We start from the raw sequence: 1,125,915 nt of genomic DNA on the forward strand, positions 1-1,125,915 counted from the left end.
GAAAGAAATAAGCAGGATGCATGCCTGTGATCCTACCACTTTGGGAGGCTGAGGTGGCAGGATCACTTGAGGCCAGGAGTTCTGAGACCAGCCTGGGCAACACAGAAACCAGTCTCCATTAAAAAAAAAAAGAAAAAGAAAAAGGGGAATATTCCTTTCTGATTCCACACACACCCTATGCCCGTTTGTTTACAGGTACCTAAGGCAGTAAACCCCCAACTCCCTGGAAGGGCCCGCTGGGCGCTCACTTCGCTCCAGAGCCCCGCCTGGTTTCTGCTTCGGGATCCCGTCACCCAACCCAGCTCTCCAGTTGCTGCTGTTTCTCGCGAGACTGTCAGAGTGAAGGGGTCCAAAGCTCCGACTTCCAGCCTCAGAAATCCCAACTCAGGCAGGATCAGTGAAGCGTCCCTCGCAGCGGCTGGAGGGAGAGCCAGGCGGGGCCCAGGCTGCCACTTATCAGGGCTGTAAATGCCACCCTGAGGCCAATGCCTGCCAACACTGCTCCCCACAAGACTAAGTCCTGCAGCCTCAGCACAGAAGGACCCCCGCCTACCCCCACACGGAGGTCATGTTCAGCCACACCCCAGTGAACCCTGGCGACCCACCCCACAGTGCCCTGCCCTCCCGTGCTCCTCCCTCCTGACCTCTGTGCACGCTGCTCCCTTGACAGAAGCGTCTCCCCTCCCTTGCTATTCAGGATTCAGAGGCCAGCGTCTGTCCCCAGCTGCAGCACGGTAACGGGCACACACATTAAGATAGTAAGAGATGTCCGCGGATGGCCACCAGCTTCCCAGCAGGCTCAGAGAAGTTACTGGAGTTGGAGCTGGGTGACAGCGTGCACAGGCCCAAGCATGGGATCCACCCAGTCCCTGGGAACTACGTCCCTCTGCGTTTCTGCCCAACAAGCTTCCCTTCATGAAGCCCATGAAACTGAACTCATGCTGTGCGGCTGCAATGTCTCGCTACTGTTAAGGAGGACAGTGAAGTATTTTGGGATACACATTTGCTTTTAATAAAAAAGAAATTTCCTCCTACAATTGATCCTGCACATGGGGGGGCCATGAGCCACGCCTGCTGACTCATTCCTCCAATTCTCAAACACAAGCAACGATTCAGGTCCTGGTGAGAACCATTCACGACTCCTCCGGGACCCGTTCCACCCTCCCCGTCATGCACAGATGATCTTAGTAACCAGAGTAAGAGTCTGCCTGAGACACGAGTATTTTTTCCTGGCTCCAAGGGCTAGTGCCAAAGTTCCTCCCTCCACCGGGGAGGGAGGCGAGACTTGAGTCCCTGAGTGGGTGTCTGGGTGTTCACATGTCCTGCTGAGCAGCGCGGGGCGGCTGCCTCCAGGTCACCACACCTGGCACACCCGGATCACCTCCCTCAGCGCCTTCAGCCCCTCCATGCTTTTGTCCTTCACGGCCACGGCGAGGAGGACTGCTCTGTTGCCAGCTTCTTGAGACACAAATGCTACCAGGTTCTTTGCAAAGACATGGATGAGAGGCTGGTGAAAGGAAGGAGAAGAAACCATTTTAACTGCAAGAAACCTGGTTTTTTCCTCAATGCTTTCATGAAGTATCCCTTAGGAACCCAGGCAGGCTTCCCACACCACCATTAACCGCCACATAAGTCCATGCAACTGTGACTCAGAGTTCTGGCAGCACTCAGAACACTCCAGTCACGGGCACACTGCTAAAGACCATCACTCCATTCATTTTCCCAGCGCCTTCCGCAGTCCCACCTCTTCTGGCTCTCTCTCATCTAAAAGAACCCAGGAAAGAGAAGCCTGCAGAGGCGAGTGCTGTCGAATCTCACGTGTGATCTCCACAGAGCACAGCACAGCCAGCCGCCTGCTCACGTAATGTACCATGGCAGGGGAGGCGGCTCGAATGACAAAACTGCTGCTTCTGCTTGTCTGCTGGATAAAATGCCTGCGGGCTGGACAAAGCATCCACTGAGGGCAAGCAGGGCGCCTTGAGACCCACAAATGCCCGCAAAATGCTATCGCTGTAGGGGTATTTGTCCGCCAGATGCCCCATGTCCTTACTGACAAATCACAGCCACTGGAGAGGTTTATGCTCCTCCCTGGGGGTCCCTTCCTGACCACTTTATTATTATTATTGTTATTATTATTATTATTATTATTATTATTAAAGACAGAGTCTTGCTCTCTCACCCAGGCTGGAGCGCAGTGGCACAATCATGGCTCACTGCAGCCTCAACCTCCAGGGCTCAAGCCATCCTCCCACCTCAGCCTCCTAAGTAGCTGGGAGCACAGGCACACACCACTAGGCCCAGCTAATTTTTTGTTTCCTTTTCTTTTTCTTTTTTTTTTAAGACCAAGTCTGTATCTGTTACCCAGGCTGGAGTGCTGTGGCACGATCTTAGCTCACTGCAACCTCCGCCTCTCGGGTTCAAGCGATTCTTCTGCCTCAGCCTCCCGAGTAGCTGAGATTACAGGCATGTGCCACCACACCCAGCTAGTTTTTATATTTTTAGTAGAAATGGGGTTTCCCCATGTTGGCCAGGCTGGTCTGGAACTTCTGACCTTAAGTGATCTGCCCGCCTCAGCCTCCCAAAGTGCTGGGATTACAGGTGTGAGCCACTGCACCCAGCCTCTCTCTCTATATATTTTTTTTGTAGGCACTTGTTTTTTTGTAGTGACTTGTGTGTGTGTTGTTGTGTTGCCCAGGCTGGTTTCAAACTCCTGGCCTCAAGCGATCTGCCCACCTAGGCCTCTGAAAGTGCTAGGGTTACAGGCGTGAGCCACGGTTCCCAGCCAATCCACTTTACCTCATCCTGCCCCAGAAGGACTTTTGTGGTGAGCACAGGCTTGCTGACGTCACTGGCCACGCTGCTGGGCTCCAGGGAGACCAGGGTGCCCATCTTCCCAAACTGGGTCACCACCACCAGGATGTGACTGCTGAAGGCCGTGCACACCACCTGGGTGGGGACCCCGCACACCACCTCCGTCTTCTGTTTCGATATCACCAACGGCGTGTCTTCCATGGCGGGGCTCTGCAGTGGCAGCTTTAATTTAGGTTAAAAAGAAAGGGGAAAAAAAGGAGTCAATCAAACAGTACAGCCTTGGGGCTCCCAAAAAAGTAGCACGGGGCATTGAAACGGAAACGCAAGGAGGCCCATTCAAAAGAAGGGGCCCGGCGCGGTGCCTCATGCCTGTCATCCCAGCACTTTGGGAGGCCGAGACAGGACGATCGTTGAGGCCAGGAGTTCGAGACCAGCCTGGCCAACATAGCGAGACACCCATCTCTACCAAAAATAAAAATAAAAAAATCAGCAGGGCGCGCCTGTGGTCCCAGTTACTCAGGAGGCTGAGGCGGGAAGATCGCTTCAGCCCGGGAGGTCGAGGCTGCGGTGAGCCGTGATCACACCATTGCATTACAACCCGGGCGGTAGAGCGAGACCCTGTCCGTAAAAAAATAAAACAGAAGCAGGAGCGGGGCCGCCCATAGCGACCGCGCCTGGGGCTTTCTGGGTTAGGGGATCGACTTGCACGTTCACACTGCCAGGCCGGGCAGTGGCTTCTCGCCCCTCGGCCTCGCCGCCGCCCCGGCCCTGCAGCCGCGGCCCGGCACCCCCACGACACGCGGTGCCGAGGCCGGCCGGGCTACTGGGGACGCAGCCGCCCGGGGAAGCCCGCGGGTACCCGCGCTCACCAAGCCGGCGCCGCGCCCGGAAGTGGCTCTGCGTGCGCCACGCGGGCCCGCCCCGTCCGCAGATTCCGTCCAACTTCCGGAAGTCAGGGCCGCGGCGCTTCTGGTCCCGGAGACTTGGGGCTCCCGGGCTTCTGAGCGGCTCGGGTTCCGCGCTGCCGGCAGGGCTTGGGGGCGCCTTAGAGCCGGACCCCGTTTTTTCAGGAAAGGGCGCTGCGACCACCCCCGTCCCGGGCCTCAGCCCCTCTGCTGCAGACCCTCGGGATCGTCGCTGGTAGGAGCTCTGTCCCCCGTGTCTGTGTCCAGGACTCCCGAAGCGCCGCGCCTAGGAACCCCCTAGCGCTGGGAGCCCGGCCCTGCTCGACCACGGGCTTTGGGCTGGAGGCGTCATCGTCGCCACAGCGAACGCTTATTTGGCACCGAGTGTCCGCCAGGCATCGCTCTAAGCGCTTTATACCCATAACTCATTTCATCTCAGCCACCCGGTTCAGTAGAAGCGTTTCATCCGCGTTTTACAGACGTGTGCAGGTGCAGAGAGCTCGGCCAGGCTCAGGCGGCGGGCGGGCTGGGGTGGGCTCCGACAGTCCCTCGGGCGCTCCGTGACACGAAGCCCCGGCCAAGGCCAAGAAGGGGGCCAGCCCCATCTTGAAGCGGGATGAGTTCTGGTTCCTCCCAGGGACCCCCTCACTCCCTACTACTCACTCTCAGTTTCTCCAAGCTGGAAGGTTTTTTGTTTGAGACGGAGTCTTGCTGTGTCACCCAGGCTGGAGTGCAGTGGCGCGATCTCGGCTCACTGCAACCTCCGCCTCCTGGGTTCAAGCAGTTCTCCTGCCTCAGCCTCCTGTGTAGCTGGGATTACAGGCGTGCGCCACCAGGCCCGGCTAACTTTTTAAATTTTTAGTAGAGATGGGGTTTCACCATGTCGGTCAGGCTGGTCTTGAACTCCTGACCTCAGGTGATCTGCCTTCCTCGGCCTCCCAAAGTGCTGGGATTACAGGCGTGAGCCACCACGCCCCGCTGCTGGAAGTTTTATTGGTAGGGTCGGACATCTTTAGCAGAGGCTGAAAGCGATTGGAGGAGCCTCCAGAGCCTTCCTCGGGGTGGGGCGTTTAACATCCCTTCAGAACCCCACCCTCGGAGGCCTTACTGTCGTTTCCTGACAACCATGTCAAGGCCGTATTTTCTGTCTATATTATCCGAAAGGGGTCCCGATCCAGACCCCGAGAGAGAATTGAGGGCGAGTCCACAAAGTGAAAGCAAGTTTATTAGAAAAGTAAAGGAATTGAGGCAGGAAAACAGGGTCTGGAGGCAGGGAACACTTCAGCTATGACAGGAAATACCCTCTCCATAGGGTGTACACTGAGTAAATGATGTTGTAACTTTACTTCATCCTCTTTATTTACATAGGGCGTACACCAAGTAACCAGTAGAAACCCCTAGAGGGTATTTAAGCCCCCACACGTTCTGTAATGGGGCCCTGAGCCCCTATGCTTTGGCCGCCCCCACGCCATGGAATGTACTTTCATTTTCAAAAAATCTCTGCTTTTGTTGCTTCATTCTTTTCTTGCTTTGTGCATTTTTTTTTTTTTTTTTGAGACGGAGTCTCTGTTGTCCAGGCTGGAGTGCAGTGGCGTGATCCTCACTGCAACCTCTGCCTCCCGGGTTCAAGCAGTTCTCCTGCCTCAGCCTCCTGAGTAGCTGAGATTACAGACGTGCGTCACCATGCCCGGCTAACTTTTGTGTTTTTAGTAGAGACGAGGTTTTGCCACGTTGGCCAGGCTGGTCTTGAACTCCTGACCTCAGGTGATCTGCCCGCCTCGGCCTCCCAAAGTGCTGGGATTATAGGTGTGAGCCACCGCGCCCGGTGGCTTTGTGCATTTTGTCCAATTCTTTGTTCAAGATGCCAAGAACCTGGACACCCTCCACCAGTAACAGAATAAAGAATGGCTACTCCATAGGCAGAGCAGCATGGGCTGCTGGTTGCCCATTTTTGTGGTTATTTCTTGATGATATGCTAAACAAGGGGTGGATTATTCGTGCCTTACCTTTTTAAACCCTTTAGGGTAACGTCCTAGCGTTGCTATGGCATTTGTAAACTTACGGCGCTGGTGGGAGTGTAGCAGCTGGGACGACCAGAGGTCACACTCATCGCCATGTTGGTTTTGGTGGGTTTTGGTCAGCTTCTTTACTGCAAACTGTTTTATCAGTAAGGTCTTTATGACCTGTAGCTTGTGCCGACCTCTTACCTCATCCTGTGACGTAGAATACCTTAACTGTCTGGGAATGCAGCCCAGCAGATCTCAGCCTCATTTTACCCAGCCCCTATTCAAGATGGAGTTGCTCTGGTTCAAACACCTCTGACATTTACACCACTGAAGCTCCAAGGAAGATCTTGACTCCCTCTTCTCACCATTTGATGACTTCGTATCCAATCCAAGTCAAGTCAAATGAAGCATGCTCCTTCCAATGATGATTTCTGGAGGCCTAAAATAAAAAGCATGCATACAGAAAATGATCAAAATAGACAGAAATCAAGGGGAAATTCATTTTTGAGCATTCTTGGCAGCCAGTACACAAAAGGAGAGATGATGAGTTTCATGGTTCTAACACTCAAAAAACAGGAAGCATATCAACTTCCCAGGAAAGTCTAAGTTTCTGTCGGCTCTAAATTTAAACACACATCCACCCACACATACCCCACAAGCAAATTGCCAGTGGATTGCTTTGCCATCTGAAATCTTCAAAAGGTTCACTCGCTTTTATTCACCTGTTTGTGTATTCTCCCTCTCTGTAGGCAAATAGATATAAGAAATCTGATCCTGTCCTCTCAAAGAAAACCCTCTGAAATAAACTTATCACCTTTAAAAAAGGGATGTTGAAGAACAAGATGGATTTTTGTTGTTGTTGTCGTTTTTTGAGACGGAGTCTCGCTCTTGTCGTCCAGGCCGGAATGCGGTGGTGCGATCTCGGCTCACTGCAACCTCCGCCTCCCAGGTTTAAGTGATTCCCCTGCCTCAGCCTCATGAGTAGCTAGGATTATAGGCACCTGCCACCACGCCCGGCTAATTTTTGTATTTTTAGTAGAGACTGGGTTTCGCCATGTTTTTGCTCACAGACGTGAGCACCCAGCCTGGATGTTGTTTTTGATGACACTGCTAAGTACTTATGTGAGGGATTGTTTGGGTGGTTTGGGTCTAGATCTAAGATAAAGACAGTAGGAAAGAAATGAGAGATGGAAGGTTGTCCTAGGCTGAGGTGGTGGTCCAGGGACTTTCTGGCAGCCTGGATGGATGCCTGGGCAGAATTTATATATCTAGAAGAATGGAAGAGGACCTCATTGCATGCATGCCATTGACTGTTCTCCAGTACCCAAGGGTAAAGGAACTGGAAAGAGACTCACTCAAGTGCATTCACATAAAATGGGAATCTAATAGTAATGGTGCCAATTGTGGGGCAAAGAGTTCGAGGAGTTATTTTGAAAAATGAAAAAAAAAGCAAAGTATCTTAAATTTGTCTTATATTCAATAAATTGTCGGTGATAATGCTATGGTGTGTGCATTTGTAGAACCAACAAAAACTTAGTCAAGTGCCGATTTGGTAGGATTGTAATTTTTCCTACAAATTGTATGATCGCTACACACGTTATCCTTCCCATTGTGTGTGATTTTCCCAGCTCCAGGATGAAGAGGATTGGTTTTACAAAAATGGGCAAGGACACCGTCAATTTCCCCACAAGTCTCTCTCTTTTTTTTTTTTTTTTTTTTTTTTTGAGACAGAATTTCACTGTGTCGCTAGGCTGGAGTGCAGTGGCGAGATCTTGGCTCACTGCAATCTCCACCCTCCAGGTTCAAGCGATTCTCCTGCCTCAGCCTCCTGAGTAGCTGGGATTACAGGCACCCACCACCACGCCTGGCTAATTTTTGCATTTTTAGTAGCGACGAGGTTTCACCATGTTGGCCAGGATGGTCTTGATCTCTTGACCTTGCGACCCGCCCGCCTTGGCCTCCCAAAGTGCTGGGATTACAGGCGTGAGCCACCGCACCTGGCCACGTCTCTCTTCATCATTTAATAGTCAACACCCTTTCTTGTTGAAGGGCCATCCGGCCATTAACCATGGGCGTGGCCTCACTCTCAGCCGCCTGCCTGTGTGGCTTTGCCAGGGCCTCCCACACTGACCCACGGCTTTGGTCTCCATCTGAGCGTCCCTGGCATCCCATTTGTGGGCTTCCTGAAGCCGTTTTTTTTTTTTTTTGAGATGGCGTTTTGCTCCTGTTGCCCAAGCTGGAGTGTAATGGTGCAATCTCTGCTCACTACAACCTCCGCCTCCCAGGTTCAAACAATTCTCCTGCCTCAGCCTCCCAAGTAGCTGGGATTACAGGCATGCACCACCACGCCTGGCTAATTTTGTGTTTTTAGTAGAGATGGAGTCTCTCTATGTTGGTCAGGCTGGTCACGAACTCCCGACAGGTGATCCGCCCACCTTGACCTCCCAAAGTGTTGGGATTACAGGCGTGAGGCACCGTGCCTGGCCTAGATTCCTGAAACCTTACGTCTCTTGGAAGATAGACGGTTTGGCTTTGCAGCTGATGTGCTTTGTATTTCCACAGCCTCACGACACGCTCTCCCATCCTTTCAACAGGAAAGATTCTGAAGCTCGGCGGAGAGGGGTGTGTGAGTGGACACCAGTGAAGTAACGGTTTTTGTGTTAACGATGATTTCTGTTTTCCTCTGCTGCCCTGTAATGGCAGGAACTCGGATAGTCTGGTCTTCAGACCAGGAGGACTCCCAGGTACGGCAAATCTTAGATTAGGTAAAACTTTAGGCATCAGAATCAACCTCCTTGGCTGTTAATTTTGAGCAACTTGCCTCAGTTTCTCAGCTTAAAAATGAAGATGAAAAATGAGGGTGCCTGTCTTGTGGGGTTTAGAGGGGCAGCCAACACACAGCAGCAATTCGTTGGAACGTTATATGTTCATTATTTTATCTTTTTTTTTTTTGAGATGGAGTTTCGCTCTTGTTGCCCAGGCTGGAGTGCAGTGGCGCTATTTCCGGCTTATTGCAACCTCCACTTCCTGGGTTCAAGCGATTCTCCTGCCTCAGCCTCCCAAGTAGCTGGGACTACAGGCATGTGCCACCACACGTGGCTAATTTTGTGTTTTTCATAGAGACGGGGTTTCTTCATGTTGGTCAGGCTGGTCTTGAACTCCCATTCTCACGTGATCCATCCACCTCAGCCTCCCAAAGTGCTGGGATTACAGGCGTGAGCCACCGCATCTGGCCTATTTTATCTATTAATTTATTTATTTTGGAGACAGGGTCTCACTCTGTTACCCAGGCTGGAGTGCAGTGGCGTGATCATGGCTCACGGCAGCTTCAGCCTCCCAGGCTCAAGGAATCCCCCCTGCCTCAGTCTCCCGAGTAGCTGAGACTACAGGCACACACTACCACGCCCAGCTAATTTTTGTGTTTTTAGTAGATATGAGGTTTTGCCATATTGCCCAGGCTCGGAATATCGTAAATTTAGCTGTTACATTTATGATTAACCAGCTGTTCTCCCGATCCTTAGATAAACAGACCTTGCTGCTCTAGACCTGACAAGGAGCAGCTTGAGTGCAAATGGACCGTATAGCTGGGACGTCCTGGGCCTGGCAGGGCTCTCTACACGCTGCTGGAATGGTGACTATCAGGACCTGCACAGGGCCCCCAGGGGCTGCCTGAATGGCTGTTTTTGTTGTTGTTGTTGTTGTTTTTGAGACAGAGTCTTGCTGTGTCGCCCAGGCTGGAGTGCAGTGGCATGATCTCAGCTCACTGCAACCTCCACCCTCCTGGGTTCAAGCAATTCTCCCGCCTCAGCCTTCTGAGTAGCTGGGACTACAGGTGTGCATCACCATGCCCAGCTAATTTATTTTTATTTTTATTTTTAGTAGAGATGGGGTTTCACCATGTTGGCTAGGATGATCTTGATCTCCTGACCTCGTGATCTGCCCTCCTCGGCCTCCCAAAGTGCTGGGATTACAGGCGTAAGCCACTGCGCCCGGCTTTCTTTCTTTTTTTTTTTTCAGACAGAGTCTTGCTCTGTCGCCCAGGCTGGAGTGCAGTGATGTGATCTCAGCTCACAGCAACCTCCATCCTCCCAGGTTCAAGCAATTCTCCTGCCTCAGCCTTCTGAGTAGCTAGGATTACAGGTGTGCGTCACCATGCCCAGCTAATTTTTGTATTTTTAGTAGAGATGGAGTTTCACCATGTTGGCCAGGATGGTCTTGATCTCCTGACCTCGTGACCTGCCCAGCTCAACCTCCCAAAGTGCTGGGATTACAGGCGTGAGCCATTGTGCCTGGCTGTGGCTGTCTTGTCAACGCAACATCCCCTCGAAGTTTTTGTGTGGTGCAGTCATGGGTAGAATCATCTTTCTATAGAAATGATCATTATTCTCACTTCTCTCAGCCAGCCTTTTAAGAGGAGCTGGTTAGCAGACAGTTGGAGAAGACATTTGTGATACAGGCCAGTGACACAGACATTAGACATAGATATTTTATTCTATTTAGGCTATAGAGGTTTTGGAATGAATGAGGGAAGGGTAGGAGACAGAAACCCATGTCCAGTTGTCTTCTGCTCCTGCAGGGGGACCGATGGGTTCATACAAGTGGAAGGAGCCTGGGCTGAAAGGATTTCTCTTTCTGGCTCGTTTTTCTTTTTCTTTTTTTTTTTTTGTTTGAGACAGGGTCTTGCTCTGTTGCCCAGGCTGGAGTGCAGTGGTACGATCTGGGCTCACTGCAACCTCCGCCTCCAGGGTTCAAGTGATTCTCCTGCCTCAGCCTCCTGAGTAGCTGGGATTACAGGTGTGTGCCACCACACCCAGCTAATTTTTGTATTTTTAGTAGAGACAGGGTTTCACTATGTTGGCCAGGCTGGTCTCAAACTCCTGACCTCAAGTGATCCACCTGCCTCGGCCTCCCAAGGTGCTGGGATTACAGGCGTGAGGCACCCTGCCTGGCCTCTTTATTCTGTAATTGTTCCGGCCTCATTCTCAGATGGGCTGTCTCTGGGTTATGGTGAAATTGTCTCCCCTGGCCTAGTTACCTCTCCGTAGCTTCTCTTGCTCAATAATTCTAGAAGTCCCAGGATTGACTCTCCTTAGACCATTCTGGGTCACATGCTGGTCCCTGAACCAATCACTATTCAAAAACTAAATTAATGTAGAGCTGGGCTCAGTGTCTCATGCCTGTAATCCCAGTGCTTTGGGAGGCCAAGGCAAGAGAATCGCTTGAACCCAGGAGTTTGGGACCAGCCTGGGCATCACAGGTAATTCCCATCTCTACAAAAAATTTAGAAATTAGGCGTGGCGGTGTGTGTCTGTGGCCCCAGCTACTTGGGAGGCCGAGGTGGGAGGATCGCTTGAGGTCAGGAGGTCAAGTCTGTGGTGAGCTGAGATCGTGCCACTGCACTCCAGCCTGGGCGACAGAGAGAGACCCTGTCTCAAAAAAAATAAAATAAAAGATAATAAATGAATGAATGTAAAAGCAACTCCCATGCATTTGGGAGTTAAAAAAATACTTCAATTACATAATATAATGAGGGGTTCTAAATATTCTAATATTCTTCCCTCCCCCATCTCCTGGAAACCATGATTCTAATTTTTTTTTTTTTTTTTTTGAGATGGAGTCTGGCTCTGCTGCCCAGGCTGGAGTGCAGTGGCACCATCTCGGCTCACTGCAAGCTCCGCCTCCTGGGTTCACGCCATTCTCCTGCCTCAGCCTCCTGAGTAGCTGGGACTACAGGCACCCGCCACCATGCCCGGCTAAAGTTTCTTTTGTATTTTTAGTAGAGACAGGGTTGCACTGTGTTAGCCAGGATGGTCTTGATCTCCTGACCTTGTGATCCGCCCGCCTCGGCCTCTCAAAGTGCTGAGATTACAGGCGTGAGCCACCGCGCCCGGCCAATTCTTTTTTTTTTTGAGACGTAGTCTCTGTCGCCCAGGCTGGAGTGCAGTGGTGTGATCTCAGCTCAATGCAACCTCCGCCTCCTGGGTTCAAGCGATTCTCCTGCCGCAGTCTCCTGTGTAGCTGGGACTACAGGCGCCCGCCACCATGCCTGGCTAATTTTTGTATTTTTGTAGAGACGGGGTTTCACCATCTTGACCAGGCTGGTCTTGAACTCCTGACTTCAGGTGATCCACTCTCCTCGGCCTCCCAAAGGCTGGGATGACAGGTGTGAGCCACCGCGCCTGGCCACGATTCTACTTCTTGACCCTGTGGGTTTGTCTGTTCTGGAAATTGTCTATAAATGGAACCGTACACTGTGTGTCTGTTTGTGTCTGGCTCTCTTCACTGAGCGCAATGTCGAGGTTTGTTCCTGCTGTGGCCTGTGTCGAGTGCTTTATTCCTTTTGGAGAAACTGATTCCTGCTTGCTGAATAGTTGGGAGGAGTCGATGACATCCCCTTTCCAGAAGGGCCCAGTGCAGAACATGCATGTTAGAGATGCTCAGTGAAGCTTCCTTCCCTTCATGGGGCACAGGGACCCACTGGTCGTAACAGATGAATAGACACCCACTGTGGTCAATGGTTCTGAGCTCTCTGTACTCCCAGGCTTTTGCAAGAAGCGGAAAGACTAGACATAGCAATGAAGCCAACCTACACTTCCTGAATTCCCCTTGACGGGCCTGGCAAATGTCAAAACAGCCTCAGTGCCACAGTTCTGGCTACCGAGGTGGGCTGTGATGGTGTAGAGGCTGGACACTTCCGGGCGTGGTGGTTCACACTTAATCCCAGAGCTTCGGGAGGCCGAGGCGAGAGGATCGCTTGAGGTCAGGAGTTCGAGACCAGCCTGGGCAACACAGCAAGATCCCGTCTCTATCAAACATAAAAATAAAATCAGTGGGCATGGTAGTGGGCATCTGTGGTCCCAGCTACTTGGGAGGCTGAGGTGGGAGGATCTCTTGAGCCCAGGAGGTCAAGGCTGCAGTGAGCTGTGATTGCACCATTGCACTCCAGCCTGGGTGACACAGCTGGACTCTATCTCAAACAAACAAACAAACAAAAAAAGAAAAAGAAGCTGGATATTGACTCGGAGAAGCAGACACACAATGTCCCTGCAGAGGAGGTGAAGTCAGGGCCAGGAGGGGTGACAGTGGGCAGGCTTCACTGCTGGGCTATAAATCTTTTTCTTTTTCTTTTCTTTTCTTTTCTTTCTTTCTTTTATTTTTTTGAGATGGAGTTTCACTGTTGTTGCCCAGGCTGGAGTGCAATGGCGCGATCTCGGCTCACACAATCTCCACCTCCCAGGTTCAAGTGATTCTCCTGCCTCAGCCTCCTGAGTAGCTGGGATTACAGGCACCCGCCACCACGCCTGGCTAATTTTTGTATTTTTATTAGAGACGATGTTTTGCCATGTTGGCCAGGCTGGTCTCGAACTCCTGAGCTCAGGTGATCTGCCCGCCTCGGCCTCTGAAAGCGCTGAGATTACAGGCATGAGCCACCATGCTCGGCCTTTTTCTTTTCTTTCTTTCTTTTTTTTTTTTTTGAGACAGGGTCTTGCTCTGTCACCCAGGCTGGAGTACAGTGACACGATCATAGCTCACTGCAGCCTCAACCTCCCAGGCTCAAGCAACCCTCCCACCTCAGCCCCCTGGGTAGCAGAGACTACAGGTGCATGCCACCACATCCATCTCATTTAAAGAATATTTTTGTAGAGGTAAGGTCTCGCTATGTCACCCAGGCTGCCCTCAAATTCCTGGGCTCAAGCAATCCCCCCACCTCAGCCTCCCAAATGGCTGGGATTACAGGCACGGGCCATTGTGGCCGGCCAAGATCTTCCTCCACACTGGCAGACCTGCAGCCGGGGCCTGGGAGACTCTGTGCCCCTGGGAGTCCGGCTTTTCCACCGGCCTCATCACTGCCTTCGCTGTGCCTCCAGCTGGGTGTGACAATCTTGTGGTCTTGCTGTGTGCCTGTAGAGTTGCTGTTGGCCGTGACCTGCAAGCTACGGTTGCAAAGACACTTGAATAAGTAGCAGCACAGAAATATAAATGATTCAGTGAGAGCGCTCCACAAGGCAGAGATGACCTTTAGTACCCAGGTATCTGGAAAGACATAATGAACCCTTATTTTTTTTTTTCTAAACTTTGATAGTCCGAGTTGAGGGTAGGGGGAGGCACGATTTAAGAAGCATCTGCTGCTGTGGTTTTTGGAGGAAAAAAAAAGATTCAATCTGCAATTGAAAATTACAGATATTTTATCAAAAGACCAAAACCCAGGGTCGTCTATGTAAAATTCAAATTTTTCCCAAAGGAAATTAAAGAATCCTATTAAAAAACAAATCCAGTTTATAAGGATCCAGGGAGAGACTCATCTAGAAAGGAAATAAAAGCTCTCCTCGGGGAGTATTTAAAGACGGCTTGGAGCCAGGTGCGGTGACTCTTACCTGTCGTCCCAGCACTTTGGGAGGCTGAGCTGGGAGGATCACTTGAGCCCAGGAGTTTGAGACCAGTCTGGGCAACATAGCGAGACCCCCATCTTTACAAAAAGATTTAAAAATTAGCCGAGGGTGGTGGCACACACCTATAGTTCCAGCTACTCAGAAGGCTGAGGCAGGAGGATGGCTTGAACCCAGGAGGTCAAGGCTGCAGTGAGCTGTGATGGTGCCACTGCCCTCCAGCCTGAGCGACAGGTGAGACCCTGTCTCCAAAAAAAAAAATTAAAACAGAGACCAGTGGCGTTTCTTGCTGGGCGTAGCCTCAGCTCCGCCAGGGCTGTGAGTACTGTGTGGCCCAGGGATACCCCGAGCTTTGGAGTTTTGTTTTTGTTGTTTTTGTTTTTGGTTTTGGTTTTTGAGACGGAATCTCACTCTGTTGCCAGGCTGGAGGGCAGTGGTGCGATCTCGGCTCACTGCAACCTCCGCCTCCCGGGTTCAAGTGATTCTCCTGCCTCAGCCTCCTGAGTAGCTGGGATTACAGGTGCCCGCCACCGCGCCCGGCTAATTTTTGTATCTTTAATAGAGACGAGGTGTCGCCTTGTTGTCCAGGATGGTCTCGACCTCTTGACCTCAGGTGATCCACTTGCCTCGGCCTCCCAAAGTGCTGGGATGACAGGCGTGAGCCCCGGAGCCCAGCCAAGCTTTGGAGTTTTATGTGAACTGAAGTATTTCGTTTAACACCACACAGTAGACACAAAGGAAACCCACCATTGCTGGGCCGCCTTCCATCGTGGCGCAGAATTGAGTCGAGCACGTCGCTTTGTTTTCTGCCAAACTTAGCCAAGCTCCGGTCTTAAAATCTTTTCGTTTCTAGCGTGACGCTTTCTGTCTTTGTTGCAAATATTGAAACCTGCCACGTCACCTCTTGCACTATTTGTTTAGTTCTTTAAGAAATGAAACCTTAATCCATGTACAATTTCTAAAAGCCTTTATTTCAATATTTTAAGAAGTTATTTCCCCGGGCAAAGAAGCCGCCCCGTTGCCTGGTGTGGAGCTTGATGACAAAGCTCATCAGCCTGAGTGGAAGCTCATTCATTATTGCTGCGTTTTCGCTCTTCCAGGAGAGAACGGAGAGCCAGCGTGCTGTGTGTCACGGTCCCTGGATGAACGTTTGTGGAACTGGATTGAATTAAACAAGACGTGCAAAGCAAGTGGTTCACGAGGTAGTGTGGGGGTGTAGGGATGGGGACTGACCCGGGAGGCAGGACACAGCCCAAGCCCTGCCTCGGCCTCACCTCTAACTTGCTGATGACCTTGGATGATTCCCTTCCCATCCTGGGCCTCTGTTTTCTCATCTGTAAAATGGGCAGATTGGCAATGTGGCCTCCAGGTCTGTACTTCTGTGATTGCTGTGTTTCCTGGGGGGTTACTATCTACTCTCAAGACTCTTGAACTGCGGTGGGGAATGCGGGATCAAGGAGGAAGGGGTAGCCCGGTGGTCCTGCCTCTGGAAGGTAGGGAGTGTGGTGGGGTGGGAAGGTGGGAAGGGCCTCACTGCCCGAAGGTCCTGTCTGTGTCTGTGGGTGAGTCTAGAGGCCTGACTGCATGGCGGGCTGGAGCAGGCAGACTGGACACAGCACGAGCACTTTCTGAATGCCGGAACTTTCCGAGGCCTTCCATGGCAGGTGGGGATAGCCCTGCCCCATAGGAACCGAGCCCTGGGCCTGTGGGGCTTTGCATCAGAGATTTCTGCATTTGGGAGGCTGCACTCAGACTGTGAAAGGCCTTTGCAAACCCAAACAGCTGTCATTCTGTAAGTCAAGGTACAACTGATAGCCACAGGGGATACTGCTCAATGCAACTCTGACAGCTAACAAAAAACAACACAAATTCAAGCTAAAGATAAGGCTGGGTGTGGTGGCCCATGCCTGCAGACCTAGCTACTTGGGAGGCTGAGTTGGGAGGATCACTTGAAGCCAGGAGTTTGAGGCCACCCTGGGCAACATAGCAAGACCCTGTCTCTACAAAAAATAAATAAATCAGCTGGGCGTGGTGAGATGCACCTGTAATTCCAGCTACTTGGGAGGCTGAGGTAAGAGGATCGCTTAAGCCCAGGGGTCCGAGGCTGCAGCGAGCTATGATCATGCCACTGCACTCCAGCCTGGATGACAGGAAAGTAAAGGAATAAAAGGGTGGCTACTCCCATAGGCAGAGCTTCCCTGGGTGCTGCTGACTGGCTATTGTTAGGGTTATTTCTTGATCATGTGCTATACAAAGGGCTGAATTATTCATGCATTTTCTGGGAAAGAGGTGAGGAATTCCAAGAACTGAGGCTTCCTCACCTTTTTAGACCATGTTGGGTAACTTTTCGACGTTGCCATGGCATTTGTAAACGGTCATGGCACTGGTGGAAGTGTCTTTTCACATGTTAATGGATTATAATTAGCATGTAATGAGCAGTGAGGACGACCAGAGGTCGCTTTCCTCGCCATCTTGGATTTGGTGGGTTTCGGCTGGCTTCTCTACCACACTCTGTTTTATCAGTGGGGTCTTTGTGACCTGTGTCTTCTGAAACCCGTCCTGCTGCCTCCTATCTCAGAGTCATGTGGTGTGTAGCCTTTCCTGATTGGCTTCTATTGAAGATACTAATTCAACCAGGTTGTTGCCCACATCAGTAATTAATCTCTTTTTTTTTTTTTTTTTTTTTGCTGGGTAGTATAGTCTATTGTCTGGATGCACCATCGTTTATTTATCCATTCTTCTATTGAAGACATTTGGGTTATATCCAGCTTGGTCCACTATGAATAAAGCCACCATTGACCTTCATGTACAGGTGTTTGCGAGAACATAAATGTTCACTTCTCTTGGGAAATACTTGGGAGTGGGATTGCTAAGTAGCATGGCAGATACGTGCTTAATTCTAGAAGCTTCCAAGCTGCTCTCCAAAGTGTCTGCACCACTGTGCATTCCCTCCAGCAGTGCAGGCACGTCTCAGTTGCTCTGTACAGACATCTGTCCATCCGAACAGACATCTGTCCATCCATCCACCCATCCATCCATCCACCCACCCATCCACTCATCCATCCATCCACCCACCCATCCATCCGCTCATCCATCCATCCATCCGTCCATTCATCCATCCACTCACCCATGCATTCAGTCATCTATCCATCCATTCACCCATCTATCCATCCACCCACCCATCCATCTGCTCATCCATCCACCCATCCATCCATCCACCCACCCATCCACTCATCCATCCATCCACCCACCCATCCATCCGCTCATCCATCCATCCATCCGTCCATTCATCCATCCACTCACCCATGCATTCAGTCATCTATCCATCCATTCACCCATCTATCCATCCACCCACCCATCCATCCGCTCATCCATCCACCCATCCATCCATCCACCCAACCATCCATCTGCTCACCCACCCATCCATCCATCCATCCATCTACCCACCCATCCATCCATTCATCCACCCATCCATCCACTCATCCATCCACCTACCCATCTGTCCACTCATCCATCCGTCCACCCACCCATCCATCCACCCACCCATCCGTCTGCTCATCCATCCACCCACCCATCCATCCGCTCATCCATCCATCCACTTATCCACCCACCCGTCCATCTGCTTATCCATCCATCCATCCATCCACCCGTCCATTCATCCATCCACTCACCCATGCATTCACTCATCTATCCATCCATTCACCCATCTATCCATCCACCCACCCATCCATCCATCCACTCATCCATCCAGCCATCCATCCATCCACCCATCCACCCACCCATCCATCCACCCACCCACCCATCCATCCACCCATCCATCCATCCATCCATCCATCCATCCATCCATCCATCCCCCCACCCATCTCCCCACCCATCTACCCATCCATCCACCCATCCATCTGCTCATCCATCCATCCATCCACCCACCCATCCATCCATTCATCCATCCATCCATCCATCCACCCACCCATCCATCCATCCATCCACCCACTCATCCATCCACCCACCCATCCATCCACTTGTCCATCCATCTGCTCATCCATCCATCCACTCATCCACCCACCCATCCATCTGCTCATCCATCCATCCATCCACCCGTCCATTCATCCATCCACTCACCCATGCATTCACTCATCTATCCATCCATTCACCCATCTATCCATCCACCCACCCATCCATCTGCTCATCCATCCATCCATCCACCCGTCAATTCATCCATCCATCCACTCACCCATCCATCCGCTCATCCATTCATGTATTCACTCATCCACTCATTCATCCATCCGATCATCCATTCATGTATTCACTCATCCACTCATTCATCCATTTACTCACCCATGCATTCACTCATCCATCCATCCACCCACACATCCATCCACTCATCCATCCATCCACTCACCCATCCATCCATTCATCCATCCATCCATCCGTAAGAGAAGTGTTTGCTTGGTCATTCACTCGATGAGCATTTTCTGCTGGAAGCTGATCCAAGGCCCCCCGCTACCACCCCCATGAAGATATAAGACAGACAATAAACAAATGCCTGCAGGTCAAAGCAGAGCCAGGAAAAGCAGAAATGACCCTACTGCCAACAAGTAGAACAGGAAGTAATTTCAAAGAGATTTGAAAGGAAGGAGAAAATGCTCCCCTACAAAGACAGCTGAAAAAAAGAATGAGATGGGCCCGTAAGCAAAGACCTCCTGGAAATACAGGACCTCCTGCCTGGTGGAGAAGGCCAGCAGTGATGCCGTGTCACCAAGGTCGACTGGGGTGGTGGGGCAGAATTAGGTGGGACTTCCAGCTTTCAACGTCCATACATATTCTATATGAATTTTTTATAGTTGACATTTTTGTTGTTTGTTGTTTTGTTTTCCACAGGGTCTTGCTCCGTCGCCCAGTCTGGAGTGCAGTGTTAAGATCTCTGCTCAGTGCAGCCTTGAACTCTCAGGCTCAAGAAATCTTCCCGCCTCAGCTTCCCAAAGTGCTGGGATTACAGGTGTGAGCCACTGTGCCCGGCTATAGCTAACATTTTATTTTTACAACCAAAAAAGAAATAAAAAGGGAAAATAAGGAAAAATACTTGCAGTAGTTGTAGCCAGGGAGGTTAGCGTTGGACAGACACACCCGTGAGCCACAGGTGCACCCCAGGAGGGGATTTGAGCGGGGTCCTGGCAGGAATGAGGGCAGGAAGGAGGAGCGACTGGACTGTCTCCAGCCACTGGGAAGCCGCGTCAGGAGGGCATATTTCCAGTGAACGCCTCTGGGGGGCAGCAGAGGCCACAGAACGCTCCTGTGCAGCGCTGGGGCTGGGCTGGGGCTGGGTCCAGGGTTGGGGAGGGGCTGGGGCTGGGGCTGGGTCCAGAGTTGGGGAGGGGCTGGGCTGGGGCTGGGTCCAGGGTTGGGGAGGGGCTGGGGCTGGGGCTGGGTCCAGAGTTGGGGAGGGAGGGAGGTGTCTTATTCTCCTCACTCTCTGGTTGGGGGAGGGAGGTCCTCCCCCTCCCTCCTCTCAGAAATTATGCATCTTCCTAGGAGGCCAGGAGCCTGTTCATCCCTCTGTCTCTCTCTGTCTCTTTCTCTCTGTCTCTGTCCCTCTCAGTCTGTCTCTGTTTCCATCTCTCTCAGTCTGTTTCTCTTTGTCTGACGGTTTCTCTTTCTCTGTCTGTTTCTGTCTGTCTGGGTCTTTCTCTTCTCTTTCTCTGCCCACCTCTCTGTCTGTCTGTCTGTCTGTCTGTGTGCCACTCTCTGTCTCTTTCCTCTCTCTTGGTCTCTTTTTCTTTGTCTGTCCGTCTGCCTGTCTGTCTGTCTCCATGTGTCTATTTGTCTGTCTGTCTCTGCATCTCTGTCTGTGTCTGTCTCTGTCTCTCTCATTTCTGTCTCTCTTGGTCTGTCTCTTTCTCTTTCTCAGTCTGTCTGTCTGTCTGTCTGTCTCTGCATCTCTGTCTGTGTCTGTCTCTCTCTCTTTCTCCATGTGTCTGTCTGCCTGTCTCCTTCTGTCTCCCATGGCCTGCCTGTCTCTGTCTCTCTGTCTGTCTCTGTCTCTCTGGTTTCTGTCTCTCTTGGTCTGTCTCTTTCTCTGCCAGCCTGCCTGTCTGTGTGTGTCTCTCTGTCTCTTTCTCTCACGGTCTGTCTCTATTGGTTTCTCCGTTTGTCTGTCTACCTATTTCTTTCTGTCTCCTTTGGTCTGTCTGCTGTGCATCTGTCTCTGTCTCTGTCTCCTTTTCTCTCTCTCTCTCTGTCTTTCTCTTATCTGGGTCCCTCTCTCCCCATCCAGTCACCTAATGACAAAGCACTTTGTCTTTGGAAGGTGTTGGCATCTGTAATTGACGTCACAGGCACCTGCTGAGCCTGACCCCGTGCTGGCTCTGCAGAGGTAGCCAGGACACAGGCCCAGCCCGCAGTCCTCTGGGGAGACGGGCCAGGCGCACGCAGGTAGAGGATTATAAATCAGACAAGGACGTGACTGTTCAGAATCGGGCCCTGGGAGACAGAAGCTGGAATAGACTGTCAAGGCCATAACAGAAGCGCAGGGCCTGTGTGTGCCGGTGCCGGGTCCTCTGCAGTTGCTGTTATTGGGCCTCAGCCTCAGCTCTGACCTTCCTGGTAGCCCTAGAGAAAAGGGAAACGAGACCGGGCAGCCAGGTTCCTGACTCCCTGTCCTGGGCAAGGAGCCTCCCGGCTGCTCCGCGAAAGCGCTGCGTTCTGAGCTGCTCACAGCCCTGCGGCTCTCTCTGGGGCTTTCTGAGGGTCTCTCTGGTGTCAGGGCAGTGCATGGGCACTCTCTGTCCAGCACATGTGTGGCAGGCTCACGCTCTTCTCCTGGGACATAGCTCCAAAGGACAGGGCGTTAGGATCGGGGGTGGCCCAGGGACCCCGCCTCCCCCAGGGCCAGGTCTGGGGGCTCCTGGCTGGGATGGTGTTTTATTTTCTTCTATTTTTAACTTAAAAAATGACGATATAAGCACTGCATGTGGTGGCTCACACTTGGAATCTCAACACTTGGGGAGGCCAAGGTGGACAAATTGCTTGAGCCTAGGAGATCAATACCAGCCTGGGCAACACTGCAAGACCCTGTCTCTACAAAAAATTTAAAAATTAGCCTGGTGTGGTGTCGTGCTCCTGTGGTCCCAGCTACTAGGGAGGCTGAGGCATGAGAATCGCTTGGGCCCAGGAGGTCGAGGCTGCAGCGAGCTATGATTGCACCGCTGCACTCCAGCCTGGGTGACAGAGCCAGACAGACTGTGTCTCAAAAAAAAAAAAAAAAAAAAGTTTTACTTGGCATACAGTAAAATGCACTCCTTTCGTGTTTTGTTCTGTGAGTTTTGACAAATGCAGACCATCTTACAGCCATGACCATGATTGAGACCAGCCTGGCTAACACAGTGAAACCTCATCTCTACTAAAATACAAAAATTAGCTGGGCGTAGTGGCGGGCACCTGTAATCCCAGCTACTCGGGAGGCTGAGTCAGGAGAATCGCTTGAACCTGGGAGGCGGAGGTTGCAGTGAGCCAAGATCGTGCCACCGCACTCCAGCCTGGGCGACAGGGTGAGACTCTGATGCAAAACAAAAACAAACAAACAAACAAGGACCCCAAACCAACAACGTCCTCCCCCAATCCCCTCACCGTCTTTTGCCGTCAGCCCTCTGCCCGCTGAAGCCCTGACCCACTCCCTGCCTTGTCTCCAGAATGTCGCCCATGTGAGATTGTACATCAAGTGCCAGCTTGACTTTGGGGGGGGTGAGCTGTACACGTGTGTTACCAGCACATATGTGTAAGTGTGTGCGGATGTGAGCATGGAAACCTGTGCATATGTGGTGTGTTCGTGGAGGGGCCGTGGGACCTGAGGACTCACCACTGTGTGGCTGGGACCAGCTCTGTCCCTGCCTCTCCGGTCCCTCTGGCCCCTCTGTGCCCACCTGGTCACTGCGTTCACCTACACATGCAGCCTCAGCTCCTCCCGTGGTCTCCCTGCTCCTGCCTTTGTTCCTGAGGGAAGCCTGTGGACCCCGTGCCCAACCCATTGTCCATCTTCCTGACTGTCTCTCCTGGTCCATGAGCCGAACACTTTTTATCTTCTTTTTTTTTTTTAAAGACAGAGTCTCATTCTGTCGCCCAGGGTGTGGTACACTGACGCGATCTCACCTCACTGCAACCTCCACCTCCCAGGTTCAAGCGATTCTTCTGCCTCACCCTCCCAAGTAGCAGGGATTACAGGCGTACACCACCACGCCTGGCTAATTTTTGTATTTTTAGTGGAGACAGGGTTTTGCCATGTTGGTCAGGCTGGTCTCAAACTCCTGACCTCGAGTGATCCACCCGCCTCGACCTCTCAAAGTGCTGGGATTATAGGCGTGAGCCACCACGCCCATCCTATTTTAATTTTTCTTTTTCTTTCTTTTTTTTTTTTTTTGACAAAGTCTTGCTCTGTCACCCAGGCTGGAGTGCAGTGGCGCGATCTCAGCTCACTGCAACCTCTGCCTGTCGGGTTCAAGCGATTCTCCTGCCTCAGCCTTCCGAGTAGCTGGGACTATAGGCGCGCACCACCACGCCTGGGTAATTTTTTGTATTTTTAGTAGAGACAGGGTTTCACCGTGTTAACCAGGATGGTCTCGATCTCCTTACCTCATGGTCTGCCCGTCTTGGTCTCCCAAAGTGCTGGGATTACAGGCAAGAGCCACTGCGCCCAGCCTTTAATTTTTGATCACAGTAAAATGCACATCACAGAAAATCAGCATCGTGACCACGTCCCACTGCAGAGGTCAGTGGCACTCAACACATTTACATTGCTGTGCAACCCTCAGCACCTGTCTCCAGAGCTCTTTCATCTCCCCAAACTGAAACTCTGCCCCATGAAACCCTCACTCTCCATCCCCCCTGCGCCCCCCGGCACCCACCGTTCTGTTTTCTGTCTCTGCAGATTTGATTGCTGTAGGGACCCCGTGGGTGTGGAATCAGACGGTATTGGTCCTTTCATGACTGGCTTATTTCACAGAACCCGATGCCGTCGAGGTCCATCCATGCTGAGGCAGGTGTCTGACTCCCTTCACTCTGTTCGGCTGAGCAGTATCCCATGGTGTGGATTCCCGTGGTGTGGATTCCCGCGGTGTGGATTCCCGCGGTGTGGATTTCCGCGGTGTGGATTCCTGCGGTGTGGATTCCCGCGGTGTGGATTCCCGTGGTGTGGATGGAGCACACTGTGCTCATTCACTTGCCTGTCGGTGGACACGGGCAGCTCCCATCTCTCAGCTCCTGTGAATAACGTCTGTGGGAACGTGGGTGAGCACCTGCCTCTCAGATCCTGCTTTCAATCCTTTTGGGTGGGGGCTGGGCGCGGTGGTTCACGCCCATCATCCCAGCACTTTGGGAGGCCAAGGAGGGTGGATCACCTGAGGTCAGGAGTTTGAGACCAGCCTGACCAACATGGTGAAACCTTGTCTCTACTAAAAACAAAACAAAAAAAATTAGCCAGACATGGTGGCAGGCGCCTGTCACCCCAGCTACTCGGGAGGCTGAGGCAGGAGGATCTCTTGAACCTGGGAGGCGGAGGCTGCAGTGAGCTGAGATCTCGCCATTGCACTTCAGCCTGGGAGACAGAGTGAGCCACCATCTTAACAACAACAAATTAATCCTTTTGGTTTTTTTTTTTTTTTTTTTGAGACTGAGTTTCGCTCTTGTTGCCCAGGCTGGAGTGCAATGGCACGATCTCGACTCACTGCAACCTCCACCTCCCGGGTTCAAGCGATTCTCCTGCCTCAGCCTCCTGAGTAGCTGGGACTACAGGTGCGGACCACCATGCCCAGCTAATTTTCTTTTCTTTTTTTTTTTTTGAGTCAGAGTTTCGCTCTTGTTGCCCAGCTGGAGTGCAATGGTGCCATCTCGGCTCACCTCAACCTCCACCTCCTTGGTTCAAACGATTGTCCTGCTTCAGCCTCCCAAGTAGCTGGGATTACAGGCATGTGCCACCACGCCTGGCTAATTTTTAAAATATTTTTAGTAGAGATGGGGTTTCTCCATGTTGGTCAGGCTGGTCTCGAACTCCTGACCTCAGGTGATCTGCCAGCCTCGGCCTCCCAAAGTGCTGGGATTACAGGCGTGAGTCACCACGCCTGACAGGGCCACACTCTTCAACTACAGAGCCCCCACCTCATTGGCACTGGTCCACTCATTGTCCAAATTCATTCGGTCCACAGATATTTATGGAGCATCCCCAGCTGCTGGATGCTGGGACCCACCAGTGGGCAAGAGGGCCGTGCCCACCCCTTCCTGGAAGAGACACTCACTCAGTAAATGCAGAGATTCAGTGTTGGGGTAACCCCCGCACACAGCCCTGAGGGAGGAAGCCCGGTGATTTGATCGGATTTGCTTTTCTCTTCCGCCTCGGATTCCATCCAAGCCCTGGAAGGACCTCTGACCTGCTCCGTGGCTGGTTCTAGGCCCCATTCAAGCCTCCTCCTCCAGGAAGCCTTCCCAGTCCTGGGCATCTGTAGCCACCTCGGTGTTTCTCACCTGGGGCCTGGGACGTCTCCCATTCTGAACTGCCGTGTTTTGGGTTTACTGTTCTCTGGCTTTTGGTCCCAGCCGGACGGTGGCCTCTTGTGTTCAGGGACAAGGCGAGGAGCATCCATGCACCCCCACAGTACCCAGGCTGGGTCTGTGCCCGCCAGGCCCCCGGCAAAGCTTGGATGATCCGGGCTGGGCTGTTCTGCTGCTGCTCTCCTGCTGCTGGCCTCGCTGTATCAGCTGGTGGCCATCGCACCTCCTGCACCCGTCATCCCGCCCTGCACGCCCCCACCACGCGGATGAGCTCCCTGGGGAGTTAATGGCTAATGGAGTCTCCTCTCTTGTCAAATGCAGCCATCATCCGCTGGTGCTTTAAGGGACCCTCTCCTGTCCCCACCCTATTCTCAGGTGGCTCCTACCGACACCACCTAATGGTGAACCCCAACACGAGGACACAGGCAGTGCCCTCCCAGGACCACTGTGGGTGCCACCGGGCACGACTTCCTAAACACCCACAGAGCAAAAACCTGGAAATTCAGCCGAGGCACTGGGACCCCAACCTCTCCCAGAGCGGCCCCAGCTCCACGGCGTCTGCATGGCTCTGGCCGTGAGCAGAGCAGCCCCGACCACCATCCTGACCCAGGGGCCGGAGCGCCACTGCGGATCTCACCACCACACAAGCCAGACCTGCTAGGAAGCCCTTCCCGGCCACCAGCTCTCGGGCCGATGCACACAACAGGGCCTTTTGAATTCCCTGAGGTTAAGGTTCCCCTTGAGTCTCCTGGGCTACAAGCAAATCCCCCGAGGGGAGGAGTCCAGGCTGACACAGCCTCCTGCACCCCTGCCTTGGGAGGCCACACCTCGTTTGCCTCTAGAACCGACGACTGGGGAGCACCGTTTGCAGAGTTCTCTCTCTCTGGGTAAGTTCCGGAGCCACATCTCACTGGATCCGCCACGGCCTGGGTGGACGGCTCTCGTGTGTTTATAGCTGGGTCCCTCGCTTGGGAGCTGCCCCTGGGTGGGCGGCCTCTCCAGCCTGTTTGAGTGCTCCACCCGGAGCAGGAAGAGGGCCGTGTGCTCTGGGCAGTGGTTCCTTGGGCACTGCATGGTCCTTGCTTCCCTCCAGGGCCCACCTTCCCTGGCCACTGCATCCCAGGCGAGGGTAGGCCCCTTTTGCCAGCTGAAGGCAGAAAGGCCGGCAGCCCTGGGGTGGGGGCGGGCAGAGAAGCCCCCCGGAGTGGTCTCCGTTCTTCTAAAAGTGATGTTGACCCCCATGTCGCAGGCAGCTGGCAGGGTGGCAGTTCGATCTGTCGTTACGGGCTTGCACCACTGCGGTCTCCCACCCAGGGAGCATCTCTGTCCAACCACAGCGAGCCTCCAGCTCCTACCCTCTGCCTGGGCTGGGGCAGAGCCTGGGGTCTGGGTGGGAGAAGCGTGACTCTGGGATTAGACCTTACAAAGCAGGTTCCTCCTGGGAGTCAGCCTGGGTCTAAACGCAGCTGGGCATGAAGGGGTGCCATCGGATGTCGAGTTAGGAGGACGAGAGACCTCCAGCCCCGGCACCCGCATGTCTCTTTGGAAACCAGCTTTGGCTGCGCCCCTGGGGACACCATCTGCCGTGGCCTCCCGCTCTCCTCCCCGGCACAGGCAGGGGGTCTCCCTCCTCCACCGCCACTCCCTCGGCCTCGCCCTCCCCACCAGGCACCTGGCTTTTCCCCACCGACCCCCCCCGGGGGGCTGTGGCCCCCAGAAAGGCTGCACTCTGGGAGCAAAGTGGCCTGAAACCAGAGAAAAGAACGCCGGGGGATTTGGCTTAAACTCGTTAAACCCAATGAACCCTCTCGCCGAACGATCGCAGTCTGCGCCCGGTCTTTTAATCTCGTTCGGGCCTCGGGGTAATTTGTTTAGCTGTGCTGATCAGCTGAAGGTTAATTCAATTGGACTTGGGTTATTTATTTGTGCCCGGATTTGCTAAGTGTCATTGGAGGTACATGAGGTCTTTATTATGGCGGCAAGATGGCTTCATTAGGGTGAGGGCCACTCCCTCCGGATCCGCCCCCTCCCGCCAGCTCCAGGCTGGGGCAGTCTTGGGAGGCTGGAGCCCTGGGAGGCTGGAGCCCCAGGTGCAGTGGCTCTTGTTCCTGGATGCAGGGGATATCTGAGCACTATGCTGGGAGTCCAGCCTCGCCCAGCTCTGGTGTTGACACTGGACGGTTCTGTCACGTGACCTATCCTAACCGAGGTTGAAGGACCTGCTTCCCAGGACCCGTCCCCTCCCTCAGGGGGACCTAAAGGCGTTTTCCCCACCCTGCCTCAGTGTTCCCATTCACACATTGGGAACAGCACCCTGTCCTCCTGCGGCCTCCCAGGCTGGGCTTTGTAGCTGCAGCCCCCACCCCGCCCGGTGACCGGGGCAGAAGGACGCTGAGGTCGCAGAGCGGGCAGACGGGTTGGCCGGGCGGGCAGACCTCCTTCACGGAGCCGGGATCCTTCTCAGGCAGCGGCAGATGATGGATTGCACGTGGACACTGCCTGGGATGCGTGCGACTTGGCAGCCTGCCCCTTTCCTGCCCGGGGATCAGACGCCCTGGCGGGTGTCCTTTTCCTGGTCCCCTGTCCTCCTAGCCTGGGGCGGCGTCTGGAGGGGGGAGGCTCACCCCTGTGCCCATGTCCTCGGGCCACCTGCCAGTCCCTGCCCACCCCGGCCGCGGAGGGGCTGTGGAGACTCAGTTCTGGGATGGCACAGAGGGCCCAGGCTGGTAGCAACCAAAGCCGTGGGAAATGTGGGAGGGATGGCAGGTGTCCCCCAAGGAGTAGCCCAGGTGCCCCGGAGGCTGCTGAGAGGGTTGAGAGTGCAGAGACGAGGGGCACAGGGAAGGCTTGGATTCTCTCGCCATCTTCAATGTCGGAGCCCAGACGGGGCAAGGCGAGGAGGGGTCTGGGGTGAAGATGCCACCCACATTCCTCCTTCCCGCAGGCTTCTTCTCCTTCTAGCCCTTCCAGGAGAGAAACCATCCCACAAGTCCAGAGTAGTGGCGTCCCCGGGGTCATGTCTCCTGAGCAAACACTGTTTTCTAGGAGTCCGAGGGGCCTCAGCCATCTAGGTCAATCCCTTTGCAGAACGGTGAAGGAATCTGAAGCCCAGAGAGGGAAAGCAATGCCTCCTGGGTCACACAGCCCATCAGGGGCAGGGCAGGGACGAACGGCGAGAAAAGGACCAGCGCGAGAGGAGATCCCCAGCAGTGATTCCTCAGCCAAGCCCAGCGTCTACCCACATCCACACCTCACAGCCACCCGACGGGGAGGGCACCACTGCCCCTTTTCAAAGGTGAGAAAACGGAGGCTCAGAGAGGTTCAGCAACTTCTCCCACAGCTACTTCGTTGTAGAACTGCAGTTCCAGGTGTCCCCGAGCTCTCCCCTCCTGAGCCATCTGCTCCTGCCCTCCTATCCGAGCCCCGGCCCTCCCAGTCAAAGGCGGGTAGTGGCTGTTCAGAAGCCTTGGGGCTAGTCAATCCCAGCTGTTTCGGACCAGGGCCCCCCCAGGAGGAGACCCTGAAGGATGCAGTTGAGAATATGTGCTTTCTTTGGTAGGTGATCTCAGGAATTGCAGGGAAAAGAGGGGGAGCGTGTTAGTGTGGGCTCTCCGGAGAAGCAGAACCAACGCACAGAGGAGATTTAGGATGAGGAATCTGGTTTATGTGACTCTGGGGGCTGAGAAGTCCCACCATCTGTGTTGCAAGCTGGAAACCCAGGGAAGCCTGAGGTGTGATTCAAACTCAGCTCAGGTCCGGAGGCCTGAGAACCAGGGCAGCCGATGGTGGACATCCAGTCCAGGAGCAAGAGATGATGAGATGTCCCGGCTCCAGTGGCGAGGCAGGAAATGAGGGGTGAACTCCTCCTCCCTCTGCTGTCTGTTCTATTCAAGTTCTTGAGGGATTGGATTATGCCCAGCCACTTAGGGAGGGCAGTCCACCTTCCTGAGTCCACAATTCAAATGCTGATTTAATCCAGAAACACTCTCACAGACACAGTGTGTAGTCTGGGCACCCCACAGTGCACTTAAGTGGACACATAAAATTAACCATCCCAGGGAGTGAGATGGGTAAGGGAAGATGGGCCACAGTGGGTGTGTCTCCATGCCTACCACCACTGTGGGCAGCTGCTGGAGCACACGCCTCAAAGTCTTCCCTTAGGGAGAGGGAGCTGAGGTGTTTATATCCCAGCTCTGTCAGGCATTGGCTGAATGTCCACACTCCTGGATCACCGCCTCTCATCCTCATGATGTCCCCTGGTCCTCATTTCACAAGTGAGCTCTGGGTACATGGGGAGCATCAGTCACACCCTGGGTCAGCACCTCAGCTGTCTCTCACATGACATCCTCATTATCCACACTGCAAAGCCAACCATGCCTACGATGGGTTCATTGTGGATCATGACTTAGTGGGTCAAGAGTTTGGAAGTGGCTCAGCTGGGCGGTTCTTCTGCTCCATGTGGCTGCCAGATGGTACCCTGCTGGTGGGCAGTCTGGTCTAGAGGGTCCATGATGGCTTTACTCACATGCCTGGCATCTTGACAGGGACAGCTGGAAGGCAAGGTTCAGCTGGGACTGTCCACAGAGCTCCTCCCTGTGGCCTTTCCAGCATGGTGGTCTCAGGGTAGCTGGACTTCTTGCATGACAGCTCAGGGCTCGCAGAGCTACTGTCCCAAGAGACAGAAGGTGGAAACTGCCAGTCTCTTAGGCTAGGACCAGAAACCAGCACCCCTGCACCCACAGCCTTTTTTGGTAGTGATGAAATAAACATAACATTTATCATTTTAATCATTCGTAAGTGGGATTAAATACATTTACAATATTGTGTAACCATCGGCACTGTCTATATCTAAAACTTTTCCATCATCTGCAATAAAAACTCTGTATGCATTAAACCATAACTCTCCATCCTTCTGCCCCTCTTGCCCCTGGTACCCACCATTTTGCTCTACCTCTATGAATAAGGCCATTTCAGAGACTTCACATAAGCAGAATCATACAGTATCAGTTTTTTGGCGATTGGCTTATTTCACTTTACATAATGTCCTCGAGTTTCATCCACATTGCAGCACATGACGGCACTTCATTCCCTTTTAAAAAATTTTTATTTATTTATTTTTTATTTATTTATTTTTGAGAAGGAGTTTTGCTCTTGTCACCCACCTGGAGTGCAATGGAGCAGTCTCAGCTCACTGCAACCTCCACCTCCTGGGTTCAAGTGATTCTCCTCCTTCAGCCTCCTGAGTAGCTGGGATCACAGGCATCCACCAGCACGTTCAGCTAATTTTTGTATTTTTAGTAGAGGCGGGTTTCACCATGTTGGCCAGGCTGGTCTTGAACTCCTGACCTCAGGCAGGTGACCCACCTGCCTTGGCCTCCCAAAGTGCTGGGATTATAGGCATGAGCCACTGCGCCCAGCCTTCATTCCTTTTGAAGGCTGAGTAATGCTCCACTGTGTGGAAGGACCACGTTTTGTGTATCCATTCATCGGTCCACGACACTTGGGCTGCTTTCCCCTTTTGGCTGTTGGGGACGGTGCTGCTGTGAACACGGGTGAACAAATGACTGAGTCCCCACATGCTCCTGATGGAGCCCGGAGCCCACAGATTCAACGGGAGGGGGAACAGCTTCCTCTCAATGGGAGGGCGGCAAAGAATTTGCAGTCTTTTTTCTGTTCGTTTGTTTGTAGACAGGGTCTTGCTCTGTCACCCAGGCTGGAGTGCAGTGGCACCATCAAAGCTCACTGCAGCCTCAACCATCTGGGCTTAAGCGATCCTCCCACTTCAGCCTCCAGAGTAGTTGGGACTACAGGTGCATGCCACCAAGCCTGGCTAATTTTAATGTTTTTGTAGCAAAGGGATCTGGAGATGCTGCCTAGGCTGATCTCAAACTCCTGGACTCAAGGGATTTTCCCACCCCGGCCTCTCAAAGTTGTTGGGATTACAGGCGTGAGTCACCTTTAATTCCCTGCACCGTGCTAGACAGAGATTGCTGAAGACTGTGTTCCCGGGGCCACATAGCAAATCTGCCAAATGGCAGAGGAAAGGGGAGATAGGGGCCCGGGGTCTGGAGAAATGAGGCTGGGTCTGGGGAAGACAGGTCAGAGGCAGCGTGGCTGGGAGATGCAGCTGGGAGAAGTGGAAGGAGAGGGTGGGCGTGGAGGCTTCCGGAGAGGGGTGGGCATGTATCATCCCTCAGGAGTGGAGAGACTTGGGTTGGGTTCAGAGAAAACCAGGCTGGGGAGAACTTGAGAGCCCAGGCGTGAAGGCTGATGTGTGTCTGGGCTTCACCGCCCTGAGCTGTGTGGTCAGGAGCCATCACTGAAACTCTCAAACATCCTCTTTTATAAGACGGGAATAATAATAGGACCCCTTCAGAGGGCGTCGAGGGAATTCAGAGGGAAAGTCTGTGCATACCTCTGACCTGGCTGTGATGTTCATTTTAGGAGTCAACTTGACTGGGGTAAGTGGCACCTAGAGAGCTGGTAAAAAACATCATTTCTGGGCGTGTCTGTGAGGCTGTAATGGCCAGCCGGGTGGGTCCAAGCTCTCTTCAGCGGTCCCCGGGGCTGGCATCTAGGAGGTCTTGTGGTCTCTGAGGCCTTGGGGGGCACCTCCCGTTGTTTGCCCCCACCTACATCTGCTCAGAATACGCTTCCCACCTCCACCGCCCCTTCTCCCTGCAGGACCACCTGCCTCTTCCTGCCTCCCCGCCCAGACTGCCTTTCCCTTGCACGACCGCCAAAATCCCACTCCCCCGAGTTTCCAGAAGGGATCAGCACTTGAATCAGCAGACCAAGTAGACAAGTCCACCCTCCCCAATGTGGGCAGGTGTCACCCAAACCACTGAGGCCCCCCCCCCCCGGGACAAAGGCAGGGGAGGGGAGAATTCTCTCTCTTCCTGTGCTGGGACATCCATCTCCTCCTGACTTTGGACATCGAGCTCCTGTTCTCAGGCCTTCAAACTTGGACTGAATTGCTCCACTGGCTTCCCTGGGCCTCCAGCTTGCAGACAGCAGATGGTGGGGCTTCTCAGCCTCTGTGATTCTGTGAGCCGATTCCCATGTAGATCTCTCTCTGTCTCTCTCTATCTCTCTCTGTCTCTCTCTGTCTCTGTGTCTCTGTACACACATGCACACACAGACACACACATATATCCTTTGGTTCTGTGTCTCTGGAGAACCCTGGCTAATCTATGTGCACTTCCCAGCCGCCCAGCCTGAGCCAGAGCTGTCTGGGAGGCTGCAGCCTCCCCCGCCGGGAGCCCACATCAGTCGGATGGCTGTGGGTTGGCGGGGGGTGGGGAGTTCCCCTCCCCGCAGCATCCGGCTGGTGGTCCGAGGCGCCGGGGCCCCTCGCTTTCGCCGAGGCGCCGGGGCCCCTCACAGGGCTCTCCCTGCGGGAGGCTGGACTGGTTTCCTTCTTGGGCATCTCAGGATCTCAGCAGAAACTGGGGACTTCCTGAGGTCATGCTTCCGAAGGTGGGACGTCCTCACTGCATGCCACTGGCCGACAGGAAGCATGGCTGGCCCAGCCCTCCGGGGATGGAAATCCACTCTACTCATGACTGGGCAGGAAAAATGGGGCGCGAAGGATGGGAAGAGCCGTGGCGGCCCACCCAGAGACCGGCCAGCTGGCGTCTAGCTACAAGAGGCCATGCAACAGTGGGAGTGGGTGGTGGGGCCGAGCGGGCAGGAGCAGCCCACTCTGCGGGGGTGTGGGGACAGACACGCACTCTATGGAAGTACCTCGGTGGCACCAGGAGTCACTGGGGGCACCCAGCAGGTGCATGCTTAATGCATGATGGGTGAGACGTAAACAGCCAGCCAGGCGGGTCCAAGCTCTCTTCAGTGGTCCCCAGGGCTGGCAGCTGGCAGTGCAGGAAATGGGGTCCCCGAGGCCTTGGGGGGCACCTCCCGTTGTTCGCCCCCACCCACATCCGCTCAGGACGCGCTTCCCACCTCCACCGCCCCCTTTCCCTGCAGGGACACCTGCCTCTTCCTGCCTCCCCGCCCAGCCTGCCTTTTCCTTGCACGTCAGCCAAAATCCGATTCCCCCAAGACTCTGCCTCATCAAAGATCCTCTTTCTCATCACCATAATTTTCCATTTGTAGGTTAAGCTGCACCTGGGGTTCTCAGAAATCTGCTAACTCTCTTCCAACTCCCTGAACTCCTCAAACGCCTCGTCCTCCCCTGCTTCTGTTGTTCAGAGGACAGGACGTAGCAGGTGGGGGTGTGGAGAGGGGGCGGCTGGGGAGTGCCTTGTCCGGGAACATCTTCGGAGACCATGTATGGGTAGGGGGGGGAGCCAGGCTCCTCCATTGAGTCCATAGAACTGTTTACCTGGAAACAGCAAGACCGAGGCAGCTGTGGTCTCACCTTTTTGTCCGTCCTTTCCAGGGGTCTGGAATCTGAGGCTCAGAGCCCTTTCCCAGGAAGAAGAGGGCAACCAGCCCCTTTCAGCATGTCCCGTGCTCCGTGCACCTCTGTGACACCTGGTTACTGTACTCTGAAGCTTCGCACACCCCCGCAGTCTCCATCGTAACCCCAGAAAACCAAGGCTCAGAAGGCAATGGGCCCCAGGGCACCCGGACGGTGACGACGGTGGCTGTGAGATGACAATCTGGGTCTCTGGGATTTCAATTAGGTTTGGAGGATAAAAGGTGCGAATAGGAAGCTATCACACAAGCCAGAACATGCCCGGTCCCAGATCAGGCTTTATTCCTGCGATTTGCTATGGGTACAGAGGAGAGACTCTCCCTGGGGGTCCAAGTGGACAGTAGCATTGGGGAGGGCATCCCTGGCAGGGGGCATGGCATGGGACAAAGGCTGGGGGGAGGGAGGCTTGGGGCAGATTGAGTGCAGGATGCCTGTGTGTGACCAGGCCGGGCGGCCCCCAGGCCTCGGGGCAGCCAGACCCACCTTGCCTCAGGGCGGTGCTCACAGAGGCTGGGCAGGGAGTTAGCAGGACGCCTGCAGGACCTCCTTGTGAGCCCCCTGCTGGCCAAGGGGAAGGAAGGAGGCCTCTGGACATGGGGAGAGAAGCCAGAGCCCAGCCCTGGCACCTTGGGCCCTTGGGAAGCTGCTATCCAGGCAGGGTGGACTGGAGCCCCCGCAGGAGACCCCCAAGCCCAGAAGCACCTCTGCTGATAGTGCCCCAGGTTCTCTGCCTTTCTGAGATGGTCCCAAGGTCACCACCCCAGAGGGGCACAGCCCCAGGCCAAGGGCGCTAGTCTGCCCTCCTTCCTCCCTCGTTCCATGCTTCCTGCCCCTTTTCTTCCCCCTTCTTCCCCCCTTTTTTCTCCCTCCCCCTTCTTCTTTCCCTCCTCCCTCCATCCCTCTCTCCTCTATGCCTCCCTCCCTCCATCTATCCTCCCTCTTTCCATCTCTCCCTCCCTCCCTCCTCCATCCATCCTCCTATCCATCCACCCTCCCATCTATCCATCCATCCATCCATCCATCCATGCATCCACCTTCCCATTCATCCATTTATCTATTCATCCATCCATCCATGCATCCACCTTCCCATTCATCCATTTATCTATTCATCCATCCATGCATCCATCCATCCACTGTCCCTTCTATCCCTCCATCCTCCCATTCATCCATCCTCCCATTCGTCCACCCTCCTATCCACCCACTCTCCCATTTATCCATCCTCCCATCCGCCCTCCCATCCATCCACCCTCCCATCCATCCATGCATCCATCCATCCATCCATGCATCTATCCATCCATCCATTTATCCATCCACCCTCCCATCCATCCACCCTCCCATCCATCCATGCATCCATTCATCCATCCATCCATCCATCCTCCCATTTGTCTGCCCTCCTATCCATCCACTCTCCCATTGATCCATCCTCCCATCTGCCCTCCCATCCATCCACCCTCCCATCCATCCACTCTCCCATCCATCCATCCATCCATCCATGCATGCATCCATCCATCCATCCATGCATCCATCCATGCATCCATCCATCCATCCATCCATCCATCCATCCATCCACCCTCCCATCCATCCACCCTCCCATCCATTCGCCCTCCCATTCATCCATCCATTCTCCCATCCATCCACTCTCCCATCCATCCATCCATCCATCCTCCCTACATCCAACCTCCCATCCATCCATGCATCCATCCATGCATCCATCCATCCATCCATTCATCCTCCTATCTATCCACCCTCCCTTCTATCCATCCATCCTCCCATCCATCCATCCATTCTCCCATCCATCCATCCACCCTCCCACCCATCCATCCTCCCATCGATCCATCTATCCGTCTTGCCATCCATCCACCCTCCCGTCCATCCATCTATCCATCCTCCCGTCCATCCTTCCATCCATCCTCCCGTCCATCCCTCCATCCATCCTCCTATCCATCCACCTTCCCATCCGTCCATCTATCCATCCTCCTATCCATCCACCCTCCCGTCCATCCATGCATCCATCCATGCATCCATCCATGCATCCATCCATCCATCCATCCATCCATCCATCCATCCACCCTCCCATCCATCCACCCTCCCATCCATTCGCCCTCCCATTCATCCATCCATTCTCCCATCCATCCACTCTCCCATCCATCCATCCATCCATCCATCCTCCCTACATCCAACCTCCCATCCATCCATGCATCCATCCATGCATCCATCCATCCATCCATTCATCCTCCTATCTATCCACCCTCCCTTCTATCCATCCATCCTCCCATCCATCCATCCATTCTCCCATCCATCCATCCACCCTCCCACCCATCCATCCTCCCATCGATCCATCTATCCGTCTTGCCATCCATCCACCCTCCCGTCCATCCATCTATCCATCCTCCCGTCCATCCTTCCATCCATCCTCCCGTCCATCCCTCCATCCATCCTCCTATCCATCCACCTTCCCATCCATCCATCTATCCATCCTCCTATCCATCCACCCTCCCGTCCATCCATCTATCCATCCTCCCATCCATCCACCCTCCCATCCATCTGTCTATTCATCCTCCCATCCATCCCTCCCATACACTCATGCATCCATCCATCTATGCATCCATCCATCCATCCATCCATCCATCCATCCATCCATCCATTTATCCTCCCATCTATCCACCCTCCCTTCTATCCATCCATCCTCCTATCCATCCATCCATCCGCCCATCCCTTCTCCCACCCATCCACCCTCCCATCCATCCATCTATCCATCCTCCCATCCATTCACCCTCACATCCATCCTCCCTCCATCCATCCTCCCAGCCATCCACCCTCCCACCCATCCAAGCAGTCCTTGCTTGTCTAGGACAGTAGGAGCTCTGTCAGCTCTGGAGATATGGCAGTGAACAGGACTAGAAAGGCCACTGCCTCCACGGAGCTCCCTGTTTAGTAGGAGAGAAAGAAAACAAGAAACGAACACGCCTGTATTTCTGTATACATGAATGCTGAGAATCTGGAGAGACCAGCTGGGATGAATTGGGATCCGGGGGCCTGGGTGGTTTCTGATGAAGAGATGTTTGGGCTGGGGCTGCAGCAGGGGCCAAGCTGGCCATGGGATGGAGAAGAGGCCAGTCCTGCCCATGTCAAGTCTGGAGAGGGTGGGGTAGGAGTGAGGGTGAGATAGGGACCTGAACGTTCATTCTGGAGCTGTTTCACAAGCACCTCCAGTGCACCAGAGTCCTGGGACTGGCTGTGGCACGGGCATGGGGTGGGGTGGGATCGTGAGCACCCCTCACCTCACGATCCCCTCGTCCCTTCCCTCACCCGCCGCTGCCCACACCCCCGGCTCCTTCCAGGATAGAGCCCGGAAAACAAGTTGGGGGAGGGAGGGTGCAGAGATCAAGATAAACCCCTCTCCCCAAATCATATTCCAATTCCTCAATTTCACCTCCTCACTCAACAGGGAGCCATCTCTCTAGTTTTCCAGGCCAACCCTTAGGAGCTGGGGATTTATTTGTGCATTTTTAACCCATTGTACAGATTCTGACTCCATTAGTGAAGCCACACCTTGGGGGCCACAGTGCCTTTTGTCTGCAAAGGGGCCCTGCAAAGACTGGTCAGGAAAAATTAATTAAACATTTTAACCTCTCAACGCCTCATGGCTGCGACATTGCCCTCCCGTGTCAGCCAAGAGAGAAACAGTCGTGTTTATCTACGTGCTCCTGGAGGAGCAGAGGCCACTCAGCCCCTGATACAATCTTGGGTGCCGTGTGCGTGGGGACAGTTTACAGCCCCGCATGACAGAAATCAGATATTTAGGGAGATGGAGTGATGGCCTGGCGTTAGTGGGGTCCGACGTGTTCCAGGCTCCGTGCCCTATCCCCAGGGCTCTAATGGCTGTGTGTGGGTGGGGGTGTACTCCACCTACGAGGCGCTGGGAGTCAAATGCATTTATCAGCTTCCTGGAGATTTAAAACCCAATAGCCTCTCTCCTGCCATTGCAGAGAGTGGCAACAGCGTACGCAGGCGAAACACGTGGTTCCCAGGGTCCACGCTGCTTTTTCTTCCCCCAGGCCTGCAAATTATTCTCCCCGTGGTCTTTCTGCTTGAGTCACTGACTCTATGCTCGTTTACCAACCATGTACCCTGTGCCAGGTGCCGTGTCCACGCTGGGTCACCTCGGGGGCCAAGAGAGCTGATGGCCGCATCCGGGGGTGTGGACAGATGGGAAGAGGAGCGCACCAGTCAATGCATGAGCCCATTTCTGGCAATCAGCGCCACAAAGGTACCAACGTGGAGGGGCGCAATCGTGCCTGGGGGGGTGGTTCGAGGAGGAGCATCTGAGGAGGTGATGTTTCGGTTGAGGCTTGAATGCCGAGCAGAAGGCAGGCAGGTGGAGGTCGAGGGAAAAGCATTCTGGGCGGAGGGAACAGCGTATGTAAAGGCTCGGAGGCAGAAAAGGACTCAAATGTTTTGGGGACTCAAAGAGAGGCAGCTTCCTTCAACTGCCAACTGCCATGATGAGTTATTGCAAACTGTGGGACTTAAAACCACAGAAAGGTACCGTCCCACAGGTCAGGAGGGAACCAAGGAGTCGGAGTCAGCAGGGCTGGTTCCTTCTTGAGGGTCCTGGCGGCAGAGAATTTATTCCAGGCCCTTCTCCTGCTTCTGGCAGCTGCCAACAGCTCATGGCTGACACACTGCTCCAACCTCTGTCGCTGTCATCCCACGGCCCTCGTCACATGGCCTCTGCGTCTCTGTGTCCTTCTCTGTTCTTACAAGGACGTCTGTCATTGGATTTGGGGCCCATCCTGAATCCAGGATGGCCTCACCTTGATATCTTTAATCAATTCCATTCCCTAAGACCAGTTCACAGGGTGAAAGGTCCCATTCACAGGTCCCAGGGGTCGGCGCTTGGGTAGATCTTTTTGGGGTCCCCGTTCACCCCATGGCAGGCAGCACGTGATCTCAGTGGTGACCCAGGAGGCTCACGGTGTGAGATGAAGGAGCCAAGGTGGTGGGGCCAGGCTCCGTAAGGCCTCTGGCCCCTGGCACGGGGTTGGCTGTGTTCAGGGTGCAGCTGGCAGATGCTGTGGGGTTTGCAGGGGCCTGGATGTGGGCACAGGGAAGAGAGGATGATTCTCAGAGCTTTCAGGGGGTCTGTGGGGGGCAGGGCCTCTCACACTTCATTGAGAGGAAAATGGAGAAACCAGAACTCCTGGGGCCTTTGGGAAAATGGAGCAGTGATGGAGGAAGGAGGGGAGATGCCGCGGGAGGCCATGGGACGTGTGGAGGGGATCGAGTGTGGGTCGTGACAGTCCCCGGCTCACGGGTGGGATCCCAGGCTCAGCTGGGCAGAAGGGCCAGCAGGAGGGTTAAGTGTATCCTGAGGCCCGTGGCTGGATAGGATGTCACATTGAGTTTTTAAATTACACTTGTCAAAAACATAAAAGTATTCACCAACCTTGAGGGGCTGCACCGGCTGAGTTCTGATGCCTCCTTGCGGGGGTCATTAAGGAGATGGAGGCTGGTGCAGAGGCCAGTGCGGGGCATGCGCTGTGTGACCCTGAGCCAGCCCCTGCTCCCTCTGGGCCGCCCTTCTGCATCAATTACGAGGTCTCCAGGCCTCCGGCGCATCTTCGTGCCTGTAATTTTCCCCAAAATCTGAGAGAAGCTTCCCACCCACGATTGCCTTCCAGGCCTGCTCTCTGGTGTAAACACGGCCTCAGCTAAAAGGTTGAACTAATGATGAAGCTTCTCTGGATTCATTATGTTCGCCGGGTTTCTCTCCCCTGTGGGAGCTGTGATGTCAGATAAGCAGCTTTTGGAAAGTGGGTAGCCGGGCTGCTGGCCTTCTGCAGGACTGGCCAGGGCAGGCTCAGTGGGTGTCGGCTGCAGAGGGAAGATGTGTCAGAGGGAGGCAGCAGGTGCACAGGTGTGTGGACAAATATGTGGACAGACGTGTGCACAGGGGTGTGGACAGGTGTGTGTGTGTGGACAGGCGTGTGCACAGGTGTGTGTGGACAGGTGTATTAGTTTGTTCTCATGCTGCTGATAAAGACATACCCAATACTGGGTCATTTATAAAGGAAAGAAGTTTAACTGGCTCACAGTTCAGCATGGCTGGGGAGGCCTCAGAAAACTACAGTCATGGCGGAAGGGGAAGCAAACACGTCCTTCTTCACATGGCGGCAGCAAGGAGAAGTGCAGAAGTGCAGCGTGAAGCAGGGAAAACTATCAGACTATCAGATCACATGAGAACTCACTCACTATCACGAGAATAGCATGCAGGTAATCGCCCCCATGATTCAATTACCTCCCACTGGGTCCCTCCCATGGTACGTAGGGATTATGGGAACTACAGCTCAAACTGAGATTTGGGTGGGGAACTACAGCTCAAAATGAGATTTGGGTGGGGACACAGCGAATAGACGTGTGTGCGCACAGGTGTGTGGACGGGGTGTGCAGCCTCGAGAGACTCAGAAGGCCAGTGGTGCGCAGGCCCCCGGGGGCGTGACTGGGCCAGGTTGGAACCCTCCAGGCTGAGCCTGACCTGGCAGGTATGCAGGGGGTGGGCTCCCCTGCCAGGTGGGTCAGACTTCTGGTTGGCAGCAAGACAGGAGTGTCCTGGGCTGAGTGGAATTCCCAGGCCAAGGGTCTTGCACAGGAGAAAGGGTGGGGGGTGGGACTGTGCTGATGTAGAACCCCAGAGAGGGGCTCTGGTGGACACCACCCCACCTGTGATGGCCACAGTTTGTGGTGGGAGCAGGGTCTGTGGGGTTCCATGGGTGGGCGGGGTGGTGGGAGGCAGCATCTGTGGGCGTGGGCTTCTGAAAATGCTGATCAGGCGGGTAGGAGGGGTGGCTGTTGTGAGGCCCAGCCCATCCCTGGAGCGACAGTGGGAGGGTTTTGGAGAACCAGACTTGGTGGGGAGGTCACTCTGGAACTGGGATTCAGAGGCTCAGCTGCGGTGGTGCTCAAGGCTGTGTGGGGTCCGAGGAGAGGTGGCTCCCAGCAGGCGAGGCCTCGAAGGGGCTGTGTAGCCATGCGGAAGTCACTTGGCCTCTCTGGGCTGCGTCCTTGTCAACGACTTCAGCTCCCATTTAGCTTCCCCAGGGCCAGGCCCGGGTGACAACACCCCAGATGTGTGGGACTTGTGACCAGTGTGGACCCGAGAGAACTGGGAGGAGGTACAGGAGCGGGGAGCCCGGTCCTGGTGGCTGGGACTATCAGCAGGGAGTTACGGGGCAGGAACGGGAGTATCAGCAGGGAGTTACGGGGCAGGAACAGGGAGAGGCCAGAGCTTCCCGCACCTTCGGGGCTGTGGTCCGAGGGGCTGGGTGCTGGGACGCCTGTGACTGGGGAGAACAGGGCCTGGCAGGGCCTCCCTGGTGAGGCGGGGGAGAGTGGAGGCCCTGGGCGATGCCCGCCTGTTTGCGACATGAGGGTCTCTGGCAGGAAGCCAGGAAGACAAGCCCCTCAGGGTCCTGGGTGTTCAGGGTGTTTGGAAGCCCGGAGAGCTCAAATGGAGGACAGAATCCCCCTGAATGCTGGCGGAGAAGGTCGAAGAGGCCGCAGCTGGGGACATTGTGACCAGAGTGGACGGCCTTGAGCGAGGGCAGCAGGAGCCGTCCCCGTGCATAGGGCAGCGGGGTGGCCGCCGAGTCCTCCGTGGCTCACGTCCCCGCAGAACCTGATCTGCTCGTGAGCTTGGCAAGCATCTCCTGGATTTTTAATTTGTGGGAGAAGCGACCTTTTATATTTCAGATCACATGAAGTTAATTTGCACTCCAAGTTCAAGAGAGCTCCTGAAAAGGTACAAATGTGATTTCTTAACAGCTGTTACTGTCGGGCGCAACATGACAGAAATGATGAGAAGCAAGAGTTCATTTTTAGACAGAGAGGACTGCACGCTCTCTCCCTAGAGCCAGCCCAGGGTGGCAGCAATCAGAGAAGAACCCGAGGGAGCCTGAAGGCCAAACACTCACCTTGTGCGATGTCCCTGACCCATAGCTGTCCTGTCTCTGTTTGAATACCTCCAGTGACGGAGAGCTCACTACCTCTAGGAGTGGCCAAGTCTAATGTTGGTTGGGTTTGACTGTGAGAAGGTCTTTCCAGGGTTTGGTCAAATCTGCTTTTGCTGATTCTGTTCTGCCCTCTGAAGACACACAAAATAATGCCCGTTCCTTGTCCTCAAGGAAGTGCCTCTCTCATCTGCTGCTGACCACCTCTGATTCCTTAAGCACGCATATGTGTGCTGATGTCTGGGTCCAGCCCACCTTGGTCCCTGAGAATGGTCTGGTTTTCCAGTGTCTCTAAAGCGGAGGCCTTGGGACCAACACGATGTTCCTTTTCCTGGTGGACCAGCCAAGATTCCTATCACTTTTCCACTTCTGGGTGCTGTACCCAGCAAGGCGGAGAAGGTCACATTCATGCAGAGCTTCTGAGGTACCTGTCATCCCGCCTGGGTGTCGGGGAGCAGGCTTTGTTTGTGGGGTGCTGTGGCCAGCGCTGTGGGGGACAGGGCGGGAGAAGCAGCCAGCAGGAGGTTAAATCCGGTGGGTGCAATGGAGTTGACGGTGTTGGGAGCTGGCAGTTTTAGGATGAACCTGCCAGTCCAGGGTGGGGCTCAGCTGCTACCCAGGGGAAACTTGCCCCGTACACCAGGGCTGAAGCTGAAACAGTCAGATCCTCTTTCTCAGTTATTTGGGGGAATTGGGGACAGTGGGTTTGTCCCTGCTGGTGGCCATGGGGTAGCTTTATTTCCCACCGGATTTGGGAAATCTAAAGTCTGGTTTTCAGAGAAAGGAGAGAAGGGCCGGGTGTGGTGGCTCATGCCTGTAATCCCACCACTTTGGGAGGCCAAGGCGGGCAGACCACCTGAGGTCAGCAGTTTGAGAACAGCCTAGCCAATATAGTGAAATCGTGTCTCTACTAAAAATACAAAACTTAGCCAGGCGTGGTGGTGGGCACCTGTAATCCTAGCTACTTGGGAGGCTGAGACAGGAGAATCGCTTAAACCCGGGAGGCAGAGGCTGCAGTGAACTGAGATTGCGCCACTGCACTCCAGACTGGGTGACAGAGCCGCTGTGACCAGTGTTTCTTTGGTTTTTTCTTCTCTTGTAGAGATGGGGTCTTGCTCTGTTCAGCCCAGGCTGGTCTCGAACTCCTGGGCTCAAGTGATCCTCTCGCCTTGGCCTCCCAAAGTATCTGGATCACAGGCGTGAGTTGCCACACCCGGTCTCCTCATTTGACAGAGCAAGACAGAGGGAGACTCCGTCTTAAAAAAAAAAAAAAAAAAAAAAAAGTGGAGAAGGAGCGAAGGGGTCAGGGAGGCAGCCGGGAGGGAAGAGTGAAGTAAGAAGCAGATGAAGAGAAGCAGGGTGGGCATACACCCAGAGCCCCCCTGTGTCACCCGCCTGCTACCAGACCCAGGAGGGTCCCGTCGGGGTGGGGGTCCTGGGACTTAGCTCCTCCTCCAGCCTCAGCCCTCCCGGCGCCAAGATTCTTCAACGTCCTCGGGATGCACCTCCGCACTGTGGGGCCATCTGGGTCAGCCCGGACGCGCCGGCCTCTGTCTGGGTCCCAGTCTTCTCACCGCCAGGCGGGCAGGTCAGCAGACCAGGCAGGACCGAGCCTGTTGCCCGGGGCTCTTGTTGTCTGTGCCGTTTCGGTGCCTTTTGTCCTTGCTTCCCGCCGCTCCTTGAGGATGTTTACTGGCTGCTGGGGCCGTGCCTTCCAGGTGAGGCCTCGGTCATTCCAGGTGCAGCCTCGGATCAGGGATGACGGCCCAGGCTGAAGTATCATGATGAAGAGCTTGGACCGAGGGCAGTTAAGGTGTGTGAGTATTCAGATCCCCCACATGCCCTTCTCTGGAAAGTGCCAGCGACCTGTCCTCTCTGGGCCTCTGTCTTCTCCTCTGTGGAATGGGGATGATGGCGTCCACACCTCATAGGGCTGCTGGAAAATGGGTCTGGGTCTCGGCTGGAATTTCAGCCAGCGCCGAGGACCGGAGGCCCTGGTTCCTGTCCACGTGGCCTGGGATCCCCGCGGCCCCACACCTGGGCTCCGGGGGCAAGAGTGTTGGCTTTGAGGACCCAGCCTTGGAGGTCAGATGGCATCCGTTATGGGTTAAATTTTGTCACCCTAAATTCATATGTTGAAGTCTTAACCCACGGGGCCTCAGAATGGGATGGTATTTGGAGCCCGGGCCTTGAAAGAGAGGGTGACAGTAAAATGAGGAGACTGGGTGTGGCAGCTCACGCCTGTGATCCAGACATTTTGGGGAGGCTGAGGCGAGAGGATCACTTGAGCCCAGGAGTTCGAGACCAGCCTGGGCTGGACAGAGCAAGACCCCATCTCTACAAGGAAAGAAAAAAACACAAAAACAGTGGTCACAGTGGCTGATGCCTGTAATCCCAGCCCTTTGGGAGGCCATGGTGGGAAAATCGCTGGAGCCCAGGAGTTTGAGACCAGCCTGGGCAGCATAGCAAGACCCCATCTCTACGGGAAAAAAAAAATTAGCTGGGCATGTTGTTGCACCTGTGGTCCCAGTTGCTTGGGAGGCTGAGGTGGGAGGATGGCTTGAGCCTAGGAGTTCAAGACTGCAGTAAGCCGTGATGGTGCCACTGCACTCCAGCCTGGGTGACAGAGCAAGACCCTGTCTCAAAAACAAAAGTCCAGTGAAGTTATAGGGGTGGGCCCTAATCCAATCTGACAGGTGTTCTTATATGAAGAGGAGATCAGGACACACACACAGAGGCACGACCCTGTGAGGACCCAGGAGGAAGACAGCGTCTGCAAACCAAGGAGACAGGCCTCAGTAGGAACCAGCCCTGCCCACGCCTTGGTCTCGGACTTCAGCCTCCAGGACTGTGAGGGATGAATGCCCATGGCCGGCGTCGCCTGGTGTGTGGCGTTTGTTCCGGCAACCCTGGGAGGCTGGTGCGATGTCTCTTTGGTCTTACTCTCTCCATCGAGACCCTCTCGAAGGCCTGTCTGGGTTGAGGAGGGGGCGTGGAAGATCCTGCCTCCTGGTGGGGAAGGTGTTGGGAGAGTGGTGGTACAGGGGGCGTTGTGGCAGTGGTTTGTGGGCCCTGCCTGCCACACAGCCCCCACAGAGACTGAGAGTCCCCCCAGCCGGTCTGAGGAGAGGGTGAGCTCTTGGGTGGGATTCAGGCCGGGAGAGGGGTGGGGAGCAGGGCTGGGGGCTTTAGGCAGGCCCAGGTCCTCAGGACACAGGCAAGGGAGGCCAGAGAGGCAGCTGGGCCTCTGCGGTGGGCCGAGGAGTTCAGGAAGCCCGGCCTGGGCTGGAGAGAGTCCCAGGCTTGACCGGGGCCATTTCTGTAACACTTCAGGGCAGGTGCACGGGGCTCAGAACCCCAGAGTGCAAAAATGCAGCCCGGGAGGCTACCAGGAGGCTCCCGCCGCTCAGAGACGGAAGACGGCCCCCGTCACGGCTGCAGCAGGTGCTGCCAGGGGCGCTGCTCGGAGCTCCAGGCTGCAGGGACAGGGCCACCCCCGGCCGCCCGCTCGCCCGGCCTGATGTCTCCCACCCGGCACTTTGATCCTCTGAAAGCCTGTAGACCGCGGGCTCTATAACCTCAAGATTTGTGTGCCGGGTGGGTCTGGAGGTCCCGCGTCTCAGCGGATTTTATTCCTCTCATTATTTTGCTTAACGGGCTGTTACTGCCGTGTCAGACAGCATGGAGCGAAAAATCACACTTTTTGAGAGATGTTGTTCAAGAGAGAGACTGGAAAAGCATGACTTAGTGGCGAAGGCTGCAGTGCTGAGCTACCACCTCCCGGGGCAGAGCCGAGGCCCTGAGGTGGGTGAGAGGGAGGTCCAGGCCCAGGGGCCAGGGGGAGCCCACGGCCACTCCTGGGGGGCTCCTCTGGAAGCCCTCCTGGGCAGGCAGGTCTCAGGGTCCCAGTCCAAGCCAGCGCTCAGCTTCAAGACTGGAAAAAACTGAACTTCTCCTTTCTCTTTTCTGTTTCTGCTTCTCTCAAGTCCCTCAGATCCCTTCATTCATTCATTCATTCATTCATCCTTCCTTGAATGAAAGGTCTCTTCAGTGTCAGAGGACACAGAAATAAATGAGAAAAAAAATCTCTCTTTTCCTGGGACCAATAGATGTGGACTTTGCCCTCGAGTACTGCTCTTTAATTCCCTTTCTTTTATCTTTAAAATAAACTCCTTTAAAAACAGGCAGTTCAAGCCTGGGCAACGTGGCAAGACCCCATCTGTATAAAATACAAAAAAATTAGCCAGGTGTGGTGGTATGCTCCTGCAGTCCAAGGTACTTGGGAAGCTGAGGCAGGAGGATCGCTTGAGCCCAGGAGATCAAGGCAGCAGTGAGCCGAGATCGTGCCACTGCACTTCTGCCTGGGTGACAGAGTGAGACCCTGTCTCAAAACAAAACAAAAAACCAGGCAACTCAGATGGTTAAATACAGACATACCATGTGACCCAGTCATTCCACCCCTGGGAATATACCCGAGAGAAATGGCTACATATATCCACACAAGAACTTAGATGTGAGTGATCACAGCGGCTTTGTTCATAATAGCCAAAAAGTGGAAATTGCGCCAACACCCCTCAGCTGAAGGATGGGTGAACAGGAGCTGGTGTGGCCACGATGGAATATTATCCGACAATAGAAAGGAATGAAGTCCCACACAGGCTGCAGCATGGATGAACACTGAAAATATTAGAGGCTTAGTTTATTATTTTATTTATTTATTTATTTATTTGAGACGGAGTCTCGCTCTGTCACCCAGGCTGGAGTGCAGTGGTGTCATCTCGGCTCACTGCAACCTCCACCTCCTGGGTTCAAATGATTCTCCTGTCTCAGCCTCCCGAGTAGCTGGGATTACAGGCATGTGCCACCACGCACGGCTAATTTTTGTAATTTTAGTAGAGACGGGGTTTCCACCATGTTGGCCAGGCTGGTCTCAAACTCCTGACCTCAAGTGATCCGCCTGCCTCGGCCTCCCAAAGTGCTGGGATTACAGGCGTGAGCCACTGTGCCTAGCCCAGATGCTAAGTTTAAAAAGCCAGACACAAAATACCACATCTGTAGAATTCCACTAATGTGAAATGCCCAGAATAGGCAATTCCATGGAGACAGAAAACAGAGGCGTGGCTGTCAGGGGCTGGGAGGAAGGGTAGTGGGGAGTGATGGCTTAAGGTGTGTGGGGTTTGTTTTTGGGGGTGATGAAAACGGTCTACAGTTGGTTATGGTGATGGTTGTACGACGCTGTGAATACTCTAAAAAGCATCGAATTGTGTGCTTTACGTGGGTGAGTTGCATGGCATATGAATTATATCTTAGTAAAGCTGTTCGAAAAATCACAGTGCCTAGGTAGATTGTTAAAAGTATCCGTTATTTTCTGTAGAATATTTAAAATAGTGCCTGAGACATGCTGGATGTTCAATAAATGTTAGCTATTAAAAATAATACATTCCTTTTAAGCACCAGCAGCCCTGCCTCCTCCAGGAAGCCACTGGGCCCCGACAGGAAAGGCCTCTGCGGGGGCTTCCTCAAGACCCCTGCCACCCCCGGTTGGCCACAGCCACTCTCTCCTGCCTTATTTCTGTTTAACTCTGGTGAGTTTCAGGCAGACATCTCTGTCCGTGGCTTTGTTTTGTTTTGTTTTTCTGGGGAGAGGGTCTCACTCTGTTGCCCAGGCTGGAGCGTAGTGGTGGGATCACAGCTCACTGCAGCCTTGAACTTCTGGGCTCAAGTGTCTTCCCGCCTCAGCCTCCAGAGTAGCTGGGACCACAGGTACCCACCACCCCCATGCCCAGCCCTGATTTTAATAGTCACCCTGGAGGGTGACCCTTTCTCTTTTCTGTTTCTGCTTCTCCCAAGTTCCTCAGATCCCCTAATTCGTTAATTCATTCATTCTTTCATTTATCCATCCATGAAAGGTCTCTTCAGTGTCAAAGGATACAGAAATGAATCAGTGTCAGAGGATGCAGAAATGAATCAGTGTCAGAGGATGCAGCAGCGGCCTCCTCCTCTTCTCCCCTTCCCTCCTCCTCCCACTCCTCCTCCCCTCCTCCCACTCCTCCTCCCCTTCCCCCTCCCGCCTCCCCTCCCCCCTCTTCTTCCCCCTCCCGCCTCCCCTCCCCTTCCCCCTCTTCTTCCCCCTCCCTCCTCCCCTCCCCTTCCCCCTCCTCCCCCTCTTCTTCCCCCTCCCTCCTCCCCTCCCCTTCCCCCTCTTCTTCCCCCCCTCCTCCCCTCCCCTTCCCCCTCTTCTTCCCCCTCCCTCCTCCCCTCCCCTTCCCCCTCTTCTTCCCCCTCCCTCCTCCCCTCCCCTTCCCCCTCTTCTTCCCCCTCCCTCCTCCCCTCCCCTTCCCCCTCCTCCTCCTCTTCTTCCCCCTCCCTCCTCCTCTCCCCGTCCCTCCTCCCCCTCTTCTTCCCCTTCCCTCCTCCCCTCCTCCTCCTCTCCCTCCTCCCCCTGTTCTTCCCCCTCCCTCCTCCCCTCCCCTTCCCCCTCCTCCTCCTCTTCTTCCCCCTCCCTCCTCCTCTCCCCGTCCCTCCTCCCCCTCTTCTTCCCCTTCCCTCCTCCCCTCCTCCTCCTCCTCCTCTTCTCCCTCCTCCCCCTGTTCTTCCCCCTCCCTCCCCCTCCTCCTACCCCTCCTCCTCCTCCTCTTCCTGCCGGGCACCTTGTGGTTCCCTGCCTCTTTGGAGGTCGCCCCCTTCTTGTCCTCCCTCCACTCACTTATCTGTGACCCCCAAGCTCCCCTGTTGCCCCCTGCCCCTCTAATACAGGTGAGGTCAGCAGCCAGACTCTCCCTCCTCTTTCCTCTTTCTCTCCTCTCTCTCTTTCCTCTCTCTCTCCCCCACCCCGTCTTTCCTCTCTCTCCCCGCTCTCTGTTTCCTCTCTCTTCTCTCTCCCCTCTCCTTTCTCTCTCTCCTTTCTCTCGTTTCTCTTTCTTCTTTCTCTTTCTTTCTTCTGTGTGTGTCTCTCTCTCTCCGTCCCCATCACACACACACACACACGCACATATACACTGTTGTTTGCTCCCTGCCACAGGTAACGTGGGTGACAGGCATAAATGGTGGCGTTCAGCCCCTTGCAGCTGGAACTGGAATGGGCTCCCGGGCCCCTGGCTGGGGCTGCCCCCATAAAGCATGTTGATTTCTGATCCAGAGGACAGAATGGCAAATCCATTGACCAAAATTTGCAGTTAACATTAAACCGACAGAACGGCTAATAATTCAGATGATATTAAAACTATCCAACTTTGAGTAAATTAGAAGAATAAAATGAGATTTATTAAGGGCAAAGTCAGCGCAATCTCACAAAAGAGAAGGAATCAGAAATAGAAAAGGAGGAAATTTGGAACAATGGCGGCATAGAGACAGCTGGGTGGTCACCCTGATGAGAAATTAAATCTTAATCATGATAACAAGGCCTCCAATTGCACCTGGGGAGCTCAAAGCACCTCATAGCTTCCGCCGAGACATCCTGTCTCAGGGACTCCAGGCAACAGTGTGGGGGCAGGGGGCTCTTGGCCTTGTGTGGCCGCTGGTGGTGCTGGCCAGGGCCTGAGCTGGGCTGGGGCTGGGCAAGGGTTGGGCTGGGCAGGGGTTGGGCAGGGTTTGGACTGGGGCTGGGCGGGGCCTGGAGGAGCTCAACGATTTGCTCAAGGCCGCAGAGCCGGGAAGTGGCAGAACCAAGGCTTGGACCTGGAGCTGCTGAATTCTGGAGCCCCAACTTCTTCCAACTGTTCAGCAACTTTCTGTGAGCCCCTGTGTGTGCGAGGCGTGGAGGGTGCCGCGATCAAGGCGGTTCCTGCCCCCAAGAGGTGTAGCCCAGGGGAGAGATCGAGAAGCCAGCATGCATTTATCCTGCAGCGATGAGTCCTCCCACAGGCCATCCGTGTGGCTCTGGGGGTGCAGAGTCCTACCACAGGCGATCCCGGGGGCTCCGGGGGTGCAGAGTCCTCCCACGGGGGATCCTGGGGGCCCCGGGGGTGCAGAGTCCTCCCATGGGGGATCCCGGGGGCTCCAGAGGTGCAGAGTCCTCCCACGGGGGATCCAGGGGGCTCTGGGGGTGCATAGGAGTCCTCATAATCTCCCCATCCTGGGGGCCCAGGGCAGGCTGGACAGGAGTGGCCAGGAGGGAGCTGGGCCTCGCAGGTGTGATGTGGTGGAAATGTTCCCAGCTGATGGAGCAGCATGTTCAAAGGCCAGCACCCCTGGGGAGCTGCAGGTCTTTCCGTCCAACAGGAACCTGTGTTCAGCTCAAGGGGGACAGTGGGCACCAATGCGACTGGAGAGCTGGAGACAGATGGGGCTTGGAAGTCACGCCAAGGGATCTGGATCTCACCTTGTGGGCACTGGGGAGCCTTGGAGAGGGGGATTACAGGCCGGGCCAGAGGGCAGACTTGGCCTTTAGACAATCTCAGTGACCACCCAATTCAGGGGCTGGATTGAAGGGGCTAATTCCTGCAGCGGGGAGGCTGATGTTTAGAGCATGTCCCTCAGGGCTTGTAGATGAGCGGAAAGAGCCCAACTCCAATAAGATGAAGTAAATAGCAGGGAATTTGGCGGCTCACAGAACTGGGAAACGCAGGCCTTCAGGTTTGGCTGGTCAAGGGTACCACTGAGATCTCCTCTCTGGGTCCCTCTCTTTCTGGGGATGGATTTCCTCCTTGCTGCTGGGGACAGTGGCCACCAGATGTTCTAAACGCCCACCCTCCCAGCATTGTGACCCAAAGGGTGACAGCAATCATTCTGTCTGGGAGAGACGTTCCAGGAAAGACTGAGTCATGTGCCCGAGCTGCTCGGCATGGCCCGGGGGTCAGCTGGTCTCGTGCTGGGGAGGGGTCGGCTCCATGACTGGCAGCTCGGCTCTGGCCACAGTGCGCCAGGGATGCTGGGGCAGGTGATGGGCTGGCGTGCTTTGTGCAGCCACTGGTCCAGGCAGTGCATCGGGGATAGGCTTGGGCCTGCATAGGGGGCAGTGGGGAGACAGCTTGGTGAAGAACTTCCAGAGACATCTAGAAGGTCAAATAGACAGGATTTGGTGATTGACCAGATGTAGAAAGAAGGTGGGATCAGGAAATGCTTTCCAGGGCCGGGCGCGGTGGCTCACGCCTGTAATCCCAGCACTTTGAGAGGCCGAGACGGGCGGATCACCTGAGGTCAGGAGTTCGAGACCAGCCTGACCAACATGGTGAAATCCTGTCTCTACTAAAAATACAAAACTTAGCCGGGTGTGGTGGCATGCACCTGTAATCCCAGCTATTCTGGAGGTTGAGGCAGGAGAACTGCTTGAGGTTTCAGTGAGCTGAGATTGTGCCACTGCACTCCAGGCAGGGCAACACAGAGAGACTCCATCTCAAAAAAAAAAAAAAAAAAAAAAAGGAAAGAAAGAAAGAAAAAAAAGAAATGATTTCCAGGGTTCTGCTTTGATCAGCTGGTTAGACAGTTGGTGTCATTCGCTGTGGTAGAGACTGAGTAAGGGGAGCAGTTCCTGCAGGGCGTCTGGAGGTGCTGGCCTCCAAAGAGAGACATTTAGGGACCATCCATGGGGGTGGTTATTCGAGGTAAGGTCACAGGTGAGCTCCCCTAGGGAGGGGGAGTGAGTGAGAGGGCAAGAGAGCCTCAAAGTGAACCTCTAGGAGCCCCACAGCTGCGGGCTGGCTCAATCGGGGCTGAGAGAGAAGTCAAGGAGGCAGGAGGAGAAGCGGGGGGCTGGGGAGCTCCAGGAAGAGAGCTTCAAGGGGGAGAAGGCGGGCACCTGTGTCTCAGGTGCCATAGCGCAGCAGGCTTGGCTGGACCTTGGCTGAGTCTGCAGCCTGGCACTGTCTGCCTTCCCCGGCTCCCAGCATGACTTGCAGCTCCTCTTCCCACCACGCCGGCCTGGCACTGGGTCTCCCTTGTGGACCCCACGCACTGGGCCGTCACTGGACTCAGGTTGCCCTGGCTGGTCGTACAGAGCTTGCTGTGCCCAGCCTGGACACCCCCGGAGGAGGCGAGCAGCGGGCATCACACCTCTCCCGCACCCTTCCGTCTTCCCATGAGTCGGACCACACAGTGCGGGCTGCCCACTCGTGAGCCCCCGGGGGAAGGGCTAACGTTATGTGCATTTTGCACGTGGGGAAAATGAGGCTGAGAAAGGGGTCAGGAGCTGAGGATGGAAAGAGCTAAGATGGGTCTCCAGGAAAGCAGGTTCCCATGCACCGGTCAGCACCCCCCTCCTGCTTCCTGCACCATTCATGAGACCCCTCCATAGGGCCGAGGCCCACCCAGGGAGGGAAACGCCGATGATGAGGGAGGGAGGGACCTCTCAGCGCCCAAGAATGCGACCAGCCTCCCAGGGCGGGGTATCTGCATGGGGACAGGCCTGGGGCCCCCTGCAGGCCAGAAAGAAGGAGCCACTGAGGGCTCAGCTGGCAGACCATAGCCTGGGGGGTGGGGGCGGCGGGGCGGCGGGGGCAATGGCTCTGAGGGTGGGCGAGGACCAGGTGCCGCCGAGGAGCGATAATGATGGCTTGAGTCAAAGCCGCCCCGCGTCTCGCCCGCGCTGGCATCTCCAGCAGCACCGTGCCAATTAAAGATGAGTTGAGCATATCGTTAGTTTCCAAATCGTCAAGAATCTCATTAGGGGAGTCTTAGATCCACCTGAGCAGCTCTGCCGATTGTCCACACTGGAGCTGCCGAGCTGGGGGCAGGGGGAGTTGCTGCGTGTTGATGAGCCGTAGCAGGGTTTTGCCAGGCAGGGCGCTGGATTGAACCGGCCCAGCAGTGCCCAGGGCCTCGGTCTCCTGGCTGACTGGTCAGTGGTCCTCAGCCTGTGTCTCTCTCCTCCAGTGGGGTGATGGGCTAGACTGGTCAGAAATCTACTGGGAGTCAGTTCGGATGCCACATTTCGACCAGACTTGGCTCAGGGGCCATCTCGTCTACCCCATCATTTTATAATGGGAGAAACAGAGGCCCACAGAGGTGGGGGAGCCCCTGGGATACACAGGGGCTGGAAGAGACCCATAGAGCTTGGTCTAATCCAACCCTAAAGCAGATCTGACTCCCATCTCTGTTGTCTCAGCTGAGTGACCATTTCACTTGTGCCTTTTTTTTATTTTGAGACCGAGTCTTGCTCTATTGCCAGGCTGGAGAGCAGTGGTGTGATCTCGGCTCACTGCAACCTCCGCCTCCTGGGTTCAAGCGATTCTCCTGCCTCAGCCTCCCGAGTATCCCAAGTAGCTGGGATTATTGGCATCCGCCACCATGCCTGGCTAATTTTTGTATTTGTAGCAGAGGTGGGGTTTTGCCATGTTGGCCAGGCTGGTCTTGAACTGCTGACCTCAAGCGATCCGCCTACCTCGGCCTCCCAAAGTGCTGGGATTCCAGGCGTGAGCCACAATGCCCAGCTGCACCTCGTTTATAACAAAGAGGCCCCACCCTTCCCTTGGCCCCTTGTTCCATCTGTGCCCATCAGGGTCCTTTACTAATGAGTCACAGAGACCTGGCTCAAATTTGCTGAGGCAAGAAAGGAATTTCCTAGAAGTCAGGACTCTGTGGTTTTGCAACAGAAGGAAGGCTCAGAGATCCCAGGACGTCTCCAGCCTCATCCCTGCTGCTCTCAGCACATCTACCTCTGGCCGGGCAGCCTCTTCCTCCTGGGGGGTGGGGATGGGGTTACTGGGGGACAGAGAGCTCCAGAGCCACATGCCATGCCATCTGCCACCGGGCGGGATCTGCGCGTCTTTCTTTAGCCTCAGCTGGGAAAACCCCACGGAAGGACTGTGCATGGCCTGGCTTGGTCAGTTGCTCACCCTGAGTCCATACGGTAGCTTCCATTAGAACTGCGTGGCTGGGGTTTATTCATTCATCTCATGTTCACTAAGACTGGGCTGTGTGTCAGACATTGTTCTGTATCTATCTGGGAGAGGCAGACCATAAACAAGGGAACCAGTAATAAAGATAATTCAGATAGTGATAGGTGCTCTAAAGATGACGAGCAGGCATGCCTGTAATCCCAGCACTTTGGGAGGCTGAGGCGGGTGGATCACGAGGTCAAGAGTTCAAGACCAGTCTGGCCAAAATGGTGAAACCCCATCTCTACTAAGAATACAAAAATTAGCTGGGCATGGTGGCATGTGCCTGTAATCCCAGCTACTCAGGAGGATGAGGCAGGAGAATCTCTTGAATCCGGGAGGCGGAGGTTGCAGTGAGCCGAGATGGTGCACCTGCACTCCAGCCTGAGCAACAGAGCAAGACTCTGTCTCGAAAAAGAAAAAAGAAAAGATTATGAGCGGGGTGCTTGAGGGGTGATATTAGCTAGGACGGTCAGTGAGGCCACAGGTAGTTGTGGAGGAAGAGCGCTCCGGGCAGAGGGAACAGAGAGTGCAAAGGCCCTGGAGCAGGAACAGGTTTAGTGTGTATCAGAAAGGGGGCCAATGTGGGCTGGGTGCGGCAGCTCACACCTGTAATCCCAGAACTTTGGGAGTCCAAGGCGGTGGATTGCCTGAGCTCAGGAGTTCAACACCAGCCTGGGCTACGTGGTGAAACCCCATCTCTACTAAAATACAACACATTAGCCGGGCTTGGTGACACATGCCTGTAGTCCCAGCTACTCGGGAGGCTGAGGCACAAGAATTGCTTGAATTTGGGAGGCGGATGTTGCAGTGAGCTGAGATCAGGCCACTGCACTCCAGCCTGGGCCACAGAGCAGCAAAACTCTGTCTCCAAAAAAAAAAAAAAGAAAGAAAGGTTGGCCCATGTGGCTGTTGGTGCATGATACATTTGAAGCCATCTCTATAAACTTTGTGTGTGTGTGTGACAGGGTCTTGCTTGTCACACACACACTCCAGTGTGGAGTGCAGTGGCGTGCTTGTAGATCACTGCAGCCTCAACCTCCTGGGCTGAAGTGATCCTCCTGCCTCAGCTTCCTGAGTAGCTGGGACCACAGGTGCGTAACACCACACCCTGCTATTTTTTTTTTTTTTTTTTTTTTGTAGAAATGGGGTCTCACAGTTGCCCGGGCTGGTCTTGAACTCCTGGGCTTAAGCGATCCTCCCTCCTTGGCCTCCCAAAGTGCTGGGATTATAGGTGTGAGCCACTGTGCTTGGCCATCCTTATAAACTTTATACAGTTAATCAGAGGCTGGGCACGGTGGCTCACGTCTGTAATCCCAGCACTTAGGGAGGCCAAAGTGAGTGGATCACTTGAGGTCAGGAGTCCAAGACCAGCCTGTCCAACATGGTGAAACCCCATCTCTACTAAAAATGCAAAATTAGCTGTGCATGGTGGTAGGTGCCTGTAATCCCCGCTACTAGGGAGGCCCAGGCAGGAGAATTGTTTGAACCTGGGAGGTGGAGGTTGCAGTGAGCCGAAATAGCGCCATTGCACTCCAGCCTGGGCAACAAGACTGAAACTCTGTCTCAAAATAATAATAATAATAATAATAATAATAATAATAATAATAATAATAAAATAAATCAGGGAAGAAGAGGGGGAGAAATGAAAATACACCATGCTTGTGGCAAATTCAGCGTCCATCACTGGGTCCGTTTGCTCTCGGATCCACTTCCTCATAGCTGTTGGGTGCGTATTGTCTTAGAATCATGTAGAATCTAGATTATAGCTCCCTTTAACTACTCTACAGATAACAACTTGAACATCACCAAATGTTTTCGCTTTGAGATATTCCTTCAGGGTCTGCCCACAAATGAAACAACTGATGCCAGCTGACCCGAAGGACCCCACAAGGAACTGACTCACCAAAGAATGTCGTTTCTACACTCCTCTCACCCCAACCCATCAATGACCCCAGTTACCCAGCCCCTCACCCTCCATGATCCCCTTAAAAACCCCAGTTCAGGGCCAGGCGCGGTGGCTCACGCCTGTAATCCCAGCACTTTGGGAGGCCTGGGGCGGGGGGCTGGACCACCTGAGGTCAGGAGTTCGAGACCAGCCTGGCCAACATGGCGAAACCCCGTCTCTACTAAAAATACAAAAATTAGCCTGGCATGGTGGCACGCACCTGAAATCCCAGCTACTCGGGAGGCTGAGGCAGGAGAATCCCTTGAGTCTGGGAGGTGGAGGTTGCAGTGAGCCGAGATCGCGCCACTGCACTCCAGCCTGAATGACATAGTGCCTCGCGAGTGGCAGGCATGATAACAAACTCCGGAGGGTCGCAGGCAGGTTCGTGTTGCCATTGCTGGGGTGGTTCTGTCGTGCCAGGAGGCTCTCCGAGACTGGGGCCTGGTCACTGCCTGGTCCGCTGGTGCGATGGTGTTTCTCCGAAGCACGTGGGGCGTGCTGAGGGCCCTGGGAAGGTCCTGGCGGAGCTGTGTACCAGCTGTGGAAGTCGACCCCGCTTCCCCTTCAGTTTTGTGTATTTATGGAAATGGTTTTCGCCTGCCTTGGCAAGTTATCCAAAGAAACCTGTAACTTCTTACCTTTGATTTTCTAAAGAACAACTACCCATATTTAAAGCTCAGAACCCAGATGCAAAAAATACAGAACTAATTAGAAGAATCACTGAGCATTGGACGGAACTTCCCAATTCAGAGAAAAAAAATATATGAAGATGCTTATAGGGTGGACTGGCAGGCATACAAAGAAGAGATAAGCAGAATTCAAGAACAGCTAACTCCAAGTCAGATTATGTCTTTGGAAAAAGAAATCATGCAGGAACATTTAAAAAGGAAAGCTTTAATAAAAAAAAGAGTTAATAGTGCTTGGAAAACCAAAATGATCTCGTTCAGCTTATAACATTTATGTAGCTGAAAGCTTCCAAGAAGCTAAGGATGGTTCACCGCAGGCAAAGCTGAAGACTGTAAATGAAAACTGGAAAAATCTGTCTGGTTCTCAAAAGAAAGTATATATTCAACTTGCTAAAGATGATAAAATTCATTATTATAATGAAATGAAGTCTTGGGAAGAACAAATGATTGAAGTTGGACGAAAGGATCTTCTACGTCGCAAAATAAAGCAACCACCAAAAGATGGCACTGAGAAGTGTTAGAAGTTCACAATGGATAGGCACAAGAAACCAGCTGGGTCTCAACGCCTGAAGCTATCGTAAAATTAGAAAGGATAAAGTCGGTAAACCTTTTATATTCAATTTCTTTTTCTTCAGCTCATGGACTTCTGCCAGTGTAATACTTGATTTGGAAAACCCAGATAAAGGTTTATGCAAAATGTATTTTGTGTTTAGGAACTACTGAGGATCAGAGTAATCCATGCAAATGTGAATCATTTTACCTTTGATAAAGGTAAATCAGACTATGAGGTTTTTTTTTACACAGGATAATGACTGTGGAAAGAGTGTTCTTGTTCCCTTATATTATGGAAGCAGGAGTTTCCTTTTCAAAATTGTTACAAATTGTAGAAGCCACAGTGTTCTGTGATACAATTGTGCGTTTTTCAAAAAGCAGCCAGAACTCGTCTAGGTAAATTCCAGTTCCTAGGTATAATTAATATCATATTCAGAGTTGATGGTTATACACGTAAGTGATGGCTGGTTTTACTTGCAACTTTTTATAAAAGGGACTGAGAAATTTATAAACCTTTTTCTCACTGTCTTTTTTTCTGAAGTAAAAACTAATAAATTATGTACCAGATCTATGCATATTATTTTATGTTGCATAGGATAAACATTTTAATCATTAACTTTACATTGCCTAATTATATATTTTAAGATGAAACATTTGTTTTACAGCTTTCCCCCTACCCTTTTTTTTTTTTTTTTTTTTTCTGGAGACAGAGTCTCGCCCTGTCGCCCAGGCTGGAGTGCAGTGGTGTGATCTGGGCTCACTGCAACCTCTGCCTCCCAGGTTCCAGCCATTCTCCTGCCTCAGCCTGCCGGGTAGCTGGGACTAAGGCGTGCACCACCGTGCCTGGCTAATTTTTGTATTTTTTAGTAGAGACGGGGTTTCACCATATTGGCCAGGCTGGTCTCAAACTCCTGACCTCGTGATCCTCCTGCCTTGGCCTCCCAAAGTGCTGGGATTACAGGCATGAGCCACCATGCCTGGTGCCTTTCCCTTTTTTTTAAGTAAGGAAATATATTTTTTTCTGAATTATTTTCTCTCATGCGAGTATATTGATCCAGAAAGAAAACTTGCATTGTATATATTTTAAAATGAGAAATCTAAAAAAAAAGAGAAGTATCCAAAGTCTCTGGAATTTGAAACACTTTGCATAACGTATTAAAGCCTGTATAAGAGACAGCCAACTATGGCCTGTGGACCAAATCCAGCCTGCTGCCTGCTTTCTGTGTCCTGTGAGCTAGGAATTGTGTTTATAATTTTAAATGCTTTGTTTTTAAAGACTTTTATGATACATGAAAATTAACATGAATATTTAGTGTTCATAAATAAAGTTTATTGGAACACAACCAAAAAAAAAAAAAAAAAACCCAAAACACCCCAGTTCAGAACTCCTTGGGGAGATGGATTTGAGGGTCTCCTCCCATCTCCCTGCTTGGCTCCCAGCGATCCTGAAACTCTTTCTCTGCTGCAAACCCTGCTGCCTCCGCGCATTGGTCTGTGACTGCATAACAGGTACACAAACCTGTGGGCCCACATGCAGCTCCTCCCTCCTGAGTGTGACCTCGGGTGAGCCCTGCGTCCTTGAGGAGCCTCTGTTTCCTCATCTGTGAACTGGGGTCACACCTCCTGCCCTGCAGAGTTGCTGTGACAGTGATGACGTGTGGAGCACCAGCATGGTCTGCCAGCGTGTGGGGCCAGGACGGAACCCTTCCCCATTGCTGCTCCCTTGGTGTTTGGGTTCCTGGTCCAGGGCACCTTCCTCCTCCCCCAGCGTGGACCAAGCCCACTCCTGTGTGTGCTTTCGAGTGGACAGGAGGCCCAGGGCAGGGAGGGCAGCCCACGTTTACTTTAAGAATTTCTCACCTCCAGAGACAAGGATGCCAGGACCGCCACTGGGGGCCACCACGGCAAACTTTCCCGCTTTCAGGACACCCCACATGGCCCCCGGGATCTGGCTTTGGGAAGGAAGATGGTGCCTGGATTGCGAAGGCCTTTCAATCTCATTCCCTGCGTCGTGGGGTAAATTGTGTCTCCCTCAAATTCATATGCCAAAGTTCTCACCCTCAGGACCTCAGAATATGGCTGTATTTGGAGACAGAATCTTTTTATTTTTATTTTTATTTTTATTTTATTTTATTTTATTTTTTGGAGACAGGCTCTCACCCTGTCACCCAGGCTGGAGTGCAATGGCCCTATCAGGACTCACTGTAGCCTCCACCTCCTGGGCTCAAGCAATGCTCCTGCCTCAGCCTCCTAAGTAGCTGGGACCACAGGCATGCACCACCACGCCTGGCTAATTTTTAAAAATTCTTATGTAGAGATGGGGTCTTACTATGTTGCCCAGGCTGGTTTTGAACTCCTGCCCTCAAGCAATCCTCCTGCCTCAGTCTCCCAAAGTGCTGGGATTACAGGCACGAGCCACGGTGTCTGGCCAGAGACACGGTCTTTAAAGAGATAATGGAGGGAAAATGAGGTCACTAGGGTGGGCTCTGATCCAATCTGACTGGAGTCCTTCTAAGAAGAGGAGATTAGGACACAGATGCTCACGGAAGGACAATCACGTGAGGACATGGGGAGAAGATGCTGTCTGGAAGCTGAGGAGGAGGCCTCAGGGGATCCAGCCCCACCCACACCTTGATGTTGGACTTCCAGCCTCCGGGATCGTGGGAAATAAACGTCTGTTGTTTCAGCCGCCTGGTCTGTGAGAGTTTGTTATGGCGGCCCAAGCAAACTGACCCACCGAGGAATTTCGCTTTTGATCTTATGGGTGGTGGGGTCAGTGGGGGCTTTGAAGCCTTGGTCCGACACAGGGCTGGGGGCTCCTCGGCTGCAGGGTGGAGGGGGCACTCCACGGGGAGAGGCCCAGGCTGGGAGACCAGTGTGTAGGAGTGTGTCTGTGTAGGGGTGTGTGTTTGTATGTAGGGATGTGTGTATGTAGGGGGGTGTGTGTGCGCCTGTGTAGATGTGTGTGTGTAGGGGTGTGTGTGTGTCTGTGTAGGTGTGTATGTAGGTGTGTGTGTATGTGGGGGGTGTGTGTGTGTGCCTGTGTAGATGTATGTGTGTGTAGGGGTGTGTGTGTCTCTGTGTAGGTGTATATAGGTGTGTATGTAGGAGTGTGTGTGCCTCTGCAGGTGTGTGTGTGCCTGTGTGTCTGTGTAGGGGTGTGTGTGTATGTAGGGGGTATGTGTGTAGGGGTGTGTGTGTAGGTGTGTGTGTATGTAGGGGGTGTGTGTGTATGTAGGGGTGTGTGTGTAGGGGTGTGTGTATGTAGGGGTGTATGTGTGTAGGTGTGTGCGTGTGTAGGTGTGTGTAGGGGTGTGTACATGTAGGTGTGCATAGGTGTGTGTGTAGGGTTGTGTGTGTATGTAGGGGGTGTAGGTGTGTATGTAGGGGTGTGTGTTATGTAGGGGTGTGTGTAGGTGTATGTGTGTATAGGGGTGTGTGTAGGGGTGTGTGTAGGGGTGTGTAGGGTGTGTGTACATGTAGGTGTGCATAGGTGTGTGTAGGTGTGCATAGGGTTGTGTGTGTATGTAGGGGGTGTAGGTGTGTGTAGGGGTGTGTGTGTAGGTGTATGTGTGTGTGTAGGGGTGTGTGTGTAGGGGTGTGTGTAGGTGTATGTGTGTGTGTACATGTAGGGGTGTGTGTGTGAGTGTGGGTGGCGCGAGGGTTCTCCAGCCCCAAGTGCGTTGATAAGAACGCGAGGAGGGGAGGGGGACAGCTGGAACCGTCTGAGCGGCTGGGGAGCCCGTGTGTGAAGCCGGCACCACGTTAGCAGAACCGAGTTACTGAAGGGCCCCACCTGGGTGGAGCCGTGAGTGTGAACAGTTTCCGCTTCCCCCGGAAGCTGGCGTCGTGCAGAAACCCTCAGCCGCCCGAGCGGGGCCCTGGGCCTCCGGGTCACTCTCTGTGGCGGGGTCTGGCTCCGTGTCAAACGTCCTCATCCAATGCCCGCAGTTGCTCTCGCCCCCAGGCCTGGACCGGGGAGTGAGGGGTGGGCCTGACCGGCCCCTGTGCTCCCGTCAGCCCCCCACGCGAGCCCGTCCTGTGCTGGGGGCAGGGAGATGGGCTGGTGGGAGAGGAGACCGCATCCAGCCCTCCCTGGCCACCTGCAGGGTCCCCACCGTGGCGGCTGCTTTGCTGCTAACTCCTCCCAGGGACCCCAAGTCCCCATCGCTCTCGGGGGGCCCCCCTCATCTGAACTGCCTCGGAGGAGGGACGTATCTCACGCGGAGCACCCCTCCACGCCTGTGACCCTGGACTTGCTCTCCCGCCCCCGCCCGGGCCTCAGGGCTCAGGAGGCCGTGATGAAGCAAGCAGGTGAACTGCACCCTGGAGCCTCCGACGGGGCGGCCACAGGCAGCGAAGACCCCGGAAAAACAGGTTCGAGGCAGACACAAGATCCAGGCCCCGGCAGGCTCCGTGTCTGCCGAAGGCTTCCTGGGTCATAGGCGACACCTTCCCGCCGTGCCCTCTTGTGGGAAAGGGGTGAGGGAGCCCTCTGGGGCTCCTTTTATTTATTTTTAATTTTTTAATTTTTTGAAATGGAGTTTTGCTCCTGTTGCCCAGGCTGGAGTGCAGTGGCGCAAGGTCGGCTCACCGCAAGCTCCGCCTCCCGGGTTCAAGGGATTCTCCTGCCTCAGCCTCCCGGTAGCTGGGATTACAGGTGCCTGCAACTACACCCAGCTAATTTTTTGTATTTTTAGTAGAGATGGGGTTTCACCATGTTGACCAGGCTGGTCTCAAACTCCTGACCTCAGGTGATCCACTTGCCTTGGCCTCCCAAAATGCTGGGGGTCACAGGCGTGAGTCACCTCACCCGGCCGTGAAATTTGTATTTTTAAACTTTGTATAAATGGTATTTTGCTGTCCGTGACATTCAGCAACTTGCTCTTCTCACCCCACAGTACCCTTCTGAGGTTAATCCGCGTTGATAGACGCAGGTGTGGTTCATCTGGAATCTGCTGGTGTGAACTGCGCGGCGGCGTCCCCCACCAGGCACCGCAGGTGATTCATTCGTTTCCCTGAAAAGGCGCGTGGATGCTGTTTCTAGCTCCTTTTATCCCCAGCGATGCTGCACCTGCCCCAGGACACACGCTAGGGTGGAACCGCCGGGCATGGAGCAGGTGTGGTCTCAACCGCAGGAGAAACAGCCGGGTAGCCTCCAAAGGGACGTGCCACTTGGCGCTCCTGCAAGGGGAGAGGCACTGAGGCTCTCGGTCCTCACCAACACGTCCTTGTGCCACACTCAGGCCCGGCGGGTGGTGTGGGGGCCGCATCTCATGGAGGTCTCCGTCCACGTTGCCCCCATTGTGACCGCAGCGGGTGCCTCTTGGTAGCAGCCACCAGCCTCTTCTGGGACTCGCCGGAGGGTTTCCACGTCGCCCGCTCCGACGGGGCTGTTCATCTCCCCTTGATCTGTGGGACTCCCCGTCCGTCTCAGGTATGACCCCTTTGTTGGTGATCTGGGTTGCAGATATCACCTCTGTGTCTGTGGCTTGTCTCGCTGCGTTGTTTATGGTGCGCTTTTGTCATGCAGACGTTTCTAATTTTGCTCTGTCTGGACTTGGCAATCTTTCTGTTCGTGATTTGTGCTTTTGGTGTTTATGTACAAACTCTTTCCCGGTCCAGAAAGCATAAAAAAGTTTGCTTTGTGCGCTGAGGTCTCTAATCCATCTCACAGGAATTTGTGGCGGGTTGGGGCAGAGGCTTCACTTAGCGTTTTCCATCAGGTGAGCCCATTTCCCCAGATTGACTGCACAGCCCGTGCTCCGCAGGGTCCCACACTGGCCTCTCTGAGAGGCTGTGTTGCTAGACCTCCATCTACTCAAAGCTTCCGGGTGATGAATGGGGCGATTTGAGTTTCTGGAAGCCAAGGGGAGGGGCCCAGGATTGCAGGACCAGAGAGAGGTGAGGAGGGCCTGGGGTGACAGGTGGCTGCCCCACGCATAGGTGGCCAGATCCCGGGGAAGGGGTGGCAGGTGGGGAACTCCTGGGGGGTGCAGTGGGAATAATACAACAAACCAAGACTCAAGACCAGCCTGGGCAGCACGGCGAGGCCTGTCTCTACTAAAAATACAAGCATTAGCCCGGTGTGGTGATGCAAGCCTGTCATCCCAGCACTTTGGGAGGCCGAGGTGGGAGAGGGGGGTCACCTGAGGTCAGCCTGGGCAACAGGGCGGAACTCCGTCTTTACTAAAAATTCAAAAATTAACCGGGCGTGGTGGCAGGTGCCTGTAATCCCAGCACTTGGGGAGGCTGAAGTGGGCGGATCACTTCAGGTCAGGAATTCAAGACCAGCCTGGCCAACACGGTGGAACCCCGTCTCTACTAAAAATACAAGAATTAGCAGGGTGCAGTGGCTGACGCCTGTAATCCCAGCACCTTGGGAGGCTGAGGTGGGCTGATCACCTGAGCTCAGGAGTTAGAGACCAGCCTGGCCAACATGGTGAGACCCTGTCTCTACTGAAAATACAAAATTAGCTGGGCGTGGTAGCAGGCACCTGTAGTCTCAGCTACTCAGGAGGCTGAGGCATGAGAATCATTTGAACCCAGGAGGCAGAGGTTACAGTGAGCCAAGATCCCACCACTGCACTCTAGCCGGGGTGACAGAGCAAGATTCTGTATCAAAACAAAAACAAATGAAGAAAGGAGACATTCCAAAGGGAAGGACAGCATTCAGGTTCTATTTTTGGGGTTCTGTGATGATATAAGCATCCTTCATTTCCTCAGAAGCTTCCTGTAGGTCTACTGCGTACACAAAGGCCTTGTTTGAGGGTTGGTCTTCAAGGCGGGCGAGCACAGGGCCTCACGTTGGGGCACCCAGCTCCCTGCCAGCCCAGCCTATCCGACCCGTGAGACCTCTCTGCCCTCAGGTCCCCCCGCCCCAGGAAGTGAGGCGTGTGAAGTAAGGTAGGGGAGGTGGGGGAGTGGGGTGGAGGCAGTGGGCTTGTGTCGTCAAAGTCAGCCCAGGCTCACCATCTACCTGCTATGCCAGCGAGGGTCCCAGAGGGGCCCAGGCTCACTCAAGGCCACGTGGCAAGTTAGAAGAGTGAGAAGCAGGGCTGGTGAGGCTACTCACACCTATAATCTCACTGCTTTGGGGGTCCAAGGCAAGAGGATCCCATGATCCCAGGAGGTTGAGACCAGCCTGGGCAACATAGCAAGACTCTATCTCTGTAAAATTTGTTTAAAAAATTAGCTGGGGGGGGCGTCAGGCGTGGTGGCTCACACCTGTAATCCCAGCACTTTGGGAAGCCGACGTGGGCGGATCACAAGGTCAGGAGATCGAGACCATCCTGGCTAACACGGTGAAACCCTGTCTCTACTAAAAAAAAAAAAATACAAAAAAATTAGCTGGGTGTGGTGGCGGGCACCTGTAGTCCCAGCTGCTCGGGAGGCTGAGGCAGGAGAATGGCGTGAACCTGGGAGGCGGAGCTTGCAGTTAGCCGAGGTCATGCCACTGCACTCCAGCCTGGGTGACAGAGCGAGACTCTGTCTCCAGAAAAAAAAAAAAAAAAAAAAAAAATTAGCTGGGGATTGGCAGCCCCAGCACTCTGGGAGGCCAAAGCAGGAGGATCACTTGTGGTCAGGATTTCAAGACCAGCCTGGCCACGATGGTGAAACCCACATCTCTACTAAAAATACAAAAATTAGCCAGGTGTGATGGTGTGTGCCTATAATCCCAGCTACTGGAGGCAGGACAATCACTTGAACCCAGGAGGCAGATGCAGTGAGCTGAGATCATGCCATTGCACTCCAGTCTGGGTGACAAAGCCAGACCCTGTCTTTAAAAAAAAAAAAAAAAAAAGCCGGGCATGGTGGCGCACACATGTGATCTCAGTTACTCGGGAGACTGAGGCAGGAGAATTGCTTGAACCTGGGAGGTAGTGGGTGCAGTGAGTCAAGATCATGCCACTGCACTCCAGCCTGGGCGACAGAGCCAGACTCCATCTCAAAAAAAAAAAAAAAAAAAAAAAATATATATATATATATATATATATATATATGGCTGCATATGCTGGCATGCACCTGTAGTCCCAGCTACTCAGGAGGCTGAGATGAGAGGATCACTTGAGCCCAGGAGGTCGATGCTGCAGTAAGCTATGATCACACCACTGCACTCCTGGTGTGACAGGAGTGTCTCTGCCTGGGTGACAGAGAGAAACACTCAGAAAAAAGAAGCTAGGGGCCGACCCCAGACTGTGCTCCCAGAGGCAGCCCTGCCTGTGCAGGACAGCGGCCACGGCCGAGGGTGGGGACGCCTGGAGATGCCCAGTGATGCTGCCCCGGTGTCTTCTCCTCCACCCGGCCCTCCTCCTCACTCAGTCCCCAGGCTCCGGGTCCTCACACCACGGGGACATGGGGTCCAATGCGGATGCTCAGGTAGGAGTTAGAGGCTCGGGCCCCAGGGAAATGGAAGCACTGGAGCCATCGTCAGAAAAGCAGGGGTAGCCGGGCATCCAGGGGCCTGGGTGGGCTGGGAGGTATATTCGTTTGCGAGCAGGGCTGTAGCAGGTGTCACAGAGCAGAGGGTTCAACAACAGGCAATTACTTCTCACTGTGCTGTAGGCTGGAGTCCAAGATGAAGGTGTCCTCAGGGCAGATTCCTCCTGAGGCCTCGCTCCTGGGCTGGCAGACGCCGTCTCCCCCATGTCCTCATGGGATCAGCCCTGTGTGTCCTGATCTCCTCCTCTTAGAAGGACACCAGTTGGGATTGGATTAAGGCCCACCCCTATGACCTCATCTCATCTTAATCACCTCTTTTCATTTGTTTTTTGTTTTTGAGACGGAGTCTCGCTCTGTCACCCAGGCTGGAGTGCAGTGGCGTGATCTTGGCTCACCGCAACCTCTGCCTCCCAGGTTCAAGCTATTCTCCTGCCTCAGCCTCCCTAGTAGCTAGGATTACAGGCACGTACCACCATGGCTGGCTAATTTTTGTATTTTTAGTAGAGATAGGGTTTCACCATGTTGGCCAGGCTGGTCTTGAACTCCTGACCTCGTGATCTGCCCACCTCAGCCCCCCAAAGTGCTGGAATTATAGGCGTGAGCCACCGCGCCCGGCCTTAATCGCCTCTTTAAAGGCTGTGTCTCCAAACAGAGTCTCATTCTGAGGTTCTGGGGTGAAGTCTTCAGGGTATGAAGCTGGGGGAACACAACAGAGCCCCTAAAAGGGGGCACAGGGACGGAGGAATGTGAGGGGTGGTGGGACCTGGAGCCATTGGCCCAGCCCTTTCCACCTGCAAGGGGCCTGCGGGAGGTCCCATGAATGGGGGTGTGGGTATCACTGAAGATGGGTGTGTGCAGGGTGTGACAACATGTGGGACATGGGACTGCCAGGACAGAGACACCTTGGGGGCCTTTTAAGGGTCAGGGACCACACCCTGCCATCAGCAGGAAGCCTCAGGGACAGGTGGCATTGAGAACCCAGTCCCCTGCCTTCTACACGTTAGGAGCCCAGACCCAGCACTGCAGGGAGAAGGGAGGGGAGCTGAGATGGTCAGAGGCTGTTTCCATCACCCTAGAGAGGCAGAGGCAGCCCACAGCTTGGTTACAGATAATCACGAATCGCCCCTTCCCCAGCACCCCTCAGTTTGGGGCCTGAGCTGGCCCTGCAACGTGCCTGTGTCTTGTTGCTTCTCTTGGGGTCCACACATCCACCCAGAGTCTGGGGCAAAGTCACCAAGAAAGACCAGTTCCCTCCAAGCCAGAAACAGGAATTCTTGAAGCCACAGTAGTTAAGAGTTCCCTCGTCCAGGGACACCACCAGCTCAGAGCTAACGGCTGTACCTGTAGGAAGAAGAGGGGTCCGGGGAAGAGGAGGGATCCCTGACAGGCCAGCTCCCCACTGCTCTCTCCCCCATGCCTTGTCATTGGATCTGAAGCCTGAAAGCTGTGGGCTGGGAGGTGGCGTTGGCGGGGTCTTAGGCTTGAAGGCTCAGCTGTGGGTGTGGAGGGGGAACAGCAGCCCCAGTGTCCAGCCCTTGGGTCCCTTCTCCTCCAGCTCCCTCCGGGAACGGGAGTCCTCCCACGGCGGGATTAGGTGTGGGAGATGGGACCGGCAGCCCCTCTGAGGCCGGCTGAGCCCCGGGGCGTGAGGCATCTGCTTCAGACTGTGAGAGGGTTCCACCCAGGTGTGTGGGGAAAGGAAGGGGCCACTGATTGGGGTGAGCGTGGTGGGGCGTCCACCTTACACCTCCCCCTCCCTCCATTCGGGACTTCACTTGGACATTACCTTCTCTGTGTTTTAAGTTTGTATTTATTTTCATTACTTTTAAAAGTAAAAAACAATTTTGTTTTCTGAGACAAGGTCTCTCTCGCTCTGTCACTCAGGCTGGAAGTACGGTGGCACGATCACAGCTCACTGCGGCCTCAACCGCCTGGGCTCATGTGATCCTCCTGCCTCAGCCTTCCAAGTAGCCGAGTAGGTGTGTGGCTGGCTGATTTTTAAATCTTTTGTAGAGATGTGATGTGGCCGGGCCTGGTGGCTGATGCCTGTAATCCCAGCACTTTGGGAGACCGAGGCAGATGGATCACTTGAGGCCAGGAGTTCAAGACCAGCCTGGCCAATATGGTGAAACCCCATCTCTACTAAAAATACAAAGATTAGCTGGGCATGGTGGCAAGTGCCTGTAATCCCAGCTACTAGGGAGGTTGAGGTGGGGAGAATTGCGTGAACCCGGGAAGTGGAGGTTGCAGTGAGCCGAGATCTCACCATTGCACTCCAGCCTGGGCAGGAGAGCGAGACTCCATCTCAAAACAAACAAACCCAGAGACATGGTCTTAGGCTGGTCTCAAACTGCTGGGCTCAAGCGATCTTTCCACCTTGGCCTCCTAAACTGCTGGGATTACAGGCATGAACCACCGGCACCTGACCCTTTTGTTTTTTTTTTTTTTTTTGGTTGTAAAATTCACATAATGTAAAATTTACTGTTTTAGTCACTTCAAACTGACAATACAGTGGAATCAATTTCACTCACAATGTTGCACGACTACCACCCCCAGGCTCTCCCTGGTTCCCAAACATTTTCCCCACTTCCAAAGAAACCCCATTAAACAGTCACTCCTAAGCCCCTGGCCCTCGGGCCCTGGCAACCACCAATCAACTTTTGGTCTCTATGAATTTGCTTCTTCCAGAGATGACGTATTAATGGAACCCTATAATATGTGCTTTCTTTGTGTCTGGCTTCTTTCACTTACATCCTAATGTCTTCAGAGTTGATCCATGTTGCAGTGTGTATCAATACTTTATTCCTTTTCATGGCTGCATAATATTCCATGGTATTGAGAGACCACATTTTGTTTATCTATTCATCCATTAATGGATATTTGGGTTGTTTCCACTTTTTGACAAGTGCAAATAATGCTCCTATGAACATTTGTGTACAAGTTTTTGTGTGACACCTGCTTTCAGTTCTTTGAGGTCTGCACATAAGAGTGGAATTGTTGGGTTGTGTTGTAAAGTTCTGCTGAGGAACTGCAAAACCGTTTTCCACAGCGGCTGTACAATGTTGCATTGGCACCAGCTTGCGTGAGGATTCCACTTTCTTCACACTGTCACCAGCACCTGTTGCTTCCTTTTTTTTTTTTTTTTTTTTTTTTTTTTTTTTTGAGACGGAGTCTTGCTCTTTTGCCCAGGCTGGAGTGCAGTGGTGCTATCTCGGCTCACTGCAATCTCCGCCTCCTGGGTTCACGCCATTCTCCTGCCTCAGCCTCCCGAGTAGCTGGGACTACAGGCGCCCACCACCGCGCCCAGCTAATTTTTTGTATTTTTAGTAGAGGCGGAGTTTCACCATGTTATCAAGGATGGTCTCAATCTCCTGACCTCGTGATCTGCCTGCCTCGGCCTCCCAAAGTGCTGGGATTACAGGCGTGAGCCACTGTGCCCAGCCTGCTTTCCTTTTTTTAAAAAAAGATTATGACAAACCCAATGAGTGTGGCTTGGTCTCTCCCTGTGGTTTTGATTTGCATTTCCCTAATGATTAGCTATGAGCAGCTTTTCATGGGCTTGTTGGCCAGTTGTATGTCTTCTTTGAGGAAATGTCTTTTGAGATACTTTGCTCTTTTTTTTTTTTCTTTGAGACAGAGTCTTTCTCTGTCATCTAGGCTGGAGTGTAGTGGTGTGATCTTGGCTCACTGCAACCTCCACCTCCCGGGTTCAAGCAATTCTCCTGCCTCAGCCTTTTGAGTAGCTAGGATTACAGGTGCTCACCACCATGCCTGGATAAGTTTTGTATTTTTAGTAGAAATGGGGTTTCACCATATTGGCCAGGCTGGTCTCAAACTCCTGACCTTGTGATCTGCCCTCATTGGCCTCCCAAAGTGTTGAGATTACAGGCGTGAGCCACCGCCCCCGGCCTCTTTGCTCATTTTTAAGTTGAGTGGTTTGTCTTTTTGTTCTTGAGTTAAAAGAGTTTTTTATATTACACTATACTATATAGTTCTTTATACAATATTTTGGAGAGTAGACCTCTTATCAGATATATGACCTATATGATTTGCAAATATTTTCTTCTATAAATGTTTGTGTGAGGCAGGGGTCCAGCTTCATTCTTTAAAATGTGGCTCTCCAGCTGTCCCAGCGTCATTTGTTGAAAAGACAATTCTTTCACCACTGAATGGCCTTGGCATCCTTGTAAAAAACCAGTTGTTCATAGATGTATGAATTTACTTATGGATTCTTACTGATCAATACGTTTTTCCTTTTTTTTTTTTTTTGAGATGGAGTCTCACTCTATTGCCCAGACTGGAGTGCAGTGGTGCGATCTTGGCTCACTGCAACCTCTGCCTCCTGGGTTCAAGTGATTCTCCTGCCTCAGCCTCCCAAGTAGCTGGGACTACAGGCATGTGCTACCATGCCTGGCTAATTTTTGTATTTTTAGTAGAGAAGAAAGAAACTTTCAAACTATTTTCCAAAGTGGTTGTACAATTTTGTATTTCCATTAGCAGTGTCTAAAGAGTCCTGGTTTCTCCAGTCTTTACCAGTACTTAATATGGTCAGTCTTTTTAACTTTAGGCATTCTAATAGGTGTTCAGAGCTATCTTGTGGTTTTAATTTGAATTTTCCTAACGACTAATGACATTGTATATCTTTTCAGGTGCTTACTTGCCATCTATGTGTCTTTTTGGTGAAGTATCTCTTCAAATCTTTGGCCCATTTTAAAATTCAGTTGTTTGTTTTCAGATCTATGGTTTGCAAATATTTTCTCACAGCCTGTGAGCTGTCCTTTCATTCTCCTTACAGTGAGTTTTAAAGAGCAGAAGGGGCTTGGCGTGGTGGCTCATGCCTGTAATCCCAGCACTTTGGGAGGCTGAGGTGGGCAGATCACTTGAGGTCAGGAGTTTGAGACCAGCTTGGCCAACATAGTGAAACCCCATCTCTACCAAAAAAATTAGCTGGGCATGTTGGCAGGCATCTGTAGTCCCAGCTACTCAGGAGGCTAAGGTAGGAGAATCGCTTGAACCCAGGAGGTGGAGGTTGCAGCGAGTGGAGATTGTGCCACTGCCCCCAGCCTCGGCAATAGAGTGAGGCTCTGTCTCAAAAAAATAAAATAAAAGAAAGAGCAGAAGGTCTTTAATTTTGATGATGTCCAGTTTATTAAGTTTTATTTGGATCACACTTGATGCCATGTCTAAAAAATCTTTACCTGTAAGAAAAGAGCGCAGAGATGTTCTTCTATGTTTTCTTATGGAAGCTTTATAATTCTAGGTTTCACATTTAGGTCTATGATCCATTTTGAGTTTACTTTTGTATATAGTGTGAACTATGGACCAAAACTCCTTTTTTGCATGAACAGATATCCAAATGTTGCAACCCATTTGATGAGAAGGCTCTCTTTTCTCCACTAAGTTGCCTTTGCATCTATGTCAAAATTAGTTGTCCATGTATATGGGCATCTATTTCCAGACTCTTATTCTGTTTTATTGATCTATTTGTCTGTATTTATAGCAATGCCACACTGTTTTGATCACAATAGTTTTGTCATATGTCTTGAAATCAGGGAGTGCCAGTGCTCCAACATCGCTCTTTTCAATGTTGTTTTGGGTCTTCTAGGTCCTTTGCATTCCATATGAATTTCACACTTGGCTTGTCAATTTCTGGAACACAAATAAGAAAAGAAAAACCGGCTGGGGATGGTGGCTTAGGCCTGTAATCCCAGCACTTTGAGGGGCTGAGGTGGTTAGATCACCTGAGATCAGGAGTTGAAGATCAGCCTGGCCAACATGGTGAAACCCCGTTTCTACTAAAAATACGAAAAATTAGCTGGGTATGGTGTCATGCACCTGTAATCCCAGTTACTTTGGGAGGCTGAGGCAGGAGAATTGCTTGAACCCAGTAGGTGGAGGTTGCAGTGAGTAGATATCGTGCCACTGCACTCCAGCCTGGGCGACAGAGCAAGACTCCATCTGAAAGAAAAAAAGAATAGAAAAACCTGTCCCAGGCTTGCACTCAGCCCCTGACAACTGGCAGGTGTCATGGTTTATATTATTTTCTCTGCAGCAGGGTGGTCTTTCCAGGAGCTTGCCTGCTTCTCCCTGGCATGGCTCCTCTGCCAGCCTGTCTGTCCACTCCCATCTGTCTCCCTACACAGAGACACACGGCCTTTCCCATTACTCACGGAGTTTCTTGGGGCTGGAAATCATCACATTTTCTCTGCAGTACACAAAGAGCCCAGCAGTGTTGGGTACATGGAAGGTTTTTCCTAAGGTTTTGATAATATTTCCAGACTAATTCTTTATATAATGGAATAAAATCAGTATGCTAGTGGGGATGTCTAGTGCTGTGAGTTCCCACTCACCCCATCCACCTATCATTCACCCATCCATTCACTCATCCATTCATCTACTTGTCTACCCACCCATCCATCTATCCATCCACCCATCTACTCATCCACACATCCACCCTTCCATCCATCCACCTGTCTATCCATTCATCCATCTATCCATACACTCATCCATCTCTCCATCCATTCATCCACCATATACCCATCCATCCCTCTACACTGTGTCCATTTAACCATCCACCATCCATCCATTTATCCCATCCACCCACCCATTCATCTATCCATCATCCACCCACTCACCCACCCACCCATTCATCCATCCATCCATCATCCACCCACCCATTCATCCATCCATCATCCACCCACCCATTCATCCATCCATCATCCACCCACCCATTCATCCATCCATCCATCCATCATCCACCCACCCATTCATCCATCCATCATCCACCCATCTACCCACCCATTCATCCATCCACCTACTCATCCACTCACCCATTCATCCGTCCACCTACTCATCCACCCACCCATTCATCCATCCATCATCCACCCATCTACCCACCTATTCATCTATCCATTTACCCATTCACCCACCCATTCCTCCATCCATCATTCACTCATCCACCCACCCATTCATCCATCCACCTACTCATCCACTCACCCATTCATCCATCCACCTACTCATCCACCCATCCATTCACCTACTCATCCACCCATTCATTCATCCATCCATCATTCACCCATACCTCCTTCTATCTTCTTCCACATACTCATCCCAATTTCTGATCAACAACTGTTTTGGACACTGGGCCACAGATGTGCCTTCCAAGACCTAAGTTTCCTTATCTTTAAATGAAAGAGTCGAATGAACCCATTTCCCAGGGCCCTTCACACTCTGGCATTCTTTGACTTCTATGCAGGCACAACCTTCCGTAAGAAGGGTGAGGAGCTGGGCCATGTCAGATAGAAGGCGTGATGTCCACTGACGTGGGGCACATACCGAGATTTCGCCACCATTTCCCTTGCCCCTATTTGAACCAAGGCCACAGGAACTGAGATCCCATCATAGGGGCAAGCATAGCAAACGTCCCAGAAATGGCTCCTATTGTTTGCAGGTGGCTTAACTGGGCATCCAGAGGGTGTCCCTTACTGTCCCGTTCCAGTGGGAGCCACCTGATGACCTCTGCAGCCACGGAATCCACAGTATGCTGAAGAAGTAGTCGTTGGGCACAGAGGGCTGAGAGCCAGTCTAAAGGCAGGGCAGGGGCCTCCTCAGGGAAGCCTCAGGCTTGTCTTCCCCCAGGGAAGTGTCCAGGTCCATGATGTCACCGCTGCAGCTGCAAGCCACAGACATGGTCTTTGAGCTGACATCATCATCAGACCTAGGATCCCTGCCCCTATGTCCCCCACCTGACCTGTGCACACTCTGCCTCACCTGTGCACATTCTTTTTTTTTTTGAGACAAAAAGTCTCGGTCTGTCACCCAGGCTGGAGTGTAGTGGCATGATCGCGGCTCACTGCAACCTCTGCCTTCCAGATTCAAGTGATTCTCCTGCCTCAGCCTCCCAAGTAGCTGGGATCACAGGTGCACGCCACCACATCTGGTTAATTTTTTTTTGTATTTTTAGTAGAGACAGGGTTTCACCATCTTGGCCAGGCTGGTCTTGAACTCCTGTCCTCATGATCCACCCACCTCGGCCTCCCAAAGTGCTGGGATTACAGGCGTGAGCCACTGTGCCCGGCCACCTGTGTACATTCTATAGCACCTGTGCACCCCCCCATCTCATCTGGGCACACTCTACCTCACCTGGGCATATAGTTTATCCTCACCTGTGCACATCCTACCTTACCTGGGCATCTCACTTGTGGGCAACTTCACCTGTGCACACCCTCATCTCACCTGGGCACACCCTTGCCTCACACTCTTACCTCACCTGTAAGTGCCTCCACCTTACCTGTGCATACGCCTACCTCATCTGGGCATACCCCACCTACCCTGTGCACACCCTAACCTCACCTGTACACACCAAGGCTGCTTACAGTCCACACCTGTGTCCCCAGCCAGGCCTGAATATCAGTAGGGCTGCCGAGCAGTGAAGCCGACATCCACGGATGGCCTTCCAGGGTCAGGAGAGGCAGGACCCTGCAGGGAGGGCGTTGACCCCTTGCCTCTTCTGCCTCCCCCCACCGTGGGGACCCTGGGCAGTCCTTGACTCCCTGGCAGTGCAGGGCCAGGTGAGACGGCACTGGCTAGGCCCCGGTGGAGGTTTTCACCTCCACACTTCTCTCTGTTCTTCTGCTCTGTGGCTTCTGCCTCAGTGGGGAGGTGGACAGAGCTGAGTACAAAGAAATCAATGGACTTTCAGGATGAATTTTTAAAGACCAGCAGCAGTGGCACTATTCTAAAGCACAGAGGATTTCTTTTGCAAGAGCAGGGCTTTTTGAGAAAGGAAAAGGTTTTAAGTGAGAACATGGACTTTACTGGCTTAAGCCGTAGAGTGGGGGAGGCTGCAGGGAGCCTCTTTCCTGTCTGAGAGAAGGCAAGGGTTGGACCATGGAGGGGCAGGGAAAGGGCGCCCCAGTCCCTCACATGGCCACTGCCTGGGTGAAGCCACATGGGGGTGGCTGCTGGGAGACCCAGGGGAGCGGGGGGGATGTCAACGTAGACCTGTGCTTGATACACTCCTTAGAAGTCTGGAGAAATCCTCACACCAGCACAGGGGTGTCCCCCAGGGGAGAGGAGCCCCAGCCATGGCTCCGGCAAGCCTGTTGGGGCTGGGGGCAGTTCACGTCCTGGTGGTCCCTGAGAGGTGGGCCGGGCTCCAGCAAGCAGAGGGTCTCGAAGTTAGCACAAAGAGTTCCCAAGGGGTGTTAGTGGACACGGAGGGCAGGGCTCCTGGATAGCTGGGCCAGACTGGCCACAGAACCTGTGGGAGCCTTACCTGGGCCCCATGTGGAGGCACAGGCAGGCAGATGGGGGAGAGGGGGAGGGCGGAGGAATCAGGACAGAGTGAGTGCTGGCCCTGAGGCTGAGACAGCTGGAAGGGGTGGGTGACCCTGAGTGGGCTGGCGACAAGGGTGATTCCTGGGGCAGCAGAGAGTTCCTGCAGAAGGGACTTGGTTCTGCAAACTCACTGCTCAGCTTCCACATGGCCCTTAAGCCCTGCTCCTCTGCGGTAATCTTCCTTCTGTGGGGTTTTTGGGTACCCTCCACCACACTGACTCAGGACAGCCCTTTCCCATGAAGGTCACTGTGGTGGGGAGAACAGACAGCCCCGTTGCCCTGGGAGGCCACAGGTGAGTCCTTGTCACTGCGCTCTGAGGCTGGCTGGGAGGCCCTGAGCTCCCTGACATGCAGCCCCTGGTGGGGGACTTGGGGGTGCTGACGTTCATGCAGAGAGAGGGGCTGGGGTCTCACCATGCATCCCCTAATGCTGCCTGGTGCTGTAGCATTTTCTGGACAAGAAAACAAGCCCTCCCAAACCTGGGCTTCTCCTGGGGGAGCCACCTTTCACTGACAGTGGCACAGGTGCCTGGGTGGGTGCTCAGGCTCTCCCCTCATTCCTGCAATGATCTAGGCAGGCGGAAACCCCCAACCGTGCAGGGTGTCAGAGACCAGAACCCAGAGGCCCTTCTGTCTCCACCTTCCCCTGCAACTGTGGCCTGCTTGGTCTGAAACCACTCTCATAGCTCTGTATGTGTCTCTCCTCATTGTCTCTCTGCCCAACTCCCGGATCTCCCTCTCCATCCCCGTGTCTCCCTCCAGGCTAGCCTTGTAGTGGGGCTGCTGGGTAGGTGTGGCCAAGGCAGGATTTGGGAAGAATGGGTTGGGGTCAGCTGCCCCGGGTACCTTCTGCAGGTGCTCAAGGCTCTGCAGGAGCTTGTAGAAGTCCCTCCTTCCCAACTCTGTGGCTGTCCCTCTCTCCGGAGCACCCTAGATTCCTGCCCCTCTATGTCTTCCCTGTGTGCTTCAGCTGAGTGAGTGACGCCCCCTTGACTCACTCCTCTCTCAGGCTCTGTCATGACTGATCTTCTCTGAACACCATTGTGGGTCAGGTCATGGGAGCACAGGGATGGATGTGGGGCTGGGAGTCCACTTTCAAGAGTGTGCATCCCATGGCTGGCAGGTGGGCACCAGCTGTCACTGAGAGCTCAGGCTGGGCTATGGGCCACTGTCCTCAGTTCCTCTCCATGTGTCCTCTCCATGGGCTGTTGGGCTTCCTCACATCATGGCAGCTGGGTTCTAAGAACGAACACCCCCAATAAAGCAAGGTGGAGTGCAGGGCACTTAGAAGTCAAGTAGCATCACCTTTGCCAAGCTCTATGGGATGAGGGTCTGCCCAGAGTCAAGGGGAAGGGATGGAGACCCCAACACTTGAGGAGAGAAAGGTCAAGGTCACATTGTGAGAAGAGACTGTTGAATGGGAGATATCATTGCAGCTATCTTTGGAAAAGACAATCTGCCACACATCCCCAGAGTGGGTTGGGTTATGCCAGCTCTCTGGGCTCTGCTGTGTGAGTGATGCACCCAGCCAGGGGCCCTCACACCCATCTGGCAACCCCATATGTGAGAACAGGGCCTACAGTGGCCCCAGCAGTCATGGGGATCCTCCAGCCAAGTCCTGTTGCTTCCTAAGCAATCTCCTACCCAAAGCCTCCATGGCCCCTGTTTTCCACATGGAGGAATGAATTTAGCTTTGCCCTGAGTTGGCAAAATCTGGCAATGGTTTAAGAAAAGCTTTAAGTTTGACAAAGTGCTCTCTTACTTACAAATTTAGTTTATTTATTGTTATTTTATTTTGGTTCACAAAGCAAATGAGTATTAGTTATTTATTGCTGCACAACAAATTACTCAGATTACCTCAAAATCTAGCAAATTAAAATAATAAACATGTATCATCTCCCATAATTTCTGGGGTAAATAATTAGGTAGTGGCTTAGCTGGGTGGTTCTGGCCCAAGGACTCTTATGAGGTTGCAGTCAGGAGCAGCTAGACAAGGCTGCATTTATCTGAAGGCTTGACTGGGGCAGGAGGCTCCCTTCCAAGATGGCACCTGCACAGGGCTGTTGGCTGGAGGCCTCAGCTCTTCACCCTGTGGCCCTCTCCATAGGCTGCTTAGGTTTCCTTGGGCCCTGATGACTGGTTTCCCCAGTGTGAGAAATCCGTAGAGCAAGAAAGAAGTGCATTGTTTTTGTGGCCTAGTCTCAGAAGCCACACACTGTTTCTCCCAGGATATCCTATTATTGCATAGGTCTGCCCTATTCAAAATGGGAAGAGACTGTACAAGGGCATAAACACCAGGAGGGGAGGATCCATCATTGGAGGCCCTCTTAGAGGCTGGCTGTCCCAGTTTATGAAATGTTTTCTGGATTTTGAAGTACTTGGGAGTTTGCACAGAACTTTATTATCTACAACTGATTTTTTACATGAATTATCTCACTAACCCCTGAAATATTCCCTTATTTCCTTTGAAGGGACTGGGATGGGGCTTTGCGAGTCATCGTGCCCTTTGTTGTGCCTTTAGCTGGGTTTCCAGACTTTGTGGGGCCCAGGAAGTCACCCTGGAGGGGAGGCCCAGCCCCAGGCCCCAGAGATGAGGCCAGAGTGAAGAACGAAAGGGTCCGTGAGTCAGCGCTGGGTCAGAGAGAAACAGAGCAGGCTGAGGGCCTGAAAACACAGCAGAGTTCATATGGAGGGTTGGGCCCAGGCTGAGGCATCCACCTGGGAGGCCAGGTCTCTGTGTGTCCCCTCAGAGTGTTTGTTTGCCAGACTCACGGTCACTAAGATTTTCTCCATGAAAATGCAAGCTACGGCTGGGCACGGTGGCTCACGCCTGTAATCCCAGCCCTTTGGGAGGCCGGGGTGGGTGGATCACGAGGTCAGGAGGTCGAGACCATCCTGGCTAACACGGTGAAACCCCATCTCTACTAAAAATACGAAAAATTAGCCGGGCGTGGTGGCAGGCACCTGTAGTCCCAGCTACTCGGGAGGCTGAGGCAGGAGAATGGCATGAACCCGGGAGGTAGAGCTTGCAGTGAGCCGAGATCATGCCACTGCACTCCAGTCTGGGTGACAGAGTGAGACTCCATCTAAAAAAAAAAAAAAAAAGAAAAGAAAAGAAAATGCAAGCTACAGACTGGGAGAAAATATTTGAAAACATTTACCTGACAAAGGACTTGTATTTAAAATACAAAGATGTTTTAAACTTAATAATGAGAGGCTAACAACCAATTTTTAAAATGGGTTAAAGAGGGCCAGGCAAGGTGGCTCATGCCTGTAATTCCAGCACTTTAGGAGGCTGAGGTGGGAGGATCACTTGAGCCCAGGAGTTTGAGACCAGCCTGGCCAATATAGTGAGACCGTATCTCTACAAAAAATTAGCTGGGCATGGTGGCATGTGCCTGTAGTCCCAGCTGCTTAGGAGGCTGAGGCAGGAGGATTGCTTGAGCCCAGGGGTTCCAGACTGCAGTGAGCTGTGATTGCACCACTGTGCTCCAGCCTGGGTCACAGAGGATGACCCTGTCTCAATAAAATAAAATAAAATAAAATAAAATGGAGCCAAATATTTAAACAGACACTTCTGTAAAGAAGATACACAGGTTTTCAAATAAGTCAGTTTAAGTGGGGAAAAAAAAGACATGTAAGCACATGAAAAGACACTGAACATTATTAATCATTCAGGAATGAAAAATAAAACCACAATGAGATACCACTTCACACCTACTAGAGCGGCTGAAATGAAGAAGACTGACCTCAGCAAGTGTTGATGAGGACATGGAGCACCTGGAACTCTATGCTGAGTGCTGATGCTGAGAATGCAAGATGGTGCGGCCACGCTGGGGAAGTTTGGCAATTATTAGAGAGTTAAATGTGCACCTACCATAAGAAGCAGCCACTCCACTCCCAGGCACTCACCCAAGAGAGATGAAATCATCTGTTCATACAGAGACAGATATAAGCATACCTGGCAGCTCTATTTGCATATGGCTAGAACACAAGTACCCACTTCTCTGGAGTGTTGGGAGGATTTATTAATTTTTTGAATTTGAAAATAGAAGGTCAGGCATGGTGACTCACACCTGTAATCCCAGCACTTTGGGAGGCCAAGGTGGGTGGATCACTTGAGCCCAGAAGTTTGAGACCAGCCTAGGAAAATAACATGGTGAAACCCCATCTCTATAAAAAATACAAAAATTTAGTGCTGAGTGAGGTGGTGCACATGTGTAGTCCCAGCTCTTGGGTGGCTGAGGCAGGAGGATCGCTTGAACTCAGGAGGCGGAGGTTGCAGTGAGCCGACATCACGCCACTGCCCTCCAGTCTGGGCAACAGAGCAAGACCCTGTCTAAAATGCCCAGGCTGGTCTCGAACTCCTGGACTCAAGCAGTCCTCCCGCCTCAGACCCCCAAAGTGCTGGGACTACAAGCATAAGCCCCCATGCCCAGCTGGGAGGATAAATTTAGTTGGTGGATGTCAATTCTGTGGCACAGCATGGCAGGCAGGAAGGACTAAGTAACTGCACCATTATTTTTATGCCTTCCCGTGTTGCTTTCATCCCACTCAACGGATTCAGCTTGCAGATGGGGAAACTGAGGCCAGGAGAGAGGCAGGGTATTTGCAGGATTTGGTCACCAGGTCAGAGTCCAAGCTGGACCCAGCAGCCAGGCCCTGGCCTGTGGACAGCATGTTCCCATTCCTCCCTCCACACTAGCAGAGCCAACACCCTGCTACTGAACCTCCCTCTCCGTTATGGGGGTGGCTGTCTCCAAGCTTCCCTCTTAGCTGGCTTAGGGCAGCATTAATTGGGCAGAACCGGGAGTGAATACTCCTCCTGGAACCACCCAGCTAATAAGCTCACCATTGAAGTGTGATGGGAGTACCGCCGGGGAGCCCACGCTGGGCTGGACTAATTTAATCCGAGAAGAGAGAGTCATGAGATGCCAGGCCCATCAGCCCTGACGGCGCTGAGAGGAGGGAGGGAGGGAGGAGGCAGGGCTTTGAGCTTCTGCTTTGAAAACCTGAGCCCTGAATTTCCGAGTGAGGACAGGAAGCCAACAGCCTCGCTCCAGTTGTGGATAAAGGAGCCAGAGAGAGTCCTGGTCTTGCCTCATCCCAGAGCCACTGGGGCTGCGGGGTGGGGGAGGGTGATGGGCAGGGCTGGTGTCCAGGTGTGGGTGTCTCTTCACACAGGCTTCCTTGTTTTCTCATTTTTATTTTATATATGTTTTTAAGAAACAGGCCTTATTCTGTTGCCCAGGCAGGAGTGCAGTGGCCAATTCTAGCTCACTGCAGCCTCACCCTCGGGCTCAAGAGATCCTCCCGCTTCAGCTTCCGCAGTAGCTGGAACTACAGGTGCCAGCACACCCAGCTAATTTTCATGTTTTTTTGTAAAGATAGGGTCTCCCTATGTTGCCCAGGCTGGTCTCAAACTCCTGGGCCCAAGCAATCCTCCCACCTTGGCCTCCCAAAGTGCTGGGACGACAGGTGTGAGCCACCGCCACCACCCCCCACATCCGGTGCTTTGGATTATCTGTTGCTGTTTAACAAACCTTCCCAAACTCAGTTTCATAAAACAACAGTTCTTGATTCTGCTCAGGAATCCTCCATCTGTGCAGGGCCGGGCAGGGAGGCCTCGTCTTCTCCTCAACACGGTGCAGGGCAGCTCAACGGGGACTAAAGGACCCTTATTCAAGATGGAGCACCTGCTAGACTGACAGTTTGGTGCCATCTGTGGGTCCCTCCCTGGGGCCCTGGCATCCTCAGAACAGGCTATGTGGGTGCCCAGAGCAGGTGTCCCAAGACAGCCACCCAGGTGGGAATGGTATTACCTTTTGTGACCTCGCTAGGGGATGTCGGTGGGGTCCCCAGGCTTTCTTCTGGGGGATCCAAGAGGCGCCCCTGTATCCCTCAGCTGAGCCCTTCAGCATCAGACCAGCCTAGCCCCGGACAAATTCTCCAAGTTAACAAGTTCAGGGCCTCATGATTAAGTAGACTCACAAAGTTGATGAAAAAATCGGGATATAAATAAATATTCCTGGAGATATTCCACCCCCTGCAGGCATGAACTTTGAATAATTGGAGAGAATTATGCTGAGGACTAATCAAAACTTTTTTTTTTTCCTTTTGCTAATTACCTCTGGGTTTCATCAGTGTCAGAGTCTAATCAACTCCAGACATCTTAATTGACCCTCGGGAAATGTTAGAAATGGTGAGGGCTTTGGTGTCGTAGGGAAGGGGGGCTGGGAGCTGAGAGGAGCCGGGGGTCCTGGGTCCAGAGCCACCCTGGTCTGGGGTGGGGACTGGTACATGGGTGAGGGGGGGCCTGGTTCTCGGGAGGCCTCTGATCAAGACGGATGACGCCCTTGCCTGGGCCGCAGCTCAGCTTCCTCCCGCACTCCCCGGCCCTTTGGCTTCACTCTCATCATCGCCTGGTCTGGAGTTTATCCGGTGAGATGGATGAGGCCAGGAAGGGGTCTGGCACCCAGCAGGGCCCGGGGGAAGCTCCAGATTCTCAGCCAGGAGATTCTTTTTTTTTTTTTTTTCTGAGACAGGGTCTCCAGTGCAGTGGTGGCATCACAGCTCACTGCAACCTCACCCTCCAGGGCTCGAGCGATCCTCCCACCTCAGCCTCCCGAGTGGCTGGGACTTCAGGTGCGCCACCACACCCAGCTAAGTTTTGCACTTTTGGGGTAGAGAAAGGGTTTCTCCATGACGTCCAGGCTGGTCTCTAACTCCTGGGCTGCAGTGATCTGCCTGCCTCGGCCTGCCAAAGTGCTGGAATTACTGGTTTGATCAGCCAGGGGCCTCTTGGTGTCTCCAAGTAGAAGGAGAGTTTGGTTTCTTCTCCTGATGGGAATCATTTGCATATGATACAAAATTCCTCTTCCAAAATGTAACTCCAGCAAAGACAGGCCCTGCCTTGGAGCCACTGGTGTTGGAAGCACCATTTCCTGCAGTGTCTCGGAAGGGGGCGCTGTGGCACATGGCAGCAGAGCCAGCGTGCTCCAGCCCTCTCTGAGCCCCTGGTGGCCCACCCCTCGGCCCCTTGCTGGGGTGGATCCCCCACCCCTGTTCTTGGGCATTTTGAAGGCTCAGGAAAGCCTTTGACCAAATTCAGAGGCAAAACTCATTTGCCTGGAAATCCGCCCCAATAACCTCTGCTCAGGAAGCCAAATGCCCAAACTAGACCCCTCAGCTTCAAACATCCCCAACCCCAGCCCCCACGCCCAGCAGCCCCAGACCCCACGATGCCAGGAGCCACCACCAGCAGGCCCAGGCTGCCCCCCTCAGTGGGGAGCTGCACCCCCGACTGGGTCAGCCTCCCACCCCTGCAGCTCGGAGCTCCCTGGTCCCCCCAGCCTTGCCCCACGCCTGTGCTGGCCCGTGCACGTGCACTCTGCAGCTTCAGCGGGCCCAGCCTCCCCTCCACCTCCTCTCTTCCCAGCTGAGCTACTCTAGCCCTTCTCCAAGCTGGCTACCACCTCGCCTTTCTCCCCCAGCCCACCTCTCCCCTCCATGCCCCACCTGCCCACTGGTCCCTCTCCACTCTCAGCCGAGCTCCTGACGGTGCCCACAAACCCCACCCAGACCTACACCTTCCCCAGTCTTCCCCTAAGGTCATCAGACACAGAGCTGGGAGCCCTCCCTGCACCCCCTTTGGCCCCACAGAGGGTCCCCAGCTCCGTCCTCTCCCTGCCCCGTCTGTCCTCACACTCAGGTACCCTTCCTGGCTCAGAACAGCCGGCTGTTCCCCGGGGTCCCGAGCCCTCACCCTGCCTGCCCCCTGCCCCACGTGTGGCCTTCCATCTGTCCACCCAGCCAGCTCGCCCGGCTGCAGGGTGTTGGCACTTGGTGTCCTTCGGCTGGGGTTCCTCACAGCATCGCTCCTTCTCACCACCCAGGTCTCGGCTCAAAATCCCCCTCCTGGGAGAGGCCATTCCGGAACCCCAGGTTCAAGCACAGTGCTGCCCCCTTCTCCCGCCCCCCAGCTCTTTCCATCACATTGCCATGGTTGACTTACTTCACTGTCTGAAATCCGTTCTTCCCTCCCCCTCTCTCTCCCTAATTTGCTAAAATGTCGGTTCCACGAGGCCAGGGTTCTGTGCCCTTTCCTGTTGATCCTGGTACAAGAGCCCCGGCCACACGGCAGGCTCACGGCAAGGCTGTCAGACAGAAGAAGCCGATTTCACCAGCTTCCCGGAGGGGCCAGGGGATGGTCCTGCCTGAGCCTGGGTTCCGTTCTTTGGTCCTCTGTGAGTGGCCTCACCAACTCTCTCCCAGCCTCTGTTTTCTCATCTGTGAAAGGGGGACAGCTTCCCATGGTGGAGGGAGGTGATGTGCTTTGTCAAACCCCAAGCCCCCCAGGAGCCTGGATTTGGCGTGCTACCCTGTCCCCCTGCTGTTCTCCCCACATAGACCCCCTGCCCCAGCCGGAATGGCACCCGGAGCTCCAGCGTCAGCCATGGACATGGTGGGGGTCCCGCTTCCTGCCGAGACCCAGCCCTTACTGCCCTTCTCAAGTCAGGCAGGAACAAGGGGGTGAGGGGACTTTCCTGGGCCATGCAGGAGTGAGAGGCCCCAGGTGGATCCCCACCCCCCACCCTGGAAGAACAGGCATGGTGAGAGGGAACCCTAGACAGTAACACCCCCTCCTCTCCGCAGAAGCCCCTATGGGATGGGCCCTGGGTGCAGCGTCTGCCCTAGCAGACCTGCCCCTGCTCCCACGCGGATACGGGCTTGCTGTGTGACTGTGGGTGTGGCCTTCTCTCTGGGCCTCAGTTTCCCTTCTCTCATCCCAAGGTTGCATTCCATGGGCCCGGGAGTCTTTTTGGGACAGATGCCGTGATGTGACTCCAGCTGAGCTGCCCCCTCGACCAGGGCCACCAGAGGCAGCCCCCTGCCTCCAGATCAAGAGCCCACCCACCCTCGCGGGTGCCCAGGCGCTGGCCCCTGGCCTGTGGGCCGGCCTGGCTGCCTTGGTCATGGCAGGAAGGATCCATCACTGCTGCCTGATGGATGATCTGAGCCTCCTCCTGCCCGCGCCCCGTGCTGTTTCAGCTGCAGAAAAATGTTTATCACTCGGCACAGCAGCGACCCTCCCTGCCTGCCTGCCTGCCTGCCTGCCTCCCTCCCTGCCTCCCTCCCTCCCTCCCATGCTACGGACTCCCGGCAGACATCAGGAGGCTTTCCGGGGCTATTTTCATGATTTTAATTTTCTATTCCCCATCTCCTTTCTTCCCCCTTATTACATTTTGGGCTTTTTTGGGCTTCTGGAATGAGCATACGTTTTCCTGGTGATATTTTTTAATAAAAACCATCATTTATGATTATTTTTCTTCCCCACTCGCTGTCAGCCTCCCCATTGGATTTCATATGAACACGGCTTCCCGCCTGCTTTGTCTCCAACGGCCTCCCTCTGGCCCCAGGACCCTCCTGTGTCCCTGCCCCAGCCAGCACTGCTGCCTTCTGCTGACCACGGCCACCGGTCTTCTGGGCTTTTCTGTTCTGTCCTTCAGATGGGTCTCACCTGCACACTTTTCCTTTCTCCCTCCCTCCCTCCCTCCCTCCCTCCCTCCCTCCCTCCCTCCCTCCTTCCTTCCCTCCTTCCCTCCCTCCCTCCCTCCCTCCTTCCTTCCTTCCCTCCCTCCTTCCTTCCTTTCATGAGAGTCTCACTCTGTCATCCAGGCTGGGGTACAGTGGCACAATCACAGCTCACTGCAGCCTTGATCTCCCAGGCTCAAGTGATCCTCCCACCTCAGCCTCCTGAGTAGCTGGACTACAGGTGTGCGCCACCACACCTGGCTAACTTTTTGAAGAATTTTTTGTAGAGATGGGGTCTTGCTACATTGCCCAGGCTGGTCTTAAATTCCTGGGCTCAAGCAATCCACCCTCCTCACCTCCCAAAGCATGGGGACTATAGGCGTGTACCACTGTACCCTGCACACCTTTCTTGGTTGCAGTGCACAGAAGGGGCTGGGGACTCAGAGGGAATGGGGCTGCCCTGCAGGCCACGGGGTTCAGCACCCTGTGCCCCCCACCCCAGGCCTGTGGGTTCTGCAAAGCTCCTCACGAGCCAACGGGCTGCCAAGATCATCAAGGAGAGAGGTTTCCAAAAAGACCCCCGTCCTCAAACGCTACCTAAACTGTCGACATTACTCAATGAAACAGAAGCTGGCCCACCACCGTCTACAGCGAGACTTGGGCAGGTCCTTTCTTCTAGGTTTCCCTGTCTTATTTGTTTATTGGAGGCGGGGTCTCACTCTGTTGCCCAGGCTGGAGTGCAGTGTTGCAATCACGGCTCACTGCAGCGTTGACCTCCTGGGCTCAAGCGATCCTCCCACCCCAGCCGCTCAAAGTGCTGGAACTGCAGGTGTGAGCCACCACATCGGGCATCCCCATCTTTAAATGGAAGCTAACTTCAGGTTATGATCCTTCCTTCATTCAGCAAACACTGAGGGCCTACTGTGTGCCACACACCTGTCCCAGGGCAGGAACACACTGGTCCCAGGGCAGGAACCAGCTCAGATGTAACTCTACCTACCTGCATGTCAGAATCCGTCCACACAGGCTGGGCATGGTGGCCCACACCTGTAATCCCAGCACTTTGGGAGGCCGAGGCAGGCAGATCACCTGAGGTCAGGAGTTCCAAACCAACCTGGCCAACATGGTGAAACTCCGTCTCTACTAAAAATACAAAAATTACCCAGACGTGGTGGCGCACACCTGTAATCCCAGCTACTTGGGAGGCTGAGTCAGGAGAATTGCTTGAACCTGGAAGGCGGAGATGGCAGTGAGCCGAGATCATGCCACTGCACTTCAGCTTGGGCAACAGAGTAAAACTCTGTCCAAAAAAAAAAAAAAAAAAAAATCCGTCCCCACGCTTACAGATGACAGAATGGAGCACTGGGCTTCTCCATGAAGTTCCTGTGTGACCTAGGGCAAGGCACTGCCGTCTCTGAGCCGTCCTTGCTTTCCATCTCTGTGAAAGGAAAAGGCTTGGACACGGAGCTGCCCCGCCTCTGACTGGACATCCCTTCCCCACCCAGCCCCAGAGGATCTTGTGATCCAAGCAGTTGCAACCTCGCCGGGCTCCTGCGGCTCCCCCCAGCGGACCCAAGAAAAGCCAGGCCTGTCTGAGGTCCAGGCATGGTGACCCCAGGTTACCCAGGGTGCTGGAGCCCTCTTCCATGGCAGGGAGAGGCCACGTGCTCCTTCCTGCTCTGGTCCCACCCTCACTGGCCCCTGGTCCCCGCCTGTTTAAGGAGATCCTGAGGGGGCTGCCGGGAGGACTGGTTCCAACGCTCAGGGCCTCCGCCTGGACTCTGGCCTGCAGGCTTGAGGAGGGAGAGGCCTGTCTTCCCTCACTGCCGCTTCTCCCTTATCAGTAGTAGGAGAGGTTACTATGAATATTCATATGGCTCACATGAATATTTATGAGAACACTGCGCCGGGTCTATCTTCTCGCCCTTGGGTACCTCCATAGCTTGCTAACTCGCCGCACCCATGGGTCTCTGTTGACCCTTGTACTCGAGCCAGCGAGGCGGCTTTCCCTCCACCGACAGAGGTCTGCCCGGCAGCCCCAGGGCTCCCTCATCCCAGGACACCCCTGGGTGGGAATCGTCCCTGGCCCAGGGCTTGGCATGTGTAGGCCCTGTCTCAGGTCTGACCCCACCTCCTGTGTAAGGGGGAGCCCCTCTCCCGGCCTCAGTTTCCCTTCTGACCTCCACAGGTCCTTTTGGCCCTGGAAGGGTTTGGCCAGGCTGATGGGCTCCGGGAACAGCACGTTCTCTCTGATTCCTCTTTCCAATGCTCCATTGTGCGGGGACAAAGCCGAGAGGCTCCGGTTCCCGAGGGGTGTGCCAGGCCAAGACTTCGGGTTACCTAGGACAGGGAACCAGAGAGGCCTCTGGTCAGTTGTCCCCGCTGGCCTCCGGGCCCACAGCCAGGGGCTGCTTGGTCAGCCGTTCCCTGGCACAGGCCAAACCGAGGTGAGCTGGGAGCACTCGGGGCAGGCAGGGGCTGCAGGGGTGGCAGGGGAAGCGTTCAGACCCCAAAGCTCAAGGGTGGAGGGTGAGTGGGACCTCCGTGCCCCAGGACGTGCTGTCCGGAGGAAGTCACGCTCCACTGCTCCTGGTGGTGCGATCTTGGACAGGTCACGCTTCTCTGTGCCTTGGTGTTGCTCTCTGCCGTGCCTTCCCCAGGTGTGTTCAAGGTGGGGCCACCCTTGGCAAATGTGGATGCTCTGTGTGGGGGACCCCCCACTCTGAGGGCATTTGGCCATTTGTCCAGAGTGGACCCAGCTGGGGGAGCAGTGACACCACCATGGAACCCAAAGCTTTGAGACTGCAGGGAGGCCAGGCCCTGCCTCTGCCCCAGAACGGCTCCAGGTTATGCAGACCACGCGGGGCCTTCCTCCCCCCGGGGGAGTGAGACGTCCCTCCTGCCCTCTGCTGATTTTTTTTTTTCTTTTGAGACAGAGTCTCACTCTGTTGCCCAGGCTGGAGTGCAGTGGCACCATCTGAGCTCACTGCAGCCTCTGCCTCCCAGGTTCAAGCGATTCCCCTGCCTCAGCCTCCCGAGTAGCTGGGACCACAGGCGCCTGCTACCACACCAGGCTAATTTGTGTATTTTTTAGTAGAGATGGGGTTTCACCAGGTTGGCCAGGCTGGTCTCGAACTCCTGACCTCAGGTGATCCATCTACCTCGGCCGCTCAAAGTGCTGGGATTTCAGGCATGAGCCACTGCGCCCAGCCCTTTTTTTTTTTTTTTTTTTTTTAAACTGGGACTACAGGTGCATGCCACCATGCCCAGTTAATTTTATATCTTTTTGTAGAGGCAGTGTCTCGCCGTGTGCCCAGGCTGCTCTCAAACTCCTAGGCTCAAGTGATGGCCTCCTAAAGCACTGGATGACAGGCGTGAGCCACCACGCCGGGCCTCTCTGCATATCCGATTCTCACTGGGCCTGTGAGCCGTGGGCATGCTGGGTCCCCCTCCCTTCCTGGGTGCCCAGCCTCCCCTCCCCAGGGGATGGACCCTCCTCCAGGGACGCCAGGGGCCCTTCCTCAGGGATGAATAGACTGGCTGCAATTTTCAAGGAGCGTAAGCCGTGCCCAGCGCCTTCCAGAGAGTTCCAAGACCCTGGGACCCCTGGGGTCATCTTCTCCCGAGGTCTCCTCTCCACTGAAGCATGACTATGATCTGGGAGCCTTACTGAGTCTCTGGATTCTGGGGGCCACAGTGTGAGATCTGATTCCTCCCTTGCAAGTTAGCAAATTAGAGGCTCTGGGAAGTCCTGATCTCTCCACCCGAGCTTCCCAAACAGACGCTGGCCCCTCTCCTTTGGTGCTTGGCTCTGACCTCAGCGGTGGAGGTTCAGAGTGCTCCAGCGCTCGCCCAAGGTCACAGAGCCAGCGAGTGGGGCTCCAGCTGGGGTCTGGGCCCACCTCACAGCCTGAGCTTACAGCCACCATCCGGGGTGGAGGACACATGGAGGTCCCTCGCACCGGGGCTTTCTGCACGGGCCGACCCCAGCGAGCTTCGTAGCTCGGGCCCAGCCTGCTGGTGTCGTTTGCCTAAATGTGTTCAACCTCGTCTTCCCATGAGACCGACACGGCCACCGCCAACATCTGCGGGGACAATGACAGAGGAATGCCTAATGAGGGCCCGGCGTGGCCCCGCCACGGAGCGCAGGCTGGGACAGATGGTCTATCATTACCCATTTTTATTAATTACTGCTCCCCGTGCTGCGATTGGCTCCAACGGCTCAGGCACGTTGGACGCGCCGTGGCCGCAGCTATTCTGGAAGGAAGAAACGGCCCTTCATTTAGCACAGCGTGCCTTTCCTCCCAGCTTCCTCAGAGGCCACAGGCATTTTTGGCTCAGCGAGGTCCCTGGGGAACTAGGCTGTGCGGAGGGAGGAGTGTGCAGCTGCCACCTGACTGAGGAGAAGGGGCGGAGGGGCTGGTGCGGGGAGAGGCAGAGAGCCCCTGTGACTCCAGCCTGGAGCGAGGCCCTGCGGGGAGACCCCGGACCCCTGCAGACCTGGCCCAGGACCGCATCTGCATCCCACAGGCTTGGGCCGTTGGCCTCAGGGAAACTTGGGGCCCGCGGACCCCGCTGCTGCCACGGAGTTTGTGCCTTACCTGGGTTTGTGCTCGTGGGCGTTGATCTGGGTTGAGGGCCGCAGCCTCGCTCCTGTTTATAGACACTCAGGGTCCCAGCCCAATCTGCCCCAGGGGCTCCCTGAGGCTCTGGGGTCCTATAGACCTGGGTCAGAAGCCCCACACGGGCTCCAGCTTGCAGGGATGCTGGGTGAGTCCCTCCCTGCCTGTGGGCTTTGCACTCCTGCCTGCAGAATGGGGGTGCAGAAGCACCTCCTCATCAAATGCTCAGGTGGCTTGAGTGAGCCGATGCCCAGGGCCTGCCCGCCTTGGGGGATGCCCAGGACACCCACACTGCCATCCAAGTTTGGCTTTGGGCGAGTTCCCAGCTGCCTGCAGCTCTGTCTCCTTTCCGAGAGGCGGTCATGTTCTGCCTGCCCTCCAAAACAAAGGGGATGGAAATGCGTTGGGGTGAGAAGGAACTACCTGGTCAGACCGTCCTGGCTGGGCGAGGACCAGGGCAGAGGGCTGGGGCGCCCTGCGAGGTGCTGTGTCTCCCTGCCTGCCAGGACGCCGAGTTCCCCACTGACCGGCCTTCGTATGGGCCCGTTAGCCTGGGAGATAATGGGACGTGAAGCACGAGGTTTCTAGTCAATACAGAGGAGCTGGGAGGCTTTTTATATCTTGTTCTGTCACCCTGGCCAGGCGTTTTATCTGCTGCCTGCTTGACAGCCTGTCACAGAGCCAGGCCCTGCCAGAGTCCTGGCCCAGCCTGTCCCGGGGAGGGGGGTGGCGGGGAGGCTGCCTGCGGAGCGGAGCCGGCAGAGCCCTGAGCAGCGCCCGCAAGAGGAGCCCCCGTTGTGGGACCAAGCGAGCCCTCGGCCCAGCTCCACAGCAGGCTGCGCCCCCGGAGCCCCCAGCGTGGAGTCAGGAAGGCCCCATCTGTGTGAGTCTGCTCTGACCACAGTAATACACCCCACAGACCGGGCAGCTTACACTACAGGAATTTATCGTCTCCCATTCTGGAGGCTGGAAGTCCGAGATCAAGGTATGGGCAGGGCCGCCTTCTCCTGAATCCTCAGCCTGTGGCTTGCAGATGGCAGCATCTCCCCGTGTCCTCACGGGGCCGTCCCTCTGTGCGTGTCTGTGTCCTGGTCTCCTCTTCTTCAAGGACACCCGTCTGATTGGATTAGGACCCACTCGTATGACCTCATCTCGTCTCAGTCACATCTTCAAAGGCCCTGTCTCCAAACACAGCCCCATTCTGAGGTCCTGGGGCTCCAGGCTTCAGCATTTGAGCTTCGGGGGCACCAAGCAGCCCGTAATACCCCCCTCTTCCTGGGAAGTCCTCTTCCTGGCACCCCCTGACCCTTCCCGAGTGACTCAGGGCAGACCCCTTCCGCTCCCAGCCTCCATGACCTGCAACGATGGTGTGAAGATGGGCCAGGATCATCAGGGTCATTTATGTGCCAGCTTGAAATGCTGCACTTATGGGAGCCTCCGGGTGACGGGAAGGGTGGAGGAGGGGCCGGGCCCCGCAGAATGTCTGCGGCATGGACGCTGGAGCCCAACGCCTGTGCCTGGACCCCAGCCGTGCCACATACGGGCCATGTGACCATCAGCAAGTTATATGACCTCCCTGGATCTCACGTCCTCATTTGGCAAACAGGGATAGTCGTGATCCCTCCCTTAGGGCCGGTGCTTGGAAAGAATGAACGAACATGGGTAAGGTGTGCCTGGTGAGCGCTGTCTGGGCTAAAAGAGGAGTTTGAGAAGGTGGCTTTACGAAGGGAGGTGGCCGGGCGCGGTGGCTCACGCCTGTAATCCCAGCACTCTGGGAGGCCAAGGCGGGTGGACCACTCGAGGTCAGGAGTTCGAGACCATCCTGGCCAAAATGACGAAACCCTGTCTGTACTAAAAATACAAAAATTAGCCGGGCATGGTGGTGCATGCCTATAATCCCAGCTATTCAGGAGGCTGAGGCATGAAAAGTGGAGGTTGTAGTGAGCCGAGATCACAACACTGCACTCCAGCCTGGGCGAGAGAGTGAGACACCATCTCACAAAAAAAAAAGGAGGGAGGTTATTTGGGGTGGAGTGGGCCTCAAACCCTGGGGAAACATTTGTGCTTAGTTCCATGGGCAGCTTTGGGGATTTGCTCCACAAAGACTCCCGAGAGATCAGTGTCCGCAGGGTGACACTGGTGGCTGGGTGACCAGGAGAGGTAGAGGGGAGATGGGGCCTTTGCTGAGACCCTGTGGAGGTGATGAGGTTGGAGGAGGGGCCTTGTGGAGGAGACCAGCTAACAGCAAGGAGGGGACGGCCTCAGGGACCACACGGTCTGGTGCAGTGAGGGGCGCTCATCCCTCCCCGGCACACAGCCCGGTGAGTAAATTTTGGTGCACAAAGCCAGCAGCTGCCACAGCTGGGCAGTAGTGAGCTCCCTGGCGTTGGAGGAAATCAAGCACATCCTGATGCTCACTGAGTGGGGAGACTTGATGGGAGAAGCAGGAAGACCAGCATCATGGAGGGGTGGATTTTATTCTTATCAAAAGCAGTGGGGGGAGTTTCGAGTCCTGGGAAGAAGCACTGGAGGAGATGGCTTTTGGAGTCCAGGGATGGATCCCCAGTAGCTGCCCCATTTTCTGCATGAATTCGTGCTTTCACGGAGGCCCAGGGGCCGGGCAGCACAAGTCAGGCTGTGGGCTCAGGGTCCACACACCAGCAGCCCTGGAGGAAGTGATTTCTCTGGAGTCAGCTTCTGGTGGGATCTGAGGTTTGCAGCCGTCGATCTGGCCTCAGAGCTGAACCTCTGCCCTGCAGAGGGACCAAATGCCCACCGAGGGGCGGTTTTCAGGGCCAGCGTGCCCCGAGCCAGGCAGATGAGGCTGGTTATGAATGGAGGCCACTGTCATTTACTGCCTCTGACCCTAGGGATCAGGCCAGAACCAGGGAGCTCCTGCCAAGGAGACGGACATGGAGGTGCCGGCTCCCCTCCCAGAGGAAGCCTGATCGATCCTCGCTGCCGCAGAGCCCCACAGAGCTCCTACTTAGGCCTGGTTGTCCATCACGATGGGGGCTTGGAGCGAGTGGCCTTCCCATGGGAGACGCAGGGGAAGGCCCGCTGCAGGAGAAGAAGAACTGAAGTAGGGGCCGGGGCTGGGCCAGTCCATTTGGCAAGGACGTGGCTTGCAGGGGGTGCTGAGACCTTGGCCTTTTGCCAAAGCACCCTGCTCCCTGGAGCCACCTGCCCACCCCTCCCCCAGGCTGGTTTGGCCCCAGCCAGGTAGGTCCAAAGTCCTGTGCTGCTGGAGTGGAGTCCAATAAGCCCCTCCTGGCAAGGGGCTCCCCACCAAGGCACCCCACGACGACGGCTCAGGCAGTGGGCCCACGGACGGGCACCTGAACAAGCCCAGGACCCCTAAGCTGAGGCTGAAGGACAGAGGCGTGGGAGAAGCTAGCCAAGGCTCGGGAGGGCACCCCAGGCGGAGGCACCAGCATGAGTCAAGGCCCGGAGGGGAGCGCTAGATACAGCCCTGGGTCCTCAGGCCAAGGATGGGGACTTTTTCTGAGAACATGAGGGTTTCCAGATTGGAATGTTGGAAGGCTGGGCTCCAGTCACAGCCTGAGGGAGGCTTGATTGGAGCGGGCAGGAATGGAGGCCCAGAGAATCTTGCACGGTGAAGCGGGCAGAGCCAGGCAGCTGCCACCCCAGGCACACACGGGCACACACCTCCTCCTCCCCCTCCCATGTTCTCTAGACCTGCCCCAGGCTTCTCCGAGCGGTGACCAGGCCCCTGGGGAGGGGCCGAAATCTGGAGGCGGGCATGGTGTTCCCAGAGAACATGGTGGGGTAGGGACTTAGCTCAGTGAACCCACGTTTCTAGATGCCAAATCTACTCTAAACTCCAAAGGGGGTTGGAGTTCTTGTCTCTGCAGAACGGCAGATCAGGGAACTATTCAGGGGGAGGGGGGGCAGAACCTAGAGGCCAATTCATTGTCCAGGTTGAGTCAGGAACCCTGGGGTAGGCCCAGCTTTGGGAGGACAGAGGACCTTGGGGTGGCAGGAGAAGGGAGGGTCAAAAGTGCATCAAGGGGTAAGGCCAACCCATGTAGCCTCAGAGAACTGAGAGGGGGACTCGGAACCTGAGGTCTGCCCCGAGCAGGAGGTCCTGGGCAACTGCAGTCTTGCCCTTGTGTGGGGGAGGCCCTGCCCAAAAGATGGGGTGGAGAGAGTGAGGGGAGCGCCCCCATCAGGGGTCGGACTTTTCCTTGAAACTTGACTCTCGATGCTTTTCTAAGTGATTAAAAGTCCCCCTAACCAACAATACCCATGTCAAACAACGCCTCCTCCAGGAAGCCACCCTGGGTTGCCTGGGATGGAGATCAGCTCCCTCTTGGTATTTGTGGCACCAGCTTGCTGTGGGGAATATTAGTGCCCAGGCTGGGTGATCTTAGGCAAAGGACTTGACATCTCTGAGCCTCAATACCACCTGACTATCAAAGGACTAATAAAGTCAAGCTCCAGGGCTGGTGAAGGAATTGAGACGGGGATTATCATGAGCTAGACTGTGTCCCCCAAAGGACACGCTGATGTCCTGTCCCCAGTATGTGACTTTATTTGGAGACATGGTCTTTACAGAGGTGATTAAGTTAAAATGTTCTGGGTGGGGGGCCCTGATCCAGTGTGCCTGGTGTTCTTATGAAGAGGGAACATTTCAGCCGGCTGTGGTGGCACATGCCTGTGGTCCCAGCTACTGAGGAGGCTGAGAGGCAGGAGGATCCCTTGAGCCCAGGAGGGGGAGGCTGCAGTGAGCTGTGATCGCACCACTGCACTCCAGCCTGGATAACAGAGCAAGACCTTGTTCCCCCAACCCCCAATTTTTTTTTTTTTTTGAGGCAGAATCCCTCTGTCGCCCAGGCTGGACCGCAGTGTCGTGATTTTGCCTCACTGCAACTTCTGTCTCCTGGGTTCAAGCGATTCTTCTGCCTCAGCCTCCCGAGCAGCTGGGATTACAGGCACCCGCCACCGCACGCAGCTAATTTTTGTATTTTTAGTAGAGATGGGGTTTCACCATGTTGGCCAGGCTGGTCTCTAAATCCTTACCTCAGGTGATCTGCCCGCTTCGGCCTCCCAAAGTGCTGGGATTACAGGCGTGAGCCATTACGCCTGGCCTCGATTATTTTTTTAAAGGAGGAAATTTGTGCACAGACAGACGTGTACAGAGGAAAGACATCCCTGTGACTGAGTGACGTGTCTTCCAGCCACGGAGCACCAAGGCTTGCTCAGGGAAGCTGGAAGAGGCAGGAAGGATCCTCCCCAAGAGCTATGAGAGGGAGCGCAGCCCTGCCAACCCCTTGATTTTGGACTTTGGGCCTCCAGAGCTGTGAAAGAGCAGACACCTGTTGTCTTAAGCCCCCCAACGTGTGGCAATGTGTTATGGTGGCCCCAGGACGCAGATACAGGGACAGTTGTGGGCTCCCTGCAGAAATGCTATGAGCTCCTTGTGGTTTTACCCCAGCAGCCCCTGTCACCTGCCCCTGTCTGTGTGCCCTGAAGTCAGACTCACGGCACCTTGTTGGCCCTTCCAGCCTCAGGTGCTCCATGTAGATGCTGATAGGTGATGGAGGAAAGAAATAGGGTGATCACGCATGCACGCATATACATGTGTGGACAAGCATGCAGGCATGCACACAGGCACACGTGCACATACGTGCAGGCACATGCACACAAGGGCACGTACATGTGTACACACATGCAGGAATTCACACGCACAGGAACACAGGCACATGCATGTGCACAAGCATGCAGGCATGTTCACATAGGCACACACACATACGTACATGCAGGCACACACACAAGGGCACATGCATGTGTGCACACATAGACATGCTCACATATACACATGCGCAGGTGCACAAGACACGTGTACACAGGCAGACATGCTCACATATACGCACATGCACAGGTGCACACAGGTACATACTGTGCACACGCAGATATGCTCACATATACACACGCCCAGGTGCACAAGACACATACGTGTGAACACACATGCAGACATGCTCACATACTCATACACACATGCACAGGCACACACAGGTACATACGTGTGCACACAGAGATGTTCACACACATGCATGCACACAGGCACACACACACTTGCAGTATGTGCTTGGACACAGGCCCAGATTAGCACCTTGCTAGAGATGGAGACCAGCTCCCATGCAGACCCCGCCCTGCCTGCCCATCCAGCTCCTGGAGCCAGCGGGCGTCTGCGCCCCAGTGTTTGGCTGCAGTGAGTCAGGCCTTGGGGAGCAATGCGCCATGCTCAGCTCTGGGAGCGGGCCAGGGCACTGGTCCTGGGGCTAATGGCCCAGCGTGTACAGGCTGTTTGCTGAGGGTGTGCTTTGAGGAAGAGCATACCCGGGTTCCAAAGCGCCTACAGTGAACATCTACTGTGTACAAAAGTGACAGTGATGATGAGACCAGCCTGATCCCCGAGGGCCTCACAGAGGGAAGCCGGAGAGGAGGGAAGACAAGTCCTGAGGCCCCCCTTCATCATAACAGCAGGAGGGGTGCACCGAGCTCAAGGCCACGTTCACAGGTGGCTGCTGACAGCGCCTCCATCTCCACCCAGGGACCCCACAGCGTGGAGGCTGAGGCCCCTCTACCATTTCCTTACCACTCCTAGACATCACGGGTCTCTCCCTCCAAGTGAAACATCCTGGCGGTTGAAACTTGTTTTAAGAAATAAGATACCTCCGGGCGCAGTCCACGTAGGAGCCTGCAAAATGTCACTCCTGTTATCTTCTCATTTAGCCCTATTTCAGTCTGAATAAAGCAGAATGAATCACAGGGGACCAGGTGAGCAGAGCCCGAGGCCTGGGCCATTTGCCTTCATCACTGAGGAGGCCGTCTGCACCCCAGCCTTCAGCATGCAGGGGGAGCGAAGGAGGTGCCCAGCCTCGCCCCGCCCAGCGCACCCCTGCAGCAGCCCGGGAGGGCAGGCCCTGGCTCCTGGGAACACGGCGCCCAGCTGCAATCCACATTGCTGCTAGTGAATATGGACAATTCAGGGACATGAAATAAGGCAGACAGAGAAAAAGCATCGGTGACTCTGCCAGGCTACATATGTGTGTGCGTGTCTGCATATATGTACACACACGTGTCTACGCACACACAGAGCCACACATCACTCAACGACAGGGACACGTTCTGAGAAATACATGGTTCCGTGATTTTGTCATCGCGCGTACATCCTAGAGTGACTCACACGAACGCAGATGGCGGAGCCTACCCCACGCCTGGGCTGCGCGGTACAGCCTGTGTCTCCGGGGCTACACACCCGCACGGCAGGTGACTGTGCTGAACACTGTAGGCAGCTGCTACACAAGGACAAGTCTTTGTGTTTCTAAACACATCTGAACTCAGAGGAGGTGCGGTAAAAATAGGGTATTATACTCTTCTGGGACCACCATTGCATATGTGGTCCATTGGTTACCAAAGTGTCTGTGTGTTGTGTGTATACATACAAAACTTTTCTTTTTCTTTCTCTCCCTCCTTCCCTCCCTCCCTCTTTTCCTTTGTTTTTAAATTTTTTAAAATAAATTTGGAATTCTTCTTACTAGGCTCCCCAATTTGCAATGTATTTGTTTTTAGGGTTTTTTTTTTTTTTGAGACAGAGTCTCTCTCTGTTGCCTAGGCTGGAGTGCAGTGGTGCAATCTCAGTTCACTGCAACCTCCACCTTCTGGGTTCAAGCGATTCTCCTGCCTCAGCCTCCCAAGTGGCTGAGGTAACCAGCCCAGTAACCAGGTGCTCGCCACCACGCCTGGTTAATTTTTGTATATTTAGTAGAGATGGGATTTCACCATTTTGGCCAGGCTGGTCTTGAACTCCTGACCTCAAGTGATCCGCCTGCCTCGGCCTCCCAAAGTGCTGGGATTACAAAGTACTGGGATCACAGGCGTGAGCCATCGCATCCAGCCCCAGTTTGCAATTTATAATCTGCTGTCTCCTCACCTAATGTTAGATCCCATGGCTTATCCCTGACACAAGACACCAACGAAGATCGGCATTTCTGCAACCTCTGGCTTCCAGGAAGGCTGCCTCCCTCCCCAGCTTCCTCTGATCATCGTGCGGCTGAGGAACAGATGGGGAACCAGGTGCACAGAGAGGTATGGCCAGCTTCACGGGGTCACACAGGTGAGCAGCTGCGGAGGCCAGAGCTGAGGCCACCAGGGAGCTCCTTGGGTGTCCAAAGGCTTAAAAAATGCTGGTTGCCTTCCTCAGGCTGAGAAATGATATGGTGGGTGATGCAGATGAGGGTCCAGGGTGCCTGCCCTGGGGAGCATGATGAGCAGATGGCGGTGCAGTCACACGTGGAGGACTCAGCTCCCGGAGCAATAAAGGGACACCTATGCCATGCATGAGGCTGGGAGACTGTGCAGGGGGAAGAAGTCACTCGCCAGGAGCCCAGGTGTGTGGAATTCTGGAACAGACTAGATCTACCCTGGACTAACCTGGACTAGAACTAACAGACTAGAACTAACTAGAACAAATTCTAGAACTAACCTACGGTGGAAAACATCAGAATGGCAGTGGCCTCTGGGGGCCAGAGGTAGGAAGGCACTGGGCAGGGGTATGCAGCAACCTTTTGGGGCATTGTCTTTTTTATTTTTCAGAGGAAGGGTCTTGCTCTGTTGCCCAGGCTGGAGTGCAGTGGCTCAATCATGGCTCACTGCAGTCTTGACCTCCTGGGTTCAAGGCATCCTCCCACCCCAGCCTCCCGAGTAGCTGGGACCACAGGCATGTGCTGCTACACCTGGCTCATTTTTTAATTTTTGTAGAGATGGGGCCTCCCTGCATTGCCCAGGCTGGTCTTCAACTCCTGGGCTCCAGTGATCCTCCCACCTCTGCCTCCCAAAGTGTTGGAATTATAGGCGTGAGCCACCGCGCCCGGCCTGATGTCTGTCTCTTGATAAGGGTTTGGGCTGCAGAAGTGGTCCATTAGTCAGAGCATTCAGTGGCTCCTTCAGAGTTATACATTTCATGGTATGTGAATTTTACTCAAAGCAATAAAAAATCTGAAACGAATATTGAACTCTAGTTCACGACATGCAGTCGGCCGGTTAAGGGGGAGAGAGTACTGGTGCCTGCAACTTGGAAAGAGATTGATTATGGGTGGGCAGAGGGACAGAGAAACAAGATGAAGCGGGTCTAGCGAAACGTCAGTTGTGGAATAACAGGTGATAGCATCTGGGTGCTTACTGTGAAATCATCTCAACTGTTCCAGATGTTTGAAACATTTCAAAGTTCAATATGAAAAGCAATGAAAAAGAATCTGGGCTTTGCAGACAAACTGCTGGGAGGTGGCCACGGCCCAGTATCTGTGTGGTCCTGGGTGGGTTTCTCAGCCTCACGGTGCCTCAGGGTCCTCACTGTTAAGTGTGGGTGGTAATAGCACCACTGCCCACGGTGTGAGTGAATTAACACAGGCAGGGCACTTAGACAGTGCCTGGCACACAGCAGGTGCTTAATAAATGTGCCCTTTGTTGATGTTATTCCTCAGCCCTGAAGGTATCAGCCACGTGTCCTCCAGGTACTCAGAGATGCTGAGGAACAGCTGGGATTTGCACTGGGTTCACGTGCAGGGGACCCCAAAGAGCCAAAACAAGCTTGAAAAGGAAAGAACAAAGTGGGAAGACTCAGCTGGGTGCAGTGGCTCATGCTTGTAATCTCAGCATTTTGGGAAGCCAAGGCAGGAGGATCACTTAAGTCCAGGAGTTCGAGACCAACCTGGGCAACATAGCAAGACTCCATCTCTACAAAAAAAAATTTTTAATTAGCTGGATGTGGTGGCATATGCCTGTAGTCCCAGCTACTAGGAGACTGGGGTGGGAGGATCGCTTGAGCCTAGGAGTTCAAGGCTGCAGTGAGCTATGATTGCACCACTGCATTCTAGCCTGGGCAACAGAACAAGACTCTGTTTCTAGAAAAAAAAAAAGTGGGAAGACTCACACTTCCTATTGTGAAAACTTCCTACGGTAATGAGGACAGTGTGGTACTGTGGTAAGGACAGATATGAACAGCAATGGGCTAGAACTGAGAGTCCAGAAATAAACCCTTGTATTTTTACTCTATTTATTTCCAATAAGGGAGCCAAGACAATTTGATGGGGCTAGGGGGAGAGGAGACCTTTGACACATAGTGCTGGGTCAAGTAGCCACATGCAAGGGAATGAAGATGGACCCTTACCTCACACCATATACAAACATCAACTCAAGATGCATCCAAGGCTAGGTGTGGTGGCTCACACCTGTAATCCCAGCACTTTGGGAGGCCAAGGCAGGTGGATTACCTGAGGTCAGGAGTTCAAGACCAGCCTGGCCAACATGGTGAAACCCTGCCTCTACTAAAAACACACACACAAAAAAAATTAGCTGGGCATGGTGGTGAATGCCTGTAGTCCCAGCTACTCAGGAGGCTGAGGCAGAAGAATTGCTTGAACCTGGGAGGTGGAGGTTGCAGTGAGCCGAGATCACACCACTGCACTCTAGCCAGGGGAACAAGAGCGCAACTCCATTAAAAAAAAAAAAAATGCATCCGAGACCTCAACAGAAGAGCTAAAACCATGAAACTCTTAGAAGAAAATACAGAACTAAATCTTCGTCATAGGCAAAATTTAGTCAGATGTGACATCCAAAGCCCAAACAACAAATGAAAAAATTGGACTTCATCAAAATCTAAAACTTGTGTGCTACAAATAACAGCAACAGGAAAGTGAAAAAACAACCCACAGAAAGGGAGAAAAATATTTGCAAATTATACATCTAATTAGGGACTGTGTCTAAAATATATTTTACAACTCGATAATAAAATGATAACCCAATTTAAATATGAACAAAAGATTCAAATGGACATTTCTCCAAAAGATACGTAGAAGTTCAATCACACAAGAAAAGATGCTCGACATCATTAGTCACCAGGGAAATGCAGATCAAAGCCACTAGGAGATACAACTTCACACCATCTAGGATGGCCATAATAAAAAAGACAGATAATAGTAAGTGTTGAGGCCGGGTGTGGTGGCTCATGCCTGAAATCCCAGCACTTTTGGGAGGCTGAGACAGGTGGATCGCTTCAGCCCAGGAGTCCGAGACCAGCCTGGGCAATATGGTGAAACCCCATCTCTACTGAAAATACAAAAATTTTCCAGGCGTGGTGGTTCATGGCTGTAGTCCCAGCTACTCTGGAGGCCAAGGTGGGAGGATTGCTTGAGCCTAGGAGGTGGAGGTTGCAGTGAGTCAAGATCGTGCCACTGCACTTCAGCCTGACAGTGACAGAGTGTCACCCTTCAGGTGACAGAGTGAGGCCCTGTCTCAAATGATAATAATAATAGTAAAAGTGTTGGCCGGTCACGGTGGCTCATGCCTGTAATCCCAGCACTTTGGGAGGCCGAGGTGGGTGGATCACCTGAGGTCAGGAGTTCAAGACCAGCCTGACCAACATGGAGAAACCGCATCTCTACTAAAAATACAAAATTAGCTGAGTGTGGTGGCTCATGCCTATAATCCCAGCTACTGTGGAGGCTGAGGCAGGAGAATCCCTTGAACCCAGGAGGTGGAGGTTGTGGTGAGCCAAGATCGTGTCATTGCGTTCCAGCCTGGGCAACAAGAGTGAAATTCCATCTCAGAAAAAAAAAAGAAAAACAATAATAATAATAATAATAATAATAATAATAATAATAACAACAATAATGAAAGTGTTGACGAGGATGCAGAGAAATAGGAACTCTCCTACGTTGCTGCTGGGAACATAACATGTGGCATCAAAATTTTGGCAGAGTTTGTGAACTCTTCAAAATGTGAAAGATAGGCTTACCATATGACCCAACACGTCCGTTCCTAGGTGTTTACCCAAAAGAAATGGAAACACATGTGCGCGTGAGAACTAGTACATGAATGTATCTAGCTGTGTGACTCACATTTCCAACGCGTAAACAGCCCAAATGACCATCAGCTGATGAATGGGTAATAAAATGTGCTCCAGGCACTCAGTGGAGTGCTATTTGGCAATAAAAAGGAATAAAATACTGAAATGCTACAACATGGATGAATCTCAAAAACAATGCTCAGTGAAACTAGCCAGTCACAGAAGACCACATATTGTCTGATTCCATTTATAAGAAATAGCTACAATAGGCCGGGCACAGTGGCTCACACCTGTAATCCCAGCACTTTGGGAGGCCGAGGTGGGCGGATCACTTGAGGTCAGAAGTTCGAGACCAGCCTGGCCAACATGGTGAAACCCGTCTCTACTAAAAATACAAAAATTAGCTGGGCATGGTGGTGTGTGCCTGTAATCCCAGCTACTTGGGAGGCTGAGGTGGGAGAATTGCTGGAACCCGGGAGGCGGAGGTTGCAGTGAGCCAAAATCACACCACAGCACTCCAGCCTGGGCAACAGAGTGAGACTCCATCTCAAAATAAATAAATAAATAAATAAATAAATAAATAAATAAATAAATAAATAAATCTAGAATAGTCAAGTCCACAGAGACAGAGCAGATGAGTGGTTGCTTTCCATTGTTGGGGGATGGTGGGGAATGAGAAGTGGTTGATAGTGGATATAGGGTTTCATTCTGGGGTGATGAAACATCCTAAAATTAGATGGTGGTGATGGTTGCACACCCTCTGAACATACTAAAAACCATCGAGTTGTACACTTGAAACGGGTGAATTGTATGCTGTGTGCATTATCATCAAGAAAGTCTTTTTAAAAAGGGAGCCTTGGTGCCGGGCGCGGTGGCTCACGCCTGTAATCCCAGCACTTTGGGAGGCCGAGGCGGGCAGATCACGAGGTCAGGAGATCGAGACCATCCTGGCTAATACAGTGAAACCCCGTCTCTACTAAAAATACAAAAAATTAGCCAGGCGTGGTGGCGGGCACCTGTAGTCACAGCTACTTGGGAGGCTGAGGCAGGAGAATGGTGGGAACTCGGGAGGCGGAGCTTGCAGTGAGCCAAGATCGTGCCACTGCACTCCAGCCTGGGCGACAGAGCAAGACTCTGTCTTAAAAAAAAAAGAAAAGCCTTGGGTTCCCATCCCAACCTGCTCCTGCAGGATTTCCTTAGGCAAGTCACCCCCTAAAATTCAGTTTTGTCACCTGTAAAAGGGGGAAGGAAGGATTCACCTCCCTGGGTTACAGTGGGAACCAGATGAGATGATAGAAAACAATTTTCCATTTTCATTTTCACATTGAAATTTATTATAAAGGAACATGTCTGCACATTGCACAGAATTCAAATGGCATTACAGGGGCATATGGGGAAAAGTCTCATTTTCTGGGGTGATGGGAATGTTCAGTATTTTGATGGAGATAGTGATGGCAACCAGTGTCCACATTTGTCCGATTTCAGAACTGTAGTTCTGAACAGTATAAAACTGAAGAATTATGAATTTCACTGTCTGTAAATAAATAATACGTTAAAAATATTTTTTTATATTGAGTCCCCGGCCGGGTACAGTGGCTCACTCCTGTAGTCCCAGCACTTTGGGAGGCTGAGGCGGGTGGATCACCTGAGATCAGGAGTTCGAGACCAGCCTGGCCAACATGGTGAAACCCCGTCTCTACTAAAAATACAAAAATTAGCCAGGTGTGGTGGCACGTGCCTATAATCCTAGCTACTCAGGAGGCCGAGGCAGGAGAATCACTTGAATCCAGGAGGTGGAGGTTGCAGTGAGCCGAGATCGCACCACTGCACTCCAGCCTGGGGGACAAGAGTGAGACTTCCTCTCAAAAAAAAAAAAAAAAAGTCCCCTTCTACCCTCTCCCCAAGACTTGCAGCCCCCAGGTTCCTACAGGAGGCACCCACTATTTCTAGTTTCTTGGGTCTCCTTCCAGAAATCAGTGTGTGCAGGCAACTAAAATGTCATTTCATTAACTCCTTTTTGACACAGTGTAAAAAAAAAAAAAAAAAAAAAGGTGCCATATACACTGTCCGGCCCCTTTTGCTTTTTCACACTAAAGAACATCTGCAGATGGACTCCAATCAGTCCACCTTTATCCGGCTGGATGTGCCATGATGATTTAAGCACTGCACTGTCAGCGGGCACTTAGGATCCTTCCAATCTGCTGCTATTACAAAGAGTGCTTCGGCGAATAACCTTGTACAAAGCAATATATCATTTTTCACATTTGGGAGGAGTATCTGGAGGAGATTCCTAGAAGCAAATGCTGGGCCAAAGGGTGTGTACATTTGGAATTTTGACATTGCTTCAGAGGTTCCAAGGGTGTCTGCTTCCCCACACTATTGCAACAGGGTGTGTCCTTAGACTGTTTAATCTGTACCCATCTGATGAGTGAAAAATCACATCAGTACAGTTTCAGCATGCTCTTTTGTCACTAGGAGTGAGCATAGGCACTTTCTCATTTGTTTAAACATCCTTTTGATTTCCTTTTCTGTTCATTACCTCTGTCTATTTTTTTTTTTTTTTTGGCCTCTTGGCTATTTTTCTTATTGATTTGTAAGAGCTCTTTATATAGGCGGAACTGGCTCTTTGCCTGAGATAGAAATTGGACACATCATTTAATCTATGGCTTCGGGGTTTTATGGGCATTTGTTGTTCTTGCTGTGAAGTTCTGGGGACAGGAAGAGATTGTCACCATTCTTCTCTGGTTACCATTTCCTTAGGATGGGTCCGGGGGTCGGGGGGAATTCTCTCCCCGCTCCTTCGCGATTAATCCCAGCTGCTCTATCCCTCCCCTGCTTCCCCCAAACACACTCAGGCAACTGGGTCATTCGCTTCCAGCCAGGCCATCCTCAGCAGAGAGAGGGCGCAGGAACCACCTGCAGGGGGGCAAAGGTATCAAAGCCACCAGATGAGTCCTCACTTATCCTGGAAGTGGGTGTGGTCATGGGGGGCTGGAGTGGGGCACTGAGGCCTGGAGGTGAGTCAGTCTGTCCTGCTCTCTCAAGCTCACACTCTGTTGGATGAAACTGACACATCAAGTCAATACAGTGAGAACTTGCCCAGGGAATCCCAGGGCGTCCAGGGACACAGGCTTGGGGCAGTGGCAGGGTGCGGGGGAGGGGGTGTGCTTCCAACCACCTAAGAAAAGCCCTGAGGCCCCACAGCCCCAGGCCCCTACGGCTCTTACTGACCAGCCTCTTCCCCAAAGGGTAGCTGGATGGGTCATGAGATGGTGGTTGATTTGTTTCCATAAAAATGAGAATCTTACTGGCAGTTTAGCTCTTTTTTTGTTTTTGAGACAGAGCCTTGCTCTGTTGCCCATGCTGGAGTGCAGTGGTGCGATCATAGCTCACTGCAACCTCCACTTCCTGGGCTCAAGTGATCCTCCTACCTCAGCCTCCGGAATAGCTGGGACCATAGGCGCACACCACCACACCCAGCTAATTTTTTATTTTTTGTAGACAGGGTCTCACTATGTTGCCCAGGCAGGTCTTAAACTGGGCCGTTTTACTCTGAACGAGGACCTTGTGTACATCAGAAGGGCCTGCTGAGCCCTGGATCTGGCAACGGTGCCCAGGTGGGTGGCGGTGCACCCACCATCCCCAGCTCTGTCCTAGGTCCTGGCCCAGCCGACTCGACTCTGGAAAGACAGGCTGTCTGATGGACCGGGCCATCACTGCTGCGTCTGGGCTGCTGCCGGGCAGTGGCAGCACCTCAGAAAGGAGGCCTGAGCGAGCACGTATGTGTGGAGCGACTGTGCGTGAACGCATGTGCATATGGAGATGGGAACATGCTTAGTACAGCTGCCTTCAAGTTTGACCATCTGGATTCAAACCCTGGCTTGGCCATTTCCAGTTTATGGTGACCCTGGCCAAGGTACTTGATCTCTGGACCCCTCGATGTTACCCTCTGGGAACTGGAGATCTTCACAGCTGGTTCACTTCTAGGGTTGCTGTGAGGACTAAATGACTTCATGCCAGCCACCAGCCACTAGGAACCTCCATCCCAGGAAGGATCGTCATAGTGCCACACCAGTGTGCGTGCGTGTGTGAGGGTTACACTGGGTGGGGCGGGGTGTGTGCGATTCGGGGGTGTGTGAAGCAGGATGCCTTTGCAACTCTCTGCACAACCACAGTGTGAGCTGTGAGGTGGGGAGGGTTCCAGTCTTCCTGTCCCAGTGAGGCTGCGGCATCTTCATGTGGGACACCGGCTTGCGGCGGGGAGCTGGGGTGGGTATCCACACGCATCTTCCCTGGATGTGCTGTAAGGTGTCTACACCACACAGGCTGCCTCTGGGTACCTCTGTCTGCTGGGGGAGGGGGATCAGGAGGAGATGAATGTCAGAAAGAAAGAGACTAAGACGGAGAAAGAAAAGGAGAGAGGAGTGGCGGAGAGGGGAGAAGAGGAGGAAGAGGAAGAGGGCAAGAGACAGAAAAGGAGGGGGGAGGGAGAGAGAGAGAGAGGAAGAGGGAGAGAGAGAACAAACATATTCTCTGACAGAGGCAAACAGAGGCGGGGAGAGAGAGCTCCAGAAGAGGCCAGAGACAGACAGCCTCCCTCCCACCTCCTCTCTTCGGGTCTGTCCTGGGGTGGCCCATTCCCAGCCTGAGGGGGGACAGCAGCCCGAGGCCAGCCAGGCCCCGCGGGGGCCCTGCCTTCTCACGGGACAGGAGGGCATATTTCAGCATTGGAAGGCGCTGCAGAGGGAGTCAGTTAGGGCTGAAATTCCTCAGCGCCCTGGAAGGTCCGCAGGACAGCTCCCTTCTTCCAGCTTCCTCCAAGGAGCCAGGTCCGGGACTCTCCAGGCCCCGCGAGTAAGGGAGGGGGGAAGTGAGAGAAAGGGGCTGTGTGCCCACCTAGGCCACTGCGCGCTTCAGAGCAGCCGGGACTCTCCCTGAGGGACCAGGAAGAGACCCCCCCAGGCCGGGCTCTGCCCGCTCTGTCTCCCTGTTCCCTGGAGGTCTGGGCGCCCCCGCGCAAGGACTAAGGGCTGGACAGCCGCAGGCAGGGGCTCCGTCCTTGGCCTCCACCCTTCGTGTCCAGCAATCCCGGGAGCAGGCGGCGGCACTTCCTCCATGCCCCGGCCTCAATCACCGTCTCAGTCCCCCCAACCCCGTCCTGCAGGAACAAGTGTGGGAGGCTCGGGGTCGGAGGGCGGGCGGCCGTCCCGCGGGCTGGACGGAGTTTCTGGGCTGCGGAGAGGCCGTTGGACCCACGTCCGGACGGGAGCCCCGCGCGCCCATCCCCGGCCCGGCCATCCTCGGGGCGCGCTGTCTGCGGCCTCCCGCGCCACCCCCACCCCTGTCCCGGGACCTCCTCCGGGAAAGACACCCGGGGAGCAGCCCCCTCCCCTCCAGCAGTCCCCTCCCCTCCCCTCTCCCTGCCCTCTTGATGGTGTGGGGCTCCCCGGCCGGAGGGGCGCGGCGCTGGCAGCGGGGTCCAGAGTGTCGCGCCCAGCGCGTGCTGGGGGTCCCGGGCTCCGCAGCTCCGCACGCGGCCGGTTTGTGAAGCGGCGCGCGGGGGCTTAGCCGGGCGAGGGCGCTCTTGGGCCTGGTTTGGAATTTTTAGCCCACGCGAAAGCCGCAGGCTGGGGAAGGGGCGGGTGGGAGTGGGAGACGCCCTGGGAAGCCGTGAGACCGCTCGGCGAGGGCTCGGGACCACCAGGGAGCGACGGGGGACCCCTCGGCTCAGAGCCCGAGGGAGCGATTTCGGATCCGCTGGGATTCCGGAGGCGCATGAAGGGAGAGGGAAATCCGCTAAACCGAACCTTCCGGGAATCGGAAGGCGCCGGGCCGCTCCCACGCCTCCCCCTCCTCCCGGCCGAAAGGCGGGGGGCGACGCGCAACGGGGAGGGAAGGGAGGGAGGGGTCGGCGACCTTAGGGGAGGGCGAGTCCCTGGGGACGCGGGGCCGCCAGGGGCCCGACCACCCTCTCGCTCCACCTCCCCGCCCCCAAGTGCCCCGCTCTCCCCCCGCCCCGCAAACGCGCGTCCTGCGGGCTGTGCTTTGGCCCTCGCGGACGCGCGCGCTCACAGAGGGTCTGACTTGGGGTCAACTTCCACGAGGTTGCCGGGCGCCTGTGAGCACAGCCGTGTCCGCACCCAGGTGCCCACCTCCCAGCGCCACCAGGGTCCCGACCCCCCAGACCTTCGGACGCTTCTCTTCCAAACCAAAGCCTGGGAGCCTCTGGGTGGCCTGGGGCGGGGGCAGGGGGCGAGCAGGGCGGGCCAGGAGGAGCGGGCGAGGCCGCCACTCGGCTTCCCACGCCGCCCCCGCGGCTGGCTCCAACTTCCCCTACGGAGCCCCCCTCCGGCCACCCCCTAGCCCACCGACGTGCGGGCAGCGACCCCGCCCCCCGCCCCCCGCCCCTCCAGTCGCCCCCGCCGCGGCCCCCGCCCCCTCCCCATCCCTCCCCGCGCGCTCTCCCACATGAAACCTTCCATCACGCTCAGAAAGAATGTGCTACAACCTCGGCGCTGCCGCGGCCGCCACCACTGCGCCCGCGCCCGCGCCCGAGCCCGAGCCGGAGCCGGAGCCGCCGCTCCCCCGCCTGCCCGGCCAGCCCCGGGCTCCGAGCGCGCGGTCCCCGCCGCCGCCGCCGCCGCCGCCCCGCGCTCGCCCCGCGCTTGACGCAGTGAGCGCCGCAGCCTGGCTCCCGCCGGCTCCGCTGGGCTCCGGGTCGCAGGCCGAGTCCAGCCGGGCGGGCTCCGGGAGGGGCCGGCAGGGCGGGAGTGGGAGGAGGCCTGTCTGGAGCCAGCGAGCCCGGAGGAGGAAGAGGAGGAGGAAGGAGGGGAAGCCGCCGCCGCCGCCGCCGCCGCGCTCGGGGAACCGGGGTGCGCGCGCTCTGCTCGCCCGCGACAGTGCCTCCAGCCCGGGGCCCGCACCCCGGCCCAGGTAAGAAGGGGCCTGAGGGGCAGGGGGCTGTCCGGGGCCGGGGGACCCCTCTGTCGCCGCTGCGGGATCGGAGGGTCCCCGCCCCTAGAGGAGGCAGGGAAGAAGATGCTCTCTGGGGGGGGGGGCGGCGGGGGGCAGCGCAGGGTCCCCAGCGGCTCTCGCAGCCCGGGCCACCCCATCCCTGGTGCCCTGACCTCGGCGTCCGCGCCAGGGCCGAGTCTCCCCGCCCGCGGGGCTCTGGATGCGGCGCTCGGGGCCCGCGGCTCCCGGGCGTCCCCATCCACCCACCCAGATTCGGAGGCGGGCGCACCCGAAGTTAGCGGCCGCCGAGCCTGGGCCGGACAAACTTCCCTCCCCGACGCCGCGGCTGGAAGGGCCAGGACTCCGGACCCCTAGGGCTAGGGAGGCGCCGCGGGGACCCCGAAACTTTCCGGAGCGCGCTGAGAGCAAAAAGCCGGCTGGGCAGAAAGAGGGGGAGGGGGCTGGGCACGCCTTCGAGTGCGCTGGGGTAGCCGCGGCGCCCCAAGTTGAACCACAGACGAACCCCTCTTCATCTGAAACCTGGTCTCGGAGTCGGAGGTGGGGAGGGAGTGGGCTGTGGGTGCCTCGACTTCGCAAAGCCGGCGTGGGGGGGCGCAGCGCCCCGCCCCGCGCCGCTTGAACCTCCGGAGGGGGTGTTACGGGACCCCCGCCCCCACCCCAGCCGGTGGCTGGGCTCTGCCGGCCGCTGCGGAGCTCCCGGGAAGGACCTGCTCGCGGCTATTAATAGGCGTCGGTGACCCTAGCCTCTCCCGGTCCGGGAAGCTGGCGCGGCGGGGCTGGGCTGGGCTGGGCTGCCGAGTGGGGCGGGGCCCCGGGGCCCAGAGCGGACCCCCAGCTCTCCTGGTCCCTCTTCCGCCGCTCTTCCCTCCCTGCCGCCTGCTTTCCTCCCATTTTCCCTCTTCGATCTCGGGGTGTCGGCTCCCCCTCCGAACTTTTTCTCTTCCCAAACTGCACGGTGGCCACCCGGTCACGGCCCTGGGCCGTACCCGCGCAATCTCAGCACCATTCCCGACCGAGTCCTCCGCCGCGGGCTGAGCGCGAGTCCCCGGGGCCAGACTGCCCAGGGAGGAGCAGGGACTTCCTACAATCCGCGCCCTTCCTCCCAACCCACGGCGAGCGCAACACATTCGCCCGCCCCTGCGGCCCCATCTGAGGGCGGGGAGAGGTCGCTGGGGGCAGCTTCGGGGGTTGTGGAGGGCAAGGGGGACTCGCGAAGCTCCCTAAACAAGCGTTTAGGGATGCAGCTCGGGCGGCGTGTGCAGGGAGGAAGCAGCGTCCCGGCGTCCCCCCTTCAGCGTCGCCTTCGCGCGCCTCGAGGGCCCAGGAGGGTTCGGTCTCCCCCACCCCACCTGGACACTCAGGTCTGAGCCTGAATGGATTTGAGGATCTGGGGGACGGGGAATACGGAGTCCTTCTTCCTGCCTCGGTGTCTGCAGAGCCCAGCCCGCAGGCAGCGTGGGGATCTTTGTCCCCAGGGCCAGCGCCGGCCCCGCCCCCCTCCCCGTTAACTCCGGGACTCCGCCGCCCTCCAGGTTCCAACCTCCCAGCTTCACCGCCGCGTCCTCTCCCCGGTTCTGGGTCTGGGGGAGGGGCAGGGGGCGTGGAGCGCGGCGTTGGGCCCCGGACAGATGTCCTCGCGGCGGCGGCGCCGGCGTCCGGGTAACAGCAGGCCGCCAATCGGCGCGGCCACGGGGGAGGGGCGACCCGGCCGGGACTCCGGGGACTCGGTCGCAGCCGGACGGCGCAGCCTCCGCTCGGGGTGGGGGGGGGCGGCCGCGAGGACTCGACCCCTGCCGTGCAACCCGGCTTCCAGTCCTCTGCCGTCCCCTCCCCCAGCTCCAGGTTTCGCTCTCTGCTGGGGTCCTGGCTCCTCAGGTTGCGGGATCTCGCCTCCCACGGCCCCGCGCGCGTACCCCTACCCGCCCCTCAAGTTGACCTCTGAGGTTCTCCGTGGATCTCAGACCCCGAGTGACCGCAGAACTGACCTCTGGGGTCAGGCAGTACCGGTCAAGGGCGCTCTGAAGAGGCCCTCGGCCTCAGTTTGCACCCCGAGGAAATGGACTCATCATGCCTGCTCCTGGGAAGTAGCAGGACGTCCTGGCGCGGCTCCTCCGGGCAGGCGCCCAGCACAGCGCAGGGCGCACGGGGGACACCTGCGAAGGCAAAGGAGGCTCCTTCCAGAGCTTCGGCTGCACTTGGCCAGCACAGGCCTGGGGGAACCTGCTGGAAATGGGGAGCCAGTACCTCTCTTGGGGTTTATATTTGGCAGGCGGAATGGAGAGGCTGGGGCCCGGAGCCCGGTGGTCATCTTCTGCACAAGGCTGGCCAGGCCAGAAGCTGGAGGGTAGCTTACTGGGACCTTCCAAGCGTGACCAAGGAAGCTCTGGGGGCCGACCAGCTTCTCCCTAGTGGAGCTGCAGCTGGGGAGACCTCACAGACAGGCAGGGAGGAGAGGGTGCCCCTCTCACCGCCGGCCTCGTTCCACAGGCCCAGGCCTGGCACATCCTAGGCTTGCAGTATCTATCTGGTGGGTAAACAAGGACCTGCTCTTGGCCTGCGGCCTGGCTCTGACCGTGGTCCAGGTCGGGGCAGAGGGAGAAAGGCCACAGCTTAGGTGTTCCAAACCACCGGTGCCCTTCCTGCCGGCCCCTGGGGCTGTGCTGGGTTTCCAGGGCCCCTGCCCCCCAGTATTTGCATGAAATCGTGGGGGCGCACTGGCTTTCGTCCTAGCACTCCCCTTCAAGGCTCTGCACCCCTATCACGGGAGCCCCACCCAGCCAGCCGAAGGAGGCCACAAGCTCTAAATTACTAAATTCGGGCCAGTGCTGGGGGCCTGGGAGCCAAGGCAGCTCAGAGCCCACTCTCCGATTCTGGCTCCTGGAGAACCCTAGGACCCGGGCGTGTCAGGCCCTGCAGCCGGGCTAGGCCGGTCCATACAGGACTGAACGGCGTCGTGGGCGTTCATTCACATTCCCTCTCCGGTCCCCACACACTATAGGATTTATCTTGATTTGCTGCCTTTGAATTGAGTCAACTCTTTTGTATGCTCGTTGAATTGCCCAGCTGCTGGCGGCGAGCGGAGAGCGTGCCGGGGGTACTGAGGCCGGGAACCAGAGGCGGGCGGGGGACAGGAAGCGGGGAGGGGGCGCCGGCGGGGACGCGCGGGCTGCGCGGGGACTGGAGAGGGTCCCCAGGCGCCGGCCGTTCTGCGAACGCGGGCTTGTCCAGGCACCGCCGGGGCCTGCCCGGCCCGAGCGTGGAGTCCCGAGGCTCCTGCCGGGGGTCCAGGCTGCCCCTGGGGCTCTGCCTTCGACGCGCTGTGTAGGGCCAGATTCTGGGCCTCTCTTGACTCAGTTTCCCTTCCTGTAACATGCGGACGGGGGCTTCCGCACAGGCAGGTTGTCAGGGTGAAACTGAGCCGAAGAGTGCTCGAGAACCCCCTGAAGTCCTCCTAGAGGGTGGGGTGAATGAAGGAAGGAAGCGGGGCCAGGGCTGGGCAGAGGGGGCCCGGCCTGCGCCCTGCGTTCTCCGCCCCTAGGTCCCTGCCCTCCCGGATAAGGGGGCGGACCGACGGGAGGACCTGAGAACGCCTTGGCTTTGCTTGAGGTGGTGGGAGTCGCGGGTAGCTTGTTCAGCCAACAGCTGTCGCCCCCACTCCCCCCACCCACCCACCCCCTCCACCTTTTAGATGTCGGCGGGGAGGGCCGGGGACGGACCGCGAGGACGCCCCCTGCGCTTTCTAGGACCTCCCCTCCTCCCCCAGCCCCTGCGCGTCGCCGGGAGAGGGAAGGAGCGGGTTGGCGCGGGGAGCCGAGGAGAGCAGGGGGCTCGGGAGGCCAGGGAGAGAAGGGGAGGGCCAGAGGCTCCGAGCCGGACTCGCGGCGGAGGAAGAGGGGGTGGAAGGGAGCGCGCAGGCGGGCGAGGGAGCGAGGGAGCGAGGGAGGGAGAGAAGGAGGGAGGGAGGGAGGGAAGGGGGGCGGGAGGGGGCAGGGCGAGCTTGAATTCCCCACCGGCCGCGCGGCGAGGGGCGGGGCCGCGCGCGCAGATCGATGGGCGAAGCTGGGGAGGAATTTCAATCCCGGGAGCGAAGTTAGAGCTTGAAGGACGGCGGCGGCTGCGGGCGCAGCCCCGGAACCGAGGCCGGGCCGGCAGGTAAGCGGCGAGCGCGGCCGGGCGCTGAACCTGGGGGACTTGGGACCCGGACCACCCCCGGGGAGCGGCGCGGCCAAGCCCCCCGCCACCTCGAACCCCGGGCGTCCCCGAGTGCGCAGCGTGCGCCCCCAGCCCCTGCTGCGCCCCCAGGCCTGGCGCGCGATCCGAGCGCAGCGGGCAAAGTTGGAGGAACTTGGCGGCGGCGGAGCGGGCGCAGGCTCAGCCCGACAAAGCCCGGGGGCCCGGGTCGGGGTCGCTGCCGCAGCCCGCACGCTGCCCCGTCCCTCCGAGAGGTCCCTTCCCCAGCGCCTCTCTCCCTTCCGTCCCCCTTCGCCGTCCGCACCCTGCCCGGCGCCCCCCAGACGCGGCCCCCTGCCCTTCCCTTCCCGGAAATTAGGGGGCTGTCCTCACCTCCTGGCCGAGTCGCTGACCCCTCCCCAGGCTCGCATCGCCCTCCCTGCTGGGCCGCCCTCCCCCCGACGCTGCGAACCTCCTCGCTCCGCGCGGGGACCGTCCAGTCACGCACGGGGAGGGGTCACATTCCTCGGTCCCAGCCCCTGAGTCCAACCTCTGGCTGGGGAGGTGGGGGGCTTCGCTCCGAACTGAACTTACTGGGTGCTCTCCACCCCTCGCCCCGCCTGGAGTCCATCCTCGTCCTCGTCCCTCTGGGGGCTGGGAGGAGGCTGCCAAGCCTCCGTGCCCCAACCTGCCTCTAAAGACAAGCGCCCCCATTTCCATCCTTTGAAACCTGCAGGTCACCTGCTTGATGCTGAGGGTGGGGCGGGGGGCACTGCCTGCCGTACCGCACACCGCCCCCCCCCCATAAAAACGACACCCTCTGAGATGAAAATCCGGCTTTTCCAGGTCTCAGCTGTGTGACCTTGGGGCAGGTGAATCTCAGAGCCTCAGTTTCCACACCTGTGAAATGGGGCTAGGATGATCATGCCTTCTGAAAAAAACGAAGGCTTAGCAGAAAGGGTCGAGGCCGGCCGAGCCAGGTGTGCACGTCCTCAAAAAGCCTCCGTGCCAGCACTTTCCCTTCCTGCACACCCGGAGTGGGGCCTCTTTGGACCCTGGCTTGGGCTGGCTGCCTCTGCCGCTCATTGCCTCGATTGGGCTAAGGGCTGTGCGGAGAGCCTGGGGACAGAAGCTGTGGAGGGACTGGGAGCCAGGAGCAGATGTAAATGGCAAATCTCCCCATATTGCCTCTCTCAGGGGCTGCCCCCTAGAGAGGCCCCCGGCCTCCAAAGAGGTCCAGCTTGCACCCAGCCTTGGGGGAAACCCCATTGGGTTGGGCATAGGTTGCTTGAAAAGCATCAACATGCTCCTCTTCTCTGCCTGGCTGGCCCCCTGGCCTCCTGCCCCCTGGGTCCCTGCCCCTGCCACCTTTTAATTGAACAAGCATTGAGAAGACTGGCTTACAGGTCCCAGCCCAGGTTTGCGCCCCACTCCACCAAAGCAGGGGGACAAACTCCAGGGGGCCGTGCGTGGGAGGGGGTCACCCCCTCACCTGGATTTGAGGGGGTTTGGAGCCCAGCCAGGACCCCAGCACTTGGGTCCCTCATTTTCCTGGGCATACGGTGGTCAGGGAGTTCTGATCCCCACCTCTGCTGGGCAGAAGACCTGGAGGTCTCCAAGTCAGAGATTGGGGGCCATGCCCCTCCCCCTGTCCTACAGCCAGCTGTGCAGCCCCCTCCTCCTCGGCTGCAGCAGGACTGCTGTGTGCATATAATTCAGGATGATACAGCAGGCTGGGCAGGCAGCTCCCGACTCCCAGAAAAGCCAGTGGGCACCTGAACCAGAGCCACACTTCTGAGGCCTGGTAAGTCCGGGGTAAGGGTGCAGGGATGTGGTGGGCACCTGCACCCAGGACCAGAGGAGGGGAGGGAGGGCGGTGTCCCTTCCCCACCGTGCCCCAGGACTGCCACTGGAAAGCACTGATTTTTCAAAGTGTCTTTGGAGGCAGGCTCCCCACACCTGGGCCAGGGAGAGGCTGCTGCTCCTCCACCTCCCTACCACGGTCCCCACCAAGAAACAGGTGTCCGGGTCCCCAACAAGCGCCCAGGGCCAGAGCCTGGAGTAGTTGCCTGTCTCGGACCCCGGCATTTGAATATTTTCACCATAAATGTATACTTGTAGGCTTCACCTGCTCTCCAGGAGAGAAAAATTAATGGGACTAAAATATGACCACAGTGCCTGAGATCAATGGGGTAAAATCGGAGTGGCTGCCTGGGTCCCATGTTGGTGACTTTCTCTATCTGTTTCCAACACACACGCATCAGCTCTAGATTTTGATAGAATTTTCTAAGCACTCAGGAAAGCCTCCTTCTAAGGTCCCCCTGAGGTCAGAGCCCCCACCCCAGGATCCCTTCCCCCCCGACAAGCCAATTCCCCATTTTGGTAGGGGACTGTGTTTCTCCGTGCCAGACTCAGACGCCATCGCATTGGAGGAAATTTATGAGCAGAGGTGCGTGGACTTGGGGTGTTCATATATCTTCACAAGAAAGAAACAGGCAGGCCCTCGAGATGCCCGGGTGGGTGGTGCATAAATACACGAGGGGGCCGGTGGCGGGCGGGGGGGCAGGATTAAAAATGCAAGTGAGTGACAGGCGAGAGATAGATCTCCAGGGCTGGGTGATGAGGCCATAAATTTCCGGGCGTGAACCTGGAGCGGATGGTGGCACCGCCGCGGACATTGGATACATTTGTCATCTCTCCAGCGCCCCCCCTCGCTCTTTCCTTTTTGTTTTTCTCGTGGATTTGGTTTCTTCCAGCACAAGCTCGGGTGTCAAGTGGCCTTGGGTGGGTGTTTGTGGGGGTGGCTGGTGGTGGAGCCACTGCAGTGGACGATGGTGCCATCCATTCCAGCACCAGCTGTGCAGATGGGGAGACTGAGGCCTGGATTGGGGTGGGGCCGGAGAGGGTGGTGGAGGGGTCCTATGTCTGGCGTCTGTGTCCTGTTGTGTTGGTTCAGGTCAGGGGATTCCAGCAGGGTGCGAGGCCTTGGTCGTTGGGGGCTGCTGCCTCCCTTCACCCCTGTGCACCCTGAGCCAGTCAGTGGCACCGACAGTGAACAGGAAGCAGGGCAGCAGCTATGGGCACTCGAGCCTAGCACCGTGCCCCCCCCTCCCCGCCCCCTGCCCCGGATGTCCCCTTCCCAAGGCTGGTGGATTGAGACCTGGTTCTGTCCCACCTCTTCCAGCCTCCTGGGGAGGGAGGGCAGGAGGTGAGAGACCACCCTGGGAGCGCTGATGGCAGACGAGGGCCAACTGTGTGCCCTACCTGGAGCCTGGGACAAAGCCCGGAGGAGCTTGGCTGCCTTGGAGCTGGCATCCCCAGATGGAAAGACAATGGTCTCACAAATAAATGTGCCTCCTTTCCCTCGGAGATCAGCCGGTCCAGCCCCTGAAGATGGTCCAGCCGGTCCATTTTCCAGAAGGGTCCAGCATCGCCCGAGGTCACACAGCAAGTAAGCTGGAGCTGTGGCTGGACCAGGCCTCCACACCTGTAGGGCTGTCCTGGGGCAGCCGGGGTCTTGGTCTTGGAGAAGAGCTGGAACCCAGGCTGAGGCAGGAGGGGGTCCAGCAGGGCTTGAGGGACCTTCAGAGGGGAGGCAGAGAGGACGACTACTCCACTCCCTGCTCCAGGCCACGGGGGTACACAGGAGCTGGTGGGGAAACTGAGTCAGGCGGCGAGGACCACTGCTCTGCTCCCTGCTCCGGGCCGTGAGGGGTGCACAGGAGCCAGTGGGGAAACTGAGTCAGGCAGAGAGGACCACTCCTCTGCTCCCTGCTCTGGGCCATAAGGGGTGCCCAGGAGCCGGTGGGGAAACTGAGGCAGAGAGGACCACTCCTCCGCTCCCCGCTCCGGGCCATGGGGGTGCACAGGAGCCAGTGGGGAAACTGAGTCATGGAGGCTGGTCCACACAGCTCTTCCCCACCCACATGGCTAGGACTCCTGGGGCTGTTCTGTAGTGGGAGACCCTGGAGTCTCAGGATCTCGGTTACTCAGCCCCGGTTGCCTCCCTTCTGCCCAGCAGTTAGTTCCTCAGGACTCACGGCTTCCAGGCTCCCCTCCCCTGTGAGCCGGACCCAAGCTCCTCTTTGGGGCTGAGGAGGAGGGGTCTAGCTGGCCCCTATAGGGTGGGCAGAGTTTAGATAACCCCACAGGAAGAGGCAGGCATCCAGGCAGGAGAGGCAGCGGAAGGGAAGGTGTGAGGCCCCCAGAGCAGTGAGGGGGGTGGGGAGAGGGGCCATGACAGTGGACGGTGACCCCCCCTGCCCTCGACGTCTGCCCTAATGTCTTCCTCTGCCAGTTCCAGGACAGACTCGGGCAGCCACAGTGGGAGAGACTGGTGGAAGGGACAGGGCCTTGCCTCCCTGTGTGTTGTGCCCAGTGCCCCCACATGAGGCTGGGGTATATTGGAAAACTGCACTCTGGGCTTCTGAGGGAGGGATGGGGACAGAGGAGGCACAGCCGGGCGGGAAACATCCTTCGGCCCGGGCCAGCCCAGCCATCACCAGGTCCACTGTGTTTGCTAGAGCCCCCAATTCAATCTCTGAATTTTAAAGATAGGGACACTGAGGCCCAGACAGGGCAGTGGCCGCAAGCCACTGAGGCTTGCAGGCAGTGGTATCTGGGCTCAGCCCTGCTCCCATGCTGGGCTCCCCACACCTCATATCCGGCCTCAGCTGGGAGAGTGCCCCAGCCTTACCGACGGGGACCTGGCAGCCCACGGCGTGGAGGTGAACCAGCTTGTCTGGGAAGCCACATTCCACCCCTGTGCGCCCCCAGGCCCTCTGTGGCCCACTACCCCCTCTAGGACCCCACCCCACAGAAGCGCATCTCTCTGCCGTCCGCCCCCTCCAGTGGTAACTTCTGTCAGAGGGCTTGTCACAGAGTGCTGACCGCGCTGAGAGCTTCTCACCAGCGCTGGACATGTGGCCAGGTGGCGGCCGAGGGCTCGGGGGGGGGTCTGTCCACGTGACAGGTGCACACCCCGGCATTGCTGCCCTGACATTTGGAGGCTGTTGGGTTGGGTCCAGGCGGAATCCTTCCTGGGATGGAAACCCCGGGAGATGATTGACAGCCTGGAGGCTCCCCCGTGTTTACCGACAGATCCGAGTCTTATTTTCAGCAGGATCAAACTCAGGCACCTCTTAGTCATTAACTCCCTCTAGTTTAATAAACACAGATACAAACACAGCCAGCCATGTGCCCGCCCCACATGGATGAGAATCCCGCCCGGCTTCCTGGGGCCGAGGAGCGGGGTCTGGAAATGGGGGGGCCGTCGGGGGGCTCCCCAGACCCTCGGCCGGTACGCAGGAGGCCCTGCAGGGAGAGGGCTTTGCAGAGCACACAGTGAGGCGGCGCTGGCCCGGAGGGACGAGTCAAGGACAGCTGTGTGCCTTCACAGTCCCGCGCTGTCCAGACACAGCCCGAAGTAGTGGCTGGGAAGGTGTCCCGGAGATACCCACAGCACAGCTGCCCCGCCAGGGCTGCATGAAGGGGGGGCCAGCGCTTGGCTCCCTCACTGCCATCTCGACCTCCACGGCCTCCCTAGAAGCCCAAGGGGCTGGGGACCCTCAGGATGTGTCTCCTGGGCGTGGACTCTGGGCTGTGCTGTGGCTCCTGCCTGGCCCCCACACTGGTCAGAGTGCTGACCGAGGGAGGCTGCCTGGGAGGGGGACTGGGATGCTTCCCGGACATGTCTGGAAAGGTGGCAGCTGGTTCCTAGACCAGATCCCAAGGGAGATGGCATTAGCCAAGTGCCTACCTCTGCCTGAAGGGTGCTGGTAGTGGCTCTAGGGCACCCTGGAGAGGAACCCCCAGTCTGTTGTCTCCCTGCCTGAGGGGAGCCTGCACTGAGGCCTCTGCCCTCCTCACTAGCAGACTGCCCCTGTGTCTGTTTGCCCCGTGGAAGCTGTGGAAGGGCCCGGCGTCTGCCCTCTTCACCGAGGGACCACCCCTGCATCTATCTGTGCTGTGGAATGGTGGAAGGGCTTGGCTGCAGATCATGGGGTGGCCCGGGCTGGGGAGCCTCTGGTGTCCGGCGTGACCTAAGGTGGGTCCCTTCCCTTCCCGGAGCCTCGGCCTCCGCTCCGTCATGTGGGGACGGGGATGGATGGATGGCTGTGGGGAGTGTAAATGGCTGACACCAGTTCTGGAAAGGGCAGAGCCGCCACTGCTGGCAGAATCCCCCGCCCTTCTGATTTGCCCTGCATGGCCCTCAGACCTGCAGCCCTGGAACCTGGATGGGGCGCAGGTTCGGTCCCTGCGTCCCTCTGTGCCCTGCTGTGCAAAGAGACAGGGAAGGAGGATGCTGGGGAAGGGAGAGCAGGTGTAATGGCCCCGCAGCTGAGACACGCTTCGTGTGGGTGAAGGGCAAGGCCAGTGCAGCTGGCCGTGGGGGCTGAGAGGTGAGCAGGAGAGGCCCCAGGGTCCGGGCTGCTCCTGTGTCGGAGCTCTTGGGAAGAGTTGGATGGTACTCGGATTGCTTCGGGAAGTCTCTGGGGAGTTTGCAGCAGCTGAGAGACAAGGCTGGCTTTAAAGCATCCCTCTGATGTCGGCGGAGAAAGGGTTTTTAAGGGCACACGAGGGAATGAGCCACCCAGGGGACTGCCGACGTCTGAGAGCCATGAGGGTAGCCCGTACTGGGTGACGACGCTGGCAACGGAGAGACAGAGAGGATGTAACTTCTGTTTTGACAGTGCTTAGAAATTGGAGCTACATTCCTATAGAGAAAAATATTCTGTAAGGCAAAACCCATTTTCCTATTTATATTCATTAGGAAATTAGGGAGGCGGTCCTGTGGAGAGGAGGGTTGTGTGAAGCAAGTCCTGCTTCCCTTTGACAGCCATTAGCGTTTCAGAGCTGTGTTCTTGGGGAGATGAACCCCCTAGAATGGACTGGTATGAAACAGCGGGGTCATCTTGGCACAGAACCCCTCGGGGTGCCCACAGAAGTGGGGCTCAGGGCCCATTCCTCAGGTATCCGGCACCCTGGCTTCCTCCAGGAGACGGGATTCTCAGATCTTCATTTGCGTGTGGCTCTGGGTGCAGATGGGTGTCCAAGTGAATACGGGAGCAGGCACGCGTGTTCACGTGTGTGCGTGTAGATTACCACTTGTGTGAACAGAGGACTGTGCAGGGGTGTGTGTAGGTTCACGGGTGTGTGCATGTAGATTTGTGTCTGAATATAGGAGTGTGCACACACATGCATGAACTCACGTGTGTGTAGATTAGCGTCTGCGTGAATAGAGGAGTGTGCACACCCTCCTGGCCCCCCCACCCCTTTCCCCTCTCGGACACCACAGTGGGCAGCCGATGTGGGTTCATGAATGATCGTGGCTCTGATGTGAAATTCCTTCCGTCTGAGGGTTAGGTTCTGTAAAATGAATTTGTTGTCTGCTTTTTCTCTTTTTTTGCAAATTCAGTCGAGCGGATGGAGGCTCTGAGATGCAGGGAGCGTGTGGAGCTCCCACGGGTTCCTAGTGGGTCTGGGAGCGGCCGGCTCCCCTGTCCTTGGGGTAGGCAGGGAGGGACGTCAGGAAGAGAGTCAGGCCCCTGAGGTGTTTGCTGTCTGACAGACATCCGGGCTTATTTTTGTTCCTTCATTACATTGTCCCCACAGAGCAAGAGCATGCTACATCTGAGGGCTGTGAGTCCCCAGAGACAGCTTTTCAGAGAAACAACTCACCAGAAATCCAGTGTTCCCGCACCCGAATCCACACCAGTCAGGGACCAAGGGGACTTAGCTGAATGGGCAGCTCCCAGCCCTGGGCGCCTGTGCCCTCACCATGCACAGTGTGTGTGCCACCGTGCTCCCACACACACTGGGGAGGCATGCACAGGGGTGCACAGGCACAGGTGCACGCACACACACACCATGGGGTCCTGGAGTGCAGCCTGTGCCAACATGGTACTTCAGCTCCCATCCTGCCATGACCACCCAGGGCACCTGAGCCTCACACCCCATACCTGGGCTCAGAGCAGCTCTCCCGCCCCACCCTGCGGCCCTGCATGTCAGTTGTGGGTAAGGCCCACGCCACTGGGAATCTTCACACAGCCCGGAGGGAGGTGCTGTGTGCCCATTTCACAGACCAGAAGGCCGAGGCATGGAGTGGGGAAGTAACATGGTCCAGGCTCAGGGCTCACATGTGCCAGAACCCAGCATAGCCTGTCTCAGACACCCTTGGGCCCCCACCCCACATTTTACAGAAAGGTCTGTAAACAGCCTCAGCACCTCCCATGGTGCCCAGACTTCCCCCAAGCCTCCTCTGGCGTCCTCTTCCTGCACCCACCACCAGCCTCAGCCCTGCTGCCCTTGCCTGGCCCCAGCGGTCGTGGGTGTGGACCCTGAGCCTCGGCTCTCACTGTGCCCTCTGTCTGCCCACGTGGGTACCAGAGCATCCCCCATCTCTGCGACAGTCTTGGTGACTACCCGGCTTAGCGAGTGAGGGAATATTTGGCACAGCAGCGAAATTGGGAGTGTGGGGTGCGGGCATCGCGTGGACACGCTGTGAACTGGGATTTGGAGCACGGGTGATGCCAGAGTGGGTGATGTCAGGGGCTGGCCTGTGCTCCCAGGAGTGCTCACCCCGAGGAACTGGCCTTGGGTGGCAGAGGAGAGGAGAGGCCTGGGGACCCTGACCCTCATCTCCCATCACCTCCGCTGGGCTGCGTGACCCTGAGTTACACACTAATGATTATGTCCGTCTTGCAGGGATGTTGGCACCTACTCAGCTAGAGCCCACCCCCCACATACACACACATGCGTGTGCACACACGCACGTGCACACACACGCGCGCACACACATGCACACACACACAACTGCGCATCGCTCCCATTTGACAAAAGAGCAGCCAGGGCTCTGTACCCTGCCAGGGTCTAGCTGGTGACCAGGGCTGGGCGGGAGGGCCATAGCTACAGCCCAGGCCTGGGTCCATTGTGCTGGCATTATCACGGCTGCACAACCCCCTCCCTGCAGGAGGCTCTGGGACCTCCCCAAGCCTGGGGGTGCCTGGCCTGACCATCTGGGCCGTGGGCAGGGAACTCTGGGCCTGGGGCCAGGAGGACAGTCCCGGGGCCTGCTCTGGGGTCCCCTGCAGGTTGCTGGCTGAGGGAACCCACAGGAACGTTCCCTGGAGGTTCAGGCAGGAGGGGAAACTGAGGCCCAGGCTGCCGCCTCAGCCCCATCCCTACCGAGCTCTCCCGGGGAGGATGTGGGGAGGGGAACCGAGGGTTCCTGCAAGCCTCATGTTCGCACCTGTGCACTGGAGCTGCTAACTCCTGTCTGCTGGGGTGAGTCCCACCAAGCGGGGTGGCATTTGTGGGGCGTTGGCACAGCCTGGATGCCATGGTGCTCAGAATGAGGGTCCCTTCCCCCTGCCCGCTGGCCACACTCCAACATTGGCTCCCTCCTGTGACTCTGCCCCTGTCCTTGGCCATTGCGGGCGTGGTGTCCCCAGTCCTCTGAAAGCCCCATTGTGCAGGGTCACCTTTGCCTTGTCCTGTCCACCACAGGGCCCTGGCACCCAGATCACCATCCTCGAGGAAAGGAGAGGGCAGGGACAGAGATGGAACGGGGAGCAGAAGGGGGCGCGTGTGCCCCTGAGCGCACCTGTGTGCAGGTGCACAGTTCATTAAACATGACCATGAAGTCGGGACATGGGAGTTACGCATTAGAAGTGTTCATTCACTGATTCATTCATTCATTCACCTACCCAGTGGACATTCTCCGATGCTGGGCTCCGTGGTCTGGATACGAAAGCAAAGCAGGTGTTATCCTGGGAGTAGCCTGGGCTTGCCTTGGGCACTCTGGCTCATTCTGACCCGGTCCGTGGGCCCAGGGCAGTGCTGGAACACCCCTTGGAGGAGTGCCCAAGGCAGATCACGTAGGGGAACAAATTGTGCGTTTGATTTTTGGGAAGGTACCCCAAGGTCATGGGGAGATCCTCCTGTTTTGAGTGGAAACCAAGTGTGGCAGGATGGTCAAGACGCGGATGGTCTGGGGGCTGGTAAAGTCATTCTGGTTCTCACCACCCTCGGGACAAGAATCTGATCACCTGTGGGACGATGCTGAAAGGGGCAGCGGCTGTGCTGCGCTTGTTTTCCTTGTGTGAGCTTGCTTCATTTTTCTTCCTGAGCAGCTTTACAGAGGCATCCTGTGCACCGACACCGTCAGCGTGCCTTCCACTCTCCATCTGCAAGCCCATTGCAAGGGCACCAGGCAGTGGTTTTCATGCATTCATAGAGTTGCACAACCATAACTACATACCAGCTATAAAACATTTTCGTGCCCAACTGTAGTCAGCACCCCCTACCCCACCCCCAGGCACTGATCTGCACCCTGTCTCTGTGGATTTACAATTTTTTTTTTTTTTTTTTTTTTTTTTTTTGAGACTGAATCTCACTCTATCGCCTAGGCTGGAGTGCAGTGGTGCGTTCTCGGCTCACAGCAGCCTCCGCCTCCTGGATTCAAACGATTCTTCTGCCTCAGCCTCCTGAGTAGCTGGGATTACAGGCGCCCACCACCATGCCTGGATAGTTTTTGTATTTTTAGTAAAGACAGGGTTTCACCATGTTGACCAGGCTGGTCTCGAACTCCTGACCTCAGGTGATCCACACCCCTCAGCCTCCCAAAGTGCTAGGATTACAGGCGTGAGCCACTGCGCCCAGCCTGTGGATTTACATTTAATGGACATTTCACATCAATGGGATCCTGCATCCTGCAATATGCAGTCTTCTGTGGCTGGATTCTAACACTTAGTGTCATATTTTTGAGGTTCAATCATCTTATAGACTGTGTCAGTAGTTTTTGGTTTTTATTGCTGAATAGTATTCTGTTGTATTGCTAGACCGTTTTACTTATCCATTATCCAAAACACATGCAGAGCATGTGTGTCCAGCGTGGGGCCATTATGAATCATGCTGCTGTGAACATTCGTGCACAAACTGGGCAGCTTCCTGGAAGGAGAGTTCATCTGGTCAGTTCATATTGTAAAATTCTTTTTTTTCTTGAGATGGAGTCTCACTCTGTCACCCAGGCTGGAGTGCACTGGCTTAATCTTGGCTCACTGCAACCTCTGCCTCCGAGGCTCAAGTGATTCTCCTGCCTCAGCCTCCCGAGTAGCTGGGATTACAGGCACGCACCACCATGCCCAGCTGATTTTTGTATTTTTTAGTAGAGACTGGGTCTCGCCATGTTGGCCAGGTTGGTCTTGAACTCCTGACCTCAAGTGATCCACCCGCCTTGGCCTCCCAAAGTGCTGGGATTACAGGTGTGTGCCACTGTGCCCGGCCATATTTAAATTCTTAACAAGCTGCCAAACAGTTTTCCAAACTGGCCGGACCATGTTACATTCCCACCAGCAACACGTGAGGGTTCCAGCCCCTGCGTGTCTCTCACCACCTGCTATTGTCGGTCTTTTTATTACAGATCTTCAGGCGGATGTGTAATGGTGTCCCATGTGGTATAAATTTGCAGTTTCCGAATGACCGATGAAGTTGAACATCTTTTCATGTGCTCATTAGGCATTCATATTTCTTCTTTGATAAAATGTCTATTCAAATCTCTTGCCCATATTTAATGGATTTGTCTTATTATTGAGTTTCAAAATTATTCAGAATTATTGTGAGTTCTGTATATGTTCTGGATACAAGTCCTTTTTCAGAAATGTAATTTCTGATCTCTTATCCCACTCTGGAGCTTGTCTTTCATTTTCTTAATGGTATCTTTTTGGAGCACAGACATTTTTTAACTTATTATAAAGTCCAATTTATCATTTTTTTTCTTTTATGGAGCATGTTTTGGGTGTCATATTTAGGAATCGTTTGCCTAACCCAAGGTCACAAAGATTTCATCTGTTTTCTTCTAGGACGTTTATAGCCTTAGCTCTTGCACTTAGGCCTATTGTCCAATTTTAGCTAATGTCTGTATGGTGTGTGAGGGTCAGAGCTTGTTTTGCTGTATACATGTTTTTGAAAAAGACTATCTTTTCTGCACTACATCTTATTGGAATCATAAATGGAAAAGTTTATTTCTGGACTCTCAATTCTATTCCATTGAAGTATATGCCTATTTTTATTTTATTTTATTTTTTTTATTTTCAGAGACAGGGTCTTACTCTGTTGCCCAGGCTGGAGTGCAGTGGTATGATCACAGCTCACTGAAGCCTCGAATTTCTGGGCTCAAGTGATCTCCTCACCACAGCCTCCCAAGTGTTTGGGACTACAGGCGTGTGCCATCATGCCAGGATAAATTTTTTTTTTTTTTTTTTTTTTTTTTTGTAGAGACAAGGTTTTCTGTGTTACTGAGGCTGGTCTTGAACTCCTCTCCTCAAATGATCTTCCCATCTTGGCCTCTTGGAGCACTTTTATTTCTTTTTCTTGCCTTATTGCACTAACTGGAACTTTCAGAATAATCTTGAATAGCAGAGGTGCTTTGTTCTTGGCCTTAGAGGAAAAGCATTCAGTCTTTCACCATATGATGTTAGCTGTGGGGTTTCATAGATGGTCTTTATCAGGTTGAGAAGTTCTCTGCCATTTTTAGTTTTTTGAGAGTTTTTATGTGAATGGGTGTTGGATTTTGTCAAATTATTTTTCTGTATCTATTAAGGGGATCAAAATTAGTGATTTTCAGATGTTAAACCAACCTTGCATTCCTGGGGAAAATTCTACCTATATTTATATGTTGTTGGTTTTGGTTTGCTGATATTTTAAGGATTTTTGAATCTTCTGCTTATGAGGTATAAAGGTCTGTTATTTTCTGTGATGTTTTTGGTTTTGGTATCAGGGAAAATATTGCTCTCACAGAATAAGTGGAGAAGTTTTTCTCCTTTTTTTTTGAATGAGTTTGTGAAGTTTTGATATTATTTCTTTAAATATTTGACAAAACTTACCACTAAAGACATAGGGGCCTGGGCTTTTCTTCGTGGGAAGATTTCAAATTAATCAGTTTGTTTGTTTTTTAATTTGTTATGTCTTAGTTTAGTTTTTTTTGTTTTTGTTTTACTGGTTACAAGTCTGTTCAGATTTTCTATTCTCACTAAACCAGTTTTGATAATTTGTGTCTTTTTAGGAATTTGTTCACTTCATCTAAATTAGGTCTAATCTGTTGGTGTAAAGTTGTTCATAATATTCCTTTATATTTCCACATACATTTGAAAACACTGTGTGGTCTTTTGGGTGGAATGTTCTATAAATGTCAGTTAGGACAAGTTGGCGGTAATATTCAAGTCTTCTCTGTCCTTGCTGGTTTTCTGTCTAGTTGTTCTATCAGTTATTGAGAGGGAGTGGAGTATTGAAATCCCCAACCATTTTTGTTGATTTGTCTATTTCTCCTTTTAATTCTGCCAATTTTTGCTTCATGTATTTTGGGACTTTGTTGTTATGAGGATATTTATTTATAAGTGTTACATATTCCTGAGATACTGACATATTTATCATTATGAAACCTTCCTCTTTGTCTTTGACAATATTTCTTGTCTTAAAGTCTATTTTATCTGACATTAATTTACCTACTCCAGGTTGGGTGTGGTGGCTCATGCCTGTAATCCCAGCACTTTGGGAGGCCAAGGCAGGAGGATTGCTTGTGCCCAGGAGTTTGAGACCACCCTGGGAAGCATAGGGAGACCCTGTCTCTACAAAAAAAAATTTAAATTAGCTGGGCATGGTTGTGCACACCTGTAGTCCTAGCTGCTTGAGAGGCTGAGGAGGGAGGGTCACTTGAGTGTGGGAGGTTGAGGCTGCAGAAAGCTAAGATTACACCACTGTACTCCAGCCTGGGTGACAGAATGAGACCCTGTCTCCCCCCAAAAATTTTTTACCTACTCCAGTTCTGTTATGGTTAATATTTGCATGTATATATTTTTCTAGCTTTGTTATGGTTACTGTTTGCATGTATATCTTTTTCTATCCTTTTATTTTCAACATATTTGTATATTTGAACTAAAATGTACCCCTTCTAGACAGTATATATTCGGGTTGTTTCCACACTTTGAATATGTCATTCCACCACCTTCTTCCCCCCATAATTTTTGATGAGAAATCAGCCATTGATCATATTGCTGTCCAGTCTGACAATCTCTGCTTTTTATTTGGTCTGTTTAGTCCATTCACACTTAATGCAATTTTTTTATTTCTTATGGTTGCTGTTTTCTTCATTGTTTTCCATGTCTCATGTCTTTACCCATTCTTTTCTCCTGTGCTGCCTTCTTTTGAGCTAGGTAAATACTTTTCATGTGCCATTTTAATTCCTCTGTTAATTTTTAAACTAATTTTTAGAGTTATTTTCTTATTGGTTGCCCTAGGGACTACAGTATGCATACCAACTTATTACCATCTATTTTTCATTAATACTAACAATTATGGTAAAATATAGAAACTTTACTCCAACATAGCTCAATTTTCTTCTCCCTGTTTTGTACTATTATTATCATATATTTCATTAATATATGTTGACATATGTTATAACATATAACAATATAGTGTTAAAAATATTGCTTTATACAATCTTATGTTTTTAAAAGAAGTTAAGGGAAGGAAAGAGAAAGTAATACATTTATAGAGCTTTTTATATTCGTCTACGTATTTACCATTTCTGGTACTCTTCATTTCTTTCTGTGAATTTGAATTACCATCTGACATTTCCTTTCAGCCTAAAGGACTTCTCTTGGTATTTCTTCTAAATAAGCTGTACTAGCCCCAGATTCTTTCAGTTTCTCTTGATCTGTAATGTTTTTAGTTTGCCTTCATTCTTGGCTAACAAATTTTTTTTTGTTTTCATATTTTGAATATGCCATTCCACCACCTTCTTTCCTCCATAGTTTCTGATGAGAAATCAGTCATTTATCATACTGCTGTTACTCTGGACACTGTGAATCAATTTTCTCCTGCTCCTTTATTTGTCTTTCAACAGTTTGGCTATGATGTGTCCAGGTTTGGATTTTTCTTGTGTTCATCCTATTTGGTGTTTGTTGATCTTCTTGAATCTGTAGATTAATGCTTTTCATCAAATTTGGGAAATTTTCAGCTATTATTTCTTCAAATCTTATTCCTGTCTCTTTCTCTCTCTCCTGTTCTCTTGAGACTCCCATCACCACATATGCTAGTGCACTTGATGTCTCATGTATGTCAGAGGCACAGTTTATTTTTCTGTTCAGTTTTTTCTCTGTGTTCTTTAGATTGAATACTTCTATTGATTGATCTTCAAGCACACTAATTTTTTTTTGCCATCTTGCAAGCCCTCACGTAATGAATTTTTCATTTCCGCAGTCATACTTTTTAATTCTAAATTTTCCATTTTTTAAATAATTTCTGTCTCTTCATTGAGGTTTTGTGTTTGGAGTCACTATTATTATCCTTTTCTTCATTTCTTTACACATAGTTGTCTTTATTTCTTTGACTGCATTTATATTATATAATATATAAACCGTTGAAAGATTTATATTATATAATATATAAACTGTTGAAAGATAATATATAAACCATCTTTATGTCTTTGAATGTATTTATATTATATAATATATAAACCATTGAAAGATATTTATATTATAGTTTTTCTTTATCTTTCAACAGTTTATATAATATATATTAAAATATATATATTAAATTATATATATAATTATATTATACAAATATATAATATAAATATATATTTATATTATAAAAAGCTTTGAAGTCTTTGTTATATCTAACATCTGGGGACACTCAGTGACGGTTTCCATTGACTTTTTTTTTCTGAGTATGGGTCACCCTTTCCTGTTTCATTGGATGTCTTGTAAGTTTGTGTTGAAAACAAACACTTCAGGTAATATATTGCAGCAGTTCTGGATGCTGATTTGTATCCCCAAGAGTTGCTAGTATTGCTGGGTTTTGTTGTTGTTGTTGTTTGTGTAGTAATTGACCTGGACTGAAGCTGTGAAATTCATTTTCCCCTGATGTGTGAATGTGAGATCATTGTCTCTGTTAGTTTGTCCTTGTTCTTTTTTTTTTTTTTTTTTTTGAGATGGGATCTCACTCTGTTGCCCAGGCTGGAGTACAGTGGTGTGATCATAGCTCACTGCAGCCTGGAACTCCTGGGCTTGAGTTATACTCCCACCTCAGCCTCCTAAGTAGCAGGGACTACAGGTACATGTCACCATTCCTGGCTTTCTTCTCTTTTCTTAAATCCCTACTTGTTTTAATTCTGGCCTCCTAGATTACCTCTGTGTTTGCATAGCTCTGTGGTCAGTCAGTGATTGGTTTGGGGTTGTTTGCAAATACCTTGAGCCAGTCAGGCCTACACATGCTGCTGATAGATCTGCATGTGGGTCTGTAAGCACATCCAAAGATCGGGTAGTTTTCAGGCCTGACCTGGTTTCTACTTTTTTCCAGACCCTCTTTTGTCTCCTCTGCATATGCCTACAGGCTCTCAGCAGGCCAGAAATTTGTGAATTGCTTGGGCCCTCTCTGCTGTCCCCTGTGTATGTGTGCTACCCATCCACTGGGCACATGTGGAAGGCTTATCAGGTATCTCTATGACTGTCATATTTCATGCAACTCTCTGTCAGATTCCCAGCTAGTCTACTGGTGTATTGCTGCCCCAGTCAGGATCACAGCTTAAGCCTGGTAGAACCACTGGCTTTCCCCATTCACTTGCCACCGAGATTGCTGCTTCTTACTGACAGCACTTCTGCCAGATGAGAGTCTGTGCCTTCTGCTTCAAATAAAATCAGCCCCTGACAGCAAAGCTGCTAGTTTTTATGATTTGCCTTGCCCTGCCCTGCCCTGTGGGAATGACTGCATTAACTGAGTTGGGGGGAGGGGCGGGGGGAGATGGGAGAGCTTCAGGTAAGAACTCCACAGATTCCCCCTGTCTTAGCCTAAGTTAAGCAGTTTTTCATGAATGAAGGCCTTTGCTTAGTTTCAAGGATGTGGAAATGATTGTTTTTGAGAATTTGGACTAGCTTTATAGTTGTTTTTTGGAGAGAAGATTTGGTGACCTTTTCACTATTCTATGCCAGAATTCCCACCCTGTGGTATTTTTTTTTTTTAAACAAAACTTAAGAAAAGGTAGCATATGCAATTCCATGAAGTACTACAAAGTGAAATTTATGTAGGAACCATCTAGCTCAAGAAATAAAAATGATACTTGTATCTCAGAAGCCCCCCACCCCATCTCCTCCTGATCACTACCCTTCTCTCCTCCAGAGGAATCTCACAACTGCATAGGACTGTACAGTTGTCTCAAAATAGAAAATTTAATTCTAAGGAAATAAAATAATGCCATTGAAAATGGATGGTATATTTCAATAAAAGGGGTAAGATCAACTGGATTAGTATACCTGGAAAAAACTGAAACTTGATGCCTACCTCACACCATAGATTAAAAAATTAATTCTGGAAGAATTAAAGGTCTAAATGTTAAATCTAAAACAATCTTTTAAAAGCCTTTGATATTGTCAGTCCTTTTAAATTTTAGCATTACTAGTGAACATCTTTTCATAAGTTTATTGGCCATTTGGATATTTGTATGTCATTTTTTTGTGACCTATCTGTTTAAAAGTCATATTTGTCTTTTTTCTTTTATTTGTTTTTTTTTTTATAGAGACAGGGTCTTACTATGTTGCCCAGACTGGTGTCAGACTTCCTGCTCAAGTAATCCTCCCACCTCAGCATCCCACATAGCTGGGACTACAGGCACATGCCACCATGCCTGGCTAAGTTTTTTTTTTTTTTTTTTTTGTAGAGACAGAGTCTCCCTGTGTTGCCCAGATGGGTCTCAAATTCCTGGACTTAAGCGATTCTTCTACCTTGGTCTCCCAAAGTGCTGGGATTACAGGTGTGAGCCACTGCACCTGGCCCCATTTTTCTATTGAGTTGCATTCTTTATCTTATACGTTTGTAGGAATTCTTTATATATCTAGTAATTCTTAATTTTTTGATTACATATGTTGAAAATATCTTCTCTCATTCCATGGCTTGCCATTTCACTCTTTCAGTCATGTATTTTAATGAGAAGAAGTTCTTCATTTTAATGTTACTCAAGTTCTCCTCCATGGTTAGCACTTTCTGTTAGCTTATAAAGAAATCTTTTCTCACCTTAAGTTCTTGAAGATGCTCTTCTATGTAATCTTCTAGGAGCTTTATTGTTTTACACTTGACATTTAGACTTTTAATCCACCTGTAATTTTTTATCTATGGCGTGAGATGTAAGGATCAAGTGTCAGTTCTTCCTAGGTATACTAATCCAGTTGATTTTACCCCTTTTATTGAAAAATACCATCCATTTTCAATGACATTATTTTATTTCCTTAAAATTAAATTTTCTATTTTAAGACAATTGTACAGTCCCTTGCAATTGTGAGAATAATACAGAGAGATCTCATGTACCCTTTATCCAGTTCCCCCCAGTGGCAACATCTTACAAAACTATAGTACAGTGTCACAACCAGGATATTGACAGTGATACAGTCCAGATACAGAAAAGTCCCATCCCACAAATATTTCTCTTGTTACCCTTTTATAGCCACGCCCCCTTCCCTCACCCCATCCCATCTCTGACCTCTGGTCACTGCTAATCCATTCTCCATTTCTATAATTTTGTCTTTTCAAGTACAAATGCTCCTCAATTTATGATAGAGTTACATCCTGATAAACACATCATAAGTCAACAATATGTCAAAAATGCATTTAATACCCCAATAAACCCATTATAAAGTAAAAAAATTATAAATCAAAGCATCGTTAAGTCAGGGACTGTCAGTCTGCTGTGTAAATGGAATCACACAGTATGTAACATTTTGGGATTACATTTGTTTTCCCCCACAAGATTCCCTGGTGATTCATTCAAGTTGTGATGCTTATCAATAGTTTGTTCTTTTCTGTAATTGAGTAGTGACATTATTTCTTAACCTGGGCCTCTCTACTCAGCATACTGTATGTAGTGTGTATACATGTGTGCATGCTCACGCATGTGTGTGCTTCCGTGAGTGTGGAAATATAATTTCAGCATTGCACAGGCTTGTAGTCACCATTCCAGTCATCTAATGTGTCTGAGGGCTGAGAGCTCAGATGGATAAGTGAGGGGAACAAAAGATGAGGTGAGACGCTGAGAGGAACACAGATTCCCGGCTCAGTCCCCAAGCCACTGGTTGCTAAGGAACCATGAATACATTTCTGGGATTGCAGACTGACCCTGTTCCCCTGGGATCTGCAGAGGGCTCAGCTGGGCAGGCCTGGTTCCACCTTTGCTGGGGGCTGGGCCTGGTGCACTACAGACCCTTGAGATGCTGTGGAATTGGTGACAAGGGAAAAGCATATCCTGTCTCCTTATTTTTAATCATGTTGAATCTCCTAACAACATTTTCCATTTACAGCGCCTTGAGCCAGCCAACTTCCCTGGCATGGCCCAGTTTGAAGCCTTTGCAATCACGTGCCCATTACAGGTGGCGAGTGCTACACTGAGATGAGTGTCTTGCCCAGATTCACACCTTCCTGAAGCAGAGCCAATGGGGAGTCCTCTGGTTCTTTAGCTTTTGGTTGTCTCCATGAGACCTAGAGTGGTAACAGGAGCTCTTCCCCAAGCGGTCAGGGATCTGAGCCAATGCAGTCACAGAATGGGAACCCCTTGAGCCCTCTGGACACCTGGCCTCTAGAGAGGGCATTAGGTTAGGAATTGGGGATTGGGACTCTAGCCCTAGCACAGAACTGGCACATTGCCTTCTTGACATATGCATCATCAGATGGAGGGGTGGATGAATGTATACATGGATGGACTGATGGATGGGTGGATGGATGCATGGGTTGATGGATGGGCGGGTGGATGGATGAGCAAGTGGATGGATGGATGGATAGGTGAGTGGATGGATGGGTGGGTAAATGGATGAATGGATGAATAAGTGAATGGATGGATAGATGATGGGTGAATGGATGGAAGAAAGATGAATGGGTGGATGAGTAGGTGGGTGAGTGGGTAGGTGGATAGGTGGATGGATGGATGGGTGGATTGGTGGGTGGGTGGATGCTAGAAGGATATATGGATGATGGATGGATGGATGGGTGGGTGGGTGAATGGATGAATGGATAGGTGGGTGGATGGATGGATGAATGGATAAATGGATGGATGAAGGATGAATGGATGAATGGGTGGGTGGAGAGGTGGGTGGATGGGTGGATGCTAGAAGGATATATGGATGATGAATGGATGGATGGATGGGTGGGTGTGTGAATTGATGAATGGATAGGTGGGTGGGTGGATGGATGGATGGGTGGATGAATGGGTGAATGGATGGATGAAGGATGAGTGGGTGGAGAGGTGGATGGATGGATGAATTGGTGGGTAAGTGGGTGGATGCTAGAAGGATATATGGATGATGAATGGATGAATGGATGCCTGAATGAGGGAGGATGTAGATTAATGATGATGGAAGTAGATAATGAATGAGTGGATGATACATACAGAGACCTACAGGGACTGGAAAAAGACAATGTCAGTATGGACAGGAGCTTGGAAGAAATGGGAGTGTAGAAGTCCCCCAGGTAAAGAGGCTAATGTCACCAAATGGCAAATGGAGATAATGAGGCCCCCAGAAGTGGCTTGTCCAAGCCCAAGGAGTCAGAGAGTGACAGAGTTGGGACCCAAACTTGACCCTGCCTAAGTCCAGATCCAGGCTTCCCTCTCCGCTGCTTCACATCTGCAGACAGCAGGGTCTAAACCAGGAGCCAGGGGCCCCCGGGATGCCGACACTGATCCCAGCAGACAGGAGGTCTGTTTGCACCCTCGGAGATTGATGCAGGGAGTCTGGGAGTCAGGGCTCTGCGGTCTCCACCCAAGGCTGCCACCTTCTGCTCTGCAGCCTTGGGTGCTTACTCCTGGCAACAAGCATTGATTGAGCACCAGCTGTTTTTGGCGCTAAACGTTAGGCCCTGGGCTGGACCCTGAGATATTCGGTTGGGTAAGCGCTGTGGTCACTGATGTTAGGGGACTTATGGCCCTCCCTCAGCTTCCTCATCTGTAAAATGGGCAGGGGGTTAGAATCGACACCTCTGAAGGCTGTGTTAGGCTGGAATTCCCAGCTTCAGGGGCCCAGGCCCGACCCACTGCTCCCACAGCCCAGGCCTGACCCACTGCCAGCTCTGCATCCCACAAGCTGGCCACCGGGTAGGTCTCTGTTGGCATCAGTGGCCGGTGAGAGCCGAGGGCGTCATGGAGATCCATGTGAACCATGGCCTCCCTGTGCAGCTGTCTCAACCCCACACCTGGGACATTGCCAGGCTGTGTCTAAAGGCTGGGCCAGGGAGCCCAGGAAATGTTTAACTTTGAAAAATGGACCTTCACAGCTCATTAAGCCTCAGCGGCGCCTCGGGCGATGTGGGGAAGAAGGAGATGCCAGGGCATGAAATTGCTGAGGTATTTAAAGGCCGATTCTGCATTCCTGACCAGCAATGTCTGCCTGCCAAGGCCGGCAGTACCAGGCTCCAGGCTGGGCTGGCGCAGTGGTGCTCACGTGCCCAGGATGGCCACGATGGCTGGTGAGCGGGGGAGTGCCGGCACGAGGGACTCCTTTCATCTCTGAATGCCATGACCCTTCTGGCATCTGCTATTTCCTGCCTTCGTGACCTTCGACGAGACACTTTTTGCCGCGGGGCCTCAGTTTCTCCACTTTCACTGTGGTCTGTGTGCCAAGTAGCACTCCTATTTTTAGAAGCAGAAGCTGGTTGTAAACTGCACAGATCTGTCTGGCCTGCCCTGCCAAGGCCAGATTGCCAGAGGGTTCTGTGAGTACCGATCGTGGCTGCAGGGACGGGCTGGGCTGCGCTGTGGAGTCTGGGCTGAGGGCTGCTCCCTCTGGCCGTCTGGGTCCACTCGGGGCTCACGGCAGTGTAGGGCACACCTCTCTCCCAAGCCTGGGCCGGGAGGGGCTTGCAACAGGCAGAGTAGAGAGGAGTGGGGCCGGGAGCTTAGGGATCTTGAATTGGGGGTGCATCTGCATGGAGCTGGGGAAGAGACAGCCAAGAAAGATCGGGGCTGATCAGCAGAGGCAGGCAATACCGTGGCACTTGAAACATGGAAAATTGCCTTCGTCATGTACGCTAGATGCAGAGGCATAAACAGGGCATACCCGGGGCCAGCGGCCCACCTGCCGGCTGCACCTGCCCCTGGCTGGGTGGAGTGGGGAGGGAGGTTTTTGAGGCCCTCCTGGGGCTCCCTCCCCTCAACCTCACCAGCTCCCTGACTCTGCTGTGTGACCTAGGGTCAGTTACCTTACGTCTCTGAGCTTCTATTAATATTTCCTTCATCGGAAACTACGGACGTTTCTTTAATTCCTAGGTCTGAGGACTGTGGAATCAAAGGAGAGAAAGTGAAAGAACGCCCAGTGGGGGCCACATCAGCTTCCGCCTCTATGTACCCTGCAGGGAACGGCAGGGACCTCACAAGGCAGGCCTGGGCCTGCGCCACGCTCTGCCATGTGCTGGCCGGGCTGTTACTCTCTCAGCCTCAGTTTTGTTGTCTGTAAAATGGGCGCAGGTCAGCCTCTCCCTGTGAACAAGGCTGTGAGGATTCAGCCCCAGCTGGGCTGGCCCATCCTTCACCCTCCTTAAGGGGTGCAGGCCCCCAGGAAGTGACTGCCCATGCAGACCCCTAGTGACCAGATGCTGGGTTCCGCTGGGGTCCTGGTGGTGGGCAGTGCAGGCCCTGGAGATGTTCATGGCTGCGTGAACACCTTCAGAGTCCAGCAGACGTGGGGTTAGGAAGAGAGGATGTACTGACTGGGGAAGGGAACGCCCATCGGGGCAGACTCAGAAAGTGCCCGATTCCAAGAGTCTGGGCAGGCGTGGGCTTGGACTGCCCAGTGTGCCTGGACAGCCGTGTACACACACTGGTGTGCCTGAGTAGGTCTGTGCACATATGTGTACACATAGGTGACATGGGCTTAGACTGCCTGGTGCACCCAGACAGGTGCGTGCCGCAGGGACAGAGTATACGGTGTGTGGTGTGGGGCGTGACCCACTTCCTGGTGCAAGAACACATACTCGCCTGTGGATGTAGCCTTGCTGGGTGTGTGCACATCTGCAGAGGGGTCGGTGTACACCGCTGTGTGAACACCTCCGGCGGTGCCCAGTCCGTGTGAACACATGCAGGTGAGCACAGACACATGCGTGCATGCCCTCTGTGTGTCCACAGACAGCTGTGTGCGCCACACTCACCCTCCCGCTCGTCCCCATGGCAACCCCAGAGCTGGTGTCTGGGAGACCCTGATCAGTGCTGACAGACATGGGGTGCGGGACACGTGGGATGGGCCTCCCCAGGTACGGCTGGGCCACTCGGGGTTCCTGGGCAGAGGCTCCAGCAGGAGTGAGAGTGCTTCCTCCTCCCCAGTCCATGCCACCTCCTCCTGCGTGCCGGCAAGGTGGGCAGCACTTGGGAAGCCCCCGTCTGGCTGTGATTCCTGCAGGGCGATTGGAGCAATACAGCCCTGTCTGGCCTGTCCGTGCACCGATGCTTAGAGCTGAACAGCCCTCAGGGCCACAGACTCAGCAGGGAGCGCCCAGTCTGTGGTCCTGGTCTCACTTCCTAGAAAGAGAAACCGAGGCTTGAAGCAGCTCCAGCCAGGGGTCCCCAGCCAGCCCCGGCAGACCCAGGCCCCTCACACTCCACCATGCCCACCTCCATCTGGAAGGAGGCAGGGAGCCCCCAGGTCCCAGGCTTGGGAGGCCGGTGCCGGGCAGGGCTGGGGAATGCCATCACCTTAAACCCACGCTGGCCTCCCTGCGGGTGGTTTTCCTGCCTCCCTTTGCCATTTTGCTGGTTATCAAAGACCTTTGCTGCAAGACCCAGGCCGGCCCAGCCCAGCGCCTCCCATCCTCCTGTGAAGTCATCCGCTCAGTTGGCAGGGTTCCCATGGCAACGGCAGTGATGTCACAAAGAGCTGGAGGAGGATGGCTGGAGGGAGGAGTGGGGTGAGGCTCCGGGAGGGGATTCCTGGCTTCTCCCAGGCCTTCTAGAAAGATAGAGCTCTGGTCCATCAGTCACTCGATAGGCCGGAGCTTATGCCCCTAGAAGCAGATCCCAGGGGTACCCCCCACCTCCCTGAGACAGGAAACCATCTCCTTGAAGGAGTCAGCTCCCCCAGCACCCAGACGCCCACCTGCCCAGGTGCAGAGGCCCTTGCAGGAGCGAGGGTATGAGACAGGAGGCCCTGACACCAAGACGTCACTGTCACCATGCCTGGCCCGCACAGCGGTCCTTTGCCAAACTTAGACTGGCTCTGAGGGCTGCTGGCTGCACACCCCCCAGGGTGCATTCGAGACCACCTGTCAGCTGCCCTGCACTTGAGTTTCTTGATCTCCACTGCTATTAATAGTTTAATTCCAGAACCAAAGAAACTGTCTGTTCCACAGAAGTGGGGGACTCTGAGAGTCTCCCTGACCCTGGCTGCCAACAGCAGCCTGTGCCCAGCTGGGACAAATTCCAGCTCCCTGCCCTCCCTGTTGAGTGCTGCAGAGGGGCGTCGGGTGTCGTGCACATGTGCCCATCCCCCTCACTTTGAGTTACGCTGCAGACGGCTCCGGATGCACGTGGCTGTGCCAGGCAGCAGACGTGGCCGACAGGCACATGGTGGGACCTGCTCTGAGGCTGCAGAGCTCACGCGCAGCCCGCTGGGGCTGTGAGGGTTCTGTCCCTCCACCAGGAAAGCCACCAGGACCCTGCTCCTGCCTGAGAGCCCCAGGAAGTAGTAGCGTGCCAGGTGCATGGCCGGCCTCCCAGCCCTTCCCAGCACCAGCTGCGTCCTCCTCCTCCAGGGCTGCAGCTCAGGGCTCAGGTGTCCGCGTCGAGGGCACTCCCTAAAGGGCAAGAGCAGGACCATTGGCACAAGCCTGGGTGAGTCTCGCTGGGAGGCAGGAGCAGACTCAGCCCCCTAAGCCCATGAACCCCGCTTTGAAAGCTGTGCAGCCAGGCATGGTCGCTCACACCTGTAATCCCAGCACTTTGGGAGGCTGAGGCGGGCAGATCACCTGAGGTCAGGAGTTCAAGACAAGCCTGGCCAACATGGAGAAACCCCGTCTCTACTAAAAAATACAAAAATTAGCCGGGCGTTGTGGCGGACACCTGTAATCCCAGTTACTTGGGAGTCTGAGGCAGGGAGAATTGTTTGAACCCAGGAGGTGGAGGTTGCAGTGAGCCGAGATCGCGCCACTGCACTCCAGCCTAGGTGACAGAGCGAGACTCCGTGTCAAAAAAAAAAAAAAAAAAAACCGTGCTGGTTTGGTTTCACTGACTCCCATTCATTTATTCACAAACATTTACTCAGCAAATCTTGTTGGGCCCGCCAGGCCCTAGGGTTACCAGACAAAGTCTGTTTCCTCCTGGAGTGTGCATTTATTAAATACCTACTGTATGCCGAGCCCCAGGCTGGTTTAGATGTGGGGGCACAGCAGTGAGCAGGGCAGACATGACTCCTGCCTGCCTTTGTCGGCCCCGGCTCTCATAACAAAAGCGGGACACTGGAGTCTAGACAGCAGCACACATTGTCTCCCCGCCCTGAGACTGGAAGTCTGGGATCGGGTGCCAGCGGGGTTGGTTCTAGGAGGGCCAGTGTCCTGGTTTGCAGATGGCTACCTTCTCACCGTGTCCTCCCAAGACAGAGAGAGAGAGAGAGAGAGTGTGTGTGTGTGTGTGTATGTGAGAGAGAGAGGGAGAAAGAAAGAGACAGAAGGAGAGAGAGAGAAAGAGGGTGAGAGGGAGAGAAAGAGATGGAGAGAGAGAGAGAGGGAGAGAGAAAGAGGGAGGGAGAGATGGAGACAGAGAGGGAAAGAGAGACAGGGAGAGAGAGGGCATGCAGATGCCCTGGTGTCTTTCTTTCTTTCTTTTTTTTTTTTTTTTCCAGAGATGGTCTCCCTCTGTCACCTGGGCTGGAGTGCAGTGACACAATCACAGATCACTGAAGCCTCCACCTCCTGGGCTCAAGCCATCCTCCCACCTCAGGTTCCATAGTAGCTGGGACCACAGGTGCGTGCCACCACACCCATGCACTAATTATTGTTTGAAACTTTTTTCTGTGGAGATGGAGTTTCGCTATGTTGCCCAGGCTAGTCTTGAACTCCTGGCTCAATCAGTCCTCCTGCCTCAGCCTCCCAAAGTGTTGAGATTACAGGTGTGAGCCACGGTGCCCAGCCTGGCATCCTTCCTTGTAAAGGCTGTAATCCCATCATGGGCCCCACCCTCATGACCTCAGCTAACCCCGATCACCTCCCAGAGACCCCGCTGCCTCCTCTCATCAGCCGGGGGCCAGGGCTTCATCCCAGGGATGCGGGCACACTTCAGCCCACGGCACTGCCCTTAAGGAGCTGAGGGTCCGGTGGGGTGACTCGAGCAAAGGAAGGCATTAGGAAAACAACGGGGGCCACAGGAAATGACCACGAGCAATGCACTAGCAGGGACTGCTCGTCCCCTTTCAGTGGGGCAGGCTGGGAGGCTTCTCAGAGGAGGTGACTCGCCCAGGCTGGGGTCCAAGGCCCAGCGCCCCTCACTGGCTTTGTGACCTTGGAGAAGCAGCTACCCTGTTTGATCTGGGCTTCGCGGCAGGGGTGAGATAGCCTGGAGGCAGTCAGTGCTGGAGATGAGGATGGCAAGTTGTGCCTCCCCAGGCAGGGCAGAGAGGAGCCCCCCCACCCCTCCAGGCAGGAGAGAGGCCAGGTCTAGAGGGGAAGGGGGAGGGTCTCACGCCCATATTCCCATCCATGGACACGCACAGGGCCTGAGACCCCTGCTCGGCTGCCGCAGAGTGTGGGACTCAGAGAGGAACAATCGCGCCCCTGCCCCCTCCTCCACGGGGATATCTGGGCTGCTGGAGGGGCCTGTGCAGGGAGGAGCCGGTGCTGGGAGCACCCTGGGGCCTGCACTCCCCCCTCTATGGGTAGGACTGAGCACCGCTGGGTTGACCCTGCCTGCCAGGTCCCGGCACAGCCGAGGCCAGCCCGGTGTATAGCACGTGTTTAGGGTCTGGGTTCCCAGCTTCCCACTGGCCTTGTCTGAGCCTGTCCTCTCGTCCACGCACCCAGGGGTACAATTGGGAAAATCGGTATTTGCCAAATTTGCAACAAATGCTGTGTGATCTGAGACCCTTCTCTAGGGCGGTGTCCACTTCCTGCCCCCACCCCTCCTCCTTCCGGGACTTTATCTCTGTTTTTCACCCTGATCAGGGCTGCCTGCCTGTGAACACATCAAGGCATGTGTCACCTGAACAGATTTTTAAAAATTGTTTAATTGTAATTTATTTGAGAGACAGGGTCTTTCTCTTTCGCCCAGGCTGGAGTGCAGTGGTGCAATCATGGCTCACTGCAGCCTTGAACTCCTGACTTCAAGTGATCCTCCTGCCTCAGCCTCCAGGTGTGTGGGAAGAAAGGAGAGACAGGGCAGTGGGGCTGGGGCCAGGCCTGGGCTTCCCGCAGAGCCGGCCGGCGGGCGGGCGCTGACTAAGGCAGCAGGCTTGGAGAAGACATCAGACTTTCTTTTCTCTTTCTAATAAATATTTCCAAATGTGCCTGACACAACAGTTACCATCTCTCCTGGCCTTCCTCATCTCTCTAGGTATCCTTTTTTTCATAGGATGCCTACATTTGAACATCTAGCCAAAATTTTAGCCGATTAGATTCCGAGGGAACCTCAGCCTTCATTTCAGGCAAACAAGCAAATTTCAAGTCTCATTTTCTACTTCTAATAAGCACTTATCAAATTTACAGCTCTCATATACAATTCATCAGGTTAATGCCTTCGGAATATTCCTGCCTCCCTTTTGTGGCAATTTTCTTTTCCTGCCTTGCACCCTTGGCGCTCCCTCTGACTTTGCTAAGCAAATTAGCACGTCAGCTTCCTGTCGGGTGAGGAATGGTTGGGCCACAGCAGTGAGAAGATGGGGCGAGGGGGCCTGGCCACCCTTGGCAGCCGCAATGAGATTTTTTTTACAACATATAAAACATTGTGCCATCCTGAATCACAAAGTCCTAATTAAACACGAATCCTTTTCTGGGGGCCTGGCATTTGAATATATGTAATAGCATATTATTTCTCTCTTTAATTTCAAAAGCAATATACATGTGTATACACTAAAGAAAACTAGGAAAATGCTGAAAACAGGAGATGTAAACCGTGGCTCCACCATGCAAGAGAAGCTTGTCAGCATTTTAGAGCTTCTCCTTCTGGTCTTTTTTCTTCTTTTGAGGATCGGCGTTTGTTTCAGGGTTGATATCACTCTTAAAAGAAACTTAAACATTTGAGATGTAAGTTACATACAGAAAAGTTCACAAATCCTCACTGTGCACAGCTTAATGAATTTTCACAAGCACCCCAGTGAAGAAACAGAACAAAACCAGCCCCCGGTGCCACCAGCCCCAGAAGTCTCCTGATGGTCTCTCCAGGTCACCTCTCCCCCACCTCAGGATAAACACTACCCTGGCTCCTTCCAGCATAGCTGAATTTTGCCTGTGTTTTCATGTTGTATAAGTGGAAGCATCCATTATATACACATTCTGTCTGGGTGCTTCTGCACATTGCACCTGCAAAATTCATTCATCCTTGTTAGATGTGATGGCGGTTCGTTCCTCTTCATTGCCGTATAGTATTCCCATGTAAGGCTGTACCTCAGTTGATGTATCCCTTCTCTGCTGATGGCCTTTCAGGTTGTTTCTAGTCTGGGCTATCATGGGTACTGTGAGCAGTGATGCACTTCCCCGCACATGTGTTTTGTAGAGACATGTTGATATCTCTGTCCATCTTGAGAATGGACTTGTTGAGTCTGATCATTCACTGACCTCCAGCAGTTTCCAAGTTGCAGCCAGGTGCGGTGGCTCACACCTGTAATCCCAGCACTTTGGGAGGCCGAGGTGGGCAGATCGCTTGAGCCCAGGAGTTTGAAACAAGCCTGGGCAACATAGTGAGACCCTGTCTCTAAAAATTATTATTTTTTAATTAGCTGGGTAGAGTGACACATACCTGTGGGCACAGCTACTCAGGAGGCTGAGCTGGGAGGATCACCTGAGCCCTAGGAGGTCCAGGTTGCAGTGAGCCGTGATTGCATCGCTGCACTCCAGCCTGGTCCACAAAGCAAGACTCCATCATAAATAAATAAATAAATAAATTGCCACAGTCAATAATAAGAATAATAAGGGTGTGCTTTAATTGATTTAGTCATTCTCCTACTTTTTTTTTTTTTTTTTTTGGAGATGGAGTCTCAATCTGTTGACCAGGCTGGAGTGCAATGGCATGATCTCTGCTCACTGCAACCTCCGCCTCCCAGGTTCAAGCGATTCTCCTGCCTCAGCCTCCCGGGTAGCTGGGATTACAGGCACGTGCCACCATGCCTGGCTAATTTTTGTATTTTCAGTAGAGATGGGCACCATGTTGGCCAGGCTGGTCTCGAATTCCTGACCTCAGGTGACCCGCCCGCCTCAGCCTCCCAAAGTGCTGGGATTACAGGCGTGAGCCCCCGTGCCCAGCCTCATCATTGTCTTCTTACTGAAAACTTTGGTGGTTTCCATTTTTTTCCTTCTCTATCAAGCAGCAATGGAAATCTTTGGCTGTACATGGTTTTCTCTCTGGGATTCTCTCCTTCTGGTAGGTTCTCAGAAGTGGGGCTGCTGGGTGAAAGGCCCGACATCCTCTCACAGCCCTGTGGAGGTGTAGACTGTGAGTTGGAACAAGCCATCTATACAGCAGGGTGCGAAAGTCCCATCTGAGCCAGGGAAAGAATAACCACCGTGTGAACTTTGTGTGAATGCATCTGCGTGACCACAGTCGGGGTGAAGACCTAGAATGTTGGCGGCCCTCAGAGGCTTCTGGCACTTTCTTTCCCAGTCCCAGAGCTCTCTCATTCCTGATCGTAGCAACCAGCATTCCTGGACAATTGATTCTGGATTTGCCTGTTTCTGAACTTCCCATAAATGAAATCTTTGCATACTTCTTCCGTTCTGACCTTGTTCTTCTGGTCAACACTATCCGGGGGAGACATACCCATTCATTGTGCTTGGTGCTGGTTCATTCTCATCACTGAAGCGTGTACTGTCCTAAGAGGTCGGTTCCATTTTGGGGCTGTGGTGAGCTCCCTTGCCTATCTCCTGCTTCACACGTGTGGGACCCTCCCTGAGGTTTACACCCCAGAGAACAGTCGCCGGCTCTTTCCCAAAGCGATGGTGAGGCTTTGCACCCTCAGGACAGCGGACGAGAGTTCCCGTTGCCCCACATCCTCCTTCCCCAGCGCCAGATCCGATGAGATGCTTGAAGCCTCGCCGGTCTGGCGGGTGTGTCCTGGTATCTTACCAAGCTCTCATTTGAATTTCCCTGGCGAGTAATACAGTTGAGCACGGGGTTTTTGGCCGTGTGGATGTCCTCATTTGTGAAATGCCTTTTCAAGATCTCTGCTCATTTTATGACTGAGGTGTCAGTTTTCCTTATTAATTCATAAGAGGTGTTTATAGATTCTGAATGAGATCACATTCTCTCAGAAGGTAGCTGTCGTGTAGCTTGTGTTTTAATACTTTGCATGATGTATGTATGCGTGTGTGTGCGTGTGTATGTGCGTGTGTGTGCGCGTGTGCATGTGTGTGCGTATGTGAGCCTGTGTGCATGTGTGTGTGGTGCACGCGTGTGTGTGGTGCACGCGTGTGTGTGTATGCGTGTGTGTATGTGTGCATGTGTGTGTGCATATTTTAGAGACAGAGTCTTGATCTGTTGGCCAGGCTGGAGTGCAGTGGTGGGATCATGGCTCACTGCACCCTTGACCTCCCTGGCTCAAATCATCCTCCCACCTCAGCCTCCAGGGTAGCTGGGACTACAGGCACACTCCATCATGCCTGGCTAATTTTTTACACAAATTTTATAGACACGGTGTCTTCTTATGTTGCCCAGGCTAGCTTTTCATAGTATATTTTTACGAGTAGAAATTCTTTATTTTTATGTAGTAATATTTATCAATATATTCTTGCATGAGTGGGAAGAAATTCTTCCCTGTCTCTCAGTCATCAATATATTTTTCTGGCTGGGTGCAGTGGCTCATGCTTGTAATCCCAGCACTTTGGGAGGCTGAGGTGGGAGGACTGCTTGAGCCCAGGAGTTCAAGACCAGCCTAGGCAACATGGCAAGACCCCTTCTCTTAAAAAAAATTAATGGAGCAAGGATGTGCATGCCTGTAGTTCTAGCTACTTGGGAGGCCGGGGTGAGAGGATCGCCTGAGGCTGAGAAGTTCGAGGCTGCAGTGAGCTGTGATTATGCCACTGCATTCCAGCCTGTGAAACAGAGTGAGACCCTATCTCAATCCACAAATATATATTTGTATTATATATACATATTTTATTTTTTTATCTACTTTATCTTTCAAAATGTATAGTTCTTCTTTTTGCATTTAGCTCTGTAATCAGCCTGGAGTTGACTTTATACGTGATGGGAAGCAGGTATTCAGTTTCATTTTTTCCCATATATATTCAATTTATTGAAAAGTTATGCCTCCTCTCTCTATTAAGGGCTGCCTCTTGGGTCAGTTTCTGGATTTTTCTGTTTGTTCCATGGGCTTGTGTGTCTAATCTTATAATAATATCTGAGTCACCATAGCTTTATAGTCAACTGTCATTATCTGATGGAAGAAGAGCCATCCTCGGCCGGGTGCAGTGGCTCGCGCTTGTAATCCCAGCACTTTGGGAGGCCACGGTGGGCAGATAATGAGGTCAGGAGATTGAGACCATCCTGGCTAACATGGTGAAACCCCGTCTCTACTAAAAATACAAAAAAATTAGCCAGCGTGATGGCGGGTGCCTGTAGTCCCAGCTACTTGGGAGGCTGAGGCAGGAGAATGGTGTGAACTGGGAGGCAGAGGTTGCAGTGAGCTGAGATCACACCACTGCACTCCATCCTGGGCAACAGAGCAAGACTCCGTCTGGGGGAAAAAAAAAAAAAGAAGAAGACTGTCCCTCACTCCACCTTGTTCTTTTTATTTAGTGACATTCCTGGCCTTTTTTTCTTCCATATACATTTTAGAATTAGCTTGTCAAGTTCCACAAAAAGAAAAAAAATGGACTGTGATTTTGATTGAGATTGCCTTGAATGTATAAAATAATTTGAAGAGTGTTGATGTTTCATAAATATTCATTTTCTATTCATTACTGATATATAGAAATTCAATATATATTTGTATATGAATTTTATGCTAATATTTTATTAATTTTGGTAACATATACATTCTTTTGGACTTTTTATGTACATAATCACATCGTCTGTGAATAGCGAGAGCTTCGTTTCTTTCTTTCTGAATCTTATAATTTTTGTTTCTTTTTCTTGCCTTATTGCAATGGCTGCAGCTACTAGCACCGTGCTGAATCAGAGTGGTGGCAGCAAGTATCCTTGTGTTGCTCTTGATTGCAAAAAGTTTTAGCTGCACCGTGGTGTGATATGCTGTAAGTTATGCACATGTGAAGAGTTTAGATCTGTATTGCCAAATGACTTTCCAAAAGAATTGTGCCAATTTCACCACAACCGTGCCAGCACTCTAATTAATGCACTGGGATTTATTTTTAGTTTGGTATTTTTGTTTTTTTAGATCATGTCTACTTTGATGGGCCCATGGCATCTCACTGTATTTTCTAAAAATTTGCATTTCCCTGCTTATACGGGAGGTTGAGCATTGGGCCCTATGTTTCGTAACCACCTGTATTTTCTGTTTTGTGTTTGTTCCTTTACAAATTTGTTTATATGCTGTTGATGTCTCCCTAATCAATTTGAACGAGTTCTTTACATAATGAAGATAGTTATCATTTATCTGTCACATTCGCCACAAATATCTTTCCCTCTCTGCTATACAGCTTTTAATTTGGGTTACTTTTTGTGTTCCTTTTTCTTATTTTTATTTGGTCAAATCTGCCTCCTTTTTCTTTTAAAATTTATTCTCTTCCTTCTGAGCTTGGAAAGCCTGTTTCCCTCCTGAGAACTGATAAGTATTGAATTCTGTTTTCTTCCAGCTTTTTTATGGCTTAATATTTCATATTTAACTGCTTACCCCGTCTGGAATTTGTGGGGCTGTGGGGTGTGAAGTGAGGAGTTAATTGCCGCTTGCAGTTTACCAGGGGATGGGGCCTCATTTGCACTTCCAAGTCTCTGGGCTCAGCTTCCTCTGTCGGTGCTGAGCGGGGGAGATTAAAGGAAGCAGGGAGGTGGCATCTTGCACGCTGGGATTGATTGTGGAGCCCTAATTACCACGGGGACAATCCTACTGGCAGCCTCTGCCTGAGTTTCAGTCCAAAGTGAAGAACTCTCGGCCGAGTTTAGCTACATCCAGTGTAACCTTGGGGAGGTCTCTGTGTATGTTTGAGACTTGGTTTCCCGGTCTGTGAAATGGGGGTACTGATGACACCTGTCCTGTAAGGGCTGTCGCCGGACTGTGTGCCGGGGGGTTTGTCCTGCAAAAAGCAAGGGGCCGGGAGGGCTCAGTACAAATCCCGGCTCTTCTGTGTGACCTTCAGCAAGAGGCGTCACAGGGGTGAGCCTCAGTTTCTCCATCTGAAAACAGGGATAATAAAGCTGGAGTTTCCACCTCCTTGTGGGGCTGGAGGATGGTTCTGCAAGTCAGCCCATGGGAGGGCCTGGCATTTGCGACAGGTGCACAACCGCTGTTGTTCTTGTTACGGCTGCCGCTCAGGAGAAGGGAGCCTGCAGCCAGACATGGTGGCCTCTGGGTGAGGGACCCTGCCAGCTGTGAGTGGGCTGGTGGGTGGGGCCACCTCCTTTTCCCAGCACCAATGGAGGCCATACTCTCCCCCTCCTCACCCCAAAACTGGGCTGTGGGGAATGGGCACCCAGAGACCCAGTCTCTTGGTCCTGATCCGGACAAAAGGACCAGCGTTGTCGAGAACCTACAGTACACACACACAAGCACACACACACTCACACATGCACACACAAGCACACATGTATGCACACACAAGCACACATGCATGCACACACACGCGCACACACACTCGTGCATACAGTCGTGCACACACACGCACACATGCATGTGCACACGTGCTCACGCACAGCCAGACCCTCCGTAAACACATGGTGATACACACAAAGCCATGTGGGTCACTGGGTCTCGACTCCTCCCCACCCCAGGAGGCTCCTCCTACAGCAGTACTAGGTGGGGGTCAGCTTGGGGTCCTGAGTGTTACCTGGGGTACGCAGTCAGATCACCCACTGCCCTTGCCTGTGAGTCCCGTCTCCCTCACTCTGAGACGCCACATCACGTCACCCCTGCGAGGTCAGTGCCAGGTCTGGGCACCCTTCCCCAGCCAGGTGCCCGGGCCCCCAGTAGGGGGCAGGGACTTGAGTGGCAACGTCACCTGTCTGCTGAGGGCCTGCCTGCTGTATGCTGGGCTGTGGGCTGGGCAGGCCCCACACCAAGGGTCGGCCCTGTCCACCAGGGCTCGAGGTCAGCTTAGAGCCTCATGGAGCTCCCGGCTGGAGAGAAGGCAGCCGTGCGTGTCCCCATCAGAATGTGGAGACGGGGACAGTGAGGATGGGCCCTGAATGGAGGAGCCAGCCTGGGTGGGTCTGCGAGAGGCTCCCAGGCAGGGGGCACAGCAAGTGCAGAGGGCGGAGGTGGAGACCTGCTGTTGGGGGGCGGGGCGCGTATTGGAGAACAGAGGGACACCCAGTGGCCAAAGGGCAGGGCCCGCAGGAGGCAACAGCCTGAGGGCTGCACGCCACACCCACAGGGTCAAGGGGTGGGCAGCATGGAGGTGCGGGGTGGCAGGGACCCTGGGCAGGGCGGCACAGCTGCGAGGGAGGCTGGGCTGCTGGCATCAGCAGGCGCCCCTCCTCCCCACCTCGCTAAACAATCATCGCACAAAATATGCAAATGGTATAATTACTGTTATTTGTTTTGCTGATATAAGTGTTTGAAATGCAAATGTCAAGTTTGGGCGCCTTCATTTTTCCAACCCTCTCACCCGGACATTTGCAAGTTGATGAGTTGTTCTTCATCCTGGAAGGAGGAGGAGGAGCCCCCCCCAACCGCCAGGGTGCCAGGGGAGTGAGTCCAGCATGGCAGCCGCCACTGCCTGCCCGAGGGCACTGCTGGGCCCCCCTTCCGACGGCACACAGTGGGCACCTCAGACGGCAGGCCTCACAGCCTCACCGTGCACCTGTGTGATCAGCCACTCGGAGCCTTAGTTTACCCTCGCCTCTGGGGGCTGCTGTCCCTCTGGGCCCCTGCCCTTTCTGGCCCTGCCCTTTCTGGCTCATGGCAATTCAGTGGATGGCTTTGGGCCTCGGTTTCCTGTCCACAACATCCTGCACAGATTCGTTGCCCTTCTGTAAAGTAGAGTCTTAGTGTCCCGGGATGGTCCTCAGGGAGGTCTGATGAGCCCCCGAATATCACAGACAAAACTGCCTGTGTATTTTCCAGGGTGGGTTCTTAGCTTTGACCCCTCCAGCCCAGTGGTCTCTGAGGTTCCCCAGCCTGCGGTTCCAGACGAGATTGAACTGTGAGCCTTCACCCCGACAAAGGGATGACCACGATCGTCCTTGTTCTACAGGGAGGGAAAGTGAGGCACAGCATTCCAGGGGCTTGTCCAGGTCACGGCAGTGGTGGTGTCGCTGAGCTGCCAGCCTAGCCTCCCTCTGGGTTCCTCCTCCGAGCCACCGCGGACCACATACAAGGGCAGGAGCCACCACTTCTTCAAAACCCAGCAGCTGGCTGGGCACCGTGGCTCACGCCTGTAATCCCAGTACTTTGAGAGGCCGAGGTGGGTGGATCACGAGGTCAGGAGTTCAAGACTAGCCTGGCCAAGATGGTGAAACCTCATCTCTACTAAAAATAAAAAAGTAGCCAGGCATGGTGGTGGGTGCCTGTGATCCCAGCTACTGGGGAGGCTGAGGCAGAGAATTGCTTGAACCCAGGAGGCAGAGGTTGCAGTGAGCCGAGATGGTACCACTGCACTCCAGCCTGGGCAACAGAGTGAGACTCTGTCTCAAAAAAACAAAACAAAACAAAACAAAACAAAAACCCCAGCAGTTCCACATCCTTCAAGTCCCACCATGCACTGCTGCCACCCACACCACCCTCCATGACATGCAAATCTGGGCGTGCCCCCGGCCTTCCCAGTGCAGCCCCTGGGCCAGCAGCTGCTGTGTGTTAGCTCACCAGTGACCCCACGAATGCCTGATCGATGCTGGCTGTTCCGAAGCGTGGGTTTCTAGCAGCAATGCAAGGGCCACTGTGAGGTTGTCTAATCACCTTCACCCCTATAAAGTGCACAGCCCCAGAGAGACCACCCTCCAGGCCTGGCTGGCTTCTACAGAGTGGATGAGTGGGCCCCTGCACCCCACCTTGTGTCCAGCCCCTCGGGTGCCATGCGTTGGCAGATGCTAGGCAGGATGTTGGGTTAAATCTCAGGCTGTGTCCGAGGTGGTGCGTTGGATGCCTGGGCCTGGATGTGTGAGTGAGCCTTTGTGGAGAGCAGTGGGTGTGCCTGTGTCATTGAGTGTGCATGCCTCTGTGTGCGCATGCATGAGTTCATGTGCATGTGCACACATGTGCAACACACATACACGTGTACATATGTGTGCACGCACATACATGTCTGTGTACACTCACAGTCTGCTTGCGACGCTAATGGAGAGTGAAAAGCTCCAGGGCAGGTGCCCTGACGTGCACACCGTGCCCAGCACACGCATGTGAGAACATGCAGAGCCCGCTCCCAAGCGGTCTGGGCCTCTGCTCACAGTGACACGGTGGTTCCGTGATGTCTGGCTGTTCTGCTTTTGGATGGCTTTGCTGGAAAGTCCGAGAGCAGCTGGAAATCTGCGTCCTGGCCCGACCCCTCCACGTGACTGCAGGCTGGCCGCACACGCCTGTCTCCTAGTCTATAACATGGAGTGCTTTGCAGAGCTGGGCTGGGTATACAGTAGGCACTCCACAAGCATGCATTCCTGCCTCTCCCTGGGGCTGTGCGGGAGGCTGGTGGGCAAACGCCCTGCATCGCAGCATCTGCCCTCCCAGCGCAGGAAGCAGGGGCAACCCTGGGGCTGATGGGTGCCCTGGGAGGGGCCTTGGGCAGGACCAAGCAAAGGAAGCAGGCACGGGCTGGGTAGACGGCAGGGCGGCTCACGGGGCAAAGGCCTGGGGCAGAGCGGGTGTGGGCCTGGAAGCCTCCTCTTATTTTATTTCAGTTACCTTTTCCAACACAGGTTCAGCCTCATTAGCATATTCAAATACACACCATTATTATTTCAATTAGTGGTTAAGTAATTATCTCTAACTGATGAGCATCCCCCCACTTCCCCACGTATTTTTTGGTTATTTACATCCGCTTCTAACCCACAATTTTAGGTAATTACATGCCACTCACTCATCTATTTGCACACACACACTTCCTCCAGCTACAGGTTCCTGTTCGCCTTCTAGCACTTACTCCGGCCCTGGAGCTGTGGGTGTGGGGCACAGGCAGACAGACAGACCGGGGGGCCCCTCCTGGCCCCCACTAGGGCCTCCTGAGGCTCCCTCAGCCTCCAGGGGCACAGATGCGGCAGAGCCCAGCACCAACCCCCCGCCTCCGCACCAACCTCGCAAAGCCCTTTGCACCTAGAACCCCCCTTTGTCTTGCAGACATTACCTCCTCTGGTCCCTGCACCCCACCAGCACCCCACAGCACTTCCCCTCCTGCCCTCCAGATGCAAAAGCATCATTCATGGGGCTGGGCTCTGCACCACACCCCAGCTGTGCGACCCTGGCAGGACGACTTCCCTTCTCAGCCTCAGTTTCCCTATCTGCAAAATGGGGATCAGGTGCCGCCTCGTGGTGAAGGAAGCAAGTATGCTGGTGAAATGAGATGAGGCCTGGAGAATCCTCAGCACCAGGGCTGGGTGAGCAAAGCTTCCTGGGATTGATCCAGTGGGTGGACAAATGACCTGACCTGTGGGCGGCATAGTTCACTGACCAGCCCAAGGTCTGTCACTCAGCAGACCAGCACAGAGCTGCGCTTGGGCCTGAGGCTTCTGCCTCCTGACTTAGTTTCCTTCTCAGTCATTGGCCTGGCCTGGCATTTGGCATCCTCTGCTCCCAGGCAGTTGGGGTGGGAGGTGCCAGGGAGAGGGCCCTGCCAGGGGTGGAGCAGTTCTGGTGAGCATGCCCAGGGTCTCTACCTAATCAGTCCAGCTGTTGTTTCATCTGCCTTCACCTCCTGGAGGGATGTTGGATGTGATGTGCCTGGAAGGTTCCCATGGACCAACAGCCCCAGAGGCTCTGGGGCTGTGGCCCCAGAGGTGAGCCCCACCTTTACCCCAAACACCTGGGCCACCGCCAAGTGACTAGAGCTGGAATTGGTTGCAGTGGCCCCAGGTCTGGCAACTCCCTGGGTCTGCAGTTCAGTTCATATCTTGCATCTGCTGTTGGCTCCTCTCCCCTCTATCCCGGCTGGCACATGGCTCTGTGTGTCAGGAAGTCCCCAGCCTCTCTGATTTGTTCTTGAGGTGTGACGTACCTGCAGTCCGACACGTGTGACTGACAGCTGGTGGCTCCGGCAGATGGGGTCTTCCAGCAGCTGAGACAGCTGCAGGAGGCGATGCTCCATCTCTCCTCACCCTCCTCCCCTCTGTCTCTGTGCAGGTGCAGCTGCCTTGGTGACCATTTGTCCTACAGTTCGTCCAGACCCAGGCTGTCCTTCTGTGTGCTGGAATGAGGCGAACATGTCTTTGAGCCCAGCAGGGAGGAATCCTCCAGCCTATTCCTCGCTGGCGCATCAGGTCGTTGGCGGGCCCTGACACGCAAGTAAGGCATGCTCTTGTTCCTCATGCTCTCCGCAGGGGGTTGCAGAGAAGGGGGACAGGAACAATTCCTAATGACCTGTGAGTACGTGTGCCTGGAAGGAGATGGAGACAGAGCCAGGTGTCCTGCAGAAATAAGCGTTTCTTAGGGATTGACTCTTGTTCGATGGTGCTGCCCTCAGATGAAGGGAGTGGACAGAGGCCGCAGGGGTGGCCTCGGAATTGGACAAAAGGAGCCTGGGGCTGCCGGGGGACCCAGAAATAGTCTAAGTAGGTGGTGGCCATACTCAGGGTATGACCATTATCCTTCCCTGACAAGCCAGGATCAGCCCTGAGGATTAGAGGAGACTTCATCTTCCACCACTTTTGTGATCAGATATGGTCCAGTGTTTGAGCGTAAAACCACTATGTGAATAACACGGCATAGGTCATGTAGGTTAATATTGACTTGCAGTATGTATTTGAAACAGGTTCTTGTCTGGAAAAATATATACAAATGTTGAATTGAATGCCTAGGTGAATAGGCAGGTGGAGGTCTCCATCCCAATGGCTTGCCAGATCTTTTGGTGACCCAGTTATGCTGTGTCTTTTCTGAGTTTCATTCTGCATTGGGAAGGTAGCTGGACAAGTTCTTTTTCTGCAGCATTTTTCAGAAATAGCAGATATGTCCTCTCTGGGCAACTGTACTTTGGATTTGGGAAACTGTACTTCACCCAGTTCTGGGACTCCAACTCAGCAGTTTTCAAATTTAGCAGGTCCTGTTACGTAGTTTCTTTGTCTAATAGAGCTCGGTTGTAATATCTAACTTGACCAGAAGGAGGCGCTATTGTTAAGCAACACAGTACACTGAAAAGTCTGGATTTTAGACTGTGGGTTTCCTCAATAAATAGCTTGTCTTCCATATTGAAGAGTTCTATACATTGAATTTATTTAAAGTGGTTGTATTCCTTATGTTCTGCCAATTCCAATGGACCACAAGAGGAAGGCATCTGGGAATTTTCGGGTTCTCTCCTTCATTACATGGGGGGACAGACAATCTGTCTAGAACCTCCCAAGGCTTGCCTTTTTCTGCTCATGGTCAGATGGTTCCCCAGACCTCTCCACAGCTTTTAGAGGGAGGTATCTCAGGAAGACAAGTTGAACTGAACTCTGGGGAGGGATCCCAAAGGACCTCATTTCCCAGGCTCTATCCTGCCCCCTCACCCCTGCCACTATGGCATTATTTGAAAGCCTCACCAGGACTTGGTAGGGAGGGGTTCCACGCACAGCATTGGCCCTGCCAACAGCTTGTAGCATCTCCAATTTGGGAGGCCCTCAAGTCTTATCCATTGCAGCTGTCTCATGTTACAGGTGGGGAAACTGAGGCCCGGGGGGCCACATAGTGATTCAGAGTCAGATCGGGGCCATAGGTCTCCTCTAACTCACAGGCCAGTGTTCGTTTCTCCACGTCTTTCTCCTTCCTTCCCACAAAGGCTGGCAGGTGATGGGGTCCCCAGGGCAGGCTGCTCCCTGCCCAGGCCCCAGCCCCTGGTCCACTGCTGCTGTTAGCTCTGTCCTGCTCTGCTGCCTTGAATATTGCCTAGAATATTAGGGCTGGAAGGCACCTTTGGGATCATGAACCCAACTTTCTCATTTATAGATAAGGAACTTGAAGCCCAGAGAAGGGAAAGGACTCACTCCTGAGACCACCCAGCAAAATCTTCACAAAGTGAGGGCAAGGTCCCGGGTGTTCCAGGCCCCCAGCCTGGAGTTCCCTGCGGCACAGTGGGCTGCCCCGCCTGAGCCAGGATCAGCAGGGACTCAGACGCCAGCCCCTACCTGGCCCCATCTGAGGTCTTCCACCTCCCCAGTGGGATAGTCCCTCCTTCCCATCTGGGATCCCTCCAAGCCCTGCTGACCTCAATACCACATTTGTATTTCAGGAAAGATACCCTTGCCCCGGGAATATGTGAACCAGTCTCCGAGGGGCTGCGTCTCCAGAGTGGAGTGACGTCCTCCCTGTGTGCAGACTGTGTTCCATGTGGGTCTGTCGGTTGGCCTAGAAAGTGGAAATGAGGGAATGAACCCAGGGTGGGTCTGCTGTGCAGGGGTGGGTGGTAGCAGCTGCCACTGAGGCCCGCCTGTGGGACCCCTACTCAGCCTATGCCCCAAACATCCAGAGGCCAGAGGAGGGGAGGGGAGGGAAGGGCAGGGAGTGTGGGAAGAGGAGGAGATGAGAGAGGAACAGAGAGACCCAGAAAATATAGACACTTCCAGAAAGAGGAGGAGACAGCCAGAGGCTCAGAGAGACATGGGAAGGAAAAACCTTGAAGAGAGAGCGAGAGAGTGAGAGAGTGAGAGAGAGAGAATGAGACAAGGGAGAAAGCGCACTCAGAAACGGACATCCCAGTTTTCAGTTCTTCGTGTATTCATCCAGTCTGTGCTGATCCCCTACCGGAGCAAAGCCCTGTGACAGTGACCTGCACCTGCCCCTCTGTGGGTGACAGTGTCCCCACCTGAAATGTGAGGGCGTCCCCACAGACCCTCTCTCAATGAGGCTTCCCTGGGCGGGGAGCTCTTGGGAAGACAGGGCAGTCTGGGGGAGGGGGCGGCAGCTCGGACCGTGCCAGGAGCCCAGGAACCCCCTGGCCTCCAGACTGAGACCCACGTTGCCGCAGACAGAACACAGAGGCCCACAGGGCTGCGGCAGAGTGCGGACAGTTAGGGCGAGGACAGCAGACTGGGCTGTGTGGACCCCAGGCCATTGCACAGCCGTTGGGGATGGGACAGTGGTTGGGAGGCGTGAGCTGGGCTTTGCTTGAGATGCCCAGCAGCAGCTACGGGCCTTCCCTCTCTGTGTCTTTTCATGTGGGGGTCCCTTTGCCTGAAACACCCTGTCCCCCAAGTTTGTCTGTTTCTTTTCTTTGAGAAGGAGTCTCGCTCTGTCGCCCAGGCTGGAGTGCAGTGGCCTGAGTAGCTGGGACTACAGGCACCCGCCACCACGCCCAGCTAGTTTTTTGTATTTTTAGTAGAGACGGGGTTTCACCCTGTTACCCAGGATGGTCTCGATCTCCTGACCTCGTGATCTGCCCGCCTCGGCCTCCCAAAGTGCTGGGATTACAGGCATGAGCCACGGCGCCCAGCCTTCTTTCCTTTTTTTTTTTTTTCTTTTTTTTTTTTGAGACGGAGTGTCGCCCTGTCACCCAGGCTGGAGTGCAATGGTGCAATCTCGGCTCACTGCAACCTCCACCTCCGATTTTCAAGTGATTCTCCTGCCTCAGTCTCCCAAGTGGCTGGGATTACAGGCACCTTCTGCCATGCCCAGCTAATTTTTGTATTTTCAGTAGAGACGGGGTTTCGCCATGTTGGCCAGGCTGGTCTCAAACTCCTGACCTCAAGTGATCCGCCCACCTCAGCCTCCCAAAGTGCTGGGATTACAGGTGTGAGCCACCACACCCAGGCTTTCTTTCCTTTTTAAAAGTCAGACCACCTCTGCCCTGCTGGGTTTTGGATGTGAAATGCTGGGCAAGTCATATTCTACCTCTGACGTCCCTCTTTTATCTCTTATCTTTTATCAGGACGGCTTCAAGTCCCTGCCCACATTTTATTTATAAAATGGGGAAAATAAGGCCCCTTGGGAGGGAAGCGTTCAGTGGGATGTGTAGACCGCCTGGCATCAAGTAGATACTCATTCGACCACCCTGGGTACTGCCCTGAGCATGGAGTGGGAACTCAGCAGTCTCCGGAACACCGATGCTGCATCCATGTTAGTTCTTTCCTTCCTCCCACAGATACCTGTCCTTCCATCCCAGCCCAAGTTCAGGCTCCTCCAGGCTCACCGCAGCCTGGTGGGATCACCCCAGCCCCATAGCCTCTGGAGTCCTCGCCAGGCATGAAATCTCTGTCTTCTCTCTCGCTTCAGCCCCAGGCTGCAGGCTCTGTGCTGTGAGCCTCAGAGCCCGGCAGGTGGGAGACAGTGCATAAATGTTTGTTGAATGAGTATATGGGATGCTTCCCAGCCCGGCCCACCTCAGAAGGCAGGTGGCAAGACAGATGGGTCCTGGCTCCTGCGCGGTCTGACGGTGGAGGCAGCCGCTCCGCTGAGTCTTCCTCAGGAACTTGGGGTGGGACGCATTGTTTCCGAGATCCCTTCTAGGGACATCCTTCTGTCACTCAGCGAGTTGAAGTTTCCCAGCTTCTAAAGCCCCTGCCCCTCCCCTCCACTTCCTGTGTTCAAGGCCTGGTCCCTAGAAGTTGCTTTTATCCAGGCAGTGATTGAGAGTTTAGAAGGGGCTCTCTGGTATCCTGTGACCCTGGGTGACCTTGGCTGGACTCGTTCAGCACCAGGGAGAGAGGCCGGTGGCTGTGATAGGAGGCAGAGGCCTGTTCAAGACAGCAGGGCCTGGGAGCCCATGGAGGTGAGCCCAGACCCTCTCTGCAAGCCCCTTCCCCTCCGTAGGTCTCGGTTTCCCTCTCTGGGGAGGGGGGCGATGTCCTTGCCAGCAGAGGTGCTGCTCAAGTGCAGGGCTGGCATCCCAGCGACTCGCCCAAGGCCACCTTGCCAATCCCCTCACCCCGCATGCCACTCCCCCAGCACTGCCGCACGCCCGGCTCCCCTCCCCCACCTCTCCAGGAGCAATTATTTATCTGCCAGAGGGTGACAGGCGGCTGTGGCTGGCATGTTGAGCCGCTGTCCAGAGATCAGCTGGCGGCTGCTGAGCAAACAGCGCGAGCTAATCAGCAAAAGGTCACGCCGGCTCCCGGAGCCCCCGCATTTGAAGTCATGCCTCACACGGGCGGGCTGGAAGGAACCTGGGACGTTGAGTTAGTGGCTCAGTGACCAGGTCAGCTTCAAGTCACTGCCCACAGCTCATCGCCCAGTTGACCAGCCTACGCCTCTGAGGTTGCATCTTCTAGAGATTCCCCAGCCCCAAGGGAAACCCATCGCCTGTCTCCAGGTGGAACAAACCCTCTCACGACAGAGGCTCAGCCCCCAGCATGCGGAGGGGCCAGGCTTAACCACCCCAGCCCTGCCTGCTCCCCCTGCCCGGGACAGACTGTCCTTCAAAGCAGCAGTGCAGGGCTGGGCAGCATCCCCACCAGAGCTGTCCGTTCACCACCCCCCACACCACCTCCGACTTCAAGCCTACCGCCTTCCTCTAAATCCATTCAGTTTTTAAAAACTTAAATACATTTATTTAAAAGGGAAGCTTTATAGCACTACTACAAATGGAAAACAAGCCTCTCTTGCCATAAATAGAATTCATAATCATAAAAATAAATTCAGTGGAAACAAAACAATGTTATTAAATTCTAGTTGGATGCTGTAGCCCCGGGGGAGGCTCAGAGCCCAAGGCCTACTATTGCTTTATTAAAAAGGGAGAGCAGTAAGTGTGCAGAGGTGTTCAAGACTCACCAACCCTGATCTGAGACTTTCTTCTTGTTGTAATCAAGAGTTTTAAAGTGAGAGTAACTTTCTCATAAAATGATTCAGTAGTATTTTATGCTGTGTCAGCTAGGGACTGAATTTGGCTGCGCAAGACAAACCTAAACACTGCATGGTTGAACCCCATGTGGGGGTCATTTTTCTTATGCAAAGACGGCAGCAGTGGAGCTGGTACACAGCCTAAGGGGGTTGTCAATGGCCCAGGTTCCTTGTAGCTTCCTGCTCTGCCACTGCGGACGTTTGTCCTCATGGCCTCAGGATGGCTGCCACACCTCTGGCCATTGTATCTGCATCCCAGGCAGGAAACTGGGAAGTGGGGTAGAGGTGAAGGAGAAGGGAATACACCAGCTAAGTCTGTTCCTTGTCATTAGGAAGGTAGCAGCCAACAGCCTGAGAAGGAAGCTTCTCAGCCAACGGCAGAGAAGAGCCATTCTCTTGCCCACGGCAGTCACTGCTGCCTTTGGGTTGGTGCTTACTATATGTCTTATTCATTTGCCAAGTAGTTGTTTGGCACCTACTAGTTGCCAGGCAATAGACCTTGCCCTGGTGGTATTCACGAGGCTGCATGCTGGCATTTGTGAGATGAGCCACGGCCCACTGTGGGGCATCCCCCAGCCTGGGTTCTCCCTGCTTCCGCCTCCACCCCACACCTGGCTGCTTCTCCTCATAGGAGCCCAGCACAAGGGCACCCCCTGCCTCCATCCTGTCTCCCCTCTGCACACACCTGGGACTGCCCAAGCCCAGCCTGGATGGAGTCGCCCCGTGGGCCACCCTGGATGAGAAGGGAGCTATTCCTTTCCCCTCCCCAGCACCTGGGTCTCCTGCCCACTTCTGCCTCCCAGAAAGCCCCTTCCCCGCTGCAATCAGCCTCCTCCTGCAGGCAGGCCAGGCTGCAGGGATCCAGCTTCTGCTCCTAGATCTTCATTTGTCTTTTAATTTCCTCCTGTAATTTACATCCTGTGACTCCTGTAATTTACATCCTGTGACTCCTGTAACTTAATTAGCAGACAGAAGGCGTGGCTGCAGATGCCCAGCCCCCTGCCTCTGGCCTCTCCCGCTGGGCAGGACCTGGAGATTCCCTCCTCCCCCTGGGTCAGGGCTCCTGAAGGCTGCCTCCGGCCCCAGTTTGCCCATCCCTGCCGCAGAGTTTGTCTTTCAGCCTGAGCTCTGGCCTCCTCCCTTCATAGACCCTACCCCCGACTTTGAACTCTGGCCTCTGACCCCTGGTCTCTGACCTGCTCTTTGGCACCCAGCAGGAGGGATCTGTCCCAGGCCCAGGTTTAGCTGTGGGCGCCATTGCTCACCAGCTGTGCACACAGAGGCAAGTCATGTAACCTCTCTGTGCTCTTCCTCAGTGAGTTGGGGGTGAGGGTCTGTGAGTAAGTGAATGAGAAGCCAGGAGCCCTCTCAGCTCTGCCTGCTCCTGCTCCACGTGTTCCCATCCCCTGCTCACCCCAAGGTCCTGCCCACCCCAAGGTCCTGCTCACCCCAAGGTCCTGCCCACCCCAAGGTCCTGCCCACCCCTAGGTCCTGCCCACCCCTAGGTCCTGCCCACCCCAAGGTCCTGCCCACCCCGAGGTTCTGCCCACCCCGAGGTCCTGCCCACCCCTAGGTCCTGCCCACCCCGAGGTCCTGCCCACCCCAAGGTCCTGCCCACCCCTAGGTCCTGCCCACCCCTAGGTCCTGCCCACCCCAAGGTCCTGCCTACCCTGAGGTCCTACTACCCTGCAATCCAGCCTTGGCTTGAGCTAATTCCAGGTTTCCCTGCTGGTCCCACAGCCAGAGGGTCTAGGGTCATCGTGCTGTGTGCTGTGGAGGCCCAGGCCCCAGGGGCTCACACAGCATCTGGTGAGGTGATGGCCTGGGTAAATTCTGAGGCCCTCTTGGGGCCCTGGCATGTGCCCGGCGAGCCATCTGGGCAGGTGCCACTGAGTCTTTCTCCCCCATCCTCCCTCCAGAGCCTTAGCTGCCTTCCTTCCTGCCGCTGGACGTGGGCGTATGTCTGTGTGTGCATGCGTGTTTGTGTGCCCCCCGGGCTGGCCCAGCTACATGCCTGCACAGGTGTGATCCCCAGGTCCCCTGCATGTGCAAGGATATCCACATTCTGCACACACAGGTGTAGGCATCCCTGTGCATACGTGTCACGTGATGACCCCTGGGGGCTGCATGCGTGTCATAGCTGTCCCCTCCCCCTGCAAACTCAGCCCCAGTGACTCACAGCCAGGACTGCAGCCGCACTCCCCCAGCCTCACCCGGGAAACTGTGATTCCAGCAGCTAAAGTGGGTCAGAGAGCGTGCAGGGGAACTGGAGGGCCTGGGGAGGAGGCCAGCGCCAAGGCCTGGCTTGACGGCAGCCATGGAGTGGGAGGGGAGAGGAAGGAGGTCGGGAGAAGAGGAGGATCTGCAGGGGCCAGGGCGCAGGCAGCCGGCAAGGGGCATGGGAGCCAGAGGGAAATTAGTAGACAGGGCTGCTGTTTTTTCATAGAAATGATTTGATCTGGAGAGACATGGCCCAGAGCTCAAGGAGCTGCTTCTCTGCCAGAGCGTGCAGGAGGGAGGAGGGGGAAAGGCGTGGAAGGAGAAGGACACATTTACTGAGCACCTTCTAGACGCAGCCTCTCCGTAACACCACAGCCCTGAGCGATGGGCGTCAGTGGTGCCGCCGCACGCAGGAAATAGAGGCAGACAGGGGCCGTGCATCTGCCCAGAGCCGGAGCCCGGGAGAGCCGCCCACACTCCAGTATCACAGCCTTGCTGTTCTCTGCATGGAGATCACAGGTACCTGGAGCAGCCCGTGGGACTCTCTGCCTGCCCTAGCTTAGGCTGCTCAGGACATTGGAGTATCCTGGCCTGGCCGCTTGCAGCATGGCCCTGAGATGCCATGAGCACCTCAGTGGGCCGCAGTTCCAGGCTTGCTCAGCTGACACGCTGAGACTCTGGGACACCCAGGAAGGGGCAGGTGGAGGTAGGCAGTGTGTCCAGTCTGCAAGCACATGCTACGGTCCTACTGTGTGCTCCACTCAGAGGAAGGTGCCGGGGGAGCTGGAGCCTTAGCTGTGTCCCTGGGAGCCCAGGCCTGGCTGGGGATGTGGTTCATGGGGGGGCCTGACCCTCCCAGAGAGGAACAGTGCATGCATGCAGACCTCAGAGAATCAGACAGATCAGAGTGCCTTCTAGGAAGGAAGAGTGTGTGGAACTTAGAGGGGCACAGGGTGCTTTCGGGTGTGAGAGATGGCAGAAACAGTGGCGTCTCCAACACACGTGGCATGTGCAGCATATAGGGATGGCCAGGGTGGGGCTGTGGTGCCAGGGTGGGCATGTCAGGGACAGGTCGCAGGGGAGGAGGAAGTTGTAGTCCTGCTTCTCTTCCCTTCCCCCTATGCGCAGAGTACCTCCAGATTGTGCCAGGCCCCCTCCCTTGTAATCTGCTCCTGTGAGCGAGAAGCCTCTCATCTGTATTAGGTAGGACAAGCTGTTGAAGAACGGTAGTTTAAATAAGATAGAAGTTTATTTCTCTTTCACAAACAGCCAGAAGTCAGTGGCCCAGGGCTGGTAGGGTGGCTCTGTCACCGTCACCTGCAGTTTCCATGTCTGGAACCAAAGTGGCTGCTCCCGCTCCCACCATCACATCTGCATCCCAGCTGTCAAGGGGCATGCATGCCCATTCCTTTTAAGGGAGTCGTTCACCAGTGGAACACTTCAACTCCACTCACGTCCCGTTGGCTAGAATGTGGTCCTACGTGCAAGGGAAGCTAGAAATGTAGTATTTAGGTGGGTCCAGCTTAAATTTGGAGTTCAATTAGTAAAGCAGGAAGAGGAAAATAGGGACCAACAAAAGGTCTTGGCCACTCATTCCTCTGGACACCCTGGGGCCGCAGTACCTTGTGGGAAGAAGGGAGAGTGGGTCACCCTCAGCGGGCCTGACTGGAGAATGGGAAGTAGCATCGGGGGTGACTGACCTATCCACAGGCCCTCTCCTTGGTCCTGGCCGAAAGCCTTTCTTGCTAAAAGTTGAAATATGAGGAAATCATTAGCATGCTTTGAATGCAAAGGGTGCCCAGAGAGACACCGACCATGTAACTTAGTGTCCAAACCAGAGCACTTCTGAGAGTACAAAGAGGTGGCGTTTGCAGTGACATCGGGACAGTAGGGCGGACCAGGATGTGCGGTCACCCCACCTGGAAACTGTTCCATCTGTGTTCTGGCTGGGGAAGCTGAGGTCCTCGGTCACACTCAAGTTAATGATGGAGCCACTCTAGGACTCCAGAAGGGCCCCCTCCCTGGCCGTGTTGGTTCAGATTGTTCAGATTCCCTCTCGCCCATTGATTGGTTTGTGGACCTCAGCTGTGACCTCTCTGGCATCCTATCCTGGACAGAAGGGTCTTGGACCTCTGCCCTCATTTCTCTTCCTGAGAATCTCATCTCCGCGGAACAACACTCCAGGGGTTCTTAGGATGGGATGCACAGGAGGCTGGAATGCACAGGAGGCTGGAAACGTGAGCTTCCTCTTTTTTTGCCCCCAAGAGTGTCTGGGACCAGCCCGGAGCTGTCCAGGGTCCTGAGCGCCTGAATCACATCCGGGGTTGAATGAGTGCCTCCATCTCCACCCCCAGGGGTTACCAACAGGGCCCCGCCCACCAACAGGGCCCCGCCCACCAACAGGGCCCCGCCCACCAACAGGACCCAAGCCACCAACAGGGCCCCGCCCACCAACAGGGCCCCGCCCACCAACAGGACCCAAGCCACCAACAGGACCCAAGCCACCAACAGGACCGGCTCTGGGCTAGGCAGCCTCGTCTAATTCCCGCTTCCGCAGACAGGGCCCTCTGGACACACCCACCCCTGGAGACCCCTGTGTCTTAGACATGGCCCTGTTGTTCCCCAAGCCTCCCAGCCCCCGCAGTGCCCTCCCTCCCTACCTCAACCGACAGAAGGAGGAGCCGAGTTTGGATGGGGCCACAGACTCTGATTCTGTGAGGACAGTGCCCTTTCCAGATCTGTTGGCAGACCTTTGGCATCTTCTTGAAAACCAAAGACACAACAGGGCCCAGAGGAATCTCCCCAAATGGTGGGGTTCGAAGCACTGGGATCAGGCCAGGAGCAAATGGCTAGGAGGTGGGGGGCCTCCCCTACCATCACCTCTGCAAACCCTTCCCCACCATCACCTCTGCAAACCCTCCCCCACTACCGCCTCTGCAAACCCTAGCCCCAGCCACCAGCACTCAGGCAGGGGCCTCCCCCGCCATCACCTCTGCAAACCCTCCCCCACCATCACCTCTGCAAGCCCCAGCCACTGGCACTCAGGTGGGGGCCTCCCCCACCATCTCCTCTGCAAACCCCAGCCCCAGCCACCCGGCATTCCATGTCCTGGGTTCCCCTTTCTCAGCCCAGAAATAAGACTCAGCTGACAGCATTCTGGCACAGTGTCCTTTGCGAGCCTGATGCTGCCTGGAGATGTCCCAGCCAGACACCTCTCCTTTTAAACCCCACCCTCTGCCCATTTCCCCGTCCCAGGGAAGCCACTATCCTTGCACTCAGGCCCAGGCTGGATGGAGTCCACGGCCTCTGCCCTTACTCCAGTGGGAAGACGAAGATGGGAACAGCTGGTGGGCAGACGTCTCCACAGTGGGCCCCAGGCTTCCTCTGCCTGCCCTTGATTTTCCCAGAGGCCTGCTGGCTCATGCCTGCCAGGAGGCCCATACAGCTGCAGGAAAGGGGCAGCCAGCTATGCCCCAACAAGCCTCAGGAATGGGTCCCCAGCCTCCACCCAGGCACAGCAGAGAACACCGAGGCCATGAGCCAGGGAACCAGCGTGCAGGTTTGTGGCATGAATGAATGGAAAACCGCCTTCAATAACCGGGCCCCATCTAACCAGGCAGGTGGTAGACCAGATGGCTCTTTGCGCCAGCTTGTGTGCCAAGAACCTCAGCAGGTTGTGATGCCTTTCTGAGCTCCTTAAAAGCTCCTTCCTATTCCAGTGCATCTCAGGCCCTGGAGACCACCTCTCTCCCCTTCCGGTGGTGGGATCCCTTCCGCTCCCCAGCACCCCCAACCCCCCGCACCTAGTACTTGGATTTCTCTTCCACAGTGTAAGCTCTTACTTTTATTATGTAACATAGAACGTCATTGTATTATCGTCTGAAGTAACGATTACTAAATAGTAAGCATTAACTCAAACTCAGACCTTGCATGCTCCGCTGGTACAGAGGCAGCCCCACACCCATCCTGCCTGGGCCCAGGTCCCAGCTGTGTCCCTTACCAGCGTGTCCCTTGCACTCGCTCTGTGCCTCAGTTTCCTCTTCTGGAAAATGAGAATGATCAGAAGACTTTCCACGTCATAGTATTTCTATGTGTTTAATAACATGTTTAAATAAACACGTGTCAGCACTTGCAAAATTAAACATTGGATAAAACCTGTCTGGCATTACTGTAATGAGCTCTCTCATCCCTGTGAGGTAGCTGAGAGGCACAGAGAGATTTAGCAACTTGCACTGGGGGAGGGAGAGCCGGTGGGAGGCAGTTACATGGCTGATCACTCACTCACCCTCCTCCTGGCTGCCCAACCAGGCCTGATGTTTTCAGGGAGCTACAGGGGTGTCACCTTGGAGAGGGATGACCTCACTGTGTAACTCAGGGAAAATCCCTTTCCCTCTCAGGGCCTAAGTGTGTGAGTGCAAGCTCTCAGGGGGCAGAGGCCAATATTGGGAGCGTCTCTTGATGTGACTCCAGGCACGCTGGAAGGCACACACAAGGCAGCGAACTTGCTGGACGGTGCATCTGCCCTGTGCCATGCCCTAGCATGGCGTCTGGCACATAGTAGGTGCTTTAAACGCCTTGTCAGCTGGAAGAAGAACAGCTGGGGCCTTAAAGCCATCAGCCTGTGAGATGAAGGTTCAGCTTCTCACAGGCACCATTTGCATGCAGGGCATCGAGTTACGCACCTGCCAAGCCCACCACACTCAGTCCATCGGGTGTTTCCTCAGTGCCCAGAGGAAGCCGGGCCTGTCAGGGTCGAGGAGGGTGTTCTGAGGGAGGGACTGCACCCAAAACCATCGCTCACCATCTGCTGTCCAGGAGTTTTTGAAGCCAATCAGTACCCCTGCCCATGGCAGAGGGAGGTCCTGGAAGGGAACAAGAAGGCCCAAGCTCAAGTCTCCCTCGGTCCCCTGTGATTCTGTGACACTCCCTTCCCCTCTCTGGTCTTCAGTGATTGTATCTGTGCCATGGGAGCTTTTGTGTGACTCACTGCCAGAGGCCCCTGGCTTACGGCTCCCAGAACATTCTGGGGTGTGTACATCCCATCCTTTACTACAACAGGTGCGAAGTGGACGGTCTTCTGCGCAGCCCTGGGAATGGCTGACCTGGTCAGGGGCCCGGGTGGCCCAGGCCTGGTCCTTGGGACTAGAGAAACAGTGCTTAGACCAGACAGGTTGTCTAGCTGGAGAAGTGGGCACATTAACAAGTACAGGTGCTTGGCCCTACCTAGACTTACCAAATCAGGACCCCAGAGTTACGTCTTGGAAGCCTCTTTTTCTAAAGTTCATGAGTCATCCTCACAGCTAGCCCAATTTAGGAGCCACTTTTTTTTTTTTTTTGAGATGGAGTCTCGCTCTGTCACCCAGGCTGGGGTGCAGTGGCGCGATCTCGGCTCACTGCAACCTCCGCCTCCTGGATTCAAGCGATTCTCCTGCCTCAGCCTCTCAAGTAGTTGGGATTACAGGTGCCTGCCACCACGCCTGGCTAATTTTTTTATATTTTTAGTAGAGACAGGATTTCACCATATGGGTCAGGCTGGTCTCGAACTCCTGACCTCTGGTGATCCACCCCCCCCCCCAGCCTCCCAAACTGCTGGGATTACAGGTGTGAGCCACCGCGCCTGGGCAGGAGCCACTTTTTCAGTCCAACTTCCACTCCAGTACTTTAATACCGTCTCTGGTGTCCTGCCTCTCCTTGTATACCTCCACTAATGGGGAGCTCAGTTTTATATGGCAGCCCATTGCTTTCTAAAACATTTTAAAATTGATTATAAAATATTTAAGATGTCTCAAATATTTAAGAAATCCCTTATAAATATTTTAAAGTTATAAAATATTTAATACAATCAATGACCTAAGGAGTAATACAATGAATACCTAAATACCCACCCCTTCCCAGCTTAGTCCCTGTGCACTGAAAGCTTCCCCTTCTAGATCCTATATCCCTCTTTCTCTTTAAAAATTTTTTTGGCTGGGTGCGGTGGCTCACGCCTGTAATCCCAGCACTCTGGGAGGCCAAGGTGGGCAGATCACATGAGGTCAGGAGTTCAAAACCAGCCTGGCCAACATGGTGAAACCCCATCTCTACTAAAAATACAAAATTAGCCAGGTGTGGTGGCGGGTGCCTATAATCCCAGCTACTTGGGAGGCTGAGGCAGGAGAATCACTTGAACCCAGGAGTTGGAAGTTGCAGTGAGCCAAGATCGCACCACTGCACTCCAGCCTGGGTGACAAGAGTGAAACTCCATCTCAAAAAAAAATTTTTTTCATAGTGGTCAAATATACATAAAATTCACCATCTTACGCATTTCAGCACACGGTTCAGTGGTGTTCAGTGGATTTGCGGTGTTGTGCAACAGACCTCCACAACGTTATTGTGACACATTTTGTATAGTTTGACCATATTTGTACAAACGCCTATGTAATACGCTTTTGCAGGCTCTGACGCTTTGGATATGGCGTGTGGTACAGCAGGTATCTTGGAGAGCTTGCTTGTTGGCTGGGAGGCATATTTGTGAGTGGGATCCACTCTGTGCACATGGCTCTGTGGTTCCTTCTTTTTCACTGCTGCATAGTACTCCATCGGACCCACGCCTCACAAGGTTCTGGTCCACTCTCTCATGGACATCTGGTGTCTGCCCTGTCACCGTTATAAACAATGCTGTTATGAACATCTTTGGGCAGCTCTCCCAGCTTCTCCAGGGCTGTGCCCCGGCCTGGGGCTTGGGCTCGTGGGCCACGAGCATCTTTGCCTTGGTGAGATGTTGCCTAGTTGTTTTCCAGCACTGTGTACTGGGTCCCACTGTCATTGTCAGGCATGGAGAAGTCTCTGGGAGGATGAGGAGTGGCCACGTGCAGTGCCTGCGCGGGGTTGGGGAGCCTTCTGCTATAGGCAGCTCTGCAAGTTGCAGTGCACCTGACGCCCCTGCCCTCAGCCAGACACCCCATCTCCTCCCACTTTTTTTTGGATGAGTTGACGTTGTGTCCCCTCCCATTGAGGCCACTCATTCACCCGGAAACATGCCCACGCTGACCTGCGAGCCACGTGGGATGTGGTTAGTCACAGGGGCTATGGGGCCAGGCTTCTTGGCTTGGGCTCCGGCCCCACCGCTTAGTTGCCGTGGGAACTCAGGCAAGTTCACGAACATGTCTGCGCCTCGTCTGTAAAATGGAAATAACAGCACAGACGTCACAGGGTTACCATAAGTATCCAACATGTTATTATATGCAGAGTTTCTAGCACGGTGCCTGGCGCGTGGTGGGTGCAATGTCAGCATGAGCTTTTGTGATCTCCCTGGAGGTCTGAAACCAAACCCTTCATCGTGGCTAAGCAGTGCTGGGCAGAACCAGATCACCTCCTCTATTCTACCTAACAGATCTCTATTAAGTCAGCCCACGTCACCTTCTCAGGTGGCCGTGTTTACCCTTGAACTTGCTCTTGGTCTTCCTGTTCCCTGAGGTGCCATGCGGCCCCACCTCCCTGCTGGCTGGCTACGTGGGTGTGAGTTTTGCCCTGTGTGACTTGTGGAGATGAATTTGACCCTCAATCAGTGCAGCAGGAGGGAAGGCTTGGGTCTTGGTCCTGACCCACCTGCAGACTCTCAAATTTCGTCCAAACTGCTGCTCCCAGGTAGAACCAGGGGAGGACAGAGCTTGTGACCCCCACCCGGACCCCCTTTGGGGAACCCCCGCCCTTTGAGGGACTCAAGCATAAGTGATCACTGACCACAGCCTTGCCAGAGCCCAGGGCCCCATGAACGCGACTCCCCCCAGGGCCCGTCACAGAGGCCGGGTGTGTCTCACCTGATTCTTCTCCATGGATTCGCAGGTTCACGGCCACCACTGCCCCTTCCTCAAGGTCAGGGTTACCTGTGCCTCACACCCACCTCCCCTCCTGCATCCCTGGCACCCCTTTTGGCCTGTGTCAGCCTCTTTGCCAACTTCTGAGGGCATCATCATCTTCATCGCCTTACCTCACAGTGGACACTGGCCCTGCCCTGATGTCAGGTGCCAGCCCCCTCCCCACCATGCCGGGCATGGCCCTGGCGAGGCCCCTGTGGGGAGGGGCACAGCCCAGCCCTGCACCCCAGAGGGTGGTTCTGTCCCTGAGCAAGGTTGGGCTGGGGATCAAAAAGGGGTCTCCCAGAAGTGGGGCAGAGGCCAGGATTAGGGAGGGGAAGCAGGTGACCCTGAGACCCCAAAACCTGGTGGGTGCAGGCAGTTTGGCCCACAGCAGGGGCCAGGCACTGTCTTTAGGGAAGAAGGAACCCAGGGAATAGGCCGATGATTCCCAGAGGGAGGCTGCCCGGCCAGAATCCCGCCCACAGCTGGTGCTGGGGCTCCTGGCAGCTGGCGGGGGCCCTGGTGGTGTGGAGAGGAGAGGAGACAGTGGGACAGGACAGGGCGCGGGTGAGGCCGGTGACAGGTGCGTTTGTCTGCCAGGTCGGTGCAGCCTTAGAGAGGCGGGAACGAGACAGACGGGAGGGAGGGAGGGCAGCAGGTGTGAGGTGGAGCGGGGGTGGGGTGGGAGCAGAACACAGGCCTCCCTCCCGGGCCGGCTGCCTCTCATTGACTAAGTCACTCCTGAGAGGGTGCACTCACACCCCAGTTGGGTGGTTTCCAGTGTTGTCGGCTTCACCGAAAATGGAATGTCCTCTGGCTGCCCCAGCTGTCGGACGCCCGCCTGCTGTGAGGCAGTAATTAGACGCTCGTGTAACACATGTGTGCATGTCTGTGTGTGCATGTCGGGAAAGGGTGGGGCGGGGCAAGTGGTAGACCCATGGCTGGAGGGGCCAGAGAACATGCCCACACATGCGCACACACACAGTACACATTCACACAAAAGTCACACTCAGACACACATAATACACACTCAAAATAACACACACAGTACACACTCGCACAAAAATCACACACACACACAATACACCCACACCCAAAAATCACAAATACACCCTCGCCCAAAAATCACACACAAATACACTCACACAAAAATCACACACACACAATACACCCTCGCACTCCCAAATACACACGCACAAAAATCACACTCACAATACACAAAAATCACACACACATAGTACACTCTTACCCCAAATCACACTCACACGCAAATACAAAACTTGCGCAAAAATCACACTCACACACAATACACACACACACACACAATACACACACAAAAATCACAGTCATACACACGCACTGTTCTCTCCCAGGGCCTAGGGGGTCTTCGGCTGGAGAACGCAGGGCTCCAAGGTCCGCACCCGCCACGGTCCTGACCCCGCCTTGCCCTGTGGCCACCACACCCAAGCTCTGTCCCGGCCACTGTGCTGGGATGGGGACATGAGCCACTGTGGGTCTCTGGGTGGTGCTCCCACCCCAAGCCGAGAGCCGCAGCCCTGCCTGCACCGTGCCTCTACAAACCCTGTCAGTTCTTCCTCACCTTGGCCCTTTGAAGCCTAAATGAGAAGATCTATTTATAGCAGTCAGCATATGGACCCTGCCAAATGTGCCCGCTCAGACATATGCTGGCGGCACGCTCAGCCCGACACCACGCCAAGTCCCTCCCCAAGGCCAAGCCGGCCCAGCTCCCCCGAGGCCTCACGCCCACCAGAGTGTGCTCCCCGGGGTCCCTGGATCCCCTGGGGTGTGGCAGCTGCTGCAGAGGGGACCCAGGCCTCCAGGGAGAGCTAGCCAGCCACTCGCTTCTAGCCCAGGCTCTGTCCAGGGAGGGCCCCCAAGTCCCTTCTCCCCCTCCCTCCTGGATACAGACAGGTGAGCAGGTGGGAGGTGACAGCCAGAGGCACGGCAAGGGTGTCACCCTGAGAAGAGGGGAGGGGCCGTCATCCCAGCCTCAGGTGGGACGTGAGCCCAGCTGTTACCAGTAGGGCCCACAGGCGGGCTGGGATGCCTCCTCCACCAGAACTCGCCCCTGCACGTCCCGATTCTTCCATAGGGGACCCATGTCTGCTGAGACAGGAGCCGGGCTGGGTTCTTCCCATCATTTGTCCTTTTATTTAGTCCTCTGAGGGTCATTTTACAGGCACAAAGATTGAAGCCCAGGGTGGGTGGGCTACTTGCTCAGGGGCACACAGCAGCAAGCAACAGGATCGGTGTCCAGCATCGGGGTCGGGCTGTGGGATTCCATCACTCATGTTCTCTTCAGCGCTCAGGGCCTCTGTGATCCATGAAGACAGCAACCCTGTTCCGTCCATCTTGGTTCCTTCTCTGCCCACACCCAAGCACTCAATAAATACCAAGTGAATGAATGATTGTGAGAATGAAGAATGAATGAGCACACGAGGAGGGTGGAGATGGTGAGTGTGAGTCCCCAAGCTTCAGCCAGGCCTCTCCACCATGCAGTCTTGCTCTTCTCCCTGGGGTAGCTAGAAATGATGAGACAAGGTCTTTTATTCTGATGGGGTTATCTCCTGAGGCTTTTATTCTGGTGGGGGTATCTCTTGAAGCTCAGCTGTTTCCAGAGGCCAAGAAACTAGGGCTGAATCCTCCCTTTTCTCTTTTCCATGAGAGGGGCAGGGAAAGGAACTAAGTCTTGGGACCTTCAGTAGTGGGATGCCCCTGTGGTCAGTCCTGGGCTGCCCTAGAAGGGTAGCCCCAAGCTGTCTCCCCAGCCCCACTCAAGGGGCCTCCCTTCATTTCCTCATTCAACTCGAGGACTCCACTCCCTTCCAATATTCTGTCTGCCTGGATGCTTTGGCCTTATCCAGTAGTCTTTTTTGGGTCACCCAGGGTGGCATGCAATGGTGTGATCATGGCTCACTGTAGCCTCCACCTCCTGGGCTCAAGGAATCCTCCTGCCTCAGCCTCCCAAGCAGCTGAGACTACAGGCATGTGTCACCATGCCCAGCTGATTTCTTATTTTTTGCAGAGATGGGGTCTTGCTTTGTTGCCCAGTCCGATCTTGAACTCCTGGATTCAAGCAATCCTCCCACCTTGCCCTCCCAAAGCTCCAGGATTACAGGGGTGAGCCACTGTGCCTCACCTCCCCTAGTCCTTATTTGCAGCCCGTTGGACTTTTGAATGCCCAGGGAATGGGCCTTCTCTCCACCCTGTGTGCAGGGGAGCGGTTTGAGAGAGGCCGAGAGGTCCAAGCACCGCCCCTTTGCATGGGCGGTTTTCTGTCCAGAGCCATCGAGAGGCAGGGCTGGACTTGGATCCCAGACCTTCCTGCTCCATCCAGGGGCCTCTCTTTCTGCCTCTCCTACTCCAGGTTGTGAGGACAGGCTTTCCCTTAGGGCGCCAAACAGGGGTGAGAACAGAAGGTCTCCCCCAGGACCTGTGGTCTGCACTGTAGCCCTGGGAGTGACTCCTGCTCCCCATCCCCCTGCCACCGCAGTAGCCCCTGTGGAGGGAGCCCAGCCCCGGCCTGCACCCTTCCCAGAGGCTCACTGACTAACAAGGGGCAGCCTCTTTCAGACCAACCGCATTCTGCAGCCTTTCAGCTGTAATTAATGTTTGCTGTGTTATTAGAGAGATTCTTGATAGGCTCTGAGACGCGGAGGGTTTGCAGAGCTGGCTGGGCGAGCAGAAGCCAGCTGCTGCCAACAGGCACCCAGTCCTCTTCACTCAGGGTCCTGGCCACCTTCCCTCACAGAAAGCCGCTGCCCCAGCGCTCAGGGTCCCCTGGTTTGGAGGCACCTCCTGGGCTTTGCTCAGACCCCCCATCTTTCCTTCTGTCCATGCAAATCCCACCGATGGCTTTTGGACCACTTCACGCCCCAGGCAGCACACAGCACATGCGTTTTCTCACGTTCCCCCCCTCCAGGAACCCCAGGGTGATGTTAGTATTTTCAGTTTTCAGAGGAGAGAAAACAGAGGCTGGGAAAGACCTAGAGTTTTGTGAGTATCAGGAACTGAGTGGGAGGATCCAGCTCCACCCGGGTCCCAGCTTCTGTCAGGGAAGGGGAGTTTCACACCAGCTCCTCCGTGTGTCCAGCATGTTCACAAACACCATCGCATCTCACTGTCGTGATGGTCCTGTCCATCATCTCATGATGGCTATCAGTGGCCCCATTTGTCAGAAAGGTAAACTGAGGCTCAAAGAACTTAAGGACATTCTGCAAATCACCTAGCTGGGGAGCAGCCGGCTGCTCAGGAGGCAAACTCAGCTTAAAGCCCAGCTCCTCCTGCCCCGCGGAGCTGCCACTGCCAGCTTCCTCTGGCCCTCACACCACACAGGGCCCCTCTGCTCAACTCACTGCCAGGAGCCCTCCAATTCTCTAGTGGATTCTTAGAGCCAGAGCTTGGCCCCCTGTGGTGGATGGGGAACGTGAGCTTGGAGGAGGCCTGGGGCTCCCCACCCACTCCCTCTTACTTGAGGACTTGGGTTTGGTGTGAGTCAGTGATCCTCCACTGTCCCACAAAGTCCTGCACCCCGGAGCTCAGGGCCGGCTTCTTTTGCTCAGGGTTCTTGGATCAGGCACTGGGAAGGGCTCAGCAGGGCGGTTCACCTCTGCTCAGCAGCGGCTCCTTCACTCCCAAGCCAGTGCCATGGCCCTAGCCTCTCAGTCTCGATGGGACCACACCCCCCACCACCCAGGCCTCACAGCAGGGTGCTGGGAAAGTCGCTTTTCTCACCTGGTGGCTGCTTCCAGGACACAGGAGGCAGGGCAGCCGGCCTAGCTAGGGGCTGTGCCCAGGACGGACACGGCTTCGCTTCTACCAGCGCCTTGGTTAAGGCTATCTCAGGCCAGCCCAGATTCAGGGGTGCTGAGCTAGACCCTGTGTCTCAGCAGGGGGTGTCAAGGTCTCTGCAGACTCCAGGTGGGAGGTAGAGACGCAGCTGTCTTTTGCAGACAGGGTCAGCCCTAGCAGTCCTGCCTTGAGCCCCTATTTACTTCCTGCGTCTGTTCTTTTTCTCCTATGTTAGAACGGCCGTCCCGAAGGGGCTGAGATTGCAGTTTATTCATTTTGTATTGTCTGTGCCCTCCCCTCTCAAATGCCTATTGGGATGTCCATCTGTCAGCACGGATGCCGCGGCACGTAGACCAGCAGGCCCCAGGAGGTGGGCGGGGGTGGTCTCACAGGCCTAGCCTCAAGGGCAGGGAGCTGGGGTCACCCTCCAAGGCCCTCGGCAGCCCCACCCGGGGACCAGCCCCTCCCAGATGCCATCTCCGAATCCGCCACGTCGGATGCCTTCCAGGCGGTCGTGAGCTCTCCCAGAGGAGGCTTCTCTGTCGTTCACCCTGCTTTGAGCTGACCCTGAATCGTGAAAATCTGGAAAGCACAGAAGACAAATGAGGCGTGACATTTCACTTGAGAAAATGATCATTCACTTTACAAAGCAGTGTGTGGTGTTTGCCTGCAGGACTTTCCAGAACACATCCACTGGGGAGGGGGGCCAAGCCTACAGAGCCAGGGGCTTCCAGCAGCAACACTGTTTGATGAGCTGGAGGAGGAAGCCAGGACAGCCTCAAACCCCAAACCAGCCAAGACCCTGCAGGAAATGAAACCCCACCCTGATCTCACCCGTGAATATTGGATCAAAAAGCCTCAAAGACACTCAAGGAAATCCAATTCCACAGAATATCGCAGAGATAAGAATCGGCCATGATTATGTAGAAGTTATACAAAAAATTCAAAGTTGGCTTAATATTAGATAAATCTATTAATAAACTACACAGTGTCCGCAGGTCAGCTGGAATGCACATTCATAATGACGAAAGGCATTTGATAAAATCCAGTGCCAATTTCGGATTTTAAAGTAACTGCTAGAAATAGAACCAGAAACACACGTGTTTATCGAAGTCAAGAATCTGCCTCAGTTCAACAGCCAGAATCATTCTAGGTGATGAGATTTTTTAATGATTCCCATTCAGAAACTTATATTAAAAAACAGCAATGCTTTCATCATTGTCCAGAAATTCTGGACATAGCAATAAGACACGAAACAGAATTAAATGGGATGTCTACAGGGAAGAATTGTAATTATTTGCTGACAAAATGATTCAACATCTTAGAAACCCAAGAGAAGCAACTGAGAAAAAAAATGACTTAATATAAAAATTTAATACGAAGGTGCTGGGCTGGAAATCAAACCAACATATACAAATCAATAACTTTTCTCTGAACTAACAACAGCTAGTCGAGACACATAATTAAATAAACGGTCCCCACTTACAACGGCACCAATAAAACAACAAAACCCTCCCAATTCCCAGGAATGAATCGACAAGAGAAATTTAGGATCATTATGAAAAACTCTCTAAAGTTATCCTGAGAGATATCAAAGAAAACAAGAGTGGTGAGATGTGCCGTGTTGGAATATTACCCGAAAGTCTTTCCAGAATTAATTCACAGGTTTAACACCATCCATCAACAGGCTCGCGGCGAGTTTTACAAAGCGAGATAAAATCATTCTAAAAGTTCATCTGAATGAATATTCAAATGGCAAGAGTAAAGAAACGCAGAAAAGGGAGAATGATGAAGGATGTCTTTCCTGCCAGGTATGGAAGCTTCTTATAGAGTTATGGTGATTGATATTGTGCTGAAATTGGTAAAAGAAGAGAGGGGAGGTGTTATCAATAGAAATAGGAGGAATGGTCCCACAGAGAGGCCTCGTGAGAGGGTGACCAGATGACAATTTATTGCCCCAAATGGGATACTTTTAGAGTGACAAGAGGATGTATTCACCATTATACGGGGAAATAGACATGCACAGGGCCCATCCCAGGAAAACCATGACATATGCCGATTTCGGATTGCCTTCTTTTATTTATTTATATATTTTTTGAGACGGAGTCTCGCTCTGTCGCCCAGGCTGGGGTGCAGTGGTGCGATCTCAGCTCACTGCAATCTCCGCAGGAGAATCAAACGATTCTCCTGTCTCAGCCTCCCGAGTAGCTGGGATTACAGGCCCCCACCACCACGCCTGGCTAATTTTTGTATTTTTAGTAGAGACGGGGTTTTGCCATGTTGGCCAGGCTGGTCTGGAACTCCTGAGCTCAGGTGATCCGTCCGCCTCGGCGTCCCAAAGTGCTGGGATTATAAGCATGAGCCAGGTGCCTGGCCTGGTTGCCTTCCGTTATAGGCAGCTATGGAGTTAATATTTCCCTGAATTCATTCAGCATGCATTGCCTACTCAGTGCCTGGAAAGGAAACCCCAGCTCCAGCCCTACCTGCCCCGAGCTTTCGGTGCAGAAGGTGGACTCTAGGTGGAGATAGATGGGAATCAGAGCCTGGCAGCGTGGGGTCACAGCGGAGCAAGCACAGGCAGCCCCGGTTACAGAGGGGAGGTTCCAGCCCCAATCTGGGGGCTGAACAGAGAAGCCCACTGAGTAGGGGAACACTGGGGTGGTGGGAGGGGTTCACGTCCCAGGCAGAGGAAACAGCATGTCAGCAAAAATGCAAGAAGTCCAGGCGAATCACAGCCTCATATGGCAAAATGAGAGCTGAGAGACAGCAAGGACCCTCACTGATGCCCGGTCAGCCCCTTTAAGAAGTGGGGACTCTCTCCAGGGTACTGGGGAGCCACGTAAGGTTGCAGGGGGTAGGAGGAGAGGCAGGAGACGCTCCAGCCTGGGTGGAGATGGAGCACCAGAAATCAGCCCGAGGGAATAGATTACTCAATATAGTGTCAGGGCAATTTGTTGCCTATTTGAGGGAAGGGAGAAAATCAATTTTGATCCTTCTTTACACCAGAAAAATAGTCTGCAGGTGGATTGACAGTTAAATGTAAGAATTCAAACAGTAAAGAGGTTGGTAGACAGAGGCGGGTGTCCTGTCTCAGGATGGCATGGAGTTCCCCGAGCCGCAAAGCAGTGGAAGGCCATGTCGGTGGGGAGAAATATGCCCCACGGAGCTGATGACAAGCAAGTCAAAAGCAAGCGTCTCCAGGCTGTGGCATTGGCTTTGTCTGCAGAAACCTGTTTCCTGGGAAGTGAGCTCAAGCCACAGTGGGGACAGCACTGAACAAGCTTCGGGGAAAGGCTGTGTGATGAGGTCAAGAGACATCTCATTTTTCTTTTCTTTTTTCTTTTCTTTTCTTTTTTTTTTTTTTGAGACAGAATCTCACTCTGTCACCCAGGCTGGAGTGCAGTGGCACAATGTCAGTTCACTGCAAGCTCTGCCTCCTGGGTTCAAGCGATTCTCCTGCCTCAGCCTTCCGAGTAGCTGGGATTACAGGCACCTGCCACCACGCCCGGCTAATTTTTGTATTTTTAGTAGAGATGGGGTTTCACCATGTTGGCCAGGCTGTTCTAGAATTCCTGGCCACAAGTGATCCACCCACCTCGGCTTCCCAAAATGCTGAGATTATAGGTGTGAGCCACTGCACCCAGCCCACATTTTTATTTTCACAGCTCAGCCAGATCCAGCTGAGGTTCCTTGGCAGCCGGGACACCAGTCCCCGGGACACGCAGTGCCCGACAGGTGGCCTTGGGGAGTGGAAATGGTGTGACCGTGTGAGCGAGGGCTGGTGGCCGGGGAAGCCTCCAGAGGGAGTGACAGGCCTCTCGGGTGCTGATGGGCGTGGGGACAGCAAATCCCTTCCCTGTCCTCTCGAGGCAGGAGGAGCCCTGGGCGGTAGGACAGTAATTGTCTCGTGGTGTTGTGTCAGCATCCCTGGGGTCATGATAGAACTTTCTAGTAACAGACAGGAGATAGCACCCCTTCCGACTGTGGAAACATCCTGGTCATGGAACAAACCGGGCTGGGCCACTCCCTGCCTGGGGCGGCCGCATCCCAGCCCCGTCCCAGCCCATCTTCCGTTGCTGAAACCTCCTAGGCTAGACTTTGCTTGATCATTTATTTCCCTTATTAGTTTAACATTTGAGGGCTAATTGCTCATTTCTAACCTTCACCCCAAAACCATGCCCCAAATCTCTAGCACAATTAACAGCAGCCAGGAAACACAGATTCAGTCATTGTGGTAACGGAGCTATGAGGCAGGATCTGTGCTTGCAGACAGCCCACACGCCTGTGCACCTGCGCCTGGGGAGAGGGGAGCCAGGCCTCAGCTCCCCCAAAGGGTCCTTCCAGCATCTTAGCAGGAGGTCCTGTTCTACCACCAGGCTGTGACCCCCGGTCAGAACAGGGACAGAATCTGCAAGCTTGAGATCATCAGAAAGGCTTTCCCAGAGCTCAGGGGCTCCTGGAGGTCAGGGTACTACTAGGAAGAGAAGAACCAGCACCTGTCTGCCTTCATTCTCAAACCAGCCATCCCTGAAAGCAACTGGAGAGATTCAGGTAAGACTAAAGATAGAACTTCCAGCTGCCAGGGTTATGAGGGCGTGATGAGGAAAGTGCCAGGCATCCTTGGACACCTAGACCCTTCCCTGGCATAAGTGATGCGCTTTCTGACGGTGGTGGGAGGGGGACCAGTGTTCCTGGAGAGGGTCATTCCTTCTCTCCCGGGGCCCGCCAGCTACCCGCACCCCACATCCCTGCCAGCGCCGGAGCAGGGAACCATTGCAAAGTGATTTCTCCCTCCAACGGCGCCATACATCATGTTTTTTAATTTAAAAGATGCCCCGTGGAAGCATAACAGACCATTAAATGTTTGAGTCTCTAATTAACTCCAGAGCAGCCCGGGGCTGCGGGCCCAGAGGTAGGATGGCAGAATAAGCCTGGTGTATCCCAGGAGGCAGCACTCAGGGCCCCAGCCCCAGCCCTGATCCCTCCCCGCTCTGGTCGGGAGGAGGCAGAGGGGACCAGGCACCCCCTTCCCGACCTTCCAGGGCCAGGGCCTTGGGGAGGGTCTGTCTCACCCAGCCCTGGGCTCCCACTCCGGGGCCTGCCTCTGCATATTCTGGGGTGAGGCAGGAATCTGCATTTTCACTTTTTTTTTTCTTTTTTTTTTGAGACAGGATCTCTGTCACCCAGGCTGGAACACAGTGGCACAATCATGGCTCACTGCAGCCTCAACCTCCTGAGCCGGTGGGATCCTCGTGCCTCAGCCTCCCAAATAGCTGGGATCACAGGCGCACACCACCACACCCGGCAAATTTTTTTATTTTTTGTAAAGATGGGGTCTCACATTGCCCAGGCTGGGTTCGAACTCCTGGGCTTAAGCCGTCCTCCTGCCTCCGCCTCCCAAAGTGCTGGGATGACAGGTGTGAGCCACTGCGCCCACTCCGGGAATCTGCATTTTTAAGTAGCAGTGGAGTGCTGTTGCCCCCTTCCTGGGCCTTGCCGTGGGGGAGTCTCAACTTCCTGGCTAGACTTTCCCGTGCTGAGCCTCTGTTTCCCCATCTGTCCAATTGAGGTAACACTAACCTTTGCCTCCCTGAACCCTGGGGAGGGGCTTTGCGTGCGGGAGGTGCTGCACACCGGCGGACCGTCGAGGAAACAGGAGCTTTTCTCTGTTGCACACTTGTAGGGTGTTCCTGCTCTTGGGGGCAGGGCAGGGGGAGCCCTGCAGCTTCCATGAGTCGTGTGGATGGCCCAAGGTCACATGGTAAGGTCGTCAGGCACTCGGCACCGTTCCCACAGCCCCTTGACCTTCCCCAGCACTCACCGAGTCCTCACACAGTGGGAACGTGGTGCAGGCAGCAGTCCCCTCCGTTCTACTCCCCAGCCCGGCCTCCTGGAGGGCAAGGCCGAGGTCAGGGGCCTGCTAGACCCAACCCTGCAGCCATGTCCCCAGGAGCCAGCCCCGCCGAGTCAGCCCTCCCAGCCCTGGCCTTGCCTGCAACCCCCGCCAGCCTCCCCTGGACAATAGGATGGGAGCAGGGAGCGGAAGAGAGGGCTGGGCCTGGGGGAGCCATGAGGGAGCCCCCAGAGCTGGTGAGATCCCTCTATGGGCCCCCCTCTGTGGGCACCAGGTCCGGCAACTGTGCTGAAGGAAAACCCACATATGTCCAGCGTGCGGCTCCGTCTCCCATACTGCCTTGCACTGACCTTCCCTCCCCTATCGAGGAGGAAATGAGTGTCTACTGGGCACCCCCTTGTGCCCAGAATCATGCCAGGAGCCTTCAGTAACTGGTGATGCATCCCCCACCACAACCCTGGGAGGCAGACACCATGATGATCTCTGTTTGACAGATGAGGGGACTGAGGCTAAGAGAGGTTAAGTGACATGCCCAAGGTCACACAGCAGGCGCACGGCACAGCCAACACCATCTCCTGGCCCACGATGGTTCTGTGTCCCCTGACGCAGCAGGTGCACAGGCGGGCCCCCCACCTGCTCCTAGCTGGTCCAGGTCACCGTGGCAGGCCTTGCGGCTCGAGGCCCAACTGCCCTGATATGCCTATCACAGCCTCATGGGCTCTGCGGCAGAGCCCAGGGAGACAGACAGGGCGAGAGCCAAGCTGCAGAGGCAGGCAGACGTTAGCAGTAAACATGATCTGTCGGCAAAACATTGGAACGATGAAAAGTTATCGATCTATAGCTTTCCAACCATCTCCCCGCCTCCCCCACACGTCTGGCCCTCCGCCCACCTTTCCCCCTGGAGCTGGAAACTTCGCTCCATCAGCAGAATCCTCAGTCCAGCCCCGGCCCCGGCCCCACACCAGCCCTGGCCTCTTGTCTGGTTTAAATGATCGAGACGAGGAACAATATTTTTAGACAGATGCACGCCCGTCCCAGCACGGCTGTTGTGATTATGCAAATTCAGCCGTAAGAAGTTTAAAAGCCTGGAACCACCATATTTCTTGATTTCATTAGTGATGACACAGGCCGCGGAAGGAACTTGGTGCCCACCTCACACGCACTGTCCCCATCGTCCCCTGGGGGACAGCGGGGTGCTCTCTGCAGGGGGCAGTGTGTGTGAGGGTGATCACGAGATGTCATAAGGGCTCCAGCTGGGGAGACACCAGGCGCCGCACACAATCCCAAGAGTCCTTGGAGGCATCTGGTTCAACAATTTCATGTTAGGATGGGGGAAACTGAGGCCTGGAGGTGGGAATTGGAGACCTGGGACTCTGGCTCTGGCCCGGATGCCTGGCCTCTCCTGCTGTGGCCAGCTCTCCCAGCAACTCCAGTATTCAGAGGGGAGAGGGTCTCCCAGGAGAGGGTTCTCAGGGAGCAATGCTGCACTCTCTCCTCCCACCCCTTCTGAGCAGAGAAGCCCAGGGAGGGGAGATGATCCGGTTAAAGAACAGGCTCCTCTCCCAGCACTCAAGCCCTTCCACCTGCCCCCAGCTACCCCTGCAGCCCCACCTCCCGCCCAGCATTGCCCGCCACTGCCTGTGCCCTGGACACCCCACACTCCCTGGAGGGGCCTCCTGCCTTCATGGCTGGAACACACCCCCTCTCCCTGGGATGCCTGTTACCCTCCTTCCCTAACTCCTACTCTTCTGCTGGGGCCCTTCGAGCAGCAGCTCCTGCCAAAGCCCTGCCTGGTTACACCCCGTCTCGCACACCTCCTTAGCTCCAGCCAGGCCTCCTCCTTCCCTGCAGGCCCCACTGTGGTCTGGTTACCCCCCCCCCGCATCTCGCACACCTCCCTAGCCCCGGCCGGACCTCCTCTTTCCCTGCAGGCCCCACGGTGGTCTGTAAGTCCTTCAGGGGCCCCGTGGTTCCTAGATGTCCAGTCCCCGGCAACCCACCTTCAGTGGACAGAGCAAGGCCAGGAGATGAACACGGACCCTCCTGCTCCGGGTCTCGGGGGCACAGCAGGCGGTAGACTGGCTGGCCCCTGGCTCTGAATCCCAGCAGATTCCAGCTGGAGTCGGGGTCTTTTCTGCTGTCCGAGGCGGGTGGGTCCCACTCTCAGATGCTAAGCCACTCGCCTTCCACCCATCCAGGAGAGAGAGCTTCTTCGGGAAGGTCAAATATGCTTCAGACTCCGTCCTTTTGAGTGTTCCCTCCACCTTCAACGTTCCCTGAAGTGGCCACAGCTCATTCCATCGGGGGCATTCCCGCTCACACCACCTCCCCGCAGCCCTGTCCTCTGCGCCAGCTCCTGCTTGAACACCCCTGCTGATGGGGGGCTCACTACCTGCCACAGCTTGTTGGACAGAGCTGGGTCCCAGGAGTGCACCTGTTTCCAGAGGCCACTGGTGGTTCCTGCCCCTTCTCCACCCTCCAGACAGGCCCAGAGCTAAGCACATTTCCAGGGTCACCTGGCCTAAAGTCTGACCCCGTTCTCTGTTCTCCCGGCTTCCGTGTCTGTCCCCCTGATCAGCACTCTCTGTGAATAGGGTATGCCGGCCACCCCTTCCAGCTCCCTCCAGGCCCTGCCTGTGGGAGGCAGAGCTGTCTCAAGGTGGAAGCCTGGTAGGCTCAGGCCTGGGACAGGCAGATGCCCCCAGGACAGCCGAGGTCCCCGTGCGACGAGCAGACCTCGCCAGCGGCTGTGAGTGAACGCAGCGGTTCTGGGAGCCCATTTCCCCGGCTAGCCCAGGCGACCCTGGCCAGTCCCTTCACTCGAGGGGCTTCCCACCCAGACCACGGAGGGCGCGTGGTCCCATGTCCCATGGCATGGCCTGTGGTGCTCTTGTGGCTGCCCAGGGCCGGGCACGTGGAGGCCTCTCTCCATCTGGGTGAGGGGCGTCAGACACTGAAGCTGGTACGGACGTGCACAGACCAGATGAGACCTGGCGGGGTATGGCCCAAAGCTGAGATGCAGGACCCCCTGTGGGTTAGGGTTAGGACCCCCTAACCCCTTGCGGGCATGTCATATCTTTCCTGAGGGGGTAACAGCTCCTATGGGCTTGATCAAACATGAAGTGGATGGCCGCGTGTGGTGACACACACCTGTAATCCCAGTGCTTTGGGAAGCTGAGGCAGGAGGATGGCTTGAGCCCAGGAGGCCAGGGCTGCAGTGAGCTATGATTGCACCACTGCACTCCAGTCTGGGCAACAGAGTGAGACCCACCTCTTTAAAAAAGTACAAAAGGAAGTTAATGTTTGTGAGAAACCACAAGCTCCCTGGGAGGAGTGGTCTTTACTCCCATTCAACGGAAGAGGAAGCAGAGCCGGCGCATCCCAGCCTGTGCGCAGCGTGGCCCGAGTCTGTCCAGTCCTGGCTGCTGGGCACCGCGCCGGCCCTGGGATGCCACAGCAGTGACCAGGACACACAGCTCCTGCTCTTGCAGTGGCAGGAGGAGCTCCAACATGAATTAAAAGTAAATAACCAAGCAGAACATCAGGGAGAGAGAAGGGCCAGGATTTAAACTAGGTGGGGGCTGAGAGTGAATTCGGGGTGCAGAGAGTGAATTTGGGGTGCAGAGCAGGGAGGGCTCTTGGGGCAACGCTGCTGCGTCTCGGAGTGAATGACGGGAGGGAGCTGGAGCTTCCCAGGCGGAGGGGCGGCTGGTGCAGGTTCTTCAGCCAGGAAGGGGGCGTGCACCAGGGGACTGGGAGTGAGAAGGAGGGGAGGCCGATCCGGTGGGCCCTGGAGATTGTGTTTGGAGGCCGGATTCTCCTCCACGCGTGGAGGACTGGACACCCTCAGGGCTGCGCGGGGCCGCAGGACCGCCTTGGTGGTTAGCGAGGCTCCCTCTGGCCGTGGAGGGAGAATGGATTGTGGGTGCCAGGAGACCAGGTGCAACCTTGGGCGTCGTCCCTGCCGGAGGTGGGTTTGGGCGGTCGTGGTGGGAGTGGAGTGATTCCAGATGCTTCTGCAGGTGGATTAGATGCTGCTGGAGTTGGACCAGGTGTGGGGGGAGGAAAGAGAGGAGTCCAGAATGCGGCGTCAACTTTTGGTGGAGGAAGGCGGCGGATGGTGAGGCAGGGAGATGCCAGCGGGGACGGGAGCTTGGAGCAGCCACTTAGACGCAACGGGGGAGAATCTTCAAGTCGGGGGCAGCCGAGGGCCTCAAGATAGACCGAGAGTCAGCTGCACAGAGACAAGAGCACGGGGCACAAGACCCCCTGGGAGAGCTGGGGAGAGGAGGCGGTGAGGACCGAGCCTGGCCTGGAACATGTGGAGTCGGGGGGAAGGTGAAGGAGGCTGGACAGAGAGGGCGGCGGCTAGGATGCTGGAGTGGAGAGGGCGGCAGGAGGGAGCCGGCAGCTTCCTGGGCCAAGGGCTGCCAAGAGGCTGAGCAAGACAACAATGGGCCCTGGCAGGGCAGAGGTCACCGGTGGCCTTGGTGAGAGCGGCTCAGAGGGCCCGAGGGGGGACGCCCGGTGGGGCGGGGCTGAGGATGGAAGAGGAGGTGAGGGAGGGGGATGGAAACCGCTGGCGATCCTTCCAAGAAAACCTGCTGCAATGAGGCAGAGGCTGGAAGTTACACAGGTCAAGTTGGTTTGTTTTATGGACGGTTCTAGAACTACGAGTTCCAATACGGCAGCTACTAGCCACGTTTCTGGCACTCCAGAGCCACAGGGGACCCGTGGCCACCCTGTTGGACAGCGCAAGTACAGAACCTCCGTGCATCCAAGAAAGCGGTGTGGGCAGGATGGCATTGCAGAGGGCTGGAGGTATCAGACCCAAGGGGTGCCCATTCCAGAGGGGCCACGGCCTCTGTGTCTCCCTGAGGCAGGAGGCCAGGCCCTGGGAGCAGGTGCAGATGGGCTGAGAGGAAGGGAGCTCCTTTCAGGCAGTGGGGAGCCACCCTCCTGAGGGATGCCTGTTGCCCTCCCTGGGGCCTTGTGGTCCACGCCCATGCGAGCCTCTGGGTCTGAGGCGGCAAGTGTGCTGAGGAGGGGACCAGGGCTGGGGCTGGGGCTGTGAAGGACAGTAACGCCCATGCGGGGTCTCCGCACCTGCCCTCCGTGCCAGCCAGCACTCCTTTCTAGAAATGTTGTTTAATGATCGGATCGCTGGACGTGGGGTGCAGCGGCAGGTGTGAATGTGGATCAGCGAGGGCACAGGCTGGCGGGGCATCGAGAGTGACGAGTGAGCGAGCCCAGCTGGAAAGGGCTTTGGGGGGGCCTGTGGTCTGTCCAGAACCTTCCTAGGTGATTCGGCCTTTCCCTGTTTCCTGTGCCAGGTCCGCAGCCTCTGCCCTTGGGGACTCCTGGACCCGGGGCACCCCCCGAACCCCTCCTAGCACAGCACCTGTCCAGCCTCTCCCCCCGGCCCCTGACAGGAGGCTGCACAGGGCTGACTCACAGTGTGACTTCAGACAAGTCCTTCGGTCTCTGTGCCTCAGTTTCCCCGCTGTAAAGTGAGCTGCAGAATGAAAACTTCGGGGCCCCTTGGGTGGGCATGGTGGCTCATGCCTGTAATCCCAGCACTTTGGGAGGCCAAGGCAGGTGGATCACCTGAGGTCAGGAGTTCGAAACCAGCCTGACCAATATGGTGAAACCCTGTCTCTACTAAAAGTACAAAAATTAGCCGGGCATGGTGGTGTGTGCCTATAATCCCAGCTACTTGAGAGGCTGAGGCAGGAGAATCACTTGAACCCAGGAGGCAGAGGTTGCAGTGAGCTGAGATTGCACCACTGCACTCCAGCCTGGGTGACAGAGCAAGACTCCATCTCAAAAAAAAAAAAAAGAAAACTTTGGGGTCCCTCCAAAGCTGGGGGCCATAGAGGGGGCAAAATCTGTGCCTCCTAAGGGGCTGCGGGCCCACCCTTCCGCCCTGGCAGGGCGCTGGCCACACTGGGGAGTCATGCCCACACGCCCTGAAGATCTCCCTGCCCAGGAGACTTGGCAGCGAGGCCAGGCTGGGGGTGGGGGGAGGACTCCCTGAGCCCCTGCAGGCCAGGCTGCTGCTCACCTGTACTCTGGGGTGAGAGAGGGGCCAAGCAGGAAGGTGAGGGCTGGACTCTGGGCTGGGGACGGCCTGCCTCCCTCATCACACAGGCTCCCCAGCCTGATGGAGGAGGGCTCAGAGCTGGGTGGGGAGGTGAGGCTGTGTTCCCAGCACCACTCCCAAGGAGTCTGATGCACAGATTCTTATACTCACAATGGGGGGAGTGGGGCATGGTGGTAAGGAAAGGGCTGGCAGGGGATGAACCAGGTGAGCCAGGAAGGGGGAGAGAGTGTGGCACCCAGCTGGGCCCTGGAGATGTCAGCCACCGGTGCACACTTAGAGCGTGTTTCCTGCATGCATGCAACATGCCAGACATACAGACCCCCGTGCACGTGTGAACATGAGGAGGAAATCTGGGGGGCTCCGAGCTGCACCACCAAGGTGCCACCCACACCTGCCTCCACCTAGCCCCAGACGCACCAGAGCCCCAGGCCTCGCTGCCCAGACAGGGCGTCCTCAGTGACACCTGCTCTGCCCAGTGCCCCAGTGAGCATGGCCTGTGCACTCATGTACACAATCACCCGCCCTGTGTACACACCTGTGCACACACATCTGTACACACACACAGACAACCTGGCACACACATACGAGGGCTCACGTGTACAAACACGTGTGTGGGTGGACGCAGGTATACATGTGTCCACAAACACACATGCACACACACACATGCACACACACACGTGAACCCCATGTGCATGCAGCCCTCCAGCCCTCAGCTGCGGGCCCAGGAGAGCCGGGGCAGCCCCAGGCCCCCAAGCCTCCTCCCTGTGCCTGTGGTGAGGGCTCTTAGGCCCTGTAATCCTCCTTACCTTGACTTTGGGTTATTTTGAGCAAGAGATTAAAGGTGATTACGATTGTGGCTGAGGCGCCACGCTTCCTATACGCTTCCTGTGCGGCCGCTGGCCAGACCTGCCCTTCCGGAGGCCGGGCACAGCCGGACGCCATCCGCCCCATGCCCTTGGCCCGCCCCCGGCCAGCACGCGCCTCTGCCTGAGACCTGGGCCCCCAGGAGGCTTGGGAAAGCTAAATCCCAGCATTGGCACAGGTTGTCTGGGCACGGTGCAGGGATGGTGGGGAGGGACGGAGGGGCTGGCGTGGGTGCGGGCTGGCAGGTGCACACGGCATGATGGTGACCAAGACAGCGCTGACTCCCGTGATGGTGGATTTCACATCCAACCGGACCACATGGGGACCCCATTTTTCCCTACCCAAGCAGCCCCCTGAGCCATTTTTGAGTGGGCCTAGCCAGGTCCTGCCCGGCTGGGCTTGGCGTCCCCTGGCGACTCCAGGCCAAGCCCTGGGTTAGCTCCCTGAGGCCCGCTAGGACCTCGTTGTAGCCCCCATGCCGTCTGACTTCTCCCTCTCTTTAAATCAGAAATAGACTCTTCTCCAGGAGCCGGAACAAAATTGTTCTTTATGAAGTTTCCAAAGGGAGGAAAAAACCCATTTTACATCATTATATTTTTTTTCTCTAATTTAAACCGCTTCAGTGCAGACTAGTTGCAAACGTCAATATCAGTGAAATACACCCAGCTGGCTGCCCGCCAGGCCACAGCTCAGTGACAGGGGCCGACTGTAAATCCACATATTAACAAGCAAACACACCCATTTCTCTATCCTGCAGGGAAAACACAGGCGGCCGGGAGGTGAGGTCGCACACCAGGGGCCCCCTTATCTCGAGGGTGGTGGGGGGGGGTCCATGGGGGAGCAGGAGCCCAGCGGGATGCCTCGCTCCCCGGACGTACCTCCAGCCCCGTCTGCAGGGTCCTTCCTGCCTGGGGCTTCCCCGCCTACAGCTCAGTCGCCACATCCTCTGTGTCCAGGCTCAGCAGACACTAGGGAGATGGAGGAGGCACCGTCCTGCCTGGACACCCTCAGGGTCCAGTGGAGGCTGAGGAATAGAGCAGAGGAGCCCGTATGGTGGTGGGGAGGATGGTGGGAGAGGCATCCAGCTCCCCCAGGGACCTCGGAGCTGTCCCTCTCCCAGCCTGAGGAGGATGTGTGGAGCCTGGAAATCCTCCACAGAGCAAGCAGTTCCCTTCCTTCCAGAAGGGAGGTGGCCCCTCTCCACCAAGGTGAGGTGCAGACAGTGCCAAGTCCCAGTGCCGGGTAGACACCCTCAGAGACCATCCAGCTGGCTCATTTGGGGAAACTGAGGCCCAGAGGGGGCACAGCGTGCCAGGGACACAGGGCGGGCGAGCTCAGACCGAGACCTGGCAGACACGAGTCCCTGGACAGGCCAGAATACCTCCCGGTGCCTCCCTCCCAGAGGGCTGGACAGGAGCCCGTGCCCCGGAAGGATTCTGTGTTGAGGGCTGCGGACCCTGCGGCGAGTGCGCAGGGTAGCTCCTACAGGCGGCTCCAGGGGCGTTGTGGCCGGGCCTCCTGGGAGCAGAAGCCCCAGGTGACAGGCACCGTGCCCAGTGAGGGCCTTCACACGTACATCCCTGGCCGCAGCCAGCTGGTGGAAGCCCGGTCACTCCTCAGCCAAGCGACTTTAGGTCCCAGTCCCCTGCCTCAGTTTCCTTATCCGACCGGGGTTGCGCCGAGAGTGAAATGGGCTTCAGGGACCTCGGTTCTGGGCTGTCAGTACCTTGAAACATGGCCAAGCAGGCAGTGCCCCGTCTATTTTGCTGATGAGGAAACTGAGGCCGAGAGCCAAGGAGACCCCTCCACGGGAGGGTGAAGCATTTCCTCCGCTATCCTGACCTGTCTCAGGACCCCCCAGGGGCTTCTGAGGAAGGAGCTTCTGTTTTCTTCTGTGTTTTACAGAAGAGATTCAGGGGGCTCAGCGGAGCAGGGACTCAGGCCACATTCGGATGCCGCCGCTGTGAGATGCCGGCCGTCCCCTGACCGCTGTCTTCTCTCTTGTCCCCTGACCGCTGTCTTCTCTCTTGTCTTGCAGCAGGAACGTCGGAGCAGGAGGAGTCAGTGGAGCCATCAGGACACCCAGGCCCATGGGGCAGGAGGCCTCGGTCACCACAGGACTGGGGCGGAAGACGAGAGGCGGCCGGCCGTGAGGGAGGCACCCTCCCTCCCCGCGCTTACGTCGCGCGGCCATGCGGTTTGGGACAGGACACCCCTGAGAGTGCAGGCACCTCCCCCTCCCGCCCCTCCATCCCTCTGGGGGCTGCCGCCCGGCCCCCCACCTGGTCTCCCTGGGCAGGCTGAATTGGGGCTCCCTGCAGGGCGGTCCCGATGGCCGGGCGTGGGTGGGGCGCGCTGTGGGTGTGCGTGGCGGCCGCCACCCTGCTGCACGCGGGCGGCCTGGCCCGCGCGGACTGCTGGCTGATCGAGGGCGACAAGGGCTTCGTGTGGCTGGCCATCTGCAGCCAGAACCAACCCCCCTACGAGGCCATCCCACAGCAGATCAACAGCACCATCGTGGACCTGCGGCTCAACGAGAACCGTATCCGCAGCGTGCAGTACGCCTCGCTCAGCCGCTTTGGCAACCTCACGTACCTCAACCTCACCAAGAACGAGATTGGCTACATCGAGGATGGCGCCTTCTCGGGCCAGTTCAACCTGCAGGTGCTGCAGCTGGGCTACAACCGGCTGCGCAACCTCACGGAGGGCATGCTGCGCGGCCTGGGCAAGCTGGAGTACCTGTACCTGCAGGCCAACCTCATCGAGGTGGTCATGGCCAGCAGCTTCTGGGAGTGTCCCAACATCGTCAACATCGACCTGTCCATGAACCGCATCCAGCAGCTCAACAGCGGCACCTTCGCCGGCCTGGCCAAGCTGTCGGTGTGCGAGCTCTACAGCAACCCCTTCTACTGCTCCTGCGAGCTGCTGGGCTTCCTGCGCTGGCTGGCCGCCTTCACCAACGCCACACAGACGTACGACCGCATGCAGTGCGAGTCGCCGCCCGTCTACTCCGGCTACTACCTCCTGGGCCAGGGCCGCCGCGGCCACCGCAGCATCCTCAGCAAACTGCAGTCAGTCTGCACCGAGGACTCGTACGCGGCTGAGGTGGTCGGGCCCCCACGTCCAGCATCCGGGCGCTCACAGCCGGGCCGTTCCCCGCCGCCCCCGCCTCCGCCGGAGCCCAGTGACATGCCCTGTGCCGATGATGAGTGCTTCTCCGGGGACGGCACCACGCCACTGGTGGCCCTGCCCACGCTGGCCACGCAGGCCGAGGCCCGCCCCCTCATCAAGGTCAAGCAGCTCACTCAGAACTCGGCCACCATCACCGTCCAGCTGCCCAGCCCGTTCCACCGGATGTACACCCTGGAGCATTTCAACAACAGCAAGGCCTCCACCGTGTCCAGGCTGACCAAGGCCCAGGAGGAGATCCGTCTGACCAACCTGTTCACGCTCACCAACTACACCTACTGCGTGGTGTCCACCAGCGCCGGGCTGCGCCACAACCACACCTGCCTCACCATCTGCTTGCCCCGGCTGCCCAACCCGCCCGGCCCGGTGCCCAGCCCCTCCACGGCCACCCACTACATCATGACCATCCTGGGCTGCCTCTTCGGCATGGTGCTGGTGCTGGGCGCCGTCTACTACTGCCTGCGCAGGCGGCGGCGCCAGGAGGAGAAGCACAAGAAGGCCGCCTCGGCAGCCGCAGCTGGCAGCCTCAAGAAGACCATCATCGAGCTCAAGTACGGGCCAGAGCTGGAGGCGCCTGGCCTGGCCCCGCTGTCCCAGGGCCCGCTGCTGGGCCCCGAGGCCGTGACGCGCATCCCTTACCTGCCTGCGGCCGGCGAGGTGGAGCAGTACAAGCTGGTGGAGAGCGCAGACACCCCCAAGGCCAGCAAGGGCAGCTACATGGAGGTTCGAACCGGGGACCCTCCGGAACGCAGGGACTGTGAGCTGGGCCGGCCGGGCCCCGACAGCCAGAGTTCGGTGGCCGAGATCTCCACCATCGCCAAGGAGGTGGACAAGGTCAACCAGATCATCAACAACTGCATCGACGCGCTCAAGTCCGAGTCCACCTCCTTCCAGGGCGTCAAGTCGGGGCCCGTGTCCGCCGCGGAGCCGCCGCTGGTGCTGCTGTCCGAGCCGCTGGCCGCCAAGCACGGCTTCCTGGCGCCCGGGTACAAGGACGCCTTCGGCCACAGCCTGCAGCGGCACCACAGCGTGGAGGCCGCCGGGCCCCCTCGTGCCAGCACCTCGTCCAGCGGCTCCGTGCGCAGCCCCCGCGCCTTCCGAGCCGAGGCCGTCGGGGTGCACAAGGCCGTGGCCGCCGAGGCCAAGTACATCGAGAAGGGCTCCCCCGCGGCCGACGCCATCCTCACTGTGACACCCGCGGCCGCCGTGCTGCGGGCCGAGGCCGAGAAGGGTCGCCAGTACAGCGAGCACCGGCACTCGTACCCCGGCTCCCACCCGGCCGAGCCACCTGCGCCCCCCGGGCCACCGCCGCCGCCTCCGCACGAGGGTCTGGGGCGCAAGGCGTCCATCCTGGAGCCACTCACCCGGCCGCGGCCCCGCGACCTCACTTACTCGCAGCTGTCCCCGCAGTACCACAGCCTGAGCTACTCCTCCAGCCCCGAGTACACCTGCCGGGCCTCCCAGAGCATCTGGGAGCGCTTCAGACTGAGCCGCCGGCGGCACAAGGAGGAAGAGGAGTTCATGGCCGCGGGCCATGCGCTGCGCAAGAAGGTTCAGTTCGCCAAAGACGAGGATCTGCACGACATCCTGGACTACTGGAAGGGCGTGTCGGCCCAGCACAAGTCCTGAGCCCCCCAAGACCGGCGACGCCCACTGGACCAAAAAGGATGCAGGATCCACCCAGAGACTCAGCACCAAACCCAACACACGCACACCACCACAGCAACTGTGACAGCGGGGGGCCCTGCAGAGGCGAGGGGGGAGCGAGTGGGGACAGACAAGGGGGACACGTCCCGAGCTCCTGTGGCCAGTCCTGGGATGCGCTTGTCGCCCCGGGTGGCACGTGTCCACACACACACACACACACACACACACACACACACACACACGAGGGACTTCGGAAAACTGTGTCTTAGGGATGGGGGGTGGGGGTGGGGATTTTTTTTCATTATCTTTCCTCTTTTGAGTCTTCTCTGCCTTTTCTTTTCCTCTCTATCTCTTTACTTTCTTCCTTTTTTAAAAAAATATAATAAAAGACAAGTTATTTTAAAAAGACATAAAATGCCATCCGTGGGGGGTGTGGCCGGTGTGGCCACCTCGGGGCCCCTCACGTGATCTCCTCGGTCCGTGGTTTTCTGTGGATTCTCTGTCCAGTCCGTCTCTTCATTGCCGCCTCCGGAGTCCACTGCAGAGGGGCAGAGTGAATGCCGGCGGCCAAGTGGCCTCCGGGACAGGTCCTGGAGCCCTGCTGGACTCAGGGTGGGTGGAGGCTGTGCCTGTGGACGGCCGGGGTGGCCGGGACGGCCAAGGGCTGGGAGGCACGTCCCCTAGCCCAGCCCCCATGTACACTGTAGTCGTTCTATTGTACAGAAAAAAATATTTCTATATTTGCAATGTTTGCTGTAAAATGAGAAAGAAAAAAAAGACTATGTCTACTAAAAAAAAAAAAAAAAGACTATGTCTACTTAAAAAAAAATCTGCAAAGGAAAAAAAATCAAATGCTTGTTTGTCCTGGGTTTTTACTGTGGGTTTCAGGGAAAGAGTTGAGGTTCCTTTTATGTCCCGTTTAGGGGGTGGTTTTATTGATTTTGGCCTTGGGGTGGGGACACGCTGTGCTCTCTTGGCTAGAGCGTGGTGTGACCAGGGGGGTGCACGTGGGAACCCTTGGGAGGTGGGCGGCCCGCACTGGGCTGGAGTGTGTCTGAGAGCCGGTGTGGACAGGGTAGGCGGGAGCCAAGCTCAGGTGGCGGCGGGAGGACGGGCGGGAGCAGGGTCTTGGTGTGGTGGATCCACGGTGCGGGGCTGCTTCTGTGTGTGTCTGGCTGTGCGTGCCAGCGGGGTGTGTGCAGAACCCAGCAGCCGAGGGGGTGTGAACGGGCCTGGGACGCCCAGAGGCTCTTGAGTGAGGTTCCGGGTGAGTTGATGGTGTGGGTTTGCATGTGATTGAGCGTGAGCGTGAGGTGGTTGGAGGGTGTGTCTCTGTGAGGGCGGGTTCCCCTGCTGTCGCCAGAGCCCCGCCTACAGGAAGTGCCCAGAGACCCCTAATTCTTCGGCGGTCTCTCAGGACGCCGAGCCCAAAGCCAGACCCTGCACTGTAGCCCCCTCCATATGCATCTCACCCACCACCCCTCCAGACAGCACGCCCTGGTGTGGGCCCCCGTTCTGAGTGAATAAGAGGCTGGGGTCCATGTGGGACCAGCACCAGGTTGTTTAGCATCCCCAGGGGAGGATGGAGAGAGTCCCTGGCTTCCTGCTGCCCAGAGCACAGGGTGCCCCTCATCCCACATACAGGAGCCAGAGTGAGACGCTGAGGACGAGACTGGACTCCCAGGCCCTCGAATCCACCTGCCAGCTGAGTGGGGGTTTTGTACCCACCCCAGGGAAACAGCCCCCAGCCCTGCATCCCACGCAGAGCTGCCTTTGCTCAGGGGGAGGGCCCTGTGAGGAAGGGGAACACCTCGCCCTGGGCCCCTCCCTCCCACGTGGCCCCGGGGTCCGGACACCTGCCTGATGCCGGGACTGCCGAGTCAAAGCTCCCTGTCACCCCTGGATGGCCCCTCCCCTGTCCTTCCTATAGTCCCGGCTGCTGAGCCCCCACCCCACCCCTCCATCGACAGCAGACCCACCCCACTCTGAACTCTGGCACAGACCCAGGGAGGGAGGAGGCTGCGACTGGAGCCGGGTCCCAGAGGCAACAGGAACCCGGGAGACTCCAGGGCAGGAACCGGAGGGATGAAGCCAGTTTTGAGGCTCTGATGGGTCCCCCAAGAAAGGACCCAGTCTCAGTCTGACCCAGTGGGGGACAAGGAGGGATGGAGGAAGGGCCAGTGCAGGTAGGAGCAGAGGCAGCCTCTGCTTGCATGCCCTGGGTGACGGGAAGCTCACCCCTCTCCTCTGTAGCTGTCTCCAGCTTTCGGGACCTCCCTTACAGCACAAGCCCAGGGGGCTGTCCCCCAGGGGTCACAGAACTGAGGGCCCACCTGTCCCCTCCAGGTCAGCCAGCCCGATCCTGCCACCTGCACCCCGGTCACCCCACCAGGGACCTGAGAGTGTGAGGCCTGCTCCAGGGGTGCACGCCCAGGTGGGCTCCACGGGCACCCTGTGACTCAGCCCTCCAAAGGGGGCCATTTCTGAGGACGCTGCATCACCAGCTCTTCCCCGTTTGACTCAAGGTTTCCGGCCAGCCCGGGACTCTCAGCCCTGGGCAGCTCCCTGTCCTCCATGAGGGGTCCCGGGAGGGCATGAGAGACCACTGGAGACCACAACGCCAGGCCCAGGGGAGAGGAGCGGGGACCAGGAGCGGGTTCCAGGGCTGACGGGTGGAGGCCCAGAGAGGGCCCCAACCTGCCCAAGGTCACACGGCAACTCGATGACAGTCTGGTCATGGGACAGAGAGGTGGCCAGGCCTTCTCAGCCCGCTGCTCCCTTTCACTGAGGAGCAAAGATGGGCTATTTATAGGAAATGCGGGAGAAGGGCAGACACAGAAGAGAGGCGCCTGCCTTGGGAACACCCGGCAGCTGGCCAGGAGTCAACGGCCCACAGAGGAACAAGGGAAAATGGCAGGCAGCGAGGTGCGGGGTCCTCAACAGCCAGGACACCCCGCCCGGGAGCTCAGCCCTCCTGGAAGCCGCGGGGCTTGGCTGCGAGTGTCTGCGAACACCCAGCCAGTCCTGGGACAAAGAGGCCCGAGTTCCCGTGCCCTTGCTTGAAGGTGTCATGGTGGGGGTGACAGGACATAAGCAGGAGGAGACACACACTTAGGAAGCGGCTACTGTGTGCAGGGCTCTGTGCCAAGCTCTGTGTGGGCGCAGGGAGGAGCCCAGCCCAGCCCCGGCCCCTGGGGAGCTCACAGGCTGGCAGACAACTCAGTGCAGAGGTGGGTGACCCGGCTCAGGGCAGCAGGGGAGGCGCTGGAGGTCTGGGAAGGATGGGAACTCCTGACTGGGAAGAGCCGGGAAGGCTTCCTGGAAGGGGTGGTATTTGGTTTGGGCGAGGAAGGAGGTGGAGGTTGCCAAGGTGAGAGGGGTTGGTGCCCTGTGGGCTCAGAGCTGGGCTCAGGAGCAGGAGAAAAACCTCCCAGACCCAGCCTTGCCCTGCAGCTGGGATGGGTGCCCAGCTTCCGAGGGGCAGCCCTGGAGAGCAGGTCTTGCTCGTTTGTGAGACCAGGGCTAAGCCACAGCGAGGCCTCAGGCCCAGGCTGTACCCCTACGACCGTGTGACCATAGCAAGCCACTGGCCCTCTCTGCCTCAGTCTCCTCGTTTGTCCAGTGGGGGGGATGCGGACGCCTGTCCCTCCTGCAGTGCACTGGTTATCCATTGCCGTGATCATGCTGCCTAACCCACAACCACAGCGCGGTATGGCCCCTCGGGGGGCGGCTGGCAAGAGGGCACACTCTCATGTCACGGGGCACAGGGAGGACCGGGTTCTTCCCCACAGTCTCCCATCCTCCATCGAGCCAGCACGGGCTGGTTCTTGCGGCGACAGCCGAGGGAGCAAACCCCAGGGTCACATCTGCTGGCATCCCACAGGCCAGGGTGAGCCACGGGGCCGAGCTCAGAGGAAAAGGGTGGACAGGGCGCCCCAGCCCAGGGGCCTGTGGCCAAGGCTGCAGACACGGAGGGCAAAGACAGGGGGGCCTCTGTGCCCCGAGGCCTAAGGCATGGCTGAGTCCAGGTGTCCCCTCCCGGGGCAGAGGGCAGAGCAAGAAGAGCAGGAAATCCAAGGCCCCAGGTCTCTGCCACCCACGCATTCACTCAGCACGCAAACGCAAAGAGCCTACTGTGTACCAGACACGCTGCCTGCCACTCCCCACCAAGAACACCTCAGCTGTGGTGGCCTACCCTGTACCAGACACGCTCCCCACCAAGAATGTGTCAGCCACGGTCCCAACAGGAAAGAGCAGACACCCCAAAGTAGAATCCTTCAAGGGGTTGCCTACAAAGGGGCCATTTCCAGAGACACCAAGCTGACGGCACACCTTGGCCCCCTGGGAGAGGGGGAGGAGGAGAGCCCCCGAACCCGGAGGGAGAGAGAGAGGTGCAGAGAGGCCCACGGGGCCCTGGAGAGGGACCTCAGGGGAAGTTCCCAGTGGGCCTCAGCAGCCTCGCAGGAGGACTGGGGACACATGCCCACCCCCGCTTCTCCCCCGATCTCCCTCACATCTCCTGCTGGGCTCCCTGCTGGCTGCATGGCCAGGACATCAGGGAGCCCGTGATGGGGCCCACAGGGCTCAGTCCACAGACAGCAGGGGTGAGAAGGTTCAGAGACAACCTGGACTGGGTGATGGGGGATGCTGGCCTGGGGGCAGCCACAGAGGAGGGGGCCGTCATCTCCACTGGGGACAGGGAGGCTTTTAGAGGAGGTGATCGCTCAAGACTGAAGGTGGCCAGGCACGGTGGCTCATGCCTGTAATCCCAACACTTTGGGAGGCCGAGGTGGGTGGATCACCTGAGGTCAGGAGTTCAAGACCAGCCTGACTAACATGGTGAAACCCCATCTCTACCAAAAATATAAAAATTAGCCTGGTGTGGTGGTGGGCGCCTGTATTTCTAGTTACTTGGGAGGTTGAGGCAGGAGAATTGCTTGAACCCAGGAGGCGGAGGTTGCAGTGAGCCGAGATGGCGCCACTGCACTCCAGCCTGGGCGACAGAGCGAGACTCCGTCTCACAAAAAAAAAAAAAAAAAAAAAAGTAAACAAAGCAACAACAGCAACAACAAAAAACAGACAAAAAGACCCTGAAGGACAATCAGGAGCTGGCTTGGCAGAGACAAGGCGGCAGGGACAGGGAGCGGACTTCCACCCAGAAAGGATGGCGGGGGCCAAGGTGCAGAGAGCACAGACCCCTGAGCCCACCCAGAGGGGCCACCATGGGGCAGTGAGGGGGCCTGGCCTGCTGAGACCAGGGATGGGGCGGAGCCAGGCTCGGAGGCCTGCTTTGCAAGTGTGAAGAAATGACAGTCGGCCTCTGTGCATAGGAAGCCATTGAAGTCTTCTATTCTATTCTATCCTAATTTTATTGAGACAAGGTCTTGCTCTGTCACCCAGGCTGGAGTGCAGTGGCACAATCATGGCTCACTGCAGCCTCAAATTCCTGGGTTCAGGTGATCCTCCTGCCTCAGCCTCCCAAGTAGCTGGGACCACAGGTTCGTGCCACCACACCTGGCTATTTTGTTTGTTTGTTTGTTTGTTTGTTTGTTTTATAGACACGGTGTTTTGCTATGCTGCCCAGGCTGGTCTTGAACTCCTAGACTCAAGTAATCCACCCGCCTTGACCTCCCAAACTATTGGGATTACAGGTGTGAGCTGCCTCACCCAGCCAGTATGTTAAATAATAATAACTTTTATTGATTTTTGTCTTATCTCAAAAGTAATCCTTTTGCTACATAAACTTCAGAAAACAGTTAAAGAAGGAAACAGAAATCATTTACTCTCCCCACCCTGAGCTAACCATGGGAATATATTGGTATCTGCCTTTCTAGCCCTTTCTCTCTAAAAATGCAGCAGGCTTGAAATCTCTACCCTGCAGGTGGATATGCAAAGAGGTATCTCTTTATTTTCTGTAACAACAGGTGTTTGTAGCCTCTGTTTCCCCCAGATGGGGTGTAGGGCGTGGTGCATGAAGATGGGGAAATAACGTGTGTTTTAGGATCCAGTGGAGAAGAAAACATTGATGGCGAACGGAAGAGGGAAAGAATTGCTGGAGCAATGTTTGAGTAAGACGGGACGAGACGCTGTGCTCCATGGAAGGGCCGGGCTTGGCCAGACAGGTCTTGGACTTGGCCGTTGCTCCTCCTTAGCGGGAGAGAAGGTGGGGATGTGGGCTCTGGCGTGGGAGCTGGGGGCACACGCGGGGCGTAGGGACAGTCTCTTTGGGTGACTGCGATTTTCTCAGCATCTCTTCTCACCCCATTGCATTGCCCTTTTGTTCTACTTTCTAGGAGTCTTTAAAATTTTTACTTTAAACTTGAGGTAATTATAGAGTCACAGGAAGTTGTAAAAATAGAGTCACCCAGCTTCCCCCAGCGGTGACACCTTACGTAACTGGCGTACAGTATCAAAACCAGGAAGTCGGCTTGCACCTGGGTGTAATTTTGTTAACTAGACTAAGATCTGATTCAGTTCCTAGCAGCCTGTACACGCATTCACCTGCGTGGACGTGTGTGTAGTTCTTTGCAAACTTACCCCACGTATATAGATTTCAGTAACCACCGCCCCAGTCGAGATTCAGAACTCTTCCGTTACCACAGGGATCTTGTCGCCCCCTGCTCCACCCCAACGCTACCCCTGCCTGGCAGCCACACATCTCTTCTCCGTTTCTGTCATTTTGAGAACGTTATATGAATGGAATCATGCCCTATGTAACCTTTGAGGTGTTTTTCGCCCACTCAGCATAAGGCCCTTAAGATCCACCCAAATTCTTTTTTTTTTTTTAAATGGAGTTTTGCTCGTTGACCAGGATGCAGTGCAATGGCACGATCTCGGCTCACTGCAACATCTGCCTTTCGGGTTCAAGCAATTGTCCTGCCTCAGCCTCCCAAGTAGCTGGGATTACAGGCACCTGCCACCACGCCCGGCTAAGTTTTGTATTTTTAGCAGAGACAGGGTTTCACCATTTTGGTCAGGCTGGTCTCGAACTCCTGACCTCAGGTGATCTGTCCGCCTTGGTCTCTTAAAGTGCTGGGATTACAGGCGTGAGCCACCACCGCACCTGGTCTACCCAAGTTCTTTTATGGGATCAACAGTTTAGTTTGTTCCTTTTCATCGCTGAGTAGTATTCCTTTGTATAGATGGCACACCCAGGTTTATTTAACCATATTCACCTGTGGAAAAACATTTGGGTGGTTTTGCACTTTGGAGCCATTACAAATAAACTGCTATGAACATTCACGTGCAGGCCTTGGTGTGAACTTAAGTTTTCATTTTTCCGGGGTTAATGCACAGACATGCAGTTGCTGGGGTGCATAGTAAGTGCATGCTGGCTGCTCAAATGTTTTTCAGGGTGGCTGCGCCATTTTTTATCACCACCACCAATGTATGCGAGATGCAGTTTCTCCACAACCTCACTGGCATTGGGTCGTATCACTATTTTCTGTTTCAGTCGTTCTAATAGGGTGTAGTGATCTCATTGTGGTTTAATTTCTATTTGCTGGTATCTACTGATGGTGAACACCTATTCATGTGAAACCTATTCATGTGCTTATTTGCCCTCTGTAGCTCTTCTTTGATGAAATGTCTCCTTACATCTTTTTTCCTTTTCGCTTCCTTCCTTCTTTCCTTCCTTTCTTTCTTTTTTTTCTTTCTTTCTTTCCTTCTTTCTCTTTTTTGACAGATTCTCACTCTGTCACCCGGGCTGGAGTGCTGTGGCATGATCTCAGCTCACTGCAACCTCTGCCTTCCTGGTTCAAGCAAGTCTCCTGCCCCAGGCTCCCGAGTAGATGGGATTATAGGCACCCGCCACCACAACCGGCTAAGTTTTGTATTTTTAGTAGAGACAGGGTTTCACCATATTGGTCAGGCTGGTCTCGAACTCCTGACCTCAGGTGATCCACCCACCTCAACCTCCCAAAGTGCTGGGATTACGGGCGTGAGCTGCCGTGCCCAGCCTTTTTTCCCATTTTCTAAATGTTTCGTTTGTTTCTACTGTGGGGTCTTAAGTGTTCTTTGCATTTTTCTAGAAACGACACCGTTGTCAGGTGTGTGCTTTGCAAGCATTTTCTCCCTGCCTGTGGCTTGTCTTTTCATCCTTTGAATGCAAGCATTTTTTTTTTAACTTTTTGAGGTCTAATTGATCCATATTTTCATTTCGTAGATCATGCTTTTGGTACCACATTGCCTAGCCAGTGGTCCTGAAGATGTTCTAGTATTTCTGCTATATTTTATTTTAGAAGATTACAGTTTACTTTTTGCGTTTAAATTCATGGCCTATTTCGAATTAATGTTCGAAAGCGCCGGCATGGTGGGCGTGAGCCAATATGCCCAGCCAATCCCTCTGCTTTTAATAAGTGCCGTCACCTTCAGCTGTGCCCGGTATCCTTAAGTCCAAAGTGTTCGTGATTCTTCCTTTCCTGGGACTAAATTTCTAAACAAGGACAGCGACCCATTGTGATTGGTGTTGCCTTTTAAACTAATATAATCAGTGAATCTTCTGGACTTTAGCCCTAAGATTTGGACCATCTATAATCAGCTATGTTCTCTCCCACGCATCGAGTATGGTACTATCTATCAACCATCCTTGGCAGGCTTGAGAAAACAGTCACTCAAATCATTTTTCTGAAGGACTTAATTCCTTCCTGGAACTTCAGCTGGGGAAGGCTGTCATGATGCCTGTCCTGCTGCAAGACGGTGAGGCTTTTGTGCCCTGCTGTGAGGTGGTCACTGACAACAAGCTGCCCCAGGGTGAGGGAGCAGGATCCCTGGGCACCTGCGAGAGGGGTGGTGCAAACCGCCCGAGGAAAACCCTCCAGAGGGGAAGCAGGTGTGAACCTCAGCAGAGACGCCAGGCAGCAGCTGGAGCATGGGTACCCCAGAGGGGTTGGGGGAATCCCACAGCATGTGGGTAGGTCACCAACAGCATCTGCTGCCGACTCACTTTGCACTATTGAAATGCATTTGATTCTCGCATTAGATGGCTTCTATCCGACACAGCTTGCCTGCATTTTAGTTGGTTCACCTGCTGAGACATTTGGAGAGGGGTAGAGGGGTGAACACAAGTACCCACAGGTGCAGTATGCCCAGGCCCAAGACTGAAACCTAACTATAACCATAACCATACCATAACCCTAACCATAAGCCTAACTCTAACCCCAAACTAACCCTAACCCTAACCCACAGGTGCAGTACGCCCAGGCTGACCACTGAAACCTAACCATGACCCAAACCTAACCATAAGCCTAAACCTAACCCTAACTTAACCCTAACCCAACCCTAACCCTAACCCCAACCATAAGCGCTCATCACAGGCAGCCTTGCTTTCTCATGCTGATCACGGTCCATTACACTTGCCAGCTGGTGACTGCTTTCTTTTTTTCTTGTCTTCTTTTTTTTTTTTTTTCCTGAGATGGAGTTTCACTCTTGTTGCCCAGGCTGCAGTGCAATGGCACGATCTCGGCTCACAGCAACCTCCACCTCCCTGGTTCAAGCGGTTCTCCTGCCTCAGCCTCCCGAGTAGGTGGGACTACAGGCACCCGCCACCACGCCCGGCTAACTTTTGTATTTTTAGTGGAGATGGGGTTTCACCATGTTGGTCAGGCTGGTCTTGAACTCCTGACCTCAGGTGGTCCACCCGCCTTGGCCTCCGAAAGTGCTGGGTTTACAGGTGTGAGCCACCGCATCCGGCCACAGGTGAGTGCTTTCTTTGCTTGTTTCTATCTTGGTAAAAGGAGCTCAGGGTAAACAGGTAGCATCCACCACGTAATCAAACCCAGGTTCACCTGCTTGCTGTTATTATAGGAGGCAAAACTTGAGAGACGGGTGCTGGTGGGAGGAAAAGCAGGCGTATTCGGAGGGCCGACCGACCGGAAGGACGGTGGACTAGCGCCCTAAACACCATCTTTAGTCAGCACAAGTTTCAGCCTTGGTTTATGTTACATGTGGGGGAGGGTGGTTTGGACCAAGAGGTGACTGATGACCACGGACATCTGGGAGCCAGGGAGGGTCCAAGGATGCTGGACACTTCTTAGGCCTTGACCAGGTCACAGTGCTCCTGTAAATCTTTAACAAAACCTAGTTATCTGTTTATACAGCTCCCTTTAATCCCAGAGTTAGTTTTAAAACTCACATGATTGCTGTTTTTGCATTTTTGCCTCAGTGCTCTAAAACTATCCTAGCCTAGGAGCAGAAGGAAAAGTCCCCTTAGAAAACATGGAGTGAGTTGGCTGTTTCGCTGTTGCAATCGTTTTAAATGTAGTGGGATGTTTAAAATAGAGACACAGAGACGGTGTTTTGTTATGTTGCCCAGGCTGGTCTTGAACTCCTGGACTCAAGTGATCCGCCCGCCTTGATATCCCAAAGTACTGGGATTACAGGTGTGAGCTGCCTCGCCCAGCCAGTATGTGAAAGAATAATAACTTTTATTGATTTTTTTCTTATCTCAAAAGTAATCCTTTTGCTTGTGTCCCCTGGTGGAAGCCTCTTGCCTCTGGGAGCCAGGATCCTGGGAGCCGCGGAGCCTAAAGTTGTGGGATGGAAAGCAGACATTCCCCAGGTGGGTCACCAGTGGTGACGGACCGTGGGGTCACCCCCGCCTCCTCCCCTCTGGCTCTCGGGAACCTGTCTTCTATTCATTGGGAAACAGCCCTGTATAAATAGCACCACCGTGTCAACGTGTAAGCCACATGCCGAAGCACGTGTCCCTGTCTTCACAGCGTCATCTCCAAGCAGGTCCCCTTGCTGTCATTACAATTCCACCCACCACTCTATCCAGCTGGCAGTTTTGGGGTGCTGTACTGTGTGGTGGGATCAGAGAATCCCGGGGTCCTGCGCTGGCTGACTCACCTTCTCCTCCATAAAGCGGGTCCCTTAAGCCAAAGTGAGGTTAGGTGGGTCCTCGTGCCAGCGCATGAGACACTCCATGGGCCTCGGGGTTGGTCCTGGCTGAATCTCAGGTAGCACGAGTCCAGGCCGGAAGGAGTCCAGTGAAATCCACTTGCCACCACCACCAAGAGACGGCCTCATAGCGAGGTTCAGACATTTGGCAGTGGCAGAAGCTAGATGAGCCCTGGTGAGGGGAAGTTCTTGCTATTGGGCCCTGCAGAACCTCCCTCCCTGCTACCATGGCTGTGCCAAATAAGAGCCACTGCACCAGCACTGAGTGGTCAAGGGCGATGCTGGGGTGGCCAAGGGTGGAGACTGGGATGGCCGAGGATGGAGGCTGCTGGCTGAGGATAGAAACTGGGGTGGCCAAGGATGGAGGCTGGCTGGCTGAGGATGGAGGCTGGGCTGAGGGTGGAGACTAGCTGGCTGAGGGTGGAGGCTGGGGTGGCTGAGGGTGGAGGCTGGCTGGCTGAGGGTGGAGGCTGTGCTGAGGGTGGAGGCTGGCTGGCTGAGGGTGGAGGCTGTGCTGAGGGTGGAGGCTGGCTGGCTGAGGGTGGAGGCTGGGCTGAGGGTGGAGGCTGGCTGGCTGAGGGTGGAGGCTGGGGTGGCTGAAGATGGAGCCTGGTTGGCCAAGGATGGAGGCTGGCTAGCTGAGGGTGGAGGCTGGCTGGTCCAGAACAGAGGCTGGCTGGCCGAGGATGGAGTCTGGGGTGGCTGAGGATGGAGGCTGGCTGGTTGAGGATGGAGGCTGGAGTAGCTGAGGGTGGGGGCTGGGGCGGCTGAGGATGGAGGCTCAGGTGGCTGAGGATGGAGGCTGGCTAGCTGAGGATGGAGGCTGCAATGGCTGAGGATGGAGGCTGGAGTGGCTGAGGGTGGAGGCTGGCTGGCTGAGGATGCAGGCTGGGGTGGCTGAAGATGAAGGCTGGCTGGCTGTGGGTGGAGGCTGGGGTGGCTGAGGATGGAGGCTGGCTGGCTGTGGATGGAGGCTGGGGTTGCTGAGGATGGAGCCTGGTTGGCCAAGGATGGAGGCTGGCTTGCTGAGGGTGGAGGCTGGCTGGTCAAGGACAGAGGCTGGCTGGCTGAGGATGGAGTCTGGGGTGGTTGAGGATGGAGGCTGGCTGGTTGAGGGTGGAGGCTGGGGTAGCTGAGGGTAGAGGCTGGCCGGCTGAGGGTGGAGGCTACGGTGGCTGAGGATGTGAGGATGGAGGCTGGCTGAGGGTGGAGGCTGGCTGAGGGTGGAGGCTGGCTGGCGTCCTGGCATGAGCCATCCTTTCCACCTGGTTTCTCAGAGCCTCGTCTGCCGTGGGCTCCCTCTGGTGGGTGCCACAGTGAGCTGCAAAGATTCTCGTACTTTGAGCCCACTCCTGCAGGTTCCCCATGTCTCTTCCAAAATTATTTGTCCCCAGTATTCCAATCTTGCTCCTTCCGCCTCCCCAGCCCAGCAGCCACGCCATTTGCCGCTGCTCATGAGTCCGTGTGGATCCCTACCCTGCGTCCCTTCTCTCTGCACAGGGGAGCGTGGCCTGGTGGGCTGCCTGCTCTCAGCTCCCACAAGCCCAGCCTTCTGTCTCTCATCAGCCCATCTCTGAACCCACAGGCGTGAGCTGATACAGAATCATGGGAGCAACAATCAGGAGATGCTGGCGTCCGGGCCATCTTTCTGTGTAGCTGGCCAAGCCCAGTCCTGCTGATGGGCCAGTGTGTGCCCGTGGCTTGTTGGGTTTCTCAGGCCCTGGCTCAGGGTGGGCAGCCTGCAGGCGGCACGGTCACTGGACACCCCGTGGTTAGTTGCCCGGCCAGGACCAGGCCCCCCAGCAGGCCAGGAGCTGCTGTTTTGGAATTGGATGTGGTTCCCCGCTGCGGCGTGGCCCTGCTCGGGGACTCCGGTCTTGCCCTGTGCTACGGAACTGCACTGTGGCTGGCCTGACATCCTACCCAGCACACTCACCCACCGTGGGTGCCTGGAGCGCCACGGGATCTGCTGGCCAAACGGCCCACGTGGCAGGATTCCTTGTACCTGAGCCTCGAGCTGTGGCAGAGTCCTTGCATCAAGGCGCCACTTGAACCTGGCATTTTCCATGCCTGTTGATGAGTGTGGCAGAGCCATTTTACCTAATGCAGAATAATCTGCTCCTGCATCTAACACAGCCTACGGAACCCGGTGCTCCTGTCTTCGTGGTAGAAGGTACTAGGCACCGTCGCTTGTCTTTTACCTTTAAGGAAACATCCCAGCCTGCCAAAGACTGTTACCAGGGGCCCCCTGGCCACCTGCCCAGTGGGTGGGGGCAGGATCAAGAGGTCATTCTTCAGGTCTGCAGGGCCACGTCTGGTACTAACTGTTTTAGGCTGAGCTTCCTCGAGGCAGAGCCTGAGACAGGAATTCTTTGCAAGTGATTAGGGGGTTCTGTCAGGGGGAAGAGGAGAGTTGTTTGTTTTTGTTTTTGAGACAGAGTTTCGCTCTTGTTGCCCAGGCTGGAGTGCAGTGGTGCGATCTCGGCTTGCTGCAACCTCTGCCTCCTGAGTTCAAGTGATTCTCCTGCCACAGCCTCCTGAGTAGTTGATGACAGGCGCCTGCCACCATGCCCAGCTAATTTTTGTATTTTTAGCAGAGATGGAGTTTCATCATGTTGGCCAGGCTGGTCTCGAACTCCTGACCTCAGGTGATCCTCCCGCCTCGGCCCCCCAAAGTGCTGGGATTACAGGCGTGAGCCACCACTCCCGGCCGGAAGAGGAGATTTGAACACAGACCACAGAGGGCCGGTGCTGTGAGGCTCCAGGGAGGAGACGGCCATCCACAAGCCAAAGAGAGAGGCCTCAGGAGGAATCAGCCTTGCCACACCTTGACCGAGGACTTCCGGCCTCCAGAGCTGTGAGCAATAAATGTCAGTGGCTTAAATCAGCCAGCCTGGGGTGTTCGTTATGGCAGCCCTCACAGACCAGCACAGCCAGGACGCTGCCAGTTCCCGGCTCCACCTGCCCTTCCTCTGACAGGGAAGGAGAGTGGAGAAGTTGAGCTGCTTGGATGCCATATGCCCTATGAGGCCTCTGCCTGATCCCACAGAGGACTCTGCAACACAGAAGGAATCACAGAATCTGCCCTGCCCTGGGTCCGTCGGGAACTTAATGCAGGCAACCAGGGGTGGGGACCGAACTTCCTGACACATCTTCGCATTAGGGTGGGCAGCTCCAGGGGCCAAGTCTCCAGGGAGGGCTGCAGTGCCGCCACCTGCAGCTATGGGACCCGGGGGGCCAGACAGGCGGACAGACCCTGCCCACCAAAAAGTCACACCGAGGGCCGGGCGCGGTGGCTCACGCCTGTAATCTCAGCACTTTGGGAGGCCGAGGTGGGCGGATCATAAGGTCAGGAGTTCAAGACCGGCCTGGCCAATATGGTGAAACCCCATCTCCACTAAAACTACAAAAAAAAAAAATTAGCTGGGCATGGTGGTGGTGGGCGCCTGTAATCCCTGCTACTCGGGAGGCTGAGGCAGGAGAATCGCTTGAACCTGGGAGGTGGAGGTTGCAGTGAGCCAAGATTGTGCCACTGCACTCCAGCCTAGGGGACAGAGTGAGACTCCATCTCAAAAAAAAAAAAGCCGCACCGAGGCATGTGCCCATGGGCCCATGTTTATTTTGATGTGAAGATGTTTTGAACGCTTATTTAACAAAATTTATCCATCTCTTGTCTTTACAGATTGTTTTGTTTCAGAATTTCATAATAGTCCCATTCACAACAGCCAAAAATAGAAACGACTGAAGCGTCCACCAACAGGGGAAGGACCGAATTACAATATGACCAGAGACTAAACGCCGGCAGCGGTGAAGACGGATGGATCGCTGGCATTCGGCACAGCGCCGGTGAGCTGCACCACGCCATGCCGTGCCACAGAGGCCTCACCTGGAAGATTTCCACAGGCCCTATTTTTAATCACTAAGAAACCCAGACCGCTCCTAATAGAAAATAATATATAATTTGCTTTTTGTTTTTCGATATCTTTTTTTTTCTTTTGGAGACAGAGTCTTGTGCTGTCGCCCAGGCTGGAGTGCAGTGGTGCGATCTCGGCTCGCTGCAACCTCCGTTTCCCGGGTTCAAGAGGTTCTCCTGCCTCACCCTCCTGAGTATCTGGGATTACAGGTGCCCACTACCATGCTCGGCTAATCTTTGTATTTTTAGTAGAGATGGGGTTTCACCATGTTGGCCAGGCTGGTCTCGAACTCCTCAACTCAAGTGATCCGCCCGCTGTGGTCTCCCAAAGTGCTGGGATTACAGGCATGAGCCACCGCGCCCGGCCCAATATCCTTTTATCTTAAACATTTACTACTCTGGGATTTATTTCAGTTTGGCATACAAAGTAGGGAGCTTTGGCATTTTCTTTCAAATGATTGACCAGGTGTTCGGCACGGTTATCGAGCAATCCATTGTACCCCCACTGACGCGAGACGCCACTCCCACCTCTCACTAAATCCTCGTCTAGGTCCTGTCTGTTCCCGGCTCCTGCGTTCTCACTCATTGATCTGTCTCTTCCTCCGCAGATTCAGGTTGCTTTAGCTGGTTTAGCTAGTGATGCATTTTAATGTCTGATAGGGTAAGCCCTCTTCATTATTCCTTTCTATTCCCACATTTTTCTCCGCTGTTCTCATGAGAGCATTCTTCAGATGAGCCTTAGAATCACGATCCCACATTGCAGAACGCTTGCTGGGCTTTTGTGTGGGATTGCTTTAAATTTATAGACTAACTTGGAGGGAAATTACATCTTTATAATATTGTCTTCAATGCAGCAACATCGTAACTCTCCTTTTATGCAAAGTGGGTTTTTATATGCCCCAGTGGAGAAGACATTTCTTTTTCTTTTTTCTTTTTTTTCTGTGTGTGCGTGCGTTTGCGTGTGTGTTTGTGTGCGTGCGTGTTTGTGTGCACGTGTGTGTGCATGTGTATACGTGTGTGTGCACGTGTGCGTGTGCATATGTGTGTGCAAGTGTGCATACGTGTGTGCTGTGTGTCCGTGTGTGCACGCGTGTGTGTGCGTGTGTGCATGTGTGTGCATGTGTGCGTGTGCCTGTGTGTGCCTGTGTATGCGCATGTGTGCATATGTGTGCGCATGTGTGCGCGTGTGCGTGTGTGCATATATGTGTGCATGTGTGCATGTGTGTGCCTGTGTGTGTACGTGTGTGCATGTGTGTGTTAGTATCTACCCAGCAACCACTACCCCGGCCTCAGAGCCTCTTTCCTTCGCACTCCCAGGGATGCCGTCCCCACCAAAGGGGTGGAGCCATGAACCAATCGGAGCCAATCAGAGAACTCCATCTCCCCAACCACAGCAATAGATCACAGCCCGGCCGTCGGTCCCTCCGTGAGATTTGATATATGGGTGTTGGGAAATGAAAGCATTTTCTTTCTCTGGAATTACCATCTGTAAGGATGGGATGGGTCTGGGGAGAGTCCGCCTGCCTGAGAAACGCAACAATAAAAACATTCGCGGAGCCCTTGCTGTGTGCCAGGCCCTGCTCTCCAAAGTTTACAAGAATGGACTCCTGTTGTCCTCACAATAACCGCATGGGGACAGATAGGAGTGATGTTCAAAACATTTAATAACTGGGCTGGGCACGGTGGCTCACGCCTGTAATCCCAACACTATGGGAAACTGAGGCAGGAGGAATGCTTGAGGCCAGGAATTCAAGACCAGCCTGGGCAACATAGTGAGACCCTGTCTCTAAAAAAATTAATAAATTAGCCGAGCGTGGTGGTGAGCACCTGTAGTTCCAACTACTCAGGAAGCTGAGGCGGGAGAATTGCTTGAGCCCAAGAGGTCGAGGCTGCAGTGAGCTAGGATTGCACCACTGCATTCCAGCCTGGGCCACAGAGTGAGATCCCGTCTCAATAATAACAATGATGATGATGACTGGCAGGACCCCAGCACTGCCTGGTTGAAACGGACCCCACACCCGTATGTGCCAGCCGCATCTCAGCTCCGACAGAATCATCGTCATCCTATTTACGAGTGTGGAAACGGGGCACAGAGAAGTTTCATAACTTGCCCAAGGCCAGGAAGCTGGTCAGTGGTAGAGCCTGGGCTCCTTCCTCAACCTGGAAAGTGGTCCAGGAGTGAATGCTGCAGGCGACAGACCCTCACAGTGGCTGGTCTGAAGGGGACAGGTCCAGGGAGAGGTGGGGACCCTCACCCCCAGCTGGAAGGACAGTGGCCCTCGTCTGAGGGTAGCACATTGGTTTAGGGGCCTTGCTGCTGGGATGCATCCCCTGCCTGCAGAGCCTGGAGCCCCAGCGTGGGAAATGCCCCCAGCGTGGAGTGCCCCTAGCGTGGGAAATGCCCCCAGCGTGGGAAATGCCCCCAGCGTGGGAAATGCCCCCAGCGTGGAGTGCCCCCAGCGTGGGAAATGCCCCCAGCGTGGGAAATGCCCCCAGCGTGGGAAATGCCCCCAGCGTGGAGTGCCCCCAGCGTGGGAAACGCCCCCAGCATGGGAAATGCCCCCAGCGTGGAGTGCCCCCAGAGTGGGAAATGCCCCCAGCATGGTAAATGCCCCCAGCATGGAGTGCTCCCACCGTGGAGTGCTCCCACCGTGGAGTGCTCCCAGCGTGGAGTGCTCATGGCGGTTCCTTGTGCCTTTTGATACAATCGCATAAGAAGGCTGTGTGGTGGTTCACACCTGTAACCCCAGCACTTTGGGAGGCCAAGGAAGGAGGACTGCTTGAGCCCAGGTGTTTGAGACCAGCCTGTGCAACATGATGAAACCCCGTCTCTACTACAAATACAAAAATTAAGCAGGCATGGCCAGGCGTGGTGGCTCACGCCTGTAATCCCAGCACTTTGGGAGGCTGAGGCAGGCAGATCACGAGGTCAAGAGTTCGAGACCAGCTTCACCAACATGGTGAAACCCTGTTTCTACTAAAAATACAAAAATTAGCCGGGCATGGTGGCACACGCCTGTAATCCCAGCTACTTGGGAGGCTGAGGCAGGAGAATCACTTTAACCCAGGAGGCGGAGGTTGTGGTGAGCTGAGATCGCACCACTGCACTCCAGCCTGGGCAACAGAGCGAGACTCTGCCTCAAAAAAAAAAAAAAAAAAATAGGCAGGCATGGTGGCACAAACCTGTGGTCCCAGCTTTGTGGGAGGCTGAGGTGGAAGGATCCCCTGACCCTGGGGGTAAGTCAAGGCTGCAGTGAGCCATGATTGTGCCACTGCACTCCAGCCTGGATGACAGAGCAAGACCCTGTCTCAAGAAAATAATAATAATAATGCAAGGACAGGAATGCAGCTGTGAACATTTTATTTTATTGCATTTCATGTATACGATCATTCCAGTCAAAAAATAAGTGACTTTTATAAAACCAAAATATCTTCAAAGCTACAATTTAGGCAACATCTTTATTTTCTTGAGTCATTCTTTAGTTTTAAAATAAAATTGGCTGGGTGCGGTGGCTCATGCCTGTAATCACAGCACTTTGGAAGGCCGAGGTGGGTGGATCACCTGAGGTCAGGAGTACGAGACCAGCCTGGGCAACATGCTGAAACCCCGTCTCTACTAAAAATACAAAAATTAGCTGGGCATGGTGGCACATGCCTGTAATCCCAGCTACTCGGGAGGCTGAGGCAGGAGAACTGCTTGAACCCGGGAGGCGGAGGTTGCAGTGAGCCGAGATCACACCACTGCACTCCAGCCTGGGTGGCAGAGCAAGAGTCTGTCAAAAAAAAAAAAAAAAAACTAAGAGTAAATTTCAATTAAAAATATATTAGCCAATTTTAGTAAAATATCTCACATATGAAATAAAATTTGCATTCACCAAATCAAAATATGACACTTTGCAATTCATACTCTGTGTCACTCTTGAATTTTAAACCCAGATACAATCTCCAAGTGGCCACAGAGAATAAAGGGCTGGCGGAAGTGGGGTTCCGTGTCTGTGCTTTTACGTTGCTATGTGCGGTGGGCACAGCGATGGCCCTGAAGATGCCCAGGTCTGGACCCCCAGGACCCGTGACCCTCGTGCTTTGTGTGACAATGGGGACTTTGCAGACATGACTCAGGCAGGGCTCTGCAGAAAGCGAGTTTCCTGTGTTCTCCAGGTGGGCCTGAGGTCATCACAAAGGTCCTTATAAGAGGGGGGCCTGGGACATCTGGGCACAGAAGATGCTACTCTGCGGGCTCTGCAGATGGAGGAAGGGCCCCTTGCCAGGGAATGTGGGCGCCTCCAGGAGCTGGAAAAGCCAGGAAACAGATTCTCCCCGAGCCTCCAGAAGGAATCAGCCATTTGGACGCCTTGATTTTAGCCCAGGGAGACCCGATTTGGACTTTACACCTAACCTATAGAACTGTATGAATAAGTTTGTATTATTTTAAGCCACCTAAATGTGTGGCAGTTCATTGCAGCAGCCATAGAAAACTAAGGCACTGGGTTAAATTTTGTTTTGCTTTTTGTTTTGTTTTATTTTGTTTTTTGAGATGGAGTCTCACTCTGTCACCCAGGCTGGAATACAATGGTGCAATTTCAGCTCATTGCAACCTTCTCCTCCTGGGTTCAAGTGATTCTCCTGCCTCAGGATCCCAAGTAGCTGGGACTACAGGCGTGCACCACTACACCTGGCTAATTTTTGTGTTTTTAGTGGAGGCAGGGTTTTACCATGTTGGCCAGGCTGGTCTTGAACTCCTGACCTCAGATGATCCACCCGCCTCGGCTTCCCTACGTGCTGGGATTACAGGCATGAGCCGCCATGCCCAGCCTGGGCTACAATTTTTTTTTTTAAGCCAGGGTCTTGCTCTGTCACCCAGGCTGCGGTGCAGTGGCAAGATCATGGCTCACTGCACCCTCCAACTCCTGGGCTCAAGCGATCCTTCCACCCAGTCTTCCTGAGTAGCTGGGATTACAAGCATGCACCACCATGCTGGCTAATTTTTAAATTTTTTTGTAGGGACCAGGGTCTCACTATGTTGCCCAGGTTGGTTTTTTTTTTTTTTTTTTGAGACAGAGTCTTGCTCTGTTACCCAGGCTAGAGTGGCACAATCTCGGCTCACTGCAAGCTCCGCCTCCTGGGTTCACGCCATTCTCCTGCCTCAGCCTCCCAAGTAGCTGGGACTGCAGGCACCTGCCACCATGCCAGGCTAATATTTTGTATTTTTAGTATACACAGGGTTTTACTGTGTTAGCCAGGATGGTCTCGACCTCCTGACTTCATGATCCGCCTGCCTCGGACTCCCAAAGTGCTGGGATTACAGGCATGAGCCACTGTGCCCGGCCAACCCAGGCTGGTCTTAAACTCTTGGACTCAAGCAATCCTCCGGCCTCAACCTCCCAAGGTGTTGGGATTACAGACGTGAGCCACTGTGCCTGGCCAGTTGTTTACTTTGAACCTATTACTCAAACCTAGGAAAATATAAGACCACAAGGTGAAAACCCAAAACAAACTGTGAGCCCAAATCATTCCAAACCTTTGTGAACTTATATTCAGAATAAGCATGTGTCACTGTGTGTGTGTGTGTGTGTGTGTGTGTGTGTGTGTGTGTGTGTGCTGGGGCCGGGCATGTAACTGGGAATTCTCTGAATTAACTTCACGTCTTCTATGGTGTTTATTAAGGGCTAAGTAGTGCAAACCCACTAAGTAACAGCGTACACACTGCCTCACTTTGCTAGAGCTGCCTTTACAAAGTGCCACACACTAGGAAGCTCCAACAACAGAGACATATTGTCCCACAGCTCAGGAGGCCGGACCCCCAAAAACAAGGCATGGGCAGGGCTGGTTCCTTCCCAAGGCTGTGAGGGAGAGTCCGTCCCTGGCTCTCTCATTTAGCTTACGATCGTTGGAGAGCAGCCTTGGGTGATCCCTTGGCTTCTAGAAGATTCACCCGATCTCTGCCTTCATCTTCGCATGTGCATCTCTGTCTCTGTGCCCAAATTTCCCCCTTGTAATGGGGTCGCTGGTCATATTAGATTAGGGGCCACCCTAATGATTTCATCTTACCTTGATCATCTGCAAAGACCCTGTTTCCAAACAAGTTCCCGTTCACACGCACTGGCGGTTAGGACTTGAACACTCAACCCATGACACCCACGCACACACGCAACCCATGTCACGTAACCACCGCCCAGCCATTTAACTCTGTGTGTGTATGTGCCTGTGCATGTACAACACACACAAACACACACAGACACACAGACACACAGAGAGAGAGAGTTAAAATTCACCAGGGAGAGCAGCAGTTGTTTAGAGCAAAGACACCACAGCGCCCACACGTGCCTCGTTTGAGGTCCTGCAACCAGCTGGCCTGGGGAGCCGGTGACACCACCCACCCCCCATCTGCTCATGCAGCTTCCAGTGGGCTCTGTCACTTCCATCAAGAACAACACCCCAGGGCTACAGGAGCAACACCCCAGGGCTACAGGAATAACACCCCAGTGCCCATTGATGTTCACTCTAAGGTCATGGCATTTTTTCCGAGACCTAAAGCATTTTTAATTTCATGTTATTATTATTTTGAATGGGCTCTTTCCCCCATGTTATTCTGATGGCTATTGCTAATAGGCAGAAAAAAAAGTCTTTAGCTGGGTGCAGTGGCTCATGCCTGTAATTCCAGCACTTTGGGAGGCTGAGGTGGGTGGATTACTTGAGATTAGGAGTTCAAGACTAGCCCGGCCAACATGGTGAAACCCCGTCTCTAGTAAAAATACAAAAATTAGTCGGGTGTGGTGTGGTGGCGGGCACCTGTAATCCAAGCTACTTGGGAGGCTGAGGCAGAAGAATCACTTGAACCTGGGAGGCAGAGGTTGTAGTGAGCCAAGATCGTGCCACCGCACTCCAGCCTGGGCAACAGAGCAAGACTCCTTCCCCAAAAATAAAAGTTATTTTGAAATACATCTTTCTTTTAAAAGTTTGTTTGAATTTACATAGAGTAAAAGTCAGCTTTTCTGGTGTGCAATTCTAAGAATCGGACAAATGTACAGAGTCACGCAACCACTGCCAAAATCAAGGTGCAGCTCCTCAAAGATAGCTCTCAGGTGCCGAGCCTCTGCAACCAGCCTTCCTTGAACCCCTTAGCCCGCCCTGTGCCCCTCCCAGTGCTGTTGGCTGCCCGGTCCAGCCACCCTGCGGCATCGCCCAGACCCGGGACTCCTCCAGCGGGAACCTTCAGAGGTTCCTTCAGCTGGCGTCTGATTGATCCCAGTAGGTATGTGTGTCATTTTAATTGCTGAGTGGTATTCCTCGGTATGAAGGCATCACGGTTTCCTTATGCACCAGTTGAAGGCTGAGTTCCGTCTTCAGTAAATATGAACAAAACTATGAACTTGCAGGCATCGGTTTTTGGGTGAGCACAATTTTTCAGTTTTCTGGATAGATATCCATGATATTGAGGCAGGAGAATAGAGAATGAAGGTAACCAGGGGTTAAGGGATAAACAAAAGACCAGCAGGTGCAGCCAGTTCTAGGCAAGGTGAGGCAGCACACAGGCCGCCTTTAACCTGTGATAACAAGACAGACGCCTCCACTTCAGCCTCTGATTGACTGCGGGCCGAGCCTCCACTTCAGACTCTGATTGGTCAAAGGCCAATCCTTCATAGGTGGGTAATCAATCGGAGACCTCTAAAGGGCACCGAGGGGGTGGTGCCAAGTTTTCTTGGCCGTATAAAAAGCCCTGGGAGCATTGCAATCAGGAGACTCTTGAGCCACCTGCTGGGGCGTCTCTTGCTCCGTGAATTGTGCCTTTTCTCCTCTGTCCTTTTTCTTGTCTTTCTTTGCTTCATTCTCTTGTTGCTTTGTGCATGCATTTTGTTCCATTCTTTCTTCAACACGCCAAGACCCTGGACAACTCGCAGCCGAGACCTTCCATCCGGCAACACGTGTTGGCAAGCAGGCCAGGAGGTAAGCCCGAATTTGGGGATGTGTTTTTTTCTTCTTTCTTTGTCAAAGCTGTCATCTGTGGGCGCGGGTTGAGCAGTGAAAAGCCACCAGGGCACCCGCCGCTTGAAGTCTCCGGTGACACGATAACTTGGTCATGGAACGGGTCATTCAGGTCCTGCCGAGCACAAGACACGTCCACGCAACAGCCTGGGCGATGTTTGTGCTGCAGAATGTCTTTGCGGAGGTGAGAGCCCCCGTTCCGGTCGGTGTCTGTGTCCCTGTGCTGGAGGCGGTGGTGTGGAGTTACGTTTTTAGGGTCCTCTTCTTAGAGCGGGACAGGGGCCCCTCATTTTATGTGTGAGTCTTTTTGCGTGAGAACCTGGAATTCTTCATTGTTCCGAGGGACGGATCCCTGACTTTGCTGTTAATAGTGTTAAGGTCTGTGGTAAGGTCCCGTGTCTCACGAGGGTTACCGGCTGAAGCTCATTTCACTTGGGACGCAAATAGCTAAGCATTGCATCCCGGGACCAGGGGAATCACAGTAAATCAATCCATCGCCTACGGGGGACGCCTCCAAACCAGCACCAGGGCCCACCCTGGGGTTCGGGATGTCTGACACCCTAAGGCTGGGGACGTCGCCTGACACCCTGAGGTCAGAAACATCTGCAATATGCAGGCCCTCCCTAGGCCAGACCACTATGGGAAACACCTTCCAGAATCCTGCAATCTGTAAAGCTTCTAAGACGGGCCCTCAAAAAAAAGTCCTGAGGCTGGGCGCGATGGCTCACGCCTGTAATCCCAACACTTTGGGAGGCCGAGGCAGGTGATCACTTGAGGTCAGGGATTCAAGACCATCCTGGCCAACATGGTGAAACCCCGTCTCTACTAAAAATACAAAAATTTAGCCAGGTGTTTGATGGCTCAAGCCTGTAATCCCGGCTACTCAGGAGGCTGAGGCAAGACAATCACTTGAATTCGGGAGGTGGAGCTGCAGTGAGCCGAGATCGCGCCACTGCACTCCAGCCTGGGCAACTCGGTCTAAAGAGACTGAGTTTTAGACCTGAGACTTGTTCTTAAAAAAAAAAAAAAAAAAAAATCCTAAGACTGAGCTGGATGTTGTGGATGACCCCCTCTTACAAGGGCCACTTGTCTCTTGTCAAATCCTCCTCAGCCCCCCACATCCCCAGACCGGATCACCCTCTTCCGCAGCTCCCATGGCACCGTCCCTCTCGGGAGGAGTGGGGTCCAGTCCAGTGCAAGTCTCATTTCCCACAACTGATACCCAACAATGTCAGGGAAAGCGGGGAAGGTACTCTGAGGACCCTGGCAGGTTTGTGGACAGGTTCCAAACCTTGGCTCACAGCTAACACCTTCCAGCCAGTAACAATGGGATTGCTAGCTCAGAAGGTCACTGTAGGTCTGAGAAACTGTGAAACTGTTTTCCAGAGTGGCTGTGCATGGGACGTTTCCTCCCGCCACCGAAAATGATTCTGTTTGCTCTAAATACTCACCAGCATTTCATCTTGCCCAAATTCTTTATGTCACCATTCTTTATTATCATTATTATTTTTAGAAACAGGGTACTCTGTGGCCCAGACTGGAGTGTGGTGGTTCAATCCCAGCTCACTACAGCCTCCAACAGCTGTTTGTTGCTAGTCTATAGACATATATATTTTTTTCACTTTTTACTTATTTTTTTTGAGACAGACTCTCACTCTGTTGCCCAGGCTGGAGTGCAGTGGTGAGATCTTGGCTCACTGCAACCTCCGCCTCCCAGGTTCAAGTGATTCTCATGCCTCAGCCTCCCAAGTAGCTGGGACTACAGCGCCACCACCACGCCTGTATAATTTTTGTATTTTTAGTAGAGATGGGGTTTTATCATATTGGTCAGGCTGATCTCAAACTCCTGACCTCAGGTGATCTACCTGCCTCGGCCTTTCAAAGTGCTGGGATTACAGGCCTGAGCTACCGTGCCCGGCCAATTTTTGTATATTGACCTTATTTCCCATGACCTTGCTAAACTCATTTATTAGCTGGAGGAACATTTTTGGAGATTCTATGGGATTTTGTTTGTTTTAATTCAATTTGACAATCACTCTCTTTCAACTGGTGTACTTAAACTATTTACATTTGCTTTTTCTTTAGTTTTAAATTTTAAAAATAATTTTATTAAAAAAATTTTAGGCCAGCCACGGTGGCTCACACTTATAATCCCAGCACTTTGGGAGGCTGAGGCAGGCAGATCACTTGGGGTCAGGAGTTTGAGACCAGCCTGGCCAACGTAGCAAAACCCCGTATCTACTAAAAATACAAAAATGAGCTGGGTGTGGTGGTGGGTGCCTGTAATCCCAGCTTCTCAGAAGGCTGAGGCAGGAGAATCATTTGAACCCAGGAGGCAGAGGTCACAGTGAACCAAGATCGTGCCACTGCACTCCAGCCTGGGTGACAGAGCGAGACTCCATCTCAAAAAATAAAAAAATTAAAAAAATTTATATTGACAAATTATAATTATTTATGGGGTGCAAAGTGATGTCATGATATACATATACAGAGTGGAATGATTGAATCAAACACTTACCATGTATTCATCCTAACTGAAACTTTGTCCCCTTTTACCAATATCTCCCTATTTTCCCCACCTCCCCACCTGCGACAACCACCATTTTACTCTGCTTCTGAGTTTCGTTGTTTTAGATTCCACGTGGGAGCAAGAACATGCAGGGCGGGCGCGGTGGCTCACGCCTGTAATCCCAGCACTTTGGGAGGCTGAGGCGGGCGGATCACAAGGTCAGGAGATCGAGACCATCCTGGCTAACATGGTGAAACCCCATCTCTACTAAAAATACAGAAAATTAGCTGGGTGTGGTGGCGGGAGCCTGTAGTCCCAGCTACTCGGGAGGCTGGCGGAGAATGGCATGAACCCAGGAGGCGGAGCTTGCAGTGAGCCAAGATTGGGCCACTGTACTCCAGCCTGGGTGACCGAGCGAGACTCCGTCTCAAAAAAAGGAGTGAGAACATGCAATATTTGTCTTTCTGTGCACAGCTTATTTCACTTGGCAAAATGTCCTCTGGGTTCATCCATGTTGTTACAAATGACAAAATTTCATGCTTTTTCAAGGCTGAACAGTATTCTATTGTAGTATACCATGTTTTATTTATTCATTCACCCACTGATGCACACCCAGTTTGATTCCATAACTTGAGTATTGTAAACAATGTTCCAGTGGACACGAGAGGGCAGATATCTCTTCAACATACTGATTTCAAATCCTTAGGAGAGATATCCAGAAGTGGGATTGCTGGATCACATGCGCATTCTGTTTTTAGTTTTTTGAGGAAGCTGCATCATGTTTTCTATAATGGGTGTAGTAGTTTACATTCCCATGCAAGTATACAAGGGTTTCTTTTGCCCCACATTCTCACCAACCCTTGCCATCTTTCATCAATTTTTTTTTTTTTTTTTTTTTGTGATAGTCTCACTGTGTCACCCAGGCTGGAGTGCAGTGGCACAATCTTGGCTCATGGCAACCTCCGCCTCCCAGGTTCAAGCAATTCTCCTGCCTCAGCCTCCTGAGTAGCTGGGATGACAGGTATGCGCCACCACACCCAGCTAATTTTTTGTATTTTTAGTAGAGATGGGGTTTTGCCATGTTGGCCAGGCTGGTCTCGAACTCCTGGCCTCAAGTGATCCAACCGCCTCAGCCTCCCCAGGTGCTGGGATTACAGGCGTGAGCCGCCGCACCTGGCCTCTTTCATCTTTTTGATATTAGCCATCCTAACAGACATGAGGTGGTATCTCATTGTAGTTTTGATTTGTACATTTCCCTAATGGCTTGTGATGATGAGCACGTTTTCATTACCTGTTGGTCATTTGCATGTGTTCTTTAGAGAAATGTCTATTCAGGGCCTTTGCCGAGTTGTTTGCTTGCTGTTGAGTTGTTTGAGTTCCTTCTGTATTTTGGATATTAAGCCCTTATTAGATGTGTGGCTTGCAGATATTTTTTCTCAATCTGTAAGATGTCTCTTCACTCTGTTAATTATTTCCTGTGCTGTGCAGAAGCTTTCCAGTTTGACATAATCCCTCCTGTTATTTTTGCTTTTGTTGCCTGAGCTTTTGGAGTCAAATCCAAAATATCATTGCCCAGACCAATTGCCTGTGGTTTTCCCTGGTTTTCTTCTAGTAGCTTTACAGTTTGAGGTCTTACGTTAAGTCTCTAATCCATTTTGAGTTTTTTTTTTAATGTGGTATGAGATAAGGGTCCAATTTCATTCTTCTGTCTGTGAATACCCAGTTTCCTAAACTCTTTGTTACAGACACTGTCCTTTTCCCACTGTGTGTTCTTGGTAACTCTGCTGCAAATCAATTGAGCATCAATGCATGGGTTCATTTCTGGGCTCTGTACTCTGTTTCATTGGCTGATGCGTCCATTTTTAGGCTGGTAACATGCTGTTTTTATTTATTTATTTAGAGATGGAATCTTGCTCTACCGCCTAGGCTGGAGTGCAGTGGTGCGATCTCGGCTCCCTGTAACCTCCGCCTCCGGGGTTCAAGCAATTCTCCTGCTTCAGCCTCAGAAGTAGCTGGGATTACAGACATGTGCCACCACACCCAGCTAAGTTTTGCATTTTGAGTAGAGACGGGGTTTCACCATGTTGGCCAGGCTGGTCTGGAGCTCCTGACCTCAGGTAATCCACCCACCTCAGCCTCCCTTTGGGATTACAGGCATGAACCACCCCACCCGGACCAACATACTGTTTTAATTACTTTAGCTTTTGTAATATAGTTTGAAGTCAGGTAGTGTGATGCCTCCAGCTTTGTTCTTTTAGCTCAAGATGGCCTTGGCTCTGTGTGTGTGTGTGTGTGTGTGTGTGTGTGTGTGTGTGTGTGTGTGGTTTCATATGAATTTTAGGATTTTTTTTTTCTATTTCTGTGAAATAGGACATTGGAATTTTGATAGGGATTGCACTGTATCTGTATACAGCTTTGGGTAGTATGAACATTTTAACAATATTTATTCTTCCAGTCCATGAACATGAAATCTCTCTCCATTTATTTGTGTTTTAATTTCTTTTATCAATGTCTTATAGTTTTCAGTATACAGATCTTTCTCCTGCTTGGTTAAATTTATTCCTAAGTATTTTCTTGTTTTGTGGCTATTGTAAATGGGGGACAGTTTTCTTGATAGTTTGTTGTTAGTGTGTAGGAATGCTACTGACTTTTGTGTGTTGATTTCGTATTCTGCAACTTTACCATAATCATTTATTATAAAAGTTTTTAAAGAATCATTTATGGCCAGGCGTGGTGGCTCACACCTGTAATCCCAGCACTTTTGGAGGCCAAGGCGGGTGGATCACGAGGTCAGGAGTTCGAGACCAGCCTGCCCAACATGGTGAAACCGCGTCTCTACTAAAAATACAAAAATTAGCCAGACATGGTGGCGGGCGCCTGTAGTCCCAGGTACTCTGGAGACTAAGACAGGAGAATCACTTGAACACAGGAGGCAGAGGTTGCAGTGAGCCAAGATCATGCCACTGCGCTCCTGCCTGGGTGACTGAGTAAGACTCTGTCTCAAAAAAAAAATTATATTTAATGTGATTATGAATATGGCTGAATTTAGAGCCTCCATTTTGTTTTTGTCATATCTGTTTTAAATTCATCTGTTGGGTTATTTGAGTATTTTTTGTTTTCCACTGTATATATCTATTGGCTTTTTTGCTATATCTTCTTGTATTTTTTAATGGTTGCATTAAAGATTATAGTGTATATGGTGCAACTTTTCACGGTCTACATAGAGTAAATATTTTACCACTTCAGCTACATTTCGTAAGTGGAGAATTCTCTCCACCTTTATGTTAAGACTGTCATACATATTTATGTCTGCATACATTGAAAACCACCCAGATAAATGTTACATTTTTTGCTATCAATAGTTATATGCATTCTAAAGAACTTAAGAGGAAACACTCTGTTATATTTACCCTGATATTTGTGTTTCTACTGGTTTTCCTTTATTCCTAAGTTCCAGTTTCCCTCTAGCATTACTTCCTTTCAGTCTGAAGAATTTCCTTTAGAATTTCATTAAAAGAAGGTCCACTGATAACAAATTCTCTTAATTTTCCTTCCTCTGAAAATATCTTCATTTCCCCTTCATTCCTGAAAGATACTTTTGCTGGACATAGAATTGTAGGTTGACAGTTCTTTAGGCACCTTAAGTATGTTGATTTTCTGTGTTTTCTGAGGATAAACCCAAAGTTACATGAGGTATTGTTTTTCCCACGGTTATCACGTCCTCCAGCTGCCCTCAAGGCTTCTTTATCTTTGTTTTTCAGCATTTTGATAATGATGTGCCTGGGCATTGTTTTCTTTGTGTTTATCCTATTTGGAATTTGCCGAGCTCTTGAATTGGCAAATTTATGTTTTCTACCAAATTTGGAAAAGTGTGGCCACAATGTCTTCAAATATAATTTCCCACTCCAATTACTTCTCTCCTTTTGGGATTTCAATGACAGGAACGATCGAGCTTATCTTTCCACAGGTTCCTGAGATTCTATTCCTTTTCCACCCAATCTTTTATACTCTCTGTTCTTCAGAGTGGACCGTTTATAGTGACCTGTCTTCAAGTTTCCCAAAGCCTCCTCTCATCTCCATTCTAATATTGAGCCCATCCTATGAATTTTTTATTTCAGATAGTGTGGGTTTTTTTCAATTCTAAAATTTCCATTTAGTTCTAGTTTCTCTCTCTCTGCAGAGAAATTCTATCCTTCCATTCACTTCCAGATTGTTCATCTTAACCTCATGAATTAAAAAAAGTTACCTGGGTTATTCTGGGACTGCTGTCTGTTGATTGTCTTTTTTCCTTGAGTATTGAAAAACTTTCCTTTTCCTTTTTTCTTTTCTTTCTTTCTTTCTTTTTTTTTTTTTTTTGAGACAGGGTCTCACTCTTAATTTTTTTGTATTTTTAGTAGAGATGGGGTTTCACCATGTTAGCCAGGATGGTCTCGATCTCATGACCTCGTGATCCGCCCGCCTTGGCCTCCCAAAGTGCTGGGATTACAGGTGTGATGCACCGCACCCAGCCCAGAATACACATTTTTAAGCTGACTGCTTTATTGGGCTCTTATGAATTCCAATACTTTTTTTTTTAAAGAAAGCTATTTGACATACAATAACATATAAAAATAGATATAAAAATCAGGGAGTTTAGGAACAGAACAAATACCTGGGAACCTGTTATGCGCCTTGTACCATTCTTTTATCCCATGCTCTGGACCCCAGAGGTGACCACTAGTCTGAATTAATTTTTATTATCATGATATTGCTTTTCCTTATAATTATACTAATGATACTACTTTTAGGTACATCCATAAATAGTGTTTACTTGTTAATTTTAATTATACATAAAAATGGTGTCAGTGTATGTATTCTGTTTTTTTGCACCTTGCTTTTTTTTTTTTTTTTTTTTTAAATAAGCTGGGTCTTTGCTGCCCAGGCTAGAGTGCAGTGGTGCAGTCATGGCTCACTGCAGCCTCAAACTCCTGGGCTCAAGTCATCATCCTGCCTCAGCCATCCAAATAACTGAGATTACAGATGCACGCACCACCATGCTCAGCTAATTCTTTTTATTTTTGTTGAGATGTGGTCTTGTTATGTTGCCCAGGCTGATCTTGAACTCCTGGACTCAAGCCATCTTCCCATCTCAGCCTCCCAAAGCACTGGGATTACAGACGTGAGCCACTGTGCCTGGCCCCTATGACTTGTTTTTTATTCAAAATTATTCGAAGATTCATCTACTGGTGGGCATGGCTGTAGTTCTTTAATCTCCAGTTCTGTGTTGTGGTTCATTGTATGAATATACATCCATATATTTATTCATCTGTTACATGGAAATCGAGTTTTTTCTGGTGGTTTGATCTTGTGAACCATGATGTAGTGGTCTGTCCTGTCCTGGAGCTCTGGTGCAGAAGTTTGTCTCGGGCCTGTACCTAGGAGCGGAATTGCTGGGCCAAAGGGTATCACATCATCGGCATGGCTAGATCATTTGAAATTCATTTTCAGAACAGCCATCAGTGCACGAGAGTCTCTGCCAAGCAGCATCCTTGCTAACACTGGACATCATTAGACGTGATCATTGTTGTCAGTCTAGTCTATACAAAATGGTGCCCTGTTAAAGTTTTCATTTCCATTTCTTGGAATACTTTTTTTTTTTTTGAGATGGAGTCTCACTCTATTGCCCAGGCTGGAGTGCAATGGTACGATATCAGCTCACTGCAATCTCTGCCTCCCAGGTTCAAGCAATTCTCCTGCCTCAGCCTCCTGAGTAACTGGGATTACAGGCGTGCACCACCACGCCTGGCTAATTTTTCTATTTTTAGTAGAGACGGGGTTTCACCATGTTGGCCAGGCTGGTCTTGAACTCCCAACCTCCTAATCCGCCTGCCTCAGCCTCCCAAAGTGCTAGGGTAACAGGCGTGAGCCATCACGCCTGGCCATTTGTTGGAATACTTTGAGATGGACCATCGTTGGCCATTTGTGTGTTGTTTCCAGTGAAAGCCTATTCATGCCTTTATCCATCTTTCCATCAGGTTGTCATTTTTCTGTTTTGGATTTTAGGAAGTCTTCATTCTAGACACTAACCCTTTGTCAGTTACGTGCATGCTGGAATTATCTTCTCTGAGTGTGTGTCCTCTGTTTTCACCTTCTTTGTGTTGACTTTTGATAAACAGACATGCTCATTGTGATTATAGTTGCAGATAGTACTTTCTCTCTTTGTGGTGTGAGTCTTCAGCGTCACAGTGTGCTTTTTGTATCTTGTGCTCTTTGTATCTCATGTTTGTACCTTGATTTCTGTTTTTTGATATGAAGTGATGGTTGAATACCATTCCTGCTCCCCTCCCCACCGGGATAACCAGTTGCCCAAGCACCATTTATCGAATGTCCGTTTCCTCCTGCTGATTTATGGCACCCCCTTTGCCATGCATCGAGTTTATATAGGCACACGTGCCTCTCTGAGCTCTCAGTCTATCCTGTCCCTTTGACTAGAATGACATAACTCCTTTAGTTACTACAGATTTACAATATGCCCTATGACCTGGGAGGCAAAGTCCCTCCTAGCTTCTTCAAGAGCGTTTTGACTGTTCTTGACTCTGCTCTAAATTCTAGAATCAGTTCATCAAGCTTCATGAAAATCCTGTGTGTTCTTCCAGGAGTCATCACTGCTATACCATGTGGCTGAGGTTTGGGGTTAAGGAAGTTGTCTTCCCTTTGCTATGCATTTTTATTATGGATACATAGATATTATGCTTTTTTAAATGTTTTTCCTGGCCAGGTGCAGTGCCTCACGCCTATAATTGTAGCACTTTGGGAAGCCGAGGCAGGAGGATCACTTTAGTTCAGGAGTTTGAGACCAGCCTGAGCAACACTGTCTGACCAGTCAGACGTTGGAGACCCTGTCTCCAGTGAAAGTTTAAAAAATACTAGTCAAGCATGGTGGTTGCACACCTGTGATTCCAGATACTTGGCAAGCTGAGGAGGGAGGATCGCTTGAGCCTGGGAAGTCAAGCCTGCAGTGAGCTGTGATTGCACCAGTGCACTCCAGCCTGGGTGATACAGAGAGCCCTTGTCTCAAAAAATGAAAACAAAATTAAAAAAGCATTTTTCTTGTGCTAGCGAGATGACCAGAGATGTTCCTTCCTTATTCTGTTACTATGGAGAATGTATAAATGTATTTCCTAATGTTAAGGCACCGTTTCAATCCAGGGATAAACTTGATTTGGCCATAATGTGTTACAGATACAGGCACACACACACAAAGAGATCATGCTATCACATTATAACCAAATTATATAGATAAAGCACATTATGGGCCAGGCACAGTGGCTCACACCTATAATCCCAGCACTTTGGGAGGCCAAGGCGGGAGGATCGCTTGAGGCCAGGAGTTTGAAACCAGCCTGGGGGCAACATAGCAAGATCCCATCTCTACAAAAAATAAAAAAAAATTAGCCAGGTGTGGTGGCATGCGCTTGTAGTCTCAGCTACTTGGAAGGCTGAGGTGGGAGGATCACTTGAGCCCAGGAGTTCAAGGCTGCAGTGAGCTATGATTGTGTCACTGCACTCCAGCCTGGGCAACAGAGTGAGACACTGTTTTTTAGAAAAGCATTATGACCAAATGTATACACAGTCGTGCGCCGCGTAGAAACATTTTGGTCAGTGACTAACTGCACATCCGACAGGGGTCTCATGAGAGATTATAGTGGATCTGAAGATTCCCTGTCGCCTGGTGCTGTGGTGGCCACTGTCACGTCACCGTGCAGTACGTTACTCGTGTGTGTATGCACGCGTGATGCTGGGGTAAACAAGCCCTCTGCACCACCAGTCATAGGAAAGTCTAGCACATACAATTACGTCCAGTGCACAGTACTTGCAAATGATGATAAACCACTATGTCACTAGTTCATGTATATGCTATCCTATACTTTTTTTTTTTTTTTTTGAGATGGAGTCTCACTCTGTCGCCCAGGCTGGAGTGCAGTGGCACGATCTCGGCTCACTGCAAGCTCTGCCTCCCGGGTTCACGCCATTCTCCCGCCTCAGCCTCCTGAGTAGCTGGGACTACAGGCGCCTGCCACCGCGCCCTGCTAATCTTTTGTGTTTTTAGTAGAGATGGGGTTTCACTGTGTTAGCCAGGATGGTATCGATCTCCTGACCTCATGATCCGCCCGCCTCGGCCTCCCAAAGTGCTGGGATTACAAGCGTGAGCCACCACACCCGGCCAACTTTTTTATCATGATCTTAGAGTATACTACTACTGATTAAAAACAAAAACAAAGTAACTATAAAGCAGCCTCAGGCAGGTCCTTCAGGAGGGATTGCTGAAGCCCTCCATTGGGACAGGATATGGAGGGGAAGTCAGTGATATTGGCGATCCTGACCCCGTGTAGGCCTAGGCTAATACTGGGCTAATATGTGTGTTTCTGTTTGTAACAAAAAAATTTTTAAGTAGAAAAAAGGGTACAGTGGGTCATGCCTGTAATCCCAGCACTTTGGGAGGCCGAGGCAGGAGGATAACCTGAGGTCAGGAGTTCAAGACCAGCCTGGACAACATGGTGAAACCCCGTCTCTACTAAAAATACAAAAATTAGCCAGGCATGGTGGCATGTGCCTGTAATCCTAGCTTCCCAGGAGGCTGAGGCAGGAGAATTGCTTGAACCTGGGAGGCGGAGGTTGCAGTGAGCTGAGATCGTGCCACTGCACTCCAGCCTGGATGACGCAGCGAGACTCCATCAAAAAAAAAAAAAAAAAGGTAGAAAAAAGTTTCAAAAATACTAGGTTGGTGCAAAAGTAATTGCAGTTTTTGCCATTAAAAGTAATGGGATTAAAAAGTAATGGTATTACTTTTGCACCAACCTTAATAGAAAAAACCTTACTTACAAAATAAAGAAAGAAAATATTTTTGTACAGCTGTACAACGTGTTTGTGTTTTAAGCTAAGTATTACCAAAAAGTAAAATTTTTTTTAAAGTTTACAAAGTAACAGTAAGCTAAGGTTACTTTATTATTGAAGAAAAAATATTTTTAATAAACAGAGTATAGCTTAAGTATACAGTGTTTATAAAGTCTTCAGTAGGCCAGGAAGGGTGGCTCACACCTATAATCCCAGCATTTTGGGAGGCCAAGGCAGTTGGATCACCAGAAGTCAGGAGTTCGAGACAAGCTTGGCCAACATGGCAAAACCCCATCTCTACTAAAAATACAAAAATTAGCAGGGTTTGACGGTGCACGCCTGTAGTCCCAGCTACTCAGGAGGCTGAGGCAGAAGAATCGCTTGAACCTGGGAAATGGAGGTTGCAGTGAGCCGAGATGGTGCCACTACACTCCAGCCTAGGCGACAGAGCGAGACCCTGTCTCAAAAAAAATAGTCTCCAGTGGTGCACAGTAACGTCCCAGGCCTTCACACTCACTCACCCTCTCTCACCGACTCACCCAGAGCAACTTCCACTCCCGCAAGCTCCGTTCGTGCTAAGTGCCATATCAGGTACGCCACTTTAAAGTCACTGATCCTGTGTTTTCACGGCACCTTCTCTGTGTTTAGATGTGTTGAGACACACAGACATACAGTATTGTGCTGCAGTTGCCTGCAGCGTTCAGTGCTGTCACCTGCTGTGCACATTTGGAGCCCTGGAGCCCAGGAGCCACAGGCCACACCGTACAGCCTGGCCGTGGGGTAGGCTCTGCCATCTTAGAGTACACTACTGGATCTGTGGAAGTTCACTTACACGTGACGAAATTGTCCAACAACATGCGTGCAGACAAACAGATACGGTGCTATAACATTATAGCAATATGTGTATAATATTCTATGCATGTCTCAGAATGTATCCCCAGGGTTGAGCATTGCTTGACGGTACATATAACACTATTGAGGTAGGAGGTGGGAGTCAACTCCAGACCAGATTGAAGACTGGTTAAAACACAGAAGAGGCACTAAAAGCTCTTCTCCATAGGACAGGCCCACCAGGGCCTGACAGTTTAGTATTGCCATGGCAACACCCGAAAGTTACCGCCCCTTTTCATGGCAGTGACCTGGAAGTTACCACTCCTTTTCTAGAAATTTCTAAATAATCTGCCCTTTAACTTACATATATTTGAAAGTGAAGTTTGGGCGTAGTGGCTCACAGCTGTAATCCCAGCACTTTGGGAGGCCAAGGAGGGCAGATCACTTGAGGTCAGGAGTTTGGCACCAGCCTGGCCAACATGGTGAAACCCTGTCTCCACTAAAAATACAAAAATTAGCCGGGTGTGGTGGCAGGCACCTGTAATCCTGGCTACTCGGGAGGGTGAGGCAGGAGAATCGCTTGAACCCGGGAGGCGGAGGTTGCAGTGAGCCAAGATGGCACCACTGCACTCCAGCCTGGATGACAGAGCGAGACTCTGTCTCAAAAAAAAAAAAAAAGAAAAAAAGAAAGTGGGTATAGGTATGATTGCAGAACTCCTCCCAAGTTGTTACTCTGGACAGACTGCCTGTGGGGTGGCCTGCCCTGTGGGAGCAGCCATGGGGCTGTAACCCCGCCACCTCAGTAAAGCTGCCTTATTCTGCCCCACTGCCAGCTTTCCCTTGTAGTCTGTCCTAGGCGAAGCTAAGAACCCTCGCCAGCTAAGCCCTACTCTGGGGCTTGCCTGTCCCACATCACTGCTAGATGGTTTGATTTTTTTTGTTGTTGTTTCAGAGATTTTGTGTATATGCTTATTAAAGAGAGTGTCATTAACTTCCCTTCTGTTACCACCCTTGTCTATCGGGCACAAGGATTTTCTAATCATGACAGAATCTGCTCGGGAGCACTCCCTTTGGCTGTCTTTCCTGGAAGACTTTGAATAAGATGGAAATCATCTGTGCCTGGAATGCTTTGCTAGAACTTGCTCACAAAACAAGCTGAGCCTCCTTTTTGTATTGTGGGAAGATTTCTAAAATACTGATTAAATCTTTGTTGTTGTTTATAGTACAATTCAGGATGTCTCTTCTGAGTCTGTTTTGGGAATTTGTATTTTCCTGGGAATGTGTCCATTTCATCTAATTATCAAATTTATTTGCAAAAAGATGTTCATAATATTCCCTTTTTTTTTTTTTTTTTTGAGATGGAGTCTCACTGTGTCACCCAGGCTGGAGTGCAGTGGTACAATCTCGGCTCACTGCAACCTCCACCTCCCAGATTCAAGTGATTCTCCTGTCTCAGCCTCTCAAGTAGCTGGGGTTACAGGCAAGTGCCACCAAGCCCAGCTAATTTTTTTTTTTTTTTTTTGAGACAGAGTCTCGCTCTGTTGCCCAGGCTGGAGTGCAGTGGCGGGATCTCGGCTCACTGCAAGCTCCGCCTCCCGGGTTCACGCCATTCTCCTGCCTCAGCCTCCTGAGTGGCTGGGACTATAGGCGCCCGCCACCACGCCCAGCTGATTTTTTATATTTTTAGTAGAGACGGGGTTTCACCATATGGGTCAGGCTGGTCTTGAACTCCTGACCTCTGGTGATCTGCCCCCCCCTCAGCCTCCCAAAGTGCTGGGATTACAGGCGTGAGCCACTGCGCCCAGCCCATAATATTCCCTTATTAACTTTTCAGCCTCTACTCTCCTGTGTAGTAATGTTCATTTTCTCTATCCCAATAGTTCTTGTGTTTTCTATTTTTTAAAAAAATGGATTAGTCTTGCTAGAGGTTTACTTCAGCTATATTAGTTCTTCCAAAAAATCAACTCTATAATTCCTCCCCATTGTATTTTTATTTTCTATTTTATTAATTTCTGGTTGCCTTTATTATCTTCCTTGCATTTTCTTTGGAATTATTTTCCTGTTCTAACTTTTTAAGTTGGGTACTTATTAATTTTTAGGGGATTTTCTTCTAATATATGCGTTTATGATTACCAAGTACTCATCACCATATGGTGTTATAATTCATTATCATTTTTGGTATTTTCACTATTTAGTCTTAAGTATTTCTGAATTTCCATTATGAGACTTTTTTACCCGTGGGTAATTAGAAATATGTTTTTAAATTTCTAGATTTATTAAGATTTTTAGGCTTTAGGTTTCTTTCATTGTTATTGACTTCTAAACTACTTGGCGTTGTGCTCAGAGAATGCTGTTACTATGGTACCAGTCCTTCCAGGTCTATTTAGGTTTGATTGATGGCCGAATATGTAGTCAGTTCTATAATGTTTCTTGGGCCCTGGAGAAGAAAGCATATTCTCCGGTTATTGTATACAGAATCCTATAAATATCTTGCGGATCAAGTTTGTTACTTTGTCGCTCAGATCTTCTAAATCCTTACTGATTTTTATTTGCTTGTTCTATCAATTACTGAAGGAGGCGTGTTAAAATCTCCCTGTGTGCTGCTGGATTGATCAGTTTCTTCTTGTAGCCATTTCTTGTGTAATTTGCTTTCTTTATAAAATTTAAAGTTACCCTAATAGGTACATACACGTTCAGAATTCTTCTGTAGTTCTCCTGAGTCAGCGTCATATTGTGACCTCTTTATCCCTAGCAATGCTTTTTGCATTTTGATTAGAATATTATTTTCCTGGCTGGGCACAGTGACTCACGCCTGTAATCCCAGCACTTTGGGAGGCCGAGGTGGGTGGATCACCTGATGAGGTTGGGAGTTCGAGACCAGCCTGACCAACATGGAGAAACCCCGTCTCTACTAAAAATACAAAATTAGCCGGGCTTGGTGGTGCATGCCGGTAATCCTAGTGACTCGGGAGGCTGAGGCAGGAGAATCACTTGAACCCGGGGGTGGAGGTTGCAGTGAGCTGAGATTGCGTCACTGCACTACAGACTAGGCAACAAGAGCAAAACTCCATCTCCAAAAAAAAAAAAAAAAAAGAATATTTTTCATTCTTTTTTCAACCAATCCCTGTACTGTATTTTTTCATTCAACCAATCCCTGTACTGTATTTTTCAACCAATCCCTGTACTGTGTTTTTCAACCAATCCTGTACTGTATTTCAGTCTCCCAAAAAAAAAAGAATATTTTCATTCTTTTTTCAACCAATCCCTGTACGATATTTTTTCATTCAACCAATCTCTGTACTGTATTTTTCAACCAATCTCTGTACTGTATTTTTTCGTTCTTTTTTCAACCAATCCCTGTACTAACATTTTAGGACTGTCTTTTTTGTTTTTTATTTTTATTATTTATTATTTTATTTTTATTTTTTTGAGACAGAGTCTTGCTCTGTCACCCAGGCTAGAGGGCAGTGGTGCAGTCGCGGCTCACTGCAACCTCCACCTCCCGGGTTCAAGCAATTCTCCTGCGTCAGCCTCCTGAGTAGCTGGGACTACAGGCACCTGCCACTACACCCAACTAATATTTTGTATTTTTAGTAGAGATGGGGTTTCGCCATGTTGGCCAGGCTGGTCTTAAACTCCTGACCTCAGGTGATCCACCTGCCTCGGCTGGGATTATAGGCATGAGCCACCACGCCTGGCCATGGGCATACAATTTTAGAGCTTTTCTTTAACAGTTATTTTCTGTCTAAACTTGGAAGATAGTTGTTCCTGTTCCTTTTTTGCTTCTTTTCTGTGTGATAGGAAGTCGGAGGTGGTCTGTTTGTTGTAGTGTATGGGTGACCTGTATGTTCTCTGGTGCAGCTTTTAAGACCTGTGTGTCATGTTCTGCAGTTCCACTATGAGGCAACTCTGAATGGATTTCTACTCTTCCTGCTTGGATTCATCTGGGTTTCCTTATCTGAAAGACTATGTCTTTCATTCATTCTAGGAAATCCTTTGCCATTATCCCTCCTGACAGTGCTTCTCTCCTATTCTGTGCAGAATTTCTTTCTGCAGCACCAATTAGCCCTGTGCCAGACCTTCTCCCCTGACCTTCTGTGTCTCAGAGCCTGTCTTTTCACCTCTGATTTTCTTGGTGCTACATTCCCTGTAATATCAACTTCCAGTCTACTAATTCTCCGTTCAGCTGTGTCAGTCTGTTCAGCCCTTGTGCTGCAGTCTGTGGATTTTCCGCAGGTCTACCTTCTAGTCTGCCAATTTTTTCTTTTTCTTTTTCTTTTTCTTTTTTTTTTTTTTTTCGAGACAGAGTCTCACTCTGTTGCCCAGGCTGGAGTGCAGTGGCTCAATCTCAGCTCACTGCAACCTCCATCTCCCGGGTTCAAGTGATTCTCCTGCCTCAACCTTCGAAGTAGCTGGGATTACAGGTATGTGCCACCATGTCTGGCTAATTTTTATATTTTTAGTAGTGACAAGGTTTTGCCATGTTGGCCAGGCTGATCTCGACCTCCTGATCTCAGGTGATCCGCCTGCCTTGACTTCCCAAAGTGCTGGGATTACAGGTGTGAGCCACTGTACCCAGCCCCAATTTTCTAATTCTCTGTTTAGCTGTATTTATCTGCTGTCTAATCTTCCCAGTGATTTAAGATTTATTCATGACTATATTTGTTTTACTTTGTTTCTTTCCTAGTTTTTAAATTCTCTTACTGTGTTTTCATTTCCCTATTTCAGGTCTTTAAAAATATTAAACGTTGTGTTTTATATGCTGTTTTCATTAAGACCAATATCCCAGGTCTTTCTGGGCCAAGTTTTATTTGTTATTTGGGCTGATCTTTTACATGGTGTCTTGCTTTCTGGTAGTTTTTTTATTAAAATCATATTATTGTACATATTATATGTAAATATATATTTGAACTTGACCTTGGATATTCTCTAAGGCCTGGGTTGAGGCATATTCCTCCAGAGGAAAATGTGTTTGTTTTGGGCAGGTTCCTGAGGCACTACAAATCCACATTAAATTACAATTCTCAGCTGGGCACGGTGGCTCACACCTGTAATCCCAACATTTTGGGAGGCCGAGGCAGGCAGATCACCTGAGGTCAGGCGTTCAAGACGAGCCCGGCCAACGTGGTGAAACCCCCTCTCTACTAAAAATATAAAAATTAGCTGGGTATGGCGGCGGGCACCTGTAATCCCAGCTACTCAGGAGGCTGAGGCAAGAGAATTGCTTGAACCTGGGAGGCAGAGGTTGCAGTGAGCCAAGATTGCACCACTGCACTCCAGCCAGGGTGATAAAGCGAGACTCCATCTCCAAAAAATAAATAAGTAAAATTAATTACAATTCTCACCTTGTCATTTTGGGGTCATGCAAAGAGCAGAAGATTTAGGAGCCAAGCCCGTGGCAGGGCTGGTCAGTGCTGCACATTCTCTCGGGATTTAAGAAATAAACTTTCCTGGTACTAAGGTTAAGACAGTTTCCCTGCCGACTAAGGCTCAGGATGTTTCCTAGTTCGCCTTTTCCTGAAGGGGGCAGCCATTCCAGAATGCTGGCTTCAGGCTGGGTGCTTTCTGACCCCTTCCCAGTGTGGTCCCCAGGCTTGGTGCCCCGTCCCTCTTAGGACAGAGTCGCTGTATCAGAGCCACCTTCGCTCCCCGAGTATCTGCCGGCTTCAGCCCCTCTCCTGCCTCTTGGACTCTGGCTGTCATTTTGTCCATGGACTCCCAGAATTTCTTTTGGTTGCTTGCAGGTTCATTCTGGCAATGTAATTTAGGTGTTTTGCAGGGAGTCATTGCAGGGTCTCTAGTCCAGAGCTCTCAACCTTAGCTTACATCTGAGTCCTTGTTAGCAGAGCTTGTTAGCAGAGGTTCCCAGCACCCCCTCCAGAGTTTTGGACCAAGACAGGCTGGGGCAGGCCTGAGAATCTGCATGTCTCAGGAGCTCTCGGGTGATGCTGGTACTGCCGGTGCATGGGCCACACGTGGGGGGCATCTGCCCCTTTTTCCTCTACAGCACCTGGCGGGCACAGGCGCTCTCATCAGGCACGGAGGAGCGCCACATCGGGGTGTTCAATTAATCTGGTGTATCTGCCTCGAAAGCCACCTTCACAGTGACTCAGATTTTAGCATGTATGAGCATCACCTGGACGGCTTCTTAAAACACACAGTGGCCGGGCGCAGTGGCTCGCATCTATAATCCCGGCACGTTGGGAAGCCAAGGTGGGCGGATCATTTGAGGTCAGGAGTTCGAGACCAGCCTTGCCAAAATAGTGAAACCCCGTCTCTACTGAAAATAGAAAAATTCACTGGATGAGATGGCTCATGCCTGTAATCCCAGCCACTTGGGAGGCTGAGGCAGGAGAATTGCTTGAACCCAGGAGGCGGAGTTTGCAGCGAGTGGAGTTTGTATCACTGCACTCCAGCCTGGGTGACTCTGTCTCAAAAAATAAAATAAAATAAAAACACATAGCGTACTTGCCATCAGAGTGTTAATATTAGTTACAAAGAATCAACTTAGAGTTTCTACGTGTCACTAATAAACTATTATTCACATAAATTCTGTTTTTATGTATTGCTTCCTCCTGCTTTCTTGACGTGTGTCTTGATGTCTTTAACCCACTAGCTTCATTTCTGCTTGTTAAATAATGAAAACATTTAATCCTATGTATTTTTTTTTCATAGTCTTAGCTGGATCTAAGTTTAAACAGCGATTATTTTCTCCATCGTTACAGAGTTTAAGTGCAGTTTTTATTTCCTCTTTGATCCAAGACTCATTTAGCAGAATGCTTTACACGTCCAACTGAATCATAAAATGCTTCTTAATTTCAAGTTATAATGCATTGTGGTTTGAGAAAATGCTCCACTCATTTTTTTTTTTTTTTTTTTTTTTTTTGCATCTCAATGTATTGTCAGTCTTTCTGTCACATAGACACTCAAAAGTTATATTCTCTGCTTGAATAAAAAATAATTTGAACATATATTTATCTCTTAAGTATATCTCTTTTACAACATTTAGATTTTCTCCGATTTTTCCCTCCTTGAGCGAGCCTTATGATTCTCCAGAATCCTGCCTGGAGAGTTCACAGACCGTGACACAGGGAGGGGGACCCCGGCTGAGCTGCTGGACTCACAGAGCTGAGGAAATGGAGCTGAGGGTCCAGGGAGATAAGGACAGATGGAGAGAACAAAGCAGAATCGTGGGGAGGAGGGAGCTGCAGAGAGCTGGAGCTTTGTAGAGGCTCCTCCTCACCCACTCCGGAAAGCGATTCATGGACGTTAATGCACCTAACAGCAGAGTTTCAAAATACACTAAGCTGGCCGGGCGTGGTGGCTCACGCCTGTCATCCCAGCACTTTGGGAGGCCAAGGTGGGTGGACCACCTGAGGTCAGGAGTTTGAGACCAGCCAGGCCAACATGGCAAAACCCTGTCTCTACTAAAAATACAAAAAATTAGCCGAGCATCGTGGTGCTTGTCTATAGTCCCAGCTACTCAGGAGGCTGAGGCATGAGAGATCCTTGTACCCAGGAGGTGGAGGTTGCAGTGAGCCAAGATTGAGTCACTGCACGCCAGCCTGGGTGACAGCGAGACTCTGTCTCAAAAAGCAAAAACAAAACAAAATCCCCCCAAAAAAATACACGAAGCAAAACCCAACAGAATGGTAAAGAGACATAGAGAAATCGATGACAGTGATTTCAACACTGCCCTCTCAATGACCAATCAAACAGGCACACAGAAAACCACTAAGAACTCACAAGATCGGGACATCACCACTGGCCACCTCGATGGACTTGATATTTACAGAATGTTCAACCCAGCAACAGGAGAATGAGTTGTTTTAAGTTGCACGTGGAAGATTCACCAAGGTAGACCCTATTTAGGGCCATAAACAAGTCTCAATCAACTTGAAAAGATTCAAATCATACAAAGTGTGTTCTCTCACCTCAATCGAATTAAGTTAAAACCAGTAACAGAGGCTGGGCATGGTGGCTCACGCCTGTAATCCCAGCACTTTGGGAGGCCAAGGCGGGTGGATCACCTGAGGTCAGGAGTTCGAGACCAGCCTGATCAACATGGTGAAACCCTGTCTCTACTAAAAGTACAAAAATCAGCTGGGCGTGGTGGTGGGGCACCTGTAATCCCAGCTACTCAGGAGGCTGAGGCACGAGAATCACTTTCAACCCGGGAGGCAGAGGTTGCAGTGAGCCAAGATTGCGTCACTGCCCTCCAGCCTGGGTGACAAGAGCAAAACTCCATCTCAAAAACAAACAAGCAGTAACAAAGATTTCTAGAGAATACCCAAATATTTGGGGACAAAAATAAACACTTCTAAGTAATCCACAGGTCAAAGAAGAAATCAAAAAGGGAAATTAGTAAGGCGTTTGAAGTGAATGATGATAGAAACACAACATAGCAGAATTTTTGAAATGCTGCCAAAGTGGTACACAGGAGGGAATTTAGAACACTGAATACTGGCCGGGCGCAGTGGCTCACACCTATAATCGCAGCACTTTGGGAGGCCAAGGTGGGGGGATCACTTGAGAGGCCAGGAGTTCGAGACTGGCCTGGGCAACATAGTGAGGCCCTGTTTCTACAAAAAACAACCAAAAAAAAAAAAGACTCCCCCAAAAATGAGCTGGGCGTGGTAGTGCACACCTGTAGTCCAAGCTACTCACAAGGCTGAGCTGGGAGGATCACCTTAGCTTGGGGAGGTTGAAGCTGCAGTGACCTGTGACTGTGTCCCTGCAATCCAGCCTGGGTGACAGAGTGAGACCCTGTCTCAAAAACAAAAAAAAATGCTAATGAGATGGAATAAGCAAATTAATATAAATAAGTGATGAATATAGAAAAGGAAAGAAGTAAAAATGGAACATAGAACATTTCAGACAAGGCCAGACAAGGTGGCTCACACCTGTAATCCCAGCACTTTGGGAGGCCGAGGCGTGCAGATCACTTGAGGTCAGGAGTTTGAGACCAGCCTGGCCAACACGGTGAAACCCCATCTCTACTAAAAATACAAAAATTAGCTGGACATGGTGGCACGTGCCTGTAATTCCAGCTACTCGGGAGGCTGAGGCAGGAGAATCACTTGAACCCGGGAGGCAGAGGTTGCAGTGGGCCGAGATCACGCCACTGCACTCTAGCCTGGGTGACAGAGCGAGACTCTGTCTCAAAAAAAAAAAAAAAAGTATCAGAAAAATATAAAATATATAAATACATAATGTGATGTATTTAAACTTATCTATAGTAATTATATTAAATATAAACTGACTAAACACTTCAAATAGAAGGTAAAAATTGGATGAAAAAGACTGAAGTATAAGCTATTTAAAAGAAACATTTAAATATACACTGAACTCAAAACTTTGGAAAAGGAATAGCAAATTTCATTGATTTTTGAAATCATCATTTTTTTTTTAAGATGGAGTTTCATTCTTGTTGCCCAGGCTGGAGTGCAATGGCACGATCTTGGCGCACTGCAACCTCTGCCTCCCGGGTTCAAGCAATCCTCCTGCCTCAGCCTCCCAAGCAGCTGGAATTACAGGTGCATGCCACCACCATGCCCAGCTAATTTTGTATTTTTAGTAGAGATGGGGTTTCTCCATGTTGGTCAGGCTGGTCTCGAACTCCTGACCTTGGGTGATCCATCCGCCTCAGCCTCCCAAAGTGCTGGGATTACAGGCATGAGCCACTGTGCCTGGCTGAAATAATCATTTTATTCTATCTAAAAATGATTGCAAAAATCAATGAAATAAAAAGAACATATACAAGAGAAATTTAATAAAACCAAAAGATGCTTCTTTTAAAAATATTAATAAAATTAACAAATCTCTGGAAAAACTGATCAAAGAGAAGAGAAAGATAAAAAGCAATGTGCCGACATCAGAAATGAAAAAAGACATCAGATCTTAAAATCAGTAAAAGGATCATTAGAAATTATTATGGGCCAGGCATGGTGGTGGCTCCCACCTGTAATCCAGCCCTTTGGGAGGCCAAGGCAGGAGGATCACTTGAACCTAGGAGTTTGAGACCAGCCTGGGCAACATAGTGAGGCCTTGTCTTTACAAAATTAAAAATTACCCAAGTCTGATGTCATGTGCATGTCGTCCCAGCTACTTGGGAGGCTGAGGCAGAGGCTTGCCTGAGCCCAGGAGGTCAAGGCTGCAGTGAGCTATGATCCTGCCATGTCACTGTACTCCAGGCTGGGAGACAGAGTGAGACCTTGTCTCAAAAAAATTATGAACAACCTTATGCCATTGCAGTAGACAATTTAGAGAAAACAAAAATTTACTTGAAAAACACATCTTATTGAAACTGACACAAAAAGAAATAGAAAATCTGAATAGACATATATTTGTTAAGGAAACTGAATATAAATTTAAAACCGGCCGGGTGCAGTGGCTCACGCCTATAATCCCAGCACTTTGGGAGGCTGAGACAGGCAGATCATGAGGTCAGGAGATCGAGACCATCCTGGCTAATACGGTGAAACCCCATCTCTACTAAAAATACAAAAAATTAGCCAGGCGTGGTGGTAGGTGCCTGTAGTCCCAGCTACTCAGGAGGCTGAGGCAGGAGAATGGCATGAACCCGGGAGGCGAAGCTTGCAGTGAACCGAGATCATGCCACTGCACTCCAGCCTGGGCAACAGAGCGAGACTCTGTCTCAAAAAAAAAAAAAAAATTAAAACCTCCCCCATAAGAGAACACCAATCTCAGATGGCCTCACTAATTTTTCCACTTAAGAAACAAATAATACCAATGTCATGTGAATTCTAGGGAATAGAAAATGTGGAAATACTTCCTAACTCATGTTATAAGGCTAACATACATTTGATAGTAAAACATGGCAAGGGCATTATAAGAAAAAAATTACAAGCAAATGTCTCACAACTATAAATGCAAACATTATCTTAAAATTAACAGACTGGTAGCGTAAGGGATCCTTATGGTATAAATATAAATACCCTCTACTTCTAGGGGGTGATCAGGAAACCATGGGCTGAGATTATTACAGGATTCTTTTTTTATTATTTTTTAATAGACACAGGGTCTTGCTATATCGCCCAGGCTGGAGTGCAGTGACATGATCATGATTCACTGCAGCCTCAAACTCCTGGGTGCAAGCGATCCCCCCAAGAGGATTCTTGTAGTTGGTGGAGGAGCAGGATCACCGGGAAAGCCTCACCCCGAATTTTAGGATCTGCCCCCTTTTCTAGGTTACCAAGGACCAAGTAACCATCAACAGTCTATCACTGAGAGACAATTGCATAGAGACAAGTACTTTTTTTTTTTTTTTATTTTGAGATGGAGTCTCACTCTGTCCCCCAGGCTGGAGTGCAGTGGCACGATCTCGGCTCACTGCAAGCTCCACCTCCTGGGTTCATGCCATTCTCCCACCTCAGCCTCCCAAGTAGCTGAGACTACAGGAGCCCGTCACCATGCCTGGCTAATTTTTTGTATTTTTAGTAGAGATGGGGTTTCACCATGTTAGCCAGATGGTCTCGATCTCCTGACCTCGTGATCCACCCATCTCGGCCTCCCAAAGTGCTGAGATTACAGATGTGAGCCACCGCACCCGGGCTCATAGAGACCAGTTCTAAGGAACAGTCACACAGGGAAGTCTGAAAGCTGACTGTAGGGCAGGAACATGGAGAAAACCTCTAAAACACAATCCCCACACTAGATCAAAAGGTAACGTTAGAGGAATTTCAAGCCAGTGTTAATCACAACAATAACAAAACCCATGTCCAGCTGAACTTCTGACTAGAATAACTCAATTCTCTATACTAATTATCTGGCAGCAAAAGAGGTATGCACATTTTCAGTCATTACTACCATCTACCCTTGTCTCTACTAAATACTCAGCATTACTACCATCTACCCAAGTCTCTACTAAGTATTCAGCATTCAACCAAAAATTACAAGATACACAAAGCAAGGAAATAAAACGATCTACTGTGAAGAGACAAAACAATCATTGAAACTAGGTTTACAGATGACGCAGATGTTGAAACTACCAGACAGGAAAATTGAAACTATTAAAAGCATAACCATGATTTGTATGCTATTAGCTATGAGAGAGAAGGTAGAAAGTATGTGAACAAATGAAGAATTTCAGCAGAACAATGGAAAGTATAAGTCAAATGGAAATGCTAAAAGCAAAACAAAAACAACCAATAACACAGATGAGGAATATCTTCAAAGGGTTCCTTAGCAGATTAGACACTGGCAAGGAAAGAATTATTGAACTTTAAGACAGATCAATAACAGATGCCCAAGTGAAAGCATACAGATAAAAAAAAAGTGAAAATAAAAACAATAACAGAACAGAGTATCTAAGAGCTGTGAGACTCTAAAGGAACATACTACATGCAGTTGGAAACCTAAAACAAAAGAGAACAGGACAGAAGAAACAGTTGAAGAAATAAAGGCTAAAAATTTTTCAAAAATAAGAGATATCAAACAATGGATTCAAAAGGTTTGAGAACCTCCCAAAAGATAAATAAAAAAGGGACACCTGAATACATCATATGAAAATTGCTGGAAACAAAAGGTAAAGAGGAAATCTTAATGTCAACCAAAGTATAGAAAGTACATTACGTAGAGAGGATCAAAGGTAAACATTTCAGCAGATTTGTTGTTTGAAACTATATCAACAAGATAATGGAATGATATCTTTACATAAGCTAGAGAAAAAAACTCAAACCAGAATTCTATACTCAGAAAAAATACATTTTAGAAATCAAGACAAAATGACTTTTTGCAGACAGACAAAAGCTGAGGGAATTCATTAGTAGCAGATCTATCTGCATTACAAGAAAAGTTAAAGTTCTTTGGAGAAAAGGGATTATGGTGTCAGACATAAGTTTGGATGTACTCAAATCTTTGGAAATGATTAAAATAAATATAGTTAAGACTCCTTATATTTAATCACTGTAAAAGGAAATTGACTTTCTAAAGTAAATACAGTAGCAATGTATTACAGGTTTATAGCATATGTCAAAGTAACATTAAAGAAAAAGCACAAAAGATGAGAGAGAAGAACTGGAACTATACTTTTGAGCAACCATTAAAAATTTTTGTAAAAGAGTTACAGACAAAAGTGGAGACAAAATGGAAAAGGAAACACCAAATTTATCCAAAATTAGGCAGAAAAAGTAGAAAACGGAAAAATGGAACAAAACAAGAACAAAATGGTAAACTTTAATGAACCATGTCAATAATTGTATTACATGTAAATGGTCTAAACATGCTAATTAAAAGACAGAGATTGTCAGACTGCATGAAATACTAAGAACCAATTATTTGTTGTTTACAAGAGATCAAATTAAGTATAAATACATAAACGTTAAAATCAAAAGGATGAAAAATATATACTATGGGTTCTATAATACTAAGCAATGTATTCTCAGCTCCTAATTCACCTTCAATGCCTGATCTTTGAAATCGGTTCTTTATTTTTCCTTTACAGTTGGCAAAACATTCATCAGTAGAGGGCACTGGAGAGACATGGCAGGAAGAGGGGTCTTGATTCTTGTGGCCTATTCACCATTATCCTGAAGAGCACTCTTTTCCCCCTGACTGCTTCTGGTTTTCTGTGGTGCTAGATGCCACAGGATTCAACTTTCTCCAGAGTATGGCTCCATGTGTTTTTTCCATATCTCAACCTGTGCAGATCTCAACCTGTTCCCACCTGGTATAGGTAGGAATCTGAGACAGTCTGGTCACAGCTTCTTGCCAAGTCCTCATCTCCAGGAGCATGCACAATGGGGATGCCATGGGGGGTGGTCATCTATTGAGCTGGCCATTCAAATTTCATCCACACAGACACCCAGAGCTGCCTCAGCTCTCCACATCCTCTTCTCAGCCCCAAACACATGCATGTTGGGGTCCTGGCAGGGCTGGCTCACTGGGTGGCCAGTCCCTCAACCTGCATCCCCAACATTGGCCCAGAGTGATGCTGGTCCGAGCTATACACAGAGGTGTGCTAGGTTACACACATGAGGAAGCCTCTCTGCATGAAGAAGCCTCTGTAGCTCCCAGTTCCAGCAGAGCCTGCATAGAAACTTGTCCCACCACCCTTACATCTGACTCCTTTGGCCTGCCTCCATCATCCACAGCTCACCTGTATTTTCTTCAGCCCTCCAAATGCAGACATCATGAGTTCTAGGCCTCTTTCCGACAGTGTCACTGAATACTACTTTATGCCTGACATCCTCTGCACACCTGTTTGCTAGTTTTAGCTCACATGCTCCCCAGAGGGCTGTTTCTGCTTTCCCAGTGACCATGGACCAGCTCTTGCTCAGGCAACCCAGAAAACATCTCCACCTTCCAGTAGCTGCAACCACACCCTTTTCAATGAGGCCTGAATCTCCCCGCTGCCCCCAGTCTGTCTTTGCTCTCCTCAATGAAGAGTGTCCTTAGAGTTCTCTTTCCATTTTTATACTCTTCTATCCTAGCTTGATAATTTCTAAATATTAAACCTCTCCTGTTTAAATTGCTGTGTGATTTCTGTCTGATGATTGGATCCAGATTGGAACTTGAAAATTAAGAGCAAATTAAACCCAAGGCAAGCAGCAGGAAGGAAAAAATATTTTTTAAAAGGGCAGAAACAAGTGAAATTGAAGAGAAAAATAGACAAAAATGAATGAAACCAAAACATGGTTCTTTGAAAAGATCAATAAAATTAATATGTCTTTAGCCAGACTGAAGGAGAAGGAGGAGGAGGAAGAGGAATAAATTATTATCATAAGTGAAGGGGGAGCATCATTACAATCCCTACAGACTGCTAAGGGATGATGACAAACAACTTTCCGCTCATAAATTCTACAACTTAGAAGAATATATTTCTTGAATACATCCCTTTCCTACAAACTACCAAAGCTCACTCAAAAAATAAAAATAAAAAAAACTAAATGGTCCTATATCTATTAAAGAAATTAATACTTGCAAACATTGTAAAAATAAAACTCTGGGCCCAGATGGTTTCACTGACGAATTTTACCACATATTTAAGGAAGAAGTAACGCCAGTTCTACACAATCTCTTTCAGCAGTAGAAGGAAGACTTCACATTTGTTTATGAGGTCAGCATTACCCTGATACCAAAATCAGACAGACATTACAAGAACAGAAAACATCAGAACAAAAGCTTTTTAACATAGACCCCTTCAAAATTCTTTTTTTTTTTTTTTTTTTTTTTTGAGATGGAGTTTGCTCTTTTTGCCCAGGCTGGAGTATAGTGACATGATCTCGGCTCACTGCAACCTCTGCCTCCTGGGTTCAAGTGATTCTCATGCCTCAGCCTCCCAAGTAGCTGGGATTACAGGTGTGCACCACCAGGCCTGGCTAATTTTTGTATTTTTAGTAGAGGTGGGGTTTTACCATGTGGTCCAGGCTGGTCTTGGACTCCTGACCTCAGGTGATCCACCTACCTCGGCCTCCCAAAGTGCTGGGATTACAGGTGTGAGCCACTGCGCCTGGCCGCAAAATCCTTTTTTAAAAAGGACAATATATAACAACTAAGTGGGGTTTACTTCAGGAATGAAAGGTTGTTTCCACATTTAACAATTAATGTAATTCACTTTCTTGATAAAGTAGAAACATATGATTACCTCAATAGATGCCAAAAATACACTGAAACAGCACAACTTTTCAAATTAAAACTTTCTGACAATTACAAATAAAACGGAACTTAAGCTGACCAACTATACCAAAATAACTTATAGATAACATCATATCAATAGTGAAATATTGAATGTTTGCTCCCTTTGTAAACAAAATAAAAACACTATCACCACTTTGGCATGACATTATGCAGTAGATTCTAGCTAATGCAATAAGGCAGGACAAATTTAAAATGGTGATAAAAAATGGATCTGCGGAAGTAAACCGTCTTTATTTGTAGGCACCATGATTGTGAGCCTAGTAAATCTAATAAAAAATCCACAAGCTATTAGCCGGGCGTGGTGGTGCATGCCTGTAATTCCAGCTACTCAGGAGGCTGAGGCAGGAGAATCGCTTGAACCCAGGAGGTGGAGGTTGTGGTGAGCCGAGATCGCACCATTGCGCTCCAGCCTGGGTGACGAGGGAAACTCTGTCTCAAAAAAAGAAAAAGAAAAATCCACAAGCTATTAAATTAATTTAGCGAAATTCACCGGATACAATATACTAAAACTAATATACAAACATCAATTGTATTCCTAGAGTTTCAAAAAATAGAAAATTAATGAATTTTTACAACACTGTGGAAAAAGAATCAAATTCCTGGGGATCTAATGAAAAATATGTAAGGTCTCTATACTAAAAACAATAAAATGTGGCTGAGAAATTAAAAACTGCTACGTAAATGAAGAGATATACTGTGTTCATGAATCGACTCAGTATTAAGATGTCAGTTCCCCTCAAGTTGATCTGTAGATTCAGTGCAATGTCAAAATCCTCACGAGTTTTATTGTGAAAACTTAGCAATTAACCACCACATCCATAGCCCTCTGACCTATGACAAAGGCACCAGTGTAATTCAGAGAGGAAGGGATGGGCTTTTCAATGAATGGTTTTAGAGTAACTGGATATTCATAAGGGGAAAAGTGAACCTTGACCTCACACCATAAGTAAAATTAATTTGAGATTAATCATACATCTAAACATAAAAGCTACACCATAAAGCTTCTACAATAAAATATAGAAGACTATCTTGATCACCTTGGGCTAAACAAAGATGTCTTAAATAATATACAGAAAACATTAACCATTAAAAAATGCCAACTTAGGGGCTGGGCACAGTGGCTCACACCTGTAATCCCAGCACTTTGGGAGGCCGAGGCAGGTGGATCACCTGAGGTCAGGAGTTTGAGACCAGCCTGAGCAACATGGTGAAACCCCATCCCTACTAAAAAAATAAAATTAGCCGGGCATGGTGGTACACACCTGTAATCCCAGCTACTCGGGAGGCTGAGGCATGAAAATTGCTTGAACCCGGAAGGCAGAGGTTGCAGTGAGCCAAGATCATGCCACTGCACTCCAGCCTGGGCGACAAAGCGAGACTCCATCTCATTAAAAAAAAAAAAAAAAAAAAAAAAAGACAGGCTGGGCATGGTGGCTCACACCTGTAATCCCAGCAATTTGGGAGGCCAAGGTGGGAGGATCACTTGAGTCCAGGAATTTGAGGTCAACATAGACCCTGTCTCTGCTAAAAATACAAAAATCAGCTGGGCGTGGTGGTGGTACATACCTGTCGTCTCAGCTGGTCGGGAGGCTGAGGTGGGAGGATTGCTTGAGCCCAGGAATTCAAGGCTGCAGTGAGCTATGACTATGCCACTGTACATCAACCTGGGTGACAGACCCTGTCTCAAAAATAAACCCATGATAAGATACCACCACACACCCATCAGAATGGCTAAAGTGAAAAAGGTGAAACATACCAAGGGCTCTGAGGACATGGAGGACTGGCATTCCCAAACACTGCTTATGAGAGTGACGCCAGTCACTAGAAATCTGTTTGGCAGTGTCTGCTAAAGCCGATGCGATGGCCGGGCGCGGTGGCTCACGCCTGTAATCCCAGCACTTTGGGAGGCCGAGGTGGGTGGATCACCTGAGGTCAGGAGTTCGAGACCAGCCTGGCCAACATGGTGAAACCCCATCTCCACTAAAAATACAAAAATTAGCCGGGCGTGGTGGTGGGTGCCTGTAATCCCAGCTACTTGGGAGGCTGAGGCAGGAGAATCACTTGAACCGGGAGGCAGAGGTTGTAGTGGGGTGGGATCATGCCACTGCACTCCAGCCTGGGTGACAGAGCGAGATTCTGTCTCAAAAAAAATAAATGAAGCTGAGTTGGATGTCCTTTGACCCAGTGGTTCCATTCCTGGGTCCGTATCCCACAGAAATGCACACCTGTGTTCCCCAGAAGACATGAACAAGAATGCTCACAGTGAGCCATTCTTGATGCCCAAAGTAAAAATCTACCCATCAGCAGCAGAATGGATAAACTATGAAATCATCATGCAGTGGAATCTACGCAGTAACGACAATGAGTGAAAATAACCACCCAGGCCGGGCGCGGTCTCTCACACCTGGAATCCCAGCACTTTGGGAGGCCGAGGTGGGCAGATCACGAGGTCAGGAGATCGAGACCATCCTGGCTAACATGGTGAAACACTGTCTCTACAAAAAAATACAAAAAAATTAGCTCGGTGTGGTGGTGGGCGCCAGTCCCAGCTACTCGGGAGGCTGAGGCAGGAGAATGGTGTGAACCTGGGAGGCGGAGCTTGTAGTGAGCTGAGATCGCGCCACTACACTCCAGCCTGGGCGACAGAGCGAGACTCCATCTCAAAAAAGAAAACAAACTAACCACCCACAGCAATACCGCTGAATGTAATGCATACAGCATTTGGGCAGAAGCCAGACACAAGTGAAGACACGCTGTGCGTAGTTTCATTTCCATGATGTTCACAGCAGGCAAAACGTCTCCCTGGTGGGAGGGGTTGCCCTCGTGGGCACAGGTGGTTTTGTGGGGGCGTCTGATAAAGTTTCCTGTTGGGAGCTGAAAAACGAAGATTCACTGAGCTGCACCCTCATATTTGTGTATCTTTGTTATACTTCAATAAAAATTTACATGTTAAAAACTCAAGGCCGGGTGTGGTGTCTTACGCCTGTAATCCCAGCACTTTGGCAGGCTGAGGTGGGTAGATCACTTGAGGTCAGGAGTTTGAGACCAGCCTGGCTAACATGATGAAACACCATTTCTACTAAAAATACAAAAAATTAATCAAGCGTGGTGGTGGGCGCTTGTAACCCCAGCTACTTGGGAGGCTGAGGCAGGAGAATCGTTTGAAACCTGGGAGGCAGAGGGTGCAGTGAGCCAAGATTGTGTCATTGCACTCCAGCCTGGGCAACAAGAGCAAAACTCTGTCTCAAAACAAAACAAAAAAACACTCTTAGGAAAAGAGGAATAGATTGGATTTATTCCAGATTTCTTATCTGGAAGAAGGGATCCAACTATAATTTATAATAGTGAGACACTTGATATATTCTCCTTAAAAACAACAAAAACATTGCAAGAAGCTAGCAGCCCCCTCGCGGCCCCTCCAAGTCACTGCCCACCACCCAGGAGTGACCCTGATCCCCTGTGTGTGGAGCTCAGTAATTAAGAGAGTTTGGCAGGAAGCCTGGGATAGACGTCGTGACTGAGGAAGAAGAACAAAGGCGCAGACGCTGATCCACGCGTGTGTGGAGGCCTGATTTATGACAGCCCGGGTGGTGGAACCAGCTTGGGAAACAGGAGACTGTTTAATAAATGCTGCTGAGACAATTCGTTATTCATGTGGAAAAAATGAAATTGAGTTTCTGTCTCACGTCATAAATAAAAGTCACTTGCAGAAGACAGTGTGGGAGATTATGTTTATGTCCTCACTGTGTTGGGGTTTCTTAAGACGCAAGAGCGCCAACCATAACAGAAAAGATTGATAAATTCAACTACATGAACATCGAGAACTTTGTTTATCAAGAAATGACATAAAGAGGATAAAAACAAGTCACAGGGTGCAAGGAGATCTTTTCCACGCATACAACAGCAAAGGATGGGTATCCAAGTATAAAAAGAATTCCACAAGATCAGTAAGAAAGAGACCAAGCCCACAGAAAAATGAGTAACAGACAGGAACAAACATTTTACAACAGAAGAAACGTGAATGGCAAATACTCCTATAAGAAGATATCTAGCTTCTTTGGTATTCAAGAACAAGTATGTTCAAGTTGCCATTTTGTACCCAGTAGACTGGAAAAACTTGGAAAGTCTGGTAGTACAAAGCGTTGGTGACAAGATGTGGCAAGATCTTGCACCTTGGCTGGGCGCAGTGGCTCACGCCTGTAATCCCAGCAGTTTGGGAGGCCACAGCTAGAGAATTGCTTGAGGCCAGGAGTTTGAGACCAGCCTGGGCAACACAGTGAGACCCCATCTCTTAAAAAAAACATTAGCCAGATGTGGTGGTATGTGCCTGTCATCCCAGCTACTTGGGAGGCTGAGGCAGGAGAATTGTTTGAGCCCAGGAGTTCAAGGCTGCAGTGAGCTATGATGGTGCCACTGCACTCCAGCCTGGGCGACAGAGCAAGACCCTGTCTCTAAAATTTAAAAAAGAAAAAGATGTTGCATCTTGTTGGTGGAAAGGTAAATTTGTCTCAGCACTTTGGAAAGTAATTTGGCTTTAGCTTGTAAAGCTGAATATTTACAGGTGCAATGCCCCAGAAGTTCTACTCCGAGTTAAATCCTAAATAAACTTTTCTACATGAGCCCAAGAGACAGGTAGTGGGATGTTCACACCACACTGTTTCTAGTAGCAAAAAATTGGAAACAGACCAAATGTCCATTTGATGGATAAATACATCTTTGTTATATTCATACTATGGAATTTTACACCGTGGTGAAATGAATCAACAACAATCCAAGAATAATATGGATAAATCTTAGAAACAGAACATTGAGTGAGAAAAAGTTCAGTTGCAGGCCAGGCGCAGTGGCTCACGCCTGTAATCCTGGCACTTTGGGAGGCTGAGGTCAGTGGATCACCTGAGGTCAGGAGTTCAAGACCAGCCTGGCTAACATGGTGAAACCCCGTCTCTACTAAAAATACAAAAATTAGCCAGGCGTGATGGTGGGTGCCTGTAACCCCAGCTACTCAGGAGGCTGAGGCAGGAGACTCTCTTGAACCTGGGAGGCAGAGGTTGCAGTGAGCTGAGATCATGCCATTGTACTGCAGCCTGGGCAACAGAGTGAGACTCTGTCTCAAAAAAAAAAAAATTATTATTCATGTTTTATTCAGCTTCATAAACAGGCTCACAAAATCATTTTGGCTTGGTTCTGTGTAAACTGTTTAAGGTTCTGTGTCCATTTCCTGCCTCCAAAGGGCACATCTGTCCTGCCCACACCTTTCGGTTTCCTCAAATCCCTGCCTTGTCCCCCACTCTCACGTCACCACGTTTACCTTGCACAGACGGCATCTCTCAGCAGCAGTTTTCTTGGTCACTTAAAGTTTTTCCAATCACTCATCCCTAAACTAGAAACGGGGCTTCAGGAGCCCCTTGGTGGCTTGAACAGAGGAGATGGCCAGTGGCTGGTGTGGGGACAGCCCAGGAGAATGACTTGTTTTGTGACATCCGAGGCCTCTCCAGAGTCCCTGGCTGGGGGTGGAGATGGTGCTCACTCTAGCAGAGAAATTCAGCTTCTGCCTGACTCCAGGTCACACTGGGCCAGCAGCCTGCAAGAGAGACCCGGCTTCACGCCCTCTACATGGGACAAACTCTAAGATATACACAAAGAGGAAAGAAACACAAAAAGCAGCCCAACAGTCAGAGACAGGTTTATTTTGGAGGAATAAACCAGAGAGGGGCTTCTGGCCAATTTTTGGTCAGGAGTGCTCTCTCTTTTTTTTTTTTGAGATGGAGTCTTGTTCTGTCGACCAGGCTGGAGTGCAGTGGCGTGATCTTGGCTCACTGCAACCTCTGCCTCCCGGGTTCCAGTGATTCTCCTGCCTTACCCTCCCGAGTAGTGGGGACTACAGGCACCTGCCACCGCGCCCGGCTAATTTTTTTATTATTAGTAGAGATGGGTTTTCACCATGTTGGCCAGGCTGGTCGCAAACTCCTGACCTCATGATCCGTCTGCCTTGGCCTCCCAAAGTCCTGGGATTATAGGCGTGAGCCACCACACCCAGTCAGGAGCACTCTCTCTTACAGAGTAAGGGTAAATATTGGTTTTAGGGTGAGGGGGCTTATCACAAGTTTGGATTGTTTCTGTGTGGGGCAGAAGTTTTATGGTGGGGTTGGAATGTCTCTGGGAGGAGGGCAGGTTGTCTGGGGGCTGACTTTTTTTCCGGCTGGAGGGGGGTTATCTCAGGGCTGGCGTATCTCTGGTTGGGGAGGGGTTTGGAATGTTTCTGGACAGAGATGTTATTTGTGGTTTATGGTCATGCTGACCTTAGCCATTAGGCTGATGCCCTTTGGATGTAGGCAGCTTTTGATCAAAGTGAACTTTAGAATGGTGGTATTTGTCCAAGATGGGAAAACTCCTGCTCTGTCACAAACTGTTACCAGAGAGGGGTCCCGATCCAGACCCCAAGAGGGAGTTCTTGGACCTCACACAGGAATTCAGGACGAGTCCATAGCGTAACATGAAAGCAAGTTTATTAGTGAAGTCAAGAAACAAAAGGGTAACCACTCCATAGGCAGAGCTGCCGGGGCCGCCGGCTGGCTATTTTTACGGTAATTTATTGAACATATGCAAAACAAGGGGTGGTTTATTCATGAGCTTTCTAGGAAAGGGGGCGGAGAGTTCTTGGAACTGAGGGTTCCTCTCCTTTTTAGACCATAGAGGGGAACTTCCAGGTGTCCGCATGGCATCTGTAAACTGTGGTGGCGCTGGTGGGAGTGTCTCTTAGCATGCCACTGTATTATAATTAGCGCATAATGAGCATCGAGGATGACCAGAGGTCACGTCCGTCGCCATCTTGTCAATAATGACCAGAGGTCACGTCCGTCGCCATCTTGGTTTTGGTGGACTTTGGCCAGCTTCTTAGCCACGTCCTGTTTTATCAGCGGGGTCTCTGTGTCCTGTGTCTTGGGACCCCCTGTGTCATTCTGTGACTAGGAACACCCAGCCTCCTGGGCTGCAGCCGCGCAGGTCTCAGCCCCATTTTTCCCAGCCCCTGTTCAAGATGGAGTTGGTCAGGCTGGAAGGCCTCTGACGAAAGCGCCTCCTCGCGTCTCTGTTCCGGGATCTTTCATCTCCAAGGGGCTCCTGCGTATGCGGAAACGCCCTCCCACCTGTCTCTGCTTGTCTCCTGATCAGTTCACTCGCCTTACAAACCTCCTAAGTCTATGTCCCTAAGTATTTAAACACAATTGCACAATTAATGAATCCCAATTTTAAAAATTAACTAATAACATTTCCCAGGTATTTAAGTATTGATTACAGACTTTAATCAAATACTTCTAAATATTAAAATCACAAGCTAAATGTGCTTAAATCACATAGCTAAACGTGCTATGGACCAAATTGCGCGCTCTCCAAATCCACGGTGCAGCCCCAGCGCATGTGTGACCGTGCTTGGAGATAAGGCTTTAAGGACGTGATTAAGATTGAATGAAGTCCTAAGCGTGGGGCCCTGATCTGATAGGACTGTGGCCTTATAAGAAGAGAGCTCTTTCCTCTCTCCTCCTCTTTCCCTCTCCCCCTTCCTTCCCTCCCAGCCATGGGAAAAGACACCACTCACAAGCCAGAAAGAGGCCTCCCCAGGAACTGAACTAGCCCGCACCTTGATCTTTGCCTTCCAGCCTCCAGGACGGAGAGAAATGGATTTCTGTTGTTTATAAGCAGCCTGGTCTATGAGATGTTGTTGCGGCAGCCTGGATGGACGCGCACACCACAAGTTATTCCCAGGAATTAAAAGCATAGTGCCAGCCAGGCGCGGTGGCTCACACCTGTAATCCCAGCACTTTGGGAGGCCAAGGCGGGTGGATCACGAGGTCAGGAGTTCAAGACCAGCCTGGCCAACATGGTGAAACCCCGTCTCTACTAAAAATACAAAAATTAGCTAGGTGTGGTGGCGGGCGCCTGTAGTCCTGGCTACTTGGGAGGCTGAGGCAGGAGAATTGCTTGAACCTGGGAGGTGGAGGTTGCAGTGAGTAGAGATTGCACCACTGCACTCCAGACTGGGTGACATAGCGAGACTCCGTCTTGGGGGAAAAAAGAAAAAAAAGCCCAGTGTCAGAGGGTGGGAGGGTTTTGGGGTATGATGGAGTGGTGGGTTCACGACTGCATGTTTCTTTTCTTTTCTTTTCTTTTTTGAGATGGAGTTTTTTTGCTCTTGTCGCCCAGGCTGGGGTGCAGTGGTGTGATCTCGGCTCACCGCAACCTCCACCTCCCAGGTTCAAGCGATTCTCCTACCTCAGCCTCCCGAGTAGCTGGGATTACAGGCTCACGCCTCCACATCTGGCTAATTTTTGTATTTTTAGTAGAGATGGGGTTTCACCATGTTGGTCAGGCTGGTCTTGAACTCCTGACCTCAGGTGATCTGCCCGCCTCGGCCTCCCAAAGTGCTGGGATTACAGGTGTGAGCCACTGCACCTGGCCATGTTTCTTTTCTTGAGACAGAGTCTCGCTCTGTCACCCAGGCTGGAGTGCAATGGTGCGATCTTGGCTCACTGCAACCTCCATCTTCTGGGTTCAAAAAATTCTCCTGCCTCAGCCTCCCAAGTAGCTGGGATAGCAGTCATGTGCCACCTCACCCAGCTAATTTATTTATTTTTCATTAATTAATTAATTTTCTTTTTTGAGACAGTCTCATTCCATCAGCCAGGCTGGAGTGCAGTGGCGTGATCTCGGCTCACTGCAAATTTTGCCTCCCAGGTTCAAGCAATTCTTGTGCCTTAGCCTCCCAAGCAGCTAGAATTACAGACATGTGCCACCACACCTGGCTAAGTTTTGTATTTTTAGTAGAGACAGGGTTTCACCGTGTTGGCCAGGCTGGTCTCGAACTCCTGACCTCAGGTGATCCACCTGCCTTGGCCTCCTGAAGTGCTGGGATGACAGGCGTGAACCACCGTGCCTGGCCAGTGCTTTTTCTTTAAACTACAAACTCCGTCTCCTTCCCATGTACATTTCTCCTGCTCTCAGTGACCACCACTGTATGGCTGTGTTGCTGGTCTCCCTGAGCCTCGGTTTCTTTTCTGCAACCTGGGGGCCCACTCCGGGAGTGAACTGGGAAAAAGCAACTCAGCTGAAGCCTCCAAGCCTCCTCCCGCTCCCCGGCGATCTCCCAGGAGGCTCCTGTAAGGCATGGGCTGGAGGTCGGGGGGCTCGTGGCTTAGAGGTGACTGCTGAGAAATAATCGTAACAAAAGGGAAAAACTGAATTTCCTGACAAAAAGGGGGAATCAGATATTTAAGGCAGTCAGTGGGGCTCTTGGCGGCCGTTGAAACCACACTTCTGGAGGAACATAATGGCGTGGACAGAGCCTCATGTTCTAATTTTCAGTGAAAACAGAAATAACGTAAAACAGCATATGCCGTATGGTCCAAATTCCCTGAAAAAATTATTTGTGTCTTCATAAATATGGTATATATTGTCTGTAGAAATGTGTACATATTGAGATATTTATCTGTGTAGATATAAATATATGTATAAATATGTGTGCATAGGCCAGGTGTGCTGTCTCACTCCTGTAATTTCAGCACTTTGGAGGCCGAGACTGGAGGATCACCTGAGGTCAGGAGTTCGAGACCAGCCTGGGCAACGTGGCGAAACCCCGTCTCTACCAAAAATACAAAAAATCAGTCAGACGTGGTGGTGGGTGCCTGCGTTCCCAGCTACTCGGGAGGCTGAAGTGTGAGGATTGCTTGAGCCTGGGAGGTGGAGGTTTCAATGAGCTATGATCATGCCACTGCCCTCCAGCCTGGGCAATAGTGAGACCCTGTCTCAAAAAGAAAAAAATGTGTGGGCCAGTTGCGGTGGTTCGCTCCTGTAATCCCAGCACTTTGGGAGGCTGAGGCGGGTGGATCACGAGGTCTGGAGTTTCAGACTAGCCTGACCAACATGGTGAAACCCCGTCTCTACTAAAAACAAAAGAATTAGCTGGGCGTAGTGGCGGGCACCTGTAATCCCAGCTACTCAGGAGGCTGAGGCAGGAGAATCGCTTGAACCTGGGAGGCGGAGGTTGCAGTGAGTCGAGATTGCGCCACTGCACTTCAGCCTGGGTGACGGAGTGAGACTCTGTCTCAAAAAAAAAAAAATGTGTATATATGTATGCATTTCCGTGTGTATATATTTAAATATATAGTACATGTTTCTCCGTAGACATATATAAACGTGTGTGTGTGTATATATATATATATATTTCTATGTGTATTGTCAAAAAACAGTATTTAAACAACTTGGGTTTAATGATGGGAGTGGCTCCTGTTAGCGATTCCCGAATTTGGCAGCTCCATCTGTGTAGCTGCTTGTCTATATGACACGGTGCACACATGATGTCTGTAACTGTCTATATGACACAGTGCACACGTGATGTCTGTAGCTGCTTGTCTATATGACACGGCGCACACATGATGTAACTGCTTGTCTATATGACACGGTGTACACATGTCTGTAACTGTCTATATGACATGGTGCACACATGATGTAACTGCTTGTCTATATGACACGGTGCACACGTGATGTCTGTAGCTGCTTGTCTGTGACACGGTGCACACGTGATGTCTGTAGCTGCTTGTCTGTGACACGGTGCACATGTGATGTCTGTAACTGTCTATATGACATGGCGCACATGTGATGTCTGTAGCTGCTTGTGTGTGACACGACGCACACGTGATGTATGTAGCTGCCCGTGTCCACATGTTCTGGGCATTTCTGTTGTGTGTCTCCAGGCGTGTGTTGCATGTATAACTCCAGTGTCTGTATAACTCCAGTGTCTGTATAACTCCAGTGTCTGTACCTAGAGCCCACTTGGATGCAAGCTGTGAAAGCTGCCAAGACACCCCCTTCCTGAAGATTCTGGGGTGTTAGGGGAGGGCACCACACCCGTCCTCACCCCACACATCCATGAAAAAGGTGACCAGGGCCCCTGACTGCGCCAGGGCTCTGAGCAGCTGTGGGGTGGCCCTCATGGGGTCATGCAAGGCTGCGTCAGAGGAGGGTGGTCCCACCTGCAGAGCGTCCACCTGGTGTGCAAGTGAGACCTTGATGAGGACATACATGTGAGAGCTGCAGGTCCTGGGGGTGCTTCTGCCTGTGTGTGCGTGTGCATGCAGACAACACACAGGTGTGTGCACACTCACAACACACACAACACGTGTGTGCACACTCACATGTACACATGAGCACTCACAACACACGTACACGGAGGAGGGGTGGGAAGACAAGAGCCTCCAGGGGCATTGCTGAGTGGGCGTGTTTAAGTGACTTTTTGAGATGGAGTCTCGCTCTGTTGTTCAGGCTGGAGTGCAGTGGCATGATCTTGGCTCACCGCAACCTCTGCCTCCTGGGTTCAAGCGATTCTCCTGCCTCAGGCTCCCGAGTAGCTGGGACTACAGGCGTGCGCCACCACGACTGCCTAATTTTGTATTTTTAGTAGAGATGGGGTTTCTCCATGTTGGTCAGGCTGGTCTTGAACTCCCGACCTTAGGTGATCCGCCGGCCTCAGCCTCCCAAAGTGCTGGGATTACAGGCATGAGCCACCGCACCCGGACTTCAGTGACTTTCTTTTTTTCTTGAGACTTTCCCACATTTTCTAAATATGTTACAGTGACTGAGTATGAATGTTATAAAAAATCAAAATTCTAGTGTATGTTTGTTTTTAAAGTAAAAACTCCTGAAGCCATCTCCTGTCACAGGGCTGCCGTAGGGCAGCTGTGAAGGCTCCAGGTCTGGGGCCCACTCAGCCCTGCCATACTGGGCTCGGGGGGAGGCTCCCTGCCAGATGGGTGGCCCCAGGAAGGGGCGGCAGGAGCAGCACCTCTAGCCGTCCGCCCGAGGCTTCGTTTACCACTGGGCCTCAGGGCCTTCCCCTCTCCGGCCAGCTCCGAAGGGGTTAAAATGCTTCACCAATGCAAATAGATTTAATTAATCGTTTCATCAGCTGCAAATATACCTTCTGAACCCTATTAAAAACATGAATATGCAAATATAGACCTTTTTGAATTCTCATTTTCGAGGACTTGGTGTTGGGTTTGATTAGTGAATTCCGTTAACAGCCTGTAAACCTGCTGGAAAATTTAATTTCCATTTTAAATTAAAAAAAAGCATGAAGGCAGTGGTAATTGGGCTAATTATAGTGTTATGCTGAAGAGGCCACATACTGCGCCCTGGGGTGTCCCCTACCCGGGCTGGGTGCTGGGCCAGGTGGACACCCCTGGCAGGTCATGTGGTCCGTTTTCCAGATGCGAAAACTGAGGCCCAGGGAGGGGAGGACCTTTGCCCACGACCATCCCGCAGGCTGGGCTGAGCCAGCATTCAACTGAGGCCTCCTGATGTCCCGGCTGGGGTGCGCCTGGCTGCCCAGCCCCTGGCTCCGTCTGGGAGGAGGGGGTGCTCGGAGGAAGCCGAGGGGCCATGAGCTCCAGGTCCCCCATCCTTGGTGGGCAGTGCTCACTGCTCACCTTTGTCCCTCTGCCCAGGAGGGAGCCAGGCCTGGCTCTGCCACCGCCTCCGCCCGTGCCCAGGGACACCAGAGCTGGGACAGCCGCTTCCCCTGTTCTCTGGTTCCAGTTTTCTCATTAGTTGAGTAGGGACACAGCACACCATCACCTGTCACCACTCAGCATGGATTCACCCGCACACACCTGTGCACCGGTGTGAGCCAGGACTGTCAGGCGCCAGCTCCCTCGGTGAACGTGACAAGGCCCCTCCTTCCCCACGGGGGTGACACGCCAGAGCCAGGGGCGCCCGGGGTGGCTGGGCCCAACTGAGAGGGACAAGTGGAAAATCCAGCGGGATCCCCGAGACCAAAGCCGACTGTGGAAGGTCCCATTCGCCGTTCGCATTGGTTACACGTCGACACGATGCCATGTTGGATAGATTGGGTTAGAGGTGTATTTGCTAACATTAATTTCACTGGCTTCTGCTTACTATTTAACGTGGCTACTAAAAAATGTCAAGTTACGTATGCGGTTCGCGTGGCGTCTCTATTAGCGCTGTTCTGTGAGGACGCTAATCTGTCTAAAACATGACTGTATCTGCTGGAACAGATGTGCAGTCTATGTCTATCAAAAATAAACTATGCATTGAACAAAACGCCAGGTAGTGAGGAACGCCGGAAGAAACGATAGAGCTGGCTCAGGAGATGAGGGGAAGGGAGGGCTGACTCATGGGTAAGGATCAATTGGGCAGCTCCGGCCGCTGTAAACAAACCCCAGACTACGACCCGCCGGGGCGGCCTCCGCCGCACCAGTTCTTTCTCGAGGTTCTGGGGGCCCAGGTCCAAGATCAGGACGTCAGTCGGCAGGGCGTGTTTCCCCGGAGCCTCTCCCCGTGGCTCTCAGAGGGCCACCTCTGCTCGTTGGGATCTGGGACTCGGTGTTTTGTTTTGCTTTGAAAGATAGTGACACAAATGGTTCAGAACTATGGAAGTTCTGAAGAATGCTGTCAATTTTACTTTAAAATGAGAATCTGGTGTTTCTGTGTGTCACCGTTTTCAATAAAATTTCTTGAGAGTGTTGGCAACAACAGCAAAATCCAGTGAAACAGATCAGTACACGCGTCTATGGAAAATTTCCAAGACATATTGTGAAGTGAGAAAAAGCAAGCTGCGGAACAATACGTAGGGATTTTAAAAGCACACAGACCACCCAGGGAGGCAGAACCATGTGTTTTCGTGTGTCCATATGGTAGGTGTGCACATCCACCCACAGGCGGGAGAGTCTGGGATGGGGGCCAGAAGGGACTTCTCCTTTTCACTCTACGTTCCTCTCATATTGTTGGAGGGAACTTTGTTTTGTTTTAGTGTTAAAAATGTATTTGAATTGTGCAGTTAAAGAAAACATAAAACAAAACGAGACTGCCAGGCTGGGCCAGCTGATGTCTGCACCGGGCTCCTGGCGCCTCCTTGCCCGCCCTCTCTCACTGTGCGACTTCGGACAGGGAACTCCTCCTCTCTGGGCCGCAAGCAGCGATTTAAGCATTCTGGTGAAGCCGCCTGTCCTCAGGGTGTGAGCATGCACGCACACAGGTGCACACACATGCAACCATGTGCACACATGGCTATGCACCAACACGCATGCAGTCATGTGTGCACGCATGAACACGTGTACACATGGCCCACACCAGTACACACATGTGAAGTCATGCTTGCACACAGGAGCACATATGCACTTATGTGCACATACGACACACCAATACACGTGGTCACACATGCACACATCACATGTACACACATGCTCATGTACACAAACCATACAGGGATACATGCACGTACACACATCTGTACATACGCATGTGCACACAGGGCCACACACCAATACACAAATGCAGTTATGCACACACACGGCACATGTACACACATGCTCATGTGCACACACAAACCAAGCCTGGGGACGTGCACTGCACATGCCTGTATGTGCACGTGTACACGGGTCATGTGTCCAGGCATGGCAGTGGTGCATGCCCACACCTCTGCATGTACATGCCTGTAAACACACTCCTGTATGTATAGCCCGAGGTTCTGAGCCCCTGGGCCTCTGAGTCTCCCTCCAATGCTGTCTCTGGATGAAGGTCCCAGCCCTCGCCTGCCCATGGTGTCCTGGTGACATTTTAACAGGAGGGCAATGGGCCAAGTTTAACTCAGATGCTGGGGCCTGGAGGGGCAGCTGAATTTGCAGTCAAGAGAGCAGGGTTTGAGTCCCTGCCCAACACAGACTTGCAGGAGGCGTTGGTGGGCCAGTCCCCGGCTTTCTGCACTGAGGTCTCCTTTCCTGACAAGACCAGACTCGCAGGATCATTATGGGATGAGGATGAGCATTGCCAATTGGCAAGTTCCAAGCCGATGAGAGCCTCTGTGTGTACGAGCTGCGCGAGAGACTTGTTAAAGGTAGATTCTCACAGTTGCTCCAGGCAGGACCTGAGGACCTGCCTTTCTCAGGTGCTTCCAGGGACCCCACTCTGAGAAGTGAGGGGCTGCAGAAAACCCAGGGATTTCTCCAAAACTTGCACGAGTTATCTGCGGGAAGGAAAGAGACAGACTAACCCTGCAATGGTCTTGTGCTAGCTGCCCGGTGCCAGGCGCAGTGGGAGGGAGGGAGGGAGGTTGATCCCTCAGAGGCCCCGGCAGGTGGCACTGTCCTCTCCGGCCTGCCAGGAGGCTGGAGGGAGCCCTGGGGCCCCCCAAATCCTGTTACATCCTGGCAATTACAGTTTATTGCTGCAGCACTAATCCCTTAAAATTAGTCATTAGCGGCTTAAGAACCATTTGGCGTTGGGTACCCACTACGGAGCTGGGGGAAGCGGGGAATCTGCCAGAACCAGAACTTTCTCTTGCCCGGCAGCCAGGGCTGGGCAGGGACAGGGGACCGGTGGCGCCTCCTGGGGTCCTCACACGCTGTTTCTTTCCCATTCCACCTGGCAGACGCGTGAAGAGGATTTGACAAACTCGTGGGGAAGGTTTATTAAATCAGCCCGCAAGGGACACATGTTATCAGAGACCTCTGCTCTCTCCAGCCCACCCAGACACGTCCCTTGGGGGTGTGAGGGCTGCTCCAGCCCCGCCTCTGCCTCTTCCCGGGAAAGGAAAATCCCATGATCAGAGCAGAGCCACCCGCCGGCCGGAGCTGGTGCATCTCAGCGCTGGCTGGGGGACCCAGCCTCTTGTAGACCCTCCCGGGGAGCCGGCAGGGGAGGTGCCGGCCCCGGGCTCCCCGAAAGGAAGGTGCTTTGGAGATCCCTGGCTGTGGAGGGGGAAGGGGAGACCAAGGCAGGAAGGTACCCCTGGTCCGGATGCGGACGTGGATGGGGAAGGCGAGACCAAGTCAGGAAGGCGCCCCGGGTCCAGATGCAGACTTGAGGTTGCACCTGGGGACGGGGGGCTTGTTTGTGGCCCTTTAGCTGCCAAGCCCGTCTTGATGCCACAGAAGCCGGGGTGGAAGGCAGGTGTGGGCCTTGGCCCAGGCTGCAGCAACCAGAAGGTTCAGCAGCCTCAGATCTTGGGAAGGTGACACAAGGGCTTGGGGACAGTGGGTGGAGTCCTGTGGCCATGAGGGTCTGTGGCTGTGGGAACCCCTGCTGCGGTTTTTCTGGTGTGGTTGGAGGCCGTGACCATTGCTCCTCAGCCACCAGGTTACGCATCGGTGATGGCAGAGCCAGTGGTCCCAGGGTCCCGGAGCTGAGGGGTGTGTGTCCACCAGGGGAGTCAGTGGGGTGTGTGTCCACCGGGGGAGCCATGGGGTGTGTGTCCACCGGGGGAGTCAGTGGGGTGTGTGTCCACTGGGGGAGCCGTGCCAGTGCCTCCTGAGGCTGAGCCCACCTCCCCACTCTCCATTTCTCAGCCTCTGCCCCAAATCCTCCTGGTAAGTTCCATTCCCACCTGGGCTGGCTGGAGTTTAGCTCTGGCCTTGCAATCAAGACCACCACCTTTGGGGGGGCTCCTGCCTGGACCTGGACCCGGCTGTCGCCCACCAGGGACCACTCCTCCTGCTGCCCCTGGGGCAGAGGCTGCGGGCTTCTGTTCTGCCTGAGGGCTCAGCCCTCTGTCCTCCCCCAGGATGGCCCCGGACCTCCAGCCTCTGGGCCCACCCTATCCCCGCTTCCTACCTGGTGGGGTCCCATCCGCCTTCAGGGTCCAGTCGGACCCCATCTCCTAAATTGCCTTGACAAGAACCAGCCCCTGTCCCTCTGTGTTCACAGCCAGGGTGGTGCTGGCTCCCTGGTCCTGAAGGGCCAGCTGAGTGGGGCTCGGTCCCAGAAGCCCTAGCTCCATGAGTGTGTGTCGGGGCCGTCACCGGGGCTGCTGGTGGTGAAAGGATGGGTGGGAGCAGGCACCTCGGCTCTCAGGCTGTGGCACGGCAGGAATGGTGATGGGGAAAGCAGGGTGGTGGGGGCTGGGGTGCCAGGACCCTGGGATTGACCTGGGGGGTATTGGCAGAGGACAGCCCAAAGGCTAGACCAGGGTCCCGTTCTGATTATCTGTGGCTGTGGGAGCAGCATCCTGTGTGGGCCCCGGTGTGCTCAGCTGAGACATGGGGCTGTGGCCGCCCCAGGGCTGCGATGGGGCCGAACAGTCTGGGACTCCGGGTTTCAGTGTGAGAGCCAGTGGTTGCCCAGCTCTGGCGGGGCTGTGTGTCTGTCTGAGGCACATGTGTGTCCAGGGGCCCAGCCAGGGCAGAACAACCTTCGCCTGACATGGAGACATCTCACTTTTCTTGTCTGCATAGCCTGCATCCTGCACAAAGCCTCGTGAAGCTGAACCCCACGGGCCTCCGAGGACCCCTCCGTCAAACCCCTTGCGCCCAGGAACAGAAGCCAACACTGAAAGGTGACGTTGGGGGGTAGGGAGAGGACACGCAGGAGGAATCAGGGGCTTCCTGTCTCGAGGCTGGGGGACACGACACATCCGTCTCTCCCAGTGGGCCTGTTAGCAGACGGCCCCCCAACTTTCCCCTGAGACCTGGAGGAAAAGGGCTTTCATGAAGGGTTTGTGGAACCTGATGGAGTGTTCTAATGGTGGGCGGTGGGGGGGTTGCTGGGAGTGGGAAGTGGGGTGTGAGGTGGGGGTGGCAGAGCCGGAGCTGCCCCACCCTTGAGGAGTCTGGGTGGAGGCGGCAGTCCCGGGCGTGGCCCTGGCCCAGGCCCACAGTTCGCAGGCAGGAGGCAGGGTCCACGCTTCCCTGCTCCTTCCTCCCCCTGCCCCCGCCCCCGCCATGGGTCTCCCTCCGTCTCAGCAGCGGCGGCTCTGGAGCGAGGCCGTTCCCCTGGCTCCACCAGCTCCCCTCTGCTGGGCTCAGATAGATAGCAGCAGCTGCACCTCTGAATCGGCTCATTTTCCCCATGGCTGGAGAAGGCCAGGGCCGCCGAGTTGGGAGGAGGGGACTCGCTCTCCAGCCTCTAGGGCCAGGTGCTCCATCATGCCCCATGGGGTGGAGCCACCCCACACCCCTGGGTTTGGTGCTGCCAGCTGGGTCCAGGCCCTCTCTTGACCCTGGAGAGATGGGCACAGAGGGCAGTCTCCCCTCGATGCACCCTTATCTGTGAGGACAGTCCCCCCAACCCCTGTGCCTCCATCCGGGTTCCATCAGCAAAGGGAAGCCCCGGAGCTGGGGCCCGGCCTTGAGGCAGAGCTGGAAGCTGCTACGCGGAGGGGCCTCAGCCCATGGTGGTGGGGAGGGCACCCCAGCCACCCTTGGTCCCAGCTGCCACCTGTGCACTCCCTGAGCGGAGATGCCTGACTCACCCTAAGGTTGTCCGGGCTGCTGAGGGAGCTCCTTCCCCTCCTCCCTCCCACCCACCCTGCTAGGGCTAGGCCACAGATAGATAGATACACAGGGCGAGTGGGAGTGTCTAGGGGAGAAGATTTTATTTCACAAGGTGAGGAACCCGGGCTGGTGGCCGACGCCCACACACCAGGCTCCGGGACGCATGGGGTCTGCACGTGGGGAGGGTGCTGGCCACCCCAGCAGGAAGCCTGACGTAGGTCCCAGCGTGTCTGTCAGTCGTGCCACTGCCCTGTGGGGCTGGAGAGACAGGACGTGCACCCAGCCTGTGGCTGGCGGGGCAGGGGACTTGCAGGTCAGGCCAAGCAGAGTGGCTCCGGCTATGCCCCCGAGGCTGCAGGCTACGCCACGGTCTGGCGGCTGAAGAGCTCGAGGGTGAGCGAGCTGAGGAAGGCAGGGATGCTGTCCTGGCGCCGCAGGTGCACCTCGATGAGCTCGCCCACGGTGTGTGAGAACTCTGTCTCCAGTAGCTGCATCTTGGAACCCGAGGGGCTGGTGGCCTGCGGGGCGGTCAAGAGACAAGACAGCGGTCAGCCCGACAGGCCTCTCCCTCTCCCCTCCCTCCCTACACAGCCCCTCCAGCCATGGGGGCTTCCCTCAGTCTGAGGACCTGGACAGGGGTAGATGCGTCCTCAACCCTGCCAGGCCTTATTCCAGGTCACCTAAAGGGACTGAATTAACCCAGGGCAAGGTCTCTGTTGTCTACACTGTCATCTACACAGGTAGCTGGGGGTCCCAGGCACTGCAGGGTGTGCCCACCCGAGGGGCTGCCACCTTGCTCCTTCCTCCACCTGGGGGGCTCCAGCACCTGTGCCAGGCCCCAGTGCCACTCTTCACTGAGGCTGGAGGACCCCAAGCCCTGGGCAAGTCCTGCAACGCCTTCCACACTGCCTGGGCCCCATGACCTAGTTTCCCCACTTGTGCAGGGGGGCGCTGGGGGCCCAGGGGGAGTCTGGCTCTGTGGATTCTGCAGCCCAGAGGGCGGCCTCCTGTAACTGGAGAACGGGCAAGGAGGAGCTTCCAGACAGCGCTGCAGGCCCCAGGGGACACAGGGCAGGAGTCACACAGCAGGTCTGAGCAAGCTGCTGTGCCACGGTCCTGGGCTGTGGGGGGAGTGGACAGAGGCCCTTCTGAGCTGCCCCCGAGAGCCAGCCCAGACCTGGTCAGCACCCACACAGCCCCAGGTCAGGCAGGACACAAACCCAGCCCACCACAAAGCTCCCTCCCAAACCACGTCCCTGAAAAGTCCTGTACCCAGAATATGCCCAGAACTCCCACAACTCCACCACGAAGAGGAAAGGGCCAATTAAACAAGGGGCCCTTGAACATTTCTCCAGAGAAGAGCCACACATGGCCAATGAGCCCATGCCAGGACGCCGGGCACAGGGGAAACGTGAACCGCAACTGAGCGAGACACGGACCCGCCGACGGCCACTGCGAGCAAACACCATGAGCTGCTGGGTCGAGGGGAATCAGACCCTCCGCGTTGCTGGCGGGAGCGTGTGTGGTGCGGCCACTGCAAACAGCCGGCGGCTCCTCAAAGAGCTGAACGCAGAGTCCATGGGCCCAGCACACGCCCGGGCGCACAGCCAGGGGGTCTGAGCGCAGTCCACGCACAGACCTCGGCACGGACGTCCACGGCAACAACGGCAACACGATCCCATCACCAACAGATGGAACGCGGAACCAGCCCTCAACCGCCGGAGGGAGACACAAAACCGGGTTTACCCGTCAACACCGCTTCGTACAGCCGAACTCTGAGACACGCTGCCACGCGGGCAAACCCCGAAAACACGCCCAGCCAGTCACAGAGACCTGTCGACACAACTCCGTGCCCAGGGGATGTCCTGGAGGGGCACGTCAGGGCCGGTGGAAAGGTGCCACGGTTAGACTGGTCGCGGCTGCGCACTGAATGTGCCAGGAAGAACGGAACGGTAGACTAATGGAGCGCTAGACTTGCGGGTGAGCCGCATGTGTGTGCATCAGAGCTCAGGAAACCGTTTTGGAAAGCGCTCCCTCCGCCCGGCAGCCCTCTGGGAACCCTCCCCAGGAGCCACAGGGCGGCCTGGCTCCATCCAACTTGGTCCTGGCAGCTCCCCTGTCCACCGGAGCATGCCTGGGCTGGGCCCCGCCCTGATGGTGTCGCCCCTCCCCTCCCCACCTTTGGAGCACGTGCTGCCCCCGAGGCCCTGCGGCCTGACCTGTTCCTGCACCTTCTGCTTCTCAGGAGCCGTCCCCGTGCCCTCCCCCTGCCCTCCCCGTTTCTGCTGCCTTAGTACATTTGGCCTTGTCATAGTTCAACACAAACCATTTTTAAACAAAAACAAGAGAAACCACTCTGACCTTTTACTGAGAAAATCCTTTCACTTCTGCCTTCTGCTCTTGATTCTGAATTTCTCCCCCTAAATGTCAGAGGGGCTGATTCTCCTGCAGCTGCCGGGCAGGGGTGGGGAGGCAGTGTGGGAAGAAGTCTCCTTAGCCGGCCCTTCGCCCTCCTCCCAACCCAGGGCTGGCAACCTGGCTGGGCCTGGGGCACTGTGGTGCAGACTCTAGCCAGGCTGGACCAGAGAATAGCTGTTCTCCAGGCACCCGCCTTCCCCGGCCCTCAGAGGCTGGCAGGCTTTGGGAGCCTGGCCGTTCATTTCTAAAAATATTTTTTTTTAGAGACGAGTCTCACTCTGTCACCCGGGCTGGAGTGCAGTGGCATGATAATGGGTCACTCAGCCTCGAGCTCCTGGGCTCAAGTGATCCACCTCAGCCTCCTGAGCAGTTGGAATGACAGGCATGTGCCAGCACACCTGGCTAATTTTTAAATTTTTTTGAGAGATAGATAGACTTTAGCTATTTTGCCCAGGCTGGTCTCAAACTCCTGGCCTGACGTGATCCTCCTGCCTCAGCTGCCTACGACGTGAGGATTACAGGCGTGAGCTCTGATCATTCTTTATTTGAAACAGGTGCACCCCGCCAGCGTCAGCAAGACAGCTGCTCCCAATGGTAGGCCGGGCCGCCCACTCACGGCTCCTACAGCACCTCCTCTCCGCTGGCCTCAGGCGGCTCTGGAAGAATGACGCCCTAAGATACCGCGCTGCCCTCCAGGTGGGGGTGGGGGTGGGGGTGGACAGAGACAGGCAGGAGTGACCGGTGCTACTCTCCCAGCTCAAACCCCACACGAAGGCAGACCCAGCGTTTGCAAAACACCAGCCCCCGGTGAACAAGTCGACCTGCCGTGCAGCCCACCTCTGACTCCGTTTCCCCCAGCGTACCCGGCTGCATTGGGAGGCTCCGCCTCGGTCTAACACTCCGGCATTAGCAGGACCTGCTGAATGAGTGGCGCCGGGCCCATCCATCTCTGCCATCTCTGCTCAGCCCTCTGCCATGTTCAAATATCACACAGTCCCCAGGTACCTCGTAAATCACTGTAATTAGGGGCTGCTCACTTAAAATTAGACCGCAATTTTTTAAAAAGCAAATTGCCAATAAGACACGTTGGCTGTGGCTGGAAATATTTCTGAGGCTGCCTGCGCGCAGGCTCTGGCTTCCTCTCCCTCTGCCTGGCCGGCCCGAGCTGCCACCTGTCTAGTCTGCACACATAGCGGCTGTGTGGCTGGCGGGCGCCCTGGGGGAGACTGAGACACTCACTCTTAATGAAGACACTCGCGGTGTCCATTGTGGCCACTGCACTCCAGTCCAGACCCTGGCTGGCCTGGCCTGGGGCTCACCTGCCCCTCTGGAAGCAGAGAGGGCCTGCCCTGGAGGGCCGGGGACCTCTGCAGCACGTCCGTGGAACACGTGGGCCAGGGAGTGTGTGCCCGGCCCCCATTCCAGCTCTGCCACGTGAGCAGTGCTCACTCGGTGCCTAGGGCTGACTAGTCTTACTAAGCGCTGGTCCCACCATCCCCTGAGCCGAGCCCCATGGTGTCCCAGCGGGCACGGACAAGAGGCACGGAGTGAGGGAGGGGTGGGGGCTGACAAAGGGTTTGGAGAGCAGAGACAGCGCCTCTCTCCACACACCACCAACCGCAGGATGTGGTGGGGCTCGGAGGCCAAGGGGGAAGTGTGAGGGATTCCTGTCAAGAACAAGACCCCCTGCTGCTGAGGGTCCAAGAGAAACTCCATGAACGGGGAAACTCGAGGGGAGGAAGCTAGAGATGGAATGAAGGAAGCCCTGAATCCTGGCTCAAACAAGCAAAGCTGAAATAATGCAGTAAAATGAGAAGACACGCAGGAAATGGAAACGATGCTACTTGGAGATACTGGGAAGTTATGTGAATGCTGTTCATCTGTGGGGTGGCGTGAAGAGGTGGAGGCCACACCAGTGGACATCAAAACCAGAAACCAGTCAGAGAAGGACAACAGGAAAACTGTAAGTGCCTGGAAATTAAACAGCACACTTCTAAGTAATCCACGAGTCAAATGGGATGCCTCGAAGGAAATAAAAAAGAGAACAGAATGGAAACAAGAATACAGCATAATGAAATTTGCCAGACGCACCCAAGGCAGTGCTTAGAGGGAAACGGACAGCACTCAATGCCTGTATCAGGAAAGGAGAAAGATCTCAAATCGCTTCTCTAAATTCCTACTTCAAGAAACGAAGGGAAAAACAAGCCCGAAGCAGGAGGAGGAAATAATACAAGTAGGAATGAACAGGAAAACAGAAGTTATTAAAATCAAAAACTGCTTCTTTAAAAAATAGCAATAAGGCCGGCTAGGAGCAGGGGCTCACGCCTGTAATCTTTGCACTTTGGGAGGCCAAGGTGAGAGGATCACTTGAGCCCTGGAGTTTGAGACCAGCCTGGACAACACAGTGAGACCCCATCTCTATAATCAATCAGCCAGGTGTGGTGGCATACACCTGTAGCCCCAGGTATGTGGGATCACGTGGGCCTAGGAGTTTGAGGCTGTAGTGAGCTATGATCACACCACTGCACTCCAGCCTGGGCAACAGAGTGAAACCCTGTCTCAAAAATTTGTTAGAAAGACCAGCAACGATAAATTGATAAACCCCTGGCAAAACTGACAAAGATTAAAAAGGGGAAACGCCTGTAATCCCAGCACTTTGGGAGGCCGAGGTGGGCGGATCATGAGGTCAGGAGATCAAGACCATCCTGGCTAACACAGTGAAACCCAATCTCTACTAAAAATACAAAAAATTAGCTGGGTGTGGTGGCGGGTGCCTGTAGTCCCAGCTCCTTGGGAGGCTGAGGCAGGAGAATGGCATGAACCCAGGAGGCGGAGCTTGCAGTGAGCCGAGATCGTGCCACTGCACTCCAGCCTGAGCAACACAGCAAGACTCCATCTCAAAAAAAAAAAAAAAAAAAAAAAGGGGGGAGAGTGAAATGACCAATATCAGAAATGAAATGGAAATATTATAATAGATCCAGAAGCTATTAAAATAACAATAAAAAATACTACAACAAAACTTGATGCTCATAACGAACTGGACGGATTCCTCGAAAACCACATACTACCAAAACGTGCCAAGATAAAATAGCCTCGGTAGTCCTATAACCATTAAATAAATCGAGTTTGTTCTAATTAAAATGCTACTCAAAATCTCCAGTCCCAGATGGTTTCACTAGAAAGTTTTACCGAACATTAAATATGAATTAATACCAATTTTACACAATCCTTTTTCAGTTAACAAAAGACAGGGAAACACCTTTCCACTATTAACCTTGTACTGAAACCAACAAGGATGGTGCGCACACAAAGAAAAATAAGTATCAGTCTCTCATGAACTTAGCTGCAAAAATACTCAACAAGTACTAAACAAATGGAATCCAGCAATATACGAAAAAGAGTATCACACCCTGACCAAGTGGGATTCAGTTTAGGTGTACAACGACGGCTAGTTCAAATTTGAAAATCAATCAATGTTATTCACCCTATCAACAGGCTAAAGGAAGACAATGATATGATCCTACTGACACAGGCAAAGCATCTGACAAAATTTAATCTCCATTCCTGACAAGAACTCTTGCAAAGCAGGAATCAAGGGAAAGTCCTCCGACTTGGTAAAAAGCACCAGGAAGAACCCTCAGCTCACGCTGCTTCACGGAAGAGTCTGGCCGCCTTCCCTCATTCGGTCAGCGGAGAGCTGGCTTTCCCCACTCATCCTCAACCCAGCATGGGAGCTCCTCACGCCAGGGCATGCAGGTAAGAAAAGGAAAGCAGCAGCATAGGGATTGGAAAAGAACAGAACTGTCCCTACTCGCAAATCACATGACGGCACACGTGGAAAACCCTAAGCAATCTGCAGAGAACTCCTAGAATGACGTGATGGCCCACGTGGAAAACCCTAAGCAATCTGCAGAGAACTCCTAGAATGAAGTGACGGCCCACGTAGAAAATCCTGAGCAATCTGCAGAAAACTCCTCGAACACTAAGTGAGTTCACGAAGGTTGCAGGAAATAAGATGAACATACAAAAATTAACCACATTTCTATAAAGCAATTGCAAACAAGTGAAAAACAAAATTAAAAGGCAATATAATTTACAGAACATCTTAAATACTCGGGTATACATCTAACAAAAACTTGTATAGTGTCTGCAGAAAGTTAGGAAATACTGATGAAAGGAATCAAAAGAATGTTTGTATAAATAGATACAATGTTTATGAACTGGAAGACTTAGAGTAAATCAATTTTTCCAAAATTGATCTTTGGTTTTAAGGTAATTGCTGTCTAAACCTCAGCATATATATATATATATAATTATGATTTTTTTTTTTTGGAAAGAGGGTCTTATTCTGTCACCCAGGCTGCAGTGCAGTGGTGTGGTCTTGGCTCACTGCAGCCTCAAGCAATCTTCCTGCCTCAATGTGCCAAGTAGCTGTAACTACAGGTGTGCACCACCACTCATGGCTGTATTTTTTTCATAGAGATGGGGTCTCCCTGTGTTGCCCAGGCTGGTCTCCAACTCCTGGGCTCAAGCAATCCTTTTGCCTTGGCTTCCCCAAGTGTTGGGATTACAGGCGTGAGCCACCATGCCCGGCCAGCATTTTTTTTTTTTTTTTTTTTTTGGTAGAGAGACACAAGATTATTCTAAAATGTATATGGAAAGCAATTCCAAAAAAGAAGAGTAGAGGAATTGCCCTTCCTGATGTTGAGAACCGTACAGCTACAGCACAGCGTTATACGGCTCCTACGTCAGACAGACATGGCTGGGGCAGCGCTGGAGGGGAGATGTGGAGACCAGCAGAACAGAACAGAGGAACTCGAAAGAGACCCACAGACGCGTCCAGGCCACTTTCTAACAGAGAATATTAGGCCGTGACCAAGTGGGACTTCGTTTAGGTGTACGAGGCTAGCTTGGTATTTGAAAATCAATCAATGTAATCTGCTATATCAACAGGCTAAAGAATAAACAACATATGACCCTATTAATCGATACGGAAAAGTCACAGAAAAGTCACAAAGGCGCTTCAGTGGAGGAAGGGCAGCCTTGTCTTTGCTACAGCTGGAGCCGGAGGAGCTGGACACAGTTAAAAAAAAATTTTTTTTTGACTGAAACCTCACATCTCAAAATTTAACTCAAACTGTATCACGAACTTACATGTAAAACACAGAATTATGTTAAAAAAGAAATCTTCAGGATCTGGATGAGGCAGAGCTCTGACACTCAACACCAAAGCACAATCCATAGAATAAAATTAAAATGGATCAATGGGCCTCGCCAAAATTTTAGGAAATTGCACAGTGGAAGAGCCTGTGAAGCAGATACAAGGATAAGCTACACGACAGGGCGCCAGCGTCTCCCTGCCCATCTCTCCTAGAATGCCATGGCCACAGGGGACCCCGGCACCTGGAGGGGTGACTGCAGCGTCTTAACCCCAAGTGGGATTCCTGCCTGTGCCCTGGCCCCACAGGGCAAGGCCCACATCTGTCTTGCTTCTCTCTTTTCCCAGAACAGACTTCACCAGGCTGGAGAGTGGCCTGGGCACAGAGGCCGGGGCTGTGGCATCAGCGGCCATCGTGAGGGCAGAGCGCCCAGGCGTTCTCAGACACACCCCTGCTCCCACTGGCCTTCCTGGGAGAAGCACCCCCTTGTTCCAGATGAGAAGCCGCAGCTGCTGGGCCGGGGGAGGCATGAATATTCCATGCTCGGATCTGCAAGCGCCACGCACCTAACGACACAGCTCCAGGCGCCTGCTTCCCTGAAGCTCAATCCTCCTGTCCTTGGTGTGCTGCAAGCGCCGCTCCAGAGCAGGGCTGTGTGTGGGGAGAGGAAAGGAGCCCTCGGGGGAAGTTATGCTGGGAGCCCATTTGTCGGGGGAGGGAGAGCGGGAAGCAAGGTCCATGAGGATGGGGTGTCCTGCAGCTGGGTCCTGACTGGGAGCTGCTCCCTCTCCTGGGCCTAGGCACTGCAAGAAAATGGCAGGTAGTCAGCCTGCCACCACCTCCCGGCCACCACCACACACCCTCGACAGACCTTTCAGATAGACGGCTCGATCCTGACTTGAGCACTGCCGGCCCCAACGCCTCCCCTCTTACACCACCTGCTTGTGCGGGCCTGGTGGCAGAGCTGCCGACATCGGGGGCTTTCGCACCCACCACAACTAGCTTCTAACCTCGGCTTGGCCACCAGGAAGCTGCGTGACCCTGGGCACACCGACATACCTCTCTTGAGCCTGGTCTGCACGCTGGGCATTGCCGAGAAGACTAACGAAGTCAGGTGCGTAAAATCACCGGGCTCAGGGGAGACACCGAGCACAGTGGGATGAGGAAACCCTGTGCCCACGTTACCCCGGGCCATGAGGACGGCAGCTGCCCCGTGCCCTGGCGCCATCGGATGGCCTCTACTGGGAAGTGAGCTGCTCCCGGCCTTGTCCCCACCTCGCTGCAGCAGGACTGGTTGTCTGCCAGGCCCTGGAGCCCCCAGGCTTCCCAGAGAGGCTCCCCCACCAGGACCCGCGGGAGAGGAGATGGGCGTGCCTCGCTGGCATCTGCCGGGGCAGCCACAGGTCCCCGTGAACCTCGCTTGTAGAAGACACCTGCTCTCAAAGCCAGCGAAGGGGAGATTTTTTTTTTGTCTTGAGGCTGTCAGGAAATCAAAGTGTTTTCAACTTCAAAAGACTCTCCGGGCGTCTCAAGTTGAGAATCTGACGCGTCCCAGGCACTTTCATGCACACATGGGGCGAGCCGGGGAGAAGACTCAGCAGCGTCCGCCGAGAGTCAGCCCTGAACTTCAGGGGTGAGAAAACCCTTCAAGTTCACACTGCAGCAGGACACACACTCTCACACCCACACTCACAGAGTGCAAAAGGACTCTTAGAAAATCATCAAAATGTTAATGGCGATTAACTCGGAGTGCTGGGACGGAAAGTGGCTCATGGTTCTCTGCATTTTCCAGATTTTTTTATATGCTGCATATTTGTAATTAGGAAAAATGTATATCTAAATTATATCTGCAAGAGCGGAACAGCTTCAAGACAGGCCGCTGAGCACACGGGTTCCCCACTGCGGACACATGCAAGCCCCAATCCTTATCCACCTGGCCTGCAACCCTCGGGCGTCTTGCTCATCTGCCCGTCTGCCTGGAGCGTCTCCAGACACTCTGTGGGAGGCCCCTCTGTGGGCTGCTGAGGCCGGTGCTGCCCACCCACCTGCCCCAGATGTCCTGGGCCTGGGGTGCCAGGCTGGCGTCATGGCTGGCATCTTGGCTGGTGGCACCACAGACGCCAGGCGTGGGTCACAGCGTGAGCCCAGCCAGCTGGTTGGGGTGGGTGGCGCTGGTCAGGTGGCCACAGCAGAGTCCGCTGAGGCCACCTGTCTAGGGCTGCTGCTGAGGTGTGAGAGACACGGGCCCATGCCCCTCGGCACCCAGCGGCCAGGGCACCCAGGTTGGGCTTGTGCAAATCCCAGGTGGGGCACAGCTCTGTCTGTCCACGGGTCTTTGCGGTGCCCGTCTGAGCGCCTGTGAACAGTGCTGGGCAGTCTCCCCATGCACACAGCTCTGCACGAGCCTCCACGGCCAGGGCTGCCCTCCCTTCCTTAAAAAGTCTCAGGGGCTGAAGGCCTTGAACCATGGCATCAGGGTCCAGAGGTGATAAACCTGGGTAATGTGTGCCCTCATCCCAGCGGGTGCTGCTGGGGGTTAGAGGTCAGCACAGTCCCAGCCCCGGGGTTGGCGGTCGGCACAGTCCCAGCCCCGGGCGGGGTTGGAGGCCGGCACAGTCCCAGCCCCGGGGTTGGAGGTCAGCGCAGTCCCAGCCCCAGGGTTGGCGGCCGGCACAGTCCCAGCCCCGGGGTTGGAGGTCAGCGCGGTCCCAGCTTGGCTTCATGACCTCGGCAGCCGTGATCTGTATCCCAAAGTTCGGGCGTGATAACGTCAAGACCGTGCAGAGCCTGCCGGGTACAGCGTGAAAATAGCTGGTGCTACCGTGGTCTACACAACCTGTTAGACCGGGATACCGAGGACTCCTGGCAGCCTCACACCTCACAGCTGGGCTCTGCACAGGAGTCTCAGGTGCTGTGGGGCCAGCCTGCCTGCTGCACATCCACGGCCCGAAGGTGATCCAGGAGCAGCAGCCACCACCGAGCCCTGATAGTCACTGCCTGGCCTGTCCGCGCTCTGAGGAGGGAGAGAGCAAGCTTCTCGCCGCTGGTGTATTACCTCGGCCGAGGGCCTCCTCCTCCAGGCTGGCCACAGGACTTGTTACAGCCTATGCCTGACCCCCCCCGCTCATGGCCTCACTCCCTCATGGATGCCCATGGCCGGCCCAGCCCCACCCTGCACAAGCCCTCCAGCTCCAGGCCCAGCCCAGCTCAGCTCAGCTCCGCGGAGCTCCTGGTCCAGAGGTCCAGGTTTGACCCCAGGACACCCTGCTGTGTGCACGACCCTCAGCTCCCACCCCTCTCTGCCCCACTGTCCCTCTGGCGTCCCTCGGGGGAGACGACACAGCCGGGCCCAAAAGAGGCCTCGCAGATGCTGCCGCGTGAGCACCGTGCTGAGGGCCTGGCAGCAACTGGGTCAGGACAGCTTGGACAGAACGCCGAGAACAAATGTCCCGGCATGAAGTTCCAAAGAACGGAAGCTGGCAAAAAGCGTGTCCGGCACGGGGAAAATAGCTCAGCCAATTATTCCTGCCTAATTGTACCGAGGAAAGCATCTAAATACTGCCTGTGCTAATTATACCAGCGTTATTGGGGTTTATCTTCCCGGCGAGGGTGACCTTTCCTTCAAGAGTGACTGGCGGGGCGGGCAAGGCCAGGCACCCCAGCAGTCGCAGAAAAATCCCAAACCAACAATTATTATTATTATTATTCTATTTATACAGCTCCCCCTCGCACACGGGCGTTCTGCTTTACAGCCACACGCAGCTGCTCCTGCAGCCGCAGCCGGAGGGGAGCCGAGGGAGTGGGGGCGCCGGCTCGGGGTGGGGCGGCCTGCGCAGCCCCTGATGTGAGTGGCATCCGCCACGGGTGGCTCCAAGGGCCGTGGAAGGGCATGGAGGCCACAGGGATGAGTTAGAGGAGGTGGCGGGGATGGAAAAGGAGGGAGAAGGGGATGAGTGTGGGTTAAAAGACAGGGACTGGCCCCGAGGGCAGCAGGAGTGCAGAGCACAATGAAGGTTAAGGGAAGAAAGGGGACGCGGCGGGCAGGCAGGACAGGTGCTCAGCTCAGGCACGCGGGTGAGGAGGGAGGAGCTGCAGCACAGCCCTCACCCAGTGGCTCCCTGAGCCCCGCCCAGGTGTGGGGTCCTCCCCTCCTGAGCCCCGCCCGGGTGTTGGGGCCTCCCCTCCTGAGCCCGTCCCGGGTGTGGGGTCCTCCCCTCCTGAGCCCATCCCGGCTGTGGGGTCCTCCCCTCCTGAGCCCGTCCCGGCTGTGGGGTCCTCCCCTCCTGAGCCCGTCCCGGCTGTGGGGGCCTCCCCTCCTGAGCCCCGCCCGGGTGTGGGGTCCTCCCCTCCTGAGCCCCGTGTGGCTGTGGGGGCCTCCCCTCCTGAGCCCCGCCCGGGTGTGGGGTCCTCCCCTCCTGAGCCCCGTGTGGCTGTGGGGTCCTCCCCTCCTGAGCCCCGCCTGGGTGTGGGGTCCTCCCCTCCTGAGCCCGTCCCGGCTGTAGGGTCCTCCCCTCCTGAGCCCGTCCCGGGTGTGGGGTCCTCCCCTCCTGAGCCCGGCGTGGCTGTGGGGTCCTCCCCTCCTGAGCCCGGCGTGGCTGTGGGGTCCTCCCCTCCTGAGCCCGGCCTGGCTGTGGGGTCCTCCCTTCCTGAGCCCCGCCTGGCTGTGGGGTCCTCCCCTCCTGGGCCCGGCCCGGGTGTGGGGTCCTCCCCTCCTGGGCCCGGCCCGGGTGTGGGGTCCTCCCCTCCTGGGCCCCGCCTGGCTGTGGGGTCCTCCCCTCCTGGGCCCCGCCTGGCTGTGGGGTCCTCCCCTCCTGAGCCCCGCCTGGCTGTGGGGTCCTCCCGTCCTGGGCCCCGCCTGGCTGTGGGGTCCCCCCCTCCTGGGCCCCGGCTAGACAGCACCACCCTTTCCAGATGTAGCCGAATGAGAACAGGAGAGGGCGTCAGCGGCCTCTGTGCCTTCTCACCTCCCACCCAGGCGAGGCCCGTGCTGCTGGGGGTGACGTTTCGTGAAGCACCACGCTTAGGGCAACGTGATGCTGGGGATGCGGGGTGAGGAGGGCCGGAGATGCAGGCCCGCCCTCCTGTGAGGCTGCCCCTCTTATCTGCTGTGGGCCCCGGGGCCCATCAGTTTGTCTCTCTGAGCTGAAGTTTCCTGAATGTAAAATGGAGACAAAATGCCTATTTTCCCACCTCAGAGGGCGGCCGGCAGCTTCCGGCCGAGACAGAGCCACAAGGACAGATGCACCTGCCATCTGAAACAGCCAGAATATGAGGCATCAAATGTGAAACAACAGTTTTCAGTCAGGAAGGGTGGCGGGCCCTGAGAGACGGGGCGAGCCCGGGGAGATGGTCACAGCCCAGGCAGGGCCTCGGGGGACCCGAGTTGAGGGACAGGGCTGGAGCTGGAGCCAGGGCACAGAAAAGAGTGCCAGAGAGGAGGGCTGAGTTCGCTGGAGTGCTCGGTGAGAGGCTGAGAAAACCTGGAGCATTAGAGAGAAAAACCCAGAAAACGGCACCTGAAGCTCACACTGGGCTGGAGCAGTGCCTGTCTCCGGCAGCCTCGCGGGAAAGCCTGCGAACTAGGTGGCTCCAGGGCACAGCATTGAGATGGACACCCCTCAGCAAGGGGCGGTGTGAGCCCCAGACAGACGCTGCCCTGCTCCCACCTCACATTTCCTAAACCGAGACCCAGAGAACCAGGCTGTTTCCAAGTACCTGAACTGTGTCTCCGAACAGAGCTCACGAATATTTATAGGAACACACACACACGTGCATGCACAGGCACACGCACACATGCACACACAGCCTCGCAGCACTCAACAAAGAGAAAATCAGCTGAGTGAAACAAACCTAGGGCTGACCTGACGTCAGAAGCGGCAGATCACATTAAGTCACTGTAACTTTGCTCCATATGCCCAAAAAGTTGAGGACAGACATAAAAGGGACAAAAAAGAGCCAAATTGACCTTCTAAGGATGAAGACAACAAGTGCAGGGGACGGATCCACGCCAGATCAGACATCGCAGAAACAGGATCAGTGAAGCTGCAGATACAACCACGGAAACCGTCCGAGATGAAACAGATGAGAAAAAGAAAGAAAAGCGCATACAAACAAAAAGGAAAAAACGGAAAGATAAATATAAAGGAGGCAGCACATCGGGCGTGGGCTGTGGGGTAACATCACGTGGCCTGACACGTGGGATAGGAGTCCCGGAGGCAGGCTGGTGGCACTTCTGAAATGGCTCCTGATGGTCCCCACCTCCAGGCACCACCCGCATCAGCGCCAGCCCTTCAGCGTGACTTACAGCGGATGCAAAGTGTGGTGCAAGTGCTGGCTTCCCCTCTGCAGTCACATCACAGCAGCTGTGACTTCTGCGGCTCCCACCCTGGTTCTCAGAGCTCTGACCCGCCAGCTGCCGTGCGTGAGCTGCCCACACGGCGAGGAGCTGCCATAGGAACCAAGCGCGGCAGCCCAACCACGGATGAGAAGCAGAATCCTTCTGACGGCCACATGGGTGTACCTGGACGTGGGACCTTCCCCAGCAGAGCCAAGAGGACCGTGGCTGGTGAGGTCTCTGAGCAGAGAGCCAGCTCAGCCACACTTGGATTCCTGACCCCAGAAGCCATGAGCCAGTGAGTTCTGCAGTGATGTTATTCAAGGACTGGTCCCCAAGAGTCTTGAAAAAGTAATGGCCCCAATTTTCTGAAATGTGTGGAAAAGTGTAAACTGAGAGATCTGAGAAGTTCAAAGAACCCCAACCACCAAAAAAAAAAAAAAAAAAAAAAAAAAAGGCAGGGGGAGGAAACGACATTAAAGTACACAAAGTACATCACAATCAAACTGCTCAAAACCAGCAGTAGAGATGAAATCTTAAAAGCAGTCAGAGGAAGAAAAGACAATTGACCGACAGAGGAACAAAGATGAGAATGACAGCAGACTTCTCAGAGGAAATACTGGAATTAAGAAGACAGTGAGATCACCTCTGTAAAGTGCAGAAAGACAAAGCCCAGAATTCTCCACCCAGTGGAAATATCTCCCCCCAAATAAAGACTTCTTCAGGTGTGCAAGAGCTTAAAATATCCCAAAAAGCAGCTGATTCACACTGCAAGAATATTACAGGAAGCCCTTCAGACAGAAGGAAAATGAGGATGCAAAGAGGGGCTTACACAACAGGCCAGGCTGGTGGCTCACGCCTGTAATCCCAGCACTGTGAGATGCCGAGGTGGGAGGATCACCTGAGGTCAGGAGTTCAAGACCAGCCTGGCCAACATGGTGAAACCCTATTTCTACTAAAAATACAAAAATTGGCCTCATGCGGTGGCACATCCCTGTAATCCCAGCTACTCGGGAGGCTAAGGCAGGAGAATCGCTTTAACCTGGGAGGCGGAGGTTGCAGTGAGCCGAGATCGCGCCACTGCACGCCAGCCTGGGCGACACAGTGAGACTCTGCCTCAAAAAAAATAAATAAAAATAAAAAGAAACATGGGCCTACACAAGAAGAAGGAAGAACAGCCCTACTCCTTCCATGAATGAGGGGTGGGAGCTGCATGTGCAGACATATACAACATTTACAATTATTATTTACATCTCTTTCAAAGATAGCTGACTAAACAGAAATAAAAACAAAGTATTGTGGGGTTTATCATGTGCATAAATAAAATATATTATAAGCAGACGACTAAGGCAGGAAGGAGAAGACAGGAAGTACGTGACTGTCAGGTTCTCACATTACGCATAAGGCGGTGTCGTATCATTCGAGGATGACTGTGTTGTTAAAGATCTCCGTGCCCTAAATCCTAACACAACCTGTAAAAAATACAGTTAACAAATCAAAAGAGGAGGCACATGAACTTGTAAAAAATGCAATCCAAGAAAGGCAGAAAAAGAGGGAAGAAAAAAGAACAAAGGACAGACAGGACAAACAGAAAACAAATAACAAGATGAGACTTATCTAATCAAAGTAGTAATCAATTTAAATGAAAAGGCAGAGAATGTCAGATTTTATGCACATTTAAGACTCAGCTATATCCTGCTTTTAAGAAGCACATTTTAACTAGGAAGATGCAGTAGATTAAAAGTAACGTGAAGCAGATACAGCGTGCTCACAGAAGCCCATTTGCCCTGTGTTCACATAAGCACACCTCGCTTCATCCATGGCCTGACTGTGCCTCACAGACACTGCATTTTTTACAAGTTTAAGGTCTGTGTCTGGCAAGTCTATTGGCACTATTTTTCCAAAAGCGTGGATTCACTTCATGTCTGTGTCGTATATATTTCCAACTTTTTCATTATTAGTATATCTTTTATGGTAGTCTGTCATCTGTGATCTTTGATGTCACCATTGTAATGGTTTCGGAGCTCCACAAACAGTGCCCATAAGAGAGCAAACTTAACTGATAAATGTGTGTGTTCTGACTGCTCCACTGACCAGCCATCCCCCATCTCTCTCCTTCTCCTTAGGCCTCCCCATTCCCTGAGACACGACCATCACAACAATATTGACACCAGGCCCATTAATAACCCTAGAATGGCTTCTAGGTGTTCAAGTGAAAGAAGACTCACATGTCTCTCACTTTAAATCAAAAGCTAGAGATAATTAAGTTTAGTGAGGAAGGCATGTTGAAAACTGAGGCCAAAAGCTAGGTCTCTTGCACCACACAGCTAGCCTGCAAAGGAGAAGTTCGTGAAGGAAATCACAAGGGCTATTCCAACGAACACATGAATGATAAGAAAGCAGAACAGGCTTACTGCTAATATGGAGATGGTAAATGAGCTCTTGGGGCCCTTAAGAATGACGCTAAGTCTTCTCTGTCTGTGCTCTATCAGTGGAACAACGAAGCCTGGATGACAGCACATGTGTTTAAACGTAGCACAGTGCACTGAATATTTTAAGCCCACTGTTGAGACCTCCTGCTCAGAAAACAAAATTCCTTTCAAAATATTATTGCTCACTGACAATGCAACTAGTTACTGGGCTCTGATGGAGATGAACGTTGTTTCTATGACTGCTAACACAGCATCCATCCTGTGGCCCCTAGATCAAGGGACAATTGACTTTCAAGTGTTATTATTTAAGAAATACATTTTCTAAGGCTATAGTTGTCACAGAGTGCTTCCTCTAAGGAATCTGGGCAAAGTCAACTGAAAACCTTCTGGAAAGGAGCTGTCATTCTAGATGCCATTAAGAACGTCAGTGATTTATGAGAGGAAGTCAAAGTATCACCATTAACAGGAGTTTGCAGAAGTTGGTTCCAACCCTCATGGATGACTTGGTTCAAGAAGAGGTCAGTGGAGGAAGATGGACAGATGTGGTGAAAATAGCAAGAGAATTAGAATTAGAAGCAGAGCCTGAAGATGTGACTAAACTGCTGCAATCTCATGATCAAGCTTGAATGGATGAGGAGCTGCTGCTTATGAATGAACAAAGAAAGTGGTTTCTTGAGATGGAATCTGCTCCTGGTGAAAATGCTGTGAACATTGTTGAAAAATGACAGCAAAGTACATCAACTTAGTTGATAAAGCAGTTTGAGGGGTTGAGAGGACTGGCTCCAAGATAGAAAGAAGTTCTACTGTAGGTAAAATGGTTTTAGAGAGCATTGCATGCTACAGAGAAATCTTTCATGAAAGGAAGAGTCAATCAATGTGGCCAGCTTCATTGCTGTGTTTTTTTTTTTGGGGGGGGGGCGGTGGGGATGGAGTCGTGCTCTGTTGCCCAGGCTGGAGTGCAGTGGCACGATCTCAGCTCACTGCAACCTCCACCTCCCAGGTTCAAGCGATTCTCGTGCCTCAGCCTCCCAAGTAGCTGGGATTACAGGTACGTGCCACCATGCCCGGCTAATTTTTGTGTTTGTAGTAGAGACAGGGTTTCACCATGTTGGCCAGGCTGGTCTCGAACTACTGGCCTCAAGTGATCCACTTGCCTCAGCCTCCCAAAGTGCTGGGATTACAGGCTTGAGCCACAGCACCCAGCCCATTGGTGTTTTTAAGAAACTGTCACAGCCACCCCAACCTTCAGCAACCACCACCCTGATCTGTCAGCAGCCATCACCATCAAAGCAAGAACCTCCACCAGCAAAGAGATTACAACTGGCTAAAGGTTCGGGTGATCATTAGCATTTTTAAGCAATAAAGTATTTTTAAAATCAGAACATGTACCTTGTTTTTTAAAGACATAATGCTATTGTACACTTGACAGACTATAGCATAGGATAAACATAACTTTTATATGCACTGGGAAACAAAATGCATGGGACTTGCTTTATTGTGATATTGGTTTAATCACAGTGATCTGGAACCAAATGCGTGATATACCCAAGGTTGCTTATTGACAGTGCAACTCTGTATCAGACAAAGCAGATTTCAGAGCAAAGAATATTACTAGCAATAAAGGTCATTTCATAATGATAAAAGCGTCCATTTATATATGAAACAAAAACTGGAATGCAAGAAGGAATAGAGAAATCTGTAATTATAGTCAGAGATGTCAATATTCATCTATCAATAACTGATAGAACAGGAAGACAGAAAATTGGCAAGGATATAGAAGCTTCGCAAACATTATTAAAAATGTCAGCTACTTGACATCGATATAGCACATTCCAGCGGGATACAGGATACACACAGATTTCAAGTACACACACAACATTTACCAAGGCAGTAACATTCTGGATGGACCTTAAAACAAATTTCAAGAAATGTGACCAGATGCAGTGGCTCACGCCTGTAATCCCAGCACTTTGGGAGGCCGAGGCAGGTGGATCACCTGAGATCAGGAGTTCGAGACCAGCCTGGCCAACATGGTGAAACCCCATCTCTACTAAAAATACAAAAATTAGCCAGGCGTGGTGGCACGTGCCTGTAATCCCAGTTACTCGGGAGGCTGAGGTAGGAGGCAGGAGAATCACTTGAACCTGGAAGGCAGAGGTTGCAGTCAGCTGAGATCGCGCCATGCACTCCAGCCTGGGTGACAGAATGAGACTCCGTCTCCAAAAAAAGTAGAAGGATTCAGACCGTTCCGAGAATGTTCTCTGACAATAATGAAATTAAATGAGAAATTAGTAACAGAACGGCATCTGGAGATTTTCAAAAAATGTGGAAACTAACACACTTCTAAATAACCCATACGTCAAAGAAGAAATCAAAAGGGAGGTTAGTAAGTGATTTGAACTGAATGAAGATAAAAACAAAATATCAGAATTTGTGGGATGCCACTAGAGCAGAAACTAGGGGGAAACTTATAGCACTGAATGTCCACGTTAAAAAAAAGAAGGTCTCAAATCAGAGACTTCAGCTTCGACCTTAAGGAACTAAAGAAGGGCAAATTAGACAAAGTAAGCAGAAGAAAGAAAATAAAGATCAAAGCAACAATGGTGAAAGAAAACAAAAAAGCAGTAGAAATAATAAAACCCAAAGCTGTTTCTAGCCAGACTGACCTGGAATAAAAGAGAAGAGACAAATTACTAACATCAGGAAGAAGAGGGATGATAGCACTACAGATCCTACAGATGTTAAAAGGATAGTAAGAGAAATTATGAACAACTTTATGCCAATACCTTTGAGAACAAATAAAATGGACAAACTTCTGAAGATACAAACTACTAAAGCTCACCACAAAAGAAAAAGACAATGTGAATAACTCTATGTCTATCAAGACACTGATGTGTAGTTAAAACCTCAGGAAGAAAACTTCAAGGTTCAATGGGTTTACCGATGAATTGGATCAACTATTTAAAAAAGAAATAATATCAATTCTACATTAACTCTTTTCTTCCAGTTTGTTTTAATCAAGAATTCTACATGAACTCTTTAAGAAAACTGAAGAGGAGGAATGCTTTCCAACTCACTCTGTGAGACCAACATTACTATGATATACAAATCAGAAGACATTACAAGCCGCACCCCCCCCAAAACTATGGAACAACCCTAAGGAATATTTATGCAAAAATTCAAAACAAAACGGTTGGCAATTCACATCCAATAACATATAAAAAAGATAATGTAGTATGACTAAGTGGGGTTTATCCTAAGAATACAAGGTTGGTTTAACCCTAGAAAATCAAAGTAATTCCACATATTAACAAAGTACAAAAGGAAAACCATATGATCAACTCAATAAATGCAGAAAAAGCATCTGATCAAACCCAACAGGCATTCCTCAAAAAAAAAAAAAAAATCTCAGCAAACTAGGATTAGAAGAGAACTTCCTCAGCCTGAGAAAGGGTATCTATGAACGACGTACAGAGAATACCACACTTAATGGCTGAAGATTGGATGCTTCTCCCTCAGATCTGAAACAGGACAAGGATGTTCACTCTCACTGCTTGTATTCAGCATCATCCTGAAGGTTCCAGCTAGTGAAATAACACAAGAACAAGGAACTTCACAAGCATCCAGTGTGGGTAAGTGGAAGTGCAAGTGTACTTACAGATAATATCATTGTCTAAGGAGAAAATCCCATCAGATATACTAAGAAGCTACTGGAACTAACACATGAGTTTAGCGAAGTTGCAAAATAAAAAGATCAATATACAAATGAATTGTTTTTATATAGTAGCAACAGAAATTAAATGTAAAAACAAAACCCTTTTATAATAATATCAAAATCTAAAATACTTGGGATAAATCTGAAAAAGATGTGAAATACCTATGTTATCAGGAAGGGGTCTCAATCTAGACCCCAAAAGAGGGTTCCTGGATCTCACACAAGAAAGAATTTGAGGTGAGTCCATACAGTGAAGTGAAAGCAAGTTTATTAGGAAAGTAAAGAAACAGAAGAATGGCTACTCCATAGGCAGAGCAGTGACGTGGGCTGCTCGACTAACACTTATACTGTATTTCTTGGTTATATGCTAATGAAGGGGTGGATTATTCATGAGTTTTCCGGGAAAGGGATAGGCAATTCCCAGAACTGAGGGTTCTTCCCCCTTTTAGACCATATAGGGGAAATTCCTGACATTGCCATGGCATTTGTAAGCTGTCATGGCACTGGTGGGAGTGTCGTGTCATATGCTAATGCATTATAATTACAGTACAATGAGCAGTGAGGATGACCAGAGGTCACTTTCTTTTTTCTTTGTTTTTTCTTTTTTTAAGACGGAGTCTCACTCTGCCGCCCAGGCTGGAGTGCAGTGGCGCAATCTCAGCTCACCACAACCTCCGCCTCCTGGGTTCAAGCAATTTTCCTGCCTCAGCCTCCTGAGTAGCTGGGATTACAGGCATGCACCACCATGCCCGGCTAATTTTTGTATTTTTAGTAGAGATGGGGTTTTACCATGTTGGTCAGGCTGTTCTTGAACTCCTGATCTCATGATCTGCCTGCCTCAGCCTCCCAAAGTGCTGGGATTACAGGCATGAGCCACCGCGCCTGGCTGACCAGAGGTCATTTTCATGGCTGTCTTGGTTTTGGTGGGTTTGGGGTCAGCTTCTTTACTGCAACCTGTTTTATCAGCCAAGTCTTTGTGACTTGCATCTTGTGCGGACCTCCTATCTCATCTTGTGACTACGAACGCCTAACCTTCTGGGAAAGCAGCCCTGTAGGTCTCAGTCTTATTTCACCCAGTCCTTATTCAAAATGGAGTCACTCTGGTTCAAATGCCTCTGATACCCGCACACTGAAAATGAGAACACATTGCTGAGAGAAACTGTTCATAGATTAGAAGTTTCCATATTGTTAAGATGTCAATTATCCCCAAAATGATCTATAGAGTCAGTGTAATTCCAATTAAAATCCTAGCAGGCTGACAAAGATGCAAAAGGCTATTCAGTAAAAAAGAATGATCTTGATGCTGGAGTAACTGGACGTTCATATGCAATAAAAAATGAAAAAGAGTCAATCCAGACCTTGCACTATATAAAAAAAAAACTCAAAATGGATCATGAACACAAATGTAAAATTTAGAACTATAAAACTTCTAGAAGAAAAAAAAATGGAGGCAGTCTTTGTGACCTTGGGTTAGGTAAAGATTTCTTAGATACGACAGCAAAAGCACACTCCATAAAATAAAAGACGGGTAAGTTAGACTTAATCAAAATTAAAAATGTCTGCTCTTCAAAAGACATTGTTAAGAGAATGAAAAGACATGTCATATATAAGGAGAGAACACCAGCAATGTACATATTTGATGAAGGATTTGCATCTGGAGTATACAAAGAACTCTCAAAACTCATTAAGGAAACATAGAACCCCATAAATAATTAGCAGAAGATGTGAACAGGCACTTCAGCGAAGACCAGCAAGATGGCACAGGGACAGATGCTCAGTGTCATTCGTCATGAGGAAAATGCAAATTAAAACCGCAATGAGACGCCGTCAGTCACCTCTTAGAAGGACTGAAATTAAAAAGACTGATCATGTCAAGTACTGGTGACCGTGTGCAGAAACTACAAGTCTCCTCTACTGCTGATAGGAATGGAAAATGGTGCAGGCACTTTGGAAAACAGCTTGGCAACTTCTTATAAAGTTAAGCGTACACTGACCACACAATCAAGCAGTTCCGATTTAGCCAAGAGAAAAGAAATAAATGTCCGTGCAAAGCTTGCATGTGAACGTTCACTGTACACTTTATTTGCAACAGCCCCAAGCTGGAAGCCACCGGAATGCCCGTCAACATCTGGATGGATGAAGACATTGTGGTCTATGTGTATGACTGTAAAGGGATAAACTGTTGATACCATAGCAACACGGATAAATCTCAAACTAACTACGCTTAGTAGAAGCAGCCAGACGAGGAAGGTTAGATACTGCGTGATGCCACTTACAGAAACTCTAGAAAACGTGGATGAACCCGTGGTGACAGGAAACACAGAAGGATCAGTGGCTGCCTGGGGTCAGGTTGCAGTGGGAGGGGCAAGGCAGGCTGCACAGGGCCTGGGATCTGGGGGCGAAGGGTCTGTTCACTGCCCTGATGGCCTCACGGGTGCGAGTATACAGATGGTGGCTCATCAATAACGCAGACTCAGCAAACAGGGAAGCCCTGGCAGGAGGAGGTGGTGGCATCGGGGGCAGGTCCAGCTGTCACAGGCCAGCCTGGTGAAACACGGCAGCGTGCTGCTTCTCCAGACAAAACTGCTCCCTCTTGGGTGTCTAGAGGTGATTCCCGTGTAGCTCTGCCTGGACTGGGAAACATCTTCCTAACCCCGTGCAGGGGCTGCAGTCCCTCTACCCGAAACCCACGCCAACACCCACTTCACATTTTGCATTTGAATCTCAGGAGGTTCATGGACCCTCTAACCCAGCGGCACCCGGAGCCCCTGGGATGGAAAAGCATCATAAAAGCAGACAGTGGCGCGTGCTGGGGAGGACGGGGAGAAGCTGGGAGAACAGGCAGCTCCTTACAAAGCTCAACGTTAAATTACCATGTGACCCTGGCACTTCCTCTTATGGGTGTACACCCGAGAGAAACAAAAATGCATTTCCACACACAAGCTTGTACACGAATGTTCACAGCGGCACTGTGTGTAATAGCCCCAAACGGAAGCAATTCAAATGTTCTATCAATGGATGAACGGATAAACAACATGGTCTATCCACACACTAGACCGTATGATTCATCAGTAACAAATGGAGCGTCAGCACATGGTCCAATGTGAGCGAACCGTGAAAACCTTATGCTCAGCGAAAGATGCCAGATGCCAGAGACCACTCGCCGCTGACCCCATCTCCCTGCAACACTGCAGGTAGGGGAGTCTAGAGACAACATAGACAGCGGCTGCCGACGGCTGGGACTGGGAGGGGATGGCTATGGGGCACGTTTCCTTCCAGGGTGATAAAGGCATTCATTCCAAGATAGACTGGGGTGATGGCTGCACGCTCTGTAGATGACATCTCAATCAAGCTGCTTCATGAGAAAAGCCCAGCCACTGACCACGGGGTGAACGTCCTGCCATCCACAGTCCCTGGCCAAGAAGAAGGTATGACTGACAGGTAAGACTACCTAAGGTTCCAGGCACACCCTGGGGCGGGGAGGAGGCTGGGGACAAGGACAGAGTGTGCAAAGACACGCCAGGCTCTGGGAGGTCAGCAGAGAGTCTGGACCCCAGATTTGAGGCAGCCAGGAACTGCTTGCCAGTCCCAGCTCACATGGCCTGAGCTTGGCCAACTGCGGTGGGTCCCACTCGCAGATGGCCAGCTGCCTCCGTGCCCTGGGGCAGGGATGTCCTGTTCCTGCTCTTTAGAGCGACAGGGAGGCCCTCCCTAACAGACTCCTCAGTCATTTAGGTTGGGGGCAAAACGGGCTGGCCGCAGCTTCGTGTAGGTGGAACAGGGCTTGGTGGGGGGGGGAGGGGCGGGGCTAGGTGGGCTTGCCCGGGGTCGAGGTGGTGGTCACCGTCTAGTCCCCACCCAGGACAGACACTCGGGGTCCCAGGGAGGGCTCTGCCTCCTGCCTGGCAGGAAAGCGTCCTGCCCCCTGCCTGGCAGGAAAGCATCCTGCCCACCCGGTGCCATGGCCTGGGGAGTGCTTGGCTCTCAGGCCAGCTGCTCGCAGGACAAGCTGGGCCTGGGGCGGGGAACCAGCCTGTTCGCTTCCGAGTGGGCCTGACAAACCCCCAGCCTCTTCACAAAGGATCCAAAAACAGAATGTCGTGGGGAACTGGACGCAGATCCACAGGGCCATAGAGAGCATTTCCGGCTTAGTCAAAGGAGTAACTTTCTAACAGTTTAAACGCGCGAGATGGGATGTGCAGGCTTGGGAGGCAGTGGACCAGATAAAACCATTGGCCAGAAGATACAGAAGGGCTCTAGGCTGCCCAGGCCCTTCAGTTAGAACATCCCCCCCGCCTCCCCCCGGCTCCCAGGGCAATGTCAGAGACCATCTGGATGGAGGATGGGGCTGGTCCTGGCTTCTCACAGCTTGGGAGGTGGGGCAGCTGGGCACCAGGTCAGCAAGCCACAGGTCCACCCACGGCCAGGGCCCAGGCTCCCCGCCTCCCCCCATAACCACCTAGGCACGGAGCACAGACCCTGCCTGGCCATCGGCCCCCCAATCCCTGCTGGAAGACGTGCCCAGGCGGAGCAGGACCCCCGCATTACTGCTGCGCGTCCAGCACCTGCAGCGGGGCCCAGCACAGCGGGCATTCCACATGGGTGAGGGCCAGACGAGTGAGCCACACCCCACCCTTTCCTCAACCATCCCCCATGAGGACGACATCAGAGTCATCCCCCAAGCCCAGGTCTGACACTCTCTTTCCCCAACTTTGGCCTGGAGCCCGAGGCCTACCCCTCTGCTCTCCCTGCACGCTGGGTGCCCTGGAGCCGGTGAGCGTGAGCACGTGAGATCCTGAGGCCAGAAACATCTCCCCAACCCAGCCAGACAAACTCTAATTCACCCGTGAGCCCCAGCTCCAGGCCACCTCCTCCAGGCAGCCTTCCTTGACTGCAGTGCGCCCCGGGGTATCTGGGAGACACCTCTGCACAGTCTTTGAATCGGGCTATACAAGTATCTGTCCTAGCAGCAGCAGAGCCGCGTCATAAACAGTAAAACAAGCCAGGCGCGGTGGCTCACACCTGTAATCCCAGCACTTTGGGAGGCCAAGGCAGATGGATCACCTGAGCTCAGGAGTTCGAGACCAGCCTGGCCAACATGGCAAAACCCCGTCTCTACTAAAAATACAAAAAAAGCCAGGCATGGTGGCGGGCGCCTGTAATCCCAGCTACTCTGGAGGCTGAGGCAGGAGAATCACTTGAGCCCGGGAGGCAGAGGTTGCAGTGAGCCAAGATCGCGCCACTGCACTCCAGCCTGGGCAACAGAATGAGACTCCATCTGACAACAAAACAAAACAAAACAAAAAAACAGCAACAGCAGCTCAGGGCTCCTGCAGTTCAAGGTTTTAGCAGTCTGGGCATGCGGTTTCTCTGCCTACTTGGACCTGAGCAGCCTCCCTCTGCCCAATGTCACTGCACACTCCCTGCATGCCCCAGCCCTGACTCGGGTGAGTGGACCGTGCAGACGGCGAGAGGCCATGCAGGCCAAGCCAGGATAGAGCGAACCCTGGCGGGGCCAGGTGGTTCCCGTGCGTTTGCAGCGTGGATGTGATGCCCAAATCTCCGGGCCAGGCACAGCTCTCCACTGCCGGCGGCTGGTGGGATTAGATGTGACCAAGGCCGCTCCCGGGCCAGCTCTACTCTGTGGGGGGCAGGTGCGGCTCTGGGGGTCCTGTTGGGCCTGAGCACGTCCCGATAACCTGGCTGCTGCCCACTGCCCAAGCGCCAGAGCACACGGCCACCAATGAGAGCTGTGCTTCCCTGGTCCTGGGTTAAAAATATCTCCGTAAGTGACAAGACTTTGAGAATTTCATCTCTCCAGTCACTCACATGGGGGGCGAGGACAGCTCTTGGCTCCGCGTCTGGCCCGGCTGCATCTGATGCCTCCCTGGGCTGAAGCTGCATCTCATGAAACAGACGGGAAGTCATTCACAGCCCGACAGCACAGGCACAGAAATTTGCTGTTTTATACCAAGTTGAGCGGCCTGTCATCTAGAAGCTTCTGTCCTGACCTCCTCAGCAAAGAGGAAGTCACGGAACCCGCTGCTGAGCCTCCTGACCTTGGCCTGGCCTCTCCTGGCAGCTGTGGGCCCCAGGATGAAAGCGGGCACCACGTCACTCACGAGACAGAAGCTGTCGTTCTCAGAGCCTCCCAGGTGAGTGGCCGGGCGCCTGCCTGAAGCTGGACGAGCCCACAGTGGCTGTGGCTGGTGGGGACCCAAGGGGCCAGTCCGGCCTTCCCGGACCACCAAGGAAGGTGGGCGCTGCTTCCCTCGCGGGGCAGATGGTCTCGGCCGTCACTCTGCTGTCCCCGTCCTGGCTGTGAGCTCAGCCTCAGTGTACCCACCTGTGAAATGGGGAGACCCCCAATCCTTCTGGGCGGGTGCCTCGCCTCTGCCCTTGCATGAGTCTCCCCTTCCTGAGCTGGGATTCCATCTCTGCTGGGAATCAGGTGCTCCCTGGCTGAGAACCCGGTAGCCAGGCACAATCACGCCGTCACCACCCCAGCCCTCAACCAGACCCTGCCTGCTCGCCGCGCTCGGCCGCCATCTTCCTGTGGATGCCACTTACCCTCCGGCGTCACCATCGGCTGCAAATTGCCTTGTTTTTCATCTTTGGCAGGGCTGAAAATTTGATCATGAAAGGGAATTTTCTTTTTTCTTTCTTAATTAGTACTTGGTAATATCACCAAGCTGTGAGTTTATGGCTTTGTAGATCTTGTGTGTTTGACACTAATTACTCACAAAGGCTTTTAAAGCTGCATTTCAACTCTGCAACTACCATGCCGGTAATTAAGCTAGAGGAAGCGGCAACAGATTTCACTTTTCACAGACACCCTTCCCACCTGTGCTCCCGCTCCGTGTGGCCGCAGCCCCCGTGGCCCTGTGGAAACCCAGCAGCTCCCTGCGGCTCCAGCCCTGGAGGCCTGAGGTGGCTTTGCCTCCAGGAGCCCGGCCTCAGCCGTCACAGCCGGGCTTGGCCCTGCACTTAGGATCCAAAGGGCAACTCTTGGCAGCTGGAAAGGTTCTCCCAGTCCACAGGCCGCCAGAATCCCTTCCGGCGCATGCCTGCCTGAGCTGCCACAATGCCGCGTGCTCACTGGCCGCCCAGGCCTGTCCCAGGCGAGCTGAGTAACTGCAGCCACCTGAGCCCCGGCGAGGGACAGACAGCTATGCTTCTTCAGGTCCCCGAGGGAGGCCTTCGTCCTTCGTCCATCGCTGGGCCCATCATTTACTGAGTAGCTACTGCCTGCAGCTGCAGAGGCCTCCACCTCCCACTCCTCACCTGGGCCCCTGCAAGGCAGCCGAGGCCCAGGGCACGGTCAGGCTGTGTCCTGGAGGGGAGGGTGGGCAGGGCCTCTGAGTGCTGCTCAGCTGCGTCCCCACACGTCAGCCCCTCGCCCAGCTGGCCCTCCCTGTGGCTCAGCACACGGGCTGCCTTGGGGCTGGTTCCCGGATGGGGAGAGTACACTGCCTGGAGCTCAGGGGCTGGCTGGGGTGAGTTCGAGGCCGGGCTCCAGCACAGCCTTCGAGTGAAGCCCACAGTGGGGCTGCTGGTACTGAAATGGCATCCTGGCTTCCCAGGAGCACATTCCTTGAGTGTGTCAGTCCCTCTGGGGACCATCTGGAGGACGGGGGCTAGAGAGCAGCCCTGGTCATTCTCCACGAAGACCACACATGAGGCCCCGATGGCACAGTGCCGGGATCCTGTGTACTTAGGGTCTGGGTGCCCTCGTTGCCCTACTCCTCTGAAAGCGAGCCAGGTTCACCTTGAACCCTGCAGAATGATACTCTTTCTGGCGTCTTTCTCTGTCTTCCTGGGCCTTACAGGTTCTTCGGCAGTAAATCAACTAAACGGTAACACTCTTCCCTCCATCTTCCACATTCAGGCAAAGCTGGCCCTGGGGAGCCCCTGAGCAGACGTCCCTCACGGCCAGGGAGGCCGCAATGAAGGCTGAACCTGGGGAAGGAGCCCAGGTGCGGTGTAGACCTCCTCTGTCATCCAGCCCCTCCTGAGGGGGCTTGATGGGCGTCCACGAGTGGGCAGCTTTTCCGCGCTTCCCGGTGTCTGACTGTGCTGAGGGCTTCCTGAAGTGCAATTGGTTAGTCACGGTTTAGTGTTCTTTACTGCAATGCTATTTTAAGATGCAATTAAAACCTCTCATTGCCAAAGTGCGTGCTTCCTCCTGGGGGCCTCCTTCCTAACACGAAGGAGTCAGAAACCAAGGCCGGGGGGAGACCTGAGCTTAAGACTCACTTCTGGAGTGGGCACACTTTGTCCCAGCTCCATCTTCCTGGAGCACCCAGGAGAGCCCGCTGCAGGAAGAAGCCCCACGGCAGGCCACGTGGAGGCGAAGTCACCTCCTACCCAGACAGCGTGGGCAATGCTGAAACGAGCGTCAGCTCCGACTGATTTTAGTGAGGGTCAAACCTCCCCTCGGCTGTCAGCCTCTGAATCTCTTCCACTTCAGCCACGGCCACTCCATGGCTAGGGGCGGGGAGGGGATACTCAGAAGTTTGGTTTCTTCTGAGGGGCCTGAGCACACACTCAGGATGTGAGTGGGGCCGGGAAGGGCGGCAAGTGGAGCCTACGCAGGAACACTTGTGCAAGGCTGCACAGTTTCACTACCACCAGAAGGCAACTAAAAATCCCCACAACTCCAGGTGTGTCCTGGCTGGTGTCATGGAGCCTCACACACGGCTGAACTGCTTAACTCACATTCAGCCACAGAGCGGCCTGCCAGGGGCTCCCCGGGGACCTGACGAGGGTCAACACTTTCCCACGACCCTCTGCCATCCCCGGTGTGCCCTTGGGGAGAAGTGTGGTGGTCCCACAGGCCCCCCTGCCAAAATCTCATGCTTGAGGAAGCACTCCCAGTGGACAGGGAGCCCCAGCTGCTGCTGCTGGACAGGTAGGGGCCCAGGGGCACAAGGGGCCACCTCAAGGTTGGGGGGAGACCTGGGGAGAGACCCTGGTTGGGTGCTCCACTGCAGACCCTGAGACGCGAGGTGTGGGACATGGACAGCATTCGAGGTCCCACCCTGCTGAAGGAGCTTGACACGGAGCCCTGCAGGGGGCAGAGGCGGCCCAGGAAGAGGGGCAGGAGGCAGGGGCAGGCAGGGGACGCAGCTTGGGACGGGCCTACAGCTGGCCCAGGAAGGTGCTCCCCGAGGCTGCCACGTGCCCAGCACCTCCCCTTGGTGACCATCCCCCCAGTCGGCGGGAGTCCAGGGCCCAGCACTCCTTTCTCCAGGCTGCCCCCAGGACATCCTGCTGTGGCTTGGCACAGGCTGGGCACTGACAGAGGGGACCCGTCTGGTTGCATCCGATCCTTCGATGCTCCTGCAGGGGGTGGAGGGGCGCGTGGGTGCAGTCAGCAGGGCTGTGGCCATACCGTGCAAGCCACTCCAGCACCTGAGCGTGTGTCCTCCTCTGCGAGTGGGACAGGAAAGCCTGCCTCGCACAGCTGCTGCCAGGACGGAGACAGTGTGCTGCTGGTCAGTGAGTGGGCACAGCCAGGGTCACTGTCCCACCATCAGAAGCAGGACAGGGGTGCGGGGAGGAGGGGCCTGAGCCCGAGGCTCCTGGACTCACAGTGGGCAAAGGGTCTGTGCAGCCAAGGCCCCACCTGGCGGGCGCGGGAGGCAGGCCCTGACTGCAGCGGGGAGAGCAGAGCGAAGGGGTCTCCTCTTCCCTCCTAGCAATGCTGTGTGGCTGATACGCTGACCAGCTACTTAACACCTGGCACAGCCTGCTGGGCTCAGGGTCGGGAGACGCATGATTCCCATCTTGTCTGTAGCTTTCCTGACGCTGACGCAGGGCCCGGCGCTCCGGAGGGAGACTTGATCACACACAGGCAGTGCACAGAATGTCAATGTGGGAGAGGCCGGCGGCTCTGACCTTGGTGTGTTACAGCCCTCGCCACCTCCCTCCGCTGCCCTGCATGGGGACTCAAACCACAAACAGCAGTTCGGAAACAAGCAGACACGCGTCGGGCTCTGGTTCACGGGGAAGAGCGCTGTTTAGGAGACGGACGTGCTCCACGCAGACACGCGTCCGGCTCTGGTTCACGGGGAAGAGCGCTGTTTAGGAGACGGACACGCTCCACGCAGACACGCGTCGGGCTCTGGTTCACGGGGAAGAGCGCTGTTTAGGAGATGGACGCGCTCCACGCAGACACGCGTCCGGCTCTGGTTCACGGGGAAGAGCGCTGTTTAGGAGATGGACGTGCTCCACACAGACACGTGTCGGGCTCTGGATCACGGGGAAGAGCGCTGTTTTGGAGATGGACACGCTCCACGCAGACACGCGTCGGGCTCTGGTTCACGGGGAAGAGCGCTGTTTAGGAGATGGACACGCTCCACGCAGACACGCGTCGGGTTCCGGCTCATGGGGAGGAGCGCGCTGTTTAGGAGATGGACACGCTCCACACCACCTCTGGCGTCCTCTCTCCCCTCAGGCTCTTGGGCATTCAGAGCCAGGAGCTGCTTCTGGGGAGGCAGAGATCCCTCCAAGCCCTAGGAAAGGCCTCCTGCTGCCTCGGGGGCAAAGCTGTGTCAGGCTCTTCTCTCCACGCTCCCCAAGGGAGGGGAGGTGCTCAGGAACAGACCAGGAGACTCAGTTGGTGCCAGGATGGTGCCCGTGACCAGGGAGATGTGCACATGCGTTCAGCGTCACTGGGGAAGGGGCAGCCACACAGGGAGTCTCAGGCTGTAGCTGAAACCCCAGGCGTTTCCCTAAAGCACCAGCGTCCAGAACTGAAGAAGGGACCAGCCCCATCCTGCCCCAGACCACAGTGGGGAACCTTCCAGGGCCAGTCTCCCCCTGCTGTCCTTCCCGCAGGGCCAGGGGCTGGTCAGCAGCACAGGCCGCCCCCGGCGCTGCAGTCCTGGACGTCCATGGCTGACAGCTCCTGGGCCTGGAACACTGCCCTTTCCTCCAGCTCTGCAAAGACACTCGAGGTTCCAGCCAGGACAGGGGACATAAAGGGGGTCAGCCCTCACGGACAGTGTTTCCATAGAGGGTTCAGGAGGTTTATAAACACCAGCAGGATGGATGACACCACAGCCACCACAGGAGCCAGCACCCAAGAGACCCCGTGAGATGCCAAGGGTCACTCGTGCCCGAGGTGCCCTCCGGAACCGGAGACTACAGATACCAGGGGATGCTTGGGCCGAGTGTGTCCAGCCACGAAGGTTACTGCCCGGCCCTGGGAGGTCACTGGGACCAGGAGCTGCCCCCACAAGGAATGGGCGGAAGGAAAGGGTGACCGAGTGCCCGGCCCCGTGCCCGTGGCTCAGGAAGACATGCTGTGTTTGCATTTGTGTTGTTCCCGGAGCGAGGGGATGAGAAGCCTGAGGCCGGCCCGTCCCTGCTCCAGACGCCCCCCCACCGCTCCCCCTCATAGGAGCCAAGGAGGAGGAAGTGCTTCATTCTTTGCAGAGAATACTCCGCCTGATGCAATTTGCGTGTGCAAGATGTGTGAAGTGCCTTTTCCATTTCATCAGCACCCACAGCCTGTATGAAGCTGCTGTTCGCTCTCTGCCAGCTCGTGGGGCTTGAATGGTATCACGGGAGGTTCTTCATCTTGCGGTGGGAGGGTCGTGTCCTGCTGATGGCTCTGCGTTTTCATTGACCACATTCATTACAAAGAGACATTTCAAAACATGTTCTGCAGCGGATTTGCTCCTTGGCCCCAAGAATGGAATACAGATAATCTCCTCACATCCAGCAGGTATCTTTCTGTGATTTTATTTTGGAAATGATGTTTTAAAGGCCTCTGACTTTCCCGTCTGTCCTGGGAACAGGGAGTTCCTCCCTGGTCCAGGGTGTTTGTTTGAAGGCCACGCATCTTTTCCAACTGACGTTTGTCCTTTTCCGTTTAGGAAGCACTGGTTTTCTTTCGGGACACAACCGAACGTGCCAGGACTGCAGGAGCTGCTGGATTATGGAGCAGCAAACCAGGCATGGCAGGCGGTGCTCGCGGAGGTACCACGGGGCGGACCAGGGTGTGCAGCGTTACGTGACTTGGGAAGATGTGGGGGGCCCGATGTATCTACCAGGAGACAGTGGAGACCTCTACCCTTTAGCTGTCCTCTGTCCCACACAACCCAGCCCCCACTGGGCGGCCACTATAGGGGAAGCTCAGCTGGAAGGTTCCATGGGAGAGACCAGACCACTCCTGGCACTGTCCAGCAGCTGCCTTCGGCCCGTGTTCTGAAACCGGGATGCACACAGCATGGAGATCTCAGCCCTGGGCAGGCCTTGCCCCCTCCAGCAGCTGCTCTCGGCCCATCTCCCAAAGCCTGGACGCATACAGTGGGGAGACCTCAGCTCTGGGCAGGCCTGGGTTCCCATCGCCTCGGCGTCCCTGGGCCCAGGACACGGAAAGCACTTGCTACGTGCTGTGTACAAGAATGAACGAATCGGCCTGCCTAGCACCCCTTGGCCAGCTCCAGGCCTCCACTTGCTGTGTCAAGTGAGGCTCCCACGTGCTGAGGGGACAGAGGGTCCCTGTGACCTGCGATGCTCCCACTCTCACCCACGCAGCTGCTCACCTACACAGCCGGCTTCTCCAGGGCTAACAGGCCACCCAGATGCAAGCCAGTCTCAGCCCCTGACCACACTGGTTTTCAAATGAACTGTGGGCTCTCATGACGGAGAAGTGGCTGGGAGTCCCAGTGTGGGATGTGGTGGGACGGGGCTGGGGTCTGTACAGAGACGATGATGGAGGAGCTCCTGGGGGCACAAAGACCTAGTGTCGCTCTCAGGGCTGGGTCTGCAGGCCACTCTCCCTCCCTCAACAACACTCACGCCTGCTGTAGCCCCAGGAAGGGTCAGGACTCACAGATGCCAACAAGCAAGCAGCCCATGCCGGAAGCATCACCACCACCGGCCCCAGCAAAGGCTTCCTGGTATGTGCGGCTGACCATCGGCCACTCGGGTAGACAGAAGTGCGGGTGGGCTGTGTGCATGCCAGGGCAGACGGACAGCCCGGGGTCTCAGGCCAATGGAAACAGGAAGTTTCCGGCTCCATTTGAATACTGGTGGAAATGCTGGGCCCTCGCACTGAATAGGACGCTCCATCCAAGCTTGCCGCCTCCTCGGAGGCTGGGGCCAGTCACCAGGCCTGGCTGTGCTTTCACAGCTGCTTTTCTTATGGGAGAGCAAGATCTCCTGGGATTCAAGACCCTACCAGGAGGAGAAGACGAGGGTCATGGGAAGGCTGTGTGAGCCCTCAAGGGGCACCATGGACCCCGAGCACCAGCGATTTGCGCTCCTGGTTCCGAGAGCCCAGGGCTGAATCCTGGCAGACGGGGAAGCTGAGCTCTGTCTGACCTGCTCTGGAAAACAACTGGTCCAGAGAAGGACAGAGATGTCACTTAATTCTGAGTTGCTGAGGATAAGCCAGGGGCCCTGGAGGTGACTCTGCTGCCCACAGCATCCCAGGGGATGCCACATCCCCACAGGGGCAGCCCGGGTCCCCCATAGGATTGTGTGCCCCCCATCACCAAGGTCCTTGCCCACTGGTCTGTGCCTCAATAGGACAGCCTCCTTCTCACACTATTTTGAAATATAAAAATAACACTCATCACCCATCACCCAGTCACTCAGAATCACACCAGCAGGGGCACAGAGGCGACGGCATGTAGTTCTCCAGCCTGTTTGTGAGCACGGGTGTACATGTACACACACACACACACACAAATGCACATGTACGGACACATGCACACACACACGTGCACATACAGACATGCACACGCACGTACACACATGCACACACACACACGTACGCACATGCGGGGTCAGGGAGCTGTTGCTGTGCGAGGCTGTCGAGGGCTTCTTCACTCAGCGGCACTTGGGAAGCGCTGCTCTGCGGGAGGCCCCTCATCCATGTCCTCGTTATTGGCAGCACAAGTCTCCAAGTGAGGAGGGGCCATGTTTACCAGCTGTCCTTCCAGCCCACGTCTCCTACGGTTCCTTATTTTCACAGGTACTGTTTTGCAGACGCAGATCCCCCAAGCAGCCCACACGTCTTATCCGGGTGAAGCTTTGCTTTATGAAGTGCTGCCTGGACCCCTGATGGTCGGCCCTCCCCGTGGAGACAGTGGCAGGCAGGCGGGGGCGCTCAGGGCTGTCTGCGGGGGGCAGCCAGGACCTCACTGAGGTGGCCGACTGGGTCCACGCCCTCCTCAGCCTGCACTGCTGGACAGGCCCCAAGAAGTCGCGCTCGGCGTGGCCCAAGAACGGGAAGCGGCAGCGTCCTGGCGTCCTGGGTGAGACTTCAAGACGGCTCCCTGCTCCCACCTGGGCTAAAGGTGGAACCCCAGGTGTAAAGAGCCCCTGGGGTACAGGGGAAGCTGGATCAGCAGACGCCGGCTCTGGGAGGGCCCTGAGGGGCTATGGAGGGAAGGTGACCCCGCAGTGGCAGCGGCAGCGGCAGCGGAAGCAGGACGGCGCGGCGCCCGACGCCTGAGGCCACTCTCCCTGGACGGGGGGCGGGCGGCACTGAGAGGCGGCCATAAAAACCAGAGTTTATTTAATAAAACAAGAGCCCATGCGGCAGCAGTTGCCTCCGAGATGAATGACAAGCGCCAGAAGGGCGGCCACCTTCCTCCGAGGAAGAAACAGCCCCGCTTTGATTAGGAAAATATTGGTTAATTTTCCAGTGGAGTGAGTGACCTTAAGGGGAAAAATCTAATTTCCGGAACAGCTCTGCGAGGCGTTTGTTCTCACCACTCTCGTTCGCCTTAATCTGAGTGGTTGTGGATGAGCGGCGGCTGGGGCAGCGGCTTCCCCTGGGCCTGGTGTTCGGTCATAAACCCCTGGGCAGGCCTCCCCTTCTGGGGCAACAGGACGGAACCGATAGGCGCCCAGTCAGGTCCCGAGGGCCCCTCTGGACCCACGCCTCCAGGCAGCTCCCATCGCCAGACATCCTTTCCCACAAAGAGTTCTATCTTACGAGGCGCCCACCCTGCCTCCTAGGAACTCACCCCCTGCCACCTCTGGAGCCACCCAGCTGCCTGGGCCCAGCTCAGCCCCCTGGTACCATGAACAGAAGCTGCTGCTTTACACTGGCTGTGGGGCCCAGGCTTCCTCTAGTGGGTCCAGGTGGGGGTACCCCAAGTTCCTGCAGGGCTCCAGACGGTGGGTCAGGGCCTGGGCAGATGATCTCACTGCCCCGAGCCTGTGCTCAAGACTCCGGGGAGCTGCACAGGTGACTCGGCAGAGCCGGCCTGGGCCGGAGAAGGCACGGGGCTGGGCCCAGTTCTGGGGACCCCCAAAGCCATGGTTGCCCAAGTTCGCAGAGGGGAACAGGCACCCCAGGGCACAGGGCTAGCCCTGTGATCAGGCACCGCACTATCCACCCCTGCATACTGGCCCTGCCCAGCCATTGGTGACAGCAGTGATTGCGACAACAGCAAACGTGTTCACTGCAGGCCAGACCCTGCACAGAGCAGCCTCAGAACTAGGAGCTCCTCCCCTCCTGGGATGGGGAGTGGGGAGGGCACACTGAAACCTGCCTGACCCCGCGTGGGACCCCCATAGGAAGCAGCTTCCGGGCATCAGAGAGCAGGAAGAGACACGAGAAGGGCCTGGCGTCGCATCTGTGGGTCGAGGACCACAAACGTGTTGCCCTAAGCTTCTGTGACCCTGCGTCCACCGTGGCAACCCGGCTGGAGCCAACAAGGTGGCAGGGAGGGCAGGAAGTGAGCTCACAGGCCACAAGCGTCTGTGCCCGAATCTACAGGCACTCATGTGGCCCTCCCAGCCCAACTGCTGACTGATGGCGGCAACCCTGTGGGGTGACCCATGCCCAGACCAGAGCGGGCGGCAGGAGCCCGGCCTCGGCTGGCACAGGGTGGAAGGTGGGGGTGACCCACGCCCAGACCAGAGCCGGCAGCAAGAGCTTGGCCTCAGCCGGCACAGGGTGGGGGGCTGATGGCTGAGCCCATGGAGAAGGTGGGGGAGGGCGTCTGCACGTTGTTCCTGGAGATGGGACTCGAGGTCATGAGAAACCCCGACAGGGAGGCCGTGCTGGGACAGCTCAGACCTCGAACGTGCCGTCCTCGTGGATGACAGGCGTCCCCAGCAGTGCCCAGGAAGCCCCTGATGAACTGTGCGTCACCCCAGTGACCAGCGCCAGAGGAATCTGCTTGGGGCCCCGGGACAGCACGGCTAGTCTGAAAACTCGAGGAATGCACGATTCCTGGAAAGTCACCAATCACCAACCAAAACGGTCCCAAGAAGAAGAAAACTAGAACGGAACAGTTAGTGAAGGCGTGGCGAGGAAGAGGGCGGGAGGTCCACACAGGGGAAGGTGCTGGGGACACAGCCTTCAGTGCCGGCGACCTCTGTTTTCTCAGGAACGGGCACTTACAGTGTCGCGAAATCTGTTCTGCATCCCAGGCAGGCGCAGAAGGGCCTAACTGATCTGTGACGCCTGCCTGCCAAAGGCCAGGCCTCCTAGCTGCTGCCTGGGGAGCTAGAGTCACCTGCCTGCCAACAGCTGGTTCGCCTGGCTGCTGCCCGGGAGCTGGAGTGGCAGAAACAATGGGCTGGGACCAACGGTGGGAAGAGCCCGGGGAGGCAGGGCCCGGCACGGGTGGGCGGACAGTGTCAGCGGCAACCAGAGGGGCTGGGAACCTTCACTGGTGCCCAGGTTGGGGGCAGATGTCACAAGATTGTTCTGGAATCTGTTGGCCTGGGGAGGGGCCCTCCTGAGGCCTGAGACCCAGGGCAGGACCCAGACTTGGGGCAGAGCGGGTCGGGGAGAAGCCCCAGGGAAGAAAGTGCTTCCTGTGGGAACACAGGTTGGGATGGACGTGACCCAGCACTGGGCGAGGATCCTGCTGACCTGGCGAGAGGCACCGTTTGGGCAGTTTCTCAGGGATGACGGCAGCTGGGTTCAGGCCCCCACACCTGCAGCGTAGCACTAGGCTGTGGAGCTCACTGGGTTTCCCGGACTGGGAGGACCTGGCTTGGGGCTGGTGTCTCTGCCACCCTTAGACTCAGAGCCCCAGGAGCTACCACTGCCCCTCCAAGGGTCCCCCTCAATGGACCTTGCACTGGGGGGAGTCCAGGCTCAGGATCCCTGAGGCTGAGATCGGGCAATGCCCCGCTCCCTGAGCGGAGAGGCTGGGGCAGCCAGGCTTCCACCCCGGCCCGACCACCGCCATCTGAGGGGTCCGGGTGACGTTATGTGATTTAAAAGTTAATTAAACTGAGTGGTATGAAGTATAACAGCCCCAGGTGTTTATTTCCAAAGAGGCTTTGGAAGGAAAAGGGGAGAAATCTAATAAAAAGCTTTGCGAGATACTGCATTAGGAAGTAATCACACCACTAAATCACCCGGTGTCGGCACAGGCCTTGTAATGACTCGGGACTTGCTGTTCCCCTGCCTCCTGAGCCCACCCAGCCAAGACGCCCTGCTGGGACCCTCGGGCTGCCCTCTAAGGCCAGGAGAGCCAACAAATGAGACTCTGAGAGCTGCACGTGCTGAGCCTAGAAGGGGCGCCTCCGAGGATGGGCCGCTGTCCCTGGAGCCCATGTCTGCATCATTTATCCGGGCCTTCACGTGCTCCTCCAGCACTCACCAAGCACTGAGCACGGGCCAGCTCACAGCACAGGGCGGCCGAGGCACCCGCAGGACTCAAGGCTCAGGGTCCTGTCCCAGTGTGGAGTGGGAGCCGATAACGACACGCACCAGGAGACTGGAGCCCGGGAGGGCCAGGGAGAGCCCCGAGGAAGTGCATCTGGGCTGAGACCCCAAGGATGTACAGGAGCTGGGGGCGGGCGGGTGGGGGCCCTGAGGCGGAAGGGACTGCAGATGTCATCTCAGTCCACCACCACCTTCTAACAGCAGCGGCACTGCTGACTGTGGGAACTTGCCACCTCAGGGGACTGCCCTCTGTGTCAGGACAGGCCTGGCGAGAAGGCCCCATACGTGTGGAGCTGACACCTGCCTCCCCTGTGGGTGGCACAGCAACAGCAGGTAGCCCGGTCCCTCTGGAAAGAGCGGAGGTGGAGGGGCCTGGCAGGCAGGACGCACACGGCAGCCCTGCCTTCATTCAACAAACACACGCTCAGCCCGGTCAGGCATCAGACGACAGTGACAGACAGAAGCAGATGACAGCAGACGCTTAGCACCAGTGTCCTCCTGGGCACACAGGACCTTATGCCACGCTTCTTTGCCACTGCCATGCCTGACCCCGCTCCAGCCCCCACCCTGCCTGCCTGACCACAGCAGACTGATCACCAGCTCAGAAACACTGTCCCCGCCACCCTACACACCCACACGCCTCCCTCTGCATGGGGGCCCCCTGCCTCTCCCAGGCTGAGCTCAGAAGGACACTGCCTCCTTCCTGTCCCGCCCTTCCATCCCCGCCCAGTGACAGGAGGCAGCTGGGACTCACCTGCAAGGGGCCCTGCCTCTGCACCCCCTCCCAACCTGCGATTTCACTCTGAGCAGCCTGGGTGGCCGAGCAGGGGAGGACCGGGCAGGCCCCACCTGGCCGTCCGACAGGTGGACTCGCCCTGTTATCAGAAAGTCCTGTCAGGAGCCAGCCAGAAAGGCCATCTTTTGGTCATTTATCAGGCTAATAAATGGCTTCTCCTGCTGCCGCCAGCTCCCGGCGCCATTCTCATGCCGTGCACTGGGAGCTTCACGATTAATATCACTCATTGTGAAGGGTAATTACCAGCTCGATCACGGGCGTCGGGTACATTTATCCACCCCATCCAGGCGTGGCGGAGGCCACATCACTCACGGGGCTGCCCAGCCTCTGCCCCTGGGGCACCTCCACCCCCGCCCTGGGCTCTTTACATTCTCTGAGCCCCAACACTGAGCACCCAGGACAGGCCGCACCCACCATGGCCCCGGTGCCTCGGTGTTGGGTACCGAGCCCGCTGGGGCTGGGAGTGGCTGAGACTGCCCCGGCCCCAGCAGCGAGCGGACGTCCTGGGCCCCGGCAGCTCGTCCCCGACCCCCGCTGTGGGGGAACCTGCCCTGTGGAAGCCTGTCTTGGTCCACTCGGCCGCTGAAGACTAGGTGGCTCGTAAGCAGAGTTCAATTCTCACAGGCCTGGAGGCCACAAGGGCAGGGTAAGGCACAGGCAGACTTGGTGTTTGGTGATGGAGCTTTCTCACCGTCTGTCACACGGGGGAAGGGGTGGGGGGACTCTGGGGTCCCCTCTATAAGGATGTTAATCCCATTCACCAGGGCCCCACCCTACCACCTCAGCACCTCCCAAAGACCCCGCCTCCTCATGCCCCTCACAGTGGGGATTCGGTTTCCACGTGGGAACTGCGGGACACAAACCTCGGTCCCCAGCATCCTGCCCCTGTCCCCACAGAACCCACATCCTTCTCCACCCCAGCAGCCCCAACAGTCTCACCAACCATCAACTCCAAAGTCTCCTCTCAACCTCACCGGCGTCACATACGGGGGAGACAAAGGCAGGACAGGAGGGGACGGACGCTCCCATTTCAAAAGGGGGAAAGGCAAGAGAGAGGGTGCCAGGCCCCAGGAAGGCCAAACCCCGAGGGGCAAGTCCCGTGAGGCCTGAGAGCTGCCGCTGCGGCTCCATGCTCCGCCTCTCGGGTCCACTGGGGAGGCCCCGCGCCCACCGCTGGCAGAGCTCCTGGCCTGTGGGAGGCACGTGGGCTGCGGTCCCCTCTGAAGAAGGCGTTGGCTGGGAGTTTTCCGAACCACCTTCAGGGTCACCCTTCCTCTGCGGTGAAGAGCCGCGCGTGTTTGCCGGCCGACAGCTCTGTGGTCCTGTCATGTCAAGTCCAAGTCGACAGCCTCCCTCATCCTTCCCGTCTCCCTCCTCTTTGGTTCCAGCTGGCGGTGTCTCCGCCGCAGTGGCAGACGGGGCCCGAGGTCACACCCATACGAGCCTCCCTATCAAACAGTTGCGGGCCACACCCTAGGGTTCTCTCCCTAGGGTTGCTCTCGTTTTCTCCAGCAGCGATGACAGCGACAAGCTGAGCATTCCCCAGGTGCTTAAGTTCTGCTTCCTTCTGCTTGATGCCATCCTAGGCCGCCCCTCTGTGCCCGCATCTGACTGTAACAGCGGGAGGAAAGGCCGCACCTCAACGCCTGGCCTGGAAAGAGCTGTGGCCAAATCTCCAGTCTCATCCCTCACACGCTCACTTTCCAGAAAACACGGCCCGAGCCCAGCCCAGCCCAGCTCCACCCGAGGCGGGTCTCCCCTCACCGCCACACACACCCGCGGCCTCCTCAGAGCGGCCTTGTCCGTGCCCCCTCCTAAGATTCTGGGAGCATTCCTCGTGCAGGAAGATGGGGGCTCCCTAGACAGTGCTCCTCCCTTCCTCCTGAGCCCTCACCAGCATCACCTTTCATGGCCTGTTCACGGCAACGTCTGCTTTTCGCAGGCTCCACCCCAACCCTTCCAGCCTCTCCCACTCCCCAGCTCCAGAGAGGCTTTCAGGGTCTGTTACAGCTGCATCCCACTCTTGGTACCAATGCTGTGTCTCTTTGCGTCCAGCTGCTGGAACCCCACAGACAGGGTGGCTTATGAGCAGCAGACATTGGCTGCTCAGGTTCTGGAGTGGAAGTGGGAACTCAAGGCGCCGGCAGACGTTGTGTCTGCTGAGGGCGCTTCCTCGTGGTGCGCTCACGTGGGGTGCGGTGAGGGAGCTCTCGGCTTCTTCATAAAGTGCTAATCCCAGTCCAAGGGGTGCACTTCCTAATCCCTTATCTTGGGCGTTAGAACTTCAACGTATGGATTTTGGAGGGACACAGACCTTCAGCCTGTGGCAAGGCCCCGCGCCCTCCTGCTTCTGACGCCTCTCCACACGTGCCTCTGAACAGGGACACGGCTGGACCGGGGAGGTGCGTGCCTGTGGAACTGGCAGGCCAGGGGTTACGGGGCCAGCAGGTCAGGTGGGGCGCAGGGAGAAATGAAGGGAAGGAACATCTCGCTTCGGTTCTGGCTGAAGGCCACGCTCTGGGCTCAGCCTGTCCCAGGTGCTCGGGGAAGAACCCGCCAGTCCCCACAGGCCAGCCTCTGCCGGGGCGCCCTGCCTCCAGCGGCCCCTGCCGGGGTTGGGGGATGGGAAGGGGGAACCAGCGCGCGGAGCACCGCCCACCCCCACAGCCCCCGCCGGCCAGCTGTTGGCTAATCTGCTGGCTACGAGCAGGTAATTTCTCATTGGGGCCTGCTCGCTCCCTGCTTATCACCCGCGGCCTGTATCCGCTGAGTGCTGTGTGAGCAGAGATAAGATTCATTAATAAAGAAAAGTTCAGGAGGAGCTGCTCGCGGCTCCTCCACAAACCCAGAAGGGAAGACGGCACAGCCCCGCCACGCTCCAGACCAGTCCCTGCTTCCTGCCTGCGGCAGGGCCCACGCGCACCCCGTGGGCCTCCACGTTCCACGCGTAACCCAACCCTGGAACGTGGTCTCGGGCCACAATGGCTGGAGGGACTCCTGCGGGCCTCTCCCAGGCTCTGTCACCCTGGGGGAGGGAGAGGGAGCCTAGACCTCGCTGCCTGTGTGTCCCCAGGGAGACCTTCAGACCGAGCTGACCATGAGTGGCCACACAGCAGCTCATCCTGTTTCCTGGACCCCCCAGGAAACCCTGACTGTGCTGGACCCTGCTGGTCACGCCTCCTGCCAACCCTCCAGCAGCACTCGGGTGAGGAAGAGGAGCTGTGGGGGGCAGACTGGTGGGGCAGGCAGGACAGTGTCAGGGTCTCCCCCTCGGTGCCCGAGGCTCTGGGAACCTCCAGGACTCCTCACCAACAGCAGCCAGAGCCACGGTTTCTTAGGCAACAGCCGCGAGCGCGGACCGTACTGGCACCTTCCCGAGGGTTTCATCAGCAGCCCCACCAGGAGGCACGGCTGTCCCACGTCTCGGGCGAGGGTGGGTGCGATGACTTTCCACAACCTCTGACTCAGTGCTCAGGGCCCCTGAAACCCGCCTTTGCTGTGCTCGGGGGGCGGCACAGGGTAGGGCTGCCTGCCGGTGTCCTGGTCATGCCCCAGGAGGCAGCCGGCCACAGCCTGGTCCCTTGCTGGCCCCATGACCCACAGTCAGGCCTCTGCTGTCACATAGGCACTCCTCACAGTCCCCCACCCCGCGTGTGCAGCTGAGTTTTCAGACAGAGGAACAGGACGGTACCCTCGCTGCCATCTTTTGAGTTTCTGCCCTGCTGCGGCTGGGATGAACGGGGCTCAGGTGAGGGAGCTGGGCCCGAGGATGAGCCCCTGGAACAGGGCTGCCTGGGAAAGGACAAGGAAGGGCTGGGCCAGCTGGACAAGAGGAAGAGGGGCCTTGGAGCAAAAAAGAGGACACAGGAGTGTGGGCAAGGCCAGGGCTCACCAGGGGCCGGGGGACGTCCTGGTCCTGCTACATCTGAGGCCTGCCCGGCTAGGCCAGCACGATGCCCCCTCTGAGGCTCTGATGTCCCAGCCAGTCCTTGTCTTTCTCATCCACTCAGTCCAGGAAGGCAGGTGGTGCCTGGGCACCTCCAGGCTGGGGGCCCAGGGAGGCTCTTGTCCACCCCGGCCCTGCAGAACCTGCAGAGGCAGCCCTTCCTCCCGTCCCCAGGGCCGAGTCCCTTGGCTGTGGCCCACGCTGGCAACCGCTGCCCACAGAGCCCGAACTTTCCTCCCTGCCTGTATTAATTATGACGGAGTAAACAACAGAGTTCTGGAAAACGCACGTTTCCATGTGACTGCTTTTTTTAATTGGTAGGTCTAACATTTGAAAGCTGCTTTAATTTCTTAGGCTTGCTTTTCCTCAGCACGGGCTCAGGCTGAGAGCAGGGAACTCATCACTGGCGCGCCCGTCAGTGGCAGTGTTGGGAGTCTTGGAGCACAGGCAGGGTCCCCTGCTCGCCACAACCAGGAGATAGCGGTGCTGGGATCTGAGTGGGGACATGGGCTGGCCAGTTGCACCCCAAGGCCGGACCCCAACTCCGTTCCTGGCCCACTCTGGGCATGACAGGGGATGAATGGTTTTTGTTTTTGCCTTGGCTCAGCCTCCAACTGGCTTGGAGATCTCTGAAATCCTTGGTTTCTGAGGCCTCCCTCCCACCCAGGGGCTCTGCGTGTGAGAGGGTGGCGTCCACGGCGTCTACGGCTCCCATGTGGTGCCCCCACCTCTGCACACCTGAGGGACAGGCGTCCTGGGGTCAGCCCTGAAACTCATTCAGGTCTTGCTGACCCTGTCCCGGCACCAGGACGCCCGCGGTGCCTCCTCCTACCTGGTGGGGCTGCGAGGGTCAGACCCATGCCACGGTGCAGGGCAGACTGGGATAGTGAGAACATGCGCAGGGCACACGGTGGCGAGGACACGTGGGCTACACAGACACGAGGCCCACAGGAAAGCCACGGAGGCCACAGACTAGGCCACCATGGGGTCCCAGGGCAAGGGGCCCCCGGCTGGAAAGTAGGCCCAGCAGGAATGCTTCACGAGCACGGGCAGTCAGAGCCTCTGCCCCTCCTGGCTTCAGGGACAGGGCCTGACCACCTCTGGGAGATCCCAGGTCAGGGCAGGGGACCCAGGTCATGACTTGCAACCCACCCGGACCACCACGCCTTTCCACTGAGGCTCTGAAAGGCCACCCAGACACAGCTCAGATCTGGGGGGCGTCCCCCGACTCGGCCTGCATGGGAGAGGTGGAGGGATGGAGCAGACCTCCACACCAAACCCCACACGCAGGAGGGCCAAGCACCTGAGAGAGGCCTGCAGAGACGGAGCAGACCTCCACACACAACCCCACACGCAGGAGGGCCAGATGCCTGAGAGAGGCAGTGGGAGATGGCGCCGGGCTTCCCCAGCCTGCCTCCCCCTGGTGTGAAGGAAGAGCCACTTCCCAGAACGCTCAGGCAGACAGCTGGGTGCGCAGCAGCTGTGATGATCAGGACCCTGACCAGGCCACAGTGGCAACGACAGCCTCCTGGGGCTGCAGGTTCACCAGGCGTCTCCATACCGGCCCTTCCAGCTTGCATCTCCCCGTTGATTCCAACTCATTCTGCACAGGGAAGGATCAGGGCAGAGCCACAGGGATATGTGTTTCGGCTACCGTGCAAAGGGCTTTGAAAAGTCAGTGCTGCCCACAGGCGGGGCAGGTGGCTGCGAGGCGGAGCACACCCCACCTGGAAGCCCCACAAGTGGGATCTGAGTGGCCCCAGGTGCCAGGACTTTATGTTTTTCTCTGGGGACCTTATGGCACCCATGATGGGGAGCTTGCCAGCAAGGAGTGGATGCCAGTGGCAGCCCTGCAGAGGAGGGAGGAGACAGGCCCCAGGCACAGCCCCAGCCCCTCAGCTGGTGCTCTCCCTAGACCTGACACCCTGCAGGGCGGCCTCTGTGTCCCTAGACCTGACATCCTGCAGGGCAGCCTCTGTTCCCTAGACCTGACATCCTGCAGGGCGGCCTCTGTCTCCCTAGACGTGACATCCAGAGGGGTGGCCTCTGTGTCCCTAGACGTGACATCCTGCGGGGCGGCCTCTGTGTCCCTAGACGTGACATCCTGCGGGGCTGCCTCTGTCTCCCTAGACCTGACATCCTGCGGGGCGGCCTCTGTGTCCCTAGACCTGACATCCTGCGGGGCGGCCTCTGTGTCCCTAGACGTGACATCCTGCGGGGCGGCCTCTGTGTCCCTAGACGTGACATCCTGCGGGGCGGCCTCTGTGTCCCTAGACGTGACATCCGGCGGGGCGGCCTCTGTCTCCCTAGACCTGACATCCTGTGGGGCTGCCTCTGTCTCCCTAGACGTGACATCCGGCGGGGTGGCCTCTGTCTCCCTAGACGTGACATCCGGCGGGGCGGCCTCTGTCTCCCTAGACCTGACATCCTGCGGGGCGGCCTCTGTGTCCCTAGACGTGACATCCTGCGGGGCGGCCTCTGTGTCCCTAGACCTGACATCCTGCGGGGCGGCCTCTGTCTCCCTAGACCTGACATCCTGCGGGGCGGCCTCTGTGTCCCTAGACCTGACATCCTGCGGGGCGGCCTCTGTCTCCCTAGACCTGACATCCTGCGGGGCGGCCTCTGTGTCCCTAGACCTGACATCCTGCGGGGCGGCCTCTGTCTCCCTAGACCTGACATCCTGCGGGGCTGCCTCTGTCTCCCTAGACCTGACATCCTGCGGGGCGGCCTCTGTGTCCCTAGACCTGACATCCTGCGGGGCGGCCTCTGTCTCCCTAGACCTGACATCCTGTGGGGCTGCCTCTGTCTCCCTAGACGTGACATCCGGCGGGGCGGCCTCTGTCTCCCTAGACCTGACATCCTGCGGGGCGGCCTCTGTGTCCCTAGACGTGACATCCTGCGGGGCGGCCTCTGTGTCCCTAGACCTGACATCCTGCGGGGCGGCCTCTGTCTCCCTAGACCTGACATCCTGCGGGGCGGCCTCTGTCTCCCTAGACCTGACATCCTGCGGGGCGGCCTCTGTCTCCCTAGACCTGACATCCTGCGGGGCGGCCTCTGTGTCCCTAGACCTGACATCCTGCGGGGCGGCCTCTGTCTCCCTAGACCTGACATCCTGCGGGGCGGCCTCTGTCTCCCTAGACCTGACATCCTGCGGGGCGGCCTCTGTGTCCCCCTAGACGTGACATCCTGCGGGGTGGCCTCTGTCTCCCTAGATGTGACATCCGGCGGGGTGGCCTCTGTGTCCCTAGACGTGACATCCTGTGGGGCGGCCTCTGTGTCCCTAGATGTGACATCCTGCGGGGCGGCCTCTGTGTCCCTAGACGTGACATCCTGCAGGGCGGCCTCTGTGTCCCTAGACCTGACATCCTGCGGGGCGGCCTCTGTGTCCCTAGACCCGACATCCTGCGGGGCGGCCTCTGTCTCCCTAGACCTGACATCCTGTGGGGCGGCCTCTGTGTCCCTAGATGTGACATCCTGCGGGGCAGCCTCTGTGTCCCCCTAGACGTGACATCCTGCGGGGTGGCCTCTGTCTCCCTAGACGTGACATCCGGCGGGGTGGCCTCTGTGTCCCTAGACGTGACATCCTGCGGGGCGGCCTCTGTGTCCCTAGACGTGACATCCTGCGGGGCGGCCTCTGTGTCCCTAGACCCGACATCCTGCGGGGCGGCCTCTGTGTCCCTAGACCCGACATCCTGCGGGGTGGCCTCTGTCTCCCTAGACGTGACATCCGGCGGGGCGGCCTCTGTGTCCCTAGACGTGACATCCTGTGGGGCGGCCTCTGTGTCCCTAGACGTGACATCCTGTGGGGCGGCCTCTGTGTCCCTAGACCTGACATCTGGCGGGGTGGCCTCTGTCTCCCTAGATGTGACATCCGGCGGGGTGGCCTCTGTCTCCCTAGATGTGACATCCGGCGGGGCGGCCTCTGTGTCCCTAGACGTGACATCCTGTGGGGCGGCCTCTGTGTCCCTAGACCTGACATCCTGCGGGGCGGCCTCTGTCTCCCTAGACCTGACATCCTGCGGGGCGGCCTCTGTCTCCCTAGACCTGACATCCTGTGGGGCGGCCTCTGTGTCCCTAGACGTGACATCCTGCGGGGCGGCCTCTGTGTCCCTAGACCTGACATCCTGCGAGGCGGCCTCTGTGTCCCTAGACCTGACATCCTGCGAGGCGGCCTCTGTCTCCCTAGATGTGACATCCTGCGGGGCGGCCTCTGTGTCCCCCTAGACGTGACATCCTGCGAGGCGGCCTCTGTCTCCCTAGATGTGACATCCGGCGGGGTGGCCTCTGTCTCCCTAGATGTGACATCCTGCGGGGCGGCCTCTGTGTCCCTAGACCTGACATCCTGTGGTGGCCCCTGTCTCCCTAGAGGTGACATCCTGCAGGGCAGCCTCTGTCTCCCTAGGGGTGACATCCTGCAGGGCGGCCTCTGTGTCCCTAAATGTGACAAGCTGCAGGGTGGCCTCTGTTTCCTGTCCCTCGTCCCTCACAAAACGTTTTGTTCTTCCCCAGTGAAGGTCTGGAAAACGAAGCTGCCCAGCTCTGCCTGGGGGCTCCCTTGGGTGCCTAACCGAGGGCAGGGGCTACTGGCGACTGCACCCACATGGCTGCCGGCCTCAGGGAATAAGGATCCCCTGGGCATCATCCTGGGCATCACCCCGGGGCCTGACCTCTGCTCACATCTCAGGATTCTCTGAAGTGCTCTCTCTCGGCCTCAGGAAGGGATGCCGTGTGCATCCCAAGCACAAGGGCACTGCACTGAGGACAGCTCGAGGCTGCCCTGGGTCACCCCTGTGCCTTCTGGGCTCTCCGGCAGCTCCAGCTCATGGCAGACAGGCCGGCCGTCAAATCTCCCACCCAGTTCTGGGTCTTGCCTGGAGGGGCTAGTCTATAGGTGGTTGTACCAGCAGCTGCCCCGATGGAGTCCACCTCTGTCCTGGCCCGCCCCTCCCCTCAGAAGCTGTCACTGGGACACCCAGTCTGTACCGCACAAGTCCCAGCACGCAAGCCCAGAGGCGGCCGCTCACCCTGCCCCTGATTGGACAACTGCCTCCATATTCAAACCACAACCACCAAAGACGGGCAGGAGGCTGGTGACCCCCCGGGGCTGAGGCTGGGGCTCGGCCACGGCTAGGCTCTGGGGAGCAGGGCAGGTGCTGGGTCGGGTGGGGGCTGGGCTGAGACCGGGCTGGTCCCCCTCTTGGCAAGGGCCCTGGGCACATGGCTCCACCTGGCTGAAGCTATCCTTTCCCAGTGACAACGGGGCTGAGGTGGGGACTAAAGGCCACAAGGGCCAGGACACGCCTCTAAACAGAAGCGTCACTGCTCTGCCTGCCCCCTGGTTGGAGGGACACTGCTCCGCCTGCCCCCTGGTTGGAGGGACACTGCTCCGCCTGCCCCCTGGTTAGAGGGACACTGCTCCGCCTGCCCCCTGGTTGGATGGACACTGCTCCGCCTGCCCCCTGGTTGGATGGACACTGCTCTGCCTGCTCCCTGGTTGGAGGGACTCCTGGCCCCCCAGCCCAGGAGCTGCTGGGAACGTAGAGGGCTGGGGTGTGCCCTCAGCCTCAGAGCCCCACCGCCATGCAGGGGACACAGAGTGACTAGAGAAGTGAGTCTCTTGAAGGCCTCCTAGACCTGCAGAGCCTCTGGCATCAGCCATGGCTGGACACCCCCCACCCATTTCCTCCACAGAGAAACTTGGGGAGCTGCTCAGGGGTGTCTGGGGCGTCCCCAAGAGCGGCACCCCGCAGCCTCGGTGCTCTGGACTTCGGGAGCCAGGTTACTCCGGGTTGGTCTCCTCAGCACACCAAGCAGCACCCCGGGCCTCTGCCCACCAGAGGCCAACAGCCTGGCCCCAGCTGTGAGGACTGAAATATCTCCAGATGTTGCCACAGGTCCCCTGGGAGGCAGAAGCAGCCACAGTTTGAACTGTGCCCTAGAAGACGGCAAAGCTCCACAGAGGCCTTCCCTCCTCATGTCCCTGTCCTGTGCATGAAGTCTGGTGGGGACCCCAGAGGCAGGGGCTTGAGGATTTGTGCCGGAGAGTCCCGAGACTGCAGCAGGGCCGACCTGGATCCCTCCCTGCCTTGCCCCTCCCCAGCTGTGTGAGTCTCTCAACCTTTCACAGTGTCAGAATCCTCTGTACAATAAAGTTCATCAGATCCACTCAGGGGGCATTGCTGGGGGCTGAGGGCATCGGCCCTGGCCGGTCCAGCAAGTGGCTGCCATCTAGGTAACGGTCTGCCTACAGGCCTGTTATTTACTTAGTATTTTCTTTAAACCAACTTTCCTTATTAGCTTCAATAGGCCCAGTGAAAAAGGAAGCTTTACATCACTGCTGTAAAATAAAAACAAACAGTGCTTGCTATAAATAGAGTGACGATGAAAACAAACTCAAAAGAGACAAAACAATTCACCGAAACCCTCATCTACTGGTCTGAGGTGGGCTCTGGGCCCACAGCTACTTGCCGGCCGTAGAAAGGGGCCCACAGGGTCAGATGTCAGGGTCCCATGGGCACTAGACTGAGTCCGTGTCTTCAGGGGATCAGACAAGTCCCACATGTGTTGGGGGGACCCAGAGCCTCCTCCTCACTGCCTGGTTGCTGATTGTGGGGCCGTCTTGCACAGGCCTGGAGGCTGGGAGGGGACGCCGCACTCCGCACCCTCCATCCAACCCCCCAACCAGAGGAGGGAGCCCCAAGCCCCGCAAGCCAGGTGGCGTCCAGATCTGAGCGCACGAGGAGGCCGCCTCAGCACGGGCTGAAGACCTCACTCCTTCGGCCTCCGAAGACGGGGTTAGCGGAGCCCAGGGCAGAGTGAATGCCGGGTGCGGCTCATCAGGCCCGAGAAGGCAGGGAGGAAGGCCTGGGGCCAGGATCTAGTTAGGCACTGGTGAGGGTCCGCAGAGAGCCTGTTAACAGTCTGGCTGCAGAAAGGCAGCTACCGGCAGGCCCGGGGCCAGCGGCACGGCCGTCACAAGGCCTGGGCAGGGAGACCTCGCGGTCCACTGAGGGCCTCTGTGAGGAGAAAGATGAGACAGCACTTCAGTCCTGGGGAGGGTCTGGAACAAGCCCCCGCACAGCACGGCCTGGCTGAAGGCCCGGGAGCCAGTACTGAGGCTGACTCCTGAGCAGCACTCCAGCCGCATCTCACCCCCAGACCCAGGAGGAGACTTGGGCTTGCAGAGACTGTCACCTGCCCACACCCCACGCGCTGGGCTCAGCCTGTGTTCTCAGCTGCCCTGCCCTGCCCCATCTTGCCCCGCTGCTCCCTGGAGCTCCTGGGTGGAGGGTGGCCGGCCTGCAGTCCCGGAACACCGTGGGCTCCCGTGATCCTGCAGCCCCGTCAGGCACCCGGGGGCCCAAGGATAGAAAGCCCCGAGGAAGGCCAGGCGCGGTGGCTCATGCCTGTAATCCCAGCACTCTGGCAGGCCGAGCCAGGTGGACCACAAGGTCAGGAGTTCAAGACCAGCCTGGCCAAGATGGTGAAACCCTGTCTCTACTAAAAATACAAAAAATTAGCCAGGCGTGGTGGCACGCACCTGTAATCCCAGCTACTCTGGAGGCTGAGGCAGAGAACTGCTTAAAACCCGGAGGGGCAGAGGTTGCAGTGAGCCGAGATCGTGCCACTGCACCCCAGCCTGGGCCCCGAGGAAAGCCGAGGGAGAAACTGGCCAGGACGGGGACGGGGCGGCCCTGCGGAGGAATTCCCACAGCCCGGTGGGACTTGCAGAGGAACAAAGACCCCGGGCCAGGGTCTCCAGGAGGGTCAGACAGTGGGGGAGCCGCTTTCCTGGCCACTTGTGTTGCCAGCAGAGACACCTGAACACCTGAAGGAGGAGGGGAGGCGGCTGCAGGGGTCATGGCCTGTCTCAGCTCAGCACTGGCTCCCTGCAGGGCAGACCTGGGGCCCCTTTCCTGGACGGGACTCGGGGGAACTTGCCTTTGGCCAGAGCTCCAGGGAACCTGCAGATCAAAGGTCCAGCCCTTCCTTTTGACTGGGGCTCAGGGCTGGATGGGTCATTATCCAAATTGCTTCTGGCTTCTGAACACCCCCCTGCCGGGAGTCTTTAAAGGGTGGATTTGCAAAGTCCCCATGACACAGTTGCTGGGCAATTTGTCAGGACGAGGAAATATTCCTTAGACATCCACACGAGCTGATGCCCAGAACTGCTGCAGCGGTGCCCTTCCCCCATGCGGGGCTGTGGCCTGGACATCTGTCTCCCGACCTCACGTGGACCCCTGATCCTCGATACTGGAGTGGGGCCTAACCGGAGGTGTTTGGCCGTGAGGGTGGGCCCTTGTGAACAGACTGGCCCCCTCCCTGGGGTGAGGGGGTTCCCACTGTTGGGAGAGCCTGGTGCCCCCCGCCCCCACCCCGCCCCTTTCTCGCTGCGTACTCTCTGCACACAACAGCTCCCCTCGTCTTCTGCCAGGAGTGGATGCGGCCTGAGGACCTTGCCAGATGCAAATGTCCAATTTTGAACTCTGCAGCCAGCAGAATCCTGTGTCGAATAAGCCTCCTCATAAACCACACAGTCTCAGGAGCTCTAGTATAGCCACACTGAAGCACTGAGACACCTACCACGCCCCCAGCTCAAGTCCCTACCTCACGCCCACTGACCACGCTCTCACTTGTCTAGTGACACCCTTCCGGGAGCATCCCTGTCCCCAGTCTGCCCTGTCCAGAGCAGGTGACCAGGCCCATCCTGTCTGGGACTCCCGGAAGGGGGCACATGCGTGAGGCGTGCACAAGCACCCACCCTATGGGATCTGGCCCACAGAGTCAGGGGCCCAAGGCTTCCAACCAAGACCCCAGCTCTCCACAGTGGCTCCTCCTTGGGGAAAGAGGGGCCAGAGAGAAGCTCTTGGGGGTCTGCAAGGCCTGTCTGCCTGTCCCTTGAGTCAAAGCTGACCTTGCCGGGCACAGATGGGGCCCCCAGGCCTGGTGCCAGCCCCGAGGCATCCCAGCCCTGCTGCTGCCCGGATGTAGCCCTGAGTGCCCACAGCAGAGCTTTCAGAGGTCTCAGGACACCCTGCCCTGCAAGCTTCCCTTCAGTCTCCTCAGAAGAAATTGCTTTAATATTATTTACAAGCGCAGGGCGACGGAGCAGCCAGATGGGAAGATGAGTCTTTTTACGATGCAGAGAGGACTGGAGACCTGAGAAGGGATACTCAATATTAATACCATCACCTCAGTGTGGAATTGAGGCCTCTTGGTAACCAGAGGCTGTTCACACAAGATCCCTTGAGGAATGCCTTCCACAAACTTTGATGTGAACTAATTAAGTTTGCACAGTTAATCAGGACTGGCTGCCTTGGAGACGCAAAGGCACAGACCCAGAGAGCGGCTGCTACGGGATCTACAGCGACTGCTCTCTCTCTCGCATGGCAGCCCCTCCTGCTTGCAGGCCCTGTGCACCGCCTGGGGGCTTCGGGGCTCCACGAGCCAGATGACAGCCTCTAGTGAGCCACTGGGCCCTCGGGGAAGCCCTGGACAAGCCTGCCAGCGTGACAGGCACCATCGGCCGCACTGGGCCAGGCAGACAGCCGTGACGCGCCCCAGGGGAGGGTGGGGTGGTCCTGGGTCTGGAGAACCACGCTGGTTTTGAAGCAAAACTCTTGGGATAGCCAGGGATGTCCATGTCAGAGACCACGAGTGCCCCCTGACAGACCGTGGGTGGGGGCACAGATGCTCAGCAGGGTTGGTTGGGGGGAGGGCGGCCAGAACGCCCGGGTGCACACTGGGAGCCAGGTGCCTGGGTTGGGAGTATAGGGCCTCAGTACATGCTGGAAGCCAGGTGCCCAGGTTGGTGGTGCAGAGCCCGGGTGCGCTCTGGGAGCCAGGTGCCCAGGTGGGAGCAGATAGACGCCTAGGCCCTCGTGCTGTGGGTCCCGACAGCCTCTGCCCTCCAAGGCAAGGGTGGACCTTGCAGAGCCTGCTCCTGGAATCCTAACTGGTTCTGTAAAGCTCCCTGTATCCCCACTGCAGGCTGAGGCCGTAACATGCTCCCAGGAACGAAGGGCTGAAGCAGAGATGAGAGCAAGCTCCACCCTCCAGACGCTTCCAGTCTCTGGGGCAGAGACACGAGGGTGCACTGTGCTGAGGAGAGGTCTTAAGTGGGGAAGAGGAGGCTCAGGGAGCGCTGCAGAGAAGCTGCTGGTGTGAGACGCCATGGGAGGCTGCGGACAGGCAGGCAACGCAGAGGCCACAGCACCTCTTGCCGGCCAGCCCCAGAGCAGTCCTGCTTGGCGGGAGCGTTGGGGGCAGGCAGGGGTGAAGGGCAGGGAACATCGTGAAAACCAACTAGATCTGTTCCACGGGCTGACGGGAGCCCTGAGGGCCTTCAGTGAGGGTGCACCATGACTGGGGAAGCAGCGGGAGGCAGCGACATAGGGCCCGGTGAGGGCCAAGGAGGAGAGATGGGCAGCTCAGCTGCCAGCGCTGGCTGGGCCAGGCTCCTGCAGGCGTCTCACTGTGCTGGCCTGCTCTCCATGCCCACAGCGGTCCTCCTGCAGTAGGGATGGGGAGGTGCAGCTCGGAGGTAGGGGAGGTAGTGGGCAGCACTTACTACAGGGCCTGCTGGGCTCCTGACCGCAGAGTGGGTCACCACAGCAGCACCTGCTGGCCCAGTGGGTGAGGGGCTGAGGTCGGCTGCAGTACTTGGAGCTCTAGGGCCAAGCTGGGGCGAAGTGGGAGACAGAGGCAGGCAGAAGCTGGTGAGATGGATGGCACGGTCAGTGCCACAGACATGGGCACCGTAGGCCTCCCCTGGCATCACTGACCACATGCCAGGGACACACATAAAGCTCATGCCCAGCCCAAGCTCCAGAGGCCTTCGGGGCTAATGGTGGAGGGGAATGCGGGGACAAGGAAGTGTGGGACAAGGATGAGGTGCTGGCTGCCTCCGCAGGACCCCCCGGAAGATGTGGAGGAGAGAAGCGGGTCCAGCATGGAAGGCGGCACTGCAGCCTGAGCTCCAGGTCTGGACGAGGCGGTGGCGGCAGCTTCCTCTGGGGGCCGCAGGAATTGGGACAGATCTGGCCCTTCTGCTCGCCCAATCTTCTGCAGAGTGCAAAGCGGGCCACGCATCCCACTGCAGGTGTGCAGTGAGTAGGAGCGAGGTGGGCCATAGGGCGCAGAGCCTTCTGCACATCTCAGCAGCACTCTGCCTGATTCTACCGGTGGCTCGGGCCCAATTTCCATTCCAGGAACCTGGGCCTGAGGCCTCCTGCAGGCAGGGAGAAGGGCCACGCTTCCTGGCCTCCGGGTCAGAGCTCCTGCAGGGTGGCTGAAGGGGATGGGAGGGGTGGCACAGGGAGGTGACACAGTCCCTCATTGGAGGGTCTGGACGGGCTGAGCACTGGCCCCTGCCATCAGCTCTGGACAATAATTGGAACTGAAGTTGTTCCAACGACTTATTAAAAATAGATGGCGATGCATCGGAGACAGTCCCTGCCCAGATGAGAGCCACATAATTAGAGCAGTGTCTGTGCTCGCTTCTCCCGTCTTCCCTAATACGCGGCGACAACCGTCTCTGAGGGGCCCTCCACATCTGTCCTCTGTGTGGCCAGTGCCCTGCCCTGCCCCACATGGCGCTGAGCAGACGCCAGCAGTAATTCCCCTACTGACCTCTGTAAGCACTGTCCCTGCCGTGCCCGCTCAGAGTGGGCCCTCCTGCACCCTGCCATTCAGCCCAGCGAGGTGCACTGTGGCCCCCCAGACACCAGCACTCCTGACCCCACAGTGGCCCCTGGGGTGGACAATTTGGCCAAGATAACCTTGAGGCAGAACAGGGAGCCAAGCCCAACCTGCTGATAACCGAAATCAGTTAGAACTTTCTGGATTTTTAAGGAATTGGCTCTGAGATTTCAAGTCACTGCCTCCCCAGCTCCTGGGTACTATGGGGGCAGCGTGGACTTCCATGGCTGCTGCCGCCCAGCACACACCACGCTTCCCAGGCTGCTCCCACGCAGGACGCGCCTCCCGGGCTGCGTGCTGCTGGAGTGGGGCCCTCCATGTCTGTCCTCCCCAGCGAGGCCTCCCACCCACCCCACCCCGTGGATAATTTACACAAAGAAAGTACAGGCTCAGCAGGGGGTGGGGAAGGGAGCTCCTGGAGGTCCCTCCAGGGATGGAGCATCATCCTGGGGTCCTGGGGTTAGGCTTGGATTTCTCCAGCGCGTCATGCGATACCCTTGCGGCCTGCCTGGAAGTCAGCACAGCCCATGCCGGGTAGGAGTGACACTGCGTGTTCACAGCCTTAACCAGAGGCGAGAGTTCTCACAGTTGGGGATGCAGCTCAGCACCAAGGGGCCAACAGGACGCAGTGACGACCACCAGGGGAACGCCCAGAAGACCAGCATGTCAGCTAAGGAGCTGGAGGTGTGACCTCCCCACACAGGGGCCCAGCGGTGCAAGCCCTGGCACACCAACCCTCTGCATGGAGAACCTGGCCTCTTCCCCACACGGACGAAGCTGAGCACGGAAGCGCCGCCTCACCGCGCCAGGCAGAAAGCTAGCCCGGCACAGCCCAAACCCTTGCGTGTGTAGGACTCCGCCGAGGCTCTGTGAAAGGCAGGCTGTGGCTCGGCAGGCTGGGGTGGGGCCCGAATGGCACCGACGCAACTGGTCCAGGCCACATGTGGACGGTGAGGCCCGGGACGGGAACATCCGAGCAACGATCCATGCCCAGGCACCATCGCCCGCCCCCATGGCTGCCGGCATGGGGCGGGGTTGGGTCTCAAGGAGAAGGCACACACGCTGCTGTGGGGGCCACAGAGGCCCGGGGGAACGCCAGGGAAGGAGCAGTCAGCCCACGTGGAGAGCACCCCTTGCCTGGGACCACCTCCCACAGCCTCTCCCAGAGGCCTCTCTGAGTTCCCAACATCTACCTCGGCACAGGCTCTTAGCTCTTCCTGAAATCCACCTTATAGTCTCTCAAGGGCAAGAACCAAGTCCAGGTTCCTAAACTCCCCAGGTTTCCTTAAATCCCCAGCCCAGGGTTGGGCACAGGGATGGCCTGCAAGAGCTCAGCCCACGTGCAGCTGGGAGCAGGCGACCTCCCCAGGGCCCTCTTCCCAGCGCCTTTGCTGCCTCCCCTTCTCTCCAACCTCAGTATCACAGGGACCCGGGAAAAAAACACCGAAAAACGTGACAAAACGGAACATAACCATGTTCCAGCCTGGCTGTGCCATCCATCTCCAGCTGCCGAAGGGTAATTTAATTAGCCTTCGTCAGTAATGAGCTACGATTTTCAATCAGCACCGTCACACTAGCACGGGTTGAGGGGGCCGAGGACCAGAGCCTCATGCAGATCACGTGCGTGGGCTCCATGGACCACATCACGGCTGTCCCTGCAGGAGGTGATGCCACACCACACCTAGACTGGGCTCCCGCAAGTGCCTCCGTGGGGCAGGCAGGTTCAGGTCCAGCTGCTGAGGGAGGACCCAGGCTCGTCCCACAAGGCAGGCTGTGAGCCCAGGAAGCAGCAGGGTCCAACAGGCGGCTGGCTGGAGCACTTCATAAGCCAAGGGGTGCCTCGCCCATGACTCCCCTGCCCCTGCCGTGCCAACCCGGAGTCCACATTGGTAGGTGAGGTGTGGGAGGCCCAGACACGGCGGAACAAGCCTGACCTTGAACCGAGACAGGGAGAGTGACTGACCCCAGATGCGAGCCGCTGCCCAGAACTGTCGGCAGGAAGGCCGTGCAGGCGGCAGCTCACGATGTGTCACACCTGGCCCAGGTGGTGCCCAACATATGCCTACCACGCTGAACCCAACATATGCCTGCCACGCTGAACCGACCATAACACCTGCCACGGTGAACCCAACATATGCCTGCCACGCTGAACCCAACATATGCCTGCCACGCTGAACCCAACTTATGCCTGCCACGCTTAACCGACCATAACACCTGCCACGCTGAACCTAACATACGCCTGCCACGGTGAACCTACCGTAACACCTGCCACGCTGAACCCACTGTAACACCTGCCACGCTGAACCCAACATACGTCTGCCACGCTGAACCCACCGTAACACCTGCCACGCTGAACCCAACATATGCCTGCCACGCTGAACCCAACATACGCCTGCCACGCTGAACTGACCATAACACCTGCCACGCTGAACCCAACATACGCCTGCCACACTGAACCCACCATAACACCTGCCACGCCGAACCCACCATACGCCTGCCACGCTGAACCCAACATACGCCTGCCACACTGAACCCAACATAACACCTGCCACACTGAACCCAACATAACACCTGCCACACTGAAGCCAACATACGCCTGCCACACTGAACCCAACATACGCCTGCCACGCTGAACCCAACATACACCTGCCACGCTGAACCCAACACCTGCCACGCTGAACCCAACATACGCCTGCTACGCTGAACCCAACATACGCCTGCCACGCTGAACCCAACATACGCCTGCCATGCTGAACTCCTGCACCTGTGATGGCGGTGCAGGCTTCCCCGGAGGGCCAGCAGCTCGGAGCCCCAGAGGAGATGTGCAGGGGACATGGAGGGGACAGGGTCTAGGGTCCCCACACTTGGGGGTGGAGAAGATGAGAAGAGAGGGGGCAGAACCACGGTGGCTCAGAGCCCACAGGACAGAGAAAGCAGAGGGAAGGAGAGACAGGATGAAGACCTCTCATCTCCAGGCTCTGCTGTGTTCCAGCATGACTCCCAGGCGGCAGCTCCTGCTGACAGATCCAGGCCCAAACAGCCCAGTCCAGGCCCCAGGCCTTGGGGAGCCTCCTCCACACCCTGCAGGCCATCTGCGCTCCCTCTGTCCCCTGTCCTGCGACAGAGAGGCTGACACCTACCCCGCAGGGCTGCCTGCAGGGTCAGACATGCACACTGTGAGCCCCACGGGGTGCTGCAGGCCTGGGACTCGAACACTCTATAGAGAGGATCGGGGCCACACTGGGGCTGCCGCACCGTTTCCCAGATGACAGGTCATACCCAGCGGCCTGGCCGATGGCCCTGAGCCCCAGGAAGTGAGGCCCCTGGTCCAGGTGCACAGGCCTCCCCATAGCACCTGCTCCTGGGTGAGCCCTCACCCTCTGTGCTGCGGCTTCCCCGTCTGTCTCTGCTCCCAGGCCCTGAGCCTCAGGGCAGGCAGCTCCTCCTGCTCATGTCCAGCCCATGTCTGGCATCCAACGGTCGCCTGCGACACCGAATTGGGCTCAGCTGAACGAGAGGCCTTTCTTTCCAGAACAGGATCCAGGCTGAAAATCGCCTCCAGGACGCAGCCCAGGGCAGAGGCCACTCTCTGCTCCCTCCGGCTCACACTCACACGGGCAGGTCTCCAGGGCTGCCCTCCTGGCTGCGGACTCCTGGGCACCGGACCCTGCCTCTCTCATCTGCCCCCAGCACAGGGCCAGACACGGGTGATGTGGAGAAACGCTTGCTGAACGAATAAACACAGGAATGAAAAGCCAGCTCCGAGCCTTCTGTGTGCTGAGATCTGACTCCACAGTGAGGATCGTTCTGTTTGGAGAGGACACCGCGATGGACGTCAATAAAACGTCAACGCTTCCAGTCAATTCAAACACCCAGGGTGGGGGGCGCAACAGAAGAAGAGAAAGCCGGAAACTGTCACGGAGAGAGAGATGGCCGTGATCTTTAATCCAGAAATCCCACTTTGGGGACTTTATCCCCAGGTGAGAAACGGAGAGAAGAAAGGGCCCAGCCCAGCAATGATGCAACGAGTCACACAGGGAAGGGCTGCATGCCGAGCCGTGGAGGAGCGGGGAGGAGCCCCCCGTGGGGCTGGTGGGCCCGGTTCCAATTCTGGTGCAGCCTCTCCTGCCTCAGTGTCCCTTTTCATAAAAGGGGGCCTTGACCCCCACTGTAAATGTGTGCAGGGAGGCTGGCTCACAGGCCCCATCCCCGGCTGGGGAGCCCCCTCTGGACCTCACGGCCTGGGGCGCGAGTCTGGGTCGGGTCCTGTCCTGGGGCCTCAATGGGCTAGAGAGCGCCAGCCCTAAATAGGGTTGTAATTACAGCGAGAGGGTGGGAGCAGGGGCAGGGCTCTGGGAGGAGGAGGTTGGGGGGGGCCTCAAGGAAGGTGGCATTTGGGCTGAGTCCTGGAGGATGCGAGGGGCGGTGGGGAAGGGCAGGTGGGGAGCCCTGGTGGACAGCTAGTAGGAGCACGGCACGGCCGGGGCTGGACAGTGCTGAGGGGTACGGGCAAAGCACCTGGGTTCTCTACGGATGGGGGCCAAGGGGCTCTTCTGGGGCTGGGCAGGGGGCTCTGTGGTGGATGGAGGGGTAGTGGGAGATCCTGGCAGGGAACACACCAGCTGCCCACTGCTGCCTCCCTCACTGTAACCCCCGACCACCATGGGGAGTGGGCACCCCAGGTGCAGGATGTGCCCCGACAAGGGCCGCAGCTCACCCCTGACGGACACCCCCACCGAAGCCCAAGCTGGCCCTGAAGCCCAGTGGGGAGACGTGTGTTTGGGGAGCAGGCAGGGCTTATCCTGCCTCCAGATGCTCAGGGACTCCTGGCCCTGAGACTGCTCCCCGTGGCTGAGCGAGAATGGATGCTGAGCCCATCAAGTCGGCACCAGGGAGGAAGCGTGGAGCACACAGGCCCAGGCTGAGGCCAGAGGGCCTCTTGGAGCACCCCACGCCAGGGTCAGTTCTGGTGGGGAGGCGTGGAACACACACAGGCCCAGGCTGAGGACAGGCGGGCCTCTCTGAGCACCCCATGCTAGGGTCGGTGCTTCTGCCTGGCCACTGGGGATCCCGGGACCGTGTTCCAGGCTCTCCATCTGCACCGGAGTGTGGATGGAAAACGAAGATCAGGCTGCCCAGCAGACAGTGGCTGGCGCCAGAGGTCAGTGCACGGCTGGTGAGACCCGGGATCCCCCACCAGCGCATCAGCTTTGGGGAGGTGACACACACCGGCAGACAACCGTGTCATCGCACGGCCAGGCTGGGCCACCGTGCAGAGGACAGAGGCGGTGACCGTGGCTTGGGATGGTCAGGGAGGCGTCTCAGGAGGAGACGTTGCAGCAGCACCGGGAGGGGGGGAAGACGGTGGCCAGGCCGTGACACCGAGGGTAGCACCCCCCGTGGCCAGGGTGAGGCTCTGGTGGAGGAGAGGAGACGGAGGGCTGACCTTTTGATCTTGATAATCCTATAGCTTTCCGCACAGCTTGTGGCTGAGTGCGGCTTCCTTAAAAAAAAAAAAAATAAAAGCGCTGTTGAGTGGCTCTCACCTATCAGCATTACCCAGAGGCAGGTGGTTCTTCATCGATCGCCTGGTGGGCTTAGGAATTGGCCCAGGAAGGAAAAGCCGCTCGCAGCACACCACCTGCTACCTGCTCGATTGGGGCCTTGTGTGGCTCAGCAGGACCCACAGGCCCTCCCGCCTGGGCACTTAGTGTACACGGGGAGGGGTGGGGCTGGAGGGCTCTAGGAGAGAGAGGTTGGGTAGGATGGTAGAGAGGAGGGGCAGGTATAGGGAGGAGGCGGAGGGCAGGGAGAGAGCACAGAGGCCTCCGGCTCTGCAGCATGGAGACCGGCCACACCCCAGGCCTGGCCATAGGCACCCTGCACCTGTGCCCAGTGAGTGGCCCCCACCCCCGGCCCCGGCTGGGCCTGGGAGCTCCAGGGCAGGCATACTCCGAGCCAAGGGCCTCCTTCCCCTCTGCAGGGCAGGCTGGGCAGGTACAATCAGGACAAGCTCTCTGTGAGACTGGGGACCCAGGCCCAGTCCCAATCCAGGTGAAGGTCCCTTCCTTCTGCCCCAGAGACGACTAACGAGCAGCTCCCCTGGCTGCCCCAGAGCCCCCCACAGGGGCCGTGGCTTCTGACCCTTCAGACTCAGCTGTTCCCAGGGGCCCTGCTGCTGCCCTGCCCGCCCCCACGGCTGCACTCAAGCCTGCGCTGTGCACACCGAGGCCAGCTGAGTACCGGATAGGACCTGGGCTGAGGCTGCCCAGCTCACAGGGAAGCAGAAGCCGAGAGACCAAGAAGAAAACATCCCCCAACTGGCTGACAGTCGCCCTCCTCGACCCCAGATGCCACTAAGAACAACGCGAAGTTCTGGCGCGCAGGGAGGGAAGTCCGTGTTGACTTGGGGGCGGGTCTGCAGCAGGAAGGCAGGGCACACCCTCCACTGGCTGCTCACTAACTCCCCTGCTGGCAGAACCTTCCGCTGCACAAGCAGAGGAGAAAGGAAGGCGTGGAACACAGCAGGTGGCCCACACGGGCTGGGAGGGGCAGGGAGAGGAAAGGCGGCAAGGTTCCCAGCAAAAGAGAAGACGCCACTCCAGGAACCCCGGGACGTATAAGGGAACCCTGTTTAGTAACGCTGCATGTGCAACAGATAACAGGTAGTTCACGTGCACAGACGTGTGCGAACATCTATGATGTAACCGAGCGGGACTGTGCAGAGCAACTGTTACAGGCTGAACTGTGTCCCCCAAATTTAGATACTAACCTAATCCCCATGTGACTGTATTTGGAAATAGGACCTTTAAGGAGGGAAGTTAAGTCTGATGAAGGTCATAAGGGTGGGTCCTGATCCAGCAGGGGCACCAGAGCTCTCCAAGTGCACAGCAGAAAGGTCACACAGGATTACAAGGGGCGGCCGTCCACAAGCCGGGAGGAGAGTCCTCCCCAGGGGCCAACTCCGGTGCCCCTTGATCTCAGATTTCAGCCTCCAGAACTGTGTGAGACACACGTTTGCAGTCTCAGCCCCCTGCCGTGGGGCTCTGTGACGGCAGCCCCAGCCAGACCAGCAGAGTGGTGGACACGGCCAGGTCTTATTTTGGTGAACTAGCCCCTTGGCTCCACAGATCTCTGTAACGTGCTTATGCGGGAGGATGGTAGCGGCATGGCAGCCCCACCTAGGAAGCAAGGTCTCCACAACCATGGGTCATGTTAAACCAGCTCCTTCTCTGGAGGCTAAGGGCCTCACGTGGTCAACTGCAGCCCAAGGTCCTGAGCCCCCCGTCTGGTCCAACACCAGGTGCTTTGTCTCTCTTCTCCTTCGCACAGGTGGTCACCCTGCCGGACGCTGCCCCTTTCCCCACCGTCCTCACCCACCGAGACCAGGTCCTACCACAATAAAAGGACTCTGGTTAGGGCTTTATGGAGTCACCAGCCTTTCAGAGACACATGCTAAAATATTTGAATGATTGAAGCTAAATTGATTACGATGCCTTGGATTTGCTTCGGAATAATCCAGGAAGGGGGAAGAGGGTGGGATGGGCTCACAGGGACTTCTCGATGCTGTTTTCCATATTTTTATATATATGCTTAAAACTTTCCATGGCAAAAAGTGAAAATAAACACAAATAGAAACCAAACCAAAAGCTAAAAGATGACAACTCATCCTAACCAGGCCAGGGTGACCTCCTCTCAAAACCCAGGCTCTGGAAGGACATCTCGCTCCTACCCCCAGAAGGTGATGTCCTTGGCCCCAGAGCCCCTGCCAGGTCTGCCCGGTCTTTACCCCTCTGCTCAAGGCCACACGCACAGGATGTCAACAGTATTTGTAGAATTAGCGAGGCAGCATGTGAAGGTGCGGTTCCATCTCCAGGCCCCCCCCCCGCCCTGGTCCTCCTCCCACTGGGTCTTAACTCCCCGAGGGGCCATAATGCTTCAATGCGTGAGGTGCCGTGTGCCTCTCCACCCAGGAAAGTGTGCACAAGCACACTCCGTGCTGCCTGTATAATTCTGGGAATGACAGGGGTCTATGAAGCCCACCCAAGTTCCTGGCATACAGACCCCTGCCCTGAGCTCGCAGTGGAACCCCCATGCTGCTGCTCCTCCTCACATGTGGATCTGGGACGTCATGCTGGGCAACTAAGACCAGGTCTGCCTTCATGTTGTAAACAACTAGAAAAATGAACAAAATACACACAGTAACTGTTCACAGACACTGGGCCGCGATCTCTGAAGACAGAGAAACAAATGAAGTGAACCTCTGAACACCCCTTGCTCTGCCCAGTGGTCTCTTCCAGGCTTGGCGCTGTGGGGTACAGCTCAAGCTCAGCATGATGGTCCTGCTGAGAGGAAGGGAGGATCTGTGGAGGGCGGAGCTGTGCACAGAAGGCTTCTGGCAACCTGGAGAAAGGTCTCGCTGAGCTGCTGAGTAATACACTCTACGCACACAGCATGCAACTCCACAAGGCTGAACCAAGCACATCGGGGAGCTGCCAGGGAACAACTCCAGAGGTCACGCAGGACCGGGGACAGGCACGTGCCGACCAGCCAGAGCAGGTGTTCTTGCTGAGCACCCAGGGCATCTGCTAGGAACCTCAGAAGGGTCATGTCTTAGTAGCAGAGTTAAACTAGCCCTGGAATAAAAGCAAATCCATACAAGCCCCAAGAGGGTGTGAAAACAGTTCTTGAAAGGACCAAGCTGACCCCAAAATAACTTAACTGCTTGCCAGAAAAAGCCCAATACTCTTCAAAGAAAGAACAAGGAAATTTGCACACTTTCATACACTTAACATAAAATTAACAATTACCATCATACAATCAAAAATTACTAAGCATGCAAAAAAAGGAAAATGTGGTCTATAGCTAGGAGAAAACTCAGCCAACAGAAATAAGTCCAGAAATGATGAAATCAGCAGACAAGGACTTTAAAACAGCAATTATAAATATGCTGCAGAATTTACAGGAAAACCTGAACACAGTGAAGGGGATGGCTGCTAGCCCCCAGGATGGCCCTGAGCGACCCTGCTTCCTGGCAGTCACACCCTGGTGCTGTCTCCTCCCACATCATACCAAGGTTGGCCTACATGATCAATTGAAAATGGCGGAGCCAGGCATGGTGGTGTGCACCGGTAGTCCCAGCTACTCAGGAGGCTGAGACGGGAGGATCACTTGAGCCCAGGAGTTCAAGGTTGCAGTGAGCTATAACAGTGCTGCTGCACTCCAGCCTGGGTGACAGAGCAAGACTCTGTCTCAAAAAAAAAAAAAAAAAAAAAAAAAGGCAGATGTGATAGTATATCAACTCCAAGATTATGTTATAAAATACACTGTAGCTTCCATCTTGGGCTGGCTCTGTCTGTCTCTTTCTAACTCATTCAACACTCACTCTGCGTTGAATGCTGCCATGTTGTGAGGACACTCAAGCAGACCTATGGAGAGGTCCATATGGAGAGGAAGTGAAGTCTCCTGCCATGGGCCACCTAAATGAATTTGGGCAGATCATCTGGCCCCTGTCAAGCCTTCAGCTTTGCAACCCAGGACAAAAGCCCCTAACTGCACCCTCTGATGAGAATCTGGGCCAAAACCATCCAGCTAAACTGCTCTGGGTTCCTGAATTTCAAAAACTTCACGAGACAACAAATGCCTGCTGTTTTAGGTGCTAACTTCTGGAGAAAGTTGTTACGTAGCAACAGACTGCTAAAAGGAAGGAGACACCAAAGATATGAAAACAATAACCAAATAGACCTTTTAGACATGAAAAACAAATGAAATTTTAAAACTCCACTGCATGAAATCAAGGGCAGGTTAGATACTCCAGGATAAAAGGTCAGTGAACTTAAAGACAGGAACAGAAACTATCCAAATTAAAGCACAGAAAAAAGATTGAGAACCAAAAAACAAAAAGTACAAAGCTTCAGTAATTAGGATAATATTAGTGACTTAAAATATGTAAAACTGGAGTACTGGAAAAAGGGGAGGGGAACAGAAAAAATACTTAAAGAAACAATGGCCAAAATTTCCCAAATCTGACTAACTATAAATCCATAAATCCGAGGAGCTCAATGAACCATAAGCAGGATAAATACAAAGAAAATCAGCTGGGAGTGGGGTGTATATTATATACAAAGTACAAAGATAAGACTACTAGCAGACTTCTTGTCAGAACCCATGCAAGCCAGAAAACAACAAAACAAACATTCTTAAGATGCCTAAAAAAAATGACTGTCAACACAGAATTCTATATCCAATTAAAATAACCTTTAAAGATGAAGATGAAATAAAGACATTTTGGGACAAAGAAAAGCCGAGAAAATTTGTTAGTGGCAGGACAACAATATAAGAAATGTTAAGGAAGTGCTTCCTGCAAAAGAAAAAAAAAAGCCAGATGGAAATCTGGATCAACACAAAGGAAGGAACACTACTGCCAGAAGCAGTAAATACGTGAATACAGTTCACGTATTTAAATAGGGGAATACACTTCAACAAGCATTTTTGAATCATTTTAATTTAGAAGATAATGTACTCTCTAAAGTGAAAAAATAATTTCACAAAAAAATTTTGTGCAAAAATTACATAAAAAGAAAAAATGGAAAAATACTTTTAAAATGCTCTATGTTAACTAGTAAGATTATTTGAAAATAGACTGACATAGAGCTGGGGTCATCAAACTCCAACCCATGGGCCAATTCTGGCCCACCGCCCGCTTTTGTAATAAAGTTTTACTGGCACACATCTGAGCTCATTATGTAACAGTTCCTTCTGTGCTACAACAGCAGAGGTGTGACACAGACAGTATGGCTCCCAAAGCCTAAAATATTTGATATCTGTTTCTTTACAGGAAAGGTTTACTGACCCTTGCCCTAGAGCAATAACTAAACCAAAACAGAAGAAAACCAAAGAGGTATAATTAATAAGCCAATGTTGGAGAAAACATGGAATACCAAAAAACAGCCCAAAAGAGGCAAGAAAAATGAAAAAAAGAATATACGAGACAAAAAGAAAACAAATGACAAGATGGCAGATTTAAACTCAATGTCATAAAAATTATATTAAATATAAATGGCATAGATTATCAGTCTGAATAAAAAAAGCAAGATTCAATTAGATGTTATCTTCAAAAAATCCATTTAAAATATACAGACACAGGTAGATTAAAAGATTAGAAATATAGATAGGTATATATAAATATTAAAATTGTAAGAAAGCAGGAGTGGCTATAATAATATTACTCAAGTCAGACTTCAGAACAAGAATATTTAAGAGATGAAGACAGACATTGCATAATTATAATTACAATTGCAAGTGATCAAGAAGATATAACAATCTTAACTGCGTATGTACCCCAAAATAGGGATTAAAAATATAGGAAGCAAAACCTGACAGATCTGAAAGGAGAGAGATAAAAAAATCGATAAAACTTAGAGTGATGAAGAAAAAAGAGATGATATGTATTGCCAAAATCAGAAATGGAAGAAGGGATGGCACTACAGATGCTATGGGTAATACAAGGATAATAATGAATTATTATGAATGATTTTATGCCAATAAATTTGACAGTATACACAAAATAAGCAAAAACTCAAGAAGATACAAATGACCAAAACTGACTCAAAAAACATCTGAGTAGTTCTATATCTATTAAATTAAATTCATAATTTAAAAAGCTTCCCACAGAGAAAATGCCAAGCCCAGATGACCTCACTAGTGAATTCTATCAGATATTTAGGGAAGAAATATCTCACACAAATTCTTCCAGAAAAAAGAGGAGGAGGGAACCCTTCCCAATTCATTTTTGAGGCTAGCATCATCCTGATACCAAGGCAAACAAACACATTACAAGAAAAACTAAACCACAGATGAATATTGCACAAGATCATAGATGCAAAAATTCTCACTAAAAATTAGGAAATTGAATCTATCAATTGTATAAAAAGGGACCCAGTGCGGTTTATCCTAGGAATGCAAGTTTGGTTTAACATTAAAAAAAATCAACCAGTATTACTTACAATATCAACAGAATAAGAAAGTTCATATGAACATCTCAATAGATGTAAAAAAAAAAAAAACTGACAAAATTCGACTCTTAGCAAGTAGAACAGAAGGGAACTTTCTCAGCCTGATAAATGGTATCTATGAAAAACTCATATTTAACAGCATACTAATGTCAAAATACTGAATGCTTTCTCACTAGCATCAGAAACAAGGTAAAAATGTCCCCCCCCCCATTCTTATTCAGCACTGTACTGAAATTCCTAGCCAGTACTGAAGGGCAAGATAAGGAAATATAAGGCATAAAAGTTGAAACGGAAGACATAAAACTCTAACTTTATGCACACGATACAATTGTCTATGTTGAAAATCCTGAAGAAACTACAAAAACTTTCTAGAACTAATAAGTAAATTCAGCAAGGTTACAGAATACGAGACCAATATATAAAAGTCAATTATTTCTATATATTAGGAATGAAACATTGGAAAATAAAAATTTTAAAGCACATTTACAAAAGCATGAAAACATGAACTAGTTAAAGCTAAGTATTTTAAAAATACACATAACCTGCACATTGGAAAATAAAAAACATTGCTAGGAGAAGGTAAAGACCTATATAAATACAGAAATATACCATTTTCATGGATTGGAACACAATATCGTTAGAATGTCAGTTCTTCCCGGCCGGGTGCAGTGGCTCATGCCTGTATTACAGGCAGGTGGATTGCCTGAAGTCAGGAGTTCGAGACCAGCCTGGCCAACATGGTGAAACCCCATCTCTACTAAAAATAAAAAATTAGCCAGGTGTGGTGGCAGGCGCCTGTAATCCTAGCTACTCAGGAGGCTGAGGCAGAAGAATCGCTTGAACCTGGCAGGCAGAGGTTGCAGTGAGCCGAGATCACTCCATGGCACTCCAGCCTGAGTGACAAGAGTGAGACTTCATCTCCAAAAAAAAAAAAAAAAAAAAAAGTATGTCAGTTCTTCCCAAATTGATCTACAGATTGAATGTAATCCAAATCAAAGTCCCAGCAGGCTTTTTTCTAGAAATTGACAGGCGGATTCCAAAATTTATGTGGATCTAGAATAGCTATAATTTTGAAAAAGAACAAAATTGGAGGACTTACGTTACTTGACTTTGAGACTTACTATAAAGCTGCAGTATTCAGGATAGCAGCACAAGGTCACCTGAATGGAACACAGAGTTCAGAAACAGAACCACACATATGGCAAACTGATTTTCTTTTGAGACGGAGTCTCACTCTGTCGCCCAAGCTGGAGTGCAGTGGCGCGATCTCGGCTCACTGCAAGCTCCTCCTCCCGGGTTCACGCCATTCTCCTGCCTCAGACTCCCCAGTAGCTGGGACTACAGGCACCTGCCACCACACCTGGCTAATTTTTTGTATTTTTAGCAGAGATGGGATTTCACTGTGTTAGCCAGGATGGTCTCAATCTCCTGACCTGGTGATCTGCCCACCTCGACCTCCCAAAGTGCTGGGATTACAGGTGTGAGCCACTTCGCCTGGCCGGCAAACTGATTTTCAACAAAAGTACCAAGGTAATTCAATCAGGAAAGGATATTCCTTTAAACAAGAGTTGCTGGAATAGGCCAACTAGGACTCGCCACAACTCCTACAGGAGTGACAGGTGAGAACCGGACACACCTTCCGTATCCTCACAGTGTTCCTAATCAGCAGCCCTCAAACCTGGGCTGATGACATCCATGTTTCCTGGGAGCCTGCCAACACCCGGGTTCCTGGATCCTACCTGTGGTGACCCAGGCTGGGCAGATGGGGCCACAGGCAGCTTTGGGAAGCCCTGCACCAGGTCATGATGTCTCTGCAGGGCCCCCAGAAACTGAGGCTGTCCTGGTTAGAGGAGCTGGGGAGCTGCTAGGACCTCCCTGCAGAGCCCAAACTTGAGGAAAGCTGGAGCCTCAGAAGGAAGGGAGGCCAGTCGACACAGTGATGACAAAGGGCCATGGCCAGGCTGCCCCAAAGTCCTCCCCTCCTTGAGCCTCCTGGCCTTTCCCCGCTCACTACAAACTGACTTCCTGCAGTCACAGTGGGCCCTCAATTTGGCAAACAGTGTAGTTCTTGAACCTGCGTGCGTCCCATCTCAGGGGCCCCACACCAAACCCCAGAAGGATGCTCACATACAATCTTCACTGTCATTTCCAAAGCAAGAGGAAGTATGGTGTGGTCAGCAGAAAGCACCCGGCCCCTGAGGGCAGGCACGCTGTAGGGCGTCCCAGTCACTCACAGGACCCTGTGGAGGCAGGGATCTCACTGCTGATGGGGAGCCTGGGATCCAGAAAAGAGATGGAACTGAGAGATGGTGAGCTGGGAACAGCCCCATCTTCCCCGCTGCTCCCTGCCCAGGCCACTGCAGCCCCATGGTTCAGCTTAGGAGTGGAGCCTGGAGCCTGGAGGGGAAGTCTGGGCTGCAGAGCTGAGCTGACAGAGGGCTCTCTAGGCAGGATGCCTGGTTCTTTGCTGAGACCCTGTCCATCTGCAGAACCTTAGGTGAACCAGGGCCCCGGTGTGCTGATCTTCATAAGATGGAGACAGGAACTGCTCCATCACATACCTGGGGTTTCATTAAGATTATGAGCCATGACAAAGTCCTCCCAGCTCTGCAGTCTCAGAATTACACGAGATGAGCCAAGCCTCATTCCCGGAAGTCTTATATGGCTGAAATAGATGCAAAACAACTCAAATATGGGTTTAAATGGTCACGCATTTGAATTAACCCATTTATGCCTAGTGTTCCATTATTGGAACACTAAGCTTATGGGAGTTATTTATATCCTGGTGTTCAAGGTCATCGCCAAGGTCTGATTTTTCACAAAAAAATTTGCAACCTCCAGCATAAATGGGTTAATAATTTATCCAATTAATTAATTTTATCCAAACTAATAATCAATCTACGAGGACCCTAATCTAAAGAAGTAGCCAGAGAAAGATCTGTGTGGACAGATGATTGCTGAGATGCTTTGTTACACAGCGAAAGATAAATCAACAGGTGAGTAAATAAAAAGAGGAGCTGGCTAAATGTCCTACAACAAGGAAATATTTTAAGTAAATTATGGCACAACCGCGAAATAGCACATTATGCAACCATTAAACACCATCATCGAGGAAATATTTAATTGAGCGTAAAATGCTCATGATATAGTGTCGAAGGGACAGAGCAGGAAACAAAATGATCTGTCACAGCCCCGATTTCACCAGGAAACAGACATGAAGATGTGGGGACGCAGAGGTGGTGGGAAGGCAGCAGACATGACCCGAGGCCCATGGTGCCCCCTCACTCCAGGTGACGGGTGATGAGCCACTGGCATCTTCTCCTACATACTTCATTAAGCCATGAGGAATTCTCTATGCGGATATGAGGAACGCTGTGATTTTGGTCAGCAGTCCTGTGTGGCTGGTGCCATGGTAGAAGGGTGATCTGAGCCACAGGCTTGCCCGTGTCCTTGGGCCCCACAGCTGGCGACCTCCCCCACACCCTCTCTAAGGGACCGAGAATCACTCTGAGCCTCCGCCTGCTTGAACCCGGAGGTAGGCAGACACCGTTCACCATGCACATCCACCAGGAAGGTCTGTGGCTGGGGCCAGGGCACGAGATGAGGAAGGGCAGCCTTGGGAGGGCAAAGCTCACCTTACTGCAAGTACCCCACCCTGGGCTGGATGCCCACACCCCGGGGTGCCTCGGGAGGTGAGTGTGCCGGGCAGAGGGCACCTGGGAGATGTTAGCACACGCGAACATAGCTGCTTGGATATCCTGAACCATAGCTGAAGCAACAAGATGGGACGTGAAGTCAGCATGCGTTGAAAGCAACTCCACTCTCAATTCAGGGGACCCAGAGAGGCAAATTCAAATTAAGCTGTCTGTGTAGACCTCATTGCTCCAGCGGGAGATAGGAAGGCTTCAGAAGAGACTGTGAACGGCCTTGCCTGCCTGTCAGGGAGGGAGGGAAGGGGTGAGGGGCACGCGGGCCGTGTTTGACGTTGCTCTGGCTGGAGTCTCCCAGGGACTGCTGGGGTGGCCTTGTCAGTTAACTACTTCCTATCAGCAACACCCGTGGCCACAGGGTCCTGCTCACCTCCTTTCCTCAGCCAGGCCTGGAGCATGAGCACCTCTGAGGATGCCACACACCTGCACAGGGAGCAAGACGGCTGCCGGGTGGGCATGACATGGGTTCCAGCCACTGCCCTGCCACAGGCCCGCTGCATGGCCCCTCGCACCCCTTCCCACTGCTGCGGTCCACACCCAGACCTGCCCTCCATCACCAGGGCGGCCATGACTCTGATCCTGGGTCGGTGCTGAGGTGAGAAGCCACTGGCAGTTTTGCTCCTTTAGAAATGTAGAGAACTTAAGTCTTCAGAAACACCAAACCCTGCACCACAAACGGCCCCAGGAACCAGCTCCCTAACACCAAACTCATGTCACAAACGACTCCAGGAACCAGTTCCTTAACAACAAACCTCATGTCACAAACGACTCCAGGAACCAGTTCCTTAACAACAAACCTCGTGTCACAAATGACTCCAGGAACCAGCTCCTTAACACCAAACCTCGTGTCACAAATGGCCCCAGGAACCCAAATTACCAAACTGTGAATCACAAATGTCCACCCCCTCCCCCACCATGAGCTCCTTAACACCCGAATCCTGATTCACAAATGACCCCTAGTATGTAGGAGCTCCTTAGCACCAAACTGTGACTCACAAACGGCCCCGGGGATGAGCTCCCTTTCCAGAGGCAGCAGTCTCTTCTGAATGCCTGGGGCCATGAGTCATGGGGAGGGCTGCCCATGCCCACAGGATGCCCATTTCCATGGGAATCAGCCCAGCTCCCCACTGGCTGCTGCCTGAAGGCCAAGCTCCAGTGTCCCGGAGACCCTCGCTGACTTCAGCTTCAGCACCAGGGGACGGACAACTCCCTGACCTCTCATGTCTCCAACCTCCTCAGGCACAATCCACACAAAACACTTCTGCCCTGTCCAGGGCGGCAAAGAGGGTGCCGTGGCTGGGGTCACGGGGTCCAAAGCCTGATTTCACGGAGGCCGAGGCAGAGGGTGCAGGTCCAGGCTCAGAGGGCAGTCTGCGTGCCCCAGGCGGTATTAAAAGGAAGGTACCATGTGTCTCTATTACCCAGACAGCTTCAAACCAGATGCCAACTCCCAGCTCCGAGTTCCAGGACTCGACCGGAGCAGGAGCCTCGAGCGAAGCTGACTCTGACCTACAGACCCTGACACACGGTCAGGCCAGGGAGCCTCCTGGATACCCGGGCCAGGAGAATCGCGTGCAGCTGAAGGAAGCCTGGAGGAGGAACCGCAGGCCCCACGTTGCACAGTGCAGAGCCAGCTGGGGACTCCCCAGCATCTGACCGCTCCATCCTCACAACCACGCCAAAGCGAGCAGCTCATTCGAGAGCACGTGGCCAACAGGAGGCAGCACTGGGACTGCAAGCCAGAGTTGGCGGCTGGGCCAGTCTCCACTTGGGGCAGGGCCAGTGGCCAGGAGGGACGCAGCCGAGGCATGCACGGCGTTTGGTGGCACAGCCCTGCTCGCAGCTGCCCTGGCCGAAGAGACGTGGCCACCCACCCTCACACCTGGGCGCCCAAGAGCATGCCCCTGGCCACCCACCCATGGATCCCTGGCCATCCACCAGTGCACCCCTAGCCACCGACCCACATGTCTGGGCAGCCACCAGCTCCCCCGCCTCTGGCTTGGGAAGCCTGAGGTGAGCCCTGGACTCCTGCAGCCTCAGCGCCTCTGGCTGAGTTCCAGGCCTCAATGCTCTTGAGGAGCAACGTGGGGTCAGGGGCCTAGCCGGGATTCCCCACCACGTGGAGGCCCTGAGGCCGTCCTGCTGACCTTCCCTCAGCACAAACTCCCATTGCATCTTCCTGCCTCTCAGCCCAATCACTGCCGAACTTCATTTCTGTTCCAAAATGTCACCAGGTCTAAGAGACGACCGAGAGTGGCCTGGTGAGACAGCCCGAGAGGGGCTGGGCAGGAGGGGAGTTGTCTGAGTGGGCGGAGGAGGACCCCTGGTCCCACGTGGGAGGACTGTGTGGAGCGGACCACGCCTGCGCCCTGAGGCCCCCAGCCCAGGCCTCCTGTCTGCTGTCCCACAGGTCAGAGCCCTGGGGGCAGTCTGAGCCACAGCAGGGAGGCCACAGCGCCCTCAGACGCAGGCGGGGCAGGCCGTGGGGCAAGGGGGCAGAGGGCATTCTGCAGCGTGGGGCAGCTGCTCTGGGGACACAGTGTGGTGGTGCGCACCCCTCACGTCGCCCTCCGGGAACGAGCAAAGGTCATCTCAGCTTTAGAATCGGGGATCACTGTGCATGAAGTTACCCGTGTTGGTCAAAACCCATACATGTGAACGGTGAGCACACTTCTCTAACAACCTAAGTACTTAGTCATCACCACTGGACCCAAGGCGGGGGCCCAGGAGCAGAGGCCCCGTGGTAGAGTCATAGCAGGACAGGGGAAGAGAAAGGACCTCGCTGCTCCAGCCTCAGAGATGGCTCCGGGCCCCTGCATGGACGCCCCCACACACAGACACTACTTTCAAGGAACCGGTCTCAGGAACCACTCCCTGCCCAGAGCTCCACGAAGGGCTGCCTCTCACATGCCCTCTGCCCGCACCACAGCGTCCCTCTCGCGGGTCCTTCGTTCTCGGTTTATCCCCAAAAACCCTGTGTCCCAGCTCTGCCTAGAGAAAGATGGAGAGGGCTTAACGAGGGCTTTGAAGCTCAAACTCACAGCAATGAGCACCAGGCAGAGGCCGGTGCACTCAGACAGGAGAGAAGTCCAGGGGGCTGGGCTACGGGTGTGTGGGGGCCACAGGGGTGCGGTCGGAAGGGCAGATTCCAGGAGAATGTGTGACACGTGGAGCTGTCCCACGGTGGGCCGCTGCAGCTCCTGCTTCCTGAGTGGCCCTGCAGGGTACGGGCTCCCAAATGTCCGGCCTTCAACCCCCCAATTCCGTCCACCTCTGGCTAAGAGCTGTTGCCATGACAACCCCAAGGTGCCCACTCACCTGGCCCCGTGGCTCTGACTGCTGCTCTGTGGAGCAGAGGCAGATCCCCGAGGGCTCGGCAGCCCAGCGCCCAGAGCCTCTCCCTGTCTCAGCCCTTCCAGTCCTGTCTCTCTCCCTCCAGCCTGGCCCCTGGGCCGGGTGGGCCCACTCCTCAGGAAAGGAATGAGGAAAATGGAGCAGGGCAGGCAGACACCCCAGCAGGGACCCCTGCCCGGCATCTCTGGCCCCAGCCCTGGTGGCCACATGCCTGGCTTCCCATTCTATGCCCCCAGCAGCAGCTCTGCCTCCTCTCCTCCACGAGGTCCTACTGCCTCCACCCCACGACTGCCCCACCTGGGCCCTCACCAGCCCTCGTCCGCAGATCAGGGCAGCCTCATCCCAGCGACCTGCAGAGACCTGTGGGCATGTTTACCTTCTCGTCAGCCCAGCAACGCTGTGAGGGCCAGGTTCACTTCTGGGCACCTGGCGGCAAGCTCTGGGCCTGGAATGGCACAGGGCTAGTCACTGTCTAAGGGGCTTGTCCTCTGGGGGTAAGTACCCCTCCCGGAGCCTGGAGTCCTGAGTCCTGATCTGTGCAAGATCAGTGCACGGGAGACGGTGGGCTGGCAGATATGTCCACTTATTCACAAGCCTGCTTCAGAAGGAAAAAACAGGGCAGCTACCAAGGTCATGTCTACACCCGTTGGCAGCAAGGCGGATGCTTCATCTGAGAGTGATAAATCCTGTGCAAATCTCAGCCTGTGTCAACACGCCCCAGCTGGACAGCAGGTCCTCGATTCATGAGTCGACACCTCTGCATAGGCTCGGTGACAAGAATGGGCGGCTGAGTGGGAGAGCACGGAGGCACGGGCGGGAGAGGGCCCACCTGGGGCTCGCACACCACACTATGTCTGCAAACAGGCGTGTGGGCGTGTACAGGTTCTCTGCTCTCAACACTTCCAGGACAGCAGGGGTCAGCAGGACTCTGGGCCAGCCTGGCAGGAAGGAGGGCCTGAGCCTGGGCCTGTGACGTGGGTGACCCTGGGCAGGCCCTGCTCTGCTGGTGCCAGCTGTGGCCAGGCACATGGCACTGTGTGCAGACAGGCAGAGACCTGCTGCAGGGCTGGGGCAGCAGGTGAGGACTGCGCACAGGTCTGTGGCCCTGGCCCTGCACCCTTCCTGGCCCAGGCCAGCAGCTCCCTGGGGACAGTTGGGGTGTGCAGCCGGACTCCAGAAGGTGGTGCCGCGAGCTGCTTCTCTCACAGTCCTGCCCCGCAGGTTCCTGGTGAGAAGGCTTCAGGGCTGTCAGTGACCGCATGGCAGTGGCGGGGAGGACAAGAAGAAGACTCCACATCTCTTTTTCTAACATGGCGCTTTGCATACCGTGGGCCTTCATAGCCCTTGAAACACTCACTCAGGCTGGGGGACTCCGGCTGGGCCCATGCTGCCTGACTCACTTTCCCTCCCTGCCCCTGGATCCAGATCACGGAAGCAGGTGCCACATGGGACGCCTGGGACAGACAGAGGCCAACTGTGAGCATGTGTGTGTGAGCATGTGTGTGAGCATGTGTATGTGTGGGTGGCTGTGCATGTGTGGGCATATGTGCATGCATGTGTGTATGTGGCTGCCTGTGTGTGGGCATGTGTGCATGCATGCGCACGGGTAGCTGCCTGTGTATGTGTGTGAGCATGCATGTGTGTGGGTGGCTGTGCATGCATGTACATGCATGTATGTGGCTGCCTGTGCATGTGTGTCCATGTGTGTCCATGTGGCTGCTTGTGTCTGCATGCATGCATGTGGCTGCCTGTGTGTGTGCATGCACATGTGCATGCAGCTGCCTGTGTGTGCACATGTGTGCATGTATGTGGCTGCCTGTGCATATGTGTATGCATATGTGCATGTGGCTGCCTGTGTGTGTGTGCAAGCATGTGTGCATGTGGCTGCCTGTGCGTGTGTGCAAGCATGCGTGTATGTGGCTGCCTGTGCATGTGTATGCATGCATGTGTGTATGTGGCTGCCTGTGTGTGTGTGACCATGCATGCGTGTATGTGGCTGCCTGTGCATGGGCATGTGTGTGCATGCATGCATGTGGGTGCCTGTGCATGTGTGTGAGAGCATGCATGCGGGTGGCTGTGCATGCATAGGCGTGTGTGCATACATGCATGTATGTGGCTTCCTGTGCATGTGTCCATGCGTGCATGTGGCTGCCTGTGTGTGTGCATGTGTGCATGTATGTGGCTGCCTGTGTGTGTGTGCATGCATGTGTGCATGTGTGTGGCCACCTGTGTGCATGTGCATGTGTGCATGTATGTCGCGTCCTGTGCGTGTATGTGTGCGTGTGGCTGCCTGGGCGTGTGTGTGCAAGCATGCGTGTATGTGGCTGCCTGTGCGAGTCTGTGCACGCGTGTGGCTGCCTGTGCGTGTGTGTGCATGCATGTGTGTATATGGCTGCCTGTGCATGTGTGCATGCATGTGTGTATATGGCTGCCTGTGCATGTGTGCATGCGTGCGTGAGGCTGAGCATGTGTGTGTGAGCCTTCATGCGTGGGTGGCTGTGCATGCATGAGCATGCGTGTTCATGGGGCTGCCTGTGTGTGTGTGTGAGCATTGTGTGCATGTGGCTGCCTGTGCATGTGTGTGCATGTGTGCAGCTGCCTGTGCATGTGTGTGCATGCACGTATGTGGCTGCCTGTGCATGTGTCTGCATGTGTGTGTGGCTGCCTGTGCATGTGTGTATGCGGCTGCCTATGTGTGTGCATGTGTGTGGCTGCCTGTGCATGTGTGTGCATGCATTATGCATGTGTGTGGCTGCCTATGCGTGTGTGTGCATGCGTGTGGCTGCCTGTGTGAGCATGCATGTATGTGGCTGCCTGTACGTGTGTGTGCACGCATGTATGTGGCTGCCTGTGCGTGTGTGACCATGCATGTGTGTGTGTGGCTGCCTGTGCATGTGTGTGCGGCTGCCTGTGCATGTGTGTGCATGCATGGCTGCGGCTGCCTGTGCATGTGTGTGTATGCACATGTGTATGTGGCTGCCTATGCATGTGTGTGTGCATGCATGTGTGTATGCGGCTGCCTGTGCATGTGTCCATGTGTGTGTGTGGCGTGTGGCTGCCTGTGCATGTGTGAACATGCATGCATGTGGGTGGCTGTGCATGGGTGGGCATGTGTGAGCATGCGTGTGTGTGTGGTTTCATGTGTGTGTCAGCATGCATGCATGTGGGTGGCTGTGCATGCGTGGGCATGTATTTGTGTCCATGTGTCAGTGGGAGCGTGCATGATGCCAGTGCGAGGGCGGGGCCTAGGACAGGAGACGTTGACCTGCTCCTCCCACAACCGCCCTGCAGTTCTCACTGATGAGCCATGAAAGCTTCCATGATGCACTCACTGACCTGCAGCTCCTCGTGGCCTGATGTCGGCAGACAGTGGCTGGGATCCACTCAGGGCAATGTGGCAGGCATACGGGGTCCCCAGTGTGCCTGGCACTTGCATACATACTGGCCAAGGTCACTGTCACCACGACCCTTGGGCAGATGCGATGATCCAGGCCCACATAAAGGAAGACAAGGCTTGAGGAGGTGAAGCCATGTGTCCAGGTCAGGGGCTGGCAGAGGCAAGCGACATCCACACCAAGGCAGTTCTGGCCCGGGTCCAGTCCCTCCCACCACCCGACGGGGGCTGACTAGCAGTGACACCGCCAAAGACCACCTCCATTCAGCAAACACTCGGGCAAGGCCTCAGATGCTGAGGAGGCTGGGGGATGGCGTGGCTGGTGTGCCCAGAAAATGTGGCATCCTCACGGGCACTCTTGCCATTTCCCTGGCCTCTGTACTGCTAGGGTCCCTCAGGAGGACCCCGCCAGCTCTGGACCCTAGGCCAGGCCCAGCCCAGGGGTTCCACAGCAGCCCAGCCGCACATCCTGAGGCTTGTCGGGGCCAGGTCTGGACGGGTGGTTCTGAAAATGCTCTCCCCAAGTGGAGCTGCCCCTGCACCATCTCCTATGTTCCCTGCAACGCAGAGAGATGCTTCACAGAGGTAACAGGCTCAGCCATGTGGCCTCTGCAGGCTCACCCAGCCAGGTCCTTGGAGCTACACGCATCTTCCCCCTGGGCTGACTCATACAGGACCTGGGCCACGTCCCCTCTGCAGGCCGGATGCTGCTGTCAGCTGAGCCTGCCATGTTTGTGGCTTGGCCCTTCCTCACCTTCCGAGCAAGCATGGTGGCTCCAGACCCAGCTAATTCCTTCCCCTCACCCCACCCAGGCAGAGGCCCAGCCACCCATGAGACTCCAAAGCTCAGAGCTGGGGGGCCTGCTGCCACAGCTCGTCAGGGGCCACAGCAACAGCTGGGCTCTGGGCCCCAGGCTGGCGGTGCCCTGAAGGCTGCCCACCCACAGGGCTGTGAAGGCAGCTGGGAGGCGGAGCTGCCTCCACTCTCAAGACACACAGGACCTGGGCCTTCCTGGCCCCTCTCTATGGCAAGAATGGGGAATCATCTCCTGGGAGGGGCATGTATCCGTGGGAGGGTCTCACTCCTGGACCACACGCTCTGTCTGGTGTGGGTATGGTGGGCTTGGATCCCCGGGAGGGTCTCACCCCAGGACCACGTGCTCTGGTGTGGGTACTGTTGGTACGTCCCTGACAAGTCTCATATTGAAATGGGATCCCCAATGTTGGAAGTGTGGCCTATGGGGAGGAGGTGTCTGGGTCATGGGGTCACAGGCCTCACCCACGGCCTGGTACTGCCTTTGAGGGAATTAGTGAGGTCTCTCTGTTTCCATGAGAGCTGGTTGTTAGAAGGAGCCTGGCACCCCACCCCTTTGGCCTCCTGCCATGTGATCTCTGCCCAAGTGGGCGGTTTCTCTTCATCTCCCGCCATGAGTGGATGCAGCCTGAGACCCTCACCAGGTGCACACGTGCCCACTTTTGAACTTAGCAGCCACCAGAATTGTGAGCCAAATACACTCCTTTTTCTCTAGAAACCACCCAGTCTCAGATATTCCTTCATAGCAACATAATAGGCAAAGACACCAGGCAAGCCCATCCTGCCAGTTTCCATGGAGGCCCAGGCTGTGCCGGCCACTATAGGTATGTCGGGGAGAGGAGGAGGGAGCCCCGAATCCGAGGCCGCCTGTGCTGTTTTATCAGCTCGCCATCGCTCAGCACCTGAGAAGCGGTGCTCATGGGCCCCACTTTGTCCTTGGGGAGCTGAGGCCAGAAGTCATTTCCCAGGGCCAACCTGCTGCGGTAGAGGAGTCTGGACCCTGCCTGACGCCCACGTTCTCATTTTTCCTGGGGACGTGCATGCACAGCCTTCCTGTCTGGGATTTCCGCAGTCCATGCAACAGTGAGAATGCGGGACCCCGGCAAGATCAGACAGACGCCAGCAGCGGGCTCTGTGTGGGACCCCGGCAAGATCAGACAGACGCCAGCAGCAGGCTCTGTGCCACCTCCCCGCCCACCCAGCCTCCTAACCTCCCCCTGCTGAGGCCCGGCAGGGGCAGCAAGGATAGGCAGAGGGGAAAAAAGGGTGCACAGAAGCGACACCCCGGGCCAGCACGAGGACAAGGGGCGCGGGGCTATTTCTTCTTCCCAGGAAGGCTGCTATACAAAAACATTTTTCTATAGCTGTAGGATGTGCTTGTGCTTTAAGCTAAGTGTTACACAAAACAAATTTTAATAGGCCGGGTGCGGTGGCTCACGCCTGTAATCCCAGCACTTTGGGAGGCCAAGGCGGGAGGATCACCAGGTCAGGAGATTGAGACCATCCTGGCCAACATGGTGAAACCTCGTCTCTACTAAAAGTACAAAAAATTAGCTGGGTGTGGTGGCGCACGCCTGTAATGCCAGGTACTCGGGGGCTGAGGGAGGAGAATCGCTTGAACCAGGGAGGCAGAGGTTGCAGTGAGCCGAAATCGCGCCACTGCACTCCAGCCTGGTGACAGAACAAGACTCTGTCTCAAATAAATAAATAAAATTAAAAAGTTTATAAACTCAAAAAGTTACAGCAAACTTTATTATTATTATTTTAGAGATAGGATCTCACTCTGTCACCCAGGCTAGAGTGCAGTGGCGCGATCATAGTTTTAGTTTTCACCGCAGCTTCTAACTCCTGGGGCTCAAGTAATTCTCCCGCCTCAGCCTCTGGAGTAGCTGGGACGATAAGCAGGCGCCACCACGCCTGGCTAAGTTTTAAATATTTTGTAGACACAGGGTCTTGCTATGTTGCCAAGGCTGGTTTTGAACTCCTGGGCTCAAGCGATCCCCCCACTTCAGCCTCCCCAAATGCTAGGATTATAGGCACGGGCCACTGTGCCCAGCCATTCATTTATTATTGAAGAAAAGAACAATATTTTTAATAATTGAGTGTAGCCTAAGTGGTACGGCATTTATAAAGTCTCCAGTTGTGCATAGTCATGTCCTAGGCCTTCACACTCACTCACCCTCATTCACCAGCTCCCCCAGAGCACCCGCCAGCCCTGCGAGCTCCGTTCACGGTAAGCACCCTATGCAGGTGCACCATCTTCCACTCTTCATACATCATGTTTATGGCACCTTTTCCGTACAGACACGCAGATGCTTAGCACTGCGCCACGGGGGCCTACTGCATTCAGCACAGTCACGCACTGCACACTTTTGCAGCTTGGCAGCAGCCGGCTAGACCATGAGGCCCAGGGGTGCGGGAGGCCGTGTGGCCCACGGGTGCGGGAAGCTGCACGGCCCAGGCTTGTACAAGTCATTCTAGGAAGTTCCCGCAAAGACAACACTGCCCACCAGCACGTTCCTCAGCATGCATCCCTGTCATCTGGCAAAGCGAGACCGTACTAGACTTACACATATACACACAGGTGAGTGCTGAGTATCCCTTATTGGAAACGCTTGGGACCAAGTGTCTGGGATTTCCAGATTTTCCGGTTGTTAGAATATCTGTATTACGTGCTCACTGGTTGAGTAAGCATCTCATGCAAATATTCATCCCTAATCTGAAAATCTGGAATCGGAAATACTCCATTAAGCATTTCCTTTGAGTGACAGATCCACAATAAAAAAAAGCTGTGGATTCTGGAACATTCCCGATATCAGGTTTTCGAATCGGGGAGGCGGGACCTGTATACCTTTCCCCCTCATCCATACGACAAACCCGGTAGGTCGACATCGCCACAGGCCTGCTGTGCTCAACGGTGAAGTCACATACGGTGGTGATGCCGCGTTTGCGCAGTTCCGGAATCTGTGCCGTCCATGCCTCTGGCCCTGACGCCCACCCTGCAGGCCTCTGAGCCGGGGAAGGCCCTGGACAGCGAGAAACGAGGAGCCTGCTGGAAGCAGTGTGTCTCCCAGACCCCAGAAGTTCACGGTTTTGCCCCAAACTGCATTTGCTCTGTGTCCCCGGCCTGGTCACTCCACTTCTTCTTACCACTGATTTTCTCCCTCTCGTAACAGAAGGCTTCCTTCCCTGGGTTTTGAGAAGAGGGGAAAAGGGAGGTGGGGACAATTCCGTGAGAACCACTGGGAGGAGTGCGGCCGGGATGGAGAGACCAGGAGCTGAGCCTCCCCGCTCCAGGCCCAGGCAGAGTATGGCCTTCCCAGGAAGCTCTAGGGACTCTGGAATCTCTATCTCCTCTCAGGAGGGAGAGGAGCAGAGGCAGCAGGTTCCCGCTGGGAAGAGCTGGAGCTGAGATTTGCCTGCCTTTCCCCCAAACGGCAGCCCAGGCAACCAGCTCCCTCCACCCACGCGGCAACAAGAGGTTTGGTCCCGGCTGGGATGGGAAGTCCCGGCTGGGATGGGAAGCAGAGTGGCGGGGGACTGTGCAGCAAACCCTCAATTATCCCAGCACACATCTGTGGAACCCGCTTGACTGGAAACGGGTTAGGCTATTTCTAACTCTGTCTGCAGCCCCCTTTCTGCCTGAAGAATCATCTGGGGGAAAATCTGATAAAATGAATGACGTGGCCAGGAGGCTGGGGTTTGGCGAGATCTTTCAGGAGCACGGGAGCCACGTATGCCAGCCCCCAGGTGGAGTGGGTGGGGCAGGGGGCCTGTCTCCCTGCTCTCCCTGCCCTCCCACACTGGCCTCTGCCCTCCGTGGCCCTATCTCAGGAGGGCAGCTCAGGGAAGACCCTCCTGGGCACACCTAGTGATGCTCAGCGCCCTGGGGATGTCTTTCTGAAGCCAGGAGGCCAGGGTCAGGGCCCCCAGAGAGCACTCAGACCACATTCCTCATGACAGATGGGGAAACTGAGTCTCACAGGAGTGCAGTGGCCTGGCCAAGGCTGCATACCAGGGTCAGGAGCTGCCCAGGACAAGGTGACTCCACAGTGTCTCTTATCTCTCCTCTGGACAGTGGAGACCAGGGCCACCGCTGCATGGCCCCAAGGAGTCAGTGACCATCTGCAGGCAGAGGTGCCAACATGAGCCCTGGCCCTACAGGTTGGCTGTTGTCTGTTCACTGTTTATCTCTTCCTTTTTGCTCCACTGAAACCTGTTTTTCTGTCTGTCTGGCAGAGCCCTAGACTGCCCTCTCCATAAGCCAGGCCCTGAGCTGGGGGCGTGGAGCTGCTGCAAACGGTACAAGTGCCTCTCCTGTCACCAAGCTTGGTGTCCTGGGTACAAAGGAGGCAGGAATGACAGGTGGATGGGGCAGGACTGATGCTCATCTCCTGGTCAGAGCTCCTGCCAGAAGACTCGGCAGCCCTAGCACTGTCTTCTTGGAACCCAAGGGGGAGGATTTCTCAGGAGGCCAACGGCCTCACCCAGTGAAGGGCAGCTCGGAGGAGGACTTGGGAAGAGTCGGCTTACAGGGAGCCTTTGAAAGCTCCCTGAGTGTTGCAGGCCCTCCAGAAGGTCTGCAGGGACCAGGACACACAGGGCTGGCAGAGCTAGTCACAGCTCTGGGAGAAGCATGGGTGCACCGTGGGCTGGAGCTGAACCAGCCAACAGGGATCCCGGTGCAACATGAGCCCTCCCCAGCTCCACAGGTGGCACTTATGAGACTTGTCTCTTGCAGCCTCTGAAGTGAGCCACAGTTACTTCTACTCGACAGGTGAGGAGACTGAAACTTGGGGAGGTAAGGCTGCATGCCCAGTGTCAGCCCTCATGAACATGCTCTAAAGGCCCATATCCTTCCAGCAGGCGATCCCTCCACATCAACCAGATGGGGCGCAGGAAGGTCTGGGAGGCCCCGGCCCTCCAAAGAGGGGAGGAGACGAGCGAGGTGCTAGGCACAGCTGCTAGCAGGGCACGTCAGCTGGGCAGGACAGAGTCTGGAGGAGGAGTAGGAGAGGGAGGAGGAAGAGCAGGAGGAGAGGGTGGGGGTTGGGTGAGGCTGGGGGAAAGAGGCTGTGAAAGGAAGCCTAGGAGAGAAATGGAGCAAGAAGCATCTTTAAGAACCAGGAGCCCAGCAGTGGGGGAGAAACACAGGAGGGGCACACTTAGGCCCCCTGGGGACCCTCAAGGGACAACTAACCCAACGGAATAAAACCTCCGGCAGAGTCGCCTGTCAGGAAAAACACAAGGTGGCACGTGTCCTAGGAGGGAAGCCAGCGGAAGAAGGGTCCCACGTCTGGGGAACCCAGGAGGGCTTCCTGGAGAAGGTGTCTACAAGTGAGCTGGGCCCAGGTGAAGAGGATGGAGCAGGTGGGCCTTGATGCTGGGGTTCCAGGGACAAACGCAGACACAAGTTGGCAGCTTCTTCCTGCGGGGACTTCACTGCTCAGAAATGAAACCGATGGACCAAGGTGGGGTCTTGGCAACCATGATGGGTGTGCCAGGAACATGGCCCCACTTACTCCTGTGGGTCAGACATAACTGTACCTGCTTTACAGATGAGGCAGAGGCCCAGCCAGCACCCCCCTGGCAACAGCTGCACTTGGGCACCAGCCCACAAGCTCACCTAGAGTCAGCCCCCTGCCTGGGTTGCCCAGAGCTCCCTATGCCAGGCCCACCCCGCAGCTCTCAGCCCTGCCTGCAAACATCAACTTGTAAAGCCCTTGCATACTTTACTTAATCTCCCTGATCCTGGGAGCTTCAAGCATGAAAACACAGTGCATGTCACACATGGGGAAAGTGGGTAAACTAAAAGCAACCTCGTTCCCTGACACTGTCCACCTGAGCCAGCCCCCAGGACACGGCCCAGAGCAGGCATGGTGGGTGGCCGGAAGGGTGGGGAGCAGGGCCTCTGCGGGCACCAGGCCTTGCTGGTGGAGCACTGGGCCAGTGGACCGTCTGTCCTTCCAGAGGCGGCTGCCTCAGCTCCATGGCTTCTGACCCAGCACATCCAGCCCTCAGGGCCTGCAAAGTCACATTCACACAGGCCTTGGGCCAGGACAGGCCGTGATCCAGAAGGTCAGGTCAGGCCAGGCCTGCCACTGGAAAGAAGGGACAGCAAGGGCTGGAGGATGGGCAGTGAGGGGGCGGCCTGGGGAGGCGCCAAGGCTCCAAATCACAAGAGTCTAGGAAGGCAGGCAGGACGCCTGGCAAGAGCTGCGGGGCCCAGGCCAGACCCCTGCAGGAACCACGGCTCCTCGGGGCGAGCCCGGCCTCCCGTACGCGGTGTGTCCTTTAGGCCTGGGGCGAGCAGGGCTGGGGAGCTGGCCAGCTCCTGGGCTCTCTGTCCACCCGCCTCCTCCTCCTGGGGCTCCCATCCTGCCTCTCCCTGACCTCAAGAGCCTGGGGGCTGAGAGGGCTCCAAGGCGGAAAGGAGGGCAGGGGTTCCTGCCCAGGCCATGGGGGCTGAAGGTCTGGCCACTGGCAAGCTGAGGCCGGCCCAAGCCTTCTGGTCTCAACATCCTGCCATGGCTGGGATCCTGGGAGGGGGGATGCGGGCCGGGGGAGCTGAGATGCTGGCTCGAGCAGGGAGAGCGGCAGGGCCCATGCTCGAGGGTATGACGGGGATGGACCTGGTGTTCAGCAAACCTGAGGACATTGGGCAGGGCTGTGCTTCAGAAGCCCATGCAGGGCTTACAGTGGTCAAGAAGCTACTTGCTGACGGTGTTTTTTAAAAGTGACACAGGAGCACACACAACGGAACCCCAGGATCCTGAGTTCCCAGGTGTAAATGAACATGCCTAGGCACGTGCCTACGTATGAAACACTGAAAGGAAACACAGCAAAGCAGGACAGCGGCCGCCTTTCGCGGGAGGATGATGAGTGGCTTGCTTCCCTCTTTTGGATTTTCGACACTCTCAACAGAAAACACTGTGGAGGGTGCCCCAAGATTCCGCTGCAGTTAGTCTTCCTAAGATTCGCTTCAACTACAGCACACGCAGGGATCCGGGGAAAACGCTGCCTCTTAATTTGTAAATGTTGATGTAACGAGTGATATGTTAAGTGATAACTGTTCGTGGTACACCTTTATTAATACCTAATCATTTTAGAAACCTATGGAATTCGTATAATGCATTAAACACCTCTGTGAATTATTCAAAGTATACAGAATTATACAAAAGCGAAGAAGTACATTTCTGATAGCTTATTTAAAGACTTGGTGTGTTTTTATTATTCAAAGGTTTGAGAGTTTCAAGAGTGTAGAAATGGATGAATGTGATCTGAGAAGCAGGAAATCCACAAGGAACGCAGAGCAAGCCCGGCACGGTGCCCCCGTGCAGCGCAGGCTGTGAAGACGGGCGGGTTGTGCAGAAGGAGGAGGAAGAGCCGGGCTAAGGCTGAATCAGACAGGCAGCGGCTCACCGCTGTGAGACGCTGACGGACATGCGTAGGCCGCACTGGGTACAGCTTTTATACAAATCAAAGTTTGTTCTCGGTTCCATAAAGACGCGCAGAGGCTGCAGACTGCAGGCGGTTTAGACGCCCGTTCCAGACCACAGCAGTCCCAGGTGGGGCCCGTCTCTGCCTGTCCTGATCTCCCACAGCCACCACCCCCTCCAGCCTTCCTGAAACAGCCACATGACAAGACGAGGCCACGAGGTCATGCCGGGGCCACAGTGCCACACCAGGCCGACGGCACCATCTTCACAAACCGGAGGTTAGCTCACTGGGGCAGTGATGAACAAGCCCTTGTCGCCCTGGGTTTCCAGCTGCTGGAGGTCCAAGTGGGGCCACCTCCACCCTGAGGGTCAACACATAACACCCCAATTTCTGCTACTGGACCCTGCTCGCCCGAGGACTCTTCATGTCCACAACGGTGGACCCAGTCCGGCTTCACCAGCAAACCAGAAGAGCGCCTGCTGGCTCGCAGGACGCGAGTGTAGAGATGCGGCTGGCTCTCCTTTCCTCTTCTAATCTGTCTACCTTGCCCTGTGCTGGCCTCTGGGACTGCGCTGTCCCACTGCGCAGCCTGGCATCTTGGAAGGCGTCCCCTGCCCCGGCCCCACATGGACTTCAGTCCTCCCCAGGCACCGCTGCCTCTGGACACACTGACACACACGCCTACGGCCACAGCCCTCATGGAACGAAGCCCAAGTTGCGACAGACAGAGGCTGAGAAAGGCAGGGGGACAGCCTAGGGTCTTCCGCACCCAGGGGGTCCAGGGCTGCAAAGCCACATAGGGTTGGCCCAAGGCTGAGAAGCCTCAGGGGGTGACGAGGATGGGCCAGTGCACCTCCTTCCTGCTCAGCCCTCCACACCATCCCCTTTGGACGCGAGGCTGCTCCTTTGCCGAGGGCTACGGTCGGATCTCCCCATGGGAGGAGACAGAGGGCGAGACAGCCGGAGAGCCATCACATGCAGGACCCACCTTGAAGATGAGGCAGTCGCCTGGGTGCTCGGCGTACAGCGAGGTCAGCCGGTACTGGTTCTCCGTGGTGATGTCGATCTGGTAGCCGGTGAGCGTGTAGCAGGCCTTGCGGAACTCCTGGATCTTGGTCTGGAAAACCTCCTTGAGCCGCTGGTTCTTCAGCTCGGCACTCTCCACCTGCTTCTTCAGCTCTGCGGGAGGGACAGAAGGAGACAGTGAGTGCGGCACCAGGCCGGAGGGGTGGGGACCCGGGAGCGGCCAGGGCAGGGAGGAGGCCGAGTACAGGTGGGAGTGGCGGCTGCCCAGGGACACAGCAAGCCCCCGTGTCACACCAGCCAGCCTCCACCGGCACGCGTGAGGGAACGGGAGTGAGGGGTGAGCTGATAAAGGCTGACTCTCTGGTGGTGGCGATAATAAAGTTACTGCATTAAGAACGGTAACTCTGAGAGCCAGACTACGAGCAGCCCGGGCCCCTCCACAGGGACCAGCCCTCGGCCTGCAGAATGACAACCCCTGGAGCCAGTGCAGTCACTGCCAGGAAGCCACAGGGTCAGGAAGCCACAGGGTCAGGCATGACTCGGGGTTCGCTTGCCCCAGCACTCCAGGGATTTAGAAGAGAACCGTGTGAGGAGCTGGTGCTGAGGATGTGGGTCCCAAAGCGAAGGCCTGGGCCGCCACGCCACCCAGTGATCCTGACCATCCGTTCCCAGGTTGCCGCCTGGGTCCTTTCTGAGGCTGGACGCCTGCCCCACAGGAGCCAGCACCGAGAAACAGGGAGGCAGGCAGGAGGCCACCGGGACGTTCCGGATCCTACTGCCCCGGGGCTTTACCTGCCAGCCACCTCTGAGGTCAGGCCATCGTGAGATGACAGCCGGCACCCCCAGGCCCACTGCCCCGGACACGGCTCTAAGTGACTATTCAGGGTACAGCCCCACACCCTGCCCGTCAGAGTTTACGGCTGCTTGGGGAGGAACTGCTGTGCAGAGCCATCAGGAGGATAACAGCGATTATCATGAATTTCTCACCCGAGAGGCCTTCCAAGTAGTTAAACCTCGATTTATCCCCGCGTTAATTATCAGGACTGGCTCCACTCAGACGCACACAGAGCCGTCCCCTAGGCCGGGTGCTTCCCAGCAGTGCTGTCTGGAGCTGGCAATGGGGAGCCCTCCAGGGGCCTGGGACTGCTCCAGGCGGGGACGGGAGCCTGCTGGACCCTATCCTGCAGGCCACGGGAGCTGGGCCAGCTGCTAGCCTCCCTCCACTATGACGAGGGACTGCTGTAGGCGCCCACAACCAGGCACGGGATGGTCAGCTCCCTGGCTAGGCTGAGAAAGAGGATGTTAAAGTCAACCACGGCCACATGGTTGGAGAGAACAAGGGTTTCAACTCCAGGCAGCGCACGGGGGGGAGGCTGGTCCTGAGTTAGAGATGAGTCTGAAGGCCCCAGGAAGGGTGTGGGGTCCCCCACAGTCCACTCTGGGGGAGTGTGAGGAAAGGTGCAGTGTTGAGTGCCTGCTGGCCAGGTCACAGTGAGTGAGAGAGGGGTTGCCAGGGAGTTTGTGCACAGCGGCCCGAAGAGGCTCTGATGGGCCAGTTTAAGGTGGACGATGCAGTCCGGGTTGCTTCCTGGAGGTGAGCAGGGACAGGGGAGCCAGGTGCAAACGAGAAGCCCTCAAGTCTGCAGAGGAAGATGGAGGACGCGGGAGGGGCCGTGGTTCCAGCTCGGCTCTGCCTCCCTGACCTGTGACCCTGAACCTACCCCTTCACCCCATCTCCCAGGACTTCTGCCTGCAACACGGACACAGGCAGGCAGCTGACTTCAGAGGTGTTAGGCCAGATCACGTGCCGGAGGCCACCACCGAGAGCGCAGGGCCGCTGGGCACCCCCGATAGCGTGAGCTCAGTCGAGCAGCACGTTCCGAGTGCAAGCTCACTCACTGCCTGGCTATGCCAGCTATGAACACGATCCGATCCCCAATCCACAAACAAGGACACCCAGGCTCACGGAGACTCGCTGCTTGGCTGCAAAAGCAAGGGCGCTGCCTGCCATGGGTTCTGGAAGGAGCAGCGGTGCAGGGCCCACGTTAGCAGCATCCAGATGTCAGGGGCTGGGAGGATATGGGGCCTGTACCACCGCAGGCCTGTCAGCAGAGGGGCCCTGGCGCCCGTCCCCACCTGTGGGATGGCAGCATTGGGACTGATTCAGCCCTCGCCCCGACCTGGCCTCCTCCCTCCATCGCTGGCAAAGACGGCCCTGGGGGACACTGTTATTCCACAGCCCAGCCCCTCCAGCAGGATGAGGCTGGGGCCCTTGATGAATCGAGAAATCAGGCTGTGAAATCTGAAGGCTAATTGGCAGCTCTGACCCCAAGACTCTTCCCTGCGTCCTTCGGCTGATCCTCCCGAAGATGGGGCTATCGGTAGCAGGAATTGCTACGTGCACAAGGAAGAACACAGAGACCACATTTCAGAGGCTATATTTCACCCTAACATGGCCCGTGCTGCCTTTGATAGATCTCAGGCATCCAAAGGGGAAGAATTAGATTTTGGTAATAAATGCAGCCTGACCTTGGAGAAGGAAACAGCCCTGTTTTCCGACAGACTTCAAAGCTGCCTGTGCCGCTCACAGACCTCTGGAAGTTCCGGGGCTCCGGGCTGTGTTTGCCCACCCATAGCAGGTTGGTATGAGGTCCCAGGGCGAGGAAGGCAGTGTGTGGGGCCCCCTCTCAGAGGCGAGACCACCACCCATGTGGCTGGGAGCAGCAGGGGCCGCCACACTCACTCCTGGGGCCACTCTCTCGCCCTCTGACAGCCAAACCCAGGGCCCTGGAGGGGAAGGGTCCGTCCTCCATGCCACACAGACCCTCAGAGGCGAGGGGGCCCTGACCCTGGTCTCCTGTCCAGGTAGGGAAGGCTCCATCCTCCAGACAAGGCTGCCTCGACGGAGTCGGTTCAGCTTGGGGCAGATCAAGCCAGCGTTCTGACCCCCCTTTATCCCTGTAGTTCAGTGGCTTACATCAACGTGAATGAATAATTCACACGATGGTTTGGATTAAATAAATAAAAGATGGGTTTTCCGCCTTGGAGATGTCATCGCTTTCTTGTCGGTTGCTCTCACGTGGTCTCCTCCCAAGTGAGCCAGGAGCCCGGGGTTCCTCTGGACTGGGTTCTGTGGGCCTGGATCCTGGGCAGGCTCCTCTCAGAGACCCCAGAAGCCACTGGCAGAGACCCCCAGGGTAAGAGGCGACAGCCCTGTGCCGGACCCCAGCCCTGGGACCACATAGGCACTGCCCAGGCTGTTCTCAGGCCCGACCTGCAACAGCAGTGCATGGGCTGAGGCAAGGCAGTGGTGCAGCCTTCAGCGCTCCCGTCCCCTGCCCAGCCCGGCCCGCTGTGTGCTCAAGGCCTGCCGTGCCAGGGGTGCTCAGGGAGGGAGCCCAGCTCTGCAGCCCTGCTCTCTGGGGTGGCCTCACCAAGGCTTTTAGGCCCTGCCCACTGGCCTCCAGGGCTACCCCAGGCTTAGAGCCAAACTGTAGGGAGGCCTTGAGCCCAGCCCACCCACAGCCCTGGCTCCTGCCTTCCCTGCCCAGGGATGTTGAACTCTGGCCACACTGACCAGGACCACCTGCCTAGGAAGCAGCAACTCCCCTCTGCCTAGACGCCGGCCCTCCTCGGGCCCCTCCTCCACACCCCTGGGACCCCTGCTTTGGGCAGAACCAGCCCTCTTGGAGGTACCTGCTACCACCTTGCAGGGATGCAGGGGCACAGGCCTGGTACTGATGGGCTCTCAAGGCCTCGGTGAGGGGCAAGAGAGGAGGGAGAACAGCAGGTGTTCAAGTGGGAGTCAGAGAGGATGCAGTGGCGGCTGCCCAGGGCCCGGCCCAGTGGGGTGTCCCAGGGGGCTGAAGGCATCCACGACACTGGTGCCTGAACAGCCACCCCCTCACCACCTTAGCCCCACACCTGCCTCCTCCTGGAATCACAGGAGGCAGCTGTGAAGAGGACAGAATAAAAATAAATTGTGCTCCATTAGGTAAAGGCTAGCTAGTGGGAAAGAGAGGCTTTACAGCACTGAGGGCCGGGATGTCAGGATAAAGGAGCATTTACAGCACTTATCTCAAGAGGCCCAGTTCACAGCCTGAAATGCAGAGAATGCTTCTACCTTGGCAGGGCAGGGAGAGCCAGCACACAGCTGTGACCCACGGGGATGGGGACAGAGATGCCGGGGCCCAGGCCTTTCAGAAGGAGGGAAAAGGAAAACGCGGTACTTTTGTCTACATCCTCTTTACTCCTTCGAGTGTTACGGGGCACATGCAGATGAGAGCAAGCAGAGAACCTTTTAAAAATACCGACGGATCTTAGGAGTACAGCCCCAGGGCACTGCCTGTCCACTTCCGCCCTTCCCCGGGACCTGAGCTATACCCACGCAGAACCAGGTCGGGCAGGCTACCTGAGCCTCAGGGTGCGGGGAACCCTGTCTCAGGCTCCAGCCTCGCTGTACGTCCTGCAGTGGGAAGAGGACCCAGCAGCAGGCACCGTTCCAGAAAGCAAGGACGCAGCAGCCTATGGAAGACGCTCTTGCGGAACTCATGATTCATGAAGCACTGTTCCAGGCAGCGAGGACACAGTGGCCTATGGAAGTTGCTCTTGTGGAACTCATGATTCATGAAGCACTGTTCCAGGCAGCGAGGACGCAGTGGCCTATGGAAGACGCTCTTGCGGAATTCATGATTAATGAAGCACTGTTGCAGGCAGCGAGGACGCAGTGGCCTATGGAAGACGCTCTTGCGGAACTCATGATTCATGAAGCACTGTTCCAGGCAGCGAGGACGCAGTGGCCTATGGAAGTTGCTCTTGTGGAACTCATGATTCATGAAGCACTGTTCCAGGCAGCGAGGACGCAGTGGCCTATGGAAGATGCTCTTGTGGAACTCATGATTCATGAAGCACTGTTCCAGGCAGCGAGGACGCAGTGACCTATGGAAGACGCTCTTGTGGAACTCATGATTCATGAAGCACTGTTCCAGGCAGCGAGGACGCAGTGGCCTATGGAAGACGCTCTTGTGGAACTCATGATTCATGAAGCACTGTTCCAGGCAGCGAGGACGCAGTGGCCTATGGAAGATGCTCTTGCGGAACTCATGATTCATGAAGCACTGTTCCAGGCAGTGAGGACGCAGTGGCCTATGGAAGACGCTCTTGTGGAACTCATGATTCATGAAGCACTGTTCCAGGCAGCGAGGACGCAGTGGCCTATGGAAGACGCTCTTGTGGAACTCATGATTCATGAAGCACTGTTTCAGGCAGCGAGGACGCAGTGGCCTATGAAAGACGCTCTTGCGGAACTCATGATTCATGAAGCACTGTTCCAGGCAGCGAGGACGCAGTGGCCTATGGAAGACGCTCTTGTGGAACTCATGATTCATGAAGCACTGTTCCAGGCAGCGAGGACACAGTGGCCTATGAAAGACGCTCCTGCGGAATTCATGATTAATGAAGCACTGTTTCAGGCAGCGAGGACGCAGTGGCCTATGAAAGACGCTCTTGTGGAACTCATGATTCATGAAGCACTGTTCCAGGCAGCGAGGACGCAGTGGCCTATGGAAGACGCTATTGTGGAACTCATGATTCATGAAGCACTGTTCCAGGCAGCGGGGACGCAGTAGCCTATGGAAGACGCTCCTGCGGAATTCATCATTGGTGAAGCACTGTTCCAGGCAGCGGGGACGCAGTAGCCTATGGAAGACGCTCTTGCGGAACTCATGATTCATGAAGCACTGTTCCAGGCAGCGAGGACACAGTGGCCTATGGAAGTTGCTCTTGTGGAACTCATGATTCATGAAGCACTGTTCCAGGCAGCGAGGACGCAGTGTCCTATGAAAGACGCTCCTGCGGAATTCATGATTAATGAAGCACTGTTCCAGGCAGCGAGGACGCAGTGGCCTATGAAAGACGCTCCTGCGGAATTCATGATTAATGAAGCACTGTTCCAGGCAGCGAGGACGCAGTGGCCTATGGAAGACGCTCTTGTGGAACTCATGATTCATGAAGCACTGTTCCAGGCAGCGAGGACGCAGTGGCCTATGGAAGACGCTCTTGTGGAACTCACGATTCATGAAGCACTGTTTCAGGCAGCGAGGACGCAGTGGCCTATGAAAGACGCTCCTGCGGAATTCATGATTAATGAAGCACTGTTCCAGGCAGTGAGGACGCAGTGGCCTATGAAAGACGCTCTTGCGGAACTCATGATTCATGAAGCACTGTTCCAGGCAGCGAGGATGCAGTGGCCTATGGAAGACGCTCTTGTGGAACTCATGATTGATGAAGCACTGTTCCAGGCAGCGAGGACGCAGTGGCCTATGGAAGACGCTCTTGCGGAACTCATGATTCATGAAGCACTGTTCCAGGCAGTGAGGACGCAGTGGCCTATGGAAGACGCTCTTGTGGAACTCATGATTCATGAAGCACTGTTCCAGGCAGCGAGGACGCAGTGGCCTATGGAAGATGCTCTTGTGGAACTCATGATTCATGAAGCACTGTTCCAGGCAGCGAGGACACAGTGGCCTATGAAAGACGCTCCTGCGGAATTCATGATTAATGAAGCACTGTTTCAGGCAGCGAGGACACAGTGGCCTATGAAAGACGCTCTTGTGGAACTCATGATTCATGAAGCACTGTTCCAGGCAGCGAGGACGCAGTGGCCTATGGAAGACGCTATTGTGGAACTCATGATTCATGAAGCACTGTTCCAGGCAGCGGGGACGCAGTAGCCTATGGAAGACGCTCCTGCGGAATTCATCATTGGTGAAGCACTGTTCCAGGCAGCGGGGACGCAGTAGCCTATGGAAGACGCTCTTGCGGAACTCATGATTCATGAAGCACTGTTCCAGGCAGCGAGGACACAGTGGCCTATGGAAGTTGCTCTTGTGGAACTCATGATTCATGAAGCACTGTTCCAGGCAGCGAGGACGCAGTGTCCTATGAAAGACGCTCCTGCGGAATTCATGATTAATGAAGCACTGTTCCAGGCAGCGAGGACGCAGTGGCCTATGAAAGACGCTCCTGCGGAATTCATGATTAATGAAGCACTGTTCCAGGCAGCGAGGACGCAGTGGCCTATGGAAGACGCTCTTGTGGAACTCATGATTCATGAAGCACTGTTCCAGGCAGCGAGGACGCAGTGGCCTATGGAAGACGCTCTTGTGGAACTCATGATTCATGAAGCACTGTTTCAGGCAGCGAGGACGCAGTGGCCTATGGAAGATGCTCTTGTGGAACTCATGATTCATGAAGCACTGTTCCAGGCAGCGAGGACGCAGTGGCCTATGGAAGACGCTCTTGCGGAACTCATGATTGATGAAGCACTGTTCCAGGCAGCGAGGACGCAGTGGCCTATGAAAGACGTTCTTGTGGAACTCATGATTAATGAAGCACTGTTCCAGGCAGCAAGGACGCAGTGGCCTATGAAAGACGCTCCTGCGGAATTCATGATTAATGAAGCACTGTTCCAGGCAACGAGGACGCAGTGGCCTATGGAAGACGCTCTTGTGGAACTCATGATTCATGAAGCACTGTTCCAGGCAGCGAGGACGCAGTGGCCTATGGAAGACGCTATTGTGGAACTCATGATTCATGAAGCACTGTTCCAGGCAGCGAGGACACAGTGGCCTATGGAAGTTGCTCTTGTGGAACTCATGATTCATGAAGCACTGTTCCAGGCAGCGAGGACGCAGTGGCCTATGGAAGACGCTCTTGTGGAACTCATGATTCATGAAGCACTGTTCCAGGCAGCGAGGACGCAGTGGCCTATGAAAGACGCTCCTGCGGAATTCATGATTAATGAAGCACTGTTCCAGGCAGCGAGGACGCAGTGGCCTATGGAAGACGCTCTTGCGGAACTCATGATTCATGAAGCACTGTTCCAGGCAGCGAGGACGCAGTGGCCTATGGAAGACGCTCTTGCGGAACTCATGATTCATGAAGCACTGTTCCAGGCAGTGAGGACGCAGTGGCCTATGGAAGACGCTCTTGCGGAACTCATGATTCATGAAGCACTGTTCCAGGCAGCGAGGACACAGTGGCCTATGGAAGTTGCTCTTGTGGAACTCATGATTGATGAAGCACTGTTCCAAGCAGCGAGGACGCAGTGGCCTATGGAAGACACTCTTGCGGAACTCATGATTCATGAAGCACTGTTCCAGGCAGCGAGGACACAGTGGCCTATGGAAGTTGCTCTTGTGGAACTCATGATTCATGAAGCACTGTTCCAGGCAGCGAGGACGCAGTGGCCTATGGAAGACGCTCTTGCGGAACTCATGATTCATGAAGCACTGTTCCAGGCAGCGAGGACACAGTGGCCTATGGAAGTTGCTCTTGTGGAACTCATGATTCATGAAGCACTGTTCCAGGCAGCGAGGACACAGTGGCCTATGGAAGTTGCTCTTGTGGAACTCATGATTGATGAAGCACTGTTCCAGGCAGCGAGGACGCAGTGGCCTATGGAAGACGCTCTTGCGGAACTCATGATTCATGAAGCACTGTTCCAGGCAGCGAGGACGCAGTGGCCTATGGAAGACGCTCTTGCGGAACTCATGATTCATGAAGCACTGTTCCAGGCAGCGAGGACGCAGTGGCCTATGGAAGACGCTCTTGCGGAACTCATGATTCATGAAGCACTGTTCCAGGCAGCGAGGACGCAGTGGCCTATGGAAGACGCTCTTGCGGAACTCATGATTCATGAAGCACTGTTCCAGGCAGCGAGGACGCAGTGGCCTATGGAAGACGCTCTTGCGGAACTCATGATTCATGAAGCACTGTTCCAGGCAGCGAGGACGCAGTGGCCTATGGAAGACGCTCTTGCGGAACTCATGATTCATGAAGCACTGTTCCAGGCAGCGGGGACGCAGTAGCCTATGGAAGACGCTCTTGCGGAATTCATCATTGGTGAAGCACTGTTCCAGGTGCTTGGAACCGCTCTGTGGGCCTGGGCTCTGTGACCTCCCTCTGGGACCTCTCCCGTGAGTGAGGCCGCCTTACCCCCATCTGTGTCCTGGGATGATTTTAAGAGGAACCTGGGGCTGGGCACGGTGGCTCACACCTGTAATCCCAGCACTTTGGGAGGCCAAAGCAGGCAGATTATCTGAGGTCAGGAGTTCAAGACCATCCTGGCCAACATGGTGAAACCCTGTCTCTACTAAAAATACAAAAATTAGCCGGGCGTGGTGGCGCACATCTGTAATCCCAGCTACTCGGGAGGCTGAGGCAGGAGAATTGCTTGAGCCCAGTAGGCAGAGGCTGCAGTGAGCCGAGACTGCACCACTGCACTCCAGGCTGGGCGACACAGTAAGACTCCATCTCAAAAAAAAAAAAAAAGAGCTGGGGCCTAGCTGTTTACCAAGCACCCGCAGGCACCAGGCAGCAGTGCCCTGAGGAGACCAGCCCCTGCACAGCTGAGGCAGCTGGCCCACGTGGGAAGACCCCACAGGAGGAAGAGACGCCAGCCCTGGTGCTTTTATAGGGTCCCCGAATCCCAAGCAGCCTCTTCCCAGGCTGGCCTCGGTTGTGTGTGCCAACACCACTCCTGCTACCCCGTCCAGGATAACCCTGGCCATGCAGACAGATCTCCATGCTCCCACAGCAAGACTTGGGCTGAGGCAGGGCTCTCTCCTGGGATATTCATGCCCTGCTGGGTGCCCCAGCCTGGCTGTCACTGCAGCTGCATCTGGCCCTGGCCTGACCTGGTCCCAGCCCCGCCCCAGGGCCCTGAGCCGCCCTCCCTTTCCAGCTGCCTCTCCTGCACCCTGCTTCTCCATCGCTCCAGTCTCTGGCTCCTATTCTCCACACGCTCTTTTCCTGCAGGGCACGGATTGTGGCGTCCACAGAGCTGTTTCAGATGCCTGGGCCTCACGCTCTTTCCCTGCAGTGCAACTGGGCCTCATGCTGTTTCCCTGCGGTGCACCCTGAGCTCAGGTGGGCTGGGCCAGGCCTGTGCGCACTGTCACACCTGCCCTGCACCTGAGAACCCGGAACATGGAAGTGCGCGACGGGCGCGTGCTGAACACGCAGGTGAGCAAAGCCACCATCCCCTACAGCCCTGAGCTCCTGCCCCTGCGCAAGCTACACAGTCAGCTTAACCACAAGCAAGCACACACATAGCAGACGGGACACACGCGCCTACTGCTGAACGTCCGTTTATCCCCGAACACGTGTGCGTCTGTCCCTGAACACCTGTGTTCATCCCTGAACATACAGCCTTCCCATGGCCTCAGAGGAAAAGCCCTTAAAATCAAGGCAGGCCGAAGAGAGGCCGTGCCACTGCCCCACCCCCAAGCCCCCAACCCCATCCCTGCTGTGGCTAACAGGGTCACTGTGAGAGCCGGGGGCCTCCAGGGGCTTCAGCCTGCGAGGGGCGGTGAGGGCACCCATGGCCTCAGATCAGCTCCCAGCTGCTCAGCCCTTGCCACGCCCCCATCCCCTGTCTCCCCACTGCCACCGCCTTGCCCCTGTCCCACGGTCCCCCAGCTCCTGCCCGACCTGGACCGGTGCCCCAGTGAGGAGCTGGCCTGGGTCTGGGCCCTGCACAGCTGCCACCGAGGACCCCAAGCCCCAGACTCCGCAGCAACTCTCAGTTTAGGGACTGGAGGCAGCTTCGGAACTTTTCCTTCAGGGACTCACGGCAGAGCCATTTTTCTTTCTAAACAATGAATAAAATACAGTTAACCAATGTTGGGATTTTCAGGCTTTAAAAAACCCACAAAAAGGGACTAATATTTCACCATTAAACAAGGCAGCCCCTGAGGCCCAGGCCAAGCCAGGAGGATAATTCTACTCGGCGTAGGCCCGGCCCCACTGATGACGCCGCCACGGGGCCAGGAGGAAGGGAGTGATTCCAGGCTCCATACACTGCCTGTGTGTTCACGGACAAGTCACCTCACCTCTCTAAGCCCCCTTTCCTCCCTGGGTGTGGCGGGAGTGGGGGTAACATCACCTGCCCCCAGGTCAGTAAGACAGTGGAGGCGAAAACCCTCTCGGCAATAACGTGTTCCTCTTAATCAAACACATCCCTGCGTCGTCAACAACCACTTGGCTGTCTATGGACATCACGGGTGCTCGGCGCGGGATCTGAGTGGTGGGCCTGAGTCCAGGTGTGGAGTGAGGGGGCAGTGTGGTCTGGGCCGCAAGGACTCCCAAAAGATCACCTGAGCGTGGTCCGGAGAGAAAGGGCGACCGCCCCGGCCCCTGCAGTGTGTGGCCCCCTCAGGAGACAGCGGCCCGTGGCCCCAGAGCTCAGGAGTCCGGCCAGGGCCACCCTGCAAGGGTAAGATGAAGGCTCTTAGCAGACGTGGGTGGCCAGACAGTACGTTTGCCCACACGCGGTCCCAACGATGTAGCACAGCCTGGGCACAGCATCTTTCCCAGCTCAAAGGTTGGGATTCCAGCATGACAGGCCCAGCAAGTCTGTCCAGGCTGCTGCAGCTGGAACTGGGGACCACCTGGCTCAGGGCTGCAGCTGCCCCGCAACTCTCGCGATCATACCCTTCAGCAGGTCCCTGATGACGTGAGACAGAGAACAATGTCTGGAACCCTGCATGGCTGAAGACATCTCTACCTCACCTTCAGGGCTGATGGGTAATTTGGCCAGATGCAGAATTCCAGGCTGTATACACTCCTCCTTCAGTTGTGTTTGTTTTGTTTTTTGAGACAGGGTCTCACTCTGTCACCCAGGCTGGAGTGCAGTGGCGCGATCGTAACTCACTGCAGCCTCGAACTCCCGGGCTCAAGTGATCCTCCCACCTCAGCTTCCCAAGTCTCTGGGACCACAGGGAGCACACCACCACACTGGGCTAATAAATATATATTAGGGTCTTTCTATGTGGCGTGATCGTAGCTCACTGTAGCCTCGAACTCCGGGGCTCAAGCGATCCTCCCACCTCAGCTTCCCAAGTCCCTGGGACCACAGGGAGCACACCACCACACTGGGCTAATATATATTAGGGTCTTTCTATGTGGCGCGATCGTAGCCCACTGTAGCCTCGAACTCCTGGGCTCAAGCGATCCTCCCACCTCAGCTTCCCAAGTCCCTGGGACCACAGGGAGCACACCACCACACTGGGCTAATATATATATATTTAGGGTCTTTCTATGTTGCCCAGGCTGTTGTTGACCTGCGGGCCTTATGTGTGCCTCCCACAGTGTTGGGATGACAGGTGTGAGCCCCGCACCCGGCCTCTCCTTCAGTGCTGAAGGCATCGCCCTCAGGTCTCAAGTGCTCAGCACTGCTGTGGAGAAGCCTGAATCCGTTCTGACTTCTGGTCTTCTACAAGTGACTGGTTCTCACTCCCTGGAAGTAGCAGAGCCGTGTCTCTGTTCTGAACATTATGAAACTCCCCCAGCATGCATTTCTCTCATGACCCCCACCACACGGCCTGGCTCCCCCAAGTGTCTATTTCCCATCTCTCGTTAGATGTCTCCCTGGCGGCGGCTGGGCGCTTGGCATGAGCAGCAGCCCCAGGGGGTCCTGCTGGACTGTTTCTGGGAGGCTGCCAGCATTGGCATCTCCAGATCTTCCCTCTAGGACAAGTCTGATGGGTCAGAGATGACTCTCAGATGCTCAGTGCCAGTGGGAACACAGGGCAGGAGGGAACGTGCCCAGACTCGGAGCAGCGGGACCAGCCTCTGAAGGAGCCCGACACCGGAGTGGTGTACTAGTAGGTGACGCAGAGGCCTCCACATCAGGCCGAGGTCTGACCTCGATGAGAGACGACCAAGGATCCCCTGCACGCTGCGGACACAGGAAGCCGGTGGAGGCCCAGGGCTGGGTGAGCCGCCCGAGTGTCCCTGCAGAGAGTACTCTGGGCCCTGGCAGGCACTGGCAGCCCCGGTCCTGCCCAGGCCCAATGCCGAGCCAGGCTTCCCGGGACTGAATTATTCATGTTTTGCAAGCTTCTAAACTATTTCAGTTTTACATTTTTAAATATTTAATAATTAGGCATCAAATATTGATGCAATTTTATTAGCAGCCATGGGCACGGGGCATTGCAGTGGTTATGGCTGTGCGATTTGTATCCGGGTCCTGGCTGGCTCTGCAAGAGACTGTAGGAGGTGGGGACGCACCTGTAGGCTGGCCGGGGCCCCCCGGGATGTCACCCGTGAGAACCGTACCCCAGCATGCCCCACAGCGCCCCACCTGGCTCATCCCAGGGGCTGCCGGCCCCAAATCCAAATTCCCGGAGACCAGCCCGAGGGGCTGGCAGGCATCACGGTCCCCAGGAACTGGCTTTGGCAACAGGAGGATGGGACGCCACCACCTGCCAGCCAGGGCCTGCTGCTGCCCCAAGAAGATGGTCGCTTCAACTCTGCTGGTACCAGACGGCCCTTGAGACGCAGCCTCTATAATGAGCCATGAGTTCCCCTGCTGGGCAGAAACTGCACACTCTGCACCAGTGAGAAGACACTCGCCCTGGAATTACACATGGAGGAGCCGCTCCCGGGCCCACCGCCTGGCAGGCGCTGGCTGGGTGAGCTCTGTGCAGTTTTCAAACAGGGCACCTCTTGTGTGATTAACGACGTACTCCAGCAAGCAGCTTGTCACCTTGCACAAAACTGATATGAAAAGACACCAGCAATTACAGCCACCAGATTACGGGGTGGGAGAGTCCTGGGGTGACAGGCAGGCGCGGATATCATATTTGGAGAAGAATCCTCCCCCAGCACCGAGAACACAGCAGCTGAACCCCAAGGGACAGCCCCCTCCCCCGGCACCAGGCTCCACAGCCCCCATGGGGTCCTTCGGCAGCAGAGGCCCAGCGGAACCTTGGCGGAAGGAGGGACATTGGCCCCCGTGTCAGTGATCCTCCGGACACCCGGCATATGTGGGGGGATGTGGCACCTGCTGAATGGACATAGAGATGCCAGCAGGAGGCCAGAATCCAGCTCCACGGTCTCTGGCCAGCAACAGGACTACAGGGAGGGCTGGTCGCAGCAGCCGTCCGACGCGTCAGCACAGGGCCACCTCTGCGATGCCAGCACTGTTGAGGCGACCCCTCGAACACCCAGCCAAAGCTGGAGCCCACGCTGGGCACTGCCCTGGGGGCTGAGCAGCTGTCTCCATTGGTCATTCAGGCTTCAGTTCAGAAAAGCCTCCCTGGGCCACCCCCACCAGTGGTCTTCTGGGCACCCGACATTTGCTTTCTCCCTAGAGCTCACGAGCATCTGAGTTCGCGTGTTTGCCCGTGTCCTGGCCTCTCTTCCACCTGGAACACGTTCGTCAGGTGAGAGCCTGCTCGGGCTTTGAGTAGGTGCCTGTCCGGGGCAGGAACATGCAGCCTCGGTGCACCCATCCCAGCCGGGCCCCGCCCTGGGGAGCATGGCTACGTCTGTCCCCACCTTCTGGATGGGGAAACCGATGATGAGAAAGCAGGGAGAGGGCTCCCTGTGACGCCAGTCAGGCGGGACATGGGCTCCAGCATGGCGATGCGGGGCCACAGTGTCTCTCTCCTGACCCCCAACCCTGCACCCATCCCGTGACCGGAGGCCCTGGTGGGGCCTGGTCTGGGCGCATCAGTCCTTTCAAGTGGCCTCAGCTGCCTGTGCCCACAGCCCTGATTAGCCGTGAGGATTCATAACTGCAGGCATGCCTCATGTCCTAAATGCTACTCCCACAGTTACCGCTCCTGGGCGGCCGCCTCTCCCTCCATCCCCCGCACCCCTTGAGCCAGACAACTTGAGTTGCCTTCGACCTTCCTGGATTTAGCACTCAACACCCGCTGGACACCAGGTTTCAACGCTCTGTCCTCACCAACCCTCCCTGGCACCACCTCTGCTCGGGGTCTTTCTTTACTAGAGTCCAAATTCTACTTCCTGTCACCCTCCTCTCCCTCCTCCTCAGGCCCCAGGGGTCTTTCTTTTGACGCAGAGCCCAGCTTCGGAAGGGGAGCACTGCCCCCGGCGCAGTCACTTGCAGAGTCAGAGCCCAGCTTCGGAAGGGAAGCGCCATTGCCCAGCACAGTCATTTGTGTGCAGCCCAGGTGTTCTGCCCTCTGCCGCTACAAGTCCACAGTCCTCCCAGACACCCCAGGCACACTCAGAACGCATGGTGCTCATTTCTGCTGCCACAATGTGGCGGGCACATTTGCCTTCTGCCAGGGGACGATGTTCACCAGTGGACTTCTGCAAGGCCAGGCTCCGGCGTCACCTCCAGATGAGGCCCCTCTTGGGCATCCCAACCCTCTCCAGTCCGGCGTCACCTCCAGAACAGGCCCCTCTTGGGCATCCCAACCGTCTCCAGTCTGGCGTCACCTCCAGAACAGGCCCCTCTTGGGCATCCCAACCGTCTCCAGTCTGGCGTCACCTCCAGATGAGGCCCCTCTTGGGCATCCCAACCCTCTCCAGTCTGGCGTCACCTCCAGATGAAGCCCCTCTTGGGCATCCTACCCCTCTCCCCTGGACTGGGTCTGAACCTCTGCTGCACACACACGCCTTTCCAGCTGCGGCCACCTTTGCAGGGCTGCTTCCCTCACTGTGTGAGCTGCCTGAAGGCAGGGGCTGGGCCTCACCTGTCCAACCCGCCCTCCATGCAGCTGCAGGGCAGAAGTGGTGGGAGTGGGCTGGGTTCCACATCCCCTCAGACACTTGTCGGGGGTCTGGGGGCTGACGGGAGCCATGGCCAAACCCAGAAGTCTGCAGGAGTACACATAGCTGTCGGGATAGTTTCCTTCTGACCCAAAATCCTGAAGTGGGGGAAACTGGGGTGGCAGGGGTCCAGATGGCGGCAGGGGCCCTGCGTGCGGGTACAGACCCCAGAACCAGCCAGCTCCGTGTGTGTTAGCAGTGGAAACCGCAAGGCCAGCCCTGTCGACTGGATGAAGGATGGCCATCTGAGAGACAGACAGCAAATGGGGGCATGTGTGGCTCAAAAGGAAAACTTAACCTATCCTTTTGGAGAACATGAGCTGAGCAACTCTGGTAAAAGGAAGCGGTTGGGGTCAGAGGTGACTCCTCCTGCTTGGGTGAGGTGAGGCAGGCGGCAGGGGTGGGCACCAGGAGAGATAAGAATGGGTGGCCACTGCAGAGACTGCAGGCCCTGCACGGAGATGCCAGCCCACAGAGGGCAAGGGGCGCCCATCCTCTCACGGCTCCTCCTGGCACAGGCAGGGCTGCGGTCCCTGCCACCGATGCATCAGAGCCACCGGAACCCTGTGCTCCCCGTCCCTGCACCAGTGGGGGAACAGTCCTCAGAGCACTCCCCTCTCATCCCACCAGCTCCAGGCAGACCCAGCCTCACAGGCCCACAGCCAGGGCCCCTGTGCAGGCAGGGAGCCCACCGCGCACGCACCTCCCAGAGCCAGAAACACTCCAGAGGGAGCAGTGCCCCACAGCGATATCACAGCCGAGTCAAGACGTGACCACAGAACACGGCCACCTCATCTGTTTCCGGAAGCTTCCCTCCAGGAACATGCCCAGCAGCTGGTCCGTGGAGAGAGGCCTGGGGTGGCGGCGGCGAGGTCCTGGGAGACGTGGGGGCGGGGCTGCGTGGGCTCCGGCCGCTTTGCATGCCGCGTGCATGATTAATTTCCCACCGAGGCTTGCAGAACCTCAGCTCCCCGGCAGGCGAGCCCCCTCTGAGAAGAGGGAAGCCTTTCCAGAGCTCATCTTTTATTGACTGGGTCATTTTTGAGTCAATCTGTCTGCTTTCGGCAAGACGAGAGTTTTAAATCTCCTGTCTCTTTTCCCCTTTTGGAGATGTGGCAGTCTATGAAAACCTGCTAATGTAGGCAGCGAGGCCTCGGATTCCAATGTAATGAACTCTTCAGATAGCAGGAGACTCGGGAAGAGGACAAGGAACTGCTCCAGTAATTGGAGCAGCCAGACACAGGGCTCTGGAAGGAGAGGGGCAAGGAGCAGGGTTCCGGGCAGGGTGGGTGCAGGGAGGACCCCTGAGTGCTGAGGAGCACTCCACCCGGAGGAAGCGGCCTGGGGTGGCGTGGGGTGGGGGATCCATCAGGGCAGACGGGCTCTGCATGAGGAGGAATCCGCGCGTGCACGCCCAGCCTGGAGAAGGGAGCGAAGGGAGTGGGAACCGTCGGGGGAGGCTCTCTGAGGCCAAAGGCTTTACCTTCTGGGAGCTGTAACGGCAGCCAGGCCCCTTGCTTCCCCAGGTCCTGGAGATGGTCCTGGCGTCCTGGGGGTTGGCGTGGGGTCAGCAACCTGGGACCTCACAGGGGCTCTGGCTCTAGAAGTGGCGGGGAGGGGGAGCTCTCGGCTGACACCATGAGGATTTCATGATTTACAGCTGCTACGGGGGGAGGGAGAGCAGCCCCCAGTGGCCTCTCCCCCAGGACAAAGCTGAGGCTGAGAGGGAAGCAGCTGGTCGGGGACACAGCAGAGCCACTGGGGCTGCAATGCAGGCCGTCCGGATTCCATGGGGAGTGGAGAGGAGGCTCCCTGGCTGCCTCCGCCATGCAGACTTCACCCCTATGGGAAGAATCCTGCAGGAAACGCCACAGACTCAGTCACGACCCCTCACAGTTCCTCCTGGGCCCTGCTTGGAGTCCTGGGTGGCCACGCTGGAGGGGGAACGCCCCATGTCCTGCTGGACGCCACGCTGGGGGAGGAGAGGGTAGACAAGCTCCCAGGGCAGCGTGGGCAGGTCTCCCCCCCAGCACGCCTGTCCACCTCTCCTGCAGGCCCAGGCACCGCGTCCAGGTCCCAGGCCCGACCCCACAATGGGGGACATGCTCTCCACTCTGCCACACGGCCTCACTGGCTCTTCCCAGCTCCCCCCGGCCAGTGCTGGCCTGGAGGCCTCAGGACCTGGGAGTCGGAAGGAGGAGATGGCGCTGTGATGGGTGGCAGGAGACCAGACAGGCATCAGCAAGCGGTGGCTATGCCTGGGCCCAGGACCGCACATGGAAAGGGACTCTGCAGATGTGTCCGGGGCAGGGATGGTGAGACCACGGGCGTTCCTGCATTATCCTGGTGGCCCGCTACAATCACGCGGGTCTTCACACGTCAGAAAGGGAGGCAGGAAAGTCGGCTAGAGATCCAAAGATGTGCGCTGCGGCTCTGAGGGTGGAGGAAAGGCCGTGTGCCAAGGCACGTGCCTCTGGGAGCCAGAAAAGGCCGGATGTGGATTCTCCCCAGAGCCTCTGAAACGAACCAGCCCTGATGACCCCTGGCCTTTAGCCCAGGGAAACGTGTGACTTCCAGAACCTGAGATCACATCGTGTTGAGTTTTTGGTTTGCTTTTTTGAGACAAGGTCTCACTATGTTGCCCAGGGTAGTGAACAGTGGTGCGATCACAGCTCACTGTAGCCTTGACCTCCCAGGCCCAGGCCATTGTCCTGCCTCAGCCTCCAGAGTAGCTGGGATTACAGGCAGGTGCTACCACACCTGGCTAATTATTATTATTATTATTATTATTATTATTATTATAAATAGGGTCTTGCTATGCTGCCCAGGCTGGTCTCAAACTGAGCCTCTGGCAATCCCCTGTACCTGGGCCTCCCAAAGCGTTGGGATGACAGGCGTGAGTGCCGCGCCGGCCCTGCTGTGCTGAGTAACTCAGTCAGTGCTGGTTTGTCATGGCAGCAACAGGAGCCTCATGCGGTGGCATCTAAGGATAGTGTGGGCCTCTGGTTTTCCAGAGCTGAGCCCTCCCTGCTGGGCCACAGAGCAGCAGGAACTGGGGTCTCACTGGGAGCAACCCTGGTGCCAGGGTCCTCAGAAACACTGCTCAGCTATTCATTCACTCAGCAGGTATGTGTGGAGAGGTGCTGGGTGCCTGGTATCACCCCAGGCCCTGAGGACACAGTGTGTATGGAGAGATTAACCCCCTGCCCTAATGGATGTTGCTTTTCAACTAGGGAAACAGATAAAAAATAAACGAAGTGCAACAGTAGCACCTTGGAGCAGAAGTGCTACAGAGAACCGCAGCAGGGAGGGACGGGGAGCTGGGAGGGGGAGGGCTGCGGTCTGAAACGGCGTCCTGGCAGCACCTGGCTGGGAAGGAGACCTGGGGCAGACTTAGGAGAAAAGCCACGCGCTTCCCAGGACAGAAAGCTGCAGGGCCAGGGGACGGCGCAGGCAGAGGTGCTGAGCACGGTCAGGGGCAGCGAGGAACGCCACAGGAGGCCGACGCGGGACGTACGTGGAGCGGTGTTCCACGGCGGGCTGGAGGACTCACGCTGCCTACCTCCAAGTCTCACAGTCAAGGAAGGACTGATGGTCGGCTGCGTGGGACTGCTGCGGGTACAAGCAAATGTGTCGCCGGCACAGAAGACAGCCAGGACGAAATGTTCAGCGTTGAGTGCTTTTCAAAAAGCAAGTGAAAGCAACTCCACGGGGAAAGAAAAGTCGTTTCCGCCAGCGGGGCCAAAACGACCCAATGTCCACACGGAGACAGTGAGATGTGGACCTCTCCTCACGCCACGCACAGAACCAGCGGGATAAGGGGCTTAGTCTAAGGTCGATTCAACACTGGGGTCAGCAGGGAATTCTTGGGACAAAGCACTACCACCATCACTACCACAGGAAAAAGTGATTCATTACACTTCATCGAGATTTAAAACTGCTTATCAAAAGAAAGCATTGAGAAAATGATGAGAACACAATCCAGTCAAAAATGGCAGGGATTTAAGTAGGTATTTTGCAGAAGATGACCTAGGAGAGGCAAACAAGCCACGTCGGTGCCCATCATCCTCACCTGTGAGGAAGTGCAGGCATCCCCACACACTCCGCACCCACCAGCGGGGCTGTGGTCAGAAAGAGAGATGCCACCAACACCGGGAGGGTGTGGGGCCCCTGGAGCCTCACGTGGGACATGCAAACAGGTGAAGCCACCTCGGAAACCGTAAGGCAGCTCCTCTCCTCCCTAGAATGTGGAAATTCCCCTCCCGTCTGGAGGAACGAAAACTGTATCCACACAAAGACTTGTACCCAAACGTCCACAACGTCCACAGCATGATTCATGACAGCCAAAAAGTGGAACCACCCAGACGTCCCTCAGCTGAGGACTGGCTGAGTGAATTGTGGTCCGTCTGTGCTAGGCAGCACGCTGGGCAGTACAGGAAGAGGAGCAAGACACACGTCATGGCACGAGGCGGGGACAGCACGCTGGGCAGTACAGAAAGAGGAGCAAGACACACGTCATGGCACGAGGCGGGGACAGCACGCTGGGCAGTACAGAAAGAGGAGCAAGACACACGTCATGGCACGAGGCGGGGACAGCACGCTGGGCGGTATAGAGAGAGGAGCAAGACACACGCCAGAGCACGAGGCACGGCGGGGGAGGCGGGGAGACACGCCCAGCAGACAGTGAGCCCTCAAGGAAGGGACTCGACTTAGCCCCTCGGACTACGCATACCCTCCAGGCCCTGCAAGGGAGTCAGCAGCTGCCCAGGCCAGGCCCGGGGGATGATCACTGGCAGGGAGATGAATTCGCGTCCATGCCCCGCGCTGCGGGTGTCTTGTTGCCTCCCTGCAGCTCCCCTCCCTCGTGAGTAGAAATGACAGTAGTCCCGATCCCACGGTGGGGGCCAGGCTGGGCTCCCAGGAACTCCACTGCATGAACAGCCCGGGCACCCCCATTTGCCTACCAGGCACGACCCTGGCGCATCTCCCGAGCCAGCGAGAAGTGAGGCCAGGGCACCCCCATTCACCTACGAGGCACGACCCTGGCACATCTCCCATGCCAACGAGAACCGAGGCTGGGGCTGGCGGAGGACACGGCTTCTCCAGTGTCCTCCAGTCATCACAGCATCTTGTGACAGGAATGTCCTTCACTCCCCACTGCAGTTTTCCTCCTGCTTTTCCAGGACAAGGATGCCCACAGCTCGAGGTTGGTTACCCTCCCTGGACCAGGCACCCAGTTCCCTCCATCCATGTGCCCCAGGGCCGAGCGTCCAGGCGATGCTCAGAACACACACGGACAGAACAGTGTGGGCTTGGCGCTGGGGTCCAGCGAGGGAGCCGCGGCATGGAGCCACCTGCCCTGCACTGCCAGCACATGGGCCTCCCGCTCGGCTGCCCACCTAGCATGCAGACCACCCAGCCCTGCACACATGCGCTGTGCTCACAGGAGCCTCATGACAGCCTGGGGCATGAGGGGCCACACCCCCGACCAGAGATAAGGACATGGGGGCCGAGACAGGGCTGGGTGCCCACCCCGGGTGAAGGGCGCACCTCCCCTCCAGACAGCCAGAGCTCCCAGCAGTGCCGCCCCTCTCCGCCCTCAGCACCGCCTGGCCGGGGCTCAGGGGAAGCGCTTGTTGGATGTGTCAGGCACTGAAGAGCTCCCACTTCAATCAGGTTTAAATGCAACTGTGAAGAAATCCCTAATTGGGTACTTGGCTTGAGTTACCAGCAAAGTTTACAGACATGCCAGAAAGAAAGAGGAGAGAAGAAGGGTGTTGCGGCGACGGAGCTGCTTGCCACGGCTGGGGACCGTAGCAAGAGCAAGAGGGCTCCTCAGCAGTCCCTGTGGCTGGCACACGCTGCCCGGGCGTGTGGCCGTGCACAGCCAGGACAGAGAAGTCATCCTGGGCACTTCTGCAAGACGCAGCAGGAAGGGTGGGGCCACCTGGCTGTGCCAGGAACATTCTTACCTATCTCTGGCTCCCCAGGAAGACAAAGCCCCCAGAGCAGGAAAGAGAAGGGCTAGCGGGGACGGAGGGTGGCCCTGACTCTGTTGCATCAGGCCCCACCCTGTGGTTCAGCCTTCAGCCCAGAGCCCAGCAGACTAGATGTGGGGCTGGGGAGGGGCCCAGGCAGCGCTGTATCCCTACAACCTGAATTGTGGGCCCACATATCACACCCCACCTCGCAGACCAGCACCTCTGCCCAGTCCACGGCCAGCGCCCGGCTCAGCCTGCCCCGGACTGTGCTCCACTCTGCAGCCAGGCCACCTTCCAAATTGACAGAATGCCTCCGAGGCTCTGTGTGACCCTCAGGATGGAGCCCAGAAGCCCCACAATGGCCCAGTGGGGACCGCCCCAGCCTGGTCTCTGGCCCCGCTGCACTGAGGCCCACCTGTGTCCCAGCCCTGGGACCTCAGCCCCAGCGCAGTCCCCTCCCCACACCTCTGCTGACTTCTCACTGGTGCTGCAGAACCTGGTTCTGGGAGCGTCTGTCTGGATCCTCCCTCGGCTCCGCCTTGGGGCCCCCGAGCATGTTCCCAACACACAACCGCAGTCACGCCACTGGGGACGGTGCTTCAGCCCTCCGCACTGCCCGGGAGCTCCGAGGCCCAGGCCGGGCCCAGGGCATGGGGGGCGCCCAGTCCAGGGAGAATCTGTTTGCAGGCAGCCAGGCGGGTGTGCCCAGCACAGAGGGTGGTACCCTTCCTCTACCCCGCTCACCTGCAAACCCTGTGATTAAATCCCATGATTCCTTTACAACTCTAATTACACACCTAATTAATGGTTCTGGCCTTTATTACCCAACACCAACACCAAAGAACAGCGTGGAGAGAAGGGCCTAGGGTGTTTAACTGGAGCGCCAGCCAGCCTTCAGCAAAGCCACTGTGCTCTGAGGCCACTGCCCCACCTGGACTGCACTTGGGCCCACCTGAGGAGACCACAGCTCCCGGCCCCAGGGCGACTGGTGCTGTGGCTACTCCTGGCCCCAGCCCCCCTCCCCTCCCCTCCCCTCTCTACAGGGCGCCTCTGAGCGCACAGGGTGAGAGCACGTGGCAGGGCAGGGGCACTGATCCTTCCAACACCCGTCCTGTCTCTGGGTCACCCCAGGCTCTGGCGGCTCTTGCCAGCAGGGCAGTTCCCTCCGGCCCATGCCGCCGTGATCCGGCCCCTGCCCAGCAAGGCCAAGGACCTCCTCCTATCGTTCAGTCCCAGGAGTCTGCAGAGATCGTCCGCCTCTCACGCTCACCCTTGGTGCGGGGACAGACGCTCACAACTGCCCCAGGACCTGGGCCGGTGGTCCCGTTTCTCAAATGGGGAAGCTGAGATGCAGAGAGAAAAGGGTCCACCCAGACCCCCAACTGTTACGGCGTGGAGCAGGACCTCCATCCAAGCCTTCTGACCCCAGGCTCCCAGGCCGTCCAACACGGCTGCCCCGGCCTCAGATGGACACATGGTGTGTTGGAGCCAGGAACACCTGCAGCCTGCAAGGTCTCCTCTGCCTTCTCTCCCTGACCTGGTGCAGGAGGTCCAGGTGGCTGGCATTGAAGGCAGAACTGTAAAGCCAAGCCTGCCGTCCTCGCTGGGGACCTACCACACAAAGGGAGGGCCGCACTGGGGAACAGGCTCATTGGGAGCCACTTTTGTTTCTCTACCCGCCAGCCTGGCTCAGCTTCTACCAAATGGGCTCCTGCACGGGCCCAGAGGCCAATGGGCTCAGGCCACAGCTGCCATCGTCGCCATCACCATCATGCTGAGCACACATCATGGGCCAGCGGTGCCTCTGCTATAAACACACCCTCCACAGTGACCGTGATTGGAGTGAGCCACATGTCAGAGCTGAGAGAGCTGAACCCAAGGTCACATGGCTGCTGGTGCAGAGCTGGGACCATGGCCCAAGTCCAAAACAGCTGACAGTGTGTGGCAACCCCTCCTCCATCAGCTCAGGAGCAACTCTGCTTTGGAACTGAAATTTAACTTTGATCAACAAAAAGAAACTGCAGATGACTCTGGGGAGGGAGCTGAAGTTGCAAAGTGCCCAGGGGTGGCAGGGCGGAGTCAGCCTTACCCACACCCCTCCTCCAGTCCACCCAACGCTTATAGAGGGCCAGTGCCAACAGCTCCAGTGACACGGAGGTCCCCAGGAGGGCGCACGCAGGGCTGCAGCAGCGTTAGGAGACAGCAACCCCCAGAGTCAGAAGCCGGGGCTGTGTGGGCCCAGCATCCCTGTCCTTCCCCAGTACATGAGTGCTCCTGGGTCCCCGGCTTGCCCCCAACCCTGCAGCTCTCGGGACTTGCCTGTCATTGCGTGAGCCAACTCCCTGTAACAAGCATCTCCGTGTGCGTGCGTGCGTGTGCATGTGCGTGTGTACACACATTCTACGAGTTCTGTGTTTCGGCAGAACCCTGCCCAGTAAGCTCGCCCGGGGCTGTGTTGTCTGCAGATGGAGCAGCGACAGTGTGTGGGAGGAGCAGGGGCAGAGAAAGTCGGGGAGACTGGGCTGCCGCGGCAGCCTCACACTGTGTTGTGGACCCAGCGATTCCTCAGAGGCACTAAGGGAAGTGGTTAAAACAGGAAGACCCGCTGCACGCTCTCACCCACGGGAGCGGGGGGAACCCATCGCATGGAGTCGGGGGAGAAGGAGGGTGCAGGTGTGGGGTTGGTGGGGATGAAGGGAGGCTGGTCAGTGGGTACAGACGCACAGCCAGATGGAAGGAGTAAGACCTCACGTTCCACAGCCGAGTGGGGGCGGACTACAGTCAGCCACGTGTGCTGTCTACTTTAAAACAGTGAGAAGAGAGGACAGGAGGTCTTCCCAACACTTAGAAATGACCAGTCCACGAGGTGACGGATACCCCAAATACCCCTGTGTGGCCACTGCCCATTCTGGGCATGCAAGACAACATCACCTACACCCCATAACGATGCACGAACACTGTGTATCCATTTAAAAACCGACAGCAAAAAACCCTAATCTTCATTGACTGAATAAAAAAGATTCACAGGACATCCGGTCCAGACAGAAAAGGGTGCAGATTCATGTTCCCTGCTCCTCCTGCAAAGCTCGGCTCTGAGTCCTGGAGACGACGAGACAGGCAACCCAAAGAGAGGGTGGGGAGGTGGGAAGAGGGCGGAGAGGCGGCCTGGAGCCAGCAGTGGGGACTCAGGACCCCTGCCCAGCAGATGGCAGCCCAGATGACACACTCCTGCCTAGACCGGAGCCTGCAAAGGGAACCCCGGCACGCTGCATGTCTGAGACGTGGTCTCGGTGAGGGAGGCGGCCCTGAGGCGCCCTTCCCTGCTCAGACACAGATGCTGGAAAGCCAAAGATTCTTCCACTAGATTAACCTATAACTTCAGTGTAATTTCAGTAAAAAATAAAACCTTGATACCTTTTTTTTGAATTTGACTAATTCTTTTTTTTTTTTTCTTTTTGGAGACAGGGTCTATCTCTGTTGCCCAGGCTGGAGTGCAATGGTGTGATTTTGGCTTACTGCAACCTCCATCCCCCAGGTTCAAGCGATTCTCCCACCTCAGCATCTATAGTACCTGTAGCTGGGACTACAGACACCCTCCCGCCACGCCTGGCGTTTTGTGTTTTTAGTAGAGACAGGGTTTCACCTTGTTGGCCAGGCTGGTCTTGAACTCCCGACCTCAGGTGATCCACCCGCCTCAGCCTCAGTGCTGGGATTACAGGCATGAGCCACCGCGCCTGGCCGTGACAAAGTAATTCTAAAGTTAACTTAGAATAATCAACAGGTAAGAAAACCTTTAAGTCAAAAAAAAGGATAAATGAAATTTAAAAAAACAAAAGATCTGAACACAGACCCGATTTTGCCTAAGTTTTAATAAAGATGAAGGTATAAATCTACGGGGAAGGAAGGATTCTGAGATAAATGGCCCTAGGGCAATTGTTTAGTGATCTGGAAAAAAAATCAATTTAGATCTCGACCTCATACCATACACCAAAATAAGTTTCAAGTAGATTAAATCTTTAAATATAAAAATAAGCTCAAAGAGCCCAGAAGAAAATAGAATTATTTATCAAATCACTAAAGTACTTACTAAGCTTAAAAGCAACGGAATTAACAGATAAGAGAGAACCTGAAGACGAGGGGTTCAGGTTCTGGGAAAGATGAAGAAACCAATCAGCCCTGTCTCTCCCTGAGGCAGCTCTGACGATGGAGGGAGTGCAGCCAGCAGCCGACTACAGACCTGGAGAGCCACAGGCTGCGGGCGGGCTGAGGTCGGAACCCAGAACCACTAGCATCACCAGCCCAGCGGCGAGCGCCCTGCTTCCAGCTGCGAGAGACGTGCAGCTGGACGTGGCCGCGCCGCGTCTTTACTACGCTGCACCCCACGAGCCACGAAGGCAGAGTCTCCATTCACGCAGACCTCCCACGCCTCGCCTCAGCAGCTTGCCGTTGTCGGCGTGCTGTGGTGTTAGTGATGCCTGCAGATTTCATCTTCAGAAGAGTGAACAGAAACGGCATGTTTTTAATTTCGGTTTCCACATGTGCACTGCTATTGTGTAATATTTACAGAACTATACAGACACACGGACATACTTCTCATAAAGTGAGCTCAGCAAGGTTGCAGGATACAAGAGCCACACAGAAATCCCTGGTGAACTCGCTCGACTAGTTTTTATCTTGTGATTTTCGACATAATCACGCCACCTGTGAAGAGGAAAAGGGTCGGTCCTGCCTTTCCAGTCCGCGTGCCTTCGACCTCCTCACCCTGCTGCCCATCTGGGGCTCTGGGACATGGACCAAGGCGGTGAGAGGGAAGGCCTCTGCCTGACTCGGCATTTCCCAGTCCCTCACCAGCCAGGTCTGCAGTGAGCTGCACGGTTTCTGCAGATGCTCTTTGGCAAGCTTGGGGGTTCTCGGCTTCTCCTGGTTTGCCGAGTTTCCCCATGAACGTGTGTTGGGCCTCGCTGACTGCATTGGTGCATCCGTTGGTTTGGCCATGTAATTTTTCCTTTTGGCGCGCTGACGTGATGGATTGTACCAGCTGACGCTCGACACCAACCCAGCCTCGCACTCTCAGAAAACAGAAAATAGCCCCGCAGTGTTCTTCAGTTTTGCCACTGGTTTTGAAGTTGGGGTAAATGCTTGCTTCACAGAGTGAGTTGGGAAGTGCTCCCTCTTCTGTTTTCTTGGAGAGTTTTGGCAAATTGGTGCTAAGTTTTCTTTAAGTGTTTGGTAGAATTCACCAGAAAACCATCTGGGCCTGGAGATATCCTTTTTTGGAAGCTTTTTGATTGTGGATTCAGTTATTTAATGGTTCTAGGATTAATGAGATGATCTATTTCATACTGGGTGAGTTCTGCAGTCTGTGGTTGAAGCTTGCTGGAGTTTCTGTCACTGGTTGGGTGTTTGCCCTGGTGGTACCCAGTCTGGACTTGGGGACCCCTAAAACCTGGGAGTGAGCACAAGACGCACACAGCTTGTCAAGAGAAGCCTGAGAGGCAGTGTGGGAAATTCTGTCTGTCTCCATCCTCTTCTACCCTGACACCCAGGCAATCCTGCGCTCTTCCGCCCCAGCACCCTGGCACCCCCGCGCTCTTCCGCCCCGGCACCCGGGCAACCCCGCGCTCTTCCGCCCCGGCACCCGGGCAACCCCGCGCTCTTCCGCCCCGGCACCCGGGCAACCCCGCGCTCTTCCGCCCCGGCACCCGGGCAACCCCGCGCTCTTCCGCCCCGGCACCCGGGCAACCCCGCGCTCTTCCGCCCCGGCACCCGGGCAACCCCGCGCTCTTCCGCCCCGGCAACCGGGCAACCCCGCGCTCTTCCGCCCCGGCACCCGGGCAACCCCGTGCTCTTCCGCCCTGGCACCCGGGCAATCCTGCGGAGGTACAGCCACAGCTGGACAGACGCCTAGAGCCCAAGAGTGGGCCCCTCCCTCCAGACAGGGTGCATGGGGCATGTCCTGCCCTGTTCCAACGCTGTGGCTGGCGTTGGCCGTGAAGGCGGCTGTGGCCGTGGGACTGACTGCACAGCACAGTGGGCAAGCCTTGCCTGGATCTATGGCCAGAAGGCAGTGAAGGGAACCCTGGGTCACCTGGGAAGTGCTGGGTGCTCAGAGTGGCTCTGGAAGGTGCTCTCTAAGCTGGGCATGGGGCTCTGACCCTAATCAGCACCCCACAGGTGTGAGAGTTGGACTCTGAGCTAGACCACACCAGGACCCAGCCAGGACTGTGGAGGACACAAGGTTCAATGGCCTGGGAAACTCAGCAAAGAGCCTGAAATGGAAGTGCCATCAGGAAATGCTGAAACCAACATAAATTTACATTCTCCAGAGAACTTAAGAAAGACCTAGAATCTCAGGATATTCAAAACATCCAGAATGCAATCTAAAATTAAGCAGCATGAAAAGAACTGGGAAAACAGAAACCTGCCAGGAAAAACACGACCAACAGGCGCCAAGCCCAAGATGACGGAGATGCTGGAATTATCGAGTGAGATTTTAAAGACGCCCCAAGAAGCAAGTGATTGGAAAACACAGACTTAACTTTTCACAGTATCTTAGAGATGATGCCGTACCACTAAGCTTGGTGTAGAAAGCACATCACCGCAGGAGTCCTTCTCGCGGCAGGGTGGCAGGCATTACACCCACACACGCTGGAACCCAGCAGACAATGTGGGCACATGAATTCCTTCCCGTCCTTTAACTTAAAACACCACCACACTTGGAGTGTCTGAAAGCCTCTCTCGTCTACACGGAGGGGAAAGGGGAGATTTCTTTGAGTGTCTGCAGGTTGCTCATCAGAAACCACAGAAGCCAGAAGATGGGGAAACAGTGTTGATTTTTAAAGTGCTAGGAGACAAGAACCACTCTCCCAGAACCCCGCATCCGGCAATGGTATCCTTCAGTAACGAGGTGGGGTGAGGACACTGCTGGGCAAGCACACGCTGAGAGAACCTACTCTAAAGAAGCCCCGAAGGAAGTCCTGCCAAACCCGAAGTGATCCCAGGGGAACCCAGGAACGCCAGGAAAGAAGGAAGAGGCAAAACCACAAACTACTTTTTGCCTCTTATGTTTTTTAAAATAGGCATGACAGTTAAGAGCAAGAATTGTAATATTTCTTGGTGGGGTTTTCCACATATAGAGAGTAAGTACATATGACTACTACAACATAAAGGGAGGCAGGGAGAAGCCTACGTCGTGGTGAAATCCTGACGTTTCCACCTGAAATGATAAAATATGAATTATAAGTGCACCGTGAAATGTTAAGCTTGCACATTGTAAACCACAGAAAAATCACTTTAAAAGTATACAAATAGATATAATAAAGACATAGATACATCAAAATGGAGTATAAAAAAGGCCAAATAAGCTGAAATAGGTAGGAAAGAGAAAACGGGAATAAAAAATGGAGGACAAACAGAAAACTAATCATAAAATGTACCTAAATCCAAATGCATAAAAAATTACATTAACTATAAATGGCCAAAACACATCTATTAATCAGCAGAACACACATACCTATCAGGTGCACATGGGACATTTTGAGGTTATCAAATTATCAGCTACCAAATAAACTTTAAATTGCAAAGAAAGCGAATCGTAGAAACTGCGTTCCCTCAACATAATGAAATTGAACAGAAATTACCCAGAAAATCAGGGAGAGACACTTTGAAATTAAAAAGCATCCTTCTAAATCTGTATGGATCACAGCAGGCATCCGAGTCTATCGGCGGCGCTATCACAGAATACCTGAGATTAATTTATAACGACCCGAAGTTTATAGGCTCACAGTTCTGGAGGCTGGCAAGTCCGAGATCAAGGCACCAGTTCTGGCAAGGGCTTTCCTGAGGCGCCATCACCTGATGGATGGCAGGAGGGCAGATGCAGAGAGCCAACTAACAGAAGCCCCTTTTATAACAGCACGAATCCATTCACCAAGGTGGAGCCCACGTGACCTCAACGCCTCCCAGGAGGCCCCACCTCCCAACATCATCACTCTGGGATGAAGTTTCCAACACGTGGACTTTGGAGGCCACGTTCAAACTATGGTACATCTTAATGGAAATTTGAAAATGTTTTGAACTGAACATACATAAAAATACAACATTATCAAAATGTGTGAAATGCTGCTAATGCAGCACTCAGATGCAAATTTCTAACACAGAACGCTTACGTTGGAAAGCAGAAAAGATCTCAAATATGCAATCTAATCTTCCACCTGAAGAGGCCAGAAAAAAAGGAGAGCAAACTAAAACTAAAGCAGGCAGAAGGAAGGAAACACGAAACTACAACAGCAAAATATCAATGAAACCAAAAACTAGGTCTCTAAGGAGATCAGTGAAATTTATACATCTCCAGAAAGGCTAACAGACAAAAAAAGAAAAAAGAAAAAAAAGACATAAATGACCAGTATCAGGAAGGAAGGAGTACCACTACGAACCCAGCGGGCACGATAAAATCAGCGAGGCAAGAGCACAGACAATTCACTGCTCATACATTTGATCACAGATATAATGAACCAGTTCCTCACAATAAAAAAACCCCAAAACCTACACTCTACCAACATTCAGCTGAGATGAAAGAACTCACTATTCCTGTAATGATTAGAACCTGCCACAACCACAATCCCTAGGCCCAGATGGTTTCACCAGCAAATTCCACAAAACATTTAAAGAAGTAACACCAATTCTATATAATCTCCTCTAGGACATAAAAGGGGGAATACTTCCAATTCACTTCATTCATTACGTGTATACTACAACCAGACAAGGGCAGTACAAGAAAGCTACAGACCAATATGAACACAGATGTGAAGATTACTGACGATGTCAGCAAGATGAACTCAGCAACATGTAAAAATACTATGCCATAACCAAGGGGGGTTTATTCCAGGAATGCAGAGTTGGCTCAACGTTGGAAACTTCCCAAAAAAATCACAATGACACACTGTCAACCACACTAACGGTGTAAGGGAGAAAAAACATACGATCCCATCAATTGATGCAGGAAAAGCATCTGACAGACGCCAACAACCTACATGATAAACACTCTCAGCAAACTAAGAATAGAAAGAGCGTTTTCAGCTTGATAAGGAAAAACCACAAATAAACTGCAGCTAGCAGCACGCCTCATGGAGGAAGATGGACTGCTCTCCCTGCAAGGTGAGGAGAAAGGCCAGGATCTCTGTTGCCCCATCTCCTACTCAGCACCATACTAAGGTCCTAGACGGGGCAACACAGCAAGAAAACAAAATAGAAGACATATGGATCTTAACAAAATAAGCAAAACTGTCCCTATTCACAGGTGCTATGACTGCAAAGGATTAGAAAACAAAATCAAAACAGCAACTAACCCAGATGTAAGAAGTGAGTTCAGCAAGGTCATGGGTTACAAAGCCAGCATATACATCCGTCATACGTCTACACACACGCACTGAACACCTGGGACCCATAAAAACAAGCCTACAAATAATTACATAGCTCCAACACTAACAATAAAACCAACAAAACCATGTGTATTTCTAACAAAAAAGGGGTGGGTGGGTGCGGTGAAAATCACAAAATGCGGATGAAAGAAAAGAAGAAGAACGTAAATAAATGGAGAGCTACATTGTGTTCATGTATCGGAAGACTCACTGCAACCAAGATGCAGATGCTCCCCAGACTGACTGACAGATGCAGTAATTCCTCTAAAAATCTGAGCAGGCGTTTTGCAGGTAAAGACAAGCTGAATGTAAATCTTGTCCATAAAGTGGGGGATTGTGCTGCTGATTTCAAGACTTACTACGAAGCTACAGTAATCAATACCATGGGGTGTTATTAACAGCAAAGGAACAGACGCTTAGATCAAGGGAACAGCAGAGAAGGTGTAGAAAGAGACCCCCATAACGCATGGCCAACTGGTTTTGGACAAAGGTGCAAACATAATTCAATGGTGGCAGGACAGTCTGTTCAATAATAATAGCACAATTGGACATCCATATAAAAACAAAAAAGAAAAGTAGCTTGAACTCAAGCTCACACCATGGGCAAAAACTAACTCAAAATGGGTCACAGATTTAAATGTGAACTTAAAACCTTTTAGTAGAAAACAAGAAAAAATATGTTTGGCCTGGAGTTATGCAGAGAGTTTCTGGATCTGACCCCTATAAAAGAAAACCTGATCATCAGCATGCACCCAGATGAAAAGCATTTGCTCTGAGGAACACAGGGTCAGAAAATGAAGAGGCTCATCACGGGCTGGGAGAAGATATTTATCAGCTATGTACTCAACTTGGATTCATCCCAAACTCAATACTAACAATTCAATTAAAAAATAGGCAGCACCAAGCAGCACGTGGGGGGCAGCTACTTCTCCAGGCAGTGGAGAGCCACCAGCTCGTGCCCGAGGCCTTGGCTGACGTCACATCACTTCTGTCTCCAGGACTACAGTCGGAGCCCACGACGGAACACCTGCCACACCTGCTGCTGCTCCCCACGACCTGCCGGTCCCTAGAGGAGCCCACGACGGAACTCCTGCCACGCCTGAGACTGTTCCCCACCACCCGCCGGTCCCTAAAGGAGCCCACGACGGAACTCCTGCCACGCCAGACACTGCTCCCCACCACCCGCCAGTCCCTAGAGGAGCCCACGACAGAACTGCCACATCTGACACTGCTCCCGACGCCCCGCCGGTCCCTAGAGGAGCCCACGACGGAACTCCTGCCACACCTGAGACTGTTCCCCATGACCTGCAGGTCCCTAGATGGCAGGACCTAGGCAGACGATCTCAGCTTGGCACGGGACTGGGCCAAACAGGCATGGTCCTGCACTTCAGACGCCAGCCCTTCTTCTCCAACTCCCACTAACTGCCGAACAGGGCTGGAGCCCCTGCACCCCCATCCCATTTGAACCGCTCAGCTGTCGGCATTGCACAGTGTTTGTACTGAGCAAACAGAGGCGTGGGCAGGCGGCGGCCCTGCCCAGGTGGCACGGGGTGGGGGCATGACGTAAACACAGGACTGTGCCACGTGAGAGCTGGGCACTGATTTCTGGCCGTGGGAGGGCACAGCTGGCTTGGCACTGCCAGGCCAATGGGCAGCTCTCCACAGTGCTTGTCCTGGTGGTCCACGGAGCAGCCATTAGGGCACCTCACTGAGGCCACCTCTGGGGCCAGCGCCAGCCAAGCAGGAAGAGTGTGAGTCCTGAGACTGCAGAGGACACACGCCGATACAGACAGAAGCAGTGCACAGGACGCAACAGAAAGGCAGTCACTGCTCCCGTCCTCAGCCCAGGCAGGGACACCAAACCAGGCCTCCCCTCGAGGGCACCCTCCTCCCTGAGGCCGAGCAGGTGGGTTCCAGGCAGAGCAACTCTGTGGCCAACCATCTTCCCCTCCCTCCTCCCCTCCCGGGCCTCCCCTCTTTTCTTCCACCTCCTCCCTTCTCCTCCCTGGTATCTCTTCTCCCTCTTCCTCGCTCCTCCATCCTCCCCCTGCCTCCCTCCTCCCCAAAGACACCTCTAGGATCAGCTGTGCCCACACAGGCAGTGACAAATTTGATCACCTTCAATGTGCTGCTCTGATAAGATTATTTTAATATTAATGCATTCCCTAATTAAGCTGCAATTAACAATCTCCCTGGCCCAGCCTGGACGTGGCAGGGGGGCTGAGTGAGGAGTCAGAGCCAGCACGGGAGGCCGGGCTTTGGGGCTCCTATCCGCCAAGGGCCCGTGCCGATGGCAAGGGTTGTTTAGTGACTGCCTTGTCAAAGACACCAGGAAAATCACAAGGGTGTTCCTGCCTGAACTTCCGAGCAGGGACTCAGATCCCCGAGAGCAGGGGCCTCTTTATGTGTTTCTGTGTCTTCTCTGACCGGAGGTCTGGGGCCCACACCAGAGACAGCCCTTGGGGAAGCCGTGGCAAACACGAAAGGGAGCTCTTGACTCTGCAGCCCCACTGCCACGTCCCCTCGCCCCATCCCCCACTGCCACGTCCCCTCGCCCCGTCCCCACTGCCACGTCCCCTCGCCCCGTCCCCACTGCCACAACCCCTCGTCCCGTCCCCCACTGCCACATCCCACCACCACGTCCACACTGCTATGTCCCCTCGCCCCATCCCCCTGCCACGTCCGCTTACCCCATCCCCACCGCCACGTCCCCTCACCCCATCCCACCACCGTGTCTGCTCACCCCACCTCACCGCTGCGTCCCCTCGCCCACCCCACCGCCACGTGTCCGCTCACCCCGCCTCACCGCTGCGTCCCCTCGCCCACCCCACCGCCACGTGTCCGCTCACCCCGCCTCACCGCTGCGTCCCCTCGCCCACCCCACCACCGTGTCCGCTCACCCTGCCTCACCACTGCGTCCCCTCGCCCACCCCACCACCGTGTCCGCTCACCCCGCCTCACCACTGCATCCCCTCGCCCACCCCACCGCCACGTGTCCCCTTGCTTCGTCCCACCGTCACATCCCCTTCACCTTGTTCCTTGGGGGCCCTGATTCCCCAGAGCAGGAAGAGACATCTGCTGACCCCTGAGATGCTGGGTGATCAGGGTGTGAGGGGACTCCCCTGGGACTGGCTTCCTGGTGGGACACTGGGCGCTGTCTCAGGCCACCCGGCTCACCCTTAAGCCAGTGACAGGCCTGCCATCTGCAGACCTGCTGGCCTGAAGCCCTCACAACTTACCCTGGTCTCTCTCGTGACCCAGGAGACCCACCCCTAACCCATGCTCAGGGCCAGCCAGGCCGGGGAGGAGCATCCATCTCTGTCTCAGGCTCACACCTGCCATCTCACCCTTTGCAGGGACTGTGCAGGCAGCCTACCCACGGTCACAGGAGCGAGGGCGCGTCGTGGGGTCCACGTCAAGGGTCTGCTGACACCACGGGAACACCCCCATCTCCTCACCCCACGCACGGCCACAGGAGCGAGGGCGCGTCGTGGGGTCCACGTCAAGGGTCTGCTGACACCACGGGAACACCCCCATCTCCTCACCCCACCCACGGCCACAGGAGCGAGGGCGCGTCGTGGGGTCCACGTCAAGGGTCTGCTGACACCACGGGAACACCCCCATCTCCTCACCCCACCCACGGTCACAGGAGCGAGGGCGCGTCGTGGGGTCCACGTCAAGGGTCTGCTGACACCACGGGAACACCCCCATCTCCTCACCCCACGCACGGTCACAGGAGCGAGGGCGCGTCGTGGGGTCCACGTCAAGGGTCTGCTGACACCACGGGAACACCCCCATCTCCTCACCCCACCCACGGTCACAGGAGCGAGGGCGCGTCGTGGGGTCCACGTCAAGGGTCTGCTGACACCACGGGAACACCCCCAACTCCTCACCCCACCCACGGTCACAGGAGCGAGGGCGCGTCGTGGGGTCCACGTCAAGGGTCTGCTGACACCACGGGAACACCCCCATCTCCTCACCCCACCCACGGTCACAGGAGCGAGGGCGCGTCGTGGGGTCCACGTCAAGGGTCTGCTGACACCACGGGAACACCCCCATCTCCTCACCCCACCCACGGTCACAGGAGCGAGGGCGCATCATGGGGTCCATGTCAAGGGTCTGTTGATGCTGTGGGAACACCCCCAACTCCTTACCCCACACACGGTCACAGGAGCGAGGGCGCGTCGTGGGGTCCATGTCAAGGGTCTGCTGACACTGCGGGTACACCCCTGCTCCTCATCTGGAGAATGGGGAGGGGACAGCCCTCTCTGGCAGCAAGCGGCGTGACCTGGACTTTTCTCTTTTTAACTTTAGATTTACATGCACATGAGTTAAGAGCCCAGGAATTCTGTGGGGTGTGTCAGGGAACAGCGGTCTCCACACTTCTCATTTCCTTCCTTTCTCTCCAGAGTCCACCATGTTCACCTCTCAGCCGATCATGTCGGTATTAACTGCATTTCTCTGGAATACACATTCCTGTGGCTCCTTCTGGACTTGAGAGCTCGGACGTCCTGCTGACTTCCCGAGAGACCGCGAGGCTTCAGCTCTCCCTCCCTCCCGCCCTGCAACACGCGTCTCCCTCCTCCCGGTCCCCTTTCTTAACATGAGGCTCAGGGCTGTGTTCAGATCAGGCCTCAGCTCCCTTACGACTGTGTGAGGCTGCTCAGGGCCAGCTCAGAAAGCACGGACACTGCTGCTTCTCATGCAACTCTGCTGTCCCCAGAGCCAACGATCGACCTGCTTCCCACGCACTCAGCCTTCTAGGTGCTCATGGCTCTTGTCAGCCGTCCCTCTTTGCCAGCTGTCTACACAGGTGCTTCCCAGTCTTTTTGTGCGGGGCAGCAAACCTAAAACCTGAGAAATGTGTGTGGCACACAGGGAAGGAGGAGGCTGCCAAAGAGTGACCCAGGGACCTGGGGACCAACGTCCATGGCAGCCCACGCCTGGCACACACGTGTGGAAAGCTCCGGTCCGCATCATGACACCCAACGCACCAGGTTCTGTCCTAGAACCTCTGGTGGGTTCCAGCCCCCACTGGAGGCTGCCCAGGCTGGGGGCTTCCTTCTCTGCTCTATATCCCAGAAACTCTGGCCCGTTCTGGCCCCTGCCAGCTGCTCCCCAGGCCTAAGGCTTCCTTCTCTGCTCTATATCCCAGAACCTCTGGCCCGTTCTGGCCCCTGCCGGCTGCTCCCCAGGCCTGAGGCCTCCTTCTCTGCTTCCGCGGCAGAAGCCCCTGTGGTCTGCTCTGCGTGCCACAGCCACGCTCTTTCCTGGTTTACTCCCTCATCCTTTGGGAGTGCATCCTCTGCCAGCTTCCTGAGAGACGGTGTGGGGCAGTCAAGTTTTTAAGGCCTTGAACCCTGCAGATGCCCGTACTTCTTCCTTCAGACCTGATGTGGGGCTAGGGGGCTATGAGATCCCGAGATGCAGGTCACTCTGCTGGAAACTCGGAGGTGCTGCTGCTAGGAAACACTAGATGACTGATCCCGGATCCTTTGACAAGTGACCTCTGTGTTTCTTCTCTGAAGTTCTCAGGGTCTTCCTTTCGTCCTGTGTCCTGAATCTTCATGCTGCCGCACACTGTGTGGGTCTATCCCCAACCACAGACAGCCCAGTCTGAGCCTCTCCCGGGAGGCAGGGAGCTGCGTCCTTCCTTCAGGGAGACGTCCTTGAGGCACTTCTGTTATCATCTGCTTTTTCCCTGTTCCCTCCTTCCATGTTCCTGTCATTCAGACAGTGGGCTGTACCTCTAATGTTCTTACCTCTCTTCTCCTGTTTTCCATCTCGTTGTCTTTACTTTCAGACTTTCTCAACGTTACTTTACAAATCTTCTTAGATTTCCATTCACTGTTCCCTACTTTTGCCTTCCCCCTGCTCACTGCTTTCTCTTGGCGTGTGTTAAGCTGCCCTGTTGTTTGGTTGCTGAAGCCCCGTCTTCTCTCTGAGGAGATCCAGGAGACAGTTTTTGGAGATTTTCTTTGCTGGGACAGTGGGTTCCCTCCCCGCTGACACTGTGTTTCTCTGTGTTTCGCTGTGCTCTGTTTTCCCTGCTCGTTTCCTGTCCTTTCCCTTGGGCTGTCTGACAATCCCTGGGTATCAGCTCCTCACTAGTGGAGGGCACTAGGGGCCCAGGGATACTCCGGGTAGGAGCATGGAGCCGTCTGCCACGGTTTTCCCCAGGGAGCGATCCATGGGAGCTGTCGAGCTGGGGAACTGCCAACGCCAGGTCCTTCTGGGCTGCTCAGATCCACAGGGAGGTCTTTCCACCATGGCCTACAGGGTCACACCTGCTGCCCGTGTTCTGCAGGGCACGTGGCGGGGGTGTGCGATCCAGGCCCACACCTGCATCTATCAATCCGGGCTCAGTTCAAGCCTGTTGTCCTGACTTGGGTCTGTCCAGGGACCTCGCCAGCCCTCTCCAGAGCAGCGGTCCACAAACGCGCTGAGCATCCGCGGGGTCTGTAGGGCTGCCTAGCACAGACTGCCGGCCGCCCCCAGGCCTCTGGCTGAGCAAGTCTGAGATGAGACCTGAGAATCCACATTTCTAAGAGGCTCCCAGGGAGGCAGCGGCCGACCTGGGTACTGCACTTTAAGTAACACTGCTCCAAGAATAAACTGCTGGCTTGTTTTGGAGTCTTCATCTTTCCTGGGGAGCGGCAACTGCCCAGGGCACACAGATGGACAGATGGTTCCGGGGACCCATCTCTTAATTCAGCATTCAAGCCTCCAGATCCACTGTGCTTCAGTCAGTGGCATCCCTCCCCTAACGCCACTTGCAGCCAGTTCCTGGGCTGCGTTGGAGTTTTGAGGTGTAACTCAGGCGGGTTCTCAGCTCCACCCACCGCCGGCTTAGATTCCAGTTTCCCAAGTCTACTCAGTCCTTCCACTGCTCACCCGCCAATTCCAGACTCCAAAAGTCTGCCTCTGTATCCTCTCCCTCTGTGGGGTTAGGCCTTACATAAAACAGAGGCCACCAACACTGTGATTTTTGGGGGCACAGACACGAGCTGCATCAGCCACTGGGGCCTGGACGCCCGACCCACCCTCACCTCCTGGTGGCGCCATGTGGCGCGGCCCCGCCTATCCCAGGCCTCTGCTCATCCTCCCCTTCCTGCTTCCAGACCACGCTGGCCCTGACTTCTCCATGGTCAGCTCGGACACGCCTCTTCGCACCCCCCACTCCCAATCAGCCATGGCCCAGGCACCTGTCACAGCCAGATGCCGACCACCCGCATGCCTGAGACGCGCAGAGACCCAGACAAGAGGTTAATGAACAGACGGGCGAACCCAAGATGTGCAGAGACCCAGATAACAGGTGAACAAACACACGAGCGAACCCGAGACAGGCAGAGACCCAGACAACAAGGAAAGGAACAGACAGGTGAACCCGAGATGCGCAGAGACCCAGACAACAGGGGAACAAACACACGAGCGAACCCGAGACAGGCAGAGACCCAGACAACAGGGGAACGAACAGACAGGCGAACCCGAGACGGGCAGACACCCAGACAACAGGGGAACGAACAGATGGGCGAACCCGAGTCAGGCAGAGACCCAGACAAAAAGGGAAGGAACAGACGGGCGAACCCGAGATGCGCAGAGACCCAGACAACAGGTGAACGAACACACGAGCGAACCTGAGACAGGCAGACACCCAGACAACAGGGGAACAAACAGATGGGCAAACCCGAGACAGGCAGAGACCCAGACAACAGGTGAACGAACAGACGGGCGAACCCGAGACGGGCAGAGACCCAGACAACAGGGGGACAAACAGACGGGCGAACCCGAGACGGGCAGAGACCCAGACAACAAGGGAACGAACAGATGGGCAAACCCGAGACGGGCAGATACCCAGACAACAGGGGAAGGAACAGACGGGCAAACCCGAGACGGGCAGATACCCAGACAACAGGGGAACAAACAGACAAGCGAATGGGTGCACAGCCAAGGCACAGGCCCGTGACGGCAGGGGATGGAAGGCCCCTTCCCAAATCCTCTCCCAGGGTGCAGAGCCACCTAAAAATATGGCTCCAAGTCTGCATCCTCAGCTCCGAAACTTGCCAATAACACCTGCAGAATGCAGGGCGGAGAGGGAGCCATGGCTGGACCAGAAAGGGGGCTGGGGACATGGGGGCTCAGGCCCTCACAGCCACAGTGGAGACCGGGAGCAGCCCTTGTGCAGGTGGGGAGCTGGAAAGGAGCCCCCGACTGCCATCAGCTCGCCCCTCAATCTGGCAACACAGGCCCCCCCTTCTGGCTTTTGTCCTCCAACCCCACCATACTACTCCAGGAGGGCAGACCACCCGCTGGCCAGCCACTAAGCCCCTACCTGCCGGCAGGGTGCGCCCAGACTCAGGGCAGTCTTGGCTTATGGGGGTGGGGCACAAGAGGGAGGGAAGACCCCACCTAAGACCCTCCCCACAAAGGAGCGGGGCAGAGGACAATCACTCCTGATACATCAGCCTGGGTGCTGGGCTGTGGGAAGCGGACAAGTCACTGCCACACAACCTCTGCACCTGCACGCTCACAGGGAATGCTCTCCCACAGTACAGGGCGCGATGGCAAGTAGGTGGGAAGAAACAGAAGAAGGTATCATCGGATGAAAGCTGAGTCTGAAATCAACTCAAGATGCCAAAGGCCAGAAAGCAGCAGCCTCCAGGCCCCAACACAGATGAGCCTGCAGACACCCCCAAGGGAGGGGGCTGGCAGCCAGGTGGCTCAAACACAGGAGCAAGGGGACGCCGGGCCACGCTCCAGGCTGCTGCTAAGGGCTGGACAGGGAACCCTCCCCCAGGTCCCCCCAGAACCAGGAGCGTGGGGCAGTGCCCAGCTCCCTCCAACAGCAGAGAGCAACACAGGGGGCAGGGGTCTCCTGAGCCCCACAGCCTCGCTGGGGGTGCAGACTGCACAGTGACTCTGGACTCCCAGCCCTGCTCCTTCAGGGGCACCCTGCAGAGTCGACACAGCCCCGGCAGCACCCTCCGAGGCTTGGCGTGGGCAGACCCCAGCACCACCTCCCCACATCAGGGGATAGGCTGGCGTTCCAAAGGCCGTGGGCCTCACGTAGACCTGGAGGGTGTGGGCAGGCCCCCCGGCCCTCATGGAGGCCTCATTCTTCCCTGGGACGCCACAGGCCTTGGCCTCAAAGGGCTCTCTGGATGCCACGAAGCACACTTAAGCTGGTGAGAGATGGACTTGTTTTCGTGGAGGACTGGATTTACTTGTGATTAATGGGGTACATATGAACTGACAAATGATACGAATTAGTTTAAGGGCCTGAAATTTCAGCCCCTTGCTTCTCCACAGCTGCCTGCAGACTCGGATGGCTCCACCTGTTTGCACAACCCCACGGGGCCATGGGGACACGGGGCCAGGGTGCTCTGCCCCAGCAACCACCAGGCCCGGCTGCCCACAGGGGAGGACAAACCCTCTGGGGATGACAGGCAGGTGATGGCCTGAGGCTGCCCCAAAGGCGCACGGATGGACCTACCCACGGAAGGTCGAGGATGGCGGGGACCGGGGGTGGGGGGTGCCTACCTGCCACCTCCTTGGACGATGGCAGACTCGCGGCGGCAGCCTCAAGGTCGGCTGGGACAGTGCCTCCTCTCTCCATGGCGCGCAGGAGCCCGCGCAGTCGCTCGCACTCCGCCTGCAGCTGGCTGTGGTCCTCGCGCAGGCGCTGCCTGGCCACACTGGTGGGGTTCAGGCTCATGTGCAGCACTTTGGTCCTGCTCTGGTCATAGTCACCCTGCAGGAACACACACAGCACAGGTCACCATGGCCCAGACACACACGCAGCCCGGGTCACACGCAGCATGGGTCACCATGGCCCAGGAAGACACATAGCACGGGTCACACACAGCACAGTGCTCAGTTCTTTTGTCTTCTTGAGCCTGCCTGGCAGCCATCTCTCCTGGAAGGAGTGGCTCCTTCCCTGTGCCCTGTGGACAGGTGCAGGACCAAGGCCTGGCCACCTGCTGGGTCCCTTCTGCCTAACCACAGGAACAGGGTGAGAGGGGACATGCGGCCTTTGCTCAGCCAAGTGCGGTGCTTCCCGGAATTCCACACTCAGTGCCCGGGAGGGAGGCTTCCTCTCCTCTGAGGTTCCTGGCTGGGATGAGACTGGGAGCCCGTGTGGCCCATGTTCCCATCTCTTCCCTACCAGCCTGGAAGGTGCCCCGTGCCACAAGAGAAACAAGGTCAACCACACAGAGATGGAAGGCGAGGGAGCCTGGCATCGGCGTGGGTGGCTCAGGAATGCGCCTCGCCACCTGATGTTCCCACGAAACCCAGGGCCAGGATGTGTGTGGCATCCTTGAGGGAGGAGTGCGCCTGGAGGCCCAGCCTGCTGACCTGTGGTGGGTGACCGACCCCCAGCAACAAGCACCATGCAGCCCTGCAGCAGGGACGGCCACTCACAGCAGGGGACAGTCGCTCACAGCAGGGGACAGCCGCCCCCAGCAGGGAGGTGCAGGGTCACTGCGCACCCGAGACCCCGACCTCACGCCACACACAAACATCAGCGGCCCACAGCAGGGAGGTGCAGGGTCACTGCGCACCCGAGACCCCGACCTCACGCCACACACAAACATCAGCCGCCCACAGCAGGGAGGTGCAGGGTCACTGCGCACCCGAGACCCCGACCTCACGCCACACACAAACATCAGCCGCCCACAGCAGGGAGGTGCAGGGTCACTGCGCACCCGAGACCCCGACCTCACGCCACACACAAACATCAGCCGCCCCCAGCAGGGAGGTGCAGGGTCACTGCGCACCCGAGACCCCGACCTCACGCCACACACAAACATCAGCCGCCCCCAGCAGGGAGGTGCAGGGTCACTGCGCACCCGAGACCCCGACCTCACGCCACACACAAACATCAGCCGCCCCCAGCAGGGAGGTGCAGGGTCACTGCGCACCCGAGACCCCGACCTCACGCCACACACAAACATCAGCCGCCCCCAGCAGGGAGGTGCAGGGTCACTGCGCACCCGAGACCCCGACCTCACGCCACACACAAACATCAGCCGCCCACAGCAGGGAGGTGCAGGGTCACTGCGCACCCGAGACCCCGACCTCACGCCACACACAAACATCAGCCGCCCCCAGCAGGGAGGTGCAGGGTCACTGCGCACCCGAGACCCCGACCTCACGCCACACACAAACATCAGCCGCCCCCAGCAGGGAGGTGCAGGGTCACTGCGCACCCGAGACCCCGACCTCACGCCACACACAAACATCAGCCGCCCCCAGCAGGGAGGTGCAGGGTCACTGCACACCTGAGACCCCGACCTCACATCACACACAAACATCAGTTCCACCACATTCTGTCTCCTGGGAGTAGACACAGGTTACTCAAACAGGGTTCAGGAAGTGCTGGCCGTAAAAGAAAAAAAAAAGAGTACAACTGACCTTATAGAAATTAAGAACTTCATCCACTGAAACAGTGGAAAGGCACCCACAGAGCAGGAGGTGCTGTTTGAAAATCACATTTCTGAGAAAGAGTTCAGATCCAGAACATACGAAGAAGTCAGAAATAACCAAGGGCATGTCAGAAATAACCAAGGGCATGTCAGAAATAACCAAGGGCATGTCAGACAACCCACTCTAAAAATCTGCAAAACATGTGAGTAGACACTTCCCAAAAAGACACCCAAAAAGACACCCAAAAAGCTGATAAACATATGAAAAGGCACACACACATGGGCCAGGGCTGGGGCGAGAGGCGCACGCGCGCGCACACACACACACACACATGGGCCAGGGCTGGGGCCAGAGGCGCGTGCGCGCACACACACACACGCACACAGACCAGGACTGGGACCAGAGGCGCACACACACACACGGGCCAGGGCCGGGACCAGAGGCGCGTGCGCGCACACGCACACACACACACACACACACAGGCCAGAGGCGCACACACACACACACAGGCCAGGGCCGGGACCAGAGGCGCACACACACACGGGCCAGGGCCGGGGACAGCGGCGCGCGTGCACACACACACACACGCCAGGGCTGGGGCCAGTAGCGCCCACACACACGGGCCAGGGCCGGAACCAGCAGCACACACACAAGCCAGGGCCAGAGCTAACAGCACACGCACGTACATACGGGCCAGGGCTGGGGCCAGTGGCGCACACACGCGCGCGCACACACACACACACACAGGCCAGGGCCGGGGCCAGTGGCACACGCACACACATACACACACACACACACACGGGCCGGGGCCAGTGGCGCATGCGCGCCCACACACACACACACACAGGCCAGGGCCGGAACCAGCGGCGCGCACACACACACACACACACACACACACACAAGCCAGGGCCAAAGCTAACAGCACACGCATGTACACATGGGCCAGGGCCGGGGCCAGCAGTGCGCGCATGCACATATACACACACATGGGCCAGGGCTGGGGCCAGCGGTGCACGCACGCACACACACACACACACAGGCCAGGGCTGGGGCCAACGGCACACGCACGCACATACACACACACACACACACACACAGGCCAGGGCTGGGGCCAGTAGCGCCCACACACATAGGCCAGGGCCGGAACCAGCGGCGCACACACACACACACATACACACACAAGCCAGGGCCAAAGCTAACAGCACACGCACGTACACATGGGCCAGGGCCAGGGCCAGCAGTGCACGCATGCACATACACACACACACGGGCCAGGGCCGGGGCCAGCGGTGCACGCACGCACACACACACACAGGCCAGGGCCAGGGCCAACGGTGCACGCATGCACATACACACACACACACGGGCCAGGGCCGGGGCCAGCGGCGCACGCACACACATACACACACACACACACACACACACACAGGCCAGGGCTGGAGCCAGCGGCGCACACACACACACACACACACACAGGCCAGGGCCAGGGCCAACGGTGCACGCATGCACATACACACACACACACGGGCCAGGGCCGGGGCCAGCGGCACACGCATACACACACGGGCCAGGGCCAGGGCCAACGGCACATGCACACACACACGGGCCAGGGCTGGAGCCAGAGGCGCACACACACACACATACACGCACACACACGGGCCAGGGCTCCCGCCAAGTGCTGAGATTCTGCAGCTCGTGGCTGTGAGCTGTGGGGCAGTGAGACTGGATGGGCACCCGGTCCCTCAGGCACAGACATGACCATGGTCGTGACATGGGTCATGTCAGGCACAGACATGACCCAGCAAGCCAGGCCAGCACTACGCATAGCAATGGCCTCCTCCCCTTTGGCAATGAGTTCCTGCCACCCCTGGGGCTTCTGCCCACGCACTGTCCTATCTCCCAGAGGGGAACAGGGAAACACATCCTGTGTTCAGATCACCCCACGCTCTCAGGAGAGGCCGGTGTGGACACACCCCACGGGGTGAAGAGACCGGGCGCAGTAAGCCTCCAGCCTCCCAGGAGCTCAGGCTGCTGTGGGCCACTGCTCTCCAAGTCCCCAAAGGACGGCGAGGCCTGGCTTGGGCTGTGCCCTGGGGACCTCACTGGGGCTGGAGCCCATCAGCCATGGGCAATCGTGGTCCCAGAGCCCAGAATGTGCCTCCAACAGGGAGAGAGGAGAGGATGGGGAAGAAGGGAAGAGACCTCACCCCTCCTGGTGCCACCCCGGACTCTAAGACATCCCCCTGACATCACGTCACACAAGCTAACTGCTGGCCCTGCCACCCCCCTCATGGAAGAGGCCAGTGGAGATGGACATGCTGACCTGGACCAGGGACCTCCGGCCCCATGGCACGATGGCAGAGGCCGCCGCAGAGGGAAGCGGGGTTTGCAGACATGGCTCGCTTGGCCGCTCCCTCTGTGCTTCTCCTGGGAAGGAGGAGGGGAGGGGAAATCCACCCACTCAGGCCCAGGGGAGAGGGAGGCGGCAGCCCTGCCGCTGGGCCGGGGCAGGAGAGGATCCGCGCAGCTCTTCACAGGTTTTCTGAGAACCTTGTAAACCTCAGAGGATGAAGAGACATCTTGTAACTCTGGCTGAATCACAGACTCTTGGGGTTGAAAGGATTGCTACTTCATCCAGTTTTCACAGCCGGGGTAAGATAACCCAGTATGCAGAATCCAGCCACCCACACGCACTCAGGAGACCCCTCTGACGGGCGGCACTGGCTTTCCGGGGCCTCTGTGGGCTGGACAGCATCTCAACCTCTTCACCATCCTACGGAGCCTCGAGGAGCCAGGGAGGATGTGGGCAGAGGGTGGGGCCGCCTCCTGCGGAGACCAGCCAGTCACGGGGCTGTGCAGTCACCCTGCCCCCGTCCTAACCACGTAGCACTGCAACTGCACCCAGAAAGCCGCAGGGCACACAAGGCCAGCATGGGCCCCGCTGACGGAGCTGCGGGCACGGAAACACGAATCTGAATTTCAGATAACCCGCGTGTGTCCCAAAATATTCTTCTTTTGATTTTCTTCAACCCTTTAAAAATGTACAACGGTTCTTAGTTTAGGGGCTGCACAGCAGGCGGGGCTGTAGTCAGCTGACCCCTGGCAAGAACCAGGCCGCACGGCGTGTACTCAGCCCTCCTCTGACCCAGAGCAGTGAGACCCTCCTCCCCCAGGCCTCACCCTCCTCTTCCTCCCCCCGCAGGCCTCACCCTCCTCTGCCTCCCCAGGCTTCAACACCGCGGACCTCCTGAAGGGACCTCCAGGTGGGAGGAGGTAGTGACCATCCTACAGGCTGCCCAGCAAGGCCTCGCCTGGCCCCAGCATCCTCCTACTTAGCAGACAGGGGGACTTGCAGGAGGGGTGGGGGGTCAGCGGTGGTGCGCCCAGCGCTGGCGTTGGACCCAGCAGTGCCTGAGGACGTCAAGTTCCCCAGGGTGGATGTCCTGGCAACGTTCAACGTTCCACGGGCAGGAACGAGAGCCAGAGGCACAGCCCCAGTCCCCAGTCCCCAGCCCCCAGCCAGGGTGCCCCGCGACCGGCCCATCATCCTGGGATGAGGTTTCCCCCCTGATGGGGGGCTTGAGGTCCAGGAAACAATTCTGTATATTAGAGGATTTAAGGACCAAAAGCAGAAGCCAGTAGAGATGAAGGAAACCAAATCAAAACAGAAAAGATAAAACTGAGAAGTTCTTCTTAAACACCAATCCTGTCACCCTCTGGCCCCCAACAGTGCAGCGCCCTGCACTGCTGGCCCCGCTGGGGGCGAAGGCTTGGTGTGTGCAAAGCCACCGTGTCCAGGCTGGGACCAGCCCCCAGGCTTGTCCTCCTCAGCCGCTACGCCTGCACCACCAGGTCCTGCTCTCCCGGAGCCACAGTGTGAGGCCAAGGTCGGCGCAGGTTCCCGTGGCCCGGCTTCCACCTGCATGCAGCAGGAGGCCCTGGGTCACGGAGAGCATTCACTGGGCACCTGCGGCTGGGGCTGGAGCGACCTGCCGATGGCACCACTGACCAGGGCTGAGAACAAGCCTGGGCTCCATAACTGGTGGCGTGGAGAACCCACCTCCCAGGAGGGTGAGGGAAGTGGGAGGACAGGCGCTAGGGCTCTGTGCAGATGGCAACATTCCAGGCAGCTAGTCGTCTTTCTGTAAGTTCAGGGGACTTTCCCTGCCTAATGCCTGGAGAAGGCAGAGCCCCTAGAGGCAGCACGGGAGGGGCAGACTGGGCACCACCCACCCGCTCACGTCCCCACCGTGATTCTGGGCCAGGCTCTTGACCTCCACGTGTTCGTTCCTGCCATCCTTCCTTTCTTCCCTTAGTCCATCCACCCGCACACCTGTCTGCCCATCTGACATGATTTCCAGGCCCTGGATGCCCTCAGCACAGCTGTGAACACAGGGGTGGAGCTGCCACTCACGGTGGGAGCAGCTGGCATCCCACAGAGGAGCCTCCTGGGCCACACTCAGCACGTGGAGGGGACATTCCCGGCCCCTCCAGAGGGAGGCCACGCCTGAGCCCCTGGGGGCCCAGGACCTCTGCTCCAGGTGAGACAGGACCGTGCCCCAAGGTGGCTGGGGGCGACAGCCAAACTTCCAGCCTGCTGCTGTGACCACAGCCTGGGCAGCGCAGAGTCAGGCACACCATTCCATGCCTCGGAGCCCGCGCGCCACACATTTCAGCAGGTGCTGGAAGTGCAGGGGTAATGGGAGCCCTGTGCTGAGGCCCGTCTCCAGGGCAGCCGAGTGTCGGGATGGGAGGACGGCCCTGTGTCCTATACAAACAGCACCACTCCTGCGCCCACCCCACCAAGAGGAGCCATTTCAAACACACAGGCAGCAAAACAGCATGGGAGGAAACTAGGCGGGATCTAGGTGATTAGGAAACATCCCATGTCTCGGATCAGAAGACCCGGCGCTGTCGGGACCAGAGACTCCCAGGGCTGATCTGCACATTCTGTACAATCCCAGGACTCAGCCGGCCTCCCTGAAGAACTGATAAGCTGATTCTGAAACTCACACGGAACTGCAGGGGCTCAGAAGAGCCACCACAGGCTTGCAAAGGGGGAACACGGGAGGAAGACTCAGTCTCCTGATTTCAAGACTTATTACAAAGCCACTGCAATCAGGATGGTGTGGTGTGGGCATGACGACCGACGTACAGACCAACACCACAGTGGAGAGTCCAGGAACCAACCACACGTTCATGTTAAGTGATTCTGAGAAAGGTGTTAAGACCTTTCGATAGGGAAAAATAGTCTTTTCAACAAATGCTGCTGGGACAACGGGCTGGCGCATGCCAAATAATGAAGCTGGGCCCCGCCTCCCACCATAAACAAAAACTAAGTAACAATGGATCCAAGACCCACGCAAAGCCCAACCGTAAAACCTGTGGAAGAAAACAGAGGAGGAAACCCTCCTAACCTTGGATTTAACAAAGAATTCTTAGCCCAAAGCACAAGGAACAAAAGAAAAAAACAGGTAATCAGACTTCATCCAAACTAAGAACTCTTGTGCTTCAAAGGACGCCAGTGACAGGCAAAAACAAGCCACAGAATGGGAGAAAATGTCTGCAAATCTATACCCGAAGAACTTACACCTCAACACATGAAGCACTGTCAGCAAACGACCCAGTGTCACAATAGGCAAGGCGTCTGCAGACAGACTCCTATGAGGACCCAGTGTCACAATGGGCAAGGCATCTGAAGACAGACTTCTATGAGTTCAATAGACACATGAAAAGCTGCTCGGCATCATCCGGCATCCAGAGACAGAAAGTGAAATCACAGCCAGGTATCACTTTGCACCCCCAGGACGGCCGGGAAGTCACGCAACAACACGTTGGTGAGGATGGGGATAAACTGGAACCCTAGTGTGCGGCAGCCCTGGAGAACAGTCTGGCAGTTCCTCCAATGGTGAAACGGTTACCATGTGATCCAGCAGGCCCAGTCCCAGGCAGACCCCCGAGAGAACTGCACACACATCTACACAGACTCGTCCGTGAATGTTCAGGGCAGCTGTGTTCATAACAGCCCCAAAGCGGAAACCATCCAGATGTCCATCAGCCGATGACTGGATATGTAAGATGTGGCCGTGCAGACAGTGGGGTGTTTCAGCCACAAGAAGGAACACAAGGTCCACCAGTTGATGACTGGATACATAAGATGCGGCCGTGCACACTGGGGTGTTTCAGCCACAAGAAGGAATACACCACCGACACCTACGACCACATGGGTGAAACTTGAACAAGGGAAGTGAGAAAAGCCAATCACAAAGGCCACAGGACTCCCTTCCCAGGAAATGCTGGTAATGGGCCACGGGACTCCCTCCCAGGAAATGCTCAGAACAGGCCACGGGACTCCCTTTCCAGGAAATGCTCGCAACAGACGGACCCACAGAGGCAGGCAGTAGCCGACTGGTGGCTGAGGGTTTGAGGGCACGGGAGACAGCAGGGTGATGGATAACTAGAGGGTTCGGGCTTCCTTGAGAGGGGATCAAAACGTTCTGCAAAGGGTGACAGTGGTTGCACTAGCCGTGGACATAAAAGCCGCTGAACTGCCCCCTTCAAAGGGACGAGGTACCTGGAACGTGCGTCACATTTCAATAGAGCTGTTAGGAATGGCGGCCGGGTGGGGAGTGAGAAACAGCAGGAAGTGTGGACGCAGCCGCCAGAGCCTGCGGGGCTCAAACCAGCCTCTTCCTTTGCATGTGCCACGATTTCAACTTCAAGAGCAGCTCTCCACAGGGAGGACAAGGGCTGAGAGGCGCTGCCTGGAGGGAGCTCCAGGGTGAAGGAGAAACTCTGGGGCTCCGTAAGGAAATGTCCTTACTTGTATCCTGCTTGGGCTGGGAAATGTGAGGCTGAAGGGGGTCCCTGCCCCCAAGACCCTCCTCCTCCACAGCCGGAAGAGCCTCTAGGGCACAGTGGCCTGACCATCACCCCCCACCCCGTCGGCCCTCTCCCACTCCTGCCAGCTGGGCCCAGACACCAAGTGCAGTGACCACAGTCTGCAGGACCAGGTGACATCAGGGTGTGCCCACAGGGCCCTGCCTTGGTGGCTTCTTGGAGCCTGCAGGCCACCTCTGCAGCTGATGGGGACAAAGACCCCTGTGAGTCAGCAGCTGACAGGCAGGGGACCGGCTGGCCTGGCTTCTGTGGCTTGGCAGCCCCTGCAAGTGCACAGTGCAGTGGCCACCAAGGGAGCCGGAAGCAGAGGCAGACGGGCACGGGCAGCCCCTCACCTGGGCTGTCGGCCACTGGGAGAGACAGTGGACACCGAGACCCTCCCGCTAGATGGGGGCTGCGAAGGGCCAGGCCTCCGTCTCTCTCTGCAGAGCAGGGAAGCAGCACGGTGCCTCGGCGCCTGCTCAGCAGGGGCCCAGCAGAGGCCAGCTGCCAAGGGTGACTGCTGTTGCCAGCGGGACACCCCGATCAGCCTAAACACTCATCTCAGTAGGCGTCCTCCACGCCAGAAGTCCAGCTCCGCGGTGACAGGGACTCCTGTCCACCACCGCAGCCCCAGCACCGAGGACTATCCCGGCACAGGCTCCATGTGGAAGATGTGTTTGCTGAATGAATGCATGATGATGATGAACACTTACTACACTCGGATGTGCTCCTGGGGCTTAAACCAGGTGGCTAGAGTGGTTAAAGTAACGCAGGAAGTAAGAGCAAGTAGGTCCCACGAAAGGGCTTGGAACCCTTCTCCAAGTCGTGGAGAGTCCCACTCTCACTTCCTGGGTCGCAGCCGCAACCCAGGAGAAGCAGAGGGTGTGGGAGAGGTGCTGCTGCTGCTGGGCCCACCCTGGAGATGAAGGGAAGGAGGGTGAGGGCAGCGGCCATCTGCAGACGCCATGGGGTGCCGGGCCCGGCCAGTGCTCTGTGAGCCCTCTTTCATGTATTCTGCTGCTTTCTGGAGGAGAACATTCATGCAGCACTCACGCGACCCCTCAGAGGTGCGGGTAAGGTGGCGGCGCTGGGCCGCAGACTGGGGTTAGGGCTCTGCATGGCGTGGCTGTGGCTGGGGGCCCCAAGGGGCTCAGAGCGTGGCCTGAGAAGTCTGGAGGCAGTGGGGGAGGGACCACCAGAGCAGGAGGTGGTCCAGGGGCATCCCAGATGAGGCACAGGCCAGTGCAGCCTCAAGATCCTCCTACGCAAAGACCCAAGCACTTCCCACCATGGACATACCAAGCCTCCAGCCCAGAGGAAGGGCCAGTGGGTTCTGCACTGGGGCCAGGAGGCAATGGACACACCAAGCCCCAGCCCAGAGGAAGGGCCAGCGGGTTGTACACTGGGGCCAGGAGGCAGCGGATGTGGGGTGGGCTCTGCAGCCCAGGAGGCAAGATCACTTCCTCCCAGGCCCCATCTGCCCATCTGCTCAGGGCCACCCCTGCCCTCTGTGCATTCTGGCAGGACGCCTCCCGCTCACAGAACCCACCTCTAGCTGCAGGCCCAGGGGGTCAGTGTGAGGCTCCAGGCGTGGGGAGAAGCCCCTCCAGTGCTGCCCCGGCCCCGTGCACCCCACCCACCTAGGGCGCTGAGCACTGTGTGTGCCAGCAAGCAGGAGCACCGTTGGGGGCTGGCACCACTCAACTCAAGCAGATGGGAGATGGAGCAACCTTGCTGGAATCGGCTGTTAGCTGACAGCTTCCAGGAAGAAAGGGGAAAATGGCTATAATCTTCTGCTAAAATTTGTTGCCTTGTTTGATTCACAGCTGAGAAAACTGTTGAGACGCTGACGAGAATCTCAAAAGGAAAAGTTTGGAGCCTTCCTTTGATGCGATGGTGCAATCATTGACTCAACAGAAATCTTTCACTTGCAGAGCGAGCAGGCGCTCTGGTGCTGTTACCCAGCGCGGTTAAGCGGAAGAGCCGGCTGGCGGGTGCGGCGGGAGAATGCTGGGACGGGCAGGGCAGGTCCCCGGCCACTTGCAGGCCTACTGTCTGTCCAAGCTCCCCTCCAGGCTGGGCCTAGGGTTCTGGAGATGACAGGGCCCCACCTTCAGACAAAGCGGTCTTGGAGGGGTGTGCACAGGGAGAGACAAGGCCCAGAGAGGGTGCGGGTGCTCCCGGGCTGCCTTGTAAGCCCACACCTGTGCCCCCAGGAGGCCTCGGCCTCGACGGCCCGTTTCTCTCTGTGTTCAGGGGACTGTCTACAGCCCAAGTCCTGGAGGAGGAGGCTGGGTGGGGGCTGGCGTTGGCTCCATCTCTGTTCCCACTGTGAGTTCGGCCCCTAACTCGCCGGCAGGTCTCCGTCCTCTCTGGGCCTTGGCTTCCCATCTGTGAGGGTGAGTGTGGTGAGTTTCACCTTAAGGACCTCCCTTCCGGCCAAAATGCTCATAAGACCCGGAGCAGAGGGCAGGAAAGCCCTGAGCCCACGCCCTGGTGCGTGCAGGAGCTGGGTGCCATGGGCCCTTGGCTGCCCCGGGCAAAGGAAATGGCTTCTGAGGGGCCCTATCCTCAAGGTCCCTGCCGGGGAGGAGGCTGCCTCCAGCAAGGCCCAGGCAATACTCGGGGAGGGAGGCGCCTGTCCCCGTGTGCCTGACGCGCATGCCGAGAGCAGAGAAAGCGCTGGAAGGAAGCAGCGACAAGAGGGGAATGGAAAACACAGTTAAATAACCGCCAGTCCTTATGCATATTTATAGATCGTCCGGCGTCAAAATTCAATCAATACCTCTCCTGGCTGAAGGAAATGGCTCACGGAGGAGATCGAGGCAGCTCGGGCTGTGCCTGTTGGGCCAGGGCATTGCAGAACCAGGCCCACCAAGAGGCACAGGCAGAGGCCCGGCCTTCCCATCTCCTGCCTGTGGCCTTGCCCGCTTGGCCTTCCCATCTCCTGCCCATGGCCTTGCCTGCCGCACACGGCTGGGTTGTGGAACCTGCCTCTGTAACAAGCCCAGGCGAGGGTCACACCTCCCAGCCCTGCCCTCAGCAGCGGCCTGACCTTGGGCAACTTGCTCAGGGCCAGCAGGAGGGCTGAAGGGCTGGATGCACCTATACACACCTGTCGCTGAGGGGCCTGCGGGGCCGTGTCCCACCTATTCCAGGAAAGCAGCTCCCAAGCAGGTAGAGGCACATGGATGGGAGAGGGCAGCCTGAAGCAGACAGAGAAACTGAGGCCCAAGGAGGGACAGAGGCCATGCCGCTGTCCGTGACCAGTGCCCGGGAGCGGTGGGAGGATGAGAACTGGATGGGGGTAGGACAGAACCCCGAGAGCTCCCTTTCTGCAGAGCTGAGTGCTCCACCATGGGGAGTGAGTGTCCCGGGCCTCATCTGGGGCAGCTGCAGGGGGAGAGGGAGTGGCCCGGGGTCACAGGGCGGAGCCCCTGGAGGCCCCTCCAGCACATGCACCATGGCCAGGCTTCACCAGAAGTGGAAACTCCCCACAGCCAAGGCGCCCACGGCAAAGCCAGCCTGCGAGTGAGCCCACCCACCTGCGCCATGGGCCCCAGCAAACGCCCCCCATGACCCCCCTCCACCCCCCAGTGACCGTGTGCTGTATAGCCTCCGCTCAGGGCCCTGCCCAGAAGCTAAGCGAGGGTTCACCAGGGCCTGAGGGAGGGGCCACAGCTTTCCCCAGCGGGACACGCCCTGTGAGCCAGCACGTCTGCCAAACCAGTGGAGCCGGGACACTGGCACCCAGGACACTGGCACCCAGGAGACGGCGCTGAGGCCACCGCACAGCTCCGGGGCTGGCCTTCCCGGCCTGAGACCCTGCTGGGCAGCTCCACGTGAAAGACCAGGGGAGGAGGGAGCTGGGAGGGGTCATGCCTGTCCTGGTTCCAGCAAGGGTCAGGGGCTCCTCCCATGACACCCCTGATAACAGCCTCTGTGGTTCCATAGCAGAGAAAGGGCGGGCGGCCTGCTGTGGCCAGGGAGGACGGCATGTGAGAGTCTCCACTGGTCAGCGGGGCGGGGACAGCATCCCCTTCCTAATCTGGCCAAGGCTGAGACCGGATCACCCTGGGCTGAACTCCTGGGCTCCAGGGGCTGTGCCTGTGGTGAGGAGGAGATGGTCCTGATGGCACCCAGCAAGGCTGACATCTGCCCCACCTGCCTGGAGCAGTCCCTGAACAGAGACAAGATGCATAGCTCTGGAGGGAGACCCAGGCCAGACACTCGTACAACACAGGAGGGGCCGGGCCCGACACACACACGGGATCCAGGAGGAAGGACAGACAGCTGCTGCCTCAGGACGCCATGTGGGGCTTCCCTGGACCTGTCAGCAAAGGAATAGCCCAGCTGGGGCAACGCTGCCCGGGGCCTGCTCCTTGAGGCTCCAGGGTGGCTCTCCTAGGAGGGGCCCGGGGCACGGCCCCTAGAGCTGACACTCTGCGGTCCAGAGTGTGTGCACACGCACTAGCTTGCTCTCTGAGCCTCGATCTGCTGTCTGTAGAGTGGTGGCTATGGTGACCTACCAAGTCCATGGAAAGATCGGGCGGGTTAACGGACGTGCACATGGTCTCAGGCTATAAGGAGCTCTGCCGGGCACGCAAGCATCGCCCGGGGGGACCCGCGCAGTGAAACCAAAGACGTGGATCTCTTCCCTCTGCCACATGAGCCCGGCTCTGAGTCCCTCTTGAACTCCAACCCTGTCTGAGGACTCAAGACGTCCTTGAGAACCGAGGGGCATCTGGCAAACCAGGCCATGGGTAGGCTCCAGGTCCAAACCCAGTTCCTCATGAGAGAAGCAAAGTGTTTCCCCTTCCCCAGAGTCCTGCCAAGTGGAGGCGGCGGGGAGGGGCCTCTTCCTGGCCCCCAGGAATGCCGCAGCCACTTTCCACCTCCCCTCAAACCCCACAGGCACCGGCAGGGCCCTGTGCTTCCCTTCTCCTCTAAAAAGCTGCTCTGATCCGTTTCTCTGCAGATACGCCCAGGAACCAAAAGGACATCGGTCCCTTGGACGCAGTGCCTGCAGCAGCGGCTGCTTGGGGAGACCTCCATCGTGCCATGTCCAAGAGCCGCGGGGAATGGCACCCCGCGCGGGGCACCTGCAGACAGGGCCATGGCCCTTGCTTCCCAGAGGAGGCCCCGGGCCTCCAAGAGGCTGCAGACATGCTCAGGGATATCAGCTTTGAGGAGCCCGGACCCCCCAGGTCCCGCCTTTGAGTTTGGTTTTCTACCCCAAGTGCAAGACATGGCTTCAGTCCAAGTGGCAGCAGCAGGGACAGGCTGGGGGAGATCAAGGTGCTCAGCAGTGGGTCCCTGGGCACATCTCTACTTGAGGGGACAGCAGAGACTACTAGACGATCTCTAGACAAAGGACAAGGGCTCGTGGGCCAGGCGTGCATGCCCATGCCTGCCCAGGCAGCAGACGCAGGGGTCTGGCAGAGCCCGAGCTGGGTCCCAGTTCCACCAGCCACAACTGTGTGACTCTGGGCCAGTCCCCAGCACCCTGACCTCAGTCTCATGTCACCCAGCGGCGAGGATGGTCACCATGTGATAGGGAAGTGAGAACTCGGGCACACTCACACCATCCGTCTGTCCGTCCGTCCAGTGGCTCTGCCACCCTCCTGCACGTCCCGCGCCACCTCGAGGCCTGCAAGCCCTCATGAAAGCTCCCCTGACCTCAGGCCTCATCAGCAGATGGAGGACTCTCAGCACAGCCAATTACCCGGTGCTGGTAATCACCCGCTGACTTCCACCCGAGTCCTTCAGAAGGTAATCTGCGGAGGGCGACTTGTAAACAATTTGGAGGGAAAAGATAAAAACCCTCATCGTCAGAAGGGCTGGACAACAGTGACTTAGGCTGAGGCCTGGCTCTGAGCGCCAGATCCAACCCCGCACGGGAGCCCCTCAATGTCTGCCCCCAGCTGCAGCTCTCACCTCCTCCCCTGCACCCAGGCCCTTCGCCACCCTCTGCTGCCTCTGTGAGCAGCTGCAGGCCCACAGGGGGAGGGTGCTCTAGTGGGGCCTTTGGCAAAGCTCAGCATGGGGGGAGCAGCACACGTGGGCGAGTGGGGGATGAGCGGGCAGAGCCCAGTGAGCACCGCGGTGGGTCCTGGCTCTGCCACCCATGCTCCTCGTTCAGCTCACAGCACATCGCCTGCCCCATCTGCAGACGAGGCATCTACCTGAGCTCCCACCACGGCAGTGTGGTCAGTGCACAGGGTACCCACTGGCCACCCACCCTGGGCACGAAGCCCATGCTTCCTGGGAGGAGGAGGCGGGGGACCAGCACTGTCCTGGTCCCGCTGCAACCACAGGTCCTCCTCCTCCTTCCCAGACACGTGGGCTTCACCCGGGAGGCTGCTCCCCTGGCCTGCCGAGGAAGTGAACTGGGTCCCTTCCAGACTGGCGGATGAGCAGGAGCCCTGGGCAGCCTCTGCTATCCCAGTCTCCCCACTACAGGGCACAAACAACAGCCAGCACCTAAACCATCCTGCCTGAGGCTCAGCCAGAGCTGGCAGGAGGCCTCAGGGGCTCAGGCAGCAGGTGCAGGACCAGCTGGTGGATGAAGGGCCTGAGGAAGGCAGGAGTGACCGAAGGACAGAGGCTGTGTGAGGGCAGGGTTGGAGTAGTCACCCCAAGCGCCCTGCCCCTCCCGTCTGGGGTGTGGCTCACTCCTAACAAGCTGCCTGCTGGGTCTCACTGTGGTGAAACGCACGTGACAGGAAGCTGACCGCCACAACCATTCTAAGTGCACAGCTCCCTGGCATTCAGCACACTCTCAGTGCTGTGCGGCCACCACCACAGCCCATTCCCAGAGCTTCCTCACCTCTCCAGGCTAAAGCCCACATCCATCAACACTCACTCTCCATTCCCCTGCCCCAGCCCCAGCCCCTGGCACCGGCCTCTCCACCTCCTGTCTATGGATCTGATGACTCTAGGCGCCTCGTGTAGGTGGAATCACATAGCCTGTGTCCTTCTGGGACTGGCCGGTTTCACCCAGCTCAGCGTCCTCAGGTCCATCCATGCTGCGGCAGGTGTCGGGACGCGCCTCCTCCTCGAGGCTGTATCTATCATGCTCCACCGTATGGAAGGACCACACTGTGTCCATCCATGCATCTGTCCACAGACGCTGGGGTGCGCTCACCTCTGGGCTACCGTGAGCGAGGCTGCTGTGAACGTGGGTGCCCGTATCCATGAGTCCCTGCTTTTGGTTCTTCTGGGCATGTACGCAGCGGTGGACTTGCTGGTCAGTATGGTGAAACAAAGCCACTCTTCCATCAGTGGCAGCACCATGGCCAAGCCCCCATCGGTGACATTTCTTCTAGAATCTCAGGCTTAGTCTGCAAACTCCCATGGCAGGAATTACGTAAGTGATCACACTTTCCTTTCTCCCTAGGCTGCCAGGAAGCTCCGATTAAAACAGACGCCCAACTTCACCGGCACCTTCAGCCCTCGTGGGCAGAACATTCCTGGTTTCCCACACACAGCATCGGCTGCCGGGAATCTGTGGAGCAGTGAGATCTCACGGAAAGAAAACGAGCACCATCACAGAAAACACGACGCTGCTCCGAGGACTGCGGCCGACTCAGCCTCCCCGGCGGCCCGGTCCGGAGTGGGCGCTTCTCCTGTCCTTCCACGAGCCACGGGAGGAAACCAGGAGCCCTTGGTCCCGCCAGGACCTAACGTGGGTCCCTGGGGCCCCGTGCCAATGACCTGCTTCCTTTCACGGACGGGAAGCACCTCATCCGTCTGAACCATCAGCTCGCTGTATGACTCCCACAGAACAGGGGCCCAGAACATCCGGGCTGTGGCTCCTTGGCCCCCGCTGTGCCCTGGCTTAGAGCAGCGCCTGGCACAGAGGAGGTGCGTGAAGGTGGCTCACGCATGGGAGGGGAGGGCTGGGCTGGTGAGCATGGAGTCCCATGGGCCCTGCAGAGCTGCCCTCCCGTGATCCTGCCTCCCAGGAAAAGTCCAACCCCCTTGCCTCACAAAGGAGGCCCTCAGGGCACAGACAGGAGCACTTCCCGAGGCCACCAGGTAACACCAGGCCCATCGTCCCAGTCCAGAGGCCACACTCTGTCCAACATGGTAGAAGGTTCAGGAGAAAGAGCCAAACACAGAATGAAGGTCCCACTGATGAGCCACATGCGTTACTAAGAGTCCAGCGAGCGGGAGAGGCCAGACCTGAGGAGGTTGGCTCAGAGCACCCGCCGGGAGGCCCCGGTACAGGGACACGACCCCAGCCCACCACACCTGGGCATGGACGCCGGCACAAAGGGGGCAGCTGTGGCTCCAGGAGGGGACGCGGCCCTCTCCCAGGGCAGCTGCAGCGTTGGTGGCTTCAGAATTCCAGGGATCTGGGGGCCACAGGGATGGCATCTCAGGGAGGGGGTGAGGAGGTCTGAGGAGAGGTGATGGGCCCGCCCCACCCTGGTCCCAGGGACGTGAGGTACCGCACCGCCTGCCCGCTGGTGCAGACGGGAGCAGAACGGTCTCCGTGTGCTTCCAGCTTCTGCTCACAGGGAACCCGGCAATCTTCTACCCACTCCTTCCCAAAACAGATGCACTTATTTAAACGTCACAGGGCTCTTGTCTGGTCTCTTTCCTGAACAGCACTTGGGACACTGAGGTTGGCCCCAGCCACAAACCCCACCCAGGCCCCCGCCAGGGAGGAGCAGGCAGGTGGGGCGGGGAGGGAGCCGCACTGGGGGGGCTCCACCAGCCCTGACCACCAACCTGCCCAAACAAGCACCATGATGAGGCCACATCGAGGAACGGCTGGAGCACGGGCTTCAGAACCCAAAGATGAATTCTACTTAATTACACGCACACTGAGGCATTTAGAGGAAGCGTGCAGATGTCTGCAATTTACTTAAAGCGCGTCAGAAGAATAAAGTGGCGCGGCGGCTGGGCGAGGGATAAAGAGATGTCAGGAAGCCCCGCGGCAGAACATCCGTGGTGGAGCCTTGGTGGCGGGTGACCAGGCGCTCGCTGCAAACTCCCCTCAGCTTCACAACGTATCTTTAAATGTTCATCATCAAATGCTGAAAAAACCCAACAGGGTTGAGTCTGAATGCTGCTCCCATCACTGCTGGGTGACATGGGGGCCCCACGGGGCACAGGTGCCGGCCCAGGCTGCACACTTCACACACACAAGCTGGAGGCTCCTGGGTGGGACTGTCAGGTGGGGATGCGCCCGCCCAGCCAGAAGGTCAGTGTCCTGCCCAGTGCGGCCTCCACTGGATGTGCCCCTCTCTACCCAGGGCGGCCTGTGAGCCCCGACTGGCCTCACTGTGTGTCCTGCCCCGTAGCCTGTGAGCCCCGACCAGCCTCACTGTGGGTCCTGCCCCAGCTCGGTGCCCTCCATCCCCGCATGTGGCCCATCAGAACCACAGACGTGGAAAACGTGCAAGTGTCTTGGAGGTAAGGACGACGGTATTATGACAGATAACAGGAATGGCCACCATGCAGGCCTGGTTCACCAGGTATGTGCAGGGCCCTCCAGGAGCCATCACCGGAGATCTCCAAAGACAGCCTGCGGGAAAGGCCCGTGCCCTCCACATCCTTGGGAGCACACTGAGGTCAGGCTGCAGCCAGTGGGAGACAGAGCTGTGGCCCACCCCAGGCTGTGGGGTCCAAGCTGACAAGGCCCAGTGTCCCAGCTATGAGGTGGCGCATCAGAGGGCAGCCAGGAGCCAGAAGAGAACAAAGCGCTGGGGCCCCAGCTCCTCAGTTCTAGGCCTGGGGAAGAGCACAGGGCACACTCAGGAGGTGGGGACAGGGGTGGGGCAGGAGGCCGTGGCTGCAGGTGGGGTCAGGGACTGTGCCGCCCACCTGACCTGACTCCTGCGGCTACACCAGTAGCCATGGGGGTCCCTCTGCCGCCAGATCTGGAGTTCCATAGGGTCCGCCCGATTTCTGTCTTCACTTCAGAACACTGCAACACGTTCAAGCCTCATTCTGCCTCCCAACATGGAGAGTCTGAGCTCCTTCCTCCTTCACACGCAGGCTCCCTGTGGGCCTCACTTTCCCCATCTCGAGAGGGGGCGCCAGAAGCCCGGCCAGCCACCGTCCGTGGGCACCAAGGAATGGGAGGGCTTGCAGTCCAGGAGCCCCGCCCACCCACTTCCAGCCCCTTCAGCGACACAAGGGTGCACCCAGTCGGCCCTAATGAGTGTGTGGACAGCTCTGGGCTCTTAGGGAGACCCAGAAAGGCCAGTGCCACAGCAGGACCCAATGACGGCCCTCCCAGGAAGGCAGCACGAAGACCTCCCAGGCCTGGTCTCCTGGCCTCAGCACCGCGGGAGGGCAGCGGCACTCGCGCCCAGCTCTAAGGGGTAACTGAAATTCTCTTTCCTCGCCAACCAGCTGTGAACTAATTACAAAAAGTTCTAACTAGTCAAGCCCCTCTCCAAGCATATGTTCCCAATTAAGTCAGACTGCAGCTGATTTTAATCAATCTTCCTTGAAGCGGCCCAACTTGAAGGCTTCTCCAGAGGGAGTGGGAGCAGGGAGAGGAGAGGGCATCGCATAGTGGGTGCAGGGGCGGCAGCCGGCTCCTGGGGCCTCGCTCTGTCACCCAGGCTGGAGTGCAGTGGCGTGATCTCGGCTCACTGCAATCTCTGCCTCCTGGGTTCAAGCGATTCTCCTGCCTCAGCCTCCTGAGTAGCTGAGACTACAGGTGCCCACCACCATGCCCAGCGAATTTTTGTATTTTTAGTAGAGGCAGGGTTTCACCATGTTGGCCAGGCTGGCCTTGAACTCCTGACCTCAGGCAATCCACCCGCCTCAGCCTCCCAAAGTACTGGGATTACAGGTGTGAGCCACCATGCCCAGCCAAAAGAGAGATTTTCAATGGTCTTGCAAGATTAGGTGTCTGGTGGGCAGGCACACCCAGCACGGTGACAACAAGCCATTTATCCCCTAGTGCGCAGGCCCCTCCCCCGGTTCCTCACAGGCTGAGTACTCTGGGGTCACAGTCTTCCTGGACGTTGCCTACTGGTTGTTGGGCAGGGGCTATAGGTGTTTTTTTAGGGTTGTCCTGTTGCATTTTGTTGCAGCCCACAATGCACTGCAATCCTCGTCAGCTCAGGGGCTCTTCAGTTATTTGACTTCTGACCTAAGTAGCTGGGCAGGCTGATAAGAACAGACGAAACGAGCTATTTTGCAGAGTAGTATAACTTTCATCTTAGACTAAACGTCTTTGGTTTGGATGAGGGCAAGTAAGGTGGGTGGGGGGGGTGGGGTGGCAGGGGGGAGCGAGAGGCCGACAAGCAGGCATCGGTGATCCAAGCAGGGGCCTAGTACATCCTGTTTCTTCTGTAGTTTGGTGACCTAAGCCGGTTCAAGGCACTTTATCTTGGAAATGGACCCCTATTTACAGTATTTCCTTCAATGGCACAGCCCTGGGCATCCAGAGCCAGGGGCAGCCTGAGCCACCACAGGGCCACCCTGGACGTCCCCCCACTAAGGGTGTAATCGCAGGGGGTGTCAGAGGTGGTGGCAGCTGGAGGGCTGTCTGGAAGTTTCCAACACTCCACAGGCCGAACCCCAGTGGCCTCCCCGCTTCACTGCTCTGCACTTGCTTCTCCCATGCCATCTGGGCACGGTTGTCCCTGTTGCCCTGACCCAGGGAGGAACAGCTCCTGAATCCTGGGCTAGGCTCGAGGTCACCATATCACGGCATAAACATCTGCTTCCCCAGGACCACCAGGCCCAGCCCTGTCCTCTCCCCAAATGGCCACACTGGCCACACTGCAGCACCACGCCTCAGCTCTGAGCAGCTTCAGGACATGCCTAGGGGCAGAGCCCCCACCCCTCCAAGGCCCTGGCAGAGCTCAGGAGAGGGTCACAGGTGACACTGCCAGCCCCACTCCTCATGCCAACCCCGCGGTACCTGACAGCCCTTGGCATCTCCCACAGAGGAGTGCTCCGCTAGTGAGCTCCCGAGCACACGCCGTCTGCGCAGAACGGGGATGGTGGCCAGGCCCCATCAGGTGTTCACCAGTGCTGGCACCGCACTCACCCACACCCCTCACCTCATTCACGCCTCAACAAGCTCCAAGGGCCGGCCACTGAGGACGCCTTGGGGAAAGGGCTGGAAGCTGGAGCAGGGAAGCCGTAAGTGGTGCCTGCAGGGATGCCTGGCCCCCAGTCAGCAAGCAACGTGGGCGCCAAGGAGCAGGGTTCAGGCTCTGCTCAGCCCAACACCCAGAAAGACATTCAGCAGCTCTGACGCAGAGCCTCTGGTGGGCGGGCAGCAGCCCCGTGACCGCTCCCTGTACACCACGGCCCAGTTAAAACAAGATGACAGGTCCTAGGCTGAGGACAGGCCAGCGCGGCTCGGAGCCGCCCATCACCACAGATGTCACTCCTCCCATCGCCAGAAACTGGTCATAAAAAACAGATTTGATCTGCCTCTAATAGGTGCCAAGATAAAATCAATGGCCTGTCCAAAAACCCGGTAACCTCGAACCTGAGGGCTTCCTGCCATGCAGCAACTCAGGAGGATGAAAACCAAAGAGAAAGCACAATTAAAAGAACACAAACAGCAGTCCAGCCTCGCCACAGCAGATCCCGGGTGGGCATAGTGCAAATCTGCCCAGAGCCCACTCCACTGACACCAGGCGTGTGGGTGGCGCAGGCCGCAGAGGACCCCGGAGGCAGCCAGTGCAGGCCTATCAGCGGCATGGCCTCCCCGCCAGGCAAGGGGGTGCACATGGGAGGGAGGAGAGTTCAGACAGACGAGCCAGAAAACGGGTGTTCTGTGGCAGCAGGAACCACGGTCGTTCACGATGCCCAGAGAAATGAGAGGCCCCAGGCAGTGCCTCACCCAGAGGCTGCCCCGCCCTCACCTGCAGAGCTCGCCGCTCCAGCTGTGCCTCCAGCATCCTCTTTTCCTCCTCCAGCCGACTCCGCTCGCCCTCCAGCTCCTCGACCTTCAACCTGCAAGGACAGCAAGACGGTGACCAGGTGTCCGAGGCCAGCCATGCTGGGGAAGTCCCACCCTCTGGGTGATAAGGAGGTGAAAGGTTAGGAGACCCAGCTATACAGCTTTATTTCTAAATACATATCTGTGAAGCTCTCAGAGTCCAGCAATAACATCAAGAGAAAATTGGAAAACGACACAAGTACAGGATGGGGGAGTCCGTGGGGGCCCCTGCTCAGCTGGAGGAGCCCGTGCGGAGAAAGTCTCTGTCGACCACACCTTGGCTGGAAGCACAGAGGGAACCAGCCCGAGGCAGGACGCCTGGGAGTCAGTGTGTCCGTGTCCGTCAGCCACTCCCAGAGGGTGATGTGATGGCGGAGTGCAGGGGACACTGAGGGACAGGAAAGCAACCTCGGGACATCTTCAGAAATGAGGAAAAGACAGGAAAGGACTTCTACTGTGGGGTGTGGAAGAAGCTGATGACAGGGGACCACAGAGGCACAATTCAGATGAGAAACAAAAGCACGCTTCCAGGCGACCCATGGTGAGTTCCCTTCTCCACAGCGGGAATAGAATACAAAACAAACCTCCATGGCCGCAACCGGAATGGGGCCAGTTTTAGTTCACTGTAAAAAGCTGTCTAGTTTTGTCTTCATTTCTAGATCTAATATTTTGAATGGAAAACATATTCATGTGGTTTAAAAATAAAAAAAGTCTGTCAAGGCCTGTAGTGATGGAAAGATTACTCGACACCGCACAGGGACAGGAGCGGGGACAGCTATTCCAGCCTGAGAACTGCTCCAGGGCGTCCCAGCACACCACAACAGCAAGACCCGAGGAAACCCAACTCTTTCCAAGAAACCTAACTGCATCTCTGAAAAAAGATCAAGAAGATTGATACAAATGCAAAAATGTCTAGAACACAACAAGCTAAAATTCACAATGCCTGCCATCCAGTCAAAGATTACCAGACATTTAAAGCAGCAGGAAGACACGGCCTATAATGAAGAGATTAACCAAACAACGAATACCTACCAAGACGCAGCGTTGCACAGACAGCAACACTGGCAAACAGGGACATTTAGACAGTTGTTAAAACTACTGGAAGAATGCAACAGTTCAGACTCGGAAGAGACACAGGTAGAAGTGGAAACTACCTGTCAGATAAACATGCTGGATGGGATTAATGACAGATTAGAATCCGTAAGAGAAAAGTTTAATGTCCTCGAGGGCACAGCAATAGAAACTATCAAAAACAAAACACAGAGGCCAGGCACGGTGGCTCACGCCTGTAATCCCAGCACTTTGGGAGGCCAAGGCAGCTGGATCGCTTGAGGCCAGGAGTTCAAAACCAGCCTGGCCAACATGGCGTAACCCCTTCTCTACTAAAAATAAAAAAATTAGCCGGGCGTCGTGGTACACCCCTGTAGTCCCAGCTCCTCAGGAGGCTGAGGCATAAGAATCGCTTGAACCCAGGGGGTGGAGGCTGCAGTAAGCCAAGATCACCCCAGTGCACTCCAGCACTGACAGAGCGAGGCCCTGTCTCAAAAACAAATAAATAAGCAAACAAACACAGAGAGGAAAAGATTCCTGAAAAATGAAAAGAGAATCACTGAGCTGTGGGACAGCTTCATGAGGCATAACATTCATGAACGAGAGTCCCCAAAGGAAAGAAGGCAGAGGAAGCGACGGGACAAATACTATAAGAAAGTTCCACTTTCAATGGAAAGGATAAAGCCACAGATGTAGAAAGCTCAACAGACACGAGGCAGCGCAAGGAACACAGGCCCAGGAAACAAGACGCTGGCAGCCCCAGAGCACATCAGGACAAGCCTGCTCAGGACCACGGCACGGAAAACCATCTTAAAGGCAGAGGTGGTACCTACAGAGGCACAAGGCGGGGTTCTCATGAGAAACAGTGCAACGGAGAAAAGAGGAGGGAGAAATTTCTGAAATAACGAAAGAAATAAAAACCACCACCTTAACGGTGAAAACATCTCCCAAAACAAAAGCAAATGAAGATGCCTTCAGATCAGACACGAAAGCTTAAAGAATTCATCTTCAGCCGACCTGCTCTACAGAAATGTCAGGTAAGGCCTGCAGGTGAAGGAGGACGAGGGCGGGGCGGGGCAAATAAACCCAGATCTGCACGGAGAACCAGGAGGGCTGGAACAGCAGCTGCATTTAGGGAGATCTTTCTTATATTCATGTCTTTTAAAAAAATTTAAATTATCAACTTTTTAAAGTGATTAATAGATTAAACAAAACTCATGAAAATATATTGGGGATTTAATATATAGAATAAATAAAATGTATGACAACAGTATAAAGGCTGGAGGAGAAAAACCAACACTGCGGCTGTAAGGTGATTATACTGTATGTGAGAAGGCGTAATATCACTTGAAGGTAGGCTGTGGTAAGTTAAAGATGTATACTATATACCCTACAGCAAGCCCTAAAATAACAAAGACTTATAGCTAAGATGCCAAAAAAGGAAATAAAACAAAATCAGAAAAATACCAAAGTGGATTGAAAAAAGGTAAAAAGAAAAAAAAAAAAGGAAACAGAAATGAAGAAGAGACAGATGAGTAGAAAACAGTCAAATGACAAGATCAAAACTAATTATATCACAAACAAATTAGATGTAAGTAGCCTAACTACCACAATTAAAAGGCAGACACTCAAACTGGATTAAAAAGCAACACCCAATCAGACACCGCTGACAATAATGCACTTTAAATACGAAGATGCAAAAAGACATAACATGCCATCACTAAGAAAACCAGCAAGAGAAAGCCAGAGACACTACTAATACCAGAAATAGTAAATTTCAGAGCACATATTATTACCAAGAAGGTAACTTATAATAATAAAGAGATTCATTAATCAAAGGAAAATAATAATCCTAAACATGTGTGTGCTAATAAAAGAGCTGCAAAACAAATGAAGCAAAAACAGCCAGAAATGCAGGGAGAAATAGACGGGTCCACAATGACAATCTGAGACTTCAGTATCCCTCTCTCAATAGCTGATAGAACAACGGGCAAAAAATCAGGAGGACAAGGACCACATGATCAGCCAACTTGACCTATTTCACCTGGATAAATGCTTCGACTCTTAAGAGCAGAAGACCCAGTCTTTTCAGGAGCACTTGAACTATGTACCAAGAAGACCTCATGCTAAACCATAAAAGAAGGCTCAGTCTATTTAGGAATTTCATAATTCTAACTATGTTATAGGACCATCATGGAATTAAACTAGAAATCAGCACCAGAAAGTCATCTGGAAAATACTACTGACAAAAGCATCCAACACCATGAAATACACAGAGATGGAACGGAACAGGCCAAGAAAAACCTGCACGTGACAAGCTCCGAGCACTGTGAAGAGAGCTCCAGGGCAACCTCCACACAGGGAGAGAGAGAGGCCTTGTCCACAGGCTGGGAGACTCTGGGTGTTGGGAACGCACTTCTCCCCCAAATTAATCCACAGAATCAGCAACCTCAGTCAAAATCCCACAGGCTTCTTTGTACAAATTGGCAAGCTGATTCTAAAATTCATATGGAGATGTAATGGACCTAGAATAGAGAAAACAACATTGACAATGAAAAAGGAGGGGCTACCTAATTTCACCAACTACGTTAAAGCCGTAGTAATCACAACAGTGCAGTACTGGTCTGCAAGACGGACAGACCGATCAAACAGAACAGAACCCAGAAATAGGAGCACAAACACAACCGATTTTTGAAAAATATATGAAGGCAATTCAGCGTAGAAAGGACAAACTCTTCAACAAATGGTTCTGGAACAACTGGGCGTTCTTGGGGGAAATAAAGAATTAAAATCTTGTACAATAAATGAAAATCCTGCTCAATCCTGAACCAAAAGTTACAAAGTTATTAAAAGAAAATACAGGAGAAAATCTTGTGAATTTGGGACAGCCAAAGATTTCTTAGCTATGATACCTGATAGGGTTTGGCTGTGTCCCCACCCAAATCTCATCTTGAATTGTAGCTCCCATAATCCCCATGTGTTGCGGGAGTGATATGGTGGGAGATAATGAATCACAGGGCAGTTTCCCCCATACCATTCTCGTGTGTTGTGGGAGGGACGTGGTGGGATATAATGAATCACAGGGCGGTTTCCCCCATACCATTCTCGTGTGTTGTGGGAGGGACATGGTGGGAGATAATGAATCACAGGGCGGTTTCCCCCATACCATTCTCGTGTGTTGTGGGAGGCCTGTGGTGGGAGATAATGAATCACAGGGTGGTTTCCCCCATACAGTTCTCACGTGTTGTGGGAGTGATGTGGTGGGAGATAATGAATCATAGGGCGGTTTCCCCCATACCATTCTCATGTATTGTGGGAAGGACACGGTGGGAGATAATGAATCACAGGGATGGTTTCCCACATACCATTCTCGTGGTCGTGAATAAGTCTCACAAGATCTGATTTTATAAGGGGTTTCCCCTTTGGCTTGGCTCTCATTCTCTCTTGTCTGCCACCATGTAAGACGTGCCTTTTGCCTGCTGCCATGATTGTGAGGCCTCCCCAGCCACGTAGAACTGTGAGTCCATTCAATCTCTTTTTCTTTATAGATTACTCAGTCCGGGTATGTCTTTATAAGCAGCATGAAAATGGACTAATATCCAAAGGATCATATATAACAGAAAACATTGAAAAATTGGACTTTATCATAAAAAAACTTCTCTTCAAAATACCTGATGAAAGAACGAAAAGACAAGACACAGACTGGGAGAAAATATTTGGAAAGCAAATAATCTGATAAAGGCCTTGTATCCAGAACATATAAAGAGCTCTCCCAAACTCAACACTAAGAAAAATAATCAAATTTTAAAATGGACAAAAAAAACAGGTGCTTTACCAAAGAAGATCTACAGATGACAAGTGAGCTGAATGAAAAGATGTTCAACATCATTAGTCATTTGTGAAATAAAAAATAAAAGGCCACAGTGAGACACGACTGCCAACCTATTAGAAAGCCTAAATGAAAACCTTTAAAAAACTAGCCGGGTGTGGTGGTGCACACCTGTAGTCCCAGCTACTCAGGAGGCTGGGGTGGGAGGATCACTTGAGCCCAGGAGTCAGAGGCTGCAGGCAGCTATGATCCCACCACTGCACTCCAGCCTGGGCAACAGAGCAAGACCCTGTCTGTAAAAGAAACATTTAAAAAAATAAAAGAGGGACTAAGGAAATAGACTGTGCTGCATGCTGGTGAGGAGAAGCTGCACGCCAACTACTCTGGAAGACGGGCAACCTCGGAACACGTTACACACGTGACCGCCAGCCACTCCACACTAGGCATTTACCTGAAAGAAAATGAAGTCGATTTCTACATGGGACTTTATTTATAATATCCAGCAGTTTCAGAATAGCCAAAAACCAGAAAAACTCCAAATGTCCATCGCAAGGGAACGTATAAACTGTGGTGTCTCCATACGACAGAACACAACTCAGCAGTGAAGACAACACAGCTGTGTGCACAGTGATCTCTCCCCCAACCAGCCATGCTGCGTGGAAGAAGCAAAAAGAAGGAGACCACATGCTCCAGGACCAACGCCATGCCCAGAAGACTCGACAGCCGCCCGCCAATCTGCAGTGATGGAAAGCACGTCGGCGGGTTTGGGGTGGGGAGAGGCGGCAGGGAGGAGGGATTCCTGTCAAACAAGAGCACGTGTCTTGGGGTCTCGAATGTGAATGTGGTAACGGCTCCATGGGTGTATGTGTGCGTACATGCAAATTCACCACACTGCACTTGACATCGCGCAGCTTACTGCACACCAGTTATACCTCAGGAAAGCTGTAAAAACCGTACTGTAGTGAATGACCTCTGACATCTGCTTCCTGCTTGTACGGCGCACCTGCAGGACATGCTTCCGGAGGCGAGGCTGCTGGCCAGGGGCAAGTGTCTGTGTCATCCCAGCAGACACCGTGCGCTACCCTCCCTGGGTGTCTGGGGCACTCCCACTCACACCAACATCCTGAGCATGGGCCTAGAAGGTATTTCTGCAGCAACAATGCTTCGCTCCTCTTGAGGCAGGGAGCGCTGGCAGGGGAGACATCTGAGCACAGCCCAGTGTCACCGTCTCTCGGCAGGGTGGCCGTGCAGTGTGAGACCTAGCACACACCTCCGGCACCAGCTGATGCCTCCTGGAGAGGTTTTGGGAGCCCCACAAGTGCTGTGGCTTTACAAACAACCCCCTCAGTCTTCACATCAATCTAGCAGGGAAGTCCTGGTGCCTGAGTAAAGGGGAGACTGAGGCTCAGAAAGCCATCTGAGAGGCCCCTGATCACAGAGCCGGTAAGGGGCCTGGCCGAGGGCCCGGGGTGGGTGTTCCTGACCCTCGCCTCCCAGGGCTTCTTAGGGGAGTGAACCTGCCCAAGGTGATGAGTGACGACATGGTGGGGGCCTCCAAGGCCATCTCCAAGAAGCTGCCTTCTGCAGGGGCTTCTTGACTTAGGGAGACGCTGGATGAAAAGGCCCCTTTTAAAATGATATTATGGATTCTGAAGGCTTGGGAGCAAAATGCTTTCAAGGGCTGAATTGGAACGAGCGCACGCGTGTAGCTGCAGCCATGTTAACAGAATGACCTGCGTGACCCACCCTCGCCGCCAGACAGCAAGCCCACATGCGTGCTCATTTGTGCACCGAAGGGGTGCGCTTTCTTCTGCTGCCCTCCTTTCAGACAAACTGCTACCGCACAGAGAGCGAGAAAGAGAACAAACGAATAAACAAGTTGGGGGGGATGGTGCTCAAAAGCTCAGAATTCTGGTTTGCCTTCAAATGGCTCAAAGCAATCAGTTCTGGCATAAGCTTCTTGAAATTGACTTACTGCAACTTTTTTAAACACGAGGAGCGCTACATAAATTAGCTGCCAGCCTAGATCTTTCCTCGAGAAGATGACGCCAATCAAAGCAGGTGCCTGTCTCCGAGCGTGTGCGTGGAAAGCAGCTGGAGGGTAGCCGGGATCTTGCTTATAACAAACCCATCACACACGGGGGAAACTTTTGCAAGAAAAATGATTAGTTGTTTTTGCTGAACTGAAAGATGCATAATGGGGGCAGGAGGCCTGGGTGCCGCAGGTGAGGCTCCTGGGGCCTGGAGAGGGGACAGTAGGGAGACCCAAGGCCCAACGGGCAGACAGCATCCAGTCCAGGAATCCCCTCACCCAGGCCAGCCTCCCACGGGTCCCAGACCCCTGCACTGCCCGCCAGCCCCTCCCCAGTGGGCCTTGACCACCACACTTCACATTTTACTTCTCTGTCCCCTTCATCAAATGGCTAGCTCCACGTTTCCAGCCCTGATCATGGTGTCTGGCTCACAGCAGGCATTGATGACCATTTCCCTTGAACAACGGGTGTGGGAACCCCACCAGAGAGGCTGCCGAGTGGGGTACGTAGGACCCCCAGCCCTGGAGATGGTCACACAAGGGTGGGTGGGGCCCAGCTTAACCCAACACTCGCTGCGTGTCCTGACACGGAGCACCTCGCCCCTCCAGGCTTGTTTGTCAAGCCTGTGACAAACACGTGAGAGCACGTAAGAGACAAAAGAGAGCACGTGACAAAGCCGCGCAGACATGGCAGTGTGACGGGTGCCCACGCCTGCCCTTCCTCTCCCACAGACAGGGCTACAACGCCTGGACACGTGCCCGGCTCTGGAAGGCCCACCGCACTGGTGGGTAGGGAACATCGTGGCTCTTCTCTCGCATCCCCTGACCTCAACCTCGTGCCACCATCCAGGCGGTGGTGAGGCTGCTGTACCAGGAGCTCAAGGCGAAGTCCTCCAGCACTCACCTGGGGGCCGGAAAAGAAAGCCACTGAGCTTCAGGAGCGTGGGACCCTCCCTGCTCGGAGTATGGACTCCCCGGCCCCCGTGGCCCCTGCCTCTGCTCTTTGCACACTACCACGGGCTCAGCCCACAGGGCTGCAGTGGCGGCAGGGAGCCTGAGGCAGGAGCTGTGCTCTCTGTCTGAAGCTGCTGTCATTCCAGATGGGCAGGACAAACTCTAGCTGCGTTTTCCTCCCTGTCCTCCCTCCTGCAGGGCCGGGCGTGGGTCCAACCTCCATGACACCAGCAGAGTGCAATAGACGGTGCGAAGAGAGCCCCACGTCCCTGGAGGACCACAAAGGGGAGACCCAGAAACGTGAAAGGACCCGAAGATCACAGAATGGAAGGACTGAAAAGCGTAGTCCTGGAGAGTTGGGGGGCATCCCTGGGTCGGCCCATGCCTGGGTCCCATCCACACTGGCATCTGAAGCCGGTGAGAGCTGAGGGTGTCCCTGGGTTGGCCTGTGCCTGGGTCCCATCCACACTGGCCTCTGAAGCTGATGATAGCTAAGCTGACAGGCACTGCCAATGTCCCAGGCCAAGGCCAGGAGCACTGCCAAGGCTTCACAACCTGAACTGGGATGGGAACCGCGCCCCACAGAAGGTCGCTGGGACCTGGGCTAGAAACCACCCAGGTCGGCTCACTGCTGAACTAAAACACTCTCATTCCTCACAGGACTTAAACACACAACCTCTTCTCACAATGCTCAGGACATAACCCCAAATTACTCGGCACATGAAGAACCACAGAGATTTCAAGTCAGCCTGGAGAGGCAGTTCCAGCTGCCGGGGCTGAGGAGATGGGGCTGGGTTATCTGGGAAGTGCGGCGGAGAGGGGCCACAAGACGGCCCATGCAGACGAGTGTGCACACTCTCACAGCACACGGAAACCCAAAGGTCTCAGCAAATTCACAGAAAAGTGAATTGCTGAAAAAGTATTTAAGGAAATAAATGGCTGAAATATCCCAAATTTGGCAAAAAAAAAAAAAAAATCCCTAGAGATTCAAGAAGCTGAGCAAACTCCAAACAGAATAAACCCAAAGAAATCCACACCCAGACACATCCAAACGAAACTGCTGAAAACTGAAGGCAAAAAAAATGGTGAAAACAGAAAAAAACTGTATGACCTCAAAGGGAACAGCCATTCGAGCGTCTGCAAATCTCTCCCCAGGCAGGAACCGCGGTGAGGAGGAGGAACGCCGCAATCGTGGCGTGCTGGGAGGCGAGGGCCGCGGGCCGCGCTGCGTGCGCAGGGCAGAGCTCCTTCAGGAACACGAGAGGAATAAAGACGGACCCATCCGAGGGAAACCGTGAGGAATCGTAGCCACCTGCTCTCCAGGAGAGGCTGCCGGAAATCCTTCAGAAGGAAAGAGGATATGAAGGATACCTGGAGCGTCGACAATGAAGGAGGAACAGATGGCAGCTATCTGGGCTTACAGATAATACCCGGGTCTCTTACTGCCCTTTTCAAAACACTGTATGACTGAAAACAAAACCTGTGGCATTTCCATGTAGGTGGAGGGACGGCAGGAAGGGAGAGGGCAAGGGACCTGCCGGGAGGGGCTTCCAGGTGTGACTTCAAGTGGGATGAGGCTGATTCTCAGTAGGCAGTGATAAGTACTCTAACTCCCAGAGCAAACACTCAAAACATCAGACTGAGAAATAGTCATATGCCCATCTGCTAAATTAAAATGAAATACTAAAAACCATTCAAGTAACTCAACGGAAAGCAGGAAGCATGAAAAGGAAAAACAAAAATGGAGGAGACACACAAACAAATAATAAAATGGTAGCAATGAAAAGACAGAGATTGCCACGATGGTTTAGAAACTGACCCGATGACATCATGTATACAGAAACTCAAAGAACGGGTACAGGTACGCTGCAAGTAAAAGGACAGAAATATTTACAGCACGCAAACACTATGGTAAAGGCAGCTGGCGGGAGGGTGTAGAAGCAGTGCCGTCCCAGGAGCCACAGGCACACCCAGACCCTGACCTGGGCTGCTCAGGACTGTGCTGCCAAGAGAAGGCTCCGGGCTCCCTGGAGGAACGGATGATTGGAAAGCTGGGGCAGAGGACACGAGGTGAGTCTGGAGCACCCTGTGGTGCCAGAGAGTGAGGAAGGGCTCAGAAAACCCAACGACGGGGCACAGCAGGGCGCAGCCGGCCGCGGGGAGATCATGCAGCGAAACAAGTCCCGGTGCATGCACCGGATCAGAACACAGAGCACGCGGCAAACACCCTCCAGTCCACACTGCTGGCAATAAACAAGTCCCGGTGCGTGCACCAGATCAGAACACAGAGCACGCGGGAAACTCCCTCCAGTCCACACTGCTGGCAATAAACAAGTCCCGGTGCATGCACCGGATGAGAACACAGAGCACGCGGCAAACTCCCTCCAGTCCACACTGCTGGCAATAAATGAAGAAGTGAATAAATGGGGAAGAGGAGACACCTCCCTCACAGAACTCCACATCATACATGTAGAACTCATCCCTCCAGAGGGGGAGCGTCGCCTGTGCCCTGAGGGATTCACTTCCAAGGAAGAGACTGGAGAAAGTGCAAACAGCTTCACGGACGAGGCACCCGGCAGAGCACGCCTCAGTCCGGCGGTCAGGTCCACCCTCGACGCCTCAGTCCGGCGGTCAGGTCCACCATCAACACCAGCAGTCTTGTCCACATCAACGCCTCAGTCCAGCGGTCAGGTCCACTGTCAACGCCTCAGTCTGGTGGTCAGGTCAACCGTCCACACCTCAGTCCAGCGGTCAGGTCCACTGTCAACGCCTCAGTCTGGTGGTCAGGTCAACCGTCCACACCTCAGTCCAGCGGTCAGGTCCACTGTCAACGCCTCAGTCTGGTGGTCAGGTCAACCGTCCACACCTCAGTCCAGCGGTCAGGTCCACTGTCAACGCCTCAGTCTGGTGGTCAGGTCAACCGTCCACACCTCAGTCCAGCGGTCAGGTCCACTGTCAACGCCTCAGTCTGGTGGTCAGGTCAACCGTCCACACCTCAGTCCAGTGGTCAGGTCCACTGTCAACGCCTCAGTCCAGCGGTCAGGTCCACCGTCAATGCCAGCGGTCATGTCCACCATCAACGCCTCAGTCCAGCGGTCAGGTCCACTGTCCACGCCTCAGTCCGGCGGTCAGGTCCACCATCAATGCCAGCGGTCATGTCCACCATCAACGCCTCAGTCCAGCGGTCAGGTCCACTGTCCACGCCTCAGTCCGGCAGTCAGGTCCACTGTCAACGCCTCAGTCCAGCGGTCAGGTCCACCTGCTGTTGCATGGATGTCAGGGGCTCCCTGATGGGACGTAGTGAGAAAGGACTTGTCGTCTGTGATCTTCCTTCCAAAAACCACCATCTCAGGTTAACAATGAAACACATCACACAAGCTCGCTTCGGGGGCGTTCTAGGGACTCCTAAACATACTGAGGTCAGGAGAAGCGAGAAAAGACAAAACTGTCACCGACCAGCGGCAGGAGAGATGTGACGACTAAAATCAACGCGGTGCCCTAGCTGCAACATGCAGGAAAGCCTGGTGGATCCAAACAAGGGCTGGAGACAGGCCCAGAGTCACACGCCGGTGACGAGCACCATGGCAGCGTGAGATGTCAACAGCGAGAGAAACCGGGTGAAGAGGGTATGAGAACTCTCCGTCCAATTTCCACAACTTGCCTATTGAATCTGGTAAACAGTGTGGCAATTCCATCTTTTCAAAAAATCGACTGTTGGCCAGGTGTGGTGGCTCCCGCCTGTAATCCCAGCACTTTGGGAGGCCGAGGTGAGTGGATCACCTGAGGTCAGGAGTTTAAGACCAGCCTGGCCAACGTGATGAAACCCCGTCTGTATTAAAAATACAAAAATTAGCCAGGCATGGTGGCACGATTGTAATCCCAGCTACTCGGGAGGCTGAGGCAGGATTCACTTGAACCCGGGAGGCAGAGGTTGCAGTGAGCCAAGATGGTGCCACTACACTCCAGCCTGGGTGACAGAGCGAAACTCCACCTCAAAAATAATAAATAAATAAATAAATAAATAAATAAATAAATAAAACAAAAACCCCATAGCTTATGTCAATCTCAATGGTGAAAAGCTAAAAGCTTTTCCCCTAAATCAGGAACAAGACAAGAATGTCTGCTTTTGCTGCTTCTATTCAACATAGCCAGAGCAATTAGGCAAGAAAAAGAAATAAATTGTATCCAAATTGGAAAAGAAAAAGTGAAACTACTTCTCTCTCTTTGCAGATGCCAGGCTACAGAAAACCCTAAAGAAGCTGCAAATAACCTGTTCTAGTCAATAAACAAAATCAGCAAAGTTGCAAGATACAAAGTCAACACACAAAAGATCAGTTGTATTTCCCTGTATTAGGAACAAGCAATCTGACAAGGAAATCAAGAAAACAATTCCATTCTTAACAGCATCAAAAAGAACAGAACACTCTGCAATACATTTACCCAAGGAGGCATAAGATTTGTACCCTAAAAACTGCCAAACATTGCTAAAAGAAATGGAAGAAAACCTAAGTAAATGTAAAGCCATCTGTGTCAGGGAGAAGACTGCCCGCTGTTTACCTGTCAGCGGAGTCAAACCCCCCTGAAAAAGAACCACCACCAGGGAGACTCATAGCTCCTGACCTCGAAATTTATGAGAAAGCTACCTAAGTGAAAAAGGAACTGACTTTTATACACAAACAACCTGGATGGATCTCGAGGGCGTTGTGCTGAATGAAAGGAGCCAGTCTCAAAAGACTGCATGTTGTAGGACTGGGCTGGAAAAAGCCGAGCCGCAGGGTTGAGCAGACATGTGCAGCTGCCGGGAGGTCCCTGTGTGGCTGGGTGAATGGAAAGGGGGACCATGGAGGATTCCTGAAGGGTTGACGTTATTTTGCACTCTGATTACAGGGTGATTACAGTTCATAGAGCTGTATCCTATAAGAAAAAAAGTTAATTTTACTATATAATTGTAATTTTTACTTTTTTTTTTTTTTTTTGAGACAGTCTCACTCTGTTACCCAGGTTGGAGTACAGTGGCATGATCTCGGCTCACTGCAACCTCCACCTCCCAGGTTCAAGTGATCCTCATGTCTCAACCTCCCAAGTAGCTGGAATTACAGGCACGCGCCACCACGCCCAGCTAAGTTTTCCATTTTTAGTAGAGACGGGGTTTCACTATGTTGGCCAGGCTGGTCTCCAACTCCTGACCTCAGGTGATCTGCCTGCCTTGGTCTCTCAAAGTGCTGAGATAAAAGGCGTGAGCCACCATGCCCAGCCTATTATATAATTTTAAAAGTAAAAAATTTAAACACCTGCTGGGCTATGTCCTATATCTTACTGTGGTGGCTGCATGCTTGTGCATGCATCTGTTGAGACGTGACGGTGGCATCTGGTGGGGGAATGGTGGTAGAACTGTAGATCATTGCTGGCATTCTTTAGAACTGCAGGCATGTGGTGGTAAGAAGTGCATCCACTTTTATTTACTTATTGTTTTAAAACTCTGAAGATAACGTAGCCTCTATGACCTGCTCCCGGGATAAGGGTACCACCGCCCGCCCTTGGTACTCGCCGACCATGAACTCAGGTTTAAATGAATCCCTTCCATTGTGTGCGAGTTGCGCTAATACAGTAGATATCCTTAAACTCCTTCTCAGGCCCGCAGTTAGAATTCAGTAGTGTGGAGATGCATGCAGTGCCGTGCGGGGCCCACAGCCAGCCCTTCGGTGTGCGAGTTCCACCTCAATACAGTGAATATCCTTAAACCCCGTCTCAGGCCCGCAGTTAGAACTCGATCAATGTGGAGATGCACGCAGTGCCATGCGGGGCCCACAGTGAGCCCCACACAAACATCACTTGCCTCTCACTGCAATCATGGCCACCGCTGCTGCTGGGGGCTGTTGCCGTCACCAGTAAGAAACACAAGCGATGGGATTTCTCAGTGCAGCCAGGCTCCTACAGGCTACAGTTGGTCTTTCCAGACACACAGAATTCTCTCGCACAGAAGTCAAAACATGGCCAACAGTTCACCTTCATTCTCACTAGGTGAAAACGCGAAACCACTCAAGCTCCAAAAGGGGTTAATCAACTATACATTAAGACTTAACAAAAACCTATAAAAACATGGGGAAGTGTTTATGTTATAATATATAGTGGAGAAACAGGATGCAAATGATGTGTGTTTCACTTAAAATATATATTATATAAACGGAAAAATCATCAAAGACTTCAGTTAAAGACGGTAGCTTGAACACGTGCACTTAAGTGTAATCTCTCTCAAAATCCTGGTAAAACAAGGGTAAAGGTTTTGCTTACTTTTTTTGAGGCATTTACCTGAAGACAAAGAAAAGAAGGCACAGCATCAAATAGCCTTTAAAATGGAAGCTGGAAAGCTTCCAGACAGATGAGTGGCAAACGACCCCAGAAAAGCTGAATCCCACGCCAGGAATGGAACAGCCAAGAAGCTTTGACATCACAAGCTCCCCAGGTTCAGGGATACCCACCCCAGCAACGACTTCCGGAAGCAGGGAGGAGGGAGCGCTGGAACTGCAGGGCTGGCTGGAGACCTTTAAAACAGAACGAAGACCTCATCGCAGATTCACAGCAATTTGTGGGAAACGTACAAGGAGGTCCGTGTCCTCTTTACCCAATCTCCCTCGATGGTAACAACTTAAACAGCAATATCAAAAACGGGACAACTAACATGGGTACAATCCAGAGACTGCTCGCCTGCCGCCAGCTCACAGACACTTCCCTCCACGTCTACTCCCACGTGATCTGTCATGTGTGTGGATGTGTGCGCCCACAACTGCCATCCAGACACAGGCCTGTCCTGACACCGGAAGGCTCGCCCCGCTGTCCTTTTGTACACACATGCACCCCCGTGCCTAAACCCTAGCAATCTCTTCAATTTTCTGTGTCAAATTGATCTTAATTATTAACTGTTTGGTAGATTTCTCTAGGGAAACCATTTGGGCCTAGGGATATCCTTCTCATCTTTATGACTTCAATTTTTTTTAAAAAAATAGTTTACAAGATTATTCAGATAACCTATTTCATCTTGGTCGAGTCTGGTGGCTTGTGGGTTCTGAGGAGTGAGTCCGCTGCTTCAAGTTGTTTGTGGCATAACACCCTCTGCTTAATGGCTACAGGGCCTGTAGTGATGGCCCCTATTTCATTGCTGATATTGATGATTTTGGTGGTGTCTTTTTATTTTTGTCAAATTTGCTAGAGATTTGCCAATTTTATTGAATTTTTTTTCCAAAAAAGCCCCAGCTTATTGTTTTAATAATTTTCTCTATTTTTTTTTCAATTTCATTGCTTTTTGCTCATGTTATTTCCTTCATCCATGCTTGCTCTGGGCTATTCCACTCTCCTTTCTCCAGGTTATTGAGATAGGAACATAAATTAGAGACCATTCCTCTTTCCCAACGTGAACACTGAGCATGACGTACTTCCTTCTCAGCACCGGTCTAGCTGGACCCCACTTACTTAGATGTGTGTATTTCCATTATTGCCCAGTGTACTTATTTGTACCGGGAGAACTCCTCCCCCACACGGGCAATGCAGACATGTGTTGCTAATCTCCTAATGCTTAGAGACTTCCCTGTTGTTCTTCTGTTACTGACATCTAGTTTGGGTTCATTACACTCAGAGCACACAGTCTGAGTGAATTCGATTCTTTCGAATTTACTGGGGTCTCTTTGATGACCCGTGATGTGATCTGTTGTGACTGTCCCAGGTGAATGCAGAGGCAAGAGTCCTCTGCTCTCGGACAGGGTGTTCCACAGACACTGATTAGGTCCTGCGGGCTGATGGGGACACTCAGTTCCGTCAGTCGTGGAGGGTGAGGTGTGAGTTCTCAACTGTAAATGTAGATCTGCCCGATTCTCTGTTCATCCCAGACACTTCTGCGTCCTGGGTTTTCTAACTGTTATTTGGCTTGTGTACATCTAGGAGTGCCAGACCTGGGGGCAGAGTGGGAGTTCTGCCACCGCACAGACCTGGCGGACACCATCCTGGCACACGCGGAGTGCGGACGTGCACCTGCTCACAAGGGCGACAGACAGGCAGGCGTGAACTGGGACCCTAGAGTGGGGATGCGTACCCCACTCACGAGGGCCACGGACGGGTGGATGCGAGCTGGGCCCCTACAGTGGGGAATGTGTACCTGCTCACGAGGGCCGCAGACAGCCGGGTACAAGCTCAGCCCCTAGAGCGGCAATGTGTACCCCACACACGAGGACCACAGACGGGGGTGCGAGCTGGGCCCCTGCCTGTCTCGCCAACACCACGGACAGGAGGCATGAAGGGCAACGGCAGCCTCCCTGCTGCAGGGTGTGGGGAAGGCCCTGCTGAGCCTCTGACATGGGGTCCTGGGGGTTGAAGACCCCCCTCCACATCCTGCTCTGCCTCGGTGCTGGGTGAGGTGTAGGCTCCGATCCCTGTTGGGCATGGCGACACTACTGGACCAGAGAGCCAGAGCTGGGCCTGCCTCTGCTGAATGGCACCAAGGTCCCTGCCATCAGCCCTGCTGACCCTGCCCAGCACAGACACAGGAGCAGTGCCGGCTGCTGAAGGCTGGGGCAGGAGACGCGCTCCCCGAGGGGCCACGCTGATGCTGCTGGGCGGGGACAGCACTCTGCTGGCTTCTGCTTCTGGGAGTGAAGGGCAGGAGCCTGCATGTCACTCTGCACATCCTGCATAAGATCTCTGGGCTGAGACAGGCCCTTAGGTAAGGCACGGACAGGGTGCCCCACCGCAAGAGGAGTCCTGCATTGGCGACACACTTCCCTGCTCAGCCCCCAGGAGCTGGCAGCACAGGCCCCCACACCAGAGTCACCCAGGCTGAGAGGAAAGATCAGAGGCCCCTCCCAAGGGCTCCCCAGTGGAAGACCCAGCCGGATTCCTCGGAGAAGCACAGGGCAAACCCACCCTGGCACAGGCAGCTGGGACCACCAAACGCTTAAGGAAATCATCCAGAAAGAAAAGAGTAAGGTCCAACACTGGCAGAAAAACAGCAACTTAGAGCAACAGAGAACAGGGTTCACTAGGAGAAGAAAACTCCAAAAAGCACTATTATTAACATCAAAGACACAGTGACCCCACTGCACTCATGAACACTGACAGGATGCTTTATACATAAAAGAATCCTCACAGAACAGAAACAGACTCTCAGGAAACGAAGAGTATGGCAACAAATAAAATAAGAACAGGTTAACAAAGCTGAGAAAATACAGAAGGTAGGACAAAAATAAGGAAAATAGGATCAAAAAGATTTAAGAGAGAGAAAACTATTCGAAAATCCAACATCCAAGTAACAGTTTCAGAAAGAAGACACAGAAAACAGAGGAGAGGAAATGATCAGTGAACAGAGCCAGGAAAGCTCTCAAGAGCGGAAGGGCGTGAGACGCCAGAAGGAAAGGCCTGGAGTGCCCAATGCAGCGCACAGAGCAGGCCCCGGCCAGAGTGTTTGGGTAACCTGAGGATGCTGGGGACCAGGGGAGGCGGGCAGGCTTTCGGAGAGGAAGAAGCAGGTCCGGGGTACAGGACCCAGGCAAGCAGGGCCCTGAGGACCCAAGCTGCAGGCCGGACCTGGGGCGCGCACCTGCCTTCACTGGCTCTGGTCACCGGCACCACCTGCAGAGCCCAGGCGCAGGGGCCGCTGTCGCTACCGGCAGCCAGGCAGTGGGCTGGGGACAGCTCTGGTGGTCACGGGCCTGCTGACAGTGCTGCCCAGCCAGGTGGAGGCAGCTCACCAGCCTTCACCCTGTTGACCTGGCTGCCTCAGCCTGCTCCTGAAGCTGCTCGGGGGAGGGAGAATGAGGCCAAAAAGGCTCCCCAGGTCCTGCCCTGGGCTCCTGATCCCCAGATGGGCTGGGCAGTCCATCACCAGGCCCCCTCGGGGCCACGCCTTCCCACCTGGGACCATAGCATCTGAGGGTGACCTCTTTCCGGCCACAGCTGCCCTTCCAATGGGACCAATCACTTGTACTCCAGACCCGGCCCAGCCAGCAGGTTCTCCACGGTGGGCAGCAGGAGCGGCTGCAGAACAGGACAGAACCAGGGAAAACCAGTTCCACTTTCCCAGGCTGAACTCTCCCTGGCGGCCTGGGCTGGGCACGGTGAGCTCAAAGATCAAACCACTGCCCTAGAAGCTTGGCAGGCAGGGACTGTCTTTCCAGTTACCTCTATGTAGTTTCATGAGGGGACTTAGAGCAGCGGTGTTTAATGGAGATTTGTTGGACGAAAGATGATAATTTCTACAAAAGAACATTAAAAGTCTAGCACCTGGCCCTCTGGAAAGGACGTGGGCCTGGGCACTGGGTCCCTGGGGTGTGAGTGGAGATCACAGAGTGTCCTGAAGAGTGGGGACCTCGGGTGAGTGGGGTCATGGGTCACCTCTCGTCCCCTGAGGCAGGCCGGCGTCTCCAGGACCCCCAGCACCTCCCGGGACCCAGAAGGCATCACACGGCCGGGAAGCGAGGGTCCGAGTGTGACTAGCAGGCGCTGGCACAGATAGGCAAGCCTCTGGAATTAGCAAGCGTCTAACCAGTTGCTGAATCTACAGGCAACATTTAGGATTTGCTAGAGCTGCTATTTGACAACAGAGAGGACGGGCTCAGATTTGTTCTGGCTGAAAGGGCTCCTCAGCTGCTGCCTCTTAAAAATCCCCACCGACGCTCTCTCTAGCTTCAGTGTTGAAAAACGATGCTGTGTGATACATGTCATTCACATACAACAAATAAATGGATGTGAAAATGTGAGTGTGCATCTGGGCAAGAGCAGGCACACATATGTGTGGCTGTGCATGTGTGTGTGAGGACCATCCCTGGTCCTCCTGTGTCCGAGATTGGTGGGTTCTTGGTCTCACTGACTTCAAGAATGAAACCGTGGACCCTCATGGTGAGTGTTACAGTTCTTAAAGATGGTGTGTCTGGAGTTTGTTCCTTGCCATGTTCGGACATGTTCGGAGTTTCTTCCTTCTGGTGGGTTCGTGGTCTTGCTGGCTTCAGGAGTGAAGCTGCAGACCTTCATGGTGAGTGTTACAGCTCTTAAGGCAGCACGTCTGGAGTTGTTCGTTCCTCCCGGTGGGTTCGTGGTCTTGCCGGCCTCAGGAGTGAAGCTGCAGACCTTCGTGGTGAGTGTTACATCTCATAAAGCAGTGCGGACCCAAAGAGTGAGCAGCAGCAAGATTTACTGCGAAGAGTGAAAGAACAAAGCTCCCACAGTGTGGAAGGGGACCCCAGCGGGTTGCCACTGCTAGCTCTGGCAGCCTGCTTTTATTCCCTTATCTGGCTCCACCCACTCCTGCTGATTGGCCCATTTTACAGAAAGCTGATTGGTCTGTTTTGACAGGGTGCTGACTGGTGCGTTTACAAACCTTTAGCTAGACACAGAGTGCTGATTGGTGCATTTACAAACCTTGAGGTAGACACAGAGTGCTGACTGGTGAATTTACAAACCTTGAGCTAGACACAGGGTGCTGACTGGTGTATTTACAATCCTTTAGCTAGACATAAAAGTTCTCCAAGTCCCCACCAGATTACCTAGACACAGAGCACTGACTGGTGCGTTTACAAACCTTTAGCTAGACACAGATTGCTGATTGGTGCATTTACAATCCTCTATCTAGACATAAAATTTCTCCAAGTCCCCACCGGACTCAGGAGCCCAGCTGGCTTCCGATAGCGGATCCCACGCCGGGCTGGGGGCAGAGCTGCCTGCCAGTCCCACGTCACACACCTGCACTCCTCAGCCCTTGGGTGGTCAATAGGACCAGGCGCCACGGAGCAGGGGGCCGCGCTGTCAGGGAGGCTGGGCTGCGTGGGAGCCCACGGCTGGGGGCGGGTGTGGGCTCAGGCATGGCGGGCTGCAGGTCCCAAGCGCTGCCCCACGGGGAGGCGCCTGAGGCCCAGTGAGAATTCGACTGCAGCGCAGATGGGCCGGCAGTGCTGGGGGACCCAGTGCACCCTCCGCAGCTGCTGGCCCAGGTGCTAAGCCCCTCACTGCCCGGGGCCGGCAACGCTGGCCGGCTGCTCAGAGTGTGGGGCCCACCAAGCCCATGCCCACCCAGAACTCGCACTGGCCTGTGAGCACCACGCACGCAACCCCAGTTCCTGCCTGCGCCTCTCCCTCCACACCTCCCCGCAAGCAGAGGGAGCCAGCTCCGGCCTCAGCCAGCCCAGAGAGGGGCTCCCACAGTGCAGTGGCAGGCTGAAGGGCTCCAAACAAAATGGTGGGGACGAGAAGCTTTGACCTTGATGTAGAAGATATCAATGATAAAGGCCTTTTCTTAAATTGTAAAAATGAATAAACCCCAAGCATGCCAGCCCACACAAATCTGACACACGCCTGGCCATGCTCCCATCAACTGCAGAACGAGAGGTTCTAGGTGCCAAAAGGCCCAGCAGAAAGCAGAGTGCCATCTCAGAGAGCAGGGAGCCGTGCAGCGTGATGCAGGCTCCTGCGTGGGCAGCCACGGGCCGGGACACGCTGACCTTCCTGAAACCTTCACAGATGCTGGAAGCCACAGCCGCAACTCCCCAGATTTAAGAACCTACTCCACCACCTCCCACGTGGCTCCTGGGGACTGGAAGACAACAGTGGAGACCACCCTGCCTCGCGTGGCATTCAGGACCTTGCAGGGTCAGGCACTAGCCACACCAGCCCAGACCTTCCCGATGCACTGCTGTGCACGGCCTCTCCCCCTGCGCCCGCGTGCCTCCAGAGGCCCTTTCTCCATGATGACAAGGTGTGGCCTCTGCTGCTGGTCCCAGCTCCCCCTCTCACTGCAGACACACATTGAAGCCTGTCTGGCACGTCATCCAGCCTTGGCCTTGGTGAGCTCCTGACCTGCCTGGGCTGCCCTTCTGGGCCATTCCTTCTGTCTCACTACACACTACCCCTGCTCTGAGGCCTCCAGGCCCGCTGCTCTGTGTGGCAAGGGTCTTTCTCCCCAGGTGGGGCTGCTCTTGCAAGTCAGGGTGTGTGTGGGAGGCATATTTTGCTCATCTCTGCAAAGGAAAAGCCAACTCCGGCTTCGGAGGGGCTCCCAGCACCGATGCTTGGTGAGCAGGTGATGGGGACGGCCCCTCTGCCACTCTCCTTCCCCTCCCCAGGCCTGGCAGCCAGTGCTTTCTCCAGCCACATTCTTCCACTTCAAAGCCTCTAGTGCCTCCCATTGCTGCTAGGAAAGAGACTGCACGCTCACCATGGCACCTGCCCGGTCTCCAGCTTCCCCCACCCCACACCCACGCTCACACACAGCCCCCAACCCCATCAACCCGAAGACCACACGCAGACGCACTTCCGGGGGGAGACATCTGCTGTCACAGGACCACGTGCACCTCACAGGCTGTAACGACAGAGCCTCTAGGTGAAGAATGGCCCCCAGGTCCCCGAGACACGGAGACGCAGATGAAGACGGAGAGCGCGTCGGGGCCCACTCACCACTCCGTCAGCCTCCATGCTCGGCCCTAAGGACGCCACGGCACACACTCAGTATCTGAACACTTGAACGGCTGAGCAGATGTAAATCAAACCGCTCAGACTCCGGCGGATCCCAGAGAGGGCGATGTGTAAGGCACAGCCCATGCATGAGGAATGCTTCAGAGACGCTGGAGGAACATCGAATCTAGAAGGCATCAGCTGCCACGTGCAGAGCACTTCCTGGGCCGGGGCCACACTAAAGGCAGCCCTTTTCCTGCTTTACTCTCGGCAACCCTGAGAAAGGGGGGCCATCCACAGGTGAAAACTGGAACCCCAGGGAGTGGGTGTGACAGACGAAGCAGAGGCTGCTGCCGCGGGGGGTCCAGGGGCCCACACACCAAAGCTGTGTGGCCAAGGAAGGGTGCTTTCTCCCCACTGCCACCCCCATCTCACTGCAGGGCCATTTGATGTCCCCTGGAGCTGTCTCAGTCCCCTGTTCTCAGTTCCTCTGATGACCAGGAGAAACCCTGGATGCCCAGGGCCTGGCCTGCTGCAGACACTCAGAGCAGAGGAGTGGCCAATGCAGGAAAGCCATGGGCCTCCTGCCACCCCACCCTGTGCCCACAGCCACTGCCTCCCACATTGGATTCTGGCAGGACACTCGGGTTGCCCCACAGCCACTTTCAATCCGCACTGGATGGGGCAGCGCCAACACAGGCACCAAAGCGGAGCCCGGAGCTCCACCTGCGTCTGCCTGGAAACCTCTTGCCTGAGGACCCTGATGGGTCCACAAGGCGGGGGAGAGGCAGAGAGCTCTAGAAAAGCAGCCCGGCCTGCAGACCCTGCTCTAGGGGCGCCGTGTGCAAGCAGGAGCTGGGGTGAGGGTGGCCTAGGACAGTGCGGTGGCAGAGAGCTGGCAGCATGTCTGAAGCGCAGCCCAAGGGCTGCTGGACACGCCTGGCTGCTGCACTGCCTGGGCTCTGCTCTGAGCCACACTCCAGTGCAGCCATCTCGGCACAGCACTGCCATGCAGCCCCTGCGGCTGCAGACCCGGCTCCAGCGCCGCCCCCTGATGGAGGACCTGCTCCCTTCTGAGCGTCAGGGACACTGAGAGACCCCTGCTGTCAGCGCTGGCTGGAGAAGTGCTGCTGAAGAAAGGGCCACACCAGCAGAGACGAGTGTCCCTGCAGAGAGGAACCTAGGTGGATGGGATGGGACTTACAAAGAAAAGCCCTTCCACGAAGGCAGCAGAGGAGCAAGACTTTACTCCAGCTACCCACGGGGGAGCACACAGAGAAGGGCACGGCCTGGAGAGGGGGACAGGAGGCTGCCGGTGGACGTGTCTCCCGCACTCCCCTCCTCTGGAAAGGGCACACCTGAGCGTGCGCACCTCCCCGCTGGGGGACACGCCTGAGCATGTCCACTTCCTGGGGGACACGCATGAGCGTGCCCACCTCCCCCCACCCCACAGGACACACCTGAGCACGTCCGCCTCTTCCTCAGTGGGACACACCTGAGCGTATCCGCCTCCTCCCCCACAGGACACACCTGGGCGTCTCCGCCTCCTCTCTGGGGGACATACCTGAGCGTGTCCACCTCCTCCCTGGAGAACAGGAAGCTCTGTTCGGCAGAGCTGGACTGAGACTTTAGCATCTTCAGCTCCATCTCCAGCTAAGAGAAAGCAAAGGATAGAGGGTCAGCAGACACGAGCACACCCAGGTGTGTGGGGAACCCCAGCTCAGGCCCCTGAGACCACCCCTGGCAGCACCCCCGCCCTGGGCTGGGAGCTGCGGGAGAGACCTCTCTCCTGGAAGCCTGAAGCTGCCAGGCCAGACAGCACTCTAACTTTGCAAACTCAAGTTCTCTCACTTTTTTGTCACTTCCATCTCCTGAATAGCAACAGATGCACAGGCTCACGGTGAGGTGTGTGGGGTGCATGTGAGAGTCTCTGGAGAGTGGACACACAGCTGGGGAGAGAGCACGCTCCAACGCTGCCATCGGTTTGGTTTAACAGCCACAAGCCGTCATTTATTCCGCTACTTCCAATTCCTCTACAGAACAGCGTGAGATGCTGCACCGCCCGGGAGGGAGCCTGGATTCTATTTTTCTTTTTTGAGATGGAGTCTCGCTCTGTCACGCAGGCTGGAGTGCAGTGGCACAATCTCGGCTCACTGCAACCTCCACCTCGCAGGTTCAAGCGATTCTTCTGCCTAAGCCTCCTGAGTAGCTGGGACTACAGGCGCATGCTGCCACGCCTGGTTAATTTTTTGTATTTTAGTAGAGATGGGGTTTCACTGTGTTCTCCAGGCTGGTCTCGAACTCCTGACCTCAGGTGATTCACCCGCCTCCGCCTCCCAAAGTGCTGGGATGACAAGCGTGAGCCAGTGCACCCGGCCAGGAGTGTGGATTCTAACTCGCCCCTACACACCTAGGGTGGGAGGCATCAGGGGCAGCAGACGGTGGGGAGGCCAGGAGCCAGAACGGACTGCAGGCTCAAGGAAGAGCAGGGCACAGACGGGGGCCTGGTCAGGCAGGCTGGCGCAGGCTGAGGGGCTACGTAGGCACCAGCTCCAGGGCCCGGGGGTGCTAAGGAAGGCCCACCCAGAGATGCCCACCACTCCTGGGGTGTCTCACGGACAGGATCCGATGGGTTCAGGGAGGTAAATCCTGCCCCTGGCCCAAGTCAGAACCTTGTTCCCACCAGTCCTGACCCACTCCAAAGCCCGGCTCACTCCGTCATGAAGGGAGGAGGAAGGACAGTGTGGCCTCAGGGAGGGAAGGATAGGTGCCAGCAGGTACCAGGGCAGCCGGAGGCTCCCAGCAGTGAAGCTGCAAAGCCTGCCAGACACCCAGGGTGGAATGACGCGAGGGGGACAACACCCCCTGGGCTGGGGGCCAGCAGGAGCCTGGGAAAAAAGGCATTGGGGCAGGGGGTGCACAGTGTGCAACAGGGCAGGATATGCTAATTACCCTGATCTAATCACCATATGTTACATGTACTGAAACATCACTATGTACCCCATCAATATATACAATTATCATGTGTCCATTAAAAAGAAAGATCCACAGTTCAGACAACAAACACGGATGCCCATGCCCTGAGCAGCCTGTCCCCAACTTCCAACCCCAGCGCCCCAGGCCCCCGACTCTCAGCCAACCAACGTTCTGAGGTTTGAGCATATGTTCCTTCCGGAGGCTGCTGGTGCGCATGCCAGCAACACGTCTATGTTCTTCCTCCCACCACACTTCATTTTTTTTTAACAAAAATGGTACGATGTCCTACACATCATTTGGTACCTTGCTTTTTTTCACTATATATATAAAATATAAAAATATATACATAAATATACATATATATTCTGAGACAGAGTCTCGCTGTGTCACCCAGGCTCGAGTGCAGTGGTGTCATCTCGGCTCACTGCAGCTCCCAGGTTCAAGCGATTCTCCTGCCTCAGCCTCCCAAGTTGCTGGGATTACAGGTGCACGCCATCAAGCCCAGCTAATTTTTGTATTTTTAGTAGAGACGGGGTTTCACCATGTTGGTGAGGCTAGTCCCGAACTCCTGACCTCAAGTGATCCACCTGCCTCAGCCTCCCAGAGTGCTGGGATTACAGGTGTGAGCCGCCGTGCCCAGCCTTTTCTTCTTCTTTCTAACTTATCTTTGTATACGTGATTTTAAATTTTTGTTTCCCGCCCCCTTCACTAAATTCCGACCGACAGCAGCAGTTCTCAGTTGATTCTCTTGGCACATAATCTTATCAGCAGCAAAGAGGGACAATTTTCCAATTTTCCTCCTCCTTCCCAATATTGATACCTTGGGTTTCTTTCCCTTGTCTACTCTGGATGACTAGTATCTCCAGAATAATACGAAATCACAGTTGTGATACTGGACATCCTTAGGTGGCCTGTGGCTTCACTGGAGCTGAAGCCAATACTTTCTTATTTACAGCACATGACCTTTTTTTTCAAATAGGTATTTTCTATCACAGTGAGAAATTACCCATATATTCCTATTTTATTAAGAGTTTTTAATCAAGGCTGAGTGTTGGATTTTGTCAAACGCCCCCATGAAGAGGGTATTCTATAAATTGATATCCTAAAATCAAGCTGACAGGCTGGTCCTGGAATAAATCTTACTGCATATGATGTATTTCAACCTGCTGTTAAATTTCACTCGTGACATGTTAACAATGACACTGATACATGTATGCGCATGCATGCACACACACACACACACGTGCACACACGCACGCACACCTACAGACGCGCGCACACACACATACACAGGCTTGTAAGGCCTTTGCAGTTGTTGGTGTCAATACAACACTTCCAGAATGCCTTCCCCTCCTTTTCCCACAGTCTGAACTGGTTTACACAGTGCTCAAAGTATCTGCACTTTGAAGATCTGGTAGAATTTTCCCATGAAACTGGCTTGGCCTGATGCATCTTCTGTTTCTTTCCTCTTGTGGTGGGGGAGAGCAGCCATGGCAATTTTGGGACAACGTTTTTCTACAGTAATTGATCTGTTTAAAATTTCTCTCTCTTCTGGAGTTGGGATTGATAGGTAACATTTCCCTGAAACATCATTCATTTCCCACAGATTTTTAAGTTTATTAAAATGGAACTGAGATATAATTCATAATTCTTTTTATAGAAATCAGATAAAACTCATAATTCTCAATTTTTTAATTTTTGCTTTTCTTTCCCATCGAGGTATACATAATTTACACGCAGTAAACTTCTCAATCTTATGTGCACAGCCTGATGGCTTTTTATACATGTCTACACCTACGTATCCACCGTCCAGATCAGGACACAGAATTCTCAGCACGCCTGAAAGCTCTCGCATGCTCCTGCTCAGTCAATAGCTCCAGGTAATTAGTCTTGTTTCCTATTTTGGATGGTGATACTTTCTATCAATTTTTTATTAGAACTGTGAATAATTCATATGTTTTATTGGTTTTATTTCAAATAACAGGTATTTGGACTTACTTATTATTTCTACCATTTTTCACTTTCCTATTCTGCTTTGATCTTTACAAATTCCTACCTTTTTGTTTCACTAAGGTTTACTTTCCTTTTGTTCTCTGACTTCTTGGGTTGAAGGTCTAATCCATATATTTACATGCTTTCTTGTTCAATGATATAAATATTTAAACTTGTGAATTTAGGTGGTTCCCACAGGCTCTGATGAGAAGTGTTTTCAGGACAATTATTTTCTACATCTTATGCACTTTTGAATCGTACTTCTTTGAACCAAGAATTGTTTAAGACAGTGTTTTGTTCTGTTTGGGTTTTGTTTTTTAAATTCCAAGTGTTAGGAGCTTTTTTTTCCCTGATTTTGTTCTTGATTTCACATCACACTGCAATCACAAGAAGTTGTCTTAGTTCTACTTATTTTAATTTATAAAGGCTTTCTCTATTACCGCATACACGATTAATCCTTGTGAATGTTTTCTGCGCACTCCTTTTAACATGAGTATATTCCCTCATTTGGGGGATATGGGTTTTACGCACATATATATTTTTCTGTTTTCCATTATTCTTTGCCCACTTGATATATCGCAGATTAGGACATAAATCCTGCTACTGGCATCTTTGACAATTTCCCCTTGAATCTTTCCTCATTTCTGCTTTTCCCAACAGCGGTGATGTGTTATTTGGCTAACCCACCCGAACCTCACTGTGAAAAGCGCCCACCTTTGTTTCTGAGCGGCTTCCGGCTTGAACTCACACTGCATGGAGATCATAGCTCCTGCTTTCCAGGTTCACTTCACCAGGACGCCTTTGCTTCCCGTATTTTCCAACATGTTTGGTTTTGCTTTGCAATCCAATCAGGAAGTCCTTTCCTTTTAATAGGAGAGTTTAGTCCATCTATAACTGGATTTGTGTCTATTTCTGTTGTATTATGTTGTTATGCTTTCGATTTTGTAGCTTTTACATCTATGTCATTCTGTGGCCTTTTCAATCTAGTTTACTTTTTTGCGTGTAATTCTCTGGAGGCTTAGAAAAGTGTGCATGTTTTACCCTGGTTGCTTTTATAACTCAGCTTTGTTTCACACCTATACTTTCCTACTAGACAGTACCTACTGTATCTCCTATGTTGGGTGCCTAACTAGTCAGATACATCACCCTCCCTGTAGAACTTTATAGTCTGTGACGGTTCATTCCATGTGTCTACTGGACAGGACCTGGGGTACTCAGATCAAAACACTTGCTGGGTGTGTCTGGGAGGGTTTGTGGATGAGATCAGCATTTGAATCGGGGACTCAGCAGACCTGGGCAGCATGGGTAGGCCTCCTCCAACCCCTTGAGGCCAGAATGAAATGAAAACTGGAGGAGGCGACCGTTCCTCCCTTGCCTGCCTGGTGGCCTGAGCGGGGCAGCTCCCGTTTTCCGCCCAGGACTGGGGCTTTCGCCACAGGCTCCGCTGGTTCTCAGGCCTGCAGAGCTGGACTGGGCACAGCACAGGCTCTTCCAGGTCTGCTGTGCGCAGATGCAGACCACGGGATCCCGGCTCCATGGCCAAGAGCGAGGCCCTCACAGTCACTCTCTCGGGATAGACCAGTCTACCGCACCTGGTGCTCTAGGGAGCCTAACATGCAGCTCGATCTACTCTCCCCACCTGATACTACCTTTAGGTGGTGTGTCTGTGTCTTCGGCTCTCAATGGCGAAGCCGCCATCCTCATGTTCTCTCCTCCCTCTGCCATCCTGACACTTCTTTTTGAATACATGACATGTAGCACTTACATTTCCAGGCTTCCACATTCACTTCATCTTCCAATTCAGGAGATGGAACTCTTGCTGCGGGTTCTTTAGGTAGTTTTCCCCGTGATTCGCCTCCCCGTGCATCCGGTCACCTTCCTTCCTGTGCTGCCCCCTCTCCTGCTCTGAGACCCTCCGGGTCCTGTCTCACGCAACCCCCGGCCTCACCATCTCTTCTTGGAGCGTGTGCGTTCCGCCCAAGCCTCACAGACTCTACCGCCTCGTTAACTTTTGTTTCTTGGCAAAATGTCTGGATAGAATTTTCATCTGCTCAATGTCCACCGTTTTTCTGTGAAACTTTTTCTGCCACTTGTTTTTGTTCTTTTTCTCCTTTGCTCTTACACAAATGCATGGAGTGACCTTTACTGCTCACCGCTGAAGATGAGTTTTATTGAATCCGGCTCCGTGCACAGGTTCACAGTGGGGAAGGACAGGCCTGCTTCCTTTTATCTGAAATCCAGTGACAGTTTTGCTGCGAGTCCAATCAGCCCCCAGTAGCTCCCTCCGGCAGGAGAGAAAGGACACCGTGAGTTTTCCTAAGAGCAAATGTTCTGTCTGCCACAGATGCGGCTTCAAGTACATGTGATGCACCTGTGTGATCCCTCAGCTCAGCACCAACCTCTGCTGCAGCTTGGAACCACACGCCAGTCCAGCTTGGAATCACACGCCAGTCCAGGGACCCCTTTTCCAGCTGCCGCCGGCCCCCGCACTGCGGAGCCAGGGTCAGGGGCTGCCTCTCGCAAGGGCTCATGCCAGCAAGGGAGTTCTACTCAGCGGCTCCCTCACGGAGCTGTCTCCACCCGCACTGCTCCAGGCTTCCCCGGGGATGTGTCTGCTCACTGCACTCTCCTGCACCATGGGCTTCCTGCCTCTGCCTGGGGCTTGGTTTGCAGCTGCATTTCTGTTTTGTCAAAATTTAAGTGCCATTTTGGTTTTCACGCTTCTTGTTATTTGTAGATGATTTCCAGGAAACAAGGGGGAAATGCTGACGTGTGCCACAATGTTCGGAGCAAAAAATCAAGCCCTTTTATTTTAATGTGTAACCTTAGACTCATAAGTAAGCTCCCAACTGTATTCTCCGAGTAGCCAATGCCTGCCCCCTTGAGCCTGTGCCCGACACCCCCAGCCATGCTGCAGGTCCTCCACCCACCCTGCACCTCCCCGCCAGGCCAGCTCTCACCCCTACATTCCCCTCCAGGCCCATGGCACAGGACAGTAGCCACAGAGGGCCAGACCCATGATCCATGTCTGTGGGCCACCTTCCACCTACACCCCCCGCTCCCATCCACCATTTAGGTCCAATGGAAATGCCGCCTTCCCCACAATCTGTCCTGGCAGCTCCCTCACCCCTCCCCTGCCAGCTGGAAGTGCCCACCCCCACTCCTCTGTGACCGCACCCTCTACTCCACCACACCACACGGTGACTGGGCACGTGACTCTCCTCCCCACTGGATGGGACGTTCCCTGGAGGAGACGTGGTAACCATGTAGGGCCCCATTGCCAGCACAGAACCTGGCACATAGTGCTTGGACGGGCACATGGGTGGGCAGATGGTGGGCACAGATGCGGCAATGGCCACTTCCCGGGCATGTCCAGTGTGTGTGCGGCCGAGCTCGGAACGGGGAGGTACTGGGGTGGGTCAAAGTATCCGGGATGAAGCAAAGGGAGCTGCCCATGCTGAGCAGACAAGACCTGGAGTCTGCTCTGCTGTCCACCAATTTGAGAAGCCGTATAGACATATCAGTATTTAAGAGAAGGAAAGCCATCGGGGAGGGGGGAAGAGGCAGGTGGGGGAAGAGCAAATGCGAGGATGGTCCCGGGGTGCTCTCGGCACCAACTGCAGCGCCCTCGCCCAGCCGCCGGGCCCGCACGGCAGGGCCACGGCCGCCCAGCAGCCCCGGCTCCACGTCTTTTCTCCTGCGGACTCGGCAGCCGAGAGTGGAGGGTGCAGAGGGCTCCTTGTGAGGACCTGTGGGAGTCGCTGGCAGGGCACAGGCCCGGGGCAGCAGCGTTCTCAGAGGTAACTCACAGGCACCTGTGCCTCCAGCCCTCACCGTGACGACGGGGATACCACCACCTGTCCCTGGGTGGGAAACCCGGGCTCCCAGGCACGGGACCATGTCTGAAGCTCCGATCTCTGGGGCAGCCTACAGCCTAGGGAGGAGGCTGAGCTGGCAGGAAGTCAGGCAGGCCCCTAAGAGGCATCCTCACCGAGGACCTGTAGAACACGTACTCACACCCAGGGCAGGCCCATGAGAGGCGAGGAGCGGCAGGAGGCCCGTGAGGGAGGGGAGACCCAGAAGAAAAGGAGCAGCAGGCAGATGGAGCAGCGTGCGGAAGCACGGGTGGGAAGGTGGGATCCAGGAAGAGGGCGCTGGGGACAAGGAGAGGGCCCTGCTGAACGCTTCCTGACATGGCGGAGGGCCCATTCATTATTCATCCAATGGTCACAGACCAAGACTCACCTCCCACACCTCCCAGGGGCAACTCTGCCGCTGCATCAGGCAGCGCACACAGCAGCCCAGCCGTCCCCCGTTCAGGTGGCACACAGCAGCCCAGCCATCCCCACCACAGGGACCTGAGGCCCAGGCACTTTGTGGAGCGCCCAGCCTACAAGACTTCAGCGCAGACAGATCAGGGCCCCACCAATGCAGTGACAGGGCAGGGAAGCCCTCCACAGCCAGGCCTGGGGACAAGACACTGCTCTGGGCCCAGCCCAGGCACAGAGCACTCAGTACCTAAAACCTCGTTTTCTGTGTTTACTCCCTCATGCCTGTGTCACGGTGGCTGTGAAGCAGCAGCACAGTCCCTGACGGACTCTCTGGAGGACCCGGCCGCGCTCCAGGGTGGCCCAGGCGCACAGCGTGGCTGGGGAGGGCAGCGCCACAGGCAGACTTCTTGGGAAGGGCTGTGATCCCACAGCAAAAGCCTGGAGGACAGGATTCCCGGCGGCCAGGGCTGCCTTCCAGGGGCCCTGCATGTGCTCCGGGCAGTCCTAGCACTGAGCCTATCTGTGGAAATCATTCTCTCTGGCCAAACCCTGTGCCCGCACCAGGCTGCAGGAGGCAGGGTCATGTGTGCCTGGCCCCTCCATGCCCCTTCCCAAGGCCCACAGATGGCCATCTCCTCCCTGACAAGGCCCCGATGCCCAGCAAGACTGAGAGCCCTTCCTGGGCTGCCTCACAGGGGCCCCTTATATCACATACCTGAGAAGGGTCTAGTGTCTAGAACACATGAAGACTTACCACTAACCAACAAAACAACCCATTTACAAAGTGGGCAATGGATGGGGCAGACACTTCTCCAGAGAAGACAGATGCGTGGCTGATAAGCACAGGGTGAAGTTCAGGACCACTGGCCTCAGGGTAACGCAAACAAAAGCCATGGGAGCCACTCCACACCCGCCAGGACGGCTCTAACGAAACATGGAAAATTTCACACCCGCCAGGACGGCTCTAACGAAACGTGGAAAATTTCACACCCGCCAGGACGGCTCTAACGAAACGTGGAAAATTTCACACCCGCCAGGACGGCTCTAACGAAACGTGGAAAATGGCGGCACCACTGTCACTTCTCTCACGCCCAGGAGCGTTCATTTGTGTCCTCTTAGTTACGATTAGTCTGGCTAGAGGTTTATCAATTTTATCTCACAGAAACAGATTTTGGTCTCATTTACGGGACTCAACTGTATGTTTGACTGAGATGAAGCAACCTGTTGATCTCCGGTGGGGCCGACAGGGAGAGGGGAGCAGAAAGCCGGGCACGGGCTGGGAGCCCTCAGCGGTGGGAGCCGCCTCACCCTGGAAGACGGAGCTCGCACAGCAGCATGTGCGCTGCCCAAACCCAAACTGGAACAGGTGTGGGGACCCTGGGAGAGCAGCCTGAGCGCGAGCACAGACGTCCTGGCAGCAGCTCCAGCCTCAGCATGGACCAGCCCCAGCGTGGACCAGCCCCAGCGTGGACCAGCCTCAGCGTGGACCAGCCTCAGCATGGATCAGCCTCAGCACAGGTTGGCTTCAGCATGGATCAGCCCCAGCGTGGCCCGGCTTCGGCATGGCCCAGCCTCAGTGTAGGCCGGCTGGCCCCATGTCCCTCTGCCTACAAGGTCCCTCCCTCCTGGAGTACAGGCCTGGCCTACCAGATCCACTCATAGCCCCAACCTTCATGAAACATTCATGCTAATGGTCCTTGTGGCAAACTCACTAGCGCAGCATAACCTTTAAATAGAGACCTTGCATTCGGTTTAATTTGGGAAGATGCAGGGTGTGCTCCCAGGGGCCTTCCCTAATGCCACAAACTAATAACAAGAGGAGGAGCTGGGTAACTTCCCCCACCGCAATTCTAATTAACGAGGCTGCCGCTGAGTGCCAGAGTGAGGGCGTCCACATGCGCGTGCACCCGCCACCTCATCGCCAACTCACGTGGCATCGCTGAGTCTCAGCTGCACCCTGTGCCCGGGAGGTGGTGAGGCTGAGGCCCAGAGCCTCACAGAACCCTGGCTGCAAGGTGAGGGCCCGCATCCCAGGGCTCCCCAGGGCTGACTGGGGCAGAGGCTCCAGGTCTCCAAGAGATGAGAGGGTGCTGAGGTCACAGCTGGGCATCCTGGCCAGAGGCCACCTTTCCGCTCAACTGTGCACCCTCTGGCACCAGGAAGGCTTCTGGAGTGGCTGTGGCTTCCTAAGGAGGCCTCGGGGGGATCTTAGGTGAAGTCCACTCTCCAGCTTCCTTTCCAGCCTGGAGGAGACACAGGCGCTGTGGGCCATGGACAGCCCCCTTGGCTCACCCAGCCATTTCCTCGTGAGCACAGATGTGCGCCTGAGCTGGGAAATGCTTTCTCCTCAGAAAAAAACAGCCCAGCCGGAGGGCATGTCCCGGCCGAATGTTCGCCTGATGCACCGCCCCTGGGACGAGGCCGCTGCAGAACCAGAGCAGCTGTGCTTGGAGGAACCGGGGCCTCACCACCAGGGCTGCAGCGTGCCCAGGGCCGCCACTGCTGGCCTCACGAGCACCGCTGGGTGCCTGAGCACCTGCCCCACCAGAGCACCACTGCTCTGACTTCCACGCTGGATACCCAGCCCCATTTACACTCACGGAGGAGTGTTGGGAAGCCAGATGGGTGGTGTCTCTCTATGTGGCTTCCAAGGGCTCCAGAAACTTCACTGGGATCAATGAGGCTGCCTCCTCAACAGGAGCAGTTGTTAACGCTGGGGAAGGGGCACAGGTGTCAGAAACCTTTTGAAGATGGCAACTGCTCTCTGGAGAAAAACGTGTGCAAGTAACGGAAATGTGTATGCAGCCTCAAGGGTTTTGTGGAGAACTGAGCACCTGCCCTGGGATGCTGGATAAAGAGCCCCTGCTTAGAAACAAGCCTGAATTTGAAAGCTCTCCCTACAGAAAGGGCCTCCCTCCCTCCTATCAGCTCCAATCCTACATCTGCCTTTTTAGGACATCTGAGGCCACCTCCTGTCCCTGTGAAGCCTCTCACTGTGGAAGTTAACTCTGCTGGGGGAGCTTGGGGAAGGCTGTCTGCCAGGGCTGCTGGCTGAATCACAGGCAAAAACAAGCCCCCAGGCGGCCCAGTCCAAGGGAAAGTCCCAGTGTCTCCAGGACAGGCGGACGTGAGGATGGCATGGGCTCTACGTCAGGGAGGCAGGCGGCAGGGGCAGGGGCAGGTGCCACCATTGTGGGCCTGGGGCCAGAACGGGATCAGCTTATGGAAGATACACGTAGCTGAGAAAAAGCTTAAGCCAGAAAGGGCCACTGCAGAGACACGACAAGTTTAAATCACAGGAAAATGCTTCGTACTTAGGATGAGGGTACTATATTTCCCCTATATGGAATTACTCCCATAATTTTTCAAGATAAATGAACCGATTTCCTTTCTCGTGGTTATTATAGACTCGATCTAAGTTTCGTGGAGTGGAATGCACGGGGGACTTCACTGCTCTGAGTCTGAAGTGCCCACCTTCTCCTCGTCCCCGCCCCCAACGCCCAAAAGATGCCCCCATGGGTCATATGGCAAGTGTGCAGACAGCAGTGACATGCAGGTGACTGGGATTCTAAACCACCCAGGAATAACCCTAGTAAGCAGTGGGCAGGACCCACAGTGCAGGGAGGGCACAGGGCTTCTGGGGGAGCTGCACTGCAACCAGCTTGCCTTCCCATGTCAGTCCGCAGACCAAGGCAATGCAAGAGGACTGGCAGGAACCTTGGCAAGCTCCCTCTAAAGTTTACTGGAAAAAACATTGGAGAATATCTAAGATCATTCTGAAAGAGAAAATAACACAAAGGTCACGACGTATCAGACACACTCTGAGGCTCTGCTAGCTCACACACTGTGGCACTGGCCCAGATAGAAAACAAGCTTACGCCTTCCCTCTGCACTGAGATTTTCTTCTGTTTTTTGGAGGAGAAGCAGGGATCCAAATCCTCTACAACCAAGGCTCAGACATTATGCCTGAGAAATCTATTTTCTGAGCGAAGAAACCATCTTCTCAGCCACTTTTTCTAAAATGCAGATGATCCTTACAAGGTAACGACATTAAATCACCAGCATCTTCTCATAAGATCTTTGCAAACTGGTAAAAACTGAAAAGGCTGGGTCCTCACACTGGGAAACGGGACAGAGGGAAGATGAAGCATCCTCCTCCCACCTATCCCCACTCAGCACTCGGCAGATGCTTTAAACTTCCCAGCTGAATGCCTGGCCCTGGGCTAACGCTGGAGCCCCAGAAAGCCCTGAGTCCTGTCCTGGTGGATTTCACAGACAGCCTGATATGAGGAAGCCCCTGCAACTGCCCTGGCCACAGGGTCTGGGGTCAGCCTGCCTGGATGTGAACCCTGGAGCACTCTCCACCACTGCCGGTGCCAACACGGGCAGGTCACTAATCCTGGCTGCCCCTGTTCCTCGTCTGAGTATCTGGGGCCATAAGCAGCTTGTGGGTTTGCTGCCAGGATCACAGGGGGATAATCTGTGTAAACAACAAGTGTGTACTCATGACATGGTGAGCAACAGCACACACTGGCTTTGCACGTGCCACCGCCACACCCAGGGCAGCACAGGGACGATGGTGGCGGTGATGGTGAAGGTGCAGGCCCCGTGAAGGCAGGGAGGGAAGAGCGTGTCTGCGATGCAGGGGCAGCAGCACGGGTCCAGCTCAATTCCCAGGGGGCCTGAGGCTCCGCTGAACTGAAAAGACATCCTCGGAGGGGGAGCAGCACAGGGATTGCTTGGAAGGGCGTGAGAAGATGCGCTCAGAGGGTGGGGACATCACCGTAGGCAGGGCAGGCCCATCGGGCACTGAGGGACCAGGTAGAGAACCCCCAGTAGGAGGACTGGGCAGGGCAGTGAGCGCCCACTGGGTCTCACACAGCAGGAAGGAGGTGGGCCCATGCCATGGACTGTGCGCTCCCGCTCTCATGCTGAAATCCTAGGAGGGAGCCCGGGGAGGTGAGGAGGCCACCGGGCGGAGCCTCGGGGGGGGGGATTAGCACCCTCATAAAAGGGACCCCAGAGCTCCCTCGCCCCTCCCACCGTGTGAGGACACAGTGAGAGGGCGCCATCTGGAACCAGGAAGCCTCAGCAAACACCAGACCGGCCAGTTCCTGATCCTGGACTTCCAGCCTGCAGAACCGTGAGCAACAAATGTCTGCAGGGGTTTTGTTTTATTTTTTTAAACAGAGACGAGGTCTCACGCTGTTGCCCAGGCCAGTCTCGAACTCCTGGGCTCAAGATTTCCACCCGCCCCAGCTTCCCAAAGTGCTGGGATTACAGGCGTAAGCCACCACGCCTGGCCAACATCTGCTACTTTAAGCAGCCCAGTCTGTGGTGTTCCTGTTAGGGCAGCTGAATAGACAGACGCGCAGCCACAGGGTCTCTGTTCCCTCAGACAACAGCCTAGAAGAGGCGCTAAGCAAATGCTTGCTGAATTAGACAACTTCCCTCCAATGCAAGAGGCATTTAAAGCAAAGGTTGCTCCATGTGACACGTGCTGTGGCCAGCACGATTCCTTCCACTCTGTGGAGAAGCCTTGGGGGGCACCTCGGGGCACGCACTGAGGATGAGGCTGGACACAGGGAAACCTGAGGTGGTGAATGGGCAGCGAGCCTGGAACCAGCCCCGGGGCTGCTGAGGAAGATCAGGCCCGTGTTCTCACCCAGAATCACTTCCCAGAACAGCCTGGACCTTCCCAGCACACGAACTCACTTAGCTTTGTGAGACTCCAGGGAGGCTCCCCCCTTCCTCTCTCCACCCTGAGGACCAGGCAGTGAAGCACCTGCCTGTGGCCACACAGCAAGAGAGGTGACAGGTGTGGCTGAGGGAAGGGACCAGTTGTGTGGGATGGAAGGGCGGGCGCAGGAGCCCCAGGCGGGGGCCCAGGAGAGGCCGCCTCCAGGGCTGGAGAGGAGGAGAGTGAGCTAAGGACACAGTCTCAGACTTTGAGCCATTCCCCAGACCTGCCCCAGACACATCCCTGGCCCCAAAGAGCCTCTCCAAGCTCAGGACACCTGCACACCAGGGCACGCGAGGACATACATGCTGGTGCAGCGTGAACTGAACACGTTGCCAGGAATCAGGAGGCTGCCACCAGCCATACAGAACCCCGGTGCCAGCAGTGAACCCCGGTACCAGCAGCAAGCCCCTCCAGCATGCCAAGCACGAAGCACTCCAGTCAGAAGTAGCACTTCGTCGTGGAGCAGGATGGGTCCGGAAGGTGAAATGAGGTACTGTCAGTTACCACACCAGGAGGCTCTCATGATCATTCATCTGGAGGCACTGGCCATGCTGCTGGATGTGACCAGACATATTCCGGGCTGGGCACAGCCATGAGGACTGGCACTGAGGAGGGGCTCACAGCTGCCTGGTCCATCTTCAGTAGCAGCACCAGTGAAGATAGAGGCACCAGCCACGCCTCCCATGTGTGCCGGGCCCTGTAGGTCTACACACGGCTCCTGGGCATGCAGGGTCCCCCCGGGTCTACACACGGCTGCTGGGCGGGCAGGGTCCCCCGGGTCTACACACGGCTGCTGGGCGGGCAGGGTCCCCCGGGTCTACACACGGCTGCTGGGCGGGCAGGGTCCCCCGGGTCTACACACGGCTGCTGGGCATGCAGGGTCCCCCGGGTCTACACACGGCTGCTGGGCGGGCAGGGTCCCCCGGGGTCTACACACGGCTGCTGGGCGGGCAGGGTCCCCCGGGTCTACACACGGCTGCTGGGCGGGCAGGGTCCCCCTCGGGTCTACACACGGCTCCTGGGTGCGCAGGGTCCCCCGGGTCTACACACGGCTGCTGGGTGGGCAGGGTCCCCCCGGGTCTACACACGGCTCCTGGGCGGGCAGGGTCCCCCCGGGTCTACACACGGCTGCTGGGCGGGCAGGGTCCCCCGGGTCTACACACGGCTGCTGGGCGGGCAGGGTCCCCCGGGTCTACACATGCCTCACTGGGAGTCTCTTCAGGGAAGCTCTGCCGGTGTCCTCAGCCTCCCATGAGAAGCCAGAGGCTCTGAGAGCCACACGGACCACAGGCTCCTGCACGGGAGACCCCAGAGAGCCTAGGGCTTCTTCATGGGCCCACGGGACCTGCCCTGCTCACGGTCGCCAGATTTCAGAATCTGTCTGTAAAGCACCTGCCGCTAGGCCCGACTCAGAGTGGGCCTCGACACCCTTCCCGTTTCAGAGATGGACAAAGAAGGGTGGGGGACGGGAAGCGGCCTGTCCGGGCCTCAGTGCTGCCGTAGCCACGGCCCTTGGTGAGGCAGACTTGGCACAGGGTGCCCCTGGGAGCAAGGAGCAGGCGCAGAGGGGCCACAAAGGGAAATCAGGAATCAAGGAAGATGCTGCTTAATCAGAGCTGAGAGCAGCGTAATTCCCTCTAAATCGGAAAATAAATCTTCACTCCTCACTCCCCAAAGATATAAAATATTAGAGGATTTTTTAGAGCTGTAATCAAAAGACTCCTATCTCCAGCCACTGTGGGCCTTAGCTAATTAGGAGGGTTCGCTAATGATACGACGATGGCCCAGGAAATCTCTCCTTGCGATATTAATTGCATTTAAAAAAAAAAACATGAATTGTACTTATGCTTACTAATTAGTACGGGTTTGCTAATTAATAATAAGAAAGTCAGAGTGCCTTTGTCTTGTCATTGGCAATTAACTAAAGATTTAAATTTTTCTTTTTTCTCTCTTTTCTCATTTCCTAAATAACAAAATGACTTTGGGTTGGAAAATAGCAGGTAAAGGAGCTGCAGGCTGGGAGACGGGACGGGCACTAGGGCCATGTCCCAGACCACTGTGGACAGAAGGCGTGAGTGACACAGTCAGCCCTGCCTGGAATGTGGCTTCTCCACACAAGCCCTGAGGGTGCAGAGCACCTAGGCCCCCGCCTTTCCAGGGACAAGGGAGCCCCTTCCCCAGACAGCACCCACTGCCGAGCCAGTCACAGGGAACTGGGTGGGAGGGGCCTCAGAGCCAGACCCGGGTGACTCCAGCCATCCCAGCTCAGGTTCCTCCACCATAAAATGAAAAGGGAGTCAGGCTGTCCCGCAGCCCAGAGACCCCCTTCAGACAGGAACATGCACCTGTAACCCCCGGGAAGAAGCCATGACACTGAGGGCTCTGGGTCACACAGAGAAGGGGCAACCTGGAGCCCAGGGCTGCACAGCCCAGTGCGGTGGCGGGGGGCAGGGGAGGGAGGCCACTGGCCTTCAGGCATGCCTGGCAGGGGCCAGCCCCAACCACGGTGTCTGTAGCCCCCTCACCTGGCACTGCTCTCCCCAGGACCTCCTCTGAAGGGCTTTGCATGGCAAGAGGGGCACAGAGCCAGCGAGACCCCCCCTCTCGTCCCTCGGGAGCCCTGCTGCTCCAAACAAAGGATGGGGCCAGGAACAGGAGCTCAACCCAGGGAGGGGTAAAATTACGATTCTGCTTGGGGGCAATCCTCCCACCACCAAATTCGAAGTCAAATGCTGCAGCTTGGGGCCCAGGCATTAGCGCTTAAACAGTGCGGCGTACGATGAATAAGGAACAGAAATTATATGGGCTAAAAAAGAGAAAAAACACAGGTTGAAAAGCAGCCAAACCTCCAGCCCAGCACTGCACCAAGCGCACCTCACAGCCCCCTGACCAGAACCAGATATCCGGAGAAGCCAGCACTCCAAGGGCGGCCACACCCACCCCACCTGAGGGCCCTAGACCAGTTTCTGTCTCTCTCCCCACAATAGAGGACTGGAGTGAGCAGTTCCTCCAAAACCACCTGCAGCCAGACAAGGGCCGATGCCCGGGTCAAGATGCCAGCTCCGAGGCGTCCGTGCCTCTGTTGGACATGGGGAGTCCATGCTCCAGGGCAGCTGCAGGTGCCGGGCAGGTGGCTCAGCCATAATGCCGAGGGCTTGGCCTGTGCTCAGACAACTCCATTTCTAACCCTCCTGGCCTCCTGCACATGCAGAAGCATGGCCCCCGGGCACGTTTCAATTCAGGCCAACAGTGAGGCAGCCAGCGTGTTGACACACAGAACACCAGGGTCTCCATAGGGCATCTTCAGATGGGAGCATCCCTCCACCCACCCCAGGCTGTTCCAGAGGCAACAGGAAAAGGGGCCTCACTGAAGGGTCCAGAAAGCTCAGTCACTGAGAAGGAAGCACCGACAGCCCTCGGGGCTGGGAACTAGGAAGGCTCTGGGTGTGTCCCCCACCAACCCCCTGCCAACCCCCCGCCAAGCCCCCACACAGGCAGAAGAGGACCCTGGCATCCTTCCTGAACACCTGCACTCAGGGGAACCAGACCCCACAGTCCACAGAGCCCCCTAACCCCACTCACTGCTGGACACCAGACCCCACAGTCCACAGAGTCCCCTAACCCCACTCACTGCTGGACACCAGACCCCAAAGTCCACAGAGTCCCCTAACCCCACTCACTGCTGGACACCAGACCCCACAGTCCACAGAGTCCCCTAACCCCACTCACTGCTGGACACCAGACCCCACAGTCCACAGAGCCCCCTAACCCCACTCACTGCTGGACACCAGACCCCACAGTCCACAGAGTCCCCTAACCCCACACACTGCTGGACACCAGACCCCACACTCCACAGAGCCCCCCCTAACCCGCTCACTGAAGCAGGAGCATCTTTCAGGCCTGCCCTGAGCCGTCTCAGATGAGGGCAGAGGAATGGAAACCGAGTCTCAGACCTGCCATTAAACAATACAGTTACAATGGGTTCCCCTGCAAACTACATCAGCAATGAAAGGTCACAGCAGAACACAGAGAGGAAAATAAACAAAACAACAACCCCACCCCCCAGTATTTCTACAGCCTAAAGAAAAACATGGTTGATACTCCAATTTCTCCAATTTTAAAACCCAGACCTGAGAAAGGCCTGTCCTGGAGCCCCCAACAGCCTGATTTTCCCTCCGCTGAGCAAAGCGTCACATCTCCGCCTCCCTTCCTCCACTGCGCTCCCCTGGCAAACCCGCCCTGGTGAACCCCATTCCCCATGACTGTGTCTGCTGGGAAGCACCTGAGCGTGGCAGACAGAAGCCTGACGCCCAACCTGGCTCCAAGTTTACACCACAAACCTCAGCGGGACTGCCGGGACCCTCACAGGCCAGTGCGCCTCATGCCCACTTCAGGAGGAGACAGGAAGCTCCAGCAACCTGCTGGCCCCGGCCCCTTTCGATGCCCCTCCACTGCCCCAGCCCTACATCATGCCCGTCACTACAGTGAGGCTCCCTTCAGCATAAACCGCTCTCCCACTGCCCATCGGGGTAAAGCGAATCTTCCCTCCAGCTCCAGGCCCAGCCCCTGACCAGGCCCTTCTGGGCCTCTCCTCTCATCAATGAAACGCCGGCCGCAAGGCCCAGGGCAATCCTCTGCTCCCCTTCCGGGTCTTCTCTGCAGTCTGACTGTCCCCTGAAAACACTTCCTTCTCCAGGGCTCTGTGAATGCACCTGCCCTCCATGGAGTACCCCAACTCATGGCTGCTCCCCAAGACTAGATGCCAGGATGCTGGAATGCCCCAAAGAGGCTTGAGCCTCCAGTTCTGACTTCTCTGCTACCTACTCATTCCCAACAACAGAAACACCATGCAGAGCAGATGGGCACCTCTGACCCCAGGGCACCGACTCAAAGCCTCCAGCCCTGTGCATCCAACGTGTGGCAGGCGTGAGACTCCCACACTTCACCCTCAATCTCCCCACCCCATACCATGAGCCCACCCAGGGCGGAATGCCGAAGCCGTCCTTGATTCCCAGCCCTCACGCTCTCTACCTCACCTGCATCTCCCTTCAACGCAGCGGACTCGGACCACGCCTCCGCACGCCATTGCAGTCCTAGCCCAGGGCACCTGCGTCTCCCACCCCGGCCTGCCACTTCCCACCCATTGCGGCCCTGCACAGAGCAGTCATCCTTTACGAATGGATACCAGGTTGTGTCACCACCTCCTCCACCCATGAAACCACAGCCCTGCCGTGACCAGACAGGGCCCACAAGGTTGGACTACCAACCACCGCGGACCCCGCTTCTGTCACCCCTAACCTCACTGTTGGGTCCGGGACCTGCCTGCCCCACCATTTCCACCACCAACAGTTGGGTCCCCCAGGCTTGGCTCAGGACGCTCTGCAGAGCGGCCCCGGGAGAATGCGGCTCCTCCATTCGCCACCACCGGAAGTTCTGTCTTTCACTCTCCTATGGGCCACTGACTACTCACTTGGCAACAGTGTGCCTCCAGGAGGGCAGGAGCCTGTGTTGCTGGCTGCCGCGTCCCCAGCACCAAGAAGAATGTCCTTAAGCGGCTGCTGAGTGAACAGCGACCATTCCAGAGGCTCAGGACAGCTGTTGCCAGCCCACCTGGCCTTGGTCCTGCAGATGCCAGCTCTGCCCAGACCCGCGCGGTGCCCTGCTGCTGCCTCTCTGCGCCGCTGGGCAGCTTCTTCCAGGGTCTGCAGACAACCCTTGCCCATTCTCAGCCTAGGCCCTGGTGCCCGTACCTCTCAAGAGGATGATTTCCAACCCCATCCAACCCTGTCCCATGAGAAGGGCCTGTAACCATGGCCACACCCACAACCGCCACAGGTTGTGCAGCCAGCCCCAGAGTCTGTCAAGCGATGAACCCTCAGCACACCCCTGCTGGGTGGAGAGGAAGGCCCTGAGGTCCTGAGAGCCAGGACACCGGCTCACAGTCACGAGCTGGCAAGCAAGGACGCCCAGACGGGAGCCTCGACCTGGGCTGCAGGCCCTGGGGTCCGTACAACGCTGACAGCAGCTCTGCCTGTGACCCAGGCCAGCCTGACGCATGGCCCAGGGCAGAACATGCAGACACATGCACGCACGCATGCCCCAGGACCGTCCTTGTCCTTCACAGACATGGCCAAGGCCAGGGCAGCATGGAGAGAACCTACACTTTGTTTAGGCCAAAACGCTTCAAAAGCAAAGCCCATTTGTTCCCTAAAACAGTGGGAAGCTTTTGACACTGGAGGTCCAGAAACCAGGAGAGCCTGCCTGGTCCCCCATGGGCCCACACTGCGGGCCCCCCACCCAGGCTCGGAGGCAGCCAGGAGAGTGGGGCCGATGTGGGCTGAGGAGAAAACAGCTTAAAAGCACACCTGCTGCATTCACAGAGGGCAGATAAGCACTCACTAGAGACGTCCCTCTCCTGGTCAGGACCCATGCTGAGTGACGCCCAAGCCCCGGCTGAGGCACGGTCCCACTAGGGACTCGGGTCCTGTGTGGTCAGGACAGGGGTCCATGAAGCCACAGCACTGATGTCCAGTTCGCTGCTGGACAGACCCCTCGTAGGCTCTCACACCTGCTTTGCCCCGACACCGTGGCCTCGTGCGGCAAATATGTCACTGGCCCCCTGCCACAAACACGGTGGTCCGGCCCAAGGGGCTGTGCTCCCCGCCGGCGCATGCCACCTGTCACTGGTAGAGATGGGACTCAGGCTCCTCACACACCCTTCCCCGCTCAACGCAGCTTCCGACGACAGAAGAGGCAGCCATGCACTGGCGCCTGCAGCCTAAAGGCTTATGGGGACAGGCGTCCCTGCCCAGACCCAGGGTCCAGGTGCCCTGAATCCCAGCCACTCCCGCGTCTGACTCACCATGTCTGCTCTTTGTTTCTGGCCTCCCAGCTCCTCCAGGGCCTGCGACAGCTGAGCCTGCAAGACAAGACAGGATTCGGCCTGAGACTGTGGTGGGCCAGGCCCCATTTCTAGGACTGCAGGGAACACAACCCCCACCACCCCGCAGCCTCCACTCTCTGGGGAGCAACGGGACCCAGGAGCTGGGCAGTGGGCAGCCAGAGGGTGGGCAGGGGCCAGTGTGGCCGCCCCGCGAGGCCCAGAGCCCACTGATGGAGACAACTGATGGAGACGAAGACCGAGTGGGCTGCGGGAGGCTTGACAGAACCAAGGTCCATTCCTAAAACCTGCCTCAGGAAACTGACTGTGAACGGGGTGGACAGGGGTGGGCCCAAGAGGGACTGTGGAATTGGGGAGAGACGGAGGGAAAGGTTCAGCATGGGACTTTCAGTCAGAGGAAATCAATTCACTCTCCCTGGCAGGCTCGTGCTTAAAGAACAGAATCAGGTGACCTTCCAGGCAGAGGCCCCACCTCAGAGCATCTCCTCCACCATGGCCACCCCCAAGCAGGACCCCGACCCAGGCAGGAAGGGTCTCCTGCCCCGACACACTCCCCAAAGGGCACCAGGCTTGACCCCACACTAAGGGTAGAAAAGCCAGCAATGAAAAGCCAGCCGCCTCCTCCTAACAGGCCTCATGGAGCAGCAAGGCTGGGTCTGGTTGTGGGGCCAGGATGTCAGCAGTCCGGCTCCCTGGTGGGGACAGTGACCCTGCAGCCATGACCTGCACGGTGCATGGGGCTCAGGACCTCGGAGACCCCCGCCCTGGGCCTCTGCCCCTGCGGTTCCTACCTTCCCCCACATCCTCTGCCTCTGCCCCTTCCTGACTCCTTCCCACGACCCCGCTTGGCTCCCCACTGCCCCCACCACCTAAACACACTGCGGCTCTGTCCTAGAACCCGGGAGGAAGGGCCAGGCAGGGGGCCTTGTGAGACCCCCCAGGCCACAGCACACAGGAAAGGCCGGGAAGGAGATGGAGGGCCAGCCCAGGAGTGAGGCAGGTGGCTGTGGTGGGGTGTGGGATCTGTGGGGTGGAGGCCCAGCAGGCCTGAGGGTGAGGGAGGAATCGAGAGGCAGGCAGATGCCTGGCCCAGCGGCAACTGGAAACCACCAGGCAAGTCACCAGGAGAAACGGGAAAGAGGCGGGGAGGCGTGTGTATGTGCGTGTACACAAGTGTGGGTATGTATATGCACACCTGTGTGTGGCATGTGCACATGTGGTGGGGATGGGGGAAGTATGTTTGGAGACACAGAAAACAAGGCACTACAGCCCCTGGGGACACAGCCTGGGGAAAGTGGCTGAGGCAACAGCCCACAGTCCTCGCCTGTCCGCTCTGCAGACCATGGGCCCCCAAGCTCCCCTACAGGCCCAGCCAGAGCCAGGCTCTGGACTTCCCACGGGCTATCCTGGTGCCTGCTGGTTCTGGACGCCACAGCAGAGTCAAACCCAGGCTCCAGGTGCTCCCGTGGAGGCTGCAGGTGTGAGCACCTGAGCCTCCCAAGCCTCTGGTGTGGGGCCTCACTCAGTGGGGCCACCGGAGGGACCCCCATTGCCCAACACCCCTGTGCAACGCCTGTGGATGAGGGGAAGGCCTTGAGCTCTGCCCATGACCAGCCCCGCCTGCTGCCCTCACACTGCCCTGGGGGAGGCCCTGGAGCCAGCCTAGCCACTGTCATCAGGAGGCAGGTGGCCGTGGCCACGCTGGGCTGTGTGGACCCCACACTGGAAAGCTTGGTGCCTTGAGGCCTAGCAGCAGCACACTGCCCTCCTCACAGCCAGCTGAACCCTGGATAATCCGGCCACTGCTGCGGTCACCAGCAGCTGGGACTGGGAACGGCAGATGGAAGAGGGACATCCCCCAAACTGGGCCTAGACACAACGCACTTCACCGAGCTGCAGCCCTGGGCACTCCCGGGGGCACAGGGAGCCGGGTCGGGGCATCCAGGGCACCCCATGCCCCTGGGCAGAGCCTCAGCACATGGGAGGCAGCTGCAGTCCACACTCATGCTCTCCTCACGCAGCCCTACACCCCGCCCAGGTCTACCAGCACCCACAGGCCACCAGGCCAGACAGCACCCCAAACAGGGGGGACGACAACAAGGCTCTGAGGTGGCCTGGGCAGTGAGACGCACCCATGAGAGCTGCCCGCACCCCTGGCAAAGCTCTGAGCTGGCCTGGGCAGCGAGATGCACCCGTTAGAGCCACCCGCACCCCTGGCAGCCCGTCCATGTCCGCCACACCCGGCACACTGTCCTGGGCACACAGGCGGCTGGCACGATGGACACCGGCCTCAGGTGACAGCTACAGGTGAGGCACATCGTCATCCCCATTTACATCAGTTCACATGGCAACCTTGCAAGGTCAAAGGCACTTTACAGGAGCAGCTTAGAAGAGGCGGGGTCGTCCGGAAGCAGCAGGGCTGAGAGCTGTGCGCGAGGCCCGGGCCAACCCCGCTCTCCTGTGCCTCCCGACACAGAATCACTGCAGGGTGGAGCCGTGACCACGGTGGCCAGCCCAGGGTCCTGCCGAGGCCAGGCAGGCCACAGCAGCCTCAGCCTTCACAGCCTCCGGCGCCACGCGGGCAGGCTGCAGGCATTTTCCGAAGGCTTCATCAGGTTTCTGTGAGGACAGCACTGAGTAATGTGTGTCAGAAGACAAGTTCATTCACAAGCGGCTCATCAGCCTGAGGCCGAGGCGTCCACCTCCGTACCAGCCCCATTCAGCCTAGCACTTCCATCGATGGCTGGAAAAAACAGAACGCATGCATCTGAAATCCTCACATGACCCAGGGCCTGGCAACACAGACACCAGTGAGATTTTTGATACATCCTCAAAGCCAGAGTCGCTGGCGAAAGGTGACTCGGAGCCAAGGAGCCCTGAACTCAGACTCACGCACTGGTCTCGGGTACCTGGGCAGGGCCTGCTTGGAGCAGCTCCCGTGAGAGTGCAGCCCCGGGATGGGGCCAGGAGGACAACCGCACGTCAGCAGGAGCAGCTATGGCTTGGCTCACACGCAGGGCCCTGGGTTCAAGAAGGCAGACATCGACGAGCTGAGTGCTCCCCAGGAGGCGACCAGGACAGCAGAGGGCATCACAGGAGCCATCCAGCCATGAAGACAGACGGCTTACAGACAGTGAGAGCCACCTTTCACCGAAGACTGAACACACAGGTGTCACTCAGGCTGCAATGAGACGTCCACGGGGTCCTGTGTGACCCAGGAAGTTCTGTGTCTTCGCCTGCATTAGGGGGGTTACACACACACTCGCTCTGTCGTCCGACAGGCTGAAAACTTACAATCTGTGCACTTTGGTGTATTGTGTTATATTTCCATTAAAACATACTCTAGCACCCTGGGGGACGAATTAGGGAGGAAAAGAAGGACGGTTCTGTTACCATAAAGAGAAATGGTTTCATCCAGGCACCGTGCTCATACCTGTGAGACCAGCATTTAGGGAGGCCAAGGCAGGACAATTGCTTGAGGTTAGGAGTTCGAGACCAGCCTGGACAACATACAGAGATCCTGTTTCTATAAAAAATTTAAAAATCAGCTGGGTGTGGTAGCACACAACTGTGGTCCCAGCTACTCAGGGAACTGAGGTAGGAGGATCTCTTGAGACCAAGAGGTTGAGGCTGCAGTGAGCCATGACTGGGGCACTGCACTTCAGCCTGGGCAACAGAGTGAGACCGTGTGTCAAAAAAACAAAAACGAAGATGTAAAACAAAACAAAAAAAGTTCGTTTGTAACCGGCTGCATCTTCCCAAATGGATGGCCAAATGGGACACTGCACAACCCTGAGTCAGAGGTGACTCCAGGCGGAGGGTTCTCAGCAGAGCAGCCACCAGACAGAAGCTCAGCATGCAGAGGGGCCGGAATTCCGGGAGTGTGAAATGGAGAGCACGCTCCATGGGCATGGAGATGGGGGAGCGGCAGGGAGGCAGGAGGGAGCTCAGGTCTGGCTTATAGACATTCTACAGCACAAGGTTTGTGGGTGCAGGACACCTCAGCCACCTCTCACTCATAACCTGAAAAGACACGTGTGGGTGCTCCTAAGAACAGAGCCATGGAACGCCGAGAGAACACAGACGAGCAGGCCCTGTGGCCATTCAAGGACACACACTGCTGTTTGCAGCTCCAACAGGGTAAGTGGTCAGACATGAAGTTTCCAAGTAACAAAAAAGAATGTTTTACATGGGAGCGGGTGTGGACAGGGCAGGTGGGAGTTGGGAGAACGAAGGTGGCTGTGGCCTGGGGTGTCGGCCACAATGCGTGCCTGTCCTGGGCCCCCTGGTGTGACAGGTTCTGTGGAGGGAGGGTGTAAGAAGCTCACAGCAGAGTCCCAGCACCGAAGAGCATTTGGCAAACGTCCACTCCTCCCTCACCTTATCGTTCCAAGAACACAGCTAAAGAAAGAAAAACAAAGAAAACACCGAAACCCGCACGGCCCAGCACAGGAGAGACAGGACATCACTAAACCCGCAGGGCCCAGCACAGGAGAGACGGGACATCACTAAACCCACACGGCCCAGCACAGGAGAGACGGGACATCACCAAACCCGCACGGCCCAGCACAGGAGAGACGGGACATCACTAAACCCACACGGCCCAGCACAGGAGAGACGGGACATCACTAAACCCACACGGCCCAGCACAGGAGAGACGGGACATCACTAAACCCGCACGGCCCAGCACAGGAGAGACGGGACATCACTAAACCCGCACGGCCCAGCACAGGAGAGACGGGACATCACTAAACCCGCACGGCCCAGCACAGGAGAGACGGGACATCACTAAACCCGCACGGCCCAGCACAGGAGAGACGGGACATCACTAAACCCGCACGGCCCAGCACAGGAGAGACACGACATCACTAAACCCGCACGGCCCAGCACAGGAGAGACGGGACATCACTAAACCCGCACGGCCCAGCACAGGAGAGACGGGACATCACTAAACCCGCACGGCCCAGCACAGGAGAGACGGGACATCACTAAACCCGCACGGCCCAGCACAGGAGACACACGACATCACTAAACCCGCACGGCCCAGCACAGGAGACACACGACATCACTAAACCCGCACGGCCCAGCACAGGAGACACACGACATCACTAAACCCGCACGGCCCAGCACAGGAGAGACGGGACATCACTAAACCCGCACGGCCCAGCACAGGAGAGACGGGACATCATTAAACCCGCACGGCCCAGCACAGGAGAGACGGGACATCACTAAACCCGCACGGCCCAGCACAGGAGAGACGGGACGTCACTAAACCCGCACGGCCCAGCACAGGAGAGACGGGACGTCACTAAACCCGCACGGCCCAGCACAGGAGAGACGGGACGTCACTAAACCCGCACGGCCCAGCACAGGAGAGACGGGACGTCACTAAACCCGCACGGCCCAGCACAGGAGAGACGGGACGTCACTAAACCCTCACGGCCCAGCACAGGAGAGACGGGACGTCACTAAACCCGCACGGCCCAGCACAGGAGAGACGGGACGTCACTAAACCCGCACGGCCCAGCACAGGAGAGACGGGACGTCACTAAACCCGCACGGCCCAGCACAGGAGAGACGGGACGTCACTAAACCCGCACGGCCCAGCACAGGAGAGACGGGACGTCACTAAACCCGCACGGCCCAGCACAGGAGAGACGGGACGTCACTAAACCCGCACGGCCCAGCACAGGAGAGACGGGACGTCACTAAACCCGCACGGCCCAGCACAGGAGAGACGGGACGTCACTAAACCCGCACGGCCCAGCACAGGAGAGACGGGACGTCACTAAACCCGCACGGCCCAGCACAGGAGAGACGGGACGTCACTAAACCCGCACGGCCCAGCACAGGAGAGACGGGACGTCACTAAACCCGCACGGCCCAGCACAGGAGAGACGGGACGTCACTAAACCCGCACGGCCCAGCACAGGAGACACACGACGTCACTAAACCCGCACGGCCCAGCACAGGAGAGACGGGACATCACTAAACCCGCACGGCCCAGCACAGGAGACACACGACATCACTAAACCCGCACGGCCCAGCACAGGAGACACACGACATCACTAAACCCGCACGGCCCAGCACAGGAGACACACGACATCACTAAACCCGCACGGCCCAGCACAGGAGAGACGGGACATCATTAAACCCGCACGGCCCAGCACAGGAGAGACGGGACATCACTAAACCCGCACGGCCCAGCACAGGAGAGACGGGACATCATTAAACCCGCACGGCCCAGCACAGGAGAGACGGGACATCACTAAACCCGCACGGCCCAGCACAGGAGACACACGACATCACTAAACCCGCACGGCCCAGCACAGGAGAGACGGGACATCACTAAACCCGCACGGCCCAGCACAGGAGAGACGGGACATCATTAAACCCGCACGGCCCAGCACAGGAGACACACGACATCACTAAACCCGCACGGCCCAGCACAGGAGAGACGGGACATCACTAAACCCGCACGGCCCAGCACAGGAGAGACGGGACATCACTAAACCCGCACGGCCCAGCACAGGAGAGACGGGACATCACTAAACCCGCACGGCCCAGCACAGGAGAGACGGGACATCACTAAACCCGCACGGCCCAGCACAGGAGAGACGGGACATCACTAAACCCGCACGGCCCAGCACAGGAGAGACGGGACATCACTAAACCCGCACGGCCCAGCACAGGAGAGACGGGACATCACTAAACCCGCACGGCCCAGCACAGGAGAGACGGGACATCACTAAACCCGCACGGCCCAGCACAGGAGAGACGGGACATCACTAAACCCGCACGGCCCAGCACAGGAGAGACGGGACATCACTAAACCCGCACGGCCCAGCACAGGAGACACACGACATCACTAAACCCGCACGGCCCAGCACAGGAGAGACGGGACATCACTAAACCCGCACGGCCCAGCACAGGAGAGACGGGACATCACTAAACCCGCACGGCCCAGCACAGGAGAGACGGGACATCACTAAACCCGCACGGCCCAGCACAGGAGAGACGGGACATCACTAAACCCGCACGGCCCAGCACAGGAGAGACGGGACATCACTAAACCCGCACGGCCCAGCACAGGAGAGACGGGACATCACTAAACCCGCACGGCCCAGCACAGGAGACACACGACATCACTAAACCCGCACGGCCCAGCACAGGAGAGACACGACATCACTAAACCCGCACGGCCCAGCACAGGAGAGACACGACATCACTAAACCCGCACGGCCCAGCACAGGAGAGACGGGACATCACTAAACCCGCACGGCCCAGCACAGGAGAGACGGGACGTCACTAAACCCGCACGGCCCAGCACAGGAGAGACGGGACATCATTAAACCCGCACGGCCCAGCACAGGAGAGACGGGACATCACTAAACCCGCACGGCCCAGCACAGGAGAGACGGGACGTCACTAAACCCGCACGGCCCAGCACAGGAGAGACGGGACGTCACTAAACCCGCACGGCCCAGCACAGAAGAGACGGGACGTCACTAAACCCGCACGGCCCAGCACAGGAGAGACGGGACGTCACTAAACCCGCACGGCCCAGCACAGGAGAGACGGGACGTCACTAAACCCGCACGGCCCAGCACAGGAGAGACGGGACGTCACTAAACCCGCACGGCCCAGCACAGGAGAGACGGGACGTCACTAAACCCGCACGGCCCAGCACAGGAGAGACGGGACGTCACTAAACCCGCACGGCCCAGCACAGGAGAGACGGGACGTCACTAAACCCGCACGGCCCAGCACAGGAGAGACGGGACGTCACTAAACCCGCACGGCCCAGCACAGGAGAGACGGGACGTCACTAAACCCGCACGGCCCAGCACAGGAGAGACGGGACGTCACTAAACCCGCACGGCCCAGCACAGGAGACACACGACGTCACTAAACCCGCACGGCCCAGCACAGGAGAGACGGGACATCACTAAACCCGCACGGCCCAGCACAGGAGACACACGACATCACTAAACCCGCACGGCCCAGCACAGGAGAGACGGGACATCAGTAAACCCGCACGGCCCAGCACAGGAGAGACGGGACATCATTAAACCCGCACGGCCCAGCACAGGAGAGACGGGACATCATTAAACCCGCACGGCCCAGCACAGGAGAGACGGGACATCACTAAACCCGCACGGCCCAGCACAGGAGACACACGACATCACTAAACCCGCACGGCCCAGCACAGGAGAGACGGGACATCACTAAACCCGCACGGCCCAGCACAGGAGAGACGGGACATCACTAAACCCGCACGGCCCAGCACAGGAGAGACGGGACATCACTAAACCCGCACGGCCCAGCACAGGAGAGACGGGACATCACTAAACCCGCACGGCCCAGCACAGGAGAGACGGGACATCACTAAACCCGCACGGCCCAGCACAGGAGAGACGGGACATCACTAAACCCGCACGGCCCAGCACAGGAGAGACGGGACATCACTAAACCCGCACGGCCCAGCACAGGAGAGACGGGACATCACTAAACCCGCACGGCCCAGCACAGGAGAGACGGGACATCACTAAACCCGCACGGCCCAGCACAGGAGAGACGGGACATCACTAAACCCGCACGGCCCAGCACAGGAGAGACGGGACATCACTAAACCCGCACGGCCCAGCACAGGAGAGACGGGACATCACTAAACCCGCACGGCCCAGCACAGGAGAGACGGGACATCACTAAACCCGCACGGCCCAGCACAGGAGACACACGACATCACTAAACCCGCACGGCCCAGCACAGGAGAGACGGGACATCACTAAACCCGCACGGCCCAGCACAGGAGAGACGGGACATCACTAAACCCGCACGGCCCAGCACAGGAGACACACGACATCACTAAACCCGCACGGCCCAGCACAGGAGAGACACGACATCACTAAACCCGCACGGCCCAGCACAGGAGAGACGGGACATCACTAAACCCGCACGGCCCAGCACAGGAGACACACGACATCACTAAACCCGCACGGCCCAGCACAGGAGAGACGGGACATCACTAAACCCGCACGGCCCAGCACAGGAGAGACGGGACATCACTAAACCCGCACGGCCCAGCACAGGAGAGACGGGACATCATTAAACCCGCACGGCCCAGCACAGGAGAGACGGGACATCACTAAACCCGCATGGCCCAACACAGGAGACACACGACATCACTAAACCCGCATGGCCCAACACAGGAGAGACGGGACATCACTAAACCCACAAGGCCCAGCACAGGAGAGGCGAGGCAGGACACTGGGGTCCCGAGAGACCCAAGACGACGCTCTCTGTGTGCGCAGAGGAGGCTCCCAGATGGGGCACCAGGAAGCTTTGGGGGACAGGCTCTCATGGGCCCCAAAATGCGCTAGAACTTCTCCTTCTGGACAAGCTGGAGGAACCAGCACAGACACACCCTCCCACCTCAGTCCCCAGACACCAGATACAACACAAGGAACCGTGGGATTCCGGCGAGGGAGCGCAGGCAGCTCAGAGCCGCGGGAAGGGATGGGGTGAGTCCCCCAGGACCCAGGCCGGGGCAGTGCCACAGACAGAGCCCAGCAGGCCTGCTGGGTGAGGAGAGAGGAATGGGAACTCCAGGAGGCACAGATGGGCAGCTCGGCCTGGCAGGCCAGCACCAGACAGAGGGAAGGGACCTGAACAGACGCCACCAGAGAAGAGGCACTGAGGTGGAGAAGCACGGGAAACGCTGGGCACGTCAGTCACTGGAGACACACAGATTGAAGCCAGGGCTAAATGTGCTGCTGCCCCGCTGGATCCAGATACCAAAGCTGACAGTGCCACAGCGGAGCGTTCTCCCAGCTCTGGTGCCGACAGCCTGCGCAGTAACGCGTCACTGGACCCCGCATGTTGCCACGGTACGGCCGCTGGGAAGAGCCTGGCAATGTCTTAAGAAGTTAGGGCCCGGCCCGGTGGCTCACGCCTGGAATCCCAGCACTTTGGGAGGCCGAGGCGGGTGGATCACCTGAAGTCAGGAGTTTGAGACCAGCCTGGCCAACATGGTGAAACCCCGTCTCTACTAAAAATACAAAAATTAGCTGGGTGTGGTGGTGCATGCCTGTAGTCCCAGCTACTCAGGATACTGAGGCAGGAGAATCACTTGAACCCGGCAAGCGGAGGCTGCAGCGAGCCAAGATCACGCCACTACATTCCAGCCCGGGCGACTGAGCAAGACTCTGTCCCCACACTGTCCCCGCCAAAAAAAGTTAAACCCCACAATCCTACTCCTGGATGTAGAGCCCAAAGGAATGAAAACCTGCATTCACAGGAAGTCTGGCACGCAGATATTCACAGCAGCTCTGTCCCAGCTGGCAAGAATGGGAAACCACCCTGGTATTGGTCAGCGGGTGAACAGACGAGACCATTTTGGTAGAGTCTCAGGATAGAGAATTATTTTGTAATAAAAGTAAATGAACTGCTGATACAACGTTGATGGGTCTCAAAAGCTCTGTGCTCAGTCAGAGATGACAGACACAGCAACTGCAGGACTCTGTTTACGTGAAGTTCCAAGAAAGCCCAAAACAACAGTCACAGGCCCCAGACCAGTGTCTCCACGAGCCAGGGGTGGCAGGAAACTGACGGTCAACATGGATCAAATCATACAGATAAAGCTGGGGGATTTTACTGAGTATAAATCATATTTCAATAAGGCTGCCTTTAAAACATGGAATCCCCAGAGCTCGGAGAGAACCACACTCACAAGGGCGAGGAGCTGGCACGGCCCGTGTGTGCGTTGGAGAGCAGCTCCCGCAGGGCCTCAGACAGCGCAACTCCAGGCTGGTCTCAGTAGGGTTCCTCCAGGAAACCGCATCTGTGATGGAGGCAGTGGGTGGGCGGCAGAGCACCCCCTGTGGAAACACCCTGGACAGTGCACTTTAGCACTGACTGTGGGGCTGCCCAGTCACCTTCGGGGGACACAGACACCTCTCACTCTCTGGGTGACCGGGTGGAGCCCCCGGGCCGTGGCCACAGCGTCCTCACCTCTGAGACAAGAGCTCCCCAAGCTCAGGCTGGCTCCGCAAGGCAGTGTAGGGTGCAGCCTGTTCTGATGCGGAGATGGTGGGATGGAGAGAGAGCTTCCCAAGGCCCGGGGTGGGGGCTGGGCTGACGGCTGGGAACACCAGATGCCAAGCCTGCTCGCAGGCAGGCCAGGCACTTCCCCAGCCTCAGCCCCTCCTCCACAGCCCACCCCGGGCTGGGTGCAGACACGCAGGAAGCTCAGGTGGGAAGGAACACGGCTCCATCCCAAACAGCCTCAGACGCAGACACGCAGGAAGCTCAGGGGGGAAGGAACATGGCTCCATCCCAAACAGCCTCAGACGCAGACACGCAGGAAGCTCAGGTGGGAAGGAACACGGCTCCATCCCAAACGACCTGACGCAGTGCTCGGGTTCCCCAGGAGAGGCCAAGCCCACTCGGAGCCAGGCTTCAGGGGCACACACCAGGGAGCACTGAGGGGTGCGGAGGCTGTGGGGAGAGGGTTTCATCACATGGCGGGAAAACCAGTACAAGCAGGCCCCCAGCGCAGCCACGCCCCGGCCCCACAACCCTGGCACCGAGTGACCAGGGAGCTGCCTCCACCCAAGCAGCTGAAGGGTCACACACAGCTCTTTCCGGGTGGGACCACGTGTCCCAGGTGGCTACGTGTGCTGAGACACGAGCCCCGGGCCCTGGCGCCCTTGGCACCACCGAGGTGCTGCACAGAGGCCTCAGCCGGGCTATTTTTATCCTGAGGTGAGAAGTTGCTGCCTGTGATCCAACACTCCTGCCAGCCAGGACATGGCAGAAAATGGCTAGGACAGGCAGCCACAGACCCCAGCAGCCACAGGACAGCCGGACTGAGGAGGACCAGAGGGCACCAGGCACAGACCCCACACACGGTACAAAGGCTGGAGCTAGGGGAAGGCAGCCCCACCGGTGGTCATGGTCACGGTCACGTGGAAAAGGATGGGACGGAAGCTCAGGCCTCCACCTTCCTGGCCAGGTCTCCAAGTGGCTTGTGACACAACGTGAAGAAGCAGGAGGCGGCACACCACAGGGTCCCCACAGGGCTAACCAGGCCACAGCCCCAGCACCTGCCCCCGGGTGAGGCTGTACACAGAAGCTCTCCCTGTGCGTGGAGGTCTGAGGATGACTGTGAGCCCAGCGCTGGCCACAGAGCACACAACAGGCAGGCAGTGCACGGTCAGGGGCTCCACCGCAGCCCCTGATGCAAGGAAGGCTATGGGGTGGACGCCCAGGCCCTGGGGGATGCTCTGATGGTGGCAGCAGGTCCTCCCATGGTGGAGAGGACAGAGCCTGCCCTGGGCTTATTCCTCACGCCCAGCAACGTCAGCTCCTGTGCTGGGCAGCGGTGCTCTAAGTGTGTGCTGCCTGGGGTGGCACCGGCGTGTCACGGGGAGCCCGGCTCAGCGCAGCTCTGTACTGCACAGACGCCCCGTTCTGGGAATGGAGCCAGCACCTCGCGATTCCCACTGAGGACCTGTGGCCACACAGCAGAGGCTCCCACAGCCCAGACTCCAGGGTGATTTCCATAAACCCCTTGGCCCACTTTTCTTCACTGCATGATTTTTAACATTTTTTTTTTTTTTTTTTTTGGCTTTATCTCTGCTTCGTACAGTACAGTCATCTCAAGTTCTTTCAACGAGGGAAACATCATCAACACACTCACAAGTATTGGGCCTGGTGAACAACCCGAGGCCCTGAAGATTAGGCTCTCCCCGGCCCTCCTGGAGCCAAACCACCCACGGCAGCCAAGTGACAGCACTCGCAGAGCTGCCCGAGCCTCTGGGAGGTCACGGGGAGGAAGGGAAGATGGAAACACCGTGACGGCCACTTCTGCCTAAATCGTTAGGAACTATTTCAGAGTCCCTGCAACCTGAAACGGGGATTCTCCACACACCTCCACAAGGCCAGCAGCGCAGTAATCGGTTTTAATTAAATAAATCGGAAACACAAATCAGGTCAACGTGTTGAATCAAGGTGGCGTGCACTGCGTATTTATAGCTCTATCCACAGAGGACTCCTGACACATGCTACGGGCTCCCGCAGCCACTTTATTAAATGGAATAAATAATACCGTGCAAGACGGCAAAACTTCACCAGACGGGTCTGGGGTTCTCCCAACTCAACACTGTTTTCCTGCAACGTCTCTGCTGGAATGAAAACATGGTCCAGATGAGAACAGACTGGTGTCTGGTTTAGCTAACGGGTGGGTGGAAGGGAACCACTCTCAGAGCGATGCTGCGTCCTCCCGCCGGCGACTACCCCGAGCCCACCTGGCCGTCAGGTAGCAGATCCTCACCTGCCCCGAGAGGCGCCTTCCCCAGGGGCATGCGCAGGGCCGGGCAAGCTTCCAGGGAAGGCTTGCGAGGCCCGAGGTCAGAAGACATAGGAGTGTGTGGGGGGACAGAGGGGTGAACAGAGGCCAAGGGAGAGGGAAAGATGGAGACAGGAACTATCAGACATGCATGCAGAGGACAGAAAGAAAATCAAGAAGGGAAAAGGAGACGGGAAACAGAAAGAAAAGAAAAACCGGGTGGAGGTAGCAGGGAGAGAGGGAGGCAGGGGGTTCGGGGGGAGCACCTGGGCTATGTGGGGTCAGGAGCCCTCCCCGGCTGGGGCGATGGCGGCCCCCCACCCCCCGACCGTGAGGAGAAGAGGAGACAGGCCCTTCACAGAAACCAACAGCCAGAGACACGCGGCATGTGCAGGGTCTCCAGAGCAGCCCCTTGGCCCTCCACGGGGGCATCCCTGGCTTGGGCTGGCGTCCCTGCCCCAGGGGCTCCCTGTGCACAGAGGGTGCAGCCACCCTTGCCACACTTCATGTGCAGCCGCGCCCCAACCTTCCCTGGAGCACAGCACTCCTGCTGGGCCCCCGCCTTCACCTTGCAAACATGCTTAGTTCCCAGAGTTGGGGCCACGTTCTCCCGAACTTGCGCCACATCCATGAGGAGGTGGGGAGCCCCCAGCAGATGCTCCCCCGAGGCAGGAACCCAGCCCAGGAGCTGGCGGCACCCCCAGCCTCCCACCCAACTGTCACTTCAGGGAAAGGCAGGGCACAGGCTCCGCAGGTGACCTGGTCCCGCTGAGGCAGAAAGGCAGGGACACCTCTCCCAGGCTCCTGGGAGGAGAGAGCTGACGCGGAGGTGCCCCCTCTGATGAGGCAAGGCATCAGGTCACGCTGTCATGCAGGATGTGGTGGTGGCTGCTCCACAGACCCCAGAGGGCAGTGGCACCTGCACAGGCTCAGGGAACAGCCAGGGGCCTGGAAGACCTCTCTGGAATCTGTGCCAGCAGCCGATACCGTGGCTGTCTCCATCAACACAGACATGGGCCAGTGCAGCGGGGTCCTGGGGGGAGCCTGCAGGTGCTGGCCTGCTTCTGGAGGGTACCCAGGGGGATGGGCAGAGGAGGCTGTGAGGGCTCAGGGAGGACCAGCCGTGTGAACTCCCACAGTGAGGACTAGTCAGTGCTGGTGGAGTCTGACCCTGCTCTGGCCCTGCTGGGCCCACCTCTTCCATGTGCCTAATTCTCCTGAAACCCCAGGAGACAGACAGGAAGGGGAGTAACCTGCCCCCACACCCCACCATGGGAAGGGAGGGGCAAGGTCCGCAACGTACATCCCACTAGCAGGGTGAGGGCTGAGGCTCCAAGCTGCCCGGCAAGGGGGCAAGCACGGTGCCCAAACAGTGCCAGCATCTGGTCAATGAGTCCTGAGGTCCCTGACAGCCCTGATCGCCTTAACACACAAAACACCAGAACCCAGGACACTGGATGTGCCCGCGGCCAGGCCCGTGACGAGCCAATCACAGTGCAGAGGGCAAGCACAGGCTGGAGAAATCGCTCAACGTGGAAAACGCCAGGGACGGCAGAAGGGGTCAGAGACCCTCCCCGCAAATCTCTCTTCATTAATGCTTCACATGGAGCCAAGGGTGTTGGAATGAGATGGCTATTAACGCACTTAGGTTTACGACAGCTCCCAGGTACAGCCGGAGCTAGCCTTTCCCGTGACGACTGAAGGTCAGTGTGCAGCCCTCTGCAGCAGGCCCTGCACGCACGGGACGGCTAGACACAGAAAGGAAAGCCAGGAGCGGGAGGAAGGAGGATGGACAGAGGGGGCAGGGCATCAGAAGAACACACCAGGGGGCAGTACCAGTGCCTGAGGGTGGTCTCACGCCCAGGGTTCACTCTTGTCAAGCGTGGTGGTGGTGAGGGCTCACCCATAGGTGGGGACACGGCATAGTCCCAGGGCCCTTCGGCGTGGCCTCCATGTGAGCAAGGGGTAGCGAGTGCATGTGGGCCCTGGGCCTGGGGCCTCCTGGGCTGGGACCTGTCATTCTCGCCACGTGCCATCCCCAGTGCCTGAGCCTCTGTGCCCATGCCCCCTCTAAACCACTGAACCATCTGCCAAGCAGCTTTCTAGATGCAGTTTGGCGACCTCCTTCTCCCATCTTCCCTGAACAGCTGCTGGGACGCCCATGCAGCGCAGCTCCCTGAGACCCTCCATTACAATCCTTTCTCCAGAAATTCAGCTCCTCCTAACATCCCACATGAATTATGTTTGTTCATTAAATGTCTCCCCTACCCAGCAGCTCAGCTCCAGGGGCCAGAGGCTCTGTCAGACTTTCCCTGGCACACGGCCCGGCCTGCTGTGTGTGCTCAGCAGCCCGGCTGGAAGGTGGCTGTGGTCACGCCTGTGAGGCTGGCTCTCCATCGGTGGACCCAGGTCATCTTCCAGCTGGTCACTGGCTGAATGAGGAAAGGACACAGCAGCCTACAACAGGGCAACAAGCCACACCGATGCCATCATCTGCATCTCCATCTCACCGCAGTCTCCACCATCAAGGCCCAGCCCAGACACAGTGACCCTTGAGACCAAAGAGCTCACAGAGCTCGGCTGTTCAGCTGTGCTTGCAGACACCACAGGCCCAGGCCCTCTGAGACGTGGCCTGGCGGTGTCACACACCAGCTCGGTGACCTGGGCATGTCCCTTGACGCCCCCAGGCCTGGGTTTCCTCGTGAGCGAAATTCGGGTCACAATGGCACCCACTCCATAGGATACGGTGACAATGAGACTGAGCAGTCAGGTAAAGGGCCAGGCAGAGCAGAACGGTAAGGCACCCGGCGGCGGCGTGTGCCAGCGAGGCCAGAAGACCCTGGCAGGTATCCCACCATGCCCAGGCGGGGCTGCACTGTGCCCACGGAGAAGTGGTGCAAATCCTGAGAGAACACGGGCCTTTCAAGCTCCAGGCTGGGAACGGTGTGCTGGGAGCCCCCGGCCCCAGTGTAGATGAGAAGTGTGGATGGGGAGTGTGGATGGGGAGTGTGGACGTGGCCTCTGCCCAGGCCCTGCGATACCCAGCTCCTTCTTCCCACTGCACAGGTGAGAGCTGCTCAGAGCTAGACAAGGGCACGGAGCGTCACAGTGGCCCATGGGGCAGGGAAAAGGCAGAAGCCAAGGCTGAGGCCACCTCTCCTGGGAGAACCCTGGAGCCAGGAGAGGGATGCAGGCTGGAGGCTGCAACAAGGAGGAACACCTCTGCCAGTTCCACAGTGAGCTGGGCGCCCTGGGCCTCACACCCTGCCCGTCAGGCCCCAGCAGAGCCTCCCCAGCAGCGGGGACCAGAGCCCTGGCAACAACTCTGAGCACCCGGAGACCAGGTCTCCTTGGCAGATGCCCCTCACAGGGGCAGGACCTTGAGTGCCCCTTTGGCAGGCATCATGAGGCGGTCCTAACCAGTCAAAGGGGCACTGTCCCTCTGTCATCCGCTTGCAGGCTGGGACCACCTGAGACACCCTGACAGCGGAGGATGCTGCAGGTGCCATCGTGAGAATTAACGTGGATCCACATGCAGAGGAAGCAGCCCGTGGACACCCTCCCTGACAGACACCTGCCAGCCGGGAACTGGGGAGGCGGGGTCCAGACCTCCACCTCCCCCCCGCAGGCTCTGCCAAGGCCCACCGGGAAGAAGCCCCACCTGGCGACGTGAGCCCCACGCCCGCGGCCCCTCACCTCCATCTCGGCGCTGTGGCTGTGCACCTTCTGCACCATATCCTCAGCCTCCCGCATGCGCCGTGTCAGCTGGGGCGAGTACTCGGCCGGGGTCAGCTCGCTGTCGTAGGACCCCAGGATGGCCCGCATACCGTCCCGCTCCTGTGGACACAGAGGGCAGCTGATCAGGACCCGGGACGGGGGATGAGGTAATGACGGAGACGGCTCAGGGAAGGCCCCACGAGAGCTGGGTCACGCGGGGGCTCCCTCGTGAGGACCCAGGCCAGCACTGAGAGCCCATCCCTGAGGGCCCACCAAAGTGAAGAGGGCCCCAGAGTTCAGCATCCCCAGACCCAGTAAATGCCAGCAGCCCTGGCTTTGCCTCGGCACCCGCTCTGACCACGTCAGGCCTTCACTGCAGCGGGCGTGGGCTCCACCTCGTACTGGCAGTATGGCTACGGGGTCGGCTGGGAGCAGACGCCTCTGCCCCTGTGGACACAGCACACACAAGGCGAGGGCGCACAGTGGGCAGAAGCCCAGGTTCCCCACCCCAGCCTGTTCTATTGGGTCTGCGTGACTCCTGTGAGTCCCAGTCACACTGGGCCCAGGGAAACGACAGTGGGCAGGCCCAGAGCTGGGTGAGTCCCCCTCTACCTGGGACCTCTGCCCGGACCTGTCGAGGGAGGGGACAGTGTGCACCACGAAGCTGCCGCGTTCCAATGGGACAGGAAACCCATCGCTCGTCCAACCGTCCAGGGCTCTCGGGAAGGCTAAGTCCCCGCTTTTCAGCTCTGGGCTGGGGAGCTCCTTGTCTTCCCACAGAGCTCCCAGGATGTCTGAGGCCACACGCAGATCCCTACAGAGCAGCCAGGCCCAGCAGGGCTCAGCTTCCTGGGATGACACTGACCACAATGTCAGGGCTGATTCCTAGAGCCGGGCAGAAACCCCTGCTCAGTTGTGTCCTGCCAGCCAGTCAGGGGCCCCGGGAGCTGCGTGCTGCCTCCAGAACGTGCGGGTGCCCATGGGTCGGGAACTGAGCTGCCAAGATGGCCCCCACAAAGGACGTGCTGCTGCGGGGAAGTGTGGTCTTCCCTCTGGCCTCCCGTTGCCTGCTCTCCCTGCCCCAGGTGTGGGCCTGAACCACAGCCCCCGGACCCTTCTGGTCTCAGACGCTGAGTCTGGATGGAGCAGATTCCAGGCGCAGGCTGGGGACCTTCTCCTGCCTGCCCGCCCTGCGGGAGCCCACAGGAACCACATGATCAGGGAGCCAGTCCTCCAGACACCCACCCAGGTGTGCGGGAGGGCAGCTTCCAGATCTTCACGGGCATCTGGATGCCCTGGACGTAGATTCAGGGTGGGCCTGGGAATCTGCCTTTCTAACATGTGCCCCAGGGACATCTAACTGATGCTCTCAGCAGCCTCTGCTGAGGGGCTCTGCCCCATTCTTGAGAGGTGGAGGATGAGGATGCTGGGGTAGCAGAGCCCAGGAAGAAGCGGATGGGTATCTATAAGATGCAGGTTCAAGCCCCAGCTCTGTCCTGAGGCCAGCTATTCAACCTCCCTCCCCAAGTCTCAGTTCCTTTGTTGATAAGATGGGAAATGGGGCGGCCGTGAAGACTGATGCTATCAGGAATTAACTGTCCAGCCAGCTGCCCTGGAAACAACAGGTGCTCAAGAAGCGAGAGCCAGGACCTCACAAACCCGGGAAACGGTCTCCACTGGCCCACACCCCTTCCCAACACACATGCTGGGCAAGGGGCCAATGCTCTGGCACAGCCCTGCACCACCTCACTGAGTTGCGGCCAGCGTGCTCCCCACCAGGTGAGGGCAGGAGAGCTGTGGGGACCGCCCCCACCAGTACTGGCTGAAAGGGCAAATTCATGGCCCTGATAGAGACCAGCTCACTCAGGCAGCCTGGGGAGCAAGACCCCCACCCAGAAGCGGAGTGCACAAAACTGCCAGGGTCCCTTCCGTGCGGCCTCCTGAGTCTGCACGTACACAAGCTGAGCCCCCACCCAGGCCCCGCCTGGCTCCTAGGAGAGACCGACCCAGTGCTCCCCAGCACTGATGACTGCCTGGCCCCTGCCAGGCCCTCCGTCTGTCCCCCACAGGCGAGGAGGGCGAGGCTGCAGGGGCTGAGGAAACCCCGGCCTGCTCTCTCAGAAGACCCTGGAGCTCAGGCCACCACGTCTGGGGCTCTCCTGCCGTCTCTTGAGCCAGGGACACAGGTGCCACCCTGGTGTGGACTTCATAATTAGTTGATGACAAAAAATTCAAAATTCAATAAGTGAGAAATTAAAGTTACAAATCCAACTAGAACGGGTCACGTATCTGTGGAAAATTTGTTTGCACAGGAAGGTTTATCGTGTGTCATAATCTTATTGAAATCCTATATCTTCCCATTGACTTTTATCGTTTCAAGCCAGTTACCGGAGTTGTCAGTACCAACGCGCGGACGCCTTGCAAGGCCGGGGCGGGGGACTTCCCTTGGTAAACAAGCTGTAATTGTCTCTTTTATTGATCAGTAAATCTCTGAGAGCTTCTCTTCGTGACGGCTCTCTTCAGCATAACTCCAGGCTAGCACTGGCTGGCACAGAAGAAAAGCATTAGAAAGTTTGTTGTTTGTACCCTTTCAAGAAACTGTTTTGTCACCGGTAGTGAAAGAGCAGGCACGGTGTGGGTGTGACTTGCTATGACTTTTCAACAGCTGACGCCACCTGCGGGCAAGTCCACTTCATTTCCACCTCAACAAATGCGGTGATTAACTGCTGAACAAACAGGCGGCTGGCAGTGCTGACGGGGGCGTCCCAGACTCGCTTTAAGAAGCACCCAGCAGAGTCACATTGTCCACTGGCTGCTCCTCCTTAGGTACAGAAACGTCCCGGTTCTAAGGAATAGAATGTGCTCATCATGCAACGAACGGCCATGTGAGGAGAAGGTGAGCAGTCGGCATCACCTGGAAGAAGTCAGCTGAGGACAGGGCCTTGGTGCCCTGGATACACCGGCCGATGGGGGCCGGGGGCAGCAGTAGAGGGCGGCTCTGCCCTGGCCTGCGATAGTCGGGCAGAGGGGCTGCTCACCCAGGGAGGCTGCAGGAAGGATCTGGGCGCCCTGGGAGGCAGCGGTGGGGAAGGGCACTCCAATCAGAGGGAACAGCGTTGAGTAGACGCCCAGAGGACCCTTGCGAAAGAGCAAGAGAGATAATGACGCTCATTCCCTCATCAGCAGGTGCTCCAGCGCGCTAATTACCACGGAGCTTTTGAGTATAAGCCCCAAGCATGCCGATGATTCCCACGCAATGAGAGACAGATTCCCAAAGAGGCTGAGAACGCCATAGCAGGGGGCAGGACACCTGGGCAGCAGGGGCTGAGACAGTGGGCAGAATAGGGCCCAGTGCCCTTGGAAGAAGAAACCCAGGGCACAGCCCTTGGGCCTGGGCTTGGGAAGGGCAGGGGAGATCAGAGCAGCGAGACCAGGAAGCCGAGACAGAGACCAGGGCTGCGGGTGGTGAGAGCACCCACAGGAGCGGGAGACTGCAGGAGGCCAGCCCTGTTGGAGGTGCTGCGGGCAGGGGAGATATGGACGGAGGCACCGCAGTGGGCAGAGACCGGCCCCATGGCCCCCAAGCAGCGGTCACTTGAGGTGTGCATGCCCAGGCCAGCCCCCAAGTCAGACCCAACACACACACCCAACGAAGCCCACATCCTGCCTGGACCGTAACTAGATGTGTGACCTTGGGAAAAACAAAGAGCCTCTCTGAGTGTGAGGACACTCAACCACACAGGAGACGGCAGAGAACGCCTCAGCCTCACTGCGAAGTTCAAATGCAGCATGGCACAGAAAACCAGGCACACGGAACCCGCATACACAGGCGATGAATGCGTGACAGCCACGGTCGTCACTTCTGTCCTCGCTGCTGTCTGCCTGGTTCTTCCACTATGACTACAGCTGCTCGTGAAAGATGGCCAGGAGAGCAGGCAGGTGGGGCAGGCACGTCCCGCACGATGGGGACAGCCTCTGGCCATGGCCACACCTGGTGAGGCAGGTGCCCAGCACTCCCTAAGTCCACACCATGGACACAGAGGGCTTCCCTCCTGGGAGTCAGTGGCAGCCTGAAGGGGCTGTGTGAGGCAGGCAGGCAGCTCCATATGCAGAGGCCCCTCCTTAGAGCCCCAGCACCAACCCCCACTTTCCAGAGAAGCCCAGAAGTAAGCTAAGTACCACGTGCCCCCTCCAATGAAGCAGCAGCCCCTCACCCATCTTCCTCCCTCACCCAGCCTCCACCACCCACTCCCGCCTGGCCTCTGCCACCAGTGCTGTGGAGCCTGCCTCCCTCCCTCCGCCCCCTTCAGCCCAAGGCCGAGGCCCGCTCTGCAAGGGCTCCAAGGCTGCTCTGCACATGCGACATTCTCTGCAGGGCCTCTTCCCAAGCCCATCCCACCTCAGCTCAGCCACCTCCACCCAACTCTGAGTCACTCCACAACTTCTCCTTTTTTTAGAAAAGGAAATGTATGATCATAAATAGCTGAAAAGCCCTGTTCTAATTACCTCTCCCGACGCATGGAGCCACCACAAGAAACTGAATAGATTCAGGCGGGAACGTGGGGCTGCAGACACGGCTCTGCCCACTGACGCCGGCACCATCTCCTCGCTGCCACCCGCCTCCCCAGAGTCCTCTGCCCACTCTTTCCCCAGACCCCCAGTCACCAGCCTGGACAGGTCTGCTGTGACCCCAGCAGCAAGATCACCCCAGACCAGGAGAAGGCCCTGCTGGGACAGAGGCTAGGAGAGGCAGGAGGCCTCTCTCTGGACCCCTCATCCCGGCCGGTCGTTTCCCAAATGAGCAGGACTGTGGCATCCGTGGGGCCCATCGAGAACATGATGACAGGTGAAAGCGGCAGTAATAAGCGCCTCGGAGGACCCACGCGGGTCAGACAGTCCTGCGCTCCAATCTGACACAGACCAGCTGTGCACCCTTGGGCAAGGGACCTGATGTCTCTGAACCCACCCTCCTTGTGCAAAACGGGGGCACGACTGCCCCAAAGAGTGCTTAAAAGGTGCACCAGGATTAATAAGTACATGGAGACAGCATCCGTCAATGGAAAGGGCAGCAAGGAGGGCCACTTACGGCCACAGGGCTTGGGGGTGGGGGTCAGGCTGCCCGGCCCAGCCCCAGCCACCCCCCACGCAAGGCCACGCCTCGCCACCCTCCACCCACGCAAGGCCACGCCTCACCACCCCCCACGCAAGGCCACGCCACGCCTCGCCACGCCACAGTGCTGAGTGCACATGAGGCGGCGTCCCTGTGCTCGGCCCACGCCTGCTCCTGGGCCAGATGCCCTGGCCCCCCCAACGAACTACAGAACGCTTCGCCTCCTGTCTGTCCCTCGCTTCTCTTTCCTGGGCCTGCTGCCCCTAAACGAAGTTTTTTTTTGACAACTGACTGTTTTCAAGTATGATTCACTCAGGCAGATTTTAATTGGTGACATCAGCACAGCATGCTAATGCTACATATGACTTAAGCACACGTTACCTCATTTGATCTTCAGAACCGCCAGGCAGGCACAGGGCTGAGGGAAGAGGACTCAGCAGCTGCGAGCTGTTGTGGCTGCCCTGTCGCTCGGACCACGGAGGGGCAGAGCCCCGGCTGCTGCTGCAAACAGAGGAGCCGCCCAGGCTGCGGCCCTACAGTCCCGGGGTCAGCGCCCAGCCCGGGGAGGCAGTGCCATGGACAGCCTCACTGGTGAGACCACTGGAAGTGGCTCTCCATGATCGGGGGGGCATAACCCCCGCTCTGGGCTGCCGGAAGGAGGAACTCACGAGGCCCGAGATCGCTATCCACAGCCCCAGCGTGACCCCAGCACTCCCATCAAGGCGTGCACCCGGCCCCGGCCCCAGCACCATGCGGCCCCCACCCTTGCCTTCCTGCGGCTCTGACCCTGCAGTTCCCAGCAGCCTTCAGAGGACGGAACGCCATGGGCACACGGCAGCTGTGAGACCGAGCCGCAGGGGGACGCCCGGCCCTGACATCATGGGAACAAGCTAGAGCAGAACACCATGAGGACCCCACCTCTGTGAGAGCAAAGCCAGCTCCCTGGGTCCTCTCTCACCTGCCCGGGCTGCCCTGGTACCCGGAGTCTAGGGGCCTCCTGGGAGGGAGGCTGACCCGGTGGCTGTGGGCAGAGACAAAGGAAGGAAAACATCGGACGGACTTCAGGCTCTAGTTAAAAACACACACAAGACAGGAGAAACTTCATCTGAGACGACAGCGGCCTAAGCAAAAAGAATACTTTTTTTTTTTTTTTTAAGACAAGGTCTTGCTCTGTCGTCTAGGCTACAGTGCACTGGCACCATCTCAAGAATGAATAACTTAGAAGACAATGTATTAATTTAATGGTTAGAGTAGAAAGGCTAAAACTGAAAGTAGCAAGCTAACTAACCAACATAAAAAATGAAAAAAAACCAAACAACATATGCAGAAAGTATAGGAATAAAAATAAAGATGAGAGCATAAATGAGCAAATGTAAAAACAGGTCCACAGAAACTTCCCGTACTAAAATGCACTGAGGAAAAAGCAATGAAAACAAAAGAAGAGGCTACCTAAGAACAGTGGGATGACCATGAAGGTGGAACCTACTCATGACAGGAAAACCAGAAGGAGAAGGAGGCGAGGAGCGAACACAGGAAGTATCTGTCGTGATAATGGCCGAGATTTGTCAAATCTAAACCCCAGATCCAGGAAGCTCAGAGAACATCAAGCAGGAAAAATACCAAAAACTCCACACTTAGCCATATCATATTCAACTGCGGAAAATAAGACAGCCTGAGAGGGGAGAGCCCTTCATTAACAACCAAGAGAGTGAGAAATGCATCAGACCTCCTGACCGAAGCCACTCAGGCAGCAGAGAGGGGAGGGAGGTATCCAAGTACTGAAACAAAACAGCACCAGCCTGGAATTCTGCATCCAGCAAGATGATCTTCTGTAAGAAAAGCAGAAAGAAAAACTCTCAGCGGGGCACAGTGGCTCACACTTGTAATCTCAGCGCTTTGGGGAGCCAAGGCAGGCAGATGGTCTGGTGTCAGAGGAGTTTGAGACCATCCTGGACAATGCGGCGAAACCTCGTCTCTACTGAAAGTAGAAAAGTTAGCTGGGCGTGGTAATAGGCGCCTGTAATCCCAGCTACTCGGGAGGCTGAGGCAGGAGAATCGCTTGAACCCAGGAAGTGGAGGCTATAGTGAGCCAAAATCGCACCACTGCACTCCAGCCTGGGCAACAGAGTGAGACTCTGTCTCAAACAAACAAACAAACAAAAAACACTCTCTTAGACAAACGAAAAGTGGGGGAGATTGGTCATTGGCAGCCCTGGCCCCTGTAAGCAGTGTGAGGTGGATTCTCCAGAGAAGCTCATGAGAGGTCAGAAACTCAGACCTATGTGGAAAGACAGAGCAGAGAAGTAACAAATAAGGAAAAATAAAATCTACTTTATTCATCTGTTTTTTTCGAGACAGAGTCTCACTCTGTCGCCCAGGCTGGAGTGCAGTGGTGTGATCATAGCTCAACCTCTCGGGCTCAAGTGATCCTCCCACCTCGGCCTCCCAAGTCGCTGGGACTGCAGCTGTGAGCCGCTGAGCCTAGCTTACTTTCCTTAGTCTCGTTCATCTAATGGACGATTGTTTGAAGTATAGGAGCAGCAATGTGTGGGGTGACGATGGTGCAGGGATGGGTGAAATGAAGCAGCAGGTGGCACGGGAGGCAAGGGGAATGGGCGTGTTCTGCAGGAGGCGCCCACCCTGCCTGTGACCTGGTCAAAGGCCATCTGACCACGGGCTTAAATTCATGCTAAATGTATGCTGCAAACTCTAGGATAATTCTGTGCTTGGCTCATGCCTGTAATCCCAGCACTTTGGGAGGCTGAGGCAGGTGGATCACCTGAGGTCAGGAGTTCAAGACCAGCCTGGCCAACATGGCGAAACCCTGTCTCTACTAAAAATACAAAAATTAGCCGGGCATGGTGGCAAGATCACGTCACTGTACCCCAGCCTGGGCGACAAGAGCAAAACTCTGTCTCCAAAAGAAAAAAAAAAAAAAATCTGTGCTAACAGAATTAAAAAATTAAATCATATAACATGCTCAGTTAAAACGAAACAAAGCAGATAAAGAAAAGAAGATTTTAAAAAAACAAAGAACAAGTGTCCCAATAGAAAAGAGTAACAAACATGGCAGGTATTAACAGTATCAACGATCATTTCGAATGTGAATGATCTAAACACACCAATTAAAAGACGGTCAGGATGGATTACAAAAACAAGACCCAATTATATGCTGTTTATAAGGAACCCACTTAAAATATAAACACACTTTGAAAGGAAAGGAAGAAAGCTAGACCACACTAAGCCCAAACAAAAGAACAGTGGAGCAGCTTGATCAATCTCAGGCAGAACAAGGAAACGATCAGGAGTGAAAAATGGCACTCCATTCCGATAAAAAGGTTATTTCTCCAAGAAGACATGACCGCCCTTAACATGCATCTACTTAACAACAGTGTCTCAAAATATGCGACGAAAACCTGAAAGAACTACAAGGAGAAATGGCTCAATTCACTGTTACAGTTGGAGGCTTCAACACCCTCTTATCAGAAACGGACAGATCCCGCAGGCAGAAAATCAGTGAGGACACAGCAGAACTCAATAGCCCCATCAATCAACTGGGTCTAAATGACAATGACAGAACACTGCATCAACAGCAGAATATATATTCCTCTCAAACTCATATGGAAAATTTACCTAGATAGACCACATTTGGGCCATAAAACACACCTAAAGAAATTAAAAAGAATATAAAGTATATAAAATAAGCTCTCAGACCACACTAAAATTAAACTGGAAATCAGCAACAGAAAGATAACTGAAAAATCCCAAGATATTTGGAGACTAAATAATCCACTTGTAAATAACGCATGGGTCAAAGAAGTCTCAAGAGAAGTTTAAGAATAGTTTGAACAAGAAAATGAAAATACAACCTATCAAAATTGTAGGATGAAACAAAAGCCATGCTTAGAGGAAAATTTATAGCATTGAATGTAAATGTTAGAAAAAAAGAAGGATCTAAAATCAATCAACTAAGCTTCCCGTTAGGAAACTAAAAAAAGAAGAACAATGTAAGCCTAAAGCAAGAAATAATAAAAATTGGCCAGGTGCAGTGGCTCACGCCTGTTATCCCAGCACTTTGGGAGGCCAAGGTGGGCGGATCACCTGAGGTTGGGAGTTCAAGACCAGCCTGGCCAACATGGTGAAACCCCATCTCTACTAAAAATACAAAAATTAGCCAGGCATGGTGGCAGGTACCTGTAATCCCAGCTACTCGGAAGACTGAGGCAGGAGAATCGCTTGAACCTGGGAGGCGGAAGTTGCAGTGAGCCGAGATCACGCCACTGCACTTCAGCCTGGGAGACAGAGCAAGACTCCATCTCAAAAAAATAAATAAATAAAAATAAAATAAAACAATAAATAATAAAAATTACAATAAAAAACAGTGAAGCTGAAAACAGGAACTCCATAGAGAAAAACCAACAAAACCAAAAGCTGGTTCTTTAAAATTCATAAATCTGTAGCCAGGTTAACCAACATTAAAAAAAAAAATTAAAAAAAGGAAGACACAAATTACTAACATCAGAAGTGAAAGAGGAGCCATCACTACTAATCCTATAGACATCTAAAGGGTAATAAAGAAACATTATGAACAACTCTACACCCAGAAATTTGATAACTTAGATGAAATGGACCAATTCCTTGAAAGACACGAACCACCAAAACTCACATGAGGAGGAAGAGATCACATGAATCGGTCTTTCTAGGGGCCTGCCCACCCCCAGCTCCCTTTCTCTTTCCTGACTGAGACACACAGAGGGCCTTCACCACCATGTGAGCCAGGCAGCTGCATACTTCCCCTGTGGGCTTGAGCATTCCATTACTGCCCGAAACAGAAAGATCAGCATGTTGCTGTCACATAGAAATCGGCTCTGAGCCAATTTCCTTCAACTCCCATAGAAACTCCACAATGAGACCCCTCCCTGTAGACATACTCAGGTCTTGCTGTGGTCACAAGGAAGCTGCTGCCCCCTCTGTAGGCAAGTTCCCCTAATAAATGCTTCAAATGATCACTCAGGGTTTAGTGCTTCTCTCTTTGGAATCCCAGCCAGCCCCATCTCAGGTGGGTTTGTGGCTATCCCTTGTGGGCACTTCCTACAGTCACTTTGGGGATGACCCCAGCCCTGGGTTCAGCCAGAAAAAAAACAGGCTGTATCTATGAAAGAAATTAAATTGATCACTAATAACCTCTCAAAAAGGAAAGCACCAGACCTAGATGGCTTCACTGATGAATTCTACCAACTACTTCAGTGAGAAATGATACCAATTCTCCAAAATCTCTTGCAGAGAATAGAAGCAAACTATTCTGTATGACACTGTAATGAGGGAAACATGATATTATGAACTTATCAAAATCCATAGAAAGATAGATACCACACAAAGAGTAAACTTTAATGTAAACTATGGGCTTTGGTTAAAAATAATGTGTCAGTACTGGTTCATGAACTGTAACAAATATACTACAGTAATGTAAGACTTTAGCAACAGACAAAACTGTGCTGTGGAAAGAATCATATGAGAGCTCTATGCTGTCTTCTTAGTTTTTCTGTAAACCTTAAACTCTCCCGAAAACAAACTTTATTAATTAAAAAATTATAGATCTAGAGGAACATTTCAACAACACTTCTCCTGCCAAAAAGAGAACAATCAAAAGAGCTAGGGAAGAGGAGAGGAAGACAGATTAACTTAAAAGAAGCAACAGTGAGACTGACAGCTTGTTTCCGAGCAGAACTAATGGGACTCAAAAGACAGTGGAATGATAGGTTCAAAGGGTTGTAGGCTGGCGGACAGGACAGGCATTGATAACCTATGATTTTATACCCAGCAAAACTGTTCTTCAAAAATAAAAGTGAATTAAATATGTTCCGGACCCCAAGAAAATTAGATAATTCCTCAGCATTAAATCTATATCAAAGGAAACAAGGGGTATTTTGCAGACAGAAGAAAAATGATTGCAGATGGATGCTCAGAGATACAGGTTGCAACACAGCGGAATAAAAAGGGTTAGAAATGTGTACATATAAATGAATATACAAAGACAGTATCTTTTCAAACACGTAAGTGTATGAATAAAGTACTTTATAGCAATAGCCTATGAATGGAGCAAAATGTAAACAGAAGAAAGGATTTTAAGACCCTTGGATTGTCTAGAAGGAAAAGAAGTATTAATTTTATTAGACTTTGTTAAGTATATAATAATAGTCTATCTTATAATCAGCAACATAGCCGCTAAAATTACATAAAAGCACACATAACAAGATAACGATCATAAAAAAAAATTATTCTACGATTAAGATGTTTTCATAAAAAACGAATAAAAACTAAAGGCAACTATTAAGATGGTTAATTTCAATGCAAATGTATCATTAATTACATCAGTTACAATTAGATTAAATATTTCGACTAAGAAATGATTTTTACGCTGAATATAAATACTTATATATTTATAGTATACATTTATAATGAAACAATTTAAAAATGCTCAAAATGAAAAGTGAAAAAGTAAAAGGTGCCAATGCTATTAAACACTGGAAGCTGACATACCCGTATTAATATCCCACGAAGGAGATTTAAAAATCAAAACAATCCGTAGAGATAAAGAATGTCTCATAATAACAAAAGGCAAAATTCACCAGGAAGATAATTCACAATTTATATGTGCCTAATAAAACAGCATCCAAAGACATACTGCAATAATTGACAAAATTAAAAGAAGAAATAGACAAAACTCACAATCATAATGGGAAATTTCAACACAACTCTTGCAGGAGCTGAGAAAAAACATCATTAAAGAAATGTGAAGAATAAGATTAACAAATGATATGTAGCTATTTACAAAACACTGCACTCAACAATTGCAGAATACATACTATTTTCAAGTGTGTATGGGCCATTTACAAAACTGACTTCCGATGGGGCCATAGAGCATTTCTTGGTAAGTTTTATGGGACTGGGGTCGTTCAGAGGATAGTCTCTGAGCACAGGGAGATAATGCTAGAAATCAATAAGAAGATACCTGAAAATCACCAAATGTTGGGAATTTGAGAAATTTGTTTCTGAATAGCCTATTGGTCAAAATAAAAATCACAATGGAAATTGATAAATGATTTGAGCCCAATGATAAGGAAAATACAACACATCAAAACGTACAGTATGCAACTAAATTGACAACCTTAAATGCATATACTGTAACACAAGAAAGGATAAATATCAATTATCTACATATACAACTCAAAAGTTAGAATAACATCAAATTAGACTCAAAGAAAGTAACAAATTAATGAAGTAAAATACATATGGAAAAAAATCAATAAAGCCAAAAGATGGTTCCTCCAAATGACTAATAAAATTGATAAACTCTTGATGAGACAGATTACAAAGAATAAGCAAATAACAATATTGAAAAAGACATAACTAGAGATCACAAAAATATTTAAAACATGACAATAAACAACTTTACACAAATGAATTTTAAAGTTTTGATAAAATGAAGTTTTAAAAGTTAAAAACTAACTTTTACCACAACTGAATAAAGAAAAAAAAAGAAAATCTGATGTTTCAAAGCTATTAAAATAAATCAAGCCCAAATTTAAAATCTTGTAAACAAGAAACCCTTAGCCTCAGATGCTTTCATTGGTACACTCCACCAAGCGGTTAAAGAAGAAATATCACCAACCTTATAAAACGATTACAGAAAACAACAGAAGAGAACTTGCTAATATTTTCTAAGGCCAGAAAAGCCATAACATCACAACCTGAAAACGACATTCTGAGAAATGAAAAGTAATGACCTTTCTCCCCAATAAATGCAGATGCAAAATCCCTAATTAACGTACTGGCAAACCAAATAAAGCATTACACACAGAGCATAACCCATAGGCCATGCTCATTTATTCCTGGAATGTAAGTTTGGTTTAACATTTGAAAATCAATTAATTTAATGCGCATTAACAAAATATAGAAGAAAATCAAATGATCATCTCAATATTTGCAGAAAAGGCATTTGATTAAAATTCAACATCTATTCACGATAAAAACTATGAAACAAAACAAAAGCAAAACCCTCTTGGCAAATGAGGAATAGGGAGAACTTTAATCTGAAAAGGATTTCCTTACTAAAGTTGTCAGCACGATCTTTAACAGTGAAATGTTGAAAGCTTTTCTTCTGAGGATGCAAAACAAACACCAGCTATCAGCATGTCTGTCCAAAGCAGCATTGGCGATGCTAAGCCACAGATAAAAAGAGGCATGAAAGGTACGAAGATCAAGAAGACAATGAAAGCTATTATTAAATCACTCAATTATGAACAAAGAAAAGTCAATATAATCTACAAATAAATTATTAAAATAAGTAGATTTAGCAATGCTGCAGGACCAAAGTCAATAATCAAAGTCCAATTAGATTTCTACATTATTATTCAAAGCACAAACATTATTATTCAAAACAACAAAACCCATGATATGTCCACCCAGAAAACATTATGAAACAATTTCGAGAGAAAATAAGTATGACCTAAGGCCGGGCACGGTGACTCACGCCTGTAATCCCAGCACTTTGGGAGGCCGAGGCAGGCAGATTACGAGGTCAGGAGATCGAGACCATCCTGGCTAACACGGCGAAACCCCGTCTCCACTAAAAATACAAAAAATTAGCCGGGCGTGGTGGTGGGCGCCTGTAGTCCCAGCTACTCAGGAGGCTGAGGCAGGAGAATGGCATGAACCCAGGAGGCAGAGCTTGCAGTGAGCCGAGATCATGCCATTGCACTCCAGCCTGAGCGACAGAGCAAGACTCCATCTCAAAAAAAAAAAAAAAAAAAGTATGAACTAAACACATGTTAGCATATAGTACGTCCATGGATTAGAAGATTCAATATTGTGCAGATGTCATTTAATCAATGCATTCTCAATAAAAACTCAAGCAAGCCCACTGGTGAGACTGACAGGTTGAGCTGTAAAATCTACACGAAGAGGCGGATGGCCAGGTAGAGCCAGGGCAGCCCTGATGCAGACAAGCAGAGAGGGCCACCCTATCAGGTAACGAGACTCTAACAGTCTCAGGAATTGAAACTTGTGGTTTTGCCAAAAAGAGATGAACACACCAACGAAACAATACAGATTCCAGAAACAGCCAATACAGACAGAGCCACCTCAAGTGAAGGTGTAACCAGCACTGTGGCACAGGCGGAAGGAGCAGCTTTGCAGTAAGTGGTGCTGAGTCCACTGGATACCCACGTTGACAAGAAAAATGAAAAAAAAAAAAAATAAGGCTTCACACAGTGCAACAAGGCTGCACAGGGCAACAAGGCTGCGCAGTGCCACGGTCAGTGTGAAGAAGCAAAGCCACCAAGAAGACAGGAGTGAAACCCTGGAACAACCTGGAGGGTGGCGAAGCTTTCTTAAACAGGACACACACAAATCACAACCACAAAGGGAGGTAAAGATTGATAAATTAGATTTCATTCAAATTAAGAATTTCTGTTTAGAGTGTGAAAAGCTGCTACAGAATGAGAGGAGACATTTGCAATACAAATACCTAACAAAAGATGATATAATCTCCCATTCTGCAGTGTTAGTCACAGTAGCCAAGAAATAAAGAAATTCAAACGCCCATTCACAGAAAATTTTAAAAATTATGATGTGATATACCCATAAGATAGAAATGAAATAACACAGCAACAGAAACCAAACACGAAAGATTACACGCTGCATGGCTCCATTTCACAACATTTTTAAATGGGCAGAACTGGCGTGTGAGAATCGGGAAGGCAGGGCTTTGGGGGAGGTGGAGGAGCCGGCAGGTGAACTTGGGAGCCCTGGTGACACCGTGTTCCCGACCGTGGAGCTGAGACATGGATGGACTGATTTCATCATAGCCCTCTAAGATGTACTCTCAGGACAAAGCACTTTCTGTATGTCTGTTATGCTCTAATAAAAAGATTAAAAGGAAGTAATTTTTTTTTAAATGGAACTCCATAATTTGAAGAGCTTGGCTGTGGTTGTAAGTCCCATTTACAAACAGCTCAGGGCAAACACACTCAGATGGAACCGTAAGCCCAACTCGGACTCCAGAGGCCTGGAGGCCTAACTTTCCGGCAGTGGGAGAGCAAGGGCGGTGGGAGTTGGTGGCAGGCGCAGGGCACTCTGCATGACACACCCAGGGCAGCAGAAGAGGAGGAGCCCAGGAAGTTTCTAGGCAAGAGAGTGATTGATAGAGGGTAATTTGAGGTTAATGTGCGAGTTATGATTACAATGAAATGAGAGAGGGGAAAAGCTTCAGATGGAGCTGAAGAGAAGTAAAAATCCAAGGAACAGAAACAAGATCATCCCTAGCGCCCAGACACGAGTGCCGGGAGAAAGGTCTCTGGAAAGGGCAGATGCTGGCTGTCCCCTCCTACACAGTCCTGTGGACACCGGGCTCACCACATTCAGGGAGCAGATGGAAATCGAGTCTTTGGCCCAAGCTGCTCCCCGTGTAATCCTAGCCTCATTTCTGCAGGGAACGCCTGGCTGGCAGAGAGTGCCCCAGAAACGCGGAACCCAGCGCTGTGTACAGGTGCACGTCCGCTACGCCCTGCCCCGCGCTCCGCGGAAGGTCCACACACAGCCTGAGGAGGTTCCCCCAGCCCATAGTGACGCCCGGGGTGGAGGTCACAAAGTTTTCAGAGTCATCCAAACTCATTACCTTGCTAACTGGGTAAAAAGTCCAGTTCAATGGATGGTGACTGAATTAGAGGGCGATTGTAACAGAATGCAATTCTACTATTAATAATTTCCGTATAGCAGCTCGAACAAAGCACTGACAAAGTGTCACCAAATGCATTTCTTGCTTCACTTCTTTCATGAACAGATAAGGCTAATTCACTTGCTTACGCTAATTAGAGCCTGTTACACGCGGGCCCCTGAACAGCCTTGATGTGCAGAGGCCCCTGGGTAAGCCAGGGCACCAGTGACAGGTGGCAGGACCCCGCAGGAGTGGAACCTGCCCATCTGCGCTTGACGAAAATGCCTCCAAAACAAACCAGACGCCGCCCCGGCAGAGGAAACTGAGAATGAGGAGAAACAGTCTCTTTTCCCGATGAAAGGGTTCTCTGTAATGGGCACCAATGACCAGGTTTTGAAGGGCAATACTGTGGGTCAGCGAGGGTTTCCGGGGCCCCGTGGGAGGCGCCCGCTGTCAGACGCGTTTCTGTCCTCCTCAGCCCCCAACCTGCGCCTGGTGCTCTCGGCCAACCTCGCTCAGAGCTTGATGATCCCACGTCTCTCCCTTGTTCCCATTCCGTCCTCTCTGTTCTTCCTCATTTTTGCCTCAAGTTCCACAAGTCTCATTACAAGGTTATCTTATCTGACCAATAAACCTGGTTTACTGTTGACAAATCTCTATTTCTGCTGGGCGACTGGATTCAGAGGAGCCCCCAGGAGAAAAAACGGTCCCCAGCCTTCAGCAGCATCCTCCCTCCAGCAGCCAGCTGTGCATTCTCCATGAACTGCACCTACGCGAGCTCTCCTGAAGGCAGCAGGAGGCTGAACACCAGGCCGCTCAGAGAGGAGGCACAGGGTCCTCTCCCACTACTCACCCCTCTGCCTGCAGCTGCACCAGGCACACAGAGCACGCTCCCTTCCCTGCCCCACAGCTGTCTTGGGGTTACCCTCAGCCGGCTCCTCCTCTGGCTTCCTGCCGTCACACCCTCCCCACTGGCCTCCACCACCCACGTGTAGCTGCTGGGGAGGGGGAAAAGGGACTGTTCTGGGCTCCCCACCAGCAAGCCTGGTTCTTACAATTTCAACCTCTGATAAAAAGCTCTACAACACCTATTGTAGGAAGGAGTGGAATCAATTATGATTTCCCGAGGCAATTTTACTTACATTTCACACTGCTCTATGACAAATTCCACTTCATTTGTGTTCGCTGTATAAATGCATTCCCCAGCATCCACCTGAACCAGCACCAGCCTTGTTACAGCAGCTGCTCACACCTGCGCTATGACGACGTGGGTGCCGCGCACATCTGGGAGGGCACTGGGACCATCCTGACAGGAAGCCATACCCAAGCCACAGTGGCTGCAGACGGCCCCTCACCAGGGAGAAGGACATGACCCTCGCAAGGTCCAGCCAGCATGCCTGACCCACGCGGAGATGGGGCCATGGGCCTGAGACAGGCCCTGTGCCGCATGGCTCTATTTTGAGTGCAGTTTATTTGACAGGACAGGGAGAAAGGAGAGCAGGGCAACGTGGGAAACAGACAGCACAGTGGAGTCACGGCTCTGGGGCCACTACTCAGCCTGAGCAGTCAGACGGGTTCCTTTCCTCCCTAGGCCTCCAGCGTTCCTATCAGCAAAACAGGGAATTAGATGGACTTGGTCTTCTACAGTTCAAAAATCTTACAGTGCTGCAAAGTCTAGGTGGCTTTCTCCACCGACAGGTAACAGGCAGCCAGTGCCCAGGGTGCCGGGCACACTCCGGGCCTTGTGCCAAGGAGTTTCCACGCATCAGCTCCCTGACCCCTCATTCATGCGGGACGCCCGGCCCCAGTCCCTGTCCAGTGCCTGGAACAGAACAGGTGCTCAGGAACTATGTGTTCAATTAAAAAATGAATGAGTGAAACCATCAGCCAATCAGTCCTCGGAACCACCTCCTGAGGCAGGCTGGAGTCCTCCCTTTCAGATGAGGATGAGGCTCCAGGGGAAGGCGCGCGCCCCAGGTCTCTCCTCAGAACCACCTCCTGAGGCAGGCTGGAGTCCTCCCTTTCAGATGAGGACGAGGCTCCGGGGGAAGGCGCGCGCCCCAGGTCTCCAGCCTCCGTGAAGCCGAGCCTGGGCTCTTGGCCATCATGCTAACGGGCAGGTGGGAAAGCGCTTACCCAGCCCTGGGCTCTAATAGCTACCTAAAGCCCCCAGGCAGCAGTGACCCCACGAGTCCTGAAAAGATTTGGTGCACATCCATGGCCAGGGGCAGGCCATTACCCAAACAGCTCTGACATCAGGGTCCTTCCTCAACTGAAAGCTCATCTCAGCTGGGGAGAGCTGGCCTTGCCTTCGTCTCCTTCAGAGCTGTGCTGGGCTGAGTGGGGCCAGAAATCAGCATGAGGAGAATTCAAAACAAGATGACTCGCCCACGGGAAGTACCTCCCACCAGGCTCGAGGGACCCTGTGCTGCTTCTGGCATTTTGAGTTCGCGCCCAGGGCTGTGGGCTCCCACCAGGGTCAGGCCAGCTCCTAGCAAGTGGTGAGGGGGGTGGCGCCGCCCTGCTCTCCCAGAACTCAGCCTGGAGAGGGAGGCAGACGTGAGCATTGTAAGAACAGGCGAGGACAGGCAGGGCACTCAGGGAGCCCCACACCAGGAAGGAAGACCCACTCTGCACACAGGGAGAGCGTGCATGGGGCAGGGGGGCAAGGCGCCCCCGCAGAAGGACGTGGAGAGGGCACCAGCTGAGAAGACGCCCCCAGCCCACTGGTATCACGTGTCTACTGCCTTCTTGGGGTACAGCAGCGTGGGCTGAGGACACCCAGCTGACGCTGCCACTGACTGGCCACGATAAACAGACGCAGAACTCCGAGAGCTCACGCTCCCAGCCCAGCACCCCACTCATACACTCGCCAGCCAGGCACCACGTGCCAGGCCCTGTGCTGGCCAGGAGGTGGGCCCTTCGATCATCCCATTCTCACAGAGACAGCCCGGGTGCTGCAGGTGTGAGTAACGCACCCCGGGGGCACAGAACACCTGGGTGCGGAGCCCCAGTTTGAACCAGCCCAGATGACCCGGTCACCCCTGCCCTCGCCTGCTTCACTGCACTAGAACTAAAGGAAACAAGATGGATACTCCATGGAGCAAGGCCCTGAAAGGCTGTGGGCACCGAAGCAGTGGAAGGAATGACAGAGAAAGACCAGCACGCTTCGCCACACCAACACCTCCGTGGGTCCCAAAACGCCACTTAAAAACACAAAAGGTAAAAGACAAACTGGGGAAAACGTGCCACAAATACATGAAAACCTTTTACAAATCAATAGGAAAATCACTAACACGGTAATAGAAAACTGGGAAAAATCAACAATCAACAGAAGAAACGTAACTGACAAACACAAAATTCATTAAGACCCGTTCCTCACCTGGAGTGGCAAGAAGTAAATGCTAACACTCAGCACCAGTGAGGCCATGAGGGCTGCACGCCACACCTGCTGGGACAGCGGCCACGGGCGCTTCTGGAAAATCAGTCAGCAAAACTGGCCAAGGGTCCTGAAGGTGTTCACACCCTTCCACTCAGTAACAATTGCCTAAAAAGTAATCAGACTGCGGTGGCTCACACCTGCAATCCCAGCACTGTGAGAGGCTGAGGCGGGAGAATCACCTGAGACCAGCCTGGGCAACATAGTGAGACCCCATCTCTACAAAAAAAATTTTTTTTTAATTAGCCAGGTGGGGCGGCATGCACCTATAGTCCCAGCTACTGGGGAGGCTCAGGCAGGAGGATATATTGAGCCCTGGAGTTCAAGACTGCAGTGAGCCAAGATGGCGCCACCACATTCCAGCCTGGGCGACAGAGCAAGACCCTGTGTCTAAACAAATAAATAAATAACAAATGAATCAGATATGGGGAAAGCGCTGAGTCCAAGGATGTTGCACACATTAGCAATAATCATGAAAAAATTAAAAACAAAGCTAAATTTCCAATAAAGAGTCTCCTTTTTTTTTTTTTTTTGGAGACGGAGTCTCGCTGTCGCCCAGGCTGGAGTGCAATGGTGTGATCTAGGCTCACAGCAACCTTTGTCTCCCGGGTTCAAGCGATTCTTCTGCCTCAGCCTCCTGAGTAGGTGGGACTACAGGCACACACCACCACGCCCAGCTAATTTTTTGTATTTTAGTAAAGACGGGGTTTCACCGTGTTGCCCAGGCTGGTCCGAACTCCTGAGCTCAGGCAATCCACCCGTCTCAGCCTCCCAAAGTGGTAGGATTACAGGCATGAGCCACCGCAGCCGGCCAAGAGTTTACTTTTGGTATGTCTATACGAAGAAACATCGTACAGCCAAAAAAGATTTTATTTTCAAGGAATGCTTAACGGCACAGGCACTGGCTGCAATAAAATGTGACAAGTGCAGGAAGCACACAAGGCTGCCAGCTCTGCCACAGCAGTCCCCACACTCGGCTGCCCCCATGGCACCTGCGCACGTGGGTGTCCGTGAGTGCTTACTGGTTGGCTGATAGATTGGCTGAATGAATGAACAGGGGAGGAAAGGAGAGGAGAAGGGAGACGTGGAGATGAAATGCACGCCATGTTCTTGGTGCTACCTCTGGGTGCAGGAGTCAAGGTCTTTTTCAATGGCCTCTTTATACTTTTTGATCAGTCCGCAAGCTTTGCACATGTCCAGTGTCACAGTCAAAGAGGGCTGCATGTTTTAAGAGTCCAGTGGTCAGAGCACTCACACCCATGTACTCCACAGACCCAAACCTGAGGCCCAGCAGCACAGGGGGCCACAAGTCCACACTGGGGCTGGCCCCACAGAGGCGGGAGCTCAGGGAGGGATACAAACTCCACAGGGAAGCCAACAACAGATGCCTCATTTCTGAATAAAGAAACGCCAGACACGATGTGGGAGAAAAGGAAACCAGGCAGCCCAGAGGGGCCACATGACCCCACAGACAACACCAGGGACACGCAGACCACACACAGCCAAAGGACATGCTGAGAAATGTAAACCGGAGTCCAGGCTCCCAGGCCCGAGCGCGGGAGCTCTGACGAGTCGGGACAGAGCTGGGCTCCAGGCTCCCAGGCACGAGCGCGGGAGCGCTGCCGAGTCGGGACAGAGCTGGGCTCCAGGCTCCCAGGCACGAGCGCGGGAGCCCTGCCGAGTCGGGACAGAGCTGGGCTCCAGGCTCCCAGGCACGAGCGCGGGAGCGCTGCCGAGTCGGGACAGAGCTGGGCTCCAGGCTCCCAGGCACGAGCGCGGGAGCGCTGCCGAGTCGGGACAGAGCTGGGCTCCAGGCTCCCAGGCACGAGCGCGGGAGCGCTGCCGAGTCGGGACAGAGCTGGGCTCCAGGCTCCCAGGCACGAGCGCGGGAGCCCTGCCGAGTCGGGACAGAGCTGGGCTCCAGGCTCCCAGGCACGAGCGCGGGAGCCCTGCCGAGTCGGGACAGAGCTGGGGTCCAGGCTCCCAGGCACGAGCGCGGGAGCGCTGCCGAGTCGGGACAGAGCTGGGCTCCAGGCTCCCAGGCACGAGCGCGGGAGCGCTGACGAGTCGGGACAGAGCTGGGCTCCAGGCTCCCAGGCACGAGCGCGGGAGCGCTGCCGAGTCGGGACAGAGCTGGGCTCCAGGCTCCCAGGCACGAGCGCGGGAGCGCTGCCGAGTCGGGACAGAGCTGGGCTCCAGGCTCCCAGGCACGAGCGCGGGAGCGCTGACGAGTCGGGACAGAGCTGGGCTCCAGGCTCCCAGGCACGAGCGCGGGAGCGCTGCCGAGTCGGGACAGAGCTGGGCTCCAGGCTCCCAGGCACGAGCGCGGGAGCGCTGCCGAGTCGGGACAGAGCTGGGCTCCAGGCTCCCAGGCACGAGCGCGGGAGCGCTGACGAGTCGGGACAGAGCTGGGCTCCAGGCTCCCAGGCACCAGCGCGGGAGCGCTGACGAGTCGGGACAGAGCTGGGCTCCAGGCTCCCAGGCACGAGCGCGGGAGCGCTGACAAGTCGGGACAGGGGAGGGCGATGCATTCCTGCGCCACCTCCCTGCGGGGAACCAGAGCTCCAGCCTGAATCCCTTAGGGTTGGCTCAGAGTCCTCTCTGGATGAAGTGTCTAGTCTGAGGAGGACAATCCATCCAGTCGTGAGTTTGGACTCTTCCTACACACAAAGGCCAATATATCAAAATTAAATCCCACGGAAGCCCAGGTTGTCACTGGAGAGCATTCCCCAAGCTCCAGGCAGTGGTAAATCAGAGGCCTGAATCCACTGTGGGCCCTCTTTTGAACAGAAGACAAAAGGAAGAGCTTACCCCTAAAGGCAACCCAGCAACCCAGACGTGTGCCTGTCCCACCTCCCCAAGGCCAGGGCTCCTGATCGGAGGTGCTGTAAAGACTCAACAGCCCTGGCAGTACAGGGAGCCCAAGCAGGTGTCGGAAATGACACTGGGTACCTAGAATCCTAAGAACTAGGCTGTCTACAGATGCAGACCAACCAGGTGGGAGGTGGTCAGCTAGATCCCAGCAGCGCCACTCACACCCACCAACGCGCACGAGGCACGCTCCGCCTCCTGAACACTCCTCCCAGGGCTCCTCCAGCACTCCTCCCACAGCTCCCCCCACAGCACGAGCTTCCGCGCACCCACGAAGGTGTCCAGCCATGCAGCAAACGTGGATCAGGCCCAGGTACACATCAGATCTCACCAGCTCCAGTGCCTTCTGCCACATGGAAATTTCGGCTCCTTCTTTGTCTTCTTAATAGACTCTTCTTTTTTTTTTTTTAGAACGGGTTTAGATTTAGAAGAATGGAGAAGATGGTAGAGACTTTTCACATATTCCACACCCAGGTGCCCCACTGTTAACATCTTACACGAGTACAGTGTGCTGGCCACAATAAGGAGCCAGCATGGACCCAGGCACGCCTTGCTCTCCTGGACTACACAGATACTGTGCTTCTTACAAATGGAAGGCTTGTGGCCGTCCTGCCTTCGGCGAGGCACCATGTTCCCAACAGCATGTGCTCCCTGCACGGCTCTGTCACATCTGGTAATCCTCATGGCGTTTCAGACATTGTATCACTATTATATCTGTTGTGGTCTGTAATGGGTGGTCTCTGATCTTACTACTGTCATTGATTCTGGGGCGCCACGTCCTGACAGTACTTCCGACATTGCATCACTGTTATGTCTGTTGTGGTCTGTGATCGGCGGTCTCCGATCTTACTGCTGTCATTGATTCTGGGACGCCACACACTATGCTCCTCAGACGGCAAAAGCTTCACCGACCAACGCTGCGTGTGCCTGGCTGCTTCACTGACCAGCCATCTCCCTCCCTCCCTCTCCTTGGGCCTCTCTATTCCCTGGGCGACACAACAGTATTAAAATCAGGCCAATTAATAACCCTACAACAGCCTCTAAGCATTCAAGAGAAAGGAAGAGTCACATGTCTCTCCTTTAAACCAAAAGCTAGAAAGGATTAAGCTTAGTGAGGAAGGCGTGCCAAAAGCAAAGATAAGCCGAAAGCCAGGCCTCTCGTGCCAAACAGCTCGCCAAGTTGTGAATGCAAAGGGAAAGTTCTTGGAGGAAATTAAAAGTGCTGCTCCACTGAACACACCAACGATAAGAAAGTGAAACTGTCTTATTGCTGATACGGAGAAGTCTGAGTGGTCTGGATAGATCAAACCAGCCCCAACATTCCCTTAAGTCAGAGCAAGTTCTACGAGGCTGAGAGAGGTGGGGAAGCTGCAGAATTCAAGTCTGAAGCTAGCAGAGGTGGGTTCATGAGGTTTACATTAAGAGGCAGTCCCCATCACATAAAAGTGCAAGGTGAAGCCACAAGTACTGACGGAGAAGCTGCAGCAAGTTCTCCAGAAGATCCAGCTAAGAGCACCAATGAAGGTGGCCACACTAAACACCAGATTTGCAGTGCACATAAAACAGCCTTCTGCTGGAAGATGCCATCTAGGGCTTTTACAGTTACAGAGGAGAAGTCAATCCCTGCCTTCAAAGTTTCAGAGGACAAGCTGATGCTGTTAGGAGATAATGAAGCTGATGACTTTTTTTTTTTTTTTTTTTTTTTTTTTGAGACACAGTCCCACTCATTCTGTCACCCAGGCTGGAGCACGGTGGCACAATCTTGGCTCACTGCAACCTCCGCCTTCTGGGTTCAAGCAATTCTCCTGCCTCAGCCTCCCAAGTAGCCGGGATTACAAGCGTGTGCCACCATGCCTCACTAATTTTTTGTATTTTTAGTAGGGACAGGGTTTCACCATGCTGGCCAGGGTGGTCTCGAACTCCTGACCTCAAGTGATCCGCCCACCTCGACCTCTCAAAGTGCTGGGATTCCATGCATCAGCTACTGTGCCTGATCTAAGCTTTTTATTTTGATCCAATTACAGATTCACTTGGAGCTATAAAAAATAATACAGAGATCACAAGTAGCATTCATGCAGGTCCTCCCAATAGCAACATCTGGCAAAACTACAGCACAGTATCACAACCCGCATGCTGACAATGATACAGTCAAGATACAGCACATTTCATCACCACAAAAACCCCTCGGGTTGTCCGTTCACAGCCACGATTCCTCCTGTGCGTCTCCGTAACTCACGGCGGCCATCCACAGGCTGTCTATCACTTCAGCCTTTTAATAACGTCATGCAAATGGGATCATGCAGCACACGACCTTCAGGGACTGGGCTCTTCGCTCCGCTAAACTCCCTGGAGATCTACTCAAGTATGTTTATCCACAGTGAATTCCTTCTTAGTCCTGAGTATTACTCTGTGTGACGGAGGCAATACCGTTGTTTAACCATCACCACCGAAGGACATCAGAATTCTTTCCAGTTTTTGGCCATTATGCAAAAGCTGCTAGGAAGAGTCCTCTGTCGGGTTTTGTCCGAACCTCGGTTTTATTTCACTGGAATCGACACCCAGGAATGCGACTGCTGGTCATATGGGAGCTGCAGTGCAGTTTTTAAGAAACCCTTGAGCTGGTTCCAGGATGGCTGCACCCTGTCACTCTCCCATCAGCAAGGCACCAGAGATGGAGTTTCTCTACACACTGACTGGCATCTGATGGTGTCCGTTTCTGAACTTTGACAGGTGTGCAGTGACACCTCACTGTGGTTTTAACTTGCATTTCCCTCATGACTAATGATGTTGAACATCTTTCCACGGGCTTAACTGTCATCTGTATATGTTATTTGGTAAAAAGGTCTGTCTATATCTTTTGCTTGTTTGCTAATTAGGTGTGTCTGTTTTGTTTTTCTATTACTGAGTTTTGAGAGTTTTCTCATCTATTACAGATAACAAATCGTCTTTGTCAGATATGAAGCTTGCAAATATTTCCTCTTTATCTCTACCTTGTCTTTTCATCTCTTCACAGGAACTTTCACGGGGCAAAAATTTTAATCTTGATGGAGTCCAACTTCAGTTGACCCAAGCAGAAGGAACAAAATAATAAAGATTAGAGCAAAAATAAGTGAAATAAAGAACACAAAAACAATAAAAGAAATCGGTCAAGCCTAAAGTTGGTTCTGTGAGAATAGCAACAGAACTGACAGAAACTTTTAGCTGGGCCAACCAAGGAAACAAGAAAGAGGGTGCAGATCACTGCAGTTGGGAGTGAAAGAGACACTAGCTGACCTTCCAGAGATAAAGCCTGTAAAGGAATACTACGAACAGCTGCATGCCGAAAATTAATAACGGAGGTGAAATGAACAAACTCCTGAAAAGACAAAAGCTACCAAAACTGACTCAAGAGAAACACAGACAACCTGAGTAGACCCACAGAACAGCAAAGAGACTGGATTAGTTTTGAAGACGCTGCCTGCTGCCTCTGCGGCTCCATCTCAGCTCCTCCGGACCCTCCCAGATCCCCACAACTGGAATGCTGGATCTTGTGTTGTGGCCCCACCGGCACCGGGGACTTTGTTCCTTTTATTCCATCGTATTCCCAGGTCTCATCGGTGCCGGGAACTTTGCTCATTTTATTCCATCGTATTCTCTCTGCTGTTCAGAATGGGCAGATGGGCAGTTCCTATCGGTCCATCTCTGAGTTCACGAACGCGCTCCTGTCGCCTCCATTCTGCTGCTGACCTTATATCCATTAAGTTTTTCTTTCCATTATTGCTAGGCATTAACTACATTTTGTCTTCCCAGCTGCTATTTCCCTAGTCCTTTGCTGGGGAGCGTCGGCATTTTGGGGATGTGCTTCCTTAGCTCCAAGTCTGGGATGAAAGAGGCAGACGAGGAAACCTGGGCAGCTCCCCGCCAGGCTGTTCCGAGGCCCAAGGCCCCTGGCCTCCATCCCGCAGAGGCTCACTATGCTCAGTCCATAGATAATGTCCAGGACTCTTCATTATACTTAACAGAAGGATCAAAGAAAATGCGTCAACTCCATCTTCCTGCAAACAGAGGTGTTGGCTGCTCTTTGAAATCGCTCATTCAGCCAATGCTGATTTACAACCTTCTACGTGATGTGTGCCATCATAGGGGCTGCCCTGAGAAGCCTGGCTTCACAATCACGTGTGTCTCTCACTGTTGGCTGCTGAGAACCACAGAAGAGCTCTCAGCACACAAGGGCTCCATCCTACCCCCTGCACTGAGACACTGCCCACCACAACAGGACTTCCTGAAGCCTGAGCTACAGCACCCCCAGAGTTCCTGTCGGAAAAAGCTCAGGGCTGTCAGGAGGATTTGCCCTTGGTTCTACCACACCTGACAACAGGCCCCTGCCCTGCCTCCCCTTCCTAGCACAGTTACTTCGGAAAATCCGAGCTGACAACTGTGAATCCTTCCTCAGTCCCTTGGAGACACACATGCCCGCACCTCCTACAGCTCTGGGATGTCCTTCTCAAGGACCGAGAGCCAACCCTTTGGAACGTAATCATCAGGAAAACAGGCCTGTCTCCCAGTCTGGCGCTGGGGCAGGGGAGCAGGAGCCCATCCCTGCCAGCCCCAACCTGCCAGCTCGTAGCAGAGTCAGCTCATCACATTCATGCTACCCAACCCTCTGGCTGCTTTCTGTAATTTTTCACTTCCCTGACTCCATTTGGGCACCTGTTCCCCACACTCCCTTTAAAATGCCCAGTCACATCTGCACAAACCTGAAAGGAGCTCAGCTCTGTCCCCTGCTGTCAGCAGCGACTGAATAAAATCTGTTTTCTCCACTTTAACTTACATCCAGCTGCGTATACCTTTGACATGGGTCACGACTGACGCTTGACATGAGTTGAATGAAACCAGATGAGGAAGAGCTTTGAAGGCATACCATCAGGTGTCAGGTCACTAACCCTCTCTTTGCCCAAGGGGAGTAGAAAACTCCACAAGACAGTCTCACTTCCACGCTGCAAAAATGTCAACTCTCACCATGGCAGCCCACAGTGGGGGAGGGATACTGAACACTAAACTCACTCAGGTGCCTGCTTTGGCCTGGCCACGCTGCACCCAGCTCCCCGCAGCACCTCCTGCTCTGTTCCAGAGAGGCGAGCAGAGCCTGCATCCTACCCAGCCAAGGCCAGAGAGAACTAGCTCCCTGGGAAAGCAGCAAGGGACCATCCAAGAAAGACTTAGACACACACACGCACACGGACATGCACACACACAGACGCACGTACACACATATGTATACAGACACATCCACACATGCACATACACAGACACACATGCACACGCACATGCACACACACGCACATGGACACAGACACATGCAGATGTGCACAGACACACAGGCACACGGACACACGCACAGACACACACATGGGCACACACAGGCACAAGGGCATGCACACGACATTCCTAACTGCCACCACCGACCTTTTCACACTCCAGCCACCCCAGAACCCTGGCGTTTAGACTCTGCAGCTAAAATATATCCAATGATGGTATCGACGTTCATTTATTCAACAAATACTTGGCGATATGGTTTGGATGTCTGCTCCCTCCAAATCTCAGGTTGAAAAATGTTTCCCAAAGGTGGAGGTGGGGCCTGGTGGGAGGTGTTGGATTATGAGGGTGGATCCCTCACGAATGGCCCAGAGCCATCCCGAGTGAGGAGTGTTGTTGGAAAGATTCTGGAACCTCAAGTGTTTCTCTTGCTCCTGCTCTTGCCACGTGACGTGCCTGCTCCTTGCATTCTGCCATGATCAGAAGCTTCCTGGTGCCTCAGCAGAAGCAGATGCCGGCGATGTGCTTCCTGTACAGTCCACAGAATGACCCAGCCTCAGGGATTCCTTTATAGAGACACAAGAACGGACTAACACACCTGAGGAGCCTTCACACACGCACACGTCCACGTCCACGTCCACATCAAGGCAGTGCTGCTGAGGGCCAGAGGACGCTGCCACAGGCCGACCCCGTGAAGCTGAAAGTCACCTTCGCCAAGAAGGATGGGCTTCCGGAAAACACATCCCTGCACTTAGAAACTTCATACCCTACTCTCCACAATCTCTTTATTTATAAATTGCTTATGCGAAGATATTTCCACGCAGAATGCATTCAATTATGCAGTGTAAGGGGGGCCTGAATGGAGAACATCTAAGTCAGCCACGTAGACACTTCAGGAAATACAAGAAAACGACCCTGCCGCTGACTTTCGAATGTGTCTGCATCCACGCCCCTGTCCCATCGGAGGGGCACAGGGTACTACATAACACCGCGCTCCCCTCCTTCTCCCGTGGTTCCCCTCCTGACAGCGCAGTGCAGTGCGGCAGACACCCCTCATCCTCGGTGTCAGGGCAGCATTAGCATGTAAATAGCTGGCAGACACAAGGACGTGAAAGCAAGGAAGAGCTCTTTAATTAACTTTAATCCTCCAAAAATCCATGCTGCAATCTGTTCTGACAATCCCACGCTCCTCAGGAGGCCCTCGGCACGACCTGGCACATCCTGCGGGGCTGGAGGTGGCCGGAATGGGCGGGCTTGGGAATGTGATGCCCGGGTACCGTGCCTACAAGGACGCTGGGTCATGACTGTTCTCTGGAGGCTACGGGTGCCCTGCAGAGTGGAGGCATGGGGAGGGCCTGGCGGGGGGCTGGGGGTCCAGACTGGTTGAGCGCCTGTTTCCCACCACAAACAGCCCTGCGGAGTGCCAGCCTTTTTCTCGAGGGTGGGGGCAGCACCACCCCAGGCCTCCTGCCAGGCCCCAGGGAGCCCTGAGGCAGGGGCCTCTGCCCACTCTCTCCTCCCAACACCCCGCACTGCCCAACACAGACATAAGCTGGGCCCAGGGCTACTGAACAGGGCCAGGGAGGGCCGGGCAAAGCCTGCCCCTGGAACGTGGCAGACCTCACCGTGCAGGAACAGGGTGTGGGTGGCGGCCGCGGGCTCGGACGTGACTCAAGCACAGATAGGTGCCCGTCCCATCAAGAGAGGACACGCAGTGGACGGCGGCAGCAATGCTCCAGCAACCACAGCAAAGGCCTGATGGAGAGAGGAAGGGAGACAGCAGCATGGGAGGACGAGCTGCCTAGAGCTGGCGGCCACAATGTGCCGCAGGAAGGGGAGCAGCCAACGGCCTGGAATAAAAATCATAGCGAATGCTCACAGGACAGAGGCAGCTACTACAGGCCCTGATCCAAAGGTCACTCTTGCTCATTCCTCCCAACTTGTTCAGTCCGCCAACAACACTGTGAGGACACACTGGGACAATCTCCGCTCTCTCCAGCAACGAAACTGAGACACAGACGAATGACCTCGGCTGGGTTCCACACAGCCAGCACCTGGGACCAGGATTTGAACTCACGCACCCAGGCTCCTCAGAGGATGCTCCTGCCACAAAGCATCTCAGGTGTGAGAGGCCAAAGAGAAGCTGCCTGGCGCACGTGGAAGAAGGTGGGGACGCTGTGAACACACTGGGAACAGTGCTTTAGAAACAGCAGCAGTGAATCCCAGAGGAGCCCGCAGCACGTGTGAGATGATAACACAATTTCCCAAATGGTTCAGCAGGGCACAGAACAAGCACGGGGGTGCGGCCGGGAGGTCTGGGTCCTGAGTACACATGAAGTCCCCAGGCGATCGACCACACAAGCCTCTCCACTGCTCCAGCCTCGGTTTCTCTTCCTGAACAGCGAGGGTGACTCAGCACAGCCCACGTGTTTCCCGCTCAGCTTTGTGAGATTCAGTGAGGATGAAAAGAACTGGAACTGGAGTCCCAGCTCAGTGAGACAGACCCCAAGAAATGGAGGCCATCAGTGTGGCGTAGTCCCCCAGGGCGTGGACACCCTCTCAGGAGCTCCTGTGCCAGTGGTGTAGACAGGGGAGCCCAGGGGAGGCAACGGCATGAACAAAAATCGAGCCCCGGGCCAGGCCTGTCACCTCCCCACTCTGATGAGCAGCAGCAACCATTCTCCGCACTTCACAGAGGAAGCAGAGGCTCTGACAGGGGCCACACGCCCAAGCCACACGGCTGCAGAGGCACGATCTGAGCCAGGGCGCCCTGACGGCAAGCCCCGGCCTCTGATCACCTCCCAGGGTGAAGCCATTCAGCAAGGGAGCTGCTGCCACCAGGGGCCAGAAAGGACATGAAAGGCTCCGGCCTCCCACCCGGCCTCCACACCCCTCTCTGCTCCAGGCCAGGAGCACCAGCCCGTGTCTCAGTGGCTGTGAATCCCTGTAAGAGTCCCCTGTATCCCTGTGAGAGCCCCCATATCCCTGTGAGAGTCCCCGTATCCCTGTGTCCCCGTGAGATACCCCACGTCCCTATGAGAGTCCCCCATGTCCCTGTGAGAGTCCCTGTGTTCCTGTGAGAGTCTCTGTGTCCCTGTGAGAGTGACTGCCGGGTGCCCTCTCAGGTGCCTCTCATGGCCAGCCCAGCACTCTGCGTGTACATAGCACTATCCCTCTCGGGAGCCCGCAGGGTCACACCAGCCTGGCTTACACAGAAATAAATTGTGCTTCTGTAACCAGCAATATTTCTTTAACCGGAGGTTAATAAAAATCACCGTTGGAGGCTAACCAGTGGATCTAATTTATTTAGAGACTTTCCTGAAGCTGTGGATAAAGCCCTTTATTAAAGCTTAGTACAGCACCTGAGGATGCCCTGGAAAAGCGACAGTCGCTTAGTGGGATTTGGAGGCCGTGGAGCAAAGTGAAAAGTCTAACAGGATTCCTTGAAGGAAGGAGAGTGGGGTGGGGGAGGGGAGCGGGAGATGGGAGCCAATTTCTCACCTGAGGAGCCCAGCCTCAGCCAGACAGCACTTCAGGGCCCGTCCCAGGCCTTCCCTAAGCCTCGGAGCACATGGTGAGCCCCAAGTAGTCCTTAAATCCAAACGTTCTGCCGAGGGCCCCCCATGGAGCTGAGCCATCATCTCTAGGAGACATGGCACACGTCCCCTGCACCACGGGCCGCCACAGCCCTGCTCCCTGAGGGCCTGCCCATGACAGAGGCGGCAGTGGAGGCCCTGTAAGGGAAGGACTTCCTGGGGAAGACCAGCTGAGTGCTGCAGTGGCCACCTCGGCTGCCTCTAGGGAGTCAAGGAGGGTCCCATGTAAGCCCCAGGCCGAGCCCTGCAATCAGTGCCTCTCCTGGGATGCGGGTGGCGGCGCAGGCCCCGCGCCCCAGGTGGACTGAAGCCCCGCCCTCCCTACAGAGGGGAGTCCCATCCCTTTCCAGGCCTGCACTCACAGGCACCCTATGTCCCTGTCCTCAGCTGGAAGGCAGCGCAGGCAAATAAGATCGCCTTTCAATGTGCACAGAAATACAAGACCCCTTTCAGCCACCAAAGGCCCCCACAACCTCAGGGCCGTCCAGCGAGCTAGGAAACCCATGTTCTCCTCCTCCCAGGCCCGGCGCCCGTGCCCACCCAACCCTCCCCTCCAGACAGGCTCTGGCTCGGGCACTGCCCATGAAATGCTTTAGACACACAGAAGCTCACTTAAAACTTCTAGTCTACAAGAGCTGAAAACTTTGGAAGGGTGAAGTTCAAGAACTGTGCAAATCCTCTTATTTTTCTGGAGACTGAACTCTGCGTGGCGATCATCTCCTCAGCTGCTAAACCCCTTCCAGATCAGAAGCGACACAAACCCCGCCTCACCCGCCTGCCCTACACTAAGCCATGAGGACGTCTTAGTGTTGGAAAGGGGTGAGCGCTGCCCGCCTGTGCCCAAGGGGCCACATTCAACCAAGGGTGGGAAAAGAGGCGGGTCCTTTCCAGACCCTCTGTCCCCACTGAAGATTCTGTAAGCTCCTAGGTGGAGGGCTAGACCTTGCCCAGACAGGAGCCTCAGGTCTAAGGAGGAGGAGCAGCGCTCCCTGTGCCCACACGCACAGTGCCTGGCCCCCTGTCCCAGGTGCTACCTCTGCACCACACGCTGCGCACACAACACCCCCTGGGCTGAGCGCACCCACTCACAGACGACAAAGGAAACTGGACGATCAGTAATGAATGGCCACCAGCGCGCACATCCATGCCCCAATGCCAGCTCCCGGGTTGAACTCCTGGGTTGAACTGTTTACTGCGTGCCACCCTCCTGGACAAACAGTCTTCGGCTAAGGCCCTCCCTTCCCAGATTCTCAGGTTCTACAAGTCAATGACTTCCCTCCGTTCACCCCAGCTCCCCAGGGCTGCCGATGAGCTGACCTAAGGCAAAGCAGGCAACGAGAACTGTGGAAAGGGACCCTGAGACACCGCTTGCTCTGAGCCGCAGCTGCGTAACAAGCTGCAGAAAACCCACCAGCACGAGGAAACCCTGGGGGCCTGTCTGCAGACCGTGCTGATGATTGCTTCCGTCTGGAAGAACCTCCCTTCCTCCCCTTGGTGTTTTATTGGGGGCAGTTTAGCTCTTTATGGGTGAAGTTAACCAAAAGAATATTAACTCCATTCTACACTCCCTGCATCTGACTGTTTTCCATTTGATGATGGATGATGTTTAATACCTCCCAGTCTGAGCACACTCTGGGTCTGTAAATACAGATCCTGCTTTATTGCTGTTTAATAACTATCACAATGGTTGGGGCTGGCCTTGTCTGCTGGGCTTAATGTTCCATGAGGGTCTCGTGGGAAAAGAAGCCAAAATGCATAAAGGAACCAGTGTTCCAGAATGGCAGGCACAGATGCACACACATGTGCACACACAGCACTCACACATGTGCATGCTCAGACACATGCACACACAGAGCTCACACAGCACAGACATGCACACTCACGTGCAGAGAGCTGCCTCTGCAGACACATGCACACTCACACACGTGCACTCACATATGCAGAGAGCTGACTCCACAGACACATGCACACTCACACACGTGCACTCATGTGCACACAGCTCACCAGTACAGATACATGCACACTCATGCTCAATGCACAGTTCACACAGATGTGCATGCACAGCTCAAAGCACACATGCACACTCACATGATCACGTGCACACAGAACTCACACAGCACAACATACATGCGCACACAAGTACACACGTATGGACACACACATACACAGCACTCAACACAGATATGCACACACGGCTCCTACACAGAGCTCATGCAGCACAGACACGCACACAGTAATGCTCACGTGTGCATGCATGCACACTGAGCACCGACACAGGTGTGTTCATGAACACCCGGGTGCACGCATGTGCACACTGACGCACACACGTGCTCTCAGACACCATGCTCCAGCACCCTAGTCGGGCAGCGGGGTAGGTGTAGAGGGACTCAGGGGGAATGAGCAGCTACCTGGGCTGCGAATCCTGCCTGTTCACCCGGGCAAGTTCCTTCATCTCATCCAACGACAAATTCCTGTTGCACAAACATGGGATTTCCAAATCTGAGCTCAGAATTCTCCAAGTGAGTTTTAAGTGAGATTATTAGAGGGATGTTAATGAAATGAGAAGTTACTCTGACGAATGCCAGCAGTGACCGCTATACATCGAATGCCCACTCACTGCAGGTCCCATGCCAGGTATTTAACATAGGATTTGTCAGGAAATAAATTTGATGAATGGTAATAAGCATCAACCACACTGCATAAGGCCTGGCACAGGGCAGGCAGGTGGGTCAGCCAGGCAGGGGCTGTCCCATAGGATGTTGAGTGATGACCAAAAAGTCCCCCTCCGCCCCTCTGTGAAGAACCTCCTCCAAGATGGATGCAGAAAACCGCACTCAGCTGAACGGAGCTGTGACGGGAGCCTCCCGAGCGTGGCTGAGCCCCCTGTGCCACACCCCTCCAGCTTCAGGTGCTCTCCCCACTCCACAGTGACTCACAAGCCGCCACTCCCACTTCCCCAAGCCAGCGCCAGGCCTTCTTGAGGCGAAGAGCTGTGCCGATTGTCACACTTGCCTGTGTCCAGCCACTGACCGCGTCAACCATGCTGCCATTTTCATCAGGGTCCCATCTTGTTTTTAATGTGATTTTGTGTAGCAGGGTGACTTTTAGGAACACACATCACCTTATAATAGAACTAACCATATGTTTGTTGAGTGAGTTGATGATGAACTACCTCACACATATATTTGAACATTACAATTTAAAAATATTTTCAAAGCATTCCCTCATGTAATCTGTGAATCGGCTCCCCGTGCAGATGGGGTGAGGCGTGCATGCTTCATTCTTCCAGAGAGGAAGCAAAGGCAAAGAGAGGGAAAGGGAGCTGGCGCCAGGCACAAGTGAGAGAGTGACAGAGCTCAGGTTCTAACAGGTTTTCTGATTCCAGCTCCTAGGCTTCGTCCCGCTAGAAGAGAGGAATTCCAGCAGGGCTGGCCTCAGGCCTCCACCTCCCTTCCTGGTGCCCCGCCCAGGGTCAGACCCTCTCCCTGCACAGTGGGGGCCCCCACTCCATGGCCTCTGCTGACTCGGAGCCGACTCAGTAGGTGGCTCATGCCCACCATGGGTGGCAAAAGGCTCGGGGGCAGCTCACCAGCTCACGGGCCTTCTGATGGCACTCAAGAAATTTAGTTTAAACACACACAGATTTTCAAAGAGGCGGTAGGAGAAAGGACTCACCTAGTCCGCCCAGGGGCCTCCTGCAGAAGCAAGATCTGTGCCTGGACCTCACAGACACCTGGGTCCAGCAGCATCCCCATGTCTTGCTGGAGGGCAGCAGCCACCCAAGGGGCACTGGGCACTGCCTGGCGTGGGTGGCCAGAGTCGCTTCATCAGCACCAGTGTCCAGGAGGACTATCGAGCACTGTAATTCCCAGGGCACCTCATCCAATGTCTGCAGGCACCAGACCACAGGTTCACAGGGCACCTCATCCAACATCTGCTGGCACCATCTGCGGGCACCAGACCACACGTTCACGGGGCACCTCACCCAACATCTGCGGGCACCAGACCACACGTTCACGGGGCACCTCACCCAGCGTCTGCGGGCACCAGACCACACGTTCACGGGGCACCTCACCCAACGTCTGCGGGCACCAGACCACACGTTCACGGGGCACCTCACCCAACGTCTGCGGGCACCAGGCCACACGTTCACGGGGCACCTCACCCAACGTCTGCGGGCACCAGGCCACACGTTCACGGGGAACCTCACCCAACGTCTGCGGGCACCAGACCACACGTTCACGGGGCACCTCACCCAACGTCTGCGGGCACCAGGCCACACGTTCACGGGGCACCTCACCCAGCGTCTGCGGGCACCAGGCCACACGTTCACGGGGCACCTCACCCAGCGTCTGCGGGCACCAGGCCACACGTTCACGGGGCACCTCACCCAGCGTCTGCGGGCACCAGGCCACACGTTCACGGGGCACCTCACCCAGCGTCTGCGGGCACCAGGCCACACGTTCACGGGGCACCTCACCCAGCGTCTGCGGGCACCAGACCACACGTTCACGGGGCACCTCACCCAACGTCTGCACCAGACCACACGTTCACAGGGCACCTCACCCAGCATCTGTGGGCATCACCGCCCCTTCCACCTGTTGCACTCCTATGAGAGCTAAGCCAGGTATGAGGCCAGACCAGAAACCAGAGACCAGGATGAAACCTCACGCGCCTGCTGGAAGCAGGGAATCCCCCAGCCAGTGCCTCAGACCCATGTCCACACCCACACGGGCAGACGGAAGCACCAGGCTGAGGGTGGTGAGCCAGGGGGTTCCTGGGCCGCCTCCACTCTGGCTGGTGTCAGGCTATGGCTTGACCTTTCTGGCAGCTCCCTTGAAGCACCCACAGAACCATGGAGACCACAAGCCAACAGTGGCCTATCACCGGCCTGGAGAAAGTCCAGACACTTCACACCTTCTGACTGAGGCCAGGGACCTCTCCCAGGACCATGGACACAGGGACCCAGGCACCCGCCCAGACCGTGGTGCAGGGAACTTACAAGGCTCTTGGGTGTGCCGTGACACCAAGGACAACTGAAGGGGCAGAGGCTGTGGAACGAGCAGCCCAGTACCCCCGAGGGCTGCTCAGTCGTCAGCAGGCCCACCCACCTGTGCCTCACAGGCCAGGAGCAAACACACCTGTGCGGAACGGCCAGGTGAGGCTGGCTGTCACTTTTAACATCTCTGAATGTCTCCAGGAGGGGCCTGGAGACGGTTCAGACACCACCACCAGGACACTGCAGCTATTTTTAGTGGAAAGACTCAAGAGGCTTCCTTGGCAGGGAACCATGCCTTTGAGCATGACCATCAATTTTCACCTGCAGCTAACTTCCTTTCCTTTCAAGATCAAGGTTATTCAAAGATTTGGATTTCTTCGAAACTGAGTTTAAAGAGAGCATGTTTCTCTACCAAACAGGATAGGGGATTTTAAAGCACAAACAAGGACGATGTCAGGCCAAAGCAAGCCTGGGTAGGCAGGACAAGGTTCCGGGCCTGGTCCCTCCAGCCCTTCCCAGACACCCTGCAGGCCCTGCCTGTGTCCCCCCGAGGCTGGGCTGAAGCCGCCTGTGCCAGCTGGATGATGCCTGGCCTGGGCACTGGAGGAGCCTCCCTGGGCTCCTCTCTAAGCCTCGGTCTCTCTGGTATAAACCTCCAAAGCTGAGGGGGACTGGGAATTCCACAGCCTCTCTCCTAGCAGGACACTCCAGGTTTCTCGTCCATAACCCACGTGGTGCTGTGGAGCCTTGGCCTACAGGACAGAAGGGGCTCCTGGGATCTGGATGAAGTGGTGGCGAGGGGGGCGCTGACCTTGGCCTTCAGGAAGAGCCACGTGGCTCAGCAGGCAAGATCCGAGACGTTTCAACGTGGTATGTTAGAAACTCACACTTAATGCAGAAAAGCCCAGGAACGAGACATTGAAACCGCACATGAAGACTGGGCCTTCCCTGCATCCGCCGGGTCACCTTGCTGTCCCCCACCTCCCCCACCAGCTGCCCTGCGCCTGCCGGGTCACCTCGCTGTCCCCTACCTCCCCCAACCCCCCACCAGCTGCGCTGTGCCTACTGGGTCACCTTGCTGTCCACCCCCCACCACCCCCACCAGCTGCCCTGCGCCCGCCAGGACACCTTACTGTCCACCCCCCAACCCCATCCCCCACCAGCTGCCTGGGGCCCCTGAGGGCTTCTCAGAGCCATGGACAAGCTGAGCAGCAGGTGCCGTGTCAGGCTATACCACATGGGGTGTCACAAACTGATTTCACTGGGAAGTCTTTTGTTAGGAGTACTCCAAGGGCAAGCGTCCTCTGGGAAGCGTGTTGGGAATGGATGTTTACAGGGGCGTCAGGCAGGGAAACAGCCAGGCGGAAAGACAACCATTCATGCAAAGTCAACACCTGTGCACCCCCTGCATTCCACGAAGGAGCCCCCGGCAGGCCAAGACCCACGCTCCGCACACATCAGAGAGGAGGGGCTGGCCTCAGAGAAGCGAGAGCAGGAGCAGGGTGACCACGGACAAGGGCAGAACCCTATCGTCCTTGCCACACGCACAGCCACAGCCCCGCCACAGCCAGCCATGGCATGACTCCATATGCCAACAGGCTTCCCTGGCCCCTTCATGTGAGCAACAGAGCACAGGCAGCGGCGTAGTGGGAGCCCAAGGCCTGCCGCCACCACAGCTGGTAACAGCCTCAGGAAGACCACACAGACACAATGCCCAACAGACAGCAAGCAACAGCACCCAGGAGGGCGCCGGACAGCTCACTAGGGCCCAGGCACAGCAAGCAGGGAGGGCGCCGGACAGCTCACTGGGGCCCAGGCACAGCAGGCAGGGAGGGGGCTGGACACTCACTGGGGCCCAGGCACGGTGCCCAGGGAGGGCACCTGACAGCTCCCTGGGGCCTAGGGATACAGTGGAAACCCTACTTACATTTATAAGTCCTTATATCTTACAAATAAATGGGTGTGTTCATTATTGGCCGCAGGTCATACATATCCTTTTTAAACAAATATGCACATATCAGTGTGCAAATTCCACAGTTTTTATAAAGGGGTACACCATCAAAATAAACCTGGAGCAAACAGCTGGGACACAGCTACGGCAGCTGGCATTGGCATGGCCCTGGCGCCACAGACAGCTGCCCGGAACAGACAGAGGAACCGGGAGGGAGCTGGGGCCCCAGCCTGGAGCATGGGGGAGGGAGGCGCTGGACCTCCGGGACCATGGGGAGATAGGAAGCCACGTGTCCCCAGCAGGACATGTGGGAGGAGGAAATCCAGAAGGGAGAGCTGCCCCAAGTCGCGGGACAGCGGAGGCTCCTCCACCAGCCTGAGGAGGGAAGGGGTGGGTGCCGCCTCCAGTGCCTGCATCTGAAGGCCGAGCCGTCCCTGCCCTGGCACCTGCTCCCAGCCACTGCCTACCCTCCTGCTCTGCCACTGACAGCTACATGTCTTGCGACTTTGATTGTTGGGAAAGTTGAAAGCAAGTAACACCCTCTTCCACATTGCTGACATTAGCTCAGGCATCAGCAGCAGAAGCCTCGGTATCTGCTACCTGGCAGCAGGCCCTTCCTGAAAACCGGTGAGTTTGGAGGCCGCGGAGGCCCATGCAGACGGTGAGGCTGGGACCAAGAGTCCTCCGGGCGGGGGCAGAGCACAGGGCAGGTGAGGCAGAGGCAGGAGAGCTGCTCCCTGGCCACTCCAAAGGCCTCAGCACCTCCTGTAGGTGAAGGAGTCCAATATTCACCAGGCATTTACTCAGAGCCTGCTGTATGCAAGGAACTGTGCCAGCCGCTGGTGAACAAGGGAGAAAAGGGCCTGCCTCAATGCTATGAGCCGGACGCCGGGGATGATCTGGGTTCCGGGAAGGAGAGAAGCTGTGTGAAGGCCCCAAGGCCCTGGCGGGCGGCAGGAAAGCAACGGGGAAGCAGAGGAGGCTGCAGAGGTGGGGCCCATCTTCCCCGCACAGCACGTTCCAGCCAGGGCCTGGGGACACGGGTTATGGGGGTGCCCCAGGCCAACAGGGTACAGGGCCAGGGACAGCCCCTGGGTGAAGCCAGGGAGCCTGTGACCCAGGCCCTGCATTCTGGGCTGCAGGTTTCAGTAGGCTCCTGTGACCGAGCTCTCCAAGTGTGATTTGCCACCATTAAGTGGACGCAGGCCATGACTCCTCAAAAAAGAAAGCAGACCTGGCTTCCACAGTGCTCCAGGGGCACCCGATTCTAGCCACCCTCAACACGGAGACCCGAGGAGACAGCCTTGTCTCAGCAGCACCATCCAGAAATGCCCTCATCGGGGTTTCTGATGACACACCTGCCACCAGCACCCTTCTGCAGGGGGAGGCAGGGCGGGAGGGGTCAGGGCTGCACCCGGGTGCCCGCAGACAGGGCACTCCCACCAGGGCCAGAGCCCACGAGCGCTGCTGCTCCCAGCCCACCTCCCCCAACACAGCGCTGTGGCCATCTCCTCAAATCTCCCTGAAAGGGCCAGGAGTTCCACAGCCTCACCTGGAACTGTCCAGAAAGTCCCACCCATGGGCGGGTGGGGGCAGGACTGTGGTCTTTTCAAAGAGCCAAGAGTAAAGATGGGGTGACCTGAATCCAGTGGAACGCAGCCTCCAAACTCCACGCACCTGAGGCAGAGACGGCGGTCGGGCGCACGTGGAGGGCTCGGGCTGGTGGAGGCGGTCCACGCTCCCACAACCCAACCTTAATCATCATCTTCACACTGGAGACGGGTAAAATGCATTGTTTTGATTTCACCGTATTTCCTAAAATTGCTTTTCTCCCTGGCATTTTTTTCTGCCACAGCCAGGTCCAGCTCCCTCTCAGAGGGAGAGTGCAGCAGTGTCTGTGACAAGGTTGGCTTTCTAATAACTGTGCAAATGGCTTTGTCCCATAACAAAGCAGACATTCTTTCCTAAATGGATATAATAGAAATGTCAGTCTAGAAAGGTAATGGGAAAGGGCGATATATTAACACCTGGAAATTAAATTCCAAAGCCGAGAGAACCCTGCTTATCTGTGGAGGGAAGAGGCCCTTCTCACTGAGCAGAGCAAACACGACCCTGGAAGCCGGGCTGGCCAGCGTCTCAGGGCCCCTCCTGCAGGCTTCGCACCGATCCGGGTGTACCTGGAGGGATGTGCTTTAAGTAAGAACAAAGCAGGGTCTGAAGCTGAACTTGAGCTGCGCTCGGCTGGGCCGTGCCCTCGCAGTGATGGGAGAGCGGGGAACACATGCGGTACTCAGGGCTGCTCCTTGGACATCCCCAGAGGCTAAAGCCCAGGAGACAAGATGGGTTGCATGGGTCACAATAGCAGGAGGAGCCGAGCAGTGGGGCCGGGACTCAGGGACGACGGCAGGGCCCAAACTCCATCTGTCCTGTGTTCACGTACACAGTGCAAAGCTTGTCACAAAGGGCGGGGGAAGCAGAGACAGAGGAAGTGGGGCCAAGCCTCCCTCCAGGCACTAGGCAGGCAGCACAGTGAGGCGGTGCGTGCCGCGACAGCGCCAGGCAGAGGCACGCCACAAACCCTGACAGAAAGCAGGGAGTGAATGAGCACACGCCAGGACGTGTGTCCTCTCGGAGGCAGACAGCGAGGACAGCAGGTGGGCAGTGGTCTTCAGAGGGAGGTGGGGGTGAGCCAGGCCTAGGGCCTGTCAGCAGCATCCACATCAGCTGTGTGACCCGGCCCCTGTGGCCCGCATCGTAGGGCACGGTCCAGGCCTCTGCCACCCCTGACAGAACTGGCCCGGAGCAGCACAGGAGCGCCACCAGGGAGCCGGTGAGACATGGGGACCGCAGGCTGCACCCCAGAGCTACCAAGTCACGCTCAGATTTCCACGGTCTCTACAAAAACACAAAAGAATTAGATGGGCACGGTGGTGGCACCTGAAGTCCCAGCTACTCGGGAGGCTGAGGCAGGAGAATCACCGGAGCCTGCGATGCCGAGGCTGCAGTGAGCCGAGACCACACTACTGTACTCCAGCCTGGGTGACACAGAGAGACCCTGTCTCAAAAAAAAAAAAAAAAAAAAATCTAGGACCAGGCACAGTGGCTCACAGCTGTAATCCCAGCACTTTGGGAGGCTGAGGTGGGTGGATCACTTGAGGTCAGGAGTTCGAGACCAGCCTGGCCAATATGGCAAAACCCCGTCTCTACTACAAATACATAAATTAGCTGGACATGGTGGCAGGCGCCTGTAATCCCAGCTACTCAGGAGGCTGAGGCAGGAGAATCGCTTGAACCCAGGAGGCAGAGGTTGCAGTGAGCTGAGATCGTGCCACTGCACTCCAGCCTGAGTGACAGGGCAAGACTCCATCTCAAAAATAAATAAATAAATAAATAAATAAATAAATAAATAAATAAATAACACAAATCTAGCATCAAGGCTGGCCGCATGGCCTGGGCAGTCTCTGTGCCACTCTTAAGCCTCGACTTGCTGGGCTAAAACGGGGCCACAGAGCTGACCCCCCGACGCCTCAGCGGACGCCACAGGGAACATGATGACTGTCTGAGACAAACCCCTGGAGGGTCACAGAGGATGATGCTTTCCAGATGACACAGCAGGTACTGGGTGTTATAAATACTCCCTTCAGTGCTACCTAAGACCAAAAATTTTCAGTATTAAAAAAGAAAGAGCAAGAGAAATCGTGCCGATCATGAAGCCTCAGACCTAAAGAGGGGTGTGCAGCAGAAGAGACAGCGATCAGAAGCAGCATGGGGCTCGCGCAGGCTCTTCTGCGGGAGGGATGGAGGCCCTCTGCTCTGCTCTGCTCTGCTCTGCTCTGCTCTGCTCTAGGCAAAGAGGGCTAGATCTCACACCCTCAGGGGAGGGAGGAGCACACAGCCAGATTTAGGCTCCCACTGGGGCAGAGGAAGAAACCACAGAATGGCTATCCAGGAAAGACGTGGAAGGAAGTACAAGACTGGCTCCACGACCCATCTGCAAAGCGACCCAGGAGATACCCATGTGAGCGAGGGCGGTGCTCACCTCGAACCAAGGCCCACCATGGAGCTCCCACGGGCTCCCACCCAGTGCCCATTATCACAGAGGGGTGAAGGACAAGTCCTACTCAACACTAGAACCAGGACAAGGAGTTGGTGTGGCCCCAAGAGGCAGCCCAGGGGGACCGTTGTGGGGCCACAGAAACCTACACAAGCGGCCGATCGCAGAGAGGAACACAGGCTGTGCTAACGCCAAAGCCCCTGGTCTTCCCACTGCACCACGACCACCTACGGCATTGCCACGGGGAAGCAGGGGAGACGTGGGACCTCGCCCCACAACCTTCCCAACTACCCGTGCAGCTATCATTACAACAAACCAAACCCCACCACGGTCTAGCACGGCAGATGGACACGGCTCTCCCCGCAGTGACTTTCTGGGCTCAGCAAGGGCACCTGTTCACAGGCTTCCCACACCCTCCCTGACACACGACCCCTAAAGCGCCTCACTTTCTTCACAGCAGCGATCACCGCCTCAACGCGACTGCCACCTGCCCCACCTAGAGAGGGGTCCTTGAGCTCCGAGTCTGCTGTGCAGCTCCCTGCTGTTTTCCACAGCACCTAAATGTGCCAGGCTCACAGGAGACGCACAGTAAGAATCTGGGGAATGACCGAGCGCGGTGCCTCATGCCTGTAATCCCAGCACTTCGGGAAGCCAAGGTGGGCAGATCACTTGATGTGAGAAGTTGCTGGCCAACGTGGCAAAACCCATCCCTACTAAAAATACAAAGAATTCACCGGGCATGGTGGTGTGCACCTGTAGTCCCAGCTACTCAGAGGCTGAGGGGAGAACTGCTTGAACCCGGGAGGCAGAGGTTGCAGTGAGCCAAGATTGCACCACTGCACTCCAGCCTGGACATCAGAGCAAGACTCCATTCCCCCCACCGCCCCCCCAAAAAAGAAGAAGTTGGGGAATGAAAAATTAATGATCGAGTGAGTGAACTGAGTCTGGGTTTCTCCTTCTCAATCCCTTTTCAGCTTGCCAATCCACCTGTATTATATGCTTTGAATGCGTTAAATCCTGCTGGAAGGCCAGACTTTCTAAATCCACAGAGAATATCAGAAAATATTTTGAACTGAACAGTAACAAAAACAACCCGCATCAAAATTTATGGGGTAGGCCTTCGTGACAAAGACTCTTAGAAAAGCACAAGTTGGAGAGGATTTCATTAATTCAGTAAAGAGTATCACACAGAACATCTAGCACACACCACGCTTACTGATGGATTACCGGAGCGCCCGCCACAGCCTGAAGGAGACAAGGTGCCTACTGTCATCATTCCTCCATGACACTGCACCTGGAGGAAAGGGGCATGGAGAGAAGCAGGGCTGGAGAGGGAGTGTGGCCAGAGGAGAGGAGAGGCGCGAGGCTGGAGAGGGAGTGTGGCCAGAGGAGAGGAGAGGCGCGAGGCTGGAGAGGGAGTGTGGCCAGAGGAGAGGAGAGGCATGGGGCTGGAGAGGGAGTGTGGCCAGAGGAGAGAAGCAGGGCTGGAGAGGGAGTGTGGCCAGAGGTGAGAAGCAGGGCTGGAGAGGGAGTGTGGCCAGAGGAGAGGAGAGGCACGAGGCTGGAGAGGGAGTGTGGCCAGAGGAGAGGAGAGGTGCGAGGCTGGAGAGGGAGTGTGGCCAGAGGAGAGAAGCAGGGCTGGAGAGGGAGTGTGGCCAGAGGAGAGGAGAGGCACGAGGCTGGAGAGGGAGTGTGGCCAGAGGAGAGGAGAGGTGCGAGGCTGGAGAGGGAGTGTGGCCAGAGGAGAGAAGCAGGGCTGGAGAGGGAGTGTGGCCAGAGGAGAGGAGGGGCGCGGGGCTGGAGTGGGAGTGTGGCCAGGGGAGAGGCGCAGGGCTGGAGAGGGAGTGTGGCCAGAGGAGAGAAGCAGGGCTGGAGAGGGAGTGTGGCCAGACGAGAGAAGCAGGGCTGGAGAGGGAGTGTGGCCAGAGGAGAGGAGAGGCGTGGGGCTGGGGAGGGAGTGTGGCCAGAGGAGAGAAGCAGGGCTGGAGATGGAGTGTGGCCAGAGGAGAGAAGCAGGGCTGGAGAGGGAGTGTGGCCAGAGGAGAGAAGCAGGGCTGGAGAGGGAGTGTGGCCAGAAGAGAGAAGCAGGGCTGGAGCGGGAGTGTGGCCAGAGGAGAGGAGAGGCATGGGGCTGGAGAGGGAGTGTGGCCAGAGGAGAGAAGCAGGGCTGGAGAGGGAGTGTGGCCAGAGGTGAGAAGCAGGGCTGGAGAGGGAGTGTGGCCAGAGGAGAGGAGAGGCGCAGGGCTGGAGAGGGAGTGTGGCCAGAGTAGAGGAGAGGCGCGAGGCTGGAGAGGGAGTGTGGCCAGGGGAGAGGAGAGGCGCAGGGCTGGAGAGGGAGTGTGGCCAGAGGAGAGAAGCAGGGCTGGAGAGGGAGTGTGGCCAGAGGTGAGAAGCAGGGCTGGAGAGGGAGTGTGGCCAGAGGAGAGAAGCAGGGCTGGAGAGGGAGTGTGGCCAGACGAGAGGAGAGGCGTGGGGCTGGAGTGGGAGTGTGGCCAGGGGAGAGGCGCAGGGCTGGAGAGGGAGTGTGGCCAGAGGAGAGAAGCAGGGCTGGAGAGGGAGTGTGGCCAGGAGAGAAGCAGGGCTGGAGAGGGAGTGTGGCCAGAGGAGAGGAGAGGCGTGGGGCTGGAGAGGGAGTGTGGCCAGAGGAGAGAAGCAGGGCTGGAGAGGGAGCGTGGCCAGGAGAGAAGCAGGGCTGGAGAGGGAGTGTGGCCAGAAGAGAGAAGCAGGGCTGGAGCGGGAGTGTGGCCAGAGGAGAGGAGAGGCATGGGGCTGGAGAGGGAGTGTGGCCAGAGGAGAGAAGCAGGGCTGGAGAGGGAATGTGGCCAGAGGAGAGGCACGGGGTTGGAGAGGCAGCGTGGCCAGAGGAGAGAAGAGGCGTGGGGCTGGAGAGGGATTGTGGCCAGAGGAGAGGAAAGGTGCGGGGCTGGAAAGGGAGCATGGCCAGGGGAGAGGAGAGGCACGGGGCTGGTGGGGAAGCGTGGCCAGGGGAGAGGAGAGGCGCAGGGCTAGAGAGGGAGCATGGCCAGGGGACAGGAGAGGTGTGGGGCTGGCAGGGAAGCGTGGCCAGGGGAGAAGAGAGGCATGGGGTTGGCGGGGAAGCGTGGCCAGCATCTCTCAGAGAGTATGAGTGTGCATGTCAAACACCAGCATCAGAGCAAGGTTGTCACGTGCAGGGTCAATATGCAGGACCCAATGGTACATCCACAGGCCAGGAACACATACACAGAAGTTCAAAGTCCAAGAAGACAACATGAAAACTGCGTCGAATGTTCAAATACGCAGGGCACAAAGTCTAATGACATGTAAGAATCTACCCTAAAATCCATCAAACTTGCTGAGAAATTAAAGGCCATCAAGGTAAATGGTGGAACATGTGGCATTCATGGTTCACAAGATACGCCGATGCCGAGATACACCAATGCCGAGGTATCAAGATACACTGATGCCGAGATACGCTGATGCCAAGATACGCCGATGCCAAGATGCCGAGACGTCGAGATACGCAGATGCCGAGATACGCCGATGCCGAGATACGCCAATGCCAAGATACGCAGATGCCGAGTTACGCCGATGCCGAGATACGCCGATCCCGAGATACGCCGATCCCGAGATACGCCGATGCTGAGATACGCCGATGCCAAGATGTCGAGATATGCTGATGCCAAGATACACCAATGCTGAGATGTCAAGATACGCTGATGCTGAGATACACTGATGCCGAGATACGCCGATGCCGAGATAACGCCGATGCCGAGATAACGCCGATATCGAGATAATGCCGAGACCAAGATACGCTAATGTCGAGATACGCTAATGCCAAGATAAGCTAATGCTGTGCTTCACCTGGACACAGGGAAACACTGGAAGGAGGAGGCAACGACGACAGCATGGAATCGTAAACAAATAAAAAAAGAGCCCATGGAACACACCAGAAAGCCCTGAAGTGGACGGCCACGAGGGGTCCCCGGGCCACGGCCATGGCAGCGCCACGCGTGAGGAGAAGGCGGCCTTGCAATAGAGGCTGCCAGATCAACAGCATGTTTCACAGAACAAAAGCAGCAACATATAAAAGGTAAACAATAAAGTGTTTAGAAGAAAACCACTGAGTATCTTCACAACTTTGGCAGGCAAAGACTGTTTAATCATGACTCAAAAGCACCAGCATCAGCAAACGTCGGTGAGCTGGCTGCATGAACATCAACAGAGAAATTCCGAGAGTGAAAAAGCAAACCACAGGCTACGAGAAGATAACTAAATACGTTTCAACAAAAGACTTTCACATCCAGAGTAAAGAACTACAACTCAGTAAGAACAAGGCAAACAATCATTTAAAGGCCCAGGACGGATACAGTGGCTCACGCCTGTAATCTCAACACTTTGGAAGACTGAGGCAGGCGGATCACGAGGTCAGGAGTTCGAGACCAACCTAACCAACATGGTGAGACCCCGTCTCTACTAAAAATACAAAACTTAGCTGGGCGTGCTGGCGTGTGCCTGTAGTCCCAGCTACTCATGAGGCTGAGGCAGGAGAATTGCTTGAACCCGGGAGGCGGAGGTGGCAGTGAGCCAAGATTGAGCCATTGCACTCCAGCCTGGGCAAAAGAGTGAGACTCCGTCTCAAAAAATAATAATAAAATTAAAATAAAATAAAATAAAAATAAAAGCCCAAAGGGGTAGGAACAGAAAGCCTGTCCAGGTGCCCCCAGGAGTCGGTGTCTAACCGGCCAGTGAGCATGTAAAAAGCAGCTCAGCTTCACCAAGGCTCAGGAAAGTAAGAACAACAGCTTTCGAGTACAGGCCCCCACCAGGGAGAAAACCAAAGGCCGGAGGTGAGGACCCGGAGGGACCAGCACCGTCCATACCCCAACAGGAGTGCCACCTGGCACAGTAACTCTGGCGGGGGTGGCAGCCCCGGGAACTGACCCTATGCCACACCTGGGCATGCCCACCGCAAGGGCACCCAGGGGATCACCAAACGTCATGCACGTGTTAAAACGTCCACGTCAGCAAGAGTCAACACCCCCATGCTGGAAACCATCCGATGTCGGGTACAGCCAAGTGTATTTTAAAAAGTGGTATTTTTATACAATGGAAAACTTAACAGAATAATTAAGAAAAATCAACAAATCTCAGCTATACACAACACACATGACTCTCACACAGATAACGTGTAATGGAAGCCAGGGACTAAAGAGTACAGGTATGTGATTCCGATACGTGACGATTAAAAACAGGGAAGTGGGCCGGGCGCGGTGGCTCACGCCTGTCATCCCAGCACTTTGGGAGGCCGAGGCAGGCAGATCACCTGAGGTCAGGAGTTCAGGACCAGCCTGGCCAACATGGTGAAACCCCGTCTCTACAAAAATACAAAAAAATTAGCTGGGTGTAGTGACAGGCACCTGAAATCCCAGCTCCTCGGGAGGCTGAGGCAAGAGAATGGCTTGAACCCAGGAGACGGAGGTTGCAGTGAGCTGAGATCGCGCCACTGCACTCCAGCCTGGGTGAGAGAGCGAGACTCCATTTCAAAAAACAACAACGACAAAAAAAAACAACAAAAAAAAAACAGGGAATTGAAGGCCGGACACAGTGGCTCACACCTGTAATCCCAGCACTTTGGGATTGGGAGGCCGAAGTAGGGGGATCACGAGGTCAGGAGTTCGAGACCAACCTGGCCAACATGGTGAAACCCTGTCTTTACTAAAAATACAAAAATTAGCCTGGTGTGGTGACGCACACCTATAATCCCAGCTACTCGAGAGGCTGAGGCAAGAGAATTGCTTGAACCTGGGAGGCGGAGGCTGCAGTGAGCCGAGATCACGCGACTGCACTCCAGCCTGGGCAACAAAGAGAGACTCTGTCTCAAACAAAAAAAAACAGGGAAGTGAAGTCAGGAGGCGCTTGCCCTGGAGCTGAGGGAGCGGCTGGAACCAGGCACGAGGGTCTTGCTGGGGTTGCTAACTACCTGCTCTTCTAGAGTCTGTCCTGGGTCTGTAATTTGTGCACACTGAACTTCAACACGGAGACTACTGAGAACAAGCCTCCCGAGGTGGGGCTGAGCCACACCCACTGTGCAGCACCCACCGCATGAAGGCAAAACTGGAACACCTCACACGTCAGGTCACTAAACCGTGACCCACTCCCTGCACACAGCATCACAACTGCAGCAAAAAGGAACACGCTGCATTCCCAGGGACGAAGGTCAAAAGGATAACGCTAAGATAAAAACAAAGAGAAGCCACAGAAGCGTGGCTCTATGTACAGAAAACATAAAAGTGGGAAAAGCGGAGCAACGTTTAAACATATACACACAATTAAACTAGAAAGAAAAATGAGGGAAGGGACTGCTCTACGTTTAGAGCACGGTTCCGTCTGACAGCGGAGGCTGTTCTGTTTCTTACACTGGGACTGAGACACGGGAACTTGCTGTATTCTTCGAGCTGTATGTATATGTTCTATATGATCTTTGCACACGCAATGTGTTTCACGAGAACAGTGAAAAGAAAGACTGGACGTGGGGTGGGCGGGACCTCACTGCGCCAAAATCTTGCTCTCTGATCCAAGAGTGGGCAGAGTCCTGGGCCCCTGGGAGTCCCTGGCTCCGCGTCCTCACTCCAGGCTGTGCCGGATCCCAGGACTTAAACAGACACCATCAGGGGAGATCAGGGCTTTGACATAAAGGCAAGCCAGCGACTTGAAGTGGCACTCAGCTGGAGGAACAGCGGCCTTGTCTGTGGCTGGGACAGGCATGAGCTACGTTAACCTTGTTGGGGTGGGCTCCAAAGTGGAAGCTGCCCAAGCTGTATGAACACAAAATAAACAACAGCGCTTGCCTCTGCTCCATGTCCCTTCCACCCGCACGTCCTATGGGAGCAAACACATGCATCAGGTGTGTCTCCACCGTGCTATTCCAGGAGAGATGAAAATAACCTGTTCAAAAATAAAAACACTGCAGCAACGTGGGCCCATTTCTAAATCGCTGCGCAGCCCGGGCACGGTGCCAGCGAGGCCCTGCCCTCTTCCCGTGGGCACCACACCCGCCTTTGTCGTGGCCAGGGTGCGGCCGCCAGAACACATTCCTTCACGATCCACGGGCCACTCTGACCCTGAGCACCTGTGGCCTCAGCTCCCTCGGGGCAGCCAGCCTCCCTCGCTCTGCCCTCAGCACACACAATCCTGCAGAGGAGAAGAGACACAGTCAGGAGGAAATGGAGGGGCCTCCTCAAACCCCAGGCCCGGGAGAATCCCAGCGAGGACTGCACTGCCTTCCTAGGATGGACCAGAAGGGGGCCTGGAGCCTCTCCTGTAGCAGGCGGGCTCCGTAGATGACACTGAGCTTCAGCAAGGAACACGCATGTCCTGTTCTGGGCCTGGCCTCGCGGCTGACCCTGCCGAGACACTGAATCCAAGGAGGCTGGGGATGCAGCCCAGCAACCCCCTGGCGAGGGAGCACACAGGAGCCCAGCCTCAGGCAGCCGAGTGAATACACAGGACACGAAGAGCAACATGTCTTCAAGACAATCAACACCAATATCCAGGCGGGCCCTCCACCAGAAAGGGCATGGGAGACTCCAGCACAGCATCCTGGGCACAGAAACGACCCCCAAGAAGAAAGGAGGCCCTGGCAGAGTCAACTGAGAATGCGCAGGGGTCCCTGAGCTAAGCCTGGCTCCCCTGCCCCAGATTCCCTCGGGAAGGCACCACAGCATGGAGAGGGGGCCTCAGGAAGCGGCTCTGGCCCCTGTAAGAGGCTGGGATGGCTCAGGCTCACAAGAGCTGCCTCTGGGCCAGGAACATAGCAGGAAGAGAGCAGCTTCTCCGAAGAGGACAGAGGCTTCTCCCCGGAGGACAGAGGATTCTCCTGGGAGGACAGTGGCTTCTCCCGGGAATGTGGCAGCTTCTTCCAGGAGGACAGAGGCTTCTCCTGGGAGGACAGAGGCTTCTCCTAGGAGGACAGTGGCTTCTCCCAGGAATATGGCAGCTTCTCCCAGGAGGACAGCGGCTTCTCCCAGAGGATGCCAGATTCTCCTGGGAGGATGAGGATGGCAGCTTCTCCTAGGAATATGGCAGCTTCTCCCAGGAGGACAGCGGCTTCTCCCAGAGGATGCCAGACTCTCCTGGGAGGATGAGGATGGCAGCTTCTCCTAGGAATATGGCGGCTTCTCCCAGGACGGAGGCTTCTCCCAGGACAGCAGCTTCTCCTAGGAGGACAGTGGCTTCTCCCAAAGGATGGCGGCTTCTCCAGGGAGGACGGTGGCTGCTCATGGGAGGACAGAGGCTTCTTCCAGGAGGATGGTGGCTTCTTCCAGGAGGACAGTGGCTGATCATAGGAGGACAGCGGCTGCTGATGGGAGAGCAGAGGCTTCTTCCAGGAGGACAGCAGGTTCTCAGGGAGGACAGAGGCTTCTCCCGGGAGGACAGAGGCTTCTTCCAGGAGGACAGCAGGTTCTCAGGGAGGACAGAGGCTTCTTCCAGGAGGATGGTGGCTTCTTCCAGGAGGACAGTGGCTGATCATAGGAGGACAGCGGCTGCTGATGGGAGAGCAGAGGCTTCTTCCAGGAGGACAGCAGGTTCTCAGGGAGGACAGAGGCTTCTCCCGGGAGGATGGCGGCTTCTTCCAGGAGGACAGTGGCTGATCATAGGAGGACAGCGGCTGCTGATGGGAGAGCAGAGGCTTCTTCCAGGAGGACAGCAGGTTCTCAAGGGAGGACAGAGGCTTCTCCCGGGAGGACAGAGGCTTCTTCCAGGAGGACAGCAGGTTCTCAGGGAGGACAGAGGCTTCTCCCGGGAGGATGGCGGCTTCTTCCAGGAGGACAGTGGCTGATCATAGGAGGACAGCGGCTGCTCATGGGAGAGCAGAGGCTTCTTCCAGGAGGACAGCAGGTTCTCAAGGGAGGACAGAGGCTTCTCCCGGGAGGACAGAGGCTTCTTCCAGGAGGACAGTGGCTGATCATAGGAGGACAGCGGCTGCTGATGGGAGAGCAGAGGCTTCTTCCAGGAGGACAGCAGGTTCTCAAGGGAGGACAGAGGCTTCTCCCGGGAGGACAGAGGCTTCTTCCAGGAGGACAGCAGGTTCTCAGGGAGGACAGAGGCTTCTCCCGGGAGGATGGCGGCTTCTTCCAGGAGGACAGTGGCTGATCATAGGAGGACAGCGGCTGCTCATGGGAGAGCAGAGGCTTCTTCCAGGAGGACAGCAGGTTCTCAAGGGAGGACAGAGGCTTCTCCCGGGAGGACAGAGGCTTCTTCCAGGAGGATGGTGGCTTCTTCCAGGAGGACAGTGGCTGATCATGGGAGGACAGCGGCTGCTCATGGGAGAGCAGAGGCTTCTTCCAGGAGGACAGCAGGTTCTCAGGGAGGACAGAGGCTTCTTCCAGGACTCTCTTCTGGATGTGAGGCAGGAAGAACACGGAACTCTTCTGAGGAGTCCCCCCTTGTACTTCCTGCATTCTGCCCCCTATTTAACTGTTTCTTAAACAGCAGCAGCCCCCGCCTTCCTGGGCCCAGTCTCCATCTGCCTTCAGCTGTCTCCTGGATGGATCTGGCCTAAACTGCACCCAGCGAATACAGACACCAGCTCTCCACACTCTCCCATCGCTGAGGGTGGCAGCCGTGTCCAGGGTCCCAGCCCTCCTGTTAAAGCTCATCCGCTCCCAATCCCACAGCAGGCCCAGCCACGTTGGTTTTGAGACCGTGGATCATCAGGAATGTTTGTGGAGGGTTTTTTGATTGACAAAAGGAACTTTATGGGAGTGGGCAGATCTGATGCCCCAGGCAGCGAGAAGGACGTGGGAGAGGGGAATGTGTGTCGTCACCAACCCCAGCTTCGGAGGAGGTGGCCGAGGAACGTGCTCATTGAGCCAGCCCAGACCCAACGCCCCAGCCCAGAGCTCGAAACTCAGACCCTCAACAACTCCAGAAGACACAAATCTGTCTTTCCCAGTGTGCGGGTTCCCAGGGCAGGGTGTCACCATGACAACCACAGTCTGTGCTCAGCAGCCACGACGTGAGTCCGACGCCGCTGGATACCCAGTGTCAACTGTTCCCCCCCAGCCTGGGGCCTCCAGTAACTGATCTGCTGTGAGACAGGGCGGGAGGGTGGAGTGCAGACAACAGGGGGTGGGAAGCGGAGGCTTTTCTGTCATTTGAAAAGTTTCTTGCTAAAAGTAAGCTTGTATCACTGATATTCCAGAAACAAGACTCTGCAGCCATACTGCGGAAGCTTGGGGCACTGGAGAAACGGCTCATTTCAAACAGGAAAATGGTTTGTGTTCACCCAGTTCCAGAAGCCAATTTTCAACTGCTTAAAATAGTCATGATATTTTACCAAGGTAATTATACTCTTAGCTATCAGTAACAATTAAATCCTTAGACTAGAGCCGCTTAATAAAGGTCTCGAAATAAAACCGCACACTCCAAGCACCGTGTACTAAAATGTCAAGCACACAAGGAGAGCCTGCAATGGGACGCAGAGGCCCAGAGCCCCCGCCAGCCGGAGGCTCGCAGCCCTCCCGGATGTGCCTTGAGAGAAGGCGCTCCTCGACCACCCCAGCTGGGCGGGCTGCCATGCAGAGCTGAGGTGGGCACTGGCCGACACCAAGGCACACAGACCCAGAGCAGCAGGCACGCCGCTCCCTCCAGATGGCTGAGTGAACAGCTTCATCACGGCTGGCTGGACGGATCCTGCATCCCTGGCCTGGGGCTACACGGGCGACTGGGATCGATCCTTCATCAGGATAAACAACCAGTCCATGCCCGGCGATCAATACCCACCTTCTTGCTAACACAGAGCAGGCCGCGAGCACAGCAGGGTCGGGGTGAGGCTGGCGCAGGCCAGAAAGTGCCAGAGGCTCTCCACCTGCAAAGCAGAGCAGAGAAGAACAGAAACTTCCTGCCCTGAGCGGGCCGGGGTGGCCATCAAAGAGCAACGGCAGGAAGGAAGCCGGGCACAGACTTCCCAGGAGGCTGCGGGGCTCCACTAGACCATGAGGGAGCCCCACAGGGATGAAAACCACACCAGACATCCAGTGACTGCATGTAACTCCTCATCACGGCCGGGAGCCCTGGCACTAAGAGGGTGTGGGCAGCAGCACCAGTGTCGCGTGGGTCACAGAACGTCAGGCTGCAGGCCAGACCCAGCACACAAGAACACTCAGGCCCACACGTGACCTGTAAAGGGAACTCTTCCCATCAGCTTCCAACCGCTGGCCTCACTTAAGAAACCAGGAGGTTCCCAAGGGATGAGCCTCAGCCGAGGCTGGGCGGGGCTGCCCTCCTGTGGGGGCCACACTTGTAGCCCAGGCCAAGACCCAGGCCACGCACGTAGGACCAACCCAAAGTGCTGCCCGCCTGGCCAGTGTGGGCCGATGTCACTCCCCAGCCCCGACCCAGAATCGGGGACTGGGCCCAACAACAAGGTGCACTCAAGGGGGCGCCACCCGAACACAGCACGTTCGCAGGCACCCGGGGTCATCAGGCCACGTTCGCAGGCACCCGGGGTCATCAGGCCACGTTCGCAGGCACCCGGGGTCATCAGGCCACGTTCGCAGGCACCCGGGGTCATCAGGCCACGTTCGCAGGCACCCAGGGTCATCAGGCCTGAGCCCAAAGTTTAGCAGAAAGGAGAACTGAGACCCAGAGAGAATGAGGGACATCTGAGATCCCAGAGAAAGGCCCAGCTCCCAGCCCAGCCCTCCCACTCTTCCTCCCCCAGGAAGCTCTGAGCTTCCAGCATCACGGGACCACAGCACGTCATCACGCACCCAAAGATCACCGAGCTAAGGTGTCCCGCCACTCTGAAAGAACACAGTCTCGCCCCCTCTGCTTCCCGGGCCTCTCCTCAGCGGCAGGGTCGGGCTGCACTTGCCCGAACCCCTGCAGTGGTCAGCCCGCGTGCTGTGGCCTGTGGGCCCAAGCCGCTGTCTCCTCCTGCTCCAGGCCTCGAGGTGACTGCAGCAGCGCTTTGTGATGAGCTGCCTTCTCTCCCTCCGCCGTGGTTCTCCACACACACTTTCACAAAGGGGAAATTCTTGGGTCCCCACAGGAATGCCACCTCCTGAGAAAAGCCCTTCTGTGGCATCACCACGGCGTCCACCTCTGTTGAGGTGCTGGTCTGGTGCCACTGCCTGGCCCCGCTAGAAGAGCGAATCCTCCAAGGGCTGTGCCCACACATCCACGCCACGTGCACCTCACGCATCTTGCTTAGAAGCTCACACACTAGCAGACACGGTGTGGAAGAGAAGGGAACACGGAGGAAGGTCGAGAGCTTGCTCCACAGAAACGTACCGTGCCTAACCATGCAGCAGGGCTGGGTGTCCCCTCTGCCAGAGGCAGCAGACAGCTCCGGCTGAAAAGCCATGTGAGAACATTTTGGAGTGTCCCCTGTCTGGGGTGCACCTGCAAAGCCAGGGCTTTGGGGTCAGCATCTGAGCTATGCACAGGGGCCAGCTCAGCCTGTGTTCTGGGTGCCCACACAGTCAGTGCCCGAGGGACCTAGGCCCATGTGAACTTTTCCTTTAGGAGACAGCATGGAGCCGCCCAGGAGCGAGCTGGAGAAGCTGTAAAACAGCATCTTTGGAACGGAAATGTTACTCATTTTCTAAAAGCTCCACAACCAAGAGGTCGCAGCAGCAAAGAGCCTTGGTTTTCATCAAAAACGATCAAGAACAGGTAAACATCCATGAGGCACAACTCCCAGTACTTGACAGGTGCAGCATGCATCCTGGGCCAGGGTGGCACAGCCCTCCGCCCACTCAGCACTAGCTGGAGGCAGGCAGGGGGAGTCTCCGCCCAGCAAACTGGACACCCGCCCTGGCCCAGAGAGCATCTGGGGACAGACTGACTTCTTTCCCGCCTTGTCTTCTGAAATTTCAGTGCCCAAGGAACATTTTAAACAGAACTCACAAAAACCGTCTTTCACGCTCCAGCGACCTCTGCTCACGGTGCCAGACATCAGAACCCCCGCAGGCACTGAGGCTTAGAGTCGGGCCATGGAGCCACCCACAGGTGCGGCTGGGGCACACCTGGAAGCAGGTGACAGCCTTCATCCTAAGCCCAGGCCAAGACCCACACAGTGTAAATGGCATCACTGGATGGCAAAGCATGAGGGTGCTGACTGCAAGGCACGTGGGAGCCTGCAGGGGGTCCGCAGTGACAGGGAACCCTCTCCAGAGCTCAGCACCAGGCCAGGGGTGGACACTGAGATGCTAGAGGAACCGAAAAGGGTGGGGCGCGCAGCAGGCCCAGAGAGTCCCACAGGGAGCACCGGGGCTGAGCACTCTCTGGCATTCCCAGAACCCTCCTGGCAACCCAGGGCCAAAGTGCCAACCCTGACCCGGCTGCAGCACTCCTGCCTCCACAGTGAGATCCGCCTGACCAGGTGTGCACTGACCCGCAGCTCCCTGCGACTCTGATCAAGATGTAAGAGCATACATCACCTTGGTGAGCAGCAGGACCCGTTTCTGGAGCCTCCGGGCCAGCGCCTCGTGGGTCTCGCGCTTCTTCCTCTCCTCCAACAGCTGGCCGCTGACCTGCCGGAGCTCCTCCTGCAGCTGCTGCCTGGCCTTCTCCAGCCCCCGGGCGCTGCACGGGAGAGACAAGAGGGCAAAGCAATGAAGCCTGGGGTGACCACCCCACCACGCCCCGCCCCACCCCAGGAACGAGCCCACCAGGACATCCTAAAATAGAGCTGCACGTGCAACCCCCTCACTGCCATTTCCGCACTGCTGAATAGCTACTTAAGGCCTTTCAGGAGTTTCTGGATTTCAAATAGACTTCCAGGGTGATCCCAGAACACGGCAGGGAGGGGGAAGGGAGCTCAACTCCACACACAATGGGAAAAATTGTCGGCGACGCAGCCCTTCAGGAGACGGGACTTCTGAATGAGCAAGATTGCAGAGCCAGCGCTTCCCCTCTGAATCACCGCAGATGTGCAGCGTGGTGCGGGGAAGCAAGCGCCGGGCGCCTGGTGGGGGGGGCCTGTTCTAAAAACATTCTGCGAGGTTGAAAGCCCAGCCTGGCGCTAAGCACTGGGAACCCGAGAGGCCTCCTGTGGGCCGACGCCAGAGGCAGGGCCAACTCCAGGCTGCCCAAGAGGCCTCTCCCTGTCCGCCCCTTCGGGTGGCTGATGGTTCCTTTCAATTCCGCTTTTGAAACCTCCCTTTTCCCTGCGTGGTCCCCACAGCCACTGCCTCAGTCCCTGTGCTCGTTGCCTGTCACCTACGTTACCACAATAGCCTCCCAATGGCTCTCACTAGACCCCTCTGCCACTGGGCACCAAGCTGTCTCCTCAGACAGCAGAGAGGGGCTGGGTCATGCGATTTTTAAGCCTTTGGTGGCTCCCAACCACTCTTGGTGAGCTTCCGAGTTCGTGGCCTGGCAGTAACAGGCCTCAGGGGTTTGGATCTTGCCCCTCTCTCTCTGTCCTTCAGGAGCTGACTTGGGACCGGACAAATGACAGCGTCCACTGACCCTGACTGCAGAACCCACCCATGATGCAACGGCATTCTGTGATTCCGGGAACCCCAGGACTCCACCTCCTCACGGGAGGGGCTCCCAGGAAGGGCACAGTGAGGCGCAGAGAGGAGAGGCTGTCCCAGGGAGAGGGTGAGTCAGGACTCCACCTCCCACATGGGACAGCCGGGCACACAGGTGCTCCCAGGAAGGGACACAGCCAGGAGAGATGAGAGGCCGCCCGACAGGAGGAGAGTCAGGACTCCACAGTGAGGTACGAGAGCTCTCCCAGGAAAGGACACAGCCAGGAAAGAAGAGAGGCCACCCCGGGGTGGGTGCGAGTCCGCGGAGGGAGGGCCCATCCCCACTCAGACAGCCCAGGGCAGGCGCAGAGTGGAACGGCGCTGGAACACGGGAGCTGCACACGACTGTATTGAGTACCACAAACTTCTTTCCAAAGGAAATCTTAACTAAATCTCAAGGAAATAAAACACAGCACTGGGATAGAGAAAAGCTAACAGGGACCACAGTCCTGTGAGGCGACCATCAGGGAGAGCCAGGAGGCTGTTTGGAAACAGGAATGTGGGATGGGGCCATGACCTCCACCCTCACGTTCACACCTTCCCAGCCATTGATTGCTTCTGCTCGGCCTTAGTTGCATGACTTGAGGAAAAGCTTCATCCCTGGACTGACAGATGGCACTTTCTTGGGCAGTGGTTTGGGGAAGGGAAAGCTTCATCCCGGGGCTGGTGAATGGTGCTTTCTTCGGCGGTGGTTTGGGGAAGGGAAAGCTTCATCCCAGGGCTGGTGGATGGCGCTTTCTTGGGAGGTAGTTTGGGGAAGGGAAAGCTTCATCCCAGGGCTGGTGGATGGTGCTTTCTTGAGCGGTGGTTTGGGGAAGGGAAAGCTTCATCCCGGGGCTGGGGGGATGGCACTTTCTTGGGCGGTGGTCTCCACTGGACTCATGTTTGAGTGAAGTGAATACGGGGTTTTTAACTGTAACTTAGTAGAAGTCTTGAAATAAAGGATAAGTTGAAAGTGAATGTGAATCCAACACTCACAGAACGTCAGAAGGGACTTGGTGGCGGTCCTGACCCAGCCAAGCACGGCGGGAACCCCAACCTGGCCACCCTCAGCTGGCCCCAGCAGAAGCTGCACAAGCCCACAGACTGGGGCCAATGTACTGGCATCCAGGACGCGGGCGTCTCATTTCAGCCGCGTGTGATCTTGTGAAATATGTATCTGATCGTCAACCCATCTACCAGAACACAGCTCCTAAAACCCTCGGGCTTTCCCGACTGAGGCCTTCCATGTGCCAATGACTGACGGTGGCTGCAGCCCCTGGGCAGCTGCAGGATGGGGCGGGACACCAGGAAGATCGAGGCCGGACTAGAGGCTCGGGACTTCAGCCCCACCCCTAAGCTGGGGAAGGAGAGGGGCTGAAGGCTGAGTGGTTCACCAATGAGCAGGGGCGGAGTCAATGATGTCCGCCTGACCAGGCCTCCATCAAAACCCAAAGGTTTCTCACCGGAGCAGGGAGCACTTTCACTGTTCCTGGAGGGTGGTGGCCTCCATCAAAACCCAAAGGCTTCTCACGGGAACTGGGAGAGCTTCCACTGTTCCTGGAGGGTGGGGAGGGCATGGAAGCTCTGCACCCTTCCCCCACATCTCACCCTGCGCATCCATTCATCTGCATCCTTCGCAGTAAGCTTTATAATAAACTGGTAAACATACGTTTCCTTGAGTTCTGTGAGACACTCCAGCAAATTAATCAAACCCAAGGGGAATCCCAACTGGGTGGTAGGAACCCCAATTTACAGCTGGCCGGTCAGAAGCACACCTGCGGCTCGCGACCAGCACCAGAAGGTGGGGACTGAGCCCTCACCCAGGGTCTGACAGCACCTCCAGGTAGACAGTGTCAGAACAGAACTGAGTGAGACTGAGCTGAACGGCTGGTGTCCCAGGCAGAACCAACTGCTTGCTTGGTGGGTGGGGAAACACCCCACATCTGGTCAGAGTCTTCTGTGTCGACTGCTGCGACGTGAGAGCAGAGGAAACCGTTCTGAGTCTTTCCTATCCCATCAGCCGCCTGGGAAAGCCCTATGCTGACACTGGCCCCAGGTGCAGCACTGGCCAGTGGCCCCCCTGCCCCCTCCAGGCGCTCCATAACCAAAAACGCAAGACAAAATAAAAAGCAGGCACAAAGCTCATGGGAAACACATATTATGAGGCTACTTTGGGATCCAGTTCAATTTTAAACTACTCATGGGCCAATTTCATAGTCAAGGGCTGTAAAATCTACTCTTGAATCACTGAATTCAGGTGGAAAAGTTCACAAGTGCTTTAAATCGCGGCTCCGTGTGGTCATTTAACTAGAAGAACACCACCATTCCCTGTACTCTGCTTCAAAGCCAGAATGTGCAAAGGCAAGAATGTGACAGGTGCTGTCTTTCAGGTGACAGGCACAGCACAGGCATCTGGCCAGAGAGAAGGGTGAGGGGCTGCGCTGGGAAGCACCGTCAGCTCAGCACAGGATGGCTGGGCAGCCTTGAAGGGGGCCCAGCAAACCCACACCCTGCATCCTGAGTGAGGGTGCGCTCACATCTATGAGGGGGCACATGTGGGGCTGGAGTCCCCCCGCCACGCAGAGCAGATGTGAGTAACGCACACCCACAGGACAGTGGCTGTCTTGCTTCAGAGCCCAGGCTCCCGGCACTTGAGGACCAGGGCTCAGTGTAATAGAGCCAGGGGCCAAGACTGGGTCCCAGGAACTGGATGTGGCCTGAGCTGCTTCCCTCAGGCCCACATCCCACTCTCTGCAGCCTAGGCCGCCTCAGTGAGGCAGGACGGCAGGCACCGAGGCGCCCCAAGCCCGGCCCTCGGCCTGTAACAGTGGCTCAGCAGAACTAGCATATCCCTCCGCCACTGCTTAAAGGGTCTTTACGTACTCCTAGCTTTTAGAGTACTGAGATAATAATGCAAAAATAGCAAAGAGTAATAATGCAAAAACTCACTCTGGGATCAAAGGGGAAGTGTGGAAACAGCTAACTAGGCTTTGTTAAAGATCTGCAGGAGTGCTGTGGCCTGGCCAAGGACAGAGCAGTTCCCGACCCCTTGGACCCTTGCTGGCACCCAGATCTCTACGATCGTCAGTCACCTCTTGGACCCAACCCCCTCCTCTTGCCCCTACCCTTAGCATAACTAGAGCCCGGGATCTGTACTGACTTCAGATGGTCTTTGTGACTGTAGGTCACCATCTCCCCGATCCGCTGGCTCCCCGAATACGCCTGCTCTTCCTCCGCCACTCTCGCCTCTCATGTCTGGCTGTCAAGCATCGAGCAGCTGAACCTGGGCTTCCTTACAGACCCGGTCTGAGGAAATGCAGTGGCTGCAGGATGTAGCGTGAAGCGTGTGTTCCACAGCACCCCAGAGGGTAGACAGAGGCATAGGGGCGTGGGGCTGAGCCCAGGCTGGAAAAGCTCATCCGCCAGGTTGTGAAGCAAACCTCTCCTTCCTGGCAGTGAAATCCACATCATGAACGGAGACGGGAGAAGTGAACCAGAGCAACAAACATTCCCGGCTGAGGGACGGCATGGGCAGCAGAGAGACACCCACTCCAGGACCGTCCAGGTGCAGGCACTCGGGCCTGCGTCATCAGGGCCACATCCCCAAGGCCTGATGGCTGACACTGAAATCTTCTGAACAACAGAACTAGACTGTAAAAATCCAACACCAAGACGTGACAAGGAGACGACACTGTGGAATGCTCGCCAAGAACCATGTCCGGGATGTTTGCCACTCACACCTGACTGGCAGGCGAGTCTACCCAGTCCGTTCAGCACACGGGATGTGGGTGAGGACGGCCACATGCCGTTCCAGGCAGCAGAGATGGCAGCACGGAACACCGCAGCCAGCCTGGGCTCGCTGGGCCTCCATTCTACTGGGGTGGGAATCTCAGGCAAAGAAGCCACGCGTGCGGCATGAGCAGAGAATCTCACGGTGGGTGCAGGTACTGAGGTCACCGAGAGCAGGAGGAAGACCCTCAGGCGCCAAGGACGCAGTGACTTCAGGAAGCAGCTCCCAGCCCTTGGGCTGTGGGAACACGGGGCAGAGGCTGACATCATTAAAATGTAGACACTCAGAGATGGGCCCCATGGAACAGGAACTGAGGCTGCTGAGGGAGGCTGTGCTGGTGTCTGCATGGGGACCCTGGAGGGCCTGGACCCAGGCCTCTGAGAACAGGGCAGCAGCCCATGGAGCTGGCACCTCTAGGCGCTACGGAATCTGCAGGCTGGCAGGCTGCTGGGAGGGGGCAAGGCCAGCGGCTAAAAAGCTGCCCCACTTGCCTGCAGGCTGGCCCCGGGCCCTCTCCAGCGCCCCCAGGACAGGCACTCCCTGGCGAAGCGCAGGTGTGGGCTGCAGCCCTGGCACCGCAAAGTAGGGCTCAGAGAAGGGAGTGTGGAGCTGCGAGGCAACAACTCAGTAACCACGATGGGCAGAAGACAGGCCATCAGCAAACCAGCAAGCAGGTGCCTCCTGACACTGGAGGGGAAACCGGAGGCTGGGGGGGCCCTCGGGGAGGGGTGGCGGGACAGCCTGTGGTGTCAGAGACAGGCGGTGTCAGAGCCAGGGACGCTTCCGATGGGCAGCTGGCGTGCTCATTCGTGGTCAGCCCAGTGGGCCCGAGGTTGGGCCAACCGGCAGCAATGGGCAAGGTCAGAAGAGGACGAGCAAACCAGGAACGGCCTCTGCACGGGACTTGGAGAGCGGGTTGAGCCAGAGGGGCAGGAGGGCAAGGAGCGGGCTGGCGTGTGTCCATGAGGTGCCGGCGTCTCGAGAGGAGGGGAAGGTCCAGCAGAGGCAGCCCTGTCCTGAGGACCCGAGGAAGTGGCAATTAGGAGCCAAGCCCTGGAGGTGCAGGAAGGGCCGGCACAAAGTGGACGGCCCCAGAGTGCAGCCTAAAGGCCCCCCATCTAGCGTTTCAGACACCGCCAACAAGTGGTGCTGCCCACCCCAGCGTGCAGGTAGAGGCGCTCCGGCAAGATGGCCTCTGCCTCCCACCCCTCAGGCCCTGCAGGGCACCGGGACCCCAGCAAGCTGAGCCACAGCGGCACCAGCGTCGGCGGGCTCTCCCCTGTTGGGGATGTTCTCTCTGTTCAATCCCGGCCTTTCTTCTGAGGTACAGAAGAGAAAACTCATAAAAAATTAAGCCTCTAGTTCCATGCTTGGGCTGAACTCTGAGGTCACTGGCATTTCCGTGAGTCTCTGGGAGTTCAGAATGAAGTTCTTAGTTCCTCAAGGAGAAGCCGGGCATGTTTATCAATCAATGGCTCTCTGAGCCAGCCTCTACTCAAAGAACAAGCTCTGAGCTTTTGAGCATCCATCTGCGCTGTGACCAGCCACTGCCGGCCACTTTAATGTGATCTTCATCAGAAACTCCCGGCCTAAGAATACCGACTTTCAAGGAACAATGAAAGGACACAATGTATCCCAAAGCGGCAGGAGACATTTTAACGACCTTCCTCAAGACACTGCTGAGCCAGCTCTTCCACGCACGACCCATTCCTCCCACACACTCTTTGTCTACCTTCTCCCAAGTCCCAGCCCACTGTGAGCACCCGCCAAGGCAAGGGCAGGCATCGCACAAACAGGCATCACTGGACTCTCCCCAGAAACCATGGGGCTCTGGAGCACAGGAGCCCACGGCGTGGCCACCGCGGGAGACAGGCTCTGAGAGAGGCCAGGACAGGTGGTGCTGGGGTCCAAGGCGAAGCAGTCGTGTGCTCCCGGGACCTGATCCGACCCTTGGGATGGTAGGAGGTCGCTGTTCCTGCCTCAGTCACAAGGCTGAGTGGTGCCCGGCGTGTGGATCCACAGGGTATGAAGACGCCTCCACAGCCACGCCCGGGCCCAGGGCAAAACCAGCACGTTTTGGGCAGTGCACAGAATGCCTGTGTCGTCCCAAGTTCACCTGTGAAAACCCAGATCCCCAATGTGATGGTGACCAAACGGGGGCCCCTGAGAGGGCATTTGGTCCTGAGGGCGGAGTGCTCCCGATGGGATGCGCAAGTTGTAAGCAGCACAAAGCTCGAGTCCTCTCCCTCTGCCCTGTGAGGACAGGGGCTGGTCATCTGCAAACCAGGAAGAGAGCCCTCCTCAGACCCGGCACTGCCATCCTGCACTCCTCAGCTCCACAGCTGTGAGAAACGGACATCTGTTCAGATCCCCGACTATGGTACTTTGTTAAGTGAGCCCGAACACAGACGGTCTCCTAACCCATAACGCCCAGACACACTGTTCACACATGGGCATGGAGTCACACCGAGGCTTCCGGGCTGATGACTGCCCCGACACGGTTATGACACAGTGAGCCCACAGCACAGTTAGCCTGCAGCACAGTGAGCCCGAGATACAGGTATGACACAGCAAGCACATGGCACGGTGACCCTGAGACAGGGTTACGACTCGGTGAGCCCGCAACACGGTGAGCCCAAGACGGTTACGACATGGTGAGCTCACGGCACAGTGAGCCTGAGATGGTTACGACACGATGAGCCCGCAGCACGGTCAGCCTGAGACGGTTACAACATGGTGAGCCCGTGGCACGGTGAGCCCAAGACAGGGTTACGACATAGTGAGCCCACAGCATGGTCAGCCCGAGACAGTTATGGCACAGTGAGCCCGCGGCACGGTGAGCCTGCAGCATGGTGAGCCCGAGACGGTTATGACACAGTGAGCTCACGGCACGGTGAGCCCGAGACAGAGTTACGACTTGGTGAGCCCGCGGCATGGTGAGCCCGAGACAGAGTTACGACTTGGTGAGCCCGCGGCATGGTGAGCCCGAGACAGAGTTACGACTTGGTGAGCCCGCGGCACGGTGAGCCCGAGATGGTTACGACATGGTGAGCTCGCAGCACAGTGAGCCTGCCAGTGGCCTCAAGGGTTAAGATGTAAACACAGCCGCATGCACGGTGATCTTCAGTGATGACGTCTGGCATGAAACTAGGAAAATATTAATAAAATTGTATTCGAACCTTGGCAAAATCTCTAAAAGCACCTTTATTCTTAGCTATCTGAGGAACATAGATCAAGACCCACCCACAAGTATGATTTTTAATCATCTCGATTTTACAGATGAGTAAATTCAAGCCTTGAGCGACTGAGTCATGAGCATGAAGCCACCGTGTTCCCCAGGACACCACTGTACTGACCTCCAGGGTCTCCAGGGCCATGCCTTGAGCACCCCCATAGGGCTGGGGGGAGACGCCCCAGTTGGGCCAAGCAACGGCACTGCCACACAGGTGACACGTTCCATGTGTCTCTCAGGAAGAGAGCAAGTGCAGGGGCTTGGCTGAGCCAGGGGTTGGGAGGGCTGCGACCCAGCGGGGAGCAGCGAACTCTAACTGGTGGCCTGGAGCAGGTACACGAGACAAAAAGCAGTGCCGTTCTGCAGGAGGCGCTCGGGAGCAGGAGACAAGGATCCAGGAGGCTAGCAGGGAGCAGAGGACAGGCTCCAGCCCCAGTGGACAGCCTGCCCTGCTCTGCTCCGGAAGCACCCACAGGTTCTGAAAGAGGATATCACTGGACAGAACAACCTCCCAAACCACACGTGCTCGTCCTCCAGTCACAAGAACTGTACACAGAGCTGTGTTCACAGGCGCCCGTCGGGGAGCCTCGCAGCAGCCTGGATCTAGAGGCAAAATTTTAAATGGAGCACGAACTGGTTTCAGAAATACTCTCCTGGAAGGCCAGGGTTCCCAGACAGGGCAGAAGCAACACTGCGCATGTTCAGGCATCCACATTTGCTCCTTGCTAAGAGGGAACACCGGGGAAGGGCCCCCACTCACCACAGAGAGGAGCCGTCTCTGCCATCGAAGCCCCCAGCTCCGGCCTGGAGACCGGCACGACAGACGCAGGCTCCCTGTGTATCTGAGGAGCCACCTGAGAATGGGAATCAATAGCTGCCTCTGCAGAGAGGCAGGGAAACAACTGCCCTGGGACCTACAGGGTTGAGAGGGTCCCGCCTACCCGCAGGATCCCCCACGTCACCCCACTATCCGGAGGCTCTGAGCGCTCCATCCACCTCTGGCCTTCTCCTTCCTCTTGGATGGAACTGAGGCCACCAGGCCCCTCGCTGCGAATGGGCAGGGGAGGACTGGATCAGACGCGTGCGTCCGTCGTGAAGCACGAGAGCATCAAGAGGTCCCAGTTCCTCCCCTGCCCCATGCTCACGGGGCCTCCGCGGCTGAGCCAGGAGATGCTCCATGATCAGGAGCTGCTGGAGATTCAGATCAGAGTTTATGCTTCTCATCTACCCAGGACTGAAGAAGAAAGCAGAGGAGGCTGGCGGCCAGGGCCCCTCCATGTCTGAACTCGGAGGCCGAGACTCCTGAGCAGTTTCCCGCTCTCGCCCGAGCAGCTTTCGGCTGCAGGGGGTGCTCCTGGGTACATGACCTCGTTTAGTCTGCACCAGAATCTGGGAGGAAAGCAGCAGCGCCGCCCCCACCCCACATCCCTGAGGAGGAAGGGGCTCAGAGGTGGCATGCCTCCCTGAGGACTTGGGTTCAAATCTCCACCAGAATCTGGGAGGACAGCAGCAGCACCGGCCCCAGTCCCCACATCCCTGAGGACAAAGGGGCTCAGAAGCCACCGTGTCCCCCAGGACACCACTGTACTGACCTCTAGGGTCTCCAGGGCCGTGCCTTGAGCACCCCCATAGGGCTGGGGGGAGATGCCCCAGTCGGGCCAAGCAACAGCACTGCCACACAGGTGACACGTTCCATGTGTCTCTCAGGAAGAGGGCAAGTGCAGGGGCTTGGCCGAGCCAGCGGTTGGGAGGGCGTGAATGCCTCGCTGAAGACTCGGGTTCAAGTCCACGTGGCCAGCTCAGCCCCCACACCGTCATGAGGTTGGGGCCGGGCAGCCGCACTCAGTGGCACAGGTGGGCACTTGCAGGTGAAAGAGAGGGGCAGGCCCTCCTCCCTGGGGGGCAGGTTCAGACTCGGAAGGGGCTGGGACTCCGAGAGGGCAGGCGCCCCAGGACGTCGGGCTCAGCGTGGCACGCAGCTGTTGTTATTTACTCTATCTAATCCCAATCTTAAATGCCTCCAAGTGTCAATACACATTTTTCTGAAAAAATAAAAATCCAAACAGCGGAAACAAAACCAGAGAATGAGAAGAGCAAAGGCTGAAATAATTACCAATCAAAGGAACGGCCAGGGGAGCAGGCTCTGAAGCTGCAGCCTGGCCTCCCGGTCACTTCTCCCCGACTCTGCCTCTGATGAACGCTCTGTTCCCAACATCTCATCAACTGGAATCACCAAATTCAATTTGCATTCCCAGATAAACAGAGGCCACACGGCAAATACTCTCATCTGACCTTGAAATGTGAGAAGGAAAATTGCCCTTTGCAATTTCAATTCACTCCCAACCGTAATGAATAATCCAGTTTAGCTGATCAGCTACCAACCTGTAATCGCCTGGGCAGGGCTCCTCCAAATGCTGGGTGGGGAGCCCCGGCAAGCGTGGCCACAGGGAGACCATAAATTCACTTCCGCCCCAGGCTGCTGGAGACTAGGAAATGAGAACTGCAGAGACAAGGGGGCAAGTCACCTCCCCAGGCTCTACTAAACAACCGCCCCATGCCCTCCAGCTCTGACTTTGAGAAAAAAGAGAAGCCACAGAAGATAATCTGGTGCCTGGAGTGACGCAGAGAGGCACAGCAGGTGTCCTGGACACATCTACCGTCTCCCGAGGTCAGAGAGAAGGAGACCATCCGTGCATCCGTCAACCCCGTCAGTGCTGGCTGCCTGCTCGCCTAATGCACAGGACAGAAGGCCCAAGGGGCCACATGGCCAACAGGCAGGCAGCAGGCGGGTGGGCCAGCCTCGAGGCTGGGGGCTTTCTCTGCACTGCTGCTCAGCAAACAGCCCACCACCTATGGTTGTAAGGAAAGTTTTCCTGGAACAAAGCCACTCCCATTCATTGACATATGGCTTACGGCTGCTTTCCTGTGACAGAGCCCGTGGCTCAAAAAGCCAAAAGTATTTACTATACGGCTCTTTACAGAGAAAGGTTACCAACCAATACCCTATACCACTACCCTATACCACAGATATGAGGTTTAGAAATGCTGGCATGGGTAACTAAAGACACGAGTTCCCACCCACCTGAGGCTGGGCGACTGCATGTCCCCTGCAACAAGAGAGCAAGCTCCTGCCGGCTCCCCGCCTCGGCCACTGCAGATGCACAAATTCAAAGGCAAAAACAGTAATAACCACCCTCCGACTAAACCCACCCACCCACCCTCATGTGCAGAGCGCCTCCCCCACGATCACAGGCCTCTGGTAGGAAGCCCAGGATTCCGGGACCTCTCATTTCCAAATGGGAGCAGGACTCAAAGAACAGCGCTGGGCTTTGACGCCAAGTCCATCCCCAGGCAGCTGGAAACTCCCGGGTCGCACAGCAGCCCTGCTGTCAGCTGCACAGGGCCATGCATTCAGAGGAGGTGCGGAGCCGGATTTTCCCAATGAAGATGCGTGTGGCTGGGCAAAGGGAACTGCCATTTCTTCAAACACACCCTGAACCTCCCTGCCAGGGATGGAGACATTTTCGCCTCATTTCTCGGTTAGGGACACAGATGCTGGGGGAGAGTGGCATTCCAGGGGACCTGGCTCACAGGCGGTACCGCCGGGACGTGGCCTGCACTTTGTGACATTATATCTTGGCCTCATTAACTCTCAGCTGCCTCTCAGCGTGCCCAAGGTCCAGACTCCGTGCCCCCTCTCCCTGGTTCCCCATTCCTGGAGGGTGAGAAGATGCCTGAGCCCAGGAAGAGAGAGGAGAGAGCTGCTGTGATGGTCCAGGAGCCAGGCCAGGAACCAAGGACAGGACTGGGGATGACGCAGGGTGGGAATGGCAGAGCCAGTGGGAAGGGTGTTTGGAAACAGATATGGACAGACAAGCTGGGCCGGGGTGGGGAAGTGGGGAGGCTCTGAGCTGGTGCTGGAAAGCGGCCTGTGGGCAGAGGAGTCGCTTGGGGCCAGGGTTGCCACACTGGGCTCCTCGCCCCTTCCTCATCTGGATCATAGGTTCTAGCGAAAGTCCATCGAGTTCCCTCAAACTGACGCGTAAAGGAACGAAAATCACAGCATCCACGTATCAGTCCCACTCCACCAACACTTCTCCAATTTCCAGAACGCCATCGTGCGACCCAGGAAACCTCAGGACAAATCTCAGCTGGAGGACACCAACCTGTGGAGGGACTGTCGGTCTCAGGGGCTGCCAAAAATCCCCGCATCGGGCCGGAACCCACCCCACACAGGACGCAGGGGGCGCTCCCCGTATCACTGCAGCCCAGGGCACCATCATGCACCCCTTCACTCCCTCGACCAGCCAGCAGGCCCCAGGACTTGTCTCTTCCAGGCTCTGTCCTCCACACAGGGGTCCGCCGTCACTGTTCCAGCCCCCGTGGTCGGCGGAGCACAATGGCCCAGGCCCGGCGGAGGGGGCAGGAGCTAAGTGCGAGGGAGAAAAGCAGGAGCACAGGTTAGAGAGGGGAAGGCCGCCTGGCCTAACTGGTGGGAAAGCGGGAGACACACCTGCCGTCAGGGTGGGGAGGCTGGGCCTTCATGCGAGTGGCCAACAGAGATCACGGGACCCCTGGGGAGACAGCAGGGCACGCCTGACATGGCCTCAAGGTCAGGAGCAATAACAGCAAGGTAGCAGCTTACAGGGGCAGAGGAAAATCTGATCATGGAGATTAGGAGAGAGGTTGCAGCCAAAGATAGAGACTCTGAAGTCTGGCCACACTGAAGTGACAAGAAGAGATGTCAAAGCACAAGAACTTATGTAAGAAGGAAAAGCAGAGACCGAGGAATAAAGAACGGAGAACAAGCTCCCGGGAACACCTGCGCAGGAGATGCCAGAGAAAGGGAAGGGAGGCAGGAGAGGGAGGGGACGGGCACCAGGAGGCCATGTGTGAGTGTGAGGGGGCTGTGCACATCCCACAACAGCTGCACGGGAAACCAGAAAAGCCAGGGAAGGAGGGAGGGAAGGGAAGGAGAGCGGGGACCATGGGGCCGTGTGTGAGACAGAGTGCAGGAGGGAGAAGGGAGAGAGCGGGAGAGACAGGAGGGAAGGAGCCAAGCCTGGGGAGCTCAGCAAGGGAGATGGGAGAGACAGAAGGAGAGACCAGAGGGAAGGAGCCGGGCCTGGGAGCTCAGCGGAGCTGCTGTCGGAGCAGTGACTTCAGCACCACGTGGCCGGTGAATCGGAGCCGTGAGGCATGGAGCTGGGCTCTGGCCGGCGTCGCCGGGTCTGGCATGGGAGTGCAGCACTCTAAAGAGAGGCAGCAGGCCAAGTGGAAGGACCAGGCTGAGGAGACTGAGCTCTGAGGATCAAGGGGCTCACATACCCCGTTTAACTGAGGCTTGCATCAAATTAGACAAATAGTTAAAAGAAGAGGCAAAGCGATTTGTGTGGCGTCTCTCTTTGGAATCACCCGATAGCCCAGTTAGCAGCTCTGAAGCTGAGGCTCTAAGTGCCCATGACAATCGATGGAGCCCGCCGCCTGCACTCGGCCCAGCCTCCGCCCACGCCTGTGCGCCGCACGACCACTCCAGCTGCTTCGGCGCTACCTGGGTAATGGAGCACATTCGGCCTGTTTATTTTCCCATTGATTTTGCCATCCTTGACCCAAAGCACAGAAGTCAATACCCCGTTAGGTGTGGCACCTTCATGGGGCCTCTGCTGTCTCTCGCGCTGCAGGGAGAGCTCCCCTGCCTGTCAATCAGGAACGGGTGGCACAGGCCCCCCAGGGGAAGAGCCGTCCCTCCCTGCGCGTGACGTCCTGGGTACCCAGGGCTGACAGCCTCTAAACGCTGTCACTCGACCAATAAAGAAACATCTCCAAAGCATTCCCCGTGCTGAGTAACAAAACTTTAAGGAGAAAATGAGATTTTCGGAATTATTAGTTTCCCTTTCATTCCTTTCTAGCAGGAGCTGGAGAGAGGAAGGCACCCATTCGCCCATCACTGAGTCACCCGGCAGCTTATTTATGAACCTCGCTTCCTCCGCGCCGGGCGGGGGGCTTGGAGGGCTGACACTTGACTTGAGAAATGCCAGCTCTAAGCAATTTATTTCCTCTTGAACTTTAAGAACTGACAAAGACAGGAATGACCTTTAAAAGGCAGGGTTAGTGCTTGTTGGAATCGCTGAGCACTTCTTGGCTTACACAACACGGAGAGGAGGTGCGGGGTGAGTGCCCCCAGTCTCGGGGCACGGCGCTCAGCACTCGGGCAGGTAAATCAGTGGAGAGGCCTCCAAGGTGGGTCAGTGGGTAGAGGCCAGCGCAGGGCAGGCTGTCGGGAGACTCCAGACGTAACAGACTGCAAGATGTCCCCTGTGGCCAAGATGGAAGAGGCAACGGCATCGGACGCCAGGAAGACCTGGGAGACCTGGGTTCAAACCCGGCCTCCGCCACTGACCTGCAGCAGGCTGTGCACCAAGAAGACCAACATTTCCTCCTCCCAGTTCTTCAGGGAAAAGCACGTGGGAAGAAACAGATCTGTTCCTGACACTGCAGGAGCGCCCGTTCCCATCTCCAGGACCTCCTGGTTGGTCACTGTGAGTGTCTGCTGGGCCCATCCTGTGGGCCGGCTGCAGGATGCTCCCAGTGATTCCAGCACAGTCAGACCCTGGGGTGGGGAGGAGCTTGGGCAAGAAGGCACTGGGGAAGCGGGCGCAGAGACTGGGCATGGACCCCCACCCAGTGAAGGTCCGGTTTTCCACATGCACCCAACTCGGAGAAGAATGCTCACATCCGAGCCGCCATTCCCTTTCTCGCTATCAGTTAACCAGCGGCTTCCTCTGGACACCCGAAAGGCATTCCAAGGCAGCACTGCTGGCAGGGTGTGCGGTGGACACTCCGCAGGATCTGGAAGACTTGGGTCAAAATAATTCAGGAAACACAATGGAAGTTTCTGCGTATGTGTAGAAAAATAAAGCTCTGCTGTGCTGGTGAATACTAACTTCATTTCCTCAAAGTCCAGGGGGACAGAAAGGGCCTGTCCACAGGTGTGGCCGGACCCGCCACAGAGACAGCCACAGGCAGCGCGAGGCCAGGAATGCCAAGGGCCACGACCTTCACTTGCTGGGAGCAGAGCACTGCAAGGGGGCAGAGCATGCGAGTGGCGCTGCCCGGGCAGGGTGACGCCACAGAAGGCCCTGCGCCCACGCAGATGTGCCGGGGACGAGGGAGCAGGTACCTGTGCTCACGGAGGTCCCCAGGCTCTGGCAGGCCTGACTGCTGGAGAGCAGATTAGAGGCAGGAAACCCAGCTCAGGGCGGAGTCCTAGCCCAGAAAACCTACTTCCTGAGCCACGGTGGCGGCCGCTGCAGCCGCCAGCACACCACTCAATGTGTCACCTACCACCAGCTTGATCCCTGCATTGGAGAACCTCCCTCAGAACTTGCCTCGCACCTCTGGACATCTCCTGGAACGTCCTGATATCCGGCCCCAGATAACCCTGGGAGCCACCGGAGCCAGACTGGGGCAGGGAGGAGAAAAAGGAAGGAGCCGTGACAAATACAGGGCCAAGCACAGGGGCAGGAGGGTGCTCCCAACCCTCCAGGTGAAGAGCCTGCGACTCTGTAGCCTTGTAGAGTAAGAAACTCGCCACATGTGGGCAAAAGAGACCTTATCATTGCCGTCATCGTTTCCTGAGCATACATCGTCACGTTTATGTGTTTCCCACCACCCCAAGCCAAGGACTATCATCATGTCCTTTACAGACGAGATGGCCCAGCTGAGAAGACATCAGAGACCCTGCTAAAGGGCCAGCAGTCAGTGATGAGCAAGAATTCAACGCCGGTCTCGCTCAGTCCTGACAGTGACTACACTGTTCGTTACTGCAGCTCACATGCTAGCCACGGGTCTCAGAACTGTAACTCCACGCTCACCTCAAGCACCCACTGTGTATCAGCCACCATTCCAGGCAAAGCAGACACAATGGTGACCGTCCTCAAAGAAGCTCAAAGGTAAAAAAGGTTAACAAAAGACAAGTGTAACGGAGCAAGTAACGGTGCCTGCTAACAAGCTCCACCCTCCCACCTCACCGTGTGGTCTGTCTCCCCGCCGCACAGCCACGCAGAACACACCCCAGGAGAGCAGCGCATGTAGCTGTCCCTGCCTGCAGCCGACATTGCCTCTCGGCCACCTGGTTCTCCCAGGGCAGTGGCCACTCTGATATTTCTGCCCACAGTGAGCACATGAGGCCACGGCAGTGTCTCAGGAATGCCCTGCTTTGAGTTCGGGACTTTGCCTATTCTGGGCACTTCATATTAATGTCATCATACAGGTGGTGGCCTTTCATACTGTTGAATTGACTTGGCATCATGTCTTCAAGGCCAGTCCCTGCTGCCGCATACATCAGCCTCCATCTCTTATGGCTCAATAAGTCCTCGCTGGGTGGACAGCCATGTTGTTTTTAGTCACAGCTGAGGGGCATTTGGGTTGGCCCCATCTCTTGGCTACTATGAGCAATGCTGCTATGAACGATGACACGAGTGTTCATGCAAACATGTTATCAATTCTCTTGGGTGCACACTTAGAAGGGAAGTTGCTGGGTCATCCAGTGACCGCCTAACCTCTGAAGACCCACTGGACGCTCACGGCAGATGCAGCTTCACAGGACCACCAGGTGCGTACGAGGACGCCGACTGCCCACTCTCGCCAACTTCACAGGCCCATCAGGCATGTATGAAGGCCTGGAGGATGGTGAGACCCATCACCTCCGTGCGCAGCTCCACCTACCCCCAGGAATCCCACCCTGCCCGGGAGGACTCCACGCTGCGGGGGAGGACGGCAAGACCCGTCACCTCCCTCCCTCCTGGCCAGCAGCCCCAAGGAGCAACTAAAGACAAGCAACTGAGCTCCTAAGGATGAGCCCCTCCCTCCCCACAGGCCCAGTGAGGACAAGATGCCCGGTAGGGAAGAAGCTCAGATTCTCCGTCCTCCTCCCCAAAATGCATCCCATCCAAAGGAAGGTGCAGCTCAACAACTCAGCACTGGGTAAAGCATCACTAAAGCACCGGCACGCCCTCACTCACACCACAGCCACAAAACCTGCCAAGTCCTTATGGCATGCTAATTAGGGGAAGTGCTGCCAGTGACCTTTAATTGGAGGCTCCAGACAGGTCAGTCAGTCAGTGCCAAGGAGCACGACAGAGACAGCACAGCCGGCTGGGGACGGAGCCACACACGGCCTCTGCCCGTGGGAAAGCCGTAAACGCTGCAGGCGGGGAGACAGGCCAGCCACAATTGCTCTTTTTCTTTTTTTTTTCTTTTTGGAGACAAACTCTCGTTCTTGTCCCCCAGAGCTGGAGTGCAATGGCACGCTCTCGGCTCACTGCAACCTCCGCCTCCCAGGTTCAAGCAATTCTCCTGCCTCAGCCTCCAGAGTAGCTGGGATTACAGTTGCCTGCCACCACACCCAGCTAATTTTTTTTGTATTTTCAGTAGAGACAGGGTTTCACTGTGTTGGCCAGGCTGGTCTCGAACTCTTGACCTCAGTTGATCCACCTGCCTCGGCCTCCCAAAGTGCTGGGATTACAGGCGTGAGCCACCACGCCCAGCACAATTGCTGTTATCTTCTGCGACTAAAAGCAAGGGTGGCAGAGAAATCACGTGCAGGAAGACGGGAGATGTGGCCAGGAATCCTAAGAGTTACAAGCTGAGTTCAGGAAAAAGTTTTAAAACAAGAAAAAGCAACATCACTTTGAGAAGAGCATGGAGGAGGTGGTGGTCATGCATGGAGAAACTGGGCTTCAAACCTCATGGAAGCTCTTCTCTTTAAAAACGTACCCACATGGCTGCTGGCGGCAGGGGAAGAGCGCTGTGACCAAGGGGAGGCAGGAGAAACTCTTAGGGTGATGGAACTGAATCATGGCTGTGGTGGGGGACGCTCAGTGCAACTGTCAAGACCCACAGAGCCACACACCTCAAAGTGAATTTTACTACCAATAAATAATCGGGAAATGGACCAGGCATGGTGGTTCATGCCTGTAACTCCAGCACTTCGGGAGGGTGAGGCGGACAGATCACTTGAGGTCAGGAGTTCAAGACCAGCCTGACCAACATGGCGAAATCCTGTCTCTACTAAGAATACAAAAATTAGCCAGGCCTGGTGGCGCGCGCCTGTAATCTCAGCTACTCATGAGGCTGAGGCACGATAATCACTTGAACCCGGGAAACGGAGGTTGCAGTGAGCCGAGATCGCACCACTGCACTCCAGCCTGGGCAACAGTATGAGAGTCCGTCTTGAAAATAATATTATTAATAATACTACTAATCAGGAAATGGAGAAGCCCAAATGGAATACAACTGTTGAAGGCAGCTTCTATACCACAGTCTGCACAGCTCCACTGACCCAGGCCTGGCAGGGCGGACCTCTCCTGCCTGTGCCGATCGCAAAGGAACAGTGGTACTTGGGAAGAGACAGGATCCTCTTTGTTGTAAAAGGAATGACGTCCCATGGCCAGAAGCAGGGATTGGGGAGCTGAAAGAAAGCTGGCGCCAACTGTATGTTTAGAGAGATCCTGCCTGTCCACAGAGAACAGCTTCATGGAACACCGTAGGCGCCCCTTAGCATCCAAGACAGCACGGCGCTAGCAGCTGAAGGGAAAACCACAACAGCGTGTGGGGAGAGGAAACAGAATTCAACAGCCGGTGCCTCTGAGAAGATCCAGTGAAACTCAGCAAAGCTGCCACTTCCCCTCTCACAGCTAACTGGATCTGTTTCCCAGCAGATCGAGGCTTGAGGCTCTAGGAGAGTTAGAGAAGAAGAAGACTGGGACTCGGACCACACTGACTTCTCCCCTTTAAAAGTCTACACACAAAGCACCCGCACAGGCTGAGTGGAAATATGGGGGCCCACGTGCATGGCCACAGAACAGTGGACGAGGTCGGGCAGCAAAGCGACCTCGGATCACACATCGCGCCTCTTCACGCCTCCTCACACCCCTGCCTGAAACCTGCCGACGGGCCTGTTGCCGCTGGAACACAATCCAGGCCCCCATCACAGGCCGCGCCATCTGGTTACCAGCACGGTGGTCTCCTGCTACCCTGGTTCCGTGTCGGCACCAGCCCTCCAAGCTTCTGCCCCACACTGAGCCACCTATTCCCACCACAGCCCCCGCCCTGCCCCGTCCCACCATGGCAGTCTGAGCTCCACTGAACCCCAGAGAGGCTCCCCCCTTGCCTCCAGGGAACACCGCCCCAGCCTCGAGTGCCACCATGACAGCTCTGGAGCTGCCACTGCACGTGCACATCCATCTCCCTGGGAGGCCGGGGAGATCAGGACGGTGTGGCACAGCCTGGGGCACTCCCAGCACTCGGCAGTGGCCATGAGCGAGAGGCAGCAAGGGGACGGGTGGAGGGAGTGCCATCTGTCACACTCCATGCAGCTCTTCAGCCTGAAGGAAGGACACTGACGGAGCCGGGCCATCTCTCAAGTACAACCTAGACGCCCTCAACTCCATTTCCTGGGTGCCCCAAAGCACACACCAGATTCTCACCAGCAGTGAAGCCAAGTCCAGGGTCCACAGAGGAGTTGTGAAGGTTCACACAGGGCTGGTGCTCACCCTCTGCCACCGACCCGCACACCTCCCACACGAGCTGCCAGGCCCACGGTGGCGGCTGTGCCTGCAGAAGGCCTCCGAGCCATGCATGCAGGCGCCTCACCCGGTGGCTGCCATGAGCCAGGCAGGCCAGCGAAAGAGCCAGGACAGGCAATTCATTCTGCCCCACTCCACTGACGGCCTGAAGGTCACCAAGTTCAGGTCAAAGCAGGCAGGGATGGGTGTGCTTTGACAGGGAGAGCGGCTCACACGGCCGACTCGGGCCCTGCTGTGCAGCTTCCTCGAGACCACGCAAACGGGCAAGGAGAAGGCAGCCACGGAGACACAGCTCTCTGTGGCCAGTCCCAGGCACAGTGGAGGCCACAGCCAAGGTGATATGGTTTGGCTGCGTCCCCGTGGAAATCCTAACTGGAATTGCACCTCCCAGAATTCCCAGAGGCTGTGGGAGGGACCCAGGGGGAGGTAACTGAATCACGGGGGCCCGTCTTTCCCATGCTATTCTCGTGATAGTGAATAAGTCTCACGAGATCGGACGGGAATCACGGGGGCCCGTCTTTCCCATGCTATTCTCGTGATAGTGAATAAGTCTCACGAGATCGGACGGGTTTATCCAGGCTTTCCACTTTTGCTTCTTCCTCATTTTCTCTTGCTACCACCATGTACGAAGAGCCTTTTGCCTCCCACCATGATTCGGAGCCCTCCACAGCCATGTGGAACCAGAAGTCCAATTAAACCTTTTTGTATTTCCAGTTTCAGGTATGTATCAGCAGCATGAAGACAGACTAATACACAGGGAAAGCAACCAAGCCCCAACACCTGTCCCCAGGGCCCACCCCACACGCCCACCCCATCACGTGCATCGTGTTTAATCACACTTCCAACACCTGTCCCCGGGGCCCACCCCACACGCCCACCCCATCACGTGCATCGTGTTTAATCACACTTCCAACACCTGTCCCCGGGGCCCACCCCACACGCCCACCCCATCACCTGCATCGTGTTTAATCACACTTCCAACACCTGTCCCCGGGGCCCACCCCACACGCCCACCCCATCACGTGCATCGTGTTTAATCACACTTCCAACACCTGTCCCCGGGGCCCACCCCATCACGTGCATCGTGTTTAATCACACTTCCAAGTGCACACCTTCTAAAGGAACGGGCTTCCAAAACAAAGTGTCCAATAATCATGCTGTTCTGACATCCATCTCGAAGGCCAGGCTTAATTAAGGCCAGGCTAACACACACCTGCCATGAGATCAGAGTGGGCTGAAGGGCTGCTCTCCCCGGACCTTTCGAGCTGCAGAAGGAGCTCCGGCCAGGGACAGGGAACACCAACCCTAGTGATGTTGGTTTGCTACCAGCTATGCAACGAAAGCTTTGGGGGCAGGCGGACAAGGAAGAGTGACAGGAAACGGCAGGTTCCCTTGTCAGGAATGGCATGGTCGTGTTTAACTTCACTAGGAAGAAGTCATTCACCGCCAGGGACTCCTCTCCAAACACATCCAAATGGTCGGTCAGGGGCCTCAAAGGCTAGTGCCGAGCAGGCACCACCCCTGGGGTTCTAAGGTGGAGGTGAGAGAAGGGTAGGCCAGGAGAAGACAAAGCAGGTCCACTGAGTCACGGGCGCTCGGGGAGGGGCCAGGTCCACTGCCAGCTGAATCTGGTTCTGCGGTCGCTTGCTTTGGGGAACTCAGGCAAGCGTCCTGAACACTTCAAAACCTCCCAATGATCCTTACCTCAGGGGTTTTTAAAGTAAATTTTGATTTTGATTTTGGAATGACTAGGTGTACAGAAAAGTTGTCAGGACAGTACAGTGAGTTCCCAGGAACCCAGCCTCCCAGTGCAAGCACTGGAACGGTGTCACGAACGGACCTGGGACTCTGCCTGGACAGCACCAGTGTGTCTGTCCTTCAGCGTCCTTGTTCCTTCCCAGGGTTGGATCAGGGTGCCATTAGTTGCCACACCTCCTGAGTCTCCTCTCATTTGTCAGCCTTTCCTTGTTTCTCATGGACCTGGCAGTTCTGAGCAGGACTGGCCCAGGCAGGCCCCCCGCAGGGTCAGGTGTGTGTTGAGGCTGGACTGGAGCTACAGGTCTGTAAAGAACCACAGACGCAGCGTCCCCATCATCCCCTGGAGCCCGGGCGGGGCCCTCATCGCTCCGGGAAGGTGCTGCCCACCAGGCCCCTCCAGGCAGGCAACGTTACCTTTTGGGTACTCCACTCTTTGGAAGGAGGTCACGGAGCCTGGCCTACCCTAGGGGGATTAAGTTCCATCTCTTGAGGGCAGAGAACTACATCCATTTTATCTGCAATCCTTCCGGAGGGAGGAGCTGCGTCTGCCCCATTGAGTCACGCCATCATTTATTTCGGTCAGCCTGATTCACCCGCGTTTATTTGACGCGTCGGGTTATAAGTCACTCCACTTCATTTTCTTGCTGCAAGTGTTTCGCCTTCAGCCACAGGAGTGCTTTCCTCTGACTCCTGTGTCCCATCCACACGCCCCATCCTTTTGGGTTTTCTGCATTTCCTTACTTTCTGGAACTAGAAGACACTCCAGGCTCCTCCTGTGTATTTCCTACCCCAGTCCGAAAACCAGGTATCTTTCCAAGGATGCCCAGGCCCTCTTACCGAGAACAGTGCTTGGAAGCCCTGCTCTGGGCCCCGGTCAGCTCCCTGTTGCTGGGTGTGCCTGCCTCCGGGCCCCGCAGCAGTACAGGTATGTGCCAGCCCTGCATACACAGACGCATCTGCCTGCAGTTCCTTCTGAATCTGTCTACTTGTGTTGAGCCAGTCAGGAGTTCATGCTGATGTCTGGCTGGGGTGTGGCTTTTCTCACTTAGAAAAATACATTCAAGATTCATCTGGCCGGACACGGTAGCTCACGCCTATGATCCCAGCACTTTGGGAGGCCGAGGTGGGCGGATCACAAGGTCAGGAGAACGAGACCATACTGGCTAACAGGGTGAAACCCCGTCTCTACCAAAAAATACAAAAAATTAGCCGGGCTTAGTGGTGGGCGCCTGTAGTCCCAGCTACTCGGGAGGCTGAGGCAGAAGAATGGCGTGAACCCAGGAGGCGGAGCTTGCAGTGAGCAGAGATCACGCCGCTGCACTCCAGCCTGGGCGACAGAGCGAGACTCCATCTCAAAAAAAAAAAAAAAGATTCATCTATGTTGTTGTATGATCAATACCTTGTCCCATTCTCTCACTGAACAGGATTCCATTGCACAAATGTACTAATTTGTTTATCTGTTCCTCTGTTACAGGGTGTTGTGGTGCTTCTGGTTTTTAGTAACTATGAATAAACCTGCTATAAACACACACATTCAGGTCTCTGTGTGGACACAATTTTCAATTCCCGTGGGTAAGAGCCCACAGACAGGGCCATCAGGTCATACGATAAGACCGTGTTTGGCTTTGTAAAAAGCTGCCACGCTGCCTCAAAGTGGTGGCACCATTTTGCACTCCTCCCAGCAGTGCGTGAGAGTTCCTGTGGCTCCACGTCTCCACCAGCATTTAGTGCTGTCAGTGATCTTACAGTTTTTAGCCATTCCCACAGTGTGTGGCCATGTCTCATGGTTGTGCTAATTTGCAATCCCCCAAAGACAAATACTCCTGAGCATCCTCTTTTTATTTTTTAATTTCTGAGACAGGGTCTCTCTCTGTCTCCCAGGCTGGAGTGCAGTGGTGTGATCACAGCTCACTGCAGCCTCAAATTCCCAGGTTCAAGCAATCCTCCCACCTCAGCCTCCTAAAATGCTAGGATCACAGGTGTGCATGACCACGCCCCACCCAAGCATCCTCCCTCATGCACCTGCCCTCTGGATATCGGTGACTGTCTTTTCAACCATGCCCCGCCCGAGCATCCTCCCTCACACACCTGCCCTCTGGATATCGGTGACTGTGTTTTCAACCATGCCCCACCCAAGCATCCTCCCTCACGCACCTGCCCTCTGGATATCGGTTGACTGTCTTTTCAACCATGCCCCACCCAAGCATCCTCCCTCACGAACCTGCCCTCTGGATATCGGTTGACTGTCTTTTCAACCATGCCCCACCCAAGCATCCTCCCTCACGCACCTGCCCTCTGGATATCGGTTGACTGTCTTTTCAACCACGCCCCGCCCAAGCATCCTCCCTCACACACCTGCCCTCTGGATATCGGTGACTGTGTTTTCAACCATGCCCCGCCCGAGCATCCTCCCCTCACACACCTGCCCTCTGGATATCGGTGACTGTCTTTTCAGACATTTTGCCCACCTTTCAATTAGGTTGCGTGTTTTCCTATTATTGAGTTTTAAGAAGGCCTTATATATTCTGGATACCAGTTATTTGTCAAATATCTGACTTGTAAATATTTTCTCCCATTCTGTGGTTTGTCTTTTCGTCCTCTTAACAGTATCTTCCACAGAGCAAAAGTCTTTAACAAGGCAAATTTATCAAATTTTTTCTCTTATGGATTTCCTTTCAGTGTTATACCTAAAAACTCATCGTCCAACCCCAGGGCACACAGATTTGCTCCTCTATCTTCCTCTAGCAGATCAGAGGGCCTTCTTCATGGGTAACCAGGCAATGCATATAAAAGCATTTGGGCCGAGTGCAGTGGCTCACACTTGTAATCCCAGTACTTTGGGAGGCTGAGGCGGGTGGATCACGAGGTCAGGAGTTCAAGACCAGCCTGGCCAATATGGTGAAACCCCGTCTCTACTAAAAAAAAAAAAAAATACAAAAATTAGCTGGGGATGGTGGCGCAAACCTGTAACCCCAGCTACTCGGGAGACTGAGGCAGAAGAATCGCTTGAACCCAGGAGGCAGAAGTTGCAGTGAGCCAAGATAGCACCACTGCACTCCAGCCTGGGGGACACAGAGAGACTCCGTGTCAAAAAAAAAAAAAAAAAAAATCAGAGGGAGGGCAGTACACAGCCAAAAAGTTATGTTTTAAAAGAATATTTAACATGGAAAATGTTCACAAAAGATTAAACAAAACAAGATGACTCAGCAAATAGTGCATGCAGTATTTTCTCCTAAAATCCCATTAGAAAAACATGTTCCATGTATATAAAAATGCCAGGAAGGATCCTGGCCAACACAGTCACAGCAGCTTTCCCTGGGAAGAGGGACGACGGGAAGCCTTTCTTCTCAGCTTTGCTGTCTCCTCCACATTCTCGAGTGTTCTGAATCAAAGTGTGTTGCTTTTGTAATCAGACTCAGAAACGAATTCAAATAAAATGCTGACATCCCCTTCGCTCTCCTCCTTCCTTCCTTCCAGGTGTGGGAACACAGCTCACAGAATGTGGGGAAAGCAGATCCGGCGAACCTGGAAGAGGAAGTGGCCCCCAAGACAGCTCCGTCTCGTCCACCCCTGTGAGACACACTGGCACTGGCTGGGCAACGCACGGGAGAGTCCACAGCTGCGCTCCATCAGCCAGAGGAGCACGGAACGCGGAACCCAGGAACGCAGACAAAGCCACTGTGGGGCACGGGGCAACAGCCAAGGAGAGGCTCCATCAGCTGAAAAGCCTCAGGTGACGATGTCAGGTCGGCAGTCGGAACCCCCAGAAGCTGCTCCCGAGCGCATGACAGCAAGGCAGGGAGAGGACAGGAACCTCAGAGCCACAGCATCCACACAGAGCTCTCAGGCCACGCAGGCGCAGACGGTCGTCTGTGCGGCTTGCAGGGCCAAGGAAAGCAGAGGCCAGGGAGGACAGCACTGGTGAGGGGGGAGCCCGCTGGGAGCACACGCCCAGCCATGAGCAAACTCACAGCCCTTGCTGAGCTGCTGGGAACAGGTGGCCTCAACGCCAGCCACAAGGGGCAGCCCTCCCAGGAGGCTGAGCAGGGACCCACCCATGGTCAGTGTGGAGGAGTGTGTCCCTAAAGGGCTCCCAGTGGCCAGCACTCCCTCTGGATGCAGAATCCCTCTGAATGCAGAATCCACAGCTCTCACATCGGGAACGGGACACGCACTCACCCACACTCTCGACAGAGGATGCCCGAGCACCCCTGTGTGTTGGAACCTGTTCACAACACTGCTGAGGAGGCGCTACCCTTCAAGTGACAAGACGGATGAGAAATAAGACACAAAAAACCAAAGTCTATAATGTGCTTGACGGGAAAAAGTGACAGCAAGACAGGGAACAGACAGTCATGATGTTTCACAGGTGGGCAGGGAAGGCCCACGAGGAGGTAACAGTTGTGAAAGACAGGAAGGAAAGTCAGAAAGGCTGCTGCTATCCAGACAGGGTGCTCCAGAAAGAGGAGTGGCCAGTGCAAAGGCCCTGGGGCAGGAGTGGGGCTGGCAGGTGAGAAGGCCCCGGGGCAGGAGCACAGCTCGCAGGTGCAAAGGCCCCGGGGCAGGAGCACAGCTCGCAGGTGCAAAGCAGCAAGGGGGAAGGACTCCAACCAACGAAACCACAGGACCCATCTACATAGACACCAAACACGGCAAAAGTGACCCGGGGCGATGGGAACTGGGTGGGATTTCCAGGAACAGGAAGTGGGGGGCAGGAGGGACTCGGCTGATCACGCCGTTTCCTGACCTGGTGATGGTGATGCCATGTTCATGGATAATTTGTGCAGCTCTCTATATACACACTACATACACTACAGTGAAACGTGAGCAAAATGAAGTTTTTCAAACTGAGCAATCATTAAATAGTAAATATATATATATATATCTCCCCATATTTTTTTTTGAGGCAGAGTCTCGCTCTGTCGCCTAGGCTGGAGTGCAGTGGCTCCATCTCAGCTCACTACAAGCTCCGCCTCTGGGGTTCACGCCATTCTCCTGCCTCAGCCTCCCAAGTAGCTGGGACTACAGGCACCCGCCACCACGCCTGGCTACATTTTTTTGTATTTTTAGTAGAGACGGGGTTTCACCATGTTAGCCGGGATGGTCTCGATCTCTTGACCTCGTGATCCACCCGCCTCGGCCTCCCAAAGTGCTGGGATTACAGGCATGAGCCACGGCGCCCAGCCTGCAAGAAATATTTTAAAATAAAATGTTTTTGGAAAGATAAAAAAAGAAAAGAAAAGAAAAAGCCAAGCACACATCCCTTTATCCACACACCCTTAACTTCAAATAGCAGAAGAGATGCAAAGCAGCCTGAGTGGGTTAGCGCGGCTCCCAGGCTGCAAACGGAGATGGGCAGTGCTGAAGCCGCGGTCGCTGTTAAAGGGAAGGGCAGCGTAACCAGAGGGGAGATAGTGAGTGCTGTGGCTGTTGCTAAACAGAAAACGCAAGGAGGCGAGGTGGACAGCAGCAATGCTGGGCAGGGTGGGGCGAGGCAGCGCTTCCTCCCTGAGCCGCTGTCATCACCTGCCTACTGCGAGAGGGGCACAGGGACACACAGGCGCACAAGGCTCAGCCAGCGGGGCCAACGCAGGGAAGCCGTGAGGAGAGGAGGGCAAGGACAATAGGGACAGCTGTGAGTGCAGGCCGGACACCCCAGCCGTCTCTAAGGGGAAGGGCAGAGTGCATCCACGCACACTTGCCGGCAGCCCTAGGGTGGCTGGGGGTGCCTGAAGGAGAGAGGCGAGGTGTCTCCCTCAAGGGAGCTTTGCTTCTGTGAAGGAAGGAGAGCGCGGGTCCATGGGGAGACACAGCAGGAGAGACGGGGTCCCTCATGAGCCTCAGGGTCGTTAGAATCGGGCTCCCCCAGGCCTGATCAGGACTCAGTCACATAATGACAGCTCGCAGCCCACAAACAGGAGAAAGCAAGGCCGGCGGCCAAGGTGGCCTGTGGGTAAGGCCATCAGAGCACACGACGCCACACAGGCTGTGCTCAGAAGAAAGGTGAATTCCAGATGAGGACAGGGAGGGTCCTGAGGGACCAGCCTCCAGGACACTTGCCAGCCACAAGGTCGTCCTCGTCGGACACAAGGGCTCCCGGGAGGAAAGGGCCCTGTGCTCCCAGGGAGAACTCACACAAAGACCCAGTCCTCCGGTGCAAAGAGCTGTGGTGCTGACCCTCTGCACCTGCACACATCTGGGGGTGGCGGGGCTCATGCCTGCAATCCGGCTCTGGGCACACATGAGCCTGGCCGAACCTCAGCGTGGACTCGGCTTTCACTCTCAAAAGCCGGGTCTCTTCCTACACTGCTTTTCCACAGAGCTTTGAATTTGTTAGCTGCCTTCATGGGACCAGGGGACTCTTCTATTTTATTCTGTGTGTGCATTGGGCAGGGCGGGGCGGGCACTGAAACAGCTCTCCAAGGGGCATCTGAATTGAAGACTTCGAGGACAGCTTCCCCCGCTACACTGAGACCCTGCAGCTTCTCGGCAGAGGACAGGAGGACCGAGGCCAGACTCAGCCTCAGAGAACCTTCCTGCATGTGTCTCAGGCGAATTCGTCAACTCAGGCCCCTTCACGAGGCCCAGCCACAGACACAAGGGAGGGGGCAGGCTGCAGCTGCCCCACCACCACCACCACCCCGCCCAGCAGAGGCTGGGGGCACAGACCCATGGCACAGCCCGACAGCAGAGGACGCTGGCCCAGGTGTGGGCCCCACCCTCATAGCCGGTGACCCCCGGCCAGCAGGTCTGCCACTGCACCTCCAGGCTGCCATCCACAGGCGGGCGCCCTCCAGGACTGCCGGGAATGACAGCGCACCCGGGGACCCTGCCAGGCACAGAAAGCAAGCAGTGGACCACAGTTGACATGGTTATGATAAATGCACCATGGGTGTCCCCCACACCAGCTGCAAGGCGGGACATGTGAAAGGGGAAGGGGGCAGCCTCCAGGCTCCTGGCTCCACCACACCCCATGGCACCCAGGCACACGCTCACCCCACTCGGCTCCACCACGCCCCACCCCACGGCGCCCAGGCATGCGCTCACCCCTCTTGGCTCTGCCACACCCCACCCCACGGCACCCAAGCACGCACTCACCCCACTCAGGCCTCAACTTCCTTGTTTCCGGGACACACAAGAGGAGATGACCGCTAAGGCCTCCTCAGCCAAGACCAAGTGGACAGGACTCAAAACCAGCCCAAAATCCAAAGCAGCACAATGCAGGCAGCGAGGACGTGGGGGCCAGAGCCGGGACACCTGGGGAGGGGGTCTCACTCCGCCCAGGCCTCAGACAGGTGACTGCTCCAATTCATCTCAGTCCACACCACTGAGAAAGCAATGGGGCCGAGGAACAATGGGTCCGAGAATGCCAAGGAACCCAAGCTGGGAGCCAGGCAGTGAATGAGAAAGTGCTTCTCACACCTAGAGAAGCTATGAGGGTGAGAACCCAGGCAGCAGGAGGTGCCGACACCCACAGCCACAGCCGGCCGTCCACGGGCACCAGGCCTCTGGAGGTGCAGAAGGGCATGCCCCTGGCACAGGGGACGAGGCAAGAGACACACAGCAGCAGCATGGGCTGCCTGGACCAGCAGGGAGCGGCGCTGAGTGGGGAAGGGAGACAGTGAGGCCTTGAGGCTGCAGAGGCGTCTGGGACCCCTGGGAGCAGCGCCTGCTTCGAGACTCAGCCCATTCTGAGGCTCATGCCTGGGCAGTGTCCCTCAGCAAGGGACGAGGGCCAGGAAAGCAGAAGGGGTGTCCCTGCCATAGGCTTCTGCGCTCAGGTCTCCCAGACCAACGGGGAGGGCACGCTCAGCAGCGCAGTGTCGCACTGGATCAAAGTAAGACGGAACTGAGAGGAAGCTTCACCTCCAACGGGAGGAAGGCAGCGGAATCACTCATGCGGCGGCCCCATGCCACACAGCTCTGTCTTCTCGGGGCACAGAGGACAGATCAGTGAGGACGCCCGCGACTTCAGACTCTGAAGACACACTTGGAATCACCTTGCTTTGGAGGACTCAAAATGACCTTGAGTCTTTGAGGCCCCAGGACTGGGGCTGACTGCACAGCGCCGACCTCTGCCAAAGCCCCGTGGCACCAGAGCGCCAGTCACGCACCAGGCCTCCGCGCAGAAGGCGCATGGCAAACACCCTCCGTCCACAGATGAGGCCTGCGCAGCACACGCCACGGGGACCCAGCTGCTCAGTCCAGACAGGAACAAGAGACCTCGGGCCCTAAACACTGTGACAACCACATACAAGGTGGGCAAGAGTCCCTCCCACTCACCGCAGAGATCCAAACAGCCAGGGTCCCTCTCCCCTGCTGCCTGGGGTCCCACCAACCATGCCGTACGCAGCAGCAGTCACCCAAGCCATCGTGTGTATGGTCTTGCCTGGTTAACAAGTCAGGAAGGCTACGCTAAGGACGGCCCCCTCAAACAAATGGGCAGGGAGCACAGCACGGCAGACACGTCCATCCAGCACAGTCCTGGTCACGGAGGACACAGCACATGCAAGAGCCGCCTGCTGCCACTGCTCCAGGAGGCCCAAGGGAGCGCACTACCACATCCGATAGCTACCCGGCATGAGCCAGAGGCAATGAAGATCTACACGCCACAGGGCTCACACCACACGCCAGGCATCACGCACCAAGGCCCGGTGTCCCCAGAGGTGGGCCCAAGGGGAAATGGAGGAACAGAAGGAAAGCCCCCGGAGGGCCAAATTAAGGGGTCAGAAAAGACGCTACTCGAACTGGACCTCAAAGGCTCAGCTGGAATTTGCTAAGCCAAGAGGGCAGGCGTGGGAATTCTTACAGAGGAAACAACAGGAAGGTGCCGGAATGTCTGGGGATGGAGGGCACCCTGGCATGGACACGGAGGCCTCCTGACATGATGGGTGGCAAGGGTGACAGAAACACAAGTGACCCCAGTGCACGTGGCTGAAGAGGGTGAGCTTCACTGAGGCTCCTAAGCGCAGTGGTAGCACAGCCTCCCATGGTCCAGGAAGGAGCATCCCCCAACGCACCACTAACACTGGTGACCAGACTCCACCCCGACCGCCAGGTCAACGTGCAGCAGCCACAGCCTGTCTCACCTGGACCCACAGCCCCGCCTGCCCTGTGCACTCCGGCGCCCGGCCCACTGTGGAGGGTGCGGGTCAGGCGCTCGCTCTGCTCCTCAACAGGAGTTGTTTCCCGCAGCCCCTGCCGCCTTGGCTTCGTTAGCATTCAACAGCAATTTATTCCTCTCTCACTGCCTTCTTTTGTGCAGCAGAGATAAGTAATGTTTCTAATCTGTGCTATCTCCCAGCTGCAAATGTTCAAGCACTTTTTTCTTTTTATTTAAAAAAATGAAATCTCATTTTAGATTTGCAAAAGAGACAGCTAGCAATCTTTACTGTACTAACAACCCGCCACCCAGAGGCCAGGCAGGAGCGTGGACGGAAGTGAGCGCATTGGGCTGGGAGACAGCCGAATCTCAGAAGTCGGCACTGGGAGATTCATTTCTCTTCTCTTCAAAAAACCCATTAGACGTGGTTCAGAAGAGGTACTCCTACCCGAGACCCAGGAAGCACCCGGGCCGTGGCTTCCTGTGAACAGTCCTCAGGCGTGAGCTCTCAACCCTGCAGGGAGGAGCCCCTGGTAGGCCATTCTGGCCATGAAACTATCCCCAGTGGGACTGGCTGCCGACTGTGAGGAGTCACCTCCCACCAGCCCAGCCCTCGATGCCCCAGGCACGGCTCAGAAGAACCAGCACCAATGCTCTTGGCGTCATCTGGGCTAACCTAGCACATGGATTTTCAAACTTCTCACAGCTCAAGCCAAGGGGCTGGCTGTGAGCTCCTTACAGGTAGAGGTCATTCCTTACACTTCGCCCCCAGCCACACAAAGCCCAAAACCGTCTCAGGGACATGGGCATTTAATAACTACCTGTTAATGGATAAGGACACAGGTGAGAAGCAAATCCCAGGCAACCACTGAGGTTTGAGAAACAGGTGCACACTGCTTTACGACGGCCAGCGCAGTCAGCTGCAAGTACTTTCTGTTCCAAACCAGCAGGGAAAATGAGGAGGAAAAGGTCTCAAAGCCCAGCCTGTTTCTGAGCAGAGCTAGGAATCCCAGCTGACTAGATCTCCGCGTTCTCCTTTACTCTTGAAACTCTATGACAGAAAGCACAGCCTTTTGACCTTGAGCCTTCTGACAGATAGTAAGAAGCATGCCACAGCCAGGCGCTTCTGAGCGTGAAGCACCTGTTTCCTGGAGGGGGTGCCACACTCCAGACATGACAATGCTGGTGCCTTGCTCTGTGGTACTGCCGCTTTGCTTCTGCTTTACCCTACCCACCTGCCCACCCGGCGTGTCTGCCTCGTCCTGGCAGGACAAGCCCTGAGCGGGCCCTGCACCACCTGCAGGCCTCCTGACACCTGAGAGCAGAGATGCTGTCCGTGTCCTGGGCCCTGGCTGCAAACTGGAAGGCGTCCTTGGAAACAGCCGCACTGGGCCAGCACACAGCAAGCAGGGAGAGCGGGAGCTGCGTCCACTCGAGCCCCAGGTCCTGGCTGCAAATCATCACTTCATCTTGGCAGCTCATTCTGTTTTTATCATCAGTTTTAAATAATTAAGCTGGCCCTGAAGGGGGCTGGAGGGTGGGAGGGGAACAGCTCGCTGCCCAAGGCCAAGACCCAGCGACTGGAGGGGCGGCTCCAGCATGACTCCTGTCGGGAGGGGCGCAGGGGCCTCCAGTGCCCCCCACCTCCACTCTGCAGACACGCCTGATGACTTGACGTTGGTGTTAAAGTCATATCATTTCTGTAACAGTGCAGTTATTAACGAAGCCTCATTTGCACGTGTCAGGGGAAGAGAAAAATCACCTAATTAACCACTTTCCCCACCAGCAAGAGGATGGGGGGAGTGCTGCCAATTTGTTTTCAACGGCTTTCTTCCTACCCTCAGAAACTTGCTCCCCTTTAATGGGAAAAAATTCATAATCCTTTGTCACAAGGGACTGGAAAAATCCTAGTTTCCGCTGTGGGAACATTCATACACCAAAGAGGATACAGGCTTTTGTGCTATGGGGTCTGCCCTGGGGGGAAGGGCCACAGCCACTGTGCCTGGCGCGAGACTGGGGCTCCATTCCTAAAGGGTCTCCATCCAGGTGGGTGGCATGAGACTGGGGCTCCACTCCTAAAGGGTCTCCACCCATGTGCCTGGCGTGAGACTGGGGCTCCATTTCTAAAGGGCCTCCACCCAGGAGGCTGTGCACCTGGACCCTGAGAGCCAGTAAAGAACAAAGACGTTTCTTCCCTCAACTTACCAAAGTGAGCAGCCTCTATGCTGCCACCCACCAGACTACCGGCTCCATGCTCACCAAAGTGAACAGCTTCTATGCTGCTCACCCACTAGACTGTTGGCTCCGTGCACACAGGGCCACAGCTGTCTCAGTCACCATCACAGCCCGAGCTGGCCCACGCCTGACACATGCTGGATAAACACATACCAGGCAGGAGAAGGAGGGGTGCAGTCCAGTGCACACGGGGGGCTCTGCAGCTGGGAAGACCCTGACTGGAGGTCTGAATCTGCCACGGGTGGGAGTGGGCAGATCACACAGCCTCGCTGACCTTGGACCCTCCTGTCTGACTCAGGACTGAGTCTCCCCAGCAGAAGAGGCTGAGAGCACAGGATAAGGTGAAAACGCAGGCTAGGTCCTGGCACCAGTCACAGGGCAGACTCTCAACAGATGCCAAGTCCTGCCACTGCACCCACCATCATCACCAACACTGCCACTGTCACCACAACCACCACCATCACCACCGTCACCATCACCACCGCCACCGTCACCATCACCACCGACACCATCACGGTCGCCACCGCCACCGTCGCCACCACCGCCACTGTCACCATCGCCACCATCACTATCACCACCGCCACCGTCACCATCACCACCGCCACCGTCACCACCGCCACTGTCACCATCACCACCGTCACCACCGCCACCGTCACCATCACCACCACCATCACTAGCACTCTCACCATGTCACCATCACCACTGTCACCCTCACCACCATCACCACCATTCTCACGTCACCATCACCACCACCGTCACCGTCAAAACTGTCACCATCACTCTCACCACATCCCCATCACCACTGTCACCATCGGTGACACCACGGTCTCCACCACCCTCGCACCATCATCGCCACTGTCACCATCTCCACTGTCACCAGCACTCTCAGGACCACTCTCCACACCATCACCACCGTCACCAGCACTCTCACCACGTCCCCACCATCACCACTGTCACCATCAGTGACACCACGGTCACCGCCACCCTCGCACCATCATGGCCGTCACCGTCTCCACCGTCACCAGCACTCTCAGGACCACTCTCCACATCATCCTCAGCATGAGACGCATCCTTGTCACTCCAGAGACAATGCCCAGAGATGGTGTCTTCTCCTACCCACTCCTAAGCCAGGCCTCTCCTCAGGTGTATAAGGCACACGGAGAAAACAGGTTCGGCAGAGGTGGCACTGTCCCCTCTCAGGACATCAGCTCCACAACTCAGGGGAGGCAGCCTCCGTGATGCTGCCAACACCTGGGTCAGCGCTGGGTCAGGCCTGGCCACGCTGCCTGCCTGCTGGAGACGCGCGTCCTCTCCCACCTCGGGGCCCCTGCGCTTGCTGCTGCCTCTGCCTGGAACGGGCTCTCTCCCCTGCCCCTGCACCCCACAAAGGGGCAACTCCGACCACGCTTCAGCTCTCAGCCCACATGGTGTGTCCAGAGAGAGGCCGTCCATCTGGCCACACTGAGGGCCGGGTCGCAGCCCACGCCATGGCTGCCCCGACGGGCCCTGCACACACAGTCATACCTGCGCTCCTGCACTCAGTGAAGGCCTGGGCCTGCCTGCCCCGCCGCTCGGTAGACGGCACATGGGACATCGCCATGCCTAGTGATGACGTTTCTGTTTGGAAGAAGTGGGTGAGCACCTGAGAGGACAGAGGGTGAGGCGATACAGCCGTGCAGCAGATCTCACCCGCCCCCGAGGCCACTGCACAGCGGCAGGGCTCTCGACCACCGTGCTCTTGGTTGGGCGGGGCAACCCCAGATGGGCCAGCACTGGGGCAAAGCCCACCACCAGGCAGCCCTGGGAGCCCCTGCGAAGGCCTCTCAGGAGCCGGGCAGCACAGCCAGAACACTGAGACTCGATCCCACAGGGGAGAAGGAGGGAGCGGCCACGAGGAGGAGCCAGGGAGGCGGCTACTCAGAAGGCAGGTGCTGTCCTCCTCCCTGCCCAGATCCCAGCAGTGTGGCATAAGCAGACCCCCTGAACCGCTGTGCACAGAGTCCCTCCGCATCCCCAGGCAGAGGGACAGTCTCACAGGTGGTGTCCGGACTCTGGAGATGGGGTGGGAAAAGGCAAGGAATGCGGGGAGACCACCAGTTCTGATGCCACGCCATACAACACTCCACCCCGCTGGGCGTGGGAGAAAGAGGCCCCCAGGCACATGGCAGAGAATTAAATATGCAGCCGGTGTCTGGAAATCATTCAATGAAGGTAAGGAGTGTGCTCTTCAGCAGCCTGCCTTGAGCAAAAGCATCTCGTGGCAGATAAGTAATGATCAGAGCTCTCCGGGCCAACTGCACAACAGGCCATATCTGTTATTAAAGGCATGCTGCTTTGATGACCAGAAACCTGGATTAGAACCACGGCAGGCTGGGCCTCCATTTGGGGAACCAGGACAAAGGCAGAGCAGATAGCGGCAAACTCCTCCACAGAGGCAAGCCCGGAGTCACCTGTGCACTGGCGGAGGCTGCTCAGCCCGAGTGGCACTGCACAGGCTCCTGAAGGCAGATGAGGCCCCGGAGAGAAAACACAGGAAGACAGCCCCTACAGCCCCGCCCCTCCTTGAAGGAGAGCCGTCACGGCGGCGCGATAGCAGGCCAAGGGGGACGCATGTGGAGGCGGCCTGTTGCGTCAGATCCCCGACCCGCATGTCAAACACGCTGGTGCCTACAGGGGGCGGCTGCGGCACCTGGACACTCAGAACACGCGCTCTGCCACCAGAGACAGGCTGGGCTCAAATGAGAAGGAATGAAATGCCAGCAACTACAGATCTTCCATGAAAGCTCCCCTTAAGCCAGCTCTTCGGTTTAAATGAATTTACTCCTCGTTAAATTCTTAACCTGAAAACATAACTGTTTTATACTTACATGCCTCATTCTGACATCCCTAACGCCTTTGCCGTGAAAGACCTCACTGCCAAATCCCACTTTAATTATCTGAGTACAGGTCACATAAATCACTGCAGCTCCCACGCCAGGCCACGCACAGCCATGTGGGCTCAGCCTGCAGCTGCCTCTCCTTCCAATGTGCAATGCAGGGTAGGTCCCCCCGCAAGCCCTGGGGACTCTTTCCGGAGCTCAGGGAAGGAAACCGCTCACCTCCTAAATGTTAAAACACGAAGGGAACTACGCACAGCCCGCCTGGAGATGGGATCCCTGGCACAGCCCGAGGGCTGACCCACCCAGTCAGAGCCCGGCTTCCCCAGGGGCCGGACGCCGCAGTGAGGGGCTGTTCTGAAAAGAGGTCTGCCGGGAAGACACTGGCTGTGCCTCTGCAGCCCGGGAGAGCCTCACTCTCTGAGGCCACGAACACCGCACCGTCCTGCTTGGGGATATTCCAGTGAGCAGAAAGGGAAGGTCTCTGCAGACAAGGGGTTGGTTACTAACAAAGGGCACTAACACACGAGCTGGCTTCAGGTGGTCACAGCCTGAAAGGCAACAAAGCCAGCAGCGAGGTGGAGTGAAGGGGCCCAGCTAAGAGCAGGGGGAGGAAGGCCTCGCAGGGCAGAACAGGCCGCAGAAACGGCAGTGCCCTATGGGGCGGTCTCTGCTGGCCTGGCAGCAGCAGGCAGAGCAAAGCGTGGGCTCCACGGGAGAGTGGGCTCCACGGGAGGGTGGGCAGGCACAGCCTGCGCTGGGGCAAGGCAGGGAGCGTGGATCATCACCCGAGGCATTCATAAAGGACAACCCAAATGTCTGCTTTGTGGCTGCTCCTACACTGCCCTGAAGCCAGGAAGTAACGAGGCCAGGAAGCCCTGGGACCAGCCATGCAGCCTTGCCAAGGCCAGCCACGCACTGTGAAGGTTCTGAGGGAAAATGGGGCCTCTCTCACCACAGCCCTGCTTTACCTGGTGGCCTCAGCCTGTCTCCTCACCCCCGCACGGTCCAGTAAGAGACCACCTTTCACATGAGACCAGAAAGTCCAGGCAAGTGAGACGCCCAGCCAAGACCCCAGTCCCACCAGCTCCAGCTCTCTTCCTCAACGCTCCTCACCCACCCCGCTCCCCAGCTCCAGGGTAGGGCAGCAGGAAAGGCCCCCATCGTCACAGATGCCACCTAGCAACACCTTCTGGAGCACAGTCCCAGAGCCCTATCCAGCTGCGGCCCCACAACCAAAGGGCACCAACACCTCAGCCCTGCCCCTGCCCCTGCCCCACACATGGCCCCGCCCCTGCCCCACACATGGCCCCGCCCCTCCATTCTGCCCAGCACGAAGCCCCACCCCCCAGACCCACCTATCACACACAGCGCCAGCCATCACACAGCCCTGCCCCAGCACACGGCCCCACCCCTCCACCCTGCCCAGCACACAGTCCCGCCTCCCACCCCCAGCACAGGGCCCTTGCCCCACTAGGCCTAGGCTAGGAATTGGGCCCTTAGTGCTGGCACATCGGCAGCGCCCCTCCACTGCGTCGGTGCCTTGCATGAAAGGCGCGAGCACGGCAGGCCGCTTCTCTATCGGATCTACATGTCCATCCCTGGAGACGGCCATGATCACTCACACTCCCCCCTTCCCAGGCCCAGCCCCACCCTGCCCTTCCTTCTCTATCGGATCTACATGTCCATCCCTGGAGACGGCCATGGTCACTCACTCTCCCCCCTTCCCAGGCCCGGCCCCACCCTGCCCTTCCCACATGCGCTCCTGGAAACCTGTGCCAAGCCAGCAGGCTCTCCGAGGCTCCCTCTCCAACCCCGCCTAACACCAAGGAGGACACGTGAGCTCCACTCTCCCAGGGGTGGGGGGAGAAGGTAGGCCAGGGGCACAAATCCCTCCTAGGAGACCACCTCCCTCCTCTCCAGCCCACCAGACCCAGGCTAGCATAGCCCGTCACACTCTCGGCCCATCCCGCAAAAGACGCCTGCAGCTACACTGGAACGCGTTGTCTCGCATGGGCTGTAGGGCCTCCACGAAACCTGAGAGAGGAAAGTCACCATTCAGTCCCTTCTGCAGGGCTGCCCCTCCCCAGCTGTCATGAGTCCATGCTGCAGCCGGCTCTCTCAGCTGGGAGCCAGTCACCCTTCAGCCCCCAGGAGGACTCGTGATGGAGACCCTCCTGGCCCTGGCTGAGAGACAGCTGAGTGCAGACCTGGGCAGGGGCCCGGGGGTCCAGAACGCAGCTGGCCCAGTCCCCTAGAGGAGCATAGTCTAGTGTGAAAGAGCCAGGAAGCTCCTGACGCTGTGCGTTCTCACAGGGCCCGGCCCCACAGCCTGGGTCCCAAGGACAGGAAGGGCACCCACATACAGCATCACTCAGCACCTGGCTGCCTGGGACAGCCGGAGGGCCTGAGGATGGCAGGGCACCGGGAGGCATGGAAGGAGGCCAGGCCCACATCCCTAGCAACACAGAGGAGTCGCAAGCACCTTCCCTGCAGGCGGTAAGCCAGGAGTGTGTGGGGCGGGACAGTCAGAGTTGGTGAGGTCTCGCTGCCGGAGCATCTGGTGGCAGGAAGCCCAGTCCAGAGGCTGCAGCCCAAGCCACAGCAGCCCTGGGGCAGAGGGGGCTGGCCCTCGAGGATTATGTGGTCACTGCAGGGTGGTCTTTGCCATCCCACCACCTCCCCCTGAACTACCCACAGCCTCCTCGCTGGACCCCTGCATCCTCACGCACCGACACACTTCCTGCTCCCCATCCCGAAGGCCTCTTTCTCCAGGTCGCTCTTCCGACTGTGTGAGGTAACCATGCCACTGCCGCGCTTCCAGTCTTCAACAGCTGCCCGCTGCAATCATGCTGTGATCCCCGCACTGTGCCAGCCCTGCTGGCGTCCCAGCAGCTTGTCTGTCCTGCTTGGTCACCCCTGCCCAGCCCCCGGCTGCCCTCAGGCCACTGCTCAGATGCTGCCTCCTGGAGAGGCCCTGCCTGGCCCCCAGTGACGTCTTTCCCACCCTGTCATTCCACAACACCCAAAGCGTTTCCTTCACAGTGCTTTCAATAATTTCAACGCACTTCCTATGTTTCAAAACATTAGAGGGTATTTGAGGGTCGGAGATGGTAAATGCATGGACACAGTGATGGGTGAAAATGGTTTCTCAGCTGCCACCCAGACCTGCAAGGGCACCCATGGGGATGGTGCCTGGCACATGTCGCTGGACTGTGTCCCGGGCTGTGACACCATAGCTCTCCACAGAAGAGTCCAGGCAGGGGGCAGGAGACACCGGCGCCCCCCACCACCCCCCAACAGGATGCTCAGTGGGGACATGGAACCCATCCAGGTGCTCGGAAAACACCTGTTTTAAAACTTGCTGACCAAAAACCCCAAAATGGATCATTTTTAAATACAAGGAGCACTAAAGATTTTCATTATGTACGATAACATTCCCATCAGAAGAGAACAAACTTGGGGGCTGTAGCAAATGAATTCCGGTGGGATTCATGTCCGCTGATCACTATTCAGGCCCCACCTCATTACCATAGCAGGCTTAATTGGCATTTCATCCCCACATTGTGTCTCACAAACGAACAAGGTGTAATTATGGTAAAAAGAGCGCTCCGACGGTTTTGGTTTAATTCATGTCATTCATCCGCGTCAGAATCAGCACAGATGTTCTACTGGAGGACAGAGAGGAAGATGAGTGGCTTTCAAATTATACTTTTTTAGTTTAAAACTTTATTTAAAATAAAAAGTTATTTAAGTGAAATTTACAACACAGTGTTTTTCTCCCTTTGTTTTACTTGCTATAGGGCATTAACTTTCAAAGGCTGGTTCTGCTTAATTTGATTTTTCATTTTCAAATGAACATCTGTGTTTAGGTCTAAAAAGCTCTTTGTTTAAACATACAGAGCCCCAGAAAGGGTCTGAACAAAGCCCTCCTCTGTAAACACTTGATTACCAGGAAGGCTTTTCAAAGGGAGCCAGGGGTTGGCAGAGGGGGTTTCATTCTGGCTTTCTCTCTAAGGTCAGTAGAAACTTTCATCTCCTTTCCGAATGGGAGAAACAAAGGCAGCAGACCTGGGGGAACGGCTCAGCCTCGAGCTCCTTCTGAGCTAGGGACGCGGCAGGAGCGGCTGTCAGAAGTGGGCCCAGGTGGCCTCCAGGAGCCGGCCCAATCCACAATCAGTTCCATCCCTTCTTCACTGGCGCATCTCTGAGCCAGCTCCTGGGGAAGCGCAGGGCCCCCGCGAGGGCTCGCAGGAAGAGCACGGGACAGACCAAACAGGCGCTACCAAGTGTGGGTTCCAGACCCCCACCCGGCCATTCCAGACGCCTCCCTGTGCTGCGCACACAGCCTCCCCGCACCCGCTCTGCAGCTCAGAGCTGCTCACCCTCAGCTCTGGGTCCTCCGCACCAACTTCGGATTCCCATCAGAGGACAGGCCCTGCCTGTGGGCCCATCACCATCCCGTCTCCCACCTAGACGGAAAACCCGAGCTCTGCTCCTCCTGAAATGAGGCCAGCCCTCTGGTGTCAATTCATGCAACTTCCCCGGGCCTCGGCTTCTTCTTCAGGCCACATGGACAGTCCCTGCCTTAAGCAGCCCATGAGGGCACTGGAGGCGCACACACAATCAGGTGAGGAGAAGCGGCTGCAGCAGCAGCAGGGAACACGGCAACACAGGAGCCGAACCCAGCACAGCGGGAGCCCCACGCCCGCCAACCCCAGGAGGACACTCAGGAGTGGGGCCCCAAGGACTCTGTCATTTCAACTCACTTCCTATGTCTGTAAACGTCAGAACTCATAGCAGGGAGGTGTGCGGCCTCAGGATCCCAGCAACAGCCCCCAACAGCCTCGAGATGCTCTGGCGTGTCAGCTTTAGGGACTACATCAGAAGACTTCCCCACAATCAAAGACTGTCAAGAGCTGGTTAACGTAGGAAGTTTAGCAAGAGCTCACTGCGGCTGTGTGGGTCTAAATAGTTTTAAACACTTCTGTGTTTTTATAGCATTATATTTAGAAACCTCTAAATAAAACTCATGGCGAGTGTTGCAATAATATACATTTTTTAAACTAATTGAATGTTGCCATTACAAGTGCTATTTTGGACAATCTGCTAAATATGTAATTTAGGAATTAAGATTCATATCTTACAGGATACGCTAATTATTCCTTTGAATCCGTTTGGGTACTTTCTGAACACACACAAGAAGTCTGAGAGTTGGCGACAATATCCACCCTTCTTCTCCACAGCGCAGAGGTCAGGCCACTAGTAAGGGCACAAGCGTGGGCTCAGCACAGTTGTGAGAGTGCAGACCCAGCTGCGCAGGCCGGAGGTGGCCATGAGGCCCACGCCTTTCCAGTCCAGGAGGCTCCGGCTCAAAGCAGCGGGAAGTTCAGTTTATTAAACCACAGCTGATTTTCCTAAGGCTCCCCTCCACTGATCTCACACACGTTATCAAAATGACACAGATGTCCAGATGGCAGCACCTCGAAGATTCTTGAAGTCTCCTTCTGTGGCTTCAATGACACAGATGTCCAGATGGCAGCACCGCAAAGATTCTTGAAGCCTCCTTCTGTGGCTGGACTGTGCGCTCACAGCCGTGCCGCCACGCCCCACGCCTCGGTACACAGCAGGCACAACTGAGCGAGCAGCTGCCCGGCTGCTCCTGTTCCCTCGGTGCCTCGAGGTCCCGGCTCAGAAGCCATGCCCAAAGCGGAAATCAGACCCCGCAGGGCTGTGACTCGCACAGCCACCTCCTTTCCTGTGAAGCATCTACTTCTATTAATACAGCCTGAGACAGAGTTCACTTCTTCTGAAGTCACAACCCAACAGTGATTCGCTCTGACTCACACTGGCAGTGGAGAAAACTCTGGAGTGACTCAGACGTGCGGCAGATGAAGGCCTCCTTCCCATCCTCAACACAGCCAAGTCGTTTTGGGTCTCAAGTGTCTCCCTTTTGTCCCAAATCAAATTTTTCTTGCTGAAGAGCCATCATTTCAGACTATTAAGATGCTTTCGGATCTGTGACGGGCTTCACCAATCAATAAAAGCTACTTCTATACCGAGACTCACCGCCTGCCCCCAGGGCGGTCCGAGCAGGGAATTCCATGGTGCACGCCCATAAGAAGCGCTTTCTGCGTCTCACAGGACAACAGCCGTCTGCGCTCAGACCCCACCATCTCCCTCAAACACAGTTTCCCAGCAGAGCCGAGGAGTTGACGGTGCGGGCAAACCCTTCCTGTCCAATCAAAGCTCACTACATCCCTGGCTTGCTCTGCTCTCACCCCATCCCTCCCTCGAGTCCTGTACACAAGTGAGGGGAGGAAGAACGGATCAGGAAGCAGCAGGGTACAAAGAGCAGAAGAGAGCTTCAGTCTCAAGTCCACAGGGCACGCTGCAGCCAAGTCCTCCGACGAAAAGTAAATTAAAGACAAGAGGAACAAAGAAGAAACAGGGAGAGAGGAGGAGCACACACACTGAGCGTCCACTGTGCCCGCCCCTCGCTCCCCCCACACCATGCGGTCTGTGTGATCGTCCCACAGATGAAGACTAGAGGGGCTCGGGAAGCCGGGCCTCAGAGCCCGCAGGCGCCTCCATGCACCCCTCCACCTCTGCACGCTGGCTGCCCAGCCCCCGGTCCCAGGCGTGGAAGCCTCCCAGGCGGCAAGGAGCTTTCGAGACCGTGGCTGCTCAGCCCTTGCTCTCTGCTCTAGTCAAGGAGCGTGCCTGGGAATCAATGAGGTACAGTCTTTCCCTAAAGTCACCGGAGAACAGAGATCAATGAAAAAGGAGGAAGGGAGGAAAGACAAAAGACTTGAGAGGAAGCAAAACGAAACCAGCTTAGATTTGATCCCGATACGTGGGAAATCAGGTGGGGAAAAGGGGCTACAACTCCGTGATGACCACAAGTCCAGAGGGCTGTGCAAGCCAACACAGCTGGGGGCTGCAGAAAGCACCACAACAACTGGCTGACGCCAGGTTGGGGCCAGCAGCCGCACACTGGAAAACGCAACACACAGCCCACGCAGCCCTGTGGGGGCAGCTAAGCCCAAAACCCTGGCGTGGCCCAGCACGAGCAGGCCTGTGCGGAGTGGACCTGCACACAACGCGAACGCACACACCGCGAACGCACACACCGCGAACGCACACACCGGATGCTTCCCGCAGTGGAGACCCACATGGCAATGTCTTCTGAAGTTAAAAGGATGCCAGGATCCAGCAGTCCCACTCCTAAGTATGTGCTCAAGGAAAAGTAAAAGTTTAGATCATACAAAGCCCACATTTCCAGCAGTTTTACTCCATTTCACCAAACCCAGAAACAACACAGATGTCCTTCAACCAGTGAACGAATAAACAAGACCCAGAGCAGCCGTGCCTGGAGCATCACTCAGCAACGAAAAGCAGCGCTGCGATTCACACAGCCACGCGGTGAGTCCCAAATGCACCTCCATGAGCCAAAGATGCCACATTTGTATGACGTTCTGGAAAAGGCAAAATCACCAGACAGAAAGCATGCTGGGGTGGCCAGGGAGGGGAGTCTGGGGTGGTGGGGCTGCAAGTCAGCCCCAGGCATGTGAAAATGCGCAGCTGCACAGCAGAAGGGCATATGAGGCTGTATAGTTTTTTTTAATCAACCAGAATGAAAAAGACTCAAAATGAAACACCAGCTCTAAGCGGTAAACCTAAAGGAACCACAAACAAAGAACACAACACCAGGCGGTGGGAAACACAACGGCACCCACGGTGCTGAGAAAACGCCACTTCCATTGGGAACGGTAGGCCAAGGACAGAACGGCCTGTCCACAGACACTGCACCCTCGCAAGTCAACCTCTCCTCACAGAGCTATGGATTAGCAATTCCAGAAAGACCCTGTGCGCACGTGAGGATTGGATGGGTAAGTAAAACATGGTGTGTGCTGACACCTGGGCTTCTCAAGACCAAGGAGACGGCACAGGAGGCGAGGACAGCCCAGGGGTGCTGGATGGAGCCAGTGTCAGGGTGTCCACCGAGGGGCCCTGGGGCCCTGACGCACCCAGAGCAGGCAGCACCCCACGCCCACATCTCATCTCTAAGCAGCACTCGGCAACAAGAGGAAACAGGGCTCACTGGGAAAGTGGCGGACTGTGGGAAAAGGGCAGGAAAAAAATCTAAGTTTAGAGCATCCTGCAGTGCCAGATAGTTTGAAAAAAAAAAAAAGGCTTTAAAAAAAGATGAGGGCAAATCACAGGGCACGAGAGCCCAACTGTGAGAGTTCCCAGTGGCCAAGGCTGAAATAACGTGAATGAACCAAATCAGCAGAGCACTGGGTCTGAAGTAAAACAGAGAAGGAAGTAACTGACACAAATAACCTACTCAACGAGGGGCAGAGCCTCCCTCAGCAAAGCGTCCCACTCAGGAAACGGGGACGAGGGGCAGAGCCTCCCTCAGCAAAGCATCCCACTTAGGAAACACGGAAGAGACGGGTGGTCAGAAAAACCACCCTGTGGCCATGGTGACAAGCCCCGCAGCTGAGATGCACCAACAGATGCTTGAACTAGGAGGAGAAGTTTTTGTAAGAAATGGGGGCCAGGCGCAGTGGCTCACAGCTGTAATCCCAGCGCTTTGGGAGGCCAAGGTGGGTGGATCACCTGAGGTCAGGAGTTCAAGACCAGCCCGACTAACATGGCGAAACCCCCTCTCTACTAAAAATACAAAAATTAGCCAGGCATGGTGGCGGGCGCCTGTGGTCCCAGCTACTTGGGAGGCCAAGGCAGGAGAATTGCTTGAACTCAGGAAGCAGAGGTTGCAGTGAGCCGAGATTACACCACTGCACTCCAGCCTGGGCAACAGAGCAAGACTCTATCTCAAAAAAATAAAATAAAATAAATAGGATATTTGCATATTCTCAAAGCATCTTCCCCAAGATACTTATTATCAGAACAAAAGCCGCAGCCATGCATTTAGGGAGGCCTTCACCAGGTGACTGGGGTGACCACACCCGCAACAGAACATGGTGATGTTGCACACCCCGACATCACACACCCAGAGGGACATGACATCCCTTTTAAGATTTTCTGTCCAAAAATGCATAGCTTCAACCTAATCATGTATAACATCAGACTCGCTCCAACTGAGGAACATCCACAAAACACCAGCCCGTGCTCTCGAAGAGGCGGGGTCACGACAACAGGAGAGACCGAGGAGCAGATTCTCTCCTGTCCCAGAGGGCAGGACAGGGCCACCAAACGCCACGGGGATCCCAGGCCAGATCCTGGCACGGAAAAAGGAGCTCAGTGGGAGAGCCGGCAAGACCTGAACGCAGTCAGGACCCGCGCATGCTGCACCCAGGCCTTACAGCTTCTGATAACTGTACACGGGCTCACAAGACGTTACCCTCGGGAAAGCTGGCGGAGGGTGCGTCGAAACATTCTCCACGACTTCTGCAACTTTTCTGTCAGTGTAACATTATGTCAAAACGAAAAGTTCCCAGAAGAACATGCCGGACACATGAGAAAGACAAAAGGGCAAATGGCCGGATGGTAATGACTCATCCCAAAGGCCATCTGAACACACCTCGGGCGGGAGGGCCCTGAGCCAGCCCGCAGTCTGAGCAGGGAACCTGGGGGCCTTCCCTACACAGAGCACAGCTCCCACCCTGCAGCACCGCCCAGCCGGGGCTAACACCAGAGGACACCATCCTCCTTAAGGCCACAAAGTGTATGGTCCTAGGGCATCTTTCCTGAAAGAGACAATTGCGAGAAATGAAAGCCTGGCTGCCGGGATCAATCTTGCGGGTCGCCTCCCTGCAGCAAGGCCCAAGCCAATGTCACGTGGCAGAAGGATCTTCATGAAGATGAGCATGGCTACGACTTGAACGGTGGTTTCTTAACAGGGTCCAACAACTACAGCCTGTGGCCAAATCCCACCCACAGCCTGTTTTTGTAAACAACTTTTGTTTTTTTAACAAAGTTTTGTTGGAGCACAGCCACCCAGAATCAAATACGAATCGCCGCTGCCGCTCTCACAGCACGATTGCAGAGTTCAGCGTCTTCGACAGAGACCGCCTGCCCGGCAAACCCCAAAGAGCCCTTCTGGCCCTTCACACAAGACACTTGTCAGACCCATCTTTTGAGGCCCACAGGTAGTTCTGGGCTCTCGGTAAGAATCTGCTTCGCAAACACAAGGGCCTCGAAGCCCTGCCTTCCGGTGAGCACCGCTGCAGCAGCGAACCTTCCGGAAGAATCTGTTCCCAGGGTAGAAACAGTGACGGGCCAGTGCCGCAGAGAAGAGCAGAGCGCCTGGGAGACCTGCATCAGAGCCCGAACAGCTGGAGGCGCCAGCTCAGTGTGTATCCCCGCCCCGCGACCCAAGGCTCCCCCAGAACCCGGGGCCCACCACTGGCACACTACGGAAGCACTCCTGCAGGAGGACATCAGGCCACGTTCCCACCACGGGGCGCTGGCTCAGGACCCTTCCCAGCAATTCCCGCATGTTCCGGGGTCAGAGGAGGCGCTGGACAGGGTCCCCGCGTGTTCCAGGGTCAGAGGAGGCGCTGGACAGGGTCCCCGTATGTTCCGGGGTCAGAGGAGGCTGGACAGGGTCCCCACGTGTTCCGGGGTCAGAGGAGGCACTGGACGGGGTCCCCGCGTGTTCCGGGGTCAGAGGAGGCGCTGGACGGGGTCCCCGCGTGTTCCGGGGTCAGAGGAGGCGCTGGACGGGGTCCCCGCGTGTTCCGGGGTCAGAGGAGGCGCTGGACGGGGTCCCCGCGTGTTCCGGGGTCAGAGGAGGCGCTGGACGGGGTCCCCGCGTGTTCCGGGGTCAGAGGAGGCGCTGGACGGGGTCCCCGCGTGTTCCGGGGTCAGAGGAGGCGCTGGACGGGGTCCCCGCGTGTTCCGGGGTCAGAGGAGGCGCTGGACGGGGTCCCCGCGTGTTCCGGGGTCAGAGGAGGCGCTGGACGGGGTCCCCGCGTGTTCCGGGGTCAGAGGAGGCGCTGGACGGGGTCCCCGCGTGTTCCGGGGTCAGAGGAGGCGCTGGACGGCGTCCCCGCGTGTTCCGGGGTCAGAGGAGGCGCTGGACGGGGTCCCCGCGTGTTCCGGGGTCAGAGGAGGCGCTGGACGGGGTCCCCGCGTGTTCCGGGGTCAGAGGAGGCGCTGGACGGGGTCCCCGCGTGTTCCGGGGTCAGAGGAGGCGCTGGACGGGGTCCCCGCGTGTTCCGGGGTCAGAGGAGGCGCTGGACGGGGTCCCCGCGTGTTCCGGGGTCAGAGGAGGCGCTGGACAGGGTCCCCGCATGTTCCGGGGTCAGAGGAGGCACTGGACAGGGTCCCCACGTGTTCCGGGGTCAGAGGAGGCGCTGGACGGGGTCCCCGCATGTTCCGGGGTCAGAGGAGGCACTGGACAGGGTCCCCACGTGTTCCGGGGTCAGAGGAGGCGCTGGACGGGGTCCCCGCATGTTCCGGGGTCAGAGGAGGCTGGACAGGGTCCCCACGTGTTCCAGGGTCAGAGGAGGCTGGACAGGGTCCCCACGTGTTCCGGGGTCAGAGGAGGCTGGACAGGGTCCCCACGTGTTCCGGGGTCAGAGGCTGGACAGGGTCCCCACGTGCTCCGGGGTCAGAGGAGGCGCTGGACAGGGTCCCCGCATGTTCCAGGGTCAGAGGAGGCTGGATAGAGGCTCCACATGGCATGTCAACGCCAGGCCTGTGGACACTCAGTCTGCGTGGCTCCCGCATGGCCACATCCAGGGAAGCCACGGCCCTACCCCCAAGGTCAGGACTATTCCTGGCCAAACAGAAGGACCTGCCGCGCATGATCTGCATGGAGCGCTCGGAGCAGAGGGAACGCACTGAGGCGCAGCCATCAGGAGGGGAACAGTGGCGGGCCCTGCGGGAAGAAGCTCTCAGAGCAGGGCGGGCTGTCCCACTTCCCCTTCCACCTGCCCCAGGCCCACACCCTCTCCTGCCAGCACCCCACCACCTAAACACAGAATGCGGCTGCGCTGCCGGAGACGGTGGAGGGGGGATAAGGCTCAGTGGGAATGGGGCCCAGCCCCACCGCCCACCACTTAACCACACTCCCTAACCCAAATATCCCTCTGTTTTCTCAACACTAAATAACTGAACCACACGCCCTAACCCGAATATCCCTCTGTTTCCTCAACACTAAATAAGGACCAAGGTGACCACAGAAAAAGCTGAAGGGCGTGAGCAGGACCTCACTGTCCACACTGACGTGTCGGCTGCTGCTCCCAGTGGCCCCAGCTCCAGGCTCCTCTTGTGCCCCTTCCCAGCACAGAAGGGAGCGAGAGCCAGGCCCAGGGAGCGGAGTGCGTGGGTGCAGCTGGAGGGCAGGCGGCTGTGTGTGCGCCAAGTGCCGGGAGGACGAACAAGACTCAGGCCTGACTCATCTCATATTCCTGAAGCACCTAAAGTGGGCTGCACACAGCAGGTGTTGAACAAACGCTTCCTGAACGGGAGCGACAAGGAGCCTCTGTCCTCTAGGAGACGAGAGCCTCGCCAGGGAGGACTGGGGAGCCCCCAGAGAGCCAGCGCAGACGATGAATGCCAGGGCAGGGAAACCAAGGTGTCCCCAGCAAGACCCCAGGTGGGCACGGCCTGGATAAGGCAGGTACCCACACGTGGCAGGCCAGAGGGTTGGGGGGGGCTCCTGTGTGTACACAGGGCTGCAGGAGGTGGCGGTCAGCGGAAAAGCAGTAACAGGCCATGTGTCATACTGGTGCAGGAGGCCCAGGTCCATCAGACTGGAGCAGCAAAACCAGAGAAGAAGCCTGAGGAAGAAGCAGGAGAGGCCACCAGACCCAACAGGGAGGAAGGCGTCTGGATGTCCCAGAGTTAGTGAGAGGGCCTTAGCCAAGGAGGCAGGCACATCACCAAGTACGAGGTGGTCTGCACCCTGCCTCTGCAGGCCTGGGCGGTGCTGCACAAAGTCCCAGGAGATCCTGAAGTGTGCCCTTGGTAAAGAGGACGGTGGAGACAAAGAAGTATTTGCAATGAACAAGTGAAGGCCCACAGCAAACACCCAGCATGGCACAGCACTGGGCACCACCCGAAGACAAGGAAACCCGACCTTGGGGAGCTCCCAATGCAGCAGGAGAGGGATCCAGGCTCTAACGCTGGGAACACAGCCTTTTCTAGAGATAGGCCTGGCAGAGGCAGCCAGGCAGGCAGCCAAAGCGGGCAGGAAAGACCAGAAGCAGCTAAGAGTCTCCTGCAATATCCACATTCCCCAGGCCCCTCCTTCCTGAACAGTCTAGCGGGCCCTGGGGGCCACTGTCAGTGAGGAGCAAGGCTCTGCAGGGAAGCTGCACCCCATTCCCAAGGGCACCTTCCCAAGCCAAGTCAACCCCTGTGCAAACTAACAGGCAGTCCAGCTCCACAAGCACTGCTGGTGCGGACAGCACAGAGGCTGGGAGAAACCCACAAACAGAGGCCACCCACATGGTCGTGGTCTCTACAGACAGGCAGCTGCCCATTCACAAGGAGGAGGCATGATATGATATGGTCTGACTGTGTCCCCACCCAAATCTCATCTGAAACTGTAGTTTCCATAATGCCCACATGTCATGGGAGGTGAGTGAATCACAGGGGCAGTTACCCCCATACTGCCGCTCACATGATAGTGAGCTCTCGAGAGAGGTGACTGTTTTATAAGGGACTTTTCCCCCTTTTGCTCGGCACTTCTCCTTCCTGCCACCATGTGAAGAAGGACGTGTTTGCTTCCCCTTCCACTATGATTGTCATTTTCCTGAGGCCTCCCCAGCCATGATAAACTGTGAGTTAATTAAACCTTTTTCCTTTATAAATCACCGAGTCTCGGGTATGTCTTCACTAGCAGCGTGAGAGTGAACTAACACAGGGGTAAGAGAAGAGAGAAGCCCTGCCAGGGAGAGGACAGCAGCAGGAAGCACCCAACCATGAAGTGTGTGTATCCACAGGGCCCCACTGGCCTTTGGGACAAAGCAACTCACTTGTATCCACAAACATCCCAACAACTGCCAGACACTCAGCATCCCTGGCCCCAGTCCCTTGCATAGCAATGGCCCCTCAAGTACACCCCCAAATGTTCCCTAGTGTCCCTCAGCACGGGGCAGGACAGGAGAGGATCAGGCCACCCAACTGCCCTAGGAGGCTCCAGCCCATCAGGCCAGCTCAGTGCCCCTTACCCACCCTCCACCCTGTGCACCCGACACTCATCCCAAGCCGCCAGCCGGCCACTCCTTACCACAATGCCGGATGCTGTGCTGCCGGATGTGCCACTCAGCCGCAGCCTGTCAGACCCTCCACTGGAGTGGATGGGGCAGCATCCAGGGCACAGTGCTAGCCCTGGTCTGGGGCCTCCTCTGCAGAACGGGGCCTGAGCCTGACACACACAGGACGTGGTCGGCGGTCACAGATCTACACGGCACACTGTGCAGGTGAACCCTTCCTCCTGACCTGCAGGACCTCCCCCTGTGCTGCCATCAGGCTCCCAGAAGCAGGAGGTCAGCCCTGAGTGATGTGCCAGAGCCACGGGAGCTTGGCCGTGTGGGCGCGGTGAGCACACAAGGGGTCTGCCCAGCATCCGCAGTGCATGGCATGAATGCGGCAAGATACACACCACTCAACGCACTGGGCCAGCATTTTCTCCCCAGCAAGCACTATCAAGGCTGTTCTTGGTGACAGGCCCTCGATGTCCAAGTTTCCTGGGGCAGGTGACGGAAGTGAAGGAACAGGGCCGTCCCTCCCAGCCCCTGCCCACATACTGCTGCCCACACACTGCCTCCATGGCAGGTTCATGCCGCCTCGGAGCAGGCTCGGCTCACAGTCTTCCTTCCGGATGAGGGGCTACCACCAGCTAAGCACATCCCTCCAAAAGCCACGTCATATCTCACAGGCATTTCACAGGTGACGTGAGGCACGTGCAGACACGTCCCTAGCATTCCACAGCCGTCTGGGTCACAGCCTGCTCTCAGAGGAGAAGCCACCCCGCAATTGTGCCTCCCATCTCTCTCCTTGACCTGCAGTGCAGACCTGGAGCTGAGACGTCCTCGATCAAGGCCAAAAGCTCCACACGCCCAGCTGCCTGGGCTCGCCCCAGCCTCCAGCCCCACGTGATGGTCTGCCTCCCAGACCCCTGCGCGGACAAGCAGGAACGGCTGGGCTCGAGCTCCAGGGCTGCAGGGTGACTGCTGCCCGGTGCTCTTGGTGAAGCGGTGTTTCCACAAAGCAAGAAGGTTCAGGCCAGGCAGCCTGGACTCCTGCTGTGTTTCATCTACTGTGACATTTCTCCTGTTCCAGTGCCCTCCTCTCCCTCTCCCATTATCCCTCCAAAACAAGTGACCAAAGGAGTGCCCCGCCCCTGGTTCACAGACATGAGAAGCTCCCAGGCTATGGCTCTCCGCAGTGCCTTCCCTATAGCGTCTCCATCACCCACCCTTTCTGACAGTGGCCCACATGGTTTAGGATGGGGTGAGAGTCCTCCATCTCCCACCCAGATGCGCTGAGCAGGAGCTGTCGTGGGGCGCACACTCTCTGAAGCTGGGCAAAGCTGGACGACGCAACAAGAGCAGCTCTTTACATCCTCCTGGCCCTGTGCAAGTTGAACCCAGGCAGCTCTCAGGTCTCGACTGTGGGGACAGCACGTGCCCGAGCTCTGACCCACATGCAGACATCAGAGGCCTCCAAGCCCTTGACTTAGTGGCAGGTGGGCTACAGCTGCAGGACAGAGGGCTGGAGCTCTGGAGGGTAACCTGTGCTGAGTGACAATGCACCCTGAAACCCAGAGTGCTCCTGAGGAGGGAGAGCCTGCCAGTCCAGCAGGGGACCCCTCAGCACAGTCCTGGCTGCACCCATACAGCTCACACAGACGGCAGCCACACACATCCCGTGACAACTGTTCCAGACCCCTAGGCTCTTTCCCGCTGGCTCCTCGCTGGGGTCCAGGACTCTGATCTGGGACCTCCCCTCCTTCCAAGCACCCAACCAGGAGCTCCCTCTTCCCTGAAAGCCGCCCTCAGCATCCTCCTCACTCCACCTCCTCCCAGGATGCGCCCAAGGCATCCCTAGCAATGCCCCAGGTGGAGGAGCCCCAGTTCATGCTCTCCATCCTCAGATCAGGCCCTCCGGCTCTCCCTGGGGACCAGGTGGCACCTGCCTTTTCACTCCTCCAAATGAAGTGGAGCCTCCCGCAGTCCCACGCCCCACACTGGGTCTATGGTAAGGCCACTTCCCCCTCTCTTGGCCCTCTCCACCTGCTGGCTTTGCCCAACATTCTCCCTTCCCCAGTTGCCTGTCCTTCAGGACCATTCCTTACAGACTGGCTGCAGTGTGTCCTTACCCCAACAGCCCCGCCTGTGTGTTACAGCAAATGGTACCTCCTAAAGTCTGACCCAGCTCAACGCCCACCACCACTTCCTCCCAGCTGATAACGAAGCCTGCGCTGCAGCAGCCTCTGCCTCCACAGCCAGCACCATCTTCTGAGAAAGCCTAGGACTGGCCGCCACACCCTGGAGAGCCTGGGGGCGCAGCCTTGGGGTCACCACCCTGCAATCTGCACGGCTTCCAGAGCCTGGCACAGGGAGGAGGCACTCGCAGTGCAGGAACCAAGTGGAAGCCCCACACCCAGGGCGCTGCCTTCTGCCAGACTCCCCGCGCCCCCACGGGTCTGACTCTTGCCCACCCCACCCAGAGGCTTCCTCAGAGCCAGGAACTGTGTCTTCTGTTGCTTTGTTTCCCCAACAACACAAAACCAAGGCGTTTCAGAAACATAATAATTATCTGAGAGTATCACTTCGAAAGAAACTTGTAAACAAGGGTATATGCCAAGAAAGGCAGGGGGTGCGGGACAGGAGGCGGGAGTCAGCCTGCGAGCCCCCATGGGAGGAACTCGGGGGACAGCAGGGCCTCAGGAGCTGCCACCGTTTCCAAGGCTGCAGGCAGGGATCAGAAAAGGATCCCAACAGGCTGGTGTGGCCTCCAGGGTGGGGCGAGGAAGGTCTTCACCCCTGCACCTGCTCTAGGGCAGGCGCAGACCTGACGTGGGGAGGCCCAGCAAGGAAGACAGGCGGCTGCCATCACAGCACAGGTGGACTCGAGGGAGATGGGCCCAAGTGGAGTCGCACGGTGACGGCAGGGCTCCTGCAGAGGCACACCAGCCCCAGCCGCAAGGACACTCCCAGCGCAGGCTCCCAGGGCAGGCGCCCCGCCACAGCATTCACCAGGACGAGCTGGACCAGGTGGCTCTGGGGCCCTTCCCGCCTGAGGCCTCACGATCTGAGTCTCCACTCACTGGTGAGCCCCATTTCCATGTGAGGTGTAGGCGCTGGGTGCTCCCAAGAGGACAAGCCCAGATGCGGCTCCCCCACCTCTCCCAACCTCTGCTCAGCGTCAAAGCGAGGCTCCGCACCAGGCCCCCAGCACCTGCCAGGCACCGTGCGGACAGGCAGGGATGAGGGAGGCTGCGGATACGCCACACACACTCGGTCCAGCTGGAGCCTCCCGGGCAGTGGCAGGCACGACCTCACAGCCCCCACGGGAAGGTCATTAACAGAGTCCCGGTGGCCAGAGGTGTACCACCAGGCAGGTGCTCACTGACACTGTCCCCATGGGTCAGGCTTCATTAGAAACCACAGACCTCAGAATAACAGGCCTCTGGGCTCCTGGGAGGGAGTGGGGCAGGACTATGCTGCAGATCACGGCATCCTGGAACTGTTGCCAGCAGCAGGCCGCTTGGGCCCAGAGCCAAGGAGGCCAAACTCAGCCTCCAGCACTAGAGCCTGGGGGCCAGGAGTCCTCGAGGGTTGGGTGGGGAGGGAAAGGCCACACCTTTCTACGAGCCTGATGATGTCCCACCTCCCTTGCAGGCCTGTGAGGTCTGTCTCACCGTCCCTCCAGATGGTGAGGTGTGTCTGCCTCGCTCTCCACCCTCTCCAGCACCGGGCAGGGGCTGGCACAGCAGGAACACAGACCCGTGCAGCAGCCAGATGTGGGGACACGTGGACACCTGAGGGACCGGCAAAGGCGCACAGAAGGGCTAGAGAGCCAAGACGCACCAAGACACTGGGGAAAAGACCCTGGGTGTTAAAAGTAGCTTCTGGGGTGGGGAGGGGGAGACTGGAGGGACAGAGGAACTCTTGGGAAAAGGCCTTGAGTTTTAAAAGTGTCTTCCTGGCTTGTCTGGAGGGACAAGTAGAACTGCCACTGTCTCATGTCATCCACAGAAAAGCCATCACCAAGAGAGGTCGGAGCAGTGGCCACCCCGCATGTGGCCAGAGGGCTGGGACAGAGGAAACCCGCGGGGGCTGGAGAAATGCTCAGACTGCCCGCGTCAGACCTGTCCACCTCGTGTGCCTTGCCTAATCTCATACCTCAAAGTGTCTTAAAATATTATCTAGCACCTTGATAACTGTTACTTAAAACAGCCAATCACTGGCTGGGTGCGGTGGTTCACACTTGTAATCCTAAAAGTTTAGTAGGCCGAGGCAGGCAGATCACCTGAGGTTGGGAGTTCAAGACCAGCCTAACAGGGACAAACCCCGTTACTACTAAAAATACAAAATTAGCCAGGTCCCAGCTACTCGGGAGGCTGAGGCAGGGGAATCACTTGAACCCGGGAGGCAGAGGTTGCCATGAGCCAAAATCACGCCACTTCACTCCAGCCTGGGCGACAGAGCGAGACTCTGTTTCAAAAAAAAAAAAAACAGCCAATCACCAGGTCCCAGAATCACAAACCAGGGAGCTGACGCTGGCCTGCTCCAGGCAGGTGAGACTCAGGCAGGAAGGATACAGCCTTGGTCCAAGCAGCTGGCAAGTCAGCCCCAGTGCCAGAGCCACGACTGCCACCTGTGCAGGTGCACGGGTGAAGGGTTGCTAAAGCTCACCCCCAGGCGCAGCTGGGAAGTCAAGGCGCAGGATCTGTCCAGAGTTGCACATGTGCCGGCCATGGTGTCAGTGTGGGTGGTGACGGCCGCCGTCCACCCAGCGCCCCTCCCAGGTGAGCTTCCCCGTCACCGTCTGCCCATCCTGCCCTGGTAGAGAAGTGTATTATCAAGGCGACCGGTACCTCACCTGCCTCCCTTCTGCTGAGTCTGGCTTAAAAAGCAGCAGGGGAGCCGGGCGCAGTGGCTCACACCTGTAATCCCAGCACTTTGGGAGGCCAAGGCAGGCGGATCACGAGGTCAGGAGATTGAGACCATCCTGGCTAATGTGGCGAAACCCCATCTCTACTAAAAATACAAAAAATTAGCCAGGCGTGGTGGTGGGCGGCTGTAGTCTCAGCTACTCAGGAGGCTGAGAGGCAGGAGAATGGCATGAACCCGGAAAGCGGAGCTTGCAGTGAGCCGAGATCGGGCCACTGCTCTCCAGCCTGGGCGACAGAGCGAGACTCCATCTCAAAAAAAAAAAAAAAAAAAAAAAAAAAAAGCAGCAGGGGAGCTCAGCCAGCTCCGGGACTGAGATGAAACTGCACGCTACAGCTTGGAGACATTGCGGGAGGGCTCCCAGCAAGCGAAACTGGGCTGGGGTGCAGGACGGAGAGAGGGCGCTGGTGAGGCCCTGGTCCTGTGTGTGAGGGCGGCTGACACCCGGTGGGCTCTGTTTGTGCTTGAGCTGGTGACGGTAGGGTTTCCTTCCCCGTCAAGCAGGAGAGCACCCCGGTCCACCCAGGGAGCACCCAGGAGCCAGCCCCGCCAAGGGCACGCATGGGAGGCGTCAATCCCCTGGAGGGCAGCAGCCCTCAAGCGAGGACTCACGGGGACATGCGATACCGGGAAGCGAGTCGGAGGCAATTAAGCCTGTTTCAGAGTGGGCTTCGCAGGCGGCGCTGAATCGATAGATCCTCTGGCAGCGTGGTGCTGCAGGTGAGGAATCAATCAGGTAAATGCCTCCCAATCTGTTCCCGCTGTGCAAAGAATCAGCGCTGTTTACCACTCAAGCCAGAAATAAATAAATAAAGCTGCCAATTAGCCAGCGCCCTTTTTCGCTCTGGCAAGGGCTTTTTAGCTTCTCCAAATACACCAGAGTCCTGCAAGGCTGCACACAAGCAAAGGCAGCCCAGGCAGCGAGGGGCGGGGGCTTAGGCCCCAGGGGCAAGAACTCTGCTTCCTGGGAAGCCCCCTGCAGCCAGGTCAGGCTCCTCCTCTAGACGGGGAAGCTGGGCAAACACCTCCAGGAGCAAGGCGAAGGCTCTCAGTACCCCCACTACAGATGCAGCCGGGAGCCCCCAGCTCTCCACAGGTCAGAGGCCACGCCACGCCCCTGCTCACCCCGCAGAGCAGCAAGGCAGGAGGGGCAGGCCATCGGGCAGCGGTGCAGGACCCACAAGGGTCGAGATGTGGAGAGGAGGCAAGCCCACCCAGACAGGCCTCTTCCAAGACTCCACGGGCACGAGGGCTCCAAAGACCCTCGCCCAGGAGCAAAACGCACAGACACGGGGGTGTGGAACTACCACGGGGCGTGGAACTGATTTGGGAAGAGCCCAACGTGCCAAAAGGAAGAGCAGGCTCCCCCAGGACAGAGAGTAAGAAGACCTGGGAGATGAGTGGGCAGAAGGCCTGCCTGCTACCAGGGCTAGTGAGGAAACAGCTGCACCCACAGCCTGAGGGGACAGCCGGCCTGCATGTGGCCCACCCCAGCCAACAGAGGCAGACTGCCCAGGGGTGCAGTGAGGGCAGGATGGCTAGGAAGACTCTGGCAGAGAGGAGGTCACGAAGCCCCCGCTCTGAGCTCGGCAAGGAGCGTATGGGGCTCCACGCCTCCCCAGGGGCAGACCTGCTGGGTTCTCACACACCCCGGGAGGGCCAGGCCCACCCTGCCCCACCCTCCTCTGGGTCAGGAGACAGCCATTCCACCTGGGTGCCCGGCGCTTGTGGGAGAAACTCTGAATTCAGGAGCCTTGCTCAGTGCCAAGCACGGTGACACCACATACAACAGAGGCACCTCCGGGTGAAGGAGGACGCAGGGGCTCGGCCAGTGATGCCAGCGGGCCTCCCTGGAGCTTGAGAAGGGTGCAGGAGCTGCAGGTGGCCTTCCAGCCCCAGGGCAGGAGACACCAGTGAGCACGGAGGACACACATGGGCATGGCTGAGGGCACAGGGATGCAGGTGGTTCCTGCTCTGCATCCCGGGCCCCTTCCCTGCTGGGCTCCCGGCCCACACTAAGGATCCGGTCCTCACAGCGACCCCAGGAAGTCCCTGCTGTCAGGGCTGCACTTTACAGACACAGGACCTGCCACAGAAAGGTTGCGTCAGACCCCTGGTCATGCAGCCCACAGTGGCACAGCAGCAGCAGGGCAAGTCACCGCCACTGTTGCCAGGTGCACTCCAGCAGGTCCTGGACCCAAGGGTGGGGGCGGCGCCATGAGGCAGGTGCTGACAAGGTGGGTGGGGGTGGTGCCCCTTCTGATGACTGGACAGATGCCCAGGTGGGGACAAAGAGGACACAAACAGCAGCCCTGAGCCGAGCCGCCCACGCATCCTTCCTCCTCATACTGGCCCCATGTGTCCCCAGGGCGACAGCTCAAAACAATGGGTAGTGATGTCTCCGCAGCCTGGTGAGCGAGCTCCACCGTACACTCAGGATGAGACTGTAACAGGGCATCTGAGATATCCTTTGAATATTTACGAGTTCTCATCTGCCCAGGTGAGCGAGGGCCTGCTGTGGCAAACCCAATTCTAGCTACAACCCCCACCAGGTGAGGCAGCACCTCACCGGCAGGAGGCTGGCTCGAGGTTTCTGACAACTCCAAACAGGGCAGTGAGCCACTGGCCCTCTCACCCAGAGGCAGGCGCCCAGACACCAAGCAGCGCGAGTGCTCCAGAAACTGCAGCTCAGACTGAGCTCCCACCTCCAGCTAAGGGCTTCCTGGGGTCATTTACCACAGCTCTGAAAAATAAACTGAGGAGACAATATCAAGAGAGACTCCTGACATTCGTCCCGCTTTAAAATCAGGAGAATGGACTACCTGAAAGTCAGCTTACGCGTCTGTTTAAGCATTGAGCCAGCACTGGCATCTGAGGAAGCAGCCAACTGGCCCCTGGGCCTCCTCACGTTTACAGCGCCACAGGTGAGAAAGTGAGTGGGGCCAGGCGGCCTCCTGGAGAGGGGTCATCTTCCATGGGCTGCTTTCCACAGGCGGGGCTGCAGCCCGGGGCGCTGGAGCAGTGGACTCGGGGACAGACCCAGGCTTCGGTCCTCACTGCCACTTCCTGCCAGGCGGCCCTCCTGTGAAGCAAGGGATGGCACCTCTACCATATGGCCTAGGTTCCTGCAAAGACCAGGCAGGATGAAGGAGAGCGTCTCGGGAGCCGAGAGCAGACACAGGCAAGGCTCAGTGCGCGGCCCATGGACCAGGGACGCCCACAGAGTGCAACCCTCGGAGGGCCCCAGGTTGAAGACTCCACCTAGAAGGGGATGGTAACAAGGGCAGCTTCGAATTCCATTTTCAATAAACACACAGGCACTCGGGCATGCACACAAAGGGCAGAACCCCAGGGCAGCAGATGTGGACCAGACCACTGGAGGCCCCCAGCCTGCACCCCAGGAGCCTGGAGGTCCTGTGCGCAGCTGCGGAGCTATCTCCCCTCTCAGGCCTGGGGGGCAGCGGGGACACCTGACCTGACAGCCCAGGCCAGGCACAATGAGTGTGCACCATATGGCCACTAAGAATCGACACAGGCCGATGCCGCCGGCCTTCCTTGGGACCAAGCACAACCCGGGCCCAGCCCAGCTCTGAAAGGCAGTGTGAGGAGGCCCAGGAGCATCTCTGGGGACCGGCCTCTTCTGTCACTCAGAGTTTTTAAACACGCAGCTTAGAAGGTTCCTTCTGCAAGGAAGCAGAGTGATCGCCGGGCAGCTTTACACCTGTCGTCAGCCCCGCAGTGAGCCACGAGCCTCCGCCAGGCAGGTGCTCACTGACACTGTCCCCATGGGTCGGGCTTCATTAGAAACCACAGACCTCAGAATGAATAACCCCCCCTCACACTGCCAGGCAAATCAGCTGATCAGCAATGCTTCTATGTATCCAGTAGGGCATTTTAAACAACGGCAGATTACAACTGAGAACCTGGGATAAAGCCAGCGGGCCAAGTCAGGTGTGAGTTCAGTCATGAAGCACATCCGAGGCCTCGTTCCCAGGGAAGAACAGAGCAGACGCGGGTAGGATGAAGACATCTGAACGCTCTCCTGGAGGGGGCCTCTCAGTGACCCCACTCTGGGGACAGTCTTCCACAGTGCTGGCCTGACCCGCTTGTTCCAGAAGAGAGGTGCTCAGGGCTGGCATGAGCCCGCGGGCCTTTGCTAGTCATGGGAGTGCCACAGAGAAGACGTCCCCGCCCTCCCCTACTTATGACAAGGGGGAGATGGACGCAAATCTGAAGTGATCACAGGGGCACAAAGGAGCGGCAACTCACCCAGCCCCAGCAAGACACAGGAGGCTGTAGAGTGGGGCCCCTGATGGAGCACCCAAGGGGCAAGGAGAGGGCGGCAGGGACAGCCCAGCACACTTGCTCCAGAGGGGATTCTCCTGAGGGCGATGGACACACAGCCTCTTGGAAAGCTGCTTCGTGCTGTGCCACGGAGGAGCAGCTGCACACGGGGGAGCGGGCCCGACCACACCGACCGGCAGGAAAGACCAAGGTCCAGACGTCAGGAACCTGGTGTAGGTGGGCAATGAGGGAGCAGAAACGACCTGGGGTCTAGGGTGGGGAAAAAAGGCAAGAGAGGAGGAGACCCACAGGAACCCACCTGCGGAGAGGAGCGGACCCACAGGAACACACCTGCGGAGAGGAGGAACCCGCAGCAACCCACCTGCAATTACAATCTCACGCCCACCAAAGACCCCTGCACTCCGGGAAACGCGCAAGAGCAGCCGGCACTGTGGGCGTCAGGGGAGCAGACGCCTGCTAGGAATGAGAAAGCCTAGGGTGGAGTTGCTGGGGCCTCAGAACCCCACTACCCACGCAGGCACGCAGCTGGCAATGGCCCCAGAGCCGGTCTGTAGTGACTCCGACCAGCGGCTGTGACCTCAAGCAAGAGACTTCTGCTCACACCTGAGAGATTAAGACAGTGTCGACCTCTTGGAACTTCATGATGAGAACAAATGGATGAAAGGCCCTGACACTGAGAGACATTCGATAAATAAAATGCTTTTTAAATCACAGTCGTCAGTTACAACTCAACAACTCGGGCTCTGGTCCGGCCTCATCCCCTGTTGAGGAGCTGCTGACGCCCTCCCAGATTATTTCTAAATTAACATGGTTCTCATGAAGCCGGACAATTGTCCTGGTTTGCATACATTCTTTAGAGTTCTCTGGTCCCAGACTAATTATTCTGCATTTTCTGTCACTGAATCGCATTTGTCATCAGCAGCTCAGCCACCTCTCATCTCCCAAACAGCACTACTGAAACCTGGCAGGGCCATCCATGCCTAAAGTCCCCGAAACGCAGCCCTGGTGCCAGAAAGAGAGGGCGGAGGAGGCCAGACTACCGTGAAAGACCTAGGCAGTTCAGAGTTCATGAAACACTCGCTCATCAGCATGGGAGTCACAAAAAGCACAGAACACGAACAGGAAGGCTGCTTCCGGAAGATGGCCGTTCAGGAGAGGCCAGGTGACCTGCCCTGCCTGAGGGAAGGCCCTGACGGGAGTCCCTACACCCAGAGGCCTCGCAAAGGGCACAGGCACACCACCAGAGGCTGTGTAACATGGAGGGATGAGCGGCAAAGCAGAAAACACGATGTGTCTGCAAGAGGGCTGAAGGCTCAGCTGGGGCCTTGGCCATTGCAGGGATCCTGGCGGGGACACAGTGGGGCTGAAACCGGCTCCCTCTGCCCTTCTCACTCTGGGGACAGGACAGGTGGCTGCTGGGACCTGCCCTCAGAAGGTTCATTCTGCCACCCTCAAGCCCGTCAGGCCACACCGCGCCTCCCCAGGAGCACAAGGCCCCATCTTCAGCTCACACTGCAGTCTCTCTGCTCCCACACCTTCAGGCTTCCCACGCGGCAGTCAGGCACACGGACCACAGGGAGGAGGAGAAAAGCCAGAGGGGGACACAGGCCTTCCCGAGGCTTCAGGGCATCTGGACCTTGAGGAGACGGGGAGTGCTGCTGGCGCTGACCAACTGGGCAGAGTGGAGGTGGTGCACGACCCCACCACTAGGACAAAATTGGGTTTGTGGGCAGGCAGCTCTCTGATCGGAAATTCCTTCCAGTCCCAGAGCCAGCTGGAAGGGGCAGGGACCGGGCAGGCGCATTCCATGAGGGGCCTGCAGGATCCCGGGGGAGCTGAGGCCACCAGGGCTAACCCACCGCCAGGCAGCTCACATGTGCAGCAGGCCAACACCAGGCAGGCCAGGGGGCAGGGAGGGAGTGAAAGAACAAGACGCCTGGAAGAGGGAAAGCCCAGGTTTTTGCCTGTGGACATCTGAATGTGCTGTGGCAGGTATAGAAGAGTAAAAGGTCTGTCTCCGCGGGACTGTGAATGTGGACAGGCACGAGCAGGCCAAGCCATCCAGCAGGCTCACGGCGGCTCCTGTCCACACGGCTCCTGCTAGGCAGCGCCCCTCCTGCCGTGGGTCTGAATCCGTCACCTGCCAGTGATGAGGACGCGAGGAACACGCGCTTCTCAGAGTCCAGTCACACACGAAGCAGCAGGACAGGAACCCCAGGTGCCTCCCGTCATGAGGAGAGAGCACGCACACGATCCCATCCCTCTGGAGGCTGCCTGTCTAACAAAGATGGTCTCCCTGACGAGAGCAAGGTGGCAAGACAGACACAGCTGGACACGCAGGCTCGAGCTTCTGCCCAGAGATCAGAAAAACAAATGCAGTTATTTTTACACGCATGTCAGAGGCAGTCCAAGGAGTGCTCTCTGCACCCTAGGCTCGAGCCAACGGCCTCCCCCAGGATCCTGTCTACACACAAGGAAGGTGCACAACACAGCCACCACCGTCGGAGGGGCACACAGGCAGGCAGCTGGGTCAGCAGGCGCAGAGGGACTCATGGTTCCCATGGGATCCGCTGCCAGGAAGCTCCCAACCAGTCCAAAAAGCTGTCCTTCTGGGGCCCAGCAGAAGGGTGAAGAAAACACTACCCAACAGAGGGGCAGGGATGGGGTTAAAAGCACCAGGGCAGGCAGACAGACTCCAGCACCAAGTGGGTGCAGGAAATGCCACCTGGCTGCCCCGATACGCCTCACTGCATGAAAAGCACCTCCACATGTCGGGAGGCAAACGCCCTCCTCTTGGATTTCCCGGATTTCCCTGCCCTCGGCCCGCAGCAGGTGCCTGGCTGGGCGCAGCCATGGAGCTCACCTGAGAGGTCCAGGGAGCTGGGCCAGCAGCATTCAGGTGCCTCCCCGCTGAAATATTTCAGTCACCACGTCCTGGGGCTAGAGAAAAGCTAGCCTGGACACACAGCACCTCGAGGCCAAGTCCCTAAGCCCAGAGCTCTCTCCACGCCATTACAGCCCCCAACTCCCAGGAGTTCCCCACGGGCACACCAGATGAACAGACCGAGAAATTTGGAATAAGGAAGCAATTGAGAGGCCAGAGCTTAACTCTCTACGTCGTCTGCGGCAGGTCTGGGAAAGGAGACCAGCTTCCCACATAGTCTTGGGCCTCTCTCTCTCTCTGGGACCCCAATGATTCCAAACATAAACTCAATTCCAAAGGTGTGTCCTATCACTCCTGCTTGTAAAAGAAAATAAAATGTCAGGACCCTCTCAGTTTATTATGCCAGGGGGAAAAAGTTAAGCCCCGGAGGCCGAAGCTGGGAGCGTGTCCGCGACTCTCTCTTCCTCTTAGCTCTTGTTCCGTAAATAACTAGGAGAGACCAAACAGCACACCTCTCCCACTTCCAGTCACCGATCTTTGTGATGGATTCACTGCCTCTTTCACTGTCCTGCACCTACAGACCAGATGGCACAAGATGCCTGCTACATCTTCAGTGCGAATGCCAAATCAACCTTCCCGGAAAGATAAAGGCCACCGCATCGAATCCGATCTTTCTAACGATGCATTAAGCCTCTCGCAGAAGGATGCTGAGATCTGCTAAGCTTCCCTAAACTTGTCTACATAAATGATCCGGAACTTCCACGCTTCGGAACACTGACTTCCATTCTTTGGAATCTGTGCTTCCCTGGTGGCCGTCCTGGAAGAAGCTTGCACTTGAATAAGCTCTCTGTAAACTAGATTCGGACATTTTGGAGTATTTTGGGTTGACATACTGCACTATGAGCTCCTTCAAGAGATGGATGAGCAGCATGTCAGCCTTCTTCGGGCCCCAGAGCGGACCCTGCACACAATACACACTCATCCCAGGCACCTCAGGAATCTGCAAAGGCAGTCTTGGCCCAAATGCTTAAAAACAGAAGGGACACATGTACTATGGTCTGGAGAGGCACAATCCCCCTCACTTCTCCACCTTGTGATGAGAGGCTACGTTAAAAATGGCTTAAGCATCATAAAATCAGTTCTATTCATGGTGAGGAAATACGGAAAGGCAGTAAAATTGGCAGAGCATGGAGATGAGAGGACACTAAACTCCCTGGCTCTCTAAGGGAAACAGGGAGCAGCTGAGACTGTGAGAGGAAAAGGAATTTAACCAATTTAAAATTCAAAGCGCTGCTTCTGCTTCCCCGACGAGCTTGTCAGTCCCAGGGGACCTCTGCGCAGGCACTGATGGTGTCCTTGCCCAAGGCCTCCCAGCTCATCCTCACAAATGTGCTGGAACATTCGTGCCTGCACCAGCTGGGCCCCCAGGTTCTCATCCAGAGAGCAGCAACAGGGACAGCTCAGGTGTGTCCCCCAGGCCCACGCGCCTCCCCAGGGGTGCCCTGTGCCCTTCAGCCCCCATCAGCCCTTGTCCTCACCCTGGCCCGAGCTGGCTCAGGCTGGGAAGGTCAGCAGGATGTGACAGCCATCGCACCTGGGGTCTCTCTGGTCATGACAAGGGACCTGCTTCCTTCTTTCAGCAACTGGCAGTCACACAAGTCCTGTGAGCCCCCCACAAGGGCCTGACCATGCACACGTGAAATGATGGGGGGCTGCTCAGGTGCCTCTAACGGAAAGGCTGGTGAAAGATGTGCCTCGTGGACCCGCCGCGGTGCTGCCTCCTGACGCTCAGCGTGGTCCCTCTCTTCTCCAAGCAGTCAGTAAGGCTGACTCAGGAGGAAGCCGGCCCCAACTGCATTTTGTCTCAATCTGACCCCTGGGACAGCTCTCTCTAGCCTCATCTTACTTGCTAATTTTTGTTTTAAATTTACAGATATTCTTTTTTCAAGCAATTATAGGTTTACAGGAAAACTGAGGAGAAATAAGAGTTCTCATCTACCCTTCAGCCCCCAGGCAGATTCCCCTGCACCGTGTACAACTGCAGTCCATTCATTACAACTGATGAACCCAAGTCCACAGTGGACACGTGGGCTCACTTGTCATGTCTTACGTTCTCAGGTTTAGACGAACGCATGTCTGCAGTCCCTGTGTGACCGCGCGTCCACCATCCCGGCCGCGTGCAGTCGGTCCACTGCTGCGTGTGACTGCGTGTCCACCATCCCGGCCGCGTGCAGCGTCGGTCCACTGCTGCGTGCGACTGCGTGTCCACCATCACGGCCGCGTACAGAGTCAGTTCACTGCTACGTGTGACCACGCGTCCACCATCACGGCCGCGTGCAGTCGGTCCACTGCTGCTTGTGACCGCGCGTCCACCATCACGGCCGCGTGCAGCGTCGGTCCACTGCTGCGTGCGACTGTGTGTCCACCATCACGGCCGCGTGCAGAGCAGAGTCTCCTGCGTGTGACTGCATGTCCACCATCACGGCCGCGTGCAGTCGGTCCACTGCTGCGTGTGACTGCGTGTCCACCATGACGGCCGCGTGCAGTCGGTCCACTGCTGCGTGAGACTGCGTGTCCACCATGACGGCCGCGTGCAGTCGGTCCACTGCTGCGTGAGACTGCGTGTCCACCATCACGGCCGCGTGCAGTCGGTCCACTGCCGCGTGTGACCGCGCGTCCACCATCACGGCCGCGTGCAGTCGGTCCACTGCCGCGTGAGACTGCGTGTCCACCATCCCGGCCGCGTGCAGCGTCGGTCCACTGCTGCGTGCGACTGCGTGTCCACCATCACGGCCGCGTGCAGAGTCGGTCCACTGCTGCGTGCGACTGCGTGTCCACCATCACGGCCGCGTGCAGAGCAGAGTCTCCTGCGTGTGACTGCGTGTCCACCATCACGGCCGCGTGCAGTCGGTTCACTGCTGCATGTGACTGCGTGTCCACCATCACGGCCGCGTGCAGAGCAGAGTCTCCTGCGTGTGACTGCGTGTCCACCATCACGGCCGCGTGCAGTTGGTTCACTGCTGCGTGTGACTGGGTGTCCACCATCACGGCCGCGTGCAGAGCAGAGTCTCCTGCGTGTGACTGGGTGTCCACCATCACAGCCGCGTGAAAAGTAGGTTCATTCCCCAAAAATCCTCTGGGTCCGCCTGTGCATCCCTCCTGTCCATCCCTGGCAGCCACCGATCTTTTTACTGTGTCCACAGTTCTGCCTTTTCCAGAATATCATGGAGGAGAAATCCCACAGTACCCCGCCTTTGCAGATTGTCCTCTTTCCCTCTGCAATATACATTTAAGATTCTTCCACGTCTTTTCACAGCTTGGTAGCTCATTTCTTTTTAGCTCAGAACAGTATTTGAGTGAATGGACATACCATCATTTATCCATTCACCTATGAAAGGACACTGTTACTGTGTGGTTCCCGACCCCTCCAAATCTCAGGTTGACAACTGATCCCCAGGATTGGAAGCAGGACCTGAGAGGAGGGGTTTGGGCCATGGGGGTGGGTCCCTCATGACGGCTCATGCTGAAGAGCAGTCCTCACTTCATCAGTTACCAGGAGAGATGATTGTTACAGGGAGCCTGGCGTCTCCCTGCTCTCCCCCTTCCTTGCCATGTGGTGCCGGCCACCTCAGCTCCCACCATGAATGGAAGCAGCCTGGGGCCCTCACCAGAAGCCAGGTGCCGGCGCCACACTTCCTGCAGGACCATGAGTCAGACAAGTCTCTTATTTATAAATTGCCCAGCCTCACATATTCCTTTATAACAACACAAAAACAGACTGAGACAGACATGTTGGTCACTTCCACGTTTTGGTGATTCTGAATAAAACCTACTATAAACACTTGTGTGCAGGTTTCTGTGTGAATGTAAGTTTTCAATTCATTGGGACAACTTCCAAGGGGCAGAGCTGGACTGTACAGAACGTTTACTTTTCTAAGCAGCTGCCAAACTGCCTTCCAAGTGGCTGCAGCACTGTTTTGCGTCCCCACAGCAATGGTGAGAGTTCCTGTTGCTCCACATCCTCACCAGCGTTCGGTGCTGTCGATGTTCTAAGCACGTGCAGTGAGGTCTGGGTGCTTTCACGTGCTGCTCCCTAGTGACATGCAATGCTGAGCACCTCCTCACGTGCTTCTCCGTCACCCACGTGTCTGCTTTGGTGAGGCGCCTGTTCAGAGCTCACCCATTTTCAATGCTGAGCACCTCCTCACGTGCTTCTCCGTTACCCACGTGTCTAATTTGGTGAGGCACCTGTTCAGAGCTCACCCATTTTCAATGCTGAGCATCTCCTCACGTGCTTCTCCGTCACCCGCGTGTCTGCTTTGGTGAGGCGCCTGTTCAGAGCTCACCCATTTTTTAATTGGGTGGTCTGTTTCCTTACCACTGAGTTTGAAGAGTTCTTTGTATAATTTGGATAACAGCTCTTATCAGATATGTCTTTTGCATGACGGTGAAAAATATTTTCTCCATTTGGGGCTTCTCTTTTTATTCTCAACAGTTTCCTTCGCAGAGCAGCCATTTCCAACTCTAACGAGGTCCATCTCAACAATTCTTTCAGACTGTGCCTTTGGTGTTGTACGTTAAAAGTCACTGCCTAATTGAAGGTCAGCTAGATATTTCCGCCACTATCTTCTAGGAGTTTTAAAGTTTTGTGCTTTACACTCAGGTATGTGATCCACTCTGAGTTGATTTTTGAGGAAGGTGTAAGGTCTGTGTCTAGATTTTTCCCCTGTGGCTGTTCCGCTTTTCCAGCACCATTTGCTGAGAAGACCGTTTTCCTCTGAGCTGCCTTTGCTCTGTGGTCCACGATCAGCCGAGTATATCTGTGTGGGTCTATCTCGTGGCTCTCTGACCTGTTTCACAGACCTGTTTGTCCATTCTTCCATCAACGTCGCACCACCTTGATCACTGTGGTTTTACGCTAAGTCTTGAGGTCGGGGAGTGTCAGTTTTCCGGTGTTGTTCACTGGTGTTGTGCTGGCCATTGCCATCTTTTGCCTTCCCATATAAACTTTAGAATCTGTTGATATCCACAAATATAACTCGCTGGGATTCTGACTGGGACTGCACAGACCCTCTGGGGAGAACTGATAATATATTGAGTTCTCCTACCCGTGAACATAGAATGCCGCTGCATTGATTTACGGCTTTGATTTCTTTCATCAGGTCTGGTGATTTCCTCACACATAACCTGTACCGGTCTCTGTGTCTACGCTGTTTTTTGGTGCTAATGTAAATAGTACTGGGTGTTGATTTCAAATTCCCTCTGCTTGTTGCTGGTACACAGGAAAGCAGCTGATGGCGTGTATGGCCCATACCCTGCTCTCTCTCACCACTCATTATTCTACAAGTTCTTCTGTTAGTTCTCAGAATTTTCTACATAGACGATCATGTCATCCGCAAACAAAGACAGTTTTATTTCTTGCTTCCTTTATTCCCTCTTCTTGTCTTACTGCACTATAGCTAGTACTTCCAGTACGACAGCGAATAGGAGTGGTGAGTGGGACTCCTTGCCTCGTGCCTGATCTTAGCGAGAAAGCTTCTAGTTTCTTACTTGGTTTTAAGATGGAAATAGTTAACAAGTAATAAGAAATTAGCTTCTCTATGACAACAAAAAGAAAAATCTGCCCATTTAAACAGGACCGGTCACCAGAGCCCACGTGTGTCCAGCAATTGCACACGTCTCTGGAGAGGCCACCCTCTCTTAAGGACTAGTCTTGGATTTGTGGGGTTCTCAGAGAGCAACTTGTGGCTGCCCAAGTTCCTGGCTCCACCAGAAATCAGGTGGGCATGATCTCCAGGCCCCGGGGACACCCCTGCTGCTCATCTAGGGCAAGAACACCTGAAAGAAGTCAGCTCTGCTGCTTATGGGTTGAGCCATCTTCCTTCAGCCCGGAATGCTGCAAAGTGGGCCTTTTCTAGGATACATGAGTCACCGTTTCCAGAAAAACCAGAACTGAGGACACCTTCCCAGACATTCAATGACTGATGTTCATTAATGATGTTCATGTTCAACACACACAAAACACCCCCTACACTCTAATCAGAATTTTGAGCAAACACTACCCAGAAAGGTAAGACTAGCCACGAAAGGTGTGAAGGAACAGTGAGCGCACCTGCCTTCAGCCCTCACCCACCCAGCAGGCAAGGCTGAGCAGAGCCTGTGTGTGGGGCCCTCAGGCCACTAGGCCCTCCTTCTTCCAACTGCACACCTGTGCGGGGCCAGACTTATTCCACAGACTCCAAAAGAAGAGACCATGGCAGATGGACGCAGACACGAGATGCTCCCATCTTCTATTTCACCAGACACTGAAGAGATTTGTAAAAAGTAAAAAACAATGCCATTCCTCTCACTGTCTCGTTTTGTGTTAGAAAATGCATTTTTCATAAATATATTTTGTTAAGTGATAATGAATTGTTTTTAATGAGATTATAAATATAATTGTAAATAATGATTTAATTTTAATTTTAATTTCCAAAGATGGTAAATACTGATAGATATGATTCCCCACAAATAAAAACTCTTTGTTTTCGGTAATTGTTTATCATTAAAGGGGCCTGGACCGACAAGTGAGGGCAATGCTGGTGCAGAGGAAGGCTCAGGCGGTGGGCAATGTCTGGGCCTCTTGCCCCCCAGCTCTCACAGCGACGCTCGGGACAACTGCCCACCAGCTCTCGCCACCTCTCACGGCCACATGTGGGAGTCCTGCCTGCCACCTCTCATGGTGACGTGTGTGCACATGTCCCAGGCCCAAGGGAAAGTACACTCATGAAGGGAGCAACGGCCTCAGCAGAGACCTGAATCTGAGCCTTTGGAGGTGAGTCCAAGGATCTCTATTTTCAGGCTCTTTTCGCCATATAACTCACAAGCAGCCAGGCGTTTGGGAAGCATGGCCATGATCAGGACCATGCAGCCCAACGCTCTCTAGTCCCCTAAGGGATTCACTGCTGGTTTCTCTTCCCAGGCAGGGAGAAAGCTCCTTCGGCGCAGGGGTCACAGCCTTCCTTCTCCTAGAGCCCCTATGTCCACTCCAAGCTCAATGAGACAGAAACAGGAAGCCGCACTTGCCCCACGCTGACCAAAAATGCGTGTCACAGCCACGTCCACACTGTTCCTCCTGCAGACTCTGCGCAACTGTGTTTCTCGGCCACAGTATTAAAAAAGGGTCAGCATTAAGAGGCTTCATGCCCCAAGGAAGCGACCTGTGATATCTGAGCTTGAAAAAGCATCGCCCTGATGAGAGGCAACGTGGTGAGAGGGCACAGGCTTAGGAGACAGCCAGCCCTGAGCTCACAAGCAGACTCCAGGCTGAGTGGCTCCACAACCTCGGGGAAACCGGGGCAAAGCGAGAGGCCCCCCGCCAGCAGGCAGGATCAGTGCCAGGGCAGGGGGACACGTGTGGAGTGCCTGGTACCCACAGGTGCCTAGCAGTGGATGTTTCTTTGTTCCGACTCTCTTACCCAAGTTTCCTAACAGGATCGAGAGACCCTCCCAGGTCCATGGCACCAACTCGAGCTCAGGATGCTGGCAACACCAACACCCTCCCTCAGACCAAGTGCACTCACCTGCCCAAAGCCTGCCCCTTCCAGGGGCTCCTGTTCTCCACAGGCAGACTCTGAGCCAGCTGCATTCCTCGGTGGTGGCCCTTCCCATCTCCTGGCATCTCCTCGGGGCTCAGCAGTGGAGGCCATGGTGGGAGGGCCTGAGACTGATTTTATGTTCTGCCAAACAAGGAAGGAAAGCGTACTCCAATCGCCTGATGGCACCGGAGCTGCTCTCCACACCTGCACACCAAGAATCCCAGCTCGGGCATGGAAAGGAGCCGGCAGTGGCCAGCTTCAAGGCTAAGAAGGAAGCTCTTGGCTCAGAGCTTACAAAGTTCACAACAAGTTACAGGGAAACTCAAGAAAAGCGTTCATAAGAGGATGCTCCCAAGTCCACTGATGATGCCCTGGGCTTGGCAGTGCCGGGCATGAGAGAGGAGGCCTCGAGGACCCCACCTCAGTCTCCCCATACAGCAGCTCCTGGCAGCCCTGACCCTGCTCTAGGCTCCGCTGTGGGGTGTGGGCTGCTCTCCTGGGGTTAGGCTCACACAAACCCCTTCAAAATAAGCAAGGAAACAGAAGTTCAGGGCACCAAAATACTTAGGGACCAACCCCAGCAAGGGCCCTTCTCCCATCTCCCTATTCTCTTCCTGAAGCAACAATGAACAACATTCAAGTAGTATTCATTTCTGTGTTTTCTCCAAATGTTTGAGGAAATCTACATTCTACTACCACCTTTTGGGGGCCAAGAAAGATGTTCGCTTGCAAAGGACAGAACTGACCCAAGCACCCTCTTCTCAAACGTATATGGCACTCCAGATGCTGTTTTCTGATTTGGGGAGCTGAGGTCAGACACCTTCCGCTCTCTAACAGAAACGTCACGGAGCAGCAGGCATGTTACCGGTCTGCTTGGCCCATGCAAGTGAGGGGCCCACGCTGCCTCCTCCTTCCCTTCTGCACCTTGCACACACCACCTCTGGCCCAGGTGAGTGAGGGGCCCAGGCTGTCTCCTCCTTCCCTTCTGTGACTTGCACGTGCCACCTCTAGCCCCAGGTGCAGACAGGCTTGTGCCATGGCACTGCCTGAAAACCTCAGCCAGGAAACAGAGCGCTTTCCCCGTGGTCCCGGGTCACCTCAAAGATGCCACCTCAGGCTCCCACACAGGCCAGATCCACAACCGGAACAGGAACTTCTCCAGGAAAGGTCTCCTGACCAGCAGTTTCTGAACTGTGCTCCTCTGGCCCTGGAGGCTCCAAAGAGCGGAAGCCAAGCAGGAGGTGGACGTATGGGGCAACTACACAAGGACACGACACCGGCCATGATGGCAGCTGCTGCTCACAGAGCGTTTCTGTGCCGACGGCGCCATGTCGGATAACTATGCGAGGGCCACACGACACAGGCCATGATGGCAGCTGAAGTTCACAGGGCGTTTCTGTACCGACAGCGCGGGCCAGCCCATGATCAGAGCACAGAGCCGTGAGTCCCAGGCCCTTCACCAGGGCTGCACCCACGCTGCGCTCTCACCACCACTGGGCAGCCCCTGACACTGCGGACCTGAGACTGCTGTTACAAAGGGTTTCATGGGGGTGGGAGGAAATGCCAGCTTTTTTTTAACTTGCTAAAGAGGGTAAGAGAATGCAGGGGTGCATACAGGGTCCAAAGGGAAGGAGAAAGGAAGGGGATGCATCTGCTGCCCAAGGGGACGTGCTCCCTGGCCACCGTCCTGGCTGCGGCAGCGCTCAGCAGGCTGGCGGTGGGGCGGTCAGCTCTGCAGGTGCACTTAGTCCAGAGCCACTCAGCCTAATGAAATGAGGCGTCCTGAGAACCACGACGAGGTGGGCGTCAGACCAAGTGGCCTGGAGAGATGAGCACTTCAGCATGCAGAGGTTGAAAACAGATCCTATTGACAAAATGGAAGGAACCACATCAAGAGGTGGGGATTGGGGGCATGAATTCCAGACGCACACTTCTGGCTTGTTAGGAGAAGTCAGCTGGAGGGGAGGCAGCCGATGGGGCCTCCCCCGCTCTCAAGGCCACACCGCCATCGCCTGCAGCACCTCACTCTGAGAACCCCATGCCCAGGGGCCAAGCAAGCACTGAGAGGAAGGCCAGCACTCCTCTGCCTTCCCCCAGGCAGGCTGCACATACCCTTCAAAGAAACCCATTGAGGGTGGAACTGACCCTAATACAAATGAGGAAAGAAAGGCTCGGGGGTCAAGTGAGCAGGACCCAGTGACAGAGACCACAGACCCCACTCCTGCAAACAACGCCGCCATTCCCTGAGCACCTGCTTGATGTCGGGAACTTCTGAAATCTTCAATTCTCCACTCATCTTGCAAAGCAAGAGTCCTGGACCTGATTTTCCAGATGAAAAGCAGGACAGGCAAGGAGAACACCTCTCAGCTGGAGTCAACATGCATCGGAGAGGCCCAAGGTCCCAGCAGGACAGGCGGTCTTCCTCCTCAGCAGACGCACCGGCACCGGCACCGAGGCCAGAGGCGAGGAGGAAGAGCAGGCGAGGCTGCCTCAGCCTCACCCTCCTGTGTGGCCAGCCCACCCAGACAGGGCGAGCACTGTGAGGAGGGCCCAACCCCCAGGAAGCACCCCACACCATGGCCACAGCCTAAGCCCTGGCTGCCACGGGGAGCACACGGCCCGACCCCCTGAGCCAGCAATGTACTCTCAGCCAACCCATGGGAGCACCCTCCCCGCACCCCCACCCCACCCTAGCTCACGGGACCACCCTCCCTCTGAGCTCACAGGCTGCAGTCCAGGGCTTGCCAAGGCGGGAGCGCTGCCGGCCCCAGGTCGCACACTGAGATGCCCCCCACCCTCAGCAGTGAAGGTGACTCCCCCAGCCATGCCCCCAGGGCCATAGCCCTGAGCTCTGTGTCCTGCCTCTGGTCTCAGGAGGAACCAGACACTACCAACGGCCCAGCACCCTGAGAGTATGGAAAATACAACACTCATGCTGGGAGAAGCTGCCAGGGGCTGGGGCCAAAGGCAGACTGCTGAGAACTCCACAGCCACAGAGGACACCCGCCGCTCTCCTTCAAGGCTGTTGGGGGAGGAAGCGGGGCTTTGGCAGACCCCCGTCCAGATGGCTCCAGCAGGGGCCAGTGTGAGGGGCTCTGCGTGGAGAGGCCAGCTGCAGCTCGGACCACACTTCCCCCGACCCTCGAGGCTAAGGTTTTGTGGGTGATTTAGGCCTGAGATGATAAAAAACAATTTTATGCCTAAAAATATTAAAAAGTAACAATACAGATCAGAAAAATCCATGCTCTAGGCTTCACTCCACCAAGTAGAGTCTCTTTCCCCCCGCAGGCCTCAGTTTCCCTGTTTTTATGGTCTACTATCTGGACCCCCCCAGTCCCTGCCCTGCTCCACTGCAGCACAGCATGCCATAGGCCAGGTGGTCAGGCTTCCAAAGCCCTCAACTACTTCCCTGCAGGACGTGCATCCTTCTGTGACCTGTGCTTGGCTCAAGATCACCCACACAGCGTCCAAGCCCAGATGGCCACTGCAGACGCCTCTCCCAAGGCCTCCTACTCTTGTCAATCCTTGGTGGCTTCCTCTGGGCCCTCCCCAGGCCAGTGTCCCAGAGGCAAAGGCTCAGCCACATTCATCAGTGCCCAAACGTAAAACAGTGACTCCAGCACTCCTCCAGCAGCCCCTGTCCGCCCTGCACATGTTCTTACACAGGACCCTCAAAGGACCCTGAAGGGTGAAGGGTGCCGGTGCCACCCTCCACGCCTCAGAATCGGAGAGTGCACCAGGGCCGAATGGCCCTCCGAGGCCCTAGCCGCAGCCGCAGCCGCAAAGCCGGGAGCAAGAGGCCAACCAGGGCAGGGACGCCGAGTGACCAGGGAGAAGGGAGAAAAGAAGCCAGGCATCCCTGGCTTAGCCACTTCCAAGATGAAGAGCCTCGTCTGCCTTAGACATTTCCTCCAAAAGAAGAGCCATGGGTGTGGGTGGGAGCCGGCCCCGCATCCCAGCACGAGGCCAGGCCCCCGCCAGGAGAAACCCCAAGGAGCAACCAGGCCTCCGTGCCCAACCTCGGCTGGAAAGCAATGCTGATGGCAGTTGCCTTCCCCCAGTCCCTGCATGCCAGAAAGGGCGGCTCCATGGCCCTGGGACCCACTGGCTTCTGGAACAATCTCCTATGGCAACTGCCACAGAACTAAACACTCAGAAAGTGATTGCATTTGGGATGAAATTTTTTTCTAGTGCTTGAATAAAAGGGGGAGTTTCACATTTCATCCACTTCCACATCCCTTAACAATAAAAACTTATTTAAAAAGCCATGAATATGTAAATGCCATTTTAAATATGGAAATGCAAAACATTCAGGGAAACAGTCTGGGTGTGAAATATTAACAGCAGCTCATCTTGCTGAAAGAAGCAACACAAGCTGGCTAAAGCAGCAGGCGGAGGCACCCCGGACAGACCCCAGAGCCCAGCGGCAGCGGACGCTGGACCCGGCCCAGTCATGAAGGAGCGTGTGCTCACCTTGCGGGCTCTGCCTGGGGAGGGAACAGGTTCAGACACCCACCTAGAGCAGGGCCAGCCTTGCCAAAGCCTGCCTGCATCCTACAGGGCCACCCAGTGCCCCACCATGGAAGCCCCTCCAAGCAGGCAGACACCGCGTGCTGCGGGGCACAGCCATGAAACCCGACCATGCCTGCTGATGACCCAGGCTTTCCCCTGGAGCCAGGATGGGCTGGACCCCCTCTCAGGAGAGATGGGGCTCGATCTCAGGCCCAGCAGCCAGCTGCAGCCTGAAACATGATGGTGCCTCAGACAGGCCCCCAGACCATACTGGGGGGCCACAGAGAACCCGGCATTGGCAGGATGGGCACCGGGTCTATGTCCCCCAACCCGGGACTTCACTAGCCCTGATCAGGAAAGGACTGGAGGAACAAGAAGGCACTGCATGAGGGAGGGAGGCCCCGAGACAGACGCCCGCTCACCCAGACATCTCCATGCCACGCCCCCCTTCTCTCTCTCCCTCTAATTGGCCACAAAATGTACAGGCCTGGTACCCACCCACCCCCGCTGAGGAGGCCCCACGAGGAGGTTCTAAGCTGAGCACAGAGGAGCGGGCGGCTGCACATGCCACAGGCACCATCTCACGTCCAAGTCTGGGCACTGCAGGCAGGTGCCGCACAGACAGCCTGGGGAAGGCCCAGCCCCTCCACATGGCCTGGCTCCCGGGACAGGTGCCGCCAAGTCCTCTTTTCCTACTAAAGTCCCAGTGGAGAAGAGAGGGGGACTGAGAACCAAAAGGACAGGCAGAGGCCACCAGCCAGGCCAGGGTCGCCGGGGCAGCCATCACCGGCCAGCAGGTGGACCGCACAGCCGTGAGCACACAATGGGCCTGCTCCCCTGTCACCTTGAGCAGCGCACTCTGGGGCACCTGACTCACTGAGGGGTCCATGTTCAAGTGCATGGTGCCAGACCCCAGGCACAGGGATGTCCCTCACATTTCCCCAAAAACCCGCTCACTGGGCCTATCCTACAGACAGACAACTGACTCACGAGAGAGACTGCTTTCCAAAGGGCCCACACTAGCCAAACTAACCCGAGCAGCCTTCGCCAAAGAACAAGGCAGGCACGTGCCAGCATCTGCACTGGAACCACCACAGGAAAGCAGATGCCATCAAGGGCCCCGTTCTAGAGACAGACAAGGAGCCTCAAAAGGCTGTCCCCTGGTGCAGGGCTGGGTTGGGGGCTGAGGCCTCTATGGCGCAGGTGCACTGTGCGTCCCAGGCATGGTCCGGGGCTGCGGGAGAAACTCTTGGGACCAGCCCCACATGGGACGCACAAGGGGCAGAGGGGGACAGGAGCAGGATACAGACAGATCACGCAGGTTCTCTGCTGCCGGACGGAGCGCCCCTAGCTGCCACTGAGCCCACAGTGAAGGGCACGGTGCCACCCAGAGCTCCTGGCGCGTGCCCTGCCACAGCCCTGGACCAGACAGGCATGGCAGGCTGCCACCATGGAATACATGGAGACAGACCATTAGACTCAGACTGATTCCACACCTTCTGCCAAAGCCCATTTACATCGAGTGGCGCCAAAGCCGAATGGACACGACAAGGCCTCTGGCCATGTCAAACCCCAGGGGCCCCCTTATGCAGAGAGCAGGTGGTCAGGTTGAGCATGAGACTTGCTGGGAACACATGGCTCAGGCCATGGTCAGTTCAAGGGCAGGCCAGAACTGGCCATCCCGACGTGCTCTCTCACCCACACTGATCCACGGCAAATTCCGTCACCTTGACCTCCCAGATGCCCCCACCGCCTAACCCGTCTGATCATCACCACTGGCCACACACAGGAGACATCCTGCCCCACAGAGTCCCCTGGAAAACTTACCCCTGCCATGCCCTGAAGGCTCCCAGAAATTGTACTTTCCCATTACCTCAAAAAGTGACAGCAGGACACGGTGCCAGTGATGACAAGGACTAGCTAAAAACCTGCACCCTGAGCCAACACCGTCCACAGGCTCCATAGAGGCGACTGCACTGAGCCTCAAAACCCCCAACGGGAGTCACCATCACCAGAAAGACTCGCTCGGAGAGCCACTCCTGGTAGAGCCAAATGCAAACACAGGCCCCCGGAGCCTGGGCCAGTGGTGGCTTCTCCAGCGGGAGGCCCCTCAAGTGCAAGAGGGGAACAGCCCAGCCACCGTGGATCTCGTATGCCTTGCTGGTCTCTGGATGACTCAAGTGCACCATAATTCAGATGCCAGGTGACAAGGCCTTGTTACGTCCTTGAGAGGACAGCCTAACCACCTGGGACCAACAGCAGGAAAGACTCATAACTAGTAAACTGATCTTCACTCACTCTTGGGAGGTGACAGAAACCTGAGGCAGGAAGAGGCTCAGAAAAGCACCGTCTGTGACAGAAAACATGGTGATATCCACTCATCACACCCAATGACTCTCGAGTCCCTTATGCTTGACAAGGGCCTGACTCCTCCTGACGCTGCCCAGGCCCCTGATGGCAGCAGTAGATGAAACAGCCCAGGCCCAGGCACCGGGAAGCACCACACGGCCAGGTGCTCCAGGACATGCCAGCCTGGTGGCTTCAGGCCAAGGGCTCTTCTGCCTGGAGGCAGCAAGGTGGGATCTTCAAAACAAACTGCGGCGATCACAGCCCAGGCTGGAATGCACTTCTGGGAAAGCCGATGCACAGAGGGGAGGCAGGGGAGGCCAGGGCAGACCCCAACATGAAGAGCTCCATCTGCATCCACGCCCCTCAGGGGCTCCCCTCTGTGGACTTCTCAGCCGGCTCTACCTTAAGTCAGCAGCAAGGAGGATGTCTGGGGCTTCAAACAGGCAAAGCAGCACCAGGCAGGATCCATGACCCAGGGTCTCTGCTGAGGCAGAGAAGCAAGGCCAAAGCCGAGACGGCAGCCACACAACGTGTCCCGCAGGGACCCAGGAGCCACCTGCAAACACATCCCACAGAGCTCTGGAGACCCACAGGCCTGGACGCACGTCCTGCTTTCACCAACTCCCAGCTGTTTAGCCCGGGGCTCAAGTTCCTCCCCTGCAAAAGAGGGAATCATAAGAGCTTCCAGCTGGGAGCGTCTGTGAGGCTCAAGTGAGAGGCTGCACATGAAGCGCAGCGCAGCGCATGGTGAGGGCAGATGCGAGATAAACACTGACTGCTCTCAGCATCCCCATCGTCATTCATCGCTGGGATTACAGATGATACACCTGAACCCTGGAGCCCTCACAGGGTCCTGAGAGGCCCTGCTCCCGCCACCAGCCCTCTCCAAAGCACGGCCTTATTTCCAGCACAGCAGAGAAACCGCCAAGAGCACGGCCCCACGCATCCCCGCCCGAGCTTCTCAGTCCTGTTCTTCAAGAGCCCTCAGAGCACGTTGGCCTATTCCACTCCAGATCTGAAAGATGACAGCACGGCCACGGGCTGGGCCACAAAGGACTGCAGCCTCCTGTCCCGGCTCTACCCACGGCAGAGCTGGGGACGGCAGAGCGGGGGACGCCAGGCAGAGGGGTGCTTGGGTCCCTAAGGGCCAAGGAGACTAAGAGGGCCCGGAAAGGGAAGGGAGGCTACAGGGCAGCCCCGGGTGCCCTGTGTGAAGTGTGAGAAGAGGGCACACCAGATCCACCCACTGATTCTGAACAGCATGCCCTGTCCTCAGCCCCATAACCAGGAGGTCCATTCTCAGATTCAAAGAGCCGAAACGAGGCTTGAGCGTAAACCAGGCCAGGCTCCCCTACACTGCCATGAAACTCCTGCTCCAAGGTAAAGAGGCCCAGGATCTCTGACAGGCTCTGCTCACACCAGTGACCAATGACGCCCCATCTGTCCACGGCTAAAGGAAGGGAGAAACACACAGGAGGCAAGGTTTGGTGGTCCTGACCCAACTCCCAGGCTGAAATGCACTCAAGCACCACACCCTCCTAGAGCGCCTTACGGCCAGTGCCCTGTAGGCTGCCCCGCTGCCCACTGAGAGCCCTGCCTGCCCCCGGCTCCACAGCCAGCCCCGGACCCTTCGTCACAGCACCACGTCCCGGGGACTGCCGAGAGCTGCTGCACCAGGCACGTTATCAACGTCATCCCGCTGAATCCTCAAGCAGCCCCACAGACACTCTCTCTGCTGTAAGACAGGAATTCCGGTGCAGCACCTGAGCAAACCCGCATAAAGCTAACAAGCAGGCTCCTCACAACCCTGGAAAGCAGTAAGTCCTACACTGAGAGTTCCAGAAGCTTCTTGCCTCTACCAACTCCAGCCCCAAGACCAGAATGCAGCACAGGTGCCACCGTGGGGCTTCCAGCCTCCAGTCCTAAGAGCGCAGAAACATTCAGACAGAAACTTCAGTCCAGCTCACAGCAGCGTTTGGAACTGTGCTTCACCAGTAAAAGGGGTCAAAACCATAGCTCAATGCTAGGAAAATTCCTTCTTGCTCCAGGCTGGTTGGTGGCCCAGCAGCTAAATCCGAGATATGGTGTCATTTTCTCTTCCTCAAACAAGGGAGGCAATGGCTTCCGGCTCGGCATCTGCTCACTGCGGGATGATCTGTTTCCTGCACCAGGTTGCACGGCAAGTTGACATCAGACCCTCCCTGGGCTGCCTTCCCTGCCTCGGAACTCCTCTGGGTGGGAGAGCTCCAGGCTCCTCCCTGAAACAGGCTGGAATGCTACTGCAGTAACTATGGAGAGAAACTGAGGCAAACTTTAAAAAGGCAGCAACGGCAGGAACTCCGCAGAGGAGCCCGACACACAGGACCTGCTGAGGTACCTGCTGGCTTCTGGCTTCACGGACGTGGACATGTGTCATGTTGGTGAAAGGAACACCGAGTCACCAAGACAGCGATTGTGGGAAGGGCGCTCTGTTCCGCACATCAGATCAGCAGAGAAGGAAAGTTACACAACACCCAGGAAGTGCATCAAGACTGCGTGGTGTAGGCTGCTCACAGCGGCACACTACGCCGGCTGATAGGCAACATTCATCTTCTAAAAGCCAAGCTCCTGAAAACAGGCACACGAATGACCCAGCCGTCACTTCAGAAGCTCGGCCTGAGGCACCAGCATTCCGAGATGCTGCCACATGAGCTACCCCAGCGGCACCGTCACAGCAGCACCGCCTGGAAGAGGGAGCACCGGGCACTTGGCTACGAGGAACAGGGCACCGCCTGGAAGAGGGAGCACCGGGCACTGGGCTACGAGGAACGGGGCACCGCCTGGAAGAGGGAGCACCGGGCACTGGGCTACGAGGAACGGGGCACCGCCTGGAAGAGGGAGCACCGGGCACTGGGCTACGAGGAACGGGGCACCGCCTGGAAGAGGGAGCACCGGGCACTGGGCTACGAGGAACGGGGCACCGCCTGGAAGAGGGAGCACCGGGCACTGGGCTACGAGGAACGGGGCACCGCCTGGAAGAGGGAGCACCGGGCACTGGGCTACGAGGAACGGGGCACCGCCTGGAAGAGGGAGCACCGGGCACTGGGCTACGAGGAACGGGGCACCGCCTGGAAGAGGGAGCACCGGGCACTTGGCTACGAGGAACGGGGCACCGCCTGGAAGAGGGAGCACCGGGCACTGGGCTACGAGGAACGGGGCACCGCCTGGAAGAGGGAGCACCGGGCACTGGGCTACGAGGAACGGGGCACCGCCTGGAAGAGGGAGCACCGGGCACTGGGCTACGAGGAACGGGGCACCGCCTGGAAGAGGGAGCACCGGGCACTGGGCTACGAGGAACGGGGCACCGCCTGGAAGAGGGAGCACCGGGCACTGGGCTACGAGGAACGGGGCACCGCCTGGAAGAGGGAGCACCGGGCACTGGGCTACGAGGAACAAGGCTCCGCCTGGAAGAGGGAGCACCGGGCACTGGGCTACGAGGAACAAGGCTCCGCCTGGAAGAGGGAGCACCGGGCACTGGGCTACGAGGAACGGGGCAGTGGAGCCGCACCCTGAGAAGCTCCTCAGATGGCGAGAACAGCGTTCCCTACCAGGGAAAGATGGACACGGCCAACATACTCGGTAAAAACTGCAGAGGAGAACATGCGTGGCCACGAGCACGTGCCCGCTGGTCCGCACAGACGAGGGAAAATGCCCAGCAGCTGCTCTCATGTCCCGTGACCTCAGCTGGACCAGGGGCTCTGTTCTTCAGTGACTACAAGCTACTTTCAATGAGAAACAAACAAAAGTGACTTTAAAATGAGGCCCGCCTGGCAAAGCCCTCGGGGATCTGGGCCACCGTGGCCTCCCATCTTCTGCCATGCCGCCTCCTTCACGCTCATCTGAATTTCTGTCCGACTGCCTGTAAGAGACTTGTAGAAATGTGCTCAGCTGTTCAACCGTGCGAGGCTCCCTGACCCCGCCACGGCAGGCCGCGACAAACACGGTGTCCCGCCACAGAAGACAGCAGCAGCCCAGAGGCCAGAACGCAAGCACCAAGGTCACGACGGGACTCATCCACACCTCAGTGGCCACTGCCAGCGCTGCCTGTCCTAGGGTCTGCCTCCTTCCTGGGCCTTGGAAGTGCACAAAAGGGCCGGGCACTCAGCGTCACCAGGCCCCAGAAAGCCTTGGTCGGGAAGTGTCCACCCACCAGCAAGCAGCACTGAGACCCGGGGACGGCTCAGTGCCCAGGCGCAGTTCAGGAGGCTCAGCAACCAGTCGTTACTGCCAGTACCTTTCAGCTCACAGAGATGAAGAGAGGACCAGGTGCCTGCCCAAGTCACATGACCAGCAAGGAGCAGACCAGCCGCCCCCCAGGCCCTGCAGGCAAGAGGGACCGGGAGCTCCAACCTCACGCCCAGAGGCCTCCTGCGCCTCTCCACTGCCCCATCTCAGGGAAGCGTCTCCAGCACTCCTGGCGACGGGTGACCAGCGCCATCTGGAGCCTGCACCTTGGCTAAAGAAGCCCACACAGGGCAATAAGCCACATGTGGGACAGAAGCCAGCATACAGACACACACATGAAAGCAAGCTGGAAACGCTTGTGAGAACCCAGGATTTCAGGGCAGCTTCTCCCTTTGGCCTCCCAGACCAGCGCAGTACTGAGGACCTCGTCTCACCCCCAAGACCCCATTTCACAGAACAGGACGGAGGACCAAGCGCGTCCATGGGATGCCCCAAGACTCACCCTTCCCCAGGGCGGGTGCTCCAGCTCTCAGAGAGAGCCCACAGGTCCTGAGAGGCCAGCCACAGCTGAGGTTGTGAGGACCACCTGCCCACTGTAGAGGCTGCTCCCTGAGACAGAGACCCCATTCCCAAACCAATCCCCCCATCGGCTCAATCCACATCTCTGACCACAGCGAAGGCAATATGGGCAGCATGCAGATGCGAATGTTCCCTTCCGTGTGGCCCTGGACACAGAGATGGGCCTGCTGCTGCTGGTCAAGGCAAATAATTTTAGGAAGCACCTCCCTGTTTGGTGGGAGAAAAGTACAGGCAACTTTCCTTTCCTTTAATAGTTCATTCTGTTTCATTTCCAAAGTAAACTGATGAGGATCGCCTGGTAAAATGTGAACGCTTTAACTTCAAATCACTTTTAACGCCCGTTTCATCTGACAGCGGCTTTGAAAGCAAAAGGCAATCTTTATCATTTGAGGTTTTTCAGTAAATTCATGTGATTATGTCCAACACAACCAGATGCTTCTAAAAGCCAATTTTCAAAGTGACATCAGCCCCCAAAATAAGAAACCTCCTTCTGGCTATTAATAAATTATTAAAACACTCTCTCCACAGGAGGACGAGGCTGAGCTTGATCATCAATGGCAAACAGGTGAGCTTCAGGCCCTCCGCACAGACCCACGGCCTGGTCAGCCGTGCAGGGCGCAGAGCTCCCCTGGGGCCCCGTTGCACGGCCCTTCCCTCTGCCGCAAGCCCACCCCACTGCCCACCAGCCCCACAGGTTCCACCGGACGGGGTTCAGTCCCTCATGGTAGCTCCATCTTCTGGTCAGGGGCAGGCATAAGACCCCTTTTTAGCCAAGGAGGCATAAGGGGCCCTTGCTGGCAGTGGGGGTCCTAGGAAACGCTTCCTTGTACAGAAAAGATCCAAAAAAGAGGCCTCTCATTTCCGCCTCTGGGTGTGATGCCGGAGCCTGGATGGCCCCTCACAGCCACGAGCGAAACCAGAGAAGAGCCGGGCTGTGGGATAAGAAGAAACACATATCTGATCGTCATCCCAGGTTCCCTGAAGCCCTTGGGACTTCCTGAGTGACGGGCATGTCTCTTGGTATTCATAGTGAGCCCCTTCCAATCATGCCTGCATTCATGCTGACGTGAAGACTCAGGGTGGGCCCGCTAGTGACCGACGGGCTGGTTCCCAAGACCACATGAGGCCCCACCCTGCTGGGAAGACGAGAACCCTCCTGATCCAAGGAGGGACCCCACAACAGGAGGCCAACCCCCAGACCCCATGGCAGTTTAGCACATTGTCAGAACGATGGACGGTGGTGCCTCAGTGGAGGCTCACAGCACACGGTGGAAACATGGGGCAAACCCTTCCCTCAAATCCCTGCTCCCCCATCTCCTCCCAGACCAGGGCCAACCACATGATGAAGGACAGCCATCCCCCAAGAGCCAGGGGGCACACACTCTCACGCGCCCCTAACTCTCCAAAGCAAACGCATCCCCACAAGCACCCTGGGCGGCCAGGTCTACCTGCTGGTGACGGCGCTGTTCTTGTCCTTCAAGGCAAGCTCCCTCTGCTGCAGCTCAACCACGAATCTGGAAAGGTCTTCTGGAGTCCTGCAGGATAAACAAGGCACACTCAGTTCCAGCTGTCCCCCAGAAGTAAACCTGATTCTGCACACAAAACAGAAGGCCAAAAGCAACCTCTGTAGCTGATGCTCTGGGACCCAGGATGTGTGAACTCCGGGGACCCAGGTCCAGGGCAGCATGCACGCACTACAGCCTGGGGTCAACCACAGCCCCCACCCCTATGCAACGCCGGGGAGATGACCTTAGAAAGCCCTGATTTTACTTCACCTGTAGAAACAGAGACACCACCTGACAGTGTCACTCTTCAGAGGAAACGAAATCAGGTTTAAAAAGCGCCCACCAGGCCCCTGGCACAGGGGAGGTCTCAGCGAGTTTTCAGTTCCTTTCCTCACCTCTCCTTCAGACGACCCACATATAACAACAAGAGTAGAATCAGCGATCTCCAGGTGTAGCGCTTTCTACTTTCCAGGACGATTCCAGATTGTCTCAGGGAATGCCCCAGCAACCCTGTTGTTCACCGTTTCCATTTTTTAAACGAGGAAACTCAGACTCCAATGTGAAACAGCCGCTTCAAAGTTCAAAGTGCACCCCGATGATCAGCAACAGCTGAGCTCGGCCCGAGCCACATCCTCTAACTCGACGCTGGGACTCCGGAGGACACAGCAAGGATCTGAGCCATGCATGCAAAGTTACGCCAGTGGTGTGTGAGCGTTCCCAGCCTCACAACCTGGGGCACAAAGCCAAGGCTCCCTGGCTAGACTGACCCAGCGGCATGTGAGCTCAGGCCTGAGGACCCATCCTTGTTCTTCTCTTCACCTGTCATGGACCAAGCGCAGGTCCACATAGAAAGCAGGCGCTGGCAATGCTGTGAGAGCCCCACCCAGCCCCACTCAGGGAGCCCACACTGTACCACTGAATGAGCAACGGGGACCCCGACATTGGCCAAGGAGGCTACCTGCACCCCTGGAAGGAGAGGTCCCAGTCACTCTGTCAGCCAGGCCCCCAGAGCAGCCTCGGGTGGATCCCGGGCACACCCTCCCAGCAGCCTGCCCGGGAGCTCCTCTCTGCGAGTCAGCCACGGCCACGGAGAGGCACACTGCAACCACGGACCCCTAACAGAAGCCATCCTGTTGCCTAAAACGCGCACGCTGCAAACCTCACGCACTGGGCCCGACCAGACTCTGCCCTGAGACAGCCACTGACCTTTCCTGTCACTTGAGCACCCTACCCATGGGCCCCCGAAACCCTGCATCAGCTCATCCAGTGCTCACACAGCCCCTCCCCTGGTCTTCCAGCACCCAGCTCCTCCTCCAAACAGAGGAAGGGCCACTTCCTTACAGTGTCTCTGGCCACCTCCACGCCCCTCGCCATCCCATGCCTGTTTTGCACGGCACAGAGGACAGCTGGAGCCCGCCTTGCCCAGCATTAGTTTGGTGTTTCTGGAGTGTCTTCCATCACTGGAACAAAGCTACCAAGAGCCTGTGAGCAGATGTCCTGCGGCCTGGCCCAGGCCCTGAGCCCTCACACACACCCAGGGCCGGTCATAAGCCCTCTCTCTGACCACAGCCAATTCACACAGAGCACACCACGGCCTTCTCCCTTCCACGTCCCCCAGAGAGGCCTCCTCTGCCCACCCAAAGAACAGGCCCCTTGCTGAACATCTAGTGGGGACAGCGATGGGTGCAGAAGGAGTAGCTGGCAGCGGGGAGACCCCATCTGTCCTCACACACACAGGCAAACCGGGGTTAGAAAGCAGCTCCGTGGAAAAACCATTTATGACTGAAAGATCTTGGAAGAGAAACTGAACTCTAGGACAGAGATGAAAGGTGCAGCTGGCGTTGAACGCCGTGACCATTCTCTCCAGTTTCCCAAAGCTTCCAACCTCAGGGAGTTAAAAATATCAGTACGAAAGTAAGGAAACCTTTCCAAGCCAAGAGATATTTTTTCTGAAACATTTGAATGAGATATTTAAGTTGTTTTGCATTAATCAATGGGGCTTGTAAATTTTCACTAACTCAGTGCAAAGAATTTATTTACAACAAATAAATAAAAATCGCATATATCCACATCTGCAACGGCGCCTCCCAGCCCCTGTGCCCAGAACCAGCGGCAGGTGGGGTGGTCACAGGCGGCAGGCTACAGGCTCCACCTACACAGCCAAGACCACCCCGCCTCACACCCCTCAGGGACCTCACATGTCACCGGACCTGAAACAGCAGGAGGCCAGTGGAGAGGCATTTGGCAGGCAGTACCAGGCCCCAGGGTTCTCCCAGCTGGGATGGTTCTCTCTCACCAGAGGGCACACTGCCTGCCACCTCCCTCTGTGGGGAAGCCTCCCTGCAGCCTGCAGAGCAGGAGGCAGGGTCGGGAGCATTTGACACCGATTTAGAAACAAGCTTCTTGCCCCAAGGTACGAACCCACCCAGCAAAGCTGGGAGCTGGGGTAAGATCTCAGAGGGCCAGGCTCTGCTAACCATGTTCTGCGATTCCCAGTGATGCCAAGACCATGATAAATGCAACCATTTAGCAATGAGGGGGGAAATGGGAGTGGTTCAAATCAACTGAAAAGTGACAGTGACAGAGCCCTCTTCTGAAGTGCTGGGCGCCCACAGATGGCACACACACCAGGCAGTCTCCTACGTCACCCAGGAAGGCCTCTGTCTCATGTCATGGGGTCAACGCCTCATTCTGGCACTGATGGGCCACAGGAGAAACCTGAGTACTCTGGAGCCCCGGGGCATCCATCTCCATCACCCAAGGAGCAGGCTGGCTCTCCACATTCCCACCGACTCTGCAGGAGGCTGCTTCCGGGTGGCTCCCCTGCACGCTCCTCCTTGCCTGAGGTGGGTGTGACCTGGAGTTGTCCTGCCCCAGGCAGGAACAGAGAGCATGGCTTGCCCTGAGGCAGAAGGCTGGCGCCTGAGGCGGATGGTCCCACACAGACCCCAGCCCTCGGGAGCACTGACACGCGATGGGCTCTCAGCCTGGATACTTGCTGGCCACATCCCTAGGCCCCCAGATCCCTGCTGGCTCTCAGTCCCCATGCGACCAGGCCCCCATCATAGGGAGGACTGAAGCTGCAGGGCTTGCTATTCCAGAGCCCTCCAACCACAGGGGCAGCCGTGCCCAACACCTCCCACGGGCAGAAGCCGCTGGAGGGCACAGGGGCACCAGAAGGAATTCCTCCCTTCGCAGCCTCTTGCGCTGAAAAACCCGCAGTCACTACTTTGGCTAAACCAAGCCTCATGAGCCCTGTCTGGCCATTCTTGCTCATGACCAGGGTTCAGCTTCCACTCAAAAGCACAAGCACAGTGAGCTCGATGACAGCCTTCAAGAACGTCACACGGGACCAGTCTACTCTACTTGCAGAGACAGAGGGAAGGCCAGGACATCCTTAAAGGAAAAGGAGATGGACCCGTGGGAGAAAACCTGGGTCTCAGCCCCAGCCCTGACCCCTCCAGGCTCAACTCCCTACCTGCTCGGCTGGGCTTCCTAAGGCTCACTTCCAAAACCCTACGGCACAGGTACAGTGCACTGCTATCACCTGACAATCCTTATGCCGTTAACTTTATGGATGTGGAAGGGACAGGGAGGATGTTTTCAGGGTGTGCAATCCAAGCCCATTTTCACACTGGCATTGGGAGGCCGGGAGAGGACATGCACCCTGGAGGCGGTGTCTGGATGTCGCCGTGGACATGAGGAGAAAACACTTCAAGTACAATCATCAACCAGCATGTTAAAAGTTGTGAAATTTTGTATACCCTTTGTTCGGCAGTGTCAATCAAAAGAAAATGTGTTCCCCATATACAAAAATCAACTGGAGATGGATTACAGGCTGAAACCTAAGACCCAAAAATATAAAAATACTAAAGAAAACAAGGAAAACACTTCAGGACATTGGTCTAGGCAAAGATTTTATAGCTAAGACCTCCAAAGCACAGGCAACAAAAACAAAAATAGACAAATGGGACTACATCAAAGTAAAAAGCTTCTGCCCATCCAAGAAAACAATCAACAGAGTGAAGAGACAGCCTCTTGAATGCAGGAAAATATCTGTCAACTCTTCGGCCAATAAGGGACTAACATCCAAAATACAACTCAAAAGAAACTCAAATAACAACAATTAAAAAAACATAAATAATCCCACGAAAAAGTAGGCAAAGGACACAAAGAGACATTTCTCAAAGGATGACATGCAAATGGCCAACAGGTATATGAAAAAATGTTCAACATCACTAATCATCAGGGGAATTGCAAATCAAAACCACAATGAGATACCACCTTCCCTCAGCTTAAAATGGCTAATAAAAAGACCAAAAAACACACAGACAGATGCTGGTGAGGATGCAGAGGAAAGGGAACTCTCAGCTGCTGTTGGAAGGAATGTAAATTAGTACCACTGCTATGGAACCCAGTATGGAGATTTCTCAAAAAGCTGAAAACAGAACACCACCACATGATCCAGCAATCCCACCACTGGGTATTTACTCAAAGGAAATCACTGTATCAAAAAGATACCTGCATTCCCATGTTTATCACAGCAAAGATGGCAAAGATACGGAATTAACCTGTGTCCATCGACAGAGGAATGGATAAAGAAAACGGGGATGTACACACAGTGGAATGCTATCCGGCCGTAAGAAAGAACAAGAGCTGGGCCGAGTGCGGGGGCTCACGCCTATAATCCCACCGCTTTGGGAGGCCGAGGCAGGTGGATCACGAGGTCAGGAGTTCGAGACCAGCCCGGCCAACATGGTGAAACTCCATCTCTACTAAAAAATACAAAAATTAGCCAGGCGTGGTGGCACACGCCTGTAATCCCAGCTACTCAGGAGGCTGAGGCAGGAGAATCACTTGAACCAGGGAGTCAGAGGTTGTAGTGAGCCAAGATGACGCCACTGCACTCCAGCCTGGCAACAGAGCAAGACTCCGTCTCAAAAAAAAAGAAAGAATGAGAGCCTGTCATTTGTAACAACGTGGCTGGAATGGGAGGTGACCGTGTCAGGTGAAACCACCAGGAACAGAAAGAAACTGCACGTCTTCACTCATGGGAGCTGTGGAAATTCACCTCCTAAAAGCAGAGAGTAGAATGACAGGAACTAGTGGATTGAAAGGTCTGGGTGAGTGGAACTGCAGATGAAGAGAGTTGAGTTAATGGGTACGAACGTACAGTTAGATGAAAGGTATAAATTCAGTTGTTCCACAGAAGAGGAGGGTGACTGGAGTTAACAGTGTATTGTATAATTCAAAGTAGCTAGAACAGAACCAGAATTTTTCCCAATACGTGGAAATGATAAATACTCAAAGTGATGGTTACCCCAAATACCCTAAACTTGCCCATTCCACATTCTGTGCACGTAAGAAAATATCACAGGTACTCCATAAATATGTAAAATATTATGTATAAAAATAAATAAATGGTAAATAAATAAATAAAAGAAAATGGGCTCTCTGGGGATGAAGTGTATGAGCTTTAGTTAGTGGAAACAGAATGGGTTTAAGGCAATGGTTTCAGAGCACTCCATATCAGAAAAAGAAAAGACGAAATGGTTTTGCCAACATGTGGACATTTCTGAGGCCACGAAGGAGGTCCCATCAAGAACAAGGTGGAATCCGATCAAACGGGTCAGGAGGTCACCTCCTGAACTCTACAGGAAGCATTCCGGCGCCCTCTTCTCGTATTAACAGCAGCCTGTGGAGAAGGACGGAGGCCATCATCTGGAGTAAAGGACATACCCTTGAACCAGGCGGGGCAGGGAGGAGGAGCCCAGGAGGCTCTGGGCACGCGGAGGAGTCCACAGGGGTGGACTGTGAGCTCTCAGAGAGGCTTGCACGGAGAAGCAGCACGGGAGCCGGAGAGCCGCTCCTCCGGCATGGGGCTTCTGTGGCCTGGCAAGAAGCCTTGCTACCTGAGGAAGACTGGACCCTCCAAAAGGACGAGGCTAAGAGAGCGAGCAAAGGGGGGTCCCCAGGCCTGACCTGCTGACCTGCCACGCTCTTCCAAGAGGACATCCTGAGGAAACCCAAGACAAGCACCACACCTGGCCAAGGTGGCATCCTGCCACCGTGTTGGGATGTTTTTAATTGTGGTAAAATACACTTAACATAAAATATACCATCTTAACCATTTTTAAGTCCCCAGTTCTGTCGTGTTGAGCATATTCACGTTATTGGGCAACCAGCACCACACCTATCCCCAGAACTCTTAATTTTGCAAAACTGAAACCCTGTCCCATTAAACAGGAACTCCCACAGCCCCTCTGCTCCCAGCCCCGGCCACCTCCATACTACTTTCCGTCTCTAAAAATGCGACCACTCCAGCCACATGAGTGGAGCCGTACAGCATTTCTCTGTGACGGGCTCACTCTACTTGGCATCACGTCCTCAAGGCTCATCCATGTTACAGCATGTGGCAGACTCTCCTTCCTTTTGAAGGCTGAGTAATACTCCATTGTGTGGCTACACAACGTTTATCCACTCACCCGTCGGTGGACACCTGGGCTGCTTTCACCTTTTGGCTGTTGTGAATAATGCTGCTAGGAACATGGGTGTGCCAATGTCTGTTCCAAACGCTGCTTTTAATGATCTCGGGTGGATACACAGAAGCGGCACTGACGGAGCATCCCCTTTTCGGTTTTTCCGAGAACCACCACAGGCTGTTTTCCACGGTGGCTGCACCAACTTACTTTCTCCAGCTCATAGTTTTTAATTTAAAAAAAAGCTCAACAATAAAAAAATAAGCAAGTCCTCATAGCCATAACATTGAGCACTGAACACCCATTAAAGCTGATGCTGGGCAAAAAGGTGGTCAGGCAGTTGCTGCAAAAAGCGCAGGACACGAGGATGTGCTCGGCTCTAACCAGGACAGTGGGCGCATGGTTTCACAGCGCGTGTGTCGAGGGGAGCGGGCGCACGGTTTCACGGCGCGTGTGGCGAGGGGAGCGGGCGCACGGTTTCACGGCGCGTGTGGCGAGGGGAGCGGGCGCACGGTTTCACGGCGCGTGTGGCGAGGGGAGCGGGCGCACGGTTTCACGGCGCGTGTGGTGAAGGGAGCGGGCGCATGGTTTCACGGCGCGTGTGGCAAGGGCAGTGGATGCATGGTTTCACGGTGCGTGGCGTCATGAGGTCGGGCTAATGGCATGGACCACCTGCACCAGAGTCATCTGAGGCAACTCCAGCCTGCCCCACCCCACCCCACCCCACTGAATCAAGACCCCTGAAGGCGGGGCTTAGGGGCTGCACACAAACTCCCTGGTGATTCTTACACACAACTACTTCCGGAACTACCGATCATCTGCATAAATAGAGAGGGGAGGCTGGGCGCGCAGTGGCTCACGCCTATAATGCCAGCACTTTGGGAGGCCGAGGCAGGCGGATCACCTGAGGTCAGGAGCTCAAGACCAGCCTGGCCAACATGGTGAAACCCCATCTCTACTAAAAATACAAAAAATTAGCCGGGTGCAGTGGCAGGTGCCTGTAATCCCACCTACTCGGGAGGCTGAGGCAGGACAATTGCTTGAACCCAGGAGGTGGAGGTTACAGTGAGCTGAGACCACGGTATTGCCCTCCAGCCTGCGCAACAAGAGCAAGACTCCATCTCAAAAAAAAAAAAAAAAGAAAGAAAGAAAGAAAAGGAAAAGAAAAGAAAAGAAAAGAAAAGAAATAGGGGAAAGTCTAAGCAGAAAATAACCCTACAGCCTTCTGGGCAAGTTACCAAAGGCAATTCTTTATGTCACCAGGATGCCACCCACCACACGTGTGACAGAGAAAACACTGCCTGCGGTTCTTTGTCAATCTGAAGGACAAATATTAGGTTACAGAATTTGGTCCAAGTCTAAAAGAAGAATCCTACAAATGTCATCACAAGAATTCTGGAAACTCGAACACCTGAAACTGCATGACAGCTTTGGCTACTACGTAGGACAAGGTTATGGACTTTTGATCATTTGATATATGCTGGAACATCTTCAAAAGAGTGCTAAGTACTACAGTGTTTTAAGAACAGAAATCAATAGTAAGAAGGCGACGGGAACACTGTTGTGGGGAGGCCCGGCTCCACTGACCACTCCAGGAGGGCAGGTCACCGTGATCAGGAAGCGGTAATGACGGAACAAATCCCAGCACTCAGAGGGCTCCTCCCCTTCATGTTACCATTTGAGCTCCCCACCGTGCAAGTCCACACCTCACATGCGTAAGAACCCGCAGAAACTAAGAGACTGAGAAGAGAAAAGCAGCACAGCATGCTCCCGACACGGAAGACGCTGCCCTTCTAGGAGGAGTGGGAGAGCCGGTCCCCTACAGTCTCTGCTCAGTGCAGCACAGGCCCAGGGCCCTGGGACACAGGGCAGAGGGTGTCTGAAAGAGGAGGGCAGACACCTCCCGAGAAGCCCTGGGACTCAGGAACCCGGCTTGTGCCTGTGGGAAGAGAGGGCTGGAGCTCCACCACCACTGGCTGTCACGAGCTCCACACAAGAACAGAGGAAAGTTCTTGAAGAGCTGTTGAACCATGAAGGGTTACTAAACAATTGCAGCCTTCGCCACATATCAAATCCAAGACCAGAGCCCCAACACCTCCAACTGGCAGGAAGAGTGTTTATTTTCCAGAAGCCTCCTGACCTGTGTGTGGTTAAAGCTACTCAGAGATGTTTACCAAGGGTGCTCTGGGGATTAGCTAAGGGCTCGTAACCAGGAGGAGCCGTGCCAAGTATCACTACGGTCTAAGAATAACTCCCGACAGTCCATTCTGAAACCCGCACTTCACCAACTACAAAGTGGAAGGCATTCAGAGGCCTCAGGAGCCTCAGCTCGGAGATGACACGGCAGTGACAGTTCCAACTGCAGTCCAAGCTGTGACATCTGCTGCTGAACACGCAGGCTTCAGCTGCGAAGCCTTTTAAATTCTAACTGGTGGGTTTTCAAGGGGAAGAAAGTCTTTTTGTTCTATCTGCAGCTGAATTTTGACTCAAGCCCAGCTGCACGCAGAGCGGCAGAGGGCTGTGGGGAGTCCGGCCCACTGCTTTCTTTCCGAGGCGAGAGCAGCTCCAGCCCAAGCCACAGCTATTTTGGGGCTAATAGCAGATGTTGGGGCTCTAGCTGAAGCCCAAAGTGCCAGTTTCACCGAGTCTGAAAAACTGGAGACCCAGAGGACTCCGAGGTGGAAAATGAATGAAACAGCAACAGCCATCAAACTAATTAGCAAACAAGACACCTCAAGCTTTCAAAGAATAGAAATCCACAGGGCCTAGGACCACAGTCCAAAACTGCTGAAGCTGGGGCTCCAGCCAGAGCCCTGCGGAAGGCAGGGAACACAACCCAAGCGACACAGGCTGTCTCTGCAGGGCTTGTTTTCCAAAAAGTATGCAGAAATAGGAATAAAATACATTAGACAGCAAAACCTCAGTGCTACAAACCAAAGGACAATCGGCATTCACAAATGCAAAGTCACAAGGGCAACAGGGCGTCATGTCAGCCAGATTTTTCTGGCTGATGCACCACAATTGTGTGGAAAGGTGGGGTCGCCAGGTTGGGAGAGATGCATGGCCCCAGAACATGGGAGGAGCAGCTGGTGTTTTCCTAAAGACAGGGGACTAATGCCATGCTGTGCGGCACCCGGCCCTGGGTCAGGTTCTGCAGGAGCCACCTGCCTGAGGCTGTACCTGCTGCACCTGCTGCACCCAGCCTGAGGCCACTAGGCTGGAGCTCAGACTCTCTGGTCACAAGATCAGAGGAACCCCAGGTCGGGGGACTCACACGGGGCACCAGTCCCTCTCACCAAGAGCCTGGGCTGCTCCGTGACACCCTGGCCACATGGCAGACGATGCCACTCACACTCTTCCCAGCAGACAGAGGGAAGGTCACTCTTACCCCATGGAAAGGGACCCAGGCAAGGTGTGGTTTCAGGCCTGGCTGCTCCACCACTACTCTCCAGCCCCATCCATAAGCCCAAAGGCCCATGCAGCAGCAAACCCTCGTCACGCTGTGACTCCCACAGGGAGCAACCACCTTCCTACAGGGATGTGGGTCCCACACACTGCCTGTGCAGGACAGGGGTGCAGGAGACATCTGCTTCTCCACATCACTGCCTCAAAACCTCCCACAACGGGAGCCACATTCCCACCTCAGGTCCTCTGCACAGCCCTCTTCCACAACACCGCACCCCTAGATGCCTGCGTGGCCTGCCCCCTCTTCACTTGTTTTGAGTCTTCAATGGAATGTCACCTGAGCCCTGGCTCCTGGCCGCTCCTCCTGGTGCTCTCCTCCTTCACAGAACACCACCAGCTGAGATCCTGCATCTTTCTACCTGCTTATTTAGTGTCTTTCCCCCTCCACTGGAATGCAGGCTCCAGAAAGGCATGGGACTGTTTTTTATTTTGTTCTGTTTTTTCCACTGGCCCAATATACTTTTCAATAAATATTAAGAGAATGAGCAAAAAAAATCGTATCATTCCAGAACAGTAACTATCCGACTAAATGCTATGCAAGTCATTCTACTGAACTCAGACCACTGGATTAAAAGTTCGGTATAACAGGTTAAATGTCGTAGTCTATCCATACAATGGAACTTGTGTAAGAGGAAAAAAACACATCTTTTCCTATATTAACATGAAAGATCACCAAAAAGGCATTGCTAAATACAGACACAAGAAGCAGACTATAAGTATGCTATGCTACCGTGTGCAGAAAAGTCAAAACCTGCATGGCTGTGTTGATTCATTTTTGCACAAAAGAAGTCTGGCCGGGCGCAGTGGCTCATGCCTGTAATCCCAGCACTTTGGGAGGCAGAGGTGGGTGGATCACTTGAGCCCAGGAATTTCAGACCAGCCTAGGCAACATGGTAAAACCCCGTCTCTGCAAAAAAAAATACAAAAAATTAGCCAGGCCTGGTTGGGAGTGCCTATAGTCCCAGCTACTCAGGATGCTGAGGCGGGAGGATCTCTTGAGCCTGGGAGGCAGAGGCTACAGTGAGCTATGATCGCGCACTGCACTCCAGCCTGGGTGACAGACAGAATGATACCCTGTCTCAAAAAAAAAAAAAAAAATCTAAAAGATAAACATGAAAATAACAATGGCCTCCTGCTGGAGAACAAGAACATGGCAGGAGGCTTGCCACTGGACCCTTTTTTTTTTTTTTTTTTTTTGAGACAGAGTCTCACTCTGTGGCCCAGGCTGGAGTGCAGTGGCGCAATCTTGGCTCACTGAAAGCTCCGCCTCCTGGGTTCACACCATTCTCCTGCCTCAGCCTCCCGAGTGGCTGGGACTACAGGCGCCCGCCACCACGCCCAGCTAATTTTTTTGTATTTTTAGTAAAGACGGGGTTTCACTGTGTTAGCCAGGATGGTCTCGATCTCCTGACCTCGTGATCTGCCCACTTCGGCCTCCCAAAGTGCTGGGATTACAGGCGTGAGCCACCGCCCCCGGCCTATTTTTTTTTCTTTTTTGAGACAGAGGCTCGCTCTGTCACCCACGCTGGAGTGCAGTGACATGACCTCAGCTCACTGGAATCTCTGCCCCCCAGGTTCCAGCAATTCTCCTGCCTCAGCCTCCAGAGTAGCTGGGATTACAGGCACCCACTACCATGCCGGGCTAGCCACTGGATACTTTTTGAATGTTTTCAATATTCTGTACCAAGAAAATACAATAGCTGTTCAATAAGTAATTTTCAAAGCCTAGTATTGCGACCTTATATTGCAGAATCAGGTACTACGTAAAAATTTTATAAAAAGAAAAATAATTCCCACAACAAATTAATGCAGAGAAAATCTAATTATAAACATTTGTAACAAAACAATTCTATCATTCCTAACTGACGCTCAGCTATGCATAACAACGCAAATAATTGGCACTATAAATGGGGCAGCAATATATCACTGCAAGGTTTCCTACCCAGAATCATCAAGACGGTAATGGAGCCCCTGCCCCTGCCCCTCCCCCTCCCTCTCCCCTCCCCCTCCCCCTCCCCCTCCCCCCCCTCCCCCTCCCCCTCCCTCTCCCCTTTGCACGGTCTCCCTCTGATGCCGAGCCGAGGCTGGACTGTACTGCCGCCATCTCGACTCACTGCAACCTCCTTGCCTGATTCTCCTGCCTCAGCCTGCCAAGTGCCTGGGATTGCAGGCGCGCGCCGCCACGCCTGACTGGTTTTCGTATTTTTTGGTGGAGACGGGGTTTCGCTGTGTTGGCCAGGCTGGTCTCCAGCTCCTGACAGCGAGTGATCTGCCAGCCTCGGCCTCCCAAGGTGCCGGGATTGCAGACAGAGTCTCACTCACTCAGTGCTCAGTGTTGCCCAGGCTGGAGTGCAGTGGCGTGATCTCGGCTCGCTACAACCTTCACCTGCCAGCCGCCTGACTTGGCCTCCCAAAGTGCCGAGATTGCAGCCTCTGCCCGGCCGCCACCCCATCTAGGAAGTGAGGAGCGTCTCTGACTGGCCACCCATCGTGTGGGATGTGAGGAGCCCCTCTGCCCGACTGCCCAGTCTGGGAATTGAGGAGCGCCTCTTCCCGGCCGACATCCCGTCTAGGAAGTGAGGAGCGTCTCTGCCCGGCCGCCCATCGTCTGGGATGTGGGGAGCGCCTCTGCCCCACCGCCCCGTCTGAGATATGAAGAGTGCCTCTGCCTGGCCGCAACCCCATCTGGGAACTGAGGAGTGTCTCTGTCCCGCCGCCACCCCGTCTGGGAGGTGAGGAGCGTCTCTGACCGGCAGCCCCGTCTGAGAAGTGAGGAGCCCCTCCGCCCAGCAGCCGCCCCGTCTGGGAAGTGAGGAGCCCCTCTGCCCAGCAGCCGCCCCGTCCGGGAGGTGGGGGGCGGCCCCCGCCCATCCACCCGGCCGCCCCGTCTGGGAAGTGAGGAGCCCCTCCGCCCGGCCGCCACCCCGTCTGGGAGGTGTACCCAATAGCTCAGTGAGAACAGGCCATGATGACGATGGCAGTTTTGTCGAATAGAAAAGGGGGAAATGTGGGGAAAAGAAAGAGAGATCAGATTGTTACTGTGTCTGTGTAGAAAGAAGTAGACGTGGGAGACTCCATTTTGTTCTGTACTAAGAAAAATTCTTCTGCCTTGGGATGCTGTTAATCTATAACCTTACCCCCAACCCTGTGCTCTCTGAAACGTGCTGTGTCCACTCAGGGTTAAATGGATTAAGAGCAGTGAAAGATGTGCTTTGTTAAACAGATGCTTGAAGGCAGCATGCTCGTTAAGAGTCATCACCACTCCCTAATCTCAAGTACCCAGGGACACAAACACTGCGGAAGGCGGCAGGGCCCTCTGCCTAGGAAAACCAGAGACCTTTGTTCACGTGTTTATCTGCTGACCTTCCCTCCACTATTGTCCTATGACCCTGCCAAATCCCCCTCTGTGAGAAACACCCAAGAATGATCAATAAATACTAAAAAAAAAAAAAAAAAAAAAACCAACTTAAAGGGGTAAATGATATCTTTAAAAAAATCCATTAAAAGAGAAGGTCAGCTGGGCTGGTCTCCAGCTGCTAACCGCGAGTGATCCGCCAGCCTCGGCCTCCCGAGGTGCCGGGATTGCAGACGGAGTCTCGTTAACTCAGTGCTCAATGGCGCCCAGGCTGGAGTGCAGTGGCGTGAACTCGGCTCGCTACAACCACCTCCCAGCCGCCTGCCTTGGCCTCCCTAAGTGCCGAGATTGCAGCCTCTGCCTGGCAGCCACCCCGTCTGGGAAGTGAGGAGCGTCTCCGCCTGACCGCCCATCGTCTGGGATGTGAGGAGCCCCTCTGCCTGGCTGCCCAGTCTGGAAAGTGAGGAGCGTCTCTGCCCGGCCGCCATCCCACCTGGGAAGTGAGGAGCGCCTCTTCCCGGCCGCCATCACATCTGGGAAGTGAGGAGCGTCTCTGCCTGGCCGCCCATCGTCTGAGATGTGGGGAGTACCTCTGCCCTGCCGCCCCGTCCGGGATGTGAGGAGCGTCTCTGCCCGGCCGCCCCGTCTGAGAAGTGAGGAGACCCTCTGCCTGGCAACCGCCCCGTCTGAGAAGTAAGGAGCCCCTCCGCCCGGCAGCCACCCCGTCTGAGAAGTGAGGAGCATCCTCCCTCCTCATCCGGGAGGGAGGTGGGGGGGTCAGCCCCCCGCCCGGCCAGCCGCCCTGTCCGGGAGGTGAGGGGCGCCTCTGCCCGGCCGCCCCTACCGGGAAGTGAGGAGCCCCTCTGCCCGGCCAGCCGCCCCGTCCGGGAGGGAGGTGGGGGGGTCAGCCCCCTGCCCGGCCATCCGCCCCGTCCGGGAGGGAGGTGGGGGGATCAGCCCCCCGCCTGGCCAGCCGCCCCGTCCAGGAGGGAGGTGGGGGGATCAGCCCCCCGCCTGGCCAGCCGCCCTGTCCGGGAGGTGGGGGGCGCCTCTGCCCAGCCGCCCCTACTGGGAAGTGAGGAGCCCCTCTGCCCGGCCAGCCGCTCTGTCTGGGAGGGAGGTGGGGGGGTCAGCCCCCCGCCCGGCCAGCCGCCCCGTCCGGGAGGGAGGTGGGGGGGTTAGCCCCCCACCTGGCCAGCCGCCCCGTCCGGGAGGTGAGGGGCGCCTATGCCCGGCCGCCCCTACTGGGAAGTGAGGAGCCCCTCTGCCCGGCCAGCCGCCCCGTCCGGGAGGGAGGTGGGGGGGTCAGCCCCCCGCCCGGCCAGCCGCCCCGTCCGGGAGGGAGGTGGGGGGGTCAGCCCCCCGCCAGGCCAGCCGCCCCGTCCGGGAGGGAGGTGGAGGGGTCAGCCCCCCGCCCGGCCAGCCGCCCCATCTGGGAGGGAGGTGGGGGGGTCAGCCCCCCGCCTGGCCAGCCGCCCCGTCCGGGAGGGAGGTGGGGGGGTCAGCCCCCCGCCCGGCCAGCCGCCCTGTCCGGGAGGTGAGGGGCGCCTCTGCCCGGCCGCCCCTACCGGGAAGTGAGGAGCCCCTCTGCCCGGCCAGCCGCCCCGTCCGGGAGGGAGGTGAGGGGGTCAGCCCCCCGCCGGGCCAGCTGCCCCGTCGGGGAAGTGAGGGGCGCCTCTGCCTGGCCGCCCCTACTGGGAAGTAAGGAGCCCCTCTGCCCGGCCAGCCGCCCTGTCCGGGAGGGAGGTGGGGGGTCAGCCCCCCGCCCGGCCAGCCGCCCCGTCCAGGAGGGAGGTGGGGGGGGTCAGCCCCCCGCCCGGCCAGCCGCCCCGTCCGGGAGGTGAGGGGCGCTTCTGCCCGGCCGCCCCTACTGGGAAGTGAGGAGCTCCTCTGCCCAGCCACCACCCCATCTGGGAGGTGTACTCAACAGCTCATTGAGAACGGGCCATGAAGACAATGGCGGTTTTGTGGAATAGAAAGGGGGGAAAGGTGGGGAAAAGATTGAGAAATCGGATGGTTGCCGTGTCTGTGTAGAAAGAGGTAGACATGGGAGACTTTTCATTTTGTTCTGTACTAAGAAAAATTCTTCTGCCTTGGGATCCTGTTGATCTGTGACCTTACCCCCAACCCTGTGCTCTCTGAAACATGTGCTGTATCCACTCAGGGTTGAATGGATTAAGGGCGGTGCAAGATGTGCTTTGTTAAACAGATGCTTGAAGGCAGCATGTTCGTTAAGAGTCATCACCACTCCCTAATCTCAAGTACCCAGGGACACAAACACTGCGGAAGGCCGCAGGGTCCTCTGCCTAGGAAAACCAGAGAACTTTGTTCACTTGTTTATCTGCTGACCTTCCCTCCACTATTGTCCTGTGACCCTGCCAAATCCCCCTCTGCGAGAAACACCCAAGAATGATCAATAAAAAATAAAAAATAAAAAATAAAATAAAATAAAATAAAATAAAATAAAGAGAAAAACACAAAGAATAAAAATAAAGTTATCTATAATCCACCACTCACAAAAAAAAAAAAAAGACCGTAATGGATCCCAGAAGTTGGCTAAGTGAGGAATCAAATGATGCGTTTATCTCAAACATTTCAACTTAAAACAGAAAAACACACAATTATCTTTCAAGCTGCAAACTTTTTCTTCGAACATGAGTCCATTAATTGGAGTTTCGTCTTTTTTTTTTTTTTTTTTGCATGAACCATGTCCACGACACACCGCTCATGATTGTTAGCTTTGTTTCTTTAAAGTGGATCCCTGTCATCTTCCTAGACCTTACAACTTTTCCTCTTAATCTTTCACTATTTGCTTTATTCAGTAGCAACTTTTTAGCAATTTTCCTTTGGGACTTTCCAAAGCATTCAGCTTTGTCTTCACAGAAACATTGCTCTACAAATAATTATTTTTCATCAGCTTCCATATTTAATTAAATGATGTAATTACAATGACGTGCAACAGGCACAAACTGGCACATTAAGGATGGGCGGCCAAGGCCTCCAGGGAGCAGGACTGAGTGAGCACCACAGTGTTTACAAAACTCAGGAGTGATCACAGAGCCCAGGGGCTTGCTCTGGGAGTGTGGGTTGGGGGCATAATGGGATGGAACTAGGGAAGGTCCACACGTTTTCAAAGAAACTTTCCTTTTTCTTGAGAATGGGCACACAGACAACAGTATGTATTCTTTGTTTTTTGTTTTTTGAGACAGAGTCTCACTCTGTCGCCCAGGCTAGAGTGCAGTGGCACAATCTCGGCTCACTGCAACCTCTGCCCCCCGGTTCAAGCGATTCTTCTGCCTCGGCCTCCAGAGTAGCTGGGATTACAGGCGCGTGACACCACACCTGGCTAATTTTTTGTATCTTTAGTAGAGACAGGGTTTCACTATGTTGGCCAGGCTGGTCTCCAACTCCTGACCTTGTGATCCGCCCGCCTTGGCCTCCCAAAGTGCTGAGATTACAGGCGTGAGCCACAGAAGCACACTTTTCTATGTATAATGCATTTTAAACTTGGTCATGAGAGGTGCTGTGCAGCAGGAATCGGCACTCTCCTAAGCAAGCCTGGGGAGCACTGGATGCCCTGGAGGCAGCCTGGGCCTGGCTCCTCTCAGAGTGGCCCCCTCCTCACCATGCGAATCTGACACAAAGCATCCCCCTCATCCATGCCAAGAATTACTGGGAACAGAAACGTGCATGTAAATAGTCTTGTTTTCAAAAAGCAGGTTCTGCAAACCATCCCAAGCATAAAGAGGCAGCAGAGTTAACACCTTAGTGTCTGCAGTCAGTCAAGCACTCAATTCTAAGTCCATTCATTGCGAATCTGTGACCCTGAGCTCTCCAAACCTCAACCCCCCACCTCAGGAATATGGGAACAGTTACAGTCCAGCATGGACTCACTGAGAAGCGGATGCATGCAAACACCTATGTCCTCTTCTCAATAGGTTACTTGTATAACAAACCGCTGTATAAACAGAGACTACAAGATTAGAAATAAATATTTCTCTATCCACTGGCCTCTTTCCAGAGGAGACATAAGGTGATTCTAACATCCTCAGGCACTGTTCCAAAGAGTGCCGACTGATGCAAAGGAATGGGAGAGGCAAGAGAACAGCCTGGCACAGCAGAAAGCCCGCACTCTGGAGGCAGCCAGGTGAAGGGCCCAGCTGAGCCTCAGTTTTCTGGTCTATGAAACAGACAATTCGACCCTCCTGCAGGAGCTCTGCACTGAGGGCACCCGGCAGTCAGTGGAAAACCCTGGACCCCTGTGACGGTTGCTGGTGCCCACACCCATCGCCCCAGCAGGGGCAGACGGCATGCCTATCAGGTTCTAGGTCACATCGAATGGAGACAGCAGATATGTTAAGTGACAGAATCAGAGTCTAAAACCACACTAAGAAGCAGGAAAAATGGGGGGGGGGGGGGGGGTAGAGGAAAAATAAATTTTTTGACAGTTGCACCAAAAAAAAATCAATTGTAGAAACATATGGTGGTAGGGCACATCTGCTCCATCAGCATAACCTGTGGAGATGCCTGCAGAATCTGCATCCAGTGAACAAATTTAACTGAGCACCTACTGTGTGCCCAGCAAGGACACTGCATGGACAAACAGACGGAGTCCTTTGCAGCTAGAGCTGAGTGGCTCGCTGAAGAGGCCGACCATGACAAGAGTGGGCAGGTGACATCCCCGAGGCCCAGAGGAGGTGACAGTGGCATGATCCAGTGGCCGGATCTGGAGGAGAGTGGAAAGCCTGAGGCTGAGAAAAGGGGGCATGTTGACCCGGGAGGGCCAGGAAAGGGCTCTAGCTAGGGAAAGGTGACACGAGCACAGATTCAACGAAACAAAAGGTGGGCAATACAAATACAGCTGGGCGCAGTGGCTCACACCTGTCATCCCAGCTATTCTGGAGGGTGAGGCAGGAGAATCGCCTGAACCCGGGAGGTGGAGGTTGCAGTGAGCCGAGATCGCACCATTGCACTCCAGCCTGGGCGACAAAGGGAGACTCCATCTCAAAAAAAAAAAGAAAAAGAAAAAAAATAGAAAGGGAAGAATTTATAGGAAGTTCTACAACAAACAAGGCTAAGCTACAGCTGCCGGGGATGAAGGGCTGGACTGGGGGGACCCCGGGAACTCTGGACTGATAGAAGTGTGTTATCTGGATGAGTGCATGTGTTCCACTTGTCACGACTCATCCAACAACACGCCTCAATCTGTACACTTCAGTGTCCAGGCTCAGGGGACGCCTGAGCCATCAGCATGAACCCACGGTCACACTCTGGGATGCAAACCACCGTGGGAGGATGCTGCTGCCTGCCGCACTCCAGCCACCAGGACCACCCTCTGCAGAGCGGGAAGAAGCAGCCGTGCACAGCAGGGAGCTGAAATGGGGAAACGTGGTCCAGGGGAGAGGGGACTCTGCGCCGTGTTTCACTGTAAACCAAGGTGGTGTCCACGGCACGAAATGACCAAAACACGCGTCTCAGCTCAACAGAATGGAAGGGGTGGGACAAGTGGGTGCTTTGCTAGGTGGCAGACTCCCCATCCCCAAGAGGTACAGGGAAAGACTGACGGGCAAGGTGGCTGGAGGCTCAGGGTGAGACAGAGTGCCCCTGAGGACCACGGGGGGGCTTGGAGCAACACGGCCATGGCTGGATGGCCACCCCATGCTGCCCACAGCCCCGCTGACAAAGGCAGGTCTGTGTACGCAGAATGACCGGCCCCCAGGGTACACCTGCGCCTGAACTCCAGTGTGGTTACTGTGGGTCCACATGCTCTGCGAAAGAGGAAGTAAGTCCTGGGGTCCATACTGATGAACGTCTTAGAGCTATTAGGGTCACTCATTAAGTGACTTCAGTAAAACCACACGTTCTCCCATGTGCAAACTTCCGACAAGAACAGGCCGCCAGCAGCAAAGTCCACGCCACCACGACTGTGACGTGGTCCATCCAGACCTCGCCTCCCAGGAGGGGATCCCGCTGCAGCCCTGGACCCAGGCCATGTTTTACAGCTCTTCTGCCAGGAACTGGCCCCCACCTCTCTGAGCTGTCCACAAGTCAGCAACTTGGCTCAACTGCTGCAGGGAAATGAGTTACAAGGGTCCCCAGACACATGTAAATAAAATGAAGAAATTTCAGCTTTACAGTTGCTGCCCTCACACTCTTTCTCCCAGCTCAGGAAGGATTTAAAGGACTTCAAAGCAGCCTGGGTTCCAATTAAGCCAGTGTGACCACCCCAGGGATGCTAGAATATTCCTGATTAACAAGAGGCGCTGTTTGAACTGTTCAAGCTAAAAAAAGCCCTCAGAACCTTTCAAACAAATGCCATAATTTTCTCTCCCTGTTTCCTCACTCTTTGGAAAAGCTGATCTTTTGAATGCTTTAAACGTTCAAAAAGAAAGCTAGATAATGGCCCCAAACACAACTTCGGCAAGAAGCTCAGAACAGGGGCAGCGAGTGGAGAGCTTGGGATGCAACCACACACAAGCAGGCCTGCTTCCGGGAGGCGTGGCCCGGCCGGCCTGAGTCTGTGACACCGTGTGTCCACCGTCCACAGCAGCTGGGCCGGGAGAATGACCTGGGCAGAACCACGCCTGGCAGGGAGCTGCAGGGCCTCCATCATCACGCCAGGCGACCCCAGTGACAAGGGCCTCAAACAGAAGAGGCCCAGGGAAGGGCAGCCCATGGGCCTGAGAAGCACCACTACACACCTGGGTGGCACACTCCGCTCACAAAGCACCCTTCCAGGAAGGGCCCCGGGCTGCTGGAGACTGAACCGGAATCTGCCGAACTGGTGGAATCCCCTTTTACAAAGAAGTCCCTGTAGCTCACGGGGCTAGAACCCAGGAAGGCCCCAGGTGAGCTCGGAACCCTAAAGCAACCCCGCTGTGGACAGTGGCATCGCAGATAGGAGAGTGCCGGTGAAACAGTAAGGCCAGGGCAGCATGCTTCACTGGGCAACGGAGGTGCTGCTGCAAGTGGGCGCAGTAGCAGGCAGGTCAGGGAAAACCAAGGGACTGTGACTTCAGAGATAACAGGTGACATTCCTGACTGTTCTACCTTTAGTCATGATTAGCAGGCCGGGCGCGGCAGCTCATGCCTGTAATCCCAGCACTTTGGGAGGCTGAGGCCGGCGGATCATGAGCTCAGGAGATAAGAGACCATCCTGGCTAACACGGTGAAACCCCGTCTCTACTAAAAATACAAAAAAAATTAGCCGGGCGTGGTGGCGGGCGCCTGTAGTCCCAGCTACTCGGGAGGCTGAGTCAGGAGAATGGCGTGAACCCGGGAGGCGGAGCTTGCAGTGAGCCGAGATCACGCCACTGCACTCCAGCCTGGGCAACAGAGCGAGACTCCGTCTCAAAAAATAATAATAATAATAATAATTAAAATTAGCCGTGCATGGTGGTGGGCACCTGTAATCCAGCTACTCAGGAGGCTGAGGTGGGAGGACCACTTGAGCCCGGGAGTTCGAGGCAGTAGTGAGCTATGATCACATCACTGCACTCCAACCTGGGCAACCTCATCTCTTAAAAAAATTAAAAAAAAAAAAAACAATATTTTAGACCAGGCATGATGATGTATGCCTGTAATCCCAGCACTTTGGGAGGCCAAGGCAGGAGGATCATGTAAGCCAGGAGTATGACACCAGCCAGGGCAACATAGCAAGACTCTGCCTCTTAAAACAAAAATTTTTTAAGAAGTAAAATAACCATTCTGTAATAAATTTCACACTCCCCACCGCACCTATCTTACCTGCAAAGATTTATTTTGGCAAAGAGGCAGCAGATTGCAGAGTAAAGAACAGTAAATTGGACAGGCATGGTGGCTCACGCCTGTAATCCCAGCACTTTGGGAGGCCGAGGCGGGTGGATCACTTGAGGTCAGGAGTTCAAGACCAGCCTGATCAACATGGCGAAACCCCGTCTCTACTAAAAATACAAAAATTAGCCAGGCGTGGTGGTGGGTGCCTGTAGTCCCAGCTACTCGGGAGGCTGAGGCAGGAGAATGGCTTGAACCCAGGAGGCAGAGGTTGCAGTGAGCCGAGATCGTGCCACTGCACTCCAACCTGGGTGACAGAGCGAGACTCTGTCTAAAAAAAGAAAAAAAAGAACAGTGAATTGAAAATCAAGTAAATCTGGCTTCTAGAGAAACAATCAAAGGCAATGTGGGAACAAAGGACTTTAACGAACAGAAACTCAGAAAAAGGTGCATCATTAGCGAGATGTTCTTTGAACTTGCTGAGCAATAAAGGGAGAGAAAAGGCCTCAGAACTCTAGAAAGGCAACAGCCATGCACCTGCAGGCCTGGGCTGTGGCCCCAGCTGGTCCCTGGCCTGCTGTGTGGCCTGGGCTTTCCTGAACTTCAGTTATCTGTCCTTAAAAGGGAGGAAGGGACCAGGAGACCTCATCCTGATCTGTGATTCTCCTTCAGCAAACAAAAATCGCCTAAGAATCTCTTCCTTCTGATGATGTGGCTGGTGTGGGTGAACCAGCCGCGAGAAGGCACAGGACGAGACTCCCGTGTGGAGGGCGCCACGAGGTCAAGGTCCTGAGGCCGGAACACCAAGGAGCTCTGGGAAGGTGGAGGAAGAACACAAGCCTGGAGCAGGGGGCAGACACACAGGGCGTGGGGCCCAGAGGCCACCGGGAGGACTCAGGTTTTATTCCGAGTGTGCTAAGGAGCCACGGATTGTGGCTGAAGCGGGAGGAACACGCTAAGGAGCCAGGGATGGCGGCTGAAGCGGGAGGAACACGCGCTCGGACTCGCTGATGGGCTCTTACGTGGGCTTTTCCCCAGCTGAAGAATGAGTTACTAAATATGTTTTAAAATGCAAAAATGTGTACCCGGTGCTTGTCCTGGCACTGTTCAGAACAGGAAGAACCGGAAACAACCTGAATATTCACAGGAGGCAAACGATCCGTGACAGGACACGCGTGGGATGGCCTCCTGTGTGGCAGAAAGGACATTCGGGACCTATGACGCAAACGCAGGCGGCTACACATTCGCCTGCAGGGCTGCACCTTTTAAAGTCCGTATGTAGACAGTGAAAATCTACAAAGGTAAACAGGAATCTCCTAAGAGCAGGTAGGGATGCGACTGGTGGGATTACGGGGGATTGGCAGTCTCCTTTTTATGTATCTGTATTTCCCTACTTTATAAAGAACATTACTTGTGCAATAAAATTCAGAAAAAAAGTTCTATAGCCACCTTGCTCAACTTCGTCATGTCAAGGAAAAAAAGTATTTAGGAACATAAATTGTTCTTTACTTGGAAAAAAAAAATCTCTTGCTCCAATCCAAAAAGGCACAGGAAAAAAGGCATAAAGAGCTGTGCACATTAGCAAAGGGGCCTTCTTGCACTGAGCGGTGGCCGGTGTGTCTACATTGCAGGTGCCAGGCTCCGCGCTGCGTGCAATTAACAGGTCAGGTGCATGGAGTTTAAAGGAGAGCAGAACAAGCAGCGGGTCAAGGTGCCAGGACTGAGAGCACAAAGGCCCACCGGGGGCACTCGGAGCAGGGGCTGGACCACAGTCTGGGTGGAGGGGTTGCGGAAGGCTTCCTGAGAAGAGACAGGATGCAGATAAACCCTAAATGGTGAATGCACCCGAAGGGGCCCTGCCTCCCGGACTCGTGCCCTCAGGTCGTCCCTTCCACAAACACCCGGGCCAGGCTCCGGCCACAGCTACTGCAACCACAACCAACAGGCTTAAGGAACCTGCATGCCAGGGCTTGTCCCTATGGGCTTTGGCCGCCACGTGAAGCAGCTCGTCCTAGCCAGAGAGAGCCCCTGAGGAAAGAAGGCAGCCCTGCCTCCTGGCCATTAACAAGGCAGCACACGTGCACATAAAGCCATCCTGGATGTCCCATCCCCAACTGCCACCAGATTGGCCCCAGGCAACCTGCAGAATCCTGAAAAATTACCAAGCACTGTTCAAAGCCACTAAGTGTTCGGGGCTGGAGTGGGCCGTAACAGGGAAAGGGGAGGGCAAGTGGGAGGGCAGAGGGAGCGGGAGAAAGGACAGAACTCATGTTCGGTGTGGCTGCTGCAGAGGCTGAGGTGAGGGTGACAGAGAAGCGGGAGAGCCAGGCAATGGCAGGAGGCCTCTGGTCAGCCACGTCAAGACCTGAGGACTTCATCGTGACATCGGCAGGGACAGACAAACAGCTTTGAGCAGGGTCTCGTGGTCATTGCTTCATCTCAGGCAGATCCCTCCAAGTGCTGGAGTGAAGAATAGTTGCAAGACGCAAAAGTGAAGCCAGGGACGGTAAGGTGGCCGCTGCACGAGAAAGGGTTTCCAAGTGGCGTGGCGGCAGTGGGGATGGGCTGGAACTAGCAGGATCCCAGGAAGGCAAGGAGAGGAAATCACAGGAAAGGCGACACAGGCTGAGAAGGGAAAGTCGGGGCGTCAGAGATGAGAACCAGGTGCCTGCCGTGGGTACTGAGTGGATGGGCCTGCCTCTCCCAAGGATGGGAACCGGAGGAGCCCCAAGCTCCCTGTGAGCAGTGAAACACAGGCAGAAACAATGGGGGGTTGGCGGTTATAGGCGATCAAACGCAAAACAACTTCTGGCCTTCAACAGTTCAAAGAGCACAGTTAGAACACAGATGATTTAGCAAGACAGGCAGAATTCAATAGTGCTTCAAAAGGGCCCAATTTTCCTTGCTGCTACGCCACTGGTGGCTGCCATTAATGAGGGGGGTAGAAAAGAGAACTGGGGAGAACTTTCAGAGAATCCTAATAATCTGCTGAAGAGAAGCAACGTTTCCTGCGTATCGTGCCAGCAGAGTGAAGGGCACTCTCATTCTCCCCAATTTAAAGATAAAAACATGGGTGCAGTTCCATAACCTGCCTGAGGCCACACAACCAAAGGAGGCAGCAGGCCTCAACCTAGGCTCTTACCCAGTAGGCTCATAGGACTGTCAACACTGTGGTGCCGGAGCCTGAGCACGCACACACCTGAGCACATGCCCCACAAAGATTCCTCAACCTCACCCCCAGAAGTGCTTGGCGGATTACAGCAGGGCCACGTATGGGTCACCTCCACCCTGCAAAGGACAGCAGAGAAGCCCAGCAGCTGGAGGGTGGAGATGGGACACGTATGGGTCACCTCCACCGGGCAAAGGACAGCAGAGAAGGACAGCAGAGAAGCCCAGCAGCTGGAAGGTGGAGACGGGACACGTATAGTCACCTCCGCCATGCAAAGGACAGCAGAGAAGGACAGCAGAGAAGCCCAGCAGCTGGAGGGTGGAGATGGGACACGTATAGTCACCTCCGCCATGCAAAGGGCAGCAGAGAAGCCCAGCAGTTGGAGGGTGGAGCTGCTGCGTTCCTGAGGCCTCACCGTGCCCAGTAAGAGGGCACCATGCAGGCTGCCAAAGGGGCCATGAGACCACGCAGCCCAAGACCAGACCCGTAAGAGATGCCAGAAATCAGCCACATCTGGAGGGTCCCTGGGATAGACACACAAGCCCATCACCACGAGGCCTAAGTCTGATGGGAAGAGCACACAGCAATGCAACACTGCTGTGTGGGTTCAGATCCCAGCCACTCATCGGCTGTGAGTCCTCAGGACAGCTGCTAACCTCTCCTGCCTGTACTTACTCATAAAATGAGTATGACAACAGTGCCCCCACCTCAAAGGGTGGCAGGGAGGACTACCGGAGTGAAGGCCCAGGAAGTGCTTGGAGCAGCACCTGGAAAGGGCCTGGTGAGTGTTCTCTGCCATTATTCCTCACCACACAGCTTTCATTCTTCACAACCTTGCGAGACACCACGACCATTCCCATTTGACAGACAAGCACACAAGGCTCGGGTGGGACGTGTCTGGCCCAAGATCACACCGCTGGGAAGCTGCAGAATCCCATGTGAACCCCAGACTCCAACTCTCATCTGACTCTCGCCCCTGCAGGCCTCGACTCCGCACAGGCCCCAGGGCCCAGCAGCAGGAAGTCACGGTGCTGGCGCAAAAGGCCCCGGGTCTCAGAGAACATCCACGCCTCCTCAGGACAAAGGGCTCCTCTGGGAAAAGGCACAAACGCTGCCTGCACCGTGTGCTTCCCAGAACAGAAACGGGAGGGCACCGCCGCCAGGATGGGGCAGCCCAGGCGCTGCCGCTCGCCACCTTGGCTGGCTCAACTTCCCAGCAGCATCCAGCAAAGCCGTCAGTAGTCCTCGTGGTGCCAGCTCGAGTGCCTGATGGGCCCTCGCACAGGTCTCCGGGGGACAGAGGTAAGGGATAGAGGACCGAGGCCCTAAACAGCTGAGAACCCACGTGGTTGGCCGCAGTCCCATCCCAGCCCTGCTGGCTGCCAGGTCGAGGCTGGAGCCCCAGATGGGCTCCCGTGGGGCGAAGTCAGAAGTCAGAGGTGCTCGAGGCTGCCCCATCAGATGGCTCCTGGGAGCGTGCACACCGCGGTCTGTGCGCACAGAAGACCCCAGACGGTGCCAGGCACCCTGCACACATGCCTCTGGCTGAGACTACAGCACCTGCTAGCATGCCCCTGGCATTCCCAGTCGAATCTCCTTTTCTTCCATGTATACGTATTCCTCATGAAGTTACATAAACAAAGTGTACATAGTCATACTACAAGGCTTGTTATGGCAAGCAGCCACCCCCAACTCCACTCTGCATCTCCTGGCCCAGTTCCCAGCCTCAGAAGCAAACACTCTTAAGTTATTTGAGTCAATTATGTTGAAACGGACCTCCCTTCCTCTAGACGATAGGCTTTCATTGCCACTTTCCTAATTCTTCAGTTTGGGGCATTACCTGTGACTTCTCAGGATGGAAGAGGAGGCCATGGCTCTTTGCTCCCACCACCCCTCTGCCGCCCCGCAGGTACCACCATCACCACAGCTCTAGCTGCCCCGCGTCTGGCTGAGCCCCGCGTCTAGCTGAGCACACAACTGGGTGCTCAACCACTCACACTGAGGCCACAAAGGAAACCATGGCGACTTCCAACTCCTTCCTACTTTGTGCTTCCCCTCAAGCTAACAGGAGAAGGGGTTTTTCACTTGCTTAGCTGTCTGTTTATCGCTCATTCCACCCTGGCTCTTTAAACTGTTCAAATCTCCTCTGGAGATGTCCATGCGCACCCGGCATCGGGCTGCCTGGCAATCTCGTCTTTGGGGAGACTTTCTCGGCACCACTTCCTGCTCTGAGGACTGAGCACCGTCTGCCGGGGCACAGGCATTGTCTCCGGCTGCTGCTCCCCCAGTGATAGATATCCTGCTCCCTGCGTTCCAATCCTTCCTCGGTCATCAGTCTCTCTCTCTCTTCCTTGGTACAATGCACCCTCCAGTAGCTTTCTGAAAAAAGATTTGAGGGAGATAATTTGTTTTTAAGATAGGGTCTCACTCTGCCACCCAGGCTGGGGTGCACTGGTATGGTCATAGCTCACTGTGGCCTCCACCTCGTGGGCTCAGGCGATCCTCCTGCCTCAGCCCTCCGCACCCTGAGTACCTAGGACTACAAGCAGGCCAGCACACCCAGCTGCTGCTGCTGTTGTTGCTGTTGTTGGACAGATGGGGTCTCACTCTCCTATACCATTACCCATAATGGTCTCCAACTCCTGCGCTCAACTGATCCTCCCACCTCAGCCGCTGAAAGTGCTGGGATTACAGGTATGAAGCACCGTGCCTGGCCAGGAAGACTGACTTTTTTAAAGACTCGGCAAATCTCCATTGTGCCTTTAGTCTGCTCACTCATGCGACTGTTAGTTTCACTGGGTATAGAATCAAAGGCTGAAAATTATTTTCCTGCAACTCTAGACCACATTGCTTTACTGTGCACTAAATTCCAATGCTGCTGTTTAGAAGCACAAAGCCATCCTGATTCCCGCTTCGTATGTAACCTATTCTCATCCTTCTGAAAGTGTGTAGGATGATGTCTTTACCCTAATATTTGGAGTCCAGCAACATGCCATGGCAATGGTCTTTGATCACAGACGTTCGTCCACTGGACTGGGTACTTGGTGGCTCCTTCAGTCTAGAAGAGGATGACGCTCAAGAGAGGGTTTTTGAATTGTTGCATTACGCTGTCCTCCCTGCCGTTTCTTTGCTGTACTTGTTGAATATGGTCCACAGAACCCGATCCTCAGAGTGTATTCCGTTTCTCCTGTTTGATCTTTTTTTTCTTTCCAGATTTCCTTAAATTTTCCAACACTTACGCTGATTTTTTCCCCATATCTGTTCACGTAGTTTTAACTTCCCAGAACTCTTCTTGTTCACCGAATGTGCTTCTTCCAGAGGACATTTTTCTTGTTTCATTATCTTCTCTTGTTAAAATAACCACTTTTATCTCACTGAGGATGCTTATGAGAGGTTTCTTCCTGGAAGTTTTATCCTTGCATAATTTCCATTTCCTCTACACTGTTTTTCTGTTTGCTTGGTCTATACCTTTTACATCAGAGACTCCTTCAGATGTCTAGGAGGCTCTGAATGAGCGACTGTGATGGCCACCTGTAAGTTTCGCGGCAAGAGAGTTGTGAGGTGGCGACTTCAGTGCCTTTCTGTCCTCCCTCTGGATGGTCTCAGTCCCCACAGGAGGCCCTTCTACTCTTGCTTAGTGGACAATGCTCCACCAGCCCAGACTCAATGCTGAGTGGGGACAAAGCTGGTCATGTCGGTGGTCACACAGAGTTCACTTACCGTAGTCCATAAGGCACCCAGTCCCGAAAAGCACCAAGTGCACGACCATCGGCTTTACCGCCTGCTCAGCACGCCTGATGCCCGCCCCAGCTGCACTGGGCTGAGCAAGGACCAGGGCCTCTGAGCAGCCGGCTCACAACACACTCTTATGTCCTCGTGTGGCCACTCTGGAAGTAAGCAGTCACAGCTCCCAAGCGTGGTCAAAACTCTGCAGCACAGATCAAGCTAGCTCTCAGCTTTCCCCACTCCCAAATTAGCATTTGGTTTTCTCAAGTCAGCTAAGTCCATCACCAACTCTCCAATATACATTCCAGCTTCTGAAATAGGAATGCTATGACTTTACTTTCTCCTTATTCACGTGAACCTTTGCCAAAAAAAAAAAAAAAAAAAAAAAAAAACCCCACCACTCTTTTCACTGCAGTGTGAGGTTTCAGAAAGAAAAAGGTAGGTGTATGTATTCAATCTACCATCCTCTCCATCCCCCAAACTGGTCCTAGAAAAACTCTGGCAACATACTATTCTATTTTACCAGTAAGCCACATTCCTCAGGCTTGTTGAATGACTGCCAAAGTAGGAGCCATGTGCAGCCCAACAGAGCTCAGGCATTCCCACCACAGAAGGGGTGGGGCTCATCCTCCTCCTGAAGCCCTGGTCCCTTCCGTCCAGGCCATCCCACACAATCACCCAGGAAGTTTCGTAAGCATGCAAAATAAACCCAAAGACAGGAAATAAAGATTAAAAACAGATGGAAAAACTACAACGGTGAGAAATCAACCAAGTCAAAAATCAGTTACTTTAAAAGGCTAATAAAGTTGCAAACATCTGAAGATATTAAGAGAGAAGAGAAAAGGCACAAATAACCAAAATCAGGCAGGAAAAAGGGACTATCATCAGCCATCCTGTCTGCATTGTACATTTTTTTAAATTAAATACGAGTCTAAGGATGAGTCTGGGTGCGGTGGCTCACACCTGTAATCTCAGCACTTTGGGAGGCCAAGGTGAGCGGATCACTTGAGATTGGGAGTTCGAGACCAGCCTGGCCAACATGCCAAAACCTCGTCACTACTGAAAATACAAAAATTAGCTGGGCATGGTGGCACATGCCTGTAATCCCAGCTACTAGGGAGGCCGAGGCAGGAAAATCACTGGAACCTGGGAGGCGGAGGTTTCAGTGAACCGAGATGCCGCCACTGCACTCCAGACTGGGTGAAGAGTCAGACTCCGTCTCCAGGAAAAAAATAAATACATAAAAGAGTGAAATATTGAACATTTTCCCCCAGATCAAAAATAAGAACAAGCTATCTGCTACCACCACTGCTATTTCACGTCGTACCAGAGGTCCCGGCCAATGTAACAATGCGATAAAAAAGAAACAAAAGGTATAAAGCTCAAGAGAAAGGAGTAAAATTGTCTTTATTTGCAAATAGCACTATTTTTACACAAAAAAGCCTAAGGAATCTTAAAAAAAAAAAAACTTACTGGCACTAAGACTGAATTCAGCAAAGTCACAGGACACTGTCAAAACACTAAAACTATACTGTCTCTATACACGAGAATCCAGCAAAGTCACAGGACACTGTCAACATAGTAAACTATACTGTGTCTGTATACTAGAATCCAGCAAAGTCACAGGAGACTGTCAACATACTAAACTATACTGTCTCTATACACGAGAACCCAGCAAAGTCACAGGACACTGTCAACATACTAAACTATACTGTGTCTATACAATAACAGCAAATATTGGAAAGGTGACATTCTTCAAAATTCTACTCAAATTATCATCAACAATACAAAATTCTTAGGATTAAATTTATTAAAAGATAGGCAAGATCTCCTTTAAAAAACAAACGCTAGTAATCACTGTTTGCTTGGTGAGCTGTGTGGCCAGGGTTGTGAAATCAAAAGAGACACCCGGCCTTCTCCAGGTGAACTATGAATCGCTAATATGTTATTAAAGGACGTATTTCGGAAATGGTGCGCTTCAGTGGAAATCCCTGGAGATCTGTCAATGCCTTCACATTCCATAATATGTTTTAATGTCAGGAGAAACACAGACCAAAATGCTTATGAAATAGTCTGGTCAAGTTTTTCTGTATCCAAGTCCTTCAAGTGCTCTCCCTGATATCAGGCAGTAACAACACAGTGTTACAGCCACAATTTCAATGACCTAAAATGATTAGCCACATTACTTCTTTAATTTGAATCTGGCACTTTCTAGGCCACTGGTTCTCAAGTGGCCTAGTGCTATGCATTCATGTATAGCAGACGTATTCATGAGGTTTTATGAAATTAAAAATGGTTCACTCTATCTCAGACTTACCCAATCTCTTCATTTGATATGCTTTGGTATATTCCGGGAATATTTTGTCTCAACATTATACATCTCGAGACTGTTTTCTTCATAAAAATTATGTTCACCCATTTCAATGAATCAGATGTTAACATCCACTGACTTCTTTGAAACAGGCTGAATCATTACCCTTAGTAATATTTTGTCTAATTTTTTAATCGCCTTTTTATCTTTGTTTTGGATGCCACAGAAACAACCCAATTTCCACATTAGTTGCATTATTATTAAAACCACATCAGACATTTCATGTTTGAAAATTATATAAAACCTCATCAGGCATTTCACACTTAAAAATTATCAGTAAGAAATTAACCGTTGCCATCAAGTCTTTGTCATCTGTGAAAAGTTTCTGCTCGACTCTGAAAACGCCTGCCTGAAAGCTCGGGATAAACTCACAGGCCAGAGTTTGCATCTTCAACAAGAAGGGCGGTCTCAGTGGCTCTGGAGAAGGACTGCAGCCGACATCGCCACGACTGAGACCTGTGGGGACAGGCTCTGGAGGCAACAGCAACACTTACACCACTTTCAAACACACCAGGAGGTTGAGTCCACATTTCCAAATTCACTTTAGGCAAGAAGCAATGGTTTCATGAGTTTATAAACCCTAGATCTAACAGGATAAGAATTAACTACACAGAACTAAATGAACTGAAGAGGCAAGTTTTATTGAGGTTATTTGTGGATGTTGGTTTTATATTTTATTTTCTGGATACAAGGGGAAGTGATTGCGCTTTCTTCTTAAGCTATTTAACCTACAACAATTTGTTGAACTCAGCTTTGATAAAAATGAAATATTTTCAATGACCTCTGACCTTCACTGGTATCCCGGAATTCAGAAACTCTTACTGAGTCTCCTTAATTTTCATAGCAGTAGGTTCAATAAGAACCTTTCCTCCTTTTTAACGTGATAGAATTGGACAAACCGTACAACCAGCGCCTTACCTGCGTGTCATCTGAGAACAATGCTCATTCAATAAAGCATGACAAACCACTCTGAAGGGTCAAAGATGGCTGTGCGCATGCAGCCAAAAGCAACAAAACTCTCCCATCTTCCAGATGGTTAAGACCACTTGCTGGAAAGACAGGAACCTCAGGATATTGGGAGGACCTCAAGAATAGGGGAATTCACCCAAATGTACAGGTAGAAAACATAAATTAATTTATGTTTTCTTCAGGAAGAAAACATAAAATAAATTTGCAACCATGAAATGGAACAGTTCTTAAAACACAGAAATTAGGCTGGGCACGATGGCTCACACCTGTAATCCCAGGACTCTGGGAGGCCAAGGCAGGCGGATCACCTGAGGTCAGAAGTTCGAGACAAGCCTGGCCAACATGGGGAAACCCTGTCTCTACTAAAAATACAAAAATTAGCCGGGTGTGGTGGCAGGCACCTGTAATCCCAGCTACCTGGGAGGCTGAGGCAGGAGAATCACCTGAACCCAGGAGATGGAGGTTGCAGTGAGCTGAGATCACGTCACTGCACTTCAGCCTAGGCGACACAGAGGGAGTCTCAAAAAAAAAAAAAAAAAAAGAAAGAAAAGAAAAACTACTATCACAAATGAAAAAATTGATGAATTGGATTTCATCAAAATCAAAAATTTTTACTCATCCAAAACACCATTAAGATCTCAGTAAAAATGTTAGAGTAAAAGCCTATGGAAGTTCACTCCACCATAAAAGCAACAGAAGAGTGACTAAAACCGTCAGAATCAGCTTTTTGAACTCTGAAAACTAACCAAAGGCTTACAGCAATCCGGGAACCTTTGGTCAAGAAAATCAGGTGGCTCTCAAGAAGAGTGCGCCTGGGGCATTTTAACTCACCCTGGTCCCAGCCCCCACACCACAACTCCATGGTGGCCTTGAAAAATCAGTCTAGACTGGGCACGGTGGCTCACGCCTGTAATCCCAGCACTTTGGGAGGCCGAGGCACGTGGACCACAAGGTCAGGAGTTTGAGACCAGCCTGACCAACATGGTAAAACCCCGTCTCTACTAAAAATATAAAAATTAGCCGGGCGTGGTGGCGCATGCCTGTAATCCCAGCCACTCGGGAGGCTGAGGCAGGACAATCACTTGAACCCGGGAGGCAGAGGTTGCAGTGAGCCAAGATCGCGCCATTGCACTCCAGCCTGGGCGACAACAGCGAGACTCTGTCTCAAAAAAAAAAAAAGAAAAATCGCAGTCTAAAAAGAAAACAAGAAAAATTTTTTTTCTAAAAAAAAAAGAAAAAAAGAAAATCCCCAGGATAGAGGGAACAGAATGGGGCTGGCATCTCTCAAAATACCATTCCCAAAGAAGAGTTATTACTTGACCCATTTGGATCACTTACTACCTTAAGATCCCAATTAAAAGTCCTGTCTTAGGCCAGGCATGGTGGCTCATGCCTGTAATCCCAGCACTTTGGGAGGCTAAGGCGGGTGGATCACCTGAGGTCAGGAGTTTGAGACCAGCCTGGCCAACATGGTGAAACCTCATGCCTACTAAAAATACAAAAAATTAGCTGGGCGTGGTGGCAGGCACCTGTAATCCCAGCTACTCGGGAGGCTGAGGCAAGAGAATCGCTTGAACCTGGGAGGCGGAGGTCGCAGTGAGCCAAGATCATGCCACTGCACTCCAGACTGGGCAACAAGAGCAAAACTCCGTCTCAAAAAAAAAAAAAAGAAAGAAAGTCCTGTCTTGATTTCACCTCCCCTAATCTCTCCCAGGTCAAAAACTTGGTCGGGGAATGAGTCTGTCAACCACTTCAACATCACAAATGCTTGAGTGACAGCAGTGGCAAACAAAAGACTCGCCAAAACGCTGACACAGAAAAGCTAAGAAATGAGCTGTCCATGGGGACTGTGATTCTAAGGGGCCATGTCCATGCGTGTTGCGCACAGGCTCGGAAAGGCCTGTGAAGGCCCTGGGTTCTCCCTCCTGCTCACCTTGAAGCTCTGAGCAAGCAGGAAATGAGGGCAAAAGCAGAGTGGCCACCACCTGGCCCAGGGTGCACCGGAGCCCCTCATCAAGGACTCACCAGTTCCAGGTATCTCAGGAAATCTCTGGCTAATATTCATTCTGAGACTGGCCTTTGCTTAAGACCGAGTATCTAGCCTAAAGCATGCCGACCTTCCAGACAAGCATTAGAGGCAAACAAAAAACTGTCCACAGATCAGAGACTTGATGGCCATGGTTAATTTACGACTGAGAGTTTTCAAATGTGAAACGTCTAGTGAGGTTTTGTAATAAAAATAGTGCAACTGTCAAGGAAACTGGGCTTGTTTCTGTAGCATCTGAAACAAAGTAAAATGCCAATGAGAAAATTAGACAAAATATCTCTGGGGATAATAATTGTTGTCAGATTGTTCATTGCTAACGTATAATATTAAACATTATCTTATATTAAGTATAATATTAAATATTGATCTTGTATCCTGCAACTCTGTTGAACTTGTTTATTAGCTCTAATAATTTTGTAAATGTGTATTCTTTCAGTTTTTTAATGTATAAAATCATATCTTCTGCAAATAGAGACAGTTTTCTTCTTCCTTTCCAACCTGGATGTCTTCTATTTCCTCTCCTTGCATAAACGTCCTGGGTAGAGCCTCCAGCACAATGCTGAAGAGAAGTGGAGAAAGCACGTATCCTGTCTTCATTTTTCTTCTCTCTCTGCTTTATTCCCCTTACCGGAGAATCCTGACGGACCTATCTTCAGGTTTGCTGATTCTTTCTTCTGCTGCTCAAATATGCTGGTGAGCTTATCTAGCAAATTTTCATTTCAGTTGCTGTACTTTTCATCTGTAGAATTTCTATGTGGTTTCTCTTTATAGTTTCTTTTTATTGATATTCTGCTTCTACTGATTGCTTTCTCCACCATGTATAAATTATACTTTCTTGCTTCTTGCATGTCTTCCGAATTTTGCGGCAACTCTGGAATCAGATTCTCTGCCCTTGCCAGGGCTGGCTGCTGGTGCTGCCAGCTGTAGTTGTTTTTTACTTGTTTCATGACTTTTCTAAACTAATTCTGTAATGTTTGTGTCTCTGTTCTATGCGGCCACTGACGTTTCCACTCAGTTTCACATTAGCCATGAGAAATACAAATTAAAAAGCACATAAGATTTAAAAAATGCTAAATATCACTAATTATCAGGGAAATGCAAATCAAAACCACAATGAGATACCACCTTACTCCTGCCAGAATGGCCATAATTTAAAAATCAAAAAATAACAGATGTTGGCGTGGATGTGGTGGAAAAGGGAACACTTTTACACTGCTCGTGGGAATGGAAACTAGGACAATCACTACAGAAAACAGTACAGAGATTCCTTCGAGAACTGAAAGTAGAGCTACCGTTTGAGACAGCAATCCTACAGAGGAAAAGAAGTCATTCTACGAAAAAGACACGTGCACACGCATGTTCACAGCAGCACAATTTGCAACTGCAAAGATACAGAACCATGCTAAATGCCCATCAACCAAGTGGATAAAGAAAATGTGATCTCTCTATATATATCATAGAATACTACTCAGCCATAAAAAGGAATGAAATAATGGCATTTGCAGCAACCTGGATGGAGGTGGAGACCATTCTTCTAGTGAAGAAACTCAGGAATGGAAAAACCAGACATCTCACGTACTCACTTATAAGTGGGAGCTAAGCTATGAGGACACAAAGGTGTAAGAGGGATATAATGGACTCTGGGGACAGTGAACACTGCTCAGGTGACAGGTGCACCAAAATCTCAGAAACCACAACTAAAGAGCTTTTCCATGCAATCAAACACCACGTTCCCCAAAAACTATTGAAATAAAAAATAAAATCCCATTAAAAAAATAAACTCCTACTGATATAAACAATGAAGATTATAAAATGTAACTGGAAATAACTTTTTGTCCCACAATAAGTCATTGTTTAAATTATGGTATATCCATCCAATGAAAAATCATGCAGTCATTAAAAAAAAAAAATCCACTTTAAGATACCACTCCACACCCACGAGGCTAACCATGAGAAAAAAGACATCATAATAAGGGTTAAAAATTCAGAGAAACCGGAATCTTCATATACTGCTGGTGGGAATGTAAAATGGTGTAGTTACTATGGAAAATAGTTTGGCAATTCCTAAAAAAGAAAGAGCTACCATGTAACCCAGTGTTTCCACTCAAGAGAAGTGGGGAAAAAAAGGTCTCATACAAACATCTGTACTTGAATGTTCCTAATAGCCAGAAAGTGAAACAACCCAAATGTCTACAGCTGATGAATGGGTCACTGAAATGAGCTCTGATGACACAATGGGGTATGACCACGTGCCATGTGGCGGAAGGGAGCGCTGATCCGCGCCACAGGGTAGACGCCCCTTGAGAACGTGCTGAGAGGAAGGCGCCAGCACAGAGACCACCTATGGTGCGATTCCACTGATACACAACGTCCAGAACAGGTAAACCTAGAGACAAAGAGCAGAGGAGTGGCTGCCAGGGGCTGGGGAAAGGAGAACAGGGAACTTCGGCCAACTGGGCTTCCTTTGGGGACCATGACAATGTTCTGGAATTAGACAGTCGGTATGAGTGTACAACCTTACAAATATACTAAAAACCACCAAATTAAACACTTTAAAACAGACAAGCGGCAGGGCATGGTGGCTCACGCTTATAATCCCAGCCCTTTGAGAGGCCAGTGTGGGAGAACCACTTGAGGTCACAAGTTCAAGTCCAGTCTGGACAACATAGCGAGACCCTATCTCTACAAAAAAGAAAAAATTAGTCAGGTGTGGTGGCTCACACCTGTATTCCCAGCTACTCAGGAAGCTGGATCACTTGAGCCCAGGAGTTAGAGGCTGCTGTGAGCTATGATCGCGCCACTGCATCCTGGCCTGGGTGACAGAGCAAGACTCTGCCTCAAAAAAAAAAAAAAAAAGAACAACAGTCAGTCTTACAGTAGTAGTCATGTATATTTTAATAATTTAAAAACTAAAGAAAATGACAAGCCACAGACAGGGCAAAAATGTTGACAAGACATACACTGGATGAAAAACTTGTATCCAGAATAAAGAACTTGGAAAAATCAATAATAGAAAGAAAACAAACCAATACAATTTCCCAAAAGACTAAGAACAGACACTTCCCAAGGAACAGATACAAAGCTATGTTTATTGCGGCACTATTCACAATAGCAAAGACTTGGAACCAAACCAAATGTCCAACAATGATAGACTGGATTAAGAAAATGTGGCACATATACACCATGGAATACTATGCAGCCATAAAAAATGATGAGTTCATGTCCTTTGTAGGGACATGGATGAAGCTGGAAACTATCATTCTCAGCAAACTATCACAAGGACAAAAAACCAAATACCGCATGTTCTCACTCATAAGTGGGAACTGAACAATGAGAACACATGGACACAGGAAGGGGAACATCACACACCGGGGACTGTCGTGGGGTTGGGGGAGCGGGGAGGGATAGCATTAGGAGATATACCTAATGCTAAATGACGAGTTAATGGGTTCAGCACACCAACATGGCACATGTATACATATGTAACAAATCTGCATGTTGTGCACATGTACCCTAAAACTTAAAGTATAATAATAATAAAAAAATAAAAATAAAAATAAAAAACAAAGCTATTAAGCAAAAGAAAGCACTCAGCTGGGCACAGTGGCTCACCCCTGTAATCCTGGCACTTTGGGAGGCCGAGGCGGGTGGATCACGAGGTCAGGAAATCGAGACCATCCTGGCTAACACAGTGAAACCCTGTCTCTACTAAAAAAATACAAAAAATTAGCCAGGTGTGGTGGCGGGTGCCTGTAGTCTCAGCTACTTGGGAGGCTGAGGCAGGAGAATGGCGTGAATCCGGGAGGTGGAGCTTGCAGTGAGTGGAGATCGCGCCACTGCACTCCAGCCTGGGCAACAGAGCGAGACTCTGTCTCAAATAAAAATTTTAAAATAATAAAAAAAGAAAGGGCTCAACATATTCACTGACTAGGGAACTGGTCATTAGGGAACGTGAGTTAAAGCCAAAAGTTGGTAATGCCACACACCCGCTGGAATAAATAAAGGATGTTTTAAAAATAAACAGCCACACCAAATACTGGTGAAAATAAAATGCAAATGGAATCTCATACATTCCAGGTAGGAGCATAAAATCATACCACCACCTTGGAAGACAGTTTGGCAATTTCTTATGAAGTTATACACGTACTCATTAAAGGGCCCAGCAATTTGACTTCTGGGTGCTCACTGGAGAGAATGGAAACACAGGTGCACATGAGATGTGGATGTGAATTAACCACAGCTATACTCACAAGAGGCAGCTACTGGGAAACAACCCAAATGTCCTCGGACAGGAAACGGGGAAACAAACAAGCAGATTCGTACAAGTTAAAAATGAACCACTGGGCCGGGTGCGGTGGTTCACACCTGTAATCCCAGCACTTTGGGAGGCTGAGGCAGGCGGATCACCTGAAGTCAGAAGTTCAAGACCAGCCTGGCCAACATGGTGAAACCCCATCTCTACTAAAAATACAAAAATTAGCCAGGCGTGATAGCGCACGCCTGTAATCCCAGCTAGTCGGGAGGCTGAGGCAGGAGAATCACTCGAACCCAGGAGGCAGAGGTTTCAGTGAGCCAAGATCACACCATCCCACTCCAGCCTGGGAAACAAGAGTGAAACTCCATCTCAAAAAAATAAATAAATAATAAAAATAAAATATAATGTACCACTCATCTCCCCAAAACAGGGCTGAACCTCAAAAGCACTCTGTTGTCCAAAAGCAGGGCCAGGACAAGGGTGAAGCAAGAGAGATGCCGGCGTACAAACTTTCAGGAGGTGATCGCTCGGAGAATCTCACTCTCGGGCTGTGCAGTGTAGATCCCACTCTCTCGCCTCCCCCTAGTCCCAGCCCTGGGCAAAAGATGACAGCAATTTAAGAATAAACACAGTACAATTCCATTTATTTACAATTCAAGAACACACAAAACTAATTTATGGTAATAGAAATCAGAACAGTGCTTGTCTCCCGGGGGTAGGAATTGATTGAAGGGACGAGAAGGAACTTCCAGAGATAATGGAAACTTTCTGCAGCCTGACAGAGGCAGTGATGACACAGGTGGTACATTTTCAATACTCACTCAATTATATACATAAGATCTGTCCATTTCACTGTATGTAATTATTATCTTAAAAAAATGTTAAAGGAATAGATAGTTTCTTTTTTTAAAAGACCACATTGAATGCCACTGTCAAAGCAAGGGAACTGCATCTGGCAACACAAAGGCATTTTCTAAGCCACGTGCATGCTTCTAGATTTTTTTTTTTCCTTTTTTTAATGCTTCTAGATTTCTAAACAAGTTTCATGAGAGAGAGACCATTTTAATCCTGGGAAGCTAGTGTGACTGGGGATTGAGGTGGAAAAGGCAAGAACGTGACGGTCAGGGTGAGGAGAGAAAAAAATCGAAATAACAGGCGAGAATGCGTCCTCTACCTCCATTTGTCATCTAAGCCACCGGACTCACCCCCACCCCCAGCCTACCTGTTCAGGAGGCCCTTGGGCCACGGTGGGCAGCATTTTCAGAGCCCTTGACCCCAGTCGGTCCATTAGGGAGGGTGCCTGAGAGCCTGAAAGCTACCAGGGCAGACAGATGCGCCTGCGGGCAGGAAGCACTGTCATCTGAAACATCTGTCACAGAAAGCACTGTGCTAAGAATACAGCAGCTGACTTTAAGGGCAAAAATTGGAAACACTGACAACATCAATGAATGTTATCAGAAAAATGGGCAATCTTAAGTACTGTTAACAGAAGTATAATTTTGGAACGTAATTTGGCAAAAATTATTAAAGTGTTAAATATTCATACTCTATGTCTTAGTATTCCCATCAATAAAAAGAATCTTTCAGATACACTTAAAAAATATGTTTAATGAAATGGTATTCACTAAATCTGTGTGTTAATAGCAAAAAGAAAAAAAGAAAACATTGGCAACAACTGTAGTGTATGCTAATAAGGAAATAGTTAAAATATGTGCATTCTACGATGAAATAATGGCTACTAAAGAGTAAACACCAGACATTTCAAGTAACTCAATCCAAGGGAAAATAATATAACAATACAGGCCCTATGATGCCATTTGTTATGTACCTAAGACGTCCCTGCACATAAAAATTATGTAAGGACTTATAGCAAACTGCTAATGTTAACCTGGGATACAGCAGAATTTGAAAAAGCAGAGAAATCCAAGAAAGTTTCACTTTAATTCTGTACTGTTTGAGCTTTCTTTGTAGTGAGGATGGATTTACATTACACCTGTACAATATTTTTGAAGAGCATGTCACAGAGCTGTAGGATCACATGTGAGTCCAACTTGTGAGCCTCTTCTCACCTTGAGGGACTAAGTGCTAGGACAACAGTTCACTAAGTGTGGTCTGCAGACACCATTCTAGGCAGTCTTGTAACATCAAAACTATTTTCTTTTTCTTTCTTTTTTTTTTCTCTGAGACGGACTCTCGCTCTGTCCCCCAGGCTGGAGTGCAGTGGCACAATCTCGGCTCACTGCAAGCTCCACCTACCAGGTTCAAGTGATTCTCCTGCCTCAGCCTCCCCAGTAGCTGGGATTACAGGCATGTGCCACCACCACGCCCAGCGAATTTTTTATTTTTAGTAGAGACGAGGTTTCGCCATGTTGGCCAGGCTGATCTTGAACTCCCAACCTCAGGTGAGCTGCCCACCTTGGCCTCCCAAAGTGCTGGGACTACAGGCGTGAGTCACTGTGCCTGGCCATCAAAACTATTTTCATAATAATACTAAGTGGACCACTTGAGGTCAGGAGTTCAAGACCAGCCTGGCCAACATGGCAAAACCTTGTCTCTACCAAAAAATACAAAAATTAGCCGGGCATGGTGGCGCACACCTGTGGTCCCAGCTACTGGGGAGGCTGAGGTGGGAGAATCACTTGAATCTAGAAGGTTGAGGTTGCAGTGAACCAAGATCATGCCACTGTACTCAAGCCTGGGTGACAGAGCAAGACTCTGTCTCCAAAAAAACAAGGAATAATAATAATAAGCTATTATTTGCCTTTTTTCTTCTAACTGTGCTGACATTTGAACTGAAGATACAAAAGCACTGATGGGTATAACACGTTAGTGAAACAAACCAGGGGCACCACGTGGGGTCTCACTATGCTGCCCAGGCTGGACTGCAATGGCTACTGACAGGCACAATCACAGCTCCCAACAGCCACAAACTCCTGGGCCCAAGCCATCCTCCCACCTCAACTTTCCGAGCAGCTGGAACTACAGGAGTACTGGGCCCAGTTAAAATATTCACTTCGTTAAATCTTAACCCCTTGATAAGATCTCAACATTCTATGTGAAGAAATACAAAGCACACGTAAGACATTTCTGGTGCATACTAAAGTGCGATGGTTGGTCTTCCATGTTTGAGTTGTGAACTGAACTAGCCCTTTTTATGTAAAATATTTTACTTAAAAACTAACTGACCAACAATAGTTACTCAGGCTTGAGCATCTGGTAGACATTTTCTCAAAAACGAATTAAATAAACGTTATCATTTGAAAGAATACAACCATGAGTATTTGTTGACAATAATAAAACTCAAGCTGCCAAACACATATCTAAATTCTTAAAAATTTGTATTTACCACCACAAGCTTGATGGATTCCTAACGTTTAAAGACTTTTCAATAACTTGTGGTGATTAGCTTGTAATTTCTTTAATAAGGAATAATAAAAGACCTACATAATTCAGTGCGTCGATATTTTCAAATGAGCAATGTATGATGTTACATAACCATGCATGGATAAAGGTCCATTCAAAGTGCAAGAGACCAATGAATTTTAGTACAACAGTTTGAAAAGATTATTCCGTACCACAACTAACCTTCCAGAAACCACTACGTGTGGAACACTTTCTGTTAAGATGTCAACACCGCCCAAAGCCATCTAGACATTCAATGCAATCCCTATCAAGACCTAACTAAATATTTTGCAGACATAGGAAAATCTATCCTAAAATTCATATGGAATCTCAAGGGACCCAAAGGTCCCTCGCCAAAGCAATCTTGAAAAGTTAGAACAAAGTTGAAAGAGTCACACTTTAAGTCAAAACTTACTACAAAGCCACAGTAATGAAAGCAGTGTGGTGCTGACAGAATAACAGGCATATGGACCCATGAAATACAGTAGAGATCCCAGAAATAAACACTTTCGTATGCTCAAATAATTTTTGACAAAGGTGCCAAAACCATTCAATGAGGAATGGACAAGCTTTTCAACACATGGTGCTGGAAAACTGGTCTCCACATGCAGAACAATGAAGTTGGGCCCTTAAACCATACACAAAAAATTAACCCAAAACAAATCAAAGACCTAAATGTAAGACCTAAAACTATAAAACTCTTAGAAAAAAACAGGGGAGAAGGTTTATGACATGGGATTTGGCACAGATTTCTTGGATATGACATCAAAGGCACAGATAACAGCAAAAAAAAATAGACAAATGAAATCTTGGTAAATTTTTAAATTTTGTATATCAAAGGACACTATCAACAGACTGAAAACACAACCTATAGAATGGGAGAAAATGTTTGGAAACCGTATCTGTAAGAGAAAAATATTCAAAACATACAAGGGAACTCCTAAAACAACAATGAAAATAACGCGATTCAAGAACAGGCGAAGAACCTGCATAGACATTTTTCCAAAGAAGACACACAACTGGCCAAGGAGCACATGGAACGGTGCTCCACACCACTAATCATTAGGGAAACGCATATCAAAGCCAGAACAAGACACCACCTCACACTCATTAGGATGGCTACCACCAAAAAAAAAATCACATCACATGGTGATGATGTGGAGAAACTGGAACTCCTGTGCACTGCTGATGAGAACGTAAAATGGTACAGCCACTGTGGAAAGCAATGTAGTGGCTCCTAAAATAGTTAAAAGTTGAACCACAGGATCCAGCAGGTTGAAAGCAGGGGCTCTAAGAGATATCTGCACGTTCATGTTCAGAGCAGCTAAGAGATATCTGCACGCTCATGTTCAGAGCAGCATTATTCACAGTAGCTACAATGTGGAAGCAACCTAAGTGTCCATCAACAGGTGACTGGATAAGAAGAACGGATCGTCTATCCATACAACAGAATATTACTCAGCCTTAGAAAGAAAGGACATTTTGGCACATGCCACAACATGGATGATCCCTGAGGACATTATGTTAAGTGAAATAAGCCAGTCACATAAGGACAAATATTTCATGATTCTCCTTCTATGAGGTCCCTACTGTAGTAAAAAATCACAGAGGCAGGAAGCAGAATGGTGGGTCCCAGAGCCAACGGGGGAGCACAGGGAGCGAGCGTTTAATGGGTACAGAGTTTGGCTTTGGGAAGATAAAGTTTTGGAGGTGGATGGTGGTGATGGTTGCACAGCAATATGAATGTTCTTAAAACTACTGAACTGTACACTTAAAAACAGTTAACAATCAATTTTATTGTATATGTATTTGACCCAATACAACAAATCGGGGAAAAGAAAAGCATCCTCCTCAACCTGATGAACAGTATCTCGCAAGACCCTAAAACTAACCTCATGTTTCAGGAAAATCTAAATGCTTTCCCTCTAAGGCTGACAAGGCCAGGACAGCCATTCTCACCATGCCCAGGTAAAACTGCACTGGAGGTCCCAGTGAGTGCACTAAGGCAAGAAAAAATAAAAGAAATAAAAAGTAAATGGGGGGAAAGAAAACAAACTGAAAGCTAAATCTAAAATTTATCTGAAAATAAAAAAACTAAAATAGCCAAGACAATTCTTACAAAGAAAAAGCTGGAGGGCTTACTATGTTCTTTCAAAGAGTATTAGGAAGTGACAGTAATTACGACCTTACCATACTGGAGAAAGGACAGACACATGATTCAATGAAAGAAGACCTCGAGCAAAGGCCCATGAATGTATGGCTGACAGGCTTTCATCAGAGGCGCCAAGGAAATTCAAATGGGAAACAGACATACGTATTGTGGGGCAGGAACTCGACCCTCAACTGTGACCACACTACACACAAAAATTAACTCAAAATTAACAGTAAAGTTAAAGCTAGAAAGTTTCTAAAAGCTTGGGTTAGGCAGATACAAAAAACACAAACCATAAAGAAAATGAATTGATAAATCAGACTTAGCAAAATTAAAAGTTTTTACCCTTCAAAAGACACTAAGAAAATGAAAAGGAAGCCACGTACTGGGAGAAAATATTCACCATACATCTGACAAAAGACTCTGTCATGAATATATATAGTACTCTGCCAACTCAGAAGATGACAGTCCAATTAAAAAATGGGGAAAAGACTTTGAAAAGACACTTCACAAAAGAAGATATATGGCCGTCAAGTTAAGTACATGAGTAGATGTTCAACATCATTAGTCACCAGGGAAACAGGAACGAAGGCCACAAGGAAATACCGCACACACCCACCAGGATGGCTAAAGTGAAGGTGGCCAATGAATGCATTCGGGATGCGGGGCCAGCGGAATTCAATGAAAGAGCTCGGGATGTGGGGCCAGTGGAATTCTCACACACGGGTGGCCAGGGGACAGAATTAGGCAGCCACTTTGGCTCATCAGCTTTTTCTAAAATTAAAACATACCATATCACCCAGAGGCCCCACTCCTAGGTATTATCCCAAGAGACAGGAAAACATACATAAAGAGACTTGAATACAAATGTTCACAGAATCTTTATCTGCAAGAGCAAAAAACCGGATTAAAAATTATGGTATATCCATTCGATATAACAAGGACAACCGATACAAGCAACAAACGTGAATGAATGCTTTTCAGAAAACATTCTGCCAGTGAAATCACCAGACACAAATGACTGCATGACATATGATTCCATTCCCACATAATTCCAGACGAAACAAAACCACGGTGACAGCCAGACTGAAGGCAAGTACGCTGGGAGCCTGTTACCTCCACCTGCCACTAGGAAGTCGCAACAGGCAGCATGAGTCCAGACACAATAGCAAACAGCCCTCCTGGAAAAGTGGGATTTCTCAAAGAACAGGAACATGGCCCTTTGGAAATTTCTTGTTTATTTCACATAATGGTCATTTAGAGTTTGTTTTTACTTTTTTAATAATACAAATGTATCTAAAACTAGGGTGGAGGCTCACACCTGTAATCCCACCATTTTGGGAGGCTGAGGCAGGCGGATCACTTGAGCTCAGGAGTTCGAGACCAGTCTGGCCAACATGGTGAAACCCCGTCTCTACTAAAAATACAAAAATTAGCTGGGCGTGGTGGCAAGTGTCTGTAGTCCCACCTGCTCCAGAGGCTCAGGTGGGAGAATGGCTTGAGCCCAGGAGGCAGAGACTGCAGTAAGCCATGATTGTGCCACTACACTCCAGCCTGGGCCACAAAGCAAGACTCTGTCTCAAAAAAATTTAAAAAAATTAAGCCGGGTGCAGTGTCTCATGCCTGTAATCCCAGCACTTTGGGAGACCAAGACAGGCGGATCATAAGGTCAGGAGTTCGAGATCAGCCTGGCCAACATGGTGAAACTTCGTCTCTACTAAAAATACAAAAACTAGCCGGGCGCAGTGGCAGGCACCTGTAATCTCAGCTACTCGGGAGGCTGAAGCGGAAGAATTGCTTGAACCCGGGTGGCAGAGGTTGCAGTGAGCTGAGATCGCGTCACTGCACTCCAGCCTGGGTGACAGAGAGAGCCTCTGTCTCGATAAAAAAAAAAATACATAAAATAAAACTTAAAATTAAAAACTAAAATTAAATCAGGGTGGAGGTAGCACGTTAAATATAAAGCCATGGGGTTTTTTGGGTTTTTTTGTTTTTTTTTGAGATGGAGTTTTGTCCTGATTGCCCAGGCTGAAGTGTAATGGCATGATCTCGGCTCACTGCAATCTCTACCTCCTGGGTTCAAGCGATTCTCCTGCCTCAGCCTCCCAAGTCATTGGGATTACAGGCACATGCCACCACGCCCAGCTAATTTTTGTTATTTTTAGTAGAGACAGGGTTTCACCATGTTTGCCAGGCTGGTCTCGAACTTCTGACCTCAGGTGATCCACCCACCTCGGCCTCCCAAACTGATGGGATAACAGGCGTGAGCCACCACACCCGGCCAAATCTGCGTTTTAAGCTGACAGGGAAGACACACCAGCAGCTATGATCGTGCATGCCCCTCTTCCATCTTCCGAAAGACAAGAGCTCTGAGTATTGAAAAACAATTCAGGAAAACCATCAGCCACCTAAGCCGGTAGAGCAGCAAAGATGAGAATGAAAGTGTGACTATGCCCAGGCTCCTAGGGAACTGATTCTCCACAGAGTAAAGTTTTTAAAAAAATTCTAAGGAAGGGTGGGGAGAAGGGTGGTGTTTCTCCCCACCTCCCTCATGCTCCTAAACTAACGTCATGCCCCAAGGAAACGAGAGAAAAGGATGTCATTAATAAATTTATACCAAGTTTCTTTTCAATGGTGCTGAAAAGTATATGCAAATCCATCTGTAATTAGGTTTAAAATTCCATTTCATGGGATAATCAGACTTCAAAAAACTCAATTTTAGTTTTAATCAGATTTTAACAAGGATATTAAGTCCATTTCGTTTAGAAAAGGAAAAAACTGTGAATTTAACACAAAATGTATTCAAGCTTAGCCCTGGGAGATAATTAAATAAAATTAATTTGGCAAGGGTTGTCAGTAAATGGAAGTGCTCCAAACAGTGGTTCATGTTTTTGATGGAGACAAAAGCAACTCCTCACAGTACAAACAGACCCGGAGCTCAGCACTCGTGGAGGAGGGTGGAGCCTCTTCCCAGGGGCAGGGAGGCTGGAAACCCTAACCCAACCCTCAGTCAGAACAGGGACTCACACGCCCCACAGGAAGCCCAAACTGAGGCTGACAGGTGCAGGCTCACAAACCATCGGCCCAAGCCACGCCCCAGCATACTCACTTGCCCAAGCAACCGGGGTGAGACAAGGGCCACCCAGCTCCGACAGCCACACGTCCTGGAGAGAAAGCATCCCCACCCAGAGGACGGTCCTTGTGCTAGAACAGCAAGGCCCTCCAACTCTTGGTCCTCAAAGCCCTTCCCCGCCTCCGCCCCCAGCACCACATTGCTGTGCTGAGTTTCAGCACAGGGACCGTGCGTCCTGCTCTCTGCTGCATCTCCCAGCCAGTATACACCACGGTACGTCATAAGCCCTCAACAAATATTTGTTGAATGGAACAGACGTGATCACAATATGTGCTCCTGGGAACCCTCGGCTACCAGAAAAAAAGGCGAGACAGAAATGAGCACTTCTCAACCCTGGGAGCAAATTTATAAGGGTTTTATCCCTTCAAAATTATTACCAAGGGGTAACACGGCCGCGGGTAACTCCAGATTCCTCCGGAAAACCTCACTGTGCACTGCCAAGGCTCCAGCCAGAGCAGGTGCTGAGCCGCGATCCGGGAGACGCCAGTCTCACCCTAGGCTCTCTTCCACAACCACCCTCAGGCAAGGCCACACCGTCGCCCAACTGTCCCAAATCTGGAAAGGAAGAAACCACCATGATGCTGTGTGGGCAGCAAAAGGCTCTGCATGGGAAAGAAAAGCTGCAGGGAAAAGGCAGCAAGGCTCTGCATGGATTTTTTTTTTTTTTTTTTTTTTTTTTTTTTTTTTTTGAGACGGGTTCTTGCTCTATCACCTAGGCTGGAGTGCAGTGGCATGATCTCGGCTCACTGCAGCCTCGGCCTCCTGGGCTCAGGTGATCCTCCTGACTTGGCCTCTCGAGTTGTTGGGACCATGGGTGCGTGCCACCATGCCTGGCTAATTTTTTTTTTTTTGTATTTTTTTGTAGAGATGAGGTCTCACTATGTTGCCCAGGCTGGTCCTGAACTCCTGAGGTCAAGCAATCTGCCTACCACCTCAGCCTCCCAAAGTGCTGGGATTACAGGCGTGAGCCACTATGCCCAGCCTCTGCATGGATTTTTTAAACCAAAATTAAATAGCTAGCCCTGTATCCTCAGGTAGGAGTTAGCAGGCATGGCCTTCAGGCCAAACCTACTCCCACCCCAGCTGTCTTGAAAATAAAGTCTTACTGGAACACAGCCATATCCATTCATTTACGCACTGTCTACAGCAGCTTTTGCACTAAAATCAGTGACAGTCCTGTTTCATCCTGGGTCATCTCAGTTTTCACATGAAAGGTCCCACCTCCCAAGCAAAACTCCTCAGTCCCAGACAAGCCGTGAGGGCTAATCACCCTATTCTGGGCTAGAAAGGCAGAGCCAAGTAATTGTAACAGAGACCTTATGGCCCCCAAAGCTACAAAGTAAATATTTACTATTAATACCCAGCCCTTTACAGAAAAAACTTACCAGACTCTGCCCTAAATCCATCCCAACCTATCATAGGTACCCACTGTTTAGTTACAGAAACTCAAAGAAAACCTAGCATACTAAATGATGAAACAAGAGAAAGTACATTTTCTATTATTAAAAGTCTTTGGGCTGGACGCAGTGGCTCATGCTGATAATCCCAGCACTTTGGGAGGCCAAGGAAGGCAGATCACCTGAAGTTAGGAGTTCAAGGCCATCCTGGCCAACATGCCAAAACCCCATCTCTACTAAAAAAACAAATACAATAATACAAAAATTAGCCAGGCGTGGTGATGCGCACCTGTAGTCCCAGCTACTCAGGAGGCTGAGGCAGGAGAATCGCTTGAACCTGGGAGGCCGAGGTTGCAGCAAGCAGAGATCATGCCACTGCACTCCAGCCTGGGCAACACAGCAAGACTCTGTCTCAAAAAAAAAAAAAAAGTATTTGAATCTAAAGCTCAAGCTTAGAAAACTTACAGATAACTTAGCAGTGACCCCTACTGGGTTATCTATGCCACTTCAGCTAAGCTCTCGTAAACAATAAAAACACCTAAACTAAAAGAAATGCTTGTAATAGCTACCAATGACACTCTTTTCAACTCAGTCTACTAAAAATACCTACTTTTCTTATCCGAGTCAATAAAAAGTGAGCTTTGATTTAAAGGAACCTAGTTGATACCTGCATTTTGTAATTGCAATCCTAATAAAAGGCAAAATACTCCTGAGACCTAATTGCAGTAAACGCTAGCAATGCAGGAAAAGTAAAAACTAGAAAGAGCAAATGGGAATACCAAGAATTGTGTGTCAAAATGTCCTCCACATAGACTCGTAAATAATTCCTATCAGCTCAAAAGCAGACAAACAGCAGTGCTCTGAAAAATTACACGGGGTGGAAGCCTGCCCCTCCCTTGCTGTGGGAGGACTGTTTGATTCCATGAAACTGAAGAGTAGTTTGCACCTGATAAAAAATTAATTGCTAATCTTCTAACTCAGCCACCTCCGCGAACAAGATAGTATTGTGTTGCAGCCTCAGAAGTTAAACGCTTCCTCTCCCAAGTAATTACTGCTCTTACTCTACCTTGCAGAGAGCCTCCTCCCACTGAAAACCAAATCCCAGAACTGCCAGGAGGTGCTTGGCTCCCAGCAAAGGCAGGCAGGTCAGCCCTCCAGCAGGCTGGTAGGTCCTTCTTGCCAAAGTTCGGCTGGGAGCCATCAGGTCTGAAAGAGAAGCTATCAGCTGATGGGCTTCATGCCCGCACATGTGCTGAGTTCTGCTCAGGCTAAATGGATGGCAGCTCCCAACAGAATCCTTTCAGTGCCAGCATCGGGCTGATCAGCTCACAAAAATGCAGGATCCAGCTGCATGGCACCATGTGGCCAGCCAGATGGATGGAGGTTATTGAGGGCACAGCCCACCATGCTCCAGGATCAGCCAAGCATTCCAGCAACAGGGCCACAAATTCACTGGATGCCCTTGGGCCAGTCAGCCCCTCCCAGAACCCAGCTTAGTCCACAGGGTTCTGAGGAAGAACGAATGAGACGCTGATTATCAACAGGCTTTGTCAACTACACAGCAGCTCTCTAGAGCCAACCACCACCGTCAACAGTGCCATCCTGCCAGCAAAGTGAAGACCCTCTTGAGAACAGGGTCTGTCTTTAAACAAACTCTAGAAACTCTTGTAAGCCACCTGTTTCCAAACCAGGGAAAACGTCTGGCCTTCATTCCCACCAGCGTCATTCATATCCAACAAGGCCGTCTCCAACTAAGATACTCCCGCAAAATGCTCCTGCGGCATCTTCCAACTGATTGCATCTGAGGAGGCACCCCTGTTGTTTTCATTGTTTAAAGCTGTCTGTGTGTGTGCACTACGTGGGCAGACTGTGCTGTGCTCGTCACAGCGTCGCCAGAGCCAGCCCAAAGCCTGGCAAATGGCAGGTCTCCAAATAAATGTTCAGATGAACAAACAAACGAGCGTCTCCAAAATCACAGTGCTACCCACAGACACTGTGGTCACAAAGGAACAGGCATTCACCTGAAGAGGAAACAGAAAAACAGGGAGAGTCTGGCCTTCAACACGAACCCTCTTCAGAAGTCAGAAGGCCTCCAGCCGGGCTCCCTGCTCACGGGAACAGTGCAGCTCAATTCTAACTCTCACTACAACGCGGCTGACTCCACGGCTCCTACTCCATGAGGCTCTCAACTGACAACAGGAAACACCGCCCACCCTCCCCACACTTCGGGGCTGCTGAAACCTGCAGCGGGTCAGACAGCCCCAGGGACTTCCACTAGCAGGGTCCTGCCAAGGCGCCAGGTCCTCGCCCTGCGAATTCAGTGAGGAAAGAGGCCCCTTCACAATTGGCGGATGTGCTCCTCCCTGATGAAGACCTTCTGCGGCTCCTGTGACCTGCAGGACGCGGTCCAAACCACCCTCAGGACAGGACAGATCCCTGCCAACCTGTCCAGCTTCTGCCACATCCCAGGAGAACTATGGTTAGAACCAGCTGGAGCCACACAACACTGTCCGAACACGCAGCATCTGGCCAACCTGTGTGCTGCCAGCACCCACCCTATCTGGAACATGCTGCCAGCCTCTCAAGTGTCATCTCTTCAGGAGCCACGCTTGACCTAGCAGACATATGCCCAGCTAGATCTGAGAGGACTGGAAAACAGCCCCTGACTTATAGCTGTATCCCCAGCACCCAGCACCAAGCCTGCACACCTACGTGTTCAAGAAGCACTCACCAGTGAAGAAGAGGAAGAAACCCCACTGCTCTGGAGGCTTCTAGCCTCTCCTCACTCCTCCTCTCATCTCCCGCCCCGACCCATGCATCACTCCGCCGATGCCTGGTACACACGACGTGCACTGCACAGCCACCTTCTCCCTGCACACAGGGGCCCAAGCTCGGACACAGGCACGACCAGGACTGGCGGGCTGCAGAGCTCTCTGACCCGGTGGGGCACTGGCCCTCAGGCTCAAAGCCACCTGCAAACGCCAAAATCCCTCCAGACTTGGGCCAGCTGTCTGCTCCTCTGGCTCTGCCACTCCCCTAGGCCGGCTCATCCCTGCCCCTCACTGGGCAGGCCAGCCCTAGGGCTCCTCTAGGAGCCATGCAGGCCTGACATCGGCTGCTGTCTGACACCTCCTTCTGGCTACATCACTGACACTTCAAACACACATTCCCAAAACAGAGTTCACAACCCCTCCCTGCCTGAGAGCCAAAACTGGTCCTAGCCCCCGGGTCCCAGCCCCCAGGTCCCAGCCCCCAGGCCCCAGCCTGTGACTGACCCCATCTCCCTGCACCCACAGGGCCCATCAGCCCCTCCTCTAAGAGCAGGCCTGGGAACAGGCCCAGGACGGGGCAACCACACCCAGTTCTGCCCCACAAGCACCCCCGCTCATCCCAAGGTCCACCATGAGTTTGGGTTTTTTTTTTTTTTTTTTTGGAGGAAGGGTTATCTTTATATTTTTATTTTTAAAAATAGAGATAGGGTCTCACAGTGTTGCCCAGGCTGGTCTTGAACTCCCAGGCTCAAGCGATCCTGCCACTTCAGGCTCCCAAAGTGCTGGGATTACAGGTGTGAGCCAAGGCACCCAGCCCAGCGTGGATTTGTGCCAGGAAGAGCCAGCAGGAGCTGACCAGCCCCATGGAAGCCTCCAGGCCGGCTGCCTGCTCTCATCTCCCAAGAGCCCGCCTTTGCTTCTGCCAGCCATTCACGCTCTCCACAGGCTGCAGCCAGGTACACACCCCCCTTCAAGCAACAAAACCACTGCCTGAGCACCTGGCCTGCTCTAAGCCCAGGGCTGAGACAAGGGGGAGCCAGCCACACACAACACCAGGAGCACTGGCATCGCCGGAGCAAGGAGCCCGTGATGGCCGTCCACCCGGGACAGCAATCGCGCTCTGCGGCACGAGGCTTTCAACAGAGGCGAGTGCTTCCTGGGGGTCAAGAGCACGGAACACACACTTCAGGCCCCCTCTCCAGGCTGCAGGCCAACAGGCGTCCATGAGACAGACACTCCCTTATGTGTCCCACTCAGTTCTCCCGCCGTTGAGTGACTCTCCCAGGGAGGCCCAGAGCCACATGCTCTTGGTAGCCCCTACTCCTCCAGGTGTTAAAGCAGGTGCCCATGTACAGTCCACAAGCACAGGCCATCAGGCTGGGCAAGGATGGGCGAGGAACCAGGCCCCTGCCCTTTGGGGCTCAGGCGCTCCAAGCTACAGAATAGGGTTCCAAAGCTCCAGCCACTCGGAGGACACACAGGCCACAGGAAGCTGGCAACCAGTCCACAGAGAGACGCGCTGTGGGGCCCGACAGGCTGAGGTCAGGCAGTGGGATCCCCCCTTCACAGTCCTCCCAGCCTTGGGCGGGGCTATCCAGGAGGGGGCTGCCCCTCCCTGCCAGAGTGCACTGGGGCCTGTATGATGCCAGCCTGAGAAAGATGCGCAACTCCAGCTCCACCTGCACGGAGATGCCCCACAGCAGATCCCTGCCAAAATGGCATTTGCAAAGCGAGGAAACTGAGCCCCAGGAAGGCCACAATGATCAAAAACGGTCTCACTGCAACTTCCAGATACATTTTCTAGGCCTCTGGTTTTGGCCTTTTTAAATGTTGGCATATGGACTAAGGAATGGAATACCTAACTGCTTTCCAAGAAAGGAGTTTGTTACTTCTGGGTCACAGATTCCACACGTTCATCTTTCTGGCCTTCATACCTCACGTGTCACAGCCAAGACTCCTAGGAGGTCCCCTGCCTGCCGTCATGAAGGGCGCCTGCAGCCTGGTGCGCCACCCCCACACGCCCTGCACGCGGCAAACCGCTCAATAAGGACTGCAGTGAACACTTTCTTTAAATCATTGATGGTTTTCTTAATCATCTTAGAATCACTCTGCTACACGGATGTCCCTGGAGTTTCGATTCCTAAATCAGCAGTCTTCCACTCCGCATCCGCGCCCCCGCAGTGCCCCGCCTGGCAAGGGCAGGGGTGCCTCCCAGACAACGGAAACCAGACGAGGGCCAGGCCAGGCAGACACACCAGGCAGCCACTGAACTGCTGGGCCAAGACCTCCAGCCTCCCAAACCCAGATTCCTGGTCCTAGGAGACGGCTTTCTCAGCTGCAGCCCAGACTCCGCGGTAAGGCCACAACCCAACCCACCACCCACCTAGGTGCTTCCCAACGCCATGCTGGCCAGCAGGGCCCACACTCCGCACCATCCAGGTCAGCTGGACCAGTCCCCAGCTTAGGGCAGACAGTGAAGCCTGGATGAAAGGGACGGGAGAGCCCCCTGCAGTCACTGGTGACAAATCCCCCAGAGTTCCAGGAAGCCACACTCACAAAGGCCCAAGGGCAAGGGAGGGGTAACTGCCCAACACTCTCCATGAAGCCAAGGGTCTCAGAGCTCTTCCCACGCCTGCCCTCCATCCTCCACCCCTCCCGGGGCGCACCCACGACAGGTGGAGGGTGAGGAGCGGGGACCAAGGCCTGCCGGCCAGGTGTGCACCACCCTACGCTAACATAGCACGCGGGGCGCCCACCCAACCACCCCACACCCGCCCCGGGCCGCCTGCCACCCTGGAATGCAGGGTGGACACTTGCGTTCACCTGGAACCTCTTCTCCACCTCATCCACATCCTCCTCAGGACTCCCCACCAGACGAAAGTCCCATGGCAACAGCCTGATCTTGTTCTCCACTGGGCCCCCAACACCAGGCACCAGGCCTGCACACAGGGGGTCTAAGGAAGGTTCGCTGGCCTGGCTCGGAGCCCTGCTCCTCAGCACCTGGCTGTGTAACAGAGCCCCAGGGTCCACGCACAGCTGCCAGTGAAGGTCTCTGCATTCTGCCCAGGTAAGACACGCACACGGTACTTCTGATCGTGGGAGATCAGAGCTCTGCACCTGGATAACAGTGGAAACATCGTCAAACAAAAGCCAGGAAAGTCAGATCACTTAGTCCACATGAGCCGCCCCACAGGCTGGTGCTGACTGGCTTGTGATGAAGTGATCATCTCACAGCACTTCTGTGAACGCAAGCCCGCTCTCCCCACCGCGGCTCTGCACAAACGGTGCTACCACGAGGACCGCCTGCTTCATGCACACGGCCCCCCTGCAGCCACTGAGCGTGCAAAGGCTGGTCCACCCTTCGGCCCAGCCTCCCCTCCCGCCTGTCCAGCAGAATCAGGGCACCTGATTCCAGGTGACCACACCAGTGAGAAGCGTGCAGGAGCTGGGAGGAGCGGGATGTGGGTGCCGAGTGACCGTGGGTTCCAGGAATTCAACAGCTCAGGATCTCCTGTTCCTCCCAAGAACCCGGGCCACGCAGGGTAGGTGGAGGGCGGGAAGGGTGGGTGGTGCAGGCAAGACCAGCAGCTCCTGACACAAATGACAGCTACAGCTGGCTGCAGGGAGTGACCCCAGGTGATCCTGTAGAGGTCACACCTCACAGTCCCAAAGCTGACGTTGAGGAATGTTGGGTGGGGAGCCGTGGAGCCCCGTAGCCTGCCTGAGACCCCAGCTCTCCGAAGGCCACGGCACTGCTGGGAAGTCCTCGGAGAGAAGGGCAGGTAGTGGTGGGCTGCCCAGAGGAGGCCTTCAGCTTCTCTGCCTCTGGCCCTCGGCTGGCGCTGGCTTCAAGCCGCCTGTCAAAATCCCCCTCCTACCAGCCCTGTCACAAAGCTGCCCAGACCCTTCCTCCATTCCACGCCAGGGCACCCCCTGCTCTACCTGTAAAAGTAGGGACGTGGACACCCTGGGAGCCCCTAGCCCACAAGGAGGGGACAGCACGCAACAGGACCCCAGTAAGCACCCATGAGTAAAAACCAGCCCAGATACCACCAGGGATGCCACCGCCTCCTCTAAAATAAATCCTGGAACCTACGGCAGCCGGACTTGTCTAAAGCCTGTCACTCTGGACTTAGACTTTTTAAAATCAATTTAAAAAGAGACCTACAAGTAGAAGAGCCCTATCTACAAAGCTTGGAGAAAAGCCCCAAAAAGAGCTCCGAGACCAAGTGATAGCGTTTCCACCCGGACACGCCGCAGAGCACTCAGCTGTCTGTGCAGCCAGGCACATGCGGGGGTGGAGCCCAACAGTCTCTTCTGGGAAGCCCTTCTCTCGCCTCTCCCTACGGGGTTCCAACACCCACAGCACCGCCCCCAGACTCTGACAGTCTCCAGCCTGCCTGACCGTACCTGGAATGAAGCCCAAGGGCGGCGTGAGCCTGTCAGCGCTGCTGGGAACGCCCATCCGAAACTTCACAAGGGGGCGGAGAGGGGCACAGGCTGCACCCCAGCCAGGGCCGTCGCCAAAGTGAGGCAGCTGTCAGGAAGCTCTCTGCTGGCCTTGCTTTGGGGGTCTCGCTGGGATAGTGCAGGACCCCAGGGGGGCCCTGTCACAGCAGCCAAGAGCACTGGAGGCTCCGCCCATACATCACCAGCAACTGCAAGGCACAGAGACGCCCTCGCTCGGTCCTCCACTCTTCAAAGGCTCAGCACACGCCGACTGCACGTCCGGCTCAGGGGCGCTAAAGGGAGACCCCAGCTCTTAACTCACAATGCTCAGGATTGAGAGGATGCGTTTACGGAAAACCAACACAACCCCAAGGCAGAAAGCGGCCAGGACTCAGCCAGAGGAGGAGCTGGGGTTGAGAAGAGGAGAGATGGCAGGCACCGTGCTCGGACGGAGCTGGGAACCTGGCTTACGCCCCACCCTGGCCTGCACCTCTGGAGGGCAGCACACTCGCCACTCTCCAGCTCCAGGGTCCTGGGACCTGCACACCACAGACGCACAGGCCTGAGGGATCCTTCTCCCTCCAGATCATGGGCTCCACAAGAGCAGCTCATGGTGAACGAATGAACAGACGAAAAAGGGAAACGTGGCCCAGACCACGAGGCATCCGGCATGCAGGCCCAGAAGAAGGGCCATGCTCACACAAGTAGCCAGAAGGCCAAACGCTTCTCCCCCTCCTCCTCCCACGCCCCAAAGAAAACCAAACCGGCGCCAATTAAAATGGACCAACATACCTGACAGTCGCCCACCTTCCCAAGCACCACCAGGGCGTCTGGTATTGATCAACTCAACAGCCGGGTAATTACAAATCACGCGCACGGTAACTAGGATAATAAAACTGTCCAGGCTGGTCAATTAGACCCTTCCTTAGAGGAAAATCATGCATCCCCTCACTGTCCTCCTAATTGGCCTCACACATCAGGGAAGCTGGGCCCTGAGACTTGTCATCTGACCAGTCTACAAAGGTTTTTGGGAAAATGTCCAGGTCAGCACTGACAGGTGCCCAGCTTTGACTACAGGGGATGGGTCAGCAGTTCCAGGTGGGCACAGCTGCCAGGACTCTGAGCCAGCAATGCCCGCCTCCCACCTCCCCAGCCCAGCCTCCTCTGCAGCCCCTCCTCACCCCCTCAGGCCTGCCCCTGCTGACGGGTATAATGCCCACCCGGCGGGATGGGAAGCAAGGCCAGATTCAGGCACAACAGGACAGGCAAGGAGCCAAAAACAGCGGCATCTTGGCCACCAGCAAATGATTTCCTCCCTGAAGTGGGGGCTCGGCTACAGGACTTGACACCCACTCCCTTCCTATTTCATAGGGTCCCCCCTCAGTGGGAGCTGCTAAATGACAGTTTTGAAAAGCCAAGCCTTTGAAGATGCCTGCTCTCCTCACTGTACTGTGACTTCGAGCTGAATCTCTCTAGAAACATTGAAAGCACACCACCCCAATTAGGTGACGGCAGTCACACGCCGTGACGGGAGCGCACAGCACTCATGCTTTTCGGGAGGGCGGTGTGGCACCAGCTAGGAGTCTCAAACGCACATCTCTTTTGAACTAAAAATCATCCTTTTAAGAATTTACCCAACCAGCATAGCATGGCTAATTGGGGAAAGAAGCTGGAAACACCCTAAGTGTCCATCAACAGGGGCTGCTGGAGTCTGAGTCCGTCTGCACTCCAGCACACCCTGCAGTTCTTTAAAGTAGTTCAGCAGACCAGCCTGCGCTGGGGCCAAAAAACTGTCAAAAACGGAGTGAAAACAGTTGCAGAATAAAACTGTGGAAGGAGCCCCAATTTTAAAAGGTGACGGGAGTACATAAAGAGCTTCTATGTACACACATTTCCAGAACGACACACAGGAAACTCATCAGGCATTGCCTAGAAAGACGAACTGGGGCCAAGCACAGCATGCCCTGCTGCCCACCTCCAGGGCAATCAGTTCTATTCTGGAACAGCCCCCCAGGAATACTGAGAACACAAGGTGACGATGGCTAGGAAGCTGTGACACGGGGCACCCAGCCCTGAGTGAGGTCACCAGGGAGGGCAGGAAAGGAAGACCACGTTCCACTTTTCATTCCATTCATTTGCATTTATGCAGCTTGTTCTGCTTTTAATCAAATGTGAAACTCCTTGACCCTCTGCAGCCTGCACTGACCCCACATGCTGCCACTCCTCACAGCACTCCTGTGACATAACAAAGACCCAGGAGGTGCACGCAGCCGTGGCCGTAGGCCTTCCATAAACTCAGGGGATGGGTCCCTCCCCAAATGAAGGCTGGCTTAAACAGCACCCCCAGGCCACTCTCCAATTCAGTCCAAGTCGCCACTAAGGAATTTTCCTTCCCCTCACAGCTAATCCGAAGAGCTGACCGTCTGCTGTTGACAGGCCAGCTTGAGTGAGGTATGATCTGCGCACGGGAACAGTTTGACAAGAGCAGTGTTATGAGCTTTGCTGCGTGTACACCTGTGCAGCGATCACATCCATTACGCCAAAGGGTATTTCTAGCATCTCATAAGACCCCAATCATATCCCAGCACGAGACTCCAGGGATCACTGACCTGCTTTCTGTCACTGTTGCTCAGTTTTACCTTTTTAAAAAGTTCAAATCAATGGGATGGTATAGTAAGTATAAACTCAGTAAGTCTGGCTTCCTTCACTCAGCAAGAGAGACCCTTTCATGTTTCCAAGCACCGCTGCTGCCGCGCATTACACTGCGTGGAGACGCCACGGTCCACGTATCCCTTCACCTGCTGACAGGCACCTGAGTTGTTCCTGCTCTCAGACTGTTAGAATAAGGCTCCACAAACATTCCTGTACAAGTCTTCATGAGACCACATTTTCTCTTGGGTTTCTCTTAGATTAAATACCGAGGAATGGAACTGCAGGGTCACACCGTAAGTGTGTACAAAGCTACCAAACCATTTCCAAAGTGGCCGTACCACTTGCTACTCCCAGGGGCAACAGGCCTGGCTGCTCTGCATCTCTGCCAGCAGTCAGGATGGTCAGTCTGCTTAATTTTAGCCATTTTATTGGGTGCCCAGTGGTATCTCACTGCCGTCTTGAAACCGCCTTTACAGAATTTTAAGTAACGAGAGAAATCTACATTACTGACTCCATTTTGCTTCTAACCTCACAGGATCTTTTTTTTTTTTTTTTTTTTTTTTTTTTTTTTTTTGCTTATTCTAATACAGAGGCCAAGATAACTATGAGAGGAATGTAGTTTATAGTTAAACTTCAAGGCAAGGAAAAATGACACCCGTCCTTGTTTGGAGATTAAGACTGGCATTGCTACAGGGGCCTGAACTTTGCTAAAGAACAGGCATGGGTAAACCATGACCTGTCACTGCTTACTTAGCTTGCTCTTCTACAGTGCCTGCTGCCCGGAGTCACGTAACCAGACGTTGTCAGATTCGGAACTTCCCTAACGGCTCCTACAGACATCATTGCTGTGAAACCTAAAAAACTGGTCTTTGGGATATTTTTCAGATTTAGCATTTCAGCAGATCAAGAGATGCCACCTGGACTTGTGACCCCATCTCCCAGGAACTGACTCAGCTGCACGGAGACAGTCCTGACACCCCTATGATTGCATCCCCAACACAACCAACCAGCATTCACCACTCCCTAGGCCGCTGCCCGCCAAAACACCCTCAAGCCCTCACCTCCGAATTCTCAGGGAGACAGATGTGAGAGTTATCTCGCGTCCACCTCCCTCGGCTGGCTCTGCAATCATTAAACTCCCTCTCTGCTGCCACACCTGCCGTTCTCAGTGCATTGGCTTTCTGGGCAGCAAGAAGAACCCTGTTGGGCGATTACAGTCTTAATTTGCATTCCCCTAATAACTAACAATGTTGATCATCTTTTCATGTCCTTATTTACCATCTATATATCTTCTCTTGTAAAGTATCTGTTAGAAGCAGGCCGGGTACAGTGGCTCACACCTGTAATCCGAGTGCTTTGGGAGGCCAAGGCAGGCAGATCACCTGAGGTCAGGAGTTTGAGACTAGCCTGGCCAACATGGTGAAACCTGTCTCTATTAAAATACAAAATTATCCGGGTGTGGTGGTGCACGCCTGGAACCCCAGCTACTCAGGAGGCTGAGGCTGGAGGATTGCTTGAACCTGGGAGGCGGAGGTTGCAGTGAGCCAAGATCATGCCACTGTACTCCAGCCTGGGCGACAGAGCAAGATTCCATCTCCAAAAAAAAAATAAATAATAAAGTATCTGTTAAAAGTCTTTTGACCATTTTTTAAACTACGGTAATCTTACTAATCTGTAAGAGTTCCTTCTCTATCCTGGAGCACATCTTTGGTCAGATACATGTTAATATCTCACAAATATTTTCCTAGTCTATGGTCTGCCTTTTCACTGTGTCTTTTGAGAGCAGAAGTTTTCAATTTTGATGAAGTCTAATTTATCAATTTTTTCATTTATGGTTCATGTTCGTTGTATCGTAAGACCTCTTTGCCAAACCCTAGCTTCCAGATTTTGTGACTTTTACACATAGGTCTATGCGTCATTTGAGTTAAATCTTGTGTCCAGCATGAGACAGGTGTTAAGGCTCATCCTCACCACGAAGAGCCTACTGGTTTACCACCCTTGGTGAAAAGATTCTTTCTCCCACTGAATTACCTGGACACTTTGACAACAATCAACACTGTATTCTTCAATCATTTCTGAACGTTCTACTCTGTTCTCCTGATTTACATATGTCTATACTTAATACCACAGTGTCTCAATTTATGCAATTTACAAAGTGCCTTGAAATTGGCCAGTGTAAGCTGTATAACTTGTTCTTTTTTGAAACTGTTATGGCTATAACAATTTATAGGTACTTTACATTCCCACAGAAATTTTAGAAATTGTCAGCCGGGCACAGTGGCTCACGCCTGTAATCCTAGCACTTTGGGAGGCCAAGGCGGGTGGATCACTTGAGGTCAGGAGTTCAAGACCAGCCTGACCAACATGGCGAAACCCTGTCTCTACAAAAATACAAAAATTAGCCAAGCATGGTGGTCCATGCCTGTAGTCCCAGCTACTGGGGAGGCTGAGGCAGGAGAATTGCTTGAACCCAGGAGGCAAAGGCTGCAGTAAGCCAAGATCGCACCATTGCACTCCAGCCTGGGCGACAGAGTAAGATTCCGTCTCAAAAAAAAAAAAGAAAGAAATTTTAGAGATCAGTTCATCAATTTCTACTGGGGCTTTGATTGGGACTATGTTAAATATTTGGGTCAATTTGAGCAAACTGCCACCTTAACAATAATGAATCTTCCAATACACGACCACAGTACCTTTACGATACTCTGAAATATATATTTGGTCTTTCTGTTCCCTGACATACATGCAGCTCCTTATCTGGAGTGAGAAGAGTGTCTCTTGTGAACTAATGAGCTGAGTGCGGGTTGGCAGCCCCCAGGCAGCTTCAGATAGGGTGGTTATCCGAAACACCAAGGTGAGATTAGAGGGTTGGGACTTTGAGTCCCACCCCTCAACCTCCTAGGAGGGGAGAGGGGCCGAAGGGTGAGTTGATTTCCAACGGCCAATGGTGTAATCAATCATGCCTCTGTGATGAAGCCTCCATAAAAACCCACAAATAAGGCCAGGGTTCAGAGCTGCACACACAGAGGCTCCTGGAGGGTGGTGTGCCCAGAGAGGGCATGGAAGCTCCGTGCCTCTCCCCACACCTCACTCTGCCAACCTGTTCACCTGTATTATTCATAACATCCTTTATAAGACATGACTAAACATAACAAAGCATCTTCCCGAGTTCTGTGAGCCACACTAGCCAATTAACGAAACCCAAGGAGTGGGTAGCAGGAGCCTCGTTTAACAGCCTGTCAGTCAGAAGTACAGCTGATGTCAGTGAAAGAGGAAGAGAAGAAAACAGTAAAATGAAGCAGAGATGCCGGCCTACTACTTGCACCTGGAATCTGAAGGGGGCACAGATGTGTGGGACTGGGCCCTGACCCATTGGAAGCTGATGGAACTCCAGGTGGAGAGTGTGCAGATGAGGCTGCAGGACATCCAGCTGGTGACCCCTGGAGAACTGCTTGGTGTGGGGGAAACCTTCCAGTATCTGGTGTCAGAGGCTGTGTGAGAGCAGAGGGGAAAAGAGTTCATTTTTCCTCTTACAATGTCTCCATTTTTCTACATCAGGTGATCTTTAATGTCTCAGTTGCGTCTTAAGCTTCTCAGTGTACAAATCTTACACAGATTTTCTTATATGCATTCCTAATATTTCATGAAGTTTGATGCCATCATCCATGGTATGTACCTCGAGTGGCTCACTGCTAGTATACAGAAACAGAACCCATTTTGGTACACTGTCCTTGTATCCCGTGACCCTGTAAACCTCACGGTTTAGTCCTACTGGCTTGTCATTTATTCCCTGGGAATTTCTATAGAGAATTATGTTGTCTCCAGGCACAGTTTTACTTCCTCCTTTCCAGTCTGTCCATCTTTTCTTTTTGCTTCCCTAATTATACTGGTGAAGATCTCCAGTACAGTGCAACCAGGGGTGAAGGGAACAGACACCCTGCCTGGTCTCCATGTCAGGAATGCAGTCCGTCCACCTTGTATTGTATCGGCTGGTTTTCTGCAGGTATCATTTACCTGGTTGAGGAAGTTCTCTTCTCTTCCTAGCTTGCTGAGAACTTTCAATCACAAACGAGTTTTGGATTGTTACAAATGGTTGTGCTGTTCGCCTACGGAGATGGCCTGCACCCCCTTTCATTCTACTGAAACAGGTGATTTTCCAAAGAGAAGCAAGCATCCTGCATGCCCAGATGGGCTCCAGCCTCACACCATCTTTCCCACTGGCCTCTCTGTATTACTCCTCCTCCCCCTCCTGTGCCCAAGGTCTTGCCAAGGATGACACGTACCTCAAAGGGTGTGTGCTGGCCTCCACTTTCCTCACCCGTAAGTCACTCCCCGAGACAGACCACGCTCCTGGGAGACCAAGCTGATCACATCGCTGCCTCCAGACACACACCTCGCACTTCTGCTAACTCCCTCAGCCCAACTTCCAGCACCCTAAGGATGAGGGTGTCCACACCACACTCCCGGCACTGGCATCCTGCCCTTCCCCACGTGTGTTCACGCAGGCTCATCCACACACACTGTGTCCCTCCTTGCCTGTGACTTCAAAGTCGTAGAAACTAACATGCCCCCAGCCTGCGTGAACCCGTGTGCTGCACATGTCACATGTGCCCAGGCCTGTGTGACACATAAGGACCTCGTCCCACAGGGTCTTCCCATGGTTTCACTGACCCACCCCAGCCAGCCTGCCCAGCCTCCTCTCCTAAGACATAAGAAGCCCTACATGGGGAAGAGGGTGACCAGGCCACTCTCTCCTGGGGCTCAGCCAGGGTTTATCCAAGCCCGGGGCGAGGCCGAAGAGCCCTCTGAGGACTGCAGGACGTCAGCGCCCTGTCCTTAGGGAAGGGCCCACACAAAGGACGTCTGACCTCAACGCCAGGAGCTCACAGCCCAGAGCCCACAGGCCTGAGGGCCCCAGGACACTGGTCAGAAACAAGGCAGGCATGGGACAGCCAGAAGCGCCCCCCTGAAGGCAGTCAGGCACAGTGGCCACAAGCCCCTCACATCCCCATCGACCAAAACCCCAGTGTCAGCAAGCAAGTCCCATGGTGGGAGAGCAGCGGTCCACTAGGCCAGAGAGACCCAAGGGAAGCTGCTGTGGGAAGGATCACCAAGGCGGGGGCACCACCTAGTGGCAGCAGCTCCTCCACATCCACGGGGCCTCGGGCCTCGGCAAGCCCCAAATCCCAGCAAAGCCTGGGCCCGAAGGCAAGCAGACGCCAGCCCACCCGGCACAGGCCCAGGGCACTCCCAGCCACAGAGCCCTCTGCTTTCAGGACATCTGATGTCACCTCAGGTCCCCATGGCTGAGAGGAGGGGATCCCCAAGCTCGCCCACAGAGGCACGCAAGTCTCCACACAAGAACAGCAAATGCACTCAGCCCTTCCATGCGGGCAGCCGTGGCCCCCCGTGGCCCCAGCTTCTCACCACATCTGTGTCCCTGTTGCCCACTTCATCACCACATTCAATGCTGCCAGACATGGGCTTCAGAAATTCCTAAGAACTACCCCAAACCTGGACCCTAAAAACAGAAAAGAAAGCCCAGTGCATCTCAGGTTTACCCAGAAATCCACTTTGGTTTTTGTTTTTGTTTTTTAGAGACAGGGACTCACTCAGTCACTGGAGTGCAGTGGTGCAATCACAGCTCCTCCTGGGCTCAGGTGATCCTCCCACCTTAGCCTCCTGAGTAGCTGGGACTACAGGTGCATACCACTGAGCACAGCTAATTTTTTTTTTGGTACAAACAGGGTCTCAACTATGTTCCCCAGGCTGATCTCAAACATCTAGGCTCGAGCAATCCTCCTGCTGCAGCCTCCCAAACCACTGGGATTACAGGTTTGAGCCACTGTGCGCAGCCAGAAATGCACACGTTTACCACACCCTCCCGGTGATCCTAGGAGCCATATTCGGGACCGCCAGCCCGCATTCCCGTGGACTCTCTAGGAGCCGTATTCGGGACCGCCAGCCCGCATTCCCGTGGACTCTCTAGGAGCCGTATTCGGGACCGCCAGCCTGCATTCCCGTGGACTGAGGCATGAGCACCACCCCACTGACGTCCAGCGTGAGTCACCCGAGATCACGACCTGATGCAGAACCACACTCAGACACCCGCCCTGTGGAGCACAACACAAGGAGCGGCGGGGAGCCCTGAAGGGGCCCAGGCATGGCAGGCAACCCAGCACGTGAGGAAACCTGCCCTCTACCAGGCCCACAGCCAAGGCCAACGCAGGAGACTAGGGGTCAACCCCCACAGCGAGGACGGCTCCATCCACCTTCCTGGCCATCAGCCTCCGGCTGCTCAGAGAGGATGCTCGCGCCAGCCCTCTCCAACTCACAGGGACCTCCACAAGTACACGATCACGTCGGATCTTCACACGCAGTTGGGGAGAAGAGCTCCGTGTCCCCCTTTCAATAAAGAGAACACTGGCCCAGAGCAGCGCAGTGACTTGACACAGGTCTTACTGTTGGTGGCGGGGGGCGGGGGGAGCCTTGAATCCAGCCTCCGAAGAACTATCTGTGTTCCTCATCAAAGCTGCAGGGCGCCACACATGCATGCCACTTGCTTCCCGCCCACCTTAAGCTGGTGGAGGGCACAGGCAGCCCACCTCCACCAGCCCTACAGACCAACCCCTCCTCTCCCTCATCCAGGGCCTGGCCACCAGGGAGGGCAGAGTGAACACAGAACACACAGGCAGGCAGAACCCCTGGGGCCAGCATGCCCTCATGCTGGCCACGCCCAGGCAGCACCCCCAGGCCAGCTCGCCCTCACACAAGCCATGCCCAGGCAGGGCGCTCAGATGCGGGAACAGGGCTGAAAGGAGCCACAGTACTTTGAAACCAGCCAGAGACAGCAGCCAGCTGTGCCAGGTCTGGTGCCCGACTGACATCCAGTGCTCCAGGGCAAACTGCACACTGGACCCTCCAGCAGGGCCGGGCCCATCAGGCACGTGGGGGCCTCTGATGTCCCTTCACAGGAAAGAAGTCACAGAGGTTTCTCATCTGGCCAGAGTATGCCTGGGAGCAGAAGGGTCGCCTTCCAAGCAATTAATAAGCCCAGAGAACAGACAGAAGCACAAAGCATTTAGGCCCCGCTGAGGCCGGCCCTACAGAAGTCTGTGTTCTACAGGGGGAGTTCAAGAGGAGACAGCAGCCCGGGCCGTGCTCTGACTTAGCAAAGCTCAAAGAAAATGAAGAGGCACTTTCAGGTGACAGAGAACTGAAGCCAGTAATGCTGATGAGAAGGTAATGGATTCCAGAACCAGCAGTCGGACGGTGTGGTCAAAGGATAGCTCTTTCAGAGAGTCTCAGTCTCAGCCTAGTTTCCAAGAACAGGAGGAAAGACAGGCAAGAAGCGGGAAGCCTTGAAATCTCACAAGCAAACACAATAAGAGGCCGCCTCGGCACCAGCACCTCCGGCCCTGAGCCCCGGGCTCTGATGGCTCCTTCAAAAGCATCGCTCCTGCACCTCCTCGAGACCTGGCGCACACAGGGCAACCAGGAAGAGGGGTCCAGAGCAGAGCTGCCAGGAGGTGGTCACCTGCAGGGGCACCGCGACTGAAGGGCAGGGGCCAACTGAGCAGCTGCTGGAGAAAGATAAGCACAGGGTCCTGGGATGGATGGGGCAGGAGGACGGACAGGACCAGATCTGGGAACGGTCCAGCTACCTGTCTATAAGAATACCATCCCCAGCACCCAGGGTGGTCCCCCGGCAGCTCCACCCCACATCTCACCACCCAAGCGCTGGCACTCAGCTTGGCACAGACTGCGTGAAGAGGCTGCTACAAGCACCAGACAATCGTCTTCCACTATGGTGGGTGAGAACCGTTTGGATCTGTGTCCCTGCCCCATGCCTCATGTTGAATTGTAATCCCCAGTGCTGAAAGTGGGGCCCGGTGGGAAGTGTTTGGATCCTGGAGTGGATCCCTCACAGCTTGGGTATGTCTTCATGATAGTGAGTTCTCATGAGATCTGGTCATTTAGAAGTGTGTGGCACCTCCCTCCCAACACTACTCACGCTCGCTCACTCTCTCGCTCTCTCGTTCCTGCTTTTGCATTGTGGCGTGCCTGTTCCCCCTTCACCTTCCGCCATGACTGAAAGCTCCCTGAGGCTTCACCAGAAGCCGAGCAGATGCCAGCACCATGCTTCCTGTACAGCTGCAGAAGCGTGAGCCAATTCCACCTCTTCTCTTCATAATTACCCAGTCTCTGGTATTTCTTTATAGCAATGCAAGAACAGCCTAATACAGTGGGTTTTTCTTAATTCTAAAAACTCAGTTCATCTCCACTGGTTACAGTTCCCTAAAATGAATGATTTCCCCCAAAAGCAATTATTTCCTCGGTATACACCAAAAAGAGTCCTTTCACAAAGCCCCGCAACGCAGGGCAATCAGACGCCTGCCACTGGTTTGCTGTGGATATTCCGCTTCTCAATGAAGATGTTACTAAGGCTTCAGCAGGATGAGTCACTGGGTTCCACTGCCCCATCTGCTGGGAAAGGCCTCATTAAACCTGAGCAGCCCGGGACAAATGCCCCGCACCAGCCACAGAGATGCCTGGCTGGAGACTGCGCTGGTGAGCCGGAAGCAGGCTCTGCTCTTCACCCAGGACCCTTCAAAGAAGGCGGGACCCCAGAGACACCTGCCCTTCCCTACCTGATGCTCAGGCCCATGGTCTGGTCCAGTCTCTCCCAGCTTTGCAGCTTGGCCAGCAGCCTCTGAAAAGACAACAAAAGCACAGACCCTGTCATCACCTGCCACAGGATCATCACATAAGACTGACAATAATGATCACGGTGCTAAGTCCCTGACCTCTCAGGAGAGCCTGCCCTCATCTCTGAGCTGGGCGCTACATGCTCCAAGTCTGCTTGGAAGTGGCCGGGTTATTATTCCCCAACTGCAGAAGCCACACTGGCGCTTCCTGCCTCACTCTTTCCTGGCCCCGTAAATTCAAGTGTGAATCCCAGCAAGCTAAAAGCAACGTGTGGCTGTGGAGGGAGAAGGCAGACAGCCTCAGAAAGGATCCTGGGGTTGACTGTGCCCCAGGGAGCAGCCTCGGGTCCTTGAGCCGTTAGGACTCATCCCTCCCCCATCTTCCAGGGGCTCCTCAGGGAACCAAGCCCTGGAGCAGACAGACTCAGTCCTGGAGCCAAACTTCCTGCCATCACACAGCAGACCAGGACCAGCAGGCCCTAGGAGAGGAGGGCAGCCACCCTGGAGCATGAGGGAGGGTGACACACTGCCTACAGGCCAGCCCACCCCTCTGTGTCACATGCCTGTCCCATGCTGAGCCGCATCCCAAAGAGGTGAGTCTCACAGCCCTTCTAGGACGGAAGCAATCTGAGGGCAGGGACTCTGTGCCTTTGTTCTGGCCTCGCTTCACCTCCACCCAGTGCCAAGCACCACTCGGCAAGTCAGTGAGGTATTCTCACAGCCCCTCCTATGCGCAGGCACGCACTTGACTAATAACTATATGACAGCCAATGCTACAGAACATTCGCTACGCGCCAGGCACTGCTCTGAGCACTTTGCATAGACTCATGTGAGCCTCACAGTCCCGACAAGGCAGCCAGCACCACTCCTCCCTGTGCAGACAGGGAGACAGACAGGGAGGTGAAGGAGCTGGCCCAGGGACATGGAGCAGCAAGCACCCAACTACGGAGTGTGGCTTGAGAGCCCCAACTCTTCAACCATCAAACAATAAATTACACCGTGGGAGACAGAAAAGATGTCGCATGGGAGCTGTCTTTTCAGGCTAAGCTCCTACAGAACCCAGCACCTGAGAGAAGAGTCCCTGCCAGATACCCCCGCTGGCAGGGAGCCACCTCACCATGGGTCACAGGGCCAAGGCCCCAAAACGACCTTGGCTGTTTCACAGCTCTGAAGAGGACAGAGACGCCACGCCACCCAAGGGGGACTCTGGAAGTGGCCAGCCGGACAGGTGGGCAGCTGCAGAGCACTGCAGATGGAGTCTGCCCTCCTGCCAGGCCCCACAACCACCGGAGAAAGGCGGCATAGGTGTGCCAGGCACAGAGGGGAGTGGCTGTGGCCACAGGGAAGTGGCATGAAGGACAGAGGACCCAGGCAGGGGCCAGAAGGCCTAAATTCTGGTCCAAACTTGCTGTGCACCGGGCAAGAGAGGGAGCTTCTCTGAACCTCAGTTTCCTCCTCTGCCCGCAACATGACTGCAGGATGTTTTCCAGCACTGACACCTTCCTACCAACTGCCGCGGTGAAGACAGAACACCCCCAGCACAGGGCCCTGCCAGCCCTGATCCTCACAGTGCCACGTGCATTCTGACTCACCCTCTGTACCAGTTTCCTGCTGCAACCGAAACAGATCACCACAAACTAAGTGGCTTCAAACAACACAAATCGGTGCGGCACAGAGGCTCACGCCTGTCATCTCAGCACTTTGGGAGGCAAAGGCGGGAGGGTCACTTGAGCCCAGGAGTTCAGGACCAGCCTAGGCAACACAGAGAGACCCCATCTCTACAAAAAAAAATTTAATATTTAAAAAGCCTGGCCAGGCGTGGTGGCTCACGTCTATAATCCCAGCACTTTGGGAGGCTGAGGTGGGTGGATCACGAGTTCCAAGAGATCAAGACCATCCTAGCCAACATGGTGAAACCCTATCTCTACTAAAAATACAAAAATTAGCCGGGTGTGGTGGCGCACGCCTGTAGTCCCAGCTACTCAGGAGGCTGAGGCAGGAGAATCGCTTGTACCTGGGAGGCGGAGGTTGCAGTGAGCCGAGATCGCACCATTGCATTCCAGCCTGGGGACAGGGCGAGACTCCATCTCAAAAAAAAAAAAAAAAAGCCCACAAATGTAATATTTTATAGTACTTTAGATCGGAAATCCAAAACGGGTCTCCCCGAGCTGGAATCCTGGTGTTGGCAGGGTTGTGTTCCTTCTGCAGATTCCAGGGGACAGTCCACTTCCCTGCTCTTTCCAGCTTCCAGAGGACTTACATTCCTTGGCTTGTGGCCCGTCCTCCATCTCCACACCCAGCAAGAGCTGCCAAGTCCCTCTCACATCACTCTGAGCCCCCAGGATGGCCCAGGAGCCCCTCCCCGCCGTGGGCCAGCTGACCAGTCACCTCATTCGCCCTGCCAGGGAAGGTGCTGTGTTCACAGGCTCTGAGGATGAGGCATGGACCTCTCTGGGGACCACGATTCTGCCTCCCACCCCATCACAGCAACCTCCATGTTGTAGGTGAGCAGCTGGTGGGTGTGACCACAATACCGAGGCTCCTCCAGGCAGGGCGGAGGACACCCACAGGAACCGCACACCACACAGGCCCTCACCTCGTTCTCCAGCTCCAAGCCAACCAGCGTCTCCTGCATCTTCTCCTGGCGCCCCAGCTTCCTCTGCAGCCCTTCCAGCTCTTCCTGGAGCAGCCCGTTGGTCTCTCTCATCTCCCTGGCAGTGCCACAAAGAGTCGCTCAAATAGCCACACACCCTAGGGATAAGGCCAAGAGCCCGGGAGCCCTGCCCCTACAGGGTCTGCACAGTGGGCTCCATGTGCACAAACCCAGACTCACTCGAGGCGGCTGCCCCATCCCCCGCAACCCCTCACCGCAGGTGCGCGCTCTCCTCCCGCAGCTGCTTCAGCTCCCGTTCCAGCCTAGGGAGCTGTACCAGCTCAGACTTCATGTTCTTCACAATCGCTGCATCCTGCTCTTGCAGGCACAGCTTCTGCTCCAGATCCTGAGGGAGGCCAGGGACAGAGAAGAAGGGAAAAATGAGCCACGAAGAGACCTGGAGAAAATCACACGCACACGGCTAAGAGAAGGAAGCCGGTCTGCAACGGCTACACACACTGCAGGATCCAACCACAGGACGTTCTGGGAAAGGAAGGGGTTGTCAAGGGCTCAGAAGGAGAGAGGCAGGGATTGACTGGGGGAGCAGAGAGGATTTTTAGGCAGTAAAACTTTTCTGTGTGACACTCTAATGGCAAATATAGAACATTTTACATCTGCCCGAACCATATACTGTCCCACTCCAAGAGTGACCCTCGCATGACCCGTGGACTCTGCGTGACGCTGATGTGTCCAGGCAGGTTCATCACCATCACACGTGCTCCACTCTACCAGGGGAGGCTGTGTGTGTAGGAGCGGGGGCAGGGGGTACACAGGAGCTTTACCTTCTGCTCATTTTGCTGTGAACCTAAAATTGCTCTAGAAAATACCATCCATTAAAAATTAAAGTCATTGAGGTCACAAAGTTCCTTCACTAAACTGCCCCAGGTCCTCAGCAGCCTCCATGCCTCAGGACTCTCCTGTGGGAGGCCTTCCTGGGCTGCACCAGGGGCCTCAAAGCTGCTTCCAATACTGAGCCTCAGCATCCACTCCAGGGCAGCTCTTCCCAGCGCCGACCTCCCAGCCCCCCGCGTACTGGGAGCTGGCATTCACACTGCACACTGCCGGGCTGCTGTGCTCACCACCTGCCCTCGGGGAGCTCTCCAGGAGCAAAAGTCTGTCTCAAGTCTGGTCCAGGATGGCACTCCATGGTAAAACATCCCACCCCTCCCGTGTCAAGCCCACTTCTGCCACTCTAGCAGCACGTGTGACAGCTCAGTCTTTCCAATAGTGAGGACAGGCTTTTCCCTACGGTACCCAGTCCCCTTGGGACACAGACAGCTGGCATCTGTGAGCAGCAAGTCACTGAACAGGCAGAGTATGAAATCACGACCAAACCAGACGGTCATTCAACAAACACTAACAGAGTCCATCATCCTGCCAGCCAGAAAATCCTGAGAGGTGGACTGAGGGCTGCGAGGGGCCAGGGACCACCACCAGGAGCGGACATGGCAGAGGCCAGGTTGGGGGTGCCGGGCAGCTCTGCAGCCAGGAAGAGCTGGTGTGAAGCCTGGAGGTGAGGGTGCATAAGGGCTGAGAGGGCACGGCCAGAGCACAGGGTCTGGAGGCTGCTCTCCAGGCAACAGGAGGCAGGAGAGGGATCTGGAGTCAACGTCTCCCTGGCACGTCCTCCGCAGGGAAATGGCACAGCCTGAGCTTGAGTCAGACGCCCTGACTGAGACCCAGCTCCAGCTGTGCAACTGTGGGCAGCTTGCTCAACCTCTCTATGCCTGTAGCATCTTCTCACGCTCATCAGCACTTGACGTCATCACACACACGGACATTTTCTCTTGGTGTTTGTGGTCAGTCTCCCTCCTCTAGAATACACGCTCCCAAGAGCGGAAGCATCTGCCTCATTCACCACGGTATCCCTGGTGCCCAGCACAGTGCCCAGCACACAGGGCAGCAGCTAACCTCACAGAAGGACCACGGAGCTCGGCACCAGCGCAGAAAGGCCAACAGGGGCAGGAGAGTCAAGGCCACCACAGGGATGTCCACAAGGCACTGACGCGGAGTGACTCACCTTAATCTGCTGCTCGTGGTCTGCTCTTGCTTCTTGGCTGGCCTGGAGTTCCTGGATTTTCTGATTGGCTTCCTGGCATTTTCTATTGAAAGAAAAATACATCACACACAGAAACAGGCATGCGGCAAGGCCAACAATTCTCCTCAGCCTGAGACCCGCCTCAGCACAGACCCACATACGTTCATTCCCACCCCAAGGTTCAGGACCTCCCGCGGCACAGACCCCCGCCCCCAACACACACTCCACTGCATGGGTACCCCAAGGTCCCAGGCCCCAGCCCCTGTGGGCTGGCTCTCAGGCCTCAGTCTGCTCATTCAGACGGGGTGCGTAGTGAGCCCAGGCCACCTGCAAGGACCTCTCCAACAGTGGAACCCACAGCTCTCACCTGCCTGCGGCAACCCCCAGCCCTGGTGTAGCTGCGGTAGGGCCCCACCCCGGAATGACCTCTCCTCTCTACTACGGAACTAGAACTCTCCTAAAACGACATCTGCTGATGGAAGGGTCCAAGTCTGCAGGAGATGCCCACAGTCTCCTGACCGCACCTCCAGACAAGGCTCTCACGTCTGTGCCTCGGCTCAGCCCTGTGCCTGGACATCCCTTTCCAGCCACGCCCCCTCCACCTCCAAGGCACATGATGCTGCCCTTTCAACCTAGCCCTCAGCAGGGTACGGCGGCTCAGCCTGGGATCCCAGCACTCTAGGAGGCTGAGGCAGGAGGATCGCTTGAGGCCAGGAGCTCAAGACCAGCCTGGGTTACAAAGCGAGACCGCCATCTCTACAAAACGTTTTTTAAAATTAGCCAGGTGCAAAACTAATCCCAGCTACTCAGGAGGCTGAGGCAGGTGAATCACTGAACCCAGGAGGCGGAGGCTGCAGTGAGCCGAGATGGTGCCATTGCACTCCAGCCTGGGTGACAGAGCAAGACTCAATCTCAAAAAAAAAAAAATTAGCCAGGTGTACTGCACATGCTTGCAGACCCAGTTACTCGGGAGGCTAAGGCAGGAGGATCACTTGAGCCCAGGAGGTTGAGGCTACAGTGAGCCATGATTACACCATTGCACTCCAGGCTGGATGACAGAGTGAGACCCTGTCTCAAAAAATAAAGTAAAATCTGGCTCTGCAGGAGCCCTCTCTAAGAAGGAGGGGGAGGAAGTTGCTGCCCCCATTCTGCTCCAGAAACATCAGGACACTTTCTGGGCTCATGGTCCTGGCTCCAGAGGCCTCAGCATCTGCCCCTCTTGAGTGTCTGTGAATTAGGACAGCATCTGGGAGTGTATCCACATCCCACCCAGCCACCGAGAGAGAGGTGGGACGCATGCCCCAACACGTGACCCGACCCCCGACCCCACACCCTGGCCCCGCCCACTTGTGTTGCAGGTCCAGCTGCTCCTGCAGCTCCTGCTTCTCCGACTCCAGGCGCTTCACCCGCATCTCCTGGTCCATCACGCTCCACTGCAGTTCCGAGATCCTCCCCTTCAGTGAGTTGATGGTCTAAAAGTAGAGGGGACCAGAGAGCCGCTGAGTGAGTGGAGCCCATGCGTGGAAGGAGCCTGCACATGGAGATGAGAAGAGCGGAGAGGCAACACCACCCACGTGCTATAATCAGGGCAGGAGGCAGAGGGGCAGAGGAATAAGGAGGCAGAGGGGCATCGGGCAGAGGGGTAGGGGAGCAGAGCGGTAGGGGGGCAGATGGCAAGGGGGCAAGGGGGGCAGAGGGCGGGGGGAAGAGGAGCAGGGGAGCAGAGGGCCAGGGGGCAGAGGCACCTCCTTCTGGAGGATGCAGGTCAGGCAGACGCTCACACGCAGGGCCCACCCTCCTCCTGGTGCTCCAGAGCAGCACAGCCCAGAGCCTGCCACAAGCCACCCAGGAGCTGACAGAGGAGACCCAGGCCCCAGCCAGGGCCCCTGGAAAGGAGGCTTGGTGAGGCGGCTTCAGAAGCAAAAGCCTCCACCAGCCAAGATGGGCCTGGACTCTCAGGCCTGGCACCTGGCAGTCTCTGTGCCAGTGCCCCACGCTCCCAAAGTCCCATCAGACATCCACATACCCGCCACACCATCACTTCGGTCTTCCCTCCAACCGTGGCTCCTGTCATCCCTCCCTAGCCACCCCAATGCTACTATGCCGGCTGTTTGCTAACAACATCGCCCTCAAACCACAGCAAGGCACTGGCCAACCAACAGGACAAAGACGGAGGCTGTGCAAGGGGCAGGGCGGTACCTGCTGGGGAGGCCGTGTGCTTGGAACGGGAGCGCGCGGCACGGGCAGGAGCGCCCCCGGGGAGGCGGCCCCTGAGCAAAGCCAGCAGCCCCTCTGGCAGCCTCCAGGACAGCAGGTCTGCCTGACATCACGGAACCCGCACGCGACAGAACCACCAGGCTTCCTCCTGACCACTCGCACCAGGCGACCTTCTGAGGACCCTAACCCTCTGGAAAAGCTCAGAAAACCCCAGTTGTCCTCAGAGAAAGAAAGAGCACGTGGGTCGAGCCAATGTGAAAAGCCGGACAGACCCTGAGAAGCATCACTGTAAGTTAACATACGGAAACACACGGGCGTGATGTCAGCCCTGGGGACCACGCACCCAGGACAGGACAATGGCAAACTCACACAGCAAACGACCTGGGTGGGCCTGGCTGGGCGGCACCTTCCGCTAACAAGGAGGCCTCAGCACTCATTTCCCTGTCCCTGAGAACGTGCCCAGCTCAGGGCCTGCTGAAGCCTATCACCGCTGTCCACCCCACGCCGCTCTGGGAAGGCCCGCATGGGGGCTGCGTGCTCCCCACATGCCCACAATATGTACGGTTTACTTCACCACAACAGTGAAGCATCAACCTGGGAGTCAACAAAGAAGAAAGGTATTAAAAACATACTAACAATAAACACATCCTCCCAGAGGTCTTCTGAACTCAATTAATACACACCGTGTGCCAGGGGCAAGGCCAGATGCAGGGCCGAGCCCACCTGCCCACAGGGTCACCCATGTTGTAGGGGACGCCAGACAGTTGGCAAGGAAGAGGCGCATAAGATAATTCCAGAGTAAGGAGCATGACAATCAGGACCCTGTGACAGGAGAAGGCAGTCAAGACCTAGTGCGCAGGGAGGGCTTCCCTGAGGAGCTGCCGCCTCGGCTTAGACATGACAGGCCAAAGCAGCAGCACCTGCAGCGCCACCATCTTCCCCTCACTATGCCCCACCCCACCGGGCACCGCCCTGCAGCTCCTGCAGTCTCCTGCTCCTCTGCCCCTCATGAAGTGCTGGGCATGACTCACCCTCCCCCATGGAACCACAGGTGCCCGCAGGCAGCGGGGACAGCCCCCGGCCCACCTCCAGCACAGCCCAGCACATGGGAACTGGAACCCAGAGCATGGGCAAACCAAGAGCAGCTTCTCGGGAGCCAATCACGCCTCCTCTCCTGCCAACATTCTCTCCAGAAGCAGATAGGGGAACAGCCTGAACACGCCTCCCCAGCACGGCCACAGGAAGGACCCGCGGCCAGTTTCTGGACCCCTCCAGGACCCCTGCTGCACGCCCACCCCACCCCTACCACGCCTCCACCCCCACACCAGCAGACTTTCATGTTTCCTCTTGGCACCAGCGATCTTGATCGCCACAGACAAAGGACAGGAGAGGTCAGAAGATTCCAATTTCCACCAGCGCCCATGTCTGGGCTGTTTCTAAAATGCAAGCAACCTTCACCAGGACTGCGGTTCACACAGGCTCCGGTTCAGAGGCAATTATCCGACGCCATCAGATGCCTGTAGACCTTGCAGATAGTCAAAGATATGCAAATCCAGACGTGCCTCCTTAAGCCTCCTGACAAAACAACAGCTATTTCCAGAAAAGACCACCATCCACGACAGGGAAGGCTACGGGGAAATTGGAGCCCTCAGCCAGGCCTCTGAGCACAACGGCTGCAGAGACCACCATCGCTGGGGACCTTATAACCCAGTCCTAGGGGTCTGTCCAAAGTCAACAGAAGCGAGGGCTGAGGGAAGGGCTACCTGTTGCATACATACATGAGTGAACACAAACACACTAAACGTCCACAAACAACAAAAAACAGATTCATCATCCATTTAAATTCATAATTACAAAGGCAAAAAAGTGCTTAATTTTTTTTTTTTTTTTGAGACAGAGTCTTGCTGTGTTGCCCAGGCTGGAGTGCAATGGTGTGATCTGAGCTCACTGCAACCTCCACCTCCTGGGTTCAAGCGATTCTCCTGCCTCAGCCTCCCGAGTCCCACAGGCTGGGACTACAGGTGCGCACCACCACGCCTGGCTAATTTTTGTATTTTTAGTAGAGATGGGGTTTCACCATGTTGGTCAGGCTGGTCTCCAACTCCCGACCTCAGATGATCCACCCACCTCGGCCTCCCAAAGTGCTGGGATTACAGGCGTGAGCCACCGCGCCCGGCCCAAAGTCTCAACTTTTTAACTAAAAACTACAGAATGGAAAACTAATACTTCTACTGATGACAACTATGTACAAAACGCAGCTGCCGGTGTGGGAAGCACAACTGAAAACACAAGCGGGCGCTGCAGTGGCAAACAAGAGCATGTACTCCCTCTCCTCGGGAAAACAGCTCCCTGCGCAGCAGAGGCCCCGCTCACCTCGCCAGCCTGGGCCAGACTGTCCTCTTTCTCACGCAGCCTCTTGCTGGCAGCATCCAAGTTCTGCTGACACTGCCTGTTGCGCTCCAGCTGCTCCTGCATCTTCTCCTCCGCCCCGGCCTCCCGCTCCTGAAGCTGCCGGATGCGCGTCAGGAGCTCCTGGTTGCGGTCCACCTCACGCTGTTAAGAGCAAGAGTCAGATGCCACGTGCCGCCCACGGGAGGGTCAGCGGGGAGCCCTCACCCCCACACCTCTCTCAGAACATGCCGAGGCACAAAAAAGAGCCGAGCAGGACCCATGAGCCAAGTCAGAGGCAGAACCAGGACGGGACCTGGGACCCAGCCCCAGCGTTGGCACCCCCGCTGTGGCACCACGACGGTGAGCACTGTGCGAGGTCAGGGCTCCCAGGAAGGGCACTTGGCACAGATCACACACACATTTATCACACCGTCTGCTCAGCAGTTGCCTCTGCAGGGAGAGGGGGCATGGGAAATCTAAAATTCAGCATTGACCTTGGGGAGAAGCTGAGCTTTCATAGCACCAGCAAATCCTGTCTAATTACGCTCTGTCCGGCACTGAAAGGAGCTGGCACTCCCCCAGCGAGCAGACAACAGGGGCAGAGACAGGCGGCGTGGACAGGAGGCTGTGGGCAGAAGCAGTTTACACTGGGCTCAAATCTGCCACACATGCACCCCCTCTCACACAAACCACAAACCTCCAGAGCCACCCCCCACGACTGGCCTTAGGGAGGCCGAGTGGCTCTCACTGGTTGGGATGGGACATGACCAAGCACCACGCTCAGACCTCCTGACTCTAATGACCCGCAGGCCCTCCAGAGTTCACTGCCAGGTACCGGCGTCCCAGGAGGTGAAGGCGGTGAGTCCTGGTGGAGCCCGGCACTCCGGGACCCTCTCACCCTGCCTTCCTCGGGAAGCACCAAGCACTCCCGGAGCCCCGGGTGGAGTACGAGCTTGTGCTGTCCTCATCCAGGGTACTCCAGCCCAAAACCCAGGAGAGCTGTGACAGAGGTGGCCGCCTTCTGAGAGAGGCTGACCCGCACACCTCGGAGGGACTCCAGCCCTTGTGAGCTGCAAGGGCTGCCTCACAACAACCAAGAGACCCTTCTGTGATGCAGGACAAGAGCTGGGGTTGGCACGGGGCTCCGCTCAGCAGCATCACAGCCAGATGCGGTACCGGGCCTGGAACTGCCAGTCCCAGCGCAGACAGGGCAGCCAGCAGGTCTTTGGACTTCAGACACTTAAGTCTCGCCCCCAATAGGTATTTCCAGGTGGAACTCCAAGGAACAATTGGGAAACTACTGGTTCTGACTGTTCCTGGGGTCCCGTGCAGCTGTGTCTGCGGGCAAGGAAGGACAGTCCTGTTAGAAGGTGGCTGGAGCTCAGCAGGGAGCCCCAGGTGTAAGCCCAGTCACCTGCATCCTTGGATTTCCCCAAGACAGGGTTCCCGGAGACCCTACAATGACCCCTCCCTCAATCCAACATTTGTGAGCACCCATAAAATGCCATAAGCTGTGCCACACAATGGAGATCCTGGGCAGAGTCGGGTGGGCCCTGCCCTCAGGGACTCTCGGCCCAGAGGAACTCCAACAGCTGCACACTGTCCCTCCTGCCTGACAGCCACAGCCATACCATCAGCATGCTGCCTCCAGACTAATGACCTGGTGGCTCCTCTCCACCCCTAACAAGGGAATCTCAGTAGTTAGGGAGACTCCTGTGGCCTCTCCCTCCCCTTCCCACCAATTCCTCCAGGACTGTCCCTCCTAGGACCCACCCAGGCCATGAGCAAACGCCCCACCTCTCAGGGAAAACAGCTCTCAAAGCAGCAACAGAGCCAACCCTGAGGCAGTGGCCCCCACCCCAGCGGTGCCTCAGTCTCACTGAGCCCACACAACGCACACCGCAGTCAGGATCTGCAGGCCAGGGGCAAGGAATCCAACCAGCATCACACCCCGGAAGACGTGAGCTATTTTTCTAGGGCCCAGGAGAGTGTGTGAATAAACCGCATGATGTCAGGGCGGGGCTGGACATCCACCCGCCAAGAGAGGGCACGGAGGCCAGGGAGACTTTCCGCCCAATACTCTGCCTGAACCTTGGCAGCATTTCCACAACTGATGAGCACTGACTGAAACCCTGGCAAAGTGCTGTTAATCAGAGCAGAGGGGATCCGCGCACTCAGTGGAAACCTAATTCCCTCCCCAAGGACAGGGTGTTTTCCCTGCTGCCCTGGGAAGCCAGGAGCAACACAGAGCCGCCATTGAGACCGGCACCCTTTGCTAGGGCCCTCCAACCCCAAGACCCAGCATGCACCCGAGACCCTGATCCACCCCGTGACCTCCTAAGCCTGTCACTCCTACACCACTTGGCATTTCTGCCAGACCTGCATTCCAATTCTTCCAGAGGGAAGAGGAAACCAGGAGACCCAGCAAAAGAATCTGTGCCAGCACCGCAGCCTCAATGAACAGACACAGCAAGTGTTCCCATTTCATGCCACCCTCCTCTAGGACATCAAGCATAACTGATACCTGCCCCACAGCATGAGTGGCCTCAGAAGGAATGTCCTGGCAACCATGACACAGGGCGTGTCAGGCTTCCAGCCAGCTGGGTTCTCATTTCCTATGGCCTGGCAGGTACCGTGCACAGCCCCCTTGCTCCCAGGGACTAGGATGTGATTTCTTATAACCTGGCAGGTACCGTGCACAGCCCCCTTGCTCCCAGGGACTGGGATCTGATTTCTTAAGACCTGGCAGGTACCATGCACAGCCCCCTTGCTCCCAGGGACTAGGATGTGATTTCTTATAACCTGGCAGGTACCGTGCACAGCCCCCTTGCTTCCTGGGGCTGTCTGGGCCGACCCTCGCCCCGCCTGAACCCACCTCGTAGTTCCTGGCACTGGTGCTGGCTGCTCTCTCCAGCTCCACTCGAGCCCTCTTGTGACTCAGCTCCATCTGCATCTTCTCCCGCTCCACCTGGATGAGGTGGGACTTCGAACGGATCTGCTCTGCTCTTTCCTCCAGCTGAGCAGGTCGCACCCAAAGAAAAACAGAATCCTCAGTGACGGCATCAAACCAGGTGAGTGACTCAGTGCAGCAGACACACTCCCTGAGGACCCATTCCCGCAGGTCCCGCGCTAAGTCTTGATGTGGCCCAGCCACTGGGCTCCAGGCTGGGGAACAGGGGAGGGGCAGGAAACAGGAAGGTGAAAAAGCCTGGGAAGAGGAAGACGTCTTTTGAGATGACATTAAGCATATTAGTGAAGGCAACGGCCTCGAATGCCACCCACTTATTTACCAGCCAACGGCTCCGTGGGTCGGAAGTCCAGACGTAGGTGGCTGCATTCTCTGACCAGGGTCTCCCAGACTAAAAATCAGTGCAGTCGGCCAGGACATGTTCTCACGTGGAGTTCAGAGATGGAGAATGAGGTATCCTTCCCAACTGGCTGCCAGCCCAGTACAGCCATCAACTCCTAGGTGCTGCCCACATCCCTTGCCACACGGCCCTCTCCATCTCCAAAGTCAACCACGTCCAATCTCCCTCATCAAATCCCTCTCCTGCTATGTCTCTTGACTGCTCGGCCTCGGACGTCTGGACTCAGACTTAAAGGGCTCAGGTGAGTACATCAAGCCCACCAGGGAGTGGATCAAGCCCACCCAGGTAATCTCCCTATCTCAAGGTCAACAGATCTTAGACCTTAATTACATCTGCACAATCCCACAGCAATGAAACCTACTCAGTATTGGACTGAAACCTGGGAGGCAGTAGGAAGGTGAGTGTGCACAAGGAGCCTGGAATCTGGGGGCCCTCTCAGAAGCCTGCCTACCACACAGGGTTAGTGATTATAGGTGAGCTGAGCCTCTGGGGGCCCTCTCAGAAGTCTGCCTGCCACACAGGACTAGTGATTACAGGTGAGCTGAGCTTCTGGGGCCCTCTCAGAAGTCTGCCTACCACACAGGGCTAGTGATTACAGGTGAGCTGAGCCTCAAAGAGCCCCAGAAGACTTGCCAAATAGTTCCAGAGCCGGCCTTTGGGTACGACCTGCTCAGCTGGAGGAAAAGGCAGAGTCACTGACTCTTCAGGTGGCCCAGAGCCTTGCAGTGCAGCATCTCCCGGCACTTAACAAATGCAGAGTCGCAGACTACACCCCAGACCTACTCAGTCAGAATCTTCTCTTTAGGTTGGGTGTGGTGGCTCACACCTGTAATCCCAGTACTTTGGGAGGCCAAGGCGGGTAGATCACTTGAGGCCAGGAGTTCAAGACCAGCCTGGTCAACATGGGGAAACCTCGTCTCTACTAAAAATACAAAAATTAGCTGGTCGTGGTGGTACGCACCTGTAACCCCAGCTACTCAGGCTGAGGCAGGAGAATCGCTTGAATCCAGGAGGCGAAGGTTGCAGTGAGCCAAGATCACACCACTGCACTCCAGCCTGGATGACAGGGCAAGAGTTCGTCTCAAAAAAAAAACAAAAGAATCTAGGCCGGGCATGGTGGCTCACGTCTGTAATCCCAGCAGTTCGGGGGGCCAAGGTGGGTACATAACTTGAGGTCAGGAGTTTGAGACCAGCCTGGCCAACATGGTGAAACCCTGTCTCTACTCAAAACTACAAAAATTAGCCGGGTGTGGTGGTACGCACCTGTAATCTCAGCTACTCGGGAGGCTGAGGAGGGAGAATCACTTGAACCCAGGAGACGGAGGCTGCAGTGAGCCAACATTGTACCACTGCACTCCAGCCTGGATGACAGAGTAAGACCCTATCTCCAAAAGAAAAAAAGAAACTTCTTTTTAGACACATTCTCAGGGCATTCACATGCACATGAAAGGTTGAGAAGCACCAGAGTAGAGTGGTGGTTCCCAATGGGGTCCAGTTTTGCCCCTGGGAACATCTGGCCCTGTCTGGAGACACCTGATTGTCACAGGGGGGTGGTCACATGTGTCTGCTGCTGGCTGGCATCCAGGGGGTAGAGGCCAGGGAAGTTGTTAAACAGCCCACAAGAAAGTCCTGAGAAAAAAGAATTACCCAGCCCAAATGCCAAGCGTGCCAAGGCCAGGAAAGCCTGGGACAGGGGAGGGAAGTTTCTCTGTCCTCCCACCTGTGTTCTCTGGTGGCCCAAGCCCACACTTCCTTTACTCCTATGTTACTGTGTCTCGATTCTCAGCTGCTGCTGTTTGGGCGTTCCTAAGACTGCCCTTCAAACTCAGCAGCCTTCCTGGTCTCACTTCTGTGTCTGCAGTCAAGCCTGAGCCTCTCGAGAAGGGTGGGCACCCCGCCTGCAGGGGGCACGACCGGCAGGGACCAGGAGTCCCAGACACACCTGATCCGTGTGCCACCTCTGCCTGGAGCTGACTACAACTGAAAGAAAGGAACCCTGAAAGTTTACCCTTACGTTAAATCAACACGATGTGTGAGAAACCAGACAGCACACATTCCCCCGGCCTGCCATGTTCTCCAGGCCCTCCCTGTCACGCCGGGGGCTCAGCAGGAGAGAAAGAACCACGACGAAGTCCAGGAATGGGATGTGACAGGGGCCAGGGACCAAGGCTGGTCTTGCCGCCATCACTCCGCTCACCACCTTGCTCTGACTACCGCACTCCATCACTGATCCCCTCACCGTGAGGCCTTTACCAGTGAGCACTGGGGGCCTCCGAGCCCCAAGACAGACTCTAGAATCCCACAGCTTTGACAGACAAGCCAAGAGGTCCCAGACATTTGCAACACTAAAATTACAGCATTTCAGACCAGAGTTGCCAACTCTGTCACCCGGGCTGGAGTGCAGTGGCGCGATGGCTCACTGCAACCTCCGCCTCCCAGGTTCAAGCGATTCTCCTGCCTCAGCCTCCCAAGTAGGTGGGATTACAGGTGCCCACACCCGCCTATTTTTTGTATTTTTATTAGAGATGAGGTTTTACCATGTTGGTCAGGCTGGTCTCAAATTCCTGACCTCAAGTGATCCAGCCACCTCAGCCTCCCAAAGTGCTGGGGTTATAGGCGTGAGCCACTGCAACCAGCTCAGAGTTGGCCACTTCTAATTTTGTCAGTGATAAAAAACAACTACCATCTATTACCTTCATAATTTCACAAAAGAACATTTACATAAATATTATATATATACACACACATATATATATATATGACCTAATCTCAGAATAAAAAACAGTCCTCATCAAGAAAGGGCAGTGAGCAAGCTAGCAACTAGCATTCTTTTTTTTTTTTGAGACAGGGTCTCACTCTGTCACCCAGGCTGGAGTGCGGTGGCGCAATCTCAGCTCACTGCAAGCTCTGACTCCCAGGTTCACACCATTCTCCTGCTCCAGCCTCCCGAGTAGCTGGGACTACAGGTGCCACGCCCAGCTAATTTTTTGTATTTTTAGTAGAGACAGGGTTTCACCGTGTTAGCCAGGATGGTCTTGATCTCCTGACCTCATGATCCGCCCACCTCAGCCTCCCAAAGTGCTGGGATTACAGGCCTGAGCCACCACATCTGGCCACAAGCTAGCATTCTAATAAACACACATTAATTCAATTATGCAACAAAACAAATGCACGCACACACACAGTTTCACCAAATGCAGCAGGGCCTCATCTGGGCTCCGAGAGCGCAGGAAGCCAGAGCCTCCTCTGATGGGGACAGAACTACAGAACGGCTCTGGGGACCGCAGCAGGGACTGGGAAAGAGGGTCCAGGCAGAGGAGCCTAGAGGAGCCTGTGCAGCCACAGGGCCCAGGCAAGGCTGGAGACACTACTAGCCAGCACTCCACTCCCCACCACTCCCTACAACTTGGGGGCCCCGTTATCCCAGCCCCAACTGGGACTGGGCTCATCACTCTTAGGAGCCTGAAGTCCTTCAGGAGGCCTGAATCCTCTGCAGTTGTGTCTACAGTGAGAAATCCCAAGAACTTGTAATGAAACAAAATACAACTATTTTATAGAAGAAAACTGTAAAAATCACCCCAAAATCTGTAAATGGCCCTCCACAGTCTGAGACCACAAAACACCCAGTCCTTCTGCTCACTGCTGTGGCTTTGTCTCTGGGCTGCCCAGGCACTCTCAGCACTGTGTTTGCAACACAGCCTTCCCGACAGTCCTGGTGCTCACTCCCCCAGGCAGTTTGGGTTCTGTCCTCAATTAGATGAATGAACTGGCTTTCCGATCCTGTCACCAGGGTCTGTGGGTGCACTTGTGTGAACGCAATGCTGAGCGCCAGGTCCACTCAGGGTGCTAACAAGGCAGGCCTTTAAGCCAGGATGGCTCAGGGCCCCAACTAGCCTCCAGCTACGACCCCAAAATGAGGAGTGCCCATAGTGAGACCTGGGAGATGAGTAGCTGTCTCTAGGCTCCGCTAATACTGACCCACCTCAACTACAGAAGACTTGAAGAGGTCCTGCCTGGGCCCAGGGTCTTCCCAGAGACCCCCATCCCAGCACATGCTGCTCACCTGAACTATGTGGGACTTGAACAGGCCCTGCCCGGGCCCAGGGGTCTCCCCAGAGAAGACTCCCACCCAGGCACATGCCACTCACCTGCATGCTCTGCTGGTACTGCATCTGCAGAGAACCTGGGGCCGAGGTAGAAATATCCAGTCCAGATCCTCCCTCCACACGCTGAGAGATGAAGTTGTTCAAAGATCTCAGGGTGGATAAAACCGTGGTGTTTTCCCCCAGGTCTTCCATGGTTGCTTTCCTTCCGGGGACAGACAAAGGACTGGTCAGGGGCAGCCTTTCCACGTGCCATCAGCCGTGCAGTCAGCAGAGCCTCTGGACAGCCCCACTCCCCTGACGCTCATTGGAGCTCATAATACACCCATGCCTGTAACCACATTCTTCAATGGCAACTGGGAGCCATGCTGCCAATTTACCAGACAAAAAATTTCCATGCAAGGAAGCATGCCACCAAATCCCCACCAGCAAGCCACCAATTGAGTCTCAGTTGCACATGGACAGATGGACAGCTGGCGCCCGGGAGGCGGGGCTCAGCACTCAGGTGGCACGTCCCCCAACTGCACTGTAAGAGGGTTCTCCAGAGACACAGAGCCAACAGGACACAGAGACAGACACAAGAGAAGGGCTTTATTGGGGAAACTGACTCACGCGATTACAGAGACTGTCCCACAACAGGCCGTCTGCAAGTTGGAGCCCTGGAAGCCTGGCAGTGTGACACAGTCCAAGTCTGAAGGCCTCAGAGCCAGGGGGGCCGATGGTGTAATTCTCAGTTCGAGGGGCTGCTGGGACAAGTCCTGGAGACCAAAGGCGGGCGAGCTTGGAGCGTTGCTGTTGAGGAGAGGAGAGGAAGAGTGTATCCCAGCTCCTGCAGGCAGATGGACACATTCGCCTTTTCTCTGTTTTTGTCCTCTCCAGGCCCCCAGGCTCTTAGATACTGCCCCTGACTCTGAGGATGGATCTTCAGCACCTGGTCCACTCAGACTCCCAAGTTCATCTCCTCTGGAAACACCCTCAACAGGCACACCCAAAACCAAAAATGATGCTTTCCCAGGTTTCTAGGAATTCCTGAATCCAGTCAGTTGGTGCCTGAAACTACCTACCTGGAGCACTCACAACAAAGTCTGGCCTCTTGCCCAGGCAGGGTGGTTCACACCTCTAATCCCAGCACTTCGAGAGGCGGAGGCAGGTCCGGAGTTCAAGACCAGATTGGCCAACATGGCAAAACCCCACCTCTAATAAAATACAAAAACTAGCCGGGCGTGGTGGTGCGCGCCTGTAATCCCAGCTACTCAGGAGGCTGTGGCACAAGAATCGCTTGAAACTGGAAGGCAGAGGTTGCAGTGACCTGAGACCGCACCACTGCACTCCAGCCTGGGTAACGGGGTGAGACAGTGTCTCAAAATAAATAAACGAATGAATAAATAAATAAATATAAGCCAGGCACTGTTGCTCATGCCTGTAATCCCAGCACTTTGTGAGGCCAAGATGGGCAGATCACCACAGGTCAGGAGTTCGAGACCAGCCTGGCCAACATGGTGAAACCCCATCTCTACTAAAGCCAGATGTGGTGGCGTGCACCTGTAATCCCAGCTACTCCGGAGGCTGGAACAGGAGAATTTCTTGAACCCAGGAGGTGGAGGTTGCAGTGAACTGAGATCGCGCCACTGCATTCCAGCCTGGGCGCCAGAGCAAGACTCCGTTTCAAAAAATAATAATAATTAATTTAAAAATCTGGCCTCTGGGAATCAGAAACGAGGCATGCAACAGTGACAGTAAAGATGATGATCATCACAGCTGTGCTCATTTTCATTGTTTATTTCTAGTGACATTAATAAGTACTACTACTATTTTCAACTAGGTATCAGAAAGAAAGGTATCTGACATTTCCGAGCACCGAGACTTCTTGAACTTCAGTTTCCTCATCTGTAAACTCATGACAGTGAAATCTACTTGCAAAGTTGTGGGGAACGGGGCCAATATCCCTCAAGTCTTCCACCGCTAGATGATGGGAATGCGGTTGCAGGTTGACCAGCACTATATTTGTAAGCTCAGTCTTAACAGGGTGGTGAATTAGGTCTTTTTACACAGATTCTAGAGATGATGAAACCGAAGCTTCAAAAAGTTACAGAACGGAGATTGGAACTTGGGTCTGTCTGGCTTTGGAAGGCTGAAGACAAGCCGCAGTAAAGAACTTTGCACCCCTAACACCGGCGCTTACTATGGGCTCATGGCAGGCCGGCCCACCAGCCACAACTAGGGAACAGCCAAGCGCGTTTAAAAGCCAAAGGTAGAACTTCTGCAGCTGCACAGTTTCTGAGTTTCCATTTAACAAGAACCTTGGCCTGGTGCAAGCAGAGGCCTGAGCTCCCCAGGCTGCCAGCCCCGCAGAGGCAGGCCCGCCTGGAAGGAGGCTCCACAGCCCAATTCCTCCATTGCCCAGACGAGATCAGGGTGGCCCTTGCCACGCCCGAGGGGAAACCGGGCCCACACGCCCCCTTCCTGAGAGCGGACCGGCGCGAGCCACCAGGATGCCAAGAGCCCCTGCAGCCCCGACTTCTCCACCAGGGGCCAGCTCAGGCCCCTTCCTCGGCGCGCCGGCACCCTAGCCCGGGGACCCACACGGTAGGCACCGGGACCCCGGGGCTGGGATCACGAGCACGCGCCCCTCGGGCGCCCGCCCTGGCACAAGGGACGGCTGCGGAAACACAGGCGAGGGGCCCGCTGTCCCCAGCACAGCCCAAAGTGGGGAGTGGGGACAGGGGAGTGGGGAGAGGAGGGGAGAGCACAGAGAGGAGAGCGCGCCCATGGGAGACGGGGCGGGCGCGGGGTCCTGAGGCACGGGGTCTGGGTCGTTGTGCCCCACCCTGGCGAGCACACCCGGTCCGGGCCCTCGGCCCCTCCCTTGCCACTCCCGGGACCCCGCCGCCCGCGCGAGCCGGGCCGCTTACCTCAGCCGCCCGCAGCCAGCTTGCCGCCGCAGCTGCTCGGATCTCCCTCCGCTCCGCCCGCGCCCATTTATCGCGACACTTGCGCCTGCGCTCTCGCGAGACCTGCGTGGCAATCGGGCCGTAAAGAACCGAGTCTGCGCACCGGCTGATCCTGGGGACTCCGCGTCCGCACCCGGAGCCGCCACCCCCGGGAGACTCCGCACGGAAAGGACTCGGAACCGAAGGCTGAGCCAAGGCGCAGTCGGGGGCCCCCCGGCCTTGCGCAGGACGCGCTTCCACTAAGGCTTTCGCCTCACGCCGTAATGTGTGGAATAGCCGCGCCCACGGCAGCCTCCTCGGACAAACTTGCACCGTTGACTCTTCCCAAAATTTTGCTACTCAGTATCAGCTTGAATCAATCCGTTATTTTGCTTTTTTCTGGGCCCACTAGAAATGCAATTTATGCTACTAGGCTACCTTCCCAGTGCTCTGCAAGCCAGGGCACAGCATCCAATGAGGTGAGGTCAGGCCCCACCATTATTATAGTAACCTTTGTCTATCCTTCAAATTGGAGCCTTCCTGAGAAGAGTGTGCCTTACTCGTTTCCATATTCTCTTCCTCTCCTCCTCCCGTCTCTGCCCAGCCCCTGGCTTCCCTCTAAGAAGATGCTGTTCCTAAGGGTCTGCAATGAATTTTCCTTCTTTCAGAGAAAGACTTCCAAGTTGTGTGCCCCGGGAATGAAATGGAATAAGAGAACGAGGTGGAGTAGGGCAAGAGTCCCTGGACTTAACAACCTGACTGCAACCAGAAATAAAATGAAAAGTCAAAACATCTGGCGGCCGGGCGCGGTGGCTCACGCCTGTAATCCCAGCACTTTGGGAGACCGAGGCAAGCGGATCACGAGGTCAGGAGATCGAGACCATCCTGGCTAACACGGTGAAACCCCGTCTCTACTGAAAATACAAAAAAAAAAAAAAATAGCCGGGCGTGGTGATGGGCGCCTGTAGTCCCAGCTACTCGTGAGGCTGAGGCCGAATGGCGTGAACCCGGGAGGTGGAGCTTACAGTGAGCCAAGATCACTTCACTGCACTCCAGCCTGGGTGACAGAGTGAGATTCCATTTCAAAGAAAAAAAAAAATCAAAACATCTGACCCGCAGTTTCCTTCGGGGAGCTGGACAGAGCCCCAGATCCCTGATGGAGATTCCTGGGTTTCCAGACTTCCCCCACTGGTCCTTGGAATTTAATCATAGTTACAGTCAACAAACTCTTCTTGAGGGATGAGTACACCTCCAGGAAATGGCTTTGAGGAAGCCAGTTTAAAAAAAACAAAACTTCAAAGCATGAAAGTACCTTAAAATAATGCAATCTCTATTATTTTATTAAATATAAAGCTGCGTCAAGTTCCTAGATGAGTAAAAGAAAATAAACACACCACATCACTGCTTGCTTTGGCAATTACCTTTATGTTCTTGGGAGCCCAGACACTGGTATAAATTTCCAGCAAAAACCAAAGCAGACCCACTGCATGGATAAATTCAGACCATACGTCTTCCCTAATTGTTCCGGGAACTTTTGCTGCTTGAAGAATGCGTGAATTGCTATATTGTTCACCAGAAAGACAGAAGTTAATCCCCAGATGGAAAGTTCAGATTTTTCTTTTGGTTTGCTTTTTGGTTTTTCATTTTTGTAGACATGGGGTGTGCTGCTATGTTGCCCAGGTTGGTCTTGAACTCCTGACTTCAAGCAATCCCCCAGCCTCAGCCTTCTAAAGGCCTGGGATTACAGGCATGAGTGGCCTCACCCAGCCCCCAGATTTTCTACTTTAAACAGCCACACTAAGAACTGGAAATCTGTGCGTGGTGCTCTCAGAGCAGGGGTGGAAAGCCTGTTTCTGTGTGACAGTTTAACAGTCTATAAGATGAAGTCCCGTCAAGGCACACATGGGCACACCCATCCCTGCCTCGGCGGATTCCTTCTGATCCTTCCCACAGTCTGTTTTTCTCCATCCTTCCATCCTCACCTCTTTCTCTTGATAACTTTCTCTTCCCAAATCACAATATAGCGGACTTTTTCATTTTCCATGGCCCCTGAACTTAGTTTTGTCATCTCTTTTTGGTTAAAAAGAGAGAGAGAGAGAAAGAGAGAGAGAGACTCCCCACTTGTCCTGCTCCATCTCCAAAATCAGCTCAAATCTCCCAGGAACTCTTCAGGAAGGAGCTCAGGCTACGTTTCTAGCTTAAAAGGAGCTAATGACCATTATGAAAATGGCACAAGAAATCCTCACTGCTTCACAGCGCCCTTCCTTCCGTGGTACTGTGTGGCCAAGAAGTACACTTCTGATGACTCTTTCCTGCTGGCTTCAGGTTTGATGATCCTTACATTCTGGAATTCCTCTGTCAGTCTCCTCTGTAACCGACGGCTTTGACTTCCAGCCCAGGTTTTACAAAGGAATGTCCCCCCAGGTTGCAGGATGTCTGGGGTCACGCTGAGAAGGGTCAGGCACAGGCTGATGAGCCTGTCATGATCGAGGTCCCGGAACCCTGTGGCATTGGGCGCCATGTCGCTCAGAATCACATCTGCTCTCCCGCCAGGAAGCACCTCGAGGATTCTCTGTGAGGTTCTCGGGTCAGTCACATCAGCAGGGCACAGAAAAGTTGCTCCTTCCAGGGGGAATATGTGAAGAAGATCTACCCCAAGCACGAAGCCAACAGGAGAGCTGGGATCTATGGAAGAAATGGTGAATGTGTTATTTATTTACACCCTGAATCTTTTTACAAAAATACAGTACATGCAACAAAGTGATGAAATAAAAATAAAATGTCAAGACCAAGGCAAAGAGCTAATGTGCAAATAGGTAAACACAGGCCTTCTCTATCTATACATCCTATAAAGACACATGGTGGAGATGGCGGGCCTTAACATCTGAGAAGCTGAGGCCCAGACAGGAAGTGACTGTCCTAGAGTCATCCTCAGCCATGGGCAGACCTGTGCCAGGCATCAGGACTTCTGATTCCAAATCTGGTATCATTTCACTACCCAAGGCTCACTCTCTGTGAAAGGGTTCTTATCTCTGAGTGCTCTTTTTGATAAACTAAAATAGAAAATAGGCCAGTCCCAGTGGCTCACACCTATAATCCCAGCACTTTGGGAGGCTGACACGGGTGGATCACCTGAGGTCAGGAGTTCGAGACCAGCCTGGCCAACATGGGGAAACCCCATCTCTACTAAAAATACAAAAATTAGGCAGGCGTGGTGGCACATGCCTGTAATCCCAGCTACTCGGGAGGCTAAGATAGGAGAATCGCTTGAACCCGGGAAGCGGAGGTTGCAGTGAGCCAAGATCGCACCACTGCACTCCAGCCTTGGCGACAGAGCGAGACTCATCTCAAAAGAAAAAGAAAAAGAAAATAATAAACTAGTACATAAAGTGCCTCTGGATTAAATCAAGAAATCCATTCTCCAGCTTAATCCAATTGCTTTCAATGTAGAAACTACTGGAAACAAGTCAAGAGATGAGGAAAATGAACAGATATAAAATAACGTACAAAAACTGATATCGGCTAGGTGTGGTGGCTTACACCTAAAATCCCAGCACTTTGGGAGGCTGAAGCAAGAGGATTACTTGAGCCCAGGAGTTCTAGTCCAGCCTGGACAACATAGCAAGATCCTGTCTCTACAAAAAAATATAAAAATTAGCTGTAGTCTCAGCTACTCAGAAGACCCAGCTAAAATGAGGTGTGAGGCGTCCCATTTTCCTGGGGTGAAGACTGAGGGGTTTTGCCTTTGAAAAATGAGGTAATCTTCAAAATACCTGGACTTCCAATGTTTACACTAGGAATGAAACACGGTCCCTTCCTCTCCCCCTACCGTTGGAACAGCCTTTCTGTTAAGCAGGCTGAACAAGAAAATCTGTGACTGTACCCTTAGCTTATCAACTCTGACAATTTCTCAACAGAACTACGGCCCTCCTCAGTGGAGGGGACTGTTGGGGAGATGGGGGCGTTGGGCTTGTGAAGAGGGGGCTTTGAATGTAGGTACAGAGTGAGAAGAGGGGGAGGCAGATGCTGAGATCAGTTATAGGCAACAAGTCTTGTTTTAGGTAAGGTGACACAAAGGCATCTTTTTAGTTTTATAACTGGTGTTACTCAAATATCAGCAAGTTATCTTTGTGTGTCTTTGTGTGTGTGTGTGTGTGTGTGTGTGTGACAAGGCCTCACTCCGTTGCACGGCCTCGGCTCACTGCAGCCTTGACTTCCCCAGGCTCGAGCGACCCCTCCCACCTCAGCTTCCCAAGGAGCTGGGACCACAGGAACATGCCACCACACCTGGCTAATTTTTTGTAGAGATGGGGGTTTCACCATATTGCCCAGGCTGGTCTCGAACTCCTGACCTCAGGTGATCCTCCCCTTGGCCTCCCAAAGTACTGGGATTACAGGTGTGAGCCACTGCGCCCGGCCTCATGCCTCACTTTATGCTCCTGAGCTTTCACTCCTATAATATCCAGTATGTTACAACCTTCGGAAATTTCCACCGAAGGCAAACAGCTTTGGCTGCATGCTTGTGACTTCCGGAAGGACAAGCCCAGGCAGATCACGCTCACCCTCTCTCCTTCTGTCACTTCCTCCTACAAGGCACGCTGGGCCACTCTCCTGCTTCATCTCAAGAGCACTTAGGGGAACAGAAACCACTGAAATCAGTTACTAGGAGGACTCCACGGTGATAAGCTCAGCAATGAGAAAAGGAACTGACATTTCCAACACAAATTCACTTATTTAGTCCATAAATGTTGAGCTGAAAAACAATAAAAAGGCTTTCAGGCTGACCACGATGGAAGCACCAGGAAGCACCTCGAGGATGCTGGGAGGCAGAGGCGGGCAGATCACCTGAGGCCTGGAGTTCGAGACCAGCCTGGCCAACATGGCAAAACCTCATCTCTACTAAACATACAAAAATTAGCCGGAAATCACTTAAACACAGGAGGCAAAGATTACTGTGAGCCGAGATGGCGCCATTGCACTCCAGCCTGGGCAACAGAGTGAGACTCTATAAACAAACAAACAAACAAAAAAATGCTGTTGAAAAGCCCGAAGAGGCATATCCCCGCCTAAGTACGGGCAGGGGCCACCCAAGGGGATGCAGGTAGACACCAAGAGTTCATGGCAAACCTACCGCAAACCAGCAGTGAGGCGGATGTGCAGATCCAGGGGGCCAGCATTCCATTTCTGCACTTTCAACAAGTCATGAAACCCTGAGCCTGTTTTCTCACCAATAAATGGGGACCAGTGTCCCTACTCTAAGGTATTTGGGAGAGACTTGGGAGAGCTCTGGGTGGACTGTCTCACCCTGTTCAAATGCCAGTGCATGCAGCTACCCTGGCTTTACAGCAGGAAACATAAATGGCAAGGATATTCACCACAGCACACGCATCCCAGCCAAAAGCCAAAAGCAACCTTGATGCCACAGTGAGGGAGCTGGTTAAAGAACCTACGGTGCAAGCACTACATGGAATAGGATGAAACTTTCCCAATGACGACAGTGTCTTCAGTTGCATGGGTGGTTGGCTGATCTCATTATTCAGGAGAACCTTTTTATATAGAAAATCTTACTCAAAACCCTAAGATACAAAACAGATGAAAACTGCGTCTCAGCTTCATCCAGAGCAAAGAATCCATAGCCCTGGCCATGAAGCCTCTTCTAGGTTCCGGAAGGAGCAGCCCCAGTGGGGCCACCAGGAAAGCCCCAGGGCTTATGCGACTTGGAAATTTAGCTGTGCTGTTGGGGAAAGATGTCAATACATCATTAAGAGTAGCCGGGCACCATGGCTCACATCTGTAATCCCAGCACTTTGGGAGGCCGAGGTGGGCAGATCACCTGAGGTCAAGAGTTCGAGATCAGCCTAGCCAACATAGTGAAACCCTGTCTCTACTTAAAAAAACAAAAAGAAAAAATTAGCTGGGTGCGGTGGCGGGCGCCTGTAATCCCAGCTACTGGGGAGGCTGAGGCAGGAGAATCGCTTGAACCAGGTAGGCAGAGGTTGCAGTGAGCCGAGATCACACCATTGCACTGCAGCCTGGGCAAGAGTGAGACTCCATCTGGAGGGGGGGGAAGAACAAAAATAATAATTATTATTATTTTATATATATATATATAAAATACATATATGTATGTATTATTAAGCAAAAATAGCTCCAATAAGGCTGCAAATTAGCAAGAAAAGTATGGCACAACATCGCTTTTGAAAATGTGAGGGATCTATGCATGCACAAGCCTGGAAGGATGCACACCACCATGCTGGTGCTGGTACCTGCGGGCGGTCTCATGCAAGGTGATTTCCATGTTCACTGCACCTTTCTACCTTGTCTTTCATTTTGAAAATGGCAGCATCCTATTTTTATCATCACCATTGCTAAACCACCCACTCGGAAGCACACGCCTTCAAAAAAGGGCTCCACCATCCCGCATCCACTGGCAGAGGCAGCTTGCCCATGCCCACTCAGCCTCAGGGGAGCCAGAAGGTGCCAACAGCAGTGCAGAGGCCCACCTGTGCCTGCGGCGTTGACCTTCTGCACCGCCACCTGACTCCAGGCCCCAGGAGCTGCCCCACAGTCTAACACCCGAAGGCCGGGCCGCAGAATCTGGTGCCTCTCGTTCACCTCCAGGAGCTTGAAGGCGCTTCGACACCGGTAACTCTCCACCTTCGCAGCCTTCACAAATGGGTCCCTGAGATGCCGGGTCAGCCACAGGTGCTCAGCGCCTGTCCGATTCTTGCAGTGACTCCCAACAGTGTGGAACCCTTGACGCTGAAAGGAAGCACACACCAGCTTCAAGTACCTGGTGGGAGAGAAGAGGAGCAGGGAGGTTGGCATCACACAGAACGGCAGGTCATGAGCTGGGAGGGCCCTCGGATCAACTCATTCATTTCTAGAGATGGGGCACCAAAGCCCAGGAGGGGAGTTGAACTGATAAGGCTACACAGATGGAAAGCAGGCATCACAGGCCAAACTGTGTCCCCGCAAAATTCATGTGTTGATGTCCTGACCCTTGGTACCTCAGAATATGGGGGTATTCGGAGACACCTGTAATTCCAGCACTTTTGGAGGCCAAGACAGGTGGATCCCCTGAGGTCAGGATTTCGAGACCAGCCTGGACAACCGTAGCCAACATGATGAAACCCCATCTCTACTAAAATGCAAAAATTAGCCTGGCGTGGTGGCACATGCCTATAAACCCAGCTACTCGGGAGGCTGAAGCAGGAGAATCGCCTGAACCCAAGAGGCAGAGGTTGCAGTGAGCCGAGATTGCGCCACTGCACTCCAGCCTGGGCGACAGAGCGAGACTCCGTCTCAAACAATAGCTAAATACATAAATTAATTAATTAAAGTAATATTATTTTCTCATCTGGCAAAAATGTTCATTGGGCTCTGACAGGCTGCAAGAAAACCTCATAAGGACAGATCCTTGCCTTAGTGACCTAGTTCCAGGGCTTTGACAGCTAGTACAGAGGGTCTGGCCTGTCACATTTCTTTTTTTCTTTTCTTTTTTTCGAGACAGGGTCTCGCTCTATAGCCCAGGCTGGAGTGCAGTGGTGAGGTCACGGTTCAACGCAGATTCGAACTCCTGGGCTCAAACAATCCTCTCACCTACATGTCTTAAATAAAATTGAACTAAACCTGTGTCAATCGTTGAAGGACAATTTCCAAGATTCTCTAGACAATTGTTACAATAAATGTAACAATTTATTCACAGCCCACAATAGCTAAGCAGGTGGAAGCTATACACACCTCCCCTTGTTTAACTCTGACAACAACCTCACCAAGTAAGTTCTATGTCCTCTTTTTCTTTTTTTAAGACGGAGTCTCACTCTGGCGCCCAGGCTGGAGTGCAGTGACAGCTCACTGCAGCCTCCGACTCCCGGGTTCAAGCAATTCTCCTGCCCCAGCCTCCCAAGTAGCTGGGATTACAGGCACACCTGCTACCATGTCCGGCTAATTTTTGTATTTTCAGTATAGATGGGTTCCACCATGTTGGCCAGGCTGGTCTCAAACTCCTGACCTCCGCTGATCTGCCCACCTTGGCGTCCCAAAGTGCTGGGATTACAGGTGTAAGCCACTGCACCCAGGCATTTTTCTTTCTTCTTTTTGTTTTTTTAGAGACAGGGTTTTACTATTACCCTGGCTGGAGTGCAGTGGCATGATCACAGCTGACTGCAGCCACAGCCTCTGGGGCTCAAGTGAACCTCCCACCTCAGCCTCCTGAGTAGCTGAGACTACAGGTGTGTGCCACCACTTCCGGCTAATTTTTCTATTTTCAGTAGAGACAGGATTTCACCACGTTGGCCGAGCTGGTCTCGAACTCCTGACCTCTGGCGATCAGCCCACCTTGGCCTCCCAAAGTGCTGGGATTACAGGCGTGAACCACCTCACCCGGCCATTTTTGTTTTGCTATCATCCAGGCTGCAGTGCAGTGGCACAATCACAGCTGATTGCTGCCATAACCTCTGGGTCTCAAGTGAACCTCCAACCTCAGCCTCCTGAGTAGCTGGGACTACAGGTGTGCACCACCATGCCTGGGCTAATTTTTTTTTTTTTTTTTTAATTCTTAAAAACCTTTTTTAGAGATGGCATCTCACTACATTGCCTAGGCTGGTCTCGAACTCCTAGGCTCAAACGATCGTCCTGCCTCAGACTTCCAAAGTGCTGGGATGACAGGTGTGGGCCACCAAGCCCGGTCTCTATGTCCATCTTTCTGATTTAAATAAATAAATAAAAGTTACCACCCTCATGGCTCCAAGGCCAAAGCTTCTAGCTTCTGCAACACCAAAGCGTGCTGACAAGCCAGGAGGCACTGACTGCTGACCGTGAGTCGCTGTCTTCCCCTCGCTTAAGGGGTCTCCCGGGAAAATGGCACAGGCCGGTCCCGGGGGCCAGGGCCCACTCGACAGCCCAGGAAGCGCGGGCAATGGAGGTACCCGGCCCAGAAGCGAAATCCCGCCCCGGGCTCGCCCCCGGCGCCTTGGATCTGGGCCCCGGCGCTGCGCCCCCCACCTGGACTCCGCCGCCGGCCCCGGCCTCCCCAGGGCCCCGCCGGCCCTGCCCCTGGAGACCTGAGGGCGCCCTCCTCCCGGGGAACTGCGACCCGGAATCCTGGCCTCGCCCCTGTCGCGCTCGCTGAGTGCGGCGACGGTGCCCAGCGCTCGGCACCCAGCCCCGAGGCCAGGACCGAGGAAGGCGACCGGGCGGACCCCCAACCACTCCCGCTGTCTGCACGCACAGCAGCAGCGCCCAGCTCACCCCGCCATGGGTGTTCCCCGCGCCTGCAGCGCGCCGCCGGAAGTGCCTGCCCTCACTTCCGGCCAGAGGCCACGCCCCCGGAAGCGGCGGTGCAGGTACGAAAAGCGCGCGCGGGGATTCCAGGAGTCGTGGTGACCAGGGAGGGGAGCCGGGCCAGCGGGCGGCAGGAGACTAGGGGAGCTGAGCCATGGGCTTGGGGGAGAGCGGGGCCGGGAGCTCGAGGGAGACCAGAAGAGCAGGGTCGGGGGCTCGAGGGAGACGAGGAGAGCGGGACCGGGGGTTTGGGAGAGAGACAAGGAGAGCGGGGCCGGGGGCTTGGGGGAGACCAGGAGAGCGGGGCTGGGGGCTTCGGGGAGACCGGGAGAGCGGGGCGGAGGCTTGGGGGAGACCAGGAGTAAATCACGAAAATTTACTTTGGAAACCGTGGCTTCTGGCAGAAACAGATCAGTGTCGGGACAAAGTACACGGGCCTGGTGTGAAACTCAGCCACAAGCCCATTTACCCTGTCTGACCTGCCTCCGCCACCAGGACCCAGTCTCAGTGAAATGGGAAAGGTTCCCTTGTCCTCCTCGAAGGGCGTGCGATGGGGATGTGGCTCACTTCTTCAGTGCCCCGCTTCTCAAGCCTCTAGGGGAACATACAGACAGGCAGGCTGAGGGGCTCCCACCCCATGGCAGTGTCTAGGGGTGAATGTTTGCAGCTCCTGAAGCCCCAGCAGGCATGTGTTAGAGGGTGCTCTTTCAGTTTAGCCTTGTAGGTGGCTTGTGTTAGTCAGCTGTTAGACTCCCTGCCTTATCGCAAGGACAGAGGGCTTTCTGTATCCCCAGGTTTCTTGCCTTGATGTACTGGAGCAATCAGATCACACGGCGGCTTGGAGAGTGAGTGCAAGGTTTTATGAGTGGAATTAGCCCTCAGCAGATGGGGGAGCCAGAAGGCAGTTGGAGTGGGAAGGTGATTTTCCCCTGGAGTCGGGCTGCTGAGCAGCCTGGGCTCTCCTCTGACCGCCCCTGCCAAACTCATGGTTCCGCCAGTTGATGGCCTGCTGGTGCCTGTTGGTGTGCTTTCCACGTCCTCTTGACGTCCAGCGGCTTGTGTCTCTGCCCACTATAAAAAACCACTGGGGGTTTTTTATAGGCACAGAACGGGGACGTGGCGGTCTCGGGAAATGCAACATTTGGGCAAAAAAACAGAAATGCCTGTCCTCACCCAGGTCCCTGGGCACAGGCCTGGGGGTGGAGCCCTAGCCAGAGACCACGCCCTCCTCTACCCAGCACTTCCCTGCCCCCTTCCTTATCATCTGGTCCCTTTTCTCAGACACCACAAGAAGGATCACTGGTCCTGAACCCTGTGTCTTGTCCAGGTGTGGACCCCAGAAAAGTTGGTCCTGGCTGGGCGCAGTGGCTCACGCCTGTAATCTCAGCACTTTGGGAGGCTGAGGTGGGTGGATTGCTTGAGCTCAGGAGTTCGTGACCAGCCTGGGCAACATGACAAAACCCCATCTCTACTAAAAATACAGAAATTAGCTGGGTGTGGTGGCTCATGCCTGTGGTCCCAGCTATGTGGGATGCTGAGGCAGGAGGATGGCTTCAGCCAGGGAGGCCGAGGTTACAGTGAACCGTGATCACGCCACTCTCCTCCAGCCTGGGCAACAGAGCAGGATCTTGTCTCAAAATAAATAAAGGAAAGTTGGTCCTGGCCCTCCAGCATTTCTCCAGGGTCCTTTTTTCAGCAGGGACCTGGCGGAGGCATCGCCCTCAGAGTCCTCTGGACCTGGACCTGCACACCTATGGGAGCAGGAAGGACCCTTGTGACTTCCAGTGGCCCCCCTGGGTGCCAGGTCCCACAGTAGCCACAGCAGGAGCAGAGTGGGTGGGGTATAAACTCCTATCACAGGAGGGAGGACTAGCCGGGCCTGGCTGGGTGGACCTGTGTCTACAGCCACACATTTCCTGGGAATCTGGAAGCCTGCTACAGAGAGGCCAGGTCCCACTAGACTGAAAGAAGTTCCTGTTGATCCAAAGGCCTGACCTGAGGACCACAGGATAAACTGCGTGGTTATTTTGGTGCCAATCAGGCACGGGGACTGTTGTTCCTCACTGTGTGCCTATGAGCAGGGGGTTCCTGGGTGTAGACGCAGGAGCAAGAGCGCGCTCTGGAAAGGTGATGTTGTCCTCTGCACCTGAGTACTGACTTGTGGAGAAGGAAGGTAGCGCCGGCCTCTGCTCTGCTTGATCAGCCCTGCTGACCACTGGGTTCTGTTTCTACCCCAGAAAATCACTGCTTCAATGGCAGTTTTCCACCTGCCACAAGGGAAGCCACACGTGGCAGGGCTGGGGAGTTACAGCATACCCCCCACCCCCCACTGCCTCCCAGAGCACGCCCCCTTCCTCCTGGCCCCTGGCACATGCTTCCTCCACACACGTCATGGCTGACTCTGCCCTCTCACCTTCCTTTCAGAACCCAGGGACCATGGGCGCCTCCAGGCTCTATACCCTGGTGCTGGTCCTGCAGCCTCAGCGAGTTCTCCTGGGCATGAAAAAGCGAGGCTTCGGGGCCGGCCGGTGGAATGGCTTTGGGGGCAAAGTGCAAGAAGGAGAGACCATCGAGGATGGGGCCAGGAGGTAAGGATGGGGCAGGTCTGGCCGTGGAACCGGCTTTCCCAGGGCACAGGGATTCGGGCTGTAGGGCCACACCCTTGGTTTCACCACTAAGAGCTAAGTGACCTGGAGCAGGGGGTTAAGCTGTGAGCCTCAGTGTCTTCATCTCAGAATGAAGAACAGTCCGCAGCCCTTCGGACTCTTGTGAAGATAAAATAAGAAAATGAACTCGAAGGACTTAGAACAGTGCGTGGTGTGCGGCGCGTGCTGAGTGCATGTTAGCTGTTGTGGTGCGGTGGTGCTGGGGGCTGCAGGGCGTATCTGGAAGCCTCTGTGCAGCAGCTTGAATTGAACCCTCCCAGCACCCTCACTGTCCCTGAAGGGCTCGTCAGTCATTTGGTTCCTCTGTTTGTTCAGTGGAGCTGATGATCGCTTTCATCTCACACCCGCTGTACACAAAGCCTCACTGCATCCTCAACACAGCCAGCTTCACCTAGGAAGGAACTGAAGCCCAGAGAGGTTGAGCCATTTACCCAAGATCACACAGTCCTCCAGACGCCCCTCAACCCTCACAGGGTAAATGAGATCATCTGTGTAAACATCGCTGCACAGACGTTAGCCCCCATTCGTGTTTTTGTTCTGAGAAAGGTAGGCCAGCTTGCCTGGAGAGGAGAACTACAGAGTAAAGAGGGTCCTGGCACGGAGGAAAGCCAGGACGCTGCAGCCTAGTGGCTTTCCAATTTTTTCATCACAACCTGCAGTAAGAAATACGTTTTGTACTCTGATAGAGTATACACACTCAGTTGTGCAGGTACAGCTAAAGTAAGTTGCAGTAGCCGCCCTTATTACATAAAAGGGGGCTCTACTTTTCCGATTCATTTCTCTTTTTTTCTCCAGAGATGGGATCTCACCCATGGCACACTCTTGGCTCACTGCAGCCTCAAACTCTTGGGTTCAAACGATCCTCCTGCCTCAGCCTCATGAATAGCTGGGACCACAGGCACATGCCACCACGCTCAGTTCATTTTTTAATTCTTTGTAGAGATCGTGTCTCATTAACTCCCAGGCTCAAGCGATCCTCCCTCCCGGGCCTCCCAGAGTGCTGAGATTGCAGGCGTGGGCCACTGGCTTGACCCTTTTTTTTTTTCAATTGCAATCCACTAAGCCGATTTCCCGGGGTACATGGGTCCCAACCCTCAGTTTGGAGAGCCCTGTGTGTGCTTCCCCTCCAAGCCTTGGGACCCCGGGCCGCAGCCACACAGACACATTTGATCAGTCACTGTGGCAGGTGCCAGTGCGACAGGCTCTGTGCTGGGGGCCGCAGCTGGGGAGAAGGACCACTGGGTGTGAGTCAGGCATCCAGCGTGTCCCTGCCAGGAGTGTGTGCAGAGCGACCACAGCACAGGAAACAGGAAAGGTGGCCCGGGGGTTCTCTGCCCAGCCCTTTGTCTTTGACCTGCTAAGACTGCCCATCAGCTCATGGATTTCTGTAGCGCTGCTCTGTGTGAGGCCTGGGGACATGAGGAGGAACAGGTCAGTCCCTGCCTCTGTGGAGCTCTCGTGTCGTCTGGCTGCCGGGTTCAGGAGACCTGCAGAAGGAGGTCTGGTCCACACCTGGTGGCCAGGGGCCTCCAGGAGAAAGGAAGGGAGAATAACTGGGCACCAGGAAAATGCTCTGAGGGCCTGACGTTGGCTGGGAGAGTGTGGAAGGAGGGAGGAAGGAGACATTTGCAGAAGCACAGAGGGCTGGAGGAGCGCCAGCTATGCAGAGAAGTTGGGGGTGTGAGTGGAGCAGGCAGCGGTGCTGAGGAGGCTGGATGGAGGAACTCCGGGTGGCTGGATTTCCGCTTCTCGTCCTGCTGGTGACAAGCAAAGCACAGGCACCCTCGGCAGCCCTGCTTTATTTTCTTCTGAACTTTGTCACGGTCGAAGGAACTTTCCTCCTACCCTCTGTAAATATTACACAAACAGAGGGACCATCACTGCAGACCCTCAAACCTGAATACAGCGGTGGCTTGCTGTCAGACCAGGGTTTGAGGGGGGGAACTGAGGCACAGAGCCGGAAGCCTGTGACTTCCATCCTCGGGTGTAACCTGGAGACGGGGGTTTCACCATGTTGGCCAGGCTGGTCTTGAACACCTGACCTCACGGGATCCACCCGCCTTGGCTTCCCAAAGTGCTGTGATTACAGGCATGAGCCACCATGCCCAGCCGAGACCCTGTCTTAAAGAAAGAAAAAAATCCTTCGTTGGGGAGCATCTGCAAGCATGAGGAATGGGGGACACTGGAGCCAGACAGGCTGGTGCTTAGGGGGTCCCAGGGCCCCGGGAACCCAGCAGCAAACAGCCTCGCCCTCAGGGGATGATGTACCATCAGCCACAGGCCACCAGCACGGCCCTGGGCTTCAGTACCTGCGAGTCTGAATGGATTTGCTCCTGGGGCGACCCCAGGCCCTTGCTGCTCAGGAGGGGGCGGCAGGGAGGAGCGTCGGCAGCCCGGTCTCTGGGGAGGCTGGTTCCTGCTTTATCCACGCAATACCCAGTCCTATTCTATCAGGAGGACCCCAGGATGGGCCCTAACTCCCAGGCCAAGAGCGGGTTTAGGCCCCCTCCCCGCTCGCCTGCAGGGGGCAGGCCTGAGCGCCTAGCCCCAGTCCAGAGGGCTGGACTCAGACCCTCCTCTGTGGGGCAGGGGACAGGCACGTAGGGAGTACTGAATTGTGGGGGTGTGCAGATTTGGGCTTCAGGCGCACGGTGTGAGCCGACCTTTCTAGACAGCATCCCTGATCCCCAAAGACTAGCGAGGCCAGGGACACAGGAGCAGCGATGGGAAGCAGGCCCGCCGGAACCTCCGACTCCCCACCTCCCCACGCCACGGAAGCTGCACCACCCTGTGTTTTTGTTTCATGTATTTCTCACCCTGTTCCCCGTGTTCCGCCTGGGGAACCGAGTGCCGTGGACAGAGCAGACACTTGGGCAGAACTGAACAGCGTCATCTTCGCCTGCCTGGTGCTCCCTGCCTGGGAAATGGAGCTTCAGCTCTGTCTCCCGGCGGATTCTTGATGCTTCCTACACTGCCATGTGCTAGGGAAGATTAACTAAAATCAGTCACAATATCCCACTGGGAGGTGACGGTTTTTAAGACGAGCAACAGCCGGCCGCCAAGAGGCGGGTGAGGCCCCACTGAGCACTCCTATTGCATCTAATTGGGAGCCATTTGTACCCAAGTAGAAGCACACGGTCACTTTGTAGCTCAAGTCCAACTTTAATTAGCCATCTGTATGAATAAATGCTGATTCCAGGTCCGTTTCCTCTCCAATCCCTGCAGTTTAAGCTGAGGAGGCATCGCTTAAATCAGACCATTTAGACCAGGCATGGTGGCTCACACCTGAAATCCCAGCACTTTGGGAGGCCAAAGCAGAAGGATCGCTTGAGCCCAGGAGTTCAGGACCAGCCTGGGCAACATAGCAAGACCCTGTCTCTACAGAAAAACACACACACAGAAAAATTAGCCGGGCATGGTAAGAGGAGGAGACTGAGGTGCCCAGCGGCTGCGGCCCATGCATCCCCAGGGTACCAGCACGGAGTGGGTGTTCGGAAGTGTCTGCTGAGGGACTGAGCAAGAACCCGACTGAGCACAGCAAGCAAACGCTCAGAACGGGAGGTCGGCAGCACCGCTGTGCCCAACACGGGTTTCCACCATAACCCGAAGTTGGAACGTTTTATTCTTCCATACCAAACAGGAGTTGAGAAGGCGGCTGGGTTCCTTGAGGTGTGGAATGTCATGCACTCCTCCTTTCTTGCGTGGAAAGCCCGAGGTATAAAGTGTGTATGATGTTTGCTTCTTTTTTTTTTTTTTTTTAAGACAGGGTCTAGCTCGGTTGCCCAGGCTGGAGTGCGGTGGAGTAATCACAGCTCACTGCAGCCTCCAACTCCTGGGCTCAAGCATTCCTCCCATCTCAGTCTCCTGAGGAGCTGGGACTACAGGCGAGTGCCACCATGCCCAGCTAATTTCTGTCCTTTTTGTAGAAACAGGGTTTTGCCATGTTGCCCAAGCTGGTCTCAAACTCCTGAGCTCAAGCAATCGATCCTCCCACCTTGGCCTCCAAAAATGCTGGGATTACAGGCATGAGCCACCCTGCACCCAACCTGTTTGCATTTTTATTTTTTAACTTTAAACTATTAAGGGTTAATGTTTGCATTTCTTAAGGGATGTACAGAGGAGAAAGAGCCAAAGGAAAAACACTGAAATGGTAGCATTCCTGGGTGATGAGTTTATGGCATTTTGTTTCCTGGTTGTCTACAACAAATATGTAATTTTTAAATTAGCAACAGCATTAGACTACTTCGGGGAAACCTGGCTCTGTGTGCCACGAAGCAGGGAAGGGCTTGTTCCCAGGCGCAGCAGCACTTGGGCATCCCGTGGTGAAGTCAGCCCCTTACACCTCCTCCAGGCACAGCTGTGGGGAGCATGTCCCGAGAAGGCAAGCAGGAAGAGGCCCAGGCCACGTGTCCCGTGTGGTCAGCCTGGGGACCAGAGTTAAAACCAGAGCTCCTCCTTCAGGAAAGAGATCATAGAAGCCTGTGGTTTCATCCTGTGTTCTCAGAGAAGAGGCACCAGGCTGGAAAGACGTTTCTTTGGGCAGACAGGCCCAGAGTATAGGGCCTAGGTTCCCAGAGCAAGCGTCCCAGGGCCCCGGCGGTCGTAACTACCGCTGCATGGGCTCTGATGCTCAGCCGCGGAAAAGCAAGTAACCGGGAATGAAGGAAGTGGGGTCAGTCCCAACCCTGCCACGTGCGGGTCTCGAGACGGTGGACAAGTGGCTGGACTCCACTGGGCCTGGGCTGTCACTGGTACACAGAGGGCACTGGATTAGAACTGCGTTCCTCCCACCAGTGGCTCCGCACCATCTCCGGGCCCCTCCCCAGAGCCTCTCAACCAAAATCAGTGTCTTCAAAGTTCAAGTAGATTCTGAAGCTCAGCCAGGTCGGGACCAGATAATGCATTCTAGGGGACACCCTCCTGGGTCTCCCATCCATCCTGGTGGCTCCCTGGGCTGTGTGTAGATGCCCAGCTCCTCCTCCCTGCCATCGTGTGGGCATGGCACCATGCCCTGACGGCCTCCCTCCCCTGCCCACCTCTGCCCGCAGGGAGCTGCAGGAGGAGAGCGGTCTGACAGTGGACGCCCTGCACAAGGTGGGCCAGATCGTGTTTGAGTTCGTGGGCGAGCCTGAGCTCATGGACGTGCATGTCTTCTGCACAGACAGCGTCCAGGGGACCCCCGTGGAGAGCGACGGTGAGTCTCACAGGGCCTGCTCCCCCTCCCCACTATGCGGGTCCCATCTCCTGGCTGGGAGAAAGGCCATCCGCCCAAACCATCTCTGAGTGCCAGGGACCGGGCAGCCTGCGTCCCCCTCCACCCCACAGTGCCAGCGTGGGGCCCATGAGCCGTGGTCTCTGCACCGAGGCTCCAGTAGCGTACCTGCCTCTGCTCTGCGCCCACCCTAAAATGAGAAACACGGTCATGAGGATGAAATATAAACGATCGTCAGGTTCCTCATGATCACTCAGTGAACTCCTCAGAGAGTCAGTGTAAGTTTGGGCTGGCCAGACGCAGTGGGTCACCCCTGTAATCCCAGCACTGTGGACTGTGGGAGGCCGAGGCAGGAGGATCGTTGAGCCCAGGAGTTCAAGACCAGTCTGGGCAACATAGTGAGACCCCATCTCTACAAAAAAACATGGTTTTGTTGTTGTTGCTGTTGTTGTTTTGAGATGGAGTCTCGCTCTGTTGCCCAGGCTGGAGTGCAGTGGCGCGATCTCGGCTCACTGCAAGCTCCGCCTCCCAGGTTCACACCATTCTCCTGCCTCAGCCTCCCAAGTAGCTGGGACTACAGGCGCCCGCCACCACGCCCGGCTAATTTTTTTGTATTTTTAGTAGAGACGGGGTTTCACCGTGTTAGCCAGGATGGTCTCGATCTCCCGACCTCGTGATCCTCCCGCCTCGGCCTCCCAAAGTGCTGGGATTACAGGTGTGAGCCACCGCACCCGGCCAAAAAACACATGTTTTTAAGCATGAAGTTTGGGTTGCACCTCAGTGCCTCCTCTTCCCCCATTGGTACAGAAATGCGCCCATGCTGGTTCCAGCTGGATCAGATCCCCTTCAAGGACATGTGGCCCGACGACAGCTACTGGTTTCCACTCCTGCTTCAGAAGAAGAAATTCCACGGGTACTTCAAGTTCCAGGGTCAGGACACCATCCTGGACTACACGCTCCGCGAGGTGGACACAGTCTAGCGGGAGCCCAGGGCAGCCCCTGGGCAGGAGACGTGGCTGCTGAACAGCCGCAAACCATCTTCACCTGGGGGCACTGAGTGGCGCAGAGCCGGGTTTCATCTGGAATTAACTGGATGGAAAGGAAAATAAAGGTATCTAGCGGTGGTTTTTTTTTTTTTTTTTGGAGATGGACTCTCTCTCTGTTGCCCAGGCTGGAGTGCAGTGGCACGATCTCGGCTCACATCAACCTCCGCCTCCCAGGTTCAAGCGATCCTCCCATCTCAGCCTCCCGAAGAGGTGGGATTACAGGCGCACATTGCCACACCCAACTAATATTTGTCTGTTTAGTAGAGATGGGGTTTCACCATGTTAACCAGGCTGGTCTTGAACTCCTGACCTCGGGTGATCCACCTGCCTCAGCCTCCCAAAGTGCTGGGATTCCAGGCGTGAGCCACTGCACCCGGCCGGTCTCTAACCTTTCAAACGTTCTTCTCCAGACACCAGCACAGCCTGCCAGGTCCTGTCCACAGGAAGCTACCAGATGCGCTGGGCTTCAGCCCACGCTGCTACACAGAGGTGGGAGAGGATGGAGACTCTGTCCCCGAGGTGGGCAGCTGGCCCAGGGCAGAGACACACATGCTCAGTGCCACAAGCTGGGGATGTGTCCTCTTAAAACCCCCCTGCACAGTATGGGAAGCTGAGGCTCGGCCAAGGGCTCTGGGCTAAAACCCAGGTTGAACGCCTCATAGGCTAGTCCCCTCCCCTGCCCAACTTTCATACACGTTTAATAACAGTTGTTCACACACGTTTATTGATAAACCGTCCAAAATGTAGGTCATGTGTAAACAATTCCAGTTGTTGGGTATATTGGGTATTGATCCCTGCAGCCTCCTAAAGTGCTTTGGACATGAACTGACCCGCAAAGCAAGGGCAAAGGCCTCAGATGCACAGAGCCGCCCTGACATCCCTTGGCTCGGAGTCCCTGTGCCCCATGTCAGAGCCCTAAACCTGTCTCCCCTGCCTGCACTGTCTCCGGCAGACAAAGGGCAGCTGTCTGCACGGTGACCCCGAGTACCCAGGACACGGACCACGAGGACCCAATGAAAATGTCCCCTTTCACCATGATCGGCAGCCCCCTTCCCACAGCCCCGCCAGCCCACAACCCCCCTCCCACAGCCCGGACAGCCCACAGCCCCGCCAGCCGTCCTCACAGGGCAGGCAGCATCTGGCATCTCCACCAGCATCACACGCAGCTGTCCCTGCCAGCTAGGCAAGGCCGCAATGACCGGCACAAGCTTGGCCTTGGGCCGTGGGCAGCAGGAGGGCTGGAGAGGCATGGGGGGAACCCCGCTCTCCCTCCGGCACGGGGCCTCCACCTGCGGCAGTAAGCAGCCTCTCAGCCCCTGAGCCTGGGGACCTGCCCGGGCAGCACAGGGCCAGGGCCAAGAAGTATTTGTGAGAAGGAAGGTGGCCTCTGCCACCCCTGCCTAGCAGGCCTCTTTCTGCTGCCCTTTAGAAGGCACTGGGTGGCAGAGGAGGGAGGGGAGGGAGGTGTTCCAAAGCCAGTGCCCACCCCTCCACAGAGCCAACCCCAGGGCACACAGGAAGCAGCCACCACACGTGGGAGACAGGCTGCCCTTGTCACCGCTGCCCTCCAGTCCCCACTTCACCCTGCCCTCCTGACCCTCCCACCCCTGCCTTCCTGTCCCCCCACCGCCCTCCTGCCTTCCCACCCCTGCCCTCTTGCTCTCCTCACCCCTGCCCTCTTGCTCTCTCCTCACCCCTGCCCTCCCTTACCCGTTCTCCTGCTCCCTCCTCACCCCTGCCCTCCTGTTCCCCGTCACCCCTACTCTCCTGCTCTCCTCACCCCTGCCCTCCTGCTCTCTCACCCCTGCCCCCTTGCTCTCTCACTCCTGCCCTCCTGTCCCAACGCCTGCCCTCCTGCTCCCCCTCATCCCTCTTCTGCTCCCCCTCACCCCTGCCCTCCCTTACGCCTGTTCTCCTGTTCTCCTGACCCCTGCCCTCCTGCTCCCCCAACTCCTGCCCTCCTGCTCCCTCAACTCCTGCCCTCCTGCTCCCTCCTTACCCCTGCCCTCCTGCCTTCCACCTCCATCCTCAGCCTCTGGACACGAGGACCCTGAGACCCTGCTCTTGAAGTCTGCAACACAGGGAGATGCCGCCAGGTATGTGGCCTCTCATACGCTCACTGACCCCGGAGTCCCTGCCAGGAAAGCTCCTTCAGAAAAGCTCATTCTGAAGTCTTGCTCAATCCTTGGGGGCTGTGTCAGGAGCACATGCCTTGCCTACTCTGGAGACACAGAGGCCCCAGCACCTGATGCCCTCCACGACTCCCCACAGCCTCTATGGTCCTGCAGCTGGACAGGCCCCAGGAAGGTGCGGGGTGGACAGAGAGGCCTTGCAACCTTCTGCCCACACGGGGTCACGCTTCATGGCTCGGGTGTCATGGTGCCATTCATGGCAATTGAGAACCTGTCTCTGCAGAGGGGGGTCAGAAGGCAGCGCAGCCCAAGACTCAGGTGGACTAGGGACTCACGGGACAGCCCACCCATCGGGCTCCAAAGCTGCCCTCTGCTCATCTGGCCAGAAGGAAGCAGCCCACCTCACAGCAGGAAGGCACCGGCAGAACCCACAGGGCAGGGCAGGCTGGGCCCGAGCCCCACAGCCACCGAGTCAGCACAGCCCACAGGGCCAGAAGGTACAGCCGTTCCCTCTGGCCGGCTCGCAGTGGACGATGGATCACCTGCCTGCGGGGCACACACAGGAGTCCCCTCTCCATCCCATGGCCGTGAGCTGCCCGTAGGTACAGGCGGAAGGGAAGCACCCTCCGTGAGAGGAGGGAACGCCCCAGAGGCCAGCGAGCATCTGCGGAGCGGAGGGACCTCGGAAACCCTGGAGGCCGGCGGGCCTCTTCCAGCACCCCTCCCCGGCCAGGGAGGGGCCTCAGGCTCCGGAGAAGTGCAGGGGTCCACTGGGCTCCCATGTGCCTTCCACAAAAGGGGTTCGGGGCAGAAGCAGACCCAGGCCTGAGGCGGACAGTCCAGCCCCACAGAGCTCAGGAGAATGGCCTTCTTCATCCAGAGCAGGGAAGGGGCCTGAAAGACCACTGGTTCCCTCTGTGAGCAGGTGGCTGGGCCGGCAAGTGCATGACGGGAGGCTGGGAGGAGGGCTCTAGGTGCCTCAGAGAAGGAAATCCACTTAAAAGGGGGCTGTCCCTCCTCTAAAGCCTCAGCTGGAATGGAACACGCCCCTCCACGCCCCCACCTGTCCTCTGCCAGCCCATCCAGCCTCAGTGCCACACGGTGCAGACCCCAACACTGGCCACCAGAAATCAAGGGAGTCCAGGGGACGAGAACACAGCTGCTGTAGCGCCCACTCTCAGAGCCCCAGCTCTCCATCACGCCTTTGTCTTCCAGGCCTGGGCACACACGGGGTCATGGTGTGGACACGGGCACACATGGGGTCATCATATGGGCACAGGGCATGAGGCCACTGGACCCCACAGGCCACTCCCAGACCAGGGCTCCAGGTGTTGACTGCAGCAATTTCCCTAGAAAATTCACCGTGCGTGCCCCACGCCCAATGGCCCTCCCTCCCGGCCTCAGCACCACTGGCTGTCCCCTCACTGTCCGTGGTCAGTCCCATGCCTGGGACTGCCCTCTCTCCTCGGCTGACCGAGCACCATGATGCTGCCCCTCCCGACTGTTCCAGCACCTGGAGGCCCTGCTTCCACGCTCCCCCAGGCACAATCTCTGTGAGATGAGAGATCCCTGCCTCCCCGCACAGCTCTGGGTGTCAGGAGGAAACCATTCCAGAGAACCCCACCACGCCTCTCGACCAGGCTAGCAGGCCACAGGGCGAAGACAGTGTGGCCCAGCTGCCCCCATGGTCCACGGATGCCCCTCCCGACCCGCAGGCGTGAGCTCCTCTGCTCCAGCTGCAGCACGGGGCGTGGCGGGGAGGGGAGCTGCCGTCCAAAGGGAATTACACCGGGACACACCGTTTGGAAAGAGGTTTTAGTGCGGCCGCAGGGAGCACCACCTCAGCCTCAGGCGCTAGTGAGGACACAGGCCGTCCTCCGGCGGGGAGCACGGTGGGGTCAGGGTGCTGTGTGGTCCCGCAAAGAGGCAGCTGAGCTTGGGCCTCAGGTCGTTCCACACCTTGCTCATCTGAAAGGGAAGCGAAGAGAACAAGATCAGCAGGCGGGGCCGGGGCTCCTCCTCACGCTCTGATCCCAGTTCCTTCCCCTGCCAGTGACAGGGAGGGAGGGGCCCTCGGGTGCGCCAGCTCCTCAAACCTCTGGCAGAACCAGTGCTGCCATCCTGCACAGAGGAAGCCCAGATGAGGAGTGGACCAGGGACATGTGACCTGTGATCACAGACACCCACGCTTCGATCCCTGCACCCAGGACCAAAGGGCCGCAAATCTGCCTGCCGTGGAATCGTGAGAAACGTTACTATCACGTCACTGCCAGTACAGGCTCTAGCTGCCGTGCGGGCACTGGCCTCATGGAAGCCTTGGCAGGTCAAACACCAAGGCCAGCCTGGGCAACACACGGACACCCTGTCTCCACAGAAAATCAGAAATATGAGTCGGATGTGGTGGCACCTGCCTGTGGTCCCAGCTACTCGGGAGGTTGGGGCTGCAGTGAGCTGTGATTGCACCACTGCACTCCAGCTTGGGTGACAGAGCAAGACTCCACCTCAAAACCAAAAAGCAAACCAAAAACACAAAGACCACATCCACCAAATCAATAATACCCAAACCGGAATGCAAACGGCGGCCCCACTCGCCAAGCACTTTTGGAACCAGGGCAAGGAACGGATGCTGTGGATGTGAGGAGGGGAGTGTGGCAGTGAGGCAGGGGTCAGGCCAAGACCTGCCGTGCAGGGGCTCAGGTGGCCAGAGAAGGGCAGGGCGCACCCTGGGGGCCTGCAGGGGAGGCTGAGTCACTGGACCACAGCGCACACAGCATCACAGGGCTGGAAATTCCTCACCACCACAATAAAAAACCTGGTAGGACTGGGGTTATGGCATCATGCCCCGGGCGCCTGTTGGTCCCATTCCTTCACTGAGGACACACCCGGCCACTCACATGTCTAAGCCCAACCTGGTCCCTGAGACCCTGGCCATCTCACAGTGATGCTCCTAACACGGCGGCTGTCTCTGCCTCTCCAGCCCCACCACGGCCGCCTCCAGCCTGCCATTCCCAAAGTGCTGGACGGCACCCACGGCACCAAGCACCTCCCGGGGACAGTGTGGAATCTCGTGACCACCCCAGACACTCGGTGCCATTCCACACACACCACAGACCATGGCTTCAAAGCTACTTGCAGCTACTTAATAAACTTAATTTCAGCCGGGCACAGGGTGCTCGCCTGTAATCCCAGCGGTGCTGCAGTGAGCTGGCCACCAGAAATCAACGGAGGCCTGTCCCAGGACCTTGGGAGCGTTTCTTCTCCCAGGCTGAAGGAACCGCCATCTGGTCTGGAGGAAGCCGGCCAGGGCTCTCTGGAAGAACAGCCACCTGCGGCGCTCCGAAGCGCTAGAAACCTTCTCTCAGCCGCAGGGTGCGGGAGCTCTGCGGGCTTTACCTCCGACTTCTCAAATCCCTCCAGGAGGCAAACTCTCCCTGTCTGCTCCTCCCTCCGCCCCCCAGGAATCACAGGGACACCCTCACGATTCTGATTTTGGCCACACAGGAGACTAGAAGATCCGGGCGAGCACCGTGTTCCAAGGCCCATGCGGAGCCCAACTCCACTAAAGAACCTCTCTAGGGCGGCCGGCCACCGCGCTGCCGGGCTTGAAGGAAGGGCGGAGGGACAAAGAAAGGCCGTGGACGAGACGGCGGCCGGGGCAGGGCGGACTCACCTCCTTGTGCCCTTGGATCTGAGAGTTGACGAAGGCGCGGAGGATGTGGGAGGTGAGGGGCAGGTAGACGTGGATGAGCTGCGTCTCCTGGTGCAGGCAGTACAGGGAGAAGTAGTTCCGCAGCTCCATCGTCTGAATCGCGTTCTCCTGCTGCGGAGCAAACAGCCGCCTTTCGCACCCGGCCCAGCCGGCGACGGGAGCACCAAGGCCCGAACACCAGCGTGCTCCCTGAGCCAGGGCGGCCCCTTCTCCTTCAGCCTTCGCCAGGCATTTGGAAGGTGGCGAGGTAAGAGAGGGCCGGGGAGGGAGCACCGTACAGGGAGCCGCATCACTCTGGGCACGAGGGCCAGCTCCCTGCCTCCACTGCACCCCCAGCTCTGTTCCAGACACAAGGAGCCAACCCAGGGGAGCCCACCAGGACGGCTCCGGGTCCCACCATGGCCGGGAGGGGAAAGGCTCCCACGGGCCTGCTCGGCCGCCCCGCCACCCACCTCCACGATGCGGGACTCCAGCTGCTCCACGGACTCCGGCTCGCGGTTCTGCGCGGTGGCGCTCATCATCTGCCTCTTCATCAGGCTGTACTTGTGCAGGGCCCGCTGGTGCTTGTGCAGCACGCCCTTCTCATGCCGCTCGCACAGGTCCTGCGGGGCCGGGGGAGGCATTCGCCCGCTGTCTCGATGCCTGCGCCAGGGCCCTGCGGAGCCGGCCGAGGGAAGCACCCCCGCGAGACGGAAGGCCCCGTCTTCCCCTGCAGCCCTGGCTTCTCAGCTCCTCTTCCGTCCCCCAGGAGTTAGACCCTTGAAGGATCCTAAGATCATTCCTGAAAGTTCTGCCCCCAACCAAGGAGCAGCCAAGACTCACCTTATAGGACTGCAGCAGATCCAAGAAGAGGCTCAGCTTCTCCACCACATCGTTCTCTTCCTGCTTACCCTGGAAGGCGAGGGGGAGCTCACCCACGCGGACGCACATAGGACCCGGTCCCTGCCCGCGAACTCAGACCCAAGCCTGGCCTGGGCCGGTTCCTTCCTCCCAGAGTCAGACGGGCTCCCCAGGACCACCAGCCAGGTCTGCAGGGGGCCCCCTTCCCCACCAGCCCACCCATTACCAGGCGGACACGCCTTCGAGCCCAGCAGTCTTTTTTTTTTTTTTTTTTTTTTTTTTTTGAGTCGGAGTCTCGCTCTGTCGCCCAGGCTGGAATGCAGTGGCACGATGTCGGCTCACTGCAAGCTCCGCCTCCCGGGTTCACGCCATTCTCCTGCCTCAGCCTCCCGAGTAGCTGGGACTACAGGCGCCCGCTATCACGCCCGGCTAATTTTTTGTATTTCTTTTTTTAGTAGAGACGGGGTTTCACCGTGTTAGCGAGGATGGTCTTGATCTCCAGAACTCGTGATCCGCCCGCCTCGGCCTCCCAAAGCCTCCCAAAGTGCTGGATTACAGGCGTGAGCCACTGCGCTCGGCCTGGCCCAGCAGTCTTGATGGGAACAAGGCCTGCGTTCCCGCGGGACAGCTGCCCGCCCTCCTGCTTGCTCATCAGCCCGGCCTGCCTTGCCTTTCTCAGGCCTTCGCAAAGCCGGCGACTCTCCCGACACACATGCTGGGAGAGCCAGATGTCCCAGACCCCCCGACCCCTAAGGCTCCATCAAGCACTGCAGAAAACCCGAGCTCCCATGTAACGCTGTGAGCCGTGTGCAAAACGGGCACGCCCAGGAGGGGCACGGAGGAGAACAAGGGTGTTGTCTCCGCATCAGTAACAGGAGAGAGAAACGCAGGCCTAGGAAGGGGGCACAGGGTAGGGGGCGCAGGGTAGGTAGGAGAGACAGCAGCTGCAGGAAGGACGTGCTGCTGATCCAGGAAGAGAGGCGGCCGCCCCAGGCTGCACGCAGAAGCACCACACTCGGCGGTGGGGGCAGCGGTGGACACAGGCTCCTCTTTGGCCCTCACACAAGGCTCTGTGCGGGCAGCACAGCCACAGAGAGAGCCCAACAGGGCAGTGAGTGCACAGCAAACGGCGGGCAGCCCTGGAGTGGAACAGGGGCCCCATCACAGCAGAGGGATGCCCTGCTCCCAGAGTCACCACAGCACCTGGGGACACGAGGCAGCCCCCACGGGCGAACCCCACCCAGACGCTGCCTCGGCCTCCCCGGCTTACACCAGTAGCAGCCCTCGGTGGGGGCGCAGGCCAGGCACAGTGCACACGGCCCGAACACACGGTGCTCAGAGGCATCTACGGTATGAAGAGTCGGTCCAAAGCCCTGGGCTCCGGCTGCCACTGAGGGGAGCATCCAAGCTCTGGAGACAGCAGGGGTCTGGGGAAGGCAGCGGAAGCGGCAGCCCATCCACCCCTGACCTGCACAGCTCACCACAGACCCCCCAGCCACAACCGCAACCAAGCCAGGCCGATGGCAGGTATCCTGGGGAAACCCCCGACACTGACGCCTTCAGTCACACCCGGGCCCTGAAGGGCTCCGGTCCCCACAGCTCACGCCCTCAGTCCCCACAGCTCGCTGAGCACCTCGGGGAGACCACGCTCCCTCCACGATTCCTCGGGCTCCACCCGTGGTAGGGGGTGAAAAGCTCACCCCACGCACTGCACGTCAAGCTCAGCAGGAGACGGGGCAGGCAGAAGTGGATGGAAGGAGTTTTACGGGACACAGCCCTGGAATGGGAGCCGGGGGTGCTGCCCAGGCTTTGCTGCACCCCAGGGGACCCTAAGATGCCCCTTCCACCCTCCAGACCTCAGGCCGACTGAACCCGGAGGCTCCCCGGCCACCAACCCCACACCCAAAGCAGCTGGGATTCCAGCCAGTAAACTGTGCCAGGAGAAGAGGTGTGCTAATTATTTCTAAAACTCGAGAGGGAAAACGCCAGCTGACCGCAGGTGCCCAGCTCCCACCTGACCAGGCAGGGGCTCAGGAGAATGGAGGCTTATTCCCTGGCCCAGCAGAAGAGGGGGAGTTCAGGGGTCCCTCTGTTCGTGTCATTTGTCACCAAGTCCCATCTGTGGTTCAGTGCTGCACAAGGCCCTAAACCAGGGGTGTCCAGTGTTTTGGCTTCCCAGGGCCACATTGGAAGAAGAAGAATTGACTTGAGCCACACATAAAATACACTAACACTATGATAGCTGATGAACTAAAAAAACAAAAAAGGAAAAGAAAGAGAGAGAGAAAGAGAGAGAGAGGAAGGAAGGAAGGTAGGTAGGTCTGTGTGTAAATCTCATAACGTTTTCAGAAAGTTTACAGATTTGGCTTTTTTTGAGACAGAGTCTTGCTCTGTTACCCAGGCTGGAGTGCAGTGGCATGATCTCAGCTCACTGCAACCTCCGCCTCCCAGGTTCAAGCGATTCTCTCCTGCCTCAGCCTCCCGAGTAGCTGAGATTACAGGTGCCCGCCACCACGCCTGGCTAATTTTTGTATTTTTAGTAGAGATGGGGTTTCACCATGTTGGCCAGGCTGGTCTCGAACTCCTGACCTCAGGTGATCTGCCCATCTCAGCCTCCCAAAGTGCCAAGATTACAGGCATGAGCCACTGCACCCAGCCAAGTTTATGGATTTGTGTTAGGCCACATTCAAAGCTGTCCTAGGCCACACGCAGCCTGTGGGCCACAGGTTGGACAAATGTGCCCTAAACCATTAATGCATGCGCCTTTAACCAAGGCGAAGATCCCATCACCATGGAAAACACAGACCCTGCTCCGAGTCTCACGTGTCTTGCTGGGATATGGCTACCTTCAGCTCCTAATAGGTCTGGGGAGAGTATAACTGGTGTAAGTACAAGCAGAATTAGGAAAAATGGTCCTCGCTGCCTCCGACTGAACAGCAAGGGTGAGATGGAACTTCTGCTGCATCAAATGAAAGGCCTCGAGGTTTGTTTCATGTAAAAGCTCAATTTCACTACAACCAAGGACAGTGAGAGAGATTCAGGAAACAGCACTTCTCCAGACATCACAGTCTCAAAACACAACTCATGAGATGTCCAAGAGTCACAGAGCTGGGCAGAACCTCAAGCCATAAACTCCTGCTGCACCAGAAGCCTCAACCTTCTCTCCCTCTTCAAGGTGGAAATGCGGCATCCAGGGCTGAATCAGAAAAAACCTCGGAAATCACCTCATGAGTGATGCTCATCCTGAGCTCTGCAGAGCCCCAGGGCACTCTGGGCACCCCGCCAACAGCCACCTGCTGAAGAGGGAGTGGAATGTGGGAAGGGTCCGGGTGCCTGTGACAGGAACGGCTTTTATGCTTTGCACACCGAGCTTGGGGGAAAGGGTCAGCAGATTACAGAAACAGCTCTTTTGGCCAGGCACAGAGGCTCGTGCCTGTAATCCCAGCACTTTGGGAGGCAGAGGCCGGCGGATCACTTGAGGTCAGGAGTTTGAGACCAGCCCGGCCAACACGGTGAAACCCCATCTCTACTAAAAATACAAAAATTAGCCAGGTGTGGTGGTGCACACCTGTAATCCCAGCTACTCATGAGGCTGAGGCAGGAGAATCGCTTGAACCCGGGAGGCAGAGGTTGCAGTGAGCTGAGATCACACCACTGCACTCCAGCCTGGGCAACAGAGCGAGACTCCATCTCAAAAAAAAAAAAGAAATAGCTCTTTTAATAATCTAGTCCAACCCCCTTGTATTTAATTCATGGGGAAACTGAGGCCTGGAAACCAAAATAGCTTGAGCATGGTCACGGCACAGACACACAATGCATAGGACAGGGGGCCCTGAGGTCCTCTGTCTCTATCCTGACAAGCCCCCAGCCCCACGTTCTCGGTCCCCTCCACCTGGGGGGAGTGGGCACACAGACCTGGAGACAGAATAGACTCAGCCCCAATCTACAGAAACCAACAGTGCCCTCCCTCCGTTTCTAAAGGGAACACAGAAGCACGGGGGCGGAAGAGGAAGAAAACCCAAGACTTTCCACACCAGCAAAGACATCGAATTTCCTCTTCAGCACGAAAAACGTCACGGGCACCTGAGCGCCCCGTTTCCAGCTTAAAAAGCCCCGACTCCACAGCAGGTGGGTTCACCATTCACCAAGCCACTCAGGAGCTCCGGGGCTCAGGGGGAAGCACAGCCCTCACGGGCACACTCTGATCACTCTCTTCAAACTAATATGAGTAGCCTGGAGGCCACCTTCCCAAGAAATAGGAACTAGGCAGCAAGCTCCCACGTTCACAACTATGTCCACTTTTTTTTGTTTTTGAGACAGGGTCTCGCTCTGTCGCCCAGGCTGGTGTGCAGTGGTACCATCATGGCTCACTGAAGCCTCTACCTCTTGGGTTCAGGTGATCCTCCCACCTCAGCCTCGTGAGTAGCTGGGACTACAGACACGCACCACCACCCCTGGCTAATTTTTTTTTATTTTTGATAGAGATGAGATCTTGCTCTGTTGCCCAGGGTGGTCCTGAACTCCTGGGCTCAAGCAGTCCTCCTGCCTCAGCCTCCCAAAGCGCTGGGATGATAGGTGTGAGCCGCCGTGCCCAGCCACGTCACACTTTTTTAACATAAAAGCACCCAGATGAGCTTTCCAGTGTGATAGTAAACACCGTATCTTCAAACTGATCCCAAATGACTCCAAGATCTTGGCGAATTTCTGAAATCAGCTTCTGCCCATGCAGCAGGAGCACTGCCTGAGGTTGTGTGTGGAGCGGGAGGTGGGAGCCGCTCAGGTGCTGGGGCTTTATTAGTCTGATGAGTTAAGTCTCCAGTGCCAAATCCTAGTGGACTCAGACAGCAAAGTGGGAACTATCTGGTCCACCCAGGAGTATGCCTGGAAGCCCAAGATCATCTTTTCAAAGACAGAGTCTGTCTTCCAACCCAGCAAAATCAACACTCAAGATTACAGCCTAATCTGTTTTGTCGCTGGCAACCCCCTCTCGAAAGCGTAAACGCTCCTAGGGAGCCACCAGGAACAGATGTGGAAGGGCAGCTCCCACCCAGGGCACAGCTGTCATTCACTCGGCTCAGAACTGGGAAGCCAGCCGGGCACAGTGGCTCATGCCTGTAATCCCAGCACTTTGGGAGGCCGAGGCGGGCAGGTCACCTAAGGTCAGGAGTTCAAGACCAGCCTGACGAACATGGTGAAACCTCATCTCTACTAAAAATACAAAAAATTAGCCAGGCATGGTGGTGGACACCTGTAATCCCAGCTACTCAGGAGGCTAAGGCAGGAGAATCACTTGAACCCGGGAGGCAGAGGTTGCAGCGAGCCGAGACTGCGCCATTGCGCTCCAGCCTGGCGACAGAGGGAGACTCCTTCTCAAAACAACAAAACAAAAACGAACTGTGAAGCCCATCTAAGCAGGAGGCGCTCCCCATGCCAAGGCATAGCGTGTTCTCTGGAACAGGCGCCTGGGAGAACCGATCCACTCACCTGTTGTGCAGCCTTGTCGGCGAGCAGCGCAAATTCCACAGACAGGCCTTTCAGAGCCTGCTTCAGGGACCCCCACGTGCTGCTGTTCAGAGCGGCCCAGGAGGGCAGCGGGGTCGTGTCAGACCCTATTGCACTGAGGGAGCAAGCACACAGGAGAGGAGACACTCAAGGCCTGGAGCTCACCTGGCAGTCGAGTCTGGCATCCCCCCCGACAGACGTCCTCCACGGCAACCTGCGTGACCCCGTCCTAGGCCCCTGCTGCTCAAAGAGTGGCCTGTGGGGACCCTGGGAGCCCGGGAGAAAGGGTGGCCCGGGGGCTGCACCTCAGGCCCTGCTGCGTCTCTTCTTCCCGACCAGCCCCCAGGTGACATGTGTGCACAGGTGACGGGCACTGCTGGGGCAAGCAGAGTCCCGGGTGGGGTCTCCCCTCCCCTCAGGCAAAGGAAGCATTGCCAGCCCATGGTCTGTTCTTCCCCAAGTCAAAGGGATTTTTTCTCTTTTTGAGACGGAGTCTCGCTGTATCACCCAGGCTGGAGTGCAGTGGCGCGATCTCGGCTCACTGCAACCTCCGCCTCCCGGGTTCAAGCAATTCTCTGCCTCAGCCTCCCGAGTAGCTGAGATGACAGGCACCCGCCACCACGCCCAGAGAACTTTTTTTTGTATTTTTAGTAGAGACGGGTTTCACCATCTTGGCCAGGCTGATCTTGAACTCCTGACCTCGTGATCCACCCACCTCGGCCTCCCAAAGTGCTGGGATTATAGGTGTGAGCCACCACGCCTGGCCTGGGATCTTTTTTTAAAGTCTCATCCTGACAGTGGAAAAACTACCAGACTAGAAACTGGTGAGCATTTACTCGTGCTCAGAAATCCGTGTTTCAGGGCCGAAATTCTCCCGTGTTTCTTCCAAATATGACCCCCCATGTGCCTGACCCACTTTCTGCCCCTTCTGAGGTGAAACGGGTCAGGATGCTGGTTATTACGGTAAATGCACTTTCCGCCCAAGCCCTTCACCAGCGTGGATTCCCGTCCCACCGCGCGTGCCCCTGCAGAAGCTGAAAGGTCACCTACCTTAGCTCCTTCCCGAATATAAGAAGATCTGCTGCGTTGTCGATGGCCCGCGACGCGATCCGCTCGGCCCTGTCGCGAAGCTTGTGAAAGCTATTGTAGATGTTCCGGATCAGCTCCCGGCTGATGGCAAACTGAGCCTGGATGTCAGCTGGGAGGAAGTCCTGACGTCATGATGGGGGGAGAGACACTGTGTTAGTCGCTGGGGAGCACCTGTCAGACGGCAGCAGCCGGTCCCCCAAAAGCTGAGCCACGGGAGACCCAGCAGGTCCATGAGCCACCCCGGGAGCCCCACTCCTCCAGGCCTGCAGGGATCACTCTGTGTGTCCAAAGAAGAAACAAAAACCATCATCACCTGCATGCCACAAACACGAAGACAAATGACCCCATGGGATGAGGACCACAGAGTCCACTGAAATCTCATCACACTGGAGGGCCTATCCAAAAACACCCAAATAAGGCCGGGGGCAGTCACTCACACCTGTAATCCCAGCACTTTGGAGGCTGAGGCAGGTGGATCACCTGAGGTCAAGAGTTCAAGACCAGCCTGACCAATATGGTGAAACCCCATCTCCACTAAAAATACAAAAATTAGCTGGGCATGGCGGCATGCACCTGTAATCCCAGCTGCTCTGGAGGCTGAGACAGGAGAATTGCTTGAACCCAGGAGGCAGAGGTTGCAGTGAGCTGAGATCGCGCAACCACATTCCAGTCTGGGCGACAGAACGAGACTCTGTCTCAAAACAAACCAACAAAACACTCGAATAATAATCTTGCCGGGCGGAGTGGCTCACGCCTGTAATCCCAGCACTTTGGGAGGCCCAGTCGGGTGAATACGAGGTCAGGAGATCGAGACCATGGTGAAACCCCGTCTCTACTAAAAATACAAAAAATTAGCCGAGCCTGGTGGTGGGCACCTAGTCCCAGCTACTTGGGAGGCTGAGGCAGGAGAATGGCGTGAACCCCGGAGGCGGAGCTTGCAGTGAGCTGCGATCACACCACTGCACCCCAGCCTGGGCAACAGAGCGAGACTCCGTCTCAAAAACTAACAATACTAATCTTTAGCTGGATACAGTGACTCACACCTGTACCCCAGCGCTCTGGGAGACTGAGGCAAGAGGATTGCTAGAGCCTGGGAGTTTAAGAACAGCCTGGGCAACATAGTGAAACCCCATCTCTCCCAAAAAATCAAAAAATTAGCCAGGCGTGGTGGAGCGCCTGTGGTCCCAGGTGCTTACAGAGGGCTGAGGCAGGAGGATCACTTGAGCCCAGGAGTTACATGCTGCAAGGAGCCATGATCACAACACTGCACTCCAGCCTGGGGACCCTGTCCCCAGAAAACAACAAAAATAAAAACAAACAATCTTCAAGTTAAACACAATGAACATAAATTCCTGAAAGACTCTCCACGTGGGGGGAAGGCCGCTTCTATGCCGCATTTATTCCCAAAGACTTTTTATAAGATTTGATACTAACTATCAGTGTTCAGAAAACAGAAAGCTCAGAGAGTAAAATGAAGGTAAAAGATGTGGCCAGGCATGGTGGCTCATGCCTTTAATCCCAGTACTTTGGGGGGCCATGCCAGGAGGATTGCTTGAGGCCAAGAGTTCAAGACCAGCCTGGGCAACATAGTGAGACTTCATCTATACCAAAAACAAACAAACAAATCAGCCAAGTACTGTGGTGCATGCCTGTGGTCCCAGCTATTCTGGGAGGCTGAAGTGGGAGAATTGCTTGAACCCAGGAGGTCGAGGCTGCAGTGACCTACGATTGCACCACTGCACTATAGCCTAGAGGACAGAGCAAGACCTTGTCTCAAAAAATAAAATAAAATAGATTTTTAATTTTTGTATGAAGAAGCAGGTTTTTTTTCTGGTTTTTTTTGTTGTTGTTGTTGTTGTTGTCGTCTTTGACACAAAGTCTCACTCTGTTACCCAGGCTGGAGTGCAATGGCACGACCTGGGCTCACTGCAGCCTCTGCCTCCTGGGTTCAAGCAATCCTCCTGCCTCAGCCTCCCAAATAGCTGGGATTACAGGTGCCTGCCACCAAGCCTGGCTAATTTTTTTTTTCTTTTTTTTGATGGTGTCTCTGTCGTCCAGGCTGGAGTGCAGTGGCACAATCTTGGCTCACTCCAACCTCTTCCTCCTAGGTTCAAGCAATTCTCCTGCCTCAGCCTCCTGAGTAGCTGGAATTACATGTGCACGCCGCCGCACCCAGCTAATTTGTGTATTTTTAGTAGAGACGGGGTTTCACCATGTTAGTCAGGCTAGTCTTGAACTCCTGACCTCGTGATCCACCTGCCTCGGCCTCCCAAAGTGCTAGGATTACAGGCGTGAGCCACCACGCCCGGCCGGTTTTTTGGGGTTTGTTTTGCTTTGTTTTGTTTTTGTTTTTTGTTTTGTATTTTTATTGGAGGTGGGTTTTTGCTATGTTGGCCAGGCTGGTCTCAAACTCCTGACCTCAAGTGATCCGACAGCCTCAGCCTCCCAAAGTGCTGGGATTACAGGAAGGAGCCACCGCGCCGGCCTGAAGAAGAGGTTTAAAAAGAAAAAAACAAAAACAAAAAAACTACCAAGTAGCTACCTTAGTCCTTTTTGGAAAAAGACCAAACTTTAAACATTTAATAATAAACAAATGCAACAATGAATCCCCAGAAATCTGAAAAGGTGGTGACACAAGCATCCGTCTGTCTGAGTCACAGAAAAGGGCAGAGGGCACGAGGTGCCTGGAGGGCCTGAGGGCAGAGCTCAGCCGCAACCCGGCCCTGCTGCTTAGAGGCTCGGGGCCTTGGCAAATGACAGCCTCGCTCAGCCTGTTTCTCCATCCGTAAAACAGGCCTCCCAGCCCCGTGTCGGAGCAGCTGAAACGAGGGTTAAATGAGGAAACCATGCGACAGATGTCAGCATAATCCCTGCCACGCAGAGGAGGCAAAATCACCTTGAAGGGTTAAAACTTGTTTCTCTGGTTAAAAAGGGAAGTACTCTTCAAGGTTAGAAAAATACCTTGGCCCTGGTAGCCAGCTTACAGTTCAGGAATTCGTCCCCGACGCACTGTGCTGACTCCTTTAACTTGTTCTGCACATCCTGCAAAAGGAAAACACACAGCTTCACCCTCTTCTGCCAGCAGCAAGAAAGCTGCTGTGGGGCGTGGGTCACTGTGGAGCGGGAGGTCGTCTTTCCTCAGGAGAAACACATTTCCATACGTTGGCTTTGACATTAGGATTCCGCAATCTCTTGACTCTCCCTTAGATGTTTTTCTCACCAAACAGGACGGCCTGGCTTCACAGCAGCAGCATCACAAACCTGCAGCCTCTCTCCAGAGGCACAGCCACTCCATCCGCAGACGGGGGGCGGCTCTCCAGAGAAACAGCCACTCCATCCGCAGACGGGGGGCGGCTCTCCAGAGAAACAGCCACTCCATCCACAGACCAGGGGCGGCTCTCCAGAGAAACAGCCACTCCATCCACAGACCGGGGGCGGCTCTCCAGAGAAACAGCCACTCCATCCACAGACCAGGGGCGGCTCTCCAGAGAAACAGCCACTCCATCCACAGACCAGGGGCGGCGTCAGCCCCAGAGATACCTGAGACCCTGGTAGCTTCCAAAAACGCAATAGAACAGGGCAAAAGTGTCTTCCTTCCTGGGAATGCATCTACGGCGCCAGGGATACCAGAGCCCAGGGAGCTGCTGGGCAGAGGGACAGGCCCAGCCCCTGGCACCGGAGCCCTCTCATCTGAACGAGGCCTCCTGGGCAAAGCCGTGCCTTAAAGTCAGGAGCCACCCAGGAGATACAAGGGGAAACCCTAATATGCAGCTATTTGCGTGTCCAGGAATTCTCAGGTTTCAGAGATGCCTTAAAGATCATCTGACTCAACTCTCATTTTACAAAAAAAAAAAAGACCTGAGGCCCAGCATGGTGCATGCCTGTAGTCCCAGCTACTCAGAGCCTGAGGCGGGAGGATCGCTGGAGCCCAGGGGTTCAGGGCCAGCCTGGGTAACATAGTGAGACCCCATCTCTAAAAACAGAAAGCAAGCAAGAAAACTGAGGCCGGGAAGTGACAGAGAATGATACCTGTGGGAAGGCCACAGGGAGCGTCCTGCCCCCAGAACAGGGGTATTGCCGACCTGTGACCCACTGCACCCCTGCCCACCGCCCCTCCCAGGTCCTGCCACATTCCTCTGCTGGCAATGCAGATCGCCTCCAAAGGAAGGTTTCCAACCCAAGGGCTCAAAAGATCCCACTGCCTGCTCCAGACATCCCCGGGGGCATCCCAGGGACATCCTAGGCACAGGGGGAAGGCCCCTCTGCCTCCGAGAGGAACGAAGACAAAAGGAACCAAGGCTTGTGTGAAGTCAGCCTGGGAGTGGGGGTGTCTTCCTGCAGCAGGGACAAGGACAGAGGCCCTCAGGTCCCCATTCAAGACGGGGTTTCCCTGAAATAGAGGAGAGCCTGGAAACCTCTATTCCAGTGGAGCCCCCGCCCCTCCCCGCACAGGGAGAGGGTCCTGCAGGCACAGGTGGAGGAGAAGCACAGGACCCGCCTTCCCTGGAGGGGCTGGCAGCTGCTTCCTCCTCCAGGAAACAGGAGCTGGGCTGCAGGGTTGTTTTTTGTTTTTTTGAGACAGGGTCTCACTCTGTCGCCCAGGCTGGAGTGCAGCGGCACAATCACAGCTCACTGCAAGCTCCACCTCCTGGGTTCAAGCGATTCTCATGCCTCAGCCTCCCAAGTGACTGGGATTACAGGTGTGCACCACCATGCCTGGCCTCAGTTTTGCTTTGTTTTGTTTTGGTACAGACGAAGTCTCGCTATGTTGTCCAGGCTGGTCTCAAACGCCTGGTCTTAAGGGACCATCCAGCCTCGGCCTCTCAAAGCGCTGGGATTAGAGGCGTGGGCCACTGTGCCTGCGAACTGTAGCTTCTTGACACACAGTAAGGCTGTGCCGCAGCAGCTGGGAGGAAGGAAGCCCCACTCAGACCTCTGACGGAGCACATGTATGAGAAGTTAATTCCCGGATGCAGGTCTGGGCTGTGGCTCTGACAAGGAGGCTCAGCCTGTGTTCCAGTGGTCCTTAGTCAGACAGGGCCTTGTTTTAAGTAAACACTTCTTCCCATCTGGAGTCTCTGGCGCCTCCCTAAACCCTCCAAACCATCCAGCCTAAATCCTCAAAGTGACCACAGAGATCCATGATCTCCAGGCGGATTTACAAAATCCTGCAAAGTCAACACCAGGGACACCTCTGAAAATCACATTCAGACTGTTATCTGGAAAGGAAAGAAGTCTTGTCCATGTCATTCCTGCTGGGCGTCCAAACAAGGGACCAGGAGGATAAGAAACCACACCTGAGAGAGGAAAGGGCGGGTCCGGAGGCTCGGGGACTCCCCGGGGCCGGGACACGGGCAGGGCAGACACACTCACCGAGCCGCTGAAGGACAGGAAGAGCTTGAGGACCACATCCTCGGAGAACAGGGGGTGCCGCGCCACCAGGTTGACGAAGCGCTTCAGGGCTCTCCTCCTGGCCTCGATGAACTCCCTGTCAGCTGGAGGAGCACACGGGGTCACTGGACAGAGTCCAGGGCGCCGGCCCCCATCTTCTGCTCCGGGCGAGTTCTCAAAACTCTCCCTAGAGGTGGCAGAGGGCCCAGCGGCTGGCGGAGGGCACTGGCTGGGCCCCCAGTGCTGCTCAGACAATGGGTCTGAAAAGGCCGCCCAGAGCAAGAACGCCACCCCCAGAGGCCCCCTCCGGCCACACACACTTGGGTCCAGGAGCTGCCAGGGAAAACCACAGATCTGCTTGTTTCCATCGGGAGTCCTGGGAACCACGTGAGTGGTCACTTTAATCACCTCCGTTAAAGACATCTTCTATAATCCCCTCCTGGCACCTCTCACCGCGAACAAATGGGTTTTGCTACGCTCTAACACTATCGCAACCCAGGTTTTCTTTTCTTTTTTTTTTTTTTTTTTGGAGACAGAGTTTCGCTCCTGTTGCCCAGGCTGGAGTGCAGTAGTGCAATCTCGGCTCACTGCTACCTCCGCCTTCTGGGTTCAAGCGATTCTCCTGTCTCAGCCTCTGGAATTAGCTGGGATTACAGGTGCCTGCCACCATGCCTGGCTAATTTTTATATTTTTAGTAGAGATGGGGTTTCACCATGTTGGTCACGCTGGTCTCCAACTCCTGACCTCAGGTGATCCACCTGCCTCGGCCTCCCAAAGTGCTGATATTACAGGCGTGAGCCACCGCGCCCGGCCGAGTTTTTCTATTCACTGTGCTTATAACTTACTCTGCAAAGGATGCAATTACTCATTGCTTTCATTCGGGTTAAATATTTTTACTCCAAGGGGAAAAAAAGTAAAAGCATATACTGATGCATTCAGGACATTTCAATCTGAACACAAACAAAAACGGTATTTAAATACTTCTTTTGAGATGGAGTTTCACTCTTGTCGCCCAGGCTGGAGTGCAGTGGTGTCATCTCGGCTCACTGCAACCTCTACCTCCCAGGTTCAAGCGATTCTCCTGCCTCAGCCTCCCAAGTAGCTGGGATTACAGGCACCCGCCACCACACCTGGCTAATGTTTATACTTTTATTAGAGAGGAGGTTTCACCATGTTGGTCACGCTGGTCTCGAACTCCTGACCTCAGGTGATCCGCCCACCTCAGCCTCCCAAAGTGCTGGGATTACAGGCATGAGCCACCAGTGCCCAGCCTTTAAATACTATTTTTAATGTATTAAGAAATACAGCCAGGAGTGTGGCTCACACCTGTAATCCCAGCCTCTTAGGAGGCTGAGGAGGGCAGATCACTTGAGGCCAAGGAGTTCTACCTCAGCCTGGCCAGCGTAGCGAAACCCTGTCTCTGAAAAATACCATAAAAGAGGCCAGGCGCAGTGGCTCACACCTGTAATCCCAGCACTTTGGGAGGCTGAGGCAGGTGGATCATGAGGTCAGGAGATTGAGACCATCCTAACACGATGAAACTCCATCTCCACTAAAAATACAAAAAAAAAATTAGCCAGGCGTGGTGGCGGGCGCCTGTAGTCCCAGCTACTTGGGAGACTCAGGCAGGAGAATGGCGTGAACCCGGGAGGCGGAGCTTGCAGTGAGCCGAGACCGCACCACTGCACTCCAGCCTGGGTGACACGGCGAGACTTCGTCTCAAAAACAAAAACAAAAACAAAAAACACCATAAAAGAGGCCAGGTGCGGTGGCTCACACCTGTAATCCCAGCACTTTGGGAGGCTGAGGTGCGCGGATCACGAGGTCAGGAGATTGAGACCATCCTGGCTAACACGGTGAAACCCCGTCTCTACTAAAAATACAAAAAAATTAGCCGGGCGTGGTGGTGGGCGCCTGTAGTCCCAGCTACGCGGGAGGCTGAGGCAGGAGAATGGCGTGAACCCGGGAGGCGGAGCTTGCAGTGAGCCGAGATCGTGCCACTGCACTCGAGCCTGGGTGACAGAGTGAGACTCCATGTAAAAAAAAAAAAAAAAAAAAAAAAAAAAAAAAAAAAAAAACACCATAAAAGAAAGAAAACAAACAATACAGGTGGCTGGGGCTCCCTCCTGGCTCAGCACTGGCAGGCCTCTTCCGATGAGGCTGCACTTCCTTAAATGCGCAAGCGGCGCAGCGCGCGTGTGCGGTTTCCAGGCGCTGAACGCCAGCCAGCGCTCATCAACTCGGATGCCCAGGCCTGAGCCAGCATCACACATCCCTGTCGCGTCCTCTGCTCTCTGCTGCCCTGAGCGCCCGTGTGCCCTTCAGCGTGAGCTGAATGATCTGCTCTGTGGCCTTCACATGAGGCGGGGAGAAAATCACATCATCAGACCCTGGGCTGCTTGCTCAGTGACCGATGAGAGGCAGAAGCATTTATGCATCATCGTACGATTTCAGATGCGGGGAACTGGCGACTGTGTTAGTTCCCATGCTGCGTCCCCGTCCAGGACACCGTGACTGTGGAAGGGCTGGGAACGGCGGAAAGCCATGATCAGCTCTAAGCACTCATTTCCCCAGCATGTTTTATTCAGAATTTGAGGAACGGGCTGAGGGAGAGACCACCAGTGAGATCAGAGCTGGCAGCCGCCATCCCGAGCTCTGCAGCCCAGGGGGACACAGGCCTGGGGAGCAGCTCTGAGGTCGTCTGCGATCTCCCACCAGGCCCGAGGCCATCTTCAGGCAGAGAGGTGAAGGTGAGGCAGCCGTGTGCTGCTTTTTCTCTCCTGCAAGATGCAGCTGACATTTCCTACTTGCACAACTCAGTTCTCTTCCATGAGGCCACCGAGCGCTCCCATGGTGCCCATGGCTCAGGCTGCCATGGCTTTGCAGATGCAGGCAGGGCAATGCCAGCCAGGTGAGCACACAGTGCTCCTGGCAGCCCTCTCGGGAGCTCTCGGGAGCCCTGGCCACTGCACTCTGGAGAGGAGAACTAGGGTTCTCTTTCACACCTGCACAGCAAGGGCTTCCCCACCTGTCAGTCATGCAGCTGAAGGCTCTGGTGGGCCAAGGCTGCCGGGTGCCAGTCTCCCTGCCTGCACCAAGGCTGGGCTCAAGCCACAGCTCTGTCCCAGATGCCAAAAGGCTGGAGTTTCCCTGCAGCCCTGCACCTGCCCCGGTCTACAGTGGGGTCCATCCCTGAGCCAGGACCACAGGGTCCAGGAGATGGGCTCACTCCCTCCGCCCCCGGTGGGCAGCACGCCTGGCTTTACCTCCCAGCATTCTCTTGGGTGGCAGGGCAGGCACCATACGGTAGGGGAACTTGTGCAGGAGCATCTCCTGGAAGACCACGAAGTCGTTGTACCGTCTGTATACCGAGGACTTGAAGCGCTGCAAGAGAAGGGTCGGTGCTTAGATCCGATGTTGGAAACTACGCTGTCTCGTCACTTCCCCTCAACAGAGCCCGGGAAAACGACAGCACCAAGTGCATCTTCTCTCACCAGGCCTTTACTAAATGGAGAAACCCTGTGACGCCTTCGTGTATGGAAATACAACTTTTAAACTTTGTATAGCTCTTAGGCCGGGTGCAGTGGCTCCCGCCTGTAATCTCAGCATTCTGGGAGGTTGAGGCGGGTGAATCACCTGAGGTCAGGAGTTAAAGAGACCAGCCTGGCCAACATGGCAAAATCCCATCTCTACTAAAAATACAAAAATTAGCTGGGCATGGTGGTGGGCGGCTGTAGTCCCAGCTACTTTGGAGCCTGAGGCAGGAGAATCCCTTGAACCCTGGAGACAGAGGTTGCAGTGATCCAAGATCGTGCCACTGCACTCTAGCCTGGACGACAAAGCGAGACCTTGTCTTAAAAAAATTAAAAAAGGCCGGGCGCGGTGGCTCACGCCTGCATTCCCAGCACTTTGGGAGGCCGAGACAGGCGGATCATGAGGTCAGGAGATCGAGACCATCCTGGCCAACACGGTGAAACCTCGTCTCTACTAAAAACACAAAAAATTAGCTGGGCGTGGTGGTGGGCACCTGTAGTCCCAGCTACTCAGGAAGCTGAGGCAGGAGAATGGCGTGAACCCGGGAGGCAGAGCTTGCGGTGAGCTGAGATCACGCCACTGCACTCCAGCCTGGGCGGCAGAGCGAGACTCCATTTCAAAAAAAAAAAAAAAAAACTAAACAAATGGTATGAAGCATAGTGGCTTCCCACCTGGTCAGTGACTGGCCCGTTACACACACATCAGGGTGACCAAACTGCCCCCTTGACAAATGTTCCCTATGTGGCAATGAATTTACTTAAGGGACGGGCAGCTTAGTAAGACCGGACAAAAGGCCAGCAGCTGGCTCCCTGGCAGGCAACGGCACGTCTCACACGCTCAGAGTTGCCTCACCCCCAGGCTGCCAGGCCCCAGAAGGAAGGGGTGGCTCGCTCTGCTCCCCCGTGGCATCCCACCAGCTGGTCCACATCCCCGACTGCGGCCCAGAGGGCCGGGAACCATGGCAAAGCCGGACAGCAAGGCGGCTCTGACACGGTCCTCAAAGGGAGTCCTCCCCTCTGACCCGCTTTGTCCTTTGGTAGCAGTACTGACAACCATTCGAACCGTGTGGCCACAGGCTCTGGAACACAGTGAAGCACAGCAGAGCAGATGGCAGGGAGGGGAGACCGGCTCGCTTGTCCTTAAAGCCAGGTGCAGTGGCTCATGCCTGTGAGCCTAGCACTTTGGCGGGCCAAAGTGAGAGGACTGCTTGAGCCCAGGAGTTCGAGACCAGCTGAGACAACATAGCAAGTCTCCATTTGTACTTTAAAAAAAAAAAAAAAAGACTGGGCATGGTGGCTCACGCCTGTAATCCCAGCACTTTGGGAAACCAAGGCAGGAGGACCACTTGAGCCCAGGAGTTCAAGACCAGCCTGGACAATATAGTGAGATCCCATCTCTACAAATAATTTTAAAAACTGCCTGGTGTGGTGGCATCTGCCTGTGGTTCCAGCTACTCAGGAGACTGAGGTGGGAGGGTTGCTTGAGCCTGGGAGGTTGAGGCTGTAGTGAGCTATGATCGTGCCACTGCACTCCAGCCTGGTTGACAGAGCAATACCCTGTCTCTTTAAAAACAAGCAAACAAAAAGACACAACTTTTACCCAGGACCATCTGCTCATGACGCTTTTCAAACAAGCCCCTGGCAGTGCTGTCCGGCCAGGGCTGGGCCAGGGCCTCCCTCTCCCACACAGGGTGGGCCCTGCTCTGTCTGTGCGAATCCCACAAGCCCTGCTGACTCCACACCTCCCAAGGACAGTGTTAGCTCATCAATTACTCAATGCCCAGGATGAACAATGAAAACTCCCATCAGAATCTGTCGTAATGGAACTGAGACAACGAAGCAAGGGACAGAGAGAGCCACGGTGTTGCTCCAGACGGGCATCAGGCACTCGGTGTCTGTGTCTCATCTGCCCAATATCGGGATGCCCGGCAACAGGAGGGCCGTGTTATTAAAGGGGATTAGAGTGACACATATTGATCCTGCCATGCAAATTTCATTCACTGTTTGGGGTCCGGAGTCGATGGGGCTGACATTCTAATCCTCGGGGGTTTCCCACTATTACAAAGCGAGGCTGGTGTGGATCCCGCTTTGTGCTCTGTGGACCGTCCGTGGGAGATTCCTAAGAAACAGGCCTCCAGGCCGGGCGCGGTGGCTCACGCCAGTAATCCCAGCACTTTGGGAGGCCGAGGCGGGTGGATCATAAGGTCAGGAGATCAAGACCATCCTGGCTAACATGGTGAAACCCTGTCTCTACTAAAAAAAAAATACAAAAAAATTAGCCAGGCGTGGTGGCGGGCACCTGTAATCCCAGCTACTTGGGAGGCTGAGGCAGGAGAATGGCTTGAACCCGGGAGGCAGAGTTTGCAGTGAGCCGAGATCACGCCACTGGACTCCAGCCTGGGCGACAGAGCGAGACTCCACATCGGGGAAAAAAAAAAAAAGAAACAGGACTCCAGAGCACAGTGGTGGGGAGGACAAACTGGACCAGGGGTGACCAGGTGGGGACGTGGCTGGGCCAGAGTGAGGTGCGGGGAGCAGAGGTGTGGAAAAGTCACCTCCGCAGCCTGACTCTGCTGCGAGTTCTGGATCTTGCCTGTAAGCCAGCCACACAGACTCACCCTTCAGCCTTCTCCTGTCACACCACTCCTGCCCTGAGACGTTGAGACGTGACCCTTTCTTCCCCCTCCTGCCCCGACACACAATTTGCCAGTTACCTGGCTGGAAACCTCATACTCCACATGCTTCAGGAAGAGGCCCTTCTTCTCCGGAATGAGCTCCACCTGCACGGTGTCCCTGGCCAGCAGCTCCTGCAGGGTGTGGGACAGCAGCAGCGGGTTCCCCTGCGGCATCTGCATTCGACTGGGGGCTGGGGCCTGCTGCACGATGGCCTGGGGCTCGATGGCCTGGGGTGTCGGCAGATCTGCAGGGGAGATGGTGAATGACCAATGAGAATAGCTGCTCAAAAGGTGGAGCCTTGGCTGGGCACGGTGGTGCAGCCCTGTAATCCCAGCACTTTGGGAGGCCCAGGAGGGAGTATCACTTGAGCCCTGCAGTTCAGGACCAATCTAGGTAATATGGTGAGACCCCATCTGTACAAAAAATAAAATAAATTGAAAAGTGCAGCCTCCCTCTGCTGTGTGCTAGCTCAGCACATGGACTCTGGCCACGTCATGCAACAGGTCCCATCGTCAGCCAGCCACACTCACTCACACTATGGAGTCGACGCCGGACTCACACTACGGAGTCGACGCCGGACTCACTCACACTACGGAGTCGAAGCTGGACTCACTCACACTACGGAGTCGAAGCCGGACTCACACTACGGAGTCGAAGCCGGACTCACCCACACTACAGAGTCGACGCCGGACTCACCCACACTACGGAGTCGACGCCGGACTCACTCACACTACGGAGTCGAAGCCGGACTCACTCACACTACGGAGTTGAAGCCGGACTCACACTACGGAGTCGAAGCCGGACTCACACTACGGAGTCGAAGCCGGACTCACTCACACTACGGAGTCGACGCCGGACTCACCCACACTACGGAGTCGACGCCGGACTCACCCACACTACGGAGTCGACGCCGGACTCACTCACACTACGGAGTCGACGCCGCACTCACTCACACTACGGAGTCGACGCCGGACTCACTCACACTACGGAGTCGACGCCGGACTCACTCACACTACGGAGTCGACGCCGGACTCACTCACACTACGGAGTCGACGCCGGACTCACTCACACTACGGAGTCGACGCCGGACTCACTCACACTACGGAGTCGACGCCGGACTCACTCACACTACGGAGTCGACGCCGGACTCACTCACACTACGGAGTCGACGCCGGACTCACTCACACTACGGAGTCGACGCCGGACTCACTCACACTACGGAGTCGACGCCGGACTCACTCACACTACGGAGTCGATGCTGGACTCACTCACACTACGGAGTCGATGCTGGACTCACTCACACTACGGAGTCGATGCTGGACTCACACTACAGAGTCGAAGCCGGACTCACACTACAGAGTCGAAGCCGGACTCACTCACACTATGGAGTCGATGCTGGACTCACTCACACTACGGAGTCGATGCTGGACTCACACTACAGAGTCGAAGCCGGACTCACACTACAGAGTCGAAGCCGGACTCACTCACACTACGGAGTCGACGCCGGACTCACTCACACTACGGAGTCGAAGCCGGACTCACTCACACTACACCCACTCACTCATGCTACGGAGTCAACGCTGGACCCACTCACTCATGCTACGGAGTCGACGCTGCGGGCACGTCCTTTTGTTCAAAAAAATCATGGTGGTCAGGCACCATGGCTCACGCCTGTAATCCTGGGACTTGGGGAGACCGAGGCAAGAGGATCGCTTGAGCTCAGGAGTTCAAGACCACCCTGGGCAAGATGGCAAAACCCCATCGCTACAAAAAATACAAAATTAGCCATGCGTGGTGGCTCACTGGCTAATTTTGCAGTCCCAGCTACTCGGGAGGTGAGAGGATCACCTGAGTCCGGGAAGGCGGAGGCTGCAGTGAGCCATGATTGCACCACTGCATTCTAGCCTAGGCAACAGAGTGAGACCCTGTCTCAAAAAAAAAGAAAAAAAAAAAAAAAACTCTTCCCTGGGAGGCTTCCACCTGCTCACGAATCAGCAAGTACACCCACATTTCTGTGACTACATCAAATCAGTCTTAACCTTGGGGAAGGAAAACAAAGTGAAATATGTACAAGTTTTGTGTGAAAAAGAATCTTCCTTTTCTCTAGAGCCAAGAGAACAGGCTCAAACCAAATAAACTAGCCATACGATCTTCTAAATGCCCCAGTGTGTTCACAGTGAACACAGTACTTTCATATGCCAAAAAGTCATCTGGACAGACAGGAGGGAGGGGAGAGAAGAAGGGAGGAAAGAAAGAGAAAAAACTCCAGGCCTGCTTATAGCTAGGACTCCCAACCACACGCACAGAAGAATTAAGCCAGAAAACTCCAGCTGCCTTACAGACAAGAAGTCACCGTGCACCCTGCACAAAGCAGCAAAAGCAAATCAGAGATCCTACGCCCAGCTTGCAAAGAAAAAACCAAAACAAGGAATAATGTTTAAAAAGTCAGTTTGGTTTTTAATACAAAGTGAGTTCTAAATAGAAAAAAAAGTGTTTCTCGTTTTTTTTGTTTTTTACATGTTAGCGCACACCTGTAATCCCAGCTACTCAGGAGGTTGAGGCAGGAAAATTATCGCTTAAACTCAGGAAGCGGAGGTTGTGGTGAGCCCAGATCACGCCACTGCACTCCAGCCTGGGCAACAGAGACTCTGTCTCAAAAAAAAAAAAAAAGTTTAAAATAAGTGTTCTCTATTAAGCATGTATTAATTTTTATGATTTTCCTGATTATTAAAATAAGATAATCTTCCAAGAAAGAATGTAAACTCAGTAATGATTACCAAGTGGTCACATGTTGGTGAAGAATTTGAACTTTGATTGCATGAGAATCTGAAAGAGCTCAAAAAACACATTTTAAATCAAAGATACTTCTTTAACTCTCGATTGTCTCAAACATCTCAATAACTTCTATGTACAAGTTCCAATCATTAGAAAGCTATGCTTTCAAATATCAATTTACTAAACTAGCATGCCCTTTTTTTTTTTTTTTTTTTTTGAGAGACAGAGTCTCGCTCTGTTGCCCAGGCTGGAGTGCAATGGCACAATCTTGGCTCACTGCAACCTCCACCTCCCGGGTTCAAGCAATTCCGCTGCCTCAGCCTCCAGAGTAAGTGGGATGACAGGCGTGCACCAATATGCCCAGCTAATTTTTGTATTTTTAGTAGAAACAGGGTTTTACCATGTTGGCCAGACTGGTCTCAAACTTCTGACCTCAAATGATCCACCCACCTCAGCCTCCCAAAGTGCTGGGATTACAGGCATGAGCCACCGCACCCGGCCAGATGCCCATATTTGCAAAATAAATTTTAATTAAGAAAAAGAAAGAAAAAGACCAGGTACTATGGCTAGCACCTACAATCCCAGCACTTTGGGAGGCTGAGGCAAGAGGATCACTTGAGCCCAGGAGTTAAAGACCAGCCTGGGCAACATAATAAGATGCCATCTCTACAAAAAATAAAATTACGGGCATGTTGGCGCAACCTGTAGTCCCAGCTACTCAGGAGGCTGAGGCAGGAGGATTGCTTGAGCCCAAGAGTTCACGGCTGCGGTATGCCAAGATTGGGCCACTGCACTCCAGCCTGGGTGACAGAGTAAGACCCTGTCTGTAAAAACGAAAAGGAAAAAAAAAAAAAAAAAACATCATTTCAAATGGGTACACTGCCAGGTGACGGACCACGCACTGCAGAACGGGCAGAAACACCAGGAGGAGGAGCCCGGCTTTCTGCAGGAATAAACGTTATGCTCACTAATGGAACTTCAATACTCTATCAAACTGACACCCCTTGAAGCAGTGCACACAGCCCATAAGACACAGAGCCTGGACAATACACCCTAAACTAACCCAGTCCCACAGAGAGAAAACAGATGAGATGAGGGAGGCCAGCTTGGCCCCCAGCTGGAAAGGTTGTGGACGCAGGATGGGATCTGGCTCAGAGAGATCCTGGCTGAAATCCAGCCTCCATCATTTCCTAGCTGTGTGGCCTAGCGCGCAGCCGCCTCTGAGCTTACTGTTCAAATCCGTGCGGTGGGCGTAAGGATGCCCTCACCCCTGGGCCTGGCCATCGCCATCTATGCCCTGATACTACAGCAACCCCCCGCAGGCCCCTCGAACGGCAGCCCCTCCCCACTCCAACCCTTCTGGCACCAAACTGCTTCACTGTGGGCTTCAGACCCAACCCGGAACCTGGACTTGGAAGTGTCTTGCCCCTGAAATGTCGCTCACTATCTGTGAGACCCTGGGAGGGAAGCAGCCCCTCAGATCCCAGGCCAAGGGCCTCAGAATTCAGTGAGGCAGGAGAGCTGAAAATAACTAGCAAATAGAAAACATTCAATAAGTGTCCCTGACTTCCTTCCAGATTTACCACGCTCCAATCTGAAAAGATTCTGCAGATCTACCCACTAAAACTCAGAATGCATTCCCCTCTCAGCAAGTTTTCGGTGGCGGTCAGCTCCCAGACTGGCTCACAAATTGGTGCCTTCCACACAATGCGTGGGAGTCACACTTGGATGCTGCACTTGCAAAGATAAACTGTGAGAGGGGGCTGGGCAGCTGTCACAGAAACCAGGCATGCGGTGAGGGGCAAAGTCAGGCCCAAGTCAGCCGCCGGCCCACTGTGACCCCTCTTTGCAACAAAAAAAGGGGAAACAACCCACAAGCAACATTCAAGATCCTTTCAGCCTCACAAGGCTGTGAATCTCCAAGCGAGTTATCCACAAATCAGAAGGTAACGAAACTTCAAACACACACACCCGTCTCCCGCCCAGTGTCTTTCACCAGGAACTTCAGACAGTAACGACCCAGAGCAGGTGAGCACCACATTCTTTTCCCAGCTGACATCTCGGGCCTCCCACCCCAGAGTCCGCAGCTTTAGAAACAAAAAAGGATTGGCCGGGCGCAGTGGCTCACGCCTGAATTCCCAGCACTTGGGGAGGCTGAGGCAGGTGGATCACCTAAGGTCAGGAGTTTGAGGCCTGCCTGGCCAACGTGGCGAAATTCCATCTCTACTAAACACACAAAAATTAGCTGGGCATGGCCAGGCATGGTGGTTCACGCCTGTAATCCCAGCACTTTGGGAGGCCGAGGCGGGTGGATCACGAGGTCAGGAGATCAAGAGCATCCTGGATAACATGGTGAAACCCCGTCTCTACTAAAAATACAAAAAATTAGCTGGGCGTGGTGGCAGGTGCCTGTAGTCCCAGCTACTCGGGAGGCTGAGGCAGGAGAATGGCGTGAACCCGGGAGGCGGAGCTTGCAGTGAGCTGAGATCGCGCCACTGCACTCCAGCCTGGGCGACAAAACCAGACTCTGTCTCAAAAAAAAAAAAGAAACAAACAAACAGGATTTACCGACAAACCCCATGCAAAGACGCTCCCCCTTCATCGGAGCACACCTTCTGCAAATGCTGACCTCGGCAGAAGTCACAGGCCCTGCCAGCCTCGGCGCAGGTCGCACGGGACAGACACTGGAGGGTCCCAAGCAGCACAGCTGCAGCTGTTGCCTGGAGGCCAAGCCCGCCCCGGAATGGCCTGCACACTACTTCCTGCTGACCCAGCGTGGGGCTACACTGAGCACTCAGAGACACCCCCAGCTCCAGGTCCGCGCCGCCCAGGCACTCCCTGGGGTTCCCCATGCCGGTGGACAGGCCTTCAGGGCCGGTGCTTTCAGAGCCAGGACAGGGCAGGGGCCTTCCCAAGGAGACCGCGAGTGTGGTTTCTACTGTCCCGTTTAGTGGCAGGGAGGACCTGAATGCGCGTTCCCATGGACTCCAAGTACCCTGCTCTTCCACGACACACGGCTGCTGTCCCCAGCTGCCAGTTCCCTAGAACAGAGGGGAGATCAGGACCAGCAAGGATGGCACAGCGTCCCAGGGCTAAATTCCCCAAAGTGGGTGCGTATCAGAATCACCTGGTGGGCTCCTTCAAACACAGAGGGCTGGGCCCACCCCCAGCGTCTCTCCAACAGGAGGGCTGGGGTGGGGACTGGGAATCTGCTTTTTTTGGAGGGGGTGCCGGAGTCTTGCTCTGTCACCCAAGCTAGAGTGCAGTGGCACAATCTTGGCTCACTGCAACCTCAGTGTCCAGGGTTCCAGCGATTCTCATGCCTCAACCTCCCGAGTAGCTGGGATTACAGGCATGTGCCACCATACCTGGCTAACTTTGTATTTTTAGGAGACACGGGGTTTCACCATGTTGACCAGGCTTGTCCTGAACTCCTGACCTCAAGTGATCTACCCGCCTCTGCCTCCCAAATTGCTGGGATTACAGGCACCCACCACCACGCCCGGCTAATTTTTGTATTTTCAGTAGAGATGGGGTTTCACCATGTTGTCCAGGCTGGTCTCGAACTCCTGACCTCAGGTGATCCACCCACCTCAGCCTCCCATAGTGCTGGGATGACAGGCGTGAGCCACCACACCCGGCCTGGAATCTGCATTTCTAACAAGTTCCCAGATGCTGCTTCTGGTCAGGGGCCACAGTTTGAAAGCCCTTGTCATAGGGCAACAGAGAGAAGGAATTCGATCACTTGTCCTGACCCCTCCCCTGAAGTAGAATGGAAATCAGGTGTTCATGAACACTGCATTTCCTTTTTTTTTTTTTTTTTTTTGAGACAGAGTCTCGCTCTGTTGCCCAGGCTGGAGTGCAATGGTGCAATCTCAGCTCACTGCAATCTCCGCCTCCCGGGTTTAAGCGATTCTCCTGCCTCCGCCTCCTACTGAGTAACTGGGACTACAGGTGCACACCACCATGTCCAGCTAATTTTTTGTGTTTTTAGTAGAGACAGGTTTTCACCAAGTTGGCCAGGCTGGTCTCGATCTCCTGACCTTGTAATCCGCCCACCTCAGCCTCCCAAAGTGCTGGGATTACAGGCGTGAGCCACCGTGCCTGGCCTACTGCTTTTATTTCTTCATCTGGATGGGGAGAATGAAAAACGACAAGTCAGACTACACCTTTTCCACTGAAATCAAATGAAAGACAGTCCGCAGATGTCTTCAATTTTCAATGTGAATATTCCTTCTTCCGCTCACAAACACTTTCTACCCTGGATTAAAACCTTCTCTACTTACACATTCTGAGTCGGCTAATAAATAAGTAAGTAAATTAATTAAAACTTCTTGGCTGGGTGGAGTGCCTCACACCTGTAAATCCCAGCACTTTTGGAGGCTGAGGTGGGCGGATCACAAGGTCAGGAGATCAAGACCATCCTGGCTAACACGGTGAAACCTCGTCTCTACTAAAAATACAAAAAATTAGCCGGGGGTGGTGGCGGACACCTGTAGTCCCCGCTATTCGGGAGTCTGAGGCAGGAGAATGGCGTGAACCCGGGAGGCAGAACTTGCAGTGAGCCGAGATGGCGCCACTGCACTCCAGCCTGGGTGACAGAGCAAGACTCCGTCTCAAAAAAAAAAAAAAAATTACAAAAAATTAGTTAGGCATGGTGGCAGGCGCCTGTAGTCCCAGCTACTTGGGAGGCTGAGGCAGGAGAATTGCTTGAACCCGGGAGGCAGAGGTTGCGGTGAGCCAAGATCATGCCACTGCATTCCAGCCTGGGCAACAGAGCGAGACTCAGTCTCAAAACAAAAAAACCTTCTCTAAGCTACTATGTTATTCTGAAATTAATAAACTGTTCTCAGGAAATGGAAGCAGAAGTTTCCTGATCCATATTATAGCCATGGCATTAGACATGAGAGTTTGGCAGCTCTGTGGCCAGGGAACAGCAGGAACGCCCCTCGAACATGGAGAAATAGAGATGCTTCTGTTACAGGTAGCACACTTCACCCATGGTCCTCTCATGCCCAAGACAGCTCCCCTAACTACTGCACTAACTGCCATACAGGTCTCATACTTTCTTTTTCTATTTTTTTTACTTGAGACAGGATCTTTCTCTGTTGCCTAGGCTGGAATGCAGTGGCACGATCACAGCTCACTGTTGCCAGGACCTCCTGGGCTCAAGCAATCCTCCCACCTCAGCCTCCCAAGTAGCTGGAACTATAAATGTAGTACCAGTGTGCACCACCACGCCCAGCTAATTTTTGTATTTTTTGTAGATATGGGGGTCTCACTATGTTGCCCAGGCTGTTCTCGAACTCCTGGACTCAAGCAATCCTCCCACCTCAACCTACCAAAGTGCTGGGATTACAGGCGTGAGCCATAGCACCCAGCCTAGGTTGTATACTTTAAACAGTAACTTTTTTCTTTTTTTTTTTTTTTCTTTTTTGAGAGGGAGTCTTGCTCTGTCTCCCAAGCTGGAATGCAGTAGCGCTATCTCGGCTCACTGCAACCTCCAAGTCCCGAGTTCAAGCGATTCTCCTGCCTCAGCCTTCAGAGTAGCTGGGATTACAGGCACACACCACCACGCCTGACTAATTTTTGTATTTTGGGTAGAGACGGGGTTTCACCATGATGGCCAGGTTGGTCTTGAACTCCTGAACTCAGGTGATCCGCCTGCCTCGGCCTCCCAAAGTGCTGGGATTACAGACGAGAGCCACCTCACCCAGCCTAGGTCGTATACTTTAAACAGAAACTTTTCATAGCCTCAATTTCATTAACCTTAAGGTTTATTTTTAATACCTTATTTAATGTGATGTAACATTAAGATATTTTGAAATAAACTCACTCCATCCCTACAACCTGTATACATCTATATTCATTTTTGCATATTACTTTCCATGTGCATAAAGCTGTAATGTGCCATACGGGCTATTTTATAATTTTTTTTTTTTTTTTTGATGGAGTCTTGCTCTGTCGCCCAGGCTGGAGTGCAGTGGCACGATCTCGGCTCACTGCAACCTCCACCTCCCGGGGTTCACGCCATTCTCCTGCCTCAGCCTCCTGAGTAGCTGGGACTACAGGCGCCCACCACCACATCCGGCTAATTTTTTGTATTTTTAGTAGAGATGGGGTTTCACCATGTTAGCCAGGATGGTCTCGATCTCCTGACCTCGTGATCCACGCCTCAGCCTCCCAAAGTGCTGGGATTACAGGCATGAGCCACCGCACCCAGCCTAAATTTTTTATAGATTTTATATTTTTAAAAAATTAATTTTTTGGCCAGGCGAGGTGGCTCACACCTGTGATCCCAGCACTTTGGGAGGCTGAGGTGGGCAGATCATGAGGTCAGGAGTTCAAGACCAGCCTGGCCAACATGGTGAAACCCCATCTCTACTAATAATACAAAAATTAGCCAGGCAGGGTGGTGTGTGCCTGTAATCCCACCTACTCGGGAGGCTGAGGAAGGAGAATCACTTGAACCTGAGAGGCGGAGGTGGAGGTTGTTGTGAGCCGAGATCGCACCACTGCACTCCAGCCTAGGCGACAGAGCAAGACTGTCTTAAAAAAAAAAAAAAAAAAAAAAAAAAATTCAGATACTGTCTTTGTAGAAAATCTTAGTGAATATTTTTATGACATCCAGAGATAAATTTCTGTCATGGATATATTAAATTTACAGTGAAAATACACACACACACATTACAGACACACGTCATTCCCCTCCTCTCCCTTTCCCTACTCAAAGTGAGTGCTTTCTAGAGCTGATGGGTACCGTTTCCAGGCAGGTGTTTCTCGACTGCGCAGCCCAGTGAGTTTTCTACATGAGTGCCCCAGTGCCATCGCACCCAGAGAAGCAACAGCAGAATTAGCATCGATGCCCACTCAGAACCTGTCAGTCACCACCCCAAGAGTAACCACTGACTTCTCAAGCTCAGGGGTTTTTTGGGGGTTTGCCTGTTTTGGGGTTTTTGTTTTTGAGACAGGGTCTCACTCTGTCGCCCAGGCTGGAGTGCAGTGATGCAGTCACAGCTCACTGTAGCCTTGACGTCCCCGGCTCAAGCAATCCTCCCATCTCAGCCTCCTGAGTGTAGCTGGGACCATAGGCACATGCCACCACACCCAGCTAATTTTCGTATTTTTTGTAGAGATGAGGTTTCCCCATGTTGCTCAGGCTGGTCTCCAACTCCCAGTCTCAAGCAATCCTCCTTCCTCAGCCTCCAAAAGTGCTGGGATTACAGGTGTGAGCCTCTGCACCTGGCCTGTTTTTATATTATGTAACCACGGTCGAAAGTCAGTTCCTTTGTTCCTGACGTCTTTCCCTCAGCATCAGGCTGCGAGACCTGTTGTGCACGTGGCTGTGGGGCGATGGCTGCCCCTGTGGTGGGCGCCGCTGCGTGACTATGTGTCCTCGTCGCCTCCTCCTCCCTCTGCTGCGGGGCATCTGGGAGGGTTCCAGCGCCTCCCTGTTCCACACGGTGCTGTTACGAACATTCCAGCACGTGGCTCTTGGTGGACATATGTGTGCCTTTCTGTTGGCTCCGTAACATATCTACAAGTGAAATTGCTGGATCACGGGATCTGCATATGTTCAGCTTGGTAAATATTTCAGTTTTCCAAAGTGACTGAGCCAATTCACACTCCCACCAGCAAGAGCTCCAGCTGCCTCGCACACGGGCCAACATTCAGCATTTTCCGTCCGTCTTCCCTCATTCCAGGAGGCCTGTGCCTCTTTTAACACAGTTGCGATCCATTAATTCACTGTTCCATCTAGATGCTTTTCCCTTTACGTTATAACCACCGTTCCATATTCCCAATCCTCAGGGAGGAAGCAAAAATTCTGTTTTTCTCTTTTTTTTAATGCTGTGGGGATACATTCACTAGATTGCCAAGGTAATACTGCAGACACTCTCTGAACATAGTTTCGGGAAAAAAGTCTTATTTGATGCTTTTCTGTTAGTAAAACGTAGTACTGTTCACGTGGGTATAAAAAAGCCATTTGGGCCAAGCACCTTGGCACGCACCTATAGTCCCAGCTATTCGGGAGGCTGAGGCGGAGGCTACAGTGAGCCATGATCGAGCCACTACACTCCTGCCTGGGCAACAGAGCAAGACTCCATTTCAAAAAATAAAAATAAGGCCAGCGTGATAGCACACACCTGTAATGCCAACAATTTGGGAGGCTGAGGTGGAGGCTACAGTGAGCCATGATCGAGCCACTACACTCCTGCCTGGGCAACAGAGCAAGACTCCATTTCAAAAAATAAAAATAAGGCCAGCGTGATAGCACACACCTGTAATGCCAACACTTTGGGAGGCTGAGGCGAGTGGATCACCTGAGGTCAGGAGTTCGGGACCAGCCTGGCCAACATGGTGAAACCCTACCTCTACTAAAAATACAAAAATTAGCCGGGCGTGGTGGTGCACACCTGTAATCCCAGCTACTCGGGAGGCTGAGGAAGGAAAATCGCTTGAACCTGGGAGGTGGAGGTTGCAGTGAGCCGAGATTACACCATGGCACTCCAGCCTGGGCAACAAGGGCAAAACTCTGCCTCTAAATAAATGAAAAAATAAATAAATAAAGCCAGTGCGATGGCTCGTACCTGTAATCCCAGCACTTTTGGAGGCCAAGATGGGTGGATCACTGGAGGCCTGGAGTTCGAGACCAGCCAGGACAACACAGTCATACTCAGTCTCTACTAAAAATACAAATAAAATTAGCCAGGCACAGTGGTGCATGCCTGTAATTCCAGCTACTCCAGAGGCTGAGGCACGAGAATCTCTTGAACCCAGGAGGTAGAAGTTGCAGTGAGCCGAGATCACACCACTGCACTCTAGCCTCAGTGACGGAATGAGACTCTGTCTCAAAAAATAAAGAAAAGAAAAGAAAAATAACAGTGCCCAGCACATAATAGATGCTAAATAAACATCTGCTGAATGAATGAAAATAATCTAATTCACGTGAGCAAGAAAGCCATAAAACTTAATTTGGGGCCAGGAGGGTGGCCGAGGCAGGGCGACAGCCGCATGCCCTCCCAGCACCTGTGAGGTCTCATGGTGATGGGGACCGCGCCTCAGTCAGCCACAGCACCAAGCAAAAGCTGCTGACACAAAGAGAATGTGGTCAACAGACCCTGCCACACCGAGTCCCGAGAGTGACCTCCGCACAAGGCAGAGAATCTTCCCTCCTCCACCACGGCCTCTCTGCCAATTCTCAGCTACATCCTTTTCCCCCAGGAGAACAGGAGGAGGAACCCAGGTGAGGAAACATTGCCGCATTGTCCAGACAACCAACCTACAGTCAGAGAAGAAGGTTGCTGTCTTCCTGCAATGGTCTCAGTGTTGCTACCTTGAAGCAAAGTATAAACAGTCTTGTAGCTGGGCACTGGCTCATGCCTGCAATCCCAGAACTTTGGGAGGCTGAGGCTGCAGAGGATCACTTGAGCCCAGGAGTTTGAGACCAACCTGGGCAACACAGCAAGACCCTATTTCTACCAAAAAAAGAGAAAAAAAAAACCAGTCAGGTGTGGTGGTGTGAATCTGTAGTTCCAGCTGCTTCCAAAGCTGAGGCAGGAGGGTCCTTTGAGCCCAGAAGTTCAAGGCTGCAGTAAGCTATGATTGCACTACTGCAGTCCAGCCTAGGGAGCAGAAGAGACCCTGTTTAAAAAAAAGAAAGAAAGAAACTAGGCCGGATGTGGTGGACTACACCTGTAATCCCAGCACTTTGGGAGGCCAAGGTGGGCAGATCACCTGAGCTCAGGAGTTCGAGACCACCATGGCCAACATGGCGAAACCCTGTCTCTACTAAAAATACAAAAATTAGCTGGGTGTGGTGGCACATGCCTGTAATCTCAGCTACTCGGAAGGCTGAGGCACGAGAATCACTTGAATCCAGGAGGCAGAGGCTGCAGGGAGCCAAGATCATGGCACTGCACTCTAGCCTGGGTTATAGAGTGAGACTCCGTCTCAAAAAGAAAAAAGAAAAAAAAAAGGAAACCAGTCTCGTAAGACCCAACCCCCTGGTCCTGATTACTGAGAATTTCTGAAATGAGTTCTCTCCAGGCTCCAAGCTCAGTTCAAACCCCACTTCAACAATGAAGCACTTCCCACCCCGGTTAAGGGTCTATCAGTCCTTCCTTCCTTCACACTCCCACAACTGGCTTCACTCTCCTTTTTCAACCTTCCTCAACCTGTCTCATTCACAGGCTTCTCCCAAACTAAAACAAACACTCCCTTAGAGAGCTGTGGCTTCCCACTGCTGCCTATCATGGGAGGAGCACACCACAGGTGCACCCAGAACACGTCTAATGACGGACAACTGGGTACCCACCTTCAAAAGCATGAGGCATGACTGGGCGCACTGGCTCATGCCTGTAATCCCAACACTCTGGGAGGCCAAGGTGGATGGATCACCTGAGGTCAGGAGTTCGACACCAGCCTGACCAACATGGTGAAACCCTGTCTCTACTAAAAATACGAAATTAGCCAGGCGTGGTGGTGCATGCCTGTAATCCCAGCTACTTGGGAGGCTGAGGCAGGAGAATCACTTGAACCTGGGAGGCAGAGGTTGCAGTGAGCCAAGATCCCACCATTGTACTCCAGCCTGGGCAACAGTGAGACTCCATCTCAAAAAAAAAAAAAAAAAATGAAGCCGGACCCCTCCCTCACACCATATATGATAACTAACTCAAAACTGATCACAGACCTAAATGCAAGAGCTACCACTACAAAACTCTTAGCAGAAAATATAGGCATAAATCTTCATGACCTTGGGTTAGGCAAAGACTTCTTTTTTTTTTTTTAAGACGGAGTCTTGCTCTGTCGCCCAGGCTGGAGTGCAGTGGCGCGATCTCGGCTCACTGCAAGCCCCGCCTCCCAGGTTCACGCCATTCTCCTGCCTCAGCCTCCCGAGTAGCTGGGACTACAGGCGTCCACCACCACACCCGGCTAATTTTTTGTATTTTTAGTAGAAATGGGGTTTCACTGTGTTAGCCAGGATGGTCTCGATCTCCTGACCTCGTGATCCACCCACCTTGGCCTCCCAAAGTGCTGGGATTACAGGCGTGAGCCACTGTGCCCGGCCCAGGCAAAGACTTCTTAGATATGACACCAAAAGCACAGCAACAAAAGAACAAAATACCCAGCAATTTGGGAGGTTGAGGTGGGAGGGTTTCCTCGAGGCTAGATTTGGACACCAGCCTGGGCAACGCGGCAAGATCCCGCCTCTACAAAACAAAAATAAAAAATTAGCCAGGCATGGTGGCTCATGCTTGTAGTCCCAGCTACCCAAGAAGCCAAGGTGGCAGAATCACTTGAGCCCAGGTTGAGGCTGCAGTGAGCTACGATCATGCCACTGCACTCCAGCCTGGGTGATAGAGTAAGACCTTATACCTAAAAATAATAAGTAAATACATAACAAAACAGATAAACTGAACTTCATCAAAATTTAAAACTGCTGTGCTGCAAACGACACCACCAAGAAAGTGAGACCAGGCTGGGCACAGTGGCTCACGCCTGTAATCATAGCACTTTTGGGAGGCTGAGGTGGGAGGATCACAATTCCTAAGCAGGTATCCAATTCCTAAGCTTAAGCGATCCACCCACCTCGGCCTCCCAAAGTGCTGGATTACAGGCGTGAGCCACTGAAACAAGCCAAATTACCTAATTTTAAAGATGTACAAAAAATTTGAATAGTCATTTATCTAAAGAAGATGCAGAAATGGCCAATGAGCACCTGAAAAGATGCTCAGTCGGGTGCGGTGGCTCACGCCTGTAATCCTAGCACTTTGGGAGGCCGAGGCAGGTGGATCATGAGGTCAGGAGATCGAGACCACCCTGGCCAACATGGTGAAACCCCATCTCTACTAAAAATACAAAAATACAAAAATTAGCTAGGCATGGTGGTGGGCACCTGTAATCTCAGCTACTCGGGAGGCTGAGGCCAGAGAATCGTTTGAACCTGGGAGGCAGAGGTTGCAGTGAGCCGAGATCACGCCATTGCATCCCAGCCCAGGCGACAAGTGCAAGACTCCATCTCAAAATAAATAAATAAATAAGAAAAAAAAGAAAAAAAAAAGATGCTCAACCACAGTGAGATGTCACCACCCCCACCACAATGGCTATAATCACAAAGACAGGCAGTCACCAGTACTGGCAAGGACTTCAAGATTGGAGCCCTCATACAGTGCTGGTGTCTGGAAGTCTACCAGACACTTCATAGACCATCTCTTTGTTCCTAAAAACACTGTAAGCAGGTACATTTGTGATCTCATTTTACAGATGCAGAAATTGGAGGCCCAGCGGGTGATGACCTGCCCAAGGTCACAGAGCCAGCAAGGTGGCTGTGGGGACAGAACATGTACCAGGCTACTCAGTGACACCAGAGCCTAGGCTCCCTCCCTGGTGGCCTCATTCAACACCCAAAAACATGTGAGCAGGAGCAGGAGCTGGAGCCGCAGGTCTGTCTGTGACCATCAGCAAGCAGTTCACCCCTCTGCACTCTGAGGTCCCTGCTCTAAAATGAGGCCAAGGCCAGCAGCGGCTCACACCTGTAATCCCAGCACTTTGGGAGGCCGAACAGGGAGGATCACTTGAGCCAGGAGCTGGAGACCAGCCCGGGGAACATGGCAATACCCCATCTCTACAAAAAAATAAAAAGTCAGGCATGGTGGTGCACACCTGTGGTCCCAGCTACTTGGGAAGCTGAGGTAGGAGGATCACTTGAGCCCCAGGAGTTCAAGGCTACAGTGAGCTATGATTCTGCCACTGCATTCCAACCTGGGTAACAGAATAAGACCCTGTCTCCTAAAATATAAAAATAAATAAAATAAAATAATAAAAGACAAGACCATCCACCTCACTGTTTGGTTGCAAGAATTCAAAACAGAAAATGTAGGCCGGGCGCGGTGGCTCACACCTGTTATCCCAGCACTTTGGGAGGTCGAGGCGGGCAGATCACTTGAGGTCAGGAGTTCGAGACCAGCCTGGCCAACATGGTGAAACACCATATCTAATAAAAATACAAAAATTAGCCAAGCATGGTGGCACGCGCCTGTAATCCCAGCTACTCGGGAGTCTGAGGCTCGAATACTGCTTGAACTCAGGAGACGGAGGCTGCAGTGAGCCGAGATCGTGCCATTGCACCCAGCCCGGGTAACAGAGGGATACTCCATCTCAAAAAAAAAAAAAAAAAAAAAGAGGCCAGGCGCGGAGGCGCACACCTGTAATCTCAGCACTTTGGGAGGCCAAGGCAGGTGGATCACCTGAGAACAGGAGTGCAAGACTAGCCTGGCCAACATGGTGAAACCCTGTCTCTACTAAAAATACAAAAATCAGCCAGGCATGGTGGCGGGCGCCTGTAATCCCAGCAAAAAAAAAAAAGGAAATGTGTTTCTGTTGCTTTTGGGGCCTTGGGCATAAATTCTTTGCCTTGGCCTATGTCCGGAAGAGTTCTCCCAATGTTATCTTCTAGAGTTGTTATAGTTTCAGGTCTTAGATTTAAGTCTTGAGTTGATTTTTGCATATGGTGAGAGACAGCGACCCAGTTTCATTCTTTTGCATGTGGCTATCCAATTTTCCCAGCGCCACTTATTAACCAGGGCGTCCTTTCCCCAGTGATATGTTTTTGTATGTTTTGTCAAAGATCAGCTGCTTGTAAAAATGTAGCTTTATTTCTGGGTTCCTATTCTGTTCTATGGGTCTGTGTGCACGTTTATACCAGCATCATGCTATTTTGGTTACTACAGCCTTAGAGATTAACTTGAATCAGGTAATGCGATCCCTCCAAATTCATTCCTTTTGCTTAGGATTGCTTTGGCTTTTCAGGCTCATTGTTTCCATGTGAATTTTTGGATTTTTTTCTAATTCTGTGAAAAATGACGTTGGTATCTTGGTAGGAATCACACTGACTCTGTAGATTGCTTTGGGCAGTGTGGTCATTTTCACAATATTGATTCTCCCAATCCCCGAGCACGGGATGTTTTTCCATTTGTTTGTGTCATCTATGATTTATTTCATCAGTGTTTTATTGTTCTCCTTGTAGAGATCTTTCACATCCTTGGGTAACTATATTCCTAGGGTGTTTGGTTGTTGTTATTGTAGCTATTGTAAATGGGAATGAGTTCTTGATTTGATTCTCAGCTTGGTCGCTGCTGGCAGATAGCAGTGCTACTGATTTGTGTATACTGATTTTGTAACCTGAAACTTCGCTGAATTCTTTTCTCAAATCTAGGAGTCTTCTAGAGGAGTCTTGAGGGTGTTCTAGGTATAATATCATACCATCAGCAAACAGAGATAGTTTGACTTCCTCTCTTCCAATGCAGATGCACTTTATTTCTCTTGCCTGATTGCTATATAAATGGGGCTATTTAATACCTTATTTAATGTGATGTAACATTAAGATATTTTGAAATGGCCGGGTGTGGTGGCTCACACCTGTAATCCCAGCACTTTGGGAGGCCGAGGCGGGTGGATCACCTGAGGTCAGGAGTTCGAGACCAGCCTAGCCAACATGGTTAAACCCCATCTCTACAAAAATACAAAAATTAGCCGGGCATGGTGGCGGACACCTGTAATCCCAGCTACTCAGGAGGCTGAGGCATGAGAATCGCTTGAACCTGGGAGGCAGAGGTTGCAGTGAGCTGAGATCACGCCATTGCACTCCAGCCTGGGCGACAAGAGTGAGACTCTGTCTCAAAAAAGAAAAAAATATATACAAATGGCCAACAAATATATGCAAAATGCTCAAAATCACTAATCCATCACAGGGACATGCAAATTAAAACCACGAGATAGTATCTTAACCCAGCCAGAATGGCTATTATTAAAAAGTCAAAGAACAACAGATGTTGGCATAGATGTGGTACAGAGGGAATGCTTATACGCTACCAATGGGAATGAAATTACTACAGCCTCTGCGGAAAACAGTATGGAGATTTCTCAGAAAACTAAAGGCACATCTACCATTCAATCCAGTAGTCCCACTACTGGGTAATCACCCAAAAGAAAAGAAATAATTACATCAAAAGGGGGACGGGCATGGTGGCTCACACCTGTAATCCCAGCACTTTGGGAGGCCGAGGCAGGCAGATCACTTGAGGTCAGGAGTTCGAGACCAGCCTGGCTAACATGGTGAAACCCCATCTCTACTAAAAATACAAAATTAGCCAGGCACGGTGGCACGTGCCTATAATCCCAGCTATTTGGGAGGCTGAGGCAGGAGAATCGCTTGAACCCAAGAGGGACAGGTTGCAGTGAGCCGAGATTGTGCCACTGCACTGCAGCCTGGGCAACAAGAGCAAAACCCCGCCGCAAAAAAAAATACCTGCACATGCCCATTTATCGCAGCACAATTCACAGTTGCAAAGATATGGAATCAACATAAGTGCCCGTCAACCGATGAGTAGATGCAGAAAATGTGGTTCATATACATCATGGAATTCTACTCAGTCATAGAAAAGAATGAAATCATGTCTTTTGCAGCAACTTGGATGAGACTGGAGGCCATTATCCTAAGTGAAGTAACTCAGGATCAGAAACCCAAATACCACATGTTCTCACTTATAAGTGAGAGCTGAACTACGGGTACACAAAAGCAGGCAGAAGTGGGATAACAGACACTGGACCCTCAGAGGGCGGGAGGGGGTGAAGGATGAAAAATTACCTACTGTGTACCATGGACATTATTTTGGTGACAAGTACAATAAAAACCCAACCTTGACCAATGAACAATTCATCTACATAACCAAAAACCAGCCCTAAAACTATTGAAATGAAAATATTTTTTTAAAAGAAACACTAAAAAAACACAAAAAATGTTAAAGCACCTAGCACGGTGCCCAGGGCCCAAGCTTTTCTTTATTCTTATTTTTAGAGAGGATCTCGCTCTGTCGTGCAGGCTGGAGTACAGTAGTGCGATCACAGCTCGCACAGTGCGAGATCACCTCGAACTCCCAGGCTCTAGTGATCTTCCTGCCTCAGCCTCCCGAGTAGCCGGGGCTACAGGCCTGCCCCATCATGTGCAGCTAACTTTTTATTTTTTTTGTAGAGGCAGAGTCTCACTATGGTGCCCAGGCTCTGAGCTTTTCTTTTTCATTTTGTTTTTGGTTTGGGTTGTTTTGTTTTGTTTTTTCAGACGGAGTCTCATTCTGTCCCCCAGGCTGGAGTGCAGTGGTGCAATCTCGGCTCTCTGCAACCGCAGCCTCCCAGGTTCCAGCAATTCTCCTGCCTCAGCCTCCCGGGTAGCTGGGACTACAGGCATGCACCAGCACGCCCAGGTAATTTTTGTATTTTTAGTAGAGACGGGGGTTTCACCATGTTGGCCAGGCTGGTCTCGAACTCCTAACCTCAGGTGATCCACCCGCCTCAGCCTCCCAAAGTGCTGGGATTACAGGCATGAGCCACCACACCCAACCTGGGTTTTGTTTTTGTTTTTGTTGTTTGTTTTTTGTTTTTGAGATGGTGTCTTGCTCTGTCCCCCAGCCTGGAGGGCAGTGGCACGATCTCAGCTCACTGCAACCTCCACCTCCCAGGTTGAAGAGATTCTCATACCTCAGCCTCCCGAGCAGCTGGGATTACAGGCACATGCTACCACGCCTGGCTAATTTTTTGGATTTTTGGTAGAGACAGGGTTTCGCCATGATGGCCAGGCTGGTCTCGAACTCCTGACCTCAAGTGATCCTCCCACCTCGGCCTCCTAAAGTGCTGGGATTACATGTGTGACCCACCGTGCCTGGTCTGAGCTTTTCTTTTTTAATGGGCCTATACTCCTGATACCAAATTCCCAGATCAAACCACAGACGGAGCAAGCTGCTGACCAGGGTCAGGGCTCCCCAGAGAGCTAGGTTCCTCGACAGGACAACGGCATCTTGTTCTCATCAGGAACCAGACCACGCCTGAGGTTCCGTGGATGATTACAAACAGAGCACGGGCCATCCATCGCTGAGACCCAGGGAACTGCATATGAACCCCCCACACACACCCACACGCAAGCAGGACATGGGAGATACAAGAGACCAGACCACAAAAGGGGGAAAAAAAATCACTGGTTCCACGTCACAAAACTGAAGTGTGGTGCTGGAAATACTCACCGCTCAGATGATTTCCTCTGACTCAAATCAGAGTCAAGGGACAAGCGGAGCCAGCCAAGGACATCAGAGCCATCCGTCCCACCAATCCCCCGGAACCCCCTTCTGAAAGGGCCCATTGGACTTCAGCTCATTCCTCAAAACACCTCTCGGGTCTCTCATTTCGGGAATGTTTATCTGAGGGGAGGCCCAGCGATTTGTTCCGGAGTTAAAAAGGAATACTATTTTAGCAAATTGGGGGAATCTTGGAATAACTTACCAAGTAGGAGTTTGGAGTTCCAAAAAGAGTCCTCGTCTCTGTTTAACTAAATGCCACCCATGCCTGGTTTCTTGCGTTTTCTTTTTTAACCCTCCTCCTGGCTGGTGGTTGGTTTGGTCTGAAAGTGACTCCGTTTTTTTCTAGGGTCTCCTGACATGAAAGTGAAGATATTCCAAAATATCCGACGGGGCTAAGTCTGTCTTGATCCTCATAGAGGCCAAATGGAGAAGAACCTTCATTGGCCACCAAATAAGGTCCCTCCAAGAAAATTCCAAGCAGTCAGCCAGCATAATGGGCCAAGTGAGATACAATTAAATCCATTTCAGCAAACCTTGATTGATCTATGGCAAGCACAGCAAGGAAGAAGGCGCACTTCCTTCTCCCGGCTGCCTTAAGGGTAGACAACCAGGAACGCAATTAATCAACCAGAAAATGTAACGCCTCAGAAGTCAGCAAGAACAAATTAGGAACTGTGAAAAATGTCACAGGAAGAGAAATATTTAGTCAGTTTTTCCCCCACGACTAAATTTGCACTGAACACGAAGACCTAGTTTTCCATGCACAGAAGGCTGGACTCTCATCTGGTGTCTTACAGACCCCAAAACTCCAAGATTGGTTAACCAGGATGCTCAGATTATCTTAATGCGTTTAAGGGAACTCAGCCTGTGCCTCACAAAATTCAAGAAGTGATTTGTTTTTTCAGAGCTGACAATTCAAGGAGATTTTATGTTCAAATCAACTGGAAACAGACTGTCTACACCCAGTTGTCCAGAATGAACTAAATATTTTCAGTAGACACGTTGCAAAGCTTTCTCTCTTTTTTTTGGAGACAGAGTCTTGATCTGTTGTCACCTAGGCTGGAGTGCAGTGGCACGATCTTAGCTCACTGTAGCCTCAGTCTCCTGGGCTCAAGCGATCCTCCTGCCTCAGCCTCCCAAGTAACCGGAACTACAGACACATACCACCATGCCTGGCTAATTTTTTCATTTTTGTAGAGAAAAGGTCTCGCTATGTAATGCCCAGGCTGGTCTTTTTTTCTTTTTTTTTTTTAATTATTGAGACAGAGTTTCATTCTTGTCACCCAGGTTGGAGTGCAGTGGTGCAATCTTGGCTCCCTGCAACCTCCACCTCCTGGGTTCAAATGATTCTCCTGCCTCAGCCTCCCGAGTAGCTAGGATTATAGGCGCATGCCACCACGCCCAGCTAATTTTTGTATTTTTAGTAGAGACGGGGTTTCACCATGTTGGCCAGGCTGTTCTCGAACTCCTGACCTCAAGTGATCTGTCTACCTTGGCCTCCCAAAGTGCTGGGATTACAGGCGTGAGCCTCTGTGCCCAGCCCCTGTTGTGGAGCTTAAACCCAACCTCGAACAAGACAAGTAACCATTCTCCCACAAAATGACTTCAACACTCACAACAGGCATTCTGAATTTACATGCTCTTTCATTACGTCCTGTTTCCTAACTTTAAAGTGCATTCCTGTTCTGAAAAGATAAAAAGGACCTAGCACAATTGTCTAGGGTGTTATTTATGAGAAAGGTCTGTGCAACTATCTCCCTCTAAGGAAAACCATCTGAAGAGGGAAAGCTCCATGCCTACGAATGGCTGCTTAACGTGGCCAGACGCAAATCCAACAGAGACCCTCACAGGCCAGGCCACACTGCTCATGTCCCAGCTGCAGCCCCACGCCTGGTGTGAATCCCAGCACCACCACCTATTGGCCGTGTGCTCATGGGCATATGAATACAAGGCAGGCCAGCCCCCAAATTCGGGCTTAGCCCAGAGGCTTCTAGGCTTTGTCTAGGAAGGAATTCAAGGCTGAGCCGATGGTGTTAGCAACTTTTATTGAAGCAGCAGCACGTACAGCAGCAACAGAGGTCCTGCACCTTGCAGAGCAGAACCACCCCCTTACCAGGGCACCCAGAGCAGCAACTTAGAGGCAGTGTTGCACTCATATTTACACCTACTTTTAATTATATGCAAACTAAGGGGTGATTTATGCAGCAATTTCTAGAATAGGGGTAGTAAATTCTGGGTTGTCCAGTCATTGTCATGGAAAAGGGCAACCACGTGTTGCCATGGTGATGGTAAACTGACATGGCCCACTGGCAGGCGTGTCTTATGGGAAGGTGATTCTGCCCTGGACCTATTTCAGCTAGTCCTCAATTTCGACTGCTATCCAGGCCCTGCCTCCAGCGTCGAGTTCTGTCTCCTAACTCATTACCAAACCTCGGTATGCCTCAGTTTCCTCATCTCTGAAGTGAGGCTAGGACTACCTACTTCTCAGCTTGTTAGTTCACACACAGACCCTAAGGAGAATGCAGAGCACATTGTCCAGGCTCTCAAAGAGTTGGGGATCGGCCAGGTGCGGTGGCTCACACCTGTAATCCCAGCACTTTGGGAGGCTGAGGCAGGCAGATCACGAGGTCAGGAGATCGAGACCATCCTGGCTAACACGGTGAAACCCCATCTCTACTAAAAAAATACAAAAAAATTAGCCAGGCGTGGTGGCGGGAGCCTGTAGTCCCAGCTCCTCGGGAGGCTGAGGCAGGAGAATGGCATGAACCCGGGAGGCGGAGCTCGCAGTGAGCCGAGACTGTGCGACTGCACTCCAGCCTGGACGACAGAGCGAGACTCCGTCTCAAAAAAAAAAAAAAAAAAAAGGAGTTGGGGATCAGTGGGACTCATTCTCCCACCCCTGCTCTGCAAAGAAGGACCGACTACACATAAATCCATCTCCCCGGCCGGGCACGGCAGCTCACGCCTGGAATCCCAGCACTTTGGGAGGCCGAGGCGGAGAGATCACAAGGTCAGGAGATAGAGACCATCCTGGCTAACAGGGTGAAACCCCATCTCTACTAAAAATACAAAAAATTAGCCAGGCGTGGTGGTGGGCGCCTGTAGTCCCAGCTACTCGGGAGGCTGAGGCAGGAGAATGGCGTGAACCCGGGAGGCGGAGCTTGCAGTGAGCTGAGATCACGCCGCTGCACTCCAGCCTGGGCGACAGAGCGAGACTCCATCTCAAAAAAAAAAAAAATTCCATCTCCCCAAGGACAGGGGCAGATGGGAATACGGTCCCCTCACTGAGTAGCCCACCTTGGAGGGAAGCACGCCCATTTGCACATAACACAGGGTCACTTTAAACTTCGCAGAAGCTTCCAGGAGTGTCCCCCCTTTCCTATCTAGCCAAGGAAGGAAGGCTAACCGTGCACGTGCCGTCCTGAGATAAGAAACTGCACACACAGAGACACTCCCCAGACTCCGAAGAGCTGAAAATGCAATTTCAAATCTCCTTTTGGTGCAAAACACGGGCACTAAGTGGCCGGTTCTTGAAAGACAGGTCCACCCCCAGCCTGGACTGGAATTTCTCAGGAGCTGGGAGGTGAAATTTCGGTCCTGAAGATAATGAACTGTGCCCAGTAATGAATATCATCTGACTCTCCTTGACAGCTTTGGCCAGAGAGCTGCTTTTGGCTTTTGGCTGAGAGTGAGGTTCCCAGACAAGCCTTGCTGTTCCTGCAGACGCCGGAGGGTCTGGGTGCTCCTTCCTGCTGTGCTGCCGCGGGGTCACCGAAACAGCCGGACTCAACAGAGCACCGGGCTGAGCCAGCAGCACTCAGGCCTCAGAAACGGCTGGAGGCAGGGGAGCTCTTCTGCTGATCAACCACAGTGCCCTCTGTTAGGAGCGGACACTGAGGCAAGAAAACGGATTTCACCCTAAAGGCACCTCCCTCTGGGTAAATCCAACGGGACTTGGGGCACGAATACCAAGGCAGTCAGTCCAGATAGTCCTACAAAGTTATCTTAGGAACCTCAGGTTTTCCCCCAACATTTTGTATTTTTGTTTGTTTGTTTGTTTGTTTTTGAGATAAAGTCTTGCTCTGTTGCCCAGGCTTGAGTGCAGTGGTGCAATCTCAGCTCACTGCAACCTCTGCCTCCCGGGTTCAAGTGATTCTCCTGTCTCAGCCTCCCAAGTAGCTGGGATTACAGGCGCCCACCACCACACCTAGCTAATTTTTGTATTTTTAGTAGAGACAGGGTTTCGTTATGTTGGCCAGGCTGGTCTCGAACTCCTGACCTCAGGTGATCCGCCTGCCTCGGCCTCCCTAAGTGCTGGGATTACAGGCATGAGCCACCGCGCCTGGCCTGTATTGTATTATTTTGTATTATTAAATACTTTACACATGCACAGAAAGGACTATAAAACTTCTGTGAACACTCGAACAAAATTATTTACCAAACACGTGTAACCACCATCCAGGCCAAGAATTAAAGACAGCCAGACTAGGCACGGTGGCTCACACCAGTAATCCCAGCACTTTGGGAGGCCGAAGCAGGAGAATTGCTTGAGCCCAGGAGTTCAAGAACAGCCTCAGCAACGTAGTGAGTCCCTGCCTCTACAAAATAAAAAATAAAGACGGCGGCACCCTGGAAACGCTCCTTCTGTTGCATCCCTGACAGATCTGGGTGCCTTCTTCCCGCCAGAGGGAACTACCAGCCTAATTGGTACAGCATCTTCCTCGCTTTTCATTCAGTCTTATCCCTTATCAGGCTTTGTAGGGCCTCCCAAAGCATTGGGATTACAGGCATGAGCCACTGTGCCCAACCCAGGACAAGTCGTTTTTTTGTTTGTTTTTTGTTTTTGAGACAGAGTCTTGTTCTGTCGCCCAGGCTGGAGTGCAGTGGCGCGATCTCGGCTCACTGCAACCTCGAGCAATTCTCCTTCCTCAGGCTCCCGAGTAGCTGGGATTACAGGCGCATGCCACCAAGCCTGGCTAATTTTTGTATTTTTTTTTTTTAGTAGAGACGGGGTTTCACCATGTTGGCCAGGCTGTAATCCACCCACCTCGGCCTCCCAAAGTGCTGGGATTACGGGCGTGAGCCACCGCACCCAGCCTCCGGGACAAGTTTTAATATGGATTCCATTTAACAAATCATTTTCTGGAAAACATGTGGCAAGAATATCTTTAACTGAAATTTTTTTTAACTGAAATTTTATCATATTAGCACTTTCAAAGCACAATTTTATATTCCTTAATGCACTATTATACAGACACTAGGTAGAAAATTATGAAAACTAGCAATGTAGAAAAATGTCAAGTGAAAGGAACTAACTATAAAGACGCATATTCACTATGATGATAACTACATACGAAGCAATGCACAGGAAAAAAGGAAATATATTAAAATGCAACGACTGTTAAAAGGGGTGGAACTACAGGTGATTTGCCTATGAAACTTTTGCGATTGTGGTTGTATCACTTGTATAAGAAAATTTTCGGAAAGCACCAGTTCACACAACAGCAGCGCATTACTGGGTGTGATGACAACTCACTCATCAGGCTCCTGGTGGACACCCGCACAAATCAGGTTTTGGAAGATTCCTGGAAAATAACGTAACTGGGCTTCTTGAAAGATATTACCTAACCTGAGTTTCTCCGGCCCCTACAGTACTTCCTGGGGTTAATCAAACTTTGTGTAATTTCACTTCAGATTTCCCTAATACACAAACTTCAAAATGCTTATAGGGAGCTAAAAAGACCCCCATTAAACCCCTGCTACACACAACAGAAACAGCAAAGTGCCTCCTACGACCCAGTCAACAGAAAACAGCAGGAAGGGCAGACCAGATCCTCCCAGAGCTGAACACACACCCCTCCTCAGTCCTCCCAAAAGGGACCCTACCTGATATTTTAATGCCAATATTTTCCCAAAAACACTTCTCACAAAGCACTTCTGCCCCTTAAGTCTGGTTATGTGATATATTTTTTTGGTGATTCTATAGTAGATATATGCAGAGCGTGGGGGCGCTCCAGTTTCTCAGAGGGTGACAACGGACCAGGTGCAGTGGCTCACGCCTGTAATCCCAGCACTTTGGGAAGCCAAGGCGGGGGGATCACTGAGGTTCCAAGGTCGAGACCAGCCTGGCCAACATGGTGAAACCCCATCTCTACTAAAAATACAAAAATTAGCCAGGTGCAGTGGTGGACACGTGTAATCCCAGCTACTCGGGAGGCTGAGGCAGAAGACTCGCTTGAACCCGGGAGGCGGAGGGTGCAGTGTGCCGAGATTGCACCATTGCACTCCAGCCTGGGCAACAAGAGCAAAAACTTTGTCTCCAAAAAAAAAAAAAAGGTGACAGTGACAATGCTGGAGACCGACAGCCAGGCTCTCCATGCGCTCTCGGGCTCCGTGCCTCCTACCTGCAGCCTCCAAGCTTCTAATCACCGCATGGCTCCTCTCAGACACAGCAGGTCCTGTGAAACCACCCACGTCCAGCCAGCACCACCATCACCCCCGGTCTCTTCCCACTACCCCAGCAAACAGGATGGGCAAACATCTCTTTTTGTGATGCTTTTCTCAGGAAAGACAAAATAATACCAAAACAGAATTCCCCTACCCGGAACACATCACTTTCTTGCTAACCACAAATTCTGGCAAAATCTGTTCTACACAACAGTGATTCAGTTAGTTCCTCTTTCTTCAAATTGACACGTTTTACCTTGCAAATTGTATATGTGTGCATGTGTGTGTGTGTGTGTGTGAGACAGAGAGAGAGAGAGGATGAGCAAGTTTAAAGACCAGTAACAAAACATATTTGCAGTGTTGTCAAGTCTTATCACATAAGAAATACAAAAATTTATAAAAATGTAATTCTATTCAAATATTTGACACTCTGCTACATAGCAGATAGTATTCTAGATACTGTGGTTAAAGAAAAATAGGTTTCTGTTTTCTGGAGAGAGCCAGAATTAAAAAAAGAAAAAAGTAACAAAACTATATAAACAAAATAAACTTGTAAAAAAAATAAAAATAAGTTTGCTCATCAGGAGTTTACTACCAAAATATGTGTCATGGCCAGTCACGGTGGCTCACACCTGTAATCCCAGCACTTTGGGAGGCTGCAGCGGGCGGATCACCTGAAGTCAGGAGTTCGAGACCAACTGGTCAACACGGTAAAACTCCGACTCTACTAAAAATACAAAAATTAGCTGGGCATGGTGGCACACGCCTGTAATCCCAACTACGGGGGAGACTGAGGCAGGAGTCACTTGAACCCGGGAGATGGAGGTTGCAATGAGGCTAGATGGCACCACTGCACTCCAGCCTGGGCAACAGAGTGAGACTCTGTCTCAAAAAAAAAAAAAAAAAAAAAAAAAAGGGTCATGGAAGGGAGCGAAATGGGGCAGAAGGTTTTGTCCCTAATGCAAACAATACTGTGAGGCATAATTTAATCACCATAAAATGAACAAATCTTTTTTTTTTTTTTTTTTTTTTTTTTGAGCTGGAGTCTTGCTCTGTCAACCAGGCTGCAGCGGCACCATCTCGGCTCACTACAACCTCTGCCTCCCAGGTTAACGCAATTCTCCCGCCTCAGCCTCCCGAGTAGCTGGGATTACAGGCACTCGCCATTATGCCCAGCTAATTATTGGATTTTTGTACAGATGGGGTTTCACCATGTTGGCCAGGCTGGTCTTGATTTCCTGACCTCAGGTGATCCGCCCACCTCGGCCTCCCAAAGTGCTGGGATTACAGGCATGAACCACCAGGCCCAGACACAAATCTTTTTTTTAAATAGGGATGGGGTCTCACTCTATTGCCCAGTCTGGCCTCAAACTCCTGGCCTGAAGTGATCCTCCTGCCTTAACCTCCCAAAGTGTTAGGATTACAGGTGTGAGCCACCACACCCTGCTCCATATGTATAAATAGGCCCAGTGGGGTGGCTCACCCCTGTAATCCCAGCACTTTGGGAGGGCAAAGCAAGTGGATCACATGAGGTCAGGAGTTTGAGATCATCCTTCCTGGCCAACATGGCGAAACTTCGTCTCTACTAAAAATACAAAAATTAGCCAGGTGTGGTGGCACACGCCTGTAATCCCAGCTACTGGGGAGGCTGAGGCACAAGAATCACTAGAACCAGCCGGGCGCGGTGGCTCACGCCTGTAATCCCAGCGCTTTGGGAGGCCAAGGTGGGCAGATCACCTGAGGTCGGGAGTTCGAGACCAGCCTGACCAACATGGAGAAACCCCGTCTCTACTGAAAATGCAAAATTAGCCAGGTGTGGTGGCGCATGCCTGTAATCCCAGCTACTCAGGAGGCTGAGGCAAGAGAATTGCTTGAACCCGGGAGGAGGAGGTTGCGGTGAGCCGAGATCGCGCCATTGCACTCCAGCCTGGACAACAAGAGCGAGACTCCATCTCAAAAAAAAAAAAGTATAAACTTTAAGTGACAGCGCAATGAATTCTGACCAACGTATTCACACAGAGAACAGACCTGACGTGAGCGAGCAGCTGCAGGTAAGGGCTGATGGGAGCCCAGGGTGCATGGAAGTCGCCCAGGCAAGAGGGGAAGGCTGGGGGCAGGGGTGAAGGAGCCCCGAGGGTCAGCAAAGGCCCTGGACCTGCCTCAATGACACTCAAGGAGTCATCGCCAGGTCAACGCAGACAAACAGCACGGAGCTTCCGAACCGAATGGAATGTATGGAATGCCATGGGATGAGCCGCAAGTGAAGCGTGACTCACCCTCGTTCTAAAGAGTCAATGTAGGGCCGCAGGACTGTATACGGCAGAGTCAGGATACGCCGTGGTCATCTGTACATATTTCTATCGATGTATTAATCGATCCCGAGAAATCAGACTGGATGACCAAGCACACTTACCACACTCACTGCCGTTCTCGCTCGATGTCACAATCATTGAGCTTCATGACCTAAGAACAGGCCCTGAAAAAACCCTTATCCTGCATAGTCAGAGGACAGAATGTTCCAGTCAATCAGACATTTTGACAGGAATAGTTTCAATATAAAATCCAGCCAGCCTCGGTGCCTCATGCCTGAAATCCCAGCATTTTGGGAGGCCCGGGTGGGAGGATTGCTTGAGGCCAGGAGTTCCATACCAACCTGGGCAACACAGCCAGACTGTCTCTACAAAAAATTTTAAAAATTGGCCAGGCGTGGCTGGGCGCGGTGGCTCACACCTGTAATCTCAGCACTTTGGTAGGCCGAGGCAGGCAGATCACGAGGTCAGGAGATCAAGACCAACCTGGCTAACACGGTGAAATGCCATCTCTACTAAAAATACAAAAAATTAGTCAGGTGTGGTGGCAGGCATCTGTAGTCCCAGCTACTCAGGAGGCTCAGGCAGAAGAATGGCGTCAACCCAGGAGGTGGGGCTTGCAGTGAGCCGAGATCGCACCACTGCACTCCAGCCTGGGCAACAGAGCGAGACTCCATCTCAAAAAAAAAAAAAAAACTGGCCAGGCTTAATGGTGCATGCCTGTAGATCCAGCTACCCAGGAGGCTGAAGCACGAGGAACACTTTAGCCCAAGAGTTCGAGGTTGCAGTGATCAGTGCCATGACACTCCAGCCTGAGCAACAGAGTAAGACCCTGTCTCAAAAAAAAAAAAAAAAAAAAAAAAAAGAAGGAGATGAGGCCAGGCCCGGCGGCTCACACCTGCAATCTCAGCACTTTGGGAGGCCAAGGTGGGCGGATCACCTGAGGCCAGGAGGTCGAGACCAGCCTGGCCAACATGGCGAAACCACGTCTCTACCAAAAATACAAGCTACCAAATATACAAAAATACCAAAAGTACAAAAATTTGCCAGATGTGATGGCACATGCCTGTAATCCCAGCCACTCGGGAGGCTGAGGCAAGAGAATCACTTGAACCTGGGAGACAGAGGCTGCAGTGAACCAAGATCATGCCACTGCACACCAGCCTGGGCAAAAGAGCGAAACTCCATCTCAAAAAAATAAATAAATAAAAATAAAAGAAACAAAAGAAAGCTAGAAAATATACTACGCTAGGGAAACATGAGCACACTTATATAAGGAAGTATATGTTTCCTGAGTACATATATGAATAAAATGTGAAAACAGAACTAAAAGGGTCCATCCCAAACTGAGAACAATGGTCACCTCTCAGGTACAGACAGGAGATGATGGCAATTAGGATGGGACTTTCACTTAATCTACAATGTTCTATTCTTTTTTAAAGAAAATACATTTGTCCACGTATGGCATAACTGAAAATTAAGTTTTTGTAAAGGGGGTTGCCCTAGAGAGCATTCACAGCTTAAGCTTCAAAGAATTCAAATAGAATGAGACTCTTAATGTGGAAAAGTACAACAAGCACATTTTTTTCTGGCAACACCGAAGATGCAGGAGATTTCACAGTTCCCACATGAATACCACCAGTGGGCTCTGGCTGTGTGGCCAAAACTCTAGAGAAGAGGAAATTCACTGTATACCCGTAAGGCACAACCACTCCTTCAAACCAACCTTAGTGAACGTGTAAGTCACACACATAGTCTCCGGACAATATTCAGAGACTTAACTTTTTTCTTTGCTGTTTTTGTTTTTGTTTTCTTTTTTTAAAAATTTGAGACGGGATTTCGCTACGTTGCCCAGGCTGGTCTCTAGTGCCTGGGCTCAGGCAATCCTCCCTCCTCAGCCTCCCCAAGTGCTGTGATTTCAGACGTGAGCCACAGTGCTTGGTCTCAAGGCTGAGGTTTTCTGACTCCAGCCCACCCAATCAGGGTCCCCACCAACACACATTCCCTTGACATTGCCCACTTTGGGCAAATTACTTACCTCTGGATTTTAGTTTTCTCAATGTAAAAAGACCTGCGAGGCCGGGCGCGGTGGCTCACGCCTGTAATCCCAGCACTTTGGGAGGCCGAGGCGGCTGGATCACGAGGTCAGGAGATCGAGACCATCCTGGCTAACATGGTGAAACCCCGTCTCTACTAAAAATACCAAAAATTAGCCGGGCGTGGTGGCGGGCGCCTGTAGTCCCAGCTACTCGGGAGGCTGAGGCAGGAGAATGGCGTGAACCCGGGAGGCGGAGCTTGCAGTGAGCCGAGATCGCATCACTGCACTCCAGCCCGGGCGACAGAGCGAGACTCCGTCTCAAAAAAAAAAAAAAAAAAAAAAGACCTGCTATACCACTTCACCCACCTGCCAGGATGACGACCAAGTTTCAAACAGAAGGACAGTCTACGTCCCAAGAGTCTGTGAGCCCCACTTTCAGACTTGCCTGGTTACAGGAAAGGGCACTGTGAAGCACTGCCTTGTCCCAGCAACCCCAATCTGTGGATCCCATCAGTACTCCTGATAAAATCACCACTGCCCCCAGAAAAAGCCAACTACCTACAGGAATTCCAGGCCACACCAAAGGGAGGGCGGTCTCCCAGAAACACAGCTCCCTCAGGCGTACAGAGCTCAGACTATCTCTAAATCACACCATTATGGTAGCCTCTGGAGTCTACTTCTGTGAGGCCTGAAGGAAACACAGTCCCCTACACCTGCAGAGGACCCCTCCAGCAACGCCAAATTGCTTTACAAGCTGAGGTAGCAGCAGCATTCCGATCCAATCACAGCCTACCTGTTCCCAAGTGATCCCTCGGAAAGGGTCCCGCCTGGGACCCACGCTGGCCTCCAACATGTGACTTCATGGACGCAATGTTCTAATCAGCGAGAACTATCACGTGCCTCCCCTTACACTGATACAAGGGAAAGGAAAAAATAACTGAAGACCCATTCTGGAAGGACCTTCTTTCTAGACACAGAGTCTTCACATCGAGGAGGCCCACCAAATGCAACAATCCCTCCCCCGCTCCCCGCTGCCGTTTCTCGCCGACGAAGAAACTGTCTACCAACCCTCCAGAGCTCACTTCAGTCATCACCTCCTCAGCGACACCTTGCCAGACCTCCCCACAAGGGGATTCCCCAACCTTGTCCCCCCCACCAAGAAGAAACCGTAACTCACCTACATCTCTTCTCTGGCAGCTAGGACCACAGGAAGGAACATCCAGAAATAAGGGGCACCCTCCTGTATTCCTTCTAATGTTTAGCCTCGTTTTTTTTTGGTTGTTTTGTTTTGGTTTTTTTTGAGGCGGAGTCTCGCTCTGTCGCCCAGGCTGGAGTGCAATGGCGTTATCTCCGCTCACTACAAGCTCCGCCTCCTGGGTTCATGCCATTCTCCTGCCTCAGCCTCCCGAGTAGCTGGGACTACAGGCACCCGCCACCGCGCCCGGCTAATTTTTTTTGTATTTTTAGTAGAGACAGGGTTTCACCGTGTTAGCCAGGATGGTCTCGATCTCCTGACCTCGTGATCCCCCCGCCTCAGCCTCCCAAAGTGCTGAGATTACACGCGTGAGCCACCGTGTCCGGCCATGTTTAGCCTCATTAACCCAAATCCCTTAAAGAGAAATACAAGAGGCCAGGCACGGTGGCTCACGCCTGTAATCCCAGCACTCTGGGAAGCCGAGGTGGTTGGATCACCTGAGGTCAGGAGTTCGAGACCAGCCTGGCCAACATGGTGAAACTCCGTCTCTACTAAAAATACAAAATTTAGCCGAGCGTCATGGTGGGTGCCTGTAATCCCAGCTACTCAGGAGGCTGAGGCAGGAGAATCGCTTGAACCCGGGAGGCGGAGGTTGCAATGAGCCGAGATCGCACCATTGCACTCCAGCCTGAGTGACAGTGAGAATTTGTCTCAAAAAAAAAGAAAAAGAAAAAGAAAAAGAAAAAGAAAAAAGAAAAAGAGAGAGAGAAATACAGGACAGGCACGATGGCTCATGCCCGTACTCCCTGCACTTTGGGAGGCCAAGGCAGGAGGACCGCTTGAGGCCAGAAGCTCCAGACCAGCCTGGACAACATAGCAAGATCCCATCTCTACAAAAATAAAAAAAATTACCGGGCGTAACTGCACGCGCCCGTAGTCCCAGCACTTTGGGAGGCTAAGGCGGAGGATCACTTGAAAGAGAGAGAAAAGCAGCTACACATCTATAGATTCGGTTCACAGATGAGAAAACAGAGGTCCTGAGACGTGAAATTACTGGCCCAAGACCACACAACCGACAAGAGTTTGGGAGAGAGGATGTGGCTGGGAAAGGCGCCCAAGTCCGGGAAAGTGGCCCCCAGGGCCATCGCTCAGCGTGACCGGACAGGGCAGAAGAGCAGGGCACCAGGAACGGGGCGAGGAGGAAACTGTCCCCGAGGACGCCTCTGAGAGCCCCGGGAAAGCGCCTCGGAACGCGGCCAGCTGTAACCTGGACAGGGCTCTCCCGGCGCAGGAGGGCAGGGGACCCCGAGGGACGGAGGCGCGAGAGAGTACGGGGACCCCCAAAGGACAGGCGCGCAGGAGGGCAGGGGGACCTCCGAGGGACTGGGGCGTGGGGCCGAACGCGGGGCGCGGGGGCAGGAAACGAGTCGGGGACCGAGCGCGGCGGCTGAGCCCCGTCCGCCGGGGGTGGTCGGGCCGCGCGCCCAGGGCAGGTAGGGGCTACCGCCGCCCCACGCCCTACCTGCCGCCGGGGGATCCGCCTCCTCGTCAGCCTCCGCCTCAGCTGCCGCCCCGACTGCAGCCGCGGGCAGCGGGTCCATCGCGCGGCCAGTCATGTGAGCCCGCGCTCCCACGTGACTTCCTCCCGCGCCACCCGGCCGCGCAGCCCTGCCGCGCCGCGCCCTCGCCCCGCCCACACCCCGCCTGGTCACGCCCCCTCCCCCGCGCGCCACGCCCACAGTCCGCCCCTGCTGGGCCCGCCACGCTCCTCGCCAGGCCTCGCCACGCCTACAACCCGCCTAGCCACGCCCACATGCCCCTCCCCGTCCACGTGGACACGGAGCCTGCTGGTGGCGCACGTTACCTCCCCTCAGGTTGGACCTCCGGACTCGCAGGTGCACTGCCTCAGGCGCAAGCCTGCACCCACCGCACCCTCATTCACTCCCATCTCTCCTCGCCCAGTCACGCCCTTGTTCGCTCATTCACCGGTTACACTGGGGTTTTCTGACTCGCACTTCCTCATTCATCCACTCACCCACTCATTCGCTCACCCACGCACTGCATCCTGCATTCATTCATTCACCCACTCACTCACTGCATCCTACATTCATTCATCCACTCACACACTCACCGCATCCTGCATTCATCCAGCCACTCACTCACTCACTGCATCCTGCATTCATTCACCCACTCACTGCATCCTGCATTCATTCACCCACTCACTGCATCCTGCATTCATTCATTCATTCACCCACTCACTCACGCACTGCATCCTGCATTCATTCATTCACCCACTCACGCACTGCATCCTGCATTCATTCACCCACTCACCCACTGCATCCTGCATTCATTCACCCACTCACGCACTCACTCTCTGCATCCTGCATTCACTCATTCACTCACTCACTCACTGCATCCTGCATTCATTCACCCACTCACCCACTCACTCACTGCATCCTGCATTCATTCATTCACCCACTCACTCACTGCATCCTGCATTCATTCACTCACTCACTGCATCCTGCATTTATTCAGTCACTCACTGCATCCTGCATTCATTCATCCACCCACTCACTCACTCATGCACTGCATCCTGCATTCATTCATCCATTCACTCACTCACTTATTCCTTTTCGTACATTCATTCACACACTCACTCACTCACTGCATCCTGCATTCATTCATTCACCAACCCACTCACTGCATTCTGCATTCATTCATTCACTCACTCACTGCATCCTGCATTCATTCATTCACCCACTCACTCACTTACTGCATCCTACATTCATTCATTCATTCACTCACTCACTGCATCCTGCATTCATTCATTCACCCACTCACTTACTGCATCCTGCATTCATTCATTCACTCACTCACTAACTGCATCCTGCATTCATTCATCCACCCACTCACTCACTCACTGCATCCTGCATTCATTCATCCACTCACTCACTCACTGCTTCTTCATACATTCATTCACCCACTCATTCACTGCATCCTGCATTAATTCACCCACTCACTCACCCACTCACTGCATCCTGCATTCATTCATCTACCCACCCACTCACTCATGCACATCATCCTGCATTCATTCACCCACTCACTCACTCACTGCATCCTGCTTTCATTCACGCAACCACTCACTCACTGCACTCTGCATTCATTCACCCACTCACTCACTGCATCCTGCATTCACTCACCCACCCACTCACTCACTGCATCCTGCATTCATTCATTCACCCACTCACTCACTGCATCCTGCATTCATTCATTCACCCACTCACTCACTGCATCCTGCATTCATTCATTCACCCACTCACTCACTCTCTGCATCCTGAATTCATTCACGCAACCACTCACTCACTCACTCACTGCATCCTGCATTCATTCACCCACCCACTCACTCACTGCATCCTGCATTCATTCATTCACCCACTCACTCATGCACTGCATCCTGCATTCATTCATGCAACCACTCACTCACTGCATCCTGCATTCACCCACTCACTCACTGCATCCTGCATTCATTCATTCATTCACCCACTCACTCACGCACTGCATCCTGCATTCATTCACACAACCACTCACTCACTGCATCCTGCATTCATTCATTCACCCACTCACTCACTCACGCACTGCATCCTGCATTCATTCACACAACCACTCACTCACTGCATCCTGCATTCATTCATTCACCCACCCACTCACTCACTGCATCCTGCATTCATCCACCCACCCACTCACTCACTCACTCACTGCATCCTGCATTTATCCACCCACCCACTGGCCCACTCAGGTTTGCTGGCTGCTACCAGGAGGTCAGGAAGCCCTGTGCTGGGTGCTGAGAATACAAAGATGTTTCCTGTGCATTCCTTGATCTGGAGGAGGCACAGATGGCCAGAGTGGAGCAAGTGTGCTGACTGTTCCAAAACGGGAGCAAGGCTGTGGAGCACCCCGCAGAAGAGGGTGAAGGGTGAAGGGCGATCCCTTCCCTACATGGGTGAAGGGATCCCTGGATGGGTGGTACCAGAGTTAGGGCTGGAGGAATAAGGAGTTAAGCAGGAGGAGGGCACGAAGGCTCTGAGACATCAGCTGCAGATGCTGTGGTCATTCCAGGCTAAAAGTGTGGGGTTTGGCATGGAGACTGGTAGGCCTGCATCAGGAAGGGCTTGTTTCCAAACGAAGGATCCTGCACCTTCTTTTTTTTTTTTTTTTTTTTGAGACAGAGTCTCACTCTGTTGCCTGGAGTGGAGGGCAGTGGCATGATCTTGGCTCACTGCAACCTCCGCCTCCCAGGTCAAGCGATTCTCCTGTCTCAGCCTCCCATGTAGCTGGTATTACAGGCGTGTGCCACCACAGCCAGCTAATTTTTGTATTTTTAGTAGAGATGGGGTTTCACCGTGTTGGCCAGGCTGGTCTCGAACTCCTGACCTCAGGTGATCCGCCTGCCTTGGCCTTCCAAAGTGCTGGGATTACAGGTGTGAGCCACCGTGCCCGGCCATCCTGGACCTTCTAACACTGATGTCACACAATGTCCGGGGAGTTGATTACAGAACCAAGAGCCCAGAACCATGTCAGGTCCTAGGAAGCGTCCCCTTCTCACAAGGTAGTTACTTCCTCTGGCTATAGCTGCTGGACCCTGCCTCGGTAACAGATGACTGCACCTAGGACGCCATAGGGTCCCCGCACACCAGGACCTCCATGCAAGCAGGCACACCAGTGATGCTCTCTCCACCATAACCTGGGAGGCCAAGGTTGCAGTGAGCCGAGATCGAGATGTCCTTCTGCCGATGGACATATAACAACTTTCCCAAGGCACAGTGGGACATGGCAGGATCCTGTGACCTCCCCCCATATCTGATAGCTGCTTCCTTCCTCCACCCTCACTTCCTTCCAGCTGCTGTTGCCACCAAGTAATGTACTCAGCACTTTCCCTGTGCCACGCACACATATATACTCTATCCACTTCCTGATCATATTTTTATTAGAGGCAGGGTCTTGCGGTGTTGCCCAGGCTGGACTGTAGCGGTCCAATCATAGCTCACTATGGCTTCAAACTCCTGGCCTCAATCAGTCCTCCCACCTCAGCCTCCCAAGTAGCTGGGACTAAGACACAGGCCACCATGCCCAGCTGTTTGCTACATATTTTTGGTCTCAAACTAGATTATAAAATATTTACTTATTAAATTTGTAGCCAGGCGCAGTTGCTCACACCTGTAATCCCAGCACTTTGGGAGGCTAAGGCAGGCAGATCACCTGAGGTCAGGAGTTCAAGACCAGCCTGGCCAACATGAGGAAACCACTACAGTCTCTACCGGGCGCCTGTAATCCCAGCTACTCGGGAGGCTGAGGCAGGAGAATGGTGTGAACCTGGGAGGCAGAGCTTGCAGTGAGCCGAGATCGTGCCACTGCACTCCAGCCTCGGCAAAAGAGCGAAACTCTGTCTCAAAAAAAAAAAAAGAAAAAAAAAATTAGCTGGGCATGGTGGCAGGCACCTGTAATCCCAGCTACTCGGGAGGCTGAGGCAGGAGATCGCTTGAACCTGGGAGGCGGATGTTGCAGTGACCTGAGATTGCGCCATTGTACTCCAGCTTGGGCGAAAACAGGGAGACTTTGTCTCAAAAAAAAAAAAAAAATTAAAATTAATTGTACTCAGCTGGGCACAGTGGCACATGCCTGTAATTCCAGCACTTTGGGAGGTCGAGGCAGGAGGATCACTTGAGCCCAGGAATTCTAGACCAACCTGGGCAACATAGTGAGACCCCATCTCTAAAAAAAAAAAAAGCCAGGCACAATGGCACACACCTATAGTCCCAGCTACCCTGAAGGCCAAGGCAAGAGGATTGCTTGAGCCCAGGATGTCAAGGCTGTGGTGAGCTGTGATCGCATCACTGCACTCCAGCCTGGGTGATAGAGCGAGCCTCTTTGTCTAAAAATAAAAAATAAAAATAAAATTGTTGCACTAAAAAACTGTAAATTGGCCGGATACGGTGGCTCACGCCTGTAACCCCAGAACTTTGGGAGGCCGAGACCAGCAGATCACCTGAGTTCAGAAGTTCAAGACCAGCCTGGTCAACACAGGGAAACCCCGTCTCCAATAAAAATACAAAACTTAGCCGGGCGTTGTGGTGCATGCCTGTAATCCCAGCTACTGGGGAAGAAGCTGACGTGGGAGAACCACTTGACCCGGGGAGGCAGACGTTGCAGTGAGCTGAGATCACACCACTGCACTCCAGCCTGGGTGACAGAGTAAGACCCTGCCTCAAAAAAAATAAAATAAAATAAAAAACTGTAAATTGTGGCCAGGCATGGTGGCTCATGCCTGTAATCCCAGCACTTTGGGAGGCAGAGGTGGGCGGATCACCTGAGGTCAGAAGTTCAAGACAAGCTTGGCCAACCATGGCCAACATGGTAAAACCCCGTCTCTACTAAAAATACAAAAATTAGCTAGGTGTGGGCCGGGTGCGGTGGCTCACGCCTGTAATCCCAGCACTTTGGGAGGCTGAGGTGGGCAGATCACAAGGTCAGGAGATCGAGATCATCCTGGCTAACACGGTGAAAACCCGTCTCTACTAAAAATACCAAAAATTAGCTGGGTGTGGTGGCGGGCGCCTGTAGTCCCAGCTACTCGGGAGGCTAAGGCAAGAGAATTGCTTGAACCCAGGAGGCAGAGGTTGCAGTGAGCCGAGATCATGCCACTGCACTCTAGCCTGGGCAACAGAGCGAGACTCCGTCTCAAAAAAAAAAAAAAAAAATTAGCTGGGTGTGGTGACAGGCGTCTGTAGTCCCAGCTACTCGGGAGGCTGAGGCAAGAGAATTGCTTGAACCTAGGAGGCAGAGGTTGCAGTGAGCCGAGATCATGCCACTGCACTCCAGCCTGGGCAACAGAAGGAGACTACATCTCAAAAAAAAAAAAAAAAAAAAAACGTAAATCGTTATACAAGTATAAAAGTACAATAATACCTTTATTGTATTTTTACATTTTACATGTGAGGCCAGGCACATGGCTCACGCCTGTAATCCCAGCACTTTGGGAGCCTGAGGCGGGCGGATCACCTGAGATCGGGAGTTTTAGACCAGCCTGACCAACATGAAGAAACCCCCTCTCTACTAAAAATACAAAATTAGCCGGGCATGGTGTCATATGCCTGTAATTCCAGCTACTCTGGAGGCTGAGGCAGGAGATTTGCTTGAACCTGGGAGGCGGAGGTTGTGGGGGAGGATTTTTTTAAAAGTTCCTCAGATAATTCAAATGTGCAGCCCAGTTGGAAGACCCCTGCTCTAAGTTGAAAAGTTTGTCTTATTCCTGTGAACATTTCCTGAGTATTTACTATGTATCAAAATTTGTATGGCTAGCAGCTGGGCACGGCAGCTCACACCTGCAATCTCAGCACTTTGAGAGGCCAAGGCAGGAGGATGACTTGAGCCCAGGAGTTCAAGACCAGCCTGGCAACACAGCAAGACCCTGACTCTACAAAAAATACAAACAAAAAAATTAGCCTGGTGGTGGTGTGTGCCTGTAGTCCCAGCTACACGAAAGGCTGAGGTAGGAGGATCGCTTGAGCCTGGGAGGTAGAGGCTGCAGTGAGCCAGAATTGCCCTGCTCCACTCCAGTCTGGATGACAGAGTGAGGCTCTGGCTCTGAAAATATAAACAAGGCCAGGCGCGGTGGCTCACGCCTGTAATCCCAGCAATTTGGGAGGCCGAAGCAGGCGGATCACCTGAGGTCAGGAGTTTGAGACCAGCCTGGCCAACATGTGAAACCCTGTCTCTACTAAAAATACAAAAATTAGCCGGGCCTGGTGGTAGTGCCTGTAATCCCAACTACTTGGGAGGCTGAGGCAAGAGAATCGCTTGAACCCAGCAGGCGGAGGTTGCAGTGAGCCGAGATCGCGCCACTGCACTCCAGTCTGGGTGACAGTGAAACTCTGTCTCACAATAAATAAATAAGTAAAATAAAAATAAAAACAAAAACAAAATGTGTGTAGCCGGTGGGAGGAAATGCAGGGACAGCCAGACAAAGTCTCTGTCCTGCAAAGCCTCCTGATGGAAGCAGGTGGAGAAGAACACAGCAGAATTCTCACACACGCAGAATAAAGCCAGGGCTACAGGTGGGAACGTGAGGGCTGTGGCAGGAAACGGCGGGGGGAGTAATCGGCTCTAATTCAGAATGCCTGCAGGAGAGGAAAGGCAGTCTTCATACATCGTCAGCTCCGCTGCTGGATCCCTCTAGTGTTTGGAGAGTGCCTTGGGAATGTGCACCGACACATGTCTGCCTTCAGCCTATCCTCCCCAAAGAATACTATTCCTGTATATTCAGGGAACTGTAAAAAGAAAATGGAATTTCTTTTTTTTTTTTTTTGAGACGGAGTCTCACTCTGTCACCCAGGCTGGAGTGCAGTGGCGTGATCTCGGCTCACTGCAAGCTCCTCCTCCCAGGTTCCTGCCATTCTCCTGCCTCAGCCTCCCAAGTAGCTGGAATTACAGGCGCCCGCCACTACGCCTGGCTAATTTTTTGTGTTTTTAGCAGAGACGGGGTTTCACTGTGGTCTCGATCTCCTTACCTTGTGATCCGCCCTCCTCGGCCTCCCAAAGTGCTGGGATTACAGCCGTGAGCCACCGCGCCCGGCCTTTTTTTTTTTTTTTTTTTTTTTTTTTTTTTTTTTGAGAGTCTCACGCTTCTCACCCAGGCTGGAGTGCAATGTTGCGATCTCGGATCTCGGCTCCCTGCAACCTCTGCCTCCCGGGTTCAAGCGATTCTCCTGCCTCAGCCTCCCGAGTAGCTCGGATTACAGGCGCCCGCCACCATGTCCAGCTAATTTTTGTATTTTTAGTAGAGACGAGCTTTCACCATATTGGCCAAACTGGTCTCGAACTCCTGGCCTCAGGTGATCTGCCGCCTAAGCCTCCCAAAGTGCTGGGATTATAGGCGTGAGCCACTGCGCCCGGCCTCAAATTTCTCAATTCTAAAACATTTTGCTTAGTAGCAAGAACCCAGTTATATCACGATGGTTAATCTGTTTTTTTGATTCACATGTAGTGCTTTTCATTTAGGAAAATGGGAACTAGCTGGGCAAATGGACAGAACTTAGCATGCAGAGCATGGGAGTCAGAATTTAACTACACAGGAGGATGTGCAGAAAGGACCTGCTAAGGACCTTCCAGAAGGAGTTACTAAAATGCTGGTGTGGTGGCTCACGCCTATAATCGCAGTGCTTTGGGAGGCCAAGGCAGGAGAAGTGCTTCAGTCCAGGAGGTGGAAGCTACAGTGAGCTATGATTGTGCCACCGTATTCCAGCCTGGGCCACAGAGCAAGACCCCATCACTTAAAAATAAATGCTGGCTGGGCGCCGTGGCTCACACTTGTAGTCCCAGCACTTTGGGAGGCCAAGGCGGGTGGATCACCTGAGGTCAGGGGTTCGAGATCAGCCTGGCTAACATGATGAAACCCCATCTCTACTAAAAATACAAAATTAACTGGGTGTGGTGGCGCACGCCTGTAATCCCAGCTACTCGGGAGGCTGAGGCAGGAGAATCGCTTGAACCCAGGAGGTGGATGTTGCAGTGAGCCATAATCGCGCCACTGCACTCCAGCCTGGGTGACAGATTGAGACTCCATCTCAAAAGTAAAATAAAATAGAAGAAAATAAAATAAATGCTGTGGGCCAGGTGCCATGGGTCACGCCTGTAATCCCAGCACTTTGGGAGGCTGAGGTATGTGGATCACCTGTGGCCAGGAGTTCAAGACCAGCCTGGGCAACATGGTGAAACCCTGTCTCTACTAAAAATAAAAAAAATAGCCGGGCGTGGTGGTGGGCACCTGTTATCCCAGCTACTCGGGAGGCTGAAGCAAGAGAATTACTTGAACCTGGGAGGCAGAGGTTGCAGTAAGCCAAGATCTTGCAGCTGCACTCCAGCCTGGGCAACAGAGCAAGACTCCGTCTCTAAATAAATAAATAAATAAATGGTGTGGGCCAGGCATGGTGGCTTACACCTGTAATCCCAGCACTTTGGGAGGCCAAGGCCAGTGGATCATCTGAGGTCAGGAGTTCTAGACCAGCCCGGCCAATACGGTGAAACCTCATTCCTACTAAAAATACAAAAATTAGCTGGACATGATGGCAGGTGCCTGTAATCTCATCTGCTCAGGAAGCTGAGGCATGAAAATCGCTTGAACTTTGGGGGTGGAGGTTGCAGTGAGCTGAGATTGTGCCACTGCACTCCAGCCAGGGCGACAGAGCGAGAGTCTGTCTCAAAAAAAAAAAAAAAAAAAAAAAAAACAACCAACAAACAAAAAAAACTAATAATGGGTAATGCATGGTTTAACGTATCTTAGAAATACTAATAATGGCTAATGAGTTGTTTAGGATAGGCTATATCATGCTGCAGTAACAATCTCAAATCCCAGAGGCTTAAAGTCACAAAGGGGTTCATGTTTGTCACCGGCACGCAGAGACCCAGGATCATAGAGCGGCCACCATCCTGCATTTCTGCCATGTTGACAGAGAGAAAGGATCTGGAGGATGCTGCAGGAGCCGCTAAATGATATGGCCCAGAAGTAAGACTCATTGCTGTTCACGACGCATTGGCCAGGACCAGTGATGTGGTCTCGCTCAACCTCAGAAGGACCAGAAGTGCAGTACTACCACGTGCCTGGCACGCCAGAAGCCAGGACAGCACCAAACACTAACCACGCTAACACGTATTGAATGCATACTAGGAACTGAGTCTTCTTGGTTTTTTGTTTTTGTTTTGAGACCGAGACTTGCTCTGTTGCCCAGGCTTGAGTGCAGTGGCACCATCTCGGCTCACTGCAACCTCAGGTGGATCATCTGAGGTCAAGAGTTCAAGACCAGCCTAGCCAACATGGTAAAACCCCGTCTCTACTAAAAATACAAAAATAAGCTGGGCATGGTGGTGCATGCTTCTAGTCCCAGCTACTTGGGAGGCTGAGGCAGGATAATCGCTTGAACCCGGGAGGCAGAGGTTGCAGTGAGCTGAGATCACGCCACTGTACTCCAGCCTGGGGTGGCAAGGGCAAGACTCCATCTCAAAAAAAAGAATTTATAAAAAAAGAATGTATCTCATCCTGGCCGGGGGCAGTGGCTCACGTCTGTAATCATAGCACTTTGAGAGGCCAAGGCAGGAGGGTTGCTTGAGCCCAGGAATTCAAAACCAGCCTGGGCAACGTAGTGAGACCCCATCTCTATTTTTTCTTTTCTTTTTTTTTTTTTTGAGACAGAGTTTCACTGTGTCGTCCAGGCTAGAGTGCAGTGGTGTGATCTTGGCTCACTACAACCTCCACCTCCCAGGTTCAAACAATTCTCCTGCCTCAGCCTCCCAAGTAGCTGGGATTACAGGCATGCGCCACCACACCTAGCTAATTTTTTGTATTTTAGTAGAGACAGGGTTTCACCATGTTGCCCAGGGTGGTCTCGAACTCCTGAGCTCAGGCAATCTGCCCACCTCAGCCTCCTAAAGTGCTAGAATTACAAGAGTGAGCCACTGTGACTGACCTATTTTTCAAAAAAATAAAAATAAAAATAAACTAAGAATAAAAAAAATTTAGGAAGTGGTATGATCAGCACTTTGCAGGCAACCAAGACCAGAAAACTTCAACACCCTAAGATCCCGGAGCTGAGATTCCAGCCTAGGCTGCAAGACACCATTCTCACAACCCTTGTGGGCATTTGCCCTGTGTTATAAAGCTACCAATTTCTTCTCAACACTCTTCCTTTTTTTAATTTTTTGAGACAGGGTCTTGCTATCACACCCAGGCCGGAGTGCAGTGGTAGGATCATGGCTCACTGCAGCCTCAGTCTCCTGGGTACAAGAGATCCTCCTTCCTCAGCCTGCTGCGTAGCTGGGACTGCAGGCATTGGCCATGTAGCCAGGCATGGTGGCACACGCCTGTAGTCCCAGCTACAGGCTATTTATTTTTTGTAGAATGGTGTCTCACTGTATTGCCCAGGCCAGTCTCAAGGACAGTCTCAAGCTATCCTCCTGCCTTGGCCTCCCAAAGTGCCAGGATTACACGCATGAGCCACCATGCCTGGCCCACTGCTTTTATAAAAAAATTTTTTTAGAGACAGAGTTTTGCTCTCTTGACTAGGCTAGGGCACAGTGGTGCAATCAGAGCTCACTGCAGCATCAATCTCCTGGGCTCAAGCAATCTTCCTGCCCCAGCCTCCCAAAGTGCTGGGACTGTAGGCGTGCACCATCACGCCAGCGGCAGTGGAAAAGTTTTGAGGTGGATACAGAAAAAGCTTAGGTTTCCTGGAATTGGTTGTTACTAGAAATAGGGAAGTTAAAAACTCTGCTAGTGAGGACTTTTAGAAGGAAATGAGGAACGTGGCACAGAAAACCTAAATCATCTGGGAGGATGCCTAAATGGTCACAAACAGACTCTTGGTAACAATACAGACAAAGGTGCTGCTGATGAGGGCTCAGAATGTAATGAGGAATATCAGGCCAGGTGGGGTGGCTCATGCCTGTAATCCCAGCACTTTGGGAGGCTGAGGTGGGTGGATTGCTTGAGCTCAGGAATTTGAGACCAGCTTGGGCAACATGGCAAAACCCTGTCTCTACAAAATATATATATAAAAAATTAGCTGGGTGTGTTGGCAAGCGCCTGTAATCCTAGCTACTCAGGAGCTGAGGCATGAGAATTGCTTGAACTTGGGAGGCGGAGACTGCAGTGAGCCAAGATCGTGCCACTGCACCCCAGCCTCGGCAACAGAGCAAGACTCTGTCTCAGAAAAAAATTTTTTTAATAAAAATAAAAAAATAAAAGAAGGTAATAGGAATGTGTTCTTGGAAACTGGAGAAAGGAGGACCCTATTATGTAGTCTCAGAAATCTTAGCGGGAATGTATCTTTGAATTATATGCAAAGCCAACCTCATAAATTATAAACTTGGATATTTAACTGAGAAGACTTCCAAGCAAAGTATTGAAAGTGAGGCTTGGTTTTTTCTTGCTGCTTATAGTAAATGTAAGAGGAAAGAGATAAATCAGCCAGGCACGGTGGCTCATGCCTATAATCCCAGCACTGTGGGAGGCTGAGCTGGGAGGAATTCAGGAGTTCAAGACCACCCTGGGCAAAATAGTGAGACCCCTGTCTCTACAAAAAATACAAAAATTAGCCAGGCATGGTGGCACATGTCTGTGATCCTAGTTACTCGGGAGGCTGAGGCAAGAGGATCGCTCGAACCAGGGAGGTGGAGGTTGCAGTGAGCTGTGATCATGCCACTGAACTCCAGCCTAGCAAGAGAGTGAGACCCTGTCTCTTAATAAATAAAATAAAAGGGGCCGGGCACGGTGGCTCACGCCTGTAATCCCAGCACTTTGGAAGGCCAAGGCGGGCAGATCACGAGGTCAGGAGATCAAGACCATCCTGGCTAACACGGTGAAACCCCGTCTCTACTAAAAATACAAAAAAATTAGCTGGGCGTGGTGGTGGGCGTCTGTAGTCCCAGCTACTCGGGAGGCTGAGGCAGGAGAATGGCTTGAACCCAGGAGGCAGAGCTTGCAGTGAGCCGAGATCACGCCACTGCACTCCAGCCTGGGCGACAGAGTCTCATTCTGTCTCAAAAAATAATAATAATAATTAATTGAATTAAATTAAATTAAAGGGATAAAATGTTGTGACCAAATGAAATGCAAGCTTGGTTTAATATTTCAAAATAAATCAAGGTAATTCACCATATATATTAGTTTCCCTGGGGTGCCATAGAGAAGTATCGCAAGGGGCTGGGCGCAGTGGCTCACACCTATAATCCCAGCACTTTGGGAGGCCGAGGCAGGCAGATCACTTGAGCTCACAAGTTCGAGACCAGCCTGGGCAAAATGGCAAAACCCTGCCTCTACAAAAGGTAATATAAAAATAATTTTTTTAAAAATATTACGAACTTGGTGGCTTGAAACAACAGAAACATATTGTCTCAGAGTGCTTGAGGCTAGAAGTCTGAAATCAAGTTGCCGGCAGGGCCACGCTGTCTCTGAAACTCACAGGGGAGGATTCCTTCTTGCTTCTTACAGCTTCTGGTGTTTGTCTCCTAGGGGGTTCCTGGTTTGTGAACACGTCACCTCAGTCTCTGCCTCTGTCATCACACAGCTGCCTTCTCCTTGTATGTCTGTCTTCACAAGGCATTTCCTTTTTCCTTTTATTTTATTTTCTTTTTTTTTTTTGAGACAGAGTCTGGCTCTGTTGCCCAGGCTGGAGTGCTGTGATGCAATCTCAGCTCACTGTAAGCTCCGCCTCCTGGGTTCACGCCATTCTCCTGCCTAAGCCTCCCAAGTAGCTGGGACTACAGGCGCCCACCACCACGCCTGGCTAATTTTTTTATTTTTATTTTTTGAAACGGAGTCTCGCTCTGTCGCCCAGGCTGGAGTGTAGTGGCGCGATCTCGGCTAACTGCAAGCTCTGCATCTCTGGTTCATGCCATTCTCCTGCCTCAGCCTCCAGAGTCGCTGGGACTACATGTGCCCGCCACCACGCCCGGCTAATTTTTTGTGTTTTTAGTAGAGATGGGGTTTCACTGTGTTAGCCAGGATGGTCTCGATCTCCTGACCTCATGATCCGCCTGCCTCGGCCTCCCAAAGTGCTGGGATTACAGGCGTGAGCCACTGCACCCGGCCTAATTTTTTGTATTTCAAGTAGAAACGGCGTTTCACCGTGTTAGCCAGGATGGTCTCTATCTCCTGACCTCGTGATCCGCCCGCCTTGGCCTCCCAAAGTGCTGGGATTACAGGCGTGAGCCACCGCGCCTGGCCAGCATTTTCTTTTTATTTCCTTTTTTTTTTTCGAAACAAGGTCCCCATTTGTCACCCAGGCTGGAGTGCAGCGGCACGATCATGGCTCACTGCAACTTTCTGGACCTGCTGGGCTCAACGGACCCTCCTGTCCCAGCTTCCCACATAGCTGGGACCACAGGTGCGCACCACCATGCCCAACCTATTTTTTTATTTTGATTTTATTTATTTGTTTGTTTGTTTTGAGATGGAGACTCACTCTGTCACCCAGGCTGGAGTGTTGTGACATGATCTCAGCTCACTGCAACCTCTGCCTTTCAAGGATTCAAGTGATTCTCCTGCCTCAGCCTCCCAAGTAGCTGGGACTACAGGCACGTGTCACCAGGCCCGGCTAATTTTTCTGTTTTTAATAGAGACAGGGGTTTCTCCACGCTGGCCAGGCAGGCTAGTCTCAAACTCCTGACTTCAAGTGATCCGCCTGCCTTGGCCTCCCAAAGTGCTGGGATTACAGGTGTGAGCCACCACGCCTGGCCTGTTTTTTTATTTTCTGTAGAGACAGGGTCTCACTATATTGCCCAGGCTGGTCTTCAACTCCTGGGCTCAAATGATCCTCCTCCCTTGGCCTCCCAAAGTGTTGGGATCACAGGCATGAGCCATCATGCCCAACCACTGAATGCTTTCAATATTTCAATCGAAATACTGAATGTGGCCAGTCACGGTGGCTCACGCCTGTAATCCCAGCACTTTGGGAGGCCTAGGCGGGCGGATCACAAGATCAGGAGATCGAGACCATCCTGGCTAACCTGGTGAAATCCTGTCTCTACTAAAAATACCAAAAACTGGCCAGGCGCGGTGGCTCACGCCTGTAATCCCAGCACTTTGGGAGGCCGAGATGGGTGGATCACGAGGTCAGGAGATCGAGACCATCCTGGCTAACATGGTGAAACCCCGTCTCTACTAAAAATACAAAAAAGTTAGCCAGGTGTGTTGGCGGGCGCCTGTAGTCCCAGCTATTCGGGAGGCTGAGGCAGGAGAATCGTGTGAACCCGGGAGACAGAGCTTGCAGTGAGCCGAGATCACGCCACTGCACTCCAGCCTGGGTGACAGAGCAAGATTCCATCTCAAAAAAAAAAACAAAACATACACAATACAAAAAATTAGCCAGGTGTGGTGGCAGGCGCCTGTAATCTCAGCTACTCGGGAGGCTGAGGCAGGAGAATCGCTTGAACCCAGGAGGCGGAGGTTACAGTGAGCCAAGACTGCGCCACTGCACTCCAGCCTGGACCAGAGCAAGACTCCATCTCAAAAAAATAAATAAATAAAAATAAAAATAAAAAATAAATAAAAATAAAATTTTAAAAAAAGGTAATGCTTAATGCTTGGGAACAAGGCTAGATATAGAGCATCTTATCACCCACAGTCAGCACCCTATTGCTGGCCTAGTCGGCACACAGTTGTGGTGTTATGAACTACGTTGTTTTTCGTGCGGGGCTCCTGGCTCGTAACTCCATGGTCCTTGCTACAGTGTTTTGTGATGATGTTGTCTGTTAGGCCTCGGGCAGCCTCTGACCTTCTCCTGGTCTCCTTTTGCCTGCCCCAGGGCAAGACTCTAACCTTCCCCCACCTTAAGACTGTGGGTCTTAAGACCCTTCCCAGACTGCATCCAGCCCTATTCCCTGGGGGAAGGAAAGCTGATGTCATGAAGCCTCCATAAAAATCCAAGAGGACTGGGTGGTGGAGCTTCTGGATGCACAACAGAGAAGGTTCCTGGAAAGTAGCACGGGGAGGGGTATGGAAGCTCCACCGCCCCTGCCCCAGACCTGGCCCTAGTCAGCTCTTCATCCATATTTTTTGCAATGTCCTTTTTTTTTTTTTTGAGACAAAGTCTCGCTCTGTTCCCCAGGCTGGAGTGCAGTGGTGCAATCTCGGCTCACCGCAACCTCCGCCTCCTGGGTTCAAGCAATTCGCCACTCCACCCACCCCCCGCCCCAAGTAGCTGAGATTACAGGTGCATGCCACCACGGCTAATTTTTGTATTTTCAGTAGAGACTGGATTTCACCATGTTAGCCAGGCTGGTCTCGAACTCCTGACCTCAAGTGATCAGACCACCTCGGCCTCCCAAAGTGCTGGGATTACAGGCATGAGCCACTGCGCCCGGCCCTTTTTTCTTTTTTTTTTTTTTTTGAGACAGGGTCTCACTCTCTTGCCCAGGCTGGAGTGCAGTGGCGGCATCTCGGCTCACCACAACCTCCACTTCCCAGGCTCAAGTGATTCTCCTGCCTCAGCCTTCCAAGTAGCTGGGATTACAGGTGCCCGCCACCACGTCCAGCTAATTTTTGTATTTTTAGTAGAGACAGGGTTTCACCATGTTGCCCAGGCTGGTCTTGAACTCCCAACCTCAAGTGATCTGCCCGCCTTGGCCTCCAAAGTGCTGGGATTACAGGCGTGAGCCACCGTGCCCAGCCCTTTTGCAATATCCTTTCTAATAAACCAGTAAATGTATGCATTTCCTGGAGTGCTGTGAGCCACTCCAGCAAATTAATTGAACCCCAAAAGACGGTCCTGGGAACCTCAACATGAAGCCAGTCAGTCAAAAGTTCGAGAGGCCCAGACTTGTGATCAGGGTCTGGGGGGATAGGTAGTCTTGGGAACTGAGCCCCCAACCTGTGGTATCCAGCTCTATCTCCAGGCAGACAGTCTCAGAGCTGAGTGGAGGACACCCAGCTGTGCCTGCTGCTTGATCTGTGGGAAACCCCCACACATTTGGGCACAGAAGCCTCCCTCTTTCGACTGCTGTGGGGAAGTGAGAATGCAGGAAAAACATGGTTTTTCCTAAAACAACAGTGAAGCAAGAAAAAGAAAAGAATGCATATGGATAGAAAAGAAGATTAAGTCATAACCAATATAATATACACAGAAAATTCCTAGACGCCGGGCGCGGTGGCTCACGCCTGTAATCCCAAAACTTTGGGAGGCCGAGGCGGGTGGGTCACTTGCGGTCAGGAATTCAAGACCAGCCTGGCCAACATGGTGAAACCCCGTCTCTACTAAAAATACAAAAAATTAGCCAGGCATGGTGGCAGGCACCTGTAATTGCAGCTACTTGGGAGGCTGAGGCAGGAGAATCGCTTGAGCCAGGGAGGCGAAAGTTGCAGTGAGCAAAGATTGCACTACTGCACTCCAGCCTGGCGACAGAGCGAGACTCTGTCTCAAAAAAAAAAAAAAAAGAAAGAAAGAAAAGAAAAGAAAATTAATTCATAATCAATATCAATATAATAATATACATAGAAAATTCCATCAAATCCAGAAAAGCTACTAGACTAATAATCTGATTTAGCCATATTATAAGATACAACATCAAATATAAAATTCAATTATATTTCTATATACTAGCGATGTACTATTGGAAAATAAACTTTAAAAAATACCTATATAAAAAGAATAAATAGGCCAGGCGCGGTGGCTCATGCCTGTAATCCCAGCACTTTAGGAGGCCAAGAGGGCAGATCACGAGGTCAGGAGATCAAGACCATCCTGGCTAACACGGTGAAACCCCGTCTCCACTAAAAATACAAAAAATTAGCCGGGCGTGGTGGTAGGCGCCTGTAATACCAGCTACTCAGGAGGCTGAGGCAGGAGAATGGTGTGAACCCAGAAGTCAGGGCTTGCAGTGAGCCAAGATCACACCACTGCACTCCAGCCTGGGCAACAGAGTGAGACTCCGTCTCAAAATAAATAAATAAATAAATAAATAAATACCATAGCATTAAAAAACAGGAAATACAGATACTCCGCAGGCTGAGGCACAAGAATTGCTTGAACCCAGGAGATGGAGGTTAAAGTGAGTCAAGATCACGCCACTGCACTCCAGCCTGGGTGACACAGCAAGATTCTGTCTCAAAAAAAAGAAATATTTAAGGACAAATTTTAAAAGATATTACAAGGCCGGGCATGGTGGCTCAGTCCTGCAATCCCAGCACTTTGGGAAGCAAGGCAGGAGGATGGCTTGAGGCCATGAGTTCGAGACCAGTGTAGGCAACATAGCAAGACCCTGTCTCTACAAAAAATAAACAAAAATTAAATGGGCATGTCGGCTTGCACCTGTAGTTCCAGCTAGTTGGCAGGCTGAGGTGGGAGGATCGCTTGAGCCTCGGAAGCAAAGGTTGCAGTGAACCAAGATCGCACCACTGCACTCCAGCCTGGGTGACAGAGCCATAGGCTGTCTCAGAAAAAAAATATATATATATATATGTATATATAATATACACACATATATAATAAAATAAAGAAAATTACAAAACATTGCTGAGAGAAACTAAAGATAACAGATATTTATATTGACATATTAGGACGTCAGCTCTTCCCAAATGAATCTATATCCTCAGTGCAGTTCTAGTCCTAATCCTAGCGTGCTTTTTCCACAGATATTTATGAGCTATAAATTTCATAAAATTGATATAGATAAGCAAATCATCTTGCATAACCAACACAATCTTAGAGAAGGCTGGGTGCGGTGGCTGACGCCTGTGATCCAGCACCTAGGAAGGTCGAAGTAGGAGTATCACTTGACCCAGGAGTTTGAGACAAGCCTGGACAACCATACTGAGACCCCATCTCTACCAAAAATTTAAAAATCAGCTGGGCGTGGTGGAGGACACCTGTAGTCCCAGCTGGAAGGCTGAGGCAGGAGGACTGCTTAAGTCCAGGACATCAAGGCTACTGTGAGCTATAATGGGACTGCTGTACTCCAGTGAGAGAGAGAGAGAGAGAAAAGGAAGGAAGGAAGGAAGGAAGGAAGGAAGGAAGGAGGGAAGGAGGGAAAGAAGGAAGGGAAGGAAGAAAAGAAAGTAAGAGAAAGAAAGGAAGGAAGGCAGGCAGGGAGGGAAAAAGAAAGAGAGAGAGAGAAAGAAAGAGAAAGAAAGAAAGAAAAGAGGGAAAGAAAGGAGAGAGAGAGGGAACAAACTTGGAGAATTCTTACTATCTGATTTCAAGACTTCTAAAGCTGTAGTAAGCTGGGCACAGTGGCTACACCTATAGTCCCAACACTTTGGGAGGCTAAGGTGGGAGGATTGCTTGAGCCCAGGAGTTCTTTTTTGTTTCTTTTAAATTAAAAAAAATAGAGACAGGGTCTCACTATGTTGCCCAGGCTGGTCTTGAACTCCTGACCTCAAGCAATCCTCCTGCCTCAGCCTCCGAAAGTGCTGGGATTACAGGTGTGAACCACTGTACCCAGCCAAGCCCAGGAGTTTGAGACCAGCCTGGGCAAGATAGTGAGGCCCCATCTTTACAAAAAATAAAATTTGGCTGGGCGCAGTGGCTCACGCCTATAATCCCAACATTGTGGGAGGCTGAGGCGGGTGGATCCAAGGTCAAGAGATCAAGAACATCCTGGCAAACATGGTGAAATCCCATTTCTACTAAAAATACAAATAGTAGCTGGCCATGGTGATGTGCGCACCTGTAGTTCCAGCTACTTGGGAGGCTGAGGCAGGAGGATCGCTTGAGCCCAGCAGTTCAAGGCTGTGGTGAGCCAAGATTACACCACTGCACTCCAGCCTGAGTGGCAGAGTGAGACCCTGTCTCTAAATAAATAAGTACATAAAGCAGCAGCAATCAAGATAATGTGGTATTGTCATAGGGAGACACAAATAGATCAATGGAACAGAACAGAAAGCCCAGAAATTAACTCACTCACATATGGTTAATTGATTTTCAATAAACGTGCCAAGGTAATTTAATTGTGTAAAGGATTAATTCAATTAACCTCATTGAATGAATCAATGTCGATTTGAAGAAAAAAATGAACCTCAACTCTTCCCGGATACCATAAACAAATATTAACCCACGTCATAGGTCTAAACATAAAAGTTGGCCAGGCACAGTGGCTCATGCCCGTAATCCCAGCACTTTGGGAGGCCAAGGCGGGAGGATCACTTGAGACTGGGAGTATGAGACCAGTCTGGGCAACATAGGGAGATCTCATCTCTACAAAAATTTAAAAATTAGCAGGCAGAGGGGCACACACCTGTAGTCTCAGCTACTCGGAAGGCCAACGAGGGAGGATCCCTTGAGCCCAGGAGTTCCAGACCAGATTGGGCAACATAGGGAGCCTCAGTCTCTACAAATAATTTTTAAAAAGGCTGGGCACAGGCCAGGCACGGTGGCTCATGCCTGTAATCCCAGCACTTTGGGAGGCTGAGGGGGTCGGATCATGAGGTCAGCAGATCGGAGACCATCTTGGCTAACACGGTGAAACCACGTCTCTACTAAAAATACAAAAAATTAGCCAGGCGTGGTGGCGGGCACCTGTAGTCCCAGCTACTTGGCAGGCTGAGGCAGGAGAATCACTTGAACCCGGGAGGCAGACGTTGCAGTGAGCTGAGATCGCACCACTGGACTCCAGCCAGGGTGACGGAGCGAGACTCCATCTCAAAAACAAAAAAAGTGCTGGGCACAGTGGCTCGCGCCTGTAATCCCAACACTTTGGGAAGCCAAGGCGGGCGGATCACTTGAGGTCAGGAGTTGGAGACCAGCCTGGCAAACACAGTGAAACACTGTCTCTGCTAAAAATACAGAAAAAAAATTAGCTGGGCGTGGTGGTGTGGGCCTGTAGTCTCAGCTACTTGGGGGCTGAGGTGGGAGGATCACGAGCCCAGGAGGCAGAGGTTGCAGTAAGCTGAGATCAAGCCACTGCACTCCAGCCTGGGCGACAGAGAGAGACTCGGTCTCAAAAAACAAAAACAAAAACAATTAGCTGGGTGTGGTGGCACATGTCTGTGGTCCCAGCTACTTGGAGGCTGAGGCAGGAGGATCACCTGATCCCAGAAGTTGAGGCTGCAGTGAGCTATGATTGCACCACTGCACTCCAGCCTAGGCAACAGAGTAAGAGCCCATCTCTGAAAAAAAAAAAAAAAAAAAGACTTGTACAAGTATTTACACAGCAACTTCATTTACAATAGCCAGAGGTACAATTTGGGAGGCCAAGGTGGATGGATGACCTGACGTCAGGAGTTCGAGGCCAGCCTGTCCAATGTGGTGAAACCCAGTCTCTACTAAGAATACATAAATTAGCTGGGTGTGGTTGTGTGCGCCTGTAATCCCAGCTACTTGGGAGGCTGAGGCAGGATAACCATTTGAACCCTGGAGGCGGAGTTTGCAGTGAGCTGAGATCATGCCACTGCACTCCAGCCTGGGCAACAGAGTGAGACTCTGTCTCAAAAGAAAAAAGAAAAAAAAAAAAAAACAATAGCCAGAGGTTGGAAACAAGCCAGAGGTTCATGAACAGCCAACGGATAAACAAATTGTTCTATGCTAATACAATGGATACTACTCAGCAGTAAAAAGGGGCAAACTACAGACACAGGCAACAAGGAGAAGCCTCTCAAACAGCATGCTAGCCGGGCGCAGTGGCTCACGCCTGTAATCCCAGCACTTTGGGAGGCCTAGGCGAGAACATTGCTTGAGGCCAGGAGTTCGAAACCGGCCTGGGCAACATAGCCAGAGCCCATCTCAATAAAAAAAAGAAAGAAACAATATGCTGAGTGAAAGTAGCCAGGCGCGGTGGCTCACGCCTGTAATCCCAGCACTTCGGGAGGCCGAGGCGGGCGTATCACGAGGTCAGGAGATCTAGACCATCCTGGTTAACACGGCGAAACCCCGTCTCTACTAAAAATAGAAAAAAATTAGCCGGGCGTGGTGGCAGACGCCTGTAGTCCTAGCCACTTGGGAGGCTGAGGCAGGAGAATGGCATGAACCCAGGAGGCGGAGCTTGCGGTGAACCAAGACCGCGCCACTGCACTCCAGCCTGGGCGACAGAGCGAGACTCTGTCTCAAAAAAAAAAAAATTCTACAGTAGGCAAAACTTGATGGAATTTCAGAAAAATGAATGTTAATTTATGGTGAAAGAAATCAGAATAATGCCAGCCTGGCCAACATGGTGAAACCCCGTCTCTACTAAAATTGCTAAAAATTAGCTGGGCATGGTGTCAGGCGTCTGTCATCCCAGATACTTGAGAGGCTGAGACAGGAGAATTGTTTGAACCCTGGACGCAGAGGTTGCAGTGAGTCAAGATCACACCACTGCACTCCAGCCTGGGTGACAGTGTGAAACTCCATCTCGAGAAAAAAAAAAAAAGGGCTGGGCACGGTGGCTCACACCTGTGATCCCAGCACTTTGGGAGGCTGAGGCAGGCAGATCACCTGAGGTAGGGAATTTGAGACCAGCCTGACCAACATGGAGAAACCCCGTATCTACTAAAAATACAAAATTAACCGGGTGTGGTGGCGCAGGCCTGTAATCCCAACTACTCAGAAGGCTGAGGCAGGAGAATCGCTTGAACTGGGTGGCGGAGTTTGCAGTGAGCCGAGATCGCGCCATTTCACTCCAGCCTGGGCAACTTCAGCCTGTCTCAAAAATAACAATAATAACAAATTTTTAAAAAATGCTGGGCGTGGTGGCTCACACCTGTAATCCTAGCACTTTGGGAGGCCAAGGCAGGCAGATCACGAGGTCAGGAGTTTGAAACCAGCCTGCCCAACGCAGTGAAATCCCTTCTCTATTAAAAATACAAAAAATTAGCTGGGCGTGGTGGTGCGCACCTGTAAACCCAGCTACTTGGAAGGCTGAGGTAGGAGAATCGCTTGAACCCGGGAGGCGGAGGTTGCAGTGAGCCGAGATTGCGTCACTGTACTCTAGCCTGGGTACAGAGCGAGACTCCTTCTCAAAAAAATAAATAAATAAGCCTGGGCACAGTGGCTCACCCCTGTTATCCCACCAGTTTGGGAGACCAAAGAGGGCAGATCATTTGAGGTCAGGAGTTCGAGAGCAGCATGGCCAACATGGTGAAACCTCATCTCTACTAAAAAAACAAAAAAATGAGCTGGGCATGGTGGTGCATGCCTGTAATCCCAGCTACTCGGGAGCCTGAGGCATGAGAATCACTTGAACCCAGCAGGCGGAGGTTGCAGTGAGCCGAGATTGCGTTACTGCACTCCAGCCTGGGTGACAGACTGAGTCCTTGTCTCAAAAAAAAAAAAGAAAGAAATCAGTATAGCGGTTGCCTATTGTGGAGGAGGGCGTGGGGGAATTTTGCCAGTGACAGAAATGTTCTGTCTCTTGATAAGGGTCACACCACTGTGCGTAGCTGTGAAGATTCTTTAATTTGTAGCATATAAGATCCGTGCATTCCAGCCCGGTGTGACAGGTCATGCCTGTAATCCCCACACTTTCAGAGGCCGAGGCAGGCAGATCACTTGAGGTCAGGAGTTCGAGACCAGCCCAGGCAACACAAGGAGATCCTAAAAAGTAAAACAATTAGCGAGGCGTGATGGCACGCACCTGTGGTCCTAGCTAGTTGGGAGACTGAGGAGGGAGGATCACTTGAGCTCAGGAGGCAGAGGTAGCAGTGAGCTGTGTAATTGCACCCCTGCACTCCAGCCTGGGTGACAGAGCAAGACCCTGTAACAAAACAAAACAAAACAAAACAAAAGTCTGTGCATTTCCCTTATGTAAATTACACTTTAATAAAAATCAGTAATACATTTCTAGCCAAAAATCTCCGATGTATTTGGAAATGTAAAATAATCCCTAATAAAATTACAGACTATTTGAAATTGACAATGAAAGTTCTACTTATCAGAACTCAAGGGAAGCAGACAGAGAGCAATGCCTGGAGGGAAACGTATAATCTGAAATGCACATACGAGAAAACATGAAAGATTGAAAATTAATTAGCCCAGGGTCAATTTTAGATGTTAGTTAAAGAATCACAGAGTCAACCCCTTTATTACATTAAAAAAAAACAAGTATGCAAAAGACCTCTTTTAGCTAATTAGGAATATAAAGGAACTTCCTCAAGCAAATAAAAGGATATCTTGGAAAAAAAAAAAAAAGGGAAAAGAAAAACCCTAGAGCAACCATTATATCAAAAGCTTAAACTTCAAAATTATTCCCTTTAAAATCAGGGGGGAAAAGTATGCCTGTTATAATGAAAACTATTAAACTCTGTATTTAAGGATCTAGCTAAAGCAAGAAGACAAATACAAACAGTGTAATAAAGACTGCGAAAGGGCCAGGCGCAGTGGCTCATGCCTGTAATCCTAACACTTTGGGAAGCCAAGGCAGGCAGATTGCCTGAGCTCAGGAGTTTGAGACCAGTCTGGGCAATATGGCGAAACCCCATCTCTACTAAAAAATACTAAAAATTGGCCAGGCGCGGTGGCTCACACCTGTAATCCCAGCACTTTGGGAGGCCGAGGCAGGCGGATCACGAGGTCAGGAGATCAAGACCATCCTGGCTAACATGGTGAAACTCTGACTCTACTAAAAATACCAAAAATTAGCCAGGCGTGGTGGCGGGTGCCTGTAATCCCAGCTACTCGGGAGGCTGAGGCAGGAGAATGGCATGAACCCGGGAGGCAGAGGTTGCAGTGAGCCGAAATCGTGCCACTGCACTCTAGCCTGGGCAACAGAGAGAGACTGTGTCTCAAAAAAAAAAAAAACAAAAAACAAAATTGGCGGGCGTGGTGGCGCAAGCCTGTAGTCCCAGCTGTGCGGAGACTGAGGCATAAGAATTGCTTGAACCCGGGAGGCTGAGGTCGCAGTGACCCGAGATTGCACCTCTGCACTCCAGCCTGGGCGACAGAGCAAGACTGTCTCAAAAAAATAAAAAATATTGGGAAGGAAGAAATACAATGATTGCTAATCTCAAATAACAGGATTGACCCAACTCCATAAAATATATAAACTAACTGTTAGAACTAACAAGAGAATTCAGTAGGATTTTTTGATTCAAGAGCAAAATACTGGCAGGGTGTGGTGGCTCATGCCTATAATTTCAGCACTTTGGGAGGCCGAGGCAGAAGGATCACTTGAGTCTGGGAGTTTAAGATCAGGAGTTTGAGACCACCCTGGGCAACATAGCAAGACCTTGCCTCTATTTCTTTTTTTTTCCGAGACAAGATCTGTCCTGTCACCCAGGCTGGAGTGCGCTGGCACAATCCCAGCTCACTGCAGCCTCAACTTTTCAGAGCTCAGGTGATCCTCCAACCTCAGCCTCCCCAATAGCTAGAACCATAGGCACAAGTCACCACACCTGTTTTTTAAAAATTATTTGTAGATATAAGGTCTTGCTATGTTGTCCTGACTGATCTCCTAGGCTCAAGCAAACCTCTCGTCTCAGCCTCCCAAAGTGCTGGGATTACAGGCATGAGCCATTGTGCCCAGCCTTATTTATTTTTTATTTTTTGAGATGCAGTCTGGCCCTGTCGCCCAGGCTGGAGTGCAGCGGCACGATCTCGGCTCACTGCAACCTCCACCTCCTGGGTTCAAGCAATTCTCCTGCCTCAGCCTCCCGAGTAGCTGGGACTACAGGCACGTGCCACCACGCCCAGCTAATTTTCTTTTTTTAATTTTAGTAGAGATGGGGTTTCACCATGTTGGCCAAGATGGTCTCGATCTCCTGACCTCATGATCCACCCACCCTGGCCTCCCAAAGTGCTGGGAGAAAATTATAAAACTTTATTAAAAGACTTAAAAGAAGATCTAAAGGGATGAAGACCTAGAACTATTCACAGATAGCAAAGATTCAATATATCTAAAGTAACAATTGACCCAAATTGATGTATAAAATTAATGTAATTTCCATTTTTTTTGAAATCTCTTCAGGAAATTACCAAGCGAATTCTAAATCCAAATGAAAGAGTATAGAATCAAGATTAGCCAAAGCAATTTTGAAGAAGAAAGATAAGGAGAATTTTCACTACCAGATATCAGAAATTATTATGCTATAATATTTAAAACAGGCAGAATTAGATATATAAGAACAGATAAATAAGAACACATAGATTTATTTTTAAAAAGAACAGAATAGAGAGCCCAGAAACGGAACCATGTATTTTCTGCACGTGGTAGATAACAGAGATTGGCACTTCCATATCACTGGGAAACACCATTTATGGAACAAAGAGTGCTCTACAATTGGCTATTTTAAGAGAAAATAAAAATGAGACCCATCTTGCACACCAAAAATACAAACAAAAAATTTGAATTGAATCATATATCTACATATGAAAAGCTAGACTACAAAACTTTTTTTTTTTTTTTTTGAGACAGAATTTCACTCTTATTGTCAGGCTGGAGTGCAATGGCACGATCTCGGCTCACTGCAACCTCTACCTCCCCGGTTCAAGTGATTCTCCTGCCTCAGTTTCCCAAGTAGCTGGGATTACAGGCATGCGCCACCATGCCCGGCTAATTTTCGTAATTTTTTTTTTTTAATTATAGATGGGGTTTCTCCATGTTGGTCAGGCTGGTCTCGAACTCCCGACCTCACGTGATCTGCCCACCTCGGCCTCCCAAAGTGCTGGGATTACAGGTGTGAGCCACCATGCCCGGCCCACACTACAAAACTTTTAGAGGAAAATAGCTTTATGAGTGGGAAAGGGTTTTTTCTCTTTTCTTGCTTTTTTTTTGGAATTTTCAAAATTCTATTTTTCCCTGTTTCTGTTCTTTTAATGGTTATTCTAGGACACTCTATATTTTTACAGGTTCCTTTAGGACTACTGCATGTATACTTTATTTGTCAAACTCTAAAACTAGGCCAGGTGCAGTGGCTCACGCCTGTAATCCCAGTACTTTGGGAGGCTGAGGAGGGCAGGTCACTTGAGGTCAGGAGTTCAAGACCAGCCTGGCCAATATAGTGAAACCCCATCTCTGCTAATAATACAGAAGTCAGCCAGACATAGTGGCGTATGTGTGTACTCCCAGCTACTCAGGAGGCTGTAGCAGGAGAATCGCTTGAACCCGGAGGGCGGAGGTTGCAGTGACCCAAGATTGCGCCACTGCACTCCAGCCTGGGTAACAGAGGGAGGCTGCTTCTCAAAAAAAAAAAAAAAAAAAAAAAACCTCTAAAACTAATCAGTACTCGGGTACAGTGGCTCATGCTTGTAATCCCAGCACTTTGGGAGGCCAAGGCAGGAGGATCACTTGAGCCCAGGAATTTAAGACCAGCCTGGGCAACATAGCAAGATGCTGTCTCTGAAGAAAATTAGCCAGGCATGGTGGCATGCATCTCCAGCTACTCAAGAAACTGAGGTGGGAGGATCACTGGAGCCCAAGTGGTTGAGGCTGCAACAGGCTGTGATCACGCCATTCACTCCAGCCTGGGTGACATCCAGATCTTCTCTTAAAAAAAAAAAAAGAAAAGGAAAGAAAGAAAAAGAAAAGAAAAGAAAAAGAAAAAAGAAAATAAATAAAATTGATCAGCCAGGTGCCGTGGCTCACATGAGGCTGAGGCAGGAGGATCACTTGAGGCCAGGGGTTTGAGACCAGGCTGGCCAACATGGCAAAACCCCTTCTATACTAAAAATACAAAAATTAGCCGGGTGTGGTGGCAGGTGCCTGTAATTCCAGCTACTCGGGAGGCTGAGGCAGGAGAATCGCTAGAACCCAGGAGGCAGAGGTTACAGTGAGCTGAGGTCGCACTACTGCACTCCAGCCTGGGCAACAAGAGCAAGACTCCATCTCAAAAAAAAGCAAAAATGAAGTTGAAGGCTAGGTGCCATGGCTTACACCCGCAGTCCTAGCACTTTGGGAGGCCGAGATGGGAGGATTGCTGGAGCCCAGGAGTTAGAGGCTGCAGAGAGCCATGTTCTCACCACTTCACTCCAACCTGGGTGATAGAGGCAAGAGCCTGTCTCAAAAGCAAAAACCAAAAACTAAAAACAAGCATCGACCAGGCGCAGTGGCTCACACCTGTAATCCTAGCACTTCGGAGGCTGACGCAGGCAGATCACCTGAGGTCAGGAGTTCAAGACCAGCCTGGCCAACATGGTGAAGCCCCATCTCTACTAAAAATACAAAAATTAGCCGGGTGTGTAATCTGAGCTACTCGGGAGGCTGAGCCAGGAGAATCACTTGAACCCAGGAGTTGGAGGTTGCAGTGAGCGGAGATCGCACCACTGCACTCCAGCCTGGATGACAGAGTGAGAAAAAATTAAAAATAGGCCGGGCCGGGTGGCTCACGCCTGTAATCCCAGCACTTTGGGAGGCTGAGACGGGCGGATCACAAGATCAGGAGATTGATCCTTGCATCTGGATCTCTCAGATGCAAGGAGAATCGCTTGCATCTGGGAGGTGGAGGTTGCAGTGAGCCGAGATCTCACCCCTGCACTCCAGCCTGGGCAATAAGAGGGAAATGCTGTCTCAAAAAAAAAATAAATAAATAAATAATAAATAAATAAATAAATAAATGTACTTCAGGTAGAAAGAAAGCAATTCCAGGTAGAAGGCCTGGAATGAGAAAAGAAATGTTCAATACACAAGATGGATAAATCTCAAAAGCACTGATGGCATGTATTAGTAATAATAATCTCAAGGGTTTTATTAAGGATAGAATTACACGGCTGGGCGCAGTGGCTCACGCCTGTAATCCCAGCACTTTGGGAGGCTGAGGAGGGCAGATCACTTGAGGTCAGGAGTTCAAGACCAGCCTGGCCAATATGGTGAAACCCTGTCTGTACTAAAAAATACAAAAATCAGCCGGACGCGGTGGTGCGGGGCTATAGCCACAGCTACTTGGGAGCCTGAAGCAGGAGAATCGCTTAACTCAGGAGGCAGAGGTTGCGGTGAGCCGAGATCAGGCCACTGCACTGCAGCCTGGGCGACAGAGCGAGACTCCATCTCCCAAAAAAAAAAAAGGATAGAATTACAGTGCATGACAAAAGTATCACGTAAGTGGAGATGAGAGAAGATAGAGTAATTTTTATAGCCCAGGACACAGGGTGACAAACTATAGCCCATCAGCCAAATAGGGCTCCATCCTTGCTTTTATTTATTTATTTACATTATTCATTTATTTATTTATTTATTTATTTTATTTTTTATTTTTTTGAGACAGAGTCTCGCTCTGTCGCCTAGGCTGGAGTGCAGTGGCATGATCTCGGCTCGCTGCAAGCTCCACCTCCCGGGTTCACACAATTCTCCTGCCTCAGCCGCCCAAGTAGCTGGGACTGCAGGCACCCACCACCGGCTAATTTTTTTGTATTTTTAGTAGAGACGGGGTTTTACCGTATTGGTCAGGCTGGTCTTGAACTCCTGACCTTAGGTGATCCACCTGCCTCGGCCTCCCAGAGTGCTGGGATTACAGGTGTGAGCCACCACGCCTGGCCTGATTTTTGTATTTTTAGTAGAGGTGGGGGTTCACCATGTTGGCCAGGCTGGTCTCTAACTCCTGACCTCAAATAATCCACCCACCTTGGCCTCCCAAACTGCTGGGATTACAGGCATGAGCCACCGCACCTGGCCTTGATAATTTTAAATATTAATAATTTGGCCATTTAGTATGACCAAACTGTATGATGAAAGACACCATGAACAAAGATGCAAAGATGAGCCACACCCTGGGAAAAAATATTTTTAACATATACAAAGTTTAAAGACTAGAAGCCTGAACTTATAAAGAGCTCATACAGGCCGGGCGCGGCGGCTCATGCCTGTAATCCCAGCACCTTGGGAGGCCGAGGAGGGCGGATCACGAGGTCAGGAGATCGAGACCATCCTGGCTAACATGGTGAAACCCCATCTCTACTAAAAATACAAAAAATTAGCCAGGCGTGGCGGCGTGCACCTGTAGTCCCAGCTACTGGGGAGGCTGAGGCAGGAGAATGGTGTAAACCCGGGAGGCGGAGCTTGCAGTGAGCGAATATGGTGCCACTGCACTCCAGCCTGGGCAACAGAGCGAGATCCAATCTCAATAAATAAATAAATAAAAGAAGATTATCTTCCCACTGTAGAAGGTAAAAATGCCAGATATGAGCCAAATGCAGTGGCTTATACCTGTAATCCTAGCACTTTGGGAGGCCAAAGGGGGCCGATCACCTGAGGTCGGGAGTTCAAGACCAGCCTGACCAACATGGAGAAATCCTGTCTCTACTAAAAAATACAAAATTAGCCAGGCACGGTGGCGCAGGCCTGTAATCCCAGCTACTCAGGAGGCTGAGGGAGGAGAATCGCTTGAACTGGGGAGGTGGAGGTTTCAGTGAGCTGAGATCCTGCCATTTCACTGCAGCCTGGGCAACAAGAGCGAAACTCCATCTCAAAAAAAAAAAAAAAAAAAAAAATTAGCCAGGCGTGGTGCCGTGCGCCTGTAGTCCCAGCTATTTGGGTGGCTGAGGCGGGAGGATTTCTTGAACCCAGGAGTTCAAGGCTGCAGTGAGCCATGATCACGTAATTGAGCCTGGGCGACAGAGCAAGACTCAGTCTCAAAAACAAGAAAAGGAAAATAAAAAGAAAATCCTAGTACTTTGGGAGGCCAAGGTGGGAAGATCGCTTGAGCTCAGGAGTTCAAGATCAGCCTGGGCAACATAGTAAGACCTCCTCTCTATTTTATTAAAAAAATTATAGGCTGGGCACAGTGGCTCACACCTGTAATCCCAGCACTTTGGGAGGCCCAGACGGGCGGATCTCGAGGTCAGGAGATCGAGACCATCCTGGCTGACACGGTGAAACCCCGTCTCTACTAAAAATACAAAAAAATTAGCCAGGCGTGGTGGTGGGTGCCTGTAGTCCCAGCTACTTGGGAGGCTGAGGCAGGAGAATCGTGTGAACCTGGGAGGCGGAGGTAGCAGTGGGCCGAGATCACGCCACTGCACTCCAACCTGGGGGACAGAGCGAGACTCCGTCTCAAAAAAAAAAAAAAAAATTATAAAGTGGCTGGGTGTGGTGGCTCACACCTGTAATCCCAGCACTTTGGGACACTGAGGAGAGCAGATCATCAAAGTTCAGGATCATCTGAGGACAGCCTGGCCAACATGATGAAACCGCATCTATACCAACAACACGAAAATTAGCCAGCTGGGCACGGCGGCTCACGCCTGTAATCCCAGCACTTTGGGAGGCCAAGGCAGGCGGATCACATGGTCAGGAGTTCGAGACCAGCTTGGCCAACATGGTGAAACCCCATCTCTGCTAAAACTACAAAAATTAGCTGGGTGTGGGGCAGGCGCCTGTACTCCCAGCTACTCGGGAAGCTGAGGCAGGAGAATCACTTGAATCCGGGAGGTGGTGGTTGCAGTGAGCAGAGATTGCACCACTGCACTCCAGCCTGGGCGATGGAGCGAGACTCGGTCTCAAAAAAAATTAAAAAAATTAGCCAGGCATGGTGGCTGTAATCCCAGCTACTTGGGAGACTGAGGTGGGAGGATCACTTGACTCCAGGAGGCAGAGGTTGCAGTGAGCCGAGATTGTGCCACTCCACTCCAGCCTGGGTGACAGAGCAAGACCCTGTCTCAAAAAAATAAAATAAAATAACGTAACATAACATAAAATAAGATAAAACAAAATAACATAAAATAAAATAAAATGTCAGCTCTTCATTCCCCAGTGTGCCACCCAGGCTTAAATGGGGAACCGGGGCCCTGAAGCACAGTGGGCTCCAAGTGGCTCATGCCTGTAATCCCATCACTTTGGGAGGCCGAGGCAGGCAGATCACCTGAGGTCAGGAGTTTGAGACCAGCCTGGCCAACATGGCAAAACCTCATCTCTACTAAAAATCCAAAATCCAAAAATTAGCCAGGTGTGGTGGTGGCCTGTAATCCCAGTTACTTGGGTGGCTGAGGTACAAGAATCACTTGAACCTGGGAGGCAGAGGTTGCAGTGAGCCGAGACTGCGCCACTGCATTGCAGCCTGGGTGACAGAGCAAGACATCGTCTCAAAAAACAAAAAAAAAAAGAAAAAAGGGGAGTGGGGGCTGGGGCTCACCTAGCATGGAGTCTGCCCCCCAATGTTGTCTGCGTCTGAGCCGTCACATCCGGCAGTCAGCAGTGGGACGGTGTCATCTCCGCCCAGCAGCTGTGGCCTGATTAGTACATTTCTGTCTGCATAGCTTTGAGCCTGGTTCTCTAGCCCTCCTGGAGATTTTAGATCCTTTTAATAATTTCATTTTCTGCTTGAATCAGACATCTACTTACATCAGAGAAATGCAAATTCAAACAACACGATACCCTTTCATGCACAGCAGATAGGAAGAAAAAGCAATATTCCCACACTGCAGGAGGGAGTGTAAATTGGTATAGATACTTTGGAGAACAACTTGTTAATGTCTAATAAATTGGAATGCAGATATCCTGTGACCCGGAAATCCCACTTTTAGTCATATTCTCTAAACTACAGCTCATAGAGACAAGCATAAGAGTCTTCACTGTAATACTATTTATAACACTGAAAAAAACCAAAACAACCTACTTTTATACGAATGTGAAGTGAATAAGAAATTGTGATATATTCATGCAATGTATAAACTAGAACAGCATGTACCAGAATGGATAGATCTTGAAAACATCATTGTGGGTGAAGAAAACTGCAGAAGGGTCTGTGGAGTGCGGCACGTCCATTTAAAGACGTCAATGAACCAAAGGGGACAAATAAAACTGAGGAAATCTGGCCAGGCACAGTGGCTCACAAACCTGTAATCCCAGCACTTTGGGAGGCTGAGGCAGGCAGATCACCTGAGGTCAGGAGTTCAAGACCAGCCTGGCCCATGTGGCAAAACCCCATCTCTACTAAAAATACAAAATTAGCCGGGCCTGCTGGCAGGCACCTGTAATCCCAGCTACTTGGGAGGCTGAGGCAGGAGGATCACTTGAACCCAGGAGGTGGAGGATGCAGTGAGCCAAGATCGTGCCACTGCACACTCTAGCCTGGGCGAGACAGAGTGAGAATCCGTCCAAAAAAAAAAAAAGAAGAAATATGAATAAGGTTGGTAGATTTTTTTTGCGTCAACATTCTGGTTGTGATATTATTGTGTACTTTTGCATCATTAGGGGATACTGGGCAAAGGGTATTATTTCTTATTTTTGTTTTGTTTTTTGAGACGGAGTTTCACTCTTGTTGCCCAGGCTGAAGTGCAGTGGCAAGATCTCAGCTCACTGCAACTTCCACCTCCTGGGTTCAAGCGATTCTCCTGCCTCAGCCTCCCGAGTAGCTGGGATTATAGGCACCCACCACCACTCCCTGCTAATTTTTGTATTTTTAGTAGAGACGGGGTTTCACTTTGTTGGCCAGGGTGGTCTCAAACTCCTGACCTCAAGTGATCTGCCTGCTCAGCCTCCCAAAGTGCTGGCATTACAGGCGTGAGCCACCGTGCCCAGCCTATTTCTTATAATGGCATATGGGTCTGCTGTAAATAAATAAAAATACCAAACAATGAATACATTACTTACAGGTACATGATGGCTTCCTCTGAGGAACAGAGGAGAAAATAGATTTTAGGAGAGGACTTGAGCCCAGAAGTTTGAGGGCAGCCTGGGCAACATAGTGAGACCCTGGTCTCTACAAAAAATAAAAAGAAGATTAGCTGGCCATGGTGGTGCATGCCTGTAGCCCCAGCTACTGGGGAGGCCGAAACAGGAGGGTTGCTTGAACCCAGGAGGTCGAGGCTGCTATGAGCTGTGATTTTACCACTGCACTCCAGCCTGGCTGAAAGAGCAAGACTCTCTCTCAAAACAAACCAAAAAAAAGGCCAGGCAGCCGGGCGCGGTGGCTCATGCCTGTAATCCCAGCACTTTGGGAGGCCGGGGTGGGCAGATCACGAGGTCAGGAGATCTAGATCATCCTGGTTAACACAGTGAAACCCTGTCTCTACTAAAATACAAAAAATTAGCCAGGCGTGGTGGCAGACGCCTGTAGGCCCAGCTACTTGGGAGGCTGAGGCAGGAGAAGGGCGTGAACCTGGGAGGCGGAGGTTGCAGTGAGCTGAGATCGCGCCACTGCACTCCAGCCTGGGCGACAGACTCTGTCTCAAAAAAAAAAAAAAAAAAAAAAAAGAGAAAAAAATTATCTAAGTGTGGTGGCTCACACCTGTAGCCACAAGTACTCAGGAGGCTGAGTTCAGAGGATCTCTTGAGCCTGGGAGGGGGAGGTTGCGAGGTTGCAGTGAGCCGAGATCACACCACTGTACTCCAGCCTGGGCGACAGAGGTTGAGACTCTGTCTCAAAAAAAAAAAAAAAAAAAGAATAGGGAAATAGGGAGCATCTGATTCCCGTCCATGCCTCAGTCCTCTACATTTGAAGAAGCTGAACATCATAGGTAGAAAGTCAAATAAGTCTTTGAACAGGGCGTGGTGCTCACCTGTAATCCCAGCCATGGGAGCCTGAGGTAGGAGAATTACTTGAGGCCAGAAGTTCAAGACCAGCTGGGGCAACATAGCAAGACAGCTCCCCACCCCCACCATCTCCACAAAACAATAATAATAATAAGAGCCTTTGGGCCGGGCGCAGTGGCTCACGCCTGTAATCCCAGCACTTTGGGAGGCCGAGGCTGACGGATCACCTGAGGTCAGGAGTTTGAGACCAGCCTGACTAACACGGCGAAACCCGTTTCTAATAAAAATACAAAAATTAGTCAGGCTTGGTGGTGGGCGCCTGTAGTCCTCACTCCTCAGGAGGCTGAGACAGAAGAATCGCTTGAACCCAGGAGGTGGAAATTGCAGGGAGCCAAGATCGCACCACTACACTCCAGCTTGGGCGACAGAGCGAGATGCTGTCTTGAAAAAAAAAGAGCCTTTGGCCGAAGGCAGTAGGCGGCAGGGAAAACCAGGAGGAAGCCAGCATGGTCAAACGAGACAGGGAAGTTCAGATGATTTGGGGCCACACTGGATTCTTTTTTTTTTTGCTCATTTTATTTTCTTTTGTTTTGTTTTGTTGAGATGGAGTCTTGCTCTGTCGCCCAGGCTGGAGTGCAGTGGTGTGATCTCGGCTCACTACAACCTCCACCTCCCAGGTTGAAGCAATTCTCCTGTGTCAGCCTCCCAGGTAGCTGGAATTACAGGCGTGTGCCACCACGGCCAGCTAAGTTTTGTATTTTTAGTACATGGGGTTTCGCCATATTAGCCAGGCTGGTCTGGAACTCCTGACCTCAGGTGATCTGCCCGCTTCGGCCTCCCACAGTGTTGAGATTACAGGCGTGAGCCACCACGCCTGGCCAACACTGGACCCTTTGAATCCATGGATGCCTCTTTGCTTCTCCAAGTGCCCTGCGAGATTGGACACAGACCGGTTTATGTAGAACATCCTGGAGAAATTACTGAGATACTGAGAAACTTGCTGGAGAGAAAGCTGCTTTTTGGGCTTCCTGCTATGTAAGGAATTTAAAAAAGAAACTAAGTAAAAAAAGCAAGCCTAGTTCACACGCTGAAAAGGGCGGGCTAAGATCGCCATCTGTAGGTGAATCGTTTCTTCTGCCAACTCGAATTCTGTCCACAGTTCCTGACACCTAAATGGGTCCAAGCTACCTAGCTCCCCCTCTAGCCTGCACGCTCCACCCAGGACAAGGCAGAGGCTCTGGCGAGTCCAGTATCTTTTTCTTTTCTTTCTTTCTTTTTTTTTTTTTTTTTTTTTTGAGATGGAGTCTCGCTCTGTCGCCCAGGCTGGAGTGCAGTGGCGCGATCTCAGCTCACTGCAAGCTCCGCCTTCCGGGTTCACGCCATTCTCCTGCCTCAGCCTCCCAAGTAGCTGGGACTACAGGCGCCCGCCACCACGCCCAGCTAATTTTTTATATTTTTAGTAGAGATGGGGTTTCACCATGTTAGCCAGGATGGTCTCGATCTCCTGACCTCGTGATCCGCCCGCCTCGGCCTCCCAAAGTGCTGGGATTACAGGCGTGAGGCACCGCGCCCGGCCCAGTATCTTTTTCAGGGTTACCCAGCGAGTGGCCAGGCGCGGAGGCTCACACCTGTAATCCCAGCACTCTGAGAGGCCGAGGCGGGCGGATCACCTGAGGTCAGGAGTTCGAGGCCAGCTGGCCAACATGGTAAAACCCCATCTCCACTAAAAATTAAAAAAAATTAGACGGGCATAGTGGTGTGCGCCTGTAATCTCAGCTACTGGGGAGGCTGAGGCAGAAGAATCATTTGAACCCGGGAGGCGGAGGTTACAGTGAGCAGAGATTGTGCCACTGCACTCCAGCCTGGGCAACACAGTGAGACTCTGTCTCAAAAAAAAAAAAAAATAGGCTACCCACAAGTTAGCAAGAGAACTACAACCAAAAAATCATGACTTTCAATTTTTTTTTCTTTAAAAAAATTGTAAAAAAGCCTGGTGCAGTGGCTCACACCTGCAATTCCAGCTACTCAGGAGGCTGAGGCAGGAGAACTGCTTGAACCTGGGAGGCGGAGGTTGCAGTGAGCCGAGATCACACCACTGCACTCCAGCCTGGGTGACAGAGTGAGGCTCTGTCTCAAAAACAAAAACAAAAAAGTAAAAAAAATGCATAATATTAAAGTGTACATAACATAAAATGTACCATCTTAACCACGTTAAAGCATATGGTATATTGGCATAAAGCATGTTCACACTGACGCAGCCATCACCACCACTATATCCCAAATTATTTTCCTTTTTTAAATGTTAAACTTTTAAATTTGTTATATTTTTAGTTTATTTTTTTCACCCTACCCCCTATATTTTTAATTTAACTTTTTTTTTTTTTTGAGACAGTGTATCACTCTGTCACTCAGGCTAGAGTGCAGTGGTGTGATCTCGGCTCACTGCAATCTCTACCCCCACCCCATGTTCAAGCGATTCTCCTGCCTCAGCCTCCCAAGAAGCTGGGACTACAGGAGCACGCCCCCACACACAACTAATTTTTTGGTATTTTTTGTAAAGATGAGATTTCACCATGTTGTCTAGGCTGATGTTGAACTCCTGCCTTCAAGAGATCTGCCCACCTCAGCTCCCAAAATGTTGGGATTACAGGCGTGAGACACCGCGCCTGGCCAATTTAGCTTTTCTTGAGACAAGGTCTCACTCTGTTGCCCAGGCTAGAGTGCAGTGGCTCGATCCTGGCTCACTGCAGCCTCAACCTTCCAGGCTCAAGCTATCCTCCTGCCTCAGCCTCCTGTGACAGGTCCTGAATGTCCACAAACCCACCCAGGCTGTCCCATGGTGGACAGGTGGTGAGGTCAGAGTCTCAGTCCTCTCCAGCCCAGCATGAGGCTCCCAGGCTACACCCGGAGCCACCCCACTAGAGATCTCACCTGCCTGGGCCCTGGAAGGGTCACCCTGGATCTCTACCACCTGGTTCATGGCTCCCAGGCTCAGGGACCGGACACTTCCCAGCTCTGAGCCTCTTCCTCAAAGACATGAAATCCCCACGCTCAGAACCTGGTTGGCCTACTTGGAAATACTTCTCATTCTGTTAAGATAAACCCACAGGAAAATAAAGGCACAGCTTTCCTACATTATCTCATCCAACCTCCGCCAAGCCTGCGAGGTAAGAAAACTGAGGCCTAGAGACGTTCAGGCTCTCTTGATAGCAAGGGAGGGGTTAGTCTCGGCCCAGTCTCCGGGCTCAGGCAGCCTCTCTCCCCAGCCGTGTCAGGCTTCCCCAAGGGGCCGTGTGGCAGAACATTTTTCATTTTCATAGTTATGAACCAATGTTAATATCAATAGAAATGCAACGAACCCATAAAACTTATAATTTCACGGAAACTATAAATTTGGCCTTAAAATGAAGTCACGTTTCTTTAGAAAGAGTTTTGATGGAAATTAAAGCTTACCCCTGGGCCGAGCGCGGTGGCTCATGCCTATAATCCCAGCACTTTGGGAGGCCAACACAGAAGGATTGCTCTAGGCCAGGAATTCAAGACCAGCTTGGGCTAACACTGTGAGACCCTCTCCCCCATCTCTAAAAACAATTTTTTTTTTTTGACACAGAGTCTCACTCTGTCATTTAGGTTGGAGTGCAGTGGCACAACCTCGGCTCACTGCAGCCTCTGCCTCCTGGGCTCAAGTGATTCTCCTGCCTCAGCCTCCTGAGTAGCTGGGATTACAGGCGCCTGCCGCCACACCCGGCTAAATTTTGTATTTTTAGTAGAGATAGGGTTTCACCATGTTGGCCAGGCTAGTCTTGAACTCCTGACCTCAAGTGATCCTCCTGCCTCACTCTCCCAAAGTGCTGGGATTACCGGTGGGAGACACTGTGCCTCGCCCTCTAAATAAACAATTTAAAAAATTAGCCGGGCACAGTGGTGCACGCCTATAGTCTCAGCTACTCAGGAGGAGGCGGCGGGAGGATCACGAGCCTGGGAGTTTGAGGCTGCAGTGAGCCATGATTGCGCCACTGTGCTCCTGGCCTGGGTGACAGAGTGAGACCTTGTCTCAAAAACAAAAAGAAAAAAATCTACCCCTGGAAGCACAACACAGGCCACGCTGCAGGTCAGCCCGGGAGCCTCATCCAGCCGTCTCTGCTGCCAGGGTTGGTGCGGTGCCTCAGGTTTCCCACTCCTTCACCTCAGAGGCTCAGAAATAGACCAGCGGAGGCCAGGCCTGCTGGCTCATGCCTGTAGCACTTTGGGAGGCAGAGTTGGGAGAACTGCTTGAGCCCAGGAGTTCAAGACCAGACTGAGCAACATAGTGAGACCCCATCTCTACAGAAAAACAAAAAGGTAGCCCGATGTGGTGGTGTGGATCTGTACTACCAGATACTCAGGAGGCTAAGGTGAGCCTGTGAGACTGAAGCTACAGTGAGGTGCGACGGCACTACTGTACTCTAGCCTGGGTGACAGAGTGAGACCCTGTTAAAAAATAATAATAATAGGCCAGGGGCAGTGGCTCACGCCTGTAATCCCAGCACTTCGGGAGGCCAAGGCGGGTGGATCACGAGGTCAGGAGATTGAGACCATCCTGACTAACAGGATGAAACCCGTCTCTACTAAAAATACAAAAAATTAGCCAGGTGTGGTGGCGGGTGCCTGTAGTCCCAGCTACTAGGGAGGCTGAGGCAGGAGAATTGCTTGAACCCGGGAGGCGGAGCTTGCAGCGATCTGAGATAGCACCACTGCACTCCAGCCTGGGCGACAGAGTGAGACTCCATCTCAAAAAATAAATAAATAAATAAATAAATAAAAATAATAATAAAAACAAAAAATCGAATAAGTTTTTGTTGTTGTTGTTGGTTTGTTTGTTTGTTTTTTTTGAGATGGATTTTTGCTCGTTGCCCAGGCTGGAGTGAAACGGTGCAATCTCCGCTCACCACAACCTCCGCCTCCAGGGTACAAGTGATTCTCCCGCCTCAGCCTCCCGAGTAGCTGAGATTACAGGCATGTGCCACCATGCCTGGCTAATTTTTGTATTTTTAGTAGAGATGGGGTTTCACCATGTTGTTCAGGCTGGTCTCGAACTCCTGACCTCATGTAATGCATCCGCCCACCTTGGCCTCCCAAAGTGCTGGGATTACAGGCGTGAGCCACCATGCCCGGCCATAATTTCCTTCTTCTAATAAGGACATCAATCATTGATTTAGGGTCCACTCTCGTCCACTTTGACTTCATCTTGATTACATCTGGGAAGACTGCTTCCACACACAGTAGCCCCACCGACCCCCAGTTTCACATTCCACTGTTTCAGTTACCTATGGTCAATTATGATTGGAAAATATTACATAATGAAGAAAATTTGACAGAGAGACACAGACACACCACCAGACACCACATCCACATAACTTTTATGACAATATGTTATAATTGTTCTATTAGTTATTGCTGTTAATCTCTTACTGTGCCCTATTGTAAGCATGCATATGTAGAAAAAACATACTCCCAGGCGTATTGGCTCACACCTGTAATCCCAGCACTTTGGGAGGCCGAGGCAGGTGGATCACAAGGTCAGGAGATCGAGACCATCCTGGCTAATACGGTGAAACCTCGTCTCTACTAAAAAAATACAAAAAAAATCAGCCCGGCGTGGTGGCGGGCGCCTGTATTACCAGCTACTTGGGAGGCTGAGGCAAGAGAATGGCGTGAACCCGGGAGGTGGAGCTTGCAGTGAGCCGAGATCGTGCCACTGCACTCCAGCCTAGGCGACAGAGCAACACTCCGTCTAAATAAAAAAAAAAAAAATTGTCATCCCTTATTGTACAGATGCGGAAACTGACGCGGAGGCATTAAGTGACCTGCCCAAAGATACACCACTGACAGCATGATGAGGAGTAGTCAAATCTGGTACTAGGCATGGGAAGACTCTGCTTCTTTTTCGCTCTTTTAAACACCATTAGGATGGGATGGGTGTGGTGGCTCATGCCTATAGTCCCGGCACTTTGGGAAGCTGAGGCAGGAAGACTGCTTGAGGCCAGGAGTTTGAGACCAGCCTGGGCAACACAGTGAGATGCTATCTACAAATAAAGAAATTAGCTGGGCACGGTGGCACATACCTTCAGTCCCAAGTACTTGGCAGTGTACTTAATGTCACTGAACTGTACACTAAATTGCATATTAAAATGGCTAGGCCCTGCGCGGTGGTTCACGCTTGTAATCCTGGCACTTTGGGAGGCTGAGGTGGGAGGATTCTCTTGAGGCTGGAAGGTCCCGATTGCAGCGGCGCTGTGATTATGCCACCGCACTCTAGCCTGGGCAACAGAGCGAGACCCTGTCTCTGAAAACAAACAAACAAAAAACTATAGGATGAAATATACATAAAAATTACCTTTTTGGCATTTTATTTTATTTTTTCGAAGACAGGGTCTCACTATGTTGCCCTGACTGGTCTTGAACTCTTGGGCTCAAGCGATCCTCCTGTCTTGGCCTCCCAAAGTACTGGGAAGAGAGGTGTGAGCCACCGCGCAGGGCCTAGCCATTTTAATATGAAGTTTAGTATACAGTTCAGTGGCATCAAGTACATTCACCATGTTGTACCATCACCACGGTCATCTCCAAAACGTTCTCATCCTCCCAAATTGAAGGTCCGTCCCCGATAAACACTCCCCACTCTCCACCCCAGCCTCTGGGTACCACCTGTTTTATTTATTTATTTAATTTTCGTAGAGATGAGGGCTGGCGTGCGGGGGGTGGTGGTGCTATGTTGGCAAGGCTGGTCTCGAACTCCTAAGCTCAAGCGATCTTCCCACCTCAGCCTCCCAAAGTGCTGGGATAACAGGCGTGATCCACTGGGTTGTTTTCTAGGATGATTAAGACATCCCCCAACCAGTAGTTGTCCGCCACTCCGGCAAAAAACAAGATAGAAGCCACATGCACCCAATGCCCGTCCCGTGAGCACCCGCGCAGAGCGAACCGCTCCGGTCCCTCCGGAGTCAGCCTCGAGCCCCAGGCGGCGAGGACCCGCCCCCGCCCCCACGTGACCCGCGCTGTCCCGCGCGGAAGGCGGCGGCCTCGGATGGACTGAACCACTGTGAAAGCCCGAATGGGGGGAAACAGGCAGTGACGGCCGCTAGGGAAGGACTGGGGGTAAGCGATTAAAGAAACTTCCATACATTTTTTGTATCGTGCCAGGCAGTCGTCCTTCTAGTCGTGTGTGCCCTCTCTGGCTCGCCCCGAATTCCTTTTCTATTTTGAAGTAGTCTGTCCTTTTGCTCAGTCAGTAGGCGAGTCCAAGTGACAGACACGGACAGGGGGGACTTTAGTAACGTAAACTAAACGGGTTCCCTAGCGAAAGGCTCAGACGCCCTGAGCAATCGCCTGTTGAGTCTCCACTCTTCCAGGGTATTAACTGTTGAGTTAGAGGACATTTTCCTAGCATTCTGGGTACTAAAATCATTTCTTGTCCCCGCCTTCAGCTCCACAAATAGTTCAGTCCCGCCCCGCAGCGTCCGACGGGAAAGGAAAGGGGGAGGACGCCATGTTGGACGGAACCATCTGCTGCCACACATGGGGTGGTCAATGCTCCCATGAGTTTACTGATGCACAGAAACAACCTTGCTGAATGGAATTAAGCACTTTCTTGTCATAAATATATCAGTTTGATGATTTTCGGACGCGGTCTTGTGGATGCGAGTCCTCTCAGGGTCGTCGTGAGGCCCCAGGGCGTGGGTGCGCCCCCCGCCCCGCGGCCTTGGTGCGGCCTCCCCGTCGCACGCACATGGCTGGACTGTAGCCGGCGCGGCGCGCGGTGCGGCCTGGGAGAGTCGGAAGCGCGGCGGCCGCGGAGCCCTGCGAGTAGGCAGCGTTGGGCCCATGCAGGACGCAGAGAACGTGGCGGTGCCCGAGGCGGCCGAGGAGCGCGCCGAGCCCGGCCAGCAGCAGCCGGCCGCCGAGCCGCCGCCAGCCGAGGGGCTGCTGCGGCCCGCGGGGCCCGGCGCTCCGGAGGCCGCGGGGACCGAGGCCTCCGGTGAGGAGGTGGGGGTCGCGGAGGCCGGGCCGGAGCCCGAGGTGAGGACCGAGCCGGCGGCCGAGGCAGAGGCGGCCTCCGGCCCGTCCGAGTCGCCCTCGCCGCCGGCCGCCGAGGAGCCGCCCGGGTCGCATGCTGAGCCCCGTGTCCCGGCACAGGGCGAGGCCCCAGGAGAGCAGGCTCGGAACGAGCGCTCCGACAGCCGGGCCCAGGCGGTGTCCGAGGACGCGGGAGGAAACGAGGGCAGAGCGGCCGAGGCCGAACCCCGGGCGCTGGAGAACGGCGACGCGGACGAGCCCTCCTTCAGCGACCCCGAGGACTTCGTGGACGACGTGAGCGAGGAAGGTGAGGGCGCCCGGGGCGAGGCTGGCGAGCGGCGCGGGAGCGTGGCTGGGGTTCCCGAGGTGGGAGATGTCGTCGGGCTGTGCCACCGGTTCGTGCAGAAGTTCCAGCGAGGGTGTCCGTGTGTTCCTGAGAAGCCACCGAGGGAGGGGTTCCCGAGTGCCCTGGAAGTGTTCTGAGAGCCCAGCGCCTCCCCTTTTCTTTCCTGAAAAAGGGGACAGGGTGGAGCTCACTTCGGGAGCCAGGCATTTGCATGACAACCAGAAATCTGAGAGGGTGGGAGAGGGCACATGGGGTACTCCGTTATGGCTGGGTGTGCTGTGAGTGTAGCAGCTGGGGGTACGGCAAAAACCGAAGACCCGGTGGCAGGTTTGCGGGTCTACGTGTCCCCAGAGCTGACCAGTCAGACCTCCCAAGGTCTGGATCGGAGGAACAGCTTGTGGCAGAGCCAGTGATTTTGTCCCCCTGCCCCTCAGAATTGTCCATCTCCAGAGACTTCCTTAGTGGGACAGGCACCCTGTGAAATTCCAGTTTGATTTTTCTTTATCTCTTGCGCTAAATCTATAAAGAGAGTTATTTTTCCAGGTTTTAATATTGCCGATAACAGCCAGCTTTGCCTTCATCTCAAGCTTGATTGGATTTACAGGCATATTTCTGCTTCCTGTCTCAGAGATTTTTTCCTGAAGCTACTTCTGATGAGAGCTGGTCTCATTTGTTTTTCTTTTGTTTTTTAGCTCTCTTAAGCCTTTAAGTTGGGAACACGTCAGCCTCTGCAGATTGGCTAAGTTGATACTAGAGTGAGAAAAATAAAAATACCCTTGCTGATGTAGCCAGCGGTACACCAAGACAATTTCGGGAATAACATGGAGTTGCCAATTTATGATTTAAACGTATTTTTAAAAGGCTATCAGAGGGCCTGGCGGGGTGGCCCACGCCTGTAATCCCAGCACTTTGGGAGGCCGAGACGGGCGGATCACGAGGTCAGGAGATCGAAACCATCCTGGCTAACATGGTGAAACCCCGTCTCTACTAAAAATACAAAAAAAATTAGCCGGGCGTGGTGGCGGGCACCTGGATTTCCCAGCTACTCTGGAGGCTGAGGCAGGAGAATGGTGTGAACCTGGGAGGCGGAGCTTGCAGTGAGCCGAGATCCTGCCACTGCACTCCAGCCTGGGCGATAGAGCAAGACTCCGTCTCAAAAAAAAAAAAAAAAAAAGAAAAAGAAAAAAAGGTTATCAGAAATACAAGTCAGCCAGGTGTGCTGGTGCACACCTGTGGTCTCAGGTACTTGGGAGGCTGAGGCACGAGAATCACTTTAACCCAGGAGGTGGAGGTTGCAGTGAGCCGAGATCCCACCACTGCCTGGGCGAGAGTGAGACCCTGTCTCAAAAAGTGAAAAATTAAAAAATAAAAACGCTGTCAGTTACTGTGACCATTACTATATTACACTTTTTTTTTTTCATAAAAGACATTTTAGCATGAAAAGCAGGAAGGACACCACACACTAAAGACTTTGGGAACATCTAGTCTACGCCCCTCAGTCCTGAGGAAACTTGTCCCTGAAGGTGGAGTAGGCTGCTGAGAATTCCCAGTGGGTCTGTACTGCTTGGCCCACCAGACTCTCCTGCTCAGAACAGTGTTCTTTCTAACGCTTCAATTGTTATTATAGTTTAAAAATCAAAACTTTTGGTTTAATGATTATTTTGAGCCCTTGGATATTCTGCTACTTTTTTTAAAAGCATTATTTGAGCCCATCGAATTCACAGATTTCTAATACGTAGATTACTTCTGGAATTGGGAAGAGTCAGAGGATGCTAATATGACGACAGGGTTGGCCAGGCTGGGTGACAGCTGTGGGTCCTCAGCGGGCCCACGTGGCCCTGAAGGTGCAGTGTTGGCCAGAGTGACAGGTGAGGCATCTTCTGGTCCTGAGGACTAAGGCTCAGGAAGCCGACTTTGTCATGGCCCTCCTGGTTGTGGTAACGCAGGTTTTGTGCTTTATGAGAAGAGCTGCCCTTCAGGGTCAGTGTGCAAGACAGTACGTGACTGTATCAGTTCTTTCCAGAAGGGCCAAGTCTTCCAAGGAGCAGGCCAGAGGTGGCCTGGAGTCCCTGTCTTGCCTTATTACTTTTTTGGTACAGATTAGCTTCTCAAACTGTAATCATCCTTTCAGTTTAATGTTTCAGCTGATCCAGGATTTTAACTCTAAATGTCTTTTTTGGCTCGTTAACTATTCTTTCTCTTTCTATTTGCTATTTAGTGTTGAGAATTGTTCTCTTCTGTTTTATTGGAGACTGGTTGGGAATCCATGAGCCACGTGTAACCGATGCTTGGGCTGAGAGTGATCAAGGCGATGTGTCTTCATGGTGTAGTTACTTCATTTATTTCCTTCCTATGTGTGGGCAGTTTCTCCTAGACTAGACGCTTTGAGCTTGTGGGAAGGAGTACCCAGTTTGTGTAAAAGCTGGGCTTTTTATTGCAGCCTTATAAATTCAGATCAGGCTTGTCAGGCCATTTAATTGTATGGTAAGTGCTTTCGAAGTTACCCTAGGATTTGACTAGTTTCCATAGCAGGGTGTCCAGCACTGCAGTGACTGGCAACTGCCTTTTTCCCTTTTTTTCTCTTGTTCGTCTCAATTTTAGCATCGTTGAAAATAAAACAGCGATTATTTTTTAAGGCAGTATTTTCAATATTTCCTTTTTTTTTTTTTTGAGACAGAGTCTCATTCTCTTGCTCAGACTGGAGTGCAATGGCTCACCGCCTCTGCCTCCCCGCTTCAAGCAATTTTCCTGCCTCAGCCTCCCAAGTAGCTGGGATTATAAGCATGTGCCACCATGCCTGGCTACTTTTTGTGTTTTTAATACAGACGGGGTTTTGCCTTGTTGGCCAGGCTGGTCTCGAACTCCTGGCCTCCTGTGATTTGCCTTCCTTGGCTTCCGAAAATGCTGGGATTACAGGCGTGAGCCACCATGCTGGGTCAGTTTTCAGTATTTCCGAAAGTGTTTTTTTGAGACGGAGTCTTGCTCTGTCGCTGGAGTGAGCCACCATGCCCAGCCAACTTTTGAGAATAAATACAGTATAGAATATTTTCGGACATCTGCATATTTAGTATGTTGGAATTACCATTATTATTATTATTTGAGATGGAGTCTCACTCTGTCTCCTAGGCTGGAGTGCAGTGGCATGATCTTGGCTCACTGCAACCTCCATCTCCTGGGTTCAAGCGATTCTCCTGCCCCAGCCTCTCCAGTAGCTGGAATTACAGGCACCCACCACCATGCTTGGATCATTTTTCTCGTATTTTTATTAGGGACAGGTTTCACCATGTTGGCCAGGCTGGTCTTGAACTCCTGGCCTCAGGTAATCTGCCTGCCTTGGCCTCCCAAAATTCTGGGATTACAGGCGTGAGCCACTGAGCCTGGCCATGTTCTAAATTCTGACGCGTGATGCTTTCCAGCAGCCCTGCGAGGCATTTCATCACATCAAGAACAGCTTCACGTACCACTAAGAAAAAAATACTGTTATTTAATCTCAGTGGGGGTGGCATCTCCCACCTGTAGTCCCTGCTACTTGGGAGGCTGAGGCAGGAGGATTGCTAGAGCCCAGGAGTTCCAGGCTAGCCTGGGCAGCATAACAAGACCCTGTCTCTTTACAAAGAAAAAAAAAAGTTGTTTCAGGAGCTTGTATATTCTCCAGTCTCCTAGTTTAAGTGCCGGTCTCTGCCCTGATAGTGTTTTTCAAAAAGGCTCTTTGTGATATAATTAAGAAATGTGTATTTGGGCTCTGCCTGGCTCTTGGCACTCAGTGTCTAAACCCTTGTAATTTCCAAAGTGGTAAGTGTCTTTTTGTAGACGAGGAGTTGATTGATGGCTGGGGCTCCTTGCCAGGGAACCAACCACGTGATTAGAGGGTGGGACCTTTTAGGTCTCCCCCTGCCACCCGGAAGGAAGAGGGCTGAAAGTTGAGTTGATCACCGGTGCTCAGTGATGTCATTAATCACGCCTCTATAGTGAGATCTTCATAGAAACCCAAAAGGACCGGGTTCAGGGGCTCCATGCAGCGGAACAGGTGGAGGCTTCTGCAGGGTGGTGGCCTGGAGAGCACAGGGAGGCTCTGCGCTTCTCCTCCATCTGCCTTTTCGTCTATACCCTCTGTAACGTCCGTTATAATAAGCTGGCAAACCTAGCTCTCTGAATTCTGTAAGCTGCTGCAGTAAATTAATGGAACCCAAGAAGCGGGGGATAGTGGGAGCCCTGCTTTGTAGCCTGTCGGTCAGAACCGGAGGTGACAGCCCACTACTTGCGACTGCCATCTGAAATGGGGGCCAGTCTTTGGGGCTGAGCCTTCAGCCTGTGGGATCTGATGCTAATTCCCGGTAGATAGTGTCTGAATTGGATTAAGTTAGAGGACACCCAGCTGGTGGCCCCTGGAGAACTGCTTGATGCGACACCCACGTCCGGTGTCAGGCGTTGTGTTGAGTGTTACGTGAGTAGGAAAGACACTGTCACATCCTTGTCTCCTGCAGTTCAGTTGTTTATCCTTAGAGCTTTTTAACCTAAGGAATATTGGGTAAAGATTGTTCTGGACGAAGGTGCGTGGTGGTGGGCTCTGCAGCAGAGAGAGGTGGGGAAGCTCACCCCAGACGCGCTTCTTCTTTGGGTTTTTTCCCGATCCCCTGTGAATGGCCATCCAGTTCACGGCCTGAAAACATGAAAATCACTGGGAACAGGAGGTGGGAGAAGAGTTATTACTTTCATCCCAGTTCACTCGAGAGAGGGTTCCTCCTTGAATAATTTCTGGTAATTTGTATTCACAGCACAAATGTGCTGTGAATATATTGAGCATTTAAATATTTACTTGTTTGCTAAAATCTTCTGTAAAAAGTCAGTTTTCATTGACATTGGGATGGGATTCTGCCTGCCTAGATGTTGCAACAAACCTTTCAAAATCTAGGCATCTCTGGAAGATCTAATAGTGGATATTCTTGAGATGGTCTTCTTCATTTGCATTGTGCATTGTTAAAAGCTTTTCACTGTTATTCTCCTGTAGTCTTTGGTTATTACCAGAACTTAATTGACCTGTCTTGACTGTTTACATTTCCATGAAAGGGAGAGAGGAGAGTTCCAGTCCCCACAGCTGTCATGTTTAAAATCTGAAACAAGCTAGGGTTAGGATTTCTTTTGCTCACAGTGAAAGCATTTAGACAATTCATTGCCTCTTCTTGAAGACTTGTTTAGTGTGCTCAGTTAATGTATTAATGTTTTTCTTGGTAAAAATGATCATTTGAAAAATCTCTCTTGTTCAGAATTACTGGGAGATGTACTCAAAGATCGGCCCCAGGAAGCAGATGGAATCGATTCGGTGATTGTAGTGGACAATGTCCCTCAGGTGGGACCCGACCGACTTGAGAAACTCAAAAATGTCATCCACAAGATCTTTTCCAAGTTTGGGAAAATCACAAATGATTTTTATCCTGAAGAGGATGGGAAGACAAAAGGGTGAGTGTTCTCCTGTTGGAGAAGTATCATCTGTGTCTGGCACGTCGTGATGAGGGAGTGTTGCAGGAGCTCCTTACAAACACAGCTCCTGCCTTGCCCAGGCACATGGGCCGTTCACTTCTTCAGGCCGCCCTCAGCTGGAAGCTATCCAGAGCAGTGAATGAGAAGATGATAAAGTTTGTTTTTTTAAGTTAAGGTTTTAAAGTTTTTAAAATTACCTAGAATAGGCCAGCATGGTGGCTTATGCATAAACTCCCAACACTCTTGAAGCCTGAGGCCAGGAGTTGGAGGCTGCAGTGAGCTATGATAACGTAGCTGTACTCCAGTCTGGGTGACAGAGCAAGACTCTGTCTCTAAAATAAATAAATAAAGTAAAAACTAACTAGAATAGTTTTAGTTTCTAGAAAAATTATCAAATACAGGTAATGCTGCTGCATTTTCTATGTTGGGCAGTCAGTTGAAGGATGGCCTCTTGACCCTCAGTTACTCGTGTTATAATGAAACATTCTCTGAGGTTCTTTCTTTCTTTCTTTTTTTTGAGTCGGAGTCTCGCTCTGTCGCCCAGGCGGGAGTGCAGTGTCGCAATCTCGGCTCACTGCAAGCTCCGCCTCCCGGGTTCACACTATTCTCCCGCCTCAGCCTCCCTAGTAGCTGGGACTACTGGCGCCCGCCACCACGCCCGGCTAATTTTTTGTATTTTTGGTAGAGACGGGGTTTCACCATGTTAGCCACAATGGTCTCGATCTCCTGACCTTGTGATCCACCCGCCTCGGCCTCCCAAAGTGCTGGGATTACAGGCCTGAGCCACTGCGCCCGGCCTCTCTGAGCTTCTTTCTAATCTTGCCTGTAATACACAATATTAGACTACTTTTAAGTTTTTTTGTTTGTTTGTTTGTTTGAGACAGTCTCACTCTTGCCCAGGCTGGAGTGCAGTGGTGTGATCTCAGCTCACTGCAACCTCCGCCTCCCGGGTTCAAGCAATTCTCCTGCCCCACCCTCCCAAGTAGCTGGGATTACAGGCGCACACTACCACGCCTGGCTTGCTTGCTTGCTTGCTTATTTATTTATTTATTTATTTATTGAGACAGAGTCTTGCTCTGTCACCCAGGCTGGAGTGCAGTGGCACGATCTTGGCTCACTGCAACCTCCGCCTCCCAGGCTCAAGTGATTCTCCTGCCTTAGCCTCCTGAGTAGCTGGGATTACAAGCATGTGCCACCATGCCCGGCTAATTTTTGTATATTTAGCAGAGACAGGGTTTCACCATGTTGGCCGGGCTGGTCTCGAACTCCTGACCTCAAGTGATCTGCCCACCTTGGCCTCCCAAAGTGCTGGGATTACAGGTGTGAACCATTGCGCCCAGCCAAGATTTTTTTTTTAAACAGCTTTATTGAGATAATTGATATACAATAAATCTGCATAGTTTTAAAGCGTACAATTTAATAGATTTTGATGTGTACATATCACGAAACCATCGCCACAGTGAAAATAATGGACGTTTTGATTAACTTTTGTATAATTATGATAATAAAACTAGAGACTTCGGATCTTCTGGTTAGGGTTTCCCTCTCACTTAGGAGCTCCCTGGCTGTGGATCTGTCCCCCGTGTGACTGCCTTAGGCTCGAGGCAGGAAGAGCAGCACAGATACTCCTGGCACCGAGGGCTTGTCCGTGGAGAGGGGTGGGGCGGACAGCGCATACCTGCCTAGCCTTACAGTGTGGGTATGTGCCACCGGCCCTCTCTCTCTCAGGTATATTTTCCTGGAGTACGCGTCCCCTGCCCACGCTGTGGATGCCGTGAAGAATGCCGACGGCTACAAGCTTGACAAGCAGCACACATTCCGGGTCAACCTCTTCACGGATTTTGACAAGTGAGTTCAGGCTTGGCCACAAGGAAGTGGACGTTGAGGTGCAAGTGACTGGCTGTGTGCGGGTGGCTTGGTGCTTCTCGGTGCTGGTGTCTGTCAGATTGTTCACATCCTTTCTGGTCAGGCTGCCGCAGAGCCATTTCACAGCCCTGCCCCACACTGCTGGCCTACAGCACCCCTCCCTGTTATGCCGGTCACAGCCCTGGGGGCGGGCAGGCAGGAGCACAGCAGGGCCATGCTGGAGCCCCCACGGGTTGCTCTTTCTAGTCGTCAGGGCGTGGGGCTCAGCAGTCTCCTTTCTTCTCCAGGTATATGACCATCAGTGATGAGTGGGATATTCCAGAGAAACAGCCTTTCAAAGACCTGGTGAGTGGCCTGAAACCTACATCTCAGTGGTTTAAAGAAATGCTGCTGGGTGTGGTGGGTCACACCTGCAATCCCAGCACTTAGGGAGGCTGAGGTGGGAGGATCGCTTAAGCCCAGGAATTCAAGACCAGCCTGGGCAACAAAGTGAGACCCCTGCCTCTACAAAAAGTAAATAAATACATTCATTAGCTGGGCCTGGCATGCACCTGTATTCCCAGCTACTTGGGAGGCTGAGGTGGGAGGATCACTTGAGCCTGGGAGGTTGAGGCTTCCGTGAGCTATGATTGTGCCACTGGACTCCAGCCTGGGCAACAGCGTGACTCTGTCTCAAAAAAAAAGAAAAGAAATGCTAGACAGTGTCTTGACTTGAGGTCAGGGTGTGACTTGGGAGTTAAGATGTGGATTGAACTTGTCGTATCTTTAAGAGCAATAGTTGTGAATGAGTTTTTTATTAAAATTAATGAAATGTTATATTCCTTGCCTTTTGTTTTTAAGGGGAACTTACGTTACTGGCTTGAAGAGGCAGAATGCAGAGATCAGTACAGTGTGATTTTTGAGAGTGGAGACCGCACTTCCATATTCTGGAATGACGTAAAAGACCCTGTCTCAATTGAAGAGAGAGCGGTGTGTATTTGCTGCTGCTGGGGGCGGGGACTCACCTCTCCTGTATTTCCTTAACAAAGTGGAACTTTGTTTCTATCAGAAAACTGGAAGAGCAGGTGACGTTATATTTTCTTTGAGATTACTTTCTGAAAACAACTTCTTTTATTCCTCTTCCAGCTTTGAAGTAAATCCTGAGAAGTGAACAGGCTTTGTGTATTTCACTTAAGAGTTTGCAGAATAGGCCGGGCGCGGTGGCTCACGCCTGTAATCCCAGCACTTTGGGAGGCCAAGGTGGGTGGATCACGAGGTCAGGAGATTGAGACCATCCTGGCTAACACGGTGAAACCCCGTCTCTACTAAAAATACAAAAAAATTAGCCGGGCATGGTGGCAGGCACCTGTAGTCCCCGCTACTCGGGAGGCTGAGGCAGGAGAATGGCATGAACCTGGGAGGTGGAGCTTGCAGTGAGCTGAGATTGCGCCACTGCACTCCAGCCTGGGAGACAGCGAGACTCCGTCTCAAAAAAAAAAAAAAAGTTTGTAGAACAGATTCATTGTAGGATAAATTCATTGTAGGAGAGGTCTTTGTGTTTGCCATTTTGTTGTATTAACGTTGGCACTGCCTTTTTCTGCAGAGATGGACAGAGACGTATGTGCGTTGGTCTCCTAAGGGCACCTACCTGGCTACCTTTCATCAAAGAGGCATTGCTCTATGGGGGGGAGAGAAATTCAAGCAAATTCAGAGATTCAGCCACCAAGGGGTCCAGCTTATTGACTTCTCACCTTGTGAAAGGTAAGCTGCTAGAAAAACACAGGGGAGTCTATGCATTTCACCCCATGCCAGCCTTCTACAGGTGATCTTTCATTTTGTAGCATTTCAAACTTAGTAGAAAAATACGGGAGTATGCAGAACGCTAATAAGCTTTTTACTGAGATCTCACATTTGGTTGCATTTACGTCATCATCTCCTATACAGATATTTTTTCCTGAGCCATTTGGGAGTAAGTTGAAATAACATGTCCCTTTAGCCCTGAATGTGTATTCCCTAGAAATAGGATTTTGTTAGTGTGACCATAGTGTGGGTACTGACTTCGGGGATTTACCATTCATTTAATACTTCAATGTATTGCCATATTCTGATTTTGTTACTTGACCTAATAACGTTCTGCATAATACTTTCCTTCAGTTCAGGATCTAGTCTAAGGTCACGTATTTTACAGATAATAAATTGTCCTTCCTGTATCACCCAGGCTTGGCGCCACCCAGTGGCACCATTGCAGGCTCATTGCAACCCCAGCCTCCCAGGTCAAGCGGTTCTCCCACCTCAGCGTTCCTGAGTAGCGGGGACCGCAGGCACACGCCATGACATATGGCTAATTTTATTTTTTGTAGAGATGGGGGTCTCACTTTGTTGTACAAGGTAGTCTTGAACCCCTGGGCTCAAGTGATCTCCTGCCTTGACCTCCCAGAGTGCTGGGATTACAGGCGTGAGCCACCGCACCTGGCCGAGCCGTGATTTTTGATCTCGCTAATCCGGCTGTCGGAGGCCTGCTAGGGAAAGGGGCGGTTGTGGGAGGCAGTGTGAGGCGAGCTGGGGCCACTCTAGGGAAAGGGGCAGTTGTGGAAGGCAGTGCGAGGCGAGCTGGGGCCGCTCTGTTTTCGCCCTCACGGGTTGTGTCTGCCTTCTCCTCTGGTGGTGTAAGGGACTGTCTGTTACACACTTTGTGTGAACTGAGTAAGCAGGTGCAGTAGCTCCAGACAAGCCAGCAGTCAGGTAAATCATGGCTGGGAGGAGCCCCCAGGCTCTGAAGTTTCTATCAGACCTGTGCTGGCTTTCGAGCTGGATGGGACTTTTTTTTTTTTTTTTTTTTTTGAGACGGAGTCTCGCTCTGTCGCCCAGGCTGGAGTGCAGTGGCGCGATCTCGGCTCACTGCAAGCTCCGCCTCCCGGGTTCACGCCATTCTCCTGCCTCAGCCTCCTGAGTAGCTGGGACTACAGGCGCCCGCTACCACGCCCGGCTAATTTTTTGCATTTTTAGTAGAGATGGGGTTTCACCGTGTTAGCCAGGATGGTCTCAATCTCCTGACCTCGTGATCCGCCCGCCTCGGCCTCCCAAAGTGCTGGGATTACAGGCGTGAGCCGCCGCGCCCGGCCTTTTTTTTTTTTTTTTGAAACTGAGTTTCACTTGTCACCCAGACTGGAATGTAGTGGCACGATACCAGTTCACTGCAACCTCCACCTCCCGGGTTCAAGCTATTCTCCTGCCTCAGCCTCCCGAGTAGCTGGGATTACAGGTGCCTGCCACCACACCTGGCTAATTTTTGTATTTTTAGTAGAGACAGGGTTTCACCATGTCGGCCATGGTTGGCCAAGCTTGTCTTAAACTCCGGACCTTGGGTGATCCACCCACCTCGGCCTCCCAAAGTGCTGGGATTACAGATGTGAGCCACTGCGCCCAGCCGTATTTTTTTTAACTTGTTAGTCTTTATTAAACATGGGTAAAGATAGAGTTCCACACTGCGCCACCCTCTGGATCACTTAGCAGCCTTGTGTGGGATCGGTGAGATCTTCTGTGCTGATCTTGGAGAAACCGGAGCGCCTGCAGCGTATTGACACCAGAATGAACAAGCGCCGCTGCTTCCCGCTTCCGCTTGGGTCTCTTGGGGCCGGGCTGTGTGGGATTTGGGGAGAGAGCTGGTTCCGCGAGTTCTGACGGCGTGTTCTGGCCGCACGGACAGACTGTGATCCTCTCGTGAGAGGAGGATGGTGTACAGTGTTGCCCTTCTCTTCTAGGTACCTGGTGACCTTTAGCCCCCTGATGGACACGCAGGATGACCCTCAGGCCATAATCATCTGGGACATCCTTACGGGGCACAAGAAGAGGGGTTTTCACTGTGAGAGCTCAGCCCATTGGCCTATTTTTAAGTAAGTGGACCATTGTAACGAGCTCTGTAGCCTTTGTCTTTTCATGGGAATACCCTGGCACTTCTGTTTTTCTTAGGTGGAGCCATGATGGCAAATTCTTTGCCAGAATGACCCTGGATACGCTTAGCATCTATGAAACTCCTGTAAGTGGCCTCAGTGATGGCAGACGCCCCGTCCGGTCCTTGCTTGTAACCGGGGTGTGGTGCCTTTCCTTATTTGTGCTAGAAGAGGAGGAGGAGGTTTCACAGATGTGGAGGAAAGGCCTGTCTCCTGTGCCTTTTTAACTGCCCCTGCTCTGGGCAGAGCTCTTCAGTCACTCCTGCCCACCTGGCGCAGCCGTGGGAAGTCCTGGATGGGAGTTAATGCAGTGGCCTTCAGAACTGCAGTTCTGGGTGGCGGGTGGGTGGATGGGTTCACTGTCACCCTCTGTGTGCACTGCCCCCTAGGCAAACTCACATCAGACTCTTGTTTCCTTTTGTAAAAAGTTAAGTGTGTTTCTGAGACACTGACATGATTTGACTCAACTGCAGCCTTCCTTTTTTTTGGGCAGTCTATGGGTCTTTTGGACAAGAAGAGTTTGAAGATCTCTGGGATAAAGTGAGTATTCTTATCAGTTTGGTGTCTTAGTGTGTTCAGGCCGCTTAACACAATACCATAGGCTGGGTGGCTTATGACAGCTGAGATTTCTTTCTCCCAGTTCTGGAGCTTGGGAGCTTGAGGTCAGGGTGCCTGCAGACTGTCTGGTGAGGGCCCACCTCCCTCCTCGTGGACAGCCCCTCGGTCCAGCCTTCCCTGGAGGAAGGCCTCCGTGGCCTCTTCTGTAAAGTCTCCCATCTCATTCCCAAGGGTTCCCCCTCAGGACCTCCCACCCCCCAAAAGGCCCCACCCCATGCCGTCACCCTAGGGGGTTAGAATTTCACCCTGTGAATCTGGGGGACACAGACGTGGTCCATTGCAGTTGGTTTCCTTTATTTGCTGTCTCTCCTTTAGCACTCAGCTTTTTGTTGTTGTTGTTAGAGACAGAGTCTCGCTCCGTCACCCAGGCTGGAGTGCAGTGATACGATCTTGGCTCGCTGCAACCTCCACCTCCTGGGTTCGAGTGATTCTTCTGCCTCAACCTCCCGAGAAGCTGGGACTACAGGCATGTGCCACCAAGCCCGGCTAATTTTTGTATTTTTAGTAGGGATGGGGTTTCACCATGTTGGCTGGGCTGGTCTCAAACTCCTGACCTTGTGATCTGCCCGCCTCAGCCTCCCAAAGTGCTGAGATTACAGGCGTGAGCCACCATGCCCAGCCTGTCACTCAGTTCTTAATCAGTTGGAGAGAAAACGGTGAGTTTGTTCTTTTTTTTTAATTTTTTTTTTTTTTTTTTTTTTTTTTTTTTTTTTTTTTGAGGCAGAGTCTTACTCTGTCTTGCAGGCTGGTGTAGAGTGGCGCGATCTTGGCTCACTGCAACTTCCACCTCCTGGGTTCAAGTGATTCTCCTTGCCTTAGCCTCCCAAGTAGCTGGGACTGCAGGTGCCTACCACCATGCCTAGCTAATTTTTGTATTTTTAGTAGAGATGGGGTTTCACTGTGTTGGCCAAGCTGGTCTCAGAACTCCTGACCTCAAGTGATCTGCCCACCTCAGCCTCCCAAAGTGCTGGGATTACTGGCGTGAGTCACCACACCCAGCCATTTTTAAATCTTTTTTGAGACAGAGTCTTACTCTGTTGCCCAGGCTGGAGTACAGTGGCGTGATCTCGGCTGACTGCAGCCTTCACCTCCCAGGTTCAAACGATTCTGGTGCTTCAGTCTCCTGAGTAGCTGGAATTACAGGCGCGCAACCACTACGCCTGGCTAATTTTTTGTATATTTTAGAAGAGTCGGGGTTTCACCATGTTGGCCAGGCTGGTCTTGAACTCCTGACCTCAAGTGATCCGCCTGCCCGCCTCAGCCTCTCAAAGTGCAGGGATTACAGGTGTGAGCCACCGCGCCCGGCCTAAGGTGAGTTTGTTCTGGACACAAGGATGGAGGCTTGAGTCAGTGGGCAGCAAGGCTGCTCAGCACTGGGCCCGCCACCCTTGAGGCACCACTTCAGTGACCCCTTCCCGTGCCTAGAAATGAATTTTCAAGGCCAGAGCCTTGGGTCGGCTTCCTTCCATCTACCTCGTCTTTGACCTAGAAACTGAGGAGGGTGGGGTTTCCAGCCTTTTAAGGAAAAGAGGGGACTCTGCTTAGGTGAAAGGTTTTCCTGGTACTCTTCCATCCGAGGCATGGTTTGGGGAGCCTTCGGCTCATTTTCTCCAGCAAAGAATGGGCACGTTTTTATTTATCGCAAAACTTGGGACTGGTCAGTATCACGGCAGTGAACTTCCAGCAATCCAAGGACATTGATGTTTCTTCTTTCGTTTTTACATTCTTGGGCAAAATTATGGCTTATAAAATGAAAAGACCAGGACGTTGGTTCTCAAAAAATGCAAAACAGCACATAGCGTGTATAAAGATGTTTTTCATGTAGGTGAGCTCAGGAGCCATACGTTACAGCAGCTCTTCTATAGAGTAGTTGATAAAGTGGAGGGAGCTGCCCTTGTTCTTGCTCATTCCTTACACTTGATTTGCCATTTTCCCCATTTGCACCTTAATTAATCTTTAGATGACATGTAGCCAGATCCGCCAGCCTAAAACTTATTTGCCTCAAAGCAGCAGTGTGCGGTGTCTAAGAGTGGGCTGACGGAGCCCAGGCTGGAGTCCATATGAGTCTGTGCGTGATGGTGGGGTTGCTAATACTCTGTCCGCATTCACTCCTTGTCACAGTGAGCACAGTAGTGCCACAGGGTCCTGGCGAGGACCTGTGAAGCCGCGCGGCATGCCCAGAGCAGTGGCTGTGCAGAGGGAGCGCTCAGCGTCAGCTGTGACAGCATTGAGCTTCTATATAGCAAATGAGTTGTTTCATTCTCTTCTGCTTTTCAGTTTCGTCATCACTTGGTCTTTGCTTTAACATTTTATTTTCCTGTTCTGCAGAGACTTTTCTTGGTCTCCTGGTGGTAACATAATCGCCTTCTGGGTGCCTGAAGACAAAGATATTCCAGCCAGGGTAACCCTGATGCAGCTCCCTACCAGGCAAGAGATCCGAGTGAGGAACCTGTTCAATGTGGTGGACTGCAAGCTCCATTGGCAGAAGAACGGAGACTACTTGTGTGTGAAAGTAGATAGGACTCCGAAAGGCACCCAGGTATGTAGATTCCCACAGGAACTGGCGATTCCTTATCCTGAGCTCTGAAGTGGCCACCGTATTGTTCGGAGGGTGTTAATGGATTTTTTTTTTTTTTTTTTTTTTTTTTGAGATGGAGTGTCACTCTGTCACCAGGCTGTAGTGCAGTAGTGCGATTTCGGCTCACTGCAGTCTCTGCCTCCTGGTTTCAAGCGATTCTTCTGCCTCAGCTTCCCAAGTAGCTGGGACTATAGGCGTCCACCACCACGCCTGGCTAATTTTTGTATTTTTATTAGAGACAGGGTTTCACCATGTTGGCCAGGCTGGTCTTGAACTCCTGACCTTAGGTGATCTGCCCGCCTTGGCCACCCAAAGGGCTGGGATTACAGGCGTGAGCCACCGTGCCTGGCTGAGAATATTATTTTCTTTCTAAGCACAAGGAGTAGTATACTCAGATTTATTTTTTTATTTTTTTATTTTTGGTAGTTGATCATTTAATATTTATTTTATCAAAAAATTGCCTGAGTTGGCTGGGTGTAGTGGCCCACGCCTGTAATCCCAGCACTTTGGGAGGCCGAGGTGGGCGGATCATGAGGTCAAAAGATTGAGACCATTCTGGCCAACGTGGTGTGAAACCCCATCTCTACTAAAAGTACAATAATTAGCTGGGCGTGGTGGCGGGCTCCTGTAGTCCCAGCTACTCGGGAGGCTGAGGCAGGAGAATCGCTTGAACCCAGGAGGCAGAGCTTGCAGTGAACAGAGCGAGATTGCGCCACTGCACCCCAGCCTGGCGACAGAGCCAGACTGCGTCTCACAAAAAAAAAGAAATTCCTGAGTTTTCCCTCTAATGGAAGTATTCTTCTTTCTTTTATGTTAAGAAAGCTTTAATTGACATGTAGTTCACATGCCTGAAAACACCCCTTTAGAGTGGTGAGCTGGTTCAGTGGCTTTTCGTGTGTTCAGAGTTATGCAGCCACCACCACTCATTTCAGAACGTTTTCGTCGGCTGGGTGCGGTGGCTCCCCCGGGGTGGGAGGGAGGATAGCTTGAGGCTAGGAGTTTCAGACCAGCCTGGGAAACATAGTGAGACCCCATCTCCACAGATAATTTTTAAAAGATAGAAAAAAGGCCGGGCACGGTGGCTCACGCCTGTAATCCCAGCACTTTGGGAGGCCGAGGCAGGGCATCACAAGGTCAGGAGATCGAGGGTTTAGTAGAAACCCTGTCTCTACTAAAAATACAAAAAATTAGCCGGGCGTGGTGGCGGGTGCCTGTAGTTCCAGCTACTCGGGAGGCTGAGGCAGGAGAATGGTGTGAACCCGGGAGGCGGAGCTTGCAGTGAGCGGAGATTGCACCACTGCACTCCAGCCTGGGCGACAGAGCGAGACTCCGTCTCAAAAATAAATAAATAAATAAATGTTTTTGTCACCCTACAAAGAAACAACATACCTATTAGCAGCCTCTCCGCCCAGCTCCTGGCATCACGAATGTCTATGATTTCCCTATTCTGAACACACAGCTGGAATCGGATACTATGCCCCCTTCTGTGTTTGACCTCCTTCACGGAGCACAGCGTTCCCACAGCTGGTCTACGGTGCTGAGTGTCAGCAGTAATCTCTTGTTGGGTGGACCCCGTTTCTTGGCCTCCTTCCTCTGTTGATGGACATCAGGGCAGTTTTCCCTTAGACTCCTCGAGTAGGGCAGGACTTCTTGAAGGTTATGGCTACAGGACACCCCACTGTCTGAAATGGTTTACCCAGCCCCATTGGTGGGCCTTTAGGGCCCTCAGGACCCTGGCCTGCAGCCTGCAGTGCGGACCCTGGGACTGCTTGTGCCCAAGTGTGGCGGGCAGGGCGGCTCCTGGAGGTGGGATCTGGGTCAGAGTTACTTCATGCATGTCCAGTGGCTTCCAGTAGACGTGGTGCCGGCAGTTCTCCAGCCTTAGAACCGTCTTCCATCCTGAGGGCTGTGGCTTTCATCACTGCACATGCTCGTGTGTGAACCAGGCATGCCCACGGAATCTTTCATTGTGACGTTGACCTTTGATTTAAACCTTTTCTCATATTTTCACTGTCCAGAATGTCATCCCTTCCCCCTTTTTTTTAAACAGGGTGTTGTCACAAATTTTGAAATTTTCCGAATGAGGGAGAAACAGGTACCTGTGGATGTGGTCGAGATGAAAGGCAAGTTGTATTTTAGTCACTTTGAGGCGAATGGGGCCTACATGCTGTTTTACTCTTGGCTTTAACACTTCCATGCGAGGGGTTGTCTGAGCAGCTGAGTCAGGACTGTGAGCCCTCACCATGAATAGCCATCTCCAGGTCACAGAACGTGTTTAGAGCCTGGGCAACATAGTGAGACCCTCTCTGTACAAAAAACAAATTTAAAAAATCAGCCAGGTGTGGTGGTGCGCACCGATAGTCCCAGCTGTTTGAGACGCTGAAGCGGGAGGATCACTTGAGCCCAGGAGCAGAGGTTGCAGTGAACTGAGACTGCGCCCCTGCACTCCAGCCTGGGTGACGGAGCAAGACCCTGTCTAAAAAAAAGAGAAAAGAGATTGAGCCTGTATTCTTGTTTGGCTTTTTGTTTTGCCATGGAAAAAAGGAGGAAGGAAGGATTAAAAATAGGTGAGAAAATGTGAAACATGGCCGCCCTTCCAGGTAGGGAGACTAGAAGTCAGGATCCCACTGTAGGTGCACACTGGGTGCGAGGGAAGCGGCATCCACAGCTGCTGACAATGTCGGGCTCCTGCGGTCCTGCTGTGGGTGTCCTGCTCTCAGGAAGGGAGCAGTTTCACATAGGTCACTCCACACAAGTGGAAGCAGCTGTCTCTGAAACTCCAGGAATGTGTACCTTTCCTGCTGTTGCTTGCTCTCCCGTCCTTTTAATGAACTTTTACACGTCGGGGGATATTTCTCTGTGGTTGAATAGTGAACATTTTAACTGATCAAGAGCACTATGTTCTGAATTGACCAAAAAGGGAGGGGTCTGTTTTGTGCATTTTAGAAACCATCATAGCCTTTGCCTGGGAACCAAATGGAAGTAAGTTTGCTGTGCTGCACGGAGAGGCTCCGCGGATATCTGTGTCTTTCTACCACGTCAAAAACAACGGGAAGATTGAACTCATCAGTAAGTAACCTGGTCCCTTTCCTCTTCTGAGCAGGTCAGCACAGATGATGACCCAGTCGCTGCCCAGCAGTGAGCATTTGACTGGCCTAGGACCACTGCTGGGCAGGCCGGGACTCGCCTGTGAATGGGGTGTGGGCTCGGCTGATGGAAGTGAGCGATGGCCTGGAGGTGCCGCCTCCTTGCAGGGTGTCTCTCTGAGCCCCGTTGGGCCCTCACGTTTAAGCGAGTATTTCCAAGGCTTCCATTCTCTGCCATCATCTCAAGTGAAGCTTTTTCTCTTCTGGCTGTAGCTGCTGTCCCTGGGCTTGGGGTCACTTCCTGTGGACATACTCCTGCCAGTCCCCAGTCTGGGTCAGGTGCCTTTGACCAGGGTGCGCAGAGCTGTTGCACACAGCTGTACTCTGCCCCCGTGCACCCGTTTCCAGGGGCGCCACACTGCACCCACCTGGGGCTCGATCCTCACAGTGGTGCGGGGGCCCTCGCCCGTCTCACGGCACCTGCTGCCTGTGCCCTCAGCTCCTCACTTCATCCTGGGGTCTCTGCTCAGCACAGAGCCCGGTGCCCGTGGGGATTGAATGAGCCATTGCTTGTTGCTTCATAGGCGTGGGGTGTGTGTGTGTGGTAGCCAGGAGGTGGCGATGGGCTGTGTTCCTCACACAGGACTCTGGCTGCCAGCTGCCCTCCTGCGGAGCCATGGGTTTGGCCCTGTACCAGGAAGGGGTTGGAATCTCCTGGCCGCACCTTTCGCAGCATGATTCTGTGAGGAGTTTAGTTTTCACTTTGCTAGAGCTTGGCAGGGTGCGTGGTGCCCTCAGTTGGCAGTGGATCACAAGATTGGCTGTTTCATTAATTCTGGTTGATAGAAACATGTGGGCAATTGCAGACTGTCCAGAGACTTGTGTAAGTCTTCTAGGTCATAAAACATAGGCAAGCAGAGGCACTTTGTACCTTCCAAACATGCTGTGTGACACTCCTCTCCTGAGGTTTGGCATGGACGCTGGGGCCACCGCATGGGCTCCATCCCATGCCCGTGGCTGTTGGGGTTTTCGCTTGTGCAAGTCTGAGACCCCTGCCCCTGCCAGAGTGCACTGCCCTCCCACATCTCCTCCCCTCCTCCCCACGTCAGCCTGCCCCATGCCTCTTTTTTGGATGTAACACAGGCTGAGGGGAGAGAGGCCACAGGTTGTCAGCTCTGTTTGAGATGCAGGGAGCATATGCTCTGAGGGGGACTTGAGCCAGCCCCAGCTGGCCTTCACTTCTCACTATTCCAGCGGCTCTGCCCGAGATCCATTCCGGAAGTAAGAGTTAGTACCTGCAAAGATGATGACTGTAGTCAGTTTCAACAAGCATACAGCTTATCCAAAGACGCCTTGTCGCTAGGAGAGTGGCTTTGGTCTTTCAGGGTCACACGTCTCTGACATCTCTCTGTTGGGGTCCCTGCAGCAGTGAACATTTGCTGTAAAGGGAATTCTTTGTCCAGTTACCTCAGGAAATAAGATAGTATTGTTTTGAAATACCCCTGTGGCATCTTCTTTTTTTTCCCATTTAAAGTATGGATCATGACTTAGGGGGTACTTGGCGATGGGCTTTGTAAAATTGTTTTCCGAGGTGGTCCAGCATTACCAGCTCTGCCCTCATGGGCAGCATGAGCACGGCCAAGTCCTCCAGCCTTGGCTGCCCCGGCACTGTGGAAGCCCTCGCAGCTCGTGACGGGCGTGCTCTTTCCTTTCAGAGATGTTCGACAAGCAGCAGGCGAACACCATCTTCTGGAGCCCCCAAGGACAGTTCGTGGTGTTGGCGGGCCTGAGGAGGTAGGTGTCTGTGCTCTGAGCCTGTCCGCCCTGTGAGTAGCGCTCTGCTGCGGCAGAGACCCCTCAGGCGCCTGCACCCGGCTTCTTGGTAGAGAGAGTATTGTGCGCTGAAAGGGTTGTCCCGGTGTCAGTGGATGGGACTTCATTGAACCTTTGGAGACCCACGGTACTCCAGGACTCAGGCCAAGCCCGCACAGAGTGAAATAAGCGCTCCCAGATGCTTTCGTGAAGTGACCAGGCAGACCCGTCTGCGGGTTGTGGTTCTCTGTGGTTAAACAAGTGCCTTCCAGCCATCCAGTAACCTCCCCCCGGGGGTCAGTCCCTTGTCTTCTAGTGGGAAGGGTATTCGTTACACAGCTGTGAGGCTGCCTTACCTTTGTGGTTGGTGTCACGGTGTCGGTCTCAGCTGTGTTCCAGCAGTGTGTCGAAATCATGGAGAAGCTTCCAGCTTTCTGCTCTGAGTTAAAAGAATACCCTTTTGTTGCTGCGCTCCCTTGCTTCATTGTCCACACTTGTTACTGTATTTTTGGAGGCTTAGTTAGCCTCAGATAACATTTCCAGTAAAAATAATATGATGGCAGACGTATGTAATACTCACTGCACACACTGCATCTGTGATTTGGTAAGTCTCACAGCGGCCACCAGAGGCTGTTGCTGTGCTTGTTTCCATGTTAACGCCGAGGCTGGCTCCCTGGGGACCCCATGCCGCAGCACCTCTCAGGAGTGGGATGCCAGGAGGTATGCGTCTCCATGAAGCCTGACGGTCCTGTCTGTCTTTGCAGTATGAACGGTGCCTTAGCGTTTGTGGACACTTCGGACTGCACGGTCATGAACATCGCAGAGCACTACATGGCTTCCGACGTCGAATGGGATCCTACTGGGCGCTACGTCGTCACCTCTGTGTCCTGGTGGAGCCATAAGGTGCAGGCCTGTGGGGCATAGCTTTGACTGTGGATAGAAGCAGGGAGTGCTGGCTAGCTGCTGACTCTGGTGCTGTCCTGGGACCTCAGGGAAGGGGCACCAAGCCTCTGTGTTTAGCAGAAGCCTTGGCTGGTGTTAGTGGCAGGAGGAGGAGGATTGTGGGTTGTAGAAGAGGTGGCGCTGAGTGCAGGAGCAGCCCCTGCTCATGGTTGCGGGAAGGTGGGGGGTCTTACCCTGGGCCCAGGGACCCCTGAAAAGGAGTGAGAATGTCTGCAGAGAGGAGTCGTTTCCTTTGAAGTCGGAACAAAGTTCCATAACCGCAGACATTAAGATCTGTTTTGGGGTCAGTGGTTGAGTCCAGCTGCCGCGTTACCCACAACTCTTATTCCAAAACTGCTGGTTAAGTTTGTCGAGGACTTTCAGTATTTAGTGACTTGTAAAAACATCGATGGAGGCACTGACACTTGAACCAGTCCATGCAAATAGAGCCTGTGAAACCAAACTTGGTAATTTTGTTTAATGAGATACAGAATTTGTAGGAATATCAACTTCCCAAATATTACTACAAGTGTCTAGAGTTAGAAATCTTCACATTAGAATCAGGGTATGTTGATTACAGCCTGTGTCCAGGTATGTTCAGATGTCACTGCTGTGGGGCCTGCCTTGACACTTGAAATCACTTTAGGCCAGGCACAGTGGCTCACACCTGTAATCCCAGCACTTCAGGAGGCAGAGGTAGAAGAGTCACTTGAACCCAGGAGTTTGAGACTAGCCTGAGCAACATAGCGAAACCCTAGCCCCATTAAAAAAAAAAAAAAAAAGACTTTTTAAGCTGTTGACTACTCTCCTTGAGTTATGAACACTTAGCTTCCAAAATGCCGGCCTGCAACAAGGAGTTTATGCTGAGTGCCAGTGAAGGCGCCCTCCTTCATGAGAGAGGCCTGCCATGAGGAGAGCGGAACCAGGCGGCGTGTAGTGATGCAGTTAGCTTACATCCAGCACAGGGCTCTGCACAGCTTACATCGGGCCCGGGGCTCCGCACGGCTCGCATCCGGCCCGGGGTTCCACACGGCTCACACCCGGCCCGGGGCACCGCACAGCTTACATCCGGCACAGGGCTCCGCACGGCTCACACCCGGCGCGGGGCTCCGCACAGCCCACACCCGGCCCGGGACACCGCATGGCTCACACCCGGCCCGGGGCTCCGCACAGCTCGCATCCGGCCCGGGGTTCCACACGGCTCACACCCGGCCCGGGGCACCGCACAGCTTACATCGGGCATGGGGCTCCGCACGGCTCGCACCCGGCCTGGGGCACCGCACAGCTTACATCGGGCACGGGGCACCGCACAGCTCACACCTGGCACAGGGTGCCAGCAGCAGGTAGTGCTATGCAGTTAGTTTATACTCGGCACGGGGCTCCGCACAGCTCGCACCTGGCACGGGGCTCAGCAGCGAGTAGTGCTATGCAGTTAGCTTCCATTTGGCACAGGGTTCAGTCCGGCTTAAATCCAGCACGGGGTTCAGCGGCGCAGTAGTGAGGCAGTTAGCTTACATCCAGCATGGGGTTCTTATTGCCAGCCGGAATGTGCGGGCCTGTGCTGTGATGAGCGCTGCTCCAGCTGCTCCGTGCCCCGCACTCCGGGTCAGTTGCATAATGGAGGTGTCTTTCATTGACTGCCCACCTCCCCTGCTGTCAGCTCAGCACAGGCAGAGCTTTGTTTGCTTCACACGTGTCCCCGATACCCAGGACCTTGTTCAGCAAGTGACATAGTCACGGTTGTGGCTCTCTGACCCCTCTGTGTCCTGGTGTGTCCCTGCCCTGGCCTAGGTGGACAACGCGTACTGGCTGTGGACTTTCCAGGGACGCCTCCTGCAGAAGAACAACAAGGACCGCTTCTGCCAGCTGCTGTGGCGGCCCCGGCCTCCCACACTCCTGAGCCAGGAACAGATCAAGGTCAGCGTGCCCCCACCCCCGGGTGCAGGGCACATGGAGGCGATTGTGGCGTTGAAAAGGTGTCAGTTTTTTCTGTTATTGTTAGGGTGGTGACTGGGGGATAGAAACGTGACATTTGCGAGGATGCTTTGAAGAGACGCAGGAACAGTGAGAACTGAATGGAATAGAACAGCTTTAGGATAGTAACCTGAGGCCTTCAGCTTATTTAGGGAAGTTTTGCATGAACCCGAGGGGTGGATAAAAAGATGCCAGGGCCATTAAAAAGTCCTGGTGGGATTAGAAGCGGCTTGTCTGGGATTTACATTATTGTGGTAAAATAGGCCGATGGTCTTAGGTCAGAGTGAAGAGGAGGGTTAAATCCCAGGGAGAAAGTCCGTCTCATCGTGAAAGATGGAGGAAGGAGCAGGCGCGAGCACTTCTGGGAAGCCGTGTTCTGTGAATGACCCTGGGTGTCATGGAGGAAGGAGCAGGCGAGCGCTCCTGGGATGCTGTGTTGTGTGAATGACCCTGGGTATCATGGAGGAAGGAGCAGGCGCAAGCGCTCCTGGGAAGCTGTGTTGTGTGAATGACCCTGGGTGTCATGGAGGAAGGAACAGGCGAGCGCTCCTGGGATGCTGTGTTGTGTGAATGACCCTGGTTGTCATGGAGGAAGGAGCAGGCACGAGCGCTTCTGGGAAGCCGTGTTCTGTGAATGACCCTGGGTGTCATGGAGGAAGGAGCAGGCAAGCGCTCCTGGGATGCTGTGTTGTGTGAATGACCCTGGGTGTCATGGAGGAAGGAGCAGGCGTGAGCGCTTCCGGGAAGCCGTGTTCTGTGAATGACCCTGGGTGTCATGGAGGAAGGAGCCAGCAAGCGCTCCTGGGATGCTGTGTTGTGTGAATGACCCTGGGTGTCATGGAGGAAGGAGCAGGCGCAAGCGCTCCTGGGAAGCTGTGTTCTGTGAATGACCTTGGGTGTCATGTCATGTTGGCAACTCTGAAGATTGCATTTGTGCTTGTTACTTTGAATGTTAAATCCTGAGTGATGGGTCTTTTGTTTCAGCAAATTAAAAAGGATCTGAAGAAATACTCTAAGATCTTTGAACAGAAGGATCGTTTGAGTCAGTCCAAAGCCTCAAAGGTGAGCCTCATTCCCCAAAGTGAGGGCTGTGCTGCGACATCCGCCATCACGGCAAAGGCGGGGCTGCGGGGGGCTGCTGTGTGTGTGCTCAGAGTTGCCTCTGCCCCGAAGACACTGGTTCTATTCCCCCCCAGGAGGGATGCAGTGGGGAACTGGGGTTGGCACGGGGACTTGGAGTTGGTGACCTCACTGCTGCCTTGCGGGTCGGGGGCAGCGTTGGGGGGAAAGTGAGAACGAATGGACTGGCCATTCCTGCTTGAGCGCCTCCGTATGCTGTCCTTCCGGCACCGTCTGCCTGGGTGTGGGCTCTTCGCGATGGGGAGGCACGTGTCTTACCAGTTCTGTGCTTTCCCCAACCTCATGCATAGGAATTGGTGGAGAGAAGGCACACCATGATGGAAGATTTCCGGAAGTACCGAAAAATGGCCCAGGAGCTCTATATGGAGCAGAAAAACGAGCGCCTGGAGTTGCGAGGAGGTAACTTAGAGATCCCTCAGTCCCCAGGAGCTGGCTCTTCCGCTGCCCATGGGCCCTGGTGCCCGCGGACTCCCGCGTTCCTTCCCACTGGCCTCGGCGGTGCCACTAGGCATGTGCCCCCATGGGTGATCTGCGCCCTTTGTCCCCTCAGGGGTGGACACTGACGAGCTGGACAGCAACGTGGACGACTGGGAAGAGGAGACCATTGAGTTCTTCGTCACTGAAGAAATCATCCCCATCGGGAATCAGGAGTGACCTGGAGCGCTGTGGTGAGCGTCTGCAGTGGGCACGATGGGGGTCCTTTTGGCTGCTCTCACGCTGCTTCAGTTATCCCTGTCACTGAGGAAGCACCTCTTTTAAGGCAGGGGTGAAGGGTGAAGCCCTAGTGTCATGTGCCCAGGGTTAGCTGAGCCTCGTGTGAAATGTGGAGTCGGTGCCAACGTGGCCTCGACTGCTCCCCCTGACCACATTGCAGATGGCGCCTTTCAGGCAGTGCTGGGTGAGGGAGGAGCTGTGGCCAGGTGTTGGGAAGTGCCAGGAAGAGGAGGGTGGCCATGCCTGGCCATTTCCTGATGCCTGTGCTAGTGACGGCTGCGGTGTGTCCACTGGAAAGAAACACTGGCGTGCGCGGCTGTGACTCTGGTTTCAGCAGTTCTGAGACAAGAGCTTTCCAAGTCGGGGGCTGGGGAGCAGAGTGCGGGAGCTCCTGAGTCCTGGGGGCCTCTGCGCCTCACAGCATGGGCACATGTGGGACAGAAGGCCTAATGGGGTGCCTGAGGGTGGCCTGGTTGCTGTTCCCAGGGCGGGACCATGAGCGAGTAGGGATGGCACATAGGCTCGGCTCTCTGTGGCCGGGGTGGCTCCTCTTGCGGGACTCAACGTCAGCCCCAAGGCGATGTTCAGGGGGTCCCTTAGCCTTTTGAGGTGGTGCCGTTTAGGGCCACCATGCCTGTCTATCCAGGGGACTGACTGCACCTGCTGCTCCCGCGCTGAGCCGCAGGACTCCCGAGTGTGAGCCGCAGTTCCTCTGTTGCAGTGCAGCCGTGTGTGGTGTGGAGCCGAGGCCGTCCTGCAGGAAGCCGCATGACTCCCGCCCGCCTCCCTGCGCTCTCTGGCTCTGGACTGTGACTGCGCCTGGATTCTGCCATTGCGACACATTTTTGTGCCTTTCAGCCCCTGGTGTCTGCAGTGGGGGATTTAAGGCACCCGCTTCCACTTCTTTCTTGTTTGGAGTTTTCTGTCAGAACCGCCGGCGTTGGCTCCGTAGACTTAGCGACGCTACTGGCGGCACCTTCTCCTGCGCCCAGTGATGTTTCCACGGTGCCTGTACACAGCCGAGCAGCATTTCCGTTGAAGGACTTGCATCCCCATTGCAGGCAGTGCTGGACGTCTCCTGGAGACCCACCGGGAGGGCGCCGCCATGCCTCGTACCCCCACCGTGCAGGTTGTGGCTGGTTTTCTCCGCAGGTTGAACGTGGAAATAAAAGCAAACTTGTATGAAAAACCCGTCTTTCTCCTCTCTTTGAATGTAGATACAGACCTTGAACTTGGTGCCTGCCTCCCTCCCCAGTGGCAAGGGCCTGCTTGCCAAGCCAGACCTCTGCAGGGCACTGTCCCGTCCGGTCGTCACGCACACTCGGCCACCCTGTGTCCAGCGATGCGCTAGTCATGCCACAGTCTCTTCTGTTGCGTTGTTTTCTGTGAAAGATGCTGGTCATTTTCCCTGGTGAGAACCCTGTGACTTTTCCTTGGAGTTTTACACATTGGGAAACTTGTATTGAGAATGGTCAGTTCTGCACGTTTTTTCATTTTGAGATGGAGTCTCGCACTGTCGCTCGGGTTGGAGTACAGTGGCGCAATCTTGGCTCACTGCAGCCTCCGCCTCCCGGGTTCAAGCGATGCTCCTGCCTCAGCCTCCTGAGTAGCTAGGACTACGCATGCGCCACCACGCCCAGCTAATTTTTTTGTACGTTTAGTAGAGACAGAGTTTCACCATGTTGGCCAGGCTGGTCTCAAACGCCTGACGTGATTTACCCGCCTTGGCCTTCCACAGTGCTGGAATTACAGGAGTGAGCCACCGTGCCCGGCCAGTTCTGAACTTGTTTCCTGTTGGGAAGGGAGCCCACAAATTGGGGTAATTTCAGCCCCTCCTGTTGACAGGGTCTCACTTCCCACCAGCACCTGTGACCCTGCAGTTTCATCCACCTCTTTTCAACTCGTCAAACCTGAGGCAGCCCTCAGAACTCACAGCCAAGGGCCATTTACAAACCTAAGGCAACGTTTGGAGACTGGGAGGGGCTGTAATTCACAGGGCAGAGGACCCGGGCTCCTGCCACCCTGGAGGAGTGGCCTAGAGCCTCAGGTCGCACTGGGTCTCCCAGGTGTGAGGAGGGTGCCTTGGTGCGTTTGCTTTTTTAGGAGCCCTACATTTCTCTCATCTGCGATTCTACAGTTCTAGAATTGTCGCAGTCCTGCGTTCATCCTGTGTCCCTTCAGTGCACATTTTATTAGTAATTCTTGTTTACACTCCTGCTGCTTAAATTCTAGTGTGCCAAGAAACAGTTTTTCTGATTTCATCGAAAGAAGAAAGGCACACAGTTCTACCATATGACAGATTTTTTTTAACAGATATTCTAAAAAAATTAACTTTCCACTGTTTTAAATGTACTAGTTGTCATTGTTTCATATAATTCGTAAATAAAGGATTTCTGAAGCCCTTGTGTTGGTTTTAACTTTCCTACGGTAGACATGGATCTCCCAGAGCCGGCCTGCTGTGGAGGGACTTCCCGGGTATCAGGGTCCCCACGGCTGGTGGGCTCAGGACATCGGGGAGGGGGGTGTTTGGGACCCCTGCTGTGGGCATGGCCTTGGTTGTGTTTCAGGAGGCTGAGGCAGGCAAGAATGTGGGGACTCGTAAACGTGTTCCCGGCAAGTGCTGTGGTCAGACGCTGGAGCCTCATCCTAGAGGACTAGGATGTGGATGTTGGAGGGGTAGCCGAATCCACCTGGCTGGGGTTTCCTGCTGCACAGTGTTGACCCAGATGCCAAGAAAGAGATGGATGTGGCCAAAAACATGCCCTGGCCTTGCACAGCTGAGCTGCCAGGCAGTCGGCTTATGGGAAAGGCACGGTGGCTCTTGGGAGGGCTTGAGTCGCCCACTCTGGCGGGAATGGACCCCCGGGCCCTTCCAGCTCCGTGGCTGGCATCATGAAGTTGGACTTGGCCAGGCTTGAACAGCTTGGATCCGATTTTAATGTGATTTCTTTACTTTTTTTTTTTTTTTTTTTTTGTCGAGACAAGGTCTTGCTGTGTTGCCCAGGCTGGAGTGCAATGGCGTGATCTCGGCTCACTGCAACCTCCACCTCCCGGGTTCAAGCAATTCTGCCTCAGCCTCCCAAGTAGCTGGGATTACAGGCGTGTGCCATGCCCGGCCTGGCTTTGGCGTGATCTCTATCAGTGCAGGAGCGGGTTTCTGTGCTTGGCACCGACCCTGGCTCTGGGCAGTGTCATCCTGCACTCTGGTTAGCGCAGCCTGGAGGGGTCAGGTGACCTTGGGGAGCAGGTTCACGGTGTGGTGCCTTTCCCCGGGCTTGCAGTGGAAAAGGAGCACAGCCTTTAGGTGTTGAATACACCTGAGAGCCAATCGAGCGCTTACTGGGAAAGGGGAGGAGATGTCGCGGGCCGGGCACGGTGGCTCACGCCTGTAATCCCAGCACTTTGGGAGGCCGAGGCGGGTGGATCACCTGAGGTCAGGAGTTCGAGACCAGCCTGGCCAACATGGTGAAACCCCATCTCTACTAAAAATACAAAAATGAGCCACAAAATTGTGGTAGGTGCCTGTAATCCCAGCTACTCGGGAGGCTGAGGCAGGAGAATTGCTTGAACCCAGGAAGCGGAGGTTGCAGTGAGCCAAGATTGTACCACTGCGCTCCGGCCTGGGTGACAAGAAAAAAATAAAAAAACATAGTCGCCGTTGGAAACGGCAGTTGCAGTCGAAGTTGCTCAAGTTGCTGCGTGAAGTTTCAGCTGCTGCCATTTGTCTGCTTCAAGGGAAAAGCTCCAGGGCCATCCTGGTTTCTGTGTGAGGGGCCCTGGGGTGGGCAGCACCTCTCCTGGGCTCAAGGTGGTAGAGGGACCCACCCTGCAAAGAAGAGGGGCAGCCCCTCCACTTGTGTCCTGGTGGGTGTCAGGCTGGCTCATGTGCACCGGGTGAGGCACATGGAAACCGGGGGTTGCCATAGTGAGGGTGGAGATAGAGGCTGCTGCAGTGTCTGGCGCTGTCCCTGTGTGCCAAGGTGATCGGGAGGGCCACCCTGCTCCTTGAGGCCCCAACCACGTGAGTGGTGCCAGCCCGGCTCCCCGAGGCCCAGCTGATGTCACCTAGGCAGAGCGGAGCGGGGCTGCGCGCAGGCAGGTCTCACCTCTGCTGTGATAGCAGGGAGCGCGTCCCGCTGCCCATACCTTCCTGCCAGGCTGCAGGTCCCTCCCCGGCCCGGGGCAGCCCGGCGTTGAGAGATGGAGCCCAAAGACCAGCCACTAATGGTGAGCGCCCTCCCTCGTGTTCCCGCCCCCCAACTCTGCCCGATGCCGCCTCCCAAGCCTGCAACCCCAGCAACCCCTCTGCTCTGTTATCAGCCCGGTCTACTCCCCAACTTTCCCTCCCTGGGAGCTAGCTGCCTCGCTCTTCCCCACCGCCTCCGCACCCCCGCCTTGAGCCTCCAGACACCCTCTCCACCCCTAATCCCCATGCTGCTGGCACCTGGGTGTGCGGGCTCCAGGCTCCCCAGCCCCCTCCCTGGGCCCAATCCAGGCCATCTGCTGGGGGACTCAGAGCCTCCGCCAACTGGACAGCGGTGAGCTGAGCTAGGGACTTGCCCCAGGGCTGTAGCTGGGTAAGAAGAGATGCCAGTCATGACTGTCCCTCAGCCACAGCTGCTGTTTCTACCAAAAAATGTGTCCCTTTTATAGAGGGGGAAACAGGCGTCCTGGGGCCACAGTTACTATGCAGCTGGGTGGGTTTGAGGCCGGGATCTGGCCCTCAGAATAGGGAGTGGGGATGGCAAGGCCCCCAGTTTCCCCTTGGGGAAGTTTCCCATGAAGGAGCTCAGCATCTCTTCTGGAGGTGGCAGGACCGGGAGGCAAGGCCTTGGGCAGGCGCTCCCCGCTGTGTGCCTCAACCTCCCCATCTCCTCAGTGAGGGAGGCCACGTCTTGTTGGGGGCATGGGCAGCCCCGTGGGAGTGAAGTCAGAGCCCACCCTGAGGGGCACGGGGCTGAGCTGCTGCCTTCACCTCTTCACAGAGACTGAGCAGATCCCAGAGCAGCCGCCCTGGTGACTGCCTGCAGGTGGCACTTCGAATCCGCCTGCTCAATGTCGCAGAACTGGAGGAGGGAGCCGCGGTCATCGCCCACAAAGTGGGGGACCAGGTGAGGCTGGGGCTCAGGGGGCTCCCTGCTGTCACAAGCTCACAGATGGGGCTCTGTCCTGGAGGTGTGGCTGAGACTGACACCATGCCCACCCCACTGGGCCCAGTTTCTAGTCAGGGTTGAGGGCACACAAAGTCAGGGAGAGATGAGTGCCACCAGGAGAATACAGCAGAGCCCGCGGGGGTGGGCAAAGTCAGGGCAGGGGAGCAGGCTGGAGCCCCCCAGCAGGAGCATGTGGCGGGGCCACAGAGCAGGGAGGGGGCTGGGAGGAGGGCAGAGCCTTCAGCAGGCCTGGCTCTGAAATTGTGTGGCTGGAAAGGGCCTGGGTGGCTGCAACTCAGCAGGGAAGGGCGCCAGCATGCTGTCCAGCACGGGGATTTCTGCCGCTGTGAAGCAGGCTCAGAAGCCAAGCTGTTTCCACAGGTTAGGAATGTCTATGCCCTCGGTGGTCACTCATAAGAAGAAATGCCCAGTGTGGGGTGGAACTCAGTGTCGCCAAGTGGATCAGGTTTTCCCGTTCGTCATTAGAGAGGCAGCTTCATAAGGAAGGAGACATGGCCCCTGGGAGTCATGTGCACTCAGGGGCAGGGGACCCTGGGTGTGTCAGAGGGAGCTCCCCGCTGGGCAGGGGGGCACCAGTCCTGGTCCCAGGTCAGGAGGCTCAGGGCATCGTCTGCAAGAAGATGAAATGGACCAGGCGCGGTGGCTCATGCCTGTAATCCCAGCGCTTTGGGAGGCCGAGGCGGGTGGATCACGAGGTCAGGAGATCGAGACCATCCTGGCTAACACGGTGAAACCCCGTCTCTACTAAAAATACAAAAGACTGGGTGGGCATGGTGGCAGGTGCCTGTAGTCTCAGCTACTCAGGAGGCTGAGGCAGGAGAATGGCATGAACCCGGGAGACGGAGCTTGCAGTGAGCTGAGATTGCGCCGCTGCACTCCAGCCTGGGCGACAGAGCGAGACTCCGTCTCAAAACAACAACAACAACAACAACAAAGAAGATGAAATGGACAGAAGGTCAGGTGCACAGACATCCCCAGGGGGAGTGGACTGCAGAGGGGGCAGGTGAATCAGTGCTGAGTTCACAGAAAAGCAAACGAAAAAAACCAGACAGGCGTTTAATTCGAGGGGAGACAGGCTCTGCAGGAAAGAACATGGGAGAGGGGGTCGAGACCCAAGAATCAGCTGAGAGAATGGGGACAAGTAGGGTGGGAGAGGACGGTGGCTTCATAGGAGCTTTGCAGAGGTCCTGATCCTTTACATGAGGCACCTGCATCATGGATAAAAAGAATGGAAGTTGGCCAGGCGCAGTGACTCACACCTGTAATCCGAGCACTTTGGGAGGCTGAGGCTGGTGAATCATCTGGGGTTAGGAGTTCGAGACCAGCCTGACCAACATGGAGAAACCTCGTCTCTACTAAAAATACAAAATTAGCCAGGTGTGGTGGTGCACGCCTGTAGTCCCAGCTACTCGGGGGGCTCAGGCAGGAGAATCACTTGATCCCGGGAGGCGGAGGTTGCAGTGAGCTGAGATTGTGCCATTGCACTCCAGCCTGGACAACAAGAGTGAAACTCCATCTCAAAAAAAAGAAAGAAAGAAAGAAAGAAAATGGAACTCACAAGAAGGAACAGAGTTTTGCTCTTGTTGCCCAGGCTGGAGTGCAGTGGCACGATCTCGGCTCACTGAAACCTCTGCCTCACGGTTCAAGCGATTCTCCTGCCTCAGCCTCTTGAGTAGCTGGGATTAACAGGCATCTGCCACCACGCCCTGCTAATTTTTGTATTTTTAGTAGAGACGGGGTTTCACCGTGTTGGCCGGGCTGGTCTTGAATTCGTGACCTCAAATGTTCCTCCTGCCTTGGCCTCCCCAAGTGCTAGGATTACAGGCATGAGCCTCCGTGCCCGACAAAGCCTGCTTTCTTAACCACCAGTGCCCTCCTGCTTCCTGTCAGATTCCTCCTGCAGCCCAGGCCTGGCCGATGGCCGGCACACGCAGTGGGGCTGTGTGGACAGGAGCTGCCCCAAGTCATCCTGTCTTTTGATTGTCTTCATCTTTGGAAGGAGAAAAACATAAAGAAAAGGGAGTTAGTTCACTTAGGTAGTGGAAAAGTGCTGGCTAGAAGCCAGGAAGCTCCAGGGACCCAGCCCCAGCCCTGCCACTGATTCCCGAGAACCAGTGGCTGGCCCTGGTCTCCTAGGATCTCAGTTTACAAATTTGTGAGCCAACGTGGGGTGGGGTGGGCTGTCCGATGGTGGGGTGCTTGGTCCTACCCATTGGTGCCTCCCTAGACCCCGTGGCTCCTCTTGGCCACTGGGGTCCCCAAGGTCCTCCCGGCCAGGGAACTGCTTGCTGGATTAACCAGCTGAGGGCGAATTTGGTTTCTAATTGTCCTGTGTCCCCCTCCCAATTCCCTGGGAAAGGCTCCTTTGAACCTGTCTGTCCCCAGGGACCCGCATACACTTTGCATCATAATTAGGTATTTATATGAGATGGTCCTGGGGGCGACCCGGCACTCAGAGAGACAAACAGCAGGGCTGGGGATCTTGGCTGGATCGTCCAGGCTGGAGTGCTGCGATGCGATTACAGCTCACTGCAGCCTTGAACTGCTGGGCTCAGGCAGTCCTCCTGCCTCAGCCTCCAATGTAGCTGGGACCACAGGCATGCACCGCCATGCTCGGCTAATTTTATTTATTTATTTTTTTTGAGATGGAGTCTCGCTCTGTCGCCCAGGCTGGAGTGCAGTGGAACAATCTCAGCTCACTGCAAGCTCCACCTCCTGGGTTCAAGCGATTCTCCTGCCTCAGCATCCTGAGTAGCTGGGATTATAGGTGCCCGCTACCACACCCGGCTGATTTTTTGTATTTTTAGTAGAGACGGGGTTTCGCCATGTTGGCCAGGCTGGTCTCGAACTCCCGACCTCAGGTGATCCACCCGCCTTGGCCTCCCAGAGTGCTGGGATTACAGGTGTTATTCACTGTACCCGGCTCGGTCCTTTGTTCTCCTGTTTCCTGTGTATGGTTCAGCCCCAGTGAGCCACAGGAGACAGGGCCAGGAGGGGAAACACTCAGGGTCACTCGCAGAAACCCTGAGCACAGCAGCCAGGCGCCAGCTCAGCACTTCCCATCTCCTTCTCATCCCCGCCCTGTGGGTTCATCAAAGGAAGCCCTGGGCCCTGAGGGAGGCTGGTGGGTGCTGGGCCGCTGTCCTCAATGTGTTTTGACCAAGGCAGCGTTTCCCAGGCGTCAGTGTGGGTGCTGGGCTGCAGAGCCCAGCAGGCCTGGGGGAGCTTCCTGCTGTGCTTTGAGGGTGCAATAGCGGTAAATGCTGCTCCTCAGAAGCAAGTGGAGAGGGTGCCGGGCCGGGGAGTGGGTGCAGGCCCCCAACCCTGCTCCTGGCTCAACCACAGAGGCCCACAGCCCTTTCCAGATCCGGACCAAGCCTCTTGGAGGGGTCCAGGGTGGGTGCCAGGCCTGGGGTCCGTCCAGGGTGCAGACCCTGCCCTATCCTGACCAGCCTGGTCGGCTCGTTGCTTGCAGATGGTGGTGCTCATGGACCCCGGCGAGGACCCTGAGGACGTGGCGCGCACACACCGGTCCCGGGAGTGGACCTTCATCTTCGACAGGGTGTTTGACCAGCATGCGTCTCAGGTCTCCACCTGCCCCTGCCATCCCTGCGTCCTCCTGTGGGGCTGGAGCCCCCTGGTGAGGACATGGTGGCCGGGCAGTCTCGGCCCCGTCTTCTCACAGGGGTCTCCCTGAGGACAAGGAGACTGTGCAGAAAGCCCAGGGGTGGCAGGAGGAGACCCTTTCACAGAAAGCCCATCCCAGGGGTGGCAGGAGGAGACCCTTTCACAGAAAGCCCATCCCAGGGGTTCCAGGGGGAGACCCTTTCACAGAAAGTGAAGGGGTGGGTTGCCCCTCCACACCTGTGGGTGTTTCTCGTTAGGTGGAAGGAGAGACTTGGAAAAGAAAAAGACACAGAGACAAAGTATAGAGAAAGAAATAAGGGGACCCAGGGAACCAGCGTTCAGCATATGGAGGATCCACACTGGCCTCTGAGTTCCCTTAGTATTTATTGATCATTTTTGGGTGTTTCTCAGAGAGGGGGATGTGGCAGGGTCATAAGATAATAGTGGAGAGAAGGTCAGCAGATAAACAGGTGAACAAAGGTCTCTGCATCATAGACAAGGTAAAGAATTAAGTGCTGTGCTTTAGATATGCATACACATAAACATCTCAATGGCTTACAGAGCAGTATTGCTGCCCACATGTCCCACCTCCAGCCCTAAGGCGATTTTTCCCTATCTCAGTAGATGGAACATACAATTGGGTTTTATACGGAGACATTCCATTGCCCAGGGACGGGCAGGAGACAGATGCCTTCTTGTCTCAACTGCAAGAGGCATGCCTTCCTCTATACTAATCCTCCTCAGCACAGACCCTTTACGGGTGTAGGGCTGGGGGACGGTCAGGTCTTTCCCTTCCCACGAGGCCAAATTTCAGACTATCACATGGGGAGAAACCTTGGACAATACCTGGCTTTCCTAGGCAGAGGTCCCTGCGGCCTTCCGCAGTGTTTGTGTCCCTGGGTACTTGAGATTAGGGAGTGGTGATGACTCTTAACCAGCATGCTGCCTTCAAGCATCTGTTTAACAAAGCACATCCTGCACCGCCCTTAATCCATTTAACCCTGAGTGGACACAGCACATGTTTCAGAGAGCACAGGGTTGGGGGTAAGGTCATAGATCAACAGGATCCCATGGCAGAAGAATTTTTCTTAGTACAGAACAAAATGGAGTCTCCCACGTCTACTTCTTTCTACACAGACACAGTAACAATCTGATGTCTCTTTCTTTTCCCCACAGAAAGCCCATCCCAGGGGTTCCAGGAGGAGACCCTTTCACAGAAAGCCCATCCCAGGGGTTCCAGGAGGAGACCCTTTCACAGAAAGCCCATCCCAGGGGCGGGCAGGAGGAGACCCTTTCACAGTGCAGTGGCCGCCAGGTTGCGGCTTTGCACGGGCTCTTTCATTCATGTACTCAGCCCTTCATTCCACAAAGCGGCCCTGTGTTCCGTGGGGCTGGAGTGCTGCCCTGCCTACACGCCCACATCCTGGCAGGGGGGCCGGCCAAATGGAGAAGCAGGCGCGTTGTGAGCACACGTGGTGTCAGCGAGAGCCTGCAGAGGGGCTGGACACTAGACCCGGGGGAGGAGAGAGCCAGAGGGACAAGGATCTGGGCAGAGGCTTAATCGTGCCCGTTTCACAGAAGAAGCACCCTACAAGAGGTCGCATGGTAAGGCCCGGAGCTGAGCGTTTGGACCCAGAGTCAGATCACACTCCCTCCTAGTCCTCCATGCCAACACCCTCTACTAGGGACAAACACTGTCAACACGTCACCTGACCCCCACCTGGGAGGGGGGCCACAGAGGGGAGCCAGGACCCAGGGACGGGTGATGGAGTGAGGGGCACCCCCCGCTGAGTGGGGCAGGTGGGATTTGAACCCTGGCCTCCTGAACTAGGAGAGACGGACCATCGCCAGGGTGAGCAGTTGGGAGATGTTTGGCCCCAAGACAAAGCCCAATGGAGGATTTCATGCTCTCTCCAGGCCCTGCAGCCAAGTGACTTCCCTTCCTGTGGTGAAGGGTAAAATCAGGGCTCCCCATGCCCTCTGCACCCTACCTTTAACTTTTTTTTTTTTTTTTTTGAGACAGGGTCTCACTCCATCACCCAGACTGGAGTGCAGTGGTGCTATCTTGGCTCACTGCAACCTCCACCTCCCTGGTTCAAGCAATTCTCCTGCCTCAGCCTCCCGACTAGCTGGGATTACAGGTGCCTGCCACCACACCTGGCTAATTTTTGTATTTTCAGTAGAGATGCAGTTTCACCGCGTTGGCCAGGCTGGTCTTGAACTCCTGACCTCAAGCGATCAGCCTGCCTCAGCCTTCCCAAGTGCCAGGATTACAGATGTGAGCCACTGTGCCTGGCCCCCAACTTTAACTTCTGAGAAGCCACGGGCCCCAAGTGTGCACAGCTGTCCCCTAGTGATCAAAGACGGTTGCAGAACAAATCACTCCAAAGCCAAGTGGCTTAGAACTACCATTGATAATCATCTTGCACAGTTCTGCGGGCTGACAGGGACCTGCTGGGCAGATTCCCACCCGGCTGCAATCTGATGTCAGGGGGCCGCAGTCATGCGGGCCACATGTCCATGGTGGTCCGTTCACATGACTCTCCGTGGATGCTGGAGATGGCTTGGAGTTCCACTGGGGCTGTCGACGTGAGAACGTACAGGTGTCTCCTCTGTGTGGCTTGAGCCTCCTCAAAGCATGGCAGCCTAGGGGCTCCAAGAGGGCCAGGTGGAAGCCGCCAGGCCTCTTGGAGGCATGGCCTTGCATCTGCCACCCTTTGCTGACCAAGCCAGTCCTCAGCCTGGCCAGGTTCAAGGGGAGGAGAATGAGACTCAGCTTCCCAGTGGAGCTGTGGCCATCGTTAACCTACCACCCAAGTCCTCTCGTCTTCCCACTGGAGCCTGGCTGCTGAATTCACATGGAGAGCTTCTTGGGAAGGATGCTAAGTGCAGGAAACAGGCCTGCTTAGAACACCTGGGCCACCTGTTGGCACCAGAAGCTCATCCCTGGATTCAGGAGATAGAGGATTCACTCACAACGGCAGCTCCAGCTGCTGTCTCAGAAAACAGCTTCTCTCACTCTCCAGATCTGAACGGCATGGAAAGTTACAGGGGCTCAATCGTTGACATTTGTTAAGGCCAAGTGCGGTGGCTCACGCCTGTAGTCCCCACACATTCCGAGGTCAAGGCAGGAGGATTACCTGAGCCCAGGAGTTTGAGATCAGCCCAGATGACATAGAGAGATTTCATCTGTACAAAGAAAGACTTTTTTTAATTAGCTGGGCTTTGTGGCACATGCCTGTAAGTCCCAGCTACTTGGGAAGCTGAGATGGGAGGATCTCTTGAGCCCAGGAATACAAGGCCTGATCGTGCCACTGCACTCCAGCCTCGGTGACAGAGCAAGACCCTGTCTCAACACAGAACAAAAACACACTTATGCCACGTGGCGGGGAGGTGAACTGTTTTCTCCACCTATAGACTAAGAAAACGGGGGCTGGGCGCGGTGGCTCACGCCTGTGATCCCAGCACTTTGGGAGGCCAAAGCAGGAAGATGGTTTGAGGCCAGGAGTTTGAGACCAGCCTGGGTAACATGGTAAAATGCCTGTCTCTACCAAAAATTTAAAAATTAGCCAGGCATAGTCCAGCTACTCAGGAAGCTGAGGTGGGAGGATCACTTGAGCCCGGGAGGTGGAGGTTGCAGTGTGCTGAGATTGCATCACTGCACTCCAGCCAGGGTAACAGAGCAAGACCCTCTCTCCAAAAAAAAAAAAAAAAGTTAATGGACAAACCTTTTAAAATCTTTTTAATTTTAAAGACTATACATTCATTGTAATGTGTATTAAAAAGATATAATGAAGCCATCAGAAACTGAAGTTCATCAATAATTTAAATGAGGCTAAACTTAAAAAATGAGTTTCTTCTTTTTTTCCTGTTTATTTATTTATTTATTTATTTTGACTGCTACATTTTCCTTTATTTTGCTTGTAAGGAAAACCAATCGACTAAGTTGTCCCAAAACTGTTAGTGTTCACTGATCAAGAAGGAAATGAGGTCAGAAGGCAAACTTTTCACTTCCTCTCAAACATATATTGCAAGTATCGGCCCGGCACTGTGGCTCACGCCTGTAATCCCAGCACTTTGGGAGGCCGAGACGGGCAGATCACAAGGTCAGGAGATCGAGACTGTCCTGGCTAACATGGTGAAACCCCGGCTCTACTAAAAATACAAAAAATTAGCTGGACATGGTGGTGTATGCCTGTAATCCTAGCTACTCGGGAGGCTGAGGCAGGAGAATCACTTGAACTGGGGAGTCAGAGGTTGCAGTGAGCTGGGATTGTGCCACTGCACTCCAGCCTGGCAACAGAGAGAGACTCTGTCTCAAAAAACAAAACAAAACAAAACAAAACAAAAAAACAACATATATTGCAAATATCACAGAGAATTGTAACAACACATGCAACACAGGCTGGTTTTCAACATACAGAGAGCCCATGCAAGAAGAAGTGAGTGCTGAAGATCTACAGAGCTCAGACTGGGAGCACTTCTGCAGGAAGTTTGAATCTATCCACGCAGCTCTTTCCTCCCACAGTCCAGGCTCATCACTTATTTCTATTCCAAGGGGGCTTATCCATGCGCAGAAATCCAGGCCGCTCCATATATATTAATACTTGCCCAGCTGTGTTTCACGAGGCATCTCCACGTGCCAAGCCCCGACTCAGATTCTGCACAGGAAGTTCCCGCTGCTGTCAAATAACTCTCGGCCCCTCTGCACTACTTTGCGGGCTCCCGTGCCTTCAACTCCTCCAGCTTCTGCTCACTTGGCAACGCAGCATCGCCGGTTCTTCTGGTGCTCTCAGAATCACTGGAGTACTTCTGCAGCTCTCTCTAATGACCTAGGGGTGCAGCAGCAGGCACCAAGCTCTCCTCCGGGTCCTGGACTTCTTTATTTCTTCCCTTCCATCTCCTTGGTGTATTTGTCCTGTGAGTGACTCTATCATTTTATTCTTTTTTTTTTTTTTTAGATGGAGTCTCGCTCTGTCACCCAGGCTGGAGTGCAGTGGTGTGATCTCAGCTCACTGCAGGCTCCGCCTCCCGGGTTCACGCCATTCTCCTGCCTCAGCCTCCCGAGTAGCTGGGACTATAGGCACCCGCCACCACGCCTGGCTAATTTTTTGTATTTTTTTTTTAGTAGAGATGGGGTTTCATCTTGTTAGCCAGGATGGTCTCAATCTCCTGACCTCGTGATCTGCCTGCCTCGGCCTCCCAAAGTGCTGGGATTCCAGGTGTGAGCCACCGCGCCCGGCCAAGCCCTCTTCTCTTTGATGGCAAGGGCAACCTGGCCATGTTGCCAGCTTAGAGCTGCTCTATACACCCAGAAAGCTAACACCTAGAACAATAACTGCCCTAAGCATGCCGAACTCTCTAAACCGATGATGAAGTATGTCACTAGTGAAGGGACCAGTGATCTCAGGGGATCTGAACACCTGACACTGTGCCCCTAACAATGGGTAAGAAGGAATAACAGTGGCAGGATGCCGGGCGCCAAGGGGGTGCGGCCTGGGGCACCGGGACTCAAGGTTCTGCTTCAAGCTGAGGCCTGGGGAGAAGCCGGTACCTCTCCACCTTCTGCAGCTCCCATTACTCCGGCAGGAATCGGGGTCCTGCTCCCAGCCGATAGGGCCTGGGCCCGCTATCCCACAGGCCGCCAACCTGCAGCGAGGGACAGCAGCGCAAACACACCCGCCCAGCAAGAGACTCACGGTAACCGCCATGTCGATGCAAACCAGCCTTCAGCAGTCCGCTACCCTTTTTTGATTTTTTTTTTTTTTTTTTGAGACAAGAGTCTCCCTCTGTTGCCCAGGCTGGAGTGCAATCTCGGCTCACTGCAGCCTCTACCTCTCAGGTTCAAGCGATTCTCCTGCCTCAGCCTCCAGAGTAGCTGGGATTACAGGCACTCACCACCACGCCTGGCTAATTTTTTGTATTTTTGGTAGAGACGGAGTTTCACCATGTTGTACAGGCGGGTCTTGAACTCCTGACCCCAAGTGATCCACCTGCCTCGGCCGCCCAAAGTGCTGAGATTACAGGTATGAGCCACCATACCTGGCCAAAAAATGAGTTTCTGTAAAGAAAAAAATTAACTCCATAATAGTCCAGGCATTCCTGGGATAAAGTAACCATTGTAGGTGTGATTTGGGGGGCCTGGACTGCGGGACACGTGGCCTCCCCTTAGGGGCTGAGTTTGGTTGCCAATAACAGAAAATCCCCATGACAGTGGCTTAAATAAGATAGGGCTTATTTTTCTCTCATGCAGCAACAAGTCTGGGGGTGGAGCTGCGTAGTGTCCTCCCCAAGGTCGTCAGGGACCCAGGCTCCTCTGGGTTTCTCTGTCTTGCCCTCTGCATTGGTCAGCGTTCTCCAGGGAAACAGAACCAATAGGATGGATGGATGGACGGATAGATCGATAGATGGCTAGATCGACAGGTTGATAGATGGATAGATAGATATACATAGATCAATAGCTGGCTAGATCGACAGGTTGATAGATGGATAGATGGATAGATAGATACATAGATCGATAGATGGCTAGATCGACAGGTTGATAGATGGATAGATGGATAGATAGATACATAGATCGATAGATGGCTAGATCGACAGGTTGATAGATGGATAGATACATAGATGGATAGATGGCTGGATCGACAGGTTGATAGATGGATAGATGGATAGGTAGATACATAGATCGATAGATGGCTAGATCGACAGGTTGACAGATGGATAGATAGATACATAGATGGATAGATGGCTGGATCGACAGGTTGATAGATGGATAGATAGATACATAGATGATAGATGGGATGGGAGATGACTTCAACAGGTTCATGTTGGCTGGTATAGTGGCTCACGCCTGTAACCCCAGCACTTTGGGAGGCTAAGGCAGGAGGATCACTTGAGGTCAGGAGTTCGAGGTTTGAGACCAGCCCGGCCAACATGGTGAAACCCCATCTCTACTAAAAATATAAAAATTATCTGGGCGTGGGGGTGGGCGCCTGTAATCCCAGCTACTCGGGAGGCTGAGGCAGGAGAATCACTTGAACCCTGGAGGCGGAGGTTGCAGTGAGCCGAGATTGTGCCACTGCACTCCAGCCTGGCCACAGAGCAAGACTCTGTCTCAAAAAACAAACAAACAAAACAAAACAAAAAAAAGCATCGTCTGTTGCAACTATCAATACAACCAGGGTTCTGTTAATGAGGAAGGATAGGAGAATGGGTATTGGGCGAGCACGCAGAAGTCTCAGCCACCCTCCCCTTGTCACGGATGGCAAAGCTGAGGCCCAGAGAGGGATCCAATGTTCTGGCTCAAACACCAGCTCACAGCTTCTGAAAAATCAGGATGTGTGGCCCCTCTCATGCTGCCTCACCTTCCCCGGTCTCCTCCCAGGTTCCCATCCCACCGCTCCTTGCAGAGCCAGGCAGATCACAGGACCTTTCAGAGATGCTCAGGGCACTCTGCCAGCTGCCTTCATGTTTCCCAGCTCTGCTGTGCTGATGCCTTTGTCTACGCCGTCCCTTTCTGTCCCCTGCCCGTGCCTGGAAGACCCCGCAAACTCCAACTGACCATACGACCCTATCCGTCCTGCGGGAGAAGGTCCTTTCTGCTCTGGGCTTCTGCAGGGATGTAACCTCATCCCTAAAATAGGAGTGATGGTTGGGAGTGTGGCTCACACCTGTAATCCCACGGGAGGCTGAGGCGGGAGGCCTTCAGTCTTTGGTTGTTTGTTGTTGTTGAGACAGGGTCTCATTCTGTCACCCGGGCTGGAGTGCAGTAGTGCAATTATGGCTCACTACATCCTTGACCTCCTGGGCTCGAGCAATCCTCCCACATCAGCCTCCTGAGTGGCTGGGGCTACAGGTGTGCTACCACATCTGGCTCATTTTTTCATTTTTATTTTTGTAGAGATAAGGTCTCACTCTATCGCCCAGGCTGGAGGGCAGTGGCATGGTCATAGCTCACCCCAGCCTTGAACTCTTGGGCTCAAGCAATCTCTCACCTCAGCCTCCCAAGTAGCTGGGTCTACAGGCACGCACCACCACATCTGGCTTTTTCTTTTTGAGACGGAGTTTCACTCTTGTCACCCAGGCTGGAGTGCAATGGCATGATCTCAGCTCACTGTGACCTCTGCTTCCTGGCTTCAAGCTATTCTCTTGCCTCAGCCTCCAGAGTAGCTGGAATTACAGGCGTGCGCCACCACGCCCAGCTAATTTTTGTATTTTTGGTATAGATTGGGTTTTACCATGTTGGCCAGGCTGGTCTCAAACTCCTGACCTCAGGTGATCCACCCACCTAGGCCTCCCAAAGTGCTGGGATTACAGGCATGAGCCACTGCACTGTTGTTTTTTTTTTTTGTTTTTTGTTTTGTTTTTTAAGAAACATGGTCTCTCCCTGTAGTCCAGGCTGGAGTGCAGTGGTGCAGTCATAGAGCTCACTGCAGCCTCCAACTCTTGGACTCATGGGATCCTTCCACCTCAGTCTTCTGAGTAGCTGGGATTACAGGCATGCACTAACATGTCCAGCTAATATATATAATTTTTTTTTTTTTGAGACGGAGTCTCTCTCTGTCGCCCACGCTGGAGTGCAGTGGTGCAATCTCGGCTCACTGCAAGCTCTGCCTCCTGGGTTCACGCCATTCTCCTGCCTCAGCCTCCCCATAGCTGAGATTACAGGTCCCCGCCACCACACCCGGCTACTTTTTTGTACTTTTAGTAGAGATGGGGTTTCACCGTGTTAACCAGGATGGTCTCGATCTCCGGACCTTGTGATCCGCCCGCCTTGGCCTCCCAAATTGCTGGGATTACAGGTGTGAACCACTGCACCTGGCCTATTTTTTATTATTATTATTATTTTTTGAGATGGAGTCTCACACTGTTGCCCAGGCTGGAGTGCAATGGTGCAATCTTGGCTCACTGCAACCTCTGCCTCCCAGGTTCAAGCAATTTTCCTGCCTCAGCCTCCTGAGTAGCTGGGATTACAGGCACTTGCCACCATGCCCAGCTAATTTTTTGTATTTGTAGTACAGACGGGGTTTCACTATGTTGGCCAGGCTGGTCTCGAACTCCTGATCTCAGGTGATCTGCCTGCTTCAGCCTCCCAAAGTGTTAGGATTACAGGCGTGAGCCACCACTCTCAGTCTCCTCTGGGTTCAAGACACAAACATCCAGTGGTCTCCTGACAAGTGTGATGTCCTGTGGGTGTCTCTACTCAGCACATACAACACCAAGTTCACAAAGTTTGCTCCCCAAAACCGTTCTCCTCTGTGGTCTCCTATCTCTCATGTGGTACCACCATCCACTCCACTGGCTGCCCAGCAATCGGGGTATCACCCCAACTCCTCTCCCTTCCTCCTTCAGCTGATCCCCACACCTGCCCTATCCATTCTAGCTGCCGTCTCCCCACTATCTATCAGCTTGGTCTTCTTCCTGTACCACTGCATAAACCTAAGTCACCATCACCTCCATTGGGGCCACAGCGGCACCTGCAGCCCCTCTCTGGGTGCAAACCTGGTAGGTGCTAGCAGTTTGCACATCTCTGTTCCATGCATGGCCATGGCAGTGAGAGGGGCAATTATTTCAAGCATTATGCAGAGAAAGAAATGGAAGTCTAAGGTCATGCAGTGGCTGAGTAACAGCCTCAGCACCCAGCCCTGGGTTCCTACCACCTCCCTCTTACCTGACACTGCCCAAAAGAATGCAGTGAAGAAAGACAGGGGGCCTGGCACGGTGGCTTGTGCCTGTAATCCCAGCACTTTGGGAGGCCAAGGCGGGTGGATCATGAGATCAGGACATCAAGACCATCTTGGCTAACATGGTGAAACCCCATCTCTACTAAAAAAACAAAAAAATTAGCTGGGTGTGGTGACGGGCACCTGTAGTCTCAGCTACTCGGGAGGCTGAGGCAGGAGAATGGTGTTAACCTGGGAGGCGGAGCTTGCAGTGAGCCGAGATGGTGCCACTGCTCTCCAGCCTGGGCGCCAGAGTGAGACTCCGTCTCAAAAAAAAGAAAAGAAAAGAAAAGAAAGAAAGACAGGGATGGGGTGGGGAGGAGTGAGCTCACAGTGAATCAGGAGGGCTCCTCAGTCCATTCTCTTGGATTTATTTTATTTTATTATTTTATTTTATTGTTTTTGTACAGACAGGGCCTCACCTTGTTACCCAGGCTGGTCTGGAACTCCTGAGTGCAAATGATCCTCCTGCCTTGGCCTCCCAAAGAGCTGGGATCATAGGTGTGAGCCACCGTGCCTGGCCCTCTTGGATTTGCTTTTCTTTTCTTTTTTTGAGACAGAGTCTCACTCTGTTGCCCAGGCTGGAGTGCAGTGGCATGATCTCGGCTCACTGCAACCTTCACCTTCCGGGTTCAAGGGATTCTCCTGCCTCAGCCTCCCAAGTAGCTGGGATTACAGATGCCTGCCACACACCTGGCTAATTTTTGTATTTTTAGTAGAGATGGGGTTTCACCATGTTGGCCAGGCTGGTCTTCAACTCCTGACCTCAGGTGATCTGCCCGCCTCAGCCTCCCAAAGTGCTAGGATTATAGGTGTGAGCCACTATGCCTGGCCCCTCTTGGATTTTCATATCATCTACATGGTTAATTGAATTTTCAATTCACAGACCTTGTTTTGTTTTGTTTTCATATCCTGTTAATGATGCTTATATGGATCCCAGGGCCAGAGGTCATCAGGATCTCCCTGCAGCAGCCTGGCCAATGTAGCGAGACCTCCATCTCTACAAAAAAACTAAAGAAATTAGCAAGGCATGGTGGTGTGCACCTGTAGTCCCAGCTACTCAGGAAGTTGAGCCCAGGAGGCTGAGGCTATAGTAAGCCATGATGGCACCATTGCACACTCCAGCTTGGGTGACAGAGCAAGACCTTGTCTCTAAAAAAAAAAAAAAAGAAAAAAAAGAAAAAGAAAAAAAAAACAACCAAAAACAAAAAAACCTCCCAGAACTCCATAGCTGTTACTATTAGTAGCAGCTAATGTTTCCTGGCTGATCTCTTGCCCAAGCCACAGTTACTATTTTTCCTTTGTTGCAACCCTGGTTATGAAACCAGAAATAGTTGTTGCTGGTAGAGACACTGAAATACCTCAAAGTAAAACCCAGAGGTTGGGCCAGGCTGTGGTCAGCTCTGGGGAGACCACAGACTTTGCAGAGGGGCCCAGGGTCCCTGAAGATGGGTGGCAGCCACTGGAGCTGCTGGGGAGGGGGATGGGCAGCCAGCTTGAAGGAGTTTGGAGCCTAGAAGAGGAGGAGATAAAAATCATCACAGTGAGGTGTCTCCAGGGCCGAGCCGAGGCCCTGGCCAAGGAAGTCTCAAGGCTGTAGCGTGGCTCCATCTTTGGGGTCCACAATTTGGATTCAGGTCCTGGCTCTGTCACTTACACAGCTCTGTGTCTCCGGCTAGTTGGTTACCTTCTCTGGTCCCCTGCTTCCTTATCTGTAAACCAGGAGATAAGGTATAGCCACTGCAGAGTGGGTAAGTAAAATGTATCTGCATGTTGCTGATGTAAGAGGCGAAGTTGCCATAAGGTAAAAGTAACCATACTATAATAGGTCACTAACCTATTATATTTTACGGATTGGCGACAACCTCAGAGAGGTTAAGTCACTTGCCCAAGGTCACACAGCGAGTCTCAAGCCCCAGCCGGTGAGCATCACGATCCTTTGCCAATGAGCCGATGCTCGAGAAAGGGTCGCATAGACAACAGGCACTGCATAAAGGTTGGTTAACGGGATCGGGTTTGGCTGCAACGTGGAGCTCCCAGCTCGAACGGCGAGACAGCTGCGCGTCCCCGAGCCGCCGCGCGCCCGGTCCGCTGGGGCGGAGTCAACGCCGCGGATTGGCTGCTGAGAAAGGGGCGTGGCTCGTGGCGGCCGGTGGGCGGAGTCGATCTCTGGCCGTAAATAAGGCGCCACATGGCACTGGCTCGCGAGGGCGGGGGCGGGCGGGCTGGCCGGGCGCAGGCGCGCTGAGGGCGGGCGCCCCTCGGCCTCCATGGCCCCTCCGGCGGCCGCGACGTCTCGCGAGAAGACGACCGGTAGGAGGGGCTCCTGCGCCGGGGGCGGGGCCGGCGAGGGCTGCCTCTGGGGGGTCCGCTAGTCGCGGGGTGGCGGCGGCGGCTGCGGGCGCGAGGTGAGGGCCGCGAGGTGAGGGGCGCGAGGTGAGGGGCGCGGCGGGCTCGGGGCGCGGTCTCCCTCTCTCTCGGCCAGTGCTGGGCTCCCAGGGCCCGGGCGGGGGTCCCGGGCCGCGCTGAGGGGCGCGGGTCGGCTCTCCTTAGCCTGGCCTGGCGGGCGCGGCTTGGGCCTGGGTTCGAGTTCCCGCGCCGGCGCGCTGTGTGACCTTGGCCCTGCGCGCGCCCTCTCTGAGCCCCGCTCGTCGTCCTCGGCCAGGGGGACCCAGCCCTGGGGCCCTGATCAGCGCGTTCTGCGGCTCCTCGGGGTCTGGACGAGAAATCTGTGGTTCTGATTCAGCGACAGCAGAGGCTGCAGCGGCCCCGCCGGCCCCCAGGAGTCCCCCTGCCCGGCATCAGCCTCTGCCGCCCGGCAGGGGTAGGACCAATTCCCGGGCTTGGAGTTCCAGGATCCCCAGCTCCCGAGGGCCCCCGTGTGCCTGCTGTCACCTGAACGGGGCTCCCCGGCCCCGCCGACCGCAGCCCTGGAGCCTGCAGACGCCAGCAGCACCGGCAGGTCGCTCAGGGTATCCCTTAAATGACCTCTCACTCCAGAAGCCGCAGCCCTGCCCCTCTGGGAGAGGAAACCGTGCATTTAGTCCGGGAACAGTGGGACTTAGACCTCCTCTGCGGGCTCCCGGCCACCGAGACACCGCCGGCAAAGCCTTGGCTCGGGCAGAGGCTCCGTCTGGCAGGCAGCACAACAAGCCATAGTGTTTCCAGCATTATTAAATTATTTAGTTCATAATCGGGGCTGTGCGGACTCGGAAGCCCCGGGGTGAATAGGAATGTGAGTTGCAGGCGCGATGCTGGACGCAGTACATCTTCCAGGACACCAGGCCCTACGGTGCTGTTCCCGGCTGTGGGTGGTTGGGGACAGCTCAGCGGGTCCCCCACTTACCCCCACGCGGGGATCCGGGTTAGCCCCTCACCGTGAGCATCTGGTGTTGGGAGTCAGGGCTGGTGTCTGAGTGAGGATGGAGAGAAAACGGGTAATGAGGAGATTGCTACACGAAGGTGCAACGCTTGAGATCTGAAAGAGCACCTGCCTGGAATGGCATAGATGTTTGATTTCCCTGCAAAGGAGTTTATGGGACTTTGGGCTGACGCTTTGGGGCCAGCAGTAACTGTCTGCTGTCACTCAGCAGACTCCAGCTTTATTATCAAACCTCCAATCGAGTGCAAGATGCTAAGCTGGGGTAGATGCCGGTAATAGCGTGGGCCTTGCCCTGGGAGCTCACGGCCAGCCTGGCTACAACTGTGTGGAGTTGGGGCTGTGGTGCAGGCGTTAACAGAATGTGGCGACATTTTCCGACATTTTCCACAGTGGAGAGGACCTATGAATTGGGGCCTTTGGAGGCAAAGGGCATGCAGAGATGTGGAAGTGAAAGTGATGTTTGGGGGAGATGGTGGGTCGCCGTGTTCTTTATGAAGTGGGGTTTGAGGATTGGGTTGGAAGCTAAGACTGGAAGGCCGGGCGCGGTGGCTCCTGACTGTAATCCCAGCACTTTGGGAGGCCGAGGCGGGCGGATCACCTGAGGTCAGGAGTCCGAGACCAGCCTGGCCAACATGGTGAAACCCCATCTCTACTAGAAATACAAAATTTAGCTGGGCGTGGTGGTGCGCACCTAAAGTCCCAGCTACTTAGGAGGATGAGTCAAGAGAATAGCTTGAACCTGGAGGCGGAAGTTGCAGTGAGCCGACATTGGGCCTCTGCACTCCAGCCTGGGCAACAGAGTGAAAAAAAGACTGGAAAAATGGGTTTCTGATTGTGCAGGGCCTGAATGCTGTGTGAGGGAGTTTAAACTTTTATCCCTTTTGTGGTGGTTTGGGTGCGACGCGATTAGATGTGTTTCAGAAAAGTGGTCGTGGTGAGAATATGGGCGGTGGGTTTTGCCTCTGGGCAGTGGAGCTGAGTTGAGTAGCCTTGTGGGGCGTGGGTCTGGGACAGTGAGAGAGTGGGGGCGGGCATGGAGCCGAAAGATGTTGCCAAATCCACTGGGCGGTGGCGCTCTGTGAGATGCGGCGACCTGTAACAGCGAGGGCAGCCGGGACTTCTCACCTGCGATGAGGAGCGCTGCGGCCAGGTGGGAGAGGAAGGGCCACACAAACACACGTGGGTTTTAGACCTGCAGAGTTGGCGGTATTGGTGGCCATCCTGGAGGAGATGTGACCTGGTGGAGAAGAGACAGCCTGTACAAGGAGGGAATCCCCAGGAACCCCAGTGGGAAGGGATCCAGAGCTGAAGAGAGGCCCGTTGGTTGGCTGACCTTGGGCGTGCAGTTCCTTGACTACGCACAGTCATTGAGGCTGGCAGGTGATTCTCTTCTAGTTTGGGTCCGGAGCTGGAGGAGCCATCAGTGGGAAAAGACGGGTTATTGATGATACTGAAACACATGCGGCTTGTTTGTCATTTAAAAAAACCGTACATCTTGAGTTTCGATTCTTAAGTTGTCTTTCTTTTCGGAGAGTAGCTGTTAGTTTCACACTTGCTTAGTGGGTCTGTGGCTGCAGGCGGGACTGTGGTTCTCCAGCCCTGGCCCACAGATGTGCCTGGAGATAATTGACTCTCCAACTTATTACTTCCTGCTGTTAAGGTGGTGGTTTCTGTAACTGTTTAGAAACTTTAAAGATATTTCAGAGAAGAATGGGAGACAGGTACAGTTGAGTACGGGGTGGGGGCGCAGTTGAGTACGGGGTGGGGGCGCAGTTGAGTACGGGGTGGGGGCGCAGTTGAGTACGGGGTGGGGGCGCAGTTGAGTACGGGGTGGGGGCGCAGTTGAGTACGGGGTGGGGGCGCAGTTGAGTACGGGGTGGGGGCGCAGTTGAGTACGGGGTGGGGGCGCAGTTGAGTACGGGGTGGGGGCGCAGTTGAGTATGGGGTGGGGGCGCAGTGCTGAACAGGGCACAGGAGGAGGAAGCGAACAGGGACCCTTTGGCTCCCAGAACATGACCAGCTGGGGCTTTTCCCTGTAGACAGGAGGATGGATGTGTCTTTGGGGAATCTGAGTAGCCCAAGAGAAAAGACCTAAAATTAATGGCATCAGGAGGTCCCCAGTCAGCAGACCCAGCTGGATCCCTTGCTAACGAAGCCCATCATTAATAACCCCCTCCCAGTGTTCAAGGCATCAAGCTTTAAAAATCCCCATCCCTTAAATATGAGCAGATAACCAAGGGCATCTGAAGAAAACCTCTGCTACAGGAGATTGAGACCGGAATACACACTGGGAAACCAGAGAGCGTGCAGGAAGGAGCCTTAGAAAGCAGGCTGTCATTAATGTCCACGCGGAGGTGAGCGAAAATATCGCGAACATGAGGCAAGAACAGGAAGCTCTAAAAAAAAGCCACCAAAAGGAGTATTCGAAGATCCAAAAAGAGAACTCTCGGATGTAAAAAAAAAAAATAAAAGCAGAAATAAGAAAATCAGTTAGTGGGTGAAAAAGTTGAGGAACTCCCTCAGAAAGTAGAACAGAAAAGCAACGAGGTGGCAAATGAGAGAAAAAAGAAACGGAAAGGATCAGATCAGGGAGTCAGCAGCTGAATAGTAACAGCTTCAAAGCTGAGGTGAGAGGATCGTTTGAGGCCAGGAGTTCAAGACCAGCCTGGGCAACATAGCAAGACCCCCATCTCTACAACAAAATTTAAAAATTAGCCAGGTGTGGTGGTGTGCACCTGTAGTCCCAGCTACTTGGGAGGCTGAGGTGGGAGGATCACTTGAGTCCAGGAGTTTGAGGCTGCAGTGAGCTGTGATCATGCCACTGCGATCCAGCCTGGGTGACAGAGCAAGACCCCATCTCTAAAAAATAAAATAAAATACATTTTAAAAAGTTTCCAGAAGAAAAAAATAGGGAAAACAGGATGAAATTCACAAAATAATTTCCTAGAACCCAAACTTTCTGGGTTAAAGAGGCCCACCCAGTGGCCAGTACCACGGGTGAAAATGCAGGTATCCTTCACTTTCATAGCCTCTTCACTTCCCAGCTTGGATATTAAAAGCCTGGGAAGGCTGGGTGTGGTGGCTCATGCCTGTAATCCCAGCAATTTAGGAGGTAGGTGAATCACTGAGGTCAGGAGTTCGAGACCAGCCTGGCCATCATGATGAAACCCCATCTCTACTAAAAATACAAAAATTAGCCAAGCATGGTGGTGGGTGCCTGTAATCCCATACTCCGGAGGCTGAGGCAGGAGAATTGCTTGAACCCAGGAGGCGGGGGTTGCTGTGAGCCCAGATCGTGCCACTGCACTCCAGCCTGGGCAACAGAATGAGACTCCGTCTCAAAAATAAAATTTAAAAAATTAAAAGTCTGGGCAGCAAACTTGGATAGTGAGAGAGGCTGAGTTTCAGATAAAGACTAGTGAGAGCTTGGGAGGGGAAGGATTTATTTGAAAGCATGTCTGCAGCTGTTGACCCCAGAATTTGGATAGTGAGAGTTCAGAGGCCAGGTGCTGTGGCTCACGCCTGTAATCCCAGCACTTTGGGTGGCCGAGGTGGACGGATCACTTGAGGCCAGGAGTTTGAGACCAGCCTGGCCAACATAGTGAAACCCTGGCTAATACAAAAATTAGCCAGGTGTGGTGGCAGGTGCCTGTAATCCCAGCTGCTCAGGAGGCTGAGACAGGAGAATTGCTTGAACCTGGGAGGCAGAGGTTGCAGTAAGTGGAGATCATGCCATTGCACTCCAGCCCGGGCAACAAGGGCGAGACTCCGTCTCAAAAAAAAAAAAAAAAAAAAAAAAATCCTTGCGTACCCTCTCCAGGACTGTTGTGAAATCTCAGAACAAGAGGAGAAATAGGTCATCACAGGTCAAGAGGCAGAAGGTTAGAACATGTGGAAAAAGGCAGAAGAACTAACTACAATTAAAATGAAAAGAAGCAGAAGGGCTTGGGCTTTTTCAAAGCAGCGCTGGGTGGCAGGAGACGGGAGGGCCTTGCTTGAGAAATTCTGAAGGATGCATTTGCAGCCTGGAAGTCTACACTCAGGCAAGGGAGGGTAGGGTAAAGACACCTTCAGACTTGCTCCCAGATTTGTTCCTCATGCTTTAAGGAGGTGATTGGCAGATGTAGTCTCCCCAGATGAGGCAGTAAGTCTAGACTGAGAGAGACTGGCTGGTGGGAACAGGATTTCCCCCAGGTGAGAGGTGAGAAGAACCTGCTGAAGGGAGATCCCAGCCAGGTGCTGGCGTGAAGAGCAGACATGTCCTGACCCCAGCTGGTCAGAGGCTCCAAGAGGAGATTCTTTGGGAGAAGATGAAATTAGCAGGACACCTGACATGCTGCAACATCTGGAGAGGAGTTGATACAGTTGGCAGAGTTGGGGCGGGATTAGTGATAAGTACTAAACAAAGCAAATGAAAACACAAGGCTGTTATTAGTTCCAGGGAAAATAAACCATCGTGCGGGAAACGAAAAATAATTATGGTGTACTACAAGGCGCAGCTGTGGATAGCCTCGCCGCAATGATAATAATTTATGTAAACACTGACTGCTGCTCTAATTGAAATTATGATGCGCCTGGGCAGAGAAGGTGCGGGGAGGAGAGCGCTGCATTTTCGCCTGTCGCCTTGGGAAGTCAGTCGCTAATGCCCCAAGCTGAACAACCAAGGTTCACTCTGAAGGCAGACATTAAAAGAATTAGCTAAAAAGAATTATGGAGCAGGTAGGGCGTGGTGGTTCGCACCTGTAATCCCAGCACTTCAGAAGGCCGAGGCAGGAGGATTGCTTGAGTCCAGGAGTTCAAGACCAGCCTGGGCAACATGGCGAAACCCTGTCTCTACTGAAAATACAAAAATTAGCCAGACATGGTGGCCTGTGTCTGTCTCAGCTCCTTGGGAGGCTGAGGTGGGAGGATCACTTCACTTGAGCCCAGGAGGCGGAGATTTTAGTGAGCTGAGATCGAGCCATCACACTCCACTCTAGCCTGGGTGACAGAGCAAGACCCTGTCTCAAAGAAAAAAAAAAAAAAAGAATCATGGAGAAGGGCGGAGGTGAGAAAGGGAAGCAGGGACAGAGACTGTTGAGTTTCTTAATAAACTTCACCTCACGGAATGATTTCACTCTTTCATGGATATGTATGTGTAGCATTGAATTGACCCAAATGGGAACAGTCTCAGATGGGCTTTCTGCTCTGATGGAATGGCGGCCCTCGCCTGCCTCTGTGCACAGGCCCTGTTAACAGGGAGGGTTTCCTTGCTCTGATTTCCTCTTGGTTATTGTCATTGTTCTCTGTATCCTGTCTCGTCGTTGTGGTCATTTATCAGAGATTCTGAGCACTTTTTTTTTTTTTTTTTCCTTTCAGGCAGAGTCTCACTCTGTCACTCAGGCTGGAGTGCAGTGATATGATCTCATTGCAGCCTCTGTTTCCTGGGTTCAAGCAATTATGATTACAGGCCTGAGCCGCCACGCCCGGCCGAGCGCTTTCTTTCGTCGTTTTCTAAGGGGGTTTTAAAACATACTGACCGGTAGAGAGAGCAGTATTGTACGTCATCCTTCACCTGTCCCCAAGTTTCAGAAATTAGGCAATCAGAGTCCGTCATGTTTGTCTGGTTTTTGTTAGAACATCACCTCTTTCTTGAGCAAGTGCTGAGTGCCAGATGCTACTGTAAGCCTTGAGAATACCCGCTGTGAGGCAGGACGGGGACCTCCCTTTTAAGTCAGTGCAGGAAGACAGTGAGTGGATTAACCAGTGTATATGAGCTATTTGAGGCCAGGCACGGTGGCTCACGCCTGTAATCCTGACACTTTGGGAGGCTGAGGCAGGAGGATCGCTTGAGCCCAGCAGTTCAGGGATTCTGCGATTGCACCACTGCACTCCAGCCTGGGTGACACAGTGAGACACTACTCTAAAAATAATAAATAAAAGATTTGAGGTAGGGATGGGATAAATGCTGCTATGAAGAAAACCAGGGTATGGGGAGTGCAGGGTAGAGACCGGGATCTACTTTCTCAGGGTGGTTAGGGAAGGCTTGCTGAGGAGGTGAGCGTCAAGCAGAGATCTGAAGGAAGCGTGGGACTGCCCTGGGATTCCCCAGCTGAGGGATGGTGGTGCAGAGGCCCAGCAGCAGGAGCCTGTTGGGTGCGGTGGATGAACGGCAAGGAGACTGTTGAGGCTGGAGAGGGTCGCCGAGGGGGACTGTGATAGAAGAGGAGATCAGTGGAGTCCTGGTCACGGGCCATCAGAAGGACTCGAGATAGGAAGCCACTGGACTCCAGTGATCAGAGATGACGTGATCCAACTTTTAATAGAATAACCGTGGCTTTGGGGTTGAAAATGGATTGTGTGGGCCTGAGAGCAGAAGCAGGGAGACTGGTTTGGAGCCTGTTGCAATAACGCAGGTGAGAGCTGATGGTGATTGGGGCAGGGTGGGGTGTAGGTAGGGCAGAGGGGACTTGACAAGTTAGAGCCTGGATAACTATTTACTTTTTAAAATTATTTATTTATTTATTTTTAAATTTTGAGACGAGATCTCACTCTGTCACCCAGGCTGGAGGGCTGGAGTACAGTGGTGTGATCATAGTTCACTGCAGCCTCGGCCTCCTGGGCTTAAGAGATCCTCCTACCTCAGCCTCCTGAGTAGCTGGGACTACAGGTGTATACTACCATACCTGGCTAATTTTTAAATTTTTGTACAGATGGCTTCTTGGTATGTTGCGCAAGCTGATCTTGAACTCCTGGTCTCAAAATATTATCCTGCCTTGGCCACCTAAAGTGTTGGGATTACAGGCATCAGCCACTGCACCTGGCTGAGCCTGGATATATTTTGCATGTAAAGCCCCAAGCAGGTTCTTAAACTGATCATAGTGAGATTTATTATCATTTTCTTCTGAAATAATTTCTTTGAGTTAACTTAACTCTTTTTTTTTTTTTTTTTTTTGAGACGGAGTCTCACTCTGTTGGCCAGGCTGGAGTGCAGTGGGGCAATCTTGACTCACTGCAACCTCCACCTCCTGGGTTCAAGCAATTGTCTCTGCCTCAGCCTCTCAAGTAGCTGGGATGATAGGCGCCAGCCACCACACCCAGCTACTTTTTGTATTTAGTAGAGACGGGGTTTTGCCATGTTGGCCAGGCTGGTCTCCTGACCTCAGGTGATCCACCCAGCTTGGCTTCCCAAAGTGCTGGGATTACAGGCGTGAGCCACTGTGCCCGGCCACGAATTGATTTAACTCTTAAGTCAGTTGAGTCAAGTGAGTTATCGTTTGGATTCTAGAGTCAAATATCATGCAACAAATATTTGAGCCTTATGAGGAATACAGAAGGTACATGAGATATGATCCCTGTCTTCTAAGAACTTGAAACCCAGTTTGGGAATATTGGACTGGTATACGTGCGTGGATTTCCTGTCTACCTGGGAAGGGCCAACAGAGGGCTTAGAGACGGGAAGGAAGAGAACAGTGTGAGCTGATAGCCTCTGTGCTCTAGGACCGGCTCTGCAGGGAAGTTACTTTACTTCAAAGGCTAAGTTTGGGCTCAGTTTTCATTCAGGTCTCCTGGGATATAAATCAACATTCCATTCTCATCAATGTGACCGTTAATTACATATTTTTATTTGGATATACTGTCAGATATAGCTAAGTGAACACAAATGAAGTAATTGTATAAGCAAATAAGCCATAGTCCTGGAGGTACCGCGTGAAAATGTGTCTCACGATGGAGGTTTTAATGTAGCACCACTGTGTGTAAGTTCCAGGCAGCCCAGGACATGCAGAGAGCAAATATTGACACCAGGAACAGAAACTGTCCACATTTTTGTTGACTACAGCGATGGGAACTGCAGTGAATTATTTGCCTTATATAGTGTCTGTAAAGCTGGAAAAGAAGTAGGTAGTTTCTGGTCTTTGTGTCAGTAGCATAAATAAATAAACTTGAAACATTCTTGCGCTTCTTATTGAAGGTCATGTCACTTGATTTAGTGCTCAAGAGCTTGGTTATTTGGACACGAAGAAGTTACTTCCCTCAGCAGTAAAGGAAATAGAAATTTGACTGTCTAGTGAAACCTACCAATTCTGCCTAAACATATACTGTAGAGGCCAGCAGAGCAGAGTGGCAAGGAAGGGGGGCTCTCCAACAACAGCCTGAGTTCCGAGGCCAGCTCTAAACACTGCTAGCTATGTAGACTTGTGCAAGTCTGTAGCTACTTTTCCCAGTTTCATCCCAGTTCGTGTGAGGATTAAACAAAGTAATATGTGCAAAGCCCTTAGAACATCACTTTTAACAGCATGTTAGCTATTGGTATTGTTATTTTAAAATCAATTTGCAAATAGACAGTTTTTTTTTTTTGACTTGATAACTGGCTCTTGGTAGAAAGCATGAGTAATAATAAAAATAACACATATTTGTGTAACAAATATTTGAGCCTGATGAAGACAGAGAGATAAGTAAGGCCGTGGCAGAGTCTAAAGAAAGTGCTTTACTATTTTATCAACCACTTAGCTGTGTTTTCTAATTTTTGTGCTCTCGGTAGCTCTGGTTAGCAGAAAGGCCTAGTTTGTTCTTCTTTTGTAGATGGACTGAAAGTCAGACATAAAATGACTTGGCCCAGGCCACTCAGCAGAGGCCGGACTTGGTCTCAGTATTCCTTCCCTCTTCCTCCCAGTCCCTCCGTGTCTGCGCGGAACTCTGCACTGGTGTTTTCTCCTGTACTGTGGAAATTGGTGAGAGCTAGGCCATTGCATTCATATTAGAGAGAGAAGTGTTAGCCTCTGGAGATCAGCTTCATAAAACCACAAACATTTTCTTTTTAACTTTAAATCAAATGTATTGAGTATGATTTACATGCAATAAAACGTACCCATTTTAAGTATGCAGTTTGAGGAACGTGGCCAAACATATTCACCTTGTACCTGCCTCTGCAATCAAACAGTAGAGCATTTCCATCGCCCCGAGTTTCCGCGTGCTCCTCTGCAGTCTATGATTTTCATCACGATTTTGGCCTCTTTTAAATGTCATATAAATGGAACCACAGAACATGCAGTCTTTTACGTCTGGCTCCTTTTTCAGTGTGCGACCTGTGGCGTTCACCCATGAATCAGCACTTCACCCTTTTTACACTCACTTGCTGATGTACATTGGGGTTGTTTTCAGGTTTTAGCTTTTTTTTTTTTTTTTGAGACAGAGTCTCCCTCTGTCGCCCAGGCTGGAGTGCAGTGGCGTGATCTTGGCCCACTGCAACCTCCGCCTCCTGGGTTCAAGTGATTCTCCTGCCTCAGCCTCCCGAGTAGCCGGGATCACAGGCACCCACCACCACACCCAGCTAATTTTTGTATTTTTAGTAGAGATGGGGTTTCACCATGTTGGCCAGGCTGGTCTTGAACTTCTGACCTCAGGTGATCCACCCACCTCGGCCTCCCAAAGTGCTGGGATTAAGGGCATGAGCCACCACGCCCGGCCAGTTATCTCATTTTAATTTGCATTTCTTTGATGACCAATGATGATGAGCACTTTCCTATGTGCTTTCTGACTATTTGTATCTCTTCTTTTGTGAAACGTCTGTTCAGATTTTTTGCTTATTTTTTAATTGGGTTTATTTTCTTTTCAGTTGTAAGAGCTCTTTATGTATTCTGGATATAGGCACTTTGTTAGATATACATATTGAGAATATTTTCTCCTGGCCTATGGCCTGTCTTTTACTTTCTTTTTTTCTTTTTCTTTTTCTTTTTTTTTCTCTGAGACAGGGTTTTGGTCTTGTCACCCAGGCTGGAGCACAATGGTGTGATCTTGGCTCACTGCAACCTCCACCTCCTGGGTTCAAGTGATTCTCTTGCCTCAGCCTCCTGAGTAGCTGGGATTACAGGCACTTGCCCCCATGCCCGGCTAATTTTTTGTAATTTTAGTGGAGACGGGGTTTCGCCATGTTGGACAGGCTGGTCTTGAACTCCTTACCTCAGGTGATCCACCCTTCTCGGCCTCCCACAGTGCTGGGATTACAGGTGTGAGCCACTGTGCCCAGCCTTTACTTTCTTTAATGGTAAAATTGGAGAATCCTAAGTTTTAAATTTTGATGAAGTCCAATTTACCACATTTTTCTCTCCTATTTGTGCTTTTGGTATCCCAACAAATCTTTGCCTTCTCCCAAGTCATGGAGATTTTTTCCTGTTTTCCCCTGAACATTTTAGTTTTAGTGTTTATGTGTAAGGCCATGACCCATTGTGAGTTAATTTCTGTGTGAGGCGTAGGGTTGAGGTTTATTCTTTTTCATGCAGATATCCAGTTGTTTCAGCACCATTTGTTGAAAAGACTGTTTATTCCTTATTGAATTACTTTGCCACCTTTTGAAAACAGCCACATACATGTGGATCTCTTTTGGGACTTTGTGCTGTCTCATTTATCTCTACAGGCATACTTCAGAGATGTTGCAGGTTCAGTTCCCGACCACCACAATCAAGTGAATATCGCAATAAAGACAGTCAACAAAGTTTTTGCATTTCCCAGTGCATATAAAAGTTATATTTGGCCAGGTGTGGTGGCTCACGCCTCACTCCCTGCACTTTGGGAGGCCAAGGCGGGTGGATCACCTGAGGTCAGGAGTTCAAGACCAGCCTGGCCAACATGATGAAACCCCATCTCTACTAAAAATACAAAAAATTAGCCAGATGTGGTGGTCGGCGCCTGTAATCCCGGCTACTCAGGAGGCTAAGGCAGGAGGATCACCTGAACCCCAGAGTGGAGGTTGCAGTGAGCCGAGCTTGTGCCACTGCACTCCAGCCTGGATGACAACAGCGAAACTCTGCCTCAAAAAAAAAAAAAAAAGTTTTATGTTTACACTATACTGTAGTCTATTAAGTGTGCAATAGCATGTCTAAGAAACAATGTACATACCTTAATTTAAAAATATTGCTAAAAAATGCTAACAATTACCTGAGCCTTCAGCGAGTGGCAGTCTTTTTGCTGGTGGAGGGTCTTGTCTTGATGTTGATAGCTGCTGACTGATCAGGGCAGTGGTTGCTGAAGGCTGGAGTGGCTGTGGCAATTTCTTTTCTTTTCTTTCTTTCTTTTTTTTTTTGGAGACAGAGTCGCTCGTCGCCCAGGCTGGAGTGCAGTGGCACGATCTTGGCTCACTGCAAGCTCCGCCTCCCAGGTTCACGCCATTCTCCTGCCTCAGCCTCCCGAGTAGCTGGGACTACAGGCACCCACCACCACGCCCGGCTAATTTTTTTTGTATTTTTAGTAGAGACGGGGTTTCACCGTGTTAGCCAGGATGGTCTCGATCTCCTGACCTTGTGATCCGCGCACCTCAGCCTCCCAAAGTGCTGGGATTACTGGTGTGAGCCACCGCGCCTGGCTGGCAATTTCTTAAGACAACAATGAAGTGTGCTGCATTTATTGACTCTTACTTTTACAAAAGGTTTTCCTGTAGCACGTGATGCTGTTTGATAACATTTTACCTATAGTAGAACATCTTTTAAAGTTGTAGTCAATCTTCTCAGACCTTGCCACTGTATTATCATCTAAGTCTATGGAATATTCTAAATCTTTTCTGGTCGTCTCAGCAGGGTTCATAGCATCTTTACCCAGAGTAGATTCCTCCTCAAGAAACTGCTCTTTCGTTCCTTCGTAAGAAGCAACTCTTCATCTGTTCAGCTTTGAACATGAGATTGCAATGATTCGGCCACATCTTCAGGCTCCACTTCTGATTCTACTTCTCTTGCTGTTTCCATCACATCTGCTGTTACTTCCTGCACTGGACTCTTGAACTCCTCAGAGTCATCCATGAGGACTGGAACCAACCTCTTCAAACTTCTATTAATGTTGCTATTTTGATCTCTTCCTGTGAATCCCGAATGTTCTTAAAGGCATTAGAATGGTGAATCCTTTCCAGGTTTTCAGTTTACTTTGCCCAGATCCTACAGAGGAATCACTATGGCAGCTTTAGCCTTACAAAATGTATTCCTTTAATAATAAGACCTAAAAGTCAAAATTACTGCTTGATCCATGGGCTGCAGAATGGATGTTGTGTTAGCAGGCATGGAAACAGAAACAGATCTCAGTCGATTTAGAGGTGTATTTTGCAAAGGTTAAGAAAGAAACACAAGTCATTGTAGGATCTGTGGCCTGTGTGCTTTTTCCAAAGAGGGTTTTGGAAACTTCAGTATTTAAAGAGGAAAAAGTAGGCAGGAGGGGAAGAGGGGAAAAGGAGGTAGAGTAGGCAGTGAGGCCAGTGGTCACATTTTTGTGAGGCTTTGAGTACCATTCAGTGAATCTACATTTTACATGTGAAAAGAAGGGAGTGGGGCAGAGTCACATACGCCTTCTCCGCACAGTAAATCTGCATTTTATGTGCGATAAATAAGCACGTAAATTACTTTATCTGGGAAAGAAAAGAAGGTAGCTTTTCTTTTGCGTGACTTGGTTGCTAAGCTTAACTTTCCCTTTAGCTTGGTGAATTTGGAGTCTTGAGATTTTATTTTTCTTTTGCAATGTGTATACAAAGAGATTGATGATAAGAAATTGGCTCACACAATTACGGAGGCTGAGAAATTCAGACCCTGGAGAGCCAATGGTATGACTCCAGTCTGAGACGGAGTCCAAAGGCGAAGACCAATGTCCCAGCTCAAAGACAGGCAGGCAGAGAGAGTTGATTCTCTTACTCTACCTTTTTTTTTTGAGGCAGAGTCTTGCTCTGTTGGCCAGGCTAGAGTGCAGTGGTGTGATCTCAGCTCACTGCAACCTCTGCTTCCTGGGTTCAAGCAATTCTGCCTCAGCCTCCTGAGTAGCTGGGATTACAGGCGTGCGCCACCATGTCTAATTTTTTTTTTTTTTTTTTTTGTGATGGAGTCTCACAGTGTTGCCCAGGCTGGAGTACAGTGGTGTGATCTTAGCTCACTGCAACCTCCGCCTCCCAGGTTCAAACTATTCTCCTGCCTCAACCTCCCATGTAGCTGGAATTACAGGCATGTGCCACCAGGCCTGACTAATTTTTGTATTTTTAGTAGAGAAAGGGTTTTACCATGTTGGCCAGGCTAGTTTCGAACTCCTGACCTCAACTGATCCGCCTGCCTTGGCCTCCCAAAGTGCTGTGATTATAGGCATGAGCCACCACGCCCGGCCTTACTCCACTTTTCTGTTGTACTTGGGCCTTCAGTGGACTGGTTGAGGCCCTCTTATACTGGGAGGGTATCCGATATCTCAGTCCACCCATTTGGATGCTACTCTCCTCCAGAAACATGCTCACAGACACAGTCAGAGTATGCTTCACCAAATATCTGGGTACCCCATGGCCCAGTCCAGTTGACACATAAAATTAGCCACGTATTACGTGAACTTTTTGTGTGATCGATGTCACTTCTGCTGTAAAAAATGTGGAAAATGCCCTTCTGGGGGGCTTAATATAGATCTGGCCACGTGGCAGTGTCTTCCAGAGCAGGATGGCTGTGGTCACGCCACGGTGACACACAGCTGAACACGAGTGAGCTAAGGCCACAGCTGTCTGTGCCAGCTGCCTTTTCTTTCTCCAGTGTTTGGCCCACAGTCAGCATAAGTATTTGGACCAGTGGCCTTGCGTGGGCAGCCGGCATGGACTTGTTCCCTGGGGCTGCAGAGTCTGCCCCTGGCTTCATGCCCTGCATGTTGTGTGTGAGCAAAGAAATATTTAACAACCCCACCCGGAGCTAAGACACAACTCTGTCAGCCTAACCACAGTGTTTGCGTTTAAACCTAACCTAATAATTTTCAGTGCCATTTATGAGGGCATCTGACACAGCCCCCGTGGAAAAGCACCTCCACCGCTACAGTTTCCTGGCGGATGATGCTTCTAGGTGAAACTTCGCTCTGTGGGTTCCCTTGCCGGAGGCAGCAGCCCACGGTTGGTGTGCCGCAGGCGGGTTATATGTCTGTTCATCTGAGATGCCTCTGTGTGCTCTGCTTCAAATCACGGGGGGCTTTTTGTTGAAACACTGGGAGATTTGCGTTTGGAAATCGTGTCCTATTTCTTCTTAATGAAAAATTACTTTATGGGTTCAGTGTTGCCCATGATGTGTTTTGGAAGCAGGTGGGATCATGACCGCAGTGCTCAGCCCAGCGGTTCTATCGGACCCTTCCCTGAATGCTTCTCTCCTGCCCAGCAGGTAGCAAAAGTCACGTGGGCTTCAGGCCAGAGCTGTGTCAGTCACTGGGCCAGACATTCCTGTATGTCCAAGCTGTTGTTTCTGTTGTTGTTGTTTTGTTTTTTGGGATGTGGTCTCACCCTGTCACCCAGGCTGGAGTACAGCGGCACAATCATAGCTTACTGCAGCCTTGACCTCCTGGGTTCAAGGCATTTTCCCACTTCAGCCTCCAGAGTAACTGGGACCACAGGTGTGTGCCATCACGCCCAGCTAATTTTAAAAATTATTTGTAGACATGAGGTCTCACTGTGTGGACCAGGCTGGTCTTGAACCCCTTGGCTCAGGCAATCCCCCTGCCTTGGCTTCCCAAAATGCTGGGATCACAGGCATGAACCACCACGTCTGGCTGTCCAAACCACCTTTTAAAATTAAAACTTGGCTGGGCGTGGTGGCTCATGCCTGTGTTCCCATCACTTTGGGAGGCCGAGGCAGGTAGATCACTTGAGCCCAGGAGTTCAAGACCATCCTGGTCAACATGGTGAAACCCCATCTCTACTAAAAATACAAAAATTAGCCAGGCGTGGTGGTGCACACCTGTAACCCAGCTACTCAGGAGGCTGAGGTGGGAGGATTACTTGAGTGGGGAGGTTGCAGTGAGCCAAGATCACGCCACTGCAGTCAAGTCTGAATGACAGAGTGAAACCCTGTCTCAAAAAAAAAAAAAAAAAGGCTGGGCATAGTGGCTCATGCCTGTAATCCCAGCACTTTGAGAGGCCAAGGCAGGTGGATTCCCTGAGGTCAGGAGTCCGAGACCAGCCTGGCCAACATGGTGAAGCCCTGTCTCTACTAAAAATACAAAAATTAGCCAGGCATGGTGGTGGGAGCCTGTAATCCCAGCTACTTAGGAGGCTGAGGCAGGAGAATCGCTTGAACCCGGGAAGCAGAGGTTGCAGTGAGCTGAGATTGTGCCACTGCACTCTAGCCTAGGCACCAAGAGCAAAACTCCGTCTCAAAAAAAAAAAAAAAATTACCATTGTAACCATTTTTAAGCATGCAGTTTGGTGGTGTTAAGCATGTTCACATTGCTCTGCAGCAATCACCACCCTCCAGCCCCAGAACTATGTTCATCTTGTAAAACTAAAGCTCTGTCCCCATTGAACACAAACTCCCATCCCCCTCCCCTGCCCCCACAACCACCATTCTACTTTCTGTCTCTAGGAATTTAACTGCCCTGGGAACCTCATACAAGTAGCATCTTGAAATATTTGTCTTTTTTTTTTTTTTTTTTTTTTTTGAGATGGAGTCTCTCTCTGTTGCCCAGGCTGGAGTGCAGTGGCACGATCTCACCTCACTGCAAGCTCCGCCTCCCGGGTTCATGCCATTCTCCTGCCTCAGCCTCCAGAGTAGCTGAGACTACGGGCGCCCGTCAGCATGCCCGACTAATTTTTTGTATTTTTAGTAGAGACGGGGTTTCACCGTGTTAGCCAGGATGGTCTTGATCTCCTGACCTCGTGATCTGCCCGCCTCGGCCTCCCAAAGTGCTGGGATTACAGGTGTGAGCCACCACACCGGGCAAATATTTGTCCTTTTGTTTCTGGCTTATTTCACTGAGCATAATGTCTTCAGGGTTCATCCATGTTGTAGCATGTGTCAGAATTTCCTTTCTTTCGAAGGCTGAGTAATATTCCACTACATGGGTTGACCACAGTTTGCTTGTCTGTTCATCTGTCGCGAACACTTGGGTTCCTTCCACCTTTTGGCTATTGTGAATGATGCTGACATCAGTGTGGACATGGGTGTGCAAGCATCTCTTCAAGACCCTGCTCTAAGTTGAGTGCAGTGGCTCATGCCTGTCATCCCAGCACTTTGGGGGGCCAAGGTGGAAGGATCACTTGAGGCCAGGAATTCAAGACCACCCTGGCAACATAGCAAGATGCCATCTCTACAAAAACTTAGCTGGGCATGGTGGCAACCACCTATAGTCTCAGCTACTCAGGAGGCTGCTTGAGCCCAGGAGTTCAAGGCTGCAGTGAGGTTTGATGGCACCATTGCACCCCAGCCTGGACAACACAGTGAGACCCTGTCTCAGGAAAAGAACAACAACCTTGCTTTCAGTTATTTTGGGTGTATACACAGAAGTGGAATTGCTGTATCATATGGCAATTTTATTATTATTTTTTAAGACGGAGTCTCACTGTGTCACCAAGTCTGGAATACAGTGGTACAATCTCAGCTCACTGCAACCTCTGCCTCCTGGGTTCAAGCAATTCTGCCTCAGCCTCCTTGAGTAGCTGGGATTACAGGCGTGAGTCACTGCACCTGGCCCCTCATATGGTAATTTTATATGATAATTCTGTGTTAATTTTTTTTTTTGAGACAGAGTCTCACTCTGTTCCCCAGGCTGGAGTGCAGTGGTGCCATCACAGCTCACTGCAACCTCCATCTCCTGGGCTCAAGCGATCCTCTTGCCTCAGCCTCCTGAGTAGCTGGGACTGTAAGTGCACACCACCATGTCCTGCTAATTCTTTTTTTTTTTACATTTTTTTTTGTAGAGAAGGGTCTTGGTATGTTGCCCAGGCTGGGATGCAGTGGCAACATCATAGCTCACTGCAGCCTCAAACTCTTGGGCTCAAGCAATCCTCTCACCTCAGCCTCCTAAGTAGCTGAGACTACAGGCACACACTACCATGCCTGGCTAGTTTTTTAGTTTGTTTTTTTTTTTTACTTTTTTTTTTTTTTTTTGAGACGGAGTCTCGCTCTGTTGCCCAGGCTAGAGTGCGGTGACGCGATCTTGGCTCACTGCAACCTCCACCTGCCAGGTTCAAATGGTCCTTCCATCTCAGCCTCTCAAGAAACTGGGATTACAAGTGTACACCACCATGCCAGGCTAATTTTTTTATTTTTAGTAGAGACAGGGTTTTGCCATGTTGGCCAGGCTGTCCTTAAACTCCTGAGCTCAAGTGATCTGCCCACCTCAGCCTCCCAAAGTGCCAGGATTACAGGCATGAGCTACTAAGCCCAGCCTTTTTAAACATTTTTTATAGAGATAGGGTCTTGCTATGTTGCCTAGGCAGGTCTTAAACTCCTGGGCAGTTCTCCCGCCTCAGCCTCCCAAAGTGCTGGGATTACAGGCATGAGCCACCATAGCTGGCCCTAAAAGATATTATTAATACTTAGTTATAATCCTAAAATATTTTCCTTGTAATTAAACTGAAATCTTATTAAATTATCAATGAAAAGTCATAGGTTTTATAAAATGATGTAGTCACTGGCATTGGTTGTATATATGTAATGCTTCTTGGCTGAAAAATAAGCAGAAGTGCTTAGGTTGGCTCAGTAACGCCCTTATCTAGTTCTTAGGTACAGAATTCGTGGACGGCGGCAGCATCCCTGGCCTCTGGTGTCTGCCTATGTCGGCGATGTGACTGACTCCCCTGCAGCTTCACTCTCCTCGTTAGTCTTCATCTTAATTGGCAACTTCCCTCTCAAGTTGTTTGTCATGTTAACTTTTCCCCTTTGCTACTTTCTTTTTCTTTTTCTTTCTTTTTTTTTTTTGAGATGGAGTTTCGCTCTTGTTGCCCAGGCTGGAGTGCAGTGGCGCCATCTCGGCTCACTGCAACCTCCGCTTCCCAGGTTCAAGTGATTCTCCTGCCTCAGCCTCCTGAGTAGCTGGGATTACAGGCATGTGCCACCATGCCCAGCTAATTTTGTATTTTTAGTAGAGACAGGGTTTCTCCGTTATTGGTCAGGCTGGTCTCGAACTCCTGACCTCAGGTGATCCACCCGCCTCGGCCTCCCAAGGTTCTGGGATTACAGGCGTGAGCCACTGCGCCCTGCCTCTTTTTTTTTAGATGGAGTCTTGTTCCGTCACCAGGCTGGAGTGCAGTGGTGCGATCTCAGCTCACTGTAAACTGCGACTCCCAGGTTCAAGCGATTCTCCTGCCTCAGCCTCCCCAGTAGCTGGGACTACAGGCACACACCACCACACCCAGCTAATTTTTGTATTTTTAGTAGAGACAGGGTTTCACCATGTTGGCCAGACTGGTCTCGATCTCTTGACTTTGTGATCCACCTGCCTCGGCTTCCCAAAGTGCTGGGATTACAGGCGAGAGCCACTGTGCGCAGGCCTGCTTTGCTGCTTTCTTAGCCTTCAGAAAACCTTTTTTTTTTTTTTTTTTTTTTTCAGTGTGGTTTCATTCACTGTTATCTGAAGAAACTGTTGATTGTTACACATCCTCGAGAGGGGTGGTCCTGAAAACTTGAACAGCACAGGTACTTAGGATCTAGTTTTAAAAATAGGCTGCAGTGGCTCACGCCTGTCATTCCAGCACTTTGGGAGGCTGAGGCACTTGGATCACTCGAGGCCAGGAGTTCGAGACCAGCCTGGCCAACATGGAGAAAGCCCCTCTCTACTAAAAATCCAAAAATTAGCCGGGCATGGTGCGTGCCTGTGGTCCCAGCTATTTGGGAGGCTGAGGCATGAGAATCCCTTGAACCTGGGAGGTGGAGGCTGTGGTGAGCCAAGGTCACACCACTGCAGTCCCGCCTGGTGACAGAACAAGACTCCATCTCAAAAAAAATAAAAAAAAGTAAAAAAAATAGGCTGTAAAATCGTGTGGTTATAACCGTTCAGAGGGTATTGAAAGCTGGTACAGGACTGCATGTTCTCGTCCCACTCACACCCTGAACACACTGGGAGGGCAGGTGAGGAATGCGGTGGGGGCCGTGGAGAGACAGCAGCGGGGGCTGTGGGGAGAGATAGCAGCAGGGGCTGTGGGGAGAGATAGCAGCAGGGGCTGTGGGGAGAGATAGCAGCAGGCCCTCTGATGCTCACGTTTTCGTGATTTCTGTAGTGGGGTCATTGCCTTTCTCTGGTTTGACACATGTATCAGCTGTGCGTGATGCTGGTGCACTACAGGCCACAGGGCAGGAGGAGGTTGGAGTCCTCTGGGTGCTGGGCTTCTCTGCCTCCATCAGGCATGCTGAGCTCTGTGGGTCCAGGAAGCACTGAGTGAAGGTGGCAGTAGGCAGAGGGCATCCTTTTGTCTGAGAATCATCCCAGCTCCTTTCATGTGGAAGCCCACCACCCTCTGTACACTGAGCTTTTTACTGTGATTTACCTCATTACTCTTGCCATTGAAAAAATGAATTAAGAGGCCAGGCGCGGTGGCTCATGCCAGAAGCAGAGGCGGGTAAATCACTTGAGCCCAGGAGTTTGAGACCAGCCTGGGCAACATGGCAAGACCCTGTCTCTACCCAGAATACAAAAATTAGCTGGGCATGGTGGCACACGCCTATGGTCCCAGCTACTTGGGAAACTGAGGTGCCTGGGAGGTCGAGGCTGCAGTGAGCCGAGATTGCAGCACTGTTCTCCAGCCTGGGCAACAGCGCAAGACTGTATTTCAAAATTAATTGATTAATTAAGGCTGGGCACAATGGCTTACGCCTGTAATCCTGACACTTTGGAAGGCCATGGTGGGAGGATCACCTGATCCCAGGAGTTCAAGAGCAGTCTGGGCAACATAGGGAGATCCTGTCTCTACAGAATAATTTTAAAAATGAGCCAGGTGTGGTGGTGTGCACCCATGGCCCCAGCTTCTTGGGACAACCCAGGAAGTTGAGGCTGCAATGAGCCATGATCACACCACTTTACTCTAGTCTGGGCAACAGGGTGAGACCCTGACTCTAAAGAATATAAAGAAAGAACATGAATTAAGAATCCACAGAAGTTGCAGAGGTGGATGCAGAGTACAGCCACATTTCAGCCTCATGAACTTTGAGGTTTTTAATGAGAATCTGTGAAGGGTCAGGCAGTGGCTTTTAGAGTCTAGTCCAGTGCGTGAGAGGCAGATAGACTCCGCGAAGCTTATGCCGGAAGAAGTCCAGGAGGGTCCCCCAGTGCGAGACTCTCCCCCGGAAGACTCCCGGGCAATCCGCCTGTTTGTGCTTGGATGCCCTCGGGAACAGAGATCTTACTACAGTTTTTGGCCCCTTAACTCATTAGCGTATCTGTTCATTCACTGGGCTGACCGTGCTGTCCGAGTGTTGTCTTCTGAAGCTGCAGAGGTCAAGCCTGCTCCCCCTTCAGGAGTTTGAGGCACCAACAGAAATCCTCCTCGTCCTGAACAGCCCCAGCTCCCACAGAGCTCCCCTTCCACAAGATGTTGTGGGAAAAGAGACACTGAGAGCCTGCTAGAGCCTGTTGTAATCAGGGTGCCCCCGTGGAGGAGCAGGAGGAGGAGGCAAGACCCCGCTCCAGGCCGGGCGTGGTGGCTCACGCCTGTAATCCCAGCACTTTGGGAGGCCGAGGTGGGCAGATCACTTGAGGTCAGGAGTTCAAGACCAGCCTGGCCAACAGTGAAACTCCACCTCTACTAAAAATACAAAAATTAGCCAGGTATGGTGGCGGGTGCCTGTAGTCCCAGCTACTCGGGAGGCTGAGGCAGAAAATCGCTTGAACCCGGGAGGCAGAGGTTGCAGTGAGCCGAGATCGCACCACTGCACTCCAGCCTGGTGACAGAGCAAGACTCCGTCTCAAAAAAAAAAAAAAAAAACAAAAAAAACCCATAAAAAAACAAACCCCAGCCCAGTGAGGACCGCGCTTAGTCAGCATGTTGGTCAAGACAGGTGTGGACACAACCACAGTGCAGACAAGGGTGAGTGCCAGGAGAGAGGGGTCCAGACTGTTGGGCTCTTCCAGAAACCCCAGACCAGGTCATAGCCACTGAACATGGATATATTTCATGTTCACCTTTTACCCTCCACCCCCAAAAGGGCCTATGAGATGGCCCTGCTCAAACATCTAGAAAGAAAGAGATAGGATCTGGCCTCTGACAGAGATGAGTGCCTCTGGGGATCCATGCCCTGTGGCCACCATTGTTTCTGGATGTGGCTGAGGTCACAGGACTGTTGTGAGCACAGGTGGTGAGTCACCTGTAAGGCCCACACGCGGGGCAGGTGCAGGGGGCCCACATCTGCAGATGTGTGTGTGTTCAAATGCAAAATAGCACTGCATTTGCTTTTTTTTTTTTGTCTTTTGTCAAGCTTGTCCCTTTTCCTCTTGTATCCAACTTGCAGGTCTTCTCCCATGCTGTCTATTTGATCTTTATTTTTTGGGGTGGAGAACTTACCACTTATCCCACTATACGTTTCCATCTCTTATTTATTTTCAGCTTTGCTTTTCGTCTTTCCAGGCTGTCATCTTTCTGAATGCAGATTCTGGGGAGTCTGCACTCTGGTGGTGGCAGCACAGGTGTCAGGGGTTAGACGCTCTGGGGGAAGGGCCCGGCAGAAGGCAGTAGGCTGGAGGGAGAGACAGGCTGGGGACCACGGGGCTCGCTAGATCAGCAGGGGACCTCTTTGGGGGACCTGCATAGTCTGGGATGGGAGTAGGTAGATGGGCATCGTGCGAAGGGACTGCCAGTGAGAAGAGGGCAGCTGGCTGTGGGGGCGAATATTCAGGGGGCTGGGACTCATTTCTGTAAAGGAACCAACGTCCTTAGCAAGAAGCCAAGGCAGGAAGGTGGCCCAGGGTCGCTCCAGGAGAGGACCTGGCATGGAACCTCAGGGGCTTGGTCACAAGGGGCTTCAGAGCCAGGCTGATGTGATGGGGGCCTCTGAGCCTGAGATCCACTCGGTATCGACTGCACCCTACCATGTGCATGCACGTGGTGAGCACAACCAGACGGAGCCCACCCTCCCCAGCTGTGTGAGTGAGAGCGGGAGTAATTAAACATACACACCCCAAATAAGCACACAGTTGCTGATGGGACCTATGGAGAGTGCATAGTCTGGGATTTGACCCAACTGGGAAAGACTTCGCTGAGCTGGGGATGAGTAGGTGTCTACTGATGACGGGGCAGGGGCGGGTAGACAGATGTCCTTGCCTTGTTCATGATCTTGGTGGTAAGGTATTCACTCTTGCACCCTTAATTATGAAGTTAGCTGTAGTTTTTTTTTTTTTTTAAAGCACTCAGATTGTTGCTAATATTAAAAAATGTAACATACAAGAATGACAGGAGAGACATACAGGCCGGGTGTGGTGGCTTATGCCTGTAATCCCAGCACTTTGGAGGCCGAGGAAGGTGGATCACTTGAGGTCAGGAGTTCAAGACCAGCCTGGCCAACATGGTGGAGCTCCATCCCTACTAAAAATACAAAAATTATCCGGGTGTCAGGGTGGGCACCTGTAATCCTAGCTGCCTGGGAGGCTGAGGCATGAGAATCACTTGAACCTGGGAGACGGAGGTTGCAGTGAGCCAAGATCATGCCACTGCACTCCAGCCTGGGTGACACAGTGAGACCCTGTCTCACAAAAGAAAAAGAGAGAGAGAGAGAGAGAGACATATAAATGAAAAAGTACTCAGTTTAAGAAATTTGTAGCACTTTGCAAGGCCGAGGTGGCCAGGCTGAGGCATGAGAATCACTTGAACCCGGGAGGCGGAGGTTGCAGTGAGCCCAGATCATGCCACTGCACTCCAGCCTGGGTGACACAGCGAGACCCTGTCTCACAAAAGAAAAAAGAGAGAGAGAGAGACATACAAATGAAAAAATACTCAGTTTAAGAAATTCATAGCACTTTGTGAGGCCGAGGTGGCCAGGCTGAGGCATGAGAATCACTTGAACCCTGGAGGCAGAGGTTGCAGTGAGCCGAGATCATGCCACTGCACTCCAGCCTGGGTGACAGAGCAAGACTCTGTCTCACGAAAGAAAAAAAAAGAGAGATATACAAATGAAAAAATACTCAGTTTAAGAAATTAGTAGCACTTTGCAAGGCCGAGGTGGCCAGATTGCTAGAGCCCAGGAGTTCAAGACCAGCCAGGTTAACATGGTGAGACCACAGCTCTATAAAAAATTTTTAAAAATTAGCCCGGCCCAGTGGTGTGTATCTGCAGTCCCAGCTACTTGGAAGGCTGAGACAGGAGGATCACTTGAGCCTAGGAGGTCAAGGCTGCAGTGAGCTGTGATTGTGCCACTGCACTCCAGCTTAGGTGACAGAGCAAGGCTCTGTCTTGAAAAAAAAAAAAAAAGTTCACACATTTGTTTGAAGATGAAAAGTTCAACACAGTTTGGGCCTTCCATCCGCCACCCCCCCCACAGAGATGATAGAGAAAGGGTACAGCTGTAGGGTGTTTGTAGATGCCCTATAAGTTGAGGATATCCTCTTTGCTAAGTTTGCTGAGAGTGTTTATAATGAATGGATATGGGTTTTGTTGTTGCTTCCTGTAGGAGTTGATTTTTTAGCTTGTTAATATAATAGATTACATGGTTGGTTTTTGAACGTTGAGCCATTCTTGCATACCCTACTTGGTCATGCCGTGATTCCTTTTTGTTTGTTTTTTGAGATGGAGTCTTGCTCTGTCACCCAGGCTGGAGTGCAGTGGTGCGATCTCGGCTCACTGCAACCGCCGCCTCCCAGATTCAAGCGATTCTCCTGCCTCAGCCTCCCGAGTAGCTGGGACTACAGGCACCCGTCACCATGGCCAGCTAATTTTTTGTATTTTTAGTAGAGACGGGGTTTCACCGTGTTTCGATCTCCTGACCTCATGATCCGCCCACCTCGGCCTCCCAAAGTGCCGGGGTTACAGGCGTGAGTCCCTATGCTGTGATTCTTTCTATACACTGCTGGATTTGGTTTATTAATATTTTGAGCATTTTTGCATCCAAGTTCATAAGTGATATTGGCCTGTAGCTTTCTCTCTCTCTCTCTTTTTTTTTTTTTTTTTTTTTTGAGACAGAGTCTTGCTCTATCACCCAGGCTGGAGTGCAGTGGCACATTCTCGGCTCACTGCAACCTCTGCCTCTCGGGTTCAAGCGATTTTCCTGCCTCAGCCTCCCGAGTATCTGGGATTACAGGCATCCACCACCATGCCCAGCTAATTTTTTGTATTTTTTTAGTAGAGACGGTATTGTGGGATCTGGCCAGAAGCCCGCAATGCAACGGGGCTCTTTCTTTGTTCCCAGGCGGATCGGCAGGTCGAGAAATAATAGACACACACAAGACAGTGAAAGCTGGGTCCAGGGGGGTCACCGCCTTCTGGTCCTGCGATGCGGCCAATGCGCTGGATATACCAGCATTTATTATTAAGTTTAGTGAGGGCGGGGGTAGGTTAGTGAGGGATTTAGGGTCATTTGATTATGAGGTGAGATGGTCACATGGGGATGAAGTAATTCTTTAACATAACATCGGTATGCAGAAGTACAGTATACAGAGATAAGAATTTACAATATGGTGTGTGCATCAGTAATTTCTAACAGAGCCTTAAAACAGAAACACAGTCTTTCCATAACCTATGACTAGCAAGATATTAATCAGCAGTAACAGTTGCAGCAAAAGCTGGTTACAAACAATCCATAGAAACAGGACGTGAAGCTAGACAACCGGTTAGACCAGAAATTCTCAGAAGGGAGTATGCCTTAACCCTGAAGAGGCCTAGAAGAGCCGCGGCAAGATGAGGGCGTTTATAGCCCTATCTTATCCATATGGACAGGCGCCCCCATGCGTCCGTTTGTAGGCTCTCCACAAGGGTCGCATTCCATTCCCAGAGCTATGAACATCTGCTTTTCTGGGATAGGAATCTTGGTGATGTGAAAGCTCCCTGACTGCATGTCCGTTCATAGGCTCTCTGCAGGGGGAAGCATATCACGTGATGTGAAAACTCCCTGACTGCATGTCCGTTCATAGGCTCTCTGCAGGGGGAAGCATATCACGTGCTGTTGGCTCATTCTGACAGTCCAACCTGGCATTGTCTTTACACAATCCTGAATGCAACTTTGTATTTACAGTAATCAGGAGCATTTCATCTTTTATTCCATAGCAATAGTTTCAGGGGGTCTCCCTACAAGACAGGGTTTCGCCATGTTGGCCAGGCTGGTCTTGAACTCCTTGACCTCAGGTGTTCCTCCTGCCTCAGCCTCCCAAAGTGCTAGGATTACAAGCGTGAGCCACGACGCCCGGCCTCTTTTTTTTTGTACTTATTTTCACTGGTTTGGGTATTAGGATGATGAGTTGGACATGTCCTCTCTTCTCCTTTCTGTAAGAGATTGTATAAAATTGATGTTGTTATTCTTTGAATGTTTGATAGAATTCTTCAGTGAAACCATCTGGGCCCAGAGATTTCTTTTTAAGGAGCTTTTACATTACAAATTTAGTTTCTTTAATTAGTATAGGATTATTCATTTTGGTAGTTTGTGGTTGTCAAGGAATTGGTCTGTTTCATCTAAGTTGCTAAATTTGTGGGTGTAAAATTGTTTGTAATAGTTCCTTATCCTTTCAATGGCTGCAGGATCTATAATTTCATTCCTTGTCTTGTTCCTGATAAAGATAATTTGTAGGTTTTTTTCGTTTGTTTGGTTGGTTTTTTGTTTTTGTTTTTCTTTTGAGACAGGGTCTTGGTCTTGCTAAGACCAAGGCTGGAGGGCAGTGGCACGATCTCGGCTTACTGCAGCCTTGACCTCCTGGGCTTAAGCGATCCTCCTGCCTCAGCCTCCAGAGTAGCTAGGACTACAGGTGCATGCCACCATGCACAGCAGATTTTTGCATTTTTTATAGGGATGGGGTTTTGCCATGTTGTCTAGGCTGGTCTTGGATTCTAGGGCTCAAGAGACCGTCTCGCCTCGGCTTCCCAAAGTGCTAGGATTATAGGAGAGAGCCACCGTGCCCGGCCTTTTCTGCTTTCTAATGCTCTTGGCACCACAGTGACTGTAACATACGTTGTATTTTCATTCTCATTCTATTCTGTGTACTTTAACTTTTTCCTTTGCTATTATTTAGAAATGTGTCATTTATTTTCCAGGAATTTGTGTTCGTGGATTTTCCTGTTGTCTTTTCTGTTATTGATTTCTAGTTTTATTCCTTTATATAAAATATTTCAATTCTTTTATTTTTATTTATTTATTCATTTTTATTTATTTTTTTGAGATGGAGTCTTGCTCAGTCACCCAGGTTGGAGTGCAGTGGCACAATCTTGGCTCCTTGCAACCTCTGCCTCCTGGGTTCAAGCGATTCTCCTGCCTCAGTCTCCTGAGTAGCTGGGATTACAGGCGCCCGCCACCATGCCCAGCTAATTTTTGCATTTTTTTTAGTAGAGACGGGGTTTCACCATGTTGGCCAGGCGGGTCTTGAACTCCTGACCTCAGGTGATCCACCTGCCTTGGCCTCCCAAAGTGCTGGGATTACAGGCATAAGCCACCATGCCCAGCCTAAATTTTGTATTTTCAGTAGAGACAGTTTCACCATGTTGGCCAGGCAGGTCTCCAACTCCTGATCTCAAGTGATCCACCTGCCTCGGCCTCCCAAAGTGCTGGGATTACAGGCATGAGCCACCACACCCAGCCTAAATTTTGTAATTTCAGTAGAGACAGGGTTTCACCATGTTGGCCAGGCTGGTCTCCAACTCCTGATCTCAAATGATCCACCCGCCTTGGCCACCTGAAGTGATGGGATTACAGATGTGAGCCACCGTGCCCTGTCAAGATTTCAATTCTTTTAAATTAGCTGAGGTTTGGTCTACCATGGTGAATGTTTTGTGGACACTTAGAAAAAACTGTGTTCTCTTGTTAGGTGAGTGTTCCGCATATGTCGGTTATGTCCTGTTGGTTGCTGGTGTTGAGTTCTTCTGTATCCTTGCTGATTTTCTGCCTCATAGTTTTGTCAGTTATCAAGAGTGAAGTGTTGAAGTCTCCAGCCATAATTGTGGATTTGTCTGTTTATCCTTTAGCTCTATCGATTTTTGCTTTTTGTATTTTGAGGCTCTGTTGTTTGGTGCATACATGTTTAGGATTATTATGTCTTCCTGGGGATTGAACTGTTTGTCATTATGTAATGTCCTTTTGTCTCTAGTAGTTTCCTTCCTTCTGAAATTTGCTTCATCTGATATTAAGATAGCCACGCCTGCTTTCTTTTCATTAATATTTGCATGATTAATGTTTTCCATTCCTGGGAGAGAGGAGGTGAGAAAGTAGAGAGCCAACTTGCCCCACCTCTAACCACCTCACGCCATGTCATGGGTGCCAGATAGGGGTGGAGTAGAGTTGGAGTTCAGTTCCTACTGGGCCCTGACCTGGCTGGGGGAGAGGGAGTCAGAGTGTGGGCTCTCCTGCCTCACACCATCTCCTTCCACCTTGTGGATGCCAGGTGGGGTCAAGGCTTAGCTCCCTGCTGGACCACACTGACAGTACCCTGGTGAGACAGACGAGGAAGCACCTCTACTTCCATGGGCAGAGGAAGGGGTATCAGCTCCCAGCTCAGCCCCACCAACACCCCCTGGTGCCTGGCAGGGGAATAGCAATGTGCCACTTACTTTTGGGAAGCCAGGGTGGTGTGGAAGGTCAGCTCTCAAGGTGGCCCTGATGAAGCTGTAGGGTGCAGTTTTTCCATTGGCATTCGACTTAAGTAGAGTGGGTGTTGCCAAAACAATTTTCCTGTTGTTGGGTCACTGTGAAGTTAAGGAATGGTTCCCAAGACCCCTCTTACTTATGACACCAATAGCAAATGCAGGCGTCCCTGAGACCACTGTGGGGTTTGATGATTTGCTAGAAAGATTACAGAGCTCACTGATCACAGTTATTCTTGTGGCTATGGTTTATTATAGGAAAAGGAGATAGATTCGAAGATTAAAATCAGCCTTGGCAGGAGAATGGCGTGAACCTGGGAGGCGCAGCTTGCAGTGAGCCAAGATCGGGCCACTGCACTCCAGCCTGGGCGACAGAGCGAGACTCCATATCAAAAAAAAAAAAAAAAAAAAAAAAAAAAAAAAAAAAAAAAAAATCAGCCTTGGGAAGAGTTGCAGAGGGCAGAGTCCAGGAGGGCTCACACCTGGAGCTGGTCTCCACTCCCTGGGAGGCGTCCTCTTCTTGGGAGTTGTGGGCAATATTACTTTCCCGGCAGTGGCGAGTGTCAGCACATGTGGAGTACTGCCAGCCAGGGAAGCACGCGAGCCTTGGCGTCCAGGGTCATTACTGGTGCTCGGGCACATGGATGTGTAGACTCCCTGCACTGCTGACCTCAGCCTCCAGCCCCTCTGGAGGGCGAGCTGATATCACGTGGCCCAGCGCTCCTGCTCCTCCGGACCCCAGTCCCCCACTGATCAGAAGGCAGGAGTCAGAGCCCCAGTGCACCTCAGTCATTAACTAGTGTGTCATTGCATCTGCAGGTTCCCAGCAGGATGCCCCGGCTCTGCAGGAAGCTGAAGTGAGAGGCCCGGAGAGGGCCCAGCCCGCCCGGGGCAGGATGACCAAGGCCCGGCTGTTCCGGCTGTGGCTGGTGCTGGGGTCGGTGTTCATGATCCTGCTGATCATCGTGTACTGGGACAGCGCAGGCGCCGCGCACTTCTACTTGCACACGTCCTTCTCTAGGCCGCACACGGGGCCGCCGCTGCCCACGCCCGGGCCGGACAGGGACAGGGAGCTCACGGCCGACTCCGATGTCGACGAGTTTCTGGACAAGTTTCTCAGTGCTGGCGTGAAGCAGAGCGACTTTCCCAGAAAGGAGACGGAGCAGCCGCCTGCGCTGGGGAGCATGGAGGAGAGCGTGAGAGGCTACGACTGGTCCCCGCGCGACGCCCGGCGCAGCCCCGACCAGGGCCGGCAGCAGGCGGAGCGGAGGAGCGTGCTGCGGGGCTTCTGCGCCAACTCCAGCCTGGCCTTCCCCACCAAGGAGCGCGCATTCGACGACATCCCCAACTCGGAGCTGAGCCATCTGATCGTGGACGACCGGCACGGGGCCATCTACTGCTACGTGCCCAAGGTGGCCTGCACCAACTGGAAGCGCGTGATGATCGTGCTGAGCGGAAGCCTGCTGCACCGCGGTGCGCCCTACCGCGACCCGCTGCGCATCCCGCGCGAGCACGTGCACAACGCCAGCGCGCACCTGACCTTCAACAAGTTCTGGCGCCGCTACGGGAAGCTCTCCCGCCACCTCATGAAGGTCAAGCTCAAGAAGTACACCAAGTTCCTCTTCGTGCGCGACCCCTTTGTGCGCCTGATCTCCGCCTTCCGCAGCAAGTTCGAGCTGGAGAACGAGGAGTTCTACCGCAAGTTCGCCGTGCCCATGCTGCGGCTGTACGCCAACCACACCAGCCTGCCCGCCTCGGCGCGCGAGGCCTTCCGCGCTGGCCTCAAGGTGTCCTTCGCCAACTTCATCCAGTACCTGCTGGACCCGCACACGGAGAAGCTGGCGCCCTTCAACGAGCACTGGCGGCAGGTGTACCGCCTCTGCCACCCGTGCCAGATCGACTACGACTTCGTGGGGAAGCTGGAGACTCTGGACGAGGATGCCGCGCAGCTGCTGCAGCTGCTCCAGGTGGACCGGCAGCTCCGCTTCCCCCCGAGCTACCGGAACAGGACCGCCAGCAGCTGGGAGGAGGACTGGTTCGCCAAGATCCCCCTGGCCTGGAGGCAGCAGCTGTATAAACTCTACGAGGCCGACTTTGTTCTCTTCGGCTACCCCAAGCCGGAAAACCTCCTCCGAGACTGAAAGCTTTCGCGTTGCTTTTTCTCGCGTGCCTGGAACCTGCCGCACGCGCACTCTAGTTTTTTTATGACCTACGATTTTGCAATCTGGGCTTCTTGTTTACTCCACTGCCTCTATCCATTGAGTACTGTATCGATATTGTTTTTTAAGATTAATATATTTCACATATTTAATACGAAACGTGGAAGGGAATGCTGGAGTAAAATCCCCCCTCCCCTCTCCCCTCCGCCCGCCCGCCCGCCCGCTCGCCCGCTCGCCCGTTCCTGTGGTTTTTCTGAGCGTGCGGGCGCCGGGAGGGGATGCCGAGGCTGATGGAGCTGCCTCCAGGGCTCGGGCCACTCACCGGAGGAGGGCGGGGCCTGCACTTGAAGTCTGGCCGCACCTGTCTGTTTTTGGAAGGGTAGCCGACAAATCCTTCCAGAGGGAAAGTTCTTTGTTTAAGTGTTGTACTTGAAAAGGTCAATCTTCAGGGCTTCCTGTTTGAAGTCAAGTCAGAGGTAAACCGGTCAGTTACAGAAGCAGGATTTCTAGGATTTCTAACTCCAGCTGTTCCCATACTGTCTAGTTTAAATTATGGCTGTTAAGGCCGGGCGGGTGACTCAGGCAGGTAATCCCAGAACTTTGGGAGGCCCAGACAGAAGGATCGCTTGAGGTCAGGAATTTGAGACCTGGCCAACATGGTGAAACCCTGTCTCTACTAAAAATACAAAAAAAAAAAAAAAAAAAAAAAAAAGAGTCGGGTGTGGTGGTGTGTACCTGTAGTCCCAGCTACTCAGGAGTTCTGAGATGGAAAGATTGCTTGAACCCAGGAGGCAGAGGCTGCAGTGAGCTGAGATCGCGACATTGCACTCTAGCCTGGGTGACAGAGTGAGACTCCATCTCAAAATAAATAAATAAATATTAATACATTATGGCTATTAAGGCCGGGCACGGTGGCTCATGCCTGCAATCCTGGCACTTTGGGAGGCTGAGGGGGAAGATCACTTGATCCCAGGAGTTCAAGACCAGCTTGGGCAACATAGCAAGGAACTCATCTCTACAAAAAATAAAAAGGACGTGGTGGTGCACATCTGTAAACCCAGCTACTCAGGAGGCTGAGGAGGGAGGATCACTTGAGCCCAGGAGTTCAAGATCAGTTTGAACCACATAGCGAGACCCTGTGTCTACAAAAAATAAGAAAATCAGCCGGACGTGACGGTGCACACCTGTAATCCCAGCTGCTCGGGAGGCTGAGGCAGGAGGATCGCTGGAGCCCAGGAGTTCAAGGCTGCAGTGACCTGTGATCGTGCCACTGCGCTCCAGCCTGGGCAGCAAAGTGAGGCTCTGTTTCTAAACAGACAGATAGAAGATAGGCAGATAGATAGATTAAATAGAAAGTAAACTGTGGCTGTTGAGGTTTACAGTTGGCAGGAGTGGAGTGGTTTGGCGTTTATCTCTAGACCGTGCTGGATGACAGTACCCAGTGTCACCAAGAAGAGGCTCCGTGTGACTGTCTCTGTGGCTTTCTGGTTGGTTTAGCTCCAGTGCCTTCACCCTCAAGGACACGACTGACCTTGAACCCTCAGATTTGATGGGCCCTGTCTTGATAAAAGTGTCAGAGGAGGCTCTGGAAACAGCTGGCTGAAACTCCTTTGCTATTTCTGCTTCTAAGCTGTAGTTGGAGAGATGGTTGCAGTCATTTCGTGGTGTCGGGCACCCTGCTTGACCTGTCTTCCTCGTGTGTGATATTTGTCACCACTGCCCAGTCCCTGGTTGCTGGCCACGCTCAGTTGGGACATCCCCTGGTGTCCCCTGTGTGTGGTGTCCCTGTGTTTCCCAGGCTCAGGTGGGCTTGTGTGGGTCTTGGCCCCGAGTGCCTGCTTGGCCTCAGGTGTCCCCTGTGTTAGACACCTCCTGCCTTCCTTTCTGAAGCTTCGCTTTATTTTTGTTTTGTTTTGTTTTTGGAGACAGGGTCTCGCTCTGTCATCCGGGCTGGAATACACTGGTGCAATCACAGCTCACTGCAGCTTCAACCTCCTGGGCTCAAGTGATCTTCCCATCTCAGACTCCCAAGTAGCTGGGGTTACAGGTGAGCGCCAGCCTGCCCAGCTAGTTTTTTATTTTCAGCAGAGATGAGGTCTCACTGTGTTGCCCAGGTTGCTCTCAAACTCCTGGGCTCAAGTGACCCTCCTGCATCACCCTCCCAAAGTGCTGGGATTACAGGCATGAGCCATCACACCTGGCCCCTCCAAGTTTTTTATTATGATAAAAATGTTTAATTTTAAACGTACCATCTTAACCATTGTTAAGTGCACTGTTGTGTGGCATTAAGCACATTCGTATTGTCATGCCACCACCACCATCATCTCCAGAGCTTTCTCATCTTCCCAAACTGAAACTCTGTCCCCGTTCAGCACTCGCTCCCCATTGGTAGAAGGCAGCAGCTTCCACTCTCTGATTTCTACTACCCGAGCTCCCTCAGAAATGGAGTCACACAGTATTGGTCCTTTTGGGACTGATGTACTTCACGTCATGCAATGTCCTCTAGGTTCATCGGTGTCGTGGCAGGTGTCAGAACTAACTTCCTTTCTGAGGCTGAATAATGTCCCATTGTGTGGAAGAGGCATGGTTTGTTTATCTGTTCATCAGTTGTTGGACACTGAGTTGCTTCTGCCTTCCTGCGAATGTGAATTGAATGCTGCTGTGAACAGGGTGTCAGTGAATCTGCTGAGGGCTTGTTTTCCGTATTCTGGGCGTGGCCCTTTGTGTCTGCCTCTGCTGGAGCACCTCCCCGGGATGCGTTTGTTTATAGGATGTTCAGACGAATGTCAGAACCCGCTGGGCAGTTCACTCACTGAGGGGAGCCCGCGTCCCCTCCATTTCTGCATTCTCAGTTCTTGGTATGGTTCCTCTGAGGGTCGGTTTTCCTGAGCACCTGGGGTGTTTGCAGGGATGTGGAGGGGTTCCTGCAGAAGACACCACCCACATCCACGCACCTGCCCAGATTCCCGGGCCATGGTCGGGGCCACCGCCCGTGGGGATGACTCCGGATGGGGAGTGGCAGAAAAGGGCCTGCTGGGCCGAGGGGAGGTGTCTCCGGGAAGAGAGGGAGGTGTGAGCGGGGAGAACCCACTTCCTCTGATTCTTCGCTGTTTCCCTGATGTGCAGCACCACACTGCGTAGAGACCTTTGGCTCTGGTTTTTTCTTTTTCCACTGAAACACAGCAAATTATACATTTTATGAAAATTGGCATCGTACAACTGGAAAATTTAACCATAAACTTAAAACTCTTTTACCCTGTTGGCCCCCATCCTCCAGCTGTGTCCACACTTTGAGCACAGTCATGAGAATGACTTGGTTGGGTGCGGGGTGGTGTCACAAAGCCCAGTCTCTTGTGTGATGGCTGCGCCTCAAATCAGTGGGAGGGCACCTTGCCCGTTTACAGTTGGGCAAGGCTTGGGCTGGGTGGCCTGGCTGCTCCTGGACTCGCCTCCCAGCGTCTGATGCTGTGTATTTTCCATCTGCCCCAGGAATTTGACACAGGTGTGACTTGCAGGTTGTGTGGGTGACGCCTCCCTCCCTCTTTCCTCTTAAAGCATCTCATGCTTCTTCATTCGCTGATACTTACAACCCCCAGTGGATATTTAGTGGAGTTTGCTGTAGTGCTTTTGCCATTTATTTGGACTGTTGGAAAAATTTCAGGTTTGGTTTTGGCCCTATGTCTTGATGGAGGGCAAGGGTTAGGATTTCAGTTTATCTTCCCGGTGAGGTCTGAGCACGTCTGTGCCCTGAGGTGGGTGGTTTGGTGAAGGTGGGGCTTTAACCTAGCTCTGCCACTTAGGAATCAGAACACGCGCGCGCGCGCGCGCGCACACAGACACACACACACACTCTCACACACACATCGGGATATTTTTCTTGTTTCCTTCTTCCAGAGGGTGTAGGAGTTGTGTTCCAAGTTTGTTCCTGCAAACCCTCCGATGAGGCCAGCTGCATTCATCAGGGCCTGGATGGCTGCACCTCTCTCTCCCCGCCCTGTCTCCTGCACTCAGGTGAGAGGCTGGCAGGGCTGCTGCAGGGGTGGAGAGTGAACGCAGGGTGGCTAAGCCCTCGTCCCTGTGAGGGACAGTGACACGGATGGGAGCAGCCATCTGAGCTGGAAGCTGTGGACATGGTCCTTGTGTGGGTCCAAGCAAAGTGGGTGGTGTGTGCATTTTGTGAACATGTGGTCTGCTTCCTGGTGCAGACCAGGTCTCCCCAGAGGGACCCTCCTGAGCTGAGCTGCCCGGGGCACCTGTCCCTGGATGTGAGCTGCCTTGGTTGTACCTTGGTGGGGGGACCTTTCCTGAATGTGTTGGTTCAGCATGGTGACAGGTGTTTCCCTGCGGCAGAATGTTGGGGCCACACCACCGTCCCCAGAGTCTTCTCCCTAGAGTCTCTGAAAGGAAGCCTGGGTTCCTGGTGTTGCTCCCCTCCATGTGTGCTCACCTGCCTGGATGGAGGCAGCCCAGGGGAGTGGCTGAGACTCTTGGCAGAGAGCTAGGGACGCTCTGTTCTCATTGGCAGCCCCACCCTGAAGAATAACAGACTCCCAAATGTCACACAGGCTGCAGATACCACCCAGCCCCCAAGGATGCCATCACCAGGCTGGGGTGCCCATTATCCAGGGGTAATTTTTGCTCACTTATTTATAAGCCACACATTCTCTTCTATCCTACCAAACCTAAGAATATCAAAAGGGAAAGCTTGGCTTGCATGGACGTAATTAACCTAAAAGTGTTTAAACGTTTCTCCCGAGTGTTGGAGTGACTGTTTGCACACGTCTGTTGTGTTTTGCCTGTGTGCATTCCTCCTCCTGGTCAGAGAGCCCGTCTCTTCCGCCCTCTCCCTTAGCCTAGGAGGGCTGAGTCAGGCCTCCCTACCCAGGCCCAAGGGCAGATGCACCTGAGCCATTGCGTCCCATGGTTGATACGGGACGGGGCTGATTTCCTGACCTGGACCCCCGAGACCCAGTGCTCTTAGCTGTGAGCCTCTGGGAAGAGGTTCTGGCAGGTGGAGGGGATGGACGTTACAGTGCTGTGGCCACCTGGAAAAGCTGTCCCGGAACTGAGACCAACTGCCGAGGGAGGAAGGGCCACCAGATCGGGGCCGGGACGGGGTGAGCACCTGAAGCCGGCTCCACCTGCGCTTCTCAGCTGTGCGCCTCCAGGAATTTGCACTCGCTTCAGCTGATTTGGGTTGGATTTCTAGCGTTTCACGTACAAGATCTAGACTCGCACACAACTGCATTAATATGTTGGTGTTTGATAAACTAGGGTTGAAGGAGTTCCATCAGTGAAGAGAGAAGCCACGTGACCTGAGGATGCAGGGCACTGTTCACGTGGACATGAGCCGTTTCTTAGCATCATGAGATTTTAGAAACATGTTCTTACTCTGCCAGGACCCAGGGATAGGTGAGGCTCTCCTATTGGGATACCATTTCACCAGCAGAGAGATTAATTGGAGAATGTGTAATTTTTTCCCCTTTGGAAATAATTTGTTCTTTTTTTTTTTGACAGAGTTTCTTTCTGTCATCCAGGCTGGAGTGAAGTGGTGTGATCATAGCTCACTGCAGCCTCGACCTCCTGGGCTCAAGTGGTCCTCCCACCTCAGCCTCCCAAGTAGCTGGGACTACAGGCATGCACCACCATGCCTGGCTAATTTTTACATTTTTGGTAGAGGCCAGGGTACGGTGGCTCACGCCTGTAGTCCCGGCACTTTGGGAGGCCGAGGTGGGTGGATCACGAGGTCAGGAGATCAAGAGCATCCTGGATAACATGGTGAAACCCCGTCTCTACTAAAAATACAAAAAAATTAGCCGGGCGTGGTGGCGGGCACCCGTAGTCCCAGCTACTCGGGAGGCTGAGGCAGGAGAATGGCGTGAACCCGGGAGGCGGAGCTTGCAGTGAGCGGAGATCGGCGCCACTACACTCCAGCCTGGGCGACAGAGCGAGACTCCATCTCAAAAAAAAATTTTTTTTTTGGTAGAGACGGGGTCTTGCTTTGTCACCCAGGCTGGTCTCAAACTCCTGAGCTCGAGTGCTTCTTCTGCCTCAGCCTCCCAAAGTGCTGGGATTACAGGTGTGGGCCGCCGTGCCCAGCAGGAATAATTTCTCAGTGCATCTCTGATGGGGAGGCTAATGAAGAAAGGACACCTGGTTTGAAGGCTTCTCTGTGTCTGTCCGTGGGCGCTACTGATCTGAGCCAAGCACCATTCCGCAGGTATGCCTGAAATGACTCCCGTGGCTGTCATGGTGCCATCTGGGGAGCATTTGCTCACTGTAATGGTCCCGTCACACTTGTCTGATGAGGATCCGTTGGTTGACTTTGACAGTGATAAACGAACACAGCCTATCTGGGTGTTTTTTGCACTTATAGTTTGGGGGTTTGAAGTACTGGCTAGAAGCTGGCGGGGTGTGTGTGTGCAGGAGTGCAAGTGCATGTGCAAGTGTGCGTGCAAGTGTGAGTCTGCACTTGTGTGCAAGAGTGTGTGTGTGTGTGTTTGGAGATTTGGATTTGAAAATTCTAGCTCAGGTCTTTGGGGTAGTGTTTGACCTGAACTCTGAAAGGCAGAGGGTCCCAGACTTTCCTGGGATGATGGGAACTGGGCACCCCAGATGAGGCTCGGTTGTGAGTAGGAGCGGGGTGGGCCACTGAAGAGAAGACAGAGTGGGCCTGTAGGGCCAGCCCGAGGTACCCACAGTGGAGGGTCTACAAGCTGATTTGGGAGGTGGTGTTTTATACCTGTAGTCACCTTCTATCTTAGTTAGGAATTCACCTTCACACTTCCAGAAACTGCCAAGAAGAACGCCGCCGCTCAGGTTTATCTGGTAGAATAAGCTGTTTGAACAAAGATCTGGAGGTTGCACAATCCTGTGTCATTCTGGATTTATCTTGGGGTCGGGAGTCAACGATACTTCTTGTGCTGTCGTTTCTCCGGCTGTGTGAAGTTACCACCTCGTGAGTGGTCATAAGTTAGCGTGTCTAAATGCACTTTGAAATCCCAGGATAAAAAAGCCAGGCCCCGTCTTTTTTCCTTGTCTAAGCACCATCCTTGCTTAGCAGAGACACGGCTGTGGCTCTCAGGCTGTGGGGCAATGTTCTGCTTATAATGTTTCAAGAGGTTCAAAGCGTGCAGGCCCCATGCTCCGTGAGAGCCTTGACCTGGGTCAGCGGGGGCGGCTGGGCTTGACTCGAGAATTCCCACAGGGCCCGAGGGAAGACCAGAGCAAGAGGGAGGAGCGCGTGGAGCCCTACCTGGCCTGCGATATTGGGGCGGCGTCCAGGCCCGCCTAGATGGGGGAGGGAGACAACAGAGCTGCCACCTGCTCACCGCAGACCCAGGGGCCCAGGAGGAGCGGACTAGGACCGGCAGTGCCTTCCAGCCTTGGTCTCCTGCCCCTGGGCTGGAGTTCATCTTTTAGGCAAATTTGGAATAGGAACCTTAAAAATGCTTTCTTCACTCGTTTAAATAGTAATGATAAGAATATGGCTGCAGGGGGCAGCTTATGCCTGTAATCCCACCATTTTGGGAGCCCAAGGCGGGAGTATTGCTTGAGCCCAGAAGTTTGAGACCAGTCTGGGCAACATAGTGGAAACTTGTCTCTCCAAAAGCTAAAAGAAAAAGCCGTGCATGGTGGTATGCACCTGTAGTCCCAGCTACTTGGGAGGCTGAGGTGGGAGGATCGCTTGAGTCTGGGAGGTCGAGGCTGCTGTGAGCCATGATTGCACCACTGCATTCCAGCTTGGGTGACAGAGCAAGATCTTGTCTTAAAAAAAAAAAAAAAAAAAAAAAAAAGGTGTTGTATTTTATCATTAGAAGGCCATCCTGTTTAGAAGAGTGGGTTTCTCATAAGAAAAAAAAGAAAAAGGTTGACCTTGTAAGTATATTTTCTTGGGTGAATTGTGGTGGTGGTAATGGTTTTAACTGGTGTTAATTTCAGTTCTTTTAAAAGTTGTGGTAAGATACATGCAACATAAAATGTGCCCTCTTCCCCATTTTTAAGTGAACAGTTCAGTGGCATTAAGCACATTCAGTTTGCCTGCCACCGTTACCACCATCCATCTCCAAAATTCTCTCCATTTAGCAAAACTGAAACTCTGTCCCTATTAAACACTAGCTCCCCATTCCCCACTGTGCCGCCCCCTCAAAGCCCCTGGCACCAACCATTCTACTTCCTGTCTCTGAATTTGACTAGGGACCTCCTGTAAGTGGATTTGTGCAATATTTGTCCTTTTGTGTCTGGCTTCTTCATGTAGTATAATGTCTTCAAGGTTCATTCATGTTGTAGTCAGGATCACCTTCCTTTTAAAGGTTGAACGATATCCCGTTGTATGGACAGACTACATTTTATCCATTCACCCACGGATGGACACCTGGGTTGCTTCCGTCTCTCGGCTCTCGTGAATAATGCTGCTGTGAACACGGGTGTGCAGATACCTGTTCAAGTCCCTGCTTTTTTCTTTTGAGACAGAGTCTCGCTCTGTCTCCCAGGCTGGAGTGCAGTGGCACCATCTCAGCTCACTGCAAGCTCCGCCTCCCAGGTTCAGGCCATTCTCCTGCCTCAGCCTCCCGAGTAGCTGGGACTACAGGTGCCCACCACCATGCCTGGCTAATTTTTTGTATTTTTAGTAGAGACGGAGTTTCACCGTGTTAGCCAGGATGGTCTGGATATCCTGACCTCGTGATCCGCCCGCCTCGGCCTCCCAAAGTGCTGGGATTACAGGCGTGAGCCACTGTGCCCCGCCGAGTCCCTGCTTTTAATTCTTTGGGGCAGGGATCCCCAACCCCCTGGTGATGGACCAATACTGGCCTGTGGCCCCTTAGGAACTGGACTGCACAGCAGGAGGTGAGCGGCAGGTAAGCGTGCATTCCTGCCTGAGCCCCGCCTCCCGTCAGATCAGCAGTGGCATTAGATTCTCATAGGAGCAGGAACCCTACTGTGAACCCTGCATACCAGGGTTCTCCATGCGACAATCTAATGCCTGGTGATCTGAAGTGGAACAGTTTTTTTTTTTTTTTCCCGAGACAGAGTTTTGCTCTTTCGCCTAGGCTGGAGTGCAGTGGCATGATCTTGGCTCACTGCAACCCCTGCTTCCTGGGTTCAAGTGGTTCTCCTGCCTCAGCCTCCCAAGTAGCTGGGATTACAGGTGCCCGCCACCATGCCCAGCTAATTTTTTTGTTTATTTGTTTATTTATTATTTTTTGAGGTAGAGTCTTGCTGTCACCCAGGCTGGAGTGCAGTGGTGCAATCTCAGCTCACTGCAACCTCTGCCTCCTGGGTTCAAGCCATTCTTGTGCCTCAGCTTCCCGAGTAGGTGGAATTATAGGCGTGTGCCACCATGCCCAGCTAATTTTTGTATTTTTAGTAGAGGCGGGATTTCACCATGTTGGCCAGGCTGGTCTCACTCTTGACCTCAAGTGATCTGCCCGCCTCGGCCTCCCAAAGTGTTGGGATTACAGGTGTGAGCCACCGTGCTCAGCCTGAAGTGAAACAGTTTCATCCCAAAACCATATACCTCTGCCCCATCCATGGAAAAATTGCCTCTCATGAAACCAGTCCCTGGTGCCAAAAAGGTTGGGGACCGCGGCTCTGGAGTATATGCCTAGGAGTAGGAGTGTGGGGTCATATGGTAATTTATCTTTAATTTTTGGAGGAATTGAATTTCAATTCTTACTATTACCAAAAATACTTAAAATTCTTACAGATGGCACGGGCAAGTAGCACACAGTTGGGACTCTGCAGCCGAGTTTGCCTCCTTGAATGCACACATAACACAGGAACAAAGACAGAGCTGCTTCCCTCCCGCTGGGTCTCTGGCGGACAGTCAGGTATGCTGAGGGAGACACTGTTCTTAAACTCCAGGCCAGGGTGGTTTCCGGAGGGTCCACCGGTGGTCTCATCTCTTCTCTCTCAAACCATGGATGGTGCCTTTTAAAGAAAATGACACCGGCCAGGTGCGGTGGCTCATGGCTGTAATCCCAGCACTTTGGGAGGCCGAGGCGGGTGGATCACCTGAGGTCGGGAGTTCGACACCAGCCTGGTCAACATGGTGAAACCCCGTCTCTATTAAAAATATAAAAATTAGCTGAGTGTGGTGGTGGGCACCTGTAATCCCAGCTACTGAGGAGGCTGAGGCATGAGAATCGCTTGAGCCTGGGAGGCAGAGGTTGCAGTGAGCCGAGATCACGCCATTGCACTCCAGCCTGGGTGACAGAGTGAGACTCTGTCTCAAAAAACAAACAAAAATCAAAGTGCCAACCTCTGGGCTGTCCCCTCCTGGCCTGCCTTGTTCCTGAGCTCACCAGGGTCCTTCACTCTGTGGCACTGGCCTCAGCCAGCACCAAGGCTGAAAGAGCCCATTCAGAGGCCAGAAAGAAACTGTTAGGCTCGGAAGCCGTGGGCCAGGCCAAGACAGAGAGATTCTGAGGCATGGTTCTGGAATGGGTTTTTCCGCCCACAGGCACTCAAGGAGGACGGCACTGGGAGATGGCTGGGTGGAGAGTCTGCGGGAGGCTACAAGGCAAAAATCCCCTACTCCGCCTGGGCTCCTTCACAGTTTGTGTGTCCTCACAGAGCAAGCAAGTTCTGTGAGCCTCATTCAGTCATCTGAGGTTCTTCCCAGGAAAATTATAGTGGGAACTCTGGCTTTGATGAAACTGCTTTTATTTCAAAGCAGTTTGCAAAAAAACCGGGGCCTTAAAAAACAATCTGGATGAAACGGTTTTCGCCATTTCAATTGGTTCTCTTCCAACGTGTCTTCCTTCCAGTAGGTTTCCAGAATATTTTGGTTTCAAAATTTGGGGGCACAGATTTGCAAAGTGGATTTCGACGTGTCGGGTTTCAAAGGGGGCTGGCTTTGAAAGTGGTCTGGGCTTCTAAAAGGTTTGGTTGAAAACTGGTTTGGTTCTCAGACGTTCCAGAAGCTTCTCCCAGAGTCCAGAGCCCCCCATTGGTGCTTTGGGAAGGGGGCCAGGCAGGGCGTCCTGGTGAGTGGACGTAGGGTGGGCAGGGCCACCCTTGTCCTGGGAGGTTGTGGAGGACTTGGCACGCCCTGTCTCAGGCCTGGCTCTGGGTGGATGTTTTGTATCTTCAGAAAAAAGCTCCTGTGGGATATTTCTCCTCCAGCCGACTCCACCCCCCAGGGCATTCGAGAAAAGGGTGCTTGTCTCTTGGTGAGAGGGCCACGGTTCCTTCAGTTTCTCCGTTCCTACGGGCCCCTTTCTTTTTCCTTTTTGAGACGGAATCTCACTGTGTCGCCCAGGCTCACTGCAACCTACGCCTCCCGGGTTCAAGTGGTTCTCATGCTTCAGCCTCCCGAGTAGCTGGGATTACAGGTGTGTGCCACCACATCTGGCTAATTTTTTGTATTTTTAGCAGAGATGGGGTTTTCCCATGTTGGCCAGGCCGGTCTCGAACTCCTGACCTCGTGATCTGCCCACCTTGGCCTCCCAAAGTGCTAGGATTATAAGCGTCAGCCACCACGCCAGGCCCCTTTCATCCCTGCCTCAGCCTGCATGCCAAGCTCCCTGGGTGCCCGCCCATAGGTGTCACCCTTTAAGGAGAAAGTGGCCTGGGGCTGTAAACAGGACTTTGTAGGGAAGGACAGCGCGTGTGAGAAAAGGCCTGTTGATGGGCACGCCAGGGTTTAATGGACGGCTCTTTGAAGTCATGGGCTGAGGCAGAAGGAATTGTCATGATGTCAGTCTCATTTCCAGATGGGGAAAGGGAGGCCCAGGCTGCGGTGACCCACTGAGGCACAGGATCAGTGAGAAGCCAGCCCTGGCTTTGCCCAGACCTCTCAAGGGCACTTCGTGGGAGCATTGCCAGCCGTTGTGGCATCTGTCCCTGGCCTTGCCCCCATCCGTCTCTGCACAGCCCAGGTGGGTCCGAGCCAGCCCCAGGTCTCCAGGGTCCCAGCCCAGCCGCTAGAAGAGCCAGCAGCAGGGCTGGAAGGGAGAGCACATGCCGGGCCTTGGGGCTGCCTTGGACCTCAGGCCGTTGACAAGGAAAAGCAGAGAGTTGGAAAAAAGGACAAATAGCTGAGCGCCACCCGCAGTCCGGGGGACGGGAGCCTCGTGCGACTCTCGGAGCGCTGGCCAGATTGGCAGAGGGGAGGAGAGAGGAAAAACCCAGGCTCTGAGGAAAAACCTCTCCAGCCCAGCGTGTGGCCTGGCATTAACCCCCTGCAGCCCCAGGAAGTGGTTCCACCCCAGGCAGCCAACAAGGCGGTGCCTGAACTATGTCTGTGGATGACGGAGCCACGACCTGTCCCTCAGGGCTCAGTGCTGCGGCTGTGTCCAGGGACCCCTGGCTGTGCCCACGTCGGGGCTTCCAGTTCCTTACCTGCCATGAGAATGAGATGTCCAGGGACCTCCCTGCTCCAGCTGGGACCTGTGGGGCTTTGTCTGTTGTCCCGAGCACCTTGGAGGTGTCATTTCTAACATTTTAACCCAGGAATCCCCCCACCAAGGGACAGAGTGCAAGGACATGATCGAACAGAAAAAGTTCTGGTACAAGATCGACCCCGTGGGGTGGTGAGTGCTGCAGCCCCGGGCCTCACATCCTGCCGTCCCTGTGGGAGATTGGAGCGGTCCCAGTGCCCACTGCTGATTCTCTGGCTCCAGCAACCCCTCCAGGTGGATCCGTCCCACGCAGCCTGGCCTGAAACACTGCCCGGCCACTGGGTCCAGTAAGACAGAGCCTCGAGTCATTCTGCCGAGAGGATCCAGAAACACAGACTTTTTCTGGGGTCCTGGAGGCTTCTGGCCCACGGGGAGCCCCTGGGTCCCAGCGATCCAGCCCTGATGTGCTGCAGGGTGCAGGGCCCAGCTGCAGGGCAGAGGAGAGTGGCCCCCAGGGACCAGCAGCGCGAGAGGCACACTGAGGCACACTGGCAGGCCTGGCCTGCAGAGAGCCAGAAGGTCATGGGGTAGCTGATGGAAGCAGGAAGACCCCATACAGCAGCGACCACTGAGGCTGGTACACTTTCTCAGGGAATTGAGTGTGGGCTCCCACCATCCCGGCCACTGGCTTCCTCCAAAGCCGCGTCCTCTTACATCAGCAAACCTTCTGTTCGGTGACCCTCTCAGTGACCCTCTGTGCTTGCCTTCGTGGTCTTCCGCATGGAGGATTTAGGGGCAGCGTGGGGGTCAGAGGTCATTTCCCATACCCCCTCAAAGGTACTTCTTGCTGTGGTCCCCACACTCTGACACCCTCTTCTGAAATGAACACTTTTTGTTGTTGTTGTTGAGACAGAGTCTTGCTCTGTCGCCCAGGCTGGAGTGCAGTGGCACGATCTTAGCTCACTGCAACCTCCACCTCCCAGGTTCAAGCGATTCTCATGCCTCAGCTTCCCGAGTAGCTGGGATTACAGGCATGTGCCACCACGCCCAGCTAATTTTTGTATTTTTAGTAGAGATGAGGTTTCACCATGTTGGCCAGGCTGGTCTCGAACTTCTGACCTCAAGTGATCCGCCCGCCTCGGCCTCCCAAAGTGCTGGGATTACAGGCATGAGCCACTGCGCCTGGCCACAAACACTTTTTTTTTTTTTTTAAACAAGTGAAAACAAGTTTATTAACAAAGTTAAGAAATAAAGAATGGCTACTCCATAGGGAGAGCAGCCTGAATAAACACTTTTTTTTGTTGTTGTTGAAGCAGAGCCTCACTCTGTCGCCCAGGCAGGAGTGCAGTGGTGCGATCTCAGCTCTCGGCTCCCTGCACCCTCCACCTCCTGGGTTCAAGCGCTTCTTCCCCAAGTAGCTGGGACTATAGGCATACACCACCATGCCCGGCTAATTTTTCTCTTTTTAGTAGAGACAGGATTTCGCCATGTGGGTCGGGCTGGTCTCGAACTCCTGGTCTCAAGTGATCCACCCTCCTCGGCCTTCCAAAGTGCTAGGATTACAGGCATGAGCCGCCGTGTCTGGCCACAAACATATTTTAAATTTGAACAATAAAGGAACTGGACCAGGAAGTGTGGAGTTGGGGAGACCCTGCTCTCGCCAGGTGCCTTCCCGGCAGGTTGTCTCTGCCTCCCCTTGCACCCCTTGAATGGCGGGGGGCTCCCTCTCCCATGGCCCCTGCCAGGCTGGATAACCAACTTCATTCTTATACCCGTCCGAATCTGCCCCCTGTTAATGGCACCCACCAGTCCTTGTCCAAACCTCGAAGCTCAGCACCTCACAGAGCACCGCGTCCTCTTCTGTGTCAGATGCAGCTGGATCTCAGTAAACGGCAATGTCTTCTCTACCCGGAACTGAACAAAACCCATTCCTCCTATGAAAGCCGATAAGACCTGGGGGCAGAGCAGCCCGCCTTTTGTCCCCGCGGCTTTAGGGGACACCGGCCACCCACCCTCAGCTTCTTCCCCCACTTCTTGGAGAATGTTTGGGATGTGGGTGAAGACTGGCAGAGAAAAGCTGGTGTAACCTTCTGCAGGGGTTTCGAGCAATTCTGAATCTCAGCTGGTGAGGAGGCCAAAACCTGCTCTGCCTAGCAGGCTGGTCATGTCTCCCTTTCCCTTCCCTTCCCTTTTCCTTCCTTTTTCCTTTCCTTCAGAGTTTCACTCTTGTTGCCCATGCTGGAGTGCAGTGGTGTGATCATAGCTCACTGCAGCCTTGAACTCCTAGGCTCATTTCTATTTATTTATTTATTTATATTTATTTATTTATTTAGAGATGGAGTCTCGCTCTGTCACCCAGGCTGGAGTGCAGTGGCACGATCTCTGCTCATTGCAGCCTCCGCCTCCCGGTTCAAGTGATTCTCCTGTCTCAGCCTCCTGAGTAGCTGGGATTACAGGCGTCTGCCACCACGCCGGGCTAAATTTTTGTATTTTTAGTAGAGACACAGTTTCACCATGTTGGCCAGGCTGGTCTCGAACTCTTGACCTCAGGTGATCCACCCTTCTTGGCCTCCCAAAGTGCTGGAACTACAGGCATGAGCCACTGCACCCAGCCTTCTTTTTAAATATACATTTTTTGAGACAGGGTCTTGCTCTGTGGCCCCGGGCTGGGGTGCAGTGGCACGATCATGGCTCACTGTAGTCTCCACCCTCCCAGGCTCAAGCCATCCTCCTACCTCAACCTCCTGAGTAGCTGAGACCACAGGTGCCCGCCACCATGCCTGGCTAAATTTATATTTTGTGGAGACAGGGTCTTGCTATGTTGCCCAGGCTTGTCTCAAACTCCTGGGCTCAAGCAATCCTCCTACCTTGACCTCCCAAAGTGCTGGGATTACAGGCCTGAGCTGCCGTGCCTGGCCTGGTCACATCTTGAATGGAATCGGGCTCCGTATTGTCCAGATACCTCCCATATTAAAAAAGAACTGGGGCTGGCAGCAGTCACACTTCCCAGCCCTTCCCTGAGCTTGGGTCTGGTGGGAGTGTGGAGACAGCAACAGGGTCCCTGTGTGTGCAGTCTGGCTGCAAGATTCAGGGGTGTGCGTGTGTGCACCTGTGTGTGCACCTGTGTGTGCACGGGTGCAAGGGCGTCTGTGTGTCGTTTTCTTACAGGAAGGCGTGGGCCAATGACCAGCTGGAAGTGCAGGTTCATGTGTCCTCACACAGTGGCTGGTGCCTCACGCTGGCTTCTGGCTGTGACCAGGGTAGCAGAGAGAGCAAAGAGGTCCTTTCCTCAGATGGGTGGAGTGGGGCTTGAGCACAGTCCACATGCAGAGATGAGTGTGGACTCGGAAGACCCTGACGCCCTTGTATCAGTGTGTAGGGGAGGTCTCAAGGTCATTGCCCTACAGAAACCAGGCTGGGTGCGGTGGCTCACACCTGTCATCCCAGCACTTTGGGAGGCTGAGGCGGGTGGATCACCTGCGGTCAGGAGTTCGAGACCAGCCTGGCCAACAAGGTGAAACCCCGTCTCTACTAAAATTAGCTGGTGTGGTGGCACATGCCCGTAATCCCAGCTACTCGAGAGGCTGAGGCAGGAAAATCACTTGAACCCGAGAGTTGGAGGTTGCAGTGAGCCGAGATTGTGCCATTGCACTCCAGCCTGGGCGACAGAGTGAGACGCCATCTGGAAAAAAAAAAAAAAAAGCCTAAAGAATTCCCTCCCTGGGGCCGAGGTGGCAGCTCTCCACACCTTCTCACGAGGGTGCCAGCTGAGGAGGGACAGTGGAAGGGGCCCCTGCAGGGCTGGGGGATGCCTCTGAGCGTTCCAGGCAGGCAGGCACAGGCAGGAGCTCCTGGAGCTGTAGCCTCGTCACCCAAGGCTTCCAGCTCCTTCCTTTGTGGGGTCTCAGACACGCGACCCACCCGGACGTCCATGACAGTGTAGCTTCTTCATCTCCGGCATGACCCGAATTTCCTCGGGGCCCCCCACTCCTTGGGGAACAGGAAGAAAATACCCAGTTCACCCTCACTGATATACACAGCACACAGGCACCTACGTACACAACTTGCACACATCCAGTGTCTCAGCCCGTGGCCGCTTCCGCCCCACTGCCCGTCTTTGTAGCAGGACACAGGTGCACGCCTGGGGCCCAGGGCTCTCATCCAAGCTGGTATGTCCCGCCTCCCCCCACCCTGTCCCAGGCACCCAGCATTTTCAGCCCAGAATCATGGGAAACTCCCTTCAGGTCCACACGGTGCTGAGCCCAAGCCTGCAGGGCTTGGGGGAGGTGGCCTGCTCTCAGCTTCCCCCAGCCTGGCCTGGCATCTCCTGGACCCCCGCAGGGGTGGCAGCTCAGCCCCTTGTGGGTTTTTTCTTTGGGAGGACAGACTCTCGCCCTGTCACCCAGGCTGAAGTGCAGTGGCAGGATCTCGGCTCACTGCAACATCCACCTCCCAGGTTCAAGCGATTCTCCTGCCTCAGCCTCCTGAGTAGCTGGGATTACAGGCGCCCGCCACCATGCCCAGCTGTTTTGTATTTTTAGTAGAGATGGGGTTTCGCCATGTTGGCCAGGCTGGTATCAAACTCCTGATCTCAGGTGATCTGCCTGCCTCAGCCTCCCAAAGTGGTGGGATTGCAGGTGTGAGCCACCGCGCCTGGCCCTGTTCCAGGATCTTGGCTCTCTGTCCCAGGCAGGGTGCTTCCGGGCCTCTTTGATTCTGGCCACAATGCTGAGCCTGTCCCGCAGCCTTGGGAGTGGCCCCCAGACCTTCCACTGCCCCAGGAATGGCTGACGCAACTATTCCCACCAACCAGTGAGACCTGTGCCTGCCCGAGGAAGGTGTGAGCCGGGCCACTTAGAGGAGCTCCCTCGGGTGGATCCCCCTCTGAGTCCTGGGCCTGCAGCCTGGCACAGGGCTCCTGGAGGGGCTGCGCGGAGCTGGGCAGGCCGGGCCCTGGGCATCTTCCACCAGGGGGCAGCCACGGCTCAGGAACGCGACCTGCGGCGCACCCTTGGCTAACCGCGGCTGCACGCAGGGCATGGGGTGGCCAGCCAAAGTGCATGTGAACCTGGTGATTCAGTGTCCCCCATGGGTCCGAAAGCCCTGAGGCCACCCGAGTGAGCATCCCTCCAGCCCTGAGGCCACCCTCCCGGGCCTCTGAGACACGGTCCCTGTGTGGGTGGCTGTACGGTCCCGGTTCTGGACAGGCCGTGGGGGGCACAGGAAGTGGCTGCTCAGCCCCCTGGGCGGCTGGACCAGGAGGGCACTGGGTGATCTGGGGGCCCCGTAGCAGGGCTGGGCCTGGTCACCCAGGCCCTGACGCCCTCGTGATTCCTGTCTGCTGGGCCCCACAGCGCCCTCAGCACCATGCTGGCCACGCTGGCCAGAGCTGTCCTCCTCCCACCAAACGCTGTCCATGAGGGCGACCTGTTTCCAGTTTGAACCAAGTTCACACTGACTCCACCACTCACTTGCTGTTGGGTCACTGCTCTGGGCCCCTCTGGGGGACTCAAGGAGCTGAGTGGCTCCGACTCCCCAGGCCTGAAGCCTCAAGATGCGCTGCCAGGACCACGCTGGCTGAGGCCACTCTTTGAGTCCCTCCCCCGCAGGTGGCCGAGCACACACAGTCCAGCCGGCTGAGGTGGCCCCAAGGGCAGGAACGTGGCATCTCTTCCCACCAGTCAGTGGCTCTGGGGGCACAAGGACGTGTCGGGGGAAGGAGGCAGCAACCGCAGGTCAGAAGCTGGAAGCAGAGGCCACTCAGCAAATGACACAGCTGAGCCGGAAAACCCAGTCCCAGGGCTGTGAAGAGCTGGGGCCGGCCTCACGGGGGCTCCCCAGTTTCCTCTGCCCGGCCCGGCCCTGCCCTGCCCTGCCCTCCCCTCCCCTCCCCTCCCCTCCCCTCCCCTCCCCTCCCCTTTCCTTCCTTCCTTTTCCTTTCCTTCTTTCTTTTCCTTCTTCTTTCCTTCCTTCCTCCCTCCCTTCCCTCCCTCCCTTCCTTACCTCTCTCCCTCCCTCCCTTCCTTCCTTCCTTCCTTTCTCTCCCCCTCCCCACTCCCTCCCTCCCCTCCCCCATCCCCTCCCTCTCCCCTCCCCTCCTCGTCCCTTTGTCAGGGTCTTGCTCTGTTGCCCAGGCTGGAGTGTAGTGATGCAGTGAGCTGTGATCGCACCACTGCAGCCTAGAACCTCCCGGGCTCAAGGGATCCTCCTGCTGCAGCCTCCTGAGTAGCTAGGACTATAGGCATGCGCTACCAGGCCTGACTTTTTTTTTTTTTTTTTTTTTTTTTGTAGAAATGGGGTTTTACTGTGTTGTCCAGGCTGGTCTTAGGGTCGAATTCCTCCTGCCTCAGCCTCCCAAAGTGCTGGGATTACAGGCATGAGCCGCCGCACCTGGCCGGGATTGTGCTGAATATGTAGATCAATTCGAGGAGCACTGCCCTTCCGTCCTTGAACATGGGCCCCGTCTCCATTTACTTAAGCCTCTTTTAATTTGTCTCAACAATATTTTGTCTTTTTCAGCATATAAGCCTTGCACTTTTTTTGTTACATTTCTTCCTAAGTATTTTGTTATTCTTTATGCTATTGTGAATGAAATTGTTCTCATTTCTATTTTCAGAATGTTTGTTGCCAGTATATATAAAACACTATTTATTTATTTATTTATCTATTTATTTATTTAGAGACAGAGTTTCATTCTTGTTGTCCAGGCTGGAGTGCGGTAGCACAATCTTGCCTCACTGCCACCTCCGCCTCCTGGGTTCAAGCGATTCTCCTATCTCAGCCTCCCGAGTAGCTGGGATTACAGGTGCCCACCACCACGCCCGGATAATTTTTGTATGTTTAGTAGAGACAGAGTTTCACCATGTTGGTCAGGCTGCTTTCAAACTCCTGACCTCAGGTGATTGGGCTGCCTCGGCCTCCCAAAGTGCTGGGATTACAGGTGTGAGCCACCAGGCCCAGCCTACAATTTGTTTTTATACACTCATCTTATATCCTGCCACCTTACTAAGCTTTATTAGTTCTAATAGCTTTGGGGTTGATTTCTTAGGATATACAGGACCATCATCAGTGCATAAAGATAGTTTTACTTTTTCCTTTCCAATCTGAATGCTTTTAATGTCTTTGTTTTGTCTTATTTCATTTTGGTTTTTCCTTATCACACTGAGTAGAGCCTGCGGTATAATGCTGAATAACAGGAGCACATCAGATGTCCCACTCGCTTTGTCCCCGTTAGAGGGAAAATATTCTGGGATTTACTGTTATATACTTTAGCTGGGCCAGGCACAGTGGCTCACGCCTGTAATCCCAACACTTTGGGAGGCCAAGGCAGGAGGATTGCTTGAGCCTAGGAGTTTGAGACCAGCGTGGGCAACACAGCAAGATCCCATAAAAAATGCAAACAAAATTTAAGTTAGCTGAGTGTGGTGGTGTGCACCTGTAGTCCCAGCTACTTGAAAAGCTGAGACAGGAGGGTCCCTTGAGCCCAGGAGGTCAAGGCTGCAATGAACTATGATTGTGCCACTGTGCTGCAGCCTGGGCAACAGAGTAAGACTCTGTCTCCAGAAATGTATATATATTAAATACAAAAATTTTAATATATTGTATATATTTTATATAATATAAAATATTTTCATATAGTATATAATACTTTATATATAATATACATATTAGCTGTACATTTTTCATAGACGCCTTTATCAGCCTGAGAAAATTCCCTTCTATTTCTAGTTTATTGTGCGTATCTATCTTAAATGGGTTAGATTTTCTCAAGTGCTTTTCCTGTAGCTATTGAGATGGTCATGTGGTTTTTGTCTTTTATTTCATCAATGTGATGTATTACAGAAATTGATTGTTGAGGGCTGGGCACAGTGGCTCACGCCTGTAATCCCAGCACTTTGGGAGGCCGAGGTGGGTGGATCACAAGGTCAGGAGATCGAAAGACCATCCTGGCTAACACGGTGAAACCCTGTCTCTACTAAAAATAAAAAAGAAAAGTTAGCCAGGTGTGGTGGTGGGCACCTGTAATCCCAGCTACTTGGGAGGCTGAGGCAGGAGAATCACTTGAACCCGGGAGGCAGAGCTTGCAGTGAGTTGAGATCACACCACTGCACTCCAGCCTGGGAAACAGACAGCCCCATCTCTCAAAAAAAAAAAAAAAAAAGAAAAGAAATTGATTGTTGAATATTAAATCAACTTTGCATTCCTGGAGTAAATCCCAGTTGGTCCTTGTGTGTGATCTTTTTTTTTTTTTGAGATGGAGTCTCGCTCTGTCACCCAGGCTGGAGTGCAGTGGCGCGATCTCTCCTCGCTGCAAGCTCCGCCTCCCGGGTTCACACCATTCTCCTGCCTCAGCCTCCCGAGTAGCTGGGACCACAGGCGCCCGCCACCACGCCCGGCTAATTTTTGTAGTTTTAGTAGAGACGGGGTTTCACCGTCCTAGCCAGGATGGTCTCCATCTCCTGACCTTGTGATCCGCCCGCCTCGGCCTCCCAAAATGCTGAGATTACAGGCGTGAGCCACCGCGCCCGGCCGAGAAGATTTTAAATGACTAATTCAATGTCTTTAGTTAATACAGATCTTTTCCAATTTTTGGTTTCTTCTTAAGTCAGTTTTTAAAGTTTGTGCCTTTACAGGAATTCATCCATTTCATCTAAGTATTTTACTTTGTTGGTATAAAGCATTTATAATATTCTCTAAGAAGCCTTTTAGTTTCTGCAGGGTCCGTGACATATGCTCTTTAATTCCTGAATTTGATCATTTGTATGTTCTCTCTCTCTCTTTTTTTTATTACTTTTTTTTTTGAGATGGAGTCTAGTTTTAGATCTCTTTGTATTTATCCTACTTTGGGCTGACTGAGCTTCTTCAATTTGTAGATGAATGTTGTTTTAATCAAATTTGGGAAATGTCTGGCCATTTTTGTCTTCAAATACTTTTTCTGCCCCTTTTTCTCTCCTGGGACGGCCATTACATGCATGTTGGCACAGTTCATATTGTCTCACAAGTCTCTGAGGCCCTTTTCATTTTTTTTCAAATTTTTTTTTTCCGTTCTTCAGATTGGATAATTTTTTTTTTTTTTTTTTTTTTTGAGGTGGAGTTTTGCTTTTGTCGCCCAGGCTAGAGTGCAATGGCACGATCTCAGCTTACTGCGACCTCTGCCTCCGATTCTCCTGCCTCAGTCTCCCAAGTGGCTGGGATTACAGGCGTGAGCCACCATGCCCAGCTAATTTTTGTATTTTTAGTACAAACGGGGTTTCACCATGTTGGCCAGGCTGCTCTTGAACTCCTGACCTAGTGATCGGCCCGTCTCGGCCTCCCAAAGTGCTGGGATTACAGGAGTGAGCCACTGGGCCTGGCCCAGATTGGATAATTTCTATTCATTGATCTGTGGTCAAGTTCATTGTTTCTTTTTTCTGTCATGTGACATCTGCCCCTCTAGTGATTTTTTTTTTTCATTTCAGTTATACTTGTCAACTCCAGAATATCCTTGTGTTTCTTTTTTATAATTTTTTTTCACTTTTTAAATATAATCCATGGGGTCACATTTTTTATATTTCGTTTCTTTATTGAGTGTCTCTATTTGCTGATTCATTGTTGATATGCTTTCCCTTCATTCTTTACACATAGTTTTCTTTAGTTCTTAGAACATCTTTATATTTCTTGCTTTGGAGTTTTGGTCTGAAAAAGTCAACATCAGAGGACACTCAGGGACAGTTGTTTTTGGAATAGGGGATCGTAAATTTGTGTTTCTTTGTATATCTTGTAATGGCTTTGTGGAAAACCAGACATTTTAAATGACACACTGTAGCAGCTTTAAAGTATTATTTTTCTCCCTTGAGGGCTGTTGTTGCTGCTATTTTTTCTGTTTGTTTCTTTTGTAATTTGCCTCAACTTAGTTTGTGAACTCTGTCCCCTCCATGATGTGCAGCCACTGATGTCTCTGATTGTGTACTTTTTTTTTTTTTTTGAGATGGAGTCTCGCTCTGTCGCTCAGGCTGGAGTGCAGTGGTGCAATCTTGGCTCACTGCAATCTCTGCCTCCCGGGTTCAAGTGATTATCGTGCCTCAGCCTCCCGAGTAGCTGGGATTGCAGCTGTGCACCACCATGCCTGGCTAATTTTTGTATTTTTAGCAGAAACGGGGTTTCACCATGTTGGCCAGGCTGGCCTTGAACTCCTGACCTCAGGTGATCTGCCCGCCTTGGCCTCCCAAAGTGCTGGGATTACAGGGGTGAGCCACCGTGCCCGGCCTCTGATTATGTTTTTATTATTTATTTATTTTAAGACAAGTTCTTGCTCTGTCACCCAGCCCGGAGTGCAATGGGATGATCATAGCTCACCGCAGCCTCAACTTCTGGGTTCAAGTGATCCTCCCATCCCAGCCTCCCAAGTAGCTGGGACCACAGGCACGCACCACCATGCCCAGCTGGCCATGGGATATACTTATATTGAAAAAGTGAATTATTATTTATCTGAAATTCAAATTTAATTGTACATCCTGTTTGTGTTTTTCTAAATATGGCAACCCTACCTGGGGGGATCTTCTTGTAGTAATTAATGCGGTGAGCTGAGGGTGCTCCCACGTACCTTTTCCCTTCCCATCCTCATTCCCATTTGGTGACCTCGCTTTGTGATGGAGTCTCACTCTGTCCCCCAGGCTGGAAGTGCAGTGGCGCAATCTCAGCTCACTGCAAGCTCCGCCTCGTGAGTTCACACCGTTATCCTGCCTCAGCCTCCCGAGTAGCTGGGACTACAGGCGCCCGCCACCATGCCCGGCTAATGTTTTGCGTTTTTGGTAGAGACGGGGTTTTACCATGTTAGCCAGGATGGTCTCGATCTCCTGACCTCGTGATCCGCCCGCCTCGGCCTCCCAAAGTGCTGGGATTACAGGCGTGAGCCACTGCGCCCAGCAGATGACCTCACTTTTTATTTTACCAAGGAAATTACAGCAACCACAAGAGACCTGCTGGGAGCCCTCACCACATCCTCCCTCCACCCACCCTGAGTCTGCACTCTGCCCCCTCCACTGCCACGAGGAAAGGACTGCTCCCACCTGCCACAGACACCCATTGTGCACATGTCACATGAGCCTGTGGACAAGCCCTGCCACGCAGGCCCCTTCCTGTTGTGTTTGTATTGCTGACAGCACACCATTCCTGACTGGTTCCTGTATATACCCATTTTACAGATAAGAAAACCGAGGCTCAGTTTAAGGCACAGATTAAGATTATACAATCAGCCGGGCATGGTGGCTCATGCCTGTAATCTCGGCACTTTGGGAGGCCAAGGTGGGCGGATCACTTGAGCTCAGGAATTCAAGACCAGCCTGGCCAACATGGTGAAACCCCATCTCTACTAAAAATACAAAAATTAACTAGGCGTGGTGGTGGGCACCTGTAGTTTCAGCTGCTCTGGAGGCTGAGGCAGGAGAATGACTTGAACCTGGGAAGTGGAGGTTGGAGTGAGCCAAGATTGTGCCACTGCACTCCAGCCTGGACGACAGAGCGAGAATCCATCTCAAAAAAAAAAAAAAAAAAGATTATACAATCAATAAGATCTGATAGCTACAGTATAGTGTAAAAAATAACACAACGGTAATCCCAGCACTTTGGGAGGCTGAGGCAGGTGGATCACTTGAGCTCAGGAGTTTGAGACCAGCCTGGCTAACATGGCAAAACCCTGTCTCTACTAAACATAGAAAAATTAGCCAGGCGGGGTAGCATGGGCCTGTAGTCCCAGCTACTCAGCAGGCCGAGGTAGGAGAATCACTTGAATCTGGGAGGCGTAGTTTGCAGTGAGCCGAGATCGCGCCACTGCACTCCAGCCTGGGTGACACAGCGAGACTGCATCTCAAAAACAAAACAAAACAAAATAACAAAACCTAAAAAAAAAAAAGGGCCGAGCACCGTGCCTCATGCCTGTAATCACAGCACTTTAGGAGGCCAAGGCAGTCAAATCACTTGAGCTCAGGAGGTCAAGACCAGCCTGGCCAACATGACAAAACCCCATCTCTACTAAAAATACAAAAATTAGCCGGGCGTGGTAGTGGGCGTCTGTAATCCCAGCTACTCAGGAGGCTGAGGCAGGAGAATTGCTGGAACCTAGGCGATGGAGGTTGCAGTGAGCTGAGATTGCACCACTGCACTGCAGCCTGGGATACAGATCCAGACTGTCTCAAACAAAACAAAACAAAACAAAACAAAACAAGACAAAACAACAACCAGAAGGAAGTAGAGGCAGGTTTGACCCCAGGGCTGTTCCTCTGAAGGGTTCCCCATTCGTCCATCTCTTCTCTGAGCCCAGGACCTGGCCCTGTTTGGCCTGGAAACCTCCAAGGAGGAGCCACTGCCACCTCCCTGGGGCCTGGTGGGGGTCATAGGTTGGCCGGTACAAGCAATAGACCTGCTTTTATCCTTCGTTCAACACCCGAGTCTCAGCAGACGTCACACAACCCATCCTTGGCTGATTCAGGCAGTGAGAAGGGTCCCGCCAGAAGACCCCCAGGTACCCTTCAGTCTCTGCAATGGGAGGGTGGACCCTGAGATCTTCTGCACCCCAAGACCACACAGCACAGGAGAGGAGCACGTCTCCAAAGAGAAGCTGGGCTATGTCTGGAAACGGGCAAGCAAAACAGGACCTGTGGCCCTTCCCACTGGATGGGGAGGAGCTGAGGAAGGCATTTCGGAGGAGGTGACGTCTTATGGGGAAATTTGTGTGCTGGAATCAAAGTGAGGGAAGGGCTTTGGGGTGGAGTGGCCAGCAGGAGCAAAAGCTTGGAGGCCAGAGAGAATCTGAGCGGCACACAGGCTGGGGAGGGGTTGGCCGAGCCTCGGACACCGGCCTCTGCAGCTTGAGCCTATTACTGACCCAAGTCCCAGTATCACCAGGTCCCAGTGATTCCTCGCAGCAGCCGGCGTCCCTCCCCTTGTCTCGTTCCCGCTGGCCCCGAATTCCTAGCTCAGTGCTTCTCCAGGCCTCAGTTTCCCCTCTTCCAAGGCCAGGGCCCGCTCCCCTTCCCGGGGCTGCCAGGAGCCTAGAGCGTGGGAAACGGCTCTGCTTTGTGTCCGGGGCCAAAGACACGCCGGGGCGGTCGTGCCAGCCAGGCTCTCGGGCTCTTGGGCGCTCGCCACACTCTGGCGGCCAAACAATGCCCACCTCTGAGTAGAGCTGTGGGTGGCGGTAACCATGGTGAGGGGCCCTCCACGCCAACTGCCCATCCGGGGTCAGCCGGGCCCGTGGCCCTGGTTCCGGCTTTGTCTCGGGGCTGGAACTGGGCCCGGGGATGGGCTCTGAATGGCTGGCGGGCGGGAGGGCACTGCCCACCACATAGCGGCGGCTGCTGGCCGGAGAGAGGGTCTGGGGTTGAGGAGAGGGCAGCCCAGCTGTTTCTGGGGTCCTGAATTCGCAGTGGTGTCTGGGTGGGAGCCCCAGCTGGTCGCTGTGCCCGTTGGCAGCACCTTCTTTAACACCCCAGCCCCCTGTGCCCACTGTAAGGACAGGGCCTGGTGTGCCCCTGGAAGGAGGTGATCCCCGTCTCCAAGTTCTGGGATGTTCCAGGCAGTTGGCCAGAGCACAGCGGGTCCACTCCAGCCTCTCAGCCTGGACGAGGCTCCATCTGGCCACTGGCTTGCCCACCCCCAGTTCCCCCAATCCCTCCGTGACTGGCGGGAAATGGGCATGAGTGTGAGGTCTCTGCCAGGGCACAGAGTGACTAACCCTTCCCAGCTGTGGGGTTAGAGTCCCCCAAAAATTGTGGTTGCAAAACCCATGTTTGCAAACTCAAGACCTTGTTTAATAAAAAAGAGTAAGGAGGCCAGGCACTGTGGCCAGGGGGAGGAGAGCTGGCAGGGGCAGCGAGATGGGGGCTGCACCGTACTCTGGGCACTGGGTTCCCTCGGGCAATGTCCCTGGTGGGCCAAGGCTGCCCTTTTTGTCCCTCTACCTGTGCTTGGCAGTCCAGGGGCTAGGGAATTTGAGAGGGGAGGCCTTTGGGTCTCACCCAAGCTGGGTGATGGCAAGGGAAAGGGACTCTCATTTCCCAGCCCCAGAGAGAGCACGGTCCTCCTTCAAGTACCCACAAGACAAGAAGGCCCCAACTCCCCCTCCCCTAGGCCACTCCTGTCCCAATCTGGCCCCTGCCCCAGGTGTGGTGGGGAGGCCTTTGGGTCTCACCCAAGCCGGGTGATGGCAAGGGAAAGGGACTCTCATTTCCCAGCCCCAGAGAGAGCACGGTCCTCCTTCAAGTACCCACAAGACAAGAAGGCCCCAACTCCCCCTCCCCTAGGCCACTCCTGTCCCAATCTGGCCCCTGCCCCAGGTGTGGTGTGGAGGCCACGACCGCGCCCCAACTGCTGGTTCCCTCGGTCCCTCCCTGTCCTAAGACACCATGGTCCCCCTGTGCCCCAGCCCCTGTCCCCTGGGACCCCAGCCCAGCCCTGCTCCTCTTCTCACTTCTGGGGTCTTCTCACCTCTGGGGCTCGGGTGCCTCGCCTGTGCCTTGCTGGGCGAGCGGACGCACTGCCTCGTCCTGAAAAGACAGCTCCGGCCAGCCAGTGCCCACAGAGAGCAGACCCAGACAGATGCAGAAATGACACGGTGGGCGAGGGGCACAGAGACCTGTCAGGGAGCGGGAGCTGGGCCAACGTCTGGGTACATGGGATGCCCCTGGCTACTGCTGAGGCCGTGCCCCAGCCCCAGGTCTACGCATTAAACTTCATCCTCCGCACAGCCCCAGTCTCCCACAGGCCCCGGCTTATAGAGACTGTTGTTGCTCCATTTTGCAGAAGAGGAAACTGAGGCAGAGCAAGGGAAGTTTCCCACCGTCCCCATGTGGAAGGAGTGTGGCCCCCACTGGGACACTCATCTGCAGGCACAGTCCAGAACATGTGTGCCTGGACGCTGGACCAAGCACGGGGCCTCTGCCTCTCCATGATGATTTTATTTATTTATTTATTTATTTTTGAGACGGAGTCTCGCTCTGTTGCCCAGGCTGGAGTGCAGTGGCGAGATCTCGGCTCACTGCAAGCTCCGCCTCCTGGGTTCACACCATTCTCCTGCCTCAGCGTCCTGAGTACCTGGGACTACAGGCACTCGCCACCACGCCTGGCTAATTTTTTATATTTTTAGTAGAGACGGGGTTTCACTGTGTTAGCCAGGATGGTCTTGATCTCCTGACCTCATGATCCACCCGCCTCGGCCTCCCAAAGTGTCGGGATTACAGGCGTGAGCCACCACGCCTGGCCGATGATTTTATTTTATTTTGAGATGGAGTCTCACTGTCAACCAGGCTGGACTGCAATGGTGCAATCTTGGCTCACTGCAACCTCCGACTCCTGGGTTCAAGTGATTCTTCTGCCTCAGCCTCCCAAGTAGCTGGGATTACAGGCATGTGCCACCACACCCGGCTAATTTTGTATTGTTAGTAGAGATAGGGTTTCACTATGTTGGTCAGGCTGGTCTCGAACTCCTGATCTCAGGTGATCTGCCTGCCTCGGCCTCCCAAAGTGCTGGGATTACAGGTGTGAGCCACTGCGCCCGGCCCTCCATGATGATTTTATTTTCTAAATATTTTATCTGGAGATACATAGCACGCAGATTACAGGTGTGAGCCCCAGTACCCAGCCAGTGGGCTGGATTCTGAAATGCAGAATTCAAGGACATCAGTGGAAAATCTGTAGAAAATGGAATAAATTCTGTAGCTTCGTTAATAGTGTTACAGCAACGCTTTTTCTTAGTTTTGATGCAGATGCCCTGGGGATGTGACATGTTTACTCTGCATCTGCACTGCCTTTGCAATAAATAAAATGTGGTCTATCATGCAATGGAATACTATTCAGTCATAAAAAAGGAAGGAAATTCTGACAACTGCTACAACATGGGTGAACCTTGAGGACGTTATACTCTGTGAAATAAGCCAGTCCAAAAGGGGCAAACTCTGTATGTGTCCACTTACATAAGAACAGTCAAATCTATGGAGACAGAAAGGAGAATGGTGGTTACAGGGGCAGGGGAGGGAATGGGGAGTGAATGTTTATGGGGGATGGGTTTCAGTTTGGGAAGATGAAAAGTTTTGTGGATAAAGGGTAGTGATAGTCACACAACACTGTGAAGGTGCTTAATGCCACTGAACTAACCATACACTTTAGAAATGGTTACAATGGAGCTGGACAAGGTGGCTCATGCTTGTAATCCCAACACTTTTTGGGGTTGAGGCAGAAGGATCAATGGAGCTTGGGAGTTCAACACGAGCCTGGGCAACAAAGTGAGACCCCCTCATCTCTAAAAAAAACAAAATGTTTACTGGGTGTGGTGGCGCATGCCTGTGGTCCCAGCTACTTGGGAGGCTGAGGCGGGTGGATCACGAGGTCAGGAGATTGAGACCATCCTGGCTAACACGGTGAAACCCCGTCTCTATCAAAAATACAAGAAATTAGCTGGGCGTGGCGGCCGGCGCCTGTAGTCCCAGCTACTCGGGAGGCTGAGGCAGGAGAACGGCGTGAACCCGGGAGGCAGAGCTTGCAGTGAGCCGAGATCATGCCACTGCAATCCAGCCTGGGCGACAGAGGGAGACTCTGTCTCAAAAAAAAAAAAAAAAAATGTTTACTGGGTGTGGTGGCGCATGCCTGTTGTCCCAGCTACTTGGGAGGCTGAGGTGGGAGGATTGCTTGAGCCCAGGAGGTCAAGGCTGCAGTGAGTTATGATTGAGCCACTGAACTCCAGCCTGGGGGACACAGGGAGACCCTGTCTCAAAAAAAATTAAAAAGGCCAGGCACAGTGGCTCACATCTGTAATCCCAGCACTTTGGGAGACTGAGGCAGGTGGATCATGAGGTCAGGAGATCAAGACCACCCTGGCTAATGCGGTGAAACCCTGTCTCTACTAAAAATACAAAAAATTGAGACCGGGCGTGGTGGCGGGCGCCTGTAGTCCCAGCTACTTGGGAGGCTGAGGCAGGAGAATGGTGCGAACCCGGGAGGTGGAGGTTGCAGTGAGCCGAGATCACGCCACTGCTCTCCAGCCTGGAAGAAAGAGCGAGACTCTGTGTCAAAAGAAAAAAAAAGAAAAAAAGAAAAAATTAAAAAAAGAATAAAAGAATCCATGATCCTACATGACACTTAGGTATCATTCCAATCTGTATTGATTACTTTTATTTTAGGGTAAAATCTACACAGTAGAAGATTTGCCATTTTAACCTCTTTTTTTTTTTTTTAAGATGGTGGGGGGGTCTCACTGTTTCTCAGGCTGGTCTTTAACTCCTGGCCACAAGCGGTCTTCTCGCCTCAGCCTCATAAGTAGCTGGAACTATAGGCACCCACCATCATGCCTGGCTAATTTTTGTATTTTTAGTAGAGACGGGGTTTCACCATGTTGGCCAGGCTGGTCTCAAACTCCTGACCTCAAGTGCCGCCTGCCTCGGGCTCCCAAAGAGCTAGGATTACAGGCGTGAGCCAGCACATCCAGCCTTTTGTCCACTGTTTTTTGTTGTTATTGTTTTTGTTTGTTTGTTTGTTTGAGACAGAATCTAGCTTTGCTGCCCAGGCTAGAGTGCAGTGGCGCGATCTCAACTCACTGCAACCTCCATCTCCCAGATTCAAGCAATTCTTCTGCCTCAGCCCCATGGAGTAGCTGGGACTACAGGCACTTGCCACCACACCCGGCTCATTTTTGTATGTTTAGTAGAGACAAGATTTTACCATGTTGGCCAGGTTGGTCTCAAACTCCTGGCCTCAAGTGATCCTCTTGCCTCGGCCTCCCAAGTGCTGAGATTATAGGCATGGATTGTTGTTTTTGTTGTTGCTGTTGAGTTATAGGTGTTCTTTATATATTCTGTATATTAGTCCCATATCAGATATATGATTTGCAAATATTTTCTCCCATTCTGTGGCTTGCCTTTTCACTTGGTTGATAGTTTCCTTTGATGCACAAAAGTTTTTAACTTTGATGAGGTCTAATTTATCTCCGCCAAGCACCTGTGGCTCACGCCTATAATCCCAGCACTTTGGGAGGCCAAGGCAGGAGGATCACTTGATCTCATGAGTTTAAGACCAGCCTGGCCAACATGGCGAAACCCTGTCTCTACTAAAAATACAAAAATTAGCCGGGCATGGTGTGTGCCTGAAATCCCAGCTACACAGGAGTCTGAGGCAGGAGAATTGCTTGAACCTGGGAGGCAGATGTCGCAGTGAGCTGAGATTGCACCACTGCACTCCAGCCTGGGTGACAGAGCAAGACTCTGTTTGAAATAATATTAGAGGCCTGGTGCAGTGGCTCACACCTGTAATCCCAGCACTTTGGGAAGCCGAGGCAGGTGGATCTTTTGAGGTCAGGAGTTTGAGACCAGCCTGGCCAACATGGTAAAACCCTGTCTCTACTAAAAATACAAAAAAAGTAGCTGGGCATGGTGGTGGGCGCCTGTAATCCCAGCGACTTGGGAGGCTGAGGCAGGAGAATCACTTGAACCTGGGTAGGCAGAGGTTGCAGTGAGCCGAGATCGGACCACTGCACTGCAGCCTGGGCGACAGAGAGAGACTCCATTTCAACTGATAATAATAATAGAAATAAAATAAAAAATAAAAGCACATCACCATAAATGAGATGTGCTTGAATCATCCCAAAACCATCTACCCTCTGGTCAGTGGAAAAACTGTCTTCCACGAAACCAGTCCTGGGTGCTAAAAAGGCTGGGGACCGCTGGTGTAAAGTGCGGGTCCAGTGTCTTTTCTTGTGCGTGGAGACGCAGCCTTCCCAGCCCCATGGGTTTATCTGTGCTGATTTTTCACTTCTTGTTCTGACCAGGAGACGCCTGGCTCCCATGATGCACAACTTACTTATTTGTTCAATCCCAGTTTTCGTTGTTTCAGAATTGCTAAGATGTACCCCTGGGAGAACCAAACCTACTAACTAGAGTCCAGTGTTTGTACACAGTTGGTTTTGTCCTGAGCTTCAGGATCTAGACAAAACAGTGTTGTCCAAAATCATTGAGAGCAGCCTCTCCCCCACTCCCTCTCCCTGAGTGATGTCACACATTTGTAATTCAATTAGAGTCCATTGTCACAGGCCGCGTTCCTCCTGGGTTCCCCTGACATCCTGGCTCATTTAAAAAAATTTGCATACAGCGAAGTTCATTCTTTGTGCTGTGGACTTGCATGGGTTTTGAAAAATGCAAGGAGTCACGCGTCCACCGCTGCACCCGACAGAACAGCTCCAGCTCCGAGACCATTTCCCGGGCAGCGAGAACCCCTGCCCACCACTGCCTATGATATTTAAGAAAAAAAGACAAACAGATTTTTTGAGATGCAATTCACATACCATGCAATTCATTCATTAAAGGTAAAATTCCATCATTTTGGGCATGCTGTATTGCCATTTTTTTTCCTTTTTGTGGAGAATGGGGTCTCACTATGTTGCCCTGGCTGATCTTGAACTCCTGGGCTCAAGTGATCCTCCCGCATCTGCCTCCCTAAGTGCTGGGAGTTCAGGCATGAACCACCATGGCTGGCCTAAATTTTCTTGTATGTGTGTGGTAAAATACACATAACAAGCTGAATACAGTGGCTCATGCCTGTAATCCCAGCACTTTGGAAGGCTGAGGCAGGAGGATCACTTGAGCCCAGGAATTCAAGGCTGCAGTGAGCTGTGGTTGAGCCACTGCACTCCAGTGTGGGCAACAGAACAAGACTCTGTCTCTACAAATAAAAAAATAATACATGTAACGAACAATTTGCCACTGTAACCATTTTTAAGCGTACAATTCAGTGGCATTGATTACGTTCACGATATTGTGCAACCATCACCCCATTACCAAAACTTTTTCATCATCCCAAATGGAAACTCAGATGATTTCTTTTTCTTTTTTTGTGATTTCTTAAATGAGCCTACAATGTAACAAAGTTTCACAGTATTGTAGGTACACATGGAAAAATGCAATGAATATTGGCTCATGCCTGTAATCCCAGCAATTTGGGAGGCCGAGGCGGGCAGATCACCTGAGATCAGGAGTTCGAGACCAGCCTGGCCAACATGGTGAAAACCTGTCTCTACTAACAATACAAAAAAAAAAAAAAAAAAAAATTAGCTGGGCTTGGTGGCGTGCACCTGTAATCCCAGCTACTTGGGAGGCTAAGGCAGGAGAATTGCTTGAACCCAGGAGGCGGAGGTGCAGTGAGCTGAGATTGCACCACTGCACTCTAGCCTGGGTGACAAGAGCAAAACTGTCATAAATTAAAAAAAAAAAAAGAAAGAAAGAAATGCATGAAACCCAAGATAGGTAGGTAATGTGTGGGGCAACTGGAGTAAAACCTTCACGTTGAATCCAGGGGGTGGGTATGTGGGTGCTGGCTGAAAAATATTTCAACTTTTCTTTTCTTTTGAGACAGGGTCTTGCTCTGTCACCCAGGCTGGAGTGCAGCAGGGCAGTTAACAGCTCACTGCTGCCTCCGTCCTCCCGCCTCAGCCTCCCAGGTAGCTGGAACTACAGGCACATGCCACCATGCCCAGCTAATTTTTTTATTTTTATTTTTATAGAGACGAGGTCTCGCCATGTTGCCCAGGTTGGTCTTGAACTCCTGGGCTCAAGCAATCCTCCCACCTCGGCCTCCCAAAGTGCTGGGATTACAGGTGTGGGCCACTGTACCTGGCCTATTTCAACTTTTCTATGTGTTTGAAAATTTTCATAATAAAATGTTGGGGAAAATGTTTGCGGATTTTAAAAGTGCACCCTGGCCTACCATAGCACCCCCAGCTCTTGGTCCCCTATTCAGGGGCAGCCTCTGAAGCCAGGTTTTCCAAATCCTTCCAGAGGCAGTCAGTCAGCAGTCAAGCATCTGCACGTCTCTTCTCTGTCCCACCAGTGAGGCAGGCCTTGGCAGCAGACGGGTCTTGGCCTTGTTCTGCCCTTGCCTTTTTATTGTTGTTTGTTGTTGTTTTTTGAGATGGAGTCTCGCTCTGTCACCCAGGCTGGAGTGCAATGGCACAATCTTGGCTCACTGCAACCTCCGCCTCCCGGGTTCAAGCGAATCTCCTGCCTCAGCCTCCTGAGTAGCTGGGATTACAGACGTGCGCCACCATGCCTGGCTAATTTTTTTGTATTTTTAGTAGAGACATGGTTTCACCATGTTGGCCAGGCTGGTCTTGAACTCCTGACCTCAAGTGATCCTCATGCCTCGGCCCTCCAAGGTGCTGGGACTACAGGCACATCCACCGCACCTGGCCCCACCCTCTGCTCTCAGAAGGGAGGAACCACCCTGGGGCTTCATGGTCACCCCCTACACATATGGCCCTGGTGGGTCCCCAGCCCTGCCTGGGTGGTGCTGAGCCCATGTCGGCCTCCCAGGAGCCCAGGCTGGCTGAGCTGCAGGAAAATCCGCGTCATCCCTGCACTGACATTGGCCACAGAGAGAGGCAGGACAGCTGTCACTGAACCTGCAGGAAGCAGGTGAGGCACAGGAGTCCCGGCCGCGATGGGGGCGTGGGGGGCACTGGCAGCTGCACCAGGCCAGGCTGAGACTTCCTGGGGCTGGTGGACCACTCACTTCCTTGGTGGGGATGGAGGCAGGTGGACCCACGTGGACCATATCCTAGTGCACTTGCCCGGCCCTGTACGTGCCCCTCCTCACAGCCACCCATCTTACAGAAGGGGAAACTGAGACTGTGATTCACTCAGGTCCACGCAAGATTTCTTCTCCCACCATTCAGCTCGGAGCCGGGCCCTGGGCTCTGCAGCAAACGGGACAGGCTGGCCCAGCTCCCCTCCCTGGTTCTCCTCCTCTCAGCCCCTGGACTCAGGCCCAGGCTGTCCTCTTGTGGAAACCAAAACTGTGGGTTCAGGAATGCGGGTCCGCCTGCCCCGAGCTGGGAATGCGGGTCCACCTGCCCCGAGCTGGGAATGCGGGTCCACCTGCTTGCCCTGAGCTGGGAATGCGGGTCCACCTGCCCCATGCTGGTAAAGGAGCTTTGCAGCCTGGCTTTGGGTTGAGGCCATGTCGGGAGTGCCCTCTGCTGGCCGGTCTGTTCCTCACGGGGCCCTGAGAGGGCTCCCGTGGGGAGGGGTCAGCAGGGCATCCCCCCACCCTGGGGAGACCACCAACCTCTGTCCTGGTGGAGAGGGAGGAACAGAGCAGAGGCCAGAACAGGGGAGAAGTTGGTTTTAAAGCAGAGGTTTCGGCTGGGCGCGGTGGCTCACGCCTGTAATCCCAGCACTTTGGGAGGCTGAGGAGGGTGGATCACTTGAGCCCAGGAGCTCGAGACCAGCCTGGGCAACATGGTGAAATCCCGTTTCTACTAAAAACAAAAATTAGCTGGGCGTGGTGGCTCATGCCTGTAATCCCAGCACTTTGGGAGGCCAAGGTGGGTGGATCACCTGAGGTCAGGAGTTTGAGACCAGCCTGGCCAACATAGTAAGACCCTGTCTCTAATAAAAATACAAAAATTAGCCGGGCATGGTGGCGGGCGCCTGTAATCCTGGCTACTCAGGAGGCTGAGGCAGGAGAATTACTTGAACCTGGGAGGCGGAAGTTGTAGTGAGCTGAGATTGCGCCACTGCACTCCAGCCTGGGTGACAGAGCAAGACTGTGTCTCAAGAAGAAAGAAAGAAAAGAAAGAAAGAAGGAAAGAAAGAAAGAGGGCAGGGAGAGAGGGAGGAAGGGAAAGAAGAAAGAAAGAAGGAAAGAAAGAGAGAGAGAGAGAAAAGAAAGAGAAGGAAGGAAGGAAGGAAAGAACGAAGGAAAAAAGGGAAGAGAGGGGAGGGGAGAGAAGGAGAAAAGAAAGCAAGCAGAAGTTTCAGGCCAGGCACTTCTGCGGGCAGCTTTGCCTGCAGCCGACACCTTCTTTAAGTCTCACCATAGTGGCAGGTGTTTCAAAACAGAGATAGCAGACAGCACTTGAACCTCAGATGTTTTAAATTCAGAAGATCTGCCTGCTCTGGGTCCACAGGTCCCTGTGCATGGTTGGAAGGAGCTGGGCAGGATGGGGGTGGGGGCAGTGTGTGTTTCTGTTAGGCACAGACCCCACCAACCCCTATTGCCCTGTGCCCGCCTGCCTCACTTAGGCACGTTTGCCCTCCTGGCCCTGTGAGCGTTTGAGTCGCTCCTTGACCCCGCAGAGAGCCTGGAGCTTTTGGCCAGCACGTGTCATTAGGAGGCCTGTGGACCTGACCCTCCAGGGGCTGCAGCCTCCTTACCCGGGCAGCTGTGTTTCCCTGGACAGGCCCAGCCCAGGGCATCTGCCTGAATCTCACCCCAACTCCAGACAGAGAACTGAAGGGGAGACAGGTTCTCCCAGAGACGCGGCTTAGCTCGCCGGGGGCAGGGGCTGCCCTGCTCGACCTTCCGCAGCCGCTTTAGCTGGAAACAACACCCTCCTGATGGCTTTCGGTCTCTGGAGGCGTCAAGGAGTGTGTGGGCACTTTCTAAGGGGCCTCTGCCATGACACAGGGGAGGAGCAGATTTAAGTCAGCTCTGGAATTTGCTTCTGGTCAGCAGAACGATGGGCTGCTCTGGGGAGGTAGTGAGCTGGCTGTCCTAAAAAGAGTTCAAGTGGAATGTGCTCTGGGCCAGCCTGGGGGCTGGGGTAGGACCTGGTCCCTGGCATCCAGATGAGGCAGTGTGATGGGAGGGAAGGGCCTCAGTGAAAGCCAGGGCTGCAAGAGCCCAGCAGGAGGTGAGGGAAGGCTTCCCAGAGGAGGTGTCTTCTAAGCTGAAGGGGCAGGTGGGGGAATGGGCCACTGGGGCTGCAGCTCTGGGCTGAGGCCAGATCAGACAGGAAGCTGCGCTTTGTGCTGAGGGCGGTGGGAGCCATGGAAGGTGTGATAGGAAGGGCAGCAGCTCCTCCAGCAGGATGCGTGGAGACCATAGCTCCCTGCACCCCATTTTATGGATGGGGAGTCTGAGGATCAACATTGCTTCAGGGTCTGGGGCCCCTGTGGTCTGGTTTGCAAACTGGAGTGGAGAGAAGGGCCAGCTCCAACTCTCACTTGCTGAGCAACCCTGAGTGAGTCACTCAGTCTCCCCGAGCCTGTTTGTACATCTGTAAAATGAGCCTCACACTCCACACCTTGCCAAGTTCTTGGGAGAAGGTGCAGGCCTGGTCCCCGGGTCGTCCCCAGCCTCAGCCACCCCACAATAAGAAAAGAGCCTGTCATCTCACACTTTTGCACACTCTCACCTTGCATGGCTGTTGGGGAGGCAGAGCTTTGCGGGGAGGGATGCTTTTGTTTGCAGGGAAACTGAGGCCCAGAGAGGGTGAGCAGGCAGCTTGGGTCTCAAGGCAAGGGCCTGGCAGGCCAAGCCGGACATCTTCCCTGCCGGGCTCAGAGCCGCCAGGACCAGGAGCAGGCAGGCCTGACCACAGATCCAGGTCCCGCTGTGTGGGTCCCCACTTCCCCATGCCCCAGTCCCGCCCAGGGCCAGGGCTTGTCAGTGCATGTCTCCCAGCTGTCCCCAGCCCCTCCCGGTGGACACAAAGGCCAGGCCTCTCGAAGAGGCGAAGAGGCAGCAGGAAGGGGCTCCTGCCAGCTGGGCCGTGGATGCAGGCGGGGAAGTGAGTGGAGACAGGAAGGAAGCCGCACAGCTGGAGACTGGGCCGCCATTGTGTCACCTGGAGTGGGGGCGCCGTGGTCTGCCCTCAGATGCCTCCCCAGCGCTGGAGGGCAGCGGGGGTTGCTGGGCCCTCCTCTCTCCGGGCCCCACCCTTCTGCTGACTTCCTGCCCCCACCCCAGCCTCAGTTTCCCCATTTATAAAACCTTAAGAGGCAAGACCTGTGGGAATTATACAGTAGCATTATAACAAGTGCCAGGCCGGGTGCGGTGGCTCATGCCTGTAATCCCAGCACTTTGGGAGGCCAAGGTGGGCAGATCACCTGAGATTAGGAGTTCGAGGCCAGCCTGGCCAACAGGGTGAAACCCTGTCTCTACAAAAAATTTAAAAAGTAGCCGGGTGTGGTGGCGCACACCTATAATCCCAGCTACTCAGGTGGCTGAGGCACGAGAATTGCTTGAACCCGGGAGGTGGAGGTTGCAGTGAGCCAAGATTGTGCTACTGCACTCCAGCCTGGGCAACAGAGCAGGACTCTGTCTCAAAAAAAAAAAAAAAAAAAAAAAAAGAAAGAAATTAGTGAGGGGTGGTGGCTCACACCTGTAATCCCAGCAATTTGGGAGGCTGAGGCGGGCGGATCACCTGAGGTCAAGAGTTCGAGATCAGCCTGGCCAACATGGAGAAACCCCATATCTCCTAAAAATACAAAATTAGCCGGGAGTGGTGATGGGTGCCTGTAATCTCAGCTACTCGGGAGGCTGAGGGAGGAGAATCGCTTGAACCTGGGAGGCAGAGGCTGCTGTGAGCCAAGGTTGCACCACTGCACTCCAGCCTGGGCAACAGAGTGAGACTGTCTAAAAAAAAAAAAAAAAAAAGACTGGGCACGGTGGTTCATGCCTGTAGTCCTAGCACTTTGGGAGGCCGAGGCGGGCGGATCACAAGGTCAGGAGATCGAGACCATCCTGGCTAACATGGTGAAACCCTGTCTCTACTAAAAATATAAAAAAATTAGCCGGGCGTGGTGGCGGGCGCCTGTAGTCCCAGCTACTCGGGAGGCTGAGGCAGGAGAATGGCGTGAACCCGGGAGGCAGAGGTTGCAGTGAGCCGAGATCGCACCACTGCACTCCAGCCTGGGTGACAGAGCCAGACTCCATTTCAAAAAAAAAAAAAAAAAATCAAGTGCCAGCCATTGTCTAGGCATGCTGTCATCTGAAGTAACTCATTGAGGCAGAAAGATATGCTGAAGGCACTCATTTTCCTATTTCACAGAGGTCCCCAGAGCTCAGGGCCTTGCCGCGCACAGAGAGTGGCAGAGCTGAGGCTCAAACCCAGGCAGCCGTTCCCAAGTCCAGCTTCCCGTCTCTGCTCTCCTGTCTGTGCCACTGCAGACCTAATACTTTTATTCATCAATTCATTCATTCATTCATTCGAGACAGGGGCCTCTCTCTGTTCAGGCTGGAGAGCAGTGGCACGATAATTGCTCCACCTCCTGGGCTCAGCAGTCCTGCTGCCTCAGCCTCCTGAGCAGGTAGGACCACAGGTGTGAGCCACCATATCTGGTTAATTAAAAAAAAATTTTTTTTTTGAGTTGGAGTTTTGCTCTTGTCGCCCAGGCTGGAGTGCAATGGCATGATCTCGGCTCACCGCAACCTCCGCCTCCCGGGTTTAAGCGATTCTCCTGCCTCAGCCTCCCGAGTAGCTGGGATTACAGGTGTGCGCCACCATGCCCGGCTAATTTTGTATTTTTAGTAGAGATGGGGTTTCTCCATGTTGGTCAGGCTGGTCTCAAACTCCCGACCTCAGGTGATCCACCCACCTCGGCCTCCCAAAGTGCTGGGATTATAGACATGAGCCACTACACCTGGCCAATTTTTGTATTTTTTGTAGAGATGGGGACTTGCTGTATTCCCCAAGCGGGTCTCCAACTCCTGGGGTCTCAAGAGATCCCCTTGCCATGGCCTCCCAAAGTTCTGGGATTACAGGCATGCACCTGGCCTAATACTTTCCTTTAATAACTCACTTGTTAAGGCTAAATACCTGTTGAGTTTCATCCTAAGCTGTGACGTCACTAGTTTCATGTGGATAAATAATAGATTGGTAGGTGGGCACATAGATGAATAGATAGATAGATAGATGATGTTGATGACAATGATGACGGATATAGATGATATATACATGATAATGATAGATATTGATGATAGGTAGAGATAGAGATGAAGAGAGGCCCGGTGTTGGTAATTGTAGTAGAATTAACATGCAATTAGGAAATCTCATTGTGTGCGCCCCTGAAGTCACCTTCCCACCCCGGGGCTCTTCAGCTCTTCGAAGGCTGAGCCCTTCGCATACAGGAGGCAGGAGCCACAACTCCCATTGTATAGGTGTGGAACCTGAGGCTGGCTGGGGGGATTTGTGGATGGTCACGCAGCCAGGAGGGGCAGGCCTGGGGGACTCTCTCCACAGTGCTCATGTCCCCGTATGAGGCCTCCGGGGCCTTCCTGCTCCCACCACACACCAGCCTGGCTCTCACCACCACACACACACGAGGCTGCTGAGACAGGCTCATGTCTCCCTCCAGGTGGGACAGGAGAAACAGGAAAGGCCCCTGCAGGAAGTAGGGGGAGAAGGAAGCCTTGGGGCCTCTGAGGAGATGGCTTGGACCAGGCAGGACATGAGTGCCCCAGGGCTGACCCTCCCCACCAGGGCTGAGCCGTGGCAAGAGCCTGAGCCCGGTGGTCCTGGGTGGGGACTGGCCCAGGCCACGCCTGCCCCTGCCTTTCAGTCCCCTGGGCCCCGCTGGGACCTTCTGGCCCATGGCAGGTGCCGTCCCCACACAGGATGCCATCCGATACCCCTCCCCGGTCCATCCCGGCGGTAGTACACAAGAGCTTCAGCCTCCTGGGGACAAAGTGAGGGGGTTGGGTCGTCTCTGGAGTGTCGGTCTCAGGGTCCCCCAGCCCCCAGCTTCCAGGGCTGCGTAGCGCCGGCCCCACCTGAGCCTCCCCCTGCCACCCTCTAGCAGCCAAATGCCTGCAGCCTTCTCAGAGTTTATTGAAGGTGGAGCTGCGAGGAGCACACAGGACCACAGACCCCCTCACCCAGCTGCCCCAGGGTGGGACTCCAGGTACCCTGGACATGGGACAAGCCGAGGCTGGCTCCTGGGGCTGCAGGTGCCACTCAGTAGCCCTGGTCCCTGCAAACATCCAAGGCACGCCCCTAGCTCCTGCCCTGCCCATGCACAGACCAGGGTGGGAGGTGGACCGTGGCCCTGCTCCCGTGGCCGGATGTGCAGGGCTGGCAGGGAGAAGAGCAGGGTGGGACGCCAGGCAGACAACCCCTCCCCAGGCGGAGGAGGGTCCCTGGATCAGGGTGAGAAGCAAAGTCCCTGCTGGGGTGGGCAGTGTGGGGCAGGAATGGGCAGGGCCCTGGATGGAGGCAGGGACTTTACCCCCAGCTCAGGCCCCTCTTGGCCAGCTCCACCTGGGCCAGGCCGTGGTCACTCAGCACACGCACCCTGGTGATGGCGCCCAGCGGCCTCTGATGGCGTGGGAACTGCAGCACCTTGTGCTCCGGGGCGTAGACGTGGAAGTGCTCCGCGTCCCAGCTGACCTCTATCTGGGCAGGCTGGGGCCAGTGACCTCAGTGCCGGCCCCCAGGGCCTGGGGTCTGGTCCCGCTTCTAACGGTGATGTGCCTGCCGGCCGTCTCCAGGAAGCACAGCCTGGCAGGCCCTGGGGGTCCCTTGGCTTGGAGCCCCCAGCCCAAAGTCCCCTCCTTTCTCCCAAGATGGGGTGGCTGGTAGCCAGGGTGGTGGGTACCCACTGCACACGTAGGGAAACTGAGGCCAGGGAGGCCCACCCAGACCCTGCCCTGGCCCACTGACCTGTAAGCATCCACCGTGAACCCCCTGCCCACTGGCCCCCTGTTCCCCCACGGGCCTCCCCTGCCTGGCCCAGGCCCCACCCAAGCCCCTGTCACCTCAAAGGGCTCCCCCGGGGCCAGCGGGAAGATGCTAGACACCTGCTCCGGGCCCCAGCGGCCGCCCTGGAAGGCATTGCCCACCACGGTGGCGCTGGAGAACCGGGGCTTGATGTGGAAGGCAATGTCCCCCGTCTCCAACAAGAAGTTAGTCTCGAACCTGGGGTGGACATGGTGCAGGTCAAGAGCTGCAAAGAGCTGGGCCGGCCACCCAGCCTAAGGCCCAGGGAGGGGAGGGCGGTGCCGCTGACCTGTCCTCTCCAGAGTCAGCATGTCCCTGGACCAGCAGGTTCCAGCCGGGGGCCAGGCCGCCCGCACAGAAGGCTTTAGACTGAGTGGAAGAGACAGGGGGACCAGCCTCACGGAGCTGCAGCCTCCTCCCTCCCACCCCCACCCCCACCCCATCCCATCTGTTCAGGAAGGTCCCTGCCCACCCAGCCTGCCCCCAACCCAATGCCAGACATAGGCTAAGGCTCTGTTCATCTGGTGTCTTTGTGACAGGGTGACCAGGGCTGGGGTGGCAGGGACACGCCTGCCCAGCAGGCCAGCTCTGGGGGGACCTTCACCCTGACGCCCTCTCAGCCCTGAGATCTGATGAGAGGCCAGAGCCCACACCCCATCTCTGTGCAGAGAGAGCACGGGTGGCTCAGGGAGCCCCCAGCCCTGCCCCGTTCTCCTTCTCCAGGTCCAGGGTCTCACCCACCTGCACTGCCATCTGCTCCCAGCCACTGTGGGAGGGCGCGGGGAGCCTGGGGATAAAGATGGGGGGCTAGGGGTGGGAAGTGCCGGGGGGCTGGGGGTGGTGAGCGCGGCGAGGGCCTGGGGGTGGGGAGCGCCCGGGGGGGGGCTGGGGGTGGGGAACGCCGGGGGTGGGGGGGGGAGGCTGGGGGTGGGGAGCGCCTGGAGGGCTGGGGGTGGGGAATGCCGGGTCCCACCCCTGGGTGACTTGGCAAGGTCTCTGGGCCTTTCCCAGCCCATATCTCCCTACCCCTCGAACCTCTCCCTTCCAGCTGGTTCTCTGTGCAGGCACAAGGGAGATGGGTCACCTGCCCCTGCTCACCCAAGCCCTCTCCTGCCTGACTCTCACCCACTTCACTCCTTCAGGATCCAGGAAAGCAGCCACTCCTTTCTCACTGGGACGGCAAGGTCCAGGCAGGGACCCTGGCCCGGCTCTTCCTCCAGGATCACGGGCCCCTCCAGGGACTCGAACCCTCCCATCCGGCCAAGGGCAGGCTTAGGAGGGGAGGCTTGGCTGCCGACCCCTGCCCTGGCTTCCCGGGTCCCGTCTGACCACCTGGTGCTGCAGGGCCTGTCCCCCAGCCCACCCTGGCCCCCGCCGCCTGCCCCCACCGGCTCAGCCACCCCATGGGGCATACAGCAAGGATTAGGCCGGCGCTGGTCAGCGCATTCCAGGCTCTGGCAGGTGAGGGGAGGGCTTTTCCCACACCCAGGATGCTCCCCACCTCAGGCTGAGCATGGAGGGGACCAGCTGGGCCCTCAAGGAGGAAGGGCGGTGAGCAGAGAGAGTCTCAGGCTGTCGGGCAGCTTTGGGGCCTCCAAGGACGGGAACCGACCCGAAGTGGACCTGGAGGGGGCACGGAGCCCTAGGGCTGCTGTAGGTGGGTGTGTGTGCAGCCGTGTGCGGTGCGTGTGCAGGCATGTGCAGCTGCGTGTAGTGTGTATGCAGTGTATGTGCAGTGTGTGTGCAGCCGTGTGCAGCCATGTGCAGTGCGTGTGCAGTGATCTCGTGGGTGTGTATCCTGGCTGCAGGCCGGACGATTGTGTGAGCCCATGAGTGTGCGAGGCATGGGGTGTGAGTTCCAGAGACTCTGAGTGACAGGGAGGTTTGCTGTGTCCCTGCCTGTGTGTCTGAAGAGGCCTGGCCCCCAGGATGCCCCCGCCAGGATTCTCCATTCTCACGTCTCCTGCCGCCCTGTCCCCGTGTTCGAGTGGGCCCTCCAGTCCCCCATCCGCAGGGGTCCCTTCCAGCCATTCTCTCCAAGTCCTGGCAGGGCTGACCTGGGTCCTGCCTGACCTCTCTATGGGTGCTGCCGCTGGGGCCTGTGCCCGGACGTCCTGGTAGGAGGGTGGGACTGCTGAGGCCGGGAGGGGCCTCAGGGTGATCGTGACTGTCCGCCAGCCCCCTGGGTGGTGCAGAGCAGTGCGGAGCCCGCGGCTGTGGAGCCCGTCTCTCCTGCCTGGCTCGTAGCAGGGCTGGCCGTGGCCCTGCAGGGGGCAGCCCTGGGCAGTAGAGGATGAGCCTGCCTGCCCGCCCCGGCCACGTCCGAGTCCCCATCCTGCCTGGCCGTCCTGGGGCCCAGCAAGCCGCGGGTCGCTCCTACCTGCCTCCCCCAGAGGAGCACAGAGAGGGAAGCCCTCACCACAGCAGGAAGGGGAGCCAGTGCTTCCTCCCCCTCCCCGTCCTGCCCCCAGCCCCAGGGACAGCCCTGGTTTCAGCTGCGGAGTGAGGACAAAGAGCAGGACTCTGGGTACAGGACTCAGGGCCAGGGCTGTGCAGAACATAGAGGCAGGGGGCTGGAACAGGCTTCCCACCAGCTGACAACCTGGCGCTCGTGGCCTCTGAGCCTCAGTCTCCCCCACCGTCCGCTGGGCACAGCAGTCCAGCAATGCCATCTGCTGTCCATGCCTGGGTCCTGGCAGGGTAGGGTGGCCTAGGCAACCACAACCCTGGACACAGGAGCCCAGCCGTCATCCCCTCGCTTTGGGGTCTGTGGGGGCAGTGGTAGAGGGCCTGGGTCTCAGGAGCTGCCTAGAGCCCCAGACATCAGGGGCCCTGTGGGTGGGGCTTGAGCCCCAGACTTGCTGGACAGGCCTGCGTGCCGCTGCCTGGGATGAGGGGGGCCTGAGGTCCCTGCTTCTGCCAGGCCCACTCCTCTCTGAGCCTCAACCTCCCCATCCGGGCAGTGGGCTTGTGTTACAGGAAGCTCAGCAGGCTTCGAGGCCAAAAGGGCTGTGTGAGCCCAGTCCGGGCACCCACAGTTCTCAGAAAGCTGCATGCCTCCTAACACCCAGGGAGAAGCAGGCTGGCCCTCGTCCCCATGGTGACACGTGTACTTGGCCTGTGTGTAGACTTGTGACCTCACCCCGTTTACTGTGGCTTCAGAGCCTCTCCCTCCTGGGGCGGGAGCCAGGAGCCGCCAAAGATCTCGGCAACCCGGACAACCAAGGGCCCAGAAGTCAGAACCGGGTGGGTGACAGAGAGAGACCCCGAGCTCTGCAGGCACAGCCCGTCCTCAACCCTGACTCCAGGGAGTGCAGGTCCAACCCCGGCCCACTCCCCGCTGGCCAGCCTCAGGGGTCGGGGTGGCACAGCAGGCAGTGCCCATGCTGAGATGCTGGCTGGGCACCAGCCACTGGGTGCTGTGGCTTGGGGCCCGGGAGCAAACAGACCTGTCCTTCTCCTGTCCCACACGCCCACCCGGATGCGCGGTTTGCCCAGGGGTTTTGACCTTCACAGGCTCCTGTCTCCACCCGGCTGAGTGAGGAACTTCACCAGGAGAGCGCCTGGACTCCAAAGCCCGTTCTGTCCTGAGCCTCTATCGCGAGGCAGTGCCCAGCATGGAGCTGGCACTCAGGGATGTGGGGGAAAAATCCTGCCCATCCCATAACAACCACCACCGTCTACTGAGAGCTCACGCCGTACCAGGCGGCAGGCTGAGTTGTTCACACGTGTTACGGGTGGTTTTCTTTCTCCCCTTGAGGGAGGCTACAAGAGCACAGAGAAGTTAAGGGGCTTGCCCAAGGTCACAACAGCAAGGGAGTCACAAAGCCAGGATGTGAACCCAGCAGCCTGTCCCAGAGTCTGTGCACCTAAAAACCATGCTAGACTGTCCCCTGGAAACAGAGCCCCTCACCAGCCTGGGATATGGGGCTATCAGCGTTGGCTTCCTGGAGGAGGAGGCACCTGAAATGGGTCTTGAAGAATGAGTAGGAGTTAGAAGGTGGTGAGGAAGGGTGCCCCAAGGAGCAGGAACAGCAGGAGCAACAGCAGGATAGTAGGCCCAAGAGTGGGAGGCTGGACTGTGCTGGAGGGGGACCAGCCACGCTGGGCACCAGCCAGGATCTGACACGCCTCAGTGTCCCCAGAGCCTCCTGGCACAAGCTTCCCAGGGACCATTTAACAAGGATGGCCTCATCTTTCCGGGAGCCTGGCAGAGCTTCCGTGGAATTCCTGGAGTCAGGTGTCAATGTACCCATTTGAGGATGAGGAAACTGAGGTTTGGATGAAGAAGTCACCCCGTGGCCCCACAGCGAGGAAGCAGCAGAGCCAGATGCAAATGCAGCCTCTGGACTCCCCATCTGGTGCTCCCCTCGGCCCCTGCCCTCCTCTCCTGTCCCACACTCCAGCCAGCACCGAGCACCCAGCCTGGCCTGAACATGGGTGATTCCAGGGGCCCTGGCTCGAGGGAAGTCTCAAGCTAGGCTGGCAGTTTTCTCAGCCTCAGTACCCTCTGAAGCTTCCAGGACCTTCCCAGGAACCCCCTCCCCGCCCCCGGCCACATCTGGAACCGCTCGTCCAGATGGTGAGGTCAGCACGGAAATTCTCAGCCCCCGCTGGAGGAGGCGCGGGCAGCTCCTGCCGGACTGGAACAAGAGCCGACCCCAGGACGGATGGCTGCAGCCAGCTCTGCCTCAAGGAGGGCCAGCTCCTCGCCCTGTCAGGCCGCGGTGCAAGTACAACCTTGGGTCAGGAGGGAGGCGAGCCACACAGGGAGAGGGCCAGGGCAGCTGAAAAGCACCATGTCCTCATTACACGGATGGGGAAACCGAGGCCCGCCCAGGAGGTGAGGGGCTTGCTGGGAGCCGGCAATAGCAGGGTGGGCACCAGAGCTCTGGCCCCAGCACTTGCTCCAAGGCCCCTGTGGAACTTGGCCATGGGTCCCGTTAAAGGCTGGGGTTGGCCGTGACTGGGGAGCGCTGATCCCAGGCTGATGAGGACCCTGGAACTCTGCAGAGGGGCAGCGGGGTCCATCACTCCCCGATACTCCCTCACCTGTCCCTTCTAAATTCTCTCACAGCTGTCCCCAGCCACCGCCTGTCCCATCAACTTGCCTGTCCCGAATGCCTTCTCTTCACGGTCCATCTCGTAGAAGCTTCCTGGGTCCCTCTCTGCCTCCCTCAGGACGGAGGGCACTTCCCATCCAAACCATTAATTGAGGCCCTGCAGTGCGCCCAGGGCTGCCTAGGACCGTGAGAGGCTATAGGAGAGGAACAGGTCTGCACCTGACCCATGTGGGACCCCCGATCCTCCACCTCCCGCTGCCATCTGCGTGGCACACAGTAGGTGCCTGGGCAGTGCCATGACGCTGCCATCCCTGATTCAGGGCAGGTGAAGGCCTCCCAGGTACCAGAAAGAAGCTAGGGTGCCCCAGCTCATCCCACCCATAGCTGAGCCCCTGATATGTGCTTCACTGGGTGCTCAGCTCTGGGAGGGGGGCCACCTGCCCCACAGCCCCGATGGGGGAGAAAACCAGCTGGCCATTCTGTCATTCCGCAAATATTTGTTGAGCACCTGCTAGGTGACAGGTCCTGTGTGGTAGTAAACAAGACGGAGAGATGGATACAATCCTTGTCCTCACAGAGCTTCTGGTGTCTGGGGGAGGGGGCAGACACTAAATGGCAAAATCCAGCATGCCGTTATTTAATTACTATTAATATTATGATAAATGCTCTGAAAGGGAAAAGATGGGGAGTGAGAGTCTTATATGCTGGGGGGACCTGGCCTTGATATGGGCAGTCAGGAAAGACTTCCTGGAGGAGGTGACATTGGCACTGAATCTGGAAGAGAGAAGGGAAGGGTGTTTCTGGCAAGGGGAACGTCCCGTGCAAAGGCCCTGGAGTGAGAAGAGCTGGGAAGAGTAAAGAACCAGGATGGGGATGGAGAAGACACGTCCCCACCCCACTCTCTGCTGCCTGGCTGGGGTCTGGCCCTTCCTGGCTCCCTGATTAACTCTCAGTGGTCCAGCATTGTTCCTGGACCAGTTGCCCACCTAGTGCCTGGCCATTGTCTGCAGCCGGTGTATGCCAACCTTGAGTCTCTTATTACACAGAGAATCTGCTCACTCGGGGGCATTTTGAGGGCTGATAAGATTTGGCTGGAGCCAGCACCAAGCAGGGGCTGCCCGTTCTGATGCCACTCCCTTTCCCTGGCACGGGCAGGCGAGCATACGGCCCCAAGGACCTTGGACGTCACCTGGCTCCCTCTTGGTGGGCCTCCCTCCTGCAGGGTCTTAGCCAGGCACACCTCCCTGGGACTTCCCTGCTTCCTCTGCACCTTTACCGCTACATCCCCCGAAAATCAAACCAGGCCCAGCTGCCTCCAACAGGTGAAGGGCCTTTTTATTTTATTTTATTTTATTTGAGATGGACTCTTGCTCTGTCGCCCAGGCTGGAGTGCAGTGGCACGATCTTGGCTCACCGCAACCTCCACCTCCTGAGTTCAAGTGATTCTCCTGCCTCATCCTCTCGTGTAGCTGGGGCTACGGGCACGTGGTACCATGCCTGGCTAATTTTTGTATTTTTAGTAGAGATGGGGTTTCACCATATTGGTCAGGCTGGTCTCGAACTCCTGACCTCAGGTGATCGGCCCGCCTTGGCCTCCCAAAGTGCTGGGATTACAGATGTGAGCCACCGCACCCGGCCAGGTGAGGGGTCTTGAGAGAGTCCTTGCCCCTCCCTGGGCCTCAGTTTCTCCAAGTGGGATAATGAACGTTGCTCTGCACTCAATGCTGTAATGAAGGTTATCTCCTGGGCTGGGGACAGAAGCAAGGCTGGCCTTGTCCCAAAGGAGGGACATGAAGGGTGAGAGCTGCAGAACTCAGGGCTGCTGAGATGCCCACTGTGTGGGTGAGGGACTGGGGGATTCTTCCTCCCTGTCTGGCCTGGAGCCTGGGACAGCACATGGAGGCTAATGCCCAGACAGGGGCTCCCCCAGGAAAGGACAGAGCCCACATTTACCAGACACCTGCACCAGGCTGGGACCTTCACCCAGAGTGCTCATGACCACCCTGGGAGGGAGCCACGGCACTCCCATTTTATTTTACTACCTATTTTATAGATGTGGCAACTGAGGCTCAAAGGGGCGCTCTGCCTGGCCCAGGTTCACGCAGCCAGTCACTGGCTGTGCTGGTGATTTTCACCGCTGCCCTGCAGAGGCAGGGCCAGGGTTAGGGAGGGCTTGCCCCCGTCATTTTCTCAGCTTCCACAGCTGTGCTCAGCAATCGTTAGCAATGGCCCCTCACTGTACAGTCCTCAAAGCAAGTTCACATCTATTCCCATCCCTGAGAGATGAGGGCTTTCATTCCCATTTTATTGATGGAGAAACTGAGGCCACTCTGCATGTTTCTAGGGTGAGTCTTGCTGTGAACAACCTCCAGGGGTCAGTAGGGAGCCTGATCAAAAGGATGTGCCTAAGAGACTCCAAAAGCCCTTGTAAATTGTGGTGCTGCTTGGGGCAGGGGACTGGGCTGAGGGGAGGGCTCCCTAATGATTCTGAATGAGGGGAACAGGGAGTGGAGTAGTGAGGGTGAGGTCTAGAACACATGGGGGCTGGGACCTTGCTATGCTGTGAAAACTCTTGGGCCTTGAGCCAGTACCAACAATGAGTGAACTCAACGTGGCAGCCATCTTTGAGGAAGCTCAACTACCCCAGACAGACCAATCAGAAAGGGCTGGCTGGACACTGGGACTATTGGCCAGGCGCCAATGGGGGCCAGGCAAGGTGGCTCATGCCTGTAATCCCAGAACTTTGGGAGGCCAAGGTGGGTGAATCAGTTGAGGTCAGGAGTTTGAGACCAGCCTGGCCAACACGGCAAAACCTGGTCTCTACTAAAGATACAAAAATTAGCCAGAAGTGATGGTGCATGCCTGTAATCCCAGCCACTTGGGATGCTGAGGCAGGAGAATTGCTTGAACCCGCGAGGTGGAGGTTGCAGTGAGCCGAGATCACACCACTGCACTCCAGCCTGGGCAACAGAGTGAAGCTCCATCTCTAAATAAATAAATAAAAGCCAATGGGAGCCAGCTGAGCAGGATGGGGTGGAGTGGGGTGGAGCAGCCCAGCTGACATCTGGCCTGGAGGAGGATCGTGATGATTTCTACAGATGGGTACTAGGCTCCAGGGATGCAGTCTGCACCAGGTTTATAAACAAACACAGCAGTGACCTGGAATTGAGGAAGGAAGAGCTGGGAATCCAATTAGATGAGAAATGGCTGGGGGATCCTGGAGCTGGCCTGAGATGGGGATGCTGGAGTCTCCAGGGCCACAGGATCCCTCTCCCCCAGCACCAGCTTCAGAGCCAGGGGGGCCAGGGGGGACAGAGGTCAAGCAGGCATGGGTTCAAGCCTCCCTGTCTACAGACCTCCCCAGCCTGAACCTCGGCGTGCTGCTCTGTAACCTGGGGCCACAGAGTACTAGGTTTTTTTTGTACCAACTTTTGAAAACTTTTAGTACAAAAAAAGGTGAAATATCTCATTGATTTTTATATTGATTACATGTTAAAAGGATAAGGATTTTAACATATTGGGTTAAATAAAATATATCATTAAAAGTAGTTACACCTGCTTAATTTATTTTTTCTTTCAGAGACAGGTTTTCCTTCTGTTGCCCAGGTTGGAATACAGTGGCAAGATCACAGCTCAGTACAGCCTCAGACCTCTGGGCTCATGCGATCCTCCCACCTCAGCCTCCCAAGTAGTTGGGACTGCAGATGCACGCTACTATGCCTAGCTAATTTTCTATTTTATTTTATTTTTTTGTGGCTGGGGTCAAATTCCTGGCCTCAAGAGATCCTTCTGCCTCAGCCTCCTGAGTAGCTGGAAGGGTGGAACTGGGGCGAGGGGAGGAGAGCCGGACCCTTGCAGCCCTTACTCCTCATCCATAAACATTTCCAGAGAGAGAGAGTGCCTACTGGGTGGCGGTTGTGGGTACTGGGATGCAGTGGTGAACCAGACAGGTCTCTGCACTCACAGAACTGATATTGCTGTGGGAGAGACAGATGATAAATACCTCAACCAATAAACAGGATATTCTGGATAGTGATAGGTGCCAGGAAAAACGTACAACAGGACAACGGCATAGAGCTGTGCCGTCCTATCCAACAGCCGCTGCCTGCACGTACACATGAAGCACCTGGAACGTCCGAATTCAGACGTGAGCATCAAAAACACCCTGGGGCCCAGCACCCGGGCGCAATGGCTCATGCCTGTAATCCTAGCACTTTGGGAGGCCGAGGCGGGACGACTGCTTGAGCCCAGGAGTTTGAAACCACCCTGGGCAACATAAGTAAACACCGTCTCTATAAAAAAAAATTAAAAACTTAGCCAGACATGGGGATACGCACCTGCAGTCCCAGCTACTTGGGGGTGCTGAGGCAGGATTGCTTGAGCCCAGGAGTTTGAGACTTCAGTGAGCCATGATTGCACAACTGCACTCCAGCCTGGGCGACAGGATGAGACCTTGCCTCAAACACACACACACACACTCACACACACACTCACACACACTCACCACTCACACACACACACTCCCACAGACACACATAGACACACACACCCTCACACGCACACACACACTCACACACACACTCCCACACACACACTGGAATTTGAAAACAGTTCAAAAAATGTAAGATTTCTGGGTAATAAGTCTTATATTGGGGCCAGCGAGGTGGCTCATGCCTGTACTCCCAATACTTTTGGAGGCCAAGGTGGGCGCGCAGATCGCTTGAGCCCAGGAGTTTGAGACCAGCTTGGGCAACGTGACAAAACCTCATCACTACAAACGATACAGAAAATTAGCCAGATTTGGTGGTGCATGCCTGTAGTTCCAGCTACACGGGAGGCTGAGGTGGGAGGATCGCTTTAGCCTGGGAAGTTGAGGCTGCAGTGAGCCGTGATGGAGCCACTGCACTTCAGCCTGGGTAACAGGAGTGAGTTCCTATCTCAAAAAGAAAATGATAACAGTAATTTTCATATTGATTACATGTTAAAAGAATAATAGTTTTGACATAATTGGGTTAAATATCTTTTTTCTTTTTTTGTTTTGAAATCGAGTCTCCCTCTGTTGCCCAGGCTGGAACGCATTGGCAGGATCTTGGCTCACTGCAACCTCTGCCTCCTGGGTTCAAGCAATTCTCTGCCTCAGCCTCCCCGTAGCTGGGATTACAGGCGCCTGCCACCATGTCCGGCTAATTTTTTTTTGTATTTTTAGTAGAGACGGGTTTCACTATCTTGGCCAGGCTGGTCTCAAACTCCTGACCTCATGATCCACTCGCCTCGGCCTCCCAAAGTGCTGGGATTACAGGCGTGAGCCACTGCGCTCAGCCAAAACATCTTATTAAAAGTAATTACAGAGCCAGGCGTGGTGGCTCACGCCACACAGCACTTTGGGAGGCCGAGGTGGGTGGATTACCTGAGGTCAGGAGTTCGAGACCAGCCTGGCCAACATGGTGAAACCCCGTCTCTACTAAAAATACAAAAATCAGCCAGGTATGGTGGCGGGCACCTGTAATCCCAGCTACTCGGGAGGCTGAGGCAGGAGAATCACTTAAACCCAGGAGGCAGAGGTTGCAGTGAGCCAAGGTCATGCCACTGCATTCCAGCCTGGGCAATAAGAGCAATATTCCGTCTCAAAAAAAAAAGTAATTATAACTGCTTAAATTTTATTTTTTCTTTTAGAGACAGGGTCTCACTCTGTCACCCAGGCTGGAGTGCAGTGGCATGATTATGGCTCACTGAAGCCTCTACCTCCTGGGCTCAGGTGATCCTCCTGCCTCAGCCTCCTGAGTAGCTAGGGCTACAGACACATGCCACCATGCCTGGCTGAGTGATTGATTGATTGATTGTAGAGACGGAGATCTCACTATGTTGCCCAGGCTGGTCTCAAACTCCTGGCCTTAAGTAATCCTCCCCCATGACCTCCTAAAGTGCTGGGATTATAGGCCTGAGCCACCATGTCTGGCAAAAAGATGTCTTTCATGTGGCTACTTGAAAATCTAAAATGGCAACCGTGGCTTGTGTCATACTTTTTTTTTTTTTTGAGACAGAATCTTGCTCTGTCGTCCAGGCTGGAGTGCAGTGGCGCAATCTCGGCTCACTGCAACCTCCACCTCCTGGGTTCCAGCAATTCTCCTGCCTCGGCTTCCTGAGTAGCTGGGATTACAGGCCTGTGCCACCATGCCTGGCTAATTGTTATATTTTTAGTAGAGACAGAGTTTCGCCATGTTGGCCAGGTTGGTCTCGAACTCCTGACTTCAAGCAATCCACCCACCTCGGCCTCCCAAAGTGCTGGGATTACAGGCGTGAGCCACCTTGTCCGGCTGAGTCATATTTCTTTCTTTCTTTCTTTCCTTTTTTTTTTTTTTCTTTTGAGACAGAGTCGTGGTCTGTCATCCAGGCTGGAGTGCAATGACAAGACTTCGGCTCACTGCAACCTCCACCTCCCCGGTTCAAGAGATTTTCCTGCCTCAGCCTCCCGAGTAGCTGGGATTACAGGTGCCCGTCACCACACCCGGCTAATTTTTGTATTTTTAGTAGAGACGGGGTATCACCATGTTGGCCAGGCTGGTCTCAAACTCCTGGCTTCAGGTGATCCACCTGCCTTGGCCTCTCAAAGTGCTAAGGTTACAGGCGTGAGCCACCATGCCCGAACTTGTGTCATGTTTCTATCAGGCGGTGCGGGATGAAGATGATGGGTGGGGGGAGGGAGGGAGGGAGAACTGGAGCATAATGTGGGGTGGGAGTGGGAGGCTCTTGGGCTCTTGAGGGTGACCCAGGACAGGACGCTGGAGGAGGAATGCCGGCACAGGGACAAAGCATGGTGAGATGGTGGTGCTTAAGGAGCAGGAAGGAGATCCGTATGGCCAGAGCAGGGGGTGCAGAGAGGATGGGGTGAGGGACATTGTGGGGTGGGTCCGAGGCCATGAGAGAGACAGGCTGGGGCTGGACGCCGTGGGGTCCTCCAGCATCCCTCAAAAGGCAGGACCCAGATGCCCAGGCCGGGGGAGTGGTGTGGGAAGGAGCTGGTCGGGGTCTGCTCCCACCCCTAATCCTCATGGGGCAGACCGTGGCCCACACAGCCGGAAACCCCTGCCCCACCTGGGACTGGGAAGTCAGGGCCCAGCTTTTCCACACCAGCTTCTGCAGAGACACATGCAGCTGGGCTGGCCTCGAACTCATGCTCCTGCCAAGGCTGTGGGGAAAAGACCCAGGGGAGCCGTCAGCTCCCAAAATAACTTCACACCAGCTCCAGGACAGCTGTGGAGGGTGGAGGAGCCCAGCCCAGAGCTGGGAGCACTGCCAAGTCCTGGGGAGGGTGGGCCTAGAAATGGATGGAGAGAGGGGGGCACGCAGAGAGGGCCAGAAGAAAACAAGGGATGTGGAGACAGGTATCCTCACCTGGAGAAACAGAGTCTGGGGGAAGGAGGGGAGAGGGACCCCCCAGTGAGTACAGGTCGCCAGTACTCCCTTAAGAGAGCGCCTCTGCCGGACGCGCCCCCTCTCCCCCGCCCCCAGCCAGGAGGCCCTGCAGAGAGAGAGAAGACAGTGTCCCCAAGCCGGGGTCAGAGGGATGAGCCTCGGCAGGGATGGGGCCCCCACGGTGTCCAGAATCCCAGGAGCCCTATCTGACCAGGTTGGGCCCCACAGAGGGCCCATCTCCCAGCACCCCTGTTTTCCCAGAGGAGAAACTGAGGCTCAGAGAGATGGGGGAGTTAGTCTGAGGAACCACAGCATGGCTGTCAGGCGAGGGCACAGCTTGGCCAGGCACTCTTCCCCCGTGCCCTGCACACTTGGTCACCACTAATTCAGCTGGCCAGCAGGCTCCGATAGAATGTTCCACCCCCGCCTTGGGTCCCCAGGGCACTGGGAAATGTCCTCAGCGTAGCATGGCCAGCCCTGGGCGGAGCTTGTGGAGTTTCCCCAGCCCGAGGTGGTCAGGGGGCAAGGGAGAGCCGGGAAGGCTGGCAATGACGAAGTTGGGGAAGGTGAGGAAACTGAGGCAGAGAAGGAGCTCCCAGGGAGCCTGGCTGTCCCGTCTTCAGGGCCAGGCCCAGGGGAGGCTGGGAATTTAGGAGCTGGAGGTATTCTGAGAGGAAAGCATTTTTGATGCAAGAAGCTTTATCCAGTTCTGCACGAGCCAGTCATCTCCTTCATGTATTCAAGCAACATTTACGAATCAGTCACCGTGCCCTGGGAGCTGGGAGGCCACAGAGAACCACGACAATCTGGACCAAAAAAAACTAACAAGGACCAAAGCTCAGAGGGGGTTGGGGCCAGCCTGAGCCCACTGGCTGTGGAGGGGGCTGTCTGGCAGGCAGGGAGGTGGGCAGCCCGATGATGGGGCTGGAGTTGGGGGTCAGGGGCCAGGGTCTGGCCTGGAGTCTGCATGGGTCAGTGTCAGGGCGGGGTCTGCAGGGCCTCCCGTGCCCCCAGCTCACCCCTGCCAGGAAAGAGAGGCACTTCCTTCTGAAAGCCTTAAGCATCTGCTGAATGACCCACATTGCTTGCTCCCCGGTGCTAACTTTTTGCCACGTGTTTTTCAGGATAGAAAATATAAGCAATGAAATACCGTGTGTGTTTAACTCAGGTATTGGATGGAGGGCCTTCTACAAGATGGGATGGGGACTCTTGAGTGAGGGCCAAGTTCAAGAAGAAGAGACAGTCTCAAAGGAGAGCCTCACAATCAACGAAAAAAGAAGAGAGAAGACAGAGTGAGCCTGAGGTATCCAAGGGCGCAGCTGACCAGGGAGGGGGCAGGCTGGGCCCAGGCAGGTGTCTGTGGTGCTAGAAGACACCTGCCCCATGAGCCAGAGGACACTGGGCCCAGGATAGAGCCCAGAGCCACCTTCAGGGGACAGGAGAGGGCCTGGAGGAGGGGTGGGAGAAAGGTGGGCTTGTGGCTGGGTGCAGTGGCTCACGCCTGCAATCCCAGCACTTTGGGAGGCCGAGGCGGGTGGATCACCTGAGGTCAGGAGTTCGAGACCAGCCTGGCCAAAATGGTGAAACCCTGTCTCTACTAAAAATACAAAAATTAGCCAGGCGTGTTGGCGGGCATCTGTAATCCCAGCTACTAGGGAGGCTGAGGCAGGAGAATCGCTTGAACCCTGGAGGGAGAGGCTGCAGTGAGCCGAGATTGTGCCACCGCACTCCAGGCTGGGTGACAGAGTGAGACTATCTCAAAAAGAAAAAAGAAAGAAAGAAAGGTGGGCTTGTGCGCCAGGCTGGGAGCCAGGCAGAGGGTTCTGGGCGCTGACTGCCCAAGGAAAATGGTGTGAGAGGTCCTGGCACAAGGCCTGGGAGGGGGTGCTTGGATTTAGCAACGAGAGGTCCTCAGAGGGCATGGAGTGAGTGGGCAGTGAGGAAACGGGGACCCTTCCTCCCCCTTTCACCCCCGTTTCCTGTTTCCCTCGGTCTCCACCCTCTCCACCCACCATCCCAGGACCCTGCGCTCTGGGGGCAGAGCAGACACAAAGAGGGGCTCAGGGGCTGGAGTCTGGCTGCCACATACCCTGGCCCCCAGGGCCACCAGGGGCCACCCCCACCCACCCGCTATCCCCGCTCCAACTGCTGCTCCCACTTCCCTCCGCCGGGACGGGACACAAGAGTCTTTCAAAAACATTTCCTTTGCAAAATAATCCTTCCAAAAATGTTTTTGGAAACGGACTCCTGATCTGAACAGGAAGACGTTAATTATGGTCCCTCCCCAGAGGGGCAGGGGGAGGAAGCCTGGTGGTCGAAACAGGAGCAGGGGCCAGGACAGCCCCAGCCCACACCCAGCCTCAGCCTCCTGCCCCCCAGGCCCCTGGGCCCAGCCCCTCCACCCACAATGGGGAGACAGAGACTTAGGGAGGGCCAGCAACATGGCCAAGGTCACAGGTCAGAAGCTGAGCAGGGTGGAGTCTCCTCCTTCTGCTGCCACGTGGCATCCGTGCGAGAGCGTGGCGAGGCGTTGTGCATTCGTGTGTCTCTGTGCCTTTGTGTGCAGGAGTGAAGGTGGGGCGGGGGCAGGCAAGGAAGCTCCCAGGGTCCACAGCCTCCCCAGGCCTGACTTCCTCCCCCAGCAGGCCACCTTCCCCTGGTGCCCAGGTGTTGGCCGGACTCCGACTACAGCAAGGAGGAAGGAGACAGGGCTGAGGACCTCCCTTTCTGCTGCTGCTCTTAAGCGCCAACCACCCTCCAAACAAGTGCCATCTGGGATCCCCCCAGGCCTGGATGAGGTCCCACCATAGACGTTTTCTGAATGTACCTATGTCCATCTCAGTCAGCCCTGATGCTTATGTTCTGTGTCATGTAGTCTAACTGGTAGTAGGGATTGTAGTTAGCTTGGAAGTTTGGGGTATCTAAACCCGCACCTTTGCTGAGCCATCTAGCCAGAGATCCCACCATCCAGCATATGGCACCAGGGTTCATCTGAGTATAAATTCAAGGAATGAGCTACGAGCCATCCTTCCTCTCATTCATCCTTCTGACCATCCACACACCCATCCCCCATCCATCCATCCATCCATCCATCCATCCATCCATCCATTCACCCATCCACCCATCTATCCACTCATTCATCCATCCATCTACCCACCCACCTACCCGTCCACCCATCCATCCACCAACTCATCCATGCACACATCCATCCATCCATTCACCCATCCACCCATCTATCCACTCATTCATCCATCCATCTACCCACCCACCTACCCGTCCACCCATGCATCCACCAACTCATCCATGCACACATCCATCCATCCATTCACCCATCCACCCATCTATCCACTCATTCATCCATCCATCTACCCACCCACCTACCCATCCACTCATCCACCCACCCATCCCCCATCCTTCCATCCATCCATCCATCCATTCACCCATCCACCCATCCGCCCATCTATCCACTCATTCATCCATCCATCTACCCACCCACCTACCCGTCCACCCATCCATCCACCAACTCATCCATGCACACATCCATCCATCCATTCACCCATCCACCCATCTATCCACTCATTCATCCATCCATCTACCCACCCACCTACCCGTCCACCCATCCATCCACCAATTCATCCATGCACACATCCATCCATCCATTCACCCATCCACCCATCTATCCACTCATTCATCCATCCATCTACCCACCCACCTACCCGTCCACCCATGCATCCACCAACTCATCCATGCACACATCCATCCATCCATTCACCCATCCACCCATCTATCCACTCATTCATCCATCCATCTACCCACCCACCTACCCATCCACTCATCCACCCACCCATCCCCCATCCATCCATCCATCCATCCATCCATTCACCCATCCACCCATCCGCCCATCTATCCACCCATTCGTCCATCCATCCATCCATCCATCCTTCTGACCATCCACCCACCCATCCCCCATCCATCCATCCATCCATCCATCCTTCTGATCATCCACCCACCCATCCCCCAACCATCATCCATCCATCCATCCATCCATCCATCCACCCATGCACTCATCTATCCACTTATTCATCCATCCATCTACCCACCCACCTACCCATCCTCCCATCCATACACCAACTCATCCATGCACACATCCATCCATCCATCCATTCTTCTACCCATCCCTATCCACCCATTCATCTATCTATTCATTTATGCATCCATCTATCCATCCATCCATCCATCTATCCATCCATCCATCCATCCATCCACCTACTCATCAGTCCTCTGTCCATCCATCCATCCATCCATCCATCTATCCATTCATCTATCCACCCACCCACTCACCCACCCATCAGTCCTCCATCCATGCATCCATCCATCCATCCATCCATCCGTCTATCCATTTATCCATCCATCCACCCACCCACCCACACATCAGTCCTTCTGTCCATCCATCCATCCACCCACTTACCCACCCACCCACCTACCCACCCACCAGTCCTTCTGTCCATTCATCCTTCCATTTACCCCTCTGTCTATCTATCCATCCACTCACACGCCTAGCTGTCTGTCTGTCTGTCCATGTGGGACAGAATACTAAGGGGAGGAGGATCAGAGAGTTATGGGGACTGTGGAGGGGAGATATTGCAGGTTGGAGTCAGCGCCTCTGGTCAGTCTTCCTCTCCCCCATACTTCTTCATGGAGGCCTCAGTTACTGCCTGCCTTCCAATGGATAAACAGCTTCATCGGCTGCACCCACCATGCCCTAAGAGGGGCTGTTGGAGGACAGAGGCCGTCACTGGCCCTTCCCTGTCTCTGAAGCTGGTAGATGTTTGCTGAGTGAACTCAGACCTGGTGTTGTCCAAGGCACAGCCCCAGCACAGAGAGGTGCAGCCCACAGGCAGCCATGGAAGGGACTCACTGCCTGGATGGACAGTGGGGGCATGGACCCGCAGAACTCGCTGATGCCCTTGAGCTCCCTGTTGCCCCACTTGAGCTCAGCACAGCACGAGCTCTGGGTTCCAGGAGAGGCTATGGGAAAGGCCCCTTTCAGGCCCCTCAGAGGCCACAGGGCATCTTGTCGGGGACAGTTTGTCACCCCAGGGCTTGGGGAGAGAGACTTGGACCAAGCCCAGGATGATTTGATGGGGAAAAAATGCCCCCAGGAGGAGCATCATATCCTGACTGCCAAGTCAGCCCAAGCTTATCGCAGTCTCGTCCTCAGCGTCCCCACTGGGAGAGCAGGGGGGCTGCAGGCCTGGGGCGGAGTGGGGAGGGCCTGTGGCCCCGAATCAGAGGGTGGGGCCTGGGTCACCCTTGTACTCCCTCTTCTCTGTGCTTCCCTGTCTCTTTCCCTCCTGTCTCTAGCTCTCCCTATCTGTCTCTCTCCCAGTGTCTCTGTCCCTCCCTGTCTCTGTCCCCTGCTCTCTCTGTTTCTGTTCTATCTCAGCATTCTCTGTCTCTTCATCTCTGTCTCTCCCTCCCTCTCTCCTTCCTTGCTTCCCTCCAGGACATCCAGCCCGTCTCTGGGCCTCATCCTGCAGACGAGCCCTGCCCCCACCCCCACCCTGCCTTGGGTCCAGAACCTCCTCCCCTTCTTGGGGCCACTAGAGGTGACTGCAGTCCACACAGCCACCCCACGCTGGCCTGCACGACCTGCTTCCCTCATCTACCCACCTAGAGTGCTGAGGTGGGGCCATTCTGGGATCCTGGAGCAGGGCACAGGTGTGGTCAGGGCACAGGTGTGGTCAGGGCACAGGTGTGGTCAGGGCTGTGCTCCAGCATTGCCCAGGGTCTGCAGCAGGCACTCAGGTTGGGACGAGACTGATGGGTGGTGAACAGAAGTCCCACCCCCAGTCCCAGTGGGGAAGGGGCAGTCACAGGTGCCCGAGCCCACCCTGCCCCACCCTGGGCTTCATCAGTGGCCCCCTCGAGGTCCTCCTGTAACCTCCAGCGGTGCAGGCCACAGAGGCGCGGGGACTTCTGGCACGCGCCCTCCAGGAACAGGCGTGCCTGTCTTGTGGGCCAGGACCCAAGGAAGCGGTGGGGGCAGGAAGGGAGCGGGCAGTGCCCCGGGTATCCCAGGGGTCAGCCAGGAGGTGGGTGGGGCAGGGGCAGCTAGGGAGCCCCCCGTGGGCCCAGCCGGGTCTCTGCTGGCCACGGCTCCCTGGTATCCTGCTCCAGGAGACCCCTACTCTATGGCCAGGTCTGCTCACATCCAGAGGGGGAAGGGGTCAGGCCGAGGGATGTGCAAGAGGGGTGGGACCTGAACCGGACTTGGAGTCCTCCCGTCTGCAGGACCCTGGGCCCAAGGAGGACCCTCCGTGGTCTCTGTGGTGGGAGCAGAGCACCGCCCTCCCTTCCAGACGACCCCTGCCGCACATCTTCCCTCTCTGCCCTATGCTGGGTGGGGCTCTGGGCCCTTCACACACGCGGGTTGCTGGAGCCTGGACTTGAGGAAGCCTGACTCCAGCACTGCTGGCCACCAGGGTCCCGGGCATCCTTGCCTTGTCACTTCCCTCTGGCTTTAGCTCAGATGCGAAGGTGCTGTCATCTGCGACCCCTCTAAGGGAGGCTCCCCAGGGAGGCCCGAGGGGCAGTTTAATGAGGAAACAACGTGGCCAACACGTGTCTCCCGGGGGAGCAGTCAGGGCCTCCTGCTCTTGTCCCTGCCCCCGAGTCCCTCGTTCTCGCCATCCCCTCCACTGCACCTCTGAGGGGCCTCCAGGCTGGGTGACATCTGAGCATTTGCGGTCCAAGTGGTGTGGGGACTGGGGTCGAGAAAAGGAGAGGGGGGCCGGGCCCGGTGTCTCACGCCTATAATCCCAGCAGTTTGGGAGGCCAAGGTGGGCAGATCACTTGAGGTCGGGAGCTCGAGACACGCCAACATGGTAAAACCCCGTCTCTACTAAAAATACAAAAATTAGCCAGGCATGGTGGCGCATGCCTGTAGTCCCAGCAGCTACTCGGGAGGCTGAGGCAGGAGAATCACTTGAACCTGGGAGGTGGAGGTTGCAGTGAGCCGAGATCTTGCTATTGCACTCAAGCCCGGGTGACAAGAGCGAAACTCTATCTCAAAAAAAAAAAAAAAAGAAAAGGAGAGAGGCTGGTGGCTGGAGGCAGGGGTGGAGGCAGGGGGTCGCCTGCCCACTGGCTGCTCCTCCATCAGCCTCCTGTCATGCACACCCCGCACACGTGTGCACCACCGCTCAAACCATAAATATGGGCAGGGCCGGGAGCAGCACGTGGGGCTGAACACTGGGCATAGTGGCTCCTCACCCCCCGCCACCATGCACAGCCTCACTGAGCCCCCAGACCCAGCCCTGTGCCTGCCCGGCCCTCAGTCTTGCCATCTGGTCAGTGGGTGGGGCTCCCACATCTCCAGGGGTGGCCCCCCGAACACCTACAGTCAGGTGAGTCTGTTTATGAGCCGGGACTCCCACCCCAATCCCAATTCTCCCAATTCTCTTTGGGTCAGGAGGGGAAATTGAGGCCCAGAAGGTCACTCTAGCCTCCTCTGGAGCACGGCCCCTCAGGCGCTGGCAGGGTGTGGGCTGGTCCTGTCTGTCTGTCCATTGTTCCACGGCCACCAGGGCCCCTGACCACCCCACCCCCACTGCAGAGAGGAGGCCCTGTGGGGAGGGAGTGGGGCGGGGTGCTGTGGAGGCGGCCTGGGGGGTGTGGGGAGGGCCAGACCTGTTAACAAGCTTCTTCCCAGCCTCACCCGCCCTCAACTCCCCAGCCCTTCCCAGGCGGAAAATTCAATTAGTCTCGAGCAACTGCTTTGCTGAAGAGCCAGAGAAAGGGGACCCGGGAGAAAGGGGACCCGCCTGGCGGCTGTTGTGTGTGTTGGGGGAGGGGGGACGAGGGGGATGCAGAGGCAGCCGGAGGGAGGGTTAGGAGGTAAACAGGCTGCTGGTGCATGCAGTCCACCGGGTCCCTGTCTCTGTGCGTCTCTAGAGGTGGGTCTTTGTATGTGACTGTGTGTCCTGGGCCCCTGTGTGCCCACCTCTGCTCCTGCACAAACACAGCCCCTGGAATATTCCGTGTGTGCCCCTCTGTCCCCTTAGCCAAAGCCTCAAACCGGCTCATCTTAAGTCAAGCTCGGCTCTAGGTTCTCATGGCTGGGTGCCTGGGGTGGGGAGCACCCCCCTGCAAACTGCATCATGCCACGCTCTACTCACAGGGGTGTGGTGTGGCCCCAGGTCTCCCAGACTAGGTGTCCCCGCCCCCACCTTGGCTCCACACTGGCCTCTTGTCCCATCCTCTGTCAGCATCCTGGCCACAGGGCCTTTGCACATCCTGCCTCCCCCACGCCTGGTAAGCTTCCACTTACGAACCTTGCCTCCAGCAAGCCCAGGCCTCTTCTGTCTCCCATCACCACTGGGCCGCACAGCCAGCTGCCAGAAGGTTCCTCTGTGGGGGGGTGGAGGGCAGTCTTGTGTGGACTACCCACCGTCCCTGTGACCAGCACCGGGCCCAGCACAGAGCAGGTGCTCAATACATTTTTTGTTTGTCTGTCTATTTGTTTGTTTTGAGACAGAGTCGCTCTGTCGCCTGGGCTGGAGTGCAGTGGTGTGATCTCGGCTCACTGCAACCTCCACCTCCCAGGTTCAAGAGATTCTCCTGCCTCAGCCTCCCAAGTAGCTGGGATTACAGGCACGCACCACCACGCCTGGCTAATTTTTTGTATTTTTAGTGGAGACAGGGTTTCACCATGTTGGCCAGGTTGGTCTCAAATTCCTGAGCTCAAGCAATCCAACCCCACCTCAGCCTCCCAAAGTGCCGGGATTACAGGCATGGGCCACCGCACCCAGCCAAGTGCTCAATAAATGTTGAGTACATTGATGAAGTGCCCAAGGGGGTCTGAGCACAACTCTCAGGCCCACATAGGAGTTTAGAAATGACAATGAGTTCTGCACGCCCCTCTCTACCTGGTGGACTCCTATGCATCCTGCTATGGCCTGATTTTCAGTACCCTCTCCTCCAGGAGAGGCTCTGAGGATCAGTGAGAACAAGCATTGCAGCTTGGCCTCAGCCTGAGGTGTCTGTGCTTTCCTCTGGGACCCTCTCCCCTGGTCTCTAGCCCATGGTCTCCCAGGTCCCACCCAGGTACCCCTGATGGGATGAGGGGCAGACCTCCTTACTCTGCTGTGATTGCATCCCGGACCTGCAGGGAGAAGAGCCGGCCAGCCTGGCCTCTACCCAGAAGCTCTCTGTGCCGCCCGGAGTGCAGGACGGGGACAGAGCTGCCCATCTGACCAACCCTGCCGCACTGCCCTCTTCCTCCCTCCACCTTCCCCGGCCCTAAAGCCCCCAATCCCTGCATGAGGAGTGGGGGGTACCCAGTTGAGTCAGACGCTCGTGGGTGTCCAGGAGCTGGGGGCAGCCATGGACAGGGCGTTCCTTCCCAGGTCGGGGGGGCCCTGCTCCCAGTACGCAGGCGGCTCTGGGGCCACCAGGCGCACGGGAAGCCTCGGGAAAATTTGTCAAAGGGCTGAGGGAGTCACCCACAGGAGGAACAAGGGGTGACGGGCATGGACAGGGTCCCCAGACCCTGGGGAAAGCGGGTTTGACCTGTCAAAGCGGGTTTGGGGTGGGGAGGGGGCCCCAGGGTCTGCTGGGGAAGGAGGGGGCGTGGGAAGGGCCAGATGTAGGGAGGGGCAGCGTGTGCAGGAATGCGGGCGGCCCCTCCTCTTCGCCGAGAGACAGAGGCAGATGGCAGGCTGGGGGCGCTGAGGATGGAGGGGGAGGACAGCCAGCCCCGGCTCTGATGGGTGCCTATGGCCCCTCCCCCAGAGTTGAGGGGGACACAACCTTCTCAAGTTCCCAGCCCCATAACCTCTGCCAGCTGCGTGCAGCTGGGGCCATGCCCGGAGGAAACCCAACACCATGGGGGGGTGGACCCCGGGCCCGGCTGCTTCCTCATCAGGACTGTTTGTGAGCTGCTGGGATGCTCATCCCAGGGGCTGCAGGCCGGTGCTACAAGAAGTGACAAGGGTGGCCCCCAAGCCCGGGTGTCACCACCCCAGTAAAGGCTGGAGGGTGCTGCGTAGATGCAGCTCCCTGCTTGGAGGACCGCCTAGCGCACGCTGTGATCACAGTAGCCCCTCACGAGCTCCAAGCTGCACACAACCTCCAGGAAGAACAGGATCCTGAAGCTGGAGAGGTCGAGGCCAGGTTAGGGTATGGGGTACCCAGGGTAGGGGAGGCAGGAGCAAGAAGCTGCTCAGCCTCCACTCTTGAGCCTCAGTTTCCTCACAAGGGCCCTGGCCCCCAGCAAAGGGCTGTGATCTCACCTCCTAGCTGGCCAACCTCCCAAAGCTCCTTTCTCACATGCCGGCCTCATCGCGTCCCTTAGGGGGACAGGGCAGAGCCCACCCGGAGGTCCCATGGAGAGCCTGCCTTTGCCCCCATCCCTACCCTGGAGCTCTGCACTCCCTCAAGTATACCCTACTCTTCAGGCAGGGAGACTGAGGCCCTGCCCAGAGCTGCCCCGTCTCAGCTCCCTGGTTCCTGCCCAGAGCCCGGAGTCGGGGCTGTGCGGGGAGGGGCTGCCAGATGGCTGTAATCCCATGTCAACAGGGGTTTAGACACCTGCTCAGCTCCTTGCCACCCCCTCAGGCCTGCCCCGCATTCCGGCACATCTCGGCTTGCAAGGGGCTTTCCCCACTTGGCTGGAGTCTGGGCCTCCCACACTGGGGTGGGGGTGCTGTCTCCCCACCCCTGCCCCATCCGAAGCACAGACTTCACAGCCTGGTCTCAAAGGCCAGGCCTGCCGCTGCCCCGACTCACTGTCCTGCCACGGGTCCAGGCCTGGGAATGGGCTGGGCACTGTGGCAAATCACACGAGTGAATTTTCTGGACAATTGGGGCTGGAGATGTGGTGGTGTCTGAAGCAGCATCATGGGGCTGGGTCGGGGAGGCTGACGCCCCCACTTGGTGCTGAGCCGCAGAGGAGGGATGGCAAGAGGTCTTGGGAAGGGGTCTACTGCTGGGGCAGAGGGTCCCAGGGCTGAGCTCCGGGGTGGCCAGGTCAGGTGGGCAGGACCTGGTGGGTGGAGGCTGGGGGAATGGTGAACGGGGCAGGCAGAGCTGGAGGCCAGGGCCCTGTGGAAGGAGCCAGGACCGGGGTCTGTGAGACAGGAGGGCCCAGTGCCCACATGGCTGAGGCTAGCTCTGGGACAATCTCCTGATGTGGACATGGGTCACGTCTGGAGACAAGCCCTTGGAGGAACTGGAGCTTAGAGTTGTGGTTGTAGCTGGGATCAGCTGGGAATGAGGGCAGGGGTCAGGCGAGCCTCGGGGGTGCTAGCTTCTTCCCATGCTGGGATCCCTGCTCTGTCTATCCAGGTGACCTTCCCCTGCCCTACACTGTGGCCCACAAGCCTGACTTGAGCCAGCTCATCCACTTAGGAAATGCAACCCCTGGCCAGAGCACGTCCACAATCAGGACTGCCCCCAGCGACGCCCCACCCTGGACCCCTGTTTAGTGGTAGCCAAGCCAGGTAACACTCAGGCCCTCTCAAGCCTGGGAGTCAGACCAGGTAACACGCAGGCCCTCCCACTCAGGGTCTGAGTCTACGTGGGTCCTGGACATTCCGTTCCAACCTGCAGGGGTGCCGAGAGGGTTGGGGAGGAAGGTGGAAGCTGGTTCTTGTTCCGGCCCAGCACCTGGCCCCCTGCCCACCCCACCCACCCTGGAAGCCCCACTCCTGGCTCCCTTCTTTCAGAGTGGGACAGGTCTTTCAGGGCTAGGAACGGAGGGCCTGGATTTCCATGTCAATGGCGAGGCAGGCCCGCCTGGTAAGCTGCTTAACAAGCCCCCAGCCCCATTGGGGTGTTAACACAGGCCCCATTCTCCGGGCCCAGACTCGCGGTTGCCATGGTGCCCTGCGTGGCCCTTTGGGCCGTGGCTAATCCCTTCTCTGGGCCTTTCATCCCGGCTGTCCCACCCCCGGGCTGGTCGCTGGTGACTTGGCCATGCCCAACAAGGCTGGTTTCTCTGCCGGGGTCAGGGGAGGTCATAAATCCAGCCCCCGTGGTCCCCAGCCCCTCGGCCCCGGCGCTTTGTCCCCGCCACGGTCCCCACATCCCCGGCCCTCCCGCTCTGGGAACTCCAGTGGTGGGAAGCGCGTTTGCCAGGTGGTCAGCCCCTCTCCCTGAGGAGTGAAGGGTCCCCGGCCCTGCCCTGGCTCTCTCCTGCACCCTGGTCACTATCACCCCTTATTCTCCCTCCTTTCCACTCCAGCCCTTCCAGGAATGAGCCAGGCTCATCCCTCAGGGCCTTCACTCCAGTCTTCTCATCCTTGGGTCGGGAGGGGTGAGCTCTTCCCCAGCCCGCCTCCCCGAAAGTCTCCCCTGGAATGACCCTTCCTTCCTCCGAGAGGCTGCAGGCCTGGCCCCCCCATCCTGTGGCACTGTCCCTTCTAGCACTCCATGAGGATCACGTGCTGTCCACCCTAATCCAGGGGGCAGGCCTGCAGCACCCAGGATGTGGCTGGCCTGTGGCAGGCTCTGCCACTCTGCATGAAAGATAGCAGCTCTCGGCTGGGCGCAGTGACTCACGCCTGTAATCCCAGCACTTTGGGAAGCCGAGGCAGGTGGATCATGAGGTCAGGAGACCGAGACCTCAGCCGAGGTGGATCATCTGAAGTCATGAGTTAAAGACTAGCCTGGCCAACATGGTGAAACTCCATCTCTACTAAAAATACAAAAAATTAACTGGGCGTAGTGGTGCTCACCTGTAGTCCCAGCTACTCGAGAGGGTGAGACAGGAGAATCACTTGAACCTGGGAGAAGGAGGTTGCAGTGAGCCAAGATCGCGCCATTGAGCTCCAGTCTGGGCAACAAGAGTGAAACGGTCTCAAAAAAAAAAAAAGAGGGCCGGGCGCGGTGGCTCACGCCTGTAATCCCAGCACTTTGGGAGGCTGAGGCAGGCGAATCATGAGAGACCGGTGAAACCCCATATCTACTAAAAATACAAAAAATTAGCTGGGTGCGGTGGCAGGGGCCTGTAGTCCCAGCTGTTCGGGAGGCTGAGGCAGGAGAATGGCGTGAACCCGGAAGGCAGAGCTTGCAGTGAGCCGAGATCGCGCCACTGCACTCCAGCCTGGGCGACAGAGCGAGACTCCATCTCAAAAAAAAAAAAAAAAAAAAAAAAAAAAGAAGAGAAAGATAGTGGTTCTCAGCTGCCGAGAGGGTATGGCCTGAGGTCAACAGCAGTCAAAGGGTTGGTCACCCCCAGGGTCCGGGCTGACCTGACTCCACCTTTGGGGTCTCACCTGAGCCAGCTCCTCCCTGGCCCCAGAATCTCACCTCAGAGACCACCTTCCCTCCTTCCAGCAGCGTCTGTTCCCAGAAGACAGGATCCCGGGATCCTGGAATTCCCGGCCGAGGTGTGATCTAAGGTTCACCAATTAGCCTGGACTCCAGCTTCATGCTTGCTCCCCGGCCCTCCCCCCCTGCCAGCTTCTGCTTACCTGCCTCCCAATAGGGAGCTCACCATCTGGGCAGTTCGGACAGGGAGAAAGTGTCTCCTTGGGTGTTTGCTTCCAGATCTGGGCTTGGGCTTGGACGGCCGGGAACCATAGCTCAATGGGCTTTGCCCCTGCTGGTGGCTCCCAGCCTTGGGGTGCAGTGGGTGACTGCTCGCTCTCAGCTCTCAGCTCCCTGGCTGGGCCGTGGGTGAGTGGCTGTTGGCCAGGGCCTAGGCCCTATATACCCAATCATCCCCTGAAGGTGCAGTGCAGAGGGGCCCAGCCTGTCCCCTAGAAGTGAGGTGCAGAGGGACCCAGCCTGTCCCCTGAAGGTGGGGTGCAGAAGGGCCCAGCCTGTCCCCGGAAGGTGGGGTGCAGAGGGACCCAGCCTGTCCCCTGGAGGTGGGGTGTGGGGGGCCCAGCCTGTCCCCTGGTGGTGGAGCATTGGGTCCCAGCCTGTCCCCTGGAGGTGGCTGTGGGGGATCTAGCCTGTCCCTTGGCCATGGGGAGTGGGGGTCCCAGCCTGTCCTCCCCACAGCTGGGCATGTACTGAGGGTTGCCCACAGCCTTTGTTGCCCTTCGGTGTCTCATGGAAATTTCGTGGGGTTGGAAGGACAAGAAATGGTCCCATTTGGCAGCTGAGTAAACTGAGTCTTAGGAGGAAAGGCTGAGGCCTCCTGGGGGAGGCAGAGGCTGACACTGACCCTGCGGGTCCTGCAGCTAGAGGGAAACAGCCCCAGCCCACTTCTCACTGACGCCCTCTCCCCTCGGGATGGCTCTCGGACTCCTGTGGCCCAGACACCCACGCCCAGGCCCCCTCCCACGAGCCACCGCCAGGGCTCTCGGCTCCCTGAAGCCCACCCTGCCAGGGGCAGTCCCGAAGGTGGGGGCCATCGGGGTGGGACGCTGAGCAATGCTGGGGTGAGGGGACAGGAGGTGCAAGATGAGGTGAGGGTGCTAGGACCCCGGGAGGTGGGCGGAACACGGAGGTCATTTGGGGTGGGGGGGGTGTGGTGGGGGGTGTGCTGGCTGGGCGGGACCCCGGGAGATGGGGGGAGCGAGGAGGTCATTTGGGGGTATGGGGGGTGTGAGGTGAGAGAGGCCAGCTGGGGGGAGGGTCACGGAGGCCTCTGGGCAGAGTGGGAGGAGGAAGCTCCTGCCAGCCTCAGTTTCCCCATCTGCCACAGGAGCTGAGGAGGGGTTCGGCACCTCTAGGGCTTCTCAGGAGGTCTGGCAACAAGGCCTCCCATACACCCCGCATTGGGGAGGGATGGTCAGGGGCCGGGACAGCAGGAAGAAGGGATTGGGGGGAGGACAGGCGGGGGAGCTTCTCCCTGCAGTCTGTGCGTGGGTGAGAGCGAGATTCCAGAACTCTCCGGGGAGACTGTGGAAGATCCGCAGCCGCTGTGCTGTCTCAGCCTGTGGCTGCCCCGACCCTGCGCTTCCTGTCCGGACCCCTCCCAGAGACCCTCAGCTGACACATCGTGGGGGTCGGGCTCCTCTGCCGAATGGGAGACTTCACAGCCCAGAGAAGACATGAGACTTGCCCAAGGCCACACAGCAAGAACCCATGACTGCCTGCAGAATCAATGCACGAATGAATGAATGTCCTGGTGGGCTGCTGTGTGAGCTGTCTGTGCCATGGGCTGACTCTTGGAGTAGCAGAGCCTTTCTGCTGCCCTCACGGCTGTACCTGCAGGTGGTCTCCTGTCCCCGGGTTCTGTCCTGGGGTGGAGGTGGGCAGAGACAGCAGACTTGCCCACAGCCACCCCTCTGGCTGCGGTGGCTGGCACAGGCTGCGCTGGGGGTGCACGGGTCTGCCGTTGTGTGGGCACCTGCAGCCGTGCCAGGCAGCGAGTTGGAGCAGGCCCGCCCACATGGGAATGGGCCCAGCTTCCTGCCTGCAGGGGCCCGAGGCCCCCAGCCCCCAGCCCTGCCTTCCTCCATCCACCCCCAGCTGATCCTCCCACTCCTTGGCACCCACTAACCTCACATGGTCTTTCCTCAGGCCTGCCCTCTCTGGGGCTCAGTTTCCTGGCTGTAGCAAGGCAGATAAAAGCAACCCCGTAGGGCACAGCTGTGGGACTCAGAGACCCCGTGAAGGGCACAGGCTTGGTGGAGGGGGTCTCACTGGGGAGTCCGGGGGGAGAGGGCTCAGCCTCCAGGCAGGCAGACCTGCATTCAAGCTCCTGCTCCTATTTTAAAACCAGTCCCTGATCTAAACCATATGCCCATGGCCAGGGCTCGGCAGTGAACAAGACAGGTGAGGCCCCGGCGCTTTGAAGTTCCCAGCACAGCTGGGACTGTGAGACAATTATAATGGTCATGGTAAGAATAACAGCGGCCTGGCACTGCACCCTCACCGTGTACCATACCCGATGCCTTGTGTCATCTGCACAACACCCTTCAAAGCGGGCCTTCTAGTTATTCCCATTTTACAGCTGAAGAAACTGAGGCACAGAGAGGTTGTGCCACTCACGTAAGGCCACCCAGCTAATAACTAGCAGAGGCAAGATGGAAGCCCTGGGAGTGTGGATCCAAGAAGCAGATGAACTGGGCTGGCTGACGGCCTTGAGCAAAGCACCCAGCCCTTCTCAGCCTCAGTTTCCCCCTGAGGTTCTGCTGCCAAACCCAGGGCAGGTCTGGGAAAGGGCAGACAGGGAGTCGGCTTGCAGAGCTGTCGGGCTGTGGGCCCCCAGCACCAGGAGTCTCCCTTTCAGGACCTGTGAAATGGGGTCATGGTCCTGACCCCTAAGGAGGACTGCGTGGCTAAGGAGCTGCTTGGAAGCCCCTGGCCTGCAGCCCACCAGCCTCACCTGGGCCGACGCCCTCCACCAGCGCGGGCCAGGGGCTGCAGAGAAAGCCTCAGGCATGAACATCGTGGGGGGCGGGCACAGGGATCGTGGGAAGGGGCTTCGGGGGAGGTCCCTGTGGACACACCTGAGCAGCCCGGCCTCCTGGGGGCTGCGGGAGAGGCAGCAGAGCCAGCCCGCTCAACAGCAGGGCCACAATTGCCTGTGGCCCCTGGGGAGTGACCCCACCCCCCCTCCGGCTCCACAGAGGCGAGGATGGGAAGAGGCGGAGGAACCGGCTGTGCGGGACACCTGAGCCCCGGACCAGGCCTCCCAGGGGGTGGCCGCCTTGGGGCTGAGAGGCAGAGAGGAGGTCAGTTCCCACCGCCTCCCCGCAGAGGCCCCGGGAGGAAGCGGGTCAGCAGGTGGTGGGCCAGCTGGGGCCTGGGCCTGCCCCAACCCGCATCTGCTGGGCAGGGGCGTCCAGGCCAGCGCCTCCTGGCCTCAGTTTCTGGATCTGTCACTAGGGACACTGTCCCTCCCCTCTCTGGCCCCTGGGAGGAAGGCTGGTGTGCAGGGCCCTTATCCCATTTTGCAGACGGGGACACTGAGACCCCCGGCAGGGCTCACGGGTGATGTAGGAGTGTTCCTAGCTCTGCCGCCGCCTGGCCGCATGTCAAGGCCAAGGAAGGCGTCAGCAGGTGGACGCCCGGAGACCTGGCTTCAAATCTTGACCCTACCACCTCCGGGCTGGGGGAGCACCGAGCCTTGGTTTCCACATGGTGTAAACGGCGCTTTGAAAGATCAACTGAGCCTGCGCTTGGCACAGGTGATTATGGGGTGGAAAGCACCTTTCCGGCTGGTGGAGCAAGTGCTGGAAGCCGGGACTCGCTGGCCCAGGGCCTGGTGGCCGCTGGCCCGGAGCTCATGCCCGGACCTGAGGGCTGGGGGAGAAACATCCTGCCCGTGAGTGGGCCTGGCATGAGGTCTATGGCGGGCCTGGGGCTAAGGGCCCATCTCTGTTTCTGTGTGCGCCCCTCTGGGCCTGACGTGGGGTCTATGGCGGGCCTGGGGCTTAGGACCCATCTTTGTGTCTGTGTGCACCCCGTGTTTCTTGTGCCAGGCAGGTGCCTGCAGTCCCTAGAGCTGGGCAGGGGGCACAGGGGCCAGGCGTTTTCTGTCCATTCTTTTCACACAGGGGCGGGGACCACAGGCCGTGTTCCTAGTGGGCAGGCACGGTGCTGGCCTCTCCTTGAGAGGCCTGCCTGCACCATCAGGCCTCAGCCCCCCAACTTATACTTCCCAACCCTCCTCGCTGTCCCCCAACTTACACATGCCAAGGGAGGCCGCCATGGCTCCCGAGCCCACCTGGATGAAGTGCAGGGGACCTGGCTCAGCAGTGAAAGAAGACCCAGCTTCCCAGATTCCTGGTATTTTGGGGTGTTGTGGGTTGAATAGAGGACCCCCAAAAAGATGTGTCCAAGTTCTAACCCCCAGAACCCACGAAGGGGACGTTGTTTGGAGAAGGGCTCTTTGTTCTTGTTTTTTTGTTTTGTTTTGTTTTGAGATGGAGTCTCACTCTTGTCACCCAGGCTGGGGTGCAGTGGCTCTATCTCAGCTCACTGCAACCTCCGCCTCCTGGGTTCAAACAATTCTCCCGCCTCAGCCTCCCAAGTAGCTGGGACCACAGGCATGCGGCACCATTCTCAGCTAATTTTTGTATTTTTGGTAGAGCCGGGGTTTCACCGTGTTGGCCAGGCTGGTCTCGAACTCCTGACCTCAAGTGATCCACCTGCCTCAGCCTCCCAAAGTGCTGAGATTACAAGCATGAGCCACCACACCCGGCCTGGAGAAGGGCTCCTTGTAGAAGTAATTAAGTTAAGGATCTTGAGTTGAGAGGGCACACAGGCTCAGAGAGAAGGCCGTGTGAAGAAGGAGGCAGAGTTGGGGTGAGGCCTCCCTAAGCCACCCAAGTCTTGCAGGCAGCCGCCAGACACTGCTGGGGACAGAGCGGACAGAGGAGACCCTTCCTGGCCTCGGGAGGAACCAGCCCTGCGGGCACCTTGATCTCAACTTCTGGCCTCCCAAACTGTAAGATAATGAATATATTTTGTTTCCAGCCAAGTCTGTGGCCATTTGTTAAAGCAGTCCTGGACACTAACTCGGGGGGACAGCAGGAGGTTTCGAGAACCTGGGAGGGAGGGGCGAGGGCTTGGGAGAGGGGCTTAGTGGGGTGCCACGTGGGAAGCCCTCCCTCAGGGGCGACTCCACGGATGGATCCCTGAACCCCGGCTCAGGCTTCTGCTCACTGGTCGGGTGGGTTGTCGAGGTGGGCTCACAGCAAAGGCCTCCCAGACCCCCATTCCCCAGGGGACCAGGTCTGGCTGGGAACTCCTGCAGCCCAGCCACGGGATGCCTCCCAGCCCCCACAATCCCATGCACTGGGCAGGGATGCCAGGGGGCCTTTTTCTCTCCCCTCGAATTCTATCTCTGTAAGGAAGGACATCCCCTCACCCTCTGCACTGCCCAGCCCTGGCCCCCACCCCCCTCAGACCTGGGAGCCCCCCGAGTTCTCTCTGAAGCTTGGCCCATGCACACGAGCACAGCCCTGGCTTCTGGGAGGTGCTGCTCAGATGCTCCCTGAGCGAGGGAGCCAGCAGCTCAGCCGGCCCCGGGGCCTTTGCACCTGCCGTTTCCTGCCCCAGGATGGTGTCCCCAGGTACCCTCCATGTCTCGGCCCATGCACCTGCTTGTCCGTCCCTCCTCGGCTACCCAGGCTTGCCCGGCGTTCTCCACCCACTTCTCGCATGTTATCGCGGGACCCCCTCGCGGAGTTGTTTGCTGGCCCTCTCTCTCCCTGCCGGCCGCTGGGATGCTGTGAGTTCCGGAGGGCAAAGCTGGGTCTGTGTGGCTCCTGTCCCATCTCCAGTGGCCCACATCACAATGATATTTCCAGCTGCAGGAAAGGGAGGGTTCGGTGGCTGCTCGGGGCTGGCCAGGGTGACCCTGAAGATTCTCCTGCCTGAATGGCCCATCCGTTTGCCCGATGCCGGCCTCCCTCTACCAAAGGCCTCAGCAGCAGCTGCCTCTCAGCCCCCAGCCTCTGCCCCATGCCTAGAGGAGTCACCAGGCCTGGCTCTTGGAGGACACACCCAGCCCAAATGCCCTCTGCTCCTAAAGCAAAGCTCAGTGGGGCCCAGAGTGGCCCCCCGGCAAGAAGCCCCAAGAGGATTTCAGGGCAGCCATAGTCACAAGTGCCCTGACCTGGGAGGGGCACTCCTTGGGGTCTAGCCCCATTCTGCCAGAGCTGGCTGTGTGCCCCTAAGCAGACCCTACCTGTCTCTGGGAATATGTCCGCTGGGTCCAGGGAGCAAGTAGACAGCCTCCTTGCTCCACCTGCTCTGGAGACAGAGGCCACTGGGATGACAGCAGAAGTCATGGAAGGCTGCCTGGAGGAAGAGGTAGTCACATGTTAGGATGAATGCAAACACTGGGGAAGCTGACCCAGCCTCGGAAGCCCCACTTCTTGAAGCAAAACCTTCCTGATGGGGCCCAACCTCCTGTCCAAGGTTGCCGCCACTACGCTGGGCAGAAAACATGTGTTAGGGCCATGCCCCAGCCGGAGCGAGGCCTGGCCTTGGCCTCCCACCTTGGCCTGTTCGTCTTACCCCCATCAAGCAGGAGGCCAGCCCGACCCGCCTCCTCCTTCCGGAGTCTCCAGCTGTACAAGGGGAAGGAGCCATCTCGGGGCAGCCGGGATGGGCTCTGGGTGTGTGCACACAGGGACACACGTGTCCCCGCACATGGCCAGCCCACATGTGCAGAGTGGCAGCACGCCATGCTCCCCATGGGCTCACCCGTGCTTCCGCACACACGCGTGAAGCACGTAAGCACCGCGCGATCACAGGCTCCTCTCGCGCTCCGAGGCGTGTGCCGGCCGGCATGCATCCTGCCAGGGAATCTGCGTCTCCGTCGGTGACATACTCCGTTTCCTGCCACAGCCCTGGTATGCCCCAGGAGTAATTACTACCAGAGTTCCCTCCCAGCCTTGAAAGACGATATACTATGTGGTCACCTCTGTCTGGGCCACCAAGAGGATCCCAGCTGGGCTTTTGCTGAGCGGGGCACAAAAGCCATCGGGAGCCAGTCTTGGGGACTACAGCTGGGGGTCGGTGACCTTGATCAGGCCCAGGGAGGCTGAGAGGAGTCTCGCCCATGCTGCACCCACAGCCCCGCTCATTCCACACCTGAGTCTTCAGAGAAGGAAATGCAAGACCGTGCAGTTAGGACCTGGAATTGTCAGCCTGTCCCCATCCTGCCAGCGGGGATTGGCCTGTGGTTTTGTCAGCTGCCAGCCAGCGGCCGAGGACCAGCCCTGCAATCTGAGTGGGGGCCTGTGGGAGGATGCAGCTGAGGGGAGTGGCGAAGCTGAAGAAACTCTCGAGAAACGTGGGAGGGGCCGGGGCAGTGTCAGGGCCGCTTTGCACATCCGTGCAGGTCGTGCACTGACTGGCAGCACACATCTGAGATCCAGCCCGTGCTCCGCTCATCGCGTTGTGAAGAAGCAGTACCTCTTTCCAAGCAGTGGCCCAGGCAGTAGGCGGAGCATCTGGCAGGCGGGGTCCACACTTCCCCAAGACCCTGTGCTGGCTGTGGCTGTATGTGCACACTTCTACATGACTTGCAGGGTGCCCAAACGGCCCGGAGGAGGCCGGGACCCCAGCCCCCAGGCCAGGGCTCCCGTGAGCAGGGAGACGCATCACTCTCTGGCCCCGGAGGCTGTGCTTCCCAGGCCATCACAATGGCCACACAACAGGGGCCCCCAGGGACAGAACCTAATCTTGAGCTATTGAAGACCTGAAAGCCGTGGCCCCTGGCCCGAGCCAGCAGACGCGCCTGCCGGCCCCACCAGAGACACCTGATCCACCGGTCGCCCCGCCACAAAGGGGTACACTGTCCCCCCAGGGCCGCCCGCCCCACCAACAGAGACAAGGAGGAAAACTGGGTCGCTGAGATAGAGTGACAGCCATGGCAGGTGGGGATGAGACAGGAGGGAGGGGCGGCCACCACTGGGCACAGCCCAGCCTCTGGGGATGCCCCAGGCCTGAAGATCTGCCCGAGGGGGGCTCAGAGCCCCGAGGAGGGCTCAAGTGACTGCCGGTTTGCAGGGAGTGGGGTGGAGGCTGGAGTGGGGGGTGCAGCTGAGACCAGAAAGAAACAGCTAGGACCCCACCTGAGGCTGGAGACACAGCCAGGACAGGGGACTCTCCACCCAGAGAGACGCCATAGGCCAGGTTGTTGGGGACAGGCCTGGACTGGTCCCCAGGCCCCACCCCGCTGAGGCAGGCCAGCCAGCTGCCCACCCCTTGGCCTGGGCATGTCCAGCTTTTGCTCAGTTTCCCAGCCTGGCAGGGCTTTCCGAGGGGTTGCAGGGAGAAGCAGGCCTGGCCAAAAGACCGCCATGCCTGAAGGTTCACCTTCACCCCCTGGCACCACCAAAGACCCCGCCCAGGGGAAGTCTTGGAGCCTCAGCCCCTCAGAACTTTGGGACTTCCTGGCATATGGGAGGCACCCGGAGGTGTGAGCCTGAGGGGTTCACTTTCAAGGGTGGCTGGAGATACCTGCTGCTGGCCATGTGGGCCTGGGAGGCCTTCTGGGGCCTCCATCTTCCCATCTGTGAAATGGGACTTGGACCTAGATGCTCTTCAAGGTCCCTTCTTCCAAGTCTTCTAGCAAGAGCCAAGTCCAGGAAGCTCAGCTCCATTCCGTCGGCATCTGGACTGAGTTCTCTGTGGGTGCCGGGCTGTGCTGAGGGCTGGACGGGACCCAGGAACAGACAACAGGTAGAGTGGAGGAGGGAGCAGCGAGGAGACTTCCCACAGGGGTGGAGACGCTGAGCACTCCAGGCAGACACAGAGGGGGCGGCTGGAGTGTGGGGATCCTGGGCCTGGCAGGGCCTGGGGGGTTTGGAAGGCAGAGTGGGCCAGGGGGTGGCCTGAGGATGCCAGGGGCAAAGCCAGCCCTCCCGATTGGGCAGTGGGGAGCCAAGGGAGGGTGGCAGAGCCGAGCCCCATCTCTAAGATATGGGGACAGCCCTCAGAGCCAGCTCCCACCCAGCTCCAGCTCAGGACAAGCAGTGGGCATGGAACTGAGATGCAGGAAGGCCGAGGTCTGGAGATGCACGTGGGCTGCCCGAGGTGACCTAGGGGTGGGCGGCCCTCAGCCCTGCCCGGAGATCCCTGGTCCTACCGAGTCAGCCACCGGGGAGAAGATAAGGGACCGCCAGGCTCTTAAGGGGCCTGACGTTGCTGTTGGGTGAAGTGGCCGCCCAGAATGACCTCAGAGGCTGCCGGGGCCGCCTGGCATATCACCCTGCCCGTCTCTGCAGCTTCCTCTGGCAGTGGGTGGATGTATAATGTCCACCCACTGCCAGAGGGTTCACGGCACCACAGCCCTGCTGAGCCCTGCTGAGCCCCAGCTGGGTCCGACCTCCTGGGTACCCCAGGGACGGGGAGGCCAGGCACGGGGGTTGCTGTGCGGGTTGGACAGTGGTGATGGTGGACAGAGCCACTCCCAAGAGTGTTAGAGACCTGGGGTGGGGGCATCCAGGCAGACCACCCTCACCCCACCCTGTGGGACCCAGACCAGCTCACTTCCCTCTCTGGGCTCAGCTTCCTCATTTGCAAAATGAGGCCAAGAGTCACACCCGGCCCGGCCTGTGACCCTGGAGCCCCCTCCAGCCTCCTGCCTCACTCTGGCACCAGGCCTCCCTGCAGCTTGCAGAGCAAGCGGGGTACCGTCTCCCTGAGGTGCAGCCTGGGGGGCTGTGGCAGGTGATGGCAGCAGCTGTATTTGAGGGCAGGGTCTGTCGGGGAGCCCCCCAGCGTGGGGAGAGGAGGAGGGACCAGGGAGTGTAACCTGGCAGCCCGCAGCAGTTCCGGCTGCTGCTTCTGTCAATACGGCCTTCCTGTTTTGGAGATTAAACCCCGGCTGAGCAAACAGCTTTCCAGGCGGCCCCTCCCTCCACCCCAGCCCCGGCCTTGTCTTCATGTCCTAAGGCTGGGACCACCTGGAGGCTGTGGGGGTGACGGGGGATGGAGGGGACCAAGCTTTGCCATCCCTGCCCTCACCAAGGCCTGGACCACAGCCTGAGCAGCCCAGCCCCTGCCCCTGCCGCAGCCTCCTCCCAGCTCCCCGCCGTGGGCTCCCCCGGAACCCCCCCGTGCGATCCTTCCAACCCAGGGCAGCCTCACTGTCCTGGACGCCCGGCCACTGCATCCTCTGCCCTTGTGTGACCTCCTGCAAGAAGGCGGGAGCACGCCGTTCCCGGGCCTCATGGCCAGACACAAGCCCACCTTGTGAGGACCCCAGGCGAGGCAGGAGAGCCACCGCGAGAGCCCCACCAAGGCACGGCCAGGGGAGGGCCTGCCATCTCTTGGATGGCTTCTGCGCCGTGGCCACTGACATTGAGGGTGGATCATTCTTGGTTGTGGGGCTGTCCTGTGCATGGGGGGCTGTGGGGCAGCCTCTCTGGGCCCTATAGGCCAGACCCTACTGTCTGTTCAGCCCCAGCCCGGTGGCGACAAATGAAAGTGTCTCCAAACATTCATTGTCAAGTGTCCCCAGAAACCAAGACGAGCACTGGATAACACCGTCTGGGCAAGTCCCTAGCAGACAGCGTGCACAGAAACGGGCTGCAGAGAGAGGACGTTGCCTCCAATGCTTGGACTTTCCTCTGATGCCAGCCTCAGCCCAGCCTCTGCCGCCCTGAGAGAGACTCTGCCCCACCTCCCCACACCCGCCTCCACCATCCCCTCCTGCCAGGGTCCCACCCCTGAGCAACACGGCCCTGCCTTCTCACTGCACATCCTTCCCAGACTAAGCTGCAACACTGGCAGAGCCTCCCAAGGAAGGGAGGAGGGAGGACAGAGGCCAAGGCGGCTCCTGTCTACCCTCGCAGCTTCCTCCCTCCCTGGCCACAAGGACACAAAGCTCAGAGGGATGGACGAACAGACAGGAGGGCTCAGGCTGGACACGTATTGTATGAGGTGGGCCTCAGGGTTGCTTTTCCTCCTAGAATGCCACTCAGAGCCGTCCCTCTTGCTTGCGAACCTGGAGCCCCCTATGTCTCCCCCAGTACCCCTGCATTCTACACCTAGATCCTCAGGCTTCTCTTTATCTCCAGCCTCACCTCCATGAATGCCCCACACACCTGTGCCTGACCACACAACCTCCACCTCCACCTGCTCCCACACCCCTGCACAACTTCCACCTCCACCTGCTTCACACACCCCTGCCTGACTGCACAACCTCCACCTCCACCTGCCCAAGCCTTCAAGCCCCAGGGCAAATGTCACCATCTTTTCCTGGAAGACTTTCCAGAAGTCCCCTGCCTCCCAGCCCCAGCCCACAGTGGGTTCTCCCTCGTCTGGGCCCTGGGCACCTTTGGGCTGGACCCATTTTTCTAACCCCTGTTGAATCCTCACCTACTACCTTCCCCCAGTGCCAAGCAGATCTGGGCATGGAGCAAATGCTCAGGAAGGCTGTGGGATGAGCACATGAAATGGATGGAAGGATGGACAGACAGATGGACGGATGGATGGATGGATGGACGGATGAGTGGAGCCCAACACCAGCTCTCAGGTCCTACGGAGGTGGCCTCTCTCAGCAGGTGTGATCGCCATTCCTGGGGACATAACCTCCCCTCCTTCTGCTTCCAGAGCAGCCTGGAATATCCTTTGATGCTGTATCGTCTTCCCTGATCCTTTCAAGGGGGAAAGATGGCCCATGGTAGAGAGGGGGAGCCTGGGATCAGGGAGGTACACAAGCCCAGGATCACATAGCAAGCAGGGCTCCCCTGGGGCCAAGACTGACCCCTGCTCCCTCCACCCAGCCTGGAGCCCCTCCTCCCACTGCTCTGTATCCCATCCCACTGACATGGGCACGGGGTCATGACTAGGGTGGGGGGTCATGCCTGGGGCCTGACAGGCACCACCGTGGCCGCAGCCCACCCCCTGCCCGCTGTGGCTGCCACACAAGCCAGCCATTCTTGGCAAGACAAAGGCCGGCTGGGGCAGGGTGGCTCTGGTGCCTCCCTGGTGGGTGTCTGGACTCTGCAGGACGTCAGTAAGTGGATCCTGGTGGCTGCGCTCTGATGCTGGGGGCTGCAAATCAGATTAGCCCCATCCAGCCCCATGGCCCAGCTGGCCTCAGACAGAAGCGCCAGAAAGAGGCGCAGCTGCCAGCCCAGGCCTGCCGTCCTCCTGGTGTGGACAAGCCCTGGCCTCCAGGCTGAGGCCCCTTGCTGTTCCTGCTGTGGGCTTAAGGGTGTGCTACCTCTTCTTTCTGGACCCCTGGACCCGTCTGTAAGACCAACAGTTAGAGTGAGACCCCCTGAGGCCTTCTGGAGGTGGTGTTTGGAAATGCCCCCAGGGCAGGGCAGGCACATAGTGCCTAGGCACTGGGAATTCACCTTCAGCACAGCCCTCCCCCAGGCCCCAGGCCCTGTGCGGGCTCAGAGGCCAGCGGCAGCCCTGCCAGGTCTTCTCACCCTGAGACCTATGCTCCCCAGGGCTGGGCATTTGGGAGACAGAGTCAGAGAGGCGCCTTTGAGCCCTCTGTGTATCTGCACATCCACCCATCCATCCTTCCATCCAACCTCTACCAACCAATGTTCATCAAGCACCTGATACACACAGGCACTGCTCTAGGCCCTGGGGCACAGCCAAGAATCACATCACGGTCCTGCTGTCAAGCAGCTGACATCCACACCCTCCCAGCCACCCGCATGCCTCTGTGTGTATGTGTCCGTCCATCTATCCATTAGACCATCTGTTGGTCCATCTGTCCATTCACCTGTCCATCCATCCATCCATCCATCCATCCATCCATCCATCCATCCATCTGTCCATCCATCTATCCATCTATCCATCCATCCATTCATCCATCCATCTGTCCATCCATTCATCTGTCTATCCATCCATCCATTCATCCATGCATCCATCCATCCGTTAGTCTGTCTGTCCTTTCACCTATCCTTCCAGCCATCCATACATCCATCTATCCATCTGTCCATTCACCTGTCCATCCATCCATCCATTCATCCATCCATGCATCCATCTGTCCATTCATCCATGCATCCATCCATCCATTCATCTGTCGGTCTGTCTGTCCATCCATCCATCCATCCATCCATCCATCCATTCATCTGTCTATCCATCCATCCATTCATCCATGCATCCATCCATCCATTCGTCTGTCTGTCCATTCACCTATCCTTCCATCCATCCATGTATCTATCCATTCATCCATCTATCCATCTGTCCATCCATCTGTCCATCCATCCATCCGTCCGTCCATCCATCTGTCCATTCATCTGTCTATCCATCCATCCATCCATCCATCTGTCCATCCATCCATCCATCTGTCCATCCGTCCATCCATCCATTCATCTGTCTGTCTGTCTGCCCATCCATCTGCCCCTCCATCTAACTGTTCATCCATCCACCTTTCCATCCATCCATCTATTCATCCATCCATCCATCCATCCTTCCATCTGTCCATCTGTCTATCCGTTCATTCATCCATCCAACCAACCATCCATCCGTCTGCCAATCTATCTGTCCATCTGTCCATCCATCTGTATGTCCATTCCCCCCACCATCAGTTCAACCAGTGTTTACTGAGCACCTACTTTGTGCCAGGCCCTGACAAGCAGCAAGAGGCAGCCTCTTCCCCCAGGGACACAGACGTAAAGAGCAGCTACAACCTCATGTGATCGGCACCAGGATGGGGGTAGCAGAGGGGGATGGGGAGGACGTTCTAGGAGGGGTAGCCCTTGGTGGGCCCTGCAGGGTGCCTCAGGCCAGGATGCCCCCCGAAGCCTTGCTCAGCCACTGAGGCCAAGTCGGCTGAACTCTAATGGGCCTGGCCTCTCTGTCCACGCCTGACCCCAGAGTGCAGGCGAAAGGGCCAGGCCACTGTTGGAAAGGCCGTGGCTTCACAGCTGCAGAGCACCAACCCCAAGGCAGCCTGGTGGGCAGGGCGGGTGAGGCACCAGCCATATCCCTATTACAGAGTCAAGTAACGTCCCAAGACCCACAGAAGGGCACTGGCCCAAGACCACACAGCGGGCGAGGGGGTCTGGGCATAGCAGGCAGGCAGGGTTGGGAATGGTGGGGGTGCTACTTACAGCTGGAGTCTGCTAGTCTCAGGGCAGTGCCCGCTCCAGCTGCAGTAATGGGAATCAGCTGTGCCACCCTGCGGTACCCCTCCCCCGGCCTTGGGAGCCGGCTGTGCTGAGCCCAGCCAACCTTCCCATCACCCTCCTTCCTGCCACCAAGGGCGGCTCACAGAAGCTCCTGGGTCGGGACACTCACTAGGCCACGCCTGCCTTTTGGAAATCCATGGGCCCCCTGGCATCTGGGGGCTTCATACACTGCCAGTTCTGATGCCTGGCCCCAGCCTGGGGGTTGGCATTCCTGCGTCTGTGTCAGGAGAGGACAGGGAGGTGCCAGGCTTGCCCGAGCCACAGCCACCACCATGCTGAGTCCTGTCCAGGAGTTTCCATCTCTGGGCACTGCTACTGGCCCAGAGGAAGCTGGTTCCCAAGACACTGAGTGGGGCCGCTCTCCATCAGCCGATGAGTGGACAGGCGCCTCGGATGGCTTCCGGCCGAGTTAATGGGTCACCCATTATGTCTCCACAGATCTTCCCAGGACCCTGCAGGAAGGCAGGCCAGAGCAGCCCCAAGGAACAGCCCGGGGGAGGGAAGGCAGATGGCCACCTCAAAGCCAGCCCCGAGCCCTTCCCCTCTAGGCCTGAGTGTCAAGGGCAGACCCAGCCCATGACTTTGGGGACCTGGTGGCACTGACTCCAGCAGGAGATCCCCGGGGCTGAGCCCTGGCAGTTAGAGGAGGCCTGGACTCAGATGGGGACAGAACACTGTCAGCCTGATGGCGGCTAGAGGAGGAGGGTAGGGCCCCTGGTCATGTGGGTCCTGGCTCCGTGGGCCTGCTTTCCACCTGACCTCAGCAGGCAGGTCTCTCTGGCCATTCGCACACCCAGCTGCCTGGGAGCCCCAAACTGGGACTGGTGGAGGGGCCCTGCAGAGGGGAAGGCCAGGGTCCAAGAAGCCCATGAAGCCATGCGCCAGGGCCAGAGCTGGCCTGCCTGGTCTGGATGGTATGTCATCCTTGTGTTACAAGTGAGGAAACTGAGGCTCAGGGAGTAACATCACAGGTTCAAGGTCTTAAAGCTGAGAAGTGGCCCCTCTGGGTTCGGAAGGCAGGTTGGGCCCTGGGGCAGCCTCTACCCCCAGCCCCTCTTCCCCAGGACCCTACGGCCCCAAGAGGCTTCACTGGCAACTCGGTCAGCCCTCTCTAGCCCCCTCCCCAGCTCCCCTTGTCCTGTCCAGGGCTGAGCACCATCCCACAGCCCACTTCCCTACCAGGGCTGTGTGGCCCAGTGGGCCCCTAGAGGGAGACCTGGGGTCTGGATGGGGAGGGAAGTGTTTCAGGCTGAAGCTGAGCCTGGGGAATCGGGCGGGGGTGGCTAGGCGGGCCACCCCCTCAACAGTTTTCAGACCTCAAGAAGTCACCACGAAATTCCATTCTCCTGACAGCAAAGAAATTGATTCACTCTTGCCAAAGCCTGCGGCCCCCACAAGAATGCTGTAAAGCTTCCTCCCGCTGCTTCCAGACAGGCAGCAGCATCAGGTCCCCCACTCCTCCCATTCCTGGCTACAGAGAGACGCGGGAACCCCCCCTACCCAGTTCTATGCATGTGCCCCTGCCAGGCTGGGCCATCCACCTCTGTATGGTCACTCCCCTGGTACAATATCCCCCTTGCTTTCTCTACAATGGGCACATTGCTCCCACGACCTGCTGGGTCAAAGGCACCACAGTCAGGGGTAGCTGGGGAGCAGGAGTTGCGGGGGTGGGGCGGCTCAGGGCAGGCAGCCCCATCCCCTGGCCTGGGAACTGTGGGGAGACGGACTCACAGCATCTTGTCAGGTGGGGTGCAGGGTGGCATGGCACCCACCATCGGTGCCACTGATGTAAAGTCCAGGTACAGAGCACAACCCCTGCACATATTTGGGGGCTTGGCCATGCTTGGCTGCGGGGGATTGAGGAGGGATTGGGCCTCAAGAAACGGGGCTGGGACTAAGTCACAAGGTGCGTGAATATCAGGCGGGACTTTAACTCAGCCAGTGGAGAGCTAAGGAGGGTTTTGCTCTTCGTGTGGGTGTGTGAGTGGCTATGATCCTAGTTGTCCAGCTGCTGCGTGGAGAATAAGTAAAGCAGGTAGGATAGGAGTGGGTGGGATGGGGGTGGAGGCTGCCCAAGTGATTCAGGGAAGAGATGATGGGGATGGATGAGGCTCCGTCTCTGAAACAATTCAGATATGGGAGAGCCTGAAGTCAGCGGTGTGACTGAAGCACGTGGGGTCATGGACACCCCTCAGTCCGGAGGCTGGGGCTGGGCTGGGGCTCAGCTGACTTTGTGGGGGCAGCCAACCCAGTCACTGGGTCCTTTTCTCCCCGGCTCACCCTCAAGCCTCTCCAGCTGCATGGAGGCTCCAGGGCTAGGCTCTGGCTGATCGGGAGGGGTTTATGGCAGGAGGTGACGCCATGGGAGACTTGTCACTTGGGCACAGCCAGCACCATCTGCTGGGGCATCTGCTTTCGGAGGTGGTGACTGCTAATTACCTGGGGCCAGGAAGAGGCCTGGGAACCCCCATCCCCCACACCGCCCAGCCGGTACAGGGGCTAGGGGTGCGGCCCCTGGGGCCCTAAGAGCAAATGGGCTACAGCGTCCTTGGAGGGGGGGGGGGTCTGACAGTGGGGCCAGACATTTATCCACTGAATTTTTTCAGAGCACCTACTATGTCCCAAAACCTGTTCCAGGTCTGGATGACACCAGGTCGCTGCTGTCTTGCGGCTGACATTCAGGTAGAGGTAAGGAGAGGGGCTCCAAGGGGCACTTAAAGAATTTAAAATGCCATCTCAGGCTTGAACATAACTGTCAGCGTCCGAGGGGGGCAGTTTAGCCACGGTGGTGGCGGTGGTGGTCGTGGTGGTCGCAGAGACCCTGCTTAGGAGGGCACGGGAAGACAGCGCAGCCACCGGCAGAGCCGCCTCCGTCCACGCTTCCGGAGGACGTGGCGGGCAGGGGGCTCACACCCTGCTCAGGCGACCCTTGGCCACTTCCGGGCCCCTCGCCCCTCACCCTCGGCTGCCGGCGCGCATTCCTGCCACCCCCGCTCGTGCGAGGGGCGGGCCCGGGCCCGTGGGAAGGGCCGGGGATGGGGGCCGTGTGCCGGGGAGGCGGGGTGGGGAGGGCGCACAGCTGGGCCGCATCTGGCCCGAGCGCAAGGAGACCAAATGGGACAGAAGGCGGCCTTTCATCCGGCGAGGGAAGTGGCGGCCTTCGTTTCTCCTCGCCATGGGGCGCCTGAGGATTTCGGGGAGCCAACCCTCCCGACGAAGGGCCAGGATCGAGGAAATCAGCCAGGGAGGAAGGAGTGGAATTTGGTTCTGGTGCTTTCTCGTTAGAACCTCGTGTCCCCACCTGCGGCACAGGTGGCCAAGCTCTTGCTCTGTACAAATAACGGCTCCCCTGAACCGAGCGCTCGGGAAGACCCAGGCGCCACCCCAGTTTGCAAGGCCTGCCGCGTCCCAAGGGGAGGAAGCCGGGCTCAGGAGGGGAAGCGCACAGCGAGGAAGTAGGATGTCCCCCACGGTGCGTCGGAGCCCAGAGCCCGGGTCTCAGCACCCTGCCCGCTGCGCCGAGGGCGCGCCCCTCCCGTGCCGGGACGCCCGGTGCATCCCCGGACGGCGCTGGCCAGGCTGGGTTTCCTCTTCAGGGACACCGGCGCGGGCCGGGCCCGTCCCCAAGCCCCTCGGCGGCCCGCAGGGGCTACCCGGGGCGGGGGGGTGCGGGGCGTGCACGTGCGCGCCGGGGGCGGGGCCGCTGCGCCCTCTGGGCAGTTCCTAGCCCCCAGCCGCGGCCCCACGTGGGTCTGCGGGCGTGGAGCGGCGACCGGCGCGAGGCCCCGCCCCCGAGCCCGGGAGCCAATGAGCGCACGGGGGCGGGACCGGGGCGGGGAGGTTTAAGAGCGCGGGACACTGGTGCTGCGCTGCTGGACTGCGCCGCCGGAGCGACGGGCTTCGGGGCGGTGCAAGGCAGGAGCACGGGGAAGGGCGCGCCGCGCGGCCGCCACCCCACCATGCTCAAGCGCTGCGGCCGGCGCCTGCTGCTGGCGCTGGCGGGCGCGCTGCTCGCCTGCCTGCTGGTGCTCACCGCCGACCCGCCGCCGCCTCCACTGCCCGCCGAGCGCGGCCGGCGCGCGCTGCGCAGCCTGGCGGGCCCCGCGGGGGCTGCCCCGGAGCCCGGGCTGGGGGCGGCGGCGGCGGCGCCCGGGGCGCTGGTCCGCGAGGTGCACAGTCTGTCCGAGTACTTCAGCCTGCTCACCCGCGCGCGCAGAGATGCGGGCCCGCCGCCCGGGGCTGCCCCCCACCCCGCCGACGGCCACCCGCGCCCCCTGGCCGAGCCGCTCGCGCCCCGAGACGTCTTCATCGCTGTCAAGACCACCAAAAAGTTCCACCGCGCGCGCCTCGACCTGCTGCTGGAGACCTGGATCTCGCGCCACAAGGAGATGGTGAGCCCCCCGCGGCCTGGACTGGCGGGCGAGCGGGGCGGGGACCCACCGTCTGGTCCAGCTGGTGGCAGTGTCCCATGGGAGTCAGGCTGCATCCCCATCCAGCCACTAGGGCCATCCGTGGGCGACGCCAGTGCACCCCGGTGCAGCCAGTTTGCCTGCTGGGGCCACTCTCCCGTTACAGTTGTGTTACTGTCCCCGGGGCCCCGCCCCCTGTCCAGCTCCAGAGTCCTGGATGGCTGCAGGACCCTACACCAGTCTCCAGTGCTTGGGGTTGGTGCCCTGTGATACTTCTCACCCCGTGAACATTGGAGCGCATTCATAGGGCATTATGTCCTCAAACTTCCACAAGCAGATTCTGTTCGGACCCACCCTCAGCTCAGACCCCTCAGCTCAGCCTTTCTCCAGGGGAGAAAGGCTCTTCCTTTAGTGAAGTGAGGGGTTCTGACCTCTGGGCCCTTTCCTCATCACAGTGTTAAGGTACGGGGAGGGAGGGAAGTCATTGCTGGTTGGTGGGTCCTGGGGAGCACATCTCAAAGAACTCCAGGTTTTGGGGTCTGTGTGGGGACCCTCCCCGCACAGTGCTGTAGTCTCTGAGGCCTGCAACCTTGGGCACAGCCCGCTTCAGTTGGGCATCAGCTTCTTACACACACATAATTAAGACACACCCCACTTTGAACATTTCCCTCGAGGCCACAGCAGGACGGTTGGGCTGGGGCGGGATGGGGACAGTGTGTGGGGCTTGCAGTCGGGGACTGGGGGGGCGTCTCTGGGCTGGGAGATGCAGAGGCATTTGCTGTGAGGGTGGGGGCTCAGGGAAGACCCTGCACGCCTTCCTCCCTGCTCAAACCCCGGAGACCCAGGGCCTTCTGACCTGGTGCTGTCCTGTTTTGGGGCACTGTGGGTGGGTGGGAGCAGGGCTTGGTGAGGTCATGAGGGCGACAGGGAGGGGCAGGGTCCTCTCTGGTCCTGGCGTGGGGAAGGGGCCCTGGGAACCCCATGGCAGCCTCCTGGGAACACAGCGTCCCATTCCCAGGGGCTCAGCGGGCTGGCGGGAGGGGGCGGCGGGGGCCGTGGGTTTTGTTTGGCGGCCGGGCCGTTAGGATTCCCAGCGCCGGGCGGCTCTCACGCTGGCCCCTTGGGCAAGGTAACAAAGCCCCTTTCTCCAGCGAGAAAGGCGTCGGGCCCCTTGTGTGCAGCTACGCGCTCCGTGGGAACCGCTGCTGGCGTGCTGGCCACTCAGGTTGCCTGGCGATGAGGGGGCCAGCGGGCCCCCCCAGCATCTCTTACTGACAGTCCTTTTGGGGCACCATCCCTGAGCCTGGCCTCCCCACCCCCAGCACTCAAGCCTTACTGCTATGTGATCTTGGGCATCCTTCAGCCCCACTCTGGGCTACCACCAGCTCTGAGCACCTCTCATCTTGGAATCTGGGGCCTTTCTCCAACAGAGGGGATGTGGTCAGAGGGTCTCAGTTAGGTCCCAGCTGGGCTGTGTGATCCTGAGCAAGACCTGGGGCCTCTCAGACCCTCACTCTGATCTCTGAAATGGGGGAACATGGTCCTTCCAGGAGCACGTTGTAAGAGACTGGCAAAGCCTGCAGGCATGGGGTGAACCCGGCGGGCACTCAGGGTTGAGGTGGGGGCCATCACTCCCTTGAGCCCTGAGGTCCCTACTGGAGGGTCACCCCACCAGGGGACAGGTTGAATCTGCCCTCAGCATCAGTTCACCAGCACACAGCAAGCAAAGACCCCCTTGTGGTGGGTGATGGGCAGGGGTCCTGGAAACCCACAGAAGAGGGCCCCCCTCTCCCAGCCCTGCACGGAATGACTCAGACATGGTCTGATGGGGGAGATAGAAAGATGTCAGGGCTGTGCGGGGGGAAACCCCCGAGAGGCTGTGTGAGGCAACAGTGGGCATCTGACCCACATGCTGGGGGAAGGGAGGGAGGAGGGAAGACTTCCTGGAGGAGGCGCCATTTGAGCTAGACTAAGAGTAAAAAAGTGCCCAGAAAGGGCACTCCATCCGGGCATGGTGATGACCACAGCATGGGGGTTGTGCAGGAAACTTCTAGCAACGGGAGTGGTGGCTGGGGGGAGGGTCGGTTGGTCAGCAGGGGCCGCGCTGAGATGGGCCTGGAGTCCAGGATGAAGAGCCTGGCCTTTGGCCCAGAGGTTCCCCGCCCCTCCCAGGAGCAGCCAGGCTGCCGCGCTGCCACCGCAGCGGCCACAATTGCTGGGGAGAACTTGGCATCCTGTGTTTCTTTGAATCGCGGCTCCAGGAACAATGCTGCTTCCTGTGGGTGTCCCCCGGCCCCCGCCCCCGTCCACCCTCATCCACCCGGCTCTTCCTCCTGCAGCCCCGTCTTCGTCTGGAAAGTTAGGTGGCACTGGGGGGTCTGGGTCCCTAGAAGGCAGGGACTGGGCTGGTCTAGCACCGCCTCGGCCCCAGGGTATGACCTCAGGCTGGTGCCTGCACCTCTCTGGGCCTCAGTTTCCCTACTTGGGCCTCATGAGGCTGGTAATGGCACCCACCTCCGAGGGCTGTCAGGGAGAAGAAGGGAGAGAATCTGTCTCTGCACTTTGCTCTCCGCCCAGGGGAGCTCTGTTGTGCCCATTTTACTGAAGACGAGACTGAGGCTCTGAGCGGCGGGTGAGGCCTATAGCCCAGCAGCGCCTTTTTCCTCCCCTCCTGGTGGCTCAGGTGTCGGGAGACAGTTCGCCTGGCACCCCCGCACCCCATAGCCCCGCCTTCTCAGATGCTGTTCTAGAGGCCTCCCTGCTCCCTGAGCTGAACAAAGGTGACTTTCATCTCCGTAGCCTTGGGCTGGGTTTTTAGGGCACCACCAAATCTCGGGAGAACAGGCCTCCCTTGATCTCATTAAGAAAGCATTTTCCTTTTAACCCAGCGGCGCAGTGGAGCGTCTGCAGGGGCTGGCCCTCCGCCTCCCACGGCATTCCTGGGCTGAGATTCTGGGGAGGCCAAGGGGCTGGGTGCGAGTCTGTGCGTGTGGCTGCCCTGGGGTGTCTATGGGTGCTGCAGGAGGGGTGCATGCATGGAGAGGCGGAGACCCAGCCTGCCACCCCCTTAGCTCTGGGCCTCACCCTATTGAGCATGTGCCCAGGGCTGCGTCAGGCTGGATAAGGATCTGAGACCACCAAGGTGTTCCAGGGACTCTGCGGGACCTGTGTGTACAGGGAAGGAAACTGAGGCTGGGTGGGCATCGGGGGGTTGTCCCTTGGTCAGAGCATTGCCCGTACACCCTGGGTTTTGCACTCAGCCATGCCAGGGTGCGCCGGGCGGCACGCGCTGGGCGGGCCGGGCAGAGGAAGGAACATTCCTCCCCGTGTGCCGGCAGGCCCAGGCGGGCGCCGGCGACTCCTGGCCCCGCCCTGGCGGCCCCCTCCTCTTCCGCAGAGCGCTCCTGGCAGGGGGCGGCCGCGTGCTGGCACAGGTGGGCTGTGGCCTTGGGCAAGCCTGGGTTTCCTTGCCTGAGCAGTGGGAGGGGTGCTGGGCTGCATGGGTACTGGGGGCCCCTGACCTGGGGGCTGGGGACACCTGAGGTTTCCTGCCACAACCCTGCTGACCGTTGGCAACTTTGCAGAACTTCAGGGCTGCTTTGGCTCAGAGTGGGTAGCTTGTCCTGCAGGTCACCCAGGACAGGGGTGCTGGCCCAAAGGGCAGCTGTGGGGTGGCTGCAGTGCTGGTGGCTGCACCCTACGCGCGGGACCTCATGCCCAGCCCGGCCCGGTTAACCAGGCCAGCTGTATGGTAATGGGCGGCGCGGCCACTCTGCTTAACTCGGCCGAGTTAAGGCCGGCCCGGCGCCCCTCTCCCGCCAGCCCAGGACAAAGCTGGCGGACAATGCCTGGTGATTCATCCTCCCTCCAGGCCCTTTGTCCGCCAGGGCTTGGCAGCCGCCCAGCGAAGGCCTTTGTCCCCAACCCCGAGTGATTGAGACTTGGCTTCCCACAGCCGAACTCCTCCGCCTGTCCCTCCCGCCACCCCGCCTGTCCCCCGCCTTTCCAGCAGCCTCCAAGTGGCAGGCCGGGTGCTGTGTCAATAAGGGTGTGTGCCCTGCCAGGTGCACGGGGCGGGTCGGGAACCGGTTACCTGGCGGGCGGGCGAGGCGCACCACCTGGCTCGTGCCTCACCGCGCCTGGACGACCTTGGGTGCAGCTGTCGAGGTTGGGGAGTGAGGCCCCCATCCCCCACCCCCAGGGCGAGTGAATGCGTGAGCTCTGGCCCAGATGGCACTGAGATGGGGCACTTGAGCCCTTCTCAGCACGAGTGGGGAAACCAAGGCCCGGAGAAGGGTGGGTGTCAGTGTGACGCAGCTGCAGCTGCAGCCACTCCAGGGCGCCCCGTCCTGCCCCCACAGATGGCCCTGGGGTGGGGATGAAGGGCTGCCTGCTGAAGGCCGATTTTCTCCTTCCAGACGTTCATCTTCACTGACGGGGAAGATGAGGCCCTGGCCAGGCACACGGGTGAGCCCTGGACTTGGGGCAGGAGGGGGCCCAGGCCTCCATCCAGAGCGGAACGCTCCCCCTCCAGTCTCCCTGCCCCTCCGGGCCGAGAGGTCACCAAGGGCAGGACAAGGAGGGCAGTTTACTCATGGGGTTTGCTCCATGCCCCGCCCCACCACTCGGGGCCCCCCAATTCTCATGCAAATGAAGCCCATTCAGCCCCCCGGGTCCCTTTGAGCCCAGGCAGCGGCAACAGGTGGCGGGTGCTGGGAAAAAGCTGCCTGAATGGGCGGGGGCGGGGCCGCCCTGGAGGGGGCTGGGCTGCGGGAGGGTCCACAGGCCCAAGCCCCGAGCTAGGGTGGGGGAGGCTACGGCCGCCGGGCCCAGCTTGAACTAGGGGGCTTTTCTCCAGCCCCTGGGCCCTGTGGCGTCCCCCAGGCCAGGCCCCTCTCTGGGAGCCGGCTCAGACCTACTCACAGCCGCTCCCCTGTCCACAGGCAACGTGGTCATCACAAACTGCTCGGCCGCCCACAGTCGCCAGGCGCTGTCCTGCAAGATGGCCGTGGAGTATGACCGCTTCATCGAGTCCGGCAGGAAGTGAGTGTGGCCCCGGGGGACTCCCATCTCCCTGCCCGAGCCTGGCAGCGCCCGCCCCGGCATGCCCTCCCCCGATGGCCCTGCCTTGTCCTCAGGTGGTTCTGCCACGTGGACGATGACAACTACGTCAACCTGCGGGCCCTGCTGCGGCTGCTGGCCAGCTACCCGCACACGCGGGACGTCTACATCGGCAAGCCCAGCCTGGACAGGCCCATCCAGGCCACGGAGCGGGTCAGTGAGAACAAGGTGGTGAGTGCCTGCCCTCTCCCAGTCCCCCACGCCCACGTGGAGCGCACACCCGGAGTGGGGGTGGGACAGTGAGGGGCAGCAGCGCCTGGGTCTCAGGACACCTTCTCCCTTCTCCCAGCGTCCTGTCCACTTCTGGTTTGCCACGGGCGGCGCTGGCTTCTGCATCAGCCGTGGGCTGGCTCTGAAGATGAGCCCGTGGGCCAGGTGAGTGCCCTGCACAGGTTAGGCCAGCCCGGTCCCAGGCTCCTCGCCACTGTGGGGCCTGGCTTGGTTCATCTTCCCAGCCACGGGGTGTCCCCAGCCTCCTGTGTGGCACTGCCCACTTACTTCCTATATTCCACTTCTCTCTGGGTTTCAGAGGGCAGGTGTGTTTACGGCGGCTGCCCCCAAGCCTGACCTGCTCAGAGCAGCCAGAGGGGCGATGAGCACCCCAGGCACCATCCGGCAGGACTCTTCCCTGCACCCAGATTCCCTCCACAGAGAGCCACGGAGCACAGGAGCCGTGCAGGGAATGTGCCCTGGCTGTGGCCAGGGGAGGCAGAGGGAGCTGCAGCCCAGAGCTCTCCTCAGGGCTCCTCTCCCTGAGGAGTGCAGCGCCTTTGCTTGGTGGGGCCTCCCCAGCTCCCAGCAGATGGCTCCCGCCTCTGCTCACTGGTCTGGGCCCTTCCCTCCCGCAGCGGGGGTCACTTCATGAATACGGCTGAGCGGATCCGGCTGCCTGACGACTGCACCATCGGCTACATCGTGGAGGCCCTGCTGGGCGTGCCCCTCATCCGCAGCAGCCTCTTCCACTCCCACCTGGAGAACCTGCAACAGGTGCCCACCTCGGAGCTCCACGAGCAGGTACACCATCCTCCGGGCCCCGCCAGGACTCCGAGAGCACAGGAAGGGACGTGTGGCTGCCGAGAGGGGCGCAGTGGCGGGGGGGCACTGTTCTAAACAGGGAGGCCAGGCAGCACACCACCGTCAGCCAGGGGGGGTCACTCCTGCCGTGAGCTCAAAGCTGTTTATGGCGGGTTGTTTTCCTGCCGTCTCTTCTCTTCACTGTGATGCGCCTACTGTGTGTATTTTGTCCACGCTGGCAATGCAGCCAGCCCCAGCTGGTCCCCAGTTTGGGACCTTATTCCTGGGGTGTGCAGGGCAGGTGTCCTTCCAGGTCCAAGGGAGGCCAGGGCAGGGCCGTCGCCTCACTCAGGGCTGTGTGGCCAGCCTGGGGCGGGGCCCAGGGATGTCGGGCCCCTCCCGGCATCACTCCGCCCCCTCCCCACAGGTGACGCTGAGCTACGGTATGTTTGAAAACAAGCGGAACGCCGTCCACGTGAAGGGGCCGTTCTCGGTGGAGGCCGACCCATCCAGGTAAGGAAACCCCGGCCCAGATGGGCTTGCGTAGGGTGGCCTAGGGGCGTCAGGGGGCCTCGTGGAGCTGCAGCAGGGTCTCTCTAAGCGGCATGACTCTACATAGAGGTGTCCCCCGGAGTCCTGCTTGCTCGGGGTGGGGCCGCCAGTGCTGTGGGACTGCAAATGGGAGCTCAGCACCTGCCTGCCACCCACGCAGACCAGCCCCTGCTCTGTTCCCACAGGTTCCGCTCCATCCACTGCCACCTGTACCCGGACACACCCTGGTGTCCCCGCACTGCCATCTTCTAGTGGCCATGGCTGAGACCCAATCCCTGGGCGCCCCTGGTATCCAAAGGGCCCAGGGACCCTGTTGCGCTGCCCTGGCCTCGGCATTCGAGGCTCCCCTAGGGCCGTGCCTGTGCGCGTGTGTGTGTGTGTGTACTGCATGCCCACCCGGGTAGCAGGCTGCTGGGCAGTTCTGCTCTGTGGAGGGGCGGGCACCAGCGCCACTTATGTGCCTCTGCGCCAAGGGCCAGTGGGCTGCAGGGCCTGCTTGGAGGAAGGATTTGTGTGTCGGAGGCCACTCTGAGGGCAATTCTGTTAGGATTTTTGGATCTTTCTACAGCTACGGGGCTCCGGGCTACTTTGCAGGGATGCGATGCGTAGGTGCCTTTCTCTTCCTGCTGACCACAAGCTCTGTGCTGGGGGTACCTGTGCCCTGAAGTCCTGGCCCCTGTGTCATAGCCCCAAGTACAACTCACTGAGCCATGCTCATTGCAGGGGAGGCTAGGTCTGGGGGTGCGTGACCCAATCCCCTTCCTCCTGGCCTGGACGCTGTGGCTTAAGAGTAACAGCAGCCACCGCCCAGTTCCAGTGGCCCCACGAAGCCCCCAGTGGCTGGCTGTCCAGCTGGGCAAACAGTGGCACCCCTCCCAGCTCTTCTGAGTGGGGAGTCTTCCAGGCCTCCTCAGAGGTCTTCCCTTTGCCTCCCCAGGACAGGGTGAGTCAGAGCTCAGCATTTAATCTCCTCTCCAAAGTAGAGAGCAAGTCGCCCACAGTGGGCGTGTCTGTAAATATTGTGACAGTATTTTTTTACTGTGCTGTTTTTTTTGAAAGGGGGTGGGTAAAAAGTAGGGTGTTCTTGTTTTTTGCTTGGGAGGGTGGGGGTGGGGGAGGGTCTTATTTTATCTTATCTTTTCTGTGGATCAGAAAAAACAGAAGCCAAACTAGGGGTCATCTTTGTTTTTAAAGCTGAAGTGGGACTGTCTGGCACCCTGTGTATTTATGCGTTCCAGCATCTGGAACCTCCCATCCCTGCCCTCCTCCTGTGTAGCTGCCACCTCCCCGCTGGGCCCAGCATGGCTCACCTGTCCCGTGGGCTGTGTTTCTTGTTGTTTTTCTCTTTGCAAAGACATAGCTAGGAAAGCGAATGATAAGGGAAAAGTTCTCAGGGAATTGAAGTGTTGTTGCTATGGTGATGTCCTTTTGCTGTGAATAAAGGTGCTCTTTGCAGCAATCCTGGGGGTCCTGGTCTTGGCTGGAGGTGGGGCCTAAGCCCCAGGGCAGCCAGGGTCAGGAGAGGCACACAGGTGAAGGGGAGGCTTGGCCTTGGGTGCACCGCATGGAGCAGGTAGATAGGAAACGCTTAGAGACAACTATTTTGGAATGAAACCTGGCGTCACTATAGCTGCCTGCTGGTGACTACAGGTGCGGCCCACCCAGGGTCAGGGTGGTCGCTGGAGCGTGAGCCCTGTGCTTCCAGGAGGAACAGGTCTAGGATGCTGGGGGCTCTAGGTCCCAGCCAAAAGCACAACCCCAAGGCTCTGGCCTGGTCTGGCCACTGGGGAGCCCAGCCCCTGCAGGAGGGACAGTGACTCCTGTGACCGGGCCTGGGGCCTCCTTAGCTAACTTCACTCCTGCCACGAGCTCACAGAGTCCACATCATCGCCTCACTTTGCAGGTGGGGACACCGAGGCATGGAGCAGCTGATGCCCAAGGTCCAGCAGCCATGCTGGTGGGCTGGGGAGGCACTCAGACTCCAAGCCAGGCAGGCCGTGGGTCCGGCCGCCCCACAGCTGGTAATGCTGCACCTCCCTCTCCTGTGAGGTGGCCCCAGGCCCCGACCCCGCTCAGGGGTGGTGGGAAGAGTCCTGGAGAGCAGGAGCAGTGCCGGAGCCCCCACTGCAGCTGGTCCCAGCCCCTGCAGAGATCCAGACACTTGTTTTTTAAATACAGCAGCTCTGCGGTGCTTTTCCTTCCTCAAATCCAGCCTTTGAGGGTGACCGAGTAGGGGACGGGTGCCGCAGCCTCTGCGGGGATTCCCTCCCCTCACCCTCCTGGCAGCCCCGGGGCGGCTCACTTCCTCTTCACCATGAGCCCCCACCCCCTCCCTGGGGCTTACACCCTTGGCCTGGCACTGCCCTGGCCGCGCCCCTTGCAAGTTCCTGCTCTGGCCTGACCCTGCTTCCCCCAACCCCAGGGCTCCAGGTCCCCCTCCTGCTGCCTCTGCACCCCCCACTCGGCTCCAAGGAGACGACACACTGTGAAAAGTGCCTCTCTATGGGGGGGTGCCTTGCCCTCCCCGTCGCTGCCCCCTCCAGAAGAGTGCTGACGTGCTGAATGGGCCTGCAGAGACCCCCTTACTCTAAGCCTGGCTGGGGGCTACCCTGGCCTTGGGGGCGGCTGGCAGGGCTGTGACCCCACCTTGGCCTTGGACGGTCCTGAGTCAGCAGAGCAGCTGCCTGGGGGGGTGTGGACAGTGATGGGGATGGCGGGAGGATGGAGGGCCCTCACCGTCACGTGGCCTGACCCCCGTCTGGGTGGCTGTGGTCCTCCCTGAGCACCCACCGTGTGCCCACCCACTTCTCATAGGACGGCATAGGCCCCTCTTCTGAACGAGGAAGCTGAGACTCTGGGGTGGGGCGGGGGGGTCGTGACGGAACAGGCTGCGGGCAGAGGCTGCTGGCCTCCTTCCTGCCCGGCTGACTCAGAGGCTTGGGGCCTTCTGCCCTGGCCCCGACGCTGCCCCCGCCTGCAGCTGGCATCGCCTCCCCACAGAGCTGGTGGGGCCCCGGGGGCGGAGGTGTGGCTGGACCCAGGGGTCGGACAGACCCATGGATACAGCTGTGGGGCCCCGCCAGGGTTTGGGGAGTCCCCATTAATGTTCATATGTCCCTGTGTGTGGAGCGGGGTGGGAGTGGGGGCTAAGTGGGCATCGGGGAGAGCACAGGAGCAAGAAGTGGGGTGGGGAGGAAGCCCGGCTCCTCCCGAGGCCTCGACCTCTCCATCTGACAAATGGGAACAAAGGTAAATGCAGTCCCCGTGTGCTGGAGGTCAGGAGGTGTTTTGGAAGGTGCACAGGACAGCGCATCTGGCCCCTTCCTCTTCCAAGCTGAGGGAGGGAGGTTTCTCTGCCCTCAAAAGGGGAAGCAGGTCCAGCAGTGTCTTAGGGGAATGAGGCAGCCTGACCTCTTCCATCCACCGCCCCCCCACCCCCCAGAAGGTGACTCACCCGGCAGGGGAGGTGAAGTCATTCCTCCCCCAGGTACATTCTGGGGACAGCTGTGTCCCACCCACCAGTGGTGCCATCACATCAGATTAGAGGTCTGGTCAGAAAGGGGCCTGGCTGGTCCCTGGGGCTCCATGTCCCCCCAGTCTAGCCCAGCCAGGCCCCCTTTCCCAAACTACTGATCATTAACGGGGCTTTCAAAACAAGTAAAACTGCAACCACGGGGGCTGCAGGGCGCTCAGCGAGGGTGGCAGACCTCAGCCGCCACCCCTGCTTCCGTTCTGCCAGGCGAGTGCCTGGGGAGCCCCAAGGCTGCTTGGGGTCTGGGAGGGGCTGCTAGGTTGGGGCGCCTCCCCACTCAGTTGAAAGGAACTTCCCTTCCACTGGGGCCATCAGGGCCAACTTCCTGGAAGAGGTGCCTCTGAGCTGAAGCAGGAAGGCTTTGTCAAGATGGAGTAGGGAGAGAAGGGGCCTTCCAGGTCTCAGCACAGCCTGGGCAAAGGTGCAGAGGTGGGATCCGCTGGGAGGACTGGAAGCCTGGGAAGGAGGGCAGGCAATGCAGTTGGGTCTCTTGATCCCCCCTCCCCAGTCACAGACAACTAGGGCTCTCCACAGGCTCAGAGGGGCCAGGGCCAGGCTGCTATGTGACTTCAGCCAGTCTTGCCGGGTGGGCCTGGGGTCAGAGGGAAAGCAGGGACGAGGGCCAGATCCATCTTCGAGTCTGTCAGAGCAATGGGCAAGTCTTGTTCCCTGCTGGGTCCATGTGCCCACACAGCCTCAGCCTTCTTAGATATTCTGCAGGGTGACCCCCTGCTTCTGAGCCCAGCCCCACCTTCTGAGCCCAGAATTGGACACACAGGAAGGCCCTTGGGGCCATGCGTGGTGGCTCACACCCGGGCCGTGCCCTCTGCCTGGAGCAGCAGCCTGGATGCCTCCCACCCCACATTTAGGCTTCAGGCCCCACAGCTGCCTCTTCCCAGAACCCTCCCGGCACGCACTTCGGCGACTCTTACAAGTACCTGTTCAGCGTCAGCCTTCGCCCAGGAGTGCAGGCTGGGGACGAGGGCAGTGGCCACCTCTGCCGGTCCTGTCAGCACCTAGTGCAATGTCCAGCCCACCGTGGGCGCTCAACGCAGGCGGCTGTGCTGCCGCAGGTCACAGCACCAATCAGACACCCCCATCCCCACACACACCCTGCACCGGCCCACGCGGCCATCACACTCGGAGCACATGCGCTCCGATGTGGCTGCACTGTTGGCACACGCACAGGCGCGCACACACCCACACGCACGAGCGCACACGTGGGCGCACACACGCCGGGGCGCCCTGACCTCCCCGCACGCCCTCCCGCAGCCGCCCCGGCCTCTGTCCCCACGCATGTCACACACGGCCGGGTGTGCTCGCTCATGCCGTCCCGCGACGTTGCTCCAGCCGGCGCCCGGAGCTCGATCGGGAGAGCTGCTGTTGGCCGCCTCTGCCTGCCAGCGTTTGCCAAGCGGTTTCCATGGTGACACATCTTGGCTCCGACAGGAACCAAGGAGTGTGGGGAAGAGGGTCCCCACGGAGGGGGCGAGGCGAGGCAGGAGGTCTCTGCGTCTTCAGGCTCCCGGCAGGCATGGGGGGCTCCACGAGTGCAGACACCCCCCAATCCCAAGCCAGGCTTGCACCCCGAGAAGGAGGCTCTGGGCTGGTCCCTCTGGGCTGCCTGGCACAGGGACTGACTTAGGTCAGTCAGTCATTCAGCAAACTTTCTGGAAGAGCCACTCTGTGCTCACAGCCGGGGCTACGATGCTGCCCAAGACGTGGTCTCGCAAGAGGCTCAGAGTCGAATCCTGAGGCTAAACTGACGTCCCGCCACCCTACTGAAGGCTCCATCTAGCAGGTTGGTCCGTGGCTGCGTAAGCACCAAGGCCCACCAAGCACTTTCTCAAAGGGGGGCTCCCCTCTGTGGTAGATCAGTTACAAACGTGTCCCCGATGCCCCACTCCTCCCTGAATCACCACGCCCTTTGCCGTGTGACTTTGCCCCAACTCCTGTCTAGAGGTGGCGTCTACTTCCCCATCCTTCAATCTGAGCCTGTCTTATGACTTGCTGTGGCCAATAAAAGGTGACAGCAATGACATTCCCAGCTCTGAGCTTAAGCCTCCAGGGACATGCGTGCCTCTGCCTGCTCTCCCCGACTCCTGCTATAGCACAAGAACGGGCTGGGCTGCTTTGCTGGAAGGCAAGAGGGCGATGGAGCCTGGGTCACCCTAGCTGAGGCCATCCTGGACTAGCTAGCTCCCAGCTGCCCACAGATGTGTGAGTGAGCCCAGCCAGGACTTGCCAGGCCTAGCAATGAGCAGCAGTACCACCAGGCCCTTTAGTACTAAGGAAATGTGAAGTCATGTGTTTGGAGCTATTTGTTACTCAGCACTAGCTACCTGATACCCCTCTCTCTAGGGCCCTGGCCAGCAGCTGCCCAACCTCAGTTAGCACAGGCCAGAGGCTCTAAAAGTTCCCAGGGGTGCTAAGAACCAGGCCGTGGTGACAGCTGGATTCCGCTGGCTAACAGTGCCAGAGGGTGCCGGGGACAGAGCTTGTGGGAGGGGGTTCCCATGTCAAGTCCATGGCAGGAGCTACTGAAGCAGAAGCACGAGTCTCCACTGCCTTTCTTTGCCTCGGTTTTTCCCCCTGTGAAATGGGCCCATCACCCTGTCCTGTCTCCTGGGGACACCTGGTAAGGTAGCGTGTGTGGCAGCTGGAAACAGACCTACTACGTGCCAGCCCCGGGTTGCAACCTAGGGAGAGAGGCCCATTGCTGCCTTCTAGGTTCCCACAACTGAGAAGGCAGCGTCACTAATCCCAGCTTACAGACTGGAAACAGTGGGGAGAGGATGAGTGGCTTGCCCGAGGCCCAGGACACACAGGAGCAGGTGGGCGTGGCCACAAGCCCCGGCTGGGTCTGAGCTGGTGGTTATCTTCATGTTTTTCTCCCTGTGGTCACCTTTTTGGAAATATTGTACTTCCTGAGCTAACTGCACTTACGAGGTAATGATTGGTGTGAGTTTATAGTCTCTTTTTTGTTTGTTTGTTTTTTGAGACAGAGTCTCATTCTGTCACCCAGGCTGGAGTGCAGTGGCACAATCTTGGCTCACCGCAACCTCTGCCTCCCGGGTTCAAGCGATTCTCCTACCTCAGCCTCCTGAGTAGCTGGGATGACAGGCACCCGCCACCATGCCCAGCTAAGTTTTGTATTTTTAGTAGACAAGGTCGCACCATGTTGGCCAGGCTGGTCCTGAACTCCTGACCTCAAGTGATCCACCCGCCTCGGCCTCTCAAAATGCTGGGATTACAGGCGTGAGCCACTGCGCCCCGGCTCGCTCCTTTTTTTTTTTTTTTTGAGACAGAGTCTCACTCTGTTGCCCAGGATAGGGTGCAGTGGTGCGATTTTGGCTCACTGCAACCTCTGCCTCCCGGATTCAAGTGATTCTCCTGCCTCAGCCTCCCGAGTAGCTGTGATTACAGGTGCCCACCACCATGCCTAGCTAATTTTTGTATTTTTAGTGGACAGGGTCTCACCGTGTTAGCCAGGCTGGTCTTGAACTCCTGAGCTCAAGAGATCCGCCCACCTCGGCCTCCCAAAGTGCTGAGATTACAGGCGTGAGCCACCACGCTGGGCCCTGCAGTCTCTTTTCACTGGGTACTGCGGTTCAGTGTTACTGCCTAGGGGCAGCTGATCCGCAGAGCCCCTCCCTGTCTGAGTTCCCCCAGGCCAGAGCTGAGAGCCAGGCTCTCCAGATCCCTATGGGAGGGCCTTGTATCCGAGTCCAGTTTTCCTCCAGCACGAGGCCTGGCATTTAATTACCTGCTATCTTGTCAGCTGTTCAGTGTTCCTGGCCTTTGGATATTTCACCCAGCGTGTTTCATTGTCTTCAGGGAAACGGCTGGTCCAGGCACCTAGCCTGCTGTCACCGGGAAGGGACATGTGCCCCGAGGCGGGACTGATGTCACTGCTGCACCCTGGTGGGGCACACCAGCCCATGGCTATGCCACCCGGGAGGTGCCCTTTTGTTGGAGGGCATTTGCCAAAACCAGCAAACTTGGGTTCTCATTCTGTGGCCTTGTGGGGTCAGGGGGACAGAAGTCAGGGCCAGTCCTGCCTAAAATGGGGAGCATTATAGAAAACCCTTCCCACCTTAAGCTGAAAACCTAAAGGTCTACCCTCTTAGGGTAAGAATGAAACGGGAATTAGCCCTGCTCCCTCCACACGAAAGACACTTGGTGCTAAGAGAAGCAAAAAGAAAAAGTTCTTGAGAAGTTAGGGCTACAGATCTTCTCTAGCACAGATTTGAGGTGCTAGCACAGATTTGAGGTGCTGCCAAGAATGCAGAGAACTCCAAGCACTCAATGCGTTGTTTTGACATAGGGTCTCTCTCTGTCACCCAGGCTGGAGTGCGGTGGTGTGATCACGGCTCACTGCAGCCTCGAACTCCTGGGCTCAAGCAATCCTCCCACCTCAGCCTCCCAAGTAGCTGGGACTTCAGGTGCATACCACCATGCCCAGCTAATTAAAAACAAAAGAGATACGGCACGTGGATCACCTGAGGTTAGGAGTTTGAGACCAGCCTGGCCAAACTGGTGAGATTCTGTCTCTACTAAAAATACAAAAATTAGCCGGGCATGATGGTGGGCGCCTGTAATCCCAGCTACTGGGGAGGCTGAGGCAGGAGAATTGCTTGAACCCAGGAGGCGGAGGTTGCAGTGAGCCGAGATCACACCACTGCACTCCAGCCTGGGCAACAAGACTGAGACTCCATCTCCGAACAACAAAAAAAATGTGTAGAGATGGGGTCTTGCTATGTTGTCCAGGCTATTCTCAAACTCCTGGCCTTAAACAATCCTCCTACCTCGGCCTCCCAAAGTGCTGGAATTACAGGCATGAGCCACTGCGCCCATCCCCCAGGAATAATTTTAACCAAAATAAATTGGCCGGGTGGAGTGGCTCACGCCTGTAATCACAGCACTTTGGGAGGCTGAGGTGGGTCAATCACCTGAGGTCAGGAGTTCGAGACCAGCCTGGCTAACATGGTGAAACTCCGTTTCTACTAAAAATACAAAAAAATTAGCCAGGCATGGTGGCGTGCGCCTGTAATCCCAGCTACTCGGGAGGCTGAGGCAGGAGAATCACTTGAACCCAGGAGGCAGAGGTTGCAGTGAGCTGAGATTGTGCCATTGCACTCCAGCTTGGGCAACAAGAGCGAAACTCCATCACAAAAAATAGACTAGACAGACAGACAGACAGATAGATAAAAAATAAACAGTGCTGGGAAAACTGGATATCCACATGCGAATGAATGACACTGGACCCTTGTCTCAGATCATTATTATTAAATTAACTCAAAAAGGGTTAAAGAAAGACTTCAATGCCATTTATTTTGAGTAGAAATAAGTCATTTCTTTAATACATCAAACTGTGGGATTTCTTGACCTTGCTTCTCTCCTGGTCCTGGCTTCCCCAGAGGATCCGCCGGGCTGGTCTGGAGCCCTGGGGCTGGCAGTGTCCCACAGAAGGACATGGTGCTGCCTCCCTTGGTTCTGAGCCCCAGTGGCAGACTCTGGTTCTGCTCAGTAGCAGTCGGCCTCATCCCCCTGCAGGAAGCCTCCCGTGGCCAGCATGTCCTGCAGGAGGGACTGGGGACTCTTCTCCACGTGGTCGCTGCTCTCGGCCAGTGTGCTCCGCAGGCCCTCCAGGTCTAGGGACCTGAGCATGGCCAGCACAGCCTCAGGCTCCTGGTCCCCTGGGGGCTGGGCCTGCTCACCCGCCCGCCACCTCGGCAGGGTGGCCTCTGCGGAGGCAGTGTTGGGGCCGCCCCTGGCCTCCCGCAGGCTGCTGTAGGAAGCAATCTTGTCCCTCAGGAAGAGAAGGAGGTCACAAGACTTCTGCGCCACAGGGCGGTCGCAGTCAAACAAGGCACAAAAGGCGAAGTCAAAGAGCCCCACGTGGCAGAGAGCCCTCAGTGCCTCGGTGAGTGGCTGGGCTGGGGCCACCTCGGGTAGGGCCACGGCATAGGGGCAGTGGGTACGCGGCGGCCCCAAAGTCTGGCCCAGGAACACGAGGGCCAGCTCCAGGCCCTGGGCGCGGACCTCCCAGTCCAGGTCCCGGCTCGCCACCTGCAGCACAGTGGCCACGAACTGCTCCATGTCCCGGGCCGCGTCGGCGTGGCCGTCCCGCAGCCACTCAGTGAAGACTTGCATGACCGCCCGCCGTGGGAAGCCCTCCGAGTCTACGGAGAGGATGTGCAGGAGCTCCGGGAACAGGCTCTGGGGGACAGGGAGCAAGTGCGGATGGTTGGTGGGGTGGCAGGAGCGAGGCTCCCGCAACAGGACCCCGGTACATCATGGGGGCTGGCCCCGGACATGCAGTCTAGGGCCACAGCCCGCTCTGACACCTTCCCATGCTGCGCGGTGAGCACACGGCCCTCCAATCCTCAGTTTACCCATCTGTCAAATGGAGGTAACCACGCCTAAGTGGAGGGTGCTGGGGAGACAGAAGGCGAAGCACGCAGGTCCCACACCCAGCAGAGCCCCAGGGCCTCGGCAGTCACTCCTGCAGGCGCTGCCCACAGCAGCAGCTGCTCCCACGCTGCATGCTGGCCCCTCGCCCACCCGCAAGCAAACGAGCACACACGATGGCCAGGCGGGAGTTGCTGGCTGAGGAACCCGCCACCTCCTACCTGCCGGGCCTCTGCATGCTCAGGGCTGGTGGGGGCGTGCAGGCCCTGGCTGGACAGCTGCCCCATGGCGGTCACCGCGCTCGCTCGGACATAACTCTCAGGGTCCTGGAGGAGCTGCAGGGCCAGCTCAGGCACCTCTGAAGCCAAGAGTGCGCATCTGAAGTCGGCCTGTCCTGGGGGTCGAAACGGCCACATGCAGCTGTGACTGAGGGCCGAGCCTTGTCGCCTCGGCCTCTGCCTCCATCCCCTTGTGGGCAGCCGACATGGCCCAAGTTTCTAGAGCCAGCAAGAGGCTGCTGGTGCACCCTGGCTCAGTGAGCCCCCCACAGGCGGGGAAGGCAGCCCCTCCACCTGCCAGCACTCACCTCCCCAGTGCCTGCTCAGCTGGGTCAGGAACTCGAGGGCGGAGTCCCTCACCTCCCAGCAGGGGTGGCACAGGCGTTTCTGCAGCACAGGGAACAGCTCTAGGGTGGGAAGGGACAGGTCAGGGTGACCTTGGGGCCAGGCTCACCCTGCCCTCAGAGCCAGCTGAGCCATTCCACCCAGCCCCTGCTGCCTCCACCCCTGCGACTCCAGCTCCGTTCACCCCTGCAAGGGGCCGCGTTACCTCTGAGGAACTGCGGGATGAGGGGGCCGAGATCAGAGCAGCCGGGGGTCTTGGGTGAGCTCAGGAGCCACCTGAGCGTGGCCTGGAAGGCCTTCTTCAGAACCTGGAGCAGATAGGGTGGGCTGCAGGGCCACGGGAGACGGAGGGGCAGGCTGTCTGTCTGTCCCCCTCGCCTTCACCTGTGCTGCCCATACTCCAGGGACAGCAATGGGGACAGGAAGTGGAGAGAGAAGGGAACGCTGGGCTTCCTTCTTTTTTAGAGACAGGGTCTCAACGTGTCATCCAGGCTGGACTGTAATCACAGTTCACTGCAGCCTCCACGTCCCAGGCTCAAACAATCCTCCTGCCTCAGCCTCATGAGTAGCTGGGGCTAGAGGCACACATCACCATGCCTGGCTAATTTTTGCAGTCAAATGCTCTACCCCTGAGCTATACCCCTGGGGCTAATTTTTCTATTTTTTTGTAGAGATGGGATCTTGCTATGTTGCCCAGGCTGGCCTCAAAAGTCCTGGGCTCCATTGATCCCCCCACCTCGGCCCCCCAACGCACAGTAATCACAGCTGTGAGCCCCACGCCCCTCCTGGGCTGATTTTAATAGGGCAGAATATGCTGCAGAACCGGCTTCCCAGACTGTGAGCAGGAGGAGGTGGTGGCAGCCCTCACCAGAAGACCCACAACCCAGGCAACGGGATTTCTACATCAAAACATGACCAATTACGCAGGGCACCTTTTCCTTAGGATCCCAAGAAGCCCTGGGTCCTTCCTCCAAAGTTGTCTGCTGTCTGCTCAGCGGCAGGTGGCACAAGGTCTGTACCTGCCAGGGCCCAGCTCCGTGAGGGGCTGTGGAGTGGGCACGTTCACAAACGGCGCTTAGGAGAACCCAAAGCCCACGCCCAGGGCCGTCCTGGTACCACCTCATTTCCCTTGTCCAGAATTCCCCGCAGGCCGCCTGGCCAGTGCCCCTGCTCCCCACGGCCCCACACACCCCTGCGTGCTGATGTATCTTCACCAACAAGAGGCCCTGGGCCCGCCCCATGCAGCCACCTGCGTCGTGAAGCTCTCTGAGCAGCAGCTCTGTGGCCCTGTGTGAAGGCCCCATCCGCAGAGGCCTGCACGGGACGGGGTGGAGTCAGGGGTGGGTCCCACTGCCTCTGCCTCCCTCCTCTCCTCGCTCTCTATCCCCACCACCGTACCGTGGGGCTGGAGCCGGGGCTCTCGAGGCACTCCAGGAGGACAGCAAGCGCCTGCGTCACCAGCTCCTGGGGGCCTGAGACAGAGGTGAGTGGATAAACCACCCCCACCCCCACCCTAGGACCCTCCCCATCAACTCTGGGAAGGAGCAGAACAAGGCCTCATCCGCCAGCTGAAACCTCCTGCACGGCCCCTGCACCCCTCAGCCCCCACCCCAGGAAGAAACAGAGAGGGACAGCAGTTCCCGGGTGCCTCCGAGCAGAAAGGGGAGTGGGGGCACGGGGATCGCCTCACGCCAAAGCCGTACAGAACACACTCACCTGTCCCCTGTGACAGTGTCCCCAGGAAGTCGAGGGCTGCTCGCTGGACCCGGACGCAGCCCGCCAGGGTCCCACAGAGGTGGCCCCCCACACTGGAGGCAGGGGCAGCTGAGCCGTCACAGAGCCGCAGGACAGTCACTGTAGCCCCCAGTAGAGACGCCTGGGGCCACGGTGAAGGGCGCTGGGGCTGCGAGGAAGAGGGCCGTCAGCCAAGGTTGCGGTCCCACTGCCGGCGTGGATGCAGGGGTGCTGGGACTTTGAGGCATGTGGGGCGGGGGACATCAGCCAAGGTTGTGGTCCCACTGCTGGCGTGGATGCAAGGGCGCTGGGGCAGCAAGGGGTGGGGGGCGTCAGCCTACGTTGCGGTCCCACTGCCAGCACGGATGCTGCTGGGCTGCATGAGGACCGGGCCGCACCTACCAGCGGCTGCAGCTCCTCCAGGTGAGCCAGGGTGCGGCACAGGAGGCCCGCGCAGGACGACTTGGAGGCCAGGAGTGTGTCCACCGTCGTGGCATCGTCTGCCGTCCCGTCCAGCAAGCCTGGGGGCCAAGCCAGGAAGAGCTCCCTTAGAGAGCACTTCAGCCTCCCCACGGTCACCAGCCACCCCACAGTCACCACCCACAGCACAGGCCAGGACCTAGGTGCAGGGCAGCAGCTCACCAGGGGAGATGGCCATGTCCCCGGTCCCCTTTGCTCTTGGAGGGAGGCCTGGGTGTGATTAAAGTGGGGCGGGGGTGGCGAGCCAGGTACTCTCATCCATCTCCCTTCCCCCAACCGCAGGGACCCAGGTTCTGCCCTCCCAGCCCTTTCTGAGCAGCACACCTGGGGGTCCGGGGGCCTGAACCGTGGCCTTCAGGACACAGGCCAGGGGCTGGAGAAGGACCTGGAAGGCCTGGGTCCTCAGTGCCTGTGGACTGGAGACAAACGCGAGGTGAGTGCCGCGACCCTGGCTGCGAGACAAGTTGGCTGTGCTCCTAATGTCCCCAGCAAGCCTGGGGCAAATCAGCCAGGGGGTTGGGACACCCCCCGAGAAACATTCTCTGCAGGCCACTGGCCAGGGGACGCCATGGGACAGAGTGGCGGGGAGGACAGGCCTGACCAAGGAGATGGGCCTGACACTCCTGATGTCCTTAGGAGCAGATGCTGAGGGGCCTCCAGGAGGGCCTGGCCATGCACCCAGAGAGAGGGGCAGTGCCCGCTCAGGGGGACAGGGATGGGGTGCCCCCAGCCTCCCGGGTGTCCCCAGGTGTGTACAGCGTCCACTCTGTGGGAGGGACCTGCCCTCACGTCTGGGCCCAGGTGGAGGCAGTGTCCCCACAGTGCATTCCTGCAGGGCCGGGCCTGTTCCTCCATCCTCCCCCGGTCTACTCTCTCCTAAACATTCGGAGACCCCGGAGCTCAGAGCTGGACCCTCATGGTACCCCTGGGCCCTGTGGGCAGCAGGTCCTGAGGTCACTTCCACCCCTAATGTGAGCCCACCTGGAACACTGGCAGACCATCCACGGCCTTCCCACCTGTCCTGACCCCAGGCTCTGCCGTTGCACCGCCCCCAGGCCCCCCACCCGCATGGTGTGTGTGCTGGGGAGCTCCGAAACCCCCAACCAAAGCTGCGGTGGGGGACAGGTGGGAGGGCAGCGGAGCGCAGGGCGTCGGCAGGACCACCCTGCTCTGAGCAGAGCAGCTCCCGCATTCTTCTCACCTCTGGGGATCTCGCAGAGCTTTGGTCTGAAACAATTATTCTGTTGCTAAAGATCCTGCAGAAGCTGCTGCGCACAACCCACGCACCGCCCAGTCACACCCCGCACGGCCGCCTGACTGTCCCTGGTGTCCGGAACTCCCCTGCCATGAGGGCCGCGCTCTCAACCTCCCTGCCTGCCCCAGCTCCCAGCACCCGCCTCGGAATGAAATGCACCCCAGACCATACCAGTGCTCGAGCTTCAGGATCCCCAAAGCCAGGGGTCCCATGTGGGTGGGACCCAGGCAGCTCAGAGCCCGCACCACTGTCTCCCACAGGCTGCCGTCGGAAGAACTGAACACGGGAGAACTGCAGGGAGACCCCAGAGAGAAAAATTACTCCCCCACCCTCAAAACCCCATTCGAGGCCTGGCTGAGACTGCCATGGCTCCGGCGCTGGAGGCGCCCAGCCCAAGACAGGCCTTTCCCCATGAGGGTTCCAGGGTCACCCCGGTGCCGCTTCACTGCAGGCCACGTCCTCAGAGAGTCTCTGGCTGCCAGTGGGACATCCCTGGGCGTTATCCGAGGAAAACAATTGCCCACCCAGGCCCCCCAGCTGCGTCCCGGGGCCCTGACCGAGCCACACAGAGAAGCAGGTCCACGAACGAGTGTGCGGCGGGGATGGGGTCTCTCTCCAGCAGACACGCCACGCGGGGACTCAGCCGCACCCACAGGGCTTCCGTCCAGGGGCTCTGGCAGCGCCCGAAGGTTGTGGTCAGGACGTTCAGGGCCTGAGTGACCTTGGGGGTGGCCGCGGAGCACAAGGACTCTTCAACGTGATCCATGATCCTCTGGGCACACGCGGGCCAGTCACCCCCCGGCAGGCAGGGCTGTCCCTCGGCTCCACCTTGCATGGACAAAGCCAGGACGTGTACCAGGAGCTGACTGGCCGCCGAGGCCACAAACAGGCTGGAGTCTCCCTGAAGGGAGAAGATGGTGTCGACCGCACCTGGGTAGGGGATGGGGGAAGAGAGGAAAAAGGGGGTGAGCCAGAATAGAGCTGGGGGAGGCAGAGGGCCTCAGGGAAGATACAAATAGCAGAGGGACCCCAAGATGCCCCCAAATGCCTCTCCACTCAAAAGCAAAAAAGAACAGGAACTGAAGCTCCCTGGAGACAAGCACCTCCTCCCCCCGAGCGTTAAACACACACAGCTTGTGATGCTTCCCAATTTGTTCCTTCTTGTTGTTGTTGTTGTTGTTGTTGAGACAGAGTCTCGTTCTGTTGCCCAGGCTGGAGTACAATGGTGCGATCTCAGTTCACTGCAACTTCCACCTCCCAGGTTCAAGCCATTCTGCCACCTCAGCCTCCCAAGTAGCTGGGATTACAGGCACCCGCCATCATGCCCAGCTAATTTTTGTATTTTCGTAGAGACAGGGTTTCACCATGTTGGCCAGGCTGGTCTTGAACTCCTGACCTCAGGTGATCCACCCGCCTCGGCCTCCCAAAGTGCTGAGATTACAGGCGTGAACCACCGTGCCCAGCCTCGTTTCTTGTTTTTTGAGACGGGGTCTTGCTCTGTTGCCTAAGTTGGAGTGCAGTGGCTCAACCACTGCTCACTGTAGCCTCGAACCCCTGGGCTCAAGTGATCCTCTTGCTTCAGCCTCCCGAGTAGCTGGGACTATAGCCATGCATCACCACGCCTGGCTCCCAAATAGTTTCAAAGACTGAGTCCTCACGGCTGATCTGTAAGTGGCTGAGAAAGCCGTCCTGGCTCCTAGGGCCTGACCTGCCAACCAGAGAACACTGGACAGCCGTACTGTCACAGTGCAGTCTTTGCAACAACCCTGAGACATCGCACAGACCAGACACTCAGATTCAGCAAGGTGCAGTGAATTCCCTGGGATCACACAGGCAGGATGAGGAATGGGGTGGGGTGTGGGCGCACTCACCGTGGTCGGCCAGGAAGCGCAGGGCGCTGGGGTGCTGTGCCAGGGAGCGCAGGCCCTGGATCCAGCCGCTGCGCACGGTGGGGACGGCCCAGGCTGCTCGGCCGAGGGGTCCTGCCTCCCCAAAGAGCCCTGGTAGTAACTCCCCCTGCTGGGAAGCAAAAAAAGAAGTGAGGGTGGCCAGGCGCAGTGGCTGAAGTCTGTAATCCCAGCACTTTGGGAGGCCGAGGAGGGCAGATCACGAGGTCAGGAGTTCGAGACCAGCCTGACCAACATAGTGAAACCCCATCTCTACTAGAAATACAAAAATTTGCTGGGTGTGGTGGCATGCACCTGTAATCCCAGCTACTAAGAAGGCTGAGGCAGGAGAATTGCTTGAACCCGGGAGGCGAAGGTTGCAGTGAGCCAAGATCGCACCACTGCACACCAGCCTGGGTGACACAGCGAGACTCCATCTCAAAAAAAAAAAAAAAAAAAAAAAAAAAAGAGGTGAGGGGACCTGGTAGGTTTCCAGGGATGTGGAGCAAAGCAGAGATGGGTTTTCAGTTTTCCAGGGCTGGTGGAGATACTTTTGGAGGACACTTTCTTCTTTTTTTTTTTTTTTCTGAGACAGTCTCACTCTGTTGCCTAGGCTGGAGTGCAGTGGCACATCTCGGCTCACTGCAACCTCTGCCTCCTGGGCTCAAGCTATTTTCCTGTCTCAGCCTCCTGAGTAGCTGGCATTACAGGTGCCCACCACCACACCCAGCTAATTTTTTCATTTTTAGTAGAGATGGGGCTTTACCATGTTGGTTAGCCTGGTCTCGAACTCCTGACCTCAGGTGATCCGCCTGCCTCAGCCTCCCAAAGTGCTGGGATTATAGGCATGAGCCACCGTGCCCAGCCTGGAGGGTACTTTCATACCAGCTGCTGACAGACAAGGGCCCCCGGATTCACTGTACGGCAGCACCCTAGGACACCTTGGAAAGTCTGTCCTGCAGCAAGATGGTGCCTGGGTGGGCTGCTAGGGAGCCTGCAGCTGCTTAACTGGGGGGCATCGTGAACGGCAAGCTAACGGTACTGGATGTGCCTTCACACAACCTGGCGAGGGCCTGTGAGGCACCAAGAGAAGCCATCGTGCTAGACGGGCAAAGGCCCTGAAGCTCACACCACGCATCCCTTGACAGACTCAGCGGTGCCTGTCTGAGGCACTTGAAGCTGGAAGACACAGCTCTGGAAGGCTCTCGAGCTCTCATGCCTTGCTATGTAGAAATTCTTGGCTGGGAGCAGTGGCTCACGACTGTATCCCAACACTTTGGGAGGCCGAGGCAGGATGATCGCTTGAGACCAGGAGTTTGAGACCAGCCTGGGCAACATAGTGAGACCCCATCTCTACCAAAGATAACAAAGTTAGCCAGGTGTGGTTCCTGCACCTGTGGACCCAGCTACTCGGGAAGCTGAATGGGGAGGGTCACTTGAGCCCAGGAGGTCAAGGCTGCAGTGAGCTGCCACTGCACTCCAGCCTGGGCGACAGAGCAGGACTCTGTCTCTAAAAAAACAAAACAAAAAAAGGCCGGGTATGGTGGCTCACGCCTGTAATCCTAGCATTTTGGGAGGCCGAGGCAGACGGATCACTTGAGGTCAGGAGTTCGTGATCAGCCTGGCCAAAATGGTGAAATCCTGTCTCTACTAAAACTACAAAAATTAGCTGGGCGTGGTGGCAGGTGCCTGTAGTCCCAGATACTTGGGAGGCTGAGGCAGGAGAATCGCTTGAACCTGGGAGGTGGAGACTGCAGTTAGCTGAGTTCGAACCATTGCACTCCAGCCTGGGTGACAGAGCAAGACTCTGTCTCGAAAAATAATAATAAAATAAAAATAAATAAAATTAATTTTTTTAAAAAAAGACATTCTCTTTAGTCATTCACATTCTCATTAGTTATTCATTCATTTGTAGGCTGGGTCGCTGGAGGTGCAGGATGTGCGGTCTCGTTTGGTCCTCACGACAACCCCACGGCGCAGCTGCGACTCCTGTCTCCGTCCCAGGAAGAGACGGAGGCCACGGCGCGGCTGCGACTCCTGTCTCCGTCCCAGGAAGAGACGGAGGCCACGGCGCGGCTGCGACTCCTGTCTCCGTCCCAGGAAGAGACGGAGGCCACGGCGCGGCTGCGACTCCTGTCTCCGTCCCAGGAAGAGACGGAGGCTTGCGGCCGTGGGCAAGCTCAGACAGCCGGTCAGAGCTGGGAGCCCGTGCCAGTCATCTTATTCCAAAAAACCTCAACTCCTTAGCCCCAGCATCACTCCGGGCGAATTTTTCAAAGGGGGCTACAGTCGGGGGTAAAAAACATGCAGTTCTAGTGAGGACACAGGGTCGGGGCAGGCCGCTGGGACTTGGGATGGTGATGGCTACAAATGCCCCGCCTGGCTGCGGGAGGAAAAGCCTGCCCACCTCTCCACGGGACACTCAGGTGGGAGGCCCCAGGCTCACCTGAAGATACTGGAAGCAGTTTTCCTGGGCTGCGAAGGTTCCTGCCAGGCGGAGTGAGAAGGAGAGGACCCCAGAACTCAGGTCCTGGACTTTCAGCACATGGGACAGCAGCTCCACCAGGCAGGGGTGCTCCTGCAGCAGCACGACACTGGACTCTGTGGGGACGGCCCAGCCCAGGGGTCACCAGGGGTACGGCACCAGGTGTCCCCCTGGATGACCGCTCTTCTCCTAGCAATTCCCAGACCTTTTTCTTGCAGGGTGTTAGATTTAGGGATCCAACTGGGAAAAAAATATCTGCAACAAATACGGCAAATGACTCATAATTTTAATTCAGTAAGGGCTAGAAAGCCAACACCTTAACAACAGGTGAAAGGCGGAACACTGTCACCTTTCACAACAGGTGAATGGCCAAAAATGCTGAAAAAATGTTCTGTCTCACTGATAGTGAAAAAGAAATGCAAATTAAAGTGAAAGACCAGGCTGGGCGTGGTGGCTCACGCCTGCAATCCCAACACGTTAGGAGGCCAAGGCGGGTGGTCACTTGAGCTCAGGAGTTCGAGACCAGCCTGGCCAACATGGCGAAGTCCCATCTCTACTAAAAATACAAAAAATTAGCCAGGTGTGGTGGCTCATGCCTGTAGTCCCAGCTAATTGGGAGGCTGAGGCAGGAGAATCGCTTGAACCTGGGAGGCAGAGGCTGCAGTGAGCCAAGACCACGTCATTGCACACAGCACACTCCAGCCCTGGGCGACAGAGTGAGACTCCATTCCAAAAAAAAAAAAAAAAAAGTGGAAGAGCATTTTCACCTTTCAAATGGGTACTTTTCCTTAGACAGTGCTCCATGCAAGCAGGTACAACGGAACAAACATTCCTCTCCAGAACTGGCATCCTGTATTTCTATAACCAGCTATGCTATCGCTCAAAAGCACCAGTGGGGGAAAAAGACATTTTGAGGCAAAGGCTGGGAGAGTTTCCCAGTGAGAAGCCCCTGTGGAAGGAATGTGGTTCAGTAAGGAGAGTGAGGAGCATGCAGAGGAGGAGAACCAGGCCAGGACCCAAAAAGCACTATGTCCACCTGAATCAGCACTGCAGGCTGGGTGAGGTGCTCATACCTGTAGTCCCAGCACTTTGGGAGGCCAAGGCAGGAGAACAACATAGCAAGACCCTGTCTCTACAAAAAATAAAAAAAAATTAGCCCGGCATGGTGGCACACATCTGCAGTCCCAGCTACTCAGGAGGCTGAGACGGGAGGATTGCTTGAGCCCAGGAGTTCGAGGCTGCAGCAAGCTATCACTGCACCACTGTACTCCAGCCTGGGCGACAGAGGGAGACCCTGTCTCTCTAAAAAAAAAAGGCGGGGCGTGGTGGCTCACGCCTGTAATCCCAGCACTTTTGAAGGCCAAGGCAGGCAGATCACGAGGTCAGGAGATTGAGACCATCCTGGCAAACATGGTGAATGAAACCCTGTCTCTACTAAAATATAAAAAATTAGCCAGGCACGGTGGCGGGCGCCTGTGGTCCCAGCTATTTGGGAGGCTGAGGCAGGAGAACTGCTTGAACTCGGGAGGTGGAGGTTGCGGGGAGCCGAGATCGCACCACTGCACTCCAGCCTGGTGACAGGGCAAGACTCTGTCTCAAAAACAAACAAACAAACAAACAAAAAACAACCCCACTGAGTTCAAAATCTAAAAAATCATTGTTGAAGGGTTTTGAAACAAAACAGAATTAAAATACTAACGACAATTATAGAAGGTTGTGATGGCCTGAAGTTCAAGTGCTCTGAGGTCCTTCAGTTGCCTGGATAGAGAATGGAAAGTCTAATTAACTTCACACTTTTTAAAAAATCCGGTTCTCATGTTAAAAATATAAGGGTAGCCACTGAAGAACACAAATAAGCCTGTGGTCCCAGCATCTTGAGAGGCCGAGGTGGGCAGATCGCCTGAGCCCAGGAGTTTTAAGACCAGCTTGGGCAACACAGGAAGATCCCCTCTCTATAAAAATTCGCTGGGCGTGGTGGCCCGCATCTGTAGTTCCAGCTACACTGGAAGCTGAGATGGGAAGATCACCTGAGCCCAGGAGGTCAAGGCTGCAGTGAGCCGTGATTACACCACTGTCCTGGACAACAGCGCAAGAACTTGTCTAAAAAAAAGAACATAAATAGAATGTATAACTTCAAAACCAGAAGAGGAAAGATTTAAAAGAAAAAAAAAAAAGCTTTATCAATCTGATGGAGGGCAGAAAAGGAGGATAAAGGCACAAAGGTAAGGCACAGGAAATTAAAAAATACAAAAGAATTCAAATCTAACAGTCGCCTCAACAAATGAAAGAGATCAAACTTATCTGTTAAAAGAAAGAGTTGCTGAGATTAAATTAAACACTAAAAACAAGCAATGTGGTGTTTCTAAAAGCAATAAAATGCAACGACAGGAAAGGCTGGGAGCAGGAGAGAAAAGACACAGTAGGCAAATTCTAACTTTAAAGAAGCTGATGTAGCAACAGGAATAGCAAACAAAATGGGCTGTAAAGCAAAAAGCAGTATTCAGGCAGAAGAAAGTTCACTGATCACGGAGATAAATTCCAGAAAGACACAACATTCCTACATCTATGTATACCTAACCTCACTTCAAAACGTGTAAAGCAGCCTGGGCAACGTGGTGAAACCCCGTCTCCGCAAAAAAATACAAAAAATTAGCTGGGTGTGGTGGTGTGTCCCTGTAGTCCCAGCCATCCAGGAGGCTGGGGTGGGAGGATCACTTGAGCCCAGGAAGTTGAGGCTACAGTGAGCCGTGATCACACCACTGCACTCTAGCCTGAGTGACAGAGTGAGACCCCGTCTCCAAAAAAAAAAAGAAAAAAAAAAATGCCAGGCACAGTGGCTCACACCTGTAATCGCAGCGATTTGAGAGGCCAAGGCGGGCAGATTGCTTGAGCCCAGGAGTTTGAGACCAGCCTGGGCTACATAGTGAAACCCCGTCACTACAAAAAATACAAAAACTTAGCCGGGCGTGGTGGCGGGCTCCTGTGGTCCCAGCTATTAGGGAGGCTGAGGTGAGAGAATCATCTGAGCCCAAGAAGTCGAGGCTGCAGTGAACCGAGATCACGCCACTGCACTCCAGCCTGGGCAATAGAGCAAGACTCCATCTCAAAAAAAAAAAAAAAAAAAAGAAAGAAAAGAAAAAGAAAAAAATATGTAAAGCGAAAAAAAAAAAAAGGATGCATCTCAAAGAAAAATCATGAATCCATGATCTTGGTGTAAGCTTTTTACACACCTCTCAGAAACAAGCAAACAAATTAGCAAGAACATAGCAGGTCTGAACTAATGAACGAGTGTGGAAACTACACTCTTTCCATCAAGTACAATGCAGGAGAAATGACAGAGGCTGGGAGGGAGGAGGAAACAGGGACTCACTGTGAATCCAGACTCGGTTTCTTTAGGGGGAACAAAATTAGATTGTGCTGATGATTTCAGAGCCCTGTAAATTTACTAAGAACTGTTGAATTGGTACCATTTATTTATTTATTTTGTCCATTTCTCATGTCAGACGGGTCACGTACCGACATCATACCAGGGTTCCATGGTGCCACATCTCACACATGCGCCTGAGCACTCAATTATCATGCTTAGGTTGGGTGCAGTGGCTCTCCACTGTAACCCCAGCACTTTGGGAGGCCAAGGTGGAGGGATCACCTGAGGTCAGGAGTTCGAGACCAGCCTGGCCAACATGATGAAATCCCATCTCTACTAAAAATACAAAAATTGGCCGGGCATGGTGGCATGCACCTTTAATCGCAGGTACTCAGGAGGCTGAGGCAGGAGAATCGTTTGAAACCCAGGAGGCGGAGGTTGCAGTGAGCCAAGATTGTGCCATTGCACCCCAGCCTGGGCAACAGAGCAACTTGGTCTCAAAAAAAAAAAAAAAAATCTATCTATCTATCTATCTATCTATCTATCTATCTATCTATATATATCTCATGCTTACAAACTATAAAAGGATCTGGTACACGTTAAATGGGAGAATGGCATGGTATGCAAATTATATCTCAATAAAGCTACTGAAAAATACTTCTTAAAATTTAAATACAGGCCAGGCATGGTGGCTCGCTCCTGTAATCCCAGCACTTTGGGAAGCCCAGGCGGGAAGACTGCTTGAGCCCGGGAGTTCCAAGCTGGCCTGGACAAGATGGTGAGACCTCATCTCTATGGGAAAAAAAAAAATAGCTGGGCCTGGTACACACCTTGATCCCAGCAACTCAAGAGAATGAGGCAGGCGGACTGCCCAGGAGGTCGAGGCTGCAGTGAGCCGTGTTCACGCCATTGCACTCCATCCTGGGTGACGGGCAAAAACCCTGGCTCAAAAAAAAAAAAAGAAAAAGAAAAACTGACTACTACAAACTAGGCCACAGTTGAAGACCTTCAAATACCAAAACATCAAAATCATATAGTGAAATCTCTAGAACATTGAGAAAACTCGCCTGGGTCCTATGTCTCAATAAAAGTCTCAACAGCTATAAAGATTCAAAACATATGTTTTCTAACCTCCACAAAGTAAATTAAAAATCAATAATAAAAAGACTGGAAAAATCCATATTTTGAAACTAAAGGATACTCTTTTAAATAACTTGTGGGTGAAAAAAAATTATAATGAAAAGCATAAAATACTCAGAACTAAATTAAAACCAAAGTACTGCAATGTAAAACGTGTAAGATGTAGCTAAAGTCATACTTTTAGAGAAATGCATAGTCTTAAATATATATATATATATATGTTTTTTTGAGACAAGAGTCTCACTCCATTGCCCTGGCTGGAGTGCAATGGCGTTATCTCGGCTCACTGCAACCTCTGCCTCCCAGGTTCAAGTGATTCTCCTGCCTCAGCCTCCCGAGTAGCTGGGATTACAGGCATGGACAACCACGTCAGGCTAATTCTTGTATTTTTAGTAGAGACGGGGTTTCACCATGTTAGCCAGGCTGGTCTCCAACTCCTGACCTCAAGTGATCTGCCTGCCTCAGCCTCCGAAAGTGCTGGGATTATAGGCATGAACCACCGTGCCTGGCCTTAAATATATATATTAGAAAACAAGGAAGACCTAGATATTTAGCTCAAAGAGGGTAAAAGGCACTTTGGGAAGCAGAGGCAGGTGACTGCCTGAGCCCAGGAGATCGAAAACAGCTTGGGCAATACGGTGAGACCCCATCCTTAAAAAAAAAAAAACAATATAATTTAAAAATAAAAAGAATAAAAGAACACGGTAAACCAGAAAAAGGAAGTAAAGAATAGCAGAAATTAACAACATGCAGTCTATCCCAATGCAATTATCAACCATGAGAATAAACATTTACATGCGAGAATATTTATGTAAAAGGAAAGCCATTATGACACTATTTTTTTTTTTTTTGAGACGGAATCTCGCTCTGTCGCCCAGGCTGCAGTGCAGTGGCGTGATCTCGGCTCACTGCAAGCTCTGCCTCCTGGGTTCACGCCATTCTCCTGCCTCAGCCTCCCAAGTAACTGGGACTACAGGCGCCCACCACCACGTCCGGCTAATTTTTTTTTTTTCGGTATTTTTAGTAGAGACGGGGTTTCACCATGTTAGCCAGGAGGGTCTTGATCTCCAGACCTCGTGATCTGCCTGCCTCGGCCTCCCAAAGTGCTGGGATTACAGGCGTGAGCCACCGCGCCCGACCAACACTATTTTTTTGAGACGGAGTCCATTCTGTCGCTGGAGTGCAGTGGCACGATCTGGGCTCACTGCAACCTCCGCTTCCTGGGTTCAAGCGATCCTCCCCATCAGTCTCCCGAGTAGCTGGGATTACGGCGCGTGCCACCATGCCCGGCTAATTTTTTTATTTTTAGTAGAGACGAGGTCTCACCATGTTGGCCAGGCTGGTTTCGAACTCCTGACTTCAAGTGACCTACCCGCCTTGGCCTCCCAAAGTGATGGGATTACAAGCATGAGTCACTGCGCCTGACCTATGACACTACTTAAAATGATGAAAAATGAGAAATATAAACATCTGACAGTGGAGTGATTCAATTAATTATGGTCTATTCCTACAGCAAATAACATGTAGTCAATAACATTAACATATTATGTGGAGAAAACACTCACTATGATAGCAAGAGAGAAAGCAAGACACCAAAATTGTGTTTACGGTATGACCTCATTTTTTTTTCCCCAGAAAAATACAGCTTTATGTGTTATGAAAAGGCTGGGAGTAAATTAAAACGTCGATGGTTTAATTTTCCTCTTTACTCTTTTGTTCATGTTTTAAAGAACATGTATTACTTTTTTTTTTTTTTTTTGAGACAGGGTCTCACTCTATCACCCAGGTCAGGGTGCAGTGGCACAATCACAGCTCACTGCAACCTCTACCTCCCGGACTCAAAGGATCCTCCCATCTCAGCCTCCAGAGTAGCTGGGACTACAGGTGTGCCACCAGGCACAGCTAATTTTTGTTTTGTTTTTTTTTAGAGATGACGTCTCGCTATGTTGGACCAGGCTGGTCTTGAACTCCTGGACTTAAGCAATCCGCTCGCCTCAGCCTCCCAAAGTGCTGGGATTACAGGTATGAGCCACTGCATCTGGCCCCTACTTTCATAATCAGAAAGAAAACAAACCTGATGTCTTAAACACACTAAATACAATGAGAACAACAACAAAACAAGTTTGTTCACGCCTTCTGCAGAACTGAACCTTGGGGTGCCCTGATCGTCGCTGAATTGGCTGAATTTCAGGCTCTAACTCTCCAGATCATTCTCTCGGGCTTCATCTTAACTTGCCCTCAGTCTGCCACAGATAATCCTTAGGAAGTGAAGGAAAGACATCTGATTGGCAGTTTCTGCCCTTCCTCCAGGACAGGGGAGTCCCCACCTGGCCCCTGCTCCCTGTCCCAGGCTCTGCGTCTGGTCTCTGGATAGGCAGTAAACAGCAGCACCACCTCCTTACCTCCTTCAGTGACCGTTTTAAACCAGTCCAGGAGCTTCTCCAAACAGGTGTCATCTGCCACCGGCTGCCTGGGATCTACCAGAACAGCACAGAGAGCCGGGAGCAGCTGGGCGCATTCCGGGTCCATGGTGAGGCCGCAGGCCCTGCAAAGGCAATGTGAGAGCCACACCTCAATGCCCACTCCAGACCCAGCTCGCTCTAGTCACAGCAGCCCACCATGCCTGCTCAGGCCTGGGAAGGGGCCCCAGAACTTTCATCTCAGACCAGGAGAACCATGATCCCCAGACCAGAGGTCTGTACTGCAGGGATGGATGCAAAGCTTTGGTCTAGGTGGGGCCCTGAGCGCTGGTGGCGGGGCTGAAAGGGGCAGATGAGGGTCTAGCTGAAACCACAAGGCCTCCGGAACTCAAAGTCTGTCACCCTTGGTCTTTGGTGCAGTCGGGGCAACAGCGTGGTGCTGGCCCAAGCTGCAGGTGGGCCAGAGTCAGGGGCATCTTTGAGTTCCGGGGTCAGCCATGTGTGCAGGGGGATGTCTACCCATGCCCCAGGGCCAGCCTGGGCTGGAAAGTTTCTGTCCCTCCCAGCGTCAAGTGGTGGCTGCATTTGACGTCCTGAAGCCAGCAGGGGGGTGCGGAGGGGAAGGGGCGCCTGTCCGTGTGTCTGTCCCTCTCAGGGTCAGTGGTGGCTGCATTTGCTGTTCTGCAGCCAGTAGGAGGATGAGGAGGGGAAGGGGCACCTGTCCGTGTGTCTGTCCCTCCCAGGATTAGTGGTGGCTGCATCTGACGTCCTGAAGCCGGCGGGGGGGAGAGGGGGGCGGCGGGGTGCGGAAAGGAAGGGGCGCCTGTCTCTCCCAGGACGGGATGTGCATCCGTGCGTCCAGCCTCGGGGGTGGGCGGGGTGGTCGGGGTGGTCAGCGGCTCTGTCTAACCGGGGCACCGTCTGCCAATGCCCGGGAAGGCTGCGTCCCGGGAAGAGGAACCCTCCCCACACTTTGGAGTCAGTTTTGGCCGCGAGCGCCAGGCCCGAGAGTCCAGAAGGGGCGCCAGAGCAGGCGGCCACAGTCGGGCTGGGAAGCGAGCCCAGGTCGCGCACGCCCCGGGCTGGGCTGCTCCCTGGCCCGCCCGCCCCCTCGGCCGGGCCTTGGCCTCCCCACGCCCCACTACCACGACCTCGACCCCCGAAGCCTCACGCGCCTCACCGCTCGGTTGCGTCCTCCGCCGCAACCACCCCTCGCCCAAGGCTCCGCCTCCGGACAGTGCCACCTGCCAGGCCCGGAGGAGGCGGAGGACGGAGACGGCTGGCGTGGGGAACTGAGACTGCACCGCTGGAGGCCGCTCTGGAAGCCTCGAGGGCCCAGACTTGAAGGAAGGAGTTCAAGCTGAGAGGGGCTGGGGACAGGCAGGCGCCAAGCCGGTCGCTCCGACCGATCACCCCCGCCAGGCGCCTAGTGGTTCATGCCGAGCATCCGGTGGGTGGGCGGGGCGTCTCGAGGGCGGGGATCTCTGAGGAAGGCGCGGGGTTGTGTCCGGAGGGGCGGGGCTTCGCCTGCAGGAGCGCCCAGTGTCTGCACCGGCGGGAGCGAGAAAACTATGTGCCGGAGAGAAGCGTCCTGATCCGTGCACCAAAGCCCTTGGTCATTTAGCTTCAGGTTCTCAAATTCAGTCCTCCGCGGCCGCGCTGTGGCTCATGCCTGTAATTCCAGCCCTTTAGGAGGCGCAGTTGGGAGGATTGCTTGAAGCCAGGAGTTGAGACCAGCCTAGGCAACAAAGCGAGACCCCATCTCTTAAAATTAAAAAAAAAAAAAAAAAAAAAAAAAAAAAAAAAAAAGGCCAGGCGTGGTGGCTCACGCCTGTAATCCCAGCACTCTGGGAGGCCCAGGCGGGCGGATCACGAGGTCAGGAGTTCGAGACCAGCCTGGCCAACATGGCGAAATCCCGTCTCGTCTCTAATTTTTGTATCTCTAAGATACCAAAATTAGCCGGACGTGGAGGCGCGCGCCTGTAATCCCAAGTACTCGGGAGACTGAGGCAGGAGAATCGCTTGAACCTGGGAGGCGGAGGTTGCAGTGAGCCAAGATGGTGCCACTGCACTCCAGCCTGGGCTACAGGGCGAGACTCCGTCTCAAAAAAAAAAAAAGAAAATCAGCCAGACCTGGTAGCATGCGCCTGTGGTCCCAGCTACTCCAGAGGCTGAGGCGGGAGGATCGCTTGAGCCCAGAAGTTCAAGGCTGCAGTGAGCTATGATCCTGCCCCGGCACTCCAGCCTGGGCAACAGAGCAAGACCCTGTGTTTTAAGAAAGCAAACAGGCAGAAAAACTAGGTCCAAAAAATTGAGTTCAAAACACTAACTGTGTGTTCGAGAGTCTCAAAGCCAGTGGATAGACAAGGCTCATGTTCCCAAAGCATTGTTTTATAGCAAGATTGTTGGGAGCCAACACCAGATTTAGGAAACAAAGCAGAATTCCTATGGATATTAAAATTTAAAAATTTAAAAGCACTGACTTTGCTGGGTCACCTTTATTTTATTTATTTATTTATGGAGACGGAGTGTCACTCTTTTTGCCCAGACTGGAGTGCAATGGCTCAATCTTGGCTCACTGCAACCTCCACCTCCTGGGTTCAAGCGATTCTCCTGCCTCAGCCTCCCGAGTAGCTGGGATTACAGGTGTGGGCCACCACGCCCAGCTAATTTTGTATTTTTAGTAGAGACGGGGTTTCACCATGTTGGCCAGGCTGGTCTCGAACTCCTGACTTTAGGTGATCCGCCCACCTAGGCCTCCCAAAGTGCTGGGACTACCAGCGTGAGCCAACGCGCCCAGCCGTGCTGGGTAACCTTGGAAAAGCAACTTCCCTGACGCTTGCATGCCCCCTGCACGCACACACACACGTACATCCTTAGAACTACATGTGTGAAAAAGTTTGAAATGCACAGTTATCTTCCCTGAAATTTGGTTCCTCATTGTGAAATGAGATACTAATATTCACCCAGTTAGGTAATTGTGGAGTAAAGAAAACTCAACAACAGCACTGTGCTGAGTGCTTCACTTACTGTAAACTTGTATGATTCTACAGCAACTGTAGGAGAGTACCACTAGCAGCCCATCAGATGAGGAAACTGAGGCACAGAGAGGCTAACTCATAAGGGCTTACAGCTACTGGATTGGCACAGTTTGGATTTGAACCCAAGCAGTCTGGCTCCAGATTTGAATACTGTATTGCACAGGTCCACAATTTTTTTTTTTTTTGAGGTGGAGTCTCGCTCTGATGTCCAGGCTGGAGTGCAGTGGTGTGATCTCAGCTCACTGCAACCTCCACCTCCCAGGTTCAAGCAATTCTCCTGTCTCAGCCTCCTGAGTAGCTGGGACTACAGGCACCCACGACCCCTGGCTAATTTTTGTATTTTTAGTAGAGACAGGGTTTCACCATATTGGTCAGGCTGGTCTCAAACTCCTGACCTCAAGTGATCCACCCACCCTAGACTCCCAAAGTGCTGGGATTACAGGCGTGAGCCACCACCGTGCCTGGCCCAGGTCCACAATTTCTTATCTCAAACTTTTGGGGACAAATGTTTTTTCAGAATTCAGAACTGTTCAGATTTTAGAAATGTGATATGGCACATGTACATTAAATATGAGACTACAGCAGAGTGTGACACACACCCCATAATTAAACGTATTAATAGTTATTCAGGGCCGGGTGCAGTGGCTCACGCCTGTAATCCCAGCACTTTGGGAGGTGGAGGCGGGCGGATCACGAGATCAAGAGAGCGAGACCATCCTTGTCAAGGTGGTGAAACCCCATCTCTACTAAAAATACAAAAATTAGCTGGGCGTGGTGGCACGCACCTGTAGTCCCAGCTACTCGGGTAGCTGAGGCAGGAGAATCGCTTGAATCCAGGAGGCAAAGGTTGCAGTGAGCGGAGATCGCACCACTGCATTCCAGCCTGGGCCACAGAGCAAGACTCCGTCAAAAAAAAAAAAAAAAAGAAGTCATTCAGTGAAACTCACTCATGTACACCCCGTGGGATAAATAAGCACTATAAATAGCCTCAGCTCAGAGTTTTCCTCCCGGAGAGTTGAGGTTAGGACTGGTCTGGCCTTCAAATGAGTTGTGAAAGGCTTTTGGAAGTTTGTGGAATTCAGAATCACAGATAAAAGGTCGTAGATAGGCGCTGGCTCTATAATTAGGTAAGAGAAGGGCAAAAAGTTTGCGAAGCCCAAGGGTGGGAGAGTGGCAAGAGGTACTGATGCACAGGGAGCACGTAGAGCAAAGTGCCCTGGGTGAGACCCTGAAAGCAAACGAAAGTTTATTATGTGTGTTTGTTTGATTGAGACAGGGTCTTGCTTTGTCGCCCAGGCTGGACTGCAGTGGTGCAATCATAGCTCACTGCAGCCTCGACCTCCTGGGCTCCAAGCGATCCTCCCACCTCAGCCTCCCGAGGAGCTGGGACTATAGGCGTGCACCAGCATGCCTGGCTTTTATTTTTATTTTATTTTTCGAGAGACGGGGTCTCGCTACATTGCCCAGGCTGGTATCAAACTCCTGGGCTCAATTGAATCTCCTGCCTTAGGCTCCCATAGTGTTGGGATTACAGACGCGAGCCACTGCGCCGGGCCGGTTTTTTTCCCCCTCTCAGCCCCCGCGCTCCGCCCCGGGAACTCCGGGAGCGCTCCTGGTCGGCCGGCCGGCGCCCGCGGACTCTGCGCACGCGCATGGTCGCTCCAGGGGGAACGCAGGTCGCTTACCCGGCTGGGTAGGTCGGCGGCCTGGTTGCCATGGCAGCGGGGTCGCGGGCCGGCGCCAGGGAAGGCCCCGAGGCTGCGGGCGGCCAGGGCTGCCCGCGGATCCCCAGACCCGGACGCCCGAGCCAGCAACCCTGAGGGGCGGCCGGGCAGCGCCGCCACCATGTTCCTGGGCACCGGGGAGCCGGCCTTGGACACGGTAAGAACGGGCGAGGGGGCGACGCCGGGCGGGCGTCCGCGAGGCCTCGGCTCGTTCCCGTCGCCCGCAGCCTCGGGGCCCCGCGCAGGGGCCGGCCCGGGGCGTGAGGACGGGGCGCACGGCCGGGTGACAGCTGCCATTATTGTTACCGCACAAGAGCGCGCTGCAGGCCCCGCGCCGCCTGCAGCCTCGCCCGCGCCCGCTTTCGCAGAGGCCGCCGCTTCCAGGAAGCTCTCCGGGACGCCGCGCCCTCGCCTCTGGGCGCCTGCGAGTCTGCGGCCCGCAGGTGACGGAGCTCACGGTGTAAGTGCCTCCGGGCACCCCCGATCTAAGGCGGGATCCACGGATCCCGTGTGGCCCCAAGCCTTCGGGGTGGGAGGGAGGCAGCCCCAGGGTCTGGGAACCCAGCTTGGTCAGAGGAGGCTTCCTGGAGGAGGGTGGGGCCCGATGTACTCCCCAGGGCGAGGGTGCATGGGCCTTAGGTTAGTTACTTTGCCCGGTAAATATCTACTGTGTGTTAGAGACACGGGAATAAGCTGCATTCCAGTGTGGGGGAGGGGGGGCGCCGGAGGGACAAGGTAATAAACAGGTAATTAAGATCGTGTCAGAAAGTGAGAAGTGCTGTGCAGAAAATGAAACAGGCCCATATGGCCGGGAGCCGTGGCTCAGGCTGGTAGTCCCCCGGTAGTCCCTGCACTCTGAGAAGCCGAGATGGGAGGATCGCTTGAGGCCAAGAGTTCCAGACCAGCCTGGGCAACATCGCAAGACCCCATCTCTACAAAAAACCATCACATTAGCCGAGCTGTGGTGGTGCCTGCCTGTAGTCCCAACTACTCAGGAGGCTGAGGTGGGAGGATCGCTTGAGTCCAGGAGGTGGAGGCTACAGTGAACTGTGATCACGGCCCTCCAAGGCCTGAGAGACAGAGTGAGGCTGAGGTGGGAGGATCCCTTGAGCCCAGGAGGTGGAGGCTACAGTGAACTGTGATCATATCACGGCCCTCCAGCCTGGGCAACAGAGTGAGGCCCTGTCTCAAAAAAAAAGAAAGCCCGTTGGGACGCGGGCAAGGAGACTGAGCAGAAGATGGGCATGAGCCTGACTATGGGGAGTCCTGCTGGCCATGCAGGGAATTTGGATTTTATTGGAGAAACAGAGGAAGCCTTTGGAAGGTTTCACATCAAGGGAACTGTGCTCACCTTGCTTCCTCCTAAGGAGACCACAGGGTTCAGCACAGCTGCACCCGCAGTAGGGGCTTGGTGCTGCTGGCCAACTTGGAGCAGCTGAAGTTGCCTGCTTGTTCCCCAGGGCACCACGTCCTGTCTCATCTGGAGGGCCTGCCTGTCTACACTGGCCTTCAGTTACTGCTTCTTCATCTTTAAGAACAAAACTGCTTGTTGTGATTATAAAAATAATTCGTGTATATTATTTTTTTAAGACGGAGTCTCTTGGCCGGGCACGGCGGCTCATGCCTGTAATCCCAGCACTTTGGGAGGCTGAGGTGGGCGGATCATGAGGTCAGCAGATCGAGACCATGCTGGCTAACACAGTGAAACCCCATCTCTACTAAAAATACAAAAAATTAGCCGGGTGTGGTGGCGGGCGCCTGTAGTCCCAGCTACTTGGGAGGCTAAGGCAGGAGAATGGCGTGAACCCAGGAGGTGGAGCTTGCAGTGAGCCAAGATTGTGCCACTGCACTCCAGCCTGGCAGCAGAGTGAGACTCCGCCTCAAAAAAAAAAAAAAAAAAAAAAAGACACAGTCTCGCTTTGCCACCCAGGCTGGAGTGCAATGATGCCATCTCAGATCACTGCAGTCTCCGCCTTCCAGGTTCAAAGGATTCTCATGCCTCAGCCTCCTCAGTAGCTGGGACTACAGGCGCCTGCCACCACATCCAGCTAATTTTTGTATTTTTAGTAGAGATGGGGTTTCACCATGTTGGCCAGGCTGGTCTCTAACTCCTGACCTCAGGTTATCTACCTGCCTCGGCCTCCCAAAGTGCTGGGATTACAGGCGTGAGCCATTGCTCCCAGCCCTATGTAGATCTTTGATTTCTTTCAGCAATGGTTTATATTTTTCAATGTACAAAGCCTATGCTTTTGTTAAATTTATTCCTAAGTATTTTATGCTTTTTGATGTTATTGTATATTGAATTTTGTTAACTTCATTTCAGCTTATTTACTGCTAATATATACAATAATTTTTTTTTTTTTTTTTTGAGATGGAGTCTCGCTCTGTTGCCCAGGCTGGAGTGCAGTGGCGCAATCTCGGCTCACTGCAAGCTCCGCCTCCCGGGTTCATACTATTCTCCTGCCTCAGCCTCCCGAGTAGCTGAGACTACAGGCGCCCGCCACCACGCCCGGCTAATTTTTTTGTATTTTTGGTAGACACGGGGTTTCACCTTGTTAGCCAGGATGGTCTCTGTCTCCTGACCTCGTGATCCGCCCGCCTCGGCCTCCCAAAGTGCTGGGATTACTGGCCTGAGCCACCACGTCCGGCCTTACAATAATATTTTTATATGAATCTCATATCCTGCAAACTTGCTGAACTCATTTATTATGTTTACTAGTTTTTTCTTAGATTCATTAGGATTTTCTATGTATAAAATCATGTTGTCTGTGAATAGAGATAGTTTTACTTCCTTCTTTTCAATCTGAATGTCTTTTATTTACTTTTCTCACATTAATGTCCTGGCAAGAGACTCAAGTATAATTTGAATTGAAGTGATGAGAAAGGACAGCCTTGTCTTGCTGCTGCTATTAGAAGGGAAACATTCCGTCTTCCTCCGTTAAATATTGTGTTGCACTGGATTTTTGTAGATGTCATTTATTAGGTTGAGGGAATTCTCTTCATAGATTATTGAGTATCTGTATCATGAATGAGTGTTAGATTTTGTCAAACATACCTTCTGTATCTTTTGAGAAAATCATATGTTTCTTTTTCTTCATTGTATTAATATGGAATATTGGCTGATTTTTGTATGTTAAACCAATCTTTCATTCTTGGTCTTGGGGGGTGTGTGTGTGTGTGCACATAAATATATACCAGTACCAATTAGGATACATATATATATATATATATATAAAATCCTTTTCATGCCTACTAGCATTTTGTCGAGGATTCTTGCAACTGTATTCATAAAGAATGTTGGTCTGTAGTGTTCTTTTCTTGTGATATTTCTTTGTCTGCTTTTGGTATCAGCGTAATATAGGTCTCATAGAATGAATTGGGAAGCGTTTCCTTCTTTTCTGTTTTTTAGAAGGGTTTGTGAAGCATTGGTATTAATTTCTCTTTAAATGTTTGATAGAATTCACCAGCGAGATGTGGTTCTGGGTGTTTCTTTACTTCTATAAGGTCAGTAGTGAGGCCCTTCTTTTTTTTTTTTTTTCCCCTGTATTTTGGTAATTTCGTGTCTCTGGGTTTTTTTTCTTGGCTAAAGGTTTGTCAGTTTTGTTGATCCTTTCAAAGAGCCAACTTTTGGTTTCATTGATTTTTCTATTGTTTTTATTTTCTATTTCATTTATTCACTGTAATTTTTATTCCTTTCTTTTACTTCCTTTGAGTTTAGTTTTCTATCTCCTGGTTCTGAAGGTGGAAGTTTAGATTATTGGATTATTGCCTTGAGATCTTTCTTTTTTTTTTTTTTAAATATAGGCATTTACAGCTACAAATTGCCCTCTAAACATGGCTTTTGTGTTTTTGATGATTTGTTTTTGTTTTTCAGAGACAGAACCTCACTCTGTTGTCCATGCTAGAGAGCAGTGGCACAATCACAGCTCCCTGCAGCCTCATACTCCTGGGCTTGAGTGATCCTCCTGCCTCGGCCTCCCAAGTAGCTGGGACTACAGGCGTGTGCTACCATGCCTGGCGAATTTTTTAATTTTTTGTCAACACTGAGTGTCACTATGTCACCCAGGCTGGTCTCAAACTTCTGGGCTCAAGCAGTCCTCACTCCTTGGCCTCCCAAAGTGTTGGGATTACAGGCATGAGCAGGTGCTCAGCCTGATTTTGTTTCTTTGCGCCTGGAGTGCAGTGGTGCGATCATGGCTCACTGCAGCCTCAACTTCCCAGACCCAGGTGATTCTCCCACCTCAGTCTCCTGTGTAGTTGAGACCACAGACATGTGCCGTGATGCCCAGCTAATTAATTTTTTGTTTGTGCGTGTGTGTGTGTGTGTGTATGTGCGTGTGTACAGGGTTTCTCCATGTTGCCCAGGCTGGTTTTGAACTCCTGGGCTTTGAGTCCCAAAGTGCCGGGATTACAGGTGTGAGCCACCACGCCCGGCCCTGCTTTTGTTTTTTAAGGTGGAAGATTAGGTTATTTATTTGATGTGATCTTTTTAAAATATAGACATTTACAGCTGTATGTTTCTCTTTGAGCCCTGCTTTAGGTACATCCCATAAATTTTGATTTTTAAAATTCACTCACTTTCGGAGGCCAAGGCGGGCGGATCACAAGGTCAGGAGATCGAGACCATCCTGGCTAACATGGTGAAACCCCGTCTCTACTAAAAATACAAAAAATTAGCCAGACGTGGTGGCAGGCGCCTGTAGTCCCAGTTACTTGGGAGGCTGAGGCAGGAGAATGGCGTGAACCCAGGAGGCGGAGCTTGCAGTGAGCCGAGATTGCGCCACTGCACTCCAGCCTGGGTGACAGAGCGAGAGTCCATCTCAAAAAAAAAAAAAAAAAAAATTTCACTCATCAGCCGGGCACAGTGGCTCATGCCTGTAATCCCAGCACTTTGGGAGGCTGAGGTGGGCGGATCATGAGGTCAGGAGTTCAAGACCAGCCTGGCCAACATAGTGAAACCCTGTCTCCACTAAAAATACAAAAATAAAATTAGCCTGACATGGTGGTGCACACCTGTAGTCCCAGCTACTCGGGAGGCTGAGGCAGGAGAATTGCTTTAACCTGGGAGGCGGAGGTTGTGGTGAGCCAAGATCATGCCATTGCACCCCAGCCTGGGCAACAGAGCAAGACTCCACCTCAAAAAAAAAATTTCATCTAAGATATTTTTAAATTTCCCTTGTGACTTTGTCTTAGACCCATTGATTATTTAGGAATTTGTTGTTTAATATCCAGGCCAGGCACAGTGACTCACACCTATAGCCCCAGCACTTTGGGAGGCTGAGGTGGGCGGACACCTGAGGTCAGGAGTTCGAGACCAGCCTGGCCAACATAGTGAATATAACCCCATTTCTACTAAAAATACAACAATTATCCGGGCGTGGTGGCGGCACCTGTAATCCCAGCTACTCAGGAGGCTGAGGCAGGAGAATCGCTTGTACCCGGGAGGTGGAGGTGGCAGTGAGCCGAGATTGTGTCACTGCACTCCAGCCTGGGCGACAAGGTGAGATTCTGTGTCAAAAAAAAAAAAAAATCTATACATTTGTGAATTTCTTTCTTTTGTTGATTTCTAGTTTTCCTTGTTGTAGAAGAATATACTTCGAATGATTTTCTCTTTTAATTCATTGAGGCTTTTTTGTGGCCTATGGTCTGGTTTATGTTTAATGTACAGTTGAGTAGAATGTGTATTGTGCTGTTGTTGAGTGGGGTGTTCTGTAAATGTCTGTTAGGTTTTTAGTGTCTGCTGATCAAGTTTTTCTAACTCCTCGTTGATCTTCTGCCTCGCTGTCCTGTCTGTTAGGAGCCTGGCCCTGCCAACACCTTGATTCTGGACTTCCAGCCTCCCAAACTGAGACAGTTAATTTCAGTGTGAAGCCACCCCATTTCTTCTGTTACAACCACCCTGACACAGGCTGAATGAGCTTAACCTACTGTGGAAATAAGTGGCAACCTCAGATAGTGCTTGAAGGAGGCGGAACAGATTGGCCATTTTGTGTGAGTGCATGTGTGCGTGTGTGTGAGTGCATGTGTGCATGTGTGTGCGTGTGTGTGTGTGCTGTGTATGGTTGTATTCTGACTGCAGGCATGGATCCTTGGACTGTTGTGTGATTTCAGGTGCGTGCATGAGTGTGTGTGCGTCCGTGTGTGTGCAAGCTTGTGTGTGTGTGTGCTGTGTATGGTTGTATTCTGCTGACTGGTGTCATGGATCCTTGGGCTGTTGTGTGATTTCCGGTCCTGACTGCATTTCACCTCTTCCCTGCACTATGACCGGCAGGCTGGAGGCAGCACGGCTGGAAGGGAGTGGTGGAGAGGGCAGCCGTTGTGGGTGAGATCAATGCATTTTGTTTACTACACATAAAATCTCATTCCTTTGTTGAATTTCACATCATTCAAAAAGTCTTCAAGATTTAATTCACAGCAAGGAATAATGACAGATGTTTACAGAGAAAGTTGCTGCTGCTTTTCTAGACAGTTTTCAGCAGTTTCCTCTCTGTTCTCTGCAGGCACGTCCTTGTGATGCCCAGGGCTGATTTGGCTTTTCTGATCCCCCGCTAACCTGTGTGTCCAGTTCCCGGCCTGCCCTTCCTCAATTTTGTACATAATTTCAATACACTTTGCTAAAAGGAAAACTTCTCTCTATAGTTGTCAAATGCTGTTTATGTCTTAAAAGGTCACCTTAAATAGGTGATATAAAAAATGATATAAAAAATTTCAGTCAATGGCTGATTTTTTTAAACGCTCCATTTATTTGGAATGCACCGTCTTTCCTTTGCCCCTCGAAATGCAGTCACACTGCACTTGTGCCCTGGCCTGTCTAGTTGCACCTTATCCATGTTATCATGCAGCCAGGCATTTCTAATACAGTTTCACACTGCTAGCAAAATTGGCACTTCATGTACTATTAACCTTGTAGAAAATATGTTTGCTTTTCAGAACGCAGTAGCATCCCATTATGATACTGCGTGGACTCAGCTATACCAGGGACAGGTAGCACAAATGTCATCACCTCCACCCCAAGCTGTAGCACTATTGGCTCATAATGGGGCATTCAGCTCTAACTTCCAGTGTCCGCATTGGAAAGCACCCATATGATCTTCCGAGGGACTTTAAACATTTTATGCTTCTCTTTTTGGATTTCAATTTGAGTGAATGAGTTAATACAGAAACATTTTTGTCTTCAAAAAGCTTCCTTTTTTTTTTTTTTTTTTTTGCCATGCTAGTGCTGACATCAGACAGTACAAGTTTTATTTCATTCCCTGGACCAGGAGAAAGTCACTGGAATAAGAAGGCAAGAACCTTTATAGGCCCAAATGCCTTCTCATTGTAATGCATATGTTTTGGTTTTTGTTGGTTTTCGTTTTTTTTTCTTTTCTTTTTTTTTTTTTTTTTAGCTGGGGTCTTGCTCTGTTGCCCAGGCTGGAGTGCAGTGGCATGATTATGACTCACTGCGCCTCGACCTCCTGGGCTCAAGCGATCCTCCCACCTTAGCCTCCCGAGTAGCTGGGACTACAGGTGTGTGCAACCACAGCCTGGCTTATTTTTTAAATTTTTAAGATTTTTTTTTGTAGAGACAGTGTCTCACCATGTTGCCCAGGCTGAGTTTGCTTTTTAAAAGATGACTCTCACCCGTTCTTACCAGGAGACAGTCACAGATTCGTTGTGCTTTGATGTAAAGTTGAATAAGAGTGAGAACATTTATGTAAAAATGAAATGCTTTCAGCAAGAACTGGTTTTGTTTTTCTTTGTCAAGACACAATTCTGTGGGAAATAGTGTTACTAGATTTGCAGACATTTGCACGCCTTCTGGGCGGCGTTTTGTGTTTTGTTCCCCCCACCCACCCATTCCTTCTGATGAGACTGAGGAACTGGCTGGGGCCCAGCTGGAGTGTTCTGAGCGGCCTCAGAGCTGGATTTCTGGAGTTTCTGTTTCAGCAGCTGTGGACGGGCTGTTTTCGCTTTTGTAAACGTGATGGTCGGAAGCCCAGCAGGTGCCGTGGAGTTACAGTGTTTGCCTCTCTTCCTCCAGGGAGATGACAGTCTGTCTGCAGTCACCTTTGACTCTGATGTGGAGACGGTGAGTGCCGCTGGGCGTCAGCCGTGCGCCCTAGGGCTGGTTGCGCTGCCCTTGCAGACTGCACTCGGATGCGGAAAATAGGCCGTTCTCCACAATACTGTGTCGAGAGCTGGAATGCATATTCCGAATGTTCCTTGGTGTTTGAAAAGTTTCCAGCCCTTAGTTAGGTTTAAATACCTGTGGTGATAACTTTAAAACTTTTATCTGGACGTGAATCCTGAGCAGGGCTCATGTGAGACAGATTGCTAGTCCCTGGCCTGCAGCTGGTTTTGCCCTGCACCCCACGCCCTCATCCTGACACTTGAGGGGAGGAGGAGAGCCCCTGCTAATGCCGTCGGAAGGACCCGATGGGAGAAAGCAGACCTGGGCAGCCGCCATCCCAAGCTGAACTGCTGCCTGGCCTCCCAGCCCGGAAAGGAGAGGGGCAGGAGTGGCGTCCGATGGCCCATGGCACACTGTGGCCCCGGACTGGGCTTTGGGTTTGTTTGGCAAGCTGTGCTGGGTAGAAAAGGAAGCGTGCCAATTGCTCTTATCGTGTATGAGCAAAAAAAGCTTTTCTTACTGGAGACGCAGATCTAGCAAAACTGCAGCCAGCAGAACGAACCCGGCACCAGCAGATCTCGATTCCACGTTTGCTCTGTGGACTCAAGGGGGAGCCTCAGCTCCACTGTCTCCCTCCAGGGACCTCTGTTCGCAAAGTTAAGGATTTTCCCTCCATGTCACAGAGGGCAGGGGATGCTCCCCTGATGTTCCCCGGAGGAGGAGGGATCCAAACCAAGCCCCAGGGAAAATTCCCCCCGCGCAGAACTTGGGGCTCAATGTTTCTGCTGGAGGGGAAGTGAGGAGACCTGGCCGTGGTACCCTTATCTGCTCGGTCTAGTGCAAGGTGATGAGGAAGTTAAGGTTGGAAGCATGGCAGCATCTTCCCCAGGCCATGGCACGACAGGTTGTGTGTCTCTAATGCAAAATCCAAAATGCTCCAAAAATGGAAACTTTTTGAGCACCCTCATGAGGCCACAAGTGGGAAATTCCACACTTAAGTACTTCACACAAGCTTTGTTTCATGCACAAAGTTATTAAAAACACAATATAAAATTACCTTTGCACTATGGGTATAACGTATATATGAAACATAAATGAATTTTGTGTTTAGACTTGGGTCCCATCCCCAAGATACCTCATTATATGGATGCAAATATTCCCAAATCAGAAACACTCTTGGTCCCAGGCATCTCGGATATGGGACACTCACCCCGTAGTAAGCAGTGGAACCAGATCTGGACCCCGTTCTGTGAGATCTGGACCCCATTAGGTGTTTGGCATCGTGGTTGTCACAGGAGACCACCTTCCAGACAGGGTCTCCCTTTGCTGGGCCTTCTTCCTTAGTGGGCTTTGCAGTTGACTTATGTGCAGGGATTCATCTGACCACCTCCACCTGAGTGGACAGAGGTGCGCTGGGCTCCCGAGCTGGCTGTGCGGGCGGTTTGGGTGGGGGCAGATCTGCCATTTGTATGGGACCCTCAGTCTGAACGTCAGGAGCCCGGGCCCGATGGTTTTCTGTAATTGGAACTTGTGCTCTGAGAGCCCAGCCCTGAGCACTGACGTGAGTGCATTTTTCTGGGGTCTGCGTCGGGCCCTGCGTGTCCTGTTCCTGGACCCTCCTTACATCCCCGTAAGCTCACGTCCTCTTGCTGCTCTTACACGACCCCTGACCCTTTCTGAACGTGGTAGGGTCTTGTGATGCACCACTGTGGGAGCTCAGCAAGCCTTATGCCATTTCTTCTTTCTTTCAGAAAGCAAAAAGGAAAGCTTTCCACAAACCTCCACCCACATCGCCAAGTAAGTATGACGAGGCCTGCCTTCCCTGTCATGCCCACGTTCCCTGGTGTCCTGGAGAGAATGAAGGGCATTTGCTCTGTACATTTAGGTAGCTGAGACCTGACGCCTCAGCCAGTTGGCCCCGTTCCCACTGGGGTCTCCCAGTTCGGGCTGGAGTCTCCCCCTTTCATGTTGGGGTTCATGCTGGGGTCTCAGGAGCACGTGGAGTCCCTGCTGGTGCCAGAGTGACGAGCCCTTTCTCAGGGCTGAGGCTGCCACCAACTCCCCAGTCTCCCCCTGACAGTGCCTCTAGGCCTTTTGTTTTCTTTTTCTTGCTTTCTCAAAGGCTTACCTCTTCTGAATGCTGCCAGAGTTAAAGGATTTTTGACCTGGGATTTGTTCCTGAGAGTCGAAGTTACTGAGAAGGTGTAGTTGATGGGACGGGTGGCAAGTTCACCTTTTTCCCCTTTGGATCATCCTGGGCTTGTTTTGCTGCCAGGATTCTATTCTTCCTCACCCTCAGCAGGAGGAGGGCAGCATTTGCCACCCTGCTTGTCCAGGAGGGTGCCCCGGAGGTGGGGTTAGTCCAGGTGGCCCCGAGGCCCCTCTGTCTCTAATGCCGCTCTCGTGTACAGCAGCCCGTGTGCCGACCTTGTGCGTACGAATGTGTTCGTGACACTGTAAATCCTAGGCCGGCGTCCTGTGCTACCCCAAAGCCTGTGGCCTTCCCTGGCTGTGCCATCTGTAGATATGTGTCTATTTTATATACGCGTATCATATATTTCAAAGGTTCAGTCAAGTATATGACGCACTCAGAGAATATAAACAAACTTTGCTACTAGCCCAAGGAAAACATAATTAGAAAGGTAAATCCCTGCACAGAAAAGAATGCATGTTATATGTTACAAATCAATATAAACACTAGAAGGAAATCACCTAGCAATTTGGATTTTTGATGTCCTTTCTCTCCTTCCATGGAGAAAATTGAGAATTGATATAAAGTAAAAGGCCAGGACCGGGGGTGCCTCCTGACTCACACTTGGGACCTGTTTTTCTCCGGGTTTCTGGTTTTGTGAGTGTAGGGACCATGTCTGTCCTATTCACTCAGCAAGTGTTTTTCTTGAAGGCCTGGTCAACCTGCTTGTAGGTTTGCAGCTTCCACCACGTTCCGAGGCTTTTCATCGCCCTGCTCACTCTGCCAGGAGGGCGAGGCAGGCGATGATGTTTTCCTGCTTTCCGAGTTTGTCGTTTTCCGGGCAGTATCAAACGCTGGCATCTCTCCACCACCCTGTCTCCGTCCTCTCTTCTTCCCTCCCCGCTTTCATCCACGCTTTTATCCCCGCTTTTATGCTTTCCTGAGGAACCCTTCCTACTCGCCGATAAGCCCACACACTCTTAGGAGGGAAATGTAATGTGTGGGGCTTTTTTCCGCTCACTCATTTACTTGTATAAATGACAACTTAAATCTTAAAGTTTTGGAAGAATTTGAGACTATATCGGAGGCCAGGTTCTGTGGTCCCGGGGTGAGTGAAGATGCAGCAGGATCTCTGCGTCTTTATTCCCTCATTCACAGTTACGGTGGCAAATTTCCCATAAATTGCGAAACCGCGGGAAAAACTTAAACATTTTGAACATATTAGACTTAAATTTTCAGACCCTACTGACATAAATTTTGCAATTTAAGATATATAAGAATGTTTTAAGAGTGCCTTAGTTTTTGCATACGTTTATTATCTTTTTTATACTTAAAGAGGGAAAATCTCAGATAAAGAATTTTAAAACATTTCCCTTACTTTCATACAAAATCAAGAATGCCCTGAAACAGTATGATTTTTCTCATTTATTTTAGATATTTTACATATTAAGTTCTAAATATTGCTCTGTCACTATGTAGTGACATTAAAAATGTGACATGTTAAAAAGGGCACAAAATGATGTGTTCACTGTGGCTGTGACTATGTAAGAACATACACATATCTCTAAAAATTGGGGATGAGAAATTAAATACTATAATAAATGTTGGTAGAATTCATATATTTCCCATTATATTGTTCCCATTCTTTTCTTTTCTTTTCTTTTCTTTTCTTTTCTTTAAGAAAAGCCTGTTGCCCAGGCTGGAATGCAGTGGCATGATCATAGCTCACTGTAGGCTCGACCTCCTGGGCTCAAGAGATCCTCCTGCCTCAGCCCCCTTGAGTAGCTGGGACCACAGGTGTGAGCCACCACACCCAGCTAATTTTTAGATTTTTTATAGAGACAGGGTCTTGTTGTGTTGCCCAGGCTGGTCTTGAATTCCTGGCCTCAAGTGATTCTCCTGCCTTAGCCTCCCAAGGTATTGGTATTACAGGCATGAGCCACCATGCCTGGCCTCATTATGCTATTTCTTTATAATAAAAGTTAAAGGAGAAATGTCAGTATATAGGTAAAGTAACTCTTTTTTCATTTTTGCCAGAATGTTTGACTAGAGTCACCACCCTCGTGGATTTTGTTTTCCTGTTTCTGTCTTTCTGAAGTTTATGTGTTGAGCTCATGTGTTGCTGTCCAGCACCTCTGAATCCACGTGTTGGCTTTTCTAGAGTCACCTTATCTCTCTAAGCCGAGAAAAGTGGCCTCCTGGAGGTCCCTCAGGACGGCAGGGAGCATGCCTCTGGGCGGCCGAGCGTCCCTGACCCCGCAGAAGCTGTGGCTGGGAACCGCAAAGCCAGGTATGTGGTTGTCGCACTGGAGACCCTTCCTGCTTGAGAGAAGAGTTCGAGAAATTTCAGGGAGTGGTTTGAGATGGAGTTTTTAATATTCCTTGTTTGAATTACATTGTCTTTAGTTTTCTCGAAGACATCAAATGTACACATCGTAGTTTTATATCATGCATAAATGTGGTTTCGCCAAGTGGCGCTTTAGCCTCCCTTGGTCCCGTGTGGTCTCTGCGTGGGAGTGGTGAGTTGTCTTGCCAGAGCCAACTGTTACAGTCTTAGGAGTTTGGTGGGCTGGTCAGTGTCACGCTGGCAACCTGATATTAGACATGGTAGAAATATGTATACCGTGGAAATAGGCAAACATTGTAATCAGGACTTTATTAATTGATATTTGGGAGCTGGTTAACCATTTACCAGCACGACACTGACGGCTGGCGTCTATCAGTGATTCAGCTTTCTTCAATCCAGGAAAGTTGATTAGAAACAAAACCTCCCATTGTGTGTGCTTGTATCTGTCATATTAAACCCATGCACATTCAAACCAGGAAGTCTGACCCAGGCCCTGAACTCACCCCTCACCTGGGAGCATGCGTGGACCGGCGTCCCCGGCGGCACTCCCGACTGTCTGACAGACACCTTCAGAGTGAAGAGGCCACATCTCAGGCGCTCTGCCAGCAACGGTGAGCATGCCGATGGTGGCGAGGCTGAGGCCAAGGAAGAGCAGAAAGGAAAGGACAGTCTCTGGGCTGGAGGCGTCCTTCGTCAGAGCAGGATTTCTGGCTTCGTGCATGAGCTCCGTCACTGGGAGGTTTTGGGAGGTCGTGGGAGCAGTGACTCACAAAAACCCGCCTGCCCCAGAAGGTAGCTTTCCTCGTGGGTGCAGGGATATCTCGCCAGGTGTCATTTGTACCTCCCTCCCTAAACATAGAGGCTTACTTAAATTTATTCATTGAGTAAATGATATTAGGAACAAATACTAATAAATAAATAATGATAAAAAGTCCAAGTCGCACCAAAGAGAATCAGCTTGTTTCTGTGTTTATGTTCCTGCCTAGTCTCTTTTTTTTTAGAGACAGGATCTCGCTGTGTTGCCCAGGCTGGTCTCAAATTCCTGGACTCAAGTGATCCTCCCACCTTGGCCTCCCAAAGTCCTGGGATTACAGGCATGAGCCACCGTGCCCGGCCTCTCTCTTTATCCACGTGTTTCCCACCTATCCTCCTTAAGGAAGAACAGCCTCCAGGGTGTATTGAAAACCTCCTCACTGTACTCCAGGAATTGATTACCTTCCTGCTTTTACTGGTTAGGAGTTATCTTTTAGGCTGAAATTTAGATGTTTAATATACTAGGTATCATTAAAACCAAAGTAAGCCTGACTGTTTTTACATTGGCATGAGTGTTGAGATGCTCTGTGCATTTTTTGTGTTTGGTATTTGTTTGTTTTGCTATTTAAATCTGAACATGTCCCTCCTCCTTCCGTGAGTCCCTTCTTTCATCCTTTTACTGTCATGAAACTCGGTCTTCACATCTTTATTTATTTACTTTTTGCTTCATCTCTCTCTATCTACCATTTTTGGTTTTCTTGCTACTTGGTGTGAAGTATCATGATCAGGCTGGAAAACATGGAATTATTTTTGCTTTTTTATTTTCTTCTTTTTTAAAAGGAAATGTTACTAACTTCCAGGTTTTCCTTAAAGTATAGCCAAGAATTCTTTCTACTTTGTAGGTAGTCTTTGAAACGATTTGTTTATCTTTCTCTAGGTCATGTCCCTGGGACTCCTGTCTACAGAGAAAAAGAAGATATGTATGACGAGATTATTGAGTTAAAGAAGGTAGTATTTTGGTTTGTTCTCTATTGATTTGAAACGGTGAAAGCTTCCTATAACAATGTATTAGAACATCAGTGCCTGTGCTGGGAGGTGCCCAGATGGGAAGAGCGGGAGCGTTAGGGTCGAACCTGAGTTTGAGCCGTGGCGTAGTGCCCTAGGAGCTGGTGTCCCTGGTTAAAGGCCGTAGCACCAGCACATAAAAGGCAGCAGAGCTCATGTTCCATCCGTGCTCTGCTTCTCCAGCACGATGGGGAAGACTGGATGAGGACTAGATTAGCTTCAGAGTCGCCTTGCGTCCTGAGATTGGGTACTGTGATAAGGTCACTGGTAGAGTCATCAGTAACCTTCTATGCATGCCACGCTTTATGTCATCAAGACATCTCACATGCCCTGTCTCAGGCCTTCTACAGAAGCTCTGTGGGACAGGCAGAACCACTTGTTACAACCGCCGTCTGCTGATGAACTTGAGACTCAGCGATGTTACTGGTCTGTCCAAGGTTAACCAGTAGCAGAACCAAGATTCAAGGTCACCTGCCTCCCAAGGCCAAGACTCTGTACTTCCCCATGGTCCCTCCCATTTATGAAAGCATGAACTGCATTGAGCTGTATCGTCATTGTCACTGCCACCAGCACCGTGACCATCACACTGGCTTTCAGTATCCGTAAATGTTTGCCCCTGGAGAAATCATCTGCGTTCATTTCCTTCCATAATTTTAGTCTGTTTATAGAGCTACTGTCTCCACCAGTTGATGTGTGTCTGAGACACTGCGTTCAGTTGGGGCACCAGAGGGCAATAGGGCATTGGCAGCCTCATCCCCAGAGCACGGAAGAGGATCTGGAAGCCGTTTCCATTGGGGAGCTGGGAAGAAACTGGGGAACCTGGTGTAGACCATTATACAAAAGACAGCGCCTTCTCTGTTGGCCAGAGAGAACAGTCAGACTTGAGGCTGTGTGAGAAGAACCCTCTAACCACGAGAGCTGTCTGACAGTGGCGGCGCTGCTGAGGAGCAAGTGCGCGCCCTGGCCATGGAGATTTTGAGCACAGGTGGCAGCTGTGTGTCGGGGATGTTACAGAGGGGATCCTCCTTCCGGTTGGAAGACTGCGCTGAATGAACTCGGTGTGGATTGGGGGGATTATCTCGTTCGGGATTTTCTCAGTCTCTTGAATCTATAGGTTTGTCTTTTGTTAAATCTGGGACATTTTCAGTCATCAAGTCTTGAGTTGTTTTTTCAGCCTTGCCCTCTTTGGTTACGGGTGCTCAGGTCCCTTTTCTCTGTTCAGTGTTTTCCCCTCCGTCTTCCCTCGTGAAGATCGGGTAGCTTCACTATTCTGTCCTCGAGCTCACGGATGCTTTCTGCTGGCCTCTGCATCCTGCAGTTGAGCCCGTTGTTTGTTGGGTGTAACCTTACTGTCTCGGTTCAGTTCTGAAATCTCTGTGCGGCTCCTTCTGTCTTGGTCTTCGCTGAGACACCCACCCTGTGCCTCTTCACGTGTTTCAAGCGTGCCTGTCATTGGTCACTGGCGCATCTTTGTGGCGGCTGCCCTAAGTCTGCGGCGGGATTCCAATGTCCAGGCCATCTCAGTGTTGACATTATGGCTTGTTTTTCTTCATTCAGGTTGAGCTATTCTTGGTTCTTAGTATAAAAAGTGATTTCCTTGAAACCAGGACGCTCTGAGTGTCTCATCGCGAGACTCCGACTCTTGCTCAATCCTGTGCTGTGGCAGGCCTTCTTTCACGCTGCCCTGTGGGTCAAGGGGGTACCGCCTCGTTATCACCCGTGAGGGTGGAGGTCCAGTTCCCACTCAGCCATCATCGACACCTGCACCGGGAGGGGCTCCTCATTCCCACTGGGCAGGGCGGGAGTTCAGGCCCCTCACTCAGCCTCTGCTGATGCCGCACTAGCTAGGAGGGAAGGTGCTGACACCGCCCTAGCTGGGAGGGAAGGGCCACCTGTACTGCTCCTGCTCAGCCTTTGCTGATGCAGGGATGGCCTTGTTGCCGCCAGGTAATGATGGTCCCGACTCTGCCCGACCTCCTCTGGAGCCCCACCAGTGCGGGAGGGGAGGGGACTGGGTGCAGCCGGGCAAGGGTGAGTGTCTGGGCTCCCCACACAGCCTGTGCTGTGGGGAGGACTGTGGTGTTTTCCGTGGTCTGCCTGGGGTAGAGCGGTTCCTGCCTGTCAGTTTCTGCCTTGTCGGTCTGCTCCTCTCCCTGACCTCTGGCTGGAGAGAAGAGGCTTTGCGTGGGCTTTTATTGTCTGCACCCATTGGCTTTTTTAGGCTGTTGGTTTCTCCAGCATCCAGCTCAGATGAGGCAGAAAGAAAACTGAAGGAGCTCCCTGCCGTGTCGATCGCTGGCCCCCCGGCTCCCGGCCCATCCGCCTCCTCCACCTTTCCAGTCTTGGGTTGCATTACACATGGAGCGCAGGTGTTGAGTGGTACTGACAGGAGGAATTGGGAGGAGTGAATCTGCTTCACGCTCTTGGAAGCGGCAGTCCCGTTACTAGAGCTCCCATCTTCCTTGACTGCTGGGCCTTCGCTAATTTACTTCACAAGCTGAGTACCGGCTTGTGGTACTGAATCTGTGGGTTTGTCTGCAACGATCTTGCCAGCTGTGGATGTGGCTGAAGTGCCGAGCCGCCCCCGCGGGGTGTGCATTCCAGATTGTCTTTTGCTCAGAGGTCCAGTCTCTGGAATACCACAGTCTTTTGCAAGGAGAAGGCCGTGTGTGAGGATGGCTGGCAGTTAGATGCAGGCTGAGGCTGGGAGCTGGTGAGCTGCGGCACAGCCCAGCCTACACGCTGTTTCTTTCCTGGACTTTACCACGAAAATAGTAGGAAGAACATAATTTCAAAGTACAGGATAGTTGTAGAGATTGAATAAACTTAGTTTTGTGAGAAATCCACTACAGAGTCTTTTTTTTTCTTTTTTTTTGAGACAGAGTCTCACTCTCGTCTAGGCTGGAGTGTAGTGGCGCAGTCTTGGCTTACTGCACCCTGCCCCTCCCAGGTTCAAGCCTCAGCCTCCCAAGTAGCTGGGATTACAGCTGCGTGCCACCACACCTGGCTAATTTTTTGTATTTTTTGTAGAAATGGGGTTTCACCATGCTGGCCAGGCTGGTCTCCAACTCCTGACCTCGTGATCCACCCGCCTCGGCCTCTTAAAGTGCTGGGATTACAGGGGTAAGCCACCGTGCCCGGCCCCAACTACACAGTCTTTTTTGTCCCCACTCACGTCACCACAAATTGGTAAAGAATTTGTCCACAGATAAAGATTGGGAAGCACTGCCTTCCACCTGAGCTGTAAGTGAGGATGAGCATTTGAAATGCATGTTAGCCTTGGATGAGTTTTATTGATAAAAATGCGAACAAAACGGACTTTCTTGTGTGGTCATGGGAGAAAACGCATGGTGAGGCACCATCCAGCCCCGGTGTTGGCGGTATTCGTTTAGGCGCGCATTCCGTGGGACGGGGTTTCTCAGCACGGGTTCCGTTGGTATCTAGGGTGGGACCGTTCTTCTCTGTGGGGGGCTTCCTGTCTATCCAGCCTTCCACGTCCCCACCCAGTAAATGCCAGGCGTGCCCTCCGGTGCCCTCACGTGACATCCAGATCTCCCCCCACCCACCACACACAGAGCCCTGAGTGGGAGCCACGCAGCTTTCCAAATCCCCCAGCTCAGTGCTTCCCTGGGCCTGTGCGCTGTGTGGTGTGCGTGGCTGTGTGTGGTGTGTGTGCAGTGTTGTGTGCATGGCTGTGTACGCGGGGACGTGTGTGCGGCGTGTGCGCAGTGGCGTGTGCTTGGCTGTGCCCGTGGGGACGTGTGTGCGGCGTATACACATTGGCGTGTGCGTGGCTGTGTGTGCGGGGACGTGTGTGCGGCGTGCCCGCATTGGCGTGTGCATGGCTGTGTGTGCGGGGACGTGTGTGCGGCGTGCCCGCATTGGCGTGTGCGTGGCTGTGTGTGCGGGGACGTGTGTGCGGCGTGCACGCATTGGCGTGTGCATGGCTGTGTGTGCGGGGATGTGTGTGCGGCGTGTGCGCATTGGCGTGTACTTGGCTTGCGCGCGGGGACGTGTGTGCGGCGTATACGCATTGGCGTGTGCGTGGCTGTGTGTGCGGGAACGTGTGTGCGGCGTATACGCATTGGCGTGTGCGTGGCTGTGTGCGCGGGGACGTATGTGCGGCGTGCACGCATTGGCGTGTGCGTGGCTGTGTGCGCGGGGACGTGTGTGCGGCGTGTGCGCATTGGCGTGTGCGTGGCTGTGTGCGCGGGGACGTGTGTGCGGCGTGTGCGCAGCTCCGTGTGGATGGCTGTGCATGGCCCTTGTTTTCTTCAGTCATTGCACGTGCAGAAGAGCGACGTGGACCTGATGAGAACGAAGCTCCGGCGCCTGGAGGAGGAAAACAGCAGGAAGGACCGGCAGATAGAGCAGCTCCTGGATCCCAGCCGCGTAAGCTCCTGGCGCTTCACGGACGGGGCAAGGGGAGGGTCCTCGGGGCATCTGCCAGCCAGCCCTGCTGGGGGCTACACCGAAGGCCGTCTTCATGTGTCAATTTGCTTACCACAGGGCACGGATTTTGTTCGGACTCTGGCAGAGAAAAGGCCCGATGCCAGTTGGGTGAGTATGGTGTGTGCAGGACAGAGCCTTTCCCCAGACGCTAGTTACTGGGGACAGCCACAGAGGGACGCCTTTCCCTGCAGCACCCACGCGTGAAGAGCAGCAGGCAGGGGGGAGGCTGCGGACCCCCAAACCCTTCTCCACTGACACCTGGGGACGCCACGGGGAGGGAGGCCAGCAGGCTCACCACAGAGGCCAAGCAAGACACTGTAGGAAAAACCCATCACGACGGGCGACTTCCCCCTCACACCTGAGAAAATACATTAAGCTTAACAAGCGCTCCCAGCGCTTTGGGAGGCCGAGGCAGGCAGATCACTTGAGGTCAGGAGTTCGAGACCAGGCTTGCCAACGTTGTGAAACCCTGTCTCTACTAAAAATACAAAAAAGTCAGCCGGGTATGGCAGCATGCTCCTATAGTCCCAGCTACTCAGGAGGCTGAGGCACAAGAATTGCTTGAACCTGTATGGCAGAGGTTGCAGTGAGCTGAGATCGCGCCACTGCACTCCAGCCTGGGTGACCAAAAAAAAAAAAAAAAAAAAAAAAAGGTGCTACAGATGTAAATCAGGGAACCAGGGCAGCAATGAAGTCCTTCAGATAGATCCAGAACCCCCTCAGATACTATGTGACAATATGTAAGAAGTTGAATGAAATGGAAGCAGGGAAGATGTTGCGGTTCGGTGGCTAACGCTGTGGCCATCAGCTGTAGGTGGCACGGTACACCTCCTAGCAGTCAGGGAAGTACTTCTCTGAAGTGGGACATGCTGGAAGAAAACCGAAAGGGATACGATTTTGAGATTATTGAACGCAAAGAATAAAATAACATTAATGATGTGATTAACGGATTTGATAATGTAAAATTAAAAGTTACGTAATAAAAAGCCATGGGACTAAGGTAGCAACCAGATCACTGTAATGGGGGAGGAGAAGGATATTATGGATCAATACAACAAAGTTTTCTGTTTAGAAAATACAAAAAAAACTGTAAATCTCTAAAGAAAAAAGGCCGTGTCGTCTGAACTATGTCACAGATATAGAATGTGGAAAGATTGTATAATCATTACATGTTTACAGTAGATGGCGAAAGCCTAGCTCGGCACCTAGGACGGCACAAAGTAAATCCTTAACAAATGCCTGTAAGTAGTGGGTACTTTTGTAAAGAAAAGGCTCCATGTTTTTGTTGTTCTGGTGGTGTGTGTGTGTGTCTGTGTGTGTCTGTGGGTATTTTTTTTTTTCTTGAGACAGGGACTCACTCTGTTGCCCAGACTGGCGTGCAGTGGCAGGATCATGGCTCACTGCAGCATTCAGCTCAGGTGATCCCTGGCTCAGGGGATACTCCCACCTCAACCTCCTGAGTACCCGGGACTACAGGCACGTGCCACCACAGGCAGCTAATTTTTTTTTAGTTTTGGTAAGATGGGGTCTTGCGAAGTTTCCCAGGCTCTTGTGATCCTTCTGCCTTGGCCTCCTAAAGTGTTGGGATTACAGGCCTCAGCCACTGCACCTGGCTGAGGTTAGTTTAAAGTAGGAATTCCAGATCCTAGGGTATATGCAGTATTCATTATCATATGGCAAATTGTCCATCAGCGTGGCTGTGCCCTGTGGCCTGTCGTGTCTACTTGTCATCACCTGCCTTCAAGAAACATTTGCAGATGTGCCTGAGGAGGCCTGGCCAAGGATTTCGATTGGAGGATTGACCAGAATCACAAAAATGGGCTACAACTTAAGTATGTGTCAGTAGACTACAGTGATAGATTTTAGAGCATAGCCAAAAAAAAAAAAAAGATTTTAAACGTGTCTATCTGCCAGGCGCAGTTCCTCATGCCTGTAATCCCAGCACTTTGGGAGGCTGAGGCAGGTGGATCACCTGAAGTCAGGAGTTCAAGACCAGCCTCACCAACATGGTGAAGCCCCATCTGTACTAAAAATACAAAAAAATTAGCCAGGTATGATGGCGCGTGCCTGTAATCCCAGCTACTCAGGAGGCTGAGGCAGGAGGATCACTTGAACTCGGGAGGTGGAGGTCGCAGTGAGCTGAGATCGTGCCACTGCACTCCAGCCTGGGCTACAAGAGTGAAACTCTGTCTCAAAAAAAAAAAAGTGTCTATCAATAGAGGCTGGATAGAGATACTGTGGGAAATAGTGTGGATTCACAGGCGCCAGCAGGGACAGAGCACCAGGAGGCTTTGCTGAATGTTAGAATAAAAAAAAAAAAAGATGCAGAGGGATGTGTGTGGCAGAGCCCCGTTTCTGTGAGAACAGAGGGCCTGACTCCCTGAATGCACACACATGGCCATGCACGGAACCAGGTGCTGAGGGGCACGCAGGCGGAAACAGGATTTGGTTGGCCGAAGAGGGGAGTGGCCAGGTCAGAGTATTTTAGCCTCTGTAACATCTTCTTTTTTTTTTGAGACGGAGTCTGCTCCAGCTACTCAGCTACTCCTGAGTAGCTGGGACTACAGGCACCCGCCACCAAGCCCGGCTAATTTTTTGTATTTTTAGTAGAGACGGGGTTTCACCGTGTTAGCCAGGATGGTCTCGATCTCCTGACCTTGTGATCTGCCCACCTTGGCCTGCCAAAGTGCTGGGATTACAAGCATGAGCCACCGCGCCTGGCCCTGTAACATCTTCTTTTTTTTTTTAAGGAAAATGTATTCATCTATGACTGACATAATTTATTTGTTTATGTATTTATTTATTTTGAGACTGAGTCTGGCTCTGTCGCCCAGGCTGAAGTGCAGTGGCGAGATCTCGACTCACTGCAACCTCCACCTCCCGTGTTCAAGCGATTCTCCTGCCTCAACCTCCTGGGTAGTTGGGATTACAAGCACCTACCACCATGGCCGGCTACTTTTTGTATTTTTAGTAGAGATGGGGTTTCACCATGTTGGCCAGGCTGGTCTCAAACTCCTAACCTCAGGCAATCTGGCTGCCTGGCTTCCCAAAGTGCTGGGATTATAGGCGTGAGCCACTGCACCCGGCCAACTAACATAATTTAAAATGACTTTAAAATCCAATTTAAAAGTTGTCTGTTCAAGCCTGGTGTGGTGGCTCACACGTATAATCCTAGTACTTCGGGAGGCCAAGGCAGGCAGATTGCTTGAGTCCAGGAGTTCAACACCAGTCTGGGCAACATAGTGAAACCCCATCTCTATTTAAAAGTTGTCTATTTAGAAGAAAAGAATGTTCTTTAAAGAATATAAGAATGTTGTCTCCTCTAAGCAAGACATTCACAGAAAAGGAGGTGAGGAGGCCGCTGGAGCTGTTCTCCCTTCCCCAAATAGAGGGGAGTGGCTCCTCAGGCCCCTACGGCCGCGCTGTCTCCCACCCTCACTCACTGCCCCATGGAGACTGAACTGGGCGGCCCTAGGGGCTTCAGGTCCGTGGTTTATCCAGCTGGTGATGGGGCTGCTTCCTTTATTTAATATAATCAAGGGCATACCCTGCTCTGTCCCCCAAGTGTGCAGTGTGCTTGGGGGAGGGCTGCCAGTCGGTCAGTGTGCCCACGATGGCTGCCACCTCCTGCTCCAGCCAGTGTCGCACCCCTGCCATTCACCCAGCTTTACTCAGGGAGAGGACAGCACAGTGGGGCCCTCCCTCTTCCCTGGGCCCGTAGTCTAGAAGAGAGCACAGCGCTGGAGGGAGGAAGGACAGTGAGGTGTGCTGGTGCTCTGGGAGGAGGGGACAGCCGCTTCTACTGAGGGAGAGAGGGGGTGGCCTGCCTGATGGGCACGTTCCCCGGGCAGGTCATTAACGGGCTGAAGCAGAGGATCCTGAAGCTGGAACAGCAGTGCAAGGAGAAGGACGGCACCATCAGGTAGGCGCCATCAGGTAGGCACCATCAGGTGGGCACCATCAGGTGGGCGCCATCAGGTGGGCGCCATCAGGTGGGCACCATCAGGTGGGCGCCATCAGGTAGGCAGCATCAGGTGGGCGCCATCAGGTGGGCGCAGGGCTGCACCCTCTCCCCTGCCTTCTGCCCTGCTGTTCTGCTTGCTCAGACGCCCGCCTTTGTTCCTCCCCCACCCCGTCCTGTGTCCCTACTCCCACCCCAAAGCCGAAGGTGAATGTTAGCTGCCTCTTTTTAATTTTTTTATTGTCTTTGTTTCCTCCAAATATTTCCCTTTAACTTCTTCCTGTTATATTTAAAAGATGCTTTCTCGAAACCTGGTTGTTCTGTGGACCCCTGTATCTTTCCAGGATGAGGTTTTAACGCCTCAGTCCTGCGCCGTCCTTGTGCTGTTTTTGGTGTAGCAACTTGCATTTCTTTACCTGACTTTCGAGTGTGAAGGGAGAGTCTTTCTGGGCCGTGTTTTGGTTTCTTTAAGGGAAACTGAGGCCACAAGTCCATTGCCTTATGTTTCCTGTTCGTACAACAGTTCCCCCCTCGTTTCCTGCCAAATTTTGTCAACTTAAGTTTGCAGATTTTGTCTTATTTCAGTGCAGAACCTCCATGACTTTGCTTTCGTTTCTCTATCGATGTGTCTATCTAAAGTCTACTCTCTTTTGAGAGCGAGGGGATGGCCTGACAGTGCCAGGGAAAAGTGATTCTCTCTTCCTTACAAAACCAACCATTCAAAGACGGCTTGTCCTTTCTAAGCTCCAAGGCCTTTCCACACCATTAATCTAGTCTTTTAAAGACAGCATCTTACTTGGAGAAGAATATTTCTAGAGAGGCTGTTTACTCACTTTGGAAAGCGGCTGGTCTACACAGGAGATGCTTTCCAGCGTGAGGAATTCTCCCATCAGGCTCGAAACGAGTCACTTGTTTAAGGAACAAGTCAAATGAAGGCCGTTCAGGCTTTTCCCTCCCATCCTGGGTCTTTTCCAAAGCCTCTCCTCTTCCGAACGTTCTGGGAAACTCTTCCTCTTGCTCTGTCCCCTGGGAACACTGGCACATCCCTATTAACGCTGAACTTGGGTTTTCAGCAAACTTCAGACCGATATGAAGACTACCAACCTGGAAGAGATGCGGATCGCCATGGAGACATACTACGAGGAGGTGCGCCGTGCTGGGCGGCGGAGCGGAGGGCGGGCACCAAGCTGGGCGGCGGAGCGGAGGGCGGGCACCGAGCTGGGCGGCGGGGCGGAGGGCGGGCACCGAGCTGGGCGGCGGGGCGGAGGGCGGGCACCGAGCTGGGCGGTGGGGCGGGCACCGTGCTGGGCGGCGGGGCAGAGGGTGGGCACCGAGCTGGGTGGCAGGGCGGGCACCGAGCTGGGCGGCGGGGCGGAGGGCGGGCACCGTGCTGGGTGGCGGGGCGGAGGGCGGGCCCCGAGTGGGAGGGGACCGGCGCTGGCCCCGGGTGGTGGTCCGAGCCCAGGTGGCCCAGAGCTGTGCTCCTGGAGCCTGCTCCTGCTTCAGCCCAATGGAAAGATGAAGTGCGGCCACTTAGTTCCCGCTTCTGGCCGTAGGCAGCGGTCAGGACTGTGATGTCGGTCTTTTCAGATAAGGTCTTCTCCGTGCTAGCCTTGTGTTTTCATGCATTTCAATTTGGTATTTACAGGTGCATCGTCTCCAGACCCTCTTGGCAAGTTCTGAAACCACCGGAAAGAAGTATGATGGCCGCTTGCAAGCTGTGTTTTGTGTGTTGCCTTCACGTTGTGGAAGCTCCTCTGAGAATGTGTGGCTGTCACGTGGGTGTGGCATATACTGCCCTTAGCTTGGCAGTGCTGCCAACACTGCACCTATTCTGTTCAGGGTTAGAGTTGACACGTTTCCATTTGCGGTGTTCACAGACTCCTCATAGTGACCACGTGTTGATGGCCAACGCCTGTTCAATGCCGCCCGTGTTCGTTATAGATTCTACATCCTGCCTTCCAGCTTAGAGCTAGAAAGTGCTGTTTCAAAGCAGAGCCACCTTTTTAGGAAGACATTGCATACAAGGACAAGTTTACTTTGCCACCTAATGTTTTCCTAAATAAGTTTATCAGGAGAAACACCGAGGTTCTCCTTGTCTGGTAGATCTCCCACATCCCTTTCCCAAAGCTTCCATCCGCTTCTGGGTGGCTGATCTCTGATCATGGCTTTGGCCACGTCACTGGCCTCTGCAGCAGTTTGCTGATGTCGTGGACTGCTTTCCTTTTTCTTTACCCCTAATCCTTAAAACTGGTTGGAAAACTTTTTCTGTAAAGGGCCAGATGCTAACTACAGTCGATTCTCATTATTCAGTTATAAAGTGTCTGTAGGTTTCTGTAGTGTAGTGGTAATCACGTCCGCCTTACAGAGTTATAAAGTCTCCATGAACACAGAACGAGTGAATACTAAACCACTGCTCCAATGGGAGGTACAGGGCTCCTGTGAGCTTCTGCTCACAACATTTTTTTTTTTTTTTGGCAAATGTTGCCCAGACTGGAGTGTGGTGGTGTGATCTCAGCTCACTGCAACCTCTGCCTCCTGGGTTCAAGTGATTATCTTGCCTCTGCCTCCCAAGTATCTGGGACTGTACAGGCACATGCCACCACACCCAGATAATTTTTGTGTTTTTAGTAGAGACGGGGTTTTACTATGTTGGCAAGGCTGTTCTCTAACTCCTGACCTCAGGTGATCCGCCTGCCTCAGCCTCCCAAAGTTCTAGGATTATAGGCATGAGCCACCACGCCCAGCCTGGTCGCAACATTTTCATCAGCTAGTCAATGTATAGCCTGGCTAACGTGTCTCTGTTTAAAGACACCCTGTTTAATAGTGATTGTGGATTAATTTTCATCAAACTCATGGCTGGCCTGAACGAGGCTTCTTGCACGCACATAAGCGTCTCCACGGGGGCCCACACAGCCTTCCTGAGCTTAGAGGCACTGGACGGCACTCAGCACTGCAGTCCAGCCCACGCAAGGCAGCATCACCAGCAAACAGCACAGAAACGTGAGAGCCACAGCGCCAGGCAGGCCACAGAAAGCACACTTGTTTTTATGTGAGCTGAGGTGAGGAGCCGAGCACCACCTGGGTCAGCCCCAGCTGGGAACGTGCGCGCCAGCGACTGGCATTTTTCATCACCTGTGCACATGCAAGAATTCCCACAAAACCTGCATGAGTATTGATTTTGGGCTGATGGATCCATTTTAGCAGCAAGCACATTTGCAATTACGGGATCTGCAGATAATGAGGATCGACTGTACTTTAGACCTCCTGGGCTAAGAGGCGAAATCCAAGCTATCCTGCAGGCACCTGGTGTGATGAGATTCGTTTCCACAGCCCTTCTAGTGATGGCATGGGAAGTATAATACTGATGCTTGAACACGATATTTTGTTACACAGGTTTACCTTGCGTAAGGATGGGGTTCCATTTTGGGTGCTAACATTTTGCTTATTTAGGGTTCAAAGTTATTACTGCCTATTAGATTTCAAATACTCACCTGCAAAAACCACTCTGAGCTCACAACCAACAGAGCAAGCTGTGATTCACCTGTCCCTCGTTTCAAGCATGTGTGAAACCAGCTTAGCAATGCAAACCTCAGTCCACGATTTGGTTGTTCCAGGCCCCTGGGGGAGAAGAAGACAGGCGCCAAAAGGCAGAAGAAGATGGGCAGTGCCCTCCTGAGCTTGTCCCGGAGTGTCCAGGAGCTCACGGAAGAGAACCAGAGCCTGAAGGAGGACCTGGACCGCGTGCTGAGCACCTCCCCAACCATCTCCAAGACACAGGGTACCTTCCTGAAAGCCACTCCAGGAGGGAGGCCAGGGAATGGCAGGGCATGGCCACTGGGTAGGCCCAACTGAGGACAGGCACCACGAGGGCAGATGTGAACCCTTGGGCAACGCCAGTTCCCACATGTGCCAGCACCTGCCGCGGGCCACGCGGTGCCCCGGGGATGGAGCTGCAAACAGAAGCTCACAGACATCCTTGGAGGAGACAATGCTGTGGGAGGGAGGGAGGAGCTGGGTCAGATGCGTGACATGTGTCAGATGGCTGTAAGTGCCATGGAGGAGGGGAGGAGGACACATTTTGGGGCGAGGCAGGTGGTGTGTGCAGCTGCAAGCAGGGTTGACAGGAAGGCACCCCCAAGACAGCGACAGCTGAGCGGGACCTGGAAGGGGTGAGATAGCCATGAAGACGGCAGCAGGGGTGGGACAGGCGGGGCAGGGCTGAGTGCCTGGGAGACACGTGGAGTGTGGCCCCTGAGGCCCAGCGGGGCGAGGCAGGGTGCTATGGGAGCCTTCGGGGTGCTGTGGGAGTGTTAGGCAGAGGGTGGAGGGGGCCGTGCTGCTTCCCGAGGCCCCCTGGCTTCTGTGCAGAGACAGGGATGGTGGCAGACAGAGGCTTCTGCACTTGTCTAGTCGGGCTGCTGGTGGCCTGGATGGGGGGAGCAGTGGGTGTGGTGAAAGGTGTTCAGGGTCTGGTTGCATCTTGTAGCTGGAGCTTAGGGAAACTGCAGAGAGGATGTAGGCCCTGAGAGGGAGCAGCCAGGCTCCAAGGCTTTTTGTCCCAGCAGCTGAAAAAGACAGAGTTGCTATTTCCTGAAATGGGGAAGGCAGAGGGGCAGGTTTGGGGAAAGGCCACGGGAGGTCTGAGTGTGTGGGAGTGCGGGGCAGGCAGTGGCTGTGTGGGGGTGCGAGGCAGAGGCTTGGGCTGGAGAACTGAGCATGCGGGTCACCAGCACTTAGGTGGATCGAGTGAGGTCACCTGGAGTGAGAGGAGCAGGGGGTCAGGCCCTGAACTTGGCGGTGTATGGTGGGGGCGAGGGGCAGCCAGCGAGGCAGAGGGGAGGAGTGGCCAGCGAGGGGTTGTGCATGCCAGGAAGGGGACAGGCTGAGAACCGATTGTTGGATTTGGCAGAGTGACAGTCATCGGAGATCTTGATGAGAACTGTCTTAATGGCCTGGCCAGGTGGAATCGGGAAAGGATGTCACCCCGAGATGCTTGGAGGCTGTTAATACAGACATCTCTTCACGATCCAAGGGGGCAGAGACTGGGCCAGCGCTGGCAAAACTCTCAGGTGGCCAGGACCTGTTGGTGTGGCTCTGTAGCCCCGCAGGCTGCCCCGGCTGCAGAAGAGGAGCCTCAGGCCGTACCCAAGAAGGGCGGCCCTGCTGGCAGTGCCCACCAGGACGCCGTTTTGAAACCGCATTGCTTCCATCAGGTTATGTGGAGTGGAGCAAGCCCCGGCTGCTGAGGCGCATTGTGGAGCTGGAGAAGGTGAGCGGGCGTCTCAGTGCCACTGTCGTTGGGGACCAGGGGCCTCATGTTGTGGGGACGGGCTCACAGGGTGCGGAAGGTGGCACTGAGCATGGCACTGGCTGTCCGCCAGGCAGCACCACACACACACCGCAAGGAGACTTCTTCCAGGTCTAGACAACGCTGAAGGCAGCTCTCACGCCCCTCGCTGGGCTGTGAGCTTCCGTGCGTGGCCGCAGGCAGACGCGCTTCGCACTGGAGCCCCTCACAGTCCAGCCCGCCTGTGCAGGCTGTGGGCTGTGCACTGCCCGCTGACGACCAGGCACTGCTTCCCACCAGTCAAGTTGTGTTGGAATCCACAGGAAATTGTTGACGCAACTCCTGGCCAGGCAGAAATGTCGGGAAATGAACATTTCCCCACATCCCCTACGCGACTGCAAAGTAGGAATTAGGCTGATTCTATTGGAATTGGACCTTTGTTTTGTTTTTGTTTTTTTGTTTTTTTTTGTTTTTTTTTTTTGAGATGGAGTCTCACTCTGTCCCCTGAGATGCAGTGGCGCGATCTCAGGTCACGGCAACCTCCGCTTCCCGAGTTCAAGTGATTCTCTTCCCTCAACCTCCCCAGTAGCTGGGACTACAGGTGCCCACCACCACGCCCGGGTAATTTTTTGTATTTTTAGTAGAGACGGGGTTTCACCATGTTAGCCAGGATGGTCTTGATCTCCTGACCTCGTGATCCACCCACCTTGGCCTCCTGAAGTGCTGGGATTACAGACGTGAGCCACTGTGCCTGGCTGGTTTTTTTTTTTTTTTTTTTTAAGGTGGAGTCTCACTCTGTCGCCCAGGCTGCAGTGAGTAATCTCGGCTCACTGCAACCTTTTTGCCTCCTGGGTTCAGGCAGTTCCCCTGCCTCAGCCTCCCCAGTAGCTGGGATTACAGGTGTCCACCACCACGCCAGCTAATTTTTGTATTTTTAGTAGACATGAGGTTTCACCATGTTGGCCAGACTGGTCTCGAACTCCTGACCTCAAGTGATCTGCCTGCCTTGGCCTTTAAAGTGCTGGGATTACATTCGTGAGCCACCGCGCCCGGCCTGGACCTTTGTATTTTAAATAGTTAATTAGAGCATCTGTGTTGTTTGGCCAAGCAAAATAAACCTAGAGGGAAAAACGTTTTTAAGAAATAGTTTTTTACATATTTACAACATAGAAAACTAGCCAGGTGCAATGACTCGCACCAGCAATCCCAGTACTTTGGGAGGATAAGCTGGGAGGATTGCTTGAGCCCAGGAATTTGAAACCAGCCTGGGCAACATAGCAAGACCCCATCTCTACAAAAATAAAAACAATTAGCCCGGTGTGGTGGTGCACACCTGTATTCCCAGCTACTTGGGAGGCTGAGGCAGGAGGAACGCTTGAGCCCAGGAGTTCAAGGATGCAGCAAGCTGTGATTGCACTCCAGCCTAGGTGACAGAGGCAGACCCCGTCTCAAAGAAAAAGAAGAAAAGTTTCTATAAATTGTGGGCATTTAAAATATAGAACTTGTTGGGAAGTCAAGGCACCCAGAGGCGGTTCGGAAGCACAGTGGGCAGCACGTCCAAGATCCGGGAGAGGGAGGAGTGGAGGGCGGGGACGGGCTCAGCGGCACTTTGCAGGCGACACCAGGATGTCACTCGAGACTGAAAGCATGAAGGCTGAAAATGTCGGCAGTTCCAGGGGACAGGAGGGAAGATGTGCAGAGTCGTTTGAGTCCCCTCCCCTCGTGCCCTCCTCTCTGTTTTAATGGCTTCTGCCTGCGCCCTGGCTCGGCGGGGGTCTGCGCGTGCCTCACTTCTGATTAAAGAGACTGAGCAGGGATCATGCTTTTCCAGTAGCTTGTGCCCGGCAGCTTCTCCGGGTAACTCGGGTCCCCTCAAAGCTTTCTCATGGCCCTCCTGGAGACTCGGTTTGCCCTGGTTCAGTGTCTCTTTTCTGGGTTTGGTAAATAGAAAAGTAGAAATGAGAACTAGCATCTAACACATGCCTGTGTTGCCTCCAGAAACTAAGTGTGATGGAGAGCTCAAAATCACACGCCGCAGAGCCAGTCAGATCACACCCGCCAGCCTGCCCTGCATCCAGCTCTGCGCTGCACAGACAGCCACGAGGGGACTGCAACAAGGACCACGAGCGTCTCCGAGGGGCTGTGAGAGACCTGAAGGAAGAGCGGACCGCGCTGCAGGAGCAGCTGCTGCAGAGAGGGTAGGTCCTCCCCAGGCCCCGCCAGTGTCCCCACAGGCACAGCTGCTGCAGAGAGGGTAGGTCCTCCCCAGGCCCCGCCAGTGTCCCCGCAGACACAGCTGCTGCAGAGAGAGTAGATCCTCCCCAGGCCCCACCAGTGTCCCCACAGACACAGCTGCTGCAGAGAGGGTAGGTCCTCCCCAGGCCCCGCCAGTGTCCCCACAGGCACAGCTGCTGCAGAGAGGGTAGGTCCTCCCCAGGCCCCGCCAGTGTCCCCACAGACACAGCTGCTGCAGAGAGGGTAGGTCCTCCCCAGGCCCCGCCAGCAGCCTCACCAGGGAAGCAGCTCTCACTCCCTATGGAAACTGATTGTTGCCAGGGTTAAATAGTTGTCAGTTTGGAAAACTGTTCAGCTCGTAGTAGTCACTGCATAAATATTTTTATATGATTCTAAAACTGCTTACATTTTGGTGGTGAAATAAAGGCAGCTTTAGTGATAAAAAGATACTGGCCGGGCACGGTGGCTCATGCCTGCAATCCCAGCACTTTGGGAGGCCGAAGTGGGAGGATTGCTTGAGGAGTTTCAGACCAGCCTGGGCAACACAGCAAGACTCCATCTGTACAAAAAATTTCTTAAATTAACTGGGCGTGGTGGCTCTTGTCTGTAGTCCCAGTTATTCAGGAGGCCAAGGCAGAGGATCGCTTGAGCCCAAGAGTTCGAGGCTGCAGTGAGCTATGATCATGTAACTGCACTCCAGCCTAGGCAACTGAGTGAGACCTCAACTCAAAAGTGTAGGGAACGGTGGGAGAGCACATTTAAATCTCTCTACCCTGAATTCCAGAGGAATCTTCAAATTGTCTGTTAGAGAGGAATTGACTTTCATTGGTTTATGTAAAATCAATTCAATATTACGCAGCATGGTCTTAATTCAGTAATATGTTTATGGGGGATATGATCTATTAATACGTAGGAAATAAAGCATAAATGCTCCAGCCTGATGCAGTGGCTCACGCCTGTAATCCCAGCACTTTGGGAGGCCAAGGTGGCAGGATTGCCTCAGTCCAGGAGTTCGAGACCAACCTGGAAAGCATGGTGAAACCTCGTCCCTACAAAAAATACAAAAATTAGCCAGTTGTAGTGGTTGAAGCCTGTAATCCCGCCTATTTGGGAGGCTGAGGTGGGAGAATCGCTTGAGCCTGGGAAGTCGAGGCTGCAGTGAGCTATAATCGTACCACTGCATGCCAGCCTGGGTAACAGTGAGACTCTGTCTCAAAAAAAAAAACGAAAGAAGACATAAATGCTATGAAATAGTTGGTGTGACCACAGGGCTGGGAAGGCAGGGCCTCACCGGGGGTTCCGGAGTTCCATGACCTGTGGCTGTGGAACACCCGGCCTGGCTCCTGTCCTCCTCCTGTTGATAGCTCCTCAGGGCTCGGCTCCTTCATGAGTCAGCCACCTCCATCATCTTTGGAATGATGTTTCTCTCTAGTTTGCAAGAACTACAGTGACCTGCCCCTCAGAGTGGCCTGTGAGGCCAGCAGCAGCAGCAAGAGCTAGGAGCTGGTTAGAATGCAGGCACCCAGGCCCTACCCCAGCCTTCGGAATCATACTCTGTATCCAATGGGATCTGCCGGTGATTTTTTTTTTTTTTTTTTTTTTTTTGAGACAGAATCTCACTCTGTTGCCCAGGCTGGAGTTTAGTGGCACAATCTGGGCTCACTGCAAACTCTGCCTCCCCAGTTCAAGCAATTCTCATGCCTCAGCCTCCCAAGTAGCTGGGATTACAGGCATGTGCCACCACACCTGGCTAATTTTTGTATTTTTAGTAGAGATGGGGTTTCACCATGTTGGCCAGGCTGAGTCTGGAACTCCTGATCTCAAGTGATCTGCCTGCCTCGGCCTCCCAAAGTGCTGGGATTACTGGTGTGAGCCACCACACCCAGCCCTACAGGTGATCTGTGTGTACTTTAGGGTCTGAGAAAAACTTGGCCGGTGCCTCCCGGCCTGCTACATTCTCTGCTGCCTGCTGTGAACAGTAGAAGGCCAACCCGTCACCACTGTCCTTACCCCTCACGTGAGGTCTCGGAGTGCATTTATGCCAATTGATAGGTCCTTTGTAAAAATTAGTATTTCACGACAAGCTTTTCCAATTAAGCAATCATTACAGAGTTCATAGACATTAGGTAAAAAACATTAAGGTAGTCATTATGAAAGGTAAATCACTTCTGGAATGATCTGTGACGCTGTCAAGTGGCGTGACAAGAGCCACCTCTTATGAGCCCTTACCATGTGACAGGGGCTCTGCGAAGCACTCTAGGGTTGCTGGCATTTAATACAGAGACTCACAGGCCCTGAGCAGTCAGGGCTCACAGACAGCATACAGTCCATCTGAGACTCGGACAGAAGTCTCCGTCGAAGGCCAGTGTGTGGCCATCACACTGCATGGGACGCAAGAAACGCATCTGGGAGCGGTTCAGCTGGAGCCCCGCACAGGCAGTGCCACGGTCTAGGCAGGGCAGGCCCCTGCCCCATTCACGGACCCCGCGCCTGCCTGCAGCACCCTCACACGGGTGCGAGGTCCGTGCCAATGAGTGGCGGCTGGAGGGGCAACTCCTCATCCTATGGCCTGATGGCAGGGCCTTCTCTGGCTTAGTCCGGTTGATCCCCTGCACACAGCAGGTGCTCGGTTCAGGGCAGGCAGGGCCCTGAGGTCTGTCCTTGGCAATGTGTGATTAGAAATGGGCCTTTTGTGCTCCTCCTGCCCCACCATCCACTGTCCTAAGGAAGGGCTGAGCACTGTCATTTTCTGAAGTGCCTTCCTGCTCTGACATAACCTACAGTTTTCGTGAACGCTGACGAGTCTCCTATTCTTGTGTGCAGTTTGGAGGTGAAGCAGCTCCTGCAGGCGAAGGCCGACCTGGAGAAGGAGCTGGAGCGTGCGAGGGAGGGCGAGGAGGAGAGGAGAGAGCGAGAGGAGGTTTTGAGGTATGTGACCCGGGTCAGGGCTGGAGAGGACCCAGGCGAGTCCGCACTCCTGCTACCACTGCGGCCCCCCGTGGCGTCTCAGCCTTGCTGCCAGCCGGCTTCTTAGAAAGGCCACACCTCCCCACAGTCTTTCCATGGTTTTCTGTCACCCAGCCCGGGACTAACCTCTTGGTGCTGAGCAGGGCCTGCCCTCTGGCATTGTGGCCACCTCTCAGGGGCGTCCTCTGCTCTGGCTGTGCCAGCACCTGTCCCTTCCCAACCAGCCGTCACACTGGCCTCTGGTCAGAACCACCCAGGTGTGGGCCACATCCTCAAGAGGGGCCGCCCGTGCCCTCACAGTGCCATTCGCGAGAGCCAGGAAGCAGCGCCCACCCCACGGCCCATCAGCTGCTGGTGGACAAACACCCTGAGGTCGACCACGCGTAGGCGCAGAGTGGACGGAAGCCCTGACCGGCCCGGCCCGGGGACCCTCGAAAACCTGGTGCTCGGCAAAGGAAGCCAGACACAAAAGGCCGCGTAGCACACGATTCCTTGCGCAGGAAATGTCCAGAACGGGCGGACCCACGTGACAAGTGCTGCTGCTAGGGGCTGGGAGGGGAGCGAGGACTGCTGACGAGCATGGCTTCCTTTCTGGGGTGATGTAAACGTTCTGGAATTAGAGAGGGGTGGTAGCTGCACAGCATTGTGAAGATGCTAGAATTCACTGAATTATACCCTTTAAAATAGTGAATTCTATGTGATGAGTCTTAACTTTTTAAAATGCACAAAAAACTAGGTTAGAAATCTGAGCAGACATATTTAGCACTCAGAATAATTAGTAAGACATAGACTACCGGAATGAAGAAAACCGTGGCCGGGCACAGTGGCTCATGCCTGTAATCGCAGCACTTTGGGAGGCCGAGGCGGGCAGATCGTGAGGGCAGGAGTTCAAGACCAGCCTGACCAACATGGTGAAACCCCGTCTCTACTAAAAATACAAAAATTAGCCGGGCACAGTGGCAGGTGCCTGTAATCCCAGCTACTCGGGAGGCTGAGGCAGGAGAATAGCTTGAACCCGGGCAGCAGAGGTTGCAGTGAGCAGAGAGCATGCCACTGTCCTCCATCCTGGGTGACAGAGTGAGACTCTGTCTCAAACAAACAAACAAAAAGAAAACATTTCATTTTCAGGAGAAATCTGACTGAATTCTGTCAGAAGACTTGAATTAAAGTAAATCTGAAAGGGCACATGTGCAGAAATGAAATTTTTTTTGTTTTGTTTTGCCTTTAGTACCTGGAATGAATATCTAAATTGCAATGCCTTCTGTTCATACTGTTTACTAAAACCCCAGTGGTCAGTGGTCCCTGCTTATTTATCTCAAATGCTTGGGCTCAAGCGATCCTCTGGCCTTGGCCTCCTAGAGGGTTGGGATCACAGGCGTCCGGCCTGGCCTCCTACTTACTTATCATTCACACAATGGATTCTTTTTTTAGTTCTTAGCTGTTTCAGGAGAGGTGCTGGGCCCTGGAGGTCCTCAGCCACGGCCTCTTGGGGCTTCCAGCCCAGAGCAGGAGACAACAGGAAGTCCCGACCTGCGATAGTTTCTGGTGTTGTCAGGTCATAGCTGGAGCCCTGTGGCTCAGGGAGACATGGCCCCACCAGCTCTCTACAGGCTGCCTGGTGTCCCCCTGTCTCCGCGTGGACCGCCCGCCCCACCCTGCCCTGTGCCGGCCTTCATCACATAGTGACAGGTGAGGTGTCTCATCTTTTCCCTTTCTGCCTTAGAGAGGAGATTCAGACGCTTACCAGCAAGCTCCAAGAATTGGAAGAAATGAAGAAAGAAGAGAAAGAGGATTGCCCGGAAGTTCCTCATAAGGTACAGTGACCATTCAGTTGAGTCTCCCGTCAGGTGCGGTGAGACTTTGGTCGTGATGGTTCTGACCGTTTCCCTGCCCAGAGTTTTTTCTGACCATCCACTGAAAATCCCACTCCCTTTTATCATCACCATTGATTTCTATAACTCATGTCGTGTGTGTCGAAGTCCGGGGTTTTGGATTAATTGACTGTCAGCAAATTGACTTCTTGAACTGATATTAGAGTCTCAAGGCTGGTGAGTAAAGAGTTTTCCAAATCTTGGTCATGCGGAGGGTGTAGTTATGCGGCCGGAGCTGTCACTGAGAGGCAGGAAGGGCTTGGGAAAGGACGAAGGCTCAACCAGGCCCCTGCATGGACCTGGGCATGCATCCTCTCCTCTCATCTAAGTTCCAGAACACAAGTTGGCAAAGCCTCAGCGGGCACTGCCCTCTGGGCGGGGTGGGGCTTCCTGTGCCCTCCCTGCCATCACTCAGCTGTGCACGGGTTGAACGTGGAGTGACTGTTAGCAGGGACCCGGCAGGTGAGCAGGGAACCTAGATGGATGCTCTCCTGCCTCTCCACTCCCTCAGCGTGTGTGGACGCTACCCAGGGGCAGCTAGTCGCGGCGGTGTCTCTGTGGCTCCAAGGTCCCTGGCTCTCTGCTGCCTCCCTGGAGGGTCGCAGCCATGCTCTGCTCACCATGGCCGGTGCTGCACTTGCCTCCCTGGAGGGTCGCAGCCATGCTCCGGTCACCATGGCCGGTGCTGCACTTGCTTTCCTGGAGGGTCGCAGCCATGCTCTGCTCACCATGGCCAGTGCTGCACTTGCCTCCCTGGAGGGTCGCAGCCATGCTCTGCTCACCATGGCCGGTGCTGTACTTGCCTCCCTGGAGGGTCGCAGCCATGCTCTGCTCACCATGGCCGGCGCTGCCTGCACTTGCACTTCTGGTGGTAGAAGGGCGTCCTCACAAATCCCTTTCCAGTGGGTAGGAGGATCCTTCAGAAGGCAGGTGTGAGCCCATGCATGTTCAGACGAAAAGCAAGGAACTTGGTGTCACCATCCTGAGGCTGCAGTTTGCTCTAAGAGGAGCTCATGGATAAAACCAGTAGAAGCCACCACCTATGGTCCCAGCTGCTCGGGAGGCAGCGGTGGGAAGATCGCTCAAGCCCAGGAGGTGGAGGCTGCAGAGAGCCAAGGTAGCACTGCTGCACTCCATCCCGGGCCACAGAGCCAGACCCTGTCTCACTAAAAAAAGAAAAGAAAGAGAGAAAGAGAAAAGAAAAAGGTCTGAAAATAGAGGAGAGAAAGAGAGAGAGAGAGAGAAAACAAAAGTGTCTGAAAACACTATTGAAATACAGCCTTTTCTGTGTGGTGGGGTTATAAGCATTTTTTTTTTTTTTTTACTTTCTTTTAGTATTGTCTGAATTTTTTGTAATAAGCATGTATTAGCTTTGTGTTATTTTCCTACTCAGGAAACATTTCTATTTTAGAGAAAAGGAAGAGTGGGATTAATTGAGTGATCAGCTCTCCAAGTAGGGGATCAGCTCTCAGCATTCACATGGGAATGATTAATTGTAGGTTAAATGGAGTGAGGAGAGTCGGTTTAAGAGTTGCCTCAAGGAATTTATAAGCGTGTGAAAATTTAGATTTTTTTAGCTGTCTGTAGTTGTGTGAGTAAATGTTCATTTATCTTCAGAGAAGCTGATTTTCCTTTCTGATCACATTGGCACAGGCCGCGGACTAACAGATGATCTCACTTTAGCGGAACAGAGGCCTGAAAATGTGTCAGGACTGAGGGAAGATGAGGCTCTTCTTAGGGTTATAAAATCAGAATGTGGAAGCCCAGGGCCGGAATGCTGGTGCCAAGCAACTTGTTGCCACAGCTAAAGAGATCTGGAAACAGCTGGCTGTGTGGATGTACCCAGGGCATCTTCGTCAGGGATGTTAAGATGTGCAGACACCCAAGTGACCGTCCTAGGAAGATTACACTCCTAGGTCCCTAGAAACAGGAGGCAGGGCACGCAAGGCCACACACGAGCGGCGCATCGGCCAGGAGGCGGCACGGTCGTGCGGAAGACCTGGGCCAGGGCCTTTATCATGAGAAGGAGAGGGCGAGGTGAGGTGAGCCGGCTGGTTAGGGCCGGCGGGCTGGAAGCTTGAAGAATTTCAGCAGGATCTGGGCCACAGGGTGGTCTTCAGCTGTCCCGCACCTGGCCCTGGGTGATTAAGGCTGAGAAACACTGCCTTCTGGAGTGTGGGGCCCAATACAGGAGGCGATTCTGAGTGTGGGCACCGGATTAGCTGCTCGCATAGGATGGCCGTGCCCGAAGGCAGGCCCTTCACTGTCTAGGAATTGGCCAGGCCCAGAGGGGCAGCAAGGCCCCAGATGCCCAAGCATCGTTAACACACAGAAAATGAAAAGCCAGAGCAAGCCGTTCTGTGTTTGTTGAAGTCTGTGGACAGGCCGCCTGCGCCTGGCGCCTGGCCCGGTGTGCACTGGGAGCAGTCTTGTGTCTCCCTCCGGGGAGGGCTTTCAGCAACAGCGTGCTCTCCACCGAGCTTGCATTCTTGACATGAGAGGCCTTTTCATTTGTACTGGGTAGTGTCCTATGGATGATACATTTGGAGTCATCAGTGTTAGAAATCATAATTTTTCTTTTTTCTTTTTAGAGACAGGGTCTCACTCTGTTGCCCAGGCTCGACTACAGCGGCACAATCATGGCTCACTGCAGCTTTGACCCCTGGGCTCAAGCGATCCTCCTGCCTCAGCCTCCCGAGTAGCTGAGACCACAGTGGTGTGCCACCACACCCGGGTATTTTTTAAATTTTTTCATAGAGATGGGGTCTCGCTATGTTGGCCAGGCTGGTCTTGAACTCCTGGGCTCAAGGGATCCTCCCTGCTTGGCCCCCCACATTGTTGGGATTACAAGCATGAGCCACTGCGCCCAGCCTGAAATCATGGTTATTTCAATGGTCGTTATAGCAATCCTGGCTTGTTTCTACCTTAAAAACCATGCTAGAAATGTATATCAATCCCAGAAATCCCATGTTTATAATTTAGAGTATTAAACTAGAAAACAGAAAAGGACCCCAGAAAAACAGACAATTCTTGCAGGAACAAAATGTGACTGAGTGTAGTGAGTGTGTGACGGCAGTGTGAAGAAGCGTCCTCTCTCCCTCCCAGGAGGCACTGCCAGACAGAGTTAAGGGAGTTTAATGAGAAGCACGTCTGCACTTGTGTGCTCGCCTAGACGCTGTTTCTCAGCAGTACAAGAGACCGCTGTCATGTGGTCTGCAGACCAGTGCGGAACAGCTGTCTCCTCCACATTAGTGAGACTCGCCTGATAAGCGCAGCCGCACCATGCCGAGTAATATCCTGTCCCCTTGCCGGATACTGGTTGTCCCTGCCCTGGCTTCATTGTCCTCTTATTCCTTCAATTTCCTGCAGGCCCAAGAGCTCCCAGCTCCCACTCCCAGCAGCAGGCACTGCGAGCAAGACTGGCCACCGGATTCCAGCGAGGAGGGGCTCCCGCGGCCCCGCTCCCCCTGCTCTGATGGGAGAAGAGACGCCGCGGCCAGAGTCCTGCAGGCCCAGTGGAAGGTGTACAAGCACAAGGTGAGGCTCCCCGGGGCGACCCGGGCTGCTCCCTGTGAGTCTTCATGCTCCAAGGCAAGCCACTCACTCTCCAGGAATGACTGGGCCTGGAGGGCCAGCCAGGCCCCAGGTGTCTGAGCACCGTAACATACAGAAAATAAAAACCTCATTCACACGCTGACACCTCCGTTCTGGGTGCGTTTTGTGCAGTAGTGGATAACTCGCCAGATTTCTTTCCATCCAGTTTTCTTCCAGAACTATTCGAAAGTAAGTTTTAGACGTTATGAAACATCGGCATGTATCTTCTAAGAAAAAGTGTCTTCTCCTACCTGACCACAGCACCGTGACTGCACCTAGGGCTGCCAGCAGTTTTACATCCTCACCTAACGGGCCTTCCTATTCACATTTCCCAAATGTCCCCATATGCCGCCTGCCGCTATCTGTTTCCTGCCAGCATTCGGTCACGGCGGTTCTCAGCCCACATCCCATCAGAGCCTGGGGGTCGGTTGGTTACGTCTCCGTAGTGTGGTTCACAGCAGCCCCCACCCTTTCTTTTCTTTAACCAACAGTTCACCCTGGCTGATTTTGTTTGTTTTTCTGAGTTAGAGTCTTGCTGTATTGTCCAGGCTGGAGTGCAATGGCATGATCTTGGCTCACTGCAACCTCCGCCTCCTCGGTTCAAGCGATTCTCCTGCCTCAGCCTCCCAAGTAGTTGTGATACAGGTGCTCACCACCACGCCCAGCTAATTTTTGTATTTTTGGTAGAGACAGGATTTCACCTTATTAGCCAGGCTGGTCTCGAACTCCTGGCCTCAGGTGATCCACCCATCTTGGCTTCCCAAAGTGCCAGGATTACAGGCATGAGCTACCACACCCGGCCTTTTTTTTCTTTTTTCATAGAGACAGGGTCTCACTCCATCACTCAGGCTGGAGTGCAGTGGCACAATCACAGCTCACTGCAGCCTCAACCTCCCAGGCTCAAGCAGTCCTCCGGCCTCAGCCCCCCAAGTAGTTGGGACTACAGGCAGGCACCACCACACCTGGCCAATTTTTGTAGAGACGGGTCTTGCTGTGTTGTCCAGGCTGGTCTTGAACTCCTGAGCTAAAGCCATTTACCTGCCTCGGCCTCCCGGAGTGCTGGGATTACAGGTGTGAGCTACCACACCTAGATTTTTTTTCTTTTTTTGAGATGGAGTTTCGCTCTTGTGGCCCAGGCTGGAGTGCAGTGGCGGGATCTCAGCTCACTGCAACCTCCGCCTCCCAGGTTCAAGTGATTCTCCTGCCTCAGCCTCCCCAGTAGCTGGGACTACAGGCACACACCACCATGCCCAGCTATTTTTTGTATTTTTATTAGAGACAGGGTTTCACCATGTTGTCCAGACTGGTCTTGAACTCCTGACCCCAGGTGATCCACCTGCCTTGGTCTCCCAAAGTGCTGGGATTATAGGTGTGAGCCACTGTGCCTGGCCTTTTTTTTTTCTTTTCAAAGACATTTTCTTTGGCAATGGGCAGGCCAATGTGTTACAGAACGTTCCCTTTCCTGGATCTGTTTCCTTGTGGGGTCATAAACTTATTCCTCTGTCCCCTTAATTTCCCATAAATGAGAAATAAGGTCTCCAGCTCTGATTCACCCGGGTTTGCTTTTGGAAAGAATGTCTCACGTCGAGGCTGTGTACCCCATCCCCTCGGGACATGGATGGACCAGGCCGGCCCCTGTTTGTGTTTCTAACCTGGTCATGGCTGCTGGCTTTCACCATTTTAAAGAAACGAGTTTCCCTTGGTAACTGGCCGGCAGTCTATAGGGGAGAGTTTAGCCTCCCTGAGGTCTGTCCCCACCACCTTTCCCCTTGTGGCCTTAGTGTCCTTCATGTCACAGCTGTCTTCGTCTGAAAAGCAGTTTCCTTATTAGCGGGGCCAACTCCTCGTCCTCCCGAAAGGGTGGGAGAAAACTTAGTGACTTCCCTTTAGGTGCTAAGCAGATGCTGGCTTGTCTGTCTGTCTCACTCTTATTCAGTATATATATTTCTTTGCTTCCATCGTATATTCTGCTGGTCCTTGTACTCAGTTCCTCCTTAATCTCCCAAGGGAAAGATCCTGTGTGCAGTAGTACAAATGTGGGCCGTGCACTCTGATGTACCTGTCATCCGGCCGTGGTGGTCATTCCGTGCCATTAAGTGCACATTGATTAACTTGGCATCAACATCCGGGGAGGACTTCGCTCACATCCATAAGAACACGTGCTCCGAGGGACCCTCTCTACTGACTGTGACGCTGTGTGTCAGCTGCAGCCTGAGAAACTTCCCAAGACACCCAAGGGTGACTGATGACCAGTCAGGTTGGGGCCAGTGATCCAGACCCCTGAACCAAAGTCCCCTTCATAACGTCCCCAGCAGGCAGCCTCAGCCTCCGAGTTCTGGGGCTTATCCAGAGAGCACAGTGGTCCGGACACCTGTGCTGTGAGAGAGCTCTCACATTGGGCCCACATCCACCTCCTTAGGTGCACAGCTTGGCCTAATGGAGTCCCTTCTGCACAGCCAGGGGACTGGCACACGGCACAGAGACATCCCTTCATCTGCAGCTTGGGCCACCTCATGTGACTCCTGGAGAATTCCCGCCACCCTAATTCTGCCTCTCACTTTCGTCCTCCTTACAGAGGCGTTTGTTTGCTGGGTCCCGGCAGCTCGGGAGGGAGGAGCCAGGGCAGCCAGGCCTCTTGTTGGCTTGATGGACACCTGTTGGCAAGATGAAGGAATCAAAACCACATTCATCCTTCTCGTGTTAATTCATGTATTTTTTCTTTCTTTTTTTTTTTTCCAGAAAAAAAAGGCTGTTCTGGATGAGGTAAGCGAGGTTTATTTCTTGTTTCAAAATTCGGATTTGTATTTTGTTGAAAAGTAGGTGAGGGGATATTTAAAGATGTGTTGATTCCTTTTCTTTTTTTTTTCGAGATGGAATCTCGCTCTGTGGCCCAGCCTGGAGTGCAGTGGTGCAATCTTGGCTCACTGCAACCTCCGCCTCCTGGGTTCAAGCGATTCTCCTGCCTCAGCCTCCCTAGTAGCTGGGATTACAGGGACGCACCACTGTGCCCAGCTAATTTTTGTATTTTTAGGAGAGACGGGGTTTCTCCGTGTTGGCCAGGATGGTCTCCAACTCCTGACCTTAGGTGATTTGCCCATCTTGGCCTCCCAAAGTGCAGGAATTACAGGCGTGAGCCACCGCGCCCGGCAAGTCCTTCTTTTCATGAAACCAAACCAGACCCCAACGTTAAGTATAAAATACATGAGAAATAGAGACATCAAATAAATATTTGGATAATTTCCCACTTTCAAAATCTCTTCATTCATTCCTTCCTTCCATTCATTCATTCTTTTCATGCACACTCACTGATCACCAGCCCTGTGTGGGGCAGTCTCAGAGGCCCTGGGACGCAAAGGCTCAAACACACAAGTGAACGAGTGGTTACAGCCCGGGGTGGTGCTGGGGGTGGCCAGCCCTGCACACAAAGGCCAGGAGGTCCCTGCGAGGGGTGACATGCAAGGTGGGCCTCGCAGGACACATCAGAGCTCACTGGACCGGGAAGTGAGGGGAGGGCATCCCAGCAGAGCTGGTGGGACAAGGAGTCTGAGACGGGGCGAGGGCATGGAACTGGAATGGAGGTTGAGTATGTCACCCACAGCTGAGAACTGACAGACTGATGAACAGTGCAGTTCCAGCCATGACCCTTTTTAGGGAGGAGCTAGAAAGTGAGATCTTTATTTTGCTGGAGTCCTGGTGGCCTCTGAGATGCTCCCCTCTCCTCTAGGGCCCCTTCAGGGACAGCAGTGTATTTCCACTTAGACTGCAGGAGAGGACCCCGCCCCAGTCACTCAGAGCTGGCGCTGGGCCGCAGGGCTTCTCACGCTGCCTTCCTCCTCACCCGCAGCTGCTTCTCAGTGGCAGGGCAGACTCGGCACCCGCTTGTCCTCACACTCCCCAGGTGCATCTGATGTCAGCAGGGTTGACAGCTCTGCCGTCAGGGCGGGGCTTGATTTCCCCCTGCCCCACCCACTGTCCCCTTCCCCTTGGCCACATTACTCATCCACAAGTGTTAGCTGGGCTCCTGCCATGTGCCGGGCACCAGAGGAGCTTGTAACAGACCAGCCAGACACTGTCCAAATTGCACGGGGTTCATACTCTGCAGTCAGGACAGCCAGTACGGTCGCGGGTGTGGGCGGCGCACCAGGCTCAGTGGCCTGCGCGCAGCTGCAGTGGGAGCATGTTGCCATCTGATGGCCAGGCCACAGCCACACGAGCGCCCACCACGAGCAGACAGCTGGACTGCCCACCTGGCCCACCACACTGCCCCTGAGGAAGGGACCCCTGCTCGCCACTGCCCTAGTCCTGAGCCTTCGGTTCTGCAGCCCCTCCGTGCCTGGCCTCCTGCCTCCATGCCTGGCCCCCCTGAGGAAGGGACCCCTGCTCGCCACTGCCCTAGTCCTGAGCCTTCGGTTCTGCAGCCCCTCCGTGCCTAGCCTCCTGCCTCCGTGCCTGGCCTCCTGCCTCCGTGCCTGGCCTCCTGCCTCCGTGCCTGGCCTCCTGGTCCCTAGACCTGCCCCACAGACACACCCTTGTCCATACCCATCTTACACATCTGCATTGGCAACTTCCAACATCCCCGTCTCTGACAGTCCCTCCCATCCTCCAGCAGCCCTCAGGCCCTCATCCCGAGGTCTCCAGCACGTCAGCCTCCCACCTGTCCACCCACCACAGCCTGCCCAGGCTCCCGGTCCCCACAGCCGGCTGCGGTTCCTAGCACACGCCCCTGCCTGGCATCTCACTTTGTGGTTATTCTTGCCAGCCTCCCGTCAGAATGCAAGCTCTGTCTTTTTGCCACAACACCTCTGGTGCCTAGACTGGCGCCTGGCATGTGGGAGGCATGGGGTAAATGCCCTCCAGTGAGCGGGTGAGGGGATCCGGGCTCCTCGTCCGATCGGCCAGTCAGTGGTGGGTGCCGTCTCCCCGTCCTGCTTCTCTCCCTGGCGCCCCCCGTGCCTCAGGGGCCTCGTCTCTAAGTAAAGACAGCAGTGAGGCTGCCTGTGTGGGGCAGTGCTGAGCGTGGGGTTTGCCAGTGTGTGCGCAGTGTGTGGCGTGACGGAGATGCGTGCCCCTCTCACCCCTCCGGCTGGTGCAGGGCCTCCCGTACCTGGCAGCCACTTTACCAGAAGCTTCTGGGCAGCCTCCACATGGTCACCACACTCTGGCGGGTCGTTCACTGTTAATAGCCGGCGCTGCCTCGCCCTCCTTTGCTGAGCTCTTTTCCCACCCTAGCTTTAAGACAAAACAAAGGTGCTTTCTGTTCCAACAGCGGCAAGCCTGCTAAACTCACGTGGCATGGGGCTCGGTGGGCATGCTTGTCATTCTCCTAACGAGTTTGAGAGATGCCCATCTATCAGGCTGGGAGGGTTCACAGGGCTAGAGGCAGATCGTTCAAAAATAAGTGCTTCCCCGAAAATGGAGCGTGAACTTCTCACGGAGCTTCCCTGTCTTTTTTTTTTTTTTTTTTTTTTTGAGATAGAGTCTCACTGTGTCACCCAGGCTGGAGTGCAGTGGCCCAATCTTGGCTCACTGCAACCTCTGCCTCCCAGGTTCAAACGATTCTCATGCCTCAGCCTCCTGAGTAGCTGGGACTACAGGCATGCGCCGCCACGTCTGGCTAATTTTTGTATTTTTAGTAGAGACAGGTTTTTACCATATTGACCAGGCTGGTCTCAAACTCCTGGGCTCAATGGATCTTCCCACCTCAGCCTCCCAAAGCACTGGATGACAGGTGTGTGCCGTGCCCAGCTAATTTTCTGTAGAGACCAGGTCTTGCTGTGTTGCCCGGGCTGATCTGAATTTCCTGGCCTCAAGTGATCACCCTGCCTCAGCCTCCCAAAGTGCTGGGATTACAGGCATGAACCACTGCACCCAGCCACATAGCCTAAGAAAATCATTTCAGGATAAATAATTCTCTTAAGATCACTTCAGAGGTCTTGTGGCCCCTTGCTTGATTTAGAAGAGATCTATGGAAAGTAGATGAAACCAATAAACTATTCCAACCTGAAAAAACGCTCCAACATGAAAACATAACCATGTGTGAAATACCAGCTCCTATTAGCCGCTGAAAGGGACTGCAGTGAGCAGCGGGCCCCTTGCCATTCCCAGAGTCCCCACCGTGCTGACAGGTGCCATGCCCTGTCAGCTCCCTGGGGTGCCGGTGAGTTTCTCCCAGACTGGGGTGAGTGGGAGCACGGACGGCTCTTTGAGAGAACGTGGCTGCACAGCAGTGAAGGGAGTCATGTTCCCTGCTGCCGTGGCAGCTCTCCCCTTGGCGCCTCCCTCTCGCCCGCCGTTGCCCCGGGCACTCACACCCACTTTTCTCTCCCTGCTTCCTTCCCTGACAGGCGGCTGTGGTGCTTCAGGCAGCTTTCAGGGGACATCTCACGCGGACAAAGCTCTTAGCAAGCAAAGCACATGGCTCAGAGCCACCCAGCGTGCCAGGCCTCCCAGACCAGGTAATTTCGGGGTGCTGGATGTCCCAGTGGCCGTCTCCAGAGCTGCTCGTCTCGCACTCCATCCATCGAGAAAGCGCAGGGCACCCCTCAGCCTCCACATCCCCGCCCGCCCAGCAGGCGTCCCCTGCGCTCCATCCCTGGCCATGCAGGCCATGCAGGCTTCTCTGTGCAGGCCCCTCTGCACAGGCCCCGGATGGATGTGGCGTTAGGGCCAGATTGCCTTAAGCTGCCAGAGAGTCAAGTAGCTCCATGAAGATGTAGCTAAAAACTACTAAAGACAGATGCAGGCCTTTGCGGCCCCTCCTCTGTATTGAGGACCAGGTGTTTAAGAATCCCTATAGTAGGCCGGGCGCGGTGGCTCACACCTGTAATCCCAGCACTTTTGAAGGCCGAGGCAGGTGGATCACAAGGTCAGGAGATCGAGACCATCCTGGCTAACATGGTGAAACCCTGTCTCTACTAAAAACACAAAAATTTAGCCAGGCGTGGTGGCGGGCGCCTGTAGTCCCAGCTACTCAGGAGGCTGAGGCAGGAGAATGGCGTGAACTCGGAAGGCGGAGCTTACAGTGAGCCGAGATCATGCCACTGCACTCCAGCCTGGGCAACAGAGCGAGACTCCATCTCAAAAATAAATAAATAAATAAATAGATAGATAGATAAATAAATAAGAATCCCTACAGTTTACAAATTCAGAACCTGCCACCAGGAGGCTGTTCACTGACCAGCAATTCCCGGGGGGCAGGGCCACCTGAAAAGGAAACTGAGCTCTTCCTGTCTCACTGACGCCCAGGGTGCCCTGGGGGTTGAGTGCCGGGAGCCAGCAGGGGGCTGCCAAACAGTCGTCTTCCCTGCTGTCCTTGCACCCCAGAGCTCTCCTGTGCCCCGCGTTCCGAGCCCCATCGCCCAGGCCGCGGGCAGCCCTGTGCAGGAGGAGGCCATCGTCATCATCCAGTCCGCTCTGCGGGCACACCTGGCCCGGGCCAGGCACAGGTGAGTCAGGGTCACGGGGACGTGGGACACAGACATGGCACGAGACGCTGCCCACTGCACTGGGCCTGGAGCACTGGGCGCAGGGCATGTAGCGGAAACTGGAGCAGCGCCTGCCGCCTGCCAGCGGGACCTCAGTTTGGAGCTAGAGTAAAGGCTTCACATCCTGAGGACTCCCTGCTGCACCACGGACGTGGAGTGGGCTGGAAGGTGTGATCCTCGGGGGAGGCCTTTCCAGAGTCGCTTCTTCCCTACCGGGAGGAGATGAGAAGAGGAGCTTCACACACCGTGTAGCTCAGGTCACCATCAGTCTGTGGCCTGGCTTTTGGCTGTGCTGATAGGTCATCCCTGTGAAAGAAAACTGTGCTGTGACCTCTGTGTTGGACACGGCATATGACAGGCGACACGTGCAGGGTCTAGATGGCAGCGTTCCCACAGGCCTCCTGGTGGGTTTGCTAGGACTCTCGGTTGCAGAAATCAAAACCCCTTGAAGTGAGCCTGGCCGGGGGGGAGTTTACAGTAAGGGGAAGAGACGGCCCCGCTCCGTCACCCCCGTCTGCTTCACCCCGCATGGGGTTTGTTCCCCTCTTATCACAGACTGCTCTGGTTCTCAGCCTCCGTGGTGGAGCCGCGCAGCCACCCAGCACTTCCGAGTGGGCAGTTTCTCCCTCCACGGCCGCATCTGCATCTCATGGTCCTGACCCCATGTGACCTGGGACACACCGTGGGCTCAGGAGTCAGGGACCCATCCCTGGGCAGCGAGCCCCAGCCAGGAGGTGGAGGGCCATGCAGCCTGCAAGCATGTCCCCGGGGAATGGCAGCTGGGCTGACCCAGACAGGAGACAGGGAACGGAGCCGTCTGAGGCCAGCTTATAAAACCATGCCGGCCTGACCTCAGCATGATCCCCGAGGAGATGGACGGGGACGTGTCTGAGGCTCTTCACCGCCGGACGTTTCTGGACCCTGGGTGCATATCGGGTACAGCGCTGGTCGTGGGGCTCGGGGCTGGCTCTGTGTTTCCTTTCATTGGAATACTTGCCTCCAAGCAAATTACTGAGGCTGCTGTAAACCTCAGAGAGGTTTGTACTCTCTAAAGGCAGAATCAGCTGGCGTTTTCTGTTTTTTTCCAGTGCTACCAGTAAAAGAACCACCACCGCAGCTTCTACCAGGAGGAGATCGGCTTCAGCCACACACGGGGACGCCTCCTCCCCACCCTTCCTCGCAGCTCTTCCTGGTAATTTCATTCATTTGGATTCTGGCACCAGGGCAGCTGGTCTGCTGAGGTCTCAGCCAAAGAGTGGCCACCTCCAGGAAGCCCGGGCTGTGTCGGGACGGAAGGGAGGAGTGTCCCATCTGGAGCTGCCTCTGAACTAAGCGTCGCCTTATGCCAGGAAGGCCCCCAACAGGGCCCCCCCTTGGCCCAGCTTGTCCTTTGTGCCTGGAATTGCCGAGGTCCTTGCTGTCTTTATTTTTTGCTCTCAGCTCCAACAGGACCGAGGTGGCTTCCTCCTTCAGGCCAGCATTTCTCCTGTTTGTTTGTTGAGTAAAACCGTGTTATTGTTTCCTTTTCTACTTTGTTGAAGTCCAAAAACAGTCGGTGAAGAAGCCGCTGGCACTGCAGGATGCCACACCCTGGTGTGAGGCCTCATCCCTGCTCTGTCCGGAGCTGACAGGGATGCCCCAGCAGGGCCCTGCCTTTCTCTGGCCGTCAGTCCCTTCATGTTTAAAGTAGAGAACGGGCTAGACAGCTCGAAAGCCACTCTCCACCCCAAATCTATGCTGCTCTGCGTGGACTTGAGATCCCGTGTCTTATCCTGCAATTAGAAACCCCCCATTGACACCTCCTGTAAAGGGAAGATGAGTGCAGAGGCACACTGTTGAGACTCGGGACTGTCGGGAGATGGAGAAGGGCAGCCTTAAGACCCTGTTGAGGAGTGGAGTGTGGCGTGCGGGGCTGTCTCACGTGGGAAGTGTCAGGCGAAGGGCTTTGCCGTGCTGAGTCCTTAGGTCTCCAGGGTGGAGTCAGGGAAGGAGGAGAGAGAACAGCAAGGAAAACCACAAAGGAAGAGGCTCTTCTGAGCCCAAAGGGTGAGGGTGAGGAAGGCCAGGGGGTGAAGGAAGGGTGAGGCCTGCCCAGGACCCACATGCCTTAATTTGAATGTTCCTTCAGGACGGGCCCAGGGAGCCGGCAGCCCCCCAGTACCACTCCAGTAAGTGTGGGGGCCCGTGGCGGGCGGAGGCCTCGCTTTCCTAGGAGATCCCTCCTGTGCTGACGCGGAGTCACGGAGTTGGGAAGAGGCCGTTTTGAGGCCCGCATCAGACCTGGAGCCCGAGAGCCTTCCCTCCCCAGGGGGTCCCGCTAGGGGCTGTGTTTTAGAGAGTCTCCTGCACGAGCTAAGAACCGTATACCACGTTTGACCTGGAAATACCACGTATGAAATCACATTTTATTTTCATTTTTTAACCTAGTTTCGTCAGAGCTAGAAAACTTTGAACTTTGATATTCTCTCCAAAACTTCCATTTGTAAAGCTCAACACAAAGATGAGCAGCCTGGGGTTTCGGGGAGAATGTACAGACACGCAAAGCGGTCGGGCCGGCCTGTGACTCGTGGGCTCTGCAAAAGGCTTTCAGTTGTTCTCCAGGAGCCGATTCTACCGGCTTCGCCAGACCCTGCCTTTGGTGACCTTTAGAGGCTTTGATCAGGGCTAAAGCGTGCGTTGATGCTGCCCTTTTCTCTCGCTCAACGCAAGTGATTTTAAAGATGCAAGTTCATCCCCGTGACCCAGGGATTCAGGTTGATTGACCTAAGGAAATGTCTCTGTGAAAAGTATAAATCAAGCTTTTGTTTGAGCTGATTGGTTGTTTTTGAAGATAACCATGAAAGCTGTTTTTAATTTCATAAGGTTCCCCTTTAATATGAATTTTCTTGAAAGTTGCAGGAAAAAAAAGCTGACACAGTTCCAGTATCTGCGGCATGGCCGAATTGCCATTTCCTTCCCTTTTTAAAATCTCACATGAGCAGTTCATTACTTTTTTACTTTCGTCTTTCAAGGCAGCGACACTCAGGCTCCCCGGCAAGGAGCTCTGGGGCTGCTGCTGTGGTAGGACCCGTCCCTTCTTCAGCTCTGGTACCCACCTCCATCCTGTCTGTAGGTGGCGTCCCATTCTAGAATGGATTAAAAGTTCGGAACGCTCTAGATGCTTAGGAAGGAGCATCCAAGGGGGAATGGCCGAGCAGCTTGCAAGCTCACAGCGATCCGTGCCTTGCCCCCTCCTGCCCTCCATACCAGTGGCCAGCGAGTTAACAGGGAAGTTGGCTTTTTTTTTTTGAAGTGCAGTCTAGTTGTGTTGCCCAGGCTGGTCTAGAACTCCTGGGTTCAAGCCACCCTCCCACCTCGGCCTCCAGAGTCCTGGGGTTACAGGCATGAGCCACTGCACCCAGCAGAAACGCTCCTACACACGGGTAGCCACCCATCCAGGCCCCAGACTCCTGGACTGCTGCTGTGGGAATGGCTTTCAGGGAATGACTCCAGTGTGGACTCGAGGTTCCTCCATGCTGGCAAATGTCTGCTTTTGCAGGTGTTTTGACTGGGGGAAATGGTGAGAATACTCAGAGCTGAGTTTGAAGGCGAGGAGAGTGAGGCTTTCTGGCAGGTGTGTAAGTTGGTCCTGAGGCTGGAGAGTGAGGCTTTCTGGCAGGTGTGCAAGTTGGTCCTGAGGCTGGAGAGTGAGGCTTTCTGGCAGATGTGTAAGTTGGTCCTGAGGCTGGAGAGTGAGGCTTTCTGGCAGATGTGTAAGTTGGTCCTGAGGCTGGAGAGTGAGGCTTTCTGGCAGGTGTGTAAGTTGGTCCTGAGGCTGGAGAGTGAGGCTTTCTGGCAGGTGTGTAAGTTGGTCCTGAGGCTGGAGAGAGAGGCTTTCTGGCAGGTGTGTGAGTTGCTCCTGAGGGCCTGTGTGCCCCATGGCTTACTGCTTCTGGGGGTGGCCGCCGTCTTGCCTGCCGGGGAAGAGCAGACAGTGTAAGGGTGTCCGTGGTGGCAGCCCCTGAGGTCAGCGTGGCTGACCCCTCTCCCTGTGGTTCATTTCCGCAGACCCCTCTCCCTCAGGGCCACAGGCCGTGGCACCTCCACCTGGGGATGACGTCAACTCCGATGATTCCGACGATATTGTCATTGCACCGTCTCTGCCCACGAAGAACTTTCCAGTTTAGGTCCCCGTCACTGTCTCCATGCCGTGATGGCAGCACTGCCGAGGACATAGGAACCACGACTGGAAAGATAATTTATCATGTTAGGAGAAGAACGATGATACCTACTTAACACCTCAGCATCTGCGTCGTGTCTCTTTGTGCTTTTGTTTGTGGAAGGAGACCCAAATGCCTTTACTTTATTCTCTGGGGAGGGCCAGCGGCTCGCATTCCCCCTCATCTCCAGCTGCAGCTCAGATGGTGGATTTTCAGTGCCAACAGACACATCTGCCGTGAACTCGCAGATGCCAGGGAGCCCTGTAGTGACACGTTCTCTGACAGCACCTTGCCGCCTGCCCACGACCTTGACCGTGAGGAGCTGCTATCCGCAACCAGCGCCGACACCATGCCCCCTCTTCCTGGTGACACCCTCAACAACCAGGATTTGCTCGATCTCAGCCCAGCAGGCCAGGCAGACACACTCCGCTGTGCCTTAGGAAGGTGTGAGACCGGCTTCCCCCATCCCCACAGCAAAACACAGCCTGTCCCAAGCCAGTGAGGAGCTAAAGACACCCAGGTCCCCAAATGATCTTACTCCATGCCCCACCTGCTCACACCGTCCTTTCCCGTCACCCTTGCTATCCCCTGGAGCACTGCCCTCCAGAGCTGCCCTTCCCAGGAAGGAATTTGGTTGGATTCTGTCACTGTGGAGACCAAGATTTTTTAAAATTCCCAATTATAATCACAAAAGCAGCATCACACTTGCTTCTGAGAACAGCAGGGTGATGTCTGTTCCCAAGCTGGTGGCGGGAGCCTTAGCCTATGTGGGGCCACCCGGGGAAGAGGAGGGTGAGGAGGCAGGCTCGCCGTTCCAAGGGACAGCATAGGCTCGTGGTGGGGCGTGTTGCATCTGGTGTCTGGGACAGTCCCCATCACCCCATGTGTGCAGCCTCTGCACTCCCACCTCCATGGCTGGGCTGGGCTGGGCTGGGCTGGGCTGGGCTGGGCTGGGCTGGGCTGGGCTGGGCTGGGCGTGCGGAGCCCGTGGAGCCAGCAGCTGCAGAGGCCTAGGAGGGAGTTCCTGGGGGAAGCGCACAGTGTCCAGTGCCCATCTCTTGCTTGTGTGTGAGATTAGCCCTTGCTGGGGTGTCAAGAGGAAGAGCCTTAGACCTGGGCGGGCCTTCAGGGGCATCTAGACCCCTGCACAGCCCAGGCCTGGTGTCTGCATTTCCATAGCACCCCTGTGGGGACTCCTGCCGGGGCTGGCCGCTGTCTCAGGAGAGACCCAATGGTTAGAAAGCCCCTTTTTACACAGCTGACAGCTTCTCCCAAGGCTTCCATCCATGGGGACAGGCTAACCCCTGGGCGCCTTTTCTGCAGCATGGCGGCCTTCTGAGTCACCTAAGCTGAGCCTGGGGCATTCTCTATGGCGGTCAGAAGGCTGATGGCCCCAACACAGTGGCTTGTGGAAGGGAGAGAGGAGGTTCTGCATGTCCACCTGCCCTATGGGAGGAGGACACAGGTGTCCCCAGCCCAGCCTGTTCTCTCCCAGTCACTCAGGGATGGGGCCACCCAAAGTGCAGGACCCGCCCCACCCTGCGGTTCTCAGCCTGGCCCCTGTCTCCACTTAGCTTCTGTTTCTGCAGTGGGTGGAAGCGAGTCAGTGGGGGGCCTGGCTTGTGTACATGTTTTACTTATTTGGTCTGTGGGTTGCCAAGTCCATTTTTTTCCCCACTGAACTGGCTGGTAACTTGACGGACTGTGTAACTGACACAGGCCCTCTGTAGACCCCTGCCTTCACCCCACCCGCCCGGGTCCACTCCCTGGGGCGCTGTCCCAAGCCATCCCTCCTTGCCAGCTCAAAGCTTCAGGTCCTAGGAGCCAGTCCGCCTCGAAAGCCCTGAGAAAGTGAGACACCTGCACGTTCGCTGGGGGAGACCCTCCGTTCTCTTGTGGCAGCTGCTCCCACTTGTTAAACGAAGCTGTTTCTGCGGGACGTGCTCACTCTTGGGAACCAGTGGCCTAGAGCTTTGGGTGACAGGCATAGAGAGGGCTTTCCTGCCTCAGGCTTGGAGGCCAATGTTCCATACATAAACCGCCATGTCCTCTGGTGCAGCTGGGCTGCTCTTTTAAAAGCCAGCATCCATCTTGAAGCTCGCTGGGTAAATGGCAATGCATTCTCAAGCCTGTGTCTTCAGCTGATGCCCAGTGTCCAGTGCTGGTCACCAGTCCCCTTTGCTGGGTACAGCCTGCCTGGCTGTTCTGTGGTCCTGGAACGCTGCAGTGTGGTTTTGTTCCATGGAGACAGTACCAAGCGGAGAGGCCTCCTTGCCCACGGCCCCAGGGCCTGGGGGCCAGGGGTTCTGGCCCTGCGGGGACTTAGGCAGGAGGGGAAGAGAAGCCCATGGAGCCACGGGAGGGGTGTCATGGGCGGGGCCTAGCCATGGGAGGGGTGAGCTGTGGGCGGGGCCTAGTCATGGGAGGGGTGAGCTGTGGGCGGGGTGAACTGTGGGTGGGGCCTAGCCATGGGAGAGGTGAGCTGTGAACGGGGCTAGCTATGGGTGGGGTGAACTGTGGGTGGGGCCTAGTCATGGGAGGGGTGAGCTGTGGATGGGGCCTAGCCATGGGAGGGGTGAGCTGTGAGTGGGGCTGAGCCATGGGAGCAGCAAGCTGGTGGAGTGGGCTGGGCGGAGCTGTGGGGGCTGCTGGCAGGGCCTAGGAAAGTAGACAACTCCCGGGGGAGACGAGGTAGAGAGTGAGTCCCCAAGAAAGGGACTCCTGCCCCAGCGTCAAGTGCCAAAGCAGGCCCCATCTACCACTTCAGGGTCGACGTTGGTGGCAGGTGTTGTTCACGGTGTACTGATTGTCACTGCAACACCTCCACATCACCTTGAACTTCAAGAACAGCAGCAAAGCTGTATCTGCTATCAGAGGCTGTTAGGTAGTCCAGCTTTAAAATAACACACTCTTTCTTTATCCCATGCCCTTTAAACAGGCAGCCACAGGAGATGTCAGTCTCCAGGGCCTGGCCCCACTGTGTTGACAGCAGTCACGTCTGTTGAGCTGACACTGCTGAGGCTGAAGCTGGCCCCGTGCAGGTGGCTGGTGAGCCACAGGTGCAGTACCCGGAGGTGTGCTCTCCCCTAGAGGCCTGTCCCCAACTCCTCGCCTAGAGGCCTATTCCCGCTGCTCACAGACCTCAGCAGAGGCACCAGCTGGAGGGCTCCAGGGACATCCTTGGAGATACGGGAGGCTTTCCTGGCACAGGGCACAGCTCTTAGGAGGCCTTTGTAGGATGCTGTCTCCCCAGTGTGTCCTGCTCATCCAGGATGGGGAGAAAGAGGAGGAGGCCCCAGGCTTAGAAGCCAGGGACAGACTGCCGACGATTACCAAACTGAATCCAGGCAGTGCCATGACCCTGGGTGTCCCTTGGTTCACATCACCCACCAGACACAGCTGCGGAGAGAGTGCAGGGAGGGGCTGGGACCAAACAGGCCAGAAACTGGCAGAAAGGAGGCAGAAGTGAGGTGGGTGTGCCTGGGGCACGAAGCCAGCGCCGGGGGGGATTTCAGTGGAGCCTTACAGCCAGGCTCCGTGCGGACTGTGATGCCAGAGAGGCGTGCAGCCTCTGGGCAAGTCGGGAGAGGGCTTGGGTGGTCCCCACAAGGCAGAAGAGGTGGAAGGGCCAGAGAGGACCACCAAGACCACCGTTCCCGCAGGCCTAGGGTGAGTGACCTGACTATGAGACTAGCGGGCAGAGCCAAGCAGGGCTAAACTCCATCCCAGGGCCCGGTGTTGGACAAAGTAGCTTTTTCTTTGCTCGTTTGTCTGTGTATTAAGAAGAGACTAAAATAGCCAAACGACGCTGGTCGCATGCGCTGGCTGTGGTCTGTCTGCTGAATGTCTATTTTTGTCTCCTGACGAGACGTGAGGACCATGCCCTTGATCCCTCCGATGGACCAGAAACCCCCTTCCTTGCAAAAAAAAAAAGGCAATTGAATTAGAAAAAGATAGCCCAACCTAGCTCAGATCCACCAAGATAAGCACAGCAAAGCTTGGCTGCATTTTTGAGGAATAAAAACCAGCAGAAAGCACCGATAACCTTCAAGATCTGAATGAGATTCTATTATAACCCGTCTAAACGATTGCAAAATTCCTCCTTTGGTTTTGGAAGCAGCGTTTGCTCTCCCGTGGCTCAGGGATTCTCTGAGGACCAGGGAGTTGACACACAAACCCCGCCATGGGTCCGAGCCAGCTATTTCTTAAGGCTCCCACCTCGCCAAGCTCCCAAGGGCCTGCTGGCAGTGCCTACGCTGTGCCAACTACCCTGTCTGGTACAGACCACGGCTGGGTAAGCACCCTTAAAAGCAACAGAAATGACGTCTGGAAGCTGAAATGTGAAACTGTCAAGATGGCTTAGGAGAGGAAGGAGTGGACCCGCTGGTCTTTGGCATTTTGTATTTAGAATTATTTTAACTTTATACATAATGTATAGGCCGATCTTTTGGAAGGGATAAGGTTTTCATTCTTGTGCAACTCATTATTCTCATTATTGGCCTTTGAAATAAAAAGTCGTTTTGCAGCGTGCCTTGAGTGCCCCGTGAAGACTTCTCTTTAATGACCTCCAGGTGCGTTCCTGCCCCACGCACTCGGGCTGAACAAACGATCCGCTTCAGAAACCCCGCTTCTCTGGGCTTCTGGCATTTTGCCGTGGTCGTAATGCAGGCTTGGGGTTGGAGAGCCAGCTGGAGGGACGGGTCCCGCCGCCAGCTCCCTGCCACGCATGAACTCGGATACATCTGTTGACACCCCGGTCCCCCGTTGAATATCTATTCCTTAGATATGAGGACACAAAAATGTGCGTGCGTGAGGGAGTTATTTCTCCATATTTGATTTCATTTTTGTTTCAGGAGCAGGGAAAGAATAATTTACTGAGGAATCAAACACAGATGGAAACGACCAAAAGGAGCTGATATCTGGGTTTTGTTTTCCAATATTTTGTTGCATAGAACAAGGTACATCTGTGGCTTTGTGTGCTTGTGGCTGCCTGCCCTGGGGCCCTAAATCCTGCGTGGAGTTTGTCCGAAGCCTCCACAGTTACTGTGGTTGGCTCTGGCATTTGCCCAAGCCTATTTTCTCTCTATCGATCTCATATATATGTGTGTGTGTGTGTGTGTGTGTGTGTGAAAATATATGTATATTTTTAAATTGAGATAGGGTCTTGCTGTCTTGCCCTGGCCGGAGTGCAGTGGTGCAATCATAGCTCACTGCAGCCTCAAACTCTTGGGCTTAAGCAATCCTCTTGCCTCAGCCTCCCAGATAGCTGGGACTATAGGTGTGCACCACTGTGCCCAACCACTTTTTAAAAAATTTCTGTCACGCCTGTAATCCCAGCACTTTGGGAGACCAAGGCAGGCGGATCACGAGGTCAGGAGTGGCCTGGCCAATATGGTGACACCCCATCTCTACTAAAAATACAAAAATTAGCCGGGCATGGTGGCGTGCGTCTGTAGTCCCAGCTAGTCGGGAGGCTGAGGCAGAAGAATTGCTTGAACCTGGGAGGTGGAGGTTGCAGTGAGCCGAGATGGCGCCATTACACTCCAGCCTGGGCAACAGAGCGAGACTCTGTCTCAAAAAAAAAAAAAAAAAAAAAATTCTGTAGAGATGGGGACTTGCTAAGTTGCCCAGGCTAGTCGAACTACTAGGCCCAAGTGATCCTCCCACCTCAGCCTCCCAAGTGGCTGAAACTAAAGGTATGCACCTGGCTAATATAAAAAATTTGAGGGGTGGGGCACAGTGGTTCATGCCCGTAATCCCAGCACTTTAGGAGGCTGAGGCAGTGAATCACCTGAGGTCAGGAGTTCGAGGCCAGCCTGGCCAACATGGTGAAACCCCGTCTCTACTAAAAATACAAAAAGTAGCCGGGCGTGGTGGCACATGCCAGTAATCCCAGCTACTCAGGAGGCTGAGGCAGGAGAAACACTTGAACCCGGAAGGTGGAGGTTGCAGCGAGCCATTGCACTCCAGCCTGGGCAAGAAGAGCAAAACTCCGTCTAAATAAATAAATAAAATTGTATTTTGGTGGAGGTTGCAGTGAGCCATTGCACTCCAGCCTGGGCAAGAAGAGCAAAACTCCGTCTAAATAAATAAATAAAATTTTATTTTGGTGGAGGTTGCAGTGAGCCATTGCACTCCAGCCTGGGCAAGAAGAGCAAAACTCCGTCTCAATAAATAAATAAATAAATAAAATATATTTTTTTGGTAGAGATGGGGCCTTGCTATGTTGCCCAGGCTGGTGTCCAATGCCTGGCCTCAAGCGATCCTCCCACCTTGGCCTCCCAAAGTGTTGGAATTACAGGTGCGAGCCACCGTGGCCTGCCCCGAGCCCATCTTTACACTCCGATGGCCTGTGTGCTGTCCTGGCAAGCGGTTCATTTGCAGACTTGCACTTTGCAGACGAGCTGGTAGGGCCTGAGGGAGTCTGTGGCATTGGAGAGCATGGTGCACCAGGCACTCGCCCGCTGCAAGCTCGCTGCCCCCGCAGTCGCCAGCTGTGATCTCCCCGAGGGGTTCAGACCCAGGAGCAGAGAGGAGGCAGCCTGTGGGGGCTTCTCAGCTAGAGCTGGCGAGAGGAGGAGAGAGAAGGTCCAACCTCAGGCCTCCACCCACCGTGGGCCGGGGTATGGATAGACATGGAAGTATGTGAGCGTGGACATCCATGCTCACGCGCACAGGCACACGGGGAGAACCCTCTTCCTCTTCCCCATCCAGCCCGCTGGTTTTTGGTGCTCCCACACGTGCGCTGAGTGCATGAGGGCCTCCTCAAAGACCGAGTGAGGGTCACCACAAGCTCTTGCCAAGACAATTTTAAATATGAGATTCCTCCGAGGTCCCTGGGGGACATAGGAAAAAAAAGATGAAGCCTCTGAGTCCCTCGCTCCTTTCAGCACTGCTGTCGGGCTTGGAATATGAATGACGGGCTGCAGAACAGGGTGGCGTGTCTCTGCGTGGGTGCCAGCTAATGGCCTTTGGCCAGCACCTCCCCACTGGATCCCCAGAGCAGGGCCCAGTGTCAGCCCCGAGGGCCAGCCCCATTAGATGGGGCCTGCCTCAGGAACCTGGGGACGTTTCCATGGTGCTGTGTCCCTTTCTGAATAAGAGGAGGGGGTGCCCCTGAGCTATTCATTAACGAAGCCCCAGAGCAGCCTGGGATTCAAAGGACAGAGTCCAGCGCTGCCAGGGCTCCCGCGGCTGCCATTCATGGCAGCCCTGTCTGGGGGCTTCCTCCCCACCAGCCCTTCCCTTCCCAGGCCCGGCTCGGCTCGCAAAGGAATGAAAGCAGGGAAGGGTGTGAGTGGGTGGGCTGGGGCGAAGCTCGCATAAAATATACAAAGGGAGCTGGTTCCCGCTCATTGCAGCCTCGCCCCGCCCCATTCCCTTCTCTCACCCACTTCCCCCTCCAGCACCCTGTGGGCTGCTGGCTCCACTACGCTCACTGCTTCTGCTACCCTCGCCCGAGAGTGCACCCTTCCCGCCTCATCACTCCTCCCTGCTTTCGGGATTTCTCTTCTGCTCTGGCACCCGGTCCTACCCTCTGCCTGTTGAGTATGGGTGTATCCACGGCTCCATCCCCAACACCCCAACCTGCCTGGATCGTCCACTGGGCGTCCGCACGTTCTTGTCTCAGATGCCTCCAATTCAGCTTGGCTCAGCTTCAGTTTATCTTCCCTCATGACCTGCTCCCTGTTCAGTAAACCACATCACAAGCCACATGGTTGTCCCTGCCAGAAACCTAGAGATCATCCCCGTCTCCCTGCCCGTTCTCACCAGGCCCCACAGGGGCTACCCCCTCAGCAGCCCTCGACTCTGCTGCCACATCTGCAGTGAGGCCAAGTGACCCCACCAGACAGTTCCCACGGGCTCCAAGACAAAATTGAACTCCTGAACATGCCAGACTGCTGCATGTCCACGCACACAAAGACACTTGCACACACAAAACACAATGCAACATACGTGCAAACACCTGCACGTGAGCAGACATATGCCTGCAAACACATGCCCACACATGAAACAATGCAAACTTGAAAACACAAAACCAACATGCACACACCAATGCATGCACTCTCACACACACACTTCGCACAGACGTGCACACAAACACGTACAAATACACACATGCAAACATACAAACATGCATGCAAACACACCTGCAAGGGCAGAAACATACACAAATTTGCATCCCACACACACGTACACACAGGCACACACACATGACAACATACACATAAAATGCACACACACACACAAACATGCACATGCGCGCGCACACTTGAAGCTCAAGCCAGCCTGAGCTATGTGAGGCTCCACTTTTCCAAAGAGGAGACTGCAAAAAAGAAAACCCATCCAGCCAACTTGAAAGTGTGAGCTTTTTATAGGTGTGGACGAAAGTGTCAGATGCCAACTTGTGAATAATTAATATGTTAATTTGGTCACACATCATGCATATTTCAAGTCATAGCTAAAAGAAGACACTGATCTAGGAGCATGCCTCTGGTAGTGCTCCCAGGACTTGGCTGCACCAGCAGCTTTGTCCCCGTGTTCTGGATCCTCTAACACAGTTTCCCCTGCACGACATCTCCACTTCCATCTAAGCTGTTTGCAATCCACGTGACGGCTGAGAAATCTGCTCCTGCCGGGCGCAGCGGCTCACGCCTGTAATCCCAGCACTTTGGGAGGCCGAGGCGGGTAGATGGCTTGAATCCAGGAGTGTGAGACCAGCCTGGATAACATAGTGAAACCCCTTCTCTACAAAAATACAAAAATGAGCTGGGCATGGTGGCATGCACCTGTGGTCCCAGTTCTTTGGGACGCTGAGGTGGGATGCTTGCATGAACCGGAGAAAGTGGAGGTCGCAGTGAGTTGAGATCGCATCATTGTACTCCATCCTGGGCGACAGACCAAGACTCTGTCCCAAAAAAAAAAATTCTGAACAGGGTGTGCCATGATTGGAGCATTTCTCCCCAAGCCACGAGTGCCGGTGTGCTGGACCTGAGGACGGTGGTCCAGGTGGTAGTCACTTTATGATCACGTTTCCACAGTGGAACCGCTGGCTGTATTTTTAAACGTTTTAAAGGCTGATTCACAAAGACAGCCAATGCTTGCAAATGTGAGGTTCTGCTCCTGGAAAAATGACTAATCTGAGTTAAATTTATTTCTGACATCTTTTTAGTGGATTCTGCCAGGCGACCTCCATACACATTGCTCCCAGCTTTCAGACTCCTCCGTCGGTTCCCAAGCAGTGTGTGGCTGTCAAAATAAACTAATTGAGAGCCTCATGCTATGAGATACTTTCTAAGGACTTAAGAAGGCAGCTCCCTCTTTTGTGAAGGATACTTTAAAAATTTTATGTATTTATTGATTTTACAGACAAGATCTTGCACCCCAGGCTGGAGTGCAGTGGCACAATCACAGCTCACTGCAGCCTTGACCTCTTGGGCTCAAGCAATCCTCTGGCCTCAGCCTCCCACGTAGCTGGGACTACAGGTGTGTGCTACCATACCTGGCTAATGTTTTCATTTTTTTTCCTTTTCTTTTTGAGACGGAGTCGCGCTCTGTCGCCCAGGCTGGAGTGCAATGGCGCGATCTCGGCTCACTGCCATCTCCGCCTCCCAGGCTCAAGCGATTCTCGTGTCTCAGCCATCTGAGTAGTTGAGACTACAGGCCCACACCACCACGCCCAACTAGTTTTTGTATTTTTAGTAGAGACGGGGTTTTGCCATGTTGGCCAGGCTGGTCTAGAACTCCTGGCCTCAAGTGATCCACCCATCTCAGCCTCCCAAAGTGCTGGGATTACAGCTGTGAGCCACCGCGCCAGGCCTCATTTTTATTTTTGTAGAGACAGGGTCTTGCTCTGTCACCCAGGCTGGAGTGCAGTGGTGCGATCATAGCTCACTGCAGCCTCGACCTCCTGGGCCCAAGCGATCCTCCCACCGCAGCCTCCTAAAGTGCTAGGATGACAGGTGTGAGCCACCAGGCCATGAAGGATAATTTTTTGGGGGGAAGGGGAATCCCCCACTTCTATTTGACCTGTCCCAGAATGAAACCAGGGCCTTCTTCACCCCTCAGCCTCAGCCTGCAGAACCACCCTCCAATGCCAAGCTCAGCAGCCTCCCAATCTCAGCCCCTGCCTCATCCTCCCACCTCCTAAGCCTGATGCTCCTCCCTTTTTGACCCCGAGGGATGCTCCCACTCCGATCCGATGCCTCCCCTCACATACTCACCTGGCTCTTTCCCATGGGCCATTTCTATTTTACAGTCACATTTTGTTTCTTTTTTTTTTTTTTTGAGACGGAGTCTCGCTCTGTCGCCCAGGCTGGAGTGCAGTGGTGCGATCTCGGCTCACTGCAAGCTCCGCCTCCTGGGTTCACGCCATTCTCCTGCCTCAGCCTCCCGAGTAGCTGGAACTACAGCTGCCTGCCACCACGCCCGGCTACATTTTTTGTATTTTTAGTAGAGACAGGGTTTCATCGTGTTAGCCAGCATGGTCTCGATCTCCTGACCTCGTGATCTGCCCGCCTCAGCCTCCCAAAGTGCTGGGATTACAGGCGTGAGTCACCACGTCCAGCCAACATTTTGTTTCTTAAAAAAGATATCTGGCCAGGCATGGTGGCTCACGCCTATAATCCCAGCACTTTGGGAGGCCAAGGCGGGTGGATCATGAGATCAGGAGTTCAAGACCAGCCTGGCCAAGATGATGAAACCCCATCTCTACTAAAAATACAAAAATTAGCTGGGCGTGGTGGCGGGTGTCTGTAATCCCAGCTACTCGGGAGGCTGAGGCCGAGAATCGCTTGAACCTGGGAGGCTGGAGACGCACTGCACTCCAGCCTGGGCGACAGAGCGAGACTCTGTCTCAAAGAAAAAACAAAGATATCTAACACATTATAAAAAGAAAAACAGAAAAGTATAGAGTAGCCTCATCTCCCTCTGGCACCACTGATTCTGGGGTCCCGGGCTTTTGTCTCGCCTCCTCACTGCTACTACGGGACTCTTAGTCCAGAACCAGGGTGAGCCGTTCCTCAGCCCCTTGCTCCACAGACTCGCTCAGGTCCCACGTGGCACCCTGGATCCCATCAGCAGCTCCACGGGGCACCCCACGCCTGCCCTCGTCTGGCCTCCCCTCCAGCCACACACCCCTGACCGCGGGCCTTTGCGGAAAACGCCGGGCCCTCCCCCACCTCCAGCTGGCCTCTCGCCTGTGCTGTTTCTGCTGCCAGGAATGTCCTTCCCGTGGAGCCGGCCTGGGTGATCCTCTGCTGAGAAGCTTTTCACGATCAGCTCCTCCTCCCTGTAATCTCACAGCACCCAGCCCGCATGTGTGTTTTAGTATTTATTGCACCTGAGGGCACTTTGTACACATTATATTGGGGTTTATTTAGTCTGTTTGCAACTAGACTAAGCTCTGTGAGGACTGGATCTTTGGGGCCAGGAAATAATTTTTTTTTTTTTTTTGGCAAGGTCTCACTCTGTTGCCCAGGCTGGAGTGCAGTGGTGCAATCATAGCTCACTACAACCTTGAACCCCTGGGCTCAAGCAATCCTCCCACCTCAGCCTCCCAAGTAACTGGGACTACAGGTCTGTGCTCCCACACCTGGCTAAGTTTTAAGTTTTGTTTTATTTTTTTTTTGCCATGTTGCCCAGGCTGGTCTCAAACTCCTGGCCTCAAGCGATCCTCCCACCTCGACTTCCCAAAGTGCTGGGATGACAGACATGAGCCACTTCACCCATCCTAAATTCATTTACTCACCAAATTTCCACTGGCTTAGGTGTGGAGAACCCAAGTGGGGCAGACCACAGCCAAGGGCTCCCCTCCAGGGTGGTGGGGACCCAGGTGGTTTAGACCCAGTGTTGGGGAGCAGTTCTGGTATCCCAGAAAAGGGAGTCGGGGCTGCAGCTGAGCAGGTGGGGAGGCGAGTACCTTCCAGGCCCAGGGAACTATCAGCCTCCTTCCAGAGGAAAAGGGAGCAGGGCCCCCACCTCCAGGATGGGAAGGGCCCCAAGGTGGCCAGACACAGTGGGTCAGGTGTGGCAGGGGCGACAGGGCTCAGGAGAGACACAGAGGCCGGGCTGGGGGACCTTGCCCTGAGAGCTGTGGGAACAGGATCGGATTTGCATTTGAGAAGGGGAGGCTGGGAGCGGGAGGGGACATCATGGGCTGATGAGGAACCACGTACGTGCTGACCCCATGGAGGAGAGAGCTCAGGGCCCCCGGAAGGGGACAGCCTGGCTGTTGGCCAAGAGACGCAGAGGGGAAGGAGGCCTGGCCAGGCAGGGGAGCAGAGGGGAGCACATTCCACCTACCTCTCCCCCTGGAATGGAGCCACATCCCGGCCAGCTCCTCCTGCCCCAGCTCCTCCTGCCCCAGCAAATCCTGCCCCAGCTCCTCCTGCCCCAGCTGCTTCTGCCCCAGCTCCTCCTGCCCCAGCTCCTCCTGCCCCAGCTGCTCCTGCCCCAGCTGCTCCGGCCTCAGCTCCTCCTGCCCCAGCTCCTCCTGCCCCAGCTGCTCCTGCCCCAGCTGCTCCTGCCCCAGCTCCTCCTGCCCCAGCTGCTCCTGCCCCAGCTGCTCCTGCCCCAGCTCCTCCGGCCTCAGCTCCTCCTGCCCCAGCTCCTCCTGCCCCAGCTGCTCCTGCCCCAGCTGCTCCGGCCTCAGCTCCTCCTGCCCCAGCTGCTCCTGCCCCAGCTCCTCCTGCCCCCACCTCCCCCTGCTCCTCCTGCCCCCACCTCCCCCTGCTCCTCCTGCCCCCATCTCCTCCTGCCCCAGCCTTTCTGTGCTCACAGGGACCCTGTGGAGCAGAGAGGGCTTTCTGGGGTCCACGGAGGCTGGGCTGGGTCCCCAGAGCTGGGCCTCCACTCTAGCCCAACTGATTAAGCCCGGCAGGGCCTCCTGCATCCCACGTCCTCCCTGCCAGGCTGCAGGCCCAGCTGGGATGTCTGGGAAGGAAAATGGGGGTCCTGGGCCTGCAGGTAAAAGAATTCAGCCCAGGGTTCCAGCCAGCACCACCCGCCCCACCTCCCATCGCGGGCGACCTGTGGCAAGCCTCAGGTTCACCATCTGTACCCAAGGGTGTGCTGGCCCTGTCTCTGGGTAGCTGTGAGCCAGTGGGTGGGGAGGGCCTATGCCAGCCGGCAGAGCTCTGGAAGAGCAAAACACCATTCATCCCAGACACACATCCCAAGCGTCTATCCCAGGCCCGGCCCTGGCCCTCATAATATTGCCATCACCATCTCACTTCCAGAAGCCTCTGCCTGCTCCTCTCCAGAGCCCTGCGCCCCTGCACTGCCCCCCACCCCCGGGAGCGATGTGGAGGCTTCGCCAGTCCTGGGAGGACTCTGGACTTGGTCCTGAGGCCCTGGGAGGCCAGGGAGGGGCTGGCAGGGGGGCAGCAGGCCAGATTCCTTGACAGAGATGAACTGGGGCGGTGCAGAGAAGTTCAGGACAAAGGGCAGGGCCCTGCTGCCCCGTGCTCCAGGGGACCTTGAGCAAGACACTTCCTTTTCCGAGCCGCCAGAGCTGAGACTGGCAGGAGTGGAGCCGGAGAGCCCTTCCTGAATGGCGGCTGGCACTGGGTGTGCCCAGAGGAGGCAGCCCTGCCAGGGGCGGGATGGTGATGCCTCTGAAGGGCTTCCCCAGGTGGCCCCTGGACGTCTTCACATGACCCAAAAAAGGCCCCACCTCTTGCCTCCAGACCTTTCCCATGAGACGAGCCCCTCCGGGCAAGTAGGCCACCCCTAGAGCGGCCTCTAGAACCTTCCGTGCTTGTCCTAGGCTGGGGGCTGGAAGAGGGGTGGAGGCCACGGAGGGGCTGCCTGTTGCCCACCTCCACGCACAGCACTCCTCCCACGCTGAGCCGGGTCTCCAGGGTGTTGTGTTCTGGACAAAGCCTCCGGGGTGCTGGGGGGGCCTGCATTCCCTCCTGGGCCCCCTGCCTTGGAAATGGCATGTCAAGGGGAGGATCAGCTCTCCAGAGGATCCCCAGACCCAGCAGCCTGCCCGGCCCAGTGAGGGAGACCCCGGGTTCCCTGGGCTCCTGGGCCCACCCTGACCAGAAAACCAGCCAAGGAAGCTGAGCTGGCCTTTCCCCATGCGTGGGGGAGTGAAGTTTGTCAGATCCAGGCTTTGAAACCTAGAGGGTGCAGGACACTCCCTTGCCCAGGCCAGACAGAGACACAGTGGATGTGGGGTGAGGACAGGTTCCCCCAAGGGGACATGGGGCAGAGCACGCAGGTTATGTGGGGCCTGGCCTTGGACACCCCTTTTCCAGCATAATCCCAGTACCCACCCAGGGAGAGAAGCATGACCCTCCTCCTGTTACAGCTGGGGAAACCGAGGCTTGGAGAGTTGCCTGGCCGAAAGGTCTCTGCTCTTGGAGGGGGAGCAGTGTCTCCTTGGCAGCTCAAGCCTGTGACAGCCTGTGGTCCTGTGAGAGCAGCGGGCGGGGCTCCCGAGAGGGAGGTGAGAATCCATCCGCCAACCCCTCCCCACCCACTCTGCCCCAGCGCCTCCCTCCACGCCCGCTGCTGGCCTGTTTCTGAAGGTCGGTGAAAGACCTCTTACTCACCAAGCTCAGGCAGTGGGGTCGGTGGTCCACCTGCCAACAGCGACTCAGCCAGCCTTTGTCACCAATGCCAATTGCAGCCCACAGAGTGGCCAGATACCCTCTCCCACTGCTCCTGGAATTGGGGCACTGGAGGCCGCCAGGAAGAGACGGTAGTCCTGGGTCTTGATGAATATCCTGCTCAGACTCAGCCGGCTCCCGGCACCCCCAGAGCAGGAATTTACTGGCAGACAACGCACATCCCTTGAAAGCATCAGAGCATTAAGAAAGCTTTCCCCATTTCGTTTTTTGTTTGTTTGTTTGTTTCATTTTTGTTTTTATGTTTTTGAGACAAGGTCTTGCTCTGTCGCTCAGGCTGTAGAGTGCAGTGGTGCAATCACCGCTCGCTGCAGCCTTGACCTCCTGGGCTCCGGCGATCCTCCTGCCTCAGCCTCTCAAGTAGCTGGGATTACACACATGTGCCACCACACCCAGCTAATTTTTGTATTTTTAGTAGAGATGGGGTTTCGCTATGTTGGCCAGGCTGGTCTCGAACTCCTGACCTCAAGTGATCCACCCATCTCGGCCTCCCAGAGTGCTGGGATTACTGGCGTGAGCCGCCGCGCTCGGCCCTTCCCCCATTTTGGAGTCCCCGGTATCTATTGTTTCCCTCTTTCTGTCCATGCTTACTCATTGCTCAGCTCCTGCTTATGAGTAAGAACGTGTGGTGTGTGAGCTCACTTAGGATGATGGCCTCCAGCTCCATCCATGTTCTGGCAAAGGCCATGATTTCATTCTTTTTTAAAAAAATGGCTGTTTCCTCAGTGAGTCAGGGCTATGGGTGTGGGATGAATCTCTTCCCTTCTTGGAGCCTCAGTTTCCCCATCTCTAAAATAGGAAACTGGACGCTAAGTTCCCCCGTCGGTGACATGGGTTCCCAAAGGGGTCATAGCAGTTGGGCCAAGCCTGACATAAGTCCCAGGTCTCACAACTCTCAGCACAGTGCTCATTGCAACAAAACCTAGCTGCTGGGTGGGGCTGCGTGGACAGGCTAATTTTTTTTTTTTTGAGACAGAGTCTGGCTCTGTCGCCCAGGCTGGAGTGCAGTGGCGTGATCTCGGCTCACTGCAAGCTCCGCCTCCCGGGTTCACGCCATTCTCCTGCCTCAGCCTCCTGAGTAGCTGGGACTACAGGCACCCGCCAACACGCCCGGCTAATTTTTTGTATTTTTAGTAGAGACGGGTTTTCACCATGTTAGCCAGGATGGAATCGATCTCCTGACCTTGTGATCCACCCGCCTCGGCCCCCCAAAGTGCTGGGATTACAGGCGTGAGCCACCGCGCCCGGCCTCTATTTTTGAAATATTTTGTAGAGATGGGGTCTCCCTATGTTGCCCAGGCTGGTCTGGAACTCCTGGCTCAAGTGATCCTCCCACCTGGGCCTCCCAACGCAATGGGATTACAGGCGTGAGCCGCCATGCCTGACCTCAGGGCACTATTTTCTTTTCTTTTTCTTTTTTTTTTATTTTTTATTTTTGAGACGGAGTTTCGCTCTTGTCGCCCAGGCTAGAGTGCAATGGCGTGATCTCGGCTCACTGCCTGTGATCACTGCAGTCTCCGCCTCCCAGGTTCAAGCAATTCTCCTGCCTCAGCCTCCCGACTAGCTAGGATTACAGGCATGAGCCACCACGCCTGGCTAATTACGTATTTTTAGTAGAGATGGGGTTTCTCCATGTTGGTCAGGGTGGTCTTGAACTCCCGACCTCAGGTGATCTGTCGTCCTTGGCCTCCCAAAGTGCTGGGATTATAGGCGTGAGTCGCCATGCCTGGCCTCAGGGCACTATTTTCAATCTACAATGGGCTTGGGACTCTGAGCCTGGTCTTGATAGTCTTATGTGGCAAGTAGGAAGGTTCTGAATGAGACACTCGACTTAAGTGATGGGACTTGGGACAGAATTCTTGGCAGCTCAGAGGCCATCCCCACTGGTCTCCTGGCTCCCAGTGGCTTTCTGGACAAGGCGAGGCTGCTGGCCGGGTGAGCCCAGATAATGAGAGGTGCTCACATCCTCACTCTGGCCAGGTGTGCGTGGCTTGCTCCGTGGTCCTCTTGGGGACCATGCTGGCTGGCACCTCTCCCAGCCTCCAGAGCTGCGGGCCAGTTGCCTCAGACCCAGATTGAAAGCAGTGCTTCTGTGGCTCCCCTACGGCCGAGATCCATCAGCCAGGTGTCTGTGGTCCGCCAGGCACGGGCTGGCTGTGCGACCACAGCGTCACCCAGCCTCATCTTAGCAGGCGCCAGGAAGCCCAGCCCTGCAGCCTTCTCTTCCTGGCCAGTGAGGTCCGTCTCCACAGAAAATGTGAACCTCTTTGGATGGGGCCCAAGCACAGGGAATTCCATTGTTCTGGCTTCCGCCCCAGCATCTGGAGGAGCGGTCCAGGCCTGGCCACGCTCAGCTCAGGCCTGGCCTCTCTCCGGTGCCTGCAGGCCTTTGGACAACCATTCCGGAGCCTCAACCTTGCCGCCTTCCTGGCGTGGGGGAAAGACCCTGGGAGCTCCTGGCCTGGCTGCTCCCCTCCCTCCGTGCCAGACTGCCTCAGCAGTCTCTCACAGACTTTCTCAGGCCTGGTTTTTGCTCACAATCCCTATTTCACTTGAAAGAAGGAAGGGAAGGAGAGAGGGAGGAAGAAAGGGAGATAGGAGGGAGAGAGGGAAAGAGGGAGGGAGAAAGGAAGGAGGGAAAGATGGAGGGAGGGATGGAGGAAAGGAGGGAGTGAGGAAGAGAAGGAGGGAGGGAGAGACGGAGAAAGGAGGGAAGGAAGGAAAGAGAGGAAGGGAGGGAGGGAAAAAAGGGAAAGAGGGAAGGAGGGAGGAAAGGAGGGAGGGAGGGAAAGAGGGAGGAAAGGAGGGAGGGAGGGAAGGAGGAAGGGAGGGAGGGAGGGAAAAAGGGGAAAGAAGGAAGGAGGGAGGGAGGGAGGAAAAGATGGAGGGAGGAAAAGATGGAGGGAGGGAGGAAAGGAGGGAGGGAGGGAAGGAGGGAGGGAGGAAAGGAGGGAGGGAAGGAAGGTGGAAGGGAGGGAAGGAGGGAGGGAGAAAGGAAGGAAGGAGAGAGGGAGGGAGGAAATGAGGGAGGGAGGAAAGGAAGGTGGGAGGGAGGGATAAAGGAGAGAAGAAGGGAAAGAGGGAGGTGGGGGGAGGGAGAAAGGAGAGAAAGGGAGGGAAGGCAGGAGGGAAGGAGAGAAGGGAGGGAGGACAGAAGGAGGGAGGGAGGGAAGAAGTGGGGAGGGAGGAAGGGCCCCTGGAACTAGGCTGAACCCTGGTTCCCTGACCAGCTTGTGATTCTCAAGGTCTCCCATGCAATGGCGGAGACCGGGCCTCAGTTGCTCCGTCTGTAGAGTGGGACTAAAGTCCAGCCTCCAGCCACAGTGGTTGCAGGACAGATGGGAAGAACCACACAGCTCTGGGCAGTGACTGTCGGGTCAAAGCAGGTGGGATGGTGGGCGGAGCTTCCTCCATGCCCTGGCCCACACTAGATCCTCTCTCTGGCCTTCTCTCCTTTACCCTTCCTGGCAGCTGGAGGGAGGGACCCACGGAGTTTCTCTTCAACACCTGGATCCCAAGCAGCATTGCACGGGGGTGAGGTAGGGACTCTGGCTGTGTTCTTCCAGAACCTTCACTGTGGGCCCCTTATTCTCTCCACCCTGGATCCCTTTTACCAAATTCTTCCTCCACAGACCCCTTAGGAATAGATTTCACGGCCCAAACACTGCAAGTATTACTCAGTCATCAGCACCTTTTCATCCCATACCATCAGAGGCACAGGGCGCTGGCCACCAGGAAGCTCTGAGAAAGCCGGTGTGTTTGTTTCTGGATTTGCCGTGACAAAGCTCCACAAACTGAGTGGCTTCAAACACAGACATGCGTTGTCTCACGGTTCTGGAGGCCAGAAGGCCGAGATTGAGGCGGGGCGCTCTGAGGGAGGGAGCGCTCCAGGCTTCTCTCCCAGCTTCTGGTGGCCCCTCGGCGTTCAGGGCTGTGGCGGCATCCCTGAGATTCTGCCTCCGTGTTCACACGGGTGCTTCCCTCTGTGTCTCTGTATCTCTGAGTCTGTGTCCAAATTGATCTTTTCTTATAAGGACGCCATCTTCGCCTTAGAGAACGCTGTAACCCAGTATGACGTCATCTTCACTGGATTACATTTGCAAAGACTCTCATTTATTTATTATTTTTTTGAAATGGAGTTTCACTCTTGTTGCCCAGGCTGGGGTGGAATGGCGTGATCTCGGCTCACTGCAACCTCCGTCCCCCCGGGTTCAAGCTGTTCTCCTGCCTCAGCCTCCTGAGTAGCTAGGATTATGGGTGCATGGCACCACGCCCAGCTAATTTTGTAATCTTAGTAGAGACAGGGTTTCTCCATGTTGGTCAAACTGGTCTGGAACTCCCAACCTCAGGTGATCCGCCCGCCTCAGCCTCCTAAAGTGTTGGGATTACAGGCATGAGCCTGTCACCCAGGCTGGAGTGCGGTGGCACGATCATAGCTCACTGCAGCCTAGATCTCCTAGGATCAAGTGATCCTCCCGCCTTAGCCTCCCAAGTAGGTGGAACTACTGTGGTGGCACAAGCCACCACACCCAGCTAATTAAATTTTTTTGTAGAGAAGGGTCTCACTATGTTGTCCAGGCTGGTCTCAAACTCATGGCCTCAAGCGGTCCTCCTGCCTCGGCCTCCCAAAGTGCTGGGATTTCAGGTATGAGCCGCTGCTCCCGGCCCCTTTCTTCAAAGAAGGTGACGTTCACAGTTGCCAGGAGTTAGGACTTCAACATATCTTTTTGGGGAACATAATTCAATCCACTACACCTGAGTTATCATTTCTTTCTTTCTTTCTTTCTTTTTGAGATGGAGTTCACTCTGTCGCCCAGGCTGGAGTGCAATGGCACAATCTCGGCTCACTGCACCCTCCACCTCCCGGGTTCAAGCGATTCTCCTGCCTCAGCCTCCCGAGTAGCTGGGATTACAGGCATGTGCCACCATGCCTGGCTAATTTTTGTATTTTTTTGTAGAGACGGGGTTTCACCATTTGCCCAGGCTGGTCTCGAACTCCTGACCTCAGGCGATCTCCCCTGGCTCGGTCTCCCAAAGTGTGGGGATTACAGGCGTGAGCCACTGTGCCTGGCCCTAAGTTATCATCTCACATCATGTCTGCATCAGACTTTCTGGCTTTGTCAAAAGAAAAGGTACAATTTTGCGAGGCTTCTGGAAACAGGGGAAGGAACTCATGTACCCCCTGCCTGCATGTGTGTACCCTGGCAGGGCTGCCAGGCTCGTGTGGAGGGCACTGGAGTTGGGGGCGGGGGGGAAGCAGGAGGTCTGTTTGTGGCCATGGGAGCTGCTGCTAATAGCAGGAACCAGAAACGATCCCAGGCTATAAGGACAATTTCTGCAGCTGGCCAGGGACTGCCCTGTTCATCCCTGGAGTTATGCGACACAGAACTCTGAGGTCAGAGTCAGCCCGGGGCACGGGCCGTGCAGGCGATCCCCTGGCTGTGGAGATGAGGTCACAGGCTGGATGCTGAAGCAGTGTCAGGCTAGGAGTGGGCGTCCTGCCTACGCCACCTGTTCACAGTGAGCAGTCAGCTGGCGCCAAAGAAGAGGACTCACCTGGCCAGGTACCAGCCCACTCCAAGTAGGTAGCCTTGGTCTTAGGGGGTTAGGGGGGGCTTCATTCTGCCTGGAGCTCCCACCATCCTTGGCATTGGAGAGAGAGGAACCTGAGCCAGTATCCTCACCCCACCCCAAATGTCTGGCTCTTCGGCCTTTAGGGATGGAGAATGTGATCGGGAGGTCGCCCCCTTCTGCCTGGCTGTTATTTCCCAGCTGGGTGGTGTCTCCAAGTTATCCAGCGGGTGGAAACCACAGCTCAGCTAGGCCCTCTTGCCCGGTGCCCTATCACAGGAAAACAGGCGAGTCAGGGCAGTCAATGAGCCAAAGTCCAGGCCTCCTGGGAATACACTGCCCGGAACCATCCCTGCCTGCAAAGAGCTCTTCCTGCCAGGAACGGCCTGCCTGCCCACAGAGCTGGCCAAGTCGGGCACAGCAGATGGTAGATCCCGGGTGTGGAAACCTGTTTCTCAGTACACAGGAGGTCCAGGCATAAGGCCCCAGGTGATGAAGCAGAGCCAGGATGCACCCACTGCTCTAGAGTGGGGAGGGAGGCGTGCACCTGGGCCCAAGCACGTACTATGTCCATCCTCCTGGCTCTGGCAGCTCCCATCTCCCCTTTAGCAAAGGAGGAGGCGCAGGCATGGGGAGGCCCTGTTAGGAAATTTGGCTGTGGCTCCAAAGCCCATGATGGGCCCTCTCTGGCAGGTGCCTGAATTTTTAGGCCCCAGGACACCAGAACAGGGCACCGTCTTCATCTTAGGTCTTGACAAAAGACTCAACCTTCCCCAGAGGGGAGGCCGGATGGGGACTGAATCTACCTGCGGATCCACTTAACACTTGTACCTTTAAAAAAATTTTTTTTTTTATTTTTGAGATGGAGTCTCACTCTGTTGCCCAGGTTGGAGTGCAGTGGCGCAATCTCCACTCACCGCAACCTCCATCTCGCAGGTTCAAGCAATTCTCCTGCCTCAGCTTCCCGAGTAACTGGGATTACAGGCGCCCGCCACCACGCCCGGCTAATTTTTGTATTTTTAGTAGAGACGGGGTTTCACCATTTTGGCCAGGCTGGTCTCTAACTCCTGACCTCAGGTGATCCGCCTGCCTAGGCCTCCCAAAGTGCTGGGATTACAGGCATGAACCACCACCATGCCCTGCCAACACTCGTAGCTTTATCATCCCCTTTTACAGACAAGGACACCGATGCACAGAGTGGTTAAGTAACTTGCCCCAGATCACACAGCTCTAGGTGCCCCAGCCAGGCCCTGAATCCAGATCATGTCCATTGTACAGATAGGCCACTCGGTGCCTTGCTGGGCGCTGCGGGCTGTGGGCTGTTGCGTGTGCAATGGGGAGGCCAAGACCAGCCCAGCCCACCAGGCCGGACCCTTGAGTCAAATAAGAAACATGCAAAGATCCAAACGAAGAGCGAATTCATGGAATGAAGCGCAGCTGCATATGCAGCCAGGGTTCCAGCCCCCACGGCCACGTGGAAAGACTGGCTGGCCCGGGTCTTACAGCGCTGAGGGTCGGTCTTCCAGCGCCTTAGGGGCCAGGCGTCCCTCCAAGAAGGCGAGGAAGTAGGCGGAGCTTCTGTCGGCGGACTAATGACGGTACAGAGGCGGGGCCGAAGGGCGGGGACACGTGGAGGGGCGGGGCCATTGGGTAATGGGCGGGGATGCGAGTGGAGGGGCAAAACCATCAGGTAAAAGGACCAATAGAGGTGCAGGAGCGAGTGGGCGGGGCACACTGTGGGGCGGGATCGGCGGGGGATAGACCAATGGTGGGTAAGAGGCGGGACAGAGGGCGGGGCGCGCGGGGGGCTGGGCTGGCGGGAGGCGGGCCAATGGAGGCTCGGAGGCGGGGCCGGCGGGCGGACGGGCGGGGGCGCGGAGGGGGCGGTGGCGGCGGCGGCGAACAAAGAGGCGGCGGGCGCGGGCGGCCGAGCGGAGCCGAGCGCAGCCGAGCCGGGCCGAGCCGGGCCGAGCCGGGCCGGGCCGGGCCCAGGAGCGCGCGGATGATGCGGGCGGCCAGGCGGGGGTCGACGGGTCCCTGAAGCCCGCGCCCCGGGCCAGCAAGGGAGCCCCGCGCAGGCCGCGCGCATCCGGAGGCGGCCGGGCCCCGCCATGGCCGGGGTCAGCTACGCGGCGCCCTGGTGGGTGAGCCTCCTGCACCGGCTGCCCCACTTCGACCTGAGCTGGGAGGCCACTAGCAGCCAGTTCCGGCCCGAGGACACCGACTACCAGCAGGTGACATGGGCCTCTCGGGGTCGCGGGGTCAGGGCCCCCAGGTCACGGCCCCCTCCTCTCCCAGGGTCACGGCGCCCATCCCCGAGGGCCTAAAGACCCCTCATCCCCCCCTCCAGGGTCACGGCCACCTCCTCCTCGCAGGTACCGGCCTCCTTCCTTCTCGAGGGTCCCTTCTGAGTCCTAGGACCCCTTCCTCCAGGGTCATGGCCTCCTCCTCAAAGGTCTAAATGCCCTCCAACCCCCAGTGAGGGTCCACGGCCCCCCTCCCGATTCTGGCCTTCCCTTCTGGTGTCACTAAGGCCCCTGGGTTTCATGGAGCTGCCTCTCCCCACTCCGTGAGCCCCCTTGGCCAGTGGCGGGCCTCTCCACCATCACTGTTGGCGGCCTGGTGCTGTGTCCCAGCAGAGACCCCTCCCCAGATGACCCCCAGGCTCTGAGATCAGAGCGGGTGCCTGAGCACATTGGGTGCAGGCAGGCAGAGACTCCTCGCCCACTCACCCCCGGCTGGGGAATCCCACTGCCAGGCTTCCAGTGGGTGAATGGCCTGGGCCGCCGCCAGCCCTCTGTGGCCGGTAATGACCCCCTGCTTGGCGGTCAGGCTGTGGGATGTACACAGGGTGCCGTGTGTGGCCGTGGGAGACCAGGCTGCCTGTAACCCCCGGGGGAGGGAGGCCCGGCGGCCAGGAAGCACCGTGGGCCTCAGGCAGGGAGGCTGGAAGCTGCTGAGCCCAGGCAGACCTGGGGGGCGGCTGGGGCCCCTTTGCAGCCCTCTCCCAGGGGAGCCCTTAGCCTGGCATCATGCCAGGCCCCAGCACCACCCCCATCGCCAAGCTACTGTCATTTGAGTGCGGGGCAGGGGACCAAGCTGTGGGCATTTCCTTCCTGCCTAGAGATCCGGATTCCAGAAGCCCCGTGACCAGGGTCCCTGGTCACCCGGAGTTTCTCTCTGGACGGATCATGGCAGAGCCCCATGGTGGGGTGGGGATGGCTTTGCTTATCAAAATGGCTTGGGAATCCGGTATTCCGCTGGCAGCCTAGCACCTGGACTCTTCAGAACTGCGTTATCTGTGGCCTCCCGCATCCAGAGGAGGCAGGCGGAAGTGGAGGAGCAGGGCACCTGGGAGCCCACTGCTCCCAGCCTCGCACTCACTTGCACCCAGGCCCCCCAGCCGAGCCGATGACGTTTCCTAACAGATGAGGAAGGGGGCGAGGGATCGGCCCAGGCACGCCCAGACACAGCAGGGAGGAGGGAGGCGGAAGGATTGGTATAAAATCTCACGCCTGCGTTCTAGAAGCCCAGCCCTGGGGGACCGTTCAGTGTGGGGGCAATGCACATTCAGGAACTTCTGGAACTTATTCCATGCTGATGGCTTTGTCACTTGTCCCTGGAGGACTCTGTTGAAGCTGCAAGGAGGGTGTGCTTCACTTTGGAAAGTTCTCTGCCCTGAGGGTTTGGCCCATTTGTCAGTTCTGAAGCTCCGGGGCAGCCCTGGGGCGTGGGGGGCGGCTGTTTCCTGCTGCCCCTTGGGCTGCCACCTGCCCGAGCTGCCAGCCACAGTTGGACTTCCTTCCAGCCCTCCGGGGTGCCTGCATTCCCACATTCGAGACAGGCAGTGAGAGGGAGTGAGGGGCGATGATGTCTGCAGCCCACAAGAGCCTCCGGGGCAGTAGCCAGGCCCCTCTGCTCAGCCTGACCTGCCTGGCCTCCAGCAGGGTGCTGTGGCCCTGGGAGGCCCTGGCTTCTGCCGCCTTTCCTCCCCTGCCCTGCGCTCTGCTCTGCTGTGGGAGGGCTCTGACTCACTCTCTCTCCTGCCTCATCTCCACAGAGCAGAATTAGCCACTGAATAATTCACGATGTGGAAACCGGCCTGCCTCCATCCCCCGCCGCCTCCACTCCCGGCTCTTGGCGAGGGGCTGTGGCGTGAGCTGGTCCTGGCGTGCGTCCTGCCCCTGCCCTTCCAATACTGGTGCTTTTCGGCAACTGCTTGGTGTCTCTGAGCCTTCATTGCCTCATCCTGAATCTGGGCTGGCCGTGCCTCCTGTTTAGGGTCACCCCTGGGAGGCAAGGGCCAGGAGCCCCCTTCCTGGGAGAATGGGCAGTGGGTGGGCCTGGGCTGTGGCAGGCGCCCCTTCCTGCCTCCCCTGGTGAGGAGTTGCTGGCTGTAGCGGGGGGTGGACCCCTCACCCATCCTGACTGAGGGCTCCCTCTTAGCTGTCTCTGTGCTGCCCCAACCTGGGCTGTGCTCTGCTGGGGAGTGGGCATCTGCCCCGTGGTTATGGGGGCGGGGGGATGGAGGGGAGGTGGGGCCTGGTGTTGGGAGTTGGGGGTGTGGCACGGGGGACTGGCCTTTGTCCTTTGCTATTTCTGGCCCCCGTGGTCTGCTGTTGGGAACCCTGGTGAAACCCCCGGAGGGACCAGGGCCAGGTCCTGTTTCAAGGCCCTGCGTGGGACTGCCTGTCACTAGTCACTTTTCCCACAGCCCCAGGAGGTGGGGAGAGTTGTCCATTGTACAGATTAGCAAACTGAGGCTCCGAATCACATAGTAAGTGGTGGGGCCGCAGCCCTGCTGTAGGTCCCTCATCCAGCCCCCCGAGGAGCCGCGGTCAGCCTGGAGTCGCAGGTTCCCCGGATTCCCCCACGGCTGCCTTGCCGCTGGGGGTGTGACCGTGGGATTAGAAGCTGATGGGGGCTGAGGGATCTGTGAGAGGGCAGGGGGTGGAGGGGCATCTGGGGTCGGCTCTGTGCAGCTCCCCAGCCAGTGACTGTCGAGAAGGGCTCCCGTGCTGCCTGAGCATCTGAGTGAATGGGGGGCTGTTGTTCACAGGAGGGATTTGGAGGCCCACAGGAGGCCTAAGACTCCCTGGTGGCCCCGCAGCTGAGCTGGCAGGGCTGGGCCTGAGGCCTCTGGCGTGGCCCGGGGCCAGTCAGTGCTGCATAGTGAGTCCTGAATGTCAAGTGGGTCTGGCTGTCCTGGCCCCGGGCAGGGGCCCTTGAGGGCAGCAGAGCCTTCTCTTCAGCTAGAGCATCGCAGGCCTGCACCCTCGCTCTGTCGCTTCTTCCTGCGTGACCTTGGGTGGTCCAGACACTGTCCTGGGCTTTATTCGGGGGAGGCCTGCCTGCTCAGCTCCCACCAGCCCTTTGTGACCCCGTGTCCTCAGGCAGGGATCAAGTTCATGCCCACTGACCTCAGCCTCTCTTTCCGGCTGTCTCCTCCAGCTCAGGGCAGGCCAGATGCAGGACAACAGCTATGGACTGTGGTGGGTTGCAAACCCAGGCGGTGGGAGCCCAGTGGTCAGGGAAGGCTTCCTGCAGGAGGTGGTGTTAACTGGCTTGCCATGGAGGTTGCAAGCCCGGCTGCCGACAATCAGAGGGTTAGGATTTGCCTGCTCCTTTCTGACTCCTCCATGGGCCGTGCTGGCCCTGGCAGGTGATGGTTTCACTGGGACATCTGCCTTCCAGGGCAGATAGTAGGCCCTGCCTCAGTTTGCCTAGCATGGGGGACGTGTTTTCCACTAGAGCCTGGAATGCCCAGATGTTTCTGTTGAGACCTTAATGACAAGACTGAGGTCACCATACAGAGACCTTGGGGAAGAGCTTCTGGGCTGGGGGAACGGCAGGTGCAAAGGCCCTGAGGCAGAGAGAAGCTTGAGCCTCGGGGAGAGGCCTCAGCCCCACGTGCCAGAGGGTCGCTCTGGTCTGACTGCGCACGGGGAATGTGCTGCCTCAGGAACTGGTGAGCCCTCTGTGCCAGGCACTGTGCCAGCCCAGGCTGGATGGCCACTCAGAGGGGATCTGAGCTCTGGGAGTAGGGCCAGTGTTCTCCTAGCAGAGTTGGGAGCCCGGCTCCTAAGAGCACAGCACCTCTGTCTGTGCCGCCACAAGGCGAGGTCAGCCTTGTGCCCAGTTGCAGCCTGGGGGGCAGTTCCCTGGGGCAGGGCTGGCCTGTTATCCTCCTCCCCACTCATCAGAAGGAAATGAGTTCTGGTTAAAACGGCAGTGTTGGTCGCCTGTCGCCTGTCTTGTCGTTTACGAAAGCGGTACACGTTCATGGAACATTTGGGGAAAAGGGAAGAGCGTGAGACAGAAGCGTCTCTCCAGCTGGGTTCAGTCCAAGCGCATAGAGCTGTAGGGTGGGTGTCCCTGAGAACTGGAATCCTATTGCTTTTGACATGTCTTGTACGTTGGACCGTGTTCCAGATGCTTGTCCAGTGTCCCACGGTGCCAGGCAGGATTCTGTACCTACAGATGACAGACGCGGGCCAGACACGGAGGCCCCCGGGGAGCTGGGCGGAAGCTTCAGGAGCAATCCCTGAGTGGACGGGAGCTGATGAACTAGGCTGGGGGTGTGCAGCGAACGGGACCCTGCACTGGGGGGTGGAGGTGGGCAGGAAGCCCCTGATGGCTGGTCCCAGTCCACTCAGGATTTCCATCTTGGCCGGTGTCTGCATTCCTGGGGAGACTCCGATTGGCCGAGCTTGCCTTTTGGCCAGGGGGTGTGAAGCTGTGGGCCCTGGACCTGCTTGGGGGTGGGTGTCAGGCCACCCTTGGCTCGGCCGCTGCCCGCATCAAGGGTTCCTATATCTGGGCTCCTGGTTTTTGTGGTGCTGAGGGTACTCTGGCCACCTCTGTTCCCAGGAGACTCTGGGGTTCTCAAGCCCCTTCCTTGGAGTGCAGCAGCCTGGGACCCTCTAGAAGTCCCCGAGGTCTTCACGGCTTTTTGTAGGTGTGGATGTTGGGGTGGTAATTCTTGCTCAGGGTGCTGGCTCCCCGATCTCCCCAGTTCTAGCATCACCAGGGGCCACTCCAGTCTGTGTGTGTGGGACCCCCGCCTGCCCCCCACTCGCCTGAGACTCGAGGGCCAGCTCTAGGACCCCTCTTCTGGGCATCTCCATGGTGACCCTTCTTCCTCCCCTGACCCCTGGGCAGGGCCCTGCCAGCCAACCCCGTCTAAGGGATTTGCAGTGTCAGCTGCTCTGACCCCCGGCCGGGGGCTCTTGGTCAGGCTCTGGGGGAGCGGGGAGCCCTGCAGCTTGGTTCCCCAGGCCACGGCGGCTCTCCCCGGATGCTTGTGCTGCTTGTTTCTAAAGCACTTTTCTTGGAGACCACCCAGTGGCCCTGGGAGGTGGACACTGTGTCCCCGACATAAGCAGAAACGGGGGCCGGCCAGCATGGGGGGCCGGAAGACTGGGCGCAGGTTCCAGCTGCAGCCCAGCCACGTCCGTCCCAGTGGACACGGCGTCAGCACAGTTCGTGAACCCAGGGGTGCAGGTTTAGGGGGCTCAGGGGCATCTACACTTCCCCCACCTGCCCCACCGTCAGTTCTGCTGAGGCCTCGGCTAGAGAAGAGGAACCGAATCTGCAGCCAGGGGCCTGGGGTCAAGGACATGGGAAGTGCCTGACGTGGCCACCGGGGAATTGGCATGTGACAGCGGGTGGATGGTGGGTGTGGGAGGGTCACAGGAGGGCCTCCCGTACCCGGGCCTGCCGCTGTGTTCTGCAGGGAGCCCACCCAGGCCCTGTGCTGGGCCTCACACCATCCGAGGGGGCTTCTCACAGTCTTGGGAGGCTGGCTGAGACCTGAGTCCTGTGGGGCAGCACCCGCTGTGGCTGAGTCAGGCCCATGTTGGCCGAGGGTGTGGGAGGAAGCTGGGCCACCCACAGAGTGCCAGTGCCTTCGGCCTCTGAGGAGGGTACCAGCCACAGTGCCCCTAGCCGTTCTGCCCCCCTTGGGCCTGTGCACGCTGGCCGGGTTCCTGGCCATCGTGGAAGAGCACTCCCGAAGTTCTGGGGTGCACCCAGCTCTGAGCCCTGCAGCCCTGTGTCTGGGGTTCGGCCGTGCCCTCTGGGCTGCCTCTCCCTGGTAGGGAGCTGATCCCGGAGATGGGGCTCCAGTCTGGCAGCTCCTGGCTGGGTCTGAGGCCTGGGGCCCGGTCCCCAGGCGGCTGGTGCAGAGGGCTGCAGACAAGTGGGAAGAGCAGGGGATTTTCCGGGTGTCACGCTGGGAGATGTGTCGGAGCACGGGGACCAAAATAGACACGCTTGCTGCAGCTCTTTGGTGTCTGTTCCTTGCACGAGGGGGAGGGCGGGCGTGGGCAGCGGGAGAGCTGGGGTCCCCCGGCTACAGGGTGCAGGAAAGGGGCCCGGCCTGTGGGGAGACGGGCAGGAGCGGCTCTGAGCCTCAGCCCCAGGGCTGCCTCTCTGGCCTCCTTCCAGGCCATTCCTGGAGGGTGAGGGCCAGCCCGGAGGGAGCCCCGGGGGGCGTGGGGCAGTGGGTGTGGGGCCATGTGCAGCCTGGTGACCTGGACCTCGGACCTCAGGAGTTGGGGACAGGGACACAAAGTTGGCCCCGACCCCGGCTCCCACGTGGCCGCTGCTGGCTGCACGTCCTCCAGGCACGGCCAGGAGCTCACCGTCATGGAATGCGTGAAACCCAAACCCAGCCTGGTGGAAAATCTGTTTTTAATTTTGGGCCAGTGTCGCTGGGAGCCTGGGCCGAGTGTGCTATGGGTAGGGGCTGGGGCCACGTGTCCAGCTTGGCCGCATGGGGGGCTGAGGCCTAGCCAAAGACTGTGACCCTGGACCCCCCACTTGTGCAAGGGGACCCACGAGGCAAAGGTAGGGGGACCCACTTCCCAGTGGCGGGCCCCTGACGTGGGGGTGGTGGTAGTGGCTCGCACACACCGAGCCCACCCTGGCCTCCCCAAACAAGTCTTGGCCCTAGGGATCCCGCCCCTTTCCTGACCCTGGCCCAGGACACCTGGGGGGTTCTCACAGTGCTGAGGGCCAGAACCCCTCAGTCTGCATTGGGGTGTGGGACCCCAGCCAGCCTCTCAGACACCCCCAAACCTTGTTGCTTCCTCTGGAGGAGGGGCCTTGGGAGTTCCAGGCCTGGAGTTCAGCATCCGTGGAGGCAGGTGGGGGTCACTCCCCTCCCACTCCCACCTCTCGCCTGCCACGTCCTCCCGGAGCCCCGTGCTGCTGCCACACGCACAGGCTCAGGCCAGGGCCTGGCTGGTCCCTGCTGCCAGTGGATCTTCGGCATGCAGGAGACGTTTGCCGCCTGGACCCTGTGCCAGGCCTTGGCTGACACTGTCCCCGGGCCAAGAGTGCCCTCCCCCACCTGTTGCGGTGCCCACGATGCTCCCCACAACGGGAGTTTCAGTGACCGCCTCGTTCCTCTTCCTGCCTCCCACAGCCTCCGAGCTCACAGGGCCGGCACTGTGGGCACAGGGGAGCCCCTGACCTAGCGCGGCCGAGCTGTCTGTCCAAGCCTGGGCCCCAGCACCCAGCGCAAGCTGCTGCTAAGATGCCCTGGAAGCTGATGCTCCCAATTAGCCCGGAGCCCAGCCAGGACCACAGCCGTCAGTGTGGGAACTCCGTCCCCATCCAGGAAGCCGGGGGTGACTCTGTCCCCACTGCAGTCAGGCTGTGTGGCCGTTACCATATTGTGTGTCTGTCACATGCCGGCGCCTCTGGTGGGGTTCTGGCCCCTCAGTGGACTTCATGCTTGGCCTCTGTGGAGCCTGTCCCTTTCCCTCCTCCAAGCTGTGTCACTTCCACACGAAGCTGGCACGAGGGGCGGGGCAGGGCTGGAACCCACCTTCTGCCCACCCCTTCTCTGGCCACCGGGGGCTGCTTCTCCTGCCACCCCTGCTCACCGTGCCCTGTGGCTGCACCCCTGGGGCTCGCTGGTCCCTCCCAATGCCACGGGCAGCCATCATCCTCAGCTGTGGTCACGCTGCCTGGCCTGCCAGGCTCACCCGCCCCCGCTGTGTGACTGTGGACTCTGGAACTCCCTGTGCCTAGCAGCGTGGCTCCAGGACACGGGCCCTATGTCTTCGCTTCCCTCCCTGCTCAGGGCGGACCCGCAGCAGTGTCCAGCCAAGGAGCGAGCAGCTGTGGCTGGAATGGCAGGGTGGTGGGATCGTGGCCACTGCCTGTGGCTGGGGCTGGAGGCTGCATCGGGCCAAACTTCTCATCAGAGTCCCTGTGAGCACCCCCCAGTGGGCCAGGGCCTCCTCAGCCCAGCCACGTGCCACGGTAGCCCACAGGTTGGTGGCACAGAGCGGCGTGTGGGTCTGTGGCGCAGGGTAGCAGGGTGGGCAGCTGCTCCCAGGGGTGTGCATGTAGAGCAGCCGCCTGTGTGTGTGTGGGGGGACGTGTGTTCCATAGGCCGGCCGTGACTTGCTGTGCACCCTCCCGAGTGGCATGCTTCCTCACACGCTGCCAGGCCCAGGTCCTGCCACCAGGTGCTCCGGGAGCCACCAGGATGCCCAGCAGCAGCCACCTGTGCAGGTGGCAGGCAGTGTGCCCTGCCCTGCTGTCATGCATGGCCCTCCCACCTTGGCAGCCTGGTGTGGTGTGGCCTGTGCTGGCGCTGAGCCTGGCATTGCGTTGGGGGGTGCCTGTGTCTGTGTGGCTGATGGGAGTCACGTCCAGACAGGGCCTGGAGGCAGAGTAGGCATGGCCAGGAGGCCGCGGCAGGCGTGGGGCACAGGCCTCACAGCTGCTCGTGCACGTCGTCTCCTCAAGTGTCCTGCCCCGTGGGCCGTCCTAAGGCCTTGTGGCTCACTGGGCCCTCCCTTCTCCAAGCAGGGCTGGGTTGGGGCCACCCACCTGTGCAGGCAGCCAGGTCAGGTTGGGGGTCTCGCCTTACAAGTGCGGAGCCAGCCGAGGTTCACACAGAGCAAAGGCTGCAGCACCGGGTTTCGGCCTGGGTCTCTAATATCCTGGGGACATCCTGGAGGAGATGGCCTGTGTATGGGGACAGTGGGGCTTCCCTGAAGGGGAAGGCTCCAGGCTCAGGGACAGCATATGCCTGGGTGTAGAGGCCACAGAGCCCTGCCCCGAGCCACACCCCAGCCCTGCCCGCTTCTCACCAGCCAGTGCCCCAGGCATCCCTGCCAGGCCAGGGAGGTCTTGCTCTGGCCCAGGGTATACTGGGATCCTATCGGTAGCAACCTGATCTGGGACAGAGTAAGGCTTCAGGCCCCTGCTCTCTGGCTGGCTGGGTGTTTCCAGAGTTGGTGGGGTTTTGGGGGCTGCATTTTGGGGGCTGCGGGGCAGTCGGGGGAGTCTGGGCTCACGGTGGGAGGGGGCATCCCCCGTGGATGCCGTCTGTGGCTGTGGGGCTGCAGGGGCTTGGAGAAGGAGGGGGTGGCCCAGGGCCGAGACCAGGAGCCCTAGGGTGGGGGCAGGGGGACTGAGGCTGCAGGAGGGGGTCGCCCCCAGCCCCCTTGGCGCATGTGTGGCAGTTGAGTCCTCTCCGTGTGCTCCGCGGAACCCAGCGTGCAGCTTTCGCCTCGCCTGACCGAGCCTTTACATCACTTCCACCACAGACGGAAAATTTCATTTGGTCAGAGCCCAGCTGCTGATCAGACAGTTCCCATTCTTTCTCTGAATGGGCCAGGGAGGGGCGGAGGGGCCGCCAGCCCGGTGGAGAGAGGTGGCTGGGCCACCGTAGGAATGCCGCTGGCCCGGTGCCCCGCAGGAGACCGTCTGCTGGGAATCTGGCTTCGGGAAGTGGGTGCAGAGGTCAGGCTGGCCACGGCACGCTCCCCGCAGACAGCTGGGCTCAGGCCTGGCGCGTTGGGTGCCGGGGCTCCGACGTGGGATGAAGCAGCTGCCTGGTTTGCTGAGCACCCTGACACCCAGGCTCTGCATGCTCGCAGTGGTGGGCTGGGACCCGGGCAGCCCAAGTGGGCTCCCTTTGAGGGAGGCGCCATCTCCTTCCTCAGTTGGGGGAAGCCAAGTGAGGCTGTCCTGGCAGGGGCCCCGAAGCCTGGCCTCTGGCCCCTAGGGGCTGAGGAGTGAGGCTCCGTTTGCAGCTGGCCCCATCCAGGCAAGAACAAGAGAAAGCTGCCTCAGCCAATCGCGGTGCTCACACCTGTAATCCAGCACTTTGGGAGGCCGAGGCAGGTGGATTGCTTGAGCCCAGAAGTTCAAGACCAGCCTGGGCAACATAGCCAGACCCTGTCTTTACAAAAAAATTTTTTAAAAATTAGGGCAGAGGCCAAGCACAGTGACTCATGCCTGTAATCCCAGCACTTTGGGGGACTGAGATGGCAGATCACCTGAGGTCAGGAGTTGAAGACCAGGCTGGCCAACGTGGTGAACTCCCCGTCTCTACTAAAAATACAAAAATTAGCCAAGTGTGTTGGTGCATGCCTGTAGTCCCAGCTACTCAGGAGGCTAAGGTAGGAGAATCCCTTGAACCTGAGAGGTGGAGGTTGCAGTGAGCCGAGATCATGCCACTGCACTCCAGCCTCAGTGACAGAGACTCTGTCTCAAAAAAAAAAAAAAAGAAAGAAAGAAAGAAAAAGAAAATTAGCCAGGCGTGGTGATATGTGCCTGTGGTCCAAGCTACTTGAGAGGCTGAGGCAGGAGGATCACTTAAGCCCAGGAGGTTGAGGCTGCAGTGAGTGGTGATCGTGCCACTGCACTCCAGCCTGGGCCACAGAGCAAGACCCTGTCTCTAAAATAATTTTTTTCTTTCTTTTTTTTTAAATCGTAGACTTGGGCTGGGTGTGGTGGCTCACGTCTGTAATCCCAGCACTTTGGGAAGCTGAGGTGGGCAGATCACCTGAGGTCAGGAGTTTGAGACCAGCCTGGCCAACATGGTGAAACCCCATCTCTACTAAAAATACAAAATTAGCCAGGCATTGGTGGCGGGTACCTGTAATCCCAGCTACTTGGGAGGCTGAGGCAGGAGAATGGCTTGAACCTGGGAGGCGGAGGTTTCAGTGAGTCGAGATCACACCACTGCACTCCAGCTTGGGCATCACCAGTGAAATTACATCTCAAAAAGAAAAGGCTGGGCACGGTGGTTCACGCCTGTAATCCCAGCACTTTGGGAGGCCGAGGCGGGCAGATCATGAGGTCAGGAAATCGAGAGCATCCTGGCTAACACAGTGAAACCCCGTCTCTATTAAAAACACAAAAAATTAGCCAGGCGTGGTGGCGGGTGCCTGTAGTCCCAGCTACTTGGGAGGCTGAGGCAGGAGAATGGCGTGAACCCGGGAGGCGGAGCTTGCAGTGAGCTGAGATGGCGCCACTGCACTCCAGCCTGGGCGACAGAGCGAGACTCTGTCTCAAAAAAAAAAAAAAAAAAATCGTAGAGTCCCCAGTACTCCAGCTCCTGTGCTGCCTTTTCTGTTTTTCTCAGCGTCTCTCACCATCCAGCAGGCTTCACAGTTCACTTACGATGATGCTGAGTGCCTGTGTTCCCTCACCACCCTGCAGGCGGCACCAAGGGCAAGGGTGCCTGGTGCTTAGCAGCCTCTCCCCACCGGGCATGGGCGTCCCCTGCCCACTGCCCCTGGGCATCAGCCCTCTGCACCAGGGCAGTGCCATCTGAGGGACGGGCTTGCCTTGCCCAGATCCTGTTTGGCCAGGGCTTATCTCGCTCTGCCTCCGTTTTCTCATCTGGCAAGTGGGAGTGGGTGGCTCTGGCGCCGCCGAGGAAGTGATCTGGACCTGGAAGCCCTTTGATGTACGCTGATGCCCCGAGCTCTGGGTGGACATGCCAGGCCGGTGGCTGCGGAGGTCACAGCGGGGTACCTGTTTAGGCTCTGCGTAATGCGTGTCTGGGATTGACCTGCTCTTCCAGTCCCCAGCTCCTCACCCCAGGAGGAGTTTCCCTGCGAGGCTGTGAGTCCCAGATGTGGAGTGCAGTACAGACAGGCCCTCCTAGAGTCATGTCCCACCTGAGCACAGGGTCGGGGGAGCGAGGGTGACTCCAGCCAGGGACTGGGGAGGCCTCTGCAAGTGGAGAGCAGAGGGAGGGCTCGCTGGAGGAGTCTGACCAGCCCGGGGCCAAGATGCGGCTGGTTGACATGGCCCCCAGGCCATGGGAGCCCAGGGGAGGCCCTGTGGATGGAAGTGCAGACGTGGGCATGGGTCCTGTGGAGCTCTGGTCCCGGGGGGCATGGTCAGCTGCCCCTACAGGCCTGTTCTGCCCTTGGCCTCTGAGCTATAAGGAGGGTACTGGCAGGGCCTGCAGTCACTGCCTGTGGGGTCAGCACCTCCACTCCATTCCCAGCCCCACATAGGCAAGGGCAGACCCAGGGAGCCCCAGAGCGTGGCTTTTCCAAGCTCCCTAACGTTTATAGACAACCCACTGAGTACAGAGCATGGGTACCGTGCTGGGACTGTTAATATGAGGCCCCGCCAAGTGAATGGACTGTCTCCGCCTCCCTGTGTGATCTTGGGTAAGCCCTACTGGGCCCTGAGGACCCCTCTGTGACATGAGCTCCCTGGGACCATGAGACCACCCTGAGCTGATTCAGTTTCAGTGGCTCTGGTGCCAGCCCTGGGTCCTGCCCCCGGAGGGTGGGGGTGCAGGGCCCAGCAGTCCTCCTGCCATTGCAGGGGCGGTAGGCACTTGTGCATGGCTGAAGGAGTGGGAGGGTGCCCGCCCCTGATGCTCTGCAGTGCCCAGATTGCTGGCTGCTGGGCAGCCGTGGACACACCGGTGTGGCTTTGGACCATGGCGGCTCATTTCTGGGTGTGCCGGGCTGGTCAGCACCTCCCTGGCTGGGTGGAGGTGGAAAGGCCGCCTTCGGGTGTGGACGTCGGCCGGCTTCCTGGAGGGCAGGACACGGCATCCTCCCACTGCCTGGCAACCGTCTCCTGGGAGATCCAGCAGCAATCCCATTGCCCACTGTGGCTGAGCCTCTCATCCCAAGGGGGGCCAGGCAGGGGACCATCTGCCCCAGCAGCTCCCAAGGCTGGGGTCCCAAGAGGGCCACACTGCTGAAGCATTGAGATGCGGGGAGGGAGGCGTTTCTCTGCAGTAGTGCCAATGAGGGCAGTGCAGGTATGCCTGGTGGCCACCCCACAACACTGAGGGCCCCAGCTGCTGACACCCCCCCATGGGCACCCCCAAGTTAGCCTCTAGGTGGTCCCTGGCCCCATGATGAGGCGCAGCCCTGTGTCAGCTCCCCATCCCTCCCCCGGCACAGGAAGTGTGTGGAGGTTCTGGAGGGCTGAGCCGGGGGCAGGGCTATGCTGAATCCAGGGACCTGGGGTTGCAGGGCCTGTGTGCTTTCTCTGTAGCTTCTATGAAGCCCAGTTTCCCTGTGGATGAAATGGGGTGAGAGCACTCGGCCAGGCAGATCGAATGCAGTGCCAGGAGAAGGGACAGCTCTGGGGCTACGTTACCCTCCCTCCCCGCAGCGGGTGCTGAGGAAATGTCACTGTTGCATCAAATTAGCCACTTCCTGTGGGGGTCGCCTGGCCTCGGGACAGGGGAGCTCTGGTGTCTGTTCTGTGGTCTGTCTTTTGTGTTCAGAGACCTGGGGAGAGCCACACTGGAAGGCCGTGCTTGGAGCCAGACAGGGCTGTGTGTCCGATGGGGCGCCTGTATGCAGCCTGTAGCAGTGTGGGGCCAGCCCCACCATCTCATCCAGCGTGGGGGCACGCCATGGACAGTGCCCACCCCTGAGTGCAGCTTCTCGGTGCACAGACCCCAGACAGGATCAGACTCCGAATGGGGCCTCTTCCATGTTCACCCCTCAGAAACACTTTCATGGTCAGCAAGAGGGGGTTCAGTCCCCCACAGGCTCCCAATTTCCCTACCAGACCTGAAAACCTTAGGACTACAGCTGGGGTGGGGGATCCTGCCAGGACTCAGGTAGGAGAGTTCTGGGCCTGAGACGGGGACGGGCTCTGGGGTCCTGGGGCTGTCTCGGGCTGGGGGTGAGGACAGTAGCTGATGCCAGCAGCCCCCTCCCCAGGGCTTCGCTTCTTCGGGGGAGCAGCAGCACTTTTTTTTTTTTAGACAGTGTCTCGCTCTTGTCGCCCAGGCTGGAGTGCAGTGGTGCAATCTCGGCTCACTGCAACCTCTGCCACCCGGGTTCAAGTGATCCTCCTGCCTCAGCCTCCTGAGTAGCTGGGATTACAGGCACCCGCCACCAGGCCCGGCTAATTTTTGTACTTTTAGTAGAGATGGGGTTTCGCCATGTTGGCCAGGCTGGTCTCAAACTCCTGACCTCAGGTGATCCGCCCGCCTCGGCCTCCCAAAGTGCTGGGATTACAGGCGTGAGCCACCCTGCCCAGCTCAGCAGCACTTCTTTCTACAGAAGATAAACCAGGCTCGGAGAGGTGGAGGGACCTCCCAAGTGGGGCTGTGGCTGCAAAGATGGTGGCTCACCAGCAGCATCCTCGTTTGTCACCCACATTGGCTACCTCCATCCAGCGCCTCTCCTTGGGGCCTGGTGGGGCAGACGTCCTGAGCACCTGCCCTGGACTCTGGGGACCCAGTGGGGAGGGGACATGTGCCCTTGCTGGAGCCACAGAAGCCTGGAGTCGGTTCACCCGGCCCCTCCTAGTGGCTATGGAGTCTTCATGCTGTGCAGCCTTGAGGATGGCGAGACCGGGGTCCCAGGTGTGGGGTCCAGGCCTGGGTGACCCCAGGTGCATCACTGAGGTGGTGGGAGACTCCATGCCTCACCTACAAGTCGGGGATGGGGCCCACCTCCCAGGGCTGGGGGCAGGATTAAATGGGAGTCTGCGCCAGGACCCCTGCTGGGGCGGGGCGTGGGACTCTGAGCTGGGGGTCCACCCCTCCAGCGCCTCTTCCTGCCTGCCCTCAGGCGCTGCTGCTGCTGGGGGCCGCCGCCCTGGCCTGCCTCGCCCTGGACCTCCTCTTCCTGCTCTTCTACTCCTTCTGGCTGTGCTGCCGGCGGCGCAAGAGCGAGGAGCACCTGGATGCCGACTGCTGCTGCACGGCCTGGTGTGTCATCATCGCCACGCTGGTGTGCAGGTGAGCGCGGTGGGGCGGGGACGGAGGGCGGGGCCAGAGGGGGCGGCCCGAGGGGGCGGGGCTGGAGTGGGGTGTGTGTGGGTGGGCGGGGCTACATCTCACGGCCCCGCCCTCTCCAGCGCCGGCATCGCAGTGGGATTCTACGGCAACGGGGAGACCAGTGATGGCATCCATAGGGCCACCTACTCGCTCCGCCACGCCAACCGCACGGTGGCCGGGGTCCAGGACCGCGTGAGTGGCCGCGGAGTTGGGGCCAGGAGCACTCTTGCTGCTCCGGAGCCCCACGTCTGCGCGAGGACGGGCGGGGCAGCCGGGACTGGGGCTGTGCAGGAGGGGCCCAGACTCTGGGGCGAGGCGGGCGCGCTCCCAGCCTCACGCCCGCGGGTCCGGCGCAGGTGTGGGACACGGCGGTGGGGCTGAACCACACGGCGGAGCCCAGCCTGCAGACCCTGGAGCGGCAGCTGGCCGGGCGGCCCGAGCCCCTGCGAGCCGTACAGAGGCTGCAGGGCCTGCTGGAGACGCTGCTGGGCTACACGGCCGCCATCCCCTTTTGGAGGAACACGGCGGTGTCGCTGGAGGTGCTGGCGGAGCAGGTGGATCTCTACGACTGGTACAGGTGCGGCCAGGCCCTCTTCCCTGCCCGCCCCACCTGGGAAAGCATCACCCTCCTTGGGCCAGTTTTGCTCTCAGCACCTAGTACATGAGGCCTGATGGGCAGGGTGTGGCCCAGGGCCACTGGAGGTCACAGGCAGTGGCTGGAGTTCCCCTAATGGGAGCCTTTCTCAAGAACTGACACCAGTCCCCATGACCCAGACACTCTGAATGCCCTCCGGGGTGCCAGGCTGCTGGCCTCAGCTCCCCCTCAAGGGCCCCTGGCGCCCCACTCCCTGGCGCCGGGTCCCTGTGCCCTGGCCCACTCCCAGGTTTGCCTGCAGGTGGCTGGGCTACCTGGGCCTGCTGCTGCTGGATGTCATCATCTGTCTCCTGGTGCTGGTGGGCCTCATCCGCAGCTCCAAGGGCATCCTGGTGGGGTGAGTCTGGGGGTGTCGGCCCCCCGTGGGCCCAAAGCGGAGGGGCAGGGCAAGGCACCATGTTACCCCTTCCCCCACCTCATCTGCAGATCCTAGCCACAAGCTCTGCGGTGGGGGCTGAGCGGGACCCCCCTGCACTGGGCCTGCTCTGAGATGCCCCTTCCGTGCCTGTGGCCTGTGCCCCTGTGGCCAGCATCCCAGCACACTTGCCCCCAGCCCTTGATTTCCTGCAAGAGTCTGCACGTGGGGCACTTGTAGCCCAGGACCTGAAGCAACCTGCCCAGGTCTCCGAGAGCCTGGGGCCACCCAGAGACCAGGCTGGGGCTCCTTCCTCCACCCCTTCCATCCTTGGCCCTGGGGCAGCCTGGGTTCCAGCCCCAGCTCTGGCTCACTAGGAGGGTGACCTTGGGCAGGTGGCTTCTTGTTGCTGGGCCTTGGTCTCCTCGTTTGGAAGGCAGAGAGAGCGGCAGCTCCTCTGTGGGAGGTAAGGTGTTGTCACTGCCCTTCACCGCGCAGCTGCACAGCCATGGCTGGTGCCTCCCTGGGCCAGGTCTTGGAGAGATGGGAGAACACACAGCCTCCCCCCACGTGGCACTAACAGGCCACAGAGGAGCAGAATGAGGGAAATGTGGCATGGGCCAGAGGTGATAGCACCCTGGAGAGGAAAAGCCGGGGTGGTGTGAAGGCCTGCAGTAGGGTGGGGGGGGGGGGGTGCAGCTTCACACTGTGCCCAAGGAGACCTGAGCGAGGAGGGATTGAGCAGGGGCCCAAGGGAGTAAGGGACGCCTGGACAGACAGGAAGGATGACAGTGTGCAGTGGGGTGTGGGGCCCACAGTGGGGTGTGGGGCCTGCAGTGGGGTATGGGGCCCACAGTGGGGTGTGCAGGCCTGCAGTGGGGTGTGGGGCCCACAGTGGGGTGTGGGGCCCACAGTGGGGTATGGGGCCCGCAGTGGGGTGTACAGGCCTGCAGTGGGGTGTGGGGTCCTCAGTGGGGTGTGCAGGCCTGCAGTGGGGTGTGGGGCCCACAGTGGGGTGTGGGGCCTGCAGTGGGGTGTGGGGCCCGCAGTGGGGTGTGCAGGCCTGCAGTGGGGTGTGGGGCCCGCAGTGGGGTGTGGGGCCTGCAGTGGGGTGTGGGGCCTGCAGTGGGGTGTGGGGCCTGCACTGGGGTGTGTTTTGGGGACCTGAACTGGGATATGGGGGACTCGTGGTGGGGGCACCTGCAGTGAGGTATGCACAGGAGGCCTGTGTATCTGGATCAAAGGGAGCCAGATGTGGGTGAAGTGAGGCCTCAGATGACGGAGAGGCCAGTGCCGTAGCAAGAGCTCTGAGTCCCCAGTTGCTGAGCGAGGGTTCAGCACAGGAGGGCTTGATCTAGCTGACGTTATCAGGCCCCTTGGGCTGCTACGTGGGCAGCGGGATGTGGGGACCCACGTGAAAGTGGACACTGTTGCCTGTTCAGGAGAGGGACCTGGGGGACAGGAGGGGCAGGGCCCCAAGAGCCACGTGGCCCTCCAGTCCTGCTTCCAGCTCGGATCTCTGAGCGCCACCCCACCCAGGAGAGGGATCCATCTGGGCCCTGGGCTGTGGGCAGCTCTGGCTGAGGCCAGGCCATAGGAAGAGCCCCAGCCCATGTGTGGGCTGACCCCTGATGTGCACTGGGACCTGCCTTCTGACCTGCAGCCCAGCAGGTGGCACGGCCCCCACCCTGGCCTGGGGGCTGCTGACTGGCTGTCTCTGCCCCAGGGTCTGCCTGCTGGGAGTCCTGGCCCTGGTCATCAGCTGGGGTGCGCTGGGCTTGGAGCTGGCTGTGTCCGTGGTGAGTGGCAGAGGGGGTGAGGTCCCCGGCTGCTGGACCTGGGCACTGGGGGAGGGACGAGGGGAAGCCACACTCCTCTCCCCTCCCATCTTCCCGGGCACTGGGTCCCGAGAGCGGTGGGGACCCACCATGGGCACAGTCCGCCTGTAACCCCAGATTCACAGTCCACCCTCCTGAGTTGAAAGCAGACTCCAGGGGCCGGGTTCTACCCCCGAGAGCTTCCCTTTAGGCCCAGCTTGGTCAACCCCTCTTGCTTGCCCACGCCCACCTCAGGGCTCCAGCGACTTCTGTGTGGACCCTGACACCTACGTGACCAAAATGGTGGAGGAGTACTCGGTGCTGAGTGGGGGTGAGTCTGTGTCCACAGCCGTGTCCCAGCGGGTTCCCCAGGGTTGGGCTGAGCCAAAAGAGTGGGGTAGCTGAGGCCGAGACACCCCTGCCCTGTGGGTCCATGGTCTCAGGGAGACAGGTCCCAGGCCAAGATGCTAGTGAGCAAACAGGACCACCTTTCCCAAGTGGGAGGCTCTGCAAAGAATGACAGGAACTATGTGGGGTGGCGGGTGCCCACGTGGCAGGGGGAGCGGCAGGTGACCCAGGGCTGCTTCGAGTAGATGCCCAGGGGAGGCCAAATGGGTGGCATTAAAGTACAGCCAGAGGTCTGGGTGCAGTGGCTCACACCTGTAATCGTAGCACTTTGGGAGGCCGAGGCGGGTGGATCACCTGAGGTCAGGAGTTCAAGAGCAGTCTGGCCAACATAGCAAAACCCTGTCTCTACTAAAAATACACAAATGAGCTGGGTGTGGTCGTGGGTGCCTGTAATCCCAGCTGCTCCGGAGACTGAGGCACGAGAATTGCTTGAACCCAGGAGGTGGAGGTTGCAATAAGCCGAGATCGCACCACTGCATTCCAGCCTGGGCAACAAGAGTGAAACTCCATCTCAAAAAAAAAAAAAGTAGAGCCAGAAGGACGCTGCATCTCTTCTAAGGGCCCCGAGGCAGGAGGCAGACCCGAGGGGAGAATGGAGGGTGGGAGGCCAGTGGGGCTGAGTCACTGTGGCAAGCTTTGCTTTATTCCAGGGGGAGGCCATTGGAGGGAGGGAGGCAGGGGAGAGATTTGACCCATGATTGAAGGTCCCTTTCAAAGCTTCCTCAGGCCTCAAGGGTTACAAGAGTGGGTGAGGAGGATACCTCAAGCAGGAGACAGCAGGGGCTTGAATAAATGGAGCAAAAGGTGGACAGGGATGGGCTTTGAGGGCGGAGCTGGCAGGACTTCCCGGTCAGTTGAATGTAGGGAGCGAGAGGGACGGAGCAGGAGTTGGCGTCCCTGGTTTCAGCAGCTCTGTGCTGCGGGACCATAAGCTGTACTGTGGGTGGGGGAGCAGGTCTGGAGGTGGGGGGCAGGGAGCTGGGGCATCGGGAGTTTCGGCCCCCTCGGGAGGTTTGCGATGTGTGTCGGACGGCACAGACGCAGGTGGACGTGGGAATCTAGAGATCAGGGTGCCGTCAGTGTGTTAAGCTTCTCGGGCCCCCCTTGTGGAATTATTGTGTGTTCCCAAATAGGAAATAGAAGGCCTGTCCCTGTGGGGGTGAGGGTTACTGAATGACCTTGAAGGTGACCATCCTGCCACCCTTTGTCCCTGGAGGCCACAGGATTGGCTTGTGGGCTGGTTTTTTACCTGCCTTTGTTGAAGGAACCATTTCCACCAAAGCCTGAAGAGCCTCCTGGAGGAAAAGTCATCTGCCGCCCACTGACCTTGTCCTCGGGGGCGAGGGTGGAGGGGTGGGCCCGCTCTGCTAGGGGCGGGGAGGGCTGGTGACCGCTCAGTGCTACCCACCACTGTCCTTGGCCCCGGTGCTATCATCCTGGTCCCTCCAGGTCCCTACTGTAGCCAGCGGCCTTTGGGGGGATCTCATCAAGTATGAGCAGCGCCCCCTACACGTGTACATGTACACACGTAAGTGTGAGCTCCAGCCTGCGGGCCAGACAGCCCCTCCCAGAAGGCAGCAAGGCCAGCCACGCTGGCTTCACTGCACAGGCGGCCACAGTGATGCCTGGTGCTCTCCTATGTTGTTAAATTCTTTCATCATTTTTTGAACTTTTAAAATGTTTTTTTTTTAATCTTCTTTTATAATTGGAAGAACTGAACTTGTAAAGAGTTCGGAAGGTGGAACCCTGGCAAGGGGCAGTGTGTGGGGACTCTGGCTTGATGGGAGCCCAGACCCCACTGCCACACACACAGACATAGGCATGTGTGTAAATGCATGCAGACACACATGCGAAGACATGCACACACAGACATGCACACATATAAACACACAGACACATGCACACAGGCACACATGCACACGAAACGTGCACACAGACACATGCACGTGTAAGTAAACATGCAGACACATGCACATGTGTAAACAGGTGCACACAGACACACATGCACACATGTAAACATGCACGCAGATGCCCTGAAGATATGCATGCAGACACAGGCAGACGTGCACGCAGTCTCACAGGGACAGCCGTTGCAGCTCAGCCTTCCCTGATGTCTCTCCGCAGACATCCTGCAGTACTACCTGGCCTGCTCGCCCCGCGCCGCCAACCCCTTCCAGCAGGTGAGAGCCTGGGAGGCCGGGACTGGGCTTCAGGAGAGTCTGAAGCACGTTGCTGTGTGTGGAGGGGCCCAGCAGGCCTGGCGCCTGGCTCCTCAGCCTGCAGGACTGGGGAACTGGGGGACGGAGCTGGACAAAGGCTGTGTGGATGTCACCAACAGCCCCTGGGGTTACCATGCCGGTGACCTGGTGACCTGGCTGAGAGCCTTTCGGGGGGACCTGCTCAATGCACCCGCATCGCTGGGACTGCTTTTGCTCCTTGGATTGGCCTTGGTGGGGGAAGGAGGAGCCCAGGGATGCCTCTGTAGGGTAACTGTGTTCAGGCGTCCTGGTGGGGGAGTTTGAAGAGGTCGGCCGCACCAGCTGGTCAAGCCCTGTACACACTGCCTGTCATTTTACCGGTAGCATGTGACCCTTTGAATCCTGAGGGCCGTGTGACTGTGCTTTGCTTGCTGGTGTGGGTGCGTGGTTGGCTGTTACCACCTCAGGGCTCTGTGGTCTCTGGGTGTGTCCCGGGGGAAGCAAGGGCAGGGAGTGCCCTGTTGGCCTGCAGAGCAGAGCCTTGATGGTCTCCCAGGCTGGACGTCTTGCTGGTGTCCCCGCGTTGGAGGGTCCTGGGGAGGGAGAGGCGGGCGGACCCAGCAGCGCCCACGGACTTGGTCTCCTCTCTGGAGCAGAAGCTGTCGGGCAGCCACAAGGCACTGGTGGAGATGCAGGATGTCGTGGCTGAGCTTCTGAGGACCGTCCCCTGGGAGCAGCCGGCCACTAAGGTGAGGGGCTGCGGGGTAGGCACTGGGGCAGGCAGGGGTCCTCTTTTCTCAGCATGAAAGGAATTTGTGGTGCAAACACAGCTCAGGGCAAATTTGGAGAAGGCACCAGGCTGGCCGAGTGGGGACCTGGTGTTGGCGGTGGCATGAGAGGTGTTCCTCTTTCCTCCCCCAGCCCTTTCCGTGTTAGGCCTCATTTTTTCCTCCCCTTCCTCCCTCCTTCATTCCTTTCCCTTGGGAATTTTTGGTAGGTTTTAAAAATCATTTCTTTTGAGATGGGCTCTTGCTATGTTGCCCAGGTGGGTCTCAGGGCTGGGATGACAGACGTGAACCACCACACCCAACGTTTAAAAAATAACTTTATTCTTTGTTTAAAAATAATACAAGCTCTTTATATTTAAAAAAATTGAAGAAAATGGAAAGAGATGAGGGAAGAGAGTAACAGAATCAGATCCATTCTCTGGGTGAGTGCCCTGGGGGCATTGTGGAAATTTGAGAGGATTCTTGTTTTTCCCTGTAGTGTTCTGGGCCCGGGCATTTCTACATTACAATATGTTAAAAAAATAAAATAAAGGCCTGGCGCGGTGGCTCACGCCTGTAATCCCAGCACTTTGGGAGGCCGAGGTGGGTGAATCACTTGAGCCCAGGAATTCAATACCAGCCTGGCCAACATGGTGAAACACCATCTCTACTAAAAACACATAAATTAGCTGGGCGTGGTGGTACACGCCTGTAATCCCAGCTACTCCAGAGGCTGAGGCAGGAGAATCACTTGAACCTGGGAGGCGGAGATTGCGGTGAGCGGAGATCACGCCACTGCACTCCAGCCTGGGCAACAGAGCGAGACTCCATCTCAAAGAATAAAATAAAAATAAAAAATAAATATGTTGTTATACTCTTGATAAAACCCAAATCTCTTTGGAGGTGTTTGGTCCACCCATGGGGATCCCTGCCCCTGCGCACACCGCCCCAGGACTGGACATGAGAGGGAGGAGTGCGTCTGTGGGCACAAGTGTGGGTCTCAGACTCCATTTGGGAGCAGCTGGCCCTTCTCCAAGGAGCTCTTCACAAAGATAAAAGCAAACAAATGTGTATACACGCACGGGGCCGGGCACGGCACTCATGCCTGTCATCTCAGCACTCTGGGGGGCTGAGGCAAGGGGATCACTTGAGCCCACGAGTTCAAGACCATCCTGGGCAACATAGCAAGACCCCATTCTACAAAAAAATACAAAAACTAGCTAGGTGTGGTGAAGCACGCCTGCAATCCCAGCTGCACGGGAGGCTGAGGCAGGAGGATTGCTTGAGCCCGGGAGTTCAAAGCTGCAGTGAGCTGTGATGGCACCAGTTCACCCCAGCCTGGGCAACAGAGCAAGACCCTGTCTCTCTCTCTCTCTCTTTCTGTATGTATGTGTATATATATATAACATATATACACACACATAAATAAAAATTAAAAATAAATAAAAATTATACACACACACACACAATTGCTTTGATTTAAAGTTACTTTTTAGAATTTCTGTTACAGCTAGAGCTCCCTCTTGGCGTTTTTGCACTCGAGTGGGTAGGGAAGTGGATTCGTTTCCTGGGACCCCCATAGCACAGCAGCCCAGATGGGGCAGCCTCCGCAGCAAACGTTTATCATCTCACAGCTCTTGGCAGGGCCGGCTTCTTCCAAGGCCTCCCTTTTGCTTGTAGACGGTGTCTTCTCCCACTGTCTTCACAGGACCATCCCTCTGTGGGTGTCTGTGTCTTGATCTCCTCTTCTTTTTTATTTTTATTTATTTATTTTTTTGAGACAGAGTCTCTCTCTGTTGCCCAGGCTGGAGTGCAGTGGCGCAATCTCGGCTCACCGCAACCTCTGCCTTCTGGGTTCCAGCGATTCTCCTGCTGAGTGGCTGGGATTACAGGCGCCTGCAGCGCACCCAGCTCATTTTCCTCTTCTTATAAGGACACCCGTCCCATGGGGCTAGGACCCACCCATGTGACCGTGGTTTACCTTCAACACCTCTTTAAAGGCTGTGTCTCCAAGTGCAGCCCCTTTCTGAGGTCCTGGGGGTTCGGACCGCAACACAGGAATTCTGGAGGCACCATTGAGCCCGTAACAGTAGGCTCTGTTATCCCGAAATCCATTTCTTTTTTTTTGTTGTTGTTTTTGAGATAGGGTCTTACTCTCTTGCCGAGGCTGGAGTGCAGTGGTGTGATCTCAACTCATGGCAAACTTCGCCTCCCGGGTGAAGCGATTCTTCTGCCTCAGCCTCCTGAGTAGCTGGGACTACAGGCGCGTGCCACCACGCCTGGCTAATTTTTGTATTTTTAGTAGAGACAGGGTTTCACCATGTTGCCCAGGCTGGTCTCCAACTCTTGGCCTCAAGTGATCCACCCACCTTGGCCTCCCAAAGCGCTGGGATTACAGGGGTGAGCCACCGCTCCCGGCCCCAAAATCCATTTCAGGATTGTAGTGGGTCCTTAGAAAACGTGCCGTAAAAGGCAGCAATGGGCCCAGTCACTGCTCCTGTGGAGTCGCTGTCAGCCTGGCAGTGTTTCTGTGCAGCCGTTTCTCCAGGCATGAGACAGAGCTGGTGGTGTCCGTGCACAGGTGCACACGCATGCACACACGTAAGCACCGGTGAGCACACGGACACATTACAGGACTGCGCTCACTCTGCATGGAGAGTTTTGTCAGTCAGTATGAGACTCTTCCCTTGTCTTTAGCTGTTCCTTGAAATAATACGTTCAAAAGCAGAGCAGGTCCGTGTCAGTAGACACGTGGGTGTTCGCTGTTTCTCCCATTACAATAAAGGGAGGTCTGTCTTCATGTAGTGGCGACCACACTGGACAGGCCCTTCTGGGTCCTCATGTCCTTGGTAGACCCCACGGGTCTGGGGAGGGGCCTGGGGTCACCATTTCTCAAGGCCCAGAGTCCTTGTCCTCAGGACCTGCACTGAGACCCCAGGGTGGGGGGTATCTCAGTCGAAGATTATGGGCTGGAGGGAGACCTGGGGGCTTCCCAGATGGGGCAAGGCTGGCTCAAGGTCCCCTGTCCAAATGAAGTGCTGACCATCTGCGGTGCGTGCCCCCCAGGACCCCCTCCTCCGCGTCCAGGAGGTGCTGAATGGCACGGAGGTGAACCTGCAGCACCTCACCGCCCTGGTGGACTGCCGCAGCCTGCATCTGGTGAGAGGCAGGGCCTGGGACAGGGCCATGGCAGCTTGTAGGGTGGGGACAGGGGAGCAGCTGTTCGGGAGGATGGGGACCCTCAGCAGACAGTGGGTCCTCAGCCCTGCCTCTGGGGGGTGGTCCAGGCCGCCGTGGCTGGGCTGAAGGCCTCACACTGCCCCCTCCACCCTCCCTGTCTCTGGATCCTGCCATCTTATCCCACGGCCTCAGGACTACGTGCAAGCGCTGACCGGCTTCTGCTATGACGGCGTGGAGGGCCTCATCTACCTGGCCCTCTTCTCCTTCGTCACAGCCCTCATGTTCAGCTCCATCGTCTGCAGCGTCCCGCACACCTGGCAGCAGAAGAGGTGAGGGGCCCTGGGGGTCGCAGGAGCTTGCCCCAGGCCACATGGCATGCGGGACGCTTCAGGGGCATGCCTTTATGGACACCCGTGTGCCAGTCCCAGAGGTGAGGGACAGACACCTCCTCACCTCGTGACCTTCCCTAGGCCTCTCTCGTGTCTCTGAGGCTGCCGGTTCCCAGGTGAGCATCATCATTTCACAGGAGGAAAACAGCGTGGAGGAGCTCCCGGCCTGGGTTGCAGGAGTCCAGAGCAGACAGTGGGGAGGACTGGGGTCTCTTGCCTCCCCAGACTGGCTCTGTGCCCTATGCCCTGAGAGCTGGCCTCAGACTGTCTACTCTGTACCGCCTCCCAGGCAGGTGTCCCCCACCATGGGGTGCAGGGGCACGAAGCTGTGGGGGAAAGGTTGGTGGTCCACTGTGCAGGCTTAGCTCTGCCAGGGGTAGTCCAGGTAGCTGTGGCCTCCAGCTAAGAGACCAGGATAGAAGCCAGCTCCCCTGGAGCCACTATGTCCTTACCTTTGAAGTGGGGGTCCTGGTGGCCCCTGCCCGAGTCTTCCCATTCAGTACTGGTTTGAGTGGTGTATTGGGGTGACAGGTTCCTTCCCTTGCCAGAGCTCCTATGGCTTATCTTTGAGACCTTCACCTCCCCTCCCACTTGGACTGTGGCTGCTGCTTGGTGGCCCAATATGGATGACAGGTAGCTCAGCTCAGATTTCTTCCTTTTGTCTGGATTTCTATTATTTTCCTTTGTGATGGTGATGGTGATGCTGCCAATGATGATGGTGATGGTGATGGTGGTAATGATGGTGATGGTGGTGATGGTGGTGATGATGGTGATGGTGGTGGTGATGGTGATGATGGTGATGATGGTGGTGGTGGTTGTGGTGGTGGTGATGGTGATGGTGATGTCATTGTTGATGTTGGTGATGGTGATGGCATTGGTGATGTCGGTGATGGTGGTGGTGATGGTGTCAGTGGTAACAAAGATGGTAGACATAGGGGAGTAGATAAGAGCATAGCCCTGGACCCACAGGGCTAGATTCAGATTCTGTCTCTATCCTTGCTTATTGTATGATGTGGGCAAGTCACTTAACCACCCTGGGCCTCAATTTCCCTCATTGTAAGAGGACACAGCTGGAGTGTCGAGTGGGCACTCGAGCCACTGCACATGAGGGGCTTGGCTGGTGGCCCCTGCGCAGCCAAAAGCTACCACTGTCCTGTTTCTGAAGTGCTTGCTGCCAGGCAGCCCACCCTGTGTCCCATGTGGGACCTCCTGGGGCGTGGAGGCTCCAAAGTGCCAGAGGCTCGTGCAGAGTGGAAGACAGAAAGCCAGAGGGCAGCAGGGCTAGGAAAACTGGCTCAGGCCACCCAAGGGTGCAGTTGGATCCTGCAGAGCCAAGAGGCACCCCAGCCTCCTGTGCCTTCAAGAGGCACCCTGGCCTCCTGCACTCTCCCAGGAGGGGCCCTGCACTCTTCTTTCAGTAAGCAGCCAGCCAGCCTTGCCATGCACAGGCCGCAGTACAGGGCCTGGCACTCGGGTGACCACACAGGTCTCTTAGCACCCCACCTCGCAAGGGCAGGGCTGGATGCAGAGCCAGGTGACCTGCCCACAGTCCCACATGGAGTGTGCACACGGCCGAGCCAGGACTGGAACCAGGAGTGTCTGTCTGCACCAGAACTGACCCCCATGGGTCTGTGGCCAGCTCCTTCCTGCTGGGGCCTGAGCCCGTGCTGCGTGTCCCTCCTCACAGAGGCCCTGATGAGGACGGGGAGGAGGAGGCCGCTCCAGGGCCGCGGCAGGCGCACGACAGCCTCTACCGCGTCCACATGCCCAGCCTGTACAGCTGTGGCAGCAGCTACGGCAGTGAGACCAGCATCCCGGCCGCGGCCCACACCGTCAGCAACGCCCCGGTCACTGAGTACATGTGAGTTGACGTGGGCCTAGTGGGGTCAGTGGACACGTCAGCTGCGGCTGAGAGCGCGGATCTGGGCTGGGGCTAGCTCGAGGCAAGGGGCTGGAGAAGGGGCGGCCTCCGGGCTGGGCAGCCCTGGCCTTGAGTGCCTCCTGCCCCAGGTGAACACGGTCCAGGGGCCATGGAGAGGCCACATGGTCACATGTCCATGCAGGTTCCGTGTCCAGGGCACAAGGACTCTGTGGCCAAGGACCTCAGGGCCCAGCTACATGGTGAACAGGTGGCTCGGAGGGAGTGGACTCTGGCTGGGCCAGGGTGGGCAGGGGTCTCTCTGTGGGCCCTCTCTGAGCCCTTTGTTACTGTGCTGGGTTCGTGGGACCCCCAGTGAGAATGGATGTGCCCATCTGGGCACAGCGGGCCTACCCATGGGCCCCCCGACCTGCAGCTGGGACTGCATGGCCAGCAGGCACTCACAGCCTCTCTCCCCTCATGCCTCAGGAGCCAGAACGCTAATTTCCAGAACCCCCGCTGTGAGAACACCCCACTCATTGGGCGCGAGTCCCCGCCGCCCTCAGTAAGTCTTGGGGCAGGAGGGTGGATGGGGGGCTGCTCAGCCTTGGGGGTCTGCTGTTCCACTGCGTTGGTGGGCTGGTGTGGCATGTGCAGCCAGTGTGAGCTCTGGGGGCAGCTGTGAGCTGCCACCACCGGGGTCCCAGGTGACCCTTCCCAGCTGGGACCTCTCTGCAGGACGCCTGACCTGAGTCGACGGGGCTGGGTGGGATTGCCAGCTCCTCCCCACTGGCCTTGGAGTGTCCTGGGGCCAGAGTGGGCAGCCTCGGGGCCAGCCGCCCAGGGGGTCAGCTCTCAGGCCCTTTCCTGGGGAAGGAGAGTGGGTGGGCGGGCAGATGTGGCCCCACTGTGGCCCTCCCAGCTTGTAGGCACGGCCCTGCACCAGGCCCTCCCTGGCCTCTTACCTGCCATTCTCTGTGCCTTCTGGACCTGTGGGGTGCCACCGCTCCAGTTCCCAGGGGCCCCGGCCCTGCCTCCTTTTCTTTTTCTTCCTTGAGTCTTTTCCTGAGTGTCCACCCATGGCTGTTTCAGCCCAGGCCTGGTGTCCCCTCTGACTTCCCAAGTAAGACACAGGCAGGAGGGGACAGGGTGCTGAAGAGAAGGAGTTGGTGGCGAAGCTGGGGGACCGGGGAGGGGGTGGCCGGGCTACCAGGACAGGGCTTGGGAGGCCGAAGGCTGCCTTGCTCAGAAATCCCCATCCCGGGGCCACTGTCATGGTCCCCTGTAGCACAGAGCTGGGCCTGGGGGGCCTGGGAGGGGCCGGGCCTGTGAGGTTCAGGCCACGCAGGTGCAGGCCCAGTCCCGCTCGGCTGCCCTCGTCCTCGCCATCACACGGCCCACACCCCACTCCTGGCCCCACACCCTGGCGTTGAGGCCACACTCTCTCTCTCTCTCTCTCTTGCACCCCAACCACCCCGGGCCCTCCTAGCGCTATCTGGCTGCCCTGGACTCTGGCAGCCACGCGGGCTGGCAGTTTAAGCCCATGGACAGTGCCCGAACGCTGTGGTAGCTGTTCCCTCAGAGCGACAGGTACTGACCCACCGGGTCCCCCATCCCGCACGGCCACCCGCCTGCGCCTCCCGCCTCCACCCTGCACTCACTGCCGCCCTCCCGTCGGCACTGAGCTGGGGCTGCATCTGTCCGGCTCCTGTTGGCAGGGCCAGCTCTGAGTGCCACGGCTCAGCCAGAGACTTCTAATGCCGGCTCTGGGCCCGCCAGCCTCACAGTGGGGTTGGCAAGTCCCCTTCCAGGCTCCCCCTGCCCAGCTGCTTGGCCTCTGGGGACTCTGCCACCAGCTCCAAGTGGCCCCAGCCCCTTCTGTCACCTCCCAGTGAGGAATCCATGCACCCAGACCCCTGTATGTGCCCGGGCCCCTGGGCATGTGGCCAGCAGGCCCTGCCCTGGAGGCACCAACTGCGTGTCAGTGGCGTGCACACGGACAGGCATGTGCCGGCGAGCACGCGAGCTTCTCCCGCTGGCCCCACGGTGGTGCGGGTGCCTGCTTGGGCTCCTTCAGGGGTCTGGGCGTCAGCCCCGTCCCGTCCAGTCCCGCCCCCATCCCCTCCCCTTGTGCTGCATGTCAGTGGAATGACAAGGCTCCGGGCCGTGGCTCCTCCCCTCACCCCCTCCGTGGCGTCCCCACAGGCTGCTGGAAACCTTCTTGGTGTCCCAGGAGGGCCCTCGGGGACCCGGGGAGCTCTGTGCCTCTGAGTCTGGGGACTATGGGGATGGGCCTGGGGCCCTGGGGTTCTGAAGCCCTCCTGGGATGGGAGCCAGCCTGCCAGGTCTCCTCACCGCCGCCGGCCCCTGACACGTGCCAGGCCTGTGGGTCCTTTGGCCTCAGCACATGCCTCGCACATGTGGGTTTCTCTGTGAGCACACACATGCACTCTCTTGCACACACACGTGCACTCAAGACCTTCACACTCCTGCCTGGACGAGGGCACCCACGAGGTGCAGGCCAGCTGCAGAGCCAGGCACAGGGCAGCGCCCCCTGCAGCCGCCTCTGTTCCTAAGTCCAAGACCCCCAGGAGCCCACAGTTGGGTCCCCCACGGGAGTGGGAGGCTGCATTGCTCCAGCCTCCTGTGTGGCTTAAGGGGCCCTCCTTCCATGGCGTGAAGGGGCAGAGTAGCCCGGGGGATGTCCTCAGGCTGGGGCCTCCGTACCCCTGCATGCTGTGGCCTGGCTGTAGGAGGACCCGGCCCTGAGCCCGGAGGAGGCCTTGGCCCGGCCCTGGAGGGTGGCTGGTTTGTGTCCTTCAGGTCCTGGGTGCGTAAGGCGCAGGTAGGGCCTTGGAGCTGTGGCTCCTGGGGGTGGCAGAACTCTGCCTGGCCCAATGCCCAAATGCCGCTGGTGTGGGCATGGGAGGCTGTGTGTACGCCCCTCCTCAGAGGAGACATCCCCTGTCCTGAGCCTGGAGAGTTCGGGGACTGCCCCTCCCTCAGCCTCAGCCAGACCTAGAGCGCAGGGGCCCCCAGCCAGCGGCCCCTCCTGAGCCCCTCCCTATAGGCTCTGTCAGGGCACCCTGTACTGTCCCATTCTGCCCCCAGGGCTGTTGGCTCAGCCAAGTGAGGACCACGCGGAAGGCACCCCTGGCTGTGTGCGCCATGCAGGGGCCCTGCTGACGCCTCCCCCTTGTCTCCCTCCAGTACACCTCCAGCATGAGAGCCAAATACCTCGCCACGAGCCAGCCTCGCCCTGACTCCAGCGGCAGCCACTAGACCGCGCCCGGCAGCCACCCACCCCACGTGCCAACTTCCCCTCCCCGTGCCAGCACTGCCGCTTCCACCTGGGCCACCCACCGGACCCTCGCACGCCGTGCCAGGCCTGCCCCAGACGCGTCTGCAGGCCGCTTGCCCTCCTCTCCCCTCCCCGCAGGGGCACAGTGGAGACGCAGGGGCTCTGGGCCCGTACCGCCAACTCGGGTCACACCTGAACGCTGCTGCCAGACGATGCCCCAGCCCTGCACGCCACCCACTATCCCGGCACGCTCCCTCTGCAGATGGTCACCGCACCTACAAGCCCTGGCCGCACCCAACCTGTGCTGTCGCCGCCCGGCCCTTCCCTCCGCAGCTCTCCTTCCTCCTGCCCGGCACTTCTGTGGACCACTTCTTAGTTCACAGGCACGGCTGGGGCCGCTCTGTGCTGGCGCCTGCTGGCCACTGAGGGACAGGGACACGTGCCACCTGCTCATCTCTGCCCTGAGGTCACCCCGTGGTCCCTCCACGTGCCCATCTCTCTGCAGTGCCCTCCTCGCCTGTGCAGCCCGCCCACCCACAGGCTCACCCCTCCTGCCGGCTGCCAGAGGCCCCCTCCAGCAGGGCCTCTCTCCGTTGCGCCAGCTTCACTCTCTCCCTCAGCACCTGCCCTGCTGGAGGCCCCAGCCCTCCATGGACAGCAGGGGCCACGTGGAGCCCGGGCCACTCACCCGCCACCCAGTGCTGGCCGCCTTCTTGGTGCCAAACCCCCTTCCCCCACCCAGAGACTGGGCAGCTGTGTCTGGTTCGTTCTTTGCACTAACCACATTTGTCATCTCTAGGGCAGGCTGGGGCTGCGGGCTGAGGGGGACTGCTGGCACCCCTTTCCCTCCCTTCTTGGTTCCATTTCCATCCATGACAGGTACAGCGTCCCAGGAGCCCGGCCTGAGGGGCTGGACCCGAGCCGGCTGTGAACATCCCTCAGCCCCTGCTGTCCCCCCTTGGGACTAACCACTAACCTCACCCCCAAACTCCACGGGTGCCCCTGGCTGGCCCAGAGCCGGCAGTGTGAGCCCAAGTCCGGGCTGGAGCCGAGGCCGGAGCAGCTGGCTGGGAGTCAAGGCTGCAGTAGCGTTTCTTCATGGGGTGCTCCAGGGGGTGCCACAGACCGACAGGCAGCCCAAGGGCCTGGACACCCCTCCCCAGGCAGGTGCTGCCCCAGGAGGACTGTCCTCGGGAATGAACCTCCCGCGGGCTTTGGACTGAGGTCCCTGTGGCCTCGGTCTCCTCCCCATGAAGTGGGAGCGAGGCTCCCCAACGGTGCTTTTGGCTTTAGTGTACGATGTTTGCTGTGCTTCCCGCCGTGGAGGGCAGAGCCACCCCACATCAGGATCGGACGTGCTACCCCTCCCGGCCCCGGCCCTGGCCCAGCCAGCCCAGCCCTCGAGGCTCGATGCCTGTGCCAAGGCCAGGGGCAGCCAGAGGGCAGCTGGATGGCCACGTGCAGGGGTCAAGGCTGGGCCCCGCAGTGGGGCGGGCCGCCAGCCCCAGCAGTTTACAGACGCGTGGCTCTTCCTCCCAGAGCAGCCGGCAGCTACCTGGACCGGAAATGTCCTCATCCCCTCCCTGGGGCCAGGCTCTGCCCTGCCCTTCCTCTGTGAACCCCTCCTTTCTTTGTGCTGGTGTCTGGGACCAAAAAGGGGGAATATGGGAGGGCAGAGTGGGGAGGGGAGTCCATGGGCCTGGGGCCCCAAGCCGGGGCGTCTGAGCTCCCCAGGCATGACCAAACCTCAGTGGAGGGGCCTCTGCTTCAGGCCCCGCCTGGCTGACATTCTGAGCCCCCGTCGGAGGCCCCGCCACAGTCAACCTGCCCAGTCTTTCCTCTGGGCTTGACCCGCCAGGGGAGCTCTCCAGGCCTAGGGCCAGGAGAGAGGCCCTGGCACCCTGGCGTGGGTGCCCGCCAAACGCCCTGCGACCGCTCAGAAGCACAAATGCTGTCCATGGCCGTGAGGCTGCTTGCCAGGTGAATGGACATAGCGTGAGAGGCGGTGAGGCCAGGGCTTCCAGCCTCGTGCTGTCTTGGGACTCCTGACCGTGGTGTGCGTGTGTGCCCGTCTGTGACTTTCTACTCACCAAGGTTGAAGAAAGGAAACGGGGAAAATCAAAAGGGGTTCAAACCCCACCTCAGTAGGTGGAGGGGAGCGCCTGCCATTGGTTGTATTTTTGTTCTGAGTTTTCGGTGCCGTGTTCCTAACTACTCCATCCCATGACCTCGCCACACCTACTGGGGCATCTGGCTGGCACCTGCTGCCATGGCCAGCCCCCACTCTCACCCTGCACAGGGGGTCTTGCAGCCCCCAGGCCCACAGCCTCGTTGGGAGGACAGGGTGGCCCTGGGGACAAGAGGGAGGAGCCCAGGGGCTTACCTCACTGAGAGGGCTCCCCAGCAGGCATCCACTACCCCAGGGCCCCCCACATGTCATGGCAAGGTTGGTAGTGAATGGGCCTGGTTGGGAGCAGCCCGTGGCCCATTGCCCACCCACCCATCTCACTATGCAATTCGAGCTCCAAGCAACATTTGCTCCTGCCCTGGGGCCAGCTCTGCCCCAGCCCTGAGAGGGGTGGTGAGGCAGCCCCCTGGACCCCAGAACCCCAGACAAGGGGGCAGGCGGGGGACCAGGGCCTCTCCTGTGGGATCTTTGTTTTGTGTTTAACCATAATGGTTGTGTACTGAACCACTTCATATTTGTTATATATAATATATATATATATAATCTCCTTAAGACTCAGCCTCCTGGTTTACCCCCCCGGCCTGGGCATCTGACTTCCCCCACCCCAGTGTGATTTAACATCCAGGAACTGAGGCCTGAACCATTTTGCATTTCCCCCTCCTCCAGCCTCCGTAGGGCCATGGCTGTATGTACTGTCGCTGTGTTTTTTTGTTTTTTTAGAACTGGGTTTGGGGGCTGATTTTTATTTCTTTGGGGGCTTTATTTTTCTTGGCAAATACTAAAAATCTCGTCAATGTAATTTCTGTGGTTTCTATTCAGCTTGGGTTTCATGTTTTAAAATAAATTTTAAAAAACAAGCCTCTCTTCCTGAGCTGCTTTGGCTCCTGGCTGGGCGCTGGTAGGGAGTCCATGGCTCCAGGCAGGGGCATTGGGGGAACAGGGGGACACTGAGGGTGGGGCCGACCAGGTCAGCTCCGAGGGGTCGGCTGGGCGGGGCCTCTTGTGGTTGCGGGCGGGGCCTCTCGGGGTTGTGGGCGGGTCTTCAGGGGTGGGCGGGGCCTCGGAGTGTCTCGGTGGGGCGCCGGGGACAGGCTCTCCAGGGATGGGGTGGGCGGGGCCTCTCGGGGTTGTGGGCGGGGCGCCGGGGAAGGCTTTCCAGGGTTGGGGTGGGCAGGGCTTCTGGAAAGAGTGGACGAAGGCCTTGCAAAATGGGTAGCCGAGGCCGGGCACGGTGGCTCACGCCTTTAATCCCAGCACTTTGGGAGGCCGAGGTGGTCGGATCACGAGGTCAGGAGATCGAGACCATCCTGGCTAACACGGTGAAACCCCATCTCTACTAAAAAAATACAAAAAAATTAGCCAGGCGTGGTGGCAAGAGCCTGTAGTCCCAGCTCCTCGGGAGGCTGAGGCAGGAGAATGGCATGAACCCGGGAGGCGGAGCTCGCAGTGAGCCGAGACTGTGCGACTGCACTCCAGCCTGGACGACAGAGCGAGACTCCGTCTCAAAAAAAAAAAAAAAAAAAAAAGGAGTTAGGGATCAGTGGGACTCATTCTCCCACCCCTGCTCTGCAAAGAAGGACCGACTACACATAAATCCATCTCCCCGGCCGGGCACGGCAGCTCACGCCTGGAATCCCAGCACTTTGGGAGGCCGAGGCGGAGAGATCACAAGGTCAGGAGATAGAGACCATCCTGGCTAACAGGGTGAAACCCCATCTCTACTAAAAATACAAAAAATTAGCCAGGCGTGGTGGCGGGCGCCTGTAGTCCCAGCTACTCCGGAGGCTGAGGCAGGAGAATGGCGTGAACCCGGGAGGCGGAGCTTGCAGTGAGCTGAGATCACGCCGCTGCACTCCAGCCTGGGCGACAGAGCGAGACGCCATCTCAAAAAAAAAAAAAAAAAAATGGGTGGGCGAGGCGCCAGGAACGAGATCTCGGGTCATGGAGTAGGAGGAGCCTCTCGGAGCGAGTGGGCGGGGCCACGCCCTGTCCAGGAGGTGAGGGGCGCCTCTGCCCGGCCGCCCCTACCGGGAAGTGAGGAGCCCCTCTGCCCAGCCAGCCGCCCCCTCCGGGAGGGAGGTGGGGGGGTCAGCCCCCCGCCGGGCCAGTCGCTCCGTCGGGGAAGTGAGGGGCGCCTCTGCCCGGCCGCCCCTACTGGGAAGTGAGGAGCCCCTCTGCCCGGCCAGCCGCCCTGTCCGGGAGGGAGGTGGGGGGTCAGCCCCCCGCCCGGCCAGCCGCCCCGTCCGGGAGGGAGGTGGGGGGGGTCAGCCCCCCGCCCGGCCAGCCGCCCCGTCCGGGAGGTGAGGGGCGCTTCTGCCCAACCGCCCCTACTGGGAAGTGAGGAGCTCCTCTGCCCGGCCACCACCCCATCTGGGAGGTGTACTCAACAGCTCATTGAGAACGGGCCATGAAGACAGTGGCGGTTTTGTGGAATAGAAAGGGGGGAAAGGTGGGGAAAAGATTGAGAAATCGGATGGTTGCTGTGTCTGTGTAGAAAGAGGTAGACATGGGAGACTTTTCATTTTGTTCTGTACTAAGAAAAATTCTTCTGCCTTGGGATCCTGTTGATCTGTGACCTTACCCCCAACCCTGTGCTCTCTGAAACATGTGCTGTATCCACTCAGGGTTGAATGGATTAAGGGCGGTGCAAGATGTGCTTTGTTAAACAGATGCTTGAAGGCAGCATGTTCGTTAAGAGTCATCACCACTCCTTAATCTCAAGTACCCAGGGACACAAACACTGCGGAAGGCCGCAGGGTCCTCTGCCTAGGAAAACCAGAGAACTTTGTTCACTTGTTTATCTGCTGACCTTCCCTCCACTATTGTCCTGTGACCCTGCCAAATCCCCCTCTGCGAGAAACACCCAAGAATGATCAATGAAAAAGAAAAAAAAAAAAAATGGGTGGGCGAGGCGCCAGGAAAGAGATCTCGGGTCATGGGGTAGGAGGAGCCTCTCGGAGCGAGTGGGCGGGGCCACGCTCGCTGGGTGGGCGGCCTCTGGCGGGCTCAGGACGCTAGCTCAGGACGCCAGCTCAGGACGCCAGCTCAGGGCGCCAGCTCAGGGCGTCGCTCAGGGCGTCGGTGTGCAGAGCAGCGATGGACCCGAGGGTCTGGAGCTGGGAGTGCTGATCCGATCGACGTGGTGAAAGCCTCACTTTGCTGTCTGGACAAGTACTGCCAGGGGCCCGCGGGGACCGGGATCGCTGTGCAGAGGCCCCACTGGCCCTCAGGAGAGGTGAGGGTGCCTGGCCAGGAGCAGGGATGATGGAGGCGTCGAGTGGCCGGGTTGGAGCAATGATGGGTTCCGGGCCGAGCTCTTCCTGAGCCCCCAGTGCCACCACTCCCCGTCCTTCCAGAAGCGGCACGGAGGCGGGTTCCCGTGCTCCCCGGCCTGGGGGTCCTCTGGCGCCCTTCCTGGAGGCCCGCACAGGGCCCACGTGTTTCAAGGACCCTCCCCACCCCAAGCTCCTGCTAAGAAGCAGGCTTGGGAAGGCACATAACCCTGTAATAACACACTCACCCCACAGGGAGATGTTAGGACCTCCGAAGTTGGGGGAGGCCCCCTTTTGACCAGCAGAGCACAGGCTTGGAACACAGGTGGCGAGGGAGCCACCAGGCCCAGCAGAGGACGCGGGGGCTCTCTGTGGCTCCCAGCTCTCAGGGCACCTGTGGGCACCTGTGTATGTGGGCGGGGGGTGGGGGGTAGGGTCCGCTGGGCAGGGCCCCTTCCTCCTGCCACTAGCACACACCAGCAGCTTTGCCCAGTGTGCTTGGATTTGACCGTGGCTGCTCCAGGATGGGACCCAGGACGGGCCGGCTCTGAAGGAAGGCTGCCAAGCTCCCCAGAGTGGGGACGCCAGAGCTCTGAGGCTTCTGGGAGTCATGTGATAAGGGACATCTGGGGCTAGGAGCCCGTAAGGTGAGAACCCCAGCCTTGGAGCAAGAGCCAGTAGCCACAAGGGAAAGACCCCGGGCGTGTCCTTCCCCTTTCAGATCTCAGTCCCTGTCTCTATATCAGGAAAGGTGGAAAACAACATCCTGGTTCCTAACAGGGCAGGGGAGGGAGGGTTCGGGCGGTGGGAGGGTGGGGAGTGGGGCTCATACCACTCATCCACTCACTGGGCCGGTATTTCTAAGTCCAGCCAGTGTTCTGGGCACTGGAGTGCGCCCAGCGAACCAAAGGACAAAGGGCTCTGCCCTCAAAGAGCTGATGCTCCGGTGGAGAAAAACGACAAAATTAACCAGCAGATGACAGACCACATGAGAACGTGCTGCAGGAAAAAGATCGTGGTGGAGGGATCGGGAGGGCAGGGACAGGGGTGTTGGCCAGGTGCAATTTCCAACAGTCAGGAAATTCTCCCTGGAAAACTGTCAGCCAAGAGAGACTGCTGGAGGCCAGGAAGTGCATGAGGTCCCAAGTGTTGCTATTGCAAAGCACGGCAAGCTCCGTGGGCTTAAGACAACACACCGTCCTACTGTTCTGTGGGCCAGAAGTCTCCATGTGCTAAAGCCAAGGTGTTGGCAGGGCTGGTTTCTTCTGGAGGCTCTGGGGGGGAGAGAATCCAGGCGAGAGTCCATTTCCTTGCCCTTTCCAGCTTCTAGAGGCACCCACATTCCTTGGCTGGTGGCCCCTTCCTCCCCCTTCAAAGCCAGCAGCAGAGAGCACCATGTTGTCTCTGGCTCTGACCCCGACCTCCCTGCCTGTGATTACACTTGGCCCACGTGGGTAAGTTCCAATCATCTTTCCATCTCAGGATCCACAATTAACTCTTGTTTCCAAAGTCCCTTGGCTTTGCCACGCTAAGTCTGGGGGTGAGGACATGGACAGCTTTGGGAGCCATTATCCTGCCTACCATGGGAAGTCAGGTTTAGTTTTGAGGCTATCTGAGGAAAGCAGGTTCCAGAAGAGAGAACAGCCAGTGCGAATGCCCGGAGGCAGATGCATGCCTGGTGTGTTCAAGCCAGGAGGTGAGGCTGGCCGGAGTGGAGGGAGCTAGGACGAGAGTGGGTGGCTGGAGGTGGGAGAGACTTTGACATTGAACCAGAGGGAGGTGGGAGCCATGAAGGGTCTATGAGCAGAGTGGCATGACCTAACTTTTTTTTTTTTTCTGAGATGGAGTCTCACTGCGATGCCCAGGCTGGCGTGCAATAGTACGATCTCACTGCAACCTTTGCCTCCCGGGTTCAAGCCATTCTCCTGCCTCAGCCTCCCAAGAAGCTGGGATTACAGGCACCCGCCACCACACCTGACTAATTTTTGTATTTTCAGTAGAGACGGGCTTTCACCATATTGGCCAGGCTGGTCTCAAACTCCTGACCTCAAGTGATCCGCCCGCCTCGGTCTCCCAAAGTGCTGGGATTACAGGCATGCGCCACTGCACCCGACCCCTAACATTCATTTTAATAGGATTGCCCTGGCTGCTGCATTGGGAAGGGGACAGAGCAAAAGTGGGAGACCAATTAGCAGACTGCTGCAGGGGGGCAGGCGAGAGCTGACGGTGGCGGGGCTGGGTGCAGGGAGTGATAAGAGATTGGGTTCTGGAGGGTAACACCAGCAGCATTTCCTGGGAGACTGGGCATGGGTGTGGGACTTCGATCGAGCAACTGGCTGGGGGGAGGGGGGTAGGGTATTGTCATAAACTGAGATGGGGAGGGCACATGATTGGGTCAGGGGAGGTCAGAGGTCCAGTTTGGGGCACGTTGAACCTATTAGCCATCAAGGGGTGTGGGAGGGTGGTGGGATGTACAGTCTCTGGGGTTTGCGGGGAGCACTGGACTGGAGATGCTTTGGCAATTGGGGTCTTTGGCATGGATACAGTGTTTAAAGCCACCAGCCTGGGTGAGATTGCCAAGTGGGTGGGTGTCAAAGAGGAGACAGAGGACAAAAGACTGGATCTGGGCACCCCCCCCGCCCACCTGGTGTTCAGAGTCTGGGAAAAGAGGGAGCTGCAAAGGAAGAGGGGAAGGGGTGAGCTGGAAGGAAGCCCAGGAGAGTGGGTGTCCTGGAAGACACATGAAGACAGCATGTCATGGAGGGATGGAGGACCACGTCAAACGCTGCTGACGGTCAAGCTCGGCAAGGACTAGAATGCAGCCTGCACGTCTGGTGACCATGAGTCACCTGGGGCATAAGACAGGTCTGGTGAAGCCCCCCAGCTGGTCCAGGACAGCATGGGAGAGGAGGAATAGGCACAGCAGCACGTCTTTTTTTTTTTTTTTTTCCCCCTGGCTCTGTTGCCCAGGCTGAGTGCAATGATGCAATCTCAGCTCACTGCAACCTCTGCCTCCCGGGTTCAACTGATTCTCCTGCCTCAGCCTCCCGAGTAGCTGGGATTACAGGTGCCCACCACCATGCCTGGCTAACTTTTGTATTTTAGTAGAGATGGGGGTCTCATCATGTTGGCCAGGCTGGTCTCCAACTCCTGACCTCAAGTGATCCACCCGCCTCAGTCTCCCAGAGTGCTGGGATTACAGCTGTGAGCCACCACAGCAGCACTCTCCCAGCACTTTGGGAGGCCAGCATGTGCCTGTAATCCCAGCACTTTGGGAGGATCGTGTGGGCCCAGGAGTTCAAAACCAGCCTGAACATAGCAAGGCCTCATCTTTATAAAAGATAAAATAGGCCGGGTGCGGTGGCTCACCCTGTAATCCCAGCACTTTGGGAGGCCGAGGTGGGAGGATCATGAGGTCAGGAGATCGAGACCATCCTGGCTAACGTGGTGGAACCCTGTCTTTACTAAAAATACAAAAAAAGCAAAATTAGCTGGGCTTGCTGGCGGGCGCCTGGGGTCCTAGCTACTTGGGAGGCTGAGGCAGGAGAATTCCTTGAACCCGGGAGGCGGAGCTTGCAGTGAGCTGAAATCGCGCCACTGCACTCCAGCCTGGGCGACAGAGTGAGACTCTGTCTCAAAAAAAAAAAAGATAAAATAATAAAAATTAGCCAGGCATAGTCATGCACACCTGTAGTAGCAGCTACTTGGGAGCCTGAGGCAGGAGGATCCCTTGAGTCCAGGAGTTGGAAGTTGCAGCCAGCTGTGACCGTGCCACTTCACTCCAGCCTGGACGACACAGCAAGACTCTGTATCTAAAAACAAAATCCACACACGTGCCCACACATGAACAGGCACACTTACACAGCTTCTCTGAAGCAATTCTCCTGCCTCAGCCTCCCGAGTAGCTGGGATTACAGGTGCGAGCCACCACGCCCAACTAATTTTTGTGTTTTTAGTAGAGACAGGGGTTTCACCATGTTGGCCAGGCTGGTCTCCAACTCCTGACCTCAGGTGATCCACCCACCTCGGCCTCCCAGAGTGCTGGGATTACAGGTGTGAGCCACTGCACCCAGCCAACGTGTGTGTTTTCAGATGGGGAAATAACGGCATGTTTGTAAGGTTAATAGGACTGATCCAGTAGACAGCAAATGCATGCAGGGGAGGAGACAGGCAATGTCATCAGTGGCACAATGTTCTTGAGTAGCCAAGGGGAGCTGGACCCAGGGCACAGTGGAGGCTGGCTGCAGACAGGAGTGTGGTCCCGTGGGGACATGTGGGTGGGTCTCAGAGGGTCTCGTGAAATAGCAAGGCAGTCAGGTGGGCAAGAGCGGGTGGGAGCTGAGGAGAGAGGAGGAAGGGTGAGCCCCAGGAGAGGAACAGTGGGATCCCTGAGGCCCCGTGAGGTCTGGGACTCCAAGTGAGACTCAACAGAGGGTGAAGTGGCTTTTCTCCAGCCGTGTTCGGCTGCCCAGGTGCAGGCGGTGGGCTGGGTGCAGCCACGTGACAGGTCCTGCCGAGAGATGATGATGAAGGCAACATCAAGCCCAGGAGGCTCGGCCCTGAGTTTGCCGCCAGGTGAGGGTACGCTCGGGTGGGAGGGCGGAGACGGGGAGGGTGGAAAGATCATTGAGGGATCATCAGGACCGGCAGGTGGAGGCAGAGGGGGAGGCGGGGATGGCTGAGGGCAAGGCCACGGGCAGGGCCAGGCCTGGAGAGTGACCATGAGTGGGGGCCTGGGGGAGAGGGTGTTTGGAGGGAGGGGACGCCAAGGTCACCAAGAACAGACCCCTGACAGACACCTGTTAATCCCAGCACCTTGGGAGGCTGAAGCAGATGGATCACCTGAGGTCAGGAATTCGAGACCAGCCTGACCAATATGATGAAATCCCGTTTCTACTAAAAATAAAATAATTAGCCGGGCGTGGTGGCGGGCGCCTGTAGTCCCAGCTGCTTGGGAGGCTGAGGCAGGAGAATCCCTTGAACCCGGGAGGCAGAGGTTGCAGTGAGCCGAGATCGCACCCACCGCACTCCAGCCTGGGTGACAGAGTGAGAGTCCATCTCAAGAAGGAGAAGGAGGAAAGAAGAAAGAAGAAATAAGAGTGTCTGGGAGTGTGAGCCGAAATCTCCTCGGAAAGAGGGAGCCCGTGGATACCCACAGGAGGCCAGGTGGGCAGCAGGTGACAGCTCCCGTCCCAGAAGTCAGAGAGTTCAGGATGACGGTGGGAGGACGAGAAGGGTCCGGGATGGCAGTGAGAGCTGCTGTGTGGACCGCAAGTGCCCAGCAGGCGGCGCCGGGTGCTCAGAGGAGGAAAGACCGGGCGGGCCCCTTTCTGCAGTTCCCGCCGTGCTGGGCGAGGCCTGGGAATCTGCATTCCCCACCTTGCCTGGAGGCTGCTGGTGGGTCTCTGAGGGCAGGGGGAGCCATGGCTTAGCTGAGATTGCGATGCCATCCCCCAGAGCCGGGGCAGACAGCAGCCACAGGAAGCTGGGTCAGGCGTGCCCTCGACAGGACCCAGGCTGCATGAACCAGGCTTCGGTCGTGGTGCTGTGAGTTGTGCTAGGAACTCTGAAGAGCAAGCATGGGGCTGTGGGGTCTCCTTCTTCCCCACTCCTTGGGGCTGCACCCCTGGGCCTGGGTTGGGGGCTTGGGAAAGGTGGGATTTGGAAGGGGTGAGAACCACCTGCCATCACCACCAGCCAGTGCCCAGGGACTGCTCAGGTTGTACAAGGCAGGGAAGTGGGGTCCTAGAGGCCTGCACGGGGGAGGCAGAGGGTGCGTGGTTTAGTTGGCGGGAGTGGGGGGGAGCGGTTACAGCTCTGAGCCTCCAAACTCAGCACAGTGACATCATCAGGGCAACCTCCAGCCTCCAGGGGCCGAGAGGAGGAGCCCCTGTCCTGGGGTCGCTCCTTGGGATGCACCAAGTCCAAGTGCCTTTTTATTTTGTTTATTTATTTATTTTGAGACGGAGTCTTGCTCTGTTGCCTAGGCTGGAGTGCAGTGGCACAATCTCAGCTCACTGCAACCTCCACCTCCTGAGTTCAAGCGATTCTCCTGCCTCAGTCTCCCAAGTAGCTGGGATTACAGGCACCCGCCACCACGCACAGCTAATTTTTGTATTATTAGTAGAGGCGGGTTTCACCATGTTGGCCAGGCTGGTCCTGAACTCCTGACCTCAAGTAATCCACCCACCTCAGGCTCCCAAAGTGCTGGGATTACAGGCATAAGCCACCATGCCCAGCCCTATCTTATTTTTATGTATTATTAGATGAGGTCTCGCTGTTTCCTAGGCTGGTCTCAAACTCCTGGCCTCAAGTGATCCTCCTGCCTTGGCCTCCCAAAGGGCTGGGAGTATAGGCATGAGCCACCAAGCACAGCCCTTCTGTTTTTAAAAATATTTTACGAAGCCAGTTACGGTGGCTCATGCCTATACTCCCAGCCCTTTGGGAGGCCAAGGCAGGAGGATCACTTACTTGAGGCCAGGAGTTCGAGACCAGCCTGGGCAACATGGCAAAACCCTGTCTCTGCTAAAAAACAAAAATTCGCTGGGTGTGGTGGCGTGCACCTCTAATCCCACCTACTTGGAAGGCTGAAGTGGGAGAATCTCTTGAACCTGGGAGGCAGAGCTTGCAGTGAGCTGAGATTGCGCCACTGCACTCTAGCCTGGGCAACAAAGCAAGACTCTGTCTCAAAAAAAATTTTTTTTCAGAGACAGGATCTCACTCTGTCACCCAGGCTGGAATGCAGTAGTGCAATCATGGCTCACTGCAGCCTCGAACTCCTGGGCTCAAGCGATCCTCCCCACTCAGGTTCCTGAGGAGCTGAGACTACAGGTGTGTGCCACCTGTTTGCCTAATTTTTAATTTTTTTGTAGGGATGGGGTCTCACTATGTTGCCCAGGCTGGTCTCAAACTCCTGGCCCCAAGCAATCCTTTCACCTTGGCCTCCCAAAATGCTGGGATTACGGATCCTCTGGGGAAGCCAGGACCAGGAGAGAAGCAAGGTCAAGAAATCCCACATTTTGATGTATTAAATAAATGACTTATTTCTACTCAAAATAAATGGCATTGAAGTCTTTAATCCTTTTTGAGTTAATTTAATAATAATGATCTGAGACAGGGGTCCAGTGTCATTCATTCGCATGTGGATATCCAGTTTTCCCAGCACTGTTTGTTTATTTTTTATCTATCTGTCTGTCTGTCTGTCTATTTTTTGTGATGGAGTTTCGCTCTTGTTGCCCAAGCTGGAGTGCAATGGCACGATCTCGGCTCACTGCAACCTGTGCCTCCTGGGTTCAAGTGATTCTCCTGCCTCAGCCTCCCGAGTAGCTGGGATTACAGGCGCACGCCACCATGCCTGGCTAATTTTTTGTATTTTTAGTAGAAACGGAGTTTCACCATGTTAGCCAGGCTGGTCTCGAACTCCTGACCTCAGGTGATTGACCCACCTCAGCCTCCCAAAGTGCTGTGATTACAGGCATGAGCCACTCCGCCTGGCCAATTTATTTTATTTTTATCTTTATTTATTTATGTATTTATTTTGAGATAGAGTTTTGATCTGTCGCCCAGGCTGGAGTGCAGTGATGCAATCTCAGCTCACTAGCCTGTGCATGCCAGGCTCAAGTGATCCTCCCACCTCAGCCTCCCACAGTCACACATCATCATGCCTGGCTATTTTTGGGGGATATTTTTTGTAGAGACGAAGTTGCGCCATGTTGCCCAGGCTGGTCTTGAACTCCTGAGCTCAAGTAATTTGCCTGCCTTGGCCTCCCAAAGTGCTGGGATTATAGGCATGAGCCACTGCGCCTAGTGCTGTTTTAGTGTTGTTTTAGAGATGGGGTCTTGCTCTGTGGCCCAGGCTGGAGTGCAGTAGCACAGTCATAGTTCACTGCAGCTTCAACTTCTGGGCCCAAGCCATCTGCCTGCCTCAGCCTCCCAAGTAGCTGGGACTATAGGTACATGCCACCACACCCAACTAATTTTTAAAATGTTTATAGAGATAGTCTCCCTAGATCCTCTTTTATTTATTTATGTATTTATTTACTGAGACAGAGTCTTGCTCTGTTGTCCAGGCTGGAGTGCAATGATGCAATCTAAGCTCACTGCAACCTCTGCCTCCCAGGTTCAACTGATTCTCCTGCCTCAGCCTCCTGAGTAGTCTGTTCCTCTTTTATTAAAGGGACTGTCCTTTCCCCACTGTGTATTCTTGGCACCCTTATCAAAGACTAATCATGTATGTGAGGGTTTATGTCTGTACTCTCTTCTGATCCACTGGTCTGTGTGTGTGTTTTTATGCCAGTACCATACTGTTTTGCTTACTGTAACTTTGTAGTATACTTTGAAGTCAGGTAATGGGATGCCACCAGCTTTGTTCTTTTTCAGAATTACTTTGGCTCTTTGGTCTTTTGTGGTTCCATATGAATTTTAGGATTGTTTTTTCAACTTCTATGAAGAATGCCACTGGAATTTTGATAGGAATTGCATTAAGGCTATAGAGCACTTTGGGTAGTATGGACATTTAAAAAATATTAGTTACTCTCATCTATGAACATGGGATTTCTTTCCATTTATTTGTGTCCTCTTCAGTTATTTAAATTGGTGTCTTAAGAGTTTCCAGTGTACAGATCTTTCACCTTTTTGGTTAAAATTATTCCTGGGGGCTGGGCACAGTGGCTCACGCCTGTAATTCCAGCACTTTGGGAGGCTAAGGTGGGCGGATCACCTGAGGTCAGGAGTTTGAGACCAACCTGGTCTCAAGTGATCCCCCTGCCTTGGCCTCCATAAGTGCTGAGATTACAGGCGTGAGCCACCACACCACATCCAGCTAGGCAGTTACTTTCTTGTAGTACATTGGTTTGTTCAGCACATCCCAGCGTCCTCCGACTTCTGTTGCCGTGTTCAAGAGTTTGGCTGTGAGTCTAACGTCTGTTCTTTCAAAATAACCTCTCTTTTTCCTCTGGCTGCTTTTAAGATTTATTTTTTTTTTGAATTGTCCTTGGTTTTCTGCAGTTTTACTGTCTTATGTAGGTGAGAGTTTCTTTTTATTTATTCTGCTTGGAATTCACTGGGATTCTTGAATCTGTGGATTAGTGGTTTTTTCATCAGTTCTGGGAAATTCTTAGCCTCTATCCTTTCAAATATTCTTTCTCTCTCCTTCCTCCTCTCATCTCCCATCTCCTCTTCCCCCTTTCCTCTTTTTTTTTTTTTTTTTTTTTTTTTTTTGAGACAGAGTCTCACTGTGTCACCCAGGCTGGAGTGCAGTGGCACAATCTTGGCTCATGGTAACCTCTGCCTCCTGGGTTCAAGCGATTCTCCTGCCTCAGCTTCCCGAGTAGTTGGGATTACAGGTATGTGCCATCACACCCGGCTAATTTTTGTATTTTTAATAGAGATGGAGTTTCGCCATGTTGGCCAGGTTGGCCTCAAACTCCTGACCTCAGGTGATCCACCTGCCTCTGCCTCCCAAAGTGACGGGATTACAGGCATGAGCTACCGCACTCAGCCCTCCCTTAACTAACTTACTTGAGAGCTTATTATGGGCTGGGACTGGAGGTTGCTCCTGTCATTATCACCCACATTCCATCGTCCAGACTTCAGCCATGTGGCCATGCCCAGCTACAAAGGATTCTGGGGACTGTGGTTAGGCCGGGTGCCTGGAAACAACTCAACAGGACCACCTGGCCAGTGTCAGTCACAGCACACAAACACCCCAGTGTCTGGCACAGTGTGTGACTGTCCTCGTGTCTGCAGCCTGTGCAGGTCACTCATGGTGCCTTGTTTCCCTGTGTTCTTGGTCATCTTTAGCTGCATGCTGCTCTTTGGCTTTGAAAAATGTTGATGGAGAGATTCTTTGAGGCCTGGGATGAAGGTGGAATCCACTAGGGAGGAGCTAATTTGGGGCATTACCCACTGGAGGCCACAGCAAACCAAATATACTGGCCCCCCAAAGGTCTGGGCGCAGTGGCTCATGCCTGTAATCCCAGCACTTTGGGAGGCCGAGGTAGGAGGATTGTTTAAGGCCAGGAGTTTGAGAATAGCCTGGGCAACATAGCAAGACCCCATCTCTACACATTTTTTTTTTGTTCGGAGATGGAGTCTCAGTCTTCTTGCCCAGGCTGGAGTGCAGTGGTGTGATCTCGGCTCACTGCAACCTCCGCCTCCTGGGTTCAAGCAATTCTGCCTCAGCCTCCCCAGTAGCTGGGATTACAGGTGCCCACCATCATGCCCGGCTAATTTTTGTATTTTTAGTAGAGACAGAATCTCACCAGTTTGGCCAGGCTGGTCTCAAACTCCTAACCTCAGGTGATCCACGTGCCGTATCTCTTTTGTTTTTAATTAGCTGGGCATGGTGGTATGCACCTGAAGTCCCAGCTACTTGGGAGGCTGAGGTGGGAGGATTGCTTGAGCCCAGGAGTTCGAGGCTGCAGTGAGCCGTGATCACACCACCGCACTCCAGCCTGGGTGACAGAGAGAGACCCTATGTCAAAACAACGCATTGAGTGCTTGGAGTTCTCTGCATTCTTGGCAGCACCTCAAATCTGTGCTAGCACCTCAAATCTGTGCTAGAGAAGACCTGTAGCCCTAACTTCTCAAGAACTTTTTCTTTTTGCTTCTCTTAGCACCAAGTGTCTTTCGTGTGGAGGGAGCAGGGCTAATTCCGTTTCATTCTTACCCTAAGAGGGTAGACCTTTAGGTTTTCAGCTTAAGGTGGGAAGGGTTTTCTATAATGCTCCCCATTTTGGGCAGGACTGGCCCTGACTTCTGTCCCCCTGACCCCACAAGGCCACAGAATGAGAACCCAAGTTTGCTGGTTTTGGCAAATGCCCTCCAACAAAAGGGCACCTCCTGGGTGGCACAGCCGTGGGCTGGTGTGCCCCACCAGGGTGCAGCAGTGACATCAGTCCTGCCTCGGGGCACATGTCCCTTCCCGGTGACAGCAGGCTAGGTGCCTGGACCAGCCGTTTCCCTGAAGACAATGAAACACGCTGGGTGAAATATCCAAAGGCCAGGAACACTGAACAGCTGACAAGATAGCAGGTAATTAAATGCCAGGCCTCGTGCTGGAGGAAAACTGGACTCGGATACAAGGCCCTCCCATAGGGATCTGGAGAGCCTGGCTCTCAGCTCTGGCCTGGGGGAACTCAGACAGGGAGGGGCTCTGCGGATCAGCTGCCCCTAGGCAGTAACACTGAACCGCAGTACCCAGTGAAAAGAGATTGCAGGGCCCAGCGTGGTGGCTCACGCCTGTAATCTCAGCACTTTGGGAGGCCGAGGTGGGCGGATCTCTTGAGCTCAGGAGTTCAAGACCAGCCTGGCTAACACGGTGAGACCCTGTCCACTAAAAATACAAAAATTAGCTAGGCATGGTGGTGGGCACCTGTAATCACAGCTACTCGGGAGGCTGAGGCAGGAGAATCACTTGAATCCGGGAGGCAGAGGTTGCAGTGAGCCAAAATCGCACCACTGCACCCTATCCTGGGCAACAGAGTGAGACTCTGTCTCAAAAAAAAAAAAGGAGCGAGCCGGGGCGCAGTGGCTCACGCCTGTAATCCCAGCATTTTGAGAGGCCGAGGCGGGTGGATCACTTGAGGTCAGGAGTTCAGGACCAGCCTGGCCAACATGGTGCGACCTTGTCTACTAAAAATACAAAACTTAGCTGGGCATGGTGGCGGGTGCCTGTCATCCCAGCTACTCAGGAGGCTGAGGTAGGAGAATCGCTTGAACCCGGGAGGCAGAGGTTGCGGTGAGCCAAGATTGTGCCACTGCACTCCAGCCTGGGTGACAGAATGAGACTCTGTCTCAAAAAACAAACAAACAGAAAAGAGACTATAAACTCACACCAATCATTACCTCGTAAGTGCAGTTAGCTCAGGAAGTACAATATTTCCAAAAAGGTGACCACAGGGAGAAAAACATGAAGATAACCACCAGCTCAGACCCAGCCGGGGCTTGTGGCCACGCCCACCTGCTCCTGTGTGTCCTGGGCCTCGGGCAAGCCACTCATCCTCTCCCCACTGTTTCCAGTCTGTAAGCTGGGATTAGTGACGCTGCCTTCTCAGTTGTGGGAACCTAGAAGGCAGCAATGGGCCTCTCTCCCTAGGTTGCAACCCGGGGCTGGCACGTAGTAGATGTGTTTCCAGCTGCCACACACGCTACCTTACCAGGTGTCCCCAGGAGACAGGACAGGGTGATGGGCCCATTTCACAGGGGGAAAAACCGAGGCAAAGAAAGGCAGTGGAGACTCGTGCTTCTGCTTCAGTAGCTCCTGCCATGGACTTGACATGGGAACCCCCTCCCACAAGCTCTGTCCCCGGCACCCTCTGGCACTGTTAGCCAGCGGAATCCAGCTGTCACCACGGCCTGGTTCTTAGCACCCCTGGGAACTTTTAGAGCCTCTGGCCTGTGCTAACTGAGGTTGGGCAGCTGCTGGCCAGGGCCCTAGAGAGAGGGGTATCAGGTAGCTAGTGCTGAGTAACAAATAGCTCCAAACACATGACTTCACATTTCCTTAGTACTAAAGGGCCTGGTGGTACTGCTGCTCATTGCTAGGCCTGGCAAGTCCTGGCTGGGCTCACTCACACATCTGTGGGCAGCTGGGAGCTAGCTAGTCCAGGATGGCCTCAGCCAGGGTGACCCAGGCTCCATCGCCCTCTTGCCTTC

At 54.6% G+C, this 1,125,915-nt stretch overlaps 14 protein-coding genes, 3 long non-coding RNA genes and 3 pseudogenes across 106 annotated transcripts; 12 read left to right on the plus strand and 8 right to left on the minus strand.

Annotated features, from left to right (window-relative positions):
• Positions 1 to 988: 988 nt before the first annotated feature.
• PSMG3 (proteasome assembly chaperone 3) lies at positions 989 to 3,762 on the minus strand. Of its 3 annotated transcripts, none has more exons than XM_016957001.4 (3): positions 3,681 to 3,762; positions 2,797 to 3,033; positions 989 to 1,507 (listed from the first exon to the last, which is right to left on the minus strand). In XM_016957001.4, the coding sequence occupies exons 2-3, from the start codon at positions 3,010 to 3,012 to the stop codon at positions 1,355 to 1,357; spliced, it is 369 nt and encodes a 122-aa protein (XP_016812490.1). In that variant the 5' UTR covers positions 3,013 to 3,033; positions 3,681 to 3,762; the 3' UTR covers positions 989 to 1,354. The 3 variants fall into 3 exon arrangements, with proteins under 3 accessions (XP_016812490.1, XP_063671220.1, XP_016812489.1); XM_063815150.1 differs by lacking the exon at positions 3,681 to 3,762 and adding an exon at positions 3,518 to 3,673; XM_016957000.3 differs by lacking the exon at positions 3,681 to 3,762 and having other exon boundaries at positions 2,797 to 3,673.
• A 100-nt stretch (positions 3,763 to 3,862) lies between these two features.
• On the plus strand, positions 3,863 to 21,368 carry LOC107976035 (uncharacterized). 3 transcript variants are annotated; one of them, XR_010158761.1, is made up of 5 exons: positions 3,863 to 3,951; positions 8,317 to 8,466; positions 15,210 to 15,311; positions 18,988 to 19,105; positions 20,414 to 21,368. It is a non-coding gene; the product is annotated as an uncharacterized LOC107976035 (long non-coding RNA). The 3 variants fall into 3 exon arrangements; XR_010158760.1 differs by having other exon boundaries at positions 3,916 to 4,205; XR_010158759.1 differs by lacking the exon at positions 20,414 to 21,368 and having other exon boundaries at positions 3,916 to 4,205; positions 18,988 to 19,360.
• A 5,257-nt stretch (positions 21,369 to 26,625) lies between these two features.
• LOC107975609 (putative uncharacterized protein PSMG3-AS1) lies at positions 26,626 to 29,897 on the plus strand (annotated as a pseudogene).
• Positions 29,898 to 54,553: 24,656 nt separating this feature from the next.
• Positions 54,554 to 56,348, plus strand: LOC107976036 (transcription factor A, mitochondrial-like; annotated as a pseudogene).
• A 3,424-nt stretch (positions 56,349 to 59,772) lies between these two features.
• LOC107975675 (uncharacterized) lies at positions 59,773 to 83,203 on the plus strand. Of its 2 annotated transcripts, XR_010158763.1 has the most exons (6): positions 59,782 to 60,464; positions 60,989 to 61,238; positions 61,334 to 61,524; positions 80,414 to 80,513; positions 81,958 to 82,114; positions 82,662 to 83,203. It is a non-coding gene; the product is annotated as an uncharacterized LOC107975675 (long non-coding RNA). The 2 variants fall into 2 exon arrangements; XR_010158762.1 differs by lacking the exons at positions 80,414 to 80,513; positions 81,958 to 82,114; positions 82,662 to 83,203 and having other exon boundaries at positions 59,773 to 60,464; positions 61,334 to 62,709.
• Positions 83,204 to 106,600: 23,397 nt separating this feature from the next.
• ELFN1 (extracellular leucine rich repeat and fibronectin type III domain containing 1) lies at positions 106,601 to 188,639 on the plus strand. 4 transcript variants are annotated; one of them, XM_016957005.4, is made up of 3 exons: positions 106,601 to 106,829; positions 149,639 to 149,800; positions 184,990 to 188,639. In XM_016957005.4, exon 3 carries the CDS (start codon positions 185,283 to 185,285, stop codon positions 187,767 to 187,769), a length of 2,487 nt encoding a protein of 828 aa, XP_016812494.4. In that variant the 5' UTR covers positions 106,601 to 106,829; positions 149,639 to 149,800; positions 184,990 to 185,282; the 3' UTR covers positions 187,770 to 188,639. The 4 variants fall into 4 exon arrangements, with proteins under 4 accessions (XP_016812494.4, XP_016812493.4, XP_054543297.2 ...); XM_016957004.4 differs by lacking the exon at positions 106,601 to 106,829 and adding an exon at positions 110,891 to 111,023; XM_054687322.2 differs by lacking the exon at positions 106,601 to 106,829 and adding an exon at positions 136,873 to 137,019.
• A 68,177-nt stretch (positions 188,640 to 256,816) lies between these two features.
• On the minus strand, positions 256,817 to 689,520 carry MAD1L1 (mitotic arrest deficient 1 like 1). 10 transcript variants are annotated; one of them, XM_518933.9, is made up of 19 exons: positions 689,220 to 689,520; positions 686,920 to 687,099; positions 686,353 to 686,512; positions 681,712 to 681,852; positions 678,819 to 678,998; positions 675,576 to 675,700; positions 674,211 to 674,292; positions 672,406 to 672,536; positions 672,134 to 672,248; positions 669,481 to 669,542; positions 603,232 to 603,318; positions 520,586 to 520,730; positions 465,103 to 465,243; positions 448,017 to 448,073; positions 427,737 to 427,825; positions 404,806 to 404,896; positions 383,180 to 383,390; positions 342,611 to 342,801; positions 256,817 to 257,252 (listed from the first exon to the last, which is right to left on the minus strand). In XM_518933.9, exons 3-19 carry the CDS (start codon positions 686,500 to 686,502, stop codon positions 257,094 to 257,096), a joined length of 2,157 nt encoding a protein of 718 aa, XP_518933.3. In that variant the 5' UTR covers positions 686,503 to 686,512; positions 686,920 to 687,099; positions 689,220 to 689,520; the 3' UTR covers positions 256,817 to 257,093. The 10 variants fall into 10 exon arrangements, with proteins under 10 accessions (XP_518933.3, XP_003318258.2, XP_054543298.2 ...); XM_003318210.6 differs by having other exon boundaries at positions 686,920 to 687,136; positions 689,220 to 689,502; XM_054687323.2 differs by having other exon boundaries at positions 681,712 to 682,044; positions 689,220 to 689,473.
• Positions 280,034 to 289,280, plus strand: LOC735766 (uncharacterized). Its single transcript, XM_001135395.6, has 2 exons — positions 280,034 to 280,233; positions 288,678 to 289,280. Exons 1-2 carry the CDS (start codon positions 280,109 to 280,111, stop codon positions 289,210 to 289,212), a joined length of 660 nt encoding a protein of 219 aa, XP_001135395.1. The 5' UTR covers positions 280,034 to 280,108; the 3' UTR covers positions 289,213 to 289,280.
• Positions 326,015 to 327,341, minus strand: LOC134810516 (uncharacterized). The gene is made up of 2 exons (XR_010158765.1): positions 326,991 to 327,341; positions 326,015 to 326,845 (listed from the first exon to the last, which is right to left on the minus strand). It is a non-coding gene; the product is annotated as an uncharacterized LOC134810516 (long non-coding RNA).
• A 1,122-nt stretch (positions 689,521 to 690,642) lies between the features above and the next one.
• MRM2 (mitochondrial rRNA methyltransferase 2) lies at positions 690,643 to 698,562 on the minus strand. Its single transcript, XM_518934.8, has 3 exons — positions 698,490 to 698,562; positions 695,741 to 696,030; positions 690,643 to 691,922 (listed from the first exon to the last, which is right to left on the minus strand). The coding sequence occupies exons 1-3, from the start codon at positions 698,495 to 698,497 to the stop codon at positions 691,480 to 691,482; spliced, it is 741 nt and encodes a 246-aa protein (XP_518934.4). The 5' UTR covers positions 698,498 to 698,562; the 3' UTR covers positions 690,643 to 691,479.
• Positions 698,553 to 707,524, plus strand: NUDT1 (nudix hydrolase 1). Of its 8 annotated transcripts, XM_063815166.1 has the most exons (6): positions 698,560 to 698,584; positions 699,317 to 699,367; positions 700,947 to 701,110; positions 706,237 to 706,382; positions 707,022 to 707,115; positions 707,208 to 707,524. In XM_063815166.1, exons 3-5 carry the CDS (start codon positions 700,959 to 700,961, stop codon positions 707,075 to 707,077), a joined length of 354 nt encoding a protein of 117 aa, XP_063671236.1. In that variant the 5' UTR covers positions 698,560 to 698,584; positions 699,317 to 699,367; positions 700,947 to 700,958; the 3' UTR covers positions 707,078 to 707,115; positions 707,208 to 707,524. The 8 variants fall into 8 exon arrangements, with proteins under 8 accessions (XP_016812504.1, XP_016812503.1, XP_003318267.1 ...); XM_016957015.3 differs by lacking the exon at positions 707,022 to 707,115 and having other exon boundaries at positions 698,553 to 698,620; XM_016957014.3 differs by lacking the exon at positions 707,022 to 707,115 and having other exon boundaries at positions 698,554 to 698,620; positions 699,317 to 699,440.
• Positions 707,525 to 711,379: 3,855 nt separating this feature from the next.
• SNX8 (sorting nexin 8) lies at positions 711,380 to 806,531 on the minus strand. Of its 9 annotated transcripts, none has more exons than XM_063815161.1 (13): positions 765,731 to 765,847; positions 763,807 to 763,924; positions 763,014 to 763,168; positions 732,357 to 732,562; positions 729,376 to 729,493; positions 726,092 to 726,213; positions 723,680 to 723,760; positions 720,680 to 720,840; positions 719,612 to 719,744; positions 714,110 to 714,178; positions 713,740 to 713,889; positions 713,249 to 713,398; positions 711,380 to 711,546 (listed from the first exon to the last, which is right to left on the minus strand). In XM_063815161.1, exons 4-13 carry the CDS (start codon positions 732,495 to 732,497, stop codon positions 711,433 to 711,435), a joined length of 1,239 nt encoding a protein of 412 aa, XP_063671231.1. In that variant the 5' UTR covers positions 732,498 to 732,562; positions 763,014 to 763,168; positions 763,807 to 763,924; positions 765,731 to 765,847; the 3' UTR covers positions 711,380 to 711,432. The 9 variants fall into 9 exon arrangements, with proteins under 9 accessions (XP_063671231.1, XP_063671232.1, XP_009440730.1 ...); XM_063815162.1 differs by lacking the exon at positions 765,731 to 765,847 and adding an exon at positions 764,191 to 764,458; XM_009442455.5 differs by lacking the exon at positions 763,014 to 763,168 and having other exon boundaries at positions 765,731 to 765,877.
• On the plus strand, positions 806,086 to 832,786 carry EIF3B (eukaryotic translation initiation factor 3 subunit B). Of its 8 annotated transcripts, none has more exons than XM_063815155.1 (20): positions 806,086 to 806,196; positions 807,235 to 807,421; positions 812,725 to 812,917; positions 814,667 to 814,786; positions 815,092 to 815,149; positions 815,645 to 815,773; positions 816,387 to 816,544; positions 818,545 to 818,676; positions 818,753 to 818,819; positions 819,227 to 819,273; positions 821,680 to 821,890; positions 823,980 to 824,052; positions 824,876 to 824,998; positions 826,731 to 826,809; positions 827,592 to 827,730; positions 829,561 to 829,686; positions 830,728 to 830,805; positions 831,174 to 831,282; positions 831,434 to 831,551; positions 832,244 to 832,786. In XM_063815155.1, exons 5-19 carry the CDS (start codon positions 815,096 to 815,098, stop codon positions 831,535 to 831,537), a joined length of 1,629 nt encoding a protein of 542 aa, XP_063671225.1. In that variant the 5' UTR covers positions 806,086 to 806,196; positions 807,235 to 807,421; positions 812,725 to 812,917; positions 814,667 to 814,786; positions 815,092 to 815,095; the 3' UTR covers positions 831,538 to 831,551; positions 832,244 to 832,786. The 8 variants fall into 8 exon arrangements, 6 of the variants coding, with proteins under 6 accessions (XP_063671225.1, XP_063671223.1, XP_063671224.1 ...); XM_063815153.1 differs by having other exon boundaries at positions 832,319 to 832,786; XM_063815154.1 differs by having other exon boundaries at positions 806,099 to 806,196; positions 832,324 to 832,786.
• A 19,543-nt stretch (positions 832,787 to 852,329) lies between these two features.
• On the plus strand, positions 852,330 to 883,250 carry CHST12 (carbohydrate sulfotransferase 12). 5 transcript variants are annotated; one of them, XM_063815152.1, is made up of 2 exons: positions 852,330 to 852,430; positions 881,752 to 883,250. In XM_063815152.1, exons 1-2 carry the CDS (start codon positions 852,388 to 852,390, stop codon positions 883,071 to 883,073), a joined length of 1,365 nt encoding a protein of 454 aa, XP_063671222.1. In that variant the 5' UTR covers positions 852,330 to 852,387; the 3' UTR covers positions 883,074 to 883,250. The 5 variants fall into 5 exon arrangements, with proteins under 5 accessions (XP_063671222.1, XP_003318271.2, XP_009440757.2 ...); XM_003318223.7 differs by having other exon boundaries at positions 852,418 to 852,525; XM_009442482.4 differs by lacking the exon at positions 852,330 to 852,430 and adding an exon at positions 852,437 to 852,539.
• Positions 883,251 to 923,385: 40,135 nt separating this feature from the next.
• GRIFIN (galectin-related inter-fiber protein) lies at positions 923,386 to 925,150 on the minus strand. Its single transcript, XM_063815122.1, has 4 exons — positions 925,067 to 925,150; positions 924,184 to 924,263; positions 923,933 to 924,092; positions 923,386 to 923,570 (listed from the first exon to the last, which is right to left on the minus strand). The coding sequence occupies exons 1-4, from the start codon at positions 925,148 to 925,150 to the stop codon at positions 923,400 to 923,402; spliced, it is 495 nt and encodes a 164-aa protein (XP_063671192.1). The 3' UTR covers positions 923,386 to 923,399.
• A 42,611-nt stretch (positions 925,151 to 967,761) lies between these two features.
• LFNG (LFNG O-fucosylpeptide 3-beta-N-acetylglucosaminyltransferase) lies at positions 967,762 to 977,209 on the plus strand. Of its 3 annotated transcripts, none has more exons than XM_009442494.5 (8): positions 967,762 to 968,297; positions 972,734 to 972,782; positions 973,259 to 973,358; positions 973,454 to 973,607; positions 973,726 to 973,811; positions 974,285 to 974,450; positions 974,878 to 974,963; positions 976,906 to 977,209. In XM_009442494.5, the coding sequence occupies exons 1-8, from the start codon at positions 967,866 to 967,868 to the stop codon at positions 977,048 to 977,050; spliced, it is 1,218 nt and encodes a 405-aa protein (XP_009440769.2). In that variant the 5' UTR covers positions 967,762 to 967,865; the 3' UTR covers positions 977,051 to 977,209. The 3 variants fall into 3 exon arrangements, with proteins under 3 accessions (XP_009440769.2, XP_016812505.2, XP_527647.4); XM_016957016.4 differs by having other exon boundaries at positions 967,768 to 968,297; positions 973,454 to 973,589; positions 976,906 to 977,140; XM_527647.8 differs by lacking the exon at positions 976,906 to 977,209 and adding an exon at positions 975,188 to 976,461 and having other exon boundaries at positions 967,769 to 968,297.
• Positions 977,210 to 983,842: 6,633 nt separating this feature from the next.
• On the minus strand, positions 983,843 to 1,005,334 carry BRAT1 (BRCA1 associated ATM activator 1). 16 transcript variants are annotated; one of them, XM_009442511.5, is made up of 16 exons: positions 1,001,519 to 1,001,808; positions 1,000,321 to 1,000,463; positions 993,373 to 993,527; positions 990,912 to 991,059; positions 989,598 to 989,970; positions 989,212 to 989,331; positions 988,110 to 988,201; positions 987,708 to 987,826; positions 987,288 to 987,474; positions 986,970 to 987,043; positions 986,762 to 986,885; positions 986,504 to 986,616; positions 985,777 to 985,879; positions 985,535 to 985,633; positions 985,170 to 985,342; positions 983,843 to 984,756 (listed from the first exon to the last, which is right to left on the minus strand). In XM_009442511.5, the coding sequence occupies exons 2-16, from the start codon at positions 1,000,445 to 1,000,447 to the stop codon at positions 984,061 to 984,063; spliced, it is 2,703 nt and encodes a 900-aa protein (XP_009440786.4). In that variant the 5' UTR covers positions 1,000,448 to 1,000,463; positions 1,001,519 to 1,001,808; the 3' UTR covers positions 983,843 to 984,060. The 16 variants fall into 16 exon arrangements, with proteins under 16 accessions (XP_009440786.4, XP_063671253.1, XP_054543324.2 ...); XM_063815183.1 differs by having other exon boundaries at positions 1,001,514 to 1,001,544; XM_054687349.2 differs by lacking the exon at positions 1,001,519 to 1,001,808 and adding an exon at positions 1,001,057 to 1,001,516 and having other exon boundaries at positions 990,912 to 991,056.
• On the minus strand, positions 996,909 to 997,004 carry LOC112209948 (small nucleolar RNA U13; annotated as a pseudogene).
• Positions 1,005,129 to 1,060,155, plus strand: IQCE (IQ motif containing E). Of its 29 annotated transcripts, none has more exons than XR_010158766.1 (23): positions 1,005,129 to 1,005,260; positions 1,013,127 to 1,013,174; positions 1,014,968 to 1,015,013; positions 1,017,569 to 1,017,697; positions 1,018,231 to 1,018,365; positions 1,019,445 to 1,019,515; positions 1,023,851 to 1,023,964; positions 1,024,082 to 1,024,132; positions 1,027,876 to 1,027,946; positions 1,029,059 to 1,029,131; positions 1,029,634 to 1,029,683; positions 1,031,603 to 1,031,766; positions 1,033,202 to 1,033,257; positions 1,035,274 to 1,035,473; positions 1,038,334 to 1,038,438; positions 1,040,201 to 1,040,291; positions 1,043,718 to 1,043,885; positions 1,045,950 to 1,046,199; positions 1,046,682 to 1,046,705; positions 1,050,287 to 1,050,397; positions 1,051,266 to 1,051,387; positions 1,052,515 to 1,052,618; positions 1,055,474 to 1,055,708. XR_010158766.1 is itself a non-coding variant. In XM_054687332.2 (23 exons), the coding sequence occupies exons 1-23, from the start codon at positions 1,005,225 to 1,005,227 to the stop codon at positions 1,055,590 to 1,055,592; spliced, it is 2,319 nt and encodes a 772-aa protein (XP_054543307.2). In that variant the 5' UTR covers positions 1,005,129 to 1,005,224; the 3' UTR covers positions 1,055,593 to 1,055,708. The 29 variants fall into 29 exon arrangements, 27 of the variants coding, with proteins under 27 accessions (XP_054543307.2, XP_054543312.2, XP_054543309.2 ...); XM_054687332.2 differs by having other exon boundaries at positions 1,045,950 to 1,046,180; XM_054687344.2 differs by lacking the exon at positions 1,005,129 to 1,005,260 and adding an exon at positions 1,005,345 to 1,005,563 and having other exon boundaries at positions 1,045,950 to 1,046,180.
• Positions 1,060,156 to 1,077,763: 17,608 nt separating this feature from the next.
• Positions 1,077,764 to 1,110,843, plus strand: TTYH3 (tweety family member 3). Of its 2 annotated transcripts, XM_009442576.3 has the most exons (15): positions 1,077,807 to 1,078,066; positions 1,092,662 to 1,092,831; positions 1,092,951 to 1,093,062; positions 1,093,227 to 1,093,447; positions 1,093,767 to 1,093,862; positions 1,095,607 to 1,095,679; positions 1,095,953 to 1,096,028; positions 1,098,230 to 1,098,285; positions 1,098,960 to 1,099,052; positions 1,102,137 to 1,102,229; positions 1,102,443 to 1,102,579; positions 1,104,327 to 1,104,500; positions 1,104,987 to 1,105,062; positions 1,105,987 to 1,106,087; positions 1,107,708 to 1,107,840. In XM_009442576.3, the coding sequence occupies exons 1-14, from the start codon at positions 1,077,944 to 1,077,946 to the stop codon at positions 1,106,065 to 1,106,067; spliced, it is 1,581 nt and encodes a 526-aa protein (XP_009440851.2). In that variant the 5' UTR covers positions 1,077,807 to 1,077,943; the 3' UTR covers positions 1,106,068 to 1,106,087; positions 1,107,708 to 1,107,840. The 2 variants fall into 2 exon arrangements, with proteins under 2 accessions (XP_016801223.3, XP_009440851.2); XM_016945734.4 differs by lacking the exon at positions 1,105,987 to 1,106,087 and having other exon boundaries at positions 1,077,764 to 1,078,066; positions 1,107,708 to 1,110,843.
• Positions 1,110,844 to 1,125,915: the final 15,072 nt, after the last annotated feature.

Source organism: Pan troglodytes, chromosome 6 (genome assembly GCF_028858775.2).
Source record: "Pan troglodytes isolate AG18354 chromosome 6, NHGRI_mPanTro3-v2.0_pri, whole genome shotgun sequence".
Lineage (NCBI taxonomy): Eukaryota > Metazoa > Chordata > Mammalia > Primates > Hominidae > Pan > Pan troglodytes.

Excerpts from the sequence above, each read along its gene's own strand:
- IQCE (XM_054687332.2), top strand. The coding sequence starts at position 1,005,225 with ATGTTCCTGGGCACCGGGGAGCCGGCCTTGGACACG. Across the intron at positions 1,031,767-1,033,201 it reads AACCATCTCCAAGACACAGG|GTTATGTGGAGTGGAGCAAG; the intron begins GTACCTTCCTGA and ends TGCTTCCATCAG. Across the intron at positions 1,046,181-1,046,681 it reads ACTTCCCAAGACACCCAAGG|AAAAAAAAGGCTGTTCTGGA; the intron begins GTGACTGATGAC and ends TTTTTTTTCCAG.
- NUDT1 (XM_016957014.3), top strand. The coding sequence starts at position 699,384 with ATGAGTGGAATTAGCCCTCAGCAGATGGGGGAGCCAGAAGGCAGTTGG. Across the intron at positions 699,441-700,946 it reads AAGGCAGTTGGAGTGGGAAG|AACCCAGGGACCATGGGCGC; the intron begins GTGATTTTCCCC and ends CCTTCCTTTCAG. Across the intron at positions 701,111-706,236 it reads ATCGAGGATGGGGCCAGGAG|GGAGCTGCAGGAGGAGAGCG; the intron begins GTAAGGATGGGG and ends CTCTGCCCGCAG.
- GRIFIN (XM_063815122.1), bottom strand. The coding sequence starts at position 925,150 with ATGGGAGGGTTCGAGTCCCTGGAGGGGCCCGTGATCCTGGAGGAAGAG. Across the intron at positions 924,264-925,066 it reads GCCTGGACCTTGCCGTCCCA|TCTAAAGCCTTCTGTGCGGG; the intron begins GTGAGAAAGGAG and ends TCTTCCACTCAG. Across the intron at positions 923,571-923,932 it reads CCCCGGGGGAGCCCTTTGAG|ATAGAGGTCAGCTGGGACGC; the intron begins GTGACAGGGGCT and ends CAGCCTGCCCAG.
- PSMG3 (XM_016957001.4), bottom strand. The coding sequence starts at position 3,012 with ATGGAAGACACGCCGTTGGTGATATCGAAACAGAAGACGGAGGTGGTG. Across the intron at positions 1,508-2,796 it reads TCCTTCTGGGGCAGGATGAG|CCTCTCATCCATGTCTTTGC; the intron begins GTAAAGTGGATT and ends TCCTTTCACCAG.
- SNX8 (XM_001136580.7), bottom strand. The coding sequence starts at position 765,824 with ATGACTGGCCGCGCGATGGACCCGCTGCCCGCGGCTGCAGTCGGGGCG. Across the intron at positions 726,214-729,375 it reads ACCCAAGAGAATGCTGGGAG|CTGACAGGGAGTTCATCGAG; the intron begins GTAAAGCCAGGC and ends GTGCTCCTCCAG. Across the intron at positions 720,841-723,679 it reads AGCTGGCTACCAGGGCCAAG|GACTTCCTCCCAGCTGACAT; the intron begins GTATTTTTCTAA and ends TCATGACGTCAG.
- MRM2 (XM_518934.8), bottom strand. Across the intron at positions 691,923-695,740 it reads GGTCAACGCCGCAGGCACAG|ATCCCAGCTCTCCTGTTGGC; the intron begins GTGGGCCTCTGC and ends TTTCTTCCATAG.
- ELFN1 (XM_016957005.4), top strand. The coding sequence starts at position 185,283 with ATGGCCGGGCGTGGGTGGGGCGCGCTGTGGGTGTGCGTGGCGGCCGCC.
- LOC735766 (XM_001135395.6), top strand. The coding sequence starts at position 280,109 with ATGGCTGCACGCTCTGTAGATGACATCTCAATCAAGCTGCTTCATGAG. Across the intron at positions 280,234-288,677 it reads GAAGAAGGTATGACTGACAG|GAAGCACTGGTTTTCTTTCG; the intron begins GTAAGACTACCT and ends TTTTCCGTTTAG.
- EIF3B (XM_016957010.3), top strand. The coding sequence starts at position 806,923 with ATGCAGGACGCAGAGAACGTGGCGGTGCCCGAGGCGGCCGAGGAGCGC. Across the intron at positions 818,820-819,226 it reads TTAGCATCTATGAAACTCCT|TCTATGGGTCTTTTGGACAA; the intron begins GTAAGTGGCCTC and ends TTTTTTGGGCAG. Across the intron at positions 827,731-829,560 it reads TGTCCTGGTGGAGCCATAAG|GTGGACAACGCGTACTGGCT; the intron begins GTGCAGGCCTGT and ends GCCCTGGCCTAG.
- MAD1L1 (XM_054687323.2), bottom strand. The coding sequence starts at position 686,502 with ATGGAAGACCTGGGGGAAAACACCACGGTTTTATCCACCCTGAGATCT. Across the intron at positions 603,319-669,480 it reads ACCATGGGCCTGAGCATCAG|GACTCCAGAAGACCTTTCCA; the intron begins GTAGGGAAGGGC and ends TTTATCCTGCAG. Across the intron at positions 520,731-603,231 it reads AACAGCGCCGTCACCAGCAG|CGCCCGGGGGCTGGAGAAGG; the intron begins GTAGACCTGGCC and ends TCTCCCGTGCAG.
- TTYH3 (XM_009442576.3), top strand. The coding sequence starts at position 1,077,944 with ATGGCCGGGGTCAGCTACGCGGCGCCCTGGTGGGTGAGCCTCCTGCAC. Across the intron at positions 1,093,863-1,095,606 it reads TCCAAGGGCATCCTGGTGGG|GGTCTGCCTGCTGGGAGTCC; the intron begins GTGAGTCTGGGG and ends TCTCTGCCCCAG. Across the intron at positions 1,095,680-1,095,952 it reads TGGAGCTGGCTGTGTCCGTG|GGCTCCAGCGACTTCTGTGT; the intron begins GTGAGTGGCAGA and ends CGCCCACCTCAG.
- LFNG (XM_009442494.5), top strand. The coding sequence starts at position 967,866 with ATGCTCAAGCGCTGCGGCCGGCGCCTGCTGCTGGCGCTGGCGGGCGCG. Across the intron at positions 968,298-972,733 it reads TCTCGCGCCACAAGGAGATG|ACGTTCATCTTCACTGACGG; the intron begins GTGAGCCCCCCG and ends TTCTCCTTCCAG. Across the intron at positions 973,608-973,725 it reads GGGTCAGTGAGAACAAGGTG|CGTCCTGTCCACTTCTGGTT; the intron begins GTGAGTGCCTGC and ends CCCTTCTCCCAG.
- BRAT1 (XM_009442511.5), bottom strand. The coding sequence starts at position 1,000,447 with ATGGACCCGGAATGCGCCCAGCTGCTCCCGGCTCTCTGTGCTGTTCTG. Across the intron at positions 993,528-1,000,320 it reads TAAAACGGTCACTGAAGGAG|AGTCCAGTGTCGTGCTGCTG; the intron begins GTAAGGAGGTGG and ends CCGTCCCCACAG. Across the intron at positions 984,757-985,169 it reads AGCATGCAGAGGCCCGGCAG|AGCCTGTTCCCGGAGCTCCT; the intron begins GTAGGAGGTGGC and ends CCTGTCCCCCAG.
- CHST12 (XM_063815152.1), top strand. The coding sequence starts at position 852,388 with ATGGCCCCTCCGGCGGCCGCGACGTCTCGCGAGAAGACGACCG. Across the intron at positions 852,431-881,751 it reads GTCTCGCGAGAAGACGACCG|GTTCCCAGCAGGATGCCCCG; the intron begins GTAGGAGGGGCT and ends TTGCATCTGCAG.